Source organism: Suillus plorans (genome assembly GCF_016647745.1).
Source record: "Suillus plorans strain S12 chromosome Unknown HD556scaffold_10, whole genome shotgun sequence".
Classification (NCBI taxonomy): domain Eukaryota; kingdom Fungi; phylum Basidiomycota; class Agaricomycetes; order Boletales; family Suillaceae; genus Suillus; species Suillus plorans.
The window spans coordinates 1-870,131 of NW_024537394.1; the positions used below are offsets into that span (position 1 = coordinate 1).

At 48.1% G+C, this 870,131-nt stretch overlaps 279 protein-coding genes and 3 non-coding genes across 282 annotated transcripts; 141 read left to right on the top strand and 141 right to left on the bottom strand.

Annotated features, from left to right (window-relative positions):
- Nucleotides 1-9,111: 9,111 nt before the first annotated feature.
- Nucleotides 9,112-11,275, bottom strand: HD556DRAFT_1265634 (acid protease). The gene is made up of 10 exons (XM_041299102.1): nucleotides 11,017-11,275; nucleotides 10,511-10,966; nucleotides 10,195-10,458; nucleotides 10,074-10,142; nucleotides 9,953-10,021; nucleotides 9,828-9,893; nucleotides 9,626-9,777; nucleotides 9,516-9,577; nucleotides 9,434-9,454; nucleotides 9,112-9,373 (listed from the first exon to the last, which is right to left on the bottom strand). Exons 1-10 carry the CDS (start codon nucleotides 11,191-11,193, stop codon nucleotides 9,303-9,305), a joined length of 1,407 nt encoding a protein of 468 aa, XP_041163891.1. The 5' UTR covers nucleotides 11,194-11,275; the 3' UTR covers nucleotides 9,112-9,302.
- Nucleotides 11,276-11,525: 250 nt separating this feature from the next.
- Nucleotides 11,526-12,942, bottom strand: HD556DRAFT_1265637 (PTPLA-domain-containing protein). Its single transcript, XM_041299103.1, has 3 exons — nucleotides 12,758-12,942; nucleotides 12,005-12,697; nucleotides 11,526-11,952 (listed from the first exon to the last, which is right to left on the bottom strand). Exons 1-3 carry the CDS (start codon nucleotides 12,777-12,779, stop codon nucleotides 11,843-11,845), a joined length of 825 nt encoding a protein of 274 aa, XP_041163892.1. The 5' UTR covers nucleotides 12,780-12,942; the 3' UTR covers nucleotides 11,526-11,842.
- Nucleotides 12,943-12,999: 57 nt separating this feature from the next.
- On the bottom strand, nucleotides 13,000-14,969 carry HD556DRAFT_1454668 (uncharacterized protein; the record flags this gene model as incomplete). The annotated part of the gene is made up of 7 exons (XM_041308106.1): nucleotides 13,000-13,323; nucleotides 13,386-13,582; nucleotides 13,634-13,686; nucleotides 13,728-14,117; nucleotides 14,172-14,413; nucleotides 14,463-14,803; nucleotides 14,869-14,969. 7 exons carry the CDS (start codon nucleotides 14,967-14,969, stop codon nucleotides 13,268-13,270), a joined length of 1,380 nt encoding a protein of 459 aa, XP_041163893.1. The 3' UTR covers nucleotides 13,000-13,267.
- Nucleotides 14,970-17,758: 2,789 nt separating this feature from the next.
- Nucleotides 17,759-20,810, bottom strand: HD556DRAFT_1231191 (kinase-like domain-containing protein; the record flags this gene model as incomplete). Its single annotated transcript, XM_041297412.1, has 8 exons — nucleotides 17,759-19,060; nucleotides 19,117-19,250; nucleotides 19,305-19,549; nucleotides 19,614-19,856; nucleotides 19,910-20,169; nucleotides 20,222-20,378; nucleotides 20,426-20,622; nucleotides 20,676-20,810. The coding sequence occupies 8 exons, from the start codon at nucleotides 20,808-20,810 to the stop codon at nucleotides 17,759-17,761; spliced, it is 2,673 nt and encodes an 890-aa protein (XP_041163894.1).
- A 168-nt stretch (nucleotides 20,811-20,978) lies between these two features.
- Nucleotides 20,979-21,275, bottom strand: HD556DRAFT_1197730 (uncharacterized protein; the record flags this gene model as incomplete). Its single annotated transcript, XM_041296314.1, has 1 exon — nucleotides 20,979-21,275. A coding segment is annotated over one exon (297 nt), but the record flags the coding sequence as incomplete, so codon positions are not given.
- Nucleotides 21,276-22,063: 788 nt separating this feature from the next.
- HD556DRAFT_1344095 (uncharacterized protein) lies at nucleotides 22,064-23,017 on the bottom strand. The gene is made up of 3 exons (XM_041302188.1): nucleotides 22,717-23,017; nucleotides 22,583-22,655; nucleotides 22,064-22,511 (listed from the first exon to the last, which is right to left on the bottom strand). Exons 1-3 carry the CDS (start codon nucleotides 22,948-22,950, stop codon nucleotides 22,357-22,359), a joined length of 462 nt encoding a protein of 153 aa, XP_041163896.1. The 5' UTR covers nucleotides 22,951-23,017; the 3' UTR covers nucleotides 22,064-22,356.
- Nucleotides 23,018-24,796, top strand: HD556DRAFT_1344098 (uncharacterized protein). Its single transcript, XM_041302189.1, has 5 exons — nucleotides 23,018-23,231; nucleotides 23,282-23,334; nucleotides 23,386-23,972; nucleotides 24,023-24,411; nucleotides 24,466-24,796. The coding sequence occupies exons 1-5, from the start codon at nucleotides 23,116-23,118 to the stop codon at nucleotides 24,536-24,538; spliced, it is 1,218 nt and encodes a 405-aa protein (XP_041163897.1). The 5' UTR covers nucleotides 23,018-23,115; the 3' UTR covers nucleotides 24,539-24,796.
- A 2,062-nt stretch (nucleotides 24,797-26,858) lies between these two features.
- On the bottom strand, nucleotides 26,859-29,088 carry HD556DRAFT_1344106 (uncharacterized protein). Its single transcript, XM_041302190.1, has 4 exons — nucleotides 28,398-29,088; nucleotides 27,925-28,344; nucleotides 27,818-27,860; nucleotides 26,859-27,768 (listed from the first exon to the last, which is right to left on the bottom strand). Exons 1-4 carry the CDS (start codon nucleotides 28,742-28,744, stop codon nucleotides 27,115-27,117), a joined length of 1,464 nt encoding a protein of 487 aa, XP_041163898.1. The 5' UTR covers nucleotides 28,745-29,088; the 3' UTR covers nucleotides 26,859-27,114.
- Nucleotides 29,089-32,924: 3,836 nt separating this feature from the next.
- On the top strand, nucleotides 32,925-35,948 carry HD556DRAFT_1231226 (LAG1-DNAbind-domain-containing protein; the record flags this gene model as incomplete). The annotated part of the gene is made up of 5 exons (XM_041297414.1): nucleotides 32,925-33,799; nucleotides 33,854-34,368; nucleotides 34,419-34,607; nucleotides 34,659-35,477; nucleotides 35,533-35,948. The coding sequence occupies 5 exons, from the start codon at nucleotides 32,925-32,927 to the stop codon at nucleotides 35,946-35,948; spliced, it is 2,814 nt and encodes a 937-aa protein (XP_041163899.1).
- Nucleotides 35,949-36,231: 283 nt separating this feature from the next.
- HD556DRAFT_57702 (uncharacterized protein) lies at nucleotides 36,232-37,338 on the top strand. Its single transcript, XM_041310994.1, has 2 exons — nucleotides 36,232-36,734; nucleotides 36,799-37,338. Exons 1-2 carry the CDS (start codon nucleotides 36,558-36,560, stop codon nucleotides 37,231-37,233), a joined length of 612 nt encoding a protein of 203 aa, XP_041163900.1. The 5' UTR covers nucleotides 36,232-36,557; the 3' UTR covers nucleotides 37,234-37,338.
- HD556DRAFT_57989 (acyl-CoA N-acyltransferase) lies at nucleotides 37,315-39,370 on the bottom strand. The gene is made up of 5 exons (XM_041310997.1): nucleotides 39,165-39,370; nucleotides 38,104-39,098; nucleotides 38,005-38,050; nucleotides 37,624-37,955; nucleotides 37,315-37,570 (listed from the first exon to the last, which is right to left on the bottom strand). The coding sequence occupies exons 1-5, from the start codon at nucleotides 39,240-39,242 to the stop codon at nucleotides 37,396-37,398; spliced, it is 1,626 nt and encodes a 541-aa protein (XP_041163901.1). The 5' UTR covers nucleotides 39,243-39,370; the 3' UTR covers nucleotides 37,315-37,395.
- Nucleotides 39,371-42,518: 3,148 nt separating this feature from the next.
- On the bottom strand, nucleotides 42,519-43,998 carry HD556DRAFT_58410 (uncharacterized protein). The gene is made up of 4 exons (XM_041311006.1): nucleotides 43,828-43,998; nucleotides 43,308-43,768; nucleotides 42,879-43,184; nucleotides 42,519-42,821 (listed from the first exon to the last, which is right to left on the bottom strand). Exons 2-4 carry the CDS (start codon nucleotides 43,739-43,741, stop codon nucleotides 42,812-42,814), a joined length of 750 nt encoding a protein of 249 aa, XP_041163902.1. The 5' UTR covers nucleotides 43,742-43,768; nucleotides 43,828-43,998; the 3' UTR covers nucleotides 42,519-42,811.
- Nucleotides 43,999-47,559: 3,561 nt separating this feature from the next.
- Nucleotides 47,560-48,563, bottom strand: HD556DRAFT_58583 (uncharacterized protein). The gene is made up of 3 exons (XM_041311014.1): nucleotides 48,497-48,563; nucleotides 48,372-48,449; nucleotides 47,560-48,319 (listed from the first exon to the last, which is right to left on the bottom strand). The coding sequence occupies exon 3, from the start codon at nucleotides 48,262-48,264 to the stop codon at nucleotides 47,929-47,931; it is 336 nt and encodes a 111-aa protein (XP_041163903.1). The 5' UTR covers nucleotides 48,265-48,319; nucleotides 48,372-48,449; nucleotides 48,497-48,563; the 3' UTR covers nucleotides 47,560-47,928.
- A 1,414-nt stretch (nucleotides 48,564-49,977) lies between these two features.
- Nucleotides 49,978-50,385, top strand: HD556DRAFT_1439340 (uncharacterized protein; the record flags this gene model as incomplete). Its single annotated transcript, XM_041305954.1, has 2 exons — nucleotides 49,978-50,109; nucleotides 50,158-50,385. The coding sequence occupies 2 exons, from the start codon at nucleotides 49,978-49,980 to the stop codon at nucleotides 50,383-50,385; spliced, it is 360 nt and encodes a 119-aa protein (XP_041163904.1).
- A 1,234-nt stretch (nucleotides 50,386-51,619) lies between these two features.
- On the top strand, nucleotides 51,620-52,718 carry HD556DRAFT_1305236 (uncharacterized protein; the record flags this gene model as incomplete). The annotated part of the gene is made up of 2 exons (XM_041299759.1): nucleotides 51,620-51,648; nucleotides 51,707-52,718. The coding sequence occupies 2 exons, from the start codon at nucleotides 51,620-51,622 to the stop codon at nucleotides 52,716-52,718; spliced, it is 1,041 nt and encodes a 346-aa protein (XP_041163905.1).
- A 3,798-nt stretch (nucleotides 52,719-56,516) lies between these two features.
- On the top strand, nucleotides 56,517-57,515 carry HD556DRAFT_58667 (uncharacterized protein). The gene is made up of 6 exons (XM_041311019.1): nucleotides 56,517-56,534; nucleotides 56,589-56,751; nucleotides 56,805-56,857; nucleotides 56,904-56,972; nucleotides 57,024-57,245; nucleotides 57,303-57,515. Exons 2-6 carry the CDS (start codon nucleotides 56,697-56,699, stop codon nucleotides 57,468-57,470), a joined length of 567 nt encoding a protein of 188 aa, XP_041163906.1. The 5' UTR covers nucleotides 56,517-56,534; nucleotides 56,589-56,696; the 3' UTR covers nucleotides 57,471-57,515.
- Nucleotides 57,516-58,252: 737 nt separating this feature from the next.
- On the bottom strand, nucleotides 58,253-59,295 carry HD556DRAFT_1231168 (phosphatase phospho-type; the record flags this gene model as incomplete). The annotated part of the gene is made up of 7 exons (XM_041297409.1): nucleotides 58,253-58,394; nucleotides 58,444-58,549; nucleotides 58,603-58,750; nucleotides 58,803-58,913; nucleotides 58,965-59,043; nucleotides 59,092-59,199; nucleotides 59,252-59,295. The coding sequence occupies 7 exons, from the start codon at nucleotides 59,293-59,295 to the stop codon at nucleotides 58,253-58,255; spliced, it is 738 nt and encodes a 245-aa protein (XP_041163907.1).
- Nucleotides 59,296-59,393: 98 nt separating this feature from the next.
- HD556DRAFT_1344243 (uncharacterized protein) lies at nucleotides 59,394-61,744 on the top strand. The gene is made up of 11 exons (XM_041302191.1): nucleotides 59,394-59,543; nucleotides 59,591-60,012; nucleotides 60,065-60,253; nucleotides 60,306-60,447; nucleotides 60,500-60,579; nucleotides 60,628-60,734; nucleotides 60,791-60,986; nucleotides 61,047-61,118; nucleotides 61,171-61,258; nucleotides 61,312-61,556; nucleotides 61,617-61,744. The coding sequence occupies exons 1-11, from the start codon at nucleotides 59,405-59,407 to the stop codon at nucleotides 61,704-61,706; spliced, it is 1,770 nt and encodes a 589-aa protein (XP_041163908.1). The 5' UTR covers nucleotides 59,394-59,404; the 3' UTR covers nucleotides 61,707-61,744.
- On the bottom strand, nucleotides 61,745-65,008 carry HD556DRAFT_1525004 (CASP C terminal-domain-containing protein). The gene is made up of 15 exons (XM_041309245.1): nucleotides 64,877-65,008; nucleotides 64,718-64,828; nucleotides 64,611-64,667; nucleotides 64,436-64,557; nucleotides 64,171-64,385; nucleotides 63,997-64,106; nucleotides 63,835-63,929; nucleotides 63,568-63,623; nucleotides 63,346-63,463; nucleotides 63,183-63,287; nucleotides 62,954-63,133; nucleotides 62,685-62,903; nucleotides 62,501-62,629; nucleotides 62,134-62,418; nucleotides 61,745-62,079 (listed from the first exon to the last, which is right to left on the bottom strand). The coding sequence occupies exons 1-15, from the start codon at nucleotides 64,923-64,925 to the stop codon at nucleotides 61,882-61,884; spliced, it is 2,049 nt and encodes a 682-aa protein (XP_041163909.1). The 5' UTR covers nucleotides 64,926-65,008; the 3' UTR covers nucleotides 61,745-61,881.
- Nucleotides 65,009-65,035: 27 nt separating this feature from the next.
- On the top strand, nucleotides 65,036-66,153 carry HD556DRAFT_1344253 (uncharacterized protein). Its single transcript, XM_041302192.1, has 4 exons — nucleotides 65,036-65,185; nucleotides 65,238-65,548; nucleotides 65,619-65,726; nucleotides 65,780-66,153. Exons 1-4 carry the CDS (start codon nucleotides 65,118-65,120, stop codon nucleotides 66,082-66,084), a joined length of 792 nt encoding a protein of 263 aa, XP_041163910.1. The 5' UTR covers nucleotides 65,036-65,117; the 3' UTR covers nucleotides 66,085-66,153.
- A 2,551-nt stretch (nucleotides 66,154-68,704) lies between these two features.
- HD556DRAFT_1439346 (uncharacterized protein) lies at nucleotides 68,705-69,228 on the bottom strand (the record flags this gene model as incomplete). Its single annotated transcript, XM_041305955.1, has 3 exons — nucleotides 68,705-68,882; nucleotides 68,935-69,110; nucleotides 69,169-69,228. The coding sequence occupies 3 exons, from the start codon at nucleotides 69,226-69,228 to the stop codon at nucleotides 68,705-68,707; spliced, it is 414 nt and encodes a 137-aa protein (XP_041163911.1).
- A 5,379-nt stretch (nucleotides 69,229-74,607) lies between these two features.
- HD556DRAFT_1305242 (uncharacterized protein) lies at nucleotides 74,608-75,873 on the bottom strand (the record flags this gene model as incomplete). The annotated part of the gene is made up of 7 exons (XM_041299760.1): nucleotides 74,608-74,674; nucleotides 74,728-74,935; nucleotides 74,982-75,186; nucleotides 75,235-75,315; nucleotides 75,366-75,439; nucleotides 75,541-75,606; nucleotides 75,705-75,873. The coding sequence occupies 7 exons, from the start codon at nucleotides 75,871-75,873 to the stop codon at nucleotides 74,608-74,610; spliced, it is 870 nt and encodes a 289-aa protein (XP_041163912.1).
- Nucleotides 75,874-76,602: 729 nt separating this feature from the next.
- HD556DRAFT_1430484 (uncharacterized protein) lies at nucleotides 76,603-80,037 on the top strand (the record flags this gene model as incomplete). Its single annotated transcript, XM_041304908.1, has 10 exons — nucleotides 76,603-76,809; nucleotides 76,863-77,165; nucleotides 77,222-77,927; nucleotides 77,976-78,079; nucleotides 78,171-78,809; nucleotides 78,840-78,878; nucleotides 78,900-78,927; nucleotides 78,980-79,198; nucleotides 79,574-79,618; nucleotides 79,973-80,037. 10 exons carry the CDS (start codon nucleotides 76,603-76,605, stop codon nucleotides 80,035-80,037), a joined length of 2,355 nt encoding a protein of 784 aa, XP_041163913.1.
- Nucleotides 80,038-81,542: 1,505 nt separating this feature from the next.
- On the bottom strand, nucleotides 81,543-83,949 carry HD556DRAFT_1439350 (uncharacterized protein; the record flags this gene model as incomplete). Its single annotated transcript, XM_041305956.1, has 10 exons — nucleotides 81,543-81,615; nucleotides 81,664-81,845; nucleotides 81,901-82,047; nucleotides 82,097-82,282; nucleotides 82,338-82,375; nucleotides 82,425-82,788; nucleotides 82,837-82,884; nucleotides 82,938-83,065; nucleotides 83,118-83,598; nucleotides 83,644-83,949. The coding sequence occupies 10 exons, from the start codon at nucleotides 83,947-83,949 to the stop codon at nucleotides 81,543-81,545; spliced, it is 1,953 nt and encodes a 650-aa protein (XP_041163914.1).
- Nucleotides 83,950-84,171: 222 nt separating this feature from the next.
- Nucleotides 84,172-85,149, top strand: HD556DRAFT_1439351 (uncharacterized protein; the record flags this gene model as incomplete). The annotated part of the gene is made up of 3 exons (XM_041305957.1): nucleotides 84,172-84,410; nucleotides 84,471-84,549; nucleotides 84,604-85,149. The coding sequence occupies 3 exons, from the start codon at nucleotides 84,172-84,174 to the stop codon at nucleotides 85,147-85,149; spliced, it is 864 nt and encodes a 287-aa protein (XP_041163915.1).
- Nucleotides 85,150-87,684: 2,535 nt separating this feature from the next.
- On the top strand, nucleotides 87,685-88,442 carry HD556DRAFT_1231122 (uncharacterized protein; the record flags this gene model as incomplete). The annotated part of the gene is made up of 2 exons (XM_041297404.1): nucleotides 87,685-88,062; nucleotides 88,110-88,442. 2 exons carry the CDS (start codon nucleotides 87,685-87,687, stop codon nucleotides 88,440-88,442), a joined length of 711 nt encoding a protein of 236 aa, XP_041163916.1.
- Nucleotides 88,443-89,726: 1,284 nt separating this feature from the next.
- On the bottom strand, nucleotides 89,727-90,508 carry HD556DRAFT_1534311 (uncharacterized protein; the record flags this gene model as incomplete). Its single annotated transcript, XM_041309563.1, has 5 exons — nucleotides 89,727-89,923; nucleotides 89,960-89,999; nucleotides 90,062-90,208; nucleotides 90,260-90,318; nucleotides 90,368-90,508. The coding sequence occupies 5 exons, from the start codon at nucleotides 90,506-90,508 to the stop codon at nucleotides 89,819-89,821; spliced, it is 492 nt and encodes a 163-aa protein (XP_041163917.1). The 3' UTR covers nucleotides 89,727-89,818.
- A 305-nt stretch (nucleotides 90,509-90,813) lies between these two features.
- On the top strand, nucleotides 90,814-92,685 carry HD556DRAFT_1305246 (uncharacterized protein; the record flags this gene model as incomplete). Its single annotated transcript, XM_041299761.1, has 8 exons — nucleotides 90,814-90,876; nucleotides 90,923-91,038; nucleotides 91,088-91,707; nucleotides 91,754-92,102; nucleotides 92,160-92,351; nucleotides 92,402-92,501; nucleotides 92,557-92,583; nucleotides 92,635-92,685. 8 exons carry the CDS (start codon nucleotides 90,814-90,816, stop codon nucleotides 92,683-92,685), a joined length of 1,518 nt encoding a protein of 505 aa, XP_041163918.1.
- A 7,147-nt stretch (nucleotides 92,686-99,832) lies between these two features.
- HD556DRAFT_1287260 (ribosomal protein S9/S16-domain-containing protein) lies at nucleotides 99,833-101,333 on the top strand. Its single transcript, XM_041299349.1, has 4 exons — nucleotides 99,833-100,785; nucleotides 100,858-100,928; nucleotides 100,982-101,205; nucleotides 101,274-101,333. Exons 1-3 carry the CDS (start codon nucleotides 99,846-99,848, stop codon nucleotides 101,000-101,002), a joined length of 1,032 nt encoding a protein of 343 aa, XP_041163919.1. The 5' UTR covers nucleotides 99,833-99,845; the 3' UTR covers nucleotides 101,003-101,205; nucleotides 101,274-101,333.
- A 148-nt stretch (nucleotides 101,334-101,481) lies between these two features.
- Nucleotides 101,482-104,954, bottom strand: HD556DRAFT_1344268 (BRE1 E3 ubiquitin ligase-domain-containing protein). Its single transcript, XM_041302193.1, has 15 exons — nucleotides 104,719-104,954; nucleotides 104,520-104,663; nucleotides 104,395-104,461; nucleotides 104,179-104,342; nucleotides 103,898-104,131; nucleotides 103,700-103,846; nucleotides 103,474-103,647; nucleotides 103,244-103,423; nucleotides 103,046-103,191; nucleotides 102,619-102,994; nucleotides 102,415-102,564; nucleotides 102,223-102,354; nucleotides 101,984-102,172; nucleotides 101,865-101,931; nucleotides 101,482-101,806 (listed from the first exon to the last, which is right to left on the bottom strand). Exons 1-15 carry the CDS (start codon nucleotides 104,869-104,871, stop codon nucleotides 101,697-101,699), a joined length of 2,433 nt encoding a protein of 810 aa, XP_041163920.1. The 5' UTR covers nucleotides 104,872-104,954; the 3' UTR covers nucleotides 101,482-101,696.
- An 83-nt stretch (nucleotides 104,955-105,037) lies between these two features.
- On the top strand, nucleotides 105,038-107,978 carry HD556DRAFT_1231027 (P-loop containing nucleoside triphosphate hydrolase protein; the record flags this gene model as incomplete). Its single annotated transcript, XM_041297394.1, has 12 exons — nucleotides 105,038-105,349; nucleotides 105,444-105,606; nucleotides 105,658-105,746; nucleotides 105,798-105,874; nucleotides 105,926-106,081; nucleotides 106,133-106,655; nucleotides 106,710-106,808; nucleotides 106,863-107,006; nucleotides 107,056-107,355; nucleotides 107,409-107,628; nucleotides 107,678-107,847; nucleotides 107,898-107,978. The coding sequence occupies 12 exons, from the start codon at nucleotides 105,038-105,040 to the stop codon at nucleotides 107,976-107,978; spliced, it is 2,334 nt and encodes a 777-aa protein (XP_041163921.1).
- On the bottom strand, nucleotides 107,884-110,703 carry HD556DRAFT_59135 (galactose-binding domain-like protein). The gene is made up of 11 exons (XM_041311033.1): nucleotides 110,331-110,703; nucleotides 110,184-110,269; nucleotides 110,043-110,131; nucleotides 109,920-109,987; nucleotides 109,782-109,858; nucleotides 109,611-109,727; nucleotides 109,405-109,558; nucleotides 109,275-109,350; nucleotides 108,379-109,217; nucleotides 108,303-108,328; nucleotides 107,884-108,246 (listed from the first exon to the last, which is right to left on the bottom strand). Exons 1-11 carry the CDS (start codon nucleotides 110,386-110,388, stop codon nucleotides 108,133-108,135), a joined length of 1,704 nt encoding a protein of 567 aa, XP_041163922.1. The 5' UTR covers nucleotides 110,389-110,703; the 3' UTR covers nucleotides 107,884-108,132.
- A 2,084-nt stretch (nucleotides 110,704-112,787) lies between these two features.
- On the bottom strand, nucleotides 112,788-113,726 carry HD556DRAFT_1231235 (S-adenosyl-L-methionine-dependent methyltransferase; the record flags this gene model as incomplete). The annotated part of the gene is made up of 2 exons (XM_041297415.1): nucleotides 112,788-113,494; nucleotides 113,549-113,726. 2 exons carry the CDS (start codon nucleotides 113,724-113,726, stop codon nucleotides 112,788-112,790), a joined length of 885 nt encoding a protein of 294 aa, XP_041163923.1.
- A 175-nt stretch (nucleotides 113,727-113,901) lies between these two features.
- HD556DRAFT_1344292 (uncharacterized protein) lies at nucleotides 113,902-116,303 on the top strand. Its single transcript, XM_041302194.1, has 9 exons — nucleotides 113,902-114,353; nucleotides 114,414-114,512; nucleotides 114,572-114,640; nucleotides 114,696-115,282; nucleotides 115,331-115,401; nucleotides 115,506-115,638; nucleotides 115,691-115,837; nucleotides 115,886-116,066; nucleotides 116,118-116,303. The coding sequence occupies exons 1-9, from the start codon at nucleotides 114,050-114,052 to the stop codon at nucleotides 116,138-116,140; spliced, it is 1,614 nt and encodes a 537-aa protein (XP_041163924.1). The 5' UTR covers nucleotides 113,902-114,049; the 3' UTR covers nucleotides 116,141-116,303.
- On the bottom strand, nucleotides 116,304-117,430 carry HD556DRAFT_1344302 (prenylated rab acceptor PRA1). The gene is made up of 5 exons (XM_041302195.1): nucleotides 117,228-117,430; nucleotides 117,084-117,173; nucleotides 116,951-117,024; nucleotides 116,815-116,885; nucleotides 116,304-116,754 (listed from the first exon to the last, which is right to left on the bottom strand). Exons 1-5 carry the CDS (start codon nucleotides 117,270-117,272, stop codon nucleotides 116,552-116,554), a joined length of 483 nt encoding a protein of 160 aa, XP_041163925.1. The 5' UTR covers nucleotides 117,273-117,430; the 3' UTR covers nucleotides 116,304-116,551.
- Nucleotides 117,431-117,476: 46 nt separating this feature from the next.
- HD556DRAFT_59452 (uncharacterized protein) lies at nucleotides 117,477-118,358 on the top strand. Its single transcript, XM_041311041.1, has 3 exons — nucleotides 117,477-117,819; nucleotides 117,874-117,937; nucleotides 117,997-118,358. Exons 1-2 carry the CDS (start codon nucleotides 117,549-117,551, stop codon nucleotides 117,897-117,899), a joined length of 297 nt encoding a protein of 98 aa, XP_041163926.1. The 5' UTR covers nucleotides 117,477-117,548; the 3' UTR covers nucleotides 117,900-117,937; nucleotides 117,997-118,358.
- Nucleotides 118,048-120,693, bottom strand: HD556DRAFT_1454743 (uncharacterized protein; the record flags this gene model as incomplete). Its single annotated transcript, XM_041308107.1, has 10 exons — nucleotides 118,048-118,276; nucleotides 118,338-118,371; nucleotides 118,436-118,551; nucleotides 118,607-118,660; nucleotides 118,735-119,154; nucleotides 119,215-119,918; nucleotides 119,971-120,074; nucleotides 120,132-120,448; nucleotides 120,500-120,538; nucleotides 120,595-120,693. 10 exons carry the CDS (start codon nucleotides 120,691-120,693, stop codon nucleotides 118,061-118,063), a joined length of 2,103 nt encoding a protein of 700 aa, XP_041163927.1. The 3' UTR covers nucleotides 118,048-118,060.
- A 106-nt stretch (nucleotides 120,694-120,799) lies between these two features.
- HD556DRAFT_1344311 (uncharacterized protein) lies at nucleotides 120,800-122,497 on the bottom strand. The gene is made up of 5 exons (XM_041302196.1): nucleotides 121,666-122,497; nucleotides 121,528-121,615; nucleotides 121,308-121,395; nucleotides 121,235-121,241; nucleotides 120,800-121,177 (listed from the first exon to the last, which is right to left on the bottom strand). The coding sequence occupies exons 1-5, from the start codon at nucleotides 122,219-122,221 to the stop codon at nucleotides 121,023-121,025; spliced, it is 894 nt and encodes a 297-aa protein (XP_041163928.1). The 5' UTR covers nucleotides 122,222-122,497; the 3' UTR covers nucleotides 120,800-121,022.
- Nucleotides 122,498-125,730, bottom strand: HD556DRAFT_1344321 (Alpha/Beta hydrolase protein). The gene is made up of 10 exons (XM_041302197.1): nucleotides 125,590-125,730; nucleotides 125,442-125,538; nucleotides 125,304-125,390; nucleotides 125,231-125,253; nucleotides 125,021-125,176; nucleotides 124,895-124,966; nucleotides 124,573-124,846; nucleotides 124,404-124,524; nucleotides 123,574-124,354; nucleotides 122,498-123,522 (listed from the first exon to the last, which is right to left on the bottom strand). The coding sequence occupies exons 1-10, from the start codon at nucleotides 125,638-125,640 to the stop codon at nucleotides 122,554-122,556; spliced, it is 2,631 nt and encodes an 876-aa protein (XP_041163929.1). The 5' UTR covers nucleotides 125,641-125,730; the 3' UTR covers nucleotides 122,498-122,553.
- Nucleotides 125,731-126,522: 792 nt separating this feature from the next.
- Nucleotides 126,523-127,963, bottom strand: HD556DRAFT_1430494 (uncharacterized protein; the record flags this gene model as incomplete). The annotated part of the gene is made up of 6 exons (XM_041304909.1): nucleotides 126,523-126,876; nucleotides 126,935-126,981; nucleotides 127,039-127,139; nucleotides 127,199-127,299; nucleotides 127,355-127,777; nucleotides 127,829-127,963. 6 exons carry the CDS (start codon nucleotides 127,961-127,963, stop codon nucleotides 126,523-126,525), a joined length of 1,161 nt encoding a protein of 386 aa, XP_041163930.1.
- A 137-nt stretch (nucleotides 127,964-128,100) lies between these two features.
- HD556DRAFT_1344334 (uncharacterized protein) lies at nucleotides 128,101-129,040 on the bottom strand. Its single transcript, XM_041302198.1, has one exon. The coding sequence runs from the start codon at nucleotides 128,573-128,575 to the stop codon at nucleotides 128,399-128,401; it is 177 nt and encodes a 58-aa protein (XP_041163931.1). The 5' UTR covers nucleotides 128,576-129,040; the 3' UTR covers nucleotides 128,101-128,398.
- Nucleotides 129,041-131,465: 2,425 nt separating this feature from the next.
- Nucleotides 131,466-133,938, bottom strand: HD556DRAFT_59711 (uncharacterized protein). Its single transcript, XM_041311048.1, has 2 exons — nucleotides 132,447-133,938; nucleotides 131,466-132,391 (listed from the first exon to the last, which is right to left on the bottom strand). The coding sequence occupies exons 1-2, from the start codon at nucleotides 133,746-133,748 to the stop codon at nucleotides 131,615-131,617; spliced, it is 2,079 nt and encodes a 692-aa protein (XP_041163932.1). The 5' UTR covers nucleotides 133,749-133,938; the 3' UTR covers nucleotides 131,466-131,614.
- Nucleotide 133,939: 1 nt separating this feature from the next.
- On the bottom strand, nucleotides 133,940-135,718 carry HD556DRAFT_59749 (glycoside hydrolase family 16 protein). The gene is made up of 5 exons (XM_041311050.1): nucleotides 135,378-135,718; nucleotides 135,024-135,330; nucleotides 134,659-134,971; nucleotides 134,529-134,601; nucleotides 133,940-134,476 (listed from the first exon to the last, which is right to left on the bottom strand). Exons 1-5 carry the CDS (start codon nucleotides 135,592-135,594, stop codon nucleotides 134,388-134,390), a joined length of 999 nt encoding a protein of 332 aa, XP_041163933.1. The 5' UTR covers nucleotides 135,595-135,718; the 3' UTR covers nucleotides 133,940-134,387.
- Nucleotides 135,719-136,798: 1,080 nt separating this feature from the next.
- HD556DRAFT_1344348 (WD40-repeat-containing domain protein) lies at nucleotides 136,799-137,969 on the top strand. The gene is made up of 2 exons (XM_041302199.1): nucleotides 136,799-137,814; nucleotides 137,873-137,969. Exon 1 carries the CDS (start codon nucleotides 136,829-136,831, stop codon nucleotides 137,792-137,794), a length of 966 nt encoding a protein of 321 aa, XP_041163934.1. The 5' UTR covers nucleotides 136,799-136,828; the 3' UTR covers nucleotides 137,795-137,814; nucleotides 137,873-137,969.
- Nucleotides 137,970-139,684: 1,715 nt separating this feature from the next.
- Nucleotides 139,685-142,421, bottom strand: HD556DRAFT_1344354 (Rec8 like protein-domain-containing protein). Its single transcript, XM_041302200.1, has 6 exons — nucleotides 142,326-142,421; nucleotides 142,153-142,273; nucleotides 141,955-142,094; nucleotides 141,791-141,906; nucleotides 141,240-141,733; nucleotides 139,685-141,185 (listed from the first exon to the last, which is right to left on the bottom strand). Exons 1-6 carry the CDS (start codon nucleotides 142,326-142,328, stop codon nucleotides 140,041-140,043), a joined length of 2,019 nt encoding a protein of 672 aa, XP_041163935.1. The 5' UTR covers nucleotides 142,329-142,421; the 3' UTR covers nucleotides 139,685-140,040.
- A 13-nt stretch (nucleotides 142,422-142,434) lies between these two features.
- Nucleotides 142,435-144,725, top strand: HD556DRAFT_1344356 (uncharacterized protein). The gene is made up of 4 exons (XM_041302201.1): nucleotides 142,435-142,629; nucleotides 142,681-143,042; nucleotides 143,102-143,443; nucleotides 143,495-144,725. The coding sequence occupies exons 1-4, from the start codon at nucleotides 142,524-142,526 to the stop codon at nucleotides 144,344-144,346; spliced, it is 1,662 nt and encodes a 553-aa protein (XP_041163936.1). The 5' UTR covers nucleotides 142,435-142,523; the 3' UTR covers nucleotides 144,347-144,725.
- Nucleotides 144,726-144,819: 94 nt separating this feature from the next.
- On the bottom strand, nucleotides 144,820-148,224 carry HD556DRAFT_1344359 (uncharacterized protein). The gene is made up of 4 exons (XM_041302202.1): nucleotides 148,134-148,224; nucleotides 147,803-148,080; nucleotides 147,158-147,670; nucleotides 144,820-147,108 (listed from the first exon to the last, which is right to left on the bottom strand). The coding sequence occupies exons 2-4, from the start codon at nucleotides 147,939-147,941 to the stop codon at nucleotides 145,025-145,027; spliced, it is 2,736 nt and encodes a 911-aa protein (XP_041163937.1). The 5' UTR covers nucleotides 147,942-148,080; nucleotides 148,134-148,224; the 3' UTR covers nucleotides 144,820-145,024.
- A 1,150-nt stretch (nucleotides 148,225-149,374) lies between these two features.
- On the top strand, nucleotides 149,375-152,198 carry HD556DRAFT_1454795 (plasma-membrane choline transporter-domain-containing protein; the record flags this gene model as incomplete). Its single annotated transcript, XM_041308108.1, has 18 exons — nucleotides 149,375-149,620; nucleotides 149,668-149,783; nucleotides 149,838-149,969; nucleotides 150,022-150,059; nucleotides 150,111-150,288; nucleotides 150,346-150,378; nucleotides 150,426-150,454; nucleotides 150,504-150,638; nucleotides 150,691-150,728; nucleotides 150,779-150,926; nucleotides 150,983-151,078; nucleotides 151,138-151,200; nucleotides 151,258-151,296; nucleotides 151,345-151,410; nucleotides 151,463-151,543; nucleotides 151,601-151,643; nucleotides 151,700-151,760; nucleotides 151,809-152,198. The coding sequence occupies 18 exons, from the start codon at nucleotides 149,375-149,377 to the stop codon at nucleotides 151,857-151,859; spliced, it is 1,593 nt and encodes a 530-aa protein (XP_041163938.1). The 3' UTR covers nucleotides 151,860-152,198.
- A 2,238-nt stretch (nucleotides 152,199-154,436) lies between these two features.
- Nucleotides 154,437-154,518, bottom strand: HD556DRAFT_t40. The gene has a single exon. It is a non-coding gene; the product is annotated as a tRNA-His (tRNA).
- Nucleotides 154,519-155,449: 931 nt separating this feature from the next.
- On the top strand, nucleotides 155,450-156,561 carry HD556DRAFT_1344382 (uncharacterized protein). The gene is made up of 5 exons (XM_041302203.1): nucleotides 155,450-155,559; nucleotides 155,616-155,644; nucleotides 155,696-156,030; nucleotides 156,087-156,170; nucleotides 156,227-156,561. Exons 1-5 carry the CDS (start codon nucleotides 155,503-155,505, stop codon nucleotides 156,412-156,414), a joined length of 693 nt encoding a protein of 230 aa, XP_041163939.1. The 5' UTR covers nucleotides 155,450-155,502; the 3' UTR covers nucleotides 156,415-156,561.
- Nucleotides 156,562-158,725, bottom strand: HD556DRAFT_1265719 (uncharacterized protein; the record flags this gene model as incomplete). Its single annotated transcript, XM_041299104.1, has 10 exons — nucleotides 156,562-157,327; nucleotides 157,377-157,694; nucleotides 157,750-157,816; nucleotides 157,871-157,958; nucleotides 158,009-158,093; nucleotides 158,152-158,313; nucleotides 158,367-158,394; nucleotides 158,451-158,492; nucleotides 158,545-158,631; nucleotides 158,682-158,725. The coding sequence occupies 10 exons, from the start codon at nucleotides 158,723-158,725 to the stop codon at nucleotides 156,647-156,649; spliced, it is 1,602 nt and encodes a 533-aa protein (XP_041163940.1). The 3' UTR covers nucleotides 156,562-156,646.
- Nucleotides 158,726-161,184: 2,459 nt separating this feature from the next.
- On the top strand, nucleotides 161,185-165,710 carry HD556DRAFT_60124 (armadillo-type protein). The gene is made up of 9 exons (XM_041311061.1): nucleotides 161,185-162,191; nucleotides 162,243-162,982; nucleotides 163,035-163,269; nucleotides 163,321-164,185; nucleotides 164,236-164,352; nucleotides 164,401-164,774; nucleotides 164,830-165,037; nucleotides 165,086-165,438; nucleotides 165,489-165,710. The coding sequence occupies exons 1-9, from the start codon at nucleotides 161,388-161,390 to the stop codon at nucleotides 165,603-165,605; spliced, it is 3,813 nt and encodes a 1,270-aa protein (XP_041163941.1). The 5' UTR covers nucleotides 161,185-161,387; the 3' UTR covers nucleotides 165,606-165,710.
- Nucleotides 165,699-166,950, bottom strand: HD556DRAFT_60080 (proteasome assembly chaperone 2). The gene is made up of 5 exons (XM_041311059.1): nucleotides 166,643-166,950; nucleotides 166,428-166,584; nucleotides 166,319-166,377; nucleotides 166,146-166,261; nucleotides 165,699-166,085 (listed from the first exon to the last, which is right to left on the bottom strand). The coding sequence occupies exons 1-5, from the start codon at nucleotides 166,697-166,699 to the stop codon at nucleotides 165,704-165,706; spliced, it is 771 nt and encodes a 256-aa protein (XP_041163942.1). The 5' UTR covers nucleotides 166,700-166,950; the 3' UTR covers nucleotides 165,699-165,703.
- On the bottom strand, nucleotides 166,840-166,926 carry HD556DRAFT_t39. Its single transcript has one exon. It is a non-coding gene; the product is annotated as a tRNA-Asp (tRNA).
- A 1,784-nt stretch (nucleotides 166,951-168,734) lies between the features above and the next one.
- On the top strand, nucleotides 168,735-177,745 carry HD556DRAFT_1344408 (uncharacterized protein). Its single transcript, XM_041302204.1, has 31 exons — nucleotides 168,735-168,870; nucleotides 168,928-169,093; nucleotides 169,147-169,751; nucleotides 169,804-169,821; nucleotides 169,873-169,896; nucleotides 169,945-170,058; nucleotides 170,106-170,155; nucleotides 170,204-170,368; nucleotides 170,417-170,935; nucleotides 170,988-171,839; nucleotides 171,892-171,910; nucleotides 171,961-173,079; nucleotides 173,130-173,181; nucleotides 173,239-173,267; nucleotides 173,317-173,458; nucleotides 173,508-173,649; nucleotides 173,695-173,845; nucleotides 173,897-173,934; nucleotides 173,987-174,191; nucleotides 174,244-174,288; nucleotides 174,338-174,430; nucleotides 174,488-174,506; nucleotides 174,559-174,765; nucleotides 174,818-174,876; nucleotides 174,926-175,098; nucleotides 175,152-175,562; nucleotides 175,618-175,657; nucleotides 175,709-175,778; nucleotides 175,839-177,263; nucleotides 177,313-177,368; nucleotides 177,421-177,745. The coding sequence occupies exons 3-31, from the start codon at nucleotides 169,182-169,184 to the stop codon at nucleotides 177,583-177,585; spliced, it is 6,972 nt and encodes a 2,323-aa protein (XP_041163943.1). The 5' UTR covers nucleotides 168,735-168,870; nucleotides 168,928-169,093; nucleotides 169,147-169,181; the 3' UTR covers nucleotides 177,586-177,745.
- Nucleotides 177,746-178,500: 755 nt separating this feature from the next.
- On the bottom strand, nucleotides 178,501-179,769 carry HD556DRAFT_1230901 (uncharacterized protein; the record flags this gene model as incomplete). The annotated part of the gene is made up of 2 exons (XM_041297381.1): nucleotides 178,501-179,057; nucleotides 179,130-179,769. 2 exons carry the CDS (start codon nucleotides 179,767-179,769, stop codon nucleotides 178,501-178,503), a joined length of 1,197 nt encoding a protein of 398 aa, XP_041163944.1.
- A 442-nt stretch (nucleotides 179,770-180,211) lies between these two features.
- HD556DRAFT_1454839 (uncharacterized protein) lies at nucleotides 180,212-182,590 on the top strand (the record flags this gene model as incomplete). The annotated part of the gene is made up of 10 exons (XM_041308109.1): nucleotides 180,212-180,313; nucleotides 180,367-180,396; nucleotides 180,447-180,750; nucleotides 180,803-181,115; nucleotides 181,164-181,393; nucleotides 181,441-181,715; nucleotides 181,771-182,079; nucleotides 182,133-182,268; nucleotides 182,322-182,452; nucleotides 182,507-182,590. The coding sequence occupies 10 exons, from the start codon at nucleotides 180,212-180,214 to the stop codon at nucleotides 182,588-182,590; spliced, it is 1,914 nt and encodes a 637-aa protein (XP_041163945.1).
- A 986-nt stretch (nucleotides 182,591-183,576) lies between these two features.
- Nucleotides 183,577-184,446, top strand: HD556DRAFT_1344422 (uncharacterized protein). The gene has a single exon (XM_041302205.1). It carries the CDS (start codon nucleotides 183,628-183,630, stop codon nucleotides 184,123-184,125), a length of 498 nt encoding a protein of 165 aa, XP_041163946.1. The 5' UTR covers nucleotides 183,577-183,627; the 3' UTR covers nucleotides 184,126-184,446.
- On the bottom strand, nucleotides 184,334-185,540 carry HD556DRAFT_60231 (uncharacterized protein). Its single transcript, XM_041311064.1, has one exon. It carries the CDS (start codon nucleotides 185,350-185,352, stop codon nucleotides 184,690-184,692), a length of 663 nt encoding a protein of 220 aa, XP_041163947.1. The 5' UTR covers nucleotides 185,353-185,540; the 3' UTR covers nucleotides 184,334-184,689.
- Nucleotides 185,521-185,757, bottom strand: HD556DRAFT_1219964 (uncharacterized protein; the record flags this gene model as incomplete). Its single annotated transcript, XM_041296774.1, has 1 exon — nucleotides 185,521-185,757. A coding segment is annotated over one exon (237 nt), but the record flags the coding sequence as incomplete, so codon positions are not given.
- A 2,640-nt stretch (nucleotides 185,758-188,397) lies between these two features.
- HD556DRAFT_1230953 (uncharacterized protein) lies at nucleotides 188,398-190,677 on the bottom strand (the record flags this gene model as incomplete). The annotated part of the gene is made up of 9 exons (XM_041297387.1): nucleotides 188,398-188,914; nucleotides 188,967-189,058; nucleotides 189,111-189,293; nucleotides 189,347-189,642; nucleotides 189,841-189,924; nucleotides 189,982-190,070; nucleotides 190,170-190,194; nucleotides 190,258-190,546; nucleotides 190,606-190,677. The coding sequence occupies 9 exons, from the start codon at nucleotides 190,675-190,677 to the stop codon at nucleotides 188,398-188,400; spliced, it is 1,647 nt and encodes a 548-aa protein (XP_041163949.1).
- Nucleotides 190,439-191,809, bottom strand: HD556DRAFT_60543 (uncharacterized protein). The gene is made up of 3 exons (XM_041311073.1): nucleotides 190,831-191,809; nucleotides 190,606-190,779; nucleotides 190,439-190,546 (listed from the first exon to the last, which is right to left on the bottom strand). The coding sequence occupies exons 1-2, from the start codon at nucleotides 191,724-191,726 to the stop codon at nucleotides 190,722-190,724; spliced, it is 954 nt and encodes a 317-aa protein (XP_041163950.1). The 5' UTR covers nucleotides 191,727-191,809; the 3' UTR covers nucleotides 190,439-190,546; nucleotides 190,606-190,721.
- Nucleotides 191,810-194,474: 2,665 nt separating this feature from the next.
- HD556DRAFT_1231107 (uncharacterized protein) lies at nucleotides 194,475-195,080 on the top strand (the record flags this gene model as incomplete). Its single annotated transcript, XM_041297402.1, has 1 exon — nucleotides 194,475-195,080. The coding sequence occupies one exon, from the start codon at nucleotides 194,475-194,477 to the stop codon at nucleotides 195,078-195,080; it is 606 nt and encodes a 201-aa protein (XP_041163951.1).
- An 889-nt stretch (nucleotides 195,081-195,969) lies between these two features.
- On the top strand, nucleotides 195,970-200,275 carry HD556DRAFT_1525032 (uncharacterized protein; the record flags this gene model as incomplete). The annotated part of the gene is made up of 8 exons (XM_041309246.1): nucleotides 195,970-196,863; nucleotides 196,940-197,116; nucleotides 197,171-197,326; nucleotides 197,375-197,482; nucleotides 197,534-197,677; nucleotides 197,732-198,148; nucleotides 198,200-198,344; nucleotides 198,397-200,275. The coding sequence occupies 8 exons, from the start codon at nucleotides 195,970-195,972 to the stop codon at nucleotides 200,043-200,045; spliced, it is 3,690 nt and encodes a 1,229-aa protein (XP_041163952.1). The 3' UTR covers nucleotides 200,046-200,275.
- Nucleotides 200,276-203,484: 3,209 nt separating this feature from the next.
- HD556DRAFT_61169 (uncharacterized protein) lies at nucleotides 203,485-205,497 on the top strand. Its single transcript, XM_041311085.1, has 13 exons — nucleotides 203,485-203,725; nucleotides 203,774-203,806; nucleotides 203,864-203,883; nucleotides 203,936-203,950; nucleotides 204,010-204,048; nucleotides 204,110-204,138; nucleotides 204,196-204,209; nucleotides 204,259-204,294; nucleotides 204,451-204,510; nucleotides 204,569-204,703; nucleotides 204,756-204,987; nucleotides 205,044-205,098; nucleotides 205,154-205,497. The coding sequence occupies exons 1-13, from the start codon at nucleotides 203,653-203,655 to the stop codon at nucleotides 205,358-205,360; spliced, it is 948 nt and encodes a 315-aa protein (XP_041163953.1). The 5' UTR covers nucleotides 203,485-203,652; the 3' UTR covers nucleotides 205,361-205,497.
- A 1,852-nt stretch (nucleotides 205,498-207,349) lies between these two features.
- HD556DRAFT_61430 (uncharacterized protein) lies at nucleotides 207,350-209,600 on the top strand. The gene is made up of 14 exons (XM_041311091.1): nucleotides 207,350-207,600; nucleotides 207,671-207,818; nucleotides 207,867-207,899; nucleotides 207,957-207,976; nucleotides 208,032-208,046; nucleotides 208,098-208,136; nucleotides 208,203-208,231; nucleotides 208,287-208,300; nucleotides 208,352-208,387; nucleotides 208,550-208,609; nucleotides 208,668-208,802; nucleotides 208,857-209,088; nucleotides 209,145-209,199; nucleotides 209,255-209,600. The coding sequence occupies exons 2-14, from the start codon at nucleotides 207,746-207,748 to the stop codon at nucleotides 209,456-209,458; spliced, it is 945 nt and encodes a 314-aa protein (XP_041163954.1). The 5' UTR covers nucleotides 207,350-207,600; nucleotides 207,671-207,745; the 3' UTR covers nucleotides 209,459-209,600.
- A 1,166-nt stretch (nucleotides 209,601-210,766) lies between these two features.
- HD556DRAFT_1439391 (dihydroxy-acid and 6-phosphogluconate dehydratase) lies at nucleotides 210,767-213,648 on the top strand (the record flags this gene model as incomplete). Its single annotated transcript, XM_041305958.1, has 22 exons — nucleotides 210,767-210,783; nucleotides 210,844-210,922; nucleotides 210,978-211,002; nucleotides 211,058-211,101; nucleotides 211,152-211,179; nucleotides 211,232-211,254; nucleotides 211,306-211,385; nucleotides 211,432-211,457; nucleotides 211,510-211,522; nucleotides 211,576-211,615; nucleotides 211,671-211,679; nucleotides 211,738-211,942; nucleotides 211,992-212,079; nucleotides 212,133-212,212; nucleotides 212,265-212,508; nucleotides 212,561-212,855; nucleotides 212,915-212,937; nucleotides 212,994-213,096; nucleotides 213,148-213,154; nucleotides 213,209-213,304; nucleotides 213,358-213,566; nucleotides 213,619-213,648. The coding sequence occupies 22 exons, from the start codon at nucleotides 210,767-210,769 to the stop codon at nucleotides 213,646-213,648; spliced, it is 1,764 nt and encodes a 587-aa protein (XP_041163955.1).
- Nucleotides 213,649-215,025: 1,377 nt separating this feature from the next.
- On the bottom strand, nucleotides 215,026-215,892 carry HD556DRAFT_61549 (uncharacterized protein). Its single transcript, XM_041311095.1, has one exon. The coding sequence runs from the start codon at nucleotides 215,646-215,648 to the stop codon at nucleotides 215,196-215,198; it is 453 nt and encodes a 150-aa protein (XP_041163956.1). The 5' UTR covers nucleotides 215,649-215,892; the 3' UTR covers nucleotides 215,026-215,195.
- Nucleotides 215,893-218,144: 2,252 nt separating this feature from the next.
- HD556DRAFT_1439392 (uncharacterized protein) lies at nucleotides 218,145-218,511 on the bottom strand (the record flags this gene model as incomplete). The annotated part of the gene is made up of 2 exons (XM_041305959.1): nucleotides 218,145-218,370; nucleotides 218,429-218,511. The coding sequence occupies 2 exons, from the start codon at nucleotides 218,509-218,511 to the stop codon at nucleotides 218,145-218,147; spliced, it is 309 nt and encodes a 102-aa protein (XP_041163957.1).
- Nucleotides 218,512-219,660: 1,149 nt separating this feature from the next.
- On the top strand, nucleotides 219,661-221,529 carry HD556DRAFT_61722 (uncharacterized protein). Its single transcript, XM_041311098.1, has 9 exons — nucleotides 219,661-220,015; nucleotides 220,068-220,074; nucleotides 220,134-220,193; nucleotides 220,252-220,435; nucleotides 220,487-220,510; nucleotides 220,563-220,616; nucleotides 220,666-220,690; nucleotides 220,751-221,067; nucleotides 221,116-221,529. The coding sequence occupies exons 1-9, from the start codon at nucleotides 219,952-219,954 to the stop codon at nucleotides 221,176-221,178; spliced, it is 798 nt and encodes a 265-aa protein (XP_041163958.1). The 5' UTR covers nucleotides 219,661-219,951; the 3' UTR covers nucleotides 221,179-221,529.
- A 640-nt stretch (nucleotides 221,530-222,169) lies between these two features.
- HD556DRAFT_61728 (uncharacterized protein) lies at nucleotides 222,170-223,751 on the top strand. The gene is made up of 9 exons (XM_041311099.1): nucleotides 222,170-222,336; nucleotides 222,389-222,395; nucleotides 222,458-222,517; nucleotides 222,569-222,752; nucleotides 222,804-222,827; nucleotides 222,880-222,933; nucleotides 222,983-223,007; nucleotides 223,068-223,384; nucleotides 223,433-223,751. Exons 1-9 carry the CDS (start codon nucleotides 222,273-222,275, stop codon nucleotides 223,493-223,495), a joined length of 798 nt encoding a protein of 265 aa, XP_041163959.1. The 5' UTR covers nucleotides 222,170-222,272; the 3' UTR covers nucleotides 223,496-223,751.
- Nucleotides 223,752-224,308: 557 nt separating this feature from the next.
- HD556DRAFT_1344524 (uncharacterized protein) lies at nucleotides 224,309-227,234 on the bottom strand. Its single transcript, XM_041302206.1, has 12 exons — nucleotides 226,988-227,234; nucleotides 226,789-226,931; nucleotides 226,534-226,731; nucleotides 226,405-226,481; nucleotides 226,273-226,352; nucleotides 226,048-226,223; nucleotides 225,914-226,002; nucleotides 225,756-225,859; nucleotides 224,984-225,702; nucleotides 224,734-224,936; nucleotides 224,444-224,683; nucleotides 224,309-224,388 (listed from the first exon to the last, which is right to left on the bottom strand). Exons 1-12 carry the CDS (start codon nucleotides 227,148-227,150, stop codon nucleotides 224,337-224,339), a joined length of 2,244 nt encoding a protein of 747 aa, XP_041163960.1. The 5' UTR covers nucleotides 227,151-227,234; the 3' UTR covers nucleotides 224,309-224,336.
- A 1,937-nt stretch (nucleotides 227,235-229,171) lies between these two features.
- On the top strand, nucleotides 229,172-230,820 carry HD556DRAFT_1430508 (uncharacterized protein; the record flags this gene model as incomplete). Its single annotated transcript, XM_041304910.1, has 4 exons — nucleotides 229,172-229,867; nucleotides 229,931-230,060; nucleotides 230,111-230,625; nucleotides 230,746-230,820. The coding sequence occupies 4 exons, from the start codon at nucleotides 229,172-229,174 to the stop codon at nucleotides 230,818-230,820; spliced, it is 1,416 nt and encodes a 471-aa protein (XP_041163961.1).
- Nucleotides 230,821-233,997: 3,177 nt separating this feature from the next.
- Nucleotides 233,998-234,414, top strand: HD556DRAFT_1215679 (uncharacterized protein; the record flags this gene model as incomplete). Its single annotated transcript, XM_041296675.1, has 1 exon — nucleotides 233,998-234,414. A coding segment is annotated over one exon (417 nt), but the record flags the coding sequence as incomplete, so codon positions are not given.
- A 523-nt stretch (nucleotides 234,415-234,937) lies between these two features.
- Nucleotides 234,938-236,272, top strand: HD556DRAFT_1231166 (uncharacterized protein; the record flags this gene model as incomplete). The annotated part of the gene is made up of 5 exons (XM_041297408.1): nucleotides 234,938-235,177; nucleotides 235,236-235,391; nucleotides 235,441-235,748; nucleotides 235,805-236,150; nucleotides 236,222-236,272. Coding segments are annotated over 5 exons (1,101 nt in total), but the record flags the coding sequence as incomplete, so codon positions are not given.
- Nucleotides 236,273-236,591: 319 nt separating this feature from the next.
- Nucleotides 236,592-239,812, bottom strand: HD556DRAFT_1344554 (uncharacterized protein). Its single transcript, XM_041302207.1, is given in 14 exon segments — nucleotides 236,592-236,791; nucleotides 236,847-237,080; nucleotides 237,131-237,333; nucleotides 237,381-238,123; nucleotides 238,177-238,280; nucleotides 238,335-238,423; nucleotides 238,468-238,643; nucleotides 238,693-238,772; nucleotides 238,825-238,901; nucleotides 238,954-239,151; nucleotides 239,209-239,351; nucleotides 239,402-239,684; nucleotides 239,741-239,746; nucleotides 239,762-239,812. The coding sequence occupies 12 exon segments, from the start codon at nucleotides 239,559-239,561 to the stop codon at nucleotides 236,740-236,742; spliced, it is 2,259 nt and encodes a 752-aa protein (XP_041163964.1). The 5' UTR covers nucleotides 239,562-239,684; nucleotides 239,741-239,746; nucleotides 239,762-239,812; the 3' UTR covers nucleotides 236,592-236,739.
- Nucleotides 239,813-240,097: 285 nt separating this feature from the next.
- On the top strand, nucleotides 240,098-241,464 carry HD556DRAFT_1231134 (uncharacterized protein; the record flags this gene model as incomplete). Its single annotated transcript, XM_041297405.1, has 4 exons — nucleotides 240,098-240,355; nucleotides 240,414-240,569; nucleotides 240,620-241,342; nucleotides 241,414-241,464. 4 exons carry the CDS (start codon nucleotides 240,098-240,100, stop codon nucleotides 241,462-241,464), a joined length of 1,188 nt encoding a protein of 395 aa, XP_041163965.1.
- A 96-nt stretch (nucleotides 241,465-241,560) lies between these two features.
- On the bottom strand, nucleotides 241,561-244,148 carry HD556DRAFT_1430510 (ATP adenylyltransferase-domain-containing protein; the record flags this gene model as incomplete). The annotated part of the gene is made up of 9 exons (XM_041304911.1): nucleotides 241,561-242,003; nucleotides 242,060-242,173; nucleotides 242,222-242,329; nucleotides 242,386-242,434; nucleotides 242,487-242,681; nucleotides 242,733-242,810; nucleotides 243,690-243,891; nucleotides 243,947-244,037; nucleotides 244,091-244,148. 9 exons carry the CDS (start codon nucleotides 244,146-244,148, stop codon nucleotides 241,561-241,563), a joined length of 1,338 nt encoding a protein of 445 aa, XP_041163966.1.
- Nucleotides 244,149-245,307: 1,159 nt separating this feature from the next.
- HD556DRAFT_62482 (uncharacterized protein) lies at nucleotides 245,308-248,826 on the top strand. Its single transcript, XM_041311120.1, has 11 exons — nucleotides 245,308-245,588; nucleotides 245,647-245,736; nucleotides 245,784-245,937; nucleotides 245,993-246,204; nucleotides 246,258-246,508; nucleotides 246,569-246,799; nucleotides 246,857-247,400; nucleotides 247,456-247,683; nucleotides 247,739-248,325; nucleotides 248,381-248,537; nucleotides 248,591-248,826. Exons 1-11 carry the CDS (start codon nucleotides 245,345-245,347, stop codon nucleotides 248,704-248,706), a joined length of 2,814 nt encoding a protein of 937 aa, XP_041163967.1. The 5' UTR covers nucleotides 245,308-245,344; the 3' UTR covers nucleotides 248,707-248,826.
- A 34-nt stretch (nucleotides 248,827-248,860) lies between these two features.
- HD556DRAFT_1439402 (uncharacterized protein) lies at nucleotides 248,861-249,790 on the bottom strand (the record flags this gene model as incomplete). Its single annotated transcript, XM_041305960.1, has 5 exons — nucleotides 248,861-248,925; nucleotides 248,975-249,245; nucleotides 249,292-249,349; nucleotides 249,401-249,625; nucleotides 249,699-249,790. 5 exons carry the CDS (start codon nucleotides 249,788-249,790, stop codon nucleotides 248,861-248,863), a joined length of 711 nt encoding a protein of 236 aa, XP_041163968.1.
- A 133-nt stretch (nucleotides 249,791-249,923) lies between these two features.
- HD556DRAFT_1454966 (rab-GTPase-TBC domain-containing protein) lies at nucleotides 249,924-252,400 on the top strand (the record flags this gene model as incomplete). Its single annotated transcript, XM_041308110.1, has 9 exons — nucleotides 249,924-250,470; nucleotides 250,518-250,694; nucleotides 250,748-250,818; nucleotides 250,867-251,061; nucleotides 251,115-251,229; nucleotides 251,280-251,462; nucleotides 251,510-251,637; nucleotides 251,690-251,785; nucleotides 251,834-252,400. 9 exons carry the CDS (start codon nucleotides 249,924-249,926, stop codon nucleotides 251,963-251,965), a joined length of 1,644 nt encoding a protein of 547 aa, XP_041163969.1. The 3' UTR covers nucleotides 251,966-252,400.
- Nucleotides 252,216-254,449, bottom strand: HD556DRAFT_1230772 (uncharacterized protein; the record flags this gene model as incomplete). The annotated part of the gene is made up of 7 exons (XM_041297374.1): nucleotides 252,216-252,392; nucleotides 252,448-252,530; nucleotides 252,583-253,107; nucleotides 253,375-254,092; nucleotides 254,144-254,234; nucleotides 254,284-254,348; nucleotides 254,396-254,449. The coding sequence occupies 7 exons, from the start codon at nucleotides 254,447-254,449 to the stop codon at nucleotides 252,216-252,218; spliced, it is 1,713 nt and encodes a 570-aa protein (XP_041163970.1).
- A 125-nt stretch (nucleotides 254,450-254,574) lies between these two features.
- On the top strand, nucleotides 254,575-258,583 carry HD556DRAFT_62607 (uncharacterized protein). The gene is made up of 8 exons (XM_041311124.1): nucleotides 254,575-254,895; nucleotides 254,960-255,223; nucleotides 255,269-255,471; nucleotides 255,520-255,620; nucleotides 255,674-256,794; nucleotides 256,848-258,229; nucleotides 258,287-258,328; nucleotides 258,380-258,583. The coding sequence occupies exons 1-8, from the start codon at nucleotides 254,639-254,641 to the stop codon at nucleotides 258,469-258,471; spliced, it is 3,462 nt and encodes a 1,153-aa protein (XP_041163971.1). The 5' UTR covers nucleotides 254,575-254,638; the 3' UTR covers nucleotides 258,472-258,583.
- A 77-nt stretch (nucleotides 258,584-258,660) lies between these two features.
- HD556DRAFT_1265757 (ribonuclease E inhibitor RraA/Dimethylmenaquinone methyltransferase) lies at nucleotides 258,661-259,454 on the bottom strand (the record flags this gene model as incomplete). The annotated part of the gene is made up of 2 exons (XM_041299105.1): nucleotides 258,661-259,088; nucleotides 259,148-259,454. 2 exons carry the CDS (start codon nucleotides 259,452-259,454, stop codon nucleotides 258,661-258,663), a joined length of 735 nt encoding a protein of 244 aa, XP_041163972.1.
- Nucleotides 259,455-259,709: 255 nt separating this feature from the next.
- HD556DRAFT_1209546 (uncharacterized protein) lies at nucleotides 259,710-259,886 on the top strand (the record flags this gene model as incomplete). The annotated part of the gene is made up of 1 exon (XM_041296539.1): nucleotides 259,710-259,886. A coding segment is annotated over one exon (177 nt), but the record flags the coding sequence as incomplete, so codon positions are not given.
- A 381-nt stretch (nucleotides 259,887-260,267) lies between these two features.
- Nucleotides 260,268-261,397, bottom strand: HD556DRAFT_1430516 (uncharacterized protein; the record flags this gene model as incomplete). The annotated part of the gene is made up of 5 exons (XM_041304912.1): nucleotides 260,268-260,779; nucleotides 260,833-260,907; nucleotides 260,958-261,067; nucleotides 261,100-261,140; nucleotides 261,197-261,397. The coding sequence occupies 5 exons, from the start codon at nucleotides 261,395-261,397 to the stop codon at nucleotides 260,268-260,270; spliced, it is 939 nt and encodes a 312-aa protein (XP_041163974.1).
- Nucleotides 261,398-263,411: 2,014 nt separating this feature from the next.
- Nucleotides 263,412-264,742, top strand: HD556DRAFT_1344600 (uncharacterized protein). The gene is made up of 6 exons (XM_041302208.1): nucleotides 263,412-263,676; nucleotides 263,740-263,894; nucleotides 263,953-264,061; nucleotides 264,115-264,144; nucleotides 264,195-264,269; nucleotides 264,323-264,742. The coding sequence occupies exons 1-6, from the start codon at nucleotides 263,548-263,550 to the stop codon at nucleotides 264,608-264,610; spliced, it is 786 nt and encodes a 261-aa protein (XP_041163975.1). The 5' UTR covers nucleotides 263,412-263,547; the 3' UTR covers nucleotides 264,611-264,742.
- HD556DRAFT_1344606 (uncharacterized protein) lies at nucleotides 264,743-267,187 on the bottom strand. The gene is made up of 5 exons (XM_041302209.1): nucleotides 266,733-267,187; nucleotides 266,539-266,674; nucleotides 265,646-266,480; nucleotides 265,100-265,591; nucleotides 264,743-265,040 (listed from the first exon to the last, which is right to left on the bottom strand). The coding sequence occupies exons 1-5, from the start codon at nucleotides 267,112-267,114 to the stop codon at nucleotides 264,870-264,872; spliced, it is 2,016 nt and encodes a 671-aa protein (XP_041163976.1). The 5' UTR covers nucleotides 267,115-267,187; the 3' UTR covers nucleotides 264,743-264,869.
- Nucleotides 267,188-267,844: 657 nt separating this feature from the next.
- On the top strand, nucleotides 267,845-270,032 carry HD556DRAFT_1455032 (uncharacterized protein; the record flags this gene model as incomplete). The annotated part of the gene is made up of 14 exons (XM_041308111.1): nucleotides 267,845-268,361; nucleotides 268,419-268,451; nucleotides 268,502-268,521; nucleotides 268,575-268,589; nucleotides 268,649-268,687; nucleotides 268,749-268,774; nucleotides 268,839-268,852; nucleotides 268,903-268,934; nucleotides 269,024-269,047; nucleotides 269,120-269,168; nucleotides 269,217-269,351; nucleotides 269,407-269,644; nucleotides 269,701-269,755; nucleotides 269,811-270,032. Exons 1-14 carry the CDS (start codon nucleotides 268,175-268,177, stop codon nucleotides 270,030-270,032), a joined length of 1,089 nt encoding a protein of 362 aa, XP_041163977.1. The 5' UTR covers nucleotides 267,845-268,174.
- A 1,957-nt stretch (nucleotides 270,033-271,989) lies between these two features.
- HD556DRAFT_1525052 (uncharacterized protein) lies at nucleotides 271,990-273,978 on the top strand (the record flags this gene model as incomplete). The annotated part of the gene is made up of 12 exons (XM_041309247.1): nucleotides 271,990-272,062; nucleotides 272,120-272,152; nucleotides 272,202-272,221; nucleotides 272,275-272,289; nucleotides 272,344-272,382; nucleotides 272,444-272,472; nucleotides 272,531-272,544; nucleotides 272,821-272,859; nucleotides 272,908-273,042; nucleotides 273,100-273,331; nucleotides 273,388-273,442; nucleotides 273,492-273,978. The coding sequence occupies 12 exons, from the start codon at nucleotides 271,990-271,992 to the stop codon at nucleotides 273,693-273,695; spliced, it is 888 nt and encodes a 295-aa protein (XP_041163978.1). The 3' UTR covers nucleotides 273,696-273,978.
- Nucleotides 273,979-274,604: 626 nt separating this feature from the next.
- HD556DRAFT_1439412 (uncharacterized protein) lies at nucleotides 274,605-276,245 on the top strand (the record flags this gene model as incomplete). The annotated part of the gene is made up of 11 exons (XM_041305961.1): nucleotides 274,605-274,686; nucleotides 274,736-274,755; nucleotides 274,809-274,823; nucleotides 274,880-274,918; nucleotides 274,975-275,003; nucleotides 275,061-275,074; nucleotides 275,335-275,394; nucleotides 275,443-275,583; nucleotides 275,641-275,872; nucleotides 275,929-275,983; nucleotides 276,039-276,245. 11 exons carry the CDS (start codon nucleotides 274,605-274,607, stop codon nucleotides 276,243-276,245), a joined length of 894 nt encoding a protein of 297 aa, XP_041163979.1.
- An 816-nt stretch (nucleotides 276,246-277,061) lies between these two features.
- Nucleotides 277,062-277,917, top strand: HD556DRAFT_63744 (uncharacterized protein). The gene is made up of 3 exons (XM_041311152.1): nucleotides 277,062-277,353; nucleotides 277,422-277,747; nucleotides 277,818-277,917. Exons 1-3 carry the CDS (start codon nucleotides 277,308-277,310, stop codon nucleotides 277,884-277,886), a joined length of 441 nt encoding a protein of 146 aa, XP_041163980.1. The 5' UTR covers nucleotides 277,062-277,307; the 3' UTR covers nucleotides 277,887-277,917.
- A 680-nt stretch (nucleotides 277,918-278,597) lies between these two features.
- Nucleotides 278,598-281,552, bottom strand: HD556DRAFT_1518160 (IMS-domain-containing protein). Its single transcript, XM_041309104.1, has 16 exons — nucleotides 281,354-281,552; nucleotides 281,230-281,299; nucleotides 281,091-281,178; nucleotides 281,011-281,039; nucleotides 280,840-280,959; nucleotides 280,714-280,783; nucleotides 280,512-280,659; nucleotides 280,339-280,456; nucleotides 280,274-280,285; nucleotides 280,203-280,217; nucleotides 280,019-280,153; nucleotides 279,821-279,972; nucleotides 279,634-279,773; nucleotides 279,516-279,577; nucleotides 279,349-279,462; nucleotides 278,598-279,288 (listed from the first exon to the last, which is right to left on the bottom strand). The coding sequence occupies exons 1-16, from the start codon at nucleotides 281,437-281,439 to the stop codon at nucleotides 278,761-278,763; spliced, it is 1,887 nt and encodes a 628-aa protein (XP_041163981.1). The 5' UTR covers nucleotides 281,440-281,552; the 3' UTR covers nucleotides 278,598-278,760.
- A 257-nt stretch (nucleotides 281,553-281,809) lies between these two features.
- HD556DRAFT_1430519 (uncharacterized protein) lies at nucleotides 281,810-283,762 on the bottom strand (the record flags this gene model as incomplete). The annotated part of the gene is made up of 2 exons (XM_041304913.1): nucleotides 281,810-281,949; nucleotides 282,052-283,762. The coding sequence occupies 2 exons, from the start codon at nucleotides 283,760-283,762 to the stop codon at nucleotides 281,810-281,812; spliced, it is 1,851 nt and encodes a 616-aa protein (XP_041163982.1).
- An 863-nt stretch (nucleotides 283,763-284,625) lies between these two features.
- HD556DRAFT_1439416 (APG6-domain-containing protein) lies at nucleotides 284,626-286,354 on the top strand (the record flags this gene model as incomplete). The annotated part of the gene is made up of 5 exons (XM_041305962.1): nucleotides 284,626-284,664; nucleotides 284,715-285,508; nucleotides 285,558-285,765; nucleotides 285,812-286,164; nucleotides 286,216-286,354. 5 exons carry the CDS (start codon nucleotides 284,626-284,628, stop codon nucleotides 286,352-286,354), a joined length of 1,533 nt encoding a protein of 510 aa, XP_041163983.1.
- Nucleotides 286,355-286,856: 502 nt separating this feature from the next.
- On the top strand, nucleotides 286,857-289,588 carry HD556DRAFT_1231137 (glutamate-cysteine ligase-domain-containing protein; the record flags this gene model as incomplete). Its single annotated transcript, XM_041297406.1, is given in 14 exon segments — nucleotides 286,857-287,006; nucleotides 287,055-287,182; nucleotides 287,233-287,352; nucleotides 287,415-287,591; nucleotides 287,649-287,788; nucleotides 287,845-287,999; nucleotides 288,053-288,169; nucleotides 288,220-288,364; nucleotides 288,417-288,529; nucleotides 288,581-288,778; nucleotides 288,828-289,100; nucleotides 289,152-289,305; nucleotides 289,325-289,445; nucleotides 289,501-289,588. The coding sequence occupies 14 exon segments, from the start codon at nucleotides 286,857-286,859 to the stop codon at nucleotides 289,586-289,588; spliced, it is 2,079 nt and encodes a 692-aa protein (XP_041163984.1).
- Nucleotides 289,589-290,650: 1,062 nt separating this feature from the next.
- On the top strand, nucleotides 290,651-291,410 carry HD556DRAFT_1265782 (F1 complex, delta/epsilon subunit of ATPase). The gene is made up of 4 exons (XM_041299106.1): nucleotides 290,651-290,800; nucleotides 290,856-291,009; nucleotides 291,064-291,152; nucleotides 291,203-291,410. The coding sequence occupies exons 1-4, from the start codon at nucleotides 290,678-290,680 to the stop codon at nucleotides 291,329-291,331; spliced, it is 495 nt and encodes a 164-aa protein (XP_041163985.1). The 5' UTR covers nucleotides 290,651-290,677; the 3' UTR covers nucleotides 291,332-291,410.
- Nucleotides 291,411-292,997: 1,587 nt separating this feature from the next.
- Nucleotides 292,998-295,739, top strand: HD556DRAFT_1455072 (uncharacterized protein). The gene is made up of 15 exons (XM_041308112.1): nucleotides 292,998-293,039; nucleotides 293,088-293,197; nucleotides 293,247-293,291; nucleotides 293,344-293,576; nucleotides 293,632-293,772; nucleotides 293,820-294,147; nucleotides 294,198-294,234; nucleotides 294,287-294,534; nucleotides 294,588-294,711; nucleotides 294,786-294,858; nucleotides 294,914-294,930; nucleotides 294,981-295,142; nucleotides 295,193-295,339; nucleotides 295,391-295,437; nucleotides 295,489-295,739. Exons 1-15 carry the CDS (start codon nucleotides 293,019-293,021, stop codon nucleotides 295,550-295,552), a joined length of 1,797 nt encoding a protein of 598 aa, XP_041163986.1. The 5' UTR covers nucleotides 292,998-293,018; the 3' UTR covers nucleotides 295,553-295,739.
- A 56-nt stretch (nucleotides 295,740-295,795) lies between these two features.
- HD556DRAFT_64272 (uncharacterized protein) lies at nucleotides 295,796-296,798 on the bottom strand. The gene is made up of 3 exons (XM_041311167.1): nucleotides 296,579-296,798; nucleotides 296,310-296,517; nucleotides 295,796-296,256 (listed from the first exon to the last, which is right to left on the bottom strand). Exons 1-3 carry the CDS (start codon nucleotides 296,662-296,664, stop codon nucleotides 296,086-296,088), a joined length of 465 nt encoding a protein of 154 aa, XP_041163987.1. The 5' UTR covers nucleotides 296,665-296,798; the 3' UTR covers nucleotides 295,796-296,085.
- A 134-nt stretch (nucleotides 296,799-296,932) lies between these two features.
- HD556DRAFT_1525060 (uncharacterized protein) lies at nucleotides 296,933-298,077 on the top strand (the record flags this gene model as incomplete). Its single annotated transcript, XM_041309248.1, has 5 exons — nucleotides 296,933-297,035; nucleotides 297,074-297,081; nucleotides 297,134-297,370; nucleotides 297,557-297,895; nucleotides 297,947-298,077. The coding sequence occupies 4 exons, from the start codon at nucleotides 296,933-296,935 to the stop codon at nucleotides 297,812-297,814; spliced, it is 606 nt and encodes a 201-aa protein (XP_041163988.1). The 3' UTR covers nucleotides 297,815-297,895; nucleotides 297,947-298,077.
- A 291-nt stretch (nucleotides 298,078-298,368) lies between these two features.
- Nucleotides 298,369-299,364, bottom strand: HD556DRAFT_1430524 (uncharacterized protein; the record flags this gene model as incomplete). Its single annotated transcript, XM_041304914.1, has 4 exons — nucleotides 298,369-298,786; nucleotides 298,835-298,985; nucleotides 299,043-299,245; nucleotides 299,306-299,364. 4 exons carry the CDS (start codon nucleotides 299,362-299,364, stop codon nucleotides 298,369-298,371), a joined length of 831 nt encoding a protein of 276 aa, XP_041163989.1.
- Nucleotides 299,365-299,754: 390 nt separating this feature from the next.
- HD556DRAFT_1265788 (Golgi transport complex subunit 5-domain-containing protein) lies at nucleotides 299,755-303,690 on the top strand. Its single transcript, XM_041299107.1, has 16 exons — nucleotides 299,755-299,916; nucleotides 299,965-300,161; nucleotides 300,215-300,327; nucleotides 300,378-300,649; nucleotides 300,696-300,904; nucleotides 300,958-301,117; nucleotides 301,168-301,310; nucleotides 301,366-301,443; nucleotides 301,499-301,580; nucleotides 301,631-301,751; nucleotides 301,799-302,063; nucleotides 302,118-302,285; nucleotides 302,334-302,560; nucleotides 302,614-302,814; nucleotides 302,866-303,128; nucleotides 303,187-303,690. Exons 1-16 carry the CDS (start codon nucleotides 299,910-299,912, stop codon nucleotides 303,348-303,350), a joined length of 2,670 nt encoding a protein of 889 aa, XP_041163990.1. The 5' UTR covers nucleotides 299,755-299,909; the 3' UTR covers nucleotides 303,351-303,690.
- Nucleotides 303,691-310,034: 6,344 nt separating this feature from the next.
- On the bottom strand, nucleotides 310,035-311,292 carry HD556DRAFT_64542 (uncharacterized protein). The gene has a single exon (XM_041311174.1). The coding sequence runs from the start codon at nucleotides 311,187-311,189 to the stop codon at nucleotides 310,239-310,241; it is 951 nt and encodes a 316-aa protein (XP_041163991.1). The 5' UTR covers nucleotides 311,190-311,292; the 3' UTR covers nucleotides 310,035-310,238.
- A 1,249-nt stretch (nucleotides 311,293-312,541) lies between these two features.
- HD556DRAFT_1305306 (uncharacterized protein) lies at nucleotides 312,542-313,708 on the top strand (the record flags this gene model as incomplete). Its single annotated transcript, XM_041299762.1, has 2 exons — nucleotides 312,542-313,438; nucleotides 313,634-313,708. The coding sequence occupies 2 exons, from the start codon at nucleotides 312,542-312,544 to the stop codon at nucleotides 313,706-313,708; spliced, it is 972 nt and encodes a 323-aa protein (XP_041163992.1).
- A 6,051-nt stretch (nucleotides 313,709-319,759) lies between these two features.
- HD556DRAFT_1430526 (uncharacterized protein) lies at nucleotides 319,760-323,247 on the top strand (the record flags this gene model as incomplete). The annotated part of the gene is made up of 13 exons (XM_041304915.1): nucleotides 319,760-319,777; nucleotides 319,810-320,038; nucleotides 320,192-320,310; nucleotides 320,356-320,541; nucleotides 320,599-320,795; nucleotides 320,847-321,032; nucleotides 321,084-321,269; nucleotides 321,322-321,418; nucleotides 321,469-321,648; nucleotides 321,730-321,906; nucleotides 321,970-322,296; nucleotides 322,364-322,789; nucleotides 323,173-323,247. The coding sequence occupies 13 exons, from the start codon at nucleotides 319,760-319,762 to the stop codon at nucleotides 323,245-323,247; spliced, it is 2,403 nt and encodes an 800-aa protein (XP_041163993.1).
- A 604-nt stretch (nucleotides 323,248-323,851) lies between these two features.
- On the top strand, nucleotides 323,852-325,498 carry HD556DRAFT_1455080 (uncharacterized protein; the record flags this gene model as incomplete). Its single annotated transcript, XM_041308113.1, has 6 exons — nucleotides 323,852-324,051; nucleotides 324,103-324,394; nucleotides 324,449-324,763; nucleotides 324,816-324,974; nucleotides 325,032-325,265; nucleotides 325,334-325,498. Exons 1-6 carry the CDS (start codon nucleotides 323,984-323,986, stop codon nucleotides 325,496-325,498), a joined length of 1,233 nt encoding a protein of 410 aa, XP_041163994.1. The 5' UTR covers nucleotides 323,852-323,983.
- A 1,123-nt stretch (nucleotides 325,499-326,621) lies between these two features.
- On the top strand, nucleotides 326,622-327,465 carry HD556DRAFT_1210847 (uncharacterized protein; the record flags this gene model as incomplete). The annotated part of the gene is made up of 3 exons (XM_041296568.1): nucleotides 326,622-326,852; nucleotides 326,906-327,040; nucleotides 327,103-327,465. Coding segments are annotated over 3 exons (729 nt in total), but the record flags the coding sequence as incomplete, so codon positions are not given.
- A 1,168-nt stretch (nucleotides 327,466-328,633) lies between these two features.
- HD556DRAFT_1230936 (uncharacterized protein) lies at nucleotides 328,634-328,795 on the top strand (the record flags this gene model as incomplete). The annotated part of the gene is made up of 1 exon (XM_041297384.1): nucleotides 328,634-328,795. The coding sequence occupies one exon, from the start codon at nucleotides 328,634-328,636 to the stop codon at nucleotides 328,793-328,795; it is 162 nt and encodes a 53-aa protein (XP_041163996.1).
- A 2,752-nt stretch (nucleotides 328,796-331,547) lies between these two features.
- Nucleotides 331,548-331,997, top strand: HD556DRAFT_1305310 (uncharacterized protein; the record flags this gene model as incomplete). The annotated part of the gene is made up of 2 exons (XM_041299763.1): nucleotides 331,548-331,817; nucleotides 331,905-331,997. 2 exons carry the CDS (start codon nucleotides 331,548-331,550, stop codon nucleotides 331,995-331,997), a joined length of 363 nt encoding a protein of 120 aa, XP_041163997.1.
- Nucleotides 331,998-333,100: 1,103 nt separating this feature from the next.
- HD556DRAFT_1230962 (uncharacterized protein) lies at nucleotides 333,101-333,358 on the bottom strand (the record flags this gene model as incomplete). Its single annotated transcript, XM_041297389.1, has 1 exon — nucleotides 333,101-333,358. The coding sequence occupies one exon, from the start codon at nucleotides 333,356-333,358 to the stop codon at nucleotides 333,101-333,103; it is 258 nt and encodes an 85-aa protein (XP_041163998.1).
- Nucleotides 333,359-339,480: 6,122 nt separating this feature from the next.
- Nucleotides 339,481-340,522, bottom strand: HD556DRAFT_1534360 (uncharacterized protein; the record flags this gene model as incomplete). The annotated part of the gene is made up of 6 exons (XM_041309564.1): nucleotides 339,481-339,642; nucleotides 339,745-339,894; nucleotides 339,950-340,012; nucleotides 340,154-340,184; nucleotides 340,403-340,436; nucleotides 340,477-340,522. 6 exons carry the CDS (start codon nucleotides 340,520-340,522, stop codon nucleotides 339,481-339,483), a joined length of 486 nt encoding a protein of 161 aa, XP_041163999.1.
- A 120-nt stretch (nucleotides 340,523-340,642) lies between these two features.
- On the top strand, nucleotides 340,643-343,215 carry HD556DRAFT_65204 (uncharacterized protein). Its single transcript, XM_041311189.1, has 7 exons — nucleotides 340,643-340,659; nucleotides 340,715-340,761; nucleotides 340,837-341,734; nucleotides 341,788-341,940; nucleotides 342,015-342,692; nucleotides 342,818-342,941; nucleotides 343,024-343,215. Exons 3-7 carry the CDS (start codon nucleotides 340,873-340,875, stop codon nucleotides 343,121-343,123), a joined length of 1,917 nt encoding a protein of 638 aa, XP_041164000.1. The 5' UTR covers nucleotides 340,643-340,659; nucleotides 340,715-340,761; nucleotides 340,837-340,872; the 3' UTR covers nucleotides 343,124-343,215.
- Nucleotides 343,216-343,306: 91 nt separating this feature from the next.
- On the top strand, nucleotides 343,307-344,291 carry HD556DRAFT_1439434 (uncharacterized protein; the record flags this gene model as incomplete). Its single annotated transcript, XM_041305963.1, has 4 exons — nucleotides 343,307-343,365; nucleotides 343,426-343,628; nucleotides 343,686-343,836; nucleotides 343,886-344,291. The coding sequence occupies 4 exons, from the start codon at nucleotides 343,307-343,309 to the stop codon at nucleotides 344,289-344,291; spliced, it is 819 nt and encodes a 272-aa protein (XP_041164001.1).
- Nucleotides 344,292-344,419: 128 nt separating this feature from the next.
- HD556DRAFT_64769 (uncharacterized protein) lies at nucleotides 344,420-345,791 on the bottom strand. Its single transcript, XM_041311179.1, has one exon. It carries the CDS (start codon nucleotides 345,718-345,720, stop codon nucleotides 344,632-344,634), a length of 1,089 nt encoding a protein of 362 aa, XP_041164002.1. The 5' UTR covers nucleotides 345,721-345,791; the 3' UTR covers nucleotides 344,420-344,631.
- A 1,138-nt stretch (nucleotides 345,792-346,929) lies between these two features.
- HD556DRAFT_1230950 (uncharacterized protein) lies at nucleotides 346,930-347,380 on the bottom strand (the record flags this gene model as incomplete). Its single annotated transcript, XM_041297386.1, has 2 exons — nucleotides 346,930-347,181; nucleotides 347,234-347,380. Coding segments are annotated over 2 exons (399 nt in total), but the record flags the coding sequence as incomplete, so codon positions are not given.
- A 1,949-nt stretch (nucleotides 347,381-349,329) lies between these two features.
- Nucleotides 349,330-351,060, bottom strand: HD556DRAFT_64583 (uncharacterized protein). Its single transcript, XM_041311176.1, has one exon. The coding sequence runs from the start codon at nucleotides 350,801-350,803 to the stop codon at nucleotides 349,421-349,423; it is 1,383 nt and encodes a 460-aa protein (XP_041164004.1). The 5' UTR covers nucleotides 350,804-351,060; the 3' UTR covers nucleotides 349,330-349,420.
- Nucleotides 351,061-352,256: 1,196 nt separating this feature from the next.
- Nucleotides 352,257-354,189, top strand: HD556DRAFT_65001 (uncharacterized protein). Its single transcript, XM_041311182.1, has 7 exons — nucleotides 352,257-352,436; nucleotides 352,487-352,535; nucleotides 352,594-352,639; nucleotides 352,693-352,801; nucleotides 352,857-353,010; nucleotides 353,066-353,163; nucleotides 353,250-354,189. Exons 1-7 carry the CDS (start codon nucleotides 352,386-352,388, stop codon nucleotides 354,033-354,035), a joined length of 1,293 nt encoding a protein of 430 aa, XP_041164005.1. The 5' UTR covers nucleotides 352,257-352,385; the 3' UTR covers nucleotides 354,036-354,189.
- On the bottom strand, nucleotides 353,988-355,375 carry HD556DRAFT_64855 (uncharacterized protein). The gene is made up of 5 exons (XM_041311180.1): nucleotides 355,197-355,375; nucleotides 354,694-355,138; nucleotides 354,632-354,639; nucleotides 354,521-354,579; nucleotides 353,988-354,471 (listed from the first exon to the last, which is right to left on the bottom strand). Exons 1-5 carry the CDS (start codon nucleotides 355,219-355,221, stop codon nucleotides 354,145-354,147), a joined length of 864 nt encoding a protein of 287 aa, XP_041164006.1. The 5' UTR covers nucleotides 355,222-355,375; the 3' UTR covers nucleotides 353,988-354,144.
- Nucleotides 355,376-355,511: 136 nt separating this feature from the next.
- On the bottom strand, nucleotides 355,512-356,773 carry HD556DRAFT_65031 (NAD(P)-binding protein). The gene is made up of 5 exons (XM_041311183.1): nucleotides 356,647-356,773; nucleotides 356,152-356,596; nucleotides 356,098-356,105; nucleotides 355,990-356,048; nucleotides 355,512-355,939 (listed from the first exon to the last, which is right to left on the bottom strand). Exons 1-5 carry the CDS (start codon nucleotides 356,675-356,677, stop codon nucleotides 355,598-355,600), a joined length of 885 nt encoding a protein of 294 aa, XP_041164007.1. The 5' UTR covers nucleotides 356,678-356,773; the 3' UTR covers nucleotides 355,512-355,597.
- A 1,849-nt stretch (nucleotides 356,774-358,622) lies between these two features.
- Nucleotides 358,623-360,761, bottom strand: HD556DRAFT_1344857 (HbrB-like-domain-containing protein). The gene is made up of 6 exons (XM_041302210.1): nucleotides 360,591-360,761; nucleotides 360,254-360,543; nucleotides 359,982-360,204; nucleotides 359,643-359,926; nucleotides 359,120-359,591; nucleotides 358,623-359,056 (listed from the first exon to the last, which is right to left on the bottom strand). Exons 1-6 carry the CDS (start codon nucleotides 360,642-360,644, stop codon nucleotides 358,985-358,987), a joined length of 1,395 nt encoding a protein of 464 aa, XP_041164008.1. The 5' UTR covers nucleotides 360,645-360,761; the 3' UTR covers nucleotides 358,623-358,984.
- A 158-nt stretch (nucleotides 360,762-360,919) lies between these two features.
- On the top strand, nucleotides 360,920-361,662 carry HD556DRAFT_65328 (Conidiation protein 6-domain-containing protein). The gene is made up of 4 exons (XM_041311194.1): nucleotides 360,920-361,010; nucleotides 361,080-361,298; nucleotides 361,346-361,486; nucleotides 361,542-361,662. Exons 1-4 carry the CDS (start codon nucleotides 361,004-361,006, stop codon nucleotides 361,616-361,618), a joined length of 444 nt encoding a protein of 147 aa, XP_041164009.1. The 5' UTR covers nucleotides 360,920-361,003; the 3' UTR covers nucleotides 361,619-361,662.
- Nucleotides 361,663-361,705: 43 nt separating this feature from the next.
- HD556DRAFT_1231199 (Dynamitin-domain-containing protein) lies at nucleotides 361,706-363,126 on the bottom strand (the record flags this gene model as incomplete). Its single annotated transcript, XM_041297413.1, has 5 exons — nucleotides 361,706-362,215; nucleotides 362,266-362,709; nucleotides 362,757-362,924; nucleotides 362,980-363,036; nucleotides 363,091-363,126. The coding sequence occupies 5 exons, from the start codon at nucleotides 363,124-363,126 to the stop codon at nucleotides 361,706-361,708; spliced, it is 1,215 nt and encodes a 404-aa protein (XP_041164010.1).
- A 110-nt stretch (nucleotides 363,127-363,236) lies between these two features.
- On the bottom strand, nucleotides 363,237-363,328 carry HD556DRAFT_t38. The gene has a single exon. It is a non-coding gene; the product is annotated as a tRNA-Ser (tRNA).
- A 47-nt stretch (nucleotides 363,329-363,375) lies between these two features.
- HD556DRAFT_1344865 (nucleophile aminohydrolase) lies at nucleotides 363,376-364,732 on the bottom strand. The gene is made up of 3 exons (XM_041302211.1): nucleotides 363,910-364,732; nucleotides 363,705-363,855; nucleotides 363,376-363,647 (listed from the first exon to the last, which is right to left on the bottom strand). The coding sequence occupies exons 1-3, from the start codon at nucleotides 364,528-364,530 to the stop codon at nucleotides 363,529-363,531; spliced, it is 891 nt and encodes a 296-aa protein (XP_041164011.1). The 5' UTR covers nucleotides 364,531-364,732; the 3' UTR covers nucleotides 363,376-363,528.
- A 437-nt stretch (nucleotides 364,733-365,169) lies between these two features.
- On the bottom strand, nucleotides 365,170-365,879 carry HD556DRAFT_65907 (uncharacterized protein). Its single transcript, XM_041311225.1, has 3 exons — nucleotides 365,651-365,879; nucleotides 365,459-365,602; nucleotides 365,170-365,351 (listed from the first exon to the last, which is right to left on the bottom strand). Exons 1-3 carry the CDS (start codon nucleotides 365,816-365,818, stop codon nucleotides 365,292-365,294), a joined length of 372 nt encoding a protein of 123 aa, XP_041164012.1. The 5' UTR covers nucleotides 365,819-365,879; the 3' UTR covers nucleotides 365,170-365,291.
- A 543-nt stretch (nucleotides 365,880-366,422) lies between these two features.
- HD556DRAFT_1344889 (uncharacterized protein) lies at nucleotides 366,423-367,761 on the top strand. The gene is made up of 11 exons (XM_041302212.1): nucleotides 366,423-366,521; nucleotides 366,578-366,606; nucleotides 366,656-366,689; nucleotides 366,741-366,773; nucleotides 366,833-366,909; nucleotides 366,963-367,017; nucleotides 367,065-367,136; nucleotides 367,187-367,297; nucleotides 367,345-367,385; nucleotides 367,438-367,463; nucleotides 367,512-367,761. The coding sequence occupies exons 1-11, from the start codon at nucleotides 366,458-366,460 to the stop codon at nucleotides 367,687-367,689; spliced, it is 720 nt and encodes a 239-aa protein (XP_041164013.1). The 5' UTR covers nucleotides 366,423-366,457; the 3' UTR covers nucleotides 367,690-367,761.
- A 16-nt stretch (nucleotides 367,762-367,777) lies between these two features.
- Nucleotides 367,778-369,277, bottom strand: HD556DRAFT_65992 (P-loop containing nucleoside triphosphate hydrolase protein). The gene is made up of 4 exons (XM_041311227.1): nucleotides 369,152-369,277; nucleotides 369,037-369,103; nucleotides 368,212-368,986; nucleotides 367,778-368,161 (listed from the first exon to the last, which is right to left on the bottom strand). Exons 2-4 carry the CDS (start codon nucleotides 369,040-369,042, stop codon nucleotides 368,082-368,084), a joined length of 861 nt encoding a protein of 286 aa, XP_041164014.1. The 5' UTR covers nucleotides 369,043-369,103; nucleotides 369,152-369,277; the 3' UTR covers nucleotides 367,778-368,081.
- Nucleotides 369,278-369,517: 240 nt separating this feature from the next.
- HD556DRAFT_1430533 (ERV/ALR sulfhydryl oxidase domain-containing protein) lies at nucleotides 369,518-370,352 on the bottom strand (the record flags this gene model as incomplete). The annotated part of the gene is made up of 2 exons (XM_041304916.1): nucleotides 369,518-370,068; nucleotides 370,310-370,352. The coding sequence occupies 2 exons, from the start codon at nucleotides 370,350-370,352 to the stop codon at nucleotides 369,518-369,520; spliced, it is 594 nt and encodes a 197-aa protein (XP_041164015.1).
- Nucleotides 370,353-371,997: 1,645 nt separating this feature from the next.
- HD556DRAFT_1231081 (amino acid permease-domain-containing protein) lies at nucleotides 371,998-374,210 on the top strand (the record flags this gene model as incomplete). Its single annotated transcript, XM_041297401.1, is given in 10 exon segments — nucleotides 371,998-372,316; nucleotides 372,375-372,599; nucleotides 372,656-372,841; nucleotides 372,890-373,016; nucleotides 373,036-373,082; nucleotides 373,134-373,214; nucleotides 373,267-373,544; nucleotides 373,596-373,721; nucleotides 373,776-373,803; nucleotides 373,855-374,210. 10 exon segments carry the CDS (start codon nucleotides 371,998-372,000, stop codon nucleotides 374,208-374,210), a joined length of 1,773 nt encoding a protein of 590 aa, XP_041164016.1.
- Nucleotides 374,211-374,344: 134 nt separating this feature from the next.
- Nucleotides 374,345-375,841, bottom strand: HD556DRAFT_65842 (glycosyltransferase family 76 protein). Its single transcript, XM_041311220.1, has 2 exons — nucleotides 375,143-375,841; nucleotides 374,345-375,091 (listed from the first exon to the last, which is right to left on the bottom strand). The coding sequence occupies exons 1-2, from the start codon at nucleotides 375,800-375,802 to the stop codon at nucleotides 374,480-374,482; spliced, it is 1,272 nt and encodes a 423-aa protein (XP_041164017.1). The 5' UTR covers nucleotides 375,803-375,841; the 3' UTR covers nucleotides 374,345-374,479.
- Nucleotides 375,842-375,933: 92 nt separating this feature from the next.
- On the top strand, nucleotides 375,934-378,021 carry HD556DRAFT_66094 (integral peroxisomal membrane peroxin-domain-containing protein). The gene is made up of 3 exons (XM_041311229.1): nucleotides 375,934-376,055; nucleotides 376,105-376,488; nucleotides 376,546-378,021. The coding sequence occupies exons 2-3, from the start codon at nucleotides 376,193-376,195 to the stop codon at nucleotides 377,894-377,896; spliced, it is 1,647 nt and encodes a 548-aa protein (XP_041164018.1). The 5' UTR covers nucleotides 375,934-376,055; nucleotides 376,105-376,192; the 3' UTR covers nucleotides 377,897-378,021.
- HD556DRAFT_1344910 (WD40-repeat-containing domain protein) lies at nucleotides 377,991-379,263 on the bottom strand (the record flags this gene model as incomplete). Its single annotated transcript, XM_041302213.1, has 6 exons — nucleotides 377,991-378,195; nucleotides 378,247-378,470; nucleotides 378,519-378,676; nucleotides 378,729-378,765; nucleotides 378,825-378,979; nucleotides 379,045-379,263. Coding segments are annotated over 6 exons (934 nt in total), but the record flags the coding sequence as incomplete, so codon positions are not given.
- Nucleotides 379,264-379,328: 65 nt separating this feature from the next.
- Nucleotides 379,329-381,378, top strand: HD556DRAFT_1344913 (uncharacterized protein). The gene is made up of 3 exons (XM_041302214.1): nucleotides 379,329-379,631; nucleotides 379,713-379,899; nucleotides 379,954-381,378. The coding sequence occupies exons 1-3, from the start codon at nucleotides 379,416-379,418 to the stop codon at nucleotides 381,252-381,254; spliced, it is 1,704 nt and encodes a 567-aa protein (XP_041164020.1). The 5' UTR covers nucleotides 379,329-379,415; the 3' UTR covers nucleotides 381,255-381,378.
- Nucleotides 381,379-381,430: 52 nt separating this feature from the next.
- HD556DRAFT_1344927 (uncharacterized protein) lies at nucleotides 381,431-383,345 on the top strand. The gene is made up of 9 exons (XM_041302215.1): nucleotides 381,431-381,679; nucleotides 381,733-381,802; nucleotides 381,860-381,928; nucleotides 381,976-382,112; nucleotides 382,167-382,332; nucleotides 382,383-382,528; nucleotides 382,574-382,646; nucleotides 382,696-382,723; nucleotides 382,774-383,345. Exons 1-9 carry the CDS (start codon nucleotides 381,613-381,615, stop codon nucleotides 383,095-383,097), a joined length of 1,080 nt encoding a protein of 359 aa, XP_041164021.1. The 5' UTR covers nucleotides 381,431-381,612; the 3' UTR covers nucleotides 383,098-383,345.
- A 907-nt stretch (nucleotides 383,346-384,252) lies between these two features.
- HD556DRAFT_1305327 (uncharacterized protein) lies at nucleotides 384,253-385,783 on the top strand (the record flags this gene model as incomplete). The annotated part of the gene is made up of 2 exons (XM_041299764.1): nucleotides 384,253-384,334; nucleotides 384,393-385,783. The coding sequence occupies 2 exons, from the start codon at nucleotides 384,253-384,255 to the stop codon at nucleotides 385,781-385,783; spliced, it is 1,473 nt and encodes a 490-aa protein (XP_041164022.1).
- A 23-nt stretch (nucleotides 385,784-385,806) lies between these two features.
- On the bottom strand, nucleotides 385,807-387,514 carry HD556DRAFT_1344940 (uncharacterized protein). Its single transcript, XM_041302216.1, has 6 exons — nucleotides 387,386-387,514; nucleotides 386,870-387,332; nucleotides 386,669-386,811; nucleotides 386,367-386,618; nucleotides 386,156-386,317; nucleotides 385,807-386,101 (listed from the first exon to the last, which is right to left on the bottom strand). Exons 1-6 carry the CDS (start codon nucleotides 387,421-387,423, stop codon nucleotides 385,957-385,959), a joined length of 1,203 nt encoding a protein of 400 aa, XP_041164023.1. The 5' UTR covers nucleotides 387,424-387,514; the 3' UTR covers nucleotides 385,807-385,956.
- A 280-nt stretch (nucleotides 387,515-387,794) lies between these two features.
- HD556DRAFT_1430539 (pyridoxal phosphate-dependent transferase) lies at nucleotides 387,795-389,930 on the bottom strand (the record flags this gene model as incomplete). The annotated part of the gene is made up of 3 exons (XM_041304917.1): nucleotides 387,795-388,619; nucleotides 388,671-389,354; nucleotides 389,409-389,930. The coding sequence occupies 3 exons, from the start codon at nucleotides 389,928-389,930 to the stop codon at nucleotides 387,795-387,797; spliced, it is 2,031 nt and encodes a 676-aa protein (XP_041164024.1).
- A 739-nt stretch (nucleotides 389,931-390,669) lies between these two features.
- Nucleotides 390,670-392,181, bottom strand: HD556DRAFT_66335 (uncharacterized protein). The gene is made up of 10 exons (XM_041311240.1): nucleotides 391,960-392,181; nucleotides 391,816-391,905; nucleotides 391,741-391,763; nucleotides 391,655-391,688; nucleotides 391,533-391,602; nucleotides 391,430-391,480; nucleotides 391,304-391,376; nucleotides 391,194-391,251; nucleotides 390,899-391,143; nucleotides 390,670-390,841 (listed from the first exon to the last, which is right to left on the bottom strand). The coding sequence occupies exons 1-10, from the start codon at nucleotides 391,989-391,991 to the stop codon at nucleotides 390,837-390,839; spliced, it is 681 nt and encodes a 226-aa protein (XP_041164025.1). The 5' UTR covers nucleotides 391,992-392,181; the 3' UTR covers nucleotides 390,670-390,836.
- A 1,815-nt stretch (nucleotides 392,182-393,996) lies between these two features.
- On the top strand, nucleotides 393,997-394,927 carry HD556DRAFT_1344976 (uncharacterized protein). The gene is made up of 2 exons (XM_041302217.1): nucleotides 393,997-394,443; nucleotides 394,518-394,927. The coding sequence occupies exons 1-2, from the start codon at nucleotides 394,012-394,014 to the stop codon at nucleotides 394,728-394,730; spliced, it is 645 nt and encodes a 214-aa protein (XP_041164026.1). The 5' UTR covers nucleotides 393,997-394,011; the 3' UTR covers nucleotides 394,731-394,927.
- Nucleotides 394,928-395,010: 83 nt separating this feature from the next.
- Nucleotides 395,011-396,391, top strand: HD556DRAFT_1231060 (uncharacterized protein; the record flags this gene model as incomplete). Its single annotated transcript, XM_041297397.1, has 4 exons — nucleotides 395,011-395,426; nucleotides 395,496-395,898; nucleotides 395,971-396,075; nucleotides 396,125-396,391. The coding sequence occupies 4 exons, from the start codon at nucleotides 395,011-395,013 to the stop codon at nucleotides 396,389-396,391; spliced, it is 1,191 nt and encodes a 396-aa protein (XP_041164027.1).
- Nucleotides 396,392-397,895: 1,504 nt separating this feature from the next.
- Nucleotides 397,896-399,222, top strand: HD556DRAFT_1305331 (uncharacterized protein; the record flags this gene model as incomplete). The annotated part of the gene is made up of 3 exons (XM_041299765.1): nucleotides 397,896-398,370; nucleotides 398,423-399,180; nucleotides 399,211-399,222. The coding sequence occupies 3 exons, from the start codon at nucleotides 397,896-397,898 to the stop codon at nucleotides 399,220-399,222; spliced, it is 1,245 nt and encodes a 414-aa protein (XP_041164028.1).
- Nucleotides 399,223-399,751: 529 nt separating this feature from the next.
- On the bottom strand, nucleotides 399,752-407,339 carry HD556DRAFT_1455237 (uncharacterized protein; the record flags this gene model as incomplete). Its single annotated transcript, XM_041308114.1, has 13 exons — nucleotides 399,752-400,829; nucleotides 400,885-401,302; nucleotides 401,353-401,573; nucleotides 401,627-401,765; nucleotides 401,820-401,898; nucleotides 401,953-402,127; nucleotides 402,176-402,250; nucleotides 402,312-402,701; nucleotides 402,752-402,874; nucleotides 402,923-403,505; nucleotides 403,556-405,331; nucleotides 405,383-407,011; nucleotides 407,077-407,339. 13 exons carry the CDS (start codon nucleotides 407,337-407,339, stop codon nucleotides 400,227-400,229), a joined length of 6,474 nt encoding a protein of 2,157 aa, XP_041164029.1. The 3' UTR covers nucleotides 399,752-400,226.
- Nucleotides 407,340-408,950: 1,611 nt separating this feature from the next.
- Nucleotides 408,951-411,220, bottom strand: HD556DRAFT_1455243 (uncharacterized protein; the record flags this gene model as incomplete). Its single annotated transcript, XM_041308115.1, has 6 exons — nucleotides 408,951-409,714; nucleotides 409,763-409,860; nucleotides 409,906-410,487; nucleotides 410,536-410,646; nucleotides 410,697-410,805; nucleotides 410,868-411,220. The coding sequence occupies 6 exons, from the start codon at nucleotides 411,218-411,220 to the stop codon at nucleotides 409,408-409,410; spliced, it is 1,560 nt and encodes a 519-aa protein (XP_041164030.1). The 3' UTR covers nucleotides 408,951-409,407.
- A 5,418-nt stretch (nucleotides 411,221-416,638) lies between these two features.
- HD556DRAFT_1455260 (uncharacterized protein) lies at nucleotides 416,639-417,660 on the top strand (the record flags this gene model as incomplete). Its single annotated transcript, XM_041308116.1, has 2 exons — nucleotides 416,639-417,187; nucleotides 417,427-417,660. Coding segments are annotated over 2 exons (783 nt in total), but the record flags the coding sequence as incomplete, so codon positions are not given.
- A 4,551-nt stretch (nucleotides 417,661-422,211) lies between these two features.
- HD556DRAFT_1439462 (uncharacterized protein) lies at nucleotides 422,212-424,818 on the top strand (the record flags this gene model as incomplete). The annotated part of the gene is made up of 17 exons (XM_041305964.1): nucleotides 422,212-422,257; nucleotides 422,317-422,568; nucleotides 422,617-422,708; nucleotides 422,765-422,944; nucleotides 422,998-423,008; nucleotides 423,061-423,180; nucleotides 423,240-423,252; nucleotides 423,304-423,432; nucleotides 423,492-423,600; nucleotides 423,653-423,701; nucleotides 423,755-423,892; nucleotides 423,945-424,014; nucleotides 424,063-424,151; nucleotides 424,208-424,431; nucleotides 424,493-424,512; nucleotides 424,565-424,687; nucleotides 424,738-424,818. The coding sequence occupies 17 exons, from the start codon at nucleotides 422,212-422,214 to the stop codon at nucleotides 424,816-424,818; spliced, it is 1,746 nt and encodes a 581-aa protein (XP_041164032.1).
- A 1,115-nt stretch (nucleotides 424,819-425,933) lies between these two features.
- On the top strand, nucleotides 425,934-428,540 carry HD556DRAFT_1231151 (GMC oxidoreductase-domain-containing protein; the record flags this gene model as incomplete). Its single annotated transcript, XM_041297407.1, has 16 exons — nucleotides 425,934-425,979; nucleotides 426,039-426,290; nucleotides 426,339-426,430; nucleotides 426,487-426,666; nucleotides 426,719-426,729; nucleotides 426,774-426,893; nucleotides 426,954-427,180; nucleotides 427,229-427,315; nucleotides 427,368-427,416; nucleotides 427,470-427,607; nucleotides 427,660-427,735; nucleotides 427,784-427,872; nucleotides 427,932-428,158; nucleotides 428,215-428,234; nucleotides 428,287-428,409; nucleotides 428,460-428,540. The coding sequence occupies 16 exons, from the start codon at nucleotides 425,934-425,936 to the stop codon at nucleotides 428,538-428,540; spliced, it is 1,818 nt and encodes a 605-aa protein (XP_041164033.1).
- A 596-nt stretch (nucleotides 428,541-429,136) lies between these two features.
- Nucleotides 429,137-430,183, bottom strand: HD556DRAFT_1525091 (uncharacterized protein; the record flags this gene model as incomplete). The annotated part of the gene is made up of 5 exons (XM_041309249.1): nucleotides 429,840-430,183; nucleotides 429,617-429,777; nucleotides 429,555-429,566; nucleotides 429,363-429,507; nucleotides 429,137-429,321 (listed from the first exon to the last, which is right to left on the bottom strand). Exons 1-5 carry the CDS (start codon nucleotides 430,000-430,002, stop codon nucleotides 429,137-429,139), a joined length of 666 nt encoding a protein of 221 aa, XP_041164034.1. The 5' UTR covers nucleotides 430,003-430,183.
- Nucleotides 430,184-431,638: 1,455 nt separating this feature from the next.
- HD556DRAFT_1455293 (uncharacterized protein) lies at nucleotides 431,639-434,601 on the top strand (the record flags this gene model as incomplete). Its single annotated transcript, XM_041308117.1, has 15 exons — nucleotides 431,639-431,684; nucleotides 431,740-431,991; nucleotides 432,040-432,131; nucleotides 432,188-432,435; nucleotides 432,484-432,603; nucleotides 432,664-432,890; nucleotides 432,930-433,025; nucleotides 433,077-433,125; nucleotides 433,179-433,316; nucleotides 433,365-433,434; nucleotides 433,484-433,572; nucleotides 433,628-433,851; nucleotides 433,908-433,927; nucleotides 433,980-434,102; nucleotides 434,153-434,601. The coding sequence occupies 15 exons, from the start codon at nucleotides 431,639-431,641 to the stop codon at nucleotides 434,231-434,233; spliced, it is 1,875 nt and encodes a 624-aa protein (XP_041164035.1). The 3' UTR covers nucleotides 434,234-434,601.
- Nucleotides 434,592-434,867, bottom strand: HD556DRAFT_1231005 (uncharacterized protein; the record flags this gene model as incomplete). The annotated part of the gene is made up of 1 exon (XM_041297393.1): nucleotides 434,592-434,867. A coding segment is annotated over one exon (276 nt), but the record flags the coding sequence as incomplete, so codon positions are not given.
- A 37-nt stretch (nucleotides 434,868-434,904) lies between these two features.
- HD556DRAFT_1430545 (uncharacterized protein) lies at nucleotides 434,905-436,803 on the top strand (the record flags this gene model as incomplete). Its single annotated transcript, XM_041304918.1, has 5 exons — nucleotides 434,905-434,913; nucleotides 435,165-435,335; nucleotides 435,374-435,700; nucleotides 435,905-436,079; nucleotides 436,799-436,803. The coding sequence occupies 5 exons, from the start codon at nucleotides 434,905-434,907 to the stop codon at nucleotides 436,801-436,803; spliced, it is 687 nt and encodes a 228-aa protein (XP_041164037.1).
- Nucleotides 436,804-436,825: 22 nt separating this feature from the next.
- Nucleotides 436,826-441,503, top strand: HD556DRAFT_68931 (uncharacterized protein). Its single transcript, XM_041311311.1, has 10 exons — nucleotides 436,826-437,825; nucleotides 437,883-438,059; nucleotides 438,121-438,276; nucleotides 438,325-438,432; nucleotides 438,492-438,632; nucleotides 438,687-438,849; nucleotides 438,904-439,100; nucleotides 439,153-439,297; nucleotides 439,346-439,800; nucleotides 439,879-441,503. Exons 1-10 carry the CDS (start codon nucleotides 436,908-436,910, stop codon nucleotides 441,019-441,021), a joined length of 3,603 nt encoding a protein of 1,200 aa, XP_041164038.1. The 5' UTR covers nucleotides 436,826-436,907; the 3' UTR covers nucleotides 441,022-441,503.
- Nucleotides 441,504-442,469: 966 nt separating this feature from the next.
- Nucleotides 442,470-445,074, top strand: HD556DRAFT_1439469 (GMC oxidoreductase-domain-containing protein; the record flags this gene model as incomplete). Its single annotated transcript, XM_041305965.1, has 16 exons — nucleotides 442,470-442,515; nucleotides 442,571-442,822; nucleotides 442,871-442,962; nucleotides 443,019-443,198; nucleotides 443,252-443,262; nucleotides 443,315-443,434; nucleotides 443,494-443,720; nucleotides 443,768-443,854; nucleotides 443,908-443,956; nucleotides 444,007-444,144; nucleotides 444,197-444,272; nucleotides 444,321-444,409; nucleotides 444,465-444,688; nucleotides 444,751-444,770; nucleotides 444,821-444,943; nucleotides 444,994-445,074. 16 exons carry the CDS (start codon nucleotides 442,470-442,472, stop codon nucleotides 445,072-445,074), a joined length of 1,815 nt encoding a protein of 604 aa, XP_041164039.1.
- Nucleotides 445,075-446,242: 1,168 nt separating this feature from the next.
- Nucleotides 446,243-448,805, top strand: HD556DRAFT_1439470 (GMC oxidoreductase-domain-containing protein; the record flags this gene model as incomplete). Its single annotated transcript, XM_041305966.1, has 16 exons — nucleotides 446,243-446,288; nucleotides 446,350-446,601; nucleotides 446,650-446,741; nucleotides 446,798-446,977; nucleotides 447,031-447,041; nucleotides 447,093-447,212; nucleotides 447,268-447,494; nucleotides 447,542-447,619; nucleotides 447,672-447,687; nucleotides 447,741-447,878; nucleotides 447,931-448,006; nucleotides 448,056-448,144; nucleotides 448,200-448,423; nucleotides 448,480-448,499; nucleotides 448,552-448,674; nucleotides 448,725-448,805. The coding sequence occupies 16 exons, from the start codon at nucleotides 446,243-446,245 to the stop codon at nucleotides 448,803-448,805; spliced, it is 1,773 nt and encodes a 590-aa protein (XP_041164040.1).
- Nucleotides 448,806-449,997: 1,192 nt separating this feature from the next.
- On the top strand, nucleotides 449,998-452,573 carry HD556DRAFT_1439471 (GMC oxidoreductase-domain-containing protein; the record flags this gene model as incomplete). The annotated part of the gene is made up of 16 exons (XM_041305967.1): nucleotides 449,998-450,043; nucleotides 450,105-450,356; nucleotides 450,405-450,496; nucleotides 450,553-450,732; nucleotides 450,786-450,796; nucleotides 450,848-450,967; nucleotides 451,027-451,253; nucleotides 451,301-451,387; nucleotides 451,441-451,456; nucleotides 451,510-451,647; nucleotides 451,700-451,775; nucleotides 451,825-451,913; nucleotides 451,969-452,192; nucleotides 452,249-452,268; nucleotides 452,320-452,442; nucleotides 452,493-452,573. The coding sequence occupies 16 exons, from the start codon at nucleotides 449,998-450,000 to the stop codon at nucleotides 452,571-452,573; spliced, it is 1,782 nt and encodes a 593-aa protein (XP_041164041.1).
- A 168-nt stretch (nucleotides 452,574-452,741) lies between these two features.
- HD556DRAFT_1231070 (uncharacterized protein) lies at nucleotides 452,742-454,789 on the bottom strand (the record flags this gene model as incomplete). The annotated part of the gene is made up of 2 exons (XM_041297399.1): nucleotides 452,742-453,615; nucleotides 454,158-454,789. The coding sequence occupies 2 exons, from the start codon at nucleotides 454,787-454,789 to the stop codon at nucleotides 452,742-452,744; spliced, it is 1,506 nt and encodes a 501-aa protein (XP_041164042.1).
- A 1,006-nt stretch (nucleotides 454,790-455,795) lies between these two features.
- On the top strand, nucleotides 455,796-459,285 carry HD556DRAFT_1455343 (kinase-like domain-containing protein; the record flags this gene model as incomplete). The annotated part of the gene is made up of 16 exons (XM_041308118.1): nucleotides 455,796-455,836; nucleotides 455,889-456,012; nucleotides 456,072-456,128; nucleotides 456,176-456,361; nucleotides 456,420-456,450; nucleotides 456,501-456,538; nucleotides 456,589-456,810; nucleotides 456,890-457,204; nucleotides 457,260-457,319; nucleotides 457,373-457,558; nucleotides 457,616-457,646; nucleotides 457,699-457,736; nucleotides 457,884-458,024; nucleotides 458,083-458,313; nucleotides 458,380-458,502; nucleotides 458,541-459,285. 16 exons carry the CDS (start codon nucleotides 455,796-455,798, stop codon nucleotides 458,814-458,816), a joined length of 2,100 nt encoding a protein of 699 aa, XP_041164043.1. The 3' UTR covers nucleotides 458,817-459,285.
- Nucleotides 459,286-459,592: 307 nt separating this feature from the next.
- Nucleotides 459,593-460,768, bottom strand: HD556DRAFT_1345235 (uncharacterized protein). Its single transcript, XM_041302218.1, has 4 exons — nucleotides 460,359-460,768; nucleotides 460,283-460,300; nucleotides 460,083-460,227; nucleotides 459,593-460,032 (listed from the first exon to the last, which is right to left on the bottom strand). The coding sequence occupies exons 1-4, from the start codon at nucleotides 460,509-460,511 to the stop codon at nucleotides 459,767-459,769; spliced, it is 582 nt and encodes a 193-aa protein (XP_041164044.1). The 5' UTR covers nucleotides 460,512-460,768; the 3' UTR covers nucleotides 459,593-459,766.
- A 497-nt stretch (nucleotides 460,769-461,265) lies between these two features.
- On the bottom strand, nucleotides 461,266-461,714 carry HD556DRAFT_1345237 (uncharacterized protein). Its single transcript, XM_041302219.1, has one exon. The coding sequence runs from the start codon at nucleotides 461,631-461,633 to the stop codon at nucleotides 461,373-461,375; it is 261 nt and encodes an 86-aa protein (XP_041164045.1). The 5' UTR covers nucleotides 461,634-461,714; the 3' UTR covers nucleotides 461,266-461,372.
- A 1,258-nt stretch (nucleotides 461,715-462,972) lies between these two features.
- Nucleotides 462,973-464,385, top strand: HD556DRAFT_1525100 (uncharacterized protein; the record flags this gene model as incomplete). Its single annotated transcript, XM_041309250.1, has 1 exon — nucleotides 462,973-464,385. The coding sequence occupies one exon, from the start codon at nucleotides 462,973-462,975 to the stop codon at nucleotides 464,383-464,385; it is 1,413 nt and encodes a 470-aa protein (XP_041164046.1).
- A 773-nt stretch (nucleotides 464,386-465,158) lies between these two features.
- HD556DRAFT_1430549 (Endonuclease/exonuclease/phosphatase) lies at nucleotides 465,159-466,308 on the top strand (the record flags this gene model as incomplete). The annotated part of the gene is made up of 2 exons (XM_041304919.1): nucleotides 465,159-466,159; nucleotides 466,278-466,308. The coding sequence occupies 2 exons, from the start codon at nucleotides 465,159-465,161 to the stop codon at nucleotides 466,306-466,308; spliced, it is 1,032 nt and encodes a 343-aa protein (XP_041164047.1).
- Nucleotides 466,309-468,545: 2,237 nt separating this feature from the next.
- On the top strand, nucleotides 468,546-470,081 carry HD556DRAFT_1455351 (RnaseH-domain-containing protein; the record flags this gene model as incomplete). The annotated part of the gene is made up of 5 exons (XM_041308119.1): nucleotides 468,546-468,577; nucleotides 468,748-468,980; nucleotides 469,002-469,200; nucleotides 469,240-469,287; nucleotides 469,399-470,081. The coding sequence occupies 5 exons, from the start codon at nucleotides 468,546-468,548 to the stop codon at nucleotides 470,003-470,005; spliced, it is 1,119 nt and encodes a 372-aa protein (XP_041164048.1). The 3' UTR covers nucleotides 470,006-470,081.
- Nucleotides 470,082-470,846: 765 nt separating this feature from the next.
- Nucleotides 470,847-472,533, bottom strand: HD556DRAFT_1230775 (uncharacterized protein; the record flags this gene model as incomplete). Its single annotated transcript, XM_041297375.1, has 4 exons — nucleotides 470,847-471,345; nucleotides 471,451-471,659; nucleotides 471,717-471,913; nucleotides 471,981-472,533. The coding sequence occupies 4 exons, from the start codon at nucleotides 472,531-472,533 to the stop codon at nucleotides 470,847-470,849; spliced, it is 1,458 nt and encodes a 485-aa protein (XP_041164049.1).
- Nucleotides 472,534-473,765: 1,232 nt separating this feature from the next.
- Nucleotides 473,766-475,773, top strand: HD556DRAFT_1305352 (uncharacterized protein; the record flags this gene model as incomplete). The annotated part of the gene is made up of 6 exons (XM_041299766.1): nucleotides 473,766-474,342; nucleotides 474,732-474,775; nucleotides 474,826-474,905; nucleotides 474,961-475,005; nucleotides 475,070-475,081; nucleotides 475,137-475,773. The coding sequence occupies 6 exons, from the start codon at nucleotides 473,766-473,768 to the stop codon at nucleotides 475,771-475,773; spliced, it is 1,395 nt and encodes a 464-aa protein (XP_041164050.1).
- Nucleotides 475,774-476,434: 661 nt separating this feature from the next.
- Nucleotides 476,435-477,210, bottom strand: HD556DRAFT_1439482 (uncharacterized protein; the record flags this gene model as incomplete). Its single annotated transcript, XM_041305968.1, has 4 exons — nucleotides 476,435-476,650; nucleotides 476,690-476,717; nucleotides 476,778-477,063; nucleotides 477,120-477,210. 4 exons carry the CDS (start codon nucleotides 477,208-477,210, stop codon nucleotides 476,435-476,437), a joined length of 621 nt encoding a protein of 206 aa, XP_041164051.1.
- A 955-nt stretch (nucleotides 477,211-478,165) lies between these two features.
- Nucleotides 478,166-481,620, top strand: HD556DRAFT_1430551 (uncharacterized protein; the record flags this gene model as incomplete). The annotated part of the gene is made up of 10 exons (XM_041304920.1): nucleotides 478,166-478,297; nucleotides 478,342-478,478; nucleotides 479,306-479,737; nucleotides 479,786-480,162; nucleotides 480,217-480,363; nucleotides 480,385-480,439; nucleotides 480,511-480,554; nucleotides 480,578-480,820; nucleotides 480,875-481,278; nucleotides 481,312-481,620. 10 exons carry the CDS (start codon nucleotides 478,166-478,168, stop codon nucleotides 481,618-481,620), a joined length of 2,280 nt encoding a protein of 759 aa, XP_041164052.1.
- Nucleotides 481,621-483,088: 1,468 nt separating this feature from the next.
- On the bottom strand, nucleotides 483,089-484,783 carry HD556DRAFT_1230959 (uncharacterized protein; the record flags this gene model as incomplete). Its single annotated transcript, XM_041297388.1, has 5 exons — nucleotides 483,089-483,774; nucleotides 483,826-483,900; nucleotides 483,950-484,139; nucleotides 484,200-484,396; nucleotides 484,447-484,783. 5 exons carry the CDS (start codon nucleotides 484,781-484,783, stop codon nucleotides 483,089-483,091), a joined length of 1,485 nt encoding a protein of 494 aa, XP_041164053.1.
- Nucleotides 484,784-485,650: 867 nt separating this feature from the next.
- On the bottom strand, nucleotides 485,651-486,282 carry HD556DRAFT_1231119 (uncharacterized protein; the record flags this gene model as incomplete). The annotated part of the gene is made up of 2 exons (XM_041297403.1): nucleotides 485,651-485,953; nucleotides 486,004-486,282. The coding sequence occupies 2 exons, from the start codon at nucleotides 486,280-486,282 to the stop codon at nucleotides 485,651-485,653; spliced, it is 582 nt and encodes a 193-aa protein (XP_041164054.1).
- Nucleotides 486,283-487,488: 1,206 nt separating this feature from the next.
- HD556DRAFT_1455359 (uncharacterized protein) lies at nucleotides 487,489-489,952 on the bottom strand (the record flags this gene model as incomplete). Its single annotated transcript, XM_041308120.1, has 7 exons — nucleotides 487,489-488,075; nucleotides 488,124-488,316; nucleotides 488,525-488,718; nucleotides 488,774-489,147; nucleotides 489,197-489,396; nucleotides 489,444-489,785; nucleotides 489,836-489,952. 7 exons carry the CDS (start codon nucleotides 489,950-489,952, stop codon nucleotides 487,489-487,491), a joined length of 2,007 nt encoding a protein of 668 aa, XP_041164055.1.
- A 6,178-nt stretch (nucleotides 489,953-496,130) lies between these two features.
- HD556DRAFT_1230977 (uncharacterized protein) lies at nucleotides 496,131-496,585 on the bottom strand (the record flags this gene model as incomplete). The annotated part of the gene is made up of 2 exons (XM_041297391.1): nucleotides 496,131-496,392; nucleotides 496,443-496,585. 2 exons carry the CDS (start codon nucleotides 496,583-496,585, stop codon nucleotides 496,131-496,133), a joined length of 405 nt encoding a protein of 134 aa, XP_041164056.1.
- A 565-nt stretch (nucleotides 496,586-497,150) lies between these two features.
- On the top strand, nucleotides 497,151-498,005 carry HD556DRAFT_1305358 (uncharacterized protein; the record flags this gene model as incomplete). Its single annotated transcript, XM_041299767.1, has 5 exons — nucleotides 497,151-497,202; nucleotides 497,320-497,347; nucleotides 497,622-497,736; nucleotides 497,817-497,879; nucleotides 497,907-498,005. 5 exons carry the CDS (start codon nucleotides 497,151-497,153, stop codon nucleotides 498,003-498,005), a joined length of 357 nt encoding a protein of 118 aa, XP_041164057.1.
- Nucleotides 498,006-505,099: 7,094 nt separating this feature from the next.
- On the bottom strand, nucleotides 505,100-505,590 carry HD556DRAFT_1345244 (uncharacterized protein). Its single transcript, XM_041302220.1, has one exon. It carries the CDS (start codon nucleotides 505,346-505,348, stop codon nucleotides 505,130-505,132), a length of 219 nt encoding a protein of 72 aa, XP_041164058.1. The 5' UTR covers nucleotides 505,349-505,590; the 3' UTR covers nucleotides 505,100-505,129.
- Nucleotides 505,591-506,148: 558 nt separating this feature from the next.
- Nucleotides 506,149-508,940, top strand: HD556DRAFT_1345251 (kinase-like domain-containing protein). Its single transcript, XM_041302221.1, has 13 exons — nucleotides 506,149-506,380; nucleotides 506,439-506,469; nucleotides 506,520-506,557; nucleotides 506,608-506,829; nucleotides 506,879-507,232; nucleotides 507,288-507,335; nucleotides 507,388-507,573; nucleotides 507,631-507,661; nucleotides 507,714-507,751; nucleotides 507,799-508,029; nucleotides 508,087-508,305; nucleotides 508,361-508,770; nucleotides 508,822-508,940. Exons 1-12 carry the CDS (start codon nucleotides 506,309-506,311, stop codon nucleotides 508,595-508,597), a joined length of 1,707 nt encoding a protein of 568 aa, XP_041164059.1. The 5' UTR covers nucleotides 506,149-506,308; the 3' UTR covers nucleotides 508,598-508,770; nucleotides 508,822-508,940.
- Nucleotides 508,941-509,162: 222 nt separating this feature from the next.
- HD556DRAFT_70290 (uncharacterized protein) lies at nucleotides 509,163-511,116 on the top strand. Its single transcript, XM_041311352.1, has 8 exons — nucleotides 509,163-509,315; nucleotides 509,373-509,403; nucleotides 509,456-509,493; nucleotides 509,541-509,780; nucleotides 509,831-510,061; nucleotides 510,115-510,174; nucleotides 510,238-510,324; nucleotides 510,381-511,116. Exons 4-8 carry the CDS (start codon nucleotides 509,652-509,654, stop codon nucleotides 511,032-511,034), a joined length of 1,161 nt encoding a protein of 386 aa, XP_041164060.1. The 5' UTR covers nucleotides 509,163-509,315; nucleotides 509,373-509,403; nucleotides 509,456-509,493; nucleotides 509,541-509,651; the 3' UTR covers nucleotides 511,035-511,116.
- A 367-nt stretch (nucleotides 511,117-511,483) lies between these two features.
- Nucleotides 511,484-515,557, bottom strand: HD556DRAFT_69973 (uncharacterized protein). Its single transcript, XM_041311342.1, has 9 exons — nucleotides 514,879-515,557; nucleotides 514,476-514,819; nucleotides 514,314-514,427; nucleotides 513,720-514,265; nucleotides 513,528-513,660; nucleotides 513,265-513,407; nucleotides 513,028-513,187; nucleotides 512,358-512,976; nucleotides 511,484-512,295 (listed from the first exon to the last, which is right to left on the bottom strand). The coding sequence occupies exons 1-9, from the start codon at nucleotides 515,327-515,329 to the stop codon at nucleotides 511,572-511,574; spliced, it is 3,234 nt and encodes a 1,077-aa protein (XP_041164061.1). The 5' UTR covers nucleotides 515,330-515,557; the 3' UTR covers nucleotides 511,484-511,571.
- Nucleotides 515,558-521,572: 6,015 nt separating this feature from the next.
- HD556DRAFT_1216341 (uncharacterized protein) lies at nucleotides 521,573-521,878 on the bottom strand (the record flags this gene model as incomplete). The annotated part of the gene is made up of 1 exon (XM_041296694.1): nucleotides 521,573-521,878. A coding segment is annotated over one exon (306 nt), but the record flags the coding sequence as incomplete, so codon positions are not given.
- An 871-nt stretch (nucleotides 521,879-522,749) lies between these two features.
- On the bottom strand, nucleotides 522,750-523,052 carry HD556DRAFT_1212846 (uncharacterized protein; the record flags this gene model as incomplete). Its single annotated transcript, XM_041296600.1, has 1 exon — nucleotides 522,750-523,052. A coding segment is annotated over one exon (303 nt), but the record flags the coding sequence as incomplete, so codon positions are not given.
- Nucleotides 523,053-527,985: 4,933 nt separating this feature from the next.
- Nucleotides 527,986-529,238, top strand: HD556DRAFT_70649 (uncharacterized protein). The gene is made up of 7 exons (XM_041311361.1): nucleotides 527,986-528,119; nucleotides 528,219-528,258; nucleotides 528,390-528,419; nucleotides 528,473-528,701; nucleotides 528,751-528,852; nucleotides 528,918-529,029; nucleotides 529,084-529,238. The coding sequence occupies exons 1-6, from the start codon at nucleotides 528,088-528,090 to the stop codon at nucleotides 529,007-529,009; spliced, it is 525 nt and encodes a 174-aa protein (XP_041164064.1). The 5' UTR covers nucleotides 527,986-528,087; the 3' UTR covers nucleotides 529,010-529,029; nucleotides 529,084-529,238.
- A 312-nt stretch (nucleotides 529,239-529,550) lies between these two features.
- HD556DRAFT_1287488 (MFS general substrate transporter) lies at nucleotides 529,551-531,766 on the bottom strand. The gene is made up of 8 exons (XM_041299350.1): nucleotides 531,530-531,766; nucleotides 531,444-531,474; nucleotides 531,284-531,391; nucleotides 531,117-531,230; nucleotides 530,864-531,061; nucleotides 530,661-530,811; nucleotides 530,461-530,610; nucleotides 529,551-530,403 (listed from the first exon to the last, which is right to left on the bottom strand). Exons 1-8 carry the CDS (start codon nucleotides 531,758-531,760, stop codon nucleotides 529,833-529,835), a joined length of 1,554 nt encoding a protein of 517 aa, XP_041164065.1. The 5' UTR covers nucleotides 531,761-531,766; the 3' UTR covers nucleotides 529,551-529,832.
- A 13,567-nt stretch (nucleotides 531,767-545,333) lies between these two features.
- HD556DRAFT_70841 (uncharacterized protein) lies at nucleotides 545,334-547,034 on the top strand. Its single transcript, XM_041311368.1, has 4 exons — nucleotides 545,334-545,769; nucleotides 545,819-546,010; nucleotides 546,060-546,127; nucleotides 546,178-547,034. Exons 1-4 carry the CDS (start codon nucleotides 545,452-545,454, stop codon nucleotides 546,575-546,577), a joined length of 978 nt encoding a protein of 325 aa, XP_041164066.1. The 5' UTR covers nucleotides 545,334-545,451; the 3' UTR covers nucleotides 546,578-547,034.
- Nucleotides 546,779-552,303, bottom strand: HD556DRAFT_1231180 (uncharacterized protein; the record flags this gene model as incomplete). The annotated part of the gene is made up of 16 exons (XM_041297411.1): nucleotides 546,779-547,581; nucleotides 547,636-547,711; nucleotides 547,766-548,155; nucleotides 548,205-548,455; nucleotides 548,529-549,675; nucleotides 549,725-549,818; nucleotides 549,866-550,001; nucleotides 550,052-550,238; nucleotides 550,290-550,928; nucleotides 550,980-551,045; nucleotides 551,092-551,296; nucleotides 551,343-551,548; nucleotides 551,598-551,817; nucleotides 551,864-552,006; nucleotides 552,054-552,151; nucleotides 552,207-552,303. The coding sequence occupies 16 exons, from the start codon at nucleotides 552,301-552,303 to the stop codon at nucleotides 546,779-546,781; spliced, it is 4,758 nt and encodes a 1,585-aa protein (XP_041164067.1).
- Nucleotides 552,304-553,506: 1,203 nt separating this feature from the next.
- Nucleotides 553,507-554,173, top strand: HD556DRAFT_1439503 (uncharacterized protein; the record flags this gene model as incomplete). Its single annotated transcript, XM_041305969.1, has 4 exons — nucleotides 553,507-553,659; nucleotides 553,719-553,736; nucleotides 553,791-553,935; nucleotides 553,986-554,173. The coding sequence occupies 4 exons, from the start codon at nucleotides 553,507-553,509 to the stop codon at nucleotides 554,171-554,173; spliced, it is 504 nt and encodes a 167-aa protein (XP_041164068.1).
- Nucleotides 554,174-555,036: 863 nt separating this feature from the next.
- On the bottom strand, nucleotides 555,037-556,147 carry HD556DRAFT_1230974 (uncharacterized protein; the record flags this gene model as incomplete). Its single annotated transcript, XM_041297390.1, has 6 exons — nucleotides 555,037-555,147; nucleotides 555,206-555,556; nucleotides 555,667-555,720; nucleotides 555,775-555,798; nucleotides 555,857-556,031; nucleotides 556,080-556,147. Coding segments are annotated over 6 exons (783 nt in total), but the record flags the coding sequence as incomplete, so codon positions are not given.
- A 3,026-nt stretch (nucleotides 556,148-559,173) lies between these two features.
- Nucleotides 559,174-561,013, top strand: HD556DRAFT_1455414 (membrane dipeptidase-domain-containing protein; the record flags this gene model as incomplete). Its single annotated transcript, XM_041308121.1, has 10 exons — nucleotides 559,174-559,413; nucleotides 559,467-559,479; nucleotides 559,533-559,656; nucleotides 559,705-559,776; nucleotides 559,832-559,886; nucleotides 559,938-560,020; nucleotides 560,069-560,444; nucleotides 560,491-560,591; nucleotides 560,642-560,720; nucleotides 560,774-561,013. 10 exons carry the CDS (start codon nucleotides 559,174-559,176, stop codon nucleotides 560,951-560,953), a joined length of 1,323 nt encoding a protein of 440 aa, XP_041164070.1. The 3' UTR covers nucleotides 560,954-561,013.
- Nucleotides 561,014-562,373: 1,360 nt separating this feature from the next.
- Nucleotides 562,374-563,203, top strand: HD556DRAFT_1305371 (uncharacterized protein; the record flags this gene model as incomplete). Its single annotated transcript, XM_041299768.1, has 3 exons — nucleotides 562,374-562,442; nucleotides 562,491-562,808; nucleotides 562,862-563,203. The coding sequence occupies 3 exons, from the start codon at nucleotides 562,374-562,376 to the stop codon at nucleotides 563,201-563,203; spliced, it is 729 nt and encodes a 242-aa protein (XP_041164071.1).
- Nucleotides 563,204-563,562: 359 nt separating this feature from the next.
- Nucleotides 563,563-564,723, top strand: HD556DRAFT_1430558 (uncharacterized protein; the record flags this gene model as incomplete). Its single annotated transcript, XM_041304921.1, has 5 exons — nucleotides 563,563-563,603; nucleotides 563,664-563,749; nucleotides 563,846-564,150; nucleotides 564,206-564,302; nucleotides 564,479-564,723. The coding sequence occupies 5 exons, from the start codon at nucleotides 563,563-563,565 to the stop codon at nucleotides 564,721-564,723; spliced, it is 774 nt and encodes a 257-aa protein (XP_041164072.1).
- Nucleotides 564,724-564,986: 263 nt separating this feature from the next.
- Nucleotides 564,987-567,500, top strand: HD556DRAFT_1345386 (FAD binding domain-containing protein). The gene is made up of 8 exons (XM_041302222.1): nucleotides 564,987-565,172; nucleotides 565,223-565,343; nucleotides 565,392-565,559; nucleotides 565,628-566,149; nucleotides 566,202-566,408; nucleotides 566,456-566,950; nucleotides 567,003-567,095; nucleotides 567,143-567,500. Exons 1-8 carry the CDS (start codon nucleotides 565,072-565,074, stop codon nucleotides 567,191-567,193), a joined length of 1,758 nt encoding a protein of 585 aa, XP_041164073.1. The 5' UTR covers nucleotides 564,987-565,071; the 3' UTR covers nucleotides 567,194-567,500.
- A 690-nt stretch (nucleotides 567,501-568,190) lies between these two features.
- HD556DRAFT_71313 (uncharacterized protein) lies at nucleotides 568,191-569,726 on the top strand. Its single transcript, XM_041311382.1, has 5 exons — nucleotides 568,191-568,580; nucleotides 568,647-568,778; nucleotides 568,830-568,988; nucleotides 569,038-569,162; nucleotides 569,216-569,726. Exons 1-5 carry the CDS (start codon nucleotides 568,459-568,461, stop codon nucleotides 569,509-569,511), a joined length of 834 nt encoding a protein of 277 aa, XP_041164074.1. The 5' UTR covers nucleotides 568,191-568,458; the 3' UTR covers nucleotides 569,512-569,726.
- Nucleotides 569,727-571,366: 1,640 nt separating this feature from the next.
- HD556DRAFT_1305374 (RTA1 like protein-domain-containing protein) lies at nucleotides 571,367-572,391 on the top strand (the record flags this gene model as incomplete). Its single annotated transcript, XM_041299769.1, has 6 exons — nucleotides 571,367-571,424; nucleotides 571,473-571,529; nucleotides 571,582-571,710; nucleotides 571,759-571,994; nucleotides 572,052-572,273; nucleotides 572,329-572,391. 6 exons carry the CDS (start codon nucleotides 571,367-571,369, stop codon nucleotides 572,389-572,391), a joined length of 765 nt encoding a protein of 254 aa, XP_041164075.1.
- Nucleotides 572,392-574,349: 1,958 nt separating this feature from the next.
- Nucleotides 574,350-576,069, top strand: HD556DRAFT_71306 (RTA1 like protein-domain-containing protein). Its single transcript, XM_041311380.1, has 6 exons — nucleotides 574,350-574,603; nucleotides 574,656-574,712; nucleotides 574,765-575,177; nucleotides 575,235-575,456; nucleotides 575,512-575,578; nucleotides 575,635-576,069. Exons 1-6 carry the CDS (start codon nucleotides 574,546-574,548, stop codon nucleotides 575,763-575,765), a joined length of 948 nt encoding a protein of 315 aa, XP_041164076.1. The 5' UTR covers nucleotides 574,350-574,545; the 3' UTR covers nucleotides 575,766-576,069.
- A 92-nt stretch (nucleotides 576,070-576,161) lies between these two features.
- HD556DRAFT_1230844 (acyl-CoA N-acyltransferase) lies at nucleotides 576,162-576,823 on the top strand (the record flags this gene model as incomplete). The annotated part of the gene is made up of 2 exons (XM_041297378.1): nucleotides 576,162-576,239; nucleotides 576,308-576,823. The coding sequence occupies 2 exons, from the start codon at nucleotides 576,162-576,164 to the stop codon at nucleotides 576,821-576,823; spliced, it is 594 nt and encodes a 197-aa protein (XP_041164077.1).
- An 807-nt stretch (nucleotides 576,824-577,630) lies between these two features.
- HD556DRAFT_1345413 (uncharacterized protein) lies at nucleotides 577,631-578,639 on the top strand. Its single transcript, XM_041302223.1, has 4 exons — nucleotides 577,631-577,794; nucleotides 577,858-577,897; nucleotides 577,951-577,980; nucleotides 578,117-578,639. The coding sequence occupies exons 1-4, from the start codon at nucleotides 577,772-577,774 to the stop codon at nucleotides 578,432-578,434; spliced, it is 411 nt and encodes a 136-aa protein (XP_041164078.1). The 5' UTR covers nucleotides 577,631-577,771; the 3' UTR covers nucleotides 578,435-578,639.
- A 733-nt stretch (nucleotides 578,640-579,372) lies between these two features.
- Nucleotides 579,373-581,247, top strand: HD556DRAFT_1439514 (uncharacterized protein; the record flags this gene model as incomplete). The annotated part of the gene is made up of 2 exons (XM_041305970.1): nucleotides 579,373-580,491; nucleotides 580,549-581,247. 2 exons carry the CDS (start codon nucleotides 579,373-579,375, stop codon nucleotides 581,245-581,247), a joined length of 1,818 nt encoding a protein of 605 aa, XP_041164079.1.
- Nucleotides 581,248-582,287: 1,040 nt separating this feature from the next.
- On the bottom strand, nucleotides 582,288-582,771 carry HD556DRAFT_1231072 (uncharacterized protein; the record flags this gene model as incomplete). Its single annotated transcript, XM_041297400.1, has 3 exons — nucleotides 582,288-582,356; nucleotides 582,424-582,572; nucleotides 582,633-582,771. 3 exons carry the CDS (start codon nucleotides 582,769-582,771, stop codon nucleotides 582,288-582,290), a joined length of 357 nt encoding a protein of 118 aa, XP_041164080.1.
- Nucleotides 582,772-586,841: 4,070 nt separating this feature from the next.
- HD556DRAFT_72176 (uncharacterized protein) lies at nucleotides 586,842-587,866 on the bottom strand. Its single transcript, XM_041311416.1, has 5 exons — nucleotides 587,805-587,866; nucleotides 587,617-587,751; nucleotides 587,335-587,566; nucleotides 587,228-587,279; nucleotides 586,842-587,179 (listed from the first exon to the last, which is right to left on the bottom strand). Exons 2-5 carry the CDS (start codon nucleotides 587,744-587,746, stop codon nucleotides 586,976-586,978), a joined length of 618 nt encoding a protein of 205 aa, XP_041164081.1. The 5' UTR covers nucleotides 587,747-587,751; nucleotides 587,805-587,866; the 3' UTR covers nucleotides 586,842-586,975.
- Nucleotides 587,867-591,456: 3,590 nt separating this feature from the next.
- HD556DRAFT_1345465 (uncharacterized protein) lies at nucleotides 591,457-592,414 on the bottom strand. The gene is made up of 3 exons (XM_041302224.1): nucleotides 591,976-592,414; nucleotides 591,771-591,919; nucleotides 591,457-591,703 (listed from the first exon to the last, which is right to left on the bottom strand). Exons 1-3 carry the CDS (start codon nucleotides 592,175-592,177, stop codon nucleotides 591,635-591,637), a joined length of 420 nt encoding a protein of 139 aa, XP_041164082.1. The 5' UTR covers nucleotides 592,178-592,414; the 3' UTR covers nucleotides 591,457-591,634.
- Nucleotides 592,415-593,044: 630 nt separating this feature from the next.
- On the bottom strand, nucleotides 593,045-594,157 carry HD556DRAFT_1345469 (uncharacterized protein). Its single transcript, XM_041302225.1, has 2 exons — nucleotides 593,703-594,157; nucleotides 593,045-593,645 (listed from the first exon to the last, which is right to left on the bottom strand). Exons 1-2 carry the CDS (start codon nucleotides 593,831-593,833, stop codon nucleotides 593,534-593,536), a joined length of 243 nt encoding a protein of 80 aa, XP_041164083.1. The 5' UTR covers nucleotides 593,834-594,157; the 3' UTR covers nucleotides 593,045-593,533.
- A 13,755-nt stretch (nucleotides 594,158-607,912) lies between these two features.
- HD556DRAFT_1439521 (uncharacterized protein) lies at nucleotides 607,913-608,273 on the top strand (the record flags this gene model as incomplete). The annotated part of the gene is made up of 3 exons (XM_041305971.1): nucleotides 607,913-607,975; nucleotides 608,033-608,060; nucleotides 608,086-608,273. 3 exons carry the CDS (start codon nucleotides 607,913-607,915, stop codon nucleotides 608,271-608,273), a joined length of 279 nt encoding a protein of 92 aa, XP_041164084.1.
- Nucleotides 608,274-608,337: 64 nt separating this feature from the next.
- On the bottom strand, nucleotides 608,338-609,558 carry HD556DRAFT_1518196 (S-adenosyl-L-methionine-dependent methyltransferase; the record flags this gene model as incomplete). The annotated part of the gene is made up of 6 exons (XM_041309105.1): nucleotides 609,311-609,558; nucleotides 609,174-609,254; nucleotides 608,912-609,125; nucleotides 608,750-608,850; nucleotides 608,387-608,700; nucleotides 608,338-608,357 (listed from the first exon to the last, which is right to left on the bottom strand). Exons 1-6 carry the CDS (start codon nucleotides 609,376-609,378, stop codon nucleotides 608,338-608,340), a joined length of 798 nt encoding a protein of 265 aa, XP_041164085.1. The 5' UTR covers nucleotides 609,379-609,558.
- A 2,586-nt stretch (nucleotides 609,559-612,144) lies between these two features.
- On the top strand, nucleotides 612,145-612,720 carry HD556DRAFT_1231069 (uncharacterized protein; the record flags this gene model as incomplete). The annotated part of the gene is made up of 1 exon (XM_041297398.1): nucleotides 612,145-612,720. A coding segment is annotated over one exon (576 nt), but the record flags the coding sequence as incomplete, so codon positions are not given.
- Nucleotides 612,721-612,741: 21 nt separating this feature from the next.
- HD556DRAFT_72546 (uncharacterized protein) lies at nucleotides 612,742-614,712 on the top strand. The gene is made up of 4 exons (XM_041311430.1): nucleotides 612,742-612,955; nucleotides 613,018-613,506; nucleotides 613,561-613,728; nucleotides 613,785-614,712. Exons 1-4 carry the CDS (start codon nucleotides 612,836-612,838, stop codon nucleotides 614,559-614,561), a joined length of 1,554 nt encoding a protein of 517 aa, XP_041164087.1. The 5' UTR covers nucleotides 612,742-612,835; the 3' UTR covers nucleotides 614,562-614,712.
- A 43-nt stretch (nucleotides 614,713-614,755) lies between these two features.
- Nucleotides 614,756-617,523, top strand: HD556DRAFT_1265934 (FAD binding domain-containing protein). Its single transcript, XM_041299108.1, has 13 exons — nucleotides 614,756-614,856; nucleotides 614,915-615,147; nucleotides 615,204-615,323; nucleotides 615,381-615,539; nucleotides 615,602-615,803; nucleotides 615,859-615,959; nucleotides 616,016-616,056; nucleotides 616,103-616,279; nucleotides 616,335-616,390; nucleotides 616,444-616,453; nucleotides 616,507-616,531; nucleotides 616,583-616,609; nucleotides 616,658-617,523. The coding sequence occupies exons 2-13, from the start codon at nucleotides 615,118-615,120 to the stop codon at nucleotides 617,342-617,344; spliced, it is 1,635 nt and encodes a 544-aa protein (XP_041164088.1). The 5' UTR covers nucleotides 614,756-614,856; nucleotides 614,915-615,117; the 3' UTR covers nucleotides 617,345-617,523.
- Nucleotides 617,524-618,029: 506 nt separating this feature from the next.
- On the bottom strand, nucleotides 618,030-618,753 carry HD556DRAFT_72666 (uncharacterized protein). Its single transcript, XM_041311438.1, has 2 exons — nucleotides 618,117-618,753; nucleotides 618,030-618,060 (listed from the first exon to the last, which is right to left on the bottom strand). Exons 1-2 carry the CDS (start codon nucleotides 618,512-618,514, stop codon nucleotides 618,051-618,053), a joined length of 408 nt encoding a protein of 135 aa, XP_041164089.1. The 5' UTR covers nucleotides 618,515-618,753; the 3' UTR covers nucleotides 618,030-618,050.
- Nucleotides 618,754-623,645: 4,892 nt separating this feature from the next.
- HD556DRAFT_1230889 (uncharacterized protein) lies at nucleotides 623,646-626,865 on the top strand (the record flags this gene model as incomplete). Its single annotated transcript, XM_041297380.1, has 8 exons — nucleotides 623,646-624,595; nucleotides 624,643-624,839; nucleotides 624,906-625,094; nucleotides 625,145-625,327; nucleotides 625,375-625,520; nucleotides 625,568-626,201; nucleotides 626,247-626,652; nucleotides 626,697-626,865. 8 exons carry the CDS (start codon nucleotides 623,646-623,648, stop codon nucleotides 626,863-626,865), a joined length of 2,874 nt encoding a protein of 957 aa, XP_041164090.1.
- Nucleotides 626,866-626,981: 116 nt separating this feature from the next.
- On the bottom strand, nucleotides 626,982-627,695 carry HD556DRAFT_1231267 (uncharacterized protein; the record flags this gene model as incomplete). The annotated part of the gene is made up of 2 exons (XM_041297416.1): nucleotides 626,982-627,464; nucleotides 627,516-627,695. Coding segments are annotated over 2 exons (663 nt in total), but the record flags the coding sequence as incomplete, so codon positions are not given.
- A 2,536-nt stretch (nucleotides 627,696-630,231) lies between these two features.
- On the top strand, nucleotides 630,232-632,749 carry HD556DRAFT_72800 (FAD binding domain-containing protein). The gene is made up of 12 exons (XM_041311441.1): nucleotides 630,232-630,406; nucleotides 630,463-630,582; nucleotides 630,638-630,796; nucleotides 630,874-631,075; nucleotides 631,138-631,244; nucleotides 631,301-631,332; nucleotides 631,388-631,564; nucleotides 631,622-631,677; nucleotides 631,731-631,740; nucleotides 631,793-631,817; nucleotides 631,869-631,895; nucleotides 631,947-632,749. Exons 1-12 carry the CDS (start codon nucleotides 630,377-630,379, stop codon nucleotides 632,631-632,633), a joined length of 1,632 nt encoding a protein of 543 aa, XP_041164092.1. The 5' UTR covers nucleotides 630,232-630,376; the 3' UTR covers nucleotides 632,634-632,749.
- A 3,008-nt stretch (nucleotides 632,750-635,757) lies between these two features.
- On the top strand, nucleotides 635,758-639,753 carry HD556DRAFT_1230823 (CHAT domain-containing protein; the record flags this gene model as incomplete). The annotated part of the gene is made up of 2 exons (XM_041297376.1): nucleotides 635,758-637,867; nucleotides 638,150-639,753. 2 exons carry the CDS (start codon nucleotides 635,758-635,760, stop codon nucleotides 639,751-639,753), a joined length of 3,714 nt encoding a protein of 1,237 aa, XP_041164093.1.
- Nucleotides 639,754-649,464: 9,711 nt separating this feature from the next.
- Nucleotides 649,465-649,614, top strand: HD556DRAFT_1212995 (uncharacterized protein; the record flags this gene model as incomplete). The annotated part of the gene is made up of 1 exon (XM_041296604.1): nucleotides 649,465-649,614. A coding segment is annotated over one exon (150 nt), but the record flags the coding sequence as incomplete, so codon positions are not given.
- A 114-nt stretch (nucleotides 649,615-649,728) lies between these two features.
- On the top strand, nucleotides 649,729-649,950 carry HD556DRAFT_1204146 (uncharacterized protein; the record flags this gene model as incomplete). The annotated part of the gene is made up of 1 exon (XM_041296432.1): nucleotides 649,729-649,950. A coding segment is annotated over one exon (222 nt), but the record flags the coding sequence as incomplete, so codon positions are not given.
- Nucleotides 649,951-651,147: 1,197 nt separating this feature from the next.
- HD556DRAFT_1219045 (uncharacterized protein) lies at nucleotides 651,148-651,471 on the top strand (the record flags this gene model as incomplete). The annotated part of the gene is made up of 1 exon (XM_041296754.1): nucleotides 651,148-651,471. A coding segment is annotated over one exon (324 nt), but the record flags the coding sequence as incomplete, so codon positions are not given.
- Nucleotides 651,472-660,804: 9,333 nt separating this feature from the next.
- Nucleotides 660,805-663,605, top strand: HD556DRAFT_1455509 (uncharacterized protein; the record flags this gene model as incomplete). The annotated part of the gene is given in 12 exon segments (XM_041308122.1): nucleotides 660,805-660,891; nucleotides 660,917-660,937; nucleotides 660,988-661,149; nucleotides 661,383-661,397; nucleotides 661,417-661,473; nucleotides 661,668-661,723; nucleotides 662,125-662,156; nucleotides 662,207-662,233; nucleotides 662,268-662,304; nucleotides 662,652-662,707; nucleotides 662,869-662,882; nucleotides 662,998-663,605. 12 exon segments carry the CDS (start codon nucleotides 660,805-660,807, stop codon nucleotides 663,280-663,282), a joined length of 849 nt encoding a protein of 282 aa, XP_041164097.1. The 3' UTR covers nucleotides 663,283-663,605.
- A 1,036-nt stretch (nucleotides 663,606-664,641) lies between these two features.
- HD556DRAFT_1265943 (uncharacterized protein) lies at nucleotides 664,642-668,173 on the top strand. The gene is made up of 4 exons (XM_041299109.1): nucleotides 664,642-664,806; nucleotides 664,861-665,050; nucleotides 665,109-667,078; nucleotides 667,129-668,173. Exons 1-4 carry the CDS (start codon nucleotides 664,749-664,751, stop codon nucleotides 667,833-667,835), a joined length of 2,925 nt encoding a protein of 974 aa, XP_041164098.1. The 5' UTR covers nucleotides 664,642-664,748; the 3' UTR covers nucleotides 667,836-668,173.
- A 9-nt stretch (nucleotides 668,174-668,182) lies between these two features.
- HD556DRAFT_73238 (uncharacterized protein) lies at nucleotides 668,183-669,819 on the bottom strand. Its single transcript, XM_041311453.1, has 3 exons — nucleotides 669,253-669,819; nucleotides 669,157-669,204; nucleotides 668,183-669,105 (listed from the first exon to the last, which is right to left on the bottom strand). The coding sequence occupies exons 1-3, from the start codon at nucleotides 669,672-669,674 to the stop codon at nucleotides 668,496-668,498; spliced, it is 1,080 nt and encodes a 359-aa protein (XP_041164099.1). The 5' UTR covers nucleotides 669,675-669,819; the 3' UTR covers nucleotides 668,183-668,495.
- Nucleotides 669,820-669,842: 23 nt separating this feature from the next.
- On the top strand, nucleotides 669,843-671,936 carry HD556DRAFT_1345578 (HAD-like domain-containing protein). The gene is made up of 14 exons (XM_041302226.1): nucleotides 669,843-669,908; nucleotides 669,961-670,045; nucleotides 670,126-670,181; nucleotides 670,245-670,330; nucleotides 670,383-670,401; nucleotides 670,454-670,522; nucleotides 670,576-670,697; nucleotides 670,757-670,810; nucleotides 670,864-670,912; nucleotides 670,965-671,213; nucleotides 671,274-671,389; nucleotides 671,455-671,468; nucleotides 671,525-671,728; nucleotides 671,794-671,936. Exons 2-13 carry the CDS (start codon nucleotides 669,970-669,972, stop codon nucleotides 671,692-671,694), a joined length of 1,080 nt encoding a protein of 359 aa, XP_041164100.1. The 5' UTR covers nucleotides 669,843-669,908; nucleotides 669,961-669,969; the 3' UTR covers nucleotides 671,695-671,728; nucleotides 671,794-671,936.
- A 2,762-nt stretch (nucleotides 671,937-674,698) lies between these two features.
- Nucleotides 674,699-676,917, top strand: HD556DRAFT_1439541 (uncharacterized protein; the record flags this gene model as incomplete). Its single annotated transcript, XM_041305972.1, has 9 exons — nucleotides 674,699-674,738; nucleotides 674,792-675,397; nucleotides 675,450-675,733; nucleotides 675,783-675,987; nucleotides 676,037-676,161; nucleotides 676,210-676,398; nucleotides 676,451-676,554; nucleotides 676,603-676,730; nucleotides 676,787-676,917. The coding sequence occupies 9 exons, from the start codon at nucleotides 674,699-674,701 to the stop codon at nucleotides 676,915-676,917; spliced, it is 1,812 nt and encodes a 603-aa protein (XP_041164101.1).
- HD556DRAFT_1345599 (uncharacterized protein) lies at nucleotides 676,795-679,297 on the bottom strand. Its single transcript, XM_041302227.1, has 4 exons — nucleotides 679,192-679,297; nucleotides 678,770-679,115; nucleotides 677,998-678,717; nucleotides 676,795-677,934 (listed from the first exon to the last, which is right to left on the bottom strand). The coding sequence occupies exons 2-4, from the start codon at nucleotides 678,923-678,925 to the stop codon at nucleotides 677,152-677,154; spliced, it is 1,659 nt and encodes a 552-aa protein (XP_041164102.1). The 5' UTR covers nucleotides 678,926-679,115; nucleotides 679,192-679,297; the 3' UTR covers nucleotides 676,795-677,151.
- Nucleotides 679,298-679,985: 688 nt separating this feature from the next.
- On the top strand, nucleotides 679,986-680,982 carry HD556DRAFT_1231179 (6-phosphogluconate dehydrogenase C-terminal domain-like protein; the record flags this gene model as incomplete). Its single annotated transcript, XM_041297410.1, has 3 exons — nucleotides 679,986-680,543; nucleotides 680,599-680,644; nucleotides 680,693-680,982. 3 exons carry the CDS (start codon nucleotides 679,986-679,988, stop codon nucleotides 680,980-680,982), a joined length of 894 nt encoding a protein of 297 aa, XP_041164103.1.
- Nucleotides 680,983-681,189: 207 nt separating this feature from the next.
- HD556DRAFT_73382 (uncharacterized protein) lies at nucleotides 681,190-684,884 on the top strand. The gene is made up of 9 exons (XM_041311458.1): nucleotides 681,190-681,695; nucleotides 681,754-681,824; nucleotides 681,886-682,027; nucleotides 682,086-682,902; nucleotides 682,952-683,057; nucleotides 683,107-683,254; nucleotides 683,304-683,578; nucleotides 683,629-684,402; nucleotides 684,452-684,884. Exons 1-9 carry the CDS (start codon nucleotides 681,423-681,425, stop codon nucleotides 684,594-684,596), a joined length of 2,751 nt encoding a protein of 916 aa, XP_041164104.1. The 5' UTR covers nucleotides 681,190-681,422; the 3' UTR covers nucleotides 684,597-684,884.
- A 1,302-nt stretch (nucleotides 684,885-686,186) lies between these two features.
- HD556DRAFT_1345618 (uncharacterized protein) lies at nucleotides 686,187-687,585 on the bottom strand. The gene is made up of 11 exons (XM_041302228.1): nucleotides 687,524-687,585; nucleotides 687,347-687,458; nucleotides 687,204-687,293; nucleotides 687,128-687,150; nucleotides 687,034-687,067; nucleotides 686,910-686,979; nucleotides 686,803-686,853; nucleotides 686,675-686,747; nucleotides 686,561-686,618; nucleotides 686,287-686,506; nucleotides 686,187-686,227 (listed from the first exon to the last, which is right to left on the bottom strand). The coding sequence occupies exons 2-10, from the start codon at nucleotides 687,385-687,387 to the stop codon at nucleotides 686,305-686,307; spliced, it is 642 nt and encodes a 213-aa protein (XP_041164105.1). The 5' UTR covers nucleotides 687,388-687,458; nucleotides 687,524-687,585; the 3' UTR covers nucleotides 686,187-686,227; nucleotides 686,287-686,304.
- A 1,837-nt stretch (nucleotides 687,586-689,422) lies between these two features.
- On the top strand, nucleotides 689,423-690,638 carry HD556DRAFT_73814 (uncharacterized protein). Its single transcript, XM_041311472.1, has 4 exons — nucleotides 689,423-689,839; nucleotides 689,900-689,955; nucleotides 690,012-690,069; nucleotides 690,121-690,638. Exons 1-4 carry the CDS (start codon nucleotides 689,799-689,801, stop codon nucleotides 690,311-690,313), a joined length of 348 nt encoding a protein of 115 aa, XP_041164106.1. The 5' UTR covers nucleotides 689,423-689,798; the 3' UTR covers nucleotides 690,314-690,638.
- A 1,194-nt stretch (nucleotides 690,639-691,832) lies between these two features.
- HD556DRAFT_1345649 (uncharacterized protein) lies at nucleotides 691,833-692,954 on the top strand. The gene is made up of 3 exons (XM_041302229.1): nucleotides 691,833-692,091; nucleotides 692,153-692,429; nucleotides 692,479-692,954. Exons 2-3 carry the CDS (start codon nucleotides 692,314-692,316, stop codon nucleotides 692,579-692,581), a joined length of 219 nt encoding a protein of 72 aa, XP_041164107.1. The 5' UTR covers nucleotides 691,833-692,091; nucleotides 692,153-692,313; the 3' UTR covers nucleotides 692,582-692,954.
- HD556DRAFT_1230945 (uncharacterized protein) lies at nucleotides 692,768-694,117 on the bottom strand (the record flags this gene model as incomplete). Its single annotated transcript, XM_041297385.1, has 1 exon — nucleotides 692,768-694,117. The coding sequence occupies one exon, from the start codon at nucleotides 694,115-694,117 to the stop codon at nucleotides 692,768-692,770; it is 1,350 nt and encodes a 449-aa protein (XP_041164108.1).
- A 7-nt stretch (nucleotides 694,118-694,124) lies between these two features.
- HD556DRAFT_1345656 (uncharacterized protein) lies at nucleotides 694,125-695,246 on the bottom strand. The gene is made up of 2 exons (XM_041302230.1): nucleotides 695,201-695,246; nucleotides 694,125-695,141 (listed from the first exon to the last, which is right to left on the bottom strand). Exon 2 carries the CDS (start codon nucleotides 695,134-695,136, stop codon nucleotides 694,249-694,251), a length of 888 nt encoding a protein of 295 aa, XP_041164109.1. The 5' UTR covers nucleotides 695,137-695,141; nucleotides 695,201-695,246; the 3' UTR covers nucleotides 694,125-694,248.
- Nucleotides 695,247-695,711: 465 nt separating this feature from the next.
- Nucleotides 695,712-696,792, bottom strand: HD556DRAFT_1439550 (uncharacterized protein; the record flags this gene model as incomplete). Its single annotated transcript, XM_041305973.1, has 9 exons — nucleotides 695,712-695,913; nucleotides 695,968-696,025; nucleotides 696,082-696,154; nucleotides 696,210-696,260; nucleotides 696,317-696,386; nucleotides 696,440-696,473; nucleotides 696,534-696,556; nucleotides 696,610-696,699; nucleotides 696,752-696,792. 9 exons carry the CDS (start codon nucleotides 696,790-696,792, stop codon nucleotides 695,712-695,714), a joined length of 642 nt encoding a protein of 213 aa, XP_041164110.1.
- A 2,394-nt stretch (nucleotides 696,793-699,186) lies between these two features.
- HD556DRAFT_1345676 (uncharacterized protein) lies at nucleotides 699,187-700,399 on the bottom strand. The gene is given in 12 exon segments (XM_041302231.1): nucleotides 699,187-699,227; nucleotides 699,287-699,506; nucleotides 699,561-699,618; nucleotides 699,675-699,747; nucleotides 699,803-699,848; nucleotides 699,871-699,873; nucleotides 699,885-699,886; nucleotides 699,910-699,979; nucleotides 700,034-700,067; nucleotides 700,128-700,150; nucleotides 700,204-700,293; nucleotides 700,346-700,399. The coding sequence occupies 11 exon segments, from the start codon at nucleotides 700,384-700,386 to the stop codon at nucleotides 699,305-699,307; spliced, it is 642 nt and encodes a 213-aa protein (XP_041164111.1). The 5' UTR covers nucleotides 700,387-700,399; the 3' UTR covers nucleotides 699,187-699,227; nucleotides 699,287-699,304.
- Nucleotides 700,400-706,867: 6,468 nt separating this feature from the next.
- HD556DRAFT_1305401 (uncharacterized protein) lies at nucleotides 706,868-708,027 on the bottom strand (the record flags this gene model as incomplete). Its single annotated transcript, XM_041299770.1, has 4 exons — nucleotides 706,868-707,044; nucleotides 707,096-707,449; nucleotides 707,505-707,861; nucleotides 707,911-708,027. 4 exons carry the CDS (start codon nucleotides 708,025-708,027, stop codon nucleotides 706,868-706,870), a joined length of 1,005 nt encoding a protein of 334 aa, XP_041164112.1.
- Nucleotides 708,028-709,668: 1,641 nt separating this feature from the next.
- On the bottom strand, nucleotides 709,669-710,384 carry HD556DRAFT_1305402 (uncharacterized protein; the record flags this gene model as incomplete). Its single annotated transcript, XM_041299771.1, has 2 exons — nucleotides 709,669-710,268; nucleotides 710,298-710,384. The coding sequence occupies 2 exons, from the start codon at nucleotides 710,382-710,384 to the stop codon at nucleotides 709,669-709,671; spliced, it is 687 nt and encodes a 228-aa protein (XP_041164113.1).
- Nucleotides 710,385-716,133: 5,749 nt separating this feature from the next.
- On the bottom strand, nucleotides 716,134-717,266 carry HD556DRAFT_1439558 (uncharacterized protein; the record flags this gene model as incomplete). Its single annotated transcript, XM_041305974.1, has 3 exons — nucleotides 716,134-716,268; nucleotides 716,318-716,423; nucleotides 716,755-717,266. The coding sequence occupies 3 exons, from the start codon at nucleotides 717,264-717,266 to the stop codon at nucleotides 716,134-716,136; spliced, it is 753 nt and encodes a 250-aa protein (XP_041164114.1).
- A 3,336-nt stretch (nucleotides 717,267-720,602) lies between these two features.
- Nucleotides 720,603-720,869, bottom strand: HD556DRAFT_1230904 (uncharacterized protein; the record flags this gene model as incomplete). The annotated part of the gene is made up of 1 exon (XM_041297383.1): nucleotides 720,603-720,869. One exon carries the CDS (start codon nucleotides 720,867-720,869, stop codon nucleotides 720,603-720,605), a length of 267 nt encoding a protein of 88 aa, XP_041164115.1.
- A 5,762-nt stretch (nucleotides 720,870-726,631) lies between these two features.
- On the bottom strand, nucleotides 726,632-727,402 carry HD556DRAFT_1455563 (armadillo-type protein; the record flags this gene model as incomplete). Its single annotated transcript, XM_041308123.1, has 4 exons — nucleotides 726,632-726,676; nucleotides 726,731-726,987; nucleotides 727,045-727,282; nucleotides 727,322-727,402. 4 exons carry the CDS (start codon nucleotides 727,400-727,402, stop codon nucleotides 726,632-726,634), a joined length of 621 nt encoding a protein of 206 aa, XP_041164116.1.
- A 2,975-nt stretch (nucleotides 727,403-730,377) lies between these two features.
- Nucleotides 730,378-730,901, bottom strand: HD556DRAFT_1305407 (uncharacterized protein; the record flags this gene model as incomplete). The annotated part of the gene is made up of 2 exons (XM_041299772.1): nucleotides 730,378-730,647; nucleotides 730,749-730,901. The coding sequence occupies 2 exons, from the start codon at nucleotides 730,899-730,901 to the stop codon at nucleotides 730,378-730,380; spliced, it is 423 nt and encodes a 140-aa protein (XP_041164117.1).
- Nucleotides 730,902-731,788: 887 nt separating this feature from the next.
- On the bottom strand, nucleotides 731,789-733,738 carry HD556DRAFT_1430581 (cytochrome P450; the record flags this gene model as incomplete). Its single annotated transcript, XM_041304922.1, has 11 exons — nucleotides 731,789-731,934; nucleotides 732,021-732,115; nucleotides 732,172-732,234; nucleotides 732,306-732,396; nucleotides 732,450-732,552; nucleotides 732,599-732,721; nucleotides 732,771-733,020; nucleotides 733,073-733,198; nucleotides 733,249-733,385; nucleotides 733,440-733,536; nucleotides 733,590-733,738. The coding sequence occupies 11 exons, from the start codon at nucleotides 733,736-733,738 to the stop codon at nucleotides 731,789-731,791; spliced, it is 1,380 nt and encodes a 459-aa protein (XP_041164118.1).
- A 29-nt stretch (nucleotides 733,739-733,767) lies between these two features.
- HD556DRAFT_1345721 (uncharacterized protein) lies at nucleotides 733,768-734,373 on the bottom strand. Its single transcript, XM_041302232.1, has 4 exons — nucleotides 734,269-734,373; nucleotides 734,048-734,208; nucleotides 733,837-733,995; nucleotides 733,768-733,784 (listed from the first exon to the last, which is right to left on the bottom strand). The coding sequence occupies exons 2-3, from the start codon at nucleotides 734,203-734,205 to the stop codon at nucleotides 733,863-733,865; spliced, it is 291 nt and encodes a 96-aa protein (XP_041164119.1). The 5' UTR covers nucleotides 734,206-734,208; nucleotides 734,269-734,373; the 3' UTR covers nucleotides 733,768-733,784; nucleotides 733,837-733,862.
- Nucleotides 734,374-734,622: 249 nt separating this feature from the next.
- HD556DRAFT_1230760 (kinase-like domain-containing protein) lies at nucleotides 734,623-735,684 on the bottom strand (the record flags this gene model as incomplete). Its single annotated transcript, XM_041297373.1, has 3 exons — nucleotides 734,623-735,255; nucleotides 735,303-735,577; nucleotides 735,636-735,684. Coding segments are annotated over 3 exons (957 nt in total), but the record flags the coding sequence as incomplete, so codon positions are not given.
- Nucleotides 735,685-736,908: 1,224 nt separating this feature from the next.
- Nucleotides 736,909-738,072, top strand: HD556DRAFT_1305409 (uncharacterized protein; the record flags this gene model as incomplete). Its single annotated transcript, XM_041299773.1, has 6 exons — nucleotides 736,909-737,110; nucleotides 737,133-737,214; nucleotides 737,259-737,340; nucleotides 737,409-737,440; nucleotides 737,800-737,997; nucleotides 738,033-738,072. 6 exons carry the CDS (start codon nucleotides 736,909-736,911, stop codon nucleotides 738,070-738,072), a joined length of 636 nt encoding a protein of 211 aa, XP_041164121.1.
- Nucleotides 738,073-739,201: 1,129 nt separating this feature from the next.
- HD556DRAFT_1345730 (uncharacterized protein) lies at nucleotides 739,202-740,309 on the top strand. The gene is given in 10 exon segments (XM_041302233.1): nucleotides 739,202-739,255; nucleotides 739,308-739,397; nucleotides 739,451-739,473; nucleotides 739,534-739,567; nucleotides 739,620-739,689; nucleotides 739,746-739,795; nucleotides 739,840-739,843; nucleotides 739,855-739,924; nucleotides 739,981-740,038; nucleotides 740,090-740,309. The coding sequence occupies 10 exon segments, from the start codon at nucleotides 739,215-739,217 to the stop codon at nucleotides 740,289-740,291; spliced, it is 642 nt and encodes a 213-aa protein (XP_041164122.1). The 5' UTR covers nucleotides 739,202-739,214; the 3' UTR covers nucleotides 740,292-740,309.
- Nucleotides 740,310-740,531: 222 nt separating this feature from the next.
- HD556DRAFT_1345735 (uncharacterized protein) lies at nucleotides 740,532-741,849 on the top strand. Its single transcript, XM_041302234.1, has 2 exons — nucleotides 740,532-740,590; nucleotides 740,650-741,849. The coding sequence occupies exon 2, from the start codon at nucleotides 740,874-740,876 to the stop codon at nucleotides 741,762-741,764; it is 891 nt and encodes a 296-aa protein (XP_041164123.1). The 5' UTR covers nucleotides 740,532-740,590; nucleotides 740,650-740,873; the 3' UTR covers nucleotides 741,765-741,849.
- Nucleotides 741,850-741,876: 27 nt separating this feature from the next.
- Nucleotides 741,877-743,250, top strand: HD556DRAFT_1345740 (uncharacterized protein). Its single transcript, XM_041302235.1, has one exon. The coding sequence runs from the start codon at nucleotides 741,883-741,885 to the stop codon at nucleotides 743,230-743,232; it is 1,350 nt and encodes a 449-aa protein (XP_041164124.1). The 5' UTR covers nucleotides 741,877-741,882; the 3' UTR covers nucleotides 743,233-743,250.
- Nucleotides 743,251-743,871: 621 nt separating this feature from the next.
- Nucleotides 743,872-744,137, bottom strand: HD556DRAFT_1439570 (uncharacterized protein; the record flags this gene model as incomplete). Its single annotated transcript, XM_041305975.1, has 2 exons — nucleotides 743,872-744,022; nucleotides 744,076-744,137. 2 exons carry the CDS (start codon nucleotides 744,135-744,137, stop codon nucleotides 743,872-743,874), a joined length of 213 nt encoding a protein of 70 aa, XP_041164125.1.
- Nucleotides 744,138-744,676: 539 nt separating this feature from the next.
- HD556DRAFT_1345749 (uncharacterized protein) lies at nucleotides 744,677-745,932 on the top strand. The gene is made up of 5 exons (XM_041302236.1): nucleotides 744,677-744,715; nucleotides 744,766-745,106; nucleotides 745,165-745,277; nucleotides 745,329-745,669; nucleotides 745,691-745,932. The coding sequence occupies exons 2-5, from the start codon at nucleotides 745,024-745,026 to the stop codon at nucleotides 745,748-745,750; spliced, it is 597 nt and encodes a 198-aa protein (XP_041164126.1). The 5' UTR covers nucleotides 744,677-744,715; nucleotides 744,766-745,023; the 3' UTR covers nucleotides 745,751-745,932.
- Nucleotides 745,933-747,444: 1,512 nt separating this feature from the next.
- HD556DRAFT_1439572 (uncharacterized protein) lies at nucleotides 747,445-747,717 on the top strand (the record flags this gene model as incomplete). The annotated part of the gene is made up of 2 exons (XM_041305976.1): nucleotides 747,445-747,557; nucleotides 747,609-747,717. 2 exons carry the CDS (start codon nucleotides 747,445-747,447, stop codon nucleotides 747,715-747,717), a joined length of 222 nt encoding a protein of 73 aa, XP_041164127.1.
- Nucleotides 747,718-754,869: 7,152 nt separating this feature from the next.
- HD556DRAFT_1439574 (uncharacterized protein) lies at nucleotides 754,870-755,953 on the bottom strand (the record flags this gene model as incomplete). The annotated part of the gene is made up of 9 exons (XM_041305977.1): nucleotides 754,870-755,071; nucleotides 755,123-755,180; nucleotides 755,237-755,309; nucleotides 755,365-755,415; nucleotides 755,472-755,541; nucleotides 755,596-755,629; nucleotides 755,690-755,712; nucleotides 755,765-755,854; nucleotides 755,916-755,953. 9 exons carry the CDS (start codon nucleotides 755,951-755,953, stop codon nucleotides 754,870-754,872), a joined length of 639 nt encoding a protein of 212 aa, XP_041164128.1.
- A 2,448-nt stretch (nucleotides 755,954-758,401) lies between these two features.
- On the bottom strand, nucleotides 758,402-760,159 carry HD556DRAFT_1230865 (nucleotide-diphospho-sugar transferase; the record flags this gene model as incomplete). The annotated part of the gene is made up of 5 exons (XM_041297379.1): nucleotides 758,402-758,592; nucleotides 758,653-758,742; nucleotides 758,805-759,831; nucleotides 759,895-759,984; nucleotides 760,046-760,159. 5 exons carry the CDS (start codon nucleotides 760,157-760,159, stop codon nucleotides 758,402-758,404), a joined length of 1,512 nt encoding a protein of 503 aa, XP_041164129.1.
- Nucleotides 760,160-760,332: 173 nt separating this feature from the next.
- On the bottom strand, nucleotides 760,333-761,687 carry HD556DRAFT_1345791 (uncharacterized protein). The gene is made up of 6 exons (XM_041302237.1): nucleotides 761,470-761,687; nucleotides 761,304-761,417; nucleotides 761,147-761,245; nucleotides 761,002-761,092; nucleotides 760,799-760,948; nucleotides 760,333-760,742 (listed from the first exon to the last, which is right to left on the bottom strand). The coding sequence occupies exons 1-6, from the start codon at nucleotides 761,662-761,664 to the stop codon at nucleotides 760,639-760,641; spliced, it is 753 nt and encodes a 250-aa protein (XP_041164130.1). The 5' UTR covers nucleotides 761,665-761,687; the 3' UTR covers nucleotides 760,333-760,638.
- A 591-nt stretch (nucleotides 761,688-762,278) lies between these two features.
- HD556DRAFT_1230903 (uncharacterized protein) lies at nucleotides 762,279-764,774 on the bottom strand (the record flags this gene model as incomplete). Its single annotated transcript, XM_041297382.1, is given in 14 exon segments — nucleotides 762,279-762,532; nucleotides 762,596-762,683; nucleotides 762,738-762,817; nucleotides 762,868-762,937; nucleotides 762,994-763,052; nucleotides 763,103-763,343; nucleotides 763,357-763,637; nucleotides 763,686-763,768; nucleotides 763,822-763,933; nucleotides 763,986-764,181; nucleotides 764,229-764,334; nucleotides 764,389-764,402; nucleotides 764,452-764,544; nucleotides 764,610-764,774. 14 exon segments carry the CDS (start codon nucleotides 764,772-764,774, stop codon nucleotides 762,279-762,281), a joined length of 1,842 nt encoding a protein of 613 aa, XP_041164131.1.
- A 1,608-nt stretch (nucleotides 764,775-766,382) lies between these two features.
- On the bottom strand, nucleotides 766,383-767,804 carry HD556DRAFT_1345830 (NADP-dependent oxidoreductase domain-containing protein). Its single transcript, XM_041302238.1, has 8 exons — nucleotides 767,577-767,804; nucleotides 767,429-767,520; nucleotides 767,284-767,364; nucleotides 767,098-767,221; nucleotides 766,965-767,031; nucleotides 766,780-766,908; nucleotides 766,677-766,726; nucleotides 766,383-766,628 (listed from the first exon to the last, which is right to left on the bottom strand). The coding sequence occupies exons 1-8, from the start codon at nucleotides 767,654-767,656 to the stop codon at nucleotides 766,472-766,474; spliced, it is 780 nt and encodes a 259-aa protein (XP_041164132.1). The 5' UTR covers nucleotides 767,657-767,804; the 3' UTR covers nucleotides 766,383-766,471.
- On the bottom strand, nucleotides 767,805-769,416 carry HD556DRAFT_1345843 (ubiquitin carboxyl-terminal hydrolase). Its single transcript, XM_041302239.1, has 6 exons — nucleotides 769,257-769,416; nucleotides 768,650-769,204; nucleotides 768,554-768,596; nucleotides 768,354-768,503; nucleotides 768,112-768,298; nucleotides 767,805-768,064 (listed from the first exon to the last, which is right to left on the bottom strand). Exons 1-5 carry the CDS (start codon nucleotides 769,313-769,315, stop codon nucleotides 768,146-768,148), a joined length of 960 nt encoding a protein of 319 aa, XP_041164133.1. The 5' UTR covers nucleotides 769,316-769,416; the 3' UTR covers nucleotides 767,805-768,064; nucleotides 768,112-768,145.
- HD556DRAFT_1345845 (SOH1-domain-containing protein) lies at nucleotides 769,405-770,154 on the top strand. The gene is made up of 3 exons (XM_041302240.1): nucleotides 769,405-769,661; nucleotides 769,716-769,835; nucleotides 769,893-770,154. The coding sequence occupies exons 1-3, from the start codon at nucleotides 769,435-769,437 to the stop codon at nucleotides 769,981-769,983; spliced, it is 438 nt and encodes a 145-aa protein (XP_041164134.1). The 5' UTR covers nucleotides 769,405-769,434; the 3' UTR covers nucleotides 769,984-770,154.
- Nucleotides 770,141-771,970, top strand: HD556DRAFT_1455620 (triose-phosphate transporter family-domain-containing protein; the record flags this gene model as incomplete). Its single annotated transcript, XM_041308124.1, has 7 exons — nucleotides 770,141-770,374; nucleotides 770,430-770,618; nucleotides 770,704-770,792; nucleotides 770,892-771,330; nucleotides 771,387-771,526; nucleotides 771,575-771,759; nucleotides 771,821-771,970. Coding segments are annotated over exons 1-7 (1,365 nt in total), but the record flags the coding sequence as incomplete, so codon positions are not given.
- Nucleotides 771,971-773,085: 1,115 nt separating this feature from the next.
- Nucleotides 773,086-774,545, top strand: HD556DRAFT_1439583 (uncharacterized protein; the record flags this gene model as incomplete). The annotated part of the gene is made up of 8 exons (XM_041305978.1): nucleotides 773,086-773,174; nucleotides 773,239-773,625; nucleotides 773,678-773,965; nucleotides 774,015-774,087; nucleotides 774,135-774,231; nucleotides 774,284-774,303; nucleotides 774,353-774,485; nucleotides 774,535-774,545. 8 exons carry the CDS (start codon nucleotides 773,086-773,088, stop codon nucleotides 774,543-774,545), a joined length of 1,098 nt encoding a protein of 365 aa, XP_041164136.1.
- A 1,683-nt stretch (nucleotides 774,546-776,228) lies between these two features.
- Nucleotides 776,229-777,873, bottom strand: HD556DRAFT_75073 (autophagy-related protein). The gene is made up of 4 exons (XM_041311502.1): nucleotides 777,453-777,873; nucleotides 777,100-777,392; nucleotides 776,807-777,043; nucleotides 776,229-776,743 (listed from the first exon to the last, which is right to left on the bottom strand). The coding sequence occupies exons 1-4, from the start codon at nucleotides 777,770-777,772 to the stop codon at nucleotides 776,544-776,546; spliced, it is 1,050 nt and encodes a 349-aa protein (XP_041164137.1). The 5' UTR covers nucleotides 777,773-777,873; the 3' UTR covers nucleotides 776,229-776,543.
- A 1,065-nt stretch (nucleotides 777,874-778,938) lies between these two features.
- HD556DRAFT_75895 (uncharacterized protein) lies at nucleotides 778,939-780,873 on the bottom strand. Its single transcript, XM_041311528.1, has 3 exons — nucleotides 780,696-780,873; nucleotides 780,444-780,472; nucleotides 778,939-780,391 (listed from the first exon to the last, which is right to left on the bottom strand). The coding sequence occupies exons 2-3, from the start codon at nucleotides 780,467-780,469 to the stop codon at nucleotides 779,143-779,145; spliced, it is 1,275 nt and encodes a 424-aa protein (XP_041164138.1). The 5' UTR covers nucleotides 780,470-780,472; nucleotides 780,696-780,873; the 3' UTR covers nucleotides 778,939-779,142.
- Nucleotides 780,874-781,750: 877 nt separating this feature from the next.
- On the bottom strand, nucleotides 781,751-782,160 carry HD556DRAFT_1193567 (uncharacterized protein; the record flags this gene model as incomplete). The annotated part of the gene is made up of 2 exons (XM_041296232.1): nucleotides 781,751-781,999; nucleotides 782,053-782,160. Coding segments are annotated over 2 exons (357 nt in total), but the record flags the coding sequence as incomplete, so codon positions are not given.
- Nucleotides 782,161-782,673: 513 nt separating this feature from the next.
- HD556DRAFT_1430591 (ClpP/crotonase-like domain-containing protein) lies at nucleotides 782,674-783,759 on the top strand (the record flags this gene model as incomplete). Its single annotated transcript, XM_041304923.1, has 5 exons — nucleotides 782,674-782,947; nucleotides 783,002-783,037; nucleotides 783,093-783,184; nucleotides 783,243-783,648; nucleotides 783,710-783,759. 5 exons carry the CDS (start codon nucleotides 782,674-782,676, stop codon nucleotides 783,757-783,759), a joined length of 858 nt encoding a protein of 285 aa, XP_041164140.1.
- A 1,642-nt stretch (nucleotides 783,760-785,401) lies between these two features.
- On the bottom strand, nucleotides 785,402-786,776 carry HD556DRAFT_75063 (uncharacterized protein). Its single transcript, XM_041311501.1, has 2 exons — nucleotides 786,000-786,776; nucleotides 785,402-785,945 (listed from the first exon to the last, which is right to left on the bottom strand). Exons 1-2 carry the CDS (start codon nucleotides 786,673-786,675, stop codon nucleotides 785,707-785,709), a joined length of 915 nt encoding a protein of 304 aa, XP_041164141.1. The 5' UTR covers nucleotides 786,676-786,776; the 3' UTR covers nucleotides 785,402-785,706.
- Nucleotides 786,777-787,166: 390 nt separating this feature from the next.
- On the top strand, nucleotides 787,167-787,505 carry HD556DRAFT_1305427 (uncharacterized protein; the record flags this gene model as incomplete). The annotated part of the gene is made up of 1 exon (XM_041299774.1): nucleotides 787,167-787,505. One exon carries the CDS (start codon nucleotides 787,167-787,169, stop codon nucleotides 787,503-787,505), a length of 339 nt encoding a protein of 112 aa, XP_041164142.1.
- A 1,495-nt stretch (nucleotides 787,506-789,000) lies between these two features.
- On the bottom strand, nucleotides 789,001-789,996 carry HD556DRAFT_76766 (uncharacterized protein). Its single transcript, XM_041311565.1, has 5 exons — nucleotides 789,906-789,996; nucleotides 789,687-789,854; nucleotides 789,406-789,636; nucleotides 789,117-789,348; nucleotides 789,001-789,050 (listed from the first exon to the last, which is right to left on the bottom strand). The coding sequence occupies exons 2-4, from the start codon at nucleotides 789,759-789,761 to the stop codon at nucleotides 789,172-789,174; spliced, it is 483 nt and encodes a 160-aa protein (XP_041164143.1). The 5' UTR covers nucleotides 789,762-789,854; nucleotides 789,906-789,996; the 3' UTR covers nucleotides 789,001-789,050; nucleotides 789,117-789,171.
- A 2,095-nt stretch (nucleotides 789,997-792,091) lies between these two features.
- On the bottom strand, nucleotides 792,092-792,652 carry HD556DRAFT_1345985 (uncharacterized protein). Its single transcript, XM_041302241.1, is given in 3 exon segments — nucleotides 792,092-792,184; nucleotides 792,195-792,219; nucleotides 792,261-792,652. 1 exon segment carries the CDS (start codon nucleotides 792,642-792,644, stop codon nucleotides 792,450-792,452), a length of 195 nt encoding a protein of 64 aa, XP_041164144.1. The 5' UTR covers nucleotides 792,645-792,652; the 3' UTR covers nucleotides 792,092-792,184; nucleotides 792,195-792,219; nucleotides 792,261-792,449.
- On the bottom strand, nucleotides 792,475-792,889 carry HD556DRAFT_1345991 (uncharacterized protein; the record flags this gene model as incomplete). The annotated part of the gene is made up of 2 exons (XM_041302242.1): nucleotides 792,475-792,580; nucleotides 792,627-792,889. A coding segment is annotated over one exon (215 nt), but the record flags the coding sequence as incomplete, so codon positions are not given.
- A 2,739-nt stretch (nucleotides 792,890-795,628) lies between these two features.
- On the bottom strand, nucleotides 795,629-797,083 carry HD556DRAFT_76660 (uncharacterized protein). The gene is made up of 2 exons (XM_041311560.1): nucleotides 796,191-797,083; nucleotides 795,629-796,126 (listed from the first exon to the last, which is right to left on the bottom strand). The coding sequence occupies exons 1-2, from the start codon at nucleotides 796,852-796,854 to the stop codon at nucleotides 795,888-795,890; spliced, it is 903 nt and encodes a 300-aa protein (XP_041164146.1). The 5' UTR covers nucleotides 796,855-797,083; the 3' UTR covers nucleotides 795,629-795,887.
- A 254-nt stretch (nucleotides 797,084-797,337) lies between these two features.
- HD556DRAFT_1305430 (uncharacterized protein) lies at nucleotides 797,338-797,676 on the top strand (the record flags this gene model as incomplete). Its single annotated transcript, XM_041299775.1, has 1 exon — nucleotides 797,338-797,676. The coding sequence occupies one exon, from the start codon at nucleotides 797,338-797,340 to the stop codon at nucleotides 797,674-797,676; it is 339 nt and encodes a 112-aa protein (XP_041164147.1).
- Nucleotides 797,677-802,750: 5,074 nt separating this feature from the next.
- Nucleotides 802,751-802,903, top strand: HD556DRAFT_1214786 (uncharacterized protein; the record flags this gene model as incomplete). The annotated part of the gene is made up of 1 exon (XM_041296655.1): nucleotides 802,751-802,903. A coding segment is annotated over one exon (153 nt), but the record flags the coding sequence as incomplete, so codon positions are not given.
- Nucleotides 802,904-803,347: 444 nt separating this feature from the next.
- Nucleotides 803,348-807,456, bottom strand: HD556DRAFT_1439594 (uncharacterized protein; the record flags this gene model as incomplete). The annotated part of the gene is made up of 9 exons (XM_041305979.1): nucleotides 803,348-805,023; nucleotides 805,072-805,216; nucleotides 805,269-805,446; nucleotides 805,512-805,684; nucleotides 805,739-805,879; nucleotides 805,939-806,046; nucleotides 806,095-806,250; nucleotides 806,312-806,488; nucleotides 806,563-807,456. The coding sequence occupies 9 exons, from the start codon at nucleotides 807,454-807,456 to the stop codon at nucleotides 803,348-803,350; spliced, it is 3,648 nt and encodes a 1,215-aa protein (XP_041164149.1).
- A 578-nt stretch (nucleotides 807,457-808,034) lies between these two features.
- HD556DRAFT_1305432 (uncharacterized protein) lies at nucleotides 808,035-809,250 on the bottom strand (the record flags this gene model as incomplete). Its single annotated transcript, XM_041299776.1, has 4 exons — nucleotides 808,035-808,159; nucleotides 808,199-808,356; nucleotides 808,417-808,640; nucleotides 809,065-809,250. The coding sequence occupies 4 exons, from the start codon at nucleotides 809,248-809,250 to the stop codon at nucleotides 808,035-808,037; spliced, it is 693 nt and encodes a 230-aa protein (XP_041164150.1).
- Nucleotides 809,251-810,391: 1,141 nt separating this feature from the next.
- Nucleotides 810,392-811,985, top strand: HD556DRAFT_1231041 (P-loop containing nucleoside triphosphate hydrolase protein; the record flags this gene model as incomplete). Its single annotated transcript, XM_041297395.1, has 2 exons — nucleotides 810,392-811,118; nucleotides 811,165-811,985. 2 exons carry the CDS (start codon nucleotides 810,392-810,394, stop codon nucleotides 811,983-811,985), a joined length of 1,548 nt encoding a protein of 515 aa, XP_041164151.1.
- Nucleotides 811,986-814,411: 2,426 nt separating this feature from the next.
- HD556DRAFT_77332 (uncharacterized protein) lies at nucleotides 814,412-815,770 on the top strand. The gene is made up of 4 exons (XM_041311587.1): nucleotides 814,412-814,488; nucleotides 814,550-814,718; nucleotides 814,772-814,846; nucleotides 814,896-815,770. Exons 2-4 carry the CDS (start codon nucleotides 814,645-814,647, stop codon nucleotides 815,554-815,556), a joined length of 810 nt encoding a protein of 269 aa, XP_041164152.1. The 5' UTR covers nucleotides 814,412-814,488; nucleotides 814,550-814,644; the 3' UTR covers nucleotides 815,557-815,770.
- A 111-nt stretch (nucleotides 815,771-815,881) lies between these two features.
- On the top strand, nucleotides 815,882-817,049 carry HD556DRAFT_1230839 (small subunit of acetolactate synthase-domain-containing protein; the record flags this gene model as incomplete). The annotated part of the gene is made up of 4 exons (XM_041297377.1): nucleotides 815,882-816,147; nucleotides 816,204-816,399; nucleotides 816,448-816,895; nucleotides 816,943-817,049. 4 exons carry the CDS (start codon nucleotides 815,882-815,884, stop codon nucleotides 817,047-817,049), a joined length of 1,017 nt encoding a protein of 338 aa, XP_041164153.1.
- Nucleotides 817,050-817,568: 519 nt separating this feature from the next.
- On the bottom strand, nucleotides 817,569-821,938 carry HD556DRAFT_1439598 (uncharacterized protein; the record flags this gene model as incomplete). Its single annotated transcript, XM_041305980.1, has 9 exons — nucleotides 817,569-819,205; nucleotides 819,254-819,398; nucleotides 819,455-819,643; nucleotides 819,699-819,872; nucleotides 819,932-820,075; nucleotides 820,136-820,243; nucleotides 820,300-820,443; nucleotides 820,503-820,796; nucleotides 820,847-821,938. The coding sequence occupies 9 exons, from the start codon at nucleotides 821,936-821,938 to the stop codon at nucleotides 817,569-817,571; spliced, it is 3,927 nt and encodes a 1,308-aa protein (XP_041164154.1).
- A 916-nt stretch (nucleotides 821,939-822,854) lies between these two features.
- HD556DRAFT_1439599 (uncharacterized protein) lies at nucleotides 822,855-827,268 on the bottom strand (the record flags this gene model as incomplete). Its single annotated transcript, XM_041305981.1, has 8 exons — nucleotides 822,855-824,494; nucleotides 824,543-824,687; nucleotides 824,744-825,157; nucleotides 825,217-825,360; nucleotides 825,422-825,431; nucleotides 825,478-825,731; nucleotides 825,791-826,039; nucleotides 826,108-827,268. The coding sequence occupies 8 exons, from the start codon at nucleotides 827,266-827,268 to the stop codon at nucleotides 822,855-822,857; spliced, it is 4,017 nt and encodes a 1,338-aa protein (XP_041164155.1).
- A 181-nt stretch (nucleotides 827,269-827,449) lies between these two features.
- Nucleotides 827,450-829,819, bottom strand: HD556DRAFT_77376 (uncharacterized protein). Its single transcript, XM_041311589.1, has 14 exons — nucleotides 829,271-829,819; nucleotides 829,175-829,207; nucleotides 829,105-829,124; nucleotides 829,038-829,052; nucleotides 828,947-828,985; nucleotides 828,857-828,885; nucleotides 828,787-828,800; nucleotides 828,699-828,734; nucleotides 828,479-828,538; nucleotides 828,289-828,423; nucleotides 828,205-828,232; nucleotides 828,001-828,141; nucleotides 827,889-827,943; nucleotides 827,450-827,835 (listed from the first exon to the last, which is right to left on the bottom strand). The coding sequence occupies exons 1-14, from the start codon at nucleotides 829,341-829,343 to the stop codon at nucleotides 827,632-827,634; spliced, it is 882 nt and encodes a 293-aa protein (XP_041164156.1). The 5' UTR covers nucleotides 829,344-829,819; the 3' UTR covers nucleotides 827,450-827,631.
- Nucleotides 829,820-830,364: 545 nt separating this feature from the next.
- Nucleotides 830,365-830,730, bottom strand: HD556DRAFT_1439601 (uncharacterized protein; the record flags this gene model as incomplete). The annotated part of the gene is made up of 2 exons (XM_041305982.1): nucleotides 830,365-830,496; nucleotides 830,554-830,730. The coding sequence occupies 2 exons, from the start codon at nucleotides 830,728-830,730 to the stop codon at nucleotides 830,365-830,367; spliced, it is 309 nt and encodes a 102-aa protein (XP_041164157.1).
- A 536-nt stretch (nucleotides 830,731-831,266) lies between these two features.
- HD556DRAFT_1439602 (uncharacterized protein) lies at nucleotides 831,267-831,547 on the bottom strand (the record flags this gene model as incomplete). Its single annotated transcript, XM_041305983.1, has 2 exons — nucleotides 831,267-831,427; nucleotides 831,481-831,547. 2 exons carry the CDS (start codon nucleotides 831,545-831,547, stop codon nucleotides 831,267-831,269), a joined length of 228 nt encoding a protein of 75 aa, XP_041164158.1.
- Nucleotides 831,548-832,582: 1,035 nt separating this feature from the next.
- On the top strand, nucleotides 832,583-836,701 carry HD556DRAFT_1525177 (uncharacterized protein; the record flags this gene model as incomplete). The annotated part of the gene is made up of 10 exons (XM_041309251.1): nucleotides 832,583-833,482; nucleotides 833,559-833,735; nucleotides 833,800-833,955; nucleotides 834,004-834,111; nucleotides 834,171-834,311; nucleotides 834,366-834,538; nucleotides 834,602-834,779; nucleotides 834,832-834,976; nucleotides 835,025-835,626; nucleotides 835,707-836,701. 10 exons carry the CDS (start codon nucleotides 832,583-832,585, stop codon nucleotides 836,691-836,693), a joined length of 3,567 nt encoding a protein of 1,188 aa, XP_041164159.1. The 3' UTR covers nucleotides 836,694-836,701.
- Nucleotides 836,702-838,053: 1,352 nt separating this feature from the next.
- HD556DRAFT_1231000 (uncharacterized protein) lies at nucleotides 838,054-839,445 on the top strand (the record flags this gene model as incomplete). Its single annotated transcript, XM_041297392.1, has 4 exons — nucleotides 838,054-838,299; nucleotides 838,362-838,840; nucleotides 838,895-839,083; nucleotides 839,148-839,445. The coding sequence occupies 4 exons, from the start codon at nucleotides 838,054-838,056 to the stop codon at nucleotides 839,443-839,445; spliced, it is 1,212 nt and encodes a 403-aa protein (XP_041164160.1).
- Nucleotides 839,446-839,673: 228 nt separating this feature from the next.
- Nucleotides 839,674-840,559, bottom strand: HD556DRAFT_78289 (uncharacterized protein). Its single transcript, XM_041311622.1, has 4 exons — nucleotides 840,417-840,559; nucleotides 840,256-840,355; nucleotides 840,118-840,207; nucleotides 839,674-840,063 (listed from the first exon to the last, which is right to left on the bottom strand). Exons 1-4 carry the CDS (start codon nucleotides 840,442-840,444, stop codon nucleotides 839,871-839,873), a joined length of 411 nt encoding a protein of 136 aa, XP_041164161.1. The 5' UTR covers nucleotides 840,445-840,559; the 3' UTR covers nucleotides 839,674-839,870.
- A 175-nt stretch (nucleotides 840,560-840,734) lies between these two features.
- Nucleotides 840,735-844,800, top strand: HD556DRAFT_1439606 (uncharacterized protein; the record flags this gene model as incomplete). Its single annotated transcript, XM_041305984.1, has 10 exons — nucleotides 840,735-841,625; nucleotides 841,679-841,686; nucleotides 841,712-841,853; nucleotides 841,915-842,070; nucleotides 842,119-842,226; nucleotides 842,286-842,426; nucleotides 842,481-842,647; nucleotides 842,717-842,894; nucleotides 842,947-843,091; nucleotides 843,140-844,800. 10 exons carry the CDS (start codon nucleotides 840,735-840,737, stop codon nucleotides 844,798-844,800), a joined length of 3,597 nt encoding a protein of 1,198 aa, XP_041164162.1.
- A 94-nt stretch (nucleotides 844,801-844,894) lies between these two features.
- Nucleotides 844,895-845,719, top strand: HD556DRAFT_1346178 (uncharacterized protein). Its single transcript, XM_041302243.1, has 2 exons — nucleotides 844,895-844,933; nucleotides 844,992-845,719. Exon 2 carries the CDS (start codon nucleotides 845,050-845,052, stop codon nucleotides 845,317-845,319), a length of 270 nt encoding a protein of 89 aa, XP_041164163.1. The 5' UTR covers nucleotides 844,895-844,933; nucleotides 844,992-845,049; the 3' UTR covers nucleotides 845,320-845,719.
- A 291-nt stretch (nucleotides 845,720-846,010) lies between these two features.
- On the top strand, nucleotides 846,011-846,639 carry HD556DRAFT_1346181 (uncharacterized protein). The gene is made up of 2 exons (XM_041302244.1): nucleotides 846,011-846,475; nucleotides 846,528-846,639. The coding sequence occupies exon 1, from the start codon at nucleotides 846,167-846,169 to the stop codon at nucleotides 846,398-846,400; it is 234 nt and encodes a 77-aa protein (XP_041164164.1). The 5' UTR covers nucleotides 846,011-846,166; the 3' UTR covers nucleotides 846,401-846,475; nucleotides 846,528-846,639.
- A 3,106-nt stretch (nucleotides 846,640-849,745) lies between these two features.
- HD556DRAFT_1231054 (uncharacterized protein) lies at nucleotides 849,746-850,030 on the bottom strand (the record flags this gene model as incomplete). The annotated part of the gene is made up of 1 exon (XM_041297396.1): nucleotides 849,746-850,030. One exon carries the CDS (start codon nucleotides 850,028-850,030, stop codon nucleotides 849,746-849,748), a length of 285 nt encoding a protein of 94 aa, XP_041164165.1.
- A 4,472-nt stretch (nucleotides 850,031-854,502) lies between these two features.
- Nucleotides 854,503-856,916, bottom strand: HD556DRAFT_1305443 (uncharacterized protein; the record flags this gene model as incomplete). Its single annotated transcript, XM_041299777.1, has 8 exons — nucleotides 854,503-854,522; nucleotides 854,674-855,211; nucleotides 855,263-855,729; nucleotides 855,787-855,951; nucleotides 856,006-856,121; nucleotides 856,173-856,301; nucleotides 856,354-856,673; nucleotides 856,740-856,916. 8 exons carry the CDS (start codon nucleotides 856,914-856,916, stop codon nucleotides 854,503-854,505), a joined length of 1,932 nt encoding a protein of 643 aa, XP_041164166.1.
- A 455-nt stretch (nucleotides 856,917-857,371) lies between these two features.
- On the bottom strand, nucleotides 857,372-858,940 carry HD556DRAFT_1305444 (uncharacterized protein; the record flags this gene model as incomplete). Its single annotated transcript, XM_041299778.1, has 6 exons — nucleotides 857,372-857,462; nucleotides 857,493-857,855; nucleotides 857,904-858,037; nucleotides 858,089-858,496; nucleotides 858,548-858,751; nucleotides 858,803-858,940. 6 exons carry the CDS (start codon nucleotides 858,938-858,940, stop codon nucleotides 857,372-857,374), a joined length of 1,338 nt encoding a protein of 445 aa, XP_041164167.1.
- Nucleotides 858,941-859,348: 408 nt separating this feature from the next.
- On the top strand, nucleotides 859,349-860,418 carry HD556DRAFT_1305445 (uncharacterized protein; the record flags this gene model as incomplete). The annotated part of the gene is made up of 8 exons (XM_041299779.1): nucleotides 859,349-859,535; nucleotides 859,606-859,615; nucleotides 859,665-859,726; nucleotides 859,807-859,866; nucleotides 859,916-859,959; nucleotides 860,045-860,267; nucleotides 860,299-860,321; nucleotides 860,371-860,418. 8 exons carry the CDS (start codon nucleotides 859,349-859,351, stop codon nucleotides 860,416-860,418), a joined length of 657 nt encoding a protein of 218 aa, XP_041164168.1.
- Nucleotides 860,419-864,798: 4,380 nt separating this feature from the next.
- Nucleotides 864,799-868,585, top strand: HD556DRAFT_1305447 (uncharacterized protein; the record flags this gene model as incomplete). Its single annotated transcript, XM_041299780.1, has 14 exons — nucleotides 864,799-864,955; nucleotides 864,998-865,143; nucleotides 865,204-865,319; nucleotides 865,744-865,906; nucleotides 865,959-866,104; nucleotides 866,158-866,246; nucleotides 866,605-866,787; nucleotides 866,857-866,968; nucleotides 867,019-867,755; nucleotides 867,795-868,040; nucleotides 868,123-868,218; nucleotides 868,278-868,304; nucleotides 868,327-868,344; nucleotides 868,521-868,585. 14 exons carry the CDS (start codon nucleotides 864,799-864,801, stop codon nucleotides 868,583-868,585), a joined length of 2,301 nt encoding a protein of 766 aa, XP_041164169.1.
- Nucleotides 868,586-870,131: the final 1,546 nt, after the last annotated feature.

The window sequence follows — 870,131 nt, forward strand, 5'->3', positions numbered from 1 at the left end:
CACGCAACCTCCGGATCCGCCGGACCGGAGGACTAACATGTTGTTAAACTCCGGAACAACACAAAAAACCTCATCCGACTCACCTCCGACACATTACCCATCCTAGCCTTTGCCAAACGCTCCTGCTCGTGCTCAGCCAACCTTTTCCGAGTCTCCTCGATATCCTTCCGCTTCTGTTCCTCCATCTGTTTCCGTTCCTCTTCCGCCTCCTTGCGTTTGCACTCCTCTTCCTCCGCCTCTCTCCGAGCGTCCGCCTCGAGTCGCGCGATTTTGGCCGCCATTTCCGCCTGCCTCTCTTGGAGGAGTTGCCGGGCGGACTTCGAGTTGCCGGGCGGACTTCGAGTTGCCGGAAGTGGAGTTAGACATGTTAAAACAGTAATAGGAGTTAGGGGGAAAGTTTTAGACATCTCATGGGCGCCCCGGCCTACTTATATGCTCAGTGCTATTTTTATGAGCTCCGCCCATCATCTCGCATTCATAAAAGTCTGGTCTGGACTTCCGGATCAGAAGCCTCGTGGGCTCGGCCCTAAAGGGGGGATACTCTCATATCCCGCGTTCCGGGTCCAGACCTATCACACTCATCATTTCCGGATTTCTGGATCCGGCCGACTTCTATGTATCGTCCGGATCCGACCCGTGTCTAACTTCCGTGCCTTATCCCTTTGGTATTTCCCTTATCAGTTAGTATGCTTTATTTTCCGTCCCTTATTCATTTCCGTCTTCATTTTACTAAGTTCCGATAGACTAGTGATAGTCGTCCCATATGTTTTCTCCATAGCTTTACATAGCCTCGCACTGCACTTACTGTTCTCTGTTATGTCCTCAGTAGTATATAAACCCTGTACAGTCTCTGTAGTTTCTGCAGTTCAAATATCATCTTAGACTCTGCTCATTACCTCCTCCGTCCGACTTGAGTTTCTCTCTCGTCGACCTCCGCTCGTCTTAGGATTGACTCCTATAGACTTATCACCTCCGCCTCTACCTTTGGTAGTCCTCCGCTGTTTCCTTTCTAGTTCGGACTTCGTCTGGATTAGTCTTATCTCTTGTTCCTGAACGTCCGCCGGAATTCCCGCGCATCGGACATCGGACTCCGGACATCGCCCGACGCCCTCCGGACATCATTCGACAGCCCTCGGAAGTTAGGGGCACGTACTCGGGTAAGGGGCGCAGCGCACGAGCTGAAGCCAAGCCCTTCAGATCCGACCTTTGAGCAAGTTCTTAACAACCGCGAGGAGAACGCAATCGAAGCTGTGGCTTGGCTCGAAGACCTCGACTTTGATCCAGACTGGTACGCAAACCAGGATGATTGAGCTCGTTGAGCTCAACCTTGAAACAGGGGTAATGTTACAAGTAACATTGGTCATGTGGCCCCCCCTATCATTTTCCCTTCATCCTCGCCCTCACCATCTACCGGCTCGCACTCCTTTACCGAGTATCCGTTGACCGGATCCTCAGGACCGTCCCCAACCTTCGTCTCCACCCCATCATCCACCTTATCTCTGATAACGCACCAACGTGCGCACGTGCCTTGGCACTATGACTCGTCAGGACTCATGCCACCAATGTGGCTTTCCTTTCTCATTCCCTCTGACTCGCACCTGCTGTGCATTGTAACACTACCATAGCTCGGTCCAACGTTCCTCGGTCTCATTCTGCATTTGACCTCCCATCACTAATCAGGCTGTGTTGCCAATGTACCTATACCCTTTCCATTTCCCCTTTACCCTTACCTACAGTACGGTAACCCAGCCCTCAACCCTTGCCACTTAGTATAAGTAGTTGGTGAAGGTTCAACGATACTGAGAGGAACAAATGATGCTCCTGACTGTATCTATAATGTTGTAAGGTCGCACATTGCCTAGTCTGCTATACTTGACACGACAAGTGTGTTCAACCCTAAAGGGGAAGCGAGTGCAGCAAGGATCTAGAAGTAGGCGCTGAAGGTGCTACTGGTTGGCTGATGCGAAGCGCGGGAAAGTGCAGGCGTGCGCGAGGCGCGGGAAAGTGCGCGCATGTATATAGAGATATGAGATGATAGTGCTTCTTTCTAGGGAGTGATTCCAACTAAGCTCAGTTGTGTAGTATGAACATGGGGGTTGCTAAACTACTCTCTGGTATGTCCTACTGGTGCTTATGTATGGCGCCTAAGTGCTGTCATGCGGAGCCGAAGTGCTACCGAGTAAGGTATGTAAAGATATATGTAAGTAAGGGTCCATGATAAAAATAAAGGTGGAACGATATGCAATTAAGATAAATGGAAATATGCGCACTAGAGAGCTTGGTGGACAGTGGATGGATGCTTCCAGATGGCTGGCGCTATAGGGCGCTCAAGCGCGGGAAAGCGCGCGCATATACATCGTGAAGCGCGGGAAGTGTGCGCGCATGTTGCGCGTTGCGCAGGAAAGCTGCACCTCATATAGGAATAGCTGCAGATAGCATGCAGAGTGATGCTACAAGTTCGTGCCATGTACTCCCTAGTGAAAAGTGCCATATCACACAATGTGAGGCACGAGTCTCTACATCTCCCAGGGACTTAAATTCTGAGTGTCCCCACTCAGCGTGTGTGTGGTGAGGATCTCAAGTGATGCAAGTGCGATGCATGTATGATGCTTGGGTTGTTGGGCAATGAATGTGCGAGTGCAGGAATATATCACATGGTATGCGTGAAGCGCGGGAAGTTGCGCGCACATTGCGCGGTGCGTGGGAATGTGCGCGCGCTAGGCACGAAGGCACGTGAATGTGTGTGCACTGGGCGCAGAGGTGCGGGAATGAAGCATAGCATGGTGAATTGCAAGGGTGACTCTGATGTGAATAATGCGCCATGGGCGTGAGGCGATGATGCGAGAGTGATATGGATGTGGCCTGCAAAGCGTGGGAAGGTGTGTGCGCACAAGTCACGAGAACACACGTGAGTGTCACATGTGTTGTATTCTGTGGGGACACCATGAGCTGTTGCGCAATGATCTTGGAGTCCAATATGCGTGCGTGGGTATGATGCAAAGTGGCGTGGTCCGAGAGCGATCCAATCCATGTCCAAACCAAGTCCTGCTAGGTGTGCTAAATATTAGGTGCTAAGGGTTTGAACAGTGTGAGTAAAACTATATGTGAAAATGCGAAGGAAAAAAAGTAAACTTTGCGGATGTCCTATCCAACTTGTCTTCTTCATGTGGCTGCCGACATCTACACCTTCCTATAAGCAAGGCGTGGGAAGCGCGCGTGTGCGAGGCGCATGGACGCGGGAAGATTGCACGCATATGGGCGCGTTCTAAGATAAAAAGAGCATGGTGCCGCGTCATGCGTACAAAGAGAAAATAATATCCTATTGAGCTAGGCGGGCACAATCTAAGGTTGTTTTGTTGTTTTTCTTCTATGTTCTTCTAGGTGATTCCTATATGCATATATATCAGTGTGTTATTAGTCCTTTGGACAGCGTTATAATGAGAGAAAATAAAAATGAAAGAGCGCTGGACGAAACCCAGGGTGAAACAAACGGTATCCTATGAAACAGCAATGGTATATGTTTTTCTTTGATGTGCAGCTGAAGCGCTCGAAGCGCGTGGTGTATGTGGCATAGGCGAGGGTCAGAAGGCGCAAGGCTGGCGCGCTTGGGGTGCTTGGTTCCTCTTCATCAAGCCTCTTTGATTGCCACTCCGAGGCGGGCTAGTAACCGGCAGAATGAATTCCTGCACAACGCACTGCAGGTTGAAGGCGCGCCAATGGGAGGCGCTGCAAGGGGTGTAGAAGTGCTCTACAAGCTGATAGGATGCGCGTGATGTGCGCGCCTTGGGGCGATTTCGCGCAAATTTGATTATATTGGCCGAACACGCGAGGAACAGCCATTTCTCTGCAAATGTGTTAGCGAGAGACATATATAGTGTGGAATTAGGCGCAAATGTTGCGCAAATGGACTGTAAGGGTGGTTTATCAAGGCGCAATAGGTGCATAGGTGAAAGAGAATAGTGCACGTCAGGGTGTGCAGGAACGAAATTGACATGGTAAGCAAAAACATGAAGAATGCGAATAAATGTGGAAAGTGCGAAGTTAAAGATGATGATGGGGAAGTTAGGCGCATATGTATGTGTCAGGCGCGCGCCTAAGTCGCGCCTGGATGGCTGATTGGAATATATTTCATGTTGAATGACAGAAATGTGATTTAAAAGGGGAGAAACGATAGAAATGTGATAGTGTGGAAACTCTGCTAAAATGATGAATGCACGAGGCGCGGGAATTATCGCGCTGAAGGTACAACAATTCAGAGAGTGAGTCTGAACAATGTTGGGTCTTGCAGAACCTAGCTGCTATTCGACCCTAAAGGGTTTCTGGACCAGGCTCAAGGCTCAGAGAAGAGGAAATATGATAGAAAACTACTGAAGACTCTGACTCCTACTGGTAACTGGTGAAAAGATAACTTGCTTATGTAAGCTACAAAAGTGCCAACATAAGGTAAGGTAAAAACAGTCTCTACAAGCCCAGCCAGAAATGAATCCCTACAGCGCGATGTGCGCGATCATGGCATGTGAACAAGGGGCGGTGCGAAGATGAAATCAAAGTGTTTGGAATTGTCATATAGCTCCTTAAGAGCTTTAAACATGAAAAAGACAAAAAGTGCGAAATGAGACAAGGGTAAATATACAATGCCTCTAGGCGTGCGCATTGCACGTCCTCAGGTGCAATATGGTGCGCCTGAGTCACCCTAGGGTCGCCTGAGACATGCTCTGCTTGGTGGTTGGGCAGCGTGATGCAGGGATGCTTTACTGGCAAGTGATAGTCACTAGATGCAAAAAGCGTGATGTGTGCGTGATCATTAGTGACAGATGGAATTACCAGAGGCAAACTCTGGTTGATGCGAGGTGTGACTTGAGCCTCTGATGCAGTAGAAGGCTCCTCTATAGGCGCACAAAGGCGCAATAGATGTTTAGAGTCATCCCTGACCTCTGATGATGCGAACGGCGATACTGTATAATTTCGACCTTAGGTTCGTCACACCGTCGCAAGCCCGACGAACCTAACCTATTTTTTGTGACAGTCACAGCTGTTTTTGGTCAACGAACCTAATTTTGTGACATAACATATGATATGTTTGTTTTTAGATATGTTTTTTTATGAAAACATTCACTTGACCACTTTTTTTCCCTCCTCATTGTCATTTTTGAACTATATTTGTGTAGAAAGTACATATATTATCTTACTACATATGAACCTTGTGAACTTATTGTAAGTTTGTCACAGCTGTCCTCGAGAGACGAACCTGTCACAAAACCATTAGGTAATGCAGTGCAGAAATTCCCACGAACCTAAGGTCAAAATTATACAGTAGCAGTGATGGTGATGGTGCGATTGGCAAGATTTCTTCCTTAAGCGATGCAATAGCGATAGGCGAGTGTGCTTCAAGCGATGGCGTAACAACTTCTACAATGGGCACGTTATTGTGCAATAGATGTTTAGAGTCATCCCTGACTGAGGGCGATGTGATAGCGATAGGCTCGCATATTTCAAGCGGTGCGTTAGTGTGCAATAGATATTTAGAGTCATCCCTGACTATCGGCGATGTGATAGATGCTGACGTGGGCAGCAAATGAGAATTGTCAGCGTGCAAAACAGGTGATGAAAGAGATGATGATGAAGGTGACGAGGCACCTGCGGTGCGCTTCTGGTTGCGCTTTGCGAGCGCGCGCTCGAGTTCGTGATCTAAAGGGATGCAGTCTGGTATAGCTTCTTATGCTGGCGCAGTTGATGGTTCAGGTGCGTGTGAATCGCACGAAGGCGCGGGAAAAGCGCGCGCGTGAGGTGCGAGAATAGGAACTGGTGGCCTTTTGTCAAGTACAACATCTGAGGGTGTGCGATAGAAGAGTCCAGCTGTCACACTAGCGCTAGTGGTCGTATCCTGGGTTGTGTGGCTCGCGTGGTATTGATCTTTGCGCTTAGTTACCATGGCTTGCACCAGTGCTTGCGCTGGCGCGGTCGCTGTAACTAAGTTCGCAATTAGCACTACCACGGGCGTGCTAACTGGCACGCTTGGTGCGGGAAAAGCGCGCGCAGGTAATAGGAACTGTGCAGCTGCAAAGACATCCATAAATGGATATGGGTCATGTGGATAGTGGTCGGGGAACTTGATCATAAGGCGCAAGCGAATTTGCGCCTGTGCATCTCTGGGGATTCCTTCCATGAATAAGCGGTCACGTTCGGCCTTTCCAATACGGTCTTCATCCATAAGTGGCTGCATAACCTTCCTAAATGCGCGCAAGTAATTGCTTAGTTCTGTGCAAGAGGGCATCGGTTTGTTAGCGTATTCGCGTGCGATGGCGCGTAGATCCACGAGTGCGTAGCGCCTCTTTCCATCCCATCCAGGATACATTACCTTAACTTCTGCCATGAATGCATCATAATCATCTACTGCCGCTTCAGGCATGCCTCCCCATAGTTCTCGATCATCGCGTTCAAGGTAGCGAATAATACCTTTGATGTGGTCAAGCCCTTGGAGTCCTGCTTCATCAGCGAGCTGCTCATATGCGTCAATGAAATTGGTGAGGTTGTCTGTAGTGCCGTCAAATTTGGGTGCATTTGTCGTGCCATGGATGGGCATTCTATAAGGCATTGAAGCGCGGGAAAGGCGCGCGCACGAGGCACGAGAATGCGCGACTAAAAATGGTTAGCTTGTGAAAATGCAAAGAGATTGACCTATATGCGCTAAATGGTGCTAAGTGCAAGGGTGCGTAGAACTAGATCTTGCTGACTGTTCCCCTCGCGGTGGGCTCCAGTTGAAGGTTCAACGATACTGAGAGGAACAAATGATGCTCCTGACTGTATCTATAAATGTTGTGAGGTCGCGCGTTGCCTAGTCTGCTATACTTGACACGACAAGTGCATTCGACCCTAAAGGGGAAGCAAGTGCAGCAAGGATCTAGAAGTAGGGGCTACTGGTTGGCTGATGCGAAGCGCAGGAAAGCGCAGGCGAGCGCACATATATAGAGATATGGAATGTAAGTGCTACTTTCTAGGGAGAGATTCCAACTAAGCTGAGTTGTGAGGTATGAACATGGGGGTTGCTAAACTACTCTCTGGTATGTACTACTGGTGCTTATGTATGGCGCCTAAGTGCTGTCATGCGGAGCCGAAGTGCTACCGAGTAAGGTATGTAAAGATATATGTAAGTAAGGGTCCATGATAAAAATAAAGGTGGAACGATATGCAATTAAGATAAATGGAAATATACGCACTAGAGAGCTTGGTGGACAGTGGATGGATGCTTCCAGATGGCTGGCGCTATAGGGCGCTCAAGCGCGGGAAAGCGCGCGCGCATATACATCGTGAAGCGCGGGAAGTGTGCGCGCATGTTGCGTGTTGCACAGGAAAGCTGCGCCTCATATAGGAATAGCTGCAGATAGCATGCAGAGTGATGCTTCAAGTTTGTGCCATGTACTCCCTAGTGAAAACTGCCATATCACCCAATGAGAGGCATGAGTCTCTACATTGGTCATCCTGTATTAGATTCCCTAACTTGAATATACTCAATCTTCCCTCGAAACTACTTCCTTCAAGAGCCTCTCAGCTCTTGTCTCTAGTACGACTTTCTTAGGTGCTTGTTGCATCTAAGTCTACCTCGATCAACAGTCATTGTTCAGACAAGACAGTCCTTACCTTGACTTCAGTGACTTCAAAGACATCCGTCTTAGAAGCCACGTGACATGCGCGTCTGTGATATCTGCCGACTCGGCGTTGCCAGTCTCACTCGCTATACCGGATCCTTCCAGTTACGTCACGAACGTTAGCGGACGATGCCCCTCTTAGTGGTGGCCGAGTCCAGTTCAGAACCGTGGTTCGAACTCGAACCGTTATGAACTTGACCGAAGTCCAGTCCAAGGTTCGGCCAATGAGAGGAACCGAACCGTCGGTCCAGTTCCCGGTTCGATGACCTGTAGGAATTGCTGAACCTGTTCGAACAGGTTCGAACAGGTTCGAACCACGTTGATATATCAGACCGGCAGAGAAGATCGCATTAGTTGTACCTTTGAAATGAAATAAAGACATATCTGGCCGCATCTAAGTTCGATGTGCTGGTTCACGTGATTCAAGTTGCTTGACACTCTGTCGACCATGGTAACAAGCTCAACTTATTTTGCTCATCAGGCTTTACTATTGATCGGCGGCACGCATCATTGACGACACTCTTCTACACCCTCAGAACGTGCCTTTTCGAGTGGCGGATTGACGGGAACCAAGCGACGGAACCGTCTCAAAACAGACGTGTTTGAGAGCTTGCAGTTGTTGAAGAGTGCGTACTGCAATGGTCATATCTCCGCCGCCAGTGATGCCGAGCAGCACTTGGATGCACTGATTGCTGCCCTCCATGATGATGCAGATGAAGATAGCGAGTAGTTTTATTTTCTCTTTGTTGTATAGCTACTATTTTGCACTACTCTACGTCTTGGCCAAAATGAATTTTTTTTGGGTTATTTCGATGGTCCGGTTCAGGGTTCGGACCCTTGATGAACTGGAACTGGACCGTTATTGGACTGAACCGATGGTCCGGTCCACGGTTCTGTTTTTGGGGAGAACCGAACCTATGGTTCGGTTCTCGGTTCCCAGGATTTGCCAGAGAACTGGACCAAACCGGACCCGTCCATCACTAGCCCCTCTTAGGGCTCCGCATAACAGACCTATTTGAGTGTGTAACAGGGCTCTCATTAAGTCAGGCTTCATGAAGAGCTTCACTGATGGCGCCAATGGCGACGGTGACGACCATGATGTGCCTGGTTTGCCATTAAAGGGCTGTGCACGAAACTTACAGGTTCTGTGAGCAGACATCATCCTTCGGGGGGCTGGTTGGCTAGATATGCTGGTCACACCGTCACATGTAATGAGAAAGAACTGCCGGGAAGGGTAGAACTAGGCTGTGGTACTAGTTCCACATCAGCTTGGACCCATGTACATGTATCATGGACGCTTTGATGGTCTTGTACCAAAAAAGGAGTCGGGTTTTTGGGCGCATAGTCACCAGTATATGGTAGCATATGATAGGGCCATCATGTCTTTGTCTGTACAACAGCAAGCACCAGTCCCTGACTCCACTGTCTCACAAATTCCTCAATTTCTTTTCTTCCTCTGAAGGCTTGTACACATTCATAAACCACACAATCCTGTATGGGTGGTGCATTCCCAGGAAACTGGCATCAATGCTCCCCTTTCAAACACTCAGAAAGCTGGTGTACTCCAGATTTCTGTCGAAGGAATAATACTTACTATCATCTCTTCTAAACCAAAGACACGTTATATAACCATAGGTATCAATCATACAAAATATTTTACTGTGCATTATTGATGCTAGGCGCGAAACCCACCCGCGCCCCGTGCGAGTAGTCAAATACCGAGTACCCTAGACAATTACAGTCACGAGTGTTCCAGATCAAATACCATGTAATAAGGCACTACTCACATGATCTCATAAATGCATGCCCTGCAGCACGCGACATCAGCAAAACATCCAAGAAAACGAACCGAATACCCAAACAACTCACCGATGATGACAATTCCTTCCATGAATGCATCGTCCAGGCCAATGATCCCACCAATGCAGTTTCTGCGCTGGTTCAGGCGACGTACATTATATGAATACACGCTGACTTACGTTGACCCATACCCATCTTGTCCGAGCTTAAAGTCCTGGATACTGATTCCGAAGTCGTGCCCACCAAGCGAGAATGAAATCGTGGGGTTGGAGTCGCACGGGAAGGAGAAGAAGCCGGAGCTGTAGTTTGCTGCGGGGCCAGCCCCGAGTATCTACGACTTGTCAGCAAGGTGGCGAGGGAAGCAAATAGCGAGAGACTGACATTGGCGTAGATCAGATTTGCCAATGTCTGTGAAACGTATATAAAACTAGAACCTGTGTCAATCACCTGTTCATATGAAATGAGGTGAACCTGAGTGAATTTCCGGCTGATGAGTTGAACCTTACCGCATCGACGTTACCAGAGACGTAGTTCCCTTCGACAACAGCTCCGTCGAAATGCACTGTCCAGTAGGTCTGCCAATAAAAACCAGTTAGACAGGGTGATTCAAGGCGCGGGAAGATCAACCTTGGAAATAACTGAGACCCATGTCAGAGGTCCTACCGCCTTGGAAATGTCGTAACCACCCAGAGTTATCTAAAAAAATTCTTCTCGATTACGGTTATATGAACGATAGTACGCCACGTACCTTCGACCCGCTTGCCTTTCCTCTCGTTAAATGCACAGAGAAGAATGGTGCTTCGATCTTTTCCTGCATGATTAGGTTCTCGAAGAACGTTGGCTTCCCTGACGTCGCGATGGAGCTGAAACCGAGCCCGAGACACCCAGAGATCCGGTCGGAATCGAAGTTACTCGACACATCAGTGACAGCACCAAAATATTGGCTGTTGACCTTTAAGCCGCCCATGCCGATCGTATCGTACGCAAGAGTTCCTTCCGCATAGCTGAAGCCCTCCTGCCCAACAACATCAACCCAGCACTGAGATAACGGGAGGGAGACGCACATAATTCACATTGAACACATTCCCTGTAGTCCTGTAGGTTGAACTCGCAGCGGCGTTATATTGCGGGGTCACGCAATCGCCGCAGCCCACAGGAATCCAGAGATCTGCAGAACATGTGTCAAAGGCCACCGAAAGCTGTTGTGACTTCTTCCCAAATTCAAGTGGGCCGTAGAACGGGACATGGATGGCCCTCTGTATCTCATCCGTCAGGGGATCAGTCGCACTCTGAGCAGCGGCATCCATCGCAGAAAAGCTCATGTTTGCCTGCTGCGATATTGTGGTTGATCCGAACAACACAAAACCGGATAGGTCGCTTGTCGTATCGGTGAACGCCGCGTCTGACAGCGCATCGAGCCCGGGATCTGAAAGTGCATCTGGTAGCGCCACGAGGTTCTTGCCGGTCAAAAAATCAAGAGCGTTCTGGTATTTTATTTGGAGGGCTTCTATCTCGGCCATCTGGGTATACAAGTTAGTCCCGTAGAAAGGTTTATGAGACAGAAGCTCACCACAGGCTGGACATTGAAGACTGGGACGACAGTCGAGGTGACCAAGTCATGGGTGTGGTTGAACGTTCCAAAGGGATCCCGCATGTACATTGGGGGATAAAACATCATGTCATACACGGGAGAGCCCAACACGCCTACAGTCGGGAAGAGAAAGGAAACGGGGAAGCGGGGAAGCATGGTAGTGGAGAAAGTAAAGGATGAAGAAAACCCGATGGAACTGAAGGTGAAGCAGGTCTTTTAAATCCATTAGCATAAAATTCCAATCCGGACTAATAGTGTGCTCCAGTCCTGAGCTGACCCGCCAGCCCAGATTAAACACCTGCATTGAAAGAAAGGGTAGTGGCAACACCGTATTTCACTGAAGCCAGACATTAGGCAGGTAAGATTCATATCAACGAGTTAGTCAGGTCAGATAACAGGTAACTTGCCACTGCCCCAGAATTGAACAGCGCTTCACTAACATATCAGACTGAGCTGACCTTCCAGCCCAGATCAGAATGTAAAAAAAGGTCAAGACAACACTGCATTTAGCTGAAGTCATACATTGGTTGTACGACAGGCAATATGCTGCTGCTGCCGCTAACTCGTTAGCCAGAACTTTAAGCGAATTTTAATAAAACCAAACCACATTGCCTACACAATTCTCTGTATACCTGTACGGGTCTGCGTGTACAACGCAATATATCCAGCCCACCCTAGATGAATTGCACATACTGGGTTGCACTACACAAGTAGTGGGGGATGATTCTAGGTGTGATAATATCGTAAGGTAAGTGGTTCCAGGGCATTGCGAATAGTTGGTGACATTTTGTATCCATGGCACCTCTCATTCCGCCTTGAGCCTGTCTTTGGGCTTTGATCCCAACTTCTGGCCCTTACCGACACCAAGCACCTTGCGGCGCATGCGCATCATATGGGAATACATCACCCACAGTCCTACGAGAACCAGGAGTCAGCGACCAAATGCAAAATAACATGCACAACTTACCAGGCACCCAAATTGCTACCAAACCTGCCTTGACCCAGTCCTCGGTGCTCCACACTGCCCACTTGCCATTGCTCCACTCTGAAATGGTGCTCAACATGACTAGAGCCTCGCTTCCTGCGCCGATGGGATACAGGACATAAAATGTGGAATAGCGCATCCATGTCAGCCATGAAGGCACGCCGCAACCTGCAAGCGAGAGCGCGTAGTATGCATAGCGTGGCACTTCGGTCAGCGCCCAAGCAAGGATCATAGTGGTATAGACTGGGTTCGAGTGAGTATTGGGAAAGCGCTCGACGATTCCCCAGACCAGGATGAGACGCGATGAGACCTGGACGACAGTTGTCGGGAGCGGGGACCGCACAAATCCAAAAAGGACATGCAATATTTCAAGGGTGGCAAGCGACTGCACAGGTGCAAGGGCAGAGAACGTGGATTCGTATGTTGCGGGGATGTATGAATGCAAGAAATATGCGAGAGTTGTGGAGAAACTGTTGGTTGCTTTAGGCTGTGGTGTCAATAATGCTACGATTGAAGTCGGCACGTATGAAGCAAGTGGTTTGAAGAAGTCGTGTACTGAACTTGAAGCGCGTTGACCTCTGAATACGGCAAGAGCGAGGTAAATGACATAGGCCCATCCTGCTGCGGATAATGCATTGAATGCAATTAAATAGAATCGCACAACAAGAGAGGGTCCTGTAAACCATATCCACTAGGTTAATTTCCAAGTTTCAAGTTTATTGTCGCGTTACTTACCTCGTGAGCGGGTACTGGACATTTTATGGTCGTTACTTGGCACCTTGAATCCTGTCTGTTGCAATTGGCAGGCTCGCTGTAGAGACTTGATAAACAATACACCTACGGGACGAGCTGATAGGAATAACGGTTGTCCTCTAGATTTACAGTTGTTGGTATCGTTCGAAGAGTTGTTTTGCCCGACCCTGACCACGTGACCCTCGAGTGCCACGTTCATCGTACTTAGCTGATACTTTAGGTTTGCTTCGTGCACGCTCAGTGACCGAGTACTTGCTGTATTGTGGTCAACAACGTTGACAATAAATACAAGCGAATACAGAAGTGAAAGGGAATCAATAAACAAAGGTACATCACTCCTTAACTTTGTGCAAATTATCAGAGCCTCATGAGTCATCCAGAGGCTGGAATATTAGTGATTCCTTGTGGATGAGTTCAATTATGGCCTGGTGTTCAATGTAGGTACATCACGAATGGAATAAATAAAAACATGAAACAATTGCCAAGGAAAGCTCAGCTCAATGCAAGAAGCATTTTCCGAGGGTCCTCAATGTAGTCGCGGACCTTCACTGCAAACGACAACGCGTCAGATAACGGTCACGTGAGATATAATAACGGAGAGAGTACAAACCTAGGAACGTGACTGCCTCCCGACCATCGAGTAGTCTGTGGTCATAGGTGAGAGCAACGACCATGATGGGTCGGATGACGATCTGGCCGTTTACAACGACAGGTTTGTCCTTGATCGTGTGCATGCCGAGTACAGCAGATTGTGGCAAGTTGATGATGGGCGTTCCGTACAATGAGCCAAAGACACCACCATTGGAACTAAGCGTGCAAAATTAGTATTAGTTTGGATTGAGAATCAATGAAACTCACATGGTAAAAGTGCCTCCTGCCATATCCTCGAGAGTCAATTTACCATCCCTGGCCTGAAGACAATAGGTAAACTGCAGGAGAATACGATATATACAGTGCTTGCCTTGTTTCCGAGAGCAGCAATCTCCTTTTCGATTTCAACAAAGCCCATGCCCTCAGCATTCCTCACCACAGGGGTGACTAAGCCCTTGGGCGTCGCGACAGCAACACTCAGGTCAACAAAGTCATGGTAGACAATCTCGTCGCCCTCGATGGATGCATTTGCAGCAGGAATCTCTTTGAGCGCCAGAGCGCACGCACGAGCGAACGCGCTCATGAAGCCGAGCTTGACATCGTGTTGTTTGAGCACTTCGTCCTTGTACTTCTTCCGCATCTCCATGAGAGAGGACATGTCGATCTCATTGAAGGTCGTGAGTGAAGCGGCAGCGTTTTGCGATTCCTTCAAACGCTCGGCAATGCGCAGGCGCATACGGTTCATCTTAACCTAAGGGAGGAAGCACGTCAACATTACCAAAACAGGCATAGCAATGCTGCATACTCTTGTCTCACCCCGATTACCAGGGGCCTTTGGCGCAGGAGGAGGTGCTTTCGACTTGTCTTCCTTTGGTTTCGAATCCTGCTTCTTCACCTCCTTCTTGGACTCTTTGGGTCCTTCTGGAGAGATGCCGCCACTCTGCTTGTCAGCAGCTGATGGTGCACGCGGCTCTGGTATCGTCTTGTCCAGTTGCTGATCCTTAGGTTCTTCAGGATCTGTCTTCTGCTCCACAGGAGCAGCAGATGCTAGAGCCATGTGAAAATGTGATGAAGTAGCATGTCACGTAAGTTACACAGGGCTTACCACCGCCTTCGCCAGGTGCAATTATGAAGAGGTCCTGACCAACACTGACAGTGTCTTCCTCCTTTGCAAGCAACTCCACAATCTTCCCTGCTGTAGGCGCATTGACACTGACGTCAATCTGGTGAGGAATGATTAATGCTTTCAGAGGCGCCAATGAGCTGATACCCGCCTTATCCGTCTCAATGGTCGCAACCTCCTCGTCGACCTCGACGGTATCCCCAACCTGCTTTGACCATGATCGTAGTGTGCCCTCGGAAATAGACTCGGCCATCTGTGGGACCTTTACGGTCTTGGAATGCAACTGTGCGCGTCTGATATAGTTGGCGACTTTCCTATACATACAAGAAAATAGTCGTTCAAGTCAGCGATGTTAACAACAGAAAGAAAAACAGAGAACACGCGCCATCCTTGCGAGAATGATACAGCAGTGTATTGAGCACCTCTACTAGCGAAAAATGCACGACTGCGAGCAGCAGCGACAACTCGTTTCGATAGCATTTCTATAGTCAAGAGACGCTAGACAATACCTAGATGATAGAAACAGACAACACTTCTGCACTGTGCTGTGCTGGACGATGAGTACGGAACAAATTGGGTAGACACGGTTGGTGATGATAATAATAATACGTGACAGGTCGCTTACTATAAGTAGGTTGCCATGAACCTGGCAGACCAATGATAGTGGACACAACGTCACGGCCAGGTGAGTAACCGCACCAGCTATACTTAAGCGTCTAACCTTGACGCAAGTTTGGAAGTAGAAGAGTGGAAGTCACTAATAATTCTAGTAGATGCTCATCGTCCTCGAGGTTACTGACCCCGCCGTTGTGTCCGACCGACCCCTTCCGAAGCTTCCCGAGACTACAGCTGGTCACCGACAACCATAAATTAGTAGTATAGGTACGGCCGCCGTGGCACCGTGCTCAATTCAGTGACCAGTCTTACTAATGATATTTTACAGCTGGTCATTTTTCATTACAGCGCTCAAGCCCAGGAGTCGGCGACTCATGCTCCGAGGCCGCCTGAAACTCCACAGCTCTATCGTATACTCGTTGAATATTCTGTTGAACTGGTTCAACAAACTCCCTGACGAGCATGAGAATCAGAATCAACTTGAATGGTTCTCCTGCATACGTCGGTCCGTCCAACAGATAACACAGTTACGATCGATTTGGAACTTCATCCGGGAGACGGCGAGCACAAGCAAAAATTAATACCGCTCTAGGATATGCCAACTTTGGTTGTTGCCTTATGGCTTTGTACAGAGGGCGATCTCGGGATCTGGAGAATATATTTTATCCAACCACTCTATACCCGAACTTGTCTTCGACGACTTCGCCCTAATACGAAGGAACGCCTATCTTTATTCAATAGGTCTGACTAGGGGAGACTACACGATGACTCTCCGTCGATAAGTACGCGGACTTAGTAAGTAGCTGTTGCTGATGTCCGTTCCGGTCGCATTCTTCGGCAAAATTCATGAACATCGACCACACGGCCGCCTTCAGCACCACAGCTTTGATCGATTTGATCCCTCGAACTCGAACTTATCCGCGGTTCGTAAATAAAATGAATACACAGGTTAGCTGTGGGATCTGGTTGCATACAGAACAACGGAGTGCATGATAAATTATCCAAGGGTGTCCTGGCGGCGTCGTAACGAAGGCAGGGGCCTCGAACAAGAAGTCGACGAATCGATGCGGCGGTTAAATAAACTGTCCAAGACAATGCCGTTGTGCAAGGTGATCTGCCAGGAGGTCGTCAGAACCCAGCATTAAGGCCAGAGTACGTACAACGAAACAGAAGGACCGGCAGCCGGGGCGTCGTTGCGCTGGCAGATTTTCATAAATCGTCGGAAACTCCATTCTAGCAAGACGCCAAGCACCACAGCTGGCAAGATAATGAACTCAATACGGCAAGCAGTATCAGCTGAAAGAATATTGACTGGATCATGTATCTTACAGAACCAGAGTAAGTAGAAGGGCTAATATTCAATTGCGGAGCCAGAATCTATCAAGAAGTACATTGCGATATAGAAGAAGGGAGACGCAGCGTCATATGTGCTGCTCCGGACCACTCTCTGCACGAGATAAAGCTGATGAGTAGGGGGACTGCCATGTTTGCCACAGATAACTGTTGTGGTCGTGTTAAGCATGCGGCGAGAGCAATATGTTACATATCATGATATCTGGACGTGTATCGTGCTCCTCGTGGATACGCTGGAAGAATTGGAAGACAAATGAACGTGGGCCATAGATTGCACGGTAGAAAGTTTACCTTGTTGTCCTTGCATGTCGTTCGATCTGGACGGCTGCCTCCGCGTGCAGAGACGTGACGGGATAAAAGCCATATTACAACCAAGGTGCAAATGACATACCACGTTTGAAGGAAAACCTGGAAAGATCAAACAGTCCCCACCCACAAGCGCACGACTCCAGTCGGCCCTGAGTGGCGCAAGCTAGAAGGAAGAGATAGATTACTCTAGCCTTACGATGAGGCTCGCAGCGAGGTGTAAATTATTGACGTCACGGCTGGCCTTTACAAAGGTTTTACAAAATTATCCCATCTCGAGAAGATAGCCAGACAAGACGCAGAATGCACTCAAAACATATTGGCACCCGTATAGTGTAATTTACGGTTTCAGGGGATCACGTTCACTCGCGAACTTATGGATAACTTGCAGCCACATCCACATCACACTCCGAGAGGGAACATATACATCGTAAGCGCATATAATACCGAGGACTTTATGGACTTACTTATCCGGCTGCCAAAGTAGGTGGCGACACTAGTGTAGGGTTCAAACTTCAAAGGAGCCTTAATATTGCTAGCGATAGCGTAGCGAGGGATGTGATTTAGGAACCGTCAATCCAAACCTTCCAAACCACGGCATAGTCCACGAATACCCATTTTTATGTTGCCTTCTGTGGCAAACTCAATTTGTTATCAGCGGGTACCATTGAGTGACCGAAGCTTCGTATTTCGAGTTCCTTGATGGATATGACGAACTGTACGTGTGTTGTACTGGAGCATAGTATGTCACATCCATCGGGGGTTTTGTATAGCGTTGCCAAACCAGTGACCATAAAATGATAAATGCCCTGAATATTGAATGATGCGAGACAGAAAACACATAGAAGATGTCTTGGTAAATGGGGCAGAGTTGCAAGAATGCCTGAGAAAAAAAGCACAAAAATTGGTTGGAAGCACATCGTACTAGCACCGGTCGCAATTGAGTAGAAGTCATCGCATAGAAAGAAGAGGGGGATCACATTATTAACCAGCATTCATCGCGACCAAATATCCATCCCGCTCAGTCTTCTCGCCTCCTTTGGCTGTTGCGGCGTGTCACTCGCATTGAACGGGTTCCGTTGAGCTGCCTGCGGCGGAGCTTGTACGGCCGAAGCCACACTTGGCCCATAAAAGGATTGTGGACCCGGTTGTGACGTCTGAGTAGCTTGCCTTGAGGATGACATACTAGGTCCCTGAGCCGCACTACCTCCCCCATAGGACTGATATTGCTCAGGCTGCATCGGAACGTAAAGCGCCCCGATATCTGTCCGCTGAGTCAGCGGGTCGAAAGGTGGATTCGGCGCCTGCTGTTGTGAAGGGAATGCTGTGGGGTACCGCGCGCCGGTACCAGCAGGGTTCCCTGCATATGCCTGCGTCGGACTAGTCACCATAGCGTTGGGATTGTACCCGCTCGCAACCGTATCGCTGCGTGCAGCAGTCCGGACATTCGACATGACAGTCTCCCTTCGATCATCGTCCACTATAATTGTGGGTTGGTAGGAGTGCGATAACTTAGAAGGCGGCGGGGGGTAACGGGTGGATGCACCCCACCCAGACATGCCGTTTGCAGCAGCAAGCTCAGCCTGTTGTTGCAGATATTCGAGCTGAGGGTACGGCTGCGCTGCGCTCGGCTTGCCCGCCTGCCGCCTTTCCCATTCGCGCATGGCATCATCCCGGTTGAGCACAGGTGTCAGTGCGTTCCGTCCGGCTATCGCATCTTGGTTCATATGCTGCAGCCGCGCCAGCGCAGGAGGAATCATGTCGTTATGGTTGATAGTATTGGCCCGTGCGCGTGCATGGGGTGGGGGGTAGTGTGAGGTAGCGGGTGGGTTGGGGTTGAGCATCCCGGTTACGCTGATTCCTGTCCCTTGTGAGTAGCTAGCACCAGCAGGGTTGAGGGCACTGAGCTGTGCAGGCTGCGATGTCGAGAAGGTGTGTTGCTGCTGCGGCTGTTGAGCTGGAAATGACGACGGCGCAGATGCATCCTGTGGTGGCTGGTAGGACAATGGCGGAGGAGGTGGCTGCTGCTGAGGCTGCTGTGTCTGAGAAGCAGGTGGCTGCTGCTGCTGCGTTATGTACGGGTTACGGAATACATTGTTGGCCGCCTGAGATGCGGCTTGCGCCTGCGCAGTGTAAGCTTGATGTTGAGCAAGCTGCTGGTTGTATGACGCTGCATCCTGGAATGCTCTGGTGCCTTTGGGCTGCTGTGGAACAAGACCACCGTATGGCCGCTTCGGGTCTGCATTGCCTGACGTGGATGGCAACTGTGTAATCTGGGCAGCGGTGTGTCCATTAGGCTGTAATGATCTGTCAGTAAATTTTTTTGAGAAGATCGATGGATAAGATGACAAACTTGGAAAGGCTTAGTGAACTTTTCACCGGTGATAAAAGGGTGCATCCTAGCCTGCTGGGGTGACCATCGTTCTATAGGGTTGAGATTGAGTAGACCCTGGCAGAAGTCGATGAATGACGCTCGATTGTTTAATTCTGCAAGGCCACGTGAGAACAAGTCAGGCAAACGCCGAGAACACTTAATCTTACCTTTTTCCACTTCGTGCCCCTGCCGAGACGATGACTTGAACGTCGGCATCGGTGCAGTGTTGACAATTTCCGGAAGCGTATTCGCCTTGAAGTAATGCTTCCCTGGCTGTTCCTTGGTGTTGTGCTCACGGGAGTACTGCTCCAAGGTTTTGAGGCGGTACTTCTTCTGGCCATACACATCTACGTAGGAGTCGAAAAACTGCTTTGTCTGCTTTCCTATGTCCAGCATGTATGTTGGAGGCATCCTGTGATTACAGGATAATGCATCAATAAATGTTGATAACCCAGCCAGTGAAACGAAATACCCACCCAAGCATTTCGACGATCCGGGTTATCTGATTGTACTCGCTCGTTCCGGGGAAGAGCGGTAGCCCCAAGAAGAGCTCCACGGCAATGCAACCCAACGACCACATGTCAATCGAAGATGTGTAAGGAATTCCGAGGATGACTTCTGGCGACCGATAAAATCGCGACTGGATATACGTGTACACCGTCTGTCGTTCATGACACGCTGATCCAAAATCAATAACCTTGATTTGGGGCGATTGAAGCCTGGTAAAGGGATTGAGTACGGGAAATGTGAGGAAAATATATGAAAAAAATACGATTTGAGTAGGATATTTTCTGGTTTCAGATCGCAGTGAATCAAGCGTGCATCCTTGAGCACAGTCATAGCATCTAATAGCTGAGCAGTAAACACTTTCACGAGTTGCGTGCTCAATCCTTGGAATTGGTTTTGCTTGATCAGCTCATAGAGGTTAGATGAGAGCAGCTCAAATACAAGGCATAAATGATTTCGATGAATGAACGAGTCGCGAAGTCGCAATATATGATGCTCATCATGTGGATCACATGAATTGTTGAGCTACAGGCAGTAATGTGAACATCATTTCATCATCGTTCGTAAAGAAACGCACCAGTTCCAGTATTGTGACTTCCATCATACTTTGATTGAAGTACGCAGGCTTATTTTTTACCACTTTCACTGCCACGATCTCGTGGGTCTTCATGTTCTGACATTTCACCACCTGACCAAAGGTTCCTTGACCGAGAATATCCAGAATGAGATATCGACTGCGAACAGTTCAGTGTATCGCTGAGAGCATGTGACATCAACGTACTTGTGACTATCCTCGTTTCCCAGCCAATCATTGACGTAGAGAATATAATCATAATCCTCGTTGTCGTAACCTTCGTTGTGGGCGGGCTTACTCGGCTTGGTGAGCACCCTCCGCGGATTGTGCGCCGATTCGTATCTGAACTGCGGGTTACAGATGTGATACGTCTCGAGGATGTTGGTTGTCAATTGTCTCAGTGGCTATGTCACTGGGTGTCAGAGCTCGACCGCAGTCAAATTAAAACCACACGCACCGATAAAAATACCCCGTTGGCATCCATTCGCCTGCCCGAAGGCTGAGCATTTACGTAAGGTCTAAGATCGCGCGTATCACGGACTCTTCTGAAACCAGAAGCTCGGCGTCGATGCTGCGGCTGATCAACGACCATGGGCTGGTCTTGATAGTATTGGCCGGCCGGACTCTGGGGGTGAGCAAATGACAGAGGGGTATTTGGGGTGGAGATGGAACTTTTGATAGATGCTTGGCTTGATAGATGACTCTGATTTTGGTGTGGTGCGGGACTGGAGGAGTCCATCGCATACGCAGCATATGCAGCCTGCGCAGCACTCTGCGGAGTGTACGGGGATGATAATGGTGGCGTTGAGGGTTCAACCTTGGTTTGAGAGGTGCCGCGGGCATGGGAATGATAGGCAGATGAAGTGTTAGGCCTCTGAGCATCAGATGATGAGGCGTAGAGGTAAGGGGTGGTAGACGGGGAGTACTGGGCTTGTTGAGAGTATGGATCCAGGAGTGAGTTGCCCGTACGCATTGGTGAACGTCCAGAACGGGGGGTAGGATCATGCTGTGTAAGAGCTCGCTTTGGCAGGTTCCCACTGGAACCATTATAATACATTTCTGAATACGGTTCGCTGGATACAGCTGTGGGAGAAGCACTGTTGTTGGGGGGAGGGGGACCTGGTTGAGATTGGTGGAAGGCAACGCCGGATGGGTAGAGGGAGTTTGGTGTTGCAGCCATGTGTCTCGAACTAGGAACGGTTTGGGCGTCAAGGTTGAAAGCGCCCTCGAGATCTTCTGGTTGATGGTGACGACGAGCCCTGGAAGATCCGTTACCAGCTCCACTACCACCACCCAATGACGCACTCCTCGAAAGCTGGTTCAAACCGGTAGAAAGGAAAGATGAAGATGTGATGCCCGTTGGTTGATCGTGGTCAAGGATATGAGCCAGGCGAGGCTGCCTAGTAGATGAGCCAGGTGATTGATGCAGGGGCGGCAATCTCTGACCGACAGTTGTGAGAGACTGTGGTGGTGGAGGAGGCGGTGCACTGGGATAAAGATAGGATGCTCTGGCAGCGGACTGAGCAGCCTGGGCAGATGAAGACAATGGTTCCAGATGAGCGTGAGTTTGCCAGCGAGGGAGATCAAAGTCTTCGTTGGTGTTGGTCATGTAGGCAAGTTCGGGTTCCGACATGCTCTGTCTATGAGAAAACAGTTAGTACCGCTGCTCTCCCAGAAAATAATAGTAGGCCGTTTAGTTGTTTCGTGGTCGCCGTTGTCGTCAACGGCAAGGACAGGAAATAAATGGCAGTTAGTCCCAGGCCACAAATGAGTCTAATAGCGCCAAGTGCCACACGGTTCCACTACTATGTGAGGGGGTTAAGGGTCGGCTAATCGATCTTAGGCCTCAACAACGAATCCCCAATCAATTTTACTTTTCATTCATAAAAATTTACTACAGTGCCAACTTCGTGCCAACACGAGTTTTATCCAAGTGCCTCTAGACCCAGCTAGTACAACACGTGGCCAGGGTTACCTCCGTGGCGAGATCAGGACTTACCAACGACATTTGACAACATAATTTGTATTATATGGAATTCATGAAATCCGCCAACCAAATCATGACATGCCCCCTCGCACATGCTTTGCGCAGCAAATTGGTTGGGGACGCAGAGATGGAAACCGTGCTAGGGCAGAATTTAGGATACTTCTTGGCCGTGTTCATCTCCAAGGCTGCTGAGCGCAGCAACTATGCCTTTCTCTGCATCAAACAACAGATTAGACCCTCGTTGTGTTGATAGCAGGGTAGCAGGCACATCAACCGATAAGAATATCTGTCGATGAAACCTCCGCGCTGGAATCAGTGGATTAAAATCAGCAAAGGACACGGCGATCCGAACGGAACGAAAAACGGGTTCCACTTACCAAGACGCTGCGCCATCGAAAAAGATACATCAGAACTTGATGATCGGAACAAGGAAGTAGCAGGTCCAAACCCCTTCCAGAACTCGCTCAGGCCATTGTTGGTGTATGATTGGCTATTAACATCATTTACTTACTGCATGACCAGGTGGTGCGGGCATAGCACATGCCCAATCTTTACAAAGCATGCCAGTGATGGCTGCGTTCTGCACAGATTCTGGTGGTTGATTCGTAACACCAACCCAAATCATGTATGAGCCCACAAGGCTAGTTATTTGCAAGGCAAGGGCAGGCAAAGATGGGTCGGACGGTGCGACATATTTTGAGGTGACAGAGATCAAGGAAGAATTCCCTTTAGATGGGTCCGCCATGGTGGACGTTATCCGATATAGTGAACAAGCCCCGCAACGCGACAAGCACGAGTTGAGGAGAGTTACAGCCAAGCATTGGCCAAGCCCTTATCAAAATTCAAATGAGTCACCTGATATGTATTATTAATATCGCATAGGGGGTGTTCGAATTCAACTGGAACCATCATGTCCTTCAGCCAACAGCAATCGACGAGTCCTATGGATGCAAATGGTGTAGTACGTTGCCCACATGGCGAAACTGCAATAAGAAGGACTAGTCAAACATCTTCAAATCCCAATCGGTATGTTCAAAATGGTCTTCAAGTATCGGTGGTTGACATTTGCCGCTCAGTGAGTTCTACACTTGCTCGAGGTCAATCCAGAGCGAGAGGTGTAGATTCTTTTGTGAGGATCTCTCCTAGTGCACGTGGAAGTGACTCAAGCGAAATTGCTCAGATTGGGTAGATGACCCTATTTTTCCCCCACAACAGCATAGTTCGGTATCTCCCTCTGTACCTGCATCGTCGAGGCCCCCTCCTTCTCAGAGGCAGAGAGCCGAATCAGCTCGAACATTGAGCACACCCCAGAAAAGTCCTAGGAAGAGGATGGCAGATATAGCGGCCGCCTTAAATGAACCAGAACTTGAGGCCACTTCAACGCCACAATATGGTAGCCCCCAGCAAAATGCAACTGCCATGAATGACCGAACGCGCTCATTTCTTTTTGGCTCCCAATCCTCTCAGGCCTCGACGATCGGGGATTGGGAAGAGACATCGCCAGAAGATGACCTCGAACAAAACAGTCCGTCCAGGAGTGTGGACCAGAGTCTTAGAAACATAGATCAGAGGACACCAAAGAAACCCAGAGTTGCGTCCGTGGATCAGCGATCGGGTGTCCAAATCCCCTTTCCACTTACTCCACCTCAGACATCACGCCGCCGCATCGACAATTCGGACCAGAGCACATTCGAAACAGACTTTTTCCCGCAAACGCCGACCAGGAACAAAGGCAAGGAGCGGGAAAATAGCGGCGGGGAGCAAACGGTTGGTCTTGGACTCGGCTGTTACAGAGAGATTGATTGAAATCTTTGTAGACCTCAGGCACGAATGCTCGCATCCCCAGTGCCTTTGAGAGCGGAAGCAGTACTTTCAAACGTGACGTCCCCGCGCATACATCTAAACCCCTCGAACGCACCTCTTCCAACCCTTTTATTGTTGACCAAACTACTGGGGAAAGCATTGCTTCGTATCTAGAAGCACTGGACGCTTTAAAGTCACCGTCATATATTCGCAAAATGGAGAAAAAGCTCAGTGCGCTGGACCAAAGCAATAAATTCAAGGCGAAGTACCTCGAGGACCTAAAGGCTGCGAAGGCGGAAGTGGAGAGTGAAAATGCGCGTTTGATAGCGGAGAATGCGGGTCTTCAGAGTGAAAATGCGCGGTTGGCGCAAGCGAATGCGCATCTGCAGGAAAGGCTGCTACAGTAGGAATTATACCCATGACTGTCCATTTTCTGTCACGCTCAATGCCCTTCCAGGTCTGAGCACAGCAGCCGCGTCAAAGATATCGAAATTGCCGCTATCAAGTCCCGTCGTCCTCCAAATATGTGATTTTACTTTATTGGAATGGTCTCGCTTCTTGGTTATTCTGACGCGGCGTGGAGGGTAAGGGGTTCCTGCTGCTGGGCTACGTTCCCAACATCTTTGCATTTAGTGGAAGTTGAATGTTCAAGGGCGATTTCACATAGTGATCCAGACAATCTACGATGTGTACCGGACTCAATCAACCAGCTCCATAGTTATTCTTCCATATTTTTATCTAGGCACATTTTCGTTCACACCAAATCACTATCGGTTGGTTCATCTCAATCTCACGGGGGGAATCTATGGAGGCATTAATATCAGTGCCATGTGCAAACAGATCAATTTTTTGAGAGCAATTTTGGTCATTCATTTGAGGCTTCTGCAGGGCAGAGCTCAAACTCGCTTGCCGTAAATCCTTTGGAGGTCGACTGGAGAAACTCAGAACCACAGTCGGTCCTCGAAGCGAGTTAAATTATTCTTCCCCGCCGTTTAGCCCATATTCTAGAAGAAAGAAGCAGTAACCTTTTAGTGCAGTCTTCTTTCCTCACGCGCGATGTGGAGGATTTTCGTTACCGCTATCATAAGCCCCAATAAGTCGTAGACTCAGGGCCCTTTCATTATCGTAGCACGCGATGGGCTATAAACCTGCTCCGGGGGGGGCACATGGAGAGAAATGTTATCCGGGGACGCGAGAAAAAAATGAGGGCCCAAAACGACGAAAGCAGTATTTTTTGACATGTATTTCGAGAACTCGAGGTACACGATTATGAAGAAAGCACAAAGTAGTAGTCGATCGAGTAATCTGAGAAGAAAAGTTAGGCCGCCGTATGACCACGCTCCATTGGCATGTACGACACCGACTGTTGAGTTGGCGCCGAATTTTTATCAGGAGCGTCGCATGCCGCAAAGAAGCGGGGGAAAAGGATTTAGCCGACCAGCGATTTCATCGGTATGGAGCAACTAGACAGAAATAAGACGATCTGCCTGTAACGACGATGGCTACGCAACATGTTCTGGTTTAGTGCGACCCCGTTACCATCTCGTACATGTGCCGCAGCCAGGCGGGCTGCGGGCAGAGCCAGTGCGTTCGAGATGCACGGTTTGAATAAATAAAAATCGGAAACAAAAAGAGACACCCAGTAACATCCGAGATCAATCCGCAGCTGTATCCAAAGTCCTTGAGGGCCCTTTCAGGCATGGTCTAAAATGGTCTCCGTCTGCTGCTGAGCGAGTTGCGCTGCAAGATGAGGGCTAAGTTGACCGAAACGCTCTGGATCCAACGGAGAGAACCCATCAAAGAAAGGGGCTGATACAAGTGCCGTATAGATGGCACAGCTCCAACGAAGGAACAGAAGGAGTTCCGGTCAAAGGGCTCGCTCACTTGGGGAACTTTGCACCAACATGACAGTCCTTGCAGGCTTACCGAAAGCCACCGAGAAATGCCGTGCACAGGGAAATTTGTCTATCTTTGTGCAAATGACAGATCTCCAAGCGCGCCTAAGGGACATGGGAAACATTGTGGGTCCAGTAACTTCTAGTATGAGTTCACGTGGAAGACCCTTGACTATTGCCGCTGAACCAGAACTCTATTACTCACCTTTAAATACAAAGATAACTATCAGATCCACCAGAACACATATCGAGGCCGAAGTATTATTAAAAGTCTTTCATGTGAACAGAGATGAGAAGGCCTCGAACATCACGAAATGTTCATGACAAGCATCCTGGAAGATCACGTCAGGGTGCAAGAACCTTGTGGGGTTGTGTTCCAGTGCTTTGATAAGAGATATGTGGGTTGATATTCGGCCCCTTGACAAGGGTGTGTTGGCTAGGATCCGACTGAATTTCCTTCCGGACCTATTGTCTGATATTATCAGCTTAAATCACATGTATCGACTCGCCGAGTGACAGCCTGTCCTTCAAATGCACAAGCGAAGTCTATCCAAATTCTGGGGATCTAAGATGGAAAGCGCTTGGCGATGGCTACAGGGACGCTATCTTGAACATCGAACAGTGGGTGTCGATAGTCTCCCATGCTTTGACAGGTTGAAAAAGTTGCAGTTCTGGCCCGAGGGGCGCGCAAATCAGCGTCTGAGTAATTAATACTTATGTCAAAGAAAATTGCAAGAAGTGGCCTATCATGGTGACGCACCTTCGGTGTACTGTCTTTACGTTCATGCGTGAGGATTTTCATAGCACCTAAACGAGTACTCGAAGACTCAACTGTCACTGGAAACGGCATTGTTCCTGTGGGCCATTACTCGGAAACAGCGCTCAGTGGGCATGTTGACGAGATGGCCCAGGGTGCTCGGCGTTTACGTGCAGACATGATCCCATCACCCCGAAATTAATGAATCGACGGTCCCGGGAGACTTCATGTAATTGGTATCAAGTTGAACTACGTCAGTGGGAGGTCCAATATGCTATGATTGTACATTCGAAACATATGCATAGCAATTCACTGGATAATGATATACTTATCTGACAGTCTGCGTCCATTCGAAATAGCGTCTGTGAATGGTAAGTGTACGCTGGTATATGCAAAAATGATAAACAAGGAGTGTTACATATGTCCAATGTGTCATCGACGTAGAGCACAATATTTAGCAGAACAATCTTCGCCACCAAAGGACGAACCTTGTCCACCAGTCTCCACGCCACCCATCGCCGCGTGGCTTGGAACTAATCCACATCGATCCAGTGCCGAAGTGGATTTCTTTGCCTTCTGCTCTCTCCTCCTCGCCCTCCTCGATGTCGGCGGCACGAGCATTTAGAGGTGCGGTAAAACGCGGCAGAGAGCAACGGGTGATGAATGAAGGAAATACAGTTAGTAACGATAATAATTCGGGATTTGGAAGATCCGGAGACGTCCAGATGCGCAAGTAATCCTCTGGATCTTCTGCGACGAATTCTGATCGAAGCGGGGGTAATGATTCGTCTTCCCCAAGTTGATCGTGTGGGGTAATGGAACTTGGGCAATCTTCGGGAGTTTCAGAGGAAGGGATGGTAGCTCCGGAGGATTGAGAAGAAGCAGAAGGGACGGAGTGTGAGAGGGCGGGCATATCTAAAAATGGGTCGCTTGTAGCTCTCGCGCGCTTTACCTGGGTAGTCATGGCAATTGGTGAAGCATACGAACCAATCGTCTCGCGGTGAGCAGATAAAGGTTGTGAGCGGGAGCGCAAGTGCGCAGGCTGTGGCTGGTGAGACGCGCAATTGCTGTCGTGCTTCGAGGATGAAACTTCTTCGAAGGCCAACACCTGAAAGGCTGATTGAGTACATCGACAATGAACGATAACAACAACATACTCCTTTGAGGACATCGATAGCATCAAGCATGAAGTCTTTCCCACTATGCCGTGTGTAAAAAGTAAGTATGATAGATTTAGATGCCAATGAATGCTTAGTATGCTTACGCAGACTCTTTGAAAACGGCGTCATCAAATTCCCAGCGTATTCGGTTCGCCCCCGCACCGCCAAGGGGCTCTGGGACAACTTGAAGTCGCAAAATTGCCCACAATGCCTGAAAGAACGGCTTGGTTCCAGGCATGCCCATAGTGCACCAGGTCTTAACAAATTTATCTAATCGGTCAAAGCGTTCTTTCGCAGCCACTGGACCTCTAGGATTTGCTCTAGAATGTGGCATTAATGAACCACCAGGCTGAGTTGCGTTGATATGTGCCTGAAATTCCGCGTGTCGACGGGCATTGACGCTCGCATGGTAAGCAGAACGAATGGATGCCTGAAGGCGTGAAAATGGTGCTCGCTGAGCAGGAGGCAAATTTGCTAGTGTCTGAGTAACTAGTCGCCCAGACGCCTCATCTTGGTTGAAGTACCTGATGACATGAATTATGATTGACAGGACAATCGGTTGAGAACAAAGGCATACCATGCACGACAAAGCTCGGCAAATTTTTCGAGCTCGCTGCGAGAGACTCCAAGAGGGGTGATCGATCGATTTCGAGAAGTAGGAGGCGGCGTTGGGCCAGGGTGACCGTTTCTTCGGCCTCTGGGTCTGCCAGCAAATGAAGGAGAGGATGGCGGTAATACACCAGGTTTCGCAGCTGGACTTCCAGGAGGAGAAACAACAGAAGTTGAATGAGGAAGATCATAAAGGAGTGTTTGCGCGTTTGAGTGCGTATTCGTCAATGAAGAATTTTGAGATTTCTGAAAGCGCAGAGGAGGTGGAGGAGGACGCGGACGAGGCGTATTGAGTTGGTAAGAAGGAACTGACATGTTTGACGATACGAAACCAGCTCGATTCGTCAAATAATCCGCCGAAAGAGGTAGCTTGAATAGCCTCTTGAACTCTGACTGGAGCTTGGATAAACCACACGCTCGAGATTAAGACAAGAGAGTGAAAAAAAGAAATGTATCGCGATGCGACTAACTGATACAAGCTGGCAATGAAATTGCCCCACAAAGCGTTAGATTGTTAGACACAACCTACGTTGAACGGTGACAATGACGACGGCTGGACGATGGCCACGGCTGCGCTAACGACTGCCAGCAAGCAAGGCAACTAATTCCCAAATTTCGGTCACCGCCACAATACCCGAATGTAGTAATGGGTCCAAGTCCTGCTGGCAGAGGTCTGGCGAAACCATGTAAGTACCTTCTTCTGACTACATCCCATCTGCTGCCAATGGAAGCTAAAACCCTGAACGTTGGCCATCTTTTAGGCCGTGCGGTTTCCGCACCAAAATATCGATCAACGCCGAGCTCTTTGAGATCGACAAGTTGTGCATCTTAATGATCACTTTCGATGTGGGCCGTATTGCCCAGCCCTGTTACCTGACATTTGCTCAATCTTAGGAAGGTGTTTTCATCAACAAGGATGTATTTCCGTCCAATCGCATCTTTAAATCACCCTTTTGCGTTGCATCCTTCAAAAAGCGCTTTGTAATTTCACCGCCTTGCTCAACAGCACCTGATCCGTTAACTGCGGTTTGGGCGCCGTTTGCAGTGGGGCGTTGTCACATTGTCCGTCATGCGGTCCCGCGTAAGGCCAGCGTGGTATTTGGTATGTGCTTGCGTCCTTACATCTCGTCAATTATCCAGTGGTCCCACCTCAAAGATGAAGATGTAATTTACTCCGGTATTCACAATAGCATGTCAACTGCAAGGCGAACATGCGTTTGACACGGTGTTGATCAGTGCCTCTGATGCGACGCAGCCGATGTACAGCGCTCAGTTGAACTGCGACGCAAACGGGTGATTTGTTGTAAGCGATACGTCAAGAGGCCTGATTTTCCAGGCACCTGGGCGTCTTTCCGGATTGGACGGCTACCCGTGCCGTGTATGTTGGAGAAAACATGATTTTGAAAAAATGTTCACACTGGGTCCCATGAAGCTGTCAATCGTCATCCTGGGTCTTCGTTTGGGACAAGTGTACGCTAGGAGGTTGCTTCTGTAACAGCATGTCCGTTCGAATCTCGCCATTAGCCATTAATATTGACTTTGATAATTCTCAGCGCGGTGTCCGAGGGGACTTGCCAGTACCCAAAGGGAAGCTGTGCAGACTAGCCTCTTTGAAACGTCATGCTCGACACTAAATCGTTCTCGTAAACATGTCTAATGAAATCGATATTCTTCGAACTTGAGGTGTGTAACCGCCCATCTATGGTTGATCCCTGCGGCAATGTCTACCCTGAACAGATGTTCCAATGTAACAACTCCCGCGGGCCTCTTACTCACGTGCGGCGCCCCGTTTGATAGACTCGTTCATGTAAGGAAGGATGGTACGTATATTGCTTTGACTGTGCCTTTTGCCACTTTGGCATGTGCTAACCACCTACATCTTGGGATAAAGACATTACATACCTCACTCTCTTTTCGGCCGAGTACTCATGCCACACGGCCTAACAAGTCCCTACATGGCAAAAACATAGCGGACTTTAAAATAAAACGGAGTGTGAATTTATTCCTCCGCTAAGTTACTGTCGGGGCGGGGCGCGCCCAACGGTTAGGTCAGTGAATTTATTTAATTCCTAAAATTTCTCAGAGGGCTCCTGTAGCTCCTGTGCTGCTTGGTTAACCGGCCGTCGGATGCGATGCAAGCAAGGTACCTCCAAATTGAATGACCTGTTACCGGCCGCCTACAATGAGCTCGCAACAAATATAATAAAATATAATAATAAAAGTCCCCGGACAAACAACTCCTTTAGGTATTCTGGTCACGGTCGCGCTCCCGGGTCAAAGAAGCCAACGAGTTTTAGCAAGTGCCAGCCTATTATCTTTTCCCTACAAGTTGAACCAATTTAATGGTTCCGCTATCTTGTTCACACCCCATTCGGTGCAGAATCTTTTTACTTACTTTGACTATTGCGTCCGTAGGTATGCAGCGCGACTTTATTGATTCTTGCCGCTGCCTTATCTCAATCTCAGGAATGGTGGACACCATGGACGAGAACAGTTGATAATATAAATCCTGTTTGCGTAGAACTGGACAAGGCCAAAGTGACGGAATCAAAAAGATCGACTTGATTATTCTAAAATTTCCTTACACGTGGATTGACCATTTACAAAATGACCCAAAAATGACCCTTGTAACTTCTTTCTGCATACAAAACCTACCCCTGCCCACGTTTGCTTCGCGAGGGTCGTACGTACATGACCTCCGCAAAGGCGCTCCAATAGTCAAATTAGTAAGGGTTTGAGGAAAAGGTAAATAGCCGTGACCGTGGATCTTGGAGATGCGATCACACATTAATATTGACGGGGTGTCATGGCAAAAGGGCAGTATGACGAAGACTGGTAGTCTGGACGTTCAAGTATGTCAATTGTGCGCAATCAACTCTCTGTAGAATTGATGTTGAAGACGTGTGGGACGTACCTACGGCCCATCAAAGTCTACTAATGAGAACCCTAACCATGGCGGATTTCAAAAAATATGCCGCAATGTATGCTCGAATTGTTACGGTCTACACAATATCAGAATGCGTTAACCGACGTCAAGCTGTCGAACTTCTACAGACTTACTCTGTTCTGGAAAAACCTTGAGTGAGCCCCCCAGTAGGGACTGCGGTGTAATGACCTGACATCTATTTCGGGCCTGCAAAGTAGTTGATTGCTGTACAGCCGAAACTTACGTTGATCCTTGAAGCTTTCGTGAAGACGGAAGCAAGGACCCTGATTGGTGGAGAGGGGCCGATTGTCACATTGCAGGGACGGCAAGTCCCTCTGACTATCCCTAAATCGGGGGAAACACGGCACCACGTTCTGGGTCGACTGAGTGCAACAGTTGAGATAGAATGGGACGATGAACCATTCCTGCAACAAGCGTCTATCCTCGTCTATCACGGCAACCAAGAATGAGATTATTTTGATGGAACTGCCATACGTACCTCTTGACGGGTCTAACCGAGCGACTTTCAAAATAGGTGAGATCCCAAAACGAAGATTGGTTGAGTAAGATGGGTGCAGTATTTCCGCCGCGTGCGACAGTTGAAGAGTCAATGCCACAAGGTCGAGAGAGATCCAATCGGATGAAACAGATGAGATTTCGGAGCGGGTAGACTGCCAGATATATGCCAGCGCGCCGATAGGTCGAAGAAGATGGACTTGGGTAGGCACGAGAAGGCGACGATAGATCGAGATCATTCATTGTTTGGACAAGTCGAATCACTCAGAACGCAGTGATAGCAAAGAAACACGGAACCTTTTTTTCATGAATCAGGTCGGCCGCGGTGTTTCGCGAAATGTTGCCTTGCCGCAATTAGAGTTCTATGTCAGCCTAAGAGATCTATAAAAGCAACGGCACACCGTGCTGATATGATCCTTTTTGTTACACCTTCCAGTTTCGAGCTCATCTGTGCCGTTACTAGTAGACGTCACGGTATCCCCTAACGCTAGCGGGCCGTCGCCTACCTCACCGTTCCACCAATTTGCCGGCAACGGACAAAGCCTTAACAACGTTGCCTACCTCGCGCCTTCCTAACCTAACCTTGGTAGTCTGTTGTTTGTCAATATAAATTTGACATTCGTATCTTCACAACCAACCAAGCCGCAACCGCCGATTATAGAGTCACTGGGTCTAGAAAAGATAGAGATCAATAGAAGAACAGGTTAGTAGTGTTGCTTCACTACCAGAGTGATTTTTTGATATCTTTGTCAAGCACAGTCGACTCTTACAGCATCGCTGATAAGCTTGATAAAAAGTTTCTACCTGTACGGACCCGTTCATAAGCTCTCATATTTTATGGCTCAAAGCGCCACTTGGGTTTCCGTGATGACAGCGGCAATTCCCGACGACCGATCACAGCTTGTTCAGGCTTCCCTGTCTGACGAAACTTCATCATCAGCTGTCTTTCGTCTTCCTTCTATCCATCATTCTTTCAATAATCAAGGTCTTTTCGATACCACGACGATACCCCGTCCAGGAGCGATGGACTTTGCAACTGCTTCACATCAGCCAATGTACAACCAGGCTGACCTCGATCAAGCATTTAATTCATTGCAGACAGTAGACAACTCTTCTCCATCTCACCATTTGTCTCAAACAATTCCTCAACATAACTTTGATCATTCAGAATCTCGAGAGGTCTCAGATCATCCCTCCTATGATCTCTTTTCAAACAATAATAACAATTTTGCCTCTCAGCGGTACCGCGCCAATTCATCTTCCTCTTCGTCCCTGGGTCCTCCTTACGCCATGAGCCCAGACGGAGTATACTCGCATGCATCCTTTGGCGACTCTGTTCCATCATTTGGCTCCAGCAACACCTACGACATCATGAACAATGTTTCGTATTCCAGTGGGAAGGTCTCTCCATTGACACCCAATGACGCGATGACTGGCATCCAGCAATCTCCGGTCTTCCCCCACTCCTTGGGTATAAACGGACACCAGAAGGACTTTTCCAACGGCCACGCATACCCGGAACTCCTCAACGATCGCCGTGTTTCCGGTGTTAGCGGCGCTGGCTATCACAATGACTTCTCCGATGATTATGGCATGAACGGCGGTGCAGGCTATCCTCCATCGGCCCTTCAACCATTCCAAGATCGCATGCGCTTGCAACCTGACAGTCGCTTTCCCCATTCTGGCCTACCTCCTTCGGTCCCTTCGCATATGGGACACAGCCCTGATATGTTCCGTGGCGTTGCTCCGCAAGCAACGCACTCGTTCCGCCCTGACTCTGGCCTTCCTGGCTACGACGACGTGCAATATTTTGGAAACCCTCATGCTGATATGTCCCTCCGCATGTCCAACATTGGGGATGGTTTTCCTGGGATGAGAAACGGGCATCCTGGTATGGGCTCCTCCAATGACCTTCAGGCTTTCATTCGGTAAAGACTATTACGTTAAATTTACCTTCAGAATCTCATGCCTTTGCTATTCAGACCCTACCTCGATCAATACGTACGGACGCCAAACCGCCTCGCGTTTGGCGAACGCACTGTCATTGTCATGTCGAGCAGGGTGGCGCAAAAATCATACGGCACTGAGAAACGCTTCCTCTGCCCCCCTCCAACGGCAATCATGATTGGCAACTCTTGGTGGACTGACGTGATACGCCGCGGGGAAGAGCCAAAACTTTGCCCTCCTCGTGTGACCGTCTGCATATCGGGTGAACCTGTGCCTCAAGAGGGTTCCATCGAGTGGACGTCCGCCTCCGGCAAGATCTTTGATGTAAATGATGCCCCTACAGGCACAACATACATTGGTCGCTGCGTCGGAAAGCAGTTGTTCATCAGTGATGTTGACGAGAAGAAGAAAAAAGTCGAGGCGCTTGTAAAGATAACTGCTCCATCTTCTGACGATGAGCCTGAACGCGTTATCGGAACTTTCCCGAGCCGTCCTATCAAAGTGATCAGCAAGCCAAGTAAGAAGAGACAGAGTGCAAAGAATCTTGAGCGTGCGTAGATTCACTGTGGTTCATGATGGCTTTTGACCGTGATCCTCCAGTATGTATAAACCATGGTTCAACGATTTCACTCTTCCATCGTCTGCGTTCTCAGACCGTCTCGACGAAGTACCTCTGTGTCTCCGGTTCAGGTTCCTCTTTCAAGGGTTCTGACGGCGCCCCTTTAATGGGGATCGATACTCGTGCGCGATCTAGCACGCCATCATTCATTGCACGTACTGCTAGTTGGGGTCAGTTTTTCACTTATGCTTTTTTTGTCTTCGCTGACGTTTTCACATTAGATCCGTTTGTAATGTACATTGTCGATGTCAACAAACCGGCCGGCGGAATTGATACCCCTCCCCCACCACCTCCACAACCTGACTACCCTTCACCTCCACCAAATGCCATTCCTTTCACCAACAACGGCACCCAAATACCAATCTATTACAACCAGACAGTGGTGCTACAGTGTCTAGTCTCGGGCGTCGTATCCCCCGTCTTGATTATCCGGAAAGTTGATCATCAGACGACAGTAGTTGGAGGAGGTCTTCAAGAAGGCGCAAAGGGTGTTGCAGACCACTATTGCTCACCAGGCGAAGTGTGTGGTGACCCAGTCTCGCAGCTTCATAAGATCGCCTTCGAAGTCTACGACTCAACGAAGGGCATGCCTGAGCCTGGAACCCCCGGTACAACGGGCGCGTTCTTGTCGTGCATGGGTGAAAAGGTTAATACCTACCGTCCAATTGAGGGTCGGCTGTGGAACAACCCGCCGAATGCAGGGTCAACATCCCCTATCCTTCCTGGATCTCCCGTAGTTTCAACACCAGCGTCCATGTCGGGCGCCGATTATTTCGGGCAGGCTACTGCAAGCGAGCCAGCATCACCGTCTTCATCAAATGATTTTTCAAATGACGGCGGGCGGGTGAAGAAGGCGAAACGTTCAACATCAAGTGCCGGTGTTATCAAGAATCCAGGCCCGAAAGGGCGGCGGCGCCCGACCTCCGCCGGGTCTGCGTCTTCTGGACGTCGCGGATCTTCCACTGACGCCGGCGCATCATCGGGTGCACTTTGGCAAGTGGATATAGGCGAGACGAGCGTCTGGACTATTGTTGGCACAGGTACTACGTAATTTTCCATTCCCAAATGTGCAAAACTTAACTTTGAATTTGTCAGATCAAGTGCGATACAACTTCTATGTACCGCCCGTGTTGTTCGACAACCAGAATGCGCCTCAAACAGGATCATTCCCAATCCCGTCGAAGCCCGTCACTCCATTCCCGGCAGTGGTGAAATACCTTCCTCCTGACCGTGCTGCGGAGGCACCAAAGTCTAACTGCGCACAATCGCGTGGCGTCTTGTCGAAACCTAATCCTCACATATCAAAAATGTTGACTGTATACGGAGAAAACTTCAACAAAGCAGACCCAGTACACATCTTCTTCGGATCAGACCCTTCGCCATATGCCGAAGTGAGGTGCACCGAGGTGTTGGGCTGCCTACCTCCAGAAAACCAAGTTGCGAAACGCCGCCCGATTATCATGATACGACCTGATGGCGTTGTATTCCCGTCACCTGTTATGTTCCCTTGATTGTATTTATCGGTATATCCTCGGTGCTTGTTTGTGGAGGCCTGGTCTGCCTGCGTGGATATATCCCTATAATTTCGCGATTCCCAATGCTTTGAACATGTTAGGATCTGATAGTTGCTATCTGTACACCATGGACCCGACTAAGTCCCAGCGCAAGACAGTACTATGTAGCCCCCTTGTATCATATCTGTTAGAAGAATTTCGATTTGATGTTTCTATCTCCTGTTTGTCGCCTCTAGGCAGGATCTTCTACGGCAAAGACCGTGAAACTGCCTTGTAGCCTCTTTACAGTTGTCATCTTTATCAGATCTGTGCACTGAGTTGGACTCTTGTACGTTACTTTTCCATCATATCAACATATTTGACAGCGGTACGCCCACCTATCATCGCTCTACACGCAAACGCGTTCGTCGTATCGGGTGCAAAAACGCTATCTAGTAATCACGGCTGTTACAAAACCCAAGCGCAATCAGAAATCGTTCTGTCGGGTCCAAAGCACCATCTAAATCACGGGCGTAACTTGCAGCTTGCCAGCATTCTTTTTGCATATTCCTGCAAGCGACCTGTTCCAATTTGGCTCCAAATCCCTTCACCCTTCACTCCAGAATCATGGGTTCCCAATACAGTTTACACCTCTTGTTCTCTTCCGCACCTCGTCGCGTATGGCATGCATACATCGAATATCTATGGAACCCGCTTCCTGGCTCCTGGGTCACCCAGGTCGCATATTCATTCCGCATATTGGCGTTCCTGCTTATTCTCCCAGTCGTCGTTCTGACACTCCTGGTGCGTATCCAACCCTGCTAAATTTGTAGATCCTCGCTTCTTTCAATTATTGATATCTCGTTAGGATATTACCTCCTATGTAATCGCACGCACTCTCGGTATTGTTGACGACGTCAAAGCGTCCACAAGCGACCTGCCTGTTATGACTGCTGAGGGCACGCCCTCGGTCCTCGTTGAAGATACGTCATCTGAAGAATCGTTCCCCGCGGAGCAAGGCAGCTGCATATCTTCGGTTCATCGGCAACACAATACCGACATGAAGAGTACGGGAGTACAGGAAGAAATGAAGCTCCAGGCTTACTTCACGGGAGAGGAGGATCTACGCTTGTCGAGTGTTGGCGTTCTCTCGCCTTTCCCGTCTCAGCCACCGTCACCTGTTCTACCCCACGAGAACTTGTCTGGAGAAGATGGATCGATGAGAATGGAAGATCTACGTGATGCACAGGATGAGCCCATGATCCTGCGACGACGGGGCGCCCAAGCGAAAAGTGATGATTAAATCAGCCTTTTTGGAATCGCCGCTAGAACTACATATTTTTTGCACCGTGTACGATGACATGATACCGATCAACGTCCCTTTTTACTCTACAGCTACAGTGATATCGATCAAGAAAACCAACTCGCAAATAAAAAAAACTGGCCAAGACGTCAAGTGAGGCGATCAGTAAAACCGTAGCTGATCTCTGGTGAAGACAGGTGGCTTCCAGATCAAATTATCGGCATAAATCCGACGCCTGCGTTTGTTTCGCACTTTTTCATGTTTCTCCAAAACGGCTTCCGAGAGACAAATGATATGTTGTCCTTTGTAGTGTTTAAATAGCTGCAACGTTGTGCACCTGCAAGCAATTCATTTAGCGTTACATCCCAGAGAACAGGTTCTTTCACACACGTATTCATAATATCCGCATGGGTGATAGACGTCTTCTGCGCAATATCGTCAATGCTCAGCTCATCTGTCGTATTGATGAGCAATTCCACGATGACCTCCGCCCAATATGCACGGTAACCGAGTAGGCCCAGATCGCTCAGGGGCTTTTCAGGGCTGCCAAGTTTCCCCTCTTTCTTACTCAACTCGTAAGAAAATTCGATGAGCAGCTTGCCAAAGCCGTGGCGTTGATGCTGCGGTAGCGTCAAGATACATGCGACGTTGTAATTCTCCGCCGACTCTTTCTCTTTCGAGAAGTAACCGATAATATGGCACCCTGTAGAATCTCGTAGACACTGCGATGATAGTCGGTATAACATAAATACAGAATGGCATTGTACACACCATGACATAATACATGAACGGTGTCACGTCATAGTACAACGTCTTGCTATAAGGGCACAGTCAGATAATTGAGCTTCGTCGTTACCGAGAAGAACTTACTGATCTAGAAAACATTTGGACAATAAACTGAGGTTCCGACACCAGCTTAATTGCCGCTTCCCATCAAGTTCGAAGACCGAAATGTCTTGGTGGCGGTAGATCTCGTTGCCAGGTGGATGAAATAGCGTACAACGTTGTCGGTGGCGCGAGAGCATCATGGGCGACGGAAAATATGCGAGACAGAACTCGCAGATGTATAGCACGGGTAAATGCGCATATTCCTTTGGATATGGACTGAAGTACCACGCTTCGACCTCGTGTTTGCCAATCTGTAGACGGTTTAAATTCTTCACCCGCGCAATTTCTGATATTGACTGGGTCATCGAGCCGGATGTCCGCAGTTTCTCGATTTCTTGTTCTTTGCTGAATGAAGAAACGGGAGGGGGCGTCTCTACTTGTGCACCATTGACGTTAAGTTCGAAGGTATCCCCTTCGCCGTCGACATCCATCTCGCCTTCTGCGTCTACATCATCCCCTTCAATTTCTTCTTCCTCTTCTTCCTCTTCATCATCAGTTAACTTCCGCTTCAATGATGGGGCAGGTGATGGCGAGGGAAAAGCAGAGCGGCCAGGGGTTGAGGCAGATGTGGGCGAAGCAGCCGCAGCCGCATTTGATGTCGCTTTCTTCAATAATGACTGGGAGCGAGGCGCCTTCCCCGGTGCTTTCTGCAGTGAGCCAGGCCCAGCTTTCTTGCCCGGTAGCACCTTGGGACGGGGCCACTCGAGGTCCCTGCTCAAGATAAGCCGAGATCCCGTTACCCACTCATCCAAACGCTTGTTAAACTGATCCCAGTGGACAAAGTACTCCCATTTGTCTTCTGGTTTGTCGGGTGCATCTTCCTCTTCTTCTTTCACACCACCTCGGGCATTTGTGCGTTGTGCTGACGTATATGAGTTCACGGGTTTATCACGAATTGATAGTATTTCTGCAAGCCGCTCTTCCTCCCCGTCTGGGGTTGGACGGCGGATGTAGATTTTGCACCCAACAGAGACGGTCTGAGGAAAGAATTTGATGAGTCAGCACTATGGAGGCCTGTGTGAATTGAAACTGCGGAAATTTACTTGGATAGTGTACGTTCCTCCAGGTGTGATGGATGCGGACTCCTGCGAGCCTTCATTGTTAGCATGTGCAGAGACCATTCTCGAGCAAAACGGCGGCGAAAGCTGAGTGCTAAGGGAGAAGAGCAGATTTTGCGTCGTTTGTGTCGACTTACCGAGTCATGAGGGGAAAGTTGAATTTCGCTTACTCAGCCTACAGCAGTGCAGCACAGCAACCTTTGCTTCCTATTTCACCAACACAGGCCGAATGTCACGGTTTAATTGTGAACAAAGGCAACGCTAGACAACAGCGCTTAAGTCTATAGGCTACGGTTCCTATGGGCCAATCTGAGACTGCCTCCGGGTTGATACCATACTAGCAGGAGGCCTCATCATTTTTAGGAGCTGTAGTCTATAATTTGCAGTGTGTTTCAACTACTTCGCTTTTTAGACATCGACTGCCAGGGGGCACTCTCCAAGTTAGTTCCAAGCGTACAGATTGAGTTACACCTGTAGATTCGGATCATTAATGCTAAAAGCACAACAAAAGCCGTGCAACCGGCGCTGCACGATTCTTCGTCGAACGCATAATTCCGTCGAGTGCGCGCGGCGTCAGATGGTCTATTAAGATCTGATTCTCTGTGAGATCGCCGTCCCTACCTAGACCCGCCTGGTGATGATGAAGTTTGAGCTCATTTTCGGGAGTTCAAAAGGTGTGGTGGCCGCAACGATTCGGAAACTCGCATCTTCGGAAAGACATATAACCCATGGCCGCGGTGGAAAGTCTGAGTACTGTTTGTGATAATTAGCGGCAGGGTAAGCATTCTCCTCGCACCCGACGAATTCTGATGTGAATGACGATAATGGAGCTTACCAATTTCTATCGAGCAAATCTCGCAGAAGTCCCGGAAGTGAGCCGTATGAACTTACCACAAGCGATGCATCATCTTAACTGACGGCAGACCATGAGGGCATGGAGTAGAGAGAATTTCCGGGCCATCGCTCTTGCAATGTTCCAACTACCGATCAATGCGCAATGGCCAGGCTCTAATAGCGCCAGCCGGATGGACCTAGCGACTGAAACGGTTGAAGTGGGGTTACATACCTCGTGATGGGACAGCATTGGCCTTTGTTACGTCTGTGGACATAAGGCTACCGCAGGCAATCGAATAGCCCCACTCGAACCAATTTAATTCTGTCATTCTATGTTATTGCTCATGAGCTGCAAGAACAAGCAGAAGGGCCTGACCAGAAATACATGATATGCAGGTTACACCCGAGTTATACCCCTTGGATGTCGGCCTCACTTTTCTTCGCGGAGTTTTGAAAATGGCAGTGCATAACAGAGTGTATTCGCAACCGCAATTATGATATCGATGTGTTTTTTTTGCAGAAGATTGGACAAGATAGAATGGGGTTGGGAGGGTACAAGTCTTCGATACGATGACGACAAAGGGGAGCACTTATGAGTCACAATGAAGGGTCATGGAGGGATCATAGTAGTAGACGCCACGATGCTAACGCCACCAACGTGGCGAGGGGTGCGAAGGAGTGTGGCCCTGACGCCTCTAGCTCGGAAACCTGACTCGGAGGACAGGGTCGGAGGCATCCCCGCTTGGCCAGTACCAGTTGGTGTAACCTTAAACATGGTGGCTTGACTCGTTTTGCCCTGGGAACATAGTGCGCTGTCAATCGCATTCAATTACCTGTGATTAAACTGCCAAGAAATCTTTAGATCTGGATTCTGCAAAATAGAAAATTTCAAATACAGGCCTTTGTGCTATCAGTATATGATCCCGCATATCTAGATATTGCCCTGCTAGCAAGAACAAGGAAATTTGTGCGCCGTTAGAGGTAAATAATGTCACTCAGATTGTTACTAGGGCCTGCGGCTTGTCTGCCCCGATGGATCAGGGTCAAAGATTTTTTTTCCTCCCTTTATGTCCCGTCTAAGCAAGTCCAAACGGTGATGTAAGAACAATGATATTCCATTGGCAGGAGAAAAGCCCGACAGAACGATGGACTTTGTGGGGAATGAGAAAGCGAAGTATGGCGGTACATGATGTACATCTTAAGCTTCATGCCGTATGTACGCTTCCTGAAGTATACCTGGTTCAGCCTCTTAGTTGATCACATACACGAGTGGTGACATTTTTTAAAGGACGTACGGAGTATCAGGTGTTCAGACAGAAACCACGTGACAACCTACTAAAGTTTTGGACTGGGTTCGTGCCATCACAACGAGGTGGCATATTACCTGCATTGCGAAGACACTGGCTAGAGCCGTCGGACCAGGGAAAAAGAAACACAAAACTGGCTTCTTATATCGTGTGCTTTGTGAGATCCCTTTCTTCTACATTAACGGAGTGAAGACGGCGTGTATGATAAAACAAATACAGCTTACCCTATATGTAAAGTTAGAAACTGTGTTGTACACCGCCTACAGGGCTTGCAGCGCCATGTCCCCGAAGAGAATGAAACAAAGTATTTGGGTGGCGATGGAGATGAAGAAAAATGTTCCAAAGTCTTACGGCGAGACCGGATGTCCGAAGGAGCCAGAAAGTGGTTGGAGAATAAAGAGAGGGTGAAGTTGATCGCTGTAAGCTTGTTGGACTCGGAGAGAGCTGGGCTGGATGTGTGTGTACGCACGTGATCTCCGTACTATCCGGCCCCTCCCGGAAATGAATCATTCCCAAGTGGGCCCTCCGATGATATTTGTGTGCCATTGCCTTGATGAGGCTCGTGTATCTTGACCTTGAGTCTTGACGCAATTCAAGATGATTTGACAGTAATCGTCAACAATGACCGTAAATTTAACTGCGACTGGGGGTTAGGAAAACTACTCACGCATAATTTCACTGAAATTACGAGCAATTGTCAAAGATTATCTTCATTTTAGGAAGGAGGCTTTCCCTGAATCCTGATGCAGAGATCTAGCCGACAAAAGCAAACACACAACGCGAGCCTGACTCCTGCTGGACAATGTGGTTGAGTCAACAAGCAAGACCCGTCATGGCAGTCACTACTACTAGTACTCACCAGTGAAGTTCATTGAAGCTCCGCGCATACTCGGAGCCGTAAATGCATTCCGATACCTGAATCGATTTGCAGCTCAATGGGGGCCTGTAACATGGTCAGATCGATTAGTATCGAGCGGGTAAAATGCCTTCGGCAATCAAGAACGTTCGGAATTGATATCAGGTCGAGAAATAGAATAGCAGGGATATGATGAACTTGAAATAGCACTACTTGGACCTCCGACTGCAATCAACAGGAACAGAGCGGAATGTCTTCATACAAGGCTGTCTAAGGTTGGCATAAGGCTCATAGATGTGGCAACTTGAAGGTGAGCAGTAGATGACAAAGCCCCGGGTTACATAAAAAGTTCCTATCACAATGTACTTGTCAGCAATTCCAGCGACGTTTTCATCCCACCCACCATCTCCTCTCAACGACGTCGACAATGGAGCCAGAGTGCGACGAGCTAAAACAAACCCCAGTGGTATCAAGGAACACAAATTCGATTTCGGAGACAGTCATAAACGGCACAGGCGCGGGTACGTACAAACTAGGTGGAATAAACTACTGCCCACCGCAAGCACACGTGTAGAAGGAAGATTGGTGAAGCAAAGTAAAAATTGGACGTCTACGGTACACTGCGCCTCCGCAACCTATTGCTGTCTTATCATTGAAGTCATTTTACAGAACAAAACAAGTCGAACAGTTCGGCTGCCTCACTCTTTGGAGGCAGTGTCATCCTTCTTCTCTGCCTCAGTTGTTGCTGGCTGAGGCTGTGCTTGCGTTGCTGGCTGCTGCTGCTGGGACTGGGAGGGCATGAGATGTGAGAGTAAACCCTGTGGAATCTGGGAGTACACCTCGTCGAGCTGTTGACGGAGGTGCGTGTTTTCCTCGCGGAGATGTGTGATGTCGTCACGGAGCCTGTCATTAAGCGCTCGACACTCTTCCCACCGACGATTCGCCTCATCTGCGGACGCAAGTGCTGCATCCAATAGTTGAGAGCGCGACTCGAGGGCTTTGACGTGCCTATGATGAAGGTGAGTCAGATCTGCACAATGCGTTTAAGAGATGAAAGCAAGAAAGAAGTGAACCCGTGCCCTTTCTGAGTGCAGAACGGAACAAAGGCAATAATGAGAAACATGCACTTACTGATCTCTACGTTCCCTGAACGCTCTCTGCGCCTTTCTATTTTGCTCGGCCCTCTTGGTCTGGCTCAATGGACGACCATTTGCCTTTGAGTCATCAGGACCACCAGGCTGACCCTCAATCTGCGGGGAAGGTTGGTCACCCGGAGGCGGGTGGGGTGGAGGCCCACCGAACTCAGGCCCCGGAGGGCCAGAGAAATAAATGGGCATGGATGATGGGTGATGTCCATGTGGGGGTGGCAACATTGGAGGGAGGAATATGCCAGGCGGAGGCTGCTGGAGCTGCTGTGGTGGTGGTGGTGGTGCTGGCGGCTGGGCTGTTGTTGTTGGGGGAGATTTACGTTTGCGAGAACGGGTTGCTGGAGCTGGGGCGGCTGGCTGTGCAGGTGCTTGAGATGTGGAAGGTTGAGGCGGCAGTGGGTCGTCGCGGAGACGCATTGCAGGAATAGTCTGTGGGGTTTGTTGCTGTTGTTGAGGTTGAGGTTGTTGCTGCTGCTGCTGCTGCAGAGCCTCAGACTGCTGACCTTGCTGCTGGCCCGAAGGAGGGTAACCGTGTAGCATTAGCAATGATCGCTAGTTTATTATATCTGTCTTGATAAAGGGCGCGGTGACTTGATATGTTTTTTAGATGCTAGGGGGATGTTTTCGCTGATCGAGTTTCAACGACGGTCGCGTTGAGGAGGCGCGAGTATTAGTAAGAAAATCAGGTCGATGGTGAGAGTTTGCTTTTGTTTGGGTGGTTTCCCACCTATAACGTCTCGATTAGGAAATTATATGTTCGCCCTAGTTTTTTTGACCATCGCCTGCGGCAGTATTACGTGCGCTCGCATTCCGCGTGTATGAGCTCGACGTCGCAACCATCCATATTTGATAGTTCGAGGTGTACTCGTCGATCATAGAGAAGTTTGGCAACGAAGATCCCTAGATTTAACGAAAAATGTCGAAGCAATGATAATCAGTTTATCGTGACAGGTCACGGAAGAGGCCGATTCCATGGAGAGTCGAAGGCAATGCAGTCCTTCTGTTCTAGTTCTAGCGCTCCGATCGCCGAGCATGCGCAATCTGTCGGCAGGATGTGTGTTCTCATGACAGTGAGATGAGGGGTTGGGTGAGATGGTTAGTCAAGTTCGACGCAGCTTTCAATTTTATGTAAGGTGTCTTTGTCATGTGCTGACCATTATCCTTGGATAAGCAGGTCAAACCTGGTCAAACCATGTTCAACTATGTAGCCGCGCTGCGAGCACACCCTCTTTGTGTAATGTTTTGCCTGTTTTCTGTGTCTGATGAAATTTTTACCAGGTTGGATGGCGGACAGTGAAGGCAGGCCCCTCGGCGACTGGTGCCTCGTGAGGTCTTGGATCTCAACGCTGAGCCAGCCTGTTCATCATGATAGACGGGCTGGTCGTCAGTCTGCAGAACAGTGCTTCTGTGCTTGTAAAGGGCCAGGTGTGCAGCTGCGCAGATCACTTAATTTCAATTAACGCAGGGCGGCATCGACCGGGGCATATTCTCAGTATGACTGTTCTTGATAGAGCAACTTCTTTCACTGAGTTGTATTTCCAGATCCGCGAATAGTACAGGCATATTCTAGGCATGTTTTACCAACGTGGAAGCCTACTCCCGGAAATGCGTCATTAAATCGTGTCTTCACGAGAAAGATGTTGTTCACCTTCTTCGACGCGATGATTCTCAAGGAGCCCAATCTGTCAAGAGGCACTGTGAAAATGGAACCCGCGATTTGATCATGACACACTCATCATGCATGTGCATCATGTACTGTTTCATCTGCAATGAAACTGTCGACTCGTATATCTTTCACTTTCGTCGCGATTCGTCCTATGCAATATTAGTCCAAGATTGCATCCACCATGGCGGTCGTTGTATGACGAGCAGCACATTGGTATTCAGAGGAATCCATGTGGCACGATTTTCAGACCAGCAGGGCCAGCTCTTTCTGGGACTCCCCATTTCTTATTCTCCCTGCAGAGGTGTTGGTACATATTTTCACATTCATCGACGCCTCTGAACTCACTCATAGCCAAAACTTTCAGTGCCGGACGCCACGCAAGATCTATCGTCCTCGCTAATCATCATGTCACCCGAACCTTCAGTTGCAACGCATTGCAAGCCCGCGGAACTACTTAGCAACCTAAACAAAATCGCTCTGCACGGATTAGTATCGGACTGGTCGACTAAACCACTCGATCGACGATGGCTTATGGCATCATCTAGAGTCATACGATCGAATGCACAAAAGATCCCAATTTTCATTCTTCACCTCGTCACGTCCTCAATCAATCGTGAGTTTGCGTTTGCCTGACAGTAATCTATCATTGTTGACCTTACTCCTATGTCACGTTACCCTGAATTACGTGTATAAAATCACCTTCAGGTTTCTGTCCAGCAGCTGTTTCTGGGATGTACGACAGGCAATTTATGATCGCGCCACGCAGCTATTGAAGACTCAGGCATCGTTTGGAAATTACGTCTCGTCCCTACCAAGATTCTTGTCTGGGACAGGCATGTTGAAATATTTTTTCAAGCAACCTGAATACTTCACTTGTCCGCATGTCTGATCAGTTGCGATCATACCTAGAGTTTTGCCGCTGTTTTGGTCATGGACAGCAAGGGTTCTGATCATTAGTATCCACAGGGACCTCTTCTATTGCCGTACGCTGACCCGTTTGTGCTGTCCAGTTCATCCATCACAAACCCTCTCAGCACATGTCCCTACTACCTATCGCGGAGATCCCAAGCAGGTCAATCGAAATTTGCCCCGTCCCGGAATGTAACTTCATGACTCTGATCAGCATAATCCAGTCGAGACTAGGTGTTCCGTGTGCACGACATCAAGCTGTTGCAGAGCTTCAGGATCACTTACGTTGCTCTGGTCTAACATAGTTACTCAAAAGACGAGTGTTCCTTGGATACGCCCAGCCTTTGATGCTTGGCTGTACCTGCCCCACGCACGTCTTGTTAGGCACAAATGGGACGTCTGGGGGCTCTGTGCTGCGCAATTACTCGTCAAACCACTGGTACACCAATGGGGTAAAGCGGCGGCGGCACTTGCGCATTAGGACCTAGAGGCTTCGACCCACCCTTACGCCGCCCTATCTTCAGCACTACAGCCCCCTGATTTCGGACTAGGTGAATGATACCCGCCGGAGAGCTGTTCTTTGCACCCCTGTCTTATCTTTCATGGATCGGACATGCGGGCGCATTTTGTACGAACAATGTCTCACAAGTCCCTGCGTTTGTCCTGATGGTTCGTTGATGGCGTTTGGAAGGCTTAATGCGCGATAGGACTCAAGTAGAGCCCCGCGCGATCCACGTCGAGGATCATATGCTAGAAGAGAATTGATCCAGTGTTGTCCCGTCATTGACGAATCTCTCGCTCTCCATCATGGCTGTATCTACATTGGACCTTGGACGGGCTCAGACACCGGGGTCCCTGACAGAAGCTAACCTCAAGCGGGGTCTGCCAAGGCACCAGCCTGAGGACCTCCGGCAGTGTTATGCATTTTACCTTTTCCCGCACGCCATCTTGCAGGGTGACCTATCCACTTGCTATTAGTGGTGACATTTCCATGATTTTGCGGTTGCTAACTAACCCCAGCGCATTTCTATTTGCTTGTTTCCACGAGTTCCATTTAATCGATGTTAAACTGCATGCGGTGGACTTACGAATTGGTTATACGGGTGATGTTGCACTTATTACAATCCACTTCGAGTATCCCACTACGGACTTGGCTGCCGATAGTTGGGTTGAGTTCGCCTGCTCTACGTAGGTGGCGCTTCCCCTAATTACCATTACCATCCAATTAGCTCCCGCCAATTTGCATAACACTTTCAGTCCTGTTGTAGTAGCTTTCGTATTTGGGAATCCCAGTGGCAATTTAGAACTCTAGCACCCCTACTGGTTAGTCAGTTGAAGTCATAGACCTTGTCATTCAGTACTTCAAGCTTCAGTCCCTGATCTCGATCCCTTGAGATGGTCAAGTACTATCCCTATATTGATCAGTCGATGTAGGAAAGAGGGGCAAAGGACCCAACGCCACCATGTACGAAATCAGCGTCGGCATTCGCCCGACAACGGAGTACGTGTTCATCTACTCAAACACATTAGACCACATGATAGAGTAAGCCCCTCGCGAAAATCCGACATAGGGTCTACGACCCCAAAAGACAATGAAATTGATTTTTTTTTAAAACTCCATATTCAATCCAGTGGCGCTTTTATGCCTGGCTTCCAAACTTGGTACCCGTAGTCCGTTCTTGAGCGCTCACTCAAACCCTACAGAGCCCTAGACATATACCTTGGTTTGCTAACATCAACTTCCCATGCTTATGATGGTGTACTTTACTCAGATTACATTGTGCTTGAGCTCGATAAAAGATCCCGCATCTGAAATGGCTCCACTTCTGTAGCCATAGACATTATCTTTGCAAAGGATTCTGGTCGCGGTGAAGGACATGCCTCATTCCTTGTATAACACCTAGTACCAGTCATTGATAACCGCAGTATCATTAACCTTTAAGAATCCTTCGAGTTGGGGTGCATACAACTTTGATTTCTTGAATTATCTTAGTTACAAGACGAGGGGCCGTTGCACCCTCTTATGTATTTACCAGTTCTTCAGCAACACGAACAAAAATTCAGCTGCTCGAGGAAAGAGACAGGAGTAGAAACCAGGATTATCATCTGCAATGTGCTTCGGCCCAACCCAACTCGATAGAGAATGCTTCTTGTCAAGGACATGGATGAGTGCGTTCAGTTTCATTTGCTCTCGAGTGCTAATGGAATGGTCGCCTTCTGCATAACCCGCAGCATCCAAAACAATATCTTCGAGAGCACTGGAACCTCCGAGCCCATCTGACTGGCCTGCATGAGAACGGGAGAATTCAGGATCTCCTGAGTCTGTCAAGCCTAGCAGCTTATGGTATCGCTCTCCTTGAGGCATGATGTCGAGCTGTATGTGATGCGCGAGATAAGGGGCTTATATTATCCCATTCCTGCTGCTAGCTGAGTGATTTACGTCAAAGATATGATCACAGCAAAGTGATGTACGCAAGTACAAGAGCTGAGAGTCGCACCCCAAAGAAAATGGATTGATGGGGAAATCGCTCGCCAGCGAGTGCTTTTTACCTGATATTCATCAGGACTCATCCCACTGACAGATTCTGGGAGCGCACCATACGTGACGCTAGTGCGCAGAAGCAAGACATTGCGGTCATGCAGAGGTTTCTAGGGGGTGTGATGCAGCAGGCCATTGACCGAAGGGAGAATTGTATCTGTGATAATCGACGTTTGGAGCTGCGCTTGGATATTCTAGATGCGACAAAACGACGACGCGCACCGGAACATATATCACTAGGCCCGAATTTCGGTTGTATTGAACAGATGCTATCTGCTGTGAGGTCCAGTCGATGCAGCAGCACGCCGGTACTAGTCGGGTGTCTACTAGCTCTGGCTCCCAAACGCGTGAACTGCGACAGCAAAGTCCCTGTCCGGTGACCCAGAACTTACATAGGAAGCAATCATCATCAGAAGTTGTTGCTGCTTACACACGGGAATCGTACAGACCTTGACAATTTCCGCCCTTTGGATACAACAAGGTAAAACCACATGCTGTTCAGACACCATTGCATTGGCCGAGTGCACTTAGGTGATGATACTTCCTGTCTCGACACCTCACCCCCTCTGCCCCATCATGGTTTCTGTTTGCAACAGTAATGCCGTTTGGGGACATTGTCGTGGTGTTCATTCTTGTCTCATCCTCTTCATCTCGCCTGATCTGCATGCCGCTTTATAGGTCCTAGCAAGTGCGCAACACCTCGTATCCAATGTGTATGGCCTCGCATCATCTGGTGGGCTTCTATTCCCTGGTCAGGGTCTCAGGTCAGAAATATCATGGGCCAGACACATTGACTGACGAAATCACTGCCAGTGGTGAGTCCACAGGCTGATCTTGACAAGCTCAAGAAATTCTAACTCACGGGATGGCTTCACCACTTTGTATGCAAGGATAGATTCGAGAGAAGCATATTTCAGGTGCCACGCAGCTTTCCAATAACCAATGAGAGATACCGACTGTGAGTGGAGCCAGTCGATGTTAATTTTAGCACATAACAATCAGTCCTATAGCTATGGTACGCACTTGGTCGCATAAGTAAGGTACGTGTTCGTTTCACAGCCTAAGCCTAAGCGCCGTGTAGCTAGTGCCAGCCTAAGTGCGCCCTAAGTTTACTATTCTTTGCATCGATGTCTTCAATGGTCATCAACTTGCTTATTTTACAAGGGAACTCACTCTATGTTTGGAATTCACTACCCTTTTGGCAACGCAAACCAACTTAGTACCAAGATGCCTCTAGAGGCCTCGCTCAGTGACTGGTCGAGCTAGACCTATGGGAGCAGAAGCGAGCATCTCACTCGGACAATGCTGCTATGGCCTGAGTGCACGTTTGATACACGCGTTGCTCTTCGACATCGGTCGGGTTGGGCGCTGTCGTCATTTTGGGGTAGAATCATTGAAGGACCGTAAAGCGACCGTGAAGTAGTGAACTGCGTGCTTTTCCGCCAATTACGGCCAACTCCAAGCGGCACTTTAAAACGTTGTTGATGCTTCAATCAAGAATCTTATCAATAACTCATCAAACCACTTCCTACCAACCAAATGGCATCATTTTTAACGCCATTACCACCCAGTAACATCGAGGCCAGCAGCCCAAACAATGTGCCTGAAGTGCCTCGTGAGTTTTCAAAGGTAGAAGGTTCTGGGCGTCAGCGAGAGAGGCAGTCGCGTGTGGTACGATGATCTCCTTGTTCTACTTGGCGAGCACTAAGCCTGCGTAAGTTGGAGCTCGGTGGAATCAAATTGGAATACGATGAGGGGGATCCACAGTCCATCAAGCAACTCATCGACGCCGTGTATTCAAAATATCTTGTATCGCGGAATCGAGTCCACCAGTACACAAACTTCTTGACGATGCTGAAACGCGAGGAGGATACATGGGCAGAGAGATTTAAGCGTGCAAGCAATCTAATGCCTGATTACAAACCACCCATGGAGTGGATAGCCTAACAACTTGGAAGACCGTATACTTCCTCGACCTTTTATTTTAGCATCACTGATCCTTTGTATTCAACGTTTGTAAACCACCATTCGCACTCATCGATATCAGCTACGTACTGGATTTCAAAATTGTATTCTTTACTCGTTACATTTCCCCTAAGTAGGCTACCCAGCCGAGCTTTCATTCCTAACAAAGACAAATATACTCTTATTCAAAACTCACATGGTGACATGGTGAAATATTTTCCAAACCAGACTGTGTATTGCGAATACCATTCGATTATCCACCGTCGGGTCACTTCGCGCTGTGTTGCAGTTCAGTGCGTTGCTACGGGCAGACTCCTTGTAGGGTTTATGATTGCATTCCAAAGTGAAACCATCATCATGCTCATTATGATCATGTCCTTCTGCAGCTCTGGACTGCGACAGTAGCTCCTGCTAGGGCTATTAGCGCATGATTCTGTAAAGGCATACGGGCTCTATGCGAATTGCACAGTTAATTTGAGTCGCAGTGTCGACCATGAAACAGGAAACAGTACTATTTTGGAGCAGACGATCCACTCATCCTGATGCGAGCTAGAGAATCTCGACGTTTCTAGAGATCAATAGTGCAAGCATCATTCCGGGCTATGATCGGTTTCAAGTCTACTTATCCTCCAGGTATACTGGAGGCTATAGTGATCGTGTGCGTAATTCCGTTGGAATTGATATCAACTTGTTTGTTACATCACCTTCAGATTGTTTGAGACGCCAGCCTGAACGCACGATAGGAAAGGAAGATAATAGCTGTTCTGATCAGCGGTTTTGTATACATTGTGCCATATCCTCGTGTCCCGTGCATCCGGGTCAGCGTGCTGATGGTCATTGCAGGTAATCTCCATCGCGTGTTCAAGCTATAAGCTCGAAAAGTCAACGAGCAAGGATGCATTCATTGGGCCGGCCTGTGGCAACTTTACTTTGTAATTGCTTGGTTGTCGCATTGTCTACCTTTGTGGTGCAAATGGGGCGACATCAATGGCATTGCTTTGATTCTAGGTGAGCAATCGGAGCATTAGAAAGAGCATCCACAATGTATCATCCTCGGATATTGAGAAATTGCTTTGTGGTTGTGGTTGTGGATACCATGGTGCGTCCACAGCAGCCCGACCTTTATATACTGACATGCAGGTACCCTACACCACTGCACACACTACCACCTCATATTATTTGCAACTTTACATCTCCTTGTTTCTATATATCAATTATGAATTCGTTCAAGAAGATGTTCCAAAAGTGAGCCTACCGCTTTCATGTTCTACTCATTGTAATCATACTAATCAATACTCCTCAGGTCCAACGACGACCAGACGGCGCCGCTTAAGCACTCCAAGTCGATGCCATACGGATTCTCTTCACAAGGGAGGATGCGCGAGCCTCGTGCCGATCCTTCCAAACCCGCGTACCGTGGTAAGAACCCCCTTAAAAAGTCCGACATCGTCTACGTCGAGCAAGCTCCGGGGATGCTCGAGATTCACCACGGCCAAGTGTCGCAACACACCTACTACCACGGTCCGACTCACGCGAACTCTGACGCACGCGAGGATTTGCTGGCCAAGTTTCCCCATTCCCCTGAACCAACCCAGGGCCTGCCTCGCAGCGGTTTCAGAGCGATTTCTTTAAACTCACAAAGCACCAGGTCCCAATTGTCTGTCCGTGGTTCTAATTCAAGTGGACAACACGCCTACCCTTCCACGTCCCGCAGAATGCAGAGACATGAGGCCACTGTTCATCAAGCTTCGGCGGGTGTACTACGGATCCCTGACGACCATACTCGTAGTGCCGGATTGGCAGAACGTATTCGCGCCAAGTCAAGCACTGGTCATTCGAACATTCCTCCTCCCCACGCTCCTGCTCCCCCTCTTCCTAACCTCAGCTCCGTTCATCCGGTACTCACGCGCTTCGCACAAAGCTCACGCGTAAACATTCGAGAAGTTCCGTCCCATATCGCCGTCCCGACTCCGGCGCCAGCCAATCCCCAGTCTCGCTGGCCTTCCTCCAAATACGATGACATTTTGTACGAGCAGGACCCGAATGTACTCCGTGCCAGGATCAATCGTTATCCCTTGACGCCTGTTTGCAGCGAACACTGCCCAGAACACATGCGTTCCATAAAATTTGACATGTACGCGCCGCGGCGTCCCAACGATACACTTCAACAAGCCATACATACCGCATTGGCTCAAGGCCGTGCCCTCGATGTATCCGCAGGAGGCCGTTACCGCCGTATCTTTGACGCGCATGACCCAATGGGCATCGTTCCGGAGACTGGAACTGATTGGGCACAGCAGGGTGGTCATCGGTAATTTGATGGAGACTGACGTCTGTTTGTGGAGAGAGTTTTGTTGCTGGTTTACCTACTCGCGGATGTCGTGTGTTATGTATATGCATATGTATATGATTTATGATTTATGAAATGAAATCTATTTGCCATTCGAGGGAGATCATGGTCAGCTTGATGTGTGTTAGAGTATAAGTACTCATGTTTGATAGAGAAATCCAAGTAGCCTTGAAGCTACGCCGGCAACTACTACCAACAGTTGCAGATATCCCTTGAACATCCACTCATACATGAATCCTTCGAGGTCCATTTGCAATGGTCATGGCCCACGTGCAGCACCAGAACAAATTTCTCTTGGACTGAGTAGGTTTGAAACCTGCCGAGAGATGATTTTTCTTCTTTATTACACCTTGACATTCACTTAGTATGTACAGTCCCCCCGAGGTACATCTCAACTTTGTCCTGGCGACAGTGGTGTGCGCAACAGTTTCTCTTGGATTGTCCGGGCTCAAAACCTGCCGACGACAATCTGTTTTTATTGGAACACTCGACATTCAAATATTCACTCATCTCCAGGTGGGGGCAACCTTCAACACCAACACATCATGTATATAATATCTCAACTCTGTCTCGCCAAACATTTCAAAAAAGATCAACAATATCACCGGCGGATAAAGCTGTTTGCAAATGCAAAGACGCTAACACATACGAATTCGATAAGATGTTACGGACTACTCGAGTGAAACAACAGGACGTCGCATCTCGTGAACCAGAAGAGAAGAGAAGTGACCTGCGAAGATAGCGATGAGGGAGGGCCAGTAGAGCAGAGGGAAAGTGCAATGGAAGAAGTCGTGTGTGAAAACCCCAGCTAGAGTCAAGGGTGGAAGGATCCCGCATGGAGACAAGCCCATATGAGGAGCAGCAACACTAGTGTTCGACGGTCTGCGTGAAGAGCTGCTGCTCGATGGCAATTTACTTTGTGGATGTTGTCGATGACTGATGTGCTGAGGGTGGAGGATTCCAATCTAGTTTCATAGGCAACCTGGAGTCCGAGAGACGAGGTAGGCCCATCCAACCGGAAGAAGGGGCAATCAGCCAGGTGCACTAAATTTCATACAAAGAAAAGAAAGGCCAGTAGCCAGGATATAAAACCGACGGGGAAAGGAGAATACCCAGATTAGGACACAATCCAGGATGCAGAAGGATGTTGCCAGGATGCGAGACATCGAGCGCGAAGACTCGGACGGATAATGGGAATCAAGCACACGTATGTGCAGCTAGAACTCAAGCTTCAGGATGCCAACTGTAAGACCAAATATTCGATGCAAAGAACGTAAGAAGCTCGCGAGAGCAAGACGAGAAGCGAAATAGTGAAGGGCCTAGGATGATGCCAGTGAGTCATGGCATGACCATGAAATCCCTTCGGAATCAAGTTCAGCCCGAGTTGTAGTCAGTACCATACGAGGTAGCGTGTCAAACACGGACGAGGAGTAAGGCATGGACAAAGTACTATGAACAAAATGATAAATGATATAAACTTGAAGAGATCGGCATAAGTGCACACTGGACGATGAAAGCAATCGACGAATCTAGTATACTAGCGCACTGGAAAAACAATAAAAACCCGAAAACCCGAAAGGACGAGGGAGGAGGGGGCGAGTTACGCACGAGTTCCAGACTGTGGATTTTAGTTGGCAAGTTCATCCCAACAACGTCACATGAAGGGCACTCATTAATATCCATCCATCTATCCATCCTGTAATCCAGCATCTTGTTCGGCGACACGAGCTAATTCCAACCATCTTTGATGCATTAACTTGTTCGGCGAGAGAGGATTGGACCTATGTTTTCCGTGATCAATGACACATTCTGAAAGCTGTGGAGACATGAGTAGGATGCATGTTTACAGTGCAGTCGAGGAAGGCAATTAATACTCGTAGAGATCACTCTTGTGCTGGAACGGTGATAGTGAACTCGTGTTCTCATATATGGAAACTAGGTAGGTTAGCGGCATGATGAAGCAGCATAAAAACGCCGAATACACGCACCTCTGCAGCTTAGAGAAAGACACCCACAATCCCTGGACCGTGTTCGACACCATCAACCTCCAATCAATGTCAAGCACCATACCCCTTCGAACTTTTGGAGAGCATCAGGGGATCGTAAAGGCAGTCGCAGTATTCCCTGACAAGCGACGAATAGTCACAGCCTCGAACGACAAGACACTTCGTCTGTGGGACTTGAAGACAGGTGTTGTGTTGAAGAAGATGGAAGGACATAGCGGTGGAGTGTGGGCATTGGCGGTATCACGAGATGGTCAAATGATAGCAAGCGGTGATACAAAGGGAGAGCTCATTGTCTGGCACGGAGACACAGGTGAATCCATCACTCAACCCATCAAAGCGCACTCCAAGTGGATCACCTCACTGCATTTTTCTCCTGATGGTACGATGCTGGCCACTGGTTCATGGGACGAAACGACGAAGTTTTGGAGTACCAAAACATGGCGGATGCAAGGAGAACCAATCAAGTGTGATGTTAAGATCAACTGCGTTCGATATTCGCCATCTGGTAAACTTCTTGCCATCGCAACAGATAGCAATAACGAAATTTATAATCCAAGCACGAGGGAACGCGTCGCATCTTTCAGGAGTCACGTGGATTTCACAAAACACAACTCGACACTCGCGTGGACGCCCGATGGCAAACGCCTTCTTTCAGCAGGCAATAAAGACGATCCTACCATACGGGAGTGGGATCCATTAAATTGGGAGCAGGTCGGTCATCCCTGGGAAGGCCATACTCGCAGTATCTACTCCATTGCCATTAATCCCGCTGGCACCCTCGTTGCTTCTACATCTGATGACAACCATCTCCGTCTCTGGCGGCTCTCAGATCAGCGAACCATCGCAATATTCAAGCACCCATCCAGCCTGACATGTGTCACATTTTCTGTGGATGGCAAGCACATCCTCAGCGGAGGTCATGATAAAAAGATCTCAGAGTATCAAGTACCGAGTGATCTCAATTCAAGGGCGAGTTTCCATCCTTGACTCTCATACTTGACGCAATTCGAGCATTCTTCGTATAGATCTTGGATATCACGACAGCCCGCGATGCATGCATCATTGGGGACCTGGACAACGCTGAAGAGTTACTCACCCAAGAGATCGATACCGATGCCAACCCTTATACTTCTTACGCCAATCGCTCATTCATCATGGCCCGAAATCACGACTGGGATCATGCTCTTCAGGATGCAATTGAGGTGAGTTATGCTGACCCGTCATGGTCTTCTTACAAAAGGTTAACCTTCATTCATGACATAGTCCGTCAGTATTCAGCCTTCATTGACAGGCTACATCTCCAAAGGAATCGCCTCCTGCGGAAAAGGCCGCGTCCGGGAGGCAAGGATAGCATTCGACGTTGCATCCGTGTTCCCAAACCAAGATTCAAAAGCCAACCATTTTCTTCTCTTGATCAAGGTAGCTTCAGTTTGTCTTGCATATTCTCTGTTTCACTGTGTGTTCCAGGCCGTTGCACTTTTCAACGCAGATCAACGCGAGGAAGTAATGCTGCTCGTTGAAGAACTCACTGCCGCTTGTCCGAATACCGATCCTCTCGGGTGTCATGTCGTAGAAGTAAGTATCGTGCAGCCACGCTCGGTCATCAACACTGATCTTCGTCACTTGCACATTAGACATATCTACGCGTTCAGCTCGGAATCACAGCCTTGAATGGTGCGCGTTATGACGAAGCTGCTGACCACTTCACTACTGCCGTCAACTCCAGCGCTTTCTCATCGAAAGCCATTCATGAAATATTCGAGGACTTGACCGTGGTGCGTCAAGATGATATAAACATAATATTTTTCATAACTGAGTGCTTTGTCTAGCTCTTCGGCTGGGACGTCAAGTCCTTGCGTCTCACTGCAAACCAGAAACGGTGCCAGGCTTTCCTTTCGGGAGGTAAACCCAATGAAGCCCTTGAAGCACACAATTTCATGATGGATACCATCGACGAATCTGCCAAAGCCAGCTGCCTTGATTGGTCCAATGGCAAGTTTTCATTGACGCCACTCAGACTACATACTCACCACCATTTGACCCAGAATTTAAGGAGCGATGTAGTGCGCTCGCTGCACATGATGACCGTATTCTTGGTGTATGTACTCCCTTTCTTATTCCTTTCTTTACCGACCTGTATGCAGGCGGAGATCGCCGAGCAAGGTCATGATGGCTACGACATAGGACCCAATTTCTTCTATGGAATGCATCAAGTGCGTGCAACAGCGGGTCTTTCTTCTTTTATCTCACATCATTCATTACAGCATTCTCAGATTTCCAGGTCACGACCTCAACAGCGCCCTGGGCGTCTCAAAAGACTTAGGCTCGCTATGACGAGAACCCCTCGTTCAGCTCCTCTACCTGTACCACCCACCACCACCACCACCACCACCACCTTCAAAACTTACTTACGATACCTATTCACCTGGCTGCCCCATCATGCAATGCCGCCGGTTGTCGATGTTCCTTTTGCGCAGGGTCGACAGGTGTGCCCGGTCTATTTTCATAACTGTGTCTTGGGTGTCTGATATGTAAATATACAGCGTAATGCTGCAGCGGGTGCTCCTGGGAGTGAGCACTCTTTGATACGTGATGAAGACTATCATGAACCTCCTACACCGGACCCCAATTCACGGCAGCAAAAGCAAACGGTAGCAGTTCAGGCAGACACCGGGCAACACGGAGGCGGCCGGCCGTATTGCTGTTGCTAGCATTGGTGAATGTGCGGGGGTATTTCAGTTCTATTGTCGCTTCGTACTGGCAGTTCTTGTTTTATTGATAGGTATCCTTATTTCGTGTCCTCATCTATAGCTAATCACAACCATCAAACTCGCATCCTCCATTTGTACACCTTGCCTTGCACACAGCAAATGAATCCTGATACATTTTGACTTCACCCGAGGACATTGGTCTGTCAAAGTTGGTGGATATCTTGAATTTGCCTGAGTCCTGCACGGACGATAAATCGGAGGACGGCCTCCATGACGCGATTGAATCATAAGTTGAAGGGGCACTTCCGAAGACTTGTATCACCTATACCATTCTTTGCCAAGTGATGCATATTGCTACATACATGATCTTGACATCGGTGGTTGGAAAGCTCAAGACACCATGAAGGAGTGACCTGCTGAGGCATGCATAACAGAAAATGGGGGCTCGGTAAGAACGACAGACTGAGATATGATGTTAAACTTCCTCCCAGTTGGTGCCAGTACCAGTACAAATGGGATGACTCAGGAGTATTGTCGCAGCTGTGATGGACCCGGACAGAAGGTAATAAGATAGGCCTTGTCAGTATGAAATCTATGATGTTGGTTATTGGCGCTTAAACATTTGTGAGGCCAAACTTTGATATCATATCTAGATGCTATATGCGAGAGACGTTTCCATCTATAATGTTAAATCAGGGCACTTCGTAAAGTGCCGGCAGCATTCTCGCAGCCATAAATACTCCAATAACATCGATCGACGCCATCCAGCAGCATCGCCACTTTCAGTTCTTCTCTATAAATTGATTAAAGATCTCTTCGACCTCCCAAGCGCCCGCCCAGTACTTGACTTGACACTGATGACCGCCTTCTCGAGAAATGCGGCCCTCGAGGCCACGGAACCGCCGGCAGAGCACTAGATCCTGGCTACTAAACCTCAGCAACGAGATCAAAGTAGAAAACGATGCAGATTTACCTTCGCAGTCTGAGGATAGGACAAAAGTCATTAGACCCATCTCCAACATAGACGATACGGTCGTAGCCAGGCTTGTGGCGCTTCAAAAACGCAGCGAGCTCTTCACCTGGGTGTTGCGTTAGCTAAGATTTTGCGGTCGTATGGAGCGGAACAAATGACCTTTACACATGTTGGGGCTGCATCCGACTGCACAGCTGTGCTGAGGCCCGTCGGGGTCGACTCTACGACGGAGCTTGAGCAAACCCGAAGGATCAAACTCTGCTGGGTTAGTCACGATTTCTTCAAACAGGTTTTGCAGCCCTTTGGACTGCGATCCTTCATCAGCCAAAGCGACGAACTCGAAACGCGAGGGAAGGCACCTCGAGAATAGTGTTGATGAAAACAGAGTTAGCGTTAGAGAGGCAAAATAATGTGGTGGTGGGGTTGGACGCTCCCTTGAGGTTGGTGATACCGCGTACCATGGCGGGGTGCTAAAAGTATATGCTTCAAGACGCCTACTCCCCTACATGCGAGTTACTCACGAACGGCATTTGACGGAGGGTATGTTCGATCTCCTCACGCGTCCTGCCGCGTGCATGAATTTCCTGCAACGACTGTGCTCTGCAAGCCATGTGAGGTTGATTGGATAGGAAAATGGAGTGCACGGACATGAGATCGGTCCATTGAACGCTTTGTTGGAGCGTTTTCATCTTTCTGCGGATATCAGGCGCCAAGACTTCGAATACCCAGCGATCGGTGTCTTGATCTGCCATTGACCTAGGATGCGAGACATGTATGATAAATGACGGAGCGAATGAGAATGAATTACCAGTCAAAGTCGAAGACGATCAACTGGGTTTTGATCGCGGTCATGGTGGTTAAAGAGATAAGTCGATCTGAGAATGGTGAGCTTGTTGTTGTGCGTCGCGGTGTTTAAAAGTGTACATTATTGGAAGGTGGTTGTGTGAGCGCAAAGTCGACGATGCCTACGACATTGTGTTCCGCCAAAGCATCCTACAAAAAACAACCCGGTACTCTCGAACTAACAGATTCACTTTTAATATGGACACAAGAAGGCAAGAAAACACCAGCAGTTCGTGTTCAGCACCCAGAAGCATCTTGTAAGTAAACTCAATTCACATCACATCAAGCTCATTATCGCTTCCAGCTCTGTTCTGCAGCAAAGAAGGCGCTGCTCAAGTCCGTCTCAAACTTGGACTTGTAAACGATGAAGCAGGACATAATTTCACCTTCACTTCGCCTTCAGCAGTCGCGTACGCCGAGCGGGAAGCATTCAAGCAAGAGCTCACAAACATCATCTCTCGAAACCGGAGCGCTGCGCCGACGCCTTTACCAAAACCGACACCACTCAGCACACCTGCAAAGACACCCGCACCAATCCCATCCACATCCCGTGCCACCTCCGTCTCGAGCGACACTCGCACTCCAATCCTCTCCGGTATAGATGCAGCAACTGACTTTCGCCTCAGAAAAAAAGTCCTCCTTTCGAATCCTGAACTTTTGGTGCTACATAAGGAGCTTGTCATGAGTGGTCAAATTACTGAGTCTGAGTTTTGGGATGGTAGAGAGGTATCGTATCCTGCCTTTATACACCCCTTTCTTGTCCTGAGTTATTACGAAGCACCTCTTGCTTGCAGAAGCTGCTGCAGAGGGCCAGAAACGCGGGCGTCCAGGCCAGCTCGTCGACCCTAGACCACAGACCGTAGAAGGTGGCGAGGTCAAGATTGTTATCACCCCACAGCTAGTCCACGACATATTCGACGAGTTCCCCGTCGTTGCAAAAGCGTACAACGACAACGTTCCTAACAAGGTCCGTCCCAAATCTGCATTCATTGCCTTTATCTAAACTGCACCGCTACAAGCTTTCAGAAGCTGAGTTCTGGAAGAGATATTTCCAGTCAAAGCTCTTCAACGCCCACCGCGCTTCTATCCGTTCCTCAGCTACGCAGCACGTCGTAAAAGACGACCCTATATTCGACAAATACCTAGAGAAAGACGACGATGGTACACCACTTCTGTCTATCCTGAAATTCACCCCCGTCATTTCATTCCACAGAGCTAGAGCCCCGAAGAGCACGAAACGAAGTCTCGGACCTTTACATCAATATAGGAGCGACACTCGAGGACCATGTAGAGGTAATACCTTCACCATATTTTGTTCATGTTCTTTCTTACCCTGAACAGACAGGAAACGAAAAGGACGTGACAATGCAAGCCGGAAGACAACGCGGGGCCCTCCCTCTCATCCGAAAATTCAATGAGCATTCTGAACGATTACTCAATTCCGCTCTGTCTGTCTCTTCTTTTCAGAATCCATACTGATCTTGATGAGCTCAATGTATGACAGAGGCGAAGTACCACCCGCCAAACGCCGACGCATTGATAGTGGTAACGATGAGGACGACGACGCATACGCTCAGATCACGCTCGATGATCTAAGGGACTCAGAAGCTATGAGTGGAATCACGCTCCAGATGCAAGACCGCGAGCGCTATTTCGAGGGACAGCTTGCTCGAAGTGCTTCAGAGCAGGCAGGTAGTGAGGTGCGTTTCCCTCCATTCTATTTTCTTGTATCTCAAAGTACTCACACTCCGAATGATCAGGTCGTTGACGTCCGCGCAGCTTTTGCAGAATTGAAACATGGCTTTAGGGGTTGGGAGACGCGATTCAGTCAGGTAACGTCTCCTTTTTTGATGTATCGACGACACACTCCTAATTCCTTCACAGCTTCGAATAGACAAAAGAGCAGGAGACGCAGCGCTCGACTCAATGACTCAAAATGTCTCTGCGCGATTAGATATCCGCACTAGAAAAAGTGTGTACCCGTCAACTACCACCACCTCTTTCATTCAAACCCTTGCTTTAAAGCTGATTTCCCGCCAACGCTCTTCCGCCAACTCACGACATGCCAAACGGCCGCAAACGAGTTCCTGAGGCAATTCTGGACTTCTCTCTATCCTCCCCCAACGACTACTTCATCCGGCGCCACGCCCTCTCAAAGCGCAGCTAAAGCAGCTAAGATGGCGGGTTACCTCAGTAAGACGCGCGAGAAAGTCGAGGCGCTCGTGCGGGCGGGTCAATTAGAGGGTGTGGAACCTGAGAGGGTAGAGGTGGTGAGTCTTTGTTCTCTTCTTTTGTTTGGATCATTGGTGCTGAACGCGCTTTTATGATAGGCTATGAAACCCCTCTTGGACGCTGTCGAGCACGCGCTTGCGTTTTATAGGGCGCGGAGTGCAAAGACTTCAACGCTGAAAACCGCGTAGTGCGATTCAGGAGGGCGATTGCGTATCTCAGCATGTAACATAGCCATAGTGCATTGATATTTTACAGCATATAATCTAATCAGCTTTGAGCATGTGTCCCTCCAAGTTCCACGAGGTGGTGAAATCCAAAGCGAGCGGTCAACAAAAGATTATCTCGCTTAAGACTCCACCATGATTAGTAGGGTCCTGGCTGAACCTGCAGCTGCCCGCTCGACCACGCACACTCATACACCGTGACGACAACTAAGAGATGCAACGCTGCCGCATAAAAGATAAACGCCGTACGTGCACGCCGGTTCCCAATAATCCCCCGCGTGAGCATGAGCACACCTCGCTCGACAGGGTTGAGAGCCTCATATGCACGTGTCGCTTCCTGAACGACAGTCATCAGCCCAGCACACACGAAGCCCAAGTACAGGACACATACCCTCCCACGAAACGCTTCAAACGGATTCATCGCTTCCTCATACCTCGTGCGCCATTTCCCTAACTCGTCCCTTCCACCGCCACCACTTCCACTTACATTCCCGCTTCCGCTTCCGTTAAATGCCGAGGAAGAAGACAGCGGAAGAGGGTCAAGCTGCGAGACGGATCCTTGTTCGCGGTATGATTGCATGTAACGGACTTTCTCGTAGAGCTTGAGGTTGTCGGATTGGAGGGATTTGATTTCGGTGCGGAGTTCTGAGATGGTGTGGTAGTGTTTGCGCAGTTCCTGGGTATGGGTTAGCATCGGGCGGGATGAATGACGACAGAAGAGGTGGAGCAGAAACGTGAATGCGAAACTTGATGCTTACTTCCTCAAGCTCTGCGTTCCTTTGCCGGAACCGATCCCGCTGACTGGTTACGATAGGAAGAATCGAGGTATCGGCGGATGACGTGAAAGGTATCGGTGTCGAGCGTGTGGTGCTTGGACCCGCTGCGTCCTGTCATATCAATTGTACCAGCTGCCCAAATTAACTCCTTCAAATGTAGACAAACCTTGGTCCGTAAGCCAAATTCGAGCCCAAGCCCCGAAATCCCACCCTCCCCGTTCTCCCCACCCTCCTCTCTTGACCCGCCCCCATTGTTGGTGTTCAGAGCAAGTAGGTCCGTCTCGAGTTTCTCACAAAGGGCTTGTTGCTTGGCAAGTTCTGCGTGCGTGTCTGCGAGCTCATCTTGTGTACTTTTGAGGGAAGCTTCAAGAGATGTGTGGAGGATCTATGGAACAGAAAGTTGGACAAAGAGGTCAAAATTAACAGTAAGCATACCCTAAATCGAGTCAACTCCTCTAATATCCGTTTATTCTTCGTCGCAAGGAGCACTTCAAGACTCTTGCCGTGCTGTGCATTTGCTTTGTCCGCATTTGGATTTGGCAGATGTACTCCGTCTTCGTCTTCGTCAGGACTTGACCAATCATCATCGGGGTCGAGACCTGCAAATTCAACGTACTATCATGGGGTCGACACGATGAGGAGGACACACGAGGGAAAGGCGCACCTTCAGAATCTCCAGTTCTCGCTTCACCTCATCGTAATCTGCGTATGTTTTTAGTTTGATCTTGAGAGTGTCTACTTCTGCACGAGCAGAGTCTGCTTCACGAGCCTGTGGCGTGTTTATGTTATCATGAGGTATGTCTCTCCAAACTTAAAACGACACCTACCTTCTCTGAAATCTGGTCCTCTGATCGCGCTGCAGCGCTTCGTGCGACGTCAACGGCGCTTTCGAGTCGCGTGCGCTCGGATTCAAGCTCGGAGAGACGAGTTGTTAGCGATCTAACACTGTTCAAACATATGCATGTCAGTTGGGTTGAGAGCACGCATAAGAGTCAAAACACTCAGAAAAAGTGGGTGGAGGGGAAAGCGAAATGGAAGATCAGACGTACCGTTCACTGCTTTCGCTGCCAGTGCGCAATGCCTCGATCTCTCCACGGAGTGCTTCCTGTGGAAGTAGTCAGTGTCATTTCAGAAGAGTAATAAAAAGGAAAATAGTAGGGTGAAATGCATGCATAACAACGAAGGGAAGGTGGTGATATGTCAACCATGTGACAGCTGTATAGTAACTGGGGTGGACGCATGCAAGATGATGCGTAACAGATAGTGTGGAACAACAGAAAAATGACGAACAAGGAGTAGAGGCTGATACAACTTACATTCCGCTGCTCGACGGTCACGACTCTGCTATTCGCACGTTCCAAGTCGACCATGATCATGTCAGCTTCTGCGAGACGGGAAATAACTTCCTGGTCTAAGTAGAAGTGTCAGCATGCAAGAATAATGAAGCAGCAAGAAGGAAGCAAAGCAGCACAACTTGCCTTGACGCTGGCTGTGATCAAAAAGCTTCGCTTGATTCGATTCGTTCGACAGTCGGAGATCGCGCACTTGGTCCCTATATAGTGCAACCTGGCGATGCAAGTCCTGTTCCCTGCGTCTCAATCAGCATCATGCAACTGCAAAACATTGACCTACGTAAACAACACGCCACGTACCGTTCCTCGTAATTACGCATGCGTTCGTCGTACGCAGCATTGATCTCAGACTCCTTCTGCGCGACAAGCTCGTCCATACGCGTCTCCAACTGTTCGACACGACGCTTGGACCCATCAAAAGCGCTAGACGACTGTCGAAGCTCAGCGTTCTCAGCACGCAACCGGGCAACTTCAGCTTCCAGTGCATGCGCTTCTGTGGCTTTAACCGTTTGGTCCTACGTCCGTGTAAAATTTGGGAGAAGTGAAGAAGATGGGTGAGACGCACGACAGCAGCTTCGAGTAGAGGATATGGATCCGGTGCTTCAGCGAGGACCTTGTACACGTTGAGGAACGCATTCTCAGAAACCTTTGACCGCTTCGTAAGGTTGTCGATCTCTGTCTGGTACGCTACGCCAAAGTTAGCAATTGATAGCAGGTCACCGAGAAGAGGATATGCGAACCTTTGAGCAAGCCTTTGAACGAGTTCAACTTTTCGTCATCTGGAATCTTCTTGAACTCTACAGAAAGTTGAGAATAGCCGAAAATCAAAGAAGGTATGCACGCGGACCTTTTGTGCGGTCAGCAAGCTGCTTGCGACCCAGTACAGATTCCTTCTGGTTGTCGACGATCTCGATACCTTGAGCGTCCAGCGTCTTTTGCAGCTCGTGCAGCTTGATGTCTGCACTTGTTAGCTCGTCGTTTCATCCATCTAATTTGCTTTACGTACCCTTCCATGTTGCCAACGCACCAGAAAAGTTGTGCTCTGCTGCGCTCATGGTCAACCGCGTCCTAGTCTAAGCGTAGTAGGCCACGTGACTCTAGTATTCAACTCGGCGATAGCTATATTAGATGTACAAATAATGCAAAAGAAATGGTCACTGAAGCTGAGCGCTGAGATCTGAGACTCGATATTCTGACTCACAGTTTCTATACTAACATATTCTTTGCAAATTTGAAGTCCACATACTATGGGCTCGTTTTCGTCGCCCTATTGGCACCAGTGTGCCGAGTGCTGCCAACTTGCCGGGTCGTACCGGTACGAAGTCAACTTACGAGGAGTAGAAGGTGACAAACGATGACCAAAGTAGTGAACCGCTCTACAATATTGTCGTTAGAGTCAGCTCTACAACATGCCAAGACTGCGCTAACGTCATCCCACCTCCTTTCCCTTCCCCAATTTGCTCGGGAGGCCCCCCTACCGCGTGTCAATGCTTGGGTGGACAAGTGCGAGCTGCCTGGTGCTATGGCTCACTTGTGCTTAATGCATACTATACTGCCTTTTCGCATGGCAGAAGCCTTCTGACCATCCAAACTCAACCAGCTCCCGGCATAGAAGAAGATTCTCGTCAAATTGGAAGATGCTCTTGGTTCGGACGCGGTTTGGCAGTTTCTACCGATGGTATGTTTTCGCGATTTCAGAGACGCATATCTAAGCTCATTCAAAGACCGGCTTGAACATTAAATATCAGAGATCAGTCGTCTTCAAAACTCCATCTCCCATCTAAAACACACGCAAGAAAGAACTCCAGGAATATGCAGACGACCCAGACATCGCACAAGCAATAAAAAAACCAGACGTCAGTACAAGGTAGTACATGGACTTTACTAAGATCGACGCATGCGTTCACAGAGCATCGCAAGATGAGTGAATATTCATGCTCAAATTGGCACTCACTCGGCGTGGAGAATCGAATGCCACTAGCGCTCAGTATGACCTTCCTCCTGAACCGGAACCTGAAAGTAGAAATGGTAGGCATGCCAGTGGTCGATTTGGGACTGGGGATAATGGACTCGAGCCGTTGGATGCACCTCTCCCGGGAGATAGCTCGGGTTTGGGGCCATCAAATTCGACTGGGGAGGATGGAGAAGACAGTGGTGTGCATTTTTAGTCCTTCATCATCCTTTATCATAATTGCCGCATTGTACATCATCTAATCACTTTATGCATTGGTTAGGCAAGATGTCACGAATTGATCCTTTCAGTGCCAGTGAGCTCTGGTTAATGTGCGTATGAAACGGGCTCCCAATTCCAATGCGAATGATTCTCCGTATTGAAATATTAATCACCGATTCTAGTTCTGATATACACTCGAGTCTGAATATTTTAGAATGGTGGAAGTGGCATTAAAGGTGGAATACATGTCTTCAATCCTTCAGTGAAAAGTAAAACGGAAAATGATCATGATAACATCAGTCCTTGCCAGGTAGATTGCTTGAAGTCACTAAATGTGCGCTATCCACACGAAAGACATTATCATTTTGGTAAGACAAGCGTCTATGCAAACGGGCACACATCTTTTTATGAATGGGATCTTGTACCTCGCGTTCCTCTCATGCTCTCATCCAAGCAAGAAACTCGTAATACGTCCATCCATGACTGCCACATCTACCACACCGTCAACACAATCCAATCAGGCGTCGAATTCGATCTTAACGCCATGCAAGAATGGTGGTACGAACACAATGCTGTCAATGGTCTTCGAGAAGGATGGTCATAGAAAGGGTACTCATCGCAAAGCTGCCTGCACACAAACCGTTGGTCATGCAGGCAGAGCGTATAAGTGATATCCTTGCGCGAGCACCGCTCGTACATAATGATGCGCAGCCTGATGGAATTAATATTGCCTCGGATCGAAGCATTAACGGCGCTGCGAGCCAAAGGGAGTGACTTCAGCACGATCCCGGAGGTCAGCGAAATAAAGGAATTCGGCGACATGGCCAAGGATAGCGTCTTGAAGGGGTCAGCCTCGCTGCCTGACTGCACTAGCGATCTGCCGCACATCGACATGAGAGTTCGTAACGCACCTATGAAATACATACTAGGGGGGAATGAGACGTCGTTTAGACGGAAAGACAGAATCGACTAAATAAAACCAACGTCACGTACCCTCGAAACCTGCAAATTCAACGTACTATCATGGGGTCAACACAATGAGAAGGACACGCAAGGAAAGGGCGAACCTTCAGAATCTCCCCATAGTAAAGCCAGGCAGGATCATATATACTAGGAGATGACTATGATAAGACAATAGAATGCTAGCCTACACTTTGGCTGAATATCACGCGAGTGTTGTTCTATGGGCGTTTGGTTCAAGCGACGGTGGTGGCTCAAGTACATGTTGTAGACTGTATGCGCTGAGGTAAGGAGACATGCATCAAGGTGTACAGACATATGCATCGAGTCACGTACTTCGGTCAGTGAGTCGAGGAGCCGTGAACAACATTTCACACAGGCAGAGCGCCTCTGTTAGCAATCGTAATGCCAGCCATGGCGTCGACAAATGCAAAGCAATGTGGCAAGCCAAAGAGAGAAAGCAGTGTATAATATTTGTATATGAAAAATGTACAGGACTTCAATAAATATTTAATTCAGATCCACGCGGTGTAAACGTAGCATAAGCAAACTGTATAAGGAAAAAAAGACCGTGTTCGGGATTGGTGACTTGCCGCTACTACGATTTCGAACTTGACATCTGCAGACTGCAGCACTCAATGGACTATCATTCAGTATATTATTTACAATACAATACATGTCAGGTAGTCTGCACATAAAATGAATCGAATATGACGTCTTGATTACTGCACCGTAGGGAATAATGGGCACTACAATAAAAAACCAACTCGTCAGTACCAGTCAAAACACGGATAACAAGATGATGGACGCACAGAATGTCAAAGGGATACAACCTCGTGGGTGGCAGCAGCCCAACCCGAAGGAATGAAGAGACGTCCTTCGGGTCCGTGAACATTATTGGGGATTGCGGCCTGAGAATGGCATGGCGCTGAGGATTTGATGTGCGCACGAAGGAGATCGTGACGGCACATCACGACTCCGCACGCAGAGCAACACACTTTGACACCAAGGTGAGTAAGGAGGTGTCTTTTCATGCTTCCCTTCTTGAGTGTCTTGGAGCAGCTAGTGATGTGCACGGCTCGGCTTGAGGCCCTGGGCCGGCCCAAGCCGGGCCCAAATAAGCCGGGCCCAGCCCAGGCCTAAGTCACGGCCTGAGGAAGGCTTGGGCCTGGGCTTGAGTTTCGAAAAGCCTGAGCCGGCGGCCTAAGCCGCGGCTTTGGCATGTTCAGTGGCAGTGACTCACCGGAGGTACGTTTCCCGACTCTATTTTTGTAGCACAGGTTCAAGTTGCAACCTCAAGGTCGATCGAGAGCAACGCCACTTTGCTGACATGCCATTGCAAGGCTACGAAGGACGATGTACTATGAATATTTGAATGCCCGCCGACGACCGGCATCAGCAAAAATGTGAACTACAACATAGCACTACAGATGCTACAGAGTATGTATAGCTTGGTTGCAACCCCCCCATCAACATAGCAATATATAGCACAGGCTATCCTACTTTTTGCGCAACATTGCAGCCTGTAGCTTGCACCTCAACTATGTAGTCGTGCTATGTAGTCCTACATAGTCTACCATACCATGCAGCCAAAATCATAGTTGTAGTAATTTGTTGCCCTCGGATTTTGTTACCCTCGAATAATATTGGAGGAGCAATGACATCCATTCACTAGCACACTTAATCAAGGAATTAGTTATCCTACTCGTCCTCACCATTGTCACCGTTGTCATCAGATTCACTGTCAAGCTCATCCGCACTGTCGCTCTTATTCCCGCCATCACCCCCCTGCATAGATTCCCGAATCGCATTGTTGATCTCAACATCAGACAGATAGTCTCCGCATGTAACATCCATCGTATCCACTCTAGCATGTGTTCTGTAGTAGTATGTGAGACACGAGGAGACGAAAATATGGAAAGAGACTTCACCTCCCATTGACGTTAATGTCCTTGAGGATGGAATCAAGGATCCCATGGGCTTTCGTTCGTGAATCGAACTTCCTAAGATTGGCGAGGTGTTTATCATATACTGCTTTATACTCGCCACTTGAAAAATTGATGTCGCTCCGCTCTCTGTCAGTCCATTCATCGATGCAACACTCTGCCTGCAGTAGATGATGTCACACATGAGCCAAACGACAAAATTGAACATGCACGACTCACCGCGGTATATAACAAGGCTAGCGCAGGAATGGGAAATGGTGTGAAATACTTCTCAAACATGATACCTTCATCCCTCTTATTCTGGTACCAGAGTAAATTGGCACCCTTCTGATTCAACCTCGTCTTATAGAGGCCACTGCGCGGGACATTTCTCTTTTTGTCTCCAATGTCCTTGGAATCAATTGTAAGTGTGCGACAGAATCCCGTGTTGTTTTCAGGTGCGAGCGGACGAGTTCAGATGGAGCTAATAACGAAAACGATCTCAGTACTTGGGACAAGACTCTTTGTATATTTGGTATATGTACCTAATAACGAAAACGCTACGAGAAACGTTAGCTACGTGTTCGTCGTGTCGTGCAACTAATGGTACTCACATCTCAGTACTTGGGACAAGACTGAGATGCGTCTATGTATCTGACTCGAACTATAAGGTAAAACGCGTAGGAACATATATTAATCAGAGACAGGAAAAATAAGGGAGGGCACGAGCTGCTGTCAACGCGCGCTCGTCCGTTTCCGCTTTAGCATGCGCTCGTACCTCATGCATCGGATTCATTGGCCTTCGTCTGTTCGTAACTCGACACTCCCCCTCGAGCGCAAGCTAAGCTCATCTGACCCCGGAGGTTCTGTAAACGAGGGCGAGGCATTGCCTTTGTAAAGGCATCTGCAATGTTGTGCTCCGTCGGGCAATAGAACAATGCAAATGTGCCATCCTTGATGTGCGCACGAATGAAGTGATACCGGATGGATATGTGTTTGGTACGAGATTGAAATTTCCCGTTCGAAGCAAGAGCGATGGCGGCTTGGTTATCGCAGTAGACGGGGGTGGGGAGACCTGGAGACTCATACAGTTCTTCAGTGAGGTACTGTAGGTATAGTAGCTCTCGGGCGACAGTGGTTAGCGCGATATACTCTGCCTCGGCAGTAGATAAAGCGATCAATGGCTGCTTACGTGCGCTCCAAGCAACGGGGCCCCCATTCAACATTACGACGTATCCTGACATTGAATGCCGATGAGGCTGGGACGCCCAGTCCGCATCTACGAACGCCTCGAGGCCAGCATCTGTGGAGCCAAGGGTGAGTTCGAAGTGGGCTGTGGCTTTTAGGTAGCGCATGACACGCTTTGCAGCTTCCCAATGAGCTTTGCCAGGGTTTCGCATGAATTGCGAGAGGGTAGCGACAGCGAAGGAGATGTCTGGGCGGGTGCTGGTGGCTGCATACATGATTGAGCCAATAGCTCGTTGGTAAGGCACATCGCACATGGCTTGAAGCTCAGTGTGCGTGGAAGGACATTGGTCTGAGGACAGTACCGTCCCAGGTTCCATCGGCGTTTGCGCGGATTTCGCGTCAGTGAGGTAGAAGCGCTCTAGGATGGTATCAATATAAGCTTTTTGCGAGAGGGAAATGGTGCGTCCTGATCGGTCGCGAGTGACTTTCAAGCCTAATAGCCAGTTCAATTCTCCAAGATCCGTGATCTCAAAGAACTCGCGAAGCTGGGATTTGAAACACTGGATGTGTGAGGTATGGGAGGAGGTTACTGCCATATCGTCGACGGATACGGTGACGACCGTGTGTTCCTGCGGGGTGTGCTTAAAGTAAACAGCTTGGTCAACCTGCGAGCGACTGAATCCAATTCTCGAGAAAACACCGGCCAGTTCTTCCGCCCACTCAAACCCTGCTTGCTTTAACCCCGGCAGACTTCTCCTCAACTTCAGAACCTTTCCTTCCTGCCCTCTTCTCAAGTAGCCAGGCGGCGCCCTCATGTAAATCTCTTCCTGGACATCCGCATATAAGTACGCACTTTTGATATCCACTTGATGGATTTCCCAGTCGAGCTTCGCGGCCATAGCGAGGACGGTTCTGATGGTGGCCATGTTGCATGTGGGTGCAAACGTCTCAAAATAGTCGACGCCGTATTGTTGTCGCTGCCCATTTGCAACAAGGCGCGCGCGGAGTTTGAGCTTTTCGCCGTCCGGTCCGCGTTTAGTGGCGAGGACGTAGTGACATGGGATGACATTCGCGTCACGTGGTAAGTCGGTAACTTCCCAAGTGCCGAGTTTCTCCAATTGGCTGATTTTATAATCAATAGCCTCTTGCCATTCTGCACCGTCTTGACCGTTCAGCGCCTGCTGCAATGAGGGCTCTGGGTGCACTGCAGCCATAGCGTACTGGTGAGTAATGTCCTCCTCATCTGCCGGTACTGACTCTTCTTCTTCCAGCTTTTGAATTTCGGCTGCAAGATTAGCGCGCTCCCCCTCATTGAGGGCGGTATAATAACCTGGCGGTGGGCGTACTCTGGTAGACCGTGGAGCTGCAGGAGGTTCTGGTGGCGGGTTGTGGGTTCTTGGAGGGGTGGTGGGCGCCGGTATGTGGGTTCTTGGAGGTGACTGATTTGCTGATGAGTCCTGGGCGCTGCCTTTTGTGACGACTTTTGTGACGACAGGGTTAGACTCCCCCTCGACCGGGACTCCATTAGCGACATCAACCGACTCAGGTATGAAGGTGACATTACGCTCAACCGAAACGCGCCTCTTACCCTCCCAATAGATGCGATAGCCCTTACTCTGGGCATCAACCCCTACAAACAAGCCTTCTTCGGCCCTAGGCTCCAACTTGCCAGCTCCCTCCACATGGACAAGGACTCGGCTGCCAAATTCGTGGGCAGATGAGAGATCGGGCCGTTCATTATGGACGAGTGTGTATGGCGTGTGGCCCGGTATGGACCTGGAAGGTAGCCTATTCTTTAGCCACACAGCGTAACCAACTGACTCTGCCCATAGGAACTTCGGCAGGTCCCGCGCAATCAACATGGCACGCGCATGCTCCACGAGTGTCCGGTTCAGGCGTTCAGCCACACCATTCTGCTGCGGGGAATCATGGACCGTCAGCTGCCGGGTAATGCCACGCTCCTTCAAGTAGGCGTCAAACTCTGCACTGAGGTATTCGCCTCCTCGATCGGACCGAAGGGTTTTGATACGAAGTCCATCGTTCTGTGTGGTAAGTCGCACTTCGTATTGTTTGAACGCTTCTAACGCCTCGCTTTTGTGCCTCAGGAATGCCACTTGGGTCTCGCGGGAGTAATCGTCGGTAAAGCTCATATAGTAGCTGGAGCCGGACAGACTCATGGTCTGGGCAGGTCCCCAAAGATCGGTATGTACCAACTCCCCGTACGCCGTCGTACGTTTCGTGCTTTCCTTCGCAAACGGCTGATGGGCAGATTTTGCCTTCGTACAGGCCTCGCAGAATTCCTCGGCAGACGTGGCGTCAAGGTTGATACCGTTGACAAGTCCCTTCGTGACAGCGTGCCTTACTGCAGACTGTGATATGTGGCCAAGGGCCTTATGGACGGCATGTATGGTGAGTTTTCCTGCTGCCAGGTTCGCATGATGCTTAGCCTGTGCAGCCACACTGTATAGGCCATCTACTTGGGGAATGGTCGCAATGACAGTGCGTTTGGGCCCGGCGGAGAGTATCCTGCACATTCGGTCCTCGAAATGGACTGCCATACCCCCTGCCGTTATACGATTAGTCGATATAAGGGTAAATGCCATTTTTGGGGCATAGAGAGCGTTCTGGAGGGTTACAGTCGTTCGCTCTTTCCCATTGGGTAAGTCCAGCTTTACACTGCCTCTTCCTACGGCACTGATAACTGAGCCATCGGCCGTATGCACATCCTGTGGCTCTATCTCGACGAAGTCGAGAAATTTGGCTCTGTCAGGGCAGAAGTGAGAAGTGGCGCCTGAATCAACGATGGCGCTGCGACGAGCAACAGGTACGTCAAACTGCTTTGCAACAGTGGCTAGATCTGACGTAGCGAATGCATAGTTGGTCGCGCTGTCTGCCTCGGATGTATTAGCTGCGTTGGCGCCCTCTTTTGGCGTGCGTCCAGGCCTCTTCTGACGTTGATTCGGCCCTTGGCCCTCTTTTCCGCCTCCAGGCCTCCAACAGTCCGTTTTGTAATGGCCTTTTCTCTCACAATTGAAGCAGGTAACGTCCGCATTCTCTTTGCTTGTGCCCCCAGACTTTTTACCTCTCCCAGGAGCAGACTTGGCTACAAGAGCCGAATTTCCACTCTTCTTGGAGCCACGCTTATCCGTCAACAGACGGTGCTCGTACTCCTCACTGATCACTGTGATGAGTTCGTTCGACGTGAGTGGTGTCTGCGTTATCCTGGCTGCAGCGCTGATGGACGACAGAATGGGTCTATATGACTCTGGCAACGAGCCCAAAAGGATGGCATGGAAATCGCGATCTTCAATGGACATTCCCATCCCGGCCAGGGACTCTCGCAGCCTCAAGAGCTCGGCGAAATGCGCCTTGACGTCGCCGTTCTCCTCGCAGCGTAAGTCCTGCAGGCGTCTTCGTAGGTCTACCTGCACTAATTCCGTCTTTCCTTCGTGGATTTGACAGATTTCGGTCCATATGCTCGACGCGCTGTCGAGCTTCTGGACTCGTAGCAGCATCCTATCAGTTATTGTGCTGAAGACGTGCTGCCTAACAAGTGAGTCTTTCTGGTAGAATTCATCTAGCTTCTCATCGACCTCCTCTATCTCCGTTTGCGTAGGAGTCGAGCCATCTGATTTCCTCACTGCGCCCGTGGTCGCATCTACCTTGAAAGGTATCGGTTTGATTGCCCGGCCGTCCACATAACGCATCAGACCTCGCGCGCCAATTGCCGTCAACATGCGTTCCTTGTAGGTTATCCAATTAGTGCCGTCCTCGGCTAACTTTGGTATGTTGAATAGGTTCGAATTGGTGGTGGGGAGCGTGGTGTCCATTGCCGGTTCAGGGCTCATAACCTGTTGTTTTCAGGTGCGAGCGGACGAGTTCAGATGGAGCTAATAACGAAAACGATCTCAGTACTTGGGACAAGACTCTTTGTATATTTGGTATATGTACCTAATAACGAAAACGCTACGAGAAACGTTAGCTACGTGTTCGTCGTGTCGTGCAACTAATGGTACTCACATCTCAGTACTTGGGACAAGACTGAGATGCGTCTATGTATCTGACTCGAACTATAAGGTAAAACGTGTAGGAACATATATTAATCAGAGACAGGAAAAATAAGGGAGGGCACGAGCTGCTGTCAACGCGCGCTCGTCCGTTTCCGCTTTAGCATGCGCTCGTACCTCATGCATCGGATTCATTGGCCTTCGTCTGTTCGTAACTCGACATCCCGTACATTGTGCACTCACCCGGTAACACAATCCAAACTTATCCTTGAGCTCATGTACAAGCCGGCGATTCCTAGACTTAACTGATTCCCTTGTGCTGCAGTCAAAGCCATAAAGGCTCTCCACGAGAGGTCGAAGCTTGGCCTTCACCTCACTTGTGAGGTGTGAGGTGCGGCGCGTGATCTTGAGCAAAATATTAGGCAGTTGAAACAATAGAGACAAATTGCGTACCATCTGTATTATCTCGCTGTTGAATCCTATCTCAATTTCGTGTGTGGTACAGGCCTCCCTCCAAGCTTCCTTGGCCCATGACACTTGCGTCATGCGATCTGGATAAGCATACTGTGATGCAAGCCGGCCACGAAAATCTCCGATAGCGAACTTGATGAGTTGCTGCACAGCGACTTCATAATCACGTGCTGCAACACGACCCTTGCTTTTGCGAATTTTGCATGGCAGGCGTGGCTCATATTGCTGCGGGGAAGGTGAATCCTCTGAGAAATCTTCAGTGGTGCGCCTGCGTTTGCGATTGCGTGGTCTATTGCACTCCTCATCAGAAGAGTCCAGGTAACCTGGGTGCTTGCGAGAATCTGCAAGAATATTCAGCTGCTATTCAAGCAATGGAATCCGGCCTACCCTCATCATCAGAGACATTGTTGTGATCAGCATCAGTATCCTGACTATCGATGGGTGCGAGGTTGCCATCGTACTCATTCTCCTCAAAAGTGTCGCCCATGTCATCATCTTGATCCTCAAAGGTAGTATGCGCAGTCTGCACCTGTCGAAGCTTAATAAGTTCATTTGCGCGAGCTGCCATTAGTTTTTGCTGTGCCATCGGAGGCTTGGAATCAATCAGTACACACATTGAAGTCAAGATAGTCACACTTACGGCGCTCCCAGATTGAGCCATCTGTGCCGACATGTTGCTGTTGGAGGTACACGCATGACTAGCATTAATAAAGCCTGATTCCTGCAAGTGACACGCATCAGCATCCATCAAAGGAAGGCATTGTGTAGTACCTTTGTAAGGACATCTTCTTGCCATCCACGATCAGAGGTTTGGCATGATGCAGGAGTAGGTAGCTGTGAGTCACCTGATTGATCAGCCATTCACCGATAAGAAAAAAAATGAGCTTGCCTGTGGGGGACCTTGTTGTCGTGGTGTTCGCTTTTCTTGCGGAGGGACCTTACCCACACGTGGTCTTAAATCCAGTGGGACAGTGGGCAATGCTTTGGACAAAGAGACATTGTGTGCCGAAAACTGCAGGGGACATTCAGATTAGCTTGTGTGAAAGAGACAATGAAATAGAAATACCTGGGTCCCATCATGCAGAGACACTCTCCTGCGGATTGGCTTACTTTTAGCTTGATTGCCTTGGCGCCGATCTTCGCGATCTTGGGCTTCCTCAACTTGATATAATGCCTTCTCAGAGGGACGTCGTTCCCGTCGGTCACGCTGTGAGGGTGCAGTGTCAGTATTGTTGATCAATCTAGCAAGTGCTTGGCGAGTTGGGCCTGTGGAGGACATCTTGTTAGAAATATCGGTCTAGAACAGATGAGAGATTGGGTGATGAACGTACTGTTTTATAGGATGGGACACATCCAGTCACAGGTCACTGGGAAGAAATGATGAATCAACAGACCATGCATGATCAACATCACGGTCGCGTCATGTAAAGTCACGTCATTGGCTGCAAAGTAAAAATTTTATGGTCAACAATCGCGTCAGGTCACACTGGTCACTGCAAAGAATCAACAAACCATACACGGTCGCGGCACGGTCGCGTCGAGTCACATTGCCTTCAAAGGCTCATTTTCATGTCTAATTTCATATGTCAGCGAGTCTCGATCACAATCAGGCAAAATGTCACTCATTCGGCGCTGTGGGCCTAGAAATCAGTCTGAATCACAATCAACACTCAGAACTCAGAACTCACTCGGCTTTGTCGGCTCATTGCTGCCTTGCTCACTCATGTCTTCCCGCTGTAATTTTTGCCTCAAAGGCTTCAAAAGTTCTCGAGCCGTTAGTATTCACATCGCAAATGCACCAGCCTGCAAGCGCCATATAAAAGGGGTCCGTGAACGCGCTGAGCACCAAGAAGAGGCACCTGGTGATAAACGTTATGAGGTGCTTATGGATGTTGATGGAGGAGACGTACCATTCCACAATGACAATGACACCAACCCCATTCCAGACGTGCTACCAAGATCACCCAGTGTACAGGCTGAAGAGGTTGAAGATGAGGAAAGAGTTTGGATGCGGTTTATCCAGACGTACCCAGGACAAGTAGCACAGACGCTTGGCCAAGCCAAAACGTTGTTTGACAGCATAAGGGCTGAACAAGAAGCGCAAGGTCTTGATCCATGGGGGCCTTTTGCAGATGAAGAAGAATGGGGTCTGGTGAAGTGGCTGATAGCGAGGGTAGGGCAGACTGCAATTGACGAGTTTATGAAACTCCCGATTGTGAGTGATATATACACATTATGAAACTTGACACTTACTTTGAACATTGGCAGACTGGCCACCTGAAGACGTCTTTTACCAGCAAATACTTGCTGATGAAGGCTATCGATAAACTGCCTCGTGGAACGGAATGGCAGCTCAAGAGAATCCAGGTCAAGGGAAACTCAGGACAGGCTGAGGGCGAAGATCTTGAATTATGGTTGAGGAACCCTGTGGACTGCATACGTGAACTAATGGCCAATCCGGAGTTTGACGGCAAAGTATCATACTCACCTGAGAGGGTGTTTGCGGATGCTGAGGGTACAGTTCGTCAATATGACGAAATGTGGACTGGAGAATGGTGGTGGGAGACACAGGTAAGTGGTTGGGCGTCTTAACGGAACTGAAAGACTCACTAAATCTATTTGATCAGCGAAGATTACCTGAAGGGGCAGTAGTCGCACCTGTCATCCTCGCATCGGATAAAACCTCGTTGTCGCAGTTCCGCGGTGATCAAGAGGTGTGGCCTGTCTATCTGACACTTGGCAACATATCCAAGGATGTTCGTCGTCAACCATCAAAACACGCTGCGGTGCTAATCGCTTACTTACCTGTGACGAAGTTGGAGTGTTTCTCCCGAGAAACTCGGTCACTGGAACACTACCAGCTGTTCCATTACTGTATGTCGCAAGTCCTGGAGCCACTCATCAGCGCTGGCAATGACGGGATTGAAGTCACTTGCCCTGATCGCAAAGTTCGGAGGATGCACCCCATTGTTGCAGCATATGTGGCGGACTTCCCCGAACAATGTTTGGTGGCCTGCTGCATGGAGAACAGGTGTCCAAAGTGTACTGTGGGGCGCAATGAGCGTGGCGGAATGACGAAGTCGGGAGTGCGCAAACAAGATTTGACATTGGAAAATTTACGCTTGCATCAAGATGGCGAAATGAGTAATGGTCAGTTTGAGGGAGAACTAGGACTACGAGCAATCTACTCACCATTCTGGGCAACACTCCCGCACCACGACATCTTCTCGTGCATCACCCCCGACATTCTGCACCAGCTGCACAAAGGTGTTTTCAAGGATCACCTCGTAAGCTGGTGCTCTGAGATCATAGGCGAGGAGGAACTTGATGCGCGTTTCAAGGCAATGACATCGTATTCGGGCCTGTGACACTTCAAGAAAGGAATTTCGAAACGAAAGCAATGGACGGGGGCCGACTATAGAGAGTTGCAGCGGGTTTTCCTTGGGGTAATTGCTGGTGCTGTCGACAATCAAATTCTTGCTGCAGTGCGTGGCGTGTTAGATTTTATTTACTACGCACACGGACGTGACACTTTCACGTATGCATAACGCACTTGCATCATTCCACACCAACAAGAACATATTCCTCGATCTCGGAGTGCGGGAGCACTTCAACATTCCCAAACTCCATTCGATGCTTCACTACATCGATGCCATTCGTCTGTTTGAAAGCGCAGATGGCTTCAATACCGAGCTTCCTGAACGTTTGCATATCGATTTTGCGAAGCGTGCATACCGTGCCTCTAATCGACGCGACTATGTCATCCAGATGACTACCTGGTTACGACGTCAAGAGTCGATTGCCATTCAAGAAGCTTACCTTCGATGGTGGGCTTCGCAACAACCTGCTGATGGTGATTCGGTGCGAGATGAGTCAGATGCCAGTACCTCAGACTCGGACCTCGATGGACCTGCGCCTACAGCAGCCAACTTCATTATTTTACCTCATCAAGCACAACGCTTCACGATGCTGACAGCGTCAAGGGGGTACTTTGTTCCCAGAAGGTGTCCATTCCCCAACTCTACAATCCAACGCTTGCTTGACGAACACGGCGCTTCTCTTTTCATCCCTGCGCTCGAAGATTTCCTTCGTAACCATGTGCAAAATTCGTCGCGCAGAAAGCTCACTCCACAAGACCGGATTGATGTCTACAAATACCTGAAAGTCCTCTCACCAGCGCGGCCACACATAAACATCGCAAAATGTTTATTTAAGGTACGCGCAGCACCAGTCATTCCATCTAAGGATGCGAGGAAAGGACCAGCACCTGCGCACTTTGACACGGTGCTTGTGATTGAAGATCAGGGCCAGTACACTGGGGAGGGAATATCGGGTGAGTGTCATCATTTGATGATTGTCTATGGTTTCTCACTACACTAAGTCAGGTCTTCGCGTTGGTGAAGTAAAGGTGATTTTCGACATCCCATCGTGTTTCGGACATTTTCCCCACCCCCTTGCATATATACACTGGTTCCAGCCTCTTCAAACATTTGATGCAAATTTGCACAGTTTCAGGCTCACCAGGTCTTCTCGGCACCGGGGACCTAATGCCGTCGTTCTACCCGTGAATCGAATTCTGCGACCTTGTCAGCTTGTTCCTCGGTGTAGAAACAACAATACTGAGAGGAACAAATGAATGCTCCAAACTGTATCTATAATGTTGTGAGGTCGCGCGTTGCCTAGTCTGCTATTCTTGAGAAGACAAGTACGTTCGACCCTAAAGGGGAAGCGAGTGCAGCAAGGTTCTAGGAGTAGGCGCTGAAGGCGCTACTGGTCGGCCAATGCGAAGCGCGAGAAAGCGCGCAGGTGCGCGCGAGGCGCGGGAAAGCGAAGGTACGCGCGAGGCGTGGGAAGCGCGCGTGAGCGGAGACAAGTGAGAGTAAGTGTGAGTTTGCTTAAGTGGTGATTAGATGAATAACAAGAGATACGAGCGCGAGGTGTCAAAGAATAGATTGCAACTATATTCTCTAGGTGGTAAGTGGGTAAGTGGGAGGTAGAGTCTAAGTTGGAAAAGTTCCCTAATAGTATGTAATGCTGGCGCTTATATACGACGCCTAAGCGCTGTCACGCGGAGCCGAAGCGCTACCGAGTAAGGTATGTAAAGATATATGTATGTAAGTAAGGGTCCATGATATAAATAAAGGTGGAATGATATGTAAATAAGGGAGATGGAAATACACGCACTAGAGAGCTTGGTGGACAGTGGATGGATGCTTCCGGAAAGCTGGCGCTATAGGGCGACCAAGCGCGGGAAAGCGCGCGCACGTATACATCTTAAAGCGCGGGAATGGTGCGCGCATGGCGCGCATTGCGCTCCCTAGTGAATACTGCCATATCACACCATGAGAGGCATGAGTCTCTACATCGGTTCACTCGAGATGGGTCAGAAGAGTTCTATTTGAATAGATACATTGACTTAGATTTGTTCGAGCGTCTGTCGTAGAATAGCTAGTGTAGCGCACGTTGCATAGCTGGTGTAGCGCTAATATTATATGGTACGGAAATTGGCTACTATATCTACAGTTTGAGGTACAGCGCGCTACATAGTGCTACGTGATGTGTGTGGGTGCGATGTTGAGCTATCGAGGGTATGTGGGGCTATGTAATCTTGCAGGATGCCAATGGTGGGTGACCTTTTTCCTGATGGGTGTTGAGCTGAAGATGGACTCGTTACTTGTCCTCTTTCAAATGCTAGTTCTTCTTGAGAAGAGATTCTGAGTGTGTCTTTCTTTTCGATAACATTTGAGCTGAACGTTCTAGACTATCCAGAATCCCATTGATACTTTTTTTAATTGATTTAGACACATTGTAATTAGACTACCACTAATGCTTGATCTGTCCGTTGGCTTCGCAAAGCTGCTCTGTCCGTTGGCTCCCCCAAGCCGCGGCCTGGTTGGGCCCAAGCCCCGGCTTTGGGCTGGCTTGGGCTCACGGCCTAGGCTCTGAATTTTTGTGAGCCTAAGCCCTTCGAAGCCGAGCCTAAGCTGGGGCTTTGAGCCTAAGCCGGGCCAGAACATCACTAGGAGCAGCCACCCCATGTACAAATTGTACTGATGCTGTCTGGACCAGTGATGCCGTGGCTTCACAGATGAGCAGACATGGCACTGGTGGTTCCCTCTACATACAATCCGCAGAGGTCCCCCTGCAGTTGACACTTATACAGGATGACCGGCTGACCGCTTTGACTTGCTCGTAAAATTGTTTCCGGATCCACGTGAACGATATCGAGAGGCATGCTGTGGCCAATGGTTAAGGGGACGTGCTTGTGGACGGTGGTCACAAGGATGTGCTGCATGGTGGATTAGCAACAACTTGAGTTGTTCTTTGGTGCTAAATGTACCACAGGGACTATTCAAGTAGAGAGAGAGCTAAGTGACCAAAGGTTTTTGACATACTTGCCTTTCGGTTGCAGACATTTTAAGCCATTCTGAATGATATGGCATGTTCTAGCCAGCGTGAATGTGAGTACTAGTATCAAAGGAGGTGACTGGGGTCTACGCAAAGAGTCGAGCTCAGCGCTCAACCATGATGTCATTATTAGGACTGGTCCCGCAACTATTTCACATCAGCAAACTAAAACAGCCTGTACAGAGCTGTACAGAGCTGTACAGTATCCCAGCTCCCTAGCTTGGTCCCTACTACCTAGCTTGCTACAGTGGCAGACTTTTCTGTCAATCTCTGTACAGATGCCCACAGACATGCCCAGTGAGCACCAAATAACCCTCAAATAGTCCTGGTTTCCTCTGTCCATGTCTGTACAGGCCCTCACAGATCACTCAAGGAACAGAAATTGTGCAGATAATGCTCCCTATACACCTTATTCACTCTGTACAATAAATAGCCGCAGATAATATATATTGATTCTCGGATGCAACAGATCAAGAGAAACGGTATGGAGTACAACTAAGAGCAGCGGAGAACTGCAATTCAGGCGCGGAATACAAAGAGTTAGTCCAGGACGACCTGGAGATCATCATGTTTGGCCTCTGCTGCACCACCGTCGAGCTTGATATTTTCAGCCCTGTATGAATGAAATCAGTTTAAAGTTTTTGGCACAAAAATAACTCACCATCCAGCTTCAGCCCATTCTCGAAGTTGTTCTAACAATCTAGGGCCGTGATATTCGTCCTTGAGGGTATCTTTGATGATTTGGATCATTTTGCGGTAGATGGGAGAGTATTCCTTCGAGGAAAAATTGGGATAACATTTACCATTCCCGTTCTTCTCGAGACCATCAAAAACGCAATGGAACTGTAGAGAAAAAAAATCAACATATGGGCATGACATCGGGGAGAGAACACGTTACCACTGTGGCAACTAAGGCCAAACACGATATGGGTAATTGCGTGCAGAACTTCTCTGGCTGCCTCCGCGCGATCTGGTAAGGCCCTGTGTAAAAAAAGGCTATGCAGGTATCACGGAGGGCAGGATGGGCCAAATTCCTCGTTTTCCCCTGTCGATTTTGTTGTGAGTAAGGTTGCAATTAGTACAAGATCACTTACATTTTGGTCTACTCCGAACCGTAAAAATGAGCCACCCTTGAGTAAATCTTTAGCGGCCCTTTCGACCCAAGTTGCACGTTGTTGAGGAGAAATGGAAGGCGGAGGCAAAAGTGAGTATGATAACGGTGCGATGCTTATCGCGGTTTTCTTCAGATCTGATCGCCAAGTCGACAGGTCGTCGTACAACTTCAGTACAAACGCGTCAGCGAGGCATCAGCATAGATGTAAATAATCCACGTACCAACCGTGTCATATTGTATTGCTGCTCCGGCCAAACCCCTGCACCAAGGTATGAAATGGATTAGTTCGGCAAAAAACAAGCACATACCAGCCTCGAATTGTCTACCGCTCTTATCCCATGCAACCAAAACTGAAACTAGAACCTCAGAGATGGTTCCCGGCATCCCCTTGACTAAAGGTGGGAAAGGGTTTTCCAGGGCATGCTGAGCGCGACACTCTCCTTTAACCTCCTCGAGGAAACTTTTCCAGCGTGGCCCGTACCAAGCCAGTTGGTCAGGCCTCGGCCCACTTTCAGATCCCTTGGATCTCTTGGATCTCGACTGACTCCCAGCATTGGCCAACTCCGCCACTTGATTCAGCAGCTGGAGCGATTCAGGGTCGGGAAGGCGGGGCTGACCGTTTTTATCCTGATGGCGCTTCAACACATCATCGGGGAGGTTCGAAGTAGTAGTCTACAAAAAAAACCATGAGCTTGATCTAAAACAAATTTGCACCCTCACCTGAGGGCCCGATTGTTCCCTCTGCACTCTTGGCAAGGTACCCAGAGACTTAGAAGGCGAGAAACTGTGAGTGTGATCTAAATGAGTAATGAAAATCATACCTGGTTGGTGTTGTTGAGATGCATTCGGGAAGTGTCGTCATCTTCATCGCGTGAGTATTGGAAGTCGAAATCTGGCATGAGAGGGCGAGCAATTCGAGTCTGAGTGGGTAGTTCTTCAGCCAAAAATCCTGTAGATGTAAGACTCAGTCAGTGAAGGTACTTTAGACGCGAAATTCTTACCCGGATGTCCTTTGTGCTGTCGACGAGCCTCCCCCCAACCAAACTGCTGTGATTCGTTATTATCTCCTTCGTCTCCATCTTCTTCGTCTTCTGCGTCATCAATGTCGTCTATATCGGTAGTGCTACTGCTGGATTCGCTGTCCTCCAGGTCGGATCCTACCAGTCCTGCACAAAGTGCTTGGCTAACATCATGCTCCTTGCGTAGGGCTGGGTCCAGGTTGTGCTCTGAAAAGGTAGCAGCAAGTGGACGCTGGGAACTGTGAGCATAATCAATGAGAGCGTTCTTATTACGTTTTTCGGTAACCTTCATTCCCATAGCGAGATATGAGTCGTTAGAGGCTTGAGGACTGGGTCCCACACCAGGTGTGGTGGTCGAAGCTGCAAATACGAACCTCCCACCGCCTTTCTGCAATGAAAAGCTGGGAACTAGAGTACTAACATCGAGGTTCGTGGACTCAGGACTGTATGGTGGAGGCTGCACCTAAATGCGCAATCAGCACTATCTATAACAAAAGTTGTGTTGTACCTTTGGACGACTCTTCCGGCCTTTACGAGGCGGTTCTGGAGCCTGAGGATTCAGGGGATTGAGTGTGCTAAGAGATGTAGCGCCCTTAGGTTTCCGATTCTGGGACCGAGACTCTAAAACTACCCTGATCTTCTCCAGCTGGGTGTTCCTACCCCCTGTCCCTGCATTAGGACGGCCAGAACGTCGAGGAGCAGTGTCTGTAGCATCAACTTCAGTGAGACCGAGAGACACGAGCGGCATGCTGGAAATTTCGGAGAGGTTTGTAGCACGATGCCTCTTCGGTGAAGTAGCCTTGTCGTTGTGCATTGCACTAGCATCGTCGGCATCGACGTCGTATCACACCAACTTCGTATGTTTTTGTAGAACATTGTATAGCATCACACCAACATCGTGTCGTATCACACCGACATCGCATTACATCGCACGAAGAACGCACTACATTGCATCCGACTCATGCAAATACAACTCCTATGACAAGTATGTACTATTCACGCATCCACTTTTACCAAACTGATCAACTACTCTAGAATGTTTCCCAACTCGAGTTCAGACAGGCAGCTCTATGTCTGTGTTTGCAGCAAGCACAATCTCGGGCAACCTCACCAAGTTTCGAAATCCACCTGGCACAGACATTTAGAAGCTGCTACTACGGAACAGGAACGAGAGAGGATACGATCTGGTAGAGCACTACAGGGACATAGTATTCCACTGGAAACAAATGTCGGGGCTGCAGGCAACACTGCACCTGCCGGCAACTCAGATAGAATGTCCTTGCCTCCAAGTGCTCGTCGTGTGGCCGCACTTCGAGATCTTGTCAAATGAGCTAGGGACGAGGAAGATTCTAGACGCACTGCTCAGCGTGACAAATGCGCACGAGTTGGGCATCAAGATGTTCAAGAGGTATCTGTATATCTATTAGTATCTTTGACTCAGATGGAGTGCTAACTCTTTGATTTTCAGCGAAATAATTCCCCAGATCTGCTGCAGCCTCTGCACCCAGACGAGCCTCCGCACCCAGACCCACCCCCAGACCCACCGCAGCCTCCTGACCCAGACGAGCCTCCGCACCCAGACGCACCCCCAGACCCACCACAGCCTCCTGACCCAGACGAGCCTCTGCACCCAGATAAACCCCCAGATCCACTGCAGCCTCCTGACCCTGACGAACCTCTGCACCCTGACGAACCTCCGCACCCAGACACACCCCCAGATCCACCGCAGCCTCCTGACCCAGACGAACCTCCGCACCCAGACGAACCCCCAGATCCACCGCAGCAACAGCAACAGCAGTACGAGATTAGAATAGAGCGCCGGCAGCGACCCGACATTGATATTGTTGCTCTGGCACAAAGTGCCGTTGTAGAGACTCGTGCCTCGCATTGTGTGATATGGCACTTTCCACTAGGGAGTACACAGCACGACTTGCAGCATCACTCTGTGTGCTATCCACAGCTATTCCCTTACGAGGCGCAGCTTTCCCGCGCAAGGCGCAGCATGCGCGCATGACTTCCCGCGCTTTACGATGTATACGCGCGCGCGCTTTCCCGCGCTTCAGCGCCCTATAGCGCCAGCTATCCAGAAGCATCCATCCACTGTCCACCAAGCTCTCTAGTGCGTGTATTTCCATTTCCCTTATTTACATATCATCCCACCTTTATTTATATCATGGACCCTTACTTACATATAGCTTTACATACCTTACTCGGTAGCGCTTCGGCTCCGCGTGACAGCGCTTAGGCGCCGTATATAAGCGCCAGCATTACATACTATTACGGAACTTTACCTCCCACTTACCACCCACATACTACCTAGGAGAACATAGTAGAAATCTATTCTTTGACACCTCGCGCTCGTATCTCTTGTCTAGTATCTAATCACCCCTTAAGCAAACTCACTCTTACTCTCTCTCATTACCGCTCACGCGCGCACGCGCTTCCCGCACCTCGCGCGTACCTTCGCTTTCCCGCGCCTTGTGCGCACCTGCGCACTTTCTCGCGCTTCGCATCAGCCGACCAGTAGCGCCTTCGGCGCGCACTACTAGATCCTTGCTGCACTCGCTTCCCCTTTAGGGTCGAACACACTTGTCGTCTCAAGTATAGCAGACTAGGCAACGCGCGACCTCACAACATTTACAGATACAGTCTGGAGCATCATTTGTTCCTCACAGTATTGTTGTTTCTACACCGTTCTTCCCAAAATCCGAGAAATAATGAATTTCATCCTTGCTATAAGGAACGCCTCACTCAATGACCCAATTGTAAATTTGAGTGATGATGCCCTCGAGCAGCTCCGCAATCCCCCCCAAGGACCTATCGTGATCGATAGCCCAGGAGTACGCCAGAGTATTTCAATGTACCTTGCACTCGAGCATGCCTCGCAAGATGCATACAATCGCATTTGCAGAGCCACCACACATAACTTTGCTGGTGCAGATGGTGTCGACGACCTCCTCAGCTTCTATAGTGTGGAGAAACTCATTAGTCAGTTGAATCGATCAAGCACGATATGTGCCCAAAATCTTGCCTTGCATTTACCGGCCCATATGCAGACCTGGATAACTGTCCTATGTGTACCACATCACGTTGGGACCAGGCGAAGCTTCAAGCAAGCAACAGACGCAGTAGAGTCGCCGCTCAGAAGTTCATCACTATCCCTCTTGGCCCGCAGCTCCAGTCACTGTATCGTGATCCTGAGAATGCATGGAGTATGCAATATCTTCATGAACGCACGCAGGAGATTCTTGCACAAATAGAGAGAACCATGGAGATTCCGATCGTGGATGATATTACCATGGGTTATGATTACCTTGGAGCAGTTCTTGACGGCGACATCAAGGAAAACGACATAGTTCTCATGGTATCGCTCGATGGGGCACAGCTTTATGAGAGTAAACAATCTGATTGCTGGATGTACGTGTGGGTTATCCTAAACCTGGCTCCCAACAAACGCTATCGTAAACTGCATGTTCGCCCAGGCAGGTTTATACCAGGCCCTAACAAACCTAAAAATGTAGACTCCTTCCTCGCTGTTGGTCTTCACCACCTTGCAGCACTTCAAAACGAAGGACTTACTGTCTGGGACGCCTCTCGTGATGTCTGTTTCATCTCCAATCTCCATCTCCTTTTCACGACTGCTGACGGCCCTGGACTTGTGTATTGGGACGGCATGGTTGGACACAGTGGAAAGAATGGCTGCTGTATCTATTGTGGAGTCAGAGGCAGACGCAAAACTCGCATGACGCACTATTACCCTGCACTTCTCAAGCCACAAGATCGGTGTGCCAAGGGTAGTGACCATCCAGACATTGACGTGTGCAGACTTCCTCCGGGAGGATCTTCAGACTATACTGAAAACCTACGTCAGCTTGTAGCATCTCCAAATCAGCGGCAGCTGGACATGCGAAAAACGGAGACAGGTATTACGAAGCCTCCTCTCATCATGGGCCTTAGCCCTTCTTGTTGTCTCGGCATTCCACACTGCATGACCACGGACATCATGCACCTTGCTGGAAACTTAAGTGATCTGTGTCTCGATCTCTGGCGTGGAACAATCGATTGCGGCCCCACAGATGATGTAGCCACATGGGACTGGGCAGTTCTTCAAGATGCAGAAACCTGGAGCGCACATGGAGAATCAGTGGAACGTGCAGGTCCATATTTACCCCCCTCATTTGACCGCAAACCACGGAACGTCGCCGAAAAAATAAACACAGGTTACAAGACATGGGAGTTCCAGCTCTACATGTTTGGTCTCGGCCCTGCATTGCTCTACAATGTTCTGCCTCAGCAATACTGGGCTAATTATTGTAGGCTCGTCCGTGGCTTTCAACTCATGTGCCAACACGCCATCACTACACAAGATCTCCAACAAGCCAATGTACTTCTTTGTGCCTGGGAGCGGGAATTTGAGCTTATCTACTATCAACTCAGAGAAGATCGCCTGCACTTCGTCCGCCCCTGCGTCCATCAAACTAACCATCTCGTCGCGGAGACCATTCAGAAAGGTCCACCTGTGTGCTACGCACAATGGACAATGGAACGGATGATTGGTAACCTTGGCCAAGAGATACGCCAACCATCGCGGCCTTATGCAAACTTGTCACAGGAGGGGGTTCGCCGTTGTAAAGTGAATACCCTTCTATCTATTATACCTGACCTCGATGAACCTGCAAAAGGTCTCCCAGAAGGTTCGGTAGACCTAGGTGATGGGTACGCACTATTGCGAAAATGGGACAGGTACATGTTTTCGCCAGTTGGAGCTGCTGCACAAGCTATGCACGATTTTATTGGGGATGGACAGGAACTTCCTCGTATTAAACGTTGGGCTCGACTTCTCTTACCTAATGGACAAATTGCTCGTTTGGCATGGCGAGAGATGCTCAAATCATTGGATCAAACACGCATGTCGCGCAATGTGAAGGTGAGCATTTCTGGTATTACATTTTGTAAAATACTGATGTACTGTAGCTAAAATACGATGGGCAGATTCGATTTGGTGAAGTTTTATACTTCACCAGGTTGTCAGTTGAAGCCGACCCTGACGATGATTGTGACTGGCGTTTTGCAGATGTGGCCATCATTTGTCTGTACTCCCATCCAGACGAAGACCTCCTCCGGCTCTCCTCGCAGACCGTTGTATCTTGCTCCCAACTTGAGGACATCTATGTTGTTGATGTGAAGCAGATCCTCAGTGTGGTTGCTATGATTCCGCACACACCAACATTACCATCAGGAGTTACGGAGGCCCGATGTAGAAACAACAATACTGAGTGGGGCTATACGAAGATGGCTCCAAACTGATATATTTGTGTTGTGGTCTTTGCACTGCCTAGTCTGCTATACTTGCCTGACAAGTGCGTTCGACCCAGGGGTCTGCGGTCTGGGAATAGTCTTGGGGGTAAGTGAGTGATGTGGGGTCAATAGTCCGAGCGCGAGAAACAATGTCCAAAGGTATAATTACGATGTCCGATGCAAAAGCGTTGGGTCCGATGTTTTTGGGGTTTCGGGCTATCGGGTTCGGGTTCGGGGTGTCGGAAACTAATAGTAACGCTATAGCGAGCGTCGGAAGAGCGAGCGGTGTGCGCAATAATAACAATGACTGATACGGATAATGAAAGAGCGATGATATTCGCAATATCAACTAAGAACTACGAAATATTGGGTTTGACCACTAAGCGTCGGGGAACTGCTCCCCTCTACTTGGATAATCAATAATGCTCGAGGTCAGTCCAATATATATGTAAGTACGTAGAAATGCGGAACCCGTAGGCGAAAGTAGCGGCGGAGTATTTCGGATCCGAAGTACATGTAAATAAACATGAGGCACTGCGGACTATGGGAAAACATGTAATAGCGCTGGCTACGACGTGAGTTAATGTGCGAAATAATGGAATACACACCTAGTGGGGCTAGCAAGACAGGACGGGACACGGATAGGACAAGTGCGCGGGAAAACATCGGGTCTGATGCGGCCTAAATGTCGGGTTGGCGGGTTAGCGTCGGATAACATCGGGAAGTGATTAGCATGTGACGGGTATTTGACGTGTACTGTAAAATAGCTCGATACGAGCCCAGCGCCAGCTCGTGTCCTACACCGATTTTTCATGATGGAGAAGCCAGGATTAGATATCTCGCCTCTCAGTGGAAATGCCGCTAATGTCAATCATTTGGATGATAATGATAATGCTCCAGATGTGGAGTAGTCAGGTGCTTGTTTCATTACAATTCGAGTTACATTGCAAATATAATAATGACAATACGAGTTATAGAGTTATTATCATGTGAGGTATCGGTTACAACAGAGTGCAAAATTAGACGAGCAGAGCAGAATATGTGAACAAAACATCACAAAGCGGCATGCATCAAAAAAAGAATGGTCGTGATCGTTCCAAAAACGATTGGGAGTCAATACCCTGAATACTCCTCGAACTTACATTTCCGCTCTTGAATATCTGCTACCTTCTGCGGAATCTCAGATGGATCAAAAAGTCGGATGATGTGACGCCAAGGGCGGGACTGTGGACGTAAGATAGCCCTTGTTAATGGATCTGGATTTCCCCCAATCTGAGGTAGATGTCTGCACGGTGTAGGGATTCATTTCTGGCTGGGCTTGTAGAGACTGTTTTTACCTTACCTTATGTTGGCACTTTTGTAGCTTACATAAGCAAGTTATCTTTTCACCAGTTACCAGTAGGAGTCAGAGTACTAAGCAGTTTTTCATGATATTTCCTCTCCTCTGAGCCTTGAGCCTGGTCCAGAAACCCTTTAGGGTTGAATAGCAGCTAGGTTCTGCAAGACCCAACATTGTTCAGACTCACTCTCTGAATTGTTGTACCTTCAACGGCATTGCAGTACACCCTGTCCATGACCTAGAAAAATCTAACTTGAAATGAATGTCACATAAACAGTCGAAAACGTACCTCGCAGACAGATCCAACAAGTTGTTATCCTCCTGCTTTATTTTGAGATCCTCCCCTTCGGCTATCATGGTATCATCTTCTTCAAACTTCACTGCATCATTGCACTCTGCTTCTTTCTCCTTCAGCTCGCTCTCAGTTTGGACAGCACTGTAATACATAAATCAAATGAATCTGTTTGATGATGATTCAAATACTCACTGTGTCATGCTTGGTTTCGGCTGAGGGTCTGCACCTTCACGAAGACGGAAAACAATAGTCTAAAAGATTATGATATATATTAGTTAAGCCGAAAGAGAAAAGATTGACCTTGGTTCCGGGAGTATCAAATGAGACTTTGACGCAGTAGTGATTCCAGTTAGGCAGGACACCATCAATCTCTAGGAAAACAACATCTCCGCATACATCCGCAGTATGAGTCTTATCCACAAGTTCATTAGTTGAGGACATAATAATAATAGTGGAATATTGAAGTGAGAGTTTAAATGAGTGCGTGGATTTGGACTTTGAGATAATCAGCTCTAGAGTTACGGCGGAAAAGTCCGGCGGAGCTTTTATTATTGGCCTTGCTAGTTACTAGTATATGTCGAAGTCTGTCTCTTACCAGACTGTCGACCATGTTTCCATCCAGTGACAGTGGGGGCTCTTGTTTTAACAGCGGGTCTTTCTTTCATGCTACACCCTCTAGTAATAATCAACAGGATCATCCACATTGGGGAGGATACTCCCCCTCCCCCCTATCTCCTGGTGTTCCTATGTCGTTACCAGAGGATCCCTGCACGGATTCAATTACACCACATCTGCAACGGTTCTCACAGGTAAGTACTCTGTGACTGGTTCTTACGCTTATAAATGTATTTTTAGGGCGCATATATGCAGCTTAGTATGCAGGAGAATCAGCAAATGCTGGCCTTGCATGAACACTGCAAGGTGTTGGAGCTGCAAATAGTCAAATTGACTAGCGAGCATGACACACTCAAGTATATGTTCACCAGCGAGTCTTCATTTGTTCAAACTGATCATTTTTAGATCAATGTTTCAGCAGCTCACAAGCGCTATTCGGCTACCACAAACAGACTTAGGCCTCGAGCTTGATTCCATCATTCCTCCAGTACAACCTGTCACTAAGCACCCTACCCACCTAACTCATCCATATGTTCAATTTTGGACCAACGAAGACTTCGTAGCATGGCTGGATTCTCCTGATGGCCGTCGAACCAACCGCAGGAAAGTACCATACCTTGAGGACGAAAACGGTGACCCACTTACAGATACAATAATCAAGGCTATTCGGAAGCTGCTTCGCGGTGCTTGGGCCGAACTTATCAGGCGCAAACTTGCACCAAAGACGTGGGGTAAAGCATCTGCAACTGCACGACAGGTTGTTCACACCCTGCTGGAGAACACATATCCGTTGTTTAAGTTTGCTGATGATGGTTGGAAGCTCGATTATCTCATCAGCACCTCATATTCTGCCTGGCGACGAAATCATGTTGATGACCATGGAAACTGGAAGAAGAAGAACATCGATGATGATGATGAGGAGGAGGAGGAGGAGAGTAGCGGATGTTCTTTCAACGCCAAGGGTAAGAAACGTAAGCAGTCGAAGAACTCTTTCAAGTCTAACGTTCCCGAGAAGAAAATAAAAGGTATGACTTCAATATAACGCATCATCCTACTAACTATCCTCTGTAGTCAATCCTATTCCTATTAGCGAGCATGTGCTGCTCTCTCCTAGTCCAAGTCTTGCTCCTTCTCGAGCACCGTCTCCGAATTTACCACTAGCTCCACTGTCCCCGACTATGTTGCCCCTGCAATCACTCGATTTACTAGATGCACCATCTCCAAAGTTGCCTGACACTGCAGCTTCCCCAAAGTCTGTTCAAATTTTGCCAACCACGACAGAGAAGCAGAGTATCCCCCCGCCAGTACCTAGTACCACAGTTGCTGTGCCAACCGAGAAGGAGAATATTCCCCCGCCACCAGTGGCAGCACCTAGCATTGCACCACAGCCAATCATTAAAATCAATATGACAAACCCACTGTATGTTTTTTGTGCTGTTTTTGTCAATCATTGAGCAACTTGAATATGCTTCAATAGTTCTACACTCGCTCTAGCTGCTGTCGGCACGATGATACCACCTCTCCCACCCTCTATTGATCCTCCTCCGAGTCTTTCAGCTTCTGGCTCAACGTCTATAAAGGGCCCAGGCAAGGCTGGTGATGCCGCAAATGGGAGGGGCAGCAAAATCAGCAAGGGTAAGATGCGTCCAAGTCAGACTAGAAATGGACGGTACGTGGATCCTTCAAATTGCACTAATCACACTACTTACGAGTTTCTAGTAATCTATGTGCACATCGTTGGCTCAAGCAAGTCGAGAGCAACAAGACAACAGAAGAATTTTGTGTTTATTACGGGGATCTCTCTGCGGACCAGCGCAAGGTAAGTCATTTTGTCGCCGTATATACATGCTTATGATATTCATGGTGAATTTCAGGAATACAATAATGAGGCAGCAGAGCTAGTGAGTCACATGTCTCTGTTGTGCCAGTTGTGTTTTTGACACAGCGTGCAGGTTGCCAACAACACTTGGGACAAGACAGTCTACGAGGGCACATTGCATTAGACTTACCCCATTCCTCTCCATCGCATGTTTCAGATTCAGTCTCATTAGACTTCCCCCGCTCTCCGCCGCATGTTTCAGATTCGGTCTCATTAGACTTCCCCCGTTCACGGACTCTTTCCAACGCACTTTCGATACCTTCACGCACCCATTGTCGACATGTTTTCATAGCTGTTTGTTATTTTAGTGCTCCCAGTTGTACAATATTATCACATCCGATGCTACCTGCGCATATTTCGAGACGCGAATGAAAAGCATGCGATACACAATAAAATCATATTTGAGACTATTCGAGCACATTCTGATACAGCACCGAGATTGTTTGACTATATGCTACTACATGATTCTGATGTGTTTTCGCAAAAAAAAAACATATGAGGGCATTAGGGATCTCGCGCCAACATATAGAAAATGTGCGGGTTGTCCCACTTTATAACCGGAATGTGCCCTGCTAGTATCACTTTCATCAACACATCCCAACACATACAGTCCTTTCCCGTCATAACCAGTTCTTACTGGGGCTGAACACCTTTCGTAGTGACAGTCACAGCGGTTATTAGTTGTTTGCCGTGAAATGAATACTAATTTTCAATTTCATATTACAAACCCCCAGGTTGTGGTGTTTGTAAAACATTCACACTAGAGTCGATTATTTGAATGGACTTATTTCAGACGAGAGAACTGTCCGAACTAAATGTTATTCGGGGGTGAAAGATCAACTGAGAAACTATGGAGAAATGGTGCCTTGTAACGATGAAGGCTTTTTAGGAATGCTACACGGGTCTGTCAAACATGTCCTAAGCAATTATATATATTGAGAAACTCACGAGGTAAAGTGAAATCATTTCCAAGCGTTGTCGGGGAGTTGGGGCTCAAGCACCATTACGATTTGTATTTCCATAGTATTCGATTGCTGAAAAATTAGCCCTTACATTGATCCAGCTTCCTTGAGAAATGAAACAAGGAACCTGACGAGTCAGTGGAGGAGGGCAGATTGGCACAATATTGCACGGAGGGTCACGGTAGCCTGAGGTTCCTCAGACTATCCCCTATCACTGCAGGGAGGTGGAACACTGGAAGCAGCCTCGACATTATGAAATATTGTAGCCGACATGCACGGCTCGAGAGGCTGTCATACAGCACAACCGCACATGCATGCATGAACCTAATCCAGCGGCATCTCGGCCCAAGCCCGGTCTTTCCCCACTCATCTGCAAAGTAATCATAATCTGAAAGTTTAAATAGGTGCCGTTTCGTGATTGTGTGCAGTTCTGATTCGCGCTATCCAGAGCTCCACACGAACGCAGGCTTCTGTAGTTCATATCCGCCTAGTTTGTAAATGGTTTTCTCATCATCTTGCTATGGCCTCGGCAGTTGCAACGTTGAACGTTGAACTCCTCCTATGATGATGAACGACAGTGCCAAACAGTGCCAAACAGTGCCAAACAGCCAGTGCATCAACACGTGCACTTGCAACTAAGTAATGGATGTTTGTCCCAATCTGGCCTGCCTCCTTTGAATATCCCTTCGCATATGGGGCACGGTAATGATATGCCCCGTGGATAAATGCTTCTCCAAGTACACGTAACGCAAGCAAGATAACAATTGATAGCTGGGCAAGATAGCAAGCGGCAGGCGCAGACTGCGCAATAGACGCTGAGGTAGTGCCAGATATCGATCGGGGCCCTATCCATATATGTTTGACTCAGTGGGATCAACAAACAAAGTCAGGCGCTTGTCAATCTTCCAACTTCCCACTCGGACCCCGCAAATTGTGTCAGAGAAAGGTACAAATCTTTTTTATGTATTGTCTGTCCTCATTACATATCTTCGTTGCCCTATATATTCGTCGAGCTCGTGGTCTCTGCGAACAGCATCCTCTGTCTTTTTTTCCAACCCTGTAAATAATAAAATTCTGTCGAGGAGATACTACACTACACACCCGAGTTTTGTGGGAGAGGGTGGGACATGAAGATGAGGAAGCCTGATTGGTGTACTATGCTGCAGGGCTTGGAAGCAGAATTTGGAGCAGCGGTTATTTTCGTTGGTGGCGTCACTGCACAGCGTGTGACATAGCCACCCTTCCGTTGTCAATCCCATAGGTGGGTTGTACTAGTTTTTTGTTTCATTCTAATCTTAAATTCTTCTGCTTCGTCGCCGGACCACCCTGAAAAGTCTCAGCTCCGCTTCTGTTCAGAACTTCCGTTTATCTTATGTAAGTACAGCCTTTCAAAGAAACACTCTATTCCCTCACCCAAATGATAAAAAGGTCCTATCAATCATTGCATGAACGTTGAGGTCTTTATTGAGAGTATAGCAAGACGGTCACGCACAGCTAGACACAAAGGTACAAATATCTCAGTATTCGAGTTGAAACTTCGATTAACAAATGTTGTACCTAGACACAAAGGTACGAATCTAATATAACGTTAGACCTCGAGTTGAACATTACGAAAATACTAACTTACATCTCAGTATTCGAGTTGAAACTGAGATGTTTGGATGCGGGTACCTGGGCTTATAAGGTGAGTCTCCCAGGTACAGTCATTTAAGCTAAACTAAAAGATGGACAGCGCACGAGTTGGCCACAACACGTCGACCTCATTCTCCGTTTGGATGCGCTCGCACTTGGTGTCCTCTCCCTTGGCTCTACGCTTCGGCCGGTTGCTGCCTCTCCCTCTCGGCTCTCATCCTTTCGGCCTTGTCTCCTTCGGATTCGTCGGATCCCAACAGTCTTCACCACTGATGTAATTGATGCGTTCAGGAAGCCCACTCGATTTCATGAATGGTTCGGCCTTGCTGACTCTCACGTGCTTGCTCCGTCGCACACGGCGTACGTACATGCTAGTACAGCACAGCAGCCAAGGGTAACTTATTGGCCATTGTTCATACAACAACGTGCCAACTATTTTGGTTGTCGAAACCAAGTCATGTACAGCAATACCCGGGTCTAGACGAGACTGCCCTTTTCTCATCTTATTCACACCTTGGACGAACTCACAGTTGCGTTATGGCGTGTTTGGTATATTTGGGCTTGTAGCAGGGCCCAAGTCTAAGCACCATAATCTTCTGCGGTGTTGCTTGGAAACTATCAGTCTTTGATCTTCCAGTGCCGTATAGTGAATTTGACATCTACAACAGCGCCATTTAAGATGTCATTGACAGTAGGGTAAATGAGGATGCCTTCGTAGTAGACAGGAAGGCGTTTGGTCTGTTGCATTCTCAGCAGCTTGTTCATGAGGCCAGTTAGCTATGATGTCGTCCTAATATCAGTCAGGTATTACACCTTTAGGTAAAGAGGGGCTTGATTTTGCAGAGTTATCACGGTGTTGATGACGACCTGCAGTAAGTGAGAGTAATGAAGAGACAACAATGTTTGGAGGGCGCGACAGGAGGACAAAATGAGCTAGAGCAGTCAAAGGAAGCGAAGCTCGCATAAGCAGTAACCAGTCTACAGTGACAGATGCTTAAGAGCTAGTTCGGTAACCCAAGGTAAAGTAAATTTGCCAACTTCAAGGATGATGTAAGGCCGGCACAGTAGGTGCCGATAGCTGAGTTTCAACCTTATGATATCAATATTAGTAGGACTTGTTATCCATCGCGCTCATTGCTTTAGGGATAGATATCGATAGATTATGGATACCATTGACCCCTTGCTCCAACAACTCGCTCAAGCCCAGGCTGTTCAGCCGCCAGCTGCAGGCTGTCGGCAAAATCATATGCGAATCCTACGTCACATTGCACTACTTGTCAGTGTCCTTCTGACTGCTACGCACTCATTGCTTCAGGACTCTGTACCTGAGGCATACCACACATCGGCCCTCTCAGGTGAAGAATGGGTCATGGAACTCATCGTTGGTTACCCGGATCGTATGCGATGCGAACTTGGCATGCATGCAGATGTCTTTCATGCACTCATAGCCGAACTTCGTGTTTTGGGTTATGCTAGCTCACGCCACGTTTCGCTTGAAGAGCAACTTGCCATCTTTTTATATACGTGCGTTACAGGGCTAACAATCTGTCATGTCGGGGAGCGTTTTCAACGGTCAAACGACACCATCTCAAAGTAAGTTTGTTTTTAATGTTATTTATGATGAGCTCACAAATAATTCCAGGTATTTCCGGAAGATCTTGTTTATCTTTGCGTCCCCCCCGTTCTACACAACCTATGTACGTTCTCCCAATGACACCGATGACGTCTCCAGCAACATCCGTAACAACCCGAAATTCTGGCCTTACTTCAAGGACGCTATTGGTGCAATCGACGGCAGCCACATCCATGCTCGCCCCTCATCATCTGACCGCCCCTCGTATCATAATCGCAAAGGTTTTGTTTCTCAAAACTGTCTATTCGCCTGTACCTTCAACCTCAAGTTCTCATACGCTCTCACTGGCTGGGAGGGATCCGCCACAGACGCACGCCTCTATGACGAGGCTCGTTCAGGCAGTTTGTATGTCCCTCCCGGCAAATATTTCTTAGTGGATGCGGGATTCCCTTTGTGTGACGAGCTCTTAGTCCCCTACTGCAGTGTCCGTTATCATTTGGCTGAATGGGGACGCGCTAATCTTAGGTATGTTTTATTTATTTTATGTTTTTTAATAACTATTCTATGTTTGCAGACCAACAACCAAAGAAGAGCTCTTCAATCTGCGACACTCATCCGCTCGAAATGTGATTGAGCAGATCTTTGGCGTGTTAAAACGCCGTTTTCGTATTCTTTTGCTCTCACCTGAATATCCTATGACCATCCAGGCACGTATACCTGCCGCGCTATGCGCGATTCACAATTTCATATCGACTCACAACCCTGACGACAACGTGCTCCCGGACGACGACGATGAACACTTCGATTACGACAACCCGGAGCACCAAGGGATCCCTGATGACGAGGAGGTGTTTGATGGAGCGGGAGGCATGAAGGAAGTGCACAATCGTATTGCGCACTGCATGTGGGAAGATTATCAGACCGTTTTGCAGCAGCAGGGCCTGCTAGATGACTCCTTTGAAGATTCTGACAATGATATGTAGCACTGTAGCACGACTCTCATGTATCCGCCGCCATCAAAGCACAAGATGTTTGCATTACCATGCTTCAACTACTGCATTATCATCATATGTTGTGTCAATAGCGCATTTTACATGAGTATACTAACTACCAGGCGCAGGAAGTTGAAGTCCCAACCGCTGGGCTGTGGAAAGAATAAAAGCACGGCGCATCTCCTTGTCAGCGGTCTGTGTGTATATGTCAGTAGCTGCAGGGTCCATAGAAAAAACCTGTTGTATTATAAGCCGCTCTGCGAACAGCAACTCTGCATCCTCAACCTGCAACATCTGCATGGCCCTCGAGCGCTGGTCCATTACCCGATCCTCGGGATAGACCATGCGCTCAGCAATTACATCTGTCAAGCGATTGACAGAGCTCTGGAATCCCATCACGGCTACAGCTGTGGTGGCCTTTGATATCTTGGTGTCCAACGTGTTAGCGTTCTTTGTGGAACCGCCCTGAGTCTGTGCATGGCCTCCTGATCCACGGCCTGATACTGTCTTCGCTCTTTTGATAGAGCTCGACTCGGAGGGAGGCGGCATTTGCATTTGAGAAACTGAGGTAGATGCAGATGAGGCAGTCAGCTCCATGTCAGTGTGAGAATGTTTGCCAGGAGGAGGCATGAAGGACGGAGAAGCAGGAGGAGGCATGAAGGACGGAGAAGTAGGAGGAGGCATGAAGGATGGAGAAGCAGGTGTAGAAGTGAGGGCAGCTGCTGCAGGGGCGGTGCTAGGACCAGCAACACCAGCACTAGATGTGGCAATAACGGGACCAATCATGGTATTGTGTTCACCTGCGGGTACGCTAGGACTGGAGCTTGAGCTTAAGGGAGGGGGGAGAGCTATATTGGGTTGGTACCCTGTGCGCCCTCGGGCACCACTGCCTCATGGTATTATGCCGTCCATTTGCTCGTAGTGTCTCCATCCCGATGCACGAAAAGGGCGCATGACTGAATTTCCCTATTATCAAACAGTGAGACGCATGAAATAGCATTAGCGAACTTGACGTACCTTCTTGGAAACATATTCATTCCATACTGAGGTTGAAGCCTCGCCCTCAACATTTGCCCCTCTAATATTGTCCCAGTGGACACCAGACTGCTGGCGATACTTCTGAATAGCGTTGAAAGTCTGCTTTAACTACACGATCTCTTATCAAGTCTATAAATAAATGATATATTGATATGACTTACTGACGCCCATTTTGTCTTACACATTGCCCCACTCTTCGCTGGACCATGCTCCAGGTACTCAGCAATAGCCTCTGCAGCGCCATTGTACGTCACATCTTTGAAGTTGCCAGCATCACCAATCTTGTCCTGATTGTTGGATAGGTAGAGGAGAAACTGATCAACCTCTGTGTCGGTCCAAACAGCCCTCTCTGTAGTAGTATGAGATGACTCCTGAGCCATGGAGAGGATGTGGACTTGAGCCGATAACACTATCGATATGACACTAGCCCAGATGTTGTTCCGATTGCATAGATCTTGAGTCGTATGCTGGGGTGTATGATAGCTAGACATGGGATTAAAGGAAGTTCAAGCTCCGATGTCGGTCTCCAAACCGGAAGCTACTGTGCCGACCTTACATCATCCTTGAAGTTGGCAAATTTACTTTACCTTGGGTTACCTTAGGGTAACGGATGTGATGTTTTAGAATAACATGAAGACACCCAGGAGTAAAACCCAAGCTTGAGTCCAAGTATGGACGCTATGACTTCTCTCATGAACCTCTTAAACCGTGGTACCTATTGGTTATGCGGATGTCGAATGCCTTGGCAACAATACCAGCAGGGCTACTCATGGAACGAGACCGAAAATAGCTGGTGACGGGCAGATATAGGGTGTTGGATCGAGAATGACCTGACTCGTAGCTCAGAATCAAGGACGATAAGGCGAGAATGTATTTTCCGACCTAGCAGGTCGCTAGGAAGTGTTGTACCACATGAGCCTATCCAGGAAAACAGAGCTGGGACAACGCCATAGGGAGTGCGCAGCGCGCTCACCGAGACGGCTCGAAATTATTGTAAAAGCTGAAGGGGAAGCAAGTCTGACACGTCACGTGACGTCTATAACGCGGCTGAAATTACGGGTTTTCTCGAATTTTGTTCAAGACAACAATGAACGTCCTGCGACGACCGGCGGGCTTGTCCAAGTTTCGGTTTTACTCGACACAGACCACGAGGCCGTTTGTCCCACCCGCCTCTCTGAACCACTTCGACTTCCGCCAACGCCAACGCGAAAAACCGCGTCCTACGAGCCCAGCCTTCTATACCGCTCGTCCCGAATTCTACGATCAGCTCTCGTCGTTAGAGTCAGCTCTACAACATGCCAAGACTGCGCTAACGTCATGCCACCTTCTTCCCCTTCCCCAATTTGCTCGGGAGGCCCTCCCACCGCGTGTCAATGCTTGGGTAGACAAGCGCGAGCTCGGTCTGAAACTCAGAAGCACCCTCACAACGAGCCGCTACAGACGAGTGGTTCTCGTACTCAACGAGCTAGAGACCTATAGAGCCATTGCGGAAAAGGCTGGGATTGCAGAGTTGCAGGAAGGTATCAGAGGTATCACAGAACTGTTCGAGCGTGCAGACGCTGCGACGATGCTGGCGAGGGGAAAGGCCAAACCCGTCAAGTTCGATGAGTATGGGCGAAGCTATACCCTTGGGAAACGGAAGACGAGCTCTGCGCGGGTGTGGATCGTGCCCGTCCAGCAACCTCCCGCAGACAAATCCACCGCCTCCCAGTCCATACCAGCAGCAACGGAAACAGACACCGCGCTTACGGCTCTTCTTGACCCCATTTCTTCGTCGAAGAGCAACGAGCCTGTATCCGTTTCTCAGATTCTCGTGAACAATACTCCTCTTTCAGCTTATTTCCCTATTCCCGCTGACCGTGCTCGCGTGATTCATCCAATCAAACTCGCGGGTTTATTGGGGGCATATAATATCTTCGCCATCGTACGTGGGGGAGGTACGTCTGGACAAAGCGGTGCGGTTGCGCATGGTATCGCAAAGGGTCTGGCAGCACACGAACCAGCCGTCGCAACGATTTTGAGGAAGGGTAAGTGTTGCGCATCATTTCCATTCCAGCCGTCCTCCACTTAACAACCTTCACTAACATCTCTGTTCATAGCGAAACTTTTGCGTCGTGATCCGCGTATGGTTGAGCGGAAAAAGCCTGGTCTTGCGAAGGCACGCAAGCGGGTATGTGTATTTTTCGTTGTGTTCTCTCTGTCATTTGCTCACCTTGTCTACAGTATGCCTGGGTCAAGCGGTAGCTATTCTCAGTATATTGCGTAGTACCTACTTCTCCTTCCGTTGCTTTTATCGTGTCACCAATGCTCCATCAACTTGACAATTCTGCATGAAGTACATAAGTGAATATTGTTTTCACCTCCATCGCTTGATATAATAACGGCTTGGGACGCTAACCGGAATGATTCTTCGTGGGGTTGCGGATATCGAGAGATTCAGTGACACTCTCGAATCAGGTTGTCAGCTACAATACACCTCGAATGGTGTCGAAATTTAATCGACCTCTGGACATACTTAGTAGTCTATCGATTGAATCTCAATTGCTGGTCCGTTATAAAGCGGTTCCGTCTTGCTGTGTAGTGGTTCGTGTGGAACGATATATGTGCTCACTTGGTTGTCCTCTTGCAAAGAGTTGCACAGACGGGCAGCGCATTCGTCCTGCATTTCACCACCATTCAGCGAAGGAATCATGCCTTGCAATCTCCGCATCGTTTCACAGTTTGACCATTTCACAATTTTCATTCACTAGCGTAGACGCCAAAGATAAAATGATATCATCATTACATTACCTGGCACGAGTGCTCCATAAAAAAGCATAAAATATGCTACAATACATCGCCGCGTGACTGAAGATTCGGTCCAATAAAAGAGACGCCAAGCAGCGAAGATTACCAGAAGTCTACGTTTGAGCAGGGATGGATAGAATGGGAGAAACAGTCATTGGAAGAGGACGTTGACTACTTCGCTCTGTGCAAAGCCTGAATTACAATGTGGGCACCGCCGCTGACGTGTGGAGATCCTCGCGTCGATGCATTGCTTGCAGAATGCTGGAAAGAAAGAAATCAGTTTACTCATGTGTTATTGATTTCTAGTAGTGATACGTACTGTGTGAGCACTTGGTGAGAGCAACTCCACGCATATGTTCTTTGCATGTCGAACATTTAATGAGTCTCTGTGAACCCATTCAATAATCACTTCCAAACACTGAGGAGGGCACGACGTACCCAGACAGACGCAGCCTCTTCCATAAGTTCTGCTTCCTTTTCGCTTGCTGAAGCAGATTTCAACTTCTTCGCCTCAACACGGAGTTTATCAACCTCGGCTTTCATACGAGTAAGGTCGTCGTCCCTCTTGAATAGACAGCCCTTGAGGTGGTGGATGTGAGCATATTTTTCGTCAGCGATCTTTCGAACCTAGGTAGAGAATTTATAAATATGGACCAGACAAGGATGTGAAATCGTACATTCATCATCATCTCTTCGGTACTTTCGGCCTGCTTCTTGTACATCAGAATATCGGATTCAAGAGCAGTGAATCTTGTTTCTGCTTCATCCATCACTCGATGGAGACGCTGGTTGGCTGCTTCGAGATGACCCTGAGTCAAAATGACGATGGTAAGAGACGGAGGGGTAGAATGCAAAGGAAAAGAACGTACTATTTGTTGTTGCAAGTTTTTCTCGCCGTCAGCCAGTCGTTCGACAACCTTGGCTTGCTTCTCGAGGTTCCGAATGGCGGTTTTCCGCTCAATCTCGACGGACTCTCTGTCGCGCATGGCCGCAAAGTACTTGTTATCCGCCTTCGCTTTCTGGATATCAAGTATATACTCAACCTGCTGGACGGACGAAAAACGGCGACGTACCTCGTGTGCGCTCTTGGCGACCTTTTCCTCCGCCGCTATTAAGCTCACTACCTTACTCTTCAATTGCCCATCCAAAGCCTCCCATGCTCCCGAAAGCCTTTCCACCTCTGCGTAAATCGCATCCTCCGCTTGCTGATGTTGCTCTGCAAGAAGTCGCATTTTCTGGAGCTCATCTTCCTTCGCTTGTAATTGCCTAACGAGGTCTGAAGAAGAGGGTTTTCCAAGGAGAGATTGATACCGTGATAATTCTGTTGTGACCGCCGCGAGCTCTTCCCGGGCAGCTGCTTCTGAGGCAATATGACGTGCAATATCGGGTTGCTCTTCTCGTATAGTGGACATGGATTTCTGAAGTGCGGCAAGTTTTGCTTCGGTTTCACTGTGTGATGTCAATGGTACCCGTCTCCGCACTTTAGAATATCATGCTCACATCAGTTTCTTCCGAAGACCGTCCACATATTGAAGATCATCAACTTTTCCCTCCCAGAAATGCTTCATGAGATCTTCATTACCGGCATGCGCAGCTAATTTGGCCTTATGTCTCCTAACCTCCGACTCAAGTTGCGTTATCCTTTCCTATTTCCAATGTATCAACAACTTGGTATGAATTTGTGTGTAACTGGCGCACCGCTCGTGATTCGGCGAGGGCCTTGAGCTCCCGAGATGACTGATATTTTATATTTTCACGACTTCTAAGTTCATTTAATTCGGCGTGCAGCAGCTCACGTTGGTCGCGAAGGCGAGAGAGATCTGCATCCCGCTTAGCAAGTACGGCTTTGAGTTCTTGATTCATTTGTTGCGCAGAAGTCTGACAAAGATGAAATGAATAAGTAAGAGGACAAGTGTGGAGTGACCTACCCGAGTCTCCTCCTCAAATTGCATCCGACTTGATTGCAAGTCACGTATCATGACATCCAAGTGTCCTATTCTGCTATCGTTCTCAGCTTTCAGGTGCTCCAGCTGGTCCCTACGCTCGGATAATATCTTGTAATGCACAGTCCCAGAGACCATTTCGACTGTTGGAGCGGCGCGCTTTGGGGTTTCAACTTCAGTATTGTCCTGCAGAAGGTAATAACCGACAAACCTCGACCTCGAGCTTCGCTATGATCTCCGCCTGAGTCCTAATTTCTGCCTCCAGTTTACTTGCACGTTCGGAGGAAATTTTGAGCTCCAATCGAAAAGCTTCGATATCTGACAGGGATGAATCATTATGACCATTTATTTGAGGCGGCTAGAAAATGTGAGTTCTATGCAATAATGAGGGGCACCTATGGTTACTGACCGGTGAAGTTGATGACCCATGATTTGGGGTGCTTCCTTCCGCTGGGCATGGTTGGTCCGAGTTTGCATCTTCCTTTACCCCACCCTTTGTCTTCATGGCTGCAACAGTGCCACTTTGCATACGGTCTAGCTTGATCTCCACAGCAACGAGGTCGTCGTGTAGTTGCTCTTTCTCTGACTGGACCTCGTCAAGCCTCTGCTGCAGAAGTGCTATCTCAGAGCGAAGAGCAACACACTAGGTCGAGTCAATATGGCATGGTGTGGCCCAGTGGAAATACTGACCTCGGTCTGTGATGTCTGACAGCGTTGATATGCCTTATCATTAAAGGTGGCCGGATTTAGTTTCATGAAGCTTGTGATTAGTTTTTCGGTTGCAAGCATGTTCTTTTCTAGTGCAGCTTTGAGGCCCGAGTCAGTTGAAATGTGTTGTGACAAGTCAAAAATATCTGGTACAATGTTTAATGGAAAACCAAGTGATGAAAGGGGTGCTTGACGCACCTTTCGTATTGACTTCGACAACTGGAAGTTCCTCTGGTGGCGTCAGGGTTTGAACGGTGTCTACCAACTATCCCACCAGAACGTTGATGCCCACTACTAAGATGCCAGCAACATATAGCACATACCTGCTTCCAGCATGCAGCAATAGCTACTAGACCTGCCTCGCACGAACTTCTTCTCTGCTCCAGTTGAGCAATGCGCGCCTGATTCCGTTCATTCTCTCTGGAGTAATGCTTCATGCGCCTGAAGATAGCTTCCTTGCGAAATAGCTAATAAAGAGTGAGGTTTTTGTAGACTGTAAGGTACAAGAGATGCCAAAATCACCTCTAACTGGTGGTTGTCTGCAGGTTCTTCTGCGTCGTGATTAGCACTCAAGCCGTTGACCTCCGGGCTCCCACTCGTGCTCGTCAACACCCGCTTTTTTGCTTGAGTAACCTCTCCGTCATCTGGCAAGGGCCTCTTCCTTGATTCCAACATGATGACGGATGAAAGAGGCGTTGGTAGGACACAACGAATAGAATAAACACTTTCAAAATGGACCTTAGCAATGAACAGTATATCTGAGTTTAAAACTCCGATAGTTGTAGCGGGTTGTCGGGTTTATCGCCACCCGCCTAATTTTTGCATGTCCTTCTGACCTGTCATGCAAACATTTGTGCGGAGGCTGCCCAGTTCATGGCAATGGGCGTTATACAGTTCTAGATCATCCAAAACTCCGCAGTGCTTTGTATCATGCACAGGCAGACGCGCTGCTTCAGCAGCAGCCGCGGTTGCCAAATCTTCACCAGTGGAATATGAGCCACCAACTTACCCCACATATCAGTTAACAGGGAAAGATGTGCAAAGGCTCAATTTCCAGAGGAACATTGGTGTTTCCGCCCACATTGATTCCGGCAAGACGACTCTCACAGAACGTGTACTGTTCTATACCGGTCGTATTCGGGAAATTCACGAGGTGAGTTGGGCAATCATTTTGGTTTCCAAACAGCATTTGTTTCGCAGTCAAATTTATTTACATGGGACGGGACTGATTTTTTTCTTCGGCTAAGGTTCGAGGTCGGGATGCTGTTGGTGCCAAGATGGATAGTATGGAGCTTGAACGCGAAAAGGGTATCACTATTCAAAGTGCTGCTACGTTTTGTGATTGGGAAGCAACTTTACCTGTGACAAACGAGAAACAAAAGTATGCTATTAATATCATCGATACCCCAGGTAAAATGGTCACTTAACTATCTCCGTACTGAAATTGACGCGTCTTTACAGGTCACGTCGACTTCACCATAGAGGTTGAGCGTGCCCTCCGTGTTTTGGATGGTGCTATCCTAGTTCTATGTGCTGTATCTGGTGTACAGGTGTGCACAACATAGTTAAACTTGATCAAAAACGTCTCATCATTTGTATAGAGCCAAACTACCACAGTAGATCGACAAATGAGACGGTATGGTGTTCCCCGTATTTCCTTTATCAACAAGATGGATAGGTAAGTGTTGATTCATCAATTTGAAGTTCGAATTCTAAATTTCCTCCGCAGGCCTGGCGCCAACCCATGGCGAGTTATCAATCAGATCCGGTCAAAACTTAAGATTGCAGCTGCAGCAGTTCAAGTACCTATAGGTGTTGAAGACGAGCTGAAGGGTGTGGTCGACCTTGTACGTTGGAAAGCCATTTACAACGAAGGAGAAAAGGGGTATGTCTCTAAGAACCTGTCTTCCAAAGCTGTGTTAACCGTATGTTGCAGCATCAATGTCGTAGAGTCTGACGATATTCCTGAATCTGTGCTTGATCTCGCCAAGGCCAAGCGTGCCGAATTGCTCGAACAACTTGCTGAAGTGGACGACGAAATAGGTGAACTTCTGATCATGGATGAGACCCCCACAACTGCCCAGCTTGTTGCGGCCATTCGGCGTGCCACCGTCGGCCTCAAGTTCTCGCCAGTCTTTATTGGCTCTGCAATCAAGAACACCGCTGTCCAACCTATGCTCGATGGTGTATGCGCATACCTCGCGAACCCCGCTGAGGTACCCGTGACAGCCCATGATACAACCCAGCCTGCATCTGCCCCACCTGTTCCGCTTGTCCCTGCCTCAGATGCACCTCTCGTCGGCTTGGCTTTCAAACTTGAGGAGGGACGGTTTGGCCAGTTGACATACATGCGGGTTTACCAAGGCACTCTGAAGAAGAGCGGTATCATCTACAATGCCCGCACTGGCAAGAAGGTTAAGGTCCCTCGACTAGTCCGTATGCACAGTAACGAGATGGAGGTACGCGTCTTTGTAGTTTACGCAGTTCTAGACCTCTTACCCTTATGGAATTAGGATATCGAGTCTATCGGTCCCGGTGAGATCTGCGCTATCTTCGGCGTTGAATGCTCCTCTGGTGACACTTTCACCGATGGTTCGACTAGTTTTTCCATGGTAAGCATTTTATACTCTCCTTCTGGTGCTGGTCTTACCCATATCATTCTGAAGACGTCGATGTTCGTTCCCGAACCTGTGATTTCCCTCGCAATCAATCCTGAAGGCAAAGAGACTCCCAACTTTTCTCGTGCCCTGAACAGATTTCAGAAGGAAGATCCAACGTTCAGAGTTCATCTTGACAAAGAGAGCAAAGAGGTATGTATACTTGTATCAATGCCACTCCTTTATTCACGTTTCACTGTAGACCATCATTTCTGGCATGGGTGAACTTCACTTGGAGATCTACGTCGAGCGCATGCGTCGTGAGTACAATGTCGCTTGTACGACTGGTAAACCTCGCGTCGCCTTCCGCGAGACTATCACGCAGCGTGCGGAGTTCAACTATACACACAAGAAACAAACTGGTGGTGCAGGGCAATTCGCACGTGTCATCGGAAACATTGAGCCCATGGAATACAGCGAGGACCTTGGTCGTGATGTTGACTTTGTGAATGTTGTCATGGGAGGAAACATCCCCACTAATTTCATTCCTGCTGTGGAGAAGGTACGTCGGCGTAGTCACTCGAAGATCGATCATGTCTTCATGTTGTCGTACAGGGCTTTTATGAGGCGCTTGAGAAGGGTTCACTGTCGGGTAACCCCATCACTGGCTGCTGCTTCGTGCTCAAGGATGGCGCTTTCCATGCCGTGGACTCGTCCGAACTTGCTTTCCGAAACGCCACCATTGGTGCATTCCGCGAAGCTTATAAAAATACAAAGCCGGTCATTCTTGAGCCTATCATGACTGTCGAGGTCGTCGCCCCATCCGAATTCCAGAGTATGTCACAACCCTTTTGGTTGCGTGGATGAACTCACTTCTCATATAGGCGCTGTCATCGGTGGACTGAATCAACGGCGAGGTACTATCATCGACAGTGAGGTCCGCGATGAAGAGTTCGTTTGCACTGCAGAAGTCGCTCTGAATGACATGTTTGGCTACTCGAGTCAGCTCCGCGGTGCGACGCAGGGCAAGGGCGAGTTCACCATGGAGTATAAGGTATGTTATGCACGTCGATTGAAGGGTAGGAGCTGATGTTGTCCTTGTAGAACCACATGCCTGTGCTACCCAACGTTCAGAAGGAACTGGAAGAGGCCTACCGCAAGACGATGCCGCAGGCAAAGAAGTAGATTTATTACACTAATAGACATATCACTGACCTACATAGAGCTGACAAGCCTGGATCGTGGCTTGATCTCGAACACTAGAGCCTAAATAATACACATCACTCCGATCTGATATCACGCTTTGTCGATCAATCGTTGTGTCGAACAGGAAGGTAACCTAGTGACGCGGAAGTGCCAAAATGACCACTTCGCTAGCTTCCAAGTCCAATATTTCACAATCCGCCTTGTCGCCATTACCGATTTGCGTCTCCACGCAAGTGAAGTCCATTGGCTTCCAGAAAGCTGGTGAGCTTGTGCATTCCAGAACAGATTAAAGAGGCCCGTTACCTTGTACAAAACCGTCATCGGTTGATCTGAAACATGTTGTAAAAACTGGAAACGCAAATGTTGGTGGGTCACTTACGCCAAATTGCGGTGTTATACATGATTCCTTGCCCTGCACTCGCTACGAATGCACGAAGAGTACTGAAGTCGGGTTTGTCGTCGGCTCCATTGTGGGCGACCACCACAAGGTATGCATTTCCTGGCTCCTTCAGCGCCTCGTCACCCTGTATACCTCCCCCTCCCATAGGAATGAAGGCCTGGTTCGTATATGGGTGACGCTCGACAACCTTGAGCTCCACACCACCATTAACGACTTTTGTCGGATTACAGCGATAAACGGACAGTCCACTGCTAGCCCCCAGATCAGCCGGATACGACGATTTCAAAAGTGAAAGTTTATGGAATTTAGTTGCAGAACCCTGGTTCGCAGGCGTGATCTTAGTCCCTGGGGGAGCCGCGGCATGGTCACCATATGCTTGAATGACTTGGCCAAAGGGCGAAAAGGCTTCTGGTGTAAGGGGGAGAACAGGTATGGTTTTGACCTGTTTCATTGCCACAGGCACCGACTCGAGTGGTACAGCAGCATCGTTTTCTGCTGTATCAGTAGGTCTGACTGCAAGGTCTGCTGTAGGACAGGGACCCTTCGTGCCATTGATTCGTACGCGTTTGATACCACCATCAGGGTATATGGTAAGCTTTACGTGCGTGTAGGCGACAGAGATATCTGCATCCAGTGCAAAGAAGTGCCTCCGATGCGGACCAAGCTTGACCGGGGACAAAATTTGTGTCCAATCGGCGGCGTCGCTATCTAGTATCTCGTCTTCGCTACACAAAGCGTGGAGTTCACAGCTCTCTGGGAAGTTGCCCTTAAAATGTGCCGTGTCAATCTCGACTGTTCCTAGATGGCCTGGTGCGCCCCTAGATAGTCGCATATAAGCTCAATTCATGGGACTCTGAGAGGTTTCGGTGACTTGCAATTTAATGATCACCCAATCCTTGTGACCCTTTTGCCGACTCCGCTTAGTCTCCCAACCATCGCCCATATCTTTACCTGCACAGATATAGTAACTCAAACTGCCGAGATGTATGAGACGTCGAGACCTACCACGTCCTGGGAGAATCAGATTGGCGCCAACACCAAAATGCTGATCGGACATAAATGTCACGCGACCTCCAGCGAAGGCATGGGCGAGATCGAACACTTCTTGAGGGCTGTCAGGCTGCACAGGAGCGACGTTACCGTAAACTCGGAAACGCGCCTATAATTAAACACGTGAGTTTCACATTCGAGCAGTTGTCCACGAGTCTTACGATACCACCGTCCGGATACATGTTTAACTTTACAAACTTCACTCGTTCAGTCTCTGGTATCTTGAAAAGATGCCGCTTGGACGGGCCGAGGGGGACACGGGCTAATATTTCCGTCCACTGGAGCGTTATATATTGGTTTAGGAAAAGCGGACGCGAGATACAGACACGAACCTTTGCGTTCTCCGCGTTATGTTCATCCAATGATGAATCAATGATGCCATCTACGGACACTTCGGGGGCTTCATTACCTACCCATTACAACGAGCTTATCAATATCATTTATTGTGTAAAGATAAGCCTGAGACAAACCGTTGAAGTGGGTTGTGTCAATGTCGAACCCGACGACCGTGCCCAACGTGCCAAGTTTAATGATACACCTGTGCGGAGAACACTTTCGGGACATATTATGCAGATCATACCTCGTCAACATACCAGTCGTAGGAAGGATTATGTCTCCGTGACTCCCAGCCGCTGTACAACGCGCCATTAGGGCCAAACTGCCCTTTGAGGCTGGGAGCTGGCTGTTGAGAGGGATTTGATATATTGCAAACTCACACTGGCTGTGGAACTTACTTCAACTTCAAGTAGGTGAAATGCCTCAGCGAAGAACTCGTCTGAGACTTTCACAACCTTTCCTCCTAGTGCGACACTGGAGAGCTCTGAACTCGACGAGTTGCGTCGGGATTGAACAAAGAGCAATGTAAATATAATGTGACGCACCGGTATTAGATTTGAATGTTTCATGGAAGGCTTCGAGTGGGATGCTCTCGTATGCCATGCTAAGCTTTGCGTATGAGATGGTAGATGTATGAAGAGACTCCTCTGCCGGCTCCCCCCGTAGTAAACGACTGTCTTATCTTGCCTTGGTACAGATCTAGGTAGATCCAATCACGCGAACCGTAGTGGCGCCACGGGCAGTGGTCAGTTCCAGATAGCGGGCCGCAGAACTAATAGTATGCGTTGGCTCATACTATTAGTCTGAATAATAATTAATCTCGTGAATTCAATCACGCGAGCAGTGTGGCCACTGGCAAAGGTATGCAGAACCAACATCCATCGGCTTGTACAAGTAGCAGTCCATAGTAATTAATGATCAAGATCCAATCTGGTGGAGCTTAAAATTTGGATACGTTTGGACCGCCGGTTGGAGGCGGTGCGCCGATCGTCAAGCATAGTTGAAAACTTCACGGCCGGTGAGGGACTTCCGCTACTTGGCCAGATGTTTCATGCTTGCAGGGTAGGTTTTCAGGAGTCGTTTAGGAGGGTTACGTGAAGTACATGCTAGAACTTGACGCAAGTTTCAGCGCACATTAATATTCCAAGTGTTCTAATCTCTCGATGCGAGCATAGCTCCACATTTGCTAAAGCACAATTATTGTTCATTTTGAGGTAATCCACCATGTAATTCGGTTGACTATAATGTGGTCAACGCCCTTTGGGGTGTGAGCTTGGAGTGTGCACTTTATTGTCAGAAGAGCGCCCAAACACCAACTCGCCCCATTGGAAGTAAATCTCACCAATATCCCTGGGATGCGCTACGACAGCAGGTGGAACTCCCACTGGTTGTCTCCGCCTTATCTCCGACACCACAAGTTTCAGATCATTTGGGAGATGATGATTCTTCAATATGTGTTGCTGGAAGGTTGGAAACAACGTATCGTAATCGGGGAAGCGATGCTCTATTTGAGAGTAGAAACTTGGTGTGAAGTGATGCATCTGGATCCGACCCCTGCGGAATGCTAGTTGGATGCATGTGCAAAGGCGCGGGAAGCTCAATCATTCGCGTAGGATAGTCGAGGAGCACTCAACGAACAGCTTCACGACTTGGGTCCAAACTAGATATAAGAGAGCTTAATCAGTCTGGAAGATAGGAAGCAAACGGCACTAGGCTCGGCAGCTTACAGTAAGACCAGTCTTCCTCAACCCCTGTCAAATACTTCAACGTCCAGAGAATGGCGACAGAAGTGGCACATGCATCATTCCGATCATCATTTTGGAGTGGTTTGAAAATCTCGATCAGACCAAGATGGTCTTCCATGGTGTTGTGTTGATTGTCGAGGAAAATGGATGTCACTGTAACCGCTACAGACTCCGCGGCTAACCCACAGGATCCTAGTATGGCGAATCAATCATGAATACTTGTTGTATCATCTCGTCTTGTTGGACTTTTCCTGGCGATGGTGCGGAATGGAGCACAAAAAGGCGCCAGTATATCCATTTAAACCAATGAGTTGTCGTCGCCCTCTACGTTCTAAAGTCCATTTGCGCTACTGTCATGGCGGTAATGGGGGCGTTAGAAGAGGAAATGGTGTAAGCGGTGGTGAGTACAACAGCGCTCATGTCGCACAAATATCACAAGGGGATCCAAACCAATGTCGTAAAGTCGGTGGTCTGAAGCCTAGAATACAACACGTTGTTGACTGCGTATTGATTCATTATTCCTTGAAGACTCATCTGACATATACTCTGACTCACTCTCGTAAGAAACCTCTCAACCTTCATCGATATCACCACCACCAATCAGGAGAACAGCTAAAAGTAGGCCAGATTTCAGCATCAACTAATAGAAAATAGACATCTTCAGGCGACAATGTGGCGCTTGCCGGGGCCTGGGAATGCGATGAGATAAGGTGAGATATAAAGACGGCGGAAATATGCAACGCGAGGGGTCTGCATGGGGTTGATCAAACTTTTCATTAAGCTGCTCACAATGAGATCACTCACTATAGAATTACACTTCGGCTTTCTGCGAATGTAACATCAAATCCATTACCTCCTGAGTATTTGGATTGCGGACAACCTTGAAATCAACCACGAGCAATCGGCTCTCCTCGCCAATCAAGGTCGGTTGCTCTGCCACATAAGCGCCACGTGCAATCATTGTCATTGTCATGGCGTCTCACCCTTCGCAGTGGGAGATTTCCGTCTGTATTCCCCGCATGTGGGCTGCCACGTGTGGTCGCCGCGAAATATCCGGAAAAGAGTTTCCGTTCAGAGAACAAATCAATAGTTCGATCATAGGTCAACCACGTCGTTGTCGAGGGAAGCGGTAGAAACTTCATATCTCGGACGTCATGAGTCACGGCAGAAACGGAGTAAGATTGCTATTATTACGCGCATCTGGAGATTAGAAGAGCGTCGATCACTCGAGGACATGCCACGTGTATGTGAGTATCCTCAAGTGCGTGCAAGGACGACACGTTTGACATCCCATGGGTCTTTCCATACTTGCGTGTTTCGCAAGCCTGCTGACTGCTGGAGAATGCCCTCGACCGCATCTGCTTGAGCTCGGCCCACTTCCAATGCCACGATTGAACCGTCCCGCAACATCCCTTTTTGTCTGAGAAGCTGTGAAATGAGACGATAGTAAGTGAGGCCATCCTGTTCCTCGGAATCTGGGGGGTCGCCCAACAATGCGGCAGGATCTTCGTAATCCTTGACTGATATAGGAAGCTCGTCGTACTCTCGTTTTGGAATGTAAGGAGGATTCGCCGTAATAATGTCGAATGGCGGCAGCAGGTATTTGAAGATGGCTGGATCACGGAGATCACCAAGCACTGGAATGAATACGTTTTGACTGTATGGAGTCAGGGACGAGGGCTGGGATGATGGAATGTTGCAACGTGCAGCATTATCCATGGCTAAGCGGATCGCGTCTTTAGATATGTCTAGACCATAAGCGCGAGTGCTGCCTGGTGGCCAGAGATGACATAATAAAAGAGGTATGCAGCCGGTGCCAGTACATAGATCGAGGACGGTTAGCGGACGGTGGGGGGTCGGCGATAACATATCCGCAAGGCGAAGAGTCCAGTGTTCTGTCTCTGGACGAGGTATTAATGTTGGAGGCCTTGTCAGCAGGTCAAGTGGACCAAATGGCGTAGTGCCTAGAGATCTGCATGAGTGATTAGCACGTGGAATTGATGAACTAGTCTGCACACCTAAGATATATTGAAGTGGTTCTCCACTTAACCTGCGCTGGAGCATGGCGGGAAGTGTGAGAGAATGAGATGGGATCAAAGCTTGTTTCATCCATTTGAATTCGCGTGTGGCAGTTGCACGACCGAGTGAAGAAACCAGCCTAGCGAACAGGTGTTTCACACTGTCACTAGTACGCATTCTAACTTTGTTCAAGTTAGAACAGACCTATAGAATTTTTGCCTCATGTTAGTCCGGCGTTTCCGGTCCGTGATCGGCAATGCCGACCGGTTTACGGCTGTTTGATTTATTATGTAATCAAAATAGTAAAAAAATATATTATATGTACTTGGCAATAATTGGAAATGATGTAAAAGGAAGGATATCAGTTGCTCATCGGTTTACGGCCGACGTCAAAGTTTCCCTTGCTTGCAACCGACAGTCATAATCCTTCTTCCTTTTACTTCTTACAAGTCTTTAAACATCTACCTTGTTGATCATTATATGTCTTCATAACAACTCTCATGGGAGCAGATTCCATCCTCACTGCTACATCCTCAGAAATGTCTACTTTGGTCGACCCATCCCCTGTGACTACTGCTGCTCCTTCACCATCTAGTGCATACGTGAATCCTTCCCAGATGGTCACTCCAGAACCGCAGGCAGGCCCTTCTCATTACCGCACACAAAAAGACAAAGTCGCCTTGAAGAAACGCAGACGCGATGAAGACACCGAAGCTCCTCGCAAGAGCAGGGACGGTCCCAAGAAAAAGAAAGCGAATCGTGCCTGCGCGCACTGTCAGAAAGCGCATTTAACATGTGATGATTGTAGGTCACCTGTTTGTTTCCCGGATCTCGCACATGTCAACTTCATATTTCCTCTAATAGCTCGTCCTTGTCAACGTTGCGTCAAGCGTGGAATTGCTTCTACATGTACAGAAGGCCATCGCAAGAAAGCCAAGTATCTTCTCGACGATGACGAACTTCGTGCGTGCTTCTCTGCATCTCCGCTTGCCCGGTTAATTTTGATCACGTGCCTATGACAGAACAACTCAAGAAAAAGGGCAGAGTTCCTGAATCGAGTTCAGAGCCTGCACCCGCGCTCCAACCGACATGTAACACGTCTTGGCTCTTTTGTCTAGTCGTGTGATATTCTGACACTGCATGTAGCTGACACCTTCCAATCGCACGATCCACTCTTTAATGTGTCGTTCGATCCCAATTTCACGTTCGGCTCCGAGGCCGCTAACTTAGAGTACTCCATACTTTCTGCGATCCTGGGTAATCCAAGTCCTCCAGAATCCGGTACAGCACCATCTCCGTCACAGCAGCAGCAACAGCAACAGGTTTCTCAGCCACTCCCAAATTCGGCGTGGTCTCCTGAGCCACTTCACGCGCAACCCCAGTACATTCAGGGAGCGCCAAGCAATTTTGGCTCCCCGTTCGGAGATCCGCCTCAGTTATCAATGCCGCAGCCGGATAGTTTGTCTGCCTCTCAACCGTCGCCAACCTTCCTTTCAAGCTATCCCGCGCCACTATGTCGAACATCGTCACCAGCGCTCCAATACTCCTACGCTCAGCCACAGCCGCAATTATCAGCTCCGTATCAGCTTGCTCCACACTATTCGCGTGGTGTCGTCAGTCTCGGTTCCTCAAGTGTAATACGCACGCCATCGAGGGATACTCGTTCTCACTCCTACGAGTCTTCTTCGCGGACGTCACCATCACCTACGATCCAAAGCGGTGATCATCATTCTGTTCGTGTCTACTTTCTCATGCTGTATCTGGCTCATCTTCCCATTCAGGCCATCAACGTAACAACGCCTTATGATTATACCGAAGGTTACCACTTCCTCATGAAGCATCTCCCGAGTCGGTGCGTATAATCTGTGTGCTGAGAAGTCGAGAGCTCCTGGCCTGTGTGGTCAAATCCTAATATTATCTTGGGTTGGATTGCCCCTGGAACCCTGGACCGTTCAGTTTTGAAAAGAATGACATATTACGCATTGTTCGAGCACTCGCCATCTTTCGACCATCACTTATTGCTCTGCAAATGCCCATGACGGATGAGGACGAAGTATTCGTCGAGAAATGTTTCCAAAGATCACTACTCGTACGTATATTACTTCGTTCTCACATAATACTGGTCTTGACTTCCCATGTAGGAACTCGAAAAGCTTATCTCGTACAGTGGGACACCAACGGTGGTCTGGAGGCGAACCGGCGAAATCTGTCTCGTCGCACCCGAGTTTTGCATGCTCACTGAGTGGCGTCTGGAAGATCTCGTTGGAAAGCGCAAGTACATATACGAAGTTCGTATACTTGGTCTCTTTCTTGAAATCACGTTGATGCGGTGCCAGCTTTTCGAAAACCAATCCGTCGTCGAATACTGGGAAAACTTCGCCTCTCATGCCTTTGAGAATACGACCAAATCAGTATACTCGCACTGCGTTCTCCTCAAGCCCTCCGGCGCGCCGATACCCTCGACCTTTTGTTTCTCGATACGAAGGGACATCTTTGATCTTCCCAGCATAGTCATCGGTAAGTGATATCCTGACTCCCATCAATACGTTAACTATAGGCGTCCAAAAGGCCAGTGGTTACCGCTCCTATGACCCGATGACCCACCCGGATGATATTGTGATTCGCTTATCTATCTATCTACATTTGTACCGAGATACTGCATTCCTTGGAGAGGATGGCTTAACTCTGTACATTACATTATGAGCTTCTTATATTGCACATGATTTCGCTTGCACTGCCGTTGCAATCATAGAATCATTATCCTAGTACTGATATTCTAAACGTAGACAATGAAACTGACTTTCGGACCATCCCATTCCGATTTGTACAATCTATGTACGTAAAGGAAATACGCGCCTATACATTGAAGACGAGGAGGTATCAACGAATAAGAACGAGCGACCGGAATTGGGATTCACGGGAAACAAAAGACACAGTCCAATCTCGAAACAGTACAACAACCACATGCACACTCAGTCCTCATTCTCTTTCCCCATGACATTTTACACTGCTCCTTCGATATTTGCATATTCGCTTTCCACTCCTGGTTCAATCAAGCATGCGTGGGTGAGAATGAGACACGCGGATGCTCCGATGAGCCAGAACAAAGTCATGAATGGAGAGGAGAACCACAGGAGGGGGATGCCGATCACGAAGAGCCCTGTGTACAGGGTCTTTTGGGTGACGAACTGCCCATAGACTTCCTCTAAATAAAATCCTACGTCAGCACCGAGTCAAGGGGAGAGAGACATAGAGTAAGTCGCACCAAAACGGTTGATGGCAGCAAAGCCTCCAAAAAGAAAGACGAGGGATAAGAGAAGGAGAGGACTTGCAATACTAGGAGACGACGTCAGCTATGGGTTCAGGGTTGAACGCTAGCTCGTGGCTGGGACCCTACGCACATGGAATATACTGCAAGAGCAGCTACGATGAGAGTGTAGTTCCCCGAGAAATACCGAGTGTTATATGTGAGTCGCTAACGAGTTCGGTTCTCAGCATCCGTCCTCAGGGTATGCACAAACCACGAAAACGCACCGATACTGCCGTGTTAAAATCTGCAGGTCTTGAAATTCGGTGGATATCAAAGAACTCTGCAGGAGTTCTGAGGGTGCTCAAGCGGGTTTCCTGAATGAGCGTTAGATGTCAAATTTCCCTTTCATACAGAGTACTACTACGTACCCGGAAAGACTTGAGGGCGTCGGTGACACGAAGAACGGCTTCCATGACTGTTTAGTGGATGGTGGTTGGTTGAAAGTTCAAAGTATGGTCTGTGGGTACAGTATTTGTTCAAGGTTTTTTCTGCTGCGGCTCAGCTGTTGCGTTCCGTTTCGCGTGTCGGGTTTAATAACCAAACAGTTGTGAACACGTCTCAGCTTGTTGTCAGCAAGGGCGCTTATTTGGTACCTCATTATCACCGCTCATCATTGTTTACGTCGTCAAACTAGCGCTTGCGCTTGTATTATACAGATCATCCAGCCTGTGATTTCTATCGACTACACCATGATCAGACGCACGCCTACCATGATTCCAATGTCAGACGCCGACGTCCAAGAAATTCGAGACCTCGTCGCAGACCAAAAGTCTCGCTTTGAGGCCAAGCAAAAGACCCTCCTCGCAATGAAAAAAGTGGCTGAGCATCCAATCCAGCCAAACGATCCAGAAACCTTGCCGTGGTTCCAGCTATTGGTGGCTGAGAGGAATAGACGGCTCGGTATACCTGCCCCGAGCACAGGTATTCGTGGGAGCGCAGGTATTCCTGGTCCGAGTACAGGTTTGAATCAAACGCTACTGGCCCAAGAACTACTCCGAGCTGATAGTCTCATAGGTTCTAGCGATACAAATGCGAGGTAAAATACAGATGAAGCGGTGCTAGACGCAGTAAAATCCAAGTACGAAATCAGACATTACAGCACGGATTGTCGGGGATTTCACGGATCCGCTTGTCAAGGCCCGCTTTCAAACGCATTCCTGAATCCTGTACATCAGCTGTCATCAGCCCCTTATCAGAAACATCAAAAGATGTCCCAAAACATACCATCCAAGTCTCTCTTATCACATAACGCTGCAAGGTCAGGCCTATGAAGGTGTAAACACGTCGTCTTGAGGCTCTCCCATAGTGTGGAGTTTGTTACACCACGCTTGTCGTTCATGCCACCATCGTCCGCCACACCATCACTATCTTGCAAAACTAACGCATCGAGAATGTGTGACTGTGCCTCCTCGTATCGCTGTCAAACCAACGTCAACAACAGCACAGCATCACAGCTTATCGGAATAAGAAAGACCCACCCGAAGATTAATGCAAGAAATCCCCAGGTTGAACCTATCATATGACGTGTTTCACTCAGCATCCACGACAACCAACTATGAGGAAAGGGTCACGATACCTCGCTCGTATATATGCAGGGTTTAGATCCAGTGCCCGATAGTAGAACTGAAGTGCTTCCTCAGCCTGCCCATTGTTTGCCATCGTGGCACCCACTCTATTATACAGAAGCCAGTCCTGGCAATAATTTGCTTCAGTCTCGCGCCCATGAACTCAATTTTGAAACACTCACATTTGGGCGAACAGCCAAGGCCGTCAGGAAGCAATCTTGCGCCTTGGCATATTCCTAGTGGAGAAATTGGTAATCAGCCCATCACTCTCGGAAACAGATGGAGACGACCCGAGATCACAAGCACGTACATCTGTCGTGTTTAGTAGCACAGCAAGTGCCACTTGTACATCCGCATCCACACCTCCCACCTCATCAGCGTTACGTGCCATACTGATAAGACATTCTATCAACGCCTCAAAATTGCCAGGAGAGGATACATTAATAGCCGATGTCAAAGTGGCGTTCTGAGCCATATGCGTGTAGTTGGGATTGCGAATCGCCCATTCTTTGATTGCCTTGTGAACGCCCATGCGATTGTTTTCATTGGTGTAAGATACCGAAAGGGCAAGCCAAGCACCCAGGTGCGTCGGATCAAGCTCAACAGAACGTTCCAGGGCCTGGATAGCCTTCTTTTCACGTTCGCTTTCTTGATGTTTGACGCCAAGCTCATACCATGCTGCAGCATTGTTTCCATCGCGCTGGACAGCCGCCTCTAGTTCGAGCACGCTCTATTTGGGATGGAGCGCAGTCAGCATACATGTGAAAAACAAAAACGTCTTGTGACTGACATCATAGGCACGTTGGACGTCACTCACGTGCATTCCATGATGGTGCGTCCTTGATGAGTCGCCCAGGAGATAAGGATTATTCTCCTGAAATTGGTAATTTGCCAACGCTTTAATTCCCGTGGAGGTAGCTTCAAAGGCATCCCAATCGCGTTGCAGTTCATGCCATGAACCTTGCTCGCCCGCGGATATAGTGCGAGGCACAGGTCCTGTATAATGAGCATCCCAGTAATCTGAGAACTCCTCGTTTTCTTGTTGAAAATACGCATCGTTTGCGCTATTGTTTTTGTCACGTTGACGGTGATACGCCTCGCTTAATTCGAAGGAACCTTGAAAACCCTGGATGGAACTCGCTGGTACTGAGTGGACAAGGACAGGTTCCTGAACTTCTCGCACAGGAATATCAACTGCACGCCCCTTTCCCTTGACGTCTACACGAGCAGCAGTGCTGCTTTCACTCGGAACGATCTTGTCTTCTTCAACGATGACTTCGCCGTCCCGAAACTGACGCATGAGGCTCATGAATTGACTCTGGTGGAATTTGGGATTTTGTTCGCCCTGAACAGCATCAATGACGCGTGCTGCTAATTGTGCCATATCGTCTTTCGGTGTAGGCTTTGATGCGGTGTGAACAGATTCTGCAACTGGGGCAATATGCGCATTCAACATCGTTTCTTGAGACTGAAACTCTTTGTCCCATGACATCTCTTCAGACAATGTATGAGCGTTTGATTGCATTTGATCAAACTATAAACGCACGATCAGTCTGCAAAGCAGATCTTTGCATCGGCATCGGCATTGCGGCCATCATGCCCGACATAGGACTCATTCTGTAGCCCACATGCGAGGCGTTCCAGGGCATACTACCTAGCACTTGAACTCCGCATGTACCACATATTCACTGTACCCACCATAAGCACGCACCTTGCAGTCCCGGAGTTATAGGCACAGAAATAGGACTCTGCATTCGATCCTGCTGAGACTCGATATGATTGATCGCAGATGCAGGCGTCTGCACCTGGTGTACCAAAAAATCACTCGCCCAGCCCGAGGGAAATGGGTTCTGGGTCTGCGGTGATTGAATGGATGCTTGAACTTGCGGAAGAGCATCATGAAATCCAGCCAGATTGAAAGGCTGAGGGACTACAAGCTGGGCCGGGGGCGCATGCGTCGAATTAAAGAAACGTTCCGCATGCTGTTGTAGTTCAGGTGAAGTAGCTTGTTGGGTGCGGAAAACCTGCGTGTGATGTTATCGGGGTTTTGTTTGATTAGGAGGTTTTATTATTACCTCTCGAGATGAACTTGCACGCGTGCCACCGATGAGATCCTGCAGTGGGGTAGAATGGTTGGTGACCCTAGGACTTCCCATAACCCCGCACGCACCTGCTGCACTCCGCGGTCTTGGTCGAACCTTTTGGACAGGCTCTGCAGTGGGTTCGATGGGCCGCACTCAGCCCCACCGACGAGCATTGCAAGGGACATTGTGATGGGAGAGGAAGAGAAGTGTTGGATGAGTACCAAGTCATGCAGCGACACCCTATGATAGCCGAGGGTGCACTTCTCACGTGTTTCTCCAAGTTCTCACGGATCGTGGCAATAATGATTGGGGGTAACATTAAGAGCAAAGTATATTAACTGTAAGCCCAAGGAATCGATACAAGAGTGTATACATCAGTGGGAATGAATGATGATGAGCCTATAGCTCAGGTAATCTTACATCCTGAGTGTAAAGAGGAATCATGAAAACATGAAAGAGAAATATCTAAAAGCGTTCTGGGAGTCCAACTGTCCATGGGTCTCAACCACTAACTCTAACTGGCAGTGCTTGAGCTAGGTCCTGGTTGATTGCCGGGAGGGTGGTCGGGTAGTGGAGGACCCTGAGATTGTGTGATCGCTTGAGCATGTGCTGCAGCCTGCTGCTGAGCTTCTACAATCTGTCTGCATTCAGAACCACCCTCGGAACGAACTATACCGCGGAGTGGTAAGCACTCGAGTGTCAATAACGACGGGAATAGTGACTTACGATGTCGCTGGATGAAAGCAGAAGGGGGATGGACGTTAGCTAATGTGAGTTGGTAACGATATAGAGAAGTTACGTTTAGGGCATCCAGGCGACTGAAGGTCTTTTTGCAGCCCTGACAGATGTTGGATTGGGAGCGCGTGGCGTGTAGTGCTTGATGTCGCCTGTGTAGATCATGACGTGAGCATGTCATAGGTGAGTCAGTAATGTGGAGAGGATCGGTGACGCGATAAGGAACAACGGTCGGCCGAAGACAAACGTATGATCGAAGAGTATTGTGATGGAGTAAGACTCACTTGCAGTCATGCTGTCTTGCAAAGCCTTTCTTACAATCGGGGTACTCGCACACATATGGACGTTCCTCGGTGTGAGATCGAAGATGACCTAGTGAATTGGTTAGAGAATGCAGAGAGAATATTGATGTAATTGTGCACCTCTAAGATTGAATCGACGCGTAAATGTGCTCCCACAACCCGGGACCGGACAGGCGAAATGAGCTTCATTTCTTCGCCTACTTGCACTTGCAGCCTGTGTTGCGGATGTGGTGACCTGCTTCTTCTCTACTTGTAGAATAGGGGGGAGACGAGTTATAGCGGTTTGGGAAGTGTAATGGGCGGAAGCAGACCCCTCTGCTGCACCGGATGCGAGGACCTGAGCATGAGTGTATAACTCTGCGGAGGTTGGGGTGTAGTATGACTCCTGTTTTAGCTCCGGTTGAGGTTGAATTGGTGGAATGTTTGGTTGTGGATACGGTGATGGATGTGTGGTGTGTCGGAACGGAGAGTTTGACTGACTCCTCCTGTACGCGTGACCTGGAGGATATTGGTCTTGAGGAGCGTCATTCGGACCTGCGCCTGGAGGAAAGGATTGCTGTTGCTGAGACATGTTTGTGGGTTCAGTTGAAATAAACTGGTGATTGTTATAAGCTTGAAATTCTTGTTGAGATGTGGGAGATGTCGACCAGTGAACCCGTGTCGAATCCAGGTTCATGATTGATAGGACCTTTTTATTATTTAGGCGAGGGAATAGAGGGCTTCTTTGATTTGAAAGGTTGTACTTAAGATCAACGGAAGGTTCTGAACAGAAGCGGATGCTGAGACTTTTCAGGACAACGGGTGGGGAAGCGGATGACTGAATCTGGAGCGCTCTCCTGGCGCTATTTGAAGGAAGATGACACAGCCTCAGTGATTTAAGATTAGAACTAAACAAAAAACCAGTGCAACCCACCTACGTACGTACCGGATTGACAAAGATCTTGAAGCAATTCAAGGGTGGCTGTGTCCCACGCCCCGGTTCCCATTTCTACCCGTGCACAGCAATTATTATAATCTCAAACTATGTGGTCCTTCAAAGATATGTGCATCCAATAACCTCCTCCGTCTCAATAACTCACTCTCCGTGATCCGTTGCCCTATCTTCCCGTTCCCTCCACGAGGCGTACCGCTCTGAGGCGTCGTACTACTCGCTGTGTCAACATCCCCACGACGCAACTGCCCAAACTTCTGCGCTTCCAACACACTCTCAACAAGCTCACCAGATCCCCTTCGTGAGTTCATCAGAGGCGTCGATCCAACAGAGCTTCCCTGCGTCATAGTAAGCCGCTTTCGAGCCACAAACGTGATACCCGAGTCGTCCGTCTCCGTTTCAGATGTAAACGGGCTAGGGCTACCATCGGCGTGTACGTCCCCATTCACCCGTTTCGAAGTACCAGACGATGATTGCGGCGAGTTTCTCCGTGACCGGATCTTCTTTGTTCCACCATTATCAACAGGCTTGACCTCAACCCTGCCGCATGGGCTGCCCTTCTCTTTACCGCCGTATCTCACAAACGCATCCTCCATCCAGTCCGCCAAATCTTCCACCACAGCCCGTGCCTCACTCATCAGGGACATCATCTGAAGGTACCCGTGGCTCCAATCAGAGAACAACACCATCTGCACCCAGTCGTCCTCCGTCTCTTTCGCAAGTTGCTCCCTCTCTTTCCTCAACCTCTCCAAATCCTCGCTGCTCTCCAGGTGCGCGGAGCTCATTTGGAGCGTTTCCCCAAATCGAGCACTCTTCCCAGAAAGTGCAAGCTCCAATTCAATCTTACGCGCACGTTTGGCCTCCCGGACACGCCCTGCAAAAATGACGGTATCGTCCACAAATGGATCCTTTTCACCACATTGCATTAGAAGTGGGGGGAATTGCGCTAGAAGTTTCGCGGGCGTGAGGATGGGCGAGATAAAGTAATCAGTGGCAAAATCCGGATTATGGTGGGGACCAATATAGAGGATGGCCATCGCCCGCATCTGTGGAGTTTAATAAATACCCAATGGGATTTGAACACTAATCAAACTTACCATACTGGGAGGTATAATTCTATCCTGGAAATACCCTGTGCGGCTAGTCATCGTCAATCGGGTGCCAATCAGTTCCCGTTTCTTGTCTTCGCCTTTGGTAGATGACGCTTTACTATCAGCCTCCGCTACAGCTGCAGAGAGTTTTTCCTGCTGTTTCTCGAGCCTCTGATGCAAGTGTGCACCGTCGCCGCTGCTGACGCATTCAGGGTACACATAACGCACACGATCCTCAAGTGCCCGGTCCTCCTCTCTCACAGGCTCGTCCTCGTCGCTTTCAGAACCCGCCCAAAAACCACTATCGTCATGTCGCAATGGATTACTTCGCGCGCTATCTCTCCCAGCACGCGTTCCAAACGATACCACGGAGCTTTTTTTCTTCATTCCCAAGGTAGAGTGGTGCCGAGCTGGCACCGGCTTCGACCTGACAGCATCAGCGTCTACCCCTGTAAAATCCAATAGCGCATCTTTCCAGCTCCTGCGTCTATGTAATTTCCGGCGTCCGGACCCATGTTTGCGGTCTCCCACCATACTCAACGGGCTGACGTGTTGCAAGTGGTCTTTCTGCGATGCTAACTCATGTATGCCCGGAAGATTACCCGAGGATTGCTCGGAGCGCAGGACCTGGAGGTTCTCAGGAGACATCCACGAGGTAAAATTGAAGTCGAGCGCTGCATAGCTCAGCACGAGTGCGACAGGCGCGGGAAGAGGAGCTGTAGAAGCGGGGAGCGCGGCATTGTGTTGTAAAATCTTGGTCATCACGCCCACCACAAGTGTTGCACCGCTGAATGACCCTGAATCAGCGGTATGCAACTACACATGAATCGACGTACGCAGAGTCTCCCGTTAATATGATGTTAAGCTTCTTACCAGACATGTCTATGCATCGTCCAGCGGACATAGAAATGACCCGATAGACATCGAAGCATTCATCAATCGCGAAAGGATATGGATCTAGAATACGTTAGTGAGGTGAGAACAGGCACATTATGTTGACATTACATTCCGGTGCCTTGCCGTACTCGACGGAGAGGACTGGTTTGCCTGTGCGTAGCGCCCAGGAGCGCAGTCGCTCATCATGATGTTCTGGGGTCATTGCGACAAACCCACCACCCGGGAAATCAAGTATGAGATCCGTGGCTTGCTGAAGCTGAACAGCAGGTGGCGCAAAGTACACATGCACCTTTAAAGGACGGTCGTATGTCGACGTGATAGGCCTTGGCAGTAGAAATTTCTTGCACAGAGACATTTGCGGCGTCAGCGCAATTAAACGGAGCTAGAAACGTTTTTAGACGAGCCTCAAATCAATACGAGGATATCTTACATATGGGTTAGTAGTCTTCTCCCAGGTAGTTCTGAGCATCTCGACAGTCGGAACAGCTCTGTGCCTACGGATCTACGGACGTGTTCTGTGAATAGTATTGACATTAGTGGCATGCACAAGAAGTACCTTTTCGTCAGCTTCATTAGCGTAGATGATATAATAGATGGAGAATAAGATAGAGCAGAAGTCTTTAAGCCATTTAGGGCGTATGGACATAGCAGTAGCAAATCCAGCATCAAGTCCAATCGCAATCCATGTGGCACGGTAGTATGAGGGCGAGTACTGCATTACAACGGTTATGACAGTGTCAGACACCAACAAAGGCCAGGGACTCACCAAACGAGCTAGAGGTTCCGGCGCTGCGAGATTTCAAGCTCAGATGAGATAAATCAACGGCTGATAGACTTACCTCCAAAACCAGTAATCTTGTCCAAATTTCGAGCAGCATACACCGCAGTAAGTGTACTAACGATGATTTGCCAAGGCGAGAAACGTTCTAAAGGCAGTATGTAATTGGAGACTATAAACATGTATATGTCCCACTCACGCAGACGCCTATTGGCTCTTCTGAGCCACAGAAACCGTGGAGCATTAGGGCTACCGTACACCAACCGCCAAATCCAGAAGATGATGACAAGAAAGACCTTGTATTCACTGATAAGCAAAGGGATGCGCCAGATTATAGTTGTCACTACCTGAGTGCGTTTCCAAGATGGACTTGGCCTGCCTAGAAGATAGTCGATCATGATGAGTTGCGAGTAAGGAGGGGCAGTGGGACAAGCATGGACTACCGGACAACACTCTTTGCATGTGATTCTCTAATTACAGCACCTGCCTTATTCGGTTTACAACCATTTCTACTGTCGTGGCTATTATTAGTCATGTTCGTCTGGTCATCATTTGTAAAGTATATCATCCATGTACTACTACTGCTACCTTGTTGTCATGTGCGGTGGTCGCACTAACGTTCTCTGAGTCTCTTTATGGACTTCCGCCGATCACACGTTATCGAGCACCGCAGTCATTACTCTCGAGAAGTAAGTCCCATCTGTGTCGGACACATGATTCGATTACTAGTAGAATTGGACTATACCCTAGTCGAATAAGCCAGATCAGAGCTCGTCATCCAATCCCCGCGGTAAATCAAGGAATATTTACGGCACGTAAATTTACTGCTTTCAAAGTTGTGCCATGGGTAAGGTGAACAGATGGTCCATGATCCCAGTCTGACCCACGATGCTCAGGCAAAGGGTTGAAATCATGTTGTAGTACTTACTTGGCCTACCCCGGGCCACCCAGCGGGACGACTGTCAGTGACACTTAATGAGCTAGATTGACTTGCGACGCAGGGGAAAATAAAATATTTTTCGTCAACCAACAGTTGTTCCATCGGACACTTGAAAACCGAGTCCGGAGGGGTTTAGTACGGTACTGCCCATTTCTTAAAACAGCTCAACTAGAGAAATTGACGATTAGCCTTGATTTCTAGATATCACTTTGAATAAAGACCGTAACACCGATTTGGAGTATCTCAGAAACAATTAGCACTAGCTAGTTTCCACTAGCTGAAGTTTTGATCCGTCGCGTGGGTACAAGTACATTTTACTTCTAGTCGGTATCTCGTAAGATCATACAACTCCACTTAGATCGAAACTAGTCTCGCCCTCTTTCCTAGTTGCGACGCCCTTCTCTGTGACAATCGCGGTGATTAATTCAGCTGGGGTAACATCAAAGCTCGGATTGTATATCCCTTCGAGGCCGCTCGGGGTAATCATGACAGTTTCCTGCCTAACCTTTCCTTCGACATCAAATTCAAAGGGATGAACAGCCCCGCGCACGAGGCAAGCTTCGAGCGGCTTGCGATGCTCGATCGGAATGCTTGAACCGTCCGGGGTATCGAGATCGACAGTGCTAATTGAGGCAACAACAATAAATGGGATCTTATGCCGCGCCGCAAGTACGGCCGCATTATAAGTCCCGATCTGCACGGGTAATAATATCCTCTGATGACTCTGAGTTTGGTTAACAAGTATGACGTACTTTGTTCGCAGTGTCACCATTCCTCGCTATTCGGTCGGCACCAACCGCTATGAAGGGGAAGGATCAGATGATCGAAAGAAACGCTGAACTCAAATGGTTCTTACCGACGGCATGGATCTTATGGTGTTGAAATAAAGAACCAACCATTGTGTCACAGATCATTACTGAGGGGACCTGCATTGTCTTGAGCTCTAGTGCTGTGAGGCTGTGAGGTATGAGGTATTAGCAAAAGCTTGGCGATACAACGACCGATCGGCGGCTCACCGGGACCCTTGGTGGTACGGTGCGGTTTGGGTATAGTATGCTTTACCTAGCTTCTTTTGCTCGTGAAGATAGGTAATCAGGCCCAGAGCTGTACCGTAGCCCTGTGACACATTTATCACTGTCAAAAATGGATACATTAGCTAAGAGATGCCATACCGATGTCGCAAGGGATCCTGTGTTGCACACGGTGAGGACATTAAGTCCTTGACCACTGCCTCCAGATCCCCTTTCAAGTTCTGCAAGCCATTCACCGCCATGCTCTGCCATTCTTTTATTGCGGTCGAAATCTTCATCGGCTATAAGTTTTCCTTCGCTGATCAAGTCTGCTGCGATCAGTGGGACAGACTTTCCAGCATCTATAGAAGACTGAAGGACAGCCTTCAGGCGGCGAATTGCTGCGCCTAAATTAACGGCAGTCGGACGTGCGCCGGAGAGATAGTCGAGTTTCTGGATCACCTGTGCGGAAAGTGATTCGGGTGACAGGAGGAAGGCTGGTGGTTGAGCACTATCGAGACCGGTTTGAATGTAAGCAGCAAAAGCTAGCGATGCCAACGATGCGATGGCCGGAGCACCACGAATCTATTATTCATCAGAAACCGCGGAGTGGATATGTATTTTTTTCTTTCTGACCTTCATGTCTTTGATGGCATCATAGGCCTGTTCGATAGAGGTGATTTCCACGTACTTTGTTGTGTGTGGCAAGAGCAGTTGATCGATGATCTCGATCTTCCCATTTGATGTCCTGATAGATGTTAGCATATGCATGACTGTGGCTTTTCTTGGTCTACAGGCGTAGATAGTACTGAATATTGACTGAGCAGAAGGAGAGCTTCTATAAGTGGCTGTGTCAATCACTTAGCACGCTGCAGCATGCATAAAGAAATATCCGGATATGATAGCACGGCCTTTTCTCAAACAAAACACAGTACAAGAGCAATTTAAATTAAGCACTTGTTAACGAAAGGGAACCAGCTTGCGGTCCTATGCAGGCGCAGCTGGATCATACACACTGGTAATATGAATGAAAACCATCCTCTGCTCGATCGAGCGGCACTTTCTTCAGGGTGCACGTAGCATGTTCAACAGTTTAAGTGTCCGCGAGGCCGCCGTCGTACAGTTCACTATGACACGATCACCCTCCAAATTCTCGAACATCTTCTCGTAGGAAGCTTCTATAACATGTTGTTTCAGGATCGTCGATTACAACGTGCCAACGACCCTCTCACAACTGCAAAACCGAAGACTAACTGCGAGGTGAATGATCTTGTCGGGCGTCTCCTCATCGCCGACGGCAGTTTGATACGCCGATGATAATGCGGACTCGGCGTGCGGAGTATCGTCCTCTATGCCAAGTAGCGTGAGTCGTTTGTCTCCCATAGTGAAACCTGAATTGTAAGGTTGCTCAACACGCTATGTTTCAAGGATACCTGATTGATAGTAGCGTTGTTCTTTGTCCACGAAAGACGGGGCAACATGTGTCTTCATCGTCTGTCGAGCTCTGATTACAACCGAAAGCGTCGGCGGGTAAGAACAGATAAAGATATCCTCCAGGCATGATTCCCGCCCATATCACAGTAAGCCATGACCATGTAAGCTTCCTGAAGCGACACAAAGCAAAAAAAAAAAAAAAGTAAACCAGGCGACGAAGGACAATGAACGGAGAGCTTGATGACAATGTTTGATCCTGAAAGCCTTGAGTAGACGATCAAGATGGTTCCGATTGTCTGCCTTCGAGTCGAAAGTGTATGTCTAGCATCATCGATACGACAAACCTCAGTCTGCAAACAGGAAGAGGTCGACGTTCTCAAGTTTCAACAAAATGAGACAGTGGGCGTTGTATGCAATTACTTATCTAAGCAATGTCTAAGGCTTCAGGGCATCTGGGAATTCGAATTTCCGGGTCCGTCCGGCCGAGTCCGGCTGGATCTGTCCGGCCCACAAGTCAAGGAGTATAACACTAATACATTACACGAACATCCGAACTACAGCTGCACAGATTTGGCCAGAACTATTTCAGAGATACCCTCGTGAGTCATGAGCCGGTTGATGATTGATAGTGGGTGAGCACAAAGCTGTAGCAGAGGAAAGCCGGCCAGCCCGGTGCACGAGAAGGACAGGCAAAAGCCCAAACCATATCTACAGCTACACAAAGATGTAATCATCAGGCAAGGTAAGGCTGGGAGATTGCTAAGTTGATGTGTTAGAGACAGTAACCAGTCATAAAAATGAGCTCATTGTATGATGCGACGTTAAGAACTGACAAGTTGTGCACAGACGGATCCGGACAGACCCGCATGCAGCGGAGACTGCCGGAAATTCGGACTTTCTGGGTTTTCCCGTCAGCCTGTTTGTCGTCATGTGACGACTCCAAAGCGCCTATTCAATTTATCCAAATTCAATGTTCAAATCGGTTTTATCAATATTTATCGACGGGTTGCCTCAGGCGGACTGTTACGAATCTAATACGTCCACAAGTACTGTCCGTAACGCGCTCAAGCAAGCATTCATCTCACCCCTTTTGCTGATGAAGGTGATTTGATTATGTCCACTGATGTGGATGTCGCTCTAGAACTAGCTCAGGTCGGGCAGGCGAAGCGCCTCGAACGTTTTGAATGACACTGTAACTCGGCGGAGTCCGACCGTATCTGTGACACAACTTCCTACAAGTGTATAGCGCCTTGAACGTTCTGAACAACACTGTAACCTGCAATATACGCAGTCTATCAGTGAACCGACGATTTGCGAAGTCAAGTTTATGCGCTGATCGAAGCTTTAAACACCGGTAGGTTCAGCGTCTTGCAGCTCGTTTGACTGAACTTTGATTTTGACAGTTGGTTCACCCCAGACACAACCCGGGCGGGCCGGGCCAGTGCTATAGCAAAATGAGATTGCAGTCACGCGCCGCGCAATGCGCCATGGCCATGGGCTCCAAGTTGTTTTCGTATACCTACTTGCGACCGTAACCGTGACTTAACCCCCTACAAGTATCGGCCTTCTATATCGATCCCAATGTCGTCTACCTTGGCAGGCTGATCAAATCCCAGTACTCGGTACTGATCCGCGTTATGAAATGAGTACAATAAGAAGGTATGAATGACAGCCAACAGCGGCTACGAATTTCTCAGCGCGCAACTTGAACATTAACGAGAAATGTGCTCGTTCTAACTGATAGGTAGCTTGGACCACTCAAGCAACCAATCAATTATTTCTTGAGATCGAGACAACACGCCGATCTCACACTGTTGTGTCCTCCCGGGGACTTGACGTGTCGCAGGGTATAAAGAGGAAACATCAGAAACTCTCCCTTTACCCGTCCCGGTATCTCCTTTCGGCTATCATGCTGTTTGGGCACTGTCGGGCAACGACTTCAACGCCAGCCTGGTTCACCATTAAATTGGTACCCATGGACAACACAACAAGAGCAGGGTATGAAATTACTGCCTGCCACCAGACATCAAGGTCTGGTCTACCTAGGAGTGCCTATGGGTAGCAGTTCGGCTGAATCAGGTCCTCATGGACCTTGTGGGAGCAATGACCGATCCACTTTAGATTTGGCTTCACCTTGGGCAGAACTGGGAAACCGGCATATGCCTCCGAAGGCTAGTGACGATGTTAATGGGGAAAAGAGCCCTAAGCATCTATTGAGTTAGTCAGGATAACGAATCCACGATGAGCAGGTGCTCTTATGGCCTGTGGTAAAGATAGATTCTGGCACCGATGAAAAGCACCCTGCCCCATGTGGGAATATGCGGTGGTCTGGGACCAGCCTTAAGTAGCTGGTTTTAAACTTGATGACCGGGTGGAATCCCCGCGAGAGGCCTCAGATGAGTACCCATGTCGATTCTGACGTGTGGACCTGAAGTAACGGTTGAGCTCCCGAAGCACCTCGGGAGAGTAGTAGAAGAGGAGAACTTACTTCTGACCAACTCGCTAGCCTCCATCCGCTGGATCAAACTCCCCACCTGTCATTCACCCCAGCAAAGAAAGGCATTTGCCCTTCTCCAAGTTGCTGATGCTCATACGGCCAACACTCTCCTACGCGACGGCCTCTGTATCAAAAACGAGCACATTACCATTCAAAAAGACAAGAAGGAACCCATTTGTTGTGCGAAATGCTAACGATATGGCCATGTTGCGCGAAGCTGCTCTGATGCTACAGACACGTGGTGCATGCGGGGACCAGCACTGCATGACTCAAAGGTTTTTGACGAGTGTTGCACACCTTGGCCTTTCCTCTTATAAGAAGCAGGGCTAATATTTGACTCGGACTCCATTCAAGACCACCGACTGCTTGCAAGAAAATGTATCGAAAAAAAGAGAAGATGGCATGACCTCCAAGTATTTACAACAAATAAGGAGAGAAAAGATAGTAGCAATCGATCGAAATCCGAAATCCACCCATGATACTACAACCACTCACTTCCTCACCCGCCCCCTGATCGTCATCTTACGCTGCATGATAGGAATCCCAGACGGCTTCTCAGGACTCACATTCTCGCTCCCGTCACGAGAACCAAAGTTCCGAAGCTTTCGTACGAAGCTCTCAGGGCTTGGCGACAACCGTCTTATGATCCCCCCAGGGTTGCGTATGGAAACTTTGAAGGCATCAGGACTAGCATCAGGACTATGCAAGTGTCTCAATACGGGCAGCTTGCTCCCACTAGATGAGGGTGTCCTGCTTTCTGTAGGCGGTGTCTTGCTCGGCGTGGTAGGCCCTGTTGTGGGCGTCTGAGTAGACATGAACAACGAGTCCTTGCTTTCCATGCTGGTGCAGAAGAGTCCAGGGGACGTTGCGGTGGTGGAATCCGTAGTGTTGAGAACAGCAAGTGAGCCAGTAGAGTTCATAAATCCCAAAGAATCTGCAGACTCAAGGATAGCAAGGGATCCGGTCGAGTACTCGTTGATATGCTCGAGGAAGCGCGAGTTCCTCTTGGTGCTTATAAGTGTATTGGAACATTTGCGCCTGTCTGAGTTCGTTGGAGTGCTACCAATACCATAAAGCAGACTATGGAATGCGGAATTGTCAAACGGCACGTCGGAACTAAAGCCACAAGAGGACGTGGGTAGGCCCGACGAGGCGCTAAGAGAGGAGATGGCGGGTGTGGAATCGGAGAGGTGGGACGGAATGCTTGACCTTGATACAGCCGAGGAGTTACGACGGTGTCCGCGTCCGAGGGCAACGCGATTCAAATTCTGTTGGCATCATCATCACTATCTTTTGAATGTAGAATGTGTTTATTTGACATACCTGAATGAGGTCCTGGCTAAGAGTTACTGTTGGGCGTGCATTCTGGTCGTCAGATCCATCGTGTTCTGAATCATCAGGTTCAGCCGCTTCTGGAGGTCCATCCGATGATTGGGAAACGTTGAGATCAATGTCACCCAAAACCATGGGGGGCGAGCGTCGACGTAGTTCAGATATCGAAAATCGTGCTCTCGAAGGCGGAGTATGTTGCAACTGTATAGTCGATCCAGATGCAGAACTCGTCGCAGATCCAATGTCAGAGGTAGAAACGGGTAGAACCAAACCACCTTGCACAGAAGCCCCACTAAATGCATATCTAGCAGAGCCTGCATTTGCATCTCGCCTACGAGCAATGAGGGAGTCGACAGCGTGTTGACGGGCGGGTGTTAGAGGCTCGCGGACAGAGGATATATTGGACGAGGACGGTGTGACGGTGTCTGTGTGGCGGTCATCTTCCTGAGCGAGGCGTTTCCAGAATTTGGAGACTTTCTTTTGTACACAGACTTTGCGCCGCGCGCTGAGAGTCATGTGCAGCGCGGATTGATACTGTTCTAGGACAGCGTTGCCGATGACTGCCGGTTTCAAGCTTGAGAGCAGTGCTTCTGGGTCGTGGACAGCGTCACCTATAGCATCGACCAAGATATGATCTGCGGTGCCGAGATCAGAGTCCAGTGCATCGGAGATCCGCTGAACGGTAAAGTAGGGAATGCCAATGTCGACGAGAAGGCCCGCAAGACGCTGAAATCTTGATTCAAGCTTCTGAATGTGGTCCATACCACGCGCAAGCTGGTGCTGGAAGCGGGCAAGTTTGGTCATCTCAGTATAGAGTTCGTTGCGGGTCCGCGAAAGATCGTTAGTGACATCTGCAAGGTCAGCTGCGAGTTCGGTGTTGGTCTGACGCAGGCGGAAAACATCGCTTTCGGGCTGGTGAATGCAGTTACCAGTATACATGTCCAGAGGTGTTGGCCGGGGTTGATAAAGTTGAGCGGGGTCGAATGAAGGGAGGGAGGCCTCAAGGGATACAAATACCGGGGCCGCTGATCCGCTGACTAGGCTAGACGATGTAGGCCTGACATATTGTTGGATCTGTCGAGACTCCATCGAACAAGGTGACCCAGTCGACGATGGTGGAGAGGAAATCATGTGGGACACATCGCCCTCAGACCTTGTACGGCGGTGCAGTAATCGAAACGATTTGAAGAACCGCATCCTGATGGTTTGACCTGGTGGTAGAAAGTGTAGAACAGCTAGAGCTATGGAGTCATAAGTACTAGTGTAGTACCAGGATGTGGCTGACAAAACCATCCAAATTTGCTAAATATAGCCTGGCGGATTCTACTGACTACTTAGTACTGACCAGCGGTACTAGTATGTAGTCGCATCCAGGTATGATGCACCGAATAACGAAGAGAACGAGCACCATGTAGAAAGCAATTGAGATGATCGGCACGAGCTAGATAATCGAAGCTCAGATGATACTCTCTCGAACGAAGAGAGGCTCGGACTAGGAACGAAGTCTTCGATTGAGAAATTGACAACAACAAATGGTATACCTAGGGACGAAGGGGAGACTACATAGGTGATCAGAAACTGTACGTGATAGTAGACTCGTAAATAAAAGGCCCACCTCAGTCTTCGATTGAAGGACTGCGGGGAGACGACTTAAAAGGAGGAATAATAAAAAGGTATCGTTGAGACGGATAGCGAAAAGACTGTGTGTATGATGAGTGATAAAGTAAGTGCGTACGAAGAACGTGTTGTGATATACTCCATGCACATGATCCATTGACAACTTGTATTCCTCCAGGGTATCTAACGAGTACCGTAAACAATGCAAGGGCTAGATGACAGACTTCTATGATGGTGAAATGATCTTCCGGACTTGTTACATGAATAGCTGGATAGTATGGTATAAGGGAGACAAAACCGAACGCGGGCGTCAAACTAACGCAAAAGACCATGAGGTGTATATATCTTGAGGGAGTTGATTTCCCAATAGGCTTCGGTGAACTCGCTGGGATTGTTGTCAACAACTGCGATAGTCATGTGTCAGGGTTGCGAGTGATGAAAAAAAGGTAGGCTTACAGCTGTTACAAGTAGAGGCTTTGGTCGCACATGTGGACGCATTCCACACCGACTCGGACCCAGCCCAGTCGCCCTGTAAAGTTGATGGATAGGTCATAATGACGCCGCAGAACATAAAAAGGACACTCACACAGAATGTCAGATCAAAAACAATGCTATGTGCATTGAAGTGTTTGGAGTAGTCGCAGTTGTTAACCGTCGGGAAGTACGCATCAGGTGTTGATAGAAGCACCAAGTCCAGGACGGGCTCGCCACCGAGAAGCAGCAAGCTGTCGCGAGTGATAAACCAGACTGAGACACCCTTCGTGCTGCTTTTCTCCATGATATAAAAGCCACCGCCCATTGCGTTGAAGTTTGTTCCGTAAGAATCTTGATCAGGAAAAGAGACACCGCAACCCTGGTTGGAGTTTACGGATGTGTCGCACGAGGTGGACTTTGTGAACCTACGGACCAACTTGAGCGAATAATACGTATGACGGTTATAAAATAGCGAACCCTCTCTGTGATCGAGCCTTGGGCATAGTGCAGTTCGGTGTAGTGTGGAGTGAGGCAAGATTTCCTTGACCGAGGTTGACGCCTTCGATAATATCAATTTCGCCACCGTAAGGCCAGGGCCCTTCCTCACTCAATGTCCACCACGCAGGCCACGTTGCACAACCCTCGGGCATATGAAATATGTCGAGGACAAACAAGGCGTCGTCGTAAGCATCCAGCGAATGTATGCGTACGCTGTCTCGCCCACGGGCAGATTTTGCAACTTTCTTCGTGTCGTCAGCGCGCATGATAAACTTGTGGTCCGAAACTGCGAAAAATTGAGCGAATAAATTGAGCGCGAAAGGAGACACATACCGAAAGTCAGATTATCGTTGAGAGCGGTGGCTTTGTCGACATAGTTGACACGGCCGTTCGTTGGATCGTCCGCTGTCTCCCAAGAGAAATTACCTAGAAAGTCATAACCAATATGTGAGACGATTAAATTGTAGGTCAATGATGGGAACAGTGACTGGGCGTTGACCACCACCAAGGAAGCGAATGCGAGTAAAAAGGCACATCTAGTACTATACATCGTCGATAAAGAAAGGACAGGATCTGGTTGTTCTGATTCAGACTTAAAGACAGCAGAAAGTATGCAAAAGGAGCGGGAGTCAGGGGGTTGAAAAGCTGACCTGGTCCTAATGCGAATGGCGCGACCAACGGCCGAGCATGAATTAGTGCCAATGGTATTCAAGTTATATGGCCTTCGGGGGGAATAACGGCATTATCAAAGGTATTCCGTCATTTAAGACTAACATGAGACATAAGTGATGATCAACGTCACGGTCGACTGATAGACAGCTTGATTCTTCTAACGCCAAAAGTCGACTCGAGCAGATGGTAATTGTGCACATCACGGTGAAACTGACTGGTACGGTGAAATTGAGTCGAGACACCGGGATTCTCCGGAAAGTGCAGAGACATTCCCTTTTCGGTTCGGAAACGACCGAAAAAGGGACCTGCTAAAGTCACGAGACTTGGGTTCTGAAGCAAGTCCTCTCCGTAAACTACCCTACCGGTGGCCGGACACAGCTGGTCGGTCGCGGTTGCAGTCGTGCGACGGAATATACTCTCAGCTAGAGTGGAAACACGAACTTGTGGGCCCATCTAGAAGGTCATCGCCATACCGTGACCGATTACCATCCTCAACCACCGCAAATCAGAGTTTGAAACGATTGATTATCTTCAATGCTAATGGCAAATCGCACATACTCATGATGCTAACAACCAGAGGAGATCAAAGGAAGCCTCGTAATCGTAGGATCTCCGCGACGAACATTCCAGGGAACAGAAGCTCAAAGTGTCACCGGGTGGAATACTACGTCTTTGGGGTGACTTAATTAAAATTCGAGGGCATGGCCAATCAGGTGAATCGGGTGAACCGTGTATGTCGTCTTCCTATCTGCCGCGTGGACCCTTGAAACAATTACGATCAGGCTCGTTGACTGATATGGACAATTGCGGCGACACGACTTGGACGCATGAGCCCATTCGTTCAGATTGTCAAGCAAGGTCCTTGTGATAACTGCCTCATGTTTTGGGCGTCTAGTGAGGGAGTAATGCTATAAAGCAGCTTTAAAACACCCCATCACACGCATCTCTGTAACTTCGAGCAAGACGCCATCCCCATACACCAACTTTTCCTCAACTGTACTGCAGCCACTAAGATGGCGACGCTCATTCCAAAAACCACACCCATTCGAGTATTCGAAGATCACAAGGATCGCGTGATCGCACTGGCGGTTTTCCGCGATCGTGACGAACGCATGGTCACGGGCTCGTATGACGGGACGCTTCGTCTGTGGGACTTGAAAACAGGTGTAGTGTTGAAGAAGATGGAGGGGCATCGCAGTCGGGTGCGGGCGTTGGCTGTTTCACCAGATGGAGAATGGATAGCAAGCGGTGATGAGAGCGGAGAGCTCATCATTTGGCATGGAAAAACTGGGGAACCATTCAACCAAGCAATCAATAAAGCTCATGACAGCTGGATATTTTCACTTGACTTTTCTTCGGATTCCAGGATGCTGGCCAGTGGATCATCTGACACTACCACGAAGCTATGGAGTACATCATCATGGCAGGTGCACCATACACTTAGTTGTAGTGGAATTGTCCGCTGCGTTCAGTATGCGCCGCGGCCGCGCTATTCGCAAGCACTTCTTGCGATTGCAACGGACTGCAATGTTCAAATTTACCAGAACTACACTTCAGATAGATCTAATAGCGGTTACCACAGGTGGAATCGCACACAACTACCATCACAGCTACCACCATCACCACCACCACCACCACCACCACCTCCTCCATTCCCCACTCAGTTGCTGCAGACGATCTGGGGAGAATTCAACTACTCACTCGCGTGGACGCCAGATGGCACACAGCTTCTTTTGGGGGGCAACGGGGTTGATCCCACCATACGAGCGTGGGATACGTTGACCTGGCAGCAGGTCGATGGTCCCTGGATGGGCCATTTCAAGACTATCCATGCCATTTCTCTGAACTCTAGCGGCACTTTCCTCGCCTCTGCATCTCATGACAATTGTGTCCGCCTCTGGCGACTCTCAGATCGACGAAACATTGCCATATTCAAACACTCTGGGGAGCTGAACTGTGTAACGTTCTCTGCGGGTGACAAACACACATCCTCAGTGGAGGTGCGGATAAAAAGATCTCGGAGTGGCCAATATCCGAGAATGCTTTGTCAGAGGATGGTCCAACTGATGGCCTCATGAAGGAGCAAGCGACGCGCCAGGTAAATTTGTTTTCATTTTCCCGCCCATTCATTATCTAAGTATCTTTTTTACGTCAAGGTTCAAGCCTACTGTGATTTCAAGGCATGTTCCCACCTTTGGCTCTTATAACGCAGCGTGAACATGATTTACGCAGGTCCTCGCTATGAACTCGGCAGCCCGCAACGCGTGCATAGCTGGGGACTTCCCTATCGCTGAAAAAGTGCTAAATCAAGATATTGAATCTGATGCCAGTCACACTGCCTATGCCAATCGCGCATTTGTTATGGCGCGAAAATGCTACTGGGACCGAGCGCTTCAAGATGCAGTTCAGGTGAGATTGACTGGCCCATCGTGTGCATGACCTCCTAATAAAAGTTAACCTTGATGATGGCATAGTCCGTCAGCATTCAGCCATCATTGACGGGCCATATCTCCAAGGGCATTGCCCTCTGCGGAAAAAAGCAGGTTTTGGCTGCCAGGATATCATTTGACCTCGCATCCATGTTTACGAATGGTGATTTAAAGATCGATCACATGCTTTTCTTGATCAAGGCAGGTACTAATATTCTTCTCACATACTCCGCGCTTCATTGCGATTTTAGGCCATTGCATTGATCAATGCAAATGAACATCAAGAGGCGATGCTGCGCATTGGAGAGCTAGCCGCGAGTCCCAATGTCGATCCTGTTGCCTGTCGTATCGTGGAAGTGAGTGTGATGCGCTCGATCACACCAGGTCCACGTACTATCATTTATTTCTTTTACCCCTCGTACACCAGGCCTACCTACGCGTCCAACTGGGAAACATTGCCTTAAATGATGTACGGCATAACGAAGCTGTTGAACATTTCACTGCCGCCGCCAATGCTAGCACTTTCTTTACAAATCGTCAATTCATTTGACATACGACGAATTTGTCGCGGTACGCCGATATGACGCAATCAAAAATTCATTCATGCTCAACTATGTGTTTTCCGCAGCTCTTTGGCTGGGACCTCAAGTCCTTGTGGCAAACCGCAAACCAGCAACAGTGTTATGCACTCTTTCGAGCAGGTAGTTTTGGAGCAGCCATCGAATCGTATCAATCCATCATGGATAAGGTTGATGATGATATGAAAGTCGGTTTGCGTGCTTGGTTCATTGGTAAGTATTTCAGTAATGTCTTCCCGTCTCTCCGTCTATAATCATCAACTGCACTTCACTCAGCTCTCAAGTAAGATCGAAACGCGCTCTATGCTTCCCATGGGGATGGTGCGCTCACAACGAGCGGCGACTGATATAGTTTGAAACACAGATCTTCGAGTAGTTTTTATTTGTACCTTGACGGTAGTTGTATTGCTCTTGGTCCTTGTGTGATAATATACTGGCCCACGTTTTTGAATCCAATTTACATTGGGGTAATGTACCCTATGTCGGACACTACTAGGTAGTCTAAGGGGCCCCTACGATATCTCAAGCTACTCGCGTATGCCCCTACGTGAGTGTTACCTCCGTAGGTCCGCCGTTTCCGCCGGCCCTTTTAGACGCGCTGTTTTCTACCGGCCCACTTGAACATGTTTACGCTATGTTTCCGAGTATCTTTACTCTCACTTGAAACCACTTCTGAACATCGTCTCGCGCGTCTCTTTTGAAGTTTCAGGCTGTGGACCTACGAACCAACTTGAGCGAATGAAGTATGGGCAAGCAGTTCACTGACTGCCAGTAGTGACACAACAAGAAATGGGTTTGTCTACATAAGCCTCGTCTCAAATATACTTGAAAACACCATATAACTATAATATCAGTAATACCACTAGTACTCATATAATCCTCTATTTGCACCGGCCCAGCCTGCATCAGATTAGAATCCACGTTAGCTATCCCTTGCTATCAGTCGAACCTTGCTCGTTACCTTCAAACCCTAACACCCTTACGGCAAACCCTTGTTAAGTCCAGGCCTCGTGAAGATATGCATTCCCCAAAGAGCGAATTCGAAAGGACAATACGATAAATATTGACTTTGTTTATGACTGCGTTCTCGATTCTTGTTGGTAATAGGTAACGGAACGTACAGGTCCAGGCAAACAATTCTAGGATGTATAGGAAGATACAGTATAAATCAGGAAAGCTACAAAGAACAAAACAATTGAAAGCTTGGTGTAGCGAGCTCGCGAGATAGAATAAACTGATAAAAAATCCTAGTACCACATCGTAGATAGTCGTGAAATCAAGATCTGAAAAATCCAAAAGAAAACAAGATAAATACACTTAGAATCCTGTGGCAGATGCAATAGATGGAGCGATAGATCCGTGCCGCTGGCGCTCCCACAACTTGTCCTTTGCGCGGACTTCGATATTCTCAAAGGCAGCGCCCTGCGTCAATTTCACGCAGTCCCGTGTTCCGAGGACAAGAAGCTCGAAGAAGAATGCGGATGCAGCACGCCGAGAAGCTTTCTCCGTCATCCTGCGGAAGCTTATGACTCGCTCCTCGCCATCCTCGCGGGCTTCGGGTTTCAGCTCCTTACGAATGATACCCAGCGCTTTTACTGTGTTCTTGCTATATCCTGTGCCTTCACCATCACCAGCAGCTTCCTGAGCCTGAGTGGGAGAGGGCCGTACATCGAACGACGCGATAGGGCATGTCATATCAGCGTAGGTCTCGTCACCTTCTTCTCCATCGATGGCTGGCGTGGACGATCGACTTTGTTCTGTTGCGGCACCTTTGCCTTGTTCCAATCCCAATTCGTCATGTGCCACCGGGAATTCACCACCAACATCCATCTGAAACTCGTCCAAACCGCCCGTCATGTCGCCAAAGTCGAAGCCACCGTCAGGAGCCATACTGGCACGACCGCCAAGAGCTTCGCTGGCAAGTGCAATGCTCGGAGCAATACTGGCATCCCGCCGAGCTTGTTCGACCTGCTCATCCTCATGTATGCTCCCTTCAACCCTAGGCTTCTTCCTCCCTGCCTTGTCAGGAGATGCACCTCTCTTTTTCGATGGAAGGCCGGTCTGTAGAGGACGCATGAACAGGTCGGATAATTCGGGCGCTAGTCCAGGGGGCCCGGCAAGGAAGAAAGTGCCTTCGGGCGTAACCTTGGTGGGAAGAAAGTAGGCAAGGGGATCCTCGCGGATCTCCATGAGTCGCATCACCATCGCAGAACGAGGAAGAGATGGATGTTCTGCAAGGATATTACTGACATCCTTGATGACAGGCGCGCCTAGACCACGACCAGCTCTGGCTCCCGGGCCATCAGTGAGCTCAGTAACAGCATCGATGATTTGCTTTTTTTCTCTGGGCTTGCGCTTGGCCTTTGCAGCAACAGCCTCGTCAGCTAATTCTTGTGCAGCTGCTTTTGGTGTGAGGAGAAGGTCGGGCGGTGGTGTTGGCGGAGGCTCGGTGAGGGGAGAGGCTGTTTACTGGGCATCAAAAAAAGTCAAGCAGAAAATATAAAAGCACAGCGTACACATTCGAGAAGGAGACCTGGTTTGTCCGGGTGTCTTTTCACGATCGCTCAAGGGGCGGTCCCCGAAATCGATACCCAAATCGATGTCCATAACTCCCATGTCTGGACCAAAACCCATGTCCACATCCATGTCGGCACCAAACGGATGTTCGGAGGGTTCTCTACTTCTGTTCGAGAAGAAATCTTCGCCCTCTCCACCTTGTCCCATCATTCTAGAGTCCAACGACTCTCTAGCACTTCGTGGAGTCGGGGCATCACGACCAACTTCTACGCTTCCGTCGATAACACTGACAGGTCCGTCTCCAAAGTCAAGACCAAGATCAAGCTCTCCAAAGTCATGTGAACCGATACCATCTGATGGTCCGAGGTCAAAGCCGTAGCCAGGATCGTCAAGGTCAAATTGCAGGTCGTCGGCTGTTTGAAGGGTAATATCTGCTTGGCGTGCAACATGATGACCTTGAGGTTCAGCAATACGGTCCTCAAAATCGATGTCCCTGGCTCAGTATATGAGCCAGGGGGATAAGAGACGAGAGAATGCATGAGGATCTCACCAATTGATATCTGGAAGTAAAACGTCCAGGTCAAGATTGCTGCTTTGAAGTGTGATGGCATTGCGGTTGACAGCCAGTTGATCTTCCGTCATATCAACAACACCTGGGCGGAATGCCTGGAACGAGGTCAACATTTATGTGACACCAAAAGTACAAGCCATTACCATCTTGATTTTGAGGAGTGCTTCGTTACAATCATCCAATAGATATTTCGCTTTTCGACTGTAAATTCGAACAACACCGAGCAATAACTGTCCGCTTAGGCGCAGTGCCATAACTTCAACCTCCTGTCCCATGATGGCATCTGGGATGAGTGTAAAGCGTTATTTAACGCGTCAGAAACAGATCAGATAATGACGCACCCGCTGCCTGTTCAATATCCGTCTGTAGTGTCTGTGTTTTGGAGAGCTTTCTCTCCATATGTGCGGCCAGCCATACTTTGGCCAGTGGCCCACGGCGCGATAAAATAGCTTCTGAGTAAAACTTTTCCGGAGTGAGCCACCACCAAGTAGTTGCAGGAGTAAGGTATACGAACCATGATAATCCAAGCTTTAGGTGATATACAAGAAATGAAAAGAGAGAGGGTGTTGACCAGGCACCCGGTCGCGGACTCGCGGTTTTGAACAACTTGGTCAGGCGGTGGCTGTGTCGCAGTGGAAGGTTATTGAACTGTGTTTGGCCTATTGGCCTAAATTTACGGATTTTTGTGGAAGCGGGCTGGTCAAAGTCAAAGATGCTGGCTTCCACATCGCGAAACTCTCTTAAAAGAGTCTCCAGGAAAGCTGCTTTATGGTCATCCCAGTCCGAGTGCACTGGAGCCCTACCTGTGACCTTTTTCCGTGAGTAAATTCGACCACTCGTTCACAAACGCGGTTTTGAACGCCGTGTAGGATGTCAGAGCACCCAACAGGTTGCAGCAAAGCCTGCTCTACACTCGAGCTCGTCTAGAATTCGGAATAAACCATGGTCCTTCGTTCCCGACCAAAGTTTTCAGGGAACTGCACGTGGTAGTGCTATAGCGCGCTACCAGTTCAGGTCTACAGGGTTTGCCAATTCCAAGAGCACGGCAATGGTTCTTAGAATGTGCAAAGAAATGAAGCAGGAGGGCGTAAACCCGGACATTATCATTTATAATAACTTGCTGGCATGTCTTGCGGACGATTGTCATGTGCTAGAGGCTTGGGCTGTTGTCGAAGATATGAGTTCTATGGGGATTGCACCCGACCGAAACACTTTCAATCACCTCATACATGTGCGTTCGCGTTTCTTTGGTCGCTGTACCTTGCCTTATTGTTTCACTGTTGAACTCAGGCATCACGTCGATTGCACTCGGGAGCTATGTGGGATATCCTCGACAAGATGGATGCAGCAAACATCCCTCCGAACGAACGGACATTCCAGTTAATGATCCAACGCCACACAACGCCAGAAAGGAAAAATCTCGAATTTGCACTGCAATGTGTTTATGAGATGGGGACCCGGGGGCTCATCCTTGAGCTCACGATCGCCCAAGATGTGATAGGACTTGCGGCGGAACTCGGCTTTCCCCGACTTGCAATCGATCTGGCGGAGAATTTCGAAGCAACCTCCGTCCGGAGATTAAGCTCAGAAACATGGATAGGATGTCTAGCATCATCTGCTGAAGCTCTTTACGTGCGTGGTATTTATATCTAGTATTGTTTCCACCTGACATTCGATCGGAAGGCTAAAGGTGTTCAACGATGCTGGGAAAAGGTTATTGGCGACCTTAATGTTACTCCAGACGAGGGACTCTGCCTCGATGTTCTCCATACTGCTGGACGTCATGGACTCTCCGACCTTGCAACAGATGTCATTCGGGTCCTCAGAATTCTGGGCGCTGACTGGCAAGAGTACCACTTTGCACCGCTCGTGGAAGCGATGTGTAACGCCGGAAATCTAAAAGATGCCTTTGGCACACTCGACTTGATGCGAAGTAGTAACATCTTCCCTACTGCGGTAACGACCCAGCCGATATACGAAGTCCTGAAGCAGGATGTTGACAAGGTGGATGGCGCTTGGGAACTGCTTGACAAGCTACGAAGTGAAGGGAAGACGATCGACAGGACCGCCATCAATGCCATCATCCGCGCCGCCATATCACTTTCAGATCTGCAGCGTGCCGTGGGCGCCTACAAGGCTTTCCCCGACTACAAATGCGTCCCCGACATTGACACCTTCAACTCACTTCTTTCTGGCTGTATCATCGCCAGTCACCGTGGACTCGGAGATAGACTGCTCCTGGATCTGAAGGAGTTGGGCATCAAGCCAGATGCAACGACATACGAGCGGATCATCGTCCTTTGCCTAACACAGGCTACATATGAAGACGCGTTCTTCTATCTAGAGGAAATGAAAGCGCAAAAATACGTGCCGCCACGGAGCGTTTACGACGCTATCATTCGCACTTGCGTCGCTGCTGGTGATTCGCGGTACACACTAGCATTGGACGAGCTGAAGCAGTGTGGATACACCGTTTCGGATAACTTGCAGACCTTTATTGATACTGGAGGACGAGAGTCACGGCCGAGGTCATAGTGTTCGTGTGTCAAGTTCCATTCATCATCGATAGATGGCTTAGCTATATCTACATAATTTACGTGGGGTTTCGAATTGATGCTTGCACCGCTCTTCGGGCCTACGCGCGATTCTGAATACGTTGACCATCATGATATATCAATCACTCAACACTTGTACGACTGCCTTGTGAGATTAGATTTGGTCGAAGACGCCATGTACTGTGTGGTCTTACTTCCGACTTTCTATCGTAGTTTGTATGTATATACTTGGGTTCTTCCTGGCCAGCGTGTCGGATTTCAAAAGCACACGGCATAGCAATTGCACATCTACATCAATCCCAGAAATAGGTCCCTTGGCTCAGTAGCAATTGGATATTAAGCCCGAGGAATCAAGGCTCTGTCGAGAACAAGATTGTACGCGCGCTGACAATGATCCGTCGGGCTACCGGCTCGAGACTCAGGCCTCCTGATCGCCCTGACTGGTTGTGGCTACTGCCATGTGAAACGATTCAACGAATTCGTGCATTGCGATATATATATCAGACGAGCAGGTAATTGAAAAGCAAATACAGCTACCCCACCCACCCCTTTTTCTCTATTACGAACACCTTCCTCGTCATGCCAGGACGACTAGACACCATTCCATGGTTTGTACAATGTTTCCCCCCACTCCCCCGTTCCGCTTGCTACACACCATCTACTTTCTCTTGGCCTCCCCGCCTGTGCTCGCAGAGACAGGTTCTTCGTCCTCCCACGGGCTGAAGTTGGGCTTCCGAATCAACGGCAGCGATTGTAGCCACGCAGGTAAAACAGCCCCCTTCCCCCCAAACGCCGGCAGCGGCTGCACCTCAGCGTGAACGTGCACTGGAGAAGATGGAATACTTCCGACGTCGCTGAGGCTTGGCAGACGCTCGAGGCTCGTATTAGTCGAACCACCAAGCGCGCGCTGAAGTACCTCACGTTCCGCTCGAGAGGGAGCAAAGGCGCGAAGGAGAGCAGATGGAGTCGAGGAATTGCTGGACATGAGCCCGTTTGGATTCAGGGCGTCATAGCAAGCCGTAGGAGCGGCGCTGATGGGTTCGGACATAGCCGGAGCTTGTCGTCGCGGAAGTCTGAAAACCTTGGCATCAGGATTGAGGCCCTTGCGTTGCTTGTCCTTGGCAGATGTCGAGAACCACCTGCGTGGTCCAGAATCCAACTCCATGATAGCGGCATCATTGACAAAAGTGTTGTCCAGCGCACGTACGGCGGAGGGATCAGAGTTCGTGCGGTGAGGCATGCTCATTTTGTCATACATGGCCTGAGTGTGGTGGCGAACTTCGAAAGGATCATACTCAACATTCATTTCCTGTGCGGGCGAAGGTCCAGTGAGGGACACAGGTGACACACTAAGCGTGTTTCCAGCTCTTCCAATGCCTCGGCAGTCTCCAGAAGGGGAGTCTAGCACGCTAATGAGGCTACTTGGGATGAATGCTGAAGACGGTGTTTGAACATCAAAGGGAGAGAACGCCAAATTCGTGTGGGGGGAGAAATGACCGTGAGCGATTTTACCAGATTGTGATGGTTGCACGAGGGAAGCGATATCGTCATCAAAGATGGTGTATCCCTTGGAGCGACGCGAAACAGCACTCGTTTCACTTGCATTAGGGCTGAAATTTGACAGTGATCCCAACGAAAGTCGTGGAGGTCTCGGAGAGCGTGAAAATTCTCCTGAATCAAGACCGCTTTGTGCGCGTTCCGAAGACCCCGGTGAAGAATGGATGTCTAACGGCTCATCAAAGGGACTGAAAGTTGAAGACCAGGATGGTGCATCTGCTTGACCCATGTCATAATCATTTGCATTGCCGTGACCGTTGATATGACCGTATTGCTCTTGCGTGGAGGAATGGCCGCTGTTCAAAACCTGCATAGGGACAAACAACGGCTCCTGTTTCAGAACCTCCGTTCGCTCCCTAGCGGCTTCAAGTCGCTCGCGTGCCTCTGTGATTTTAACCTCGAGCTCCTTCGCACGTGTGTTGAGCGCGGCGACAACATCCTCGGCAATCCGAACCTCCTTCTTCTTCGTCTCAAGCTCCAGTTCGAGTTCCTGTGTTAGGTTGGCGTCCTCGACCTCAGCTTCTTCAAGCAAAGTCGCTCGGTCTGTCTCGATTTGATCCCTTAACCTGCCAATTTCGTTCTCCAATTCCTCAATGCGCCTTACAGCGCCCTCCTTCACACCGCGGGCGGCCTTCAGCTTCTTCTCGGCATCTCTTCTTCCCGTTTCAGCAGAGCGTCGTGCATCCTCAAGCATTTTGGCACGAGCTTTCCCTTCGGCTTTGCGTTGATCTTCATCGCGCTTACGTATGCGCAGCTCAGCCAGTTCAGCATCCAGCGCATCATGGGACGTAGTAGCGGCTGTTTGGGCCTCGCAAATTTGGGTATCTAGTTCTGCCACGAAAGCCTGCTGAGCAGCGATTTGCCTCAAGACTTCCGCGACCATCGGGGAGTCATCGATGGATACAGATCTCGAAGGGCCACATGAGATGGTTTGAGCAACAGGCGGGACGTAGACGCCGATACAGGTCTGGTCGGAAACTGGTTGGGATATTTGAAGGTTATGCTCGTGCGTTCGGTGATCTGTGTGCAGGGGAAGTGAAGCCGACTTGGGAAGTGGTGGAGGCGTCGAGTTACGACGAGGAATTAATCCAAGGCGCGGCGCGAAACGTTCACGATTACGTAACCTAGGTGGGGTACCACGCGATGGAAGCCTGGGACAGGGAACCGACTTTGCAAACGGGCGACCTTCTTTCTACATTAAGATGGAAGGACGAATGAGATCGAAAAAACATACTGTTGAATTCGTTGAGTTTGTCGAGAGCCTTGAAGCCAAGTATACCAGAGCTCCAGCCTTCAGCGTCCTTTGATCCGATCATAGCATCGTGATACCAAGAATCAACAAGACCGCCACGCCACCAGTGACCAAACGCTCCAATGAACCAAGAATCTGAAACTACCGATCCATCATGATAAACACCCGACAAGTTCCCGTTACCATGTAGACTAGTTGTGCTTGAACTACGTCCAGTAACGCCAGCAGCTCCGCGGGTAGTGGCGATCGTGCAAATGCCGATGCTATGGAAGATATGCTTTGGGGTGCGTAGAGATACTGAAGCACGGTTTGCAAAGTGAAATGGAAGTGGCGTGCGGTCAGTGAGTGTATTGCGGTCCACAGGACGCGAAGAGTATTGGGCATCAGTATCAGAAGATTCGTCCGTGGTATCATCAAGATGGCTGAGGTGTTGGCGGAAGGATTGTTCGGTTAGATAAGCACGGAATGATGTCTCTGAGGGGTTCGTGAGATACGCTTGATGTTTTTAGGTTCAATAAGGATGCCAATTATATGGACGATCAAATGCAGTGAACAATGAGAGTGAGAGACAAGCAGAAATAAAATGGTCAATATGTGCAATAAAAGAGCTTGAACGACGTTGCTCACCAAGTATGAGCACTACAGCAACAAATACAAGAAGAAAGACGAAAGACCTGAATTCACTGCGAACACGGGCGGAGTCATCCCAGAAATACAAGGGAGTCCATAGGGAGATCAAGCCAAGGCCGCCGAAAGATAGGCTCATTAGCAAGATGGTGGATGGTCTTGATGACTTTGCGAGCTTATGCACGCTGGGATGAAGATTACGAGTAGGGTGGGTGCGATTAATGGCAGACACTGTTGCAAAGGGACAATGACGTCCCCGCGGTTAAATTGAAATGTACCTGTAGGAAGTGAGTTGAGTTGGTGAGTTTGAGGATTATAATGAAGAGCTCGCCGTCGTTTTTAGGGATAGAGAACGTCACCAACGATGATCACGTTGAGGAACGTTGAGAGTTTAGGAAGAAGAACAGCGCCCGCAATCAAAATGCCGGAGTCGGAATTTTCGTACGTAAATCAGTGCCACAGTTTCACAACAAAACTAAATTCGCTACTAATCTTAATGCACGAACATGTCATCCACACAGCTTGCCATATAGGTTTCCTTGACAAAATGCACTGTAACGTGCCACGGCACCGGAAATCTTTTGGCTGAACTCTTTGTACTTTTTTTTTATATCGATCTAAGCCATTGAATGTTATCCATCGATAGTCGCATCAGTGCATCCGAGGATGGAGAACAATGCGCCAAGAATTTTGCGCCTTACTTACCTTGGTTTTACATATTTGATGGAACATGCTGCCGACCACGAGCTGGACAACGTGTCTTGCCATTTATACACGCAGGAAATTTACCCTGTAGTGGTCTAAGTATGTCCATTGTCATGTCACATACGAGTCCACCCTGCAGGAGACTGTGACGGACGTACGATGTCATTTCTAACCATCACAACGTTCAATCTCCTAGGCTAATAGCTGATATCGTCAGTCGTGGTATGTGGCCGGGTTGATATCCCTGCTAACGATACTATATTTATGCATTCCGTACTACTGCTGAGAAGGAAATAATGCGCCAAGAACAATAAAAATTTCTCATGATGGTGCACCCGGGACCGCATCCCGAATCATGCAACCAACTTCCGTGATCTAGGAGAAAACTATATCTGCGATTTCGATTCGAATCTCGTTGGCAATATTGGAAAGAGCATGCTGATTTAATGAGTTGGAGCGGAAGACCTCTCCTGGGGCCCGCCGAGTCCTAGTACTTCCGTGCAGAACTAAGTAGTTTCCATTACCCCACTAGGCATGGGCATGGATAGACTTTAGTTGGTTTTAGCTTTTTTACCTCTTCGGTGACATCCGGCCGAGCCTTTGGAACTACGAGGGGTTGTTGCATAGTCTGATGTTCCTAGCCTTCCCCATGACCCAAGTACATAATTAACGCATCTCGTGTACCGGTATGAATGCCGTCCACACCTGTGATCACTTGTCTTTCAAGAATAGTTTCCATGGATTCGGTGATGATCGACGCAGTTTGTTTTCAAATTCAGCTCTTCCTTTGCCTCGAGGGGTCTGCATGTACGAGAAGTTGCAATTGCCTCCCACACCAACTTATTCGCTTTCTCATTGCTTCAGAAAATGGCCCATTCAAGTTGGAACAAGGATCAGTGGGGAGTGCAACAGGGACAGGGGTATGCGCCATTCTATACTACCCTCGGCGCGGAGCCCACGCCTGGACACTCTCAGCCATATGCACAACCAGTCGTTCAGCCGCAGTACAATCCACAATCATCTGCAAACCAAAAAACACCCTTCGACGACGGTCGGTTTGAGCCGAAGAAGCAGGTCAACGACATTCTCTTCCTGGTCCTTTTCATTCTGCAGGTCAGTCTACCTTATTTCTTGGTGCACTCCTTCTAATGTCATGGTAGTTTGCCGGGTTTGTCGCGCTTTCAGGAATTGCCCTCTCAGGTTACGTGTCGAATAACGGGCTCGGGGGTGGTGTAGGCAATGGCTCCCAGGTTGGCTCGTCGGTGACCCTCAATCGGTGTGTTGACTGTGGGCATTCATCGACATATTTAATTGATGTTGACTGCGTTAGGCATACTGCCTACCTTCTGTTGTTTGTCACTGCGGCAGCTCTTGTCTTATCTATAGCCTACTTGATCCTCGCACGCATCTTTACACGGGCCTTGATGCATATCACTCTCGTTTTGTCTATAATACTCAACATGTACGCCCCCTCTAACCCCCTAGATCGACTATCATGCTGATCGTCACTCTAGCGCCATTTGCGTTTATTACTGGATTACTGGCTACTATTGTGAGCGATACGCACTTATCGGCCACCTCTTTATTGACTACGAAGCTACAGCTGGTGCCATCATATTCACTATCATTGCCTTGATTTCGATCTTTGCCTATTTTGGCTTTAGGTCCCGCATTCCATTGGCGTCCCTTCTCCTGCAAGTAGTAATGGATATCTCCAAACATCACAAGAGCGTCTATGTCGTTGTCTTCATCGCCTTGATTTTGCAAGCTGCTCTAACCGTGTAAGTTATTGCTGTTGTCACGCTCGAAGAAGTCTTTTCATATCCTATTAATTGCAGGTGGTTTTCCTATACACTGATTGCGATGCAAGTGTTTCAATTTGCTGTGCAATCTTTAGTTTCTCTAACATATTTTGTAGATACACGAAATGGACACCTGGCAACCCAAGTAAGTTTGCGTTACTAGTCAATTTAGTCAAGTTTGAACAATCACTCAGGTTGCGACAACGGAACGTCTTGTTCTGGAAGTACCGTGGCAGGCCTAGTATTCTATGCAATATTTTCCTACCTCTGGACATCTCAAGTCATCGGTAACGTCGCCTTAGCCACTCTTGCTGGTGGACCGTACGGAAGTGAGCCTAACTAGACGACTCTTGGTTTCATCATCTCATATACACATCACAGGTTGGTATTACTTCGGACCTCAAGAGCAGCAACTGATGGTAAATTTCTGTTCTATGTGCCCTCCGTTATGCTTATACATTGATTTTAGCCAAAGCATCCAACCCTTGGCGCATTTGGACGTGCTTCAACGCTTTCTCTTGGGTCAATAGCATTTGGATCCCTGATTGTCACTATTTTGGAAATTGTTCGCCTTATCCTAAATGCTGCGAGGAACAATGCAAATGCGCAAGGGAGCTGTGAGTATCAATCTGAATTTTTCTCACTTTAATGCCATTTTGAAGTCTTCGATAAGTCGTAGAAGCATGTCTTGCTTGCTGTGCAGAGTTCTTCGTTGGATGTATCGAAGGACTGGTAAGGTACTTCAATAGATATGCCTACATCGAGATTGGTAAGTTATCTGAGTTCAAGTTAATCCGGTTGGACTAACCAGTCATTCGGTATTATTAGCGCTCTATGGAAAACCTTACATTAAAGCAGCAAAAGACACTTGGACCATGTTCATGGATCGTGGTACGCCCCGTTATCGTTTGTTTTCCCGTAAGCACTCTCAGGATGCTAATATTTTAGGGATTGATGCGCTTGTCAACGATTCATTGGTTGGCATGAGTGAGTCACCAGTTGAAGATACTGACGTCATCTGATGGTGTTCGACAGCTTTGACGTGGGGAGCGTATGCCATTGGACTTCTATGCTCACTCTTTGGGTATCTCTACCTGCGCCGTGCGTACTGAATTAATGTGCTTGAGAAATCGGTACCATCGTTACCGCACAGTGACAGATCCTGCATATAACGCCGATGGACAGTACACAGCGCCGGTTGTCTTGTTTGGATTCATCATTGGACTGCAATGCTGTGCGTGCTTCTTTTTGATCCCGTCGATAGTTCTGTATGATTATCAATATTTTGCAGCGATGACAATGTCCGCTGCCATAGAGGCTGGAGTGTCTACTATGTATGTGCAAACCTCGGTGTATGGAGATACCGGTTGCTGATTTTCTCGATTTCCAGCTTCGTAGGTCTCGGAGAAGATCCACAAGTATTAGCTGCACGTGCACCTGACCTATTTAGGGTGAGAGCCTCGAAGTCGCAGCATATCTGTACCTGATCAGCTTTGCAGCTCATTGCTCTTACTTATCCTCGTGTCGTTCAAGGGGTACCGAGGGTTTAATGCTCTCGATGTGGCGATGTCCGCATATTTTGTGTGGCCGGATCCGGCTTAGGTCCCTGCCTCAAAACAAGTTTTTGGGATCCATTCAACATGAACACATGTTACTGCCAGTGTATAAAGCCTCAAGTATGAACGTGAACCGAACTACAGATTTTTCGAATCATACGGTTATGACAGTCACCGGTCCGAGATGAATGGAATGGTCACGGTTGGAACCATCATTTCCAACAGACGTGAATATTACCTCACAATGTGAAACCTTTTAACGGCGATCACCAGATTTGAAGTGTCTCCATGATGCTCAGGCATTGTCAGTGCAGGTTGATTTGTCAATCACGATGATTGTCTTCTTTGCGATCGTATGGAAAGGTGGTTTGCTTGCTGTACCTTTGCAGCCATTGGATCAGACTCAAAATTATGTTGTACTGATTCAATTATCGATTACCCTCATTTGGTCGACAGGTACGATCAGGTCCACGAAGCCCGTAAGCAGCCGTAAGCCAGGCCCTTTCTTCGACCTGTCCCCAGTTTCTTGAAACCACCGACTAGCTAGTTTCAGTTACTATGATATGACCAGTGCGTACGATGTGTCTTTCGACGAACGAATCCAGTGAGTCGTGCTTTCAATGTACAATTTTGCGCTCACCTGTCTTCGCTTTCATAGAGAGCACGAATGATATTTGCGGATAATCAGTCTAAAGGCCCGTGCTATTCGCGCAATTTACGCAAGTATCCACTCTTCCATGCAAGCTGTCAGCTCACCCGATAGGCTCCCTCGCGAATGGCTTGCACCTGACCAGAACTTTTAAGTAATTCCAGCGTAAGTTCAAGAAGTTCTTACACTTGTGGAAGCGAGCGGAATGGAAGCACATCATCTTGAGGTGCTATTCGCTCAACTTGCGCAATTGTGCTCTATTCTATGCAAGTTGTCGGGTCATTTGATATCTCTTTAACAATGGAAGGCGGTTAACGCGTCTGAAACCGGGCAGAGTGCAGTATAAAAGATCTCAATCATCGTAGGGTGTGTCCCCATCTTCTTCGAAAGCCTTTTACTTCAAAACACTATCATGGGTTCCATCGTTCCATGGGATGGAGTATACCGCATCCAGAATGTCGACTATCACGAGCAAAATATAGGACTCAAGGATAAGGACGTCATCGTCGTCGGCCGTCACGAGGATTCGGTCAATCCACGCATCGAGGCAAGTTCTTGAACAAATATTTCATTGCACTACCGTTCAGTTCTCATGGCCTTTGCAGTGGGAAATCAAGGCCACCACTGTAGGCGAGAACAGCAAGATAACCATCAAGTTGGACTCTAGCTCCAGCTCCAACTACGTCGGTGCCGACGTCAGTTTTACTTGCCCTTGATTTTGAAGTTTATGGCTAATTTTGCAAAAGTCTGAGAAAGTGATTTATAATGCTAAGCCCTATGAATGGTATGTGTCGTACCGCGATGTAGGCAGGTGGATGTGAGTATGCCATATATGATCACACGTCTTCAGGGTGTAACCTGGCTCTTCTCCTCAGCATCCGGGACCCTGATTCAGGCTTGTTGTTGCAGTTGCCTCATAGTGATGATGGAACAGAGGTACGACGCTTCATTTTGTGCTGTTGCATAACATATATTCCTCATGTGATTAGGTCCAACTCGCGGTGGATGGCGCAGGCGAGGCGTCATACTGGAGGTTCATTCCTATCAGGCCCCCTTCGAATTGATTGAGCGCAGTGCACTGAGATAGTGTTGATGTGCTTTCTGTGTCGGTGGTTAACGTGTACGTTAGTGGAATTCAAGCGCTCTCAGATGAGCGGGCAATGAAAGGCAACGAGTAATATTCAGTGAGTGATTTGTTGAGACCAGTGCTATTCGAGGCAAGGGTCCAGCACGTTCGACTCGCCTCACGAACGTTTGAAACTCCTCAACACACGGGCCGAAAAGGGATACCCAGCGCTCCACAACACCACTGGCAATAGCGACTGGTTTGGATAAACGAAGCCCAAGCTAGAGCGTCCAGTAGAGCATCGCAAGGCAGACCACGTTCTTAGCACCCGCCCGACTCCTTTGAGAATAAGAGTTTGTTAGCTAGGGCAAGAGGAACGCTAGAATAGTAGAGGTGGCAGCGGTTGCGAACAGTTCTCGTCAGGGACTACCGCTACCCCAGCCGCGTTGACCTTTTCGTTCTGTTTAGGCTGAACCTATATACCTAGTACTAGTGGGAGTACAGGTTCTGTCGCAGGATTGCAACCGCGTCCAATGACCAGTTGCGCCAGTAACCATGACCCACCGGTAGGGTAGTTTACGGTTGGGAGAGGGTTGGTGGGGAGTAGGAAGCTTCATCTCCAAGCAAACTCCAAGTCTCGTCATGTCGAAACAACTCACCGATAGAGTGACTTCTGTTTCGGCCGTTTCCGAGCCAAGAATTCCGGAAGGCTTGACGTCAACTATGATAATAATAAGTTGTCATTTGGCTTATCATCGATGCCATCATTTGCAGGCATGACAAGTTATTCATATCTGGGTGCGGGGAAGCTGAGATAGACATAAATGTGCTTGTGACGTGGAGCAAAAAGACCATTTGTCCCAGGGAGGATTCGAACTTCCGGCTTCGCAGATTGGAGTAGCCACAATGCGATGATTTAACCACTAATCGACAAGGACATTGCCCACTGGCCACTATTGATGTATCAAGAGCAACAAGACTTGTCGGGCCCGACGGTGTCGTACGCGTGCCTAGCTCAGGGCGGAGCTCGGGACATAGTAGTGATTCCGAGTCAGACCGAAGTTGCAACGAATCTGTCGAGCAAAGAAGATTTTGCGAGACCTCCAGGCCTAAGTTACGGTTGAAATTTAAAAGTCGATATATCTTTCAATACTTGTTTAGGATACCTGTTAATAACCCACCGCCAGCTTGATTTTTGACGCCCTAGCTACGTCATCAATACCCTGGATCACTCGCCCCTGCCGAGTTCCGGCCCGGGAGTGTGCTTGAATGGGTATTGCTGCAAAATCTGCCACCTGCCTTGGCTGCTTTCGATTCTTGTCGATACTACTGATGAACTCAGACTGTACCGGAAGTGATCATGAGGCCTTAGATAAGATGAACGCCCGAACAACGAGGATCATGAGCATCTAAAATTGTGGCAACTCGGAGAAGAGTGGTATAGTGATTGTTCAATACCCTCTGGTTAATTCAACCATGCAGCGACTGCGGAAACTACAAGCTTTAGTGTACGAAGAAGTAAAAGAAGCGATACCGGTGCGTTGGCGGCGCGTCACATATTTCCAATATGCTATGAATACTACATGTTCCTCATATTTTGGGATCCGAGCCTCAAACTTAGAAGTGATGATGTTGGATGCACCAAATCGGCTTGGAAACAACGACAGAATAGTTTGACGCGAGATATACGCACTTCCTTCCACGGTTGTCTCTCTCACCGGAGCATCAGGGCATTGCATTGTCACGTACGGTTGAGATATTTGCGCGAATGGTCGCAGATATCGCGCGGTACCAAACTCCCGGCCCATCCGGTAATTGATTGTTACATAATACTAACAATAAAAGAGACATATTCAACCAGTTGTGGAGCATCTCAAATATTACTTTACCCTCTCGCTATCTCCTTCAAAACTTCCCCTGCAATGAGGAAAACCTCATACGCAGCGACTTTTGTCGCTGTTCTCGCCATTCTTATCATCGTACGCCGTTCACGTCCCATTTCATTTGAATGTCCACTCATCCAGGGGGTTTCTAGAATATTTTATCTTCACGTCTCCCGGATTGGTTCGCCTAGAGAACTTTTAACCATCAAATACCCTGACATTGTATTTGAAGGCTTATTGCTAGATATGACATCGCGAACACACACGTTACAGTTCGCTATGGCTTAAACCAACGTTGCGAGTCTTCTACCATCAGCATTCCCGGTCCCAGCAAAGGACGTCTGGAATACGCCGACTACGAATGTCGCCAGTTTCCCCTCCGCGTACAAGACAAATGTGAAAAAGAAAACCGCCTGTTCTGTGCTCTCTGGACCTCTGCTCAATACTTCACCGAGCTTGGCAATGGTTTCGCAGGAATGGGTCTCGTTGCTTTGGTCATCGGCGTGAGCACGCACTCCAGAAGGAGAAGGGTTTGGAGAGCGGTGGCTGGGCTAGTCATATTACACGGTAAGTCTTTATGAAGCACATGGCTTCATCAGACGTCATCTTGATATATTCCGCAGCTGTGTTCCAACTGGTGACGTTTATCCTCGTCACCGAGCTGTATCGCAAGAACCGTTTCCCGGGATTCGAACACGCTAAGCCTGGTTAGTTTTTACGATGCCTTTGCTTCTTGTTGACTCTAATAATATACTCCTCAAAGGTGTTGGCTACGTCTTAAACGCCGTTTCTTGGGTTTCAGGTTTTGCTGTAGGGGCTGGCGTCATCATAACCGGAGTTGCTGCGGACCGCGGCCAGAAGTGGGCCGCCGGTAACAGATCAAACACACCAGTCCAGGGTTATCGTCGCAGATTATACAAACCCGTTCAAAATTATGGTTCAAATGTATAGTTCGTTTCTTACTCTCTACGAACACACGACGAATCGGACTCGGCTTCGGTTTTCTTTGTACTATATTTGGATACCTCTGCACTTAGTGTATGCACGCATTTTGTAAATATGTTCATTGAACGAGTCGCTCTCTCACTTAATCATAAAGGTGTAATTGTGTGAAAGTTGTATGCAAAATGAAATACCAAATATCGGTTGTCAAGATGTGCCATCTGGTATACATAGCCCTTCTTCACCCATCTTCGGGATAGTCTACCTGGTCATATAGCCTCAGTGTCTCATTCCAGTCCCTCTTCCGCCTCCTTCTGACAGAGAAGTACTTAGCTCCACTGTCCCATGTGCTTCTCACACGACCCTTCTGTTTACCCCCACGTTCGACGAAAAACTTCTCGGGATCATCCGGTAAACCCAAAGTCCCCACAGCAAGATTCATCAATCGCGAATGCAGATCCCGCCTTGTCACTCGTATCTCGTTCAGCGTCTTCTTCCCGACACACAGAAGCCTCGCTAGTGCCATAAAGGCGCGGAAAGCCGATATCGCGTCTTCTGTCCATCTCAGGGTCATCCACATCATTGCAGGGACGAGAAATGTTGTGAATGCGGCGGAGGGAAGCGTCAATAGAATACAAGCAGCCCAGACGGATAGACCCGAAAAAAGTCCATAGACAAGTTTATATTGCGCTATCTCGTCAAAGGTGTCCCAGACTGGCCCAGTTCTTTTGAAGTTCCGGACGGCGATGAATGTGGTAATGAATACTGGGGTCCAGAGCACCAGGCCTGGAAGAGATATGGTAAAGAGACATATGAACCACGTTAGTCGAATAACCATCCGCATGGTAATCGTTCCCAAGGAGAGAGGACGCGCAATGCGATCGTCTTTGATACCCCAATGAACAAGCCGGTCTTGATAATACTTTTGACGATAATTTAGAGACAGGTACATTCATTAAAAGCTGTATTACCTTGAGGTCACGACGCAGTTGGTTGAGCTCAATGTCCTCCTTGGTGAAGTCGATAGACTGATCCTCAACAATACGTTTGCTCTTTTGAGTGTCGTCGGAAGCTTTGAAAGCCTCGACAAATGTTCTGGTGATTCGCACATATTCTCCTAGGCTCATAAGAGTCCCAAGAGGTGCATACATGCGTGTCGCCATCTTTGCGGATCTCACAAATTCCCAAGATGGCGAGTCAATCGTCCGGGAACTAATTTGTTGTTGCATCCGTGTAGTCAGAGCCCGAATTTCGTCATACTGTACGGGAGCCAGAAGCTCTGGATTATCCTGAACCACAGGACACTAAATGAAATGCTCTATATAGATATATATATGCACGCACCTTGGGAGTAAACGTCGTTGGGGTGTTGAATGTTACTAGAACATCTGATCTGAAATGTTGTCGATGCCTATAATTTTACACGGTCAGTAACTAGGCGGAAATATCAGAATAGGTTGATTACATGTAAGTGATTGAGCATGTCAGAATGGATACAGAAAAGTTTGGATCATCACGATTACGACTCAGGACATCCGAAACAATACGAGCCACTAAAAGATAGATGAAGCAAACATTAGCAGATACTAATCAGTCGACAAACCTCCAGTCTTAAGGGGGGCAATGGTGGGGTGATAACGACTTGCCCCCTCCGGAAATAAACAAACTGCATCTCCCAGTTCGAGTGCCTGTTAGATTTGATTGGACTTTCAGATCCCCTATATGTATATTATAAACGCATCTTACATCCATTAGCTTATCCATGGCTTGGCTGTTATCAACCTCGCTGTCATTGTAGTCTTTACGCCGCTTAATAGGCACAGTGCCTGCGGATTCGATCAGCCAACTGGTGAATGTCCGATGGCCGAATTGGGTGGATTTTGCCGTGAGCCGCAGCATATTACGGGTCTATGCGGCAATAGGTCAATGATGACGTCAGATTCAAGGTCGTGGTTGCTTACTTTGGACGGCATAGAAGTTACCAGAAGACTGACGTACACAAACGATGAGTTAACACGCTTGGCCAAGGTAGATGCTATTCTCACAGTGCATCCGTCAGGGAATTGGGATGGTTGGCACAGACAATGCTGAGTCGCAAAACCATTTAGCTAATGGAGAATAACCCGACTGAAAACGGACCATGGTTGCCCGGTTTTCGGTATAATATCAGCATTCTCGACGACGATGGTCCCATAAAATATCTTCAGCACAAACTTGAAGAGCAACCTAGCACCACCGTCAAATTCTGTCGACCTTTGGGATGTCGCTGACCTCACCGAATTAAGATGTAAGACCAAGGCGTAGTAGAACCTTTCGCCATATTTATGCGAGTTTCGTCGTGAAGGTCGTGTACATGAACTGTTGCGTATGGGGAGGATTTAGGAAAGAAAAGATTTAGTACATGTCACTACTCTTCTTGTGTCACTTCAAAGTACAGTTGAAATGCTCATAATGCATATGCTAACAATGCATAAGTCTCATAATGCATGGACTTTTTTGGATCCCGACGGCGTTCCCATGTAATTGACCGCATAATGCATAATGCATAATGCATAACCTTTGCATAGCCAATATGCATTATGAGGTACCAAATTGATAGGACGGGACAATAGGTACGACAATGTATTGCATAAATTTATTGTTCTGCTTCAGTGGTATTGTCTCGTTCGACTATGTATAGAAGCTAGCAAGTAATCACGACAGTACGATACCACACAACAATGTCCGTAAACCCAAAATGCAAACCCCGTGACAAGCCCGCTGTCTATAACCGACCTGCGAAGCGGCAGAAAATTACCAAGGACACTCCTCGAACTTCAGCTCATTCTCCCAAATGCACTTCTCGCCACAATCTTACACTCTCTGACTGGTTAACAGTCTATTCATTTGTTGATTCTCATCCTACTGTATCACAGATTGAAATTGTTGAACACTTTAAATCTCTCAAGTCGGGTGCACTCAATTTCACGCAGTCAACCTTATCACGCAAGTTGCGGGAACATCCAAAAATGGAAGCACGGATCAACGATAACCCTAATGCATTGTCATCGAAGCGGCCAAGGATTGTCACAAGGCCCGATGTCGAACGTGCCTTAATTCTGTGGGTTAGGCACATGGAGAGTAGACGTGAAACAGTGACTGGGCCTATGCTGCGAGAGAAACGGAAAAGGTTTGAAGATGAGTTTGATGTCCTGGAAAATGAAAGGCTGTCGGGGGAATGGCTCCAATCATTTTGTACTGCCTACAAGATTCACGAGTACCGACGGCATGGAGAAGCTGGGTCTGTTGACATCGAAGCTGTTGATAAAGAACGAGAGCGTTGTCATAAGATCTTGGTGAAGTTTGCTCCCAAAGATCGGTGGAATTTTGACGAGACATCATTCTTTCCTTAGTGAGTGTTCATTTATATTAATCTATGTCACCTAATTTTTTTTTCATTTTAGTGCACCTCCAGACCGTGGCCTTGCAACACGACAAATGAGTGGTAAGAAGAAAGAGAAATTCCGTATCTCCATCGGATTAGCCTGCAACGCAGATGAAAGCGAGAGGCTCGAGCCTTTTTTTATCGGCAGGGCAAAGAAACCCCGATGCTTCAAGAAGCAGACACCGGAACAGCGGGGATTTTATTATCGGAATAATAAGAAGGCTTGGATGACAGCAGTCATATTTGAGGAGTACATGGACATGATGATATGATTGCTGTTAATATCTAATCAGTGGCCTAGATGGATCAAAAAACTCGATCTTCAGATGAAGCAACAAAACCGGCACATTTGCATGTTTATTGATAATTTCTCTGCCCACAGCATCTCGTATCAACCATCAAACATTGATCTTGAATTTTTTGGGCCCAACATGACACCATTTGTCCAACCATGCGATGCTGGAATCATCCGATGCTTCAAGGCACTATATCGCCGTAATTTTTGCGCGCGTGCTATTGATCTTGACGAAGCTGGCAAACGGGATATTTATAAAATTAATATTCTCGAAGGCATGACAATGGCGAAGCAAGCATGGTATGCTGTCACGTCCGAAACCATCAAACATTGTTGGGATCACACTGACATTCAAGTGTAAGTCATCTTTTGACCTCATTTTTTTGGGTGCTCAAGTCTATCACAGTGATCCAACGACTAACGCTGACACACGGCCTCACACGGATCCACTTGCGTGGAACATCGTCCACAAATTCGCAACTACCGAAATGTCCCTTCCCAATGCGGAGAACAAGCTACAGGCTCTTCTTGGCGAGCGCTACATAGATTCTGATTGGAGACCGGCCCTCAAAGCTGTAATGGATGCTGAAGGAGATGTGGAGATGGCTTTAAATGCCATTGATGCACTTATGCAAGCTGCATCTCGTCGTACCGGCCTCAAAATTCGTATTCCCGCGCGCTCACAACAAGCTGCCCAGCTATCTTCTACCGAAGCTGCGCTTATGCAATCAGTCCGAGAACTCCAAGCACGCAATCGCATTTTCGGTACCTTGCCAACTATTGATGAACTTCTGGACCCCGCCGAGGAGAGAGATAAGGGAGAATTCTCTGCTTTTGAAGGTGGTGACTCATCCATTGCAGACACGGTCCGCCACGAAATTGCCGTTGCAAATGGTGAAGTTATCGAGGTTGATTCTGATGACGACGACGACGACGAAGCGGATCCATCAATCACTCGTCAAAATATTCTCGATTTGTGCCAGCAGCTTGAAGTTGGATGCATGCAATATGGTGATCCTCAATTTTCACTTGATTTATCATCACAACTTCGAAAGTTTCGCGCGAACCTACAACGCGAAGAACTACTTAATGCTAGACAAACTTCTTTAGAACAATTCTTCTCGGTATAATACATGTACTTCTGTAGGACTATGGACGATTTTCTGTCACACTTTTGGCGGAGGTCACATGCGTCACAATAGTGTGACACATATGCTATTGCATATGTCTCATAATGCATAACGTTTTGGCGGTCCCAACGGTATGCATTATGAGCATTTCAACTGTAGTCTTGTGTATTACGTAATCAATTTTTTGATCAATGCTGCATATCAGCAGGACGGCTATTCACAAGTGATCGTCATGGAGGAAGCATTGGCCAAAATACGGCCTCATACGACATCAAATCTTGCCCACCAGAAAGCACCAGCCAACCTACTTCAGGCTTTAGAATCTACGTTTGAGGAAAAGCATGCGGACAGGACACCTACGGCTTATTTTGCTGCATTGATCACAACTCTCGATGGAAGCATTCAAAAGAAGGAGACTTCACTTGGAGATGGAGACGTACTACCCGCAGAACTGTATCTTCTTGCTCTGGTGGCTCCCTTCGTCCCCCCGCCAGTTATCCAGACCAATCTCAATACACTTCTCTCTCTGACCGCACCACTTTTTCCTGCCTTGATGGCACATGCTCCTCCAATGAGGTCACAGTTGACTCTGTACAATGCTGTGTTCAGAGCCCTTGACAAATCGCAACTGGACGTTTCTGCGGTCCGCCAATCATTTGCATCTATACTGCAATTGTGTCTGGATCCTCGACCAAAAGTGCGCAAAAAAGCAGCTGACATTGTAAAAGACGTTCTTTCTTTCCCACCGAGTCCTTTAATTCGGCATCCTTACGCTCAGCGGGTGGCTGAGTGGGCTCATATCGCGCTCCAGCAAGCAAGCACCGGTGCCCTACCGAAATCAAAATCATCAGGAAAAGGGTCTGATACCTCAGCTGCAGAAACAGCTATCCATCTCCTTGCATTCTTGCGCCCAGTACTTCCAAATCTTCCCCTCGAAGTATGTTAAATAATCTTTGAATTATCATCTACTAACACAAATATTTGCAAGGCCATTCCACCCATCACCACTACGCTCTTGACCCTTCCACGATTAGGAAACCCGTACCTCTCCCAGGCTGCATACTCGATTCTTTCCGATCTTTTTACTGCATCTACTACGACGGGCACTGCCAGTGCAATCGAACAAATTCCAGCCGTTTTACATGCCGTCCTGGAATCCCCACCAGCAAAAGCTGATAATTCCATCTCTCCATCTTGGATTCGTGTTCTAGGAGATGCAATGTTTGCATATCATGTCGCGGACGCATCGGCCTGTGCCACTGAATTGCACAGAGTGTGGAAAACGGTGTGGTCGTACTTCGAGACGAAGAACCCACAAACCCGTAAAGCTGTTGCGGAATCTCTGGATTTACTGACACGGTGTATCACGTCTTCTCTCGTGAAAGACTCCATTTCAGACGGTGAAGCTGGAAAATCGCCTTTGCGAAGCATCATCTCACAAACAACGAAAGCCCTCGACTCCCTGTCCTTCGCATCTGCTATGCAGGAATTGCTCTCGGTTATTTCAGCTCTGGTCTCAAATTTAGGCGTTCGTGTGGACCCTGCAAAGTCTACTACTGCTACAGAGGCTTTGCTCATGCCTCTAGTATCGAAAATCGCCGATCTGCGGGTCCAAAAAGGCTTTGAGCACAAGGAAGCCGCTGACGCTGTGCTCTCGACGGCTATGCGAGTAGTGGGTCCCGCTGTACTTCTTGCAGCTATTCCTCTCAATCTAGAACCCTCGGATCGGTGAGTCATTTTGGGACGGGGAAAGGGACTAGAGCTGATATATATATTCTAGTCAAGCAGGCAAAGAACCACGGGCATTCCTTTTACCTATGCTCAACCAACCCCACCCGTCTCTCCTTGGCCATTTTGTCTCATACTTCGTGCCCATGAGCGAGCGGATGTTCAATTTGCAGCAAAAGGCTGATAGCGAAGGAAGGCAATCAGAGGCGAAAGTGTGGAGTGTGCTTGTCACTCAGATATGGTCTGGATTTGCGGGCTATTGCCATGCACCTTCTGATATCAAGACAGTACGTGCGGTGCTCGTATACAAACTTTTATATTGATGGATATCATTTTAGGCCCTTTCACCGGCATTCTCGCAACTCCTTTCTCAACTACTTTACAGCCAACCTGATCTCCGGCCACCTGTACTAAGGGGTCTGAAGGCTTTGATAGAGTCCAACAAAACTATCGCATCCCAGGTCGACACAGACATGGGAGAGTCCTCAGGATCTGACAACGTAATTACCCCTGAACAAGCTTCCGAGAACCTTACTTTCCTCAAGACCCAAGTAGAGAGTTGGTTTGCTGTCTTCTTCAACGTTTTCGGTAGCGTGGATAGGGATAATCGTGGCATGGTGGGCGACGTGATCGGTGTTTGGGCTGGACTCGCAGAGAAGCAAGACATTGCAAAAGCCTATCGCAAGGTCGTTGACCTTTTCCGTCAAAGTTTTCAACAATCAGACAACGGGAATACCACTACAATGATGCAAGACCTTTTAATTCTCCTCCTTCCCTTCCTTGACACGCAAGACGTCGCCGCTCTGTTCTCGACGTGCCTCGCGCAGGAAGTACTGTGCCACAAGGACAACGGCGTACAAAAGCGTGGTTACAAGATTCTAGCGAAGCTTCTGGAGCACGGTAAAGTAGAAGAGGATGCGCTCCAGACTTTTCAACGTCTGGACGAGCTTTCTGTTGGGCTTTCACCTGCTGCAAAGAAAGATCGATTCATCTTACTCTCTCTGCTGATACTTCGGGTACCTAGCGAGTCTTTGCATGTCATTCCTTCGCTTATCCCAGAAGCTGTCTTGGGCACGAAGGAGCCATCAGAGAAAGCCCGGTTAGCGGCTTTCGAGCTCATCGTTGCCATGGGTCAAAAGATGAGCCACGGTGGTATAGTGAAGAGGAGCATGGTGGATGGAATGGATGAGGATGGTACTGAAGGCAAGCCATGATTGCATTGCAAATCTCAGCTATTGACATACTCTTTGCAGCACAAGCAAGCATCAACGAGTACATGACCATGGTTGCAGGAGGCTTAGCAGGAGCTTCACCGCACATGATCAGTGCCACCGTAACCGCCGTCTCCCGTCTCGTCTTTGAGTTCAGAGGTATGTAAATAGACGCCGCGACCGCAATTTATCTAATGATTCGGGTAGAATCCATCGATACCCAGATGCAGACGGAGGTCTTCACGACTCTTCTTGTTTTCCTCTCCTCTGCCAACCGTGAAATCATCAAATCTACGCTTGGGTACATAAAACTTGCGATTCATACTTTACCTATTGAATTGCTACGACCACATCTAAAAGACCTTGTCCCTGCACTTCTTGCCTGGTCTCACGATCACAAGAACCACTTCAAGGCAAAGGTCCGCCATATCTTCGAGCGGATGATCAGGAGGTTTGGGTGGAATGACGTGTATCAAGCGGCAGGCGAGGATCAGGCCGCAAAGGTGTTGGTGAATATCAAGAAAAGGAAGGAAAGAGCTAAGAGGAAGAAAGCTCGAGAAGACGATGATGATGAAGAGGAGGTTGGTTTTTTTCTTGAAACGTCTATCGTTTACTATTGCTGATGACCTTATCCAGGCGACTAAAGGAAAGGTTCCCACAGGTGATGCCTTTGAGGACGTTTTGTATGGCAGTGAAAGCGAGTTGGACGACAGCGACGAAGATGAGCAGGCATCTCGACCCACGGCGGGACCGAAACGGAAGGGAGTTGAACAGGGGGTGCGTCTGCGGGTGGATGATGATGAACCGATGGACCTCTTGCAGGGTGTTGCATCACGATTGACCAGTGGGTGTTCTTCATGCGCTTGCAAGTACATTATTTACCTCTTTACAGATGCCCAAGCCAACCGACGCCGCAAGCCGGGTCAAGATGCAGGTCACTTCAAAACTGACACTGACACTGGAAAGATTGTTATCAACGAGGACGAGGAGTCTGACATTGAAGTCAGCTCTCGGAAGGCTGCCAAAGACGTTGCTGGCAGTGCATATCGGGAGAGTATGACCTCAGTGGATGGCTTTACCCGCGGACCCAATGGGCGCATCAAGTTCAACAAAGATACTAAAAAGAGACGCCGCGAGAATGAGGACGAAGATGGAGATGTTGAGATGGCTGATGGTGCTGCCACTACTCCGAAGAAACACAAGCAACCCGCCGAGCCAAAATTCGGCCACGAGTTCAAGGCAAAGGTTGGTGGTCTGCTGTGTTTGTTCTCGCAGGGTCTGATGTTTTATTACAGAAAGCTGGTGGTGACGTCAAGAAAGGCGGTGTGGATCCATATGCTTATGTGTCGTTGTCTCAAGCCGCCAAGAAAAAAGGCCGAAACCGTACTGGCATTGCTGGAAAACATCGATGAAGTTCAGCGCATACTATCAAAAAGCACGTGTAGATTTGTTTTTGGATCATTACTTGATAGTTTTATGAAAATCCGCACCAGGCTGTAGAATACACTTGTCAACCATACAATGTTTGATCATGAGGGGTACCGAAAAGACCATGACCCCAACTGCTAGGCTGCTTCCAGTTAGGAACGTCTACTTGCAACACCTTGGATACTACAGCTGCCATGAGCTGGGCATCCGCTCTGTTGTCCCCCTCCATGACATATTGCAACAGGCATGCAGTCGGGATTTGCCATGTGTCGGAAAGTGAGGAGAGTATTCGACGAGATAACCCTCCGCCTGGTATGAAAGGTATGATTGTCCTTTCGGCATCAACATGCAAGAACTGGGAGACGGGTGAAGTGTAGACGGGTATTGGCAGAGTTGTGAGGGCGGCCAGTGGACCAGAACTCAGATCAGGTGTTCCAGGTGGAATGATCTGACAAGTAGGTGTACTGGAGGCATCGGAAGAATATCAATTTGACAGCTCAGATATCGAATCATTTCAACTCAACAGCATCTGAGGATCAGTCCTGTTGGACATGTCTACTCCGCCAATGACCAGAACAGCCGATGCTCCTGACGTGCGGATGAATTCCAACAGGGAGTCAACAAATTCCTGCTTCGAGGACTGGTATGATGCAGGATCAGCACAGTAGAGATCAGGTTTGAGTGACGGCGTTATTACCTTTAATGCGGGAGAACGTTGTTGTATGACTGCGATATTAACATCGTCGCGGCCAAAAACTAGCCTATATGTTAGCCCAAACTCTGACGACGCATGCACTAAGACATACGCTCGAGTGGTGTTGTGATGCCAGGAAGATCATCTTCGCGAGCTCCGACGACAGGGACTAAGCTCCTAGGGTCGAATATGCCTACGCGATGCAAGGAAAGTGAAGTGATCAGGAGATCAGCCGCGAGCTGTGCAACGTTCGCGACAGAAACAACTGGCTACCTTGGGGAGCTTGTCTTCAGTGAGCTGTCTTGAATCGGATGTCAGCATACGCACAACGATGAGAACTTTGCCCTTTGTGCTGAAATGGTCAGTCGGGTGATAGAATGTCATGGCCTGCGAGTTTGTACAATAAGAAAGTTAGTGAAAGCTGAGAGTATACTGCTACGCGACGCGCGTCGATTTCAAGTTGGGCTTATGTGTGGTGGTCGGACCTACATATGACAGGGAAGAGAAAAAGAAAGCACAAAAAACTCTCTGGCGGGGAGTCGAACCCCGCTCTCCCGCGGTCGTGTTTCTTGCATGACAGGCGGGTGTACTATCCGATATACTACCAGAGACATGTTGCGGCTCTTGCCTTTTACTATACGATCAGGAATCGTTCTATGAATACTACTCAGCAGATCGCCGAACACCGTCAACACCTGACCCACTTCATCACAATATTGTCAACAGACAACCCTTGGCTCTTCGCGAGTGCATGCCATCATGGGGTAAAACATCGCGTCTGGAATCTCGGTACGAATATTTCACTCGGGCCAACTACCCAATTTTGTGAAATATGTGGCTTAGCATCTGGACACGAACCCGAAGACGTTGTGGGTTGTGGAAGTTTCTTTGCTGAGTCGGTGCTGAGCCGAGAGTGATGTGGGACAAGCAGGAATATCTTCCTCAGCCTGCTTCAATCGCTGGAGTCTGATGATTTCTCTGCTGGCGTTGTATGTTACTCCACGGCCGGAACATTCACGCACTCCCACCGGCCTTTGGCACTGCTGCAAGTCACCCATTATGGGCTTATCTCGTGCCTTTTCTTTGTTGTGAATCTCCTCGACAGGCGCAACAAACACGGAAGCAACTCATGGTCAAGTCCAAGCTTAGGCGTCATCACATTCTCAGCCTGCCGCCACCTCGACTTCCACGACACCGACACCTACTGCACTTGATACGAGTAGTACAGCGCCAGGTGCAGCAAATGCGCGACCACGACATATTGCATTGGGGACTCGTTTCGTGCCTTTCTTTGCTGTACATCTCCCCGACACGATGGTCGTCGGTGGTTGTTGATAGTAATACGTTGGTGTACAACTATCAATGTCTAGTTCTCTGAATAGAATTCCGATAGAAATGTCATATGATTTCACACAAACTAAAAAAAGAGCAAGGTGAGGTGGGTGCTATGATGAGGGCAAATGACATTTAAAGCATTACGATATCAACTTGTTAACGAGGAGCGTGATCGATGTTGAAAATACGCAGTGACTAGTGGAGCGGGGCGCTCTGGCAGGATCAGATCGGGAGTGGCAGAGGTCCCGGCGCAGGAGCAGGAGTCCTGGCTCGTAGTCGGTAGTAGTCCTGCGGCGTGTCGTAGTCGGTCCTGGATAGATAGAGCTGCAGTTTGGCCTTGGGTTTCCCTTGCAGTCCGTGCCCGGTCCACTAGTCAAAAGAGTAATATGACCCTATCGAAGGTTTCTAGTTCGAGAGGGTACAGAGTTTGAGAGCATCCAGTCTTGTTGCAACTCGAAGCGGGTAGACAACGTGCATTGGAGATAGGAGTTTCGCCTCAGAAAGTGGAGATAAAGGCTATCACAGGCAACGTGTTACTACGGGGATGCGCAATGCATTAATGGGCCCATATGCTTTGATCTAGAAGTGAGGCAACGATTAATCTTCCTTAAGCAGACCTTGAACTTAATACTTGTAAGTCATTACATCCAATGATGGGTGTGTTGAATAAGGAAGTGCTTCAGAAATAGCTCCTGGCAATAATGAAATCTCCTCGAGGCTGCCAACGAGGCCAACTAGCTCAGTGACTGGACTGAGACGTTACCGTTAAGGCAGAGTGGTGGCCTATCCCAAGTAACATGCTGTGGAAACGCGTAAGTAATGCATTACTAAGTGTGCAGCATGCTCGAATAACTTAATCTAGAATTGAGACTGAGTTGTAGACAATTGAACTTTGTAGGTGCAGGCAATTACCAATGATCCCTTCTATGTCGAACTTCCAAATTCTTTGGGAATAGCTCCCGGTGTTCTCCATAACCCTGACACTCGTCTCCTCAAGGCTACTTGAAACGAGGCCAGTGACTTGACTGAGATGCCCAAAGGTAGAACGTTCGAACAGTGGAGAAGTCCTGTGGTGAGTCACGTCGCTGACAGTGCGAGGGCCGCTGATCAAATGGGGTGGTTGAAAATTATATCTCCGCCGATTCGCTGAATCTTGGGGTTGTCTCCTCCTGTCACCTAATTGCGTCTATCAAAAAGCGAGTGCCATTGTTCAAACCAGCGTGCGTATCACGACAACATTAATTTTATTGCATGCGAATAATCCTCATCAACCTCAGGTTAGAAAGACCAGGACAGGTTGCATCAGAAACAGATCTCACACGACATTGCCTTCAAAGGATGCGTATCAGCTGGCAATCGGCCAATTGAACACATCCTGTGAAGCCTCGTGCCGGAAGAGCTCTATTAGTACTCCTGAATCAGTTCGTTGCATCGATTGTGTCTGTAGGTCCCCCAGGCACCTCATAGATAATCCTTTCACTTAAAAGGCGCCACAGCTAGAAACTGTGGTACTTACTACTAGTAACCCAACATGTCTCAACGCCAAAGTTGTAGATTTTTTAACTCGCCAGGCGGCTGCCGCCGTGGCAAATCTTGTACTTTTGAACACAGTCAACCAAATGCACGGCATCGTGGAGGAGACGGAAGACCGTCGTCACCGAGCGCGTCTTCTAGCGGATCTCCTTCACGACGCAATGCTCAAGGCCCTCAGCGCCAAATGTCACCGTCAAACCCACCTCCTCGAGGAGTGTGCCGAATCTTCTGGGAGACAGGTCGATGTTATCGAGAGTTCGGCTGCCGTGGTGCACATACCCTCCCGCAGGGTCAGGACGGCAGGCGAACTCCGCAGCCTTTCGCAATCTCCACACAGGCTGCGCAAGCTTTCATTGCCCCATTCCTTACAGAGAAAGGTCTATCAAAACTCGTAGGAGGTGGTACCGACGGTTATTTCCCTCAGGATGCTACAACGTCTCTGACTCCGTCGGAGACCCAAAGCCGTTTGAGGAGATTCTTCAGAGAAGACTTTCGATTCAAGACTGCACCTGAGATTTACGGCTTTCTCATCCCATTGTCGAGTGCCAATATTCAAAATGATTCATGGGTGGGTTTTTAGACATGTCGTGCAACTCGTCTTGATTAAATCTTGGATCCAGACTCAAGAAGAAGGACAGGTATGCTGCTGCTACCCGATCCAATCTCTGTGTTGACGATGCTTATTCCAGTTACTACTCGAAGCCTTGACTTCGGTGCGTTCATTGAGAGTCTTGTGATGCATACTCATCCGAAATTCGCAGAACACTGGTCGACTTCGGGTCGCCGAGATAGTGACTTGGCCCAGTATTTCCCCAAAAACAGCAATGAGTCGCGAAATTCTTTCATTCCAGAGAGGGCTTATCCCCCTGCTTAGAGTATGTCAACATATTAAACGCCCGTGCTAATGTTGACGTTGTTGCAGTATATGTCTTCTGACTTCGTTGTTCAGAGCACTTTAAGGACTCAAGCAAAGTATGTATCTTCGATTCGTCGTGACGCATCGCACTGAGCTGCCGTTAGTCAACTGTACATGACGGTTTTACAGAACCTTCCAAGTTTTGCAGATGCTGTCGAGAAGTCTATGGACAGCATCATTGCTTCCCATTCCTTTAGCGACCCGGGTGCTTCTGGAAAAGACCCTGTTGACGCGCAGGCGTTCGCATCCATTGCTGGTGTTCTGCACGAGTAAGGAACTGTCATTACCTTCATTATCATTACTGCAATTCGCATTAGGTTTCTGATTCGCTTCAAGAACGCTGTTGCGACATATCCTCGGCTGGCACCCTTGGTCATGAACTTGCAGAAATGGTTTGTAGAGTGGAAGACTGGTGTCCACGCCAATCCGCCTTTGTTCAATAATTTTCTTGGAAGCTTGCAGCCTACCGTACGAGACCTGATCGTTCAAACTCTCAACGAGAAGATCCACAAGCTGGTTTCCATTGTTGAACGGGAACAAGGAAAAGAAATACGTCCTGATCGTCAAAAAAAGTCCGCCCCCTCCAATGAGGGCATCCTTGCTGCTCTTCATAGTACATATCAAGGCCCGGGTGCCTTACGTGAAAGTGGACCTCGTCATGATAATGACCTTGAGAATATCAGCGACATTCGCGTTGCTCCCACTCATGACGAACTCATGTGCCGCATCCCCCCGTTCCTACCTGTGAACTTCTTTGGTGCTCCTCATCCAGCACCTATGGAGAGCATAGAACGCTTGCTCGACATCCAGTTCAGGCTTTTGCGAGAAGAGTTGACGTATGTTGTTGTCTGGTTACTCTTAGTTGGGCGCTGACTGAACTTTGTGCAGTGCGCCTCTACGCCAAGCTGTTCAGCTCGTCCATGATGACCTCAAAACACAGTCGCGCAAGAAGACGAAAATCGCAGAGCTTCTAAAGAACAAAGGAGGAAAGTACCGTGGCCAGGCGGACACACAAGACAGTCTCATGTTTAACGTCTACACTGGCGTTGATTTTGTGTCGCTCGTACCTGACTGGAAAGGTATCTCTGCAAGTATCGTTGTTGACGCGCCCCCGGGCCGTGCGCGCTCCAATAACTCCCATATGCGAACTTCATTCTGGGAGAGTGGCAAGCGCCTTTCCCAGGGCGGCTTGATCGCCCTTGTGTGGCAATCTGGCAATGATATCTCTGTACACCTTGGGGTGATCGCCAGCTCCCTCAAAGATATCACTGATTGTGTGAAGCGCGATCCAGATCGCGTGAAGCTTCGCATCGTCTTCTTCGACACGAAGTTGGAGTTGCGTATTCTGCAAGAGCTCAGGAACACTCAGACGTCTGGACAAAACATCAAGTTGTTGGTCGAATCCTCCGTCATGTATGAAGCCATCCGACCATTCCTCGAAGCTCTGAAAGGCGAACCCGAGGAAGTCCCATTCCCGCGCTATCTAGTTCACCGACCACCGGGATTCCTAAATACTTGCAAAGTGGAGCCTCCACGTTACTCAACGATGCCTGGCTTCGCGTTCAATCTTTCATGTCTCTTCCCCGACAAGACAGACGTAGAGGACTTGACGCTCTCAGCGACAGATTATCAATCTATCGAAAATGCACGTGCTGAGCTGCGACGGGGTAGCCGCCTTGACCCAAGCCAGGCGGATGCAGTCGTTGATGCACTGACAAGAGAGGTGTCCTTAATTCAGGGGTGAGTGTGTCGCTCCCAATGAGTATGAATGATGACCTGACGGTATGTTCAGTCCTCCAGGGACAGGAAAGGTGACAACTTTCACCCAACCAATTGAATTGCTCTGATTCGCACATCCTAGAGTTATACCGGTGTTGAGTTGCTCCGTGTGCTACGAGCCAATGGTATCGGCCCCATCTTGATGATTGCATTCACAAATCACGCACTGGATCACATGCTCGGCTCCGTGCTGGATGCAGACATCACCAAGAAGGTTGTTCGTCTGGGTTCTCGCTCGGCGGATGAAAGAATTTCGCAATATTCGATCGAGACACTGGAAAAGGTGAACAATGAGTCTCGCCTCAACAGAACATTTTCCAGCAAGCGCAGGGAACTTAAGGAGATCCAAGAAAGTATCAGGAACTTGATGTCCAAGGTCCTGATAGATGACCTGGAATCGAACTCCACCGAAATTATGAAGTATATCTCAGTCTTGCATCCGGAGCACTCCGGATACCTAAATGCTCCGCAAATGTGGATTCAGAACATCAAGTCCCTTTCCAGCGACGACGACGACGACGGTGCGGGTGAATGGCAGCAACAGGGCCGACGAGGCAAGACCTTTGCCAAGGACATGTCATTCTATGCCTTTTGGAGGGACGGATCTGACTTGGATTTCATCGAAGCTTTGAATAACGGCTCATACGCACCTTGGAAAACTGCGCCTCCGCCTGAAGAAACGACAAGTAATAGGTTTAATATTTTAGAACAGGATTCTTTGCCCGAATCGGATGATGAATACATGACGAGCGAGGAGCAAGATGACGAGTCGCCCCCTGAAGACGTGCCGGTTGAGGACGCTTGGATGAACGTTAAGGTCAAGCCGCCATCTCCCGAACCTGCTAGTTCGAAAGAAGTCCCTGTTGCTCCCACTAAAGCTCCCGATGCCTCCACTCTCAAGCCTGAACCTCGTGACGATGCTGGTCTGGGACAGGCGGACTTCAAGGACCCTGAAGGATTTCTCGAAGCCCTCGGATGCTCGCAATGGCCTGTCGTTCCTATTTCCAGTCGCCCCTTGAATGAACTTCTTGAAGATGTCGGCGACGTTTGGACGATGAGCAGGGCAGAACGGCAGAACTTACATCATTTCTGGGTTGAAAATACGCGCATAGAGTTGGCTGAGACACAGACAGGCGAGTTTGCGCGCCTTCGCGAGCTTCACGAGGGTATACTGCGAGAATGTAACGAAGGCCAAGAAGAGGTGCGTGGCTGTTTCACTTCAGCCATCAGCTGATTCGAATAGTTGTTTAGGTGCGTCGAAATTTACTGCGCAACATCGATATCATTGGTTGCACCACGACTGGTATGTGTGTTTTCTACATTCAGCCAAGCATCCCACTTACAACGTGATATTCACTAGGCGCAGCAAAGTTGGCCACGCTCTTAAAGGTCAGCGAATGAGATTGGCGTTGCATCGGTCTAATCTGAGCTCTTACAGTGTCTGGGTCCTCGAGTTTTGCTCGTTGAAGAAGCTGGTCAGGTTCTGGAGGCTCACGTGCTCGGAAGTTTGGTGCCCTCGATTGAACACCTAATTATGATCGGTGACCCCTTACAACTGCGGCCGACACTCAACAATTTCTGTGAGTACTTCATGATGAACATAATATATGTTCTCTGACATCTAACTAGCGATGTCCATGGATAGCCAGCGAGGGCGAGATCTCTACAGGTTTGACATGTCTTTGATGGAACGTCTTTCGAGCTCCGGACTTGCGATGTCTCGAATTGATGTACAACGCCGAATGCGGCCTGAAATTTCGAGTTTGATTAGGTCCGTTTCTTCTTAAATATCAGGCGCATGCTGATTCTCTATCAGGAACACGCTCTACCCCAGTCTTGATGATCACGATCTCGTCCGCCACTATCCCTCCGTCCGAGGCATTCCGAAGAATCTGTTCTTCGTCAGTCATAACCATAGGGAAAATGAGGGTGCGGAAGACTCCGCCAGCAAGTACAATTTATACGAGGCAAGGGTCTTTGTCACCCTGATGACTTAGCTGTTCGCTGATCCATAACAGGTAAAAATGATTCGCGAACTAGTACTGTATCTATTGAGGTCTGAGCACACAAACCCCTTCGTAGTTTGATGATTAACATGTTTTATTCAGGCAAGGCTGCTACTCTGAGGAAGGTGACATCGTGGTTCTTTGTGCCTACCTTGGTCAGCTTGCCAAGCTACGAGATGCCCTTGCTAACGAGGTGGCGATTGTGATTGATGAACGCGACCAAGCTGCTCTTGCTGACCACGAGGGAGATGATGAAAATGATTTGGGTGGTGGGACCACGATTGAACATGTACAAGTCACGAAAAGGGTATGCATTGTTGTTGCGGGGGAGTCTATTTGTGTGCTCAATCAGTTTCTAGGTTCGATTGCGTACCGTTGACAACTATCAAGGCGAAGAGGGGAGAGTAAGTATCTATATCAGTCTTACTCCATTTCCTGAATGTTTCCTCCTAGATCGTGATCTTGTCATTGGTTCGAAATTCTGGAGAACTGGACGATGAAATTGGGTACACGAACGGAATCAGACCTAGCATCGGTTTCCTAAAGGTGAGTAAACAGGGATATAACTTCGAGGTGCGCTCTAAAATCCGATTTCACGGACAGTCTGAGAACCGCACGAATGGTAGGCTGCTTAGTGATATAATGGTGTGGCACGCTGATCATCGTGCTATTAGTGGCTTTGTCTCGTGCACGCGAAGGTCTTTTCATTTTTGGAAATGCTGCCAACCTGTCCTCCAAGAGTAAAATGTGGCGGCATATCATCGAGGAACTGGAAACGAACGAAGCCCTTGGTACAGCACTCCCTATCGCTTGTCATCTGCACCCAGAGACACTCGAGTACGTCTCCGAACCAGGTCAACTACCCCAAATAGCCCCTGATGGTGTGTATGATCGCTCCTCCAACTCGAGCAATGCATTGAATCACATTTTCAGGAGGATGCATGCGACCCTGCGACTTCCGTTTGAACTGCGGTCACATGTGCCCATTCAAGGTGACGTTCTCCTGTTCAGTGTGGCATATGATATTAACATTTCTTTTAGTGTCACAGCGATGATCAGAAACATGCTTCCGTAACGTGCGTGCAATCATGCACGAGGCTTTGCACAAGAGGCCATCCATGCACCAAGCAATGCTCTTCCACATGTGGCGATTGTTTCTTCCCGGAAGCCAATGTCGAACTTCCGTGCGGACACTTGAAGGCTTCTGTTCCATGGTGTGTCCTAACCATATTCAGCGGAAAACTTAATATCAATGCTTTATTTCTAGCCACGAGATCAGCACATTGGAGAAGGTCTACTGTAATTCTATGGTTGACAAGCAACTGCCTCGTTGCGAGCATACTGCTCGTATGGCATGTTCGACTGATCCAGCCACTTATCTCTGCAAGGCTCCATGTAACGGGATCATGACTTGCTGCGGAAGATCATGCAACGCAAAGTGCCACGAATGTCAGCAGAAGAATGCACCTACCGAAGGAGAACATACACGGAGGACACAGCATACTGCTCACCCTTGCGAGAAACCACTTTTCTGTGAACATCTGTGTCAGGATGCTTGTTCTGACGACCACAAGCACACCGTCGCCTGTAAGAAACCATGTAGACAAGCCTGCTTCCATGCCCGTTGTAAATTGCCGTGTTCGATGCCTTGTGCGCCGTGTCAAGAGTCATGCACATGGTAATTGACACCTTTCTAACTTGGTTTCCATATTTTCGCTGATTGATATCCTTAGGAGCTGCCCACACCATTCCTGTCCTGTACCATGCGGTTCTGTCAGTGTGCTAGCTTCAGCCGTTTCGTGCTTTCCTGATACTCCATTTTAGGTCTGCGCAAGATTGCCCTGTGACGTACCTTGCGACAAAATCTTGCATTGTGGACACAAGTGTCCTTCTGGTGAGTGACAAATCGCTGCCTCGAAACCTCGTGCTCACATCGCCCTTACATCGTGGAAAGTTTGCGGGGAAGACTGCGACATTCAAATTTGCCCGCAGTGTGCTTCTGATGACAAGAAACGCCATGTCGTCGATTTCATCTTGCAGCGCACACTATCCGAAGTTACACCGGAGTTGAACACTCTCGACGAGATGTTGATTACCATTCCCTCATGCAAGCACACGTTCACCGTAGAAACTCTAGATGGTCACTGCAGTATGAATGATTTCTACGTCCAGAACGAGTTCGGACAGTGGCTTCGCATGCTTTCCCCCATCGGATTCAGAAAACCTCCTACATGTCCAACATGTCGTTCACCCATTACAGCTCCCAGATATGGTCGCATCTTCAAGCGAGCTGATCTAGATATCTTGGAGCACAATGTTGCCGCCCGTATGTCTCGAGCGCTTCACCAGGTCCAAACTGCCATTCTCCGTATTTCTGAAGACGAGATGAAGGCTGCGGTCATCCGTGATGCAGCTACCATCAAAATTCGCCCCTCAAAGCTCAAGGGGTCCAATTCGCAGGCAAAGGCTCGTTCTGAGGAGTTGATGTCAAAGAAGGAGGCCCCCACCTCAGAACGCGCCCTCAACTCTGCCAACCCGTCTTTGCATGCTATTGATTCAGCGGTTGGCCGAGTTTGGGGTAGGATTACCCACACGCTATTCAGTGCCTACAAGGAGGCAATTATAGTTGCCGAGACACGCTCTGCCCACCTACATGCTTGGGAGTCTGCATTTTCATCCCTGTACCACCGTGAATTAGCCGCTCTTGTCGACAATCCAGCTCGTACGCCTGTTCGGCCGCAGGAAAATGCGATGAGGCTTGCGAGACTGCAGGTTGGCCAGCCGCGTCCGCGAGCTGATAGACGGTTCATCGTAGAAGCCTTCTGGTGTACGTTGCATATTCGCCTGACTCTGATTGCTCTGGGTCGCACGTGGCTAGAGGAGGTGGGCAAGCGCGAAGCCGACTATCCGCTGTACCATTTCCAGCTATGGGCGAGCTACGTCAAGTTTATGCTGCAGAGTTGTTCTCTCGATGTGACCAAGGCTCTTGAGCTCGCAAGGAGCTCTGAATCACACCGACAGGTCACCAAGACTTCTCTTCTCCACATGCGTGTCGAGCTGGAGAACTTCCGGTTTGGCCTATACATGTCCAACAAACTTGGGACCATCAACGATCAACGATCAGAGATGGTAGAGGCTGCGGGACAGCACGGCCATGAGGCGCAGGAATTTATGAAGGATGTAATCACAGATCATTTCGCAAACAAGGTCACGCCATCGCGAGAGGAAGAGGCTTCCTGGCTTGCGGAGAACTTTTCTGGTGCTGCACAGACGATTGTGGATGAATGGAAGGCCATTAAGAGGGCCGTCGGTAGATTCACGTTTTATCAGGAAGTCTCGTTAAACGAGCAGATGGAAATAGTGCAAGCCTTCAACTTTGGTAAGGTTGTTATTCTTGAAACTGCAGATCCTTTTTCACGGTGTTACAGGCAGCACTGGACACTTCTACAACTGTGAAAATGGTCATACGTTTGTGATTACTGAGGTGACGCCATTTGAGTATTTGGTTTATTACAATGCTAATTCATGTCTCGCAGTGCGGAGGAGCCATGGAACGTAGTTCCTGTCCGGAGTGCGGCTCTCCCATAGGAGGACAGAGCCACAGTCTCGATCGTACAAACACCAGAGCAGCTCAGTATGACGAGCTGGCTCGGCAAGCGAAACCCCGTATACCAGAATCCCCTTGGGCCAATCCTCATTAGAGAGCGCTTATGACTTTGACCGTCGCAGAATGCATATGTACAAACAGGTATCCTAAATGTAGTCAACTGGCTAAACAGCTTTCTATATAAATGCTTCGGCGTTGTAACACTTACTCTGAGAAATCCACGATCTATCTTCTGCATTCGTATTTCGACGCATGAAAAGTTCGCAAGTGGTGATATATGGTTTGGAAGTATCCTATGGTACTATCACTTGATCCGCAACTAATGCACAATCAATGGGTACCGGTAATGCACAATGCAACTCAAAGCTCACAACTCTACATATATTTCATTCGGAACAACTGTAGAACAAGTATTAGCATATGTTCAATAAGCCTGCCAAATTAAATATTCAAAATCGACGCTGTGGTGCACCAAAGTAGGTCCGATACAAATATGTGTTGTTGTGATATTATTCAGCAATAAGTGAAAATTGTGCATTTCCCGTCGAATGATAGTACAAGTTTGAATCATGTCCATTCGTTCGGGCATGCCGAGGAGCTCATCGGTAGAGTGAATGACGGTGTTGAAACAGGAGAATCACCAAATCAGCCGGAAATGTTTCAAGATTGTCATCCCTCATGAGGGCAGTCTCATTCTGTACTCCAGAAAATCTCGACGAGGAAAATTTCGAATCTCGGGAGAATATCTATTGTCGGACATGTGGTGCATAATAAAAAGTAGTCTATAGAAGTGGAACAGCTACAGGAGTGGAACGTTGCACGAAAGGAAATGACGGGTTACTCAGCTTCAACAACGTCATATCATAATGTCAGAACTGTCAAGTGGTATGATGGAAGTCTTGTATCAAGTGGAATCCCGTTGAATGAAGGATAGAAAATCATCCTTAAAATTTTCCCAGGAGCTGGCAATCTCAGTGTCGAACCTTCATAGACGAATCAAAGTCAAACTTCATAAAGCATAAGCGACAATAGTGTCAACGCACCACGGCCAGCTCTTTTTGTCCAGCAAATTATTGTCCAGTAGTATGCGACTCAAAAAGCCCTGTTCGATTGCAAACAACCAAATCTTGAAGTTCAGCTTGTAGTTGGTAGTCGTGTAGTTGTACCGGAAAACCGACGATTTGATTGTCTTGTAGACGGTGCCCATTCCGTGTTGTACTCGTTCCAAAGCCCAGCCGTTGTAGATAACGGGATCGCACTGGAAAATGGAAGAAGAAGGGTTTATTTGTGGACGCAAAGCGACCCCACGCGTATCCAGAGGCAGTTTCCAGGTATAACGGTCTCCGACGGTGCGGTCTGTGAAAGGATAGAAGGCAGAATTTTGTGGGGAAGTGCCGGCCGGTAGTGTGGAAATCCATGCGAAGCCGCGTTCGCCGTACTTGATCACCACGGTAAGGTCATGCAGCGGTCTCGCCCTCCAAACTGAAAGAGTATCCCTCTTTTCAAAAGTCGCCACTGGATACAGAGAATAAGCGGCATCGAAAGCTATGAAGTTCATAACGCAGGCTGTATGCACATGTGCAAGTCCGTCGTAATCAGAAATCAACAGACTAATATTTATAATATTTCGGGACTCACTAGAATGAAAATTTATGATGGCATCGAATGGGCTCGTCTCGCATGCTATAATTTGGATCTTCAAAAGGCCATCTGGACCACGTTTCTCGATTGTCAGTACAGATTCGACTCCTCTGATTTGGTAGTATAGTAAGAGCTCGTCATCTTCAGGTGTCTCGTCGCGGATTTGAGTACCATCCCATTCATCAGACACGATTTCACGGTAATCCTGAGGTTGAGTCGAGTCTGGCTTGAACCTATATCCTTCTCTTTCAACAAGATAGTCCAACACTTCTCTCACGTGCCCTGGATGCACGTAAAGGTCCATGTCAGATTTGGGATAAAACGTCCGATCCAGAAATTGAAGTGCGTTGGAGCCCGCAATAAGCGTCCCGGTACGCGCCTGTAAGCTGCGAAAATTGAGAGGTTCGGAAAGATACCGAGAAAGATGCCGATGGATGTTGTAGGCACGATGAGAGAAGTCTTTGGATGCAGCATACGCGGCACGACAACAGCGACCAATGCGCACAAGCGTGTGGGGCGAGATGCAAGAGAAGATGGCGTCATAGATTGGAGCGCGACCGAATAATTCGCCTACTGCGCATTCGTGAGCAAGCCGAGGTTGTCGTCGATTGGTGTGTTTGACTGGGACTTGCGACATATCGCTGTAGAGTCAACAGTCAGTATCTGAATCACTCGCAACTGGATGAGGATAATGCACCTTCGAGTAATATTTGGCAAGTGGGTTGTGGTGGGTAGGGTAGATGAAGGTAGACAAAGCTGTGAAACTTTTGGTAGAACGTACTTTGTAGTCAACAGCCTTGCGCCACGGCGGCTCTGATACGTATGATATCCGCATCATGTTTATTTACGAATTCGCGAAGTGGCTATGGAGCCTTGAGGCTTGAGATGAGCTATATATCGAGTGCTGAACTCCGCGCCACGGTGGTTGTTTACAAGTAGTTACGTATCCCCGACTCCCACGTATGATATACTGTGAATTCGGCGTTCCGAGTTGCCGCAAGCGCTACTGCTCACAGTAAGCACAAGCAAAGCGTCAAAGCCGCATTTATCTCCCATATTTCCACGTCGATTGAGGATCTATGTCTCTGCAGGGTTTGATTTCTGGATCTGAGTGTGCTGTACCGCTGAACCCGCTGTCGCAAGTTCTGAAACACACAGAAGGAGACAGAAGTTTGCAGCAGGTCTGTTAAAAGTGCCAAAATCCATAATTGCATCTGACAACAACTGCGAACAGGATCGTGTAGCTGGTCCTTCATCCTCCCGAGTCAGCTTTCATTACATTTTACCGTGAGATGTATTCATGTCATCGATCAGCTCCAACACCTTCCGGGATCTGCTCCAGCCCAAGCCGCAGAACAAGATGTCGCAATGGCACGTCAGTTCTTCGAAGGACAGCAAAGATCAGGCGGCCCTGCACTTGTTGCACCTCCGTATCTTCATCCGGCAGAACTTGCTCGCATGGCGGAAATGAATAGACTTCCGGAACTCAACGAAGCATGGAGCAGGGAAAGATATCAGCCTCTGATACAGAACAATGTTACCCAAAGCTCATGGGCAAATGAATTTAGCGGTGCTCAGCAACAGCCCATCAACGGTTCTGCCATGCAGATGCCTGAAAGTGAGTTGTCCTGCGTAAACTTCTGGATTTTGAGTCAACATTAGGCATACAGCTCAGAGGCAGCAATTCATTGGTTCACATGGAATGTATGGAACATCCATGGGTTTGTATGGGAATATGGGACAGCCGTTCTTCCAGGGGTTCAATGCTACTCCCCTGAGTGCAGACGCGAGTAAAGGGAAGGGTAAAGCCCGCGAAGCTGATTATGAAGCTGCATTTGCCCAGTACGCTGCCTCGTTGCAAAATCAATCAGAATCCACCTCTAGGATTGTCGAATTGGACGATAATGCAGCTGCTTTAGAGCAGGCCATGGAGAACGTCAAACTTGGAGATACTGAACTGAAGACTAACGGGGATTTCAAGGAGTTCGTCATCTTATTATCATTATTACGTGCCTACTTAGTTTTCTGTAGCGTTTGGGATCACCTGCAAAACTCGGATATACCACCTCCCGCACAAGATATCGGCAAATGGGAAGCACAATTCAACCAGCTCATGAGTCGTGATCGCGAGGAGCTGGATCAAGATTACTCTACAGCCATGCAAGAAGCTTGGAATGACGGATTGGGAAATCTTAATGAGAGTGCCCTCCAATCCAGGTATAACGATGATGGGATGCCCATTCTGGACGAATATGTGTTCGGTGAGTCCGATCCGATACATCACGCCCTCGTTTGTCAAACTGTACAGAGTCAAACAACAAATATCTTGATCCATCTTCGTCCCCTCGGTCGCCACTGAGCGAAGCCAAAGCTTTTTTGGAGCAGGGTGGTTCGTTATCTGAAGCTGCTCTTCTACTCGAAGCTGCTATCCAGAAAGGAGAGCTTGGCGAGGGCGGATATGAAGCCTGGATACTTCTAGGCGAAACCAGGAACATGGATGAACGCGAAGACCTCGGTTTGCGTGCATTGATCGAAGGTGTTCGCTTATCAGAAGCTGCCAATGCCAACGGAGTAGGCATGCTGGTGTGTATCATCTAGAAACTTCTTCCAGCCCACTCTCGTGACGCATTGTTTACAGTCCTTGGCGATCTCATACACCAATGAGCAACATGACCGGGCTGCTTATAATATGTTATTGCGATGGCTAGGAGCACGTTTTCCCGATTTCCCGATATCAGATGAGATCCGAAGAGCTGTCTCTTTACATTCAGCATGGGACTCGCATGATAAGCTTACAGAAATCTTCCTTACCCTGGCACGACAGCAGTATAACCAAGGGATTGTCGATCCTGATACTCAGATTGCCCTTGGTGTGCTATTTTATGCAGCCATTGACTACGAACGTGCGAAGGATTGCTTCGAGAGTGCCCTATCACAGCGTCCTGGGGTACGAGAGTTCGGGCCGCTGACATTCCATTGTGACTGATAAATGGCGATCAGGATTACGTACTCTGGAACCGATTGGGATCCTGTCTTTCCAACGGGAACAAACCTGAGGAAGCCCTTGGAGCGTACAGGGAAGCTTTAAATTTGCGCCCTACTTACACTCGTGTTATTTATAACGTTGGGGTGGCATGTGTGTCTTCTGGTTAATCCCCTGCACATGTTTTGAGCTAATCTCACACGTAGGTCTTAACATAGGAGCGCACAAAGAGGCGGCCGAACACTTTCTAAGTGCACTTAGTATGCAGGAAACCACAGGCGGTGGTCAAACTAGTGATCAGTTGTGGTTGACCCTGAGGCGTGCCTTTATCTCGATGGTGGTTATATCCAGTTCTATCTTCTAGATGACATGCTGAACCTTACCGTTCCAGGAGCGCAATGATCTTGCGGAGGTGGCTAAGCCTGAGAACCGGTCAAACTTGGATTTCTTCCGGCAGCAAGGGTTTGATTTTTAGTGATTTGTCCCCAGATAATTTGATGCATAGACGCCACACGTAGACCGAAATCGGAGTTTTATTTGCTCCTTGTATTCAATCAGTGACACATAACACCATGCTGCTGTGTTCGTTGGCTCAAGTGCTCAAATGTTCAGGTAGTGTCTCTCTGGCACATCAACATGGAGGTCCGCTCTCGTACGATAAGTGTTGGTCCACACTTGCTTCGCATGTTAAGTTCGCTCCATGCTCGCCCACAAACACGTTGGTACCCCATATAGAGGCTCTGTCGCCGTTGTCCTTCTGTCGAACTCTGATACGGCTGTCTCCGGCCGGATCTATGCTATGAGATTTGGAGTATTGAAGAAGTCGATCTGATGTTGATCTTGTCGAGCTGTACTACTAGTGCCATGTGACGTTGGGAACCCTGGATGGCATACATGTGCCAATCTCGGGGTGGGAAAGATAGCCGAACTTCTTTTAGTTACCTCCCCTGCTGCGCCTTGTGGGATCCTGGGGCACATCTATCCATTTTGGTCACTCCGACTCAAGGCGCTAATATTGGTTTAGTGATATAAAATGGCCCCTCTTCAGCTAGCTTTTTCTCCAGCAATCTGCTTTCATCAACTACCTCACATACAAGGTGAGCAGTCTGATCTGAGCTCCCTGACCACGACACGACTGACACCCTCCTGCAGCTTAACCGCAATCACCATCATAACCACCATGTACAACACCAACACCGAGCAATGCACCTGCGGCGTCGCCAAGTGAGTTTTGCCTTGCGCCATTTCAATGACCGGATTCTGACTGTCTCAACAGCTGCACCTGCCAGGCTGGTAGCTGCAGCTGCAAGAACTAAACCACGCGCATGTGCACTTGCCTTGCCGTGTATATAAACATAAACATATTTGCCATCCAACGTGACTCTTGTACTGTTTGTTGTATTGAAATGCCAAAGTTGCTTTAGTGTCTCTTGATAGAGTCGACAGTAAAGACTGCAACATCGTCCGGAATTCCGAATAGCCCTCGAGCTCGAACTCGTCACCTGCACGCTCATGCACAATTCAACACCCCATCGTCAAGCGCAACAGGCGGGACTGACTCTACTAGGTAGCTTTCTCCATATTCCGAAGCCTGCTTACGACGCCCCGTTTTTCTTCGCGATCGCGTTCTTCGTTGTCCTATGGCCTCCGTTGAATTCATCATTGAAGGAAGCAGAAAGTGCAGGATTTAGTTGGTCGGTCTGCGTGAGGTCTATGACTCTATGCAAACTGGATGCAAACTTGTGTGATGTCAGTGGGTTACTCAGATCCAGAACGTGCAGGGAAGTCTGGCCGAGTCAAGGCCGCTGCATGATGTCACAGCGATCACCCCACCCAAGCTCCATCCCGTCTGCCTGCCATCAGGATCTTTACCTCCATCTCTTCTTATCCCTGCGAGTCTATTACGCTTGCCTGTCTGCTACTGCGTTCGCCTATTTCCTACCCGCTGCCGATATCATGTTGTTATCTGCAGCTCACAGTCTGCGGCTGCTATGTCCTCCCTCCAAGTAACTAGATGACGGCAATCTGACAAGGGTGAGATTTGCATGACGGTTGACATGGATAGCGGGGTGCGTAACGGTGATTGATGTAGACGGCGGCAGGGCAGTGGTTGCAAATTGCAATGATGCAGACAGAACTTTGACCACCTGGAACTTTCCGATCACAGACCAGACGTTGCCCAGACGGCCCATTCTGGAAGTATCCCCAGACTTCATACAGGCTAGCCTCAATATCTAAATCTGAACCAGTCAGCCGGTATTAATAGTGTTGCCGCGAAGCGAACTGAAGCGAATTGAAGTGGAAATTTGACACACTTCGGTAGACTTCGTTGTCAACGAAGTTATTCGAAGTGCACTTCGAAGTACTTCGCGAAGTCAAGCAGAATAGATTACTAATCATATGTAGCTACCTACAGCATAATCTAAGACAGAGATTGGTTTTCGTTTTCGTTCACGAGCAGCTGCGCAAGTTCATCGAGCTTGCCTGCTGCCATGAGCTCATCTATGGCATTCCTAGATACTGGCCCTGAAATATTATAATCTACTTCTTCTGCAACGAGGTGGGATGTGAAATTCAACCGGTCTTGCTTGTAAGAGAACTTGAGTATTTGTAGAGCTTCGAGAACTGCTGGTGAGAGGTTGGCACGCCGATCTGTGCATGTCTCTTTGCTAGATGAGAAGACTCGTTCGGAAGGGACAGATGAAGCCTGCGCGGGAAGACCATCCATTGCGACACGGAAAAGCAGCGGGAATATATGTTCTTTTTGCTACAAAATATATTATATTCATTCAATGGATAGTTGAAAAAATAAAATCGTGCACGCACCTCCCAAAAACGAACAATGTCAGCTGTGCGTTCAGCCGTGGCATCAAGAAGCGCTGCTTCTTCATAGCGCTGCATTTCTCGCTCAGCATCTTTCCTGTCTTCCTCTAAATCTCGTTGTGCTTGCTCTTCCAGCGTAAGTGTCGGAGTTGACTGGCCAAATGTCAAGGAACGATTTGGTGCGGCAGTTAAGGTTGTGGTTGACAATGAAGTTGTTGAACGTCGAACACTCGTGTTGATTTTCGTCAAGCGCCCAAATCCTGCCATCAATGATCGCGCAGCCACAGACGTAGAACTGTCAGCGGAGTAAGGGAGCTGTAATGCTGATATGCACGGTGTAGGTACTCTTTCCCGTTCCAAGCGCATTGCTGTACGGTATGATGTCATCTGTAAATCAGACATCAGTGCTACCATTGCAAAAGACAATGAAAATTGAACATACCGCTTCTAATGTCCATTCCCGTGCCTTTCTCACATCATTCTCGTCCCAGTGAACCTTCATCCATTCAAGTTTCAAGCTCGGATTGATAGCTATCTAAAGTTCAGTAAAATTCCAGACACGAAAAGAATCTTGAGCGGACTCATTGCTAGTGCATAGATTCGTGTTTTCCTGGCTTGATGAATGTAATTAGTTAGCTTGTCAAGGCCGATTCCGATATAATGGGCAAGTTCCCAAATGGTTCCCTTCAGCTCGGTCCATTTTGTCTGCAGGAGTTCATATGCAGGAAGGGCCATTGACAGGGTCGGAGTACGCTCACTTGCAAGTAGCTCTTGAGCTGCGTGAGGGACTTCAATAATCTGGTGAATGTCCAACAGGAGCAGTCGAGTCTTGCAGGACACCTGCATCTTGCTGCATTAGGATTGGTGGTGTCGAAGCAGGTTGTGCAGGGCCCCACATCTGCTGCAACAGCTCAACGTGTTGCATGGGCATCATATACTGGGCATAGTGATTACCAGGAGGTACATGCAGGGGCGGAGAGAGGTTTCGCAAAGTCTCGAAAGAACCATGTGGTGTTGTTAATGGCGAAACTGATGGACCATGACTGTTTGTAGGCTGTGCGGCTGAGTGCGAAGGAAACTGTGACCGACTACTAGGAAGAAAACCTGCTGTTGAATGGTACATGGGAGTAGAGAATTTTTTGTTTCGAGACACGGACAGTGAGAGCCTACTTTTAGTCTTTAGGGCATAAATTTTGATTCCGTTGTGGAGCCGACTTGGCGAATGTTCGAGATCATGCACGAAAAGCTTATATTGAATGTACATAGTATGTACAGTGATGTCTTATGATTGAAATATGATAGAGACAGGGGGCACATAGAGGTCTTCAGACGTGCAGTGATGATGATTAATCTATGTGATAACTTCGATTCACCTCTCGAAGTGGACGGAGTGGCACTTCAAGCTTCAACTGACTTCGGAACAACGAAGTCAACCAAATTCTCACGTTTTCGAAGTGAAGTGAAGTTACCTCGAAGTCACTTCGCTTCGGCGGCAACACTAAAGCCGTCTCATGAGATCTCCCTCATCAATTTCGCTCATGTCATTCATTCCGTACCACTGCGCAGCCCTCTGTGGTATAAGCTACTGTTTCTCTAATCAATAGATTGTCGCTCACCTGTCGACGAGAACTTTGTCCTGACAGCTTCCGCATTCTCCTGAATTTCTCCACCCTTCTTTGTATTGGCACCAGCTTAGTATACTTTATTGCCTCCCACCCATTGAGAAATTCCCTGACAAGTCCCTTGGCATTGATATATTGGTCACTTGGTCTTTGCATGTGCCATGTCTTCTAGCCCGACGCCGGGCCGCTGGCCAGACACCAAAACACACCACGCTGGGATTACTTTTGCAGGTAACCTGTTTTCTGGAGTGCTCAGTGTTCAGGCACTAAATAATTAGACTGCCTTGTTGCGAACATGTGGAGTCAAGTGGTGCAGAAGCACACAGTAGTTATAACCCGATGTCTGAAACTCACTTATACGGAAGCAAGTCACCAAGGTGCGGTATTGCGGATGACAGAGCGCATCATAGTATATGGGGTAATCAGATACGCCATGGGTAATCAGTGGTGGACACACGAGTGGTACAGCATACTGAAAGCAGTGTAAGATAACGGATGTATGAAATTTGGTGGTGGCGCATGCCCAGGCTGGGAGGATCAGCCGAACTAGAAGTTGCAGGACGTTCTGGTGGCAATTTCTGCATTTGGCTTGAAGTTGAAGCTGTTGACGCTGTAGCGGCACTCATTCGTTTGCCCCCAGGCAGTCTCGCGAACCTTGGCTGGCTGCAGTCAGGATTTCCTGCAATCGGATGTGTTCTGTGATTCGTGTATTCAGTTCAATCATTGTCCCATCTCGAGGTAGCAAAAGAGCGCCGGCGATAGTGAGAAGGTGGTCCTTGCGCTTGTATGATAATAGCAAGCCATCGAATGTCTTCGTTTTGATGTCTTCCTCAATGCGCAAGAGCCGAATTCATGAGTTAGTCGATCCTTACAGTTTTCTCTTCAGAGAGCTGGAGGAGCTGCTGTGACTTGACAAGATTCCTGCAAGACACATGCAGACCCTTGTTCCAGTCTTTGAGAGTCTGCCGCGCGTCCTGTACTATCACATTAGCGGCATTGCAGGAGCTCGAAGAAGATATGATCATACCTTGTGTGAGCTTGCAGCTACTGAAATCATTTGCTTGCAGGTGACATTCGAGTGCAGCCTAGATCCTGGACTCGTAGTAGACGGTGGCCCTATGTCACATGAGCCCAGCTCACCGCTCAATGTTACTTTGGAATCGATTCTGTAGACAAAATTACGAGATAGTGGACCATGGTCACGAATAGAAAAAGTAACAGGGTACAGTATTAGCCTCCATCAGAGATCTGGCCGGCGGAACGAACGAGGCGAGAACATTAATGTTGATGTAAGGTCTACATCAAATGCATTATGCATTAATATTTGAATATTTAATATCGGTTTAGACTTAGCTCGCGTCGGAATTAACTAAGTATCATCTGTTCTTTGCCACTGTGTCTCTGGCTGCAAGCTCCCTCAGTACCAGTAGACACTGTGATGGGTCTGTCATCATGAGGTCACTGTCACTCGAAGTTTTCTGCAGATGCGGTCGACTCTCCTATTCGGTTCCTGTTCCTTCGATATCTGCCAGTGGTGAAGTTTCTTAATAATAATGCACTAAATACGTTACGAGGGGCTTGCAATGGATGGCATGGTCAAGTTGCAATCGCTTTCGTAAATTTCCTGAAGCTTGAACAACGGTCACGAGCTTGACGTGCTTCAAGTTCTTCGTGATCTACCATGCTACCCCGGGAGTCAGAGCCAATACGTATTCCTACTCTTTGCGCTCCTCTACGATATCATCATAACCAGCTTCAGGCAGAATCGACTGCAGAGCCCCTAGCACATGATAGAATAAAATGGTCACCAGTGGCGTTTCTAGTCCTGGGAATCCGTCTAGGTATTTTCTCGAATCGGTTGCAAAGAGATGGTGCGTGAATCTGATGATGGCAGCACCAAGTTGCCAGGATGTAGTTGCTGAGGTGCATCTACAGAAGCAGTGGGGTGGACTGGCCAATGAACATGGGGGATAGGGGAATTGGGGCGATTTTCATGATTGTCTGGTTCTAAATTGATGATGGGCATCGGAGCATCCGCCTCGGCAGAGAGGCCAACAGAAGTACCAAGCTCAATCGGGCCAGTATGGGCTTGAGGGTTGCCAGTGAAGACTATTTGACCGAGCGTCATGACTTGCTTCCAAGCGCCAGCAAGACGACACAACAGTTCCTGGGTGATGTTTCCAAACAACCGCCAGATTAGCCGCCACGACCATATTGCTTCGTCCCTGATGAGAATGATGCTGCTGAAAATCATCACCAATACGACCAGTGTCACAGAACCAACAATGGTCCTAGAAGTTTTATCTCCAGCCGTCCACCAATCGATCGAGAATGCCGCAAAGAAGAAGGCCATACTAATATATTGATGTCAGGGCCTCTGCCTATTACGTTAGGGTGCAGACTTACCCCCACATCAGCAATGCCTTTGGGAGGCTATAAATTATAGCCAGTTTTTCCAGTCCGTGTTTTCTGTTGTGAAGTCTTCCTAAAAATTCTGCCTGAACAAACTGCTATAAGAAATGTTTCAGTAAGACGGTTGAATATACTGACCGCTTCTGTGACTGTACTTTGTCCAGAAATTCGATCATGTGCGACAAAGAACAGGCCGACGGCTATGCTCCCCAAGCTCGTCACCAAGGACATGTAGCTTGCCATTTGAATGGCATCTCTACCGCCTCTATCAACAGTGTTGATGGCGAGAAACCCGACGTTGGCGTTGAGTAAGACAGTGGCCTGGCTCGACGATGATCACATGAAAGTTGATAACAACGAAAATCTGGTCTTACTAAGAGGTTAGAGTCCTGGAGCTGCCCTTTTAATTTTAAGCAGAATTCTCTCCACTGTGCTTCATAAATAACCTCGTCCACAAAAATCTTGTGCAGTTCTTGAACTTGAGCCACAGGGTCAAGGAACAGAAGGGGTGCGAGAATGATCATCAACGGTGATGGTTTATATGACCAACCATGGACCGATTGTCCAAGTATCACTCTCACGCAATCTTCCCCGTGATAATTCACAAAGCAATTAGAAACTTTAAAATGACCGTGAATTACAGTTAGATGTATAAACGAGAGAGCACTGACTGAACGTATACATGATGCGGCCTTAAATCAACATCAGTGTGATGGAATAGATCGAACTCAGGCTCAAGGCTCACCAATGACAATAGCAGTGTGACCTCGTCGCATACTCTGGTGTACAGGGGGAGTCTGAGTAGTATGGACTTTGAAAAAACGGGATTAGCGTATGGCGCCCGTAAGGAGGTATCAAAGTAGCATACCCTTGATTTTGTCAACCGCAGAAAGATGATCCTTGAGTTCAATGGCGTCAAACGCCGCACAAGACTTCGGCGATGTTAAGTGGTCTACTCATTGCGACCGTATGCATCAGATCAAATTATCAGATCAAGGAGAGTACTGACCACATGTCGCATGTACCAACATATCTTTGAGCTCATCGACAATGTCTTGTGTAACCGGACACAAGGTAGGAAAGTAATCCCAATGTTTCCTACATTGTATGTCAATTTACTTGCATATGGCCTAGAAGTTCATTAGGAATGGGACGGCGAGGTAAATATGCTGTGCGAACCTTTACCGGAACACACACCAGTATTGTGCTTCAACGGCAAGCCCTGGTTATCAAAAGAAGGACAAGCCGTCAGATCCGGATCCCCTTAGAACTATTAGCTACCCACATATATGTGAGAGGTTGTTAATGCCTTTACATTCTGAGATGATATCTTCGGGGTTAAAGTCATCTAGCCAAAAGAGGCATCTGTCGCGGTGATTGGCAAAATAATAGCAACAGATGACAGAGTCGCCACCAAAGGTCTTGGGCTCAACCACAAGGTCCACCTGCCCCATGTCGAGTGAGAGGTTCCCGTCCTCGATGGCCTGCTGGAGTTCGTTCAGCAGATAGTGCATGAAATATTCGATGTCATCGCATATATCTGGTTCACAAACATTCATATCTGTGAATGTTCTCTGCGCATTATAGCTCCAAATCAGATGTCAGTCGTCAATAATTCATTAATTTGATGCACCGTTTCTTGGTTCACAAAGTAACGGGCACCCTCTGGGTGCACAAACGCAGTCCATTCTTCGGGCACATCCATGCTTGAAAGAGTTGAAGTGCGGCGACTGAAGGTCATAAAATGACTTACCTATGCGCAGCCAATGTCAAAGCAGGGATGGTAAAGTCGGTGACCTTGTACTCTCTTTAGAAAGTCAGCTCTTGGGTAAACGCAAGAAGGCAGACTAATGTTTACCGGAAACGGCACCTGCCATACCTCCTGATATCATCTGGAACCATAGAGCTTAGCTGCGGGCCATCATATACTATGACAACCTCTGAGGCCGGTACCTGCTCATTGTTGCCGGGGGGAGCAGTGTAATGCACATGATGATCTAAACATTGACCTGGTATTACTATCGGTATAGCCTGGGCAGACGAATCCAATGGAACAGAACCCATATTCGCGGATTCATCCGTGATACTATATGCGCTCCTTCGGTGAGGTTTGATTTGTCCTGTGTGTTTTCGATATGCAGTTTTACCAGTGCGGACTTTCGAAGCATCGTTCAGGTATCCTCGTGGTCGTTCATGTGTTGTGGATATTCCATGGAGGCCAGGAAGGCGTGAAGGACCTGGACCGCTGGGCTCCTCCAATGCCCCGTCCTTGGGGGGTATCTCTCCTTTCACAGAACTCTCCTCCATATGTAGAGACATGTGTAAACTTGATACAGAGCCTTGATAGTGCCCATCCGTCTGACTGGCACTGACTCCGTATCCTATCGTTGTTTGATTGGCGTCCGACGGAGGGATGGCTGTACTGTTTCGTAAAGGTCGTGGATGTCGTGAATGGGATCTTGTGTAAGGATCGTCTGAGGGCAATGGAGGCTCCTCTCCAGCTTCCCGCTCCATTTGACCAGGCGGCAGAAGACTCAGGCAAATGGGTGAATCCTCTCCTTTGATAACCTCTTGAGATCGCGGGAGCACCCCGCTTCGAAAACGAGTGCTCCGATCACCGAGCTTCAAATGACCTGGTACAAAGCGATACAGTGAAGACAAGACAACAAAGAACAAACCAGTAGGGCGACGTGCAAGTCGTGAAAGCCATTTCTTCAATATGTTGAAAATGTGGGTGAGATGGCCTTTGATCATGGCGAGCTATTGTACAGTAGTACAGGCAGGGGAGTTACGCTGAGTATGGTGGACGATAGGTTACGGTTCGATTTGCCGATTTGCCGCAACTTATTTTGAAGTCCGATCAATGTTTGTTCTAGTCTTTTGAACTATTTGTCAGTACACCTTTGGTACACCTCAAATATTCCCGTCACAAGAGGTCACAAACGGCCGTGTAATTACATGGACATAGTTTGACTGCTCTAAGATTTGATTACGGACCGACCCTGGCCTGACTCAGTCTTAGAGACGATAGACGAATTCATGCCTTTACAATATATTGTTCAAATGGCACCCTTGGCAGCACTTTCTAGTGCTTCCCACGGTCTGTCAGACCTGGTTTCCTTGTAGGACACAACATGTCTCTGAGACATCCCCATCAGGAAATTGACCTGAAACTGTTATGACCAGATGTATATGACAAACAAAACACATTATTGTATGTCTAGCTTTACATCTGAATATTCTTATCATTGTATCACACAAATATGAAATAAGATATGATTTTATAAGGGAGATATAATTCTGATGCGTGTATTATAAGCTGTCAGCAGTATGATTCAACCATTATAATTGGCTGGCATTGAAACACATTCAGCTGTGAAATTATATGATATTATCATGGTGTCACACATATATGAAATAAGATATGATTTTATAAGGGCGATATAATTCTGATGTGTGTGTTATAAGCTGTCAGCAGTATGATTTAACCAGTATAATTGGCTGGCATCAAAACACATTCAGCTGTGAAATTATATCATTTTATCATGTTGTCACACACATATGAAATAAGATATGATTTTACGAGGGAGATATAATTCTGATGTGCATATTATAAGCTGTCAGCAGTATGATTCAACCATTATAATTGGCTGGCATTGAAACACATTCAGCTGTGAAATTATATGATTTTACGAGGGGGATATGATTCTGATGTGTATATTATAAGCTGTCAGCAGTATGATCCAACCATTATAATTGGCTGGCATTGAAACACATTCAGCTGTGAAATTATATGATTTTACGAGGGAGATATAATTCTGATACATGTATCATTATATAAGGTGATGGCACTGTGATAATGGAACATTTCTTGACTGGCCTTCAAAACACATTACTATGTTTAACTTTAAGATCAGATGATATTATCACAAGTGAGATACTATCTAACATATTTAAGCGCGGACAACAGCTCGGTATCAATTGTGTTCAGCCCATCAAGCACTACTGTGACCATTGTATGAAAGCTCCAGTGAAAATTGCCTTGAATTCATTGTACATACACCTTTAATTCACACAATAAGTACTCGTACATTTTACAGGTCTTCCAGCCCTGATCATAAGCAGATCTTTGAAATGTCATCAAATAACAATGTCCGCCTTATTCAAAATACCTTCTATTGCTTTCATTTCTATATTTTCGATCATCAGCAACGCTCTATATACCACAAGGAAGGAACTCACGCATGGCCAAATGGAGACTGTGGAAGCGCGATAGAGCCAAATTACCTGTTCATCAAGATAAAACTGATGCGCCCATAACAAGAACGACGCAAAATTCCATTTGCGAACCACAAACCATCATGCCTGCAGTACCTCCACACTCCTGCAGATTGCCCTTCTTCATCTAAACCCCAGACCCTGGTGGTTTTTGATGTGATTTCATTTCCGCAAACTTCAGGCATGAAGTCATGGGGATCGCCATAACTGTAAGCAACTATGAGTCCTGCTTGTCAAAGTGAAATATGATTATACCCCGTAGCAAATACTGTGATATCTGCCTGTAGCTCGGTGCCATCAGCAAATTGAAGGCCATTTTCTGTGAAAAACTCAATTGCGGAAACTGTTCTCGATTTGAATATCCCTGTCGATAATAGATGTACTCGCTCCGGTGTCTGGAAGCTGTTGAGAGACATCTTCGTTATGTATCAGAGGTACACCCACCGATGTGGTAGCCACCGCTGTGCTCCAGGTAAAGGGACATACTACCTACTCCATGTATGCCAAGATTGGTTTCAAAGCCAACCTTAAGCCAATCCATCTAGAATCGCCCTGTGACTGTGATTAATGTATCTGGAAGTGAGCCTTCGAATCGTCCAACATACTTGTCTGCAGTCTCAGCAACCATAAAAACCATATGTTAATGCAGCCGCCTAACAACTGCCCAAGGTAGCGAGGTATTGTAAGTACCAGCCAGCTCAGTGGGGAAGTCGTCATTATAGACCGCTAGGCAAGGAAAGTCAAGTCAAGCTACCGACAACCACAGGAACAATTACCGCCTAGCATTGCTGCCACTGACACCGTCGAGATCACGAATGTCGACGATCATTGATACCTAGTATTCCGTGAGATATGAAAATGATATAACTTGAACCAAAGAACACACATTGTGATGTTGACACCGTGACTACAGAAATCTTGAGCAATGTCGTGTGCTGATGAAATATTTAGACCTCGTTCGATACAAAAGATACGACAAACCAACCAGAAATGCAACAGCCGACTACGATTGCTTTTTCTTACCAATATGATTAGCTGCAGAATTGAACTCTGACAAGTGCACGGCAGACCCTTTGAAGCTTGCCTGCGTCCATGAGTCACGTTTTGATGAGTTCGAGCATTACATACCTTCCCAGGGATGTCGGGAACTTCCAGGCGACTGCCAGATCCAGTGGCAAATAAGGAAAGAGAAGTCCCAGAGGTTAATCCTCTGGGACAAGAAGCATGTGTATCGTATCGTGCATATCGTATCGTTCAACAACCCTTGCTGTAGACACTAATGCAAGGTTGATGATTGGCACAGCAGGAAGTTTCAAAACCTGTCATTCTGCCATGGTCTCTGTCCTAGGCGCTTCCAGCTCGTCTCCACTCTCTATCCTGTCAGCCACGCAGCTCATTGCCAAAAGAGTCTTCTTCCAGGATAACCAAGTGAAAGGGCACCGCCGGTTTGGAAGAGAGGACGAGCTTAGTAAGACGCTTGATGAAGTAAACTGCTTGTACTGGGGTGGATCCTTGGTTGGGATGGCATATATGTTTGTTGATGAGATGCTGAAAACTGGTAAAGTGAGCCAGGATGTTGTGGATCTTATACCACATCTTCGTGTTGTTCGTGCTGTGCTGGCTATCCCCGATGGTCTTGATGGCAGCCTCGATGCTATCTATCTTGTAGAGGAGAAGATCCACGGCAGATTCATCAAGTATATCAATAACAATTCCACTGTTGCTGCTGACAGCCTTCACGGCCGAGAAGTAGTCATTGGACTATTCCTATGCTTCGTACAGCATGTCCAATATCAGCTTACCAATTCAATGGTCATGCCGAGTCGCTGACAGCATGCTTTCAACAGCGCAGCATCACAAGAGCAAATGGTGGGTCATTCGATTTCGATGACGTCGACGAAGTGTAGATACCGTAACCAAACCTGACATGTGTCAAGATACCATGATTGATTAGTTAAAGGATGACATACTGGCCCTGGCCAGTCTTCTGGCCAAAGATATTCAGGTTGGAAGACATTTTGAGAACGTAGCATGTCTGTAGAGTGCACGCTGAAGCGCTGATGTGTGATTGTGACAGGACCGTAACATGGTGAAAGTAAATTATAGGTATACATTAATAAATTTCACAGTACTGAAACAAACATCGATCGGAATTCAAAAATAAGTCGCGGCAAATCGGCAAATCGAACCGTAACCTATCGTCCACCATAGCTGAGTGACTCAGAGTAGTTTCAGAGCTAGCCAAGGTACCAAATATGGCTCCACGACACACTCAACGGCAGTATCGGAGAAGGGCCCGGCCCGATCGATCGTTGAAGTAGTAATTGGAAGACTTTCCATAGGATTTAGAAACTCCAGGTTCAACTGGCTCGAGTCGCTGACACGATCTGTTAGGTTGGGCTGGACTGAGCGTTAGCTCGGGATGGGACGCAAGCAGATGGAGCCGCTCGGGGGCGGGATCTACATGTTGTACTAAGGACAGAGCGACTGACCTCCTATGGTGCTCCACTTGGACTCAGGCGTGCACTCCACCTGACCTCATTTTCTCACACATTGTCATACTTTCGTTCTATGTTGTAAGGAACCAACTCGTGTTGACACCATGTGGCATGTGTAATCTCCGCTCGGATCGGCCGCAGCCCCCAGACTTCGCCCAGACTACTCCGTGCCAAGACTGGCCAAATCTCTGACATTCACGGTCCCATCATTCTCCTGTAAAATGTCGAGGCCCATTCAAATTACCACGCCCCTGCGAGAGTTTAAAAGCCATGAAGAAGCCGTAAGGGCAGTCGCAGTTTTCCCCGATCAACGACGGATGGTTACAGCCTCGGAGGACATGACACTTCATCTATGGGACTTGAAGACAGGTGTTGTGTTGAAGAAGAGGTGGCATCACAATGGGGTGGGGAGATTGGCGGTATCACGAGATGGGCAATTGATAGCAAGCGGTGATGAGGGAGGAGAGGTCATGGTCTGGCACGGAGAAACTAGCGAATTGCTCACTCAACCCATCAACGCTCACTCCGAATCTATCTTCTCACTGGATTTTATTCCGGATGGCACAGTGCTGGCCACTGGTTCATGGGACGGAATGACGAAGCTGTGGGACACCGAAACCTGGCAGCAGCAAGGAGATCCAATTAGGTGCGATAACGCTGTCAACTGCATACGATATTCACCGTCTGGTCAACTTCTTGCCATTGCAACCAGAAACAATGTCGAGATTTATAATCCTAGCTCGAGAGAATGTGTCGCATCCTTCAAGGCTCATACATCATGGAACTCATCACTCGCGTGGACGCCAGATGGCACACGCCTTCTCACAAGCGGCGGCAATGCTGATCCTACCGTACGTGAGTGGGATGCATTGTCCTGGCAGCAGGTCGGTATTCCTTGGACCGGTCACACTAGCTATATCCATGCCATTGCTGTTAATCCTGCTGGCACACTTGTCGCATCCGCATCCGATGACAATTATGTCCGTCTTTGGCGGCTCTCAGATCGACGAACGATTGCTACCTTCAACCATAAATCCCCGGCAGCATGCGTCACTTTCTCCATAGATGGCAAGCATATCCTCAGCGGAGGTTGTGACAACATGATCTCAGAGTGGGTACCTCGGGGTATTCATCCAAAGGCATGTTTTCGTCCCTGACTCATATACCACAAATTGAGCATGTTTCGTGCAGATCCTAACCATCATGACAGCTCGCATTGCATGCTTAGATGGGGATTTGTCTACCGCCGAAAAACTTCTCACGCAAGATATCAACACCGATGCTTACAACCACACTTCCTACGCCCATCGCTCATTCGTTTTGTCCCGACAACACGACTGTGACCACGCCCTTCAGGATGCAATCAGGGTGAGCTATACCCGTTGAATGGTCCCCATACAAAAGTCTAATCGATGGTGACAGTCCATCAGCATCCAGCCCTCGTTGATAGGTTATATCTCCAAGGGCATCGCCCTCTGCGGAACAGGTCACATCCAGGGTGCGAGAGCAGCATTTGATATTGCATCCACGTACACGCACCAAGATTCAGAAACCATTCATTTCCTGCTCTTGATCAAGGTATGTTGCAGTTGCTTCGCATACTATCTACCTCATTCCGTGTTTTAGGCCATCGCCCTCTTCAGTGCGGATCAACATGAGGAAGCAAACCTGCTCCTCAAAGAACTCACTACCGGTTGTCCGAATACCGATACTCGCGCATGTCTTGTAGTGCAAGTAAGTATCATGCAACTATGCTAGGTCATCAAGTACCTAATCGCACATCAGGCATATCTACGCGTTCAACTCGGAACCAAAGCCTTGAATGACACACGTTACAATGAAGCCGCCGACCATTTCACTGCCGCTATCAACTTCGATGCTTTCTCATCAAAATCAGACATTCATGAAATATACGAGGACTTGGTCGTGGTGCGTTAAGATGATGCATACCTAATGTTTTTTATAATCGAGTGTTTTGTCCAGCTCTTCGGCTGGAATCTCAAATCCTTGTGGCTCACTGCACACCAGAAATGTTGTCATGCACTCCTCCGGGCAGGTAAACTTCAAGATGCTGTGAAATCATACCAACACATGATGTTTTCGAGTGACAAATATACAAAGGCTGACTGCCTTGACTGGTCCAACGGCAAGTCTGGTGTCCTAATGTCGCGCAGGCTACATTTCTCACCCGCACTTCACTCAGCTTTCACGGAAGAATGTGGCACGTTGTGTTCTACCAACGGAGATGCCGCCCTCGCTGCGAGCAAGTACGACAAGGCTATTGACCTATATTCGGCAGCGATCGACCTAGATTCTGCATCCGATGTCATCTTTGCAAAGCGTAGCAAAGCAAAGTTAAGTAGAATGCTATGGGAGGATGCGCTTCTCGACGCGCTAAAGGTGCGATGGCGTCTATGTTTTCTAGCCCACGTTGACTTAGGCCATGCATAGGTCATAGAACTCAATTCTTCGTCTCCTATTGGATACCAGTTGACACATGCAGCGCTGCATGGCGCACAACGTTATGACGAAGCCATCGAAGCTTTCAAAATCATGTTGTCCAAGTTGGACAATTCTTCCGAAGCAGAGATACGAGGTGGGTCATGGAATACCCTGCATGATCTTGAAATTCCTGTCTCATTCTGCAGATCTGCGTCAGCAGTATGTCTGTCCGTCTGAGGTAGAAGAAGCCATTCAAAGAGCTATTTGGATTGAACTCGAATACACCCCACTACGTCTACTTAATACCTCCACGGGTCTTTTGTGCGATCGAGCGGCACAAATAAATGCCTTCAAAACGAGTCCAGAGTACAAGGGATTCCTTTCATCCACAACGAAGCATTCAGACCTCAGAACGGAATGCATCAAAGACGTAGTCGCGACGTACTTCCGCTGCATCCTGCTATCACACAGGTGGGACGAGACGGAAGCGCTGCTGCACGACATCCAGGATAAAGATGTTCGCGAGTTGAATGGACTTGGCGGCATCGTGAAGTTGCAGTCTTTTTGCAAAGTCGCTCGTGATGCTGGGTATTACTGGGCATGGATGGACACGTGCTGCATCGACAAGAAGAGCAATACCGAGCTCCAAGAATCGATCAACTCCATGTTCATTTGGTACCACCACTCAGCGCTCACCATCGTGTACCTTTCGGACGTCCCGCCTTCATCCAAGTCTGGCGCTCTGGCGAAGAGTGAGTGGAATAGACGAGGATGGACCTTTCAAGAATTCCTCGCTTCCAAAGTCATTCTCTTCTATCAGAAGGATTGGTCTTTATATCTCAACGATCGCTCCTCAAACCACAAAGAGTCTCCTGCAATCATGAAGGAGTTGACGGATGCGACGGGCATAGATGCACGGGCCCTGACCTACTTCTGTCCAGGGATGAGCGACGCCCGACAGAGACTTCAATGGGCGTCAATGCGTGTTACAACGCGTCAGGAAGACATCGCCTACTCATTGTTCGGCATCTTCAAAGTTCGTCTGCCTGTAGATTATGGTGAAAATAAGGAATTCGCGCTCGGGCGTCTCCTGCAGGACATTGTGGCACAGTCAGGCGACATTACTGCCCTCAATTGGGTCGGACAATCATCCGAATTCAATAGCTGTCTTCCAGCCGATATTAGCTCTTATAACACTCCTCCACACACCCTTCCATCATTATCCGAAGATCAGATTCAGACAGCTATCTCTTCGCTGCGAAAAAATCCCGTGGTTGAAGGTTTAGCCTCGACACTTTACGACCGGCTCGATGACACGAGTGCTGCTCGTTTCGCTAACCGCAGGCTGCATTTGCCATGTATTACCTTCCGTGTCACAGACATCAGTCTGAGCTACGGTCTATCCCAGGAGACTCGATATGAAGTCAAGGCAGATGGACTTCATGACCTGCTGATCACCACCCAAGAGCCTATTGTTCAGTTCTCGCGTACAAGGCCCACTCAGCAAACCTTCGTGCTTGTCCGTCCCTGGGATCGGTATCATCTCCTTGAGCTACCTGACGTTGCAAACGTGCCCGAAGTTGGAGATGATACGGAGAGTGAGGAAGATTATTGGACGCCGCCTTCTTCTCCGTCAGACGAATCACCTAGCCGTTCTCTGGAGATGGTTGATTTGGCATCACCAGAATTGCGGTTGCTTGTTCGCCTTGGGCGGCCTTTTAGCGCATTTTTGCTCGCGCGGCAGCGCGGCAGAGAATACAAGAGGGTCGCGTCGGATCGTGACATCATTGCACAGGTCAAAGATGTGGCTTCTGTTCGAGACTTAATGGACATCAGGACGATAGAAATACTGTAGATACATAATATTTTCCCAAAAAGATCAGGGATCTGAACGATTTTATTAGCACCTCGAATATATACTAACAAGCATGCTGTATTACTAGACTACCTCCCTCTCTCTCTTTCAATGTAGACCATGGAACTTATCTGCACCACCTCTCCCTTCGATACCCCTAGACAGATACCCTAAAAACTTTAAACTTCAACTTCCCGTACTATCCTTGAATGGAGAAATTTGAACTTGAACATCCTGTATTTGACAAACATTTGGGGCTTTGACGGCGTTCACATGAACGTTGCTCGATGACAAATCAATCAACCCATAATACTATATGCCGGGTGCCAGTGGCCGCCAATATGCTCAAATCTTGAAAGTGCTCGCAACTAGTGCAGTTAGTTGGTTTAGACCCGGGGGATACCGCACCAGGTAAATTAAGCGACAGTTACAATATGGCAGAAATCCCTGAAGGAGCGGGTTCGTCGAGGCACTCAGAATTCCGGACGACGTGCCGTGCAGTCTTTACTGTCAGCTTTATCAAGACTCGACGTCGCTTTACTAGAACAACTCTGGCATTTCAACAGTACAAACGGTACAAATCACGTCAAACGGCAAACTCGGAAATATTTATGTTTATATACACGGCAAGGCAAGTGCACATGCGCGTGGTGTTTAGTTCTTGCAGCTGCAGCTACCAGCCTGACAGTTGCAGCTGTTGATAGACAGTCAGAATCAGGTCGTTGAAATGCCTCGAGGTAAAACTCACTTGGCGACGCCGCAGTTGCATTGCTCGGTGTTGTTGTTGTACATGGTGGTTATGGTGGTGAGTGCGGTTAAGCTGCAGGAGGGTGTCAGTCGCGTCATGGTCAGGGAGCTCAGGGCAGACAGCTCACCTTGTATGTGAGGCAGTTGATGATTAGCAGATTGCTGGAGGAAAAGCCAGCTGAAGAGGGGCCATTTTATATTGCTGACTATCAGCGGCGCCGCAAGTCGGAGTGACCAAAATGGCCAGATGATAAGCAGATAGTGCATTCGTTTCCGTCAATCCCAGGATTGTCAACACCATCATGATACGATTACAGGGCCCCAGGGCGCCGGGAGGTAACTAAAAGAGTCAGTTTTGCTCCAGTCCGACAAGATAATCTGAATAGCTGTGGCACGTGCATGCCACCATCCAGGGTTATCAATGCTGCAGGGCACCACTGAAGTGAGAGATCAACTTCTACTCCAAATACGATAAGATAGAAGTATACCGGCCGGAAACAGCTGCACCAGAATACGGCGACGGAGCCCTTGTACAGGTTACTTACTTGACCAATGTGCTGGCCCATTGTAATCTTGATTTCAAGGCACGAAACACGTGTGTGGGTGAGCTTCAATGGAGTGAAGTTGACTTCTAAGCTCAGGTACCTAAGTACCTGGATGGCTCGAATGCAATACAAAAGTAAGTGATAAAAGCAGCAATATTAATCACAAACTGTCTGACAATACATACTTACACCGTAACAGCGCGAGCCCGCACCTCGTCTGATCACGTGCAGCGATTCCTGTGGACAAGTCACGAGATCGCGACCAGCATGTGCAAACCTATTAAAGCCGTCTCATGAGATCTCCCTCATCAATTTCGCTCATGTCGTTCATTCTGTACCACTGCGCAGCCCTCTGTGGTATAAGCTACTGTTTCTCTAATCAATAGATTGTCGCTCACCTGTCGACGAGAACTTTGTCCTGACAGCTTCCGCATTCTCCTGAATTTCTCCACCCTTCTTTGTATTGGCACCAGCTTAGTATACTTTATTGCCTCCCACCCATTGAGAAATTCCCTGACAAGTCCCTTGGCACTGATATATTGGTCACTTGGTCTTTGCATGTGCCATGTCACACTTCTAGCCCGACGCCGGGCCGCTGGCCAGACACCAAAACACACCATACTCCGATTACTTTTGCAGGTGACCTGTTTTCTGGGGTGCTCAGTGTTCAGACACTAAATAATTAGACTGCCTTGTTGCGAACATGTGGGGTCAAGTGGTACAAAAGCACACAGTAGTTATAACCCGATGTCTGAAACTCACTTATACGGAAGCAAGTCACCAAGTGCTAGGTGCGGTATTGCGGATGACAGAGCGCATCATAGTATATGGGGTAATCAGATACGCCATGGGTAATCGGTGGTGGACACACGAGTTGTACAGCATACTGAAAGCAATGTAAGATAACGGATGTATGAAATGAAATGTGGTGGCGGCGTATGCCCAGGCTGGGAGGAACTGGAAGTTGCAGGACGTTCTGGTGGCAATTTCTGCATTTGGCTTGAAGTTGAAGCTGCTGACGCTGTGGCGGCACTCATTCGTTTTCCCCCAAGCAGTCTCGTGAACCTTGGCTGGCTGCAGTCAGGATTTCCCACAATGTGTTCTTTGATTCGTGCCATTCAGTACAATCATTGTCCCATCTCGAGGTAACAAAAGAGCGCCGGCGACAGTGATAAGGTCATCCTTGCGCTTGTATGATAGCAAGCCATCGAATGTCTTCGTTTTGATGTCTTCCTCGATGCGCGAGAGTCGAATTCATGAGCTAGTCAATCCTTGATAGCTTCCTCTTCAGAGAGCTGCAGGAGCTGCTGTGAGTTGGGAAAATCCCTGCGAGACACCTTGTTCCTGTCTTTAAAAGTCCGCCGCGCGACCTGTACTATAAAATTACCATTGCAGGGACTCGAAAAATGCGCAATCATACCTTGTGTACCCTTGTAGCTACTGAATATTCTTGCAGGTGACATTCGATTGCAACCTGGATCCTGGGCTCGTAGTTGGAGTCGGTAGACGCCCTATGTCACATGAGCCCAGCTCACTACTCAATGTTGCTTTGACATTGAATGCTGTAGACAAATTCACGAGATAGTGGACCCTTGCCACGAATAGAGATGGTAACAAGGGACGGTAGCCTCCATCAGAAATCCGACCGGCGGAGCGAACGAGGCAAGAACAATATTGAATATTGAACGTTGAACAGTCGGAATTAGTCATCCAAATTGCTTCCGAGTCTATGTTTACCGAGTACTGTACGGTCTACCTCCGAGTCAGTACTACTATGTAGTAGACATCGTGATGGGTCCGACCAAATTTGATCATGAAGTCATTGTCACTCCGGCTCACTCGAAGTTTCTGCAGATGGCCGAGTCTCCTATTAAGTTCCTGTTCTCTTCGATGGTGAAGTTTGTAATACTAATAACTTCAAGGACTTTCTCATCGTACTACCGTCCGTGTTATCAGTGGACAATTGGTAATTCACTAGCACGAGATGGCCACGTTCGTACTAGAAACCGCATGATTCATTCATTCATGACGCCTACCTTAAGCTGCCTGTATCACCAACGACTGGAACTTTACTGAATCCTCGTGGGAGGTTTTCCCTGATGGAAATTAAACTATCATACTTTTGAATTATCTAGGCTTCCTTTTGTTTGATTTTGCACCGCAATGCGTTCTTCGCCCGATCATCGGAGGTCTAGATGTCGATCATGCAGATTTTGGCGATATCATTAGGTGATGAACAGTGATATATCTAGCACGAATGCCATCGTTATACACCACCAACATTCCCCACTGGTTCACTCACCCATCCCTCGAATATGCCTGTGGTCTTAAATGATCCAATTTATTGGCCATTAATCGATTCGAATATTTTTTTGAGCTATTGGATAGGTTCGTCGCATCAAGATATCTAGTTCTAATTGACTTGCGGTTTTGTAGTTGCCGCTGCTGCTGTCGTAGTATACGATTGGGGTGAGCAGGACAGTGTTCGAAATTCGAAAATTGCTGATATTCTCATGGTATTTTCAGTACTAACAATTGACCAAGAGGTAGGTCAATGTTATCGCTGGAGCAGCCAACTCGCTAAGAATGGCATCACAGATTGAACTGATCTGGGTGAGTGATACGAGTCTGTATCAGAAGAAAAACAGGAGAACACGATAAATTCGTGACAGAAGCAACGCTGGTCCTTCATGACTGTGCTGTATTTGGTTGTTCGTACCTTGTTGTGCTATAGCATAGTTGGCAAGTTGTGCTGACTTCAAGATGTTCTAGATACGATATATTGGAATGCCGTTTTCTCTGTACGTGTCGAGGCCAACATATTACCACCGTGCTAATAGTTCATCCCTCACAATCAGTATGAATTTTCTGCGTATGTGTCATATGCACTGTGTTTGATTCTTCTGACCGGCGGCACACAGGAATCATGCCATTAGTCTCGCTGACAGATACAGTAAGTATTCCGCAACCATCTCATCCCCATTTAATGAATACACTCATGTAGGGGTGAGTGAGATGCCAACCATTGAACTTGGCTCAACATAATAAGTTAATAGGTGTAAGTCGGAGTATTTGATCCTAGTATGAGGGTATTCGCTAATTGGGTGTCCCAGGCAATATTATGACCAATACACTGAATTGGATAAGTGTGGCCGTAGCTGCCATGTTGGGCGGTGAGTTACCCAGCTAAAATACCTCAACGGTATCGACTCAATCAAAACATGATGCAAGCCATCATGACTATTCGGTTGTATGCCATGTATGAGAGATCAAGAATTATGCTTATGTTCCTTGTTATTGTTTTCTTGGCTGTCAACATTGCCTGCGGAGTAATCACGGCAATTGGACTCAAGAATGACCCAGCAGGTAGGCTTTACTTGTTGACTTGAAGAACACATCTAATTGGGATAAACACCAGTGGAAGTGATACTCTCTGGTACACATGTGTGCGAACCTGTTGGGACCGACCAGCTCCTCGTTTCAATAGTTTGGATACTCAACAGTGTTTGGGAGTTCCTTGCACTGTGTCTTGCACTCTGGATTGCTGTGAAACAGTTCCGTGGCCTGCGACGACTCGACTTATCGACAGGATCGACCATTGGGGACTGTTTCAGAGTGCTGATACAATCTCACGTGCTTTATTTTGCAAGGTGAGCTTGTAATGTGAATGTGGCTATCATTTCTGCTCAAGTTCCGCACATGTTAGCTTCGCTGGTGTCTCCTGCCTCCAGCTTATCAGTGATCTCTCTCCAGCAATATTGGTGCGCCTAACTGTCACTGACATCTACGTGTAATCACTGCTCATCATTTCTGTAGAATTCAGATTCTATCGGAGTTCGGGTACTCATTGGGATTCTTCAAATTATATCGGTCATACAGATGTTTGTGCTGGGACCACGCCTCATCCTTAGCGTTCGACAACTTAACGCCAAACTCGTGGTCGACTCCGCTGCAGAAACTTTTAGCATGAATTCGATTGTCTTCCAGAAGCATGTACATGTGTCAACTAGCAGTACCATCTAGGGACGTACTTACTGAGTGGTCTGCAGGGAGAAGACGTTTTGTGGAGGATCCGTCGTGGTATTTATTTAACGTATGGTGTTTATTTAACATATGGCGTTTCGAAGTATGTCTATATTTCTTGTTGCATCACTACTAAAACCAAGTAACTACCCACCCACGCTTACGCCAAGTGGTAAGCTGAGAACGTCTAGCAACCAATTCGGTCTTTGATGCTCGATACACGAGTGGTACAGCATACTGAAAGCAATGTAAGATAACGGATATATGAAATGAAATGTGGTGGCGTATGCCCAGGCTGTGGCGGCACTCATTCGTTTGCCCCCAAGCAGTCTCGCAAACCTTGGCTGGTTGCAGTCAGGATTTCCTGCAAGATGTGTTCTTTGATTCGTGCATTCAGTTCAATCACCATCTCGAGGTAGCAAAGAGCGCCGGTAATAGTGATAAGGTCGTCCTTGCGCTTGTATGATGATAGCAAGCCATCAAATGTCTTCGTTTTGATGTCTTCCTCGATGTGCGAGAGTCGAATCTATGGGCTAGCCAATCCTTGACAGCTTCCTCTTCAGAGAGCTGCGGGAGCTACTGTGAGCTGGGAAAATTCCTGCGAGACACATGCAGACCCTTTTTCCGGTCTTTAAAAGTCCGCCGCGCGACCTGTACTATGAAATTATTACCATTGCAGGAACTCGCAATCATACCTTGTGTACCCTTGCAGCTACTGAATATTCTTGCAGGTGACATTCGACTGCAGCCTGGATCCTGGATCCATAGTTAAGTCGGTAGACATCAGGGAAAACCTCCTTCACGAAATCAAGGTAATTCCAGGTAATTCCATGGAATTCCACTGAAATAAAAGTAAACGAGATTATTCAACTGCGGTCGGAATACCTTAGAATTACTTTAAATTTTCCATCATGTTCCATTGATTATCTTGAATTCAGTCAACGTCAAGATACACAAATATCAATTACATTGTACTAATTCAACAAAAATGCCGCCATCGAAAGACGTCAAAAAGATCAGCGCACCACTATGTACAAACGACTCATCACATATAACTTCAGAAGTAGTGATGTGCCGGCCCGGCTATGGCCTGGCCTGGGGCGGCTTGGGCTTTCGAAAATGCCAGGCCGAGCCATGAGCAAACGTAGGTATTCATGTGGATTATCTTTTCCATCGGAGGCCAATTTTCGACATGGCCAGCGACAATGCGGGGGGTGTGAGGAAACTTTGCGGCGAATTTGCGAAATATTCTCGACTGTGTTGGAGCGAATGGTAGAGCGGACAGGTATAAATGGGGAGTGCTGCGTAAAATGGTGGGTGCGAAGGTGCGGATGAAACGCAGGGTATCCCTGATAGCGTCACTAACATGCGTAAACTCGACATGACCCTACAACCACCCCACTACTCGTAAGAATTTGTTGGGAAAAGAATGAGCTTGAGCTACGCACCAAAAACCAATCTGCAACACATGAGAGGGTCACTGCCGAGCCACCGAGGCTTCTCATCAGAGCCAGTGCTTCCAGCCACCAAAGAAGGCGCTCTCCATCGAAGAAAGCCTCAACTTCCTTAGCGAGCGGTGATTATGTGACATGAGCCCAGCGCGCTACTCAATGTTACTTTGACATTGAGTGCTGTAGACAAAATCACGAGATAGTGGACCATAGCCACGAATAGAGATGGTAACAAGGGACGCCGGTGGCCTCCGAATCAGAAATCCGACCGGCGGAGCGAACGAGGCAAGAACACAGTCATCCAAATTGCTTCCGAGTCTATGTTTGCCAAGTACCAGTGTCACTACGGTCTACCTTCGAGTCAGTACTATGTAGTAGACATCATGATGGGTCTTTGATCATGAAATCATTGTCACTCGGAATTTTCTGCAGATGGACGAGTTTCCTATTAAGTCTCTGTTCTCTTGAGTCGATGGCGAAGTTTCCAATACTAATGACTTCAAGGACTTTCCCATCGTACTACCGTCCGTGCTATCAGTGGACGATTGGTAATTCACTAGCATGAGATGGCCATGTTCGTAGAAACCAACCACATGATTCATTCATGACGCCCACCTTAATTAAGTTGCCGATATCACCAACGACTGGGTGTTCAAGCCTAGTAACACGTGACTTGTTTGGAAATTCCACAATATTAAACGTTAAACCATCATACTTTGCATTATCTAGGCTTCTTTTTGTTTGATTTTGCACCGCAATGCATTCGCCCGATCATCAGAGGGTCTTGAGGTGGGATTAGATGTCCATCTTGCAGATTTCATTACTACGAGCGCTGATCATGAGGCAATGAACCTACTAGTGGTATATCTAGCACGAACGCCATCGTTATACACCATCAACATTCCCCACTGGCTCACATACCCATCCCTCGAATATGCCTGTGGTCGTAAATGATCCCATCTATTGGCCATTAATCGATTCAAATATTTTTTTGAGCTATTGGATAGGTTCGTCGCATCAAGATATCTAGTTCTAATTGACTTGCGGTTTTGTAGTTGCCGCTGCTGCTGTCGTAGTATATGATTGGGGTGAGCAGGACAGTGTTCGAAATTCGAAAATTGCTGATATTCTCATGGTATTTTCAGTATTAACGGTTGGCCAAGAGGTAGGTCGATGTTACTATTGTTGGTGCAGCCAACTCACTAAAGATGGTATCACAGATTGAACTGATCTGGGTGAGTGACAAAAGTCCTATATCAGAAGAAAACACAATGAATTCGCAACAGAGGCAACATTGGTCTCTCATGACTGTGCTGTATTTAGTTGTTAGTACCTCTTGTTGTGCTATAGCGGCATGGTCGGCAAGTTGTGTTGACCCCAAAATGTTCTAGATACGATATATTGGAATGCCGTTTTCTGTGTACGTGTCGAAGCCAATAGATCAGCACCATGCTAATAGTTCATCTCTCAATTAGTATTAATTTTCTGCGTATGTGTCATACTATGCGCTTGTTCGATTCTCCTGACCGGCGGCACACAGGAATCATGCCATTGGTCTCTCTGACAGATGCAGTAAGTATTCCGCAACAATCTCATCCCCATTCAATGAACACGCTCTGTGATATGTAGGGGTGAGTGAGATGCCAACCTTTGAACCTGGTTCAACATAATAAGTCAATAGGTGTAAGTCGAAGTGTTTGATTCCAGTACGAGGGTGTTCACTAATTGGGTGTTTCAGGCAATATAATATACAATATACTGAATTGGACGAGTGTGGCCGTAGCTGCCATGCTGGGTGGTGAGTTACCCAGCTGCAATACCTCAGTGGTATCGACTCGACTGAAACATGATGCAAGTCATCATCATTGCTCGGTTGCATGCCATGTATCAAAAATCTAGAAGCATGCTTATCTTCCTTGTTACTATTTTCTTGGCTGTCAACATTGCCTGCGGAGTAATCACGGCAATTGGACTCGAGCATAGCCCAGCGGGTAAGCTTTACTTGTTGACTTGAAGAAGAACACAGCTCATTGGATAAACACCAGAGGAGTTGATACTATCTGGTACACATATGTGCGATGCTTTTGGGACCCAGCAGCTTCTCGTTTCAATGGTTTGGATGCTCAACAGTGTTTGGGAGTTCCTTGCACTGTGTCTTGCAGTCTGGATTGCTGTGAAACAATTCCGTGACCTGCGACGACTCAACTCATCGACAGAATCGATCATTGGGGACTGTTTCAGAGTGCTGATACAATCTCACGTGCTTTATTTTGCGAGGTGAGCTTCTAATGTGAATGTGGCTATCTTTTCTGCTCAAGTTCCGCACATGTTAGCTTCGTTGGTGTCTCCTGCCTCCAGCTTATCAGTGATCTCTCTCCAGCAATATTGGTGCGCCTAACTGTCACTGACATCTACGTGTAATCACTGCTCATCATTTCTGTAGAATTCAGATTCTATCGGAGTTCGGGTACTCGTTGGGATTCTTCAAATTATATCGGTCATACAGATGTTTGTGCTGGGACCACGCCTCATCCTTAGCGTTCGACAATTTAACGCCAAACTCGTGGTTGACTCCGATGCAGACACTAGCATGAATTCAATTGTCTTCCAGGAGCGTGTACATGTATCAACTAGCAGTACCATATAGGAACATACTTGCTGCAGGGAGAAGACGTTTTGTGGAGGATCCGTCGTGGTATTTATTTAACGTATGGTGTTTCGAAGTATGTCTATATATTTCTTGTTGTATCACTACTACAACCAAGTAACTACTCACCCATGCTTACACCAAGTGGTAAGCCGAGAACGTCTAGCAACCAATTCGGTCTTTGATGCTCGATATTGAAATACAAATACAACGAGAATCGGTGCAACCACCCAAACATCAACCAAAATATTATGTTGGGGCCCCTGCTAAGCACGACCATCGGAGTAAAGCGCCGAACGTTCAGATATCCATGCATACACCGATCACAACCGTTTCTAGGGCAAGCAAATGATCACTTGAATGAAGCGTACCGCGATGTCTCGACGACCAATAAGAAACAAAAACCTGTGGGTGCCGGTGACCAGCGAGTTATTGATATATCGCATGAATCAACACAGGATAATCTTGAGGAATGAGCGGTGATAATCAAGATTCTGAAAGTCACATAGATTTCATTAGCATTCCAAGCTTTTTATTTATCTAGATCGAGTGAGGCGAAGTGACCATCAGTGAAATACGATGTTCTGCACAGATCTGTCAAATGTACAGTGCCCATATGGTGTCACAGCTTGGTCCCTTCTGTATGATAGTGCAGTGATGCACAGAGCCCCGCCGGGGCCCCAGTGGAGCGCCACGGGGGACTCGGCTGAGTCAGCTCACACCTGATCGAATGGCTTCTCTTTGCCACCTGTGAAAATTTCTGTTTCTCCTCCCTGAGCAGGCATCGTGGTGGGTTTTTGAAGTCACGACGTTTTCTGTTGACAACCGACCATTCAGTTTCTGTTATCTTCGATGGTGAAGTTTCCAATACTATTAGTTATACAGACTCGTTTCTGTCGAGACACGTACTAACTTACTTCAAGGACTTTCCCATCGTACTGCCGTCCGTCCTACCAGTGGACTACTATTAGTAATTCGCTAGCACGAGATGGCCAAGGTTGGCCTGATATAAATACCACGGATTATCGAGAATGTCGAGTGACGTAGCTATCTCTCAAGGAGGCTATCAGAAGTACTGGTCATGAGTCTACTTACCATTGTCGTGCAAGGCTGGATCCCTAATTCTCAGCTTCGGACCGTCACTGGGCGTAGTTGATAGTATATAATCTGTTCGGCTCAGGTCATTCATGGGTCATGGGACATCGAGGTCGAAGCTGATTCGGCCCGACTATAACGACGCATGCCTTCAATATAAGAGACGTGGTGATATACGACTCTATCAACATCCACCTTCATTCAACACCAGTCATGTCTGGAGTAGAGATGTAAGTTGACCACGCACCAGGACATAGATATCATGATATCTCACTCGCAACGTTATCCAGTCATTCCGTCCCGCGTCCTACTGGGGCACCCACCCCGGCAAAACTTAACAAGATATCTTGTCAGTTGACACAAGACAAGGTATTGACTACTCGCCCCTCTTGCTTCCATTTGCTGACGTTCGCTGCGCTTGAAGTCTCGGGGAGGTGCCCAGGCTATGTGTAAGTCCTTGCCCCGAAAGATATCCTTCGTGCGATTGATAAAGGTGTAATATAGTATATGCCGTCGGTCTGACAGAGGAAGACATGGAAAAGCCTCAAGTATATTCATGACCACTTGTAGTTTTCACATTTCCTCAACTATTCACTAGATCGGTATTTCACCTATCTGGTGGGAAGGTAACAATACCACTCCTGCATGCTTATGCTGATGCTGATGTGCGCTTTGCAGGTAATCCATGTAACTCTCATCTCGTGCGTTTTGCTCCCCATTTGCGAGCGTCCGGCAAACTGATACCGGTGTAGCTCGATTTGTCCAAAAAAGTCAAGGAGGGCTGCACGGAGGAAGGTTTAGTTGGCTTGACCTTCAATACCATTGGTGTTAGGTGTGCCTGTCCATCTTCTCAACGAGTATGTACTGAAGCTAGGTAGTGATGCTATTACAATGGGAACAGATGGTAAGGTGTCTTTGATAAATTTCCTTTGGCGTGTCTGATTGCATCTATTTAGGGATGCGGTACTCGTGCGTATCATGAAAGTCATTGGTATGATATCTTGTTGATGTAGCAATACCAGACTCCCAAGTCGTGATCTCATCGCGGACTCTGTTGAAGCTGTAAATGACCTCGCTGAGGCTTTAATTTCACGCTAATTTGGTTTTTGTTTATCAGGTCACACTTGTGAGAGGCTCCATCATTCGGTAGTCTCTGAATGCTCAAGTTATCTGATTTTTGTAAGGCGCAACATTACGATGGCAATATCTCGATACCAGGTTGCGACAAGAACATGCCTGGTGTCTTGATGGCTGCTGCTAGACACAACAGGCCGACCATTATCGTCTACGGTGGTACGATTCAGGTCGGGACGCGCCATGTCGACTGCCCTTCCATGGGGTACGAGAAAGGCGGGACTGTCAACATCTCAGACGCCTTCGAGTCTTATGGTGGGTGGTTATCCGACTCCAAATTCCCAAAGCCTTGAACTGGAGTCAGGTGCCTATGCTGTTGGCCTCATCAATGATGAGGAGCGATTCGATGTCGTCAGACATTCATGTCCTGGCGCTGGTGCCTGCGGTGGTATGTATACGTACGTGTTCTGTCGCTTTTAAGCAGAAACCTCCTCATATGTCCTAGGGCCAACACCATGAGCTCTGCTCTTGAAGTCTTGGGTATGTCTCTTCCCTACTCCTCGAGCACACCAGCAATGTACCCTGGTGAGTTAGAAAATACTTCTGTTGCATGTAAAATTTTGAATTCGTGTATCAGAGAAGGCACAGGAATGCTTCAAAGTCGCCAAGTATATGAAACGTCTTCTGGAGCTTGATTTGAAGCCCAGAGATATCCTCACCCGTCAATCTTTCCTGAATGCAATCACTATCGTCAACGTCCTTGGTGGCTCGACGAATGCTGTTCTTCACTTGTTGGCTATTGCCCGTGCCGCCGATGTTCCCTTAACCATCGACGACTTCCAGATGATTTCAGACAGGACTCCGTACCTTGCCGATTTGAAGTACTTTCGTATTCATGATTCGATTGCGTTCTCTCACAGTAAACATCGTCAGGCCATCTGGAAAGTATTATATGGAAGACATTCACAAAATTGGTGGCATACCAGCGATCATCAAATACCTTCTCAAGAACACCGATCTTATCGATGGTAGCCAGATGACTGTTACCGGAAAGACCCTCGCTGAAAACCTCGTGGATGTTCCGGAGCTCGACTTCGATAAGCAAGACGTCATCAAGAAGCTGGACGACCCCATTAAACCCTCTGGCCATTTGACTATTCTCAAAGGTAGCTTGGCTCCTGGAACCGCTGTCGCCAAGCTTACAGGGAAGGAGGGTTTGCGCTTTGAGGTGATTTATGGTTACTTGTTGATTCCGTGTCATGGCTAACGGATACTGTGGCGGTTTAGGGTGTCGCCAAATGCTTTGATAGGTACGGTGTAACGCAAAACCTTATGTTTAGCTTGCCTCATATACTTCATCTTTAAGTGTGCACGACTTTTATCCTGCACTTGAGCGCGGAGACATCAAGCATGGAATGGTCTTGATATTCAGATATCAAGGGCCGAAGGGCGGGCCAGGAATGCCAGAGGTTGGATGTTATCCTCGACATTAGTTCTTGCATGCTCACATATAACTGCAGATGCTGGGTACAGTTGTATCTTAAACGAGCCCTACAGTCCTCCTAATCCTTTTACGCACAGGTCCCACTGCCGCTCTTATGGGTGCTGGGCTGGGCAACTCGACTGCGCTGATCACGGATGGTCGTTTTTCTGGAGCATCCAGAGGTTTCATCATTGGTGCGTCTTTTACGCAACTTCACTTGAAGACAGGCTTACTTCCGATCTACCAGGTCACGTCGTCCCTGAGGCAACCCTTGGTGGTCCAATTGCTCTTGTGGAAGACGGCGATCTCATTGCCATCGACGCAAAGAGTAGGACCATCGACTGGCTAGTGGGCGAAGAAGAGAAAGTACGCCGAAGAAAAGCATGGGAAGTCTCAGGCAAGAGTGCCCTCAGGGAGCGGAGAGGTATCTTGTTCCGATACGCCCGTGATGTTGCTGTAAGAGCATTAGTTTGATGATCCAACCTCGCTTGCTGACCATGATTTACAGCCTGCCAACGAAGGAGCCTACTGCGACTGAGATGTCTTTTGCCACGGTATATGAGAGGGTAGCGAAACAATTGGGCAACTTGATCGATAAACTTTACGCGTCAAGTCAAACATGTCAAATTATTGTAAATACAGAAGTCGAATATTCCACATGATTCTGGGCCTCTATATTGGTACAATCAGGGGTCTGGATTTGAAGAGACAATGTTGTGATCACCCCACCGCACTACTGAACAAACGTACGATCCAAGCATACATAGCCTTGTAAGTCATAACCATAACGGCTGGACAAACTGTCATATACAGTCCAACTGAAGACATCCTGGTTGGGTATTTGATTGTTCTGAATGTGGTCCGTGAAATAAATGTGCCTAGATATGACAACGTCTCAAATCACCTGCACCGCAGCAGATAAGATGAGAACTATGTCGTACGCAGCACGCCGAGTTGCAGCCAGTTGTAGAGTTGAAGTTGGTGATATGATGTGGGCGGGACGCAGGCAAGATTTGCCATGGTCAGTGGGATAGGCGGGCAGAAATAGGTGCACTTATGTTCAAGTGCAGACTTTGCGACAGTAAGGACTAGATCTTGAAGCCTCGAAGAACCATTAGCCGAGTTGTCGCCGTGGCTCAGATCTTGAAAGACTGCAATACAGCACAGCAAGTTAACTGCTGTCGGTTAATTTGCAGAACGAGGGGTTGTCCATCTCATCTAGCTCCGTCGAATGCAAAAACAGCGAGGTCAAGCAAACAGCTTGAGTAGTTGGGCTGGGACCCAGCACAGCCCCGGGCCACTAGATGACCATGTCATGTATCAAGATAGATAACTGGATATCGCGTTCAACCATCGTGAACTGTGAATAGTGGGAGTGGAAGGCTGAGTAAGGAACGAATGTACGGTCCGGCCTCCGAGTCGCCGTCCGGATAAGAGTTGGACGTGTGCCGGCTCCTTCCGAGTCCGAGAACTCAAAGTCAGCCACGTGGTGTCGCCCGCGTGCGGCACAAAGCAAGCACAAAGGATCGTTACGCGTTATCTTCCATGCCTATTCGTTTGTCTAGTGATCATGTCACGGAATTCAACCCCGGAGAACTTTAAAAAGGGGATTGTATTGTGAATGAAAGTCGCAACGTTTTGCCTAGGCCCCAAGGGACGTAGATGTTCGCTACTGGTAAGTGCATAACTTCCAATGCCAAGGGTTAATAAGCACGCTCTGAATCTTTGCCTTTGACGCTCACCCATAATATAAGATGTCCATGAATTCCTTTGTAGTGGCGTAGCGGTACACCCGTCACCTTTCCTTTCCCAGCAGTCGTGGAAGAATTGCACATCCGATGCTAGAGTTCGTGGTCAATTAGAGAATTTGCTCCCATCGAGGACTAACTTACTGCTGAATCCCATCACCTCGCATTCACCCTCGTACTCGTCCTCGTCTGACTCTTCACCGCTCGCGTCAAATGCAAATGAGGAAGCAGCTGGCGGACGCCGTTTTGGATTCGACAGACAAGACCAGTTGCTTCTCCTGGTTAGTTTCTTATCTGTCTATGAAAGTTTAGTTACTCATTCCATTCGTCGAAGAGATTAGCTTGCCTCTATCTTGAGGATGCCCGGGTATTTACCCCTGTGCTTGATCCATAGTCTAGGATAGTACCTGGAGCTCTTGTCAAGGCTGATGGCCTTCTGACATCCGCGGCACCTGACGGATATAGGTCGTACATCCTCGGTATACTCGTCGTTCTCGAGCTGCGGAGGGCTCAGCATGTGTTGTGCGTCCTGTGTGTTGCAGCGGGGAGGTGAATGGCTGAGCCCATGAAACCCGCCCTTACAGACCGACGAGTGGTCATTGATGAGGCAACTGACCGTGAGCCAGTCGGTCCCAACTTCATAAACGAGAACGACCGGACATCCGGCCCTGCCGCGAATTAGCGTGTGGGTTTGGGCGGTCGTTTGTTTTATGGGGTTGAGTTGACTGGCGATGCAGTCATTGTCTGTTGATTGCACGGCGGCTGAGGGACTGGCAGTTGATTCTTGCATTTTTTTTGCTGGGGGAAGTGTCCTTCAGATGTAGATGAGGAATTTGTTGCAGTGGCGTGAAGTTTTTCTTTTCTTTTAAGGCCTACCTCGGAGTTATATTGTTCACCCTCAAATACACGTGGTTTTTTTCATTCCGATCTCTGTCCATTGAGGTAATGTACCCTGTGTCGGACAGTGCTAACTAGTTTAAAGGGTGCCTATGTAACACCTAGACTCGCGAATGCCCAAGCGTGAAGGTATCCCCCCGCCAATCCATCGAAGTTGGGTGACTGACCTCTCCTGTAAAGTACACATACTTTTCCAAGGCGAACATTCACACTCATAAAAGTCATTCATAGCAGGTTAATGTGCTCTGATGCTCGTCACTCTTCTAGATGAGTTGACGATTCCAAGGTTTTCCGAGCTGTGGAGTATATCTTCTCGTCGTGAAGGTGAACATCGTCCAACATGAACATCACAGAAGCACGCTGGCCACCGCCAGAACGCTCTTCAATTTTCCCACATGTTTGAAACTTCTTTAGGCCTACAATGGGGATGGTGAAGACACTTGATCATGAAAGTGCCTTTCTTGTGGGTAGTCAGTCCTGTTGTCATCTTTACATGCATAATGCCAGATTTCGCACATGTAGTTCCCGAACTGATGAGCAGGGCTTGAACTCAGGCATACGAGATGCAGCAGGTTCGATAACCATGCTTCCGTTCAAGTGACTCATTGATGCACAATTCAATCTGGAGTGGAAATCAGCCCTGGCCGCAAAACAGCATCTCAACCCCATCTTTTGCTGAAATTCTATGATGAAGAACGACTTCCAATCGTATAAAAGACACTCAACCTCATGGCCAATTTGAACAATAAACTTTTATGCGCTATCTCTATGATTGGTATTGACTGTTGTTACTTGCAGCTCGGCGGACACTATTGCCATGATCAATTTTCCTCTTACCTTTCATGAGCTCGTCAACACCCACGGCTTCAGCACCACCAACGCCCAACAAAATCTGCATCTGGAAATACCAAATGCTGAACATAGCAGTGGCTTTAATGGGGCATATGCATCGTGGGCACGATCTCTGCTATCGAGCTTGCTGCGTCTTTTTTTAAGTGAGATCCTGAAGGTTAACTGACCATGATCGTGATTGTGGTGATCACGGTTAACGAGCATTGGAGTGATTTTTTGGTTCAGAAAGATGATGGATACTGATGCGTGGTGTAGCGTTATACAGTGAAGCTTTTGATGGGCATGTTTGTGAGTTTTTACTTCAGTCGCTGTGTTTCTTTGGTCGATTGTTCATCGTTGCGATAGACATCGATCGTACGTCGCAGAACGAATCTCATCACTGATGCGTCACGGTGGTGTAGCGTTCGCACTGCACAGTGGGTACAGCACGGGTATACCCGCGGGTCGGAAGATCATCGATCAACGTTAACACTGTACCCGTACCCGTACTAACCCGCGGTATAGCAGCTTACCTGCGAGGTTGCATTTACCTGCGGGTCACCTACACAAACAAGAAATATTAGTAACACTACTATGAAGTCTAAGCAATATGATATCCAGAAAATTGGGCTCGGTGAATTGTGGTTCCTTGACTGGTTGATGGCATGTCTGTCTAGGTGGTTGAGGTGGAACTATATGTAACGTTGTAGGATCAAGCAGTCGGTTTTTTATGACATGGGGGACATGCACGTAATGGACAACGTCCTACTTATTTCGCACGATGTTGTAACTTTCCTCAAAGAAAAGAACTGTATATTTCCATACAATTGCTTCCGAGTTGGCTGGATCGACAGTGGGGTGGTGCATAGCGATATGATGGGGTGAGTTTTCACGTTATATATCCCTAGTACAACTTCATGGTTGCATGGTTCGATAATGGCATTGCTACAAAATTTGTCAAAAGTGCATTCCCAGCATGAACTGGCGCGCTGTCAGTAGTTCGCTGACCGACCCAGATACTCATAATAACCAGAGGATGATGAGCACAGCCTGATCTGGGTGTGTACGCACGTCACAGCTTAACAAGTCTGAATCTGATGGAAGGACAGGTGCCTGAGCCTCCTTGATATGAGTATTGTGCCGTGTAACATCACTGCGGGCAATGAATCCTATTAGTGAAATCAGACGATAATTATTACAGTCGCTTTAGGCACCAAGAAATACTTGGGTGAGATAGACCTCAGAAATGCGCGAGTCGCCTATATGTCTCCCTCAACAACCTGATCCGTGGGCGGGAATGAGTTGCAGAACGGAACTTCTGCTTTCCATTCAAACCGATGTTCCGTCATATTCCAGCGTACGTTCGTGTCGTGTCCGCGATGTCCACATTGCCTGTACATAGTGTAGTTCGGTCTGTTCAAAATTTCAGAATTTGCGAGGGGGTAGCAACACGACAAACATCTTCACCGTTTATAATTCTGACATTCGCACATACTAGATGTCATGCTGTGCCGCGTGTATAATTCAAGACCTGATATCGACGACCATGCTATTATTGCTAGACGGATATGGGTACACTGTGCTGGTTGAGTTCCTTGTCTCCTTGCATGATGGCTGGATCCGGGGGTATAATGTATGGTTCCATCTCATTGGTCTCTTTGGGAGGATTCCGATTTTTCGATTTGCGGCGTTTAAGTAGAAACCAAATGAGGCCGACAATCCATGCGATGGCCAGCACACCTCCACATACGCTGCCAGCAATTATTGGTGTCAGAGCCTTGTTTCTAGGTACGGTGTGAACTAAACACTTGAATGTTTGTCGAAGGGCCAAAGGACACGTACCCATTAAGGGAAGCAGCTTCAGAGGAGTTCTCTGCGCGAGCTGCTTGAATTTTCGTTGCAAAGCCATGTTTCTCCCACTGCATTTCTCTCTCGACTTATGTTGAGCGGTAGGACAGATCGAGTAGCCTTCAAGTTATGTTTGAATTAGTCCTCGTACTCTCTGCTAAGGAGTAATTCTTCAAAGTCGGAGGATGTGGAAGTGAAGAATATATGTGCCTGATTCACGAGCAATTCTCAAGGGAATGGAGACCAAAGGTTGGGGTACGTATCCCAGCGTATCCCCAAGTCCGAGTCTGCCTTATCATGTAGTCTGTCCATGTTATGTAAGCCCGCCGCATGGTGTTACAATCATCCCGCTTATGAACATCCATCCCGCCCGCCAGCTGTCAGGATGATCCGAGTCGCTCACGCTTGCCTGACTTGTCTACTACTCCTTCCATGTTGGCATATTTCCTACCCGCCCGCCAATACCACCATAATTTTGTTGTCTGCAGCCATCAGTCTACGGCTGCCACGTCAGGTGAACCGAACAGCGACGGCAAGTTGAAAGGACGACGGGATTGGCGTGACAGCGGTTGGAACAGATGCAGCGGGACGCGTAACGGTGTCTCGCGTAGACAACAAGGTGCTTTAAGACAACAGACGGACCTTTGACCGACGCCCAGACCTTTCTGAGCAACCCAAATCGCCCAGACGTGTCCGCCAGACTTTTCATATGGAGTCTGCGCAGACTTCATACAGACTTTGTATAGACTGGTTATTTCATACATGTCCTCGGTTTGTTTTCCTCTTGGAATCATTTTACGTCCATTTCGAATGCCGTCGCTTCTTCTAATAAGTACCGCCCACCCATGTCGACCACTTGGCCCTCCGGCGTCTTTGGTCATCTTCAGTGAACTGTTAGCCAAGGAAGGGAACTTTGGTCTCCACCAGCGTCTTGCACCGGAGTGTCAACGGGTATCCAGTATGCACTGGATCGCAGTGCAGCAGTATTCCATGGCCATTTTTTTGGTCAGTCGCTGCCCATATTTGTGGCGCTCCGTCAATGTTCCTACTTGCGAGACGCTGCGTTATTAATTGACGCTCACAATATCGACATCGATCCTCAAGGCAAGTTTCAACATACCTCCCTACAGACTTTGGATGAGACTCGTCTGAGTTAGAGAATCTTATGGATGCCGGAGTTGTCGCGCGCGTCAGTTTCTGCATGCTCCCTTGCATCAATCGAATTGGCTACTGCAATTAGACCAATAGGACGGAGGCGTCAGTGGATACATCCAACCTGTAAGTCTTAGAGGAGCATATTTCGGGTGGGCGTATGGCGTGTTTGGCAGAACGGTCTGAAGCTGGTGCTTTTGTACAATGATACCGCATGCAGCTGGTTGATGTCGTTCTTTGACTATATGATACACGGTTCTTGCCGACCACAGCTAGATTGATGGCAAGATGCGGATTTGGCAAAACCAAGCTAGCCCATCGATCGCCCCTAAACACCCTTTCTCACTCGATTGTGACAAGCACAAATGTCACTTCCTGCCTTGGACCGCATGTTCATAACTTCAGTATGGTTACAGTGTATAATTTACGGTATGCATCCTTATTCAGCATATAAATTCAATGCTGATGTTCCGCTCGACAGGAGTCAAGTGAGTTGAAATGGAGAAAGGACCCTAAAGGCTTGCACTAAACTCATTTTCATCGATAGCTGCGTGCTATTTGGCGTATGCATGTATGCCATATTTATTAGGAACAAAAGGGCACATTGGTTCGTGCCATTACTTGTTCAATCATTTGCCGGCACTCAACGTTCAACTTTGGATCAGGATTGTTCCTTTTTCATGTATTTTCCACTTTTCAATGGCGACAGCGCACATCATCATCTCCTTTTTATATGCTCTGCACGGCCTCACAGATCCTGCTGTAATATCCGTCCCCAACGGAAGTACCTTGTACTTTGCCAGTGTTACAGCTTTGTGGTCGACAATGACAGGATTGTATCTTTTCAATGTGGGCATCATAATTCTATCGTGAATCGCACTTCATCATGTCTTCTTTCAGGTTCTTGTTCTGCATTTCCTGCTAGTGAGTAATAACTACTTGTGTGTGGTGTTGAACCTAACACTTGCGACAACAGATCTGGAGGTTTTATTTGGTCTGGAATCGTAACTTGATCCTTGCTATCATCCTGGTAAGATATCATTACTTGTCGCACTTTCGACGAGTGTTGAGATCGCTAGCTCATTCTGGAAGTTGGACACCTATGTGGGCCTGTTTACTTGATTTGGCTTGCAGATTAAGGGCTAACATCACTCCCCTACGTAGCAACTGCTTTAGCGGCCTGGTCTGTAGTCACTCATTCCCGTGTCACATTTGCATCGGCTGCCTGGGCTTTGGCGACGGCTGATTTCATATTCAACCTCGTTCTTACTATTTGTCTCACGTCCGGGATCGCCTATCGTCTTTGGCGTGCGGGAGCTGATACGTTTGATTTGACTGGTCATAACGCCTACAAACCTGCCATATACACCATCATCCAGTGCGGTGCAATCTATACCAGCAGCATCGTGGTAATATGCGTTCTACGCCTTTCCGGGAAACCAGCTGGTCTCGTGGCACCTTACGTCGGCATTCAGTTTGCCGTGAGCATTTCATGCTTCTTCTTCCTATATAGTCTCACATCCTTCTAGACCTTGACCCCTCTTCTTCTCATCGTCAGTCTTAAGTTTGGCGTGAGGCATGACGAGGCATAGATTGCGGAACACGCTTTTGCTCGGCCAGCCGAGGTCAATATCGCTGAGGAGACCCGTACCTGCTCTGACCACACCATGAATCCATGACCTACCCGGAAGAACCAGAGACTGCGTATGGTGGCAATGAAAAGGGACAGTATTTCATATGTTTTTCTTCTAATGAGACATCACCCATCTTCGTTCAACCAGTCCAGGCTAAAATCACCGAGGAGACCCGTGCTTACCCTGGTGACACCGTGGATCCATGGCCTACCCGGAGGAATCAGAGCCTGCATGCATGCATATGGTGGCAATGAAAAGGGGTATTAGCTAGGAGTATCTCATAAGTATTTCCCCGCTGTCTTCAACCTTTCTTGATTTGAGAATCGAGACCAAAGGTCTAGACCATGAAGTACGTGTTCCCAAGTCTGTCTTATTAGTTGGGTTGCTTCCTGGAAGTCTGTCAAGCCCACCGCATGGTGCTACTATCATCCCACTTACGGGCAACATCCATCCCGCCCGCCGCTGTCAGGATCTTTACCTCCAATCTGAGTTTCTCACGCTTGCCTGACTTGTCTACTACTCCCTCCATGTTGGCATATTTCCTACCTGCCCACCAATACCATCATGATTTTGTTGTCTGCAGCTCCCAGTCTACAGCTACCACGGCCTCCCCCCGGGAGGTGAACCGAACAGCGATGGCAAGCTGAAAGGACGGGATTGGCGTGACAACGGTTGGAACATATGCAGCAGGATACGTAACGGTATCTGACGTAGACAACAGGGTGCTTTAAGACAACAGACAGACCTTTGACCGACGCTCGGACCTTTCTGACCAGTATCACATTGTCATTTTTTTTGGACACGTCCAATCTGTAAAATCTTGGATGAACGTGTTGGGAGCATATTTCGGGTGGGCATAAGACGTCACGGTGTTTGGTAGGACGGTCTGGTGCTGGTGCTTTTGTACAGCGATACTGCATGCTGGTTGATTCTGTCGTCGCTCTTTGTCGCGGTTGACTCTATGATACACCACAGTTGATCGGATTTGGCCGACCAAGCTAACCTATCGATCGCCCCTAAAAACCCTTCTCACTCGATTGTGACAAGTAAAAATGTTACTTCCTGCCTTGGACCGCATGTTCATAACTTCAGTATGGTTACAGTGCATAATTTATGGTATGCATCCTTATTCAGCATATAAATTCAATGCTGATGTTCCGCTCGACAGGAGTCAAGTGAGTTGAAAGGGAGAAAGGACCCCGAAGGCTTGCACTAACTTACTCATTTTCATCGATAGCTGCGTGCTATTTGGCGTATGCATGTATGTCATATTTATTCGGAACAAAAGGGCACATTGGTTCGTGCCATTACTTGTTCAATCATTTGCTGGCACTTACCTTTGGATCAGGATTGTTCCTCTTTCATGCATTTTCCACTTTTCAATGGCGACAGCGCACATCATCGTTTCCTTTTTATATGCTCTGCAGGGCCTCACAAATCCTGCTGTAATATCCGTCCCCAACGGAAGCACCTTGTACTTTGCCAGTGTTACAGCCTTCTGGTCGACACTGACAGGATTGTACCTTTTCAATGTGGGCATCATAATTCTATCGTGAATCGCACTTCATCATGTCTTCTTTCAGGTTCTTGTTCTGCATTTCCTGCTAGTGAGTAACTACTTGTGTGTGGAGGTGTTGAACCTAACACTTGCGACAACAGATCTGGAGGTTTTATTTGGTTTGGAATCGTAACTTGGTCATTGCTATCATCCTGGTAAGATATCATTGCTTGTCGCACTTTCGACGAGTGTTGAGATCGCTAGCTCATTCTGGAAGTCGGACACCTCTGTGGGCCTGTTTACTTGAGTTGACTGGCAGATTAAGCACTAACATTACTCCCCTGCGTAGCAACTGCTTTAGCAGCCTGGGCTGTGGTCACTCATTCCCGTGACATCTTTGAATCGACTGCCTTGCACGTGGCGACGGCTCTTTTCATACTCAACCTCGTTCTCACTATTTTTCTTACGTCCGGGATTGCCTATCGTCTTTGGCGCGCGGGAGCTGATACGTTCGATTTGACTGGTCATAATGCCTACAAACCTGCCATATACACCATCATCCAGTGCGGTGCAATCTACACTAGCAGCATCGTGGTAATATGCGTTCTACGCCTTTCCGGGAAACCAGCTGGTCTCGTGGCACCTTACGTCGGCATTCAGTTTGCCGTCAGCATTTTATACTTCTTCCTCCTACATAGTCTCACATCCTTCTAGACTTTGACCCCTCTTCTTCTTATCGTCAGTCTTAAGTTTGGCGTGAGGCATGACGAGACATAGACGTTGCGGAACACGCTTTCGCTCGACCAGTCCAGGTCAAATATCGCCGAGGAGACCCGTACCTGCTATGGCAACACCATGGATCCATGACTCACCCGGAAGAATCAGAGATTGCGTGTATATGGTGGCAATGAAAAGGGACGGCATTTCATAGGTTTTTTCTTCTAATGAGACATCAGCAGACACTGGGACCCACCTTCGTTCAATCGGGCGGCCGCCCCGGTCCAGGCTAAAATCACCAAGGAGACCCGTACCTACCCTGGTGACACCGTGGATCCATAGCCTACACGGAGGAATCAGAGTCTGCAATGTGCATGCATATGGTGACAATGAAAAGGGATATTAGCTAGGAGTATCTCGTAGGTTTTTCCTTCTAATGCAGGAGGAAGGGTGGACATGCTATTGCGTCAGAGTTGCACCGTGAACTCGAGGAGTGAAGACGAAGACTCAAGGAAAAACTGATACCGTTGGACATGTACTAATGTTTGGTTATGGTAGTAAAGAAGGAATGCCTATCTTCGTTTGATCGAGGGCTGCCTTGGGGAGAGTGGTCCGGCACACATGATCGATAACAACTCCCAGTCCTCATGACGCGTTCCGAAGACAACATCGTAAGAGACACAGAAATGATGAGCAGTTAGATATCCTAGGACTTGCGATATCCACCTGTCAATCATAGATTGGCCATACTTAAGGAACCGTCCTTCGAGAGTATTGTGAATCAACGTATATACTTAAGCATTAGGCTAGACGTACGTAACCGCTGGAGTTATGTGTTAAAGGTCGTATACATAGAGCGAAAGATGAAGGGGAGGCTATGAAAAATTAAAGTGCGATGGAATTACTTGATTTTGTAAAAATCTGGCCCTTCATGTGGAGACTTGATGTCGTGCCTGAAGGAAAAATCATTAAGTAGTGGATCTGGGCCATTGACAAATGCTTATTTACTTGACTTTGATGTGCTGCTTGACGCCTTCCAATAGGAAAGTTCGATCTAAGCCATTGCAATGTTGGCAGCGATATACCGACTTAGTAGAGGGTTTAGGTTTAGACTTCTGGGTCGTGCTTGGTTTTGACGGCTTCTTGATCTGAGGGGTAACGAAGAACTTCGTTGCTGGAGGCGGTTTCTCGATGACACCCTGGTCATAGCTAAAGTCAATTCCTTCAGTCGGAGTGGTGATTCCATGCCTACTACACGTCAAAAAAGGTAAAGTGAAACAGAAAAGGTTATGACTTACGATCGCATATGCTTGATCACCTTAGCCTTTGTAGTTGAGTCTCCGTGGTATATATCGCATTCATTACAACGCCACACTTGCCGAGTGGCTGCGGGATATTCGGGTATAGTCCGACTTTGAATGACTTGAAGTTGTGCAGTACTCAATAATTCCCAACGAGGTTCTTCGTGCGATGGACTTTGATCCTCGACGTAATGGAAGACCTAGAAGATGGTAAGCACAGCATAAAAATCACAAACATCAGACGAACGCTCTGACGCCAGTTCATCGCCATCCGGTAGGATCCTCCATTCTCTGGCTTGGGGGAACAGTTAGAGCAGAAAAAGCGACACTGGAGGTCATCCATTGTGGTTGCTGTCGTTGTTTTGGCATCGAGACCGACCAAGCTTAACAAAGAACGTGCAGCGGCCACCCCACGTTGAGAGACCGAAAATGTGCAAGGTGATGTGGACATCGTCATTGCGCAACTGGATCGGGGGCTTTGACTGTGAGAGGACCTTCCGTGATACTGTACTTTGTCCCATGTAATCAATGGGAATGACTGCGGGTAGGTGCATTGGAAAACGGAGGTTGCCAGCTGCAATAACATATCATCAGGAGCGTCGATTCCTTGGTTTTGTAGCGCCATGGTATCTTGCACTGCGTCAGTGGAGAGGGTAAGCAGTCCCGTCAGCTCGAGCTTCTTTTTATGCATATATTCAGCACACAACTGGGGAATTTGTGCGTCGAAAGCATCATTTTTTGTACCTCTAGTGGGTGGGCTTTTGATAAATTCCGCAATGTCGCATAGCTCCAAGAGATCTTTGGGAGGAGGTATGATACCCTGTGGCAACGGCCACACGTATTTGTCGTACATAGTCAATAGTGCAGACTCCCGGATAGACGACACTCTTCTTTGATGCTCGAGGCGCCATTCTTCCTGCAATTGAGCAAGCTTCCGCTCAACTTTTGGGATCAAACGCTTCCAGCCTGGAAATCAACAACGTAAGGACAAATCTTTTCAAACATCGTAGAGTACTGACGTGCGTCGGTAAACTCCTTATCTAGTACGCCATAGTGATGATGGTCGAACATGCGTTCCACATCCTCAGCATCGTGGCCGAGATCGACCAGTCTAGCTTGAAACCTAGGATAGAGGATCAAGACGTGATTAGATGACGAGTCGATAGAATTTACTCACAGCTTTGTATTTTGGCTACGAAGCTCATCGGCACGGAGCGATTGCTGTGCACGATCATTGGCGACCCAAGCGTCACAGACTGCTATATGCTTCGAAACTGTTAGATTTAGTAAAACGACTGGTAGGAATCTTACATTGGAATCGGAATCAACATATTTCTTGCGTGATTGCTTGAAATCTTCTAGTGCTTGTTCGGCACCTGGTTTGAGGTACACCTCCAACTCTTTTGCCATTTTCTCTATGTCATCTGACCAAAAAAACTTGCAGCTCAAGTCAACAATATAATCATGGTCATAATCCTCAACACCGACTGCGCAGAAAGGTCAGATACAGATAAGTCATAGTAAGACAACACCTACTACTACTAAATGGGATCAAATCAAGAATGATCAGATCGTATTCAGGAAATACGAATGGAAAGGCCGATTTGCCGACTAGGCTTGACGGATCGTTGGCCAGATAAGGACGTGATAATATAAAATAGTACTCACTTCTCATTGAGGCATGGTTGGCATACTCTGCGCCTGATACCGAAGTCTATATCCCACACCCTCTTCTTGCCACATTCCTGAGCTTGTGGTCACTAAAGTACAAAAGATGTAAACAGAGACCAGACATACGTCACAGTCAGAACCACCAAATAATAGGTCAGCCCATTCCGCCTCAGACATGCCAGGCATGCAGTCAGGAACACCGCCACGATTGACCCGAGCAGCTTTCCAGACTGAGACTGCATGGTTAGACGATAAAACCTTATGGAAAGCTGTATGGGCATGGAACAGATGTAAGAGGTCCACCGGTTCCAAGAAGCTACAAATCTATATTGAAGCGGAGGTCAGACAAATTAGATGCATGCGCAATGCTCATCAACTTACCTCGAGAAGAATATCGATTGGCACAGTAACGATGAGACTAAGAGTTTTCTTTCTTCTGCCGGAACGTTTTACTGCTAGTGCTGTTCCTATAACGGTTCCTTTGTCCGTCCTGACGCGCTTTGCTACAGGTTGTTTGTCTGGAACTTTGAAGTAAAAGTTGGTGAATAATTTCGCGCGGATAAAAAAAGACAGTGATTACTATATGTCTCTCCGCCATTGTCACCTACAGCTTCTTCGCCTGGCGCCTCGCTCAGGTTGTTATGCTCGCTACATTGGCTACTACTATCTGAGCCCATGTCCAGGTCCGTTAAATCGGGGTCCGTGCCCGAATCATCACAAAAGTCGTCGTAATCCCGCCACATGTGAAGACCGTCGAGAGGGTTGCAGATAGTTACAAGTAGACACCAGCGACCAAAGACGCCTACAACGGGGCTGAATGTAGTATAAAGCGAAACTGAAAAAGTCACGCTTTATCATGAGTAGCCTCTAATTAATATTTTAAGTTCCGTCATTGATGCCGAAGGTGACGAGAGGTCGCCAGGTCAGATAGGGAAATAAAACGTACTCATATGGTGCCCGAGAGTCGCGGAAGGTTTGGTCAATTCGGAGGTTTAACGTTTAACCGGCGGGCAGGGGCCAAATCAAAAAAGATTTAGAGTCCACGTAAGTAATTTTCATCAAAAACATTTTAGATTGATCACACGGAGACTGACCATATTGATGCGAACGCTCGGTGCTCAGCGCTCAGGCCTGCAGGTCTTAGAGCTCGGAACTGGATGCTTCACGGTGAATTGTTGAATGGTTCTCGTCCAAGAGGTGAGCGAAACCTTAATTCCCAACATGGGGCTCGCCATTATATAATCTACAAAACCTTAATATACAGCCACTTGAAGTTTCCAGAGCAGTGTTCTGAGTTCCTCGACAGCGGTGTAGGATCTTAATAAATTCTTTAACTGAAAACTGTAAGGCCCCCATTTTTGCTACTTAATAACACGTATAGATAGTCAGATCGATGAGATCAGAGCGTGCAATGATGCTACCAGCCAAATCAACGTTTCTGGTTGTAAAAATTGAGAACATGTGACCAATATAACACGAGACACGTGAATATAGATATGACGCGCTCATATGTATTGACGTGCCTTGTCTCTCTGTTGCCTCCCACCATCATCAAGACTCGTTCATTTTGCATACTCTCGTTCATTATGTATTCTACCACACAATTTCACGCACACACCCAGTCTGATTTCCCAGCAAGTTACGAAAACTCGGCTCCTATCAGAAACGAGGCGCATATAGCCACGTTGTATCAAGCGATGGACTTCATCGGATCAGATCCCAACACAGATTCATCGGCTTCTGGACACTCTAATAGCCCAGACATAGACTTCAACGTACAATTATCGGATGATACCACACATACAGCATACACAGAAGACTTCCCCAACTTATCACCTCCTTCTCGAGGTCCCAGCTCATACTGGGGCCGATCAGATTCAGACTCACAACATTCATCTTCGGTCCCTGATTCGGAGATCGATATCGAGGAACAACTATTACTAAACACGCCGGACTCACTTTACAACGTGTACATGGCTAAGGTGCTAGCGGTAACCATCGGTACCCAACAACGATGGAGGATGCTATGCCCTGACTGCAAGGAATGGGTCCAGACAAGCGTATCCTCCCAACTACCTCTCTGGCATCCTGGGCAGTTCAGCTCATTGAGCAACCATCGAGGCAGCCGTAAGTGCATCAAGGCATCGACTGATAAAGCAAAACCTATGTTTGTTCGGACCGTGTCTGATGCTCCTTTGTCTCGTTCCCTGAGCCTTACGTCTGAACACAGGTATGTTTCATTTTGGCTCTAATTCATTAGACGTATTTACATCATATGCCTGCAGACCTTGTCGTACTCTCTCACCTGCACCTGTTTTTAATAGTATTTGCACTGGAGTTCCCGTCGTCTGGCCAGAGGACCTCCGCCCTTTCATTATGCTCTTTCCTTGGGAACACTATCATGACGGTCCAGACGCCCTACCTTTCTTCATAGACACTCGAAATCCCAGCGCTCTTCGCCTCCAATCAAAACACTGCTTATCATCTGGTTCTCCTTGTCATGAATGCGCTGAGATCTCCCTTCATGTCGAACATCTGGCAGACATTGTGCGCACTCCCAGAGCGCACACTAATTACAAGTTTTTAGGTCTTGCGCATGTGCAGGACATCACAAGGACTTACGCAGAACAGATCAAACAATTGAAGCTGCAGGTATGTCTACTTCATTTTTTTTGATGTATATACTGACTTTAATTAGCAGCTAAACGATTCACGCAAGTATATGAGTGCGCTGACGCAACTCGACGACTACAATCGACTTCTCATGGCTATATCCGAACGAGACATCCCTCGCCTCCAACAGATCATCAATGTTGCTCTATGTAATGGTGCAAGTATTCGTGTAGTTGTCAACAAGCTTGAGGACGCCCTCGAGGGAGTGTATCACCCTCAAGGCTATGATGCGAGCGACCTGGATATCGCTATGCTCGTGTATCGACTCGGTGGCCATCAGCTTCTCTTTGCACTAAACCAGAAACTCAATATTCCATCCCTCCGCACTCTACGCACCCAATCCATCTTCACAGTGCTCACTCCTACTATTGGCCCCATACATAATGAACACTTCAATCAAAATATACATGCTGTAGTTCTTAGCACCCTCACCAGCTCTGCATCTTTATGCGGTGTCAGTCTCATGATAGATGAAATCGCTCTGGAAGAAATGGCTATCCATTTCAGCAAGTACAACAAGGTCGGCGGTCTATGTTGGAAACACTCACACCTCGTTGATCCAGTTCTTCGGACGTACGAATCTGCTGTGAACATTGCACAGAAGATTCACGACGGGGAGGTCCATCTAGGCAAGGAACTTACGGTCATTGGAGCATCGTGTTTCGGCCGGGACAAAATCTTCCCCATATTAGCAGCTCCCACTTGCAAAACCAAGAACGCTTATGACACAGAGCAGAACCTTTCCCGAGCAATTGCTCGATGGAATGCGACCGGTGCAGCAGCACAGGTTGGACCAGTCTGGTCACTTGCGACTGACGGTGATGCTACTTGACGTGCTGCCGGTCATAAGCTTTTCCTCAAGATTCCCTTACCCCAAGACTCACCCTTGTTCGGTACTCTCATCAACATGCCAGGATTGAATCTGTTCACAGGCGACAACGAGGTGACACTTGATTTTGACTTCAAGCATATATTCAAATGTGAGTTTTTTTTGCTATTGTAAATGTTCATCCGACTAATCTTAATCTAGGTATCTGTGCGCTTCTTCGGTCATCCGCAGGTGTCGTGCTCAATAACGGTCGCATCATAAATTCAATGATGCTTGCACGGTACCTCGTATGGTTACCTGCCTTCGACGAAGCCGCTGTCACCAAACTACTCCATCCAGATGACCCTCAAGATGTCCCTCGTGCAGTCAAATTAATTCTTGCAATCATTGAGTTTTTGAAACTTCAGCACACAATCATGGACGACTCGTTTTCTACTGACATTGAGGCTCGCGCGGACCTCCAATCCATCGCTCTCCTTAGTGCTCTGCTCGAGTCCATCATTTTACCTTTCACCGACGTCTCTCTCTCGCTGTCCGAACAAGTCACGTTGCTCAGTCGTTATTCCCATCTTGCTTTTGCTTTTTTTCATGCCCATCAACACTCTTTCATGTCATATCAACTGTATTATGACACTCAAACCATGACAAAGAACTCCATGTTCTGCATCGCCAAGCAACAAGATCTGAATCCACATGCTCCCTTTTTCCTTGGCGATGTCGGGGACGATCCCCTCGAGATACTTTTCGGGCGCACACGCATGATTGGGGGCCATAACTCTGCGTCTTCATATGCTCAGTGTTACAATAACATGTAACCGAGAACCCCTCCTACGGAGGTCATCATGACCTTAGCCCCTATCCCACCATATGCACCGTCTTGGAAGACTTACCGACTCAACGGAGACTCGTAGAGACACCTAGAACGGCCTGGATGCCGTTAGATGACTCAGACCAGCCTAGGCACATCAGGAACGGACCTAGATGGTCCTCGACCCGGATCATGGAGAAGCTCTGCTTCATGGTCAGAAGAGAAGCCGCATGCCGCAGCATGCGCAGTTAAACTACAAGGCATGTTTAGCCTTGAGGACTGATAGAAGAGGCGTGCAACGCCTCATGTACAGATAATCGCCCGCATGGCATCAGATAAGATGCCCTTGTATAGACACACTCATACCTACCTACCGAACGTAGTATTGGTCTGTGCACACGGACGACAGTATATAGAGCAGACAGAATCATGTATATTCCCTACTTGATTCTACTAGGTTTTATCCAGAACTTTCTCTGAAAGACAGTCCCAGTCCTTCAGTCTAAAGCCGCACCTTAAGGAAAGCCGATGCTACCTTAAGTGGAACCCCCGAACCTCTCATTCGAGAGAAGATCCCCGTCTCTCCAATAGCGAGCCCGCTATCAGATTAGGCAATCCGCCTAGGGAGAGCTCGAACTATCCTAGTCCGTAACACTCAGGCTCTCGATCATTTAGGCGCTGCGAAGGATATCGACGGTGTCTTCAGGCGTCATCCAAAACTCGATCCAGGCCACCGGCGCCTCAAATTGACACGTCAAGAAGGCGTTGATCATATCAATCGTGAGGTTTGGAAGGGCGACATCATCTCTGGTCGATGCGATCTACCCTTGGCATGGCGCAATGGTCGTGACGCTGCCCTTTCCATCCTAGCGACCTCCCAGCTTGACTCTGTCCATTACTCGTTTTCAGAACACTTTAGCATGCCCGGCATTGATATGCTGCGTCCGTTTGGAGATAACAAGTACTTAGGGATTTCTCTGGATGAGCTTCAGGATACCAGTGATGTACCCGAGCTCCCTCTTCCTGCTGCAGTCGTCCCCCCTTTGCAATGCCTGGAAACGGTGCTGTCACGTGAGGTTGGAGATGAGGTTCGCAACGCTAATGCAGAGTTGGAGGAGGACAAGGAGGAGGAGGAGCTCATGTTGAATTTCCAGGAGGCTCTAATCGATGAGTCAGTTGATGCCGCTCCTTCTACTCAACCTTCTAGCAAGTTCCCAATGAATCCGACATCCCCTCCATTACCTCAAGGGCCCGGTATTCGTCCGGATGACTACCTGCTGTATAATGGACGTTGGATCCATAAACAGACCATCTGCCGATTAGTGATCAACAAGGACTTCGTTTTGAAGTCGCTCAATCGACTAGAACGTGTTCGCGGAGGCTTCACAAAAGTCAACAAACGGGTCAACATGTCTGCCGGGCGAATCACCGACCATAACCTATTCCTCATCGGGGATATCTTCCTCACTATCCTTCACAGCAGTCGCACACTTTCTATTGGAGTCCTTCGTTCAACAGCAGTGACACTGAACGGTGTGTCTCGTGCATCTATTAACATCACCGTCATGAAAGCCTTGCGTACTACTGCAAAGATCACCGGACAACTCCTTACTATTATCCTGACTCATTCCACCTCATCTGACGTTGCGCAGTACTGCTTATGGGACGGTGGATATGTTACTGCTCGCTCACTGATTCCAGGGACCTCTAACTCGACGGAACACGTTGTCATTGTGACCGTTCCTGGCACCCTTATTGAGCCGGTTAACCCTGAGACGACATTCATTCGTCTACACGACGATATTAATACAGACGTGTTTTCACAAGTCAGCGGTGGCCAGAGTACCTGGCAAGTCTCTCGTGACGCACTCCAAGCAGCATGCGATATACTGTGGGCAAAAGCAGTTGAATATCCGCATTACTGCAGGCCCACCATAAGACCACAGCCACACGTTGGGAGCGCATGTGGCGCAAGTCACCAAGATTCAATCGCATTCATCGTATCGACCCTAAGTTATTACATCGCTCCTTTGTGAAACTAACTGCAGAATTCCCTAAGCGTCTCACCAGCCTCTACATCGCCCTACGCACTCAGCATATCCCACTCCACCGCTACCTGCATCGCATAGGCAAATCCCCTTCACCCCACTGCCCACACTGCCCAAACGTCGACGAGATGGCACCGCACTTCATCCTTGATTGTCCACACTATCGTAGAGAGCGTCATGCCCTACTCCTAGCACTAGGACGTGACGCCATGTCCCTTTCATACCTCCTCTCTGACCCCGCTGCAACCCTGCATCTTGTCCAATTCGTCAACTCCACAAAACGGCTGCACAAAACCTTCGGTAATGTACCTTTGCCCCGCAAACCTCCAGATTAATGCAGCCCGACTGTCATGCAGATGAATGCTCATGTCAATACCGCGAGAAAGAACCCCCCCCACCTGTACCAACACGCCCATATGTACTACCTCACACTCCTGTACATATCTGTACACCAAATTCTCACTCGCCTACACGGATTCACCGCGCCCAACCTGGCGCACGACAAACAAGTACCCGGATACGCCTTCTGCCCCCAAGGCCCACCCATCCACCACTACATGTTTTGCACCACGAAATCCTGTACCTGTCCGCTCCATGCGGCCGAGTACGTGTCATAATGTCAAACGATAGCCCAACCCACATTCAGTTAGACACCTAAAGTCATCTCATTACCGAACAGCGCACCTAAAACGGCCGGCGGGAACGGCAGACTGGTGGGAGTACGCTTCACACCAGGGCATTTGCGTGTTCGGAGATGCGACTGGGACACTGGGGGTCCCGTAGACTAGATTGAATTGTCCTACATAGAGTACTACTCTGCAAAGGACAAAAATGGAATCAAAAAAAAACAAAAAAAAAAAAAGCAGTTGAACTGAAGGTGTCGGTTAAGTCGATTGCATCTGTCACTCCAGTTGACATCAAATCGTTCCCTTATCAATTTCCAGACGGTAAGTGTCTTGTTTCTCTCACCGTGCATTCTGTCTAAAAAAATTGTTGTATTCCAGGAACTCCTGTTGTCCTTTCTGTCAAGGCCAGCAGCCAACTCACAGCATCTGAAGGAGAGCGCATCACGACATGTCCGCTTTGCGACGCGAAGGTCATCGACATGCGCGATCATATAGGACGCCATATCTTACGCGCATCGACCAACACTCCCGAGGAGCCGCCTTTAAAGCAAGAGGTCGGTTTTTTTCTCAATCAAGTATCTTACTTTACTAACTTATCGCAACCAGGTTGGTCTTACAAGCCCGTGTGGCTTCTGCGGTTGTTCTGGAGTGCCTGAGTGCACTATCAGAATCACGGTACCAAGCACCGGGGCACCCACCTGGGAAACAAGACGTATATACCAGCACGCATTCAGGTATGGGTCCATCGATTCAGGATCAAAGAACAAGCCCTGTCGCAACTTACCCCTTAAATGTGTGCTCTGTCACCCTGTACTACCTCCCCAGCCCGGAAAGACCACACGAAAGGTTCCCGTACTCCCTGTTGAAGCCATATGGCGCTACAACATGACAGCGCATATCCTGGACCAGCACGAGGAGTACGCTGTCCCAGGACATAGAGAGGCCGGAGTTCCATTGCCAGTAAGCATGTGGAAGACGATGAAGCTTACGGATCTTGAACAGGGCACTTCGCACATCCCGGAGGATCGCTGGCAGCCCTTGTATGGAGATTTGTCTGAGCAGGACAAGGAGAACGTACCTGTAGCATCAGGATCTCGTCCTAAACGTCCTGCCCTCGAGTCCGCTGGGTCTCTCCCCCGGGCCTCCAAACGAGCGTGTACATTCCTCCAGCTTAGTTCGTCGGTTGTTTAGTTGTCTTTCTGCATCGTAGTTATCACTGTGTGCTTGTGTATCACTCGCTTTCAATCGATGTTGTTGCTCCCAGACCTCTCATTTGTGATCGAAATAGTTACTATATATGGCTAAATTACGGTGACTGTAACGCTGTCACGGTGGGGGGGGACCCGTCCGAAGTTACATCAGGTATATGTCATGAACTCTTATTTTACCCACCTCTTGTTCTCGTCTATGATAAGTAAGTACTGTTGTGCTCACCTACTGTCTGCGTGATCGATATCGCGTGGACTTTGAAAAAACACCGGCGGCAACACGATCCACTGCCAAAAACCATGTCTGCACCCCAAGAAATGGCTCAATTCACAACAAGATATGTGTTACTTATTCGCTAGAAAAATACTCGCGTTCATATCCTACGAGCTCGTCGTCGAACTCTCAGAACCCTGCAATAGATGCAGAATGGCAACATTTCGTTCACCCCGTTATTAACCTCTATCTGGACGCGAAGAAATCTTCCGCAGGAGATCTTGTCTCTGCCCGCTTTCGAGTTGTGTGGAATTTCGACAGCAACGCTAATAGCTTGGGCGTCGATCAGAGAGAGATTATCCTCGTAGGTTCTTACTGTGGGATAACGAATCGCACTAAAAAGCTTAACGTTAACCCTCCAGGAGGATCTTGATTTACTCTCCTTCTCATCGATCTCAAACTCGAGGACAAATTCTGGGCAACCCGACCACGGCCTTCCTCTCAGAGCTGTTTATCGGGATGCTGTTGTTGGAATTCGATATTTGCACTCAAGAACAGCAGACTCGACCTCCCAGCCAGTACATACTATATATGCCATTTGCTCAAAACTTTTGTTAGTTCTTTTAGGTATATCGCCGCATTCAGATCACATTTACCACTGCAACGAGCACGGCTCGGTTTATTGATGCTGTACGACCTGTTTGTCCTTGTAGATTGAATCTACAGCCGCAGCCTCCGGTCCCTCGCATCCCTACTGTAGCTACGACAGGCCTTCTTGACGACATTTCCCGCCGAGGTACTCTACTCCCGTCTGTTTCACAAGCTCGGCCACCAATGGGCGAAACTCCCCTCAGACCAGTGTCGACTGCACTCCTTTCAGGAAATCCATCATCCGAATCCAATGTACCGACATTCGCACCATCGACGCTGATTAGGTTTAGACCTGTGGCTCTGAGCAGACGACATTCGTGGCTGCACCCTCTCATGACAGTACCTTCGTTACACCTCCAGAAACACCTCGGATGACCATCCCAAAGTCTAGCCAATGTCAAGCACCGCCTGGCTCCATCAGCTCTACCAAAGGCTCTTTGCCTGATTCTTCTCAGCCATCCTCGTCTACTCGTAGTACTAGTTCAAACACGATGCCATCACCTCCACTGCCTTCGAGCGTCACACGATCTCTTCAATCGGAAAGCCAACCATTGGAAGGTCGCAATCCAACTCGGACCCAGCTTGTTGCATCACTGCACGACACTCCGGCCCTTCACAAGCTATCCCATGCAGAGCTAGAATCCATCGTAGCACAAGTCATCAGAGAGGAAGGTTTTGTCCAACTGGTAAGCGCTCTTAAAGTCGTCGGATGAAAGAAAGCATAACCTCAGATGGGGCTGCTAATCGGATCTTCCAGCTTGCTTCCTTGGACACCATGTGGAGAGTGAAGGGTTTACTTGGTCAATAATGCCCGATGCTCTTGAACGCTACCCATTTCTTGCTATCCTTTGAGTAGAAACTTTGCGAAATGTGGCCTTGTACGTGTATAAAATCTCTACGATCGCGGATGTTACTATCAAACACTTGTCTCATCCATTGCTTCCATCGATGTACCAGCAACCTGCAATTCATGGACGCTTTCCACACTGACACCCCTGAGTACCGTTCGATCGATCGATCTTGCTGGCGTTCGGACTCGCTTTTCACAATGACTGGTGCTGGATTTTCACCAACTGCTCCTTAGGCTGTTGCATCCACGTCATCGCATTCATTGCCATCTGGGCATCTTAATAACGATAATAGTTTGTATTACTCTGGCAGGCTAGTAGAGATGCAGACGATGTACATAACTACTGCAAATATGTGTTGAAGGTCATATATAGAGAGCGAAAGATGAAGCTTTGAAGGGCTATGAAAAATTAAAGTACGATGGAATTACTTGATTTTACAAAAATCTGGCCCTTCATGTGAAGACTTGATGTCGTGTCTGAAGGAAAAATCATTAAGTAGTGGATCTGGGCCATTGACAAATGCTTATTTACTTGACTTTGATGTGCTCCTTGACGCCTTCCAATACGAAAGTCCGATCTGAGCCATTGCAATGTTGGCAGCGATATACCGACCCAGTAGAAGATTTAGATTTTTGAGTCGTGCGTGGTTTGGAGGGCTTCCTGGTCTGAGGGGTAACGAAGAACTTCGGTGCTGGAGGTGGTTTCTCGATGAGACCCTGGTCATAGCTAAAGTCGATTCCTTCAGTTGGAGTGATGATTCCATGCCTACTACACGTCAAAAAAGGTAAAGTGAGACAGAAAAGGTGACGACTTACGATTTCATATGCTTAATCACGATAGCCTTTGTAGTTGGGCCTCCGTGGTATACATTGCATTTATTACAACGCCACACTTCCTCAGTAGCTGCGGGATATTCGGGCGCAGGGGAATTTTGAATGACATAAAGTTGTCCAATACTCAATAATTTCCAACGAGGTTCTTTATGCGATGGATTTTGATTCTCGACATAATGGAAGACCTAGAAGACGGTAAGCACGGCATAAAAATAACAAACACAGGACGAACGCCCTGACGCCAGTTCATCGCCATCCGATAGGATCCTCCATTCTCTGGCTTGGGGGAACAGTTGGAGCAGAAAAAACGACACTGGAGGTCATCCATTGTGGTTGCTGTCGTTGTTTTGGCATCGAGACCGACCAAGCTTAACAAAGAACGTGCAGCAGCCACCCCACGTTGAGAGATCAAAAATTTGCAAGGTGATATCGACATCATCAGTGCGTAACTGGATTGGGGGGCCATGCGTTGACTGTGAGAAGAAGACCCTTGGTGATACTGTACTTTGTCCCATGTAATCAATGGGAATGACCGCGGGTAAGTGCATTGGAAAACAGAGGTTGCTAGCTGCATTAACGTATCATCAGGGGCGTCGATTCCTTGGCTTTGTAGTGTCGTGGTATCTTGCACTGCATCAGTGGGGAGAGCAAGCAGTCGCGTCAGCTCAAGCTTCTTTTTATGCATATAGTCGGCACAAAAATCGGGAATTTTTTCGGCGAAAGCATCACAAGGTTGAACATCGCTTTTTGTGTCCGCAGTGGGTGGGCTTTTGATAAATTCCGCAATGTCGCATAGCTTCAGGAAATCATGGGGAGGAGGTACGATGCCCTGTGGCAACGGCCGCACGTATTTGTGGTACATAGTCAACAGTTTGGACTCCCGGATACATGACACTTCTGTTTGCTTCTCGAGGCGCCATTCTTCCTGCAATTGAGCAAGCTTGTGCTCAACTTTTGGAATCAAACGCTTCCAGCCTGAAAATCGACAACGTAAGGACAAATCTTTTCAAATATGGTAGAGCACTGACGTGCGTCGGTAAACTCCTTATCTAGTACGCCATAGTGATGATTATCGAACATGCGCTCCACATCCTTAGCATCGTGGCCGAGATCGACCAGTCTAGCTTGAAACCTAGGATATAGGATCAAGACGTGATTAGATGACGAGTCGATAGAATTTACTCACAGCTTTGTATTTTGGCTACGAAGCTCACGGGCATAGAGCGATTGTTGTGCACAATCATTGGCGACCCAAGCGTCACAGACTTCTATATGCTTCAAACTGTTAGATTTGGTAAAACGACTGGTAGGAATCTTACATTGGAATCGGAATCAACATATTTCTTGCGCGACTGCTTGAAGTCTTCTAATGCTTGTTCGGCACCTGGTTTGAGATACACCTCCAACTCTTTTGCCATTTTCTCTATGTCATCTGACCAAAAAAACTTGCAGGCCGAATCAGCAATATAATCATGGTCATGATCCTCAACACCGACTGCGCAGAAAGATCAGATACAGATAAGTCATAGTAAGACAACACCCACTGCTACTAAATGGGATCAAATCAAGAATGATCGGATCGTATTCAGAAAACTCGAATGGAAAGGCCGATTTGCAGACTAGGCTTGACGGATCGTTGGCCAGATAAGGACGTGATAATATAAAATAGTACTCACTTCTCATTGAGGCATGGTTGACATACTCTGCGCCTGATACCGAAGTCTATATCCCACACTCTCTTCCTGCCACATTCCTGAGCTTGTGGTCACGAAAGTATAAAAGAAGTAAACAGAGACCAGACAAACGTGACAGTCAGTACCACCAAATAGTAGGTCAGCCCATTCCGCCTCAGACATGCCAGGCATGCAGTCAGGAACACCGCCACGATTGACCCGAGCAGCTTTCCAGACTGAGGCTGCGTGGTTAGACGATAGAACCTTATGGAAAGCTTTATGGGCATGGAACAGATGTAAGAGGTCCACCGGTTCCAAGAAGCTACAAATCTATATTGAAGCGGAGGTCAGACAAATAAGATGCATGCGCAATGCTCGTTGACTTACCTCGAGAAGAATATCGATTGGCACAGTAACGATGAGACTAAGAGTTTTCTTTCTTCTGCCGGAACGTTTTACTGCTAATGCTGTTCCTATATCGGTTCCTTTGTCCGTCCTGACTCGCTTTGCTACGGGTTGTTTATCTGGAACTTTGAAGCAAAAGTCGGTGAGCAATTTCGTGCGGATAAAAAGTGATTACTATATGTCTCTCCGCCATAGTCACCTACAACTTCTTCACCGGGCGCCTCGCTCAAGCTGCTATATTCGCTACATTGACTGCTACTGTCTAAGTCTGTGTCCAGGTCTGTTAAATCGGGGTCCGTGCCCGAGCCATAATAGTCGTCGCAATCCCAACACATGTGAAGACCGTCGAGAGGGTTGCAGATAGTTACAAGTAGACACCAGCGACCAGAGACGCCCACGATGAGGCTGAAAGTAGTATAGACTCTAGAGCGAAACTGAAAAAGTCGCGCTTTATGATGCTGACCTCTAATTAATATTTTTAAGTTCCGTCATTGATGCCGAAGGTCGCCAGATGAGATAGGGAAATAAAACGTACTCATATGGTGCCCGAGAGTCACGGAAGGTTTGGTCAATTTGGGGGTTTAACCGGGCCAAATCAAAAAAATATTTAGGGTTCACATTTTCATCAAAAACAACATTTTAGAACTGATCATACGGAGACTGACTATATCAACGCAAACGCTCGATGCTCAGATCTCAGAGCTCGGTGCTGGATGCTTCACGGTGGATTGTTGAGTGGTTCTTGTCTGTTGTGCTCAGTGCTCACCTAGTACCGCTCCTGCATGATTGATATCGCGCGGACTTTGAAAAAACACCGGCGGCAACACGTCCGCTGCCAAAAACCATGATAGAACTTTCTGCACCCCAGGAAATGGCTCAATTCACGACAACATCTGTTTCTTATCCGCTAGCAAAATACTCGCGTTCATATCCTACGAGCTCGTCGTTGAACTCTCAGAACCCTGCAACAGATGCAGAATGGCAACATTTCGTTCACCCCGTTATTAACCTCTATCTGGACGCGAAGAAATCTTCCGCAGGAGATCTTGTCTCTGTCCGCTTTCGAGTTGTATGGAATTTCGACAGCAACACTAATAGCTTGGGCGTCGATCAGAGAGAGATTATCCTCGTAGGCTCTTACTGTGGGATAACGAATCGCACCAAAAAGCTTAACGTTAACCCTCCAGGAGGATCTTGATTTACTCTCCTTCTCATCGATCTCAAACTCGAGGACAAATTCTGGGCAACCCGACCATGGCCTTCCTCTCAGAGCTGTCTATCGGGATGCTGTTGTCGGAATTCGGTATCTGCACTCGAAAACAGCAGACTCGACCTCCCAGCCAGTACATATATGCCGTTTGCTCAAAACTTTTTACCAAGTTATTTCTTTTAGGTATATCGCCGCATTCAGATCACATTTACCACTGCAACGAGCGCGGCTCAGTTCATCGATGCTGTACGACCTGTTTGTCCTTGTAGATTGAATCCACAGCCGCAGCCTCCGGTCCCTCGCATCCCTACTGTAGCCACGACAGGCCTTCTTGACGACATTTCCCGCCGAGGTACTATATTCCCGTCTGTTTCACAAGCTCGGCCATCAATGGGCGAAACTCCCCTCAGACCAGTGTCGGCTGCACTTCCTTCAGGAAATCCATCATCCAAATCCAATGTACCAACCTTCGCACCATCGACGCCGATTAGGTTTACACCTGTGTCTCTGAGCAGTAGTTCTACGAAAACGACATCCGTGGCTGCACCCTCTCATGACAGTACCTTCATGGCACCTCCAGAAACACCTCGGATGACCATCCCACAGTCTAGCCAATGCCAAGCACCGTCTGGCTCTATCAGCTCCACCAAAGGCTCTTTACCTGATTCTTCCCAGCCATCCTCGTCTACTCGCAGTACTAGTTCAAACACGATGCCACCGCCTCCACTGCCACCGAGCGTCACACGATCTCTTCAGTCGGAAAACCGATCATTAGAAAGTCACAATTCAACTCGGACCCAGCTTGTTGCATCACTGCACGACACTCCGGCCCTCCACAAGCTATCCCATGCAGAGCTAGAATCCATCGTAGCCCAAGTCATCAGAGAGGAAGGTTTTGTCCAACTGGTAAGCGCTCTCAAAGTCGTCAAATGAACGAAAACATAACCTCAGATGGCGTTGCTAATCAGATCTTTCAGCTTGCTTCCTTGGACACCATGTGGAGAGTGAAGGGTTTACTTGGTCAATAATGCCTGATGCTCTTGAACGCTACCCATTTCTTGCTATCCTTTGAGTATGTGGCCTTGTACGTGTGTATACAGTCTCTACGATCGCGAATGTCGCTATCAAGCACTTGTCTCATCCATTGCTTCCATCGATGTACCTGCAACCTGCAACTCGTGAACGCTTTCCACACCGACAGCTCTGAGTACCGTTTCGATCTTCTCTTGTTCTAATGCCTGGCGTTCGGTATCGCTCTTTACCATCAGCATGCCAGCAAACCCAAGTGAGTTGACGCTCAACGTCGCTCCCAACTCTCCTAGGGTATAGGTTTCCCAGCGTCGCGGAATTAAGTGCATGTGTTCCAGGGTTAGGATCACATTATAGGAGGGGGTACCAGACGGGTAGTCCGGGGAATGTCGTACAGTCGAAATCACAAGATCCAAGAGGGACAGGAATGGAAGGAACAACGCTTGTTCGAGCTGCTCCGGTGACGCGCTATTCGACAGAGTCGGAAGCCGATATACATGATTAGCGTATCCCACCGATGACAGCGAAAACGGTTTGCCTGAGGGTGAGCTTGGTTCGATCATAGATATCTAGGAGAGCAACAGCATCAAGTACCTGAAACTTCAAGGTTCGCAGCTCTGGCTAATATTTCGATCGGAGGTCCATCATCCTCGACTTCGATGAACTGGATATGTTTATGACTTTGGCTAGCTCCACTGTTTGATCCGCCTTTGATGAATGCTCAGTAAAGTTTGCCATCAGACGAGAGATCCTCACAATTGTAGAAAGCGAAATAGTTTTTACGTGCTTTGCGGGCGGCAAGGAGCAACAGATAAGTTTGGACTAGATCATGAGGCAGCAGGGGTGAATTTTGCGGCATGAATTCTGTCGATCATATGCATCAGTGCGTGATCATGGAGTTTAGGTAGCTGGTAGGGAACCTTTGGTTACAAGAAGGAAATGATGGGGAACGACCGAGTACTTGTTTAACTGAATACATTTGAGCTGACTCGGATGCTCGTATGGAGAAATCTGAGCGTACCAGTACACCATATTCCGTCCCGGACGATTCGTCGCGTAAATCACCAACATGAAGATTCGGGACGTATGGAGGTGCAAACGGATCATATTTCTTGACAGTCTCATCCGACCGATCAGATGGTGTGATTCCTGCTTCCCCAGCAGGTGGGGACACGGCTGGTTTCTTTTGAAGCGCCGTACATATGCGGATCTCCCACTGTGGATTGATCGCTCGTATGAATTACGATGAGAGCAGACGGAAACACACCTCTGTCCCAAGTTCCTCGTGCTTGCTCACTTCTGACGGGAAGAAAAACAGATCCCCTGAAGATTGCGCAGCTTCAAACTGGCTGGGTAACGCGGATATGATATCAGAGGCATTCATGACTGAACTGCATGTCAATATTTGGTCGTCGGCGTGTGAGCACAAATCGAGCCTCCTGTAGTAATAAGGCTAGTACTTACCAAGTAAACAAGCAAAATATGGAGGCCGTGTCAAACTTGTTTGTAACAATTGGACCATCACGACAGATCAAGCTTAAGCTCAGGTATCGTGACCATCATTCTTAGAACACAGGCACTGTACACAGAGGAAATGCAATGTACATAGAGATAGAGTGCATCGGAAAGGAACAGTTGCAGCCACAGACCTGTCAACAGCCAGACGAAGAGAATAAGCAATACTGATGTGTCCCACTGCGACTTTGCAGTCAGATTGCAGTATGCAATGCCGATACTTATTGTTACTACTAGGCTTAATGCACATTGCATAATGTCCGCGCTCCGCCTCTCGCCGCTCTGCTCGGTGGTTTCCAAACCGGCATCCTTGACATATGTAACTGTTCACGACCACCATCGATTTACATAATTGATGAAACACGTAGGTTCACGTGTGTCCATGTTTCGCAATGATGATATCTGATACAGTGTAAATGTACAAACAGGGAGCAAAAGATATCGAAAAGGGAAATTGGTAACAATACCGTAGTCACAGACTGACAGCATACGATACCGTTGAAAAGGTCTGGAAATAGCCGCACTGCGTGTAAACGTACTCGTTATGCCTGACCCACTCGGCCTTTGTGTTTGATTGCTTCCTCCATTCTCTCTCTCAATGTCAATGCACGAATGTAGAACATTGCAGCAATTAATGACCATAGTGCCGCATTTGTACCCTATTGTGTTGTATGAGAAAACCGGCAGTACAAGACGTATGGAGACTCACTTGGTAAAATAAAACCGTTCCGGCGGCTTGCATGATCAGTAACACCACTCTAAGAGCGATGCTCCTAAATATAGCAGTTCCCTTGAGGATGGGGATAGGATATTCCAGCGCGATTATAATAAACCCGAGGGCCATGGTGCCTATCTGCACAATAGGGTACTTGACAATAACATTGATGAACAGAGAAAATTTGGGTGACGGTCTATTACAAGAGAACGTGAATATAAATTAGTACAACAAAGTCTTCTGACACTTACTGCAGACCACCGGGAGAGCGCAAGATGCCACCGATGAAGTCCCAAAAGAACTTGCGGAAGAAGAAACCCCAGAAACTGGCCCATACTGCATCTGTTAACATCAGGTGAGATGATTTTCGCCAAAAAAAAAGGGATGCGACGTACAAACACTGGCCGTGAGGGAGATGTAGCGACTTAACTCGTGCCAGATGAGCTTTCCCATTGGTTGAAGAGGTTGGTGGTTAACAAAGGGGTAGTAGATGAGCAAAGAAACGGAGTGTATCACGAGCGCTGCTCGGAATCGACTTGAAAGAAAAGGATTGGTGTGTCGAAAGGAAGCGAATGGAAACGTGCAATAGTGCACAAGGAGGAGACCGGCTCAACCTCAACGAAAAGCAATGAAAGAAAGTTGGTGAAAGTCGGAAGCTCTAGTGATACAAAGATGAAGACTTTATATAGAGGACACAAATACACTTGGGGGGATGTTACGGCGCAACCTGGCACTGCTACGTACCAACTTCGCGCTCGTACTGCATATAGGTAACAATCTCCGATTATTGACTATTTTTACAAGAGTGTGTATTGTTCGGTTATTACATAAGCAAAATTTAAAGTTGGAAACTCAACATTTCTTCAGACGAGGCTCGGCAAAATAATTCATTGTATTATACGGGTTATTACGAAAATTAATTAAGAGTGTCAAGTGCAACTTGGAGGGACTTGAATATTTGTTGAACGAGCTCAAACTCAACAAAAGTGTATTTGCCTAACGAATTCAATGACAGACTATGGGAAACCGGTTGTCAAAGGCGGCGAAATAGTATTGGTGGATATCTTGGGATGCACACTGCACAGGGAGTCCACGGAGTGATTGACATACAAGCGGTGGCCTGATATGCTGCACTGTTCTGTTCGAGGTCCATTCTTCCTAGTAGCGCGCACGTACCGCATTCACACATGTCAAATATCGGATGAGGTGCAATTGCCGGCCGGGTTGACCGCCCAGAGGCAGTATCGTTTTGCCAATGATTACTTCAACTTGGCAGGTAGGTACTCACCTGGAGGCGATTATCGCGCTGGAGTGACATAGTCGTCATGAAACGAACGTGAAAAGCACAGAGTGATGAATAGACAAAGTCCTATTGGCGTCCGCCACCATCGCCACCATCACTTATCTATTCGTGGCTTTAGCTGTGCTTCTCGAATAAATCCGTGCGAACCAAGAATTGCGGACCGTGAGCAAGAGAATACCGTCCCCGAAGATCATCATCAAATGGTTTATCGCCGACGATTGCTTGAATACATGCTGGTAGTTACTGTACTATGTTAAAGCGAGTAGAGCCACTTCAACGCTACCGTCAACAAAGACAAAGCAAAGATTCACACGATCTAGTAGAGCGCCCTTAGCATCTATCGTCCATGGCGTCCAAGAAAAAACCTGCGAAAGTGCCTCCTGTTCTTTCTACCTCAAGAGACCTCGTGCCAGTAGGGCCACGACATGTTCAAGTCTCAAAACACGGAGGTAAACGAGATGAAAATGGTCTTAAACCTACCACTTCTCGAGCCTTGGTGTTACGAAATGGTAAATTTGGAGCAAGAGGCACTGGGGAGGTTATGCTTTCAAGTAAAATGAGTGGTAGGGAAAAACTTGATTTGCTCGCAGGCAAGTTGTACATCTTGCCGATTGCCACGCGATCCGCTCATTCGAGGTACAATGGCAGAGGACCTTGTCAATGAGCACGCACGAACTGCTGTAATGTCACCTCTGAAACTGGCAAAATGTATCAAGATCGCAGATTCTCAGTTCAATGGTACGCGATCACATGCATAAGTCATACCTTTGTCTCATGTGGTCTAGCATATTTGGACGATATCACCAATTTGCAAGACCCGGAATCTTTCCACCGTAAGATCACCGAGGAGCTCAATGCTCGTACACCGTATGGTACGACAAAGAACGGTAGGGAGGTACGATCAGATCCCTCCTATGTGGCGTCCATCATCGCAATCAGGTACGTTGTCCGATGCTCCATTTTTAACCGGTTCAATCATATGTCGGCTATGTAGGATTCACAATACGTACATGGTTGCTTCGGCATGGAAGGTCGTCCTCGATTCTTTGCGAACGCTTGAGAAGTCCGGCCTCAATGACGCAACGGCTCACATCCAGCTGCAGAAGGATCAGGGTTTACTATCTCGTTATCTTATCGTTTGTGATTTGGTGTCTAACCTAGTTGATCTTGGTCAAAAGAAATTCTCTGTACTTGCTACCACTACGCGTACGGCAACATCTTGTCAATTTTGTGCATCACAAGCTCTAACTATGCGACAGCCCATTATGCTCGTTACTTCAAGGCGGTTGAGAACACCGATCCTGGTGAACCCGAGATGGCCTTTGACTGGGCTGGTCTCAAGGATGCATGCAAGTCATTCTTAGACTCCATCATCATTGAGCTATGTTTCCCCAAACAACCCTATCCGAAGAGGATTTTATACCACATCCTGCACGATGCAGTTGACGAGTCTCCGAGAGAAGCAAAACGTTTTCCTCAGACTATGTGGGATGCCGTCGGCGAGTTATCTGTATGTTGTAGAGCTGCAGGTCTTCCATAGGTCTCCTTCGCTGATCATCGGTATCCGTAGGTCGTATTAGAACTCCAGGAGCTTCTTGATAGTCCTTTATTGGGAGCGCAGGGTGAGAAGATGAAGCAGACACCCCGCAAGATGCCCGAGCAGTATGAGCAATGGCTTGATGCGCAGATATTTTCCCAGCAAGCATCAAATAGCTACGCCAATTTCAAGGACCTCGTTTACCCGCTCAACCGCACTGAAGACCGGGCAGTCCTCAAAGACATGTGGAAACATGTTGACGTGGTACGTTCTGCAGTAATTTTCTTATCAGTCCTGTTGCCCTGACATTACAAATTCTAGAATTACCAAAATGTTTCCAACATGTCCATAGATACTCTTTGGCAGCTTGATGAAGCCCTCCGCCGTACACCTCAATGGAGTTCATTCTATGTCCCCCACCTTGCAGGTCACGATTCAGATTCAGAAGATGGGGGTGATTTGAGTTTGATCCCATTCAAGAACAAGGGCGGAAAGAAAGGCGGTGGACACAAGCGACCATCGAAGAAGATGCTCACCATTACTGATGGTCGTGCAGACGACGGCAGTGATGACTCCATGCCCGAGCTCCAATCCGTCTCCGACTCCTCTGACGCAAGCGGCGACGATATGATCGACTCTGACCAGAACTTTGGGGATGAAGACGATGACAGTGACGAGTATGAGACAGAATCTGAATATGATTCCGATGAAGATGAGCAATATCGCAATATGTTGCGAGAGGCTATGGATACTGCGATGGCCATCCCCGAATTTTTCGATGCGAAGACAGAAGTGCCCGAGTTTGAAGCGATAGCTGAGGAGAAGAAGGGCAATCCGTTCTTAAAGCTCCTTGGCTCATTAAGAGGTCGAGTTAATAGCTCTTATAGTTATCATCCGCTTACATTGGTTGTGGAACACAGGGCGTATGTTCTCATCAAGCGCGAAGCTCAGTTCTGCGAAGCGCAATGAACCTCGCAAGGGCATTTTCACTCCCAAGACTACTGCTCCAAAGCCCAAGCCAGGTCCGGCTCTCAAGATCGATTTGTCCGGTATTCCAGACGATGAACTACCTCCACTGCGACCCCTTCCGACTCCTCGGAAGAAACGAGTTCCCAGGGCCCTCGGGGCCAAGCCTCCACAAGCTGCTGGTTTGTGTCCGGCAATTTTTTCCCGTACATCCAGACCTGATTTATTTCCATGCAGGAGCCTCTTCTGCGCAGCCTAAAGATACTCGCACGACAGTCGAAGAGGTCGACGATGAGGATGACGCTGATGCTGACACTGCCTCTGCTAGCAAGAAGAAAAAGAAAAAGAAGCCAAAGAAGAAGAAGACCGACACGGATCTGCCTGTCCTCCCCGAAGATGCCCCCGTGTCTCCTGTGTCACCTGCAGCGCGCGTAGCCTCTCCCCCCTCTAGCCCCTCAAAGCCAAGCCCTGTTAGGAGGGCTAGCTTGAATAGCTCGGCGACAACCCTTCTCAACAACATGTCGACTGCTTCATTGCCGTTGACAGAACAAACTACGGCTCATTCTGGTCATTCTTTCCTACAGGAGGTCCCTCAGAAGGAGAAGATCAAATCTCGTCCAGATCATGCATCCATGTTCAACCGCGGGTTTTTGGCCAAGGGCAAAGACAAAGCCAAGGATAAAGAGGAAAGCAAGGATAATGTGAACAGCAAACACACGTGGTTTTCGAAACTGGGTAAGAAGACGACTGGGTACATGCATCAGCTGCTTCGTGCTGGAGACGACGAGAGACGAGGAGCAATGAAGTGGGAGAGCTTTCTCAAGGTGCCTCGTTTTTTCCTTTGGTATCAACTCCGGGAATGTTCACACATGTCCACAGGTTATGCGTGACATGGGCTTTTCATATGATCCCAGTACCGCTGGGTCGTCTGTGCGATTCGATCCGCCTCACGAGGGAGATAGGGTATGTTATCCAGTATATCAGGAATTTGACCATGATGCTGAGCTGCTTACACAGTCTATTACATTCCACAAGCGTATGTACAACCTTGCCGACTAAGCTCCCTTTCTTATCTTCGTTTTTTTATAGCTCACCCGGATCCCACTCTGTATCCTGTGAAGATCAAGGAATTCGGTAAGAAATTAAAAGATTACTACGGATGGGATGAGGAAGATTTCCTGAAGCGGGCTGCTGCTGCTGCGTAATTAATCTCTTTGATTGTTTTGCTAAATCATCCTGTGGACCTTGCCTATCGTTATGATACACCATGTAATGTATGAGAATGTCCGTAGAAGTGTGGTATTCGAAATGAACTACTCGTCTCACCCGTCATAAGCGGCCGCCTGTGGTATAATCAACTCATATGGGAGGTGGTCCTATGACCTTGATTGCGGCTCTATCTAGATGAGTCTTGGATGCTTGGGCTGGAGCACAATATTTAGAACTAATCAGGCGCAAGGCTCTTACACTCACGACGGCCAGTCTCAATTGCGCTAATCATGCCTTGTTGCCAGTTCTCAGCAAGTGCCTTGGACATGGCAGGGTCGCGGTTCCGCAAAGATGCACCACCATCTCGGAGAGAGAACCATAAGAATCGAATTAAATCCTCACAGAGGATAATAATTTGAGCAGTGTCGGTGCCCCGGCGCTCATTTACACATGCAACGGTCTCCTCACTGGCCTCGTTTATTTCTTCTAAGCGTGCAATGAAACTTGCTCGAGTTTCGACACCTCCTCCATGCATCTGTGGGATTTCAGACGTACTGAGGATACCGACGGAGAGTACTCACTCGGAAGAAATGGGAAGCGCTCGGGGGATTCGATCGACGCTCAATTTCGATCACAAAGCTGTTGCACTGCATTTAGCTGCTGGCACGGGGTCGCATATGATCAACTGACCAATGCGTAGCCAGTCGGTCCGGTGGACTATTTGCGAGATCCATTGCCCATATCGCCCAGTTATGCAATTCATCCCTCCAGTTATTGATCCACTTGGAAAGGGCCGTATTTAGGGCGTTACTGGCTGGGTCACTTGCAAGGCTTTCGCGTAGATTTGGGTTGCATCGTAATTTGTGGGTTTTCCACGACGCGATCTGACATTCCTTGGAGCAATAACGTACCAGTCTGCAAAACCAGGATTAGCTAATAATATTTATTGTAGGCAGTGAGGAGCGGCTCCTCCGCGAGTTCTGCTTACCGGCAGCGACCGCATGTCTTGACTTTGTCGCGACCGACGTCGGTGTTGCAGTACATACACCGCCCCTTGAAATCCTTATCTTCTGAAGACATTGCAACTTGAATACAAAAGAGAAGAGCGGCTGGCCCAGCGGTGAATTTAATAGCGGGTTGATTACCTAATCTAATGTAATACTTAACGTTTAACCACGAATGGGCAGATAATAACTTGGCTCGCCGTGAAACGATGGCGGCGAAGCCTCCGCCTGCACGACCGCACATTGGTCTGCACTCATCATTCAATGCAAGATCTAACGCAGACTGGGGAGAAGACGATGTTTGGGATAGTGGATCAGACTCTGAATCACCTCGCCAGTCCACAATCTCAAACTCGTGGCGGCTCCCTCCTTCCCCATCATCATATAGGCGCCAGTCATCTCCGATAACAGCACCGAAACCAGTCCCTAGACCACCTAGCAACTCTTCTTCATCCAATGTCTCATTCTCCTACACTCATCTCAGTGCGCCCAGTCCAGGTTCCTACCCTTCGAATGCTGCCGATACCACTCAACCTGCAAAGGGTGGATGGACAATGGTTAGAAAATCTGGCACTTCACAGGATGCTTTATGTGTCAAGTTACCCAAAGATATTGATCCAAATGGCGATGTAGACGTCGACAGTGACATGGTTGTAGGGGATTTCGAGCCAGAAATGGAACAGGCTGCTGGCACTAGCATCAAAGTTAAACCAGACCAAGGTTCCATCAAATCTGATGTTATCGAGATTATGAACGGTATTTACTTCTATCAAGTTCCTTTCCACATCTAATCAGACATTTAGATCCGTTGCACAGGTTTCTCCGTTCTCCTCAACCACAGCCAGAACCAAGGTTTAATCATAGGATGGGTCATTCTCCACGTTCGAGTGATGCTGAGAAGCTCCTTCGGGAGAGCTCAATTCGCACAAACCGACGAATCAAATTCATCGATTGTCTTAGCAAAGATGATGTCAATATTAGTGCGCGCTCTTGTAGGCTTTCGCTGACCGTGTACCTGAGGTTTCACAAATAGGCGAACTCCGTAAATTAGCTTGGGCGGGTACTCCCAACGATCTAAGAGCCGCTGTATGGCCGATTCTTCTCGTGAGCTGACTTCCTTGTATCTCCTTACCTTCTAATGTCGATGCTTAGGGCTACCTTCCCTTGCCATCAAACCTTCGAGCTTCCACTCTTGCACGAAAGAGAGGAGAATACTCATCACTGGTCGAACTAGCATTCGCTCGGGATCGTCAAGGGCTCGACCAACAAATATGGCATCAGATCGAGATCGACGTACCACGGACGAGACCTGGTGTACGTTTATGGATGCAGGCATCCACTCAACGTGTAAGTAGTTGCGATTTTATTTTATTTGATCTTAATATCTCTGCCGCAAGTAGAGTCTCGAAAGAATTCTCTATGTCTGGGCAATACGACACCCAGCAAGTGGATACGTTCAAGGCATCAATGACCTCGTTACCCCATTCTTCCAGGTTTTCCTCTCCGCTTACATTGGTATGCTATTATTATCTCATGGCTACGTGTAACGTTAAGACTACTTGCAGAATCAGATCCGGAAGAATTTGATACCTCTCTGCTCCCGACGGCTGTCCTGAGTGCTGTCGAGGCAGACTCGTTTTGGTGCTTGTCACGTTTGTTGGACGGCATTCAGGATAACTACATCTCAGCACAACCTGGCATTCAACGAAGTGTCAAGCGCATGGCTGAACTTGTTGCACGTATTGATGGTAAGTTCTTTTCCACCTGCGCACATTGGCTGCTGATGATCGAGCAGCTCCCCTGTATACACACCTCGAGTCCCAAAATGTTGAATTCATGCAGTTCGCTTTCCGCTGGATGAATTGTCTTCTGATGCGAGAAATCAGTGTGAAGAACACGATCCGCATGTGGGACACGTATCTAGTGAGTTGGCCACACCTTCGTAGGATGTCTGTTATTGATTGTATGATCCCAGGCTGAAGGAGCGGATGCATTCTCTCAATTCCACCTTTATGTATGCTCTGCATTCCTCGTCAAGTGGAGCGAAAAGCTCCGGCAAATGGATTTTCAGGTACATCCACCTTTGTCTTCCTAGGAATGCATATCTTACGTGTGCTAGGGTATCATCATGTTCCTGCAATCCCTCCCGACGCAGGACTGGGGAGACCACGAAATTGAAATGCTTCTCAGCGAAGCTTTTGTGCTCAATTCCATATGGCACAACGCTCAAAGTCATTTTAATGCTAAATAGCTATCTCATACATACTCCAACGGCGCAGCACACGTGTAAGATGTGGTTTGAAGTACAATCTATGATGCAGGGGGGCAAAGCTGCCCGAGTCTTCAACAACTCGGAAAGAACCCTTCACAGAAATGCATGCAACTATGCTAGATGATGCGATGAGTAAAGAATATGGAAATGTGCAGTGTATAGACAGGTATACGAGGGAGTGTGTAAAATTAGACATGGGCAACATTAGAGACATAGAATTACAAACCCCTCAATTCGACTCTTTGACAGCTGCGACCTCGCGATCCAAAGCATTCTTGAGCTCCTGAGCTTGCTCAGGTGTTTTTACACGGATTCGGAACGATGCCGGAGCACCTTCATCATGTCCGACAAAGGATACCATCGTCTTCATCAGTGTTGGGGTTAGTGACACGAACAACCTGAAGTTCTAACGGGATACGTGGGTAAGCAACTGCAGTTGATACGAAATGATAAAAACGAACAATAACAATCCTCCCCGTGGCACTGTTGCGCATCAGTGCGCGTCGTGCGCCTGTCTCCTTATGTTTCTTCAAACGGAACATACCTATCAAAAGTCAGCAAGACTGTGGATGATGAAAAAACAAAGAATTACTAACCAATACCCAGTTCCTTCCACTCAGACTTGTCAGAAGTCTTTGAAAGCTTGAAGACTTTGGCCTTCACAGTATACGTTGTCTCTTCATCTTCTTCACCCTCGCCTTCACCATCGTGATTGCTAGTTGGCAGCAACTTTGCATCGTCTGTGCCCTCATCGGTGGCAACAGGTTGTGACCCTGATCGACTGGCGGTGTCCATTGGCGGAGAGACAGACTTTGTTGGTGGAACACCAAAGCTGAATTCCGTGGGGGCGCTCGATGAAGACGTAGAAGCCCCATCTGCAGGCTTCGCGACACCAAATCCAAACCCTACGGGATTGCCAATACTCCCTCCCCCCGCCTTCCCAAACGTAAAACCATTTCCTTTTGGTGGCGAGCCTCCGCCAAACGTGCCGAAAGCACTGGTGGGTTTGTCGGTGGCAGCAGATGCGAAAGTGTTTGTAGGTGGTGTGAAGGAGGAACTGCCGAATAGACCAGTGCTTCCGGTTTTGGCATCTTCATTTCCTGTACCAGTTTTGGCGGATACTTTGTTGAATAGGTCTGAGGACCCTGGGGTGAAGAAGGAGGACGTCTTTGAGTCAGTACTGTTACCAAATAATGTCGTGGTGCCGAATGCTGATGTTGGCTTGGAGTCGGAGAACGTGGATGATGCTGCTTTGGATGACGCGAAGAAGTTAGGAATGCTTGAACTAGAGCCAAATGCCGACGAGGCTTTTAAATCATCTTTGTCTTTGTTGGGTGCAGGTGTAGGTGCAGGTGTGGCTGGTGGGGCGAATGAAAACGAACTCGGACTTGAGGAGTTGGAATCAGCGGATTTAGTCCCGAATGAAAATGCCGATTTCGGGGCTTCCGAAGTGCCAAAGGGAGATGGTATTGCAGAATTATCTTCACTCGTTTTGGCACCGAAACCGAAAGTTGGGGTCGAGCTCGTGTTGGAAGTTGATGTGGAGAAGGCGAAGGCATTGTTAGGTGTCGAGCTCTTATCCGTTCCATTTGTGGATGAAGAAGGTAATGATGGGGAAACAAAGCTACCGAATCCAGAAAAGCCTTTTGGCACGGGAAATCCAGTTGCTGAAGGTGCAGCCTTCTCGAGCACAGGCGGGCCAGAAGCTGATACCTTCTGGTTAGCGGCTTTGGATGAGCTATCAAGATCTGTCTGGACGGTAGTCCGCAGATTTTTATAACTCTCAAGAAGGCCTGCGATGTCAATAAAAGGATCCTGGTCCACAGCTTTTTGGATAGCCGACAAAAGGGAGATGTTAAGACCACGAATAGACTTGTAATATTTCAGTTCTGCGTTGTAATCTTCATCTGAAGGATTCGGGGATGCATTGGCAGTACTAGTGGCTTGTACCACCGATGCAAAGTCCTTTGTAGCAGCAGACGCAGTGTGTGCAACGTTTGAGGTCGCAAATGCAGTAGCGGTTGGAGGGGTGAATGAGAAAGGACTCGGCCCAGCTCCTGAGCCAAACCCTGAGAAACCACCAAATTTTGGAGCGGCAGGTGGTTCCTGAATGGGCTTTTATTGGAAAGATTTGCAAGGCATTGACTAAGTACTCACCGAATCCGCGGGTGAAAGAGGTGCACTGGGGAGTCCAGCGAAAGACAAAGCCTTAGTTGAAGCCGTGGCTCGCTTGGGTAAACCACGTATTCTGGGTGTCACAGAATAAGCGTTGCTCACTGCAGTTACTGGATACTCACTGCCGCTTTGTGAGGACAGACTCGTCTGCCTTTTGGAAACCCTTGCCAGGGTCTTCGACTTCCTGCTCGCGTCAATGACCAGTCAAGACAACATAAATAATTGTTATCATACCTCTATGTCATCGCCGTCGTCTTTGCTGATTTGTCTCTCTGCGCCTCTCTTCATGGTGGACAAAGCACGAACATTCAACAGACTGACCCAAGGCCCTTCAGAATTAATTCAAAGTGAAATATTATGTAATCAGACAGATTGTCGGAGTTGTTGGGGTCATACTGCAGTTTCAAAGATACGCGCTATCCCTTTCTATCAGCCTCACTGCGACTGCTCCGTGAACACGCTTTTCGCTCGTCAGTGATGTCGACGACAACCGCAACAGCCATAAACTCTCGCTCTTCGTCACCAACAACACCTGAATCTTCCGACAGTCATCATCCTGTTACCTTACATCATGACCATAACCTATCAGCCTGGTATAACTCAATTCGTCCAAGGAAGACCTTTTCCGAAATTGGCGTTTTGGACAATGAGTCTATGCGTAGTGTCATGAACAAACCTGACAACGAGAGGATGCTTCAGCTTAACGACCTGATAGATGAGCATGCCTATGAAGAGTATGTCTTGAAAAGGTTCTCGTGTCCGATCGCTGTCGTTGACGTGTCATACACCTCGGTTTAGCTCGGCCTGTTCTGCTCCAGAATCTTCCCCTGTTCTGCTTCAAGTCATGCCACATTGTTTGAAACCGGATGCAATCCGCCCGACAGGCGACAGCTGTGTTTCTACTGCGCAAGCTCCTTTACCTGAGTCCGACCATCTTGTTCCCTCTCATATGCACATGCATTGTTCACCTGTCATCCCTCCCCCTGCTGTGCGTCCACCCAAAAGGGATCCTTCTACCGCTCCGCATCGAGTCGTTTTTCCTCCACGAGAATCTTGCTACAAGTGCGCCTATCTTTTATTCGAGTATTCATATTTTAATTCGTGAAGCCTTCCCATCCTGACCCCTAATATTCCTCAACACGGTACAAAATCTCGCGTAGAGACTCAAGTGCGCGTCGCGTTGGACTTGGCCCATGCCAGCTCATCGTCAGGGGAACCGTACTTGTACGATAGGGTTGGTTCATGGAAATGGCTGAAACTTTCACCAGGGACTTTCACCAAGAAGCGCACTCGTCGGGAAGGGAAGATAGGTACTGAGAATACTTCTCTGTCCTTGGCACAAACTCATCATTAATCAGACCCTTCTCCCTTGGATATGTTACACCTTACCACGACTGTGACGTGCGCTACATCACCACACAATCGCGTGCTAAGCTGCGGAAGCTGTAGAAACCGAGAGGTCGGTACCTCTATACGGTCAAAGCTCCATACTAACTTTGTTTTCCCATTTAGGCAAAGCGCGTGGCTAGGAAAATCGCGGCTCGTGTCAGACCCCCCAGGTCTGGGTCAGATACCCCAGAGGATAGTAATGAACGACTGAGAGGCAAGGAAGACACGACTAGCATCATTCAGTTCAACTGCCCCGAAGTCCTTGACTTCGAAACAGGGTCGGTCGTACTTCCCGTCCGCATTACGTGCTACTGCAGACACCACCGGGAAAAGGTCGGGTTTCATATCCATTTCACAATGATGGATCATACTGGACGCATCGTCGGATCGGGAACGACTCCTCCGATTATGATTACCGATGACCACAAGTCGACGACCAAGTCAAATTCTGCGTTCAATCCCCTCACTGAAACCGAAGTCGACTGGTCCCAGATCGCACCGAGCGGGGAATTGGCGGATAAGCGTGCACCCTCGAAACGCAAGGCAACGAACGTGAAAGGCCAGCCAAAGAAGCGAGCAAAACCATATGACGTTACTAGTCGAAACAGCTCGGTGAAATTCGTGAGAGAGGCCAGCTTCACACCGTCTCAACCTTCAACAGTGCCTAGTTCCCGGTCTCCTACACCTTCTCACCTTTTAGTGCCCATGCCGTCTTGCTCATTATCTCAAATTGAAAATGGCACTGTTCCTTCCGCAGCTATGTTTGGTGTCAATGGGTTCCAACAGCCGGAAGACGCACAAGCTAATTTATTCGTCGCAAATCCAGTAATATCGCCAGTATCAAGCACCATATCATCGCCTCTCGTTTCCCCTGTATCACCACCCATCTCGCAACTTGTTTCACAGCCGACATCTTTCCTTTTCTTCGACCCTAGATCACCTCTTGTTGCCCCACTTGCTCTCCCAAAAATTCACCGTCTTATACCCGCTTCTGGTCCTACGCACGGCGGCATTGAAGTTACTATCCTTGGCGAGAATTTCCACCATGTTCTTCAACTGAACTGCGTCTTTGGAGACGTCCCCGCAAGTTCTACTCAACGTTGGAGCGATAATACTTTAGTCTGTGTCCTACCTCCTCGAGCTTCTCCTGGTGTTGTCGCTGTTTGGTTCGAGGGCTTCGAGAAGACAAACGATCCCTCGCTCCCTTCTCTATTCACATACACCGACGAGTCAGACAGGGCCCTGTACGTCACACCGATAACCTTTTACCTTTTTCGCTTAAGTATTTCATTTCCAGGATGGAGTTGGCCCTACAGGTCGTCGGACTCAAAATGACAGGCAAAATCGAAGACGCAAAGAACGTCGCCCGCCGTATCATCGGAACTGCAGGAAACGAAGACTCTCCGACATCCTCAGACGCCAACGACATGATGCACGTCGTTGCATCCTCGTCTTATCGCGAAATACGACCACTGCTCTTCGTCCGGTCAGACGAAGGAGAAAGTTTCGAGACCACAATTGTCAAGTTCCTTTCCATGATAGATGTATCCGTTGACAACCAGTCTACTATCGCCATGAGTACCGCTGTTTCGCACTCTACGTCTAATGGGCAGACACTTTTGCACCTCGCGTCGTTTTTGGGCTTCGTGGAGCTCACGAAATTCCTGATTGCGCATGATATCGATGTGGACGCGCGCGATAGGAATGGTTATACGGCTCTTCATTTTGCTGTGTTGTCTCTATCCAAACCTTGTTTGGAATTACTCGTAGAGGCTGGAGCGGACTTGGAGATCGTGAACGGACTCGGGGAAACACCGGAGGATATTGCCCCTGAAGGCTTCTTTGATGATATCACCCCACGGCGCTCGCCCAGTGTCGAAACAGAAAGTCAAGATGACGATGACGGTGCCGGTGACGGTGAAAGTCAGTGGGGTGATGTGGAGAGTGACGAGTCAGAACTCGTCATCGTCAAACGCCGATCAATGCGTACTTTCCGTCGGCGCACACTAGATACCACGGAACAAATAAGCCCTGAATCCCACACGGAACAAATGTTGGAATTACCCAGTAAAGACACAGATACCAAGGTACCTCCTAATGCAACGGACGAGAAACAGACAGCGTCTTTTGTGGATATGATCCAACGAACGCTTGCACAGCTGCAGCCTCAAGGCATCATACCTCAGCTTCCTCTTCCGCATCTTCCCGAAATGCCTGCTGTCCTTTGGGGCGCCCTTCCGCAGATCCCAATGGTGTTCCCCGTCTTCGTCCCAATAACGGGGTGGCCGTTCGTCGGTGACAAGCGGGAGGAACAGCAGGTCGATGGGGAAGTGAGGGATGCTACTCATCCAGCAGCACGGGCGGCACAGGAACTAAAGGCGACTTGGGAGAAATGGATGACGCTTGCTATTGCTACTGCAACGCTCCGTCCGGTGCCTGTTGAGGATGCGCCTCCGATGTATACACCACGCGAGACGCTCGAGAAGCGACCGGAGGAGCCTGTGGCTAGTACGTCGTGCACTGAGGAGTCCTCTGCTTTAGATGCGGAGGTACCTGCGCGTCTTACAGGCCCGAGCAGGCGCCTTAGTTATGCCACAGCCACAGCTTCTGTGCCAGCTCAAGAAGTGGAGTCGTATGGTTATAGGCCTGTAAATGATGCGCAGAAAGCGCAGCATGGGCGTAAGTGTTGCATCAGTATTTCAAACGACGATGAGTCTAATTGATACCTCCTTTCAGGCGACCGGATGCTCGTCCTGTTCTGGCTTCCTATCTTGCTGAGTATGCGCATTTTAATCTCTATGAGATGTGCGACTGATCTTTTTCCTTCAGTCTCTCTTCTTTGGGCTCTGCACCACAGCGTTCGTTTCGTTCTCCACACTCTGAAGACCACGCTTTCTCTCAAAGCTGGTCTCCGTGCATGAATATTCTAGACATGACATATGCGCACTCTCTTACTTTGCGAAAAAAAATCTAACTGGGGTTGTCGAGGACCATGTTTGTACAGTATTCAAGCCGGTATGACTACTTGATGTAGGGCTGTTAAACGACGTATGTATGCATATCCAGTATTTCAATGCGCATTGAGGATAACGAGCCCAAATATCGTGTTTCTATTTGCCCCTGTGCTCCTTGAAAGATGCCTGGATGCCCTTTCCAGCTTTAATGTCAGCCATACACTTGGCATCGATCTCTTGTCCCTTCTTAGCAAGTTCCGCGACTTTGTCTACCATGCCCACTGGCACACAAACGACACCATCTTCATCTGCGACGATCCAGTCGCCTGGTGTCACTGTGACAGAAGCGAATGCGTCTGAGCTATCGCCAGCATCTTTGGGATGGATGGTGAGGGTGACGTTTACACCAGACGGGCGTACGAAAGGGGACTGCCCGACTGTTGAATGGCCACGCGCAAAGACCGGGAAATCCGCTGCACGATGTTCAGCGAGGTCTCTACAACGCCCAGAGATAATGACGCCGACAGCTCCCCGAGCTTGTGCGCCCGCAGTCATCAAACCACCCCAAACTGCATTCTTTGTTTCTGCGATAGAAATGAGTGTGAAAGTTCGGACATGGAACGGGGAGTTGAACAAACTGAACGAGGTGGGGCGTCGACGACGATTACAGACCCTTGGGGTGCGGTATCTACGAAATGGGAGGAGAGCTTTGGGGCTGAATTGTCTGATGCGAGTACCATTTGGACGGTGTATGCTGGTGCACAGATCTTGACTTGAGATGTTGGGGAGAGCATGTGAATGTCTGGGATGTATCCTCCGTTTGGAGATCCGAGCTTTATGAGGGCGTCTGAGATTTCACAAGCGGAAAATTGTGATAGTGGGCATGTGGGGGAGCGCGTCGAGGTCGACATGGCACGACTGATGGCTAGCAGACGAGTCCTTGCAATCATGAATCGGGCAGCAGGTGTGGCCCGGGGTGCCCGGCTAGCAGTCAAGTACGTACATTGACATATGAGGATGTAACTTCCCAGGACGTGACCCGAGAGCCACCGAAGGACCGTATATGGGAATGTTCACGGGTATCCGCACTATCTCCGAATCTTCTCCGCGGTGCTCAAAGACGTATCCAAATTTGCACTTGATTAGTTGATTACCTTAGTATCCCTGGTAGCATCGCAGCTTGTGTGTTACACACATACACCATAGCTACCTCAACTACAGTCGAACGTATATTTTCGCTAGGCCGGCACCTTCTACACTTTACTCGAAACCGCTTGTCTCCATCATCAACCCGTGCATTCCTCTGTCTTGGCTCATGGCTCTGCTGTGATCTGGTAGCACCCGGGGACCTTACTGAGATCATGAAGGCTCTAAAGAAAAGAAACCGAGAGGACGAGAGTGTTGGGTGAACCACGTTTGTTTGTGTACCCGCGGGCAAATGCAACACCGCGGGTATACAGGCTATGCGCGTGGACTTGAAACAGCCGGACTATCCAATGTACTTACTACATGGAAATTGAGGGTCAGTCTTAGATTCCCTTGTCATTAGCAGTTAAACGGGTTGAACCTTTTCAAAAATCCTATTTGTCGACCGCGGGGTAACACCCGATGTAAGTACAGGCAATATGATACTACTGTGCTCTAGTATCGTTAATAACATTGGTAGAATTATGAACCGTTGGCAGAGGGTTGAACCTGAGCTATAACTAGATTATCGACAAACCTTGTAAAACACTTCCTCAAATCGACCGCGATGCCTGTATCTACAATCTCATCACTGACCACTTCATCATGAAGAATTGCACATCGCGAGTCTCAATTTCCACCAACTCTGTTTCTACCTTCACACTGCCCTTCTTGAAGACCTCTCCGTCCCACAAAGATGACCAAGTTTTGGGAGAATGAGCGAACAACCCATACTCGGAGCCCGGGAGACTGTTATTTACTATTCCTTTTTCGAGACTTCCGACGTGGTAACCACAGATAACGGAACCTGGCTGCGCAGATAACAGACCCGCGAGAGCTTTGGCAACGAGGAATTGTTTCTTCTCGCTGAAGAGGTGGAAGAATGAAATAGCGTTTATTACGCTAATGCGACCATGAAGGTGGTTCAGGGATTTCAAAGAGGACAAATCAATAGCTGGCGCCGGAGTGACGTCATCCGTCGGCGCAGCTATGGAGAGAAATGCCGGATCAAAGACATCTCCAGGTAGGAAGCATCCGGGATAAGAAGCTGGTGTCGTTTTGAATAGTTCGTGGCTTAGTTGGAGAAACTCTGTACATACAGTTCGTTAACAAGAATGATTATTCACAGGAAAAAAATATTACCGTTGAAGAGATCTGATGCAATGATGTTTTTGGCAGGAAAGCCGTCTGCCGCAGCCTTTCTGGCATCAGTACCGACTACAACGGAGTCAATATTATTTACGACAGAACATCATGGTTTGACCTACAGCAACAACCAATGTCGAGTAACACGGCATCAGGGCGCTTGCGACCAAGCTCAAGGATATGTTCGTATACAGAAAGACTTGATAAGTTTAACCTGAGGAATGTTATATTTCTGTTGGGTGTGCAGATTCACTGAAAATATACCGAAGGAAAACAAATGAACGAATGCAAGGATATGGTGCAACCTGTCAACGATAGATAGTTATTAGACCTATTACGAAGTCCACTGGGAATGACTCGCCTGATATGCTTTCGCCTGCACCTCCAGGATATGCCTCTTCAAGTCTTCGTCGTCGTCAATACCGGTTTGCGCCTTGAAGAATTCAGCCTGTTCGGAAGACAGACTGTAAAGGCTGGAGTCTACTGTTGGTGCTGATGCCATCCGAAATGTTACGTCGCCCAACAACGTTGTGGAACCATTGTGTGTAGCAGTACCCTCCATTCTGATGGGATGTAATTTGTGCTACCGCTGCTTTCTGCATCCTTTTTCAAGGTGACTGAACCCGAGCGTTTCCCTAGCGGCATTTATGAAACGGCCGTTGGTCACAAGAGATACGAGGACCCCTGAAGGAATGTAGGTAGGCAGGGAGCCAGAGGCCAGTCCATATTTGTTTAAGGTCTGAGGGGTGTATTTTTGATGCAATCATGACAAATTTCAGTGTTCTGCCGTCGCGGGGAGCTATACTTTGTCCGACTGGACAAATGCAAGTCGGTATGGCGAAGGCCTGATTCACGCCTGGACAGATTTTAGGGTAGCAGTTTGTAGGTTATATTACGAGCTACTCACCTGAGCGACTGCATTCTTGTTAGCATTCCAGCTACTAGCTAATCTTGTTTATTTTCAGTGATCGCATTCTATTGTCAAGGTAAAAATAAAAGAAACCCACAAGATCAGCAATCGCAAATAAACAGCGTTGCGCCGGCTGCCTCGTATCTTGCTAGCTGCTATGCAAGGTTACGACTCGGAGCATGGCAACTCCACAAGCTTTTACTAGTAAGTCTGCACATATCCCCTCAGATAACTTACTGAGAAGGATTCAGGGACAATTTGCTCTCAGCGCTCAGGGCTGAGAAACAAATACTTGGTATTCACTGCGGGCGGTTCGCCAACTTGAAATTCGAGGAGGGGAGGGTTTAGTATATTTAGTATCATCATGGAGTGTTCCAGCTAGATAGCTCACCCTGTCATTTTCGGCGCTGTTGAAGACCTGATCTATCCCTCCGGACAAAAATGGCCTAAGTACTAATCCGGACCCCACTGCTGAGGTGAGGGCGGGTATAAGTCTGACGTCCAGGTGGCGATGCTCTGACGGAGTTTGAAGACCCGAGGCCTAGTCACATTACGCTTCCACACGCCGCCGCCGCCGCCATGTCTCTCTTTGCTGCATGCAGCAACACGATCGTCGATTAGCTTGCCACCATGCCAGTTCCATTTTAGCACCTTTCTCCGGCGTACCAGCCTTCTTAAAGATGATATTCTACAACCTCAGCCGCACACCGTCCCTGTCAGGCTGTCCTCGTCGCGCCCGACATACTTCTGGCTGAAAAGGGCTGCCATCTCGGTTCGAGCGGTATCTAAATGAAGGATTCCATTGACACCACCTCCAGTGGCGGCAGGTGGACATAGAAATAGAATTCCTGACAACTGGAGGGCAGCGGGCAGGAACTTTGGGATGATATTATTAGGTGAGCCGTACCTACGAGTGACTGATTCAATCCCGCTTGAATTTGCCAAGCATGCTGCGAGGTACCAAGACTGGCCAGAATCCCGACATTCACGGTGAGGCCTCATGACCGAACATAAATCGTCGAATTTTCGAGAATCTGACCCGCTAAATTTGGTCTAACTTGGAATCGTTAGGCCGAACCTGCACAACTCACGGACATTAGTAATATTGTTTATCTTCAAACTTGAAGTACTACCGCTTACCACCAGTTCTACACCTCGCGCATCCTCCAAAACCACACTGCCGTCACAAATCTTAAAACCCCAGTAAAACTAAACTGTAATGCTCCAGAATTGCCCTACGAGCCTGAATAAATACTGAATGCCAACTTGAAGCGGACCGCGAGACTGGCTAAAATTATCATTCTGTGACTGATACACAAACTGATGGCCCCTGGTGATAATCAATAGTAGTTAGTTCGAAATGTCATCAAAGATCTGTCGTCCATGTGTTCTATGGCGTTATCATGATATCTTATTTGTGCGTTCCGCAGTCTGTGTAGTAGAATCAATTGGAGGCGCGTTTCAGGCCTCAACTTGGCCTCAGGTTGCATCAGAAGTATTAGTTTCCTCATGGATCGGATAGGCTAGTCCGCGTTCAATTTTGCGTTATCTTTATAAGTACATTACCTTGCGGCAGAGAAAGATAGTGTTCTGCTGTGTAGGTTGAAGGGACTCGTCGTGGAAAATAAGTAACTTAGAAGCTCACCTGCATACATATCCGAGGAGACTATCGGAAGTTCACGCCTGGGGGCTCCGGCGTTCTTACAATTATATAAGGAAATAACTTCCCGGCTGCGGAGCCGTAATCGACTTGCTCACCCGCGCTCGCCATGGCTGAGCGCTGAGCACTCATCCGACTACCCATGACATCAAATTCTCCAACCTCGCCGTCAAAGCCAATGCGCAAGCATTTCAAGAAAATTTCAAAGGCCATAATGAAGTCTCATCGAGTTCAACTTCCAAAGTACGACTTACCCGTTCGACTGCGACCGGTAGGCCTCCCTCGGGACTATCACACGAAGGCATTAGTCGCTCACGATCATTAAATTCATTAGTGGTTCCTCGTGTTCACCTGCGTGATAATGGTGACGCTTGCTTTCTTAGGTTTCACGAACTATTCCCGGGCCCTACCCCTGAACGACAAGTTCCTACACTTTACTTGTCTGTGCGTCGCGACGGGTGTGTTTTACTTCATATTCGACGTGGAGGAGTAAGTTCTGACATTTTTGCTGATTGGCTATTTGCTGAATATTTGGGTCTCATTATAGAGAAGCTCGTAGAATTTGGTTCTGGCGCCATTCAGGGCTGATATTTACCGCTGTCGTATGTTTCTTCTTTGGAGGGTTCGTGAGCGAGATCGTGCAGTCCATGCTTCCAGTACGTTTCACTTTCCTCGTCTGAGCGTGTACGACGATATCATGCGGAACTAGCATAAGGAGTTTCAATCTGGTGATGTGGTGGTATGTTCTCTTGGCTTTGGCGCCTTTCATCCAGTAATCATACTCGACAGGCAAATTGGCTGGGTTCCACCGTCGGACTCTATCTTGCATATTATATCGAGAGATATTACCGTTCGCAGCGAGAGGTGAGCCGCTTCCTGCCTCGTCCAGCGATCTCACGCGACCCCCGATTCTTCAGATCGCACGCCTATACCGCCCATTAGAGACGAACGATATTTCCGATGCAGAAGACGAAGGAATGTCTGGAACACAGCTCCTTCCCTTGTACTCTCATCCCTCAGCCCCATCCAGGTCAAAGCCTGCTAAAGTCGCACGCTTACATGACGTCTGGGACGAAAGAGAAGATTTGTTTGGTGTCGGTGACGACAGTGACGAAGAGGATGATGCAGGCACACCACGACCGCAGCGCGAAAGTTCGCAACACGTTTCCCTTCCCCCTCCAAAGATACTTATCACGAGTTCATGAACGCACACGGATTTTTATGGCATCATGTATACCATCATTTAGCTCAGCACGTATTTGCATATACACAAATCTAAATCATCCGGAACAAATGCAATCATGCTGCACTCTTTTGAAGGCACTTCAACGTCCGTCCGTCTCAAAATAAGGTCTCTGATTCGCTCCTGAACAAACGATGCAGCGGAATTTTTATAGCATTATGTACACGAGTTAGCGTAGCATCTATTTGAATCAAAATCAGTATATCCAATCATGCTACACACTATGAAGGTCGAGCCGTTTCAAGCGCTTCAACGTCGGCTTGCATCGAAATAAGATCGCTCCTGACAACATCGATCTCTTCCTGTTGTTTCCCAGCAAGCTCTCGCAGCCCTTCATACGCCGCCATAGGAACAACCGCAACATTCTTCTCAATCCCTCGCTCCAGAGTCACCTATCAAATACGCACACGTAAGCCTAGTCAATACAAAACAAAAATCTATCGAAGCTCACCTTGAGATCCCTCTTCAGCCCCTCGCCAACCCTATCGGCATCCTCTACCCATTTCCTCTTTGCTCGCTCCCATTTACCCACCGCCCATCTTATACTAGCAACAGCAGCGAGTGCACCAGCACCTAACGCAGTCCCAGCTTCGGAACCAGTGCCAAGACTCAAAGCGCTCTCTCCAAATGCAAGCCACCATGCTACACCAACACCGCCAAACATACCACCAAACGCACCCAATACTGTGTTCTGGGCATCACGGTGTAACCGCGTGGTGGTGTGTTGTGTCAGCTGAGAACGCCGTGCTTGTATGGGGCGGGTAAGGGTATTTGGGGTGAGTGCGTATGTTGGGGAGTGTATCAGTTGACGGAGATGGTTGTCGAGAATAGGGGAATGGAAGGCAGGAGATGGTGATGGAGATGCGAGTTTGGTGAGTTGAGAAAAAGTGGATGATGTTAGGGATGCTTGGGTAGAGGCGAGACGACCCGTTTGAAGGATGAGCTATAGATTAACAGTTTTACAATAGAAAAAAATATTTATGCGATGCGTGCACACCTGGTTTTCAAGTTCCCTACACCAGTACCTGTCCAGCGCGGAACTTACCAAAGAATCTATCTCATCTACGCGCCATACCATCTTCAGCCAAGTCAACGACTCTAGTATGGCTTTCATCTCTTTCGAACCGCGAAGCAGGGCGTCATCTATTCCGGACTCTACGAGCACCTCCCTGTCTGTTCTCGCACGGATTTCTTCGACTTGGGATTGCAACTCGCTGGCACCTGTAAAGACGCGGTCTATCGCTAGGCGTGCTTGGGATACCGATCGGGCACTAGCATACAACGCGCTCCGCATCTGTATCAGAGCACTCTGGGTGCGGATAGCTAACAACAACGACGACGTGCGACCCGAGTCCTTCAACCCAAGCATCCCGGCCAAAACATCACCAAGAAGCGATATTCTCGACCCCATAAAATCCTCCTGGTATCTCTGAATAGCAGCAGGAGAGGAAGGATCCGCCTTTAGAGCAGAAACGGCTTCCAAGGCACGAATAGGGTCTACAGCAAGAATCTTTCCGGGGGTGCAATTTGCAGCTGCCAGTTCCTTGGAAATGTAATCTAGCGCATGTTCGGATGTGCTAGAAGCGGTGAGAACAAGTATTGTGTTCGGTCTTTGAAGAATATGCTGGGCATTGGAGATGAGCGTGGGTATGTCTTTTGTTAGTGGGTTGCAAATAAAGATTAGCACGTCTCCTTTGAGGAACGTTTTTGGGAGGGAGGGATAGGAGGAGAGGGATGAGATTTCGGTGAGTTGTATGGGGAAGGGGTATTGTTGGAGCCAAGATGCAGGGATGGTGAGGGTGCCGTTGACCAGGGAAGTCGACGGTCTATACCTATTTAGGATATCTGTTAAGCATCCTGCACCGACATTGAACATAAACATGGACGCACTCGATTGTAAGGTAGGCAGACTGGTTTTTCCACCGGTTTCGTAGGATGTCGCTGTAAGCTTCATCAGTTGTAAACGGGTTTTCGAGGAGAGCTGTGATGAGCTCATGAGAGCCGGCCCACTGGTCAGCTCCGCATACTGGAAATAGGTTACTTCGTTGGATACATGAACATAAAAAGTCGGATGGAGGACTCACCGACTACACGAGCACTCGTATGGGCTTCTGGTGGGGAACATAAATCTGCGTCGACTTCGCTCAAAAGTTCGCTCCAGAGTTGGGAAGACTGTATTCCTCCGTCAGTGGTATTAGATTCCGGTAGTGCGCGAGGTAAAAATGCTGATATTCTGTGTAAGAGAGCTGAAACCTCGTGTTTACTTGAAGACGCCTTCTTCCCTAAAGAATTGTCAGAGGTTTGAACGCTACTGCTGTATGCTCGGGTGCAGCTGCTGGCGTTCCGAGTCCGCCGCCGGCCAGTAACAAATGACCTGGATTGTTTTGCGTAGAGCTCTATGTTGAGATCCCTTGGTGAGAGAATTGTACGAAGAACATGATGGTGAGTGGCTAGACATGATGGCATCGAGTGGGTCCTTCTACTACAGGTCGCGGGGAGTCGCCGGGGACATTGACATAGTCAGACTGGTCGATTAAAGTTATGCGGCCGTGGGAAGTAATAGACAAATTTACATTGTATGCACGATGCTTGCAAAACATAGCGCAATCGCCGATACTACTACATATCAATTGGAAGTTCTTCTCCTGGGACCTGGTTCCCGCGTCTTTTGATATCACCATTTCTACTTATCCACGTCCAACCTCGTTAATCTCTCGTCTTCAACTCGCAAGTGTCCACAATGATGTGACATCAACAACTTTTCATCGAAATCCCGCAATAGTCGAATGTTGCCCCGGCCGCGGCCTCGTGATAGGGCAACATACACGTTGAATGGTGTGAGCCCACCACTAGGAGATGTCGCATTACGATTCGCTTGGCCTCAGGTCATCAAACTCACGCACAGTCTTTTCAAAGTGTGTAATTGTCTTATTCACACTGTACTTTGTTAACTGACTATGCTCGATATCAAAACATAGGTCAAGGCTGATGACGAAGCGAATGCTAATAATGAAGGTGACGGTGAAGGCCCGATGGGTAGGTTGGATACAACTATTGCATTCCTTTGACTAATTTAATTACTCTGGCTACTGCAGAGAGTACTTCTAGGTTGTGAGTACGATATGGCATCTTGGCTAGTTTCTGATCACTGAAAAGTAGTGGACAATATGGAGCAAATGGGATCATTTGTGGTATCCTATTTCAGTTTTAGTGCTGCAAATTGGGAAAGATGTGGATCATGTAGTACTGTGCAGTGCGTGAACGTATTTGATAGTTAGTGATTGATTGATAGTCACTAGTCAACTAGTCATTGTCAACGGTTCGGGATACTTAGTACAAGATTCACTTTTAAATAGACCATGTCGCCGACCTATGACATGACGATCATGATATCAGGGTATAAGTTGAAATTCGCGGTCTAATTATGAGCACCGGACTGACGCTTCAACACCTTCAAGTGCATAGTCGAGTATCCGGTGAATTTCAAATCTGTTTTCATCAGTTCAATCAATCAAAATAGCAGTGAATGTCATCCCTTCTTATGCTCGTTCGGGCTACACAAGCGCTGGATGGTGCTATACCTTGCACAAACACCCGTATGCGAGGTGCGCAAGCTCGCACACATCCATCCTCGAATACCATGACTCTAATCTTAAATGATCCCAGTTTGTGGCCCTCGATCAGTCTGAATCGTATCCTGAGCTATTTTGCAGGTTCGTGGATGTCCAGTTGGTTGATATTCCGATCTAACCCGGACTATGTTTTCGTAGTTGCCATCTTTACTGGGGTGATATACGACTGGGGTGAGCAACCTAGTATGAAAATCCCGGAGATACTCTTACGGTATTTTCAGTACTAACTTTCGGACTAGAGGTACGTTCATGTCCATGACCGGAGCAAGAATCTCACTAAGAATGGGCTCACAGGTTGAACTAGTCTGGGTGAGCCTGAGAGTGCCGCACTGAAAAAACAACTCAAAAATATAATCAATTCGTGACAGAGCCAACACTGGTCTCTTATGACCGTTTTGTTTCTCAGTGTGTGTAGCTTGTGTTATAATTGTTTGTTAACAAGCTCGTGCTGACATGAAAATATCCTAGGTGCGCTATCTTGGAATATCATATGTGTAAGTCTGATCGACGATGTAACTGGTGCTGTGCTCATCGACCACTTGCATGTCTCATAATCAGCCTCATTATGCTGTGTATGTCTCCTCATACATTGTGTGTGTTTCTTTTGACGGGCTGCATGCAGTGAATGTTCCGACGATATCAATGACAGATGCAGTAAGTATTTCACAACAATGCATGCCATTTCCGTCTAATCACCTGCACTCTCATGTAGGGGTGAGTGAGATCCTTGACCATCTTGTTAGTTCGATGTAATACCTGCCACAGCTGTGAGTTGGTTTCGAGTGTTTATCCCCTGAGGCTGATCACTAACATTGCTGATTTTTTCAGGCGTTATTCAGCTAATAGCAGTGGATTGGGTTTGTACAGTCGCAAATGCAATGCTGGGCCGTGAGTGAATACCTCGGTGGTCTTGACATAACTAAAACATTATGCAAGTGATCATGCTCGTTCGTTTATACGCCATGTATCAGCGATCCAGAAAGGTGCTGTTACTTCTCGTTGTCATCTACGTTCCCGCCATCATTTTCGATGTAGTGGCTGCCGCAACGATAATGAGGAATGTTTCAGGGGGTATGTCTAATTGTGGTTCAAAGATTTCAGTGCATCAGGCTCATAAAATTATCAGAGGAGGTCATTCTCTCCGGCACTTATCAGTGCGCGATTGATACCAAGGGAGATTATTCACTCCTGGATTCCATAACTTGGATATTCGGCACTGTATGGGAGGTTCTTGCACTGTTTCTCGCAGTATGGATTGCCGTAAAACACTTCCGTGAATTGCAGCAGCATTCTGCAGGAGGAACTAGTACTATCAACGACTGCTTCACGGTGTTGATGAAAACTCACCTGGTTTACTTTGCGAGGTGAGCTTATAGGTGAATGTGGGCCCCCTTGTACGCTGACGTCCCGGACGTGCTAGCGTTGTTGGTCTTTCGTGCCTCGGTCTCAGTAATCAGTTTTCGACAATTTTGACGGTATGTTGATTAGTTGCTAATCTCTGCATGCGACCACGGTTCATCATTTGTATAGGATGATACCCTGAGATCCCAGATTTATGCGGGGCTTCTCATGGTGTTCCGTGCTATACAGATGTGCGTGCTAGGACCACGCCTGATCCTTGGTGTTCGAAAATATCATGCCAAGCTCGTGGCCGACTCCGATTTAGCAAGCGACATGGCTTCAATTGCTTTCCAGGAGCGCGTGCATGTGTCAACCAGCAGTAGTGTGGAAGGAGATGCTCGATGTGATTAACACTTGGCAGATACTCTGCAGGGAGCGGGAGAGTTCGTTTTTGCTCGATATTTCGTTTTGGTATTTATATGTATGTGATTCTGTGTTCTGGTCAGAAGTACATTTAGATACAAATAGGTCTGGAACACGAGTACTCGTATGCGCTTCTGGCGGGGAACATAAATCTGTGTCGACTTCGCTCAAAAGTTCACTCCAGAGTTGGGAAGACTGTATTCCTCCGTCAGTGGTATTAGATCCCGGTAGTGCGCGAGGTAAAAATGCTGATATTCTGTGCAAGAGAGCTGAAACCTCGTGTTTACTTGAAGACGCCTTCTTCCCTAAAGAATGCTCAGAGGTTTGAGCGCTACTGCTGTATGCTCGGGTGCAGCTGCTGGCGTTCCGAGTCCGCCGCCGGCCAGTAACAAATGACCTGGATTGTTTTGCGTCACGCAAGACAGAGAGCTCGATGCTGAGATCCCTTGGTGAGAGAATTGTACGAAGAACATGATGGCGAGCGGCTAGACATGATGGCATTGAGTGGGTCCTTCTACTACAGGTCGCGGAGGCATTGACATAGTCAGACTGTCGATAGGCTCGGAGAGATTTGGCAGGCGAAGCACGGAGTTTGAAAATTTGCAGGTGCCGTTTGTGCCGGTCCCTGTGGTACAAACGCTAGTACCGTTTTTGCTGCCGCATCTCTAATGTTATGATCATGAGTTTTAACATTGAATCTGTATGCCCATGTCAATATCTGCCTTGAATGCTTTCGACAGCCTTCTATGCGACGGACTTTACAACCACGCTTTCAACGATACAGTTCCAGCGAGTATTCGAAGCTTTCGAAATTCGCGCGCCTTGGTTTCAAGAATCAACTCAAGGCACCAAACATCCCAAGTTATTTCAACTCAAGGCTCTCATATCTTTGCTTGCAGGAAGCCATATGATCCTTCGAGCTGCAACAGGCTACCACAGTTACACCTCTAAAATCGCTTCAAAAAGACCATGTACGCTGCAAGTTTGGATATCTCTTTCCGAGTCTTTCGTCGCTTGAAATTTGCGCTTCTGGATTACAGGTCAAGGAATCCGAGGAATATGGGTTTTTTTATATCGCAATCAATCAAAACATTGAGGAGTGTGAGTGAGAGTGTTACCTGTCAGACAGCATTTTCAAGATCTTCTATGTAGCGTGTGATATCCACAGGAAGTTTTCATAACCTGCTGAGGTCCATGACCGTCATCCACATATCTTTTTCCTCTTTGCTGAGGCTGCAAGGGTCTACTTCCCATGCTAAAGATTCAGGCGATAGAGCATGTTGCAGTGGTGGTTGTGGACAATATAGAACAAATGGTATCATTTGCAGTGTCCTATTCCAATTTTAGTGCTGCAGCGCAACCGGGAAAGGTGCGGTACTTTCTACTGTCCAGTGCCTGAGCGTGTGGTTGATAGTCAAGGGGACTACTAGCGTGGCACCACTACTTCGACTGGTAGCCCTTCAAATTGCAAACTTTCGAACTCCGTGCTTCGCTCTCCGAGATCAACCAGCTTAAACGATCAACGATTTTACAGCTACTTCCATATCGATAGACCGGATTTGATTTTGTTCAAACAAAAGGGTCACACTTGTTACGCGAAAGTCCCTTCAAATGGTCACTCGTTCAATGCTCTGCCCGCCGTCACATTCCAGCAGCCGCAAAACAGTAATGGGTGACTGTCGCATCGTGAATTCAGATATGTTGAACCCCGCGGTTTAATCTATTATGAGCAGCGCGGACCGGTGCTTAGTGCCTTCCAGTGCAATGTCAAATGTAACATATCTAACATCCTGTGGATTTTGTCATTTAATCAATCACAATAGCAACGAATATCATTCTGTTATGTTTGTTTCGGGCATACAAGCGCTGGATGGTGCTATATTATGCACGCATGCCTGTCTACCGGGTTCGCAAGCTTGCTCACATATATTCCTCAAATACTACCATGACTCTACTCTTAAATGATCCCAGTTTGTGGCCCTTGATCAGTTCGTATCGTATCAGCAGCTATTTTATAGGTTCGTGGATGTCCAGTCGGCCGATATTCCGATCTAACCTGGAGTATGTTTTTGTAGTTGTCGCCTCTACTGGGGTGATGTACGATTGGGGTGAGCAACCTAGTATGAAAAACCGGAGATATTCTGACAGTATTTTTAGTACTAACTTTCGGACTGGAGGTACGTTCGTGTTCACGACCAGATCAAGAATCTCACTAAGAATGGGTCCATAGGTTGAACTGGTCTGGGTGAGCAGAGTGCCGCACTAAAAACAACTCAAAGATATAATCAATTCGCGACAGAAGCAACGCTGGTCCCTTATAACCGTTTTGTTTCTCAGTGTATGTGACTTGTGTTATAATTGTTTGTTAACAAGATCGTGCTGACATGAGAATATCCTAGGTGCGCTATCTTGGAATATCATACGCTGTGTAAGTCTGATCGACAAGATAACTGGTGCTGTGCTCATCGATCATGTCTCATAATCAGCCTCTCTGTGCTGTGTATGTCCCCTCATACATTGTGTTTGTTTGTTTTGACGGGCTGCATGCAGTGAATGTTCCGACGATATCAATGACAGATGCAGTAAGTATTTCACAATGATGCATGCCATTCCCGTCTAATCACCTGCACTCCCATGTAGGGGTGAGTGATTCTTGACCATCTTGTTAGTTCAATATAATGACTCCCACAGCTGTGAGTTGGTTTCGAGTGTTTGATCTCCTGAGGCTGACCACTAACATTGCTGAATTTTTGAGGCTTTATCCTGACCATCACAGTGGATTGGATTGCTATGGTCGTAACTGCAATGCTGGGCTGTGAGTGAATACCTCGGTTATTTCGAGGTAACTGAAATATCATGCAAGTGATCATGCTCGTTCGGTTATATGCCATGTATCAGCAATCCAGAAAGGTGCTGATATCTCTCGTTGTCATCTTCGTTCCCGCCATCGTTTTCGTCGTAGTGGCCTCCGCAATGACAATGAGGAATATTTCAGCGGGTATGTTTGATTATGGCTCGAAGACTTCAGTGCATCAGGCTCACGAATCAATACCAGAGGAGGCCATTCTCTTCGGCAATTATCAGTGCACATCTGATTACAAGGGAGATTATTTACTTCTGACTTCAATAACTTGGATACTCGGCACTGTATGGGAGGTCCTCGCACTGTTTCTGGCAGTCTGGATTGCCGTAAAACACTTCCGTGAATTGCAACGCCATTCTGCAGGAGGAATTATCGACGACTGCTTCACAGTGTTGATGAAAACTCACGTAGTATACTTTGCGAGGTGAGCTCATAGGTGAATGTGGGTCCCCTTGTCCGCTGACGTCCCGGACGTGCTAGTGTTGTTGGTGTTTCGTGTCTCGGTCTCGGTACTTTTTTTTCGACAATTTTAGCGGTATGTCGATTAGTTGCTAACATCTGCATGCGACTCATCATTTATAAAGGAACCAAATTCCATGCAAGCCTATATCTATTTTGGGTTTCTTTTAGTGTTCCGTTCTGTGCAGATGTTCGTGCTAGGACCACGCCTGATCCTTGGCGTTCGAGAATATCATGCCAAGCTCACGACCGACTTTGATCCAGCAAACGGCATGGATTCAATTGCTTTCCAGGAGGGCGTTCATGTGTCAACCAGCAGTAGTGTGTAGCGGGAGATGCTCGATGTGATTAACACTCGGCGGACATTCTGCAGGGAGCGGGAGAGTTTGTTTATGTACGTGATTCTGTGTCTGAAGTATCAGTAAACTGTTGGTTTTCTGTATGGATTATCTTTTGCAAATATGTTTCAAAGTCCATTATAATCTATTCTGGCTTACAGATAGTCACCCAATTGCAGTAGCAGATATGGTGCTTTTTTGTGAATTTCGTCAGATTTCCAAATTCTCACTCATTGTCGCCGGTGAATATTTCAGCTCAAAGTCCGGTGTTGTGAGTCGTCGAAGACAAACGTATGAATTGAAAAATCATCGCGGGAGCTAATTCGGTGTTATGTCGGAGTGTCAAAATCAGCCACTCTAGGTGAGCAAGGTAAATTGGTGGCTCACATACAAATCTTCTGCTAGTGATGGTGAGCATCTATCTCTCTCCACTCTCGATATCACATACTTGGTGTTATGAGATTTACTTTCAGATAGACCACATCATCAAGTTGCTAACTACTACGTCGGATCAGTCTATATCGCCGCGGCATCGCGAATTCAGGGTATTACTAGTATGTTGAACCCCGCGGTTTAATTTATTATGAGCAGCGCAAACCGGTGCTTCAGTAGTACTTCAGTGCCTTCCGGTGCAAAGTCAAGCTCAAGTATGACATGTCTGACATCCTGTGAATTTTTGTCATTTCATCAATCACAACAGCAACGAACATCACCCCATTACGTTTGTTTAGGGCATACAAGCGCTGGACGGTGCTATATTTTGCACGAATGCCTGTCGACCGGGTTCGCAAGCTCGCTCACATCCATTCCTCGAATACCATGACTCTAATCTTAAATGATCCCAGTTTGTGGCCCTTGATCAGTTCGTATCGTATTTGCAGCAATTTCGTAGGCTCGTAGATGTCTAGTCGGCTGACGCCCCGTTCTAACCGTGACTATGGTTTTGTAGTTGCCGCCTCTGCTGGGGTAATGTATGATTGGGGTGAGCAACCTAGTATGAAAAGCCGGAGATGTTCTTATGGTATCTTTAGTAGTGACTTTTGGACAAGAGGTACGTTCATATTCGTGGCTAAAGCAAGAATCTCACTAAGAATGGGTCCATAGGTTGAACTGGTCTGGGTGAGCAGAGTGCCTCACTAGAAGAGCAACTTGAAAATATAATCAATTCATGGCAGAGGCAACGCTGGTCCCTTGTAACCGTTTTGTTTCTCAGTGTACGTTTGTTATAATTGTTTGTTGGCAAGGTCGTGCTGACATGAGAATATCCTAGGTGCGCTATCTTGGAATATCGTACGCTGTGTAAGTTGATAGACTGAGTAATTGGTGTCGTGCTCATTAATCATGTCTCACAATTAGCACCAACATACTGTGTATGTCTCCTCATACATCGCGTTTGTTTCTTCTGATGGGCTGCATGCAGTGTATGTTCCGACGATCTCAACGACAGATGCAGTAAGTATTTTACAATGATGTATGCCATTCCCGTCTAATCATCTGCGCTCCCATGTAGGGGTGAGTGATATTCTTGACCATTTTGTTGGTTCAATATACTGACTGCCACAGCTGTGAGTTGGTTTCGAGTGTTTATTTCCTGAGGCTGACCACTAACATTACTTACTGGATTTGTCAGGCTTTATTCTAATCATCGTCGTGAATTGGATTGATATCGCCGCAAATGCGATACTGGGAGGTGAGTGAATACCTCGGTGATCTCGAAGTAACTGAAATATCATGCAAGTGGTCATGCTCGTTCGGTTATATGCCATGTATCGGCGATCCAGAAAGGTACTGATACCTCTCGTTGTCATCTTGGTTGCTGGCAACATATTCGTCGGAGTGGCTATCGCAATAGCAATAGCAATGAGGGATATTCCAAGGGGTATGTTCAATTGCGACTCAAAGACTTCAGTGCATCAGGCTCATGAACAAATACCAGAGGAGGTCATTATCTCCGGCACTTATCAGTGCGCGACTGATTACAAGGGAGATTATTTGCTTCTGGATTCCATAACTTGGATTCTCGGCACTGTATGGGAGGTCCTCGCACTATTTCTGGCAGTCTGGATTGCCGTGAAACGCTTCCGTGAACTGCGACGACATCCTGGAAGAGGAATCATCAACGATTGCTTCACGGTGTTGATGAAAACTCACCTGATTTACTTTGCGAGGTGAGCTCATAGGTTAATGTGGGTCCCCTTATCTGCTGACGTCCCGGACGTGCTAGCGTTGTTGGTGTTTCGTGCCTCGGTCTCGGTTCTTTGTTTTCGACAATTTTAGCGGTATGTTGATCAGTCGGCAACCTCTGCATGCGACCACGGTTCATCATTCATATAGGATGAATATGCCCTGGGATCCCAGATTTATGTGGGGCTTCTCATGGTGTTCCGTTTTGTGCAAATGTTCGTGCTAGGACCACGCCTGATCCTCGGCGTTCGAGAATATCACGCCAAGCTCGTGGCCGACTCCGATGCAGCAACGGCCATGACTGCGATTGCTTTCCAGGAGCGCATGCATTTGTCATCCAGTAGCGATGGTGTGTAGCGGGAGAATTTGTTTTCAGTTCGAAGTTTCGTTGTGGTATTTATTCACTAGTCTCTCATATGTGGACCAAATAGAAAGAACACATAGTCCTTCCTTAAATCGTCTCGAACTGGTAATCATGCATGAGCACCGAGTCGTAATGCTCACATCGCTCTCCTCAAGCCTAGCTCAAGTCAAGAAGACGCGGCCGTTCTGTGGCACTCGTCCCTTCACACTTCTCACATGGTTCTGTGGTGATCGATGGTGCACTTCACCTCTATATGCAAACGATATTCACTGTCCTCCTCCCACTGTTGTCTCACCTTTCCCATGCTATTTTCACAGGAACCAATAGAACCTCTGGGTGACGGCAATCGTGCGTTGCCTATTCTCATCGTGGCTGTGAAACATTGACGAAGCTCTCGCTTTTCTTTTCCCAGCGCACATACTGGCTAATGGACTCGCGCTCTCTCCACAAAACCTATTTTGCGACGAATTCAACGATAAAATTATAAACACTAGCTGGCGACTACCGCGAGTACGAATAACAGCTCTACATCGTCGATTCGTCGAAGTCCAACTGCTCAAGAAACGAATCACGTTTTATTCTCATGCTTACTGCTCCTGTTGGACAGTGAAACGCAAACAGATTCCTTTGCGACTACTCTCAAAGGCTCACTCTCTCGCACAGTTCTCGATTTCAGAACAGATCTATGATCATTATCTATAGTCTAGAACTAATATTGTAGTTTTCGGACGCTGTCGTTGCTTAGCGCTTAGTAATAGTAGGAGGTTCGGGAGTTCCCATCTTGTCCGAATGGCCATCATGCATCGGTGTTGGCTTGTCCTCGTGGTTCTCTTGTATTAGCAACGTACACAGTGGAAATATGAAGCTGTTCCGTATGCGGAATATATACAGCTGCTTATCGTAATTGTGGACTGTGCTACTGCTGGAGTCCTGGTCTGTGGACACGCGGCCAATGGCATTGAAGGACATTTATACTGATCTTCCAGAGGCTCCGAGGCAGCTCTGATACTTTCTCAATCATCCCATCATCCTCTGAGCACTCCAGATCTGAACCCATGGCACCCCGTTTTTCCAAAAAGTTAAAATTTAACAAGATACAACGTACGTCCTCACCTTGAACGGTACCTAGACGCATGATCATGATCTGCTTATAGATCCTACCCCCGAAGGCTCACGCGCCCGCCGCGGATGGAGGCGTAAAGATGATGTGTCTGTTCCCAAGGCTCCCACTGGTACGGACTTGACATCGGGCGACCAGGATGAAGGCTGGGGCGTTACGGAGGAATGGGCGGCCCCGCCTACCAATACTAGTAGCTCTTCTTCCCATGAAGGCTGGGGCATTATAGAGGAATGGGCGGCCCCCTCTACCAATACTAGTAGCTCTTCTTCCCACCAGAGACAGGATCTCGGCGGTACGCATCCTTTTGTAGATGACATCGCACGTCGGGAAGCGGTAGATGAAGATAGGCACCGAAGGATGAACCACTTTTTTGAAGTGAGTAACCTCCTGCAGGGCTTTGACAGGGCTGCAAATTATTGATCTATTAATTTTATGCTTTTAACAGATGCCGACGGAACAGAAGGTGCTGATGATTCAGGAGATGGTCTGTTACCTTCGCGCCCATCCTGCCTAGCAGTCACTGGCTTAATGCGCCGCTTCTCGTTGTTGTTAACATGCCCTCATCGCTTGCCGACTCGTTGATCTAAAGTCTTGGTAAGTGACAAGTCAGGCTTCAGGGGCGACTTGTCAAGTTGAAGCTGAAGGATAGGGAACGAGTTTTTTGACCCTTGCTCGGGGCGAAGTCACGTTGTCAAACCAAGGGCTACTGGCGGTTCATAAAAGAGCTGTATTCCTGTACGTAAATAAGAGACAGTGGTAAGTGTATGGATGCGAAAGTAACGATGTGAAGTCGCGGATCTATGCAATGTATTGATACAGTAGTAGATAGAACGAAATGTGCGCAGCTGGGCCAAATACATAAGCAGTCAGCACAATAATCGGAGGAATAAAGTAGTAATGTGCACGAGAGCCTATATGCACAGGCATCAATCTTGATGAGATCATTTGCCATAATTATTCGAATCCTTGATTCAAAACGCAGGCAAGTGATGCACTTTGATTTCAGTTGCAGGTGGCAGGGCAGTCATTCTATGAATGGAATCAAAGCAATCAAAAAAGTATAACAACTTACCGGACGTACGGGTGAATGTTAGCATGCGGTAAGTTAACCTTTGGCAAAACCAGCGCCCGCATATGCAAACAGGTATTGCTATTTGCGCTGGAAAGTATCGAATTCAGCCTTGTCTTTTAGACCAGGGTAGTCTTTGACAATCAAGTCTTGTCTACATCTATTAAGCTCACAGAATGCCAGGCCAAACCTTCTAACGCAGCAGATTATGATATACTGCAACTGTAAGGTTGCCGGGTTTTCCGATCAATATCGTTTGTTCTGGACGTTGGTAGATATACATATGAGACCCAGAAAACTCTTGCGAATGCGGAATCAATTAACCTTTCCGCTTCCGTTTCCCCTTCACACTACTTGGCCAAGAAAGTACGAGATCCTTCGATTTCTTCGGAGTGCTTTGTGCTTCAGTCTGAGCTTCCATGATGACATTTCTGCTCAGACAGAAGTCAATATGTGCATTCAGCCCTTTGTTGTCCGTCTCCAACAGCTTCCCGCATATAGGGCAGTCCTGATGCCGAACACGATCCCCTTGTCTAGCGCTCATTGGTTTTGACGTGGTTGCCGAGAACGGTGAATCACTTGGCCTAGTCCGCGAGGGCCCTGGGGCTGACACTGGTGGTCGTGTTCGTCGTTTATGGTGTAGAGGGTTTGAATCATGGGATATAAGAGTCTGTTCCTCATCATCGGGAGCATCGAAACCTCGCCCTTCTGCATTTTCTTCTTCTTCATAGAACCCTGGCATCGATTCATGATCTTCTCCAGTGTTGTGTTCCTCGTCGTTGCAATCTTCCGCGTTGCTAGCAAGTCTCGGTCTCTTTCTTGGCGACGAATTTGCAGGTTCGAGGAACTGGAGCAGTGTAGAATCTTTTCGTTGTCATTGTTGATGATAGAATATAATAAAGCATACCCGCTTAATGCCTCCTAACGGCTCCGGGGCATGCAAGTCTTTCAACTTGGTGACTCGTAAGCCAATTAGTCGGAGTGTGAGGGGCAACTCCGGAAGCAATAATTCTTTCCCAATCTGATGTACCGCGCGTGAGCATTGTAAAAGTGAGTTTTTGGACCTTCACTCACTGCAAAAAGGTCTTCCTTCTTCGAACTAACCCAACGGTCAAATGACTTTGCTCGTGTAAAGACTGCAAGAAGTAAGTAGGAAATGATATGCCCAAATGTTGCGCAAACTGTGGCTTACCTTGAAATGTGTCCAACTTAAACTTGAGGGTCACCGTTTTCCCTGTCCAGCCCCCTCTGACCATGTCGTCTTCAAGTTCCCCTGCCACCTCTTCCAATTTTCTCAGGATCTGTGTCTTGTTACTTAATGCGTGAAAGGTCCTAAATAGTCGTTGGAGCGCGAGTCTGACGAGAGCGATATGGCTTGCCTTTCTGCACCGATGCTTTTCTTCTCCTCTCGTTGAATGGGTTGTACGACATTGGATGCGATACCGAGATATGTTCTCAGTAGGAATACCAGGCCAAACTGCTTATCCATTAATTGCAGCGTTGCTCTATGCTTGAAGATATCACCACATGTCTATGCGAAATCAGTGCATACTCAATGCAGCATTATTCGCACTGACCTTGATGCCTAGAGCCTCAAGAAGGCGCTCGTTGACACGTCCTACCCCGGGCACCTTGCGGATTGAGAGATCGTGCATGAAAGCTTTGATGGAAGTGTGGTCAAATGGCAGATGATACTGCCCATTCGGCTTGTTCTGTAGCAAAAGTCAGTGCTAACACCTAGTTTCATGACGTTCTTAGAACCTTGTCCGAGCATATCTAGACAGCACAAAAGTTCAATCAAGAATAAAACCGAATTAACTGTCTCAAACGACCTTTGCTAGCATCTGAGGACCGTAGATTAGCACGGCTTCGTTGAAAAGAAAAGACACACACACACCTTGTTGGGAGCAATCCCAGCGCTCACTGTCAACGATGTCTCTCTGAAGACAGTGTCACGAATTTCTTGTACACAGGTATCCGCATCCACCATATGTTCCTCGCAATACTTTGTGATGCTGAGTAAACAGACGATTAGCGCCGACCCACTCAAATATACCCACTATGACACACTTCAAGTACCCTTCATCGCATCCTGCCGCGAGCATAGTAGGATCATATCTCTCGAAAATGTCCATGACTTTGTCAGACATTTCTGAATACCGTTCGAAATTAGATTTCAGAAGAATGAGGTCGGGGCAGAGCTTCTTGGCGACGAATGCTGAAAGGACTGCAGTGAGAATGGTGCAATGAAATACAGAAAACTTAGACGGACTCGCCATCCCGGAGCGCGCACCGAATTTACGCGCCTCGTAGGAAGCGGTGGAGAGCACCCCGCCTCCAACCTAAGGAAACGTAGTTCACTATACAGCACGGTACTGATATGAGATTGCAAGCTCACAGCAAATGGCTTCCCTTGCAGCGACGGGTCATCAAGTAGCTCAACGCTGCAGTAAAATGCATCCATGTCAACATGTACCACGGTTTGACTCAAGTCGCGCTGTGATTCGAGTTCTTCGAGCTACAATGTGGCTTGTCTTAATGCACTCCCTGAGTTGTAATTGCTGCTCACGAGGTGATCGATGTTTCGCTCAATTGGACCTGGTAAAGCATCGAATCCAACGTTGACTTGAGGCGGACTGATTCACGCACGTATATCGACGCCCTGCAGGGCTTCGTCACGTTGCTTCAGGATTTTGGCAATGCGTTCCGATAATTCTTTGTCTTTGCGCTTTTCATTCTAAACATCTTTCTGAGTGATTGGGGGGTGGCTCGAATGACGTGGGCTTGCCTCATAGAACTTGGAGCCCTTCGAAGCCTCGGCAATTACGCGATTGATTGCAGTTTGATCATGAGTGAGGCTACAAGCTGTCAAATATTTTCGAAGGTGCAAGTATTATTTGGAGGTGACAAACCCAGCTTTCGTGGAGGAGGGACCAGCCAGTCGTTTGAGTAAACTGACGGAGTCTTGAGAGGGTTCAGGTGGGTTTTCTGGCTCCATAAAACGTTGAGTCAGGGGAATAGACAACCTCGTGTTCACCGTGTGGTTCTGTGAGGCCACTGTGTTCTTGCTTGCACGTCACGGTGAACCTTTGCTACAGTGGCTGTGTAGCTCCTGAGAAGCTTCATTCCGCGATAAACAAACATCACAAATATTTAATCGGCTACTCAGTACTCAGCGCTAGCATTCGGGATCATTCCTTCAAAAATTCCGTATCGACCACTACTTATTACGATATATAAAGCCATAGATAGCCGGTTTGTAGTACTATAAAAATTAATAAGCGACCTAAATACTGCATGCCAACTTGAAGCCCGCTCCGATAACCTTTCAACTCGTGATGTAGGACAAAGGGAGTTATGATTCATACTCAGCTCTTTGCCCTCGCCCTTCTCATGATGACGCAGACGAGCGCAGTGTCCCAGTTTTGTGGTTGATCTTTCGATTCCACTATGGGAGTAGGAGGCGGGACAGGTGTGGGCGGACAGCTATACGCCGAAGAGCTCTGCTCTAATAAACCCATCGAGGTGTACGAAGTAGAGACGAAGAGCTTTAAAAAGGCGGATTCTTGGTGTTGGTTATCAGGGAAAGGGAAATTCAAAGGAGCGATACCACTGCCCGTGCAGCCTATGTCAAGATAGCTGCGCTTCCGCAGTGGTGGTATAGGGTGCGATGGCTGGGGGTGGTAAAGTAACTGGATGTCGACTCCGTTGGAATCCATATAGGCCAAATATGGCCAGAGATCTGTATCTGAGTGATTGTGGAGGACTACAGCATAGCGTGCACCCTCACTATGCGATATTGCAGCCGTTCCATCAACCAACAGGTTTGGGCCAACCCGTCGCTGGGTGTGAGGGTCGACCCGGAAGATTTCCATGTCCAGTGATTCGTGGAACGGTTTGGCGGGGTTGGTTCGGTGGAGGTGCATGTGGAAGCGTGCGGCTTCGCTGAGGATGACACCAGATCTGGACCTATCTTTCTCTATGCGTATAAGTGGGTGGGCGGTGGGAGGAACGAGGTGATCAAGATTTTGGACCCGTACGTCTCGGGTGTGAACGCCGACCGACATGTCCGCCTTAGCAGAAGTCTCGACTTGCACAATATTCAACCCTTCCTTTACAGGAATACCGTCCAGTTCTGCTTCTGAATTCTTGTTGCGAACGAAAAGGCGCCTGAGAATAGAAGAGCACGTCCTCTTGACGTAAACTCGGAAAGGAGTGCGGCTATTCCATCGAGTAATGCGTGCCCATGAACCGCGACCCCCAGGTTTGTTCATGCTCTTGCGCCTGGCGAGTGACCACGTAGGGTGAACTTCATACACGCGGAAGCTGTCAAGTGACGGATTGATAGAGCCAAAGCGATTGTGATCGTGAACGCTGAATTCGGTGCCCTCAACAACGCCATGCATGGCTCCCATTTCCAGACGAAGGCGGTCCTTTTCGCCGTTGACAGGAACAAGGGATGCATCAGCAACGAATGGGACACCACTCAAGAAAACTCGGTCCTTGCGTCTTCCAACGCAGACTGGGTGCTGCTGAATGTGAGTCAAGCCTTTTGCAAGGTGCTCTGATAAATCAGAATATTTCATCTGATGGAGAGGGAGTACGTCTTTCACAGTCAGAAGCTCTGAGGTGAATTTCCCTCCCTCCTTCCATTCTAGTGCCTTCTCGCCTGGCCGGCAGGCGGCAAGGAGGACGTGACTCTGGCAATCGTCCTGGAAGAAGCCGAATTCTCCTCTAAAGCTCCGCCCGACGGCGCCTCGCCACAAGCCCAAGAATAAGTCTTCGGGCGTGGCTTTTAAGGTGGGCGTATAGCGGACGAAGCGGCGGTCTCTAGCACTTGAGCCAAGCTGTGCCTTGGGGAAACAGCAGTCGAGGATGAGAGTGATGTTATCACCTTTGATGAGGCTGAGTTCTGCTAGCATCGCGAAGAGTGAGCGGTCAGATATGCCTGCTACACGTCCTTCTGGTCCTTTCGTATCATGGTCGTACGGACACAAAACCTGGACGCTACCAAGCTTGCCCTCGCACCAGTCTGGTGGTGCGCGCAAGGTGCTTCCATGGCCAGCAAAATACACAATCAACGCGTCGCCTTTTGCAATGGCAGGATTGTTAACAAGATGACTCATAAACGTATCTTCAATACGACGTTTGGTGCCTTCTTGGTTGAGGAGAAGCGCGATGTTCTCTTTGGGTACTTGGAGATCTTGCATGAGCCATTGTTTCATGCGCTGCGCATCGTGAGCGCACGCTTCGAGGTTCCAAATTCTTCCGGATTTGTAATCGTCGATGCCAATTAACAGAGCGAATACGCGAGAAGCCATCTAGGTACAGTAAAGAGGTGAGTACCCTCTAAAACGAGGAGTTCACTCACCTCTTGAAGAATGAACGATGCGGAGGAACCGAACTATTGACGATATGTAGCAGGAAACAATAGCTTAAGTACTTTTTACTCATAGTACATCATGCTAGCGTATCTTTGACAGACGCGTGCAGCACGCAAAACACGCGTTCGTTGACGCGGCAGAGGCACCGCTAAACCAGAGAACGGGCATCAAACACGGTCACTGGCATGCGGAGTCGAATCACCTTCGGATATGATCAGTGTGAAACGGAACATACCTGAATCTTGCCTGGCTAAGAAAAAACATTTGTCCTTCGATATGTTCTGGAGCAATCTGAGTAGAAGAAAATGCCACTAGATCGAATCGGCTCCTGATAAACGTCTGGCAAGATAAAATGACTACGGCGTCAAGAACTTCCATTTCGTTACGTTCGAGTTCATGAAGACATCGGATGAGGGGGAGACGTGTGCTTGACGTAACTTTTCTCTTCATCATTTACAACGCGTGTTTTCATGACTACCGCAGCTGGTTCGAGGGCGTAAATTCTGTAGGTGAAATTCATGTAGGAACGTTAGCACGATCGTTTGTACTAATCTCTGAGGACCATTGGTTCACAAAAATGTTCTGAGGTCGTGGACCACAAAATTATGTAATGCATTAGTCCACGAGTCCGTACGCTTCAGCATTAAACACCAGCCACACCTTTGTACAGTGACGTCTTCCTCCAACTTGTCACTGATAAGCCTTATGCTTCTTAGGGTTTTATTAACAGCTGGATCTTTCCCGTACTGCCACAGACCAATAGTATCAATCACTTTACTTGGAGCCGATCCATCATCACGATGAGCTACGTGTGCCAACAATGTAAAGAGCCACTCCAGGTAACAATTTATCATTCCTCGAACCGAACGCCCTGACTGATGAACATTAGCTTGATGCATCATTGGTAGATCTCGCACCCTCTGCTTATGACATGATTGTAGCCTCTTTGCCTTCTGTGCCAGCCTCGCGTGCGCGCTATGCAACAGACTCAGAGGTCGAGAAAATAGCTCAACTTCCATCCCCATCTGCAAGCAAAGCAGCATGGCAGCAGGCTGCACCATCAGACAACAACCCGAGGGCATCACCACCCCTTTCTACTCGAGCTCAAGGGAAACAACCCCAGCGCAACTTTCCAGCACCGAATGAGTCATTTGTGCTCCTGCAGGAGAGCATGATACGCAGTATACCTTCTCCAGTCCCAGGGGCTGCAATGCCTAAGAAGGCTACTCTCGGTAACCAAAAGAACTTCCCAGCCAAAAACACTCATCCACTACCTGCACACCAGCAACCTGAGCCAGACCATTCGAACCCAACACCTATCTCACATCACCTGCGCTCCACTATGAGGCTTTTTAATGTGCTTTCTACCCGGTCTGACATTGATCACCCTTTGTGCGCGGAATGCACACAAATTCTTCTTTCATCACTTCAAAGGCAGCTTGACGAGACAAAGAAAGAGCGTGATGGTTATATCGCATTCGAGAAGGAGGTTCGGAAGGAAAGAGAAAGGGAGAGCTTGGACCTCAGTAGACAGGATGCAGAGAAAAAGATCGAAAGACTAAAATCCGAAGAACGGGCTGCCGTTGAACAATTGCGCCTTGCTGACAGGGAGAGGGAGCAGCTTGATGAGGAGCTCAAGCTGTTAGAGGCGGAAGAAAAAGCGCTGGAGGAAGAGGAGGCTGAGTAAGTTGGTTATTGGGCTCCTCTGATCGCATATTAATCTCCGTTGTAGATTTTGGCGATCACACAATGAGCACCTCCTGGTCTTGGCAGAACAAGCCTCACGTTTAGCTTCACTGCGTGCAGCGTATGCTGCAGATTACGCTACGCTCGAGAAGCTCGAGCGCACAAACGTTTACAATGATGCGTTTTGCATTGGTCATGATGGCGTCTTTGGAACAATCAATGGCCTCAGGCTTGGGCGGGTTCCCGGAGTCCCAGTACGTTAGCCTTTCTCATGATGACCCGATTCCTGACAACGTGCAGGTTGAATGGCCCGAAATTAATGCAGCATGGGGTCAGACCCTTCTCTTGCTATATACGATTGCACGGAAGCTTGATTACACATTCGAGAAGCAAGTCAGAACTCAATATCGCCGTCTATGCATACTGAGGATCATTTACAGCTACCGTTTGATCCCAATGGGTTCATTCTCGCGCATCGAAAGAACTGTAGGAGATAAAGCGACATACGAACTGTACGGGTCGGGTGATCTCCACCTCGGTCGCCTGTTACATAACCGTCGGTTTGATTTTGCTATGGTAGCGTTCCTAGAATGCTTGAAACAACTCATAGATTCCGTCAAGTCTCAGGACCCTACTATTGAATTCCCCCATCAGTACGTGAGCGTCTTCTATATTCATCCCACGCCACACTGACCCTTTTGCAGAATTGTCAAAGATAAGATAGGGGAAGCGTCTGTAAAACTTCAGTTCAGTCAGGAAGAGGCTTGGACTCGAGCGTTGAGACACGTTCTGCTTGCGCTGAAGATTGTCTTGAAGTGGACGACTAATGGCGGTAACGGCTAATGAGAGTCCATTTCCCTGTAGCTGTATAACGTGCTCGCTTGCAGTGTGATCATCATTTCTCGGAGCGCTGCGGATGGGTTTTTTTGACCAGAATAACATGCTTCACACGACGATGTACACGTGAGGTATGGGCGTCTATTTATCCGCTTCTATACCTTTCCTAAACGGACGATCGGAGGACGAAACGATTAAGTCCCTGTGGCATGATATGACTTGCCAGGTCGACATTCCGACTCAGTAGATGCATTTGAAGTTTTGAAGTCTTGCGTGATCCACAACGATTACACGACATATGATAACTAATCATCCCCATTTGACAAATCATTATTAACTGTGCATGTGATCAAAATATTGGTAAGGTACCAACTGTAAGCTTCCGGCCATTCCAAATCTATCCGGACTTTTCTAACTGTATTTGGACTCGGAGCATCCTGTCTCCCCGTTTATATATCGAGCAAGCTTGAAGCGGCTTGCACAAGCTCGTGCCCGCAATACGTCACGAATGGGCCTCCTGTACCTTGGAACACCCTTAACATGGGATGAAGCGAAGCAGTATGCGGACCATGTTCGAGAACATGGTATCACACAGTTTCTCTATACCTGGGATCGAGTGAAGGACAGATGTGGCGATGAGTTGCTGTGGGGAGACGAGGTGAATATTACCAGTCCCAGTTTTGTTTGCTTACATTTATAATGAAAGGTGGAATACATGGTCGTTACCTTTGACGACAAGGAGAAAAATGCAAAACTTTCTCTCCGTCAGACTGAGATCCTTGCAAAGCTTAGTCAGGTCGTAGGAGACCTCACAGACGACGATACACCCGCCCTGTGAGTAATTGGATCCTCAGGGGAAGCGCCGTAATAGAATTGTTCCTCAGCATGACTGTTCCGACTTTCCACCCAGAATACGGAAGATACATGCTGGAGTCGACTCCTGGCTCTCCATACACGGGCTCTATCCCGGACTTACTATCCGTCGAGACAAACATGCACTACAGGTAATGTCGCGTCTCAATGTTTGTGGGTATTATGTGTGGTATTGAACCTTGTCATTGATAAGACGTACGCTCGCAAAAAGGCACCTGAAGGCAAATGAAATCCCATTCACCTTCACATCTTTCCCTCGCCTGGGAACGCATGGCATTTTTACCGAACCTCATTTCTCATCGGATGATGCCAAGTCCAGCCACAGCCTCTTTTTGCCAGAGGAGATCACGAACCCTCACGCACGTTTTCCGTCAGTACCTGACTATTTTGACTGTACACGGACGCAAAACTTATCCAACTTGTTTAGTACTCTAACAGCTAATATCCGCAGTAGACGGGGCTCCAAGGTAGCAATCAACCTTCCCATATTTATTGATGAAAAAACACCTCGACCATTTGTTGACCCCACTATACCATGGCAACGTGCGATATACCAAGAAGATCCGGGTAAGTGCAACCCTATCCCATTTACTGTCAGATTTGATCTATCGGTGACTCAACAGAGGCGAAGAACGGTGCGGCATTGATCGATCATATTTACATGGACGCAATGGGCTTCGGAATGGGATGTTGCTGTTTGCAACTCACTTTCCAGAGTTGCAATGTAGATGAAGCAAGGCGCATGTATGATGCTCTTATTCCCGTTGGACCAATTATGGTGCGTAGGTGCTTTAGTGAGGTAAAACTCAGATGAATCAAGACGTTTTGCAGCTTGCTTTGACAGCAGCTAGTCCGGCATGGAGAGGTTACCTCGCTGATGTAGATTGCCGTTGGAATGTCATTGCTGGCAGCGTCGATGACCGCACACCAGAAGAACGCGGTTTGAGAGTTAGTATCATTTTAGTTCCTTATTGTGCTTTCTGAAACGAGTATTCTAGCCTTCGAAAGACAACTACACGATTCCCAAGTCCCGTTATGACAGCGTTGATCTATATATCGCAAATAATTGGACCAACAAACCCGAATATAACGACGCTCATGTACCCTACAACAAAGGTATCTTTCAACGTCTTCGTAATCACGGTGAGTATTGGGCCTTTTGACTTTGTTACGACTCTGACTCCCTTGGATTTAGGCATAGATGAGATGCTTGCCAAGCACGTAGCACATTTATTCATTCGAGATCCTCTCGTTATTTTCTCTGAAACCATCAATCAAGATGACACTACTAGCAATGACCACTTCGAGGTGATGTCACTATTCGTCCTGCTCTGTTCGTTATTCTCAACGTCTTGGCAGAATATTCAATCCACAAACTGGCAGACTCTTAGATTCAAACCGCCCCCACCAAACTCTCCCATCGGCTGGCGTGTAGAGTTTCGTAGCATGGAGGTGCAAATGACAGACTTTGAGAACGCTGCATTTGCTGTCTTCATTGTCCTCCTTTCGCGCGCCATCCTAGCATTCAACCTTAATTTCTATATTCCTATTTCCAAGGTTCAAACGGATATTTCTCCTCGATGTCATTTGACTGATATTGTAGCAGGTTGATCAGAACATGGCGCGTGCACAGAAGAGAGACGCAGCTCGTTCCGGAAAATTTTATTTCCGGAAGGATGTTCTTCCCCCAGGGCATGACACTCTTACCATTAGTCCACTTTCGTGCTCTGGATCATCTACGCCTGTGGAAGGTGCTCCAGCGAAGGAGAAACTACTTCGCAATTGTTTCCCCCCTGTTCCTCGACCGTCGTGTGTGGAAGATGGTCCAATTGAAGATGAGTATGAGGAGATGACTGTGGAAGAAATTTTTGTTGGGAAGGTTGTCATGTATTCTTTGCCTGCAGCTTTCAAATGTTGACATTTGTCTCAGGGATCCAAGTTCCCTGGTCTGCTTGGCGTCGTCGAGGCTTACATCGACACCTTAGACGTTGATGAGGGAGACAGGTTGCAGATTAACAAATACCTTGACCTTGTCCGCAGACGCGCAATAGGCACGGATATCATTTCTTTTTCTTTTGAGACGTGTGCTCACATCAGTTTTAGGCTCTTTACAGACACCCGCGACTTGGATTCGTAATTTCGTGCGCTCTCATCCAAGTTACAATCGCGATTCTGTTGTGAGCCAGGAAATAAATTACGACCTCATGGTTGCTGTGGATGAGATGTGAGTAATTTACATGATGGGTATATTGTAAGATTCTCAAATCTTTTTATGATAGTGAGCGTGGCGTGCGACGCGTACCGGAGTTGTTACCAGAGGATTACGCGCCTACTAACGGCTACCATTCCAAGCCTAACAGTCCTTGACATATTGTGATCTGCATTGTTCCTCTTTAGAATTGTAGATCTATTTGTGTATAAATTATATCACTGTCATTCCTGTATCCTAGAAGAGGGTACAATCTCGACCATAGCGGTTCTCACCAGCCTGTCAGTCACAACCTTAGGACGATATTAGCCATTGTCAGCATGAATTGAGCTCTGTCTCCTTCGTGCTCCCTTGTTCCCTCATTCTTCTCCTCGTTGTCTTCATTTTGTTATAGCTTCCGGTTCGTCGCTCGTACCCAATCAGGTTGCCATATCTCGTGGGGAAAGTATATATTGTTGCTGAGAAGATCAGTCGCAAGATGGAATACGACAGCTGTGCGATGGACACAATTCACAAACTGGTGAATGGGGCAAGCGGACATCGATATCATCGTGATGCATTCTAATTGTGAGATAGTTCCCATTTTGAAATTTCATTCCACGGTCGTCATGAACTACATTACAGCAGAAAGTACCGTCAGCATGAATCCTGAATGGACTTGTAGAAGGAAGTGCTTCTCATATTCATACCTTGTTGACTTCACCGTTGGAGCACTGATGAAATACACGGAGTGCCAGTGCGGGTGCAAATTATATGTAGACCCTTTCAAATTGGGTGGCATGAGTGCAAGACAAGCACGCATTGTCTGCATGCTATGCGACAGTGGATGATTAGATGTTCCACTGGAACACTAACATGGGAATGACCATAGGGACGTCGAGTCGTCGACGGTGGCTTGTGCGGACAGGCCGATCATGGTATGATTCCTTGAAGATCACGGATGTGAAGTTGTGAACAGAGAAGTGTCAAAGAGGCGTTGAGCTATATTTCGGTTGCGGTCAAGTTGCGGTGTGATGCAGAACGGGATTGATAGAGAACACTTAAGACATGTAATCGGATTTGATGAACCAGTTCTGAGTTAATGCTCTCGATTCCTGAGCGAAAAAACCGAAGTTGAGCCATGTAAAAACATGGGAGAATAGCAGTCATGTGACATAAGTCACGTGGTTGTGAAGCGGCTTTATCCGACCAAAGAACGTATCGTTCCTCACTCCATCTTTCGGTCACGTCCACAAAATACTTTGACCATGTCTGCTTTGCGTCTGCTCTCCTCTGCCGCCCGACGTGCACCATCAGCGCTCGCACAGCAGCGACGAGGATACGCTGAAGTAGCTGATAAAATCAGCCTTTCTCTGGTCCTTCCTCACCAGGTGCGTCCGCTGACTGCTTCCATTTACTCGGAATTGAAGCCGGAATATTGCGAAGGCTATCTTCACTTCCACAGATGTTGTTCAGGTGAACCTTGCTGCTGCAACAGGTGATATGGGTATCCTGGCAAACCATGTTCCCTCTATCGAGGCTCTGCGTCCTGGTTTGATCGAGGTTGTTGAGTCGGGAAACGCTTCCAAGAAGTGGTTTGGTGTGTTGAAAATTTTGATATTATTCTACACATGATATTAATGCACTGTGCTAGCTTCCGGTGGCTTCGCAACTGTACACCCCGGTAACAAACTCACCATTAACGTCGTCGAGGCTGCGCCTTTGGAGTCATTCTCTTCTGAGGTAGGTTTCATCCTCACACGTGTCACCGCACTCTAAATTTCTCCTCTCAGGCCGTTCGTGCAAATCTACAGGAAGCATTGAAGGTCGCTGCAGGGAACGGATCCGAGGAGGACAAAATGGAAGCACGGATAGAGGCTGATGTGTATGAGGCCTTGCAACATGCTTTGGGGTCGAAGTAAAATTGTGATTCCAGCCACCGGCCGTATCGCTAGAGTACTACTTATTCCAACCTTGATAACGCTCTTACTTTTGCGTGTCTTTGAGTTTCGCTGGTACTGTGCAAGTTACTTCACATCTGAAAGTCCGGGTACTTCCGCGGCTCCGTTACAGCGAACCTCGCGTAATGGGTGAGGGCACCTGCGCCCTGGGGAGTATGCGCGCTGCTTTCCCTTCAAGGATTCCCTCCGGCGAGGCATAAGTCAGAAACCAGGTGCAGTGGACTTATTGAAGGCAACGCAAGACGTCGTGTTCCATGGAGCTGCCACTTAGCTGGCATGACGCGTCTTTGCTTAAGCATGAACCTCTGCTGACTTACTGTTTTCTATACTCCGAGGCCCAGTGCTCGACTCGTCGTGAAAGCAATGTCATTATCAATGATTTCGTGGAGGAGATGCAGAAAAACGTATGTCATGTACACCAGTACAGATATAACTGACAACCTGGACATACTAGCAACGAGCCCTTGCTGCAGTTCAAGCATGGATCCGCCTGGCATTTCCACCAGAAAATGATGAGACAGACGTCATAAAACTCTCTGCCAATGATCCAAAGATGTTGTCCATCTTCTTTGAATTTTATCGTCTATTAAAAGCAGAGAACCGCCCAACGGAGTACCTTATCCAGAAGAGACACGAACTCTTGAGCGGTCACGCCACTCAAGGCACACGGTCTGGCCGCGGTGGGCACAGCGCCAGGGCGCGTAGACATGGAGTCAATGACGGCCGCGACCGTAGTAGCGGTCCTGGTCGTGGTCGCGGTTCTGGTCGCAGTCGTGGTCCTGGTCGCAGTCGTGGTCCTGGTCGTGGTCGTGGTCGTGGTCGTGGTCGTGGTCGTGGTCGTGGTCGCGGCCGCAGCAGTGACCAGGAGGGTTCAAGTCCTGTACCTTCGACAGTTACCAAGGCACTACAAGAGCATTCCCGCACATCTGAGGTACCTGAGTCCAATAAGGTTCCCGATGGTAAATGCATGCACAACAGTTCGGGTGGCATTTCTTCGATTGATATGCCGATTTCCCTGCCATTACTCAGTCAGGAGGATTGTCCAGATACTGCACCTTCACCGCCCGTTTGTCAATTACCAAGGGAAATACACCCAGGACTGCCCAGTAGCTCGCTGGGCAATGTTGACAGCACTACTCCTACTCATGCAGGACAAGGTACACAAGTCCTTGCTAATGGTAACCTGTCCTCAAACCACGGCCGGGAGGATAGCGGCCTACGATCTAACGATTCAGATCACTTCGTAGCGCGATCCTCCGAATTGATGGTTGCAAGTGCACTTCCGCAATCTAGACGGTCTCTTCGCCCCTTGCCACGCAAAGTAGCGACAAAGTATATTCCACCAAGACATGGACAACAAAATTCCTATGCTCAACCGTCGAGACCAGCCCTCAATCAGGAAGGCGTCGATCGTTTACTGACGGATATTGGTAGGAACGCCTCGTTAATGCACTCCCAGACAGTCTCAGTGCATATGGAGAACTGGGCTCGCGATGATGATCAAGATGATGTCGCGGATGTCGATGATATTGCGAACGAATTTGATATACCTTCAGTCAACGATACTTTACCTCCGTTGTCAAGCTGTAAGGAGGTGGCCGACATCAGTGTGCCAACGATTGAACAGCAGAAACCTCGTTTACCCGTAATGCCGCCAATTTGGGCCGAGGTATGCACAACACTGTGTGAGCATACAGTATTCTTAACTGGCATGTAGTCTCGCCAAGAAGTCTGTGAATCATTCGACTACTTTCGAAGTTATCAGAGTGGTGTTTATTCTTTGAAGGATATTGTCAAAGGCTATCTTTTGGGTGGATCACCCGCAAGGTATGTTCTTTCATCAAAAGGCAAGATGTCGCTAACTGAATGAGGTCAGCCGTGATATTTTTCATTGCGGGGGGAGATTGATCGTTTCCCATGGGTTAGTTCATGTCACATCTTTCCCATAAGTTGCCTGATTTGTGGCTATACAGTGGCGGTAAAGCTGAGAGCATCCTCGATTACCGGGTTGGTGCTGCTCGGTTTCAACAGGCTCAGGATCAAGAAGCCACAGACAAATCCGTCCGTGCTCTACTAAAGAGCTACACAGACAAACGACCTCTGGTTCTTCTAGCTGATGATAAGTATGCTCTATTCCCTTATGATCTTAGTGCCTCGGGCTGCACGTATGTCGTCCTTGGATTATATTGGATATCTCATGCATGGGGTATGATACGTCCAATTCGCATTTCTGAGTCGCTGTCGCTGAGCTCTCACTGTAGCCGAGTATCAACCCGCATCCAATGGCTGCGGAAGGGTTGTCCGCTGGAAGTTCGCTTTCCAATGGTGCGAAGGACAGGGAAATCCGTGGTGGATTTCATCCGAGAGCGATGATGTGGATATGCTTCCCGATCCAATCGGAGGTGGGTTGCTAAGATTCTGCCATTCGATATTTCTGAATTTTGAGCAGGTTGTCGGTCTGCTCCCAGACAAGATCCGTCGCCGCCAGATGCCGTTGTTAATATGGCATGCAATAAGTGTTCTCAGAAGAGTCCTGTTGTTTATTCACAGGGATGGATGTGTCTGAACCCTTCTTGTACTTCCTTTTGGAGTATAGGAGGACGAGAGCTGGAACAACTTGATTATGACGCCTCATTCTTACGCCCGATTAAAACAGTATTTACCAATCTTCCAGAGCTTCGCCCTGCGAAGCTTATTGAAACGATGGATTCCATCACTACTTCGTATGCATTTAGCAAGGGATGGCACTGCGAGAAGTGCGGGCGCCTTTCGAGTCGGTAAGCGTAGCTTCGTAGATATACTGTGCTACCCTGACGCAAGTTTGAAGGTTCAAATGGGAACATTGGGAATGTTCTTATTGTCAGGTATGTGTCGTCCCCTCTTATTATGTGGCTTCCCTTGAGGCATTTCCTATAGTTGATTCACAAACTTCCCGGAAGACTGCGGACAGCAAAAGAGTTTTGGCACCAACGACCACCAGCAGAATTTCTACACTCGCAAGTTGGAAAACAATCAGGTTTGCGACATCATTATCATTCACTGGCATTTCTCCCTCACATTCATGCGACTCTCGCAGAGATCATCGCTTGTCGTCCAGAGCCATTCGAACTGGGCGATGGCGGAGGATTTACAAACCACCTCACTTTTATTCTCCCTAATGAAAGGTAAGGGTCGCACTAGTATGCTGTGGCATTATCTTGATGACGAAGTCATGCAGAGGAAGGATCCATCTCTTATTGGGTACTCCATTGGCAAACAAACAGGCGGACGAGATATTCCGACAGTATCAGGAGCAAGCTGAAGAGGGAGAATTGCTTCTGAGAAGATACCCACTCAGGCTTGTGAGCAGCTTCCTTCTATCTACGAGGTCTTTCTGAAATACATCCAGAAAAAACGTTAGGGATGAAGATTTTAGAACTGTGTTAGTGATCGCTCAAACTGTATTGCAGTTCGTGGAACTTTCCTTACTAATTACTTTTCTCAAAATTGTGAGTGCATATTATTTTGACTATAAATTCTTGTGTTGAGCATTTTGGCATGTAGCGGGTGAACCATACCAGGTCATTACATCCTGCATCTGCTTTAATGACAATGCTCAAGGATGAAAAAGTATGTTGGTGGAACAGGAAATACCGTGCCTTTCGACAAAGCGCCATCATCTGTGTGTGGTGCCCTCGCCTTGATCAAAGAGAGATCTCGTCTCGCTCTTCAAAAAGACATCCCATTCAACGAAGTCCTCAGCGCCGCATATATGGAAAAACAAAAGATGTCTGTAAGTTCTGAGAAATAATTGCCCCATAGTCTTGCATTAACGTGTCTTAGTTCCACAGTGACAGTGAGCGCGGGCTGGGTCCTGTCGTAGCATCCCTTTCACTAGGGTCCGCGGCATTCATGCATTTTCGTGCCCGTGCTACATCAAAGGAGCCAAAACACTCATCGTCAAATGTGTTAACTTTGATCCTCCGGCACGTAAGTCGTGTTTACAAAAAGTGCAGTTGTCCTAGACCTGAAAATTCTCAGGGAGACGTGCTGATCATGGAAGGCGATGGTGTTCAACAGCATTATGAGTAAGTCTCGAGTTGCATGTGAGCGATCGTATCTGAACGTACTTGTTCCAGGCATACTGTCATACCCATGAATTTTCGCATTGCTGCCACCGCTCGTTGCATTGGAACTGCATGATCAGTAACGGATGTAATAAGCGAAATTGAATTTTTGGTGTGAAATGCTACTATGTTTTCGTTCTATAATATCGCTTTGCTTGCCCCCTTTTGTCGTTCCTCGTAATTCCATTTAATATACCGAGTCGCATTTTATCCAGTGTGCGACCGTGTCGTGTGCTTCATGAGCCAACGTGTCTATCAGTTGATTAGGGTATATCTTCTGAGAGGATTGACGAACGCGCCGAACGTCGTCGATTGCTGCTCAGTACGAGTATATATCCAAGTCAACAGTTTAAACAGCACGTAATATACACACTTCTACTCGACATCTTCTCCGTGAATTAACGCAGACACCTCCTCGTCGAGCCTTACGATGCGATTGGTCTCCTGCCAATGACCCTCGACGACCAGCAACCTCTGCAAGATGCGCAGCCCAAAAATCGTCAGCTTGATATAGCTACGAAATGGGAAATCAGCCCGCAGCAAAGCATGATATATATCAGCAATATTAATCACTCACATTGCGACATCGGCGACATGACTCAACGCCTATCATACTGGATACGTCATAGGTAGTAACTCTCCCATCGCGGCAAGCGCCGAACGTAGGCCGACAACATCCAGATCTCGCGCAGGAGTGACGTTCAGCGCTTTAAGAACAATCGACGGGTCAACGTCTGGTGGTGATGTGTAGGGTGGGAGTTCCGGTATTGGGAGGTCCTGCTACGACATGTTAGTATGTATAATGATGTAGCCGCGTACTGAACGCAACCCACCTCGGACCTCTCCAACCATCCCATAACCCACACCCATGCTTGACGTTCGTGTATCCAGTTGTAGTTCACATTTGGATCGAGTGTCCCGCCCCATTTTACTGTAGAAAGCACTGCATCCGGATCGATTACAAGAGAAGTGTCTACCAGAAGTCCGTGGGAGGAAAGTGAGAGGAGTACAAGTGCGGTGGAAGGGTCGTACATGAGCATCCTGCAGTGAATGTGAGTATATTTGCACACGTGAATAATATAGAATGAGGAAGAGGACTTACCGTCCTGCAACGCGGAGCTTTCGCCCCACATCGTCATCAGTAATGCAGTCCAACATTATAACCGTGCCGGGTGCTGGCCGTTGCATTCCTTGACCCCTTACTCGGTTCCTACTAGTACACCAGGCTTGTCGTTAGATAGGCCTAGGCCTCAGCACATGGTGTTGGTGCCACTCGAAGGTTCGGACTTGTTTTCTATTCCATGCTGTTGCTGACAAATGTTATCCGATCCTATAAGTCCGCTGTAAGTACTGCTTCCATTTACTCGAAATTGAAGGCGGAATATTGCGAAGGCTACTTATCTTCACTTCCACAGATGCACTTGTTCAAGTGAACGTTGCTGCTGCAACAGGTGACATGGGTATCCTGGAAAACCATGTTCCCTCTATCGAGGCTCTGCGTCCTGGTTTGATCGAGGTTGTTGAGTCAGGAAACGCTTCCAAGAAGTGGTTTGGTCGCCGTCCGAGGCAGGCAAAATACCTGAGCCCATCTATGCAGCGGATGATGTAAGACAGCGGGCAGACAGACTTTGAGCGGCTGACACACACTTCCCGCAAGACTCCCCAGAAACTCCCGACACAGACGTCAGACTGCGTCAACTCTGCCAGACCTGACTTTGAGCTTGACTCTCGGCAAGTGCCGGTAGATCCATCCTCCACATCGCCGGCACACTGTCATGTCCATAACTACGACAACACCACCGTCACCACCCATGTTCCCCGCATCCACTCAATGCTAAACCCGACCCGAATGACGCTGAGCATGGAGAAGTATCAGCATGATGGAAAGATGAACGTGTGACGCCAAAGGAGAAGGAGGGATAACAGAAGGGGAGAAAAGTGTTGAATCTCTTTCTTGTGACACCGTCTGTGCGGCGAGCCGTTACATCCCTAGCACAACACGCCAGTACTCAAGCTTCAAGCCTAATGGTTTGATTCGTTTTATTCTATGTATACGCTACTGACGTCCGCTTGTTCCCAGATCAAGTTCTTCCCCTCCCTACGACGCTTAGTTGGGTTGTCCTGCTCCAAGGCGGGGTTGTGCGGTGTCACCCTCCCTTCCTTCACCTCCATTTCCAGTGCGCAACATGTCGTACCGCCATTGATGCCCACCGTTTCTGCTTCGTGTACACCAAACACCATCGACGCCAATGCTGTTGATAACCCATGCGTCCGCCCACATGTACACGACGCCAACCTTCCGGGTGCCGTACAGACCCTCCAGACGGTCTCCCTTTAGGTTTGTCTCATACTTTGGTGCCTACGCAATACCTACCAGGTTGAAACATGACGGATGGCCAGATGAGTACTTGTAGCTGCTGTTCGTTAACTTAGTCTTAGACTGCCTAATGTAATAATTCTGATTCACCAGAAAATTCATCGTGCTTCTGTGACAGACAGACTGATATGTGCTTCATAAGCCAACGCGTTTATCAGTTGATAGTAGGGTATATCTTCTGGAAAGATTCACCGAACACGGCGAACGTCGTCGATTGCTGCTCAGCACGAGCATATATTCAAGTCAACAATTTAAACAGCACGCAATATACACACTTCTACTCGTCATCAACTTTACTTCTCCGTGAACGCAGGCATCTCCTCGTCAAGCCTTACCATAAGATTGATGTCCCCTCCACGACCAGCAATATCTGCAACATCTTCACTGCTTGCCTCACGCACAATATTCCGGACCTGGCTCAAAATCTGGCCCACGACCCATCGGTTGCTAGCCACCTGGATCGTCCGCGACCACCCATTATTCCGTCCATGGCAGGTGGTGGCTACGTAGATAGTTCAGGTCTTTCTCCACACTAGCTTCCATCCCAGGATCCAGAGGACAAACCAGTGAGGGAGCCAGTGGAAGAATGCGAAAAGACGCGAGTTGGTCCCAAGTGACATATAAGTTGGAGGATTGGGACTCATCACCTTTGCAACCACACGTCGTGCAAATTCATCAGTAGGCATGCTGCCTTGGTCTTGGGTTCGATTGGTACGCAGGCGTTCGTACACTCGATTGAAGTAGGGCTTGTAGATGGACGTGGGAGATAGTTCAAGTGTGGCTGCTTGGTTGGTGCTAATATTTGACTGAATGCACCCTGGTGCCACTAAAATCACTTTAACACCGAAAGGCTTACATTCCATGGCCAGAGTATCGCTGAGCGCGTGAAGTGCCGCCTTAGCTGCGCAGTATAATCCATACCATGGAATAGGGCTATAAGACGGCGTCAGCTGAAAGATGCCATCATTGCACCGTGCTCACATATTTCCTGCAATTGATCCAATATTAACGATAAGCCCTTGCTTGCGTTCCACCATAGAGGGTGCGACTGCCTGTGCAACCCGCAAGATCGAGAACGTATCGATCTCAAACGCGTTTCCAGCCTGATCTAAGGATACGTCAAGCAACGGTCCTGAGGGAAACCGAACATGACAACCGTTTCACTATGGCTTGAAAGGTTTGAACGAACCGATGGCCAGAACACCAGCATTATTCACAACGATGTTGATTTTCCCCTGCTCTTCTAGGATGGACTGTACGACGAGTTTCACATCGTCATCGCTGGTCACATCCATGACACGTTTTTCCACTGAATGTTTGAAGCCGTCCATCGTCTCCAGCCTACGAGACGTTGCATACACAATGCATCCCTGCTCCGCAAAACGCTCGCACCTGTCACAGTTATCATAAGTTTGAGCTTGAAGTAGGAAGAGTTTAAGACAACGGACTTACAAATGGAAACCAATCCCACCTTTTGAACAGCCAGTTACTAAAACGACTTCTCGCGACATGAGTGTTAGGTGAAGCAGGACGATAGCCTACAATGGCATAACTTGACTGGTAAGTTATAGGTGTAAAGTATGTAAGTGTATCTCACATGTAATGAGAAGTCCGTTCCGACGTATCATGCACATATATATGATATATCCATTTTATCTCAGATCTAGAAGCTTTGCAATGTGAAAAACAGGTGAATTAGAGTAGATTTCATCTCACAAATTCACGGGCTTCGTCTAGATGAGTATATGGTCACACGACCACCAGCACAGATGCCAGTCCAGCAAGAACGCGCCAAAACAGGCATAATTAATTTACACTGTACAGCATGATGCCACGTGCACTGCCACTCGAAAGGCTGACAAATGTTATCCGATCCGGTCCAGTTAAGTCCTCCTTGTGCTCGTACCATGACCATATTGATCTGACTCCGTCAGATCTAAATTTAAACTATTCGTACAGTACTTTCGAGTCGTGTTTAAACACTAACGTTGTCTTCAGGATTGTTAAAATCTCGTTTGCGCAGTATTTGAATGCGCTCGTCTTGATCCATATCTCGATGATGGGTAAGTACTTTTCTCTTGGATATCTCGTCTAATGCTAAACCACGCTAGACTACTCATCGTTCGTGATTGACGATTTTGATATCAGTGATTACGCCAATGCCATTCTTGCTGGCGAGCCGTATCCACAGCACCAAACGCAATTCGCAAAGCCCCGAACGGGGGCGGCCTCCAAGGACGATATATCGGTCACAATATCCAAGCTGGACTCGAGCATCGAGAATGTTGGAAAGCAAATAAAAAGCCTGGTATGTAATTATATTATCACACTGAGATGCTGTTGATCACGTATTGATTTCAGGTTACTACTCACCATGAAGAGTTGCTTCACCGAGCGGTGGAGATCAATAACCTCTCAGGATCGCTGACTTCAGTTCGACGTGGCTTGGACGACGTCGATGCTTCCTTGGAGAAGTACGTAGCTACGTTCTGTCGTTACGTCGCAACTTACGCGGCCGAATCAGACTTCGCGAGAAAATTCGTGTTCCATACCGAACCTTGGAAACGAGCGCCATTAGGCTTCAACGCACCCGTCAAGCCTCGGATGCGTTGCGGCGTATTTCACGTTTCATCGTGCTTTCACGACGTCTGGATACTCAAATGACCGAGTTCGCTGCATTCGACAAGCCGAGCACCGCTGAAAAGAAACTCGACAATTCAAAACGCCTATTCGCAGATCAGCAAGACGACAAGGAGCGCATTATTGCCAAAGCGGCATTGACAATAGCAGAACTAGGTTCGCTTGTTTATTACCTCGCAGGTAGTGTTTAACTTTTGTCAAGGCGCCTTGTTGGATGGACCTGAAGATACTGGGGATACCCTCAAGAATTGCTTGCCAGAAACTGGCCATAGGACTACCCCAACGATGGATGCACTGGTCCCCCTTCGATCTGTGAAGGCGACAGTAGCTCACATACCATTTATCGAAGAAGCGCGATGCAAGGTCACGCGTGAGATGGAATCCATGATCATAACCGGTCTCTCCAGTTTGGTTTGTCATTCTATGTTCTGGCGTGAATCATTAACATGAATTTTAATTTTAAGGATCAATCACTATTGGCATCCTCGTTACAGACAGCGCACAACTTATGCATACTCCCAACGCTCGTACAAGCTTTGTCAAAAGATCTTTGTGACGCCGTCGAGGAACGGATACGAAGTACATTTGATCTCTCATGTATTTCAAAGGAACTTGTTTCGAAGGGTAGGTCGTACTGAGACTATCCTTCCTTGACTGATGTTCTTGTTCGCAAGAAAATGTACCTTCGTCTCAAGGCCTCTCATATAAGTCGCGTGTACGAACAGAACCAACAAACATCACGGCACCACAATGGACAGGTGCGCTTTGGGCCCGCCTCGAGTCTCTCGTCGAGGAGATGGCGGCATGCTGCATCAAGGTAGCAACCTGAACGCTATTCTACATTATGTCGACGACTTACTACTTAGTCTTAGGTGTATACGCTCGAGAAGGCCCTAAAATTGAAGAAGGATCCGGTCACCCAAAGATCGTTCATTGCCGATGTAATGAAGGTACGGTTTTTTGTACATCCAATAATCAAAACTATGACCAACTAACTACCTGAAGGTTCTAGAGAACAAACCTACTTCTACATTCTGGACTTCGGTAGGACGCTCTCTCGAGAAGTATGTTCGTGATGCTGCCAAAGGTTCGTTTTCATTTGTGCCATATACATCACCACTAATGTATCAAGACTAGGATCAATTTTCCTTCAACAGACTCTAAGCGCTGGTTACCCCAAACTCTTGCGCATCTTCCACAAATTGTTTGCTAAAATTGCAGTGCATACTGACACAGTCTATACCCAATCTCAGCAATCGTATGTCTTCCCCTTCTCGTGAAATATAGCCTCATCATGATTTTTAGACCAGAAACTATTCTCGTCCTCCGCGCTCTCTCTACGTTCGAGGATCTTTACCTCTCTCGTTCAGCAACCCGTTTGAATGAATCCGTATCCCAGGCTTTTGCTGGTGGCTCTCGCGCACCTCCAGGCTCTAACGAAGGAGTCACGATTGCGCGGGTGGTGATGAATGAGCTTGATTCTGCTAGGTTCGATCCTTTGTTAATACTTGCGGTGGCGAGAAACGTCAGCGCAGCTCTCGATGGTGTGATGATGAGGGCCGAGGGCCTGGTGAGTCTTTTTCGGCTTTGAATAGGTACCACATAACTCATATGTTGAAACTAGATCTCTTCAGATCGCTTAGCGGTCACACTTCTTGGGCCGATGGCGACTCCACAACAAGTCTTGAATGGTCAGGTTGCGACGTGCCTTTATTATTGCTGGACGAATTTGGAGAAGGTAGCTGAAGAACATACCGAGAGCGCTGCCACGCTTGTAAAAGCTGGTGTAAAGGTATTTATTCCCAAGAATACCAAGTCTTGAAGTCACCCCGCTGCACAGAAACTGCACATCACATACGACGGTATTGTTGACCCGCTCCTGACGGCGATCCGAAGGGAGCTCGCTTCCATCGTCTCGAGGCTTCATAGGGTTGACCTGCAGAAGGCCACAAACCCGATGGCAGGCATGGCGGGGCCAAGCATGTACATGAAAGACCTCGCTGATAAACTCAACTACGTCAAGACTCAGATCTTTACTAATTTTACAAGTGATATGACCCAGTCCTGGTATGCTCTTTAGTCATTTGCTGTTGACCTGTCGCACTAAGTGAAACACCCAGGGTGCTCTCTATCGTAAGATATGTCATCCGAAACTTTGTGCTCCACGCCAGTATAGCGAAACCGTTGGGGGAGAGCGGGAAGCTGCAGCTCACGACAGATATGACGGAGCTCGAATTTACGTTGGGCGCGTTCCTTGGGCCCTCAAGCAAGCGTGGTCTTGAAGCGGCGGGGGAGGAGTACAAAATGCTTAGAGCCATGCGGTTCGTTCTATTCCTGACACTACCTGATGCGCGCTCACTCACTTATCATAGACCCCTCCTCTTCATCGACACAGCTTCGCTTGCAGGTCCAACGCACGCTGCGAACCTGCCTCCGCTCATAGTGCTGCACCATATTCTTGTACGGTCCCCACTGCCGATGCCGCATATAACCCATGGATGGCAGGAAGCGGAGTATGTGCGATGGACGGAAGAACATAGACAAGAGGATGCATGGGGACTGGTTGAGGCTGCGCTGGTTGGGAAGGAGGGAGAGTTTGTAGAGCTTGCAAGGAAGGTACTAAGGCAAGCGAGGGGTGAGTGAGGCTCGGGACAGGGTACTCAGTGCTCAGCGCTTGCTCCCGTTTATTCCAGCTATTTCTAAATCGATACCCACCCATCATCTTTGTTTAGTTTTGGCGCGAAACAAACAACCGCCTCCCCACCTATTACCCCGATTGCGATGTCACATATCTCTAAATTCGAGCATGTTGTTGTGCTACAAAACCCACTCTATGGTGTTTGTAAGGGCTTGCTGATTCGATATGATGACTAGCAGTAATGGTTATGTGAGCTAGTCCAGTCCACTCGCTTGCAATGGTGACACTAAGCACTACTTGAGCTCGCTCACCAGCCCAGTGATTGCGACATGCTCCACTTCCAACCACTGAGCAACCTTGGTCAAGTTCTACTTCGTCTCCAACACTGGCGAACAATGCCACAGTATGACGATGTCAATATATTTCAGCTCTACTATTGAGGATACATAGCAGATGACTCGATACCCGGTGATGCTAACAGTTGTGCCTGTTTCAAAATCAGGGACTACTCGGAGACAAAGAGCTTTTGTGATTCACCAAGCTATTGACTTCGTACATGAGTCTTGTAGGCTTGGGACGATCATGATGGTCCCATAGTGTCGCGTTTTTCATTCACGCGTGCCTTGACTCGAGACTGGACAGTATCTGACAATATTCATTGCAAGATTCTCGCTAAGCAAGTATGCTGCTCGTTGATTGGTCATGCCGACGGTCTGTTGTGACGTCATTTGTTTTGTCTGATATAGGAAGCCGTTGCTATACTTACCTTATCGATATATCTCTGACCGTCACATCGAATCTAACTCTCATCCACGTTCTGTCGACCGTCTGCAGAGTTTCTAGTGTACTACCCTCTGGGTAGCTACCACGCGTCTCTTATTCCTTCTTCATCTATGTGTTCAAACAGAAGGCGAGAGTTATCACGCTGCGGAGCCATTATGCGATCAGCTGTCTGAACTCAGACACACTACTTCTACTTTCTATTTCACTTGCTTTCCATTCGTTCGATCCAGATGACTGATAATTCCGTGGTTCTGAATGAACGTGTTTCATCAAGGCCATGGCATCACCAGTACAGCCGCTCTCCTTTCTGCATATATTTCCTGAGCCAGATGATCCCAAAGTATTTCGCAGGTTCGCAGACATTCTGGTCTATCAGTTATCTGGGCTTAGACTCACGTACTTGGGCTAGCAGATGATCATATTGATAAATTGTGTTTTTGATCATCCATCATCTCCTGGCCCTAAAATCAGTGTCGGTGATGGATATATGTATGTATGTTTCTCGTTCGATGCTTTACTTGTGCTTAGCAGGATCGATGGACTCCAACAGGTCTTGCAAAAACGCAAATTCGACGCGCGATCTGCAGTCGCATGTGCGCCATGCTAAGATGGTGTGACTAAGTGCGGTCGATGAGCATGGTCAGAAGATAAAAAGCTCGAGTACATGCAGGTATTCGAGGCTTTCATCTTCTGACCATGCTTTTCAGCTTGCTACTTGATGCAGTCTAGATCACAGATTTTAAGTAGCGATACAACAAGAAATGGGTTTGTCTACATAAACCTCGTCTAAAATATACTTTGAGACACCATAACTGAAATCAATACGACGGATCCTCGACAAGCTTGGGGTCAACGTTTCAACGTTGACGTTGACGCGTTCGTGTGCTCTGGATAGCGAATCAGAACTTCACGCGATCACGAAATGGCACCTTTCAGATTATGATTAGCAAAAAATACTTTGCAGATGAGTGGGGAAAGACCAGGCTCGGACCGAGATGCTGCTGTATCCCCGACTCCTAGGAGGGCTTTCCCTGTCATTCTCGTGAAGATTGCGAGCCTATTGAATATTGAATTATCATGCGCGCCTGCTTAAGTGCTATCTTGCCCGGCTATCAATATTATTGTCTTGCGTGCCTATTATATTACAGTCACCGTCAAGTACTCAAGAGAGCTGCTGTGACGAAAGTGAGAAGCTGCCTGCTGTACTTAGTGAAGCATTTACCCACGGAAGATATCATTGCTATGCTCCACATGCTTCGGAGGGACAGACGGAAGGCACGCCAGAATGGGACAAACTTCTGTCAGTTGCAAGCGCATATGTTGCACAGTCGATGGAGGATATCGATGGCTACCGCCATTCGTCCCATATTAATCATACTGGGAGAAGCTACTGCAATAATCCATGGCACTGACACCGGAAACACAGCAATGGGTTCAATGCAGCAGTGTCATGCATCGCGAGAAATCCTTCTGATGAGTCCATTTATGCCCAATGAGTACTGAGCGGGACAAATGTTGAAACGTTGACGTTTATGTCCGATCAATCGGAGTCTCTGCTAGCGCCGATTGCCATGAATCCGACCGGGGGTGTGCCTGCAGCTTGCACTGACAATTGGAACTCTGGCATTTCCCGGGCCTGTCCAAAAACAACCAGTTCTCACCGGCACTGAGTGGGTGAAGATGTTTATGCCCGATCGATCGGAGTCTCCGCTGGCGCCAATTGTGAATCCGACTGGGGGTCTGCCTGCAGTCTTGGGGTGTCACTCAAGACGCTCGTAGATAGAGAGAATTGTCCAAAGGTCAATGTTATTCAAGAGAGAGCTATGAAGGAGTGGGGAGTGAAGGCTAACTGCTACTAAGTGTGTGGGCGAAGGCGCGAAGCGCTTCCGGCCCCGATCGGGGATCTGTCTGAAGAGAAAGAAGGTGAGCTGCGAGGGTGGGTGGCTAGCCTCGCATGAAGATTCTCAGAATGACATTACGTTGATCAGGACCACAAGAGCAATTGTTGGTACGATGCGAGGCTCATCATCGAGGGCTGGTGGCACGAGCTATGATGATCAGGGAGTGGAGGGCGGGGAAAAGAAAGAGCTCGGTGAGACTCAAGTCTTACGAGCAATATGGGAGAGCGGAAACAAGAGACGGTACCGGCGTTATCCGCTCGCCCAAAGACTATACTCTAATCCTACGTTCGTGCCTCACTACGTAATAGAGTGGCAATCTTGGGGTGTCACTCAAGACGCTCGTAGATAGAGAGAATTGTCCAAAGGTCAATGTTATTCAAGAGAGAGCTATGAAGGAGTGGGGAGTGAAGGCTAACTGCTACTAAGTGTGTGGGCGAAGGCGCGAAGCGCTTCCGGCCCCGATCGGGGATCTGTCTGAAGAGAAAGAAGGTGAGCTGCGAATCCCCATGGTGTTAGGAGTCTGAAACGACGCGTCGCAGCGTGGCCGCAGATATCCCAACGAGGTAGGAGTTAAAGACTACTCACGTCTATGTGGTTTTCATCTTTTTTTTTTAGCGGTTTCTCGGCATTGAGAAACGAACGAATTCGTCGTGGAGAGCCGGCGTGGCTTGCATGAAGGGTGCTAGGATCTGGGCGTGTTTCCGAAGGTAAGTTTGGAATGCGTCGCTAGCCCATCTACCCTTTGTTTTGACGACTTCGAAAGGAACGTTTCGGAGTAAATACTCGAGGGTAGATCCTATGCGGATGCCATGGCCTTGCAGAGGGTCCATACCTGCAGCCCTGGCCGCTTTGGCTAGACGTGTGATGAATTTTTGTTTCGTCAAAGGGCGATGACCATTCTTGTAGCGGTATGCAAAGAGCGCGGCTCCAGGTGGAGGGTTATTGATGGCTATATGCTGCAGAAAGGCTCTCTCTGGGTCTGATGGGCCGTTTTGCCTTGCGAACGATACATCTTCTCCGTCTGCTAATGAGGTCTTGGTCTGAGGTAAGTGAAAGACCCTCATTGAGAAGTTGTTTCGGTCCTGCTCCATGCGTACGTCTGAAGGTTTGACGTGACGATTTGGGTTAAAGGATGTGAGGGTGGGGATGGTAAATTCTCCGACTCTTGCTGTACAATAAAATGTGGACGTTAGGCAACTGAAAACGGCCACGTCTAACGGGCACTCAGGATTGAGATGACTCTGGAGTGTGCAAATGAATTCGATCGTATAAGGGCGTCTCTTCTTACGTTTCGAGGAAGGGGGTGTTAAGTTCTCGGAAGCTTTGAGGAGAGCGTCGATTTCCTCGTCGTTGAGGCTCCAGCGTAAGCCGTGAAGGATGTGCCAAGCGCGGACTCCGAAGACGTAGTTCGCTATTGTTTTCCCGGAATATAAACCTGCTGCTGCTGCTATGAAGGTTGATATCAAGATAGAATCCGCTGGGGCGCGGTCTCGTTCAGGAATTGATCGTGAGTCGCAGAAAATGTGAAATACTAGCAGTCCAGAGCCGTATGATTCACGTGTGCTCTCTGCCCATGCATGTAGCATTACGTCTTGAATTCTGGCTATGTCCCCCACTCCAAGGGTGTTGGGAGTGAGTCTGGGGGCGAACGGAATCCACAAGCGTAGTCTATCTTTTGCCGCACAGTGGGGCCGTAAGGCCGAGGTAACCGGGGTCAAGTCGACTTTATAAGCTAGGTGGGGGGTAGGTTAGATGGTGGTTGCGCAGGGTAGCTGGGTATTTAGTAGGAAAGAGACCTACTAAGCTTGCGACGCTTTGTAGAGTTCCTCTCCTTGTTGCTCGAGTTGCCGGTTTGCAAGGGCTCGTTCTGCATAATCTGTCCGCTGATGGGTTCTGGTGGGAGCATGAAGCGGGATGCACTTGAGGTGACGGTGGGTCTCGCTTGGTAGTAGAGGGGCGTCGAAGTCGACGATGAAGTTCCTGAGAGAGGAATGCAAAGGAATGGGGGGCAGAAGTAGGGAGCGAGGAGGGTACTTTCCGCGTGAGGGGTCATCTGCTGGGTTGAGCGCACTGGGAATGTAGCGAGTGAGGAAGGTACAAGGTATGGCTTCAGCGATGCTGTGTATCCGCTTGAAGACTCCGTTTGTAGCGCGGTTTCGGCTGCGACCTTTCCACCAACCCTCAACGACTCCGCGGTTGTCTCCGAAAATCTTAATGCAAGGTACTGGGCTGGATCTGGAGGTTTGTGTGATGGTAAGGGCGAGGAACTCGAAGCCGATGGCTTCCGCCCATCCAATGTCGCGTCCGTCAGCTTTCCAGCCAGGAATGAGCCGCCATGCGCGCCACCATCCATTGATCCAAATTGCGATACCCACGCCTGAGCTAGCATCTGAGAAGGCGTTGGGGTCGAAGACTTCGCAAGGGCCTGGGATGAGCCTACTGACTGACGGTTGCTGTAGGATTGCAGACCACCATCTGAGGTCAGCAGCACAGTTTCGAGGAGGGGTATGTGGCACGTAAGGGCGGTCACCGAAGATAGAGAGCATGGTCTCCAGTTCTGTGAGGTAGGCTCGACCAGCGGGAACAATGAGCGACGCATACAGGAGTTTGCCGAAGAGTTTCTGGGTCTCACTGAGCGTATGGCGCGGTTGGGATTCCCAGGTCGATATGGCCGCCAAGTATTTCTGTTTCTTGGCTGCCGGGATTTCCACTGTTCGAGCTCCAAGGTCCCAGGTGATGCCAGTGAACGGCGGAGTAGTGCAGAAGGGAGTGTCCTTTGAAAGTTCCCAAGGTGTCCCTGTTTCGGCGGAGAAGAAATTGATATCGTCCATACAGTACGAGAAGGATGCGTCGTGTTTGGAACGGGGGGAACGTTTGGAAAGGTCACGGATGGGGAAACGACAATCTTCATCGAATTCCTCAAAGGTGTCATCCAGCATGGTAGCGCCTCGGTACCATTTTCTACCTCCATTGATGCGAAGGCCGCCATTATCTTGGATATTCTTGGCCCAAATTGCCCTTTGCACGTTGTATTCGGCAAGGTACTGTAGGAGAACGCGAAAGAAAAGGTGATCGTCAACCCACTTTGAGAGTGGGCCGACACCTTCGCTCCGTAGCAAGTCTGCACCAGCGTCAGCGAGTCCCCCATAAGTGCCGGCTGCGGACGAGCAGCCAAAACAAAAACTAGTATCAATGGCAAACTTATCTTCTCCTGTACGGACGACAACACCTGGGTATTGGGAGGGGTGTAGCGGAACGGTCCTGTAAGCTTCGGCGACATCCCGTGTTGCTCCTTCTGAACCAGGAGGGAGGCGCCACACCAAGGTGCAAATGGTGGCAAATGTGCCATAAGTACAAGGGTAGAGATTGGAGTCGATAGCGGAATTGATAGAATCAATGGGGCGAGGGAGGGAGTTCGATCTATGTGACAAGTTCTGGATGAGGCGATACTTTCCTGGCTTTCCGGGCTTTGGGATGAGCGACAAGGGGGCTGTCTGAAAGGGACCGATGAGGGTTTCCACGTCAGCGGCGGATAGCGGACCGAGATAGCGGCCTGTTTCGTATTCGCGAGCGAGAATCGAAGCAAATGCCTCGGCATGCTCATCGATGGAGGGGTTATTAGGGGGGGTATAAGTAGTTTTGATTGTGGGAATACTACCGAGGAAGCCGTGTTGTAATGAATGTGGTATATGTGCGTAATTAAGTATGAGTCGCGATTTAGTGAGAGCGAGTAGCCAAGCATTGGGGTTGTAGGGGGTAAGCGCCTTAAGCTTCCTGCCCTCGAGAACAGCTCTGAGCCCCATGATCCGCACTCCCACATCCGGAACATTGATGAATGTGTTCCTTGCTGGTATTCGAACAGCCATTTGGGCGTTGCCAGTCGTAGCAAAGCTGCAGGCCTTGGGCATTGACAAGGCGACCTTCTGCATTTCGCCGGCAGGAGGTGGGAGTCTTGCCGTCCCAGAGGAACTCGCTCTTGCATTTGTGCACATTGTGGGCGAAGCGGCCGAGGCATAGAGCGCAGGCAAATAGGCCGTTTGGTGCCGCGCTGCTCTGAAAAGACTGCTTTTCTTGGGCAGGACGCTTCCGCTCCTGGCGAGGTCGCTGGTGGTTAGGAGATGTGACCCGGGGAGGAGGGCGAGGAGCTGGGTTACGAGGTGGGGAGCGTGAACGGGAGTTGGCCCTGCGATGCCCTTCTTTTGTTTGGTTGCGGTGCGAGGGGGCACTGTCTCGGCTGGGGACACGCTGGTGTTGCGCCGTCTGAAACTGAGGCATGTTGGAATCCCGCGAAGGATCGAGGAGTTCACAGTGGGAGCGGGAGCATTTTGGAAGCGGAGCGGGAGTGGTGGAAGCAGTGGGAGTGGGAGCGATTGTAGTGGAAGCGAATTTTTGTGGAAGCGTTTGTAGCGGTAGCATTATGGGGTCATTGGAAGCAGGTGGAAGTGTGATGGGGAGTACAGTCAGATGCTAAATTGCTGAGAGCGACAATCTTAGATGAACTGACCTCTGTGAGAGATTCGTGCCGCGCTCTGTTCCAAACTTCTTCGCTCATGTTCTTCAGTAGGGTGAGGTTGAAGATGCTAATGTCGAACGCATTATTGAGGACTAGGGTGTCGTGCCAGTCACGACGGACGCGGGCCGCATAGAGCAACAGCGCTTGCTCGCCAAAGTGTTCTGAACGATACGGGTGGGCTACGATGTTCATGAAGAACATGGTTAGGGCTCGCTGATGTTTCTCCGGCCATTTCAGCTTGTTGATATGTAAGAGAAAGCTGTTCTTGGCAAGGTCGAACTGGCGCCACTCGAGGTTGTGGTCCTGCACCGCTTTGCGGGATGCTTTGAAGGATGCGACTGGCTTGAGCGCTACGAAGTCGTCGACCTTGGCTAGACCGAATGTATCTTCGGCGCTAGTTTTGGCGTCGTCTGCAGTTGTCTTACACCCATCTGGGCTGAAGTACCATAGCTCGACGTATTCGAACGATTTCAGCTTATGGATGGCGTACTGAGATGGGCGGGGGGTGAGTGTGTCACCTACAGCTGTGCCTGTCTGGAAGTCGTTGATTTTCGGCTTCTTTTTCTCAGCTTCGCGAAGCTCCATTTCTGCTTCGTGTTCTAGGCGTAAACGTTCTTGGTTTGCTTGTTCTCGTGCGACTCTGGCTGCATCGGCTGCCAGTTCTGCATCTTCGTCTACTTGCCTTTTCCACGCTGTTACTCTGAGGTCGCGGTCTAACTGCCAAGCAGTGATTAACTCAGTAGCGACTTCTTCGTGGGTTGTCTGGGTTCCTCCGATGATTCGAACCCTGAGACCTTCGAAGGTGGGTGAGGAAAAATCGGGTTGAATGTCGAATGCCGGGTCCGAAGCGATGCGGGCCATGGTTCGAAATAGAAGTGTTTTTATGATAGTGGATGTTGGGTGACCAGAGGGATGAAACTTATAACGAGAGATTATTGCGGTAGGTACGAAAAATAAGAGAAGAAAAGAAAGAGCTCGGTGAGACTCAAGTCTTACGAGCAATATGGGAGAGCGGAAACAAGAGACGGTACCGGCGTTATCCGCTCGCCCAAAGACTATACTCTAATCCTACGTTCGTGCCTCACTACGTAATAGAGTGGCAATTTGCACTGACAATTGGAACACCGTTGACAAAAATATTGTCCAATCAGCTCGTTTTCGTGGATGAATCAACCACAAGGGCCCGGTCAAATGGCATTGTCTCCTCTTGGATCTCGTGCCAGTCGTTCGTTCGAGGTCAAAGGTAAGATCCATGACTATTGCAAGCTAGTGGACTGAACTAGTTCACATACCTGCTAGTCATCGTACCGAGTCAGCGAGCCCTTGTAAACAACGTAGAGTATCCCAGAAACGTCGTGTTCAAATTTAGAAATATGTGGCAGGGACTGATCAAGCTTAAGGCGAGCCCGGGGCGTCTGATAGGCCCTCCAAACAATGCCAAGACCGGATCTCGATCTCAGCCAACTTTCTTGTGATCTTGCGGCAATAGCCCCACCAGCTGATTTAAGGATAGTACTTGGAAGTGGCCAGTGTCCCTGCGGCAATGTGACAATACGGATATGTAAGGTTCGTTCCGTTGCTAATTGGGCGTGCTACACTCGGATCATCTTGGCAAACATAGCTGCTGTGACGAGAGAGAGAAGCAGCCTGCTTGTACTTAGTGGAGCAGTTACCCACAGAAACAGAACATGTCATCGCTGTGCCCCATATGCGAAGGGACAGAAAGCAGGCCAGAATGAAATAAATGTCTGTCAGTTGCAAGCGCATGCATTAATACGAGGTCAATGGCCATGGCATATGGAGGACTCAAGGGTGTCGGGCCGCCGTTCTGATCCTATACACTGTGATAACACATGTCACTGATGGCATCAATCAAATAAGACGGGCTGTGTTCCACCACAAGGAATAAGCAGCATCGGATTAGAGTTCATTCAGTTCTCGACGACCAGTCCGGGTTCTGTTTGCTGTCGGAAATTTCCTGGCGGCATCAAAATGCTCACGTGTTTTAATCTACTGATGTCAGGTTTTATGTAAGAGTGAGGAACGAGCACGTGCATAGAACAAAGTCTATGTATGAGCCGAGTAAGGACAGCTTTGTTCTCCTCTTTCTCGCTACCAACAGCCTGGCGCGTGTATCAGCACATCAATCATCTCCTAAAGTCATTACCTTCAAACATCGATCTGCTCTTTTGAAATTTCTCTTACATCTTACGATGACTCGACTTTCGGCTGATCCACACCTTGAACATTGTCCGGATTTCACCTCCGCTGATCTTCAGAGCAGTCGCGCGCCTTTGCTCGGTCCTTCGACCACCGACGAACAAGCTGCGGCCATCTTGACCACCATCTGGACCGCCACTAATTCAACCTTAAGGATCCGCTGGCAGGGGCAACTTGACGCTGATGCTCTAGCGGCCGCGGAGGAGCAATGTATCATCGACGAAGCATCCGCCCAGCGTGCGGCTGCTGAAAAGCTTCAAGCCGACCTGCTTGCTGAAGAGGACAAGAAGAAAAACCGTCTACACCATATTCCCATCCCTGACCGCCCTCGTCCCACACGGGCTTCCGAAGCTATCCTTGTCTCTGACTTCGCTCTACGTAAATTGGACAAAGTACAATTCATTGAGCTTTACTACTGGACCAACAAAGGGCTTGCAGATGCCCGGCTGAATTTCCACACTACTGATGACGATAGTTTAGTACCGACAACTGCCGCAGATGGCTCCACCACCTGGATCGCTGCCAATGCTGCACGTCCTGCCTCTGGCGTGATCGCTGATCATCTCCTCACTCCGCTCGACTTCTCCCATGCCATCCCTCGCTTCATTGCCTCTTTACAACAACGCGGATGGGACAGCTCGCGCGTTCTTATGTTGGCTAACTTCTTCGGGGCACTCATGTCACACAACTATTGGACGTCTGACAATGCTATTGAGCGGCGTGCTCTCCTTGCCTATCAGGAGGAACAACGTCGGGCGTGGCATCAAGCTATTCCATTGCCTGCTGGAGCATGGAACATCGCTCTGATTGATGAAGTTGAATTGTCACGGACCTTTGATCGTCTCTATCACGCTGAACGAGAGCGTGCTGACTTAGACTTTGAGTTCAAGGTTCGTTTCTTCATTTTAAAATTTCAAATCAATATTAACGTTGTTTGCTTCGTTTCCACTTGTTATCCGCTCTTGTTGTTATGATACTATCTATGACTTATATTTGGTTACCTGCGTTGCGCTGCGTTTTTGTTTTGCGATATGCGATCTGCGTTTTGTGTTTGTGATTGTGTTCAATCTCTAGAGGTTGCACAGTCTGAACCCCAGGTCATCGGGAGAGGACTATCGCGCCTCCAAAAAGAGACCCCGCGCTTCCATACCTTCTGTTGATCACCGCTCATCAGCGGCTGAGCGTGAGCGCTCTCCTTCCCCCTCCTCGCGTAACAAAAGCGCTAGGCAAGACAAAACACCGCGTTCATCTGCGGGTTTTTCCAACGGCGCACACGGCCAACGCTCTCCCGCCGTGTGTGCCGTTTGTCTCGGGCGCAACACTCATCCTTTCGCCGAATGTCCCGCAGACCGCCTGTGGGACAATTCCTATTCTACCGTCAGCAAACGGGTCCTTCGTCAGCTGCTCGTCTGAAGCAGCGACAAGCCGCTTTGTGTCGATTGGCAAAGAGGTCGAAGTTGCCCATCTCGCTTGCACGACGAACGACACCTATGCTCCGGATGTCTCTCGCTCTCCCACAGAGCTCAAAACTGCCCTCGAGCACAGACGCTCTCATCCAGTGTGTCCTTATAATGTGTTGGCTTGGGAGGCTTTGCTCGAGGAACATGGTCTTCGGGAGCGTTACCACAAGATTACAAACGGCTTTCGCTTTGGTTTTGACCTGGATCTCCCTCACATTCTCATTTCTCAAATTCCCCTCAACAGTCCCTCTCTCGCGGAACATAGCAAGGCTCTTGATGATATCATCGATCGAGAACTTCTTGCTGGTCGGTACATCGGCCCGTTCACACGTTCTGACTTACAGTCTCTGGTGGGACCCTTTCAAACGTCACCAGTCTCGATCATTCCTAAGTCTGGTAAACCCGGTAGATTTCGGGTCATTCAAAACTTCTCTTTTCCGCATTCTCCCTCTCCACGTGCTCCGCAGCCCTCAATCAACTCCATGGTTATATCCGACAACTTCCCTTGCACCTGGGGCACTTTTGACATGGTCTGTTCCATTATACGTCACCTTCCCCCTGGTTCGCAGGCTGCGACAAGAGATGTTGCAGAAGCTTACAGAACTATCCCTCTTCTGCCTGCACAATGGCCAGCTACCGTTGTGCGGTCCGACCTTGACTCGTTTTATGTGGACACCTGTACTTCGTTTGGTATGGGGCCCTCCGCAGGAGCCTACGGTTACATTGCTGATGCTGGTGCAGACTTATTTCGTGCTTTGGGACTCGGTCCTCTCACCAAGTGGGTCGATGACCACTTATTCTTCCGGATTAGGTGTGAACATCTTAGTGCCTACAACAGCTATCGTGATTCTGTACACCAGCACCTGTTTACTTGCGGAATGCGTCAAACTGGGGGTCGAATTTGGTTTGAGGGTGATACTCTTGAGGATGGAACATGCGAAGTATTCAGTGAGGATCATCGTTTCCCGCTACGAGACTTCTCCACAGTTTCTAATCGCACTCCTGAAGATCAACCTTTCAGTAGTTCGTTTGCTGATATCGACGAGTCTTCAATGGATTTGGGCATTCCCTGGGAGATTACGAAGGATACTCAGTTCGCTTATACCGTTTTATTCATTGGACTTCTGTGGAACCTCACACGTCTCATCATTGCATTGGCTGATGCCAAACGAGAAAAGTACTTGGTGGCCATCGCTCGGTGGCTCGAACGTCCCACTCATGTCCTTCTCGAAACGCAGCAGCTCTATGGAAAACTGTTACATGCCTGTCTCGTTCTTCCCCGGGGCCGCGCCTATCTCACGTCCTTGGAATCCATGCTCAGCATTGCCAGTTCACGTCCATTCATGCTATATCACTCCGTCCGGCATCTCAATGAGGACCTTGCGTGGTGGACAGAGCAATTGTCCTGCCCTTCCCTCCACCGGATCATCCCTCAGCCATTCTCAATCATCGACATCCATGCATTCTCAGATGCAAGCTCCGGTGTCGGAATTGGAGTTGTTATCAAGGGGTTTTGGCGCGCTTGGAGCTTGCACTGAGATTGGCAATCTCTCAACGGAGCCAAAGACATTGGCTGGGCCGAAGCAGTTGGTTTCGAACTACTCATCCTCTGCATTGTCCGTCTCGGCATTCCCTCAGCGGGTGGACATTTCCGCTTACACTGCGACAACCTCGGAGTCGTTGAGGGCTGGAAGAATGGAAGGAGTCGAAACTGGGCAACTAACTGCGTCTTTCGACGCATTCTCTCTATGCTCGAACCTCTTGGTCCTCACACCTCCTTCCACCTCTCTTATGTCCCCAGTGCGTCCAACCCAGCAGATGGTCCCTCGCGTGGAAGGTTCCCTCCCACCTCTATGCTTCTTCCCCCCATTATTCTCCCCTCCGCCCTTCAAGACTTCGTGCACGATGAATTCGACACCCTGTCTTCCTCCTCCTGTTCCCACCCTCAATGGCACTCAAGTACTTTCTCAGTGGATGACAGGCCAGAGCGCTGGGATTATGGAGAGGAACTCTTATGGTTCTGAGAGAGTTGGAGTGACTAGCGAGTCACGATTTGTAAATATGGCCACATTAGCGCCAGAGTCACTGCCCACTGCCAGTCCCAGACCTTACGCAGTTTCACTCAATCCTTTACCTTCAAACCTTCGTCCTCACTGTTTAGCTCGAGACTGTCTTCGCCTCTGGCTGCCTTCAACTCGCCGTAAACCTCTTGGTCATAGTGGGACGTATATTCCTTTGACAGACGTTGATCTTAATCGCATCCTCACAGTTATTGGGCACTCGCTTGCCTCCGGCACTCGCGAGACCTACGGTGCAGGATTACTAGTATTTCATGTGTTTTGTGATGCCCGGCTCATCCCCGAAGACCAACGTGGCCCTGCCTCCTCCATTTTACTGCTGAGCTTCATTGCTAGCTGCGCTGGATTGTACTCCGGAAAAACCCTAGAGAATTACCTTTATGGTGTCCGAGCCTGGCACCTGTTACATGGACTCGAGTGGTTACCAGACTCAGCACAAATCTCCTCGGCATTAGCAGGTGCTGCGCGTTTAGCACCAGCTACATCAAAACGCGTAAAACGTCACCCCTTCACCATCAGTACTTTGCTTGTTATACGCTCAGTACTAGATCTGTCAGCTCCTCTCGACGCCGCAATCTTTGGATGCCTCACTGTATCCTTTTTCTCTCTCGCACGCGTGGGAGAGGTAACTCTCCGCTCTTTGTCTGCTTTTGATCCCTCCTTGCATGTCAAACGCTCAGACATTCTTTATGGAGAGGACCGTCACGGTTTACGTGTCACCATCCTACACTTACCTTGCACCAAGATGTCCCCAGCTGGGGAAGACCTGTACTTCGCACCGCAATCTGGTGATGTAGACCCGGCTTACGCATTGTCGAATCATCTTGCGGTAAACTCCGCGCCCGCATCAGCTCCTCTTTTTAGCTGGAAGCATCGCACTGGTCTTCGTCCACTAACTCGCTCTGAGTTTCTGCATGGTCTGGACCGCGCCTCTCGCTCTCTTCAGATTGAGCCTTTGAAAGGCCATGGTATCCGCATTGGAGGTACACTGGAATACTTGTTGCGGGGAGTTCCCTTCGAAACGGTGAAGTCTATGGGTAGATGGGGTGGTGATGCTTTCTTAAGGTATTTAAGACAACACGCTGTCATCATGGCACCATACCTTCAAGACACGCCGATACTTGAACCTTTCACACGTTATGCATTGCCTCCTGTGCGTTAAAAAATTTGTTGTAAGTCTTCGCTTCCCTCCTATCACTTGGGGCAAGCTTGCGCTATTTGCGTCGTCAAGCTCCTACCTTTCTGGGGAAACATCGCTCATTCTTGCCCTTTTCCCTCTCATTAGGGTCCTGGAGTTAGTCTTCTGTCGAACGAACCTAAAAGAGGTTCCTTTCCCCAAAACATTGATAGTTCAATGATACCATATCTAGTTTCTGAGTCCTTCCTGACTGTTGTCTCGCGGTTGAATAAAATATTGGACTTGTTTGGTTGGAGTCCCTCACGAGCATTGAAACATAGATCAGGTTTTATGTAAGAGTGAGGAACGAGCACGTGCATAGAACAAAGTCTATGTATGAGCCGAGTAAGGACAGCTTTGTTCTCCTCTTTCTCGCTACCAACAGCCTGGCGCGTGTATCAGCACATCAATCATCTCCTAAAGTCATTACCTTCAAACATCGATCTGCTCTTTTGAAATTCCCTCCCTCCCATCCCTCTGTGTTTGTTTATCATCAAGATGTTCTTGGATACCAGTGGGCAGGCTTCTTGCTCCGGAGTATTTCATGCTTCTTGGTATTGGGTCAGTTAGGACACATGATTTTCATTGTCTTTGACATCAATTGGTTGTCAGACCCTTTTCTCTCCCTGGCCTCATGCTTGGGCTAGGCGGGTCCATTAGCCTTAATTTGACCTTATGGACCTTTGTCCCGTAAATTTGTGGGCGCAATTGTCACCTGTTCGGCTCCTCATTTAGGGACCCGGTTGATGACATTGGAGTATTTAACAGGCATTGCAGGGTCTTGCATGGCTCCAGTCTCCCTTTCCTCTCCTTCACATGCATATTCTATCTGTTGACCGTCCTAATACACCAGACCTCTCTGTTGAGCATGGTTTCACTCCCTCACTCTCTCTAGTCTCCTCATCTGTCATTTCTGTTGCTGCATCTTTATTTATTGATGGATCTTGTCCCCTATCTGAACACGATTCCTGGATGTTCGATTGTCCTTTTGACACTGGTAACTCTGGCATCCCCTTTCTGGGTGCTGGTGATACCATTGCTGTTTATCGTCAGGCTTGGGATGCCTCCTTGGGGATTGAACCCCATCTTCATCAACCTGTCTTTGTTGGGAATCTTTCCCACATTGTCGGCTGGGGCTCCTCCACAGTGGAGTTTGGGGTTGAAGTTCACAGTGTGTGGCCCACCCCTCCCACCACTATCCAGCTGCCTTTCTCAGTCTGTCGCTTGTCCATCCTGGAACGTCTCTGGGGGTGGCTTTTCCCTTGGCCGAGATGTCATGGAATGCGACACTGTCGTGCGGTTGAAATGACCTGTAGAGGACCTAGGGTTAACTCGAGGACAGATTTGGGTGTAGCCTCAGGTGTGTTGCCTTTTAGGTATGCTTTGACACTTCTTATGTCTGCCCTTAGAACTTGGTTCTATGGTTGGATTGCCTTGACTGGACGTCTGATTCTTTGGCCCTTGTGTGAGCCTTTGCTCCCTTTATTTGGGGGAAACATCGCTCATTCTTGCCCTTTTCCCTCTCATTAGGGTCCTGGAGTTAGTCTTCTGTCGAACGAACCTAAAAGAGGTTCCTTTCCCCAAAACATTGATAGTTCAATGATACCATATCTAGTTTCTGAGTCCTTCCTGACTGTTGTCTCGCGGTTGAATAAAATATTGGACTTGTTTGGTTGGAGTCCCTCACGAGCATTGAAACATAGACGGCGTTAAAATCAAATCGTAATAGCTATCATAATCAGCATTAGAATCCGATTATAGATATCTAAGCTGAGTTTTAATATGATTACGATCCATTTCGTTGTCGCTGATTGACCAGGTCGACCATTGCACATATCCTGCCTCTATTAATCTACTTCTAACTGTTCTACTACTGTTTGTACCATAGATTTGTGGTATATTCTCTCATGCCCCGGGCTTCGGAAGACGTCTTGTGCCAAATATGTGGTGCGACAATGCCAGCACGCGGGATAATGTCCCATACAAGGATGTGTGAAAAGAAGGAAAGGCAAAGGCAAGAAGAGGAAGAGCTCACAGAGGCCCTTCGGGAGACTCGGAAAAAGCGTAAGTAATATTCAATACTAAATTCATGCACATAAGATTCATCTCGAATGACTGTTGTTTGCCAATGATTTAACAATATCCAGGTCGACATCAGAAGTTTCGGATCGAGAGTCACGACGATGGAAAGGCACCTGGACCGTCTCGTGCTGTGGAGAATTTAGGTGAACTCGCAGCTGCTTCTGTCACTTGATCTTTCTGTTAACTTTGAATCCAACGGCTAGTCAACCCAATCGCAATCTGGGCAGTGCAAGATGGAGTCGCTATTCGGGAAAACCAGGACAATGGTGAGTTGTTTCAAACATTCAATCGAAATGGCCCATCTGTGCAAGAAGCTAACCTCCTATATTTGAGACATTGACATGCACGGATCGTCACCTCGGAGCCACCCATCATCCGTAGATTTCGTCCCAGTGTCCTTTGACCACCAACACCATGACGACGCCAATGATGGTGTCGATGATGATGCACCCCTGGCGCCTCAGCTGGACGATATCAAAATCGAATATCATCCACATAGCAGGATACCTTCAACCGTTCATCCGTTTTCCGATTTTTCTCGCCGCCGTCCTACAGAGGATACAATGCCTCGTAACGCCTCTCCGTGGGAACCATTCCGCACATGGCTCGACTTCGAGGTCGCAGAGATTGCGCTTGCTGCAGCGATGACGAAAGACCAGACCAACAGGCTTTTTGAGCTCATGATTTACACCTGTGAGTCATGTCAGTGCATGTAGATTACGGTGTTAATAGGCCATCGAGTGTAGTTTGAGACCAGTACAATATCTGTGCCGCATCACGGTGAGGCTCGTGAATACACAATGTACTCCCGCTGTCTTTGGAACTGGGCACTTGACCTAATGTGAGATAGTCGGTTCGCACCGCATTTCGTGTTTGATGCTCAGCGCCTCTATAAATTTAACGGAGCACGTTTTGTGCGATTCATAGACGAGCCCTGGACTGCTAATGCTTTCTGGGATGCACAAGTATGTTTACAAGATTAATCTGTCCATGGTACAATATAAATACAGTTACAGTCGCGCCTTCCACCCGATGCTAAGCCGCTTGCGTTCATCCTGTATGCCGACAAGGCCAAACTATCTTCTTTCGGAACCGAGAAGGGCTACCCAATTGTTGTGTGGATTGCAAATTTGCCTGTTGAGATTCGCAATGGTACGGGTGTAGGTGGTGGACGAGTTGTTGGTTGGTTGCCGATTGTGAGTGTCAGACTGAATCAACATGAATGTAATCATTCAATCACATCTTCGGAACAGGTTAAAGAAGATCCAAAACATAGCAAAAAGAAAAGTTTTGTGAACTTCAAGAATGCAGTCTGGCACGAGTCATTCCTCAAGCTACTCGAGGCAGTCATAGTACACTCGAAGAGTGGATATTGGTTTGAATGTTGGGACCACGTACAACACCTTCTTTGGCCTTTAATACTGATTCTAAGCGCCGATTATGAGGAACAGTAAGTCTTAGACTTACGAGGTGGTTTCTTGACTCTAATGATATGTAACAGGTGTGTTATGTCCTTAATTCGGGGACTTAAAGGTAAATTTCCGTGTCCGGTTTGCTTGGTTCCTCAAGAACAGCAATCGGTATTGTCGGACACACATCCGTTACGCACAAGTACTCAGTCTCTCGACATTCTCAATGCGGCAAGATCAACATCGACAGAAAAGGAAAAGGAGAAACATCTCAAGGCGTACTCACTGCGTGACGTCGAGGTATGGTGTCTTTACCAGTCGAGACTTAGCACAAATTTACTTCTAGCTTCACAGAATTGTTTTTGGAAGGTTTCTCACTGCGACGTTCACCGAGCACTTTCATTTGACCGCCTGCATTCCAATAATGCTGGGATGTGGGGCGATCATCTGTGGTCGGAGCTCCAGTTCTGGCTTAAAGATTTGGGACGAGAAGCTGTTGTTAAGATTGATGCGAAGTTCGTCTTTCTACCATAGATGGTTTCAGAGGTGTCATTGACTTCATCTTAGTTTTGATGCTCTCCCAAGGTGGCGCGACCTCAGGCACTTCTCGCAGGTGGTGGGGGTTGATTTCAATGATGGCTCAGCTCACAAAGACATATCGAAGGTGTTTTTCAATTTGAAACATGTTTTACGATACTGACGCTGTTCTGCCAGATGATCATCTTTACAGTGCAGAATGTCCTCAGCCGAACTAATAGTGAACTCGGTTATCTACTTCTACGCTGCATACGTTGCTATGTCGACCTCGACATATATGCAGCACTACAGGTTCACACCGAAGATACCATTGCAGCTGGAAGAGATGCCTTGTCTCGATTCTCAATGCTCATGGATGTAGGTTCAATGTCATGCAACACGCAGCACTTCTGACTGACGATTTTGACAAACTGTTAGCTATATATCGAGAAATCACAGCCTGAAACCGGAAAGAGTTGGAATTTTCCGAAGAAGCATTTGCTTACGCATTTGTTTGACGATATCCTTGCGAAAGGTGTCACACGGAATTATAACACAAAGGTGAATGAAAAAATGCATGGCCCACTAAGAGCTATCTACCTCCGGCGGACAAATTTCAAAGATGTCGCTCCCCAGGTATGCACAACAACGAGCCTCCTATGTCTCATGGTCGGATGCGCTGATTTCGATCCATACTAGATCCTCCGCTACGACCACTGGCAACTTACATCAACTTCTATCCATGATGAGATCGATGACCTAGACGCGTATACTGACAACTTGAAAGCTGCTATAGAGCCTGAGGCAACCAAGAATCCTGAAGATGTTGTAAATGCAGCAGCACGTGTACAGTTGGGTGCGAGGCAGGGCGATTTCTCCTTTTCAGACATCGAGCAATCACATGCCACAGACAGGGCATTTTTTGGTTTTCGAATCAAGTTGAACAAATTTTTCAACGACTTGCTGCCGAACGATGCAATTCCCTTGCCAAACGAGACATGCAGCAGATTTCAAGCTTGTGACCAGGTATGCATTAACATGTAGCACATTTTATCGCCCATAATTTAAATACTGATATAACATGGTTTGCCAGATCACGGAATTTCGATACCTCCGGGTGAATTATGAGTCGATGGTTGACTGGCGTCTGCAACGAGACCTCCTTCGATGTAACCCGAAATTCTTTGGGTCACCAAGATATGACTGCATCATCATAAAGACTGAACACCAGCCATTTTTCGCACGTCTTATCTACATGTTCCGCTGCAAAGTTGGGGGGACTGAACTTTCTCTTGCCCTGATCCATCCTTACGACATTGGTATTGGTGTTCGCCGCAGACAAGACTTAGATTTGGGGCTCTGGCGGGTGCGAGCGAAACCTCGGTCATCTTCTGAATTCATCTTTGTCGAGTCCATCATTCGTGGCGTTGCACTCGCCAGTGACCCTGAAGCAGTCAATGATTACTTCGTCATGGATACCATTGATACAGACATGTTCCTCCGCATGAAGGCACTTCAAGTCAGTTCTGGCTTACACTTCCAGCGTCAATAGACTGAGGTATGTCACTTTGACGTGCATGACTATGCGTGTGTTCACTACGCTCTACCAGTCTGACAGTCCCAATGACTGATCAGCTCCTACCTCACACATGGTCTACCCTTCCTGCACGGTCGTTGTATCAATGGCTACACTCCATCATATCATCGTCTCCCAAACCTCCGGCTCTCATTCATGTCAAAGCACACACCGACTCATCGTCTTTGCCAGCACGAGCAAACACATTAGTAGATGCTATTGCTCATGACTCTCACTCTCAGGTCATTCGACCCTATCCCGTGCCATATGCTACGTTTGAATTGGACAGTTTTGTTTTATACTCCCCTTCTTTGAACCCGTTGTAGAAACAACAATACTGTGAGGAACAAATGATGCTCCAGACTGTATCTGCAAATGTTGTGAGGTCGCGCGTTGCCTAGTCTGCTATACTTGAGACGACAAGTGCGTTCGACCCTAAAGGGGAAGCGAGTGCAGCAAGGATCTAGTAGTGCGCGCCGAAGGCGCTACTGGTCGGCTGATGCGAAGCGCGAGAAAGTGCGCAGGTGCGCACAAGGCGCGGGAAAGCGAAGGTACGCGCGAGGCGCGGGAAGCGCGCGCGCGTGAGCGGTAATGAGAGAGAGTAAGAGTGAGTTTGCTTAAGGGGTGATTAGATACTAGACAAGAGATACGAGCGCGAGGTGTCAAAGAATAGATTTCTACTATGTTCTCCTAGGTAGTATGTGGGTGGTAAGTGGGAGGTAAAGTTCTTGTTGGAAAGTAAAGTGTCTAATAATATGTACTGCTGGCGCTTATATGGCGCCTAAGCGCTGTCATGCGGAGCCGAAGCGCTACCGAGTAGGTATGTAAAGATATATGTAAGTAAGGGTCCATGGTAAAAATAGAGGTGGAACGATATGTAAATAAGAGAAATGGGAATATACGCACTAGAGAGCTTGGTGGACAGTGGATGGATGCTTCTGGATGGCTGGCGCTATAGGGCGCTCAAGCGCGGGAAAGCGCGCGCGCGTATACATCGTAAAGCGCGGGAAGTCGTGCGCGCATGCTGCGCATTGCGTGGGAAAGCTGCGCCTCGTAAGGGAATAGCTGTGGATAGCACACAGAGTGATGCTGCAAGTCGTGCTGTGTACTCCCTAGTGGAAAGTGCCATATCACACAATGCGAGGCACGAGTCTCTACACCGTGACGTGTAAACCGCCTTGTCGTGCTATTCTCAATCCATATTGGTATGTCTCTTCTCTTCCTTCCTGAAATTCTACTAATGATGCACCATACAGTCAAATCAATATTAGAGGCAAACTGTGGATTTGTCCGTTTTGCTTGACCCGCAATCCTTTCCCGCCACATTATAAAGATATCTCTAACACCAATCAACCCGCTGAACTACTTCCCAAGTACACGACGATTGAGTACACTCTATCTCGTCCCGCTCAGGCTCCACCTGTCTTCCTGTTTGTCGTTACCTGTCTAGATGCCGATGACCTCAAAGCACTCCATGACGCTCTTGTCGTCAGTCTCAGCTTGATCCCACCATATGCATTAGTTGGTCTCATTACGTTCGGCACAATGGTACGTACATGCATTTGTTCTTTTATCATTCAAGCTCATTGCTTTAACTACTAGACACAAGTTCACGAGTTGGGCTATGCAGAGTGCAGCAAATCATACATTTTCCATGGCGGCAAGGAGTACACACAGAAACAGATTCAGGACATGCTTGGACTCAGTACGACAACTCGCGCCACACCCCGTGCCAGCCAACCCATGCCCCAACAAGCTTTTGGAGCTGCGCATTTCTTGCTTCCTGTCCAGCAATGCGAATTTCAACTCACTGGGATTCTGGAGGCACTCGCTCGTGATCCTTGGCCAGTTGCCGATGACAAGCACGCTTTACGTTGCACTGGTGTGACCGTCAGTGTAGCCGTTGGACTCTTGGAGGTGAGTTTATCAATTGTGTTGAGGAGAGCATATGGGTGACAACATAACTCAGATGACTTTCCTTAATACGAGCGCGCGTATAATGGTTTTCGCGGGTGGACCGGCAATGGAGGGTCCAGGCATGGTTGTCAGCAATGAACTGAAGGAGCCTATTCGCTCTCATCACGACATCGAACGGGACAGCGTCAAGCACTACAAACGTGCAGTAAAGGTTTGTCCTGGATCAGTGACACAATGTACCATGGCATCATAGTTTGCTTTGTTTTAGTTCTATGAAGGTCTAGCGAAGAGGGTATCCAACAATGGCCACGCTGTCGATTTGTTTACTGGTTGCTTGGATCAAGTGGGCTTACTAGAGATGAAATCATTGCCCAACTCGACAAATGGTGTCATTGTCCTATCTGATTCGTTTGCTACATCGATCTTCAAGCAAAGCTTCCTGTGTATGTTCAATAAGGACGATCAGGACTTCTTGCAAATCAGTTTTAACGTGACATTCAATGTACAAATTTGTCAGGCAAGTCATCTCGCATACTCTTCTACATGACCTTTTGATTTCAATATATTTAGACAACCAAAGAACTGAAAGTTTCTGGCCTCATCAGACATGCAATCTCTGCCGGAAAGAAATCTGCGTGCGTTGGCGAGACAGAAATTGATATTGGTCAGACGTCAGCCTATGCCATATATCTTGCCCGTCGACGTCGTGACAGGCCTATAAACGCTGATAGTTAATACATCTGAATCAGTAATAGCGTAATAGTCAGCCAATTGAAGATCGTTTATCACTACCTCCTCGCCATCATGTCTTATTACGAGTACCACGAGTTTTAAAGTTACGTTTGGAACTTCGCTTGGGTTCACTATTCAATTGAAGGTGAATGGTATTACATCACATCAGCAACACCAACAACCGCTTATTATGATCTAGAACACATATAGCCCAAACTCATGGCTGAATGCGCTGTAATGTACGTGTTCAATCCGCTGTATTGACCACCGCCTTACCCACACAGCTTATTGCCTGTCAATGACCACCAGCTGGCGGTGCGTGTAGGCAAGTCTTCTCAATTGTATAAAAGATGTCGAGTCTAAATCACCGTTCAACAGTTCAACAGTCCTTCGAGTCCGTCGAGTCGCGCCTGTCTTTGCACGTCCTTCTTATCGCTGTATATCACCCACTGTTGATGTCCGAATCAGAGTTCCCTTCCTCGTCTGATTCAGAGGATTCAGATCATAGCATCCGACCTGTCGCTCCGCCAAGTGAAGGGGCCACTCTAGAGCATTTTCAGGAGGTACTAGTGTCATTTACTTCCTTGTTCTGTTTCTAATCATTGATGGCATCTCACATCAGTATGTCAAGTATCTTCAGCTTCAAAAAGGAAGACTAGAGGATCGCAATGCTGCGTTAAATGCGACTAACAATATCCTCCTGTCGAATCAGCCACGGCGGTCGCGTAAATGTTCCCCTAGTCAGGTACCATAGTCTGCTGTATCTTCGGCATCATCGGCCATGACTGCAATGACAACTGCGGCCGACTCTGATCGAGAATCAGAGAAGGTAATCGTGGACCTGGGGAAGAAGTATGGGCTCACCACTGAGATGTTTGTGCTCGACGACTCAATCTTCAAATTGCCGTGTCCCGATCCCCCTGCCAACATCCAAGGTGCACGCCATTACGCAAATAAATCAACAGAGAAGGACACCCTCGTGACAGAGCTCTATGGCTGTATTGACTACACGCTGCACCCTCACATGTCGACCACTTACTTCGTAAACAAGGTTAGTCTTCTCTTTTTATTTGATGTTGCTTGCTTGACGGTCTTGCATTAGTTTTGCACTGGAATGCAAAGAGTGCGTTCGTCATACCACTATGCGTTGCGGAGTGTAGCTGGCAGTATCTTCAACATGGCCCCCGAATATTTCTCTGCATCGTATGATCGCATGTCTAACCAGCAGATCATGGATATGATTGGATGGGTGGCAGGAAAGGGGAAAGACTTCGATGTCCTCAATGCACCTATCATCTATCCTGATCTGAAGGTCAATGCGAAGAAGGTATTTGGTAATTGGTTCATGATTGCGAAGGTGCGATGTTCACGACAAACTTACAAAACCATTTACTCATCCTTTTCTAATAGTTTATCAAAGTTGCAGTGGGCGGCAAGATGTCAATCTATTCGAAGTCAGGACGTGGTGGAGGTCCGAGCCCGTACTATAAGTTGTGGCACCTGAAGGCTTGCACACCCGGATTAATTGCATGTAGTGTAACTTCGGTATGTTTCCAATATTACAGTATTAACTATTGGTTACTGAACAGTGGCGCATCCCCCAATAGATGATTTTTTTGCTGTCTCCCGATCAACAATTCCCAGGCTCAGGTGTCGGTGCCACCTCATCAATCTCTTACTGCACTGTCTTTCGAACTGTCAAGCGGTTTTTTATTAGTCAATGGGCGCATCCGCGTGTTCAAGCTATTGTGAAAAACCTGAATGACTATGTTTTCGAAAACATTGACAAGACCACTCATGATGCAGACGACGCTCAGGCTGCGGGCACGGAGGATTTTACTGATTCGCTACAGCGGGTGATGGCCAGCTTGGATGACGATGACTCAGATTCAGATGACAACGCAGCAGAGGCAGTACCACCAGCCACACGGGCGCCGCCCACTGCACCTCCTGCACCCATCATCGCATCTGTACCCCTCCTGCACCCATCATCGCATCTGTGCCCCTTCCTGCACCCAGCATTTCCATTGCACCGGTCACCATGTCTGCCTCCCATATCCTCACCCTCATTCCAGAGTCATCCCATTCCATACCTGCTGCCATTCGGAATAACGATTCAGATGGTAGTAGTCGTTTCGGACCAATATCGCCGGCACCTCAGACTGCGCCCGCTACTGTACCCACCCCTGTCATAGTGTCTGCTCCCAGATCCCGCCCTGCTGCTATTCCAGCCGATGTAGCAGCAGTAGCATATGTGGAAGGTGTGTCTGTTGGGGGTGAGGGTATGAAGGTCACGGTGCAGAAGAAGGGGAGGAGAAAAGGCAAGGCAGTGGCTGGAACAGATGTGGCCCCTCGCCACTCTTCCCATAATGGTGCATAATACTGATATCAGAATTCCGGGCTGTCATGAATGGTTAGTGCAGTCGTACTATGTACTTAGACTTACTAATAGTAGTCCTTTCGTTGTCCCTTGACAATATACTTCAGTTGTTTTTGAACTTCGCTCGCCTCACTCACCACTTAATAAATAGCTTGTTAGTGACGATATATATGCATGACTATGAACGGAGCGCTGGTGAGTTTCTCTTATTACCTAGACTACTTACTAATACTATCTGGATCAGAAGCTCATTGACGCCTCCAAGTTTGGCATTGATCTTCATGCCAGTCTTACCCATGACTAATATGAACGGAGCACTGGTGAGTTTCTCTTATTATTACTTAATAGACTACTAATACTATCTGAATCAGAACTTCGCGCATTGACGCCTCCAAGTTTGGCGTTGATCTTCATGCCAGTCTGAATCATGACTTGTATTATTATTCTGCGCAAAGATGCTGATGTAATAAGTATTATAATTTTATTGCTACATTATTGATCAATTAAAATCTAAGTTGCCATGTCATCGGAATCTGAATTTCCATGTAGACTATTCTTTGTTCATTGACACGCAAATTTATTATTCTTAGACTCTCCACCACAACAAGTCATCGCGGCTGCCTCAACATCTGAATCCCCTTCTTATTGACATTTCATGTTGTCTTGCCCTTGCGCTCTCTACTCTGAATCACCTGATGACTCGTGTGGAGGGTCGGGAGATTATATCCAACCTTTCCAAGGCTGCCGGTCTCGCACACATGATATCCACTATGCATCCTGACATTGACCACGCCGACGAGTACGTTCGTAACACCACCGCTCGTGTATTCTCCGTCGTTACCTCCGCGCTCGGTATCCCCTCGCTCTTGCCTTTCCTGAAGGCCGTATGTCGCAGCAGGACCCCTGGTCTTCACATCTGAATCCTCGAGGGGAGTCCCTCTGAAACACGACGGAAGACAGCTTGTACTTGCAGCAGCAACTCTACGCATAATGTACAATTATGTCAACTTAAGTGAGTTTCTTTGTCTATCTCATGGGGCCGTCATTGAGATGATTGTCATAGTCATGGGTGGCGTGCCTTCGGAGCTGAATCAGCTATGGTGTCAGTTGCAGCCAATTCAGAAGCGCCGGACCATTGGTGATACGCTTGCTCAACCTCCCATGCACAAGCCGTCGTGTACGTGCAAGTCAAAGTCACGACTGGACACGATTAGCGAGTGGCCAGCACCATTGCGCGATGGATGCGGTGACGAGTACGCCATACCCTGCTCACACAGCAGCGCTCGTGCATCTGCCTATTAGGTATGACCTGCTAGCAGCGTCAATGAGGTATGTTACTTTGATGTGCATGACTTGCCTGCTAGGCTAAACTCCTTCTTGTCATATCCCGTATTCCGGACCTACATCCGACGATATTCCCACGCCTCATCCGGACCTTCGGATGCCCTATCCATGTCTCCAGTCCTCTACCCATCCGGATCCCTGCACCTCTGCACATCCACATCCGCGCATCCATGTCCAGATCCCTTTACCTCCGTACATCACACCCCCATACCTCCGCAGCTAGCCTGCATCATTCATCCTTTGTCCTATTGCCCTAATATCATATCCCGTATATCCACACTTCTTGTCCGGACATCTGATCCGGTCCGATCCGATATACGATAAGCTTCCTAATTCATTTCCTGTGCATATAACGTTGACACAGCCTATTCCTCTATTCGGTATTCCTTGTCCTCGGTATCTCGGTTATACTTACTACCGGTACGCTTACTGATCCGTTAACCTATGCTTCATTTCCGACTCGCGCTTGATAACTTTGCTTATGCTTCATACATAGCCTCGGACGCTTGCTTACTGATCTTTCCGTTATTTCCTTAGTATATAAACTCTTGTATATGTCCTGTAGTTCCTCAGTCTGAATATCATATTAGTCCTTGCACTAGATCTCACTCTAAGTCCTCACATCAGTTCTAGTCTATCGACTTAGTCAATATCCATCTCGGGCCTAGGGAGAAATTCCCTAGGCCAGAGCTCCGCTTATCCGCTCATCCGATCCTCCGAAGTTTCCGGACGTTCGTCCGAAACTTTCCCGCGGTCCTCCGGACCTATTCTGCTTCGGACTTTGTCCTTGCAGCCTTTCCTCTGTTTGCTTCTACTTAGGACTTGTCCTAAGTAGCCATTACACGTATCCATATCAGGACGAAACCTCATCGTAATTTCCGGAAGTTCCTCCGGAACTTTCCCGCACTCATCCGGAAGTTACTTGCACTCGTCCGGAAAGTCCTTCCGAACTTTCCCGCGCTTCGGACATCATTCTGAAATTAAGGGCACATACTCGGGTAAGGGGCGCAGCGCACGAGCTGAAGCCAAGCCCCTCGGAATCAGTCCTACCCTTTGTGCACGGTCTTAACACTTCTAATAGATAGTGATAGAATGATCATGCCCACGACCTCCATCGTTTCCCAATGGCCACGGTTCTCCATGTCGCTGGTGTTCCAGACTTTGGCTCCTGCAATACTCCGCCCACTCTAGACATCAACTCAATATTGACACCACTTCCTCGGTACTACCGCACACCTGTCCGCTATATTTAAATACAAGGCATAGTATGTATTGCTACTGTAACTGCAGATTCAGACTAGAATATATGCCCAACAATATGATTTATTAGCGAAAACAATCTGAATCAGCCCAAATGGCCTTTATGACACAGTTTAAAATGCTCATTGTGACGCTGAACATGACCATCCTAATGCGACAACAATGGTTACAATACCCATTTTAAATCAAATCATGACTGCTATTGGAATCGGTGTTGTAATGCCATTTTATGATTAAAATCATGGTTTCGAACCCAATTGCGACAGGTATGGAAATGTCGGTCGTAATGCACTTATAATGGTCATCAAAATGCTGACTGTTTGATCAGAATCTGATCAGAATCAGGCCAGGCCATTAAGGCATTTTAATCAATCAAAATGCCGTAAAAGAAGTTCTGACAGCAGCAAACGTCTTTTTCTCTGTGGGAACCATTATGTCAGCTTTACTTGTAATCATCAATCAAATGCGACGGGTTGGCTATGTTCCACCACAAGGAATCAGCAGCGTCGATTAGAGTTCATCCAGTTCTTGACGACGACGAGTCCGAACCGGTTCTGTTTGCAGCAAACGCCTGTGGGAACCATTATGTCAGCTTTTCTTCCATACTACTACTAGCCGCCATTTCAAATAGACCAACATCGGCAGTACTTGTTAAACGAACTGAACTCTAATCGGCCTCAATGGACTTGTGGTAGAACACAGCCCGTCTTATTTGATTGATGATTACAAGTTATCCACACTTGTGCACACTAATGTGCTGCGACTCGCTGTGCGAGTCATCGGATCTCTCCAGAGCCGTCCGTACGAGTTGGCTGAAACTCTTTTGCATGGTACGTAGCTCGCATTCACGTTGGCGTGGAATATGCCACCTCGTCTAGAATAGCTTAAAATGCCTGCAACCGAAATGCAAGTATGTCAAAAACCTTTGGTCCCTTAGCTCTCTACTTGAACACACACTCTTAATCCCTGTGGTACGTTTAACCCAAACAACAATTCGTATCGTTACTAATCCACCATGCAATCCTTGCGACCACCGTCCACCAGCACGTCCCCTTAACCAGCCACAGCATGCCTCTCGGTATCGTTCACATGGATCCGGAAACAATTTTACGGGCAAATCAAAGCGGTCAGCCAGTCATCCTGTATAAGCGTCAACTGCAGGGGAACCTCTGCGGATTGTATGTAGAGGGAACGACCAGTGCAATGTCTGCTCACCTGCGAAGACACGGCATCGCTGGTCCAGACAACATCAGTACAATTTGTACATGGGGTGGCTGCTCCAAGACACTCAAGAAGGGAAGCATGATCAGACATCTCCTCACTCACCTTGGTGTCAAGGTGTGTTGCTCTGCGTGCGGAGTCGTGAAGTGCCGGCACGATCTCCTTCGTGCGCACATCAAATCATCAGAGCCATGCCATTCTCAGTCTGCAGTCGCCGATAATGTTCACGGACCCGAAGGACGTCTCTTCATTCCTTCGAGTTGGGCTACTGCTACCCACGAGGTTGTATCCCTGTAAGGATTGCCTATCCTCTATGCACGGACTCAGACTTCTACATTGAAAACTCCTGAGTTGTCCATGTGACTCATTGGTGCGAACAAGCTTTACGCTTCGCGTTCGAGTCACGCAGTTACATTCCCTCTACCATTACTTTTCATTTCTGTCCTTCGCTCCCTCCTTATTCCTTTTACTTTCTCTCGTTATATACCTCGTGCTCTCGTTCCATGATCCCCGTACTCTGACTGATATCTTTTCACTTTCCACATGCTCTTCACTCTCGTTTCGGCCTGGTAAGCTACTCGAAAACGTACGTATGTACACTCATACCTACAGCGAATCCTATAGTGAGATCCCCGCTCCAAGAACGACCGAAAGCTCCTCTAAAAGTCCTCGTCCGACTCTCCAGTCCTAGTCCTATCTCTCTTCGTGTTACCTACTAACAGGTCTCATTTCTATCGTACCTTGCTTTCTCTCTTTGGCTTACTACACTGCTTTGGCATAATACTGCTGTGGTAGACATCCAACAGACTCCTTGGTGTGAAATAGTGAAATGCTGACAGGTCCTCAAATTTCAAAGTTGGGTCTGGGATCTGAGATCTGAGATTGAATCTGCATGAGCGGATATTTTATTTGGCCGGCATCTACGCTCATATGTACCCTTATGTACCCCCCAGTGGGTAAGTAATGACTCCCCGCTCAGCACATCACATCTCCTTGCCATGCGCATCTGTGATAGGGTTATATACTTGAGCCGTAAGCCTTCTTAAACCACCATACTCCATATCGTTAATTCGTGCTTGAAACCAGACGCTAATCAGTTGACTAGTGGTCTCCAGGACATCGATACCCTGCTTCCATCTTTCATGCACGAGTTGGCACACTCAGGCTGCGGCCCAGATGCATGATGAGGGTGGCCAGGCGTACTCGCTGATTTAACATCAGGGAAAACCTCCCGCGCGAACTTAGGACAAAGTAGAGAAATTTTTGCTAAGGCAGATAAATTACTATGTTTTAGAGCTAGATAAACATAAACTTGCTAGTGCCTGATAATTTTAGAATTATTATGCGAAATTATAAAGTACTATCTAAGGGCCACAAAACTATACCTATCTATATAACAATTAACAAAAAAATGTATTACATTCTTCAAGGATGGTGTTGCTTGTCCAGTGACGAGGTGCAACTGGTCCAAACTTCGGTAGAAGGTGTATACTGCGAGCAATGTTTGAAACAGGGATTATACTAGCGACTCTCTCGCGCGAACGAAGGAAACAAGAAATTTTGTACATACCATGCCGCGAGTCTGGCATTGAAGAAAACGGGGTGAACCATTCGACGTAAGCGAGGTGTTTCAGAGGTTGGTGGGTCAGAGGGAACATTAACTGTGCGTCTTGTTCTCGAATTGAGAAAATGGTGCGAATTTGACCAACACGGTAGCCTGAAAATTCATTGTATAAGTAAAGGCAACTCACTCCAACTAGTAAGACTCACCTTTGATACCCACAGAATCACCAGTGCCATCGTTGATAAGTGTAGTATCGAAACGCGCAGGTAGCATCAGACTTGACACCACATAGCGAGCAACAAATTACAAGTCCAACATTTGCACTTATTTGTTTTTGTTTGACTCACGTGACTTTGAGTTTCAACATCCGAACGTTCAACATTCGACATTGAAGCCACGTCATCCTTCCCTCTTCTACTGCATCCTTCCCTCTCTACCGCATCCAACCATTTGCCAACTTTGCTATGGAGGTCAAATCCTGTCGATCCTTATTCGAGCAATGGCCATGCTCATCCAAGCTGTTGCCCACCATCCGCAGTTGGTGAGTATGTCGATCCTCGTTCGAGCAACGGCCATGCTGATCCAAGTCGTCGGCCACTGTTCACAGTTCGTGAGTGTGTCGATCTTCATTCGAGCAATATGTCTGATCTTGTTTTCTTGTACATCTTAAATTCACTCGAGTCTTTTGCAAGGGATCTCATGCAGTACAATAATTCCGCCACTGATGCAGAAGCTGATGCGCTTGCATTCCTTGACCTCGACGGGATGGACGAAGACTAAATCTCCTTAGTATTGTCTCTTGAAATTGTTATATACTTGCTCTTGACTATTACATTCTTTTTAATGAAAATTAATTTCTTTCTTGTATACGAGTCGGTTCTAGTAAGCAATAATAAATCTGAAAGCGCGGAAAATCTTGACAACATTAGTGCTAAGTTCTACATAATCTGCAAAAACATCGTCTAATTATGAAAAAGTTAGAGGGGGGGTAAAAGAGTCTTAATAATCTGCTAAACACTATATTTAGGAAGAATTTTCGGTAATTATTGAAGTTAGATCTAAACTTAGCTAAGTTTGTGCAGGAGGTTTTCCCTGATGAACACAGTATCAGCCATCTAAGGTTTCACGACTCGCTACCATTTCTTCTTTTGCTTTGCTCAGGTAGTGACATGATAGAGCCAGTGTGATGTGGTCAGCGCCTTACTGATACTTTTCCCAGGTGCGCTTGATGCCTTCCGACTCTAAGCCCTGGTTCTCTTCTCTACTCCCCTCCTCATCCCCTTGTCTCGCGCATTCATCCATATCGGAGGCATATACTCACCTCGTAAGTCTATTTTAAACTGTCATGCTCGATATCGTCGAATCATGCTTGAACAGACATCGATCAGCAATACTGTGCCACTAGCACCCGAAACGAGAATAGCCTTGCATATCCGATGATCTGGTGTGACGCCCAACCATAATAATTCTTGCTGAGGACACCGACAGCCGACTTTCACCCTTCACCCACGATTCATCACTACTTCCCTGCTGCCCAGATGGATGATATGGGGGCAGTCCATTCCACTCTGATCTATGACCCTCAGTCTTTCAGCAGAAAGGGCTCGGTGCAGAGTTTGACTTTGTCTGTCATCTAGCCATAATCGAACACTCAAGCGTCATATCCAAACCTTTCCTCCACAAGAGAAACTTTCAGCCGTCGACTTACCCTGTGTCCCTATCGATACATAAAATCATCGATCATGGTCGCTCTCATTCTCACGATCATTGTACGTTGATACGTTTTGCATATTACTGGTCAACTCACAAGTTGTCTTCTTTTGTTACAACGACCTACGTGGTGACATTATCTACCCTCTAATGTCCCTACAAGATATCTTCGAATACATCCCTATCACCCTGTTGAACTTCATTGCCATGCTTTTCAGCTCGCCACTTGGTGCAAGTGTGGGCGGGCGGTTCACTGACTTCCAGTAGTGATACAACAAGAGATGTCTACATAAACCCCGTCTTAAATATACTTTGAATCACCATAATTAAAACAAATAGTACGAGGGATCCTCGACTAAATATATCCTTCATGCAGAACACTCGGTAATCACTTCCTACACAGTACTGCTAGTTGGTACATGCATCAGGAAAAAGCACAGTACCTACGCGAGCCTATGTAGCCAATGTAGGCTGGTTAGGCCATTAGTTAAGTCCCGCCTATGTAGGCAGGCCCTGTATACAGTAGGTTCCTCGTAGGCACCGTAGGCTTAGGTTAGGTACTGTATACATCAGCAAAAACGAAGCTGGCTAGATAATTCAGATAGGCCATCATCAGATGACTAATTGAATTTCACATATTATATATGTACAATTGGTAGGAATTGAACCCACCACCTTGAACAATTATAACTGCAGCATCATTACAACTGGGCTACAAGGCTACATGTATATTCCTGCAATAATAGCAACATATACCAATGCAATATGACAATACTGCGAAAATTCCATCAAGTCAATTATCACACGGTTCAGGATTACTGTAGCAGTATGTAGCAGAGGTTGCGGCTATATAGCCGCTAGCGCTTTCCAATGGGAACCTTCGGACGAGTGGCCTGCAAAACATCCGTTAGAGCTAGTTCGGTAACCCAAGGTAAAGTAAATTTGCCAACTTCAAGGATGATGTAAGGCCGGCACAGTAGCTTCCGGTTTGGAGACCGACATCGGAGCTTGAACTTCCTTTGATCCATGTCTAGCTATCACACACCCCAGCATACGACTCAAGATCTATGCAATCGGAACAACATCTGGGCTAGTGTCATATCGATAGTGTTATCAGCTCAAGTCCACATCCTCTCCATGGCTCAGGAGTCATCTCATACTACTACAGAGAGGGCTGTTTGGACCGACACAGAGGTTGATCAGTTTCTCCTCTACCTATCCAACAATCGGGACAAGATCGGTGATGCTGGCAACTTCAAAGATGCGACGTACAATGGCGCTGCAGAGGCTATTGCTGAGTACCTGGAGCATGGTCCAGCAAAGAGTGGGGCAATGTGTAAGACAAAATGGGCGTCAGTAAGTCATATCAATATATCATTTTATAGACTTGATAAGAGATCGTGTAGTTAAAGCAGACTTTCAACGCTATTCAGAAGTACCGCCAGCAGTCTGGTGTCCACTGGGACAATATTAGAGGGGCAAATGTCGAGGGCGAGGCTTCAACCTCAGTATGGAATGAATATGTTTCCAAGAAGGTACGTCAAGTTCGCTAATGCTATTTCATGCGTCTCACTGTTTGATAATAGGGAAATTCAGTCATGCGCCCTTTTCGTGCATCAGGATGGAGACACTACGAGCAAATGGACGGCATAATACCACGAGGCAGTGGCGCCCGAGGGCGCACAGGGTACCAACCCAATATAGCTCTCCCCCCTCCCTTAAGCTCAAGCTCCAGTCCTAGCGTACCCGCAGGTGAACACAATACCATGATTGGTCCCGTTATTGCCACGTCTAGTGCTGGTGTTGCTGGTCCTAGCACCGCCCCTGCAGCAGCTGCCCTCACTTCTACACCTGCTTCTCCATCCTTCATGCCTCCTCCTACTTCTCCGTCCTTCATGCCTCCTCCTGCTTCTCCATCCTTCATGCCTCCTCCTGCTTCTCCATCCTTCATGCCTCCTCCTGGCAAACGTTCTCACACTGACATGGAGCTGACCGCCTCATCTGCATCTACCTCAGTTTCTCAAATGCAAATGCCGCCTCCCTCCGAGTCGAGCTCTATCAAAAGAGCGAAGACAGTATCAGGCCGCGCATCAGGCCGCGCATCAGGCCGTGGATCAGGAGGCCATGCACAGACTCCGTTGGACACCAAGATATCGAAGGCCACCACAGCTGTAGCCGTGATGGGATTCCAGAGCTCTGTCAATTGCTTGACAGATGTAATTGCTGAGCGCATGGTCTATCCTGAGGATCGGGTAATGGACCAGCGCTCGAGGGCCATGCAGATGTTGCAGGTTGAGGATGCAGAGCTGCCGTTCGCAGAGCGGCTTATAATACAACAGGTTTTTTCTATGGACCCTGCAGCTACTGACATATACACACAGACCGCTGACAAGGAGATGCGCCGTGCTTTTATTCTTTCCACAGCCCAGCGGTTGGGACTTCAACTTCCTGCGCCTGGTAGTTAGTATACTCATGTAAAATGCGCTATTGACACAACATATGATGATAATGCAGTAGTTGAAGCATGGTAATGCAAACATCTTGTGCTTTGATGGCGGCGGATACATGAGAGTCGTGCTACAGTGCTACGTATCATTGTCAGAATCTTCAAAGGAGTCATCTAGCAGGCCCCGCTGCTGCAAAACGGTCTGATAATCTTCCCACATGGAGCGCGCAATACGATTGCGCACTTCCTTCATGCCTCCCGCTCCGTCAAACACCTCCTCATCATCGGGGATCCCTTGGTGCTCCGGGTTGTCGTAATCGAAGTGTTCGTCGTCGTCGTCCGGGAGCACGTTGTCGTCAGGGTTGTGAGTTGATATGAAATTGTGAATCGCGCATAGCGCGGCAGGTATACGTGCCTGGATGGTCATAGGATATTCAGGTGAGAGCAAAAGAATACGAAAACGGCGTTTTAACACGCCAAAGATCCGCTCAATCACATTTCGAGCGGATGAGTGTCGCAGATTGAAGAGCTCTTCTTTGGTTGTTGGTCTGCAAACATAGAATAGTTATTAAAAAACCTAAAATATAAAATAAATAAAACATACCTAAGATTAGCGCGTCCCCATTCAGCCAAATGATAACGGACACTGCGGTAGGGGACTAAGAGCTCGTCACACAAAGGGAATCCCGCATCCGCTAAGAAATATTTGCCGGGAGGGACATACAAACTGCCTGAACGAGCCTCGTCATAGAGGCGTGCGTCTGTGGCGGATCCCTCCCAGCCAGTGAGAGCGTATGAGAACTTGAGGTTGAAGGTGCAGGCGAATAGACAGTTTTGAGAAACAAAACCTTTGCGATTACGATATGAGGGGCGGTCAGATGATGAGGGGCGAGCATGGATGTGGCTGCCGTCGATCGCACCAATAGCGTCCTTGAAGTAAGGCCAGAATTTTGGGTTGTTACGGATGTTGCTGGAGACGTCATCGGTGTCATTGGGAGAACGTACGTAGGTTGTGTAGAACGGGGGGGACGCAAAGATAAACAAGATCTTCCGGAAATACCTGGAATTATTTGTGAGCTCATCATAAATAACATTAAAAACAAACTTACTTTGAGATGGTGTCGTTTGACCGTTGAAAACGCTCCCCGACATGACGGATTGTTAGCCCTGTAACGCACGTATATAAAAAGATGGCAAGTTGCTCTTCGAGCGAAACGTGGCGTGAGCTAGCATAACCCAAAACACGAAGTTCGGCTATGAGCGCGTGAAAGACATCTGCATGCATGCCAAGTTCGCATCGCATACGATCCGGGTGACCAACGATGAGTTCCATGACCCATTCTTCACCTGAGAGGGCCGATGTGTGGTATGCCTCAGGTACAGAGTCCTGAAGCAATGAGTGCGTAGCAGTCAGAAGGACACTGACGAGTAGTGCAATGTGACGTAGGATTCGCATATGATTCTGCCGACGGCCTGCAGCTGGCGGCTGAACAGCCTGGGCTTGAGCGAGTTGTTGGAGCAAGGGGTCAATGGTATCCATAATCTATCGATATCTATCCCTAAAGCAATGAGCGCAATGGATAACAAGTCCTACTAATATTGATATCATAAGGTTGAAACTCAGCTATCGGCACCTACTGTGCCGGCCTTACATCATCCTTGAAGTTGGCAAATTTACTTTACCTTGGGTTACCGAACTAGCTCTTAACGGGGACAGCAAGAACAAAGTTCAAACAACACACCCACTGTCACCCAGGCCGTGACCTTTTCACTGGCACATCTGTGGCCTCTGTCGTACTACTTTCACCAATCTCCAGGGACTGCGAGCGAAGACTAGTGCATGATGGGTCAGACACATGAGTTTTTTTCATTTGTGTCAGATAGTTCTTACTGCTTATTCGAGTTTGAACGCTCCATCACTGGTGAACAGCATTGAGAGGTGGAATTTGTTGGCAAGGTGCGGTCATTTACATTTGTTGAATTGTTTATTGTTCATTGGTGTCTACAAGGCCTATGTGACCTAAGAGTTGCCTACATAGGATGGCACTGTCTACATAGGCCTATGTAGGCAACACCTGCCTACAGGAAATGTGCATTTTCCTGATGTGTACACGCTCCTGGAAGATGATCGAATTCATGATAGTTTCTGCGTCAGATTCGGCCACGAGTTTAGCGTGACATTGTCGGACGCTAAGGATGAGGCGTGGTCCCAGCACAAACATCTGCACGGACAATAATATTTCCATAGCACCATGCAGTATGTCAACTGCTACAGAAATGTTGAGCAGTGGTTACATGTAGATACCAGTGACATGTTGGCGCACCTCGAGCTCCGGGGAGAGAACAATAAGCTGGAGGCAAGAGACACCGACAAAGCTAGCACATGCGGAACTTGAGCAGAAAACGATAAGCACATTCGCATTACAAGCTCTCCCGCTCACCCCAATCGTGTACCACCACGAGGCCTGCGGCAACTGCAAAGCCACAAGTTGATGTTAGATCGAGACATCACCAAACGATACGACGAACCCATCCAATAGCTGAGAAAAAGATCCGAACTGATGAACGGCCACCAACTGGGATCATTTGAGACTACGATCATATTTGAGAGTTGGATGTGAACGAGTGGAGGATGTTGGGTTATAAAACGATCGAGTGTTCGTGCTAGATATACTACCGTTCAGCGCTTCAAGTTAAAGGCTGTATCATCAGACGATGGTCGTTTGTTCTTACCTGAGGCCCTTGATACAACTCCACATTCCACCTGTGACACCCATGTAGCCCTTATGATTAGAGGTTGGTGTACCAGGTTGCCTGGGCGCCTCCACTAGCAGCAGACAGCTGGTTCGAGCAAGGACGCTTAACAGCTTACTTGGCTGATGCCGTTGTATTAATTTATGCTGTCCAAGAGACCCATGAGCGATTTGTAAGAATGAATGAATCCTCGACGACTGACCATTATATATAGACTAGGACACACACCTGAGGCAGTCGGGGATTTGGTGCGCACGCACGGCTACGATATAGGCATCGGAGTCGGTCAGAGAACTACTAACAGCGCGGCAGCTGCCGAGTCACACTGGGAATGTACTTTTGACACATTTTGTAGCAATACCATGTAACCATGGAGTTGTTCTAGCGTGAAAAGTCACCCTATCACATCGCTATGCGCCGATCCAGCCAATTCGAAAGCAATTGTATGATGATTTTCTTTGAGGAAAGTTACAAATGATCGTACGGTACGAAATAAGACTTTAGGCCTGACGTTCACACGCTCACGTCCCCGTTCCGCAGGTAATGATGGCAGTGTAAAGTCTGTACTACCACCTGTTGACTGCGGGGTCAGTCACTAATACTACCAGCCGAATAACAGTGCATGAGGCTGACATGAGTTATATAAATGCAAATGATGGCAGTTCTTTGTATACGTATTACCTGCTTCCCACCAGTCGATGTCGAGAATGCGGACGTCGGACAAGGAAGCATCGGAGCCTGAGATTGATCATTTACCTCCTGCTTATGACACATTGTCAATCCACGGGGGTGTTCCATCGATACCTGCCATCGCCATCGCTCTCGCTCACCACGATGAGGCAACTCCTATTGCCAACAGGATTAGTACTGTTGTAACGGATGTGCAAGAATTTGAGCCTCCTTCTCGGAGTCTGGCACACACGTTGCCCAGGAGCAGGAGCAATATCGACTTTGCAACCCAAGTTACAAAACTTCCAAACGATGCGGTGATCCCAACAGTGGATGTGAACAAATCGTTCCCAGAGCTCCCACAATTCAATTCTCGTAAAACCGTTGCCACAGAGTCTGCATCCTCCTCCCACCGAAAACGCGCTAAGCGCAATCAGGCGCGTAAAGCAAAATCTGGCTCAAGCTCGTGGCTTTCTTTCCTACCATTTATATCCTCCAAAGCTACGAAACGCGACCGTCAGTCCGTGCTTGCGCTTATTCACGACCTTGTCATTCCTCCGCCAACCAACTCTGGTAACCCGAATCCCAAATCTCCGCAATCGGCCCTAGCAGATCCACATGAAATACTAGCTTCTTGCTCCAAAACATGCTCCGCGAAGAACCTATCACTATCTACGCTCCTTCAAGAGCCGCATATAGCGGGTCACACTGCCATCTATTGGGTCATCGTCAACTATAACCCCTCCATCCTTGATGCTCTGCTCAAATATGCCTCTCCTTTAACCCCTACGACACTCAGTGAAATGAGGAAGGCATGTTTGGTGGTGAGTAATCAGCCATTATTCCAGAACCTCAGACACAGTGTCGGGCTGTGCGCAAGTGGACTACGGAGTGGTGAGTCCGAGTTGAGAAGCTGGATTGGGGCTGATGTTTTGAGTTGCTAGCTACTGATGGACTGCTTCTTGGTCAACGCCCACCCGATGACGTGCGTATTGAAGAGGGCCCCAATGGTACTTTTGCTGCAACACTGGATATTGCGATGTGGCAGAAACGTATACGCGCAGTTGGAAGCGTGAGCGTGGAATTCATTGCCTCTGGTGAGTATCCTGCTTTCATTCTTCCTCAGTCTTTTACAAATGAGAAAAATCAACTAATGTTCTTTTCCTTTCAGGCCATATATTCGCATTAACCTTCTTTACCGCCGATCGTCCGCAACCCAAGTCCAAGTCCACCAAAGACAAAAGAGTGGTAGGGCCCTTGCACGTCTCACTCTCCCTCCTCGAGCACAGCCTACCGACCTACGTGGATGCAGCAGTAGTCATCGATGGACCTCCTCCCCTTCCTCCTCCATGGCCTTGTCCTCGTCCACCAAGAAACTCCTCCTCACCAAGAAAGCACATCCACAGTGCTAGTTTCTCAGGCAAAGAGACAGGCTATGGCTTTGAGAACGGAGTGGGACTTTGGGGTTGTGAAACGGACTCCAACTATGGTGAACAAGCACGCACGCGCTTACTTTCTCCTTCCTCGCTCAGCTCTTCTGGCTATTCTCGTCCTGCAACGTTCTCAGGTGCAAATGCACAAAAACAGATGCTGTTTCCGCCTCCCTCGCACCCCCACCGTGGGCTAATCCAAACTCATTCGTCTCCCTCGCTCAAGCAACTGTCCTCGTCCTCGTCTCGTTCCTCGCATATGTTAACATCTGTATTGGACAGTAAGGTCACAGCTCTCACGCCCAAGAAGCAGCTCTTGAAGCTGAAGAATGCTTCGTTGGGATCCAGTGGGTGTACTCCGGTGGTGCTCCGTTTTAGTGTAGGCAAGTCTATGCTTGCTTGTCGTATGAAGAATGGAGGTGAGGTTCTTTCAGTTATTTTAATCTCGATGCGAGAAGCTTGTTTGTTGAATTACTTTTGATGAGCTTTGACTATCTATTCATCATACATAGAACGACCTAACTAGTGACGTCTCTCCTAGCAGATCCACACGGCTTACCTCACCCTACTACCATCAAACCTGATACCTGGTCCGAACATGGGATGCGGTATGTCTCTGCGATCGTAATGCCACTCGGAGAACAAGATGGAGCGGGGTTGATGTTTGAGTGAGTTTTCCTACATGCCCTCCCCCAATATACAACGACGAATCGGGGGATTGAAATAATAGACGCTAATGTCCATTCACAGCACATCCCCGCATATCGCGTCTGATGGTAGTTTACGAGCACGGTTAGAGGCGAGGTTGGTGAAAACTGAGGAAGGAGGGAAAGAGTGTATTATTTGCTAGTTTGATGCAGGATGAACTTTCTTGGTGTGATATTGGTCCAGGCTCGTCATCTGACTTGGAGATTTCCTCTGCCCAAACGGACTTCTCATTACGTACTAAAATAGACTCTATGTGACTTACTTACACGGTTACACCCAAGTTATACCTATAAGTTATGCTACCGTCCTGCCTCACCTAACACTCATGTCGCGAAAAGTCGTTCTAGTAACTGGCTGTTCAAAAGGCGGAATTGGCTTCCATTTGTAAGTCCACCGTCTTAGACTCTTCAATGACCTCACTACTTCAACTTTATATAATAACAGATGTGAGCATTTTGCGGAGCAGGGATGCACTGTGTATGCCACATCTCGTAGGCTGGAGACGATGGACGGCTTCAAACATTCAGTGGAAAAGCGTACCATGGATGTGACCAGCGACGAAGACGTGAAACTCGTCGTACAGTCCATTCTAGAGGAGCAAGGAAAAATCGACATCGTTGTGAATAATGCTGGTGCTCTGGCCATTGGTTCGTTCAAACCTTTCAAGCCATAGTGAAACAGTTGTCATGTTCGTTTTCCCTCAGGACCGTTGCTTGATGTATCTTTAGATCAGGCTAGACAATCTTTCGAGACCAACACGTTCTCGATCTTGCGGGTTGCACAGGCAGTCGCACCCTCTATGGTGGAACGCAAGCAAGGGCTTATCGTCAATATCGGATCAATTGCAGGAAATCTGTGAGTACGGTGCAGCGATGGCATCTTTCAACTGACCCCGTCTCATTAGCCCTACTCCATGGAACGGAATATACTGCGCAGCAAAGGCGGCGGTTCACGCGCTCAGCGATACTCTGGCCATGGAATGCAAGCCCTTCGGTGTTAAAGTGATTCTAGTGGCACCAGGCAGCGTCAAGTCAAACATTAGTACCAACCAAGCAGCCACGCTTGAATTATCCCCCACGTCCATCTACAAGCCTTACTTCGATCGGGTATACGAACGCTTGCATATCAGTCAAGCCAAAGGGTGCATGCCTACTGATGAATTTGCACGACGTGTGGTTGCGAAGGTGCTGAGTCCCAACCCTCCAACATATATATCACTTGGGACCAACGCGCGCCTCTTCGCATTCTTCCACTGGCTCCCTCATTGGCTTGTCCTCTGGATCTTGGGATCGAAGCTGGTGCGGAAGTAGGCCTGAGCTATCTACGTAGCTACCACCTAGTACTCTGTCATGCCATGGACGGGATACATATGAGCGGCCGCAGATAAGTAATGAAAAGACGTTCTGAACTAATCGTGTGACAATTGTTACACGAAGGATGCTGCGCAGTCTCAACAACAATACCCACCTCTTCACGAGTGTGCATGTGAGCATGTTGGGCTTTTGTAATACAAGAAAACGAACGGGATATATTACTGATGACCATGGGTATACTCAGTAGAAGCGCAACAAATAAAGAGCCACAAGCGAATCCAGCGTCTACTGCAACTTACATAAAAAAACACAGTTACATCAATATATCGCATCAGTGTCAACTACTAGAATCCCGTGGGGTCGTCATATATAGCAACAGATCGTTCACTGCTTGAAAATCAGAACCAGCCAGTCTTAATTGACCGAGAGCCTGCCCGATGCAAGAAATCCAATCGTCCGTACCAAGGATCATGCCTTCATTTAAGCGGTGCCCAGTAAAGGTACTCAGGTGCTCGACGGTCTCCGTTAAGTGTCCGATTTGTCGAGCAACCAGAGAATGCCAAGCTTTTTGGACAAGCTTTTGGCAGGAACTGGCGTCCGGGAGGTCAAGTGGGAGGTCAGATAATTCTTGCATCGCTTGCAGATTCGCAATGATGTAGAGTGCAAGGTGGTCGGATGACAGAGGATCAACACCAGGATAAGGGAAACTATTGGCGAGATCAAGACAGTTGCTATGATATTTTTCGAGTATGTGAGCCCTCCATGCCTCGCTTTTGGCACAAGAATACAAGATTTGCAGACAAAGCAGGTGTTGTCGTGGCGACTCGCTCTCGATGAGAGTGGAATGAAGAGCGTCAGAGAACTCTTGAAGCTGTTTGGCCGGCATGAAATTGTAAACGAAGATGATTTTCCTGCACGCATGAGCAGCACGGAGAGCCGCATCTCGAAGGGCGGACGGCTGTTCTAAACCCAGATAAGACGCCAAAACTTTGACCATCATTGGGGTCCTGGATGGGTTGAATGTGACCTGAGGTAACTGGCTCAGTGCTATCATAGCGTCAATGACAGCGATGTGATCAGAATCGTGGTAATGCATGATGTAGTCGATGAGCCAACCACAATCAGCGGGCGGTTGAAGCGATAACCGAGATGGCCCCTTCTGCCACGCATCACTGTGGTTGATGGGCCCACCACCGGCCACGATAACGGTGAAGTGTAGTACGGTACGAGCGTCGTTCCAGATTGCGTCCTGGGCATCTTGGTTCTGTCCAGCAGTCCTGATGAAGGTTTTGCATACTTCGAGTCCCCACTCCGCAGCACGACGCTGTTTTGCGATTTGACGATACTCGTCTAATTCGAGGACCACACCTAATGGTCCTAGTAGTCTCTGCACGATTGCGGACTGTTCACGAGACTCTGGTCTCATTATATGCTCTAGCAAGATGTCAAGTGCGGTGGTGGAGCTATGTATCACGGGTTGTCAGTACATACATGGACTTGAAAAGAACTGAATGGACCTTTTGTTGACCTTCGAAATCGCATCCCAACTGGTAGATTGACCAAGAAGCATTCTTCCAGCCATAAAGCAATTGGCGAGTACATTTCTCGGAGGAAGTGGATTTACGAGAATTCTTGCGATGGCATCCAGGGCTCGCTCATGCCAAAAAGAGGAGTAGCGCAAATCATTGAGGCGATGAAGGAGTGGATGTGACATCCAGCAAAGGAAAGTGTCTGGTATCTTTGGTTGATAAAGGCGTGTTGGAGAATCCCTATCCAGGACCACCTCGAAGATAAGATAGCAAATGAATGATATCTCATGATCGCTGTGATGTACCCATATGAGCTTGCGGATGTCCTTTTCGTAGATAGCGACTTGGAGTGGAGAGTCTTCAGAATTTCGGAAAGAATTTCTCTCTATGTACAGGTGCAAGAATGCCTTTCCGCAAGCGACTGCATGTTCCCGTCTAGGTGGAACAAGCACCAGTTGCTCGAGGTGAGTGTTTTCGAAACAACCGAGAAACGTGTCGAAAAGTTGCAGAAGAAGAGTGGATATCTCAAGCTCAGGTGGCCATTCCACTTCAGGAACAAAGTTTGCCGCAGTCGTAATGGTATCTGGGTCACTGAATGATTCGATAATCCACCTGATACACGGAGCATCTGTTTGCTGTGTAATAGAGACGGAAGGTGTGAGTCGTTGCGAGATAGTGTTCAGGGTGTCAACGATATTGAATGGGACGTAAAGAGCGAAACTCAAACAGGCTTTTCTGAAATTTCGACGACGTTCCTGCAACGAGGGATAGTAATGGAGGACAGACCGACCCAAAGCACGAAGAGTGATTGATCCTGGTGTCTGGAAAGGGCAATCCGCAGCCATGAGTGATGCCAGGACGATCGTTAGATAGAATGTGAAGCCAAGCGATGTGGATGTAATGACGATGGCAGCAATTGTGCGTGACATTATCCACAAGCTAGCAGACAATGCGATTCCAAAAAGGAGGAGAGAGATCTGCAAGAGTGAGGGCAAGAACTCTAACACAGCATCAAAATGCCAAGTCCGAAGACCATCGAGTTTCATCTGCCTTTGTCGACCTCGATCGTCAATGGTACCACGGCCAGAGCGTTTGAAGTTGCTCAGCCATTGCTTCCCTAGCACAGCTCCAAGGGCGGCAAGTAGGCTTGCGCAAAGACTGGCGTAAGTCAACGACTGGATCCAGATTACTAAGGTACCAGGTCCCTTCCACGGTTGATTAACCGGTGGGACAAACGAGGAGTTGGCAGTCTGGAGTAGCATTCCAAGTAACACGTTTGTAGTGTAGAATGGATCAGGGTTGAGGCTCGACTGCATGTTTACAATAAACGACGTATTGACGGCTGAAAACAGACCAGCCTGTGATTCAAGCTCAGATGAGACGAAGCGAGGACAAAGAAAGGGTTCTGACGAATATGAGAACGATATCCATGTCTGATTGATACTTCTCAAGAAATTCTCCATCATGGTCCGTAGCTTCCCGTGTATAGGTGGCCCAGAAGCGGGATTTGGTGTCTTTCCCGTCGCCTTGGGACTGCGATGGATGGGGGGACTCCATAGTCTCTACGGATGGTCTCAAGTTCTGAGGAAGCTCTGGAGCCCTGAAAATTTTTTGAGTCGACAAGCGGAACTGTTGCGGAGGAACATACTCTGTGCCGTCACCATTTGCTTGTGTGCCAGCATCTTGACTCGGCATCTGTCGCGGTGGCAAGTGAGGTTATAGGTTGACCGTCTTGTTCGGAATGTGGAGGATCATGTTAATGTGTCGCTCTTATATAAATACTAAATGCGCTTGGCATTGCGTGAACCTGTGCAACAAAATCGAAGCAAGGCGGTTCATACTGACTGGAGAGGTCCTCATATGCATGAGCTGTGCCATATCATTCCAACGGTTGCAGTTGCCACAGTGGGACCTCAATCAAAGCGCCCGAACGATATGACTGCACATTAACAGTCAGGATGTTATGCCTTTACTAGTCGATGTGCAGCTGCCAGTGGTGCTAGAGAGTCGACGTAAGCTGTGGCGAGCATCGACACGAAAAAGGCATCATGTACCCAAATATTCGAAAGAAGCTGTTACACAGGAACGACTCGAACGTGCCAGCAATGGATAACGTTGAAATAAAGATGCAGTGCCACTGATTGGCCACTGATCATGATGTACGTAACGATTCGGAACTGCCCTGTACAATTCGACCTCGCATTGAGATACATACAGTTACATCGGCAAACAACATACATCAACAGTTAAGCCAAGGGGGACAGGTACTAAAACACCCATTCGCCCACGGGTAGCTCATGTAGTGACCAGTGATACGACATCCTTGACCAGCGATAACACTATATTGTCTGCGGGACCTTGTTCCAAGTGGTGCAGCGTCTGCAGTACACGTGACTTGAACTCGCTTGTGACATCGACAAGCTCCGCATCACGTTTCAGTAGCTGGATTGTGAGCTCTGCAAGTGGTTCGAGAACTTCATGTATGACGGATTCCGACAAGTTGAGTGGCTTGAGAGAACGAAGGGCAACAGATGCCCAAGCCTTGTGTACAAGTAAGCCACAAAGATCGTCTGGGATGAGTTTGCTGTGTTCTCCTTCCGACTGTAGTCGTGCCATAATTGCAATGATGTATAAGGCGAGATGTTCTGTAAGGGGATATATTTCGAAGTAACGAAGGTTTTTGGCGATGGATAGGCATGCCTCGAGGTGTCCACCGTCATAGAAGTGATGGGACCATAGTTCACTTTGAGTCCACGAGAACAAGATGTGCAAATAACGAAGGTTTTGCTTCCCGTACATGCTGGAATATTCAGAAAGAATGCCGTCCTCGCCCTGACCAAAGGATATACTGTCAGCAGTGACGCTAGAAAGCGCTGCCGAAAATTGAGCGCAGAGATCCGGGGAGAGAGAATTGATGTCTAGCGATGCAAGAAAGTTCCTTGATGAATACGCGGCGCAAAACGCAGCCTTGCGAAGCCGTGGAGACTTTTCCGGTGCCATCGCAAAAATCATTGCGTTAATATAGGTCGGCATCTTCTCTCTGCAGGCAGCGTCGATGTTCATTTCGCTCATCGTGAGGAATGCGTCAGCGAGTGCTGACTGATGAGAGATCAAATGGTGATGCCTGATATAATCAAGAAGCCAGCCGCAACCAGCATTCCTGGTCGTGCGGAGACGAGGAATCTCTTCCATATAAGCGATCTGATCATCAGCCTCGCCGCTATCGCCACTTCCAGCAGTGATCACACTGAAATGCAGCGCATCGCGAGCGGCCACCCAAGCCTTGTCACGTGCTTCTGGTCTGCAGAGTTCCGGATGATGAAGTACTATGTTGACAAAGCTTTGACACAGTCGAACACCCCAATCGGGCATTCCCAAATCGTACGCCGTCTGGCGAAACTGCTCGACTTCTAAAACAGCCGCCAGAGGTTGTAGAAGTTTCAGGGCGTAAACAGATGAACGCTCGCGAAGCTCTAGATGTATGTCAATACCAATGGCTTGCTGCATGCTCTCGAGGACAGATACAAGCAATGTTTTAATCGATGACCTGCACAATTATGGGTCACTTGAAAGCTTCACATGACGTGAAAAAGTTCCTTACCCCTTGTTTGTGCTGACTAGTTGATTTGGATCAACGAGTTGATCCAGAAGCAAACCTGCCGCCATAAGGCAGTTTGCTATGACATTCGTAGGGGGTAAGGGCAGGACAAGTAGCCTCTCTACTACATCCAATGCACGTCGCCTCCAAAACCTTGCATACTGGTCTGCACTGAGACAATGGAGTAGGGGATGAGACATCCACATCAGAAAGGTATCCGGAATTTTCGAGTTTCCAAGCGAAATGGGTATGCTGACGCCAAGATCCAGCACTATCTCGAGGATAAGGTCGCAGATGAAAGAGAGTTCGGGGTCATTTTGACGAGTCCACGTTAGCCAATGGACATCATGCAGACAAGAAGAGCTGGTAAGTGCGAATTCTGGATCATGAGTAGCACGCAGAAAGACGGGTCTGGCATCCAATGACCGCCTTTCGATGTAGAGATGCAAGAAGGCCTTCCCACATGCAATTGCACAATCTCGGCTAAAGTCAGAAAGTTTCGGTTGACCATACTCTGTGTTCTCGAAGCAATTCAGGAAAGTGTCTCGCAGCCTGAGCAAGGCACAAGACACATCCAAATCTGGTGGCCACTCGACCTCAGGAACCAGGCTGGCGGCAGTGGTAATTACATCTGGGTCATCGGAGGTCTCAAGCAGCCATCGGATACAAGGGGCATCCGTATTTTCGATAGCGTACTGAGAGGAAAGCCGGTGAGAAATGCATGATGCGAATGAGTGGAGTGAAGTTATTATGGTACAGGGGATATAGCTGACGAAGCGCAAGAATGATGAAAGGATGGTCTGATTTCCCTTCTGAAGGACGTTGTGGAAGCGGACAACGCGCTGACCGATGCTGCGAAGTCGATTAGATGCTGGTGTTTGAAATGGACACACGTCAGATATCAATGCAGCGATGACAATTAGCGCATAGAAAACGGCCCCAGATGTGGTTGCGCCAATGACAATGCAGGCAACAATGTGTTGTTCTGTCCATAGGTTTGCACCGAGAGCAACCCCAAACAGCAACAAGGACAACTGTAACAGGACGGGAAGACCTTCCAGAACAGCGTTGAAATGCCAGGCATATAAAGCATCAAGCTTCCGTTGCCGTTGCCTTCCACGACCATCTACCGTTCCATGACCAAAGTGTTGAAAATGGTTGAGCCATTGCTTGCCCAGCATTGCTCCCAGTGCTGCGAGAAGGCTCGCGGATAAACTTGCATATATGAGTGACTGAACCCATATTTCGGTAGAGCCAGGACCAGTCCACGGTGGTGTGTCGAAATTGACGTCCAAAAATGTTGAATTGTTGACTGTATGAATCAGCTTCTTGAGAAGCATGTTGGTTTCCGTAGTTGGATCAGGAGCTAAGTTTTGCTGCATATTGACAATGAAGGACGTAGTAACAGAGGAGAAAAGACCCGCCTATAACAATGGGTATGTGTATTGAGTAAATGAGTAAGAAAGAGGTGGTGCTAAGGTAAAAACGCACGAATATTAGAACGATGTCCATGTCGCTTTTGTACTTATCGAGAATTTGTCCATCATGCTCAGCTGCTTCATGCACATACGTCGCCCAAAAGCGACTTTTCGTCTCTTGACTGGCCCATTGTGATCTAACAGGCTCGTATGGAGTCTTATTGGCACGGTTCGGTAAAGTTGACCTTATGTACCAATGAAGATCAGCAATCAAATGTGTGACAACTATGTTAGAAACATACTGACATTGGCATGAGCGCACCGTCTGAGTCGGAAATCGAGCCGTTTTTTTTGGCAAGCTTTATAAATTATCCATGGGAATCCGAGAATCCTTCATTCACCAATCGTAGGATCAGTTTGTGTATTTGTAGAATGCTGTAGATAAGCCCGAAGGCAGTACCAGTGTTACGACACTAAATGAGCCTTCTTCAGATTCATCGACATTCCCGGACTCAGCGGTTGTATTGCCCCAGTACATACTGCAGTGTCACCAGCGCTAGTGGCAACATAAAATGTTACTTCACCTTTGGACTGCGTCACTGCGAGACGGTTGAGACAATTCTACCACATAATGCATTCGAGTCCTTCTTGATTTGTGTCCAAGGCTTGAGCGCAAGTTGTATGAAGGTTGAAGAGGTGGTTAGCTCACCCAGCGGTAGGGTCACTTCGAAGTTGTAGAATAATTAGGGAGAGCACAGGAACATGGTGTGGGAACGCGCCGTCGGAGTCGAACTACACTGTACACGCCTGAGTGTGCCTGCAGCGTTGCAGCAAACAACGATTTGCGCCTTGCCCAGGCTTATCTTCAAGAGATCAAGCTAAGGTTGATGGAATACGTGCTCTTGTCCCCGTTGTGGACGTGATTTGTCGACATAATTATATGCCCATGTTCCAAACCCAATCGGCCTACGCACGCAACTTGAGCGTTCCCGGATTACAAGGATATATATCATGGAGCGCGAGGAGCACATCGGCACGAATACAACGCAACAACTGGACTTCCTCTGTAAAGATGCGTTAGCTTATATCGAATTCAAGAGAAAGACCAAACGGCTTGTGGGCACTATGGCGAGAAATACTTTTTTTCCGGGTGCATCTGCATTGAAACTACAACCCAACATAGATTCATGTATAGGGCGATTCCTAGGCCTCAGCCTCAACTAGCTAAGAGTGCCAGGAGCAGCTCAGAAGTCCAACGGTAAGAAATCGACGGTTTTCTACGCATGTTTACAATCAAGTAGAGCTCAGTGGCCCTTCGCAGTGATTTCTTTACCAGTACTTGTTTATCGATGCTTGTGACTGAGTTTTTTATAGACAGGATATCACAAAATGCTCCACAAGATCAACTGTGCACACTCCACGGTCACCTTCGATTTGGCGTAATACCAGCGGTGATGTCATGCACATGGTGTATCTTATTAAATAGCTGCGAGTATGCTGTGGGGCTGCACGTCCCTTGCTTCGCATCAATTCGCACTTTTCACCAATGTCCTACCCTCATTACCAGTCAACTCTACATGGATGGGGAAGCAACCAAGTGAGTCGATTACCTTGAGCACTGAGGACCTTATTGACTAAGAGAAACAGCTACAATTTGGCCGTCCTCCCCCGATTCAGTTTCAACCACAACCTTCTTGTAAGTTCTACGTCGTGTACCGATATCTTTTTCGTAGGAACTCAGCGATTGAGCATAGGGGGCGGATATGATTATTTCAGAGCACACGCACCACATATAGACCCGTAAGAACAACCACAACCCGCTCCAAAGCATGGCCACTTACACTTTATCTCAGTGTGATCTTCAATCAGGTGTATGGCAGAATCTCTAATGCAGATATGATTCCCGTGGGTGTAGGTATCAACGAGGCTCGTATATGGCACCGACGGGCATACGGTGGTCTTGTAAGGCATATCTTCTATCGAGTCCACCAATTGAGCGAGATAAATACATCACCAGTGTGCAATCAATGCGCTGACTCCCCAAGAAATCGGATATGCCTCGGCCTACGAAGCGCACCGAATCTGGATTCACAACTATGTGCTTTATGAACCTTTTCGCGCAGAAATTGAGCGCCAACGAGAAGCATTCATAGGGCTTACCATTGCAGAAGGTACTACTTCTCGCCAGTATCTTCTTCCTCACAACCAACAATATTTGTCATCCAGCTATCAGGATGTACATGATCTCACGCCCGGTTGATGTGGACGGTTGTATGCCAGCGTGCGAAGCAGCAGCAGCGACTGCATCACATATATTCGATGAAGTCAGTATTCGTATGTTTGATCATCTGGACAGCTATTCCATGGGCTGTCGACTAATCGCACCGATACTGATACAATACTATCATAGAACATGTCGGGTCCCGCCGGAGGTGACGTAGGTCGCGGTGCAGGGATGGGGTACGAATCGTACGATACCAAAATGGACGTTGGCGCATATGGCTCAGGATTCGGGACACCCGGGATGACAGGTTCTGGCATGGCTGGTGGGATCGACCCACATGCCATCGACTATGACGCACCATACTTCAGTCAGAGCACTGGTAGACACAGGCGGCTCTCGATGCCAGCCCAATATGACCCTACACGAGCACATAGCTCGAGAGCGGGAACGGTTATGCGTGGGAGCTCGCCTTACTTGGCCACTGCACCTAGTATGGGGGGCGTAGGAGCGAGTCCTGGAATTTATGGTGGTAAGAGCCCCCTACTAGCAGGCGGGAATGGAATGGGAATTGCAAAGACGCACGGAGGTGTTTATTCTCCCTATGGTACTGGGTCCTCTGCGTATGGAGGGGCATCCCCGGTACATGGGCCACCCATTTACGGCGCGCCTTCGCCATACACCGGCGCCCCGAGCGTCACAACGGTGTCCGCCTATCCAGGCAGTACGACTGTCATCCAAATGCCCCGAAGACGCCACAGGTCATCTAGCAGACAGCATAAACACCACGATAGGCGTGCGCGGAGTGCTGAGCCGGGTATGAATGCATACGCTAACCCTATGGGTAGTCCTGGAGGACTAGCAGGCTTCGTTGGAGGGGCAGCAGGAGGACTAGGACGAGGTACGGTGGGTAGTTTCTATGGTAGTCCTAACAAAGGCTATGGTTACCCAGGACATGGAGGCATATATAGATAGTAATGCGCTTCGGACTATGATGCAGTATATCCTAAAACATTCTCGATAGTGTATATGTACTTGGAACCGATATATGCGACGCACGGCAATATGTAACACTGGTTTTCGTTCAATTACGAAAATACACATCGTCCGACCAACTAGACCACTTCTCGGCAGCTTCGAGTAATGATTCCCCCTTTTGTCTCGCAGATTCCAAGGCGACCCTATGCAAAGGGAGGCGCACTGGTGGTTCATCTAAACGAGACAACTTGTAGACCACTTCTGCAAACTTGGCCGGATCGCCGTCGAAATGCGTCTTCTCGATGTCAGGATAGAGAGCTCGGTATTTGCGCGTAGGGAGGGATGCATTGGATGCATAGGCGGGGTGAATGGGTTCCGCCACATGGTTTTGGATTACCGCTGTGCGAAACAAACCTGGCTCGATTAAAGTGATCTTTATCGAGATGAATTACTTTCCAACACCCGAAATACAAACGACCTACTTTGATATCCCACTCTGGGTCAAGTTCGCTGATATACCCTTCGGACAAACACTCCAAAGCTAGTAATGGCCAGTTGGACTTCAAAACCATAAGATGAGATTGAGAGCCTACCAGCTTTGCTATCATTCGAATGTCAGCTTACGAGATAAACTGTGCAGAATATGCGAACTCACGCTGAAGCATAGTGTACAGTGCCAGGCTGTGGAATGATAGCTGTCCGGGAAGAAAGGTTCAATAAGCGCCCGCCCACCGGACGATTGACGTCCCTGAAGCATCGTATGGCTTCACGCATGACATTTTCTGCACCCCAAAGTAGCACATCGAACATCTCTCGTGCTGCCTTGTGGGGCATGCCTTCAACTTCTGATACCATATAGTATCCTGCATTGTTCAGCACGATGTCGATACGATTAAAGTGTGAGAGGGCCTCGTTGAATGCCGTGGTGATCGAGGGTGTATCTGTCACATCGAGCAGGAAAGTGACGAGGCGGGAGGAGGGATATTTAGCAGTGAGGTCTTCCAACATCGAAGGTTTGCGCAGGGTGGCGAATACGTTGTCTCCTTTGCTCAAAGCGCATTCAGCAACCTCTCGACCTAGACCAGTCGATGTACCAGTGACTGAATGCAGAGAAAGTTGTTAGCTTTGTTTCCTGCTCAGCCATAGAAACAAACCGACTAAACCAAACTTTTGGGGAGGTCATTGTCTGACGAGACTGAGCTTGGGATCAATCTGCAGAAGATGGATATGTGGACACTCGTAATGATCACAAAGCTGAGCCTTATGAGGAAGGAATATTGAACCGGCGCCCACCTGATCATGATAGAGCTCTTTAGTAGATAACGAAGCGAATGAAAGTGGAAATTGGATGATTTCGCGAGGTCAGCTGGATGTCCTATTTCGAGCATGCATCATGGATTAAGTACTAGAATTAAGGTTTAGGCACATTGTTACAAGTCCCGTTCAAGATAGGCTTAAGTCGGTGCCCGAGTCCCGAACGATAACAACATTTTAGAATTGAGCATCCCTCAAGGACACTGTGCATGTCGGAAATCAGCGCATGGAACAAGTTTACAAAATCATGCTCGCCCCTGACAGTTTTCCTCGTCGAGATATACATCATCTGACCAACTACCGTAATCTTCGACAGCTTGCAACAACTTTTGGCCCTTGATCTTTGCCGCTTCCAACGCTGTTCTGTGCAACGGGAGATAGAACGGGGGATCCTCTAGTTGCACGAGCCTATGAATCTGGGCTGCAAACTTGTAGATGTCTCCGTCTGAAAAATGTTCAGCTCCTGGATATATGCTGCGGTACTGTCTAGAAGGTAAATTTGGATCAGAGTACGCAGGATGAACTGGCACGAGAGTGTTGGTCCAGGGTGCGGCAGTACGGAAGCGAGCAGGTTGAAGAACAGTGATCTGTGGATGATGAATTCGAGTTCGAAATTAGTATCGTGCGTAGAATGCACCTTAATATTCCATGCTGGATCCAACTCAGCAGCATACCCTTCCGAAAGAGATTCAAGAGCTGTGTGCGATCAAATATCTCGAATCAAGAATAGCTGGACTGTATATACCTGCTTTACTATGCAAATGTCAGTTAAACCGATGAGCGAGAAGGCGTCACGTACGCTGCGGCGTAGTGCGCTACTCCTGGAACAACTTGCAGGACTCCGCGAGACGACATTTGCAAGAGACGTCCCCCAGGGGGTTGGTTGAAATCTCTAAACGTTGTCACAGCTTCTTTCGTGACATTTGCGGCACCCCAAAACAATGTATCGAACAAGAGCTTTGCGTCGTCATCAGGCATGCCTTCCGCTTCACCGATTATGCATAGTCCCGCATTGTTGAAAACAATGTCGATGCGACCAAATGTCTCGCGCGCTTTGTGAAAAGCGGTAGTGATATCAGAAGGAACTGTGACGTCCAGAGGCAAGATGAGAAGCCGATTCTGTGAGTATACATTTGCGAGGTCATCTAGCATAGCAGGTTTCCGCAGAGTCGCAACAACATTGTCTCCTCTCTGAAGCATGACTTCGGTAACTGCTCGACCAAAACCCGAAGACGCCCCAGTGACTAGCAACGACGATTAGCGTTTTCGGGCCACCGAGATATTCCTCGCTTACCAAACCACACCTTTGGATGTGATGATGCCATAGTGGAGATAAACCGTCTTAAGAAGGTATAGCAAGCAGGTCAGCGTACGATTCCCTGAAGCTGATGACTGCCACTAAACACAGTCAAGACTTTGGCTTTGACTGAGACCCGCATCAATTTAATCTCGACCCGTGGGGTCGCAAGAATGACAATTCTGGGAATTATGTGGTGGGAACGTTTCAACACTTGGGCTCGTACAATGGAGGCACGTGCGGGAATCTGCGGGAGCCCGTGGTGTCACATCTCTGGGAATAATGCTCACCTCCGAAGCCATTGAAGTAGCAAGAAGCGGCGGTCCGGAAAACCCTATCGTGCAAACTTGACAGCAACACTAAGGTCCCTGACTCGGAAAACACGTCACGTCGCACACCTATTGGTATTTAACTAGTGTTCCGTGGAAAACTATTTAGTTATCCACCAATGCAGATATCCGCCTAGTTATCCACGTGGATAACTTGGTGGATAACCCAAGGCCAAAATTCATAGGTGGATAACGTGGATAACTCGGAAAAGAGATTTGAGTTTAAGTGAAATCTAACTTGAGCGAACGAAGGCGTTACTTACAATGTGCACAATTTAGTGCTCATTTGACAAAATGCCGACGTTTTTTGTGCAGCCTGCACAGCCAATTGCATTATCGTATAGATATGGAGTGAAACTACCTGGATAGTATGAACTGATCAAGAAGTTCACATTCCCGAGACCGAAATCCTTGATAAAATCCTTAACTGACGGAGAGGGCATTTTCGTCGGGTGGGTTAGAAGCTGGTAAGAGGTTCAGGGAATATAAGACGTAGAGGGTCGAAGGAGTACTTAACAGCTGTGTAGAACACAGCCCAATCGTGCCTTACAAACCTCGTGTATGCATTATACTTACGTACATAATAGAGTTCTAGAACAACTTGCTGCGAGCACGCCTGGCCACAGATCAGACCCTTGAAACATTGGAATATTGCAGCTCCAGCGATGGTGAATCACCAGTACTACATAGTGGCGGTGAACATAGTAGGCAGGACCTAGATTCCACTTGGTTGCCGGTCCGACGACCTTACCGCTTCTTCTGGAACAAGCTTCGCATTTCCCGATAAGTTGCTGGCAGTGCTATAATCGATGTATAGTAGGCACATTACTTGCTGATCTCTCTGTAACGCGTAGGTATTGGCGGCACTGCCAGACAACCTGACCGATATGACAGGTATCGCCATAAGCCATCAGACCCTCACGCACCATCGACAGTCTCAACATGGATGGCAGCGGGTCACTCGATGTTCGCAGCTGCAAAGGCAGGCAAGTCATTTTACACCCTCCTACCGAAATCATTCCCGTGAATTCTATGCGACGTGCGTTATCCGCTGCCTTTCATGTCTTGACCGAGATATGACATATTAGTAGTAAAGAAATTGGAAGGGAAAACACATGCAGGCTTGCCTGCTGTTAGCGGGATTTCGACTATTAGCACACGCAACTGGATGCCTGATCCATTTCGTCTGCATAGCATGCCAGAGACGAATCTTTGAGCCTAGCTGAGAGGATTGGACAGGGATTGAGTGGGATGCTCAGTTGCTCCACGTCGAAGACCATCAACATATCAGTCAAAAGGCTCGATTATAGACGGAGATCACGTACATCAACACGATGCGGCACATTGTCGAAAATGTTCCTTCTGCTTCGGTGGAATCTAAACATCGAATAGCACCCATCTGATGTAGTCTTGTGGTGGTTACGGGACAAACTTCGCTGATATCGGTCCGACCTTTCGTCGATGTCAGGAATACTCTGCAAGGCGACGGTGAAGTTACTTCGTCAGTTGGGCTGACTGAGAGTGAATTGACAAGAGGGCGTGCTTTTGTTGTGCCTCTCAAAGTAGTTAAAGGAAAGCTTCGTGATCAGCACTGGGGGTACCATGATGACGGAGAAGATGAGTTCGAGATCATGATATTGGTTGGTGAAAGTTTGTCGCCTTTTATCGACATCAATGAAGGAATCGCTTTTTTGCAATACATCCTCTCGGGGAGTGCATATCAGTAACGGTGATCTCTTTTGTACCACTGGCCACTGTGTACATGAGAGCGATCGGATGCTGCTGCTCATCAACACGACACTCCAAAGATTGATCAGGATAGACAAAGCTATGAAATGTCGTGTCAATGAAGGTCCAACTAGTACTCCTTTCTAAGTATTCTTCATGCGAGATATCAGCTTTGGGGCAAATAGGAACACGAGATACAGGAAGCGGCCATACCCGTAGCAAGGTACAGTATCAGTCCACAGACGATCAACACTGAAGACACCCATCAGTCATATCAGCTAAGTTGCCCTTCTGCGCGAATCGGCAACAGCTTCAATGGGTTTTATCCCTACCAACTTCTCGACCACAGCCTAGAACCATTAATGTAAAATTAATTAATTTAAAATCGCGTCAGCTGGATAGCTCCCACTAACCTGAGCTTGAGCCCAGTCTAATGCGTCGTCATCATCGTCTTCTTCAACTGGCCTGATAATGTCCTCGTTCCCAGCTCCAAGACCCCACCCACCCCCACGCTGGTGATACGGCTTCGTCAGCCCTTTATCAATCCCCCCAATTTTCGGAGTCTCTCCACCCTCTTCTTCTTCTTCCTCCCGCTCATCTGTCTGTGTGGGCATCGCTGCCCACCCGCCAACAATCCCAAGTACACTCGCCGCTCCGGAGGAGCCAATTCGCCCCCGTCGATCACGTGGACGCCCGGCAGACAGGAAACTGGGCGTGGCTGCCCGAGGTGCGAGACCATGTCCATGCGAAACCCGCTGGTTCGAGACTAGGCGGAGCAGAGACTCGATTGCTGCCTCGCCTGCCGAAGGCTGAATTGCAGGTGTGTGTAGTGAAAGGGGCGGAGAGGGAGAGCGGACCCGCCGCTCAGATGTAAGTACTAGCAACCTAGTGAAGGCGTCACGAGGAATTAGATTTAAAATTTAATAGGGCACGCACATCTGCTGCAATCTCGGTTGGCGGAAGGGACTTAGCCGTGCAAGCATGTCTTTCCCATAAGGAGGCGACAGCAGATTATGTAGACGGCCATGGACAGGAAGCACGACACGATCACGAAACGCACATAAAGCCACGCTGCGAACGTCAATCGTCGGAGATAGCGAGGATAGCGCTGATGAGCCACCCAGTTTACCGCCTTGTCGCGTAGGCGAAGACGTCCGATGTTGTTTTTGCGTACGATGTAGTGAGGTCAGTAAGGGATCAGTTTGCAACGGTAATAGGACCTGAAAGATGAGCTTAGAACAGAAACACGAATCGTCATTGGGAAAGACAGCTAACCCCTTCGATATATGGGAGTATTTGGTCCCAGAAAAAGCCCCAGATCTCAGTAACACGGCCCAATAGTATTTCGTCTGATATATTAGATAGTTTGGCGTTGAGAGTGACCATGCCTGCTGCAATGAGCTCACGCGCGTCTGTTTCGAGAGTCGCGAGGGTTTTCGAAGGGGACACAGCTAGTATCGTTTGGATATGCCGCCGTACAAGGGCGTTGAGGTCTTCTCTGTGTATACTTAGACTTTGCAGAGCAGGTGATCGCGCAACAAACGTACATGGGTACACGCAATGGCTCTTCATTGAACAGGGGGAGGACATGCACATGCAGTGTGCGCCAGGGATTATCCTTGTCCGTTATACCCGCGCTTGACGCGCTGGAATGAAGTGCAGCGGCACTTGCAATGCCACTGCTAGATGGCGAGGTTGATGGTGCGAGCGCGAGAGGAGGTGCAACAGGACCTGTGGATAGTGAAGGGGTAATGCTCGGATTAAGACCTGCGAGGGTTCCGAGGCGGTGCATTTCTCGCGAAACAAGCTTCGCATCGTAAGTACGAGTAGAGGAGGGCTAAGCGAACGTCAAATATTAGATTGCGTGATGCATGTGAAGCATACTTTCGAGGGAGATGTATGTGATTTGAGGGTATTCGACGATGCGACAGAAGCCATTATAGGGATTAGGAGGCTGCGGCCTTAGTGGAATGTAACTGGTCGCTGTGCTTCAGGTGCCTCGAAGGCTAGATGGATTCTTGTTGCTAATAGCACAAGACTTGGTGTGGCTGTGCAACTGAGTGAACCTTGGAGATGCTTAGTCACCATGAGTCGCGACTCCAGACTCGATATTTTATTACCTATTAAGGAAATCGTACTCCAAAAAATAATTAATGATATTGACACACACATCACGTGAACATGATATCATACCGACGTCAGTCCACGAAGCCCCTCTGTTGATGCTGGTATATAACGTGTCCTAGGAGAAATTATGCCCGTAATTCTGTTCACCGATTTCTCTAACAAACACAACAATGTCCGGTATGTCTTCCACATTTTTAGACCTCTTCTTTCGATACTTACCAGTTCGTTGTCTCTCAGGAACCTCAGAGCACACCAAAGACACAGCGCGCGTTGTTGCTGGGCTGAAAGCGGCTGTCCACAACCCTAATGTATCAGGCGAGGCAAAGGAGAACGCCTTGAAACGTCTCGAAGAGATGGGCCAGTCAGCAGACCCCATTACGCCAGCGCAGACAAAGGCCACTCAATCAGCAGCGGCCGAGGCACATGAGAAGAATGTTCTTCGGGGCTATAAGGCAGCGACTTCTAGTACGTTGGTTGGTTGCGATGGAGCACCGTCTTGCTGACTCGTGCAGATCCCCATGTTTCAGAGGAAGCTAAGAAACACGCCAGAGAAGTGCTGGACGCTGCTGGTATTCAGCACGAGCTTGATACTTCACATTCAGAAGAGGAACACCAGCATCGCGTCCTTGCTGGATATAAGGCGGCCATCCATAGTAAGATCTGCTCCCGTACCACACAGTATCATCTTCTAACCGTGTACGTCTCCAGATCCAAATGTTTCAGCTGCGGCGAAGGAGCATGCCAGAGAGTTTCTTGCAGATAGTGGCGTTACCGATCTGGATTGATTGAACAAAAGCTGTACGGCATCAATGTAGTTTACTCGCATTCATCGTCATTGCATTAATGGTATCATTATAATCGTCTATTGCTACTTACGTTGAGAGCTCCTCGAGTCGAGTCAAAACTCTGTCTACTCTGTCCTCCAGACCTTGCACATTTCCTGCAACTGTTCCCTTGTTAGCCTCTAAGCTGGTCTCCACGTCTCCGACGGCACTTTGAAGAGCTTCAAGAGCGTCCTTTGTCTTACGCTGCTCTTCTTCGAGTGCTGCCATCGTTCCCTGGAACTCACCCGCAGATGCATGCAGTGCAGAGAGTGTACGCAAACGAGTTAATATATGTGGGATGTGAGGAAGCGAAGGAGCCAAACGCGTTAACAGGGGAAGGAGCGCATCCTGGGTTGCAGTGCCAGGAATTACTGTTGAACCCCCAGGCTGCTGCGATTGGCGCTTTGGTGTCTGCGCGGTAGATACCCGCTCAAGGTCCGACAACAGAAGTTTCAGTCGACGGGAGATGGAGTCGATATGCCGTGGTTGAGTCAAAAGCATCAGTTGTGAATTCAAGCGCGTGAGCATAGGAAGAAGAGGCGGCGTGATCGGCGTAGACTGAAACCTGGTCAGTAGTGCCCTGCGCCTTGGCGTCGAAAAATACATACCTCATCCAAAGTCGCGCCCACAGAGCCCACCAATTTCTCTAGTCCCCCGACTCGTTTATCCATTTCAGCGATGCCCCGAACTTCCGGTACTTCCTGCACTTTCGACTCCTTTGTCTTGTCATCCGCATTGGGCTCTTCCACGTCTTCTTTGCTGTCTTCCCTGCCGCCATCGCCAAGCACAACGCCAACTAATCTCCCTCTTCCCTCGCGTCCCATTCTGACTTTCTCTAGCCGTCTGCGCACGTCCACCAATCCTCTGATCATCTCACCAGCATCAACGCCCTCGGCTTTAAGTGCAGGATTGGACGGATCTGCAACCTCACCCTCCAAAGCAGCAAGCTCAGCTTGCAGAGCTCGTAGACGCGCAGGGAGAGGCCGCCTACTCGGTGATGGCGAACGCGATGGAGAGGACGTCGGTGACGGGGGGTATGCAAAGCGTGATTCCTGCCCTGAAGTATGATCAGATGTCTGTAATCCAATACACAGTATACATGTTCAAGGGAATACAACGCACGACGTCGTTCAGCTCTCCGAAAGTGTCTGCTTGCATCTTCTGCGCTGATCAAGTTGCTGTCGTCGAGTTCTTCTTTTGAAGTTTCCGCACCTCGCTGAGCGCGTGTTCGTGGACCTGAGGGTTCGTCAGAATCCGAATCTCCTTTCTGATTGAGATCAGTTGTTCGTGGGCAGCATTGTAGGAACACGAGGAGCACTAACGTTGATCTCAGATGAGGGAAACACGTCCTCCGTTTCATAGACATCTTGTGCAGTGTCCTGTCATCAGTCAATAAGTGGAGATATCACAGGGACAGTAGCGATATGACGTACGATGTCGGGAAGATTTGCATATTTGTTCGCGCTCATCGTGAGCGTTCAAACATTCACACTTTGTGCGGACTTGAGGTAAAGAGAATAACATAACGTTCATATTAGACCCCGTGGGAACCCTTGATTGCAGAAATGGACCAAAAAAGCGTCACCTGAGCGATTCGAACACTCGCGGGCAAAGCCCAACCGCTTAGCTACTTGTAGCAGGCGATCCCGTTAACCACTCCGGCAAAGTGACTTGTTGGTGGTCGACGAAGAAGCATATAAAACCATATGTACTTATTGGTTGTTCCAGTAATCTTGTCCATGACTTTGAGGCGAACTCTAAATTCACTTGTGTCTACCTTCCATATGTCCTAATCATCAACCGTCCCATCAAAGAGATGTGTGTCCCGCCATGCGATTGAGAAAAATTATCAACCAGCGATAAATGTACGCTCAGGTGCAGTTTGTTGTCAGTTCAGTAAGTTGTTCGTCAAAGAAAATAGCTGTGAGCGGTACGCCATCAGGACGAATAACGCCGCGATACATGCCACTGCAGTTCAGTGGAAGAGCCACTGGTACACCCAGAGTTTTAAGTCAGTTGCACAGTTCATACGAGAACGAAACCGTACCGTTTCCCTCTCTGTCCAGTGCAATGACACCGCCCAATCCTCCTTCCTTGAACAGGTCATCGATGACGTTCTGAGTCGCCTCATCCAGAGACTCGCCGAGGTATTGCATCCGCCGAGCGATGTTGGAAGCTGCAGCACGGCGAATGTAGTACTAAAGTGTATGATTAGCACTTGCAAGCTGAATATCTGCTCGACTGTTTCTCACGTCTCCATCACCAGTACCAGAAACGCCTACACCCTCATATTTCGATTTGCCTCTTAGGCGATCCCAGTTGCGCTTCAAAAATCCACCGTCCCTTTCCCATTCTTCAGCCCAAAAACCAGATCCCATTACGGGGGTATCTCCGACTCGACCGACAAGTTTGTTCGTACGTCCGCCAGTGGAGGTTACTGCGGCAATACAGCCTCGGATATCAAGTGCGACTGCACCAACAGTACCCGTTGGCATTAGATCAAGAGGCTCCCATGTCTCTTTATCTTTGTCGTCAGAAAGGCTGGCGACATCCGTAGTCTCTGAATTTGTATCGTCAGGTATTTCAGGTCTGGGGTATTCAACAGGATCTTCGGGTAATCCAAGACCACGTCTGTGTTCTTTCCACCGCGCCTCAGTCCAAAAGTAGGATGGATCAACCTGACGTACGCCAAGTAAAGCACCTGTGGCTTCTGCTGCTGCACCCGACAACATTGGGTGAGGGGCAAGCTGGGGCGCAAGGTAGAGTGCGCGTGCGAGGTGAGAAGGATTTCTGGTATGAGTGATTAACGTGACTGAGGATCCGCGTCTGGATGAGGGCATTGCGGGGTGTGATGCAGGAGGCTTGGAGACCATTAAAGAAGTCTCGAGCTCATTCTAGACATGATATACAGGAATGCTCTTAATCATAGGTAAGGAAACGTACCTTGCCTGCCACATTAAAGACCGCGCCATGGCCAGAGTTAAACAACGGGCAGTCTTTAAATTACATGTAGAAGTTAGTTATTGACTGCCCAAATACCTGTTTATCCCACCTTCCATGACTGATACAGCCTCGACAGCAGCATCCATAGCTTCTCCTCCGCTCTTGAGGACCTCATAGCCCGCTTTCAATGCGCGTGAGAGTGCAGCCCTGTACTTTGCGCGCTGTTCAGGCGTTGAGCCATCCCGTATCATAGTACCAGCACCGCCGTGGATGACAAGCACATAGTTGGGCTCCGCAGACTTCTTGCCGGGCTTGAGCGTAAGGTTCTTCATTAATGTAAGCAAGTTTCAACAAGGAGATCCTGCAAGAGCAGGAATGGCCTCCCTGGGAAGCATGGTTACCTACACAAAGATAAGACAGACATTGATCGATATAATTATCGTCCATAGAAATCTGAGTTTAAAATAAGTGCATTCGGCGTACTTATGTCATCAGTTCCGCGCTAGCCTCAGTGGGGCTTATCGCATTTTTGGGACGTCTTCACCGCCGACCGGTTGCATCTTTCCGTCTCGGACTTGAAATTTTTCCTCGTACACAGTTTTACCTCAGCGAGTCCGCTAATTCAAAGACTTTGCCCTAGTTCCGTCACTAACTATCGTCCGAAGTGCAATATGTCGTGATGAAGTCGGTCCTAGACGTTGCAACTCTCCAGGCGGGCGATGTGTAAACTGACGATCGTCGAGAGGTGACGCTATCGGAAATTGCATCAGCACCGCAATCATGATGGTCCAGAAGATTTCACGTGTTGGGAATGCGTAGCGCACTCCTGCAGAACGGGATTTGGAAACTCTTACGAGCCTTGCATTTGATTGTTCGCAGTGGATAGCCGTTCAGCGCGGTGGCGTGGCCGTGGCGGAGAAGATAAGAGGATCGCAGAGTCATTTTGCAAGTCAAAGACTTGGCCAATACCGGAATGACAAGCACGTAGTAAGTTGAGCCCTGCTAACTTATTGTCAGGTTTGGGCGCTAGGTCTTCGAGGCGGGTATTACAAGCAATCCTACAAGCCAAAAACAAGAAGGGAGGCCTACTCCGAGCATAGCCATCTCATTGTTGTTCATATAGTAGGACACGTACACATGCACTTGTTGTAGGCACACTGATATGGCAGGAGTTGGCAACAGATCTAATGACAATGGGGCAATCGTCCACATGCGCATCGATGGCTGTGTGCATGAACCACATGTATAAGTAGTTGAAGTGCTATTATGTAATAGACCCGTTATGCGAAGCACTTTAGTTACGTATAATGGTCAACTTTCCTCGGATTCCCCGTGCCAGACTCCGATTGCTGTGGGAGTCACCGGGTCACCACTAGTACTTAACCTTTAACAGTGACTCGAGGGAATTCTACCCAATACGCCCGGAACCTCGATGGGACGACTGTCTGGTTCCTTCTTCAGGTTCAATATAAGATATTACCACAGGAGATTATCTGCCAACCCCAGCTCAACATGAATGTCTATTTTCCCGATTCTGTTGGTTTTCAGGCTGTCGCAGTGGGTACTCTTCCTCACCTATCGATTTTATTTGCTCATTTGGATTCAGTATACTTCAGGTAGTCTACATTTTCCTTTTTCTGTGGGCAAAACTGAATCCTTCTGTTGACGTTGAAACAGTTGCTTCCATGACAGTTTTAGTAAGTAGGGCCAAATGGTGTCATCATAACTACTGATTTCTCTTTGCAGCTTTTTGACTTCATCATCACTTTTGACTCGGAGGTTAGTGATTTTTAATGGTGCTATGTAAATTTGACAAGATGCCAGGTTCGTTGGACATGGGGAAGAGGGTGGGGGATCATGAGAATAATCTTCATCGTTTCTCGTTATTTGCCATTCGTAGGTCTTGGTATGACTGTATACTGTGAGTATTCGCGACCCTTTGTCCCCCCTCGCTCTTCACTGAGGTTCCGCGGATAGACTCGGTCGGGTCCACTCATGGAGGAATTGTAAGCTCTTCGCGATACGACATGATAAATACTCATGACGATGTTCCAGCCCGATGATGGGATTTTCAGTGCTGCATATGATGGTGGTGTATAACAAGAACCTCACTTAAATCCAATCCTCAATCATTTTCTAGGTATCCGCTGGTTGGGTATAGCTGCTGCTGAGCGTGAGTATCAACTCCACAAGCCACATGGTTTCTTTTCCAATGACTCATTTGATTCAAAGTCCTGCTTGTGGTAAGGACCTACGTAGTTTGGGGGTGTGACAAGAGGTTCTTGACTTTGACTTTGACATTTACCACGGTGACCTTGGTCTCTTTCTCCTGAGCCATTTGCTTTTGACTGAATTCCTTCAGGTCGTCTCAGCAGCGGTGCTGGTAATCTCATACGTTGATGCAAGTGAATCCGGAGGTTCGTATAATTGTTCTGAATTTCTTCTGCTCACAACATTCCTTCAGATTCAACTGGCGTGTTTGTGGCAGGACGGAATACCAGTGTTATTTATGGTTTGTTGATGTTAGTTGAGCTTGGTACGTAGCATTACGATTATTCTCCCCAGTTACCGCATGATCACCCGCAGTGCTGATGACGCTGACACTGTGCAAACGCTTCAAATCTTTTCGATTGGATGGTAGTCCGTTGGTGGCTACTTTATGTCGAGATGGCATAATTTCCATACTATGTATTACTCGTGAGTTTCGAAGGCTCTTGTGAGTAACGTGGCCTTACTTTTCTCAGTGGTCTCGATGGCGAATTGCATTTCCGTCATTTTACTACTTGTGAGCAAGTCGTTCTTATATCGCCGTATAAACCTCTGATCCGGGCGTCCAGCCATCCTACACCGTACTTCTTGCTGGGTAAGCAACATCGTTACTTGCTACGTGTTTAAAGCTGAGTCGGAGAAGCCCACAACTAGTCGCGCATAGCGTTCTTGCCTCGCGCATCCTGTTCAATTTACGAGAAATGTCCGACTTGCAGGACGGTGTAACAAACGACATTATTTTGGGAGTGGTTTCTCAACCCATAGCGTTTGAAACTCCACCTTACACAGATCCGGAGCTGTGGGATTTTACAAACTGCTAGTTCGATGTCTATACAATCTTGTTTTTTTTATCGATAATTCTATGCCCTTGTGAGGTCATTAACGTAGTCAATGCGATAGTTCGTCCACGCAGTGTGTTGGGTAAGCATTTAGGTCGTCCTGGAACGCCTTATTGCATCAACGCGTTGTTTCTGAATTTGAACAGCATGTAGGAGGGAAGCATATGGTATAGCTGAAGTATTTCGTCAAGTATCAGCATCTCATCTCGTAAGTACACATATATTTGACAGATTGGTGCTCGGCAAAGGCATCAGCTGTCTGAGCGAGAATGCAGAGAGGTACTATCCACAACAGAATGTAACTGAGATGCAGAGCTGAAGGGAAGGAATGCACAATACGCTCAAGTTCAAGTCTCGTCAAACAATTAATAGGCTTACCTCGGCCTAGCATCCGACACTTGTTCATCTCGAGTACTAGCGTCGTTCTCCGACGAAGGCAAATTGCGAGTTGCAGCTGCACTCGCTGATCAGTCAACGTGACGCTATAGAATAGAGGAAACCAACATTTACCGCCTGCGTAGGGTGCCCGATGAAGCCGACTTGACGGCGACTGGAGGTTCAGGGCTGTGAGCAATTGCTCGACCACCTCCTGTTGCATCTTGCAACGCCGCGTGAGCAACGCGGATACTTCATTTCGTTTGAGAGATCGGTGAGACTGGTCTGTCCCAACGAGTTTCTGAACTCGTCGCCATAGCTGTTGCAGAGTGGACCTAGGATTAGGTCCCGCATCGCAACACTTCACTAGCAGTTCCTTGATCGCCTTCTGCGATTCGGTGTCCGCAGCTGAATTACTACGTCCAGGCGTGCTAGCTATGTTTGCGCAGACGTAATCCACACAAGCGATTTTGTGTGAGCGGAAGATTGCCTTGTAGACTTTGTGGCTTATGCCACGACTTGTGACGACAAGAGCGACTGGAACTTCTTCATCGCAAAACACTTCATGGAACAACCTATAGTGACCCTTCATCTTCTCGATCTCTTCGTCGCGTACGCAATAAAGGAGTAGATCAATGCCGCCTCTTTGCCTTAGAGTATCGATCGCGAGGTATGTATCAGCGATAGCTTCCGTGTACCCTTTTGTATCCAGCCCGGGTTCGAGAAACCCGATGGTATCAAAGACCTGGAATGAATGGCCGTCGACTGGAATTGCGTACTCAGCCCAGTGTTTAGTACAGTGACTGAGGTCGTGAGATGTGGGTGCCCGGCTTTCTCCAGCGAGCATGTTCACGACCGAGCTCTTCCCGCATCCAGTTTGGCCAACGACGAGTACGTTGAACATCTGCTATCTGGTGAACACTCGAGATTGCGTGTCATGCTCAAGACACGTACCGACATATGCACTACCCTCTTGCTTTTGGTATTAATCTGGACACTGTACTCGAGTCGTTGAATTATGCTACGACAGTCAATATTTCGAAAAAAAAATGTAAAGAATGCAACATACCAAGACTCTCAAATCCAACACGGCAGAGGACAGGTAAGGGTAGGTCAAGTTACTTGAGGGTATAGTCTGCGCCCACACGTTGCTGCCTCATGCAGTGCATGAGGTCTAGGTCTACTCATATTCATAAAATCGAGTTCCCATTGCTTATCAAGCGTGTTGCATGCCATTCATGTCGGTGACGGCTTTGAGACTCATGCCACTGTCCGGTCGTCTTGTCGGGTGGTGATCAAATCTTCGACCTGGAAAGTAAGACCGCGTTTTTTCCATGAGTGGTATTATTGAGAGCTTGTGGTCCATACTAATGGCTTTATGTGTGTCCTGGAGAGTGAATGATATGTAAACCCACTTACACGAACACACTGCAGTCTAGTCGCAGCTGCCGTCGGGTGGACCATCCTTCCATCTCTCATCAACCTTTGCACAATCAAACATTTCCTTGCCCAGCTTCTCGTTCACCTCATTATGACGCTCACAGAACCACTTGCTCAACCTCTCGCGACTGCTCACGTCTGGGGGATGCTCCTTGATTTTGTCGTCAAAGTCCGCCGCGCAGTGTGTGCATGGATATAGGACGGGTAGCGCGTGAATGAGATTTAGCATATTTGCACGCTGGTGGGTAGTGGGCCGTGCTGGGTAGTATGCCGCAGTCGCATGCAAAAATGACCACGTGGCACGTCCAAGGGCTTCGACATCCGGCGGACAGTGTGGGGGTAGTACTGCATTTTCTGGCTTAGATTCGGGAGATCGGAAGCCCGTTCCAGACGCAAAGGCAGCCATCATTCCTGCGGTGGACTTCTTGCTCGAACTGGCAGTGCCCGAAGTGGGGGGCCTCCAGTTACGGAACGCCGTACATATTTTGCAGGGTTTTCCGTCCGGACCAATCACCATGCCGGGTGGTAACGAGGGCTTGGGCGTCGCTGGGCCTGGTATTGCCGGGCGTTCAGATGTTTGAGATCGATCCCCCATATCGGAACGAGAGACGCTGCACGTATATGGTTGTACATGAGGTTGTCAGTACCAAACACGTTGCTCTTGGAATTTACCATTACCTTGAAACGTCAGATGACAATCAATTTGTGCGGTGCGAAGCAAAGGCAAGGGTAATTCGAACTCCTTCAAGGATTTGTCAAAGATTAATGCATCTCCCACGTGACGGACTTATATTTAATTCCTCGTGTTTCGTGACACGACTAGCATCCATCACAAGTTTCCGCTGACCCTATCGGCAGTAACAAGGACGAGAATGCGATACACGCGACAGGATACGAAATGCAGGTCCGGGACTCCAGGAGAAGTAGTTGCAAGTGATTATCAAACAAATCAAGGAAACAGCTGCTCTGAGCAGGTACGTCTGGATCTGGCGGGCTTCATAAACGATGTGCATGAACAATGTATAGGCTTGCTTTCTCCAAACTACACGTCATGCATTCATGAATGAGAATGTTGTTGACGCCGAAACCTGGTCGAGATCAACATAAACGCAGACCATCATGCACGGCGAAAGACCATCCTGAGCGAGACCAATGTCTTCCGCATCTCTGTAAGGCCACTTGTCGCCTATCTTTATCTCGACAGCTCGCGCATAACTGTTGTAGACCCCTCAGGCCTGGAGTCTTGGGTTTCCTCTAGGTAAATTCAGGAACCAGGACTCAGACATTGCAATTGGTTTGTGATCACTATTCATGATTCTAATTTTTTTTTGGTCTCAGGGTTTTGTCCAACTCAGGGTTTTATGATTCCGGGGGATTTGATACCTCCTAAGCTAGCGCTCTACTTCAAGGAAGTTCCCTGTAATTTCCCTCGACAGCAATCACTGTACAAAACACAGAAATGGCATTGATGTCTCAAGTTTCAAACGCAATCTGGCCACCGTGACTGGGCGTTCATTAACGTTCACCGTCTAGTTATTTCTAGTCACTCTCGTACATGCTAAGCTCGTATTGGTTACAACGATCGACACCAGATCTAAGCAGCGTTTAGATTGGGGTACGGCGCGAGGAATTTGTGGCTGTGACACCCCAAACCTGCCATCATACTTGTTTCCGAGTGATGCGCAGTACAGTATGATACATCCTGCGCCGGGTCGAGTGTTTCTACCCCTTGGTGTGTCTCCGTGTACCGATTCATGCCAACAACAAAAGTGCTTCATAGCACTGGACGTCCCTGCCTTTCGGTAAGAACTGCTCAAGGATCTGGGCCACGGCTCTTTCTACAGCTTAGTCAGTAAGCAACTTAGGTCAGTAGTAATTATAGCCTGTTCGTAGTCACGGTAGTGTCATATCACCATCCCAGCTTAATTACCATGATCGTGTCATAGTCCTGGCTCAAGCCGCCCGCCATCACTCCAACGCTGTGCCTCATGATAAGTCTCATCGGCCACGCTTTTTCTGACAGGGGTCCAACAGCATAAGTAATCTGTGTCCTGGTGGGCTCATGGGGTAGGGTGCCGTTTGTAGTTGTCTTTACGATAATGGCACGTATTTCTCGCTTGATTTCTCAGCGATGTATCATGAACTCATCTCCATCCCCGCCGGGGTTCCTCGCTGACCACGACGAGCCATGCGCTGGGGTCAACAGCGCCAAGCCGGGGCCATCTATGATCTCACGGACTTCACCGCCACACCCGATATCCGCTATCCGGTATTCGCGTCAACAAAGCGAATTAGTAAGTTACGAGTACAGCATCTAAGCTGACCTAATTTAGCCACTGGTTATCGAGTCGCGCGCGATGGCGCCAGAATTCCGTGCAGTGCACGCCAGATAGTACAAAAATAAATGAATCGGACTGCAATCGCGTGTCCATTTCCCACTTTCCCTTCACGCCCATTGTGCGAGCACCTTGGTCTATGACTCGTTCAGCATCTCGCTCTTCCTCGCGGACCAAGCCTGAGCCCTCAGCACGCGAACAGCATGTCAATATAGATGATGCAGAAGCACCATTCCCTCAGCCAGCGCGCAGAGGTCTACATCGTGGCCTCTCTGCACGTCAAGTGCAAATGATCGCAATTGGCGGTACCATTGGAACGGGACTTTTTCTCGGAACCGGAAAATCCCTTGCCCAAGGTGGCCCTGCGAGCATGCTGATTTGCTATGGCATAGTGGGATTCATCGTATATGTGACGCTGTTGCTGTTAGGGGAGATGGCTACACAGTACCCGGTGGCCGGTGTGTACTTCTTTTTTTTATATTTAGCCAGCGTGCTAATCATTCCTGTCTTTCCAAGGGTCGTTTAACGCCTATGCAATACGCTTTTTTTCGCCATCTTATGGTTTCGCGTTGTCGTGGAACTATTGGTTCAATGATGCAGTGTCCGTTGCCTCTGATCTTACTGCTGCCCAACTGGTGTTACAATTCTGGACGCCGTCGTATCCTTGGCTGGTTAGCCTGCTCTTTTGGGTGTTTCTTGTATCACTCAACTCCTTCAACGTCAAAGCTTACGGAGAATTGGGTCAGTAACATGGATTTCCTTTCTCTTTCCAAAATGGTATTAACGCCTTGCGGTAGAGTATTGGCTTTCATTCCTGAAGGTCGTCACCATTGTGATCTTCATTATCCTTGGCATCCTCGTCAATGTCGGTGTCAATCAGTCGCATACCTACATCGGAGCACACAACTGGCACATTCCTGGCGCTCCGTTCGTCGGTGGCTTTGGTGGTTTCGCCAATGTTTTCGTGACAGCTAGTTTTGCATGTAAGTTGCATTGCTAATTGCGAACTTATTCAGCTGATCAGTCTGTAGACGGTGGAACAGAGAGTCTAGGTATCACCGCAGGAGAGACGGAGAACCCTTCGAAAAACATGCCAAAGGTTGTTAAGTTTGTATTTTGGAGGCAAGTAAAGCATTCGGACGTCCATAGATCATTGATGTGCGAGCGGTGAAATTAGAATTCTGTTGTTTTATATCCTGAGCATCCTGCTCATCGGTCTGAATGGTGGGCTACTCTTTGCTCACACACTGTTACACACCTGACTGTTTTGATTAGTGCCATGGGATTACCCGAATCTGTCTAATAAGACAACCACTACATCCCCTTTTACGATTGTATTTACTCTAGCGGGTTCAAGTGAGCAATGCTTCCTTGCTCCTTGTTCAAGTGCTAACGTTGTTTCGAACAGACGTAGCCGGGTCATTCATGAATACCGTCATTCTTACCTCCGTATTATCTGCCGGTAACCACGCTCTTTTCGCGGGAACAAGAGTTCTGTATGGTCTATCTGTTGTTAGCCCCACCCCCCACGCACCTCGTATATTTTCTCGGACTACTCGGGCAGGTGTTCCCCTGTACGCGCTGCTTGCGACCAGTAGCATTAGCGTGCTATGTTTAGGCAGCAGTTTTATTGGCAGTGGCAAATTGTGGGGATGGTTACAAAACATTGTTGGGGTCTCAAACCAGGTTCGTATCAATACGCGAATGTGTGGTAATCCTTGACTAAGAAAACATTAGATTGCCTGGTTATCAATTGGATTGGCTAGTTGGAGGTTCAGGAAAGCCTGGATCAGACAAGGTCGATCTTTAGACGAAATGAAATTTCGAGCATCGTGGACCTGGCCATGGGGTCCTTACTTTGTTGTGCGTGTGTTGATACTGTTAGCTGTCTCTTCCCTAACCCATGTGACCTCCCAGATTATCACAGTGATCTCCCTCATCTTGAGTACGTACTGCACCGCTGCCTTTGCATACTGAGTACTGACGAGTTGAAAAGTCCAGGGATGGTCCTCTATATTCCCCACATTCTCAGCAGTAGATTTTGTCTCCTTTTACATCGAGATACCCGTCATGATTGTCATGGGCCTCGGCTGGGTCCTTCTCAAGAACGCCTTCATAGACTCTACACCAGTTTCAGGTAACGCCGATCCTCCTAATGAGACGACCTCTCTGATACCCCGTGAAACTGAAACCCGAGAAGCTCGTTACAAGTGGAAGTCCGACATTGTGGACATCGATACGGTTGATCTGTATGGTGATGAATATAGGGACGAACCATTAGATGAAGTGAAGGATAAACCAAGGGGAAAGAGGTTCAGCTTTTTTTGGAAGTTGTATGACATGGTGGCTTAGATTTCGCATTCGCATCTTATACCGATATCAGTTTGCTTTTTGTAACCATAACATACATCCGGTATTGTACCTTAGACCTATAATTGTATTATTTAACGTGATATGAAGTGCTATGTCCCAGAAACTGGAACCAACAGAAGCAAGAGAAGACCGCTTTGCAACTGACTAAGACAATGTCACGATAAAGTACGCTATGTTGGGACAAATTGCTGTTTCCTGATGGTATATGTGCATTCATTCTACCATGCACTAATTTCTAACATACAATTTCAAGCAGGTGGGAGAAATACTGCCCATAGGACACAGCTCAAGGCACCCCACAAAACACTCCATGTGACCCATGCCTTCCCCCACTTCGGAAGGTCAAGCATGAGACGAGCAGCAGCCCAGTACGTGAGTGGAAGAGACGGGAGAAGCCTAAGTGATATCTGAACGTGAGCATTGAATGTCAAGATCAACGTGAGCGCCAAGGCGTGGAGTACGTGGGGTAGTAGGGACGGAGATAGAAATGGAGAGTCAAGCTGAGGAGGGGGAGGGACGTCATTCTTTTTTGAGCGAATCCGCGGGGCGATATGAGGAATAATGGCGGGTAAGTTCGATAGATAAAACCAGCAGAATGCAAACACATTAAGCAAGACAGGAAGCGCGAACATGAAGTTTGGGATGTTGGAGACAGTCCAATATCGCAAGAAGCCAACGTTCCAATATTTGGATTGCACGTGGGAGTATATCGAAGGAAGCATATTGTTCGTACACCAATCTGGTATGTGTGTTGCTGATGGCTTGCAGAATAGCAGATATGCAGTAACATTGTGGTGGATGAAGGGTATCAGAGGTAATGCAGTCAACAACACGCATTTAAGCAGACGTCTAGGAGTAAGCTGGCATAAATGCATTAACTCGGATGTCATAACTCGTATGATTATGCTTACTAGATCTTTCTGCCCTGTCAGAAAGGGCGCGACCAGCATACCCCACAGTATGAACCCGGACAGGAATATTCCATTGGACCTGAACGTGCTTGCCAATGCAAAGCATATAGATGCTGCAGCCCACTTGGAGCGAGCACATGCCAGCATGCCTCGATATGAGAGATATGTGAAGAATGGTTCGTTGTATGATGCCAATTTAAGCGCAACGGGGCTACTCGATAATAGAGAGAGTGCAGCGGATAAAAATGCCAGGGAAGGTGAGCGGAAATAATGTAATGATAGGTGATACAGCACATGTGTTGAGTCGCACAGTATGGCCATGCCTGCTCCACCTCGAAGAAGCGTCCCCCAACCGTTCGTATCAAAACCTGCCAGGGCTTGCAGGTGGTCCGAAATGCGCATCAATAGTGGCAATCCATTGAAGAATGCCCACTCGTGTTCATATACATATCCTTCTCTTGCTATGTGCGCGAAATGGAACGCATCCCAGCGAAGGAGGATAGAGGATGGGGGTGTTCCGTTGATCCAAATGCTTGGTGATGCATCGAACAGTGGAAGCGAGCGAGCAGAGATATAAACTAATATCCAGACTGCAAGTCGCACTATCACAGAAAGGGTCAGTAAAGTTTGAACATGCCTACGCGTCGTTGCTGATTGCATTTCACTGCTAAGTAAGTTTCAATGCTTCAAAGCTTCAAGCTCAATTTGGAAAAGCGTTGTTTGTTCCTATTTGGAAAGTACAAAGTTTACGTGCCAAAAAAACTTATGTAATCCGATCCACTTTTAGATGCCTTTGCACGTATAGACTTGAATAAGCATGACTTGCCACATGCCACCAGCCGAACGCCGGGCTACTACGTTTCATTCCCTCCAGCGTCAGGCTTTAGCGCAGCAGTGAGTTCTGTGGTTTACCGTACGTTGTTAATATTTGCTCGAGAACTATGACTAACCAGCATAAACAGGTTATAAAAAAACTCGCTTTCTCACTGAAAGCATATTGGCCGCAAGCTGTCGTGTGAAGTGTATTGCTACGAAATCACCTGTCAATTGATGTCGCCAAAGTCCAAAGACTTCAATCTCAAACCAAAGATACTACAGATGCCCCTGACGGCACCTGTAAGCGCAGCGGCTGCTATGAGCCCTGCCATGCAGTCACCTCTAACGCTGATTGAGTTTGTGACTACTGTTCCGATACCACTTGCTTCAGAGCTAGTTGCCCTTGCGCCATATATTCAGGCCATAAGGCATTTTGCACAGATTATCAGCTGGGAATCTTCATGGGAGGAAAGTTGGCTTGCTCTTGCCACATGGTGGGCATTCTGCTTACTCTCCGAACCGACCCTAAAGTATGTGTGTTCAACTATCTATGTATTCTGGCTGATTTGAACCTCTTTGTTTGCCAGGTTCTTCTTACCACTTGCAGTCTCATTTGTTCTCGCACTGAGACATTGGACATCATCCAATCACACATCTTCGGGAATCTCACCGCCGGTAATAACCGACAGCACCCTTCACGCTCTCGTATCTGATCTAGCGACCATTCGTGCCCTGCTTCCCTCATCACCTCTCGTCGAATCCCCCCTTCCTCCATCGTTTGTTGTTCTCCGAGTGCTTGCATTTAGCTATCTGCCCTACCTTATCCTCACATCCTTTGTTGGTCTCCGTATTTGCATCGCATTATGTGGCACCCTGTTCATGATTCATAGAGCGCACTGGGCCAGACATGTCCGAGCATCCATTACTCGCAGCGCACATATCCGATGGACATTTTACCGACTATGCGCGTTTGTTTCAGGAGTACCGCTCCCACCACCCGCATCGCCCTCTCCCACGGAAGTTTCTATCAAGATACGCCCGGCATCTGTATTAGCAGATGATGCACCAAAGCCTTCTCCGCCTCTCCGCTTCCTGTTTACAGTCTACGAGAATCAGCGGTGGTGGATGGGTCTTGATTGGACAGCTGCTCTGCTTCCTAATGAACGCCCATCATGGTGTAGCTCCTCCCTAGTTCCATTATCCCCGCCCTCAGTCTTCCCTCTTCCCGCCTCTACAACGGCATACGTCGCTGTTGGAAAGAACGGTCGCGCAAGACGTGTAGCTCGCTGGACGTGGGAAGAACCTGAATGGCGCGTTATCATACGCAAGGAAGGCCAGGGGGGTATCTGGCGAGTGGAGAAGACACCTCCAAAGGATAAAGACGGACCTGACGAATCTACTGCAGCACGGATGCTACGTGCTGCACGCGGCCGCGACAATCTGAACACAAGCTCCAGTGGTTCTGCCGAGTTGCCCGAACGAATTGACGAGCAACATTCCAGCGACCCATTCCTCGATTCTGCATCTGAAGATGAAGCTGTTACAGACCCTGAGGGTTGGCTGTATGGTGATAACAAATGGGAGGGTGCGAGCTCGAAAGGCGGGATGGGAAAGTACACGCGCTTTCGGCGTTGGACTCGCATTGCTGTGCTTAGTGAGACTGTCGAACTTGTGGGTCCAGGCGAGTTGGGAATTGTACGCGATGCTACGGAGGGCAGCGGATATGGGACTGCTATGAGCTCCATTTTCGGCAGTACCGGCACCCCGTCTATAAGCGCCATCTCGCCGACGTTGAGCTCGTTTTCGGAATTAGAAATGCAGAGTACGGTGACAGCGCCAGAGTCGCAGAAGGATGGAAAAGACGGGAAGGATGGAAGTAGCACGAGGAATATGTTGAGACAGCGACTGAAGGCTGTGGTGGAAGGAACGACACTGTGATGATAATGACCTTTGTAATATTGTTTGCTTTCGTAGGGGGTAGGTACATCTATGTATGAGCGCTATCGATAATGGAGTATTTCGTTTCACGATCTGCATCGCACTAGCACACGAAAGGACAATCATATGGAAGGATAACTTATTGTAGCAAAGGAAGTCTAGCTCGGGTGTCGCCAGACTTTCACCGTCCCATCTGCGCTGCTTGTAACCATCTCCCCAGGGTCTGTTGGGTGATGCTCTGTCCAAGTGATCACCTTGTCATGAACTTTTGGCGGAGGATTGGGTTGCAAAACTGTAGCCTAAAAACAAACGTAAGCACGGTAATGGCATTTGTGGATTCAGATACTCGCATCGACCAAATCCCAAGCCCAAACGGCACCATCTTCATCCCCACAAACAACTGTCGCTTCTTCATGTCCAAAGCATGCTCGACAGCGATACGACGTGTGATTATGGCCAGTGAAAGCATTGAGAAGCTTACCACTGGTCGTATCGAATAGCCTGACATGCGAATCAAGCGTAGATACGAGAAGCGTGGTGCCATCAGATGAGGGGATAGCCGAGGTAACGGGCTCTGTGGGGCATGATGAACATGTGTGCAATAAATATCCACAGCACTTACGCCCTATGAAATCTGAACGTAGTTCGCCTTTGCGTAGATCGTATGTTCGGACATGTCCATCTACAGAGCCTGCAATTATCGTGGTTGCATCCACGTGTAAGGTCTGCACTGCGTCGCGAGCTTCTTCGAGTATTTGAATCGGCGCACGTGCTGGTGCCCTGCCGAGAACAGTTTTATATTATCCCTGGGGCCAAACGCTTCCATACTCACCGCAAGTCCCATAGTCTTACTGTGGAATCATACGAGCCTATGATAAAGCATGGTGAACACTGTCATTTGCACATCGAGTAAAAGGTATAATCTTACCACTTGCCAGCACAGTCGCATCCGCATTAAGCTCTACGACATTCACCTTGCCCATATGGCCTGCCAATCTACGTGTCGTCACACCCGCCGTCACATCCCATACGAAGACAGAACGATCTCCTCCAGAAGATGCAAACTTTGTATTGTCGTGACTCCTACACAATATACGGTCTTATTCATCAACTCCAATAGAGGTCAAGAAACTAATGATGTGACTGACACAGATATGGAAAGGACCTCGTATCCGTGGGCCTCAAACTTCTTAATCTCGGTACCAAGGTCTGGATTCCAGAGACGTATCGAGCGATCCTGTCCTCCACTTAAGACGTATTTTGCGGTTCCTTTGGCATATCGAACAACATGGACAGGTCCTCGGTGATTCGAGAGTGTTTTATGGAGCGTTCGAGCAAGTGCTTGTGGACCTCGTGAAGGAGCCATTTAAGTTGAGTAATAAGCAAACCCTCAAGTTCGGTCGCAGTGGCTCATTGCCTAAAATTGGAAATTCCTCGGACCTGTTCGGTCTATGAATTACTGGCGGGCCGATGCAACGATCGGTGATATGCCTCTTACACATTTCTCCCCCGTACTGCCATGTCCAAGCACCGACTGTCCCCAGCGCCTCTGCCGCCTGCAAAGAGGCTACATCATACTCGGATCTCGTCGCAGGGGCATTCCCTTATCACAACATTTGACAATGCGCTCTATGACGAGCTCATTCTGTTTATCTTCTCGTTCCTGAACTCCAGAGATCTATGTGCCATGCATGGGACGAACAGAAACTGTGCGAGGCTCGCGAGCGACAACCAGGTATATATTTGATTAATTGGGCAACAAGAGAATGAATGTTGAACACACTCGGGTCGGCCACTGCTCTGGTTATGCTTGTAGCTCTGGAAAGCCTTGTTTGTCAGAGAGTATGGTAAAACAAGGTTGAGGGGAGGCAAGGGATTTTATGGTCGGACCGATGGAAGATCAGTTAAACCGCTTCCCTTGAGAGCTTCTACTTCTACGTCATCAGCTGATGACGCTCTGGACTGGAAATGGATGTACCGCATCAGCTCGAACTGGAAGAATGGTAAATCTTACAATTATTAACAATCTACTTTCCCTTTTTCATATACATTTTTAGGACGTTGCGCTATCGAGCACTTTACTGATGCTGAGGGAACGGCTCTAGCTCCGCCGCCAGCCTTTCCTAGTCAGCACGTTATATTGGCAGGCGGGTTCACCATATCCTCGTCGAAGGTTTGTGGATCCTCCCTGCTAGTACGAGACAACGGTGGAGTATCGCGTACTCTGCTTTGCAGGTCTACTCTAGCTAGACCTGTAGCGGAAATATCTGCTATAGCACTCGATCAATCTCCACCTTCCTTATCTTCCTCACACGTCATACGCCTGGCTGCTTTCCTGACAACTGGAGAGTTCAATATATTCGAACATGATCACTCTTCCTTGTCCTTGACCACCACTCCAAAGCAAACTTATGTCCCTTCGTCCCTGCACCGTGCTTCTCCGGTGACCCACGCAGCCTACAATCATCCGTTGCTTGTCACATTGTCGCACTCATTTACGCTCATGATATACGACCTGAGCAATGATTGTATTACACACACTCAGACACTCACGTCTTTCACTAGTCATCCTCCCACGTCACTCGTACTTTCCACAGTACCTTCGGCAGCATCGTACAAACTCGTCATGGCCTACGCTATTCCCGTTTACCCTGCTCACTGGAGTGTGGGTGCCACAGAACTTATTATATCTCCATCGGGCATTTTACCACGTAAACGGACATTCACTACGTCATCCAGCGAGTCATCACCGCAGGGGGCTTTTGAAGTGAGCGTCACCAGGTCTACCCGTGCTTTTGACGTTCCGCAAGGGTGGATAGACGAGCGCAAGCTTCAACTTATGCGTGACCAATGGGGCCGTAAAGTAAAACAAGTAGCAGATACACAAACGGATGGGAAGTGGGTCGTTCTAGCCCCTGGAGATGTGACCGATATGTCTCCAATATCCCATGGGTCTTCAGTTGAAGGTACGGCGCCCCAACAGGGGCATCCACAGTCACTCCCATACATCTCACCTCCGAGCCACACATCGAATCACCTTCAATTATACCGCCTTCATGTCCCTCCGATTTCAAGTTCATCGGTCCATACACCGAGATTGACGTTTGTCCGGACTTTGCATGGACCTTTGGGCTCTATTTCTGCGCTTTCTCTTGCGGATGGGCGTTGTGTTAGCCTGAGCTCCAACGGAGCAATCTGGGTGTGGGATCTCGAGGGTGGAGATGGGATTGAAGTCGCTAGGCCTGTCGAGGGCAGCTTTGCAGGAACAAACAGTACATGTGGTACCGTTGCATTTGATGAGCGAAGAATTGTCAGTGCTGGTGTACGGGGTATCGAGGAACGACGGTTTGATATCTAGTTGAACAGTATATGTAGAATTTTGTATCTTTATTGTTTTACTGACATGTTCATTGAATGGTTCGGCGATGTTTAGATAGGGGCTAATACAGCCGACTGTCCGACTCGGTTGTTTTTCGGAGCTTCAAGCTTAGTTTTAAGTTTAGCGCCCGACTAGCTAGTACTTATGGCATTCCACTAGTCCTCCGACAGGGTCAGGGCTTGACCCTAGGTTTGTCCGGCTCGGGTCTGCTCGCGAACACATATATATCCCCACCGTTAATTGCTTGATATTTCCTCTGACTATCAGTACTTGGGGCAGTCTCGGACTTTGGCCATTTTTTATTTTTCCTTTTTCAATTTTGGTCGCTCCTTTACTGATGTTGCCAGTGATGTTGTCCCCTTCCATCATCGATCCTGTTGCACGCAACATCGTTATACTAACAAGTGCGTTCCAATCGCTATCTGAACACCCTTTCAGTTTGATTTAGACTCATCAGCGACTTTAACCGCGCTCATGGTTCTTGAGTATATTTGGTTTTTCACCGATGAAGTCCGGCTAGTCTGGCCGTGCGTCCTTGTTTGTGGTTTGAGAACGACATTGATGAGCATTTTTCTGGCGAACAGGCGATTTTTGAAGACCATGGAAGCTAAGATTTACGTGGTGACCAGGTATGCTGGTTTTGCTGGCCAAAGGTGGGTGGTTCAGCAACTCAAGGTCGCGTGCTCACCCCTGTCGCCAGTTTTAACATCTGGTTTGCATGTAGGATGGTCTCGAAAGTTCCCAACAATCCGTCCACTTGCAGAGCATGGTACTGGTACCAGATCTTGATGACCCAGTGTCTGCTGTTCTCAGTGGAGTTATTACTCATGCTGCGAGGTACGTGACTTTCAGGTCTTACTCTGGGTGACTGCTTATCCGCCTTTATTGCAGTGTGCAAGATGTATGGAAAAGGCAAATCTATCTTTGCACTCTCGATCGTCTTCGGTGGCGCACAGTTTGCCGCGAATGCAGCCAGTGCTCGATCAGTTATAACTGGCACTAGCTATTCCCCCACTTGTGTCATAATCTCGCCTCATCACAGTAGGATCTATCACGGGTGAGGACTTTTGCACCTCTTGTATATCTGATCGCCGAATTAGGAACCAGCGTCTCAATCATTGTAATGTTCATGTTCATCCTTTCTACAATGCTATGGAGATTCTTCAAAAGTTCATCCGGCCTGTCGGAAGCTCCTCGTGCTTGGCTCAAGCTTGCGGTCCGCGACGGCAGCTGCACTACCATTGCGGTAATGGGTAGGTTTAGTATACTTGTTTATTCATATATGCTCATCATTGCAGTGATCTTCATCTTTATGTTTCTCTGCAGCACACGCGTAATCAACACACGGATGAGTGGAAACATCATCTTCTAGTAAGTCTTGCGTGTACCACAGGTTTCTTTCCTCACTGAATTTCATTAGCGTACTGTTTTCCCTCCTTTGGTTTGCTGTTGAGTGCAAGATTTAAGCGGTCATTCCCCTCCTCATTCACTTTCTCAGGCTGGACGCATAGTCCTTCATGACGCAAAATTCCGTAAAATGCAAGAATCTCAGAAGAGTGACATTAATGATCCAAGGTTGACTCAGACGATCGAGGTGGAACCTTTTGATGACTCTGATGCATTTCCGACGAGTCCCTCCAGCCTCGGGGTCGAGTCGATCGAAGTTTCCACCCCGTTCGACTGCATGTCAGATGCGGGAACAAGGGATATCGCTGACGAACACCTTTGCGGGGAAGACGATATGCAGCTGTCGAAATGCGCACCTACATTCATACTTATTGAAAGATGCATCAGTGGTAGGGGTTTGGGCTTTAAGAAGTAAAGCAATTCTATTTGTTTCATAAGATGATCATAAGTTTCGTAGTACATACTCCACATATCACTAATGGTTTTACATTATCAGGCATATGGTGCCACTCTTCGACTGAAAGTACTGCCAGAGTTACCCAGATTCCGGAACGCAACCTGCATGTCATCTATATACAAGCGGTGACCTTCGGTCGTTGCTTTATTACAGAGGTAGATTTTTGTACGCTATACTTGCACCAACTTTATCTTCGTTTCCTCACGGCTTTTCATGGGACATATAGTTGAACGTTGACCAATGAGCAAAAGGAAAAGTAGGGTGGGCACATAGTAAATTAAGCAGCATGCGGTGGATACAATTGACACCGAGCGCTTATATATGTACGTTAAAACCATCGACTTGCCCTCGTCGACTCCACACGCAAATTACGGCTACCTTCTTTCGAATGATCTTCTAGGCTGGCTAGGGGAGACTGTGTCGTAGCGTCCGCTGTGGCTCGTGAATAAAGCACACACTCAACTTACACTGTGGGCTGACCTGAAGAGTAAAGTAGATAGTTCTACTTTCAGTGAATACCCAACTAACTTGGACCCGTCATGTTGCCATCAGGTATCACGATCCGCTATCAGCGGTAAGTACTACTGGGATGCCTACCACTTGTAGTGCAGTAAAGAGCCTTGTAATCATCCCAGTAGTACTTACCGCTGATAGCGGATCGTGATATATCTACCTTGGAACGATGCGAATCAGTCGTGAAGTAATCCTTGTACAAAACATAATCGAGAGGGCCCGGATCATAAGCGCTTCAAATCACGATTTACATAAATGACGAATTTCGAAAATTGCCAAGGTAAACGAAAAATCTTTCGAGACAGGGATGCCTAATTAAGCATTTGTAGTTAGTCACCAAGTCAGGATCAACCTGTTCATGAACCTTCCTTCTTCCCCTTGGCACATGCTTTAGCCGAATTCTGCGGGCTACTGAGGCTGCTTGGCGTAGAGCCGAGATTCAAGACGCCGTACCCTATAAAATGCCTGCATCTCTTCGGTGGGCACCCGAGTAGTCAGTCTACGAGTTCGCCGAGTCCGAGTCCGAGTCCGTCTTGATCTCGGTTAACTTGTAATAGAACACGTTCAGCGGGTATTTGCACATGGGCCGGCCTCACCTCTATGTTTGAGCTTCGTGTTCCTCTTCGAACAGCTGTCTACGAGACAGAGGTACCCTTTTGTTCAAACATTGTCCCGCAAAAGAGTGAGCATTTGAATGATAGCTTGACCTACGAGTTCTGAATCTGACCACGTTATTACAGACATGTCAACTTTAACTGAAACATCTTTGGTTCACTGCAGAGCGATGGATTCTGTCGCTGTCGTCAGCACCAAACAATTGGACACTGTCCTTTGTACGATGAACTTTGCAAACTCTCTCTTAGAGATGGAGATCAACGAAGCTCGGATTGCTTTGCAGAGAGATGCAGAAGAGTTATTGAACATAGACTCCGTGGTTGACAGCCTACAGGCTGAGATCGAGGCGATACACATGCGCATGGCTGTTCAGCAAGAGAAGCGGCGCGCTGTAGAAACTCGCATCCTCGAAAACAAAGCTCGCATCAGTCCTGCGAGGTTCCTTCCTACAGAAATTTTACAGCAAATATTCAAATCCTGCCTCCCCAACGATCGATATGTCGTCCCCCACATAATGTCCGCCCCGCTTTTACTTTGCCAAATTTGTCGTCGCTGGAGGAACATTGCATTGGCAACCCCAGAACTGTGGTCTTCTATTGATGTTCATGACTGGGGCGTCTGGACTGCAGAATTTTACACGGCAATGGTGGCACGCTGGCTTGCAGCAGCCCGTAACCGTCCGTTGGCTGTCAGCGTGATGTGCCTTCAGAAGTGGGATTGGTTTCGCCAGTACGATCCAACACAGTCAGGGCTTTTCCGCCTGCTTGCATCACACTCGGCGCAATTTCGTGATCTTCATATACAGGCCAGCCGCGGCTACATTGATGCATTTATTGCCAGCGGTGCCTACGCTGTAAAACACATCTTAATATCCGTCATGCCGACGTCGTTCCCTGTCAACTCCGGACATCCTCTTACCCTTGGCACGTCGAGCATTACGCACGTTGCTCTCTGTGGAAAGGAGGCGCTCATCAAACTCATTCCACGTGCCACGTTCCCTCAAATTACCCACCTTACACTCGATAGGCCAGGGGCAGAAGTCGACTTTATGAAAATCCTCCTCGACTTCCCAGCACTAGTTGAGCTGAAAGTCAAGCTTTTCTTCCACAACGAAAATTTGGAGATAGTTCATCCTCCCCCTGATGCGATGACCCTCAAGCATCAGGCGTTGGAGATACTGAGTATCTATCTATCAGAGGATGCGCTTCAGTTCGGGGATGTAACACCCCTAGCTCGCATCTTTGATTTGTTGTCTTTGCCGTCTTTGCGAGAGTTGGCCTTTGTTGCTCTTGGCCCAGGCTGGGAGGCTACTGTCGACGAATGGCTTCCTGATTCGGTGAAGGTGTTATTCAGTGGGTCATCATGTTCGGCCAAACGCCTTCTTTACCGCAATTTTAAACGCCCTCTGGACATGATTGACTGCCGTGAACAGCTTAGGACCCTTGCTATTGACTTGAGGGTTGACAATGTGGGTTTCGGCTGTCATTGGTATGATATTGTATCTCAGCAGTTTTAGCCTCACATATTTTCACGTGCACATATCACTAGGTATTAGATTTCTATTGATAGGGACGACGCAGCGAATACAACGAGTGGAGTTGAGATATTATGATTGACTTCTAGATCTAAGAAAGTCTGTCTGCCCCACACTGCCACAAGAGGATAGATAGCAGGGCACCCCGACAGCATTTACTTGTGCGATCCAATAACACTGAGCACGAACAAGCGCCTACTAATATCATCCGCGCCTTCGGGCACGATCCCTGTCATGTCTATCCACCACTTGAGCTGGGCCCTCAGCTCATCTGCGGAATTTGTTTCGCTGAACATAGACCTATCGAGAAACACACATATCAGAGCCAAGTCATTTATAAAATGGGATACCTACATTCCACGCTCTTGCAATGCTTCCTTCAACTCTGGAAGGGTAAGATCACGTCCATACGCCTCTTGTTTGAGCAATTTATCATCGGACGCAATGTTCTGAAGGTGGCGATGTAGACGCCACTGAATCAGTTGAAGTGGCCCCCAAGCGGGGACACCGATGACTCTACAAAAAGTCTTACATAGGTTTGAAGATAGATTTGAAAAGTACGCACCCGCATAGTGCCCCTGGGTTTTTCAGACTGAGAGTCGGAATAAAGCCAGAGCTTTCGCTTTCTTTCCGCAAAACATCGAATAACTGCCAGTTCCCTGCGAGGACCAGTTGTTGATTGTCGCGTGCCTTTGCATTGATACGATCTCGTTGACCTGGAAGGACGCACGTAGATGGCAACATTCGAGGGACGTAAAGGGCAATAAAAGGAATGAGCTCTTCCATAACTACGACAATAACAAGGAACGGAATGAGCCTATAAGGTGTGAGTTTAAGAAAAATCAAAATAGATGGACAGATGTGTACTTCAGTGCATCCTGGTGGAATGTTCTGATGAAACGCGACTCCGCTCTGGAGAGCGCTGCACCGCCTGTAGCTATGCGCGAACGAATTGCTGCTGCCTGATTACGGTGCGTGTTTATGGCCTTCAGCCCTCGGAAATAGAATTTCTGGCGGAGCAAAAAAAAAATTAGGAGAGCAAACGCGCCAATGAGGTTAAACACAGACAAGGAGTTCGAAAGCTTGATGAGTGAAGCGCTTGATGGCACCAGCATCATGTGGAACTGGTCGAAGGACTCCCTTAGCAGCCGCATCTGCTATGTCTTGCTTCGCTAGTTCGATCGCAGACGGAACAGACTCTGGTGTACTTGATATTGGAGAAGGACGAAATGCTGGAAATGAGGGTTGCGTTTGCTTTGGGGATGCTGAGTGAGGCCTTGGTGTCGTGCTCGATGGTGGAGGTGTTTTTAATGGGCCAGGCTTGAGCTCCACCCGATGCTTGCGAGGTGGTACGGCAGAAGGTGGTAAATTTGAGGCATGACTAGACTTGTCATCGGAGGAAGAAGTGGAAGTAGAGGCAGACCGTGCTGAAACTTTCCGTCCAACTCTTGCATGGTAAAACAGCTGTAATCTACCAGAAGCAAGACGTTGGCCCGAAAGTACCAAGTGTAGCTGCCGTGGTTGGATGATGCTGGAAGCGAACATCATGTCAGTATGCCGCCAAGCAATTCGAAGTGCACAAACCTGTTCACCGCAACATTCTTTCCAGTAAAGCGAAGCATACAATGAGAAACAGCCCTGGCAAGTTTGTGGAGGATGGTTGTACAACTTTTAAGTACTTTGATATGCAAAACTCGGTGTTACTCATTAAGGTCACAAGGTCACACCATTCAGTCACACCCAACAATCCTAGATCAAGTAAAGAGTTGAACGTTCATCATGGTCTACGATAGATGTTCAGCAGTGATTAATTAATTGTTCATGGCTGTCCCACTCCCTCCTCCCTCGATATAATTCTGTCTGCGTGCGGCACAGCCCACCTCTACATGAGCTGTAAAATGTCACACCCAAGCAGACACCGCAAGCCAATATTAATAGACTCAACGCAATAGGCTATATCCCAGTCCCATAATATACAAAAAGATCCTAGTGTTCACACTGCAGAGTGAACAAGTTCCACTGCGCGCTCGCAAACCTCATCAATCCCCCACCGCTCGCCCATGCCATGTTTCAGGTCTAGAATTTCACCCACCTCATCGCACGCACGCAGCACCATATCGATGTCCTCCTTTGTATGCGATGCACTAGCACAGAACCGTGCACGACCCTTCTCCAACGGTGTGGCAGGGTACCCTACGACAACGACAACAATCGGTATTCTCCGTGAGCGCATCAGACGTGAAAACATCATGCATTTGCCCGGGTTAAAGATGAGCAGAGGAACAATTGGGCTGAATGGATGACCAGGAATGATGAAACCGAGCTTCTTGAGGCCCGCGTGCAGATAACGGCAGTTGAACGCAAGACGGCGGATACGCATCCGAGCTTCGGATCCGTCTGCGAGAGATGGGTGAAGGTTTATCCATGCCGGCAGCATGCTTGCAGGTGCCATTCGTTGGAGCTCATTTGGACTGTCCTTCAGAGCAATAGCTGAGCTAGTAAGGTTGAGAGAATTTTGGGATTTGGACGGCTGTGGTGCTGGAGCAACGCCCATGATGCTCGCGATCGATGCGATAATTTGTGCAAGCACCGGGGGCGCCATTGCTTCTGCATACGGACATGAGTGACCGTGCAGCCGGAGATTATCGATGAGGGTTTTCGGCCCTGCGATGTATCCGCCTGCAGCACCAAAGGACTTGGTGAATGTGCCCATCAAGACATCAATTGAGCCAGGATGGATGTTAAAGTAGTCCGTCACACCACGTCCATGGGGACCGACCGCACCGACTGAATGTGCCTCATCGATGAAGAGGTAGAACTAAAATAAAACATCAACGTCATAACCCCAAACAGCAACTGCAATACGGACCTTGTACTTCCGCTTCAGCTCAACAACCCTAAGCAGGTTCACGAGTGTGCCCTCCATGGAGTACAACCCCTCCACGATAACCAAGATTTTCTTCCAAGGACGATGCGTCTTGGGCTGGCCCTGGCTTATCGCCTCACGCAGAACAGACTCAAGGCTTGACATATCATTGTGCTTGAACATCCGGATCTGCGCACCACTCTGGCGCGCACCGATGCGAATACTGGTGTGATTCAGTTCGTCGGAAATGATCAAGGACTTCTTTCCCACCAATGCAGGGATGAAGGTGGAGTTGGTGGCAAAACCTACAGAACTGACCAACGCGTCTTCCGTCCCCAGAAAACGTGCAACGAGGGCTTCAGCATGCACATGGAGCTCGTTGCTCCCACTCTCAAGACGCGTGCCGCAGGTGGAGATGCCATAACGATGGACACTTTCTGCGACTGCGTCTGAGCAGCCTCCTCGGGCCTGGGAGAAGCCGAGGTAGTTATACGATGCGATGTTCAAGGCGCGTGTCTTGGTACCGGTGTAGATTTGATGAAGGTTAAAATCAGTGGAATAACGGTCGAGGATTAGAACAGTGCGACCAGGGACACCCGCAATAGGTTGGGAACAACAATCGTCCACACGACGCTGCAGCCGGCGGGTGTAGAAGGAATCAAAATCCGAATTCAACGGTGCATATCCCTGCACATTGTATTAAATGAATTACATAAATGTGGGAATTAAGATGGCACTTACATTATGGGGCATAAGGTGGGTGAAATAAGATTTGAAAAAACGCTTTCCAAAGAAGTCGCGCGCATGGCCAAAACAGATGACCATGAGGTAGCTTATGTAGGTGGTGAGGAGAATGTAATACGGAGGCTCCTCGATTGGGTGCTCCTGGAAAGGTTTCGTGCAGTCATGCTTGGAGACGCAACGATAGGTCTCATTTGTACAGTGACCAAATTCTGTGTGAACGGTGGCAAAGACTTCGGAGGTGGGGGGTGTGAGCGGGTTCACGAGACAGTTGTTCGTATCATCCTCGTCGTTAAGCAAGGTATCGTCGGATGAAGCTGTGACAGAGGAAGGGGTAGATCGTGTAGGAGATGATGATGATGTAGATGAATTGCTGTGACTCCGAGCGCGGGTGTCCGCTTGTTGAACAGCAGAAAGGTACGATATTGCCCTCGACATTAATGGCAACTTGTCAAGTGATTTTGTCTCCTTGAAGATGGACGGAGACGGGGTAGGCGGATTCAAAGCAATGGGAGACGGCATTTTTTTGTCCTGTCCAACGAATAATCCTCCGGTCATCGACGATGAAATGGAGAGAACAGCACGATGATGCTATGGCAACCTGTCCTAGTCGTAAGACATACGCAAACTCTAATGAGCAGGTGTTGTTTAACCCAATTGCGGGGCTATTTAATAAGCCTGGCAGAGTGACTGATGACGAGGAACTCGGAGAGGCTCCATAGACAATAATGGGAGCAGGATCGTCCCCTGCCGAAAAGTTCACGCTTCTTCAATGCCACGACTTTTTTGAATTCAGCTGCCACGTAGTCACCGCATGAAAATAACCACATCACCGTGAATGCCCGCGCAGAAGATGGCATCATAGGAAACATAGACATCTATATAGTGGCCGCCTTTTTCGTGCTGCAGATGAGAAACGTTCTCTAGCGAGCTCTTAGCGTTGATTGAGAGTGGACTTAATGCTCCCTAGACACCACGAACGATTGTGCCTTGTATGTGCCCCGGTCCAGAGCGTACAAACTTGGAGGTGCCGACAACGGATGATGATCCGGGGGTATACGTATGAACCAGGCCCGACTCCGTGAGTGATTGCATTTATAGCAGTAACGACACTTCCTTCTATCGGGTCTGGTTACGAAAGACTGAGAGATTGTTGCTGCATGCACGAGCAAGGGGAGCTGAAATAGTTATGTAATTGGCGCTCACAAAGCAACCGACCACCCATGTGCGTGCATCATGGGCCGTGGGACGCAAAGATAGATAACAGCTCTGAGCTCGAGATACGCTGATACTATGCGAATGTACTCATAATGAAATACTATGTAGCACATGTAAATATATCCGTGCAACAGGCTCTCGGGAGCCGACATTCAGTAATTTAATGAGGGACGTGATAAAATGAACAACCGGCTAGCAAAATAATTTGAATCATGCTATTGGGATTTCAAATAAGGATAGTACGAACAGAGAGAAAAACCTGAGACACAGACCTCCAACAACAGTGGATTGAATGCTCGAATTTAACGTGCCTTCATCCGCCTGAATGAGATTGTAACGTCCGGTGGCTGTGTCCCGTGTGAGATTCCATGTCGTAGACTCAGAAAGCGAAGCGAGATTTTGCTCCCAGATCGCAGGGATTTCGACGGCTTCTTGCAAGATCGTGGTGTGTTGATAATCTGCAGTGACGTAGGCGCGCAGGATTGGAGTGAACTCAGCCACAATTTTACTGGCGTCTCTGTGCTTTCACTGAGTTCTCTGGTGATAAACAAAGGAAATATGACACACTCCACTTCCTTGAAGTATAGAACTGGTGTAGGCATCGGGTCTCTCGGGCTCTTGAAGCCTGTAGCTAGACATCATGCTGAGGTCAAAAAAGAAATACGGTGGTCACAAACCAAGTGCGATGTCTTGAATGGATCCAGAATCGTTCAGAGCTTCTAGGTATCCAGGGACACCCTTCACGGGATTCTACGAGTTATTTGTGAGCAGTCGGAACAGAGATAAACAAGCATCAGACTTACAGAGAACTGGAAGACACTACTATCTCGAGTCAGTGTAGTTTTTTCGCCATCCTGCATGATGACGTTTGGTTCAGTATTCGCAGAGCGGATAAGAATCTCTCACGTTGAGCTCCACGCAGGTTTCAGCGTCAATGATGTTCCCATTTTTGAGTTGTGGTCTGGAAAAAGCAAGTCTATACGTTGAGTGAGTACAGTTCATATACATGTTTATCGATAAAGACTTACTGGCTCGAATAGGTTACACGTATCCTGTACGAGCCTAGGAGGAGTCATAGGCGATTGGACAATTGAGCAGGAAGGACAACACCCACCTGTCTGTCCGAAGGTGGTGAGCCTGAAATGTTGCAAGGTTCAAAGTCAACGCAGGTCAAAGTGCGCGTGCTTACCAACATACGGTAGGAAAGCATGTCTGGTAAAGGCCTTTGACGCTGCTATCAAAAGTCAACATAAGCGTCGATTTCTTGCCGAGATCTTTCCTGCGAAACGGTCGGGTGAAAAGTAATACAGGATGACAATGCAAAGACGCTCACGCCTGAAAGGACAAGTTTTTGACGTAGGTCATTGGAGGAATGCAGTTGAGATTGGATGTGGACGAGTGTGTTTAGACGGTGCTTGGTGAGAGCTTGTTACCGCACACTGCGCCTATATGGGCGCGCCACCCTGGACCGGACCTGCTTGGTTTGCGATGCTGTACATGTTGGACACAACCTTAGCTGTCTCGGTTATGAATTGAGTTAATTTGTGTGACCATCACACTATTTTGTGACAGAAGGTTCATTCAAGACAGATTTCACACACACTTGCGGGTGCGACTCGGAGCTGGCAACTTGATCCGTACCTCACATGCATTACTCCAGGCGGACGCGGGCAACGATCAACATGGAACGTAAGTGTGGGCAAGGGTGCTCATGTAGACTCGGAGGGCCGGGGAACCGGGGTGTACCGGGTTCAGGACTCAGTACTCAGGCCTGCCAACGGAGGGTGCCAGGCACACAGAAGCACCGGTTACAAGCCCCCGATGCACAGCTAGCAAAGGCATGAAGAATTCAAGGAAGCAGGTAAGATGCCCTTCGGGCTGGCAGTGCGGGACTTCAAGTTTCGATTGCAATGAAGATCGAGATTTAATTTCCTAGCGGAGGTGCAAGAGAGACCCACCAAGACAAAGCTAGCTAAATAACAGTGGAGGGAACAAGTTGAGGCGTATTGTATTTAATATGTCTCCAACGGCAGGTACGTACTACGAAGGCACGAATGTGCTGAGGAAAGCAGGGATGAGCTGACAATGTAAGCCAAGGAAATAGGTACTACGATCCATGCCACCTTCCGAGACATGAAAGACTGCGACTGCAGAACTTGAAGCTACTCAATTTCAAGCAGTGTCATCAGAAACTTGAATTTTCAGACGTGAGTGTCTTGGCTCTATTGTGATTCCCCATCTTTGTATCTGACCGTCTCACGGGCCGCAGCCATGGCCTCGGTAGAGAGGCGACGCTTTTACTCGCTTTCGATGGCAGCATGAAAAACCCCTACGAGAATTTCTGCCCTATCATGGTAGTGTGGAGTTAAGGACTCCCGCTTCTGACTCCTTCAAATCTTGAAATATTTAGGGTCTGTACAATCGGAAAGGAAGGTGAATGACGTTCTACATCTTCCCTGCTCGATTGCCAACTTGCCTATGGCCTCTCATCTTGGGCCCGTACAGCATCCTCGCGACCTACCTTTTCAAAGTGCGGGTCAACGGAAGTACCATCACTAATGCTGTAACCTGCGTCAATATTAACTTGAGCGATGCTCATTTGCTCTGTTATTATGACAAGCTATCATGCAGGGAAGCGAAGTAACGGCGTTAACTGAGGTCTTTCATTTCTCTTTTGATTAAGTACTATCTTTATCACGACAGCTCACGGGATGATTAATTTAGGACACTGTCTGGAAGGGAGCGGTTTACTGCAGAGTCCAGACCAAGAACGAGACTGATTCCTTCAGAATGTCGCAATTGGTCTCTGACTTTTGTCTTTTTCTGAGTCTCAGTGCACTGTTTATCTCAAGGCTTTATGAGCCCACCAGAATTGATGCATACTACGACGCTCTACTTCAATGACGTTGAGTATGTCCTCCCGTTTTCCTTCCTCCTGGAACTTACGATACAAAATAAATATGATCTCGCAACACGTTATCGACCCCACTATATCTGGGAACAAGTTCTCGATTGTCTTGACTGCGACAATGCGACCTGGAAATTCAAATTGGTGCTCACACATACTTGCTCTCTGTCATATGTGTCTTGATCTTCTCATAATTTTCTCACTTGGAGCCTCGACAGCCCCACTCTCAACGTGTTGAATTGATTGATAGCTTGGAAATACTTCCCTGCGTCGAGTAAAATCCTGCAAAATTTCTCTTGCATTGAGTAACAAGGCGCTCGTCCTAAGTACTCCTGGCGAGCTAGGGCACACCTTGTTGCCATGTAGCAAAACTGCCAGAGTTGTATAAAAGATTCACTGGCAGTCATGTGTAGAGTATATAATGATGATTTCGACTGTCTTGACTCCAAATTTAACTTAGTCACCGACGCTCAAGTCATGGCCTGTATGACCGCCGTCAAGCTTGATCCACACATCCTTGAAAAAGATGCGGGCGCCATCGCTGAACAACTTAACATACAATCGCAACCAGCTACCGTGAGGACACTACAGATTCTTTTTCTTCGCAGCAGAGCCCAATTAGAGCCCATCCACCACAATTCCCCTATTTTCTTGTCACAATCATCATCGATTGCCCCCAGCCACACGGAAGTTGTCCCACAAGACGTCACTCTCTACCTCGAAAAACTCGTTCGAGCAGCGCAGCAGACCGCAGAATCTCACTACTACGGAAGCTTTGTTGCAGGACAAAGCAGCGAAAGCGATGAATTTGCGGATATCGGTGTATGGCTAGGAGAAGGAAATTATCAAAGAAATCACGAGAAGGAGATCTTGAACAAATTAGGGCTTATTGAATGGGCAGACGCTGAGGTGAGTGTCGGCGTACAAGATCTGGAACGCCGCGGCTATCCGTGATCGTCGTATCATCTGACGTTCTCGTGCAGATTGTTCAGATGGGCGGGCTCTATGACGAGAAGCTAAAAGTAGAGTTGGAAGGTTCCGATTCAGAAGCGAATGCTGTTAGAACGTTTCTGGACAGCCTTGAGGACTGTCATCGGTTTTTCGCGCGACGTCAGGATTCGTACTTCGCTTGCTTCCTCGTAGGCCGATCAAAGGCAGGTTGGTGTGGTCTGGCAAGCATTGGGGTGGCATCTTGAATGAAACTGAATACCGGGATGATTCTGATGCATGCTGTATGACGGTTGGACCAGAGCGATATACGAAGGGTTTGAGGTGTCCACCGCGACATATGTCCACAGTCCACTGCAGTACGATAGTCATTAACGAGTTGATCGTCATGATAGATGGAATCTGATAAATAATACAGCATGTACGACATGCTGACACAGCCACAAACCTTGCACAAACCACTCGTTGAAGTTCCTATTATGAGTAACACCACTGGCAGCACAAGTTAGCCCTGCTCTCTATTCAGCTATGTTAGGAGACTCGGAGTTGGAGTTGGGGGTGGATGCAACTCCCACTCCAACAAAAGTGATTCAAACTGCCTTGAACCTTCAAGTTGGACCTAGCACCCATGATCGTATCCAAACCCTTACAGACTTCCACATTCGTCTCCAGTCTGTCCGATATATACCTTCGTTCCTACTGAAGCATCCATCTGGATCTTCACTATCTCATGAACCCGAGTTTGCTTCTTCATTTGACCCAGCCGACCACGACTTTGCAGCTCCATTCCACACTACCCCAACACAGGACTTCCGCACCCTAAAAAGTATAGCCGACACCCTGCGCTCTGAAAAAATACAAGAAGCGTTAAAGGTTGCCCGCGAGAGCGAAGATGCAGATAAAAGCGACCTTGGCTTGTTTCAGAGAGAAAGTCGCAAACGGAAGTAAGCAATAAATTCCTCTGTCGCGACCGTACGTCATATATTTATTTTTCCATCTTTCCGGATCTTTAGGCGAGCACTTTCGCCAGTTGGCTCGCCTCAGCCTTACATACCGCCGCCACCGCGAACTTCATCATTATTCCCACATATTGATGATGAGCTTCCCTGCTTGCGCGCCGAGGGACTAGTAGAATATATTCGAGAATTCAATCGGGGTGACATAAAGTTACATCCTAGCCCAGGGACCAGTGAAGCGTTTCAGCCGAAATGTAAACTATGCCTATGGTCCAGGACACGTTCGCCACAACTTGACCGATCAATGAATCACAACACGCCGCGACTAAAGTTGACTAGTCCCGCGATCTTGCGATTCACAATCGAAGATGTACTCACCGCTTACGTCTCCCTTGTGTTCACCTGCTTGGAAGATCCACTTCTTGTAGAGAGTGTAACCGTCTTTGGCCCCAGAGAGATGGTACGCATAGGTTAACTTTTTTAAAACCTGTCTTCTGATTGTGGCTACAATGTACTTGCCGCTTTTGAATAGAAGCTGCCTCATATGCAATCCGATTATCTCGCGTTCCAAGTACTATCCCAGCATATTGCGAAAATGGTTCAGTCTCACCCACAAGTACCTCTTCAGACGCTCATTGTAAGACATTGAACCCTTATTATTGCTCATGTGCTGATTGTTCATCAAGCATCTTTTGGTATCTTATCAAGGACTTTTTGTTGATCGGTGTACTAGTTGCGAACGGGTACTCTCGGCGGAAGGTCACGTTCCTCCAGCTGGGCGGCTCTGGATTCCGAGAGGTGCTCAGCAGCCTATTGATCTCGATGCGAACAAAGGGGATGAACCCGACCATGGTGTCATCGTCAATCCAGACGCTACTCCTGCGAGAAGTCAAACCGCGGATTATTCTGATGGACATTGGGAATCACGTCATGTCACGTGTATGCACAACTGATTCATTATAATCCAGGTGCTTCGGAGCTTGGGAGATTGGGTACCAGTGACCACTCTATCCATTGCATATGTGGACTGATTCTTGGCATACGTAAAGTCTGCAGTTAACGGGCTTAGGTTTGACCCTGCATTCAATTGAGCCACAACGTGTTCTTTTGATTGAATAGTGTTCTTGGAATAGCGTACGCATGTCCGGTCCGGAATTACCTGCAAAGAGTATGCATCTTCATAAAGAGTTATCACCGCAGCCAAGTTAATGCCAATCTGATAACACTTGATACTAACATTGATTTTTTTTGAGTTCATCTATAGGCTCGGCACTATCACAGATGGAGTAAAAACCGCCAAGTCGACATTGCAGCTTGTATATAGTAGTGCGTCCTTACCTTACTTTTCCCTCACTTGTGTGCCTTTCATATGGACTAGGCTGCGAGTGAGGTGACATGTGGCGTGGCTACTGTCCCACTGGTCCCGCGGTAGGCTGTTTGCATACTTATCGAGATAGATGCTCAAGTCCAACCAAAAACATCGTACACATGATTTTCTTGCACACGAATGAAATACACTGACAAAGATAGGCTGAACGCGATATGTCAAACAAAATTAGTAAGCGCGCTAGGCACCAGGTTGATTGTCGATCACCTTCATCGTGTCTCCCCCCTGTCAGTCATTGGCCCGTCGCAGCCCGTCGCTAAGCTATTGTCCTGCTGGACCCCACTTTCTATTTGATATTTCCGCAGTCTATTGTTCTTCAAGGAAGCCCTTTCACCGGTGGATGATATCTATAGACAACTCCGCGAGGACAGTTTATGCCATTAAAGGTTTACCACCATCATTTCTGATGATGGGGGTTGTACCAAAAAATTTGAATAAATAAATAAATTTTGAGTGTTGACGTTGAGGTGCCAAGTCGCTATCTTGGGATCGGCGTTGACTAGACCCAAAGGGACCGAAGGCACAATTTCTATTTGGAATAAAACCGAATGCGGTATGCTCTTGTTTTGGACGAAAAAGGCAGGAATGGGCACGAGGCTACTAAACGATCCCAGTGGCAAAATTCAAGTAAGTTGGTGTGTCCATTGTAAATACCATAGAACGCTTAACAGGCCATGCATCTCCTTTATTCCTCGTTTATCATAGCTTCGAGTTTATATTAAATATAGTATCGAGTTTATTTTACTCAACAACGTTCTCGCCTCCTATATATCTCGCCTCTTTTTATATGTAACTCTTTCTGTCCCCACATTCGATCACGTCTGCCCTCAAATTTCGCCATCGCAACTTTGACTGCAGTCAGCCACTCCCCCCGTCCCTCTCTTCCTTTCTTTCTCTCCACTCAGTCAGCCGCACCACCAAATCGTCGTATTCCCTCCTTCACTCGCCACTTGTGAAGCATTTTAAAACTTAGAATACTTCACTTACCACTATTAGAACCGTCTGTCGGCATAAATTAGGTGAGGTTATCTCATCAACGCCCACAGTTTAAGTCACTGATCCGAGTAGGAATGACTACCCAGTCCATGCCGGCATACGGCATTCAGTCTAAAGACACTCAAGAACCTTCCAGCGGTGGCGAGGCCCATGTCCTTAACAGTCCGACAGTCGGACGTCAGAGCGTTATAGTGCCTCCCGGCTCATACCCGAGCGCTCCTTCTTCTTCCATTGGCATTTTGCACGTCTTAGGTTATACCCCCGCCGAAGGAGAACAGAACGTTCCCGTCGTCGTGAATTTCAATTGCACGGCTGATCTCGCTGCCGGATCCCACATTCGTCTCGTTGTCGGTCGACGAGCTGTGGGTACCAAGGTCCGTGAGCTTGGACCACCTGGCCACGGCCATTGGCAACTCGAGGCAAACGTTCCTCTGTTCTCCCGCCATAACACTACATCACCAAACCTACCCTTGACAATTCAGGCCTTGGCCGATGATAAGACAGTACTAGACTCTGTCACATTCGGTGAATTCACATACTGGGAATTAGGTATGAATGTCATAGTATCCCGAAACAGTATTCTGACTACAGATCCCAGCAGAGCGTGAAAAAAATACGACCACTATGATGCGAAAGCACACACCTAGTCTCTCGTCAAATAGTTCAGCCCTCACACGGACTGCACCTACCGTTGTTGCCTCACTTCCGGAGTCGTCGGATAGGCTAAGGAGACGGTCTAAGCCATACAGCCGTCCTTCAACCCCAGCGTCGTCTTCAGATTCAGAAGCCGGCCAGTCACAGGTGCAAAAATCATTGGCGCGCCCTCAGCCACAAATACAGGGTCTTCGGCGCATGAGGCAAGCGATCGATATCTCCGAAGACGGTGCCACTGCAAGCCTTGACATCATGGTCGTGCTTGACAGCTTCTGCTATAACTGGGATGATTTGGAAATGCAAGCTGGCAGGCGCCTTGTTCGCTTCTCACGTATCCGAGACGGGAATAAACTCCTCGTTTCGGCGGAGCGCATCTCACCGGGCGACTATGATGCAAAAGACATTGTTATCTCATGCATCTATCGTGACGAGACTGACTCATGCTGCGTTACGTCCGTTGACATCATCCATTTGCTCCAGAGGCTCGTCGCCGCAGAGTTCGTCGTTGAGGAAAAGAATCGTATTAGACGGAACCTCGAAGGCCTACGGCCTACCACTGTCTCAAAGTCGCGTCCAGGTTTTGAAAGTTTATTCCAGCGCATCATGGATTTCCCAGATCCCAAACCGCGGAAGATCGAAAAAGATCTCAAGGTCTTCGATTGGAAGTTGCTTCCCCAAGCATTGGATAAAATTATATCTAAATACGTAAGCAATATCCTTCCATTCCTACTCCAGACTAGTCACTAAGTGACTTACAGTCCCTGAGCAACTTTGGGCCTATTCCAACAAAGGAAAGCAGTCACTCAGTTTCCTATCAGACGCCTACACAGCGGACCCACATACAACCCAAACTGGAGTTCTGTCCGTCATTTGGCGATGGCGTTCATTTGGAGGGATCACACGGGTCCCAGTCGCATTTCTCACAGTTTTCTCAACCGTCGTGTTTGCGCCAATCGCCTCAGCTAGAGTCACCCATTGAAGATTCCCTATTCTACCACATGCCGGAAGACCATCTCCAGTCAGTGTACGTGAACCCAGACGTAGTTCCCAGGTATTATCCAGGCCACGAATCTTATTTCGTCCCGAGCATGGATCCTTCGCACTATCCAGTAGATCCCTCGATGGCACTTGCAAATGCGCCGTCACCTATGTCACCGCTTAGCGCTTACCACCACAATTCGCCTTGGGACTTGCAAAGTCGGGACAATGTCACCATCCCTTCAAGTGTACCTGCCGACCATCAGCAGCGTCCTGCCTTTGATTTCATTCCCTCCCACGAACCCTTCGACATGTATTCCATCCCCCAGTATGCCATGCACACCTATGACTCGTTCGAATTCCAGACGTTGCGAGAGCACAGCATGAATGCTTCCTTGGCTAGTCAAGTCGCATGATCATTCATTCTACTCATCCGTGCTATACATTATCCTTGCGTCATCACTTATGTGCTCTATCCTATCTTTATTTCTCTCTTACCCTCTATTGTATTATCACTCTTTTCGTCTCTGGAGAGCCATGCTTTGATATTCGTATGGGCCATTGTAATCACCGTTACATCTCTCCTAATGTACTGTATTGGCATGTAATCCATTGGGGTATCAATCATGTAACTGTATATTCAATACGAACAGCGAACTAGGTGTCAGTGAAAACGAAGGACAGCAGGAATCAAACAAGTTCGACATGTAGTAGATAATCCAGGAATGAAATACTGAAACTAGGAAACTAAGTGTACAACAACTAAACTAGTATCAACCTCGACGATTACGCGTAAGGCTGCCGAATCGTGACGACAAGCGGCCTTTGATAGAATTCACGCTCCCTATAGTCGACATCGTCACAGAGGCACCAGAGTGTGCTGGGCCTGTGTTTCCAACCGTGATTAATGAGTCCCGTGGAGAACCCGTGTTAGCATCACTTGGAGTATCTCGCCAGCTAGTCAACACTCCGTTGATACCGTGACGAGCAACGTGCGCAGCGTGCACCTGCAACGGGGTGCGCTTGACGCCTTCATGATGATAAGAGACTGGGGGACGCGATGACAGCGGTGAAATTGGTTGAGGGCTCATGGATGAACCACCGACTGAAAGAGGGAATCCAAAGGACGGTCGTCCCGATGAGATAGACAGCGACCGTTGATGGGAATGATTGTCATACAACGAGTTTTGATCGTGAGCCCGTACCGAGGCGGCAGACGATTGTGGGAGGTGTTGGAAACCGTTTTCTGCAGCTATACGCTGGATTTCTTCGGCAAAGTTTTTTCTGAAGAGCTCTTCCAAGGTTTGATGGAACCGTAACATCTCTTGTGGACAGATCTGACCATGTAATTTCAGGCAGCTGTCTGTCACCCGCACCTATATCGCTGGTAAACAAATTGGGCAACTTTTTGACAGTGATCCTCGAACGCACCTGGTCATCTATTGCGGCTCTGAGACGGTGGATCATTTCGACCCTATCAGGGTACTTGGTAGAGTACACTGGATCAAAGAATATTTCACGATAAGCCGGAAGTCCATCCACAGGCGGGTCAACAGCTCCATTGAGGCTCATAGAAAGAGCATTTGTCGAGAAGACCTGGGCAGTTTTTGCAAGAGCAGCATACCGCAGGTGGAATGAGGCTAATTCCCTCGACTTTTGTTCGACCTCATGGAGAGCATTTTCTACAGGCGATATTTCGGCTACTTCCCATTCTGTAATGTCCGATCTCCGAAGGACAGTGGGGAAAGCTTGTTCGGTAGTAAAGGACGTCTTCTCCAGCCATATCTCCTCATTGCCATCGCGATCAAACTTTGTTATTTGCTTAGTGGAGCTGAAGACATTGATGGCACTGTCCGGAATCATTAGTTGCGCACAGCTTAGTGAAATGAAGGAACTAACCTGTGTTCATAGTAATTACGAATAGCCAGTGGTACATCGGGACTGGTGAAAATGGGAAGGGTCCGGTCCGGTTCGGGAGTCACAGCAGTACACTGGACGTACTGATCATTGCCAAATCGCTGATCTACTGTGGGGTCGTTCTTTAGCAACTGAGCGCCCGGGTGTTTGTTAAGCAGCCGCTCGCAGAAAGTGCCAAATTTCTCCCATTCGTATCCACGGTACTGCATACAAAATTTTCAGTGAATATATCAAAGACAGGTTATGACTGACGTACGATGAATTGTTTATTCCTCAAGGCGTCAGGGAAGTCTCCATAAAATACCACTCTGAAATAGTCTGAGTAATAACGCTGGTCTGTGATGATATGCTCGAACAATGCAGCCTGATGACGCAAAATTTCTGCCAGCCGCGCACTACAAATATGATTGGAATCAGTCAATAGATAGCGAGGCGTCGCAGGTACATACTAGTTGAATGTAACCTCGGCGTGCTGCTTTGCCAACTCTTTACAAATTTCGATTGCGCTCTCATATGCCTTGCCTTTGCCTACACAATACTAAGGATCCACCGGAAAGTATAGGAGCTGTGCGGTGGACTCACCCAAGTAATCCAAAATCAATAAGCACAGGGTCTCCTTCCGATGGAAATGAGATTGTTGAGGCAGCCCAAGGTCCTCCATGGGTCCCACAAACGAGTAAAGATCCCAATTATGCAAATCAGAATGGAGCTTTAGAGTCAACGCAGCTTCCACGTAATTTTGCGATTGTAGGTGGGCCTTCGAACATATCAGTATAGATCAATCCTTAACAACACAATGACTCACGTTGACCAACTGGTGCACGTATTTGATGTACATCTCTTCCCTACCAATGTCGCGGATGAAGTTCATCAGGCGCAGCTGGGAGAAGAAAGTATTTGAGAATCTTGTTCGGGTGCTCAATGGATATAAAGGTACTCACAGTGGCAATCACACGGTCATCAGCGAACTCTTCGCCCTCAGGCAGTCTGCGAACGTTAAGCAGAAGCTTAAGGAAGGCATCTACCGAATCAAGGAAAGCCGAGACGCGCTCCCTAAGTTGATCGTCGACCTCGGACGACTCAAATAGGTGCCGTAATTGTGCAATGAAGAACACGCGAGAGATGTCATCGCCCTTGGACTGGGACATGAAGAGGGAATCTAGCTTCCTGACCAGTTCCGTCTCGATCTGGTCAAAGTGGCCGTATTGATGGTATTCTGAAATGATCATACCGAACAAGATCCCGACCGCATTGTTTCTTAGCTGGTCGTGGTGACTAAGACAGAGATTTACGATGTACCCGATCAACGAGCTCAGTACCGCTTGGTAACCCTGAATATTGTAAGTAATTCAGATAAGATCCAGTATTAGAAAACACGCACCCCTTGAGAGACAGAGCTGGATTCTGTCGGTTCTGGCCAGGCAAGGGCCTCCCATAACCGAAGCAGTATGTCTGCACCTTCACCTCGAATATCGCCTCCCAGACGCCATACGGCACGCCGTTTCTGAATCCCAACGTGAGAACATATAATACAGAATACGATCATACGTGCCTGTGGACTGAAATCTTCAATTACAAGCTGCTCTGATGATAAAAGCTTCAGCAACATGAAGAAAGCGTCCTTCCACAATTCCGTCTTGAACTGATGCGATGCTGACGGTGCGGGTATGAAAATCCGCTTTAGAAGCGTGGCAACAGGATCCATCATCTTGATCAACACCTTGTGCGTCAGGATGTTCACATTCAACCAGTTGCTTGGGAAGGCATCATTCTCTAGTATAGATGTTGCAACCTTGAAAAACTGCGTCAGCAGACTGGCGAAGTTTTCCTTCCCTTCAATGTCATAACTAGACTCCAAAAAATTGTAGATGTGCTTCGTCGGAGCCGAGAGTACAAGGGAAAGGAGGACTATGGCTGTCTCGCCCAAGCCAGGATTGAAGAGCAAGTTATCTTCGTGCGTCAGCGATGTGCTGGTAGCATTCCGGGGAGCATTGGGCAATAAAGCCATGAGAGAAAATGGATAAGACTCCGGGAATGTAATAGGTACTGCAGCGGTAGTTGTGGTTGGAGTGCGCGTCCGTTCCACTGCACGGTGATTAGCCGGACTCTGGAACTCGCGATAAGAGTCGAGAAGCCTGCAGGACCATGAATACATCATAACTATGCTAGTAGAGAGAATACGTACCTCGGCATGAGCATAAGTATATACTCGATGTTTTCCTGTTCCTGCCTGAACAAATTGCGATTCGCCATAACCGATGACGACACCAACTGCAGCTGTAACTTGTCTAGCATTACCGCAAGAATCGTCACACAAAGCCTGATAGACTCCAACCAGCTAACCCTTGCTGCATCACGCACGCTATCAGAATCCGCTGTAGTGGTCTGCGTGAACTCGTCATAGCGGCCGAAGTGAGGCTTGATCCACATAACGACAGCTTGAACGAGCAATGATCGCGAGTTGGGGTTATCGAACAAGAAACCTTTGACGATCTGCAAGTACATGATCAACCGCCATATGATAATCTTGCCCTTGCCAGTCGAGATGGCATTGACAAAGTTCGTAGCAACCGTCACAAGTTCGATGGTGGGGATAATCTTGGCAAGTTCTGGAAGGATGGAGGTAAAGTGCTGCAATGCAATGGTCTGTGCGCCGATTATAGACGCTGGTGACGTAGTCGCCATCATCTTGTTAACTTCAGTGAGATGAATACGAATTTCTTTCTTGAACATCGCCTCCAAGTGCTCAGCGGTTGCTCCGTCACCCATGCCCAACTCAGTGCTCTTCTTGAGTTCTCGTGCGCGCGTGATGAACTTGAAGATATAATGCCAAACCTTGAGCGCTGCGCGTAAAGGCGAGGCCGAGTCATTGCCGGTCGGATTACGCAGTAGACGGTCCATCGAGCGGATCATGTGCGAAGAAGCTGCAGCGCAATTGAAATGCTGTTCAATGTAAACATCCAAGACGGGCTGGAAATTGCTGAATCGACGATCTTGCACGATACCGAGGACAGTTACCAGGGCATTGAAGACGAGATGGTCCATCTCACCGGCCTGGTTGTTCTGCGACTCCATGATACCGAAGAGCGAATCGAAGATGTCCCTGAGGAATTTGACGATTTCTCCTTCGCCCACGAAGGTAAACTTGGTGAGGACGGTCTGCAGTAGTTCCTTGTCGTTGATTTCCTCCCAGTTGAGTAAACTCATGAGCACAGGGTTCTGTGTAAACTTTGTGGAACAGAGAGATGACCGTATTATGACGGTGTCTCTCATGGGCGAAGCCAGCCTCAGCAAGTCTGGCGATACGAGAACTTGCTCAGGGCGCTGTCCGGGGAGTACCCACGGTGACGATGCCAAATACATGTCCGGCGTGATTTGTGGGAGCTTATCTGCGCGGTACAGTACTAAAGTATGGCTCCCATCCTCCAAAAATGCTCCTTGACCTGGGAAGAGTGGCTGAAATGCAAACGCGAACGGCTTATCCGCATTGAGCCCTCGTCCAGAGCGATTCCGGAATGTAAAGAACAGGTGCCAGTTGGGAATCCCGCGAAGTGGAAGCTGGAGTTTGATGAGCTCGCCGAATGTCGGTTGATTGTTACGCATGAAAACCATTGAATGGAACTGAGTTACACTGGGCTCGCCACTACCCAGAGATATTGCATTCTCAATGGTGCGACCTTCTTGATCTCTGACTTCGATCGATACCTGAGCGTTTTGAGACACTGGACCAGGACGCGTGAAATTGACCATGCTGAGTCGTGCGGAGCCGCTGGGGGAGGATGGGAAGTCCCCTGTCCATAACTTGATGTAGAGCTCGTTGCGCACATCTCCAGGAAACACCACGTCAGGGAATCCAAGTCGGAGGGTCAACGGGATGCCTTGAAGAAGAGACATATTCTCTCTGATAATGGTAGATGAGTCGCCATGGAATATCTTCACAGAAACAGCAAGCATCGCAGCCCTGGTCGCAACGTCAGGACACGTAACGGATAATCGATATCGTTATGCTCACCTTGGCGGCTTCTCGAACTCCTTCGAATTATTTGCGATGATGTCCTGATGTAACATCGAGAAGAGTGCTTCATTGGTAGGCACAAAGATCTGCATGCTGTACTCCTTCATCGGGCTCACATCTGTACCATCGATCATCATCTTCGTGAGCTGTGATAGCTCGAGCACTGCGCAACCAAATGGCCGACGGAAGTTCATCGGGACATCCGATATCAAAGTCGTACGGGAGGGTGTCAATGGGACATCAGACAGCGATACTTCAGACGGCCTACGCCCGCCATCACCAGGTGCACCTGATCCCATAGTGTTATTCATCTTGAGCGCGCCGTTCCGCACGATACGACAAACCAGGAATAGCGGGTCCTGCGCATCCGACTGCGCGATATCAGTAAAGAGCGAGCGGATGCGGGCGTTGGGGTCACGTGACAGCACACCGTTGTGATTGAGTACGATGCAGCACTCTTCGGTAACGAACCGCGGGAATTCAGAGTGCTTGTAAACCGAAAAGAAAAGCTCGGCCGTCTCGCCTGGTGCACAAGGGGTCGCAACAAAAGCGCGGAGATCAAGGAAAATGTGGTAAAATTTAGCTGCAGTTGGCTTCTCAGGCTGGTGTGGACCCAGGGAACCGACCTGCCGGGAGATGGTTTTGTGTCGGGATATATCAGGGAATGCAGAATGTGCAAGAGTGGGTGTGGGTATCGTGGAGAATTCGGAAGGTCCGATGGTAAGCTTGGATGAGTTGTCTAAGGGTACATTGATATATGCGAGAGAAGTTTGCATGGCATACATCCGCACAGCGCTGACCCAGCTGCGAGGGTCGATCTCGCCCTCTACATCCACTGTTACTAGTGCACCCCATGTCGGATGGCGAACGATAATATCGAGATCCTGCACCACATTGCCGCTCACCAGGCGCGCAACGCAATCCCTCCTCAGACTGACTGTCTCCTCTGCGCTCAATGTTTGCGCAAGTAACTGTCTTCGTCCAAGGTGGAGCGCTTCGATATGCTCGCGAACTGTATGGAAGAGCTTGTAATCGCGCCTTGCGAGGTACTGGAACATCATGCTATGCCATTCTCGAAGGGCGCTAGCAATCTCGTCGATGATGGGCTGCATCGCACCAGAGGCTGTATCATCACCTGACTTTAAAGATGGACGTGGAGGAAGGGGCTTCATATTTTCGGATTCTGGAACGGAGTGTATGCTCGCAGGATATACGACAAGCGCAGCACGAGTGGACTTGGCTTGGTCTGGCGGGGGCCCAAGTTTGAATGATTTGCGTTCATCGTCATATGTCAGTTCTCTGACTTCCCGGTCTCTATCTCTGTGGTCGCGAGGAGGTTCTGGGCCTGAGTTTGCGCGCTCACGCTTCCATTGTGCAAGGTAGTCTGCACTGGTTACTGAGCCATTGTGGTTCGAGATGCTGGCTGTAAGGGAAGTGACAAGATCTGGCAGACGTCCTTCGGCGTCTGAGAGCTCATCACGGACAAAGATATGGGATGCAGGAAATATGCCAATGAAAACCTGTTGCGGTTCCTCGGTTTTGACTGGTTTGGCGGATGAAGATGAAGTTGGGTCAGAGGAGGTAGACCAGGTGACTGGTGGAAGGCGGGCAGTGCAGACTACGTAGCTGTAGGTTATTACAGTAGTAAGCACTCAAGACGATACGAGAATTCCGTTATCAGTATAACGCACCCTCTGTACCATATGCCATCCGCTTGGTTTCCTCTTGGGGTATACTTTTCGAAGGCATAGACCTCATCGCCAACTTCGAGGGAGACCACATCCCTGTGTACACCACTCTCATCTGCGGAGCCCTCTGTAATAGTCGACATGGGCCGACGACTTGACAGTCTGGTATCGCGTTTGGAGGGTGATAGTGGATGGACGGCATAGCCATAGACGATGAGCGGTAAGGGCTCCCAAACGCCCTTGCGCTGTGCGTTTGCAGAGCCCATCTTCGTATTATTGTTTATATGATTAGCCAAAAGGCAGTTAAGTCGGTGGAGATGTTTACCAAGGTTACTAGAAGACTGCTGAAACGACGTCCTGGCTCGATAGCGCGTAATGAAACCGCAAAGACCTTTTACAAGCTAGCACTTATACAGGTCGTGGATAGAGATAGAAAAGCTCGAAGCGCGTCACGGTTGCACGAGCTGGGAATTTGGTCGAGCACGTTGCATAACAAGGCTTCATATAAGTAATTCATTTTCATTGGCAACGATGCCAGCATCATGATCATCACATCAACAACATTGCCAGTTGTACATGTAAACATTGCCATTCGTTTTCTTTCCGTCTACAATGTATCAACAACTTACAAGCTAGTCCTAGCCATCAGCGGCTGTCTATTTCGGATCCCTTGGCAGGCGGATCTACTCCACAGACTCAAGTCATGTGGAACAAGGGAAATTTCATTTTAGCAGGGAGCCGCGGCGATCCTTCAGTTCTAATCATTTTTTGCATGAATGGCACATGCATCCAGCGTACACCGATACGTTCGTTCGCGTGTCGGGGTTTAATTCAACGACTAATGAACGAGTCAAATCCTTTTGATCCTCTGGTGATAAGCCATAACGTTGCCGAAGAAACGGTGCTGTGCATCTCCTGATGATCTGCGTCGACAAGTGCTGCGCTCGATGGCCCATGGCCCGGGGATGGAAGGGTTCTCCCCCAAAAGTATGCTCCCGGACCATATCCCGTGCTCATTGTTATTGGGGATTCCAATGGCGAAAAGACACGGGACATGGATACTGGCTAGTTTTCTCGCGCAATCCAATCGATGGTGGCTCATAGAGCTGTCCATCAGGCCATGGAACAAAAAAATCGTAACAGCGCTTGGTGCCAGTCCCTGACTCCTCCGAGGCAAATCTCAGAATTTGACCAATTGCAATAGCTTTCGATTCCAAGCGCACACAATTGTCTGTAAGGTTTCTTGCTACAATGGATCTTTCGCCATGGCGATATTGATGATAGCTTGCTGATACAAGTACACTGTGTCTACGTGCTCAGCGCCACTAACTTGTCAGCAGTTCATATCATACTGATATCTCCTCACTTGCTTGCAGGAACTTTTCATGTATGAACCATATCCCTTGTTCGCTATCTCTCCCAAAATAGTAAGGATTTCACCATCACGTCAATTCAATACCCTCTGTGGCTTCCTGGTATTGGCGAGGATTTCGTGGTCGGTCCTAGGGAGATCGATGCCCCTGGCCTTGGCGATTTCGAATGCTCTGAACCCTTTGGATTGAAAAATTCATGAAAATGTTCATTTTCTTCAAGTCCTACCCGGCAAACATCGGTGAAGAGGCTGTTGGCGCTGTGGAAGCCGTTGGTGATGGCGTCGCTGATTTCAAGTAAGGGAATAGGGTGTAAGTGATGTCAAAAATAGTAAGTAGGACCGTATTAACGTTTCTGCAGACTTTTAAAGCGTATATGAGTAACAAGTTTTCCACCTTCCAACAATACTGCACCATTGCTGACTTGGCTGTAAAGGCCTCGTAGGCTACAACAAAATCGAGATCCCGCGCATTGATTCTTCTCTATATCCAGGGAATATCTCTTTCGACCCAGCGGCTTCCGTGCAGGTTGGCATCATACCCATCGTCTTTACCTTGTAATGCACAACAGCTTGCAGGACTAGGTCACCTTACGCCATGGGAATAGCGAGTATGCTGGGCAACCTATCATCATCATTGGTGGCACATCGCGGCATGATTCTCGAAAATTCAGCTTTGTTCCTTGTTAAGTGTCCACAAAGTACATATCGTTCGCAACTAATTCAACCGTCAGGTTGCCTGTCAAGATTGTATCCAATGGCGATCGTGGTGGCTGACCCAAAACTTAAGCCGGGTTCAGCTGGTTCACGAACATCGACGAAGGCGTTCAAGTTGTGTATCTCGCCGCACGTTTCCTTCACCGATGTTCGCGGACGCGTAAACAAGGTTGAGGGTAGCATCACTCCCCGAGAGAATTTCATTACATTACGTCAATGAAAGCAGCAGGCGGAAGCAATCAAATCGATCAAATATCGAACTTGACGACCTGCTCCCCGCTCCCTCGCTCAATTTTGATCAACTTCTTTGCCACACAGGCATAGATCGTTCGCGTGCCACCCGCGCTACCACCACCTTCCGCTAGCGCTTCCTTAAGTTTATTGAGCGACATCGAGCAACCGGGCTGTTTGAGTAGAGTGAGCAAAAGCTGACAAGTTGTGATTTGTTGCGAGGTAGGCTGGCCAAGGATCATAGATGGCGCAAGCGATGAAAACGAGGATGCAGTCGGGGATGTAGGCGAGGGGGTCTGAGAGGAGAGGGATTCGAGATGGGCACTAGGATATGTCAGTAGATTAGATATGAAAAAAATGAAGTCAACGTACAGAGTTTCCTTTGCCCTTGGAGGTTTGCTTCCTGATCCCGTGGGGTCGAAAGGATGGCCCGGCATGATGATCTCGCCCACTGTGCTCCATATCTTCACCTATCAAACGCTGCTTCAGCTCTATGCGCTTTTGGGTTATATGACCAGGATACTTGCCACAATCTTTTCGATCTCTACATTCATGCGCACTTTTGGTTTTCTAGCGGACCCAGGAGGTCCTGCAGGAGTCTGCAATTCTGAAATTGTAGGCAACGGTGTTTCAGGAGGCGTAGTGCCTTCTGGCGGAGTGGAATTTGGTAGTAACGATGAAGGCAGCATCTTGAGCACAACTGTTTGTTCTCCCTCTTCATCATCCACCTCCAGCTCACTGCCTGGGGGTTCTTCCTCGAGCTTGTCTGATGGATCAGATACCACAGAATCGTCCTGCCCAATATCGTGTTCTTCGTTATCTAGGCAATCATCGTCCACAGGAAGACCTAGCGATGATAATACGGATCGAGGACGGGGAACCGGGCTCGTGAAGGACATAACTGATACGTCATTGATGTCCACCTCCTCATCCATGAGCTTTTCGGTGAAGCGAAGCGTCCGCGCGGATGCGGCAGGCGTATTCCAGAACATCTCTTCCTGGGCCTCGGGTACAGTGAGAGGTGAAGGAGCCCTAGCCAGTCTCGGCGCGGACTTGGACTCGGGCGCAGGATTGGAGGTGCGAAGGATGTCATCTTTCTGTCAAGGTGTAAATTTAAAGGATGCATGAACATGATAGGCACACACCTGTTTACGCAGTTCGGTAAGACGAGCCTGGAGATCTTGTATGCGCCGTTCCTCGTCTGCCGCAGTGGACTCCTGCGAGCTGGGGTCTGATGCGGGATTGCTACTTGTTAACTGCACGGAGAACATCAAAACCTTCGAGGCCAAATATTAACAATACCAACCTGCTGTAATGTTTCACTAAGACTTCTGATATTCCGTCGCGCTTCATCCAGCCTGTTTATAAGTCCCTGTACCTGGGATCGCGCACGAGGCATTGGGCGGATTGAGTGACTGAAATACAGCACAAGACAGGTTGAAACAGGATATATGCTGTAGAAAAATGCAAAACATACTACCGATCCAAGTACTTTAATGCGGCCTGGGCATATACTTCTGGCTCATATTCTCTCGGTTTTGTCATCTCCTGCCTTCGAGAAGGTGGTTTCTTCAGAGGCGTAGCACCAGGGAATTCTACACGGGATATTACACCTCTCGCTTCAGACTCAGTTGGGACATGAGACGGTGGGTGTACCAGTGTGAAGAGCCCGAGTTCGGATGAGTCGATGTCACGAATCAGATCACCTAGAGCAGTATTAAGGACAGCTGTTGTGAAGAGCCCATCTGAGGTGGGAAACCCATCAGCACTGGCTTTAATCGATTTCGAGAGGGAGGCCAGATGGTCAATCTGGTCGGATAGAGAGGGCATTACACTGCAATTCACAAGGACGCGACGCACAGGCAATGAGTTGACGATCTTGGCTGTATCTCACGTGACTCGCTCTCAAATTTGACGAATCTAGATAAAAAAAATAGAACATCCGATGCAAAGCCGATTCTAAAATGCTTGTATTCTATTTGAGTCCGAGGCACGAGGACATAGATAGAATTAGGTCTATGTGGCGAAACGGTTCTTTTGGTTTTCCCACCTTCTTGCTTCCTACTACAACGTTAGTACTCGCAACCACTCCGCTCCTAGACTACGCTCTCCGTTCGTCGCATTCTTTCCGTATACCAGAATTTTGATTATTACATCTAAAATGCCGAGGATACGAAACGACCCAAATCTCAACATTTGCCCGGACTACGCATCGGAGGTTTTTGCGAACATCCGCGCTCAGCTAGTCAATGAGAACACGACCGAAGCACAAGCAATGCAATTGCTTCGGAACATCTGGGAAGTGAACAACGACGCAATCAAAGTGCTTTGGCAACAGCAAGTAGATGAGGATAGTGTTGGACTCAGTCGTACATGATGACTGTACGAGCACAGGAGTAAAAGGATTAGTAATACATACATAGATGAATAATGTAGGGAACACCGACTTACCCGGGAATAGCCGGAGCGGTGTCGATTAGTAAGCACAGCACGGAGAACAGACAAGTCCGTTTTCATATGTTTCGGATCGGACGCATAGTATTAACCGTTTAACAGTATATATATTGTACGAAGTAGTTACAATGAAGAAAGCCTTTTTATCAAATATTCTACTCTAAAACATCTACTCTAAACTACAGATAACTACAGGTTATGAGCCCTGCTCCGACAATCATGGATAACACGCACCACAGCAGCTCCTCATTGTACACCATCCCCAAACTTGCCGACGATGGCTCGAATTGGATAACCTACAAGGAAAGAGCGTTAACAGTGATCCGCGCACGAGGATTGATGCGATACCTTGATGGTCGAATCAAAGAACCTACCCCATACAAGACCAACTCGGCTGGAAAGTACGAAAAGGCTGATGGCACGGTAGCAACTGAAACAGAAGTAGAAGAACTTGAAGAGAAGATAGATGAATATCTACAGAAGGACTCACTCGCAAAGCAACACTTATTTAGCACGATCTCGGATCAGCTATTGTTGCGCGTCCAGCACCTTGGCAACGCCTCGAAGATATGGTCCGAAATTCGGACAATACACGAAGGCAAGACAGAATTAGTTCAAATAGATCTGCGCCGGAAGTTGCAAGAATCAAGATGTGAGGAAGGAGGTGATGTGAAGACTCACTTTGGGGACATGTTTCGCATCCGCGAAACGCTAGCAGGCATGGGGGCGAGCATAGAAGAAAAGGACTTCTACGCAATTATAATGGGATCTCTGCCAGAATCTTACAGACCCCTGTTATCGTCAATCAATGCGACAGCCCGAATCACAAAGCAACCACTCACCCCATACGAGCTAGTCAGTGTCGTCTCTGAAGAGTACGAGCACAGACAACTAGCAAACCCAAAGACCTCAAAGAAAGGAGGCAACAGCGCATTCTCGGCCAAGGACAGTACGAAAAGGAATTGTACAAGCACCGCAAGCAAGGATGTTACGTGTTTCAACTGCGAGAGGAAGGGTCATTACAAAACCGATTGTTGGAGACCTGGAGGAGGGAAAGAAGGTCAGGGACCAAGGCAAGGTGGAAAGGCGCCAAGACAAACGGCTAATGCGGCAGACAAGATCGAAAGAGCAAATGATTATGCTTTTGTCACGTCAGATCTAGCAAATGTGGCAAAAAGGATCAACATACCTGCCGAGAGACAAGGAGCCATTATCGATTCGGGCGCAACGTCCCATTTCTGCCCCGACCGCTCGAAGTTCATAACATTCACCTCCATCAAAGCACAAGATGTGCACACTGCAGACGGTTCTACCATCAGCGCCATAGGAAAAGGGGATATAAAGATAGACCTACCTTTGGGAACAAAGAAGACCACTGTGACTCTCAAAGACACCCTATATACGCCAAAGATGGCATTCACGTTAATATCGGCCAACAGAATCGCTACCGCCGGTTTCGCATTACACCTCGAAGATAACATGTGCAGGATATTGACCCCAGCACCAGAGCGAAGACCCATAGCCGAAATTCCTCAAATAGAAGGACTATATCGAATCGCGGCATCAGTGACCCATAGCGCAAACTCAGCAATAACGAAACATACCATCGATGAATTACACCGAGCATTGGGACATGTATCCCACGAAGCGATCACAAATGCTATAAAGAAGGGCATGATCAGAGGTATAACGTTAGATGAAAGTTCAAACCCTACCTTTTGCGAAACGTGCGCAAAGGCCAAAGCCACTCGACAACCATTTCCAAACGAGTCAAAGACCAGATCATCCGCATATGGGGACCTCGTCCATACAGATCTATGGGGTCCGGCACAAACCGAAACGATAAACGGATGCCTGTATTATATCACCTTTACAGATGATTTTAGTCGGGAAACGAGGGTAACATTCCTGAAGAGAAAGAGCGACGCACTTACCGCATTCAAGGAATACGAGGCTTATGTAAGCCGACAATATAATGCGCGTCTGCGCAAAGTACGTTCGGATCGAGGAGGAGAGTACCTAAGCAAGGAGTTTGATGAATATCTGAAGGAAAAAGGAATAAAGAGACAACTCACCGTGCACGATTCCCCACAGCAGAATGGTGTAGCCGAAAGACTAAATCGAACATTAGTCGAACACGCGCGAGCCATGCTACTCGCAAAGGACCTACCAAAGTTTTTATGGGCCGAAGCCGTCAATTACACAACATGGCTCAAAAATCGCCTACCTTCGAGGGCGATCCCAGGATACACGTCCTATGAATTGCTACACAAAGCAAAACCAAGTTTAGTAAACGCACGGGAATTCGGCGCACGACTCTATGTGCACTCACCAGATGGAGGAAAGCTCGAAGCTAGAGCAGAAGAAGGTCAATTTGTGGGAATAGACGAGGAAAGTAAAGCTTACCGAGTATACTGGCCGAAGAAGAGAAGAGTATCTGTCGAACGCAATGTTAGCTTTGTCCCGCCGGACGTCATCGTTCGTAACGACATACTGGACGAGGGGGAGTATAACCAGGAAGAACAGATCAACATACCGAATATCGTCCAGCCCGTCGCAACATCCCAAGTCCCACAAACACCAAGCCAACCTCCCAAAACGCCACCCCAGAGTACACAGCAACTTCCAGACCCAATAACGCCCAGAACCACGAGAGTACGACCCCCTGCAGGATACTACAAAGCGTTAAATGAAGGAGAAAGAGCAACCATAGCAATGGAAAACTCACCGGACAACACTCAATCGAATTCTTTTCCATATATGGCCATGGCAGCCGCAGAGAAGGAACCGACGCTTAGAGAAGCGTTAAATGGACCAGACGCAGAGGAATGGCAACAAGCCATAGACTATGAGATTGGTCAATTAGAGAAACTCAAGACATGGGAAATTGTGGACCCACCTAAAGGCGCGAATATAATACCTTGCCATTTTGTCCTAGCGACAAAGCGTGGACCAAATGGCGAGAAGGTAAAGCTGCGTGCGAGACTTGTCGCAAATGGTCAGCGCCAAGAGTACGGCGTAGACTATCAAGAAACATTCGCACCTACCTCAAGTATGACGACAATTCGTACTGTCCTAACGATGGCAGCTAAGCACAACTGGGAAATACATCAAGTCGATGTTAAAAGTGCTTACCTCAATGCCAAGCTCAACGACGACATATATATGCGCGCGCCGCCAGGATACTTGAACAAAGGAGACGAAGGAAAGGTATTAAAGCTATTGCGTAGCTTATATGGCCTAAAGCAGGCCGGTTTTGAATGGTCCGAGGAGCTAGAAGAATTTTTCCTCAGTAACGACTTCACGCGCTCTCAAGTCGACCAAGCCGTATACTATCGACAAGCCGAAGAAGAACATACCGTTATCACCGTTTCCGTCGACGACATGGCCGTCACATCAAAACACCTAAAGCACATCCAAAAGTTCAAAGATCAGCTTTGTAAACGTTTTGAGATTTCGGACCTAGGAGAGCTTACCTGGCTCCTAGGACTAAAGGTTGAAAGGGACCGAAAGGCGCAGACCATAATGTTGTCGCAAGAAGCATACATCGACACTATAGTCGAGAGATTCAGGATGAAGGATGCGACAACGTCGCAAACACCAATGGAAACTGGAGTAGTTCTAATGAAAGAGTCATCAGACCATTCACCAGACACCAAACCTGAAATACCCGAACAACACGTACCGTATCAACAGGCCATTGGATCGCTAATGTATGCTGCGACGAGCACACGTCCGGATATAGCCTTCGCTGTTTCGATACTCTCGCAGTTCATGCGAGAGCCAGCTAGTGCGCACTGGGAAGCTGCTAAACGAGTCATACGCTATCTAAAGGGGACAAAGAATTCAAAACTTACCCTAGGAACCACAAATCAAGGTTTAGAAGCGTTTGTAGACGCTGATTGGGCGAGTCAGCCCCATCGACACTCAATATCGGGCTATATCGTCCTGTTGCACGGATCTCCAGTAGCGTGGAGCGCGCGAAAGCAGTCGCTAGTTGCTTTATCAACCGCCGAAGCGGAATATATTGCGCTGACGTCGGTAGCGCGCGAAATCCTATATCTAAAAAGTCTCATCAGTGAGCTATACGAGCCGATGGATGAATGTATCCCCACCTACTGCGACAACCAAGGAGCAATAGCGTTAGCATCAAACAACAAATTCCGCGCACGCACCAAGCATATTGACATAAGGTATCATTACATCCGCGACCTTGTCGAAAACGGCACCATCCAACTCCAATATTGTCCGACGCTCGAAAACGTTGCGGACGCTTTTACGAAAGCACTGCCGGCACCACGGTTTAGGGAATTGAGAGGGAAGATGAAGGTGGACTGTGCTCGAGGGGGAGTGTTGGACTCAGTCGTACATGATGACTGTACGAGCACAGGAGTAAAAGGATTAGTAATACATACATAGATGAATAATGTAGGGAACACCGACTTACCCGGGAATAGCCGGAGCGGTGTCGATTAGTAAGCACAGCACGGAGAACAGACAAGTCCGTTTTCATATGTTTCGGATCGGACGCATAGTATTAACCGTTTAACAGTATATATATTGTACGAAGTAGTTACAATGAAGAAAGCCTTTTTATCAAATATTCTACTCTAAAACATCTACTCTAAACTACAGATAACTACAGATAGGGAACGTCAGCAACAGCATCAAAGGATAGACGAAGACGAGCGGGAGCGGCTTGAACAAGTGAGGATTGAGGAAGAGGAAGCGGCGCGCAAAGAAGAGAGGAAAAAGAACAAATACAAATTCATTCCCATTCTCGAGACTGGAATACCAGACAAACCGGCCATCACACCATGTTCTTACGCTCTAAAGAAACTGGACAAAGGCGAGTACGTGGAATTATGGTATTTCACTAACGACGGCTTGGACGAAGCTAGTATAAAGAAGACGATTGACGACGACGCCATGATTCTTTCGACTCTGGCTGATGGCTCCACAGCCTGGGTCTCTTCAGCGTCTACGCGAAGTGCACGTTCGGTGATTAACGACGAAAATTTACCTTTTGAAGAGTTCTGTCAAGCCTGTCCGCGCTTTCTGACGGCAATAGAGGAGGCAGATTGGCCGCAAGACAGAGTCCGGATGATGGCTCGGTTCTGGATGAACATTCAAGTTCACAAGTTTCGCTCACTCAGAGACCCCATAGCTCAGAAGTCACTCCTGGTCTACCAGGCAGAGCAACGGAAACGGTGGCATATCGCAGCAAAGTCCTCTGTCGGACCATATGATCTTTCAGACGTCAATGAGAAGGTTCTCAAAGACACGAGGGACAGAGTATATTGGGATGAGCGCAACAAGAGAGACAACGAACGTGATTACAAGGTCAGGATTCGCTTGGAATGACAAGTAACGATCAAGCTAACCATCTCGTTTTTCCTGTTTTATTTCATTTAAAATCAAAACAAATATGTCAAACCTGCTACACGCTACACGCCGCACGTTGCACGTCATACATAACTTGCTACACAATGCGCATCGCACATCGCACATTATATGCTGCATGCCACACTATATGCTACATGCTACATGCCTCATGCTACGCATCACATCGCCCGCTGCAGACTGACCAACACGTCAGTTCCTCTTCGAGACATCGTGACTGGAAAGAGCCAACCAAGCGTGCTCATTCACCAGAGCACGCGAGCAAGGCCAAGAAACCACGTCAGGATTTTCGTGCGGGCGCAAGCGGAGGAGTCCTCTCCGCTTGCGCCATTTGCCTCGGACGAAATCCTCACAGGATTATCGAGTGCAAAGCGTCCAGAACCTGGGACGATGCATTCGAAACTCTTTGCGCACGCATTGGCAAGATCCTCACGATGCGAGACGGCAAGGCCATCTGCAGCGATTGGCAACGCGTCAACGGATGCTCAGAGGTCACACACGACCGACGACATTTCTGTTCTGGATGTGGTGCCTCCACTCATGGAGCTCAGACGTGCCCTCGAGCGCAGAGAGCATAAAGCGCTTACCCCGTATGATGCGGAGGTGTGGACTTCGAGGCTGGCATCAGTCGGTCTTTTGGGCAGGTACTCTCACATTCCGGATGGGTTACGTCAAGGCTTTCGTCTCGATATTCCTAGTATTAGAGTCACGCAGATTCCGCCGAACAAGCAATCCATTGTTACATATCAACGAGAATTCCTCACCATTGTGCAAACTGAGCTTAAAAAAGGAAGATATATCGGACCGATGCGAGCAAAAGAAGTCGAAGAACTCATCGGCCCCTTTCAATCGTCTCCCTTCTCCATCATCCCTAAGCCAGGTCGCCCAGGACGCTACCGTATCATTCAGGACTATTCATTTCCTCACATCGTATCCCCGAAGTTTCCCAACGTATCCATCAATTCATACATCAATCCGGACAATTTTCCCAGTACCTGGGGAACTTTCCACGTCACAGCGCTTAAAATCAGTCGTCTGCCGCCCGGCTCACAGATCGCCATCAGAGATGTATCAGAAGCTTACCGCACTGTTCCCATACATTCCTCACAATGGCCAGGTTCGGTTGCGCGCATCTCAGATGATCTTTTCTGCATTGACACATGCATGTGTTTCGGTTTGCGACCTTCAGCCGGAGCATACGGTTCTCTTGCCGACGCCGGACTCGATCTATTTCGTTCACGCGGAATTGGTCCCGTATCGAGATGGGTCGATGACCATTTATTCATACGCATTCTCAAACAACACATTGCAGCTTACAACGAGAAACGGAGAGCTTGGCACCGGGACATCATTAGCAGAGGAGAACATCGTGATGGCGGTAGAGTATGGTTTGGCGGCTTCGTTTTCGAAGACGGTACTTTGGAAGAGTTTGAAGAAGATTGTCGTTTTCCGATCGTGGACCTTTCGGAGACGTCATCGAGATCAAGCGATGACGCAAGGTTCTCTTTCAACCTATCGGACGTTGACGAATTTTCAGAAGATCTCAACATACCTTGGGAGCTACCCAAAGACAAGCCCTTTGCCTATGTCAACCCATACATTGGGTTCATGTGGAATCTCGCGCAGGATAAGGTCTATCTCGACAAGGAGAAGAAGGCGAAATACTTGGACGCAATCAGAGGCTGGGAGACGCACGACTCACACGTGCTTAACGACGTACAACAGCTATACGGTAAGCTGCTGCATACCACGCTTGTCGTACCACGAGGGCGCGCTTACCTCACGTCGCTCGAAGCAATGCTGTGTCTCGCTTTCATTAAGCCTTTTATCCCACGGAGACCCATCAAAAGACTGGATGCGGACTTACTTTGGTGGAAACATTTGTTGCAGAGTTCTTTCGTTGGTCGGCCAATACCCAAACCCCTCACGCTTTTTAACCCAGAAGCTTACTCGGATGCCAGCTCTGGATTCGGAATCGCCATCACCATCGGAGTCAGATGGAGAGCCTGGCGTTTGCGGAAAGGATGGCAGACCCTCGACGGAAAAAGGGACATTGGATGGGCGGAAGCGGTCGGGTTTGAGCTACTCATTCTCTACCTTATCAGCATGGGAGGACCGCAACGCAACTTCAAAGTATTCGGCGACAATCAAGGGGTTATCGAAGGATGGAGAAACGGTCGCAGCAGAAACACGGCAGTCAACGAAGTATTTCATAGAATCTTCTCTGTTATCAACGATTCTGCAGCATCGTATTCATTCCATCCTACCTACGTCACCAGCAAAGCAAATCCCGCGGATGATCCTTCCAGAGGGGTCTACGGTAGCGCAAAACATCTACTGCCGAATCTCCACATCCCCAGTGCACTCGAATCCTTTATCATCGACCCGTTCATTGCATCCACAGACCCGAGAGAGTACAGTACGGACAGAATTCCATCAGATACCCTCGAGGATCTTACTCTCGACGGTGCCGTCGGCACCGTCGAGAAAGCCGCAGGAACCATTAATGACGCCCTCTATCACATCCACCAGAGCCAACAACGCATCGGCGAACATCTCACGTTTTAATGCATCACTTCCTCTCGACACTATAGCAAAACCCTCACCATATAGAACAGGTCTGATGCCAGCTCCCTCTCAACTTCGACCGCACTGTCTAGCGAGGGATAGATTGAGACTTTGGTTCCCATTGGAGACCAGAGTACCCACAGGGACGGACGGACATCGTTTGGCCATCTCAGAAGAGGACTTGCAGAGGGTCCTTACCGTGATGAACATGTCCTGGGCGCCAGGAACCAGGGAGTGTTACGGGGCAGGTCTTCTGGTCTTTCATGTGTTCTGCGACGAACGAAACATACCAGAAGACCAACGATGCCCAGTAGACACTCGCATCATGTTGAACTTCGTAGCGAGTTGTGCGGGAACTTACTCGGGAAAAACCTTAGCGAACTACGTATATGCGGTGAAAGCCTGGCACACACTTCATGGACAATCTTGGGAGGTCCAACAAGATGAACTCAAGGCGGCATTGGATGGAGCTTCGGAGCTAGCTCCAGACGCAGCGAAACGCTCGAAGCGGGATCCATTTACAGTCAAATTCATTCTTGATATTCGCTCTCATCTAGATGTATCAGCTCCCCTCGATGCCGCAGTGCTCGCGTGTTTAACAAGCGCCTTTTATGCCTTATGTCGGGTAGGAGAACTCACTGTCAAATCCATGAAGACTTTTGAACCGTCGAAACACGTCAAGCGGTCAAATGTACAAATGGATGTTGAAGATAGGCACGGGTTGAGGGTAACCAAAATTTTCCTACCACGAACCAAAGCTGCGGTCGCAGGGGAGGGTGTATTCTGGGCACAGCAGAAAGACGCTTCAGACCCTAAAGCCGCTATGCTCAATCACTTCACAATTAACGATCCGCCGCGAGATAGTCATTTGTTCGCCTGGAAGCACAAGAAGGGCATGAGGCCTTTGACGAGATCAGAATTCTGGAAACGGATTAGTGGGATAGTCAAGAGAGCGGATCTAGGAAATCTCAAAGGCCATGGGCTTCGTATCGGAGGTACCTTGGAATATCTGCTGAGAGGAGTTCCCTTCGACGTAGTCAAATCGATGGGTAGATGGTCGAGCGAAGCATTCACCATATACCTACGCAAGCATGCGTTAATCCTGGCCCCGTATCTTCAGGACTCACAAGCGCTGGAGCCGTTCACTCGCTATACAATGCCAATGATACGTTAACAAGGTGAGTTTACACAATTCACTCTTCTCCTTTCGAATCGGGAGTCCATGCTGCGCCTGACGCGTCGCAGTGCTCCTTGTGTCTGGGAATCACGGCTCATCTGGACTTCCTTCACAGGTTCGAAACGGTGTTTCGGGTCGTAAAACCCTGCGGGTTTTAAGCCCAAATAGCTTCTCAAGTCTCTTGGACACTAGTCGTACAAATCAGATATCATTAGCCAGCTAATATAACTGTTTTTCTTCGCATTAACACAAAGACCAGCAGCTACACATAGATTGTATTCTATTTGAGTCCGAGGCACGAGGACATAGATAGAATTAGGTCTATGTGGCGAAACGGTTCTTTTGGTTTTCCCACCTTCTTGCTTCCTACTACAACGTTAGTACTCGCAACCACTCTGCTCCTAGACTACGCTCTCCGTTCGTCGCACCCGCCCACCACTCCCTTTTCAGCAGCTCGCATCTCGTCAACATAACAGTGTTTGAATTTTTTGAATTTATAAGAATCTACTCGACGCATCAATTTCGATCAGGGCAGGATTCAATCAATCCTGCATCGTGAGCTGCATGGTCCCACCCGCCCTCACGGCTCATCTGGACTTCCTTCACAGGTTCGAAACGGTGTTTCGGGTCGTAAAACCCTGCGGGTTTTAAGCCCAAATAGCTTCTCAAGTCTCTTGGACACTAGTCGTACAAATCAGATATCATTAGCCGGCTAATATAACTGTTTTTCTTCGCATTAACACAAAGACCAGCAGCTACACATAGAATGACATTATCGTCATAATGGAGCATCCCTCTTATAATCATGCAGTACCACACACGTACGCACCCCGTATTTTTCTCACATCATGTTCAAACTCCGCTGGAAGGTCGTCACGATGGACGACAACACTAACAGTGTTTCGGACAGCGGTGAATGGAAGAGCGTATGGGATTCCGAGAGTACAGTATGTAAGAGATGATGTCTCTGGGCGCACGTATGTATCTATATATACGTAGGAAGCATCTGCGGTGTCCAATCATCAAAGGCGTACAATCTGCATCATAGGTAGCGTCATCACAATCTGCGTCATCTGCGTCATAGGTAACCGTCTGCTTACACTCGCCTAGTGAAAGCAGACTGAGCAAGTTCCCGATGGGCGCCAAGATAGGCTTAACTTCGGTCAAGGTTATAAAGTGGAACTTGCGAGAGGCAATCTGACAGGAACCCTCCATTTTGATGTCTCAGCCAATCCTGTCAGAATTCGACATCGTTTTTGCTGGAGGTGAGCAGATATAATCCTGTAGTAGTTTGCCCTCTTAAGCAATACATGATTCTGTATAGGCGGTGCTACAGCCTGTGTTGTCGCAGGTCGCTTAGCTGCATATGACCCCTCGCTCAGGATCTTGATTCTGGAAGCGGGTCAACACACCCTCAATAAACCTATACATGTCCAACCCTACCAATATCCCCTCAATTCAGTACCGACGAGCACCACGGTCACATTCCACATGGGAAATCCATCACCTCGTCTCAACGGCCGTGCGCCGATCGTTCCTTCCGGTCGTTGCGTCGGTGGAGGCTCATGCGTGAATTGTGCGTAGCATACTTGCAATGATGAGCGATACTCTAATAATAAGACAGTTATGGCATATACCCGTGCACCTGCTTCGGACTATGACGATTGGGGAGTCGATGGTTGGGAATCTGAAAATCTAATCCCCCTCATGAAGAAGGTCTCAAATTCGTTTTCAGGACATTCGTTCGAATCGTTTATATGTTCGCTTTATAGCTGGAGACATATGAGGTGCAGTCCGATCGCCCAACTCACGGCTATGACGGACCTATCAAAGTGTCATCTGGTGGGTGTAAGATGGGTATCGCCGACGAATTCATCCAGGTTGGCACGACCTATCACAAGAGGCAGTATGCCGACGACACGAATGATTTAGAAACATGCAATACATACAGTGTAAGCTGTGATCCTTCTTTCCTAACTTCGACAACTAACCAGATCTATCTCAGCCATGGCGGAAGTGAGTTCCTGCACACGTAGGCAATTGCGAATTCTTGGCTCATGCACAAAAGATACATCGACGGGACAACCGGAAGGCGTTCCGACGCAGCTCACCACTATGTCTACAACCAAGCTCACAACCCGAATTTACAAGTCTGGGACGGCAAGCGCGTGAAACGCGTCATCTTCGAGTAAGTGGCTGTTTGAGATCGCAACCCCAGAAAACGGTTGACTGTTTTCCAAACGAAAGAGACAAGCGTGCTGTAGGCATCGAGTTCGCCAGCGACCCAGTGTCTTGCCCAGATGAGGATTAGTCGTCGAGTATTGTGAGAGCATCAAAACTTGTTGTTATCTCTGCTGGGGCATTCGGCTCCCCGACCATTCTGGAGAGGTCTGGGATCGGTGCTGAGGCGATCCTCAAGCGGTGCGGTATCAAGCAACTAGTAAATTTGCCTGGCGTCGGAGAAAATTATCAAGGTGCGCTTTGATCTATTTATTCTAGGAGCTTAGCTTAGGACGGTCAGATCACAATCTCGTCTTTGTTCCATACTTGGCTGCTGACGAGGCTGTCACAATGGACGCCCTCTGGCGTGGGGACAGTCTCCTGCAGGGTAAGCATGTTTCTCCCCGCGATTGCAGCACTTTACAACCACCGAAATGCAGAAAGCCTTGCGGAATGGAACAGCAGCGGCAAGTCATTGATTGCACAAAAGTTGGTACAAGTTATCATCATCACTGCTGGCCTCGTGCTGATCGGAATCTCAGCGGCTTCGATTCAAAAATCAAGTGGCGTCCTGATGACGAGGAATTGAAAGCCATGGACCCAGTTTTTGAACCACGCTGGAAGGAGTTCTTCCAGGACCGGCCAGACAAGGCTGTTGCCATATTTTATGTTTTTGCAGGGTGCGTGCGCATTGCTTAGCTTTGATGATTTGATCATGCTCATGGCAGCCAGATATGTTCAACCGCTCTCGAGGCCGCTCATTCTACCTCCACGCAACTACATGACTGCTTGTAATTCTACAGTACTGCTCTCTGTCTACCCCATGGTTTTCTCTGAATCATTTCAATAGCTTTACCCCGTGTCTATTGGAAGTGTCCATGTCAACGTGACAGATGACGGAAAAGAACGAATGGACTTTACTACAGGCTTCCTAGATGAGTGAGTGGACGCATTTCACTTTAGGGCACTTTGCATGACTCAGACACTCCGACCAGTCCATCCGATATCGTTCCTCTTAACTTCGGGTACAAAAAGATGCGCGAACTTCTTCGACGCATGGATTCCTACCGAGGTGAAGTCGCTGCTGGCCATCCTGATTTCCCGGAGGGAAGTGCTGCAGCCTGCAGAGAAGCTTCCGGGCCAGTGGACTTGAATGCGCCTGACATCGTCTACACTGCCGAAGATGACGAGGCGATCGATCGATTCCACCGCGATATCGGTAAGTGTCGGCATCCCATTTGAAATTTCCATTGTCAGTGAAATATTGAATCGAATATCAGTGCAAACGACATGGCACTCGGTGTGTGCAGCTGTACCTTCCATGATTTCATATCTGATCTTTGTATTTGTAGCTTGGGACTTGTGCCATGAAACCGGAGACAGATCAGGGAGTCGTCGACGCTCGGTTAAATGTATACGGAGTGTCGAACCTGAAGGTCGCAGATCTGTCCATTTCGCCGTTGAACGTTGGAACGGTCAGTACTGAACAGAGGATTGTTGATGTGCGATCTCACGATATGTACAGAACACGTACTCGACAGCACTTCTCATCGGAGAGCGGGCTGCGATGATCATTGCTGAAGAATTGGGTATCACTTGTATTTGATTTGTATCGTTAGAGGAGCATTCTCTGGACCTGACTCCCAGTCAGAACCTGCGAGAGGAAAATCTACAGGAATCGTCTAAATATATTTAGAATCGTGTGAAATCGACAATTACTGACTGAACAATATTTAAGACAAAGACGCTTTAAGAAATTGCATTATTGAAGCTCGGTTGAAGCCCGAAGTTCCAGAATCAACGTTGAAGGCTATGTAATGAAACACTTTGTTTTACAAGGAAAGCAGACATGTGACTCCTTTCCGCGTGGCCTGATCATATAAGTATCACGTGGAGTCTGAGTTTGGTGGCAATTTTGGTGAGACCAGCCTAGCCTACTTATATCACCACGGACATTGGACAAGCAAACACTCAACATCTCAGACGTAGCAAAGACCTGGCAAAGACTGATTATGAGTGTAGGTGGCGTCACTGGCGTGTGCAGATGGGCCAAGGCCACATCGGGGGAGTCCAGGTGCGTGATCGCAGCTGCTTCTTTCGCTGCATTCATTGGATATACGAGTTTGTCAACTGTAAATAGCGGATTAACTGCTACTTGGCAGGCCACTGCATGTGACGGAGCAAGCTCGCATACCAACGTGATTCACTTAAGTTAGATAGTTGCGATGGCTCGATCGTCAATACGAGCGATAGCTTGGTTTGCAGGAGGTGAGTACTTTGATTAATCAGTCATTGAAGACGTTACTATTAACAACTTGCGAGGCACGACTTCTTTCTCATGAGCAGTATCTGCTTGCATATATGTTGACCATGGTTCTCCATAATATCCGGTTGCATACAAAAGACCCGCAAAATCTTGTGAGCGACAAATCATAAGCTCTCCCAGGCGTGAACGTCCCTAATGCTTAATGTGTCGGGGGTACCCGCAATGTCACACATTCAGGGATGCTTGATTTTATTGTTCGAAAGTCGTAAGGGAGCATCCTTCTTATAATCACGCAGTATCACACACGTACGCACCCCGTATTTTTCTCACATCATGTCCTAGTGAAAGCAGACTGAAGTCGCAAGTTCCCGATGGGCGCCAAGATATGCTTTGCTTCGGTCAAGGTTATAAAGTGGAACTTGCGAGAGGCAATCTAAAAGGAACCCTCCATTTTGATGTCTCAGCCAATCCTGTCAGAATTCGACATCGTTTTTGCTGGAGGTGAGCAGATATAATCCTGTAGTGGTTTGCCCTCTTGAGCTGCACATTCTTCTGTATAGGTGGTGCTACAGCCTGTGTTGTCGCAGGTCGCTTAGCTGCATATGACCCCTCGCTCAGGATCTTGATTCTGGAAGCGGGTCAACACACCCTCAATAAACCTATACATGTCCAACCATACCAATATCCCCTCAACCAAGTACCGACGAGCACCACGGTCACATTCCACATGGGAAATCCATCACCTCGTCTCAACGGCCGAGCGCCAATCGTTCCTTCCGGTCGTTGCGTCGGTGGAGGCTCATGCGTGAATTGTGCGTACCATATTTGCAATGATGAACGATACTCTAATAATAAGACAGTTATGGCATATACCCGTGCACCTGCTTCGGACTATGACGATTGGGGAGTCGATGGTTGGGAATCTGAAAATCTGATTCCCCTCATGAAGAAGGTCTCAAATTCGTTTTCAGGACATTCGTTCGAATCGCTTATACGTTCTCTTTATAGCTGGAGACATATGAGGTGCATCCCGATCGTCCAACTCACGGCTATGATGGACCTATCAAAGTGTCATCTGGTGGGTGTAAGATGGGTGTCGCCGACGAATTCATCCAGGTTGGCACGACCTATCACAAGAGGCAGTATGCCGACGACACGAATGATTTAGAAACATGTAATACATACAGTGTAAGCTATGTTGTCCTTTCCTGACTGCGACCACTAATTAGATCTGTCTCAGCCGTGGTCAAAGTGAGTTCCTGCACTCGTAGGCAATTGCAACTCATGTCCACAAGATACATCGACGGGACAACCGGAAGGCGTTCTGATGCGGCTCACCACTATGTCTACAACCAAGCTCACAACCCGAATTTACAAGTCTGGGACGGCAAGCGCGTGAAGCGCATCATCTTTGAGTAAGTGGCCATCTGACATCACGACCTCAGCACACGGTTGACTTTTTTTCCAAACGAAAGAGATAAGCGTGCTGTAGGTGTCGAGTTCACCAGCGACCCAGTGTCTTGCCCAAATGCGGATCAATCGTCGAGTATTGTAAGAGCATCGAAACTGGTTGTTATCTCTGCTGGGGCATTCGGTTCCCCGACCATTCTGGAGAGGTCTGGGATCGGTGCCGAGGCGATCCTCAATCGGTGCGGCATCGAGCAGCTGGTGAATTTGCCTGGCGTCGGAGAAAATTATCAAGGTGCGCTTTTAATTTATCCCGAGAGCTTGCTTGGCTTAGTACGGTCAGATCACAATCTCGTCTTTGTTCCATACTTGGCTGCTGACGAGGCTGTTACCATGGACGCCCTCTGGCGTGGGGACAGTATCCTGCAGGGTAAGCACGTTTTACCCCACGATTGCAGCGCTTTACAACTACCCAAATGCAGAAAGCCTTGCAGAATGGAACACCAGCGGCAAGTCATTGATTGCACAAAAGTCAGTGCAAGTTATCATCATCACTGCTGGCATTGTGCTGATTAGGATTTCAGCGGCCTCGATTCCAAAATCAAGTGGCGTCCTGATGACGAGGAATTGAATGCTATGGGTCCAGCTTTTGAACCACGCTGGAAGGAGTTTTTCCAGGACCGGTCAGACAAGGCTGTCGCAATATTTTCTGCTTTTGCAGGGTGCGTGCGCATTGCTTTGCTTTGATGATTTGAAAATGCTCATGGCAGCCAGATATGTTCAACCGCTCTCAAGGCCGTTCTTGAGTATGCTACCTCCACGTAACTACATGACTGCTGGTTATTGTACAGTACTGCTTTCTGTCTACCCCATGGCTTTCTCTGAATCACTTCAATAGCTTTACCCCGTGTCTGTTGGAAGTGTCCATGTCAACGTGACAGAGGACGGAAAAGAACGAATGGACTTCACTACTGGTTTCCTAGATGAGTGAGTAGTAGACGCATGTCATTCCAAGGCTCTTTGCGTGACTATGACACTTCGCGCAGTCCATCCGATATCGTTCCTCTTACCTTTGCGTACAAGAAGACGCGGGAACTTTTTCGACGCATGGCTTCCTACCGAGGTGAATTCGTTGCTGGCCATCCTGATTTCCCGGAGGGAAGTGCCGCTGCAGCCTGCAGAGAAGCTTCCGGGCCAGTGGACTTGAATGCGCCTGACATTGTTTACACTGCCGAAGATGATGAGGCGATCGATCGATTCCACCGCGATATCGGTAAGTGTTGGCATCCCATTTCCATTGTTACCGTGAAATATTGAATCGAATATCAGTGCAAACGACATGGCACTCGGTGTGTGCGGCTGTACCTTCCATGATTTTATATCTGATATTTGTATTTGTAGCTTGGGACTTGTGCCATGAAACCGCAGGCAGATCAGGGAGTTGTCGACGCTCGGCTGAATGTATACGGAGTGTCGAACCTGAAGGTTGCAGATATGTCCATTTCGCCGTTGAACGTTGGAACGGTGAGTACTGGACAGAGGATTGTTGATATGCGATCTCACGATATATACAGAACACGTACTCGACAGCACTTCTCATCGGAGAGCGGGCTGCGATGATCATTGCTGAAGAATTGGGTATCAATTGCATTTGATATGCATCGTCAGACCATTTGCTGGACCTGACTACTCATCCGTGATTAACAATGCGTCAGAATACCAGAAATTTATGTAGGAAGCGTCCACCCATCCATGAAATTGTGTTCTCCAGATCACCAACCGTGCAGGCTAATCACATAGTGTTCAATGGAGATGTCCGTGATCAACCGTAAGTAGATAGACAAGAGATCACCGTAAACAATGTTGTTGTCAAACTGAGACAGTAGGAAGAAAGAAAGTCGTGGTCATTGGCAGAACTGTGGGAAGCACTCGTTGCAGCAAATTGGTACTATATAAGACAATAAAGACGATGATAGTAGCAATCAAGCACATCAATAAGCAGGAACAATGTATCGACGAGGACATCATCGGGCCTACGCAATTGATTAAACCAAGCCCCTCGGATATTGATCAACAACAATGCACGCACCAGCACAACATACGTCACCGTCTTTGTCCAGCGTGATCCTTACCGACTGTGTGGTGCGGCATGTACTGATCACCTATCGTAAAATCCTGTTTCAAGTAAATGCAGATGTCACAACAAGATGGACGATAAAAATAAAATACCCGCATACATTCATTAATACTTTTAGCAGCACGCCCAGCCACGTCCATGTTCCCCGTTGTCTACCTGCACTGCTGCTGGTCGCTGTTGCTGTTGTAAATCGGCGTCCGGTGAAGGAGGTCCATGATAGTCTTCATCACGGATCAAGGAGTCGTCACTCCCAGGAGCACCCGCTGCAGCATTACGCCGTAGATTGAAGCATGGGACACCTAAGAAACAGTTATAGAAATGACCAGGCGTACCTGTCAACCCTGGGTCAAAGAAATGTCGACGACAGGTGGCATTTGATGATGGGGTGGCAGGGTGAAAAGGCGTCGTAGGTGAGTTTTGAAGGCGGCCAGGTAATGGGTGGTGCAGGTGGAGGAGCCGAACGAGGAGTTCTCGTCATAGTGAACCTGAGGCTTTTGAGACACCCAGGGTGCTGTCGAGCTTGTGGACAGACAATCTGAGAATGCTATAATGAATGACGTGAGAGAGAAATGAAGGGTACGCATTTGCACGCACTTGATGGATTTCGTGGAAGAAATTGGGTACTGCATCGTAACCATCCTGAATTTGTCCGGGGATCTCTGCCTGCATAATGGTCAGTAGCGAAAGAGGTGAGGAAGGAAATGTATACGCCAAGAATATGGTCATGTTGTTCAGCGAGCACGCTACATCGTTCCCTAAACTCTGAGTGAAACTCGGGTGAGTATGATACCATCGGGCGATGTCACTAAAAACTCGCCATTGTACCAATCAAGGCAGCTAGCCTTCCCAGATTTGTTGATAGATATCATGTTTTTGTGTGCTTCGAGGGCTTCATTACGTTTACCTGCCGAACCGGGAATGCCTGACACCATTTCTGGTGTGGTGACCAACAAAAACTGGCCAAGATCTGGACAAAGCATAGCTAGGTTGGTTGTGAACCCATGCCACTTGATCTGAGAATCGAATGTAAAACGTATAGGAACGCTTGTATTAATTAATGGCGCGCCAGTGCTAGTCGATACCGTGAAGTCAGTGCCGCCATGGCTTCCCACGGCCCTTCAAGGAATTCGGCTTATATATCCTACACTTCTTATATGTCGAGCAGTTTCTGCGATACTGGCTATCATGTAAATTGTCCGAGTGCATATATCATCTCATCGAGTTCCAAAATCTGTATCTGCACCAGATGTCTCTCTTTTCGCATCTCAAACGCGCTCGTAATGAAGAAGTTTCCATCTTTCAAGACTCGTTTCATCCAAATTATGATTTTCAAAGACGATTCATTTGGTTTCACTTTATCTCGTTGACTAATTATGTCATGTCCATTCTTGTTGGAATTGCAATTCTGCGCCGCATACTAAGTGTGCAATATGGTCATCGCACTTCACTAACATCGGAACGCTCTCTCCACAGCCAAAGCTGCGCGGGCCTTAACATGTCACTGCGGTGTTCAGGAATGGTGTGTTATCGATCACGGAATACATGGACCTAATCCTTTGTCACATCAAGTTAGCACCACAACTTTCATGCAATCTTTCACGGTTCAGGTCCAAGGTCTCGCGATCCCTCACCTTACGACTCGCCATAAGGGGTCTGCAAATTACGGCTATACAGTACATCTTGAATTTTCTGACAACAACATATCGATCTCGCAGATGATCTGTGAGTCATTCGAGCCAGCCATCCTTCAAGGATATGTCTGTGGGGTGGGACATGCGACAATTGCGTCCCCTCCTCCTAAAGACCGAAGCCTGTCGTGTTCCGAAAATCCCTTCTGGGCGCATACCCTCGGGCATTCGTGTGCCCGTCCACCTCCACGAAACCTAACTCTGGAAATCAGCTAGTTATTCGACTACTATCGTCCGCAGAATCTGCATTGTGAATTGTATTGTGGCCATGTAACGCAATCCACGCAACAGACCCGATCCTACAACTTATCTTTGGTTTATAGATTGCTCGATGTATCACTCAAGTTGTTGCTTGAAATCAGTTTATCCTTTCGGCCGAATACTAGGCATTGGGAGAGCTTGAATCACCATGAAATGAACCGTGGGCTCTCGCGGCGAGTGTCCCGCTTTTCTTTGATGTACATCCATTCCTAACTTTTCGTACACCTGTCCTTCCCTCTTGTTCGTGGTGTCCAGCCTTCCAAATACTGACCTAAACGATGGTATCGAGAGTCTTGGTGTAGCAGATGTTCGAATTTGGATCTTACCGCATGTTGGAGGGCGAACGGGCCCGCCGGACCGCAATGGAACTAACGTTTATCAACTTGAAGGACATTGCCAAATTGGTCACAAGGTTTTGTATTATCAAGCCATTTGCGCGTTCAACAACACATCAACATACCTGCGACGCCACGCAGCGCCCTGTTTTTCTGATGGTATTGTTCAGATGTGGCCTATTGCAGTCCAAGTTATTATTGCCACTTATCAGTCTTAATCTTGTGATCCGTGACGTGTCGTAAGTTCCCCATGGACCAATGATAGGCTTCACTTTGCTGGTTATAAGATGGAAGCAGCGAGGGGCAGCCTGAAATCATAACCATCCATATCGATGTCTCATCCAATCCTGTCAGAATTCGACATCGTTTTTGCCGGAGGTAAGCAAATAACATCTTATAGTGGATTGCCCTCGTCATACATCGTCCTGTACAGGTGGCACTACAGCCTGTGTTGTCGCAGGTCGCTTAGCTGCATATGACCCCTCACTCAGGATCTTGATTTTGGAAGCGGGTCAACACACCCTCAATAAACCTATTCATGTCCAACCCTACCAATATCCCTTCAACCAAGCACCGACGAGCACCACAGTTACATTTCACGTAGGAAATCCATCTCCTCGTCTCAACGGTCGTGCACCGATCGTTCCTTCTGGTCGTTGCGTTGGTGGAGCCTCATGTGTGAATTGTGCGTAGCATGCTTGCCACGATGAAGAAGACCCTGATGATAAGACAGTCATGGTATACACCCGTGCACCTGCTTCGGACTATGATGATTGGGGAGTCGATGGTTGGGAATCTGAAAATCTGATTCCCCTCATGAAGAAGGTCTCAAATTCGTTTACAGGACATTCGTTCGAATTGTTTATACGTTCACTTTATAGCTGGAGACGTATGAGGTCCAGCCCGATCATCCAACTCACGGATATGACGGACCTATCAAAGTGTCATCTGGTGGGTGTAAGTTGGGTATCTCCGACGAATTCATCGAGGTTGGCACGACCTATCACAAGAGGCAGTATGCCGACGACACGAATGATTTAGAGACGTGCAATACATACAGTGTAAGCTACGATGCTTCTTTCCTAACTTCGACAACTAACCAGATCTATCTCAGCCATGGCAGAAGTAAGTTCCTGCACTCTTAGGCAATTGCAAATTCTTAGCTCATGCACACAAGATACATCGACGGGACGACCGGAAGGCGTTCTGACGCAGCTCACCACTATGTCTACAACCAAGCTCACAACCCGAATTTACAAGTCTGGGATGGAAAGCGCGTGAAGCGTATCATCTTCGAGTAAGTGGCCATCTGAGATCGCGACCCCAGCAAACGGTTGACTGTTTCTCCAAACGAAAGGGACAAGCGTGCTGTAGGCGTCGAGTTCGCCAACGACCCAGTGTCTTGCCCGGATGCGGATCAGTCGTCGAGTATTGTAAGAGCATCAAAACTGGTTGTTGTCTCTGCTGGGGCGTTTGGTTCCCCAACCATTTTAGAGAGATCTGGGATCGGTGCCGAGGCGATCCTCAAGCGATGCGGTGTCGAGCAGCTGGTGAATTTGCCTGGTGTCGGAGAAAATTATCAAGGTGCGCTTTTCATTTATCCCGATAGCTTTCTTGGCTTAGGACGGTCAGATCACAATCTCGTATTTGTTCCATACTTGGCTACTGACGAGGCTGTTACCATGGACGCCCTCTGGCGTGGGGACAGTATCCTGCAGGGTAAGCATGTTTCATCCCACGATTGCAGCACTTATGACCACCCAAATGTAGAAAGCCTTGCAGAATGGAACAGCAGCGGCAAGTCATTGATTGCACAAAAGTTGGTGCAAGTTGTCATCATCACTGCTGGCATCGTGCTGATTGGAATATCAGCGGCCTCGATTCAAAAATCAAGTGGCGTCCTGATGACGAGGAGTTGAAAGCCATGGATCCAGCTTTTCAACCGCGCTGGAAGGAGTTTTTCCAGGACCGGCCAGACAAGGCTGTTGCAATATTTTGTGTTTTTGCAGGGTGCGCATTGCTTAGCTTTAATGATATGACAATGCTCATGACACCCAGACATGTTCAACCGCTCTCGAAGCCGCTCGTTCTTCCTCCTGGCAGGTACATGTGTACGGGGTATTATACAGTACTGCGTTTCATCTATCCTGTGATTCTTTTGTTAATCTTTTCAATAGCTTTACCCAGTGTCTGCTGGAAGCGTTCACATCAACGTGACAGATGACGGAAAAGAAGAAATGGACTTTACTACAGGCTTCCTAGATGAGTGAGTGGACGCATTGCATTTTAAGGCACTTTGCATGACCACGACACTCCCCCAGTCCATCTGATATTGTTCCCCTCAACTTCGGGTACAAAAAGACACGCGAACTTCTTCGACGCATGGCTTCATACCGAGGTGAAGTCGCTGCTGGCCATCCTGATTTCCCAGAGGGAAGCGCTGCAGTCTGCAGAGAAGCCTCCGGGCCAGTGGACTTGAATGCGCCTGACATTGTTTATACTACCGAAGATGACGAGGCGATTGATCGATTCCACCGCGATATTAGTAAGTGCTGACATGCGATTTGCATTGTCACAGTAAAATACTAAATCGAACATCAGTGCAAACGACGTGGCATTCTGTGTGTGCGACTGAACTTTCCATGATTTCATATCTGATATTTGTATTTGTAGCTTGGGACTTGTGCCATGAAACCGGAGGCAGATCAGGGAGTCGTCGACGCTCGGCTAAATGTATACGGAGTGTCGAACCTCAAGGTTGCAGATATGTCCATTTCACCGTTGAACGTTGGCACGGTGAGTACTGGACGGAGTATTGTTGATGTGCGATCTAATCACATACACAGAACACGTACTCGACGGCACTTCTCATCGGAGAACGGGCTGCGATGATCATTGCCGAAGATTTGGGTATCAATTGCATTTGATATGTATCGTCAGGGGCATGTTTGATAATGACTTCTTGGACTTGGTTAAAGCTAGGTTCAGGGACTTCCGGTGGGTCTTGGTCGTCTGAGAGCATCTGACATAGTGTGAGGCGGGTAAACGACTCGTGTCACGGGCTTGACAGGCCTCGGCCCTCGTTCTTGCGTAAAAATGTCGACGCATGATGAAGGTGTCAAAGCGACTCCCCCTGCTACCGACTGAGTGAGCCAATCTGAGGACAACACAGGGTTGACGACCGGTGTTCCCTCATAATATACAGAACGCCCTTACGAGTGCATCCTTCGTTTCTCAGCAAAAAGCAGCCATGCCTGGCAAGATTGAAAGGAATCAGTGCAAAGCTTAGTCAGACAATACAGAAAATATACCCACCTTCCGATCCTTGGAAGCATGGAATAACCGCTTCTCAAATCTCAGTGCCTCAGCGAGGCTCATTTCAAACGCTGCATTCACGGCCTCCTTGCCTAAATTCACTGCGATGCGTCCCTTGCTTGCAATATCGCTCGCCACCTTTACGGCCTCATCAACGACACTGCCCTCGCATACAACCCGTACGATGCCCCAGCGAAATTCTGCCTCGTCTGCACCAATTATACGTCCGGTTAGGACGAGTTCCAAAGGGAAAAAGCCGTCTCTCAGGATGACATGTGGAGCTATGACGACTGTCTTTAAATTGTTCGGCTTTGGAAATATCCTGCTTAAGCTCTCAAGCTATAGACTGGACATACGGAATACTCTTGCGCTCAGCTCTGACGCTTATCTTTAAGTTGTTCGTCTTTGGAAATATTCTGCCTAAGCCCTCAAGCTATAGACTGGACATACGGAATACTCTTGCGCAATCTACTGTCTTCAACTGACTAGGGAAATTTGATATACCTCGCTCTCACAACAGAACGTACATCCATAATCCCAAAGTTCCTCTCTACTCATATCGACCCAAGCGCACGTCCATTTGTTTTCGGGGAAGTGTTTGACGTCCCTCGACTCAGTCAAGCCATTGGGATCCACTTGCTTCAATGGCATGAAGTCAAGGATCCAGAAAGTCAGGTTGTCGATGATCTTGGTTGTTGGACCTTCTGGGAAACCGTTCAACAGCACATCGAGATTCCTGAACCACGACGAAGTCCCTCCCTGAACCTGCTCAAGCTCGGCGAGACGACTTCGAACATCCCTCTTCGGTGATTGAATGCATGGACACGTACCCCAGCTTGGGTCGAGCTGACATCTCCTTAGCGTACACCACAATCATGCATCTTTTTGGTCCCTCGCATCACTCGGGTTTCCGGAAACTCGCTCGAAAAGCGGAATTATCATTCACGAATCGTCCTTCTCCTCAGCACCAGGTTTTCCTTCCCCCAGGCGATCACGTATTATGCTTCAATTTCCTTTACTACATAAGCGCTCATCATACATGGGAATGGGAATTAGACTATTCTCCTGCATGGGGATTTGTAGGCCAAGACATGCGATGGACTGCAAGCATGGCGATGGGCATGCCTGACGCGCCATGAATGTACCAGTAACTGGACCAACTCCTCCCATGAGTGAAGGTTTCGGGCATAGGATGCTCTACAGATCTAATTTTTGACAGTATATATCGATGCACATACCGCAGTGACTTCAGCCAGTAATACGAGGAGTTTCCAGTGGACTAGTGCTTCGCCCCGTTGTCTGTTATTGCGCGCAGGGTATCCGAGGTGCAAGAAGAGCTTCGGACACGAAAAGGGATTAAGGCCACGCATGTTATCATGACGAGCGACGAAAACAACCCGGAATGGTGGTCAGATGTTGGGACGTTGAGGTGGATGTGGGCAGATTATGCAGCGGAGCGTTACAGAGGAGATCTATGGGAAATGGTGAGCCAACTAGATGTCCTGTTTTCATTCTGAAGCTAACTTAAGTTGTGGCTGCTACCAGGCATCCGGTGTTCCTTGATGCTATCATTCAGTCGAATGGAGCTGGCTTCGTTGGCACTCGTGGTTCCATGATGTCCACACTAGCTAGCCGCAGAGTACAGTCGTGGCATGACGGAGCAACTCGACTCATTAGATGGGGGTGGCCGGGCGCGGACGACCACTGATGCTGATTGGAATGCTAGAATCAAGACTACTTTGTGGTTCACACATCATTGGCTGCAATGTTCTTGTATTTTTTATTTATGATGTGCATAATGGTCGCTCTCGGGCTCGAATTCACCGCAGGCGAAAGCAACAAAAGCTTAGTCTTCTTGTTGCACAGCACTGGCACCGTTTCCTTCCTGACGGGGATCAACAATCAAGATATACCATAGACACGCAGATACTTTATATTAGCCCACAGCGAGCCATAAGGTGAGCGGTCATGAGACATAAGACATACTAAGACTTGAACTTGAAAGTTTGTTGCAGAGGTGTGATACTCGCTTGATGTCTCGGTAGGGCTCGCAACTGTGAAGACAAATGTCGGACGCATGTGGCCAGTGCAGTCGGTTGTCACTGGCTGTGAGCATTCTTGCTGAAGTGGTGATGGCGAACTGCCTCATGTCTTGGGCGTCTATGGAAACGAGGAAGGTTAGCGTGGTGGAGTGACATAAAAACGCACAATACACGCACCTCTGTAACTTGGAGAAAGATACCCACAACTCCTCGGCCGTGCTCAACACCGTTGACCTTCAGTAAAATGTCACAGCTCATTCCAAGCACCACACCCATTCGAACTTTTGAAGATCATGAGGACGCCATAAGGCAAGTCGCAGTGTTCCCTGACAAACGACGAATGATTACGGGTTCGGACGACAAGACACTTCGTCTTTGGGACTTGAAGACAGGTGTTGTGTTGAAGAAGATGGAAGGGCATAGCGGTGAGGTGTGGGCATTGACGATATCGCGAGATGGTAAAATAATAGCAAGCGGTGGTGATCATGGAGAGGTCATCGCCTGGCACGGAGAAACTTCCGAATCCATCACCCAACCCATCAAAGCCCACTCCAACGTCATCACGTCGGTGAATTTTTCTCCGGATGGAATGGTGCTCGCCACTGCATGTTCATACGACCAGATGCTGAAGTTTTGGTGTACCAAAACGTGGCAGATGCAAGGAGAACCAATCAACTGTGATCATAGTGTCTACCGCGTTCGATATTCGCCTTCTGGTGAACTTCTTGCCATCACAACATACTACAATATCCAAATTTATAATCCAGGCACAAGGGAACGCGTCGCATCTTTGACAGGTCACAAATCATGGAACCTGTCATGCGCGTGGACGCCCGATAGCACACGCCTTCTTTCAGGACGCAGTAAATACATATTGGAGTGGGACACATCAACCTGGCAGCAGGTCGGTCGTCCCTGGGAAGGCCACACTGACACTATCAATGCCATTGCCATTCATCCCGCTGGCACCCTCGTCGCTTCTGCATCTAGTGACAAGCATGTCCGTCTCTGGCGGCTCTCAGATCGACGAACCATCGCCCTCTTCCAGCATTCATCCGCCATGACATGTATCACGTTCTCTGTGGACGGCAAGCACATCTTCAGCGGAGGTATAGATGACAAGATCTCAGAGTGGGCGATACCAAAGGACGCTCATTCAAAGGCGAGTTTCCATTTCTGACTCATTACGCAATTCGAGCATCCTTCAATGTTCATACAGATCCTTGATATCACAACAGCCCGCGATGCTTGTCTGACTGGGGATTTGTCTATCGCTGAAGAGCTCCTCACCCAAGAAATCCACACCAACGAGGACGACTTTACTTCATATGCCAATCGTTCTTTCGTTATGACCCGGAAGCACAACTTAGACCAAGCCCTTGAGGATGCAATCAAGGTGAGATGGACCCACGCATCATTGTCATATTACGAAAGGCTAACTTTCATCCGTGACATAGTCAGTCAACATTAGGCCATCATTGACAGGCTTTATCTCCAAAGGCATCGCCCTCTGCGGAAAAGGTCACGTCCGAGAAGCAAGGGTAGCATTCGACGTTGCGTCGATGTTCACGAACCAAGATTCGGAAACCAACCAATTTCTTCTCCTCATCAAGGTACATTTAATTCGTCTCCCATGCTATCTGCCTCATCCGGTATTCCAGGCCATCGCACTCTTCAACGCAGATCAACACGTGGAAGCAATACTGCTCATCAAAGACCTGGCTGCCGTTTGTCCCAATGTCGATCCTCTCGCGCGTCGTGTCGTGGAAGTGAGTATCATATGGCCACACTTGGTCATAGATCCTGATCTTTTCAACTCTCACGATAGACATATCTACGTGTTCAACTCGGAATCAAAGCTTTCGATGGCGCGCGTCACGATGAAGCCGCTGACCATTTCACCGCCGCTGTCAACTCAGGCACTTTCCCATCAAAATACATTCATTTTGCATACCAGGACTTGACCGTGGTGCGTCAAGATGATGCATACACAATGCTTTTTATAACCTAGTGCTTTGTCCAGCTCTTCGGCTGGGATCTCGAGTCCTTGTTGCTTACGACACACCAGAAACGGTGCCAGGCTTTCATTTCGGCAGGTAAACCCGATGAAGCCCTCGAAGCACACAAATACATGATGGATGCCATTGACGAGACTGTGAAGGCCAGCTGCCTGGATTGGTCCAATGGCGAGTTTTAGTGATGTCATCCGAGGCCATCATACTCACCTGCATTTGACTCAGAATTCAAGCAACAATGTAGCATGCCATGTGCTGCTAACGGAGATTCCGCCCTCGCTGTGAACGATTATGACAAGGCTATCCACCTATACTCGGCGATAATAAACTTGAACTCTGCATCTCATGTTGTCTTTGCAAATCGTAGCAAGGCAAATTTGGGCAAAATGCTATGGATGGAAGCGCTTCTCGATGCACAGAAGGTGCGATGGGAACTATTGTCCCATAACCGATGCTCATTGTAGCGATACGTAGGTCATCGAACTCGATTCTTTGTCTTATCTTGGATACAATTTGAAGCACGCAGCGCTTCATGGTGCGGAGCGCTATGATGAAGCAATTGAAACTTTCCAAACTATGCTTTCGATATTGGACAATGCACCTGATGTTCAGACACGAAGCAAGTCTTTGATAAACCATTCGTTAACATGTTTAACTCTTTCTCCAGAGCTGCGCCAGCAGTATCTCAGACCTTCTGAAGTAGAATGCGCCATCCGATGGGTCATTGATGCCCAACTCGACAACGCTCCGCTGCGTGTACTCGACACCATCACCGGTCTCTTATGCGATCGAGAGACGCAGATAGGCACCTTCAAAATGAGCACGCAGTATAAGGAGCTTGTGTCATCAACAATCACACATGTAGACTTGCACATCGATCATATCGAAGAAGTGGTGAAGAGGTACCTGCAATATGCGATGCTATCACACAGGTGGGAAGGGAAGGAGCCCCTGCTGCAGGATATCCGGGGCAAGTGCGTGTACGAGTCGGAGTTGGATCCAGTTGGCGGCATGACGAAGCTGCGGTCGTTCTGCAAAACTGCTCGTGATGCGGGATATAACTGGGCATGGAGCGATACATGCTGCATCGACAAGAGCAACAATGTCGAAGTCCAAGAATCGGTAAACTCCATGTTCGTATGGTATCATCATTCCGCGCTCACGATAGTCTACTTGTCTGATGTTCCGCCTTCGTCAAAGTCTGGGGCACTGGCAAAGAGCGCTTGGAACACGCGCGGATGGACGATTCAAGAATTCATCGCTCCCAAAGTCATTCTATTTTATCAGAACAATTGGACTCTTTATCGTAATGATCGTACTCCCAACCACAAAGATTCCATCGAAATCATGCAGGAGATAAAGGACGCAACGGGAATAGACCGACCAGCTATTACAGCCTTCCATTCCAGTATGCATAACGCGCGAGAAAAACTTCATTGGGCGGCAACCCGCGTTACCACGCGCCAGGAAGACATCGCTTACTCGTTGTTTGGCGTCCTGGGCGTCCGCCTGCCTGTAGATTATGGTGAGAAGCAGGACAAAGCTCTCGGGCGGCTCCTGCAGGAGATTGTGGCTCGGTCGGGCGACATCAGTAGCCTTGATTGGGTCGGGGAATCATCAGAGTTCAACAGCTGTCTACCAGCCTCCATTGCTTCATACGAAGCTCCGCCATGCCAGCTACCATCCCTAACCAAAGATGAAATTCAGTCATCGGTTTCTTCGCTGCGAGAGACGCCGGCTGCTGATTTCGCTTCGGACCTTTATACTGAGCTTCGGAACACGAGCGCCCCTCGCTTCGCAGCACAAAGGCTGCATCTGCCCTGTATTGCATTCAATGTCACGGAAGTCAGACGCCGGGTGGGTGGTCCAACCCCGGAAAGTCATCTCACATATGGGGTGAAGGCAGACGGACTTCACGACTTACTTATCACCACCGGAGAGACCCTGACTCAATTCGGGCCGGCAAGGCCCACTGAGCAACGATTTCTCCTCGTCCGTCCCTGGGATCGGTCTCTCCTGGAGCTACCTGACTTTCCAGAATTTCCAGAACCGTCTGGCTATGGAGATGATACGGAGAGCGAGGAGGATTATGGGACGCCGCCTTCTTCTCCGTCAGACGACTGGTCTAGTGGTTCTCCTGTAAAACAGGGGATGTCTGACCTAGAATCACGAGCATTGCGGTTGCTTGTTCGCCTTGGGCAGCCTTTCAGCGCATATTTGCTAGCGCAGCAGCGCAGTGGAGAATACAAGAGGATTGCGACGGATCATGATATCATTGGACAAGTCCAGGACGTGGTTTCTGTTGGAGACTCGATGGACATCAGGACCATAGAGATATTGTAGTCGTATGTTTTTGTTTCAAAGTTTTTGGACTACTTTAAAGGTGACACCACACAGCTGCAGCATACGCATCACACACGCATGTTAAATGTGGTTTTCGCACATAAGTAGCAGCTCGGGTACAAATTATGCTCCAAGTCCCGTCACTTCCCTATTGACATCCCTTGACTCAGTCAATCCATAGGGATTCACTTGCTTCAATGGCACGAAGTAAACGATCCGGATCGTCAAGTTCTCGATGATCTTGTTAGACTATCTGAAAAACCGTTCAACAGTACATCGGGATCCTGAACCACGACGAAGTCCGTCCCTGAACCTGCTCAAGCTCGGTGAGACAACTTAGAACATCCCTCTTCGGTGATTAAACGCGTGGCCATAGAGTCGCTTCGCTAATACCCCCAACCGCTCTGCACTTCGCCCCTCAGACTTCGCTCTTCTTCGAGACTTTGACTCTTGCAAGAATCCGAATACGCCGAGCCGCCAGTGTACGCGTGTTGGTACTCTCCAATGAACCAACTATGCGTGCGTCGTTTGTTAGCGTGTCATCAGTACAGCGAGGTTGCTGGATCCGGAGGGGGTTCGTGTTCTGCAGGTGATAGCATGCAATTACATACTCAGGGCTGAAGAAGATACTCGCGTTCAAAGGACCAGCGTTTCTCTATTTCCTCATCATCGTCTCCGGATCAATCATCTGCGCGGCCCTCGGGCCTGGACTGAATGAATATCATAGTTGCGGGCACTTTGAGGGTGAGTATATTGCTAGCGCATGGATTGAAAACAACCACTAGGTTGAGGTAATGGCTAACAGTTTTATCATTTCCGAAGAATGATTAACATTATTGATCACTGGGGCATTTAAATTGTGATCGCCAGGGTGAGCGAGCAGGTGGAGTCCGAGAATGATGCCCAGTGAACGTTGATGATGAGTGATGATGAGTGGTGATGAGAGCAGTCGCGGTGGACAATATCATTTGCTAGCGTGCGTCGAGGCTGAGTAAATTAAGACGAGCCCTTGTTGTTGTCTGGCCTTAATGAGGAGAGTGCTTGGTTGGGAGGCGTCGCATTCTGATTGTAGGTGAGAAGGTCTTAAATTAGCGCGAGTGAAACATGAAAAATAAGTATCATACACAGTGATGATGATGCGAGGACAACAGTTTTGAAAGACGGAAACTCCTCCATTAGGAGCGATTTGAGGTGGGAGAAGAGATACATTTGGTGCGCAGGCAGATGTTGGGAATTGATGACATAACTTATTTGAACACGACCTTACGGAGCAAGATCGCAGGCTGGACTCGTCAAAGCAATCATTAATCATTATTGCCACCTATCACAGTCTTCATCGTGTGATTTGTGACGTGTCGTCAGTCCCCCGACACCAGCGTCAACGACCCATGAATCTTATAAGGTGGAAGCAGCGAGGGGCTGCCTGAAAGTAACCCTCCATATCCGATATGTCTCATCCAATCCTATCAGAATTCGATATCGTTTTTGCTGGAGGTAAGCAAATAACATCTTGTAGTGGATTGTCCTCTTCACACATCACTCTGTACAGGTGGCACTACAGCTTGTGTTGTAGCAGGTCGCTTAGCTGCATATGATCCCTCGCTCAGGATCTTGATTCTGGAAGCGGGTCAACACACCCTCAACAAACCTATTCATGTCCAACCCTCTCAAGCTCGCTTCAACCAAGAACCGACGAGCACCACGGTTACATTCAACATAGGAAATCCATCTCCTCGTCTCAACGGCCGTGCGCCGGCCGTTCCTTCCGGTCGTTGCGTTGGTGGAGGCTCATGTGTGAATTGTGCGTGGCATACTTGCAGCGATGAACAAGATTCCGATAGCTAGACAGCTATGGTATACACTCGCGCGCCTGCTTCGGATTATGATGATTGGGGAGTCGATGGTTGGGAATCTGAAAATTTGATTCCTCTCATGAAGAAGGTCTCAAACTCGTCTTCAGGATATTTGTTCAAATCGCTTATACATTCACTTTATAGCTGGAGAAATACGAGGTGCAGCCCGATTGTCCAACTCACGGCTATGATGGACCTATCAAAGTGTCATCTGGTGGGTGTAAAACGGGTATCTTCAACGAATTCATCCAGGTTGGCACGACTTATCACAAGAGGCACTATGCCGACGATACCGACGATTTGGAAACATGCAACACATACAGTGTAAGCTAATATGTTACTTTCCTAAATGCGACAACTAATCAGATCTATCTCAGCCGTCTCAGAAGTGAGTCCCTTTACTTGTAGGCAATTGCTAATTCTTGGCTCATATACAAAAGATACATCGACGGGACAACCGGAAGGCGTTCTGACGCAGCTCACCACTATGTCTACAACCAAGCTCACAACCCAAATTTACACGTCTGGGATGGAAAGCGCGTGAAGCGTATCATCTTCGAGTAAGCGACCACCTGGGATCACAACCGCAGCAAACCGTTGACAGCTTTTTGAATGATAGGGACAAACGTGCTGTGGGTGTCGAGTTCACCAGCGACCCAGTGTCTTGCCCAGATGCGGACCAATCATCGAGTATTGTCAGAGCATCAAAACTTGTTGTTATCTCTGCTGGGGCGTTCGGTTCCCCGACCATTCTGGAGAGGTCTGGTATCGGTGCTGAGGCGATCCTCAAACGGTGCGGCATCGAGCAGCTAGTGAATTTACCTGGCGTCGGAGAAAATTATCAAGGTGCACTTTGATCCATGTATTCTATGAGCTTGGCTTAGGACGGTCAGATCACTATCTCGTCCTTGTTCCATACCTAGCTGCCGACGAGATCATTACCACTGACGCCCCCTCTCGTGGGGAAAGTATTCTACAAGGTAAGCATTTTTCTCCCCATGATTCTAGCACTTTTACAACTACTGAAATGTAGAAAACCTTGCACAACGGAAAGGTAGCAGCAAGTCACTGATGGCACAAAAGTTGGTGCAAGTTATCATGACTGCTGGTATCGTGCTGAATGGAATCTCAGTGGCATCAATTCGAAAATCAAGTGGCGTCCTGATGACGAAGAACTGAAAGCCATGGATCCAGCTTTTCAACTACGCTGGAAAGAGTTCTTCCAGGACAAGCCAGACAAGGCTGTTGCAATATTTGCTCCTTTTGCGCGGTGCGTGCATATTGTTCAGCTTTAATGATATAAGAATGCTCATGACAGCCAGATATCTTGCACCTCTCTCGAGGCCGCTCTCGAGCATCCTTCCTTCTCGGAGCTACATGACTGCCTGTTGTTATACAGTACTGCTCTCCGCCAAACCTACTGTTCTTTTGTTAATCTTTTCATAGCTTTACTCCGTGTCTGTTGGAAGCGTTCATATCAACGTGACAGAGGACGGCAAAGAACGAATGGATTTTACTACAGGCTTCCTAGATGAGTGAGTGGACGTATTTCATTTAGGGCATTTTGCGCGACCAAGACACTACATGCAGCCCATCCGATATGGTTCCTCTCAACTTCGGGTATAAAAAGACTCGCGAAATTTTTCGACGCATGGCTTCCTACCGAGGTGAAGTCACTGCCGGCCATCCCGATTTTCCAGAACGAAGCGCTGCAGCTTGCAGAGAAGTCTCCGGGCCAGTGGACTTGTATGCGCCTGACATCGCCTACACTGCCGAAGATGACGAGGCGATCGATCGATTCCTCCGCGACATCGGTAAGTGCCCACTTGCCATCCCCATCGACACTGTCACTATAAAATGCCCAATCGAACATCAGTGCAAACGGCATGCCACTCGGTATGTACGGCTGAACCTTTCATGATTCTATATCTGAACTTATATTGTAGCTTGGGACTTGTGCCATGAAACCGGAGGCAGATCATGGAGTTGTCGACGCTCGGCTTAATGTATACGGGGTGTCGAACTTGAAGGTTGCAGATCTGTCCATTTCACCTTTGAATGTTGGCACGGTGAGTACTGAACAAGGAATTGTTGATGTGCGACCTAACGATATACACAGAACACTTATTCGACGGCACTTCTCATCGGAGAGCGGGCTGCGATGATCATTGCCGAAGACTTGGGCATCGATTGCATTTGATTTATATCGTCAAAGGCATATTTAATTATAACTTCCTAGGCCTGATTAGGGCCAGGATTGGGGACTTCTGGCGGGTCTTCGTTGTCGGTTCGCATTTGCCATAGCGTGATGCTGGTCATTGCGACTCTTGTCACAGGCTTGACGGGCCTCGTTCTTGTGTAGAATGTCGATGCATGATGTAAATAAATATCACAACGCAACTCCTCCTGCCACCGACCGAGTGAGCCAATATGTCGATATTGTCATCGTTGTCACCCCCATTAGGGTTAAAGTGCTTTTGCCCCCAACATCCGTAGGACTTGCTCATCGCAACATCTAGCAAATCTACAAAAATAGTGCTCAGACTCGAAAAACATAGACCCTTAAGTCCTGTTCTGAGATGCGATCCATGTGATGGGTTCAGGCCTGAAGGTTTTACTGCGACTTGTAGTGCGACAATGGATATGTCGATCAGCAGGTGACGCCAGAGCCGGCCAGACCTTGATAGGCATCAACATCTGTACTAAACGTTTCTGAATGCACCACTAGTGACATAGTCATTTATGGTACCAGTGAAGGTCTGACCTGTCTGACTTTCGGACCTTCTGCCAGTGCCGGTTGTATCTCAGGATTGAAAAAACGAGGGAACTGAATCAATGACGACTTGTTTCAGTATGAGCGGCCTACAAAGGCAAAGGTTCTACGTGAACCCTGATAACTTTGGCTGTAACTACGCAAGATTCTTGCACTGCAACCTGTTTAGCTTGGCAAGGTAAATTTTATCGTTTAAATCAACTTACCTGGGCCTGAACCCCATTGCTACCACATTAATGGTACTTCAAGTCACAGCCCTCAAGGCCTCATGCACATGCACATGTGGGTCTTGTTGTCATGAATATGGAATCCATACTCCGTCTAAAGCGGGTGCTAATGCAAATGACGTACTATGAATATGAGTTACTGACAGCACCTTATCGCGGGCACCTTCAAGTTCTTTCCATATTTGGGGGGTGCCCGCGACACCCGCGATAAGGTGCTGCGACACTAGTATACTTATGTACTAGAGCAGCATTTTCCTAGTGCCCGTGTGACTTGTGATGGTCAGTCGGAGTCCCCCGATACTGGCGTCAACTACCCATGAATGTTATAAGATGGAAGGGTTGCCTGAAAGTAACCCTCCATATCCGACATGTCTCATCCAATCCTGTCAGAATTCGACATCGTTTTTGCTGGAGGTAAGCAAATCACATATTGTAGTCGTTTACCCTCTTCACACATATGCATCACTCTGTACAGGTGGCACTACAGCTTGTGTTGTCGCAGGTCGCTTGGCTGCATATGATCCCTCTCTCAGGATCTTGATTCTGGAAGCGGGTCAACACACCCTCAACAAACCTATTCATGTCCAACCCTCTCAAGCTTTCCTCAACCTAGCACCGACGAGCACCACAGTTACATTCAACATAGGAAATCCATCTCCTCATCTCAACGGCCGTGTGCCGATCGTTTATTCCGGTCGTTGCGTTGGTGGAGGCTCATGCGTGAATTGTGCGTAGCATACTTGCAATGATGAACAATAATCTAATAACGAGACAGTTATGGCATATACACGTGCACCTGCTTCGGACTATGATGATTGGGGAGTTGATGGTTGGGAATCTCTGAAATTGATTCCCCTCATGAAGAAGGTCTCGACTTCGTTTTCAGGATATGTATTCAAATCGCTTATACGTTCACTTTATAGCTGGAGAAATACGAGGTGCAGCCCGATCGTCCAACTCACGGCTATGACGGACCTATCAAAGTGTCATCTAGTGGGTGTAATATGGGTATCTCCAACGAGTTCATCCAGGTTGGCGCGACCTATCACAAGAGACAGTATGCCGAAGATACTGACGATTTGGAAACATGCAACACATACAGTGTAAGCTATGATGTTTCTTCTCTATCTGCGACCACTAACCAGTTCTGTCTCAGCCGTGTCAGAAGTGAGTCCCTTTACTCGTAGTCCATTCGGTTTATTAGCTCATGTAGAAAAGGTACTTTGATGGGTCAACCGGAATGCGTTCTGATGCGGCTCATCACTATATCTACAACCAAGCTCACAACCCGAATTTACACGTCTGGGACGGAAAGCGCGTGAAGCGGATCATCTTCGAGTAAGTTTCCATCTGAGATCGCAACACCAGCAAACGGTTGACTTTTTTACGAAAGAAACAAGCGTGCTGTAGGCGTCGAGTTCACCAGCGACCCAGTGTCTTTCCCGGATGCGGATCAGTCGTCAAGTATTGTAAGAGCATCAAAACTTGTTATTGTCTCTGCTGGGGCGTTCGGGTCTCCGACCATTCTGGAGAGGTCTGGGATCGGTGCCGAGGCGATCCTCAAACGGTGCGGCATCGAGCAACTAGTGAATTTACCTGGCGTCGGAGAAAATTATCGAGGTGCATTTTGATAAATTTATTCTATGATCTTGGCTGAGGACGGTCAGATCATTATCTTGCCCTTGTTCCATACCTGGCTACCGACGACATCGCTACCCTCTTTCGTGGGGACAGTATTTTACAGCGTAAGCATGCTTCTCCCATGATTCCAGAACTTTTACCACTACTTGAATGCAGAAAGCCTTGCACGAAAGTTGGTGCAAGTTCTCATCATCACTGCTGGCATCGTGCTGATTTGGATCTCAGCAGCCTTGATTCAAAAATCAAGTGGCGTCCTGATGACGAGGAATTGAAAGTCATGAGTCCAGCTTTTCAACCACGCTGGAAGGAGTTCTTCCAGGACCGGCCTGACAAGGCTGTTGCAGTATTTACTCATTTTGCGCAGTACGTGCATATTGCTTAGCTTGGATGATATGGAAATGTTCATGACAGCCAGATACCTTCCACCGCCATCAAGGTCGCTATCGAACATCCTAGCTCCTCGTAGCTCCATGACTGCCTGTTATTATATAGTGCTGCTCTCCGGCTACCCTGCGGTTCTTTTGCTAATCTTTTCATTAGATTTACCCCGTGTCTGTTGGAAGTGTCCACATCAACGTGACAGAGCACGGCAAAGAACAAATGGACTTTAATACAAGCATCCTAGATGAGTGAGTGGATACATTTCATTTAGGGCACTTTGCATGACTAAGACACTCCGCGTAGTCCATCCGATATTGTTCCTCTCAACTTCGGGTACAAAAAGACACGCGAAATTTTTCGACGCATGGCTTCCTACCGAGGTGAATTTGCTGCTGGCCATCCTGATTTCCCGGAGGGAAGCGCTGCAGCCTGCAGAGAAGCCTCCGGGCCTGTGGACTTGAATGCGCCCGACATCGTTTACACTGCCGAAGATGACGAGGCGATCGATCGATTCCATCGCGATATCGGTAAGTGTTGGCATCCCATTTCCATTGTCACAGTGAAATACTGAATCGAATATCAGTGCAAACGATGTCGCACTCGGTGCGCGCGGGTGAACTTTCCATGATTTTATATCTGATCTTTGTATTTGTAGCTTGGGACTTGTGCCATGAAACCGGAGGCAGATCGTGGAGTCGTCGACGCTCGACTAAATGTATACGGAGTGTCGAACCTGAAGGTTGCAGATATGTCCATTTCGCCGTTGAATGTTGGCGGGGTGAGTACTGAACAAAGAATTGTTGATGTGCAATCTAACGATATATACAGAACACTTATTCGACTGCACTTCTCATCGGAGAGCGGGCTGCGATGATCATTACCGAAGACTTGGGCATCGATTGCGTTTGATTTGTACCGTCAGGCGTCTTTAATTATGACTTCCTAGACCTGATTAGGGCCAGGTTTAGGGACTTCCAGAGCGTCTTCATCGTCTGAGATCGCATCTGCCATAGCATGACACTGCTCAGTGCGACTCTTGTCACGGGCTCGACGGGCCTCGCTCTTGCATAAAATGTCACAATGCGACTCCTCCTGCCACCGACCGAGTGAGCCAATCTGCCGGTGTTGTCATCGTTGTCACCCCCATTAGGGCTGAAGTGCTTTTGCCCCCAACATCCGTAGGACTTTCTCATCCCAATATCCAGCAAATCGAAAAAAAATAGTGCTCAAAATCGAAAAAACATACACCCTCAAGTCCTGTTCTGAGGCGTGATCTATGCGGTGGGTTCAGGCCTGAAGGTTTTACTGCGACCTGTAGTGCGGCAATGGATATGTTGATCAGCAGGTGACGCCAGAGTCAGCCAGATCTTGACAGGCATCCACATCTGTAAACGTTTCCGAATGCACCAGTGACGTAGTCATATATGATACTGAAGGTCTGACCTGTCTGACCTTCCAGATGCTGCCAGCGATTGTATCTCAGGACTGAAAAAACGAGGGGACTAAATCAACGGGGACTTCTTTCGGTATGAGCACCCTACAGAGGCAGAAATTCTACGTGAATCCTGATAACTTTGGCTGTAACTTGTAACTACGCAAGATTCTTGCACTGCAACCTAGTTTACCTTGGCAAGGTAAATTTTGTCGTTTAAATTAACTTACCTGAACCGCATGGCTACCACATTAATGGTACTTCAAATCACAACCCTCATGCACATGCACATGTGAGTCTTGTTGTACACGCGTACTGCGTATTATATGTAATAACCTGACTGAAGTGGGTGCTAATGACGTACTACGTACTTAACCTTTTAGGTTCGAAATAATCACGTGATCACACTCGGCCTACGAGAGCAACTTGAATGAACGAATCATTTATCACAGTCTTGTTCGTGTGATTTGTGACGTGTCTCCCTAACAGCCACGGTCCATTTCCGTCGTTTTGCAGATGCTACTTACTAATGACAAGGTTTCTGAGGTCTTTTTACGTTATACTGCTGGTACCTTGTTTTCGCCACGGCTTGGCACCCGAACGGTGGCGGAGTGCCAACAGCCTACAGGTCACTACACACTCGCTTGAAAGTAACCCTCCATATCCGATATGTCTCGTCCAATCCTGTCAGAATTCGACATTGTTTTTGCCGGAGGTAAGTAAATAACATCTTGTAGTGGATTGTCCTCTTCACACCGTGACATCACTCTGTACAGGTGGCACTACAGCTTGTGTTGTCGCAGGTCGCTTGGCTGCATATGATCCCTCTCTCAGGATCTTGATTCTGGAAGCGGGTCAACACACCCTCAACAAACCTATTCATGTCCAACCCTCTCAAGCTCTCCTCAACCAAGCACCGACGAGCACCACGGTTACATTCAACATAGGAAATCCATCTCCTCGTCTCAACGGCCGTGCACCAATCGTTCCTTCCGGTCGTTGCGTTGGTGGAGGCTCATGCGTGAATTGTGCGTAGCATACTTGCAGCGATGAACAAGACTCTCATAATGAGATAGTCATGGTATACACCCGTGCACCTGCTTCGGACTATGATGATTGGGGAGTCGATGGTTGGGAATCTGAAATTTTGATTCCTCTCATGAAGAAGGTCTCGAATTCGTTTTCAGTATATGTATTCAAATCGCTTATACGTTCAATCGATAGCTGGAGAAATACGAAGTGCAGCCCGATTGTCCAACTCACGGCTATGACGGACCTATCAAAGTGTCATCTGGTGGGCGTAGAACGGGTATTTTCAACGAGTTCATCCAGGTTGGCACGACCTATCACAAGAGGCACTATGCCGACGATACCGAAGATTTGGAAACCTGCAACACATACAGTGTAAGCTATCATGTTCCTTTCCTATCTGCGACCACTAACCAGATCTATCTCAGCCGTCTCAGAAGTGAGTCCCTTTACTCGTAGTCTATTCGATTTTTTGGCTCATGTAGAAAAGGTACATTGATGGGACAACCGGAAGGCGTTCGGATGCAGCTCACCACTATGTCTACAACCAAGCTCACAACCCGAATTTACACGTCTGGGACGGAAAGCGCGTGAAGCGGATCATCTTCGAGTAAGTGGCCACTTGGGATCACACTTGCAGCAAACGGCTGACGGCTTCCCAAATGAAAGGGACAAACGTGCTGTGGGTGTTGAGTTCACCAGCGATCCAGTGTCTTGCCCGGATGCGAACCAGTCGTCAAGTATTGTAAGAGCATCAAAACTTGTTATTATCTCTGCTGGGGCGTTCGGTTCTCCGGCCATTCTGGAGAGGTCTGGGATTGGTGCCGGGGCGATTCTCAAACGGTGCGGTATTGAGCAACTAGTGAATCTGCCTGGCGTCGGAGAAAATTATCGAGGTGCACTTTGATACATTTATTTTATGAGCTTGGCTGAGGACGGTCAGATCACTATCTCGTCCTTGTTCCATACTTGGCTGCCGATGAGATCATTACCACTGAGGCCCTCTCTCGTGGGAACAGTATTCTACAGGGTAAGCATGTTTCTCCTCATGATTCCAGCATCTTTACAACTACTTGGATTTAGAAAGCCTTGCGCAAAAGTTGGTGCAAGTTCTCATTATCACTGCTGGTATCGTGCTGAATGGAATCTCAGTGGCATCGATTCGAAAATCAAGTGGCGTCCTGATGACGAAGAATTGAAAGCCATGAGTCCAGCTTTTCAACCACGCTGGAAGGAGTTCTTCCAGGACCGGCCTGACAAGGCTGTTGCAGTATTTTCTCCTTTTGCGCAGTACGTGCATATTACTTAACTTTAATGATATGGAAATTCTCATGACAGCCAGATATTTTTCACCACTCTCAAGGCCGCGATCGAGTATACCACCTACTCGTAACTACATGACTGCCTGTTATTATACAGTACTGCTCTCCGGCCACCCTGTGGTTCTTTTGTTAATCTTTTCATTAGCTTTACCCCGTGTCTGCTGGAAGCGTTCATATCAACGTGACAGAGGACGGCAAAGAACGAATGGACTTTAATACAGGCTTCCTAGACGAGTGAGTGGACGTATTTCATTTAGGGCACTTTGCGTGACCAAGACACTCTGTATAGTCCATCCGATATTGTTCCTCTCAACTTCGGGTATAAAAAAACACGCGAAATTTTTCGACGCATGGCTTCCTACCGAGGTGAAGTTCCTGCTGACCATCCTAATTTTCCAGAGGGAAGCGCTGCAGTCTGTAGAGAAGCCTCCGGGCCAGTGGAATTGGATGCACCTGACATCATCTACACTGCCGAAGATGACGAGGTGATTGATCGATTCCTCCGCGACATCGGTACGTGCTCAATTGCCATCCCCATTATCACGATAAAATGCTGAATTGAACATCAGTGCAAACTCCATCCCACTCGGTATGTAGGCTGAAGCTTTCATGATTTCCTATCTGATCTTTGTATTTTTAGCTTGGGACTTGTGCCATGAAACCGGAGGCAGATCATGGAGTCGTCGATGCTCGGCTTAATGTATACGGGGTGTCGAACCTGAAGGTTGCAGATCTGTCCATTTCGCCGTTGAATGTTGGCGCGGTGAGTGCTGAACCAAGAATTGTTGATGTACGATCTAACGATATACACAGAACACTTATTCGACGGCACTTCTCATCGGAGAGCGGGCTGCGATGATCATTGCTGAAGACTTGGGGATCAATTGCATTTGACAAACGTGCTTACGTAATCGCTGTACAAACATAATTTTTCTTCCTTGAACCAACAAACAACTATACCGGCGATACCATACTTATCTACAATTCGAAAGCCAAGGCCGATACACTGCATAGTACATGATACGTATAGCGAATCCTTACTGCAGGAGCGAGTCCGTCAGGCTACCGTTGCGTATATGTGAATGTTTTTGCGACTTTCAAAGCCAACGGTGGCTTCATACCACATTGACCCTCGAGGTCCTTCTGTAGTTTATTCTGCAACTTCTTATCCTCCGGATCAGGATACCCTATCCATCGCATGAACGCGCTGCCTATCTTCTCATGTTTCCATCCCCCTGACACTGGCGCAACAGCTGCATGATTCCGGATCAGCTGACGCACGACTTCTCTCGATGCCTTGTACTTTTCATCTTCATTCCTCAGGGTCGTTACGCATGCATGTCCCTCCACGACAATTTGGGATGCCCCTAACGATGCACAGTTCCGCGTCCACCATTCCTCCATGATTCTCTCGTCCTCGAGGCACGTCACCACCATGACTATGGGCACTCGCCGCCGATATAACACTTCGTGGAATAACTGATAGTTGCTCCGCAATGCTCCACTGTCACGGCCTTTTTGAACGCAATATATCAACAAACTGGTGCCGCCGCATGCATCGAGCTCGCGAAGAAGGCGGCTGGCATTCTTGATGGATCGGTGGTACTCTTCTGGCTCGAGTTCTGGGTTCTCGATGCCCATCGTGTCGAAGACGTTATACTGCATCTCATCATCAAAGAGCTTGGGTAACGTATACTTGGTCCATGTGAGGGTGCAGCGTTTGAGGTTGGAGCCTGTCTGAGCGATGTTTTTGTCTGCAATGAGGTTTATGAGGGAACTCTTTCCGGCGCCCATTGCGCCGAATATAACGATGTTTTTAGCGCGAATGGCGTTTTTCTTTTTCGCCATCGTGATGTGTATAATGGGTAGCTGACGGGTTATGGGAAGTGGTCGAGGTGAAGCGAATTGTTCCTTTGGGCGGTCAGAATTGACGTGACTTTTCCTAGCTATCTGTCAGGGCTGGTGCCTTGTATGTACCCTTATATGATGCAGAAGCTTTCTGACACGACTTTTCCGTGCTCTGGATTGATACTTTGGCACGCGGCAGCCGTGCTGCTACGGGCGAAGGCGTAACTAGGATACGCATTGACCCGTACATCCATTAATCATGCCACCTTACAAACTCGCATACAGAGCCGCAAGCATGAGGTAGTCAGGACGGAGGCCTTGAGTTATAGCTAGGCAGCACGTACAGGAAGTGCTGTAGGTGAGTGCGCTCCACGTTGAATTTCCATGTCTCACGTCGTAGGAAGATAGCAGAACCGAATATTTTAGTCCCGCCTACCAGTCGTATTACATGGTTATCATGAAACAGTCCCTGTGTCCAGCTATCGTAACGAGTAAACGTAGTAAAATTCCCGTCATCTATTGAGTTTTTGAATCACGTCTTTCGCTAGGTTATCATCCATCCCGCAGCGCTTCGTGAGGACCCCAAGAACGTCTGACTTGCTCGGACGTCCCGTCAACAGGTCTTTCAACTTTCCGATGAACCTGGCAAGCCACCCATCTCCTCCATTCCAGTCCACCACCGTATCCTCATGCCGTGTGATCAAGTCCTTCACTTCCCTTTTGGATGCTTCGTACTTCTGCTTGTATTTTGGGTCCAGGTTGGCTGCCGCAGTGATACAAGCATGGTCAACACACTTGACTGCATGGCGGTCGAACGATTCCTTGTTTCGCGTGTACCAATGATCCATGGGATCCTCCCTCTCCAGGTGAGTAACGATGAGCACGACTGGTATCTTCTCCTCGAAGAAAAATTCATAGAATAGCCTATAGTTGGTGACGAACGTCGGTGGTATTCTGCCTGCCTTGATGCAATACAACAGCAGATGGACTCCTCCATTATCCCTCAGCTCCTTCATCAACTTATCAGCATTGGTGACTGCATCGAGAAATCCGCTAGGATCCATGCGATTGCCGTCGACCCCGGCAGTGTCATAGATGCGATACGGCACGTCCCTGATGTGGATATCATACGCTTGATAGCGCAATGTACAATGTTTGGTGTCCGGAGAGGTTCTAGCGACCTGGCTGCCTGCGAGGAGATTGATGATGGAGCTTTTCCCGACGCCACTCTCTCCAAAAATAACAATGTTTCTGGAAGACATTGCCAATGGACCTAGCACAGCGGTTGTTCAATACTGGGTTTCTAGCGAAAGGGGCATGACGGTGCGCTCACGATTATAGCAAGTTTGTTTCTTCTGGCTGGGTGGACAATCTTTGATGAGAGCGATGATTCAATGGATTCTGATACTTATGCCACTGCATGCATGACACGGTGCACAACGAAGGTTACGACCTGCAATGCGAACATGAGGTTGGATATTGACTACCTTTTTCGTTGAACCCAGAACCCAACTTTGCCAGTTGCAACGTGCATGTAACGTTGTGCAGCGCTCATTACGGAGTGGAATTCGATATTTTTTCCTAGACAGGTTAGAATTCGAACCGTACACCCTCCAATGATCCGAGTTGGCCCGGATATGTTGACCCTACCTCCCCCAAAGTTATATGGTCTGTACCACTACCTGACACGCTAAGATTGTGCTATTTGTTGTCAGTAGGTCGGTGGACCGCGGCAGCGTTTTGGACGTCGTCGAGGCTCAGGCAACCATTTTGAAGTTTCGATAGGTCATTAATTTAGACAGCACGTGCTGACCTTGCATCCACCTTCTGCTTCGGAAGTCATCCGGAAGCCTGGCCGAACCGTCATTTTGGCAGCACTCGAATGCGTTGCCTCCCACCCTAATGATGCAAAAGCATCACCTGTCATGCAAGTACTTTGACAGTGGTCGGAGGCTGTGTTACGATACATGAATGTGCGAGGACAAGGCTCGTGCATTTGCCATTGATAAACAGAGAATTTTAGTGGCAGATAAGAATAGTAACGGAAATTAATTCTCTGTGCGTGTCTATGACATTATTCTGCTGCTCGAGCGCTCAAACCTTACGTCTCAGGCCTACTACACGTGGTATCGAGTCTACTGCAACAGACATCTGATTGGTGCATCAGAATTGCTGTATGTACTTGAGGCAACTTGCGAACCCTTGTCCACTCTTCTACATATCTACTTCCTTACCGAGACACTCTGTCTGCAACGTAGCCATTCAAGCATGAACGGTCTTGTGCCTGGAGAGCTTGAGTTTTCTCTAAGGTGCCCTATTTGAAATTTTGGCAAATGTGCCTTGGCTCATCATATTTTGCAGCGGTACCGCTACTGACTTCACATCTCAACTTTCTGATCCTGAGATACTTGGAACTCCAATTGGATTTGGGTCCTTTAGTGAGGTTTTTGGGTGTATTGTCAAAACAAGTAATGGCGAAGAGAAGGTCTGTCCGAGTCAGATCAACCCAAGCACATCAATCGTCCATCTAATGACCATCATCAGGTCGCAGTGAAGGTATTCAAGATCGATCCTTCGAGAGATACGGGAAAAATTCAAAATGTCAGTCGTCTGGGTTCAATTTTTACTTCGCTGAATGGTCTATATAGGCAATACGTCGAGAACTCAAAGTGTGGCTTAGACTGAAAAACACGACCATCGTTCCCCTACTGGGCTTCGCATGCGTCGAATACAAATCCAAGTTCCCAGCTCTCGTCTCCCAATGGATGCCATTTGGAACGTTATTCGTCTACCTCACAAAAGCTACCATCACTGCTTTTGCTAAAGTTGCATTGGTGAGTTCTTTTCTCAACATTACTATCAATTATATCCAACAAGAATTCATGCTACTAGGTCAAGGGTGTTGCCTCTGGCCTTGATTACCGTTTGTCGATTTCCACCATGTCTTCCATTTCGTTCTTGACGCCTACCCAGTCCAATCAGTGGATGTTGTTCACGGAGACCTTCACCCTGTATGTACGGCCGTCTCTTTGCGGATGCTACACTCATTCTTAGGTTTCAGGGAAATGTACTCATAGATGGTTCAGGGAATCCATGCCTAACTGATTTCGGTCTTGCAACAATCGAAGGAGAAGTGGATATGCAGTTGACGTCAACCACCGTCCAACGCAGTTTCGATTCTCGATGGCGGGCGCCCGAAGTCCTTGGAGTGGAATCGGAATGTAATCCTCAAAAACCGACTTTCATGAGTGATATTTACTCTTTTGGTGGTGTCATGTTCTTTGTACGATTTCTCTGTTTTTGCAGCTCTGTCCTAATTTTTCTCATCTCGGATTGTCTCGGGGGATATACCGTGGAAAGAGAAGAAACATGTTCAAATCTGTGTCGCGCTATCGAATAAAGTCATACGTGCACGTCCCGAAAACATCCTCGATGACCACTGGAACTTGATCCAGAAATGCTGGTCATGGGAAGCCAGTCATCGCCCGAGGGTCACAAAAGTTCTTCAATATATCGATCAGTTTAGGACCGACAACTGGCAGGGTCAACAACCTAAGGTTCCCACTGGTCAAGGGCTGGTGGACCTGACGGGTCAGATCGTTGGTACAAATGCCGAATTTGTTGATTTTGGAATGGTTTTCAAATGTAAATGGAGACGACCGACAGGTCCTATGAAGGTCTGGACAGTGTTAGCACACAATAGTGATATATTTACTGATTATTGTGCTGTAGGTTGCAGTAAAAGTCTCCAGGCATCATCACATTGGTCGCGCCCCAGAGCAGGACTTAAGGGTAAGGATTTATGTTTCTTCTGTTTTGCACACTAATTTATGTGGATTCGCTAGAGGTTTCGACGAGAAACTGCAATATGGGCCCACCTCGTCCACGACAATATCGTCACATTGTATGGAACGACAGAGGGATTCGGACCAACCACAGCCCTTGTCTCCCAATGGTTTCCGGACGGCACGCTGTCCCTTCTGATCATAGAACAGGGTACTACATTAACCATCGAGTCCAAATTGAAGCTGGTAACTTGAACCTGTTAAACTGCGATGAACCCAAACTGAATTATCCTTATTCACTAGCTCCACGGCATAGCATCTGGGCTCCACTATCGTTTGTATTCCCTTCACAGTCGTCTTGTTTCAACTGATAAATTTGCCATCAGTTCACTCTTTTCCTGTTGTTTATGGTGTCATCACGAGCGTGAGCTCATCCTCTCTACATTCATAATGATTCATTTACACACACTAAAAAATGCAGTCCAATGTTTCGGTATATCTCAAACAAGGGGGATACAAGGCTTACCTAACATAATTCGGTTTTTCAAATGTCCTCTGCGGACATTCAAAGAAGTGCCAAATTCAAGAATCGATTGTTCGGCCTGGTGCAATCAGGTGGGCTGCGCCTGAGTTGTTCAGGTCACGTGATTCCCCTTCCGACAAACCGACCACGCAGAACGACATGTATTCCGTTGGTCGTGTCATGTTCTATGTAAGTGTAAGTGTTTTTAGATCCATAAAATCTATATTTAATGTATCATTCATCCCAGTTGTTGACTCTGATTGTTCCTTGGCATAACATTGACGAGTACGAAGTCCTTCAAAAAATCCAAAATGGAGAGGATGTCTCGCGTCCTGAGATATTCGAGGCGATGTCTGACGTAACAGACGCCCGCTGGAACTATATCGAGCAGTGTTGGTCAATTGACCCATCCGCTCGTCCATGTGCCCTTACGAGTATGAACTTCGTAACGGGGGAGCTAGAAACCTTGAAACAAGATGTACGTTCATGACCTGTCTCATCACGTGGGAGTAGAGTTTCTGACTTGACATGATAATCTATTTAGGTAGATACTATGCAAACTGTGGATGCTATGCAAGCCGCGGATGTCATGCAAGCCGTATATGATGGACTTCCGCCAGACTTTTTCAACGTGACAGATGGTGCTATGCTAATGTGGATCATTATCGTTTTTAATCGGTTCCTGTTCTGACCTCTTGATCTCAGTCCTCCAGAACGTACGGCAACTATTACCCCTCCCCTCCCCCTTCCCGCCGTCCTCGCTCTCTCGCACCCTCTTCCGGGAGTGCCAGTGTACTATTAGGTCAACTTTCGTCCACGTTCCGCCGCTCTCACCGGGCCGACACTAATAACTCAACTGAACTCCAGCGACGCCAAAGGCGGTCAATCTTATTTCGTGGTCCCCGTATTGTCGAAGTGGCTGCAGTAAGGGAGAGAGAGGTATTTATGTCTTCGCGTGCGTTTCCCATTGGCGTGGGTTAATAATTTCTATCCAGGTTACATTCACTGCTCCACTACTTCACCACCGCCAGAAAGAACACAGCAGCAAAACCGATCTCACGCCCAGGGATCCACTACGCCTTCTGCTCCCGCAACTAACTAGTACTACCTCGTCAGGTGCAGCGACCGCGCAGTCACGATCTCTCCCACTGCGAGTTCGCTTTGTGTTGTTTCTTTGTTGTGCGTCTCCCCCAACCGCTGATGGTCATTAATACAGGTACATATACTTCTAGTTCTTTTTTGTGACCAATTTTTGTCCATTGAGAGTAAGACTCTATGTAGGAAGTAAACTAGCGTGTGGTAGTACTGGCTAAGATGTCCAATAACGCATGCTCTAGTTCTTCTATATTCTTTAGTGTCTCTTTCGTATCATTTCGTACGTAACGACTTACATTGAGCTTGTTTCCTTGTCATAAGACTCATGCAATGTATTGAACTCAACAATGCCAGCCGTTGCTGTTGGAGTTAGAGAACGACGCTGTATTGAGTGTCTGCGACATGGCGGGAGACAAAGACTCGGAGAGGATGGTCTACAACGTACATGGGTATATATTATACGTAGTTGGGAATATCCGAACATTGAACGATGACGAAGGGTGAATACTAACAGTTGCGAGGAACATTCTAAGATCAACTAAGAGGATGAAGGCCATGACTGAGGAGAATCATTAATCATTGTCCGTTGATAGTGGCATGAGCAATAGATGTACAATTACAAAACTTTAACTTAAGAACAACCATAACGAAAGGGCATAATGTTCTTTCACTACATATAATACGGAGCACATAGATTCCATATTCATGACAGCTAGGCACAGATGAAGGTTGCGATTTGAACTACAATGCGCGGGCCATTAGGTCATGGTAAGAACGTTTGTAAAGACCATCAAACTTGATGACGATTACTTCCTAGTACTAATATATCACCAACCTCAAAGCGTTGGGCTTTCGTTCGAAATTCGCGAACATACGGCCTTCGAGGAAAAGTAGGCGCCCATTTCTGAAGAGCCGGTGCACGATTCGTGTGCCAACGAGACAGTAGTAACAGGCGCTGCAGTCTCGACGGTGCTGTTACAAGCGGCTCGTGGTTTCTTGACGATTAGTAATTCCTCGATGCCCAATTGGGCGCGAGGGTCAATTCCTCTGGTACGTACAACCATATTGTGGTTTATGTTATCCAAGAGCGAATCGATTCGGTCTATACAAATGGTGAGAATGAAATCAAACGCAATAACGATCTATGCTCGCCGTCTATGTCAGTAGGGAATGCGGACCTGCGGCGTCTGATCCAGATAAGCAATTTGCAGTACGCCGCCTTGTAAGGCACATGTTCCTCTGGACAAATCATGAGCAGGGACACACCCATTTTCTCTCTTAGAGTCTGGCGCGCCACCTTGATTACCAAGAGCATCAGTGAGAGCGTTTTCCAGAATTGAAATTATATTTACCTCTGTCAGAGCGATGATCTGCATGAACATACCATCATCAGTTGACTATAAGAGATGATTAATAACAAATCAAGACCTTTTCCCCGTAGGACTGCAATTCGCAGTCTTCCGAGTGATCAAATCCCATTATTTCGTCCGTAGCATACAGAAAATTGTCTAGAGTGCTCAGACGTTTAGCCAAACTTTTGAAGACTGCTCGACGATCGAGTTTACGGATGTTGTTAGACATGAGGATTCACAGTACAAAGTAGATGTGAGTATATGGAGAGATGGAATGAGATGGGAGGAAGAGAAACGCTGCCAGCACGAAATATATAGTGCTTGGATCCTTGGGACCACAGATTTTAGAGGCGCTTGCCACCCGTCATGTAACCACATAAAAAGAACAAACATAAATATCACCGCATGGCGCCGCTACGGTACATTCCATGAACTCTGCTAGTGAAGGGTCTTTGTGGTGTGATGATTGTCCTTTGTTTACTTCACCACGTCGTCGTAGCAGTTACTAAAATGGGAAACACAAGATGTGGACTAGGGCTCCGTGAAAAACTACCCACGGAGTTAACGACGAGTTTTTAACTCACCCCCACCCTCGAGGGGTTTTTGACACGAGTTAAAAACTAGTTTTTGACCAGTTTTTGACAGACTCAAAAAATGCGTTTTTTCAGGTCATTTTGACATTTTTCGCTACGGTAATGCAAATGCCCACTGTACAGGCCCTCCCGGAGGCGTTGGAACTGTGCTATCCTGTAGTTGAGGTGTCCTGCTTGCCCCTTCCACCGGCTTCTCTGATAGTAAGTCCAACAATCGAGGAGCATCAAGATGAGCATCCTCGCTACCCACAAGTACTCTCGTATCACAAGACCAGTACATTGGATCACGCTCAATCTCCGGGTCCTCGCTCTCCTCCAACCAATTGTCCTCCGAGTCTGAATTAGAGTCCTCAGTCCTGCGGCTCCGGGTTAGCCTCTGCTTGCGACTTGGAGTTGTCGTGTTTCCTTTTCTGACCGTTGCTATCGAGATTGACATCGAAAAGAGTACTTTCCAGGTCACGAAACTTAACTGTTGGTTTTGAGGGAGGCCTTTTGGTCTACGGGACAGGACAGTGAGAAGGCGGAGGAAGAAAAGGTGGGACAGCATGAACACGTTCAGGATCCATCAAAGCCCACTGCCAAACTTGAACCTGACTGACAATGGTAGAACTTTTGAGGGAGCTGCGTAATGCGGAGTTCAACCAATTCATCGTTGACGCTGTACGCTCGTCCGCCATCGAATTGACAGTGACATCGAAAATCTTCACTGCGACGTGCTGCGAATGCGAGTTGTGAGTAGTTGACAGATCGTCGGTCATATCTTAACGATTTTTCGGTGATTTCGGATGTTCGGATGGAGAATTCGATAGGCTATGTTCCCGAGATCATATACATATATATTTTAGTTTTTGACACCCCAATATCAACCCCGAGTTATCGACTCGTTAAAAACATGTTAAAAACCTGTCAAAAACTCCAACGTCAAAAACTCGGTAGTTTTTCACGGAGCCCTAATGTGGACGGTCAAGGAACAGCGGCGTGTGCATCTGGCAACGGAGAGTATTTACCGTGACCAAGGTGCATATGGCCTACTTTTGGGGGTTCCTGAAACAAAGGTTCTATGGACATATGCCACTCAAACCAAGAGACTTTGCAAAGCAATTCTATAAAAACGTGAGCCAATAACGCTGAAACCAGGACAGCAAAACCCACTAAACAACTTGAATCCAATAGGTGAGTGAATTCCAATGAAACCTCCACCAACGTTATTCGGATACTTGACCTCCGAATGAGCAACTGTTTCTGTGTGCATCTCCTCAAGTGTCATTCGAGTTGGTGGGATCGGGATTTCACGGCGTACCAATCGAGCGACGCGCCTTTGTCAAATATTCTATCCCGGAGGAGGCCCTTGAACCTGTACCACTACCATGGCGGTTTTTTCCCACGCAAACTTTGCGGGCAAGGTCGAGTGAACAACGCTCACAGCTACCAGCTAGCCTCATAATAATGATAAAACAATGCATCCTCTACCCACCTGACCATAGTAATCCCATAATGGACCATACCAACCGCAACCTCAAAGCCCTAGATGACCCCAGCAACAACAACGATACCGGCCCACCTCATAAACACTATGCTCGACCTCCCCCATACCAAACATAACACCAACCTGACTGTTAGCACACACTAAGACCCCTCCCTGGCCTGACACGCCTCCAGGAAATGAACCCTCGAACCACAGCCCACCCAGAGAGATAAATACATAAAAAACCAAACGACGCACGTAACCCCTACATAGGTCACCCAAAACACGACCGCGCGTAATCGCCAATAAAATACCCGCCCACGTAAACTGGTAGATGTCTACCCCGCGTACAAACTCATGAATGCCACACTTACACTAAAAATGTCAATGCCCAGTGTCAAATAAACCAAATACGTCCACCCGGTCACACTGCCTGACACTAACTCCTGATAAAAATGTGCATACAAGACTAATACACCACAGAATCCCTGAACACGCATACCTACACGCCCCCGGCCATGGCCATGAACCCCGAACATACACTGCGAGCCGAACACCTCCCCACCTCATGTTTCCCTATACTGTAATACTTAAATACCAGACGGTAACAGATCGTATCCTTGTCCAGCAGCATGAAAGACACTCATCCCACCTCCATCAGATCCTCCACCCAAGCCTCCCGCCCCTACCCAGGCACCCCACGCCCTAACCCTTCCACCCCCCGCGCTGGACCAAGGTTCTTCCCACAGAACGTTCTACAAGACGACGAAGACATGGGGACAGACGCCCCACCGTACGACACTTCCCCCCTGTCCCCACACCTCTCATCACTCTCCCCACTGTCCACTCCCACCCCACACCCAAGGGCGTCGCCTGACCAACCCCTACCAGATGACCTGCTCCTTTCCCCAGAGGAGCAACACAACGCCGACTCCCCACCCAGCGGCTTGACACAGGCGTCTGACAGCGGCCTCGCAGAATCCATCCATGCCCCAAACGATGATGGAGGGGACCACCAAATGAGCACCTCAGCCCTGCCTCACACCCTGAGTGCGGAGGAACAAAACATCCTCACTCACCTTGCACTTGCGGGACAAAACTGTGCAGCAGTCCAGAACGACGGTCCACACCACGTCACGGACCTCCCTCAGTTCACACCCACCCCACTGGGCGGTTTCCCCCAAACCCACCTGGCACACTCCGCCCAAGTCTTCGACCACCTAGATAACAAGGTGCTCTTAGCTTGGTTCCAAGTGGAACACCCTAAATTCGTGGTCCGCGTCTTCGACCAAACCGGAAAAGATGTGCTTGACAAAGCAGCCATCCTCGCAGAACGAATCAGGGCGAACATCTCCATTGTTGCCAACTTCATACACCAAGAGGCGCAACCAGTGAGGGTGTCACCCCCGCAACCACAAGGCAGCAAATACCTCCCCCTCAGCTTCCTCGTATATAATATCTCTCCTGAAACAAGGGACCTCATCCTATCCCAGCGTGTATGGTCCGCAACAGATATCACCTTCGAAGCACGCCCGCCTGACCTCCTCTTCTGTGTCACGGGCTTTACATCGCCTGACACAGACATCGTCCAGAAGACAATCGCGGATGTCTGGGCATACGAAGACAACCGAGCCCACATCAACGATATCCTGTCCATGAGTGAAATCCCGGAGGAAAAAGTACACATTGCTACCTGGAACCTGATCAGGTCTATCCGCGTCGAACACCTAGACTTCAAAATAGCAGGTGGCCTCCCTGTCCCTCGCTTTAACATCTTCGCGCATAGCCCAACCTGCGATGCGAAGGCATGGACAGAGCTCTGCTCCTACCTCCGCATCCTAGATTACCCGACTGGCTTAGACGGCTGTGGCACAGCTGTTGCCCTGACACAATGCCCTATATGCCACTCTATTGCACACCCCAGAGGCCTATGCCCTTTCCCCTTCGTAACCCAATGGAACGGCCCCAAAATCAATGTCAAACTCCCGTCGCAATCCTCCAGACAGCCAGGAAATGGTAGAGGCTGCGGGCGCCGCTATAACTAGATGGACAATCCATAACGCTATCTCAATCTCTTACTGCGCTATAACATTTCACACTCCCCACTCAGATCCTATATGTCTCACTGTATATACATGCCCTTTCCTGCTACACACTAAAGTCAGTAGACTACCACGCTCACAACGCAATCACAATCCCTTCGTATCCCCACCTGACCCCACACCTAAGTATATGAATCCCAAACCTAACGCGATGTGAGCTCGTCCCTGACAAAGACTCACAAAATGCACACCTAGATCCACGAGGCGGGATCTACGGACCCCCCACCCACGGCCCAGATATACTGATTGCAGCCGCAAGACAGGAAAGCCTTTGGGAGCCTCAATGGCGCAAGCCAAAAACGGAGGCCTATTTAGGCCAAGGATTAGCCGTGCTGAGAAGCTGAAGTGACCGCACGAAAATTGGCGAAGACAGGACTCGCCTTTCAGAATGCGCAAACATGTATCCACTGTGGCTGCCCGGGATATGACAGCCCTTACCCCCCTGATGGTCGTTCAGGAGGTGCAGTAAGTCGACCACTCAACAATCCCAAATGAATAATACTTCCTACGGTTTTTTTCCCGGCCATGGTTTGAGCCTTCTGAGCAGCAGAGGGGGAAGCCCTCAGACCGCTGGGGCTACCCCAGAGGACGCTGCACAGGAGTTTGGAGGCGGAGCCCCACAAACGCCACACCAGGCAAACGAACCCCAGAGCGAAACCACTCGCCCCCGAAAGACAAAGAAAACAAGAGCAAACATTCTCCTTGCGTCCCTCAACATGAGAGGACGCACATCACCGCAGTTAGGAAACAGCGAGATCTCCAAATGGGCAGCTGTCTCACAAGTAGTGAAAGAAAACAAGATCGGTATACTATGCGTCCAAGAAACGCACCTCACAGCCGAACATGAGTCCCAAATAGACAGCATATACTCCCGACGCATCAAAATCATCAACTCCAGAGACCCGCACCGCCCAGGAAGCTCCGCAGGGATCGCCTTCATCCTAAACAGAGAGATAGCCAATACTGTAGACTTAGAGACCATCAAAATAATACCAGGCAGAGCCATGGTCCTGAAAACGAAATGGCACAACCAGGAGAACCTGTTAATACTAAACATCTACACCCCAAACAACCACGCGCAACACCCCGAATTCTGGGGCAAAATATCACAAACATGGTATGAGAAAAACTTACCGAGCCCAGATTTCATGATGGGAGACTTCAATATAACAGAAGATATCCTAGACCGAGCCCCAGCACGACCAGACAACGACAATGCCACTGAAGCTCTACGAGACCTGCGGCACCAACTGAACGTCCAAGACACTTGGAGACTGAACAACCCAACGTCAAGACTCTTCACATATAATAGCAATACAAACTCACTATCAAGGCTCGACCGCATATATACGGCACCCTCACATGAGCGCAACACACACAACTGGGAATCATGTACATCAGTGATCCCATTGGACCATCGAATGGTCTCAGTAAGACACGCACCTGTAAATGCTCCTTATATCGGGAAAGGACGATGGACTTGGCCCACCAGTTTACTGCACGACAAAAAACTTATCAAAACAATCAGTACCCTCGGCAAATTAACACAACAAAAGATCCTCTACCCCCAATATCCAAGGCATGAAACAGAAAACCCCCAATACTTCTGGGAGTCGTTCAAGAACCAAATAAGCCAAGAAGCGAGGAAAGCTGCGAAAGAGCACCTAAACAAAATAAGATCCCATATTGAACGACTCGAAAGCGACCTAGAAAAAACGTTAAAAAAGGACGACATCGACACAAATGAAGACACCAGGAGACACAAAGCCTGGATCGAGTGCGAGATAAACCACCTAGAAAATAAAAAATTCAGACACAAACAGTTAAAATCTCAGGCGAAATGGGCCGCAACAGGCGAAACTATGAGTAAATACTGGTCAAAGATAAACAGCAGCAAAAAGCCTAGAGATATAATAGAAAGACTAAGAGACCCAGCCTCAAACAGACTCTGCGCCCGTTCGGACAAAATGGCCGAAATCGCGCGCAACCACCATGAGAATATCCAAAACGATAATCTAGAACAACACATGGAAGAACAGCACGAGGAAACAAAAAAAGAAATAATGAAAGAAATCCCACAAAAACAAAAACTAAACAACAATAACTCACCCCTTCACGGTCTCCTACAAGAACATCACATACAGGAAGCTCTATACACTTCGAAAGCGGGGAGTGCAGCAGGCATAGATGGGATACCATATGAGGTATGGAAGACACTGCATGAAAAACACCTTAGTGACCAAAAAGAAGAAGAGTCCAGTTTCAACATTATTAAGACACTCACTTTCGTAATAAACAACATCCAGCGACATGGTGTTGACGAAGGGACAAATTTTACCCTGGGCTGGATGTGCCTGATCTATAAAAAGAAAGAACGCACTGAAATAGAAAATTACCGGCCGATAACGCTACTAAACACCGACTATAAACTACTCACCAAGGCACTAGCAATGCAGTTAGCACGGGAATCCCACTCACTAATTCACCCCGACCAAAGTGGCTTTATCCCCCAACGTTCCATTTTCGACCCAATAAGACTGGCCCGAATGATGATTGACTATGCTGACATCACCGAGGAGAATGGTGCTCTAATAGCCCTGGATCAGGAAAAGGCATACGACAAAATAAAACATGACTACCTCTTCGATACACTAGAGACCTTCAAATTACCACAAATCTTCATAAACACTGTCAAAGCCCTCTATGAAAACACCTACACGAGAGTGGCGATAAACGGTGTGTTGAGCACCCCTTTCAAAGTATCCAGAGGGGTCCGACAAGGAGACCCCCTCTCCTGCCTCCTGTTCGACCTAGCCATTGAGCCATTAGCATGTACCTTAAGGAACTCCAAAAAACTAAACAGATACCACATACCAGGAATCACAGATAGAATCATAGTGAACCTCTACGCAGACGATACCACCATCTTCCTGAATGAAACAGACAGCTATGGCGACCTCGAGGACATCCTGTCAAAATGGTGTTCAGTGTCCAGTGCAAAGTTTAACCTAGAAAAAACAGAAATAGTTCCAATCAGAACAAAGACCCACCGAGACCAAGTTATATCAACTAGGAAACTAAACGTACAAGACACCCCCCTAGACCCCACCATCAAAATTGCCCTTGATGGACACCCCATCAGGTCACTGGGTGCATGGATCGGTAATAAAACAAATAACGCGACACCATGGGAGCCCATACTAGAAAAAGTTGCCTCCTCACTCAAAAGATGGAAAGCCGGACACCCTACCTTAGATGGAAAAAGACTGATCATCCAGATGGTTGTCGGCGGCATGACACAATTCCTAACGAAAGCTCAAGGAATGCCGAAGAACATAGAACAGGCACTCACCAAAATGACACGGAAATTCCTATGGGACGACACAAAGTCCCCACCCATCAGCTTAGAACAGCTATACCGCCCGAAAGAAGAGGGCGGTATCAACCTACTTGACATCAGAACAAGGAACGAAGCCATAGAAATTACCTGGGTAAAAGCCTACCTAGACCTGTCCCCATCCAGACCAACATGGGCGTCAATAATGGACCTAGTCCTACACAACATAAGTCCGAACGGGAAACCTATAAAAAATGTTAACCCTTTCCTGACCTCCTGGACCCCCCCCCCCCCACGAGAGGAAAAAAGACGAGCTCACTACCCCAAGAAGCCCGAGTACTCCTGAAGACCATCAAACAATTCAACATCAGCTTCGCCCCAATCAAAATCTCAAAAGAACTCAAAAAGAGCCTCCCGGCATGGTACCACCTAGGCGCACCTAGGCGCACCTACAATAAAGTCAAAAACAGATGCTCAAATGAAACGCATAGATCAGAAAACATCAAACACCTGATCAAAGTTAGCAAACGCCTGAGACGCACCAATACAGACAACCAGCACTTCCCCACTAAAAACCGCAACTGCTCCTCCTGTAACAGAGACCGGAATAAGGGGTGCACTAACCCACAAAACTGCGCACGTACAGCCAACATAATCCTGCACCGGATCGCCCCAAAATTCAACACAAAATCAAAACCAAAGAAAGACGGGCTCTCACTCACCCACCGGTGGAAAGAAAAGAATCAACAAGCCCACGAACAATGTCATGGAGAAATCCTATTTGACCCAACCACCACTGTAAGGTCATGTATCTCCGACTGTTTCAGAATCTTCACCGACCCTAACCGCACCTCACTCACCCCAGCCCACCGACTGCATACCCCGACGAGAGGACTCAACCTCCTCAACGAAAGACTGACGATATATACCGATGGATCCTGCCTAGAAAACGGGAAACGTGACGCAAGATGCGGCAGTGGCATCTGGATAGCAGAAGACCATCCCAAAAACCGCGCAGCCCGAATCCCCGGAGAAGAACAATCTAACCAAGTCGCAGAATTATCAGCAATCCTCATAGCCCTACAAAACACTGACCCATACGTACCAATCACCTTCGTAACAGATTCTAAATACGCCATAGATGGCCTAACCAAACACCTAACGAGATGGGAAGACGCTGGGTGGATAGGTATAGCAAACAGTAAATACATCAAAGCAACAGCATACCATTTACGAAGACGCTCGGCACAAACCTCCTTCATATGGGTGAAGGGACACAGCGGCCAGATTGGAAATGAACGGGCAGACCAACTCGCGAGAGAGGGAGCTGACAAACAGACCACCGACCCCATAGACCTATCGGTCCCCAATGAGTTTAATCTACAAGGAGCGAAATTATCAGCCATCACACAAGCCCTAGCGTACAAAGGTATAAGAGAATGAAAGGACTCAACACAAAGGCACAAAACGGCAATAAACCTCGAAATAACCAGACACGCCATCAAAGAGTTGACAGGGCACCTTGAAAACGACATGAACATCTGGAATGGATGCCAGAACAAAGACCTGAATAAAAAAGTGAGATAATTCCTATTCAAAGCGATGCACGGCGCTTACAGAATCGGCAACTATTGGCTACATATCCCCACATATGAACAACGTGCCAGATGTACACACTGCAACATCGACACGGAGTCAATGGAGCACATACTTTTAGAATGTAACAATAACGCACGTACAACAATATGGTCCCTAGCGAAGGAGATGTGGCCCGAAAGCTTCGGCGCTTGGCCCCATATTGGCATCGGCACAATCCTTGGATGCGGAAACATTAGCGCACGACCACCAACACCGAACGACGATGAGCAAACAAACCCAGAAAGTAGACCCTTCACGAAAGGGGCCTTGAGGCTGCTGAGAATACTAATATCAGAGTCAGCATACCTAATCTGGATACTGCGATGCGACAGAACAATAAATGGTGCCTCACCTACGGCGCAAGCGATAACGAAACGCTGGACAACAACAATAAACAAACGACTGCAAATAGATAGAATCACAGCGAAGAAAATAGACCGTACACCATCCTTTGAAAAATTGGTGACCGCCACGTGGAAAAAAGTAATAACATCCGACAAACCAATACCAAAGAACTGGGCCACCGCCCTCGAGGTTTTAGTGGGTATCAAACCACCCAGGCCCTCTGCGAACGAGGCCCCCAGGTAGTCCAAGAGTCCCACACACCCCATGAAAATGGGAGTGCGTAAGTGCATTTTCCCTCGGACCGGAGTTCCCCGAACCCCGCTATAGCGCATTTTTGTAGAGCTAGACTTTCGTCGGTTGCTGCAATTATATATCGCTTGTCCAAAAAAAAAAATATTCTATCCCAAGTGACATCGACTTGTAGCAAACTTGAAAGAGGGCCATCTACGTTTGAAAGTTCCAGTCTTTTCTCTGTGGAACAGGTTACAGTACAACAGTTCTTTCGAAAATCAGGTGCTGTCACAGTGAAAGATACTCTCAACTGAACATGAAGAAGGTATAGTGGCCAGTCCTCAGCTCGAAATCGAATGTGATACAGTGGTTTATATTAGGGAGAATCCATAAATCTTGCTGGATCCCTCTTGACCCCAAGAATTTTGCAGTGCATATTTGAATGAGGGCTATTATACTAGTAATGGTTATCACCTGTGACTCCCACATAACGGCTGTAGTTACAGGTGATAATAAATGGGGTTCGCACCTCTAACACGAGGCAAATACAGTCAATCAGCACCTCCTGCAATATCTCTCCAATAGCGAGGGACTTTTACACAGTGCTGTAGGATCCACAGGCTCATACCAGGACTGGGTGCCGCCGGCATAACGGCAAATGCCGTGACATGTTGCTGACATTGTTTAAGGTCCGAGCTCGCTGTGCGACACGATGAGCTCCCACATCTCGATATCTCGCGCCCAGATGAATGTATTGACGACGGGTTTCGACGGCCCGTGCACAGGCAATGACTAAGATGCGCGACTGAGTTGTATTGGTATGTAGACTAGACTAAGGTAATATAAACTACTACTACTCGTCGTCACCCCCTTCATCAGACGACTGGACAAACTCAGCACTTTTTGGACCTCGAGGAAGCTGGGCAGAATTCCTTTTTGCTCTTTTCAACGTCCATTGGTTCTCCTTACTAGGACCTGTGCTAGTTGCAGCTTTACGTTTCCGAGGTACCCCAGCGTCCGAACGCTTTTTTCGCGGCTTGCGAACGACATCTCCAGCTGAACAGCGCGCTTCGAGTTCGGCAGTGTGAGCTTTGATTTCCGCCGGTGAGAGAACAGTCCAGTAGCACGTTCGCGCCTTCAGTGCATCTCGCAGCTTGCGAATGTCGCCCACAGTCCCGATGTTCGAGGGGCTAATGAAATTAACACCGTGGGGCCACCCCACCAGGCGTACCCCGTATGTCTCGACGATGGCTGTTTCATAGTTATGGTAATTCATGCCAATATCTTTTTTTCCGGTCACCTCGACTACGAACGACGTTAATCGAGGACAGCACGTACAAAACAAGATCTCACTCACCAAGACCACGGATAATCATTTTACGTACCTGCTTCCATACCATTTCCAAAGAGTCCCGTTCGTTAAGATCTGCAGGATATTGAATAGGCTGGTAGTATACAAAAATGTGAAATGCGCACTTTGATTCTGGGTGCACGCCCATTGCTCATATTGCCTGAGGAAATCAGCCATAGGATGCTCGTATACGTCCTCCCAGAAGTCTTCTGAGTTATCGGTCCCATGCATCGCACTTTGAACTGTGTCGTTAATGTGACCGCGAACGACAAATAATGTTGCATAGACGCCAGTCCGAACTCGCAGGTCGTCCAGCTTTGAAAGAGTAAAGTATGAGTTAGTTCATTGTAGTCCAGGTTCGGGCAAACTCACCTCTTTGACAATCCTATCCGTCGTAGCTACAACATCACGTGCAGCTGCTATATTGTTCGACCGAACACCAACCAACTTTTTTTCACGATGCTCGTCGAGTGCTGAAATATAGGCGGCCTCTTGTTCCCTCGTCAAGTCTTTCATCTTGGGGTCACTTGCGACCATTTCGCGGAGCTCCGCCAATGAATATCGAGACCCTACAGGTAGGTCTAATTGACATGATATAAGCTTTGCGGTACCATCAAACAAACATATTTTACGTACCTGCATTCATCTCCTTTGACTTAGCGTGAACAAGCGCGTTTTTCGCCTGCATCTTGCGAGAATTGCGATAATGTGTCTGACCCCCGATGATGTCGTTGATTGCCTTTGGAGTCACACTATGAGCTCGCGAGAGCGCTTCGATCTTCACTCGTTGTTCCTCCAGGTATTCAGCGACAGCGTTATGTAAGCGCTTCCTTTTCTCCGTCATTTGGTCCCTCTTGATCTTACGAGACGCCTTCTGGGCATCTGTCAGTCGAGGGGGCGGCGTCCGAGGACGGATGGTGGCTCGCGTTGGGTTTCGTGCTGCCCATGTGGACGTGTTTGCTTCGCGTTGGAGTAACTCTGGCACCTCTCGACTGGTGTCCGACACCTCTGACTGGGTGGGACTTACCGGGCCTTGATCATGGATTTCAGAGGGCTTAGGTGAGGGCGTGCGAGCAGGGGAGGTGCTCGCGCCAGCAACATGTGTGGGGGGAGGCAACTCTGGAAGGGGGTGGTTTGTGGCCGCTATGTTGTGAGTGAGAGCTGCAATTTCATCATGGGTAAGCAGCATGGTGTACAACGAGGGATCGTTCCAGTTGATATTGTTAATCAAGGGAATATGACTACCACCTTCACCACTGGGTGGTGTATCTTCACCTCTAGCTAGCAGATCCAAAAACCGGCCGGTTGAGATAAAGTTGCCGTTGGCATCAAAATTGTCAGCTGAATATAGGTAGCTCATATTTGAAACTGTGAGCAGAAACTCTGTAAGTGTAGACGTGAAGTTTAAACCAACAAAAAATGTGCGCTGTAGAAACAACAATACTGTGAGGAACAAATGATGCTCCAGACTGTATCTGTAAATGTTGTGAGGTCGCGCGTTGCCTAGTCTGCTATACTTGAGACGACAAGTGCGTTCGACCCTAAAGGGGAAGCGAGTGCAGCAAGGATCTAGTAGTGCGCGCCGAAGGCGCTACTGGTCGGCTGATGCGAAGCGCGAGAAAGTGCGCAGGTGCGCACAAGGCGCGGGAAAGCGAAGGTACGCGCGAGGCGCGGGAAGCGCGCGCGCGTGAGCGGTAATGAGAGAGAGTAAGAGTGAGTTTGCTTAAGGGGTGATTAGATACTAGACAAGAGATACGAGCGCGAGGTGTCAAAGAATAGATTTCTACTATGTTCTCCTAGGTAGTATGTGGGTGGTAAGTGGGAGGTAAAGTTCTTGTTGGAAAGTAAAGTGTCTAATAATATGTACTGCTGGCGCTTATATGGCGCCTAAGCGCTGTCATGCGGAGCCGAAGCGCTACCGAGTAGGTATGTAAAGATATATGTAAGTAAGGGTCCATGGTAAAAATAGAGGTGGAACGATATGTAAATAAGAGAAATGGGAATATACGCACTAGAGAGCTTGGTGGACAGTGGATGGATGCTTCTGGATGGCTGGCGCTATAGGGCGCTCAAGCGCGGGAAAGCGCGCGCGCGTATACATCGTAAAGCGCGGGAAGTCGTGCGCGCATGCTGCGCATTGCGTGGGAAAGCTGCGCCTCGTAAGGGAATAGCTGTGGATAGCACACAGAGTGATGCTGCAAGTCGTGCTGTGTACTCCCTAGTGGAAAGTGCCATATCACACAATGCGAGGCACGAGTCTCTACAGCGCATTGACATGTGATGGACTCCATGGCAAATAAACGACGCGTGTCGCGTCGCGAAAATCCTATCATTGCCAGCCGGTTTCTGAGAGAAAAGATCCAGTGGAATCAGTGTAAGATCTTGAGGTTGATATTCATTTGAAACCGCGGCTAAGGTCACATGTGCATCTCAGAGGCAGTGCAGATCGGTACTGATCAGACCTACCACAAGCCGAAGGATCTATCGTCCTATGGAGGATGCAGACAGACCTTCCATGAGCCGAAGGGTCTACTGTCCTATGGAGGATGCGGACAGACCTTCCATGAGCCAAAGGGTCTATCGTCCTATGTGGGATGCGGACAGACCTTCCATAAGCCGAAGGGTCTATCGTCCTATGGAGGATGTGGCCAGACCTTCCAAGAACCGAAGGGTCTATCGTCCTATGGAGGATACGGACAGACCTTCCATGAGCTGAAGAGTCTATCGTCCTATGTGGGATGCGGACAGACCTTCCATAAGCCGAAAGGTCTATCGTCCTATAGCAGACGTAGACTCACCTTCCCGGTTGAAATGGAATGCGCCGCACGCCACATAGAGGCAGTGGGTGCCTTCTGGGTTGAAATGGAACGTGCTATGCAGGCAGTGGAGGCAGAGGTATCCTCCTCGGTTGAAATGGAATGCGCCGTGCGCTTGGTGGAGGTAGGATTCTCCTCCCTGGTTGAAATGGAACGCGCCGCGTGCCAAGTAGAGGCAGTGGGTGCCTCCTGGGTTGAAATGGAACGCGCTGTGCGCTCCACCACTCGACTGTTTCACTGAGGTGCCAGGGCCTGGGCTTCCTGCGACATTGAAGGACTGACATGTACTTATACGACGTACTCTGGGGCCAGTGAGAATGGAGGGGAGGGACCAGGAAGATTACCATCTTGCTTGCAGACAATCAGAACTGTTGAGTGTGGTAGTATACTTGGACCTATAACAGTCTACAACGGTTCCCTAATTTAGATGAATTAGTAATCAAGATGACTGCACAAGCGGCAATCCTACAGAATCCTACTCCGTGCCTTTCAATCAGATCTCGCAGCGTTGTCAACCATATTGCCTGGATATCAACCCATATTTTATTGATGATCTTGACCATATACCTAGGGATAACCCCAAGTCATCTCTCCTTCCTATTTTTCGACGACATGGTAAGTTCAAACTCACGTTAAAGGCTGGACTATCTAACATATTTTCCAAGGCTCGCCGAGGCAAGAGCAGATCCTGCAGTCCCGCGTCGAAGCAGCGGATAGCCACAGAGCGCTGGCTTGTGAAGCCAGGGTGAGTTCAACGTCCTTAGTCACTGGTGAACTCTGCTTACCTGCCCTCACTACAGAGTGCGAGAAACTCGAAACGAGAAGGCTCGCATTCGAGCTGCTCGGTGAGTTCATACCTATTTCCTAAGTCTTATGTGCGCTATATAATTCATTTTTAATTCATTTTAGGAATAGGGCAAGGTGAGAATGCCTAACTATAGGAGTGTGCTAAACTCACTAACCGACTTTTGCACAGGAAAAAAAGGGTTCTACCTTGCGAAGCGCATGACACGCCTGTCACTGCTTCAGACCATGAAGACTATGATTCTCAGTATGACGCCACTGAAGCCGTGCTCACCTTGGACCGTAATGATTCCGAGTGTGATGCTACCGAAGCCGTGCTTGCGAATGACGATCTACCTTATCTCACAGACGCCAATCTGCCTTCTCCTCACAACTCTCCCTCGCTGCAAGCGATTGATGAAGAATCGTGTTACGATCGTTCATTCGATCCTGACGAATCTATCCTCACGATGGACAACGATTTATCGTGTGCCTGTGACTCTCCGTCACTGCAAACGCTTGAGATCCTCGTCGGGCAGTGGCGAAAGGAGTGGCTGTCTGAAGAAATCTGGAATGAGGCATACGATGAAGCACTTTGTCGCGCTCTGAGCAAGGGGGAGCACACTATATTTGTTGAGCAGTGTGCACAGCATGCTTCAGAGGGTAGATCACTGCTGGAAAGTATCAAGGACGTCGTGCACACTCATTGCCCGTGTTGCAGGGAACGCCTGAAGTATGATACAATATTACTATATGATTTACTGGTTAGTGTCACATCAGAGGTGAAATTTTTCGAAGTCAAATTAGTTGTAGACACCGTCTGTAACTAGTAGTATACATATTGTGAATGTAGCTCCGAGCATCTCAACATCAGACACAGTGTGAATGCCTAGTCACATAGCGAACTTATAGTGAACTTATAGCGAACTTATAGTGAACTTATGGTGAACTTATAGCGAACTTTCATTCTCGGATGCTCGGGACTGTGAATAACACCCTATAGCAAAAATTTGAAGACGCAGAATGCTTCAGCCACTTGAACATGATATACATTATCAAGCCGAAGCTGGAAAAATGTGTGTTAAGTAGTGTAGAGCATTTATGATGTTTAGGATACTCGTTTGCATAATGTGATGCACTTGCTAATCGGAATACCCCTCTAAGGGCAGCAGCAACAACAACATACTTCTGATCCGTTCCCAATCATGCAGGTTCCTTCTCACTCTCACTTCCCAGTACTGCAGGTTCCTTCTCACTCTCATATGGCCACCACACCTAATATTTATCAGCCGCATCATAACAGTACGAGCCATCTACTCCTGATCTGTTCCCAGTACCGCAGGTTCCTTCTCACTCTCACTTCCCAGTACTGCAAGTTCCTTCTCACTCTCACATGGCCAACACATAATCTTTATCAGCCGCATCACAACAGTATGAGTAAGGCAAATTCAATTTCTTTACTCTAATTATAAGTACCATTCGCAAACTAGACTACATAGATTCAAATTTATATTGACTCATGGTGTCCGACAGGTCTTCTACTTGCGACCACAAGTCATCCGAGTCTATAGACAATGTGGGAGATGTAGGGGGCGGGGGAGATGCTGGGGATACAGGTGAGTTCATAGGCCAGAATGGGCCACCCGGAATCGGAACTGCATGGACGCTGTGTTCGTTATACTTGACGGTGTATGCGTGAAGAGCTTGCTGGAAAGATGGGTATCATTTCTGAATACTCCCACTAACAAAATGTGTTCGTTCCGCAACATCAGCCCTAAGATAAACATTGTGATTATAAGTAAAATATAAGTAAAAGAGAGCGTGTAACACTGACCAACAGTAAAATACATCGACTTCTTGCCCAACGATGATGACCCAGAAGCCCTCAGGCTTGAGCCCAGCTTGTGGTGGGCGGATCTCGTCTGGGGTTGGAGCAAGCGGAACATGGGAGGGGATTGACACTGGATGTGAGGGTGTTTGAGCTGTCGAAGTGGTAGGAAGAGGCACAATCCATCCATCGGGAATGGCATTGTGTGCGGATTGCGGGCACGAGTTTCTTGAGAGTGTGATAGACTCTTCTGTAGTCTTGCGCTTCCAAGTAACAGTACTGACTGATGAATCTATGATAAGTGATGTGAGTAGACAGTATTTTGCGGATGTTGAAAGAAATACCTACCTGCTAGGCTCATATGATCGAGCAAATTCTGTAGATCTTGAATGTGATCACCTGCTTGGGAGTCAGAGCGAGTTGATGGATGGCTGGACATAGCAGATGTGATGATGTATAGGGACCCTTTGCGACACTACCGATCATCAGTCATGTGAAATGAAAAGATATTCCTTACTAACATGAAGAATTTGTAGATAATGTGAAATACCATAGGACACCAGCAAATTCGAAGTAAGCTCTCCCTGCGATCTATCCGGCACATTGGACCATCGAAGAATAAAAATGGGCTGCCGGTCAACAGCAGTGTGTCGAAGGTGCTCAAGCACCGGGACTTGGTGGAGCAGGCAGCAAGGTCCAACGAGCGACGGAAAGCACGTCTGCAAGGTATCTAATGTCAATTGAAATACTCGACAAAAAAAAAACTCACCTCTTGTAAAGCCATGAGTTCGGATGAGCGTCGTGCTCTCGAAGCACTCAAAGAGGACAAAAACGCCACCATTGACGATTGGCAGGAAGGCTGCGATGATAGCTTTGGCAATGTCTGGAATGGGACTGAATCGATTGCCATCAGTCACGCTGGTGGCGAATTTGCTGACCTTGCAAGAGAGGTGTTGGGAGACTTCTGGAAAATGTAAGTGTCGGTGAGTGTTGACTATTGATATGTGAGTCACATACCTTCGTGAACAGAAACAATCGTGTTCGATGCGTGGATAACCGCACTCGTCGTGATCGCGTCCTCCGCAGAAACCAGGCATTTACAGAGCAGATGCCTGCGATGATCGACACTTACCTTGCCTGGAGCCTGGCAAAATACAAGGAAGAGTTCAAGAGTTTTTTTGAGAGATTGCGGAATGAGGAACTGGAGAGCAACTCGGACTATGGTGAATGGTCGATTAGCATTATTGATGTGTTCTGTGAGTGATCTTGTTGTTGTTTGCTTACTTTTAATATTGATGTCGGCGTGACTCATTGTATTAGACGCTTCGAAAGTGACTCTTCGAATCTTACCAATAGACGCCACCATCTGCTCTGCAATGGTGCGTCAAGGTGTCATGCCGTGTTCGCCGATATCGCCAACTGTAGGAATCACTACAGAAGCCCTTGACTTATACCATGTCGCGCATCTTAGAAGTCCTCATTTGTCTATTCAAGCTTTTGTGAAAACCGTGTGCGACTTGCATGGGGTAACTATTTTAATTTCTCTAGTTATTGTGCTAATCATATGCAGGTGGAATTTCATAGACATCTCTCGCGTCAATTTTCTATCGCGTTCGACTCGTATCTTCAAATTCGACGCTCTGTGGCAGCTCTCGTAGCCGAATCGCTTCAACGCAACTCACCTGACTGGCGCCTTAAACACGCGTTGTAGGACACGAGCTGGCGCTGGGCTCGTATCGAGCTATTTTACAGTACACGTCAAATACCCGTCACATGCTAATCACTTCCCGATGTTATCCGACGCTAACCCGCCAACCCGACGTTTAGGCCGCATCGGACCTGATGTTTTCCCGCGCACTTGTCCTATCCGTGTCCCGTCCTGTCTTGCTAGCCCCACTAGGTGTGTAGTTCATTATTTTGCACATTGCTCACGTCGTAGCCAGCGCTATTACATGTTTTCCCATAGTCCACAGCGCCTCATGTTTATTTACATGTACTTCGGATCCGAAATACTCCGCCGCTACTTTCGCCTACGGGTTCCGCATTTCTACGTACTTACATATATATTGGACTGACCTCGAGCATTATTCATTATCCAAGTAGAGGGGAGCAGTTCCCCGACGCTTAGTGGTCAAACCCGATATTTCGTAGTTCTTAGTTGATATTGCGAATATCATCGCTCTTTCATTATCCGTATCAGTCATTGTTATTATCGCGCACACCGCTCGCTCTTCCGACGCTCGCTATAGCGTTACTATTAGTTTCCGACACCCCGAACCAGAACCCGATACCCCGAAACCCCGAAAACATCGGACCCGACGCTTTTGCATCGGACATCGTAATTATACCTTCGGACATTGTTTCCCGTGCTCGGACTATTGACTCCACATCACTCACTTACCCCCAAGACTATTCCCAGACCGCAGACCCCTGGGTCGAACGCACTTGTCATCTCAAGTATAGCAGACTAGGCAGTGCAAAGACCACAACAAAAATATATCAGTTTGGAGCCATCTTCGTATAGCCCCACTCAGTATTGTTGTTTCTACAGCGTGCCCTACATGTACATATGAACTCACTGACGAAGAAGCACTAACATTCAGATTATTATATTCTATGGACGGTAACGACTCTTTAAAACGAGTCCTGCGGAGGTCTTTAGACCATGACACCGACGACTCTCTCGCTCCCTCGTCTGAAGTTCCTACAGGCCAACAATTCACAAGTGACCGGTACCTACCTCGTGCATTCGTAGACCGGTATTCTCGAGAGTCCAAAACGATAACTACTGTAGGTGACGAGGAAGATGCAGCCGCTGAAGACTCTTGCGCTGGACGATGGAAAAATATGGACGACGCTAAAACAAAGAAAGCGTGGGGGATATACGACGAAACAGGTATATTCGTGGCTGTTTGCCGTCACGGATTTGTGTTACTTGTCGCGGACATGGTACAGAGCGGTGAACTGTAAGTAGTGCCTATCGTTTTCTCAGCTATTAATGAGTGTTTGGATAGTGCAAAGTATCCCCTTGCTGTCATTGCAAAGTTGCTGGACGTATTTGGGAAACGATTAGGGAGTGGGTACGACATTGGTTGCCAGTTTAAGACGACACTCGACAACAGCTCACTTGGACCACTCACTCGCTCGCTTCAACACACCTGCCTGGTTGGCGCCTTCCACGGACATGCTCACAGGCGCTTGTGCCAGCTGTTTTCACTCACAACGTACATCAAGGGTCTGGGCCTCGAGGATCTCGAAACGTGTGAACGAATGTTCTCGAAATCGAATTCGCTGGCATCTGCGCTACGCTATGCGAGTGTGTTCCATTGGCAGCAGGCTATCGACTGTTATTTCAAGCACAACAACAATTTTGAGGTCTACACTAATCTTTGTAAGTATAGCTAGTACATAAATCGAACGTTAGCTGACATAATCATTGTATTAGCCAATTTTTTGTACTGTAACTACAAACAAGCACTGGACATCTTGAACGATGGCAACACAACTCTACCGAAGCTCATGCAAGATCTGGGACTCACAGATGAGAGCATTTTTGAGCGCTGGCTAGAGGAAGAGAAGACCTACCTCCAAGGTCTAGCGTGAGAACCTGAAGATGAGACCTTGCAGATGGAGTATTGGCAGAAGTTGGTAAATTTCACCGCAAGCAAGTGAGTGTAGCTTCCAAGGCATACAAGTCTTGTGTTAACTGACACTTCATTCGCTTAGTGAGGCTCTTAAGGCTGCAATGGAAGCCTTTCAGGTCTATTCTCACCATGAGGCCGCGTCATATGACGTTCAGATGCGAGATACCCGCAAAGCGGAGACTGCACGACGTCACGCTGTCGAGGACCATGAGAGGAATTTGAAACTTGTTCAAGCACTCGAACGCAAACTCGAGATCACGATGCGCTGGACCCCTGAGGATGCAGATTGGCAGAGGGTGGGGAGGCTCGTTGCTCATAGGAAGTACCAACGTGCATTGGATCGCCTCGAAGGACTGATCGTCGCGCGCATATTTGAACTGACAAGGATGAACCGGGCAGCTACAGGTGAGTTTTTTTAGACGATATCTTGCTTGCGTGTTGATTCTAATATCACTCAAGGCTACAAGCTACGTAAACACATCGCCAAGGCATTACAAACACGCTCCATCGCCATCCGAACTGCCCTCAACACATACAATGCCATCGCCGAGGCAATGCACCCTCCCCGCAAAACGCTTAAGTGGGATGAGGTCGTGGAGTATGCGTTTCTAGCCGACTTTGACCTCTTACGCGACACGCGTGCAGACGTGTCTCAACGGCCTTGGGCATCGCCTGTTGCTCGCAGGGCGATGGACCTGTATTTCAAGATGTGCCGGGCGCGGGAGGAAATTCAATGCTTGAACGTGGAGGTACGGCGCCTAGTGACGTACATCCGAGACGAAGACAAATACCTGCGGGCGTGCGAGGATCAGTTGAAGGCTGTCAGTCCAACTCTTGCCCATCAAGTCGCTATACATCGAAACGTCTGAGGACGGTTCAACTCACGCCACCTAAAGCGGGTCCATGAGATATCGACACTTCCTGGCTTCACCGGGACAATATCCCCAGGTATAAGCACTCATACAGGTCTCGGAGAAAGCTCCAGCACACCGAATGCGCAGATCCCATCACAATTGCTGGTAGAACACTTACCTTTTGATAACATTAGACGACCTGCAGTGGCGCCGGATACTCCGGATGAGTTAGATGAGGAGGAGCAGGAAGAGGAGGTGGAAGAGGAGGCATCCAGAAGTTTGCAGGATGTGCTCCGTGTTGCTGATGATCTCTCGCGACTGGAACTTCATGATCACGCTGATGAGCAGTAGTATAGCTTAATTTACACATTCTATGGACACATAAGACAGATCTACGTATGTTAATGGTCACTCGCGCATGGGCCGTCGAAACCCGCCGTCAATACATTTATCTGGGCGCGAGATATCGAAATGTGGTAGCTCATCGTGTCGCACAGCGAGCTCGGATCTTAAACGACGTCAGCAACACGTCATGGCATTTGCCGTTATGCCGGCGGCACCCAGTCCCGGTATGAGCCTATGGATCCTACAGCGCTGTGTAAAAGTCCCTCGCTATTGGAGAGATATTGCAGGAGGCGCTGATTGACTGTATTTGCCTCGTGTTAGAGGTGCGAACCCCATTTATTCACCTGGCTATCCCAATTAGTAAGCCTTACTAGGCTTGGTACACACGTGCCGTGCCAACTATAATTAGGCTCGCCTGTAGTTAAATCCCAACACCAGCAATAAATATTGCCCTAAATCATATTTTACCTCTAGTACTGTATTATCACAGCCACTAAATATATCCGGCAAGGTACGTGTTTACCACACTTACTAATTAGGGTAGCCAGTGCTCTCTGCAGCGCCATTCCCGCCATTCCCGCCATTCCAGCAGTTTCCGTTCCAGGTCTGTTTCCCAATGAGGGTTCTGTTTGGGCAAGGGGCGCTCCCACGCCCCTTGCTCCTTACCTTTATGCCGCCGCCCACACTGGCCAGGACAGCGCCTGCACACCATGTCCTGCGACGCAGGCTCTCTCGAGAGTCTCAGGTTCAGAGGCCTCTCGGTTCTATGCATCTCCTGTCATTCCGGCAGCTTCTGTCTTAGGCCGACCAGGACAGCATCAACACACAACATCTCATGGCGCAGTCCCTCTCAGGCTCAGAGGCCTCTGTCTACAGACTATCAAGAAGCATTTTCCTCACCATTACCACCCTCTATGTTTGCAACATTTACAGTGCCAACGTGGATACCGCAACCTGCCCTACTATTGCCCTCCCATCAAGCATTCTCCTCCCCATTACCACCCTCTACATCTGCGATGTTTACAGTGCTGACATGGATACCGCAACCTGCCCTACTATCGCGCTCCCATCAAGCATTCTCCTCCCCATTACCACCCTCCACGTTTGCAACGTTTACAGTGTCGACGTGGATACTGCAACCTGCCCTACTATCGCGCTTGGCAAAAGTCATTTATCCTCATTGGCGTGATCACCACCGAATTATACATATTTTGAATGTGAGTGCATAATTCAAACGAAGTCGTTCAAACCACTTATCAGTTTGATAGGTCGGACGTGCTCAATGAGTCTTACATTTACTTCTGACGCCCCTTGCTTGATGGTAGACTATGGAATGGATTTCGAAGCGCTCCCGCACGATTCCCTCAGCCTCATGAACTTGATCGTAGTTATGCAAATATAACCTGTATATGTTAATATGACGAAGTGTGAGACAAAACATTGAACTTGAACAAGTGATACGCAGTAGGAAAATCTAAGGTGCAGGACCGAACATCCTATCTAAGGTTGCTAACATAGCATCAGAGTCAAACTGAGGGAAAGTCGATACATCGGAGTCTCTAGGAATATAAAAGTTGAAATCTGATGCGTCTGGAGCATTGGAAGGGGAAGGGACATCAGAACCTGGCAACTGCAAACTAGTAGAGGTATTAGCCAGATCAAACGTAGAGGGTTGATTAGCAGCACGAGCAGCTGCCGGTGTGGAAAATCGACGAACAGGCTCATCAACAGGCTCGTCTCGTTCTTCATCCCCATGCTCGCGCTCTTCATCAGTGCAATCATTGTCCTCGATGGTCTCAGAACTCTTGTACTTTTTGCGGCGATTTGGGTTCGTGGCAGCTGCGAGCCCTTTGCGCTTCTTTCCTTTGTCAGAACGAGTTCGCCGACGGTGATCAACGATCTCGCCTCTGTCAATCTGCCCCTGGCGTTTTGAATAAAGTTCCTCGAACTCCTCATCAGTTAGTACCTTCCATTTGATTTGTTTTGACTCCCACTTTGAGTAAAGCATCTCGAGGTCGGGACGTGCACTCGAGACTTGACTGAGGTTAGCGAATGGAATGTTGTCTGGCCAGCCCTCAATGGCGACTTGATAGCGCTGAACAACATTACGAAAATAATGTGTCCACTGCATCCTGGCATCGGGATCACCAGTGACGAGTTCTATCAACGCACATGAGTCAAATACCTTGCAGAAGACTAGAAAAAACTGACGTAGTTTGGTGTTGATGATATCACGAATTTTCGAGCGAATTTCGGAGACTTGTTGTTTGTGATTTGTAGCAGCGCCTAAATGTAACAAGTCAGTAGGCAAAATAATAATAATGAACATTCAAACCTTTCATCCCTTGCACTGCAAAACCTTCCATCTTGCTGACTAGATCTTGATTGTCGATCCCCATGACAGAATTCATGAAGTGTTGGACACCTTCAGTGGCAAAGGCGACGCCTCGCAGAGGGAGATCTGTAGAGCCACGTGTCATATACAGAATGGTCTCTGCACCCGTGCGACAATTGAGGCTGTTGAGCTAGCAGTAGTATGTACTAGGTATCAGTAAGCTTGAAAGTCAAATGGATGAAGGACGCACCTCATTTTCGACAGCTTTGAGAGTTTGAGTAATGTCATTTATCTTGGACTTTGTTGAGACACGGAGGCCAGTAACCTTTGTCGTTTTCCAATCGGCATACTCTGCAAGGATATTGTCTTGCTCATCCTTCGAAAGTCGAAGGTATTCATCCCGATTTTCATGGACGAGTGATTCAAGTGCCCCTCGGCCCTGGTTACCTGTCAAAAAATGTGTTAGTAAGTGTGTGTAACGAGTCAAACAAGCTTACGGTTCTCGGTCTCTTGGTTTTTCTTCCAGCAGAACGCATTCCATGTGTTCAGCTTAGAATGCCTGGAGCGAAGCAAACCACGACCAATATACAAGTCATTTTGCACGCGGCGTACACTTTTGTGGTGAGACACAGCAATGGTCTTCGTGGCCTCATCAAGCTGGTTCCAGGCGTCATCGAGGGTGTCTCTGAATTGACGAGACTTCTCCTGTCGGCTGTGTTTGAGCGCAGCTCGCGCTTCTTTGCTTAAAACAACCTTGGGACGAGTACAAGGTGGCAGTTGAATGCGCCGACCTGCAGAGATGCTCTTGACGACATGAAACGACTGAGAGACCATTGTTTGCTGCAATGGCGTAAGCACTAGTTTGCATCCAAGCTGAGATATTTAACACACCATGAATAAATAAATAAATTTCGAGGCTGTGGACGGCAGGTTCAGGGTAGACGGACAGGCATATTCAGACTGACATAAACAGATTCTAAGATCTACAAGAACACTAATCCAAAGAAGTAAAGCGCACATACAAAGACTAGAATTCCAAGGACCTTGAGAATGAGTGTCAGTACCGAATATGATGGATCATACTAACACCAAAAGAGTTAGCACGGATTGAACAGTTTGAAATAGTATAAAAAAACACCAACCTTGACAACCTCGGGTTGAACTTGAAGGTCAGCGAGCAGAGCCTTCGACAGGATAGCAGCCTGTTCATAAGTAAGGTTCCACTTTGGCGACCTAAACACTACCTCCCATCGGCTACTGCGGGTAGTTCCAATTAAGGTTCGCAATCTAAGCAAAATTTCATCCCCCAAACCGAGCCGATCAAGTGCCACATCAGTATTTACTCCAATGCTAATAAGTGCAGGGCCAAACCTTGGCTCATCGTGGCTAAGTTCCTGACCTGAAAAAAGTGGGCCTGCGTTGTTGTCTCCAGGGACAAATACATCTGCAAGTCGACGTTGACGAATTCGCTGGGAATGTGCTGTTGGTTTTTTCGCAATGCTGATAGCCAATTCCACTCCCTGACGAATGGCCACAGACGGGATGTTGGTTGGAGTCTTTGACTGAGCTTGAACTTCGAAGTCATTGGAAAAAGCTTGCGGTGATTGCGCAGAGCACTGAATATGGGCTCCAGCAGCATCCATGGGTGCAGGAAGGTATTGTGGACCGTGAGTATTGATATGTGCAGCAGGAACTTCAGAATTATGTTAGCAGTGAGATTAGTATACGAAAATCAATTGACTTACAGCGCTTAGGTGGTTTGATGCCTTCGACAGCACAACGCTTGGAAAAGCGTTGAAGATGAGGTAGCGCAAATTCTGCAGCAAAAGCCTGTACTAAGGTAGTGACGTCTCCACCGATGCGCTGTGGTGTTTCTTGAAGTTCACGGGGTGTGATGTAGAGGTCGAGAGCAAGTTCCTCAGGCAAGGTTGTTGAAGACACTTCAGAGCCTGGGCATCGAATGAGGAGAGAGATTCCGCCATCGATACGGTCTTGCATGGTTACCTGAATAATTTTAGAAATTTTAGAAAGAATGTATGAAAGTCTAAACTTACTGCATCAAAAAGATCCCAGAGTGCGGCCTCAACTAGTTCAACGTGAGTGAGAGTCCTCTCTTTACCATTGGTCTGATTGAATGCAGCATATGCCGGGTGAAGACCACCAAGTTTCCTAGCGTGATAATGAGCACCATCAATGTGCGTGTCATGCCTAAACAATGCCCTTCCAGCCGCTTGACGTTCATTGTTGCTGAAGCCTTGTGCAAATGGCGATGCATGGAGAGCAGCTAGACTAGACATTGTGAAATGACCAGATTCCGGTACTAGTGTGAGCATCTCCATTGGCGATGATTTTTGTGCGGATGGCTGTGGTTTTGCCTTGGGGGGAGTAACGACCATGATGTTGAAAACAGACTGCTGTAGTTTAAACGTAAAGGTCAAAGGCGCTAGCAAAGGCTATTTAATAACACATAATAGGAGTGTTCGTCCTACCATCAGAAAGGTTTTGGTAAACATTGATGTATTGACAGCGGTCATGTAAGCAAGCCTGGCGCCTCAATTACTAGACATATTAACACTCATGTAAGTATCAGGTCCAAGTAGAGTAGCTTTCAGACCATTACTCTCGCTATTCTCAAGTTCAAGCAGGGTAACTTTCAGACCACCGCTCTTGCTATTCTAGAGTAGATTGATGTTCAAGCAGGGTAGCTTTCAGACCGCCGCTCCTGATGTTCTATGAAGCTGATTCTATGTAAGTAAGCCCGCCTCAATCACTATATATACATTAACCCTCATGTAAATCTCATGCTCAAGCAGGGTAGCTTTCAGACCGCCGCTCTTGCTGTTCTCAAGCTGATTCTATGTAAGTAAGCCCACCTCTCGCTATTCTAAAGTTCAAGCAGGGTAGCTTTCAGACCGCCGCTCTTGCTGTTCTCAAGCTGATTCTATGTAAGTAAGCCCACCTCTCGCTATTCTAAAGTTCAAGCAGGGTAGCTTTCAGACCGCCGCTCTTGCTGTTCTAAAGCTGATTCTATGTAAGTAAGCCCGCCTCTCGCTATTCTAAAGTTCAAGCAGGGTAGCTTTCAGACCGCCGCTCTTGCTGTTCTCAAGCTGATTCTATGTAAGTAAGCCCACCTCTCGCTATTCTAAAGTTCAAGCAGGGTAGCTTTCAGACCGCCGCTCTTGCTGTTCTAAAGCTGATTCTATGTAAGTAAGCCCGCCTCTCGCTATTCTAAAGTTCAAGCAGGGTAGCTTTCAGACCGCCGCTCTTGCTGTTCTAAAGTAGATTAATGTTTAAGCAGGGTAGCTTTCAGACAACCACTCTCGCTGTTCTGAAGCATGATTATTATTATCAGAAGTGTCATTACATACATAGCAGAGTGCTGTAGATCACGAGATAAATGTTAATCGTTAATGGATTGTAGATAGTCGGCCATGTCCTGCGTCAATGAATCATTCTCTTCAGCATCTAGGTCAATATCGGAAGCGATGATGTCATGCACATCATCAATGATGTCTCGTTGCACTGCAATATAATTAGTTTCAAAACATCAAATAACGAACACTTGCACAAAACGTACCAGGACAGGTAGGACGGGCTGAATCTGCATTATCATTGCTAGACGATGTGAACTGATTAAGGCGGACACCAACACCTCTCGTTCCTGAAAATCCAGGAATGCGATCTAGGTGAAAAGAATGAATAACATTGATGGCCATACGTGAACGCCACTGGCGTCGAAGCTCATTCCCCAACTGTGGGTTCGAAACATGAAGATCCTGTATGACAGTAGAGGTATGGAGTTCTTCATCATGAATTGCCGTACGCAGACGGCGAACTTCGACGTTGAGCCGAGTAATTTCTTCGCGAGCTCGACAAAGCTTGAAATATTTGGTGGTCGCCTCTCGATGAGCAGGTGTTGCCCAGTCACTATTTCGAATATCAGTACGAGAATGGTGCAGCAGATCGAATTCGCCAAGGAAACTGTAGTCAGCGATGTCTTTCCAAGATACCTTCTGTCGCGGTGGATTTAAAGCGACAGCTTGGACATTGTAGCGGTTTATGGCATTCCGAATAGCTTCTGATCGCCGTTGTAGCGCTTTGCCGAGTTGTTGACGTAGTTTATACCCTAAAAAATGTTAGCTCACTGAATGTGTGATTTGCAATAAACAAACACCTGTGCCGGACAATGACAACTTCGAAAGTTCAAATAACCTCATAACAACCAGACGCTCCAGGTCATCTAGCACACTGCGATACTTGCTGAGAGATACTTCCTCCTTAAAATGGTTATACTCCTGGCCGCCAATCTCCCATCGTGCATCAACAGCCAAGAGAGCTTCTACGTGCGCAACCAATGCCTCGGCATGCTGTAATTTAGCGTATGAAGAGTCGACCCGAATACGAGCTTGCAAAAGTGCGTTGTTTATCTGCTCCAGGTTACCGGCTGCAATTGCAGTGAGGGAACTGTTAGCAGCTTCGCGTGCTAAGTCCCAATCAGCCCTAATAAATTAGTGTCAGGGCCACATATCAACAAAATAGTTATCATTACCTCCGTTCAGCAAGCTCATCGAGCACCTCAACGTACTGAACAGAGAGGCGATCTTTTTCAGGTGGCTGCTTCAAACCGTCAAGATAATCATGTTCTTCCTTGAGGAAGCGAGGGAAGTCGGCATCAGTAAGACCAAGCTCAGATTGAATGATGGCTAGTTCAGCCGTGAGCACACTGATCTGTTTGGTGGCTTCTCGGTAATGATTTGATAAAAAATTGGCTGACAAAATATCAGTTTCATAATCGAATATTAGGTCCTTAAAGAAATTACGCACAAAGCACAGCATACTTGTCAGCGTCCCAAAAAGCAAAGTGTTCTTCGATAGTTTGGTGCCGGTGGAACGGGCTTGCATGTCTAGTGCTACGAGCGAGCTCATTTGAGGCGGAAAATATGTGCTCGCACCCTTCACCCTCACTGTGTCCAGTGCCCAAAATATATGTTGGATGCCAGACCAACTGGCATTTGCGGTTGTGTGCATGGCCGTGAAACGCGCCAACCATCATCCGAAAATTCAAGTCTAATGCTCGCGGGCCTAAGGAGCTATTCGTTAAGGTCTTGGAGAACGCGCAGCCGATGTCGTAAGCGCAAGCTCCATTCTTCCCGTAAACCGTAAGAAGCTTATCGATGAGCGCGAGGGGATATTTAGCTCTATCAAATCAAGTCAGTGCCAAATTAACTGACGGCAAGAGTGAATTACAGTTCTCCGCTTTGGATCATGTCGCAGGCCAGGAGTACGAAACGATGACGGCAGGCAGCAATAAAAATGCCTGATTCGTGGAAGACTGAAAACATCTTCTTGCGTGTTTCGGGTCCGGCATTTCGCCAGCGACTAACGCAAGTGAGTGAGCCCGGGTTAGTCTTGATGGGTTCATCTCCCCAATCATCTAGACTTGAGTCCTGTACGACATCATCAGGCAGTGATAACATCAGAAGAAAAGACTTACTCCCTGAGCTTTAACTTCACCCTTGAATTGGTCTACAGCCGTGGGTCCAATCCAGTAGTCGGAACGTGCCTTGCGAGAATCCATGCATGCAGTTGTACCATATATAGCGGAATCCCAGTGTTTCAAGCTATTGTTGCCATCTATTGAGACGAGCCAGTCAAACTCAAGTGTGGGCTCATCCTGGAGCTTATAGAAACATGCTGGACAGGAATTGAGTAAACGCCAGTTAGGCGTGTCGTGATTCAGGGCTGCCCGGAGACGCTTATCGACAATGTGAGCGATTTCGAGGTATATGTCATATGCAGCCGAAAATTGCATGCACAAGTATGGCCGATAAGGAATCTATTAAATGCCCATCGTAAGATGGTTCACCAGATGAGCCATGCACTTACGTCATGAAGAAAACACAGAGCTTTGCATTGAGCTTGGATGCTGAAACGAGGACACATTCGATGAATTTGGCGGTAGGCAGCAAGAGTGCGTAAGGATATTGCAACCGTGGGATACATTGGCGCACACCCAATGTAGCCATGATAAATCAGGGTCTCATTAGGGTACTTGTGAGACAACAAAGATTGAGGCGATGAGCGGCTTCGCTCTGAAAATAAATTAGCATTGATAGCAGGGTTGTCACGAGTACCTCATACGAACCATTATTCTTTTCTGAACTCTAAGTCCTATAAGCGCCCTGATAAAGCGCCTGTTCATAAGAATGTATTTACGGTTGAAGATGTAGAAGAGGATGCACCTGTGGTTGCGTCTATTGTAGAATTACCTAACAAACACGAGGTTGAGTCACGTGACTTATCGGAATATGCCGGACTAAACTTTATACCACGTGAACCTGATGCGATGTTCCAGAACCTGTCGGTTGCTGCGGCACGTGTTATGACATCATAGGTTATATATAGAATCGTACGATACCGTTTCCTATTATTTGATTGGTAGTTAGTTTGAACTCAGTTTCAGTCTCCGACTTAATATATGTATATAGGTAACTAGTTTGTAGTCGGTAGTTCTTTAGTTCAAACCTCTCGTCTGTACATTACTTGTACCAGCCCAGACGTACCTGCTCGAATCTATCTTCTTTGTTTGGTTTATCTTGTGTTTGAGTCCTAGTCTCTGCCCAGCGTTAATTCGTTATTGGGTTGTGACATTAGGTTTGAACTATAGGAGACTCCGACTTGCGTTACCGCTCGCATTCATACTATATCCTTTGAAGCTTGATCCAGCTATAACCTAGCTCGCTCAACCTTTGAACGATCAGTGTTACTATCATCTTTGACCTCTCGCTATTACGTGTCTCCAACAGCATATTGCTTCGGACGCACGTACTAGTAAGACGTTACACATTCTTCATTGCCCGGCCTAAACAGCCGTGACTTTCGATTGAAAACCTTTTCCTTTGCTCGCTTGAGCATCTTCGTACTTTACACCTTTCGTAGTTAGTAGTCCTATACCAGGCCCTGCCTTACATTGCAGCCGCCAGTATACGGAGGTGTTGACGACATTAGGCGTCTCGCTACAACTTGGAGTGCTGGCCCAAAACCCTGCCTGCTCCACATTACTATAGTTTCCTTTTACGAATACCTTTTCTTCATACGCACGTAGGCATCCACTTCGAGTAAATAGCGGAACTGTCTAGTGGTTACGTATTGCATTTGACCTAAGAGGATTTAGAGGCATCCCCTAGTGAGACTCGCACTTGTAGGCTCCGGCCGGAAGAGTGATAACTTGTCCTAGGTTTGCACCCTCAAAACGGAGATTGTAGCGACCCTAGTTTTTCCCACTCGAACGGGTATAGTTTACGTACTCCCGTTTTAGTTAGTAGATAGAGGAAGCGTCAGTGTGGGATATTACCAGAACCCCTTGACCCTGAGCCAGTGGTAGATCCGATCAGATATCGGGGACCGCTCAGTTTTCCTTTACGTAGACTTTTTCACATTGATCTTTATCACCATTTTCCCTATTCGGAGTAGCCCTTACGAGCAGCTACTCAAATTGACATTCGTGAATCGGGTTCCAGAATACAACTGGCACGATGTCATCTACTTCTCAGATTCCATGCAAGTTCCTTCGAGATATTGGCAATTGCTGGTTCGGTGCGAAATGCCGATTTAGCCATATCTTCGAGTGCAACAACTGCGGAGAGAAGGGCCATTTGGCCAAAGACTGTCAGAAGAAGATTCCGATCCAAGATCAGAAGGTACCACCGAAGTGGTTTACCGAATGGAGGGATTCGGACATTGGCAGAGAGTTTACGGGGAGACCTCCGAAATGGTTCGAATTCTGGTTGTCAACAGATATGGGCAAAAAGATCGCCCTGACAATCAAGAAAGAAGAAGCCAAGAGGTTGGTGGGGGCGCCCAAGTGGTTTACAAGGTGGTTGACCACGGAAGGCGAAAAGAACGAAAAAGGAGCGAAGCCAAAGACCGAGGGCTTAGATCCTAATAATAAATACTCGATCCTATCAAACTACGCGGATGTTGAAGAAGTGTTTCTCAAAACGAAATCAGAGCACTTCTACATTCCCGTTACGTTGAGTGGAAAGAACCGGCAAGCCGAAGTCAAAGCACTGGTAGATTGCGGTGCTTCGACACTATTTATAGATAAAAAGTTTGTGGAAAAGAAGGGGATTTCATGTCGGAAGTTGGAGAGACCGATTCCCGTTAAAAATATTGATGGCTCGTTGAACGCAGCCGGATCGATGACTCACTTTGCCGAGTTAGGTCTGAAGATCGGAAATCATGAAGAAGACAAGGCAGCATTCATGGTTACAGACCTCGGTAGTGACGATGTAATTATTGGTATCGATTGGTTAAGATATCACAACCCGGAGGTGGACTGGAACGCAGGACGTTTCTCCCTCACGCGTTGTCCTGTTAAATGTATGACGAAAAAGGAAAAAAGATTACAAAATCGAGAAAATAGAAAAAACAAAAGAGGCACTTTGCCCGATCTGATTCCGACGGAGGATGACGATGATGAAGAAGACCCGAAGAGGGCACGAGTTGAAGTGGCAGAAGATGAGGAAGATCCAGTAGAATGGATAAGATATAAAGCCTCGGTTGCCACGGAGCAGAAGGTTGCAGAAGAAGCAACGAAGGTGAAGAAATCGGTTGAAGAGATGGTTCCCGATTGGCTTCACGATTACCTGGGAGTTTTCTCAGAAGAAGAATCTAAGCGCTTCCCTGAAAGAAAGAAATGGGATCATGCGATAGATCTTAAAGATGATGGCGATCTTCCGCCGAATGCGAAACCCTACCCTTTGTCACCCAAGGAGATGGACACTTTGAAAGATTGGTTGAAGGCTGAAACCGCACTGGGACGTATTAGAGAGTCACAATCCCCAGTGGCAGCACCTTTCTTCTTTGTGGCCAAGAAAGATGGCAAGTTAAGACCGGTTATGGACTATAGAAAGCTCAATGAGAAGACGGTTAAAAATGCATACCCGCTACCGAGATCTCAAGATTTGATTGACGCTTTAACCGGTGCCACGATGTACTCCAAAATGGATGTAAGATGGGGGTACAATAATATTCGCATGAAGGAAGGAGACGAGTGGAAGGCGGCCTTCAAAACGCCGTTTGGTCACCATGAACCAACCGTGATGTACTTCGGGTTAACTAATTCCCCTGCCACATTTCAAACGATGATGAACGAGATATTCAGAGATTTAATTGATGGAAAGACCGTAGTTGTCTATATCGATGATATCCTCGTGTTCACAAACGGCAGTAGGGAACAACACCAGAAAGTTGTACGAGAGGTACTGAAACGACTAAAAGAGAATGACTTGTATCTGAAGCCTGAAAAGTGTAGCTTCGAACAGTCAGAAGTCGAGTTCCTCGGGTTAATAGTGGAGAAGGGTGGTGTTCGGATGGACCCTGTGAAAGTAGAAGGAGTAATGAAATGGCCTGTACCCAAATGCGTTAAAGATATCCAAGCATTTATGGGCTTTGCCAACTTCTACAGAAGATTTATTCTTGGGTTCTCGGATATTGCCAGACCGATGAATGATTTATTATGAAAGGATGTCAAATGGAACTGGACGGAGAAACAGCAAGATGCTTTTGATGAACTGAAGTCAAGGTTTACATCAGCTCCTGTTCTAGTTATGCCTGATGTTGGGAAAAAGATGAAAATAGAAACCGATGCTTCTGATTATGCAACTGGAGCGGTTCTATCCCAATTGATGGAAGATGATTTATGGCACCCCGTAGCTTTTTACTCGAAGTCAATGAACGATGCAGAACGAAATTATGACATCCATGACAAAGAGTTATTAGCAATCATTCGAGCGTTGGAGGAGTGGAGGCACTATGTGCAGGGAAAACCTCACCATGTGGAGATCTGGACGGATCACAAAAATCTCGAGTATTTTATGACGAGCCAAAAATTGACAAGAAGGCAAGCCAGATGGAGTTTATTCCTGGCGGAGTATGAATTTACGCTCCAACATAAGCCTGGTGTAGTCAATGATAAGGCGGACCGTCTATCTCGGAGAGAAGACCACAAGGGGGGGGATAGAAAACGATAACTCAAACCGCATTCTGTTGAAACCGGAGTTTTTTACTGTAAAAGCTGCTAAAAGAGGCCAAGTTCTGGTGCAAGGAGAAGAAAAATTGCTGAGAAAGATAAGGCAATGCACAGAAAAGGAGCCCGAAGTCGCTAAAGCGTTAGAAACGTTAAAAGCAGCACCGGTACAATTGCGTAGAGGAGTCGAAGAATGGAATGTTGAGGATGGATTGGTGTTATTCCGAGGACTGGTTTACGTTCCAAATGATAAAGAGATCCGCCGAGAGATATTGGAGTTGTTTCACGACTCTCCACCGGCTGGACACCCTGGACGTGCCAAGACCTTAGAATTAGTCTCCAGAAATTATTGGTGGCCTTCAATGACGAAGTATGTCCACGACTATGTAGATGGTTGCGATCGATGCAGACAAACAAAGGTGTTTCCGAGTAGACCAACCGGACCCCTGCAGCCAAATGAGATTCCTAACGGACCATGGCAAACGATCTCTTGCGACTTGATAGTGGACCTGCCAAAAGATAAAGGATATGACAGCATATTTGTGGTGGTTGATCAATTTTCGAAACAGTCACACTTTATTCCCACCACAAAAGAAGTAAACTCGAAAGGGATTGCTGATCTATTCCTAGAAAATGTATGGAAACATCATGGAACGCCAAAGAAAGTGATATCGGACAGAGGAACACAGTTTGTTTCCAAGTTTATGGGAGAAGTGTCAAAAAGATTAGGCACAAAATGGTCAATGTCGACCTCGTATCACCCCAGAACGGATGGACAGACAGAGCGCGTTAACCAAGAAGTCGAACAGTATTTGCGCGTGTTCACATCCTATAGGCAAAATGATTGGGTAAATTGGTTGCCAATTGCGGAGTTTTCACATAATAACTCGATAACCGCTACTGGGCACACCCCTTTCAAAGTCCTTTATGGATATAATCCCGATTTCACGATACATCCAAACTCTTCGTCCCGAATTCCTGCAGCAGATGAGAGGATGCAACAAATGAAAGAGGCAAAAGATGATGCAGAAAGTACCCTCAGAATCGTGAACGAGAGAATGAAAAAGTTCTACGATAGAGGCGTTAAAGAAGCACCACAGTACAAGATTGGAGACAAGGTCTGGCTTGATGCAAAGAATATTAGGCAAAGACGCCCGAATGCGAAGCTATCAGATAGACGCCTTGGTCCTTTTGAAATAGTGGAAAAGATTGGAGAACTGAACTACAAATTGAAATTGCCAGAAGGATACGACATTCATCCAGTTTTCCATGTGGAATTGCTTTCACCGCATTATGTCTCAAAGTTGATACCTCATGCCGAGAACGCACGCCCGCCACCAGAGATCGTCGAAAAAAGAGAAGAGTACGAGGTGGATGAATTATTGGACAGTCGTATTTATAGAGGAAAGTTGCAATATTTGGTCAAATGGGAAGGATACCCAAGAGACGAAGCGACTTGGGAGCCAGAAGATAACGTAAAGAATGCTCCGGAAGCCATCGCACATTTTTATGAAAAACACCCAAAAGCACCAAAATCACAAAGAATCAAGGGATCGTTATTTAAATCAGAAGAATTCAAGGATTGGAGAGCACGCAATATTCGCCCTAGTTTCATTCGCGATGACGCTCATCCTAGAGAGGGGGTAATGTCACGAGTACCTCATATGAACCATTATTCTTTTCTGAACTCTAAGTCCTATAAGCGCCCTGATAAAGCGCCTGTTCATAAGAATGTATTTACGGTTGAAGATGTAGAAGAGGATGCACCTGTGGTTGCGTCTATTGTAGAATTACCTAACAAACACGAGGTTGAGTCACGTGACTTATCGGAATATGCCGGACTAAACTTTATACCACGTGAACCTGATGCGATGTTCCAGAACCTGTCGGTTGCTGCGGCACGTGTTATGACATCATAGGTTATATATAGAATCGTACGATACCGTTTCCTATTATTTGATTGGTAGTTAGTTTGAACTCAGTTTCAGTCTCCGACTTAATATATGTATATAGGTAACTAGTTTGTAGTCGGTAGTTCTTTAGTTCAAACCTCTCGTCTGTACATTACTTGTACCAGCCCAGACGTACCTGCTCGAATCTATCTTCTTTGTTTGGTTTATCTTGTGTTTGAGTCCTAGTCTCTGCCCAGCGTTAATTCGTTATTGGGTTGTGACAAGGGTGAAGTCCATCATACATACGAAAAAGATCTACAAGTTCGATATTACTTAGCGAAAGGCACTGAGTATCACTTGAAGATGGCGCCATGAGTGGTTCATTGAAGGTTGGCATGCCATTCTCAGCAGAGCGAGAGCGATAGTCGAGATAAGCATCCACAAGGTGACCTATTTGAATATCCCAGTGAGCCGTCTGATTTTCTGTACGGTCATGGCGTGTGCGGTGATCTGTATAGCGACTATTATGTGGGGTGAGACTAAGCAAGCGCAGATAGGTAAATAAACTCACCAGCCGCTGATCTCAGCAATTTGGCTTGCAAGACCTTCAAAAGCTTCATGTTCTCCGCCCGCGTGACTAAACTCCAAGCCTTCCTCTCCAAGGGGTGCTGTGTACGGGAGCGCCTCGGAATCCATTCCATGGTCTACCATCATATTCTCCACCATATCGCGATCTTCTGTTGACATCTCTAAAAAACTGTGAACACTATCTTGAAACTCAGAAGATGAGCACTAACCTTGAATCTCAGTGCGACGCATAGCATCTGTATCAGCTACACGCTGAAACTGCTTGCCAGCCATAAGGATGCGTGTTTGGCGATGACGCCCTCTGAAATTGTGTGATACAACTGATTTTGAAAGCCCATTGAGCCTGAGAGGGACTCCACCACGAGACATTGTGCGTTGATGCTGTCCTGGCCACTGTAGGCGGCGCTATGAAGGTAAGGAGCAAGGGGCGTGAGAATGCCCCTTGCTCAAACAGGGCCTAGTTGAAAAAGGGCCTAAGACGGAAGCTGCCGGAATGACAGGAGATGCATAGAACCGAGAGGCCTCTGAACCTGAGACTCTCGAGAGAGCCTGCGTCGCAGGACATGGTGTGCAGGCGCTGTCCTGGCCAGTGTGGGCGGCGGCATAAAGGTAAGGAGCAAGGGGCGTGGGAGCGCCCCTTGCCCAAACAGAACCCTCATTGGGAAACAGACCTGGAACGGAAACTGCTGGAATGGCGGGAATGGCGGGAATGGCGCTGCAGAGAGCACTGGCTACCCTAATTAGTAAGTGTGGTAAACACGTACCTTGCCGGATATATTTAGCGGCTGTGATAATACAGTACTAGAGGTAAAATATGATTTAGGGCAATATTTATTGCTGGTGTTGGGATTTAACTACAGGCGAGCCTAATTATAGTTGGCACGGCACGTGTGTACCAAGCCTAGTAAGGCTTACTAATTGGGATAGCCAGGTGCATTTATTATCACCTGTAACTACAGCTGTTATGTGGGAGTCACAGGTGATGGTTATTGCCAGCTGAGAAATCATCGATCAACTTGGGTATTGTGTTGTGATCACGTGTTGAAAATAGAATGCCGCCGCATCCGATCAGTTCATCATTTGCAGCTGTGACACATTGACCTCCCTCCTTCACTTGTCCAGTATGTCCATGATCATTAATTGAATGTTTTGCCAATCACAGATACCCTGGTTATGAAGCAAAAAAAAGCGCGGAAAAGAGCCACCATCGCCCTGGGCCATATACGAGTCTCTACCTCCGCCCTAGTTACCTAAGTCTCACAGGACTGTTGATGTCGGTGAGCACCCTCAGCTATGTAAGGAATCCGCTTACGCATGTCTAGGGTACCGTGATTTTCATCCGCTCTGCCTAGGACAGGATAAGGATGTCTTGTCTGACAAATATATAAAGGACGGTTTCTTGTTACTGCTTCTCATGCCTGTAAGCTTGGGATTGATCGATGATTAGGATGAGCACCAAAGCGCTGCAGTCATATTTCTCCAGCAGGATGCAAAGGGTGGCCGCATGTTCGATCAGAGCGTGATTGCAGACCTCGAGCACCCATGAATGATATCATTACTTGAAAGGCAGACAGTGCGATTTCTATGCAGTATGCCGAATATCTCGGTACTGAACTTGTTCCAACAGTTTCATAGGTCATCAGCATTCAAGATTCCCTCACGAGTGACCATGAGCGATTGAATGTGATAATTCAACGGATTCTGATACTGATACCACTGCAGGCACGATACAGTGCACAACGAAGGTTACAACCGAACATTAGGTCGGATATTGACTACCGTTTTTGTGTTGAACCCAGAACCCAACTTTGCCAGTTGCAACACGCAAGCAACGGGTTGCAGCGCTCATTATGAAATGGAATGGAACTTCTTTGTTCTTCCTGGACAGGTCTGAATTCAGAATCATACACCCTCCAATGATCCCTAGTTGGTCGGGATATGTCGACCCCTACCCCCCCAAAAGTCTGTATTTCCCGCACTACCATGTGACATGCCAAGATTGTGCTGTTTGTTGTCAGTAGGTAGACAGCGACAATGTTTGTCGTCGAGACTCAGGCAACCGTCAAGCTCAAGTTTCGATAGGCCATTAATTTAGACAGCACGTGCTAACCTTGCGTGTTATCCGGAAGGCTGGCCGAACCGTTGATCTGGCAGCACTTAAATGCGGTACCCTCCCTTCATGATGATGGTCCAAAAGTGTTACCCGTTGTAGAGACTCGTGCCTCGCATTGTGTGATATGGCACTTTCCACTAGGGAGTACACAGCACGACTTGCAGCATCACTCTGTGTGCTATCCACAGCTATTCCCTTACGAGGCGCAGCTTTCCCACGCAATGCGCAGCATGCGCGCACGACTTCCCGCGCTTTACGATGTATACGCGCGCGCGCTTTCCCGCGCTTGAGCGCCCTATAGCGCCAGCCATCCAGAAGCATCCATCCACTGTCCACCAAGCTCTCTAGTGCATATATTCCCATTTCTCTTATTTACATATCGTTCCACCTCTATTTTTACCATGGACCCTTACTTACATATATCTCTACATACCTACTCGGTAGCGCTTCGGCTCCGCATGACAGCGCTTAGGCGCCATATAAGCGCCAGCAGTACATATTATTAGACACTTTACTTTCCAAAAAGAACTTTACCTCCCACTTACCACCTAGAGAATATAGTTGCAATCTATTCTTTGACACCTCGCGCTCGTATCTCTTGTTATTCATCTAATCACCACTTAAGCAAACTCACACTTACTCTCACTTGTCTCCGCTCACGCGCGCTTCCTGCGCCTCGCGCGTACCTTCGCTTTCCCGCGCCTCGCGCGCACCTGCGCGCTTTCTCGCGCTTCGCATTGGCCGACCAGTAGCGCCTTCAGCGCCTGCTTCTAGAACCTTGCTGCACTCGCTTCCCCTTTAGGGTCGAACGTACTTGTCTTCTCAAGAATAGCAGACTAGGCAACGCACGACCTCACAACATTATAGATACAGTTTGGAGCATTCATTTGTTCCTCACAGTATTGTAGTTTCTACAACTGGAGCCCACCGCGAGGGGAACAGTCAGCAAGATCTACTTCTACGCACTTTCGCACTTAGCGCCATTTAGCGCATATACATAGGTCAATCCCTTTACATTGTCACAAGCTAACCATTTCTAGTCGCGCATTCTCGCGCCTCGCGCGCGCGCCTTTCCCGCGCTTCAATGCCCTTTAGAATGCCCATCCGCGGCACAGCAAACGCGCCCAAGTTCGACGGCACTACAGACAACCTCGCCGAGTTTATTGACACCTATGAGCAGCTCGCTGATGAAGCAGGACTCCAAGGACTTGATCGCATCAAAGGTATTATCCGCTACCTCGAACGCGATGATCGAGAACTATGGAAAGGCATGCCCGAAGCAGCAGTAGATGATTATGATGCATTCATGGCAGAAGTTAAGGTAATGTATCCTGGATGGGATGGTAAACGACGCTACGCGCTCGCAGACTTGCGCGCCATCGCGCGCGAATATGCTAACAAACCAATGCCCTCTTGCACAGAACTCAGCAATTACTTGCGCACATTCAGGAAGGCTATGCAGCCACTCATGGATGAAGACCGTATTGGAAAGGCCGAACGCGACCGCTTATTCATGGAAGGAATCCCCAGCAACACTCAGGCGCAAATTCGCTTGCGCCTTATGATCAAGTTCCCTGACCACCATCCATACGACCCATACCCATTTATGGACGTCTTTGCAGCTGCGCAGTTCCTATTAACTGCGCGTGCTTTTCCCGCGCCAAGCGCGCTTGTTAGCGCGCCCATAGTAGTGCCAATTGTGAACTTAGTCTCAGCGCAAGCACCAGTGCAAGCCATGGTGGCTAAGTGCAAGGATCACTATCACGCGAGCCGCGCAACGCAGGATACGACTACTAGCGCTAATGTGACAACTGGACTCTTCTATCGCGCATCCTCAGAAGTTGTACTTGACAAAAGGCCACCAGTTCCTACTCTCGCGCCTCATGCACGCGCTTTTCCCGCGCCTTCGCGCGATTCACACGCACCAGGACCATCAACCGCACCAGCACGCCAAGCCATACCAGACTGCATCGCTTTAGATCACGAACTCGAGCACACGCTCGCGAAGCGCAACGAGAAGTGCATTGTAGGCGCCTCTTTGCCTTTATTATCAACACCATCTCCTTCACAATCTCCATCGCCATCTGCATCATCATCACCAATCGCATCGCCTATAGTCAGGGATGACTCTAAACATCTATTGCACACTAACGCGCCACTTGAAACACGCTCACCCATCTCCATCGCATCGCCAGGAGTCAGGGATGACTCTAAACATCTATTGCACAATAACGCGCCCATTGCGGAAGTTAGTAACGCGCCACCAGAAACACGCTCGCCTATCGCTATTGCATCGCTTAAGGAAGAAATCTCGCCAATCGCACCATCACCATCACCGCTATCACCGCTCGCACCATCAGAGGTCAGGGATGACCCTAAACATCTATTGCGCCTTAGCACGCCTATAGAGGAGCCTTCTAACGCATCAGAGGCTCAAGTTACACCTCACGTCGACCAGAGTTTGTCTCTGGTAATTCAATCTGTCACTAACGATCACGCGCACATCGCGCTTTTTGCTTCTAGCGACTATCGCTTGCCATTGAAGCATCCGTGCATCACGCTGCCCAACCACCAAACAGAGCATGTCTCAGGCGACCCTGGGGTGACTCAGGCGCACCACATCGCGCCTCAGGACGCGCAGTGTGCGCACCTAGAGGCATTGTATATTTACCCTCGTCTCATTTCGCGCTTTTTGTCTTTTTCATGTTTAAAGCTCTTAAGGAGCTATATGACAATTCCAAACACATTAACTTCATCTTCGCACCACCCCTTGTTCACGCGCCATAATCGCGCGCATCGCGCGATAATTCCCGCGCCTCGCGCATTCATTATTTTAGCAGAGTTTTTGCACTATCGCATTTCTATCGTTTCTCCCCTTTTAAATCACATTTCTGTCATTCCACGCGAAATATATTCCAATCAGTCATCCAGGCGCGACTTAGGCGCGCGCCTGACACATACATATGCGCCTAACTCCCCTATCATCATCTTTAACTTCGCACTTTCCACGTTTATTTGCATTCTTCACATTTTCGCTTACCATGTCGATTTTGTTACTGCACACCCTGACGTGCACTATTCCTTTTCACCTGTGCGCCTATTGCGCCTTGATAAACCACCCTTACAGCCCATTTGCGCAACATTTGCGCCTAATTCCACGCTATATATGTCCCTCACTAACACATTTGCAGAGAAATGGCCGTTCCTCGCGTGTTCGGCCAATATAATCAAATTCGCGCGAAATCGCCCTAAGGCGCGCACATCGCGCGCATCCTATCAGCTTGTAGAGCACCTCTACACCCCTCGCAGCGCCTCCCACTGGCGCGCCTTTAACCTGCAGCGCGTTGTGCAGGAATTCATTCTGCCAGTTACAAGCCCCCCCAAGCGCATTCCAACCCTACCTTGGGTAAAGCGTCAGCTCGCAAGAGACACGTGGTGCGCTAGTCACGCGCACTCGCACGCGCTCAAGGAGGAGGATCGAGCGCTTCAGCGGCGCACTAAAGAAAAAACATATACCAACACTGTTTCATAGGATATCGTTCGTTTTACCCTGGGTTTCGTCCAGCGCTCTTTCATTTTTATTTTCTCTCATTATAACACTGTCCAAAGGACTAATAACACTGATATATATGCATATAGGAATCGCCTAGAAGAACATAGAAGAAAAACAACAAAACAACCTTAGATTGTGCCTGCCTAGCTCAATAGGATATTATTTCTCTTCTTACGCATGACGCAGCACCATGCTCTTTTTACCTTAGAACGCGCCCATATGCGCGCAATCTTCCCGCGCCCATGCGCCTCATGCGTGCGTGCACGCACTTCCCGCGCCTTGCTCATAGGAGGGTGTAGATGTCGACAGCCGCACGAAGAAGACAAGTCGGATAGGACATCCGCAAAGTTTACTGTTTTTCCTTCGCATTTTCACATATAGTTTTACTCACACTGTTCAAACCCTTAACACCTAATATTTAGCGTGCCTAGCAGGACTTGGTTTGGACATGGATTGGATCGCTCTTGGACCGCGCCACTTCGCATCATGCCCACGCACGCATATTGGACTCTGAGATTATTGCGCGACAGCTCATGGTGTCCCCACAGAATACAACACATGCGACACTCATGCGCGTTCTCGCGCCTTGTGCGCGCGCACTCTCCCACGCTTCGCGTGCCACATTCATATCACTCTCGCACCATCGCCTCGTGCCCATGGCACATTGTTCACATCAGAGTCACCCTCGCAACTTGTCATGCTATGCTATATTCCCGCACCCCTGCGCCTAAATGCGCGCACATTCCCGCGCCTTCGTGTCTAACGCGCGCTCATCCACATGCAACTTCCCGCGCTTCATGCATACCATGTGATAAATCCCTGCACTCACGCATTCATCGCCCAACAACCCAAGCACTGCACATGCATTGCACTCGCATACCACCACTTGAGATCCTCACCACACGCGCGCTGAGTGGGGACACTCAGAATTTAAGTCCCTGGGAGATGTAGAGACTCGTGCCTCGCATTGTGTGATATGGCACTTTCCACTAGGGAGTACACAGCACGACTTGCAGCATCACTCTGTGTGCTATCCACAGCTATTCCCTTACGAGGCGCAGCTTTCCCACGCAATGCGCAGCATGCGCGCACGACTTCCCGCGCTTTACGATGTATACGCGCGCGCGCTTTCCCGCGCTTGAGCGCCCTATAGCGCCAGCCATCCAGAAGCATCCATCCACTGTCCACCAAGCTCTCTAGTGCATATATTCCCATTTCTCTTATTTACATATCGTTCCACCTCTATTTTTACCATGGACCCTTACTTACATATATCTCTACATACCTACTCGGTAGCGCTTCGGCTCCGCATGACAGCGCTTAGGCGCCATATAAGCGCCAGCAGTACATATTATTAGACACTTTACTTTCCAAAAAGAACTTTACCTCCCACTTACCACCTAGAGAATATAGTTGCAATCTATTCTTTGACACCTCGCGCTCGTATCTCTTGTTATTCATCTAATCACCACTTAAGCAAACTCACACTTACTCTCACTTGTCTCCGCTCACGCGCGCTTCCTGCGCCTCGCGCGTACCTTCGCTTTCCCGCGCCTCGCGCGCACCTGCGCGCTTTCTCGCGCTTCGCATTGGCCGACCAGTAGCGCCTTCAGCGCCTGCTTCTAGAACCTTGCTGCACTCGCTTCCCCTTTAGGGTCGAACGTACTTGTCTTCTCAAGAATAGCAGACTAGGCAACGCACGACCTCACAACATTATAGATACAGTTTGGAGCATTCATTTGTTCCTCACAGTATTGTAGTTTCTACACCGTCATGCAAGCACATCGACAGTGATTGGAGGTTGTGTTGGCTCGTGCATTTGTCATTGACTAGCGGAGAGTAGACATCTTAGGGTCGGCCGGTGTGTGCATGTATATGACGTCATCCTGCTCAAGCGCTGAAACTTTTGGCCATACTAACTTTAAGACTGAAGTACTGACGCAGTGTCCTTCATCAATCCTACCAAGTGAGTAGTACCTTGTCAGTTTCATATAGTATCCGCTCCTTCAAACAATATGGTTCTCACATGAACACTACACGTGCTAGCCGCTAAGTCACGGTACAGAATTTTTACATAATAACACGTTGATAACACGAACCCTAAGTCCAAGGCTCTTCTATATAAGCTCAACTTCGGCATGTAACGCATTGGCACTCAACTTCCTTACGAAAACACTCCGTCTGTAGCGTAGCCAAATTGGCATGACCTGTCTTCAAGTTGTGCCCGGAGAGCTTCAAAATTTTCCTCTAACGTGCCTTATTTGAAAATAAAATGTGTTTTGGGACTCTTGGCTCATCATATTTTGTAGTGATGCCGCCACTGACTTCACACCTCAACTTTCTGATCCTGAGAAGCTTGGAACTTCGTGTGGATCTGGGGCATTTGGTGAGGTTTTTCAGGGTATTGTTGAGACAAGTAATGGCAAAGTGAAGGTCTGTCCGAGTCAGATCAACCCGAGTTCATCATTTGTCCATCTAATGAATGACCATCATCAGGTCGCAGTGAAGGTATTCAAGATTGATTCTTCGAGAGCTACGGACAGAATTGAAAATGTCAGTCGTCTGGGTTCAAATTTACTTCGCTAAATGCATCAGTGAACCCGTGAGGAAAGTAGATAGCAATAAATAACAATATATAGTACATAATCACAAGAACTAGCATAATTTTGCTATCGACAATCACATTGTTATGTTTGGCCTTATAGAGGAAAGACGCGTCCCTGATTATCGTATAAAATTTTATGAAATGCCATAACGAAAGGGAGGTTCACAACTCCGAAGCATCAAATAATTGACATGAAAATATAAAGCTTTACAATGCTTTATCTAATTGCAAAATTTACATGATATCTGTCAGAATGATACTACCTGGAGTAAGTTAGACAGAACTACCGAAAGTGCCAGCATGACAGATTGCCTGCAACAACCTGCCATTTTGTCACCAGCACCAAATTATTATCATCCTCAGCACTCATTTTGTGAAGCAAATTAATTTTATTTATATTTAAATACTACATATGTAGCTACAAGACAAAAAGAAAACAGGGAAAGATAGCGGAGAGATGAATGAAAGGAGGGACCAAGGCCAGCAAGGAACCACGAGAAAAGGCCAACAAGGAAGGAGCCACAAGGAAAGGAAAGGGAAGGACCACCATGAATGGCCAGAGGAAGGAACCATGAGGAAAGGGAAGGACCACCATGAACGGCCAGAGGAAGGAACCATGAGGAAAGGACGGACCACCACGAACAGCCAGGAAGGAACCACGAGGAAAGGAAGGGCCACCACGAACAGCCAGGAAGGAACCACGAGGAAAGGCCAGGGAGGAACCACCACGAACGGCCAAGGAGGTCCACAAGGAAAAGGCCAGGGAGGGACCACCACGAATGGGAGGAACGAAGAGGCTGAGTCGAGAGGTGGTGGTAGTAGCGGTGAAAGAAGGATTGAAAGGAACTTGCGTGAAAATTTCCGTCCTGCGCAAACAATGACAAATCAATTTCAACCACTTGCGCTGGTCACATGATTTGAGGTTGTCCGAAAATTCTAAGGTAAAATTTGAGGCTGAGGTGATAGTCACGTGCATGATCTTGGATGACATTGTAATTCACGCAATATTTGAACCAATCTATATAGTTTTGTAAGTCAAACATAAATGAGGTAATATGATGTTGCTCAACAAACGGTACCTTAGTAATTACACTATCATACCTCGCTGGTTGAAACTCTCATAAGAATATAAATTAGGTTACAAGTGCTAACAGTTCTTTCCACGATAAAGTCTTATATCACTTGGTAGTTTAAAACATAAATGAAGGGATATGGTATGAGTCAACAAATATAACTTAACTATGCTATTGGATATTGATTGCTGCAACGGCGCAATGTTGTAATCTTGTCGCAAACTCCTCGTGGTAAAATGAATTTTCAGAGATTCATGGCTATGTACCGATAACTAATATTTATTGCTGTATACATAGGTATATTCAGCCGTAGCATAATGATATCATCTTATACTTCCCACGGCTACAAAATCAAGGACTCATGAATTCACTGATGTGGTCTATGTAGGCAATACGTCGAGAACTCAAAGTGTGGCTTAGGCTGAAAAACCAGACCATCGTTCCGCTACTTGGCTTCGCATACATTAATTCCTCATTCAAGTTCCCAGCCCTCGTCTCCCAATGGATGCCATCTGGAACATTATCCACCTACCTCGAAGAAGCTACCACCATTACTGCTTCTGCTAAAGTTGCATTGGTGAGTGCTCTCCTTAACGTTTCCATCAATTATATACAACAAGAATTCATGCTACTAGGTCAAGGGTGTTGCTGCTGGCCTCGATTATCGTTTGTCGAGTTCTACCATGTCTTCCGTTTCGTTCTTGACGCCTATCCAGTCCAATCAATGAATGTTGTTCATGGGGACCTTCACCCCGTATGTACGGTCGTCTCTTTGCGGATGCTACACTCATTCTTAGGTTTCAGGGAAATGTACTCATAGATGATTCAGGGAATCCATGCCTAACTGATTTCGGTCTTGCAACAATCGAAGGAGAAGTAGATTTGCAGTTGAATTCGACCACCGTCGAACGCAGTTTCAATTCTCGATGGCGGGCGCCCGAAGTCCTTGGAGTGGAATTGGAATGTAATCCTCAAAAACCGACTTTCATGAGTGATATTTACTCTTTTGGTGGTGTCATGTTCTTTGTACGATTTCTTTGTTTTTGCAGTTCCTTCCTAAGTTTTCTCATCTCAGATCGTCTCGGGGGATATACCATGGAAAGAGAAGAAACACGTTCAAATCTGCGTCACGCTATCGAGTAAAGTCTTACACGCACGTCCCGAAAACATCCTCGACGATCACTGGAACTTGATTCAGAAATGCTGGTCATGGGAAGCAGGTCATCGCCCGAGGGCCACGAAAGTTCTTCAATATATCGATCAGTTTAGGACCGACAACTGGCAGGGTCAACAACCTCAGGTTCCCGCCGGTCAGGGGCTGGTAGACCTGACGGGTCAGATTGAGGGTACAATAGCCGACTTTGTTGCTGCAGGCGATTTTGGAATGGTTTTCAAATGCCAATGGAGACTGCCGGCAGGTCCCATGAAGGTCTGGACAATGTTAGTACACATTGATGATACATTCTTTGATTATCACGCCGCAGGTTGCAGTAAAGGTCATCAAGGTTCACTTATCAGAGCTAGATTTACAAGTGAGAATTTGCTAAGTCTTCTGTAATGTACAGCTCATCGTTGATTTGATAGAATTTTCGACATGTGGCTGAGAATTGGGCTGTCCTCATACACGACAATATCGTTCCCGTGCTTGGGACGACAGCAGGATTTGGGCCATCTCCAGCTCTTGTTCTTCCATGGTTACAGAGCGGTACACTGCTCCGTCTCATCGCGGAACAGGGTGCTGAATTGAACATTAGGTCGAGGCTAAATTTGGTGAGTAGGTTGTCTAGGTATAACTTCTGTATCTCAACTTATTTTTTGTGTCGTTAGCTTCATGGTGTGGTGTCTGGCCTTTGTTATCGTTCGTCTTTCTTTCGTTTTGAGCTTGCTTTCACTGATATAGTTGCCATCAGTTCATGGATTGAATATGGTACACGGAAACATTACGAGTGTTCGTTCATCTTCTTGACATGAAACTTTCCTGACGGAGAGTTCTAGTCCAACGTTCTGGTTGATATTAAGGAAGGGGAACATGTAGCACGCTTAACAGACTTCGGTCTGGCGACAATTTTCGGTGACCGTTTAGGTGATCGCACAATCGGATCATTTGTTCGAACTGGTGCCATCAGGTGGACCGCGCCCGAGTTGCTGAAGGCAGATAACCAACCTGCTGACAGTGCACCGACCACGCAAACCGACATGTATTCATTTGGACACGTCATGTTTCATGTGAGAATTATAGATCCAGAAAACTTACCTACCTTTAACATGATCTCCTGTGCGCAGGTGTTAACATTGGTCATTCCTTGGAGTGATATAAACGATTTTGTAGTTTTTCAAAAAATTCTCGGAGGGGAAAATATTTCTCGTCCTGCGACACCCGATATGACGACCGCACGCTGGAATGAGATTGTGCAATGTTGGTCGTCTGATGTATCTGCTCGTCCTTCCGCCAAAATGGTCATGAACTTCTTGAGGAACGAACTAGAGGCTTTGACAAGTAATGTATGTTCATGGGTAGTCTCTTCGCGTGGGACCAGATCCTCACACTCTCTCATAGGATATCTCCGCTGGCGAAATGAGGGAAAGTCATTCAAATGCAATGTTTGAGACAGAACAAAGAAATACATCCATCAATACCTCCAAATCCAAGGCCAAGCAAAATGGAAGGGGTCAACGTATTTTGACAGTCAATCTTCTCACGCTCTTAGGCTCCCAAAGAGGACTTCCCCGGGGGAGAACAGTGACTACTACGGCAGTGCGTTCCGACACTGTCTATGACCAGCCCTGCACCTAGAGTCAACAGGACCCAGGGCAGTCCACGGGGAACCAAAAAGTCCCTGAGTGCAACACCCGGTCTAGGGATGACGACTCACAGGTTTGCACAAGTTCACTGGTATGACAGTATCCCAATCAGTGGCGGATCCTGATGTATTTTACTTAGACATCCACCTCGGAACTTCCACCTCCGTAGGTGTTCATACTGAAACAAGTCTTCATTAATTCAGCTCCCTTTTTTAGTCCCGAAATACAACTGTCACTAGCAGAAGATCTGACAGGTCAGATCTTCGGTGGAATAGATGATTACGCTGCCAGTGGTGCATTCGCAAACGTTTACAGATGTGAATGGAGAAAACCGTTGGGCCCTGTCAAGAAGGTCTGGCCAGTGGGCAGTGCTGGCGTCACTTGCTGATCAGTCTGTCCATTATCGCACTATAGGTCGCAGTAAAAACCTTCAGGCACCACACGAATTCCATCTCAAAGCAGGACTTAAGAGTGAGGGTCTATTTTTTTTCTGTTTTGAACACTATTTTACGTGGATTCGCCAGAGGTTTCGACGAGAAACTGCAATATGGGCACACCTCATCCACGACAATATCGTGACGCTTTATGGAACGACAGAGGAGTTCGGGCCAACCACAGCCCTTGTCTCCCAGTGGTTTCCGGACGGCACGCTGTCCCATCTAATCAGAGAACGGGGTGCTACATTGACCATCAAGTCCAAATTGAAGCTGGTAACTGAAACCTGTTTAGCTGCAATGGACCTAAACTGAAATATTCTTACTCACTAGCTCCACGGCATAGCATCTGGGCTCTACTATCGTTTGTATTCCCTTCATGGTCGTCTTGTTTCAACTAATAAATTTGCCGTCAGTTCACTCATTTCCCGTTGTTCACGGTGACATTACGAGCGTGAGCTCATCCTTTCTACATTCAATTGCACTTACTGAAAAACGCAGTCTAACGTTTTGGTAGATCTCAAAGAAGGCGAATACAAGGCTTGCCTAACCGACTTCGGGTTGTCAAATGTCCTCGGCGCACGTTTAAAAGAGTGGCAAGTTGAAGGATCGATGGTTCGGTCTGGTGCAGTCAGGTGGACTGCGCCTGAGTTGCTCAGGCCACATGATCCCCCTTCCAATATTAAACCGACCACGCAGAACGACATGTATTCCTTCGGTCGTGTCATGTTCCATGTAAGTGTAAGCGTTTTGAGCCCACAAAATTATATTTAATGTGTCATTCATCCCAGTTGTTGACTTTGATTCTTCCTTGGCATGACATTGACGAGTATAGAGTCATTCACAAAATACAAAATGGAGAGGATGTCCCGCGTCCTGAGGTATCCGAGGCGACGTCTGACGTCACAGACGCCCGCTGGGATCATATCGAGCAGTGTTGGTCAATTGATCCACCTGCCCGTCCATGTGCCCTCACGGCTATGAACTTCATAAAGGGGGAACTAGAGGCTTTGAACCAGGATGTAAGTTCATGACTTGTCTCGTCACGTAGGAGTAGAGTTTCTGACTCCGACAGGATGTCCTTGTTGGCGAGGTACAAGAAAGCCATCAAAATACAGACTTGGTTGCGGAGCAGGTATGAACTCGCCAGCTTGTGATTGAAGTAATTTAGCTCAAATGTTTATCAACGTCGTTTCAGTCTTCCTTGCAAACGCTTGTTCCATCACGCAATACCGTTCCCTCTAGTCCTTTAACACATCATCTCTTCTCTACGGTCTCATCGCTGGTGAGAGTTTAGTGGTGCATTGTGTTTATATATTCTAATTGTTCCATGTGGTCAAGTCGCTTGCAGGTCCTTTGAATGTGTTGCTTTTCGGGGAGACTGGAGTTGGGAAGAGCGCCATCATCAACTTGATTATGGGACGCGACGTTGCACAAACGTCGCCAGATCAGGAAACTTGCACATTGCAGCATACCTCCCACGAAGTCAATCTTGCAGAACGCCGATTCAAACTTTGGGAAGTTTCCTCAATCGAATCAATGGGTTCTTTCCGGACCTTTCTGGCAAAACGGCGCCTGGAGAAATCGTACAAGAAGCTGTACAAAGATGATGGGGTCCACCTTCTTTTGTATTGCATGAGGGGATCGAGGGCGCAGAGAGCACTGCTCAGGGATTATAAATTCTTCACTGAAATCGTTGGCTCTACGGCCACTGTGGCAGGCGGCGTACCTGTCGCCGCTGTGGTCACCTGCTTGGAAGATTATCCTAAGGACATGGATGTGTGGTGGACGAAAAACAAGGATAATCTGGAAGGCCTCGGAATGCGGTTCTCCACACACGCTTGTATCACTTCTCTCCCTGACGATCCAACATCTTCACTTGCAATGCGCGCACGTCGACAGCGATCAGAACAAGTTATTCGCTGTCTTATTTATGAGTCCTACAAGATAGGCACCGAAACACCTCGCAATTCCAGTCCAGCTTTGACTCGATGAAAAGCTGTCAAGCTTGCCTGCGCAATACGGTTCTCGAATGTTAGCCTCTGTGGGGCTGGGCCACTCCATGTGTTACTTCATAATACTTCAGGCTACTCTAGCTCATTCATAGTTGATACGATGTAATTGCTTCAATCTACCCATGTTTGTCACTACATATAATTTACTGCAAAGCAAATACAAAGTATGTAAAACGCACGCCCACAACAGACCAAGATCCCGGATCAATACCAGAGCAACAATGCAAGAAACCGTGTTTGACTACGAAATTTGAATCAGACATCCGACTGAGTAATATCAATATACAGCACCACAGCAGGTCTGTGTATCGAACAAATCGAAAATCGAAGTCACAAGTCATGTTATTGCAAAATGCATGTCAATGATCAGAGAAAGATGTCGGTGATGTGTCGTAGCAGGGGTCGTCAGAAGTAAGATGGTTAAAAACATGATAATGGGAAAAGGGAAGGGACAGGAATGAAAAGGAAAAGGAACACAACGAAGAAAAGAGACGGGAATCGGAGAGAAAAGAGAACTCTACAGGAAACTCTTCCTCTTCTTCTTCTTCTCTTCCTTCTTCAAAGCCGCAATCTCAGCATGCGACTCATCCACGCTCTCCCTAGCACTTCCAGTAGGAGGCGTAGACGCACTCCCACCCGCAGTTCCAGTACCACTTCCACTGCTTGCCAGACTCACGTCTCGTACGTGAGTGTCCCGGCGTAAAACGCCAGGCAGTTTCGGAGCTTTACCGCTAAGACTTATCTTCCTCGCAAGTCTTTGGATATTGTGCGTCGAGAGGGCTCTCCTAGGCTCAGGCGAACTCGCCCGTGGAGGCGTGGTCGCTTTCGCGTCAAAGGTAACATTCGCGCTATGCACATGCGCAGGTATGGCTGAACGCTCTGGATGGCTGTGAGTGGAAGGTGAGTCAGACATGGATACCGTCGTCGGGAACGTTTGGGGTAGGTCCTCGGATATGGGGAATGATATGCGTGCGCTTGGTTGGGCTGGCAGGGATGCTGTGACGACCTGGGGAGAATCGACGGCTACACGCTCCTCGACTTCGACTGCTGTGCTCCGGGTTTCAGATTCGGGTACGTCTACAACAGGGGCATCATCATCGACATCGTATCCAGCTGGAGCTTTGGGATCTTCGGACGCGCTGATCTGGTCTGCCCACATGGATGCAAAGAGGCCGTTGAGTTCAAGAAGCTCCCTATGTGAGCCCTGTTCAACGATCCGTCCATCCTTGAGAACCATAATCCTTCAAAAGAAAACAAATCAGCACCGCATCACTAAGAAAGCACACTCAAAAAAACCACTCACACATCAGCCCCCTTGATCGTACTCAACCGGTGCGCAATACTCAAACAACTCCTGCCATTTACAAGTCTCCCAAGCGCACCCTCCAACACCCCGCGCTCTGTCGCACTGTCCAATGCACTAGTAGCCTCATCCAAAAGTAACACCTTCGGGTTCTTCACCATAGTCCTGGCAATCGCCACACGTTGCTTCTCACCACCGCTCAGCCTCACGCCCCTCTCCCCCACCTTCGTCTCATATCCCTCTGGGAAACTCATGATACGGTCGTGCATCTGAGCAGCTTGGGCGCTTGAGATGATGGTGCTTTCATCAGGGGGAGTGGTGGATGGTTGGCCATAAGCGATGTTATACCCGATGCTAGCGTTGAAGAGCACGGGGTCTTGAGGTACGACGCCCATTGTGCGACGCAGGCTTGAAAGCGTCACTGTGCGGATGTCTTGACCGTCAATTAGGATACGTCCTGAGCCGGGTTGGAGGTCGTAGAAGCGGTAGAGGAGGCGCAGGATGGTGCTTTTGCCTGCTCCGCTTTCGCCGACGAGGGCTACGCGCCCGCCGCGGGGAACTTTGAAGGAGATATTGTGCAGTGCGGAAGTCTGGTCGTCATAGGAGAAAGATACGTTGTCTGTGTTACGTTAAGATGAATTCATGGAAACTTAGAATGAGGGCTACGCACCAAATTCAACTTCGCCGTTCGAGACTACTAATTCCTTAGCATCAGGCGCATCGACCACTTCAGTGGGCTCGTTGAGAAGGTGAAGCAATTTCTCGGTATCGATGAGGCTTTGGTTGATTGCGCGGTACACGCCGCCGAGGTTCGAAAGAGGGAAATAGAGCTGATGTGGATGGCACCGGCGTGGTTGTGATTAGAAGACGTCAGCTTAATACGACACGAAAGAGATAAGGTACCCACCTGCGCATAATAAGTGATGAACACCACAAAATCGCTAGTATTACTCTGTCCCCTTGTGATGCGCGACGCGACGATCAAGGAACCGACCAAAAGACCAGAGGTGATGATGAGTGTTTGCACGAGGTTCAGGAGGTTGAGTGATACTACGGGTGTGATCAGCATTTGCGTTCGCCATTGAAATAAAACGCAGGTTTGGTTTGAAAATGAGAAACAACTTGGAAACGAGACGCGGTTTTGAAATGAGATGAGGCAAAAACACTCACGAACAACCCTCTTCTCCAAACTCTGATACTCCTCGATAGCCTCCGTATATCTCTGCGCCTCGTACTCCTCCCCACCGAAATACTTGACAGTCTCGTAATTGAGGAGACAATCCGTATGGATCCCACGCATGTTCTGAGCAGGCATAGAATCAAGACCCTCTCCATAGACAATGAATAGCACTGAACACTTACCACATCCCGCTCATTCATCAGTCTCCGTATCCTAGTCCTATACCTCGTAAGCACGACGCTCGCCCAGATATAACACCCCATCACGACTCCAACCACAGCGCCCAATGCAGGTTCGAACTTGACGACAAACACAACGAGCGCAACACATATATCCACGAGTGCAGGAACCACTGTGAACCCAATAAGCTCGCCAACGCGGTTTATTGCGCTTCCTCTATCGAGAATACGGAGCAGCTCGCCAGTCTTGCGTTTCGTGTGCCAGCTGAGAGAAAGAGCCAGGACATGGTTGAATGAGAGCATCGACATGCTGCGGTCGCTATATTGCATGAGTGGAATCCAGAGTGCATCGCGGAAAGCTGCGAGACCGCCTGAGGAAGCGAGGAAGCGGAGCACGACGTAGGAGATTAGGTACGGCCATGGGCTTGAACCGAATGCAGGGAATGGAGCTACGCCTGGCGTGTCGAATGTGGTGATGAGTGCGCCAAGTACGAAAGGAAGAAAGGCGTTGACTACGCGTCCTAGAACAAGGATGAAGAAACAAGCCAACTGCAGAACTATCAGTTTGGGTGATGAAAATGCAAGGGAGGTACGTACTGCGATGAATTGCAGCTTTGGATAGCGGGAAGGCCAGAGATGAGGCGTGATGCGAGATAGACGAGAGAAGAGTTCGCGCCATGAGGGATCGACAGCTACTTCGCGTGGGGTTGTCTGAGGAAACGTTAGGTTGCGTTACACTAGATTGACAGCCATGCTAACCTTATTTGGCTCTCGTACACCTGGAACTGGGGACGCGCAGCGGGTGGTAGGACCGCTTCTGGATGTAAAAGTGCCATATTTGGCGGTACTACTGGGACCGTCAGGGTCGGCATCTTCTGGTTGCAACAACAATGATTGATGAGGAACGTGCTGCGATATGAGAGGAGCGGTCTCATCAACTTCTTCTGTGTAACCATGTGATTGGGCAGAAAGGTAAACGACACGAGGGAAAAAGAGCGCCACGAGGAGAGGAAGAAGTGCAAGTACACGTGCAAGAGGCAGGACACCATGCAAAAGATTGGGTACACATGACCTGATAGGCGATGTGCAAATATGATGCAAGTCTGAATTTAATTGATTGATTGAGTTAATGAATTGAAATGATAAGCGAGTAGGCACGGACCTATTCTCGTCAAGGAGAGGACAACCTGGACGATGTCAAGTGCGAGAGCGATAGCTATTGCAACCTTAACTCGACGTCGATTCCAAATCCCGTCATCGCGCGTGTCCTTCCATGCGCCTAGAGCTGCCAAGCCGGCATACGCTAGCAAACCCAAAACACTTGCAATTTCGATGCCAGTGCCTTTAGGCCAAACTTTGTTAAGAACAACAGAGACGACATATGCAAGACCATCTGCTAAGAAAGTGAAAGCGCTGATGCTGAGAAAAACAAGAATGAGTGTTCTCCGTGGGACGCGAGATGCAACGACGACGGGTGTTATTGGACTTTGAGTTTGGTGATCAAGGCGCTTAGAAGATATGAGGGAGAGGGTAGCTAGGAAGACGACGGCGGGAGAGGCGACGCGCGCACCGAGTAGCACGGCGGCGGTGATGGGGACGGGTTGGATGGTCATCGTCCAAGAATCAAAACCTAGCAGGGAGGCCTGCCACCGATTTTTTTTTTTGATGGACAGTCGAGTTTTGATATAAGCTTGTGGCTGTGCTTAGTACTAAACTCTGTTGTGAAATCACAACGCGTTAGGCACGCCGCACGCGAGTACACGGAACTAAACGTCAACGAGGGGACTGGCGCAGGCGACGACCAGGCTTCAACTGGCGATGTTAAAAGTTAGTAATGATAAAGTTAAGTGACGCTCAACCAAAATATACGTGGTTGGACAAGCCCGGGCATCAGCTCGGGCAAGAAATTCGACTATCTGTGGTCTGACACGTGGCAAGTAACCCTGCCTCACCTCCTCCGCATTTCATTCATTTGTCATAGCCGATTACTAGGCTTGCTGCGCATACGGTACAAATAGTACGTTCAAGCTGTTTCCATTCCACCCTTTCACATCGAACACGCGGATCATCATGTCTCCTATCAATCCCAACGAATGTCAGCGCTCTCCATGCGATATCAGCGAGGCGGCTGACCTCTCGTCTTTGACGGTTTTACCATGTCTCAAAACGTATAATACCTCTCCGCTCAAAGTTCTGTCATTGCCTTGCGATAACAACCAACCCTTTCGGGCTCGACTGCGCCCCAGCATGCCAAGACCGGTTCAGTCCCCGAGGCCGTCGTGTACAACAACCCTCAGGATTCCCAACTACTACGTCACCCCACCCGATGCTGTAAGTCTTTCCCGTCCGTGACTCATCTAGCACAGGCCCATGGAGCCGAATTCAAAGCCAACGGGGTATCACCTTATACCTCGCACACCCGTCGGTTACGCATCATATCCACCCTGTTCGCTCGCAATTCGCCCGCGCGCATTCTTAACAACTCTACAGGAAGCCCTCCTAGTATGTCACTTCGATGACTTGGAAGTCTTATCACCGTAGTATCTTGTTCATTCTGGTGCAGGCCAGGCCGAAATCAACCCAACGGGTCTGCGATTCTTGTCGGCCGAGCATCATATCCGTATGAAGGGAACAATCCGGTTTTTTTTCTGCTTCTCCCCTTCTACTCATGCATTCAGCCGGCGTTTAAATGGATCACGTTTTGAAATACCTTTTTGTGCCCAGATTTCATTATCACTTTCGAAGCACAGCATCTACCCTCCCCCTCGCCGATCCACGTGACCTCTCGTAATTCCACTGCACGTTACCTTTAGATGACGATTGACGTTACTCGGATGCTCAATGCCGATCCACGTATGCCCCCCTACTAGGGACTGGGTTCCCTTGCTTACCTACTTACTCCGCCTCCATATACCTCTGTCGAATCGCCACTCTACTCCCCCTCCACCTCATGCCTCACCCCAACCCCTAAATCCGAAATCTTACTCGCTCATTAACTCCAAGCTCCAAACCACACATAGAATCACATGAATCAATCAACACCACTACAGAACTTGCCATCACCATACCAACCAACCAACCTGGCAGTACCTCGGTCATGACATTAACAACGATCCATTGACACCTCGGGCTCATCCCCCATGCCCGAGTTCATTTTACTGTCGAATCGGATATGCATGTGTAACTAGATCTCATCGTACATTTTAAATTGGATGCCGGATGACATCATGGTTCTGTGTCAACTCGTTGATTGACTAGACTGTGTTCGCGTGGTAGGCTAACAGGTATTGTCGGAGCGTCGGTGTGAGCGCTAATGTGGTAAAATGGGTGAGTACTCGCTGAGAGTGGTTTGATTTTTTTGACGAATGTGAGCTTGCAGGAAGTGCGATAAATCATTAGCCTTTGCCAAGTAAGTTACCACCCTCTGACATTTTCCAACACCTACTCAAAATTTACTTCACACACTTGACTGCTTCCTGGTTTACCCCAATAGGACTTCACGTTACAGTCTCACGGACACTTTGTAAATCGTATCTATTGTCGAACCTGCACTAGTATAGTGCGAGGACTCAATTCCAACACAATGGATGCCGGACGCTGACATCATTCATGGTTCTGTGTCAATCTTTTTTTTTTTTTTTTTTTTTTGTTCCAATTATTGTCCATTGGGGTAAAGTACCCTATGTCGGACAGTGCTAATCTAGTCTAAAGGGGCCCCTGCCCCTACTACATCTCTGGAATCACGAATGCCCCAGCGTGGGGTTGACCCCGCTGGTCCGCCGTTCCCGCCGGCCGTTTTAGACGTGCATTCCTGCGAAGATGAGAGACTTGTCTCTCTGAATCGGCTTTGGTTTGGGTGTCTCTATCGTTTGGTTTCGTGTCTGAAGCGCGTACACGACCGCCTGGGCGGTCAGTACATGAAGCTATGAAAAGAGGGTTGTTTAGTGTCACGGAGTGGGGGTTCGTGTAGGGTGCAGGTGTTTTGAAGATGGTCGTTGGGTGGTGGTCTGTTGGGAGGGTTTCGTCGTCAACGATTCTTCCTTCTCTCTTGTCTTCTTTCGACCGCTGCCTTCGTCTATCTGTTTAGCCTCCACCTGTTGCCCTGGTCCCTCTCTATGTCGTTCTAGTGTTCCTCTAATGGCTTGCTAAGGCCGATGTCTTCATGAAGGGAGTGTTTGAATAGATAATTAAGTTGAAAGCATTGAATAAGTTATTTTGTCGTTTGTGATTGTCATGATTGTCGTGATTGTCGTGGTTGGGAATAGCGTGGTCTCGGCGGTCTGTTTCTAGGGTGAACTGTGCAAATGGCAAGATTACTGTCTATCAGGTGCGGGAGGGAGTAAGACATCACCGAATGTGCTCTTCAAGCGTCCAGTACTATTTACGTAGCGTAGGAAATGTTCCATGGCTGATGGGTCTGTTAGTAGGAATGGGAGGGAGGAGGCTTTGCGGCCAAGTTTGCGATTCAGGATGAAGCGTTCGCGGTCGTATTGAGGGCAAACGAAAAGGAAATGATGGATGGTTTCTTCTGCGTCTGCGCAGATGGGGCAGTTGGGTGTGACGCTTCGTTTGATACGATGGAGGTGCTGGTTGAGAGAGATATGACGTGTGCGGAAATACATGTAGAGACTGATAAGGCGTTTCGGGAGGTTAGCGACTAGCTTAGGGAATGAATTTGACATGATGTTTGGGTCTATCTGCTTGGTGTGTTCGAATCTGGGTGACTTGGCCCATATCCGTTCCCATCTGGATTTCGTACCCTTCTTATGTGCCTGTTTGATGGCGGATATGCTATCGGGGAGTTGTTCTGTTGCGAGGTATGATGGTAGCTCTTCGATTGGGCTGTTGTTCTGCGGGCCTTCTGCCGCTTTCTTGGCTTGTTCGTCCGCCAATTCGTTGCCTGTGACGTTGCTATGTGCAGCTATCCATCGTACAGTTACTGAGAATTCTCTTCGACGGTGTGATTTCTTGAGTGCGTCCATCATTCGTCTAAAATGTTCGATTAAGTAGTGTCCTGCTTTCGGAGTCGCGCTCTCACCGAATCGTAGGGTCGCTTGGTTGTCTGCTAAGATAGAAGCTGGAAAGGAAATGTTGTTTTCGGTGGTTAGTAACTGAGCTGCTAGGGTGAGGCCTACTGCCTCTGCTTCGTATACAGTGTGTTCTTCGTCGGTACCTAAATAAAATCGTAATGTGCGGGGAGCATGCCCCTCTCTCATCAGTACTGCTGCTGCTCCGATCTTACCATTGTGTCCGGATCCGTCGCTGAAGATTTGGATGGTGTCGGTGAGCCGTGATTGTTCGTTGATGGAGTCTTCTTTAGAGTTGGCAATGTGAATTTGGTAGGGACTGCGGTGCGAAGGGTGCTGAATTGCTCCCGTAAGGGTCTCGATTTCTTCTGGGACGATTTTGAAGAAATGCGTCAAGCGATGGAGGGAGGTTCGGTGCCGTGTTACGTAGCGTCGTGCGGTTCGTTTGATATGTTCGTAGAGTGGATGGGTCTTGGGGTGAGTGGCTAGGCGGATAATGGCTCGGTGACAAGTGTTCTGTAGGAGAAGTGGGATTGGAAGTAGGTTAGCATGAACTTCGAGTAGATCAGTAGCAGTAGTTCGCATAGCTCCCGTAATAGCGATGGCAGCTATTCTTTGGACGGAGGTCATTTTGCGAGCTACTCCGAGGGAGCCTCTTTGTGTCGTGTCGGATCCGGATTTGAATGCTGGTGTGAACCAGACGTCAGCTGCGTATAGCATCTTCGGGATCGCTACGGCTTGATAGAGTTGGCGAGTGAGTTTCATAGGCATTCCACCTGCCGTGGATGATAGGCGTCGTAGTTGCATTGCATAGGCAGTTCCCTTGGCGACGGCGTAGGCTACTTGTTCTTTCCAACGTAATTCTTGATCGAGGATGACTCCTAGGAATTTGTGAGTGGGTGAAGGGCAAATAATTATACCTCGGATGGTCATGGGTGGGCGTGTCTTGGTTCTGTTCATGGAAAAGTCGATTAGCGCAAATTTACTTGTTTCGAATTTAGAGTTGTGATCACGTGACCAGTCATATCCACCTCCTCTTCGTTCGAGCATCTTTTTCAAGATGCGGTGGGTTTCGTGGAAGGATGAGCCCACAGCGATGAAGGCTGTGTCGTCGACGAAGGCGAGGGTGGATTCGTTCTTGCCGTGGCCTTTGGCCACATCTATTAGGTCAGCATTATAGATGATATAGAGTATCATTGAAAGAGGGTCTCCTTGGCCGATGCCATTAGTTACCGGAAACCATTCAGATTTGAAATCATCGAATTGAAGTCGTGTTTGCCGTCCCATGAGGACTTGCTGCGTGAAATTGATCATGGCGTGAGGGAGTCGTCGAGTTTTCATGTTATGTAGTAGCCGGTCCGTTACAGCATTCGGGAATGCGCCTTCGATGTCTAGAAAGAGCACGGATGCTACCTTACGTGTACGCCATGCATTCTTGACAGTTTCCTCGAGCAGGTGAAGAGAGTCTGTAGTTGACCTACCGGGTCTGCCCCCGAAGTGGGTACTTGGGAGTAGTTGATATCGTTCGAGATAGAATGTCATTTGGTCTGCGATGACTGCCGTTAGAAGTTTGCAGGTGGTGTTGAGGAGTGCTATGGGTCGGTAGGCTTTCGTAATGGTGTAGTCTGGTTTGCCGGGTTTTCGGAGAACTACCGTCGTGAATTGTCGCCAGGGCTGATAATAGGTTTGAAGGTTGATGGTTGCGTTGAATAGCGGGAGGAGGAATGGGACCAGGATGTCGGCGCATTGCTTGAAGACAATGTTGCATATTCCATCGGGTCCTGGCGCTTTGTAGGGACTGAGCTTCCGGATGTTGCGTTTGATCTCGTCGGGGGTGATGGGTGTCATAGATGCGATTGGGTCTGGGTACTCGAAGTCTGTCAGGACGGATGATGTGTCGGGTCGAGATGGGAAGAACGACTTAGCTAGAGCCACACTCTTTTCTGCGTTGCTGGTCGCGTCAACGATGGTCCCGTCTTGTTGGCATATTGAGAGGGTGGGGATTCGAGTCTTGCTCCCGTCGGAGGGCGTGGAGGTGATGTATTTGTTTGCGGTCCAAATTTCGTTACCTGATACTTCCTCTAACCAGTCTACCCAGTGTTGCTTTTTGGATCTGAATATTTCTTCAGCGTAGTCGTTGCGTAGGCGCTTGAATTCATTATGGCATGGGTGCAAGGGTAAACCTCTCATTTTGTAAGCAGTGTGGCTGGCTTTGTTGACTTGTCGGCGCAGGATGGTGAGTTCACGTGTCCACCATCGCTTCGAATGGGGGTTTGGCTTGGATAGAGGTACCGCTTCAGAGATGACTTCTTCGAGAGTCAGTGCTAGGTTGCGGGCTGCTGTTTGGAATTCTTCGTCGGTGACTAGGGGTGAGGGGGCAGGCCTGGTATCGAGTCGTGTGTTGAGGAGTGTCTTGAAGTTGTCCCAGTCAGTGTCGCGAAAGTTGCGGGTGGGTTCGAAGTTGGTTCTAGGGATGGTTAGCTCGAGAATACTTAAGATAGGAACATGGTCAGTTTTCGGGCCTCGTAGCGCTGGGTTAGTTCCGCATTTGATGAATATGTCCATTGAGTGATCCGTACAAAACACGTTGTCGGGCCGTGTCCAATTTCCGCTGCTTGATGATTGAAGGGTCGGTTCACCTTTGGGTAGTGGCTGGTTCATTCCGTAGTCGGCTAAGAGTTCCATGAGGGGTTGCGCTGCGTTAAGGTTGATAAGATGTTCATTTCGTTCTTCCTCCCAAAGTGGATGGTGGCGGTTGAAGTCCCCAAGCCATATCATGTGGTCTTCTGCGGATGGGCGAATGTTGGCAATGTTAGCTGTTAGGAAGGTTTCGAGAGCGTGAATGGTGTCTTGTTTCTTTCCGTCGTTGTAAATGTTGAATATGGTACAATTTCCGAAGGGGGTGGATAGTTGAATGACGACGACGTCCGAGGAGGGAAAGGGAAGCTGCTTCCAATCGTTTGTGTTCAGAGATGTGCTAACGAGCATAACAGCACGGGTTTTTTGTTCTGGGTGGGTGTAGTGTTGCGTCGGGTAGAGTGTGTGCCATTGTCGATTGGACTTGGTGTTGCGTAGTCGGTCTTCGCAAGCTTCCTGGAGGGCTAGAATATCCCACTTTTTGGCTGTCGGACCATTGAGAATTGATTCTTGTGCTGCGCGAGAATTGTTGAGGTTCTGTTGCCAGATGCGTAAGCGGGCGGGTGTTGGTTCCGGTTGTTCAGACATGGTCTACGTGTGGAGGAGGGGTCGTTACTGCTGATGTTGGTGAGGATGGTGCTGTTGATGGGGGGTACCAGAGAGGTGTGTGTGTTATCGTGGGCGACAAAGAGAGAGACGAAGTCGGAGTAGGTGGTTGAGGTGGCGATGTTTGGGGGTTGGTGGCTGTGAGCTGGTTGTTGGCGTCAATGTCAGCATCGGAGTCAAGTCTGTCGATTGGGAGGATATCGTATCTGTTTGCAGGCATTGGGGTCAGAGGTTGAGTGTTGGTGGTGGGTGGTTGGGTTCTGGGTATGGCGATGGAGGTGAGTGTGGTTTGACGTAGGCGAGGTGCCGGTGGTGGTGGAGCATCTTCTGAGTGTTGGGCTGGTTCTGCTGTCTTTCTTTCGTAGGGAGGTGCCTTGGGTGGTAGCGTAGCGTGTGTCCATTGATCGCTGGTGGGGAAGTATGGGAGGGAGTTTTCAGGGTGTTTGGCGTTGATTTCCTCGCATCGTCTTCTGAACTCAGGGCATGTTCTACTCCATCCTGCGTGATCGTCGTTGCGGCAGTTGGCGCATCTAAAGGTGCGGTAGGCATTGCAATCAGATGTGCGGTGGTTCTCCGCGCATGTTCCGCAGATGTCTTTACTTGAGTTGCAGTTGCGAGCTATGTGGCCATAGCGTTGGCATTTTGCACAGCGGGTAGGTTCTTTCTTGTCCTTCTTGACTCGGACGAGATGTTTGTCGATGTAGACACCATCTTTGATGAGCTTGTTGGCAGTTTCGGCGTTGCTGGTCTGGAGTAGGGCGAAGGCCATCTGTTGGCCAGGGGGTCTTTTGTGGGGGGGTTTGATCCAGCGCATGGATATGAGGGCTTCGTCTTCTAGGTGGTTCTTCTTCTCGATTAGCCGGAGGAGACCTGGGCGCTCAATCAGTAGGTTAACGGGAATGTATTGTACTACCAGTGTATAGGTTCTGTCTTTGAATAGGACTGCGTTGTTCAGGGCCTGAAGAAACGTTTTTCGGGTGGCGGGATCTTTGAGTTTGTTCGCTGTGTGTTCGCTGTCCAGTTCGATTATGAGTCCTCCATTGCGGAGTTGGAGTAGTGCCTTGATGCCGGCTTGGGGGTTGTTGGTGGATGGTGATAGTGACGTCTTGAGTGCGGCTCGGATTTTGCTGATTGTGTCTTCGTGACTGATTCCGGGAGGAAATACGGAGTTGTCTAGGATAGGGTCCAGTAGGATTTGGCGTGCACGAATGGCTGATCTGGCTAAGGCTTCGTCTATGGGTGGGATTTGGGCTAACGGCGTGCTTGCTACTACTGGGGTGTAGACGTTTACGTTTTGAGGGCAACCGCGTGATGTTATCGGCCGTTTGGTGTGTCCTGGGGTGTACGCCGATATGATTTCGCTGAAGGTGGATGCAGTTGGTTCTGGTGGGTTAGGCGGAGGGAAATTGGTGAGGTGGGAGTTGAGTTGCGTTGAGAGTGTGTTGATGCGATCTTGGGTGGCATCCAGCGATGGTGAGAGGAGATCGAACGTGTTACTACAATCGTCGATGGAGCTGCTTAGAGTGTCCGTGGCATTGGTGATCCGTTCTGCAGCTGCATTGATGTCTCTGTCTAGATCTATTCTTTCGCCTATCTGGTGTTGGAGTTTGGTGGTTTCTGCTATGGAGTAATTGAGGGTTTCGGTTGTTGAGGCAAGTCGGTCGAGTTGAGGAGTGATGGAGGTTGTGATCTGCCGCTCTATCTGCGGGACGAGGGTTGTTGTGATATGATCTATTATCTGGGGAGTTAGTTGGGTTAGTATTGTTGAGTCTGGAACCTGGTGCGCTTCGGAGCTTCTATTTTCGTTGGTCTTTCGGATTGCGTCATCGAGAGTTTCTGAGGCGGTTAGTATTTTTGCGACTTGTGGGGCGATGGCTGCTACCACATGATCTACTAGTTTCGATGTGACGGCTTCGGTGATCTGCTTGGCTACTGACTCTGTGACTTGTTTGGCTACCGTTGCCGTGATCTCGTCTGCTACGTGTTGTTTGAGGAGGAAGACGGCTGCTCGAATGGCAGTGATGACTGGTAGTGGTGTAGAGCCGGAGATCTGAGTTATCTGTAGGAGGATTGAGGTCAGGTGAGTTAGGGTATACGGTTCAGTTTCGATGCAGAGGCTCTTTTTTGTTAGGTATTTGTGCGCACTAGCAAAGTCAGAGACTGTGCTAGGTAGCGCTTCTATTTCTGTCGAGGTCAGTGTGGTTATCGCGGATCTAGTTGTTCTTTTTATGGAAGGTCCGCCTGGCATAGTTGGAGAAGTGTTCCTGGAGATTGGCGTTTTGGAACCGATACTCATGCTACGTCTTGTGGTGGCCATTTTTCTGATTTTTTAATTTTTAAGGAAGGAGTTTTGGAATTACTTGGAAGGAACAGGTGGTTTTTTGGTTGAGCTTGGGCGCCGTTGGGCGTCGTTGGCGCCTTTGGGCGCTGTTGGTGAGAAAGTTTTCGGGGTCTTACTCGGGGTGCCACTTGGTGTGTGACCAAGAAGCCTTTGTGTCAATCTTGCTGATGCCAGTCGGGGGCCGGTTCTCCCGTACGCATACAGTGCGCAACAAGAGCTGCAGGAAAGTTGGTGAGTGAGTACCTTATTCAACTGGTTTCTTCCAAGATGTAACATCGACTTCAATGAAAGTCGTTCGGGCGCGCTGATTTAGAACAGGACGTTATAGTCCAGTTTCGTCTCTGCAAGAGTACGGTTCGGAAACGGCCGTACACGGATGATAATTGTGACTAAGTGGGTTTGGGGTTCGGCTCATGCTAAAGGCTGGCCGAACCTGGGAGATGAAGCTTCCTGTTTCCCCAGTAGTCCAACCTGTAAACCACCGCCGGTAGGTTCATGAGAATACAGCTGATCAGGTATATACTTGGTTGCAGTCGTGCACGGACCATTTACTCCCACTGGTTTGTATAAAGGCTCGATGGTATTCTCCTGACCCCCAAACAGAACGAGAAGAACGGCGCGGTAGGGGTAGCCCCCTAACACTAAGTTTCGCAGGTCCGAAACCGCTGCCACTAGCGCTTCTAGCTTCCCTCTCGCCCTAATGAAGACCCTTATCTTAGGAGGCGGATGGCAAAGGACACGGCCTACCTCGCGACGCTCTGGCTTTGGCTTCACTTTGTAGTTAGTCTTTCATTCTTGTTAAGGTTTTTACCACTCTCTTACGTCGTAGACCGACGCTTTCTAACTCAACTTACACACTTAGCATCGTCTGGGTTTACCCCAACAGGCTTTCCACATCAAGGAAAGCCTTATAATGCTGACGTCACTTCGTAGCTAGCCGCTAATTACTGTCAAAGTTGTTAGCGCTCTCCTACGTCGTAAACTGACGCCCTCTGTTAAACTTAACTCACGCACTTAGCATCGTCCTGGTCTACCCGAACAGGCTTGCCATATCAAGGGAAGCCTTATAATACTGTCGACTATCGATTCATTCCCAGCCTAAATAGCGCATCCGATTTCGGGCAAATTCTTTTCAGAGTTAAGTCGCATTCTGTTTTATCTCCACTGGTCTTCGTGCGTCGGAAATCCAAATCCAAACGCACTAGGATAACTCTTGTCGACACCTTCAGCAAGGCCAAGACGCATTATCACAACCATTGGACTATCTATTCGCAACCAAATGTACCGGGAGGTACTTTGTTTTGGATAGATAGTCAAATGTTGTGCGAGGATATTTCGATTTTGGGACGTCCAGTCCTCCGACTTGAAACGCCTGGCCTGCAGCATGTATATGCACACTCATTCACGGGCCATCGCATGATCCTGACTCTAATGTCCGCTCAGGTGAGTAGTACAAACTATTCACGAGTTTGTCAGGAATTTATGCGGCGTTTATAGTCAGATGAGAAGCAGAGGGGATAGTGATGTGCTCATCCGACACTTTAGTTGCATTATGGACGGCGCAAAGTTGTATCGCCCATATTCTGGAAGTCATTCGATCTTGTTTATCAATACAGCCCACTTATTTTTCGACTGGAGATACTAGTGTTGCGCTATTTGCGTCGGTATACCTTTCGTCAGTTGCGAAAGCAAGTGATTAGGCATGCCTTCGAACGGACTTTACGGATTTCCCCGCAGACAATCCAGACAATTACGAAGCCCAGAAGATGCCAGAGAGGGTTTGGTTCTGGAAGTCATTCGATCTTGTTTATCGATGCAATCTACTTGTAGCACTGGAATTTTTCGACTGGAAATACTAGTATTACGATCCTATAACAAGTGACTAGGCATGCTATCGAATGGACTTTACGGGTTTCCCCGCAGGCACTCACGCACGATTTGGTAGAGAACGGCACGTTTGTTGCAGACAAAACCCTCCTCCCTGCACTACCGTGGGATTCAGGAATAAAGGAGACGAATGCGACAGAGGGTCGCAACTCGTGCGATGAAAAAAAGCAAGCTTACGAGTGCAGGCCTTCAAATCGTTTCGTCGAACGAGAGTAAAAGATGACGGAAACTGACTGATTCTCACAAGTCTGTATCTCTGTACAGGTGTCATTACGCACTGATACGTGAAGCCAAAGTTAACTTCAGCATGCTTATCTTGCAAAAAGGTCCGTCCGGGATTTTATATGGACATGGAAATGAAAACGCATTCAAGATGACGCCGACTTGAAGCTTTACGGGGTGACTGACCCTTTTAGTATACGGAGGTCCTTGACTTGCTGTATGCCGCACTTATCTATCTATCAGATATCCGGAACTAGATGGGACGAGCAATAGAATTGGATGGCCTGATAACGCTTTTGTTGTTGTCAGGACAGCAGCGCGTGGACTCGCTCGAAGTTCTATACATAAATCAGTAGCTACTTCCAGGTGTTCCGCCGCGTTGTGTTGAATGAATTGAAGGTCCCTCACGTGGATCGAGATGCTGATTATTCGGGTTGTCTGGCGCAATGTGATGGAATCAACGAGTTTACAATCTCTGGATTCAACATCTGGACCGTGCCCAGACGGTGCACCGGTGATATAGCTGGTACAAGGCGCGGGGGTAAGCTTGTCGTGGGAATCCGAGTGTTTGTGACTATGTACGGGGGATGCCGATCTAGCGTAATGAATTTTCCCCTGATTTGAACGATTTGAGTTTGATCGTGACAGATTATTAGCGCACTTACCAAAGCGTCGGGTTTTCGTGTTCCATGTGTCGCGTGCTCGCAGGCCAGACAATTGTTCTTGTCGTTGGCATTTTCAAATCAGGTCGTGCTTGGCTCTGCCACAGCGCTTGTAAGTAATGAAGAACACCAAGCGCGTTTTTGACGCAGTGGCACCGCTGCCGAAGGTAGGAATGCACTTGGAGCATTGACCTGCAATACAGTATTGATCAGCAGGCACTTCAAGGAGTCCATTCAGGAATACGAAATTTGCGAGAACGTTTAGGAGTTATGGTCACAGCGGTAGATGCCGTGGACAGGGCTCCTGCCGGCAAACAAAGCGACACCGGCACGCAGACCATGTGATTAATATTATGGGGCGTAGCTCCTATGTGAATCCAAGACATTCAAAACTATTGTGTGACACGATACGCGGAGGTGGTTAACGAATGGCGACGATTTGAAATCCAACTCAACCCTCAAATTTTTATTACTGAACGGACCACCCGTCGTTAGCCGGTACACCGGATATTGCTGCCGATAAATATACTCCTTGCACTGATAACGCTGCCAAGTCCTTTTCAACGCCGCAGAAATCCTTCTACTCGGATATACCCGAGCGTTAACGAGGAGCTCTCCGTGTCAGGTTCGTGTCTGATAGAGAATTCAAGCTGATATGAGCATCTCCGTCTTGTGCTAAGCCTAGATCGCATTGATGATGAGTTCGCCGTCTTTGCCAACCTGCCAAGCATAAAATGACTCTTTGTGGTGGAACGCGGAGGTAACTCGATCAATACAAACCTAAATTGGAAATTAGTCTAGAGCAAAGTCATTAAAGTTCAGACCGGAGTTTGAAATAAAGGGGCTTGAATATAAGGGTGATCGTCGATAAATCCTTTTCACTCAAACTCTCTTTCGAACCTCCACGTTCCGTTCCAGGTCTCCGTTTCGTTCAGTTCTCGTGTAACAGTTTTCGAGACTCTATTGTATTACCAGTGATCTCCTTCACTATGTCACAATCAAGTGCAAAAATCTACGTTGGGTCAGTCTGTTGTCTGAACTTGTTTTGCAAGCGCTTCTCCCGTCTCCCAGGCGGAGAGAAGCGAAACTGATACCTAAAATTCTTTCTTTCTTCATATAGAAATTTGAGTTGGAACACCACTGATGACACGTTGCGCAATGTCAGTTATGTACGATTGTGACCAGCGGGCTCTTGACTCCGGGCTGCTTCGCTATGTCATCTTCGTCTGAAATTGTTCTCGAGTTGCATGTTCTTACCCGTTTTCGGTCTTGGGACCTTTGCACAATATAGGCTTTCAGCAGTTATGGACCAGTGCTTGACGTGCGCGAGTTATCTTACCCAGTCGTCCTTTTTGATTGAGTTGATCCGTTCAGTCTATTGTCATGCGTGACCGTGACACTGGTCGTTCCCGGGGTTTTGGCTTTGTCACCTACGGGACCACTGAGGAAGCAAACCATGCTATTGCCAACATGAATGAGCAGGAGCTTGATGGCAGGAGGATAAAAGTAAACCTTGCTAATCCCCGTAGCTCCGGAACAGGTGGTGCTGGCGCAGGCGGCGCAGGATTTGGTGGTGGTTATGGTGGCGCAGGCGGCTACTCTGGTTCGTAGCAAGTTTGCAAACTTAGCAAGCGTCTTGAACATGTTTTCAGGTGGTGGCGGTTATGGTCAACAACCCGCCTATGGAGGTCAGGGCGGTTATGCTGGAAGCCAAGGTGGGTACGGTCAAGGTGGTTATGGAGGAGGCTACCCAGGTGAGACTACTTTACAATGTATATTTTCCATTTTTGATGTAATTCACAAGCTCCGGCGTATGGAGGCGGTTTTGCTCCCACTGGGTACAGTACCCAGCAAGGTTATGGTCAGCAAGGTGGAAATGGCAATCCAGCAGGTTACGGCCGCGGTTATTGATCAAGTGTTGATCATCTTTGGCACGTACATTCCTTTTCTCCACTATCGAAACAAGCTGAATCATGTGCTACCAGCTCTCCCCCTATCTACCTTTGGACACAACATGCTCTTTTTTCTTATTCACATCCACACCCTACTTGCACATGTCCAGTATTCTCTCTCTCCTCATTTTTAGTCTGAACTCTATTACGATTCAGCGTGTACTTGTATGTTCAGATATATCCATCCCATGCCCTCGTCCGAAGCACCATCCATCGTAGCGCTTTTCCAGATTCAGAAGGAACGACCGTCTTTTTATAAGTATAGGGGACTAATGTCCTGTATTTGGGAGGGGTATTTTAGATAATGTGTGGTCAGTACCGATGTCATAAAGTCATCCAACTATAACAGGTTAGAACGAACCATGATGACCGAATGCGAACTGCCCGTTGAATGCAAATTTAAAATGCAGGGACTCCGTATTTCGACCCCTCTGTCCAGGGGTTCCAAGGGCACGGGCCGCGCTCTCGGAGTACCTCAGTCGTGCTCAACAAATAGTCACTGGCAGGACTCCGCATGTTCGTAGCGTAGCATCGTCCATCTCCTCGTCCGCATAAATTACTCTGACTCAGGCTACCACTACTGCCAGCCACATTAACGAAAATACCGAGATAATAGGTAAATAGAGCACTGCGAGTCTCAATTCCTTCAAGCCTTGTCAACATTCCGCATCAACGCGCACAACCCGAAGAACATAATTCGTCCTCAAGACTTTGTGCCCTCCTGTTGCCTCTAGAACGGGAAGCACACAATTCAATTCGCGGTGTCTTCGTTACATCCACCTTCACTTCTCCCTCGCATCCCCTTTCGCAATATTCTCTTCGCTTCCAGCATGGACACTTGTTTCCTCGACACGACCCCGAGCCGTGTCGGTGTGGTAGAAGACCAAGACAGCCAGCGCAGCAACAGAGATGCAAGAGAGCATGAACCAAAACCCAGCAGACTGGCCATCATAATTCGAAGGGCCCCCATTCCCAGTTTGCACGCTCGTCTGGATGGTACACACGGCAGCCAATCCGACGGCAGAGCCGAGTTGCAGACCGCAGTTGAACATGGCGCCTACGGTGCCTGCCATAGAGGGCGGCGTGGCTCGGAATATCGCGATGCTGTGTGAGAATAAGGTTGAGACGTACTTTGCGGAGATGTTGGTTAGCATTGCACCGGCAGAACCGATGACGAAGCCTGGGAATACCAATGGCCAGTACTTTTCAGGTTTGTCTGCAAATGCAAACAACACCAGTGCCGTCATCATCATCAGGACTCCGCCAAGTATCAGCCACTTGGCATTCATGGTGCTGAGCCCCTTCACCCTACTGGCAAAACTGAAGACAAAGGCGATGATGCCTATTGGAAGCCTGAAAGAACGTTAGCGTCGTCAGATCACTACACTCAAGCACACGGTCTTTACTCACATGTGGACAGCAGAGGACATGGCGCTCCATCGATAAATATCTTGCCACAGGGACACGTAGGTGGTGAATATATTTGCCCACCAAAAATATGGTAGGAGAGCCGTTCCGAACAGAACAGAGAAATTCGGAATAAACCATGTCGAAGGCGGTCTACGAATCAGTCTAAATCAGAGAAACCTTGAACAATCGAGCAGACATACACGGCTGCGCATTCAATCGGCTGGAAGGCCTCCCAGTAAAAGAATGCAACAGTCGTGGCGATGGAGAAGATCAGAGGTGCTAGTGTGGTAACTGATCTCCAGCCTATCATAGACCCTGTCGTCACGGCAAATATAAAGAGTATGACAGCAACTGGCCACGTGCTCAGTATGGTGTAAACAGACGATCTAAAATCGTGACTGACCCGTAAGAATTGATATTCCAATAACATCAAGACTCCTGAATTTGGTGAAACCGCTCTTTGGAACCTTATTTTTTGTTTGTGAAGGTATAAGTACCGCAGAAATGAATGTGGTCGGTATGATCACCGCCGACACAAACCAGAATACCCAGCTCCAGCTGACATATTCGACGAAAAAGGCACCAGAAATTAAACCCAACACTGAAATATTCATCGTGAGTACCTAGACCACTTTAGGAAGTAGAAGGTCGCTGACCGATGCCAATCGCCCCCCAAGCTCCAAACGCTGCAATAGCCACTGCTTGATGCCTAGGCTCAGGAAAAAGTCCGACGAGCAGAGCTAGAGCCGATGGTATGGTGAGCGATGCGGCTACGATGATTTAGTGAGCCTTCGAGTTCGTGACGGCAGCGAAGGAACGCAACCGATTCCACTTAGGGCTCTCAGTGCAAGGAATAAGATACCGTCGGAGACGAAACCGATGCCGATACAGATTACCCCTAAGATGAATTTACCGGTTATGAAGGTGTATTCTTCATTAAAAGTTAATCCGACGCTTGAAAAGGTAACTTCTGGAAGACTGACTAGGGTTATAGATGTCGCTGATTTTTCCGCTCTGTAGATATGGTAAAAATCCTTTCGTCAGCTATGAAGGCAGGCCTGGGACTCACCATAAGGAGAAAGGATGCAAAAGTCAACTGGTATGCACTGATGATCCAAACTGATTGGCTTTGGGTGAGGCCAAACTTCCGGACAAGGGAAGGGATAGCGGAAAATAATGCCGAGTTGGTGAGCGTATATAAAAACTGTGTAATGCAGAAGATCAAAAGCAGAGTATATCTGCGCGCGTTTGAAGGCACGGGGCGCCGAACGGCAACTTCGCCGTCGCCATCAGAGGTCATGGGTGACTCGGATTTGCTAGCAAGTGACGAGCTACAGAGTTTCTGTTCGTTCAGAGTCGTACTGAAGACTCGGATGTTCTACTAGTAGAAAGGAGTGCGATAGCCAGTGGGGCGGTTGAGTTGGGCATTAAGATAGAAAACCCTTGACCCTTTTTATAATGGCTCTGGGTGCGGCCTAGTACTACCACTGAAAGGCTGCCACGGACTCGGACACGCGAAACTCCTAGGCTATACCCTATTGCCATCATGATGTCAGTAAGGATGGTATTTGGTTGGTTATGCCCGATCTTCCCTAACTTTGTTCAATCAAAGTTCTTGCCTTATCTCGTCGGGAGAAATGTCAGCCTCAGGAGATCCACTAAGTAGTAACTTAGACAGACATGTCTAGAAGTCTCGGATAATCAATATTGAATGGCGCAACTTGGGAATAATAGCCCGAGACGACCACAAATGTTGATGTGGCCACGTCGGAGTCGTTGATCGACTTGTCCCACATCCGAGCGAACAAAGTTGACTGGATGATGATCAAGGGACTTTCATAATTGCCGGGTTCTGTGGCGTTCGTAGAACGTTCACACGGTAGAGTCGATAGTGTTGAATAAACTTAGAGGCTCGAACGAGATAACTGTCCGAACTAAAGTTATATTCGGGGGGGGGGGTGAAAGATCAACTACCCTACCAGTAGATATACGTCGGTTTATATACTGTAGGGTAAGAATACTATGGAATACGAAGGAACGAAGGTAAATGTGTATCTAAAGAGAGTGATGGGTGTTAAAATTGGTTGTCATCATCAATGATCAGATGATGACTTTTTGACGAGCGTTACATACGCCCTCCAGGTCCCCTAAACGAGGGGACCTTTCTTCAGGTGATGTGAGTTCCGTTAGTCATCGCGCGCTGGCCCCAAGGACGCAAAGGCAGCTGATAATAGTACTAGGGTTAGTACGTTGACGATTAAATTACTAGCGAGAAGAAATCTACTGAAGACATCCTCGGTAGTGACACCATCAAGATGACCAGTCTGTTCAAGGTCAAGTTGCTCAGCGGCAGCGATAATTTCTTCAACATCAGGGCCTGGGTCGATGGGGGAAGTAGCTGGAGCAGGGGTTGGTGCAAGGATAGTGTCAGCGTTCCTCGTCACTTCTGCAATGACTTGTGCAGCGGTCCTGAGGACAGGATGGGCGTCGGGATAAAGTTTAGGACGAGTTGGACGATGGTTAGGCTGGGATTGAGCACGATATGGGCTTCGAGGTACTCTTTCAGGGGAAGAGGGCCTTCGAGAAGGACGACGATGGTCCAACGAGAGATTACGATTACGAGGGTAGTACCGGCCGTTGTCGCGAGAGCGTTCAGCACGTTTGGCACGAACGAGCTGGTCGAACGCGTGCGATTCCTTTCGGGTGGCCAGCTCCTCTAAGGGACGATGGGCAAGGTAAGCGGTGGAGCGAGAATTAACTCTTTGAGGGCGCTTACTGGCCTGTGCCTCAGCACGAAAGAAGCGCGTAAATGCGCCGAGGGCGTCAGAGTCATGCTCGCGCTGATGGGGAGGACGATTATGCCCTCCCCTACCTCTGTGGTAACGTCCAGGATGTCCTCGACCAGACCGTGACGGTCTGGGAGAATTGGCATGCTCTCCAGGCTCTGTCCTGATCGGTGGCTCGTCAACGAGCATGTCGACTTCAGAGGGAGTTAGGGACCTGGGATGCATGGAGAGATGAAGAGGCAGTGGGTGGGGACAAGTCTTGCCTTGCCATCTCATTAAATATGCAGGATCAAGTTCGCTTAGAGAATGCGTACTGGCTAACTCAGCTATCATTCGGTCAACAATTCCGAATACTGAGTCCCGGGTCGTAGGGGGCGTATCAACGGTACAAACGGGGATAGTGCTTGATGAAGTCGAAATTTTCCTCGGCAAGTGAGAGATGCCTGGGACGCCGAGCGCCTCGAAATACTGTGTGAGAGCTTCGAGCCGAGATACTTGGTGGTAGGGGGACCATACCCTGTCACCGGTAGAGTATTCGACCTCAAAGAGGGCGTCAGTGCCAGCTCCTTGGTGGTCTACAATTCTCTTGACGGACCACTCTTCAAGGTGTCCGATGTCGGAGACCTGGTTGATCTGACGACCGGGGAACCGGCGATCGTCGTTAGGTACGTGAGGACGAAGTAGACTGGCGTGGAAAGCTGGGTGAAGTCCACGTTGTTTGAGAAGCGCAGGAAGGTCCAAGAGGAACGAATTGTTCTTGTAGTCGTTTAATATCCTGTAAGGCCCTATGTACTTGGGTGCGAGCTTACGCGCTCGTCCCTTGGGCAGAGATAGGTTTCCCGTCGATAAGTACACTAAGTCTCCTTTGACAAAGGGCGAGTCTATTTGCTTACGGTTTGCGGTCGTGGTGCTTGAGACGCGGGAAGCTATAATGGAGTCATGAGCGCTCATTATAGCATCTTTCATTCGCTGAGCGAACACACGTACTCCGGGGAACTCAGAGTTCGTGTTCCAAATGAGTGGAGGTGGCAGTCTGCCATAATTAAGTACAAACGGTGGATACTTAGTGGTCTCGGAGCATGCGGAGTTTATCGCGAATTCGATAGCAGGCAGCTTCAGTGCCCAATCCCGTTGGTTTGGTGATACCATTTGGCGTAACATTTGCATGATAGTCCTATTGGCACGTTCAGTTGCTCCGTCGGTCTGGGGGTGAAACGAAGTCGACATTTTAAGTTCAACACCGGTGAGCTGGTGGAAACGTTGCCAGAAGGTACTGGTGAATAGTGTGTCGCGGTCACTAACTATATTGGTGGGCATACCATGGTGCTTGTATACTAGGTTAAACATGACCTCGGCGACGTCCTTAGCTCTATATGTTTGTTTAGTGGCGGCTAAGTGGACCATTGAGGTGAGATGGTCAATGGCGACCAAGATCATATCAAACACACCGAGTAGTGTTTTGGACTCAGGCAGGGGGCCAACGAAGTCTATACCGATCGTTTCCCATGGGCGTGTTGGGACTTCTAATGTTTCCAGTAGTCCATAGGGTTGGTGGTTAGACGGCTTTGAGACTTGGCACGTTGGGCAAGATTCACAGAAGGCTTGTACATCAGCGGCTATGCCTTTCCACCAAACGTTCTCGCGCAGGTAGAGAAGAGTCTTTGATGGGCCGAGATGCGCTAATATTGAGTGAGCATGAGAAATGATGATTTCTCGTACTCGCCGTGGTCCAATCTTAATATCAGGGATGCAAAGGATCCGTTTTCCCTTACTTCTTAGGTATATTCGCCCGTTGTTTACTTCAAAATTCTTGAAGGCGGCCGGGCTTTCGAGAATCTTGGCAAAGAATAAGTCCATGTCGTATTTATTAGCGATTTGTCCATGGATGTCTGCTGTTGGGTCGCCCAGTGCTATCACTTCGGTTAGATGAGGGGGGAGAGTGGTATTTGCATCTTCAAATGCGGGAGTGGGAGCATCAGGATTTGGTTGTAGGTCCTTGTTTGTCCTGCTGACATCAGCTAAGCCGGATCCTGCGTCATTTGAGTTCTGGGCTCCAGTGACGTCTTTGCTTATGTCATCTGGCTGGGCTTGTCTATGTCCTGAGTGTCTAGACCGGGTGACTTCATTGCTTACGTCAGTTTGTGGGCTCATGTTTGTTGGCTTTCTTCCAGCGCTGTTTGTTCTCGCACTGGTCACCATTCCGCCCTCTAGTGATGCTGAAGGGGTACTACCCATCTTCAGTATCACTCTCTTGATTTTGGTGGCAGGTGAGTCCTTTGGTGTACGTTCAGAGGCTGACTCCTTTCCAACTTGCAGTGTCATTCCCCTACCGCTGATATCCCGGTCTACCGAGTCACCAGCCTGTAGTTGGCCTGAACGGTTGGCGTCCGTGTTGACACTCGGTCTGAGCGACCTCCCGTCGTCCGCCGGTTTAAGCGATCTCATGTCGCTCTTGGTGAGTGGTCCTTCGTTATGCTCACTCTTACTGAAGCCTCGGTCATTCGGTAGCTTCGAAATGACAAACGAATTTGTCAGGACCTGCTGGGACTCGCCGTTGTCTGGACTGGCTGAGGCATGTTGAGGGACGCCACTACCTGGTGAGGTTGTCAGGACCTGCTGAGGGATGCCTTTTCCCTGACCGACGAGCTTCTCCGCTAGGCGCATGGAGCGTCTGTTCTCGGTCGCACCCAGAAAGAGGGGGGTGCCAGTGTACACCGGGGCGGTAACAAAGTTGAGGAGAAGTGTTCTGGGTGCGTCTTCCTCTTCTACGCTGACAAACTCACTCTGAGCCCTCACCGTACCTTTAGGCTCATTACTGTACATGCGTGACAGCGCATCCGCGAGGGTGTTATCTGCTCCAGGTAAGTACTTTATTTGGAAGTCGAACTCGCTCAATGCTTCTAACCACCGGGCTTGTCTAGGCGATAACTTGTTCTGGGTGGTGATCCACTCTAGGCCCTTATGGTCCGTGAAAACACGGAACCGAACACCAATCAGTAAGTGCCGAAAGCGTTTCAAGGACTCTACGATGGCTAATAGCTCCTGTTCGTGTACCGGGTAGTTTTGCTGCGCGGAGTTAAACTTGCCGGACCAGAATGCAACCACATCAGCTTGCTGGACCGGGTCACCCTGTGAAAGTACCCCACTGGCTCCAGTGAAAGACGCGTCAGTCACGAGATTGACTGGGGAGGAGCCGTTGATAGCTTTCGGTAAGTCAAGTGCTTTTCGTCTCGTATCCCTGTGAGTATTGACGCACGCTCTCACCAGGTCAAATGCCCGCTGATCGGTGGGGTTCCAGTCCCAGCGGGTGGTTTGTGCAGCGATCTTTGAGAGATGCTGCATGTGCACTCTTATTCCCTCACAGCCGGCGGCCAAGTACCCAACTGAACCGATGAACTGCATCAGCAGTTCCTTCGAGGTAGGTGTCTTCCAGTTCATGATTTTGTCAACCTTATGTGGGTCCAGGCGTATACCTTGGTCGTCAATGACGTGCCCAAGTATGGTGAGTTCGGTTTTAAAAAATTGTAGCTTATGTTCACTCAGATAAAAATGGTTATCACGCAGCGTATCGATTACGGTCTGCACGTGTCGTACGTGATCATCAGCAGTGTCCAAGTACACGACGATGTCATCAAGGTAGACATCCATGAAGACGCCTATGAATGGGCCAAAGATATGATTCATTAGGGACTGGTACGTTGCTCCTGCATTACAGTCGCCTATTTGCATGATGTGGCTTATCATAGTGCCATCGGGCGTAGCGAAGAGGGACTTCGGCACATCTTCAGGTACTATTCGGATCTGCTCGTAAGCGTCTTTCCCATCGAGTAGTGAGCGGAACGGGTGAGACGAGACGTTGCGCAGGATGGTCTCAATGTCTGGGAGAGGAGATGCAAGTTTGCGTGTGTTCTTGTTCCTCTGCCTGGTATCGAGTACGGTGCGTAATCGCAGTTCGCCATCCTTAGTCGCCTTCCTCATCATAATCATTGGCACTGCGTTGGTACCACTAAAGAACTCCCAGCGTCCGGATCTAATGTAATCGTCTCGCTTGGAACGCCATAGCGATCGCAGGGCTTCCGGGCATTTCGATTGACACCACGAGTAGGTATAGTTATCGTCTATGAGGGGAATAACGTGATTTATGGCTTGGAGAGGTGGCAATGGTGTGTCAACGGCTTCTTTACATATGTCTACAGCGTACTGACGAAGTTTGGCAGAGTATTTTTCGATGTCATCATTCCGGATGCTGGATTCGCGCAGTTCTAAGACTTGCGTTTGGGACCCGCGCACAGGTAAAGGTTCGAGGCTTCGTATTTTTATTTCAGGTGGGTTAAACCCCAACAGGACCTGATGCTGGAAGAGGAAAGGCATCCCTAGAATCACGTCATAGGATTCAAGATTTGCGATGTCGAAGGTACGCAGGCACTTTATATCTTGGTACGTAAGCTCAGCGCGTGTAGTGGCTTTGACCGTACTTCGTGATCCGGACACTGCCAATTGCAATGGTATTGGCTTGTCTAACAACTCGTACGGCAGTTTAAGCTGGTCTACTATCGTGCTCGAGACGAAATCAGTGAGTGACCCAGAGTCCAGTAGAGCTCGACATGGCTTATCATTCAACAGGATAACTACAACGATTGATTTAGGCAGTATGCGCGTGGTAGACTTTGGTCTGGCAGCCTGTCGTTGCAGGGATCGAAGCTTGGGTAAGTCCACTTTCGAACGGGAAGACATTCCGCAGAACAACTCACCCGTCTCTTCCATTTCTTCGTCTTCGCTGGACTCACAGCTTTCTAGGCCTGGCATGTCATCATCCGAGTTACCTTCATCACCTTCTTCGAAGTCGCTGCTTCCCCACTCTGACGTCACCCATGATGAGTCGTCAGATTCATCGGGACCTGAGGTCTCGTCTTCGGATTTGGTATGGGCATTGTGCGACGTGGGAAATTTGCTGGGCGCTCTGGATCTTACGAGGTTCTCTTGGTTGAAGAGTTTCAACACGGTGAGCCATCCTACTATATCAAAGGAGGGGTCTATTAGCTGAGAATAGTAGATAATGTACTCGTCGTGATTGTGCTTATCGCTGAGGAGGTACGTTTCTTTGTCTCCCCAATTTGTTAGGCTAAAGCGGTCGCGTTTAAAGGGGTCATAGTGAGGATTGACCAATTCATCCGAGAGGAGAGGGACTGCACGTCGGAGCTTAGCCAGTGCTCAGTGAGTTACGATTAAGTGCTTCGCGTGCTCCAGTTCCTCGAGATGACTAAGGTCGTCACAGATGTCGACCGCAAATCCGTAGAGACCTTGTGCAGTTCCTTCTGCTAGGGCAGCGGACCTGATGTCAGCGCTCGTTACACCCACGGCATTCGAGCGTAGAGTCGTAGTCTTCGGTTGTTGGTAGGGAGGGAGTCTGCAGCATTTGGGACAATCCTTGGCAAGGTGACCGACTTGCTCACATTCGAAACACTGATTCAATTCTCTTAGTTTACGTATGGCATCTGAGTTCCTGGGAGTGTGGTTACCGGGAATCCGGCTGTTCCGTGTCATTGGTCTACTCCCGGTGCGTTTGCTTGGTTTGTGGTCGCGGGACCTGTTTCCATTCGAGCCCAGGTGGTTGACGGTGTTCGCAGTAAGCGCTTGGGTACGATGCCGTCTGTCTCCTCTATCGTTACGCCTCTCGCGGTGATTATGCCGAGGGACTTGGTCTGCTATTCCAGCAGCGAGAGTGGGATTCAGGGCTATGAGTATGTTCGGGTCTCGAACATTTTCGAGGAAGGCTCGTTCGATGCGTAGTGCCTTCCTTTCAATGGTGTCCATGCTCACGGTATTTGGGTCGTACCCTTTGTCTACCAGGGACGCTTTGATGAATGGTTTGCAGTTCATCCAGAATTGCCTGACTAACTCGCGCTCTCCAACGTCCCCAGTGGTATCAGCAAGTTCTCGGAGTCGACAGATGTAGTCTCGAACAGACTGTCTACTGTCCTGTCGACAATCCAGAAACTTCTGACGTTGGATCATGCGGAAGTCCGTTGGGAACACGTAATCGAACAAGTGTTCGAAGAATTCGGTTAGTGAGTACCTTTTCTTAAGGTCAAGTACATCACGCTCATAGAATCTATATGCATTCCCTCCAAGGTATTTTCCAATCATATTCAGGGACTGTTTGGTTGAGAGCTTGGCTCTGTCACGCCATCCTCGTACCTCGCGTACCCACTTCTTGAACGTGGGCGCGTTTGGTTCACCATTGTAAGTAAATGGGGGTTCATGTTTTAAAAACCCTTGCTGATACTTCAATAGGTTAAGTTTGGCTCGGTGCTTGCGTCGAGCCACTCGCTTGGCCCTCTTCGTTCCGGACGAATCACTGCTGTGGTCCGATTCGGGCTCCATATCGAGGAGTTTAGTGTTAGTATCCTCAGATTGTTCGCTTTCGGTGTCACTGACATGTTTCGAGATGAGTAGCGTCCTCGATTTCTTCTTCTTTGAGCTAACCCGAGTAGCACTCGTCGTTCTTTTGGGTTTAGACTTTGACTGAGGTTCCTCATCAGAGGACTCGGTAGAGGACATCTCGCTCTCGTCGTCGGTCTCGGATGAGGACTCAGACGAGCTTGGATCACTGGGGTTACTTCCAGCAATAGCGCATTTGACAGAACTCTGCGTTGGTAACAGAGATGACGCCCTCCAGTATCTCGTGTTACTTGTATCTTGCCCATCTCCTTGGGGCTTTGTTTTATCCTGTGGGTCATCGTCTTCGCCTTCTTTTGGCTTGGGTTGCTCGCTTACTTCAGTTTGTCTAGCGGGGACGGATACAATTGCTGGGGCATCATGAGGATCCGATGTCTCGGGTGAGTCGGTTTGGATTGGTTGGAGCGTATTCTTAACCAGGGTCTGTGCCATTTTCTCTCTAGCTTGTGCTTCGATGACTAACTTTTCTAATTCCTGGACCCGCTCTTGTAGACTGTCGACTTGGTCACATTTTTCGGTAAATTCTTCCCTTGCGAATTTCCTGAAGCGACGCAAGGCGATATTTTGGACTCTGATGGAGCCTCCTCGATTCTCGTCGTCCCACAGTTTGCGTAGCGACTCATCAGAGCCGTTTGGGCTGGGGCGAATGAACTCAGCCATTTCTTCGTCAAAGTCAGACCAGTCGTTAAGGTGACTTTTGAATTGATGCTTTGAGGTGGGGATTTGCTTCTCCGGCATCTCACTTATTTCATTTTTAATAGGCTGTGGACTCTTATGCGTCCCAACGCTTTCATTGGGGCTTGAGATCGGGTTTCTCGTGGGGAACTCAGGTACTTCCCCCAAATCATCATCATCATAGGAATCTGACCAGTAAAATACTTCTTTCAGGCGAGGTACACCTTTTCTATCGGGGCGATCTAGGGTACATTCTGTCTCGCGGGGGTTGTCTACAACAGGTCGGTCATTATTTAAAATGACGGTCCCAACGTCACTGGGGGCTGTGGACGTCGACGTGGCTTCATCATCGCTGGGCTATGGAGCTCTGCTAGGTGCGGGGCTGCTCACAGCACTTATCGCTTGGGTGAACCCTAGGTTCACCCTGTCCGAGTTTTGGATACTGGACTTAGAAGGAGGCTCGGCCTAGTGGTGGCCAGGTCCGGTTCTGAACCACGGTTCGAACCTGAACCTTTTCGAACCTGACCAGCGTCCAGTTCAAGGTTCGGGCAACAGGTAGAACCGGACCATTGGTCCAGTCCTCGGTTCGAGGATGATGCAGACTTACAGAACCGGTTCAGAACCGGTTTGAACCTGTTCGAACCGTTAGTAGTAAGTCTTTGAATTAGTAAGAATAGATCAAGTGATCCGCACTTACTTTGACAGATTGTTGATATCATGGACTCATCTGCGACTCCGATGCCTTGACGACGACACTTCAGATCCTCAATCAATGAGTTCAAGGTAATTTATCAAACAAACTGACATTTTTTCAATCAATAATCATGGCGCCGGCTTAAAGCTGCAGCGCATGAGTTCTATGGTGAGTTGTTTCCCGCCCACAATCATGACTGACCAGTGTGCTGTTGGCGCTGATGGCAATCTCAAAGATGCTTCCGAAATCGTGTGGCACAACGACCCAGATGACGAGTGCCCTCTACCTGCCCCTGGTCCCACCACCGAACAATCTACTGCCCCAGTGCACCATTTCTTTACTGGTGCTCGACGTAGCGCTCGAGCACCAAGACCTTCGACGAAAATTGTCGACCCTGACAATGTTGCCTCGTCAAGTTCAGCCCGGAGCAAGCGAAAGGCTGTGGACAGTGGTCCAGGGACCAGTCGGCGAGTTGCACGCAAGGTAATTCCAGCTTCCAGTGCTTCTAGTGACGATGCAGGCAATCCGGACGGCGAAGATGACGCAGAGTGCACAGACGACGGTGCAGAGGCTTCATATGTGCAAACTAAAGCTATGGGGGATGCGGACCGTGAGGCAGGCAGGACTCGTCTCAAAAGCGAACGTACTGCAGACGTCCGCACCATCTTTGTCAAAAAGGATGATGTGTCCGAGCCTGGACATGTTTGTACCATCTGCGAGTGAGTTTTAGTAATCATACCAATATTACCTTTACTTAACTGACTTGGTTCTGTAGAAAGAACGGTGTCCCAGCTCACCATTGCTTCTTCAAAGGAGGTATGTCAACACTTCGTACCCATATCGCTAGGCGAGTGCCATATCTTTGCTGACTAAGTACTATTGCTGACGGAGCAGTGTTGTAGGCATCCCGACCACTTTGCTGTTTATCAAGCACGCTGCAAGAATCTGCAAATCCCTATGCATGCGCGAGCATGTCCAAAGTCTGATGGGACTCTCCAAAGGTAAGTTTCCTCTGTAATCTACTTACTACATACTCATTGTGTAATTCAGTCAAGGAAGTCTTGATGGCATTGTAGTTCATCAGCCTCGGGCACCCGTTTTCACTACCAGCGGTCTTCTCGACTACATTGTCAAGCTAGTTGTATGTGAAGACAAGGTAATTCAATTGTTCATATTCAAATAACAACACACGACTAACCAAATCATACAGGCATTCCAACTGGTGGACAAGGGACCATTTCGGCGCTTGCTGACATATGTCCGACCAACCTTGTCTGACAAGGATATTCCGCACCGAAAGGCCCTTCGCAAGGAAATCATCAAGAAAGCCAAAGCTACTGAAGTGCGCGTCAAGGAAATTCTCAAGGTATGTACTTGTATTATTTCATGAGCCCTGACTCGTACTGATGCTGTGGTGCAGGATATACCTGGCAAAGTCTCGTTCACCTTTGATGCTTGGACTTCGGATCCTGGTGACCCTTTTCTTTCGGTAACTGGCCATTATATACATGCACCACCTGAACGTCCTAACGCCTGGAAACTCCAAACTGAACAACTTGCCTTTGCTCCAATGGAAGGACGGCATTCAGGAGCCAATATGGCCAACTTGCTCACACGAACTGTTGACCGCTATGGTCTTCGCAAAAAGGTTGGTTGGTTCTCGTGTGATAACGCTGCCAGTAATGACACATGTCTCATGGTGTTCGCCGACACTATCAACACCAACAAGAAGTCCGAGTCTGATGTGCAGAGGTGGGATCCAGTAGAAGGTCACATCAGGTATGATTTTGCCTCGTCATTTGGTGCATTCATCACTCACTCAATACCAGATGCATGGAACACACTATCAACCTTGCTGCTGGACATTTTCTCATGGCCGTCTCACCAACATCCAGCCGCAAACTTCTAAAGAAAATCAAGGCGGCAGTTAAACGCTCGGATATCGATTTCGATGCTTTAGATATCAGTTTGGATGGGATTGATTATGAGGGAGCGGATGAATGTGAAGAGGATGATGACGAGGATGACGAATTCGGAGTCGGTGACTCGATTGGTAAGGCTCTTGCGCTTGTGAAACAGGTTCGTTGACTTCCGTCTGACAACTTTTATATTCTACTAACTATTGATTATAGATCCGTGCATCACCTCAGGCCCGCGCATTCTTTGCACAGTCATGTAAACAAGCAGATGTCCCTGTTCTGGAGCTTACACAATGGATACGGACTCGGTGGGCGTCCATGCACAGTTTTATCACCCGCATGTTGTTACTTCAAAAGGTACGTCTCTCATATGTTGCACGTCCATGAGCTCATTGTTCTTTATAGGGTGTCAATCTTTTTGTCGAGCTCGCGGATGACAGCGAGGAAGTCCCTGGCCTCAAAGGCAAATGTTATGCGGACTTTCGTCTTGACAAAAAGGACTGGGAGAAATTGAAATTGGTGCACGAAGTTCTTCAGGTATGTGTATCTAGTTCTACCAGCTGTACTTATTACTAATATTTGCACAGGAACCAGCGAGCGCCACGCAAACGTTTTCCAGTTCGTCCGATCCTTCCGTCTGGCGGACAATTCCAGTCCTCGAGTTTTTGCAGAAGTCCTGGGAAAATATGGCAGCCCTTCCTCGATTCTCACAAGTCCGCGACACTATTCTCAAGGGATTGAACAATGTTGCAAAGTGGTATGACAAAACAAAAGCTACTAACGCATACTTTATTTGTCTAGCACTCGATCCTAATGTCAAGGTTGCCTATTCCGAGCATCAGTGGGATACGGAATCCTTCAAAATCGGTCTCAAAGATCTCGAACAAGTGGTATGTTTAATATTTGTTGACCATTGAAGCCAATATTTGCTGATATGTTTCGATAGTTTGACGAGTACTATACTATTGCCCCCGTCTCAGCTCCTGTGGATGCAAACATCGAACAAGCACCACCTGGGCAAGCCCAATATGGCCGTTCCTGGGTCCTTGCTGCTGTACAAGCACGTCAAGCATCTGATCGCACCCAGCTTAGGCCTCGTGCTGAACTTACTGCATACCTCCGGAGTCCTCTCGAGCAGACAGAGGATGTTGTGGGTTGGTGGGGTGTAAGTCTTTTTTTCTCATCATTGCAAGTTCATTTACATCAACTTCATACAGCACCATCAGTCACAATATCCGACACTTTCACGCATGGCCCGAGATTATTTAGCCATCCAGGGTAGTAGCACAGCATCGGAGCGTGCCTTTTCAAGCGGTGGACTAACAGGAACCAAACGACGGAACCGTCTCAACAAGGATGTATTCGAGAACTTGCAACTGTTGAAGAGTGCATACCGCAATGGCCACATCTCTGCCGCTAGTGATGCCGAGCAACATCTGGATTCGTTGATTGCTGCACTCCATGACAACACAGATGACGAGGATGGTGAACTGGTCTAGTAGCATTTAGTATTAGTACTTCTGTTGTCAGGCATGTTTCGTTTATATGATTTTTCTTGATGAAATTTTTATTATTTTGGATGGTTCGGTTCTCGGTTCAAACCCTTGCTGAACCAGAACCAGACCATTATTGGACCGAACCGATGGTCCAGTCCTTGGTTCTGCTCACTGGGAGAACCGAACCTATGGTCAGGTTCGTGGTTCTCAGAATTTGCCTGAGAACTGGACCGAACCGGACCTGTCCATCACTAGCTCGGCCGCAAGGCTGGCAGTCCTTTCGTCTCCAGGGACAGACTTTTTATCCCGAGACCTTGCGCTCTCAGACTTGCGTCCGAGAGGGCGGGTGTCATTGCTCAAGCTCCTAGACCTGGTCGAGGAGCGAGTAGATGCATTTTCCAGTGCACTGGTAGGCATTGATTCTTTTTCGTTTGAATGGTATCGTACGGAAGGGGTAGCTTTTGTTTAACAAGAGTCGAGGTTTTGGAGGGTGATCAAGCCTCCTAGACGACGACTATAGTGGGGGAATAGGTTTTTAGATTTAAAGGCAGTTAAAAATATGTGGCGTTCGTAGAACGTTCACACGGTAGAGTCGATAGTGTTGAATAAACTTAGAGGCTCGAACGAGATAACTGTCCGAACTAAAGTTATATTCGGGGGGGGTGAAAGATCAACTACCCTACCAGTAGATATACGTCGGTTTATATACTGTAGGGTAAGAATACTATGGAATACGAAGGAACGAAGGTAAATGAGTATCTAAAGAGAGTGATGGGTGTTAAAATTGGTTGTCATCATCAATGATCAGATGATGACTTTTTGACGAGCGTTACAGGTTCACATCTGGCCACAGTCCACAATCCACAACTGGTCACGCGGTGCTTTAATATATATAAGGCACAAGTCGGTTCTCCTTAATTCGCAACACCTCCTACATTTCTTTCCAACTCCAACTTGCCGCCATGCCTCCAACTCGCTCAGCTAGCCAACAGCGCTTTCTTCCAAACGAATCGCCTACACGAAACGGCCGGTCAAAACCAAAATCAAACTCGGCTACTATTCCTGAACATGAAGTCATCGTTTTGTCTTCGGATAATGAGAATGCCCGGCCCAGCAAAATTGGTTCATCATCAAGATCCAAAAGGAAGTCTTACAAGAAGCCCTATCCGACGCGCGAAGTTCTGGAGATATCGTCGTCCTCGGATGAAGGACCAATGCTTCCAAAGGCGCTGGGAAATGATACCTCATCTTGGCAGCGGGAGAATTCAAAAATCAAGCAGGTACGTCTTGGATGATCTGAATTTCAATTCCGTACTGATAGGCCATTAGATGAACGAAAACTTAGAGCGGCAGGTCGCTGACCAGCGCATACAACTCGACAATTTGAAGATGCGTCTCGAGGAGCAAAATCAAGAACTTGTTGCACAATCTCAGGAAATTGATGCCAGTCATCAGGAGATCCACTCACAGCAGGAGAAACTTTCTGCCTTGCAAGCAAGAGACACATCGGAATCGACCATAGTACGTGCTCTTTTCTATCTTTTCTCATGCTCTTCTAACATATATTTAGGATGCTACCAAGTTGGGCGACATGCTATCTTGCGACATATGCGCGCATTTGATGTACTCTCCTTACCTGTACGTTCTCTTTTTCACTTGCTTTCTGTGCACTGACCTGTTTCCCCTAGTCTCCTTGATTGCGGACACTCTTACTGCGAAGGATGCCTCAAAGGCTGGCTCGACGAAACACTCACTAAACATACACGCGCACAACCCGGATACAACGTGAACCGCCGATTTGTGCCTCGGAATCTTCCTCAAGTTCTTAACGCCATTAGTCCATACATCTCATATCCGATTCAGATGTCGCTGCAGGCGATGTATAATGTTTCCCGACAACAGCAGCCGGAGTATACCTGTCCAGGATGTCGGACGGAGATCACAGGAAAACCAGTTGTAAACTTTGCAGTCAAAGATATGGTTTCGATCGTCGGGAGCGTTCTTCGGCAACCTGACACTCGCCGGGAGTCTTCTACTATTGGTCATGGACAGCAGGCAGGTCCATTTGATGGCTTTTTCCCTCGATGATTAGCTCTAGTGTATTTTGAGTGTACTGTACAGAAATTCTTCATTCTTCTACGTTATTCGCATATTCTATCATACGTATGTATACCATAAACTACACTATGGTACAACACCCGCACTGTATGCATCATTATACCAGACACAATGTAAACAAGACAACATGCTGATTCACATGATCAAGACGGGCCAAGAAGGTATATATAATTACTTTGTCTTTGGTTTTGGCTTCATTTTGGCCTTCTTCAGGTTTGCTGATGTAGGCCCCTCAATTATTTCCACCTCGTCATCATCATCCACAGAAGCCGAAGCTTTTCGTTTGCGCCCTGCCGCTGGACCAGAACCAATACTACTCTCCCCGGTACCTTCCCTCGTAGAAACGGCAGACCGATTGCCCGAGAGCGATCCTGGACTACGACGTACCGAACTGACCGATCCTCGAGAACGCACTGACGAAGCAGGCGACACCCTTCTCGACCCAGGCTTCTGCAATCCAAAAATAGGCAAAGTCCCCAGCTCGTCTTCCCCCTCTCCTATCCCGCGTTCCCCAGCACGAACGTCGGAGTGCGCTGGAAGTCGTGTTTCGCGCCAGTCTCGATGGAACACGCTCTCGGCCGTTAGAGTATCCTCGAAGACACCTTCTAGTCTCGTTGGCACGCGGCGCTCTTCATCCTGCACATATCCGATCAAATGATCGCCCGTGGCCTTCGCCCCGAACAGTTCGAGCGATAGAGAGGCATTGTTTCGGATCACGCCATCGTCTTTGTCGAGGTTCTCAATCCATTCCCATGGGCGGTTCTGAACAGGTGCGCCATAAACGAGGAGGCCTGTGCTGTCTCGATGAGCGTGGGTGAGATCTTGGACAACGGCATTCGGCCGGAGATGTGGAAAGAGTGTCAGAAGTCGTATACGATGTGAACTAGGGAGGGAATGTAGATGAGCTGACTGAAGTTTCGTGGGGTAATACTTGAACGGGTCTGGCGATGAAGTTTTGGAGTGTAAGAAAAGATCTATGATGTTTGCGTTTAAACGAGGTGGAACACAGCGATTGGAGATCAGCATACCGTCTATGAGAAAGTACAAGGTATCAAGAAGAAGCGCGAACGCAACGACGTCTTGTGCAGGGCCGCATGCATGAATCTGCAATAAGTATGTTATCTCAGAGCTCGCATACATAATCCGTCATGTACATACCACGACAAGGTCAAAGAGAACTGGCGTCATCTTCTCACACGTGTCCCGAAAGTGTGTCGTCCGTATCCCGGGGAAACCAAGGTCAAACTGAAGGAGCCGAGCCAAGAATATGACAGCTTCAGTGATAACACGCAGCGAGCTATCACTCGTTTTGGAAAACATCACATTTGCGAATTGAAACGACTCCAGAATGATTTTTGCAAGTCGCTCTTGTGTTGAGACATCAAGATCTAGTCCAGTTCCTTCCTCTCGCAGTGGCTCTGAGACATGTGATAGTACGCGAAGCACCTCGCCTGCACGGCCAACCCGCGCCAACAATGATTCGGGAGTCGAAGGAGTAGGGGCTCGGTTAAGAATATCAACGATACTCTTGAAGCCGTTATTTATGAACTACTTGTCGCTTTCAGTGCACGTCAAATACGAGTATAAAACTATTTACTTTAATCGCCACTGGTCCGTCGACACCCCTGGCCATCTCCGCGATGAAGTACGCTTCTTCCGAGGCCATCGAATGGTGAAAGATCAAGGATGTCATTTTGTCGAGCGATGCACTTGCACCCTGTTTCGTCGACTCACAAGCAAGCGCCCTTCCGAGTTGCCTCAGCCCAAACTGCAGCTGAACTGCAGTCGCCGCCAGTGTGCATGGGCTCAGAACGGATGATATCCCAGTGCTTAAAAACGAGTTGACATCTGTATCTACGGTTGAACGTGAACCTCTGAGTCATTCTATACCGTGTCTTCTACATACCTTCGTTTGATTCACTCAAAATCATTTTCAGTGCGTTGACAAGCGGTTCGTAAAGTGTTTCTGCAACCATTCCCGACTGGATCGGGTGCTCGAAGCCCTTGCGGACAGCATCAAGATTGCGATAGCATGATTGTCTGATGTCGCGACTCTCGCACGTCCGCAAGCGAAGGTCTCGCGCAGTTCCCCGAAGTCCATCTGAAACGACATCGTTATGTTCCAGGAGCACTAGATTCGGTATATTACTGGCGAGAAGGGTGAAATGAGGTTCCCGAAAGGCATCCTGTCGCCAAGTGCGAATCCGTTGCGCATCAAGGAGTTCTCGCGGGACGATAGGACTGATTAAACACTCCTCCTGGAGCACGAGGGCGTCAAAAAGCTCACTGGCTGCCTGTATAAACGTCTCCATGTTCTGTGGCTGATAGAGAGGGCATGCATCGGCTCCCAGTTGCCAGGCAGGGTAAACTAGTCCTTGAAGCAGCGTGGTTGTCGATAGCGCTCCGTGGACGCATAGGAAGAGAAGGACGACTCTAAGTACATCCCACGTTTCAAGCGTCAATCCTAGCACTTCACTTTTTCCAGTACCGAGAAACCATTGGAGTACGTCATTATCGATACCGCCAGGAAGGTGGTGGTCGACATTAAGTAGAAACTGACCATAGCGAAGTGCGTATGTATGACGAAGCTCGTGATCTTCGCTCATGATGGGAACTTGGCGTAACGAAGCAACAGTATTGTCCCAGACTTTCCATGCCCAGTCTCCGGACGTACGATATCTGTACCAGAGGCTGTTTGCGAGAATCGATGGAGCGTCCGGCTTGGAATCTTCAGCTAGAAGTAAGATTTCAGGCATGACTGACGGAACGGCTTCTGGATGTTCTGTCTTAGGAGCCAGCGCGTGTGTAAACGCCGCGATGTCATTGTCCACCTGAGTTTTGGCCGTCGCATCTAGCTGTCGTCCATTGTCCATCTCAATAATCAAGGTCAGGAGGGATCTGGTTTTCCCCCCTTGCGTTCGCCAGAGCAAATAAGTAGAATAGAGTGTGGAAGTAATCGTGCCAGTGACGTTCATTGCCGTCCATATAGTTGCGAAACGGTGGAAAACTTCCCCGACGGCGATCAATAATTCTGCGTGGGTTGTCTGGGACAAGACCGAGAGACTCAGCTGCGTAAGAGCCGTCAATACTTCAAAATTTGAAAGGAGTAGAACACACCTCCAGTAAGGAGCCATAGCTATGAGTGTAACTTAAGAGTTCAACCGCTGTACTGTATGTCTTGAGGGTACTGATCTCATCTAATGATTGCGATCTGCGCGCTCCATCAACACAGCAAAAGAAGGATTTAATCTTGCGCACCTCGAAGTAAATTTGTGTAGATTCGGAAGTAACCACTGTTTGATCGTTCGCACTTGCTCAAAACATGGTGCACCGAGTACAGTAGGACAGCTGGTTTGGAGAGATGTCATAGAAACTGAAGGCGGACGGGTGTCCCCTATTATCCATTAGCAATAGAAACCAAATGAAAATGTTGGTTCTACATACCACCAAACACAAGTGGCAAGATTGCGCGGATTTCCCTTCGCATTTCACGTTCACAAACATCTTCAGGGGTTTGTCGTGCACGCGCTCCATAGACCATAACTTTGCGCTGGTTTGAAAGAGATGATGTCGTGTTATGTAACGGTATCCAGCGAAGGAGATTACGATGAAAGGAGGCTGTTTCGTCAGGCTGTAGGACATTTTGAGTCAGAGAACAATGTCCATATGACATACAATATACCTCGCTCAAAGAGAGCCCCTCTTCGCCTCTCGCAACGAGTCTCTGCACATAAGCTGCGTAGTCAAAGAGCCCGCTTTTCATTAATTTGCCGAACAGACCCGCTACTGCCCTAAGATTGCCAGCCTCCCGGACAACAGGTTTGGAGTCGAGCCAATCGAAGAGATAATCGTGAAGGGTGGCTGAAGATAGTTCGCGGCGTGCGTTGCGTTCATGATATGCTCGGAGAAGGGTCACAGCGGCATATGGACGATGAGAGCCATACTGCAGTGACGTCACAGCCCACGTTAACAAAGTGTCGAGTTTGTCGACAAAGCTTGAGCTTGAATCAGGAATTTGAGAAGAGAAAAACGATATAGTGGACATGTCCGTGCTACTGCAGATTGAATTTAGAATTTGAATATCAACAACCAGGGACCCAAGACGCTCGAGTTTTCGCGGTGGGAGATTGCGAAATAGCATGGCGTCATTGCGACGCTGAATATCTCTAAGATTGTCTGAAATCAACTGTTGAAAATCACGTCGTCGACAGTCACCAGGGCCACTATCAGCAGGGCCCGCAAGTGCAGAACACAAAAGCAATGAGTGCGCTAGCCATGTTCTGGGAGAAACAAATGTGTCCGGAAGGGCTACACAAATGCGCTGATGTTGAATCTTTAAGTGTGTGATAGTAATGCGGAGGTTGATGCATACCTGAATCAGAGACTTCAGAATTTCTTCAAGTTTGTTCAGGTGACCCTGAGCAGAAGTTGTCCTGACCTGTAATGGTTAGTCATAAATGAATGTATGTGGTCATAAAACGTACTTCATTCAATTTCGCGATGCATGCGTCTAAAAGGGGTTTCGCGAGTGGGCGTTTTTCAAGAACTCCATCGAGATACTCATCAGCCAAATGTGCTACAAATCCTGCTTGAGCAAGGTTGCAGGCTGCCATCTGAAGGACAATCCATGTAAGGAAAGTGCGATGGTCCACGAGACCTTCATCATAGAATGGTCGCAATAGTTTCAGGCTGACTTTGTTAGCGAATATTTGGATAGTCGAATTAAACACTGTACCAGTACGTGAAACGGGAGACCCATCGGTCCCGGCTTTCTGCATCAGAAAGAACGCCCTTAAATGTCTGTTTGATATTCATTCCAGGTCTAGGAGCGCTCGGTAGAGCAATGTCAGCAAGCTGTTTCTTGATATAACTCGTCACCACTATCGCCCAATCTACGCTGTACTGGGTGGGATTATAAGACGGTTTGTTTCTCAGACCAGCCTTTTATCATATAAATCACGCAGTTAAAAAATACTACATCATCACTCACAGTCTCGTTGGCGCCGAACACTCGAAGAAACCAGACTGCACGAGGTATGGCAACGTTGTTGGTATGAAGAAGGTCGAGTAGATCGTGTCCTTTGGCACCATGCGGCACACTTTTACCAAGTTTACTTAAGGGCACATTGGGGTCTGCGAGTTCGGCGAACCAGGTCTGTCGCTTGGTATCGCTCATGGTCACTCGTGAAGGAATCTTGAATGCTGATGACCTAAAAAACCGTTGGAACAAGTTCGACATCAAGACAACCAGCTCACTGTATAGTAAAAGCACTGTCTGCCTTTCGAGTAAAGATATCATTCATGAGGTGCTCGAGGTCTGCAAGCATGTTCTGATCGAACATGCGGCCACCCTTTGCATCCTGCTGTAGAAATGTGGCTGCAGCGCTTTGGTGCTCATCCTGATCATTATCAGCCATTAAACAATATCGATCAATCTCAAGCTTACAGGCACGGGAAGCGGCAACAAGAAACCGTCCTTTATATGTTTGTCAGACAACACATCCTCATCCTGTCCTGGGCGGGGCGGATGAAAACCAGGGTACCCTAGACATGCGTAAGAGTGATTCGTAGGATTCCTTAGGCAGTTGAAGGTGCTTACCGACATCAGCAGTCCTGTGAGACTTGGGTAGCCAGGGCGGAGGTAGAGACTCGTATATGGGCGATGGTGGCTCTTGTCCGCGCTTTTCTTGCTTCATATCCAGGGTATCTGCGATTGGTAAAATATACAATTAATGACACTGAGGTATGGACATGCTGGACGAGTGAAGGAGAGCGGTCAGCGTGTCACGGTTGCAAATATTGATGAGCTCAGATGCGGCGGCATTAGGGCTATAACTACTATTTTCAGCACGTGATATACCTAAGGCTTATGTGAGCCAGATAGAAATTTCATTCATTCATTCTAACTCGATGTCAATCGGTGACTCTCCTAGTACTAACAATTCCCTTGGGCCGTTCAGGTATTCAGCGCCAAGTTCTTGGACTCTGCAGAGAACCAAAGCAATATTTACGAGGGTTCTCCATAATATAAACGCTTTACCACGTTCGAGCTCAAGCTAGTGAGGACTGGTCAATGCCTTCTTCGAGTTACCAGTTGAGTTATCTTTCACTGTCACAGCACTTGATTTTGGAAAGAACTGTCGTACTGCCACCCGTTCCACCCAGCAACTTATAACTATAAGCTACTAGTATGAGATGCTATAAGGATTTATGGAACACTGGAACTTTCAAATGTAGATGGCCTCGTTCACCAGAAATCGATGCCACTTGGAATATATCTGGAAAGGGTGCATTGTTCGATCGTGTCCCGTCGGCTACCTCCATGAAATTCCGATGCCCACCAACTCGGCTGAAGCGGTTTGTCCTTCCGAGGTTAAGTATTCGGACAATGTTGGTGGAAGTTCCATGGTATCCTTGAAATGCACCCATCTATTGCATTGTATGGTGGGCTTTTCTGTGCTTGTTTCGGCGTTAGCTCATATTTTTGTCGCGAAGCTTGGTTTGAGCAGTATATATGCATAAAATCTATGTTTCAAGAATTCTAAAACGTAGGCTGTATGCACTTTGGTAATTACTCTCAATCACCTGACGCACATGCCACTGTGCCCTAACTTCCACATCTTGTATTTTCCATTAGGAACTGATAGGAGGAGACGAACGGGGGAAAGACAATCACGCATCACCCCACAATGACGCTCCACTAGCAGAGTTCACAGGATGTACGTGGTGATATCTAGATTTTTTCTTTTGATGTACTTACATGGCCTGTGGCAAGCGCCTCTGAAAGCTTTGATCCCAAGGATCCAAGCACTATATATTTCATGCTGGCAGCGTTTCTCTTCCTCCCATCTCTTTCCATCTCTCCATATCCTCATATCTACTTTCTACTGTGGATCCGCATGTCTTACAACATCCGTAAACTCGATCGAGCAGTCTTCGACGGAAGTCTGGCTGCACGTCTGAGTACTCTACACCATTTTCGATATGCTATGAACGAAATAATGAAATTCGATCACTTGGAAGACTGCGATTTGCAGCCCTACGGGGAGAAGGTCTCGTTTTTCTTATTAATCATGTCGTATAGTCAACTGATGATGTTATGTCCATGCAGATCATCACTCTGACGGAGGTAAAATGATTTCAATTCTGGCAAACACTCTCACTGATGCTCTTGGCAATGAAGGTTGCACGCTGGACGCTTAGACAGAGGATGGGTGTGTCCCTGATCATGCTCTGTTCGAAGGAGCACGTGCCTTACAAGGCAGCTTACTTCAAATTGCTCGTCTGGATCAGACGCCGCAGGTCCGCATTCCCCACTAACATCGACGGTAAGCATTGGTCGTTATTGTGTTTTATTTCATTCTCACCATTTGTATAGATCGAATCAATGCGCTCCTGGAGGACATAAACCATCAAGTAGTTCTACGCACCAGGGGAATTGACCCTCGCGTCCAATTGGGCATTGAGGAATTGATAATCATCAAGAAACGACGACCAGACGCCTGCAATTCCGAGTCCTCGGAGGCCGTTTGTTCGCAAATTTCGAACGAAAGCCCAACGCTCTGAGGTTGGCACTAAGAAGTAATCGTCATCAATTTTGGTGTTCTTTACAAGCGTTCTTATCAGGATCTAATGTCTCGCTCGTTGTAGTATGAATCACAACCCTAATCTGTGTCTAGTTGAAACATATGTATGTGCTCCGTATTATATGTAGTGAAAGAAGTATCCCTTTCGTTATATATATGGCTGTTCTCCAAATTTTCGTATTCGTAATTGTTCTGTTTTCCTCGGCTGCCACACTACTTGTTCTCAAGTTTGAGAGTCGTCACCAGCTCACATATATTTGCATACCAGATTCTGTTCTCCACGTCCCATTACTTTGCAGTCCCATCGGAAGATCTGCTAGCCATTTGCTTCCCATATCGACTCCAGCGCAATGTTCCACAACCTCACTGCACCGTCCTCACTTCTTACTTTCAAGTTCCTCCCGGCGTCTGGGGACAATGATATTGTGCACACTGTCCTGTCTTCGTCTCCCCAATTTTCCTCTATCTGGTTTCTGCTTTCCAAGTTCCATATTCGGACTCCGGAGCGAGCCGTCATACGAAATGATCATTTGTTATCCGCCTGGTAACTGGTGTATGGTGCCCGTGACTCCATAGCGGTGTGTCTTTCTGAAGAGGCGTTATTTCCTTCTTGACAGGGGGTGAAAACATACTGAAATAGTCAATTACCAATCAAAAGGTTTGTTTTGGACTTGTGGGTCATGGAAATATTAATGCCTTTGTCTGAATTCCTTTTCAGCCGATATCTGTGACGGACTCAAGCTGCAATCACTATCCTCACTTCTTTCCTATCCCTTGGTCCACCCCCAGCTCAAGTAGCATCCAGCAGGAAAACCCTGTATGTGTCCAACACCCTGTCTACATTCACTCTTGCAAGGGACTCGGGCTGACAGCAAGGGTAGTCTCTGTCGAAATCGTCTTTCTCTTGGACATAGAGAACCCCACCCGCGCGATGATTAGTAACGGCGATGTAGTCTATGTAGAGGAAAAAATAATCAAACCACACGCCATGGATAGCCTACTCTGCACCCACCGCAATTTGAGTCGCTGCTCCGACTCCAACGAGTCCCTTCGGTTTGTTTGCTGCATAGAGGGAAAACATGACCGCGGTACACGTTGTGATAAGGGCCCCACATTCGACGATGATGAGAAAACTAGCCTTATAGTTGAAGTGTCGCCCCGTAAGAACAGCCGTGCGGCGCCCTGCGTGCCATAAACGGTAGGCTATGCCGCCTGATGCAAGAAAATTGACACCAGTCTCGAGACCCCACCCGGCGAGTCCGTATGAATGGACATTGCGCGTGAGCGGCGTGGCTGTTGCGGGTATAAAACCAGAAACGGCGATCGATGCTATACCTGGCAGAATGTCACCACATATAGTTCCCTGTCTTACATGTCTAGCTTACTGCAGTGAAGCATCCAGAGAATGACCTATAGGCAGTAGGTCATCAACACGAAAGTTACATTAGTGGTAAACACAAAAAGGTAGAGTACCGGCATGATACATATCTTGAAGTTGTGATCCCAGATCACGTATAGTCTCCAAATCTGAAAGGCAAACATTCATCTGTGTTGTACTTGAGTCTGTATCACGAAACTAACTAGGAGTAGTTCTTGAGCGAATGTCTAGAAACGATAGGCGTCAGTCGAACGATATAAAAGATGCTGATGCTTCGATACTGACATTGACGATATATACAAAGAAACCACTGACGAACAGTTCGTTGGCACCAGGATCGGCGAAGTAGTTATCAGCTGCGCTGGCTGAAGTTGCGAAAGCAGCAATCAACTCCAGCAAGCTTATGATAACATGAGCTGTAGCCAACGAAAATTGGACAACGCTCGAGAACAGGAGCATTCTAGACATAATTGTGCTCTTGTTTGAGAAGATGTAGACTTCCACTCACTTTCGAGATGTTCCGTGGTGGCCTAGCAGGACGAAAAGACAAATGCAGAATAAGATGCAGCTACAACCACCATCAGAAACAACCCCGTGTGCTATGGCAGAGCGCACTTGATACCTGGTAGACAAGGAATTGTGTTTGGCGATACAATAGAAATTCACCAGCTACGTACCATACAAGATCGCCTCCAACCAAATGCCGGCGATATACATATGCGCCAGAGACTCGACCATCGTGGATAGAGAGAAATGGGGGGGACTGTCAGAGGGGTTTTCGAAGGGCACCCTAAATCCCATGACCGAGGCATATATAGGTAGATCATGTGTTCCATCAGGCTTGCTAACTCGGCAGTGGCTATCAATGGAACAGCATCTCAAACCAATCAATCAGCGGATGGTTCCGGACAGAGATCATGCACATGGATTTTTGTGGCGCTTCGGTGATTTTTTATGGTGGTGTAGCAATAAGATGGGAACATACATCATGCATCTGATGCATCAATAATCGGTTGGTTGCGCAAAGATAATCACGTTCTGATATGGTACGCAAACACTGTCTATTATCCACCGGCGACACGTCCAAAAGCCGCCACGGTGTGTGCACATAGAAAGTTGTACACCATAATGGATTCTCAGATTGGCTGGGTAATCCCGCGGAGTCACTGGCTGTGTATAAGAAAGAGCTCTGCGAGCCACTGGCAGCTGGCAGCGGCGCCATTCATTGAGATACGTAGTTGGTACGGTCCCCGAATCCGATGACTCAACAGCAACTGGACAAGATGCAGAATTCCTGATTCGGGACTTGGACTAGCGTGTACTACAGAAAAGATGATAAACAAGCGAGGATGTGAAACTTGTCCAAAAATACTGATAGTGAAAAGCATCAGCCTATCAGGGACAGTCAAGCTTCAAGCTTTAGCCGAGGAACTACTCACAATGGGTATCACGAGCATGGAAACTAAGCTCTGAGCGGGTACTGGCGACCAAGTGCCTCAGGAGGCTCGAAATTAGGATGTAGTGGCAACCCAGTACTAGTAAGTACTTAGTAGACCTCCTCAGGCTAGACTCGGATAGTTGCCCGGGTTGAGAGCGGCAACTGCCGCGACGTACGTCATACATTGGACAATACAGTAAATACTAGGGAACTCAAGCAGCAGGTAAGTATCAAGTATCTCTTCGTCGACGAGGTTTTAGCAGATGCAGACCGACTGTCGTACCTTTCTACCATCTGGCAGCGACAGAGACTAATCATTCAAAGGTACACACGTCATTCTCGCGTTGGCATCATCGAGTCATAGGCTAGTGACTGGCAAACTTGAATCTGCCTCATAGGCCTTCACGAGATTCTGGCTATGCCAAATATCTCAAGCAATTCGTAGTCGAAGCGCTGCGGGGACGTGTTCGATGCTCCTGGTGATGAGATTCCCGGAGAAGGTTTCATCAACAAATGATACATTAATATACGGCCGTGCGTTATTTTCTAAGAGTCGAGGCATAGAAGAATAGCAGCACTGATATCAATGCTCGATATTCAATCTCCATATTGTTATGGGCAAAGATTCCCGCTCCAAGTTCAACTTCACAACGTCATCAACAGCAACATGGCAAAGCTAAGTGAACGTTCACTCACGTACGCAACTTTGTGTGAAATTCTGCCCCAACCCTCCCAGCTCCTACACAAGTTATAGCTGACAACGGTCACAGTATATCGACGGCCACGCGCTCGTCATCGAGAAAGAATATCAATGAGGCTTGGGGATTGTGGGACATGCAGCACTTCCGGCTTAGATTGGCTGCTTGATAATGATGTAGAAGTCATGGACACCCTAGTAGCTTCCGCATCATTACCAAGCTGCCAGATTGTCATTTGGTGAGACATGAAACAAAAAGTGAATTTGTGTAAATGTGACAAACACGTGCGAGGTAAGTCCTGATAGCAACCATGGGTGTTAGCGGATTTACTCAACGGTCATCGCACTTACCGGTTGCGATGAATACACACTAGCTAGTAGCGAAGGCCACCATTAGCAAGTGGCTACGAAGCGAAGCCGAAGCTAGAGCGTCCAGTTGAGCGTCGCGAGGTAAACCACGTCCTTGGCACCCGTCTCCCAAGATAAGGATCTATTGACTAGGGCCAGAGGGATGCTAGAAAGGCGGATGGCAGCGGTTTCGAACTTGCCAAAGTTCTCGTCAGGGGGCTTCTCCTACCCTTCAATACTACTGAGCTTTTATGCAACCTGGTCAGAGTAAATGGTCCATGCACGACTGCAACCAACGTTGGGAGGGAGACAGCAAGCTTCATTTCCCAGGTTCGGCAAATTCACTGAGTCATGCAGAAAGTCTGGGAATCCGAATTTCCGGCAGTCTCCGTCCGGCTGCGTGCGGGTCTGTCCGGATCCGTCTGTGCACAACTTGTCAGTTCTTAACGTCGCATCACACAATGAGCTCATTTTTACGACTCGTTACTGTCTCAAACACAATATTAAGTTAGCAATATACCAGCCTTGCCTTGTCGGGTTACAGCTTTGTGTAGTTATAGATATGGTTTGGGCATTTGCCTGTCCTCCTCGTGCACCGGGCTGGCCGGCTTTCTTCCGCTACACTTTTGTGCTCACCTACTACCAATAACTGGCTTTCTCATCCTCCATCAAAGGTGCTACATTTATGTGCTTGCCTGCCAATTGCAATGGACTCAACTGTGAACCTTGCAGATTTGTTGCAGATTCTAAACTGTTACATATTTGTACTCGTGACTCACGAGGGTATCTCTGAAATAGTTCGGACCACATCTGTGCACTGCGCTGCAGTTCGGATGTTCGTGTAATGTATATATTAGTGTCATACTCCTTTGTTGCTCCTTTGCATACAAATTATAGTGCCGGACAGATCCAGCCGGACTCGGCCGGACGGACCCGGAAATTCGAATTCCTAGATGCCCTCGAGTCATGGGACCCTGGCACGGCCGTTTCCGAACCCGGCTGCTAAGCGTGACCGCTTTTTTAAAATTAGACTGTCACATGATCTCATTTAAATATTTAAATATTACTCATAAGAGTATAGGAGCGACTTCTGTTCACAGGCTGTTGGTGTCCACAAAGATGAACGGTCACGGTGAAACCGAACCTCTAATTCCAAACGATGAGACAGTGCAACGGAACTCTCGCACACTTCGCAACCGCGCAGTTGTCTGGTCTGTGCTGACTGCTTTTCTCATTGCTGTTGGAGTCGTCGCACTGGTTGATCCAAGCTTTGTAAGCGATATTGGACTGTCGTCGGGAAAGTTGCCCCGGGATCCTAAGCTTGCAGCACAGCGTGTGCTCGACATTGCTCCGGTCATCGTACGCCTCTTGGCCCAATTCTTCTGCTTATTCCTCACTGATGGAACACACAGGATGGCCACATTGGTATGTTTCCTTCCGAGCATAACCTGTCTGTCATCTCACAATGCGCTTTTGAGATCTTCCTATGGTCGCTCGCTTCGTCTGGCGCAACAACGTCACCGATGTTCCTCTTGACGGTCAAATGCCCATGCATGTGGATATCCCACGTCTGAGGGAAGGGAAAGTTGGAGGCTTCTTTTGGTATACAGCGGTATCCTTGCATTCTACCCTAAACTGACTTATCATCAGGTCTGTATACGTGGGTTGTGCAAAGCCTGAAGATGAGGGCGCCGATTTCTTAACGGCTACCTGGCGCGTCCGGTCTGGATATTCCTTGTTGAGTTCAATGCATCTCGCTGACGACACAAAATGATAGAGACACCCTCGAGCAGATTGACGTTGCAAAGGGCCTGATATCGAAATATCCTAACGTAAGTTCCATAAACCTTTATGTTAGAAATGCTGATTGATGTCTGGCGCAGGATTTTGCATACGCTGTCAGCGCAAGTGGCATCAAATCGGCAATAAGAGACCGCAAAATTGCAAGCATTCTAGGTGTTGAGGGGTGAGCGCCACGTCGTTAGCTCTTTCGATTACCCTAAAGTCATATCAGTGCACATCAACTAGGGAACTCTATTGCCGTCCTCCGCCAGTACTACGAGCTTGGGGTTCGCTACGTAACTCTGACCCACACTTGTCACAACGCTTTCGCTGACTCCTGCGGTTACTTGATACCGAGCGTCCCGCGACACTATGGCCTCAGCCCTCTTGGCTTCAGGCTCGTGGAGGAGATGAACAGACTTGGAATGCTTGTTGATCTATCTCATACTTCTGACATGACTGCAACGCAAGCCTTGCTGCATTCCAAGGCACCAGTCATCTGGTCCCATTCATCTGCCAGAGCCATTCACGATGTTGCCCGCAATGTGCCCGACGAAGTGCTTAGTCTCGTCGGTTTCGGCGAGGGGCAAAGAGATGCCGTTGTTATGGTCTGTCCAGAAAATAATAAATCTACTGATTTTAATGGTTGTGCAGGTCAACTTCAATGGCCCATTTGTTGCTGCCGACGGCGAGGCCGATATTGAAGCCGTTGCTGATCACATTGAGCATATTGCCAAAGTTGCTGGAGTGAAACAGTGGGTCATGACCGATACTCGCTCGGCTGTCCATCTGAAGGTTGTTACAGCGTCGGGATCGGGAGTGACTATGATGGGATTGAAGTCACTCCGACAGGACTCGAGGACGTTTCAAAGTATCCTGCTCTGGTACGCGACATCTTCCCATCTTTAAGCGATGATTGACTATTCTAACTCCTCAGATCGCTGAGTTATACCAACGCGGATGGAGAAAGCAAGATCTAGCTGGGCTCACTGGGGGAAATTTCCTGCGGGTGTTTGAGGGTGCAGAGAAAGTGGCCAAAGAATTAAAGGCTGCAGGAACCTTGCCAAAATATGACATATACGAAAAGAGAGAAGACTTGCCCCCCAGGGAGCTTTGATATATTCAGGGATGTGTGGTACGTCCATCCGCATAACTATCTGGATTCCTTCCAGCTTCGAATGTAATTTGCTATGTTTATTTCTGCGCTACTGATGAGATATCATTCGAAGAAGTTATTTATTCTTTGTTCACACGTCCAAAGATATTCCCAAGAAATGTCTCTTCGTATCTGTGATCTTTGACGTGGTAAACGTAATAAGCGCGGCCCTCTTGGCCAACGAGAAACGAGGTCAGCAAGAAATGCGACAGATGTCGCTGTTCTGATGGCGGCATGATTGTCACGAGGCTCTGTCGCATGCCTCTAACGTACCCATGATCGGGTATGTTTGTAATCTCCGGGACTTGTCGCGAACATAAGGACCGTGTAATACTAGGGTCCGTACTTCATTCACGTTGGATTCTCCGGGCTGGACACAGCACCTTAGATGCCATTCTGTTGTCCCGCCTTCAGCCTCCATATGCCCCACATCAAGGAGTAGAAGCACACCCAACAAGCAACACCTTGGCCTTCACGTCTCGGGCGCTGATGGTAGCACAGTAAGCATACCCCACGTCATGAGGCGGTCTGCACTGTATTTCAAGTAAGTTTTGAACATACGCCTATGTATAGGAAATTGGCAACTTGGGAGAGCAATTAATGGTAAGGGATTTCGTTTTTCAAGCTGTGCAAGGACTCCCCATGTCCCAAGGCGCCTGCCCCCTACGCTCTCCTTTAGTGATGCTGACCTATCAAGCAAGCATTGTCCTCTCTGCGAGTCATCCTACGCATGGCTGCCCGTGACATTTTCGTTACTATCTGGCGTGTCCAGACTCCAGAGTTGAAAGCCAACTGTCCGGAAGATATGCCGGTCATCTTGGAGTCATCTCTCACGAATGCCCGGTACACTGCACACGTGATGGATGCCTGGGCGTCTTGGTCTGGATCCTTATCATTGAGGTTGGTTGTCTAGTTCTCAAATTTCATTTGCTCTGGAGCGAGCGGCTCCATTTGAACATGGAGCGAATGATTCCATCTTACTGTCTTTGTCAATGCAGTATAGAGTTGCTTTAAAGTGCGCAGCAGGACGAGGGGGAAAGTTTCACAATAGCTCTCAGATGAGTCCCTATGTCAAAGCTGGGGTGAGTTTTGAATTCCATACGATGACATCTTATAAGCAGCAGTAGCTCAAGTGCCTGGAAAACATACCATAGAGAAATAAAGACAGTGTAAAGCGGTTCATGCAATGATTAACGAGGCATATAAGCGTCTGGTGTTTGACTCGGAAGGACGCGTCGAGAATGGGCGGGCACACGTGACTAACGACGTCATACAAGAGTTTGTCGTCATTAGGAGCCGATGTTGGATATAAAGGCATACGCTCATCCAACACCAACCACACACCACACCTGTACACTTAACTTATATCGCTTCCTTCACAATGTACAGAGCATCCAATTTGCGTTCCAGCGTTGTTCACGTTCGTGTCCCGACTGCCGTCCTTCCTGTCGTGAGTAGAGTAGTGTTCCATTATTCTCAAAACTAACTGCAAATGCAGGCGCGTAGGACGTATGCAACCCAGCCTTCGCCGGGACAAGCGTCGCCCAATCCAAAAGTCAGCCCTTCCACTGATGGCGGTGGCGGACACAACAACGGCCTTATTATCGCATCCGCTGTTGCGGCCATCGGGGGCATGTACTATTTCTACAACCGCAGCCGAGGCATCAGTCTTCAAGAGCAAAAACGCAGAGATGAAGAGGATATCAAGCGAGCAGTGCGTGCAGCACAAGGCGATATAAAGCAAGTTGGGGAGGCAGGGAAGGCAAGGGCTGAAGATGGCCTTAAAGAAGCTCAGGAGAGCTATAGTGCTGCGAAGGTTGGTCGCCTGAGCATCCAAGTGGATCAAGTCGTCTAACCTGCTACGCGTAGGCCTCAGCTAAAGAGAAGGTCACTGGATCCCGCCAAAAAGTAGATGAGTCTCGCTACGACCTGACCGAACAGGCACGACAGGCAGCACATGAAGCACAGACAAAACTGAATCAGTACAAGAGTTCAGCTGAGCAATCTCTAGCGGACGCTAGGAGGACATCCGAACAAAAGTTTGAGGAGACGAAGGACGCTGTCATGCATCGCGCGGATGAAGCCAAGGACGCAGGTCAAAGCTGGTTTGGTTGGGGGCAGTCAAAGACAGACGAGGCGAAACGTGAGGGCACTCAGAAAGTTACAGAGAGTGCAGAAGATGTTAAGAAGAGAGCAGAGAGACAGGGATGAGATTTGCGATGTTGAATGAATATTCGACAAGCTGTACACCTAAATTAGTATTGTAAATACATTACCCTATATTGCATATTTTTCTCTCCGCGCTTCAACGACCTTCAATTGCAGTGAGAGATGCTGAGATCTTAGAATTGGGTCGTATATACGGAGGATCGTGGAGAACAACATAAGACTGGGACATGAAGAATTTCAAATTTGACTACGTATTACCGGTAATTGCCGCCTGTTGTCGTTGCTATCCTGAGCAAGACAAACTCGGCTAACTCGGTTGGCGCCGGCGGTCCGCGGAATCGCTGATAGCTGATCAGTGTATATCCACCACCGTCTTTGAATTGTCTGGTGTCGTGGCTTAGATGGCCGAAATTCAGACCAAGGTTATCCTTGTAGGCTTAGGGTATGTGAACATTTCACATTCCATAGGAACTACCGATTGACTATCTATGACATCGATAAGTGGTGCTACTTGCTCAGGAAAGACTACTCTAGCGAAGCATCTGAAGAACATACTGCCCAATAGTGTCATTGTGCATCAGGATGTCGGTGAATTTCTCAAAGAATATCAACATTAACTTACCTATGACAGGATTTTGCTCCAGTAAGGCACGGTACTCAGATCGACCGTATTTTTTCGCTGAGCAGTCGCACAGCCTGAGGAACTACTCCCCATAAAGCACGGCTACCAGGACTGGGATGCTCCAGATTGCGCAATTGACTACCCACGACTTTCCAAATTTTTGAAGGACGTGAAAGACACAGGATGCATACCAGATGATCATAGAAGCCATGATCATTTGAACAAGCACACGGATTTACCTATAGAAGCAGAGTGTCAACGCCGTCTGGCTGAGAACTTCAGAGTTATCCAAGATCAAGTCAAGGAGAGCGACCACATCAATATAGTGTGGGGCTTGGTGGACGGGTTTCTGTTGTATTGGAATCAGGTGTGTCAGCATTAATGCCTCAGTAGAATGAGGAATCAACGCGACTCCGTCATAGGAAGTCATAGAACAGCTAGATACGCGCTTCTTACTCCGTCTTCCACTTAAGACATTGGAGGGCCGAAGGAGAGCGCGGCAGGTTTACATCACAGCAAGTATGTCCTTTAGTATTTCCGCTCTATCTTCGTTCTTATTCCGCTCGGATGATTATTGACTTTTTCTCCTCCTCATAACCTCTCAATCATGTCCACGTTGATGTGTCTATTTTCGCTTAACTCCACGCGCCTCCGTTCTTTGTCCGGTTACTCTCATGGAGCGCAATTTAATGAAGAGGGGGACGAATGGGTAGACCCTCCTGACTACTGGGAGACGATCGTGCTCCCTGCATACCTAGACGCACACCGCGAAATATTCGAGGGTGGTGATGTTGAGAATGGGAGCTTGACAAATAAGGTGGAAGGTCTTGTTTTGATCGAGCCTGAGAAAGAGGACAAAGAGATGAGCATGACGGATATTGTTGAAAGGTGCTGCCAAGAGTTATATCAGCTTGTCAGGGCGGAGCAAGTAGGGAGTTAAAGCATAAACTGCGGTCTCAGCATCGGGTGTTTTTTATAGTGCACCACAGATCATGCGATAGAATTTTAGATGATTCCCCTCCACGATTGGTACAACAGATAATTTGAGGGACACCGGGATAGGTTTCCGGGAGGATAAATCGTTCATGAGGGTGACCGGGAGCTTGTTTGCCGCCCGTGATTTCCATACCCGAAAGCTGACATAATGAGACAATCACATGCTCATTTTAATTTAAACCTTGCGCATTGTGATTGGCTAGCAATCATAGGTACTTGACCCGGAACAGCTTCCCCCACCTTGCTCCCTCTCCACTACCATCTTCTCCGCACACTCCTAACAATTATCGCAATGTCACAGGTCATCGTCGTTGGAGGTGGCCTTGCTGGTCTCTCTGCAGCTCACACCCTTCTTGAGCGTGGTGCTAATGTATTGCTACTTGACAAGCAAGGGTACGAAAATTCACATTGAGGGTGAAACAGTTATTGACGGAGCTCCGCAGATTCATGGGTGGAAACTCCACCAAGGCCACTTCTGGTATCAACGGTGCTGGTACCCAGACACAGCAGGAGGCTGGTATTCCAGATAACGCAAAGATTTTCTTCGAGGACACGAAGAAATCTGTGAGTGATCCCATGTTTGTGCCCGACTCTCATACCAATGAATTCTAGGCTCGTGAACTTGCTCGCGATGACCTTATCCGTGTGTTGACCGGCCGCTCAGGCGATGCTGTCAACTGGCTACAGGACAAATTCGGTCTGGACCTCTCAAAGGTCGCGCGGTTAGGAGGCCATAGCCAGCCTCGTACACACAGAGGGAATGCACAATTCCCTGGTATGGTATGTAGTCGCAATCTCCGTTAATTAAGTGTAGAATTTGTACTAACTACGCATTTCTGTACTGACAGGTTATTACTTACGCACAAATGGAGCGCCTGGAGGATTTGGCAGTGAGCCAGCCAGACCGCGTGAAGATTTACAAGAAGTCCCGTGTCACGAAGCTTCTTAAAGACGAGTCTGGCGCAGTTACGGGTGTTGAGTATGTCCGCAATGGCAACACAGAAACTGCATACGGCCCCGTTGTCCTCGCTACTGGTGGTTATGCCGCCGATTTCACTGGCGGTGACTCTCTGCTGAAGAAGCACCGTCCTGAATACTATGATCTCCCGACGACGAATGGTGACCACTGCACAGGTGATGGTCAGAAGATTGCCATGGCTATTGGTGCGAGTGCGATCGACCTCGAAAAAGTGCAAGTGCACCCGACGGGTCTTGTTGACCCTAACGAGCCCGACGCGAAAGTGAAGTTCTTGGCTGCAGAGGCTCTTCGTGGTGTTGGCGGTTTACTTCTTGACAAGAACGGCGACCGTTTCGTCGATGAACTTCAACATCGCGATTACGTCACTGGCAAGATTTGGGAGAATGGCAAGGTATTTGAATGTGATTGTTGCTTTATGTCATTCACCCAAAGATCTTCTTTAGTATCCCATTCGCTTGATCCTTAACGGGCAGTCTTCAAGCGAGATCGAATGGCACTGCAAGCACTATGTCGGTCGTGGTCTCATGAAGCGTTTCGATTCTGGCGAGGCTCTTGCTAAAGAGATGGGCATCAAGCCTGAATATCTTAAGAAGACTTTCGACACGTACAATGCAGGTGTCAGGGCAAAGAAGGATCCATTTGGAAAGAAGGTAAAGTCCATTTCTTAAGATATATCACTGTTACTCAACTCCAGAAGTACTTTTCATCAGGAGAGTGGAGCATGAATGACTACTTCAACGTCGCAATTATGACCCCTGTATTGCACTACACCATGGGTGGCTTGGAAATCGACCCCGAATCACGTGTCATCGGAAAGGATGGCAAACCCATCTCTGGTCTCTTCGCTGCTGGTGAGGTTGCTGGTGGTGTACACGGTGCCAACCGTCTTGGTGGTTCGTCACTGCTTGGATGTGTTGTTTTTGGACGTGTATCTGGCGATTCAGCTGCTGCCTATCTCCTCCAGACGACTAGCGCCATCGTAGAGAAGGCGGGCGGACGTCTTGGTGCACTCGTAGGACAGCTCGAGTCGAAGCCTGCTACTTCATCTGCATCTACACAGCCTGCTGCCACGAGTGTTCCCGCCCAGTCGTCATCGCTATCAAAGGAATTCAGTGCCGCGGATGTAGCTAAGCACAACAAGAAGGACGACATCTGGGTCATTGTTAATGGCCAAGTGCTGGACGTCACATCCGTAAGCGTAGGCCTTCCAGTCCTGCAACCTTACTGACTTTTTCGTGACACAGTTCTTGCCTGATCATCCGGGAGGCGAGAAAGCTATCATTCTCTACGCTGGTCGTGACGCTACTGAGGAATTCAACATGCTCCACGACCCGAAGGTATGAAACACTGTCCATTCGTTGTCCTTGGCTCATTCGCTGTGTAGGTGATTCCAAGATATGCACCAGACGCTGTCATTGGCACACTCAAGAAGTAGGGGATAAATGGCGCTACGACTCCGCTCAGAAAAAGTAGAGGAACTATATCTGTCATCTTTCTTCAACATCGCATATCTCTTTCTCTCATGTCTCTGCTTGGTTGCTGTAATCCAGTGTATTCTAATGTTGTGTTCTCTTCATACCATCTTTGACTGACTGATTCATGAGGCCAACACGAGGCCGTGGCTGTTGCAAAGTTTGAATACTAAATGCCGAATTGTTTCTTGATACGCCTCCGCCATAACAAGCTTGGGAATATTCCTGCGGCGGCGGTTTTAAAGTTTGTGCGTACGTTCTTTTTACTATATGTGCACCCCGCTCGCCACGACGCCACTTCATATTGTTTTATGGTCACCCAATTGGTTACTGTGTCTGGCCAATGGCCATAGCCATAACTTGTACACCGCTGTGCCGCATCCTAGGTTGGATCGGGAGGAATCGGATGAAGACGAGTACTTGCGTGCAAGGGGTTGGCCAGGCCGCCAAGGCCCAATACTACCAGTAGCCATGTACCGTGGATTGTATGACTGTTTTAGCGCATAGCATATGTGTCGTCTAACGTTCTCTGGCCCATCGGAGGAGCCACCCGAAAAATGTAAGTCTTCATTAATTATCTCCGATCCCAAAGTAGATGACACGACCCAAGTGACACTGAGCTGTTCCATACAGAAGGGCGGGAATGCTATCCTGCGCACCCACGTACGGTCCCTTCCGTTTGAAGCCCTCATCCATCTCGTTATATGTGCGAAGGCGGTGGCGATTCTAGCGAACTCTATTCTTCCACTCCGCCGACTGTGCAAAATGGCGTTGTCCCACCATCACCACCACCACCACCACCGGCGTGTGTGTACGTGTGTACCATGATCCTGTAACGAGCTGTTCTGCGCGCCGCACCCGAACTCACGCCATTCATGTGGCTCAAGGCTCCTTTCTGTCAAACACGATATTCCCGTTACTCGTCGTCTCAAGCCTCGGGATAATGTTTGTGTGGAAATCCGTTAGTTCAATTACTCTCAGCCTATCAATGTGCATGCTAGTGGACCCTTACCTCCTTCGATGACTCGAATGCCGGCTTGGCAACTACTGTCATTGGCGCATGCCCTAACACTTAATAATTCTGGATATCTGAATATGTCGGAAACTCTTTGCATTGCCTTTCTGAGTTCGCCACCAGCCATCGGTGCAGGCTGTACTCAACCAAGGTCCACGGGTTATGGTCTGGCATGGAAAGGGAGATTTCGGATCTGGGAAGCTATAAAATACCATGCCTGGCCCTATGGATAGTAGAAAACGATCCCAGCCCTCCATCTTCAATCCAACCGCCAGCATGCAATCCTTCAATCCATTCGCTGATGCCTCAGCCTTCGGCTACAACGAAACTACAAGGTGATTAGTGCATGAAATTTGATCGCATCAAGATTTGAGGGTCTGACGCCGTTGCCTGTGCGATAGCCCAAATCACGCCCCTGGAACTTCAAGTTCTCGCGCTTCGACCGCGTGGTGGTCTGGACCCATTGTTAATGGTCCATCAGACCAGTACTTCCCGGGTGGCTTCACCTTTCCTCCAGAGTCTTTGGTAATGCAGTATGTTATTATCCGACATGATTATGTCGGTTCCTCATTGCGAAACTATAGGAACTCTGGATACCAGTACCATGTGAACGATAATACGGCATTCCAGAGCATTCCTGAGAACTCTATGTTATCACACTCAGAGACAGCAGATGATAGAACGCTTTACTATCCTCAAGATCTATGGTATCCTCCGCCTGAGGATGACAACCTAAACCAAGGGTAAGTTTATCAGGCTGAGTCACGGGCATACTATTCATTCAGCTACTAGGAACCAATGCGGACAGCTTCCGTGGTTCAACTCAGACACATTCCCTCCGAGTCCATCCTTGCAAATGATGATGTCACAGTCGCCGACGGAACCATTACCTATCATGATGCCGTCTCAAGAACAACGTTCGTCTTTCTCTCCAACATTTTATTATAGCCTCTCATCGTCCTTACTCCAGCGGCCCTTTCTGAATGCGCATGGGTTGAAGATGGTAAACTGTGTGACCATCCCATTTCTCATGACAAACGCAGACTTGGCATACATCTTCGCGACTCTCACGGTGTGCATGGAACCGACAAGAAACCTGTTGTGTGCTCCTGGCAGGGTTGTGATCAGAAGATGCAAAGAGGCGCTATCGGACGGCACATCATTAGCTGCCACCTGAAAGCTAGATGGACCTGCAAGAATTGTTCCAAGACGTATTCTCGCCGCGACGCTATGAAGAAGCACGCCAAGGACTGTCAAGCCGCATAGGCTTAGCCGCTGACAACCAGCATCACACCTTCTCGCTCGTTATCGTATCACTTTCTTTTGATGACTAACACCAATCATTTCCTAATGCAATGTTTCTCTTCACCGCTGCTGTATTACCACAAACTCAAACTTACGGCATGAAACATGGCTAGTATACCCATAATGTAGTAGTATATCTTGTTATCGACACTCCTTCAATGATGTATTTATTATACATCTTGACTCGTTTTTTAATGCGACGATAAACCTCCAAAATACAAACGACGACGTTCCTTCAGGTATACTAGGATCGTGATCAGGCAAATCGCAAACGAGTCAGAATTCGTACTTGTATGCGATAAAAGCGGATGACTGTAACATCGAGTCTTAGTGCGTTCTCATGCTCAAAATTAGGAGGTGCAGACGTCTGACATAGGACAATAATTAGATTTTTTTTCATGTAAAAAAAGTTGGGAGGAACCCGACAGGGTCCCATTTGGGGCTAGTAAGTCTGACATAAGTTTCTGCTTGTTTTGGATGTGAGTCAATCATGTCCTTTTATTTCCACCAACCAGATATCACCGGCCAGGCCTAAGTAATACAATATAACACTTCCTAGGAAAAGCCGTCGACATATGATACCGGTACGTGTATGCAAGCTCCAAGTCCGCTCATGGGCCAGCGGCTTCTGAATCATCCTCGAGAATTGAAGCAATCGACATCTCTCGACACCGGCGGCTGTAGGTGCTGTAAGTCAATATCATTGATGATTGATGATTGACGATCACCATGGAATGCATAGTGTAAGAATCTGAAATATTAGACCGACGGGCTGCAGCTGGTGTGACAATAGCGACGAAGGATTGGCGGTAGATTGAGGACGGGGACTGATCGATAGCGTTGGTGAGGCGAGGTTGTGGTGGGTCGCAATATCTATAAGGTTCGTCGGCGGTGCACGATTAATAATCTTGACAATAGTTCAAAATTGACGTTGATTCAATATCTGGCTTTCCAGGCTAACTCGATATTCGGGAATCGGCACTGGATTCGACAGATAACCTAGTAGGGTGTCGGATACTCCCTCATTTGCCTCTTATCCATACCAAAATCTGGAACTTTTCACTTGTCCAGCATAAGTAGGCGACGAGGCGTACCCATCGGGCAAACCATGTGCTCAGCGAATCACCATTAATGATCTTCATTTACCGCTCGGGTCATTGACATGGTGGCATGCGTGTGATGTTGTCTTGGGTAGGAACGTCAAGCTGAGTCTTTTGGTATTTGTAGAAGAGCAGAGGGCGGGTAATGCAGTAAGTCCTGTTGTGCCACTGAACTGTGCTTCAATCGGAACCGTTCTCTGTCCGGTTCTGGGTTCGGACATTTCGTAGAACCGAACCAATGATTGGTCCGGTTCTTGGTTCTCCCTCTGAACCGGACCGGACCACAGCAGCACCACTCGGAGTCCATTAACACTCCTGGGACCCTCTCGGACCACGTTCAATGATTACTGCGCAGATTAGTTGAACAATATCGTGACTATCTTTCACAGGTTGCAGCCGTGAGGGCTGTTAATGTTTCCACTAGAGACACCAACCTAGCGTTCTGAAGAGGACGAGAACATGGTGCTTGCTGAACTCGACTAATTCACGCTTGCTCTAACTACATGATGCGATGAGGCTCTAGGAGACCGATCATCTGAGACCCCTGACTCCTGCTCCCACCGGCTAACCCCCTTGCTGTGCTCCCTACTACACCACAGCTACCTTCCCTTCTTTGGTAGGTCTAGTATTGATGCTGGATCATCGCATTTGGGGTGTATATAACCCTTGAGAGTTGCTGTATCTTGATATCACCTTCTAACACCCAAGCCTCCAGCATGCAATCTGCGAATATTTTGATCATTGTCGCCTGCCTCGTCGGCGCGGTGAGGGCAGGTCAGTAATCTGTCAATATCTGTTGAACTTGATATTTAAATACATTAGCCAGCGACAACAGCACAGTCGGTGTCGAAGCGCCGACAATAGTCTCCATAGTATTCAGTCAGTCCAAAAGGTACTATCTTTCGGATTGGGTCTAATCCATGTCATCCAGAATACGACCCAAACAAAGCCGCAGCAATCGCGGCAGGCGTATTGTACTCCGTCGCCAGCCTATGCCTGTTCACGCGCTTATTCATGAACAAGGCATGGTGGGGACTTCACCTCCCTATAGCCTCAACCTGTCAGTTTTCACCATCCACCTCGAAATACGTGTTGACCGTTGAAACAGTGATGTCCGTTGGTCTTTTTATGCGTATACCCATGGCGACGAACCCAAATTCTCTCTCGATTTTCTTGGTCCAAGCATTCTTCACCTTGTTACCGCCTGCCGCATACCTCGCCTTCAATTACATCCTTTATAGGCGTTTCTTCGTGAACTGTGTGGACAGACGCTACTCTTGGATAAAACCAGAGAAAGCTATCCGGTGCATCGTTATCAGCGATATCGCGACAGCCTCCATACAGGTTTGAAGTTTAACTGTCTTTCTCATCGCACGGAGGATGAATCATAACGTTGTGCAGGGTGCAGGTGGCGGTCTAGAAGCGTCGACAAATACGACAAGTGCAAAGTTGGGCGCGGACATAGTGCTCGTCGGATTAATCCTTCAGACAGTCTCATTTGCGTTTTTCATGATCCTGGTTGTGCATGTATGGCATGGTATCAATCGAGACGGTCTTCTGTTCCGCAAGGAGCCATGGAGGAAAATTCTTTGGATATTGATGTTTTCTTCAACAGCCTACATGGTACGCCTTTCGCCCACACTTCATTGTCAATCTTCACTGATGTTACGCGATACAGATTCGCTATATCTATCGTGTCATTGAGTTTGGTCAAGGCAATGACGGCTATCTCATCACATGAAAGTAAGTGTTGAGAGTTACTGAAATTGAGGCGCTTGGTCTAACCCTTGCCCAACAAGTCTATTTTTACCTCCTCGACTCCCTACCATTATTGATTGGCATTTGCGCATATATCATCTACTGGCCAACGAAGTATCTCGAAGCGTCGACAAAACCTGTCTATGATTATGAAATGACGGGACAGGTTTAGAGTTCTGTCGTCACTGCGAAAACCCCAACTTACTTAATCTTACTTAATAATCTTAGCCACCTCTCTTCGTGCATCATCGATTCATCCACGGTGATCCACCTAGTAAATCTTGTATTTTTAGTGCAGTCAGTAACAAGACATGTAACCTAATATGACCGAACAACTTTTTTCTGAATATGTCAAAGTTGAATTTCTAGCAAAGTAGGAAAAAGTAGCCGGGCACCAAAATCTACCTTGAGTCCCAAGTAACTAACACTGCGTGTTGTCAAAAATTTCCCAACTAACTAAGTCTATATGAGCGGACATCTTATTCTGCTTGCTTTGGATGAATGTCCTTTTATTTCCACCAACCAGATATCACCGGCCAGGCCTCAGTACAATATAACACTTCCTAGGAAAAGCCGTCGACATACGATACCGATATTTCCATGCAAGCTCCAAGTCCGCTCATGGGGAGTGCGAAGGCGTGTGTGGACCGCTTGTAAGAGATAGGCACTGTAGAGTCAGAGGTTTCGTGAACGAGAGTAATGAAGTAGAAAATGTAGTCCGTCTGAGATGATAGACGAGATAATGAGATGCTTCGGGTTAGAGAATGCGAGACCGGGACTTCGAGACTTGGTTATATTGCCTGCAGTAGGAACTGTATTACACAGGCTACTTATATTGTAGCTCGGTAAGGGTCCTCAGGTACAGGTAGGCCGAATGATGATTATGTGAGGACGGACGTAGAAGAGAGTGGTGTCACGCCTGACAGGTAGAGTAGACATGATGAGGGAATGTCACGAAAAATAGAAAGGATGAGTGTACAAATGGAATCATGTAGACGGAGTGACGAAAAATATGATGTTATTGGCAGATATTAGACCGGCGGGCTGCACCTGGCGTGACAATGACGAGAAAGTGTTCTAATTGTCGAGCGGATCGGTAGCGACGAAGGATTAGCGGTGGATTGAGCTCTGAGGACGGGGACTGCACTGATCGATAGCGCTGGTGAAGTGAGGTTGTGGTGGTCGCAATAGAGGTTACGTCGGCGGTACACGCCGATTAGTAATCTTGACAGAAGTTCAAAATTCAACTTGAAGACGTTGAATATCTGACTTTCTACTAGAGTTTCTAGCTAGGCTATAACTCGATATTTGGGAATCGGCACTGGATTCGACAGATAGCCTAGTAGGGTGTTGGATACTGCATCATTTGCCTCTTATCCATTTTAAAATCTGGAACTTTTCGCTGTCCAGCATAAGGAGGCGGCGAGGCGTACCCATGGCATTGGGCAAACCATGTGCTCAGCGAATCACAATGATTTATCACTCGGGTCATTGACATGGTGGCATGCGTGTGATGTTGTCGTGTGATTCCGACGGTACTAGGAACGTCAAGCTAAGTCTTTTGATATTTGTAGAAGGGCGGACAGCTACTTGCGATCATAGGGCGGGTAATGCAGTAAGTCTTGTTGTGCCACTGAACTGCGCTTCAATGGCAATTGATATTGATCTGTCATTCGAACTACTTGTGAACTTGACGAGAGCTGTGCTCGGTATGGCACAGGATCATCAATTGTCGATTCTCTAGTCGTGCATCAATCGCGTGTACGCATTCCATCTGTGTTCTGATGAGCGCATCAAACTGCTGTACTTGCCAAATGACACTTTCCCGTCGGATGTCATATTGGTGGTACGTCACCAGCCGGCAGTGCTCAGCTCCCCTTCCGACGGTAGACAAATTACGCCGGTCTTCGTTAACACTCCTGGGACCCTTTCGGGCCACATTCAATGATTGCTGCGCCCATTACTTGAACAACACCTATCTTTCACAGGTTGCAACCGTGAGGGCTGTTAACGTTCCCGCAGCTACCTTCCCTTCTTTGGGAAGGTCTATTGATGCTGGATCATCGCATTTAGGGTATATATAACCCTTGAGAGTTACTGTATCTCAATATCACCTTCTAACACCCAAGCCTCCAACATGCAATCTGCGAATATGTTGATCATCGGCGCCTTCCTCATCGGCGCGGTGAGGGCAGGTCAGTAATCTGTCTGTCAATATCTGTTGAACTTGATATTTAAATACATTAGCCAGCGGCAACAGCACAGTCGGTGTCGAAACGCCAACAATAGTCTCCACAGTATTTAGTCAGTCCAAAAAGTATCATCTTTCGGATTGGGTCTAATCCATGTCATCCAGAATACGACCCAAGCAAAGCCGCAGCAATCGCGGCAGGCGTATTGTACTCCGTCGCCAGCCTATGCCTGTTCACGCGCTTATTCATGAACAAGGCATGGTGGGGACTTTGTCTCCCTATCGCCTCAACCTGTCAGTTTTCACCATCCACCTCGAAATACGTGTTGATTGTTAAAACAGTGATGTCCGTTGGCTTTTTTATGCGTATACCCATGGCGACGAACCCAAATTCTCTCCCGATTTTCATGGCCCAACAACTCCTCACCTTGTTACCGCCTGCCGCATACCTTGCCTTCAATTATATCCTTTATGGGCGTTTCATCGTGCATTGTGTGGACAGACGCTACTCTTGGATAAAACCAGAGAAAGTTGCCCGGTACTTCGTTATCAGCGATATCACGACATTCCTCATACAGGTTTGAAGTTTGATCGTTTGCCTTGTCACATGGAGGACTAATCACAATGCTGTTCAGGGTGGAGGTGGCGGTCTAGAAGCGTCGACAAACACGACAAGTGCAAAGTTGGGCGCGGACATACTACTCGCCGGATTAGTTCTTCAGACAGTCTCATTTGCGTTCTTCATGATCCTAGTTGTGCATGCATGGCATTGTATTGTTCGAGACGGCCTTATGTTCCGCAAGGAGCCGTGGGGGCAAATTCTTTGGATATTGATGTTTTCTTCAACAGCCTACATGGTACGCCTTTCGTCCACACTTCATTCTCCATCTTCACTGATGTTACGCGATACAGATTCGTTGTATCTACCGTGTCACTGAGCTTGGTCAAGGAAATGGCGGCTATCTCCTCACACATGAAAGTAAGTGTTGAGAGGTACTGAAATTAAGGCGCTTGGTCTAACCCTTGCCCAACAAGTCTATTTTTACCTCCTCGACTCCCTGCCACTGTTGATTGGTATTTGCACATACATCATCTACTGGCCAACGAAGTATCTCGAAGCGTCGGTCAAGCCTGTCTATGATACTGAAATGACGGGACGAGTTTAGAGTTCTGTCGTCACTGCGAAAATTCACTCGGGTGCATGGACCGTACATAATACCCTCATAAGGGCACTGGACTATATATGTTACAATATGTTACAATAATCCGCTGCGATGCAACAATGTTCTGTAGATCGGTTCCTTGGCCGCACAATATCCTACGTATATGTTTCGGAGGCTCGGAGCGAATAGGAAAGCAATTGCATGACATCATTGCGTTATGCCTTTAATGTACTCCATGCCGACAACGCCCGTAACCAGTGCAGGCGTACTAAAATCTTAACGCTAAAACTCGAATGCTACTCCTGCAAGCGTCTTCTCCATACCCATCCTTACGATTTCCTCTCCTACACCAATCTTCCAACAAACCAAGTATATATATCTATGACTCATAGTGGACACATGACATCACTGCTACCGGACGGAATCGGCATACGGATGATGAGATCTTCAGACATGCTGCAAGTCCGTGCACTTCATGTGAGGAGACACTTTCACATTTGCACATCAGAGCCCCTGACTGGCAGGTCGCTTGACCGGTTCCAAAGACCAAACTTCTCCCAGTCGCATACCCCGCCGCATTCTTTGTGCAGCTGCTCATACAGCCGCAGCGCATGTGTCTGATAGCCACATACGACGGCAAAGTCATAGCATTTGCCTCTGCTACCATGGAAACACGGCATTCAACGCCAGGGCCGCTTGGTTCGAGCGGGGATCAGACTGGAGGAGGCGCCCTGCGGGTTACCTTGTTGACACTTGGGGTATCGCCCGAGTTCCGACGACAAGGCATTGCACGCAGACTCGTACATGAAATTGTGCAGCGCCTACGATCGTCTTGCGGGGCCCCTTGTCATGAATCACCTCCCGCCTCATCGCTCTCAGAGAGCGATTCGACTGATGCGGTGATTATATCCGCAGAGGTTGCGCGCAACAATTCGTCTGGACAATCTTTTTACTCCCACCTCGGGATGCAAAGACAACTAGAAGTGGATAAGAGCGGATTTGGTTCGAAGGCACACACGTGCATGGTACTGGGGGTGATGAGAACGATTCCTGTTTCCTGAAGAATACATCGTTAGATTTTTCAGGAGGCGTTCGCTGCAGAGACGATATTCACGAGCGTTATCAAGAATGCGCTAACATAAATTAGAAACTCGTAGTGAATTTATGTTCTCCATAATGATATCTGATGACATTTGTGTCTGCTTCTTGCTTCAACTAGAAGGTCGATAGGGCACTATAAACGACGACAGCCTGTGATCTGGGGGTACATGATATCACCTGCAAATGGCAGTCGATGAACCGAACCTGACTCGGAGCCCTGCCATATGATAGGTGAAAATCTGGCCCGGGGGTACATTCACCTGACCAAAGTCTTGAAGTCACGATAACCTATGATTTTATCCTGTTCAATCAGACACAAGCAGTTGGTAATAAAGAGTGTCCGAGAGGGAGTCTTATGGCAGGTTCATTGATCCAGAACATATGGGAGAGGGGAAAGTAGGGCGAGTCGGGAGAATGTCGAAATCCTACAATTCTCCCACTAGCTGGCATCATGAGAAAAAAAAAACAAGCATCCTACTATGTTTGTACATCAAGTCCTGATCTGCTACGTTTCACTGCAACTCCTGTGATAAATAAATCACTTTTATCAGTAAAGATCCGCGTTGAGACCTGTGTTTCGCAGCGCCACGAATACATCTCGCTATGAAGCGTGATTGATGATCAGCTGCGTGATCTGCATCTGTTTTAGTCTGGTGCACGGCTGGGTCCTGGCCGCATGCAAGTTTTGTCAAATGACCACGGGAGTTCTGGGAGGTGCAAGGGCAACTCCGAACGCGAAGTATGTGCAAACTCAAAAACCACGTTGGCATGTCCCAAAGCAGCTAGGGGAGTCTGAAAATAAGAGCGCCCCACTATAAAATCCATCACCCATTCTGTCTTTGTTATCAACCCGTTTCTTTTGAACTCTGATAGTTCAGGAAGGGCATTACTCGTCATCACACAATATCATGGCGGCAAAAGTTTACGTTGGGTACGTCGATGCTGCTTTGATCGTGTCGAGGAGCGATTTTACTGATGTCGGCATATCGATCAGGAATCTGAGTTGGAACACGACGGATGACTCCTTGAGATCGGTTAGTTCTTCTGCACGATTAGTCCGTCTTCGATGCTGATATCCACTTTACAGGCTTTCGGAGATTTTGGCAATGTTACTGATGTGCGCGATCTATTGAGGCGATCTCCCATCGTGGTCAAAGATAGACACCGATGATGGCAGATCGCCCATGGTTTTTTTTTCTGCGACTAAAATTGTTGTGTGCGCTCCTGCTCGTTGCACGTTTGCGTTTTTTTAGGCCATCGTGATGAAGGACCGTGAAACTGGCCGCTCTCGTGGTTTTGGTTTCGTCACCTTCAACGGCACTGAAGAAGCTGAGGCAGCCATCCAAGGAATGAACGAACAAGAGCTTGACGGTCGCCGGCTTAGGGTTAACCTGGCCAATGCTAGACCCAGTGGTGGGGGAGGAGGAGGCGGAGGCTACGGTGGAGGTGGAGGCGGCTACGGCGGCGGCGGCCACAGCGGCGGCTACGGTGGTGGCGGCCACAGCGGCGGCGGCGGATACGGTGGCGGTGGATACAGTGGTGGTGGCGGCGGTTACGGCGGAGGCTACTAAGCCCTCCAATGGTTTTGTGTTTCAAGATTGGTCGGTGTCGCAATTCTGTATGATGTTCAAAGGTCGTGTTCATCCTCGCCAAGCTACGATATTTCCGCATGCATTACAGTATCTGTTTGATCATAACGCAACTTAAATACTCGGTCGAAATTTGTATCAAAACATGTGTTCTCGAGATTCCTTTACAAATTTAGTTTTGAACGTGCGTGTCGGATCCTTAAGTTGCCAAGCATTTGCAAAGTTCAAGAAGACGGCCTCGAGGCTATTTTACCCGAGGAGCGGCTTAACTCCGTAATTCTCAGCGCGAATGATCAAAGCGTTGCCTACTATGACGGTCTAGGTTTATTGGCTCTGAAAAGGTAATACACTGATCAAAAACGTGTAACGGGGACATTGGTGAGGCAGCTACGCAGCACTGACAAGACTCTCTACTGTACAGTTGTGTACTATGGCCCAGAAACAAGAAAGATATCAAGTCAAACTTGAAGGCGGGTCGTCGAGGACTAATTCGTTTCCAAGATTAGTCCCTGGATGAAGGTTGCCGCCCGGTGCCACGCCGAAGCTAGGTAAAGCTAGTGGCCTTTTTTCGCCGGTCTTCTGGTCTTCGTTCACAACTCAGTGTTGAAGCAAGTCACATCTGAAACCGGGGATCGGTCGACGCAAGCAATTTGCCTTGTGGAACACCTTGTAAACTGTGGCAGCTGTCAAGCCAGTGACGAGCTCACTTTGTTTTCATGAACATCCAAGCGATGGCCGACATGGTAAGTGGTCCACGACTGCTCTTGTATAATGCGTACCTTCTGTCAAATCACTGTGGTTTGGTCATGGGAAGACCATTGAAAGAGCAGATAGTGGACTTTGTGGTACAGAAGCTGTGCTGAACTGGTCCACAGAGCAAACAATTCCAAAACAGTGTGGACCTACAAGGACCTACTAAAATGGGACCTGTCTTTACACATTTTCCCGCACTTCATCTACGACGCGACCTTCCAGTTTTTCCTCTTAACTACAACATTCATCCTCCCATTCAGAGGAACTTTCATACTCCAAATCATCTCAAGCTCTACACTTTATACTACGCTCTTCACCCGTTGCACCCTATGCCAGGTCCAATTAGATCGAAAGGAAAAGGTCGCGTAACGAATGATGAAGACGTCAAGCCCCCCCGCCCCCCCAACGCCTGGATCCTCTATCGCTCCGATAAGATAAAGGAGCTACCACCAGCAGAACCTGGTCAACGGAGCAGAGCACAGGCCGACGTTTCAAAACTTGTTTCTGACATGTGGCGAAAGGAGTCAGATGCAGTTAAATTAGAGTATGAGCGGCTCGCAGACGCGAAGAAGGCGGAGCACCAGCGTAAATACCCTGATTATAGGTTCCAACCGATGAAGAAGGAGGAGAAGGAACGCATCAGGGAAGAAAAAAAGCAGCTCAAGGAACGCGCTCGCGAGAGGAAGAAAACTCGCGGTCGCGCAGACGTAGTCGCCGGGCCCTCACAGGAGCAACACGATGCAGTTGTACCACAGCCAATGCAAGAGCCCGACCCACAACAAGGCATGCCAGCGATGGCATATGCACCTCCTTACCCTCTCCCCGGTGTCATGCCTGTCCAGAACCTCCCCTCTCACATGCCTTATCACAATTACACCTTCCTCGACCCGGAAATGCAGTTTGGACTCACAGGTTCATCACCACCGTTGTCAGCTATGTCATCGCCGAACCCGTCGTCTAACTCTGATTTTTCATCCCTCTCGGATGAACTTCTATTGCGGTTAGATGAGCTACCTCCAGTACGTATATCTCCCGCCCCATATGCGCAACCCACACAGCAGCCTTACGGTGGTCTTCCTCCGTTCTTCCAGGCATTCCCCCCTCCCCATAACTCGTACAATATGGAGTCTGCGCCTATGCAGCAACCGCAGGGTAGCTATGGTCAATGGCAAGCTCCACAAGATCACATCGTATCGCAGCCGTCTGGTTCTGTAGCTGCCCAACAACCTGCTTCCGGATGGGATGATTTTGACGCATCAAAGGTAACTTGTGACTACCAGCCGCAGGTATATCGCTTCTCAGCGCTATTGTAACCGTCACTAATTTTTTCATGTGCTACTCAGGATTTCTTGAACTTCGACCTTGCGGCTGCTAACAATTTGGGGACAATGCACGAGCTCGAAAGCTCACTTCAGGACATGATGTCATCTCCTGACCAGAACGGTGTCTTCGACGTTACAAAGATCAACCCTGGAGATGTCCCTGTTCAGCCTGAGGGCGACTTCGAAGTTGACATGGCCCCAAACCCTGACGCGCAGTCACAGGAATTTGAAAACTATTACAATAGTTTCGATATCGGGGCGGTACTTGCTGCATCGTCACACGAACACGAACCCACCACCGTGAATCCTTCCGCCACCGTGAACCCCACAGACACTTTTATCGACCCAAAGCTTTCGGTGGACGACTTCGCATCGTTCTTCAAGCTTAACCCTGATATTCAGGCTTATATGGCAGCGCAGCAACGTCAACGTCAGCCGAGTGCATTCACGCGCGACATGATGCAGTTCATCAACTTCGACGCGGGTGAGGGTGGACCGCAAAACGCTGCGGTGCCGCAGGTGGGCGCCCCTCCCCCTCCGCCACTACAAGGACAAGTGCCAATCTTCACACAGATGACGAACACCGCTGCTGTACCACAATCCGGCTATGTTCCCCCTGCTGGTGCAGCATATTCGTCAACACGGCGGGTTGGTGCGAGTTGGAAGCCGTCTTATGTCATTCCTGACGATTCTGTCATCGACCCTGCTCTATTCTATTGACCCTGCTCAGAGCATCGGCTTGCTAGCGGCCTTGCGTGATGAGTTCAAGAAGAAAACCGTCAGTACTTCCCCCTCCTCCCATTTCCAATAATGTTATTGATCTCGCTATAGATTGCTCGACTGGATCGCTTTGTTCATTATTTTCTCCCCAGAGATATCCACATCACCGCGGTATCATCCGCTCCCATGTGATATCCAAAGCGCTTGTTAATTATATTATGCGCGCTTTGCCGCACGTATACCCACGCATCATCTACAATCAATCTCATCATTTCCGCATTGCTGACATTTTGCTTGCATTCCATATTTCTATTGCTATCTTCACTCCATCATATCATCCAAATAACATATACCATGTTCTCATTTGTTCCCCGATGGTTTCCTATAATCTCATAGTCCCGCCTACTTCATCGAACTACGAAACACATCAAAATGGCAGTATTCTTTTGCCGGATGTGTACTTTTTTCTTGTTCAGTGTACAATATATACCGTTACGAACTTTCACGATCTAGCTAGGTTGCATATGCACATAATAGAATAAAACTTGGGCGTTCTTTCGCTGGCTGGTATTCTAGGCGTGTAAACTCCGCGAAAAAGCCCTCGTTGCGATGTCTCTTTCAGGAAAACAATAGGGTTCGAAGGTACGAAATCGACGGGATCATACAGCATTACCTATCGTGCCGTTGTTCCGCTATATTTAATTTAGCATATCGTGCAGGGACATGGGGGAATTGCGTGGCTTGTTGAAGTTTTCTGGGGTTTTTGCGTTCAAGCGATTTCAGGGCTTCGAAAGGACAATGAGATTTTGTTATCTCGGGGACTTATGGAGGATCAAAGCGGACGAAGAACTGCAGATGTTATAACCTCAAAAGGCTTGGTCCTCGTCGCAACCCTTCATCAAGATTGCGATTGCGTGGTATTATCACGTAGGCTCGGAACCAGCCTAGTACTAGTATAAACCACGTATGTCAGACTGGTCACAAGTCATCGTTTGCTAACATCTTTCATTCATAACTAGTATATTTAATATCTGCAGGTATCAAGAAGGCACAGGCGGAAGGCCCGTTGCCAATGCGATGGGGAGAATAACGATTTTCTCCTTGTCCCACTGCATCATAACAATCTCCGAATCAGCGCCCAAGCATCAATCACATCGTAACAACCAAGACACGCACCACATCAGCTGTATAATAAAGATCTTCCTCCACGATCTTGCGCACGGCATCGATGGTTTTGCCCTCGTAGATCAAGCACGATCCGACGAACTTCATGTCTGCTGCAGCTGCATCGACGGATTCGGGCGTCAAGAGCCCTCCGCCGACCCCTGCCAGTGTCAGGTTTCAAAGTGCTTGAGCGCCAGATATCCAGCTCGTGCTGAACTTACGTATAATGCCTTGATTGATGAGTTTCTTGGCGTTCTCGAGGTGGGCAGGTCTTACTGCTAGTCTTCGTTCGAGAGCACCCTCGTCGGTGTAGTCGGGCGCCCAGACGACGAAATTCGGTAGGGATGGTGTTGAGGACATGTCTCTCTTGTGGGTGTAGTTGTAGATGCTTCGCTGCGGGATGATCTTGAGAGCTCGTGTCGTCTCGCGGTCGATGATAAGTCGATTGGTGGAGGAGCGGGCCTGTTCGGACCGATTGACGTTCCATTGGCCAAGGTCACCTGCATCCGTTGTCCTCCCAGCTTTCAGGCCGCCAGTATGATTGACATCCTGTTTTAACTGTTTTGCTGACACTGGTTTTCTTTAATTGGTCCAGGGTGGGATAACTGGGCTAGTTTTGGATGTATCTCCTACAGGTACTAGGTGGAACAATCCGTCTTCCACTGTCAGGTGATCGATGAGGACAAACCGTGGTATGCTCGTAGGTGCCCATCGTAGTACCTAAAATAACTTACTTGCCTCGACTTTAACAGATTCATTCACAGCTAGCACCCTCACTATACTGCAGTCATGCTCCAGTCCGCTCTGAGCTAGATACGTCATGCACGTCTACCTTCATTCAGATCGAAATGACACCGCTCGCTTCATATCTTCCAACATCCCTGAAAATGCACCATTACACGGTTTTGGAACCAGACTGCACCGACGAAGTTACCCTCGGGCGTCGCATGGCTATTCGTCCTAAGCACCTGTATCAGCTAAGAAGCTCGTCGCACGACTCGGAGGAGACATCAGTCGGAGCCACCATTTCGAGTCTGAGCAGCTGAGCCTTCGATGTCTCACTGAAGATCTCACCACACCTTTTATTTGTCTGATATCAGTAAAACCTTCCAGTTACATCCGGCGTGCCAGGTGCAGATTCTCCAACTTTGTGATAGGAGGTATTTGAACGTGCCTGAAAATTCAGAGCTGGGATTAATCCATTAGGAAATAGTGACGACGAGAAGACTCATCTTGAGGACCGAGGTCTAGTCACAAACGAAAGGGGTAAATATTTGATATTGCGAAATTCTAGGCGGGATCCTGAGGCAAATCATTCTAGATTTCAAGGATACAGCCGAGGAAGATAACTTATCTGCATAGGCAATAGATAAGAAACTTTGAACAGTATGACATATAACGAAAGGGCATAATGTTCTTTCACTACAGAATACAGATAAATTCCATATTCACGACAGCTAGACAAACTTGATGACAATTACTTCCTTATACTGTAGTGCCAGCCTCAAAGCGTTGAGCTTTCGTTCGAAATTCGCGAACAAACAGCCTTCAAGGAAAACGAGGCGCCCATTTCTGAAGAGCCGGTGCACGCCGAGTACGACTTGTTCAGAGGAACATGTGACCTACAAGTCGGCGCACTGCAAATTTATGCTTGTTTGGATCAGACGGCGCAGGTCCGCATTCCCTACTGACATGGACGGTAAATACTAAACACAGGTCTTTATTGTGTTTGACTTCATTCTTACAATTTGTATAGACCTGACCTCGGAAGGAGAAACTGCTTCACCGGCTTTGTGTATCTCCTCGAATGTCATTCGAGTTGGCAGCATCGGGATTTCATGAAAGTGAACATCATCAATATTATTTTCTCTTTGGACCATGTTCGGAATACAACTTATTTAAGTACCTGACCTCCCAAGAAACTTCTCCTGCTCCTTACATAGCACCCAACAGAGAATTAAATTCCCTTGCTACACGCAACGGTGAATACGAAAATAAACACGTGATCACATAAGTTTCAAGTGGCGAGCAACTTCTATAGGCTTCATCTATATCGACATGTATCTGCCTCTTTCTTGTCTATTTTTACTGGGACTCAGGCCTCAGGAGTCAGGAGTCACAGTACCTAGGAGTTGGTTGTGAAATTTGGTCTAATTCTCGAAGCAATACTCGATACCTCACAGTTGCAGAAACGATAGTTCTGCTATGTGGTGAGTCAATCAAATCCACGAAAACTACTGATACTTACGCAAGTCCTCGAAGGACCGCTCTGGCATTCTCCGGTGTCCCTGTCCAAACACCCATTGGGGCATTCATCGGTGCTACTGCCAACAATGGACCTAGCAGAGATTGATGATGCCGAAGCAGCAGCGACGGCGAGGATAATCGCAAAGGTGAAACGCATTGTGTATGAGGATGTGATATGGGATCAAATAATTCTGAAGGGTTAGTAGGAATACACCTTTCTTTTATATGCTGGATAACGTCCCTTATTGGCTTTCAGAACCTATCCACCGTTGGTCCACCGAAATCCCTTTACTAGTCTCGCATCAGCGAATGTATTGAAGCTTTGAAGGTCTTCCGACATTCTTGCGTGGTTGTGCCGCATTCGACCACATGATATTTGTAACAGTGTTGGCCGCACTGACGCAGTCTGACCGGATTTGAGCGCTGAGCGCTGACTCGGACTAGTACTGACCCCTGACAACACTGATCTGTAATGCTAGCAGATTGCCCATATGTACGCACGTGCAAATATCGGATCTATCCTATATGCCATCCTACGAGCAATCCCCTTCTGGCGACAGTGCTACTGCATGTATACTTTAGATCAAAGGTATTCTCACTGCAGGTCAACGATTTTATGAAGGAAAAAGTATGTCACAGAAAAAGCGCTGGCCTGGTCTGAAGCCCAAATACTGTGCTGATAGTGTACGGACTCCGGACCGTGACACATGCCAGACTCTCGTTTACTGACAGGGCTAGATCAAATTTTCCAATTCTTATGACTCATACACTGTAAACGCGACAGAGATAAAAGGCGTTACAGGACGCAGCAGAAGCAAAAGAGCCCGCAACAATACAGCATGACGTGGTGGGCAAAGCGAATGAATTCGGACTCGTACGCCAACCCCTGAGATGTTAGAGTACCGATAACATCAAAATGGCAGTATTCTTTTGCCGGATGTGTACTTTTTTGTACAATATATACCGTTACGAACTTTCACAATCTAGCTAGGTTGCATATGCACATAATAGAATAAAACTTGGGCGTTCTTTCGCTGGCTGATATTCTGGGCGTGTAAACTCGCGACAAAACTTGCGATGTCTCTTTCAGGAAAATTCAATAGGGTTCGAAGGTACGAAATCGACGGGATCATACAGCATTGCCTATCGTGCCGTTGTTCCGCTATGATATCGTGCAGGGACATCGGGGTATTGCGTGGCTTGAAGTAACATCTTTCATTCATATCTTTAATATCCGCAGGTATCAAGAAGGCACAGGCGGAAGGCTCGTTGCCAATGCGATGGGTAGGATAACGATTTTCTCCTTGTCCCACTGCATCATAACAATCTCCGAATCAGCGCCCATTGCAAGCATCAATCACATCGTAACAGCCAAGATACGCACCACATCAGCTGTATAGTAAAGATATTCCTCCACGATCTTCAACTACACACGGCATCGATGGTTTCGCCCTCGTAGATTATGCTCCAGTCCGCTCTGAGCTAGATATTCCATGCACGTCCATCTTCATTCAGATCGAAATGACACCGCTCGCTTCATATCTTCCAACATCCGTGAAAATGCATCACTACACGGTCTTGGAACCAGACTGCACCGACGAAGTTACCCTCGGACGTCGCATGGCTATTCGTCCTAAGCACCTGTATGAGCTAAGAAGCTCGTCGCACGAGGAGACATGAGATAGGGCCACCATTTTCGAGTCTGAGCAGCTGAGCCTTCGATGTCTCACTGAAGATCTCACCACACCTAGATATCAGTGAAACCTTCCAGTTACGTCCGGCGTGCCAGGTGCAGATTCTCCAACTTTGTGATAGGAGGTATTTGAACGTGCCTGAAAATTCAGAGCTGGGATTAATCCATTAGGAAATATGAAGACTCATCTTGAGGACGGAGGTCTAGTCACCAACGAAAGGGGTAAATATTTGATATTGCGAAATTCTAGGCGGGATCCTGAGGCAAATCATTCTAAATTTCAAGGATACAGCCGAGGAAGATAACTTATCTGCATGGGCAATAGAACAATTACAATCATTTACAAATACGAAACTTTGAACAGTATGACATATAACGAAAGGGCATAAGGATACCTCCGCCAACGATGTCCGGATACTTGACCTCGGAAGGAGAAACTGCTTCACCGGCTTCGTGCATCTCCTCAAATGACATTCAAGTTGGCAACATCGGGATTTCATGAAAGTGAACATTATCAATATTATTCGCTCTTTGGACTATGTTCGGAATATAACTTATTTAAGTACCTGACCTCCCAAGAAACTTCTCCTGCTCCCTGCATAGCGCCCAACAAGGATTCCCGTGCTACACGCAACTGCCAGTTGACACGTGTACATGCTCTTGGAAAATAATTGAAGTCATGTTCGTTCCTGCGTCAGAGGTGCCTATAAGTTTAGCGTGGTGTTCTCGAACGTCGAGGATGAGGCGTGGACCAAGTACAAACATCTGCACCATAGCGATGATGACAGAAATGCCAGAATATATGACGACTCCCATAGAATCTGAGTCCTATAAGAATGATGAATAACAGTCGCATGCAGTGAACGACCGGCATACCGCGATTGTTGGAGCAAAAGAACCGAAGTTCAAGCAAGATGCAGCAAAAAAACTGGTTCGTGCGGAACTTTAGCGACAATGATAACCAAGTCAAATTATGAGTTTACCTTCCAAAGTAAAATACGTGAGATTTTATCAACTCTCTGAGACAGTCCCCAAGGGTCGATATTCTGAATCGTCGCAAGCCTGAGTCACGGAATTGTTTTACAGCAATCCAGACGGCAAGACACAGTGCGAGGACCTCCCATACAGTGTTGAGTATATAGATCACTAATACCAGATTTGGGTCACCCGTGGAGCTGTGAGTGCACTGGTAGGTACCGGAGAGAATGAGCTCCTCTAATATTCGTCGAGTCAGCCTGATTATTTGATACATAACTAGAACTTACCTCCTGAAGTATTGCTGAAGCCTACTGCAGCGACCACTGCAGAAGTGGTGTTGACAGTCAGGAAGATTGCGATGAGAAAGATAAGTATATTTCTCGATCCTTGATACATGGCATATAACCGAACGATCATGATAGCTGACATCATGTGTCAGTCGACATCACTCAGGTATTGCAGCTGAGTCGCTTACCACCCAGAATGGCGGTCACGACCACATTTGCCGAATTTAGTGCGAAGTCGGTAATTTCGCCTGAAACGCTCGTTTAGTGCTTCATAGAACCAAACACTCGAAAGGAACCTACATCTGTCAGTTATTATATTGAACCGACAATCCGGTCGAGAATATCACTCACTCCTTGGACGTAGGTAATTGGGACGGGTAAAAAATAGGCATCAGCGCAGAATACTCACTACATCTGTCTGCGAGACCGATGGAAGGTTCCCTGTATACCATCGATCAGAGGAACCAACCACACTGTATGCAAAGACAACATACATAATATGTTGTTGCTGATCGTAAGTGATAGCTTATTAGCAGTGCCACATTGTTAGCTTCAAACATACATAGCATTATGATATTATTCCAGCATAGCGCATCTAGAATACTTTGATGTCAGCACAACTTGTCAACGTTCATAACCCATGCGACATACGCTGAAATACATGATGGTCATAAGAGACCAACGCTGCCTCTGCCCGAATTGACTGTATCATTCTGTCGTCTTCTGATATGGGATTCTGCTCACCCAAACCAGTTCAACCTATGATACAATTTTGAGCAAGATGCCTGCTCCGGTAATGAGATCAACCTACCTCTCGTCCAAGTGTTAGTACTAGAGATATATAATGAGCATATCAATCATTTTCGACGTGTACTACTTTGCTCACCCCAATCGTATATCACCACAGCGGAGGCTACCACTGCAAAACCGCAAGTCCAGGTTAGATCGAGACGCCGCCACCATCATACAAGTGGCTCTCAGCGTACCTACAAAATAGGAGATTGAATGCGTGAATGAAATTGTCGGCCACCAAATGGGGTCATTTGAGATTAGAGTCATATTCGAGGATGAGGATGGGTGAAAGTGAGTAGGATACTTTGTGAACGTATAACGATGATGCTAGACTAGACCTTATATTCTGAATCCACCACTCGGCATTAATATCATGTACTAATGTGAGACGGGTATTTATTCCTGAGGCCCGAGGCTGGAGACCCTTGATTGATTACTGAACCCGGGTAGATTTGTAGTCATCTAATACAGGTCTGGACGTGTTGTAATCTATCCTCGACGAGTGTCGGCATGACAGTGGCGGCGATTGGCCTCGTTGGCCTCGACCCGGTCGTAATAGCACAAGATAGAAATTCTAGAATGCGCTGAAATGAAGCAAACAGATAACTCACCTGTTCCGCCGACTGTCAACACCCTCTGCAACGCGGCCTGTAAGCAAGCCCCTCGATTCTCAAAGGCCCTGCTCCTCCAACATCTGTTACATTATGCCTACTCCATCGCTCTCTGTCTTGGTCGTCGGGTTATCATACATGAGGATGGGATAAAAACTAATGCAAAACGCACTAACGTTGTGTGTCGGGTAGTTGCGACATCTCATGACAGGCATTGTTCTTTTTTTGTCCCACCATCATGCCATGATGATGAAATAAAAGCTATGCATAATTAACGTTACGGTAAATGCCATGCATGCAAAAGACACTAACGCTGCACATCGCGTGCGCGTGTAGTTGTTGTTCAGTATTCTTTTTTGTCTCACCTTCCCACGGTCCATTGAATGAGCGTATGGAACTTCATCACATTCTCTGCACGAACTTCACGAAGCCAACTCTACTCACTATGGAAGTGCGATTTTAGCTCCACCGTAATCCGAGGGTGTTTAAGCGTATAACTGGATACGGTACGGACGTAAGACCTATCGACTTACAATAGCTAACTGGTCGTGAGCTCTTTGGCTCTGATGACAAACCGAGTCGTGTGCATTGTTGATGAGTGTCACCTTTTCAAGGGAAAGTGCTGTGAAACCTATGGCTATCAAGGCTGCAAATTGGTGCGTTGTTTTTTCATGGATATATGTAGTACTAACCAGTGTTGCTTTTTGATCGAAATTGCTCATTCATAGTGCACATAGTCACATGATCGGGTTGGACTGCTAGGTAGCTGCCAAATGCCAGAGCATACTCTCTATTACTTGTGTTTGTCCCTTCTGTGAGCGGGCTCCAACAAATGTTTATTTGATTCATTCAGTCTTGCTACATCGGAGACAAGGCGTGCAACAGTCGAATTCAAATACTGGATCTGACCTTCGGGTGTGCTAGGAGTGCGATGATAAGGATCCATGCATAGTGTTGCTGGTTGCTGACGAAACGCTGAATTGAGAAGCGCTTCCACTCGGCCCCTGCGACGGCAATCGCGATGATGGCTCACTACCTGTGAAAGACGCGTGTGAATTATAGCCATAGTAAGGAGCTTCACCTCGCCGAGAACCCGAGTTTGACGAGTAGTCAGGTACAGCAGGTCTGCATCAGTCGCAGGTTCGTGTCATAGTGATGCATCAAACAGGACAGCTCTAGCGGATCTGTGATGCATCATTGGTGCAACTGCACAGTGAGTGGAACTTTGCCACGTATTTCTCGACTCGTCTCGATTCTCTCTACCTACGTCCTGGAGCTTGTTTTTTTCCTAGTTCTTGTGCACTGGCAGTATTAATCGGATCTCCCTGGACTATCGTTTGGGGAGATCCTTTTGCTGGCTTAATCCCATAGCCTGCGCTCTTGCGAGGCTTAGTGTGCGCCATGGACTAATCTATGCCCTCCTTAATAGTGCTACTATTGTCTGTATCTTTCAAGTTACACGTCTGATCTACAGACACCTCCCAGTTGAACGAAAATTCCAGGCCAACTCCAGTATGTGATTGGACCGATACTTGATGCACGTCGATCAACTCGATCAATCACTAGTAACTTGCGCGTCCCATACTGCATCGATGTGAAGGCAGAAATGCGACTCACCACGCAGAGTTGAAGTCCCTGCAACTGCCATGCAGGTGAGTCGTGTATCAAATTCAAGAAAACTACTGGTACTCACGCAAAACCCATAATAGCAAGCGCCGCATTGTGAGTCAACCGAGCAATACCAGGGACATTCATCGTCGCGCGAATCAATGGGCGTGGCAGAAATTGATGATGCCAAAGCAGCAACGACGGCGAGGACAATTACAGAAGAGAAACGCATTGTATTTGAGGGTGTGATTTGGAATCAAGGGTTAGTAGAAAGACACCTTGCTTTTATATACTGAATAACGTCCATTAGGTTTCACGAAAAACGTATCTACTGGAATCCCTTTATTAGCCTCGTGTCAATCGAATCTCCAAGCTTTGAAGGTCTGCTGAAATTCTTGCGTGGTTGTGACGCATTCGACCTGCAGTGCCAGCAGATTGCGAAAGATCTTTTGGCAGTTTGAGGACATGTGATCCCAGAACATTCGTCGCTCTGACGTCATCCGAAGTCACAACGTCCAAACTTTCCTATCTGCACCAGCATAGTCATCGTCACATATGTCATAGCAAACTGAATCATGTATCAAGCTCGTTGTGTCTCACGCTCTGTTCTCGCTGGGTGCAACTACCTTGCATGCAACGCCAAGGAGGAAGTGCACAGATTTGTCTTCATCGTCAATGATAGGACTAGCTTGTTGAAGATTTTCTGGGGTTTTTGCGTTCAAGTGATTTCATGGCTTCGAAAGGATAAATTTTGTTGAGGATCAAAAGCGGACGGAGAGCCGCAGATAACCTTGAAAGGCTTGGGCCTCGTAGCGGCCCTTAAGCTTCATCAAGATTGCGATTGCGTGGTATCATCACGTAGGCTCGGGCCTAGTACTGGTATAACCGCGGACAAGTCGAGCGAGCAAAGACGTATCATACTAATGTCAGACTGATCACAAGTCTCATTATCACGTCGATTGCTAACATCTTTCATTCATAAGTAGTATCTTTGATGTCTGCACGTATCAGGAAGGCACAGGCGGAAGGCCCGTTACCAATGCGATGGGGAGAATAACGATTTTCTCCTTGTCCCACTGTATCATAACAGTCTCCGAATCAGCGCCCATACTAATCAATCACATCATAACAGCCAAGACGCACCACATCAGTCTTATAATAATGATCCTCCTCCACAAGCTGACGCACGGCATCGATACTTTCGCCCTCGTAAATCATGCACGAGCCGCGAAACTTTCTGTCTGCTGCAGCTGCATCAACAGATTCGGGCGTCATGAACGCTCCAGCAACCCCTGTTGAATTTCAAAGTGCTTTAGCGTTAGGTGCATAACTTGATGAACTGAGTTACGTAGGACGCCTTGACTGATTTGTTTATTGATGTTCTCGAGGTGGGCAGGTCTTACTGCTAGTCTTCGTCCGAGAGCACCCTCGTCAGTGTAGTCGGGTGCCCAGACGACGAATTTCGGTAGGGATGGTGTTGAGGACATCCTTCTCTTGTGGATGTAGCTGTAGATGCTTCGCTGCGGGATGATCTTGAGAGCTCGTGTCATTTCCCGGTCGATGCCAGTTGCGATAAGTCGATTCGTGGAAGAGCGGGCCTATTCGGACCGTCACCGATTGACCACCTGAGTGACATAAGAAGTGAGGGTAATAAACCTCGGAAGCGGGGTTAGCCGGCGTGGGTTATTTGCCTCGGATCCAATGGTCCTCTACACCAGCTTTACCACCAGCTTTACCCCAGCACTTGTACCAGCTTCTACTACATAAGATAGACCTCGTTCATACACCAGTTCATCACGTGACCTAGCGTGACATTTCAATGAATTTGCATATAACTCGTCGTACACAAAGTGTGAGCGAAATCTGTTCCAAGATTATGTGTGGACAGTCTGTAGCAAGCTGGACATGTAATTTTTATGATCTAATGTAAGAAACTGAAGGACGAGTAGGCATTATATTGTCAAAATGTCCCAAGTGAGCACCACCAACGTGACAGATGCGCTAGATTAGTGACAGACACGCTAACTCAAAATGAGAAGCAAAAAAATTGAACTACAGTCTATCTACCTCACTATGCCACGAAAGAGGCCTTCAAACATAGCAAACTTTGCTGGTGCCACTCATCAAAAACGGCAAAAGTTCAATGACAAAAATGTAATAATTTAGTGACTTACTTGTTCACGGCTCACCACAATTGCAGGCAACACCTTTCCCCGGATCCCACCCCACAAATCCCCCTCTGTGTTGGCACTTAAAAGCAAGAGATGCTGTTCGGTCCGCGATTGAGGAGCCTCGTACTGAACTGGAAACTGCAGGATTAACTTGATCAGTAGCACATATACTTGATACCTCATGTTGAATTTAATTATTGATTCTCGAACTTGAACGGCTGTTGAACGTTGTGTTGAACATCATCGAAATCGTTGAAATCAAACGGCCGCTTCAATTGTTTATCTCCCTCGCGTCTAAGTCCGAGTCACTGATACGGTCACATCAGTCACAAATGGGTCACAATGGTGAATCTGCTACAAAAATGCCTACTCCTCCTTCAATTCGCCGAAAATAAGGATTCTGAGTAGACCATTTTTATATTGTAGTACATCCCCACAAGATCTTGGAACAGATTTAGCTAATTCTAAGTTTAAAAAGAGTTACGAGCCAAAATCATGTATTCTATCCTCAAATCACGTGATGAACTGGTGTATGAACGAGGTCTATCTTAGATTACGGACACTGTAAGATAAACGTAGATATAGATTACTCTAATCAGCGCTGATAACGATCTTGTCAGCGCCGGCACTGTCCGCAACGTCGGGAACGTCGGGAACGTCGGAGGGCGCGCAGATATAGTTCGGCAAACCCCTCCCGCATATATCTACCTCTTTCTTGTCGATTTTCACTGGGACTCAGGCCTTAGGCCTGAGGAGTCGGTACCTAGGGTTTGTTGTAAAATTTGGTTTGATTCTCGAAGCAATACTCGAAACCTCACTTTGCAGAAAGGAAAGTTCTGCTATGCAGGTGAGTCAATCAAATCCACGAAAACTACTGATACTCACGCAAATCTTCGAATCACAGCCCCGGCATGCTCCGTTGTCCCAACACCAAGTGGAGCATTTATCGGTGCTAGTGCCAATAATGGGCGTAGCAAAGATTGATGATGCCGAAGCAGCAGCGACGGCGAGGATAATTGCAAAGGTGAAACGCATTGTGTATGAGGATGTGATATGGGATCAAATAATTCTGAAGGGTTAGTAGTAGGAATACACCTTTTTTTTATATGCTGAATAACGTTCCTTATGGCTTTAAGACCCTATCCACCGTTGATCCACCGAAATCCCTCTACTAGCCTCGCGTCAGCGAATGTGCGAGCTTTGAAGGTCTCCTGACATTCTTCTTGCGTGGTTGTGCCACATTCGACCACATGATATCTGCAATGCCAGCAGATTACCCCAGATGTACGCACGTGCAGATCTCGGATCCATCCTATATGGCATCCTACGAGCGATCCCCTTCGGGCGACAGTGCTACGGTATGTATACTTCATATTTCGCGCGATCAAAGGTATTCTCACTGCAGGTCAACGATTTTATGAAGGAAGAAGTATGTAACAGAAAAAGCGCTGGTCTGGTCTGGAGCCCCAAATACTGATAGTGTGCTGATAGGACATATGTCAGACCTCCCGTTTACTGACAGGGCTGGATCAAATTTTCCAATTCTTACGACTCATACATATGCGCGACAGAGATAAAAGGCGTTACAGGACGCAGCAGAAGCAAGAGGACCCGCAACAATGCAGTATGACGTGGTGGGTAAAGTGAATAAATTCGGACTCCCTTGAGTAAACGTGCGATGTCAGAGTACGGATATGTTCCGTGAGGAAAAATACGAGGTAGATCTAATTGAAGTTGGTTGTACAGACAATCCCTATGGTATCCTCCCATAGGAACGCACGCAAAGATGCGGCAAATATGCGCTAAGACCCGATGACTGTCGGCATTGAGCACAGTGATGACGACAGGTCAAATTTACTCTGCACTTTTCAAATGCATCACACTCTGAACACCGTTGGTAGAACAGGCAAACTTATGCGTTTCCATCGAGCCGACTTCCATGGCGTACTGCTCTCATTTCTTCCACCGTCCTGCGCAACGCACAACGCCAAGCGACTGATATCATACACCCAGCCCTTGGAAGGCAGTCCGAGAAATTCACCAATTACGCTAACATTCATGGATGGATCAACTGCCACGTGCGATGTTTTAAGATCAAATCTACAGTCCAGCCCTGCATGTAGCACGAATTGGCTGAGGGCCTAAATCCCGATGAAAAGCAATCTGTGCTATCTTGCATGAGCCCAATCTGGAGCGGTGTTGCTGCATACAGAACACTCGTTTCCGCAGAGAAGCTGCGCGCGCGTTGTCCTGATCACCGTACCTTTAAGAGAGTTTACTCAGGTAAGCTTGATTCCTGTTGCATTTCATACATTAATTTGGCGAGGCGCCTTCATTCACAGTACATGGGAAAAGATGCTGTGAGACTCTTTAATCAACGATTTGCACTGTGCTGAGGCTGATGCATTGTAGTACTTTCTTGCATACCCCATTTCTCTTGGTCAATTTTGCGGGTTTCATGCTTGAACGCGATGTCGTTGACTTGGCGTATAAAGCCGACACAGAAATTCCTCGTCCGTCTTTCAAAGGGAAGACAAACGATGAGTGGGTTAGTGAACTGACTTCTCAGCAGTTAACTTTGTTGAGCCTTTCAAAGACTTGGAAGAGGATGCACAGCACCTTCTCGAGGTCTGTCGTTCGTATCTGAGTTACTGTTCATCACTGACGATTTCCGGTGTGTGGAAAAGGGCACGCTTTGGGCTGTACATTTAGAGGTTCGAGGCGAGCGGATCAGGAGGGAGCTAGTAGATAGGGACAATATATCTCAGTCTATATTTTGGGACTCTTAGTCCATGTACAGTACCTAGTAGATAGGGACAATATCTACTCGTTTGAATCAGTACGCGCTCTAAAGTAAGTTCGAAAGTAACAACTCACATCTCAGTCTATATTTTGGGACTGAGATGTTCGTTCGATACATCAGGAAATTCTCACATTTGCTTTATGTACTTAAATGACTTGATAAGCACAAATAAGTAGGAACGATGGATAAGTAAACATTGACTTATTCAGACCAGTCGATCTCTTATTTTCGTCTTAATTTCACTTATCCCTCTGGTAGTAAGACGAAAAAGTGATCATTGGATCCAAACAGTACGATAAGCGAAGTAATGAAACACCACAAAAAGTCAATTAATAGGATTTATAAAACGAGCGGACAAAGCGGTCGAAATTGTGAGTGAGCGAAACTTCAACTTGAATACTGTGATGAAGGGCAATACGAAGGAAGGTGGCGGCGGTTGAACCTTGAATGGTACGAATGCTGCGGTGCTGACATGTAGGTGCGTCACAACTTGAATATAGCACCACCATGACAATATAGTATTCTGTTGAGATAAGAAAAGAGGTCAGTGATGTTGATGGTGCGGGAAGAAACTAATGTTACAAATGAGGGCACGGTCGTTGATACTCTCCTCCACGTCATCGTCCAAAAAGTCCGTGTTCGATGTCTTCATAAGCTTTCGTGCGCGCACAATAATGTTGAGTTTTGTTTCCTCATCCCTGCTACTGATTGATTTCATGTATGACTCCGTCTCTTCGTGCCAATTCGCGAATGAAAATTTATAATTTCCGCTCGACATCTTCCCTGTCACCTTGTTGAGCGTTTTTGGGAGTTTGACGCCAGACTTGCCAGTTGTCATGGATGCGAGAATGTCTTCGACCTTGATGACTTTGTCTTTAACGAACTTGAGGGCACGTTCAAGCTAGAAACAATCAGAAAAGCAAATTTCAGATAAAAAAAACCTCACCGCAACAACACAAAGCACGATGACACCGTCCATGCCTTTACCCAAGGCAAGCTCATCAGTATATAACGCAGGGACATCAGCATGATCGACGATGGCGCTGAGATGAGTGGATGCGATCATTCGCAGTACAAACACTGATAGGTAGGCTGTGTCCCGTGATATATTGTCTGGGTCTTCATACATGAAGGCGTAATTCTGGAGGAATCGCTTGGCAATGTCGGCGTTTGGTGCATCCGTGATGCACGAGCAAAAATCGACGATGATGGCAAGTGCCGTGGAACCAATGTTGCTCCTCCACTCCGAGAGTCGCTGTTGCGCCTAAAACAGCATATGAAAGATGCAGCACAAAATGTATTAAATGAACTTACTACTGCAAATACTGCACCGTTCGTATTTACCTTGTATTTGACATCAGGGTAGACTGTATCAAAAATCTCCTGCAGTGCGTCTGCCATCACAGACTCAGGTATTTCCCATGGATTAGGTTGACTTCCAGCCCAGAGAAGCGTGGTAGACAAGAAAGCCTTCACCCACTTTGAGTCAGCAGGTATGGGAAGATCGTTGTTGCGATATTGACCACGGGGCTTGATGACCTCCTGTGCAGCAGTCTTCCCGGCATTTGATGGGACTTGGGTGCTGGGGGGAGGCACAACATCATCATAATAGCCTGCCGGGACCTGAGTGGAGGGTGGAGGCACAACATCGTCATAATAGCCTGCCGGGACCTGAGTGGAGGGTGGAGGCATGAGATCGTCGTCATCAGTAACCTTGGAGGCTCTGGAGCGCTCTCTCTTCAACTTTTTTGGTGGGGGAGGGGTAGCGCTCTGAGATACAATGGTAGATGCCTCAAATATACAAACTGAGTCGGTTATGCAAGAGATAAAATAAACACGCACTGATGTAGTCTTGCGAGGGGCATATACCTTCTTCTCCGAGTCAATGATGGCCTCGGACAAGAGGCCTGTCATTTCCTGCGAATCATCAATCAAAATGTCAGAATCATCCGTGGCCTCGGATGCAGTCTCGTCAACAAAATCTGCAACATCATCCGAAGCCTTACGCTTGACACCACCAGACTCTGCAAAATAAGTTATCTGCTCCGGCTCAGAGTCACTCTCACTAGCGGGAACGATTACAGTAGACTTCTAGAATCCAGGTTAGTCCTTGAACAGAATGGTTCATGGAAATAATGACTTACTCTAACTGCCTGTCTCCCTTTCTTCTGAAGTGCAACTGGATGCCGTTCCAAAACATCAGAGCCATCAAGGCTATCATCGCTAACCATCAGGACATCGTCGGTAGATTCGGAGAATATGTTGAGTTCGGTTGGCTGCTTCTTGTCAATGGCCGCAGATTTGGTCTTAGAACTAGTGTTAGTACTGGTGGTGGACAACACTGATGAGGGCGGAGTGGAAGCAGCTTGAGATGCAGAATAGGTGTTCGATTTGAGACTGGTTGCATTGGACTTTGGGTCAGCTTGTGGTGGGACATTGTTGAACCAGCCATCGATAAAACTGTTGAGTGACGATTTTTCAGTCGTCCTTGAAACCACACGGTTAATAAAGAATAGAGTTGACTCGGTGAGTAAAAACATTGGGAAGCAAGTGTGTTGACTCACGATAATGCCGCATTGTTGCCTTTATTGTTACTGATGGCACGTGCATCCGAAGCAGCCTTCAATCCAGAACGGGCATTTCTGATCGCTTCCTTCAGTAACATCGTCTTTTCCTGCTTCTTTGTCTTGCCGCTTTTTCCAGCAGCCTCATCAATCTCACTGTCTCTGAGAAGCGTGTCCTCTAGGTAAGTGTCAGTTTCAGTTACTACTCTTGATAGGAGGCTCATACCACTTGCGGTGTCCTTCATAGACACTTTGTTACCTTTGCCTGTAGGACGAGGACGGGGCCGAATAGGTTTTGGCTTGCTTTCATGCATTTTGGCTTCAAGAGTCTCCATGCCGTCTTCAATTCCTGCAATTCGTTCAGCAACCTTTTGAATCCGGGCATTCCTCTCTTCAGGGCTTTCATTTGCGTATGGGGTATTAGCAACTTTTGAAGTCTTGGTACGAGGTTTTCCCTTTGCATTCTGGAGCCGCTCCTCAGCTTCAGCCTCCAGAACAGGCCTACCAGGATGAGCATTTGCGTTTGATGGACGAGTCCGACGCGTGGACACTTCTTGTGAGGCTTTGGGGGGCATAGCTGACTGACGGAGATGATGGGAGGCGAGGACGAAATGAAGCGAAAAGTTCAAGGTAAAATTTGCATGGTACTGGCCCCGTCAATTTGCACAAATATGCGCTCACACTTGTGTTACGTTCCAGAACTTACTACTTGGGCTCAATTTTCGTACTGCTACGTCTAGTCCCAATTCAGTTCTATACGCCAAAGTTCCCGTCAACTAATATTCTTCAACCGGCACTCTAGCACGCATGGCACCCTGCTCTACTCAGTATTCTCGAAGGAAGCATAACTCGTTTCAGTTACCCTGCGGTCATCCTGGATGCAATCAACATTTCAAATCTCAAGGCGGGCGAACAAGACACCGCACCATCATGCACCCAATCCTGTGCCACCCAAGGACCAATGAACCTGCGCCGCAGGATATGGATATCAGTCCTCCTGGTACGACTCGCTCAACGGTTACCACATTCCTTCTGACCCTGATTTCAGAATGTTATATTCCAAATTGCTCGTCTCCGCCACCAATACAAGAAGTAGACACTGATATGAATTCCAGTGAGTCCCAGCGGTTCCTGCTACCCGACCCACAGTTCTAACAATCCCTTCTGAAGATATTCCGCACTATGACCACTCATTTCCACCACGACCAAGACAAGAACGAGATGGCAATGCTAATGGTGAGTCACAGTTCCAGTCTCAACGCCAGTACCTCTTTTCTAACAGCACCTTCCGAAGATGTTCCGCACCACTCGTCTCCAGCACCAGCCCGGGAAGTAGACTCTGAATTCTATGGTACAGGCAAATCTTTGTATCGAAATTATCACACTGGTTTGAATGGTGATTGTACCTTTTTTATTCTTACTAGTAGCACATCTGATGTTAATGACGTCTTAGCTCGACCATGCGATGCAAGTGGCAATTTTTTGCCCCCTGGTACTCCACCAATCCCTCTCGCAGAACAGTCACCTGATGACTGGTCACCATTTCGCAATCGGATTGAATTCGAGACGGCTGAGTTTTTGTACAGCCATGTACAAATGTCTGCACCCAATATAAACACTCTTCTCGATCTCTGGGCTGCATCGCTTCTCAAACATGGCGATCAGCCACCTTTTGCAGATCGTAAGGACCTCTATAACACAATCGACAACATTCCAATCGGTGGTGTCAGCTGGCAGTCTTTCAAAATTCAGTACTCTGGAGAGAAACCTGTTGGGCCCGATGTGCCTCCATGGATGAACCAACAGTTCGAAGTTTGGTATCGTGACCCTCGTGAAGTTGCACGAAACATCCTCACCAACCCCGACTATGTAAATGAGTTTGATTATCGCCCTTTCCGCGAATATTCAGTTGATAAGGACGAACGCCGTTATCAAGACTTTATGTCGGGCGATTGGGCCTGGCAGCAAGCAGTATGTGGTATTATAAAGTTAGCCTCTTCGTACTAATCATGCTTTTCAGGATATCATTGCGGCTGATCCTGACAATCTCGGAGCAACATTTGTGCCGATAATACTCGGAAGCGACAAGACAACAGTGTCCGTCGGCACTGGAAACAACGAATACTATCCATTATATCTATCTATTGGCAATGTCCGCAACAATGTCCGTCGAGCACACCGAAACGCCCTCTGTCTTATTGGCTTTCTTGCCATACCAAAGAGTGAGTTTTTCAGACTGTTTCGCACTGGAACCCGGCTAAGTCTTGTAGCTACCAATGAACATAAAGAAAAAGAAGAATTTCGGAATTTCCGACGCCAGATCTTTCATTCCTCACTCGCCAAGATCCTCGAAACGCTCAAAGATGTCATGTCAAAGCCTGAGGTCATACGTTTCGGTGACGGTCATTATCGACGTGTCATTTTTGGATTAGGACCATATATTGCGGACTATGAAGAACAAGTTCTACTTACGTCTATTGTGAGGAACTGGTGTCCAAGGTTTGTCTTACTAGTTCTTTGCCTGCTCTCCTGATATCTGATACCTTCAAAGGTGTCTTGCTCCACGTGGAAAACTAGATGATGAAGATGCACTCTGCCGATGCGAGGCACATAGAGAGGCTCTCGTCGAGGAGGATACATTTGATGTGGATATGCTGCGGCGTGAGTTTGGTATTGTTGGAGATGTTGTGGTACGCTTCATTCAGTTGCTGCAAGTGCTCGCGGGACTTATTTATGTTCAGCCTTTTACGAACGACTTCCCTCGTGCCGATATTCATCAACTCATCGCACCAGATATCCTGCACCAAATCGTCAAAGGCTGTTTCAAGGATCATCTCGTTATGTGGGTGGAAAAATACCTCCATCGTATTCATGGGAAAAGGAAGGCTGAACAAATTATGGACGACATAGACCGTCGTCTGGCTGTTGCTGCCCCATTTACTGGCTTGCGACGTTTTCCGCAGGGCCGTGGATTCAAACAGTGGACCGGGGACGACTCTAAAGCGCTCATGAAGGTATGTGTATGTTTTTAATTGACATAAGACTCGACTGATAAAATATATGTTCAATGACATGTAGATATATCTACCTGCAATAGAAGGCCACGTACCAACGGACGTTGTCCGTACATTTCGTGCATTCTTGGAGTTCTGCTATCTCGTCCGAAAGAATGTTATCACGGAGGACACAATCTTGCAAATAGAGGATGCCCTTCGCCGGTTTCACCACTATCGTCCAATATTCCTCAAGCTTGGCATCGTTCCTACATTCTCGCTCCCGCGCCAGCATGCAATGAAGCACTACCCTGAACTTATCCGTCTTTTTGGAGCGCCGAACGGTCTCTGTTCATCAATGACAGAAAATAAACATATTAAAGCTGTAAAGCAACCATGGCGTCGGTCCAACAGGTACAACGCACTCGGGCAAATGCTTGTGACAAATCAGCGACTCGACAAACTTGGAGCATTGCGTGTAGATTTTACCAAACGTGGTATGCTCAATAGTACATGTCTTAGTGATGCTTCAAACATGAAAGGTTAGTGAATAGAGATCGCACTATTATTCCTTTGCTGATTTCAATTAGGTCATGTCGATGATCCAGGCGATAATGAACCCATGAATGACATTCCCAACACTATTCAATCCAATGCTGCCGACGACAACGACAACGATGGACTTGATAATGGTGAGATCGATGATGGGCCACCTGAGATTGAGGCTCATGTGCAGCTTGCTCAAACATGTCGTATGTGGTTTGATGCTTTTGTTATTAAATAGCTTATAATTATATTAGAACGAAACCGTGCTCAAACCGTGGTGGCACTTGCTATCGAGCTCTCTGTTAAACACTTACGAGAACTCATCGGGAGCTTTCTGTTCAAACAGCTTCACCCTCACGACACTCGCGACCATGCTACTATCCCAGCTGACAGCTTCCCGGTCTACGACGGGAAAGTCTCAGTAGTCAATTCAGCATCATCAAGATTCTATGCACCCAGTGATTTAAGTGGGGTTGGAGGGATGCGAAGAGAATACATTCGATCCTGCCCGAAATGGAGGAACGCACATGCCCGCTATGATTGCGTGTTTATCAATTCACGACCCGAACTTGACGGAATGCGAGGACTCGAAGTAGCGCGTGTGCTATGCTTCTTTTCGTTCAAGTACAAGTTGGTCCTATACGAGTGTGCTGTTGTTCATTGGTTCAGCGTCATCGGTGATGCTCCTGATGAAGACACGGGCATGTGGGTAGTTCAGCCATCATTCGATGATCGCTCTCCAGACATTTCAGTGATACACATTGACGCAATCTATCGTGCAGCTCATCTCCTTCCCATTTACGGTACTGATCCCATCCCTCATCATCTCAAATTTTACCACTCTTTAGACAACTTCCGTGCCTTCTATGTCAACAAGTTCGCGGACCATCATGCATTCGAAATTGCATTTTAATTCGTCCCGTGAACGGCTCGGTCCTTACTCTTCTGCTCTCCTCCCATCCTGCCACCTCCACCAAACAACTTGGGATCCATGTCCCTTCTGCTGCCCTCCCGTCCTGCCGTGTCCTTGGGACATGCTCCCTCCTGCATTCTCCTCACCCGGCGAGGGTTTTAATCTCTGCATTTGAGATCTCCCTTCGACTTGCGCACATGTGGGGATTGGATTAGTAGCTGATTTTTTCATGCGTGTGCTTGGATTGCACGCAAACCGCTCTCCTTGTTGATCCCGGCTCAGCGCCATTGAAAACTTATAAGATTCTGAATTGTTACCATCCACGTACTAATGTATTTGTCGAAAAAATGTCTTATCGCACTTAATTCACTTTTGCGTCTTATACTACAACGTTGATTTGAATCGAGTTTGCAAAAAGTGGTATCAGTAGAATAAGTAACATCAGAGGTTTCCTTTTTTTACTTAGCGACTTTTTTCAGACCAATAATATGAGTCAGACCGAAAAGGAAATGTGAGATATTGCTGATGTATCTATGAAGTTTATAAGGTAAAACTGACGTGATACGTATATTAGCGTTGTAAGGAGAATGATAAAGTGAAACATTGGTATCTAGACGTCGAGTGACACTCGACGTCTCTTTTCTCGTGCCTCTGTCAAATGGTCGCGCTCGTACTACGTGGCGTCGTCCGAAGCATCCGATACGACCGAACTCAACACTCCCCCTCGAGCGGGACCGAGTGACATCATGGTCCTGAGCTTCTGGAAGCGCGGTCGTGGTAACGGCTTGGTGAACGTGTCTGCTACGTTGTCATCAGTAGGACAGTAGCGTAATTCGAATGTTCCGTTCTTGATATGCGCACGAACAAAATGAAAACGTATGTCGATATGCTTCGTGCGCGCATGGAACTTGCTGTTCGACGCTAACGCAATCGCGGACTGATTATCGCAATGAATGGGGGTAGAGCCATGGTCTTCGTCGTAGAGTTCTTTGAGGAGAAGCTGTAAGTAGAGTATCTCCCGCGCAGCAGCCGTCAAGGCTATATACTCTGCCTCCGCGGTGGACAATGCTATAATTGGTTGCTTCCTCGAGCTCCATGCAACAGGGCCGCCGTTTAGCATAATCACGTACCCAGACATTGAGTGGCGATGGGGCTGGGAGGCCCAGTCTGCATCGACGTAAGCTTCAAGTCCTCCATCCGTTCCCCCCAACGTTAACCCGTGGTCCGCTGTACCTTTGAGGTAGCGCATAGTGCGCTTGGCAGCTTCCCAGTGCACCCTGCCGGGGTTGCGCATGAACTGGGATAGCGTGGCCACAGCGAATGCTATGTCGGGCCTCGTGCTCGTAGCAGCGTACATGAGTGAACCAATGCCACGCTGGTACGGCACGTCCAGCATGTCAGCGAGTGCGGCATGAGTATCGGGAGACTGCTCCACCGACAATGTGCAGCTAGCGTCCATTGGGATCACTGCGCTCTTCGAGTCGGTGAGATGGAAGCGTTCAAGTATGGTACTGACATAGGCGTGTTGGGAAAGGGTGATGGTGCGCTCGGGTCGGTTCCGTTCTACCCGTAGACCCAATAACCAGCCGAGTTCGCCCAAGTCGGTGATTTCGAAGTACTGACGGAGGTGGTGTTTGAATTCGGTGATGTGTCGCAGGTGTTTGGATGTGACCGCCATATCGTCGACTGAGACGGTGACCACCATGTGTTTGTCAGTCTCGCGTACGTAGTAAACGGCTTGGTCAATTTGCGAACGCGTGAATCCCATCTCTAAGAATACACTTGCCAGTTCTTCTGACCACTCGAATCCCGCCTGCTTTAACCCATACAAACATCTCTTCAGCTTCAGAACCTTGCCCTCATCTCCAGCCTTCAGGTATCCAGGAGGTGCTCTCATGTAGATGTCTTCCTTGATCTCAGCGTGCAAGTATGCGCTCTTGATGTCGACTTGGTGAATTTCCCAGTCCTTCTGGGCGGCCATAGCGAGAACAGTACGTATAGTGGACATGTTGGTGGTTGGAGCGAAAGTCTCCGAGTAATCGAGGCCGTGCTTCTGACGTTGGCCGTTTGCCACGAGTCGGGCACGCAGCTTGAGTTTCTCACCGTTCGGGCCGCGTTTGGTGGCCAAGACATAATGGCAGGGTATGACGTTAGCATGACGTGGTACGTTTACCACTTCCCAGGCTTCTAACTTCTCAAGCTGACTAAGTTCATAGTCTATCGCCTCTTGCCATTCCACCGCGTCTGGACCGTTCAAGGCTTGCTGGAGCGTCGGTTCGGGCTCTGCTGCTGCTAGAGCCCAGTGGGTAAGTGGAGCGTCGTTTCCGTCCTCGTCTGGGACAGTCGCTATAGAAGCTGACTCCCCTTCATTCAGGGCCTTGTAGTACCCAATTGGAGGGCGAACGCGCGTTGCTCTGGGGGCAGTAGGTTCGGGGAGTGGTGTCTGGAGCTTCGGTGGGGTAGATAGTGTGGGTGTCGAGACGTGCTGATCGTTACTCGCTGGCAACGGCACCTTCTCCCCCTCGATCGGTACGTCTGCAGCCACGGTTATAGTTGTGGGCACGAAACTAATGTTTCGTTCTACAGAAATGCGACGCTTACCCGGCCAGTAGACCCGGTACCCTTTGCTCTGGTCGTCCACGCCTATGAAAACCGCCTCCTCCGCCCTTGCCTCCAGCTTCCCAGCGTCCTGTAGGTGGACATACACCTTTGCGCCAAACTCGTGGGCCTGGGCCAAATTGGGACGGCGACCGTGCACCAGGTCGTATGGGGTGTGTCCTGGCGTTGCCCTTGAAGGTAAGCGGTTACGCAGCCAGCTGGCATAGCTGACTGCGGCAGTCCACAGGAACTTGGGCACGTTACGTGCCAGCAACATCGCGCGTGTCAACTCGACTAGCGTCCTGTTGAGGCGTTCAGCGACGCCGTTCTGCTGGGGAGAGTCGTGTACGGTGAGTTCTCGTTTGATACCCTGACCTGCTAAGTACACATCGAATTCTGCACTTAGGTACTCTCCTCCCCGGTCGGAACGCAGAGTCTTAATCTTCGCGTCATGCTGCCTGGTGAGTCGTGCTTCATATTGTTTGAAAGCTCCAAGGGCCTCACTCTTGTGCTTCAGGAAGAGGATGTGCGTTTTGCGGGAGTAATCGTCAGTGAAGCTCATGTAATATGAGCTCCCACCTATGCTAACAGTTTGTGCAGGTCCCCAGAGGTCAGTGTGGATCAACTCGCCATACGTCTGCGCACGACGTTTCGACTCCTTTGGGAACGGCTGCCTCGCAGCCTTTCCCTTCTCACACGCCTCGCAGAATTCTGGTTCCGAGGCGGAGTCGAGCTCAACGCCTTCCACCAAGCCCTTTTCGACAGCGGACTTAACTGCCGAGTGCGATACGTGTCCCAGTGCACGATGGAGTTCCCCCAAGGTGACTTTTCCCTTGGCTAATGCAGCATGATGCTCGTGCTGACCCGCAACGGTGTATAGGCCGTCGACATGAGGTATTTCGGCGATTACTTGCCGTTTGGGACCCATGGACAAGATCCTGCAGTTGGTCCCCTCGAAATGGACTGATAATCCGGCGGCTGTTATACGGTTCGTCGCCACGAGCGTATAGCTCATCTTTGGCACGTGCAGTGCGTCCTTGAGGGTGACTCTGGTCCACTTGGATCCTAGCGGTAAGTGCATTCTTACATCACCGCGACCTATGGCACTAATTATCGAGCCGTCTGCAGTTCTAATGTCGAGGGGTTTGATTGGGGTATAGGAGATGAACTCGGCTCTGTTTGGGCAGAAGTGGGAGGTAGCGCCGGAATCAATGATTGCTGTGCGGTTCTTTTCGGGTGAGTCGTTTTCTCCAGTCATAGGCACGCTGTCTATTAACGCGAAGGCGTAGTTATCCTGGGAGTCAGTGGCGGCTGCTGCTGTTGCAGCAGTCTTGTTCTGTCTCGCCTTCTTCTGACATGGGCCCTGCCCTTCCTTGCCGCCTCCCTTCCTCCAACAGTCACTCTTGTAGTGGCCTTTCCTATCGCAGTTGTGGCACACCACGTCTGCGTTCTGCTGGTTGGAGTTGCCAGTGTCACGGCGACTCCCTTGGGTGGCTCTAGCTGTAAAAGCTGAGTTACTCCCTTTTTTTCCAGTTCTACGTTCTGAGAGCTGACGGTGCTCGTATTCCTCGGTGACCACGCTGATCAACTCATACGGGGTAAGCACCTTCGTGGCTATTTTGGCCGCTGCGTTTATTGACGAGACCAACGGGCGGTAGGATTCGGGCAATGAGCCCAACGTGATCGCGTAGAAATCGCGGTCATCTATACTAGCGCCCATGCCCGCAAGCAATTCTCGGAGGCGTAGTTGCTCCCCGAAATGCGCTTTAACATCGCCCCCTTCCTCGCATCTCAATTCCTGGAGTCTGCGGCGGAGGTCTATCTGGACCAATTCAGTTTTCCCTTCGTGGATCTTGCAGACCTCGTCCCAGATGGAGGCTGCGCTGCCTAGGTTTTGGATCCGGAGCAAGAGCTGATCGGAAATGGTACTGAATATTTGTTGTTTTACCATTGAGTCCTTTTGCTGGTATTCGTCTATCTGATCATCTAGGTCCTCGATTTCCGCATCCGTTGGCTTCGAGCCGTCCTTCTTCCTCGGTTTCCCAGTCGACAGGTCAACCTCGAAAGGGACGGGCTTTTTCTTACGACCGTCGATATATCGCATCAGGCCTCGAGCGCCAATCGCCGTCAACATTCTTCCCTTATAGGTTATCCAATTCAGGCCGTCGTCGGCGAGCTTTGGGATGTTGAAGAGCGCGGAGTTGGAGCTGGGGAGCGAAGTATCCATGGTAGTAGCAGGGCTCATAACCTTTAGAGGTTCGAGGCGAGCGGATCAGGAGGGAGCTAGTAGATAGGGACAATATATCTCAGTCTATATTTTGGGACTCTTAGTCCATGTACAGTACCTAGTAGATAGGGACAATATCTACTCGTTTGAATCAGTACGCGCTCTAAAGTAAGTTCGAAAGTAACAACTCACATCTCAGTCTATATTTTGGGACTGAGATGGTAGTTCGATATCTATGAAGTTTATAAGGTAAAACTGACGCGATACGTATATTAGCGTTGTAAGGAGAATGATAAAGTGAAACATTGGTATCTAGACGTCGAGTGACACTCGACGTCTCTTTTCTCGTGCCTCTGTCAAATGGTCGCGCTCGTACTACGTGGCGTCGTCCGAAGCATCCGATACGACCGAACTCAACAGTACACACTGTGAAAACTTTACCATCCACTAATTTCAGGCGAGTTGCGATCATGGGAGATGCCGCACATGCAATGACGCCGTTCCAAGGCTCTGGTGCTGGCCAGGGCATCGAGGTCGGTTATGCACGACTGCACTCCGAGAAATCTACACGTGCTGATTTGATTTCATAGGGTGCTTACTTGCTCATGACCGTTCTTGGTCATAGCCTAATCTACAACCCTAGAAACAGTACCTAGGGCCCTCGCCATCTACGACAAGTTGAGAAGGCCATTCTCATCAGAAGTGGCACTGCGCTCGATGCGTGGGGGCCAACTATGCGCGTTTCAAGAGGACGTCCCTCTGCACGAGCTCGGTGATGCTCTGAAGGAAACTGTCAGGCTTGTGGAGGACAGCCCGATCGATGTCAACTGAGAGATCTGATATATGACGTGTATTCTGGCTCGGAGTTATGATTACTCGACTGTTTCCTCTAGGTCTACTTCTTTCTAGATACCACTATGTAAGTATTGTACGGATATTGATACACGTGCCCTCCTCCTTGTTAATCCAAACTCTACCATCTCCCCGCTCGAGGATACCTGTAATGTTCTCCAGTACCTTAGCCTTTTCGTCTGGAGGGAGCACGGAAATGTAGCTGTTACTCTGAGCGCGATCCGTAACAATTTGTTCACTAGCAAGAAGATGATATGCCCATTCTGCCTCCTCCTCAGGATGGAACAAGGAGGTATACTCGGGTGTAGAGAACGTCTTCCTCCAGAGACCGAGGCGAAATTGGGGCGTCCCTTGCTCATGAGCTTCGATGCAGTCACGGAGTTGTGCAACCCAACCTGCACCGTCTCTTCAATGTTGTCAGACAATTTGATACAAAGCAAATAAGATAAACAAACCTGTCTTCAAGGTTCCAGATAAACACGACTGCGCCATCCTTCTTCAAGATACGACCGAATTCAGCTGACGCTTTCCCATAATCGGGGCACCAATGGAATGCCTATATATCAGACGGGTAAACGCCTACACCTACCTGATTCAGCCCTTACAATACTACTTACCTGTGCAATAATGATAAGGTCTGCCCACCCGTCTTCCACATCAGTGTCATCAAATGTCCCTTTGACAATAGAACTACGAGTATCATTGACAGTCTTCCTCCACACATCACGCATGCCGTCGCTAGGTTCGATAGCTCTCAGCGTACCAATACTCGTGACCCACTCCGAGTGAGCCAACAAGGCACGGGTGAAGATACCCGTCCCTGCCCCAATTCTGAAAGCTAATTGAAAAGAAGAAGTAAAAGTAGTGTGTGTGACTCACTCGACAATATTCAAAGGTGCCGTGCTCTTGGATACCTGGCGAATGTACGAAAGACACTCAGTTGGGTACGAAGGGCGAGCTCTATACACAGCTCATGTATTAGTGCATGTGGATCACGCGGACCGAAGTCAACTCACCGATCATACAGTTCATTCGTCCCAGCGCCAAATCCTGTCTCTGCAACAACATGTACCTTCGTCGTCATGGTACGTATGAGCTTCAAACTTTACGTAGAAGAAGCGAAGACGAATCGTTGAACTCGCAGAGATACGAGGCTAGTTATCATAGGTGGGGAGCCAGCGCAGAGACGTTATTTATGTGCATGCCATGCAGTCACGGTCGCCTTCAGAGACCCTGACGATAGAAACGCCGAAACTGCCATAATGTTAGCCAACTCTGATTCTACTTACGTAAACTCTGGGGCGGCTTCGAGCGGAGTTTAAACACTGCTCAATGGCCCGCTGAGTCGTGGTACGTAGTACGGTAGGCTTACATATCATATCGATAAATTCTTGAACTTTGTCTGCTCAAGTCACACCGTGAAGAAATCTACAAATGCAATGCACTGCTACATAAAATAGTCTAAATCGTGAATGTCATCATATAGGCAGGCGTGGGAGCACCGGGGTGGGTGAGAGGTGTCGGGGCACAAGACAGTCGAGACATCAGTGGGTATGCAAGAGTACTCGCGCAGACAATGTACAAGGGTGACGGTAGGCACAAAGTGTGGGAAGGCTCATGCAAGGCGGTAAGGGAACACGCGAGAGTGCGCGCTCGATGGTTCCATTAGTTATAAGCTTAATACAAGTGAGAGGGGCAACAGGTGCAGGAGAACAGCGGGATGTAACAATGGACACGAAAAACCATCCGAAGGTGTTGGGGAGCAGGGCGCAACAGAAGTACTGTCTACTAAAATATTAGTGTCACAAAGTGTGTATGGGTATTCCGAAGGACATGCTCTAGGTCATTGGGAGAATTGGTCGTGAGTTGAGTTGTACTAGATTGCATTCCTAATTGTGCGGGGTAGTTCATCGTGTGTCGTTCAAGTTATTACAAAACAGTAGAATAAAAAAGAAAAGTAATGGTAGCGGTGAGTATAGAAGCAGGTGGCGGATAGGAGAGGAGTAGAGCTTGTGGAGCGGCAGGCGCAAGTTGCGATGGTGATGAATAGTACTGGGGTAGCCAGCTTCGGCTTATACTGGTCGTGCGCCAGTTAGGTGAGCAGTAGGTGGGCTCACTTGATTTTTCGGTTCGATTCCCCTCGGATTGGCGATGCTTAGTGATGCTCGGACTGAATGAATTGAGCAGCCCTGGATTGTTACTTGGTCAGGGTGCTGTGAGAGATGATTGTTTAATTTAATTGCTCAGCGGACAAGCGAGGAGCGAGGTCACCGAGGGTGATCGGTGTCAAATGTTTCCAAGCCTGCACATACCGGTAAGTGCCTAGACTGTCACTGACGGTCATCATTCTTCACCTTCATGCTCTCCCTTTCAATTCGATCATCGTCATTGCAGAATTGGAAACACAGACCGCCAGCCATACAGCCAGATTTCTACATCACCAATTCTGTCAATTCGACATGACTATAACCACCCAAGAAACCAGATAAGTCGATATTCCCTGGAAAATCAACGAGTACTTCAGGATACATAGATATGGAGGACGCTATATGCATACTCTCCGCTTGAAGATGACGAGATAAGCAATTCCACCGCCTTGGCCGATTTTTGTTTCAGACCTGAAGGATAGACGTAGACGACGAGGACTGGGTACAGGCGCTGCATCTTGGTGAACACAAATCTCTGTCAACTGATACGTATACAACGCTCGATGGTGGATCGTCCGAGGAACCCAAGTAAGATGTCTTTTGATGAGATTTCTGCGTTGCAGATGCGGAGGTTATCGCTTTGAACTATCCGCTGGCTGAATCTTATACGCCGAGGTCTGTGAGGAGGTTCGCAAGTTGGGAGTCCGTGGATAGATATATGAGCGGTGCCAACGGGTAGAAGAAAGAGAAGCGGTGTTAAAGAGTCGCATGCGAAGCACAGTCGGACCGGCATCCCAGCCGAAGATCATCAAAATCATACAAATGTTCATTTGCTGTTGAATCGCATGACAGCACATGTCTCGCAAAAATGGACGCGGACAGCTCAAAATGCTTCGTCTGATGCACGTGTTGAGTGATATATCAACTCCATGGATAAATGCACGAGCTTCCCATGCCACGGCACGCGTACGTCGCACTCGAGTTGGAAACCGGATATCGGTAGGTGCTGCGATTCAGAAGACAAGAAGGTTGACTTCCGCAGTTGTTATCTGTTGATGGTATGTTGCTTTAGGACCAGCAGGGGATTCCGGATCTATGTTTTCCTTGACGATGGTATTGTCCAACCCGCTGCCCAGGCTTCTCAGCGGCAGGGTCGATTGGCGAAAAACACGCGTTGGATGTTCCGTAACCTAGCTCCGGTGAGTTTGACTGATGCTGGGGGGAAATGTATTCACCAACGCGCCAGGTGAGTCCAAAGATGGGATCAAACTTGACCGCTGAGTTGTCTGTGCTGCGTTGATTCTTGAACGCTTGATGTTTGTTGAGGCCGACATCGAAAGACAATGAAAACGCATACAGGCGCTTGTCATGTCGATGTTTGATCGGGTTATCGACATGCATCGGGCCGTGGTCGCCAGTGGCCGCGTGAATGAAGGGACCATGTCGATGAGTTGATACTCTTTGAGTTCAAGGAAATCACAGAGTCTCAACCGGACGTGACAGTCTGACATGGTTGATATAAAATTGGTTATGTAATGTCAAAGCAGTGATACAATGGACACTTTAAAAGTAGTAATAAGTTGTAGAGTCACTGCCATGTATTAACCCTGGCACACCTCATAACCTCGTCCTAGTCAGTTCCTGTATGTGAATCCTTTCTCAAGACACAACCAAACTAACCCACCATCGCTTCATCTAGTCCCATGAGCGAAACACTAAGCACACCCCGAGCAGGTCCCAGTAACACAAGTGGTGACAAATCAAACACCTCACCACTCCCAATACCACCCCTCGCACGTTCCCAATCACACCATTCTACCGCCTCAAAGGCTTCGAAGCCCATCTCTCGCACTAGTTCACAACCTCCGACAAACCGTGAAGTTCTACTGCTCCTCGCAGATGCAGAATCTGCCGTGCGCGATCTCCGCGCAGACGTCTCTCTCTTGAATTCACAACTCTCATTCGAGCAGGACCGTGCTGATAATGCAGAGCTTAAAGCAAAGGAAGCATGCCTACGGTTCAAAGAGGCCAACGATGCGCGCGTAGTCTCTCAAAGCGAGATTGTACGACTGACAGAAGAGCTAAGACTATACAAAGACGCTCTCGAACAAGCCCAGAAGGAGATTTTCCGTGCGCAGGGCGTGATGAAGGACGTCGAAGACAGGAGGAGGGATGCAGAGGAGAGCGCTGCAAAGTCAAGGACTAGGTTGCGCAAATTGATGGAGGAGAAGATGATCGAAGTCGCTCGTGAGGAAGGCCGTAAACAGGGTCTCCAGGAAGGATTGGAGATGGGGAAGGATATGGGGTACGTGCATGGGCGGACAAAGGGTTATGCACAAGGTCGAGTAACAGCAGATCGTGTCCTCGACCGTTACTTTACTGCCCCCAGTGACGATGAAGGTAGCGATTCGAGAGGTGGCTCTGTTGAGGCGCAGAATACCCCACGATTCAGACCAGAACCAGTATCGCGCACTTCCAGCGAACAATCACGTCCTCGTACGCCTACACGTCCTCGTACGCCTACACGTCCTCGCACACCTACACGCCCCCGCGCTCAACCACAACCACAACCACAGCAACAGCAACGTCCACCCCAGACCTCATCTGCACGCAGTACTATGTTCTCCCCTGCCAACGCGATGGACGACATTCCTTCAGATGGTTGGATTCCAGAAGCTGATTCTTCTCTCATCATCCGCTTGCCACCTCCACATGAGTTTCAGCGCTCGCGTCGTACGCCCTCCCCCATTTGTTCAAGTCCTGACACACCTTTGCGCTCCCTACCCCAAGATCCTGTACTTATGGTACCAGAGCCTCGATCTCCTGGCGCGCCATTATATTCGGTCCCTGCTTCGGACTCTCGTAACCAACGAACGGTACGTCGGAGAGCTTCGGGTACGGAAAGTATGGCCTCTACGAGGACGTCGGAACTAGAGCTGCTTAGTCCTCCGGAGCACCATCAATCTAGCGGGCTGAGTGTCATTCCTGAGGTTACAAGCGTACGTGAGCAGAGTACGCCTAGTAGCCGGAGCATGAGAGCGAGCGTAGAAGAAGAAGCAGACGAGGTGTGTTTTACTCAACAAAACTCATTTGTGGCGTGCGTGCTGATCGAGTTGCAGGGTGGCTTCGTACATGTTTCTATGCCAGCCCCGCGTTCGTCTAGAGAACAGATTCGGCTGCAGAAAACACCGTCTACTATATCAGTAGCTAGATCACCAGCACAACAATCAACGCGTCCCATTAGTTCATCATCATCTGGTACCGTCAACATTACGATCCAACCGCCCGTGAGTAGCCTCTCTTCTCAGACTATTGAGCGCTGACAACCGCGGCACAATTCTAGTCACGTCCCGCATCCAACATGTCGCAGGTAACACCATCTGGGCAGCGCGCGTACTTCCTCAGTCCCGCAGACGCTGACCGCCCATTACCACCACCACCACCATCGTCGTATTCTCCATCACCAGCACACGTGACACCGTCGATGGTGCCTATACCGCCTACAGGTAGCACGATGTATTCAAACTTACCTCCAGGCCTCCCACCTGGGTTCGTACCCACCGGTCCACCAACCACGCGTTCATACACGCCAAGCAGCAGCCTAGCACCTGCCAGCTCCTCCCAACACGGTCACCACCAATACAGCGGACCCACCAACCACCAATACGCCAGCAACACGATCGTAGTCCCATGTAGCCCCAAAACGATACACGACGACCCGAACGAACCAGTAGTGATCCCCCCTCCCTCTCAGAAGTTTGGGCCTGAGTCGGATGACGACTCTAGTGATACTAGTAGTGATGCGGGGTTGCAGACGCCGAAGAGGAAGTATAGGGCTGCGGGGAGTGCGGCGAGTTTGTATACTGCCACTGCTCCTGGGAGTGGGACGAGGTATTCCGTGGGGATGGCTTTGAATGGGAGTGCGGGTGGGACGCCGAGGGTGGGGTCGTATGGACGGAGTGGGAGTGTTGGTGGTGGTGGTGGTGGGGAGGGGTATGTGAGGAGTGGAGGGGAGGGGTATGTGAGGGGTGGAGGGGAGGGATATGCGAGTATGAGTGCCAGTGGTAGTGGGTTTGGGAGGATGGCGTATGTTAGTGAACAGGGGAGTGTGAGGGGGTGATATTCACGATTTATGATACGATGATTTACGAGTTTGAATTTACGAAAAGGTGCTGGCTCCTTCTTATATGGATTGGCATGACATGCGTTATAAATACTCTATCTTTTGTCTTTATGGAATATGGAATACAAGGTTAGACTGTTATTACAAATCTGATAACTCGACAGGGTTGTTTGGAGTTGTTTGTAGAGACACGGGGTCAACCCGGTGGGATCATGCAGGTGAGTATAGTCTACTAGTACTACTAGTGAAGGAATCAAGTATGTCTGTCGTTCCTGTGGCTAAGCCTCACAAGGTACAGGTCAGTTTCTTTCAAGTTTACATAACTCGGGAACAGACATCAATACCATCAGATAAACCCCCACCGCACTGTGTCCACGGACGTTTTGACATATCATCCGACAGGGACGTGTAACGTCGGCAATTCCTTGCTATCAGTTGCGACACTGATACGGGATGCACAGTTGGACGTATGGTTACCTGTTCCGCTGTGATCGGCTATCCCATATATTATAAGATGTGGTGACTTTGATCCAAAAACCTCTGAATTCTACACATGAATTCTACTCATCCTCCCGTGCTAGTCGTAAGTGAACGGCTTATTATGGATGGTTGCCCCTCAGCTTAGTTCCTCTTTCTTAGGTGGGCGCTGGGCCAGCAGGTCTGGTAGCAGCGTTAACCCTCCTACAGAACGGTATACCGGTTCGCATCATCGACAAAGACCCTAACCCTCGAATCGGACAGCGTGGTCCTGGAATCTGGGTGTGTCATGACAACACTTCTCTAATTTCCTATAGTCTCATTTAATGCATAATCCAGCCACGCTCCTTCGAACTATTCAACTTCCTGAATGTCCCAGAAGTTAACGAGCTGGCGAAACCTGTCCTCACAATCCGTTCGTACAAGCACGGGACAATGGAATTTGCGACAGAATCTTTGGTGACCCGGCATGTGGAACCTACCCCTACGATACCATTCGTGCGTACTATACAGAACCATCTCTCTCAAGCAGTCATGCTGATGATTTTCTCCTATTGTAGCACGTTCCAAAGCTGATAGGTCAGCAACTCCTAGATGTGATTCTGCGACGTCACCTAGAGAAATTTTCGTGCTCTGTCGAGATGGGCACAGAACTGCGTTCGTTCGAGCAGTCTGATGAAGGTGTCACGGCTGTTCTAGCAAAGAACGGCATATTGGAGACTTTCAATACCAAGTGGGTGATCGGTGCTGATGGTGCTAGAGGTAAAACGCGGTCAAATTCAAGTGCAGTAGGATGAGTCTGAGTTATAGTTTGTAGGCATCGTGCGTAAACAGCTCGGGCTTACATTCTTAGGCGAGACTAGAGACGATATCCGACTGGTCATGGGTGATATTCGTTTACATGGTCTTGATAGGGAGGTGCGTCCGAATTCTACCTAATCCATGAAGGAGTGCTCCTGATACTATCTTGAAAGTATTGGCACCGGTTTGGGACCTTTAAGCGAGGGTATGTCCAGTCTCTACTCTTGAAGGTTGCGGATGTGTGTATTGACGCTGGGCAGCGTCTCATTGCGTCCAACAAACGAAATTGGCGAGGATGGCTGGCAATTTGTCATTATTGATAATGATCTAGACACGACAAAGGTCGCTCAGAGCGAAGAGTTGATCTTCGAGATCATTGCATCAGCGATACCTACTGAGATTACGTTCAACAAGCTTGTCTGGGTGAGCGAGTTCAGGTATGTTTTATCTTGTTACCTAGATGCGTTTTAAATGTTCATTTGTTTACTTTAGGGCCAATATCCGCATGGTAAACACGTTCAGCGAGGGCCGAGTCTTTGTTGCGGGCGGTATGTGGTTCTACTTTTGAATGATGTACCTGTGCTGATGGAAGTCTACGTAGATGCTGCTCAGTATGTCTATTTTTGAGCGCTTTCTTGCCAAACTGATTCTGACATATTTTCAGTGTCCATAGTCCGACCGGTGGTCAGGTGTGTGCATTCTGATAAAATTCAGATGCTTACTCATCCATCTATGAATAGGGACTCAATTCAAGCATACAAGATGCTGTAAGTCTTGCAAATGCAGTGCGTATGACACTACTGACTGTATACCAGTTCAATCTAGGTTGGAAACTCGCGCTCGTCGAAAAAGGCCTTACCGACAAGTCTCTTCTTGAGACGTATAATGCCGAGCGTCTGCCTGTCATCTCCGAGATGCTCGAGATGACCACCACGATTCTCAACCAGGCATTGAAGACGGACAGCATGACCGCTGCACGAACCCCCATCCTTTTCATGCTTGGTATCAATTGCCGATTCAGCAACATTGTTCTCGACGAGTTTGCAATCCCAGGGAAGCCTATCAATGCGTACGGGGTGCTCGACGAGGAGCACCTAGAGGCTGGAGACAGAGCACCTGATGCACCAAATTTGGTCCAGGTGGGAGGTGGAGAATCCGACGTGAAGACGCTTTTTAGTCTTTACAGACCTTGGTATCACACTGTACTTGTGTTCGCGCCGAGTCACGCAGAAGCTACCCCGATCTTGGGTGCGCTGGAGGTATATGACACAAGCGTTGTGCGATCGGCAGTCGTTCTGCCTTCATCCGCATCAGTGACGTCTGTTGCATCCCCTGCTGACCTTGTTTTTGTTGATCAGGAGGGCCATGGTTATTCGGCTTACCTCGTGGAAGTTGGCCAGACGAGGGTGTTTGTGATCAGGCCGGATGGAGTGATCGGGGCAATCGTACATGGTACAGAAGGCGTGAAGAAGTATTTCTCCGGAATATTTTTGAATGTTTAGTTATTTTTGCTTGTGCTCTTACATCTCAACTGATTCGTATTTTACCATCAACGTAGTTGTTAATTGGCGTAGAGGTCATTGCGTTGCTTCCGCTTTCTCTATAAGGAGTTGAAAGCAGGCCGGTGGTTCGTATAGACATCTTTTCTTTGCAACTACTACACCCATAATATTGTCAGCAGTGTATCTATCGTTAGACAAACAATCAGACAAGAACCCGACAAAGAAGTATGATGAGGGACAGGAACATGCACACCATGACATCATTCCAAGTATGATCCCAGTCTTCAGGCACCGCTCAGAAATTTACAAATAGAGACGCACGGAGCACTTGAGTTCAATGATCTCGTCAGGATGGGTCGATCAGCACGTCCTTATATCTCTGTACGTGTGAGGTTGTAGCCGCTCCATCACATACACTTCGATTGAGACTGGCTGCCATGAGAACAACGGTCGAGTTGGAAAGTCTGAAGGTGATGACAGGAATACCGAAGCACCTGTGTCACATCAGCATAATATCCAAGGGTGTATTTGATAAAATTAGCTTTCGCTACGTGCTCTTGCGAATCAGCAGCAGCATCGCCCAGTCTGCTGTTCAGTGCATTGTTCGGTCGGACAACCATAAATGCAGGATCGGTGCTAGGTATAAAATAGGAAGGGAATCATAGAATCAAATAGTACACTCGGTATTGCAGCAATAAAATCATCGTTACGTGGAGCTGGAGGGATTGACGTTAGCAACTGCGAGGACAGATTGTAAAGACCAAAAACTCACGCGTCTCGGCAACTCGACCAGCGCGTCCCATGGGCCATGCAGCTCAAATCAAGCTCAGGATATCCTCTGGGTATCACCAATAACGTCCAAGGAGTATAAAACGCGTGTTGGGAAGCGGGAGGTACCCAGAAAAGAAGCTCATGTCTGGGTCCTATGATCCACCCATCAGGTTGCAGCAAGAAAGGGGTTGAATCAGAATCATGATCAGAGGCGGGTTCGAGCAAGTCAGCGGGGTTTGGCAGGGCGTGTTTCAGGCAGGACGAGAAGGAAATGGGGGGATGGTTACAAGTGTTGGTTGGCGTGATACGATTTTCTTGAGTGGGAGATGCGGTACTTCGATGCAGTGGAGATGTAAAGGGATCCAGCTCCGTTGACTCGAGTGATGGCAGCATTTTCATAAGCCGCACAGTGTTATCCAATGAACCAGACGCGATGCGAGTACCATCCGGTGAGAACGAGACTGAGTAAACCGCGCCAGTGTGCCCCTTCAAGGGCTCACCCAATGGCTCTCCCGTCGCTGCATTCCACAGCCGCACAGTGTTATCCCATGAACCAGACGCGATGCGAGTACCATCCGGTGAGAACGAGACTGAGTTAACCGCGCCAGTGTGCCCCTTCAAGGGCTCACCCAATGGCTCTCCCGTCGCTGCATTCCACAGCCGCACAGTGCCATCCTCCGAACCAGACGCGATGCGAGTACCATCCAGTGAGAACGAGACTGAGTTAACCGCTTCAGTGTGCCCCTTCAAGGGCTCACCCAATGGCTCTCCCGTCGCTGCATTCCACAGCCGCACAGTGTAATCCGATGAACCAGACGCGATGCGAGTACCATCCGGTGAGAACGAGACTGACCAAACCGCGCCAGTGTGCCCCTTCAAGGGCTCACCCAATGGCTCTCCCGTCGCTGCATTCCACAGCCGCACAGTGTTATCCCATGAACCAGACGCGATGCGAGTACCATCCGGTGAGAACGAGACTGAGTAAACCGCGCCAGTGTGCCCCTTCAAGGGCTCACCCAATGGCTCTCCCGTCGCTGCATTCCACAGCCGCACAGTGTAATCCGATGAACCAGACGCGATGCGAGTACCATCCGGTGAGAACGAGACTGACCAAACCGCGCCAGTGTGCCCCTTCAAGGGCTCACCCAATGGCTCTCCCGTCGCTGCATTCCACAGCCGCACAGTGTTATCCAATGAACCAGACGCGATGCGAGTACCATCCGGTGAGAACGAGACTGACATAACCGCGCCAGTGTGCCCCTTCAAGGGCTCACCCAATGGCTCTCCCGTCGCTGCATTCCACAGCCGCACAGTGTTATCCGATGAACCAGACGCGATGCGAGTACCATCCGGTGAGAACGAGACTGAGTTAACCGCGCCAGTGTGCCCCTTCAAGGGCTTACCCAATGGCTCTCCTGTCGCTGCATTCCACAGCCGCACAGTGTTATCCTCCGAACCAGACGCGATGCGAGTACCATCCGGTGAGAACGAGACTGAGTAAACCGCGCCAGTGTGCCCCTTCAAGGGCTCACCCAATGGCTCTCCCGTCGCTGCATTCCACAGCCGCACAGTGTAATCCGATGAACCAGACGCGATGCGAGTACCATCCGGTGAGAACGAGACTGAGTAAACCGCGCCAGTGTGCCCCTTCAAGGGCTCACCCAATGGCTCTCCCGTCGCTGCATTCCACAGCCGCACAGTGTTATCCAATGAACCAGACGCGATGCGAGTACCATCCGGTGAGAACGAGACTGAGTAAACCGCGCCAGTGTGCCCCTTCAAGGGCTCACCCAATGGCTCTCCCGTCGCTGCATTCCACAGCCGCACAGTGTAATCCGATGAACCAGACGCGATGCGAGTACCATCCGGTGAGAACGAGACTGACATAACCGCGCCAGTGTGCCCCTTCAAGGGCTCACCCAATGGCTCTCCCGTCGCTGCATTCCACAGCCGCACAGTGTTATCCGATGAACCAGACGCGATGCGAGTACCATCCGGTGAGAACGAGACTGACATAACCGCGCCAGTGTGCCCCTTCAAGGGCTTACCCAATGGCTCTCCTGTCGCTGCATTCCACAGCCGCACAGTGTTATCCGATGAACCAGACGCGATGCGAGTACCATCCGGTGAGAACGAGACTGACCAAACCGCGCCAGTGTGCCCCCTCATTATGGCCTCAACGACCGTCCACTTCAAATCCCGGCCGGATGCCAGACGAAGGCTATTCGGAAACCTAGCCGTAAATTTGGTAGCGATGGTACAGTTGACGGGAGAGAACGGGAGCGCTGATAAATACAGATGGGGTGTGCTGTGCAAAATCATCCCGCCAAACACTTGCATGAATCTTTGTACATCGATCGTGGCGGACCGCACATGTTCGTATCCAGAATGGCCCTGTATTTGTTTATGAGCTGTTCGTCTGACATTGCTTTGTAGGCATGTGCTCACCTGCAACCACTTGGCAACGAGTGGAAGCACAGCAACTGCACCACTGATTGCACTGAGAAGTCCGAGTGCTTCGATCCAGAACATCAGTCTCTCGTCGTCGAAGAGTGATCTTATTTCCCTTGCTAGCTCATCGTCAAAGTCCGTTTTCTGGATGTGCGTAGCCCAATATCGACAGGAATAGGAGAGATGTAGGGAAATGGATGTTTTCACTCGTTGAGGCAGCTCCGTGTCTTGGGAATTAGGGAGGTAAGATGACCTCAAACCACAGATGTTGAAGCGAAGGCCTTGTTCCATCGCTCGTAGCGACGCAAATGCAAGGTCGCGTTGTACCTTGGACACTTCGACGAAAAAGTCTCCGCTGGATGACTTGTCTGTCAGGAAGTCGTGGAAAGATGCGTGAAGGGGTCGGATGGGAGTACACGAATCGGTGGTGCCGCTGAGGAGGGATCCCATATGCTTGATGATGTCCATGTTGTCGTGCTTGCTTCGGTCTGGAAAGTATTTCCGCATGATATTGAGGGAATTGAAAGGGAGTGGTTCGGCTGTGCCGAGTATTTGTCCCATCACGGAGCGAAACCCTGCTAATGCTTCTTCGTACTGCTCGTCATCGTCATATCGATCCCTTCTCATAATTTCTTTCAAAATGACCAGATACATATCGTACAACAGGTTTTTCTTCTTTCCGGTACTGCGGTTCACGAGAGCATCGAAGCGATCCATTCGGCGTACACCTGGAGGGGGATTTTTGATGTATTCGCAGGCGAGACGCGCCCACTCAAAGAGTCCGTCGGATTTTGCAGCGAGCGTTGCAAGATGGTTGTCCTGAAATTTTGATAGATCTTTCAGCTCCCCAGATACGAAGGCGTGAATGTCGCGCTCCGCGACATCTAATGGAATAGCGTCCATGGACAACCGTAGGATATGATCAGCGCCTTCAAACCCCTCTTCGATATCATGGAGTGGGCGAGAGGTGATAAGGATCCGAAAGTTGGAAGGGAGTTCGGTGATTTGGGGAAGTCCTTTGTTCTGAAGTTTACCCGCAAGTATGCGGAGAAGGTCCTGCCGCGTCTCTGCTCCGCCGCTCTCGTCCAGCGCATCGATCACGATCAAGACAGGTCCTACGCTTGACCCAGGGAACTTCTTCAACGGTTCCATGAGAAGCTTGCGCCACTGCTGAATGATGTCCGTCGTATTCTTGAGCGAGGTCGCATTCTTGACCGCATTTGCCAGCGCTCGTTTCATCCCCGGATCACGATCAGCAAGATCGCGCGCGATGGTGGAGAAAATCTTTTCATGGCGACGGTCTGCTTCTCTGTGTCGATCGAAACAAAAACATGAACCGAGACCTCCCGTTTCCTCGAACCAGTTGGCGATCGTGTGCGCGATGGCTGATTTACCCTTGCCTGCAGGGCCAGATAGCCACATCACGCGTTTGGCAGCATCTCCACTGTCGTTGATCCAATCCGTAATCTGGGAAAGAATCTCCTTGCGCGTCCCTGGTAGGCACTGTTTCATGGTATTTAATCCCGCTCCCGCTGCATAAGTCATGCCGTTGAGATCGAGCGTTTCACCTTTAGGAGCATGAATGCATCTACAAGAACAAGTACGTATGAATCCTTACCCGCGAACTGGACAAAGATAGCCACGTCCTGATGTGCTTGATCCCGGAATTGCTGCATAAGGCCGTCCAAGGCGGCGTTGTACCGCATGATGATATCATCCGTTTCCTTGATGATGTTTTTACCGACCCTCTTCCCTATTATTATAGTAAGTATCAGATTCATGTGCGAGTACGATAGTCCGACGACTCACAGAAGCTCTTCGTCTCCGAGTATTCCCTGATGAAGCGGGCGCACTCGAGAGTCTGCTGAGCAATCTTTCCGATGACATCATGCATCGATTCAACCCTGGAAAGATTCTCGTCTCTGGTGATGAAGCCATAGACTTCATCTAATTTCTGGAGAAGACGATCCACCGACTTGTCGCGCTCCGCTTGAGCAAGAATAATCTGCAAGGAATCACGACTTCTGAGTGAGAGGCAGATCTCCGGGCAACATAGAACGTACTTTGGCTGCAGCAGAAAGCACGCCTAATGCCATCTTTGCATATGGATGCACCTATAACCTGATTAGTTCGCTACCAATTAAGGGGAGCATCCCATACATCTGCGATCTTCTCGATGACGCTGTCAAAAATTTTCAGGGGTTGGAGGTAATTGGTCTGGAAATCATCTGCAGCAGCGAGACCAGCTGAGGCATTCGCGGCGGCGGATGTCACAGACTTCGCGCGCGCCCCGAATGTTTTCACATGTTCTGAAGCCTCGTGGGCATCCTGAAGTTCAGCACCAGCTGATTTGGGACCAGGGGTTTCCTCGACGCGAGAGGAGATGTCGGGAACCTGCTCAACCAACAAAAATTAGAGACGAGAACCATATAATTCGATGCAAGTACCTTCGAAGCGGGTTCTCCGGATGTGCCTTGGCTGCTGGGATTTTCAGCTGTGGTGGGATGCTTGTCGTCCGTGAAAGGAAGCGTATGTGGCGTGTCCTGGGCGCCTCGGTTAAAAAAATTGAACTGGGATTACGAATTCGAGCACCTACTTCGATGTTCTGATTCAACGAAGTATCTTGAAGGTTCGCATTCTGTACCGCGGGAATGCGGCTGCGGGAAGCCTTGGAGAGTTTCTGCACACACAGCACAAACGCGAAAAATATGAACCTGCTACAATTTCGTAGATTCTCAGATTCCCGTACAATTTCTTGACATTTTCCCACTCAAAAAATACCAGTCTGTAAAATCTTGGAGAATCTCAAAATCATCCGCCATTTCCTGGCTGGTAAATCCTAGCACAATCACATTGTAACGCACATGACTATACACACGCGCGCGCGCTCAATTTGACTAAGTCCCAACTCCTATATATCCACTGCCATCATCTTTCGAGCTCTGCACCCATGTCAGCGCAAGAACGTCGGCACAGGTGCACCTGCGCACGTTGCTCACAACATCCGGATGGATTCGCATACCAGACAAGACAAGTCATCTCGAAACATGTCAAGAAATGGCCCTCGGTCCCTCTGCAAATGTTGGATGTAAACGCTAACACCAACTTGAATGCGAGTGCGAGTACCAACCATCGAGAGAGATTGGAGATACAACCAGCCCCACTCCGAGTCAGAGATAACGAGCCTGAGTATGACTTCAATTTCCAGGACGACCAACCTGCAGGAGAGCAAGATCATTACCCTGTCGAACGTCGAGCACCCAACCACCAACCCCTCCAAGACTATAATTTCCGTCCAGTTCCATGGCCTGATGTACGAATTCCTGGCAGTGACCAGGATCAGGAGGACCGGCCATCTCTTGTTCCGAGAGCCTTCAATGAGCGGCCAGGTGTCCGTCTTGCATATCTTAACACGGTGATAGGCAACGTCTTTGGGAAACAGAGCATCCAAGCTGCAACAGATGCCCTCAATAATCAGCTCAATTGTATGCTTCTCGAAGGTGTATTACCCGAACATCCGCGACCTGTCCGTCATCTCCTGAGTGCGAAACGTCGACTTGGCATCGATCCTGACCAATGGATCACCCAGTATGCCATATGCCCCGAGTGCTGGAAGCATCTCACCCCCAATCAACTCAAAGAGCTTGCATCCCCCGAGTGTACTGTTCTGGACTGCCCAGGAATATTATACGATGAATGTACAGATGCAAAAGGCAAGCGTATCCGAATTACGAGAAAAATCATGCCGCACGTATCCCTGATAGGAAGCCTTCGACGGATGTTCATGCGACCTGGTTTTGCAAAATCAATTCGAGACAGCCGACAAGACCAGCCACGACGAAATGATGATGATGACTATGTCATGATGGACATTCATGATGGCACACTATGGCATGAACTCGAGACGAACACTGTCCGCGAGACTGGTGAATTGGGTACTGTCCGCGACCGTCCTCAAGATAATGGACCGACAGCGACGAAGCTTACTGAACATCGATATGGCCTGCATTTGACCTTGAATATTGACTGGTGAGGTCTTATTGCACGTCCTGAGCACTTATTTAGATGTTATGTAGGATGGGTATACTGGAAAACCGGCCCCACTCTAGCGGTCCCATCTATTATGCCATAAACGACCTTCCACGAGATCAGCGATTCCTGCAGGTCAACGTCATATGTGCTGCGATTATGCCAGGTCCAAAGGAGCCAAACATACAGCAAATCAATCATTGCTTGGAGCCCTCCACTCGTGAGCTGATGGACCTCAAGAATGGTATGCAGTATTCATAACTCGTCGTTGATGGTCGTGCACTCACTTGTATTGTGTTATTATACCCAGGTGTAAAAATGAACGTTTATGGAGAAGAAGAAGAAGTAGATGTGTTTGCGGATAACGAGGTCCTTGCCTGTGATATGCCGGCTTCACACAAGTGCAACGGAACAGCTGGCCACAGTCATGACTTCCATCCGTGCGCGTTTTGCGATGCTGATGTTGTCAAGATTAACACGCCGGATGGTTACAATGACAGTAAGTGAACACTAGCTGTATTTTTCATGTGAATGATACATGGTGGATAGCATGGTCTGCAAAGGACGATTTTCATATGCTCCGTCAGAGTTTCTACTCCAGGGATGCAGGTCCCGCTCGCCGAGAAGCAATCTTGAGGGATCATGGTGTTAGATGGTCCATTCTCAACCTACTCTCTGGCTGGTTACCATCGAAGAAGTCAGTGCTCGACTTCATGCACTGTATCTTCCTTGGTAAGTGTTTGCTTTTTGCGAGCACTAGCACTGATGACCTGTTGAAGGCATCATATCACATCTATTCATGCGTGTACTGTTTGGTGGATACATGCTATCAGGAATGGGTGGTAACGAGTCACCAAAACGCCGTTTCGAAGACATTGTGAATGCTGTTAGATGGCCCAGTCACGTCACTCGATTGCCAAAAAATGTATTGTTGCCCACTGAGATTGTTGATTTATACTTATTCTTGGTTAGCTAGGTGAAAATCAATCACTCAAGAAGGCAGATGAGTGGCGTCGTATTCTAACAATCACTCCGGTCATTCTCTGGTGGTCTTGGAGGGATGCTAATGACGAGATACCGAACACAGAGCCTCCTCTTCCACCCAACACTGTTGCCCCGGATTTCTCACGTAACCGTCGCTCGCTGTATCATGCCATACTTCATCTTTGCATGGGAGTCCGCATTCTCGCATCCCGCTCCATCTCAATGGCTCAGGCTCGCACCGGTCAGAGCTTCTTAGCCCACTACTGTTTAGAATGTCTGCAGCTTCGCATTCCACTTACCATCAATCACCAAGCTTCGATGCATACAGCTGAAATGATCAAGAAATGTGGTCCTGTATATGCCTGGTGGCTCTTTGCATTCGAGCGGTTCAACGGCATGTTGGAACGTGTTCACCATAATGGTCACGATGGAGGGCGAATTGAACTCACTCTCTTACGGAACTGGGTCCAAACTCATCTCATTTACGAATACCTCCTGGCTCTTCCTGCTGACACTCATTCATTCGAACGAGACCAAATTAACCGCATTATCAAGGTACAAGCCCAAGACCGCGGAAGTATGATGACACAGATAGCAGTTTATCAGAGCGAAGCTGCTGAAGGTATGTGCCCATCATTTGTATGATTTGACATTCACATTCCATCAGACAATGTCAGGTTACCACTCCGTAATGCGAAATTGATCAATCTTCGTGCATATGGTTCACCTCCAGGAACATTCTATCTCATTCTTCTCCAGTACTTTCACTCTCTGTGGCCCGACCTTAATCTTGTTAGTGACTTATCCTGTGATGATGGCACCCCCTTCCGTGCAAACAAGGTAGCTCGTGCACTCACCTACATTCGTAAAGATGGGATTCGCTATGGCTGTACCATGAATCGACGCACGCAGGCCGACTCCTTTGCATTTATATCTCAAGGTAGAGTCCGTGTCCCTGTACAAATAACAGCACTATTTGTCGTTGGGGTCCTCGACACCATTCCTCACGTTTGTGCCGTTGTACGAAGATTAGTATCTGATGATGACATTCCTGCAATGCCATGGGACCTCTAGTAAGTCTTCCTGTTATGAGATACAAATATTCATCTGTCTTCAGCGCATCAACACTCGGTATCCATGTCTCCTACACTGAACTCGGCCCTCAAGAAGTTATTCCGGTCTCACGGATTGAGTGCCCACTGGCATTGATTCCAGTGTACTCGAACATCATCAAAAAGGATCTGTGGATTACCATCTCGTTTGACCATGTAAGTTACAAACTATGATAGCTCTAGTAGGATAACGGTCTCAAAAAATCTGCAGGCAGGAAACGAGCCTGAAGACTATTTAGAAGACGAAGATGGAGAGTAGATACCAACTTGGTACGCACTTTTCTGCACATCTAGTAGTCACTGAACTCATCATCTGACTCCGCAGCTGGAGGCAGCTCACGAGCTGTGCTAGTACTCGCTACTGGCTGTGCTGGAGCAGGCATGATACTCTCTCGGATCTTTGATTTGCCTTTACCTTTCTTTGTCCCATTTTCCTTCTTCTTCGCCTCCATCTCCTCAATTTTCACGCGCTTCTTTGACGCAATCAGCCTCTTCTGTTCCTTGACTCGCTTCTGGCCTGCCACCATCTCCTCAGGATCTTTTGGATCTCCCCATGCACGTCCATTGTCCAGGATATAACTAGGTGAGTCGTACTTCTTGTTTTCTTCTTTTGCGAGCCACTCTGCTGATACCATCCATCGGCGCGCTCGATTTTCGATTTTCTTGGCAGCTAAGATAGGAAGCTCTTTTGGATCGCCTTTCACACGAGCAGTGAAGCGAGGAGGTGGTTGTGGATCCACAGCCTCGTCAACAGCAGCCAAGAACCTCGACATCTACAGTTTTCATCAGTGAGTGTTAGTTTCGGTAGTTGTTGTGATACTCACAACACCACTTCGATATGTTCCAGCATGCGATATAAAGCGTCCTGTCTTTTGCCCCTGCTCATTCACTTCATCCTCATCCTGCGACATCAAGGACTCTGTGAGCGCTGCTCGATACTTCTCGTCCCTGAACTCTGACTCCTTTGGCAGATTCTCATATTTTCGGATACGCACTTCAAGTTTCTAAGGTACCCAGGTGAGTTTTAGTTTTATTAACATTTGACAGTCTAAATGACTTACACCTCTGGCACGACTTTGTAGTTTTGATCGTGAAATCACTGTTACGATGACAGCCTCAGCCTCGGGCCCAGGAGGAGCACTTTCAACTGTGTCTGAGGCAGCTGTGAGGGGCGCCATCAAGTTTCTGGACAACTTGCCAGCCTTCCGCAAATTCTTCTGGAGGTCCTGATATTTCTTAACGACACGCGCACGCAAGTCCTCATCGCTGATATCACGAAGAGCAGGACCGCTGCCAGCGCAAACGGTAGCACCATGTTGGCGCATGTAAGCAATAATGCGCAGGACATTGGCATGATTATCAGTATGCTGATGAGATTCAGCCCAGCGAAACCGCATCAAGCGCTCCTTTGTGGCAGGATCGAGTGGCCAATTGTCATCATCACTTGGATATGGGGGGAGAACATTGATGGTAAGCTTTGCAATTCCCATTAACATCTGAAACACAGTCCGAACAACGGCCTGGATGATGGCTGATTACTATGGCACCCCTTGTAGATTCAGTGATCCGCTCACCTTTAGACCATTGTCTCCAAATGCAATGGCACTCTTTTCAAGCTTCTCGACATCTTTCTCAAACTCTTCGTCGGTCTCTGCTTCAGCCATGTCTCCCACATCATCACGACTCTTACTCGCAAGCAAGCTGGCCAGTTTTGCCTCGAACTTTTCCTCCATATCCTTGATCTGAGCCTTCAGCTCCGTCTTTGCGGCCTCAATCTGCTGAACACATCTAGTCTCCACTGCACGTAGTTCATTTGCATGTCGTAGCTCCAAGTCCTCTGCATGGGCCAGCCGGCGGTTGAAACTGGTCATCTCACTCAAAACCTGAGAGATTTTCATCGACTTTGGTGGACCGCTAGTGTTCTGTGCTGAGCTGGTGCTTGTTCCGACACCCCCTGGAGCTGTATTAAGTCGGGGATCTATGATGGGAACAACTGACGCTGGCCGCTGGAACTCATGCGAAGACGGCCCTGGTGTCAGCGCTGGGACAGACATTGGACGACCATCCGGCATTCCTGTAGGGCCACCTGGGTACATGGCTCTTTCCGTTTCATGTGCACCAACCATTCCACCATACGCATGGCCTGTTGGTGTGCTGAGATGGCCATACAGGGGAGGGGGAGGGGGAGGGGGAGGATTGAAGTTGAAGTTATACTCAGGGTTCGACATTGGACGTTGTGGTGGGGAGTTAGACGCGTCGTTCCACTCAATCAGCTCGTCACCCTTATGTGCTATAGGTCTAGCATCATTCTTCCTTATAATTGAGCCTGCTGCACACAAATTCGAGTTGCTCTGTGATTTAAACCTATTGTCGAAGCGTGATTGTTGCGCAGTTTCTATGAATGGAAATATTGCGTGAATTCTGGGGAAATTGTAAGGTAAAAATGTGTTACATTGCGGGCAAAGTGTGTAATAGTTGGCAAATGGCTCGATGAGAGAATGTACCACGAAACTTCGTGATAATGTGGTGTATTTTTACACTTCACCCACATTTTAACCGCATCGTAATTCGTGCGTTTGTGCTGTGACAATGTCAGTCACATTCAGAATCAGGAAACCTGGCAATCTACCTACAGAAAGTTTCTTGGCGCCTTTCGCAAATTTCCGAAAAGTCTGCTCAACTCGACTGCGGGGTCGGCTCTGGGCGAAGAAAGCGTCAGAAGCACCCATGAGCGCTCATCCACAGTAAGCCCTTGAGACTACATACCGAGCTTTCACGAACGGTTGCCTCGCAGGCTTCTGGAGGAGGATCTGGCCTATGGTCTCTATTCATCACGAGTAGGCGATTACTGTAAGCGAAGTGAGGGTGCAAGAAGTAGGTGGGAGAAAAGAGAGAACCTCTGGCATGAGCTGAATACCCTTGACCAAACTTAAAGCATGGCCAACACGTTGACCGGCTTCTTGAGGCGCCAATCATGATTGATCGGCCATAGCCCATTGCCGAAGGGAGCACCATAGATCTACATAATCATTCAGCACACTTACTGGTGCACTGGGGAAGCGAGAGAAATGGTTGGTTGTTGTGGGAAATAGTTTGAAGGTCGTGACTGAGTTCATTGGGGAATGCGTTGGCAAAGAGTTTGGAGAGGGAGATGCAAGACTTTCGATAGGCTTTTCATGAAGGGACGTTAAGGTTTTGTAGGCATTGAGCAACAAAAGGGTAGTGAATTCAATCAGGATCTACAAAAGTAGATAGGTTTACAAGCGAGCAGCAACTAGGCATACAAGTGGAATTCAAGGTGCACGCGGGTGTCATCGAATGGTTGTTGAAGTGGTGGAAATGACATCAAAGCAGGGACAACGAGAGTAAGATGAAGCAGCGGTAGCAATGAGATATATACAAAGGCAGAGAGAAGTGAAATCTGAAGGAATGCAGTAGAGATAGACCATCCAGTAGCTAGTACGTAGTACGTACTATCATGATGTTGTGACGAAGTTGAAATTTGAAAGTCTGTAGCTTAGTAAGCCTCACCACGTTTCTGGGATGTAACGCCGGCGGTTCCTTTCTATCAGCTGCGGCACTGATACGGGATGCACAGCAAGTTGGACGTATGGTTACCGGCTGTCCCCTATATTATAAGACGTGAATGTTCATTATTATAATGATTCTGATCTGAACTCTACGCATGAATTCTACTCGTCCTCCCGTGCTAGTCGTAAGTGAACCGCATATCATGGATGGTTGCCCCTCAGCTTAGTTCCTCTTTCTTAGGTAGGCGCTGGGCCAGCAGGTCTGGTAGCAGCGTTAACCCTCCTCCAGAACGGCATACCAGTTCGTATCATTGACAAAGATCCCAACCCTCGAATCGGACAGCGTGGTCCTGGAATCTGGGTGTGTCATGAAACCACTTCTCTAATTTCCTAGTCTCATTTGATGCATGATCTAGCCACGCTCCTTCGAACTCTTCAACTTTCTGAATGTTCCAGAAGTCAACGAGTTGGCGAAACCCGTTTCCACACACCGTTCCTACAAGCCCGGGACAATGGAAGTCGCGATAGAATCGTTGATGATACCCCATGCGGAACCTACCCCTGCGATACCATTCGTACGTATCATGCAGAACCTTCCGGCATCGCCTCTCAAGCAGCTATGCTGATGAATCACGATTTTTTTGTACTTTAGCACACTCCAAAGCTAATAGGTCAACAACTCTTAGATGTGATTCTGCGACGTCACCTAGAGAATTTCTCGTGCTCTATCGAGATGGGCACCGAACTGCGTTCGTTTGAGCAGTCCGATGAAGGTGTCACGGCTGTTCTAGCAAAGAACGGCATATTGGAGATTTTCGATACCAAGTGGATTGTTGGCGCTGATGGTGCTAAAGGTGAGTTGCGATCAAATCCAAATGCTGGAGGATAAGTCTGAGTACTGAGTTATGGTTTGCAGGCATAGTGCGCAAACAGCTTGGGCTTACATTCTTAGGCGAGACTAGAGACGATATCCGAATGGTCATGGGAGATATTCGTTTACATGGCGTTGGTCTTGACAGAGTGGTGCGTCCAATTTCTACTTGCTCCATGAAGGAGTGCTCCTTATATTGTCTTGAAAGTATTGGCACCGGTTTGGGACCTTTAAGCGAGGGTATGTCCAGTCTCTGCTCTTAAAGGTTGCGGATGTGTATATTGACGCTGCACAGCGTCTCATTGCGTCCAACAGACGAAATTGGCGAGGATGGCTGGCAATTTGTCATCATGGACAATGATCTAGACACGACAAGGGTCGCTCAGAGCGAGGAGCTGATCTTCGAGACTATCACATCAGTGATACCTACTGAGATTACGTTCAACAAGCTCGTCTGGGTGAGCGAGTTCAGGTGTGTTTTATCGTGTTGCACAGATGCGTTTTAAATGTTCATTTTTTTTTACTTTAGGGCCAACATCCGCATGGTAAACAAGTTCAGCAAGGGCCGAGTTTTTGTTGCGGGGGGTATGTGGTTCTATCTTTGAATGATGTACTTGTGCTGATGGAAGTCTACGTAGATGCTGCTCAGTATGTCTATCTTTGAGCGCTTTCTTGCCAAACTGATTCTGGCACGTTTCAGCGTCCACAGTCCAACCGGTGGTCAGGTGTGTGCCTTCTGATCGAATTCCAATGCCTACTCATACATCTATGAATAGGGACTCAATTCAAGTATACAAGATGCTGTAAGTCTTGCAATTGCAGTACGTATTATGACACCACTGACCGTATACCAGTTCAATCTAGGTTGGAAACTTGCGCTCGTCGAGAAAGGCCTCGCCGACAAGTCTCTTCTTGAGACGTATAATGCCGAGCGTCTGCCTGTGATCTCCGAGATGCTTGAGATGACCACCACGATTCTGAACCGTGTAGTACAGACGGGCAGCATGACCGCAGTACGAAGCCCTATCCTTTTCATGCTTGGGATCAATTACCGATTCAGCGACATCGTTCTCGACGAGTTTGCAATTCCAGGGAAGCCTATCAATGCGTACGGGGAGCTTGACGAGGAACATTTAGAGGCTGGAGACCGGGCACCTGATGCACCAAATCTGGTCCAGGTGGGAGGTGGAAAATCCGACGTGAAGACACTTTTTAGTCTCTACAGACCCTGGTATCACACCGTACTTGTGTTCGCACCGAGCCATGCAGATGCTGCCCCGATTTTGGGTGCGCTGGAGGCATATGACACAAGCGTTGTGCGATCGGCAGTCGTTCTGCCTTCATCCGCATCAGGGACGTCTGTTGCATCCCCTGCTGATCTCGTTTTTGTTGATCAGGAGGGCTATGCTCATTCGGCTTACCTCGTGGAAGTTGGCCAGACGAGGGTGTTTGTGATACGACCGGACGGAGTGATCGGGGCGATCGTACATGGTACAGAAGGCGTGAAGAAGTATTTCTCCGGAATATTTTTGGATGTTTAGTGGTCTGTTTTTTTGGCTTATAAGTTATATTCTTACATCTCAATTTATTTGTATCTTACAACCAATGTAGTTATTAAGTAGCGTAGAGGTCAAGGCGTTACTTGTTGGGGAGCACTTCAAATCTGGACCAACGTAGTCGAATCCTTTTCACTACTGATTAGTAACATCGATGACCGTGTTACCCACTAGTTCTATAGTGTAGGATTCCAATGAGGATGGGTTTAAGAAGGGATTAACGAACGAGAAAAGTCGAACCAGTTGAACCTGGAGTTGCGAAGCTAGAACCTGATGTGAACCATGAGCATACCACTAGAAGCAGGGTTGTGAACGCTGTTAGGAAAGGTGATCGCATAAGTCTTGGATAAAACATAGATATGAAAGCGAAAACTCCGTTGTCGCAGAAATAGTCAAGAGCTTGAGACCGGATAAGAGAGAATTTTGGCTCCATCCGGCGCACACAAATCTTGGGAGTCGGTGGGGCGAACAGGTGATATATGTGCCTGCGCTCAAGTAGGTTATATGACGATGGGCTGGAGTGGCTGCTAAACACAAGACAGCACAATGCTCACTAGGCCATCCAGGATAAATAGTATTCGAAGGCCTGGATAGAGCAACTGCACTATCGCAATCAAATGCGAAGGATACATTCTAGAAATTGTGGAGAGTCGGACGCATGTACGCAGTGCAGAAGCAGTGGGAGGGTGTACGACCGAGGAAGGCGGTTATGACAACAAGGACATCCTTGCTGCAACGGTGATGGCAAAATGTCTCGTGCCTACGATACTCGCACCTCTGCACCTTAGGAAAAGATACTCACGATTCCTCCTCGACCGTGCCTATAAGATGTCACAGCACATGTCCAACGCCCTTCAAGTTTTTGAAGATCATCAAGAGCCCGTAAACGCAGTCGCAGTGCTCCCTGATAAGCGACGAATGGTTACGGGGCTCATTGTGCAGGGTGACCATGTAGTATTAGGTTTTGACGAACTTCTATTACATAATTGGCCGGCCGGCTCCGACATGCGTTCTCACACAACATGTTGTCTGTTAGGATGGACGGCCATATCCAGGCAGTGCGCCTTCGCAATAGTGGAGTGCCCTGCTCTTCTTTAGGGGCCTTGCGGCCTTCTTATTTCGGTTGCTTTAATCAATATCTCGCTCTTACAACGTGCCTCTGCTGTACAACCCTAACGCCCACTGTTGAAATGAGGCTATGGGTGGCTCGATATCCTGCGAGTTGCTTCTGTTCTGTCGAATTTGCACGTTCAAGTAGATGGACCATGTGCATGCTGTGGCTCCCTCTTTTATAATCCATTAGGACTCTACAGGTACTGCAGTATTTTGTAACCTCCAGTACACACATCTCACTCAAGTGTTAATTTGAATTCATCCCTCAGCCATCATTATGGCCCATCGCCGGCGTGTTAGCTTCGAGTCTTCAAGCTCATCAGAATCAGACTCTGATTCAGACTTTTCTTCAGCATCATCGCGTAAAACTTCCCCGACTTCTCCGGTAGAGGAATATACTCTCAGTACCGAGCCCTTCAAAAAAGAAAAACGTGAGCGTAAGTCGTCAGGCAATCATGACGACAACAAGACAAAGGTATCAAAAGGTGCACAATCGTAGGTCATTGTGTTGTATAGCGCAGGTATGGGCTCAATCTTGCATGTTTTAGACAAAAACAAGACAAGTGTGTATATGAAGCACTGGTGATCTAAATGCCTGACAAGTGCGTATTGTTCAGTGAGGAGCCAAGCTACCCAGGACACACCCAGGGCGCAGGAGAGATACACCTCGGTGGAGTGCAACAAGTCGTCATTACTTGTATGTGTTATCTGTCTCCGCTCAGCTCGTATTGACGATTTCCCTCAAGCTATTCGCGCAACTGATCTCGCTCTTGGTCTTCGACGAATCCCCGCTGGCTTTCATGCGGTGGTCAAGGCTGACGGTGCTGAATACCAGACAAGCAATACATCTATACACGTAGACCAGGTTGTCGTCGAATGGCACGAGCGCATTCTTCTGTAAGTGGTCCTTAACCCCGTCTGTCTTGCAGGTGTTGAAAAAGACTCGAGGCCGTGCGATCCATCTTCTAAAGTTCGGGTCAGCGTGTATGCCTCATTTGAATTAGGTCCTATGCTCTGTCACGGAGAACTCCTCCGCACATTCGAGATCTCCGTCGGAGAATTACTGGATCGCAGCGAAAGGTCGCATCGTCAGTATTGTCTATGTCTATTGCACATAACGCCTCATGGATGCTAACAAGTATTATAGCCATAATCTTTCAGTCAAGGCAGGAGGACGTCGTATCCGCTTGTACTTCACTGTTCATGACGGTGGGGCAAGGACTTTCTGATCAAAACGACGGCGGAGTTCTTCGTTCCCTTACTATCGTGAGTGATCAATGCAGTCTGGCATTCTGATGCTGATTGCTGTAACGTGTAGCTTACATCTCACGATATGGATGCGTTAGCACTGAGTACAGATGCCGGTCATCGTCTTCTCGCACGATATCGCAGGACGCAGAACAGTACGGATCTGGACCAATCCGTAAATCACTTCGAACGGGCCTTGGATCTCTGTCCCGCGGATCACTCCTACCGCCCTGCGGCACTGTTTAATCTAGCCACCGCAAAGTTTATTAATTGCCAAGCTAACGCTTATCTCGACTTCGACATACCCATCTCTCTTTTTCAAGACGCACTTGATTTGCGTCCTACTGGTCATCCAGACCGACCCACCACCCAACTCCATCTTGCCATTTCTCTACTCTCTCGCTTTGTGAAACAGGGATTTCCAACAGATGCTCATACGGCTGAAGAGTTACTGAGCGAGGTACTTAATGTCTGCCACGCCAACAGCCATCTCTGCAGGGTAGCTGTGATGGTAATCGAAACATCCGCTCTGCGTGGATGCACGGATGCAAATGATCTTCAGCGGGAGCAGCCTGCCCCATCCATGCTTCCGTTATCGCCGAATCAACTTGTTCATCGAGCAGAGTGGTGTTTGCAGAGAGATGAACCGTGTGCCTTAGATGAAGTGATATCCCTTCATTATGATGCGCTGGGATACTACAACACCGGACATACTGACCGAGGTCAATTGCTAGTCAATCTGGCTTTAATGTTGCAAACTCGCTTCGAGCGTCGAGGCAATGACAAAGATTTGGATCAGGCCATTGCACTTCAGATAGAAGCGCTGGCCTTGCGCCCGGTCGGCCACACAGATCGGTCCGGGTCATTAAGTAATCTCGCCACTCAGCTCTCTTTCCGCTTCCACCACCGAGGCAATGATGAAGATTTGGATCAGGCTATCGCACTTCAGACGGAAGCGCTGGCCTTGCGCCCAGTCGGCCACACATGTCGGTTTGAGTCATTAAGTAATCTCGCCACTCAGCTCTCCTTCTGCTTCCACCACCGAGGTAATGACGAAGACTTGGATCAGGCTATCGCACTTCAGACGGAAGCGCTGGCCTTGTGCCCGGTCGGTCACACAGGTCGGTCCAAGTTATTAAATAACCTCGCGAATAAACTATCCTCCTGCTTTGACCACCGAGGCAACGACGAAGACTTGGATCAGGCTATCGCACTTCACAAGGAAGCACTGACCTTGCGCTCGGTCGGTCACATAGATTGGTCCAAGTCATTAAATAACCTCGCCAATCAACTCTCCTCCCGCTTTGACCACCGAGGTAACAACGAAGATTTGGATCAGTCTATCGCACTTTACAGGGATGCTCTGGCCTTGTGCCCAGTCGGTCATACAGATCGGTCCATGTCATTAAATAACCTTGCGACTCAACTCTCCTCTCGCTTCGACCACCGAGGCAACGGCAAAGACTTGGATCAGGCTATCGCACTTCAGACGGAAGCACTGGCCTTACGCCCGGTCGGCCACACAGGTCGGTCCATGTCATTAAATAACCTCGCGCTTCGACTCTCCTCCCGCTTTGACCACCGAGGCAACGACGAAGACTTAGATCAAGCCATCGCACTTTACAAGGAAGCGCTGGCCTTGTGCCCGGTCGGTCACACAGATCGGTCCGCGTCATTATGTAACCTCGCGACTCAACTCTCCTCCCGCTTCGACCACCGAGGCAACGGCGAAGACTTAGATCGGGCTATCGCACTTCACAGGGAAGCGCTGGCCTTGCGCCCGGTCGGTCACACAGATCGGTCCGCGTCATTATGTAACCTCGCGACTCAACTCTCCTCCCGCTTCGACCACCGAGGCAACAGCGAAGACTTAGATCGGGCTATCGCACTTCACAGGGAAGCGCTGGCCTTGCGCCCGGTCGGTCACACAGATCGGTCCATGTCATTAAATAACCTCGCGAATCAACTCTCCTCCCGCTTTAACCACCGAGGCAACGACGAAGACTTGGATCAGGCTATCACACTTCACAGGGAAGCGCTGGCCTTGCGCCCAGTTGGTCACACAAATCGGTCCATGTCATTAAATAACCTCGCGAATCAGCTCTCCTTCCGCTTCCACCACCGAGGCAACAATGAAGACTTAGATCAGGCTATCGCACTTTACAGGGACGCACTGGTCTTGCGCCCGGTCGGTCACACAGATCGGTCCATGTCGTTAAATAACCTCGCGCTTCGACTCTCCTCCCGCTTTGAGCACCGAGGCAATGACGAAGACTTGGATCAGGCTATCGCACTTCAGACGGAAGCGCTGGCCTTGTGCCCGGTCGGTCACACAGGTCGGTTCAAGTCATTAAGTAACCTCGCGACTCAACTCTCCTCCCGCTTTGATCACCGAGGCAATGATGAAGACTTGGATCAGGCTATCGCACTTTACAGGGACGCGCTGGCCTTGTGCCCGGTTGGTCACACAGATCGGTCCATGTTATTAAATAACCTTGCGAATCAACTCTCCTCCCGCTTTGAGCATCGAGGCAACGACGAAGACTTGGATCGGGCTATCGCACTTCACAGGGAAGCGCTGGCATTGCGTCCAGTCGGTCACACAGATCGGTCCATGTCATTAGATAACCTCGCGTCTCAACTCTCTTCCCGCTTTGAGCACCGAGGCGACGATGAAGATTTGGATCAGGCTATCCCACTTTACAGGGAAGCGCTGGCCTTGCGCCCGGTCGGTCACACAGGTCGGTCCGTGTCCTTAAATAACCTCACGCTTCGGCTCTCCTCCCGCTTTGATCACCGAGGCAACGACGAAGATTTGAATCAGGCTGTTGCGCTTCAGAGGGAAGCATTGGCCTTATGTCCTCTTAGTCACACAGATCGGTCCAGGTCATTGCATAACCTCGCAACCCAACTCTTCACCCGCTTTCACCACCAACACAATAGAGAAGACCTCGACGAGTCACGAGAGAGCCTACGCTGTGCATTGACTCTGTTGACACAACATGATCCTGGTCAATTACTATCCCATCAGTCGCTAGCTGAGGTCTATCTGTCGTTCCATCGTTCAGGCCTTGACGACACCGGCGCAGGTGAAGATACCGATAGTCTGGATGCTGCCATGCATCATCTCAAGGCAGCAGCAAACGTTGTCTCTGGAGGCTTGCTATCCCGCCTGCGAGCAAGTCTACTTTGGGTTCGTCGTGCTGATCAACACAGGCATGGTACTCAACTGAAGGCTTATGCGACTTCCATGCAACTTCTGGATGCTTACATGTCTAAGACGGCTTCTGTATCGTCTCGTCACAATATCATGAAGGACTTCCCAAGTACACTTGCCGTTGATGCTGCGTTGTGTGCTCTTGGTAGTGGCGATGTGTGTCGCGCTGTTGAATTGTTGGAACAAGGCAGGACCATCATCTGGACCCAGATGACACGACTCCGTACCCCTCTTGAGAGCCTCCATACTCACGGCGACCATGCAGTAGCCCTAATGAAGAGGTTCAGAGACCTCAGCACCCTCCTCGATAAACCTCCTGCGAACTATTCAGAAGGGACTCCAATAGTCAATGTGGAAGCAGAAGAAACTCGGTATAGACGTCTAGTAGAGGACTGGAATAGAGTTGTAGAAGAGATCCGGAAGATTGAGGGTTTCTCTCGCTTCCTCCTTCCCCCATTATTCTCTGAGCTTCAAGATGCAGCTCGTGATGGGCCTATCATCGTGCTTATCGCAAGCCAGTTGTCCTGCCACGCCATCATCATCCCGCACAAGCAACCCCCAGCTAACATTCAACTCCCTACCGATTTGCTGAAACTCGCCAAATTGGTGCTCGCACTCCAGCAGGCAGTTCGAAAAGAGGCCGATGCTAATGGGAAGCAAACAGCGCTGACAAAAGCTTTGAGAGAGTTGTGGGATGTCGTCGTCTGTCCAGTGGTCGAGAATCTGGATGTATTTGCACGACGAGGTTCCCGAATATGGTGGTGCCCGACGTCTCTATTCAATTTCTTGCTGTTGCATGCTGCTGGCGAGTATAGGGCAAAGGGAAAGTCCGTCTCGCAGCGGTATATCTCTTCATACACGCCCTCGCTCACCGCGCTGATCAAGGCTCGCGGAAGTCATAATAAGTCCCCGTCGGTGCCCTTCGTTGCTATCGGTCAGGATTGCCCAGCTGGTGCTTTATTCACTTTGGATGCTGTCGAGCCTGAGCTGGAATTGGTGCGAAGACTTTTGCCCCCTCCCCCAACTGTTTCTTTCTCCAAGATAACCAGTACTGATGCCACGAAATCGAGAGCACTGCGCGCATTGCGAGATAATACTTGGCTCCATCTCGCGTGTCATGGGACACAGCAAATTGACGAACCCTTCAAGTCGGCCTTTCTCATGCGCGACCAGCGGCTTTTGCTCCTCGATATCACAAAGATGGATCTGTCCCGGCATGAATTTGCATTTCTTTCTGCCTGTGAAACCGCGGTCGGTGTCGTTAGTACGCCCGATGAAGTGATACACCTAGCAGCCGGCCTGCAATTTGCTGGGGTCAACAGCGTCGTGGGGACATTGTGGAAGGTCACTGATAGTACCGTGCAACGCTTAGTAGAAGCATTCTACAAAAACTTTTGTGGGGATGGCCCAATGAACTCCAAACGAGCTGCCTGGGCCCTGCACCGAGCGGTCCAGTCGTTGGCTTGCGACACGGACAATACAATGCCTTTGGACCAGCGCATAGTGTTCGTGCATATTGGCATATGATCAATTCTGTGCGTCTTCCCACCTTGTTGATTAAAGCATTCTTGAGACAACCTGTTGTAGGACGTTGGACTGAAAGGACAAGTCTCAGCGTGTTGAGTAGAAACGCTATAACATTCATAATACCTGAAAGGACAAGTCTATAGTACGAACACAATGAGAAAGGGACAAAACGTAGAGACGGCGTGATACGTACCTCAGCGTGTTGAGTAGAAACGCTGAGGTGTAAACTAAGAGGGAAGGCGAGATTATAAACTATGTTACAGAGTCCGGGATGCCATAGTACGAGAAAGGAAATGATGACGAAGTAGAGAAGCGATGACGAAGTAGATTCCAACACACCCCCTCAACGAGGCATTCAACGTGAAACGAGCGCCAGCCCCGAACGATGCAAGACAAAGGCCGGACGCGGAAGAGCTTTTGTGAATATGTCGGCTGTATTTTGGTGAGTTGAAAGCCATATTGGCGTTATTATACCCTCCTCAATATGTCGTCTGATAAAGTGGTACCGAAGATCGATATGCTTCGTTCGGATGTGATTTGCGGCTTCTTTCGACAGAGCTATCGCGCCAGCATTATCTGCGAAGAGTTGTAGGGGCAAGGGCAGAGGGAAGTTAAGACATTGGAACAGAGATTTGAGCCATAGCCCGTCCTGCACTGCTGCGGTGAGCGCCATGTACTCTGCTTCAGTCGATGACAACGCTTGCGTCGTTTGCTTCTTGGCCGAGTGCGACACAGGACCACCGTTTAGGAACCACACATATCCGGAAATCGACACACGATCTTCCGGACAGGAGGCCCAATCGGAATCCGAGAAGCCACGAAGGGCAGCGTTGTTTCCAGCTCCCCCATAGTGCACGCGCAAGGTCACTGTGCCTGCAAGATAACGCAGGATGTGTTTGGCGGCTGCGTAGTGCCTAGGCTCGGGTTTCGAGTTGTGTTGCGCAAGTCGCATCATGGCCAAGGCGATGTCTGGCCGCGTGTACATTGCGAGGTAGAGAAGCTCGCCGATGAGCTTGCGAAATGCTGTAGGCAGATCCTCGACGTGGGGAAAGGCATCGTTTGGACGACCGAAAGGAAAAACGGGGTCCATTGGCAATGATACGGGGTTGCAGGCAGTCATTCCGTGTTCCTCAAGTAAGTGCAAGATGTAGTCTTCTTGATGCATCCACAGTTCGCGCGTCTTACGCTCGCGGATGAACTGAATGCCGAGGTACTTAGAGACTGCACCGAGATCGGTGATACCAAAACGCTCGGCAATCTGCGCTTTGGTACAGTCAAGGAACGCACGATTATGTCACGAGTTCCAAATACAAACCATTATACGTTCCTAAATTCTAAGTCCTTTAAGCGCCCAGTCACAGCGCCTGTTACTAAGAAAGTATTTATAGTTGAAGATGTCCCAACAACGGCGTCTATTGTAGAGTTACCTAAAGAACCTATGAACGAGTCACGTGACTTATCGGAATATGCCGGACTAAACTTTATTCCAAACGACCCTGACAGAATGTTCCAGAACCTTACGGTTGCTGCGGCACATGTCATGACATCATAGTTATATATAGAATCGTACGATATCATCTTATTATTTGATTGGTAGTTAGTTCAGACTCAGTTTCAATCTCAGTTACAATATGTGTATATAGGTAGTGTCTTGTAGTCAGTAGTTCTTTAGTTCAAACGTCTTGTATCTCCTAGTGAGCAATCCGAGACGTACCTGCTGCCTTATCCTCTTTGTGATTATCTTGTTGTTTGAGTCCTAGTCTCTGCCCAGCGTTAATTCGTTATTGGGTTGTGACATTAGGTTTGAACTATAGGAGACTCCGACTCTCGCGTTACACTCTCGCACATATCTTTCTTTGCTTGTTCATATTGGAAGTCTTTCCATATTGACATTCAAACAAAGCCGTTTACTCTTTGCCCGGTCTAAACAACCGAGACCCATTTTATCATCCTTTGCTCATTTGAGCGCATTTCATACCTATCCGCTTTATTAGTTAGTAGTCCTATACCAGGCCCTGTCTTACCACAGCCGCCAGTATACGGAGGTGTTGACGACATTAGGCGTCTCGCTGCAACTTTGAGTGCTGGCCCAAAACCCTGCCTGCTCAACGTTACTATAGTTTCTTTTTTACCTATCCTTTTTCATCACGCACGTAGGCATTCGTTTCGAGTCAATAGCGGAACTGTCTAGACGACAAACCGTGCTTTCGACCTACGAGGATTTAGAGACATACCCTAGTGAGACTCGCACTTGTAAGCTTCGGCTGGAAGAGTGATAACTTGTCCTAGGCTTGTACCCTCAAAACGGAGATTGCATTGTCCCTAGTTTTTCCCACTCGATCGAGTATAGTTTACGTATCCTTTTCTTAGTCAGTATTAAGGAAGCGTCAGTGTGGGATTTTACCAGAACCCCTTGACCCTGAGCCAGTGGTAGATCCGATCAGATATCGGGGACCGCTCAGTTTTCCGTTACATAACTTTCTTCTTTTCATCATCATTCCCTTTCGGAAGAGCCCTTACGAGCAGCTCTTCAAAGACATCAGTAAATCGGGTTCCAGAACACAACTGGTACTATGTCTTCTCAACCAACGCAACCAGCGCAAACTCAGGAGCAATGGTTCTTGCAATATGTGCAAGATCAGATCTCGGCTACCAGTAACATCCTTCTGCAGAAAATAGCAGAACTAGAGCAAAAGAACCAGGAATTAGCCACTAAAAATGGAGACCTGGAACTACGCTTGAAAGCACAGGAGGATGAATCGGTCAAGAGAGCCGCATCACAACCATCATTCGGAACAGCGGGGGCTACGATGATGGGAAATTCAGCCGCCAACATTAAATTCGCCAAACCTACAGACTTCACTGGAGAGAAGGACTCCATAGACGCACAAACCTGGGTTGCTCAAATCTGCCTGTACCAAACGCAATGGCCTAACATCACCGAAAAACAAAGAATTTCGGTCATGCTATCGTTCATGAAGGGGACGGCTGGGAAGTGGGCGCAAAAATACATCGAGGAGCATGCGCAAGGAAAACTTACCATGGACAAGCTCGATGAAGACTTCTCTGCTATGTGGAAGCAAGAAGATCAAGAAGGGAAGGCGATCAGAGACTTGGATTCTCTCAAACAAGGATCTTCGTCAGTCCCAGAGTACGCAGCCGCTTTCAGACAAAAGGCTGCACACACTTCATTTTCCGACTACGATCAGCGACAAAAGTTCAGAAATGGACTTCAAGACCGTGTCAAGATACAGCTCGCACATGTCCCTTATAAGGACAAAGACACCATGAAGAAACTGGTGGAACACGCGATCCAAATTGGGCGCAATTTTGAAGAGCTAGATGCGGACAAAAAGAAGACTACATGGTGGACTCCGAAACAAGGAGGTCCCAGAAGCCAAGAGTCTAGAGCTGGTCCAAGTAGGGAAAGTGACGCCATGGACGTCGACTCCGGAAAGCAGAAGTGGGCCCCCAAGCCCCAAGGAAAGACTGGATCTTTCAAATGCTACCGCTGTGGAGGAGAAGGCCATATGGCAAGAAACTGCAAAGACGCAGTCGCGCCAAAAGTGCAGGTGAAGGCTACTACAGTGCCAAAAGAAGAAAACTCAATGCCGCAGTGGTTCAAAGACTGGACTGCTAGCAAAGAAGGCAAGGGTTTTTAGAGGGGTCAAAGTCAAAGTCTGCGAACTTAGACCCGAACAATCGTTTCTCCATTCTATCTACGTTTTCGGATGTATCAGAAGTATATATTAAATCCAAATCTGAGCATTTTTATATTCCGATTACGTTGAAAGGAAAGAACCGACAAGCAGACGTGAAAGCGTTAGTGGACTGTGGAGCATCAACATTATTTATAAGTGAAAAGTTTGTGAAAAAGAATGAGATCCGGTGTCGTAAATTATTAAGACCTATTCCGGTTAAAAATATTGATGGTTCGCTAAATGCCGCGGGATCAATGACACACTTCGCAGAACTAGGTCTAAAGATCGGTGATCATGTTGAGGATGAAGCAGCCTTCATGGTTACGGACCTAGGAAACGATGATGTTATTATCGGCATAGATTGGCTAAGATATCATAATCCGGAAATAGACTGGAATGCTGGACAATTTGCACTTTCTCGATGCCCGATTAAATGTATTACGAAAAAAGAACAAAGACAAAAAAATAAAGAAAAAAGAAAAGAACAAAAAAAGACAGAAGAAGTGCCAGATCTGATTCCCACAGAAGAGGATGACGAAGAAGACATGGCGATGAAAAGGGCGACGGTCGAGGAAATAGAAGATGAAGAGTATCCTGGAGAATGGATCAAGTATAAAGCCTCGGTTGCCACAGAGCAGAAGGTTGCAGAAGAAGCAACAAAAGTGAAGAAATCGGTTGAAGAGATGGTCCCCGATTGGCTTCACGATTACCTGGGAGTTTTCTCAGAAGAAGAGTCTAAACGCTTCCCCGAAAGAAAAAAGTGGGATCATGCGATAGATCTTAAGGATAATGGCGATCTCCCGCCAAATGCGAAACCTTACCCATTGTCACCTAAAGAGATGGACACTCTGAAAGATTGGTTGAAAGCTGAAACCGCACTGGGACGTATTAGAGAGTCACAATCCCCAGTGGCAGCGCCTTTCTTCTTTGTGGCCAAGAAAGATGGCAAACTAAGACCGGTAATGGACTATAGAAAGCTCAATGAGAAGACGGTTAAAAATGCATATCCGCTACCGAGATCTCAAGATTTAATTGATGCTTTAACCGGTGCCACGATGTACTCTAAAATGGATGTACGATGGGGGTATAACAATATTCGCATGAAAGAAGGAGACGAGTGGAAGGCGGCCTTCAAAACGCCGTTTGGTCACCATGAACCAACCGTAATGTACTTCGGGTTGACGAACTCCCCTGCCACGTTTCAAACAATGATGAACGAGATATTCAGAGATTTAATTGATGGAAAAACCGTAGTGGTCTATATTGATGATATTCTCGTGTTCACAAATGGCGATAAGGAGCAACACCGGAAGGTTGTACGAGAGGTACTAAAACGACTAAAAGAGAACGACTTGTATCTGAAGCCTGAAAAATGTAGCTTCGAACAGTCGGAAGTCGAGTTCCTCGGGTTGATTGTGGAGAAGGGTGGTGTTCGAATGGACCCTGTGAAAGTAGAAGGAGTTATGAAATGGCCTACACCTAAATGCGTTAAAGATATCCAAGCATTTATGGGTTTTGCCAACTTCTACAGAAGATTTATCTTCGGGTTCTCGGACATAGCCAGACCAATGAATGATTTATTACGGAAGGATGTCAAATGGGACTGGACGGAGAAACAACAAGATGCGTTTGATGAACTGAAGTCAAGGTTCACAACAGCTCCGATTCTAGTAATGCCAGATGTTGAGAAGAAAATGAAAATAGAAACCGATGCTTCTGATTACGCAACTGGAGCGGTTTTATCTCAACTAATGGAAGATGATTTGTGGCACCCCGTAGCTTATTATTCGAAGTCGATGAACGATGCAGAACGAAATTATGACGTTCACGACAAAGAATTATTAGCAATCATTCGAGCGTTGGAGGAGTGGAGGCACTATGTGCAGGGAAAGCCTCACCATGTGGAGATCTGGACAGATCACAAGAATCTCGAGTATTTCATGACGAGCCAAAAGTTAACAAGAAGGCAAGCCAGATGGAGTTTATTCCTGGCGGAGTACGAATTTACACTCCAACATAAGCCTGGTGTAGTTAACGATAAGGCAGACCGTCTATCTCGGAGAGAAGACCACAGAGGGGGGGTAGAAAACGATAATTCTGATCGCGTTCTGTTAAAACCGGAGTTTTTTACCGTAAAAGCTGCCAAAAGAGGTCAAGTTCTAATACAAGGAGAAAAACAATTGCTGAAAAGGATAAGGCAATGTACAGAACGAGAACCTGAAGTCGCTAAAGCATTAGAAACATTGAAAGCGGCACCGGTACAACTGCGCAGAGGGATTGAAGAATGGAATGTTGAGGATGGATTGGTGTTATTCCGAGGACTGGTTTACGTTCCAAACGATAAGGAGATCCGCCGAGAAATACTAGAGTTGTTTCACGACTCTCCACCGGCTGGACACCCAGGACGAGCCAAAACCTTAGAATTGATTTCCAGAAATTATTGGTGGCCTTCAATGACGAAGTATGTCCACGATTACGTAGATGGCTGTGATAGATGCAGAGCAACGAAGATTCACCCAACACAACCACACGGTCCGCTTAAACCAAACGAAATACCAGCGGGACCTTGGCAATCAATCACTTGTGATTTGATAGTAGATTTGCCTAAAAGTGAAGGGTTCGACTCTATTTTTGTTGTCGTTGATCGATACACAAAACAAACGCACATCATGCCTACAAAAAAGGAAGTTGACGCTCGAGGAATCGCGAAACTTTTCTTAGATAACGTATGGAAGCACCATGGAACTCCGAAACAGGTGATATCAGACAGAGGAACACAATTCGTCTCTAAGTTTATGGGACAAGTGTCGAGACGCCTAGGCATAAAATGGAACATGTCAACGGCTTATCATCCTCAGACAGATGGACAAACGGAAAGAATAAATCAAGAAGTCGAGCAATATTTGAGAATGTTCACGTCTTACCGCCAAAATGATTGGGTAGACTGGCTTCCACTAGCAGAATTCGCTCACAATAATTCCGTCACTGTAACTGGCCATAGTCCATTCAAAGTACTCTACGGATACGATCCAGAGTTTACTTTTTCACCGATTTCCAATTCCAAAGTACCTGCAGCTGATGAACGAGTGGACGTAATGAAAGAGGCGAAAGAAGACGCAGAAAGTATGCTGCGCATGGCTAGTGAGCGGATGAAAAGATTCTACGATAAAGGAGTAAAAGACGCACCACAGTTCAAGAAGGGAGACATGGTCTGGCTCAATGCCAAGAATATTCATCAGAAAAGACCGAATAAGAAACTCTCCGACCGAAGACTTGGTCCGTTCGAAGTGCTTGAGAAGACGGGTGATGTAAATTACCGCCTGAAACTTCCAGCAAAATATCAGATCCACCCAGTATTCCACGTAGAATTACTCACCCCGCATTCCCCCTCGACCTTAATCCAAAGACCTCCACATCATCGTCCGCCGCCAGAGATCGTATCAGAAGGCGATTCCGAATGGATAGTACGAAAAGTCCTAGACTCGAGACTGCACAGATCAAAACTCCAATACCTAGTAGAGTGGGAAGGATATCCGATAGAAGAAGCGACATGGGAACCTGAAGAAAACCTCGAGAATGCACGGTTGAAAGTTCAAGAATTTCACCGGCAAAATCCGAAAGCATTGAATCCCCGCAAAATTAACAAATCGGTGTTCGAAACACAAGAATTCTTGGAGTGGCGTCGAAACTTTATCCGCCCAAATGTCTTTCGCGATGACGCTCAACCTAGAGAGGGGGTAATGTCACGAGTTCCAAATACAAACCATTATACGTTCCTAAATTCTAAGTCCTTTAAGCGCCCAGTCACAGCGCCTGTTACTAAGAAAGTATTTATAGTTGAAGATGTCCCAACAACGGCGTCTATTGTAGAGTTACCTAAAGAACCTATGAACGAGTCACGTGACTTATCGGAATATGCCGGACTAAACTTTATTCCAAACGACCCTGACAGAATGTTCCAGAACCTTACGGTTGCTGCGGCACATGTCATGACATCATAGTTATATATAGAATCGTACGATATCATCTTATTATTTGATTGGTAGTTAGTTCAGACTCAGTTTCAATCTCAGTTACAATATGTGTATATAGGTAGTGTCTTGTAGTCAGTAGTTCTTTAGTTCAAACGTCTTGTATCTCCTAGTGAGCAATCCGAGACGTACCTGCTGCCTTATCCTCTTTGTGATTATCTTGTTGTTTGAGTCCTAGTCTCTGCCCAGCGTTAATTCGTTATTGGGTTGTGACAGATTATTGGACCCCGCAAGTCCGTCGTCAACATGCCACGCAATGATGCATGTTACCCTCACCCCCTCACCATTGACGTGGTCGAAAATAAACACCGCATAGTCAGCGTCGCAGCGAAGAAAGCCGAGGTGAGTGAGTACTTCGCGCAGGAGTTCATACCAATCATACGCGGCCTGCTTTAGGCCGTACAACGAGGAGAGGAGATGCGCGACTAAGCGAGCGCCATCAGATCCAACACGCTCAAATCCAGGGGGCTGCCGCATGTAAACGTTCTCCTGTAGCTTGCCCCACAGGAACGCACACTTTGCGTCGAAGCAATCTAGCTCCCAATCGCATGCTGCTGCATGTGCTGCGAGCACTCGGATTGACGCGGACTTGGCGACGGGGGCAAAGGTGCGTCCAAAATCGACGCCGGGAATCTGCGAGAACCCCTGCGCAACTAACCTAGCTTTGAAGACCGATCCCCCCTTCAAGTCTTCTTTGAACTCGAGCACCCATCGACACCCGATCGCTCGTCGTTCCGCAGGTAAGGGCATCAACTCATAAACATTCATTTCTGACATCAGATTGATCTCTTTCCTCATTGCAGCTAGCCAATGGTCACTATCCGGGCGTCGCATGGCTTCGTCGTAAGTCGCGGACGGGATGGCGAGGTCATAACCGTTTGCGAGGGGATTACGTCGTGTGTCGCTGCGAATCGCCAGGGATGCAACCTCAACGATGATGAGATTCGCAATGACCTGTGGGAAACCCACCTCCTCGCTCTCAGGCAAGATGGCGTCAGGGTCTGTGGGAATAGGAGTGGGTGGTCCTGGCATCGGCGTTGGCGTGGTGACGATGGGCGGATCCGACGAGTCAGTGTTCGCCGAAGAAGGTGGGATACCATTGACTCGCGCGGCTCTAAGCTCACGCTGACGTGCTAACCTTGCCTTGTCAGCTGCCACACGATCTCTCAAGGCGTGTCCGCGTTCAGTAGGTACGGGGATCCGACCTGAACGACGAAGTGTCGCGGTGTGAGGAGGTTCAGATGAGGCCGTTGATGAAGGAGGGATGGATGGTGGAACGGGGGCTATTACCTTGGATGCGGTAGGAGTGTCCTCATCCTCGTCGGTGTCCGGTGCGTCTGCAGGATTCTCGTTGAATATGACATCGCGGGAGTTGAAGAACCCGCCCGTGACAACGTCGCGGCAACGCCAAGCTTTCACGCCAGGCGGATACCCCATGAACAGTGCCTTTCTCGAGCGCGGCCCCAGTTTTTCCTGCAACTCCGGTGGAATCCACGCGAAACAACGCGCACCGAATACGCGAAGATGACTGAGATTAGGCTGGCTCCCGTGCAACATTTCGTATGGCGTCTTGCCCGGGGGTAAAGCCCGTGATTCCGTGCGATTAAACAAGTAACACGCGGTGAGTGCAGCCTCACCCCAGAGAGACGGAGGCAAACGCGCGAAGTCCAACATCGCATACATACGACCTTCGATCGTACGCATCACCCTCTCTGCCTTACCATTTTGCTGATGAGCGTATGGGGCAGAGCGTTGACGTTGGACCCCGGCATCTTCAAGATCTTTCGTAAAGGCATCACTTAAGAATTCCCCCCCGTTGTCCGAACGGAAGGTCTTGACTCGTTTCCCTGAAATGTTTTCTGTACGAGTGGACAGTGATGCCCATGGGGGTGAGGAACGCACTGGCAGCACACCAACGTCGAATGTCTTCTGCCCTACGACACCTTATCGGCAAAATCTGCCATGTGTACTTGGATGATATTATCATCTGGTCGCAAACGTTGGGGGAGCACGAGCGTAATGTTCGTGCTGTCTTGTTGGCGCTGCGTAACGCACACCTTTTCTGTTCTCCTAAAAAGACGTCATTGTTTAACCTTGAAGTTGACTTCTTAGGTCACCATATATCAGCTCGAGGGATCGAGCCTGATAAATCTAAAGTCGCACGCATTCTCGACTGGCCAACACCACGACGGTCAAGTGATGTTCGGTCCTTCCTAGGACTAGTAAGATACCTTGCGGATCATCTGCCGGCCTTGGCTGAACATGCTCGTATACTGACACCTTTGACGACAAAAGCCGCCGAGCTCGCCTTCCCTCTCTGGTCGGCAGAACATGAAAGGGCCTTCAATGCGATCAAGGAACTCGTCACTAGTCCGCACTGCCTGACGACTATCGATCACGATAACCCCGGAGACAACAAGATCTTTCTGACTTGCGACGTGTCCGACTACCGGACAGGCGCTGTTCTCTCTTGGGGGGAGACATGGAAGACAGCAAGGCCTGTGGCATTTGACTCTACTCAATTGCGTGAGGCGGAACTGAACTACCCAGTCCATGAGAAGGAGTTACTTGCGATCATCCGTGGCCTCAAGAAATGGCGCGTCGAGTTGCTGGGACAGCCGGTGCAAGTGTTCACCGACCACCGGATGCTGGAGAACTTTGTGAACCAGAAAGGTCTGTCGAGGAGGCAAGCCCGTTGGGCCGAGTACCTCGCACATTTCGACCTCAACATCTCTTACTTAAAAGGAGAAGACAACGCTGGTGCGGATGCTCTATCGCGCCTGAACATTGATGAGCCTGAAAGTCCTTCGGCGATTACCATTGCCGCTACGCTATCTTCGGTCGAAATAGCAGACAGCACAGTCAGCGTGCGGATGCGTGTCGAACACGACAAGTCCTTTCTGAAAGACTTACTAAATGGTTACGCTGACGATCCTTTCTGTAGGAAGCTCATGAAGCTGGTGGGCTCCCTGCCGGGTCTGGCGCTACAAGAGGGACTACTATACGTCGCGGATCGACTGGTCGTGCCACGCATTAACCCATTGCGGGAGCAACTCTTTCACCTCGCTCACGACGCATCAGGTCACTTCGGAAGCGACAAAACATACGCTGCCCTGCGCTCATCTTACTATTGGCCTAATATGCGCAGGGATCTGGTAGAGTCGTACATACCAAGCTGTGTGGAATGTATGCGCAACAAATCCGGGACGACATCGATAGCAGGCCCCCTGCATCCACTGCCTATACCAGACGCACGAGGAGATTCCGTGGCCGTGGACTTCATAGGGCCGTTGCCTATGGACGAAGGTTTCAATATGATCATCTCGATGACTGACCGGCTCAATGCGGATCTGCGGATTCTACCTTGCAAGGACACGATAACGGCTGAACAGTTCGCCCTCTTGTTCTTCGACAACTGGTACTGTGAGAACGGACTTCCACTAGACATTGTGTCCGACCGCGACAAACTCTTCCTCTCACGTTTCTGGAAGACTCTACATAAGCTAACCGGAGTCAAATTGAAAATGTCCTCGTCCTATCATCCACAATCGGATGGCGCAAGTGAGCGTACTAACAAAACAATTAATCAATGTATTAGGTTTCACGTGGAACGAAACCAAAAGGGCTGGGTGCGCTCGTTGCCTCGTGTGCGCTTCAACATCATGAACACGGTGAACGCAAGCACGGGCATGTCTCCCTTCCAGCTACACCTTGGAAGGAACCCGCGAATCATGCCGCCTCTCACGCAACAACCCGCTGCCGAAGGAGTACCGGAAGACAAACGCGCGCGTGCACTGATTTCCCAGCTGGAGCTCGACGTGATGGAGGCCCAAGATAACCTCCTCGCAGCAAAAGCCACGCAAGCAACTCAAGCAAACAAGCACCGCACACCGGAACGCACTCTAGAGGTGGGAGACAAGGTCATGCTGTCCACCAAACATTGCAGACGAGAATATATGCAAAAAGGTGATAAACGCGTAGCTAAATTTATGCCCAGGTACGACGGACCTTACGCCATCATCGAGACACATCCGGAATCTTCGACATACACACTCGACCTCCCGAACTCGCCAAACATCTTCCCAACTTTCCACTCCTCACAACTTCGTCCTTACCACCCAAACGACTCTACGCTGTTCCCTTCACGCGAGTTCCCGCGGCCAGGTCCCGTCGTCACAGAAGACGGACAAATGGAGAACTTCATCGAGAAGATAGTAGATGAGAAGAAGGTCGGCAGAGGCAAAAAGTATCTGGTTCGCTGGGTCGGGTATGGTGCTGATGAAGACGAATGGCTACCACACCGTGACTTGGAGGACTGCGAGGCCCTGGATGTCTGGGAAAGAGAGAAAGAAGCTCGATAGGGTGGGAGGGTGTAAGCATGCCTATGCTTACGCATGACGACACGATGACGTCTGCTTATACGACATCACGCTGATTGGGCACCGCACCTTATTTACCCCTGTTTGTCCTAACGCATACTTATACCGGACGCCTAGATCATGTACCGGTATCTTTTCTTATTCCTGTTCAATCATACGCTTCTACACGTTTACCGCTGTCTGATCTCGAACGTAGTGTTTCTACCCTTGGGTAGTTTCCACTTTTTTGTGGCCGGAATTGCACCCAGGTTCTTGCCTTTGTGAGCGAGCTCGCAAGTCATGTTAGACTTAAAGCTGACGTCCCAACCTTTCGCGTTCATGCAGCTGACGGACAACAAGTTAAGCATCGCATTGGGCGCATGCAGACAATTGGAAAGCTTGATGCACAAGCGCCGTTTCCCGATGGTGAGCCAGGCCACACATGTACCGCGACCTGCGGTTTCTAGTATGCCATGATTAGCCGTGCGAACAGATATTGATTCTTCTGTAGAATACGAGTGGAAGAAGTGCCTGTCTTTGACGAGTGTGACGGTCGTGCCCGAATCTAGTATTGTGGCGAATGGGAGGGACGTGGCACAGGCAATGTCATCCGGAACCTCCGCAATCGAGGCAAACGACATGTCTGTCATCAGACTGTTTAGACCTGCCACCGCAGCTGCAATGGCCGGAACGGGAGGTGAAAGGGACAAAGAAGGCGTAGGTGCCGATGGCGTGGTGGCAACTGCTGCGACTGGAGTTTCTTTTTCTTTCCGTTTGCTATTGCACATCCATGGCGCTTGACCTTCCATGCCACCCCCTTTTCCGTAACAGTGCGCGTGATCGTGGTCTCCTTTATTACAGCCTGGCGTCGTGCAGAAGATTCCGTCTGGATTATGTCTATGTTTCCGCAGCCCAGTAATAGGGTTGACGCCAGGTGCACTCGTGCTTGTGGCGGCCGCGTGGGCATATTCAGAGCCGGGACGGGCAGAATGGACAGCATGTGCATGCACATGGCGCGCGGCTTCAGCGGTGATTCGAGAGACACAGCTCTCGACAGTGAAGGTGGAAGGATTCGTGGCAGTTGCAAGCATGATTTCATCGTGCATGCGTTGCTCGAGCATGGACTTGAATTGTTGCCAGATCGGAGTCTGAGGAAGTCCAATGAGCAAGCTGTAGATGGCATCTCCGTCTCGCAGAGGGGCACCGGAATCATGGAGCCGTTCGCGAAGCACAGCATGCTGGCCAACGTAATTCGTTGCATCTGCAGAATCCTTCATGCGAAGGGCATCAAGACGTTGACGTAGTTGGTACTGAGCGCTTGTATCTGTGCGATTGAAGTGTTCTGCAAGAGTTTGCCATGCCTTGCGAGCGGTGACAGTGTGAGAGCGTGATACTAGCGAACCAACAGATGGACTGAGACGGCGCGTAATTAAATCTTTAGCCTTCATATCGTTTAACAGCCATTCACGCATCGTCGCCAATTCGGCGGGCGTGATGTTGGCTGGATCGGCTGGAACAGGCATTAAGGATGGTGTTCCGAGAATATCTGTGGGATCAGCAGTAGTGTTGATGTGGCACCAAAGATCCTCGCAAGCTAAGGCATATTGAGTCTTTGTCGACCAACCAACATAATTTTCTGAGCCTAGCAATTCCGGAATATGATCGTACTTTCCCATGGCGATACCGCTGTGGGGGAGGAGTATGATGAGATATGGTGCACGAATGGTGGTTCAACGTGAGTGGATTTTTGTCCTTTGTAGTTCCGTCTGATGGCTCAGTAAGAGCCAGGGCTCATAACCTGTAGGACGTTGGACTGAAAGGACAAGTCTCAGCGTGTTGAGTAGAAACACTATAACATTCATAATACCTGAAAGGACAAGTCTATAGTACGAACACAATGAGAAAGGGACAAAACGTAGAGACGGCGTGATACGTACCTCAGCGTGTTGAGTAGAAACGCTGAGGTGTAAACTAAGAGGGAAGGCGAGATTATAAACTATGTTACAGAGTCCAGGATGCCATAGTACGAGAAAGGAAATGATGACGAAGTAGAGAAGCGATGACGAAGTTGATTCCAACACCTGTCACCTTCGCATGTAGCATCCAATCATGGCACAACCTGTTATTTACCAAGGACTTCGATATTGCAGACTTTGAGACTGTATACCTACACGATATGTACACCCAAAGGATCTGATGCATCATGGGTAGTGCTGCCGTGGTCCGGTTCAGTCCGGTTCACAGAGGGTCGAGCGAGAACCAAGAACTGGACCTAGGTCCGGTTCTACCAGACTCAACGAACCTCGAACTGGACCTTGGCGAACGGTTCAGAATGGTCAGGTCCGGTTAATTTCAGGTTCGAACGTGAACCGAACCAAATTTATTTACAATGAGCAAAAAAAAACATAAGTAGGTACTCATAGCTACACATCCAACTACACAGCTTCTGCCTCGACTGTCGCAGAAACATGGCCATTCCTATACGCCACCTTTAACAACTGTAATGAGCCAAACGTGGACGATGCGAGTGCATTGCGTCGCACGGTGGAGGTGATCCCTCCGCTTGAGAAAGCCTGTTCGGAGGGGACGGAGCTGCCCTGGATGGGCAAATAATCGCGCGCAAGGCGTCCTCAGGTTCGGCTTCGGGCTGGTCTCCCACGGGCTGGTCCTCCAAAGGATCGGTGTCATGACCAGCGTCGTCGTCATCAAGGCTATCCTCGTCTGATAATAGACATGATAAAACCTTTTTGTGAGCCAGTTGAAGTTGAAGTTCAGTAGCGCTAGACAATGCACGTTTGCGGTTTGTTGAGCTGGTGGAGGTCGAGGTTGAATAAATGTTCTCAGCATCCCGGAGGCGAGCAGATGGCTTAGAGGTCCGAATGGATTGTCGAGCACCAGCTGTAACTGGTGTTGGTTTGCGCCCAGTATTCAGTAGCATAGAGAAGGCATCCTGAGGAGGATTAGTAGATGATGATGGCTGGGGGGCAGAGGACGTGGTGTCAAGGGGGACAGAATCATCGGGATCGTGGTAGAAGACAATGTCCTTGGCATCCTTGAGAGAACCGTCAGCATTGACAGCGCATGAGTCTGAATGAGCCATGTTGAATATAGTGCTTACCTGCTGAGGCTTGCACATTTTATGTGCAAGCAAATCAGACAGCCGGTGGACAAACAGCCGGTGGAGGATCGTAATAGCATCGTAGGGTGTTGGTATGATAAGGATCTGGGCGAGGACATGGTCATTATGAGCACAACACTCACACTGTTCAGTTTGAACAGTGCATATCATGACTTACCTTGTCAATGAGCCTCTGCATTTGACGGAAACAAGTAAGTATCGAAGCTCGAGAATCCTTGAGGCCAAGGCGAATCATCAAAGGCAGTGTCAAAACACGCTTCGACAATGCGACAGAACTTCTCGCGGTTCGGGGTTCGGACCGGTTCAGGGAAGGTTCAAACCAACATAGAACCGTTCAGGCAAATGGTGGACCGTGAACCTCACTCAGGTCCGGTCCGCCCCAATTCATGGACCACGGACCGAACCAAGGAAGAACCTGACCGTTGGTCAGGTTCGGACCGTGGTTCTGGACCGAACCACGGCAGCACTAATCATGGGGCGTCTATGGAAACGTGGTGAAGGGTCACGTGATCGAAACACATTGTAATGAACATTCACATTGGGGTAGTTCATGTTCCAGACCACGGACCAGACAGAAGCATATTAATAGGCGCCTTGGCATCGATTGTCCGATCTCAGAAAAACATGGACAAAGGCAGCGGAGGGTTACAGCAAATATTCATCATATAAAAGATGGACTCAATCCGTTTGATTCCTCAGAAACCGTCTCTTCTTCAACCAACTTTGCAGCATCACACATCCTCACACTCTTTTAAAGTTTTCAACCGTTCCACTTAACACAATAATGGCGCTCAAGGTGATTTCCTGAAATCTCGGTAAGCTCGGTAAAGGTCGGTAAAGGTCGGGTAAAATGTCCTGCTGGCAGTTAACATAAGGCTCTGAAGTTAGCTGACTCAACTATACGGCGTACTTCGGCATGACGTCGGAGCTTAAAAGTATATGCCTGCCCTACGACCACGACTACGTCGCTCTGCACGACTGCAGGGGTCGCAGAACCTCTCCCCAATCTACTACCAGGCCAAGTGGAAGGCCATGAATCCTCCTCCAGTCCCACCCCCCAACCGTGGAAGAGGAAAGTCCAGGCGTTCCAAAGGAGATGGAGATACCACCGAGACAAGCATCAGTTGGCAGGCAGACATCCAACGTACCAACAAGCTGGTCGATTACCTCGTCAACAATGTGGCAGATTGTCGCATCCTATTCTCTAGCGAGGGGAAGAAACCTAGTGATCCTAATATCGAGGGTCCTCCATCGGGCAAAGACAAGAACGCAATCTATGCAGTGATAGCAGAAGTGATTTTCAGCGGCGATAGAGTATATTCTGGCCAATATGCTGCCAATCGGACCAGGTTTCGTGACTCTGTGTCCAACCGTATAACAGCGTAAGTGATCCTTTGGTTATCAGATCGTAGATGCTAATCAAGTTATTTGAAGTCTCCGGAATAAATTCCGTGACTACCGCAATGAATTTGAATCAACTGGTGCAGGGATTGTGCCCCTCGATGCATGTACTGCGGAAAATCTACATGGTGAGTCCGTTACTTATGTTTATTTAATTCTACTAATAAAATTCACAGCCAAAGTCCAGAAAGAATTCCCCTGGTACGACGATCTCCATAAAATATGGGGCTCCAACCCATCATTTGCTGCCAAAATGACTTCATCAAAGCCAGGCACCGACCACGCAGGTGATCTTTTTGCCCTCACCCGTCCTGCGGGCAGCTCTGTTCATCCCCCCCCACAATGTAACATCCCTTCTACCAGCGCTGCCACTGGTAGTGGAACAGGCGTCCCACAATCTAACTACCCTCCCCCTCCCTATCCGCCACCTTCACAACCTTCACAGTTTGCCCCCCATCAATTTGACCTCCGTCACCAAAGTGGTCAACCAGGCGGTGTCGCTGGTTCCCACCCACAGTGGAATTACAATGTCCCTCCCCAAAGCGCCCACCCTGGCAGTGTTCCTGTTCCCCAATTCAGCTTCCCCCTCCCACAAAATGCCCAACCAGGGAACACTTCTGGCTCTCCGCAGCACTGGAATTTTGGCCTCCCTCCCCAAGGCACCTATACTGGTGGTGTCGCTGGCTCTCTCTCCACTCCCCAATTCAACTTTGCCCCCCCTCAACAGAGTGTTCAAGCAAGCAGCACTTCTGGCTCTCCACAACGCTGGAATTATGACCTCTCTCCCCAAGGTGCTCAGTCACAAAGCCGCAACACATACTCCCCAGGCCCTCAGACACTTTCAGACTTTCCTGGAATGGACGACAACAACAACAACCCCCTTGCTGGTGACATGGAAGACCTGCATATGGATGAGTCAGTCGGTCATCATTTTGGACAGCCCACCAAAATCGAAACGGGGCGCCAAGAAACGCCAGCAGCCTCCATCTTCTCCAACTCCGTCCCCCCCTCCCTCATTTGCAGCTCCACAGAAGCCCCGCACCTCCATCCACGATGGTCGTGGCTCCTTCAAATCTCATGCTGGTCAGCTCATGGTGTGCGAGGGTGCTACTAATAGCACCCCTTCTGTCACATCCTCGAAGACCTCCCGCAGCTCATTGGGACGTGGACGCGCTGGTAGGCAAGGCTCATCAGTTCAAAAATTGCCAACTTCACAAACATCTGTTTCGGCCAATCCAAAAGGCAAGGACTCAGTGTCGAAACGTGTCCGGTCGGAAATTCAAGAACAAGTCGAGATGTTGAACGATGACTTGGAGAGCATACACTCTGAGAAGGTCTCGTTGTATCAGCTCAAGAATGAGCGACTGATGGTGAAGATGAATTCTAACCGCCAGCAGAAAGAGCACGATTTCCTTTGTGAGGAGCGTGCCAATGAGCGCGCAGATGCTGCTATTGTCCATCAACGCATGAAGGAGGCCAAGGAGACGGAGATTCGCCTGCGTGAAGCAGACGCCAAGGCTCTTGAAATGGAGAGGGACGTGATGCGCCTGCGGATCGAGTGGGCCAAGATCAATGCTGCCAAGAGTGATTGATCTCTCCTGGGGCTTCAATTTGTATGTTTGTATATTCGTTCACTGGATTTTGTTTCTGTTCGCACTTCCGACTTGCTCATTTGTTTTTTTTTCATATCTCACGCTTGCATTTGTCTTGTTCTCGCGCATCTTTGTATGGCTGCCACTGTCTTCCATGAATTACTCACTATATCTACGTACTACAATTGTTCTTGTGATGAATCATCCGTGTTATGTGCTCACCCTTCGCGACGTTGAGCTTCTGAATGAGGGCTGTCGAACAATTGATCCATGAGCCTTGCCCTACATGCTTGACCCGGGGTACCCTCATATGATCTATCGCCTATCACTTCGTCACCATCCGCTTCTTCAAACTCACGGCGCATAGTATTTAGCCCCTCCCCGACAGCCCATCTGATTGTTGAGCGGTTGCGCTGTGCCTCAAAGCGGATGATCATATTGTGGAGTATCAGGCAACACCTGACCCAGTGGAGAGTGATTTGAAGGTCCTTTTGATTCTGCATCGGGTGACGAAGTTCTTTGAGGGATTGGAAGCGTCCTTTCAAAGCAGCGAATGCATGCTCGATGTGAACGCGAATCTAAACCAATTGAAAGTTAGTAAATATTCTAACGAGCAGAAAAATGAGCACATATGCGAGAGAGACTGACATTAAAGCTCTTTTGATTCCTCGTCAAGCGGCCATTCCGTGGCTTCTTGAAGGGAGGAACACACCACCTCTCCAGTGCATAAGCACTATCGGCCCAGATCCAGTGGTCAGCTTGAAGAAGGGTGTCGTGTTCTTGATAAACACGTGTCGATTTGAATGCATATGCGTCGTGTGTGCTTCCAGGATGACCGAGGGAGTAATCGACGATAAGCAAGTTATGAGGCATGATAACTCCCTAAAGGTTTCGTTAGATTTCGTATCATTAGAATAAGAGGAAAAAATGTACCTGACAATTGAGAGAATAATTTGATTTCCTATCATAAAACGCTTCACCATAAAGACCGGGCTTTTCGTACAGATTAATTGCAGAGCCATCAACAGCGAAGATCCCATTTCTCCACTCGGGACATGACCTCGCCTCGACGAATCGGCGAGCCTGCTCTGCATCATCGGAGTCAAGAGCAGGGAAGACAATGAACGTATCGTGGAGATCAAGAATGGCGACCATGACGCGATTGCTACAATTGATTACCGAGCCGATGCTAACACCAGCCCACTGAGCCACGTCTTCCGGAGATATAGCGTTACCGTAGTGCCCAGCACGGTTAAGAAATATTGCAAGTTGGACTGCGACGGGGAGCTGCAGGTTATTTGAGCGATTGGTGAAAATGGTGTGACCTGAAATTTGATCTAAGATGTCGTCAAATATGTCTGGATTGACGCGGAGCTTCTTGCGGAACAGGTGAGGTCGAGAGTCCCCGAAATCATGAAGGAGTTGTATTTGGGGGGCTCGCATGGGAGGTGCATTTGGTTGATGGAGGACACGTGCCCTGATGACCTCATCATAAAGGGAAGTGATAGTGTCATTCAGACGGTCATAACGTGCAGCAAAGTGGTCAGATTCATCGCTGGAGGAGTCGAAGTCAGAACTGTCAGAGAAAAATGGGGTAGGAGGTGACGGAGGTGTGATAATTGTGTCGAGGTCAGAATCGTCCGAATCCAAGTCATCAGAATCAGAATAGGAGAGAGCATAACTTCGGATTGCATGCTGAAGCCTTGCCTTTTTCAAGGCTAGTTGCACCTCATCCAATTCGTCAAGGAGCTCATTGCGTAGGGAGTGACGGGGCATAGTGAAGGTAGTGTCGTGGGCAGAAAGGAATTGGCCTCTCGGCAGATGGCAGAATGGCAGAACGGCAATTGGCAGAATGGCAAAAGTCGGCAAAATGTATTGTGAGCATTTTTAGCTCTTTTCAACTATGTTTGTACTATGGCAAAAATGGTTTTGACTACTACACTAATGCTATACCTGATGAGTCAAAAGTGCATCAATATCATACCCTGATGCACTCTCTGAGCTTCGATTGAGTACATTGATCTCTTCAACAAAGCCAGTTGGCACCGTGGATTCTGCCCCTGGGCCATCATTTTCTCACAGTTGGTCAGCCTCCAGCTGTGTCTCACGTGTTTGATCGACTTTCAACTTCTCAGATCAGTAATTGATTCTGGACCACAGTGTGAGATAATCCTGGTGATCAGAGTCTGCTGCAAGGGGAGGAATCCATGCAAACGACCTTTGAGTCGACTTGGAAATAAGTCGCAGAAGCGATAGATGGGGATAGATTTGATAGATTTCGGCCTTGATTGCCTTTTTTGTAGTGAGGTAGCCACACTGCACGAGCATGCCAGATTATGATATATTTTTCAGTCAATTAGATGTTTGTGCCGAGCAGCAGTTGCATGTGAAAAAGTAGTTATTTGAGTTGTTTTTGACCAAATTTTGACTTTCTCCCCAGTAACTACTAACAAAGTGGTTGGACACAAGTTTTTGGACAGAATGGCCCTTGGGCTTCTAGGCCACATGTCAAATTTTTATTGTTTTTAGTAGGAACAAATACTAGGTCATCGTATTTCTGCCGACTTCTGCCAACCACCCTTGACCTACTGCCGGCAATTGCCGCTTGGCAATTGCCACTGGCAGAATGGCAGCATTCTGCCAACAACACTAAGTGAAGGTAGAGATAAGATCTTATTTTAGGCTCCGACGTCATGCCGAAGTACGTCGTATAGTTGAGTAAGCTAACTTCAGAGCCTTATGTTAACTACCAGCAGGACATTTTACCCGACCTTTACCGACCTTTACCGAGCTTACCGAGATTTCAGGAAATCACCTTGAGCGCCATTAATGTTCGCTCGTTTCTTCGCTGTTGCTTTCCTTGTGGTCCTCGCTGTCGCTACTCCCCTCACTAGCCACTATCCGTGGTGCCGGCCAGTGCAACACTAATAGTAACGTCCAGTGCTGTGAGAGTTCTGCCAGTGTGAGTAATGAATTCTTATTCATTTTCACTGATTCTCATGGTTTCTGTAGACTTCCGAGTACAACAAGGTGGCAAGGTCTCTTGGCCTTGAAGAAATACCGGCCAGTGTCGCCGGCCATGTTGCCTGTAGCTGCAACCCTATTAGCGCTGTTGGCATTGGCAGTGGCGCCACTTGCAACCGACAGCCTATGTGTTGCAGCAATAACCAGATGGTGAGTTGCAGCTCGGTGTTCTCTATTCTGCCCGTGTCTGACAGGGAAATTTCAGAACGGCCTTGTCAACATTGGGTGCACTCCCATTATGCTCTGAGTCGATCCTTAAGTTTTTCCTGGATTTTGGACTTTCCTTACGATATTACATAGTACATATTTTCCTTATAAGCTTTATAGCTGGTAATACCGCACTATCTGGTTTGCATCTGACTTGATCTGACTCGCACTACCAGTGGGATCTGACGGCAGTGCGTGTTCTTTAAAAAGACCATTAATACTTCGACATTGGTGGATGGTACTGCGGTCTCGCGGCGCCCACGAAGAGTGAGTGAGTCCTTAAGCCACTGACCTACTAAGATGCCGCCCTGGTTGACGGCCGACATCTATCACTTTGTATGATGCATTTGGACTCAAGCTGACGACAACGGCACGTTTTATGAGATGTGTACATGCATCCCTAGTCATAAGTGACCTTCCATGATGATTGTTTGCAACTCAACTGAACTCCTCTTTCTTAGGTGGGCGCTGGGCCAATGGGTCTGGTAGTAGCATTGACACTCCTCCAAAAGATTTGGTTTGCCATGCCCTAGTACTTGAGACATACCGGACCATGGTTTCATTGAATGCACAACATGGCTACGCTTTCTCAAACTCTTCAACTTTCTCAATGGCTCAGAAGTCAACGATCAGGCGAAGCTGGCTCCCATTGTCCGTTCATATAGGTCTCGAATGTTGTAACCTCTGACAGACTCTCCGCTAGCTCCGCATACGGGGCCTTCAACCTACCAGCGATGTTATTCATGCGCAGCACAGCCGTGTTCTCGAGGTTTCATGCTGATCGTTTTGTCTTTTAACACACCCTAAAGATCATAGGCCAGCAGTTCTTGAATGTGATTCTGCGAAGCCACCTACAGAGACTCTCATTCTCTTCAAGATGGATACCGAACTGTGCTAGTTGGAATCTGTTTTCAATAGCAAGTGGATGGTCGGCTTTGATGGTGCAAAAGGTGAGACGCGCTCAAATATACCAGGATACGACTGAATTTGGGTTCAACAGATATTGTGCTTGGGCTTATGTTTTCAGGTGAGACTGGAGACAATATCGGAGTTGTTACTAGTGATATTCGTTCAAAAGGCGTTGGTCTTCACAGAGTGGTAAGTCCATTTTCTCTCATTATCCGATGGCAGAACCTCCTGATCCTGTCTCGGAAGCATTGACATCGATTTGTAAACGCTGGTGAACTATCGTATGTACTTCTGCTCATTACGCTTGGAAATTCACATTATGTTTTTGCGTTCAACCGACGAAGTTGCCGAGCGGCGAGGGTGGCTGGCAATTTTTCATTTTCGGTCCTAGATAGACCCGACGAAGATTTCTCGGAAGGAAATTGTATTACAGATTACCATCGTATTGCATCATTGACACCTACGCTGGTTTGAGCGGAAGAATTCTGGTGCGTTTTGCCTGGAACATTCTGTATCTGTCGATGCGTCTTTCTTAGGGCCAATATCTGCATGGTGAATAAGTTGAGCCAGGGTCCAGTGTCCGTTGTAGGCGGTATGTGGTTCTAATTTACATAGGCCTGTGTAGCTGTGCTAATGGAAGTTGCCGTAGATGCTGCTGATTGATTGTATGTCTATTTATGAAATGATGCATGATGGCTGGTCTGATCGGTGGTAATACTTGCCCATTTCTATACGATTCGGGACTCAATTCAGGTTTACAAGATGCTGTGAGGTAAATGCAGACAATACAGTGCGCCGTACAGTAGTCTACTAGGATGGAAACTTGCGCTCGTCGAAAAAGGACTTGCCCATAAATGTCTTCTTGAGACATACAACCACTAGCGTCTACCTGTCATCTCCGAGATTCTGGAGATAGCCATCTCGATTCTTAACCAGACAATAACGACAGGAGACATACCGATCCAACAAAACTCCATCCTTTCCATGTCTGGTGTCAGATGCCGATTCAACAATATCGTTCTCGACAAGTTTGCAATTCCAGGAAAGCCAGTAATGCATATGGGGGTGCTTGGCGAGGGTCATCTGGAGGCTGGGGACAAAGAGCCCCATGCGCCAAATATGCTCCAGGTGGAAGATGGAAAGTCTGATGTGAAGACGCCCCTTTGATCTGCACCGACTATCATGATGGTATCACACAGTGCCTGTGTTCTTGCCGAGCCTCGCAAACACAACTCTGATCTCAGGTTTTACTTGAGACGCGAGACAAGATGCAATTGTCGTTCTGCCGTCATCGGCATCGGTGATGGGCTCGTTGCATCTTCTGCTGACCTTCAAGTTTTTGTTGATCAGAAGAGCTATGCTTATTCGGCTTACGTCATGGAAGCGAATCAGATGAAAGTCGGAGTGATTGATTGTTGTGACCGTTGGTGAAGGCATGAAGAAAGATCTCAAAAATATTTTTGAAGGTACAGAGACTGTCATGATAGCTTTTTAATATTAACGACTCATGCATGTATACCTCAAATGCCTCTGATATATGTAATCTATGTTACGTAGGCATCACACCTGTAACTAAAACATATGTATCCAGGTAATGTAAGTCAGATTTCCAATTCATTTTAGCTAAAGTGCTTTCGGGCTGCGAAAAGTGAGAAAAGAAGTGGGTTGTACGCGCATCTAGTGAACCTCCGATACCCAGGAGGCGGACCGGGGAAAGCCCTGCATACACACTAGCGTCGGTTTTGCAAGTTGCCCGTGGGAGTGGTACGAAGGTACAAGTGTGTAGAATGAACACCGGTCCGGGTGAGTATAAGTGCGGGCCGCATTCATGTGGAGGATGCTGTGGGGTCATTCGAAAATAAGTACAATAATGGAGTCATCGAAGTTGGACCAACGTGTTCGGTTGCCAGTTCTGTGCGGCCTAGTATAACTCCGGGCAATGCCTGACAGTACTCGTTTCGGTGGCGGGTGGAATTGAGATCGGGCTGCAGACAAAGCGACGCGAGAGCAAACCATGTAGCTAAGCAACGGAGAACGAAGGTGGTGGCACAAAAACAAGTGGCAACGCGCGCTCCGCACGGCTATCTGAAAAAGCTATTCTTCTGCTTAATTAATAGTCTCGACTTCGTTACTGACTCAAGTACAAAGTGTCGCCAACTCACATTCATACCGTAAGCAAAGTAGCGTGATGGGCGTAGTCTCTATCGTTGGAAATGGATGGCCCTATCGCAGCGTGAGTTTTCGTACCTTCAAGGGGCGTGTCCAGCCCGCAATCATCGTAGGTGATCGCTAGTAGTACAAGAACAGTAAAACTTTTGAAAGGGCTCAAAGTTCCAAATGAAGATTACGTTTGATGGAAAAAACAACATCTAATGCTGGCAGGCTGTAGTTATTGCTGTGCATCAAAGGCCAGGCCGCTGCCCCACAGAGAATATTTGCCAAATTGCGGTTGGCTGCGTAGTATACTATTGGATGCTTTGTAAGCTGGGTAATTGAATGATACCGGACCTGCGCCTGCCTTTGTCAAGGATCATCATCATCTCCAGCGACACCGCACCTGTGTATAATAGTACAGCCATCTCATCCTATGGTACTTTTATCTTCAAACCGTGTAATCGCCTAGGCATACTGTCATGCTGGCCCCTTCCAGAAACCACAGAGCAGAGGCAAAGTTTAACGTCGCTACTGAGTGTATGTCATTCAATTATTTACCTTTATTTTATGGTTTTTCTGACTATATGATAGTCCCACATCTAGGACTTCATTCAGCTGCTGCATCAGGCGACATCGGACTAGTTCAGTTTGCTCTCAATCATGGCCAACCAGTAAACTCTGTTTTAGACGGCGTTCTACCTTTACACGCTGCTTGTGCAGGTGGTAATGATCTCGTAGTCAATCTTCTCATCCAACACGGAGCAGACGTCAATGCATCAAGGTAAGTCCTCGTCATTAATCCATGATTCCGATCACATATATATGAACACTTTCCATAGACTTCCCCGCAGATATTCTGATCGCAGCCGTGATTCTGCCGCTCCTATAGTTGGTACTTCTGGTGCAACCCCACTTCACTTCGCTGCTGCAAACGGTCACGCAAGCGTCGTTCGCACCCTTCTTGTGCATGGTGCCCATCCTAATCGTCCAGATAAGCACGGCATCACCCCTGAGATTATTGCCCGTCAGAATGGTTGGGTTGAGTGCGCTGATATCCTCGCAAGCGAGATGCTTGCACGTGCGCGCGGTGACAATACACCTGATAGCGACAGTCATTCCTCTAGGGAGCGACCCCATCCTTGTGTCGAGCACGTTGAGTCTTCCCTCAGGAAGAAACTCCATTTCAAGCGCTCTATCGACCATGCTCTCACCGCACTCAAGTCCACAAGCGCCACCCCTGATATCGATCAAAAACCACTCTTTGTGCGCTCAGGCTCCTCTGAACAAGATGTCACGCAACCTCAAGGCTCGCCTTCGTCTGGTCGCCGCCCATCTTTACCTCATATCTACGACGAACCACCCCAGCGCCCCCCGCTCCCAAAAGCTTCACGTCGTCCCAGATCGGCAGGCACAGGCGCCGAGGCTGCCCCGCCCCGCAAACTGAACTCAAAGTTGTCACTCCTCAGCCTGTTCAAGAAATCAAATGTAGATACTTCTTCGTCGAGCGTTACCTCTGTCTCGGAGCCCCCGATCAATTCCCCCTCTTCTTCATCACCCGTCCCTGTCCCTGGGACAGCATCGCCTGCGTCACCTGCGGCAATAATATCTTCCCCGCGCGTCTTCCCCACACCACTTTCATCATCTCCGCAGGAGACACCCACGCATGACCTCCACCGCCGCAGGCCAGAAACCAATTCTACACGCACTTCCCCCGATCCAAATCCATGGCATCGTTCCATCAGTTCCTCGTCCATACCTGGCGAAGAAACGCTTCCCGAGTCAACAGCCCCTATGAGACCGGGCATACTGCGCATGCACACACGCTCAACTTCAGGCCATGGCTCTCAGCAATCCTCCTTGTCTCGTATCATCCGCTTTGAAAACTCTTCCTCTAGCTCCTCCCTCACCGCGCGCGCGCGCAGCCCACCCTCACGTGGGAGCGTTCTACATGACAGCCGCCTGCGTGCCCTCAGCATGGGCTCCTCAGCAGGTGCCCCGGACACCGATCGTATACCAGACACAATCGAAGAATCTCCACGAATCCCCCAGTCTCCCCCTCCCATCCTTGTCAACGCCATCGACCTCGATGACCTCGAAGACGAAGAAGAATACGGCGTACCCATCATCCACTCTCCATCCATGCCAAATATGATGCTCACCCCTGATCGCGCAGTGACACTGCCTGCTCAATTCCCATTCAGCATCAACGTACCACCACCTCCTGATGATAGTATCTTGTCTTCTGAAAGTCGCCTGCGTGGAGACTCTGTCAGCAGCTCAGGCACAACAGGTACTGCGAGCACATTCACACAATCTAGTGCAAGCGACTCACCATGGCCTCCAACGCCCCACTCATCTGGCGCCAGTCCTCTAATTGTATCCCGTTCCGTGGACACAGACACCGGCATACACATGGGCATAGACGCACTCCCCATATCCCCACGTGTTCGCAGAACGCCTTCAGGTCTTGACATGCCCTCAATATCCTCACGAGCAGAGGTAGAAGCGCTTGTTCAGCGGGCGCAGCAGTCTGTACTTGATATGGCTATTGATTTGGAGGAGAATACAAGGAGGGATCAAGGGACTGGACGGACGCCTTTGAGCTTGAGGTTGGCAATGTTTGGGGAGAGTTTGGCTATTGAGAGGAGGATGAAAGAGGAAGAGGATGCTGTTGGAAGGGGGGTGATGGTTGCTAATACAGGGACGACACCTGTCGGGAACAGTTTGGGTGTGGGTGAGAGGTCTTTGTTGTCGAGCAGTAGACCTCGGGCCATGGAGTTGGATTTTTCGAGGAGCAGCAGTAGGAGTGGTTCGTTGTTGTTCCTTTTTTTGCTTTTCACGTGTTGACACATGCTATAGGTGCATCCAGCGAGGACACGTCGTTGCAACACAGTACGCGGATAGCACCGGACGAAATCAGACGGACGGCGTCTGTCGATTTCAGGCGGACGATGTCAGATTCGCCCTTCACCAGCATCTCTCGAACTTCAGACAACACCCGACGTACACGTAGTCCTCCCGTCGCATCACGACACCTGCCCCTCTTGCACCACGACCCGAACCGGCATCCACATTCCCCGCTCCCCAGTCCACACACGCAATCATTCGAGACATCCACGTATACGCCACCGCGGCCGCGTACGCCTGACTCATGTGATACATACATAGATGAAGATACAGAACTGACGGGTTTGGGTATTGGTTTGGGTATGGGCTTGGGTATACCGCTCTCGCGCATCTCGACAGCTCCCACTCACGCTGGACGCATACCCACGATGCGGAACGCAGCAACGACACACGACGCATCAACAACGCGTAACTTATCACCATCTAAACGTAACCCAACGATGGCACGCAACGCATCGCCAGCAACAAGGACCACATCATCGTCAGGACCACGTGATATATCATCAACGCCAGCAACACGGAGCGTGAATAAATTATCCCGGATGGGATTCTCGACGTTGGAGGGGTGGCAGCCATCGTCGATAACGACGGGTTCGCCGCCTACGAAGCAGAGATTTGGGGGGATACGGACGATAGTTAGGGGGTTTCAGGGGAAGTAGGCGTGTCCTTGATTCCTATATTTTGCGCTGGACTTGGACTCGGACTCGGGGTACCTCGTCGTTCCCTATGCATATGCCTGGCAGGCTTTCGTTGATGGCCAGAGCTTACTTATTAGACGCTGTGTTGTGTGTTTTCTGCGCGTTTTGTTTTCTTGCATTTTTGACATGTATTATCCATCGTTGTCGTCGCCATTGTTTTTATTATTGTTGTTGTAGTATGGTGCTTGTGATAACTTACTTGTGTTTCGTTGACATTGTAACATATGCACTTTTTGATACCTGTTTGTAATTTTATTGATATGATTCTATGGGCGTGATGAATTGATGCTTGGATTTTTGGTGTGGTCGTGACTAGGAGAGAAAACTGCGATGTCTAAGCTTGGCTGAAAATTATTGTGGGCTAATCCATGCGACTATTTCCAGTTCAGAGATATTCAAAGCACCACCATACTCACAGTGGTCGAGTCCGCAAAAGCGATGCACAGTCATCTTTTGATCGTTGAAGTTCCTGCATTCGCAGCCGCCTCAAACGAATATTCACATAGGAATCAAAGTATCGTTGTTCAGCATTGCCCTGCCGAGGACGTTCCAACGAAAATTTCGCTCGCGAGCCAATTAGCAATTCTCGCAAGAGACCCGGTCTTTCGAAGTCCAAACATCTCATTCATAAACGTCCCAAGGTAACGGCCCGTTATACACCATCCCCGCATCATCAGGACACCACTCCAACAACCCCCTCAACTCCGGTGCCGATGCATGATAGGAATGAAATCGTAGAAACGGGTTCCGCGCCCGTCGCTTGGCGAGCAAAAAATCGTGGCAACCATACAAATCGAGTTGATACGGAGCGTATCCATTCTTAACCTGGATTCCAGTTGAACACAGCATAAAACCGCTGAGGAAGACAAAGGTGCTTACTTCGCCGATACGAGCTGACTCCTCGTTAGCGGAAGGCTCGATTCCGATGTATTCAAAATGATTAGCAGGGAATCGAAGGGCTGTGCGGTGAAGCTCTTCGAAACGACGGCGCTTCATGTCGTAGCCGACGATGGTGACCTGTAGGGGATACCGGCCTGTTATTTCGTGAAAACGAGCCAGCGAGAATAAAAAGTTTTGGTATGAATCAAGAGCGTAGGTCTCTGTTGTCGCACGAGGGAAATGGGGCGCGTGGGATGGTTGTTTTGAGTCGGGGTGAAAAAGCCCTAGACTTATTGCTAAACGCATGTAAGATTCTGCTTCTGTCGTGGTCGACTGCAGTCTAGTTTGACCACTAGAAAGGAGGGTTAGCGAGACGAACTTGTATCCTGGGTTGAATACCTGCCCGCTGAAAATGAGTAAGGATGAATCATCTTTGAGCGTTATTTCTACTCTGAAATTTATCAGCTTCGTGATTTGGTGATTTGGTGAGAAGACATACCCTCGTCTGATGTGTTCTACGAACGCAGAAATCCTGTAACTACCTCCCCCTCTCTGATATTCCTCTAACGTCCACTGACCTGCATCTAACACCTGATCAGGCTGCGTACCAGTCCAAATTGCGTGACCTGGAACAATGACGAGATGAGAGAGGTTTTCTAGAGTTGTATTACGAGCTATGGTCGAGAGGATGCTCTGAGGGGGCGTGTAAGTTACCAGTGAAGGCGGAAAAGAGGAAAATATAAAAGCGAGGTTATATAAGAATGAAACGCAGAAGCATCCTGCGAGAATGATGATGCTTAGGTTCGTGAACCTTGATCGCGAACGTAGGAGGCTGAGAGCCCGTCTGAGGTCGGACGAGGAGAATGTGCGGAGGTGCTGGGAGGTTCCTCGTCGGTTGGATGAGACTGGTGAGGGAAGCATAGGGCTGCGATAATATCAAACGCGTCCGCTGGTAACCCAGTCAGTCGTTACGCGTTAAGCATTCGTAGAAAGTTGGCTGGCTAAGCCAGCCTGGCTTGTACACGGTTCCCCAGTCACGTGAGATCCATTCAGCAGTGTTCAGCTGTTTACGCGTTCATTGAACGTTCACGCGGCGCACGCCTTAAATCAGTGTTCAAACGTTCACGGCTCGTGCTCACGACCTTGAAATAATAGGTACTCTAAATTTTGGCTGCTGCTTACTCCTGCTGCTTACGACGCTTTTCAGGCCGCAGGCATGTTAATTCCTCGACACATTGGTCCAAAATATGGCAACAGGGTGACGGTCAAGCAAATCGCACGTTACTTGAATGGTGAGCTGGTGGCAGTGGCTGCTGGCTACCACAATCGTCAATTGAAAATTTTGGTATAACGGTTCACGCGTTTTAAACAGGTCCAGGAAATGGTACAGCCAAGCCCCGTTCGCGGCTCGCATTCGCATTTGACATCGTATGGTTTGGACTGATGCCATGAGACTGTCCAACGACTTACTGTGTCTTGCACTCTTCCCAGGATGGTGTTCTCCTTCGTGGAAAGAACCCCCTGCCTGCTGCCAAAGAGGCGTTATCGATCCTTGATGGCAACAATAAACTTGGCCTGTACTTGTGTCTTTCCTGTTGCTTATCATCTAGTTAGCTGACTCACTTAAAGCAAGATACCCTTTATTCTGGTAGATGATTACTATGTCCTTTTGTGATCTAAGCATTCAATTGTTGCCGCAGCTCACCAATGGCGGTGGTGTGAGCGAAGAGGAACGGTGTCGCAAGTTGAGTTCGCAGCTTGGTGTACAGGTGCTATATCAAAGTTATCCTGAAACCTCAATTTTACTGACAAATTTGGACAGATTCATCCTGACCAATTCATACAGTCTCACACTGTTCTGAAGTCTATTGTACACAACTACGTTGACGTGCCAGTCTTGGTTCTTGGAGGTCAGGGTGATACCCTTCGGAGGGTCGCAGAAGGGTACAAAATTCTTGTAGCTTGCATCTAAATCCTATTGATGGAATCTCAATTAACTGCAGATACGGCTTCCGGAAAGCTTATACTACCCTTGATGTTCTCAATTGGAACCCATCGTGAGTTCTTTACTTCCTTGATGGTTTTGACTCGACTTTTTTCATGTTCCCAGGATATGGCCTTTTCATAACCTCACACAAGAAGAAAGAGCATCCGTCAGGGTAATATTCTCACTCGCTCAGGCGAACGGCTTACACAAACATGATGACATAGCCGGCCGACTTCTCGAAGATCCAATTTGGCGCAATCTTTGTTTTCCATGATCCTAGAAATTGGGCTCTCGACACCCAAATCATGTGTGATGTGATCCAGGGTATCATTGGGGGATCTCATGAAACCAATCATACACGAAAGCCTGTCGACCTAGTATTTTGCAACCCCGATTTAATATGGCAGTCGGATTTTGAGGCTCCTCGTATGGGCCAAGGAGCTTTTAGAGTAGCATTCCAGGCCGTTTTCCAGGCGAGTTTGTCATTAACAGCTAAATCCCATCGAGAACAATCTGATGTATTGTTTTTGCAGTCATTGACAGGGTCCACATATCCCTACATCCAATTTGGCAAACCAACTGAGGCCACGTACAATTTTGCCGAGATTATGCTCAAGCATCGCTTACAGGGTGTACCCAAATCATCATTGTTCGTAAAACCTGGTGACATGTCCGTCCTCGCGGTCAGCTAACGACCGTACAACGCGCTACCAGGTACATGGTGGGCGGTACGTATTTTGCAATTCTTGCTCTCAATGTGACCCTCAATTTTATGTCACCGCAGATAACCCAGAATCTGATATAGCAGGTGCCAATACTGCAGGATGGAAATCAATTCTAGTTCACACAGGTGTATACGATCTCCATCGTGGACCTCCAAGTCATCAGCCCACTCATCAAGCAGAGGATGTCGCAGAGGCAGTTCGTTGGGCGTTAGAACAAGAATTCTGCTAATACATTACTGATATGGGACGAATTTTACATCACGGTAGATGCTATTATCTCTTCCACCGATCAGTCATAGAGTGCGGAAGCTGATACATGACCCTGAAGGTGGTATCGACAAGATGGTGCGACGGGGAGCATTGTCCGGGGCCAGTGAATGGTGGCAATGATCTCATGCATAACTTAGACTACACATATTTTTGGATTAGTCTAGACCATCCGCAATTATATCCGACCAACTTGCAGATTGACAATCGGAGATCTCAATCAGGTTCTGAGGTAATAGTCAAATCCCACAACTCCACGCAGTTAACCGGCCCCCACAACAGCGCGCACACTGAACAGGTGCCTGCCGCAAGGAGATTGATCGAAAAGGAGATTTCATCGGAGGTTCTCGCAGGGGCCATACTACAACCAATGTCGGGTGCACTTCGCACGATTCTTGGCACCGAAGCCTCTAACACCGTAACGGCCGCAGTAATGTCAACATACCAATGGCAAGCTCCGTGTCATGAGTTCACATTTCTGATTCGATGTTGAATTCATCTGAGCGGTTACTATGTATTGGTTTTCCAAACCACTTGGTGTCGTGGCTGGCAAAATGATCAACCTAACAGTGCTGGACTACAGTTCTGCTTACCGTACTAGGTGCTGTCAAGGAGTTCAACCGACCCCGCTGAAAACGGTTTTTCCAAACCGTTCAACATCCGTCCAATACAAACTTGCAAAGTATCTACAAGTAGTAAGCAAAAAGAAGTTTAGAACAAGACAGACAAACTCTTAGTACACTGACCTAACCTTGAATACTAACTAACTAATCACTATCATGATATAAATGAACCTAACCTAAACCTAACAAACCTTCGGTCGGGTGAGCCCAAATTGATACAGGAAGCCATGGGTCATGGGTAAAGAGCAGAGTCAAACAGGCTGCATGGCATCAGGCAGGCACCGTTGCTTCACGTTCTTCCTCAGGCTCATTGCTGCCAGTGGACTCTCCTACCCTGTTCCGACAATCGCAACATCATGACCCACGGAAAGATCCTTTTAGTGCTATTGCCGAGACCGAAAATAACGACTAGAAGACTGAAAACAAGAGTAATTCGCAGCCAGCTAGTGAGCACAGCCGATGATTCATTGAAGTCGGTGTCAGATTCCGGATGCCGTGGTATACCAGGCCCTTCATATTCTCCAACCTTAAAATTTCGCTTACGACTTAAAGCCGTGGTGGCGGATCATTAAGGCATGGCGTGAGCTAGTGCTCTGTCATGACTCGTAGGGTCAGTGTGTATGTACCACAATCCGTGTCGCATGCGGCTGATATTTGCTAGTGCAGTGACAGAAAGTTTCAAGATCAAAGTTAATTTTTGATTCTGTGGATAGCAATATAAAAAATTTCAGCTCGCGACTTGTGATAGCTCAAACATTGGCCCAATGTGACCAAGCGGAAAAACTCACACTTCGTAGGATGCCCGAAATTGACTTGGCCTCGTCATAGTACCTCAATTGCTGCAGTTAGTACCAACCCTCTTCATATGACGACTCACGAAGCAAACACCAGAGCCTTTGAGTCCAGAATCCAGACCAGAGGACGAATGGGATCGCTGGCGGCCACGGTTGATTCCGCGATGAACCTGAAGGCTAGTAGTAAAGGCCGGGTTATTTGAATTGAGCTTAATTAAGTTTTAAGTTACAAAAATTGAGATTTTCCTAATGCAGCTGGAGAGGAGCAAGTAGGCGGCGGCAGGCACGAATCGGTTCTTCGCCCTCATTTGTTTCGTTCTCGCAATGCATGGTAATAGATCACATTGGACACGCAAATGTAGATGTCCTTTGACTAGTAGGGTGAGGTGGAAGGAAGTTCAACGTTCAACAACGCAGAGGATCTTCATGTGACTGCTTACAAATTACAAAGGCTGTGCTTCAACTTGTTCAACTTCATCAGTACTGTCGCAAGCTCGCATAGTACACGTCGATCGTCCATCTTTCTGCAAGATCCCACCGTGACTACGGCTTGATCAATAATCTAAGCAAATCTACGGAAGTACCTTGTGCGAGAATCTGCGCGAAATTACGATACCTCCATTGAACCAGCGTCGCTAGAAAATCTACGATGAATCCCATTCTCTATGGTCACCTACGGATATTTTGTGGTTCATCATGATGTTACGGGTGCGGTGAGGGCCGATTTTCAGCGGAGATGAGTCCTCATAAACTCCTCGGGTATTCACTGGCTGGCAGGTTCAAACTACACATTGCCCGTGAGACCAATTTCAAGTATGATTAAGGCTGTACCACACTAACTTCAAATTCAATAATATTAATACAGATTTAGAGGCCAGCGCTTCGTTTTCGCACTCGATCAATTAGTAAGTCCGGAACTATCCTGTTTACAACTAGTATTCTAGGGCCAACCGTCGGTGCAGACAACAGTCTAGTGTTGGTCCGTTGGTCCGCCGTGTGGTAAATATTCGTGATCATGCTCTCCCACAGTTAGCACTGTTGGCCAGCAATACGGCGCGCCAGTTTTGCCACTCCAGTCCCGGCAAACTCGGAGGGTTCTGCGGCAAAAACCAGGCGCATCCAGTAGCAGGGTAGCTTATGATGAGTCGACTCAGACGAATCTGTGACAGATTCGTCCCCAGGACCACAGCGCACTACCACATGGTCACATCCATTCCGATGTTACCATCATTCGCAGCCTTGTTCACTCGACCCTGTCTTACCTTGTCATTCATTGATTCCTTGGCCCCTGAGCTTCGCTTGCTGAGATTCATCGCTCGCAACTTGTAAATTTCGGCTTCTGCTTGTTTTCTATCTGACAGGATGGACCGTAATCATTATGACCTGAGGATGATCCGGCTCTCGCACCTCCACTTCTGACGCAAATCCACATATCCAGCTGCAATACACCGAGAGGTGATAAGCTTCACAAAATAAAACCTATAAAAGCATCTTTCAATAGAGACGATGGTCCTCATAATCACCCTTTCAAGTTGATCATTCAGGAAATATGTCTGGCACAGAAACCTTCGCTGTTCCGTTGTCTGCAGGTAAGTCCGCCTTTCAAAATCAGTCTCAGTCTACTTATTGTTGAATATATCAGACGCTATCTCCTCCGTGTGGCTTGCTGCATTGATTTCTGACCTTTCCAGCCCCAGTTTTACTCTCAAGCGCTCGTTTACAAACGATAGCTACTGGCGAGATCTCTTGGCATTCACTCCTGATTTTCGTACCTTGCATGCACTTCCAGAAATCCAGCATTTTTTCTCAGTCCCGGTTGAACTTGCGCGGCCAAGTCGGTTCCGACTCTTGCCAGGTGTTCGTCAGAGGCGCATTGGTCCTACAAAAACGTTCATCCAGGGAATTGTTCAGTTCCATACGGTCATAGCGCAGTGCACTGGCGTGTTCACTCTGACTCAAGGCGAGGACTCCTCATGGAAGGCTTGGTCCTTTGTGACCATGATGGATCAGTTGTCCGGCGTAGTCGATTGCTTTAGTGCACATACGCCTCTCTGCTGTCCTGCTGAGTGGAAAACTACAATGGAGTACACAGCGGTCGTCGTGGGTGCAGGTCAGTGCGGCTTATCCGTGGCTGCCCGTTTGGAGAATCTCGGCATCTCTACGCTTGTCTTGGAGAGATCTAGCGCAATTGGCAATAATTGGCGTTCTCGATACGAGTCACTGGAGACGAATACTCCAAGGGCGTACAGTGCGTGCAGCTGAAGAACTCCCAACTTCGTCCTATGCTGACGTACCAGCAGATCATCTTCCCTTCGTCGCATTCCCAGAGGGATGCGGAAAATATATCCCCTGTAGAGACGTTGCTGACTATCTTGAAAATTACCAAAGGACTCTTGGTCTTCACGTGTTGACCTCGGCGTGCATTTCTGCTACTTCATATGACGCTTCGTCAAGTACCTGGACATTATCTATATCTCTTTCAGGGCAAGCCTCCATTACTGTGACAGCCCGGCACCTGATTGGTGCAACAGGCACTGGTACAATGGGAGGTGCACTCCCGTTTATGCCGTCGATTCCAGAAAAAGTACGCAGCAGGACTTAATTTTTTGTCGACGCTGACTCTCTGTGTGCAGAGTTCCTTTCTCGGTTCTGTTATCCATTCAAGTGAATACAAGTCCTCTTCCTGTATCGGCGCGCAGAAAGTCGTCGTCGTCGGCGCAGGATGCTCTGCGCACGATATTGCTCAGGACATGGCAAATCATGGGTCTCAGACAGTGCTTGTCCAGCGTTCTCCAACTGCCGTTGTGAGTCGCCAGACGATCGACCGTCTACTTACCGGTAATATCAGTGTATTTGCTGCGGAGATCTCCATTGATTTGACTCGTAGGATATGTTGGGCAGGACGTTCCTGCGACAGAGATCGCTGATCGCTTTTATGTCGCTCTCCCCTTGACAACTCTACAAAATCCCCAGTACGACACCATGGAAATACATGCCCACATCGACCAGTTCGTTGGCAAAATTCGAAAATGATTTCTTCATCTCACCCTTTTCTCTTAGGGACCTCAGGGAGAACTTGTCTCAGCGCGGATATCTCCTTCCCGGCCCCGAGGACAATTTCCTGCACCGTCTCTCCGTTCGACGAGGCGAGTTTGTTCACTCTGTATCGTTCTATTTTTCTTACCGGCAAATATTCCAGGTGGCTTCTATATCGACCGTGGTTGTGCAAAGCTCATCACGTCTGGCAAGGTATTATTACTTTTGCTGGGTTTCCCCACGCGTGTTGCTTACTAGCAACTAGATCACTGTCAAGTCCGGGCATGAGATTTCCCACTTCTCCCCTTCCGGGTTGGTATTCGACGATGGTTCGCGAGTAGTCGCAGACCTTGTCATTTTGGCTACTGGGTAAATATTTATCCGTCTGATCGTGTACTTCTAACACATCATTTACAGGTACTCGAAAACTACAATTAAACAAGTTGCCGAGAGCCTTTTTGGGGCCCAGGTCGCTGATGCCGTCCATGAGCTTGGAGGATGGGATAATGATAATGAGCTCGCAGGTGTTTGGAGGCCGACTGGACGTCAGTATTCTGTTGATCTGATTGCGCGACTCGGTAATGCTGACGTTCTGTTCCAGACGATGGACTCTGGTTCGCGGAGGGCGATCTATTTTCTGCACGGTTCTACTCCCAATTCCTTGCGTTACAGATAATGGCGAGGGAGATGGGATTGTTGAGTCCAGACCAGAGAACTTACATCTCATGCTGATTTCTGGGATCAGCTTTTCAATTACCCTAGATATTAAGTACACGAGGTGTCCTTAGCTGCTGCCAACAACTTGTCAATATCATTATTTATACGCAACATACTGCAAGCATTACAACAATCAACTATACCATCTTCAACTGCTTTCTATTGGGGTTGCCTCAAACACAGGCTCAGGGATGCCTATACTACGGTCACGACAGGTCGACATCTCGATGACTTCGAGCCGGTCCATCCTTAGATCCTCAGGCTAAATAAAATCAGTATCGATACAGCGGGCTTCCAAGAGAAACCTACATCGTCATCCGCCGAGTCTACCATCTTGGCTAAATAAATCCTGTCCCCATCGACCCACATTTCGATTGACTCCATGATGTCGAAGACTCTATCGGACACAACCTCGACATAAGGCAGAGATGTTGTTAACGTCTTTCTGGAATCACGAATTTCTGTTTCAGACGGCTCTCTCACCACTCGTCCTAGACCCTGCCGGCGTTCAACAGCCAACGGACTGAAGTCCATCATATGTAATCTATACCGGGACCCGGTGCCTGTGGGGAATATCTGTAGAACTCGATTCCCGCTGACGTAGACTTTCCAGGAATCTGGGAACACGCGGCTATTTGTGGGGCCCCAATTTTGCCATGGTATTGTCACCGCCTTTTCACCAACGTGCTCCGAGTCAAAATCGAAGAAAATGCTGGTGGAAATGACGAAGACGAGCCGTGGACAGAGCGTGGCGTAGCATAACACTCGATGTTCAGGGTCTGAAGTCCACATCGTTTGTTGGGCTCGCATATGCAATTGCGAGCCGTGCGCAATATCATCGATGGGCAAAAGACACTTTTTATGCTCCACTGGAAAAGGCAACGAGTAGCATGCCAGTAAATGCGGTTCCCGGGACATATCCTCGATTGAATAAAGCTTGAAATTATCGCTGAGCATCAGCAACCTATTGTTTCCAACAAAGCAAAAATCGATCGAATCTTCGAAATGTGACATTGCATCACTGAGGTTGCACTAGATAAATCAATTGTCAGCTTTCAAGTCTCTCGGCTAGTATGTCTGACGATGCCAGCTCACATTGGACGTTGTTGAGTGTTGCCAGTCCCAAAGTTGCAACCACCAGATGACTCGAGATGTGTTGGTCGGATCATCAAACATTGGGGAGCACTGGAGAGCGAGATACCTCCCAAAACCCTTGAGCCTCAGATTCTCCGTCACCGTGAATGAGTCATGGCTATCTTGTGCGGTAAGCACCGACAGAAGCAGTGTTTGCCCAGCAGCTTGAGGGTGAATACCATCTCCATCCAGGGCTCTAAGGTCAACGTAGAATCTCCCCTCCTGGAGCATATTCCGACTGACAGCATACGCGATGGCGATCAGGTTTTGTGCTGGGTCCATATACACATCGACGATATATGCATTGGGAACTGGACACAGCGATCCTGAAAACCAATGTCGTTCGACTGGTTGCTGTGAGGGATTCGGCAGTATTGGAATGATCTTGGCCCAGTTTCCCGAGTCTTCACCTTCGTACCATGAACAGAAATGCCCATCAGCGATATATGTCCTCACTTCATAGAAATGTTCCTGTATAGGGAGTGTTTGGAAAGAGCGAGCGTGGAGGTTAAACTGCAGCCATGCGTGGGCTTTGTCTCTCAGGAGTTGTAGGCGCTGAGAAACAGGAGTGTGGTTGCCAAGATCCGTGATGGGGACTGGGAGTAGTCGTTGGCCGCCGAGTTCTACAATGTACTGCAGCTCTGAGGATAGTACGTATATCTGCCGAAGGGCCCTGCATATCTGCCAGCAAAAAAATTAAACTTAATCTAGGAGGTTCAACATCGACACTCACAGATGTACAACGAAGAATATCTTGCCAAGGAAGGAAGCTTAGAATGTAAGAGTGAAGTTCTTCAGCAAGAGCCAGGAACTCTAATTTGGGCTTTATGTCTGTCCCAGCTTGGTCCATTGGGTCATTCATGTCGTGAGGGCGCCTATAAAGTCCCATACGATGATTGTATGCCACTAATAATTGATAACAGGCGACAACCGTCTAAAACTGGCCTAGCATAGCTTCCTGAGCCTATTGTCCTAAACAAGATAATGCTCGATACAATACTGGTGTGGCAGACTCCGCCCACCCTGACTTTGGCCGCAAAGCAAACTGACGTTTGGTTTCAGAGGGTGATCTCGTGATTCTGCTCCTGGTTCAGCGCGTTACAGATAATGGCTAGGGAGATGTGATTATCACTTGGTCCAGACCAGAGTACCTACCTGATGATGAGAGGACGCGGTTCGAATGCAAGCCATGTAGGTGGTTCATTCGAGGACAGACCGTGGCGAGTTCTTACCAGTACTTCACAGTTGTAGTCTGTTCGGAATTTCATTAACTATCGTGTGAATTGATAAGGCTCACTTAGACCGTCATATCACGTGACTAAAAGTCGACGACACGAAAGCAAAGTGGATCCCACAACTAGCAACAGTGGAGTACTCGATGTATTGCAACGACGTTCGATTCAAGAACAGGTTTGGGCATCAAGTATAATGACAAATAGTGCAAGTAATGGAACTTCCCTACTATCCATAGTAAATGGCTGTTCAATTAGAGCTTCTCCCCATTTCTTGTGACCGCTTAAGCAGACTGGCAACGACAGACAAAACATATAGAGGGCTATCCCATAACTGTGCTGCCAAAGGCCCAAAGCAACACGAAGGAAATGAAAATGTGTTTTGAGCATGGAGCGAATGATAACAATCAAGCAGCTTTAAGAATCTTTTCTAACACTCGTGTTTAGCAGTATTGTCATGCAGTGCGATGGCAGCAACCATGTGATCTTACATGCATGTCAGACTGTATCGAGATTCGATATCATCAAAAACGTGCGATGTAGCTCGAGGTAGCTCATATGCATGAACTATTGCACAGATTTCATCAAGATGAGTTGCTTACCTAGACTGCAAAGTAGCGGGTCTACTTCGCCCATTCCAGAAATAACCGTTGACTTTAAATATAGAACTAGCTGTTATCGGTATCTTCACGAGATATGAGATTGCACTGAACTATCATGTCGTCTGCAGTACCGCGTCTGGCAGTAGTCGCCGCTGGGGCCATGGGCGCTGCCGTGGCGAAACGCCTGACTAGCTTCGGCTGCACAGTCTACACCAACCTTGACGGCCGCTCTGAAGATACACGAAAGCGAGCACAAGATGCCGGGATGATTGACCTCTCTGTCGACGAGCTTGTGCTCAAGTCAGACTGGATTCTGAGTATTTTACCGCCAAGAGATGCTGTGTCATTTGCCGAAAAGATACAGGAAGTTGCCGCAAAATACGGAAGGGCGTTACCCTCCCCACAGACGTTTGTTGACTGCAATGCTGTCAATCCGGAAACGGTAAAACGTATCGCGGCGCTATTTTCAGGGACGAGCATCAGGTTTGTTGATGCTGGCATTATTGGAGGGCCCCCGAAGGGCGACCAAAATCCTACATTTTACGCTTCAGCGGAAGATGTGAAAATTTTGGATGAATTCACTGCACTGTCGAAGTATGGTTTGAAACTATCTCCTCTTAAGGGAAAAGGCGTGGGGATCGGAGACGCTAGCGCACTGAAGATGTCGTATGCTGTGAGTGGAACGGGCAGGCGAACAAGTTGTACGTTACTAAAAACACGTTTAACAGGGAATATCAAAGGGAACAACGGGATTGTATACCACGATGGTGTTAGGTGACTGTCATCTTCTTGTGAAGAAATCGGGTAATTGACGCAAGGCAGCGGCTCATGCATCGTCGCCTGCAACCGCGGATGCTCTCATGAGGGAACTACAGATGTCGCAGCCAATTTTGTTGGACCGTCTAGTGAAGACTGTACCGCCTATGCTACCGAAAGCGTACAGATGGATTGGGGAGATGGAAGAAATTGCTGACTTTGTTGGTGGGAGCGAGGGAGACGTCTACCGGGGTATAGCGAAGGTATATGAGCGGATTGAAAAGTCGATAGCGGGTGATCAAGAAGATATAGCGACGCTGACGAAATTTGTAGAGAAAGCAAAGGAATCACGCTAGGATAGACTAGGATACTGCAGAAGGCAACTCACATGGATGAAAATTTGTTAACGGGATGAAGTAAGTGGGTTCACGTTGGTTACAGCAACGTAAATGAACTATGCTGCAACTTGTACTTATATTGATGGTTCTGATCTGATATACTTTTCCGAATTCGGGAGGATCGATTACGGCCTTGCAAGGCAATTGCAAGGGGTTACTATCTTTAAGCGATAGTCGAAACGTTGACTGTCGTCGGAACCGTCTACCTTCAATTTTTTCTCTTTTGATTTCCTGCTTTTTGATCGTCTCCTCATAGTTTCTTGATTTGATAAAACACCCAGTTTTCGTCGTCGTTGTCGTCGGGCTCCTTACGTCCATCGGGATTCTTGTCACCTTGGCGCCTGGGAAATCTCCAGCTCATCCACTTTTTGAATCGTCAAGAGACCCATTCCTTGAACATGGCTGTTGCTGTGAACGAGGCAACCGCTGATTTGAGACTGCTTTCTCAGCCATCAGACCCTCAGACAGTCCCTGGGTCACAGGCACCCCCCTCTGCAGCCGATCCAGACGCAAAGACCAATGGACATACCACGGATACTTCTGGCATACCCCAAGTAAACGTCAATGGCGAGCCCGTGAGCAGTCTCCGGCTGTCAGCAAGTTTTTGCCGTGTAGATGCGGAGGATGCGAGATGGGGCTCCAATTTTTGGGTGACTTTAGTAGATCCGCAGGTATTCATCTTGTCTCGATCGTCCATATGGGTTCATGTTTAGAACGCACTTTTGCAAGACTAGTACTGTATTCTTCGCGTGCCCTGCGACTGGACAAGTGAGCTGGGATCCACCAGCTGGTACGTTTGTGTGCGTGATGTCACAATTTCAAATATCGAGCTCTATGTTCTTACGGCTTGTATTTGTGCAGTTTACCTCCGAGTACGGAGGGAGAGTGGTGGGAGCTCAGTGATGACTCCCGAGGTGGAATTCCATACTATTATCAAACCAAGACAGGGGAGACAGTCTGGGAACGTCCAGATGGTTTTGTTATTCCCCTGACCATCATTCAAGTGATACATTCATGTCAACTGATTTCTCTTACAAGAGTAGCTGATGCCCTTTCCACAGCAAACCGCCCTGGGTCGTCGCCTCTCGCAAACTGGCATGCGCAAAACGACATCGGATTCCCCTTCAGCGCCAGGCCGGTCTCCCTGTATAACTCGGGCTCGCTCACAGGCAAGCATACAAGACGCACGCCATACATCACTCCGTTCCAACGAGGAGCCCCCGTTGCCCCGACACTCGTTATCATCTATGCGGAGTTCGCCAGGAAGGATGTCGGCTTCTGGCGCTAGTCCGACCAAGAAGCCTCCTACCGTAAGGCGCTCATTCACCACAGACCAATATAGCCATCCAGGCACCCCTCGTGGATGGACAAATGGACATCATCTACCCCCTATACCCGCTTCCCCATACGCAACAGAACCTTCCACACCATCCTCACGAAAATCATTGTCAACGCCACCTGCCAAGGTTGCAGCGAACGGGAGTACACGATCGAGTCGCCACAAAGAGAAAGACAAACGTCTAACTTCAGATATCAATGACACCTCACCATCGCGATCGCGGGCCAAATCGTCCTCTTATGTACCACACCGATCTCCCGTTCCACAAAGTCTCAACGCTGCTGTAGAGATGTTGTCATTTTCTGAGCGACGGGCTGCTTCTGACATTGGTCACGGGCTACCACCGTCATCCCCACCGGCCATGGATAAACCACGGCCAAGCACAAACCATTCTCCCAAAGAGAAGACGAATGAAAAACGAGAAGTTCCTCAAACTCCAAAATTGGCTCCGGGTAACAGTTTTTGGATGGCGCGTAGTACGTCGACCCCTCCCACCACAGTACTCGGTAAGACTATCAGCAGTCCTGTTCTCAACAAAGGTACAACTTTTCACTACCTATACTTTCTTGTCTGACAACCTGCGTCCAGAGGCAACCAAGAACATGAGCGCCGTCAAGAGTCCCACGGGAGGAAAACCAATTCCGATCACCAGGCAACCTAATCACCTTGCTCCTACTACAACTTTAGCATCTGGGTAAGCACGCCACATTTATAGATTAGTAGTGTCTCATACCTCCTCCCAGCACATATCCTGCCCTTCCTCATGACCTCGCATCAGACATTCAACAATTCGTCGAATCAGACTACGCAAGACAATATTTCTCGACACATCGTACAGGCTTCATCTTCAGGCGTAAGGTTCCCGTTGCACAGATGATGACATGGCAAAAGGCTTGTACTATCTCTAGTTCTTGCGGCTAGCTAGCTAACATACATCCAGGCGCCCCTCAACTCGCCGCTTCTCACATTGAATCGTTCGCTCAAGAACGATGCAGTCCGGATCTTCAAAGTCATCCAACACATCATGGGCGATCGTGAACGTGAGAAATCTGCCGGTATACCCGTTCACAATGGTTCTGTGCACTCCCTTACGGGAGGTACCGTTGGCTTACTAGAGGAAGAGCGATGGTTGCTTGGGGAAGGTTTGTCTCATGGCGAGCTAAGGGATGAGATATATTGTCAGTTGATGAAGCAGCTCAACGGGAATCCCAATACGTATGTCATCAGTCTACATCTGATCTCCAGCCATCTCACAAGCGTTTCAGAGAAAGCGTTTTTAAAGGCTGGCAAATGCTTTGCGTGCTCCTCACTGCTTTCCCGCCCTCGAAGAACTTTGAGACCTACCTGCGTTCCTTTATGCAACAGCGAACGGCTCAGCAAGAGGGCAGGGTTGACGTGATAGCCAAGCACTGCCTCCGCCGTCTGGTTGCGATCTCGAAGAAAGGACCACGCGGAAAACCTCCGACAATGGCAGAGATCGAGACGGCATCGGACGCCGCCTTCAATCCGTCCACATTTGGAGAATCGCTGGACGCGACGATGCGTCTGCAAGAGCGTAACTACCCACACGAAAAGATCCCCATCATTCTCCCATTCCTCGCAGACGGAATTCTCGCTCTTGGAGGCATGAAAGCAGAAGGCATCTTCCGCGTTCCTGGGGATAGCGACTCCGTGTCAGAACTGAAGTTGCGCATTGATAGGGGCTATTATACGCTTGACAGCGTTGATGATCCGCATGTCCTAGCTTCATTGCTGAAGCTCTGGTTGCGTGAGTTATGCGACCCACTGGTACCCGAAGAGATGTACAACGACTGCATCACGCATTCTCACGAACCTGAAACGTGCATACAGCTCATTAGACGTCTGCCTACGATAAATAGACGGGTCGTTATTTTCCTAATCAGCTTCTTGCAGTTCTTTTTGGAGGAGAAGGTACAGACGGCGACGAAGATGACGTCGGCGAATTTGGCACTGGTGATGGCGCCAAACTTGCTGAGGTGTAATTCGGAATCTATGACCGTCGTGTTCACAAATGCCCAGTGCGTATTCCGATGATGTCCTTGTCGATCTATATTGATGTTTTTGCAGGTACGAACAAGTGTTCGTCTATAATCTTTTGATGCATCTCAAGTGCGATCAAATTGACGCAGATTATGTTCCCGTCCATGGCCTTGGTGCCAGTCTACCATCACCCCCACAACCTCGCGTTTCTAAATCTCGCAACAGAAAGTGAGCCATACCTACCATGCTATCGTATATCCACCATCTTTTTCTATACCCACCATCCGACTTGATATTGCATTCACGTACATAGAAATTTTTTCTTCAGTCCTCGCAAGTGTACCTGCTATCATCTATCATCTCCAAACTCTACTGTCATTCATCAGAGTAGCGCACGCTCCTACCTCTCCTTGTTAATTACGACAAAACACGTATAGGTTAATACGCTATTTGAATTCCAACTCTTTGCCTAGTATCTTGGCATTCAACAAATCATTTAGCCCTGTCCGTTCTGAGTCTTGTTTTAGCTTCGACTTGTCACTTGCGAGAACCCCACTAGCCGAACTCGTACAGTAATCCACTGCCACTTCATCGTCGAGTCATATTACTTCGATAAAATTCTTGCTGATATGTTTTCATGCCAGATAGCCAAGTATAGTTCTAAGTAACCTATCTATTGTGTTCAAGTTCAAGGGTGCACGACTACGTTTCATCTCGTTTTAGGAAAGCTGTCAATATAATCCCGAATGAGACGCAACCTTGTCACACGTGTACTCAGTCTTAGAGCACTTGACATCCCAACACGTAGTCACCTCAGGCCAATCAATCCATCCCACATCAACGACCGTGTCTCCTAGTGGCCGTACATCCATTCATTAAGCCGTCTCCGGATACCCTCGCGTCGATTGCGATGCAAGTTTATCAGGTCAAGCACAGCGCCTGTGCTTATTTTTCGAAGGATGGGTTCATCAGTGAACCAACCAGTCCTTGATATGGTGCGGACTGCTACAAGTTGATGTTCTAGTGCGTAGATGAGCAACTGCACAGATGCATAATTGGCCTCTTCTTCCAATCCACAGTGGGTTGCAGCTGCATATAGACGCAGAGACCTAACAAGGGCGTTATGATAAGCATGCACACAGTGAGCGAGACAGGCCTGGGCATTTCGTATTTTTCTGCGGCGAACAATAATGCATCAACCTCGTCACACGATGTAATCGGAAGCCACAGACCATAAGTAGCAGACTCTCTGGTGTGAGTCCTTGTCTATAATGATGGCCTCTGGATGATCCAGAACTGAGAGGGCTTTGTTGAGGCATGGAAAAGAGGGATCGGGAACTAGGCCAATGTCGTCTTGAGCGTTCATAGGAACGGGGTATGATCTTTGACACCGAGCACCACACTCCGTTCCCATCTGCCAGTGCAATCAAGTGAAATGAGATGCATGGTAGATTAGAGCAGAACTTCAAGTCAGTACCTTATTTCCTTCAATATCAGTGAGCGAAACTGCTTGACATCGTGGTAATTTGCAGATCTCACAAATGGGATTTGTCAGACTCATCGCTCGAGGCCGAAGGGTAGTTGAATGAATAAGCTTTTTTATATATAAATACAATCTCAAAATCACACACAACGCTGTATGCATCATACTCTAACCGCTGTCAGGTGGAGCGTCAAACGTTAATGTTCGGTTTCACAAAGCTAACATGCACACTCCAGAGATCCTGTTCAACATAATGCAAGTTTCAAACACGTAGATAAAGCTCCATAAGAAATTCTACAACTCTCAATACATACATGACATACAAGCGATCTTATCAAGAGACAAGCAACTAAGCCAGGCTATTGGTTTGAACGAAGATACTATGAAACCACAGTAAACATCGAGATGCAGATATCACAGAATGGATATCTAGACGCACCAATGTCACATCCCCTAATCAAGCATGGGTGATCGTGTAACGTCCACTGGACGCGTCGCGCGAGAGGTTCCAGGTTGTGTTCTGAGCGAGCCCAGTGAGGTCCTGCGACCAGATCGCAGGGGTGTCGACCTGACCTCGTAAGATAGAGGTTTCTTCATAGTCCGATGTGATGTAGGCCCGCAGGACCGGAGTGAACTTTGCCGTGACGCGACTGCCATCTCTGCATATGATAGTGTGAACGCTCTGAAGGAGAAATACAGGAAGGATGACATACCCAACATCGCTGAAGTAGAGTACGGGTGTGGGCATAAAATCTCCTTTGTTCACGAAGCCTGGAGGTGGACAATACGCTCAGGGAAAAGAAGAGGCGACGAAGATGGTCACAAACCGACTGTTATTTCTTGAATACTCCCAGTGTGGTTTTGGGCCTGCAGGATGCCAGAGGTTCCCGCCTGAGGGGGCTACAGGAGGTATTCGTCGGTGGTCGAGATGAAAATGAACGGAAGCCAGACTTACAGAGAAATGATAGACATCGTTGGCTTCTGTCAAGGTTGTTTTCTCGTTGTTCTGCATCATGGCTTGCGTTGGTGCTAGCAATTTCGGAGTAGATGAGAGTCGCTCACATTGATATTGACGGAGGTCGCAGCGCTGATGACCTTCCCACTCTCGACCTGGGCCCTGGAGAAAGCGAGTCTATACAATATATAAGCGCCTTTTCAAGACTATTGATCCTGTCGATCATCTTACTGGGCCGTGTAGGTCGCGGTAGCCCTGTATGGACCTGGAAAGAACGCTCATATGTAAGTCGGGAACTTGGCAGCAAGAGAATAGGAACACCCACCCGACTTTCCGAATTTGCTGACTCTGAAAAAATCGCAAGGTTTTAAATCGTCTAAGACACGAGTAGGCGAACTTACTTCCAAACTATCGGGAAGACGTCCTCGTAGAGGCCATCCACGTTGGGACTCCAAGCGAGCATGATCGTGACCTCCTTGCCGAGGTCGTTGCTGCGAAAACGTCGGGTGAAAATTTTGTGCAAAGCGAGATCACGAACACTCACGACTGGAAGGTCAAATTCCTGACGAAGGGTCGGGGTGACATTGTTTCGGATTGTTAAAACACGAAGTGTACTAGTAGTTGAGATTGAGTGTGGATTGAAGAGCTCGAGTTCTGTAGTTAGAGTCTCAGCAAGCAGGCTTTTATATGTTTCGGCTCGCATAGGTTGCACCACCTTCCTTGGTTTGCGATTTAGCCAGCGTCTCTTTCGTCCCCCGGTACCTGACGCTGGAGACCCTCATTATTCAACAAGGGGATAGCACATGATGGCCCTTGACTTGTCAGACAGCCGGCTTCTGCACGAACCGATTTCCCTGTGCGCTGGAGTTACGCGCCGAGGAACGGTTGGCTGTCCTTCATACCTTCCGTTTGTGCTCCTTTCATCACGTCACAGGTGGATTAGTACCGAGTACCAAATACTGGGATTTGATCTGCCTGCTAAGGTAGATGGCGTTGTGATCAAAATAGTGGACCTATATCTGTCGGGGAGTCATGGGGAGCCCATGAGGGCCATGGCATATTTCGCACACGCGACTGCAATATCTTTTTGCTATAGTAGTGATTGGCGCCGTCGGCCCGCATTCAGTCTGAGCGAATCAACTGTCAAAGTCAAGTGTCAGTCAAACCACTCAGAGCTGCGAGAGTCGAGACGCTGAATCTGCCAGTGCTTAAAGGCTTTAACCGGCGCGTAAACTTGACTTCGCCGAGTTGCAGTGTCGTTCAGAACGTTCAAGGCGCTTCGCCCGTGGTTCTAAAGTAACGTCACATCAGCGGACAAAAATGAATCACCTTCATCGGCAAAAGCGTTGAAATAAAATACTTAGCTTGAGCGCGTTACGGACACTTGTGGATTATGTAGTATGGCGTTTAACACATCGGGGTTTGCAATATTTAAGACATATTTGGATGTCGTGCGAAATGTTAAGATAACACTTAATATTTAGGTTGTCATCTAAGCAGATTCAAAATTTCAAATGTTAGAGAGATCTTGCACAACAAGAAAAATATAAAACATCAGTAAACATTTTGTCTGAACGTCAATCATGAGGGGCACCACTGGAAAAATTAGATAAATAATTGCATGCTGACATCCACCTGTTGTTGGACGAAACAATACGTACACATGTTGTTTGTCCCGGAGGATTAATCTCGGATGCCAAGTGTACTTATCTTTTGGTAAGTGTTATATTTTGTGGGGTTGGTCATGTACATGACAGTTACCAAACGAGCTCTATTGTCATTGTTACCTGATATTTTGAGGGACACTTTGACAAAATTTTATATTTAGTTGTCATTTGAAATAAATACAAAACTCTAGATGGACGGATATGGTTTATTTTTCTTTGTCATCCAGCTGTCCGAAATGTGTTGTTGTTCGAGTATAAGTTTAATCATCCAATTACATTTTGATTTCGATCGCACTGCCAATGTGTAGATACTTGTCTTGTTTCGACGTGCTCCTATCACCGCGGCTGATTCTGTTTGCAACAGTTTTATTGAATGCGTAGGTTTGCTTAATGCCTACGGCTTACGAGGCAGATTGGTTCTGCGGTGACATGTGTAGTAGTAGCACCATCTCTCACAAGAACATGAAATTGCTGTTCTTTTTTAATCTAACACTCACTCATCTACACTCATCTGTACGTGTTCGCCCCTCGTCTGCTGTTAGTACCACAGAACTACCAGATTTGGCTTACCTCTAGGGCGGGGAAAATGCACAAGGGAGGGCGGAGGGCTTAGAGGGTCTTAACAATGTAAGGTGGCCTTATTTACATTTTTTTCTCAAGCAGTTATCTGTTGACGCAGCCCGTCAATGAACCGGTAATCAGCGTCCCAAGTTTATGCGCTTGAAGCAGGTTGGCCATTTTGCAGCTCGTTTGACTGAACTTTCACTTTGACAGTTGATTTAACCCATACTCAACCCGGGCCGGCTAGGCCAGGACTATAGCAAAAAAATATCGCAGTCGCGCGTCGCGAAATGCGCCCCGGTCCACGGACTCCCCGTGACTTAACTCTCTACAAGTATATGCCAACTATTTCGATACTAATGTCTACCTTGGCAGGCAGATCAAATCCCACTCGGTACTAATCTCTGTCCACCTGTGATGTGATGAAAAGAGCACAAAAGGAAGGTATGAAGGACAGCCAACAGCGGATACGAACTTCCCAGCGCGCAACTTAAACGCTTAGGGAAATCGGTTCGTGCAGAAGCCGGTAGTCTGACAAGTCAATGGCCATCATGTGCCAGTGTCTTGTCGAATAATTAGGGCCCCCAGCGTCAGGTACCGATGCACGAAGCAAACGCTGGCTCAATCGCAAACCAAGCAAAGAGGTACAGCCTACTTTGCCCCACTATGTAACCCGCAATATATAAAATCTTCCTTGCTGAGACTCTAACTGCAGAATCCAAGCTCTTCAATCCACACATCACATTGTGTGTTTAACGATTTGAAACAATGTCACCCCGGTCCTTCGTCAAGAATTTGACCTTCCAGTCGTGAGTGTCTGTGATCTCGTTCTGCATAATTTTTTCATCAGACTTGCTGTCGTTTCGCAGCAACGACCTCAGCCAGGCCAAGAACCACACTGGGTCCATTGAAGATATCGCAGTTGGTTTGTTACGATCGCTGTATTCTCTTCTTTCACCTTAGTCTATTTTCCACCCGCAGGCTTTGTAAACAAAGGAGGCATCATGTCCACGCCCGTACTCTACCTCAGCAATATTGGGTATGTCGTCTTTCACAAATTTCTCCTTCACACCGTTCACAATAAAAGCAGTCGCGTCACGGCAAAGTTCACTCCGGTCCTGCCCGTCTACATCACGTCCGACTACGAAGAAACCGATATTGTACGAGGCCAAGTCGACACTCCTGCGATGTGGCCGCAGGACCTCACTACGCTTGCCCAGAGCACGACTTGGAACCTCGCGCGCGACCCGAACACTGGACATTACTCGATCGATCATGCTTGATTAAGGAATGCAACATCGATGCGCCTAGATGTTTGTTCCGTGGGATATGCATCACTGTTTTCTCTTTTTTCATAGCATTTTTGTCCAAACCAATGGCTCCAATTGGTTCCTTATTCTTTTTATGATATTGCTTGTATGTCATGTATTTTGTCTATGTGTTTGAACTCTTACTGCCAAGTTACCAACTTACATATGACTCCTCTTTCCAGGTCCATGCAAGGCTACCGTGACATAGCCCAGTAAGATCATCGACAAGAACAATGGTATTGAAAGTTACTTATTCATTGTATAGACTTGCTTTTCCAGAGCTCGGGCCGTGAATGGAAACATCATCAGCGCTGAAATCTCCGTGAACATAATCAACGTGAGTGACTCTCATCTACTCTGAACTTGCCAGAATCAACGCAGACCATGATGCAGAGCGGCGAGAAAACAACTCTGACAGAAGCCAAATGATGTCTATCGTTTCTCTGTAAGTCTGGCTTCCGTTTATTTTATCTCGACCACCGACGAATATCTCGTTTAATTTCAAACAGATAGATAAACTCCATAAAAAAACGGTACAACTCTCAACTCTTGCAAAACACACGACACACGAAAAAGACAAGCAACTAAGTAAGGCCATTGGTTTGAACGAAGATACTATGAAAGGAGAGTAAACATTGGGATGGAAACCTTACGCAACAGATATTTAGGCACACGAATGTCGCATTCCTTAATCAAGCATGGTCGATCGTGTAACGTCCAGTGACCGCGCCGGGCGCGAGATCTAAGATCGCGAGTGGTATTCTGGGCAAGCGCAGCGAGGTCCTGCGACCGGTTCGCAGGGTGTCAACTTGACCTCGTAAGATTGTGGTCTGTTCATAGTCCGACTTGATGTAGGGACACAGGACCGGAGAGTGAACTTCGCCGTGAGGCGACTATTATCTCTGCATTTTATCAAGGGGACACAAAGGAAAGATGACATACCCAACATCGCTGAAGTAGAGTGTAGGGCCCGGTGCAATGGGCATCAACCAGGGTCTTTGTTGAGCTGTCAAACACTCACCAAGGATCAAGCATATCCGGATTCCGAGGCGGTATTTGATCCCAGGAACAGTCTTTCAACGTTTCAACTCTCTCGCATCTGAACATTAAATCACACCATCCATCAGTGAAACAGTGAACAAATGATGAGGGTATTTAAAGCAATATATTGTATTAGACACCTAGGAACAATCTTCGTAAATCTGCTGACCGCTTTCGCAATGGAATATTTGGTATTGTGGAGGAAAGACATTTACAAGTACGATAGCCCTGGCAGTAGCACTATTTTCTTCGCGAGCTTTTGCACTTAGACGTATCAAGAACCCGACAAGAGAAACACGTGTTGAAGCGTGCCAGTCAGTGGACCGGTGAATTCTTGCTGGCAATTATATGGTATCCTCACCGTCGGTTGAGGCAGAGAGCAGAACGTTGAAATTTGAAACTTTGTATGGTACTCAGACAACGTCAAATTGATTTGTAATCCGGCTAGATTCGTTAACCGTCCAATTGTGCAATGCGCTCGGAGCCTCGTACTCAGACTCGGACATCAATCATTAATCATTCGTCGAACATCTAATGTCGACAGGCACCTTGAAGGCTGCCTTTGTAGCGGATCTAAATGCAAAGACCGATAAACACATCACGGAGACTTCTGGTATACGCCATGTAAACGTCAATGGCGAGCCCGTGAGCAGTCCTTGTCAGCAAGTTTTTTGCCGTGTAGATGCGGACTCGGTCAGATCCACCAGCTGGTGCGTGATATCTCAATTTCAACTATTGAGTTCTATGTTCTCAAGGTTTGTGTTTGTGCAGTTTTCCTCCGTACGGAGGGAGACAGGGAAGACATTAATATTGACAGGAACTAGGCTCAGTATTATACGCTTGACAGCGTAGATGATTCGCATGTCCTAGCTTCGTTACTCAAGCTCTGGTTGCGTGAGCTATGGGACGTATTGATCACTGACTCGGAAGAGATGTACAACGACAATCTTGCGCATTCTCTCGAACCTACGGCTAATCTGGCGCTGGTGATGGCACCGAACTTACTAAGGTGCAATCCAGAATCTATGACTACACTGGCAAATGTTCAGTGCGCGCTCTGATGATGTTCTTGTCGATCCATTTTGATGTCTTTGCAGGTACGCACAAGTGCGATCAAATTGTGTTCCCATCCATGGCCTTGGTGCCAGTCTGCCATCGCCCCCACAACCTCGCGTTTGTAAATCTCGCAACAGAAAGTGAAACATGCCTAACATACTACCATGTATCCACTATCTTTTTCTGTACCTATATGCACCATCACCCACCAGCTTGAAATTGCATTCACGTGCATAGAGATATCTTCAGTCCTTGCAAGTATACTTCTCATCATTCATCAGAGTAGCACACACCTTCGTTAATTACGACAAAAATGTATAGGTTAATTGGCTACTTGAATTCCAGCCGGTCTTCGCCCAGCATCTTGGCATCCAGCAAATCATCCAGCCCTGTGACAGCTGTCCGTTCCGAGTCTTGTTTCCAACGTCTTGGCTGCGACTTGGCAGAACCCCACTGGCCGAACTCATACCCGTCCTCCACGTCCTCCTTGAGCGCATCGCCCTTCCACGCATCCAAAGCCGGCAATTTTTTACCCGGCCTTTTCCCCTGTTTCCTTCTCGGCTCCTTAATAGTAAGCTGCTCGATCTTAGACAACATCCTGACGACTTCTCCACTCCCAAACACAGACTCCTCTTCCCAAATCGTGCGCGCACCTACCTCCCGCCTTAGTTTTTCGACGAGTTTCTTGGTTCTGCCATCTGGCTCGACGCCATTGACGCGCATCTCTTCGAGGGCGTCATGCACGCCTCTGAGGTCGCGGAAACATGACCAGCGGGTTTCTATGAGCTCGTTGTATGCGGGAGTGGTGCATCCGAATACGTAGCTTGGGATACTTAAGTGCCGGGCGTAGTCGAAGATGGAGAGAGCGAGGTGGGGGTCACGGTATTTATCACGGAAAGAACGCATGAGGTGCGCAATGAGGTATGGGTAAGTCGGGTGTTGGAGTTCAGGGTGCATAGACGCAGGTTGTGGCGGTGGATTTGCGCTTGCACTCGAGTTCGAGGTAGGGGTAAGGCCTGGAGCATGCTGATGCTGTTCCTCGGATTTAGCAATAGCATTCCGCGCGCGTTCCTCGTATTGCTGAGACTGCCCAAAAACCTCGCGCATGGCCCATTCAAGCAGCTGCTGATCGGTATCGCAAAGCTCCATTTCCTCCTTCTTCTTATCAAATTCCTCATCCGCCTCTGTCGTCCATTTCAGTCGTTTTGAGTGTCGTCTGAGTTTGCCAAATAAATCTGACGTTGGGGCATGACTGAATGGCTTGCGACCGATTCCGATTCCGTCGAGAACAGCAAGCGGATCTTCTTGTTTTGAGGAGGAGAGTTTGGCGGAGGGGTTCTTTTGCTCTGAGACCGCGTCGAAGATCATGTTGAACATGTCGTCGAAGGCGCTGATTTCGCGGGCGGTCATCGCTTGTCTGCGTGCACGGGTGCGCCCTGAAGTTTCTACGCCGCCAACGCGTAAGTGATTGTGAACTGGGGATGGGAGGATAGGTGGCATCTCTTTTATTGAATCGTCCAATATATGGTCCCAAGGAGATTCTTTGGCAGCAAAAATGGAGTCGGGTTGCGTGCCACTGCTGCTGCTCTCTGACAGCGTAGCAGAGGATGTGAGGCAGCGTGCGGCTGCCCTTGCAAGACTTGTACCTGCATAATTGAAGACTCGATGGTAGACGAGCATAAATGACATTGAGTATAGATATTCCTACTATAATTTGACCAAAATTGGTCATCCTTGAAACATAGCAATTAGCGTTTGATCGACTAACCTATCTATTATGATATATCGTGTCTATGGTACACTACTGCGTTTCACGTCGTCTTAGGAAGACCGTCGATGCAGTCGCGAATGAGACGCAAAGTCTCGACCTTGTCGTACAACATGGACGTGCACTCGGTATTAGGGCACCTGGCATTCCAACATGCGATCGCCTCAGGCCAATCAGCCAATCCCACATCGACGACCGTGTCTCCTAGCGGTCGCACATCCATCTCCATCACGACTCTATACTTGAGCTCTCTCCACGTATGATGATCAACTTTCCATCTGCACCTCGGGCAAGACGCTGTCGTGCTTCCTGTCACGAACGGCTGCTCATTGAGTCGTTGCCGGATGCCCTCGCGTCGATTGCGATGCAAGTTCATCAGGTCAAGCACAGCGCCTGTGTGCAGTTTCCGGAGGATGGGTTGATGTTCCTGTGCGTAGATATTGAGAGCGAGCGACTGCGCGGATGCGTGTCTGGCCTCCTCTTCCCATCCACAACGCGTTGCGGCTGCGTATAGACGCAGAGGCTGGTCTAAGAGCGGGGGAGCCATGATAAGCACGCGTATGAGCGACATAGGCCCTGGCATGTCGTATTTTTCTGCGGCGAACAGCATTGCATCGACCTCGTCGTACGATATGAGTGGATTGATCGGCAGACCGCAGATCATGAGTAGGAGACTCTCTAGTGTGTGCGAGTCCTCGTCTAGATTGATGACCTCGGGGTGATTAGGAAGAGGGTTTTGTTGAGGCATGGAAAAGAGGGATCGGAACCAGCCCGATGTCGTCTTGAGCGTCCATGAGTGGATACGGAACAGAGTATGATCTTTGGCGCCGAGCACAACATCGGCATCTGGAGAAGAGAATGACTGGTGGAAGGTGCCGCCATAATTCAGCGCTTTGACTAACGCCGTATCGGGAATGGACTCCGTTTCCATCGCGACTGCCGATGTAATCAAGTGAGATGAGCTGACTAAGTAGAGCAGAACTTCAGGTCAGTACCTTGCTTCTTTCGAAGTATCAAACGGCTTGACTTCGTGGTACCGTGCAGATCTTGCAATTGGGGTTTGTCAGGCTCGTCTATACTAATAGCTGAGCACGCAACCGATCACATGTTCACTTGTGTTCCATAAATAACAACCCCGGTCTACTGGTAATTAGACGGAATTCAACAACTACAATCTCAAAATCACACATGTACATGTACAACGCGTTATACATCAGATGCATCAAGACTAACTGCTGTCAGGTGGAGCGTTAATGTTCGGTTTCACAAAGCTAACATAGAGACTCAAGACATCCTGTGCAAGATTTCAAACACATAGAAAAGGCCCCATAAGAACTTCTATAACGTCCAACTCTCGCAAAATACATAACATACAAGGAATCTTATAAAGAAATAAGAAACTTGGTGAGGCCATTGATTTGAACGAAGATACTATGAAACAGTAAAACATTGAGATGCAGATATTACAGAACGGATATCTAGACGCACCAATGTCGCATCCCCTAATCAAGCATGGGTGATCGTGTAACGTCCAGTGTTCGCGTCGCGTGAGAGGTTCCAAGTCGTGTTCTGAGCAAGCCCAGTCAGATCCTGCGACCAGATCGCAGGAGTGTCGACTTGACCTCGCAAGATTGAGGTCTCTTCATAGTCCGACGTGATGTAGGCCCGCAGGACCGGAGTGAATTTTGCCGTGACGCGACTGCCGTCTCTGCATTTGATATTGTGAATGCTCTGAAAGCGAAATACAGGAAAGATGACATACCCAACATCGCTGAAGTAGAGTACGGGTGTGGGCATAAAATCTCCTTTGTTCACGAAGCCTGGAGGCGGACAATACGCTCAGGTGAAAGAATAGGAGATCATGATGGTCACAAACCGACTGCAATTTCTTGAACACTCCCTGTATGGTTCTGGGCCTGCAGGATCCCAGAGGTTCCCGCCTGAGGGGGCTACAGGAGGTATTCGTCGGTGGTCGAGATGAAAATAAACGGAAGCCAGACTTACAGAGAAATGATAGACATCGTTGGCTTCCGTCAGGATTGTTTTCTCGCTGTTCTGCATCGTGGCTTGCGTTGGTGCTAGCAATTTAGGAGTAGATGAGAGTTGCTCACATTGATATTGACGGAGGTCGCAGCGCTGATGACCTTCCCACTCTCGACCTGGGCTCTGGCGAATGCAAGCCTATACAATATATAAGCGACTTCTCAGACTAATGATATTGTCGATCATCTTACTGGGCCGTGTAGGTCGCGGTAGCCCTGTATGGACCTGGAAAGAACGCTCATATGTAAGTCGGGAACTTGGCAGCAAGAGAACAGGAACACCCACCCGACTTCCCGAATTTACTGACCCTGAAAAAATAGCAAGTTTTTAAATAGTCCAAGACACGAGTAGGCGCACTTACTTCCAAACTATCGGGAAGACGTCCTCGTAGAGGCCATCCACGTTGGGACTCCAGGCGAGCATGATCGTGACCTCCTTGCCGAGGTCGTGGCTGCGAAACGTCGGGTGAGAAATTTGTGCAGAGCGAGATCACGAACACTCACGACTGGAAGGTCAAATTCTTGACGAAGGGCCGGGGTGACATTGTTTCGGATTGTTAAAACACAAAGTGTAGTAGTAGTAGTTGAGATTGATTGTGGATTGAAGAGCTCGAGTATCTGTAGTTAGAGTCTCAGCAAGCAGGCTTTTATATGTTTCGGCTCGCATAGGTTGTACCACCTTCCTTGGTTTGCGATTTAGCCAGCGTCTCTTTCGTCCCCCGGTACCTGACGCTGGAGACCCTCATTATTCAACAAGGGGATAGCACATGATGGCCCTTGACTTGTTAGACAGCCGGCTTCTGCACGAACCGATTTCCCTGTGCATTGAAGTTACGCGCCGAGAAACAGTTGGCTGTCCTTCATACCTTACTTAGGCTTTGTGCTCCTTTCATAACGTCACAGGCGGATTAGTACCGAGTACCAAATATTGGGATTTGATCTCCCTGCTAAGGTAGATGACATTATAATCAAAATAGTGGACCTATATTTGTCGGGGAGTCATGAGGGCCATGGCATGTTTCGCACACGCAATATCTTTTTGCTATAGTAGTGATTGGCGCCGTCGGCCCGCATTGAGTCTGAGCGAATCAACTGTCAAAGTCAAATGTCAGTCAAACAACTCAGAGCTGCGAGATGCTGAATCTGCCCGTGCTTAAAGCTTTGACCGGTGCGTAAACTTGACTTCGCCGAGTTGCAGTGTCGTTCAGAACGTTCAAGGCGCTTCGCCTGTTGTTCTAGAGTAACATCGCATCAGCGGACAAAAATAATTCACCTTCATCGGCAAAAGCGTTGAAACAAATACTTAGCGCGTTACGGACACTTGTGGATGTATAGTTAGCATCTGCACATCGGGGTTTGCAATATTTAAGACATAGTATTTGAATGTCGTGCGAAATGTTAAGATACATATACAGGCAGGGAGCAGAAACGTCAAATTGATTTGTAATCAGGCTAGATTCGTGTTGAACCGTCCACGCTCGTACTCAGACATCAATCATTCGTCGAACATCCCACTAGCTATAGCTAATGTCGACAGGCACAGGGCTGCCTCTGCAGCGGTTCTAGATGCCAAGATCAATAAAAATACCATGGATACTTCTGGTATACGCCAAGTAAACCTCAATGGCGAGCCCGTGAGCAGTCTTCACTCAGGAAGTTTCTGCCGTGTCACTAGATACGGAGGATGCGAGATGGGGCTCCAATTTTTATGTGACTTTGGTGGAACTGCATGTGTTCATCTTTTCTCAATCATCAGTGGTTTCATGCTTAGAACGCACTTATACAAACTAACATTGTATTCTTCACGCGCCCTGCGACTGAACAAGTGAGCTGGGATCCACCTGGTAAGTTTGTGTACGGGATCTCTCAATTTAAAATACTGAGCTCTATGTTATCAGAGCTTGCGTTTGTGCAGTTTACCTCCGTACGGAGGGAGACAGGGGAGACGTTTGTAAATCTCGCAACAGGAAGTGAAACATGCCTAAGATGCTACCGTATATCCACTATCTTTTTCTGTGCCCTATATGCACCCTCACCCCCAGATTGAAATTGCATTCACGTGCATACAGATATCGTCCTTGCAAGTGTACCTGCTATCTTCCAACTCTACTGTCATTCATTGGAGTAGCACACTCCCACCTCGCCTCGTTGATTATAAAAAACAATGTATAGGTTAATACGCTATTGGAATTCCAGTTGATCTTCGCCCAGTGTCTTGGCATCCAGCAAATCATCCAGCCCTGTGACAGCTGTCCGTTCTGAGTCTTGTTTCCAACGTTTTGGCCGCGACTTGGCAGAACCCCACTGGCCGAACTCATACCCGTCCTCCACGTCCTCCTTGAGCGCATCGCCCTTCCACGCATCCAAAGCCGGCAAGTTCTTGCCCGGCCTTTTCCCTTGTTTCCTTCTCGGCTCCTTAATAGCAAGCAGCTTGATCTCAGACAACATCCCAACGACCTCTCCACTCCCAAAACTCCATCATCGCCGGTGTAATGAGATGACTACTAGTAGAGCAGAACTTCACGGCCGAGTCAGTACCTTGCTTCTTTCGATATAAAACAGCCTGACTTCGTGGTACCGTGCAGATCTTGCAATTGGGGTTTTGTCAGGCTCGTCGAGGGTACTATAGCTGAGCGCTGAGCACGCGACCGATCACCATAAATAATAACCCTTGTCTACCGGTGGTAATTAGACGAAATTCAACAACTAACAGTCTCAAAATCACACAAATGCTGCATGCATCACAAGTGACTAACCACTGTCAGGTGGAGCGTCAATATTTCAATGTTCGGTTTTACAAAACTAACATCTTGACATGCACACTCCAGAGATCCTGTTAAACACGATGCAAGATTTCAAACAAATAGATAAAGCTCCATAAGAACTTCTACAACTCTCAATCTTGGCGAAATACACGACATACAAGCGATCTTATAAAGAGACAAGCAACTAAGCGAGGCTATTGGTTTGAACGGAGATACTATGAAACCACAGTAAACATTGAGATGCAGATATCACAGAACGGATATCTAGGCGCACCAATGACCCATTCCTTAATCAAGCATGGGTGAGCGTGTAACGTCCGGTGGACGCGTCGCGCGAGAGGTTCCAGGTTGTGTTCTGAGCAAGCCCAGTGAGGTCCTGCGACCAGATCGCAGGGGTGTCGACCTGACCTCGTAAGATAGAGGTTTCTTCATAGTCCGATGTGATGTAGGCCCGCAGGACCGGAGTGAACTTTGCCGTGACGCGACTACCATCTCTGCATTTGATATTGTGAACGCTCTGAAGGAGAAATACAGGAAATATGACATACCCAACATCGTTGAAGTAGAGTACGGGCGTCGGCATAATGTCTCCTCTGTTTACGAAGCCTGGAGGTGGACAATACGCTCAGGTGAAAGAGGAGGCGACGAAGATGGTCACAAACCGACTGCTATTTCTTGAATACTCCCAGTGTGGTTCTGGGCCTGCAGGATCCCAGAGGTTCCCGTCTGAGGGGCCTGCACGAGGTATTCGTCGGTGGTCGAGATGAAAATAAACGGAAGCCAGACTTACAGAGAAATGATAGACATCGTTGGCTTCTGTCAAGGTTGTTTTCTCGCCGTTCTGCATCATGGGTTGCGTTGGTGCTAGCAATTTCGGAGTGGATGAGAGTCACTCACATTGATATTGACGGAGGTCGCAGCGCTGATGACCTTCCCACTCTCGACCTGGGCTCTAGAGAAAGCGAGTCTATACAATATATAAGTGCCTTTTCAAGACTATTGTTTTCGTCGATTATCTCACTGGGCCGTGTAGGTAGCGGTAGCCCGGTATGGACCTAGAGGGAGGGATCATATGTAAGTCGGCAACCTGGCAGAAATATAATAGGAACACCCACCCGACTTCCCGAATTTGCTGACTCTGAAAAAATTCTAAGGTTTTAAGTCGCCCCAGACAGAAATAAGCGCACTTACTTCCAAACTATCGGGAAGACATCCTCGTAGAGGCCTTCCACGTTGGGACTCCAAGCGAGCATGATCGTGACCTCCTTGCCGAGGTCCTTGCTGTGAAACATTGGGTGAGCAATTTGTGCAGAGCGAGATCGCGAACACTCACGACTGGAAGGTCAAATTCCTGACGAAAGGCCGGGGTGTCATTGTTTCGGATTGTGAAATACAAAGTGTACTGGTAGTTGGGATTGAGCGTGGATTGAAGAGCTTGAGTTCTACAGTTAGAGTCTCAGGAAGGAGGCTTTTATATGTTTCGTATCACATAGGTTGTTTCTCTTTCCTTGGTTTGCGACTTAGCCAGCGTCTCCTTCGTGCCCCGGTACCTGACGCTGGAGATCCTGATTATTCGATAAGGCGGTACCAATGATGGCCCTTGAATCGGACTTGCTAGACAGCCGGCTTCTGCGGGAACCGATTGCGTTTGAGTTGCGTGCTGGGAAGTTCTTAGCTGCTGTTGCAACTTGGCTGTACTTCAAGCACATGATGATGGCCCTTGAATCAGACTTGCTAGACAGCCGGCTTCTGCGTGAACCGATTTACCTGGGCGTTCGAGTTGCATGCTGGGAAGTTGTTGGAACTTGGAAGCACATGATGATGGCGCTTGAATCAGACCTGTTAGACAGCCGGCTTTTCCACGAAGCCGTTCCCTGGGCGTTTAAGTTGCGTACTGGGAAGTTTGTAGTTACTATTGGCTGTCCTTCATGCCCGTTGTATTTGGAGAAAGTTGAGTCATGGTCGCAAGTAGGTAGTACTATACGAAGACAGAAGACTATGGGTGATGGGGCTTGCAAGTTGCAGTGTCGTTCAGAACAGTCAACTTGAAGGCGCTTCCCTGCTCAGTAGTTTTAGATCAATATCCGCACATAAGTGGACAAAATCAAATCACCTTCAGGCAACCTTCAGGGTTTGTCAATTCTAGAAAATGTCGTTGTCAACGTCGACTTGACCTTATGGCCGTATTCTCGTAAATTACTTCACCTGTGTCACCACTTATTAATAACACTGATAGGCTTATCAGATGCTTTTTTACTAATCAGTGGCGGAAACCTATGCTGCGTTCATTCACAGACATTGCTAGATTGGTCGGAGGAGAACATATTGCAAAATATTTTACATCAATTGTGATGTTGAACCTAACAAATAATAAAAATTGTGGTTAAAATGAATTTCTTACCAGATTTATTTGCAAATGAAAAATATATTGAGATTATGTTCTCATTAATCTGCAACTTTCAGTGAATCTTTTGTAGCTTGTCAACAACTTCATATTATCTTCCATGAATTTGGAGTGTTGTAGATAGGGATGTGCACAGGTAAACCCCAGGGTATCGCTCATGTCACCCTTTTGAGATTATGATAAAGTACAATTTTGATTATAGCACAAGCAAATATCAGACTTAGAGGCATACAAGAGTTGGCACTAGAATTGCTTAATTATTCAGATATGTCCATGCAGGTTACTAAGAGCCAGTTCGGATACTCCTTGTAGCCAACATTTGATTGTAAATGTTGACACCAAATTCATCGGCATCTAAACCTGAGATATCGGGGCTTAAACCTTGCAGCTCCCACTTATTGTAGTGACTAGTAGGCATGGATGAGCTTCAGCCAATGGATCCACAGCACCTAGCTACACTCTTAACAAATCCTCGACCAGAGGTCTGGGAGCGACTCTTAAAATTTTCAGCATTAATATTTAGTATTCTTATTACTGCAGCACATAGTGCAGTGCAGACCTTATATCCCAGAGATCTGGAACCTTATCACACATCGGCACTGTCTGGACAGGACTGGGTATTGAGCTCCTCACCGGTCACCCTGAATGCATCAGGTGTGAGCTCGGCATGCATGCCAGTGCCTTTTCTGAGCTTATCGACGAGCTTCAGAGCATGGGTCATTCAGACTCATCAGCAAATCATTGAGTTCCTTATTTGCTCCTTAGTTGTCCTTATATGCCTTAATTCACATAATAAGGAATATTAAGGCTGTTTTTTCGAGGGAACCAGGGAACTCAAAAGTTCTGTTTGTCTGTCCATCCATGCTGGCCTGTCCTGTCTGTCCCATCTGTTTGGGACATTCCAGCTGTCCCAGTTGTAGTAAATCGTGTTGGCAATACTAGATACTGCCCATGGCCCTCCAGGCATAACTCCTGCACAACAGGTGCCATCTATTCAGGTGCAAGTAGAATGGGCCAACCCTGGCCTGACAAAAGCATCTGTCTGGACAACAGCCGTTGCATCAGTGAGCCAAAAATTTTGAACTATCTCACTCAGGCTCATTACAATTTTCAGTTGGTTTCCATTCTTTCAGTTAGTATCAGATGTCCTGCTCCCGGTCACTTGTGTAGATTGGTCTGTGTGTGGCTCAATTTTCTGCTTTGTTGCCCTAAGTCATCAATCCACCTCCTGAACCATCTTTGTTACAAATTCACCCACATGAGTTGTCAGATGGAGGGCAAACCACCAAAACCCAATGTTATTCTGTTCTCCATATACCTATATGAGTCGTCAGACGGAGCTGCATCCTACTAATACAAGTGGACAGTCCTTCCAACATGCAATCCATATAAGCCGAGTCGCCACACAACTTTTTCTTTTCTTCTCTCATCAATTCTTTCTTGTCAGGCTGCGACCAGGATACGATTCAACACTGAACACTTCTATTGGCTATACTTATTTTCATCTACATCTAGGTCGCACACCACAAATACTTCCACCACTGACACCAGAAGGAGTGCATGACGTGCGACAGGACACAGATTCCAGTACCTCGTATGGTGGTGCAGTTATGGTCCAGAAGCAGACATCTGGCTGGCCGGCAGCAAAGTAGAATGTTCAGATGCGCTAGAAGAGTTTAGAGAGACACTTGGTTCTTCGGGGGATGAGAGAGTGTAAGCTGGTACATTTGGAGGCTCCTCGATGTGTTGTGCAAGCGGTAGTAAAGAGCTTGCACGATGCATGCGAGATGATGCTGCAAAAGGCTCAGGCAAGTCAGGATTAGATTGATTAGCCCTAGGATGCCTTAAGAGCTTGAAGATGACTGCATTAGATATACACTCTGAATCACACACATGCATGCAAAGCAGATTACAAACATGATCTTTACAATCTGAGGAAGACACATAAATGGAATGAGTGCGTGCAATCTCAGTGTATTGTTCTCTAGTAAGTGTTGCGAAATTTCGGACTGAGTGGAGCCATGAAGATCGAGTTGACAGAGATTTTTTCTCAGAGACCTGTACCCTAAAAGAGGGTACAGGAATAGCAGTGTGGTCAATCATTTGTACATCCAACAATCATGAAGCTAGCTTTTGCTGCTCATGCATGAAGAACCATTGAATCTTTAACACTCGAGACACTCTTCAGGGTTGTAACACTGGCCTTGGCAATCAAGGATGACATTATTCTTACTCAAGAAGCAATATATGATCCCTCGCTCCCTCCGCTGCATCTTCCAGACAGCATGCTTGCTTTCCTGTCTGGCATGTGCTTACTACCCTCAGATGCTGTTAGTACTTGCTGGTCCACCTTGTCAAGCAGCATTTAGTCAGACGAGTTCACACTGAAAGGCACCCACATAGTAGAGCTGTTCCAAAAATATGGATATCAGCATGGTTTAAGTTCGTCATTTTAACAGACTTATTGTTAGATTGTTGTGCTCACTCAATTTCCTCAGCTATGAGAACATTTTATCTGCACTACAAAATGTGCCCAGACTGTGAATTTAATCAACATAAGAAAGGACTACTGTTAGGCAAGGCTCAGCAGCTCTGTGCTGTCTATTTTAGCTTGGACAATAGTGCACTCCCTGCTTTTAGTATATCTTTGTAATGTGAAGGTAAGATTCTTTTTGGTTTCTAAAAAACTGGTGCTGCTGCATGATGCTGATGTGACCTTAAATTGAAACAAGGGTGCTTGACAACATATCATCACAATTACAAGGTTAAGGGAAAGGATCATGTGTACTATGACTATATTGATGGGCTCCCAGATGCCCTACAGGTGGCCTTGCACTACTTTGTGGACACTTGTGCTGGACGACTATGGAAGACTATGATGCACACGGCATGGTGAGCACCACTTGATAGTATCAAGACTTATTTTGATTGTGGCCTTCCTATGGCAGCACTTCAGCAATGAACTGTGCACATATATATAGTTCTGCCATTACACAGTCAAACCACTTTCCGTCTGGCTGGAAAGGTTCCCCCATCATGACCATGGACTGTTTCTGGGACATGTTTATCATCATGTCACTTCTCGATGACAGTCGATGGCAGCAGCATGCCCTAGTTGTCCGACAGGATGTTGAACAAGGACTCTGATTCAAGCATCAAATGACACTTCAAAATCTGTGCATACGTGCTTATGGTCAGCCTCTAGCTTGACATCACCATTGTCTCAAATGTACACGACTATTTAAGGACCCAAATGACTAATGTTTGTTATCACATCGTCATTCGTCAGTATTCCATTGCTCACTTGATGTTTCACCTGCAGATAATTTTGTTGTTCGTGTCATTGTTGTCAATGGAGTTATGATTGGCCGCCCCTGCTGTTATATATCATATTGCATCTCACTCCGCTTGGTCAATGATTGCTTTTGTCTGACTCACATGATCGACCATGGGCAAGAATGTGCTATTCTTGGCTGCTCAATGCAAGTTGCAGACAGCAGCAAGACATGCTGTGATGCAGCTCACAAGGCTGTTGAAGAACTGCATGCTTTGTGAGGCCAGTCCAGGTTTCAGCTTCAGGAGCAGCTAGAGCATTCTCAAGCTGTTCACAGCCACCCACTACTTGTCGAGAGTGATGATGAGGGGACTCATTCAGATGAGGGCGAACAAGAATTTACTGTGAATGCAAAGAGAGGTACTAGAGGGGTTGCTCATGGTGGTGTTCGAAGTTCACAAACTTTGTGAGCACAGTTTGGATGCAACCAAACATGTTGTGAGGTGTTGATTGTATTGCCATGTGGTATGATATGGAAACGGACAACAATGTATAAAGCTGAAGTAGTAGGTGCAGTTGCAGTAAGTTTTGTGTTGCATGGTGTTTTTCCGAACTCACACTGTGCCAGACATTTATAAAGCAGTCATTCCCTGATCCATTGACACGACTGACACACATATTTTACAACAATAACTGCAGCCTTGCAAAGCATGTCAAGGATGATCCCTTCTTTGAGAACATCAGCCTCTCTGTCGATGTCTTTCACTTCAACTGCAAACATTCAGAAACAGACACCTTTTGTCAAGAGAACTGCAACCTGGCTGCATTCCCTGAGCTTACTGCTGATAATGGGACATGGTACTTCAATTCCTCTGCCTGAAAACAGGCAAATGCATGGTTTGGAAAGTATAACCCTATCATATGGGGCATGAGGCCAGGGAAGTCTGATTTCTTCTTGGATGAGACGATCTCGTGCAGGAATGAAATCACACTTGAGAAGCTGAGAAAAGAGGGCTGCAAACCTTCTACCTGGCCCTCACTCACCACCTCCATGACCAGTGTCACAGAAGAAGAACCCGGTGGTGCTGCAGCTGAGGACAACGTGAACAATGCGGAAGCCAAAGACAACACACCACCACATTGTCCTTCTCCATGACTAGCACGCATGGACTTTGAATGACCGCAAGCATTGCAATTCAATTTGTCATTCAAGCCTCTTCTCCATAGCGGGGTATGGGTAGTGGTTGACAGATGAGGTCAGTTGAAGTCAGATGCCTCGAGAGATTCAATAGCACTATAGAAAGGGATTAGTTTAAGAGGCTGTAGGAGGAATGAAAGGAAACATACCGGCCCTTCTTTTTGTCAAGTTTGTCACCCATGTTCTCTGACAACTTCTTGAATTCGTGTTTGGACTTTGCATTGTCGGTGTTGACCATTAGGTTTTGCATGTATCATTCTTGAGAATGTCATTGAGAAAATTAACAGAGGTATCAAGATCCTGAGAGAATGGAGGGATAAGTTCAGTTTGTAATTGCACGGGTACATACAAAGTGACAAGTTGATATAAAAAATAGTAGTGTATAGTTACTAGTGTGTGTGAACTCTTGTGTTAGTCCTGTGCATGATACTTATGCATGAAAGATGACCAAAGGCCATGGTCTGTTCAACGAGCTCCCAGGTATTTGTCACACAAGGTCTGTGGGGCCTTGAACCAGCATGTGCGGTGGTCGTGGAAGGTTGTCTTCTTGAACAGAACACCAAAGTAACTTTTGAATGCCTTTTGGACACTGACCTTCCTTGTCTTTCTAGCAATCTCGCAGCGATGAAAGCCCTCTACAATATCAACAACATGAAAGTCAGAGTATCTCTACCTCACATTCACTTGAAGATATTACAAGGGTTGGACTTAGAGGTGGCAAGCGCAGGTGAGCTGGGAGAACTAGCTCAGCTTGCTGTGGCTTTGCTAGAGATTGTTCGTGGGCACGATTAGCAATGCAAACACTTGCTCGATCAGCACAAAGGTGCTCACAGATGTTTGGAACCACAGGATGAACCAGTGAGGCTGCTTGTAATTGCAGGAGTAGGTCAAGGCCAGCACAGTCAGTCATATCTGATGCTCTAAGGATCAAGGACTCGTCCCGATTTTGCAGTGTGATTATATGATCCTGGTGGATCCCTCACCAAGCCCGTGTGCTGGGGTCAAAAAGGTGTAGCTTGGATGGTTGATATCCATCTCTGATGTCTTCCAGGTTAGTAGCAGGTAGATCAAGCTCACGGAGCACCTCATACATGAGATAGAAGTGTAGCCATTCAAACCCTGTCTGGAAGACGAAGGATGATGGTGGATCACCATTCTGTTACAGGACCCAGACTTTAGCATTGTCATATGAGAAAAGATAACATACCTGGACAAATGCATGCACAGTGACGCTGTACTTCGCACACTGACTGCTCTTGATACGAGCAGCATCATGCTGATGTTGTTTCTCATCCAGGTAATGTTCCTGCTCCAACTGCATAGTAAAGAGGGGTGGGAGCTGTAAAGAATGCTTGGGTTGGTTTGAGGTAGGCTTAGGTGGAGATTTTGACAGAAGACACTGGTTTGGATGGACAGGCATGGCACGATTCTTGCCCTTGCCATTAGATGGACCTGCTGCTGGAGCCGAAGGAGGATCCAGAGTGGGAATAGGAGGATCATCCAGAGTGGGAGCAGCAGAACAGGCAGGATCTGAGACTAGTTGATCTTCCTCCTTGTCAGTCTATGAGGAGCACCACAGTGAGTGTTTAGCATGTTATGGCTGGACTAGTACACACCAGATTGTTTTCATAGATCAGATCATTATCTGACAGCTCGAGAACATCTTCGTCCAAGCGAGATGCATTTCCGTCCGGTTCCAGATCATCATCATCAGCAAGGGGTTGATTCAATGGTGTATGGTCTTTGAGACCACAGCCACCAAGTCCGCGACAGTGTCTTGCGCAAACACTCCACCCACACTTCACATTAATATGAATGTTGGGGCAACCATGAATGCGGCACTTGCCCTTACCCCTGTGGGGTTTCTTCCAAGGTGGCGACTGTGAGTCACCTTGGGGAAGTTCAGGTGAATGAAGTGGCATGCCATTTTGACTGTATGCGCTACAGAAGAAGTAGCATTTGCCAACGACACACTGTTACAATGTCAGTCGTAAAAACTACCATGAAAATAAAACTACTCACACAAGCCATCCATTTAGCTTGGTTTCCATTGGTATTAGTCTTGCAAACGAACCACTCCAAGGTTTTATGGCAAGTGTCGCAGGTGACGGTCCATTCTGGATGAGGGTCATCAGGCATGGATGGCAGGATATGATGTGAATGATTGAGGATTGGTACGAGCATGACAACAGAGGAAAATAATTGATGGAAACAAGTAATATCTAGTGAGAGCAGGAACAGAGGGAGATGACGATGAGCGGGGATCTGGGGAGGTATTTATGCTTCATCAAGATAAAGTTTGAGAGGTGAAGGACTTACATCTGATTGGCCCACTGCCAGAATATATACTCATGCACATTGTCGATGAATTCTATGCACCCGCGTCCTCAGGATGTATTCAGGATGCCTCTGCGATGATATCAATGGTTATCAGGATGTTTTCTGGAAATTCTGAATATTGGGAATTTGCTGACCCATTCATTCGGGATGTCCAGGATGTCTGGGACAGGCGGACCTGACCTTTTGAGATTTCCAGTTTCTATGTTTTTTCACACTTAAATTAAGGAGAATAAGGAGGTCCCTTGCCTTAAACCAAGGAAATTTCTGTAGAATAAGGAAATTAAGGCAGTCAAAGTGATGTCAAAAAGTGCACTTTATTTTCTACCATGGAGCTGGTTTGAACTTTCAACCATCCAGCTGATCCAGCTGAGATCACATAATCAATTCTCAAACTGTCAAGCAGCTTTACCAGTAGACTATATTACCCTATACATATGTAGGTAGCAATTGATATATATACCATATCCATTGGACTCAGAATACAAGTCTACCATTAGAATTTTGATAAGTGACGATGGTAGACCATGTGAACTTTTTCGAAGAAAATCAAAGTTGTAACCCTTGTCAAGAGTAATCTATCCATAATCTCATGACATTTTTTGGTTAAGATCCTAGTGAGTTATAAGCAAAATACTAGAAAGTGGTGTACTCAAGAAAGTTCAGGCACACAAGTAATCTCCTTGATTCTCCTTAGGCTGACTTGCAGCCACCATGTGCCTTAGAATAAATATAATTAAGTACAAAATTGTTACGGACTAGGATAGTTCGAGCTCTCCCTAGGCGGATTGCCTAATCTGATAACGGGCTCGCTATTGGAGAGACGGGGATCTTCTCTCGAATGAGAGGTTCGGGGGTTCCACTTAAGGTAGCGTCGGCTTTCCTTAAGGTGTGGCTTAGACTGAAGGACTGGGACTGTCTTTCAGAGGAAGTTCTGGATAAAACCTAGTAGAATCAAGTAGGGAATATACATGATTCTGTCTGCTCTATATACTGTCGTCCGTGTGCACAGACCAATACTACGTTCGGTAGGTAGGTATAAGTGTGTCTATACAAGGGCATCTTATCTGATGCCATGCGGTCGATTATCTATACATGAGGCTTACCATGCCTCTCTTATCTGTCCTCAAGGCGTAGCATGCCTTTGAGTCTAACTGCGCATGCTGAGGCATGCGGCTTGTCTTCTGACCATGAGGCAGAGCTTCCTCATGATCCGGGTCGAGGACCATCTAGGTCCGATCAGATGTAGCCTAGGCTGGTCTAGGTCATCTAACGGCATCCAGGCCGTTCTAGGCGTCTCTACGAGTCTCCGTTGAGTCGGTAAGTCTTCCAAGACGGTGCATATGGTGGGATAGGGGCTAAGGTCATGATGACCTCCGTAGGAGGGGTTCTCGGTTACATGTTATTGTAACATTACCTCCGTTTCTGGGTCGAAGTCACCGACTACGACAAAACTCTCTCCCGGGTTTCTTCGTCTGGAGTTGCAGTAGTACTGCGGGTATCAATAGGAGTGGGCGAGCGCGGCGCGGGGTTGTTCGCGATTAGTTCTTCTAGCGCAACGTGGTTCTTCTCCCAATCTACGAGGAGTTCGTAGTATTCCTCGTCGTCTCGAAACTCTGGGAGGCATGATACTTCTCCGAGTTGAGGGCAGTGGACCGACAGGTGGTCGGGTCCGATTTCGTTGCAGATGCAACACACAGCGTCTGGACACTTTCTAAAATTGTGTCCGTATCCTCCGCATCGTCGACAGATGCAGGTGCGGTCTACTCGCGCTTTCTTGGTAGGGCGCGGGGGTCTTTCTAACTTTTCTCCAACGCGTTTCTTCGCGACGTCTACGAGTTCGCTGAAGTTGTCGGGGAGTAAGTGGAGCGCCATTGCGCGGATTTTCTTCTGGTCTTCCAGCACTATGAGGGCTCTAGTTGCTGGGTCTAAGTCTTCACGGTTCACCGATAATTCTAGGTGTCGCGTGGTGCGGATGATGTCTATCACCAGTGATGCGGATGCGGCGATGTTGACATCTGACTGTCCTAGGATGTCGCTGATCTCTAGGAGAGAATGGCCGTTTCGGCGACGGCGCCTTTCTCGAGGTGGTCGAGGATTTTGGAAAATCCCGAGTTCTTTAGGGGAACGATGGTAGAGGCTTCGATGTTGTTAGGCATGATTGTAGCGAGAGTTTCTGGCGAGTATATCGTTGTAGAGGGTTTATATGGGCCTCCAAGAGTGCTCTAAGCTCCGCTTGATCAGTTAACTTATCTTTTAATCTCTTTATCAAAGTTCAATCATGAAGGCGTGGAATGCCTCATGGTTCTCTTGGCAGAGGGGGAAGTCACCATGCCAGTGCGGTTCTGTGATATTTTCGAGTCATTCCGGACTATTAGAAGCGGAAGTTTTGCGTCATTGCGGACGTGCGTGTCTTGATCTTTCGTTTGAGTCGAATTCTGTCAAGATCTGGGGTATGTCGTATCGAGATGTTCTTTTTGTTGAATTTCTCGGTCGGTGTTCTAGAGGGTTCCATGGGCTTGCAGGAGTTTCCACGGAGTTCGTCTCGTGATAGTTTAGCGTCTTTCCGGACAGAGGCGAAGGTAAGGCATCCGGGGCTTGCAGGAGTTTCTCGGTGTGTTAGTCTTGTCTTCAAGGCGAAGGGGTCCGTATCTCCGGGTTCGTCCTTCTATTCTCAGTTTAGAGTCGTGATGGACTTGGGGATAGTTTAAGGTCTTTCCGGACCGAGGATAGTTTCAAGTCATTTCGGACTTCTGCGCAGTTTATAGTCGTGCCGGACTCCGGTATAGTTTATAGTCATGCCGGACTCGTGGCGATTGTCGATATTTATAGATAAGGGTGCAGCCGGGGTGAGGGGAATTAAGAGTAAAATGAGTTTTTAAATGAGAATTTCACCCCCCAAGTAGGCCGTTTGATCACCGATCAAATCTAGAAGTCTAAATCAAGGTTTCCGCAGTCAGGGTCAGACTGATCCGTGACTGGTGCGATCTCTCCCTGGAATAATCTAACATCCACGGGATCGTCCTGGCGGGGACAGTGTCTTGCGATACGTTTTATCGTTCGCTGGAAGTAGTTCTGCGGTTTAATCCGATCTACTTCCATCGGAGTCGTCGCGGGTTCTTCTGCTATGGCAGGGGCCGCGGGGGCAGTTTTAACGACTATCTCGTCGTTATCTTCATCGTCAGTTTCTTCCATCATTTCCTTATTGGCTAGTGTGGGCACGAGGAATGGGCGAGTGACTGGTGCGGTTCTCAATCGTTCTGGGAAAGAAACGATTGGCTCGGCCCGGTTGATCCATTGATCAGCGGCCGGTTCTTCTTCTGCTAGTTTATACTCTTGGCGGAGTTTCTTCGGTGACGGCGCTTCTGCCGTGACTACCGATCTACCTTTTCCAAGAACCGAAGCAGGTTCTGCTGAAAAGACGTACTTCTGAGTTTTCTCCGGTTCAAGGGCCGGTCTAGGGATATTTGCACGAGGGGGTTCCTCGTCGAAAGTGGCTCTGCCTTTTCCTAAGATCTGGGCAGGTACTGCAGAAAATCTATATTTATCTGCGGGTGGTGAGGTGGCAACTAAGTCCGACTGTCTCGTGGACTTCTTCTCGACGTTCTGGGATGTCAAGGCGTGGGGTTCCAACGGCTTGGTAGCCGGTGCGTATTCGAGGATTTCGTGGAGTTCCTCGATCGGGGTTAATGTGGGAATGAATCTCCGTTTTCCCGAAGTTAGTTTCGACTCGTTTCGGAGATCTTCCATCGGCGAATCAGCCGGTTCTGGTAGTTTAGCCTCATTTCGGAGGTTCTGCGTGACAGGTGCTTCTGTCAGATCTAGTTTATACTCATCTCGGAGTTCTTCTTTCTTCTTTGTCAGGGTGCCTACCTCCCTTCTTTGGCGCGTGTTTCGCGTCCTCTTTTCTTTACGGAAGAGCGGCTTCAACCCGTTCCTCTTCCTACCTCTCTCAATCATTCTCTCAAGTCCTTTCGACTTGTCAGTGGCAGGGATAGTTACCGTACCCTTCTTCCAATCTATGGAAGGCTTCACAGCGGCCAGCCATGTGAATCCGAGTAAGATGTCGTCTAGGCGCGGCATTACGAGGAATCGTCCGTGCATTACTCGGTCGTCGATCTTTATGATGATTCGGCAAAATCTCTTGACTTTGCCTCCTTCGACTATCGTTCCGTCTCCGTTCATTACCTTTTTTGGTGTCTGAAGGAGGTGCGTTCTAATGCGGTATTTCTTGCAGAGTTCTCTGCTTATGAATGAGTCGCATGCGCCCGAGTCTATGACCATGGTGGTCGTAATGGGCGGCTTAGTGATGGACATGAGGGTGGCGGCAACCCGTAGTTCCTTCTTCTTGGATACGCTGTTTTTGTTAATTTTCAGCGGTCCAGTCTTATCCTTACCAGCCGCTGTCTTGCGGACTGTTTCTTCTTCGATAATCTTTCTCCTCATCGGGCACTTGTGGTCGTTAGCTTTGTGTCCAACGTGATGGCAAGAAAAGCATCGTCGTTGCTTCAGGTGGTGTCTTGTCTCCATTCCTGAGAGGTTGGCGGCGGCGTCGGTATTTCTTCTGATCATCATGATCTGTGTCGGTGCGTTCATGGTAGAGGGAGTAGTGTGAAGGGACAGTGATAGGCTTAAGGATTCAAAGCTTCGTACGTCTGTCTTGACAATTTGTGGATAGCTTTACGCCGGTCTCGGCGGTTTGGTCACGAGAGTAGAGGTCTACGCTTGTCTCAGCGGTGCGGTCAGTTCAGTTTCAACGGCGGTGCGTGATGAGCAGGGCCGGGAAAGTAAGACTTGATTCTTTTGTTACGGACTAGGATAGTTCGAGCTCTCCCTAGGCGGATTGCCTAATCTGATAACGGGCTCGCTATTGGAGAGACGGGGATCTTCTCTCGAATGAGAGGTTCGGGGGTTCCACTTAAGGTAGCGTCGGCTTTCCTTAAGGTGCGGCTTAGACTGAAGGACTGGGACTGTCTTTCAGAGGAAGTTCTGGATAAAACCTAGTAGAATCAAGTAGGGAATATACATGATTCTGTCTGCTCTATATACTGTCGTCTGTGTGCACAGACCAATACTACGTTCGGTAGGTAGGTATAAGTGTGTCTATACAAGGGCATCTTATCTGATGCCATGCGGTCGATTATCTATACATGAGGCTTACCATGCCTCTCTTATCTGTCCTCAAGGCGTAGCATGCCTTTGAGTCTAACTGCGCATGCTGAGGCATGCGGCTTGTCTTCTGACCATGAGGCAGAGCTTCCTCATGATCCGGGTCGAGGACCATCTAGGTCCGATCAGATGTAGCCTAGGCTGGTCTAGGTCATCTAACGGCATCCAGGCCGTTCTAGGCGTCTCTACGAGTCTCCGTTGAGTCGGTAAGTCTTCCAAGACGGTGCATATGGTGGGATAGGGGCTAAGGTCATGATGACCTCCGTAGGAGGGGTTCTCGGTTACATGTTATTGTAACAAAAATCACACCTTAATAGTCCTTATTCTCCTTAGCCACCTTAGTAAATTTGTTAAGAAAATTAAGGGACAAAAAGGAACTCGATGTTTTGCTGATGCTCTAAGTATGTCTCACTCAAGGAACAGCTGGCAATATTTCTGTATGCCTCTGTCACTGGCCTGTCAATCAGGCATCTTGCAGAGAGTTTCCAATGCTCAAATGAAACAATTTCACAGTGATTGTTTTTTTTGGGAGGAGGTAATATCTAATAGTACATAGTTATTTCTGCAAGATGCTTGTCATCTTCACAACCAACCCATTCTATTCAAAATACATATGTTTTCCGGACAATTCAATTCCCCCCAAAATCCGCAAGAATCTGAAATGGAGGCCATTTTTCAAGGACACTATTGAAGCACTTGATGGGAGTCATATCCATGTCATGCCCAAGGCCATTGAACGTCCCATTTATTGTAATTGGAAGTGGTTTGTCTCGCAAAACTGCCTCTTTGCATGCAATTTTGATCTTAGCTTCATGTACGTGCTCACAGGATGGGAAGGCTCAGCACCAGATGCACACATCTATGAGGATGCCTGTGCTCATGACTTTCATACTCCCCCAGGGAAATATTGGTCGCGCATAAGGTAAGCTCTCAATTATTTTGTAAACATTGTTCTAAGTTTTACAGGCCAGAAACCAAGGAAGAACTATTTAATTTGCGACATGCATCAGCATGGAACGTCATTGAGTGCATCTTTGGTGTCCTCAAACAATGCTTCCACATACTTCTTCTTTTGCCTGCCTACGCTATGGAGGTCCAGGCCCAAATACCAGCCACATTTGCGCAATCCACAACTACATTCATGTGCACAACCCTAGTGAGGGTACTCCCCCTGTTGATGATGAAGATGGAGACAGAATTTTGGAGGAGGACCCTGACCTTGATGTAGCTGCTGATGAGGAGGCTGTTGCTATCAAAGAAGGCAATGAGGGTGACTTTCATCGAGGCACCAAAATGCATGATCACATCACTGAGGTGATGTGGGCTCAATATCAATGTGTCATATTGGAACATGGCTTAGAAGGACTTGATCCTGTAGAGGATGAGGAGGACAAGCTCGAGGGTAGTGCTGCTGATGATGAGGAGTTGGGGCCTGTGTGACAAGGCCATATTCTGAACTTAGTTTACAAGTAAATGAAACATTGAATCAACAATTTTGATAGTACAAGTATACAACAATTGCTGGATACTACACAAAGTAAGTAACCAGCAATATAAAATGTTGTGGTCTGCACAGCCTAGTCTGCTATACTTGTAGACAAGTGCATTCGACCCAAGGGGTTTGCTGTAAGGTATTAGAATAATCAGTTATACTATAAGGAAGATAGTCCGAAGTGTGGGAAACAAAGTCCAAAGGTATAATTATGAGTCCAAAGGTAAAAACATTGGGTCCAATGTTTTTGGACTTTCGGGTTAGCGGATTTCATCGGGTTACATCGGATTTGTGTCAGATTTGTGTCAGGAATGTAACGAATGTCGGGGATAGTGAATGGCAGGTTACTGTCAGTATTTTTGGAGTGTTTTCGGATAATGAAAGGATGATATTGTGGAATTCAACAAAGAACTACAAATATCAGATGACCTCCTCCTACTCGGAGGTAGAAAGGTAAATAAGTAAGTAGGAGGTATGTGAAATATATAGTGTCTATGTAGAATTTTGGAGCACTATAGGCGAAAGTAGTAGCGGTAATTTTCAGATCTGATGTCCTATGTAATCAGACATGTGGTACTGCAGACATATAATAACACGGTCTACAGTGTTAGTGATATAAAAACAGATAACTACGCACCTAGTGGGGATAGATATGACAGGACAGGACGTAGGGAGGATAAGTGCACAGGAAAATATTGGGTCTGATGCACGGGAAACGTCGGGTCTGTCGGACTACATCGGGTTAGCGTCGGGTTAGTGGATAAACATCGGATTGAGCAGGTGAGTGTTGGATAACATTGGGAAGTGATTTGAGTGTCTGACATGCATTGGGAATTAGCTGAATATGTGTTCAGTGTGAGGCTGAGTGCTACAATGGTTACATTGTCAGAGGTGATATTCTGTATCTGAAGAGAGTGTCAGCCATGGTGCAGACATCAAGCATAAACTATAGATTACCTTGTTGCAAATGTTAAAATTTTTCATCACACGATACAGTTGTTCTCCCAAATTTTCACTGCTATGACTTCCTTCCACCTCGGAGAATGCCATCAGTTCAGAGTGGAGTTTCCATTCTTGCGAGATCCAGTGTGCTGTGATTGCGAGGTACAATGTCATGATTTTTGAAGTCCACCTATCAAATGTGAGGGAGACATGACCCAGGGCATCCTACCAATAATAGTAGGAGATAACTCCATTTTTTTGGATTGTAGTGTGGTACATACTTGTAATTCTTTTGTGAGATCAGCTCAAATTGCCTCTGTGCATTCTATGATATCTTCAGTGACTTTCGTGCAATGGGGGATGTCTGAAATCTCTGTCTTGCTGCATCTATTATAGTGAAGAAGCTCCTGAAATGCATCATGGTCAACAATAGATAAAGCCTGTATGTAATATGTTGAGTAACACTACATGTTCGAGTTCTAAATGTACCTGGTCTGTTTCAATGATGAAGCGAATAATACATTCATGAAGCTGTTCTTGGCTCCACTCCTCTGGCCTCTGGACAGTTTCAGTGAAACTGAAAATTGATTGTTGTCTGTAGAATGTGTGTAAGGTCAGCGATACATTTGTGAATGAAGAGACTTGGCAGGTTGACACACTGCTTATTGCCATCAGATTTACCCTCCAAGCAATCCAATTCTTCTTGCGGAATACAATGTTTATGTATATCAATTTTTGCCATAATACATCTCTCAGTATACTTTGTAATGATCCATATCCATCCGACAAACATGTGTGCACATCATGCTATTATTACCCTTGAACACTGTCTGCAACTTCCCATATTTACTTGGATTGCACTTTTTCTTATCACCAAAATCACCGGGGTAAGCTGAAATATACAAATATAATTTCCTATCACTCACTTGCAAACCTGGCACACATAGCCTTCTACCAGATTATGGGAGTCGACAGGTTTGAACATGGTCAAAATATCAGCAGCACCATCCCCTTTTTTATGTCTCTTGTTCTGAGTAGGTTCATCCTCCTCATCATCTGACTCTTCACCTGCAGTACTAGTGTTAGATGCCAAGCCTTGAAATTGCAAGGCTTTAACTCGTTCTATCGGTGCTGGCTTCGAAGGTTTGGTTACCTTTGGAATGGGTGCATCTTTCCTATTCTGGCAAGTGCTCGAGCCTTTGGACTTGGAAATTGTGGATTTAGCATTATCTGCCTTGTGTTTCTGTGTGTTCCCAAAGGTTGCTGGAGTCAGTTGGGTACTAAATGTGAAGGTAGTAGATTCATTAGGTAATGTCGGTGATAGTGATGGAGAATCAACTGGGGGTAAGGAAGCAGTATTTTGTGTAAGTGAATGTACCCATTGTATATTGCAGGCTTCTTTGAGTGATGCGTCAACATTGAGTGCACACTGGTCCATTGTGGGGGGGGTCGAGACAAAAAGCCTCCAGGTATATTTGTTACTTAGTAGAAAAGTGTACAGTACCAAATATCTAGATGATCAAGATTCAATGTTGCCACTCATAACATCTGATCATATCTGTTTATGGATCCTACTGATTGGTTTGGTTACAGTTCAAACAGGTTCGCTATGGTCCACAAATTCAGTCAGTCCCCAAACCTTAAACCTCTCCCCTGCTGGATGCTCTCGAACCTGACCATTGTTGAACCAAACCATGGTCCGGTTCAAGGTTCAGAACCGGTTTGGAGGGTTCAGAACCGGACTGTGGCAACTTTAGTGCTGACATAATTGTTGGACTGCATGGGCTATGTCCGGACATGTGCCAATAGTGATGTACATCAATGAGCTGATGAGCGAACAGTAAGGAGTCCATGCCATAAGTTCATGTTGTGAGTCTGTAGAGGGGGAATGAGTGCAATAGAATAGATGGAGGCCTGTTTCCATTGGGGTTGAGACTGGGCATGCATCCTTCAAGCTGAATTGGTTGACAATGTGGTCAATCAGCCCAGTCTGCGACAGACTAATTGTCCAATTTGCATGATTGCATTCTAATGCAATGCCTAGGCATAAATGTGCTTCTCCAAGGTCGGATACAGACTATTTTGTCCGTAGTTGGTCCTTGAAGTGTGAGACAGCAGCTTTGGTACTCCCAACAGTGAGAAAATCATCTGCATGAATGGTGACAAGGAGGACTTCTGCATTTGTATAACAAAAGTATATGCAATGCTTGCATTTGAGGTGTTTGAATCCCCAGGCCAGCAGTGCCTCATTCATGGTCCTATTCTAGACAAGTCTCCCTTGCTTCATCCTGTATAATCCCTTCTGGAGCTCCCAAACCCAGTCTTTTTTGCTGGCTTCAACAAAGCCCTCAGGTTGGTACATGTGGCACACTTTGTCAGATTCAAGTAGCCCATGGAGGAACACCATTTTGATGTTGACCTGATCAATTTCCCAGTCTAGTGCAGCGCTGAGGTGAGTCAGAACACGGAAGGATTTGAGGTATGCTGTCAGTGCCAAGGTCTTCATATAGTCCTGGCCCCATACAGCAGAGTACCCATGACATACATATTGTGCCTTTAAATGCACTGGCTTACCATGTTGGTCACATTTAATCTTAAATCTTAAAAATGAGGTGTCCCCGCATGATATTTCTACCCAGAGGGATGGCTGACCATGGGACCAGTTTGTAGACACCAAGTTCTCATAAAGTGTTGAACTCCTCTGTTTGGGTCCAGTCTGATGCATTTTCAGAGGCCATGGCTTCACTGTAAGTGGTAGGATAATTGGGTAGATCATGCTCCAGGTTATCGTGCATGGCCGCAAAAACATCTGCCAGCATGCTAAGCTCCTCCTCAGAGAGAACAGCTGCTAGAGCATCCTCAGGAAGATATGCATTCATGGCCAGGGGTTGGGTATGATCCACCATAGCAAGAGCCTCTAGGACAGTACATTGTAGCACTTGGACTGGTGTTGGTCGCATATCCTGTCAAACTCATAGGTATCTCACGTTATACTCCTCGACACTCCTTTTACCTTCTGAGAGTTCTGTGTACTCATCTGAGTCGTCCGAAGGTTGTCCATCCCCTTCCGAGGCCTGTATACACTTCTGATCCTCTGTACCATGTCCTATCCACATCTGTTTGACTTTGCTGGTGCATTCTCATTTCAATTATCTGTTATTGATTATGTCTTAGGGGCACATACATCGAAAAGCCTGATTAATATGTATAGCTGCGCACCTCGTGCACCATTACATGCATATCTCTGTAGCAGCTCGCCTTGAGTCTTATTACATTTCGGATAGCTTATCTTGCTACTAGTTTCGCTGACGCAATTATGGACTTTCACACTGTAGGATATTATCTGACTCGCTAACTACTCGCACTTCACTTCACTTTCCTTGCTACGAGTCATAGTTTGTAGAGTCACTTCGGATAGTCATACTTCATGCAATCAATCTTGTGTTCATTCAGAACAATTGTTTGGCCTAACCGCTGCCAATTCACATCTCGCTGTCTCTTAGTTCTTTCAATAGACTTTGTTTAGTCATACTTTGGTACTTCTGCTAGTCTTACACTTCAACACACTTCAACAAACCCGCTGTATTCCCTCACTGGAACCTTCGCGCAACCTTGGACCTTTGTTTCTTGACTTTGGACCAACTTCAGACGCATCTTCAGAACTCGGAACACACTTTTGGTAAACTTTCCTGTTCTCCACTTCGATCTTAACAAGATATCCCTTGCATTTTATATCAAGAGATACTTCTATAGGCAGTCTCTTTGGGATGAGCATTACACTCACACTTTGAGTTCTAAGGTAATACTATTTGTAGCACCTACACAGAATCAACTCTTTACAGCATTGAGTGGGTGATACATAGGGCTTACCCTCCATGGTGCAATAACATGCAGAAGGGATAGGCATACACAAGAAACATCGTGGAGCCTCTGGAGTGTACAAGGATAGCAAAGGGAGGGGTAGTGAGGGTATGTTAATGTCTGTGATGTCCTCGATAGTGACCACATGAGAAGGTTCAGGAGGTGCTGATGAGAGAATGGGTGGATCTGTAGTGATAGCCGGCAATGGTGTGCCAAGGTGATGTGATTCTATAAATGAGACATGGTATGAGATGAATACCTTGTGGGAGGCCCGATGGTAACAACAGTAAGCCTTCGAGTCCAGAGAGTAGCTGATAAGTACACACTCGACAGACTGACTGTATACCTTAGGATTATGTTGATTCTGTATCAACACAAATGCTCTGCAGCTGATCTCATACAAGTGAGACAGATTCAGCTTGTGACCATGCCAGCATTCAAAGAAAGTATGATTCTCCTGAGAGATCACAGGGGTACAGTTAGAGAGGTAGCATGCGGTGAGAATGAATTCATCCCATCTGTTGATGGGGACATCACAGCTTGATTGCATGGCACAAGCCTTACCCATTAGCATATGGTGCAGGTATTTGACACACACATTCTGTGTGGAAGTGTAAGGGGTGGTGAATTGCTGCTGAGAGCCTCATGAGAGAAGCCATTCCCACATCGAGTTGCTCTTTAATTTGCCATTGTCGGAACGATATATACCCACCCTTAAGCCAGACTCTACTTCATGAGTGAGCGCCCATGCTTGTAGTACAGTCGACTCCCTCCTAACGCATACCTCTCGGGATAGCCCCAAAAGTATGGCTTATTAGAGAGTATGGGGTATCCAAGAGAGCCATATTCCACCGCTCCGAAGACACAAAATTTGTACTTGCTGACATTAGTATTGCTCTAGGGTACTATGAAGCTATTTACGAGAAAAATAATCAGTCAATGTTGTGTCCTTCATGCCCTGCATTTCGACTGCAACAGTCTGCTGTCCAAATGACCCTAACATCACCTCGAGCTTGCGTGCAAATGGTTCATTGAAGATCCCAAGGTATTTCCTCAATGTTAAGGTAGCCTGTAGCGCTTCACAACGTGTCGGGCCTGGCGCAGGCACATCAATATCTGAGTCATTGTCGCCATCGTCATTGCCTCCAGCAGCCTTCTCCCGCAACTTCTTTGCATCCATCACAGACTCAAAGATATCCTCATCCATCACATTGAAAATGTTGGTGGTCTCAATTGCTGGGTTCAGAAGTCCTGCAATATCCATCCAATTCGACGATTGGAGAGCGCCGGTTGCCTCGAGATCATCCAAGGCATTTTTAACAAGTGTCTCGGCATGTGCAGTGGGGTTGTTCGTGGCATCCGTTAGATGGACAAGGGACGAGATTGGAATGATGGGTCGAGTGGGTGATGATGTTGCCAAGTCAGGTAAAATGCCAGTGTTTCACCAACAGTTTCAGATTGTTGTAGTGTCCACTTCGTTCCATGCATCTTGAGCAAGTCTCATTGCCTCGAGTTGGTCAATGTCGTAGATTTTGGAGGGAGTAATGTTGGCTTCATAGTGGTCAACTGCATGACGGATGAACTTGGCGCAGTAATGTGCTTTAAAGCAGTGAATGATGCCCTGGTCATTAGGCTGTACATGCGCAGTGAGGTTTGGCTCGAAATTTTCAACTCGAATGTTGGTGAGGGTATCAGGAACGATGTGCCCTGAAAAATTGTCCTGAAAAAGAAGAATCTTCCTCCTCTCGCATCGCATCTTCTGATCCAAATCAAACAACCATTCTTGATAGAGCGAGGCTGTCATCCATGCCTTGGCATTGTTCCGATAGTAAAAGCCAAGCTGTGAGCCCGTCTTGTTCTTGAATGCGCGAGGTTTTTGTGCTTTTCCAATGATTAGTGGAGGTAGTTTCTGTGAGCCATCTGCGTTCGTCATGAACAAATAGGTCAACCGGACTTTGTTTCCTTTGATGCCAGACTGCTGCTTGTCTGAAAGACCACAGTCAGGAGGCATGCTGATTAACTTTGTTAAGGACTTTGTTACTGTTCAAAGAGGAGATAACTTATGCATAGAATAATGAAGATTTATCTGTGTTGAAGATGTCGTGTGGCTGATATCCATGCTTTTTGATAAGCTCTTGCACATGCTGTCATTCCTTATCAACAGTCTCAGAGGCCACTGAAGCAGCTTCACCATGACATTTTATTTCCTTTAACCCAGTTCTTGTCTTGTACCGAGTCAACCACCCCTCACTAAGGTTCAGTTGCTCGTCCTCTGGCACACCAATCAGGTCTGCAAATTTTGTCCATTTTTGGTGGAGAACCATGCCAGTGAGAAGAATTCCATCAGCCATTGCCTTTGAGACCCAGAGATCTAACATTTCGGTGACCTCAGAGTGCTGAGTCTGACAGATCCGTTTTGCCGAACGAGCTGGACCTGTGCTGATATCATATTCCTCGCACCATTTTTCTTCATTCTTATACCAGGCAGATATTCTTGGCTGTTTAAGTTGAAGGTTTGGATAGATTGCATCAAAATGCTTTGCCATTTTGCTTTGATTTTCTCCATTAGCATGGTGCCAGTCAAGGATTTTAATTCTCTGCTCCAATGTAGCATTTTCTTTTTTCGTAAATGCTGGTTTCTGCATGACTTTTCGCTGGTTGTCACTGCCAGATATTTTCACTGGCGCTTCAGGACCTGCAAATAGACTTAAGTATAAATCATATAATTTAGGAATGTCATACGCTTGCACTTCGAGTTCTTTGCAGGACCATGACTCTTCTTACCACCTCTGGCAATGTTTTGTAGCTTCTCCACAACAGATCTGTCATGTGAGTTCAGCCTATTGAGCCCTCGCTCATAGTTTAATGCATGGTCCAAAGCATCGACAACTCGTTCTTCATCCACCAGATTTCCTGCATTATCCAGCCACTCCTGGTCACTGTCCGATATGGGCTGGCAGGCCTTTAATTCGCCCTCAAGCCTTACTTTCCAGTCTTGTATTTGACATTGAAGCTTTGCTAAGCCCTTTTTTAGGATATTGACAGGCTTCATAATGACAAAGAAGTTATTATTTCAGAGTCCCAGACCATTGTTGTCATCCTGGGATATGGATTACATGATATATTTTCCTATTGTAGTGCTACATCGGCATTATCCGACCCAAGGTATGGGTTATGATTGCCAAAAATACCTATGGGTTATGCTCCCGAAATCCCCGCAAACCAACTCGGGAAATCCAAAAATGTATGTCCTATGAGGGAGTATGGGTTATACCTGGTATGCGTTAGGAGGGAGTCGACTGTACTGGGAAAGTGTCAGACTTTGCAGTGATTGGGATGGCCCAAGCATAAGATAAAAAATCGACAATAATGTCCATGATGTATCTATTACCAGCGGCAGACACAGTATCGGGGTGCTCCGACATAAGGTCAACATAGATGATCCCCAACTTCCTCTTTGCTCTATTCCCTGTCTGAACCTTTGGGACAATGTTTCTAGTCTGCTTCCTGAGGATGCAATTGTCACATTTGGGCGGTACAGCAGAAAGATCAATAGACATACCGATAGCATTACCGGAACAAGCAAGGTCATAGACAGCACGGAAATTCACATGTCCAAGGCAGTGATGCCAGGAGTGAAGAGTGGGTTTGATGTTTGCCATGTAGGCATGCTCAGCTGATAGCTGTCCACCAGAGAGGGCATAGAGACAGTGAGATGTTAAGGTACCTGAGCACCTGTTCATGGCAGGGTGATGCATAACCATGGCTAACTACAGGTATTTTGGTTATGCATGGCTGTTGCTAATTCCCAGACCCATGTATTTTATGCATAATGGTGCCTGCACCTCATTGATCCTTCCCACAATATTTCCACACCTCATAGCTTCGCATTTTTGGCCACCTGCCGTGGGAATTACCCCACAACACCCAAAACATTACCCAATATGTTATACCCCACAATTTCAATTATTCCCACACCCTCCCCACTTCACTGCAGCTTCACTACCACACCACAACAGGTCCCCCTTTATATACAAGTAGTTTAGTATATATGTGTACAATATAATATAATAGACTGCTTTTTTTGTTTGTTTGTGTCACTGCTCCTCCTCCAGGAGCAATTCAACATAGGGTAGGGTACAGAACACTTTCGCATTTTTGCCCCTTTGGTGGGGAAGTGTTCTATTATATTCAGAACATGTTTAGGAGTATATGTAAAGATATTCCCATCTTTATTTGACCCCCTGAAGCACCCTACATCAATAGATATAGCACATATGCAAGAAAACACAGAATATGTTCCCATTTAATTATTTCTGGGTGGACAGACTTGGAAAAATGATTCCCAGAATCTATTAAACAATAGTAACAATGTATCAGAAGCCTATGACCATAGGACAAGACCTTGTTGTGTGGTGCATCCCCCCTCTCCTGGTGGTTCACCCCCTGTGAAAATTTTTCCTGAAGGTCCGGACCTCAATTGAGGTGAGGGCTCTATTTCTATGTACACTTGGAGTAGATACATCATATAGCTGGCCCAGGACACACATAGGATCTTGCTACAGGAACAAAAACATAGAAAATCCCACTTTTGATACTTTTGATGTTTTTGAGTGTCTTACTCTTGCATAAATGACCAGTTCTGCTCATATATAATCAGTAGTACATTTCCACATATGTTCTATGCCAAGGATCAGCCCCACATAGGGTGCAAATGTGATATCTGATGTACAGGGGGTATTTCTACTGATAAGAATCCTACATAGTAATCAAGCCTGTGATAAATAATCAGAGACCTGTAATACCTCTCTTATATGTCCCTGATAATGAATCTGAAGTTTTAGAAAGATCCATGAAGGACTGACTGAATCACAAGTAAAATGACATATATGTGAAAAGTGACAATTGACATCTTTGTACACAAAATCACATTTATATATGGTACAGGTCAGATATTTCATTGAAAATATGTAGGATACATGGTAGACTACTAAAGAACCTATACTACATACTGCCCTGAGGTTGGAGGGTAGTGGAAGGGATGTGGTGTATATCTGAGTTGACTCAGTATTCAAGTCCTACTACTACCTAACTGACCATTTTCGATGTTTTAGGTCTTTGAACTTTCCCACACTCAATTTCTTGTCTATTTCACTTCCTCAGCACTCAATTCTTGATAGATTGTTTTGTAAATGTAGACATATGATACTGAATATATTTGAAATCTACTCCAGGTGTCTGATTATTAAATTTCGATGTTTTGAAAGTATAGGCTCCTTATCAGTAGAAATAGCAAGCATCCACACTAGCCAAATCTTCAGCCTATTTTGAGCTGATCTGTGTCATATAAAGTATGCTATGCTAATGATATATGATCAGGCTGGATTATTTATGCAAGAGTAAGACACTCAAAAACATCAAAAGTATCAAAAGTGGGATTTTCTATGTTTTTGTTCCTGTAGCAAGATCCTATGTGTGTCCTGGGCCAGCTATATGATGTATCTACTCCAAGTGTACATAGAAATAGAGCCCTCACCTCAATTGAGGTCCGGACCTTCAGGAAAAATTTTCACAGGGGGTGAACCACCAGGAGAGGGGGGATGCACCACACAACAAGGTCTTGTCCTATGGTCATAGGCTTCTGATACATTGTTACTATTGTTTAATAGATTCTGGGAATCATTTTTCCAAGTCTGTCCACCCAGAAATAATTAAATGGGAACATATTCTGTGTTTTCTTGCATATGTGCTATATCTATTGATGTAGGGTGCTTCAGGGGGTCAAATAAAGATGGGAATATCTTTACATATACTCCTAAACATGTTCTGAATATAATAGAACACTTCCCCACCAAAGGGGCAAAAATGCGAAAGTGTTCTGTACCCTACCCTATGTTGAATTGCTCCTGAAGGAGGAGCAGTGACTAGTGTTGCCGCAGCTTCGGCTTCGAGCCCGGCTGCAGCCAAAATTAAAATGTGGCTGTCCAAGCCGTTACAAATGCACAGCTTACATACTCAAGGGCTCGGCTCGGCCAATTTAGCCATGGCTGGCAGGTCAAGCCAGCTGGCAGCCGTTATATTTATAAAAAAAATCAATAGATTTGTTGGGGACAGTCCACCACGAAGCTCTCAAATATGCATCCTGGCACCCAGTCACAGTAGGTTTAAGAACGAGGACTGGCCATTGGTTCTGCCGTTCAATGGTCTGCTCGGCCGCAACTGACACGCACGACTCTTTTTGTTCGCGACAGATATGCTCGGACAGTGTCAACAGATCGGAAGTCAACACTTGAACAACAGCGGATTCACTCACTCAATACTTCGGGCATAGACTTCGTGATGAGAGTGGCACGCAGTTTGAGAAAATGGCAGGAAATGGCGGTGATGAAGTTGGGCTTGGTGCAAAGGTTTCAGATGTGACAGAAAGCACTGTGTACGCATGACAGAGACAGATGACATGAATGCAAGCTGACATAATGTTTCCCACAGTATTTTTTTCAGCTCTGCAACGGCTGTCAGGAAGGTGATCAATAATTTTGTTGCCTGTTGTACTCACCTAGCGGGAGGATTTGAGAAGCCATGATGGTACAGTTTGTGGTGGTGCAAAGCAAGATGGGCGAGACATGTTGGCATCAGCATTCAGATCAATGTTGTAAATTCATGTATCGCATAACAGACATCATTGGGTAGTACAGGTTACCAATAATAAGCATTATCAGCTACTACACTGAATCATTTTCTCGTGCTCTGACATATATTGTTGTCATAAAGGAATTTGCGTCCATTAGACGCATTACATGTAACATACCGCACAAGCGTAAAGGGTAAGGAGAGATCACAGGTTGCAAACAGAATGGGGAGTTGAGCGATAATGGTTGGTGCAAGATATAAGTGACAGTAGCACACAGTGGAAGAGATAGGCGAATCAACAAGATCAACAGTTTACTGCTGACCGAAACTAAAGCCTCCTTGAGGAGCAGTAACATCCTGGAAATGCGCAGATAATTAGTACATGAAAAAGGACAATATCAGCGAACTCACAGCAAATGTACCAGTAGCATCAAGGCTAGGTGCGCTAATTGCTGCATCCACTTCCTCCTCATCTGGGAAGTACTTGTCCATGATATTGAACACATTCTTATATATCTCTAGGTTGTCGTGTGATTGGAGGTTGTGGATGGTGATCATACCGCCCACCTCTTCGACATATAGAGCATATTGGTTGACAGATCTGGGACCTCCAGCCTGTTTATCCATCTCGCCGACCTTCAGAATGTTATCGAGACCATCAAGAGCAACTTAAATGATCTTGTTATCCATCATAGTGAGCAGGTCACAGAGTGGCTTGATACAACCTTGCGAGACGAGATAGCGGATCTGCGCTGGTTTGTGAAGACCGCCAGACATTGCATTTGAAATTGCCCAGCAGGCCTCCTTCCGCATTTTGAAGTCGGCATTGGAAAGGATGTTGATGAGTGGAGGAATGATGTTGGCATCAATGACTGCCTGAATTTGGGGAGGTGACCCAGTGGTGATGTTGGAGATCGTCCAGCACACTTCTTTCCTGATACCCTCTTTTGGGGAAGATAGCAGCTAAAGAAGAGCAGGTAAAGCCCCAGATGCGATAATGACCTGAGTCTGAAGATCATCTCCAGTAACAATGTTGCCAATTGAACAAAGAGCGGGCATTTGCACGGAGGTTGAACTGTGCATGAGTAGATCAACAAGGCACTGACATACAGCTGACTCGATAACTGCTTGGATCTTGTAAATATAATCGATTTGTTGGAGACTCAACACGTCAAAGTAGAGAGGTGCCGGATGTTGGTTGTGCAGTTAGAAAGACGTTTTCGAGAATCACAAGGAAAAACGAGTCAACAATTAAAGCTAGTCTAGAAAAACAGAGCGAGGAGGAGCAAGACACTAGGACAAGTATGGGTAGTAGTAGACGAGAAGCAAACATGAGCAAGAATCGAGTGAAAAGTATGATTATACAACAGCAGGAACATCTGGAACATCATCACATTCTTGCTCTGCAATGATTCTGAGAAGGGCCTCGTATTCAGGAGTCTCGGGAGTGAAAGAGGTCAAAAGATCACTGGAGCCAAATGTCGAAGAATCACCAGAGCTTAGGGCGCACATCAAGTCATACTCCATGTCCTTCTGCGAGGCTTGCCAACCGTCAGTGAAGTTGAGTCGCTCTTTCTTCAGCGAAAACTTGACCATTTGTAAGGCCTCCATCAGAGGCGGGCTGATGCGATTTCTTCTCTTTGTGTATGTCTCACTGCTGGATGAAAAAATGTGTTCGCAGGGAACAGCGGAGGCCTGGATGGGGAGATAGTCCATTGCGATTGAATAGATGGTCGGAAATATGGGCTGTGCGGTCTAGTCAACACATCATGATCAGCAAAACGTAATGGAGACATAGGACTCTTACCGTCCAAAATGCAAGTAAATTTGTTCCCCGTGGGCTACGGACAGCCGTGCTGTAAGAGCTAAACTCCTGTTCTACTGTTTGGGTGCCACCCTCATTATGCGGCAGCATATCTATGTCAGAAAGTCCATAGATCGTTGAGCCTAGTGTTGCAGCAGCACGTGTCTGGTGATCTGACTGTTCCAAGGGTAGAGAGAGTGCGGAGCCAGAGGTATCTCTCGCTCTTCTCTTCCGCATCTACAGCATATCAGATCAAAGTTGCACTTTTATGAGGGTAAATAAACGCACCAGTTCAAGAATATAATCCCTGGCCTTGTTGACTCGGACCATGTCCCAATTATCATTCATCCAAGACATACGAATCGCAGGATCAATGACTGTACAAACACACATGAGAATCAGCCTTGAACAAAAGAAACACGTGGGACTGACACATGGCGACTCCATATGCTCCTGTGTGGCTCATCCGGTCATGGTATTTATCAGTCCAAGTTAAACCGATGGCAACAAAAGGTGCCAAGTGCGCAAAGCGCTGCGCCAAGTCCTTCCACTTTTTGACCAACCTTTCAAAAGCTGGAATGGTACAACTTAGCACAGGCGTGCTTTCACTAGACATGCTTTGCTGAACAGCATGCAGTGCCTAATATAAAATGGTAAGTATATCTCAATTTTGGACAAATTAAGGCCGACCTCTAGGACCACCTCAAGATCTTGCAAAATTTGCCATTCCACTGGCTCTAACTTCAGATGGAATATAGCCCTTTGATCATTATCATCAAGGAAGTTGTCAACGGCCTGGGCTGCTGTTTAGCTGATGCCAAGGATTATGAAATGAGGCCTTACCTGCCGAAGTGTTCTTAAACGATTAAGCATGATGTAGGTCGAGTCCCAATGTGTGGGCTCATCGCACAGCAGTTCAACAACCGGGAGCACTATCTCCTCATAATTGTCATTTCGGAAAATCTTCGCATCGTTGCCCAAGCGAATGACATCTCTAAAGTTATCACGTCGTTTGTTTGACACGCGGATCGCACGCACAACGGCCCTGGCCTGACAGATAACATCACCTTGCAGAGCCGTGATATACACCGCCTTGTCGAAAGAGACATTGCCAACTACGAAAGGACCAGCGACATCTGAAAGGTCCACAGTAGAATGCTCGTCCATGATGTGCTGCACACATATATTGATTATGTGTGGAAAGCATGGGATCCTGCGATCAACAGCATCGAATTCGATCCCTTGTCGCAGCAATTGGCGAGAAAGTTCTTCCATTGCAGTCTGGTTATTGAAAGCATTGTCGAGTGTCAAGTGTCCCATCTAAACCGAGTCAGAGCATGTCAAACAGCACAAATGAACACTGACATTATGTATCACACCGGCACGCTTGATCAGATTGAAGATTGTTGACCCGAGTGCCTTCCCTGTATGACTACCCGGCATGTAATGAAAAGCGATTAGAGCGCCCTTCAAGATGAGCGCCGAATTGGCATTTTCCCTTGCAAGCCAATGGGCAGTAAGTGCGAGGAAGGGGCGGAGCTTAGGATCTGACCAGAGGTCAGAAGTGAACGAGACTTTTCCTTGGGCCTTCTACAGGACATAAGATACTGCATATTATCAGTAGCTAAACAATTACTGCAAGGTCACGTTTCATGACCGGGAAGTAGTCATGCCACGCATCTATGATCAGTGAGCGAAATTTTGTGCGGCGAGGAATATCCGACTCCTTTAGATCTTGACGCATGAGACGGAGCAGCCGGCGAAACTCTGGGCACTCGACAACATTAATTGGCTGGAGATGACCGTTAATAATGTTGCATGTAAAATAAATACTACTCACCTGGTCATCAGCTATGATGAATCTAACAATATGTCGGTGCATCTCATCAACTGAAAAGTCCGGCAAAACAGCTTCTGACTGTGCAGGCAGTGAATTGTTGCATACGGGATTGGGGGGAACACCGAGTGTCTCAATTGCACCATCTGGGTCCTGGCTGAGCCTTTCACGCATCTGCGAGATGGTCCAGCCCTCGTCGAGTCGGGATTGCACCTCGTTGATCAAAATTGGCCAGGCCACTGGGCCCCGGCGCTCACATTCTGCTAGGTAAAGGTCCATGTGATAGACATGCACGTGGGTGCGAAGAGTGCCCGTGGTTGAACTAGCAGCGTACATCTGGATTTTCCATGAAGGGTCTTTCTTATGTATATCCCTGTTGGAGGAGTGAGATTGACAAAACACTCCCAGACATGACACTTACTCGCAGGGGATACAGGTATGTTTAAGTGATGCCTCTGTCCTATAGAAGTGAGGGATGTCGACAACTGCCACCCCCTTTTGTTTTCTTTTCCCATCATGGGTGGCCAAAGGATTCGATGGAGTCGTAGCAAAGGGATTGACTAAGGTTGTGGCCAAGGGATTGGTTGGGGCGGTGGCCAAGGAATTAGTTGGGGCGGTGGCCAAGGGATTAGGTGGAGTGGTGGCCAAGGGATTGATTGGAGTAGAATTGAGGGCACCGTTGCCTGTCTGAAGTGGGCTAGAGGCTGGATTAGGTGCAACTATTATGGGAGCACCATCCTCCTCATCATCGGCACTGATTTCGTTGATGTTGAAGAATTCAGTATCACCGTCTTGATATCTTCGAGGACGCTGACGCTCTCGTTGAGGGCGTCAGAGGGCAGTGGAAGTTGCTGCAGTAGTATTGATGGTTGCTGCAGCAACAGCAGTAGTGGTGGGATTGGGAGTAACAGCTGGGGCGTCAGCCTGGGTAGCATTGGCATTTTTTCGATTTTTGCCGCGACGGTTGTTCATATTAGTGATGATAGAGCTATAGATACAACAAGCGAATCACCTGTATATATATAAAACAAAACTTCAACCTGGGGAGACCCAGGAAAATCCCAATGTGCGTGGTGGGGAAAAACCAGTTACACCTGGACTTGAGGCTTGCCAGGATATTTAGGGTTACAGGGTCTGATCACTATAGCATTAATGGAAATATGCAAACAGGACAATGGAACGCACGCTGGTACATAATATCAGCTGTCTTCGACAGCATCACAAGTGAAAGGTCCCTAGGGCCTAGGCTGTGCTGCATGACATAGTCTTGAATGTGAGGTAGGGGATGCATCAATGAGTCCGTGAGTAGGAAAGCATAGGCTGAGTTGTTGCTGGGGCTGTGCTCGAGGCTGATCGAATCCAATAATGATCAAGATTTGAGATGTGATGATTCGGAGCCAGCAGCAAGTTGGCAGCAAGTTGGAAGATAAGAGACACGTGGGAGTCACTCAGAGAGGAGTCAGGATGTACATATTACATGATGAGCGTCACTGCACTGAAAGTTTAAGTCCTCATGTTCGTTTCACAGCTTCAAGCAGGCTGTGTATTTTAAATATTATTAATATTCCATTTAAATTGCAAATACATGGTAGCTATAGGAAATACAATGCAGATGCCACCCGCTCGCTACACCTCTGGCAGCCTGACTATATACTAGATGTATGCACGCAAAGACCACATGATTTGACTTGTGTACAAAGGAAGGAACAGGTAGAAATACTCACTTGTTGACAAGATTTCCAGTTGCCAGTTCGCACATGAGCGAAGAACGTCTGTGCACCGAGTTCCTCGCTCTGAGGTTGCTGCTTGAATGCATTATCAAACATGGCTACCATGTCGGAGTCTTGTTTGCAGTGTCCAAGAATGCAAGCGTGTCGATCTTTGATGCAGGATTCTCCGAAAGGCGGAAAGCCCACAGAATAAGAGCCATGTTGACGAAGACCGACCGATTCGCGAGATGTTGACTGGGACACACTCTGACATATTCAAGTAAGACATAAGAAATGGTCGAGAGATGAATGATGTCACTCACCAATGGCCAAAGCCATAAGTAAAAAAACAGAGATCATCGTGCACGCGACCTGCATCATCAATCCAACGCTGAGGATTAAATGTCTGTGGTTCTGGAAAGACTTCAGGGTGGTTTGCGATGGCCCTGAAGCACGAGCGTCAGACCCAAAGGTGAGAGGACGAAAATGATTGCCTACTGACCAATGGTTCCCAATAACGGTCGCACCTGCCGGAATGAGGTAGTTGTTCCAAATGATGTCCTTACTCGCGCGATGTGCAAAGCCCATAGTGCAAGGTGGTCGATCATTATCGCATCATCACAACACAAATAAGACGTACCTCCAATACTGACAGGTCTCCACCTGAGACTCTCGAGCATAAACACGGTAACCTGCAGCAGCATTTCCCGATCATCAAATGTTGGCACTAATCAGTAGCTATCTCAGTCAGTAGACGAATAAAGAAAATGCATAACCTACGCTGCGTATGCCCCATGACATTATCGAGTTCCTCTTGTACGCGAGCCTGCATATCTGTATGAGTGGCAGCAGCCATCATCATAATTGTGATTGCAGACGCAGTCTACAACAGTTGTTGAGCGAAGACATGATGCAATGTAAGAACTTACCGTATCAGAACCGGCCCCAAATATCACACCTGCAAGGTATCCCAGTCCCTTGTCTTCGAGCTGGTACTGTTTCTGGTGCTCTAATATGAACCTCGCAAAGGATGGCCTTGCAGTCCCCTCACGCTTCACAATGGTGAGCAAGCATATATATCATCACAGGAAAATCACGGACCATCTGTCTTCGCACTGCGTCTAACTGCCCGTCATAGAAAGTAAGTTCTTCTTTGTGCCATGCATTCAGCTGACTCCGGTAGCCTGGGACGAAATGCAAGATGGGATACGCATCCACAAGATATGCTCCCGGCTTCATAGCTTGACCAAAATGCGCAGAAAACATGTTAATGGAAACGACTTCAGGATCTGTATATGAAGCCGGAGTGATTTTTCCATAGGCGAAGGACATGATCACGGAAGCTGAATAACTAAAATCTTCGGATTACCACTTGTACCGCGAGTATGAGCTGGTGTTCGTACCGCATGGCATGTCTCTGGTGGTTCTTTGGATCATTTAAGATATCTAGAACCAGATTCTTCGCATGCCTGGTCTGCATGGGCTCATAGGTCTCCGCAACCTTAGGTTGCAAGTTTGCATGCAAGACCCTGCTTTACATTTAGTCACTGATCACACCTAGTAGAGACAGGGTGCATACCTGCGCATCCGGCGCCATCTCTCATTACTGTCCTCAAGGTGCATTCTCAACCCGCCAGACAACGTCTCTTGCACTGAAATAGAACGTGGGCGGTCGGCAACATTTGCTCCCTGTTTTTCCATGATATCCACCGCAGCCTGTGACATGATCTACTTCATGTCTGGTTAGACAGTGTATTGTTTTATGCTAACCTGATGGCGTCCTATAACTACAAAAATCCTATGCCCTTGTTTGAGCGAGAACACAGGTCCGTATTGTTCTGTCCATTTCGCGAATTGAAACAGCGCACTGCGTGAGGGGTTAGACAGAGATCATGTTGGTATCCCTCGACAATGACTTACTATGACTTTGGCATCACATTTCCTAATAGCCAACGTCCAGGTGGTCCAGGGGGTAATGGCAACCGTCTTGCGGCCTGGTATTGTTGTTTCACGATCCAGATGCTGGCTAAGATGATGATGAGGGTGCATGCGGCAATGATAATCGCCATTGAAATGGTCGAGCTTGCTGATAGTCACGATTCAGACACCCCGCTACTTTGCAACACGTTAAGTACAAGTACTCCAGAACAGAGAAGTGGCGACTTACTGTGATGAGCGACGGGTACGGTGAGGTTAGTGTGCATGATTACGCTCACCTATACTTATACAAACAGTGATTGAACGCCTGCATGGATAAATCAGACCTGTGCGAATCACGTATTGCGGTCTTCCTATAGTAAGAACCTGATGCTGACCACCCTGGTCCCTGGCGATAAGTTAATAGTGGACGCGCGTGTTTCAAGACATTTGGACTCCACCTGAATATCAAGGTAGATCTCCATGTCGTTCTCTGTTCAACAGTCGCAGGTACGCCAACTCGTATGCGATGTAACGCCGCAGGGTTATCCATCCGATACCGTGTCATGGACTGTTCAATGGAAGGAACAGAATCCTTGACAAGTTTGAGCATGGTCATGTACTGCGAGAAGTGTATGTATTCCTAAGTCTGACATGAAGTGAATTTAAGATGGGAACATACTGTACTGTGGTAATTGCATCATGAACATAGGCGGTGGCGGAACGGAGATGTGAGCACAAAGTAGGGTACGGAATGGTAAAATGAAAAGGATGTATCAGTGAGTTGTTTGGCTTTGTTTGGCATTTGCGCACAACGGTTCACATATTTCCTTTTGGAGATTGTTGGTAATCTGACAGTATCCAGCGTTTCTCAATAGTTTCACAAACAAATCAAAATATATACATCCATCATACTATGCAACGAGTTTCTTTTTCTGACGTGGGGTAGAAGTTGTTGAAGGCGGTAGGGGGCCATTGCGAGGATGTAAACTAGGTTCATGAATCATGAGTGTGTGAAGATTAAAAAATCATGTACTCACACACGAGTTGATTTGTGAACAGGTGTTGGTTTTGGTAGGCACAGCAACACCACCTCAGCCACCGAGTGAATGTTGGAGGTTGGAGAATGTATGACAGGGTCATTGGGCTGGATGAAATCCAGCAAGCCAATTTCTGTGGTGTGAAGACCGCGAAGCAATGAGCAAAGGTAATCGTAGTCAGGATCTTCTGAGAACGAAAGAGACTGCGAGTAGACTAGAAGGTTTGCGAATTCAGGAGGAACACCATCACATAAATCTGCGATGGTGGTGTCCACTTTGCATTCGAGTATGTCAGAGGTGGAGAGCTTCTCGTGGTTGCTGGTTAGCCATGGAAGGGAGCCAAGCAAGAAATAGATCAACATATATGAAAACGACTTGAGGTCATCACGACAACCGGGCTCCAAGCCCAAGTGGTTGTTGATTGAAGCGAAGGCAGGAGTGCCTGTGAGAGGTTGGCCCCGGCGAAATGGTATATGTGTTTCAGTTGCAGCATTCCAGTACATCTTTGCGATACCAAAATCGACAACAAAGAGAGTTTGCGTTGACTCGCCAAGACCCACTAAAATGTTCTGTGGTTTGATATCACCGTGAATGTAGCCGTATGAGTGAATGTACTCGAGGCGTGAAAGCTGAGAAATATATTAGCATCTGCAATGTCCCACTCAAAGTGATGTACCAGCTGGTCTCCTATATTCACAACAGTGTGAAGGCTGAATTTTCGGTTGCGTGCCTTGAAGATATCATGCAATGATGGGCCAAGGAGTTCGAGAGCCAAAGCATGATATGTCGACTCCCTACCGAACCAAATGACACAGGGGATCCCAACTCCATTTCCAAGTCGTTTCAGAATTTTGTATTCGCACTCCACAGAAGATGGGCGAGAGGTGAGGGGCTCAAGTTTGATGGCAACTACATCATCATTGAGGAAGTTCTGTGCGCGGTATACAACAGCTAGTAAGTAGGCTTAGCGAGACTATGCATTGAATATCAATGTCATGTAACTACGTACCATATGACCCAGATCCCAGAATGTTACCCAGCCTAAATCTTCCGTCAACTCAAGCTGGGACTTTACTCATGCTGTGAAGCCTGCGATAGGTAAGGACAAATACAATATATTCAACAACAGATGGTTGAATGATGGGGTATGCGCGTGCACTGCGTAGGGAATGAGAAGAAGTGAATCCAAACACCGTCAGCAATGAGATTATTGGTAATGAAAACAAACGTTGGCTTGAGCCGGCTTGTGTGGCTAGCCAGCTGAACCAAGCTGGATATAGGTAGCTTAACTCACCAGGAGAGCCGAACTGCTGACAAACTGACAAAAGCCGAGCCCGAACCAGTCCGAGTCGAGCTGCGGCATCACTAGCAGTGACACAAACAAACAAAAAAAGCAGTCTATTATATTATATTGTACACATATATACTAAACTACTTGTATATAAAGGGGACCTGTTGTGGTGTGGTAGTGAAGCTGCAGTGAAGTGGGGAGGGTGTGGGAATAATTGAAATTGTGGGGTATAACATATTGGGTAATGTTTTGGGTGTTGTGGGGTAATTCCCACGGCAGGTGGCCAAAAATGCGAAGCTATGAGGTGTGGAAATATTGTGGGAAGGATCAATGAGGTGCAGGCACCATTATGCATAAAATACATGGGTCTGGGAATTAGCAACAGCCATGCATAACCAAAATACCTGTAGTTAGTCATGGTTATGCATAAATATGACAGCATAGCCTGACCTGAGAGCATGCAAGTTATGTTATGTGATTGGACCCAGCAGTTGGTGGTGTCAAAAGATGTGACACATCAATGCACTGAGCAGAGAGTAGAAACAGATATGAGGTGGACAGTGGCAGTGGGGATGAAGAGAACATTGTCGAGGGTGATCTGGATTCCTCTAGCAACAACGAGGTGCAGAGTGCCGATGCCTATGGCTTGAATGGAGGAACCTCCAATGCCATTGATAGGACAGGGGGGAATGGGCCAAAGACTAAAGAAGTCAGCCTCATTGTTGCTGATGTGAACAGACGCGCCACTGTCAAGAAAAAATGAGACAATGGATGGGTCCACAATGGTGCATAGATGCTGGTTGGGAGCTTTGTAGGTGATACCAGCAAAGTCGACAGGACAGGTGTGTGAGGGCCAGTCGAGATTGGTAGTGAGAGAATCCACAGCAGCAATGAGTGCGGTATACTCATCTTCATCTATGGCAGACAGTTCATGTATAAATGTGGGAGTGATGGTGTTGCTGATGAGACCTGCATACTCAGTTGAAGGAGCATGAGTGTCAACCAGTTCCAGGGGAGACACCATGTAGATAGCCTGGTGCGACTCACTGTCAAGCAAGTATGCTTGACCACTGGTATCATAGCAAAGGCCACTGGGTTTCCCAGTGGCTGCTGTAGGGAACTGCATGGGTATACCCCCGGGTGTGCACAGTCAGACCCATACCCATACCCGAAGATATACCCATACCCGCAGTGTGGGTATGGGTATGTGTACAGGGTTTCCTTCTGGGTATCAACAACCCTGTGAGGGTAAACCTGTGGGTCAGCCGCCAGTGCTTAGCAAATATGTCCAGCACACGTCAGTGAATGCTGACGTGACTCGAACATATGTGGATGGCACAGGTGTCAAGAAGGAAGGGACAAGAGCCGAGGGAGAGACACAGCAACCAGCCAAAGGATAGAACCGGAGGAGAGGACATCGAGTGTGAGCGTATCCAAACAGAGAACGGGAATGATGTGCCATGGCCGGCTCGTGCGCTGTCCATCTTTTAGTTTATCTTACCGTATATGACTGTACCTGTCAAGTGAGCCGCATGTGTGATGTTGGAAAAAAAAACACACACCTTGTCCAACAAACATATGAGTCCCCCATCCAGAGTCGAGTCTACATGCGCAAGCAGCGCAACATATGAAATGAGTGGCAGCATTGGACAATGAGCGACAATGAGTTGATGCAAGTGCAAACGAGTGCAAATGGGTCAATACCAGTGCGAATGAGTTGAAACAAGCACGAACAAGTTGAAATGAATGCAGACAAGCGCAAATGAGTTGAGACAAGCAATTGAAACAAGTGAGAATGAGTATGAGTGAATGTGGAGTGGACAAGCAGATACAAGTGTGTACAAACAATGCTGATATTGAGAGTGACTGAAATGTGCTAAAGCACACAAAAACCTGGCACATGGGTATGGGTAGGGTACGGGTATCATAATATCCGACCCGTACCTGTACCCCACACGTACCCATACCCCGCACCCGCATGGGTATACCCGTACCTGTGCAGTTCCCTAGCTGCAGGCTTAGGCGCGGTGGTTGTCTTATTACCTGCTGATGACCCCCTAGCCTCTCATGTGGCACGTTTGTGCGCCAGGACCTTGTTGTGTTTTCCCTCCATAGCTCCTCCTTTGGTGAAGCAATCCTTGGTGGGGTGGCTTGAGTTGCCACAGGTACCACAGGAGACACGGAGCAAGAATCAATATCCAATTAATGATTCAAGGGGAGGAGGAATAAGCACATACTGTGAACGGTGGGCAACAACTTTGATCAGCATGGCTTGAGCTTGAAGCCAGATTGACACAGCAGTGTGTACTGAATTGACACAACTCAGGCCAGTGCATCAGTTGTTAGCACGACAGGGACCATTGAGAAATATTATCATTAATCAAAACATTTGATTCCATATTTTGTAGGTTTATAAAAACAAAATAAAATAATAACAGTAAAATGCACCTCCACCAATCGGAGGAGTGCACTACTGAAGTTGTAAACGTTCGTAAGTGTCCGTAATGCGCTCAACTTAAGCGTTCATTTCAGTTGTTTCAATTCGGAAACTGCCGATGCTGTACGTAAGAGTTCATTTCTTAATTTGTTCGCTGATGCGCTTGATCTAAGACCAGGTGAGCAGGCGAAGCGCCTTGAACGTTCTGAACGACACTTGCAGCAACTTGCAATGTACACAAGTCATCAATGAACCGGTGATCGGAAAAGTCAAGTCCATGTGCCGGTTAAAACTGGCAGGTTCAGCGTCTTGCAGCTCGTTTGACTGAACTTTAACTGTTACAGACTTACAGTTAATTCACACCAGACTCAACCTCGGCGGGCCGGCGAGGTCAGCACTATAACAAAAAGATGTTGCAGTCGCAAAATGCGCCATGGGCCATAGGCTGCTGTTTTCGTATACTACCTACTTGCGACCGTAACCGTGACTCAACGTTCAACCCCCAACTAGTACGAGCACAATTGGAATGTATGAAGGACAGCCAACGGCAGCCACGAACTTCCCAGCACGCAACTCAAACGCCCAGGTAAATCGGTTCACGCAAAAGCCGGCTGTCTAGCAAGTCCGATTCAAGGGCCATCATGTGCTACCGCCCTGTCGCATGATTAGGGTCTCCAGCGTCAGGTACCGGGGCACGAAGGAGACGCTGGCTGAATCGCGAACCAAGGAAGGAGGTACAACCTATGCGATCCAAAACATATAAAAGCCTCCTTGCTGAGACTTTAACTGCAGAACTCAAGCTCTTCAATCCACGCTCAATCTCAAGTACCAGCACACTTCGTATTTCACAATCCGAAACAATGTCACCCCGACCCTTCGTTAAGAATTTGACCTTCCAGTCGTGAGTATTCGCGATATCGCTCTGCACAAATTTTTCACTCGACGTTTCGCAGCAACGACCTCGGCAAGGAGGTCACGATCATGCTCGCTTGGAGTCCCAACGTGGAAGGCCTCTACGAGGACGTCTTCCCGATAGTTTGGAAGTAAGTGCCCGTACTTGTGTCTTGGATGATTTAAAACCTTGCTATTTTTTCAGGGTCAGCAAATTCGGGAAGTCGGGTGGGTGTTTCTATTCTCTTGCTGCCAAGTTCCCGACTCACATATGAGCCCTCTTTCCAGGTCCATACAGGGCTACCGCTACCTACACGGCCCAGTAAGATGATCGGCAATATCAATGGTCTTGAAGTCGCTCATATATTGTATAGGCTTGCATTCGCCAGAGCCCAGGTCGAGAGTGGGAAGGTCATCAGCGCTGCGACCTCCGTCAATATCAATGTGAGCGACTCTCATCTACTCCGAAACTGCTAGCACCAACGCAAGCCACGATACAGAACAGCGAGAAAACAATCCTGACAGAAGCCAACGATGTCTATCATTTCTCTGTAAGTCTGGCTTCCGTTTATTTTCATCGCGACCACCGACGAATCCCTCGTGCAGACACCTCAGGCAGGAACCGCTGGCATCCTGCAGGCCCAGAACCACACTGGGAGTATTCAAGAAATAGCAGTCGGTTTGTGACCATCTTCGTCGCCTCTTCTTTTCCCTGAGCGTATTGTCCACCTCCAGGCTTCGTGAACAAAGGAGATTTTATGCCCACACCCGTACTCTTCTTCAGTGATGTTGGGTATGTCATCTTTCCTGTATTCCTTCAGATCGTTCACAATATCATATGCAGAGATGGCAGTCGCGTCACGGCAAAGTTCACTCCGGTCCTGCGGGCCTACATCACATCGGACTATGAAGAGACCTCAATCTTGCGAGGTCAAGTCGACACTCCTGCGATCTGGTCGCAGGACCTCACTGGGCTTGCTCAGAACACGACTTGGAACCTCTCGCGCGACGCGAACACTGGACGTTACACAATCACCCATGCTTGATTAGGGGATGCGACATTGGTGCGTCTAGATATCCGTTCTGTGATATCTGCATCTCAATGTTTCATAGTATCTTCGTTCAAATCAATGGCCTCACTAAGTTGCTTATTTCTTTATAAGATTGCTTGTATGTCATGTATTTTGCGAGAGTTGAAATTTGTAGAACTTCTTATGGAGCTTTATCTATGTGTTTGAAATCTTACATTATGTTGAACAGGATCTCTGGAGTGTGCATCTCAAGATGTTAGCTTTGTGAAACCGAACATTGACGCTCCACCTGACAGCGGTTAGTCACATGCAGCGTTCGTGTGTGATTTTGAGATTGTTAGTTGTTGAATGTCGTCTAATTACCAGTAGACAGGGGTTATTATTTATGTAACAATGCTCAAGTGAACATGTGATCAGTCGTGTTTCAGCGCTAGCAGCTCAGCTAGTACCCTCGACGAGCCTGACAAACCCCAATTGCAAGCTCTGCACGGTACCACCAAGTCAGGCCGTTTGATATCGAAAGAAGCAAGGTACTGACCTGAAGTTCTGCTCTACTTATAAGTCAGCTCATCTCACTTGATTAAACCGGCAGTCGCGATGATGGAAACGGAGTCCATCCCTGATACAGCTTTAGTCAAAGCACTGAATTATGGCGGCACCTTCCACCAGTCATTCTCTTCTCCAGACGCCGATGTTGTGCTCGGCGCCAAAGATCATACTCTGTTCCGTATCCACTCATGGACGCTCAAGACGACATCGGGCTGGTTCCGATCCCTCTTTTCCATGCCTCAACAAAACCCTCTTCCGAATCACCCCGAGATCATCAATCTAGACGAGGACTCGCACACACTAGAGAGTCTCCTACTCATGATCTGCGGTCTTCCGATCAATCCACTCATATCATACGACGAGGTGGATGCAATGCTATTCGCTGCAGAAAAATACGACATGCCAGGGCCCATGTCGCTCATACGCGTGCTCATCATGACTCCCCCGCTCTTAGACCAGCCTCTGCGTCTATACACAGCCGCAACGCGTTGTGGATGGGAAGAAGAGGCCAGACATGCATCCGCGCAGTCGCTCGCTCTTAATATCTACGCAGAGGAATATCAACCCATCCTCCGAAAGCTGCACACAGGCGCTGTGCTTGACCTGATGAACTTGCATCGCAATCGACGCGAGGGCATCCGGCAACGACTCAATGAGCAGCCGTTCGTGACAGGAAGCATGACAGCTTCTTGTCCGAGGTGTAGATGGAAGATTGATCATCATACGTGGAGAGAGCTCAAGTATAGAGTTGTGATGGAGATGGATGTTCGACCGCTAGGAGATACGGTCGTTGATGTGGGACTGACTGCGTGGCCTGAGGCGACCGCTTGCTGGGATGCCAGGTGCCCTAATACTGAGTGCACTTGCGTGTTGTACGACAAGGTCGAGACTTTGCGTCTCATTCGAGATTGCATCGACGGCCTTCCTAAGACGACGTGAAACGTAGTAGTGCACTATTAGACGCGATATATCATGATACATATGTAAGTTAGTCGAGCAAATGTAATATTTCAAGGATGCCCCATTTTGGTCAAATTAGTAATATCTATACTCATTCATGCTCGTCTACCATCGAGTCTTCAATTATGCAGGTGCAAGTCTTGCAAGGGCAGCCGCACGCTGCCTCACATCCTCTGCTACGTTGTCAGAGAGCAGTAGCAGTAGCACGCAACCCGACTCCATTTTTGCTGCCAAAGAATCTCCTTGGGACCATATATTGGACGACTCAATAAAAGAGATGCCACCTATCCTCCCATCCCCAGTCCACAATCACTTACGCGTTGGGGGCGTAGAAACTTCAGGGCGCACCCGTGCACGCAGACAAGCGATGACCGCCCGCGAAGTCAGCGCCTTCGACGACATGTTCAACATGATCTTCGACGCGGTCTCAGAGCAAAAGAACCCCTCCGCCAAACTCTCCTCCTCAAAACAAGAAGACCCGCTCGCTGTTCTCGACGGAATTGGAATCGGTCGCAAGCCGTTTGGTCATGCCCCAACGTCAGATTTATTCGGCAAACTCAGACGACACTCAAAACGGTTGAAATGGACGACAGAGGCGGATGAGGAATTTGATAAGAAGAAGGAGGAAATGGAGCTTTGCGATACGGATCAGCAGCTGCTTGAATGGTCTATGCGCGAGGTTTTTGGGCAGTCTCAGCAATACGAGGAACGCGCGCGGAATGCTATTGCTAAAGCCGAGGAACAGCATGCTCCAGGCCTTACCCCAACCTCGAACTCAAGTGCAAGCGCAAATCCACCGCCACCACCTACGTCTATGCACCCTGAACTCCAACACCCGACTTATCCCTACCTCATCGCGCACCTCATGCGCTCTTTTCGTGATAAATACCGTGACCCCCACCTCGCTCTCTCCATCTTCGACTATGCCCGGCACTTGAGCATCCCAAGCTACGTATTCGGATGCACCACTCCCGCATACAACGAGCTGATAGAAACCCGCTGGTCATGTTTTCGCGACCTCAGAGGCGTGCATGACGCCCTCGAAGAGATGCGCGTCAATGGCGTCGAGCCAGATGGCAGAACCAAGAAACTCGTCGAAAAACTAAGGCGGGAGGTAGGTGCGCGCACGATTTGGGAAGAGGAGTCTGTGTTTGGGAGTGGAGAAGTTGTTGGGATGTTGTCCAAGATCGAGCAGCTTACTATCAAGGAGCCGAGAAGGAAACAGGGGAAAAGGCCGGGCAAGAAATTGCCGGCTTTGGATGGGTGGAAGGGCGATGCACTCAAGGAGGATGTGGAGGACGGCTATGAGTTCGGCCGGTGGGGTTCTCGCCAGTCACATGCACAGCCAACACGTCGGAAACAAGGCTCTGAACGGACAGCTGCCACAGGGCTGGATGATTTGCTGGATTCCAAGATACTGGGCGAAGATCAGCTGGAATTCAAATAGCATATTAATCTATACATTTTTGTCGTAATTAAGGAGTGTGTGCTACCCTGATGGATGATAAGAGATACACTTGCACGGACTGAAGATGTCTGTATACAAATGAATGCAATTTCAAGTTGGATGGTGGGTGATGGTGGATATACGATACCACGGTAGACATGTCTCATTTTCTATTGCGAGAGTTAGACAGGCGAGGTTGTGGGACGATGGTAGACTGGCACCAAGGCCATGACAGGAACATTATCGTTATCCACGTCAATTTGATCGCACTTGATATGCATCAAAACATTATAGACGAACACTTGTTCGTACCTGCAAAGATATCAATACAGATCGACAAGGACATCACCGGAACGTGCACTGAATAGACTCCGAATTACACCTCGGCAAGCCCGGTGCCATCGCCAGCGCCAGAATTCGTCCAAGTCATCTTCGTCACCGTCTGTACCAAAGAACTGCAAGAAGCTGATCAGGAAAACAACGACCACGCTTGTCTATCTTGGACAGACACATATGAGCTGTGTGCGCGTCTCAGGTTCGTGAGAATGCGTAATGCAGTCTTTGTACATCTCTTCATGCATTAGCGGGTCGCATAGCTTGAGCAACCAGAGCTTGATTAACGAAGCTAGGACATGTGGATCATCTACACATGCCGTCAGGCGTATAATTGATCCTATCAATGCGCAACCTCAGTTCCAACACGAAGTCGCTATCCCCAGGGACGCGGTAGATGCCCTCCACTTTCACAACCCCAAGAGCGATAATCCGTCTACGAGGAACGGTAAACCGACTGGGAGACTGCTTGTGTAGGTAGTTGCGCTGTGCAGGCGCACCGTCACGCACAGCGGTTCCCTGAATTTGAATGGGTTGAAGGCAGCATCTGATGCGGTCTCGATCTCTGCCATCGTCAGAGGCTTTATGCGTGGTCCTTTCTTCGAGATCGCAACTAGACGGTGGAGACAGTACTTATCACGTTAACCCGCCCTCTTGCTGAGCCGTTCGAGTTGCATAAAGGAACGCAGGTAGGTCTCGAAACTCTTCGAGGGCGGTAAAGCAATAAGGAGTACATAGAGTATTGCCAGCCTTTGAAGACGCTTTCCCTAAAACATTTGTAAGATGGCTAGAGACCAGATATAGACGGATGATATACGTATGCCATTGGGATTCCCGTTGAGCTGCTTTATCGATTGGCAATATACCCCATCCCTTAGCTTGCCACGAGCCAAACCTTCTCCAAGTAACCATCGCTGTTCCTCTAGTAAGCCGACGGTACTTGGTAAGCTTAGGGGCGCCTAGATATATGTTGAATAGCTAGTCGCAAGGACTCGAAATGGGTACCGGCCTTCTGCTATGTCATCATTCGTGCAATTGGAGCCTTGCGCCTGAAGATGAAGCCTGTACAATGTGTCGAGAAATGTCTTGCGTAGTCTGATTCGACGAACTATGGAAAGTCTGATGCGAAGTAATGAAGGATAGTTTATGTCTTGAGAGGAGGTATGAGACACTGTTAATCCATAGATGTGGCGTACTTACTACCCATTAGTGATGTGCACGGCTCGGCTTGAGGCCCTGGGCCGGCCCAAGCCGGGCCCAAATAAGCCGGGCCCAGCCCAGGCCTAAGTCACGGCCTGAGGAAGGCTTGGGCCTGGGCTTGAGTTTCGAAAAGCCTGAGCCGGCGGCCTAAGCCGTGGCTTTGGCATGTTCAGTGGCACTCACCGGAGGTACGTTTCCCGACTCTATTTTTGTCTTTCTAAGCTTCTGACTTCCATCACTTTATCAGCTTCAACTCAGATGGTCCTGCACTGTCCAACATATCCAGCAATTCACCCTCCTTCAAGGCCTTATCTCTTGTCTGTTGCTACGGAAAAGCCACGGTGAGCTGCCAGCACTATGTCCTGTGCTTTGCGAGTTTGACATAACTCACTCTACCAGGTTTCAGTTGCGCAAATCGATATTTTTAGTAAATTTAAAGCCTTTTGTGCTTCGCCTTCACAAGTGTCTGCGTGATTGCGCACCCAGTACTATCTTTCAATCGATTTATGTTGGTACGTGTCCCTCTAACATCCCTACCTGCTACCCACCCATGACAAACACAGATGCCGAGCACCGTGTTGCACGTCCCGTGCGCAAAACGAAACCTACAGCCACCCTTCTTCAGCATGCCGAGCAGGCAGCACTGCCATCCCAAACCAAGGCAATTAACGAGTTCCACGCTGCGGAGGCTGCTAAATGTGCTGCTGAACATACCTCCACTTCATCCACTACCGAAATCACGCAATCTCCACCCACCTCTCCCATACCATCAGCGCCGTCTGTGAAATGTGCGCTACGACACGATCTTCTGTTCCGGGAGCCTCAACCATCATCTCTCGTTGAGTTGGATTACCTGGACGACAATGACGAAGAAGCGGAAGCGGACGCAGAGACTGGTGATGTTGTGGATGGAGAAGAAGCTTAGGACATGATGCTTTTGGGTGATGATGCCGAGGACGTGTCGGATGTTGAGATGGACGTTTAGATACGTTGTATTCACGCTGTTGCTTGTTACTACTAGCCTACACTAATGAGCATCTGTTGGCTTCCAAAAGCCGCGGCCTGGTTGGGCCCAAGCCCCGGCTTTGGGCTGGCTTGGGCTCACGGCCTAGGCTCTGAATTTTTGTGAGCCTAAGCCCTTCGAAGCCGAGCCTAAGCCGGGCCAGAACATCACTACTACCCATATGCCAAAGTAATAGCAGGAGCAGGGTGAATAGGTTCCGAATATCGTAATTGGTCTTTCTCCTGTGGGGCTCTTTGCAGCGCTCATGTTCTTGGTTGCCTCTGGACGTGTCAGGTTATCAGCCAAGAAAGTACTATCGGTAGTGAAAAGTTGTACCTTTGTTGAGAACAGGACTGCTAATAGTCTTATCAAATACTGTGGCAGGGATCGACGTACTGCGTGCCATCCAAAATGTGTTGCTCGTGACCAGTTTTGGTGTTCTCGTTTCTCATTCATCTACTCTCTGGGAGGATGGCTTATGCTCAGCCGTGGTTTATCTATGGCCGATGGGGATGACGATGGTAGCCCGTGACCAGTGTCAGAAGTAGCCTGTGGCTCAGACAACGATAGCATCTCCACAGCATCGTTGAGACTTTGTGGGATGGGGGTTCGGTGTGGTGCATAAGAGGATGATTTGGCCCGCGATCGCAATGGTGAGGTGCCATCGATAGTATCTGAGGCTAGACGTTTGTCTTTCTATTTGTGACGACTCGATCGTGTGCTCCGTTCGCTGCAACCTTTACATTCACCGTAGCGTTGACAGTATTAATTTTTGTGAGGATTGGTGAGGACAGTGGTGAAGAAGGTTTCGCTGCGTATTATGAGGTAGAAGATGTCCATTTCAAGTTGTCCATCCGTAAGGGGAGCTTGGCCATATTAATCCATAGCGAATGAGCACCTTACGGTAGGACGTTCTTAGCCGGGCTACCACCAGAAGCTGATGTCCTTCCTGAAGAACTCCGCGTAGATGATAAGGAGCCATCGGAGCAACGAGGGCTCCTTTGTTGGAACGGAACCGCGTGCGTCTTTTGACTATTCAATATCATCATATATACCCACCCACTGCGACTATCGCAACGTTTGAGGAATGTCGGGGCTTGTGCATGATGTGACAGTTGTATGTTTCGGTGTGGTGCCACTGCGGCAGTGATGCGGCGAAATACCAGCTGAGCCCCACATGTACAAATAACACGAGCCAATTTCAATTTTGTACTCTCAATATTGTTACGAGCTATGCTTGTATACACACAGCAGTGTATATACCTCAGGCTCAGTGTCAAAGAAGATACCATAAACCATAAAACACCTTGGTGCGTGACATATTGCATGCCGGTTGGCAACTGTATTGAATGTCTTGGACCTTCGGACGTCTCATGGACTGCCAGGGGCCATTAATTCGTGTGTTATACAGCAATGACAAGCGAACAGCACTGTCCATACTGGTATAGAAGATCCAGGTGTATTAGATAGGTGCACATAAAGCTAACCACCATTACATCTGCTACCGGTGTCGTCCGGCTTATGACAAAACAATTGGCTTCATCCAGAAAGCCAAGGATGCGAGAAGGGAGGTTCTTATCGGAGGCACCGGTGAGGCGGACCCAAAGATCCTGAATCGATCACCATGAAGGAAGAAATCTTTGGTCCTGCCATCACTGATGATTTTTTGTTTGGAAATGCGGCCAGATGTATCAACAACTTTTCAGGCTTATGTATACGACGACGCGAATTATGAGAAGACTCTGGAGCTCGTTGATAACACCTCGCATAATGCACTGACTAGCTCTATGTGAGTCGCAAGATCTCTGCGATATGTGTTGACTGACAACCTCTTCTCCAGCTTCTCTGCAGACCGCAAAGCCTTTCTAACTGCCACAGACACTGAGCTATGCAATGCTGCCAGCGACGTCTATTACAACGAGAAATGCACTGGCGCGATCGTGGGCTGACAACCCTTTGGAGGAGGACGAGTGGGACCAACGACAAAGCTGGTAATATTAACATCTTCTACCGGTTCGTTTCGGCGAGAAGCATCAAGGAGAACTTCGTGGGCCTGGAGGACTTTCAATACCCGTCAAACTTGTTTTGAAATAATTGGTATCAAGCTAACAATGCTAGTAACCGATGTTGTATCAATCAAAGAATCGTGTTGTTACCTGTGTCTGATGAGAGACATTTATGGAGGACGAAATTTAAGGCATCCTGAGGAACAAAGGGCACTAGAGAAGCAAACCTCATCGCGTCGTCGTTACTCTACGGTACTTGTAGCGCACACTGGATTTGGAAACCCTGCGCATTGCTATTGCTGAAGCGTCCACTCTGCAACCACAACGATAGGGAATAACTTTAGATTCAAGCTTAATAGCAAATATAGGATCGACATGGAACAAAACCGTACACTCGGTATTACTACAACTGGATTATTTGCAAGTAGTGCTGGAAGTATTGGTTCAGCAACTACAAGAGACAATCAAGGCCATGGACTCACACATCTCGGCAATTCGACCAGTCTTCTCCATGAGCCATCCGACTCAAATCAATCTCTTGCCCACTGGGTATCATTAATACAGTCCGAAGAGAATAAATCGGTTGTTCTCGGGAAGGGGGCGGTACCCAGAAAAGCAGCCGATGATAGGCTCCTTTCATCCATCCATTTTTCAGCGCGACAAGGGTTGAATTAAGATGAGAGGTGCCATCGAGTAGCTCAGCGGAAGCATCCTCGGGTAGCTCAGTAGAGACATCCTTGAGAAGCTCGTCAGGGTTTTGTAGTGCATGTTCCAAGCTTGATGCGAAGCAAATGGTGCGATTGTTCCGAGAATTGGTGAACATGATAGTCTCGTGTTTGCAAGGTGTGGTGGTACGTCTGTCCGAAGGGAATGTGGGGGAGTGGGTCTTAGTGCGTTTCTGGGATTGCTCGTCTGTCACTAAATTCCACAACCGGACAGTGGAATCTCGTGAAGCAGACACGATGCGAGTGCCATCGGGCGAGAACGAGACTGAACAAACCAAACCAGTGTGCCCTCGGAATGGCTCACCTAATGGCAGCCCCGTTGCTGCATCCCACAGCAGGACAGTGAAATCTAAAGAACCAGACACGACGCGAGTGCCATCGGGCGAGAACGAGACTGACCAAACCGAATGAGTGTGCCCTCGGAAAGGCTCACCCAATGGCAGTCCCGTTGCTGCATCCCACAGCCGGACAGTGGAATCGTCTGAACCAGACACGATGCGAGTGCCATCGGGCGAGAACAAGACTGACAGAACTGAGCCAGTGTGCCCTCGGAAAGGCTCACCCAATGGCAGTCCCGTTGCTGCATCCCACAGCTGGATAGTAGAATCATATGAACCAGACACGATGCGAGTTCCATCGGGTGAGAACGAGACTGACGAAACCGGATCAGTGTGCCCTCGGAAGGGCTCACCCAATGGCAGTCCCGTTGCTGCATCCCACAGCCGGACAGTGGAATCTTGTGAACCAGACACGATCTGAGTGCCATCGGGCGAGAACGAGACTGACAGAACCGAGCCAGTGTGCCCTCGGAATGGCTCACCCAATGGCAGTCCGGCGTCCCGTTGCTGCATGCCACAGTCAGACGGTGGAATCGTCTGAACCAGACACGATGCGAGTGCCATCGGGCGAGAACGAGACTGACAAGACCGGTTCAGTGTGCCCTCGGAAGGGCTCACCCAATGGCAGTCCCGTTGCTGCATGCCACAGTCGGACGGTGGAATCGTCTGAACCAGACACGATGCGAGTTCCATTGGGCGAGAACGAGACTGACGAAACTGAATAAGTGTGCCATCGGAAAGGCTCACTCAATGGAAGTCCCGTTGCTGCATCCCACAGCCGTACAGTGAAATCTTGTGAACCAGACACGATGCGAGTGCCATCGGGCGAAAATGAGACTGACAAAACTGAATCATGGTGCCCTTGGAGGGGCTCACCCAATGGCAATCCCGTTGCTGCATCCCACAGTCGGACAGTGTAATCGTCTGAACCAGACACGATGCGAGTGCCATCAGGCGAAAACGAGACTGACGAAACCGAATAAGTGTGCCCTCGGAAGGGCTCACCCGATAGAAGTCCCGTTGCTACATCCCACAGTCGGACAGTGGAATCGTCTGAGCCAGACACGATGCGAGTGCCATCGGGCGAGAACGAGACTGACAAAACTGAATCAGTGTGCCCTCGGAAGGGCTCACTCAATGGCAGTCCTGTTGCTGCATCCCACAGTCGGACAGTGGAATCTTGTGAACCGGACACAACACGAGTGCCATCGGGCAAGAACGAGACTGACTGAACCAAATGAGTGTGCCCTTGGAGGGGCTCACCCAATGGAAGTCCCGTTGCTGCATCCCACAGTCGGACGGTGGAATCGTCTGAACCAGACATGATGCGAGTGCCATCGGGCGAGAACAAGACTGACAGAACCGAGCCAGTGTGCCCTCGGAATGGCTCACCCAATGGCAGTCCCGTTGCTGCATCCCACAGCTGGATAGTAGAATCATATGAACCAGACACGATGCGAGTTCCATCGGGCGAGAACGAGACTGACGAAACCGGATCAGTGTGCCCTCGGAAGGGCTCACCCAATGGCAGTCCCGTTGCTGTATCCCACAGCCGGACAGTGGAATCATATGAACCAGACACGATCTGAGTGCCATCGGGTGAGAATGAGACTAACAAAACCAAATCAGTGTTCCCACTGATCACAGTCTGAATAGCTGTCCAGTTCACAAGACGTCCACGCATCAGACGAAGAGTGTTCGGAAACCTTGCAGTAAACTTTGTAGCTATCGTGGACTTGATGGGGCAAAATGGTAGCGCTGATACATACAGATGCGGCGTGCTGTGCGAAATCATACCACCAAAGACCTGGACGAATCTCTGCACATCGATTGCAGTGGACAAAATATTTCTATATCCAGATTGGCCCTGTGTTCGCGCATAAGCACTTCGCCTGACACCACCAGGTAACTCTGTTCTCACCTTCAGCCACTGGGTAATGAGTGGCAGTACAGTAACTGCACTGCTGAGTGCATTGAGGAGGCCGAGTGCTTCAATCCAGAAGAGTAGTCACTCGTTACCGAGGAATGATTCTATTTCCTTGGCGAGCTTCGTGTCGAAATCTGTTGCTCGGACGTGCATAGCCCAAAATCGACAGGAATAGGACAGGTGCGAGGGTATGCATGTTGCGACTCTATCCGGTAGCCCGTTATCCTCACTATTGGGGAGGTATGAAGACTTTAAATTGCACATATTGAAGCGAAGGTTGTGTTCCATCATGTGAAGTGATGCAAAAGCAAGATCACGTTGCGATTTCGACATCTCTACAAAAAAGTCTCCGCTGGATGGTTTGTTTGTCAGGAATTCGCGGAAGGATGCGTGAAGGGGTCGGATGGGGCTAGATGAGTTGGTAGTGCCGCTTAGCAGGGATCCCATGTGTGCTACCACGATTTCTACTTTGTAATGCTCGCTTTGGTCTGGAAAACAGCGTCGCATGGCATTCAGGGCATCTAAAGCGAGGGGTTCGGCTGAGCCAAGTATTTGTCCCATCACAGAATGAAACCTTGCTAGCGCTCGCGGATACTCGATTTCTGCACTATCCTTCCCCATGTTTTCTCCTAAAATGAAGCTATACATGCCATACAACAAGTGTTCTCGCTTTCCATGATTGTGGGATACAACAGAATTGAAGCGTTTAATTGTGTATGAGCCAACAGAGGGTTTTTGTATGTATTCGCATGCGAGACGTGCCCACTCGAATAGTCCATCAGCTTTGTTAGCGAGGGTTGCGAATTCTTTGTCCCCAAGACCAGACACCTTTTTCAGCTCATGAGACACAAAAGTATGGATGTCTTTCTTCGAGTCTTTTTCTGAGATGTCGTCCATGGATAACCGCTGAATATGTGGAGCATCCTGAAATTCAGAATTGATATCAGGAAGCGCGCGAGAAGTAACGAGAATTCGAAAGTTGGATGGAAGTTCGGTGATTTTGGGAAGACCGTCGCCCTCCAGTGTACCTGCAAGTATGCGGAGAAGGTTACGCCGTGTCTCGACTCCGCCGCTCTCGTCCAGCGCTTCTATCACAATCAAGACAGGCCCCACACTCGACCCAGAAAACTTCTTTAGCGGTTCCATAAACAGCTTGCGCCACTGCTGGATGATATCTATAGTGTTCTTGAGCGCCTTTGCATGTTCAACTGTATTCACCAATGTCCGTCTCATCTCCGGATCACGGTCAGCGAGGTCGCAAGCGATAGTGGAGAAGACTTTTTCATGACATTTGTCGGTTTGGTTCCGGTCGAAGCAGAAACACGAACCAAGCCCTCCCAAGTCGTTGAACCAGTTAGCGATTGTGTGAGCAATAGACGATTTGCCCGTGCCCGCAGGGCCAGATAGCCACAGCACACGCTGAGCAGTATCTCCACTGTCGTCGATCCATTCAGTGATCTGGGAGAGAATGGCCGTGCGTGTCCCTGATAGGCATTGTTTCGTGGTATTTAGTCCCGCACCTGCTGCGTAAGGGATACCGCTGAGATCCAGTTTGTCACCCAGTTCATCACCTGAATGGGTTTGAGTGAATGGAAAGTCGGAAGCACGTCCGAATCCTTACTTGTACACCGGACAAGATCGGCTATGTCCCGAAGAGCTTGGTCCCGAAATTGCTGCATAAGCTCATCCAAAGTGTTATTGTACTGTGTGAGCAGATCATCAGTCTCCGAAACAACATTTTTCCCGAGTCTCCTCCCTGTAATAATGGCGTAAGATTCACAATATTGGAAAGTGTAATAGCTCAATGACTCACAAAAGCTCTTTTTCTCCGAATAATCCCTAATGAAACACGCACACTCCATGGTCTGTTGGGCGATTCGTCCAGCGATACTGCGCTTGGATGAAATCTGGCCAAGAGTGTCATCTTGTGACATGAAACGGTAAACTTGTTCCAATTTCTTGAGAAGAGATTGTACCGATTGGTCGCGTTTTGTTTGAGCGAGAATGATCTGCATAGAGTCAACAACTGCTGAACAGGAGGGAAAAACTACACGTACTTTGGATGCAGCAGACAGCATACCCAGCACCATCTTTGCGTAAGGATGTATCTATGCAACTTGATCAGCTCGTTTCTAACCAAGAAGAGCAACCCATACATTTGCAAGATTCTCAATGACAGTGTCGAAAATTTTAAGTGGTTGAAGATATGTGGTCTGGAAATCGTCTGCTGCAGCGAGATCTTTTTGTCCATCCTCGGCTTTGGACACTACAGAAGTGACATGTCCCCCAAGTAGTCTCATACTTTCCGTACCCTCACGGGCACCCCGAAGTTCGGCATCAACTAATTGGGAATCAGGAATCTCTTCTACGCCATGAGGGACGTCGAGGACCTGCACGACCACCAGAATTTAGAGATGAAAACTAGATCGTCTGGCTTAACTACCTTCGAAGCAGGTTCTGCGGACGCTCCTTGACCCACATAGCCACCGAGATTTTCAGATGTGACGGGCAAGTCGCCATCGGAAGGATGCAGACGCGACGCATCCTTGGTGGACCTCAGACTAGTTCAAAGATCAAAATAATGGCTACTTACCTCGATATTATGATTCAATGAAGCACCTTGATGACCGACGTTCTGGACAACGGGAACTTGGCGGCGGGAACGCTTGAAGCGTTTCTGCACAATATCAGCTATATTCTAGCTCCTTCAGCATTCAGGCCGACGTACAGAAACTTTTTTAGTCACATTCTTCTTAACTTTCCGCAGGATAAAAGATGCGTGAAAGGCAGCGACGATGTTATTAGCGCTTGTCGACAGCAATCTCATGATGGCACGTACCGAGCTCTCGCCAGCAGTTGCTTCTCTAGATCCATACGCCTCCGGAGGAAGTTCCTGCCTGTGGTCTTCACTCATTGGGAACAGTCAAAAATTGGAATCAGCCCGAGGAAAATGGATGCAAGAGTTAGAGGTGAGAGAGAGTACTTGGTAGACCCAGAAGTTAAATCACAAGCGCGTGAATACCGCTCACAAGCCTCAAGGCGGTGCTAATTATTCCGCCACGTTCGAGTTATAATAATGGAATGTGGTTCCTAGCGAAACTTTAGCGTCGTTCATCACGCAACAATGAACATGTAGCTGGATTCACGGGTGCATGTAAGTAAACACATACATGTATAGCACACAACGAAAGCCACATCACAATCATTGTCAAGTCAAAGAGAACTGGTGAGACGAGCGCCAAATCTTGCCGAGTCGGCGTCCGTGTAACCTATATAGGGCCTCCTTATGCCTCCAGCTGGGCCAGAACACCCAAAAATCGCGTTGGAAATAAGTTGCCAACAATGCATCACCAAGGGCCTTAGGATTTCGCCGGATCGTACCGTTGTGCTGCACCCTACATGACAAGTGTCTTGTATGTGCATATAATATGTTGTGCATGATGACAGTACTTGTCGGAAATGAGCGCTAGCGTTGAGTGGTGTGGTGCGGCAAGTTGCGGCATGCAGTGATTCAAAATACCTCATTACGTGAGACGGGCGAGCTTATAAAAAGACAAGTATGCTACAAAAGTTGAAACCAGGGAGAGTAGACCTCACAAAATACATAGTTGAGCGCACCAATTTCGCATTTCACGATCTCGTAATGTCCAGTGTCCGGGTCACGTCTGAGTGTCTGAGCCGTACAGTACTCTCCGAGTCGGCAAGCCCAGCGTAATAACCCCTGTCTACTGCTAACTGCGCACCTTGCGGCAGCACAATTGATATCTCAGACGGAAAACGACCTTGCGTCACAACTTCGCCTGTTGTTCAACAACTACAATCTCAAAATCACACACGACGCTGCATGCATCGTGACTAACAACATACACAGCTCGGAAGATCTTGTCCAACAAAATACGAGATTTCAAAACATACATAAAGCACCATAAGAAACTCTACAACTCTCAACTCTTGCGAAATACACAATAAACAAACAATCTTATAAAAAGATAAGAAACTCAGTAGGGCCATTGGCTTAAACCAAGATACTATGAAAGCAGTGTAAACACAGAGATCCAAACCTCACAGAACACATAGTTAGGCGCACCAATTTCGCATTCCTTAATCAAGATTGGACGATCGTGTAGTGTCCATTGGACGGGTCGCGTGAGACCGTCCAAGTCGTGCTCTCGGCAAGCGCAGCGAGGTCATGCGACCAGATCGCAGGAGTATCGATGGCACCTCGTATGATTGCAGTCTCTTGATAGTCAGACGTAATGTAGGCGCGCAGGATCGGGGTGAAACGAGCAGTGACGTGACTGCCATCTCTGCGTTTTTTACTGTGAGCGCTCTGAAGAAAGAGAAGAAATAGAACATACCCAACACCATTGAAGTAGAGTGCGGGCTGGGGCATCAAGTCTCCTGGGCTCACGAAGCCTGCATGCGGGGAATACATTGAGATGAGAGGAAAGGAGACGAGGATGGTTACAAACCGACTGCAATATCCTGAATGGCCCCAGTCTCATTCACGGCCTGCAGGACACCAGAGGCTCCCCGGTGAGGGGGCTACGCGAGATATTCGTTAGTGGAAAAGATAGAGATTAACGAAGATCAGACTTACAGAGAAATGATAGACATCGTTAGCCTCGGTCAGGGTTGTTCTCTCGCTGACCTGTGTCATGACTTGTATCAGTGCTGGGAATTGCAGAGCAGATGAGAGTCTCTCACATTGATCTTAACGGCAGTTTCAGCGTCGACAATGTTCCCGTCCACGACCTGCGGTTTGGAGAAAGCAAGTCTATACGTTGGGATAAGCATTGTATACGAGCATTATCTGCGTCATCTTTCTTACTGGCTCGTGTAGGTCACGTGAGACCTGTATGGACCTGGAAAGAGGGGTCATGTGTAAGTTGGAAACTCGGAAACGAAAGAGTAAGAACACCCACCCGTCTCCCCGAATTTGCTGACCCTAAAAAATGTCGTGGTTAAAAATCGTCAGGGGGAAAAGTAGACGTACTTACTTCCAAACTACAGGGAAGAATTCCTCGTAGAGGCCTTCCATGTCGGCATCGAAAGTGAGCATGATTGTGGCCTCCTTGCCGAGGTCCTCGCTGAGAAACGACGGTGAGTCGGCTGTAAAATTATGCAGGGTAATAGCACAAAGACACTCACGACTGGAAGGTCAAGTTTCTGACGAAGAGGTGTGACATCGTTTCAGATTGTTAAACAGAGTGTACTAGTTGAGATTGAATGTGGGTTGAAGAGCTTGAGTTCTGCAGTTAGAGGTTCAGCAAGGAGGTCTTTTATATGTTTCGGGGTCGCATTGGCTGTACCTCCTTCTACGGTTTGCAGCTCAATCTGAATCTTTTTGAAAACTTTCTCGTATCTTCGTGCCTTGGTACCTGCCGCTGGCCACCTAATGCACTATAGCCTCCTCGCTGTTGTTTGCCACACAATGATAAATTACCAGTTTCAAGTTGTTGGCCCGTACTGTGCCTTCAATGTCTCAGGAGTGCCTGCCGCTGGGGACCCTAAGTATTGTGATGTACACACCTTTCTGATCTACAAGGCAGTACAAAATGCTTGCCTTTGACTTACTAGACAGCCAACTTCATCCTGTGGCGTTGCATGCTCGGAAGTTCGTAGCTGCCGCTGGCATTCCTGTGCCTTGTCCTTCATACCTTCTTATTGTACTCCTTTCATAACGTCACAGGTGGACAGGAATCAGTACTGGGATCTGGTCTACCTGCTATGGTAGACAATGCTGTGATCCAAAAAGTGAGCCTATACTTGCAGGGAAAGTTAAGTCACGGTTACCGTCGCAAGTACTAGCAAGTATACACAAACAGGTGCCCATGCACCATGTCGCATTTCGCGATGCGCCACTGCAATATCTTACTGCATTGGCATACAAATAGCGCTAGAAACCGCCGGTCCTGGGGTAAGTCAACTGTCAAACAAGCTGCAAGAGCTGAGCCTACTTCAACGGGCACATGAACTTGGGATGCGGCAAACTCCAGAGGCTACGTACATTACAAGTTACAGGGTCGTTTAGTAGTAACGGCGTATTCGCCGTAAATCCGCACGTCGCCTGCTGAGCGCTGAGCTTTGCCTGTTGAGCGGCCTCGGCCACTGAGTTCTAGAGCTTGTCTGGAGCAACATCCACTATGTATGGAAAACAACCTCCGTCGAAGTTCAAGTCAGAAATTACGATGACTAAGCGAATAATTCTTGAAGCTTGAGCTTGAATATTGAATATGAATGACAGCCCGCGCTCAGAGCTTGCTTCGGAGAGAAATATCTGCCGAAGCCAAGGACTTTTTGTAACGAAATCTCAAAGGGATGTGCAGGGAGAGCCTATGACCCTGGCTTAAGCAGGTACGTACCGATCACAATTGTTCCCACGGTCTTGTATTACTCCTAGTATGCTCATAATCTCAAAGTGGGTTTCTTAGACCAAGTGTTCGATGTATTTGATGATCACGCACGTTCGTTTTGGTTGGTTATCAGGCTCTTCTGTGGATGGCGAGGCAGGCTATGCATGTATATGAGGCATGTATTTTAGGTGTCGAACTTCTTCGTTCTTACTACCTCTATGAATCACGAACCAGATCTCAGTGGATGCCCTTGTGCGACCTGAGCAACATCAATTCACTCGATCATTTTACAGTGCCTCCTGACTTCCGGGTACTTGATACGGGTACACCCCAAAAAGTACTGTCTAGAAGCCATTCGGAAGCCCCACGTCTACTAAAACACACAAAAGAACAATTTGAGATCGACCTCTGGCCAGAACATATCCACGACCTCCTAGTCGACGCACATCTTCGAAAAGAACGCCGCCCTCGTCGATCGCACTTTCACCCTCATCCTGGTAGCATCATTCCTCTTCTACACGTGCTTTCTGATGCCAAGGGCCCTGGAGCACGTTTCCTGCCGGAAAACTCCCCCTTCCTTCGCCCAAAACGAGCTCCCATTATACGTCAACTCCTTGGACTTTTCTCTATCAAGGACAGCCATCCCGACGTTCCCCGATATGTGGGGCAGGTTGGTTTGGAAACTTGACAGGCGAAGTTGTTACCGACACTCTGAACAGGGTCAGAAAGTTAAGTGAAATTGTTGGCAGGTTGAGGTATAGCAGGGTCGTCAAAAAGAACCTCTGGCCAAAGGGGATGAGAGTCTGCAGGGCATGTGGTTACACAGCCGATCTGGAATGATGAAGAACACTAATGAGCACTATAGTGTCGATAGGCGCAGTTCATTTGCCTAAATTCTTTATGCTCAAACGACGACGACGATCTCGTTCACGGGTTGTAATGGCGACGTGGGAGCATCTACTCCAGGCAGATCAATTACTGTCACGCTGTAATCGCAAGTGCCAGAAAGCCACAATCGTGGCGGAAACATCATGACGTGTTACATCATATAAGTCCATTATAATCAGCAGACGAATAAGTACCCATTGACAAACACCACATGCACATGATGTACATACGTAGAAAGACAAGATATTAACTAGCCTCGAAAAGGTATGGTATGAGCATAGTCAGTTTCAGAAAAAGTTATGAGCGTGCGAGATCAAATCCCGATTCCACGAGCATCCATTGTCCTACATAGTCTGTTGTTTCCGATTCCAAAAAGTCCAAATATACAACTCATCAGAGGAGTTGTTTCCAACCCGCATCACGACACTTCTTCACGAGGCGCTTCACCTCTTGCGATCGTGCACGTGTGGTGACGAGAAGGGTATCAGGCATGTCAACAATAACCAGATCATCAACGCCCAGGCACGTGATGAGACGTCCTGAGCCGGGTACCACAATTCCTCCAGCAACTTGTTCCGTCAGCACTGTCGAAGAGAGATGAAATCAACCACGGCGACTTGGTGAGAAAAGGTAAAAATAATCACCCAAAGAGCTGTCCCCAAGGACACGAGGTTGATTAGATTCAGCAGGCAGCAGGTCTGCGAGCGAAGAGAAGTCTCCGACATCATCCCAGCCTAAAGTCCGATATTAATCTACGTCCCTTCCTCCACAATAAAAATGGAATGTGGAAACATACCAAACGTCGCTGGTACTACAGCAACCTTACCCTCAGCAGCGGCAGGTTCAGCGACTGCATTGTCGATCGGGATCTTCTCGAGCTCGGGCCAGATTTCGTTGAGAGCGGTCTGACGCAACGCCTCGTCATGCCATACGGCCGCAATCTTTTGTAGCCCATCGTGGAGTTCCGGCTTGTATTCCTTAAGAAGGTCCAAGAGAACAGTCGCTTTTGTAACGAACATCCCTGCATTCCATCGGTAATTTCCGGTACCTATATATGCAGCAGCAGTGCGCGCATCAGGTTTCTCTTTAAAGCTAGAAACAAGCCTTGCGTTTGGAGCTTCCTTGATGCCTAGTTTGTTTCCAAGTCGAATATAACCAAAGCCGGTAGAAGGATGAGAGGGCGCAATGCCAATGGTAACGAGATAATCTTTTTTCGCCACCTCAACAGCTTCCGCGACAGCAGAAAGGAAGGCGTCGTCGCCAGAAATCATGTGGTCAGCAGCAAAAGAACCAATGACGGCATTGGAGTCCCGTTTTGCAAGAACAGCTGCGGCAAGTCCGATAGCTGCCATGGAATCCTTTGGACCAGGCTCGCAAATTAAGTTGTGCGCGAGAAGGTCAGGCAGTTGCTCTCGGATGGACTTAACATGGCCGGGACCCGCAACCACAGTGGTGCGGAGGGGAGATGAAAGAGGGAGAAGACGGTCCCAGGTGGCTTGAATTAAGGAACGTCCCTTAAGAGTTAAGTCGAGAAGGAATTTCGGGTGTTCTTCTCGAGATAGCGGCCATAACCGCGTACCAGCACCTCCTGCGGGAATTACAACGTAGAACCCGGGAATGTCGCGGACACCGAGTTGGAAAGGAGTGACCGCGTTATCGCCCAATGGAGATGGGAAGTGGCTGGTGGGTGTGGTGACAAGGGATGGGATACTGTGCGGAGATAGGAATGGGGATTTGGCCCGGAGCTGAGGGCTACCGGGCACTGGAGTCACAAAGCCAGAGCCTATGCGCGAGCTGGCGTAGTAGTTTCCGTTCCCATTTTGCTGTTGCAATCGAAAAAATGTTGGAATTTAGAATCTATTGAAGTGCAAAGTCATCCCGCTCACCTGAAACCCTTCCCGGATTTGACGTTCCAAGCTTGCGTTTGCCAACCGTAGGTCAGCACATTCCTGCCGGAGATCAGATATCTCAGCTTGCTATGCGTCGATGCATGAGCCACTGTATTTTAGAATGCCTTACATGATGAATGGAACTTACTGATTTCTGGACTGCGCCCATGATTTGAGTAAACATGTATTCAACAGGAAGAGCATTTTCGCTGCTGCTGACCTGCCCGGCAGGTGGGGCAGCAGAACTGTACGGGTAGGACATGGTTGATGAGTCGATGTTAAGGGTATTGCGTTAGCTGTCAGAGTGCAGTTTTATATATATATAAGCGTGGTCCGTTTTTTTTGCAAACGTGTACGAAGGCTTTTAGCGCTTATATTAGATATCGTCTATTTCGGGAGTTGCCCCATGTCCTATTCGGTATAGTCACGGAACATGCTATGTAAATCAATTGGTGCTCTTTAGGGTAAACTTTCATGATAACAAGCACCCGCAACTAGCTTACTCGGGATAAGGTCATCCGTGAAAGAACCACCGTTAACGTTATGAGCCGCAACTTGACTTAATCGTACGAGTTAAAGGATGTTGGCAATAGGATAGCTCAACTCGATAAGTATTTCACTCGTTTCCTGTTGTCAGTGACACCGCACTAGCAGGATCCGGCCAATCACCCAAAGCCCAGGCGCTGGCGAAATATGAAATATTTAATGCTTTGCGGCTCATGTGACGACATACACAGCTGACTAGTCTTCATCACTCTCGAATTCGAGAACTTGGTACTTCCTTGCCTTCTTATTCGGGTTAGCCAAAGATGCGCCCTTCGGAGGTCGAGAGCCGGCTGAAGGTTCTGTTCCGCAGTAGAATCAGCTGCCTCTGAGTACGTGGCACGCAACAGGGGCTTACTGGATATCGCATCACCTGACGGAGACTTTTCCTTTGAACGAGCAAGCTCCGCTTCAAGAGCCTTAATTTTCCGTTCAGCTGCCTGATTGACAGCAGGGACAGGGACCTGACTCAGGCCCAAGGGTGTGCGTTTTGACGGAAGCGTTGAAGCTATGGCAATGAGCTCAACACGCGCATCAACGTTGACAAGGGACGCAGCCGACCTGAATTAGCGTGGGATGACTCTGCGACAACGTCACGGGGCGCGAAAAGAGGGTTCAGCTGGCATTTGCGGGACTGGGCTTGTAGTGCAATCTTGATACGAGTCAAATATTGTTGGTGAGCAAGCCAACGATTCATGTGCCTTACGTCAATGAACAACGCGGTTGCCTGAGATGCAGCTTCGGCTTTTGAAAGTTCTTTCAGAGCCATGTGCAGTGGACGCTTGGCAGTTGGCCCAAAAGTGAGCTAATAAAGTCCTGCGTTGTCGGCTGGGTACAATCCGTACATCAAGAGTAGTATTTACGTTGATGTCCGAGTCTTTCTCAGTCCAGTCTCCAATGGCGAGATCACCATTTACGAATGTGGTCCGAAGCTTTTCAGCGAAGTTCTCAAGCACCTGAGGGCTTGGTTGCACGCCCTAGAATGATGCACGATCAGGGTAAGGGTGGTCGAAAGGCCTCGACACGAACGTTGGTGATGTTAAGAATGTGTTTGGTGGACCATGAGCCTCGCCACCACCTGCCTTCTGGTCCCTTGAGGCCTAAGTGAATCGACCATGCAGATTCGGTTACTTGCGATAGTAGGACAAATCGATCGAAGCCCTGGTAGATAACTTGTATGAGTTCGTCAAGAACCCCAAAATGTGACAAGACGTCGGTGGACATGATGAAGCTGTAAGAGCTTGAATGACGTTTAAATTTAGTACTCATTGCCTTCCAAAACAAGCATGTAGGTATTGATACAGGTATCCCACGCACAGACCATCAACAAGAGACTATATAAACCAGTCCTCAAACTTTCTCTGTTTCCTTAGAACATACTCAGCTAGGATCTATTTTATAGAAACTAACTCGAGTCTCGCATGTTTACACATGCCACATCCTTCAATTCCGCTGGATGACACTAGCGCTCACTCGTTCGACAGAGAACATGGTTTCCGCTTGCGGGGATTTCGAGGACGTTTGGGTTTGTGCATTGTTGAGCTGCTTGCAGCCTGGTGAAGCCACACCCAACGAGTTGAGCGTCTGTCTGACGGAACTTCAATAATACCATCAACTTACGATACATGTCCGTACAAGCAATCCACTTATGTTGTGTAAAAATTTTGTTGCTCCTACGTCTAAAGAAAACATGATTATCGCTTCTTGGATTTTTTCACGGAGTCAGATCCGACCAGTTCAACAAAACTTCATGAAGCTTTACTCGTGATAACTCGACTCCAATGTAGTAGCATTCAAATTATACAAGTGGTTAGCATACAAAAAATACAAAGATAATGTTACACGAGTCCTGCATCCGAAGCACGGCGTCTCAACTTGTTCGCCCATCCATGCTTTCCAGCGCCTTTGTCTCCACTGACCTGGGTCATCGATATCTCTGACTGTTCAATACCGCCCTGATATTTGCGTGTCCATTGATAGTCTGTGAAACCTTGCTCTCGTATTTGTTGAGACGCAGTGAAAACGTTCCAAGATGTCGCGTTGCTGAAGAAATCATCCATTTGCTCGAGAGGACGACCTGAAGTTTCTGGATCTACAAATAGAACCGCCGCGTCAATAGGATCACACATTGAAAACAGTAAGCCGTAAGCCGTACACATGAAAATGATAAAGGGGATCACGAATATATTGAGGCCAAAGAGGAGCAGGAGCACACCATATTCGATCGCCTGAAACAAAAAAGGCTAGAGAAACGACCATTAATTCATTTGCAAATGTTCGATCCTTCAACGACGTACGGTAATCATAGTCACGACGCCATTTCCTATGGACCATCCAACAACAGACCATGCACCTCCTTTGGCCCGAACATATGTAGCTGCACTGTTTCAGAGAAAAGAATTGGGCAAAGGAATTGATCACACTCACGAAAGAGCTCAGTTGGATAAAGCCACGGAGTTACTAGCCAGGTCGCACCAAATGTGCCGGTATACAGGAACTGGGAGGCACATCATTTTAAAAAAAGACATCACGATACCAGAATCGGTTGCTTACTGTCATCGCTACGACTCCCGCGCCATATGCCCGTTGATTGGGGCCCCCTGATTGCGCGTCTATCGAGTGATATGAGCGACGATCAAACAAAGTAAACGTAGTATATCACATTTGTCCAGGATGCCACCAATGAGCAGGAGCAACGCCATGCCAGCAGCCCCCCATACCATTGTGCCTCGTCGGCCAAACCTATCCAGAGTAAACACGGCAAAGAGCACGCTGAACATGTAGGACAGGTTATTGAATCCGGCCAAGAGTTTCGCCTCGCCTTGGCTGAAGCCAGCGCCCTGAATAAGATCAATGGCTGCATATAACGTTAGAGAAGTAGCGAGAGCCGGTAGAAGAAAGTGCTTTGCCGTAGACAGTGATGACTCCGATGCCGACGAGCTCTTGCATAATCTGGAGCCATACACTTAGAACAACTCTCCGTCGTAGTTCGCGCTGGCTCTTTGTCCTCGGAAATAGCATGCGAATATAACTATTGTTTTCTGCATGCTGGTGATCATGGATCACGTTCTGCACAATGGCAGCGAGCTCAGCCTCAACTCCATCCTTGTGGGTGGCTTGCAACACATTGCGTGCCTCGGAGACACGGCCGACTTTTGCCAGCCATCGAGGGGACTCCGGAAAGAAAGGTACAAGCGCTGTGATGGGTTAACATAAGCGAGGTTGAGTAAAAGATCGGGACGAACCGAGAATCACGAGCAGAAACACGACTTGCAGTGCCAGAGGTGTGCGCCATGCCATTACCTGATTGTTGCTCATGCTCGCAAATCTACAGATACGTCAGACAATTGGTTTATAACAGGATGCTTGAAACGGGCTGACATCTCTATCCAATATGCCAATGACAGTCCACTGATGTTCAGGAAGAACTCGATGGCAAGAAAGCTGCCTCGTGCTGTATGTGAAGAAACTTCGCTGCTCCAGACAGGAATGACTTTGATAAAAATAAGTACAGAGAATCAAGATAAGAACATAGGGTTATCCACCTGCGTCGATGGCTCCCACGCCGAGACCAGTCACGACTCGTGCACAACACATCCAAGTGATGTTCATCGCGGAGGCTTGAAATGTTGCTCCGATGATCGAGATAATGACACCCAATATTATGGCAGTTATACGTCCCGACCTGTCGGCGATAGAACCACCAAGCAGCGCTCCGATGAGGGAACCGCCGTAATAAACCTGATAGACATGCAGTAAAGATTACTGTCAAGAAGCTTGCAACTTACAGAAACAATTCCCCCAAGCGCCGCGAGGTTATGTGAGTTTCCCGTGGTGGGGTAGATGCCCATCGTTTTCAGGTAATCCTCGTTAAGATTCACTTGAGACATGACCCTGCGCGTCGGTGTGTTAACATTCACTCGGAAGAGGAAATGCAGGGAGGTGTACCCTTGGTCATAACCCTAATCGATCGATCAGCTTTTGATAGGCGAAGAACATGCAGCTACTGACATAAAAAAGAATCGCTAGACCAGCAAGCAAATTATTTGCCCAGTTATACGAATTCGGGTTACGGAACTTGAACATTCGCGTAGCCGAATAACTCTACAAGTGAGATGTACATCACTGGTAAGCGTCTCGAAGGTAAGATCCAAGGAGAGTAGACTTACAGGTAAATACTTACTCATCCACCATTCAGGTGTGACAGGAACATTCTCTGCATGGCATGTTACAATAATTGCGGATGTATTAAACGAAGCTACATCGTTGCTAGCACCATTGACGGATCTAGACGAACCTACAGAGAGTGATCGTTGTTCTGAATTGCTCTGCATCTCGTGCGAGGTGTAAGGTGAAGATCGCTCTGTTTCCATAAAGTGGTGGATGGGCTTTCCGGTGAGAAGAACCAGACTGCGGACTTGAGGCTAACCGCTGTCCGTATTTATAGTCAGTCAATCAGTCGAGTGGAGAGCCAGCTTATGTTCTGGGTCTCAATCCAAGGACGGTGATGTCAGGAGGCCGAGGTCTGACCCATGTTTCGACCCGTGATGTATAGCCGGCTAAGTAAAGATTCCGACAGGAGATTCCTTGTGGGGCGGCCTGAACTTGTACGAGATCTTGAAAGGATCATTGGGATACTGGATTCGCAATCACAGACATACCGAATGTGTAAGTACAAAGTCCATTCAAAGAATCGCGGTGCTCGGTCTTGGCCCGGACCGTACGCGCTCTCTAAATGACGATTGCATCATCTAGTCAGGCTCCCTAGCTGATGAAACAATGAGGTACAATCCAATCAGCACTGGCGCAAACTCGAAAGCTTTCAGTCGATTGCCCGTACGTTGATAATTGTACCTTGAGTTACTTGCAATTTTGGTGGCCGAGGATCAAGTACAAAGCCAAAGTCTAAGGAATCTCCTACATTCAATCTGATATTGAGTAGTAAAACGGCGCAGAGTCGCCAGGTGGGATGACGTAGCCGTGTTACGTAAGAAATGCGGGTTTTAAATAATTACATTCGTTGTCAATGACACCCTAAGTTGATCAGGACCTTCGGCGCAGAAGAACAACACCAAATAGATTTTACTGCGGATGGTGGAACAGATAAGAACGAAAGCAAAAAAGAGAGCCACAATCAAACCATACATTATTAGAGGTCCGCTAGTCCCGGGAAAAGGCGGTCTGCTCTTTTCATCATGGTTTGTGAACCTACGTTGGACTTGAAGTCTGCAGATAGTGGATATGAATTGATCAGAGCTGGCCGTTGGCAAGGTCCTCGCTATTAGCTGAGTAGCCCATTGATCAAATTATCAAATGATGCATGACTCAATGATATCGGAACCGGCTGCGGTTTGACATGTACTCCACATGCTTCCAATGTGCTAGAAAATTTCGGGCATCATGGTGCATCATGTGCATGAGGCCCGGGAGTGGCAGGCTGTGTAGCACCTACGCTAGCCCACGTATCATTACATTCGCTTGCTCCAACCAACACATCATGACACTTAAATCCTCCCAGGCAACCAAGTACGTTTGATTGAACTGATATTAAATCTAAGTCGTGTTATAGACATCCTGACTTCCCTGATTGGCAGTCGTACAGATGCAATGCATGCTGGTCGAGGAGCATCAAGTCATCTTTCCACGATCGAAATTAAGCGCTCGAATGTCCGGTACATACTTTAATTTTCATGCAACAATGCCTAACTTTGTCCGCAATAAGTCACAGGTAGTGTAGACGCATGATCACTCGTGGGTGGCGTTGGTGTGGATACACGTAGTTGAATGAATTTCATCTCGCCCGCTTCGTCTTGTATATCAAGCTATCGCCTCATAAAAGACGCAAAAGGTGTCATCACAAGGAACGAGGCATCCATAATAATAATCCTTTCTGAGCGACGGAGACAACCATGAATCATGTAACGTTGTCGTGGGTGCATGAATGAGACGATAAAAAACTAGATTTGATCGATAAGCCTCTTTCAGTTTGAATCAACAGCAAAGCTCGCGCTTTGAAAATATAATTTAATAATTACGGAGCATCAACAGGGTTCCAGCTGATAGACCCCTCTTTTCCACGGTCAAGCCCGTCAAGTTGCTCCATCTCTTCTAGTTCCAGTTCAAAATCATACAATTGAGCGTTCGATCTGATGCGTTCTGGCGTTGCTGATTTGGGCAGCGGAACGAAGCTAAACCGATGTAAATTCAACTTCAAAAATGAAAAGACAGCGCCAAACCCTTTTTGAAGCGACCACCGAAGGAGCACTTGGGCTGCGTCGCGACCATGCTAAGAAGGCCTTGTAGTCATATCTGGTATAGCGCTTCAGAAGCAGGACTAACATTCTGCGCTATTGTTTGAATGATCGGATGATCCATTTTCCCTCGCATAATCGGACAGTAGGCTTGGACCACGATCGAGTGTTCACGGCAATAGTCCACTATGGGCCGTTGCTGGCAAAATGGGTGAAGCTGCCAGCATGCAATGAGTGGAATGGTACTACTGTTCATCAAAATCAGTTGCATGCCTCAATTTGATTCACCGCAGGCATATCATATTTTGCATCTGCAATCTCTTCTAAATGCTTGATCCCACTGAAAAATGGTGCATGATAATTACGACTATCTCTTCTTTACTAGGAAACAAGGCAGAAAACGCACTAATTTGAAACGCCAATTGATCGTATTTTTCCCGCATCACGGGCATCTTGCAAAGCCCTGTATGTGGCTAGACGGCGCTCAGAGCCAGAATACGGGTCGTGAATGAGGAATAAGTCGATGTACTCTAGTAAGTTAAAAAGACGTAAGAATATTTACATACTAAGAATTCGTTCAACAATGACTCACCAAAGCCAAATTTAGCGAGAGATTCATCGACACCCTTCAGCGTGCTATCATACCCGTGATTTTTGCTGATACATTTTGTCGCTAATGTTCGTTCGGTAAGGGATGGAAGCTCATTTCCTGCAGAACCACCTTCAGCGACACGCACTAATGAAAAGTTCTCCTCGGTCAATGCCGCTATCTCTGACAGCTTCCCCAACAGCCGCTTCATTGCGATAAGCTTGGGCTGAATCCACGTGTCTGAGATGGTTCATTACAATGGGGAAAGCATCAACGATGGTCATAAATTATATCACCTGAAGCCCGCTCGCAGTGCCTCAAGAACTGACGTTCGGGTAGTGAAATTTTGATACACGCCAAATCCCAGGAGTGGCATTGTATGGCCTATGGTCGTGCCGTACGAGGGGATTCTCACTAGTTTAGCCGTAGACAGGTATTAAAAACACAAATTATTACCTGACACCAGTTGAATTCTAGACTCGATCGTAAGTGTCATAGTACAAGGTGGACTCGGTAAACGTGTCCATCGTGCCAAGTATCCGCAGCTTCCTCAGGCTGTTTCATTGTTTGTAACAGCTTGTCAGACTCCCGATTTGAAAAGACCGCTGAGACGTAAAAATAAAGGCAAGCGAGAGAAACGTCAGGAACAAACTATGTAGTGTACAGTTCACGATGAAATCAAAGAAGTATATTCACGTTGGGCGCCAAGAGACCTCTATTGTCATTCGCTAGTCAAAGTCGGGAAGCGATGACGAGACTGAGATTAAAGTACGTGCTCAATGCACTGCGGGCAAGGTCAGCTGCGCAATCAGGCCGAAACCTTAACCTTACTGAGTACTGTGACCGCACATTAGTCTGCCCCGCTCTAGGACTGCATCGCTCTTTGTCTCTCTAAGCGCTCTCGCATCACTCTCTGCGCATCTGCTTTCGCCGAGTCAAGCTTTCCAGCCTTTGCTAGAGCCAACAATAAAGCATGCACAAGGCCGATGTGGTTGTGGCGACGCGAGCTGTTCTCAAACTTTGAAAACAGAATCAAAAGTGTGAGCATCGGCAACAAAATATTCGGTACTCACTGCCCAACGTTCGCGCTTAGAGTTTTCATTGGAAATTTTGTTCATAAGATCGCTCATTTCAGCATCCTCTGCTGAACCTTGTAGAGCGTCTAAACGTCTTCTCATTCCAGGTATTGGGTCATCCCGAAGAGCGAGTAAGCTGAACTCAAGCTACGGAATATAAGTTGAGACATAAAACATGAATTACATATTTTGCTTACTGCTCCAGTCGGGTAAGTGTGTATCCGGTTCTCTATAACTTCCCTAGAAAGCGGGGATTAAATGACAAAATATGACGACGGCGTGTCGCTAAGTACCTTGCTTTTTTAACCCATCCCTCTCCGGATCCGTCATATTCTCCATGTCGCACCGGGTAAGGTTTCAGTCCATCAAGTTCATACAGACTCCCCAGCACTGGAAGGTAAACAACGAAGTGATAGGCTTCTTCGCTCTTCTTCGAAAGGTCTAGACCATCTAACGAGATGGAGCTAGGTGGAGAAAGCGCGTTATGAGCTTCTCGAAGCCAATCCGCGCTTGTGATAGCCATCCCACATGTCTGTGGGTCCATGCCTGAGGTAAAGTTCAAGAGGTCCATAAATTGCGGTCCTGCATGGAGAGATGCAATGTTTCCCAGGGCGTTGACAACAGCAAGTGTAGCGCAAGCGTTGTTCACAGTTTGATGGGCGAAGAATCCGGGGAAATCTGAATCATAGTGACCAGCACCAACACCAGGCTCGTCGTCAGGTGATTCAGGGAACCACTTAAACAAGAAGATTAGGGCATGCACAGGCTGTAGCGCCTCCAATGATTCTGGTTCAAGTGAGTAGAGGTCATCGACGATGTAAGGCACTCCGAGGCTTTTGAGTAACTCTCTGTGACCGGTTGCGTGAGTCAGGTAGATCAGTTATCATCATTTCAACATACGTGAACACCCCAGGGTCAGATTCTGTAAGTTGCCAGCCACTAGAGTCCTCGTCTGACATTATTCACGACGTGCAAAAGCAAAAGCAACAAATTATACCGCGCGTCTAGGTTCGGCTTGCCACGTGACCCTTGTTTGGTGATGCCTTCCGTTCATAACAAGCTTTCTCTTCAATTGCACATGATGGAGGCTTCTGACCCTGCTCAATCGCCTCAGGCCACGACAGAAGATCCACGAGCTGCTAATCGCGACAAATTCGAGCTTGAACTGGAATTTGTGCAGTCGCTGGCAAACCCATACTACCTCCATTCTCTCGCACAGCAGAATATTCTTGATCAACCTGCATTCATCAACTATCTGGAGTATCTCACGTACTGGAAAGAGAAGGATTATGCCCGGTTTATACAGTTCGTCTATAGTTTGCGAGCGTTTACTATACTGCAACCGATGTTTTTGTTCAGCTACCCACACGCACTGCACCATCTTGATTTGCTCCAACACGCCCAATTTAGGTCAGAAATGAAGAAAGATGAATGGCGCGAATATCTCAACCAGAAGCAGTATGACCACTGGCGAACATGGTATGAGATACAGGAGTTTATTAAAGACACTTTCTTGATAATGATCTGTCGCGTCAGGCGAGATTACCCAGGGATTAGTACTAGTGTTGCCTCCACCGACCTTCAAGAAACCGGTGTGCAATCGCAACAGAATGCTCCTTTTGGGTGATATGGTTTACCGGATGTCTTGGCGGAAGCACATGGCGCTTTGGTTAATGAAAGTAACCATAAAATGAAGCGTTGCCAAACATACAGACTCGCAAGGAGTTACTGTTCTATGTCATTTGGTTCTTACATAAATCCTTCTGGCTGTCTTCAAATTGAAAGTTCCCACGCGTGTTAAACACTTCACGCGCAGTGCCACCGTTGCTTGGAATCTTACTGTACATGGCTCATCATGCTGAAAATGACTCTGAAGGTCGTCACTCATACATACCGGTGGAATCAAGCTTCAGGGAGAGTGACCACGGCGAATCCTCCTTTCATATTGCGTCGCTTGCAGAGAAACAGCGGATATGGTGGAGAACTGCCATCATCAATACATGCTTCATAGCTTCGTGGTACGTGGATGTTACTGTAAGGCTCCTGAAACGGGTTCATATGTTGACTACATAGGTATATATTCGCAACCCTACTGTCTTTGTACAACAAGTGGATGTTTTCGCCAGACCTTTTTGGATTTCCGTACCCGCTCTTCGTGACTACCTTGCACATGATTATTCAGTTTATCTTGGCTGCTGCTCTTCGGATCTGTTTCTCGCATCATTTCCGGCCAGAGAGAAGCCCTTCGGTAAAAGACTATGGGTACGTACTTTCTCGCAATAGCTAGTACCCGTCGGGCAGTCCTTGTCCTCACTGGACACCGGTTCTAATTGTAGCCTCTTTGAAGCAAGAAAGCAGTTCCTACTGCCATTGCTACCGGTCTCGATATTGGTCTGTCGAACCTATCACTCAAGACTATTACCCTATCATTCTATAGTGAGTTGTCAGTTCTGAACTTCGCCAGACGCTGGCCGGCCTACGTTTGAACTCTTAATATGTAATTTACGCTCAACTCATACATCTGGTTGTCCACAGCAATGTGCAAGTCATCTTCTCTCATCTTCGTGTTGTCCTTTGCATTTTTCTTCCGTCTGGAAGTGTTCTCTCTGCGACTCGTCGCTGTCATCCTTCTCATTTTTGGTGGGGTGATTCTTATGGTTGCTTCTGAAACGGCCTTCGTTCTTCCCGGGTTTTTACTTGTGATGACCGCCAGTGCATGTGGGGGTCTACGTTGGAGCCTTACGCAACTGCTCCTGAAGAACAAGAATATGGGTCTAGATAATCCTGCAGCTACCATATTCTGGTTGGCTCCTACAATAGGCGCCACGACAGCTCTTCTTAGCGCCATCTGGGAGGGGTGGTTTACCATATACGCTTCGCCATTCTTTCAGGACATGGCCTCCACTCTTCGTTCGGGCCTGTTCTTGGTCGCGCCCGGTATTTTGGCTTTTTGTATGGTCATGAGTGAATACTAGTACGTTTATGATCATGCGTTCAATTCCACGATGTCATCTAATTAGGTCATAAAAGTATAATCCAACGGGCCGGAGTCTTGCCAATGTCAATAGCAGGCATAGCCAAAGAAGTGTCGACCATTACAATTTCGGCTTGGTTTTTCGGAGACACGCTTACGCCACTCAATATAACCGGCGTAGGTATCACAGTTTGCGGTCCGTTTCGAAGCTATATGAATGCGGCACTTCTAACGGCATCTGTAGGGATTGCCCTTTTTACGTTTCACAAGTACCGCGATTCCATTGATGGTAGACTATCAGTGGACGCGCAGGGGAACATGGTAGCGATTAACGACGAAGATGTGGGTGACTCGTCAGATTCTGTGCACGGGGTCAACTTTGAGCTTAGTGCTGCTAATCTCGGACGTCGAGACGATGGTCATTTTGCGGTATGTCGCATCATTACGGAAAACCCTTCTAGAATTATGTATTCATCGAAACGCCACAAAGCATCAGGGGTCTGTTGATAACGACGCGCATCAGCGCCTGCTTTTTTCCACCGATCATGACGATTCGGATGATCATCATGAAGGCGAAGAAGATGCCGAACTAGTCCGGAGTATTCAGTTCTCTAAGTTCAATTGGGAGGCTGAAAGAGGTATAGACGAGAACTAGGGCCCCGGATGCGCTTCCAATTACATAGCCATCATATGCAGACTAGTTACCAACCTTGACCTTTTTTTTGACAAGAAGTTGCAACCTGAAGCGGTTCTTTGAAAGTGAATCCTCCGGCCCATTTGCACCTGATTGAAAAATGATCCCTTGCCCGGGTCGGGAGACTGGAGTCACAATAACCATAAGTCTTCTGGTACTAAATATTACGAACCATTACCTCTCTAATTTGGTCCCGAGCCGTGCACAACTCAAGTTTGTATTAAGCTTAGCTTACGTTGATGTGCAATAATAGTGAACTGTTTGAGTTATGGTTCGAAATTATTGATCCGAGGACACCTGACTCTGGCTGACTTCTGTTCCGTTGAGCCCGGGTACCACGCGGCCTGTCCTGCGCTTACTCTGACTTGGTGGTGATGTGATTTTTTGGTTTAGATGATTGGGCCAGACGAATTGGGAGACAAATTGTAGCAAATCGTTCGGTTACTGCGGAATATTATCTGATGCGATCAATTTAGTCAGCACAGCAAAAACCCTTGGACGAAAGACATGTGGCTGCGCTGGAAAATACCTGGATACGGTGTGAAAATCAGACCCAAGTCCCTCCAAAGTGCCTGTAGGAGGCGATGAGCGGCCTTGCGCACTACGCACTGGCAGGCCCATCAAGGAGCCGGGCACTCCCGTAGGTCAAATTAGAAGGCGATAATCGGACTGCTGCTTTATGACGTGTAACAGTCTAGAGCTTTTGTGATGCGACTAGTAAGTGATATTTCCCGCACGTTTTTTTTTTGCCATCAATGATTAAGTGCTTTGTACTGATTGTCAATCCTATTACGATATGAAACCAGAAGAAACGGCCATTCACGGATTGACTAATAGCATCTGCTAGATCGTTGAAATGCTGGGTTAATGGCGACGTTCTGTTGGGTAAGAGGCCCGATCCATTGTCGCTTATGGACCGTGTATGGGCACGGGAAATCAGCGATAATTCACTTTTGATCTGACTTTCTTCGTGGACAGATCTCACACAACGGCCTCGAGGTATTTAGGCTGTGTGATATATAAATCCGGGCTATTCTGGCTTTTGGATTATTCACTTTACCATGGATGGTTTTCAATTCATTATCGAGTCCCCTCAAGAGACCCAAGGTCACAAGAAACGCCCGCGTCTTGTGACTTCTTGTGATAACTGGTACTGCCCATTCAAATCTCCATCAAGTAATCCATGTTGACCTTTCACCTTGTCCCTCTTCTAGCCGCCTCAAAAAAATCAAGTGTCTGCAGTCATCCCCCGAGACACAATGTGAGGCCTGCAAGGCAGCGAAAATTCCATGCAAGTTTCGCGATCGCGAACGATATTTTGCCGAGCGCAGTCGAGCCATCGCGGGCCCCAGTTCCTCGCCAACATACCATGGATTATCGAGTAGACCAACGATCACGGCTTCAGAGTCTTCAGAGCGCTCCAGTTCGGGTGGTGCAAATGAGCACGCCACCCCGGCATCGACCGCGCACACGCCACCATCGCAGGGATATGCCAACTCCATGTCTCGCTCTCCGTCCTACTCGCCACCAGGAACATCATCCACAGATCATGGTCGATATCAAAGTTATCCAGATCATTCAAGGCCTCCTACAACTCATAGGTAATACATCCACACTCTCAGATATCAACACTCATTGACATGGCCATGGAAGACATACAACTGCAGGTGATGAGCACACTCGTCGATATGGAACTCCTGGTCCAGGTCAGGCATTGGGTCGTTCCCATACCACATCGAGTGGCTACCGGCCAACTCAAGTCTTCGACCCCATGAATCCTCAGATGCCACAACGCAGCTGGATGCCCCATTTCATCCAGATATTCATCAGTCAACTTGGCAGCCAATGCGCGTTCATGACTTACGATGACCTATATGAAAAATTCCGACACCAGACTCTATCCCCTCTACTCTCCAACTGTATTGCAGCACTCGGCGCAAGGTCTGTCTTCTGCGATGCACTCAACTTGTATATGAACGAGATCAAACAGGTTCTCTGACATACCGGATGTTGTCGCGCGTGGTCCCCAGAACGTCGCAGATATTTTCTGTGAGAATGCCAAGGTTCGTGATCGTGTGTGTGGGTCCTGCTGATCTAATGGAATGAGTAGGAGTTGTTGTCCGCGGCACTTAACCAACCATCTCTCGATGTTCTTCACGCTGTCATCACCCTGGCATGGACAGAATACAAAACTGGTCGGCTTCTTGGTAAGTACCGGGAATGTTTCCCGTGTTCATCGGCTAAATGCTTGGCTCCTAGGATTCCGACAATACGGTGATGTGAGTGAAATTGGAATGTTTGGCTAGCTCGTTTCTGACAAACGATCAGCTTGCCATGAGAACCGCAATGGCTATAGGACTGTCTGAAGAATCCACCAGGCAGATGAGCCCTTATGACAGTTACCAAAATCGTCTTCGTTTGACATGGCAAAGTGTCTCTCAGTTGTACGCCTCATCAGCTTGTGAGTTCTCAGGCTTGTTGTGATTCAAACCACCCTAATCATAACCAAGTGTCGGGGTAATTTTAACGGTCGACCGATTTTTACGCCCGCTGCACCAGCCATGCCAAAATCTTGCTTTGTCATTTAACTTCAATGCTTATGCCCCTCTTGCCTTGGTTAAGCCTTTGGGAAGACCTTTGGGTTTCTCATTCCACTCGGAGACCGCTGGCAGGCTTCCTTCGTTGACCATATATTTCGTGCTGCCTTTATTTATTAACCTGACATATATATCAACTCACATCAATAATACCACCAGACTGCATGTTACATTGATTACAATCACATCCCTGTATACACAGAATTTCCAAAGTTGAAACAACGTGCAAGAACATCTGCTCCACGAGTTTGCATCATTGTCAGCTAACCTGTGCATATATGCTGCGGCACATCACCATGGGAAGGTCGATCATCAACATCACCATCATGCTCAAGATCGGCAGTTGGTTTACTCCCCATAGATCAATCGTACGCCGATCAAACGCTCCTACGCTCCCCAGTCCCGTAGTTCGCGCATTTAAGTTTGCGTTTTTACTTACAAAGTGGTCGGCGGCCGAGTTGTGCCGATGCGGAAACAGGGTTTGAAACATGCTATCCCACGTTTGTGAGCTAACTTTGTATTTATTTAGCCTAATCGCGAAGCTTAATCACGAAAAAGATTTAAGACAGGACAAGAAAACGGTCAAATGATGCGCTGTAACGCTGAAGTTAAGCGCTGAAGCTGAAGGCTCGTGCTCGGTGACATGATGCACTGGCACTGACTAAGAAATCCTCGACTTCCGAGGACTTTCTGGACGGGCTGTTCGGAATGGGAAGTGTTCTATTTTTTTTCTTCCAATTGCAGACCTGTAAGTCGGGACCATGCTGTATTTGAGGAACAGCTGACTTTTTTCTATCAAATGGTCTGATGCATGGCTACAAGACTAAGCAGGGCGATTAAACTACTTACCTACTCTTACCTCACCAATCATAGTACACGGCTACTTCCAGAGCCCGGGGTTCGGTGACTGTTAGCGCCAATGTGTATATGTTCAGAACTGTCCAGTATATGTTCCGACGGCTTTTGTCGAGTGCATAACGAGAATGGAAGTGCTGGAACGACTGCATCTGGAATGAGTGTCCGTCATTCCGCACTGCGGCTGCGGCTGCGCTCGAGGGACGAACTGACAAGTGCATGATTCGCAGGTACATAATACATATGCCGGCGGTGCGCAGTAGAGTTAGGTTGTGAAATTTAAAATCTTAGTCTTGCACCGCACAATAGAACGGGCTCAATTATTACGAGGTAGCAGTATCCCGGAATGAATGCATGCCTGCGCCCTGGAGGCTGGGTATACAGTTCTCTTGCAAGTAGTCCCGTGTTTCAATGCAGAAGGGTCGGTGGTCTAAGGCCAATCCGATTTAGGCACGGTGGGCTTCTCGGCGAGGCTGGTCGCGTAAAACCGTGACGCCGGCGACTGTGTGTCTTTTATAATTTTAAGCTTGTTCATCCCCGCCGACCGGCAAACTTCATGCGTCAGGGGTTGATTGTATGTGTAGTTTCGCGGCAAGCTCCCCGACCCTGTCATTCTGAGCGCTGAGGCATAATGTTTTAACAGGGTTGAAAGTTTAACCTTGCGCCACCGCTGCGATATGATGGTCGCAAACAGTGTAAGAGTGTTACTACAGCCCGTATGTGGTAGTCAACATTTAGCGAGTGTCACGGACTTTGAGGCGTTTTAAATACGTGAGATCAACTCTCCACATGATCTTGTTGTTGTGAGTTACTGATCAGGACCGAGGAGGTTGTATCAATGCAGCCCGCGGGTGGTTTTTCAGGTGACATTCCAGTGAAACAGAATCACGGACGCAAAATGACCGGGAACTGACCGACGGGGGAAATTTAAATTTGCTGGTGTGAAATTTCTCCAACAAGAAAGTTCTCGAAAGATGTGGCCTGACTTCACACTACAGTGGAGAAAGGGTATCTCATACATGCCATCGCCCAGAACAGGAGGTCAGTAGAAAATGCACTACAATCGCCTACCGTACAATTCCTACGCAAAGACTTACCCATCCATCTGCACCCGCCATACAAGCCCCTAGCCATGCCATCTCCGCATCAGGAGGTACCAGCACACCATGCATCATAGCATAAGCAAGTTCTGGGCCAGAATATGGCGCAGGTGGAAAGAGGAGGGGAAGATGCGTAGATAGATAATGCACTAAGGTATGCGCCGAGCCTATTTAGTAACTCGATCAGTTCCAACAATCCTTTACTGGCAATCCTTTGGAGAGAAACATACCATCTTCAAGGGTCGGAGAGACAACGTCTTGCATCACGGGCCCGTCAGGTAAATACAACCTAACTGGGACACTGCGAACGTTATAAGCATTATCGCGGTCCGATGCACTCTGCGGGTCTGTAGATGGTGGCCTTGCATGCATCGATGGATTTGTGGAAGGTGGTGGAGAGTTCGACCGCGCAGGTGCGGTTGTAGGCACTACCTTAGATGCTACGCGCCAATAGTCCTCGAAGTTATCTAGAAATGACGAGCATCCTGAATTGCGCATACACGCAATAAAACGGCTGGCTCACGTTCTTTGATGCCTTCCCAGATACCATCCTGGTCTTGCTTCCGGAGACCTGTCATGCGCTTCGTGTTTCCCCATCGTATGAAGTCTGCCTCCTTGAGCTGCCCCATAAAAGCTTGTTTACACGACTCGGCAGAAGGCGAGAGAAGAAGCTTCTCTGTGGGAGGTGATGCAAGGTGGAGAATGAGCTTCAAGGGAGTCACTTGCAGATTGTAATGAGATGTGGAAGTCTGAGACGGAGGCCGAATTGAGGCAGAGATGATGTGATTATCGTAGATCAGCCCTATCGGCCAGTGCCTACCAGAAGATTATGTTCAGGATACATCGTGTACCGCGTTACAAGGGTCTGAAACTAACCACTTCAACAGCGTACCTTCCTCGCTCTCGAACCACCATTCTTCCTCCTTAAGCATCTTTCCAGCTGCCTCATCGAATACGACATCCATCAAGAATCGTCGTATCTCAGGCATGAGAAGAGGCAAGTAACTGACACGAGGAGCTTGAATATAATAACATTCCAGCCCGCGATCAGAATTCGCTGGTAACTCTTTTGAGTCTACGCGAATTTCAAGGGGAACGGTACCCTCCCATGTCAGGCGGCGAAAAAGAGTTGTTGATGCTGGAGTTGAATTCGCAGACGGTTGACCGTGATGGCGCGTAGTACCGTATGCAGACATCAAAACTCTGTCGAGATGGCAACTATTTGCAAGAAGCGCTTCAAGAGAGTCTTAGTCGTGACTCGTTAGAGCAGCAGCGAGTTGATTATGATGATTCACGTGACTCGACGCGCCCAATATGTAGTTACCAGTTCAACTAGCACCATCACACAATATGGTCCACGTCGCAGCACCTTCGCTGGACTGGTTCAGGTTGGTGCCAAAGGCATGCTAGCGGATTCCCTCACAGCACACACGACTTTCTCAAGGCCCTTGGCTTTGAGACGAATATCGCCAAGAACGGGATGACATGCTGTTCCCCCCGGTAACATCCAAGCCAATAAAGGTTGAGAGTACAAGCGATCACAGTAATCTGGATGCCTTTGGAAAGACCACAACTGCACACACTGACCTATGGAACAATCCGCACCAATCATGAGTGATGCATTCTTTCAATCACCACCGTTGCCTGAACTATTCTCCGTACGCATTCCCGACCCTGTTCAATAAAGCGAAGATCTGCCAAGGTCGTAGATTCAGGAGACTTCCTACCTATCATAGACAATTGGATGGTTCTGCCGCCACAATCGCCTCGTATTATTGTCTTGACAAATCCATTCAACAGCGGAGGGAAAACGGACGTTTTTAGGGCTCGACGGGTGGTTCCATGATAGAGTTTTGATGTGCTCGCCGCTACAAGGGCTGTGAATGTACGAAAACGGAGGTCCCTTTCGAGTGCCAGGGAGGCCAAGGACAACTATTAACCCCAAATCTTGAACTCCGATAGCATGATCCTCGGTGTGATCAGGACTGCAGGAAAGGCGTCATAGCCTAATCAGCGGGTTGGATTGCACCACAGAATGCTACAGAGCGTTCTGTAGCATTCTGTAGCACGCTGTGAGGAATTACGTCCCCCTGATGCTGGGAGTTCACGTTTGAAGACTTTCTTCTCAGCTTGCCGTCAAAGAATGTGTCGGTCCGGCGTCGCCACATGAATTCAATTATCGTGGTAATGCTGCTGTTGAGTTGGAGATGGTAGTACCGACGTCGATCAGACAGAAGAACATTCAGAAAGGCAGCCGGCATCATGAGCATTAACCCAGCAGTTCCGGAATCGGCGTCATATTCATGATATCTCGATATCGATGTTCCATGTCATATCCGCAAATTCCATGTTGAGCGATCATGAACGATTCATCACTGAGAGCCTAGACTTCGGACTTCCAGCTCAGTTGGGAGCATATCCAGTAAAAACATCTGTAGCGGGCCGCATAAGGCAAGCTTGGACGGCCCGAACACGAGCATCGCAAATGTTGCAATGTCAAGTAGTTCAGTTACACACATATATACATAGATTAGACGTACGTGTAAATCAAACTGTCCATCATGAATCATATACTCACAAGCGGTGAGTTTAACCTGGTTCTGACCACCTTTAATAATGTTTCCACCGCGGAAATAACACTCTCAGGCTCTGAGTACTTTCTCAGGACATCTAGCACCCAGTCTATTCGCTCATGAAGCGTTTCAAGTGCAAATCTGTCCAACGGAATGTATTCAAGCGTCAACTCTGTAAGGTCTGGCAAGATTTCCACACAATCATCGTTGCCTGAGAGATACACGCTAGGGAATGCATCCCATGCGCCAGGGACGAGTGGCGATAATTTCGCCCTTGAGAACATATCATCGAGTGGAAGTTCCAAAACCTTTGAGACAGCCGTGATCCGCAGGAAAATACCGGCAAGGTAGAATGCGTGAGGGTTGCTGTCCGCGGCTTCCGCCATCAGACTAATGCACCTGTTGATGTGGTCGTCTAGGGAAAGGCGACTGCACCACGCAGGATTCTTTACAAGGGTAAAGAGGAGTTTCAAGTAAGTTCCATCACGTCCTTCATCGAACAAGACACCGTGGCTACCTTCCACACTAGGGGAGATAGCGGTGAGGATGGCGGGGGAAAGCGCAAGTAGTTTCTCCCGTAAATTAGCATAGCCATCTGTATCTCCTATGGCAGCTAGTAGTGTTCTTCGCGTTTCGTATGTAGCACGCAAGGCAGCATAACGCAACCGGGCAGGCTGTTCCGGCCCCATAGACCACAAGAGGGCTTCCAAATAAGCTGCCTCTCTTGTTCGACTTCCGAGACTCTTCATAGCACTAAGTGCCAGGAGTGCATCCGCAAGAGTATCCTCCACTTCATAACCCTCGAGCTCGCGCAGTTCGCAAATATAATCAATGAGCCACTCAAATTCATGGGAAGAACGGGCATCGTGCGCCCAGGTAAACTCCCCATACCAATACAGGAATGAGTCGTCTGGCTGGTAGACGTATCCCAGAGGGCCTTGAGGGATGCAGATAGCTGTGTGCAGCGCAGCTCCTGCTTCGAACAAGCGTCTCTGCATATCTTCTGAGTCCTCAGTTTCGTTGTCAGATAGCGCTGAGCATCCGAGGAAAATTTCTTTGCAGCAAGCAAGACCCGCTCGGAAAAACGAGCCGTCAAGGGGAACTGCCCCTGTCAGCTCAATGATGCGAAGGGCATGTGGGAGACATTTCTTGGCTCTGGAAGCGTAATGTTGCGGATGTGCTCCATCAACGCAACCTTGTAGACAAGCGAGGAGTTTAGTGACAAGTACATCGATAGCAGCACTTCGGTCGCTGTCAGATAGGCGACCTGACGGAAATAAAACAATTGCCATACCTTTTGTCCACCTTCACGAGTATCATTTTGTCGACGTTTAGCCCGAGTAAGATGCCAGCAAGAAGTGTACAATTAGCGAGCACCTGAGCTGACGGGGCTTTATTCGGTATCTTGGCTTCAAGGAGCATCGAGATAATACTCAATGCTAGATCCTCCATTTGCGCGAGCTCGTCGATGTCTTTATGAAGGAGGAAAACATATGGAAGGACTTGGGAAAGCCACAACAAGGTAGCGTCAGACGCTGAAGAGAATTTTGGCGTATCCCGGAAGAATCGATAGGTGTAATCAGCTATCCACTTCTGTCCAAGGTTGATCTTCAATGCATAATCAGCATCCAGCGATTCTTGGCTGAGGAGGTGCCAGAAGTGAAGATATCTAGGCTGAGAAGGCCATTGCGCAGCAGAATAATACTCCCCGTCCAGTCGAAGGTATTCCCTTCCACTGAGATGGACCAGAGCTGTTGCGCAAGCTAGAGCTCGTTCTTTCGCTGGCGCTAACAGCCGATCTTTAGTGTCGAAACAGCTTCCAAGGCTGCGATGCAGGAGAGAAATTATACCGGAAACATCAAAATCGAATGGCCATTCAACTTCGGGGACCAGCTGGCAAGCTGCAATGAATACGTTGGGATCTGTGGATGTTTCGAGCAACCATTTTACGGAAGGAGCATCCGAAGATGCTACGGAGACGGCCGGAAATTCGTACGACAGAGAAATTGCGGGAAGGTACGACTCCGTTGCTTCAGAGAGACGTTTGCCAAACTCGAGATCGCAGATCAAAGGAGCACGGGTCTGCGAGGATCGCAGAGCTCGGATGGAACGTAAACAAGAACTGGTGACCGTTCGAAGAGCAGACAGCATGCTTCTGGCACTAGCAAATCCCGCGAGAAGCGACTTTCCGAGTGCCACGCCTAATCCAATGCATCGCGGAACATATCGCAAATGGTATAGATCATGGAACTGAACCATGCGAATTACAATGAGTTGACAAGTAAGTCTGATGACGACAGACACAGGCGTCTGAAAGGGACAATCCGAGGACATGAGGGACGCGAAGACGGTGAATCCGTAAAGCATAACGCCAAACAATGTGATGCAGATGATGACATATGCGATTGTCTGTTGCTGAGACCACAAGTTGATGCTGAGGGAGGCGCCGAAAAGGAACAACGAAACCTGCAACAACGCCGGGAATGACTGAACCACGGCATCAAAGTACCACGTCCTTAGTGCTTCCATCTTCTGTTGCCGTCTCCTTCCACGTTCCTCCATGGAACCATGACCGTATCTGTTGGACTTGTAATAGCCTAACCACTGTTTGCCCAGGATGGCACCAAAGGCAGCAAAGAGGCTAAGTAAAAGACTAGCGTAGGCTAGGCTTTGAGCCCAAACATTACTAGACGAGTACCCTGCTGGTTGCGGAAGCGTAATGCTTTGGGGTGCCGAAGTACCATTTGCCGCAAGTAATATGAGTTGGACCAGCAGTGCGTTGGTGGTGTCTCCTGGATTAGGTTGTGACGCAATTATGAAGGAGGTGGTGACAGCTGAGAAGAGACCCGCCTGTGAGATTGCATTTGGATGGTTCGCAAACTGTTCTGAGAAAGGAAACGCACAAAAGTAGGGATGATATCGATATCACCATTGTACCGCTCCAGGAACTCGCTGTCGACCTCCTCTGCTACCACCTCATATGTTTCCCAGAACTGTGATCGGACGTCCTTGTCCGCTTTCTCTAGTTCTGCGCGCTTAAGGACTTCGAGAATTTCGCTCTGCTTTTGGAGAAGACTGCATTGGGAAATATTCAGTTTGCAACGGCTGACGAAGTTCGATGGCTGACTGAGCTACTCACGAGCTAAGGACCTCCGATTGCTTATCGTGCTCCATGACAGACGAGGTGCTCGTTCGGTGATAACCCCGATTGTCATCATTGGCAAGTCTAAAATTTCCACAGTAACCAGGAACGACATATCAGCACTGATTCAGCAGGAAGTATAACTGTCACCTGTGATCATCATGATCATGCAAGAGCGCGACGACAGCATCGATGGCTACTGTTTGGTGGACCACTCAAGAGGAGAAACGACCTCGATTACTTACAGCTGTTACCTGTAGCATCCCAGATCTTCCTCTGTATACTTGAACCTGAAAGCGTGCGGCGGAACTCGGCCACTTTCCGGCCCGTCTGACGCCATATTCGGAGCTCGGAGCTTCCCCACAGTTGTCTCCGGTCCACGATGTCGTTCGTCGCACTCTCCCGCTCAACATTCCGCCATGCAAGCAGCAGCGTTCGTTTCTTCTCTACCAGTTGGCGTGTACAGCGCGAATACGCAAATGTCCTTGTCTCACGGCCCAGCCCAGGCGTGGCGCTCATCACTCTGAACAGACCCAAGGCACTCAATGCACTCAATGCGGCGCACTTTCAAGATATATCTGATGCGATGAAGGAGGCTGATGAGGATGCTAGTGTGGGTGCTATAATCCTCACTGGGTCAGAACGCGCGTTTGCGGGTGTGTTTCTCAGTCAATCGGATCATGAACTCGATTAGACTTGTTTATGCACAGCTGGTGCGGACATCAAGGAAATGAAGGACAAGTCCTGTGAATATCTTTAGGACCTTAGTTATTGAATCCTTTCTGACAAACTTTCCCGAAGTCGCCGAAGCGTACACCGCCAACTTCCTCGCTGATTGGGAAGTTATCACTAAGCTTAAAAAGCCGGTTATTGCAGCCGTCAGCGGTTACGCCGTATGTTCTTGGACTCATTTGTCAATCATTACGTTTTCATTCGAATTCTTGCCTTTAGCTCGGAGGTGGCTTGGAGCTTGCATTGCAGGCTGATATTCTTCTCGCAGCGCCTTCAGCACAACTTGGACAACCAGAGGTCAATCTCGGAGTCATCCCTGGCGGCGGCGGGACCCAACGTCTCGCCCATCTCATCGGCAAATCGCGTGCCATGGAACTCGTCCTCACCGGACGTATAATTGGTGCAGACGAGGCAGAACGCTGGGGCATCGTACGAGTTGTACGCGGGGGCAGTGTCGTTGATGAGGCCGTAAAAGTGGCGAGCGATATTGCAAGCAAGGGACGCATCGCAGTGAATGCAGGCAAGGAGGCTGTGAACGCAGCGTTTGAAATGAGCCTCGCTGAGGGACTGAGATTTGAGAAGCGGTTATTCCATGCCTTGTTTTCAACCAAGGATCAGAAGGAGGGTGGGCATATTTTCGGTGTTGTTTGACTAAACTTTGCACTGATTCCTTTCAATCTTGCTAGGCATGGCTGCTTTTGCTGAGAAACGAAGGGCAGAGTGGACGCACTCGTAAGGGCGTTCTGTATGAGGGAACCCCGGTCGTCAACATCCCTGTGCTTTCCTGTTTTGATTCTATCATCTAGGTTTGATTTTCGACATCAGAGCCTAAGTTTACATCACTAGACTATTACAAACGAGGTTAGGCAATGGTATCTGATTGTTGATTGATCGGCCTTCAGCGCTCAGCCAGATAACGATGTCCGCATCTATCCCAGCGGTTTGTGTCTAGCGGTGTTAGCACTATGACGAATGTGGCACGATTCAAATCAACCTGCGCGACCAGGCAGTGGTCGTCTAATTTTGCAACGGCGGACTCAGCCGAGTGCGATATCTCCAATACCCCAACGTCCATTATGTGAGCAGAAGCCATCCTTTCTTTTCAAATGCTGCTGCGCTATCAAAAACGCTATCCAAGGAACAATCAATCGTAATGTATTAATGAGTGAACGAGTGGGATTCTAACCCAATCTGCTCATGTTAATATATCATTTTATTGCAAAACAGGTTTGACTTCGTCAAGAATAGCCCCTCTTCGTTGGAAATCGAAGGGTGGGGCCTCGATGCGCCCGTCTTCGTCATAAACATCTTCGACAATGGGCACTTTATCTTTCCATTCACCTTCAATATTCATCTCATGGCGGTTGTTCGTTCCTTAGATGTCAGAAGGCAAGATACCGACGTGGGCGAGCTCGAGGGAGATGTCTCTGGTTCTGTCCTCACAGACGTTACCGTGGAGTCTGGCTGTGGCATCAGTCAGCTTCCGGAATGTTGTTCGGTTGGAAATGATCTCAGACGGGATGCTGGTCACAACGTAGCACACAGATAAGTATTATTATCCACTGTACATGATATCGTATTCAAGTTATATCTGAAATTTCCACAATAGAACATTTGCTGGAATACGATCATGTGCAAGTGCCGATTAGTCCTTATCATGCGTGGATCTTGCTGCTGCTCAAGCGAGCCTCACCTTTTTCCCTCAGCGCTTTTGAGTGGAACCAGGACTTGCATACTCTCCTGTTTCTCCTTTCTGTCTCGCCTCAACTTTATTCGCAGTCTCCATATCCCTACTTCCCGTCCAATCCTACCACTCAGCACATCCTTCATCGCGCCAATCACGCAGAACAGTATCAGCGGGTTGGATTGTGTTGCAGAATGCTACAGAGAGCGCTCTGTAGCACTCTGTAATGAATTACGTTTCCCTGATGAGTTGAGAAGGCCAATCTATCAGACTTGAAGGGTGGCTCATCTCCTTAACAGAATGCATGTTCCAGGCAGACGACCGCTTAGGGGGTCGTGGAGGCAGATGAGTGGATTTTTCTTTCGTGACGTGTTCCTAACGTCTGAATTCATAGCCTGTAACCTACTCGTCGAAGATATTCCCTGAGTCCTGATCTGATATTCACCATCGCGGTAGTAATCCATGTTGTTTATTGGTTTATGACTCCCTGTGGAAAACGAGGTGGGCTTCACCCTGGGTAGTGTTAGTTGCCATGATTAGATCATTTAGCTGGCGGACGGTCATAAAACTTATCTGTACAACATTCCAATGGCTATCGCACTTGCCTGTCTGTCTGTGCACGCCCTCGTTGTACGGTCAAACTGTTTATAATGGTGAGAATCACTGTGACCACGTTTCAAAAGACTATGGACTGAGAGCGCATAGCTAACGGATTGCAATCAAACAATACCCTCGATGCGAACTGAGATCCTCGAAATAATAATTCATTGATGGGTCTGTGTAACGTGCGTGGTTTACATTTTATGTAAAATGATCTGGAAAGTGGACAGGCATGGCCATCTATTATCACAGCGGCTTGCTGAGCTCGCTTTGCCCTCACTAGTTGGTCGGTACTACTGTCGAAACGGTTGTTCGGAATCATCTTCACGATGGAGATATTCTGGTCAAAAACAAACATTGAAAGCCCAAGATCTCATTAACGCTCCCAAAAACATTACATTACTTAGTGTTCGTTTTTTGATCTCCCATATCCCTCATCTTCTTGTAAATGGTGTGTAAGCGGGCTTCAGAAGCTGCCGTGGATGATGCGCCATCAAGGCGAAGAATCTTGTTCCACTTCGGCCTCCGGTCAACGAGTTTTTCACCAGGGGGTCGATAGCTCGGGTCGTAGCTTGAGATCTGATGCATAGTACGTTTAACATCGCCACGATGAATTGTGGTACCACTCCAGTATGGACCTGTAATATGACGGTCATGGTACGTAATACAGATCTGCGGCATGAATAACTTACCTGCGGCGGCGATGGCCATGACGGATTGCTTGGTTTTATCTTGAATAAAGAGATGTCCCGCTTGTGATATCAGGTCGATTCTAGCCTCCTGAATATGCGCCCGAATCTCTGCGTCCAGCTCCTTATCCTTCAGACTTCTACTCACAAACCTCTTCACTTCTACGAGAAGGCAAGCACTTGCTGCAGTTATTCTCCACCCTCCATAGCGAAGCTTCTCTTGTGCTTGAGGCACGGCTGTGAGATGGACGATGCCAAAATCCACCAGAACGCTCCCAGCATCCTTTTCCGGGACCGTCGATGCGAAAGACATGTTCCCAACCTCCGAGTCAGGCTCATGGTCTCCTTCTTCGAGTTCTTCTTGGTTGTTAGCAGGGACCTGGGTGCCTGCTGCAACACCCTCTGAGGCTCCCTGGGCTACCCTTTCTTCCACCTCCTCAGGATCATCACCGTCATTCGCACCTTCAAGCTGGTCATTCTGCTTCACAATCCAAACTGGAAATTGAGGCGCCACAATCAAATTCGGCACATCTGCCACAAGATCGAAGAGTATCTGACACCACAGTGGGTACCAATAGAATTCCATGTTACGGGAGTTGAATGTACGAGAGAACGCGTATGACGTCTCCAAGCGAGCCTTTGGCGGCAGTAATTGATTACTAGCACTGGCAGGGGCCATCGCGAATTATGAGTGTGTGGCTGGTGTGTCGAAGTACGGCGACTAATTAGCATGTTAATATACGTCGTGCAGACTTCATTTTTATATCGCTGAGAATGAGTTATTCCGACTAGATGCTATTGTACAGCATTTATGGTAGACAAAACCGATAAATTTTGATGTTTGCTCAGGTGGCTCAACATTTTCCGTATGTTCGGATAGATCATGACGTGGCCAGAAGTTGATCCCAAGAAGAGGAAACAAAGAGATCAAATCCAAAGACAGAAGAGGGCAACAATGAGTAAGCGAACACAATGACGATACACCAGTTGTCACTGGTCCACAGACCGCAGGTCGCACATCTGAGGCTGAAGCACGTGCCTTGTCACATGACACTCCATATAAAAGGGCTACACCTGGTTCAAAGTTGAAATCAAATACTGTTACGGATCCAAGGTGAGAGCATACAGTTGCGTCCGAACTGTCTGTATTCTAATTCATGCATAACAGTCATGGTAAAATACTATGGATATTTGGTGAGCGATAGCTGGCTACACCAACGAGCCCTTGATGTGGGCTATCCGCCCGCCAAGACACCCGAAGACTCGGATGATATCATCAGCCTTGCGTCGATAGATGTCATGGCAGAGACGGGCGTTCTCTCCTACGCCAGAGTTCGTCGAATAAAGACTCCCAAGGGCAAATATTTCTGGTGTATTGCCCTCGCCTGTGACGATCCTATTACTGTTGGAGAACGAATGTCAACCCGCCCGCCGCCGGAGGCAAAATATAAGGCTTTGAAGGAGGCGCTGGGAAAGGATGGACCGCCTCACTGGTATCGAGCTATTTGAAACGAAACGTCGGTGAGCTTTCCGCATCGCCACTTGAAGCAACTAATATTCATTTTTCTTAGAGAAAACTACACAAGTCTCGTCGCATGGTCACGTATATCGCCACATACCATCGAAGTCATCGAATCACAGGATGTAATGATATATGATTACTTCCGTTGCCCGCATATCTACATATTGGTCTAAGGAAGAGCCAGGATGCCGCAGATTCTGTATCAGCTCCGTATCATCGACCGTTGGGAGGTTCTACTGCTATGATCGTCTCATTATTGTGTTGACAAATCCATTTAACAACAGCGGAAATGGACGGTTTTGGGACTCGACGTGTGGTTCTATGATACAGTTTTGATGTGCTTGCCGCTATGAGGGCTGTGAATGAGGTCCCTTTCAATTGCCAGGGAGGTGGAGGACAACTATTAGCCCCAAACCTTGAACGCTCACTTGAAGTCCGATAGCACGACTCGGTATGATCAGGACTACAGCAAGGCCGTCAGGGGAGTACACGATGAGTCTAGGATCTAAGCTTCGACCAAGGATGTGCTAAATAGCTAGCAGGCCGCATCATCATCGTTGTGTATGTCTCACTCGCGCTGATTTAAGACCTTCTCACCCACAATCAGAACGCGACGCCTCCCACCCAAGCACTCTTCTCATTAAGTCCGGACAACAACTTAAGGGCTTGTCTTGATTTACTTTCATTTCCTCAGTCTCGACGCACGCCAGCAAACGATATTGTCCACCGCGACTGCTCCCATCACCACTATACCTTACTCATCATTCACGTTCACTGGGCATTCTCGGACTCCACCTGCCCGCTCACCATGGCGATCACAATGCCCCAGTAATCATTAATGTTAATCATTCTTCGGAAATGATAAAACTGTCAGCCATCACCTCAAACTAGTGTCCGACCTGAGTTGTTCTTATTCAATGTGCTAGTAATATACTCACCCTCAAAGCGCCCGCAACTATTCAGTCCAGGCCCGACGGCCGTGGAGATGATTGATCGGGAGACGATGATGAGGAAACAAAGAAACGCTGGCCCTTTGCACGCGAATATCTTCTTTAGCCCTGAGTATGTAATTGCATGCTAGCACCTGCAGAACACGAACCGCCTCGGGATCCAGCAGCTCAATCTACTGATGACACCCTAGCAAACGGCACATACATAGTTGGTCCATTGGAGAGGCGTACGCTGACGGCCCGGCGTATTCGGATTCTTGCAAGAGTCAGTCTCAAATAGAAGCTGAGTAAAGTCCGAGGAGCGAAGTGCAGAGCGGCTGGGGTAAGTATTGGTGAAACGAGTCTTCTGCCCAGAGAGAGATAATCCATCGATAGTGCCTTCACAACGATGTAGCCTACTAGAACTTGTGCAATGAGTCATTGCTTTTCCACAATCAAGTATGTGAACGCAGTTCACCTTCATTTTATCAGTTGCGAGTGCTGCGCATCACAATATAGGTTCCACCAACTTAGATTTCGCTTTTATATATGCCCTCTAAACGTATATATTCATCCAGCTACAGGAGGTTTGATTGTATGAATCTGCTCGTTGCAAAAAATCTAAAGGATAGTCATTACCTATCGATAAAATAGCAGCTGTCCACGTACATGTTACAATACAAGTGATAGTATAACCTAAATGTCCGACGGACATCGAAACATGTTAGCAGCAGACACAGGACTTCCCGCCTCCATGTTCGCCAGGGTCTATATGTACTGCAACTGCTTGCTGGTGTGGTTGCTGTTGCTGTTGCGTATCAGGGTCCGGTTCAGTAGTATCGAGATATTCATCAGGTACGATGTCCGGGTCTGGGCCAGGAGCACCCGCAGCAGCATTACGCTGTAGATCTACGCATCAGACAACCAAGATACGCTGATAAGAATCGACCTGACCCACTTCTTTAGCCTTCGCGAATGGAACATCAACAACGGGCGGCGTTGCATGATGGGGTGACCGGGTGAATAGGTATCGTAAGTGAGTTTTGGTTGTGGTGGTGACGGCGACTGGTGGGGAGGTGGTGGGTGGTGCAGGTGCAGGAGCTTCCTGAGGGCTTCTCGTCATAGCGAGCCTGAGTCTTTTGAGGCGCCCAGAGCGCTGTTGAAGTCTTGGCCTGGAAATCTGAGAATGCTGTGATGAATTATGAGCGAGAGAACAGAAAGATACGCTCTTGCACCCACTTGATGCATTCCTTGGAAAAAATTGGGTTCTGCATCATAGCCATCTTGTTCTTGCCCGGGGATCTCCGCCTGCATAATGGTTAGTAGCGAAAGAGGTGAGGAACGGGGTACATACACCAAGAATACGGTCGTTGTCCGCAGCGAGCGTGCTGCATTTCTCCTTGAACTCTAAGTGACATGCGGGTGAGCTAGTCGTGGGTGACATGACGGAAGACTTGCCGTTGGACCAATCGAGACAGCTGGCCTTCGCAATGTCGTCGATGGCGTCCATCATGGATTTGTGTGAGTCGAGGGCTTCGTCGAGTTTACCTGCCGAAAGGAAAGTCTGACACCGTTTCTGGTGTGTCGTAAGCAATAAGAACTCGAGATCCCAGCCGAAGAGCTGCACAAAGTACTAGGTTATGGGAAGCATTATTTATGCATCATGTCGACGCACCACGGTCAAGTCTTGGTATACGAAATGAATGTATTTCGATGAGAAAGCGTCTGAGCTAACAGCGGCAGTGAAGTGATCAGCGGCTTCGTCATGATGCGCGCCATCGAAAGCTTTAATTCCGAGTTGAACACGTCGATATGTCTATTGTGTAAGTTGAGATATCAGGATTGATGATCGAGTGTGGCCGCATGACACTCACTTCCACGACACGACGCGCGAGAGGATCGACATTCGGACAAGCGACAGCCAGGTCTTTGATGAGCAGCATTGCTTCCTCGTGTTGATCTGCGTTGAAGAGTGCGACGGCCTGGAATATCGAATGAAGCGGATAGCATAGGAGACGGATTAGATGTACCTGGATCAGGAGAAGAAATTGCTTAGTTTCTGAATTTTGGTTCGTGAACATGGATGCAACGTCGAATGCTACCCTTGCTTCCCGGACGTGACCTTTTCCGCAGAGGGCGATTCCTTTCGAGATAAAGCCTATCAACGATGGCCTAATGTTGATTGACTATATCACGGATGAAAGTTAGCCTTTCGTAAGAGGACAATGATGGGTGAGTCCATCTCACCTTGATTGCATCTTCAAGGGCGTGCTCCAAGTCGTGCTTCCGGGCCATAACGAACGAACGATTGGCATATGAAGTAAAGTCGTTGGCGTTGGCGTGGATCTCTTGGGTGAGGAGCTCTTCGGCAATAGACAAGTCCCCAGTTAGACATGCATCGCGGGCTGTTGTGATGTCAAGGATCTGTACGAAGGATGCTCAAATTGCGTAATGAGAGTCAGAAATGGAAACTCGCCTTTGAATGAGCGTCCTTTGGTACTGCCCATTCTGAGATCTTTTTATCAGAACCTCCGCTGAGGATGTGCTTGCCGTCCACAGAGAACGTGACACATGTCGCGGGAGATGTCGATGAATGCTGGAATACAGCAATGGTTCGTTGATCTGAGAGCCGCCAGAGACGGACATGCTTGTCATCAGATGCAGAAGCAACGAGGGTGCCAGCAGGATGAATGACAATGACGTGAATAGTGTCAGTGTGGCCTTCCCAGCCCTGGCCGACCTGCTGCCAGGTTGATGTGTCCCACTCTCGTACGGTAGGATCCTCTCGATCACCTCCTGAAAGAAGGCGTGTGCCATCGGGCGTCCACACGAGTGACACATTCCATCTGCCAGTGTGACCTGTCACATGTCAAAGATGCGACGCGTTCCCTTGTGCCTGTATTGTAAATTTGGATATTGGAGGTTGTTGCGATGGCAAGAAGTTCACCAGAAGGCGAATATCGAGCGCAGTGGACAAAACTGTCACACTTGATTGGTTCTCCTTGCATTTTCCACGTTTTGGTACTCCAAAACTTGACCGTGTAGTCATATGAATCTGCAGTGGCCAGCACCATTCCATCCGGAGAAAAATCCACCGAGGTGATGGCTTCGGGGTGGGCTTTGATGGGTTGGGTGATGGATTCGCCAGTTTCACCGTGCCAGGCGATGACTTCTCCACCATCATCACTACTTGCTATTATTTGACCATTTCGTGACACCGCCAATGCCTGCACCAAACTGCTATGCCCTTCTTCAACACAACACCTGTCTCCAAGTCCCAAAGACGAAGTGTCTGGTCGTCCGAACCCGTAATCATGCGTCGTTTATCGGGGAACACTGCGACTGCCCTTACGGCGTCCTCGTGATCTTCAAAAGTTCGAAAGGGTGTGGTGCTTGGAATGAGCTGTGACATTTTACTGGAGGTTGAACGTTGATGGTGTTGAGCACGGCCGAGGGATTGTGGGTGTCCTTCTCTAAGTTACAGAAGTGCGTGTATTGTGCGTTTTTATGTTGCTTCACCACGCTAACCATCCTCGCTTCCATAGACGCCCAAGATAAGAGGCAGTTCGCCATCACCGTCTCCTCCCAACCAGTCATAACCGACTGCACTGGTTACATGCGTCCGACATTTGTCTTCACAGTTTCAAGCCCTACCGAGACATCAAGCGAGTATCACACCTCTCCAACAAACTTTCAAGCTCGAGTCTTACGTCTCATGACCGCTTACCTTACGGCTCGCTGTAGACCAGTATAAAGTATCTGGATGTCTATGGTGCGTCTTGAGGATCCCCGTCAGGAAGGGAACATTTCCAGTACTGTGCACCAAGAAGATTAAGCTTTTGTTGCTTTCGCCTGCAGTGAATTCGAGCCCGAGAGTGACCATTATGCGCATCATAAACAACAACTACAAGAGCATTGTAGCCAATGATTTGTAAAGCGCAAGATAGTCTTAAGTCTAGCATCCGATCAGCATCAGTGGTCGTCCGTGCCTGGCCACCCCCGTCAAATTAGTGAAGTGGCTCCGTCATGCCACAACTGTACTCTGCGGCTAGCTAGTGTGGACATCGTGGAACCACGAGTGCCAAAGAAGCCAGCTCCATTCGACTGAATGATGGGCATCGAGGAACACCGGATGCCTGGTAACAGCCACACCGTCAGAATGAAAATATGATATCCGATCGGCTCACCATTTTCCATATATCTCCTCTGTCTGTTCCGCTGCACAATCTACCCACGTTCCACCCCAATGCCCTAATCTCTGACCACCATTCCGAGTCCCTTTCGTCGCTCGTCATGATAACATGTATGACATTAATCCCTTTTCGTGTGCGAAGCTCGGACACCCTGCGCGCAATGACAGACAACGGGACGAAGCACTGATCCACTGGGAACTCCTCGCATTGTTGGCCGAAGTCACCATGCTGTATGTGGATCGATATATACTATCAAAAATTAGATCTGTAGAGTAACATATACCCTAAACTTTCACTCACGGGAGATGTTGGTTCACTTACTGGTGCATTCATGGCGCGCCGGGCATGCGCATCAACAATCTTCCATGCTTGCAGTCCATCGCATGTGTCAGCCTACACATTTCCATGCAGGAATATAGTCTAATCCCCATTCCCATGTATGATGAGCACCTATGTAGTAAAGGAAATCATAGCATAATACGTGATCGTCCGGGGGAAGGGAAACCTGGTGTTGAGAAGGACGATTTGTCAATGATAACTCCAGGCTTTTCGAACGAGTCTCTGGAAACCCGAGTGATGCGAGAGACCAAAAGGATGCATGATTGTGACGTATGCTAGGAGGTGTTATCTCGACCTAAGCTGGGGTTCGCGTCCACGAAATATCTGTGATGGCCATGCATTCAATCACCGAAGAGGGATGTTCGAAGTCGTCTCACCGAGCTTGAGCAGGTTCAGGGAGGGACTTCGTCGTGGTTCAGGAATCCCGATGTGCTGTTGAACGGTTTCCCAGACAGTCCAACAACCAAGATTATCGAGAACCTGACTTTCTGGATGCTCGACTTCGTGCCATTGAAGTGAATCCCTATGGCTTGACTGAGTCGAGGGACGTCAAACACGTCCTCGAGAACAAATGGAGGTGCCCTTGGGTTGATATGAGTCGAGAGGAACTTTGGGATTATGGGTGCACGTTCTGTTGTGAGAGCGAGGCATATCAAATTGCCCTAGTTAGTTGAAGATAGCAGATTGCGCAGGAGTACACTGTATGTCCAGTCTATAGCCTGAGGGCTTGAGCAGGAGATTTCCAAAGCCGAACAACTTAAAGACAGCCATCAGAGCTGCGCATGTCGTCCTGAGAGACGGCTTTTTCCCTTTGGAACTCGTCCTAACCGGACGTATAATTGGTGCAGATGAGGCAGAACGCTGGGGCATCGTATGGGTTGTACGCGAGGGCAGTGTCGCTGATGAGGCCGTAAAGGTGGCGAGCGGTATTGCAAGCAAGAGACCCATCGCAGTGAATGCAGGCGAGGATGCCGTGAATGTGGCGGTTTGAAATGAGCCTCGCTGAGAGACTGAGATTTGAGAAGGTTTCCACCCAGGAGCGGGCATATTCTCTGTGTTGTCTGACTAAGCTTTGCACTGATTCCTTTCAGTACGAGAGTGGACGCACTCATAATATGCTAGATCGTGAAAATGACACAAGGGAGCACAAGGGGAACCGCCCCCGCATATGAAAAATCTGCTATTTTTCTCATCATGTGCTGGATTGTGCTGTGTCTATCCCAGCGGTTTGTGTCTAGCGGTGCTAGCATTATGACGAATGTGGCACGATTCAATTCAAATCAACCCACGCGACAAGGCCCGGCGGCGGACTCAGTCGACTGCGATAACTCCAATACCCTAACCCCCATTATGTGAGCAGAAGCCATCCCTTCCATTAATCATATGCTGCTGCGCTATCAAAAATGCTATCCAAGGAACAATCAGTCGTAATGAGTGAACGAGTGGGACTCGAACCCAATCTGTTCATGTTAATATACTTTTATTGCAGAACAGGTTTGACTTCATCCGAAAGAATACCAGCTCTTCGTTGGAAATCGAAGGGTGGGGCCTCGATGCGCCTGTCTTCGTCTTAAACCTCTTCGACAATGGGGACTTTATCTTTATCTTTTCATTCACCTCCAATATTCATCTCATGGCGATTGTTCGTTCCTTAGATGTCAGAAAGTCAGATACAGATGTGGGCGAGCTCGAGGAGATATATCTAGTTCTGTCTTCAGAGTGAAAAGTCACAGATGCTTATCGTGGAGTCGGGCTGTGGCATCAGTCAGCTTCTCGGAATGTCGTTCGGTCGGACATGATCTCAGACGGATGCTGGTCACAACGTAGAACACAGATAAGTATTATCCACTGTACATGATATCGCAATCAAGTTATACCTGAAATCTCCACAATAGAACATTTGCTGGAATACGATCATGGTCTGCAAGTATCGATTAGTAAGTGCGAGGGGAAAGGCTTTGAAGAGACCCACTCCTCTTGGCACTTTCGTCAGTGGTTCGTAACGACTGAATACATAGCCTGCGTCCTACTCGTCGAAAATGTTCCTAGGGAGGTTGCAACAAACGATCATGTCACTGCCTTATCATGGGTGGATCTTGTTGCTGCTCAAGCGAGTCTCACCGTTTGCTCTCAGCGCTTTTGAGTGGAACAAGGACCTGCATACCCTCCTGTTTCTCCTTTCTGTCTTGCCTAAACTTTATTCGCAATCTCCATATCCCTACCTCCCGTCTAATCCTACCACTCAGCACATCCTTCATCGCGCCAATCACGCAGAACAGTTGAGAAGTCCAATCTATCAGACTTGAGGGGTGGCTCATCTTCTCAACAGGATGCATGTTCCAGGCAGACAATCGATTAGGGGGTCGTGGAGGTAACTGGCGGACAGTCATGAAACTTACCTGTACGACGTTCCAATGGCTGTCGTACTTGCCGGTCAGTATGGGCGCACGCTTTTCATTGTACGGTCAAACTGGTTGTGATGGTGAGAAACACCATGATCACGTTTTGAAGACTGTGGACTGCATAGCTAACATGCCTGTTTGCCTTCCTGCTCGAGCATGCAGCCTCTTCATAGATGGACGCTTTGACCTAACCACTCAGGCGGACCTTCGATCGAACGATACCCTTGATGCGAAACGAGATCCTTGACATGATAATTGTGCTGCATCCAAAATATTCACTACGCGGTTCACATTTCGAAATGATCTGGGAAATGGAGAGGCACGTCCATCCACTGTCACAACGACTTACTGAGCTCGCTTTTCCTCCACTAGTTGGTCCGTATTACTGTCGTTTGGAATAAATGAGTATCATCTTCGCGAATCACAACGGAGAAGTTCTAGTCAAAAAATAATAATTCAAAGCCCAAGTTCACAACAACGCTCCCCACTGCCCAGTAAACATCACGTTAATTGGCGTTCGTTTTTTGATCTCTCATTTCCCTCATCTTCTTGCAAATGGTACGTAAGCGGGCTTCCGAAGCTGCTGTGGATGATGTGCCATCAAGGCGAAGAATCTTGTTCCACTTCGGCGGCTTATCAGAGAGTTGTTCGCCAGGAGGTCGATAGCTCGGATCATCGCTTGACAGAGAATCCATAATGGCTTCGACGTTATCGCGATGAATTGTGGCACCGCTCCAATAAGGACCTACAATATGATGATGATGCAAGGTCAAGGTATGTAATTCAGATATATGGTGTGGATTACTTACCTGCTGCGGCGATGGCCATGACAGAATCTTTGGTTTCATCTTGGAGAAAAATATATCCTGCTTGTACCATCAAATCGGACCTAGCCTCCTGAATATACCCCTTAATCTCCGCATCCAGCTCGTTCTTTTTCAGACTCCTGCTCGCAAATCTTTTCACTTCCACGAGAAGGCAAGTGTTTGCTGCTGTTATCCGCCACCCTCCATAACGAAGCCTTTCCTCTGACCGAGGCACTGCTGTCAGACTAACAACCGCAAAATCCACCAGAACGCTCCTAGCATCCTTTTCCGGGACGGTTGGTGCAAAAGAAATGTCCCCGACCTCCGAGTCAGGCTCATGGTCTCCGACATCTTCTTTGATGTCATCACCTGGGACTTGCATACCGCATGCAACAGCCTGATCTCCCTCGAGCGTCCTTTTGATCTCCTCTACCTCTGCAGGATCGTCACCATCATCTGCACCTTCGAGTCGGTCGTTGTGCTCTACGATCCAAACTGGAAATTGAGGCGCTATGATCAAATTTGGCTCATCTGCCACAAGATTGAAGAGTGTCTGGCACCACAGTGGGTACCAATAAAACTCCATATTGCGGGAATTGAATGTGCGAGAGAATGCATAGGACGTCTCCAAGCGAGTTTTGCACGGCAATGATTGATCAGGGGCCATTGTGAATGGGTGGTGGTATGAGATGCGGCGAATGACAGCGACCAATACGAATTAATATACGTCGTATGGACTCCAATGTCTTGCGGAAAATTTTACTTCATTGTGCAGTATTTACAGTGAACAATAAATTTTGACCTTGCTCAAGTTTCTCATCATTCTCGCGGTTCGGACAAATCATGACGTGGCAAGTAATCCCAAGAGAGGAAACAAAAAGATTGGTCCTTTCAACGTTGAACTAGATGGATAAAAGAGGAACACAATACGCTGCACGGTGATTATGCATCAGTTCAATCCAGTCAATTTGCAATGACTGGGCCACAGTCTCCCATATGGAGGCACGTGCCTTGTCACGTGACACTTAATATAAAAGGGCTGCCACACCGTTGGGTCGAAAACAAACATCATCATAGACCCAAGGTCAGAGCGTGTACTTGCATCAGAACTGTCTGTATTCTATATTCTAACGCTTCTTCAATCACAGTCATGGTAAAATACTTCGGATATCTGATAACTGAGGGCTGGTTGCACCAAAAAGCCCTTGATCTGGGCTATCCGCCCGCTCAGACACCAGAAGACTCGCATAATCTCCTTTGCATGGTTCCCTTGAATGTTATGGCAGCGGCGGGCGTTCTCTCCTACGCCAGAGTCCGTCGAATAAAAACTCCCAAGGGCAAACATTTCTGGTGCATTGCCCTCGCCTGTGACGATCCTATTACTGTTGGAGAACGGATGTCAACCCACGCGCCGCCAGAGGCAAATTATAAGGCTTTGAAGGAGGCGATGGGGAAGGATGGCCCGGCTCACTGGTATCGAGCTAGATGAAATGAAGTGTCAGTGAGCTTTCCGCATCGCCACTTGAAGCAACTAATGTTCATTTTTCTTAGAGAAAAATACACAAGTCTTGTCACATTGTCACGTATATCGCCACATACCATCGAAGTCATCGAATCACAAGATGTAATGATATATGATTACTTCCGTTGCCCGCATATTTACATACTGGTCTAAGGAAGAGCCAGGATGCCGCAGATTTTGTATCAGCTCCGTATCATCAACCGTTGGGAGGTTCTACTGCTATGATCGTCTCATATTATTGTGTTAACAAATCCATTTAACAACAGCGGAAATGGACGGTTTTTGGACTCGACGTGTGGTTCTATGATACAGTTTTGATGTGCTTGCCGCTATGAGGGCTGTGAATGAGGTCCCTTTTAATTGCCAGGGAGGTGGAGGACAACTATTAGCCCCAAACCTTGAACGTTCACTTGAAGTCCGATAGCACGACTCGGTATGATCAGGACTACAGCAAGGCCGTCAGGGGAGTACATGATGAGTCTAGTATCTAAGCTTTGACCAAGGATGTGCTAAATAGCTACCAGGCCGCATCATCATCGTTGTGTATGTCTCACTCGCGCTAATCTAAGACCTTCTCACCCACAATCAGAACGCGACGCCTCCCACCCAAGCACTCTTCTCATTAAGTCCAGACAACAACTCAAGGGCTTGTCTTGACTTACTTTCATTTCCTCAGTCTCGACGCACGCCAGAAAACGATATTATCCACCGCGACTGCTCCCATCACCACTATACCTTACTCATCATTCACGTTCACTGGGCATTCTCGGACTCCACCTGCCCGCTCACCATAGCGATCACAATGCCCCAGTAATCATTAATCATTCTTCGGAAATGATAAAATTGTCAGCTATCATTTCAAACTAGTGTTCGACGTGAATTGTTCTCATTCAATGTGCTAGTAATACACTCACCCTCAAAGCGCCCGCAACTATGATATCCATTCAGTCCAGGCCCGAGGGCCGTGCAGATGATTGATCGGGAGACGATGATGAGGAGACAAAGAAACGCTGGTCCTTTGAACGCGCGTCTCTTCTTCAGCCCTCGAGCGCCATCTCCTGAGTATGTGATTGCATGCTACTAGCACCTGCAGAACACGAACCCCCTGGGGATCCAGCACCTCAATCTACTGATGACACCCTAACAAACGACACATGCATAGTTGGTCCATTGGAGAGGCGTACGCTGGCGGCCCGGTGTATTCGGATTCTTGCAAGAGTCAAAGTCTCAAATAGAAGCTGGGAGTAAAGTCTGAGAAGCGAAGTGCAGGGCGGTTGGGGGTAAGTATTGGTGAAAGAGTCTTCTGTTCAGAGAGATAATCCATCGATAGTGCCTTCACGACGATGTGGCCTACTGGAACTTGTGCAATGAGCCATTGCTTTTCCACAATCAAGTATGTGAACGCAGTTCACTTTCATTTTTATCAGTTGCGAGTGCTGCGCATCAAAATATAGGTTCCGCCAACTTAGATTTCGCTTTTATATATGCCCTCCAAACGTATATATTCATCCAGCTACAGGAGGTTTGATTGTATGAATCTGCTCGTTGCAAAAAATCTCAAGGATAGTCATTACCTATCGATAAAATAACAGCTGTCCACGTACATGTTACAATACAAGTGATAGTAGAACCAAAATGTCCGAGGGACATCGAAACGTGCTAACAGCAGACACAGGACTTCCCACCTCCATGTTCGCCAGGGTCCATATGTACTGCTACTGCTCGCTGGAGTGGTTGCTGTTGTTGTTGCGTATCAAGGTCCGGTTCAGTAGTGTCGAGATATTCATCAGGTACGATGTCCGGGTCTTGGCCAGGAGCACCCGCAGCAGCATTACGCTGTAGATATACGCATCAGACAACCAAGATACGCTGATAAGAATCGACCTGACCCACCTCTTTAGCCTTCGCGAATGGAACATCGACAACGGGCGGCGTTGCATGATGGGGTGACTGGGTGAATAGGTGTCGTAGGTGAGTTTTGAGAGTGGTAGTGACGGCGACTGGTGGTGAGGTGGTGGGTGGTGCAGGTGCAGGAGCTTCCTGAGGCCTCCTCGTCAGAGCGAGCCTGAGTCTTTTGAGGCGCCCAGGGCGCTGTTGAAGTCTTGGCCTGGAAATCTGAGAATGCTGTGATGAATTATGAGCGAGAGAACAAAAAGATGCGCTCTTGCACGCACTTGATGCATCCCTTGGAAGAAATTCGGTTCTGCATCATAGCCATCTTGTTCTTGTCCCGGGATCTCCGCCTGCATAATGATCAGTAGCGAAAGAGCTGAGAAAAAAGGTACATACGCCAAGAATACGGTCGTTATCCGCAGCGAGCGTGCTACATTTCTCCTTGAACTCTGAGTGACAGGCGGGTGAGCATGATAGTCATGAGTGACATGACGGAAGACTTGCCGTTGGACCAACCGAGACAGCTGGCCTTCGCAATGTCGTCGATGGCATCCATCATGTATTTGTGTGCTTCGAGGGCTTCGTCGAGTTTACCTGCCGAAAGGAAAGCCTGGCACCGTTTCTGGTGTGTAGTGAGCAACAAGGACTCGAGATCCCAGCCGAAGAGCTGCACAAAGTACTAGGTTATGAAAAGCATTATGTTTGCATCATGTCGACGCACCACGGTCAAGTCCGGGTATACAAGATGAATGTATTTCAATGAGAAAGCGTCTGAGTTAACAGCGGCAGTGAAGTGATCAGCGGCTTCGTCGTGATGCGCGCTATCGAAAGCTTTGATCCCGAGTTGAACACGTAGATATGTCTATTGTGCCAGTTGCCAAGATCAGGGGGGGATGACCGAGTGTGGCCACATGACACTTACTTCCACGACACGACGCGGGAGAGGATCGACATTCGGACAAGCGGCAGCCAGGTCTTCGATCAGCAGCATTGCTTCCTCGTGTTGATCTGCGTTGAAGAGTGCGATGGCCTGGAATACTAGATGAGGCAGAGAGCATGGGAGACGATTTAAATGTACCTTGATCAAGAGAAGAAATTGCTTGGTTTCTGAATTTTGGTTCGTGAACATCGATGCAACGTCGAATGCTACCCTTGCTTCCCGGACGCGACCTTTTCCACAGAGGGTGATGCCTTTGGAGATAAAGCCAATCAATGATGGCTGAATGTCGATTGACTAAGTCACGGGTGAAAGTTAGCCTTTCGTAAGAGGACAATGATGGGTTGGTCCATCTCACCTTGATTGCATCCTCAAGGGCGCTGTCCAAGTCGTGCTTCCGGGCCATAACAAATGAACGATTGGCATACGAAGTAAAGTCGTCGGCTTTGGTGTGAATCTCTTGAGTGAGGAGATCTTCAGCGATAGACAAATCCCCAGTTAGACATGCATCGCAGGCTGTTGTGATATCAAGGATCTGCATGAAGGATGCTCTAATTGCGTAATGAGAGTCAGAAATGGAAACTCACCTTTGAATGCTCTACTGCCCATTCTGAGATCTTATTGTCTTCACCTCCGCTGAGGATGTACTTGCCGTCCACAGAGAATGTGACACATGTCAGGATGGATGAATGCTGGAAGATGGCAATGGTTCGTTGATCTAAGAGTCGCCAGAGACGGACATGCTTGTCTTTAGATGCAGAAGCGACGAGGGTCCCAGCGGGATGAATGGCAATGGCGTAGATATCGCGAGTGTGACCTTCCCAAGGATGACTGACCTGCTGCCAGGTTGATGTGTCCCACTCCCATATGTCATTGTTGCATCCTGAGAGAAGGCGTGTGCCATCGGGCGTCCACGCGAGTGACATGTTCATGTTCCATGATGTAGTTGTCAAATATGCGACACGTTCCTTTGTGCCTGGATTATAAATTTGGATATTGTCTCTTGTTGCGATGGCAAGAAGTTCACCAGAAGGCGAATATCGAACGCAGTTGACAAAACTGCCACACTCGATTGGTTCTCCTTGCATCTGCCAAGTTTTGGTACACGAAAACTTCACCGTGTGGTCATTTGAACCAGTGGTCAGCACCGTACCATCCGGGGAAAAATCCAAAGAATAGATTCCATTAGAGTGGGTTATGATGGGTTGGGTGATGGATTCGCCAGTTTCACCGTGCCAGGCGATGACCTCTCCCTTTGTATCACCACTTGCTATCATTTGACCATCTCGCGATATCGTCAATGCCAGCACCGCACCCCTATGCCCTTCCATCTTCTTCAACACAACACCTCTCTCCAAGTCCCAAAGACGAAGTGTCTTGTCGTATGAACCCGTAATCATTCGTCGTTTATCAGGGAACACTACATCTGCGATTATGCGCCCCTCATGATCTTCAAAAGTTCGAATGGGTGTGGTGCTTGGAATGATCTGTGACATTTTACTGGACCTTGATGGTGTTGAGCACGGCCGAGGGATTGTGGGTGTCTTTCTTCAAGTTACAGAGGTGCGTGTATTGTGCGTTTTTATGTTACTTCACCACGCGCTAACCTTCTTCGTCTCCATAGACGCCCAAGACACCAGGCAGTTCGCCATCACCGTTTCAGCAAGAATGCTCCCAACCAGTAATAACCGACTGCACTGGCTACATACGTCCAATATTTGCCAAGCCTTACCGAGATATCAAGCGAGTATCACACCCCTCCAACAAACTTTCAGGCTCAAGTCTTATGTACGTCTCATGGCCGCTCACCTTACGGCTCACTGTAGACGAGTACAAAGTATCTGCATGTCTATGGTGCGTCTTGATTGTTGAACGTTGATCCCCGTCAGGAAGAGAACATTTCCAGTACTGTGCACCAAGAAGATTAAGTTTTTGTTGCTTTCGCCTGTGAATTGTGCCCGAGAGCGACCATCATGGGCATTATAAATAGAAAATACAAGAACATTGTAGCCAATGATGCGTGGGTAGCTGTGCACTACCGCACACCAACGCATCCTTCTTACCAAGCATACCTGCAGCACTGTCCATAGCGTGCATTATTCTCAGCAATTCATGGACCTCTGCAGTCTTGCCTGGCACTTGGTCTTCACCGCCAGATGGCATCAACCTTACTACCTGCCTGTCATATCATTCACAGTCAACAACATCGCTGCGAGCTGCCTGAAAGACACGGCTACCAACTTGAAGAACAACCAAGGATTCGCCATGAACATCATCAGCGAGGCATTCATCGAGAATGTAAATGCGACTGCCGTAGACGCTCCTCCCGAGTTCGACGAGTGGGCTCTCAGCGATCTGACAAAGGAGAAATGCGTACGTGTTACCTAACAGGTGCCTGTCAAGAGTGACGGGTCATTGTAAAGTGGGTGGTCTAGAATCTACACAGTCTGAATGACGTTGTCTCGTACAATATGCACGGTATATGACTAGGACTCACTGCTGCCGCACCCACTACCGCATCCAGCAACGCGACCAATACGTCCTCTAAATTTAGCCTCTCAAAAGCATGTCTGAGAGGCGCATAGTTGATTAGTTCGACGAGTAACACTGCTAGGTCAAGATGACGAGGACGGACAAAGGGTTGCCAGAAATGATAAGGAAGCGACGGGACTTGGAGCATAATTTGTACCCAGGCTGCTACCTAGTATGTGCGAAAACCACATCTAACATGCGTGTGTGATACGTATGCTGTAGCTGTATGGTATCACCCTTAAAGTAGTGCAAAAACTTTGAAATAAAAACATACGACTACAATATCTCTATGGTCCTGATGTCCATCGAGTCTGCAACAGAAACCACGTCTTGGACTTGTCCAATGATATCATAATCCGTCGCGATCCTCTTGTATTCTCCACTGCGCTGTTGCGCTAGCAAAAATGCGCTGAAAGGCTGCCCAAGGCGAACAAGCAACCGCAATGCTCGTGATTCTAGGTCAGACATCCCCTGTTTTACAGGAGAACCACCAGACCAGTCGTCTGACGGAGAAGAAGGCGGCGTCTCATAGTCCTCCTCGCTTTCCGTATCATCTCCATGGTCAGACGGTTCTGGAAATTCTGGAAAGTCAGGTAGCTCCAAAAGAGACCGATCCCAGGGACGGACGAGGAGAAAATTTTGTTCAGTGGGCCTTGCCGGCCAGAATTGAACCAGGGTCTCTCCGGTGGTGATAAGCAAGTCGTGAAGTCCGTCTGCCTTTACTCCATACGCGAAATGAGTTTCCGGGGTTGGATTGCCCACCCGGCGTCTGACTTCCGTGACATTGAATGCAATACAAGGCAGATGCAGTCTTTGTGCTGCGAAGCGAGGGGCGCTCGTGTTCTGAAGCCGAGTATAAAGGTTTGAAGCGAAATCAGCAACCCCCATTATTCGCAGCGAAGAAACTGATGACTGAATTTCATCTTCGGGTAGGGGTGGTAGCTGGCATGGTGGAGCTTCGTATGAAGTGATGGAGGCTGGTAGACAGCTGTTGAACTCTGATGATCTTCCGACCCAATCGAGGCCAGTGATATCCCCCGACCGAGCCACAATCTCCTGTAGGAGCCGCCCGAGAGCCTTATCCTGCTTCTCGCCATAATCTACAGGCAGACGGACGCCAAAGATGCCAAATAAAGAGTATGCGATGTCTTCCTGGCGTGTGGTGATGCGGGTCGACGCCCAATGGAGTTTTTCTCGGGCGCTATTCATACTAGGACGAAAGGCTGCAACGGCTGGTCGGCCTATTCCCGTTGCGTCCTTTATCTCCTGCATGATTTCGACGGAATCCTTGTGGTTTGGAGTATGATCATTACGATAAAGAGTCCAATTGTTCTGATAGAAGAGAATGACTTTGGGAGCGATGAATTCCTGAAACGTCCATCCGCGCGTGTTCCAAGCGCTCTTTGTCAGCCCGCCAGACTTTGACGAAGGCGGAACATCAGACAGGTAGACAATCGTGAGCGCGGAATGATGATACCATACGAACATGGAGTTGACCGATTCTTGGACTTCGACATTGTTGCTCTTGTCGATGCAGCACGTATCGCTCCATGCCCAGTTATACCCCGCATCACGAGCAGTTCTGCAGAACGACCGCAGCTTCGTAATGCCGCCAATCGAATCCAACTCCGAGTCGTACACGCACTTGCCCTGGATATCCTGCAGCAGCGGCTCCCTCCCTTCCCACCTGTGTGATAGCATGGCATATTGTAGGTATCTCTTCACGACTTCTTCGATGTGCTCGATGTGCAAGTCTGCATGCGTGATTGTTGATGACACAAGCTCCTTATACAGCATGCTCATTTTGAAGGTGTCTATCTGCGTCTCTCGATCGCATAAGAGACCTGTGGTGGTGTCGAGTACACGCAGCGGAGCGTTGTCGAGTTGGGCATCGATGACCCGTCTAACGGCGCGTTCTACTTCAGAAGGTCTGAGATACTGCTGGCGCAACTCTGGAGGAAGAGTTGAACATGTTGACGAATGTGTTATCAGAAACTTACTTCGTGTCTGAACATCAGGTACATTGTCCAATATCGAGAGCATCGTTTGGAAGGTCTCAATCGCTTCATCATAGCGCTGCGCACCATGAAGCGCTGCGTGCTTCAAGTTGTGTCCAAGATAAGACAAAGAGTCCAGTTCAATGAGCTATGTATCACCAAGATGAGCATTGGTTATGGGACAATAGTTCCCATCGCACCTTCTGTGCATCGAGAAGTGCTTCCGTCCATAGCATTTTGCCCAATTTTGCCTTGCTACGATTTGCAAAGACAACATCAGATGCAGAGTTCAAGTTTATTATCGCCGAGTATAGGTGGATAGCCTTGTCATAATCGTTCGTAGCGAGGGCAGAATCTCCGTTGGCAGTACATAGCACGCTGCATTGTTGCTTGAATTCTGAGTCAAAAATGCAGGTGAGTATGATGGCCTCGGGTGACATCACTAAAACTCGCCATTGGACCAATCGAGGCAGCTGGCCTTCACAGTCTCGTCGATGGCATCCATCATGTATTTGTGTGCTTCGAGGGCTTCATCGGGTTTACCTGCTGAAAGAAAAGCCTGGCACCGTTTCTGGTGTGTCGTAAGCAACAAGGACTCGAGATCCCAGCCGAAGAGCTACAAAAAGGATTAGGTTATGAAGAGGGTTGGGTATGCATCATCTTGACGAACCATGACCAAGTCCTCGTATATCAAATGAATATATTTCGATGAGAAAGCAGTGGAGTTGACAGCGACAGTGAAGTGATCAATAGCTTCGTCGTGACGCGCATCATCCAAGGCTTTGATCCCGAGCTGAACATGTAGATATATCTATTGTGCGAGTTGAAAAGATCAGGATTGATGACCGAGTGTGACCGCATGTTACTCACTTCTACGACACGACGCGGGAGAGGATCAACATTCGGACAAGCGGCAGCCAGGTCTTGGATGAGTAGCATTGCTTCCTCATGTTGATCTGCGTTGAAGAGTGCGATGGCCTGGAATACTAGATGAAGCGGATAGCATGCGAGATGAATGAAATATACCTTGATCAAGAGAAGAAATTGGTTGATTTCTGAATCTTGGTTCGTGAACATCGATGCAACGTCGAATGCCACCCTTGCTTCCCGGACGTGACCTTTTCCGCAGAGGGCAATACCTTTCGAGATGAAGCCTATCAATGACGGCCGAATGTTGATTGACTATGTCAAGGATGAAAGTTGGCCTTTCGTAAGAGAATAATGATGGGTGGGTCCATCTCACCGTGATTGCATCCTCAAGGGCGTGGTCCAAGTCGTGCTTCCGGGCCATGACGAACGAACGATTGGCATATGAAGTAAAATCGTCAGCGTTGGTGTGAATATCTTGGGTGAGGAGCTCTTCAGCGATAGACAAGTCCCCAGTTAGACATGCATCGCAGGCTGTTGTAATAGCAATGATCTGTATGAAGGATGCTCGAAGCGTGCAATCAGTCAGAAATGAAAACTCGCCTTTGAATGAGCGTCCTTTGGTACTGTCCACTCTAAAATTTTCCGATCCAAGAGACCTCCACTGAGGATGTGCTTGCCATCCATAGAGAACGTGACACATTTCGCGTAGGAATGCTGGAAGATGGCGACGGTTCGTTGATCCAAGAGCCGCCAGATACGGACATGCTCATCATTAGATGCAGAAGCGACGAGGGTGCCAGTGGGATGAATGGCAATGGCTTTGATCTCGTTAGTGTGGCCTTTCCATGGACTACCGACCTGCTGCCAGGTTGATGTGTCCCACTCCAATATGTCATTCCTATTTCCTACAAGAAGGCGTGTGCCATCAGGCGTCCACCATGCTTCGTGACCTGCCAAATATGCGACACGTTCTTTTGTGTCTGGATTATAAATGTGGATATGGTCGTCGACGGTTGTTGCGATGGCAAGAAGTTCACCAGAAGGCGAATATCGAACGCACTCGACAAAAGTGCCCCACTCGATTGGATCTCCTTGCATCTGCCACGTTTTCGTACTCCAAAACTTCACCGTGCCGCAGTCATATGAACCACCCGCAGTGGCCAGCACTGTACCATCCGGACAAAAATCCACCGATTTGACAACGTTGAAGTGGGCTTTGATGGGTTGGGTGATGGATTCGCCAGTTTCACCGTGCCAGGCGATGACTTGTCCATTTCTATCACCACTTACTATCATTTTACCATCTCGCGATATCGCCAATGCCCACACCTCCCTGCTATGGCCTTCCATCTTCTTCAACACAACACCTGTCTCCAAGTCCCAAAGACGAAGTGTCTTGTCGTCCGAACCCGTACTAATCATTCGTCGTTTGTCAGGGAACACTGCAACTACGGTTATGTGCCCCTTATGATCTTCAAAAGTTCGAATGGGTATGGTGTTTGGAGTGAGCTGTGACATTTTACTGGAGGTTGATGGTGTTGAGCACGACAGAGGGCATATTGTGGGTGTCTTTCTCTAAGTTACAGAAGTGCGTGTGCATTTGAATGTTGCTTCATCACGCTAACCTTCCTCGTTTCGGTAGACGCCCAAGACACGAGGCAGTTCGCCATCACCATTGCAACAAGATTGATCCCACCCAATCATAACCGACTGCACTGGCTACATGCGTCCGACATTTGTCTTCACAGTTACAAGCCCTACCGAGACATCAAGCGAGTATCACACCTCCAACAAACTTTCAAGCTCAAGTCTTACGTCTCATGACCGCTCACCTTATGGCTCACTGTAGACTAGTATACAGTGTCTGCATGTCTATGGTGCGTCTTAATTGTTGATCCCCGTCAGGACGGGAACGTTCCCAGTATTATCCATTAAGATAAAGCTTTTGTTGCTTTCGCCTGTGAATTCGAGCCCGAGAGCGACCATGATGTGCATCATACAAAAACATGCCAATGATTTGTAAAGCGCAAAGTTCTAGCATTCCGATCAGCATCAGTGGTCGTTCGCGCCCGGCCACCCCCATCTAATGAGCCGAGTCACGACCGTACTTCGCGGCTAGCTAGTCTGGACGAAGTAGAACCACGAGTGCCAACGAAGCCAGCTCCATTCAACTGAATGATAACATCAATGAACACCGGATGCCTGGGAACAGCCACAAATTCTAGCGTCAGAATGAAAATATGACATCTAATCGGCTCACCATTTTCCATAGATCTCCTCTGTCCGCTCCGCTGCATAGTCCACCCCAACGCCCTAACATCTGACCACCATTCCGGGTCCCTTTCGTCGCTCGTCATGATAACATGTGTAGCATCAATCCCTTTTCGTGTGCGAAGCTCTTCTTGCGCCTCAGACACCCTGCGCACAATGACAGACAACGGGGTGAAGCACTGGTTTACAGGGAAATCTTCGCATTACTGGCTGAAGTCACCGTGCCGCATATGGATGGATATATACTGCCAAAAGTTAGATCTGTAGAGCAAGCTTTGCCCGAAACTTTGACTCATGGGAGGTGTTGGTCCAGTTACTTGTACATTCATGGCGCGTCGGGTATGCCAATCGGCAATTTTTTCCATGCTTGCAGTCCATCGCATGTGTTGCCCTACAAATCTCCATGCAGGAGAATAGTCTAACTCCCATTCCTTTGTATGATGCGCGCTTATGTAGTAAAGGAATCGAAGCATAATACGTGATCGTCCGGGGGAAAGGAAACCTGGTGCTGAGGAGAAGAACGATTCGTGAATGATAATTCCAGGCTTTTCGAGCGAGCCTCTGGAAATCCAAGTGATGCGAGGGACTAAAATGATGCATGATTGTGGACCGTCTCTCCTGTCTGTAAGAAAACTTGAGAATCTGGAGTGTTTTCATTACTCGTGGTGAAATTCTGCTTCGACGGGGTGTGCATGTTTCTTTACTTGATGAAAATAGACGTTCGCGCGGCACAGAGGATGCCTGAGCTGGCAGGACATCCATAGCAATGCAGAAAAGTGGTGAATAGACTTTTTCCATGCGCTGAAATTGACTTTAGCGCCTTCCTTGTGTGCGTGAAGGAAAAGTCGAGCTCACCTTCCAGAAACGAACGAGATCAGCCACACGCTCTCCCGCATTGAACGTGACTGGTTCACGCTCACAACGCTCAAGCTCACGCAGAACATCTTTTCGGTCCTCTTCGAGTGCCTTAGCACGCTGTGCAGTGGGTTCTTCTATCGAAGGCTGGTTTTGGATTGTGCGGGTGGGTGTCCTTGAGGTCATGTGCGCGCGTGTGACTGATGATGTCGATGCTGAGCGTCGAATTGTGACGTTGATGCTTGACAGGCGAGAAACTGCGTGAGCTGCACGGGAGACGGCGCTAGTAGCAGCGCATGTTGTTGCTCAGATGCCGAAGGGATGGCAGAGGCTGCAGAACTGTTCCACTGGTGAAACTCATGTTTTGTGAATATAATACTAAACTCACAGTACGATGCACGACTTTATACGATGACCTAGACACCCATCGCCTAATCGCGCTTGAAGATTGCTCAACATTTGTATCGTACAGCGTTGCAGGCGCCTGTCCTCCGGCGCTAAAGCAGTACTGCAGTCCGATGAGAATACGTATAATTATGTTAGACCAAAAGGTTTGAGGATGGGCAACGGAGGAGCAGAGTACATTGAGGAAATGCTAAATAGTAAAGATGAGGTTGGAGTACTACTCTAACGAATCACCAAGTCACAGGTTGGTCACAGGCCAGATTTAGTATTTCATCGTTCCTAATTCGATGCTTATTACGAGGCGTAAACAAATCGAACTAGTACTCATTTTTTCTATATGGCGTCGTTATTGGCTCTGCGCCAGTTTCGCGGTCCTGGAAGCTCAACCTCCTCGCAGTTCCACACGTCCATCGTGTCGTCTCAATTCCGTACGAAATCCAAAAAACCGAATGGCAAGCCAGGTAAGTGTTGATACATCTAACTCCAATTCTCCTGCATAACACGCCCACCAACTTTTTTCCTAGCCTCTGCACGCACCCGTCTTGCGAAGTCGCTGCAGCCAGCCGGAAAAGCCAAAAGGCTCGGCAAGCTCGAGGTAGCACCGTCGCGTCCGGAATTCAAGCGCGATGCTGTCCCGCATGAAGGCCTCGCGCCGCAACAACGAGCGAGCCCACTTGTGCGGAGGACGACGGAATCAAGATTCATCCCAAAGCGCCCGGCACCAAATGACGATGCGGATGCTCAAACTGAGGTCAAGAATTGGGCTATCAAAGCCCACTCTGAACGTGTAGACAGGCGCAAGGTTGCAGCACGTCAACCCCCCGGCGCTCAAGTCAATCCATTAGAAGAGGAGTTCGATCTGTCTGTACCGGCTACTTCCTCCAGCAAAGACCTTCCCACTCGATTCTCCTCTCCGCCCTTGATGCCTGGGTTGTTGCAAAGCTTACAAGAAACACTAGGAAATGATGCAACACCAACCGCTATTCAAGCATTGTCGATGAAGAATTTATTCAGGGATCGTGTGGAGGGCGAGAGGTACAAGGAGTTCCTGCTTGCTAGCGAGACGGGGTCAGGGAAGTCTATAGCTTACCTTCTTCCAATGCTACAGGATCTCAAACGCACGGAACACGAACAGTCTGACGCCGTTTCCCAGCATTCAACTTCCAAGCCTTTGAATCCTCGCGCACTCATACTTGCGCCTACCCACGAACTCACTCGCCAACTCGCCAGCTTCGCAAAAAACTTATCCCACGTTATCAAATTGCGCGTCATGTGCGCTAGCAAGGCGAACACCACTAGCGCAGCCAAGTTTAGTGGAACCGCCTCGAAAATGAAAGAAAAATTTGAGGGAACTGGTACTGTGAGTGATGGTGCGTTCGTGATTTCAAAAGCTTCCCGTGGGTCAAGACCGGTAGACCTTCTGGTGGGTACGCCGATGAAGCTTCTTGAGATGGAACGTGGGAGAGGCTGGAACTGGGAGGAACGGGCAAGGGAGCGGGCGATGAGGATAGGGAAGGCAAAATCTGAAGATGTAAAGGATACGGATGAGGGCAGCAAAGAGGCCTCGAGAGAATTTTGGGTTGATGAACCCGAGATGGGCTTGGAGAACGTGCAGTGGGTGGTTGTAGACGAGGCAGACGTCCTCTTCGGTGCGTGTTTCACTCAAGGCATAATACATTTACTGACATCGTACAGATCCGGACTTTCAGGAATCTACTCGCATGCTTCTTGGTGATATCGCTGCAGCCCGTGGTTCACCTGTCCCAGTAATCCCTTCCTCGGCTCTATCCTCGACTCCGGATACAGAAGCTACTACAACAATCTCCTACCCGTTCAACTTCCTTCTCACTAGCGCGACAATTCCCACATCCCTTGCTACCTATCTTTCAAACTATCATCCATCCCTCACCCGCCTTGCATCCCCACGGCTACATCACCTCCCTCCGACCCTTCGCACAGAGCACACCTCATGGACGGGCGGGAACAAAAATGCAGATATCGAGCGTCGCATCCGTCGCGTATGGGCTGAAGATGCCCTCGTGCACTCCAAGACTGCAACAGGTTCCGGCCCCGTCAAACTCTCCAAGCTCCTCGTCTTCTGCAACAAACGCAGTAAAGTCGAGCAATTGGCTGCATTCCTCGACGGCCGCGGGATCAAATGCGTCGCGCTCACCGGTGGTGCAGAAACGCGCAAACGGGGGTCGAATCACCATCTTGACGGGTTCTTGAAGACGGGTGGGCCTGTCCTGACGGGTCCGGGTGTGTGTGATCCGGCTCAGACGCCTCATGTACTTGTTACGACCTCGCTTCTTTCCCGTGGGCTGGATTTTTCGCCGACGATCAAACATGTGTTCATTGTTGATGAGCCGAGGAATATGATTGATTTTTTGCATCGTGCTGGTCGTGCTGGGCGTGCGGGCGAGGCGGGGAAGGTGGTGGTGTTTGGGAGGGCGAAAGGGAGGGGTAGTGGGCGGACGGAGGAGGTCAAAGAGAAGGTCAGGGCTGTTGCTGGATAGATGGTGGTGGTGGGTCGTTCAGGATCGGTACGGTCATTTCAACTGATCTTATGTGTATTATTCATAGACGTCTGATAATCCCTACTAATCAATTTTGCATGCTGTGCCTTTACTTGACGTTCGTGAATTAACCTCCAGTCACAGTGAAACTCCTGGTCACAGTCAGGTTGCTACAGAGTACGCCCGAGTGAGAAGTTGTTCAGAGGGCCGCTACTGAGGGAAATATTGCCGTATTTACCAAACTTGGTTGAGGTGAGTCTGACTGCCCCCTCGAGCTGCCACACCTTCCGAAAGAACGGAATTTTCTATAAGGTGTTATTTCTTCAGGGTGCGTTTTCAAATTCTAATCAGGAATCGTTCCTCCGCGCCAAGTGTGCATGTGTATCTCGAGGCAGTCCAGATCGATTGCCGCGTCGGAGAACTCAGAATACATGTTCGAATTTCTCTTTCAGGACATACTTCCACTAGGAAAACACTCCAAGCGGTTCAAATTTGTTTCCGTCGAATGTTCTGTAGACACGATGTTCCTCTATCATATATATTCTGAGATTGAATTCCTGGGAAGAGTACTTGGCAATATATTAATGAGGACGTCGACAACCTAGAAGATATGGCTAGTCCAGATTAATTCCATAGGCGGGCCTACTAGAATATTCTACATTAAATGCAAAGCGGAGTCCGGACACGATGCGTCGATGTTCCTCTCCATGAGGGCACGTTGCATATAGACTGAAGAGCGACGATGAGAATTTTCGAGGTCTTCTGGTCACGTCAAGCATCATCATGGAACATTGATAACGAGGACTACTATGGGTCATGGTCATGGTGTCAGCCTGAAGCGATTCGAACGGATGGTATGTTTTTTTTTTTCAGTTCAACATATATATGATACCGTAGGAGCTGTACATTGCTTGCGCGACTCCTATTACCCCGCTTGTACTACAAGGCCAACTCGGATGGGGCTACTGATCGTGATCGATCTTACATGTAAACTAATAACACGTAGTATTACCTGTATATCTTATCATAGCTCAAGCGCTCACGTGTTCAAAGCTCTCGGTTCCGTCGGACTCGAGAAGGTTCAAGATCAACGTTCATCGTCTCCGAGCTAGCCATTTCGATATATGTTGTGTTCAACGACTACAATCCTCCCGGCGGTCCGAACCTTCTTCCTGGATTCCGAGTCAACATGAGATAGGTCAAACTATCTCGATTTCGTGACATGCTTGATGCGCGTTTTGTGTTTGGCTTTTAAGCTTATCAAGCCTGTCAGTCCCTGACCATGCCAGTGGGGCCTCCTTTCCTGACTTAGTACATGACGCTCCGTATCGGTCACTAAGGCTCGGCTGTGATCCAAACGACACGTTTACTGCACTATTCCTGAAAAGCACATGCTAGGGGAATGTGGCCCTTACTGCCGGCGGTTACCATGTCGCAGCGTGCGGCTAATGAGCGGTCCAAGCCTAAGTCCAAGCCCAAGACCCTCAACTCGGACTCAGACTCACTCAGAGTCGGACGCATTTGAACTCCAAGTCTTTGTATTGAAGATTGTCCTACATGCGGCTACAGCTGCCCAAGTTTCCACCAAGACTTTGGTAAGAGCATACACTCCGAGTACGAGGTTGCCGTCCACACACTTATGTGCCCACAGGCATTTCATTTCCCGGACACTCCCGCAACGTGCCAACGGGTGACGATAAGATTACAGAGATCGCAATTGAATGGCAAACAGTGCTACAGCATGAGTTGGGGTCACTGATTACTAGGCTTCGATCAGACCCTAGTTTGGAGCCAGGGAATGTTAATCTCTCAACCAGGCTGCTCACGCAATTGTGCAATGCTAACCATCAATTTGTATGGGAAGGGCGCCGCCACTATTGTCAAAGTTATCGTAACAGCCGTACACTCCTCGGTTTCTCGGTGCATCTAATTGTCCACATCTTCCTACGCTCGGGTCTTGGATATGAAAACGAACTTGGTCACCCACAGCATGTCAGTGCGTCCTGACATGATGACGGCGTATTTACGTTGTTGGACGTCACGGTTGAATGTTAACGAGCGTCTGGAACCTACTAGACGAAGCATCGGAGCCGGCGGTAGCAAACTTAAATGCCGTGTCCCCAAGAATAACTCAAAGCTAACTAACGCTTTTATCCTAGTTCATCATGCTCCCTAAATATCAGACCGAAAAATTACAAGGCCAAGAAGCCTCCACTCGGGGTTGCCGAAATACATTCCCACATATGCGCAGCAAGGGTGCGTCTCTTTGAACCCTTTCCTCTCAGTTACGAACTTCTCTCATTCCTCGCTACCGTGTCATACTACATATGTAGCCCAACGAAGATCATCTATGACATACTCTGCCGCATGAAGGCTTACGCGTACACACATGTACCACATCTTGTAATACCCGCGACTCGTTCCATCACCACCTGGCCAATTGGCACCCATTCCCATTGGCCCCCTAGCGTTGTACGGCACCCACTTTTGTGTGTTGGAATATGTACGTTTCGCAGAAGGTTTTAGACTAGCTGCCGCTCTAACTAATTCGGTTTCGTCAACAGGAGGTCACCGATTGGTAGTCTTCAGTTGTATAAAGTCATGACCAGCTTCCAAAAACCGCCATATTCAAGAAGCCTTCACTGCCTTTGTCTCGGATATGGATACATTGCATCAATTACCGCGGTCTTCGTCGTCATACTTCTGGGGGCAGGACGCACATGTTGACGTTAGGTGAGGAGGCTATCATTTCTACCAACGAGTACTAGTCCTCATGCTGTGTCCAGTGTTTACGATGGGCGGTCCACCAGCATTAGTGAATCACAAACTCTACCTCGAGGGTTTGATTATTCTCCGTCAATGTATGTGTTGCTCGCGAGTCGATAATTTTGAAGCTCATGTGTGTTCCAGGAACATGGCGCACGGTCATGCAGGTTCGCAGGTGTATTTCGCTGGGCCGCCCCTGATCGACACCAGGGCTTGGGAAACCTTGTTTCACCATCCTTCAGAAAACTTTCCACGCAACTCGCCGTTAGCACCCAATCATTGGCAGTACAGCTATTCTCCATTCGTGAGCCGCGAACACCCCACATCCGACAACTACATGGATGAATCTACTCAAAGCGAGTGGACGACAACGCCAGTTGACGCTCGTCCACCGTACGCGCCGTTCACCCTAGGCCCCCCATTTCCTTCAGTACCCTCAGAATCACACGTGTCTCCTTCTGTTGACGATCGAGAGCTGCATCATGAACACAGGGCGTCCGACGTGGAAGTATTTTATTGCCCGCTGCCATCGAGTGATGGAACGTATTGCAATGCACCGATCCCGTGCAACGAAGCCCGCATCACGGCGCACTTGCGCAGCATCCACGCGCTGCATGCGAAGCGTTTTGAAGTCATTAGTTGTCTGTGGCCTGGATGCAACTGTAGCATGCAAGCAGCGAGCATTCCTCGTCACATCATCACGCTTCACGTCAAGACACGTTTCCAATGCTCGTACTGCGGCAAAAGCCTCACACGAAAAGACGGGAAGTTAAAGCATGAGAAAATATGTCATGAAAAACCGTGACGGCACTTCCATTTTTCTTCAGGTTATTGATCAGCCAACTTTATGTAGCGCCTCATTTAAACTAAGATTCTCTTGCATACTAATTACAGCTTCTCAATTTTATACCACGCAGTTTCTTGCATATTTGAACGTTAACCTTTATATTCTATCCCCTCGGGGCGCCTTGTATGGTAGAAATCTTTCATATTGACGAATCATGTTGCAAAGTTGCCCGCTTAAGCCCCCTGAGGCCAGCTCTAGCATAAGCATTACTAAGCAAATTGATATTTTATGAGTCAGTTTCAATTTGCCAGCAAGCTCAAGTCCTTCTGGCTACCAAGAAGCAATGTTTGCACTTCGGTCGCGCTGCGCGTCTCGTGTAGCGAATTCGCGGCTTTTTTCGACTTCGACGCGCCTTCGCGCTCCTGAAGATGCACCAAAACCACCACGATCCATCGATGACTCGACCTCTGCGCTGGACTACAAAAGAGCACAACGGATACGTCCACCACCTCTTCCCCCTACGGACCTTCCAAGATCTCAAAGCGCAGAAGAAGCTGTGACGAACATCCTCTATAACACCCCTCCTCCGAGTCTGCAGCCCTTTAAAAAGTGTATTTTAATCGCAATCCAAGTTTTTGCAACTTTGCTGACGGAGTCCGACTTAGACATATCTTTAACTGCCTGGTACAAAATGAACCTGGTGTGTTATCCCGCGTGTCTGGTATCCTCGCTGGACGCGGGTTTAACATCGACTCTCTGGTGGTGTGCCGGACTGAAATTCGGGACTTGAGTCGGATGTCTATCGTCCTTAGCGGACAGGATGGAGTTGTGGAGCAGGCAAGGAGACAGCTAGAGGACCTCGTAAGTTGTATTGTCCAACACCATTTCACCCTTTTCATTGCAGAATAGGTGCCTGTTTGGGCTGTTCTCGACTATACAGATACCCGTGTTATCACACGTGAATTGCTCCTCGTAAAAGTGTCCATCCTTGGGCCCGAGTACTTGGAGGATCAACTCGTGGGTGGACCCTCTCATGAGCCGAGGCGGGAGCACCACCCACCTCATCGGGAGACCAAACTTGAAAAAGAAACCACGCTCGCTCACAATTTCGAGCGTGGTGCCCACCCTAACTCTCACACAGAGCCACATAATCCACCCCCGTTGACGCCCTCCGAGGCCCTCCGCCACAAACACCAGCACCTCCAATCCATCTCCGTCTTATCCGACCAATTTGGAGCAAAGATCGTCGATGTGAGCGAGAACAGCGTCATCGTCGAGCTCACTGCAAAAACGAACCGCGTCATCGCGTTTTTGAGTTTACTCAAACCATTCGGAATCTTGGAATCAGCTCGGACTGGTGAGTCTTGTCTTCGTGTCCGTGCGAGTTAAGTTGACTGTCTGTAGGTCTTATGGCAATGCCGCGGACGCCCATCACGCATTCCTCGAATGATTCTGACGATGCAGCGGATGAGATAGGTGTTGTAGATGCTAGTTTGCTTCCCCCTGGTTAGGTGGGCAGTTGAAGCGGCTGTCGTGTGATATGTATTGGTTAAGATATATCATGCTGACAATTCTATATAGCGAGGAATCTAGAGGATTCACATCAGTTGTGATCTTGTAATTCCCTGACGAGCATGGTGGAATGATATCATCGATTAGCAACAGACGTCCAAGGTCAATCCTAGAAGATATATATACGCCGATACGCGTACATTTCAAGTTGGGGTATACGAGGGTTTCCACCAATAACGTTGATCTGGGGTCTTGTAACCCGGACCGTGCTGGGTTTACATATCTCACACTTGCATAGATCTTCGCGTGTCCTTTGCATCGTTTCCCTATCATCTCGCGTTTCCTCAGCCAAATTTTGAGTTACCCAACTCCCTCGAGGTGTTTTTGATTTGGTCGGTTATTGTGCATGCAAAGCTGTAATAGAGTGGTCACACCCAGCACCAGCGATCGACGCGTTTTCACCACCATAAGTTAGGACGAGTGCTTCTAGGAGAGGTCTGGCTGGTCCTTAAACACAGCTACAGTATTTCTATGGAACTGATATCCATATTGTCAACGGAAGCTATCTCTTTGACTTGTGCAATGATGTTATGGTCCGACGCGATCCTCTTGTACTCTCCGTCACGCTGCTGCGCTAACAAAAATGCTCCGAAAGGCCGACCAAGGTGAAACATCATTCGTAACGCTCGCGAGCGATGCTCCTCCTCTTCTACAGGCGGACGACCGGACAACTCGTCAGACTCGTCTGACTGAGACCCGGGCTCAGACAAATCCCCTACGCTGCCTTCATCGTCTGTAAAGTCAAGTTGCTCGAGGAGACGACGATCCCATGGACGGACAAGGAGGAACGTTTGTCGAGTGGACCGTGCTCGGGAAAATTGAATTAATGTCTCGCTCGTGGTGATCAGCAGGTTTTGAAGCCCGTCTGCTTTGACTCTATAAAGAAAATGCGTCTCTTGGGCTGGACCACGCCTGATTTCCGTGACAGGGAATGAGATGCAAGGCAAATGCAGTCTGCGGCTTGCGAAGCGAGGAACGCTTATGCCTTTCAACAGGGCATAGAGTTTCGAGGCCAAATCCACAGCCACGCTATTTGTTCGCAGCGAAGAGACCTCTGTCTGGATCTCATTTTCAGACAAAGATGGTGGGGCGTATGGTAGGGAAGCATATGAGGTAATGTCGGCAGGAAGACAACTGTTGAACTCGGATGATTGCCCGACCCAACCGAGGGCTGTGATGTCACCCGACCGAGCAATAATCTCCTGCAGGAGACGCCCGAGCGCATTTGCCTTCTTCTCGCCATAATCTAGAGGTAGACGGACATCAAAGACGCCAAACAACGAGTATGCGATGTCTTCCTGAATCGTTGTAACACGATTTGACGCCCATCGAAGTCTCTCTCGTGCGCCGTTCATCCCTGGGGAGAAGTTGACGAGGGCCTGTCGATCAACGCCAGTCGCAGCTTCCAACTCCTTCATTATTGCAGTCGACTTTTTGTGGTTGCGAGAGCGATCACTGAGATACGGGGTCCAATCCCTCTGATAAAAGATAACGACTCTGGAAGCAAGGAATTCTTGAAAGGTCCATCCTCGTCTGTTCCACTCACTCATCTCCAGAGCACCAGACTTGGATGAAGGCAGAACATCCCAGAGGTAGACAATTGTAAGCGCTGAATGTTGGTACCAGATGAACATGGAGTTGAGCGATTGTTGCAACTCGACGTTACTGCTCTTGTCAATACAGCATGTATCGCTCCATGCCCAGCGGTAACCGAAATCACGAGCAATTTCACAGAAGTTCTGCAACTTCGCGATGCCACCAGGCAAATTCAGCTTGTATACACTCTTGCCCTGGATGTCTTGCAGCAGCGGCTCCTTCCTTTGCCATCTATGGGATAACATGACATAACGGAAGTAAGTCGCCACCGCTTCTGTGATGTGTTCCATTCGGATGTCTGCGCGCTTCATAGACCATGATAGCCAAAGCTCATTGTGTTCTGCGCTCGTTTTGAAGGCGCTTATCTGTGCTTCACGGTCACATGAGAGCCCGGTGGCAGTGTTGAGTAGACGAAGCGGGGCGTTCTCGAGTTGTTGGTCAATGGTCCTTCGGATAACACCGTCTGATTCATATGGACTAGCATACTGCTTGCGAAGATCTGGAGGATGGGTTGAGCATCCGAACAATTATGTTATTGAGGGCTTACCTTGCATGACCACGTCGTGAGCACTTTCCAATTTGGCGAACATCATTCGGAAGGCCGCGATAGCTTCATCATAGCGATGTGCGCCTTGAAGCGCCGCAAGCTTCAACTTGTATCCAACATGAGACGAAGGGTTCAGTTGGATGACCTTTGTGCCAAAGTCAGCATTTGATTATGAAATGTCCTGAATAGGTGTCATCGCACCTTCTGTGCATCGAGAAGTGCTTCGGTCCATAGTCTTTTCCCTAACTTTGCCTTACTACGATTTGCGAAGACGGCATCAGATGCAGAATTTACGCTGATCACTGCTGAAAATAGGTTAATAGCACTGTCATAATTGCCTGCAGCGAGGGCAGCATGTCCGTTGTCAAGGCAGAGCGCGCTGCATTCTTCCTTGAAAGCTGAGTGAGATGCAAGTGAGGATTGTAGCTTGCATGACATTATGAACTTCAGACTTGCCATTGGACCAGTCAAGGCAGCCGGCCTTCGTATTGTTGTCAATCTTATCCATCATGTCTCGGTATGAATTCAGGGCTTCGGCAAGCCTGCCTGCCTGACGGAGCGCAACGCATCGTTTCTGGTGTGCATTTTTCCACAAGGACTTTAGGTCCCATCCGAAGAGCTGCGAAAAGCATGGTGTTCAACGTGACAAGCATGTTCAGATGAATTGTATCAACATACCACTACAAAGTCGTCGCATGCAGGATAAATCGTCGATGTAGATAAGAGAGCGCTGGACTGGACAGCAGCAGTGAAATGATCGGCAGCGTGGTTAGGAAGGGCGTCATTCATGGCATTGACACCGAGTTGGACACGCATATATGCCTGATGTGCGAAGTTCAGCGAGATTATTATTAAGAGGTTGATCAAGGAGCTGATACTCACCTCCACGACGCGACACGCAAGAGAGTCGTGATTCGGATACGTTGCAGCAAGCTCTCGCACAAATATGATTGATTCTTCGTGTTGGTCCGCATTGAAAATAGCGATGGCCTGAAATCAACGAGTTAAAATATGAATCATGTGAGAGAAAATCTATTTGCCTTGACCAAGAGAAGTATAATCTTTGAATCTTCGTTCGCGTACGTTGACGCGAGGTCAAATGCTATTCTCGCGCCCTGGATGTGGCCTCTTCCATATAGTGCGATGCCCTTGGAGATATAGCCTGTCAATGATGGCTGAATGCTGATGGACTACGTTCCGGAAGAAGGTTGGCCTTTCGTAAGGGGACCATGGTATGTTAGTCTCTCACCTCAATTGCATCCTGAAGCGCATAGTCCCAGTCGCATTTTCGTGCCATAACGAATGAGCGGTTAGCATATGAGGCGTAATTGTTGGCATCGGTGTTTATCTCTCGTGTAAACAGTTGTTCAACGGTAGACAGATCCCCCGCGATACATGCATTGTAGGCAGTCGTATTGATAGGGAAAATCTGGGGCATGAAGAATGTCTGAATTACATGAGCAGAGTCAAGGATGGAAACGTGCCTTGGAATCAGAGACATCGAAACATGCCTTGGAATCTGAGACTTGAGACTTGAATAAAACTGGATGTTAACGTGGAAAAGGGCGAAGGGGGAATTCAACGGCAACTTACGTTGTTTGTGACTTTATTGTCTAGAGGGTCCTTTGGTAAAGTGTCCTTGCGCGAGATGAGATGACGAATGCGCAGCAAATGAACCGGAGAATAGCCAGATAAAAACAGAGGAATAAAAATCAAGAATAATAAAATGGCTTCATTTATGTAAGAAGCACCTTCCTCCTGCAAAGCATCTTTTGGGTCCACTGCCCACTTTGTGAGCGTGTTATTGTCAGTGTAATAACTTCCACTGAAGATGTATTTGCCGTCCACGGAGAAAGCTAGGGATTGCGATGATTGCTGGAAGGTGGCAACAGTTTGTCGATCGGACAGCCGCCAGAGACGGATGTCATCAGATGCGCCGGACGCAACGAGTGTGCCATTAGGATCAACAGCAAGGGCATTGATATAGTTCGTGTGGCCTGTCGTCCAGGGATCACCGACCTGCTGCCAGGTCAATGTATCCCACTCTAGTATGGTTTTACTAATGCGTGCTGAAAGAAGGCGCGTGCCATCGGGCGTCCACACGATGGATGTTGCGTAAACCTCCAACTCTGCGACGCGTTCCCTCGTGCTTGAATTATAAATTTCGACCTTGGATGCTGCGATGGCAAGTAGTTCTCCAGATGGCGAATACTGAACATCGCCAACGTGACCACTAAAGTGGATTGAACTTCCCAGTAGCAGCTTCCAAGTTTCGGTGCACCACAGCTTCAATGTTTTGTCTGTTGAACCAGTGGCCAGCACTTTTCCATCAGGAGAAAAGTCCAGCGATAAGATCCGATTGTAGTCGGTGTACCTGACGTAGTTTTCGATGTTTCCAGTGAGTCGTTCACCTGTTTCTCCGTGCCAGACCGTGACCACTCCGTGCAGGTCACCGCTTGCTATCAATTGCCCATCTCGTGACACTGCCAAGGCCGACACCCAAGCGCTATGCCACTCTATCTTCTTCAACATAACACCTTTCTTCAAGTCCCATATACGAAGCGTGCGGTCGTACGAAGCTGTGACCATTCGCCGTTTGTCGGGGAAAACTGCGACTGCCCTTACGCTTTCTTCATGACCTTTGAACTCTTGCAGGGGTGTGGTGGTTATATTTGGCTCCGACATTTTGCTGGAGGCTGATGGTGTTGAACACGGTCAAGGTCGACTGGAAGGATCGTGGGTGTCTCTGTCTAAGCTGCAGAAGTGCGTATTTCATGCTCTGTGTCACTGCATTTGTCTCCCTCGTGTTTCCATAGACGCCCAAGACACTAGGTCACTTTTCGCCTCCACACCTCCATAACCGTTGTAGCAGGAATGCTCCGTGCTGTCATGCTCGCCTTCCTAGATAGCATACCCTCCCGGCGCCTCTGCACTGTGTACATGCGTTCGACTCTTATCTCCACAGCTTCTGGGATATATGTCTTCGTATCTAATTCAGATTGTGCAGTTGTGACTTCCCGGCGCTCGAATACCATCCATCTTGGATGGCCGCACGAATATCGGGGTTTCTCGTATCGAGCAGCCACTCAAGTATATCACCTTGCAACTTGCCCGAACACATCCATATATTTTAGTGCAATATCACTTGATCCAGTCGAAGATCTGCATTGTGCACCAGTGGATGCGGCCGAATTTATCTATTCTCGCTTCTCAATCCGAAATCATGCAGCGGGGTGTTTCCACTTCCAAGGCTCGTTTTATCCAACATTTGTGAGACAACACCCTCAAAGGTGTTCATTTTCCGAGGAAAGTGAGTGGCACATATGCATGAATACATATTACAATAAAGACTTTGCACAGACCTATGTGTCCTTGAAATCCACTGCGCAACACCGAATGACTAAATAAGCACCATGAATACTCACCTGAATCCGTGTGCCCAGGTCTTTCTCTCCCTCTCGGTCTTGCAAGTATATACCTATCCAGTAAAATTAGTATTCCACGTCGTACCCAATACCAGTGATCATGTTTAATTTGTGTTCACCGCCATAAGTTAGGTTCAGATGAGTGCCTCTCGGAAAGACCTGCTCATCGAATACAATCATAGTATTTCTATGGAACCGACGTCCATGTTGTCAACAGAAGCTATCTCTTTGACTTGTGCAATGATGTTATAGTCTGACGCGATTCTCTTGTATTCTCCGACACGCTGCTGCGCTAGCAAAAATGCGCTGAAAGGCTGACCAAGATGGACCATCATTCGCAACGCTCGTGATTGATGCTCCTCTTCTACAGGCGGATCGTCGGGAAACTCATCAGAGCCGTCTGACTGAGACCTGGGCTCGGACAATTCCCCTACACTCCTTGTATCGTCTGCAAAGTCAAGCCGCTCGAGGAGATGACGGTCCCATGGACGGACAAGAAAGAACGTTTGTCGAGTCGGCTTTGCCCGCGAGAATTGAAGCAGTGTCTCGCCAGTGGTTATCAGCAAATCTTGAAGCCCATCTGCTTTGACTCTGTACATGAAATGCGTCTCTTGGGCTAGACCACATCCCTGTCTGATTTCCGTGACACGGAATGAGATGCAAGGCAAATGCAGTCTGCGGCTCGCGAAGCGAGGAATGCTCATGCACTTCAACAGGGCATAGAGTTTCAAGGCCGAATCCACAGCCACGCTATTTTTTCGCAGCGAAGAGACCTCTGTCTGGATCTCATCTTCAGACAAAGATGGTAGGGCGCATGGTGGGGCAGCATATGAAGTAATGTCGGCAGGAAGACAGCTATTGAACTCGGATGATTGTCCGACCCAATCGAGGGCAGTAATGTCACCAGACCGAGCAACAATCTCCTGCAGGAGACGCCCGAGCGCATTTGCCTTCTTCTCGCCATAATCCACAGGCAGACGGACGTCGAAGACGCCAAACAACGAGTATGCGATGTCTTCTTGAACCGTTGTAACACGATTTGATGCCCATTGAAGTCTCTCTCGTGCGCCGTTCATCCCTGGGGAAAAGTTGACGAGGGCCTGTCGATCGATGCCAGTCGCAACTTCCAACTCCTTCATTATTGCAGTCGACTTTTTGTGGTTGGGAGAGCGATCGTTGAGATACGGGGTCCAATCCCTCTGATAAAAGATAACGACTCTGGAAGCAAGGAATTCTTGAAAGGTCCATCCTCGTCTGTTCCACTCACTCATCTCCAGAGCACCAGACTTGGATGAAGGCAGAACATCCCAGAGGTAGACAATTGTAAGCGCTGAATGTTGGTACCAGATGAACATGGAGTTGAGCGATTGTTGCAACTCGACGTTACTGCTCTTGTCAATACAGCATGTATCGCTCCATGCCCAGCGGTAACCGAAATCACGAGCAATTTCACAGAAGTTCTGCAACTTCGCGATGCCACCAGGCAAATTCAGCTTGTATACACTCTTGCCCTGGATGTCTTGCAGCAGCGGCTCCTTCCTTTGCCATCTATGGGATAACATGACATAACGGAAGTAAGTCGCCACCGCTTCTGTGATGTGTTCCATTCGGATGTCTGCGCGCTTCATAGACCATGATAGCCAAAGCTCATTGTGTTCTGCGCTCGTTTTGAAGGCGCTTATCTGTGCTTCACGGTCACATGAGAGCCCGGTGGCAGTGTTGAGTAGACGAAGCGGGGCGTTCTCGAGTTGTTGGTCAATGGTCCTTCGGATAACACCGTCTGATTCATATGGACTAGCATACTGCTTGCGAAGATCTGGAGGATGGGTTGAGCATCCGAACAATTATGTTATTGAGGGCTTACCTTGCATGACCACGTCGTGAGCACTTTCCAATTTGGCGAACATCATTCGGAAGGCCGCGATAGCTTCATCATAGCGATGTGCACCTTGAAGCGCCGCAAGCTTCAACTTGTATCCAACATGAGACGAAGGGTTCAGTTGGATGACCTTTGTGCCAAAGTCAGCATTTGATTACGAAACGTCCTGAGTAGGTAGCATCGCACCTTCTCCGCATCGAGAAGTGCTTCGATCCATAGCATTTTCCCCAACTTTGCCCTACTACGATTCGCGAATATGGCATCGGTTGTTGAATTTACGTTGATCACCGCTGAGTATAGGTTAATAGCACTGTCGTAATCATCTGCAGCGAGGGCAGCACGTCCGTTATCAAGGCAGAGCGCGCTGCATTCTTCTTTAAAAGCTAGATGAGATGTGAGGACTATGGCCTTCATGACATGATGAACTCCAGACTTGCCATTGGACCAGTCAAGGCAGCCGGCCATCGTATCATTGTCAATACTATCCATCATGTCTCGGTATGAATTCAAGGCCTCGGCAAGCCTGCCTGCCTGACGGAGCGCAACGCATCGTTTCTGGTGTGCATTTTTCCACAAGGACTTCAGGTCCCATCCGAAGAGCTGCACAAAGGACGGAGTTCGACATGACAAGCATGTTCGGATGAATCATATCAACATACCACTACAAAGTCCTCGCATACCGGATGAATAGTCGATGTAGATGAGAGAGCGCTAGACTTGACAGCAGCAGTGAAGTGCTCAGCAGCCTGGTTGTGACGGGCGTCATTCGTGGCATTGATACCGAGTTGAACACGCAGATATGCCTGATGTGCGAAGTTCAGCGAGATCAGCATTAACGCACAAATGAGAGGTTGATCAGCTCACTTCCACGACGCTACACATGAGAGTGTCATGATTCGGACACACTGCAGCAAGCTCACGCACAAATATGACTGATTCCTCGTTTTCGTCCTGGTAGAAAACGGCGATAGCCTAAAAGAAACGAGTTGAAATATGGATTGGGTGAGCGAAAGATTGATGTTGCCTTGATCAAGAGAAGCATAATCTTTGAATCTTCATTCGCGAATGTGGACGCGAGGTCAAATGCTGTTCTCGCGTCCCGGATGTGGCCTTTTCCGTATAGGGCGATGCCCTTGGAGATATACCCTGTCAAGGAGGGTCGAATGCTAATGGACTATGTTACGCAGGAAGGTTGGCCTTTCGTAAGGGGACCATGATGTCAGTCCATCTCACCTTGTTTGCATCCTGGAGCGCATGGTCCCAATCTCGTTTTCGTGCCATAACAAATGAACGGTTGGCATACGAGGCATAGTTGATGACATCAGTGTCGATCTCTTGTGTAAACAGTTGTTCAGCGGTAGACAAATCCCCCGCGATGCATGCATTGTGGGCGATCGTGTTAATGGAAAGGATCTGGGGTATGAAGAATGCTCGAATTGCGTTGGCAGAGTCAAAGATAGAAACGCGCCTTGTAACCAGGAACTTGACACTTGAATAAAATTGATTGTTAACGTGGAAGACAACGAAGGTGGAATTCAACGCTGACTTACGTCATTTATCGCCTTATTGTCTGGAGGGTCCCTTGGCAAAGCGCCGTTGCACGAGATGAGACGACGAATGGGCAGAAAATGAACCGGAGAGTAGCCAAACGAAAACAGAGAGAGAAAAATCAAGAATAACAACAAAATGGTCTCATTTATGTAAGAAGCACCTTCCTCTTGCAAAGCGTCGGGGTCTACTGCCCACTTTGTGACCGAATTATTATCAGTGTAATAACTTCCACTGAGGATGTATTTGCCGTCCGTGGAGAAAGTGAGGGATGCCGATGATTGCTGGAAGATGGCAACGGGTTGTCGATCTGACAGCCGCCAGAGACGGATGCTGTCAGTTGCACCGGAAGCAACGAGTTTGCTATTAGGATCAACGGCGAAAGCAATGCCATGGTGAGTGTGGCCCGTCGTCCAGGACGTCCAGGGATCACCGACCCGCTGCCAGGTCAATGTATCCCATTCCAGTATGGTATCTGCATTTCTAGTATGTACTATCCAGCGTGCTGCAAGAAGGCGCGTGCCATCGGGCGTCCACGCTATGTGCCTTATGTAACCATCTTTGGAATTTGGCAACTGGAACTTTGCCGTTGTGCTTAAATTATATATTTGGATCCCGCTTGCCAATTCTGTTGCGGATGCGATGGCAAGAAGTTCTCCAAACGGTGAATACCGAACATGGTCGACGTCACGATCGCAATAGATTGTTTCTAGCAGCGTCCAGGTTTTAGTGGACAACAGCTTCAACTTGTTGTCTCTTGAACCAGCTGTGACCAGCACTTTTCCATTAGGAGAAAAGTCCAGCGATGAGATCTGACCAGGGTGGTTGCCCAGGCGGTACTCGACCAACTTTCCGAGGTTTCTAGGAAGTCGTTCACCTGTCTCTCCGTGCCAGACGGCGACCATTCCGTGCCGGTCACCGCTTGCTATCAATTGTCCATCTCGTGATATTGCCATTGCCGACACCGAAGCGTTATGCCATTGCTCCATCTCCTTCAACACAACACCTTTCTCCAAGTCCCATATACGAAGCGTGGGGTCGTACTGCGAGGCTGTAACCATTCGTCGGTTGTCAGGGAAAACTGCGACATTGTCTACGCGTCCGGGTCCTTCATGACCTTTAAACTCTTGCAGGGGTGTGATGCTTGTATTTGGCTCGGACATTTTACTGGAGGCTGATGGTGTTGAGCACGGTCGAGGTAGACTGGAGGGATTGTGGGTATGACGTGTCCTTCTCTAAGCTGCAGAAGTGTGTATTGCGTGTTTTATGCTGTGTCACCGCATTTGCCTGCCTCGTGTTTCCATAGACGCCCAAGACGCACAGTCTACTGCAATCTCCAGTTGAAGAGTCAAAACACATATTACAACGAAGACTTTGTCCAGACCTATGTCTCCTTGAAATCCACTGCGCAACACCGAATAACTAAATAAGCATCATGATTAAAAAACCAAGTTCTCCTACTCCCTGGGGTCTGCAGGCACCGAGCAACCGTTAACTCCGAACGAGTCCCTAAAGCATCCCCCGTGCTACACACCACTGCCAGTCGATATATGCACGCGCTCCTGGAAAGCGATCGAGGTCATGTTGGTCGCTGCATCGGAGTCAGTCACGAGCTTAGCGGTATAGTCTCGAATGCCAAGGATCAGGCGTGGTCCGAGCACAAACATCTGCACGACTGTCAAAATTTGGAGTGTGCCATAATAATAATCAAGTCCGATGGTATTTGGGTTCTATAGAAATGATAAGGCGCGGTTACATGCAGAGGTTAGACAAATCCGCATACCACTGAGATCGCTGGAGACAAAATCATGAGGTTGAAAATAGAGACGGCGACAAAGCTAGCGTGTTTGATCATTCAGCGGGAAAAGGGAACCATACTCATATCTTAAGCTCACCTCAAAAAGTAAAACATGTGAGATTTTATCAATACCATGAAACAATCCTTGATCACCCCTCCCGTCGAATGTTGTCGCAGCTCACGGAAGTGTTTTATAGCAATCCAGGCTGCGAGAAATAGTACGAGGACCTCCCATGCACTGCCGAATATCCAAGTAATGGAATTCAGAAGGATGGTATTGTCCCCATAGGTAGTCGCGCACTCATGAGTGCCAGAGAGAATGTATTCCTCTGGTATACATCAGTGAGCCCCATGTACACCTTTGTTCGTTCAAAATTGAGCATACCTCCCGAAGTATGCCTCATTGACATTACGGAGACCACTACGTTGAAAATGGTATCAGCCAGGAAGATGACAACGAGAAATATCAGCATCTTTCTGGATTGTTGATACATGGCATGTAACCGAGTGATCACGATGACTTGTAACATGATTCAGTATCAATATCACTGAGATTTTGCAACTGCAAAGCTCACTCCGCAACATTGCCAATATCACAACATACATCCAATTCACTACGATATACACAATCCAGCCTGATGGATTCGGTTAATAATCAGGATCACACACTGCAAACAGACTCACATCTAGGGGGGATCACTATAATGAACCAAGAAGCTGGTCAAGAATCGTACTCACCTCTACAGGGCGCCGCAGTTAGTTGCAGGGGTGATAGTAAACATAAGTACAGAAGACTCACTGCGTCTGTCAACAAGATCGTCGGAACATTGACTGTATGCCGCAGGTCAGAAGAAACGAAGACATTTAATATCGGAAGACATACTCAATATGTTCAAGCTGATTGCGATATATGGTTATTAGCACAACGACAGTGCCGAGCCTTTCAAACGTACACAGCAAATAATAATCCAAGATAGCGCACCTAAGATATTCTCAAGAGTAAGCAAGAGTTGCCAAGCATAACTATGATGCAAGCCACATACACTCAGATACAGAATGGTCATCAGGGACCAACGTTGCCTCTGTCGCAAATCAATATTTGTTGCTCTTCTAAGTTCTGACGTGGCTGCTCACCCAGACCAGTTCGACCTATAAAAGCTTTCTTAGCGAGATGGGTGTTCCGGTGATAGCATCAACATACCTCTTGTCCAAATGTAAGTGCTGGAAATATTTGTAGGTTATCAGTACTTCTTCGATATTATCATGCTCACCCCAATCATAGGTCACTCCAACAGAGGCGGCAACTGCGGAATCGCAGTCAAGGTTAGATCGAGACTCATCAGTGTTAACATCCGACTGCCACGAACCTACGAAATAGCTAGAAATGCGCCACGAAGCGATCCAAAGCCACCAACTAGGGTCGCCTGAGACTACAGTCATTTTGTTAGAGGATGGATCTGAGGGTGCGGCGGACCTGGTGGATGTATGTCGATGACATTTGTGCTAGATATAGTACCACCATCTAGTGCTTGGATACCAAACAGAGGGATGATTGAACACAGCAAAAGACAGAACGACTTTTAGAACTGCCATTTTGCTGCACGTGCATCAGTCCATCAATCCAATACTGCCGATCTGTGATGAGAGGGCTGTAATCTTGGGCTCCCTGCGCCCGGAAAGCATGACAGATCTTCCCAGGTACTGAAATAGGGGAGATCTTCGTGGAGTAAAAACTCACGTCCTGCCCTAACGTAAGGATGAGCATCATGATAGAAGTTTTGATTTGCATTTTGGAATTGACTCGGAAGCGGTGCCGGTGACAGGCATCAGAAGTTTGCACAGCCAGAGATCTAGACCGAGATCCCACCGTGCGCGTGATTGCCAATGTATTGAAATCTTGGAGAAAACATGATGGTTAATTTATATAGAAGGTTTGGACGCACCCGGGTCACAGCTATCGCATAGCACATATTTGAAATTCACGCGCATGTGGTTCATCGTGAGTCTGACACCTAACCAGTTGACTATCAGACAAATCCAAAGCTGGACTATCGCGCTGGCTAACGACCAAAAGGCTGTGGATCAGATCGACGGCGAATGGATATAAATCGGTTATAGTGAGTGGTCATTGTGATATGATATGAAGGCAGTGTAAGACTTTATCGATTGAACAGCATCAATCAACGACCCCCTAATACATACTAGGTCAGTAAAGAGCCTAGATCGGCGAGTACACAACGATCGAGCATATAGTACGCACCAGGACCCGGATCTAAGTTGTGTCCGCAAGCACTGCTGCCAACAACGGATTCAAGTAATACAAATTGTACATGTGCGCAACGCGCATACCAATGCCACTGCCAATTACTACATAAATCAGTACCCCGAGTCCTGCGCGAGTTCACCCAGGTTGAAATGGAAAGCATGATAACCCCGAGTCGTCACGCGTCACGCGTCAAGCTCATGAAGATGGTGTGGTATTACATTTTGATTCCGGTCTCCATGCCTGAGCCCATGTCTGGAGATGCGCCGAATGTACAAGAGCCTTCTCCACCCTTATCGTGGATACAGCGTTCGTCTCTGCACTGTAGGTCTGTAATGTAGAGGATCAGCAGTGCGGAACACGTAGAGCAATAGTGAAAAGACTAACAATCGAAATAACAAACTCTTGCTCGCCTTTCGGCTCTGCACCCTCAATCACATTTCTGCAGTCCTTACTTGCATCATACTCCTTCTCCTTTCCTTCCCTCGGCCTCTCGCACTTCTTATCCCTATCTCCCGCCCCCAACACGAGCCCACTTGACCACCCTCCTTCTGCTTCACGCATAACAGCCGTATACTTTGTAAGCACCAGCTGCCGCGTCTTCACCTTCGTGAGACTTGTGGTGATCGGGGGACATAGTTTACTACCATGACGCTTCGGTGACTGAACCTCAATGCACGGATAGACACATTCGGATGGTAAGAGAAGGCTCGACCTATGATGGTAAAGGATAAGGAAAGAGATCATTGATTAGGATCGTCTGGATAATTTGAGACATATCAACGACGCACCAATCTGCACTCGGACATGACCCATTACCCTACACTAGAGTCTGCGCACGATAGCGTCCACACGATAAGCTTGGTTCCAGCTTGTTCTCGGTATCTAAGTCAATCCTCGTCTTAACGTCAAAATATGCTGCCACAGGATCGATGACGGGGCTCCCATCAGAAGAGCTGGAGCCTGAGCCTGTAAAGCAGGTGGCAGCGTGAAGCACTAGCTGCCAAAGAAGAATAGCTGACCAATTAGCGGGATTGGATGCGCACACACAACACATAGGGAAGGTGACACTAACATAGGCTCCACTCGTTCTGAAAGGTTCAGTGTAAGCGTATGGTACCGGAGTGACGGACACCCAGTTTGACGATGATGTCCTTCTCTGCGAGGGCAACGAGCATCTTGTCCTTTCGAATGAGATGATTCTTGTCAAGGATCTTGATAGCGTATTCCTGATCAGTTCGGATATATTGTGCATGCATCACTTGAAGTGACATCAGTAGGGGTTGTGGGTTATACGCGATGCACATTGCACACACCGTCGAGTAAGATCCTTCTCCAAGGGTGTCTTGAAAAGAAATGTCTTGGGCTCCCGGTCTGACATTTGCACTCTTCGCCCTACTTGCCTCTAGTGATCTTTTCCTACTCTCCTTTGTCTGCTGTTGGGCTTGTAGATGGCCGGATACTCCAAGTTCACATTTGGAGGTCGAGACGGCATCACGGAGTAGCACTTCTGGACTGGGCGTTGGGAACCTGAGTGCGTGCTGGTCTTGGGCGGAAAGACTTTTGTGATTCAGATGGGATGTCAGTGTCGGAGGATGATGCTATGGCAGATGCATGGGGGGTGGGATCACTTGTACCATCCAAAAGTACCTTCTGTTGAACGACCGTTTTGAAAGTCATATAGCGCAGTACTCACGTTCAATTTCGTCATAATCACAGCTCTACCTTGATGCGGTCGACACTGTAGACTCTAGAGAATAGAACATATTTCAACAACTGACAGCTGAGGTCCAGTCAGTCCAGTAACACCTGTGTACAGCCCCCACAGCCCGGGCATGTGCATGAGGATTTCGTTAGGTGTAGTATACGAGTAGGGCGGGCATGGTCACAATTGTCATTGTGCTCGTAGCATATGTTGGAAATGAACTCTAATACATGGTCTTTCAGTAATTATCTTGTGCATCAGATTGCAGACTCGCATTAGAATACATACTTTAGTGGTGGATTTTCGTATGCATCTGAGAAACTAGACAGCCGACCGGTCAAGTTTGGGACGTCGCGGCAGTGGCGCAGCATTTTCCTGGTGCCTTGTTACCAGGCATCCGGTGTTCATTGATGATATCATGGAGCTGGTTTCGTTGGCACTGTTGGTTCTACGATGTCCATACTAGCTAGCCGCAGAGTACAGTCGTGGTATGACGAAGCGACTCGACTGATTGGATGAGGGTGGCCAGGCGCGGATGACCACTGGTGCAGATGGGTGATGGCGAACTGCCTCATGTCTGTGTCTTAGGCGTCTATGGAAATGAGGATGGTTAGCGTGGTGAAGCAACCTAAAAACGCACAATACACGCACCTTTAGAGAAACACACCCACAGTCCCTCGGCCGTGCTCAACAGCATCAACCTCCAGTAAAATGTCAGAACTCATTCCAAGCACCACACCCATTCGAGCTTTTGAAGATCATGAGGACGCCGTAAGGGCAGTCGCAGTGTTCCCTGATAAACGACGAATGATTACGGGTTCGGACGACAATACACTTCGTCTTTGGGACTTGGAGACAGGTGTTGTGTTGAAGAAGATGGAAGGGCATGGCAGTGCGGTGTGGACATTGACGAGATCGCAAAATGGTAAAATAATAGCAAGCGCTGATTGGAAGGGAGAGGTCATCGCCTGGCACGGTGAAACTGGAGAATCCATCACCCAACCCATCAAAGCCCACTCAAATCAGATCACCTCGGTGGATTTTGCTCCAGATGGTATGGTGCTGGCAACTGGTTCATGGGACTACACGGTGAAGTTTTGGTGTACCAAAACGTGGCAGATGCAAGGAGAACCAATCGAGTGTGGTCATATTGTCCTCTGCGTTCGATATTCGCCTTCTGGTGAACTGCTTGCCATCGCGACAGACCAAAATATCCAAATTTATAATCCAGACACAAGGGAATGCATCGCATATTGCACAGGCCACACAACAATATGGAGGACTCGGATGTCACTCGCGTGGACGCCCGATGGCAAACGTCTTCTTTCAGGAGGAGGTGATTACATATTGGAGTGGGACACATCAACCTGGCAGCAGATTGGTCATCGCTGGGAAGGCCACACTAACACCATCAACGCCATTGCCATTCATCCCGCTGGCACCCTCGTCGCTTCTGCATCTCGTGACAAGCATGTCCATCTCTGGCGGCTCTCAGATCGGCGAACCATCGCCGTCTTCCAGCATTCATCTTACGCGGAAGGTATCACGTTCTCTGTGGACGGCAACCACATCCTCAGCGGAGGTCATGATAACAAGATCTCAGAATGGGCAGTACCTAGCGACGTCAATTCAAAGGCGAGTTTCCATTTCTGACTCTCATCACGCAATTCGAACATCCTTCATACAGATCCTTGACATCACAACAGCCCGCGATGCATGTCTAACTGGGGATTTGTCTCTCGCTGAAGAGCTCCTCACCCAAGAGATCCACGCCAACGCCAACGACTTTACTTCATATGCCAATCGTTCCTTCGTCATGGCCCGGAAGCACAACTGGGACAACGCCCTTGAGGATGCAATCAAGGTGAGATGGACCCACCCATCATTGTCCTCTCATAAAACGCTAACTTTTGTCCGTGACATACTAGTCACTCAACATTAGACCATCGTTGATTGGCTTTATCTCCAAAGGCATCGCCTTATGCGGAAAAGGTCACGTTTGGGAAGCAAGGGTAGCATTCGACGTCGCATCCATGTTCACCAACCAAAACTCAGAAACCAACCAATTTCTTCTCTTGATCAAGGTACATCTAATTCGTCTCCCATGCTATCTGCTTCATCAGGTATTCCAGGCCATCGCACTCTTCAACGCAGATCAACACGAGGAAGCAATGCTGCTCATAAAAGACCTGGATGCCGCTTGTCCGAATGTCGACCCTCTCGCGCGTCGTGTTGTGGAAGTATGTATCATGTGGCTACACTTGGTCATCAATCCTGATCTTTTCAACTCACACAATAGACATATCTATGTGTTCAACTCGGAATCAAAGCTTTCGATAGCGCGTGTCACGACGAAGCTGCTGATCACTTCACTGCCGCTGTTAACTCAGAAGCTTTCTCATCGAAATACATTCATGTTCCATACCAGGACTTGACCGTGGTGCGTTGACATGATGCATACATAATGCTTTCCATAAACTAATGCTTTGTCCAGCTGTTTGGCTGGGATCTTAAGTACTTGTTGCTTACGACACACCAGCAACGGTGCCAGACTTTCCTTTCGGCAGGTAAACACGATGAAGCACTCGAAGCACACAAATACATGATGGACGCCATCGATGAGATTGCGCAGGCCAGCTGCCTCGATTGGTCCAATGGCGAGTTTCAGTGATGTCACCCGAGGCCATCATACTCACTTGCATTTGACCCAGAATTCAAGCAACAATGTAGCGTGCTCTGTGCTGCCAACGGAAATGCCGCCCTCGCTGCCAGCGATTATGACAGAGCTATTGACATATACTCGGCAGTAATCGACTCAAACTCTGCATCTCATGTTGTCTTTGCAAATCGTAGCAAAGCAAAGCTGGGCAAAATGCTATGGATGGACGCACTTCTCGATGCGCAGAAGGTGCGATGGGAATTATTGTCCCATAACCAATGCTCATTGTAGCGATACACAGGTAATCGAACTCGACTCTTTGTCTTATCTTGGATACAATGTGAAGCACGCAGCGCTTCATGGTGCGGAGCGCTATGATGAAGCGATTGAGACCTTCCAAACGATGCTCTCGATGTTGGACAACGCACCTGATGTTCAGACACGAAGTAAGTCTCTGATAACGCATTCGTCGACATGTTTAACTCTTTCTCCAGACCTGCGCCAGCAGTATCTCAGACCTTCCGAAGTAGAACGCGCCATTCGACGAGTCATCGATGCCCAACTCGACAACGCTCCGCTCCGTGTGCTCCACACCACCACAGGTCTCTTATGCGATCGAGAGACGCAGATGGACGCATTCAAAATGAGCATGCTGTATAAGGAGCTTGTGTCATCAACAATCGCGCATGCAGACAAGCACATCGAGCACATCGAAGAAGTGGTCAAGAGATACCTAAAATATGCCATGTTATCACATAGGTGGGAAGGGAAGGAGCCGCTGCTGCACGATATCCAGGGCAAGTGCGTGTACGACTCGGAGTTGGATCAAGTTGGCGGCATGACGAAGCTGCGGTCCTTCTGCAAAACTGCTCGCGATGCGGGGTATAACTGGGCATGGAGCGATACGTGCTGTATCGACAAGAGCAACAATGTCGAAGTCCAAGAATCGGTCAACTCCATGTTCGTATGGTATCATCATTCCGCGCTCACGATCGTCTACCTGTCTGATGTTCCGCCTTCGTCAAAGTCTGACGCACTGGCAACAAGCGCTTGGAACACGCGGGGATGGACGGTTCAGGAATTCATCGCTCCCAAAGTCATTCTCTTTTATCAGAACAATTGGACTCTATATCGTAATGATTGTACTCCCAACCACAAGGATTCCGTCTCATGCAGGAGATAAAGGGCGCAACGGGAATAGACCGACCAGCCGTTGCAGTCTTTCGTCCTAGTATGAATAGCTCTCGAGAAAAACTGCATTGGGCTTCGACCCGCATCACCACACGCCAGGAAGACATCGCATACTCGTTGTTTGGCGTCCTTGGGGTCCGCCTGCCTGTAGATTATGGTGAGAAGCAGGACAAGGCTCTCGGACGGCTCCTGCAGGAGATCGTGGCTCGGTCGGGCGACATTACTGGCCTCGATTGGGTCGGAGAATCATCAGATTTCAACAGCTGTCTACCAGCCTCCATCACTTCATACAAAGCTCCGCCCTGCGAGCTACCACCCTTACCCGAAGATGACATTCAGTCATCGGTTTCTTTGTTACGACAAACGGGGGTTGCCGATTTCGCTTCAAACTTTTATACTCGGCTTCAGAACATGAGCGCCCCTCGCTTCGCGGCACAAAGACTGCATCTGCCTTGTATTGCATTCAATGTCACGGAAGTTAGACGCCGGGTGGGTAGTCCAACTCCGGAAAGTTATCTCACGTATGGGGTGAAGGCAGACGGACTTCACGACTTGCTTATCACCACCGGAGAGACCCTGGTTAAATTCTGGCCGGCAAGGCCCATCGAGCAACTATTTTTCCTCGTCCGTCCCTGGGATCGGTCTCTTCTGGAGCTACCTGACTTCACAGAATTTCCAGAACCGTCTGACTATGGAGATGATACGGAGAGCGAGGAGGATTATGGGACGCCGCCTTCTTCTCCGTCGGACTGGTCTAGTGGTTCTCCTGTAAAACAGGGGATATCTGACTTAGAATCACGAGCATTGCGGTTGCTTGTTCGCCTTGGACAGCCTTTCGGCGCATTTTTGCTAGCGCAACAGCGCAGTGGAGAATACAAGAGGATTGCGACGGATCATGATATCATTGGACAAGTCCAAGACGTGGTTTCTGTTGGGGACTTGATGGACATCAGGACCATAGAAATATTGTAGTGGTACATATGTTTTTGTTTCAAAGTTTTTGGACCTCTGAACGTTTCGCATCTGTACTTTAGAGGTGATACCATACAGCTGCAGCATATGTATCACACATGCATGTTAGATGTGGTTTTCGCACATAGGTAGCAGCTCGGGTACAAATTATGCTCCAAGTCCCGTCGACTCGCTTCCTTATCATTTCTCGCAGCCCTTTGTTTGTCTCCAAATATTATTAGAGGGTGGGACCGCGACAAGTTAACAGTGATCCGCACATTGGCATTATTACGTCTTTCGATGGATAAATATTCTGAAACTGGCTCGAAAAGCCTGGGATTATCATTAACGAATCGTGCTTCTCCTCAGCACCAAGTTCCCCCTCCGGACGGTCACGTATCATGCTTCGATTTCCTTTACTACATAAGCGCTCATCATACATGGGAATGGGAATTAGACTACTCTCCTGCATGGATATTTGTAGGCCAACGCATGCGATGAACTGCAAAAGATTACCGATGGGCATGCCCGATGCGCCACGAATGTACCAGTAACAGAACCCACACCTCCAGCGAGTCAAAGTTTCGGGCATAGGTTGCTCTACAGATCAATTTTTGACAGTATATATTGATCCACATACAGCACGGTGACTTAGCTGGTGGACCAATGCTTTGCGCCGTTGTCTGTTATTGCGCGCAGGGTGTCTGAGGTGCAAGAAGAGCTTCGGACACGAAAAGGGATTGAGGCCACGCAAGTTATCATGACGAGCGACGAAAGGGACCCGTCGGAATGGTGGTTGGGATGGACGTGGGTAGGTTATGCAGCGAAACGGACAGAGAAGATCTATGGACAATGGTGAACCAATTAGATGTCATATTTTCATTCTGACGTTGTGGCCTAAATACTCTTCGTGCGACGTCTAGACATGATCTGGCCACCGGCCGCGGCTGCTCAGACGGGTCGTGCTCCAACCGGTGCATAAATACTTGGACCCTGAGGTCAGACGAAGGCATTTGTGATACAGTGATTGGAGCGCACTAAGAATAGACACGCGACTGCCACCTGTTTTATTATTTGTGCATGATGTGCCAGCCCCTCGAGTGTGCATGTGACTCATAAACTTGAGTCTCAGCATCGTACCCTCTATTAGTTGAACCTAACTTGGAAGTTTCAAAACATCGTACCTCGAAATGTCTGTTAACGTTCCTAATAGTGGTACACCATTTTGGGAGAAGATCATGACTGACGCAAAACACAACCTACAACTTCTCGTTTTGAAACATGGTCAAAAACGGGTGATGGTCAGACGGCAAAGGTCGTATAATGTAGGCGGAACAGCTATATATCAGTAAATCGTTGACGACTCAGATATGATAAGCTCATGCTCGACACAACCTGCAAACATTTCCCAGGCATTCCAAGAGATCTAATCACGTTGCAGACCAATCAACTCAACATTTGTGGTGGTTACTATGTGGACATCACGGCTGAAATATGGGAGGATGTCGTCGACTTGCTTAACGTAGTCGAGGTAACCCGTGCAGAAATAACGTTGCCCATCCCACCGTCACCGCTCTATGCTCAGTGGCCTATTTCATCGCTTGACAATCAACCGGCGCCAAATCAGGTTAACAGACAGAACAACTCGTACGCACCCCGAAAACTCTACAAGTATATTCAGTACTGAAGTCAAGACCATACGACAGCACTAGGAACGATGACAAAATCACGATCAAAGTCGTTTTTCCATCTGGCGAGATCCGGTCTGCCAAAATCTCGAGGACGGTACGGGTGGACGAACTCCTTGCCGAGGCTAGTGATATATTGGGACGTCGTACCGCCGATATCAAGGCAGTCTGGGATGGGTCTATAATGCGCGATGACCGGAGTATCGGATCGTACAGCATTGAGGATGGTGACTCCATCACTCTTCAGGCGGGGCCATTGTGTTTTGCCAAGCCAGTCATTTATCTACACTCGCCCTCCAATATCGACGTCTCTGTCAAGCTCTCCCTCATTCCGGAGTGGAGCCTCTCTGTAATCTATCCCATTGTTCCCATGGATGAGCATAGACGGCATTTAGAATGGAATGTCCGTACCCATGAAGATGGGAGTCTGACTGAACATAATTCCGGTCTACACGTGTCTTACTTGTTCTGGGAGGCGAAGTAAGTCCCTCGATGATATAAAAACACTCACCTAACCTATATTACTCTGGGCAGAACAAATCTGCAAGCATTTCCCCATTCACCAGCATCCAAATCGCCACCAGCGGATACATTCAATCCAATAACCAGCAGTCTCGATGATACGGATTCGATCGTCATTCCAGTGGACAGAGTCACTGTTTACCTCGATAAATCGCTCAAGGTTTTGGGACTTCACACCGAAGCTCGAACATCATTCATAACGTACGTATATATGCGCTACCTCAGCCTCTCAAATCATAAACACATACTCACACTGTCGCGGTAGCTACTGGCTACCATCTATCCTCAAGCATGAATATATTGCCCTCCGATTTGTCCCTCAAGCGGCATACGAACGCGCCGCTTCTTTAAACATTTCTCCGCAGCCTGACGTCGTGACCCGCGTATGCATGTTGTTCAAAGGTATCTGTAAGGAGCACCTAGCAAATTGGCCTAATGCACAAATGCAAGCAGAGAACGACGTTGCTTGGTGGGTAGACGTAGTTGGAGTTGATCCTACAAGAGCTGGTGATGTGACCTTGTTCAGGGTGTTGGAATGGGGCGGGGTGGAGGTTCTTATTTGATATTTTATCGAATCAATTTGTGTAAGTGTCATGACGTTTCATCTTGGTCAGTTTTGCATCCGATGGCTGTGAGGAGAACAGGAGCATCGTGTCGTAGATCGTTTCAAAAATTCGATCGACTAGAATTAGGGTCTCCCCATTAATTGCAACTGTGTATTATAATGTGCAGGGAGCCTCTGAACACCAGCTGCTACTAAACTTATATATGCAAATGACTACAGTAGTAAGGGCCATAGCCACAAATCGAAATTGCACCCCAAAGATAATGAATACACCAACCATAAATCATCAGGTCTGTCCGTGCCGCCCAACCCCTTCTCGCAAACAGTCAACATACTCGGTCAAAAGCCGCACCTGTTCCAGCGTCTCGATGGCCGTGATCGCACGCTCGACGAGTTGCAAAATATCCCTCCTCACATAGTTCTCTAGGCCATCGGCGCCTTCTGCTGGGTTCGGTGATAGATCCACATTGATCCACCCGCACAAGTCAGTGCCCAAGAGCAACGACAATGCACGAGGATACTTGCACCACGCATGGTGTAATCGTCGATGAGTTTTGTCAGGGACTCGTCTAATGACTGGGGCGATAGCGGAGCAAGGCCTTCCGGCAGTGGTATTCTGCAAGTATGATGAAAGTGAGCCACGGAATGACTCAACAGACGCAGTACTTACCGAAGGATGTCCATACCTGCCCGGTGCGCAGAGCTCCCGTAATCTGACCAGCATATCCCGAGAAAATCGAGCTCTTCGGCATCCAGACAACTACAAAACAGTCAACTAAGCACAGAACACGCCAATACGTCAACTAACCAGACAATACAGCGTGCTCCGACTTGACTTATACGCCGTAGATCAGTGTCGAGATCTCGACAAACGGCGCTACGCCGTCTGACCCGACTTGCGAGGCGCACTAGTAACCGTTTTGACGCTAGTCAGCAAATTTGTACACTTGTGCCTTGAGTCAAACGTACCCTTCTTTCCTGGACACGAGGACGGCATCAAGTTACCCAGCTTGAAACAGCGCTTGGTGCCATGGGTATTTGATGTTGAACGGAGTAAGGAAGAATGCGCGGGTGTTGAGGGTAGTAATGGAATTCGACTATGACTGGCTGGGAGCAATCTTGCTGCAACGGTGATGGCGAACTGCCTCGTGTCTTGAGCGTCTATGGAAACGAAAAAGGTTAGCGCTGTGAGATAACATAAAAACGCACAATCTACGCACCTCTGTAACTTAGAGGAAGACACCCACAATCCCTCGACCGTGGTCAACACCATCAACCTGCAGTAAAATGTCACAGCTCATTCGAAGCACCACACCCATTCGAACTTTTGAAGATCATGAGCGGTTCATACAGGAAGTCGCAGTGTTCCCCGACAACCGACGAATGATTACGTGTTCGGACGACAAGACATTTCGTCTTTGGGACTTGGAGACAGGTGTTGTGTTGAAGAAGATGGAAGGGCATAGCGGTGAGGTGTGGGCATTGGCGATATCGCGAGATGGTAAAATAATAGCAAGCGGTGATTCAAATGGAGAGGTCATCGTCTGGGACGGAGAAACTGGCGAATCCATCACTCAACCCATCAAAGCCCACCCCAGCATAATCTATTCTTTGGATTTTTCTCTGGATGGAATGGTGCTTGCCACTGGTTCAGGTGACGACACGGTGAAGTTTTGGTGTACCAAAACGTGGCAGATGCAAGGAAATCCAATCAAGTGTGGCAGTGAGGTCAACTGCGTTCGATATTCACCTTCTGGTGAACTTCTTGCCATCGCAACAAGAGACAATATCCAAATTTATAATCCAGGCACAAGGAAACGCGTCGCATATTTGACAGATGTCAATTCATGGAAGTCACTTGTGTGGACGCCTGATGGCACACGCCTTCTTTCAGGGAGCGATAATTACATACTGGAGTGGGACACATCAACCTGGCAGCAGGTCGGTCAGCCCTACAAAGGCCACACTAGTGATATCTACACCATTGCCATTCATCCCGCTGGCGCCCTCGTCGCTTCTGCATCTGAATTCGACTACTACATCCTTCTCTGGCGGCTCTCAGATCAACAAACCATCGCCGTCTTTCAGGATTCATCCATCCCTAGATGTGTCATGTTCTCTGTGGACGGCAAGCACATTCTCAGTGGAGGTGATGATGATAAGCTCTCAGAATGGGTGGTACAGCATTCACAGGCAAGTTTCCATTTCTGACACTCATTACGCACTTCGAGCATCCTTCGTACAGATCCTTGATATCACAACAGCCCGCGATGCTTGTCTATCGCTGAAGGGCTGCTCACCCAAGAGATCCACGCCAACGCCAACGACTTTGCTTCATATGCCAATCGTTCCTTCGTTATGGCCCGGAAGCACGACTTGGACAACGCCCTTGGGGATGCAATCAAGGTGCGATGGACCCACCCATAATTGTCATGTTACAGAACGCTAACATTCATCCGTGACATAGTCAATCAACATCAAACCATCATTGATTGGCTTCATCTCGGAAGGCATCGTCCTCTGCGCAAAAGGTCGCGTCCAGGAAGCAAGGGTAGCATTCGACGTTGCATCCATGTTCACGAACCAAAATCCAGAAACCAACCAATTTCTTCTCTTGATCAAGGTACATTTAATTGGTCTCCTATGCTATCGGCTTCATCCGGTATTCCAGGCCATCGCACTCTTTAACGCAGATCAACACAAGGAAGCATTGCTGCTCATCAAATACCTGGCTGCCGCTTGTCCCAGTGTCGAGCCTCCCGCGCGTCGTGTCGTGGAAGTGAGTATCATGTGACCGCACTCGGTCATCAATTCTAATATTCTCAACTTACACAATAGACATATCTACGCGTTCAACTCGGAATCAAAGCTTTCGATGGCGCGCATCACGACGAAGCCGCCGATCACTTCACTGCCGCTATGCACTCAGACGCTTTCTCATCGAAATACATTCATCTTGTATGCCAGGACTTGACCGTGGTGCGTCGATATGTTGCATACATAATGCTTTCCATAACCTAGTACTTTGTGCAGCTCTTCGGCTGGGATCTCGAGTCCTTGCTGCTCACCACGCACCAGAAACGGTGCCAGGCTTTCCTTTCGGCAAGTAAACCTGATGAAGCCCTCAACGCACACAAATACATGACGGACGCCATGGACGAGACTGCGAAAGCCAGCTGCCTCGATTGGTCCAATGGCGAGTTTTATTGATGTCACCCGAGGCCATCATACTCACCTGCATTTGACTCAGAATTCAAGCAACAATGTAGCGTGCTATGTGCTGCCAACGGAAATTCCGCCCTCGCCGCGAATGATTATGACAAGGCTATCTACCTATACTCGGCGATAATCAACTCGAACTCTGCATCTGATGTTGTCTTTGCAAATCGTAGCAAGGCGAAGTTAGGCAAAATGCTATGGATGGAAGCGCTCCTCGATGCGCAGAAGGTGCGATCTGAGCTATCGTCCCATAACCAGTGCTCATTGTAGCGATGCATAGGTCATCGAACTCGACCCTTTTTCTTATCTTGGATACAACTTGAAGCACGCAGCGCTTCATGGTGCGGAGCGCTATGATGAAGCGATTGAGACCTTCCAAACGATGCTCTCGATATTGGACAATGCACCTGATGTTCAGACACGAAGTAAGTCTCTGATAACGCATTCGTCGACATGTTTAACTCTTTCTCCAGACCTGCGCCAGCAGTATCTCAGACCTTCTGAAGTGGAATGCGCCATTCGACGGGTCATTGATGCCCAACTCGACGATGCTCCGTTGCGTCTACTCGACACCACCACAGGTCTCTTGTGCGATCGAGAGACACAGATAGGCACCTTCAAAATGAGCGCGCAGTATAAGGAGCTCGTGTCATCAACAATCACGCATGTAGACTTGCACATCGAGCACATCTATGAAGTGGTGAAGAGATACCTGCAATATGCCATGCTGTCACACAGGTGGGAAGGGAAGGAGCCGCTGCTGCACGATATCCAGGGCAAGTGCGTATACGACTCGGAGTTGGATTCGATTGGCGGCATTACGAAACTACGGTCGTTCTGTAGAACTGCTCGTGATGCGGGGTATAACTGGGCATGGAGCGATACATGCTGCATCGACAAGAGCAACAACGTCGAAGTGCATGAATCGGTCAACTCCATGTTCGTATGGTATCATCATTCCGCGCTCACGATCGTCTACCTGTCTGATGTTCCGCCTTCGTCAAAGTCTGGCGGACTGACGAGGAGCGCTTGGAACACGCGGGGATGGACGTTTCAGGAGTTCATTGCTCCCAAAGTCATTCTCTTTTATCAGAACAATTGGACTCTTTATCGTAATGATCGTACTCCCAACCACAAGGATTCCATCGCAATCATGCAGGAGATCAAGGACGCGACGGGCATAGACCGACCAGCAATTACAGCTTTCCATCCCAGTATGCACAACGCACGAGAAAAACTCCATTGGGCGTCAACCCGCGTTACTGCGCGTCAGGAAGACATCGCATACTCTTTATTTGGCATCTTTGGCGTCCGTCTACCTGTAGATTATGGTGAGAAGCAGGACAAGGCTCTCGGGCGGCTCCTGCAGGAGATTGTCGCTCGGTCGGGGGATATCACTGGCCTCGATTGGGTCGGAGAATCATCAGAGTTCAACAGCTGTCTACCAGCCTCCATCACTTCTTACGAAGCTCCACCATGCCAGCTACCACCCCTACCTGAGGAAGAAATCCAGTCATCGGTTTCTTCGCTGCGAAATACGGTGGCTACTGATTTCGCTTCGAACCTTTATACCCTGCTTCAGAACACGAGCGCCCCTCGCTTCGCAGCACAGAGACTGCATCTGCCTTGTCTTGCCTTCAATGTCAGGAAAGTCAGACGAGTGCGTAGTCCGGCCCCGGAGACTCATTTCACGTATGAAGTGAAGGCGGACGGACTTCACGACTTGCTTATCACCACTGGAGAGACCCTGGTTCAATTCTGGCCGGCAAGGCCCACTCAGCGAAAATTTGTCCTTGTCCGTCCCTGGGATCGGTCTCTCCTGGAGCTATCTGAATTTGTAGAACCGTCTGACTATGGAAATGATACGGAGAGTGAGAAGGATTATGGAACGTCGCCTTCTCCGTCAGACGATTGGGCTGGTGGTTCTCCTGTAGAACAGGGGATGTCTGACCTGGAATCACAGGCATTGCGGTTGCTTGTTCACCTTGGACAGCCTTTCGGCGCATTTTTGCTGGCGCAGCAGCGCAGTGGGGAATACAAGAGGATTGCGACGGATTATGATATCATTGGACAGGTCAAGGACGTGGCTTCTGTTGGAGATTTGATGGACATCAGGACTATAGAAATATTGTAGTCGTATGTTTTTATTTCAAAGTTTTTGGACTACCTAAAGATGATACCATACAGCTGCAGCATACGTATCACACACGCATGTTAGATGTGGTTTTCGCACATAGGTAGCAGCTCGGGTCCAAATTATGCTCCCAGTTCAGTCGCTTCCCTATCATTTTTGCAATCCTTCGTTCGTGCTCAAAAAATCCTCAGAGGGGAGGACCGCAAAAAGTTAACAGTAATCTGCAAATTGGCATCATTATGTCTTTCGATGGGTAAACATTCTACGTCCCTTTCATTCTTCCCGGTCCAAAAATCGTGCATTGGCAACATAAATTACTGCTATAATGAATATCAGACCAGTGGCACAGCGTGTATACCTATCATCCCAAAGTTCCTCCCTACTCATATCGACCCAAGCGCACCTCCATTTGTTTTCGAGGTAGTATCTGACGTCTCCCGAGTCAATCAGGCCATAGGGTTCCAATGGCACAAAGTCAAGGATCCGGAAAGTCAGGTTCTCGATGATCTTGGTTGTTAGACTATCTGGGACACCGTCCAACAGCACATCGAGGAACCATGACAAAGTCCCCCCCCCCTGAACCTGCTCAAGCTCGGCGAGACAGCTTCGAACATCCCTCTTCGGTGATTGAACGCATGGTCATCACAGACATTTCGTGGATGCGAACCCCAGCTTAGGTCGAGCTGACACCTCCTAGTGACATGCATCCTTTTAGTCTCTCGCATCACTCGGGTTTCCAGAAACTCGCCTGGAATTATCATTGACGAATCATCCTTCTCCCTTCCTCCAGACGATGACGTATGATCATTCGATTTCCTTTACTACATAAGCGCGCATCATACATGAGAATGGGAATTAAACTATTCTCCTGCATGGAGATTTGTAGGTCAACACATGTGATGGACTGCAAGCATGAAAAAGATTGCCGATGGGCATGCCCGACGCGCCATGAATGTACCAGTAACTGGACAAACACCTCCCGCGAGTCAAAGTTTCGGGCATAGATTGCTCTACATATCTAATTTTTGATAGTATATATCGATCCACATACGGCAAGGTGACTTCAGCCAGCAATGCGAGGAGTTTCCAGTGGACCAGTGCTTTGCCCCATCGTCTGTTATTGCGCGTAGGATATCCGAGGTGCAAGAAGAGCTTCGGACACGAAAAGGGATTGATGCCACGCATGTTGTCATGACGAGCGACGAAAGGGACCCGGAATGGTGGTCAGATGTTAGGGCGTTGGGGTGGACGTGAGTAGATTATGCAGCGGAGCGGACAGAGGAGATCTATGGAAAACGGTGAGCCGATTGGATGTCATATTTCCACTCTGACGCTAACTTAAGTTGTGGCTGCTACCAGGCATCCGATGTTCATTGATGCTATCATTCAGTCGAATGGAGCTGGCTTCGTTGGCACTCGTGGTTCTACGATGTCCACACCAACTAGCCGCAGAGTACAGTCGTGGCATGACGGAGCGACTCGGTTAGATGGGGATGGCCGGGCGCGGACGACCACTGATGCTGATCGGAATGGTAGAATCGAGACTACTTTGTATTTCACAAATCATTGGCGGCAATGTTCTTGTATTTTTTATTTATGATGCGAATAATGGTCGCTCTCGGGCTCGAATTCACAGGCGAAAGTAACAAAAGCTTAATCTTCTTGATGCATAGTACTGGAAAAGTTCCCTTACTGACGGGGATTAACGTTTAACAATCAAGACGCACCATAGACATGCAGATGCCTTATACTAGAGCCGTAAGGTGAGCGGCCATGAGACTTGAGCTTGAAAGTTTGTTGGAGAGGTGTGATACTCGCTTCATGTCTCGGTAAGGTTTGACGCTGAAGACAAATATCGGACGCACGTAGCCAGTGCAGTCCGTTATGACCAGTTGGGAGCATTCTTGCTGAAACGGTGATGGCGCACTGCCTCGTGTCTTGGGCGTCTATGGAAACAAGGAAGGGTTAGCGCGGTAGGGTTCCGGGAATTAGGGTATGGCGTCTGGTTGACCGGCAAATTAGCATGGCCCTCGCAGAGGGCCAAATTTACAGGTGTGAATGACACGAAATTCACGCAAATTTACTGACGGGGGTTCGGGGGCAGAGCCCCCGAAAGCTCTAGCTTTTTGACGCTAATTTGCGTTAATTTGCAGGTGAATTTCACCTAATTGACTGTAATCTACTCCGCAGACTCCCATATCTCCCACTCGCCATCCATCGGTGTCGTCGACGAAGTCACAGCGTCAGCTGTCAGCTTGGATGGAGGTCCGTGACTCACGGGAGCCGGCTCAAGCTGCACAGGCTGGTCTGAGAGAAGATCGAGAAGGAATCCTGATGCTAAGTTAATGTGATCACCAACATCGAACCTGTCGCTGTCTTCTCCATCGAGGCTCACATCATCATCATCATCAGGCCACTGTCCCTCACTGGTCTCGTCATCTGAGTCGCTCATGGCAATATCTCGTTTCATAGGTGGTCGGGCAGGTGGTGGAACAACTGTTGGCTTCTCAGGTCGTTGATCACCAAGGATGGTTGCGTGCATATCGCGCCATTTGATCGAAGGAGCCGTTTTTGACACCGCTGACTGAATTAGATGTACATGAGTCTTTCAATAGTCCAAATGAGCAAGAGAAACTTACATCAGGTTTCCAGCGGTGCCACTGGCAAATTTGAATGGTTTCTTTTAATGTTGCAATGTCTTGTCTGCTCCGAGTAGGACTATTGAGCTAGGGCTGTTCGCCGTACGCCGTATTACGGAACTGTACGGGGCCGTAATACGGTCGCCGTATCCGTACCGTTGGCTGTTTTGGCCTTCAGTTGACGGTTACGGTGTATGGGTATCAAAGTACCGTATGTTGCTGTATTTGTACGGCCGTAATACGGGGTAAGTACGGCTTTTCTATAAACTACATGCCTTGACGCTACATGCAGTAGGCACATGTCTTTAGGGATCCGCACGGGTATACCCTGGGGTGTCGGGGACCTGACCCGCACCCGCACCCGGCAAAAACCCGTACCCGCTCTGACGGGTACGGGTTTTCGGCGGGTACAACAAGCTCAGACCCGTACCCGCACCCGTGCAGGGTTTACCCGCGGGTACCATAGGTATCACCACCAGTGCTTAGCACATATGTCCAGCACACGTCAGCGAATGCTGACGTGACTCGAACATATGTGGATGGCACAAGGAGTGGAGGCACGGGCAAATTTGCTGGCGCACGCTGGGCGTTCGCGCATGGCATCCATCGCGTTGGGAACGTGGCGAACTGTGAACGGTGGGCGACGACATGGATCAACATGGCTCTTGCTCGAACGAGGATCAACGGACTCACAGTCTGCGAACGGTGGGCAATGACTCGGATCAGCATGGCTCTTTCCCGAATGAGGATCAACGGACTGACCAACTGCGAACGGTGGGCAACGACTCGGATCAGCATGGCTTTTGCTCGAACGAGGATCGACGGACTCGGACTCATGAGAGCGTGCACTGGATGCACGAGAGGGTGGATTGGAGCCATGAGAGAGGTGCGCAGGATGTACAAGAGGGTGCGCGCGATGTATGAGAGGGTGGAGGTCTGAGAGGTGCGAGAGGGTGTGCCAGATGTACAAGAGGGTGCGCGGGATACGAGAGGGTGTGCGCAATGTATGAGAGGGTGCAGCGGAGGTCTGAGAAAACGAGCAAGGAGTAAAGACAAGAAAGAATGATAAAGGACAACTCACATGACAATAGAATTCAGCTGTGGGACTTGACAATAAAGTTACTAAAAATTATCAGTTAGTGTGATGAAAACACGCACCTTTGCAGCCCTAATACCACCAACTCCCCATCTAGAGTCGACTCTACATGCGCCGCGTGCGCGCGCTGTGAATGCACCCAAGCGTAGAATGGCTACACTGCGACTGTGACGGGTACATCACGGGTACGGGTATTTGCGCGGGTCACAAAATCCTGACCCGTACCCGTACCCGGCAGTACCCGTACCCGCGACCCACCGCGGGTTACCCGTACCCGTGCAGTTCCCTACATGTCTTATTTCTCAACGAGTCGTTCCGGACCTGATCCTCACACCATGGAAATCCTGCGCCGCGGGTGCTCTACCTTATATGAGCTGTCGCTCATTGGCATGTTCGCCAGCTCCTGCCTGATCCAAATGGCATCACACTCCCAAAGCCCGTTCAATTTCTCTTCCGTCAACCAATTCCATCCCTCATCACCACCTTCCTCTGTGCCCACCTCCCAAATAGTTGAGATCGCTCCCCGCTTCTCCCATCCGCCCCCTTGGCCTCCAGGGCCAGCTGATCAGTAGAACTCCTCACCGAGAATAGTCCTTCACCGGCATCTGCTACCTCTTCTGGCGGTGCACCACATGCCTCAGGGAATTTACGAAGATTGGCACGCGAGGCATTGACCCAATGCAGGAGGCTCATCATATGGTTTGCGTAACCGCGCCTGCGCTTCGAGGGTGGAGTGAGTCTGACGCCGTCCGAGACTCGTTCCGTATGTCGTACCGTACCGTATTACGGCCGTACCGTACCCCGTACCATACCGTCAGCATTTTTTTTTCAACTGTAATATACGGTTATGTTGGGACTTTGTACGGTTGACGGACGTACACTATACGGCCGTATACCGTATACGGTACGGTGAACAGCCCTATATTGAGCCACGTTACGGTTGACACGGTCCTCTCATCAGCCATTGACACTGGTACCACAGAATATAGCTTGATTGCAAGAGCCTGACACAAGAACAGAACTTTAGTGAAATGAACCAATCGAGTAAAAGACTTTATCACCCCAAGAACCTGCACATTTTCATCCTTCTGGACAGCTAGCCACCAATCCCAAACATTCTCATTTTTATGAGGCTTGCGGTTGAAAGGATCTGTGCCTTTGTAATACTCCTTGAGCTCGACCTTCATTGACTGCAGAGCCTCTTGTGGTGTCAATCCAGCCAAGCGTGGATTTTGATCCAAGTTTCGAGAACATCCACAACAGCTTCTGTCTCTGGCCCTCGCTCCACGATTTTCAGGCCACCAGCATGACTGCCAAACCGGACCTCTAATTCTCGGTTGACAGCTGCAGCCTCTCCGATTTCTGCGGTCCAATCGAGATCTGGGCTGAAGTTGGAAAAATTATATGTTGATTCCTTTGGAATAGGAATGTTAGACGGTAGCGCCTTGAGATACTGTCGCAGTTCAGCCAATCTATCCTTGAGATTTGGCTGCATGTGCGCTGTTGGGATTATCAGGGACTGATTGAAGTTCTTAGTTTTTACAATATTTTGGTTGTCATTGGCATAATGATGTTCGACCAAATATAAACCTTATTTCAACTATGTAGATACTAGAGCCACAATAAGCTATGTGAATCTTTCAAGTGTCCGAGCTGTCAGGATTGTCCAGTATATCATATTTAAGCTTTTCAGGTGTTCTGGGTCCAGTAGACACAAATTCACCCAAATTGACACTATGTTTTCGAGGGTGTGAAATTGACACTGTCATTCACAGTAAATTTGCAGGGTAAATTTGCCGGGCTAATTTGCCTGGTGCAAATTCCCGGAACCCTATAGCGCGGTGAAGTGACATAAAAACGCACAATACACGCACTTCTGTAACTTAGAGAAAGACGCCCACAATCCCTCGACCGTGCTCAACACCATCAACCTCCAGTAAAATGTCACAACTCATTCCAAGCACCACATCCATTCGAACTTTTGAAGATCATGAGCGTGCCGTAAATGCAGTCGCGGTGTTCCCCGACAAACAACGAATAACTACGGGTTCGGACGACAAGACACTTCGTCTTTGGGACTTGGAGACAGGTGTTGTGTTGAAGAAGATGGAAGGGCATAGTAGTGAGGCGCTGGCATTGTCGGTGTCCAGAGATGGTCAAATGATAGCAAGCGGTGATCATGATGGAGAGGTTATCGCCTGGCACGGTGAAACTGGCGAATCCATCACCCAACCCATCAAAGCCCACTCCAGGAAGATCATCTCCATCAGCAAAATCACTGATTCACTTTTTGTACTTAAATGACTTAATAAGCACAAATAAGCAAAAATCAGCGGGCAACTTAATCAGGCATGTCAATCTCTGATTCTCATCTTAATCTTACTTATCCCTCTGGTAGTCAGAAGAAAAAGTGCGCATTGCAAACAAACAGGAAAAAAAGTAAGGAAATATAAGGCGGCAAAGCAACTTGAATGTATTAGTAATAGTACTGGTAGAAAACGGGTAGGAAAAATGTGCGAGTCTGTTATTGGCATCAGCGGGAAAGAAAAGAAATGTTGTGTCAAAGCCCATAGTACTAGGGTAGTATTCTATTTAAAAAAAGAAGTCAGCAATGATAACGCTAAGTGGAGAGAGAAACTTTACAAATGAGGGCGCGCTCGTCAATGCTCTGAGTCTCCTCCATATCTTCATCCGAGGCATCTCCCCTCGCAGACTTCTTCATATACCTTCGTGCACGCGAAATAATGATTAGTTTAGAGTCCTCGTTCCTGTTACCGATCGACTTCATGTATGCTTCTGTCTCGTCGTGCCAATTGGCGAAGGAAAATTTGTAACATCCGCTCGACATCTTGCCCGTTACCTTGTTGCGTTTCGCCGGGAGCTTGACAGAAAACTTGCCAGTGGCCATAGACGCGAGAACTTCATCGACATTGATGATGCTGTCTTCGACAAACTTGAGGGCACGTTCAAGCTGGAAACAATCAGAAAAGAAACATGGTTTCAAATTTAAAAAAACTCACGGCAACGACGCAGAGCACAATAACACCGTCCATACCTTTTCCCAAAGTGAGCTCGTCAGTATTCAATGCGGGTACACTGGCATGGTCAACAATGGCACTGAGGTGAGTGGATGCGATCATTTGCAGTACAAATGCGGACAGGTAGGCTGTCTCCCGCGATATGTTATCCGGGTCTTCATATACGAACGCGCAATCCTTCAAGAGTTGCTTGGCGACGAGGCCATTTGGTGCATCTTTGATGCGAGAGCAGAAATCAACGACGATCGCAAGCGCTGTTGAGCCGATGTTGCTCCTCCACTCTGAGAGCCGCTGTTGTGTCTAAAAAGGTGTATGAAAGACACGACAAAAAATAACAATAAACTATGAACTTACCACTGCGAATACGGCACCATTTGAATTCACCTTGTATTTGACATCAGGGTAAACCACATCAAAGATCTCCTGCAGCGCATCTGCCATCAGAGACTCGGAAATTTCCCATGGATTAGCTTGACTTCCAGCCCAGAGAAGTGCTGTAGACAAGAAGGCCTTCACCCACTTTGAGTCGGCAGGTACCAGGAGATCATTGTTGCGATATTGACCGCGCGGCTTAACGACCTCATTTGCAGTGGCCTTCTGTGAGGCCGGAGGGACTTGGGTGCTGGGAGGAGGTATAACATCGTCGTAATAACCCGCTGGAACTTGGGTTGAGGGCGGAGGCACAAGATCACTGTAGTTGGTAACCTCAGAGCTTTCTTTCTTCAACTTTTTGGATGGTGGAGGGGTAGCGCTCTGAGATACCACAGTAGATGTCTGAAATACACATGCTGAATCAGATCATCACACAAGACGAAAAAATCCACATACTGATGTAGTTTTGCGAGAAACACGGCCCTTCTCGATGGCCGGAATTGATGTAACCTTGGGCAAGAGGCTTTCCTGTGAATCATCAGCCAAAAAGCCAGAATCATCAGTGGCCTCAGATGCGGTCTCATCAACAAAATCCCCGACATCATCAGCCTTACACTTGATACTACCCGGCTGAGCAGAAAATGTGATCTGCTCAGGCTCAGAGTCACTCTCGCTGGCAGGAACGATTAGAGTAGACTTCTGAAATTTAAATGAGTCCTTGAACTGATGGGAAGGACGACTTACTTTAATCGCCTGTTTCCCTTTCTGCCTAGGCAGTACAGCTGGACGCTGTTCAAGAGCCTTGGGGTCATCAAGACTATTGTCACTGACCATGAGGACATCATTGGACTCAGGTGCGCTAATCAACTGCTTCTGATTGATGTGTGCAGGTTTGGCCTTGGAACTGGCCTTGGAACTGGCCTTGGTACTGGCGGATAATACTGATGAGGGCGGAGTGGTTGGAGCGTGAGAAGCAGAATAGGTGTTTGATGTGGAACTTGGTGCAGTGGACTTCGGTTCAGTTGGTACATTGTTAGCCCAGTTATTGATAAGACCGCCGAGAGAGAGTTTTTTAGTTGTACTTGAAACCGCACGATTTATAAAAAAAAGTGTTGATTCACTGAGTGAAAACATTGTTTTGATGAAGAATGTGTTGGACTTACGACAAAGGCGTGTTGTTGCCTTTCTTATCACTCAAGGCACGTGTATCAGAATTGATGTGATCGGTCTTGCGGGCATTCTTGATGGCTTCTTTCAGCAACGTTTTTGCCGCCTTCTCTTTCTTCTTCTTCCCATCAACAACTTCAGTTTCTCCATCGCTCAGTAGAGTGTCCTCTGGACCAACACAAGTGGTTTTATCTGGTGAGTGTCAATATCAGTTTCTATTCTCAATGTGACGTTTATCATACCATCAGTAATATCTGTGCTAGAGATTTTCTTGCCTACAGGACGAGGACGAACAGGCTTTGCCTTGATTCCTCCCCGCACTTGGGCTTCAAGAGCCTCCATAGTATCCTCAATACCAGCAATTCGTTCAGCGGCTTTCTGAATCCGCACGCTCTTCTCTTCAGGGCTTTCAGTCGCATGTGGGTCGTCAGTGACCTTCGAGCTCTTGGTACGTGATTTTCTCTTTCCATTCTGGAGTCGCTCCTCAGCTTCGGCCTCTAAAACAGGCCTGCCAGGATGAGCGTTTGCATTCGCTGGACAAGTTCGACGGGCGGACACTTCTTGCACATACTTCAGTCAATTTCCCATGTAGAACCAGTGCCCCGGATGTGCCAAAACCCTGTAGAATCATGGCCAGCCAGTCCCCGGCCGGTCTATGTAGAATACATGCTGGCCGGCCTTGTATAGTAGTAGTCCACATGTATAATACACTACCATACTATTGTAAAAGCATGACCAGCCAGTAGATGTAAGACAACTGCTGGCTGTAGGTATACCAATATCAAGGCTTGCTGGTGTATTAGGATGCTGACTGTTTCACATCTATATTTGTAACTGGCCAGCCTTTCTTCTACATAGGCAGACGTGGGGTGGCCCAATATGTGGGATTAAGATTATACTGGCCAACCATATCTCTACCTCAGTAGAAACCAGGCTGGCCAGTATGTAGGTCTTAATCTAGCAAACCGGCCGCCCTGCATCTACCTATGTATGGGTAAGGCTAGCCAGTTTGTATGTTTTGAACTAGCATACCGGCCGTCCTGCATTTACTTATGTAGGAGCCAGGCTGGCCTGTTTGCAGGTATTAAACTAGCATACCGGCCGTCCTGCATTTACCTATGTAGGAGCCAGGCTGGCCTGTTTGCAGGTATTAAACTAGCATACCGGCCGTCCTGCATTTACCTATGTAGGAGCCAGGCTGGCCTGTTTGCAGGTATTAAACTAGCATACCGGCCGTCCTGCATTTACTTATGTAGGAGCCAGGCTGGCCTGTTTGCAGATATTAAACTAGCATACCGGCCGTCCTGCATTTACCTATGTAGGAGTCAGGCTGGCCAATATATATGTACATAGAGCGAGGAAAGCCAGTTTATACTCAAGTCATAACTTATCACCAGGCAGTGTGAGAGTCTAGACAAGCATATGTAATTACTGTACAAGATTGACTAGCAATGAAGACAATGGAGGATACAAGATCATATCTTCTGGGATCTCTTAGAGGGTTGCCTCGCCCTACCTGATCTACGAACCACAGGCTCAGTCCTAGGCTTCTTGGACTTACTTGATGAAGCATGGTTAATTTTTCTCTTCCTCCCTTTCTGCACCACCTCTTCAACCTCCTGCTCCTGCTGTTCTTCTCCCCCAACTACATTCTCCTCTGACTCAACATCCTTCTCCTCAACCTCATGCCTTTCCTTCTCTACCACCATCCTCATCTCCTCATCCTCAACCTCGTCACTGAGTCCCTCTTTGTTCAGCCTCTCAATCTGACCAACAACTGAGAATAAGACTTCCCGGACAGCCTCATCCAGAGCGACCAAGAACTGTAGATCAATAGCAGAATGAGGTAGGTAGAAAGGGGTATTGGGATCAGCCTCGTCTTCCTCATACTCTATCACACGCTTAGACTCCCTATAGAGGAGCCCAATTCCTAGTATTACTGGCATTGCCGATGATGGCCCTGAGATTGGACAGGTCTGTAGCTTGTTTAAGCTGGCCATCAATGTCGCATATGAGGTGTGAATGTCCTCGGAAAGATAATTTTCGCTCCAAGACCAGTCAGCCCAGGTAGGCAAATCTTGGTGTCGCTCTGAAATTGGCTGTTGGACATATAAGCCATAAAATTGAAAACAGCACCAAGTGACACTAACATTCTGTTTGGCTAATATTGCCAGGTCCCTAGTGGCGTCCACAAGCTCCAAGTAGTTTTCATTCTTGCTAAGGGTTTCTAAAAATGTGTATCGGTCATTGATGGCAACATCATCTGGTGTTGTCTCATGAGCGGCCGGCTGTGTTGTACGTTCTGTGAAATGAGAGGCAAATGGAGCCGGCCGGCCTTGATCTTCTTCATCTAAGTCTAGGGTGCTCACTACTTTCGTCTTGGACTTCCCAGTGACCCGAATATCAGCATCCTTGGCCTTAATAAAGACAACTAGCTTCTGATTTGTAGCAGAACGTCGTTCCCAATGCATCCATAGACGATTTACCTCCTCTGTCTTCATATGAGAAGGGTCTTTGACCACAAATCCTGTGGGAACTGAACCAGGTTCCAAATAATTGGACGGGCTGGCAGTTATCACGCCCCAAGGTACAGGTCTAGAGCCACCTGTGCAGACTTCTACAAACCATTGAGTCAATCAAATGTCATGCACATATTGAAGATGTTAGATCTTACTGTATGAAGTATGAAAGATACTTCTAATCAATTCGTGTTGGCCCTTGAGGCCAATACCATCACGAAGAGGAAGTTTTGCATACCCCTCATCATCTACTATGATTTCAGGTAAGACAGGTCCATCCTCACAGTCTGAAGCCGCATGGTCTGAATCCTCTGAAGGGTCTATCAATTTAATAGTCAGTGAGCATGATATTTAAAATCAAATGAAACACGTACAAAATTCAGTCTTAGACCATTCTCCAAAGGATTCAAATCCATTTGCAGCCCACTCCTTGATACCACTCGAGCTCACAGAAAATTTTTTCTTGGCATTCTGAGGCGTAGTTTCGTGTCTATAGTAGTTTAGTTAGTCTTGAGATTTCCATGTTGATTTGATGACTTACAGACTGACGGACAATGTCTGACTAGCTTTTTTCTTATGACTAACAAGCATTACTATGCGACAACCCATGGTGCGCCGAATTTGCTCTGCAAAATCTTCCAGAGTTTTCTTGAGGTTATTCTTACGATATCTCAAGCCAAAGTGTTAGACTGGAATAACTGTAGATTTGAAGTAAAACTTACATTGCCTGAGTTTCTTCTGGCGCCCCCTCCTCATTCCATTTCTTCATGGCAAACTTGACCTCCTGCTGTTGTGAAGGTGTCATGTTGTTGAACCACTCCCTGGCATTCCCAGTGCGGTACTTGATTGAATACTCCAAGCCTTTACTCTGTTGTTGGGCCTTGTCATATGAGTCGATCTCCTGCTTAAATAATTTCTGTGCTACATCCCACTCAGACAGGGGTTTCTTATAGAAAGATGGTTCTCTTGGGCGACTCGCTGCCTCACGTTCGTCTGCCTCTTCCTTGTCTTTGAGACTTTTGGCATAGTATTCTTTTATTGCCTGTAGGTAACATTTATGTATATCATCAGACAACTAAATACATGTACAGTATAAGAATTTTGTGACCTTTTTCAAGGAAGTAGGCAAGGCAATGGGTTCCTCTTGCTCGTCTTGAGCAGCTAGTATGGCCCTCCGAATCTTCCTCACCACAGGCTTTCCAACAGATGAGGAACCTGCAGCAAAAATGGCCTTAGAGTGAAGGTCGAGAATTGGCTTAAAGGCAATAGACCAGTCGGTAGACATCGTAATTGATTCAAGATAAAAATTGCAGGTAGGCTGGTACAGGCGGTAGGAGGGTGGCTAGCCGAAATTAATTTGAACACCCATGTTTATCAACAATAACGTGTGACTTATGAAAAGTCACACGTTATTGTTGATAAACATGGGTGTTCAAATTAATTTCGGCTAGCCACCCTCCTACCGCCTGTACCAGCCTACCTGCAATTTTTATCTTGAATCAATTATCAAATTGGATATATTGAGACGGTCAAATTCACATCAAGTAACAAGATTAAAGGCACATTATACTTCCATTGAGTGGAGTTAGACAGTGTAGATAATAGACAAATTCACATCAGGTAAAAAGATCCAAAACACGTTATACTTCCATTGAGCGGTGAGGGTATCTAATCAAGTAAGATGAAGAAAAATGAAACATGAAGGGATGTACGAAAAAGCTAAGACAAAATAATTGTATCCTAATCCTCATCCTCATCAGGGACACTAGGCATGGGCCTCAAGACAACCGAAATCCAGCAGGAGCCAGGTCTTTTGCCTGGCAAAAGGATCCTGGAATGAGGTGGTTGTGAGAATACATACTTTTTCCTACATTGGCCATTCTTGCATTCAAAGATGTAATCTTTGTGCATGTTGACAGAACACCAGGCGTTACTCCACCCACACTGTGGGCACTGGACCAGCAGGTACTGACCCCAGGGGCGAAGTTGGGAATGCGTCCAGGCGAACTTGGTAACGGCCAACGAACCTGAGTTGTCAGGCATCAGCAAGAACACGTCAGTGTGGCGCCCAAGTTTGTAGGACTGGCCCAACATGTCAGGGAAGACGATGTGAATGGGCAAACACTCGATGATGACCAGCTCCGCGAATGCGAGCAAAAGGTGGGTGGCGAAACTCGGCTGAAAACGAACAGCATTAAAGCCAATAGTGGCTGTGATGCGATGACTGTTAGGGTTAGTTAGTATTTGCAAAGATAAGATCAAATGGACTTACTCTATGACCGCCTGTTGCAAGCCTGAAAAGGAAGTGACGTTGTTGATGAGCGCGCCACACGAAAACAGCCATAAGTATGATTCCGCGGCACCATGAATCAGGGGATGCCAAGGTGAAAGCAGAACATCGAGAACCTTTGGTGTCAAATGAGCAAATACAATGTTAGTCAAAAAAATGCCACTTACAGAGTGAACGCGTGCCGAAACGTATGACTTCTTGTTGCCCTCGTACCCAATAAATGGATCTCCATGCTCGTTGTCGGTGTGGTTAGTGATGGCGACGACGACACGAGCCCAGTTGGAGCTCATCAGCGACTGGATGATGGCAGTCGCCTGCAACCGGTACTCGTCGATCTTTGAGGCATTGCCGATGTCGAACACGATGGACCGAAATTCAAACCCTCCGCTGGGGAAGTATGGCCGAAGGAATTCGGAGGCCAGTTCGAAACAGCCGCCGGTGACGTCGTGGTCGACGAGGACGAGATGGAGCATGAGCGTGGGTGCCGAAGACAGTTGGGAATGGAGTGAAACCTCCAACGTAGCACGAATTTGGAGGAATGAAGGAAGGAGCGGTTGCCCCTTCCTGTAAAAACCCTATAAAATGAAGTGAATGTTAGTTAGCATGAAATAAACGAAAAAACTTACAAAATAGGGCGACTGAGATGCGCGCCCGTGTCGTTCCATGCCAACATGGCAAGATATGCAGACGAACGTGACGTCATCGGCCTGCACCGCGTGTGCACTGGCAGGCGGGATGTTCATGCAGTTTGAACACATCACCCGCGGACAGGTGCTGCAGAGGAAGAGGCAATCTTCCCCTACAGAACCGTCTCTGCAGATGAGACAAAACTGCAAATAAAGACGCGTGTTAGTGCAAATAGTAGGTAACTAATCACTTACCTCGTTGTGTTCAGACGGCTCTCTCACATTCAGCTCACCCGGCGCAGTGACCGCTCCAGTAGATGCCAGCAACGACAAGGCAATTCGTGGCGCGGTGCCACCGGTGGACTTCTTGCAGGTTTGTTTAGACTTCACCATGGTGAAGAGAGACTATTATAGATATATTCAAATTAGTAGATGACACGGCAAATAGCACTTACAGTTATGTAGTTCAAACAGATGCAAAGAGAGGAGAGCGCCGGCTGAATGTACTTAGAAAGAAATGAACAAGTTTGAACGTTGGTTGATTGTGACAAACAGATCCAAATAGTCATGTGATTATCAACAATGAACTCAACAGCGTCATAATATTGGCTAATCCACAATTCAACGTGTTGCGTGTCAAAAATCCACTCAACACGTGCTGGCGCGCCGGCACGTGTTGAATTTGTGGATTTTTGACACGCGACGCGTTGAATTGTGGATTAGCCAATATTATGACGCTGTTGAGTTCATTGTTGATAATCACATGACTATTTACAAACAATAACAAACTGACACGTGAATATGAACAACAACAATCAGTTCTCACGGTTCAATCTCTTCTTTCGTCTTACCTTCATCATTCTCCTTCATCCTTTATTTCTGCCAGTGCCGTTACTTCAGGGCGACTTCCGGTGTACTCCTTTGGGTTCTTGCAGACTGCAGCTGCAAGAATTCAAAGGTACTACCCTACAGTCGCCCTTCAAACATAGTAAGTTCAACTTTGGTGGTGCGCCTACTTACTAACTGTTTTCATTTACATATACTCTCTTTCCCTTGAGGTTTCTCAAGGTAAGTACTTAATTGCTCACACCCGCTTGCTAATGTCTGTTGTACTTAGGATTTTGGAGACTTTGGATGGCGCAGTGACAGCCACTCCTCCCTTTGAGCGCCCTCCTGGCAGTTCCCTAACGTAAGTCCTTCTTTTCCCGCGTCTGCTTGCTAACGTTTGTTCTATTTAGTATTATACTTATGAATTTCAGGACTTTGGATGGCGCAGTTAGAGCCACTCCTCCCTTTGAGCGCCTTCCAGTTCCTTAAACGTAAGTCCTTCTTCTCTCGCGTCCGTTTGCTAATGTCTGTTCTATTTAGTATTCTGCTTATTGGAACTGGGGGTTGCGCAGTGCATGCCACTTGTCAGTGGCTCCTGCTTATAGGAACTGGGGGTTGCGCAGTGCATGCCACTTGTCAGTGGCTCCTGCTTCTTGAAATTGGCGGTAGCGCAGTGCATGCCACTTGTTAGTGGCTCCTGCTTATTGGGACTGGGGCTCAGCGCAGTGCATGCCACTTGTCAGTGGCTCCTGCTTCTTGGAATTGGCGGTATCGCAGTGCATGCCACTTGTTAGTGGCTCCTGCTTATTGGGACTGGGGCTCAGCGCAGTGCATGCCACTTGTCAGTGGCTCCTGCTTCTTGGAATTGGCGGTATCGCAGTGCATGCCACTTGTCAGTGGCTCCTGCTCCGACTTTTTAATAGCCTGCTCCAACTTTTTAATGGTGGTAAGCGCTCAATTCCTGATGACCTTAACTGATCTGTTTTGTTCTCTAGACTGCTGAACCTGCCGGTACTTTTGTGTGGCAAGTGCTCTCTAGTTAAGTGTTAATCTTGTCTTAAATTTCGGTCTAACGTTTCTACAGGACAAATTTGTATTGTATTATATATATATTTGCTACATACATTTTCACCTGGAGTGTTGAGGCTTTGGTGAGGAGGGCCCCCTCATTGAAGTCTCGCCTCCCCTTTTGTATTTGTTACTTTATTTGTTTGCTTACTTGTAGTAAAATTTATTGTCACTCGTACTTTGTATTTGAAAATGTATGTTGATGGATGCACTTTATTTGCTGCCGGCTGAAAAGGTCACGTGACCGTGTGTATATTAGCAAAGAGCCTTATTAAGAAAGCAAGCGCAAAAGCACAGTAGTGTATAATAATCAAACGCTGCACAGACCAAAGCAACTATTATCTACTACATGTCTTAGATAGATAATGTGTTATGTAGATCTCAATTCTGCCTTGATGCGGCTCACCATTGACATGCTGAAGGACGCTATCATTGATTATTGTCTGCCAGTCAAAATATACTATTGGCATAGGCAGATGGTGGCAGAACACTAGGACAAGTAGCCATGACGCCATATGATACAAACTTCCCTTCCCGGTCAGAAGGTTGATTCTTCTTTGAAATTGCCTTCTGACCACAGAGGGGAGTCATCATATGGCGTCATTGTCACCATCTGCCTGGGCTGCTAGCATATTTTGGACTGACGGACATTCTCAATACCCTACAGGCCGCTTAGAGGCTAGCCCGCCCTCAAAACTGTTCGTGTTAAGAGTTCTGCCTCAGAGGTAATACTTAGTTAGCTACACCTATACTGTAGGGTATTGAGAATGTTTTCTTCGGTTAACAAAGAAAACATTTTCAATACCCTACAGTATAGGTGTAGCTAACTAAGTATTACCTCTGAGGCAAAACTCTTAACACGAACAGTTTTGAGGGCGGGCTAGCCAGTATATGCCTCAGAGGTAACCTCAGAGGTATCTCCAAACTGTTCGTGTTAAGAGTTCTGCCTCAGAGGTAATACTTCGTTAGCTACACCTATACTGTAGGGTATTGAAAATGTTTTCTTTGTTAACCGAAGAAAACATTCTCAATACCCTGCAGTATAGGTGTAGCCAACTTACCTCTGAGGCAGAACTCTTAACACGAACAGTTTTGAGGGCGGGCTAGCCTCTAAGTGGCCTGCAGGGTTTCTCAATACCCTGCAGTATAGGTGTAGCTAACTTACCTCTGAGGCATATACTGTAGGGTATTGAAGATGTTTTCTTTGTTAACCGAAGAAAACATTCTCAATACCCTACAGGCCACTTAGAGGCTAGCCCGCCCTCAAAACTGTTCGTGTTAAGAGTTCTGCCTCAGAGGTAAGTTGGCTACACCTATACTGCAGGGTATTGAGAATGTTTTCTTCGGTTAACAAAGAAAACATTTTCAATACCCTACAGTATAGGTGTAGCTAACGAAGTATTACCTCTGAGGCAGAACTCTTAACACGAACAGTTTTGAGGGCGGGCTAGCCAGTATATGCCTCAGAGGTAACCTCAGAGGTATCTCCCCTCCATGGTCAGAAGGGAAGAGTCAGCCTTCTGATGGTGCAGGGCAGTTTGTATCATATGGCGTCATTGCTACTTGTCCTGGTATCCTCCGGATGCCAATTTACTATTATACACTACTGTTTTTGTGATTGCATTCTTAATAAGTGAGTCCTTGCTGTCTCTCAAGGCGTTGAACTCCAGCTGGAAGTGTCTCCTGTTATTTGAGACAGGGATCCCACAGTGTAGTCCCAGATTCAGAATATCATTCATTCTTCTGTGGTAGTCTGCCAATATTAGTCTTCACTCTTCCAGCATCTGAGCGAGTTATTACAGTACTAATTATGTCACAATCTGGGCAAGACTTCATTTAATCAGTCTTCCATCAGTAGATTCCATTCATATATCCAAATTTGATCGCGGGACAATTTTTTCGGAAACTTCATTTAATCAGTCTTCCATCAGTAGATTCCATTCATATATCCAAATTTGATCGCGGGACAATTTTTTCGGAATCATTTCATATAAGTTAAATTGAGTCTTGATCCGAACGAGCTGGTTGAAAATTTTCCTTGCTCACCATGGACCAACAAATGAGTCAATCAATCAAGCTGAGAGCAGCTCTGACCACAAGGATCAAGGAAATTATGGGAAAATCATCAGCAACAGGGATTTTCAGAGGGGGGATATTGCAAACTCACCTTCTACACAAAGCAAGGTGAGAGGTTATATTTAGGGCCTTATTTGATCCGCTCTATTAAATGGTCTCACTTAAGATTAAGAATTGGACATGAGCTAGACAGTTGCTTAGCAACACGTGATGTCAACTTCCATGCTTCTGCGTCAATCTCAGAATATGAGATCAATCGAGCTGCACTGACAGTTGCCCATGCCATGGTAAATCCTTGTGAGTTGTTTCACTCTGCAAGATATCACCTGGTTTTAAATTCACATCATTTGCAGATTATGTGGATTGGGATGTTGACAGATTTGCCGAAATGGCCAAAGTCTCTACACCTAAATCTGATGGTCCCCTCGCTAATACCAATCAGCTACCAAAGTACTTTTCTGCAGCTATGATCGGTAAAATTTCAGCACCAGCTACTATTGTGGACAGGCAAGGTAAAATTTTAACAATTTACTTGCCAAATATTTTGTCTTCTTCTCGGGTTGTATGTTCATTCTTCCTTGGGAATTCCCCTCATCAATTGATAAATTAAATTAGGAATATGTGAACTCAGCCACTAAGGGTTTACGGACTTTACTTCTTGAAACAATTACGTCCTCCACCCAACAGTCTTGGCGATCTCAAGGCTTTGTTGTCCCAGAGGGGGGTGGAGAATTTGGAGCAGGCAGAGTCACAGTATCACCAGCATATTTTATGCAAAGACACGAGGTATAGGCCAAATTTAGTGGCTGTTTAGCTACTTTTGACTTTGTTTGATTTCATTTGCAGAGACTGGAAGACCCAATGGTTACCTCGGCTTCCTATAAGTCTGTGGAAGTCCAAGAGTGGCTAGCTGCTTTATCAGCTACTGAATCTTTCTGGAATGCCATTACCGCTGTATCGGCTCCAGATCTATTCGAAGCAGGCACCTTGGCAATCACTCGTATTATTGAGGAACTTCAAGGTTCTGATAGAACATCACCACCCATCTGTGATTGGCCCTCGATCTTCTCAGGATTGGAAATAATTGCAAATCGTACAACTTTATCACACAGAGATTCTGGTGGCGCACCATTTCTTTTTGATCTTCTGATTAGTTTAGGCAGTGGCCATGAGGCTAAGTTGACATTAGCAGATGTTGGGGCCGAACTGGATTATTACCCTGGGACAATGGTCTTCATTTCCGGGAAGGTTTTACAACATTCTATTGGTCCATGGGGTCCGGGAGAAAGGCTCGTTATTGCCCATTTTATGAGGGATAAAATCCACTCTAGATGCGGGGTATCCAGACCCCCCTTTCCAACACAGGCCTATTTTTTGCAGATGGTGGGGCAGCAGGATAGTTATTTGTTGTGACAAGTAGATGATAAGAAAGGAGTGGTTCTTGGAGGAGGAGGGGTGGAATGGGACAAATCAAGTGTTTGACAGTATACCTACTAGATTAGTTGATGTGATCTAGTGATTCCTATGAATGGTTTCAACTATCAAAAATAGAATGTTGATAATATCAATTTTTCCCCCCACACGTAACCCTATGTCTCCCAAGAAAAAAACTCGACTCAAGGCAGCTACATTTTCCTTCCAAGGAAGAGGTCGTTTGTCTAAAGGCAAGGACCTTGATGTTGCCTATGTGTCTCATAAACAAGTCATTGGAAAGAGAAGGAAGCCAACCTGGGTGGAATCATGCGCTGATAGCCTTTATGACACTGCCCCAACACCATCTCCATCCTCCAGCCCTCGTAAACGTATTAGAGAAGACACTCAAGGGTTGCAAAACAGTCATGAAGATTTTGATAGACAAACCCTTGGTGACTTTGTTTCCTATGTAGAGAACTCACAAAGAAAAACCAAGGCAAGCATAGTGATTCAGTGTCTTTTAATGATGTACTAAATAGAGATTATTACGACCAGACACAAAATGACTTCATCCAAGAATATCTGCCTTTCCGAGACTTGTACTTGGATATTCTCCTTGACTTGGAGAAACCCTCCGATGTATCCCAGTGCCAGTCTTGTCAGATTGGTGAAGGGAAATTCCGCTGTTTGACTTGCAGTGGAGATCAGACATTCTGTCGTTCTTGCATTGTCAATGCTCACCAGTTTTTGCCCTTCCACAAGGTTCAAGAGTGGACTGGGAAATGCTTCAACGACACATCACTTGAAGAATTGGGTTTATCTGGTATATGGGCCATGGGGGACAACCATGTCCATTTTCTGACGACATGCATGCATGGGAGAATATTCCGATGGACGCAGAGGCCAATTTTTCACCAATGGAGACAGTTCATGGTTCAACTATACCAACCAAGTTGACCATTGTACATTCCACTGGAGTGTTTTTGCACAACGTTGTCTGGTGCAGCTGTCCTGGGGTCGATTGTCAGCAGCATTTGCAATTGCTGAAAGCTAAATTATTTCCAGCCAGTACCACTCGACCACAGACTGCCTTTACTTTTGATGTCCTCAATCATTTTCTAATTGATGCACTGGAGTGCAAGACTTCAGCATCCAGCTTCTTTGAAAAAATCCGTCGAATGACCAATAACTGTTTCCCAGATACTGTTCCTGTAAGTCTTATAAGTCTTCTTGGTGAAAGTTAAACTAACAGTACCAATTTGTTTTTCTAGAATCGATATCGAGAACTTATGAGAGTGTCTCGACTGTGGAGAGACTTGATGAGTCGAAAATGGTTTGGCTTTGCCCATAATGATGAGCAGAAACCGGACAAGGGTGATCTGGCTTGGTTTTGCCCTGCTTGTCCACAGCCTGGGATTAACCTACCTCCTGACTGGCAAGCCAGATATGAAAGGCAAGTCATTTATCCATCTCATTCTAAGGAGAGGCGACTCAATTTCTCTACCACACTTGAGAATATCATACTCACTGGCTAGCCCTACACTGCATAGTGTACGAGAGCTCCGGCCGGACTGACTTATGTTCTAATCAAGCTGGCCAGCATGGCATAGACTGGATGTAAAACCAGGCCGGCCGGCACATTAAATTGGCTTGCTAGCTTGACACAGATAGCATGCATAACCATGCTGGCCGGTTAAACTGAGGTGCATAGATGTCACTCAAAGACATGCCAGCCAGAGAGTTGGTCCGGAGAGAGACTTCTACTTTTCTTTTTTGCACATTTTTAACCTTATGCTTACCTGTTTGTACAGTTGGCTTGTTTCACAAAGATATGTGGTAGACGGGAACTTCACTGCTCAACATATGGTAATGAGAAAACCACAGTTGGACATTAGTTTGTCAGATGGGCTTGGGTATATGGTGAAAGATCAAGAATACCAGACTCATCTGTCATCGGCTGTAGAAAGTAAAGAGGTGAGTTGGCTCATGACAACCACTTTTCGTTCATGCTTCACTATCTTTGTAGTGGTCTTCTTGCAGCAATCATCGTGCAGTAAATGCAGCCAATATCAGCAGGAGCAATCTTCGAGCTACAGGTGTAGGAGCAACTGCTTGTGCTCGACATGGATGCTTTGTTCCTCATAGTATAGTTGATTTTCAGAAGGGCGAAAGGTCTGTGTATGTCCTCCAAATCAACATGTTATGCAAGCTCAGGTAATTTTTAGACACATGAATATCGACTACTCAATATGCAATGCATTGAATTATCATTCAGCTGGTATAGACTCTTCCCTCATCATTTATGATGTGGGGTGTCAGTGGAGCATTAATTTTCTACAGAGAGTAGCCCAGAGCAAGGGCTTGTCTGTACCTGAAAATATGCACATCGTTCCAGCAGTTGGAAAATTCCATCTTAGCGCTCACAAATTAGCTTGCTTTGCAAGGTACAGCCTCAACTTTATTCAAGGGGCTGGACATGTTGATGGGAAGATTTTGGAGACTCTGTGGGCACCATTCAATAAGATCTCCCCAACTGCTCGGTCAATGAGTCAGGCTCACCTGTCAAGAAGTTCTTGATGATCATATGCGAGACTCAAACTGGAAAAAAATAGTGGGAATAAGTAAGCCCTCCAAATTTTGCATTTGAACAAGCTTGACAATTGAGCTTCCAGTGAAGACTCTCTTGAAAAAGTACAAACGGGCTCTCAAAGGTGTTGATGACACAAAGTCTCCCTTTGACGAGCTCACTCTGTCTCTGGACCCTGAGAAGATTTCGATATGGAAGATCAATGAGAAAAAGGCCATGGAACAACGTGGAGAGTATCTTGACATCTATCAGTTGCAGATGAACAAAGGTAAGTGAACTCTGTCTAGTTGTGAGGCTGCTATTCTTGTACAGACATCTGATCAGTATTTGTATCTAGCTCCAACTATGGCAGAGATTAGACTCAAATTAACTGAGTCTGAGAATACCGACACTAGCAAACCTGGGACAGTCTCTTGGCTCATTACTGGCATCAATCTGGAGGATTTACAGTATGTAACCAATAAAAATAGAGAAACCGTTTGACATAGTACTATTTTAGGGATGGACTAAGGGCAGATATTCGACAACTTCCTACTGATGCAACCCCAGGACAGAAAGTTTCTATAGAAGAGAAGCGACAGAGATTGACAGCTAGGATAGCTAAATTTCATGAAACAGCTGATGCCATGACTGCTGGTATGGATCTTGGAACTGCAACAGTGCATTCCGACGATCCTAGATTCTGCTATGCAGGTCATGATGAAAATGGTTGGGGAGAGGTCTCAGATGAAGAGATCTCAGAGTATATTGACGAAGAAATCTTGGCTGAAGAGATGGGTATCTGGATGCCATCATCAGTGCCCTACCAGGATGCATTGGCTCTCGGACTGGGTCCCCTCCAAGCTGAAGAATTAGAACTTCGAAAGGGCCAAGCCATTGACTGCCTCGAAAAGCTTCGAATGGCCCTTGGTCATAAGGCTATCATCTATCGTCAGTATTTTCGAAGTGCTAATTCTACATGGGCTGGGACTAGGTCAAAGCAAGAAGCTCAACGCTGTCAGCTCAAAATTGACAAGTGTGTAAGAAGCTATCAGAGGGCAAGGTCAGCAATGGAAGGTCTAGGCATGGACAAAGCCACCTTGGGGAGTCTTTATCAGCCAATATCGCCTACAGAGCTCAGTATAGACAAAGAGGTGACAGAAGAAAATAGATTTGGACAAGGGTCAGACAGGCTGGCTTGGTTTTGGAGGGGAAATAATGCAAGCCAAGGTCAAGACGATGCCTGGATAGATGAATGTAAGAAAAAATCTTTATCTCTATGATATGTCACTAAAGCTCCAACCGATCTAGTCTACAGGGTGAACTGGTTGAAGGCTAAGGCTAGATGGAATAGATGGCAAGAGGAATTAAGGCTGGTAAGACATGAAATGGGTTGGACCATAAACTGGTTCAAGTACCACCAGAATGAATGGGAGAGAAGGGGTGGCCAAGCCACCAGACCTGGTCATCAAGCCTATGCTTATCAGCAGGTCTTGATGTGGGGAAGATTTGTTGAGGAGGCAGAGAAAAATTTCAATGGATGTCAATTTATACTTTGATCTGGTATACTGTCTTTGCTAGGAAAAATATGACAGGATAATTCTCAATGCTAATGAATGACAAGGTAGCTTAGCTAGCACTAGCTCCACTCTATGTAGTCCACAGCTGGCCGAGATAATTGTATTTAAGATATGGACTGGCCAGATGGTTCCTACAGCATGTATGTACATGGCTGGCCCTTATAAGAGTATATAACTAGCTTATATCTACCCTATGCAGTCCATGTAATTCTGATACCAATAACTGGTTAGCCTTGATTCTACAATAGACAGAATCAAGTCGGCCGGTATGAAATGTTGAAACCAATAACCAGCCAGTCTTGATCATACATGTCGTAGGAACTATCTGACCAGTATACAAATCTGAAACCAATGACTGATCAGCCTTGATTCTACTATTGTACAATTAAACCGAGCAATATTAAAACTAATAACTGGCCAGTCTTGATTCTACATGTTGTAGAATTAAACCGGCCGGGATGCAATGTTGGAATTGAAAACCAGCCAGTCTTGATTCTACTGTTGTAAAATCAAACCGGCCGGAATGCAATGTTGTGATTGAAAACCGGCCAGTCTTGATTCTACTATTGTACAATTAAACCGGCCGGGATGCAATGTTGTGATTGAAAACCGGCCAGTCTTGATTCTACATGTTGTAGAATTAAACCGGCCGGGATGCAATGTTGTGATTGAAAACCGGCCAGTCTTGATTCTACTATTGTACAATTAAACCGGCCAGGATGCAATATTAAAACTGATGACTGGCCAGTCTTGATTCTACATGTTGTACAAGCTATCTGGCCAGTATGAAATTCTGTAACTAATGACTAGTATAGAAATTACAAAACAATAATTAGCTAGTCTTGATTCTACTATTGTACAATTAAACCGAGCAATATTAAAACTAATAACTGGCCAGTCTTGATTCTACATGTTGTAGAATTAAACCGGCCAGGATGCAATGTTGGAACTGATAACTGGCCAGCCTTGTTTCTACTATTGTACAATTAAACCGAGCAATATTAAAACTAATAACTGGCCAGTCTTGATTCTACATGTTGTAGAATTAAACCGGCCAGGATGCAATGTTGGAACTGATAACTGGCCAGCCTTGATTCTACTGGTGTAAAATTAAACCGGCCAGGATGCAATGTTGGAACTGATAACTGGCCAGCCTTGATTCTACTGGTGTAAAATTAAACCGGCCAGGATGCAATGTTGGAACTGATAACTGGCCAGCCTTGTTTCTACTGGTGTAAAATCAAACCGGCCAGGATGCAATGTTGGAACTGATAACTGGCCAGCCTTGTTTCTACTGGTGTAAAATCAAACTGGCCAGGATGCAATATTAAAACTGATAACTGGCCAGTATGACATTCTGTAACTAATGACTAGTACTCGTATAGAAATCCCAAACCAATAATTAGCCAGGCTTGATTCTTCTATAGGATTAAACCGGCCAGCTTTAATTCTACGGTTGTAGAATTAAACTGGCCAGGATGCAATGTTGGAACTGATAACTGGCCAGTCTTGATTCTACATGTTGTACAGGCTATCTGGCCAGTATGCAACTTAATAACAAGTGACTGGCTGACTTGATTTTACAACATGTAGAACCAAGACTGGCCAGTTATCAGTTTCAACATTGTGTCCTGGCCAGTTTGATTCTTGATTCTACAACAGTGGAGTCAAGGCTGGTCAGTCATTGGTTACAGAATTGCATACTGGCAAGCTTGATTCTACCTGCAGTGAAATCAGGCCAGCCAACTAGCTAGCTGAATTCTATATCTTGCAGGCATAAAGCTAGCCACTACCACTGATGGTAATCATTTATATATATATTAACACTAAACACTAATTCTACATACTCCGGCCAGCTGTATTATACATTTTGTAGGCATAAGGCTAGTTATTGTGTTTACAGTAATTCTAATATGTATATATCTACACCAGTCACACTGATTCCACATACTCCGGCCAGCTGGAGTTTGCATACTCCGGCCAGTGACTGGCTGGCCATGATTCTACAGACTTTTGGCACATCCGGAGCCAGGGTTCTACATGGAAAGTGACT

Excerpts from the sequence above, each read along its gene's own strand:
- HD556DRAFT_1265634 (XM_041299102.1), bottom strand. The coding sequence starts at position 11,193 with ATGCTTCCCCGCTTCCCCGTTTCCTTTCTCTTCCCGACTGTAGGCGTG. Across the intron at positions 10,143-10,194 it reads GAAAGGCAAGCGGGTCGAAG|ATAACTCTGGGTGGTTACGA; the intron begins GTACGTGGCGTA and ends GAATTTTTTTAG. Across the intron at positions 9,778-9,827 it reads CAAATCTGATCTACGCCAAT|ATACTCGGGGCTGGCCCCGC; the intron begins GTCAGTCTCTCG and ends GACAAGTCGTAG.
- HD556DRAFT_61722 (XM_041311098.1), top strand. The coding sequence starts at position 219,952 with ATGTCACTTCCTGCCTTGGACCGCATGTTCATAACTTCAGTATGGTTA. Across the intron at positions 220,194-220,251 it reads AGGAACAAAAGGGCACATTG|GATTGTTCCTTTTTCATGTA; the intron begins GTTCGTGCCATT and ends ACTTTGGATCAG. Across the intron at positions 220,617-220,665 it reads TGATCCTTGCTATCATCCTG|CTCATTCTGGAAGTTGGACA; the intron begins GTAAGATATCAT and ends TGAGATCGCTAG.
- HD556DRAFT_60124 (XM_041311061.1), top strand. The coding sequence starts at position 161,388 with ATGCATTATGAGCATTTCAACTGTAGTCTTGTGTATTACGTAATCAAT. Across the intron at positions 162,983-163,034 it reads AATCTAGAACCCTCGGATCG|TCAAGCAGGCAAAGAACCAC; the intron begins GTGAGTCATTTT and ends TATATATTCTAG. Across the intron at positions 164,186-164,235 it reads GGATGAGGATGGTACTGAAG|CACAAGCAAGCATCAACGAG; the intron begins GCAAGCCATGAT and ends TACTCTTTGCAG.
- HD556DRAFT_64855 (XM_041311180.1), bottom strand. The coding sequence starts at position 355,221 with ATGACCTCCCCAAAAGTTTGGTTTA. Across the intron at positions 355,139-355,196 it reads CTCCCCAAAAGTTTGGTTTA|TCACTGGTACATCGACTGGT; the intron begins GTCGGTTTGTTT and ends CTCTGCATTCAG. Across the intron at positions 354,472-354,520 it reads ACCCAGAGTGGGATATCAAA|ATCACTTTAATCGAGCCAGG; the intron begins GTAGGTCGTTTG and ends ATCTCGATAAAG.
- HD556DRAFT_69973 (XM_041311342.1), bottom strand. The coding sequence starts at position 515,329 with ATGACCATCCAACCCGTCCCCATCACCGCCGCCGTGCTACTCGGTGCG. Across the intron at positions 513,188-513,264 it reads TCATCACTTATTATGCGCAG|CTCTATTTCCCTCTTTCGAA; the intron begins GTGGGTACCTTA and ends CATCCACATCAG. Across the intron at positions 512,296-512,357 it reads ACGATCAAGGGGGCTGATGT|GATTATGGTTCTCAAGGATG; the intron begins GTGAGTGGTTTT and ends TTTCTTTTGAAG.
- HD556DRAFT_70649 (XM_041311361.1), top strand. The coding sequence starts at position 528,088 with ATGTCACAATCAAGTGCAAAAATCTACGTTGG. Across the intron at positions 528,120-528,218 it reads AGTGCAAAAATCTACGTTGG|AAATTTGAGTTGGAACACCA; the intron begins GTCAGTCTGTTG and ends TTCTTCATATAG. Across the intron at positions 528,702-528,750 it reads TGGCGCAGGCGGCTACTCTG|GTGGTGGCGGTTATGGTCAA; the intron begins GTTCGTAGCAAG and ends ACATGTTTTCAG.
- HD556DRAFT_1344253 (XM_041302192.1), top strand. The coding sequence starts at position 65,118 with ATGGGCTCGTTTTCGTCGCCCTATTGGCACCAGTGTGCCGAGTGCTGC. Across the intron at positions 65,186-65,237 it reads CAACTTGCCGGGTCGTACCG|TGAACCGCTCTACAATATTG; the intron begins GTACGAAGTCAA and ends TGACCAAAGTAG. Across the intron at positions 65,549-65,618 it reads TTTGGCAGTTTCTACCGATG|AGATCAGTCGTCTTCAAAAC; the intron begins GTATGTTTTCGC and ends ATTAAATATCAG.
- HD556DRAFT_1345413 (XM_041302223.1), top strand. The coding sequence starts at position 577,772 with ATGGCGGCAAAAGTTTACGTTGG. Across the intron at positions 577,795-577,857 it reads GCGGCAAAAGTTTACGTTGG|GAATCTGAGTTGGAACACGA; the intron begins GTACGTCGATGC and ends CATATCGATCAG. Across the intron at positions 577,981-578,116 it reads ATTTTGGCAATGTTACTGAT|GCCATCGTGATGAAGGACCG; the intron begins GTGCGCGATCTA and ends GCGTTTTTTTAG.
- HD556DRAFT_1345469 (XM_041302225.1), bottom strand. The coding sequence starts at position 593,833 with ATGCGTTTCACCTTTGCAATTATCCTCGCCGTCGCTGCTGCTTCGGCA. Across the intron at positions 593,646-593,702 it reads GACAACGGAGCATGCCGGGG|CTGCATAGCAGAACTTTCCT; the intron begins CTGTGATTCGAA and ends TGATTGACTCAC.
- HD556DRAFT_1344359 (XM_041302202.1), bottom strand. The coding sequence starts at position 147,941 with ATGAGCCTATCTTTCGGCGGCCTTGGCTTGATCTCCCTATGGACTCCC. Across the intron at positions 147,671-147,802 it reads TGCTGTAGTGCTCATACTTG|CGTATCTCACGAACCCCTCA; the intron begins GTGAGCAACGTC and ends AAAAACATCAAG. Across the intron at positions 147,109-147,157 it reads CAAACTCAACGAATTCAACA|GTCGCCCGTTTGCAAAGTCG; the intron begins GTATGTTTTTTC and ends TGTAGAAAGAAG.
- HD556DRAFT_59452 (XM_041311041.1), top strand. The coding sequence starts at position 117,549 with ATGATCAGACGCACGCCTACCATGATTCCAATGTCAGACGCCGACGTC. Across the intron at positions 117,820-117,873 it reads TATTCCTGGTCCGAGTACAG|GTTCTAGCGATACAAATGCG; the intron begins GTTTGAATCAAA and ends ATAGTCTCATAG.
- HD556DRAFT_1344554 (XM_041302207.1), bottom strand. The coding sequence starts at position 239,561 with ATGTGTTGGGATTGCGACGACTATTATGGCTCGGGCACGGACCCCGAT. Across the intron at positions 237,334-237,380 it reads CGATGAACTGGCGTCAGGGC|GTCTTCCATTATGTCGAGAA; the intron begins GTTCGTCCTGTG and ends ACCGTCTTCTAG. Across the intron at positions 237,081-237,130 it reads GTGATTAAGCATATGAAATC|GCATGGAATCATCACTCCAA; the intron begins GTAAGTCGTCAC and ends GACGTGTAGTAG.
- HD556DRAFT_1345465 (XM_041302224.1), bottom strand. The coding sequence starts at position 592,177 with ATGACACGAGCTCTCAAGATCATCCCGCAGCGAAGCATCTACAGCTAC. Across the intron at positions 591,920-591,975 it reads AATCAGTCAAGGCGTCCTAC|GGGTTGCTGGAGCGTTCATG; the intron begins GTAACTCAGTTC and ends GAAATTCAACAG. Across the intron at positions 591,704-591,770 it reads ATTATTATAAGACTGATGTG|TGGGACAAGGAGAAAATCGT; the intron begins GTGCGTCTTGGC and ends GTTATGATACAG.
- HD556DRAFT_72800 (XM_041311441.1), top strand. The coding sequence starts at position 630,377 with ATGAATTCTACTCGTCCTCCCGTGCTAGTC. Across the intron at positions 630,407-630,462 it reads CTCGTCCTCCCGTGCTAGTC|GTAGGCGCTGGGCCAGCAGG; the intron begins GTAAGTGAACCG and ends CCTCTTTCTTAG. Across the intron at positions 631,818-631,868 it reads ACAGTCCAACCGGTGGTCAG|GGACTCAATTCAAGTATACA; the intron begins GTGTGTGCCTTC and ends ATCTATGAATAG.
- HD556DRAFT_58410 (XM_041311006.1), bottom strand. The coding sequence starts at position 43,741 with ATGCGTCTCCGCGACGACCCACTGCCGCCTCAACCTTCCACATCTCAA. Across the intron at positions 43,185-43,307 it reads TTCAGGGAACGTAGAGATCA|GCACGTCAAAGCCCTCGAGT; the intron begins GTAAGTGCATGT and ends CCTTCATCATAG.
- HD556DRAFT_1287488 (XM_041299350.1), bottom strand. The coding sequence starts at position 531,760 with ATGACCTCTGATGGCGACGGCGAAGTTGCCGTTCGGCGCCCCGTGCCT. Across the intron at positions 531,231-531,283 it reads GAGAGCCCTAAGTGGAATCG|CCGCATCGCTCACCATACCA; the intron begins GTTGCGTTCCTT and ends AAATCATCGTAG. Across the intron at positions 531,062-531,116 it reads TTGGGGGGCGATTGGCATCG|TGTTGGGTTTAATTTCTGGT; the intron begins GTCAGCGACCTT and ends TGAATATTTCAG.
- HD556DRAFT_1344865 (XM_041302211.1), bottom strand. The coding sequence starts at position 364,530 with ATGGTCTCCAAGCCTCCTGCATCACACCCCGCAATGCCCTCATCCAGA. Across the intron at positions 363,856-363,909 it reads CTGGTACTGGTGATGGAGAC|TACTACATTCGCCGTGCTGC; the intron begins GTGAGAAACAGT and ends CATACACTTTAG. Across the intron at positions 363,648-363,704 it reads ACTGGACAGAGAGGGAAACG|TGGCTCTTCCACTGAACTGC; the intron begins GTACGGTTTCGT and ends TGGGTGTACCAG.
- HD556DRAFT_57989 (XM_041310997.1), bottom strand. The coding sequence starts at position 39,242 with ATGGTCTCTGCACATGCTAACAATGAAGGCTCGCAGGAGTCCGCATCC. Across the intron at positions 39,099-39,164 it reads GAGGAACGTACACTATCCAA|ACCGTCTCTGTTGGGTGCAA; the intron begins GTAAATTTCCGC and ends TTCTTTCCTCAG. Across the intron at positions 37,571-37,623 it reads CATGCGGATATTATGAATAC|GTGCACAACGTTGCAGCTAT; the intron begins GTGTGTGAAAGA and ends AATTGCTTGCAG.
- HD556DRAFT_72546 (XM_041311430.1), top strand. The coding sequence starts at position 612,836 with ATGAAGGTAGCGATTCGAGAGGTGGCTCTGTTGAGGCGCAGAATACCC. Across the intron at positions 613,507-613,560 it reads TAGAAGAAGAAGCAGACGAG|GGTGGCTTCGTACATGTTTC; the intron begins GTGTGTTTTACT and ends ATCGAGTTGCAG. Across the intron at positions 613,729-613,784 it reads ACATTACGATCCAACCGCCC|TCACGTCCCGCATCCAACAT; the intron begins GTGAGTAGCCTC and ends GCACAATTCTAG.
- HD556DRAFT_62607 (XM_041311124.1), top strand. The coding sequence starts at position 254,639 with ATGTCGACGACAACCGCAACAGCCATAAACTCTCGCTCTTCGTCACCA. Across the intron at positions 254,896-254,959 it reads GATGAGCATGCCTATGAAGA|CTCGGCCTGTTCTGCTCCAG; the intron begins GTATGTCTTGAA and ends ACCTCGGTTTAG. Across the intron at positions 258,230-258,286 it reads GCAGAAAGCGCAGCATGGGC|GCGACCGGATGCTCGTCCTG; the intron begins GTAAGTGTTGCA and ends ACCTCCTTTCAG.
- HD556DRAFT_63744 (XM_041311152.1), top strand. The coding sequence starts at position 277,308 with ATGGCACCCCGTTTTTCCAAAAAGTTAAAATTTAACAAGATACAAC. Across the intron at positions 277,354-277,421 it reads AAAATTTAACAAGATACAAC|GCTCACGCGCCCGCCGCGGA; the intron begins GTACGTCCTCAC and ends CTACCCCCGAAG. Across the intron at positions 277,748-277,817 it reads GGATGAACCACTTTTTTGAA|ATGCCGACGGAACAGAAGGT; the intron begins GTGAGTAACCTC and ends TGCTTTTAACAG.
- HD556DRAFT_1344311 (XM_041302196.1), bottom strand. The coding sequence starts at position 122,221 with ATGAACCTGGATTCGACACGGGTTCACTGGTCGACATCTCCCACATCT. Across the intron at positions 121,616-121,665 it reads GCGTCGATTCAATCTTAGAG|GTCATCTTCGATCTCACACC; the intron begins GTGCACAATTAC and ends CCAATTCACTAG. Across the intron at positions 121,396-121,527 it reads GCAAGACAGCATGACTGCAA|GCGACATCAAGCACTACACG; the intron begins GTGAGTCTTACT and ends TGATCTACACAG.
- HD556DRAFT_1265788 (XM_041299107.1), top strand. Across the intron at positions 301,311-301,365 it reads TGGCGGCATGCTGCATCAAG|GTGTATACGCTCGAGAAGGC; the intron begins GTAGCAACCTGA and ends ACTTAGTCTTAG. Across the intron at positions 302,064-302,117 it reads TGATGAGGGCCGAGGGCCTG|ATCTCTTCAGATCGCTTAGC; the intron begins GTGAGTCTTTTT and ends TGTTGAAACTAG.
- HD556DRAFT_1265943 (XM_041299109.1), top strand. The coding sequence starts at position 664,749 with ATGCTGGCCCCTTCCAGAAACCACAGAGCAGAGGCAAAGTTTAACGTC. Across the intron at positions 665,051-665,108 it reads GCAGACGTCAATGCATCAAG|ACTTCCCCGCAGATATTCTG; the intron begins GTAAGTCCTCGT and ends CACTTTCCATAG. Across the intron at positions 667,079-667,128 it reads GAGGAGCAGCAGTAGGAGTG|GTGCATCCAGCGAGGACACG; the intron begins GTTCGTTGTTGT and ends CACATGCTATAG.
- HD556DRAFT_58667 (XM_041311019.1), top strand. The coding sequence starts at position 56,697 with ATGATGGATACCATCGACGAATCTGCCAAAGCCAGCTGCCTTGATTGG. Across the intron at positions 56,973-57,023 it reads TCTTCTATGGAATGCATCAA|CATTCTCAGATTTCCAGGTC; the intron begins GTGCGTGCAACA and ends CATTCATTACAG. Across the intron at positions 57,246-57,302 it reads CTTTTGCGCAGGGTCGACAG|CGTAATGCTGCAGCGGGTGC; the intron begins GTGTGCCCGGTC and ends GTAAATATACAG.
- HD556DRAFT_1518160 (XM_041309104.1), bottom strand. The coding sequence starts at position 281,439 with ATGGAGCCAGAAAACCCACCTGAACCCTCTCAAGACTCCGTCAGTTTA. Across the intron at positions 280,457-280,511 it reads TGCGATGAAGGGTACTTGAA|CATCACAAAGTATTGCGAGG; the intron begins GTGTGTCATAGT and ends CTGTTTACTCAG. Across the intron at positions 279,289-279,348 it reads CGTTAGGAGGCATTAAGCGG|TTCCTCGAACCTGCAAATTC; the intron begins GTATGCTTTATT and ends ACACTGCTCCAG.
- HD556DRAFT_75063 (XM_041311501.1), bottom strand. The coding sequence starts at position 786,675 with ATGGCCCCTGCCAGTGCTAGTAATCAATTACTGCCGCCAAAGGCTCGC. Across the intron at positions 785,946-785,999 it reads CATGGCCATCGCCGCCGCAG|GTCCATACTGGAGTGGTACC; the intron begins GTAAGTTATTCA and ends GTCATATTACAG.
- HD556DRAFT_59135 (XM_041311033.1), bottom strand. The coding sequence starts at position 110,388 with ATGGCATACGAGAGCATCCCACTCGAAGCCTTCCATGAAACATTCAAA. Across the intron at positions 109,988-110,042 it reads CATAATCCTTCCTACGACTG|GTGTATCATTAAACTTGGCA; the intron begins GTATGTTGACGA and ends TTCTCCGCACAG. Across the intron at positions 109,559-109,610 it reads TGTATCCGGACGGTGGTATC|GCGCGTTTCCGAGTTTACGG; the intron begins GTAAGACTCGTG and ends GTTTAATTATAG.
- HD556DRAFT_65031 (XM_041311183.1), bottom strand. The coding sequence starts at position 356,677 with ATGGCATCATCACATCCAAAGGTGTGGTTTG. Across the intron at positions 356,597-356,646 it reads ACATCCAAAGGTGTGGTTTG|TCACTGGGGCGTCTTCGGGT; the intron begins GTAAGCGAGGAA and ends CGTCGTTGCTAG. Across the intron at positions 355,940-355,989 it reads ATCCAGCATGGAATATTAAG|ATCACTGTTCTTCAACCTGC; the intron begins GTGCATTCTACG and ends CATCATCCACAG.
- HD556DRAFT_1345749 (XM_041302236.1), top strand. The coding sequence starts at position 745,024 with ATGGTCCTGCACTGTCCAACATATCCAGCAATTCACCCTCCTTCAAGG. Across the intron at positions 745,107-745,164 it reads GTTGCTACGGAAAAGCCACG|GTTTCAGTTGCGCAAATCGA; the intron begins GTGAGCTGCCAG and ends TCACTCTACCAG. Across the intron at positions 745,278-745,328 it reads CTTTCAATCGATTTATGTTG|ATGCCGAGCACCGTGTTGCA; the intron begins GTACGTGTCCCT and ends TGACAAACACAG.
- HD556DRAFT_1345251 (XM_041302221.1), top strand. The coding sequence starts at position 506,309 with ATGCCATCTGGAACATTATCCACCTACCTCGAAGAAGCTACCACCATT. Across the intron at positions 506,381-506,438 it reads CTTCTGCTAAAGTTGCATTG|GTCAAGGGTGTTGCTGCTGG; the intron begins GTGAGTGCTCTC and ends TCATGCTACTAG. Across the intron at positions 507,752-507,798 it reads TACACGGAAACATTACGAGT|TCCAACGTTCTGGTTGATAT; the intron begins GTTCGTTCATCT and ends GGAGAGTTCTAG.
- HD556DRAFT_57702 (XM_041310994.1), top strand. The coding sequence starts at position 36,558 with ATGGGTTCCCAATACAGTTTACACCTCTTGTTCTCTTCCGCACCTCGT. Across the intron at positions 36,735-36,798 it reads TCGTCGTTCTGACACTCCTG|GATATTACCTCCTATGTAAT; the intron begins GTGCGTATCCAA and ends ATATCTCGTTAG.
- HD556DRAFT_77376 (XM_041311589.1), bottom strand. The coding sequence starts at position 829,343 with ATGACTGTAGTCTCAGGCGACCCTAGTTGGTGGCTTTGGATCGCTTCG. Across the intron at positions 829,208-829,270 it reads CATTTCTAGCTATTTCGTAG|TTGCCGCCTCTGTTGGAGTG; the intron begins GTTCGTGGCAGT and ends GCGATTCCGCAG. Across the intron at positions 828,142-828,204 it reads ATTCTCTCTGGCACTCATGA|TGCATGGGAGGTCCTCGTAC; the intron begins GTGCGCGACTAC and ends GATATTCGGCAG.
- HD556DRAFT_1344422 (XM_041302205.1), top strand. The coding sequence starts at position 183,628 with ATGCACAATTCAACACCCCATCGTCAAGCGCAACAGGCGGGACTGACT.
- HD556DRAFT_73382 (XM_041311458.1), top strand. The coding sequence starts at position 681,423 with ATGGCTGTTGCTGTGAACGAGGCAACCGCTGATTTGAGACTGCTTTCT. Across the intron at positions 682,028-682,085 it reads TTCCCCTGACCATCATTCAA|CAAACCGCCCTGGGTCGTCG; the intron begins GTGATACATTCA and ends CCCTTTCCACAG. Across the intron at positions 683,255-683,303 it reads AGATGATGACATGGCAAAAG|GCGCCCCTCAACTCGCCGCT; the intron begins GCTTGTACTATC and ends ACATACATCCAG.
- HD556DRAFT_1344268 (XM_041302193.1), bottom strand. The coding sequence starts at position 104,871 with ATGTTGGAATCAAGGAAGAGGCCCTTGCCAGATGACGGAGAGGTTACT. Across the intron at positions 103,192-103,243 it reads CCCTCGCCGAATCACGAGCG|GAAAGGATAACGCAACTTGA; the intron begins GTGCGCCAGTTA and ends CATTGGAAATAG. Across the intron at positions 101,932-101,983 it reads AAGAGGCTGCGTCTGTCTGG|AGACTCATTAAATGTTCGAC; the intron begins GTACGTCGTGCC and ends ATGGGTTCACAG.
- HD556DRAFT_1344889 (XM_041302212.1), top strand. The coding sequence starts at position 366,458 with ATGAGAATAATCTTCATCGTTTCTCGTTATTTGCCATTCGTAGGTCTT. Across the intron at positions 366,522-366,577 it reads TCTTGGTATGACTGTATACT|ACTCGGTCGGGTCCACTCAT; the intron begins GTGAGTATTCGC and ends TTCCGCGGATAG. Across the intron at positions 366,690-366,740 it reads TTTCAGTGCTGCATATGATG|GTATCCGCTGGTTGGGTATA; the intron begins GTGGTGTATAAC and ends ATCATTTTCTAG.
- HD556DRAFT_1344095 (XM_041302188.1), bottom strand. The coding sequence starts at position 22,950 with ATGGCGGACCCATCTAAAGGGAATTCTTCCTTGATCTCTGTCACCTCA. Across the intron at positions 22,656-22,716 it reads CCGCACCACCTGGTCATGCA|GGGTTTGGACCTGCTACTTC; the intron begins GTAAGTAAATGA and ends GAGTTCTGGAAG. Across the intron at positions 22,512-22,582 it reads TTCGATGGCGCAGCGTCTTG|CGCGGAGGTTTCATCGACAG; the intron begins GTAAGTGGAACC and ends CACTGATTCCAG.
- HD556DRAFT_75895 (XM_041311528.1), bottom strand. The coding sequence starts at position 780,469 with ATGATACTCGTGAAGGTGGACAAAAG. Across the intron at positions 780,392-780,443 it reads CTCGTGAAGGTGGACAAAAG|TGCTGCTATCGATGTACTTG; the intron begins GTATGGCAATTG and ends CAGCGACCGAAG.
- HD556DRAFT_1345721 (XM_041302232.1), bottom strand. The coding sequence starts at position 734,205 with ATGACCATGCTCAAACTTGTCAAGGATTCTGTTCCTTCCATTGAACAG. Across the intron at positions 733,996-734,047 it reads AGATCTACCTTGATATTCAG|GGACCAGGGTGGTCAGCATC; the intron begins GTGGAGTCCAAA and ends ACTTATCGCCAG.
- HD556DRAFT_65907 (XM_041311225.1), bottom strand. The coding sequence starts at position 365,818 with ATGCGCATGTGGACGATTGCCCCATTGTCATTAGATCTGTTGCCAACT. Across the intron at positions 365,603-365,650 it reads TTTGGCTTGTAGGATTGCTT|CAGGGCTCAACTTACTACGT; the intron begins GTAATACCCGCC and ends ACAATAAGTTAG. Across the intron at positions 365,352-365,458 it reads TGCGAACAATCAAATGCAAG|CGTCACCTCTCGACGATCGT; the intron begins GCTCGTAAGAGT and ends AATTTCCGATAG.
- HD556DRAFT_60543 (XM_041311073.1), bottom strand. The coding sequence starts at position 191,726 with ATGATCAAAGGCCATCTCACCCACATTTTCAACATATTGAAGAAATGG. Across the intron at positions 190,780-190,830 it reads TATGGCAGGTGCCGTTTCCG|AGAGTACAAGGTCACCGACT; the intron begins GTAAACATTAGT and ends GACTTTCTAAAG.
- HD556DRAFT_1345649 (XM_041302229.1), top strand. The coding sequence starts at position 692,314 with ATGTACAACGACAATCTTGCGCATTCTCTCGAACCTACGGCTAATCTG. Across the intron at positions 692,430-692,478 it reads ACTACACTGGCAAATGTTCA|GTACGCACAAGTGCGATCAA; the intron begins GTGCGCGCTCTG and ends ATGTCTTTGCAG.
- HD556DRAFT_1345676 (XM_041302231.1), bottom strand. The coding sequence starts at position 700,386 with ATGACACCCCGGCCTTTCGTCAGGAATTTGACCTTCCAGTC. Across the intron at positions 700,294-700,345 it reads AGGAATTTGACCTTCCAGTC|CAAGGACCTCGGCAAGGAGG; the intron begins GTGAGTGTTCGC and ends AATGTTTCACAG. Across the intron at positions 700,151-700,203 it reads GTCTTCCCGATAGTTTGGAA|AGTCAGCAAATTCGGGAAGT; the intron begins GTAAGTGCGCTT and ends GAATTTTTTCAG.
- HD556DRAFT_1345244 (XM_041302220.1), bottom strand. The coding sequence starts at position 505,348 with ATGGTTCCTTCCTCTGGCCGTTCATGGTGGTCCTTCCCTTTCCTCATG.
- HD556DRAFT_1344098 (XM_041302189.1), top strand. The coding sequence starts at position 23,116 with ATGTCCTTCAGCCAACAGCAATCGACGAGTCCTATGGATGCAAATGGT. Across the intron at positions 23,232-23,281 it reads ACATCTTCAAATCCCAATCG|TGAGTTCTACACTTGCTCGA; the intron begins GTATGTTCAAAA and ends TTTGCCGCTCAG. Across the intron at positions 24,412-24,465 it reads CTGCAGGAAAGGCTGCTACA|GTCTGAGCACAGCAGCCGCG; the intron begins GTAGGAATTATA and ends ATGCCCTTCCAG.
- HD556DRAFT_59711 (XM_041311048.1), bottom strand. The coding sequence starts at position 133,748 with ATGGTTTTGTCAGCCACATCCTGGTACTACACTAGTACTTATGACTCC. Across the intron at positions 132,392-132,446 it reads TTAGCCAGGACCTCATTCAG|AATTTGAATCGCGTTGCCCT; the intron begins GTATGTCAAATA and ends TGATGCCAACAG.
- HD556DRAFT_71306 (XM_041311380.1), top strand. The coding sequence starts at position 574,546 with ATGCAATCTGCGAATATGTTGATCATCGGCGCCTTCCTCATCGGCGCG. Across the intron at positions 574,604-574,655 it reads CATCGGCGCGGTGAGGGCAG|CCAGCGGCAACAGCACAGTC; the intron begins GTCAGTAATCTG and ends TAAATACATTAG. Across the intron at positions 575,579-575,634 it reads CTATCTCCTCACACATGAAA|TCTATTTTTACCTCCTCGAC; the intron begins GTAAGTGTTGAG and ends TTGCCCAACAAG.
- HD556DRAFT_1344356 (XM_041302201.1), top strand. The coding sequence starts at position 142,524 with ATGCTGGCTTCCACATCGCGAAACTCTCTTAAAAGAGTCTCCAGGAAA. Across the intron at positions 142,630-142,680 it reads CCTACCTGTGACCTTTTTCC|GATGTCAGAGCACCCAACAG; the intron begins GTGAGTAAATTC and ends AACGCCGTGTAG. Across the intron at positions 143,444-143,494 it reads CATCTGCTGAAGCTCTTTAC|GCTAAAGGTGTTCAACGATG; the intron begins GTGCGTGGTATT and ends TTCGATCGGAAG.
- HD556DRAFT_1455072 (XM_041308112.1), top strand. The coding sequence starts at position 293,019 with ATGCCGCCAATTTGGGCCGAG. Across the intron at positions 294,235-294,286 it reads GGGAATGTTCTTATTGTCAG|TTGATTCACAAACTTCCCGG; the intron begins GTATGTGTCGTC and ends CATTTCCTATAG. Across the intron at positions 294,535-294,587 it reads TTTATTCTCCCTAATGAAAG|AGGAAGGATCCATCTCTTAT; the intron begins GTAAGGGTCGCA and ends GAAGTCATGCAG.
- HD556DRAFT_68931 (XM_041311311.1), top strand. The coding sequence starts at position 436,908 with ATGTCACAGCTCATTCCAAGCACCACACCCATTCGAACTTTTGAAGAT. Across the intron at positions 438,060-438,120 it reads CCCTTGAGGATGCAATCAAG|TCAGTCAACATTAGGCCATC; the intron begins GTGAGATGGACC and ends TCCGTGACATAG. Across the intron at positions 439,298-439,345 it reads ACCTGATGTTCAGACACGAA|AGCTGCGCCAGCAGTATCTC; the intron begins GCAAGTCTTTGA and ends CTCTTTCTCCAG.
- HD556DRAFT_1345618 (XM_041302228.1), bottom strand. The coding sequence starts at position 687,387 with ATGTCACCCCGACCCTTCGTCAGGAATTTGACCTTCCAGTC. Across the intron at positions 686,980-687,033 it reads ACCGCGACCTACACGGCCCA|ACTCGCTTTCTCCAGGGCCC; the intron begins GTAAGATGATCG and ends TATATTGTATAG. Across the intron at positions 686,854-686,909 it reads CGACCTCCGTCAATATCAAT|AACAACGAGAAAACAACCTT; the intron begins GTGAGCGACTCT and ends GCCATGATGCAG.
- HD556DRAFT_78289 (XM_041311622.1), bottom strand. The coding sequence starts at position 840,444 with ATGCCGTCCTCGTGTCCAGGAAAGAAGG. Across the intron at positions 840,356-840,416 it reads CTCGTGTCCAGGAAAGAAGG|TGCGCCTCGCAAGTCGGGTC; the intron begins GTACGTTTGACT and ends AACGGTTACTAG. Across the intron at positions 840,064-840,117 it reads GCAGGTATGGACATCCTTCG|AATACCACTGCCGGAAGGCC; the intron begins GTAAGTACTGCG and ends TCATACTTGCAG.
- HD556DRAFT_1345830 (XM_041302238.1), bottom strand. The coding sequence starts at position 767,656 with ATGCCACTCCTGGGATTTGGCGTGTATCAAAATTTCACTACCCGAACG. Across the intron at positions 767,365-767,428 it reads CCGAGGAGAACTTTTCATTA|CGACAAAATGTATCAGCAAA; the intron begins GTGCGTGTCGCT and ends AACGAACATTAG. Across the intron at positions 766,727-766,779 it reads TTCAAACAATAGCGCAGAAT|CATGGTCGCGACGCAGCCCA; the intron begins GTTAGTCCTGCT and ends AGGCCTTCTTAG.
- HD556DRAFT_1345386 (XM_041302222.1), top strand. The coding sequence starts at position 565,072 with ATGTCACAGGTCATCGTCGTTGGAGGTGGCCTTGCTGGTCTCTCTGCA. Across the intron at positions 566,150-566,201 it reads AGATTTGGGAGAATGGCAAG|TATCCCATTCGCTTGATCCT; the intron begins GTATTTGAATGT and ends GATCTTCTTTAG. Across the intron at positions 566,951-567,002 it reads AAGTGCTGGACGTCACATCC|TTCTTGCCTGATCATCCGGG; the intron begins GTAAGCGTAGGC and ends TTCGTGACACAG.
- HD556DRAFT_61169 (XM_041311085.1), top strand. The coding sequence starts at position 203,653 with ATGCCTGTGGTCTTAAATGATCCAATTTATTGGCCATTAATCGATTCG. Across the intron at positions 204,295-204,450 it reads CTCGCTGACAGATACAGTAA|GCAATATTATGACCAATACA; the intron begins GTATTCCGCAAC and ends TGGGTGTCCCAG. Across the intron at positions 204,988-205,043 it reads CACGTGCTTTATTTTGCAAG|CTTCGCTGGTGTCTCCTGCC; the intron begins GTGAGCTTGTAA and ends CGCACATGTTAG.
- HD556DRAFT_70841 (XM_041311368.1), top strand. The coding sequence starts at position 545,452 with ATGCCTCCAACTCGCTCAGCTAGCCAACAGCGCTTTCTTCCAAACGAA. Across the intron at positions 545,770-545,818 it reads AGAATTCAAAAATCAAGCAG|ATGAACGAAAACTTAGAGCG; the intron begins GTACGTCTTGGA and ends ATAGGCCATTAG. Across the intron at positions 546,011-546,059 it reads ACACATCGGAATCGACCATA|GATGCTACCAAGTTGGGCGA; the intron begins GTACGTGCTCTT and ends ACATATATTTAG.
- HD556DRAFT_64769 (XM_041311179.1), bottom strand. The coding sequence starts at position 345,720 with ATGAGACCAGAGTCTCGTGAACAGTCCGCAATCGTGCAGAGACTACTA.
- HD556DRAFT_61728 (XM_041311099.1), top strand. The coding sequence starts at position 222,273 with ATGTTACTTCCTGCCTTGGACCGCATGTTCATAACTTCAGTATGGTTA. Across the intron at positions 222,828-222,879 it reads TTGTTCTGCATTTCCTGCTA|ATCTGGAGGTTTTATTTGGT; the intron begins GTGAGTAACTAC and ends TTGCGACAACAG. Across the intron at positions 223,008-223,067 it reads TCTGGAAGTCGGACACCTCT|CAACTGCTTTAGCAGCCTGG; the intron begins GTGGGCCTGTTT and ends TCCCCTGCGTAG.
- HD556DRAFT_1344976 (XM_041302217.1), top strand. The coding sequence starts at position 394,012 with ATGGCCTGTATGACCGCCGTCAAGCTTGATCCACACATCCTTGAAAAA. Across the intron at positions 394,444-394,517 it reads TTGAATGGGCAGACGCTGAG|ATTGTTCAGATGGGCGGGCT; the intron begins GTGAGTGTCGGC and ends GTTCTCGTGCAG.
- HD556DRAFT_1345791 (XM_041302237.1), bottom strand. The coding sequence starts at position 761,664 with ATGTCCACCGACGTCTTGTCACATTTTGGGGTTCTTGACGAACTCATA. Across the intron at positions 760,949-761,001 it reads GTCATCCCACGCTAATTCAG|CTTCAACGCTTCCGTCAAAA; the intron begins GTCGGCTGCGTC and ends TCATTGCCATAG. Across the intron at positions 760,743-760,798 it reads GTCAGGTGATGCGATATCCA|AACCTTCAGCCGGCTCTCGA; the intron begins GTAAGCCCCTGT and ends ACTGCGGAACAG.
- HD556DRAFT_73238 (XM_041311453.1), bottom strand. The coding sequence starts at position 669,674 with ATGCTTCCCTCACCAGTCTCATCCAACCGACGAGGAACCTCCCAGCAC. Across the intron at positions 669,205-669,252 it reads GTAGAACACATCAGACGAGG|AGTAGAAATAACGCTCAAAG; the intron begins GTATGTCTTCTC and ends GATAAATTTCAG. Across the intron at positions 669,106-669,156 it reads TCCTTACTCATTTTCAGCGG|TGGTCAAACTAGACTGCAGT; the intron begins GCAGGTATTCAA and ends CCTCCTTTCTAG.
- HD556DRAFT_64272 (XM_041311167.1), bottom strand. The coding sequence starts at position 296,664 with ATGCAACGGCCAGCACCCGGCACGGTTATAATGTTGGACTGCATTACT. Across the intron at positions 296,518-296,578 it reads AAGCTCCGCGTTGCAGGACG|GATGCTCATGTACGACCCTT; the intron begins GTAAGTCCTCTT and ends CATTCACTGCAG. Across the intron at positions 296,257-296,309 it reads GATGGTTGGAGAGGTCCGAG|CAGGACCTCCCAATACCGGA; the intron begins GTGGGTTGCGTT and ends AACATGTCGTAG.
- HD556DRAFT_1344243 (XM_041302191.1), top strand. The coding sequence starts at position 59,405 with ATGCCTACGACATTGTGTTCCGCCAAAGCATCCTACAAAAAACAACCC. Across the intron at positions 60,254-60,305 it reads ACGACAACGTTCCTAACAAG|CTTTCAGAAGCTGAGTTCTG; the intron begins GTCCGTCCCAAA and ends CACCGCTACAAG. Across the intron at positions 60,580-60,627 it reads CACTCGAGGACCATGTAGAG|ACAGGAAACGAAAAGGACGT; the intron begins GTAATACCTTCA and ends TACCCTGAACAG.
- HD556DRAFT_1345735 (XM_041302234.1), top strand. The coding sequence starts at position 740,874 with ATGATGGAAACGGAGTCCATCCCTGATACAGCTTTAGTCAAAGCACTG.
- HD556DRAFT_1344857 (XM_041302210.1), bottom strand. The coding sequence starts at position 360,644 with ATGGCTTCTGTCGCATCGTCGAATACCCTCAAATCACATACATCTCCC. Across the intron at positions 360,544-360,590 it reads CACATACATCTCCCTCGAAA|CCCTCCTCTACTCGTACTTA; the intron begins GTATGCTTCACA and ends ACGTTCGCTTAG. Across the intron at positions 359,057-359,119 it reads TAGACTGGGCTCAAGCTCAG|GCTGTGGTCGAGAAGTTGGT; the intron begins GTTAGTGGGAGC and ends TAATGGTTCTAG.
- HD556DRAFT_71313 (XM_041311382.1), top strand. The coding sequence starts at position 568,459 with ATGCCTGGCCCTATGGATAGTAGAAAACGATCCCAGCCCTCCATCTTC. Across the intron at positions 568,779-568,829 it reads CCAGAGTCTTTGGTAATGCA|GAACTCTGGATACCAGTACC; the intron begins GTATGTTATTAT and ends GCGAAACTATAG. Across the intron at positions 568,989-569,037 it reads GATGACAACCTAAACCAAGG|GAACCAATGCGGACAGCTTC; the intron begins GTAAGTTTATCA and ends TTCAGCTACTAG.
- HD556DRAFT_1525004 (XM_041309245.1), bottom strand. The coding sequence starts at position 64,925 with ATGAGCGCAGCAGAGCACAACTTTTCTGGTGCGTTGGCAACATGGAAG. Across the intron at positions 63,930-63,996 it reads TGATCACAGCCAGCGTCAAG|ACCAGGAAGTTATTTCCCGT; the intron begins GCAAGTTGTGCT and ends ACTTCTACTTAG. Across the intron at positions 62,904-62,953 it reads AGGAGTTGACTCGATTTAGG|ATCCTCCACACATCTCTTGA; the intron begins GTATGCTTACTG and ends TCTGTTCCATAG.
- HD556DRAFT_60231 (XM_041311064.1), bottom strand. The coding sequence starts at position 185,352 with ATGGTAGCACTGATGTCTGATTTACAGATGACATCATACCGTACAGCA.
- HD556DRAFT_1344348 (XM_041302199.1), top strand. The coding sequence starts at position 136,829 with ATGGTCACGGGCTCGTATGACGGGACGCTTCGTCTGTGGGACTTGAAA.
- HD556DRAFT_65842 (XM_041311220.1), bottom strand. The coding sequence starts at position 375,802 with ATGCAATCAGCAACGACGCGTAGGCATGTTCAAACTTTACTGACCCTT. Across the intron at positions 375,092-375,142 it reads TGACAGGGCAGAAAGATCTA|CTTACTCCTAGACGTCTGCT; the intron begins GTAAGCATAATC and ends CATTTATGCCAG.
- HD556DRAFT_65204 (XM_041311189.1), top strand. The coding sequence starts at position 340,873 with ATGTCGAGAATGCGGACGTCGGACAAGGAAGCATCGGAGCCTGAGATT. Across the intron at positions 341,941-342,014 it reads CGTGGAATTCATTGCCTCTG|GCCATATATTCGCATTAACC; the intron begins GTGAGTATCCTG and ends TTTTCCTTTCAG. Across the intron at positions 342,942-343,023 it reads GGAGCGGGGTTGATGTTTGA|CACATCCCCGCATATCGCGT; the intron begins GTGAGTTTTCCT and ends GTCCATTCACAG.
- HD556DRAFT_1345843 (XM_041302239.1), bottom strand. The coding sequence starts at position 769,315 with ATGTCAGACGAGGACTCTAGTGGCTGGCAACTTACAGAATCTGACCCT. Across the intron at positions 769,205-769,256 it reads TCTGACCCTGGGGTGTTCAC|AGAGTTACTCAAAAGCCTCG; the intron begins GTATGTTGAAAT and ends AACCGGTCACAG. Across the intron at positions 768,597-768,649 it reads GGATGGGTTAAAAAAGCAAG|GGAAGTTATAGAGAACCGGA; the intron begins GTACTTAGCGAC and ends CCCGCTTTCTAG.
- HD556DRAFT_77332 (XM_041311587.1), top strand. The coding sequence starts at position 814,645 with ATGGATACATTGCATCAATTACCGCGGTCTTCGTCGTCATACTTCTGG. Across the intron at positions 814,719-814,771 it reads GACGCACATGTTGACGTTAG|TGTTTACGATGGGCGGTCCA; the intron begins GTGAGGAGGCTA and ends TGCTGTGTCCAG. Across the intron at positions 814,847-814,895 it reads TTTGATTATTCTCCGTCAAT|GAACATGGCGCACGGTCATG; the intron begins GTATGTGTTGCT and ends TGTGTGTTCCAG.
- HD556DRAFT_1345740 (XM_041302235.1), top strand. The coding sequence starts at position 741,883 with ATGCTCGTCTACCATCGAGTCTTCAATTATGCAGGTGCAAGTCTTGCA.
- HD556DRAFT_1344302 (XM_041302195.1), bottom strand. The coding sequence starts at position 117,272 with ATGGAAGCCGTTCTTCGTGTCACCGACGCCCTCAAGTCTTTCCGG. Across the intron at positions 117,174-117,227 it reads ACGCCCTCAAGTCTTTCCGG|GAAACCCGCTTGAGCACCCT; the intron begins GTACGTAGTAGT and ends ACGCTCATTCAG. Across the intron at positions 116,886-116,950 it reads GCTCTTGCAGTATATTCCAT|TATTGCAAGTCCTCTCCTTC; the intron begins GTGCGTAGGGTC and ends GTCGTCTCCTAG.
- HD556DRAFT_1265934 (XM_041299108.1), top strand. The coding sequence starts at position 615,118 with ATGAATTCTACTCATCCTCCCGTGCTAGTC. Across the intron at positions 615,804-615,858 it reads CGGTGCTGATGGTGCTAGAG|GCATCGTGCGTAAACAGCTC; the intron begins GTAAAACGCGGT and ends TATAGTTTGTAG. Across the intron at positions 616,057-616,102 it reads TTTAAGCGAGGGTATGTCCA|CGTCTCATTGCGTCCAACAA; the intron begins GTCTCTACTCTT and ends GACGCTGGGCAG.
- HD556DRAFT_72666 (XM_041311438.1), bottom strand. The coding sequence starts at position 618,514 with ATGAAAATGCTGCCATCACTCGAGTCAACGGAGCTGGATCCCTTTACA.
- HD556DRAFT_59749 (XM_041311050.1), bottom strand. The coding sequence starts at position 135,594 with ATGTATAGTACTAGATGTGCCTTTTTACTCGCATTCGCTTCCTTGGTG. Across the intron at positions 135,331-135,377 it reads CAACGATAATCTGACTTTCG|TTTCGGACCACAAGTTTATC; the intron begins GTATGTGTCTCC and ends AATTTTTCGCAG. Across the intron at positions 134,602-134,658 it reads TTTTTGATCTGACATTCTGT|GGCGACTGGGCTGGGTCCGA; the intron begins GTGAGTGTCCTT and ends TCAACTTTACAG.
- HD556DRAFT_64583 (XM_041311176.1), bottom strand. The coding sequence starts at position 350,803 with ATGCAGCAAAACTTAGCTCCTGATCCAACTACGGAAACCAACATGCTT.
- HD556DRAFT_1345845 (XM_041302240.1), top strand. The coding sequence starts at position 769,435 with ATGATGGAGGCTTCTGACCCTGCTCAATCGCCTCAGGCCACGACAGAA. Across the intron at positions 769,662-769,715 it reads GATTATGCCCGGTTTATACA|CTACCCACACGCACTGCACC; the intron begins GTTCGTCTATAG and ends GTTTTTGTTCAG. Across the intron at positions 769,836-769,892 it reads TATGACCACTGGCGAACATG|GCGAGATTACCCAGGGATTA; the intron begins GTATGAGATACA and ends CTGTCGCGTCAG.
- HD556DRAFT_1344524 (XM_041302206.1), bottom strand. The coding sequence starts at position 227,150 with ATGTGGCGGGATTACGACGACTTTTGTGATGATTCGGGCACGGACCCC. Across the intron at positions 226,482-226,533 it reads TTGGTGGTTCTGACTGTGAC|GAATGTGGCAAGAAGAGGGT; the intron begins GTATGTCTGGTC and ends CCACAAGCTCAG. Across the intron at positions 224,937-224,983 it reads CGATGAACTGGCGTCAGAGC|GTCTTCCATTACGTCGAGGA; the intron begins GTTCGTCTGATG and ends ACCATCTTCTAG.
- HD556DRAFT_66094 (XM_041311229.1), top strand. The coding sequence starts at position 376,193 with ATGTCGCCAAAGTCCAAAGACTTCAATCTCAAACCAAAGATACTACAG. Across the intron at positions 376,489-376,545 it reads CTCTCCGAACCGACCCTAAA|GTTCTTCTTACCACTTGCAG; the intron begins GTATGTGTGTTC and ends TTTGTTTGCCAG.
- HD556DRAFT_1344600 (XM_041302208.1), top strand. The coding sequence starts at position 263,548 with ATGACATCAAATTCTCCAACCTCGCCGTCAAAGCCAATGCGCAAGCAT. Across the intron at positions 264,145-264,194 it reads TTCAATCTGGTGATGTGGTG|GCAAATTGGCTGGGTTCCAC; the intron begins GTATGTTCTCTT and ends CATACTCGACAG. Across the intron at positions 264,270-264,322 it reads ATTACCGTTCGCAGCGAGAG|ATCGCACGCCTATACCGCCC; the intron begins GTGAGCCGCTTC and ends CCGATTCTTCAG.
- HD556DRAFT_1345235 (XM_041302218.1), bottom strand. The coding sequence starts at position 460,511 with ATGTCTAACAACATCCGTAAACTCGATCGTCGAGCAGTCTTCAAAAGT. Across the intron at positions 460,033-460,082 it reads ATTCCCTACTGACATAGACG|ACCGAATCGATTCGCTCTTG; the intron begins GCGAGCATAGAT and ends CCATTTGTATAG.
- HD556DRAFT_1265782 (XM_041299106.1), top strand. The coding sequence starts at position 290,678 with ATGTCTGCTTTGCGTCTGCTCTCCTCTGCCGCCCGACGTGCACCATCA. Across the intron at positions 291,010-291,063 it reads CGCTTCCAAGAAGTGGTTTG|CTTCCGGTGGCTTCGCAACT; the intron begins GTGTGTTGAAAA and ends GCACTGTGCTAG. Across the intron at positions 291,153-291,202 it reads TGGAGTCATTCTCTTCTGAG|GCCGTTCGTGCAAATCTACA; the intron begins GTAGGTTTCATC and ends TTCTCCTCTCAG.
- HD556DRAFT_1344913 (XM_041302214.1), top strand. The coding sequence starts at position 379,416 with ATGTCCAAGCACCGACTGTCCCCAGCGCCTCTGCCGCCTGCAAAGAGG. Across the intron at positions 379,632-379,712 it reads GGCTCGCGAGCGACAACCAG|CTCTGGAAAGCCTTGTTTGT; the intron begins GTATATATTTGA and ends TTATGCTTGTAG. Across the intron at positions 379,900-379,953 it reads CAGCTCGAACTGGAAGAATG|GACGTTGCGCTATCGAGCAC; the intron begins GTAAATCTTACA and ends ATACATTTTTAG.
- HD556DRAFT_75073 (XM_041311502.1), bottom strand. The coding sequence starts at position 777,772 with ATGTCTGCATACGGTACTACGCGCCATCACGGTCAACCGTCTGCGAAT. Across the intron at positions 777,393-777,452 it reads GAAGGTACGCTGTTGAAGTG|GCACTGGCCGATAGGGCTGA; the intron begins GTTAGTTTCAGA and ends ATCTTCTGGTAG. Across the intron at positions 777,044-777,099 it reads CTGGGAAGGCATCAAAGAAC|ATAACTTCGAGGACTATTGG; the intron begins GTGAGCCAGCCG and ends CGTCATTTCTAG.
- HD556DRAFT_1265637 (XM_041299103.1), bottom strand. The coding sequence starts at position 12,779 with ATGTCCAGTACCCGCTCACGAG. Across the intron at positions 12,698-12,757 it reads GTCCAGTACCCGCTCACGAG|GACCCTCTCTTGTTGTGCGA; the intron begins GTAAGTAACGCG and ends TATGGTTTACAG. Across the intron at positions 11,953-12,004 it reads GGTAGCAATTTGGGTGCCTG|GACTGTGGGTGATGTATTCC; the intron begins GTAAGTTGTGCA and ends TGGTTCTCGTAG.
- HD556DRAFT_58583 (XM_041311014.1), bottom strand. The coding sequence starts at position 48,264 with ATGCCTCAAGGAGAGCGATACCATAAGCTGCTAGGCTTGACAGACTCA.
- HD556DRAFT_65001 (XM_041311182.1), top strand. The coding sequence starts at position 352,386 with ATGTCCTACCCTCATTACCAGTCAACTCTACATGGATGGGGAAGCAAC. Across the intron at positions 352,536-352,593 it reads GTTTCAACCACAACCTTCTT|GGGGCGGATATGATTATTTC; the intron begins GTAAGTTCTACG and ends GATTGAGCATAG. Across the intron at positions 352,802-352,856 it reads GACGGGCATACGGTGGTCTT|TGTGCAATCAATGCGCTGAC; the intron begins GTAAGGCATATC and ends ATACATCACCAG.
- HD556DRAFT_65328 (XM_041311194.1), top strand. Across the intron at positions 361,299-361,345 it reads CTATAAGGCAGCGACTTCTA|ATCCCCATGTTTCAGAGGAA; the intron begins GTACGTTGGTTG and ends TGACTCGTGCAG. Across the intron at positions 361,487-361,541 it reads ATATAAGGCGGCCATCCATA|ATCCAAATGTTTCAGCTGCG; the intron begins GTAAGATCTGCT and ends GTACGTCTCCAG.
- HD556DRAFT_76766 (XM_041311565.1), bottom strand. The coding sequence starts at position 789,761 with ATGCAGGCGGAGATCCCCGGGCAAGAACAAGATGGCTATGATGCAGAA. Across the intron at positions 789,637-789,686 it reads TTTTCCAAGGAATGCATCAA|CATTCTCAGATTTCCAGGCC; the intron begins GTGGGTGCAAGA and ends AATTCATCACAG. Across the intron at positions 789,349-789,405 it reads CATTCGCGAAGGCTAAAGAA|CGTAATGCTGCTGCGGGTGC; the intron begins GTGGGTCAGGTC and ends GTAGATCTACAG.
- HD556DRAFT_70290 (XM_041311352.1), top strand. The coding sequence starts at position 509,652 with ATGGTTCGGTCTGGTGCAGTCAGGTGGACTGCGCCTGAGTTGCTCAGG. Across the intron at positions 509,781-509,830 it reads GTGTCATGTTCCATGTAAGT|TTGTTGACTTTGATTCTTCC; the intron begins GTAAGCGTTTTG and ends CATTCATCCCAG. Across the intron at positions 510,175-510,237 it reads CAGACTTGGTTGCGGAGCAG|TCTTCCTTGCAAACGCTTGT; the intron begins GTATGAACTCGC and ends ACGTCGTTTCAG.
- HD556DRAFT_1344321 (XM_041302197.1), bottom strand. The coding sequence starts at position 125,640 with ATGATCGACTATCTTCTAGGCAGGCCAAGTCCATCTTGGAAACGCACT. Across the intron at positions 125,539-125,589 it reads CATCTTGGAAACGCACTCAG|GTCTTTCTTGTCATCATCTT; the intron begins GTAGTGACAACT and ends AGTGAATACAAG. Across the intron at positions 124,355-124,403 it reads ATATTAACGGGAGACTCTGC|CGGTGCAACACTTGTGGTGG; the intron begins GTACGTCGATTC and ends AGGGTCATTCAG.
- HD556DRAFT_1345578 (XM_041302226.1), top strand. The coding sequence starts at position 669,970 with ATGTTAATTCCTCGACACATTGGTCCAAAATATGGCAACAGGGTGACG. Across the intron at positions 670,698-670,756 it reads CTTCGGAGGGTCGCAGAAGG|ATACGGCTTCCGGAAAGCTT; the intron begins GTACAAAATTCT and ends AATTAACTGCAG. Across the intron at positions 670,811-670,863 it reads GTTCTCAATTGGAACCCATC|GATATGGCCTTTTCATAACC; the intron begins GTGAGTTCTTTA and ends TCATGTTCCCAG.
- HD556DRAFT_1346178 (XM_041302243.1), top strand. The coding sequence starts at position 845,050 with ATGGGTAAACATTCTACGTCCCTTTCATTCTTCCCGGTCCAAAAATCG.
- HD556DRAFT_72176 (XM_041311416.1), bottom strand. The coding sequence starts at position 587,746 with ATGATCGTTCGGTTATATGCCATGTATCAAGGATCGAGAAATATACTT. Across the intron at positions 587,567-587,616 it reads CTTCAGCAATACTTCAGGAG|AGGAGCTCATTCTCTCCGGT; the intron begins GTAAGTTCTAGT and ends GACGAATATTAG. Across the intron at positions 587,280-587,334 it reads CACGTATTTTACTTTGGAAG|TTTTTTTGCTGCATCTTGCT; the intron begins GTAAACTCATAA and ends CGCACGAACCAG.
- HD556DRAFT_1344354 (XM_041302200.1), bottom strand. Across the intron at positions 141,907-141,954 it reads CACTCCTCAAAATCAAGATG|GCATTCCGCCCAGGTGTTGT; the intron begins GTAATGGCTTGT and ends ACCTCGTTCCAG. Across the intron at positions 141,734-141,790 it reads TTACTTCCAGATATCAATTG|GGACATCGATTTTGAGGACC; the intron begins GTGAGATCCTCA and ends ATACTGAGCCAG.
- HD556DRAFT_60080 (XM_041311059.1), bottom strand. The coding sequence starts at position 166,699 with ATGACATTCTATCACCCGACTGACCATTTCAGCACAAAGGGCAAAGTT. Across the intron at positions 166,262-166,318 it reads AACGTTCTCCCGCATTAAAG|TCCTCGAAGCAGGAATTTGT; the intron begins GTAATAACGCCG and ends GCATCATACCAG. Across the intron at positions 166,086-166,145 it reads AGGACTGATCCTCAGATGCT|TACACCTACTTGTCAGATCA; the intron begins GTTGAGTTGAAA and ends CGATGCCTCCAG.
- HD556DRAFT_1344334 (XM_041302198.1), bottom strand. The coding sequence starts at position 128,575 with ATGGGAGACAAACGACTCACGCTACTTGGCATAGAGGACGATACTCCG.
- HD556DRAFT_1344408 (XM_041302204.1), top strand. The coding sequence starts at position 169,182 with ATGTCTCAACGCCAAAGTTGTAGATTTTTTAACTCGCCAGGCGGCTGC. Across the intron at positions 174,877-174,925 it reads GTCACATGTGCCCATTCAAG|TGTCACAGCGATGATCAGAA; the intron begins GTGACGTTCTCC and ends CATTTCTTTTAG. Across the intron at positions 177,264-177,312 it reads AGTGCAAGCCTTCAACTTTG|GCAGCACTGGACACTTCTAC; the intron begins GTAAGGTTGTTA and ends ACGGTGTTACAG.
- HD556DRAFT_1344292 (XM_041302194.1), top strand. The coding sequence starts at position 114,050 with ATGGGAGCAGATTCCATCCTCACTGCTACATCCTCAGAAATGTCTACT. Across the intron at positions 115,283-115,330 it reads AAAGCGGTGATCATCATTCT|GCCATCAACGTAACAACGCC; the intron begins GTTCGTGTCTAC and ends CTTCCCATTCAG. Across the intron at positions 115,639-115,690 it reads GTTTCCAAAGATCACTACTC|GAACTCGAAAAGCTTATCTC; the intron begins GTACGTATATTA and ends CTTCCCATGTAG.
- HD556DRAFT_73814 (XM_041311472.1), top strand. The coding sequence starts at position 689,799 with ATGTCACCCCGGTCCTTCGTCAAGAATTTGACCTTCCAGTC. Across the intron at positions 689,840-689,899 it reads AAGAATTTGACCTTCCAGTC|CAACGACCTCAGCCAGGCCA; the intron begins GTGAGTGTCTGT and ends GTCGTTTCGCAG. Across the intron at positions 690,070-690,120 it reads CTCTACCTCAGCAATATTGG|TCGCGTCACGGCAAAGTTCA; the intron begins GTATGTCGTCTT and ends CAATAAAAGCAG.
- HD556DRAFT_64542 (XM_041311174.1), bottom strand. The coding sequence starts at position 311,189 with ATGGCCCGCATCGCTTCGGACCCGGCATTCGACATTCAACCCGATTTT.
- HD556DRAFT_1344940 (XM_041302216.1), bottom strand. The coding sequence starts at position 387,423 with ATGCTTCGCTTTACTGGAAAGAATGTTGCGGTGAACAG. Across the intron at positions 386,619-386,668 it reads TTCCACCAGGATGCACTGAA|GCTCATTCCGTTCCTTGTTA; the intron begins GTACACATCTGT and ends CACACCTTATAG. Across the intron at positions 386,318-386,366 it reads AACCCAGGGGCACTATGCGG|AGTCATCGGTGTCCCCGCTT; the intron begins GTGCGTACTTTT and ends GACTTTTTGTAG.
- HD556DRAFT_66335 (XM_041311240.1), bottom strand. The coding sequence starts at position 391,991 with ATGACCTACGTCAAAAACTTGTCCTTTCAGGC. Across the intron at positions 391,689-391,740 it reads CACCACCTTCGGACAGACAG|GCTCGTACAGGATACGTGTA; the intron begins GTGGGTGTTGTC and ends GACTCCTCCTAG. Across the intron at positions 391,144-391,193 it reads CTATACTTCAAGGAAGTGGA|AGACGCCAGTAAAATTGTGG; the intron begins GTGTGTCATATT and ends GTGAAAGCACAG.
- HD556DRAFT_1345599 (XM_041302227.1), bottom strand. The coding sequence starts at position 678,925 with ATGGGACTTTATAGGCGCCCTCACGACATGAATGACCCAATGGACCAA. Across the intron at positions 678,718-678,769 it reads ATATTCTTCGTTGTACATCT|ATATGCAGGGCCCTTCGGCA; the intron begins GTGAGTGTCGAT and ends TTTTGCTGGCAG. Across the intron at positions 677,935-677,997 it reads AACACTCAACAACGTCCAAT|TGCAACCTCAGTGATGCAAT; the intron begins GTGAGCTGGCAT and ends TGATTTATCTAG.
- HD556DRAFT_1344382 (XM_041302203.1), top strand. The coding sequence starts at position 155,503 with ATGAGGAAAACCTCATACGCAGCGACTTTTGTCGCTGTTCTCGCCATT. Across the intron at positions 155,645-155,695 it reads TCTTCACGTCTCCCGGATTG|GCTTATTGCTAGATATGACA; the intron begins GTTCGCCTAGAG and ends TTGTATTTGAAG. Across the intron at positions 156,031-156,086 it reads TGGGCTAGTCATATTACACG|CTGTGTTCCAACTGGTGACG; the intron begins GTAAGTCTTTAT and ends TATATTCCGCAG.
- HD556DRAFT_62482 (XM_041311120.1), top strand. The coding sequence starts at position 245,345 with ATGGCGTCCAAGAAAAAACCTGCGAAAGTGCCTCCTGTTCTTTCTACC. Across the intron at positions 245,737-245,783 it reads CGCAGATTCTCAGTTCAATG|CATATTTGGACGATATCACC; the intron begins GTACGCGATCAC and ends CATGTGGTCTAG. Across the intron at positions 246,509-246,568 it reads ATGCCGTCGGCGAGTTATCT|GTCGTATTAGAACTCCAGGA; the intron begins GTATGTTGTAGA and ends CGGTATCCGTAG.
- HD556DRAFT_1345237 (XM_041302219.1), bottom strand. The coding sequence starts at position 461,633 with ATGACCGACGATCTGTCAACTACTCACAACTCGCATTCGCAGCACGTC.
- HD556DRAFT_1287260 (XM_041299349.1), top strand. The coding sequence starts at position 99,846 with ATGAACGTCCTGCGACGACCGGCGGGCTTGTCCAAGTTTCGGTTTTAC. Across the intron at positions 100,786-100,857 it reads CGCAACGATTTTGAGGAAGG|CGAAACTTTTGCGTCGTGAT; the intron begins GTAAGTGTTGCG and ends CTCTGTTCATAG. Across the intron at positions 100,929-100,981 it reads TTGCGAAGGCACGCAAGCGG|TATGCCTGGGTCAAGCGGTA; the intron begins GTATGTGTATTT and ends CCTTGTCTACAG.
- HD556DRAFT_1345985 (XM_041302241.1), bottom strand. The coding sequence starts at position 792,644 with ATGGAAAATGGTGAGCCGATCGGATATCATATTTTCATTCTGACGGTG.
- HD556DRAFT_65992 (XM_041311227.1), bottom strand. Across the intron at positions 368,162-368,211 it reads ACCCTACGCAGGCGGTAAAT|CTGCAACTCGCAATTTGCCT; the intron begins GTTGGTTTCCTC and ends CAGCGAGTGCAG.
- HD556DRAFT_1346181 (XM_041302244.1), top strand. The coding sequence starts at position 846,167 with ATGTTCATTGATGCTATCATTCAGTCGAATGGAGCTGGCTTCGTTGGC.
- HD556DRAFT_76660 (XM_041311560.1), bottom strand. The coding sequence starts at position 796,854 with ATGGCCCCTGATCAATCATTGCCGTGCAAAACTCGCTTGGAGACGTCC. Across the intron at positions 796,127-796,190 it reads CATGGCCATCGCCGCAGCAG|GTCCTTATTGGAGCGGTGCC; the intron begins GTAAGTAATCCA and ends ATCATATTGTAG.
- HD556DRAFT_61549 (XM_041311095.1), bottom strand. The coding sequence starts at position 215,648 with ATGCAAGAATCAACTGCCAGTCCCTCAGCCGCCGTGCAATCAACAGAC.
- HD556DRAFT_1345656 (XM_041302230.1), bottom strand. The coding sequence starts at position 695,136 with ATGGAAACGGAGTCCATTCCCGATACGGCGTTAGTCAAAGCGCTGAAT.
- HD556DRAFT_1344927 (XM_041302215.1), top strand. The coding sequence starts at position 381,613 with ATGTTGCCAGTGATGTTGTCCCCTTCCATCATCGATCCTGTTGCACGC. Across the intron at positions 381,803-381,859 it reads GAAGTCCGGCTAGTCTGGCC|GCGATTTTTGAAGACCATGG; the intron begins GTGCGTCCTTGT and ends TCTGGCGAACAG. Across the intron at positions 382,333-382,382 it reads CACAGTAGGATCTATCACGG|CGTCTCAATCATTGTAATGT; the intron begins GTGAGGACTTTT and ends ATTAGGAACCAG.
- HD556DRAFT_1344606 (XM_041302209.1), bottom strand. The coding sequence starts at position 267,114 with ATGCCATCATGTCTAGCCACTCACCATCATGTTCTTCGTACAATTCTC. Across the intron at positions 266,481-266,538 it reads TCTGCCTACCTTACAATCGA|GTATAGACCGTCGACTTCCC; the intron begins GTGCGTCCATGT and ends TATCCTAAATAG. Across the intron at positions 265,041-265,099 it reads GGCTGAAGAGGGATCTCAAG|GTGACTCTGGAGCGAGGGAT; the intron begins GTGAGCTTCGAT and ends CGTATTTGATAG.
- HD556DRAFT_61430 (XM_041311091.1), top strand. The coding sequence starts at position 207,746 with ATGCCTGTGGTCGTAAATGATCCCATCTATTGGCCATTAATCGATTCA. Across the intron at positions 207,900-207,956 it reads TGTCGTAGTATATGATTGGG|TATTAACGGTTGGCCAAGAG; the intron begins GTGAGCAGGACA and ends TGGTATTTTCAG. Across the intron at positions 208,388-208,549 it reads CTCTCTGACAGATGCAGTAA|GCAATATAATATACAATATA; the intron begins GTATTCCGCAAC and ends TGGGTGTTTCAG.
- HD556DRAFT_1344106 (XM_041302190.1), bottom strand. The coding sequence starts at position 28,744 with ATGTCAGTTCCTTCTTACCAACTCAATACGCCTCGTCCGCGTCCTCCT. Across the intron at positions 27,861-27,924 it reads GCCGTTTTCAAAGAGTCTGC|TGGGAAAGACTTCATGCTTG; the intron begins GTAAGCATACTA and ends CACACGGCATAG. Across the intron at positions 27,769-27,817 it reads CTATCGATGTCCTCAAAGGA|GTGTTGGCCTTCGAAGAAGT; the intron begins GTATGTTGTTGT and ends TCAGCCTTTCAG.
- HD556DRAFT_1345730 (XM_041302233.1), top strand. The coding sequence starts at position 739,215 with ATGTCACCCCGACCCTTCGTTAAGAATTTGACCTTCCAGTC. Across the intron at positions 739,398-739,450 it reads GTCTTCCCGATAGTTTGGAA|GGTCAGCAAATTCGGGAAGT; the intron begins GTAAGTGCCCGT and ends CTATTTTTTCAG. Across the intron at positions 739,474-739,533 it reads CAGCAAATTCGGGAAGTCGG|GTCCATACAGGGCTACCGCT; the intron begins GTGGGTGTTTCT and ends CCCTCTTTCCAG.